General features: G+C 36.1%; 7 protein-coding genes, 3 long non-coding RNA genes and 2 pseudogenes across 26 annotated transcripts; 8 read left to right on the top strand and 4 right to left on the bottom strand.

Annotated features, from left to right (window-relative positions):
• Positions 1-41,754: 41,754 nt before the first annotated feature.
• On the top strand, positions 41,755-43,776 carry LOC309868148. Its single transcript, XR_014313530.1, has 3 exons — positions 41,755-41,833; positions 42,499-42,622; positions 43,300-43,776. It is a non-coding gene; the product is annotated as an uncharacterized lncRNA (long non-coding RNA).
• Positions 43,777-85,428: 41,652 nt separating this feature from the next.
• Positions 85,429-105,937, top strand: LOC309871062. 2 transcript variants are annotated; one of them, XR_014314999.1, is made up of 5 exons: positions 85,429-85,626; positions 91,276-91,358; positions 91,516-91,598; positions 100,440-100,741; positions 105,666-105,937. It is a non-coding gene; the product is annotated as an uncharacterized lncRNA (long non-coding RNA). The 2 variants fall into 2 exon arrangements; XR_014315000.1 differs by lacking the exon at positions 100,440-100,741.
• Positions 105,938-140,605: 34,668 nt separating this feature from the next.
• On the bottom strand, positions 140,606-194,713 carry LOC309871102 (uncharacterized protein). 5 transcript variants are annotated; one of them, XR_014315033.1, is made up of 4 exons: positions 194,263-194,713; positions 190,543-190,693; positions 184,404-184,458; positions 182,240-182,335 (listed from the first exon to the last, which is right to left on the bottom strand). XR_014315033.1 is itself a non-coding variant. In XM_082743788.1 (3 exons), the coding sequence occupies exons 1-2, from the start codon at positions 194,695-194,697 to the stop codon at positions 190,572-190,574; spliced, it is 591 nt and encodes a 196-aa protein (XP_082599914.1). In that variant the 5' UTR covers positions 194,698-194,713; the 3' UTR covers positions 140,606-141,106; positions 190,543-190,571. The 5 variants fall into 5 exon arrangements, 3 of the variants coding, with proteins under 3 accessions (XP_082599914.1, XP_082599913.1, XP_082599915.1); XR_014315034.1 differs by having other exon boundaries at positions 194,229-194,713; XM_082743788.1 differs by lacking the exons at positions 182,240-182,335; positions 184,404-184,458 and adding an exon at positions 140,606-141,106 and having other exon boundaries at positions 194,229-194,713.
• CHMP2B (charged multivesicular body protein 2B) lies at positions 194,597-222,408 on the top strand. Its single transcript, XM_082743765.1, has 6 exons — positions 194,597-194,729; positions 207,891-207,982; positions 212,127-212,321; positions 216,445-216,547; positions 220,422-220,528; positions 220,712-222,408. The coding sequence occupies exons 1-6, from the start codon at positions 194,696-194,698 to the stop codon at positions 220,820-220,822; spliced, it is 642 nt and encodes a 213-aa protein (XP_082599891.1). The 5' UTR covers positions 194,597-194,695; the 3' UTR covers positions 220,823-222,408.
• Positions 222,409-224,863: 2,455 nt separating this feature from the next.
• POU1F1 (POU class 1 homeobox 1) lies at positions 224,864-642,190 on the bottom strand. Of its 2 annotated transcripts, XM_082743760.1 has the most exons (9): positions 254,941-255,576; positions 253,872-254,052; positions 252,250-252,358; positions 243,129-243,755; positions 240,639-240,710; positions 231,216-231,440; positions 228,620-228,784; positions 227,842-227,902; positions 224,864-226,986 (listed from the first exon to the last, which is right to left on the bottom strand). In XM_082743760.1, the coding sequence occupies exons 4-9, from the start codon at positions 243,268-243,270 to the stop codon at positions 226,776-226,778; spliced, it is 876 nt and encodes a 291-aa protein (XP_082599886.1). In that variant the 5' UTR covers positions 243,271-243,755; positions 252,250-252,358; positions 253,872-254,052; positions 254,941-255,576; the 3' UTR covers positions 224,864-226,775. The 2 variants fall into 2 exon arrangements, with proteins under 2 accessions (XP_082599886.1, XP_082599887.1); XM_082743761.1 differs by lacking the exons at positions 252,250-252,358; positions 253,872-254,052; positions 254,941-255,576 and adding an exon at positions 642,064-642,190 and having other exon boundaries at positions 243,129-243,245.
• Positions 499,252-499,944, top strand: LOC309843354 (MICOS complex subunit MIC27 pseudogene; annotated as a pseudogene). Its single transcript has one exon. The product of its transcript is annotated as an MICOS complex subunit MIC27 pseudogene (transcript).
• Positions 642,191-664,012: 21,822 nt separating the features above from the next.
• HTR1F (5-hydroxytryptamine receptor 1F) lies at positions 664,013-792,379 on the top strand. 4 transcript variants are annotated; one of them, XM_082743816.1, is made up of 5 exons: positions 664,013-664,220; positions 707,924-708,111; positions 747,630-747,692; positions 789,936-791,965; positions 792,174-792,379. In XM_082743816.1, exon 4 carries the CDS (start codon positions 789,982-789,984, stop codon positions 791,077-791,079), a length of 1,098 nt encoding a protein of 365 aa, XP_082599942.1. In that variant the 5' UTR covers positions 664,013-664,220; positions 707,924-708,111; positions 747,630-747,692; positions 789,936-789,981; the 3' UTR covers positions 791,080-791,965; positions 792,174-792,379. The 4 variants fall into 4 exon arrangements, with proteins under 4 accessions (XP_082599942.1, XP_082599943.1, XP_082599945.1 ...); XM_082743819.1 differs by lacking the exon at positions 664,013-664,220 and adding an exon at positions 700,792-700,973; XM_082743818.1 differs by lacking the exon at positions 664,013-664,220 and adding an exon at positions 701,072-701,262.
• Positions 685,958-686,672, top strand: LOC309843922 (UMP-CMP kinase pseudogene; annotated as a pseudogene). The gene is made up of 2 exons: positions 685,958-686,080; positions 686,287-686,672. The product of its transcript is annotated as a UMP-CMP kinase pseudogene (transcript).
• Positions 792,380-843,609: 51,230 nt separating the features above from the next.
• Positions 843,610-850,464, bottom strand: CGGBP1 (CGG triplet repeat binding protein 1). 3 transcript variants are annotated; one of them, XM_082744026.1, is made up of 3 exons: positions 850,261-850,464; positions 849,457-849,660; positions 843,610-847,270 (listed from the first exon to the last, which is right to left on the bottom strand). In XM_082744026.1, exon 3 carries the CDS (start codon positions 847,249-847,251, stop codon positions 846,748-846,750), a length of 504 nt encoding a protein of 167 aa, XP_082600152.1. In that variant the 5' UTR covers positions 847,252-847,270; positions 849,457-849,660; positions 850,261-850,464; the 3' UTR covers positions 843,610-846,747. The 3 variants fall into 3 exon arrangements, with proteins under 3 accessions (XP_082600152.1, XP_082600154.1, XP_082600153.1); XM_082744028.1 differs by having other exon boundaries at positions 850,363-850,454; XM_082744027.1 differs by lacking the exon at positions 850,261-850,464 and adding an exon at positions 849,824-850,179.
• A 99-nt stretch (positions 850,465-850,563) lies between these two features.
• ZNF654 (zinc finger protein 654) lies at positions 850,564-928,639 on the top strand. 3 transcript variants are annotated; one of them, XM_082743830.1, is made up of 9 exons: positions 850,564-850,956; positions 874,352-874,497; positions 895,687-895,768; positions 908,149-908,284; positions 910,902-911,104; positions 911,775-911,914; positions 921,231-921,372; positions 925,137-927,483; positions 928,071-928,639. In XM_082743830.1, the coding sequence occupies exons 1-9, from the start codon at positions 850,768-850,770 to the stop codon at positions 928,076-928,078; spliced, it is 3,393 nt and encodes a 1,130-aa protein (XP_082599956.1). In that variant the 5' UTR covers positions 850,564-850,767; the 3' UTR covers positions 928,079-928,639. The 3 variants fall into 3 exon arrangements, with proteins under 3 accessions (XP_082599956.1, XP_082599957.1, XP_082599955.1); XM_082743831.1 differs by lacking the exon at positions 908,149-908,284 and having other exon boundaries at positions 850,584-850,956; XM_082743829.1 differs by lacking the exon at positions 928,071-928,639 and having other exon boundaries at positions 850,584-850,956; positions 925,137-928,041.
• LOC309871232 lies at positions 927,052-935,430 on the bottom strand. The gene is made up of 3 exons (XR_014315096.1): positions 935,314-935,430; positions 934,058-934,168; positions 927,052-927,513 (listed from the first exon to the last, which is right to left on the bottom strand). It is a non-coding gene; the product is annotated as an uncharacterized lncRNA (long non-coding RNA).
• On the top strand, positions 935,178-948,937 carry LOC309871217 (uncharacterized protein C3orf38 homolog). 2 transcript variants are annotated; one of them, XM_082744009.1, is made up of 3 exons: positions 935,178-935,814; positions 938,985-939,223; positions 941,148-948,937. In XM_082744009.1, exons 1-3 carry the CDS (start codon positions 935,688-935,690, stop codon positions 941,820-941,822), a joined length of 1,041 nt encoding a protein of 346 aa, XP_082600135.1. In that variant the 5' UTR covers positions 935,178-935,687; the 3' UTR covers positions 941,823-948,937. The 2 variants fall into 2 exon arrangements, with proteins under 2 accessions (XP_082600135.1, XP_082600136.1); XM_082744010.1 differs by having other exon boundaries at positions 935,265-935,814; positions 941,151-948,937.
• The last annotated feature ends 151,465 nt before the right edge of the window (positions 948,938-1,100,402 follow it).

Raw genomic sequence — 1,100,402 nt, forward strand, 5'->3', positions numbered from 1 at the left:
CCTGGGATCAAGGGCTGCATTGGGTTCTCTGCTCAGCAGGGAGCTTGCTTCCTCTTCTCTCTGCCTGCTTGTGATCTCTGTCAAATAAGCAAATAAAATCTTAAAAAAAAAAAATCATCTATCCTTTCTCTCTATCCTACTTAAACTGCTTCACTGGCAGCTAGGATAAATACTGAAATCTTGAGGACTAGATGGGTTGGCCCCTCCCTACTTTTTTACCTCTTCCCTTCCCTCTCTAGCATTCTGACTACACTGGTTCTCTTTTTGTTCCATTGAATATCCTGCTCCCTCCTACTGTGGGATCTTTGTGCTTACTATTCTCTCTGCCTAGAATGTTACTCTTTTCTCTCCCCCCCCCCCAGTTAACTCCTTCCTGTCCTTCGGATCTCAATTCTGTTGTTAATTTTTCAGAGACAAGAGACAAAACTGTTTATATAAAACCACTGAATGCCACTGAATGACTTCTCCAAGAGGTCCGAACTTCCTTTAATATATGCTTTAATTATATAATTAAATAAATAAAGCTTCCATATAATATATGCTTTATAATAAAGCTTCCATATAATATATGCTTTAATTATAGTACCATTTACCTACCCCTTCTTAAGGTACTTAGCACAGTTATAACTGTACATTTATTTGTGGGATTATTACATCATCTACCTGTTTGGGCTTCAGCATTGTAGACCCATATCATCCATGGAACAATATTTGCTGGCTGTTTCTCAAAGACTGAAAGCACATGATATGTGGAGCCTCCACTCAGTCACTATCTGTACCCTACTGATTTGTAGTCTTACACTGCTTTGTAATTTAGATCTGCATCACTCTGTATTGGCATCTTTTTCTTGTTTGCATGTCTCATCCCTGTACCAATAAACACAGGGACCTAGTAAGTATGCTATTAGTTGAATAATTGAATAATTTCTACTTATTCTCAAATATGAATACTATTAGACTGAAGGTTAGTCGATGGGAAAAAATTGACATTGATATCTGGCCATTTCCAAAAATTATAGTCCAGAGTTTTATTTACATATTCAAACAAAACTGTTTATATAAAACCACTGAATGCCTACTATCAGCAGCATTATGATTAAGGTTGCCAGATAAAATTTCAACCATGCATAATTTTTTTAGTGTATGTATGTTCCCAATATTGCATACAGCAGAATTATTTTAAAATTTACTTGTAGTTTATCTGAAACTCAATTTTGGTGAGGAATCCCTTATTTTTATTTGCTTAGTCTGGCAACTCTAATAAAGATATTCCTTGAAATGATAATGGCAGCTCTCCCTCAGTGCTGATCATTAATCACCAGAGCATCGATTGCTACCTATGGATGATTTTATGTCATCTTAACAACCAAATGAGTAGGTCCTATGAACAGCTACTTTGACCACATGGAGAAACTAAGGTACAGAATAAAGAACTTGCTCAGAATTACACAACTATTAAGTGGCAAGTTTTATATATGTTTCAAGGTATTTAAGATCTCAAAGCCAGCACTTAGAACCACTGTAATATACCCCCTCTTCTTACACTATCTAAACCACTGAACACATACCAGGCAACTTCAGAGACAACAGAGAGACTTTTGCCATTGAGTGCTCGGAGTATTTGGTAACTATGGTAATCCAAAGATCCCTATGTAAGACACAGCACTGGATTTGTGAAACAGCGAATGAATTTCTGACAGTCCCAAAGGAATTTCAGGTCTTTAGCCACTACATAGTTTATGAATTTGCATGAATGTGCTACAGTATCACTGTCTCTGTAACTTACTATGTTGGGTCTATTACTGCCCATGAGTTAACTGTTAAAGAACTTTCTATGACATAGAGAAAAACCTAGATATAGTTTTCATGCCCTAAGGTCAATATAATGTATACCTCTCCTGGTAACAAATGCATCTCCAAGATCAAGTCTTCTCTGAGCCATTATAAAGATGTGCACTATACTTGCCTTTTTTTTTTTTTTGGTGGTAACTTGCAATATTAACATACCACCACTCAGTACTTTCCAGTATAATTGTGTAAATACTATGTGAATGGGCCCAGGTTTTTTTTGGAATCTTATTACTTTTGTATCTCTTCTGTAAGTATTAGTTCCAATTTCCCTCTTTAAACTGAATTGTTGGGTGACTTAAAATAGTTTCTGAGTTCCATCTAAAAGGCAGCCTGAGCAAATTGATGGATTAAGTGATTCTTGTGCAGAGTTTAAATATCAGCTTTAAAGATGGTAAGGAAGAAATGTTAAGGTATATCATATATCAAGAACGTTGGCCCTCAAGGTGTTGTGCATTCAATCATCCTTTTACAATTTCCTTTCAAGGAAAATGAGACTTCTTACGTTTCATTCCAAGTAACTTTTGCTCCTTCATCACAAGGCAACTTTCACTAAGCGGTGGGTCTTAGACACAGATTTACAATGGTTATGTCCCACACTGAGAACACACATGTTCTCTCCCTGGTTCATTTAACAGAGCTGCCTCATTCTTTCTCACCCTCTTCACACTGCTCACATGAGATCTTGTCACTCAGCACACCCAGGGATAAAATGCCCCCTTCTCTGAGGTGGTAACAATAATACAAAGACAACAGTACAGGCTTTTGAGTCAGACAGACTTGAGTTTAACTCCTAGGATCTACTTACTAGCTGTGTGACAAGAGCTAAGTATTTAATCATTCTCTCCCTCAATTTATTCACTTGAAGAATCACAATAGTAGTAGCACCAACTTCTTAGGGTTGTTGTAAATATTAAGTGGATAATGCATGAAGATCACAGATAAAGAGTAAGCAGTCAAAATGTTAACCAATCATTATTATTGTAATTTCATGGCAGCAAAATGTGAATAACTTACCTTTGTAAACAAGAAAAAAAGTCCCAGTTTTTACTTGTCTGTTAGACTACCCTCTAATCTCTCCTCTCAATTTTCCTATTAATAAGCTGCCTCTAATGCAGGTACTTTTTATTTTGGACTTCAAAATGCACCACAAGAAAGCTATTAAATTTGATAATATCAGTGAAAAATACAGAGCAGGACATATTGTTAACTTTGCTCACTTCTACTTATTCCCCACATATAAGTACTCTTAACCACTAGACTGGACTTGTACTTGAGCACAGCCTCTGAAAAATAAAATATGTGGATTCATTTGCATAAATTATCAAAAGTATATTCTTCCAGAATGAAATTCCCTCCTGATGTAGAAGAGAGCTTTGGAACAAATATTTCTCATTTTGTTCAAAATATTTTCCTTGGGTTTTGCAAAATATGGTAGAACTTCAATACTCTCCAGTAAGAAATATATTAATTCTCTTTCTTCCACGTTGAATGCCACTCTTATTATCCCTGCCATAATTTTTTCAACCTGTTGGAAATTCATACCTCAGCAGATATTCCATCAAAAAAAAAAAAAAAAAAAAGAAAGAAAAAGAAATTCCATCAAATCAGGAGTATAATTACTTATTCAAATCAAAAGAATGTCTCTCTCTTTTTCTCTCTCTGTCTATCTTCAGACTTCATTATATGTAATGTGTCATTTTCTTAGGACACAAAAACCTAACTTTCCTTTCCTAGTAGTGTGTGTGTGTGTGTGTGTGTGTGTGTGTGTGTGTGTGTAGACATGGTAGATATTCATGCTCCTCCATACCAAGGAGACTTGTGAAAGTTCATATCTGCATACTCATTAGGTAGAGTTTCATATATCTGCATCTTAAAAATTTGTCAGTGCTTAAAGTAGCAGATGTTTTGCCACAAAATAAACTTTGGGAATCTTTATGGTCTGCAAAACTGATTATAGATCCACAAGTAGCTGCTTATGGTTGACTGCAATAACATCTCCATGTTAGTACACTCCTTACTAAGTGTTGTTCTTAACAAATAATAAGCATTATACGCAACTAATGAATTGTTGAACACTACATCAAAAACTATATGATGTACTATATGCTGGCTAATTGAACATAATAATAAAACAATTAAAAAATATATTAAAAAAAATAAGTGTACCCTCTTTTTCAGGAAAATAGTGCTTGAGAGGTTGACACAGGTTACTGTTAATCTTTTCTTATTAAAATAAATACCCATAAGTCCTCTTATGCAAAAACTCTGTGTTAAGTACTTGAAAAAATGGAAAAAATTAAAGTGTATATTAAACATTCATTTCTTAATTTCATTCCTTTGATAAATATTCGTTAAGAAACGACTCTATTTCAAACCTTGGTCAAAACACTAAGGATAGAGGGGTGAAAAAGAGGTCATATCCAGATTCTTATTTTCATGTAGTTTGCATTCTAAAGAAAACACATATTAAGAAAATAACTAATACTTTCATTTATACAATTCTGTGAAGAAGATTTAGTTGGTTCTGTGAAAGTGTTCATTAGACTGAATGGGGAATGAGGATGAATTTTTTTAAAAATCTGAAGACCTAGAATGATCACTTCAAATAAAGTAAAAATTACTAATAATCATTTGGTCTGCTATTTTTTTTTAACCTAAAGTGGATTTCCCATGTATGTTTACTAGATTAACCTTTCATATATAATTATAGAGGTTTGTAGTTATCTATATTGTGCCTGGATTAAACCAGAATTCTCCTTGAAGGAAAAGTCTGTATTTTGAAATCTATTCTTTTCATCAATTGAGGGGTAGGATATCACTCTGGAAGGTTCGGAGCTCCAAAATCTAAATGTGCATTAATGAACAGATATAATTTTTATATAGTGATACTATATTGTTTCTTTGAATACCACTGCTTTAGGACTATAACTCAGGTGTAATGAAGTTGAAATTATGACTAGAAGACTAGTTGTATCAGAAAGCCAAATGATAAATGGAAAATAACTCTAATTCATAGCTCAACAAATTGTTTTTAAGTTCTTCATTTTGGTCAGATCTAGGACTTTGGGTTTGGGTTTTTCATAATAGTAATTGTCTTCGCCTGGGGGAAATCGGGAGGACTTCCTCAAAAGAATGTTTCTTTACTGGCTTTTTAAGTGTGAATAGATATTCTTCAGATTAAGAGGAGGAGAATGAATGTTCCAGGACTATGGAACAAATGGGATAAAGCCATAGAGGTTTTAAAGGGCATTGCATGTTCAGAGTACAGGAAAAAATAGAATAGATTATTAGGAAAAAATAGTTGTATTTTTGTACGCCATACTAAAGAGTTTGGATTTTATTGTTTTCAGTGGTGAACCAGCAGTGCTTTTCAAGCAACAGAATGACAACATGAGATTCACTTTTCAGAAAGTTTTCTTTGTTGTCAGTTTCTTTGTTGTGACCTACGATATGAAGATTGGGCAGACCACAGTGAGACAGACAGATGACCAGAGCAATAATCTGGCTGAGAGATGATACTAGACACTATCCAAAATCTGGAATTATTATATCTGTGATAGTTATTCCTAATGGGAAATAACAGGGAAGTTTAGCACATATAGGATTGTAAGATTATTTCAGACCAATAATACTAAGCATAGTACCAACCTGATTACTATAGGTTAACATCATGGGTGAACAGTTTCTGACCAGAGAAGCAGGGAGCCCTAGCTCATGGGACACAACCCTCATAACCAGTATGAATTTTGATCTGACATCCACAAAGCAAATCAGGCTTTAGATTTTACATAGTTTTTCAGACATCAAACGAAAGCTAGAATGTTTAGGCCTATTTATATTCCTGTTCTTATCCTTTACAGATGACTTGCATTTCCATATTTCTTTAAGCTGTAGTCACCAATGTCAGTTTCTTCAGAGGGGCAGCTGGTGGAATCAACAGTTGCTGGGCAAACTCTCTGCTTTGGGTTTCTAAGCAACATACTCTGCATGTGGTCAGAGTTAAAGTTTGTTGTAGTCCAGGGTGTTTTGGCTGCTGCAGAGAGGTTTCTTTTTCTTTCTTTTTCTTTTTTTTTTTTTTTTTTTTACGTTTTCAACCATGCCTATTGGTAGTTTATCATCAAATGCATAAAATTGCCTACCTTAAGAAAAAGTTAGTCTGAAAGAAAACAAAGACATGAGCAAGGACTTTTTCACTCATGCTATCCTTTGAACCAATATTCCTGCTTCTCTGACTTTAACATTTTTCTGTGTGCTAATTTCTCTTGTTTGTCAAGTAAATCAACGATAATCTTTCCAGGCATGGAAGTTGGGTGGGATACAAGGTAAAATGAAGAGGGTCTCCATTTAGTGTGCTACCAAATTCTTTCATATAGCTGGGTCAGTCCAGCTGAGGAAAATCAAGACCCATTCTTCTGTCATCAAGCACTGGCTGCCATTGGGAGCGAGAAACCTCCTAAGCACACATTAAGTGCATGCAAGGATTCTTCTGGCTCTGGAATGCAGTAGAGCCTGCAAAGCCTGTAGAATAATCTCAAGGATGTTTATTCCTATGTTGTTAAATCCTACTTGGGGACTGGGTATTGGGTTTATCCTTGTTGACCTGGATCACTTATTAATTCTTCCAGGCTATGAAACATCAGTAAATATAATTGTGGAAGATGGTGATTTAGCCTCACCTCTCTTGTCTCAAACAGATGTGGATGACCCCAGAACACAGCCCCTGAGACAGACTTCTCCTCTGGGGAGAATGAAAAAATGTTGGATTGGAAGTCAGAAGACCATCCTCCCTCCTAGTAGATTACTGAATACATTCAAACTCTGTACTTCTCTCTTGTCAGGTTCCTTCTTATTTTATAGTGGACCAGATCCTCATTTGTGCCTTACAATCTATCCATACTAACCTATCTGTGGATCAATGAAAACACAATATTATTTCATGCTTCTCTTCCGTCCACCTAAAAGGTCTTTTTATCTCCTGTTTATGTTCTGAATCTTCACTTTTCCTCCAAGATGTTCTTCTGAAGTTTCTTCTGTGAAAATTGTTTCAGTAACTCATCCTTATTCTCTTTTAATTCCAATATTCTTGCTCAGAGTTGCACACAGAAACTATTTCATAAATATCTTTAGAATGAATATAAGAAACCTTTGATTATAACCACTGTTTTTAATTAATTAGGTTGTGGTTTTGAGCACATTTCATTCTTTTGCTAGGAGTAAGTTTCTACATCTGTAAAATGGGTAAAACCTAGATGATCTCAAAGATTCCTTCTATAGTAGTCATTAGAGTCATTAGGGATGTTCATGAATATTCTCATCCTTCACTCATCAGGCCTGTGTTAGGCTGAAGTATAGCATGGTTGGGTGACTTTAGTGGAAATGACACGTGCTCCTTGCCAATGTGAGACACTGCACCGCCTACTTCTTTCTTCTCCCTCCCCTTCCTTATAATAACTGGAAGCAGGACTTGAAATAAGACTGTGCACTATGCTGGCCTGTGTTGGATAAATAACATGAGAAAAACTTCTTTCTCAGATTTCAGAGTTATACCACAGTATAACATAGCCCTTCCTAAACTCAACCCTTACATTTCATGATTCTATTTTATTTAAGAGAAGGTACACACTTTGAATACAAGTTTAATCTCAGGTCATAAAAGTTATGTTTTCCAAAAATCTATTACATTAATTTGTACTATAAGGGTTATTTTAAAACTATCAACAATACTTGAAGCATTAAAATGTGCTTCTATTTCATGTCAGTAAGCAATTACAATACAATAAAAAGACTTCAAAATTAGTTTTATATAAACCATAAAGAGAAATGGAATAAAATGGGAACTATTTTCCTCTTCTGCATTTAATTTATATTCAGAAAAGATGGTTTAGTTTCTATATTTTGGAAAACAGTGTTGCACATGGACTTAATTTTACTAAAAATGCAGTGTTTGTATATATCATTTTCCAAGTCATTCCTCTTTCCATGAAATGTGGCTAATTTCTCCCTTTCTGCTATAATACATTTTCACAATTTCATGAGTTACATGGTAATGTTTTTTAATATTAGAGAAAAATTTTAAATATATTTTTCTAACATTAAAGCTATCACCAGAAAGTTAGACCAATGTCAAAACAATACAAATAAATATTTTAAAACTTCAGGCATCCATATGTTTCTAATTAGAGAGACCAGTCATTTGAATAGACTGAACAATCAAAAGATGGTTGATATTTTTCAATTTTATTCAGAAAGTTAAAATAACAAACTGATTTAACATTTATTTCAAATTTTATTTGAAAAAAATATTTTTCTATGGGAAAATCCTTTAGTTGTTTATCAGTAAGTCACATCTTCACTCACCATTGGTTGTAAAGCTTTTGCTTTTTCTAACTAGACTCTGTGTTGGCCGAGAAGGAAGTGACTATTAGTTTTTGATTTATAATACTTATCCAAAACACTTCAGATCTCCACTTTTCTTCATGCTAACTAATAATAAAGCAGTCCTATTTTCATACTGAAATCTGAATCATATTCCTTAATGATACACCTCAATAATTTTAAAGACCATGAGACAATTAAGAACAGATTTGTGATTTGACAAACTGGTAGTGATCAGCCTACCAACTGATATCCTTGAAGAATTACTTAGCTCCTAGAAGCCTCTGATTCCATATTTACAAATGTGGGTACTGATGATTATTTCCTTCACACATTTGTAAGGAGAGGTAAATAGGATGGGACATTTAATTCTAGAACTACAATTTTCTTTCTTTTTTAAAAAAAAAATATTTTATTTATTCGACAGAGAGGAATCACAAGTAGGCAAAGGAGGCAGGCAGAGAGAGGGGGGAGCAGGCTCCCCGCTAAGCAGAGAGACTGATGCAGAACTCGATCCCAGAACCCTGGAATCATGACCTGAGCTGAAGGCAGAGGCTTTAACCCACTGAGCCACCCAGGCACCCCAAGAACTACAATTTTCGTAAAGCCATTTTGTGTTGCTCATTCTGTAGTTCCAGTGCCCACCATGTCTTACAAAGAGGAGGCTTGTATAATGTTTGCAAAGTCTGTGACTAAATAAATACTTTATGAATATGATGGATCAGCGACTGAATACAGAACTCTACATAATACACAGTATACTGGGTAAGTTCTATAAGCGATACCTACCACTTATAGATTATTACTATTGCATGAAATGCTATCTACTTTTACCTTTATACTCACCCAAGATTTTGTGGTTTGGTTCTCTTAAGAAAATATTTTTATCAATTTTCATAATTTTGATAAACCAAATGTTAGTTATGGCCTAAGATCCTGGCCCAGTATAAAGAAAATCCTTACATAGTTCTGCTGAATTGTCATTCATTTTATTCTTTTCAATATCTGATGTTAGTCCACAAAGATTATAATCATTTTTATTCTCAGGATTTAATTCACTTAAGATATGTTCTTTCTACTGCCTTTTTTTCCCCTATAGCCTTGGCTTTTTTTTTTTCTTTCAATTAGCCAACATATAGTCCACCATTAGTTTTTGATATAGTGTTCAATGATTCATTAGTTGCATATAACACCCAGTGCTCATCACAACACGTGCCCTCCTTAATACCCATCACCTGGTTACCCCATCCCCATGTCTCCCTCCCTTCTATAACCCTCAGTTCGTTTTCTGGAGTCCAGAGTCTCTCATGGTTTGTCTCCCTCTCTGCTTTCTTCCCATTCAGGTTTCCCTCCCTTCCACTGCGGTTCTCCACACTATTCCTTAAGTTCCACATAGGAGTGAAACTGTATGATAATTGTCTTTCTCAGCTTGACATATTTCACTTAGCATAATCCCTTCCAGTTAAGTCCATCTCAATGCAAATGGTAGGTATTCATCCTTTCTGATGGCTGAGTAATATTCCATTGTATATATGAACCACATCTTCTTTATCCACTCATCCATTAAAGGGCATCTTGTCTCCCTCCCTAGTTTGGCTATTGTGAGCATTGCTGGTATGTCTACGGCCATACCACCCTGAATACGCCCGATCTCGTCTGTGAGCATTGCTGATATGAACACTGGGGTGCTGCATGTGCCCCTACTTTTCACTACATCTGTATCTTTGGGGTAAATACCTAGTAATGCAATTGCTGGCTTGTAGGGTAACTCTATTTTTCATGTCTTGAGGAACTGCCATATTGTTTTCCAGAGTGCTTGTACAAGCTTGTATTCCCACCAGCAGTGTAAGAGGGTTCCCCTTTCTCCTTATCCTCACCAACAATTGTTTCCTGTCTTGTTAATTTTTGCCATTCTAACTGATGTAAATACTGATGATTTGTATTTCCCTGATGGCTAATGATGTTAAACATTTTCTCATGTGTCCATTAGCCATTTGTATGTCTTCTTTGGGGAAGGGTCTTCTCCATTCTACTGTCTTTAATGAAAACAGAAAGTCTGGTAATTAGGATTTATTTTGTGTAAGATGTTTTAAGACACATATTATCCAGATTTCTTTTCTTCTTTCACTTTCCTAACACTTTATTAAATGCTCTCCAAATACATCTCCAAACACTCAGCACATGAACACATACACTGTCTCTCTATCTCTTCTTAAAACCATCTTTCTAGAGACTAGGGAAGAGTCTGACAAGATCGCACTATGGAAAATGCATCAGCATATAACCACATAGTTCTTTGCCTCACGATGTTGACCATTTCACTTGTGGACTATAAAGACTAAACACTACTGAACACCACACTCTTCCTGGAGCTGAGCTCTTCAGTAGGCTAGGCTTCCTGGCTCAGGAATTTTGCTATCCCTATGGAGCTCTGTGATGGGCCAAACAAGTAAGGAGCAGAACCTCGAAACCCCTCCTAGATCATGCGAAATGAGGCTAGCAGAGCAAATGCAACTCTCTGGGATGCAAGGCAGATCCAGAAACCCATGGCTATGGTAAAATCCCTCCTAAATCCAAGCAATTACTAAAACTATGCTCACAGATCTTGAAGGAAAGGAGAAAGAAATCAGACAACATACATATTGTCACATAGATATTTCCTCTTAACAGTCTCATTTGCACACTATTATTTTGTCATTTTATGCTATTCCAAGAGTATTTGCCAGTGTGGCAGTACCTAGGTATCTTTGTTTCACTACTAAAGAGAGAAACTCTCATCTTCCCTTAAAATAGAGCTAAGGCCCAGCTGGGATGCAACAGTTACTTTGAAATTAGACCTATAAAGGATTTTTACAAGTTCTGTGAAGAAACACATTTACCCCTTGTAAATTAATTAGCAAAAATCCACAGCAACATACTGAAGAATTACAGGTAAGAAGAATAAAGGATCTCAGTTCATTCTAGTCCAGAATTTTCTTTAGGGAAAAGTATATAAATTGTTTTAACAGGTCCATACTTCTAAATTATTACAAACTTTATTGTTCTTGGTTACCTGGCCCAAAAGTAATAAAGTTGCTCTTCAGGATAGGGACAGTGTCTGGAGTCTGGCTGCCTGAAGCAGGAAAGCAGGGATGTTACACACATGTTTGCTAAAATTCTCTCAGAGTCATCCCAAAACATGTTCATGCAACATTTTGATTTTTATAACAAATGAGAGAATCTCTTTGTTTTTGGCCCATCGATATTTTCCACTGCCTGCTGAACTGTCTGGTGCATAACAGTTGCTTCATGAATATTTATGAAGTAAATTATTATCTGGTAAGTTGATGAAACAGGATATTAGGATTAATTTATAGTTATTCAATTTCCTAACAAACAGTTTGTGAACAAGTTTAGAACACATCAGCTTTACCCTTTTTATTTTAATTATGGAGAATATGATGTGCGGAGAATTGCAGTGTCAGCTACCTATCCTCAAAGGACCTGGCATCGACATGGTCACGAGGGATTTGGGGATGTTCTTCCAGAAAAACTGACCTATATGCAGAATGGTACAAAGTAAGAGCAAGACAAAACACTGGTGAGGAATTTTACTCCAGCCCACATCATAAGTTTGAGTTGTTAAAATCCAGTTCTCTTGATACTCAGGTCCAGTTATTCTTTTATTGCCAACTGTGGTCCAATTTTGCAAAAAGAAATACCTCATGTAAAAAAACAAAAACAAAAAACACCCAGTATTCCCCCCTTTATCTGTGGGGGACACATTCCAAGACCCCCAGTGAATACCTGAAACAGTAGATAGGACTATACTGTATATCTATGTTCTTTCCTATAAATACGTATCTATGATAACATTTAATTTATAAATTAGGCACAGTCAAAGATCAACAACAATAACCAATAATGAAACAGAGTAATTACACAGTAACTAATAAAAGTTATAAAAATGTGATTTCTCTCTCTTTCTCCCAGAATACCTTATTATACTATATTCACCCTTTTTCTTGAAGTGATGTGTGATGATAAAATGCCTGCATGATGACATGAAACAAGGTGAATGACAGAAGTGTTGTGACATAGCATTAGGCTACTACTGACGTTCTGACAGTAAGTCAGGAGGAGGATGATCTGCTTCTAGACTGTGGCTGACCTTGAGTAACTGAAATCATGGAAAGCAAAATGATGGAAAAGGAGGAGACTATCATATCTCACAATTCTCTCCCGATCTTTGAACTTAGACCACAAATCCAGAACAAATCTGAGGTTTCCTTCTGCTCTAAGCAGCATACTTTCCAATAGTTCCCTGTGTTTCCCCCGTAGCCACCCTCCCCCTGGTCCTTTCCCAGGCCACATTTTCAGTGCCAGTTCTTACTCCAGCTAGCAACTCAGTCAACAAACATTTAATGAGCATCTGGTCACATGTGCACTAATTTGCAGTGCTCACAACCCTTCCTGTTCACACATTTGAGTTTGGGCAAACTGAATGAGGAAGTTTATAAAAGGCCAGGAAACTCTAAGCCATGCTTTCAACTAAAACAAATATGTTGTATTTCTAGGATTAGGTTTTGTTACCTCTTGGAAGAGGAGCAAGAATTTGAGAGTCATTTCTGCCAATCTTAATAGTCAATTTGCCTTATGCTGTAAATCCAGACTTCAAACATCAATACAGTACATTCTTCTACTCAAAAGAAAATAACTTAAATGGTTTTTTTTTAGCTGTATCTAAGATATACCTTTAAATTTAAACAGTTTGGGGAAAAAAGAAGAAAGATGTTTTGCTTATTTACCAACTGTTTTATATCAAATGGAAGTTTGGGAAGTTGGTCTTTCATTTTATATGTGTTACCTGTTATTCTCATGAATGTGGAAAACTGGCCACACCATAACAAAACAAAAGTGTCGGGGCGCCTGGGTGGCTCAGTGGGTTAAGCCGCTGCCTTCAGCTCAGGTCGTGATCTCAGGTCCTGGGATTGAGTCCCGCATCGGGCTCTCTGCTCAGCAGAGAGCCTGCTTCCCTTCCTCTCTCTCTGCCTGCCTCTCCGTCTACTTGTGATTTCTCTCTGTCAAATAAATAAAAATAAAATCTTAAAAAAAAAATACAAAAGTGTCAAATCTGACCTCTTGTTTTTAGCAAATGAATATGTATGAGAATTATCAATCCACAAAAAGAATAATTTTCTAAATATTTCAAACTAGATAAGTAGATTCTAGGAAGAGAAGTTAAAAATAATGTGGAATTGTACCAGTTTGCCAGTTTAATAGCCATAAGATACAACTCACTTACAAAAGCTTGCTATTATTATTCTAACAAAACAAGGAATAAGAAGAAAGGAAAGAGATGGTTTCTACTTGTTTCTGTAGACTCCAGGTAACATGTCTTTGGGAGGAATAAAAATCCTACAGACTGATAAATAGAAAGCTCAGGACTAAAGACCATTGACAGCCAGTCATAACCCCAGAGTGTCTCCAAATAGAACAAGGACTCAAAGGTAGAATCATTCACTTTATGTGAAAAAGATAAAAAGATTTAGCATGTTGGGCGCCTGGGTGGCTCAGTGGTTAAGCCGCTGCCTTCGGCTCAGGTCATGATCTCAGGGTCCTGGGATCGAGTCCCGCATCGGGCTCTCTGCTCAGCAGGGAGCCTGCTTCCTCCTCTCTCTCTCTCTCTGCCTGCCTCTCTGCCTGCTTGTGATTTCTCTCTGTCAAATAAATAAATAAAATCTTTAAAAAAAAAAAAAAAAAAAAAAGATTTAGCATGTGAATCTTCTATAAATATTCCCAAAATAGAGACAAAACTTAAAAAAAGATGTTTTACTCAAAAGATGTTACTGAAACATCTTTGTTTTACTCATGTTATTTAAATATATAATTCTATATTGTGGTTCATCTGGGAATGTAATAAAACTATGAAAGATTTATTAAAGCAAATGGCAGCTAAATGCCTAATTTATTATAAAACAGCAGCCAAGGAATCCTTGACCTTTATCTCTTGTCAACAATTCTCCCTCCAGAGGATATAATCCGATGCCACCTTAAAGGATCATGGAGTAATTTCTGACTTTTCTTCTTTTTTTTTTTTTAAACCTACTCTTGACTCAAGTGTAGGAATTCTGGAATGAAGCATAGACCACTCCAAAACATTACATATTTGGTATCTTTCTGCATGCTTGGTGAGAATACATTGCCACCCAAATAACTGAAAATTAAAATCCTGACCCAGATTCCATGGGGTTTCATTATTTTAAAGTCTTTGGAAAACAGTGATGAAAATCAATAAATAAGCCAAAACATGTGCAAGGAATGTATGCAGATACACAGCTGAAGAAGTTGGTGCTCCTTGAGTGTCTAGGCAAGAGTATAGATCTGAACCATCATAGTACCAGATCTCATTCATGTCATTTCATGTGTTTAATGCAACCTTCCTTTTCCGTATTGGAAAATCACAGGTGATTTCCACATTGGAAAATCAGGAGCGGTCAAGTGTGCGTGTGTGTGTGTGTGTGTGTGTGCGCTGTACACGCGCGTGTGCACGTGTGTGTGTGTGTGTTGTGCACTGTTGATTTCATTTAAAATAATTATGGAAATTTAGAAACATAGAAGGCTAATACTGAGGTCTAACAGGGAGAAGATATCCTTTTTCTATGAAGAATCGTGTGGTAGAATAGTGTGATAGAGCAAATAGTGTTCCTCCAAAGACATCCACACTCTATTTCCTGAAACCTGTGAATAGGTCACTTCCTGTGGCAAAAGGGAACTTTGTGCAGACATAATTGATAAGAATCTCAAGGACAGAAGATTATTCTGGATTATTGGGTGAGCCCAGTTTGATCACAAGTCTTATAAGGAGGATTCAGGAGGGTCAGCATCAAAGGAGATGTGACAATGATAGTAGAGTTAGAAAGATTTGAATATGCTATACTGCTGACTTCAAAGATGAAAGATCTACAAGTCAAGGAATTCAGGTTGCCTCTAGGAGCTGGAAAAGGTAAGAAATAGATTCTTCCCTAGAGCCTCCAGAAGGAGCACAGTCCTTGATTTTAATCCACTTCTGTAATTTTTTTTTAAATTTCTGGACTCCAGAACTGGAAGAGAGCAAAATTGTGTTGTTTTAAGCTATTAGGATTGTAGTTAATTCATTATAGCATCATAGGAAACTATGAGCATTGCATATTGAATAACAGCAGTTTCTGGAGTTATACTGATTTGAACCCACATAACTGTGTGACATTGATTAATTTAATTTTAATTGTTCTGTGTCTCAGTTTTTTTGTCTGTGGAATGGGAATGATAATAGTAACTACTTCATAGTGTTAAGGCAGGGATTAAATGAACTAATATATGTAAAGCACTTAAAATATGAGCCTAGAATGAAAAAATCACTGTAAATGCATATAAACTATTATAAGAATTGGACCAATTGGTGTATCTGGCAGCAAACTGGTACTATGTAGCTGTCACCTGTTCTGTTGGTGAATGAGTTCCAACTTGGTCCATCAGCAAGGTGATTTCCTGTCTATGCTGTATGGAAATGCATTGTCTCCCAGTCTACGATCTTCCTGTTTTGTTGGAATGGCTCATGACCTATTTCCTGCCACAAAACAGTGCAAAGTCTTTCAAATCATCCTGAGGCAAGAGTAGTATATTCAAGATTTGAAAATTAAATCAATAGAGAAAAAGTACAATAAAAGACAAACTGAAATCAAATATAAAGTCGGAGACACAGGAGATGCCAAATTTGAGCAGCACTAAAAATATCAGATTTTCTCATTCAGTTGGGAAAACTAAATGGGAAGAAATCAGAGAGGGAGACAAACCATGAGAGACTCTGGACCCCGGGAACCAAACTGAGGGTTAAAGAAGGGATGGGGAAGGGGAGATGGGATCACTGGGTGATGGTTATTAAGGAGGGCATGTGTGGTGATGAGCACTGGGTGTTACATGCACCTAATGAATCACTGAACACTACACATCAAAAACTAATGATGTACTATATGATGGCTAATTGAACATAATAATAAAGAAAAGAAAAATAGATACTGGATCCAAAAAAAACTTTAAAAAAAAATATAGGAAAATGTTTATATATTTAAAAAAAAAGAAAAGAAAATAGCAGATTTTTGTTGCTTGAACCAAGGTTGAAGAAGAAAAGTGACAGAGAAGTAGGGAAGGCACAGTAAAGACTGCAAATATTGGAAAACCTATACAAATTTATCTAAACCATGTTTTGTGGTTATGGAATTTTCCTAATCTGCTTTTAGTCCAGAAATCTTCCAGAAATCCAAGACTCTCTTTCCAATAGTCAACTGGTCATCTTTACATATCTCCTCCCTTTATTCCTTATCTTGCTTGATTAATTACACTAACATTCCATTCAGAACCTGGGAGATATCATCAACCTCTCCCTCATAACAAATGCCTAACCTGCCAAGTCTCATCAATCCACATGCCAAGTAAATCTCAACTGCCTTCTATTTCCACTCCCATAGTTTAAACTACAGTTTCTCATCAGCTTCCCAACTGGTCTCTCTACCTATATTCTCAACACCTTTCAAAGAATCCCACACACTCTTACCTCAGTTATCTGGATAAAAATCAAATTTGTTCATACCGCCTCTCTGCTTAAAATATTTTAATAGATCTTTACAACTGTAGGACTAAACCAACACTGCTTAGCAAGGACTTTGATATTCCAGCTGTGTCTACTTTTGCATCCTCATGGCTCTCTGTCTAATAATTCCTAGGTGACTTGGTCTTACTCTTGGTCTTACTCAAACATACAATTCTCTCTCATCCTTTCCCAGGATTGTATCTACTCTTCTTTTACCTAAATGCTCCTCATCCATTATATATCTGACACATTCTTTTTTTTTTTTTTAAAGATTTTTATTTATTTATTTGACAGAGAGAGATCACAAGTAGGCAGAGAGGCAGGCAGAGAGGGGGAAGCAGGCTCCTGCTGAGCAGAGAGTCCGATGTGGGGCTCGATCCCAGGACCCTGAGATCATGACCTGAGCCGAAGGCAGCGGCTTAACCCACTGAGCCACCCAGGCGCCCCTATCTGACACATTCTTATTCATCTTTCAAACTTGGCTAAATGTTGCCACCTTTGCAAATAGTATGAAGTCTTCCCTTATTACAAGATGTTTGCTACATGAGTATGTGTGTTAGTAGTTGGTATAAATCTTAGTAAGTATGCAAGAAATCAGTGTGCTAGAAACATATCTTACTTTTTATTAACACAAATTAATTTTATTTTCAGCACTCATCTTATCAATGCAGGAGAAAATTTTTTTAGTCAATTTAGGCTCCTGTCTCTTTCCCTAGGGCTAGTGCAAGTCTTGAAAGACTCAAGTAATTCCAAGTACTTGGGGGGGGGGGGTGAGTCACATTTTTAATTCTCCCATTCATGCATTGCTGTGTATAATCCTTAGTCATCAGACCATTTAGCTCAGCACTGAAATTCCTACTCTTGTGGCCCCTGCAAGTAAGTTTGTTATTTTATATTAATATCATGCTTCCATGACATGTTAGGATCATAGAAATTGCCCCTACAACTTCTGTGGTTTCTGGGCTAGAGGGCAACTTCTCAAGACTCTAACCATAGACAAGAGGTACATGATCAATCTTTTTCACCATTTCCACATCCTTTCCAGTCTTTGTTCTTATAACATCTTTCCTATCTCTCTTCTCTCCCATGGGAGAAATCATGGAAAAGGGAATAATTTTCCCTTCAAATATCTTTATCAATATCTCAAATCTTCTCCAGGTCCTCAAGGCCTTAAGCATCTAAACACCAAAGCTGGAGAGCAGCTCAAATACTTTCTCTTTTTAAAATTGTTATTGTTTTGGTTGATATGCCTGTTCTGGTTACTGTGTTTCTACTTTGACACTCCCCTCATGGAAATGATGAAGACAGCGAAGTCTTTCTATTGATATTCACAGGAAGGGAGAGAAAAAATGCAGATGGGAACCACAAAAGGAAATAATTAATAATAATTATTGCCTTTATAATTAATGCCTTTAAAATATTGTTCTACCTCACATCACAACTAAAATATGAAGCATCTTGGAACACTATATCAAAATCTAATGATGTAATGTATGGTGACTAATATAACACAATAAAAAAAAAAGAAAAAAAAATAGGAAGCAATGACAAGTGACAGGGTCCAAATCCACTTATTTCTATCAAGGCTGTTTCAGGCCAAATCATGAAGTAGAAGTTAGTCTCAGGACATCACACCTCCTCCACCATCCCATCAACTCTTCTCTCATTTTGGTTTGCCTGTTTCCTCCCAAATCCACCAAAATATGCTCCCAGGAATGCCTCATCAGCAGTTACTAAGTATAAAAGCTGTAATAGGAAATTCACAACAGTTGATTTTTGCATGTTAATCTCATGCACATTACAAAAGTTACATCCAGAAGCTAACATGGCAAGGGAGATAGTTAATGAATATATACCTCCGGTCCTGAAGGAAAAAACAGAACATTTTTATTTTGTCCATGATGCTCAAGAGGCCAGACCAGGAAGAAAGCAGACATACATGAGATTACAACAACCACAAATTTTGTTGTCTGCTTGTAGGCAACCAGAAAACATAATTGCTAGCAATTCTTTCTTTGACTAACTTGTTAGCTAGTTGTGCCAGGGGTCACTTTGGGTTCACTTACTCATCATAATTTGGAAGAATAATTTTGTAGGTCTTTTCTAACTGCCAAGCACCAGCTGCCTGGTTTGATTTACATAGTTACAAAGGATAATATCTTCTTTTATTATTATTCCTATATGAGTGTTTACACAAAAGGGGGTTTTAATATTATCTTATTAACTTCATGTTAAATACATCAAAACATTAATTTTTAACTATATTGGGAATATTAAACAAAAAATTATCAATTTTCATAAAAACAGTGTTTGGGGGAAAGTGTCACTTTCATAGAAAAGAAACCAAATGTTATTATTAAATATATATATGTATAAATATATTTCTAGTCTTTTATTAAAGTCTGTAAATATTAAATATTTTTAAATGGACAATTTCTATACATAATATGCACCAATGAAACACATATTTGAAAGTTTTAAATTGTCATTCCCAAATGTAGAAGCCAAAGGCAACTTTTTGGTTTCTCCATAAGGCCAAGAACAAAACCTTGAAATAGACCCAAACCTTTTGAGGGTTTAAATATCCTTGTTTTTTCAGCTGCGTATTCTAGAGGAGCCTACAGATAACAGTTTGCATTTTACAGATTTCATTGAAAGGGGAAAAACTGTTTTTCATGACAGAAAACTACTTTTGGTAAGTATAAAAGGAAAGGAAACCAGAAGGTGCACTTCAGTGTTTAGCTAAAGGGGATATTTTATCTAGTTATAAAATTCTTTTTTACTCTTATCTGATTTTGACTTGAATGGCTCCCAATTCCATTTGCTTACTTTGTCTAGGTTTTATAATTTCCTTCCCTTAACTTATGGTTAAGGTAGTATGTCTACTGAAAATTTTCAGAACTCCATGGCTTAAGACAATTAAATATTCTCTTACTTCAACCCATCATTTGTCTACCAAAATCTTTTCAATCCAAAAGAAAGAAACATATTATAGCTCTCATGGAGCTTCCACACTTAAGAAAAGTATTAATTGCTCTGTTTGCTACCTTTAAGAGATGAATTCAAATCCCTTTACCAAATAAATTACAAGTAAGTTCTATTCATTCAAAAGTCTAGTTACCTGAAATAAAAAGTTTGATTTATTCTTGGTAGTTTTCCTTCATTGTTTGACACTGACCAACAGGCAGTGATCATATTTGCCATAGAGTGATGCAAAGTTACCAAAATACACGTAAGTACTAGGCTCTTACTCAGTGTGATTTCCAAAATTGTGAAAGTCCATTATCTGGAAAACATTAGGAATACACATAGATAAGTAAATACTAGATCCAAATTTTCTTAGGGGTTGAGATTAGTTTTTTCAAAACAATCTTTAGAGTTTTCTATATGTATTCTTGGTTTCATAAGATAGTTAATATTGGATTATAAAACTAGTTATTGCAATTTTTATTTTGGCAAATAATTCAAGAAGAAAATATTCAATTGGCTTACACTTTACATTACATATGTATATGCCTATATACCTAGACTTATATGTGCATCTGTATCTATATATGTTTCTATCCCTATATCTATACAGAAAGATAAAGGAGCATTTGGTTCTTGTGTGATATAATATTTTGTCCACTAGATGGGTCTCACTTTCATATTTTTTCCAAAATAAGAAACATATTTTTCTGTATTCATTCCAGTTGACCTCAGAGAACTGCCTGTTGGAATTAAAAACAATACCTAACCAGCACTCTTCAAAAGTGCCAAGATCCTGAATGATAAAAAAAAAAAAAAAAAAAAAAAGGAAAGAAAAGAAAAAGAAAAAAAAAACCTGAGGAACTGTTCTAACTGTAACTAAGAATAAATTAAATAACAATTAAATACAATGTGAAAGCCTGGATCCAGTCTTAGAACAGGCAAAAAGACAGTGGAACAACTACGGAAACTGAATATCTGTACTTCAGTTAATAGTATCATAGGGATACCAATTTCCTGAATTTGATCATTGTACCATGGTTATGTGAGGTGTAATTATAAATGGAAGGGAGATGAGGAATATGAAGGAATTCTACTATTTTTGCAAGTTTTTGTACATTTACAACTACTTAAAAAGTTTTAAAGAATCAATGTTATAGAGTTGAAGTAAATGATAAATTAGAAAAAATATCTATCAAGTAAAAAAAGGCTCAAGAAATGAGATGAAAATATTTAGGGTATATTTTTTAAATCCTGTAGAGCATGATCATTTTTTTTATTAATTTAAGATGTAGCTCTAGTAAACATACCAACTGTTTGGTCCACTGAAACAAAAATAATTAAACAAGGACAACAAAGTAACATCGGTTTGCTTCACACAGCCCTTTCATCACATAATTTTATAGTATTGTAGTTTTTCTCTATATTTTGAATTACTGCTCAGTTAGTGCATATACATAATTTCTTTTCTGTCAGAAAAAAATTGTGAGGGGCGCCTGGGTGGCTCAGGGGGTTAGAGCCTCAGCCTTCTGCTCAGGTCATGATCCCAGGGTCCTGGGATCCAGCCTCACATTGAGCACTCTGCTCAGCAGGGAGCCTGTTTCACTTCCTCTCTCTCTGCCTGCCTCTCTGCCTACTTGTGATCTCTGTCTGTCAAATAAATAAATAAAATCTTTTAAAAAAATAAATTAAATACGTGTGAATGGTATGTTTATGAATTTGTGATTATCTGAAAATTAATTATTCTTGCATATTTAAGTAAATGGCTACATCAATTTATAATTTTCAAGTAAAACCACATTTCCCTCAAATTTCTGAGGTTCCTTTTTAGTTAGATGTTTTATTTTTGGTGCCAAGAAACTTTTGGAATTCTTCGTATGCCATGGAGATTTAAAGTGTTATTACTAGTATATATCTAAGTATAGGTATCTTCTTACTATTTTCATTACTGTTATTACTAACATTACTTGAAACATATTAATAACTGATGCTTTTAATCTCTAGATACATGTTTTTTTAATTATTTATTTATTTATTTGAAAGAGAGAGAAAGAGCACACACACATGCTCACACTAGAGTGCAAGGAGAGGCGGAGGGAGAGAATCTTCATGCAGACCCCCCCCCCCACTGAATGTGGGGCCCAACACAGGGTTCTGTCCCACTACGCATAAGATCATGACGTAAGCGGAAACCAAAAGTTGGATGCTTATGACTGAGCCACCCAAGTGCCCCTCCAGATATGTGCTTTTATTCATCATAGAGAAGTTTCATTGCATATAATATTTGGTTGCTTATGTTTTATTTGCCCTGGCTTATTCCTTAAGAACATTTATATGTTGGACCATGTTCTCTAACCTTCATATCTAGTAATACATGACCCTTTCCTTTTTACTTTTCTTCCTCCCTCCCTCCCTCCCTTCCTTGCTTTCTTCTCTCCCTCCCTCCCCCATTTGCTATTCTTTCTAAATTTTGTATACTTTCATAATTTTTCTCTCCTTATTGTTGCTTTGGATTGTTTAGATTCTTTGACTGCATTCCATGTGTATTTAAATTTGGCTATTACATTTTTACTACTGTGTTACTTTTCAGCTGTGGCTGGGCACATCACAATTGGTTTTCCCTAAGGAATATCATAATAGTTTCTGACATTTGTCAAATGTATGTATTTTCTATCTTGCTTTAAATTTCATCTTCATCAGTAATATTTTCTAAATTCTTTTGAAAATTGCAACTCTGTGTATATAACATAGATACTTTAAAGGAGATATTGATAAACTGCAAAACTATCAGAAATTAGCAAAGATGGACAGAAGTTTCACACTATGCCACATAAAAATGAATAAAAGTATGAAAGATTAAGAATAAAAGATAAGAATCTCTTCAGTATCAGGGCACCTGGGTGGCTCAGTGGGTTAAGCCAATGCCTTCCGCTCAGTTCATGATCTCAGGGTCCTGGGATCAAGTCCTGCGTCGGGCTCTCTGCTCAGCAGGGAGCCTGCTTCCCTCTCTCTCTCTCTCTCTCTGCCTGCCTCTCCATCTGCTTGTGATTTCTCTCTCTCAAATAAATAAAATCTTTAAAAAAAAAAATCTCTTCAGTATCTTACGTTGCAACATACATGGGTGAGAAAAACTGTGTAGAACTTACACATGCAAAATGAATAAATAAAATTGAGGAAATCTAAATAAAATCAAGAGATGTTACAACTGCCAGTATTTTGACTATAATAGTATACTATAGTTTTATAAAACATTACCATTGGGAAAAATATAAAAAGGATATCTCATAATATTTCATATAATTTCATGTGAATCTATAATTACCTCACTTTAAAAAAATGTGAAAGCAAAAAAAAGATATCCCCAATTTTTAAAGAAAGAGAGAGCCAGGGCAAAGAGTCTGAAATTAAAAGAAAATAAGTTTATTTTTTGTGGTTCCTAAAAAATCAGGGCTTTTTTCTTTTTTAAAGATTTTATTTATTTATTTGACAGACAAAGATCACAAGCAGGCAGAGAGACAAGCAGAAAGAGGGAGGGGGGAAGCAGGCTGAGCAGAGAGCCTGATGCAGGGCTTGATCCCAGAACCCTAGGATCACGACCCAAGCAGAAGTCAGAGGCTTTAACCCACTGAGCCACCCAGGCGCCTCAGGGCTTCTATATATATATAGATATATCTATCTCTACCTGCAAAGGAACAAAATTACCCCACATTCTTACACCATACAAATAAATAAATAGATAGATAGATGAACTGACAATGTGTTAAAAACCTAAAAGCAAGCCTTTAAGCCATGAAATTCTTAAAAGAAAACATAAGCAATAAACTCATGGACATCATCAGCCATAGCAACATTTTTCCAGATATGTCTCCTCAGGTAAGGAAAACAAAAGCAAAAATAAACAATTGGGACTACATCAAAATAAAAAACTTTCTGCATAAAGAAAGGAACGATCAACAAAATAAAAAGAAAACCTACTGAATGGTAAAAGATATCTGCAAATGACACACTCAATAAAGGGCTAACTATCTAAACAAGAAAAGTAACTCATACAACTTAACACCAGAAACACAAATAATTTGATTTAAAAATGGGCAGAGGAGCTGAATGGACATTTTTCTAAAGATATACAGAAGGCTAACAGGCACATGAAAAGATGTTCCACATCACTAATCATAAGGGAAATGCAAATCAAAACCACTTCACAACAACAGAATGGCTAGTATCAAAAAGAAAAGAGATAAAAAAATAACAAGTATTAGCAAGAATGTGAGAAGAGAATTCTTATGCATTGTTGGTGGGAATGTAAATTGGTATAGTCATTATAGAAAACAGTATGTAGATTCCTCAAAAATTAAAAATAGAAATACCATATGACCTAGCAATTCCACTTCTAAGTATTTACAAAGAGAAACTGAAAACACTAATTTGGAGAGACATATGATCCCCTATGTTTATTGCATCATTATTTACAATAGCCAAGATATAAAAGCAAATTGTGGTATATATAAACAAGGGAATATTACTCAGCCATAAAAAAGAATAAAATCTTGCCTTTTGTGACAACATGAATGAAGTAGAAAGTATCATGCCAAGTGAGATAGGTCAGAGAAAAACAAATAACATATAATTTCATTTACATGTGGAATCAAAAATAAATAATAAATAAATAAACAACAACAACAAAACAGAGTCATAAATACAAAGAAGAAACCGGTTGTTGTCAGATGGAAGGGGTGAAAAAGTGCAGACAGGGTTGGCAAAATAGGTGAAGGGAAGTGAGAGATACAAACTTACAGCTATAAAATAAATAACTCATTTCATGGAGATGAAAACGTATAGACTATAGTTAATAAAATGGTAATGCCATTGTAGGGTGACAGATGGTAACTACATTTACCATGGTGAACATTTTGAAATATTTATAATTGTTAAATCACTATGTTGTACACCTGAAACTAATATAATACTGTGTGTCAACTATACTTTTAATTTAAAAAATTTTAAATTATGTTAGAAGGAAGGTGAGGTTGAAGGTGGGAAGTGAGTGCTTAGTGTGTAAAGATAATTCGTCAACATCAAAGAAATAATCACATTCATTGAAAACTTAAAATTATATGTAGCAAATTCTATTTTAATGAAATCCTTTCTATTTTTAAGAGTAACGTTTTAAAAATCTTTATTCAATTCTAATCTAGTTATCTAGTTACTCTGAAAAAAAGGGGAAAAAAAACCTAGAAAGAGAGTTATCCTAAATTAAAAATCATTAAATACAAAACTCACTGCCATTACCAATAAAAAGCTTAAAATTAAAAAATAATAACAATTAGTTAAAACAAAACTAGTATCTATTCTTAGCTTGTGTGTTACAGGAAAACAAGCCACAAGTTTGCTGACCCTTGCTATAAACAGATATGGCTGAAAACTGGAGATGTGTATAAACAACAGAACTGAAGCTAAATGCTCTCGGTTAACAGAGAGGATCTTTACAAAATAGATGCAACATTGAAATTTGTAATCCAAGATGACTTCCAGTTGGAAGAGTCTGTGATTTTTTGTCTTGTTGTATCCTGAAATATGGTAGGTAATTCAATGTGATAAAAAAAGATTTTATTACATATTTAAAAGGATATTTTTTCTAATTTAGCTCAAAATATTGACTATATTTTCCAGGAGCTTAAACAAACAAATACATTGCTCTTACATTTCCTGAACCCAAAAGCTACCTCCAAAGCCTGAATTATCTTTACCTTCTGATTCATATCTAATATTCTGGAAACTTCTTGGTAAGTTTACTTAAATTTAACAGTGGAAGCCACAGTTTTGCAAAGGATTTGCTAAGTGTTCAATAATAGGTAACTATTATTATTATTTTAAATTTTTTCACAAAAAAATAACACCTTGCCATGCCACAGGGAAAAAGAAAGGACAATTCAGAGAACACCCATGTAAATTCACTTCATGGAGGTACTATTGTATCAATGCAGAAATACTTGATTTCTAATTCTAGGAAGGTTTTTTTCTCCTCATTGGCATATACCTGAAATTCACTGGTGACAACTTTGGGTCTGTTTGAAGGTTTCGGGCTCTGTGTAAAATGCCTGGCCTTTGGAAGGGTCTCCAGAATAAACTGCGTGAGTGGGGGCTGACTCAGGTTTTCTGAGACCTGAAATTCTCTTCTTAAAAAAATAATGCACCATTATGAATAAAAATTAGGTACAAGATTTGGGGTTTCTGTCCAACAGAAGGGACCTGAAGCTTAAACTTCCTGATCTTAATAGTAAATTCACCTCAGTAATAAAAAAATGGATGAGTCTCAGATTCTTTATAAAGAGCATTTCTGAAACAACAGACAGTAGACTCCAAGGTTCAGAACAATTGAGTTTCTGTGAGTAATGAGATTTTTGGCATAAGACATTAAGCAGAAAACTACTGGCAACTGGGGAGGGAGCAGTGTTATCAATGACAAAGTTCACCTAACTCAGAGTTTATATTTACCCCCTTCCTTTTAGGGCCTCTTCATTCTTGGTGCCATAAAGAAAATGGTGTTACCCAGTTGCGTGTCAACTTAGCATCTCTAGTCCCAACAATTCCGCAGGCAAAAAATAACCCAATGAAATAGGTCTTGAAAATAAATGTAGATTTTCAATAAATAAAGACTATTTTAAGAGAGGAAATAGTGATTTGGTTCATGAGAACATCTTGTAGAAAGATATCACCTTCTAAAAATGATTGAGGCTTTAGAACCTAGGAAAGTATAGATCTTTAACCCAGTAGCCTTGAGTTCTATTAGGCAGTTCTGGCTTTCATGCCACTTGTATTAAGCACACACACCAAAGCATGTAATTATAGCAGCATGCTGAGAAATTGACCTGCTGCTACATAAGCATATGTCTTTTTCTAAAGCAAGAGCTGATCGATGAGCATATCTTTGCAGTTCAAGCCAGCATTTTTTAGTTAGGTCAATGAGACGTAACTATATCTTTTAAGTCTTTGGCTGAATACTGTAATTTTATCTACATGGTCATATAGAGAAGAGATTTATATTTTGCTTAACAGAATTTCATGAGATTCACAGAAGTCATAGGAAATTTTTGGTTCAGCCCAACCCAGGCCCCATGCATGCAAATGTATGATTCAAAAGCAAAAGCTATTAGCTATTAGTGGTTGTCAAGTGTGACACAGCTACAGTTGTGAGATAGATTTTGAGTCACAACTCAAAATAGAAAATTACAAAATTTATGATTAACACTTAAAAATTATAGCAAATTCAAGAATGGCTACAAAATGCATCAGTTTCACAGGCTGCATTATTAAAGGCTTTCTTTAGCCAGAGGAAAGAGATGGTGTTATAGTTACTAAGCCAGAAACATAACCCACAGTATTGGTGAAATTTTAAATAGCTGTGTTAATTATTGACATAATCAGTAACTGATCTTAGAATGACTCACCTAAAACAACTCTGGCACAATTTCATATATCCAATACTCCATGCCATATATCAAATAGGAATCTTATCCATTATGTCTATTACACTGCAGAAAGTGTGAGAACTACAGGCTTTGGAAATCTGAGGCCTATGCCTCACTAATACGTACAAATCCATAAATGTACCAAGAATTGCTTAGAGATTAGATAAACTATGTCTCACATATATATCTCACAAATATTTATAATATCTCAATATGTAAATAATGTTTTGATTTAAGATGGCTTCTTTAAGGTTTCTGAAGTCATGACAGATTTTTGGCCTTATGTGTTTACTAAACACAAAATTACTAGCCACAAAAGTTTGTGAAATATTTTATGATAAAAAAAAAAGTCAAGTAGTTGAAAGTACTGGAAATCTTCAAAGGTAGAATTGGTAATTAGGCCATAATATCTCCCTCCCCAGAACTCTTTTCCTTTTGTATGTTCCCAGGGCTCTGGGCAACAGAAATTGAACTTCATAAAACAGATGCCCTTAGTACAAGTCCAGTAATGGGACCTATATTTCACTCAAGATTGTCTTCTCTTTCTATACAAGCAGAATCATTCTCTTTTATCTTTGCTAATGGAACTACTTTTCGCCAATATTATTTATGAATCAAATCTTTGCCTAAAAAAAAAAAAAAAACAATGTGTGTGTCTACCTAAATCTGACTGCTTAAAGTAGATCCTTTTAACCTGAATAATCCCTCAGTGGCAACTAGCTCATTTTAGTGTTCTTTGATTAAAAACAACTGTGATTTATAGAGTAGAGGTAATAGTTCCATTTAAGATCCTACTGTTATTAACAACACAGCAGGAGAGCTCTCAAGACAACAGCTTTTCACCAGAGAATGTAATGAAGAAACTGTAACATATTTCAATAGCTACAGCCCATAATTGTTTTTCATTGAACAGGTCTGACATTTAACATTGGGTGAATTTAAGATGTACATGTTGATTTGATGCATTTATATATTGTAATATGATTGCTGATGTGGCGATATTTATAACATATAATTATAGGACAATATTCTTGTCTATATTTATTATACTGTGTGTTAGCTTTCTATGGCTTATTTACTACTTGTTACAAGTTTGTACCCTTAAACACCATCACTCTTATGCCCCTCTCACATATCCTGGTAGCCACAGCCTTACTGTGCTTTTCACAGTTTTAACTCTTTTAGATTCCACATATATGTGATGTCATACAGTGCTTGTTTTCCTCTAACTTATCTTTCAGCATGATGTGCCCAACATTCATCCATGCTGCTGCAAGTGGGAAATTATCAGCCTATTGTCTTTTAAAATGTCTAAAATAAGAATATTTTACTAACATATAGGCTGTACACATACATATCTGAGTAAATTTCATGAACTAAATCACATGCATTTAGACTTTTCTTTTTAAAAAATCACATTGTACACATTTTTACTATAGCCCCATTGAGAAGACTCACAGAAGTTACTCTGTCTTATACAGCAGCGTACTGCAAATAAGAAATCCAACCATCTTGTGTTTCATAAAAAATTTTCTTTTGTTTCATATAGGTACTTTAAAAAGCTTTTTAAAACATTTTTTACTTAATCATTTATTTGTTGTTTAATCCTAAAACCTTAATATTAAAAAAAAAGGAGGTATCTTTCTTTACTTTCTACTATTAAAATTCAATGATATTTGAAAGAAAAGTAAATGGCATTTGAGGAAGGGAAGTAAATGTCATTCACCTTTTAAAAGCATGAGATATGCGACAAGTAACTGAAACTATTACATTCCAGAGGGTAAAACAAATTATTCTATCTTTCTGCCTATCTGTGCAAATATTCAATAAAGAAATGTTGAGTCATAAGCATGATGGTGTACTGAAATACCATGGAAAGCTGTTTTTGAAAATCTATTCTTTAGGCCTGTATCAATGAGTCACTAAAATTATTATGAGTAATATTCTCACCAAGTAGATATTCAGAGTTCAACTCTAAGGCTTGTCCAGAGGGTAGAAATGAATATCTGAATGTAAGAGCTAAATGGATCTCTTGGAGTCATTTAATAGACAATTCTCATTTTATTGATTAGGGAATCTCATAACAGAGAGGTGATTTGTCCAAGATCACACAAAAGTCATGACAAATCTGATCTTTCATTATCTTATTGCTGCTCTTCTACTCTACCACCCCAATCCCTCCCCTCAGCCTGGGTCTAAATAGAGATCTAGAGCTTTCTGGACAATGGTTTTAGCTGTTCTAATACTGTTAGCACTTTTTTTTTTCCAACCATGCTGTGAGTAGAAAATTACTTACACTCCAGTTTCTGAGTGAGTCAAACACAATTTTGGCAGTATCTCTCTCTTTTTCCCAAGTCTATCTGATTGTTATACGCATATGCTGTCACGGTAAACCCTGAGTTGGCAGTGGTGAAGTGAGGACCCTGAATAAAAAATTGGCTCTTTGACCTCTCTGAGTCAGCTGAAAGGACTAGATAAAACGTCTCCAGGGATGCTCCAAATAGAATAGGGTGCAGAGCTCTTTCCCACCATTGAGAAGGGTACAATATTCAATGACTCTAGGACTGCTTACCTTTGTTCCAGGTTTCTAGATAGGTAGTGCAGGAGGAGATATGGTAGGAAAAACAGAGACAGAAGAGATTAAGCTGACCTCCCTGAACCCAGGAAGACATGTGTTGTTCTTGTTCTAAATGCAAAGCTGTAAATCAACCTTTTCAAGACCAATGTTGTTTGAATTGATATTCACTGAAAGTGACCCAAGAGTTTCAGAAATATTACAACCACAAGGTTGCTAAGCATCCCTCTAATGTACACAAAGCAATAATAAAGACTTTTAACACAAGCCAAGACTATTCAAATAGAAGGATCTCAAATGATCCTGAAAGCAACGTGACCTGAATGCTTCCAGACCTTAATAGGAATGGGTTCCGCCATTGTTGGCTTACAAATCAAAGTGTTGTGCAATGGTCTTTCCAGATGCAAAAACAATTTCACTTATTTTTCTTCTAATTCCATTTGTAAATACGTATAATTTTCCATTTATTGGATTATTACATAAAATTAGATAATTAAAGGCAAAGAGTCTTGCATAAAGAATTAATTAATAGTAATATTTTCTTCTATATTAAAATACATTATTCTATTACTTTTAGGTTAAATTTGTATTTACTGTGGTACATTCAGTGGCATCCAGCAAGGCAGACATTTCACTAGCAAAATGCAAATGAAGTAAACTTTTTTGTTAAATACTTTTTAAATGCAGCTTTTTGTTTGTTCTTATCAGCAAATCTTTTGGGTTATTAGCCATTATATTTCCATATGTGAATGTTTGTATATTTAAAATGAAGGCACAGTAAAAACTAAATATCTTTAATTTCAAAAGGGAAAATATTCAGATGAAAGTATTATCACTTCTTATTTTAAACCAAATCTTCACCATGACCCCTGGATATACTAAGTTTCAACTAAATATTTTTCAAGACTTTAAAATGTCTAAAGAGGAATTGAAGTCACAGTTTCCCTCTAAACAACTTTTCTGTTTCACCAATGCTTCTATCACTGCACTGAACTTATGCTAAAAAAATCACCAGTTAACTACAATTTTGTCAATTCTAATGGACCTTCCTAGTGACTAACTTTAAAAGTAACATCCATGAACTTCCCATATAGTCGGTTCTCCTTCCTTGAAACTCTCTTACCTTGGCTTAAATGACACTAAATCCTCCTGGCTTTTCCCTTTTCTTTCTTTGGCCATTGTATCACAACTTTTCTGCTTCTCCTCTATGCAATGTTTAAATGTTGGAGTTACTCAGGACTCGTTTTTATGCCCTCTTTTGTTCTCACTGTAAATTCTCATCTCCAGTTAACTTTCGGCCTTCAGTTCCATTTTAACATGGAAGGATAGTCCTACCATCCCTTCCTGCAAACATTTTGGTGGGACTAGAGTATAGAAAAATTGAGTAAAAGAGACAAGAGAACTTATTAGATCCATAATGGCATGGGGCTGAAGAAACATAAAGACCTAAATGTTCTCTTATAGATAAGAAAGAAAGATTATGCCATTATGATATTGTTGCCAGGATTCACCTTCTTTCTTTTCTTTCTTTAACTTCAAGGACCACAGACAACTGGACCCTGGAGAAGAGGCCAGAGATTTAGAAAGACCAGGTGAAATGTGAGGGAGAGGAGAAAGTGGAGAGAGACCATATGTGTTCATGAACAGCTAATGGAATGGCTGTTCTTTATTTGCTGTTTTTTTCTGGTGACTGACTACAGGTACACCATTCCAGATGTTAAAGACATAATTAATGAGTTACATCGGTGCCCGGGACTCCTGCTTATCTCCAGCCTAGATTTTTCCTTTGAGTTTCAGAACCTTATACTGAGTCATTACTCAAGATGTTCATGTCACCTCCAGCGAGGGTTTTAGGAAAAAAAATGTATGCTTCTTTAGCTCTTTTTCTCCTGGTGATGTTTATCACACTGTTGCTCATGAAAAAACATAAAAGCTAAATTTGACAATTCAATATTCCTCATTCTCCTTATCAAATCCATCCATTCTCTTCCATCTCCGCTATCACTATCCTAGTCCGAGCCACCAGGATCTTCTTCTTGGGTTATTTCAATAGCCAAACAGTTGGTATTTCAATAGCAACAAACTACTGTTGCTGTTTTTATTTCCCCCAACGTTATATATGTATGCATAAATTCTACATGAATCAAATAGCCAGAGTTCTACATACAAGGCTTTCAGCATACACACACACACACACACACACACACACACACACACGGGATCCTCACATCTTCCTCTTCATTACCCATCTTCAATCATTTTTAATTTTATTAGCTAATTCTTTTGGCATTTACCTCTAGAACTTTACAAAATAAACATATGTTGTCACTTCATGATTCAAAGTGAAACATTAATTTCCTGCATAACATTTTACATTTCCTGGACTTTATAATTGTCTAGGTGGGTTTTTATCAATATTTGCTTACTTTTCTATTTATTCTAAACTCTTTGCCAGCTGTTGTCTGTAGAAGAAGTTGTTCAATTATCAGATATTCCTTCCATTTCTGTTTTTTGGAGCATTTCTCACAGAGTATTGACTTGCTCTGGACTGATTTGTGGGGTTCCATGCCTGGTTTTCATCTCCTTTCAAAACCCCCCTGAGGATTCCTTTCACCTTCCTTCTGTGTTTTCTATTTTTTCTGTTCCATGGCTTTCTATTTCTTGGTTTATTCCCTTGCTTTAGTAAAGCACCATCTGTATTAGCCTCCTTAGAAATCCTGACTAGAAAATAAGTTTTTGCATCTTTCATGTCTCAGTATGTTTTGTTTTACTCTAGGAATTTGTCAGACTATAGTATCATAGACCAAAATGGTTGTCCTTCAGAATTGAAAGCCCTGTACCACTGTCCACTAAATATCCAGGGTTGTTGTGAGAGCTCTATTTTGATGCCAGTATTATATACATGTACCTTTTTTTCACTGTTTTGGTTTTTGTATTGTTTATTTTTTGTTTTCTATTCTCTGTGGAAGTTTGTAGCTTCTTAATCTTGTCCTTTTGAAATTTCATGATGGGATACTTTGGAAGCAATTAGTGGGGTTTGCAGTATAAAAATTTATGTTCTTAAGCCTTTGGGAACTCTTAAATTTTTCCGTTTATGATTTTCTTCCTTTATTTGCCCTCTTCTTTCTGTCTGGAATGCCAATAATTCAGATACTAGCCTTCATAAATTTATCTTCTAAATTTATTACATTACATTATTCTTTTTATTTTGCTTCACTTTGTGAAATATAACTCACTTTGTAGTTTTGCTTTATCTGCAATACATACCCTAAATCATCTTCCAAATATGATGTTGAGTTTTTTGTTTCTGCTAAGCTTTTACTATCACAAGTTCTGTTTTCTGTATTCTGAATATTTGTGTTATTCTTTAATAGTACCCTGTTCCTGTTTCATGTTTATGTACATTCCTCATTTCTCAAGTTTAAATTATATAAAATAATAATGTTTAAATTATCTTCTATTTTTTATTTTTTAGAACTCATTTTTATCTTTCAAATTTATTTTAAAATAATTCTTCTTTTTATTTTCATTCCAGTATAATTAACATACAGTGTTATGATAGTATAATATAGTGATTCAACAATTCTATACATTACTTAGTGCTCATCATAAGTGTATTCTTTTTTTTTTTTTATAATTTATCTGACAGAGATCACAAGTAGGCAGAGAGGCAGGCAGAGAGAGAGGAAGGAAAGCAGGCTCCCTGCTGAGCAGAGAGCCTGATACGGGGCTCGATCCCAGGACCCTGAGATCATGACCCAAGCTGAAAGCAGAGGCTTTAACCCACTGAGCCACCCAGGTCCCCCTCATAAGTGTATTCTTAATATCCTTCAAATATTTCACCCATCTCTCTTCCTCCCCTCTGGCAATCACCAGTTTGTTCTCTATATTTAAGAGTCTGTTGTTTTATTTCTTTTTTCTCTGTTCATTTTTATTCTTAAATTCCATTTACGAGTGAAATCATATGGTATTTGTCTTTCCGTGAATGATTTACTTCACTTAGCATTATATCCTCTAGACCCATCCATGCTGTTGCAAATAGCAACATTTCATTCTTTTTTATTGATGAGTTATATTCCATGGTACATATATACCACATCTTCCTTATCCATTTATTTACTGATGGACACAATTTGCTTTTATATCTTGGCTACTATAAATAATACTGCAATAAATATGTGGATGCATATATCTTTTGAATTCGTGTTATCATATTCTTTGGGTAAATACCCAATGGTGGAATTACTGGATCATATGGTAATTCTATTTCTATTTTTTTGAGGAATTTTCATACTGTTTTCTGTCATGGCTGCACCAGCTTGCATTCCTAACAACAGTGCATGAGAGTTCCTTTTTCTTCACATCTTTGCCAATACGTTGTTTATTGTGTTTTTTATTTTAGCCATTTTGACAGGTATGAGGTAATGATTGTGGTTTTGATTTGCATTTCCCTGATGATGAGTGATGTTGAGCATCTCTTCACATGTCTGCTAGCCATCCGTACGTCGTCTTTGGGAAAATGTCTATGCCTATCTTCTGCCTATTTTTAATTGGATTATTTGCTTTTTGGGTCTTGAGCTGTATTATAAGTCCTTTATATATCTTGGATATTAACCCTTTATAAAATATGTCATTTGAAAATACTATTTTTCCATTCAGCCTTTTAGTTATGTTGACTGTTTCCTTCACTCTGAAGAAGCTTTTTATTTTGATGTAGTACCAATAGTTCATTTTTGCTATTGTTTCCATCGCCTTTGGAGACAGAGCTGATGTCAGAGAAATTACTATCTGTGCTCTCATCTAGGATTTTGATGGCTTCAGGTCTCACATTTAGGTCTTTAATCCATTTTGAGTTTGTTTTTGTGTATGGTGTAAGAAAGTGGCCTAGTTTCATTCTTTTACATGTTGATAGCCTGTTTTTTCAACAGCTTTTGTTGAAGAGACTGTCCTTTTCCCACCAGCTATCCTTTCCTGCTTTGTCAAAGATTAATTGACCATATAATTATGCATTTATTTTTGGACTCTATTCTGCTCCATTGATCAATCTGTCTGTTTTTGTGCCATTACCATACTGTCTTGATTACTATAGCTATGTATATCCTTCAAAATCTAGGATTGTGATACCTCCAGTTTTCCTATTTAGGGTCTTTTGTGGTTCCATACAAATTTTAGGATCATTTGTTCTAGTTCTGTGAAAAATGCTTTTGGTATTCTGTTAGGGATTGCATTAAAACTGTAGATTTGGGTAGTATGGGCATCTTAACAATATTTGTCTTCTTTTTTTTTATTAATTGTTTATTTTTTATAAACATATATTTTTATCCCCAGGGGTACAGGTCTGTGAATCACCAGGTTTACACACTTCACAGCACTCACCAAAGCACATACCCTCCCCAATGTCCATAATCCCACCCCCTTCTCCCAAACCCCCTCCCCCCAGCAACCCTCAGTTTGTTTTGTGAGATTAAGAGTCACTTATGATTTGTCTCCCTCCCAATCCCATCTTGTTTCATTGATTCTTCTCGTACCCACTTAAGCCCCCATGTTGCATCACCACTTCCTCATATCAGGGAGATCATATGATAATTGTCTTTCTCTGATTGACTTATTTCGCTAAGCATGATATGCTCTAGTTCCATCCATGTTGTCGCAAATGGCAAGATTTCATTTCTTTTGATGGCTGCATAGTATTCCATTGTGTATATATACCACATCTTCTTGATCCATTCATCTCCTGATGGACATCTAGGTTCTTTCCATAGTTTGGCTATTCTGGACATTGCTGCTATAAACATTCGGGTGCACGTGCCCCTTTGGATCACTACGTTTGTATTTTTAGGGTAAATACCCAATAGGTAACAATATTTGTCTTCTAATCCATAAATATGGAATATCTTTCCATTTGTTTGTGTCATCTTCAATCTCTTTCATCAGTGTTTTATAGTTTTCAGAATACAAGTCTTTAACCTCCTTGTCTACGTTTATACCTTAACATACCTTAGTATGTTATTATTTTGTTGAAAATGTAAATGGAATTTTTTTTAAATTTCCCTTTCTGCCACTTCATTATTAGTGTATAGAAATGCAATAGATTTCTGTACACTTATTTTATATCCTATGACTTTATGAAATTCATTTATTAGTTCTAGGAGTTTTTTGGTAGAGTAATTATAGCTTTTATTTAGTTTTATTTTCTCTGCACCATTTTTTCTGCAAGTTATTCTTTTAATTATTTGTTTATTTTAGTTTCTTTTTCAGGTGAAGAGGTTTTCCTTTTCTGGTAACCTGTCTGGTAATCCTTAAACTGATAGCTCATATTTAATAGTGGGAAATTAAAACTCAGTGGTATTGTCTCTGAAGGTGTGGATAGGACCTTGTTAATATGGGCTCAGAAGAGACACATCTGAACACGCCATACCTTTGGGAATCTCCCAGTCATTATTTTTAGGTCTTTCCTATGGGTCATGTCAGAATGTTCAGAAACACTTTACCTTGTTCAGTGTTTTGCTAGTAGAAGTCTGCCTAACAGATTTCTTAAACCCAATTTGAAGAACTGAGGGTTTCAATATCTACTTTTTTAAGTTTTTTAAATTTTATTATCTTTTCTTTCTTTCTTTCTTTCTTTTTTTTTTTTTTTAGTACAGACTCCTATCCTCTCCATCCCAACTTTGCAACTATACATTAGATCTCCCAGTATAGAGATTTGATATCTACTTCTCCAGAAACTATTAACTTCTATTCTCGTGTTCTTATGGGAAACAATATGGAGATCTAACAGTAAATAGCTTCCAACCCATTCACCTGAATTTTCCCCTCATTCTTTGTCCTTACTTCTATGAGAACTGGATAGAGTGATTCTTAAGACACTAGGCTACCTAAAGCAATCTACACATTTAATGCAATTCCTGTCAAAGTACCATTCATCTTTTTCAAAGAAATGGAACAAATAATGCTAAAATTTATATGGAACCAGAAAAGACCTCGAATAGCCAAAGGGATATTGAAAAAGAAAGCCAACGTTGGTGGCATCACAATTCCGGACTTCAAGCTCTATTACAAAGCTGTCATCATCAAGACAGCATGGTACTGGCACAAAAACAGACACATAGATCAATGGAACAGAATAGAGAGCCCAGAAATAGACCCTCAAATCTATGGTCAACTCATCTTCGACAAAGCAGGAAAGAATGTCCAATGGAAAAAAGACAGCCTCTTCAATAAATGGTGCTGGGAAAATTGGACAGCCACATGCAGAAAAATGAAATTGGACCATTTCCTTACACCACACACAAAAATAGACTCAAAATGGATGAAGGACCTCAATGTGCGAAAGGAATCCATCAAAATCCTTGAGGAGAACACAGGCAGCAACCTCTTCGACCTCTGCCGCAGCAACATCTTCCTAGGAACAACGCAAAAGGCAAGGGAAGCAAGGGAAAAAATGAACTATTGGGATTTCATCAAGATCAAAAGCTTTTGCACAGCAAAGGAAACAGTTAACAAAATCAAAAGACAACTGACAGAATGGGAGAAGATATTTGCAAACGACATATCAGATAAAGGACTAGTGTCCAGAATCTATAAAGAACTTAGCAAACTCAACACCCAAAGAACAAATAATCCAATCAAGAAATGGGCAGAGGACATGAACAGACATTTCTGCAAAGAAGACATCCAGATGGCCAACAGCCACATGAAAAAGTGCTCCATATCACTCGGCATCAGGGAAATACAAATCAAAACCACAATGAGATATCACCTCACACCAGTCAGAATGGCTAAAATCAACAAGTCAGGAAATGACAGATGCTGGCGAGGATGTGGAGAAAGGGGAACCCTCCTACACTGTTGGTGGGAATGCAAGCTGGTGCAGCCACTCTGGAAAACAGCATGGAGGTTCCTCAGAATGTTGAAAATAGAACTGCCCTATGACCCAGCAATTGCACTATTGGGTATTTACCCTAAAGATACAAATGTAGTGATCCAAAGAGGCACATGCACCCGAATGTTTATAGCAGCAATGTCCACAATAGCCAAACTATGGAAAGAACCTAGATGTCCATCCACAGATGAATGGATCAAGAAGATGTGGTATATATACACAATGGAATACTATGCATCCATCAAAAGAAATGAAATCTTGCCATTTGCGACAACATGGATGGAACTAGAGCGTATCATGCTTAGCGAAATAAGTCAAGCAGAGAAAGACAACTATCATATGATCTCCCTGATATGAGAAAGTGGTGATGCAACATGGAGGCTTAAGTGGGTAGGAGAAGAATAAATGAAACAAGATGGGATTGGGAGGGAGACAAACCATAAGTGACTCTTAATCTCACAAAACAAACTGAGGGTTGCTGGGGGGAGGGGGTTTGGGAGAAGGGGGTGGGATTATGGACATTGGGGAGGGTATGTGCTTTGGTGAGTGCTGTGAAGTGTGTAAACCTGGTGATTCACAGACCTGTACCCCTGGGGATAAAAATATATGTTTATAAAAAAATAAAAAGTTAAAAAAAAAAAAAAGACACTAGGAAACTCAATGATAAACATCTGCTCAGTTCATGTCTTTACTGCAAGTTTTTCTTCCCCCATTTTCTTAGAGAAACCTCCCTGATCTCACAAAACAAATTTTATCTCCCTACATACACTTACCAAAATTCTCTACTTCTTCTGAATACTGATTGCAATTGCAATTAAACTTATTTGGATAATCACATTTAACCTCTTTCTGCCATCCTAGGTTGTAAGCAACTTGAGAGCAGTCCATGATTGTCTTGTTTTCAGTTCTAATGCAGTGCTTGGCATATTTTCTAGTACATGGTAAGTACACAATTACTCATTTTTTAAATGAATGAATTAATCCAAGGAATAAGAGAACTGAGATAAACATCATGAAAATCCTCAGTACATGACTATGGCCTATAATACTTCTAATTGGTATGCAAAATTATGAAACTATTCCAAAGTACCATATATTCATATTATGCTAGATCTGTTCAGCCACTTCAAACTTAGAAAAAACTGCTAGTTGATTCAGGTTCAAAATAAATGAACTAATTTTTTTCCAACAATTTTATGAAGTTATATGGCTCCAGGAATAATTTTAAGGATATTAAAAATAAATGCACATATATTTCAGGTAGTGCTTAAAAATATGAAGAAAAGTAAAGAAGAGAAGGAAGAATAGTGAGCAATAGGAAGGATCTTTTAAAGAGGAAAGAAGGGAAGAATGTCATGTTAAGTTCACATTTTAGCAGAAATTGGGATGAAATTTAAAATCAAGCCATGAACATATTGGGTTCTTCTTTACTCTCTGTCTCTCTCTCACACACACACATCATTTATCAGAATAAATATTAACTTTCAGTGGGAGTACAGTCATAAAATGAGAAAAATATTTTCCTACTTTGCAATTATGGGAAATATTTTCCATAATATTCATTGTGTTTTTCTCGGCATAGTTTCAGTTCTTATCATTACTGTAGTCAGCATTTTTTAGTTATTTTCTTTTATCCCCAGCTTCCACATTGTAGTCTTTCAAGCCCGTTAGGAATAATATAGGATTCGTATTGGGCCACACACCCACTGTTATAGAAAAAGAAGCTTTGAGATAAGTGTTGTATTAGAATGACAGCTACATTCTTTGCCAGTAGTACTCACACCCTCAGTTATTCACTGAGTTGAATAATAGTTTTGTCTTATTCTTTCAATCATATAGAGAGAGGTGATCCCAAAGAAGCATGCTAATAAGGGGTCCAAGGAATCATTCCCTTGGGGATTTATAATTTAGGGTGATTCAAAACTGAGAAACATAGTTCTACCAGTCATCATTCTTTTCTGTTATTTCCTACAAACCTCCAGTGATCCTGGCATCTAATTCTAAATGATTATTTGGATACATAACATGCAGAAAACAAGGTTTATTTCCACATACATATTCTTTACTCCCAAACTAAAGATCTTGAAATGGAGAAAATGAAAGACACAGGAAGAATTTAGAAACCCAAGCACCATTTTAAATGTCAGCTACAACGTGAACACCAGGCTTCCACAAAATGATCAACAGCAGCACTTCATCACATCTAAATCTTAACTTTAATAATACAATACATATCATATTCTATTTCCTATATTATGAAATTTTAGTTATATGTACATGGTCGTTTCTTCTATTATTAACTACCCTGATCATTCTATCCAAATACAAATCCATTGCCCTATAGAAATAATGTCTGTTTAGAATTTATTAAACTGTTGTAAGTATGATGATGATGATTGATAGATAGATGATAGGGATTTTTATACTTAAACTCATTTACACATCGTATCAACTCTTGTAAAGTAAGGATTATTTTACCCCCATTTTGCAGAGGAGAAGGAAATAAGATATGGAGAGGGTAAGTGATTTACCCAAAGTTACAAAGCTAGTAAGTGACAAACACTTTATTCAAACCTAAATACTTTTAAGCCAGAATCATATTATGGAACTTTGATCTTTATACTGTACTGTCACAATCTTCCCCTCACTCTTCTCTCTAGTGTCTCTCACCATCCTATTTTTTTTCTTTTATCAGTCAAGCCAGCTGAAAAACAATTTTCGTGATTCAACCCTCCATCTGTCATAAGAAAGCCCTAACACAAACCTTGTCCTTTTGTCCTAAACCTATTCCCCTAGATATCAATGATTCTACCATTTGTGGATATTAAGCATAAGCTTCTATGGATACCATATTAATAGTGAAATAAACATTGACGAAAAAGAACACTGCATACAATAATAATTGACTCAACATATCCTTTTCCTTTTTAACATTATTTTTCATTACATATTCATAGTAAAATCAGAAAATAACTCCGCTTTCCAAAAATTTGCTTAGTATTTGCTCAGCCAGATACTGAGGTAAAGAGCTTGTCATACAATCTCTTTTTTCTAATTCTATATAATAATCACAATAGGAAATTATTAAGCCAGGGCTGAAGGAGATAATTTTAGAGGACTTCAATATAAACTCACCAGATATTTATACTGACTGTCCAAGTCTGAGAAAGGGAAAAAGTTATTTTAAAGTGAAGGAACATGTTATAGAACATTATACTTAAGCCAACAAGTTTTTCTAATCCCAGCTCTATTTCTAACTTGTATTAAATGGGCAAAATTATTTACTTTGTTCATCTATTAAGTGGGAATGTTGAATTACATTGTCATAGAGGTTTATTTCTATGCTAAAATTCTATTTCCATGCTATTACAAAACAAAGGAAATGGCAAGTTAATAGAGACAGCCTTTTCCAGAATTATCTAAAATCAAACAATTTTGACTTACCCTTCAACAACAACAAAAAAAAAAAAAAAAAAAAAGGGGGGGAAGGAAGAAAGAACAAAGAATGAAAACAATAGGATATTTATTCAAATGCTTTGATAATGATGATATGGTTTAGCTATCTACCTGACTCTCAGCAAATTTCCAGCATCCATCTTTGACTGTATGGCCTTGCTTCATTCTTATCCTTTTATATTATAAAATATACAGATAAGTAGATATTTTTTCAGAAATAATGTCTTCTCTTTCTAAAGAATATGGATGGGCAAATCTCATCTAACTTCCTCATCTTGCCCAACTGCTTTTAAAGTTTTTAACACATTGTTGATAAAATGGCACTTGGCCACAAACTAGCCATCCTTTTAAGTATCCCAGTCATTCTCAACTAGTCATTCTCAACTTTCCCTGTACACTGAAATCATCCGGGGAAGCTTTTAAAACTACTACTGTCTGGGTCCCACCCCCAGAGATTCTGATTTAATAAGTCTGGCATGAGGTCTAAAGATTGTGATTTCTTAAAAGCTCCCCAGGTGATTCTAATGAGTAACCAACAATGCGAATTTTTCTAAGTCCTGAAAATGTGTTGAAAGAATCCAAACTCTGGATCATTGGAAAATGCTGTGCTCACCTTTCTTTAACAGTCCCTATCTCACTCCTGACATACGGTAAGTTATATCCTATACCACTGATCTGTGGATATAAGGAAATATTGCTATTTTAAATGAAAAAGATTATAGACTTTTCTATATGTGGGAGCCTGCATAAATTCTCTTAGTAGAAAATGACTTCTCTCCTTTAAAAAAAGATACATATTTGTTTCACTGTGAAAGGCAAGACATAGGGCAGAGTTTAAATGAGAAAATATAGCTGCTGTAGAGAAATTATTTTAAGATAAAATATCATTTTGAACAGGTAACAGACAGGAATTTTGTATGTGTTTGGGGGGGGTTGGTTTGCTGTTTTGTTTTTATTTTACACTTTTGCTGGGGATGGGAACTATACAAGATGGAAAAGAGAAGGAGCAGTCAGGGATACAGAGTACAGAGGAATAAACAGGAAAATCAAAAACAAAAACAAAACAAAACACTGTAAAGAGAGAATAGGTCCCAACAACACAAGCATAGATCAAGCCCAAATGAAAAACATGGCTATTAATAAAACATTCCCTAAGACAACGTGTGATTAATAAATTTAGAAAGAGTAGTTTTCTATTCTATGCTATAATTTTATCAACCCCAATCTTCCCTAAATCTTTAATACAGCTTTGATAACTACTAACTCAGTGTCTCTTCCCCCTATTTGGGGAATAAACTCTACACTTACATTTTAGGTGAAGCCAACCACAAAGGCTAAAGGAATATGTGGAGGTGGAGAGAGATGGCCAGAATGATCAGAGAGAAGCCAGCCAAAACCAGGAATTTGGCACAAAAGACAAGAAATAACCACCAAGACATGTAAGCACAATCTCCGGGAATTCTCAGAAATATTTGAAAGGAATATGAATCTCCAGGAGTCTAAAGTGTGATTGGAATTTAAATTATTTCATTTAAAAATTAAAGAAGGGCGCCTGGGTGGCTCAGTGGGTTAAGCCGCTGCCTTCAGCTCAGGTCATGATCTCAGGGTCCTGGGATCGAGTCCCGCATCGGGCTCTAGCAGAGAGCCTGCTTCCCTCTCTCTCTCTCTGCCTGCCTCTCCATCTACTTGTGATTTCTCTCTGTCAAATAAATAAATAAAATCTTAAAAAAAATAAAATAAAATAAAAAAAAATAAAAATTAAAGAAAAATTTGCCCCACTGAAGGCCAGGGGGTACAAAATGTGTTATATAGTGGTAGATTTAGGGAAGGGAATAGAATTCCTAGTACCCAGACTACTACTTTTCCTTCTTCGTCAATCTCATCATCCTTTCAGGGCTGAGTATATCACAAAATTCAGAAAAGATCATTAGAGCTTTTATCCTATAGCAGAGAATAAGAGCTTAACAGCTACTCTTTCTTTACAGAAGGGTTAAGATCTTGAAGAGACCTGATTACAGGGTTATGGTTACAACTTCTTTGAGCCTTATAAAAAGTCCTGTTGGAGTTGCAATGTCTTTTTATTTAAAGTTGTGGTTGTTTCTTGTTGTTTTTGTAGGTGAGATGGAAAACACTATCAAAAGAAGAAAATAAGTCACAAACTGTCCAACATTAAAGCAATTACAGGATGTTAAATAGTTTCCAAGTCTTTAAATAGTGATTACTTTATTGAATTTGTATCTAGATGGTATTTTTTACCATTAAGGGCCTTAAAATAACATACACTTAATTTCTTTGTAATGTTCAATTTTATTATGCTCATGGGATATTCCTGGTGATTGGTTGACATTTTTTTTTTCTTAGCGTTACCTTTTCCTAGAAAAAGTGGTGTTGGGGCACCTAGGTGGCTTAGTCGTTAAGCATCTGCCTTCAGCTCAGGTCATGATCTGGGGGTCCTGGGATGGAGTCCCAAATCAGGCTCCCTGCTCAGTGGGGAACCTGCTTCTTTCTCCCCCTCTGCTATTCCCTCACTTTGTGCTCTGTCTCACCCTAATAAAAAAATAAAATAAAATAAAATCTTAAAAAAAAAGAAAAAGTGGTGTAATTTCTAGTCCAGTGCTTCCAAAAATAGATAAAAACCTCCAAATAAGGAAAATATAAAAAATACATAGCCAGCTACCTACATAAGAATCATCTCAGTGGCTTATTAAAGCTCCAAATGCTTAGGGTCTCAACTGCAGGGGTAAAGGAGCAAAAAATCTATTTTTCTAGAAAAAACGATCAGTTTTGATAAACATGGGGCTGGATTATAGACCCCTCAAACAATCTACAAGTTCTGAAGTTTAAGTATCTTTGCCACTGAAAGCAAATGCATATATTCTGTTGTATTGTCTAATAATGTTCTTTGTTCATTTCATAGTTTTAAAATTTATCTTTCCAACTTCTCTCCTTCCTCCTCTTCCTCATCATTCTTTTTCTCCTCCAATCTTCTATCAAAAATATAAATGATGAACAAAAGTCAAATAAAAGAAGATCTGAGAAAAGGTGATTCCAACCTGAAGGAATAGCAGTGCAAAGCAATAGGCAGAAACAAGACCAGTGTGTTGGAAAAACACCAGGAAGCTACCCTTGGTGACCGAGGAGTATAGTTAGTGAGGAGGAAGACGGTTAGTTTTCAAGACGAGAGACACAAGAAAGAGTCAGAAAAATAAGGCATTGTAGACCAAGGTAAGAATTTAGATTTTATTCCAATTGCAGTAAAAGGTATTTGGAGGGTCCCAAGTAAGGAGAAAAGATGGGGGTTCTGGCTTTTATTTTAAAAATATTACTCTGCCTGCTTTGTGGAAAGCAGGCAGTTGTGGGTGGTCATAAGAACATTCTTCTGAGAAGCTACAATGAAAAGTATATGAATGCAGTGACAGAGGTCGGACCTGGGCAGACTTGGAAAGGGTGCATGTTGGTTATTTCTTTTGAGACTCAGTGTAAACTCTACCCCCTTTTATCATTCCCCCCTGTACTATGGGTGGTGTGTGCTGGGAACTGAATTTTCCTAGGACCCTCATCAAGAAGTTTCTGTTTCAAACTCCACCTATTATAGATACTCACAAAAAAGCAGAAGGGAAAGAGTTAAAATTCATTCTTCCTCCAGAATGGTGCTGGCAGCCTGGACTGTTGGATTAATGGTAGTGGTTTCATGAAGCTTCTTAATATCTGAAGTCCATTGTCAGTGTTCCGCTTCAAATGAAGAGTTTCAACATTAGCTTCTTGTAGTTCTATGATTTCTAGACAGCCTCCCCAGTGCTTACATTTATCCCTCTACCCTTTCCAACAACACTAAAAGTTGTTGACCTTGTATTAAAACATTCTGCTTAAAATACATAAATCAATGCCTATTTCCCTGATTGAGCTCTGACTTAGGTAGCATTTCTCTTTGCCCAAGAGTAGTTCCAAGAACCAGTCCTTCAAAAATGGAAGTCTGGGAGTAATTATCTGTCTTACTGGGTTTGAAGGTAGTGATGACTTCTTAAGAGAAAATGAGATGTTGGTCATAAACATCACTTAGATAAAGTATGAGACAAAGAATATACATGATGATTGCAAGTGCTCTGCGTGCTAGTTCTGACTACATTGGAAGGATAACAGAATGAAAATGATGAGTTTAGGGCTTTACGTTTTCTGTTCAAGTTATAAGCATAAGCACAGAACTGAAGTGTTCCAATGTTTGCCCTAAAAAAACCTCTTGTCTCTTAATAATAAGGCTAAAAAATATGATAAAAGTGGGCATCCCTGTCTTATTCCTGACCATAGAGAAAAACTCTCAGTTATTCCCCATTGAGGATGATATTAGATGTGGGTTTTTCATTTAGGGCCTTTATAACATTGAGGTATGTTTCCTTTAAATCTCCATAGATGACAGGTTTTTCTTTTTAAGATTTTATTTATTTATTTGACAGGCAGAGATTACAAGTAGGCAGAGAGGCAGGCAGAGAGAGAGAGAGGAGGAAGCAGGCTCCCTGCTGAGCAGAGAGCCCGATGCGGGGCTCGATCCCAGGACCCTGGGATCATGACCTGAGCCAAAGGGAGAGGCTTTAACCCACTGAGCCACCCAGGTGCCTCATAGTTGACAGTTTTTACCATGAATGGATGTTGTACTTTGTCAAAAGCCTTTTCTGTATCTATTGAAATAATCACATGGTTCTTATCCTTCTTTTATTAATGTGGTATATCACATTGATTTGTGAATACTGAACTACCCTTGCAACCCAGGAATAAATCCCACTTGATTGTGGTGAATTATTTTTTTAATGTATTGTTGGATTCAGTTTGTGAGCATTTCATTGAGAATTTTTGCAACCATGTTCATCAGGGATATTGGCCTATAGTTCTCTTTCTAAATGGAGTCTGTATTGGGATTAGGGTAATGCTGACCTCATTGAATGAATCTGGTAGTCTTCCTTTTTTTTTTTTTTTTTTTTTTTTTTTTGAATAGTGTGAGAAGAATAGGCATGAACTCTTCTTTAAATGTTTGGTAAAATTCACCTGTGAAGCCATCTGGTCCAGGACTTTTGTATGTTGGAAGGTTGTTTTTGTTTTGTTTTTTATTACTGATTTCATTTTTTTGTTGGTTGTCAGTCTGTTCAGGTTTTCTATTTCTTCCTGCTTCAGTTTTGGCAGTTTATATGTCCATTCTTACCACTGTTATTTAACATAATACTAGAAATCCTAACTAAAGCAATCAGACAAGAAAAATAAGTAAAAGGCATCCAAATCAGCAAGGAACAAGTAAAACTTTCACTATTTGCAGAAGACATGATACTCTATGAACCAGCAAGCCTCCACCAAAAACTGTCAGAACTTTGATAAACAAATTCAGTAAAGTCTTAAGACATAAAGTCAATGTACAGAAATCTGTTGCATTTCTATACACCAATAATGAAGCAGCAGAAAGACAAATTATTAAATCAATCCCATTTACAACTGTACCCAAAACAATAAGATACCTAGGAATAAAACTAACCAAAAAAATAAAAGATTCATACTCTGAAAACTATAAAACACTGATGAAAGAAATTGAAGATGACACAAAGAAATGGAAAAATATTCCATGCCCATGGAATGGAGAACAAATATTGTTAAAATGTCTATACTACCTCAAAACAATCTACACATAAATTGAAATCCCTATCAAAATACCAACAGCATTTTTCACAGAACTAAAGCAAACAATCTTAAAATTTTCATGGAACCACAAAAGACTAATAGTCAAAGTAAACTTGAAAAGGAAAACAAAGCTGGAGGTATCACAATTCCCAACTTTAAGTTATATTACAAAGCTGTAGTGATCAAAAGAGTATGGCACTGGCACAGAAATTGACACAAAGGTCAATAGAAAAGAACAGAAAACCAAGAAATGAACCTACAACTGTATGGCCAATTAATATTTGACAAAGCAGAAAAGAATATCCAATGGGAAAAATACAGTCTCTTCAATAAATGGTGGTAGGAAAACTGGACAGCAGCAAGCAAAAGAATGAAACTGGACCACTTCCTTACACCAAAGACAAAAGTAAATTCAAAATGGATTAAAAACCTAAATGTGAGACCTGAAACCATAAAAATCTTTGAGAAGAACACTGGCAGTAACCTCTTTGGCATAGGCTGTATCAACTTCTTTCTACATATGTCTCTTGAGGCAAGGGAAACAAAAGCAAAAATGAACTATTGGGACATCATCAAGGTAAGATGCTTCTGTAGAGCAAATAACCTAAAGGCAACAGAACCTAAATCAACAGAACCTAAAGGCAACCTATCAATTGGGAAAATATATTTACAAAAGACATATCTGATAAAAGGTTAATATTCAAAAGATATAAAGAACATATAAAACTCAATACCCCCAAAAAACAAATAATTCAATTAAAAAATAGGCAGAAGACATGAACAGACATCTCTCCAAAGAAGACTTCCAGCTGTCCAAAAGACATACAAAAAGCTGCTCAACATCACTCATCATTAGGGAAATGCAAATCAAAATTACCATAAGATCACTTCACACCTCTCAGAATGGCTAAAATAAAAAACACAGAAAACAACAAGTGTTGACAAGGATGTGGAGAAAACCCTCTTGCACTGTTAGAAAGAATGCAAACTGGTACAGCTACTGTGGAAAACAATATAGAAGTTCATCAAAAAGCTATAAATAGAATTAACTTTTGATCTACCAATTCCCTTACTTGGCATTTATCCAAAGAACAAAAAAATACTAATTCAAAGAGATACAAGTATCCCAGTGTTTATAACAGTACCACCTTCAATAGCCAAATTATGGAAACAATTCAAGTGTCTATTAACTGATGAGGATAAGTAAGAGGTGGTATATGATTTAACTCATATGTAGAGTTTAAGAAATAGAACAGATGAACCTGGGTAGAGGAAAGAGAGGCAAACCAGAAAACAAACTCTTAACTATAGAGAACTAACTGGGGGTACTGAAGGGGAGGTAGGCAGGGAGATGGGCTAAATGGTTGATGGATATTAAGGAGGACACTTGTTGTAATGAGCACTGGGTGTTGTATGTAAGTGATGAATCACTAAATTCTACACCTAAAACTAATATTACACTGTATGTTAATGAACTGGAATTTAAATAAAAACTTGAAAAATATTTTTTTTTAAAGAAAGGTGATTATATATATGTGTATTCACACACACACACACACACACACACACACACACACAAAACTCAGGTATAAAAAGGAATAAAATCCTGCCATTTGCAATGATATGGATGGAACTAGAGAGTATTATGCTAAGTGAAGTAAGTCAGTGAGAAAAAGACAAATACCATATGATTTCACTCATATGTGGAATTTAAGAAACAAAACAAACAAACAAAAGGGGGAAAAAAGGAGAGACTAATGGTTACCAAAGGGGAGGAGGGCAGGAAGATGGGTTAAATAGGTGATGAGAGTTAAGAAGAACACTTAAAACTTGTTGCAATGAGCACCAGTTATTATTTGGAAGTGTTGAATCACTGTATTGTACACCTGAAAGTAATATTACATTGTATGCTAGCTAACTGGAATTTAAATAAAAACTAAATAAATAAATAAACTCAAGGTAAGGTAAAGTAAGGTAAGATGAGGAACTAATATAGGCAAAAACCATACCCAAAACATAACTCTAGTTTTGAAAATTTTAATGTAAATTAAATTCAGAGCATTAGTGGATTTTTAGAATTTTAAAAAATGAATTAGACCCAGAGAACTGGATGAGGAAAATTTTGGTTGATTTAAATGAAACTTGAACTTCGAAATCTCATTGTACTTCCTGAAGGAAGCAGCGCCCCTTTTCTAAAGAAAGAGTACAGACCTCTTGTTATCTCATCTGATGCAGTTACCTTACAAAGAGTGACCTATTTCATTTTGTTGTTGATTATTGAGGTTAAATGTGAGAGAGGAAACCATTAAAATCCTAAAGGACAAGACTAGCAGCAACTTCTTTGACCTCAGCCATAACAATTTCTTACTAGACATGTCTCCAGAAGCAAGGGAAACAAAAGCAAAAATGAACTATTGGGACTTCATCAAGATAAAAAGCTATACAGTGAAGGAAATGACCAACAAAACTAAAAGGCAGCCTACAGAATGGGGAAGATATTTTCAAATGACATACCTGATAAAGAGTTACTATTCAGGACACCTGGGTTGGCTCAGTCGGTTAAGCATCTGCCTTCGGCTCAGGTCATGATCCCAAGGGTCCTGGGATTGAGTCCCACATCAATCGGCTGGGAGCCTGTTTCTCCCTCTGCCTGCTGCTCTCCCTGCTTGTGCTCATGTGCTCTTTCTCTCTCTCTCTCTTTCTCTGACAAATAAATAAATAAAATCTTAAAAAAAAAAAAAAGAGTGAGTATTCAAAATCTATTAAAAAAAAACATAAAATGAAACATTGAAAAAACAAAAAAATCCAGTTAAGAAATGGGCAGAAGACATGAATAGACATTTTTCAAAAAAAGACATCCAGATGGTTCACAGACACATGAAAAGATGCTAAACAGCACTCATCATCAAGGAAATAGAAATAAAAACCATGATGAGATCCTACCTCTCATCTGTCAGAATAGCTAAAATTAACAACACAGGAAACAAAAGATTTGGCAAGGATGTGGAAAAGGGGGTATCCCTCTTACAATGTTGTTGGGAATGCAAACTGGTTCAGTCACTATGGAAAACAATATGGAGGTTCCTCAAAGAGTTAAAAACAGAACTACCTATAACCAAGCAATTTCACTACTAGGTATTTACTCAAAGGATACAAAAATACTGATTCAAAATGGACATGTACCTGTATGTTTATAGCAGCATTATCAACAATAGCCAAATTATGGAAAGAACCCAAATGTCCACTGACTGATGAATGGATAAAGGATATACATATACATATGTTTTGATCTGGTAAGTGCCCTTTCACCCCAATTGTAATCGTTAAACAGCATACAGCAAGAGCTGTGATAAAACTTCATTCTTTTACTTTAGGAGTATTTCAAGTTTCTGATTATCTGTCATAATCAAATGTTAAGGGCATTTGATCACAGCATCATCCCACAGAACAATGTACTGGCCCACTACATTTATGGTGAGCAGGAAGCAGCAAATATCCTAAATGTGCTGACAAGGTACGTACATGCCAGAGGGAGATAAACATGAAAATTTAGAACCCTGTCATCTTCATGAGGTTCTAGGCATCTAGTAGAACCGAGGAATGCCCAAATATTTCCTCCAAAATGAAAGATAAGTTGCTTTGCCTTGTATCTCTGTAACTCAGAAAGAGGAAATGTTTAGTAAGCTTTAGATTTTGAAGACAATGTGCACTGCATATAGTATGTTGCTTTGAATCACTTAACATGTAGCTTTGATATTAGGCATACTAATGCCCTTCCCACAGATGTCCATATCCTCTGAAACCTGTGAATATATTAAATTACTTGGCAAAAGGGACTTTGAAAATATGATTAAGTTAAGAACCTTGAGTTGGGGAGCTTATTCTGGATTTTCCAAGTGGGCCCAATCTAATCACATGGATTCTTTTTTTTTTTTTTTCACAAGCATACGTTCATTTTATTTTCCTCTTTCCCTGACTTCCTTCAAGCATTCAATGGACACCTCAAAAGAACACACACTTGTGTATTTGCTTACAGATGATTAGCTCAGTTGATAAGCCATAGTCAGCAGTGTTAATGAAGCCACTGCTGAATTATTCTCTGGGTGAGTTATCTTTTTGCTCCATGGACACTGATGTGTTCTCACTAACCACAGCAAACTATCTTGCAAAGTATACTCTTGGTCATAAGGAGAGCTGGGTGGGAGTGTGGGTAATTTAGGGCAAAACTGATATTCAGCTGAGGATCACATGGATTCTTAAAAGCAGAGAACTCTTCCCAGCTGTTATAAGCCAGGGAGATAGGGCTATGGAAAAGAAGAGAGATGCAGCATTGCTGGACTTAGCAGGGTCACAAGACAAAGAAAGTGGGTGGCCTCTAACAGGTGAAAAAGGAAAGGAAATGGATTATTTCCTAGAACTTTCAGAAAGAAATCCAGCCCCTCAACCCATGCTGGATTTCTGACCAACAGAACTATAAGATAATGAATGTTGTTTAAGTGACTAAATTTGTGATCATCAGTTACACAGCAATAGGAGACTAACACAGGGCAAGAGCAATGCAAAGTTTTGAAGCTGGTAGGTAAGATGTTAGCTGCTTCCTTACTTGAGCTTCATAGCTCGGCAGACTCAGCAGTACTCCAGACAACTATTGCAGACACAAATGTTGATGGACCATCTAAGAGTCCCTGAAAGAAGAATCATGATGCAGACTCCCAGAGCATGGGATTAAAGTTACATCTTGTTTTACAAATAGCATTCACATTTAACTGCTCATGGGTTCCTCCTAGGCTCAGGTAGAGACTGAATGCAGAATCTGAAACATCAAATAGACATGGGACCTGATATGCCCATTTATTAACTGTTTCCTGTCCGAAGCACCAAATCATAAAGTTGGGTATGCATTGAAGCACTCCATTTTCAAATGGTGTTGGGTAAAGCTTTGTTGTCTCAGAGAGCACAAGAAGTTTCATATATATTTGCTTCAGGGACTTGTGGTACCTGCTCCTACTGCATGGTCCCATCTCTCTCAACCAGAATCTCTTGGTAAGAGATTGACTGGTAGTGACTGACCTGTGGGGGAAAAAACCTTTTCTGGATTTACCAATGCTCATCAAAGTCAGATGTTACAGACAGGCTTAACCATCTTAACCATCGTGTAGATAATATCATCAGTTAACCATCATGTAGATAATATCATCAGATCTGAGTAGATCATTCAGCTTCTTTCCATAGTTCATGGGGAAAAAAGTAAACATAGTGCAAATATTATGTATAGGCTCAAAGGTACAATATTCCACTTAACAAGACTTATCTAATTACTGTTCCTGTTATATTCCCCACCTAAAATAGCAGAGTTCAAGGCTAAGTTCTAAAAATGGCCCTACTCTCTAATGTACTGACAAGCTACCTGCAGGCATTGAAATTCTTACATCAAGGAAGGGATAAAATTTTGTCTTCATTGTAATGCACACTCATTCTGGGTATGGATAAACCTGCCTGTCCACAATGCTTCTTCCAGCATCCATTGTCTTATTCATAATTATGATATCCTATACAAAATTATGTGTTTGAAGAATTCATTCTTCTTCAAAATAATTGAGGCAAATGGGCTTCCCAGTTCTACCTAGTGTCGCATTAACCTGAAACTGCTTTCTTTATAGAATATCAGAAGTCTGTTAATGATTCAGTTACAGAGCCAGTCAGAATACTTGTTCTTGCAAGTGTGGGTGCTTTCCTATAAGATGCAAAATAAGCTTTGAACATTATTTTGATCACATAAATAATAAACAGAGCTGTTTCTTCCAAAGTCAGAAAAAAAAATGGATCTGGGAACAAAGGAGTGGAAGAGAGTGAAGATGTCTCCTTTCACTATGGCCTCTAATAAACCACTCAAATAATTTTCCCTTGTCCCCAGAACTTTAGATGCTGATGTCTTAATGCACCTAATTACCGAGAAAGGAATGCTTTCACCAAAAAATATAACAATGTTTTAACTGAAAGAAATAGGCACTCTTTTTGGTGAGCATGCTTCATCTTCCCATCTTCATCTTCTCCCTGCTGCCTGGATTTCCCTTCTTCTTGTCCATATATCAGGTCATGTCTTTGCTATTAATCACATATATAATAATTATGCTGACACATAAATATGTATCTCCTGACACATAAACACTAGATTCCTCTCTTCTAGATTTTACTGCAAATTTTTAGGAAAGCATATCTGAGTGTGCCTGATGGGGTCAGATTCTAATCCCCTTTTGATGAGCAGGAGTCAGGGACTCAGTGATCAAGGCCAGAAGCCAAAAAGAAAAGGCGTCATCATTGTCTATGCAGACATTCCAAACTGTGCCTCAACAACCAGAGGGTCATGTTCATTTTCTCATTACATCCTCATATAAAATGCAACTGAGATGTCAGCTGAAGACTTCCTGTCCTTTGAGTTATATGGGTATGACTGACTTGAATCCCTGAGTACATGCTCTGTGGAGGTTCAGTTTCCTTCACAAGATATCAATAAGTTTACAAAAGGCTTATGTTCTCTATCTCCAGAGTCCCATTTCCATATAGGTATCTCTCTTCCATTCGACTTTAACCCAAATATGAAGCTCAACTACTTATTTAATTTCCATTAAAATTAAACAAAAGCCGGAGCATGTGGGTGGCTCAGTGGGTTAAGCCGCTGCCTTCGGCTCAGGTCATGATCTCAGGGTCCTGGGATCGAGTCCCGCATCGAGCTTTCTGCTCAGCAGGGAGCCTGCTTCCCTCTCTCTCTCTGCCTGACTCTCTGTCTACTGTGATCTCTGTCAAATAAACAAATAAAATCTTTAAAAAAAAAAATTAAACAAAAGCCAAAGCTATTCACATATATCATGCATCATACTAAGAGTTTAGAATTATAGAAAATGGTCACATCACAACAAAATGTCATTAAATCCTACTATAATCTTTCTCTTTTCAGTAATGCCAACAGTGGTCTTTCAATTCATGCATCATTGACTCCTCTCTGGTCAATTTCCACTCAGATACCAGAAAATCAACTCAAAACCATAAAATTTTAATCACATTGTACAAGTTAACTTTCTTTTAGCTGTATTACTAAAAATAGCATCTTCAAATTCAATAGATCAAGTTTTATCTTCTCCAAATAGGAAATCTTCTCTTTAAAAATCTATCAAGTATTAAGTGAACAATGATATAATTAATCAAATGATAAATTTTGTTAAAATGATAAATTTTCACATAAATGATCATGAGATATTGAAATGATTGTTCCTGTTTTAAAAAAACATGAGACCAAGCAATGAAAAATTAGATGCCATATTAGGAAGAAATGGATTTTTTTTTAAAGATTTTATTTATTCGTTTGACAGAGAGAGAGAGAGATCACAAGTAGGCAGAGAGGCAGGCAGAGAGAGAGAGAGAGAAGTAGGCTCCCCCCTGAGCAGAGAGCCTGATGCAGGGCTCAATCCCAGGACTCTGAGATCATGACCTGAGCTGAAGGCAGAAGCTTAACCCACTGAGCCACTCAGGAGCCCCCAAAAATGGATTTTTATTCCAAGTATTTTTATTCCAAATTCATGTCCACTACAACAGACTTCTTCTCAGATGTTTGTTGATGCCTTGCTATGTACCCAAGTCTTTTTATATTACACTTCACTTATTCTTCATAAACACCTTGTAAAGTCAGCAGTTGGGATACTTTTAATTTTGGCATCTAGTCAAGATATACTCTAAGTAACTATGTTAACTTTCTGAACTTCTGTTTCTCTACCTGTCAAATGAGACATTTGGACTTAATTAGCTGGATGGCCACTTTTTATTCTAATAGGGGACCATATCATGGTTTCTGTCATTCTTTCTCACTCTGTCTGTAATAACAACTTTACTCTGGCTTTATAAAATCAAAAGAACTTTCTTTCTAGCATTTATCATTTACATTAGAGTTCATTTTTCATGCATATACCTGCCAGCTATATTCTGGAGGACAACTAAAATATTTATTTTTACATTCCCATGCCTATATTTAGTCAGGGTTTAATGAATACTTGTTGAATAACAAATGGATGAATACATATGATTTAACTGTATAATCCAGGACTGTATATGAAGGAATGATTCATCTCTATTAACAAGGTAATCTGAAAGACTTCATTTATATTCAGTCACAGTTCAAGAGAAAAACATTTTCCTTTAGCTGGACAGATTTTAGAAATTATGGTATACACAAAAGAAATCCATTTACAAAGGTGAAAGTGAGTTCATTTGTGAATGGGAAGTGCATTCTTTGTCTTATTTTGATCTGCTGACTTTTTAATATTTACATTGAAATATGAGTATGAAAATATTTTGTACATTGACCATTCACTGAATTAGTTTTTAGGTTACTAATAATGCATTTATACATGTGTTTTAGTTATAAGGTAAAATAGCTTAATTTTATTTTTGAAGATAAAAATAAGAGAATTTGGTGCCTGTAAATATGACAAAAGGACTGCCTACAATGAAGTCTGAAAAAACACCACCACTTAAAATGTTTGTTTTTGCTATTAGTTCTCTGTACAATTCATATAAACATACATTTTAATATCTTCTATATGGGAAAAAAAAGGTAAATTTCATTTATGGAATTTAGATGAAATATTCAACTAAAGTGTTAATTATATGCTTTTTGTTTGTTTGTTTGTTTTGTTTGTTGTCCAAATATGTCCTGAGCACAAACTATGTTGTTCCATCCATAGAGCAACACTCACATTCCAGTCTGTTCAGCTCTCTTTCCAAAGGTGGGTCAATTGATTTTCACATGCATGTGCATAAAAGCTGTAAGTGCATTAGCATTTCCTTTTACCAAAAATAAATAAATGAAATGAAATAAAATAAGAATTAAAATGAAACCAGTGTTCATCCTGCTAGCTTTGAGTTTTTAACCTGTTTTGTAATAGACTGTTTTAGATGTAAATGTTATTTGGCAATTAGTTTGCTTATTTGCCTTTCTTGTTTTCTTCAATCAGAAGCATTATCTTATAGATAGCATTTCATGGAGCTAACTGGAAATAAGAAGCGAGAAAATAATTTTACCAGCCAGTGTGATTAGTTTAGTAGAGATACATAATTGCCTGCCTATTTACTTTGAAGCTGTCACTTAATGAAGTGGTTCTAACTAAAACTCTAATGGAGAAAATTTCTTAATTCCTTTTTAATATTTCCCTATGTCTGGGAATGTAATTTAAAATAAATTTGAATGTTGATTGCTTTTATTCTTTCCCATCAGCACACAAAGTTGCTTCTCTGTTTATAGGCAACAAAACAGATCATTTAAGATTTCACACAAAATAAACAGCCAATAATTAGAAAATAATCATAATTCCAACTAAAATACCAATTCTTAAACAGTTAACCCAATTTAAATGTTTATTTTTTTCCAATGTTCTTCATATATTTATCCCCCAAAAAAGGTATCAATCCTCATATGTCTTCTGCATTGTATGTTATTTATAAGAATATCTAAACTTATTTATTATAAAATCAAATGAAAATTTGTCCACAGAAATTATAGTTGACATGTTTAAATTTTCTCATTAAACAAATTTATTCAACATTATGCTGAGTGAAAAACACCAATCACAGAAGTTCATCTACTGTATGATTTCATTTATAAAATATTTTTGAAATGACAGAATTTTTTAAATGGAGAACAAGCTAATAGCTGCCAGGTGACAGGGATGTTGAGGGGAAGAAGGGTAGGTGTGACTATAAAGAGGTAACTGTGAGAAAGATCTTTATGGTGATAGAGTACATCTGCATCTTGATTTCTGTGATGGTTACATGAATCTATATGTGCATAGAAAATCACATAGAAACTATATATGTATATATGCATATATGTGTGTATAAAGTATATATCTTGAAATATATATATATATATATATATATTTCAAAATAAAGTTTAAAAAATGTATCTATTGAGGTAATATGCACTCAACTCCATGAAGCTCTAGAATCATACTGTCAAGACTGGAATCCTGGCTTTACCTCTTACTAGCTGGTTTTATCTCTTACCAGCTATAAGACCTTAAATAGAGCCAAAAAAGTAGACAGAAGTTATCCTTCTCAGCAAAATGTAGAAAACAGTCTTCCCTACCTCTTATATAAATAACTTAAAATGTCTCCTGGCCTCTAGGAAATGCTATTTAAGTAACTTCTATCATAATCACCATCATCAAAATTATGCATTTCATGATTCATGGAATCATTGATTTGTCTTAGACTATCAACTTATCCTATATAGTGACTGCTTAAGACTACTATCTCAACCTGTTTATTATTACCATCCTTCCTTTCTCTTTAAATGTGTCCTATTGGGATTATAAAAGATACAGGCACCTTATTAAAGTCTTTTATACTTGGATCCAGGGCACGTTGGTCCCAATCCACGTTGTATAAACTCAAAAAATGATTGACAAAAACAGTCAAAACTAAAAAAGTTAGTATCTTGGAGGGCCAAGGTGTCTCAGTTAGTCAAGCTTCTGACTTGATTTCAGCTCAGGTTGTGATCTCAGGGTCATGACATTGAGCCCCCCCTCCCAATTCTGTGGGGCTCTGTGCTGGGCATAGAGACTGCTTAAGATTCCGTCTCTCCCTCTCCCTTTTTCCACTGCTTCTCCTCCCTTTCTCTTTCTCTAAAAAAAAAAAAAAAAAAAAAAAAAAAGTATCTCTTGGCAATCTAGTCTCTTCTGAGGCATAACTAATTATCAGAACGTTCTTTCTTTGAGCTAAAATCTGACTCCCTAAAATGATCCCTCAAGTCCCATAATTCAAATCTGTCTTCTAATACTATACAGATGAGGTTAATTTCTCTTTCAGTTACATCTTTCATATCTCTGAAGCTCACTAACCCATCACTCTCAGTCCTGCCTCCTCACTGCCCATTCAACTCAGCATTCCTTTTTCTTTAGTCTTAATACCTTCCATTACATCTACCATTTTTTTTTTTAAAGATTTTATTTATTAGAGAGAGAGTGAGCAAGAGAGAGAGCATTAGAGGGGGAGGGAAGAAGGAAAGGGAGAAGCAGACGCCTCACTAAGCAGGAAGTCCCACATGGGGCTCAATCAATCCATCCCAGGACTCCAGGTTCATGACCTGAGCCAAAGGCAGACACTTAAATCAACTGAGCCACCCAGGCACTCCTGTATCTACCATTTTTAAGAAGCAATGTCTTACATTCTCATGGTTTCCCCTGGAATCATTATGGTTTGTGAATATTTCTTTTCAAATATAGTTTTAGATATAAACTAGGTTCCATATAAAGTGGGACTACTGTCTGCCTTATTTAAAACTTGTGATTCATTTATTAATGAAGTTAATATCACATCTGCTTCATTGGCCATGACACAGTATGCAGATGTTTATGTAATATTTGAACCTAGACAATATTACTTTCTTGGCCTATCTCATAATACATGTTAGAATAATTTTCCTAATGTGAATGCTATGATTGTTATTAGATTGTAACATTTGATGAGGTCATAGATTAATATATAACAATAAATCAGAAATTATATATTAATTATATAAACTAATAATTAATTAGTGCATTTTAAATAATTACACATAAGTATTTTATTAATGTATAAGTTTATTGTACTAATAATATCACAGTTCTAATAATATTTATATATTATGCATATTGTATAACAATCTACTTGAGAAAATAATCTGAAGTTAAATAATATTTTACCATGTTTATGGAAATGTAGATGTTGGAAAATTTGGTAGATATACTTCAGTTTGCAGAGAATAAGGATGTTTTCAAAGAAAATGACTATACTTCTATCCTGAATATAATAGCAGGTATATTTGAAAAACATGATGATAATGAATGTTACATTCCCATATATATGAAAGAATTGTTTATTGAAGCTGGTTAGTCTATCACAATGTAACCAGGTCTTACTACTTATAATTCACACAATCACCTTCTAGTCATAAAACATCCCAATGTACTTACTCCCCATGGTTAGCTATGTTTTATTAGTACCAGACTGTAATAGCCTGTGTAGAGATATCTTTACCATTGCTTCACATTAAGATATATCTGAGTGCCACATGAGAGTTTCTGGGAATGGCATAGTTAAATCATCCCTGAGAAAATGTACCACATAGCAATGCATTGTTTACATTGGATGCAAAAGAATCTTGACAAAAGAATAAAAAGAAAAGAGTACATTGGTCCCTTTGACTTAAAATAAAATGACATGATTATATAAAATCATTCTATTTTCTTAAGTTTATTTTTTTAATCTCCACACCCAATGTAGGACTCAAACTCATGACCCCAAGATCAAGAGTTGCATGCTCTTCCAACGGAACCAGGCAAGCACCTCACATAAAATGATTCTCAATGGAAACAGAGGGGGAGGGGCACCTGGGTGGCTCAGTGGGTTAAGCCTCTGCCTTCAGCTCAGGTCATGATCCCAGGGTCCTGGGATCGAGCCCCACGTCGGGCTCTCTGCGCTGCAGGGAGCCTGCTTCCTCCTCCTCTCTCTGCCTGCCTCTCTGCCTACTTGTGATCTCTGTCAGATAAATAAAGAAAAAATCTTAAAAAAAAAAAAAAAGAAACAGAGGGGGGAAAAAAGTATGTGTGAGTGTATACAGTGAAAAATGGGTTGTAATCCTAGGTTCTTGAGCCTGATCTCTTGCAAATGAAGCATCAGAGCCCATGTCAATCTGATTCCAAAACTGAATGAATGAATGAATGAAACAAATGAGTTATTCAGTCAAGTTACTCCCATACATCCACAAGGGAAAAGATACTTAAATCCTTCAATGGCCCCTGATCTCTGCCTCTGAGGTATACACACTCTGCAGCCTATGTCTCTCATGCCCACATTCCACCAACCAAGGACCTGTGGAGAAGAAATGAATGAGTGACTTATACAGCACATAGCATGGAAGTACAAAGACAGAGTTTATTTCCAAAAAGTGCTATTCACGAAAGCTGGTGTAAATAGAAAGCATATCATATTGTATTCTCTTAAAAAAAAAAAAAAAATCGCCTCAGCTTCTTGACTCTAGTAAACAATTCATTTTCATGTATCTTTAAAAAATAATGTTAAAAGCTACTTTCACGATTGCTAAAATTTAAGTTCATCTTTTTAAAATGCCTTAAATAATCCCTTATTAGGGGGTGCCTGGGTGGCTCAGTTGGTTAAGCGTTTGCCTTCAGCTCAGGTCATAAACCTGGGGTCCTGGAATCAAGCCCCATGTCAGTCTCCCTGCTCAGCAGACAGTTTGCTTCTCTCTACCTGCCCCTCTACCCCGACTCATACTCTTTCTTGCTCTCCCTCAAACAAATAAAATCTTTTTTTTTAAGTCCCTTATCAGTTTTGTTGATTTATATAATTATACTCACAATGATTTCTAATTTTAAAAATCTTTCATCACTGCCAATACTGGAAAAGGGCTTTTTCTAACTCAGTGTCATTCATTTTCAGGACAACATTAGACTGGTTCCTAGAGCGGTTAGGCACATGTTCATGGTTTTAAAGTTCTCCCTGTTTGAGGAGGAGTTGGTGTTCCCAGGTGAGATCTGATGATCAGCATGCTTTGGAGCAAGCTGTTCTGCAAGACTGTCTTTACTTTTTCTCTCTGTGGTATGTTTGTGTTCTCTTCCCAGAGCCCACAGGAGATTGACCACACCTAGTAACAAAGTAACCCGTCCAGTTCAGACTGCAGAGAGGTTAATTAAATTGGTCCCTCCATACATATGCAGGGACATTCCTTCAAATATACCTATCAACAAATCTTCTATTTTAACCACTTCAGTAACTCCATTAATTCTTATCTCTGTAAGAACTCCTGAATTCTCATTATAGGGCTTTTTAAGTTCCCACAATTCCACCTAGATCTGTTCTTCCTTTAGATCTTCACAGAACAAACTCCTCCTTCAGGACCCACAGGCTTCCTCCCCCTGGGAGGCCTTATCTGACTGACTGTGGCAACTGTACCCCAGATTCTTCCCTATTTCATTACCCTGTGGTAGTTTCTTCATAGTGCTTGGAACTATTTGCAATTATCATATAATCAATTTACTTCTCTACTTTTTAATACTTTCCCCTAATAGAATGGAAGCTTCCTCTTCACACCAAAGTGATATCTAGGCCATAAATCAGCCAACAAACTTAAAAGAAAAGAGACCAGTTACAATGACTTGCTCTGTGTTTCTGAATTCTTGTAGCATGTGGCTGAAATCTCTACTAAACCGTTCACTATTTGGAAATAAAGATATAATTCCTCCATTAGACTCTGACCTCAGAAATGGTAATATTTTATTCATTTCATACAACTCATAGACAATGCCCAGCAAAAACTTTCAGTTTTATTAAATAATCGTTAAGAAAACATGTTTAATGGAACTAGGTTTTCAGCAGTGCTATGTTTTAAGTCAAATGCTGTGAATTATTACCTTTCACTAAACAAGTAAGTGGTCATCAAGGGGTTTTACTTCTACCTTCTCCTTAGTTCTGTAAATTCACAATATCTATGAGATTGTATACATAAAGCTTAACCTTAATGAGAAACAGTTTCCTCCCTCTTGTAACCTTCTTTAGTTCTTCTGATGGCTCTTAAGGAAAGAGTCTAAAATGAATAAAGTGTTTCTGCACTTGACAATCAATGGGAAAGTGATACTAAATAATAATATCCATCATACTGGTAGTTTAACGATAGTATGTTCTACAGAAACTCCATAGTGATAAGATAAATGGTAGAGTGAATTTTGGATTATGTATTTTATGGTACAGAAAATGTCTTTCTTAATTCTCTGCACCAAGAGATTCCTTTTGTAGTTTGGGTGCTTTTGGATTCAGGAGGTTAAGAGTGACCTCTGGTGGCAATGGTATTTCTTGTCCACCTTACTCTAAAGGGGAGAAAACTGACTGCAAGGATTTTTTTCATAACCTAAGAATGACAAAGCTTACGGTTAAAGAGGATGGATCATAATCAATCACGTAAGTTAAAACAATAAACTGTCCAGGGAATTGGGGTCTCAGAGGTTAGACACAGCTTTCATTCCTGGTGTTTCTCTATTGCTTTGGTGTAAATGCCAACTGTGACCTGTTTCAAGCTGTGAATGAGTCACTGCTGAACAAAGAGTGGGCAAACATGCTTACAATCAGCTCTAACCACCTAGTAGGATCCTGCTTCAGCACCGCTACTTGAAATAATTCGCTGAGTCCTTTATAACTTTCCTCCCAATATAAATTCAAGGCTAGCCAAACACAAAACAAGGAAAGGCACTGAGACCAGTAAGTTTTCTGTTAAATTATGAACTGCAGTTAGCAACAAATATATTTTTTTAAATCATTAGTATGTCATAACCATTGCATGGAACACATTTATACCAAAATACTATGTATTATGTATAAAAATTCGAATTTAACTGAACACCCTGTATTTTTATTTGCTAAATCTGGCAATCTTAGATAGACCATGGGACACAGAACAAGAAACTTATTTAAGGGAAGATGAAATATTGGCCAGAGTTGGCAACTTGCAAATATTCCCAGTGCTTCACCATCAATGGGGCATCCCAACCAGTGCCCTTAATTGGCTTGCAGATGAGACAAAACATGGATTCCCAGGGTTCTTAGGGAACTGGACAGGACTGCTGTGAGCAGAACCCTTGAGCATTTTCATGGGCCTCTAGGCCTAGTTTATATCCCCTGTGATCGTACTATATCTATGAATGTTTGTCACCATGTTAGGAAAGTTGGTAAATTATCTTCTACTGTCCTTGCCCCTTCTTCCCGAATTACACCAAGTTCTGTCCTGATTATGAGGCACTGGTGTGGTTTCAGGAAGAATGTTGACCAAATTCTCTGGCCTGGCAATGTGATGTGGCTTAGTTTGACCTTGGGTAAGCCAGCTAATAGCTGTGATGCTCTATATTACTATATTACTAAATTACTCGGTCCTAGAGACTGAGGCAGGCACTGCAGACAAGGGACCTCAGACCAGGCCCAAATATCTGCAGGTTACTGTAGGGGAGGGTAGAGTTGTAGTTATGTTGGAATTCTTTAATTATTAGAACCCTACTTAACACAGTTAGAGACAAAGACCTGGCCATTGGAATTTCTGCCCATCTGAAAAAAAGAGAGCACATCTTTTAGATGCTTAGCATCATAAAGGGTATTTCCCAGGCACTAAATTAAGTTTAATGGAAGCCAGGCTTGAGAATAGTTTACTAGAATACAAAAGCTGGAGGCCATGAAAAGGACCTAGAATCTCTAACTCTTTACTTGGACTTATGAGACTTAAAAAAAGAGGCACCTGGGTGGCTCAATCGGATAAGGATCTGCCTTTAGCTCAGGTCATGCTCTCAGGGTCCTAGGATCGAGTTCTGCATTGGGCTCCCTGCTCTGTGGGGAGTCTGCTTCTCCCTCTCCCTCTGCTGCTCCCCCTACTTATGCATTCTCTCTCTCTCTCTCTCAAATAAATAAAATCTTTGGGGGATAAAAAGAGAGAGATACTTGGGAAAAAACTGAAGAAGAGTTATCAAAATGTTTAGAAAAAACTGGGCTGATGGCAAATGGTAAATGGTGCGAGACATTTAGAATACAAAGTACCTGCAACTAAAATGGCCTTCATTATACATCAGAAAAATGAAGTAGAACTTCGGACAACATTAAAAAATATGCTGAATGATCACCAAAGGCAAGGGAAGCAAGGGCAAAAACGAACTAGTGGGATTTCATCAAGATCAAAAGCTTTTGCAGAGCAAAGGGAAACAGTTAACAAAACCAAAAGACAACTGACAGAATAGGAGAAGATATTTGCAAACCACTTATCAGATAAAGGGCTAGTATAAATCTATAAAGAGCTTAGCAAACTCAATAACCAAAGAACAAATAATCCAATCAAGAAGTGGGCAGAGGACATGAACAGACATTTCTGCAAAGAAGACATCCAGATGGTCAACAGACACATGAAAAAGTGCTCCACATCACTCAGCATTAGCGAAATACAAATCAAAACCACAATGAGATACCACCTCACACCAGTCAGAATGGCTAAAATTAACAAGTCAGGAAATGACAGATGCTGGCAAGGATATCAGAGAAAGGGGAAGCCTCCTACACTGTTGATGGAAATGCAAGCTGGTGCAGCCACTCTGGAAAACAACATGGAGGTTCCTCAAAAAGTTGAAAGTAGAGCTACCCTATGACCCAGCAATTGCACTACTGGGTATTTATCCTAAAGATACAAACGTAGTGATCTGAAGGGGCACGTGCACCCGAATGTTTATAGCAGCCGTGTCCACAATAGCCAAACTATGGAAAGAACCTAGATGTCCATCCACAGATGAATGGATAAAGAAGAGGTGGTATGTATATACAACGGAAAGCTATGCAACCATCAAAAGAAATGAAATCTTGCCATTTGCAACAAAGTAGATGGAACGAGAAGGTATTATGCTTAGCGAAATAAGTCAATCAGAGAAAGACAAGTATCATATGATCTCCCTCATATGAGGGAGTGGAGATGCAACGTAGGGGGTTTGGGGGGTAGGAAAAGAACAAATGAAACAAGATGGGATTGAGAGGGAGACAAACCATAAGAGACTCTTAATCTCACTCAACAAACTGAGGGTTGCTGGGGGCAAGGGGGTAGGGAGAAGGTGGTGGGGTTATGGACCTTGGGGAGGGTGTGTGCTATGGTGAGTGCTCTGAAGTGTGTAAACCTGGCGATTCACAAACCTGTACCCCTGGGGATAAAAATACATTATATGTTTACAAAAAAAATAAAAGACTAAAAAAAATGTGTTGAATGAAAATTCTAATCTTGAGGAAAGTATAAAGCTGTTTTCATAGATAGATGGATGGAAAAGAAGAGCAGGTGAACCTTAAATGAAATGCAGTGATATAAAACTCTAAAGTGGTATGGAATAAGTTTGAAAAGTAAAAGCTAGGTAACCATTTGCTAAAGCTGAGCAATCCTGGTCTTTGAGAAGATAACATGGATTCCAGGAACTTGGAATTCCATAAAACAAATGTATCAGAAACTACAGACATCTTAGTAGAAGGTTAGAGGAAATGGCTTGCTTGATGTGGTAGGTTGAATAACGGTAGCCCAAAGATATCTACTTCCTAATCCCTAGAGCCTTAAAGGCAAAAGGGACTTGATAGATTTGACTAAGTGAAGGATCTGGATTTTCTGGGTGGGCCCAGTGCAATCACAAAGGTCCTGACAAGAGGGAGGCAGGAGGGTCAGAATGAGAAAAGGAAATGATATGACATAAGCAGATGTTGAAGTGATGGGACAGTAAATCAAGGAATAAAGGCAGCCTCTAGAAGCTGTAAAGGACAAGGAAAGAATGCACCCTTAGGGCTTCTACAAGAAGGGGAAACGCAGCTCTGCTGACATCTAATCTTAACCCAGTGAGACCAATTTTGGACTTTCTGATGTCCATACTGCCAGATAATAAAGTGATGTTGTTTTAAGCCACTAAGTTTGGGGTAATTTATTATAGCAGCCACAGGAAACTAAGCACTTTCTTAAGAAGTCTTGAATAAAAAAAAAAGAAAGAAAAAGAAAAAAAAAAAACCAAATGTACACTAAACTAGCTGAAAAAGGTAAAAGAATCAATGTACTTAACGATCATATTAAAAGTGTCCAGGGGCACCTGGGTGGCTCAGTGGGCTAAGCCTCTGCCTTTGGCTCAGGTCATGATCTCAGGGTCCTTCGATCGAGTCCCACATTGGGCTTTTTGCTCAGCAGGGAGCCTGCTTCCCCCTCTGCCTGCTGTTCTGCCTACTTGTGATCTCTCTCTCTGTGTCAAATAAATAAATAAATAAATCTTTTTTTTTTTTTTTTTTAAGTATCCGAACTGAGAACATTTTGCTGCCATCAGGAAGACCACCATTAGAAAGTAAAAAGCAAAAGCTCTAGCAGAAATTTTATGTCCTCCTCAAGAAAAATAAATGCATGTTCATGAAATATTCAATTTAGAGTGAATTTAACACACACAAAAAGAGGAACATCTTTCCAAAACAATCGAAAAGATGAGCCATGCATGTGAAGTATTGGACACATACAAAATAGAAGCCAAGTCTTTCAGAAGAATTGGAAATAGTCACTGGCAAGTATCAGTGTCAGAGAATTTCCCATGAGAGAAAAGCTCATAACAGGTGGAGAATACTGATGTCTGAGAATAACTTTGATGACTTAAAGAAAGAAGTGGAAACTTTAGACAAAAATTTTTTGAGTTAGAATTCAATGTGAATATTTTGAAAATTATCTATGTCTCCAATCTTCTGAATGGGACATTTGGCAGAGTCCCTGGAAGACCACTAGGGAATTCTCTGTATGAACAGGTCCCGAGGAAGGAGATTTGTGATGTTGTAATGGGGCAGTGATCCAGGGTTCCATGGCTGGTAAGAACCAGATGCCACCCACAGGGGATCAGGACCCCAGGAAAAAGAGATTCAGCAGCTCCTCCACAAGACAAAGACAGAGATTGTCTAACTGCTCTTACATGGAAGATACTAAGGATCTTCCTTTGATTTAAACCTCCCCTCTGATTGGGTGGTCTGATCCTCCACCTCATCCTAACATCAGAAGTCATTAGTTACAGAAGGGAGCCAAGGGGAAATTCCTAAGAGAATAGCTGGTCTGACCCTCTTCTAGAAAGCAAAAAGAAACCTCCCCAGAAATCACCTCCTTTAAGGGATTTCCATGACCCTGGGCCTTCTCCACTGATAACAAATATTTCTACACCTAGCACTAAATTTAGTTTTTTCACCATTCAACCTAAAAATGGAAATGGTTCAGCTTTTAGGTTGATTCTACCTTCCAATATACTCACTTAAGAGATCAAGAACCATGATAAGACACTTTCTTTTCTACTAAATTATATGACTTTTTTCTCTTAGTTTTATTGGTATTAGTTAAGTGATTATACATTGATGCAAATGAAGTTTTACAGATTTATAAGTCTTCAGATAATGATTTATAATTTTAGATTATAAAGGTAATACATAAAACATAAAGATCTAAAGGTAAATTTTATAAGTTAATTAATTCAATTTACCCTACTTGTAGGCAGTAAAATTACAATGTTTGTGTTGTCAAAGAGTCTACTAAAACAATCCAGAAATATAGCAAGCTTCTTTTTTTCTTTTTTGGTCTTCCAAAACAACTTTGAACTTTTTATATTTTGGCATTATTACCATTATTTAAGTGATTATACAATAGCTCAAATAGAAATTTTATAGACTGTAATTCATTGGATAGCATTCTATAAATGTATAAGAAGAGAAACTTATGAGTAAATGTTTCCATTTTGCTTGATTCTTAGATAGCATGATTACATTACTGTGTTGTTGATATTTAGGAAGACTCTTCTGTTGACCCAGAAAAGGAGCATTTTTTTTTCTTTCCTTTAAAGGAGGAATTTTCTCTTCTTTAGTTTTACTGTTAACGTTAAATAATCATACAGCTCTTCAAATGAAAGTGACAAAAATTCAAGTCCCTAGGATAGAATTCAATAATTATCATTTATTTAAAAGTGATTTCATGAGTAAACTGTCTCTTTTTCTTCTATTTTTTGGTAGTGTTTCAACTGACAGTGTTTAAAAAGTCCACATGTGACAGGAACTGTGGAAAGAGCTTTTATAGGAACAGCCTCACATTTGGAGGCATTCAAAATTCCAAGCTCATTTTTATATACCAAGGGCTGAATTCACTCTAGTTATGAGACTATGCTTACAGAGATACATTTCAGGTCAAAAGAAATACTTGCTCATAGGCCGCATTATGCTTAGCCTAGAACCCACCAAACTCACTGCAAGGCCTTGCAACCCCTCAGACCCCACTCTGTGCGTACTCTGAATTCCCTGGTCTCCTGCCAGTGCCTACAGAACACAAGCTCTTCTTCCCTTTTGCTCACTCTTTTCCTTTTGCCTGAGATGCTTTTCTTCTTCTTTGTCTACCTCTTATTCTTTCATGTTTTAAATGCGAGGTAACTTGGAGAATCTCTCACTGATTTTCCAACCGAAACTGATTTGTTCTGATTATCTTCCATAAGCTATACTTTTTCTATTTTTCTTATGACAATGTGCAACTACATAATTACGTATGCGATGATTTGTTAAATGTGCATATCTGCCCCTATATCTCCAAAGATAAAATCTATTCAATCTATTTTCTTCATCTACTATTTCCAGTGTTTTAGGGAAGGCGATGGAGGGGGTTTAGGGCATTTTGAAGAAACTGTTCTTTCCTGTACATGTATATGACACAGGTTCTGCTCTACGAACAATGATATACAAAATACATAACAAACCACCTTCAAATCTCAGGGGCTTACGACAAAAGAATTTACTATTTTCAATGGCAGTTTTTTACTGTTCTGTTGTTGTTGTTCCTTTCTTTTCAGTCAGTACCCTGGGCTTGGTTAGGCTTGACTTTCAAGTCTGCTCCACTTAGCCAGATTGGTTTCTTATTCAAAGGCGCAGGTTAAAGAAGCTATTTAGACATCTTCTCTTGGGGGATGTTCCAAGCACAACAGGGCAAGCAGAACATAGCACACTTCTTAGAAGCTCCATGTGAACTGGCATACTCTCAAATCTTCCCATATTCCACTAGTCAAAGCAAGTCATATGGCCCAAGTCAACAGAGCAGGGAAGTCAACTCTGCCCACTCATAAAAACCCTAAATGCACACATCTCCTTAGGGGGCTGATAACAATATACTCCTTCATCTTACCTCACCCCTATAAAGAAACTTCATCAGTGCCTGACAAAAAATAAAAACGAAATATTTCAGGAATAAATTTAACAGATTGCCCTCCAGAATGGTTTTAACAATGTACACCTTGTTTGTGAGTGTGACTAGTGCTGTTAGCATTAATATAAGGACTTTTTAATATTAACAATCCAATCAGCACAAACAAGTACCTAACTTAACTTTTTTTTAAGGGGGGAGTGTTTTTTTTTACATATATCAAAATTTCCCTTGAGATTTCTCTATTCAGGTTTTTTTTTTGACAATTTTTCTATTAAGCTTCATTTTTTTCTTAAATCTATGGTATTCTTACCTTAGATTAACCTTTTACAAGTTTGTTTTTTTCTATTTTTTCAGTGATTATTTTGACTTGGAATTTTTTGTTTTTGTTTTTTGTTTTACATAGAGTTATCTCTTTACCTTTTCTTTGATGGCACAATTAATCAACCTTTTCATGAATTACTTATTTATTTATTAAAATTTTATTTATTTATTTGACAGAAAGAGATCACGAGTAAGCAGAGACGCAGGCAGAGAGAGAGAGAAAAGGTAGCAGGCTCCCTGCTGAACAGAGAGCCCTATGCAGGACTCGATCCCAGGACCCTGAGATCATGATCTGAGCCGAAGGCAGAGGCTTAACGCCCTGAGCCATGCAGACGCCCTTCATGGACAATTTATGTCCCATAAAATGAATACACTATAATTTATTTAATCAGTTCTCCATTGTAGGTTATTTAAATTACTTTCATCTTTTTCTTTTTAAAATAATACTGTGATGATCTTTGTATATAACCTTTTTCTAAAGATCCTAGAATAGGATGGATCGAGTAGACAAACATTTTTAAAGTTTTTTACATATTTTTACAAATTAGTGTCCAGAGAGGTTGACCTGCTTTTTACTCCCTTACCCATCAGGGCCTGCATAAGCCATTAACCATTTCCATCTAAATAATAACATTACAGATATTTGGAATTAATTTAATGGTAAGCATGTCACCTCATTTTAGTAAGCAATGGACTCTGAAATTTGAAAAAGTTCCTTTAAAAGAAAAAGAGTTAAAGGACGTTTGGAAACAAAGCCTCGGAGGGATAGGTGGCCTGTTTTGAGAAACCAAAGGAAAGGATTTGGGGAGACAAACTGAAGAGGAAAGAAAAGGAAGAGGCCTTTCGTCAAGCTGGGTAAAGGAAGCTCCACAGGTTGTGGCAAGCCTCACACACCACATCCCTCAGAGAACACACAGGTCTAGATCTTCAGCCTTAGAGTCCTCAGCGTCCTACAGAAGGAAGCCCAGTGCAGCCGCAGGTGGCTGCCAGGCCATGTGGGTGACATCCCTGATGGTCCTGACACAGGGTCCTTAGGGCTGCAATCCCCATGCACATCCCTGAAAACTCCAATCACTGAGCCCCTTAGGAGTACAGAGTAGAGGGATTTCTGGTTCATTTAAGAAGGGGCTGAGCTCTGACCAGGATCAGGCAAACTACCTATGCAGCAAACTGAAGTGTTCCCAATCTCAGCAATGTGTTTCTCCCTCCCAGACTCCCCTAAGGAGAGTCAGGGGCTTGCAGGGGGCTCCATTCTGACTCTGACACACTCACCTCCACTCTTGCCAAGACCTCCCCAGCTCCACCAGTCCTGCCCAGAGACCCCCAGGGTCAGAAGTGGAATTTGGACCTGGGCTTGACATTTAGTCTGTATCAGAACAGGCCATGACAGACATGGCACCCATTTCCAGGAGGAAAAGAAGAAATTTACCTCCAAGGGCTTCAGGACTGCGTTTCAGGAATCCTCATGACCCTAACCAAACTAACTGTGCTTGCATCTCCTCTCACTCTCCAAGGGATTGAATTCTTAGTGGTTACTTCCTGTTAAACTGGTATTTATGGAGGGTCCACAATGAGCTCGGCTCAATGCTACAGACAGCCACATGCAGAAGAATGAAACTGGACCACTTCCTTACACCATACACGAAAACAGACTCAAAATGGATAAAAGACTTAAATGTAAGACAGGAATCCATCAAAATCCTTGAGGAGAACACAGACAGCAATCTCTTTGACCTCACAGCATCAACTTCTTCCTAGACACATCACCAAAGGCAAGGGAAACAAAGACAAAAGTGAACTATTGGGACTTCATCTATATCAAAAGCTTTTGCAGAGCAAAGCAAATAGTCAAGAAAACCAAGACAATAAACAGAATGGGAGAAGATATTTGCAAATGACATATCAGATAAAGGAATAGTATCCAAAAATCTACTAAGAACTTATCAAATTCAACATCCAAAAAACAAGTAATCCAATCAAGAAATGGGCAGAAGACATGAACAGACATTTCTGCAAAGATGATATCCAAACGACCAACAGACACATGAAAAAGTGCTCAACATCAGTCCGCATTAGGGAAATACAAATCAAAACCACAATGAGATACCACCTCACACCAGTCAGAATGGCTAAAATTAACCAGTCAGGAAATAACAGGTGTTGGTGAGGATACCGAGAGAGGGGAACTCTCCTACACTGTTGGTAAGGATGCCAGCTGGTGTAGCCACTCTGGAAAACAGTATGATGGTTCCTCACAAAGCTAAAAACAGAGCTACCCTACAACCCAGAATTGCACTACTGGGTCTTTACTCCAATGATACAAATGTAGTGATTGAAGGGATACCTACAATACCTACACCCCAGTGTTTATTGCAGCCATGTCCACAAGAGCCAAACTGTGGAAAGAGCCCATATGTCCACCAACAGATGGATGGATAAAGAAAATGTGGTAGGGGTGCCTGGGTGGCTCAGTGGATTAAAGCCTCTGCCTTCGGCTCAGGTCATGATCCCAGGATCCTGGAATCGAGCCCCGCATTGGGCTCTCTGCTCAGTGGCGAGCCTGCTTCCCCCCTCTCACTCTGCCTGCCTCTCTGCCTATTTGTGACCTCTGTCTGTCAAATAAATAAATAAAATCTTAAAAAAAAAAAAGAAAGAAAGAAAAAGAAAATGTGGTATATATGTACCATGGAATATTACAGAGCCATCAAAAAATGCAATCTTGCCATCTGCAAAAACATGGATGGAACTAGAGGGTATTATGCTAAGCAAAATAAGTCAATCAGAGAAAGACAATTATCATATGATCTCACTGATATGATGAATTTGAGAAACAAGACAGAGGATCCTAGGGGAAGGGAGGGAAAAATGAAACAAGACAAACCATAAGAGACTCTTTATCTCAGGAAACAAACAGGGTTGCTAGAGTGGAGAGGGGTGGGGCAATGGCATGCGTGGCTAGATGATGGACACTGGGGAGGGTATGTGTTGTGGTGAATGCTGTGTACTGTGTAAGACTGATGAATCACAGACTTGTACCCCTGAAACAAATAATATATTATATGTTAATAATAACAACAACAACAAATGACAAAGAATAGGAGCCAGCTCTGGGAAGGCTCTTCCTTTTTTGTTTCCCCTCTACTCCCCGTCCTCCACCATCACTACTTTAGGGAAGACTTCAGATGCAGAGGGTGACCAAGCCAGGAGCAGCCAGGCAAGGCCCAAGTAGGCAGCCTCAGAAATCAGTGTTGGGTTGGGAAGGTCACCAATATTTTTCAAGCACATTAATGAAAAAGAGGAAATTAAACTTCACTACATGACCTAAGCAACTTCTGTGCTGATTTGGATAATAGTTTTTAAATATTATTTGTATATGTGTTCATTACCGAGAATATAATAACTACTGATCTTACATACATTTACACTTAATCAGCATTATTAGCACTTACTCCATTAATTTCTTAAGTCTTGACAATTGGCAAAACTATAAATCAAGTCCTGATTTGCAGCATTTGTTACACTGTATGTACATTGTATGTAAATAATCATCATAGCCTGTTTTAATATGTACAATGAATAGTCACTGAGTACAGGTTTGGGAAGAAATTAATAGATGCACATCTTCACATAGTATTTGCACCATAAAGATACAATAAAATAAATAACCTCAAAGACATAGAAAAAGGGAATCTGTGGTATGATAATTAAACAGATGAAATTCAATGTGTTACCTTTCTAGTAAAATGTATTTAAGTGTATGTAATTTAATCTTCAGCTCAAAAATGTCAGTAATTTGAGCAACTGACTCTAGTTAGCTGATGTGAACAATCTCTAGCACATAGTCCTATCCCAAGGTAGGTAATATTGGTATCCCAAGATAGGTATTATAGGTATCCCAAGGAAGGTATTATAGTTTATATTTCCACTTATATCTATATTTACTTGAACTCAAATACAAAATAATAATAACATGCACTAATGTATAAACATATATACACCTTTGTATGTATATATATAATATGTATATATGTGTGTATATATGCATACATACTTTTAATTAATAGTCATTTATCAAGGACCCACTCTGTGTCAAGAATTGTACCTCTCTCTAGGGGCACCTGGGTGGCTCAGTCAGTTAAGCATCCAACTATGTTTCAGCTCAGGTCATGGGATTGAGCCCTGCATGCTGGCCCACATGCAGCCTCACATCAGGCTCCTTGCTCAGTGGGAAGTCTGCCCGTGACCTCTCTCTCTCTCTGCCCCTTCCCCCCACTCTTGCTCTCTCTCTCAAAATAAATAAATCTTTAAAACTATATATTACACATGTCAGAATCATCACACTGTACAAATGTTCACAATCTATGGCAAATGGGCCAAATCTAGCTTGCCACCTGTTTTTACACTGCTGGAGAGCTATGTATGGCTATTGCACACTGACATTATAAAGACAGTTAACAAGAACAGTTGCTTAAAGAGTTGGAAGCACCATCAATAATCAACTAAAGAATAAGGTAAATGATTCCTGAGTTTTTGTATGAACCAACACATGCTACTAATAATTCTTGGTTATTTATATGAAAAGTCAATATAGATTCTGAAGTGCCTGAAGAATCATTCCCTCTGAACAATGTGCTTAGAACAACTATCAAAAATATAGACAGTATTTTAAAGAAGTTGAGGAATACTAATTGAGTACAACCATAAGTAGATGCTGCTAAAATGTATTTCAGCTGATGCTGGGAAAAATCAACTGATATGGAACAGAAAAAGGCAAGTTTGGATAAATTTACAAAACTTGTGTTTAAGGTGTTTAAGTCTGTATTTATTATTCATCAGCAAGTACTTTCCACATAATATTTGAATCTACCGCATTATTAGCCAGCAGCATCACTGTAAATTTCATTCACTCTGGTGGGTAGTTCTGTAATTTTTTTTTTTCTGTCTGAAATAGAAGCTGAATATCCTGACTTGTCCTACACACATGGAAGTTTGATGGGTTAACACCAGTTAACCGTTTTCAGCTTAAAGATAAGATTGGAATCTTTCTCAAAGAGAATTGCCCTTGGACAATATTAACGATTACTGAATGGCGTTGGAAATTAGCTTCTGCTGCAGACTTGAAAATGTTTCTTAATGAATTCAACCTACAATTACAAGGCAAAACTGTGCTTGTATGTGGAATGTAAACTGTGTCATTTAATTAATTAATGTTATATGAATCATTAGCAATGTCAAGTTGCTCTACTCATATATTCCTTTCTCAAAAGTTAAAATAAGAAGATTTCCATTTCCATAAATGTTTAAAGATTGTACATTTTCAAGATCAAACTGAAGCTCCAACAGCATGCGTCCCATCATCATGAAAATACAAAGAAAATTTCCTTATTTCAAAGTCCATTTAACTTCAAACTTGAGAAGCTTCCACCTAAACTTCTGATTGGGAATGATTACTTTGCAATGGAGTGACATAGTAAGAGACAAATATGAAGAAAAGAATATGCTCAAATTCTAACTTCCTTCTAAGGGACAAATATGTGCAATTAAAATCATATGCTAGTTGACTGATATCAGTATTTGGCACTATCTCTATAGTTGAAAATCATTTTCAAAGATTAAATTTTAAAATTTCATTTCATATCAGCATTAACAAATGAGTATTTGCAACCAATTTTTATAATAGGGAAGATTAATTTTGAACCTCAATTAGATGAAATGTTATTAAAATAATTCTATAATTATACTAGATTGTTATTATAATTTGAGTTAAATGTATAAAAATAGCAAAAATATTTTTTTCCTCCTGTTACATAAGTGTTTTCATAATATGCTCAATTTTGCCTCTTGGCCAACAAAACCTAAAATATTTACTATCTTATCCTTTACAGAAAAAATCTGCTGACCCCGATCTAACTGAAAACAAAATTAGTAACCATATCTTGACACTTCAGAATTTTCTGTGAAGGCACACTGCTTATTTGATTGCTGCACATAGTCATGAGGAAAATGTCTTATAAGTTTTATGAAACATTCATTAGAGTAGTAATACATGATAGAGAATCTTCAGTTAATACTTAAGAATTTGGCATTAGATACATATCCACTTAAAACAGTGAAAGTAAACAATATTACTTCAAATAAAATGTTAATTGATATAAAATCTATTATTGCTGACATATATCACAATATTCCTCTGTGCCACATAGAAATACTCTATAAAACTGACCTCTATATTTCTAGCTCACTATCTCGCAATTAAAGTTTAGTATACATTTCTATGCACTAGTAGGCTGTGTACCAAAATGCAATGTCAATACAAATCATCACACTGAGAGAAGCTGCCTTCACATTCTCAGTAAAACTGTCTTCAACATAGAGTCTTGTAACAAAGCCTCTTTGAAAAGGGAACTCCTGCCCAGGATAAAATTATTGTTTTGTTATGGAAAAGAATCTCCTATTTTGCATTCAAAAGCTATTGATAATAAAGGGATTAATAAGATGATTTATATAATTGCTGTTCCAGCAAACCAATCTGTATATCTTTGGGATCAACATAGACACACTTGCCACAATGAATATTTCCTTTGGCAATCATTCACTTCTTGTTGTACTCAAGAGGACATGATTTTTTTTTTCCTGTAGCAGTTTGCTTCCTTTGTTTGCATATGATGTGTAGATTACCATGTGACCAAGTTTTCTAAAACAAATTCTGAATTTTCAATTTTTTACTGCATCTGTTTTCCTATAGAACTTACTGAACATAAAACACAACATTTCCTACCACATGAAGTACATACACATGGACTGAAAATTCCCTAACTGTAAGTTTTTCATAACAGAAATAAATTATTTCACTGCTTTGTGAATTCCACACTTTAAAAATATATAGTTATTTTTCTTATGAGTAAGTATATCTATATGCTCATCTAGTCTTTTAAACTTTGAAAATCAAATTTAAATCTCAGGTCATTTACATAATATAACAGGGACACACAGAAACACTATTAGACAAATGAGAAAAGAACACAACTGCCTTTACAGTCATTATTCATTAAGCATATATTTACTAAATATCTACCAAGTGCCCAGCACTGCACTAGATTCAACCAAATAATAGTTATTGCACACCCCATTTTTATTTAATTATGTACTGACTTTTTTAGGTTTCATTAAGTGGAATCAAATGGGTTATCATTCTTTTAATGAGTGTTCTAAATATAATACATAATATTGTAATATTATTTATTTCCCCCAACATAGAATAATTATGCTATTAGAAAATGACACTGTTTATCTTTCTTCCCCAAGTTTTATTTCTAGTCATCTTTCAAAATGAGCACATAAAGTTAAATTTTATTCCAGAGACTAATTTCTTGAACTGGCCTTTGCTTTAGCTTGGATTTTGCAGTATGTTTTCTTATTCCAGGAAGATGAATATATTTAATATATTTTAAATTGCATCATATTTTATGAGCTCTCAAGGGATCCACTGTTATGTGAACCAAGCATTATTGCATAATTATTGCTTCAGATATCTCAAATTATGATAACTAATTAAATATACATATAATACATTCATCAGTGAAAAAATTTCAATGGCTCAATTTCTATTCCCTCTCAAAAGTACCTGTATCTGCTGCAGAAGAAGTTTTAAGAAGAAGTGAGCATCACAGCAATTGAGAACATGATTTAGCATGAATATTTCATGGTACCATTGAGGTACATGTTTAACTAGAGAAATGCTAACATCCTCCCATCTTCCAAGTACGCGTGACCCTTGGTTTCACTAACAAGAAGATGTATAAGGCTCAAAGGAAGATATTGGTCTATTTTTGTATATACATTTTTTCTATGGTAAAATTTTATTTTATTATTGATTTAAAAGAGCATAAGGGATGCCTAAGTGGCTTAGTCAGTTAAGGATTCTACTCTTGGTTTTGGCTCAGGTCCTGATTTCATGGGTCATGGGATTGAGCCCTGCATCAGGCTCTTTGCTCAGTGGGAAGTCTGCTTGAAGTTTCTTCCCCTCTGTCTCTCCCCCATTCTCTCTAAAAATAAATAAATAAATCTTTAAAAGAAAAGAAAAGAATGCAATGAAGAGACCCCCTTTTTTTTTTTAAGAATAAAAATCTATCACTCCTTTCTCTTCTGATGCTGTAAACTATACAACAAATTCCACTAAATTCTAGTTCACTGGATTTCTACAGGCTTAATTCTAAGATGAATCAGAAATCATAGCCAATCACTTCTGACAAGGGAAAAATTCCCAATGTTATACCTGAACTGTGACCTGAAATAGCTTTTACCAGCTTGTAGTTAGTTGTACTCCACTTAGAAAATAAAACGAACAAATAAAAACAGGTAATCAGAAAACATACATCAATTACATGGTCTGAGAATGAGAACAATTTACTGACAGATGATAACGACTATCCTAGTTGATCTTTAGTACTCTTTCTTTTTTTTTTTTTTTTTCATAGTGTTTTATTTATATGAGAGAGAGAGGGGCATGAGCAGGAGGGGCAGAGGGAGAGGGAGAGTGAATCTAAGCAGAGCATGGAGCTGAGCATGAAGCCCAGAGCAGAACTTGATCTCAGGACCCTGAGATCGTGACCTGAGCTGAAACCAGGAGTCAGGCCCTTAACCCACTGAGCCACAGGAGCCCCTCTTTAGTACTCTATCTTCTCAGAGATTTTTCCCTACTTACGATTATATTTTAGAAATGACACTGATTTATAGTTAGTGATTTACTTAAAGCACACATTTTGATTCAAGTAGTTGTGTACAACACACGCCCATTTCCCTGTTTTGTTTTTCTTTTTACTCGCTACAGACTCATCTTTGAAATACAAAGGTCCAAGAACTATGGCCTCATGGAAGGGAAATACATTGTCCGTCGCTAATCTCTTAACAAAGAATTCCAAGCAGGATGCACCTTGAGTTCTTTCCTAACCGAAGAAGAGTTTAATAATAAACCATATTGGGATATGGTTGCCAGAGATCATAACACTGAGATGTTCTGCAGCTTTGTGGTACATGGAAGGTACTGTTAATTAGTTTTCCTTCAAAATATTCCTGCAGGGAAGGATGGAGCAGTAATTTTCTCTGAGTTCTACTAAGGTGTAATTCATGCGGCAACTTATGCATAAACAAAGCCTGTTGTTAAACTGTCTTTATGTTTACAAGTAGAAGAACCTCAGTTCCTGACTACTGAAAATGTTTGGATGAGTCAAACTATTTGAGTTTAGCTCCTTTTCAATATAATTCTTTTTATAAATTTATAAAAGCCAGTGCTTGATGTAAAAGCTTTGTAGTATACTGATGCCTACGATTTAAAAATAATTTCCTACCATTTCCAGACAATTGCCCACAAATAGCAAGTCATTCTGGGAAAACAAAGCAAAATGAAATAGCAACAGAAATATAAGAAATGTCTTAAACATACCAATAGCATTAGGAGTTTTCAAAATTGCTTGCTTTTTTTTTTTTTAAAGAGGTCAGAGAAGTCCCTTTCTTCATGTCTTGTAAATTACATTTCCATATTCTGTCTGCAGATGTCTTTTTTAAACTTAAAAGAACTGACAGGGAAACTCAGGCCCAACTGTTAGTGAAAGAATTAAGCATACTGTCCTTGCCTTTGTTGGGCACTATTTATATACCTAGGGATCTATACAGGACTAGAAATGATCTTAGGGTGTTTTTGAATCAATGAATTGTTAAAAGCAAATAAAATATTTTGCTTAAAAAAATAAGAATTGCTATATTCTTTAAGCTGTCAAAATCACATATGCTAAAATACTTTTAATTGGTTTTTATTTATTTTATTTTTTTAAAGCAGAACTGTGTATCTTCCCTCTCTTGGCAATCATGACCTCCAAGAGTTGAAGGGATACCAGAATCTGTCCAATGGTATTATTGGAATCATACTGAATACTTTAAACCTTACTCAGAAAAGCCACTTGACATCTTGAAACAGATAGCACCTACTCATAATAAACTAGGAAAGTTCTATGCGAATGGATCTGGGAATTGCTGGCATCATGGTAGAAAGGTAGACTTGGATCTTTACACCCTGTCCCTCCCCAATTTCTGCTATCAATAATCAAGGCCGAAACAAAAAGTTTACAAATTCTACACCGACTAAAGGAAAATGCTATCAGTAATAGTGCATGTTTATTATCAGATGGCTTCAACTCCACATAAGAAATTCTAAGTTACTGGAGAACAGTAACACTGTTGAAATAACCTTCTAGGCCCGAGATGCAGCTGCTCCTGCTGGGGTACCATATTAGCAAACTGAAACTTACCTAACTTCATGTCACTGTAAATGCTCTGCCTGACAATACACGCAGTATATCCAGTCAGCCAATCACCACACACCTAGCCAACTCTGGGCTCTAGACTTACCTCTTTTTCCTTCTCACCCCAGAGTTGACTATGTGGCCCCAGCCTATTAGTGTCCATTTTTCTCCTCTTCCTTGTTCTTTATTCTTTATCCTACAAAAGCTTTCTGCCTTCTGCCCCATTTTGAAGTTCTCCAAATGGAGACTTTATGAAGTTATTAAATAAAGTTTGTATAATCTATATTGTCTTCTTTAATTATTTGTTTTTAGCATTACCCAAATCTAGAGAGGGGAGGGGAAGAAGTATAGACTATTTTGCTGTGCAGTGTGCTTCTAGGGCTAGCAGTAGCACTGTTATTAAGGAGCCTGATGAAAATGCAGATTTCAGACTCCACTCCAAATATACTGAATCACAATCTTCCATTTAACAAGACTCCCTAGGTGTTATGGACTAAGTGCCATGTCCTCCCAAAATTTGTACATTGAAATTCTAACCCCTAATGGGTCCTTTGGAAGGAGTTTATGCGATGAGAGTGGAGCCCTCATGAATGGGACAAATGTTCTTATAAAAAAGACCCCTCCAGAGAGCTCTCTGGCCACGTAAGGAAAGAAGCCAAAGTCAGAAGTCAATGAGCCAGGAAGTGGGTTCTCAGAAGACAGCCGATCCTATCAGTGCCTTGATCTAGAACTTCCTAGCCTCCAGAATTATAAGAAATAAACATTTGTTGTTTAAGTCACCCAGTCTACAGTATTTTTTTTATAGTTTTCCAAAGAGACTAAGATACTTGGGGATTAGTATACACATTAAATTTTGAGAAGGAAAAGGTAAAGGGTTGCAGGAGGTTTGACCTGGATTTCCCTTCTCTAAGTGAGAGAGTGAGCTCACCCAATTTCAAATTAATGCTACCCTCTCTCTAGGGGAGCTGGTAAATTGTTATAAACAAAATAATATTGTAGTTCACCAACTTTAATGTGTGCACATAGATAGCCATATTCTGTTATCTCCAATAGAGGTAAAGATGAAACCCATTGGCTTCATCTACTTTGTGTTGTTTAAATGTTTATAACAAGCATGCCTAAAACTAACTAATTAACAAATGCATTTGAAACAACAAATTATATTCCACTGTGCAAATATTGAAGCCCACATTAAACATAAATTAAAACCTGAAAATTTTGACATCCTTTAGAGGTGACACCCTACATAATAAAGATCCTTATGCAACTTTGAAAAACAAGCCACGGTAATTAAAAACAATTTTAAAATAAATATATGCTAGATAATATTTAATATTTTAAGAAGAAAGTAGATTACAACCTCCCCACCTCCCTGACACACATACATACTACACATACACACAAAAGTTGGTTTGAAATAACTGTTCTATCTTTAGTGGATAAAGAGAAGTAGGAACATTGAGCAATTTTCTACTGTGTGTTCAAGTATAACATCAAGATATTACCAAGAGACATTATTATAATTAGCCATAAACATGTTGTTTTCTAAGTATAATGATTCTAATGGATTCCTTCTACATGATTTACTTCTTTGCTATTGCTGAAAGAGATGGTCCAAAGAAGAGCCATTTTAGTTAAATTTGATTAATAGCCCTTGCTTCTTTGCAAAACTGGAATTATAAGAGCATAGATGGATACTCAACAATAAAAATAAACAAAGACAACATGGTTTATATAAGAGACTCTTAATTGAATTATTAGGCAAGAGGGTCTATGGAAGAAAACAGACAAAACACAAGTCCTTTAGTGAGTGTATATTGTCTTATAGAGAATAAATCAACAAAACTCTAAGATATTAATGCAGAGTGCTTTGTAGAACTAATGGAAAAAAGGCACTAGGTAAATCTTGGGAACTGAACTATATGTACAAACTTATGTAATAATTTGTTAAAAATAACTGATCTTTAAGAAAGATAAATAAAACTATTTTGTATTATCTTACTGTTGACTAGCATTCTAAGTCATGTTTGAACTACTTCATGTTTCTCTATCAGTACAAGTGCATTCATAGGATAGAATTTCCATTGACCTTGTTAAACTCTACAGATCTGGCTTGTGTATAGGTTCTCTACAGAGACACAAAAATTACTCACCCAGATTAAGTAAAAGGCATATATACACCATCTGCTATCTATGTCCAGACATTCATAACCAAAAGAAAAAAAAAACTGTGTCCAAAACTCCAAAAATTTACTTTATACATTGCCAGTGTTAATTCTAAAGGATAACTCAAGCTAAATGAATTGTTTCATCTTTAAATTAATTTTGACCTGAATTAGAGAAATATGGGAAAAGGAAAAAAAATTAGTTTACCTATATTAGTTACTTATATTAGTTAGTTTACCTATATTAGCTTTCTATATTTCAGATACTGTGTTAAATACATTCATCATCTCACATAATATTTACAAAACTTTGGGAAAACTACTGTTTTTAATCTCTATTTTACAAATCAGAAAAATAGAACACTGGAAGATTACATTAGTAAACCAAATTTACATACTTCAATATGGTAGAACAAGTGAATTAAAATGAAACAAAATTCTATGAATACAAATGTCTTTCACATATAAGTATGCTCAGTTAAGTTGTATGCATATGCTAATTTCTGAGCATTTCTGCATCCTTTATCTGTCTGAATTTTCCTATAAAAATTATTTTTTTCCCTGAAAGCACATAGAAGATTCTGCCTCCAAAAATATTTATTTACTTTACCCTTTCTCTGTGACTACAATGATTGATTGCTTTGTGGTATTTTTTTTTTTTTTAATCTAGAGAGAAGTGGTGGGCAAAAATGATCATGTGATGCATAGAGGTAAATGAACAGAAAGACGCCACCAGTAGACAAAACTCCTGATCATTGGTGACAGTTCTAAGACCACCTTCAGAATGATAATGAAAGCAGAACCTGGGCTGCATAAATTTGGCAGAAGAAAATAGCAACTATACAAAAAACATTTTTCAAGAAGCATAGCAGTGAGGGGAAGCAGGAGGTAGTAATTTAGAGACGAGTCATAAATTAGTCTCTTTTTTATATTAGATATAAAGACTTCACCATTAAAGGAGAAGAAATTAATCATGCAAAACAATTTGAAAACCCCAAAATGAAAAGACATTGAAGGAGCATGAGAAAGGTAGAACAAATAAAAGGATAAAGAACATGGCCTGCAGGTTTTAGGCTTGGCAAGGAGGAAGGATATTTCTGTTGAGTCTGGAATTAAAAAAAAAAAAAAAAAAGTAACAATGGGAGAAAATATCAGAACCACTGTCCTTTGGAGATTAGTCCTCAGAAAATACTGTAAATGGGACAAATTGTAGTATATAAGAATGCTCAAAACTTACTACAAAAGCAAATAACCCAATTTAAAAATGAACAAAAGATTTGAACAGATACTTCACCAAAGAGAATATAAGGATGGCTAATCACCACATGAAAAAAAAAAAAAAGGCTCAATATAATTAGCTATTAGGGAAATACAAACTTAAACCCTAAAGAGATACCACGACATACTATTAGAATGATTTAAAATATTCTGACAATACAAATTGCTGTTGAGGATGCAGACAATTAAAATTTTCACACATTGCTGGTAGGAATGCAAAAATAGTACAGCCACTGTGGAAAACACTCTGGCAGTTTTTTGTTTTGTTTTGTTTTGTTTTGTTTTAAATTAAACATGCACTTACCATGTGACCCACCAGTCCCACTCCTGGGTATTTAACTTAGAGGAACAACAGCTTACGGGCATACAAAAACCTCTGTACAAAATGTTACAGCAGTTCTGTTTATAAGCACCTAAACTGGAAACAACTGGACTCAATGTCCTTCAGCACATAAACTCATAAATGAACTATGGTAAATCCATACAATGAACTATTACTCAGCAATAAAAAAATCTAGGCCTAGTAGTAGCCTCATAATGTACTGTGAGCTTTTATACCACCCTCACAGTCTCCATCGCACTATCTCAATCAAGGCATGCTAAAGAAAAAAGGATGATGCCATTTGTAGGCAATTACAAGACAACTGAGAAGTTTACAAGGTTCTGAAAAATTCTGTAACATGTAAATAGCACAGCCCTTTGGTTTGCACATTTGGTTGAAACGGACAGTAATATATAGCAGTGTTATTATCCTGGAAAGAATACAACTTTTACAAGATTTGTTGGCTTTTAATTCACTTTTATTCACTTATTTTGAAACTACAGTGGACCCTTGAACAACCCAGGCGCTAGGGACACCAGTACTGCCCCCATACCATGCCTTTGAAAATGTGATATAACATTTGATTCCCCCAAATCCTTAACTACTAATAGCCTACTGTTGACCAGAAGTCTTACGGATAACATGAACAATTAACACATATTTTGTGTGTGTATTACATGCTCATAGTCTTACAATAAAGGTTAGAGAACAGAAAATGTCATTAAGAATATTTCCTCTCTCACAACCAAATACAAGACAAAACAAAACAAAACCCCCTCTCTTGTCCCCATCTTCTCTGCCACCTACTGACCCTTTGTAGGAAAACTCAAAAAACTAGTAGTTTTTACCACTAGCTGTCTCAATCCCTCTTCCTGCCATTCCCTCTTTTCTTGGTTTGGTTTTGTTTTCAATTGTGGATAAATACAATTTATGCACAGATAATAAATACAATTATGTTATGACATAAAAAAGAATATGTCATTAAGAAAATCATAGGGGGGCATGCCTGGGTGGCTCAGTGGGTTAAAAGCCTCTGCCTTCGGCTCAGGTCCTGATCCTGGAGTCCTGGGATCAAGCCCCGCATCCGGCTCTCCACTCAGCGGGTAGCCTGCTTCCCCCTCTCTCTCTGCCTGCCTCTCTGCTTATTTGTAATCTCTATCAAATGAATAAAATCTTAAAAAAAAAATCATAGGGAAGAGAAAGTACATTTACAATACTGTACTGTATTAATTTACTTTTTTAAAGATTTTATTTATTTATTTGACAGACAGGACAGAGATCACAAGTAGGCAGAGAGGCAGGCAGAGAGAGAGGAGGAAGCAGGCTCCCCGCTGAGCGGAGAGCCCGATGCCGGGCTTGATCCCAGGACTCCAGGATCAGGATCTGAGCCTAAGGCAGAGGCTTTAACCCACTAAACCACCCAGGTGCCCCTGTATTTTTTTTTTTTTAACTGCATATAAGTGGACCTATGTAGTTCAAATATATGGTGTCTTTTATTTCTCGCCCCCTGTTGCTATATCGCTCTGCTGGGGCTGACATAATAAAATACCAAATACTAGATGACTTCAAAACAGAAATTAATTTTCTCACAGTTCTGGAGGTCAGAAGTCCAAGATCAAGTGTCATCACGTTGGTTTCTGACGAAACCTCTTGGTTTCTCCTCTTGGCTCGCAGATGGCCTCTTCTCCTTGCTCTTGTGGGAAGGGAACGTGAATTCTGGTGTCTCTTCAGTCTTCTTATGAGGATATCAGTCCTGTGGGACCAGGTCTCCACCGTTATGACTTCATTTGACCTTTATTACCTCAAGGCCCTGTCTCCAAATACAAGTCACATGAAGGACACGGGGGCTTCAACGTAAGAAGTGGAGCACATTCTGCTTCATATTTAGGGGGTTACAATCTGTCCAGAACACTTGCTTTTGAATCCTTTTTCTTTTTCTTCGAAGACACTGCTTATTTCTCATCATTCTTACTTCCATTTTCTGTGCTAGAGTCCACGGTGAAACAGTCGAAGACCACCCAGCGGTTGTGCCTAGCCATTCGGTGGCTTGAAGAGTGGAAGCTGTAGACCAGTCTTTGATGGCGGGCTGAGCGCCGTACTCTTCCTCAGAGAAGTCGCGGAAGAGGCACAGAGGGCCCCTGAGCTTCTTTACACAGCGGGTAAACTCAGATAAAGTAGCAGAAAACTCAGGAGCCAGAGTGGTCCATTCACTTTCAGATTCCCCTTGGTCACAGCCTGTCGAGCAGGGGCGCCCCTCTTTCTCAGTTCTTCCTACCTCCGCCGAGACCTCCCCAGAGGGCTCCTGGGAGACGGTGCCGCACATGCGCAGAGCTTCCCGGGAGCCAGCACCGCGGGTCCGAACCCCTGAGTGAACTCCTTTGTTGCGTCAGGAGCCGGTAAAGCCCACATGGCCGAGAGGAGAGACTGTGTTACACAGAGCAGTGGTAGGCAGGTTAACACAAGACACCTCTGTGAGAGGTCAGCGCCGGACTCCGTCACCATAGGAAGTCTCGGCTCTCAGAGGGCTGGCTGCATCTGATTAGCGAGGGCTCCGGAAAGGCAGCCGCCAACAACCGGCGTGGCTCTACGGCGCAAGCGGCCAGCGCCTGCTTCTCACCAGGTTCTCTTTCCATTTAAATAATTAATTAATTAATTATTAATGGTGTAGATGCCACCACTTTTCCTTTTTGTAGATGCAGTGTTCCATTTGGAAGTCAAGGCTGGGGCCGTGGAAGTGGGATCCTGCTACAAAAATGTGAGGACCTCCTCTTTTTTGGTTGAAGGGCATCAAGGGCTCTGGGTGTTGTGAAAGTTTCCCTTTAAGTTACAAGGGGGAACCCGGAACAACACTGTATGGACTTCTCTCTGGGTACATGGAAAGACTTCTCTCTCTTTTTTAATGAGTCACTCTGATTTCATGGAGAAATTTGCAGCACCACAGAAATATTCCTTTTTCCTCTTTATGACAATCCCTTTTACTAAAAATTGGGTCTCTTGTGTCTTTTCTTCATTAGAACTGTGTTCAGAAAGACCCTTGAATCTTTAGCTGCTGATTTAGGAAACTGTATGATCTGAGAGTGAGATGCAGCTTCTGAGTCCCTGAATTGAATAGTTCTGCTCTCTAATTTAAAATCAATAATATGGCAAAAAAAAAAAAAAAAAAGTAGCACCATTTTTTTCCTCTCATGAAAAGTGATAGGAGAAAAGGTATGTGATATGATTTGAAGGTTTGGTCAGCACAACAAATACTGAGATATTCACCCTGTTAAAGAAAGGATAAATATGTACAAAAAAGGCAAAAAAAAAAAAAAAAAAAAAGAAAAAAAAAAGAAGAAAGAAAAAAGAAAAAGCAAGCAAGAAAGAAAATAAGAAAGTAAAGAAATCCCAATGTATGGGTTAACTAATTAGTTGAAAATACTGTAACAGCTCATTGGGCAATTTTGTAATCAGATGAGCCCAAGGGATGAATATGATCAAGTTTATAACAGTTCATTTTCTTTGAATGCAGCTGTATACAATGCCCCAGGAGATTCTAGAAGCAATGAAACTACAGCGACTCTTTTGATTAATAACATATTCAATCCCTAAAATCCATGAACAGAAGCACATATTGTTGTGCCTTCAAGGGTATCCATAGATGTTACGGAACCCCTTCCGGAGAGAGAGTGAAGTAGCTGGAAACCTGTGAATGGCCATCTTAATTGAGTTGCCTTCTTAAACATGGTCTTTGAAAAAAAAATTTTTCTCATTTTTTTTCTTTGTATCTAAGTTCATAGGGTTAAACTATGCTGTGATTGCCATAATTGTTATTTCTCCCCCAGTGATTTTATAGCCAACAAGGGAACATTAGCACCCATTGATTCTTGTGGAAAATAATCTATTTAAAGATACTTGCTTCAGCTGAATCTTTTTTTAAATGCTTCACTCCATTATTTCATTATGGAGAAATCTGCACTAAGAACTGGAGCTTCCAAAGAATTCACTTGTCTCCCTATTTATTCTTCCCTGGAAGTCATAAGCCTCTGTTGATAGTAGCCCAGATGGGTGGTAGGGAAGCAATTATGATTAAAAACATGATGGGAATCAGAGAGCTACAGGATGTCTAGACTCTTGTGAAGGGCCTAATCCCACAATCATTATATGAGTTCTTTCTTAGGGTTGTCTATCTCTCAGTAATTACTGGGAGATCATATATATATATACATATATATGTATATATATATATTGCTTCAGTTGTTTGACCAGTATTTTATATATTTAGGTTAGACACAGAAATATCTGATAATATCAAAGAATCTTTTTCCTTTCCATTGAAAGAAATTTACTTTAAAAAGATGCGGTAAACAAGTAAAGTAATATGATTTTGCTCAGCAGTGTCTGGCATATATAGTAAATGAGAATTTCCTTTTCTTTTATCCTTTCTTCCTAAACCCAAATGTATGTCACTTAGGGAAAGGAGAAAAATGTACAGTAACTACAATATAGGTAATTTTAAAAAACTAAAATAATCTCTTATTCCTTTCAGTACTTTTGAAAGAAAGGGAATACACAGTATCTAAAATAAAGTAAAATTCAAAGCTTAAAGCATAATATAGTTCTTTGGGGCCTATGTGGTCCTGTTTTATAGTGTTTTCATTATATGAAAAGTTGATGGGAATTGTATCGCACTGATGTAAGGTGGTGTAGATAGTAAAATCAGCTATAGTTCCAGGCTAGAGGATCTTTGAGAAAATAACAACTTAAGGATAAAATGAAGTTGAGGTTGATAATGGCTAACAAACTAGTTAATAAATGATTATAAAATAAATTTGTTCAGAGAACAGTCAAGGATATACAAGGAGATATAAAAGGACAAAGGAAGTAGCATGGTAATATTTGAAGGGGAAAGTTTGACTTCCATATGTATTGTAGCTACTAAAACTTCAAGGCTACAAGCACAATGCCAAAACTCTAATTCAGAGTAATGCTAGGTTATTAGCAAAGCACTGAACACTAATAAAGAATTATTTATTATAGGTGAGAAGCACTGAACACTAATAAAGAATTATTTATTATAGGTGAGGTAGTAAATCACATGTGAGTCCTGTCTTAGGAAAAATTCAATGGAGAACAAGTATGTTTGGTGGATGTTTAAAATATTGAAGTGAGATTAAAACATTCTATCAGAATTTAGAAGAAGAATATACCGTATGCGGGGGAGAGACTGGAGGATTAAATGACAACCTAGCATGTGAAGAGTACACAAGCTGAGTCTTAAGAGAGTAAAGAAAGGAGGAAAGAGCTTTCCAATAAGGAACAGCAGTATGAAGAAGGGAAATAGGGTTGGAAAGCAAAGGAATTGCCAAAGGATTGGGACGACGCCACAGCCTTATGTCGGACATAAGGCTGGAAGGAAAGTGGGAGCCAAGACATATACAATGCATGGGATTTCTTTTCCTTGCCTCTTTTTTTTTTTTTCCCCCTTCAGTTTGGAGTGGTTCCACTTATAATTGCTATATAACACATGAATCTAAACTTTAGTTATGGTTTAAAAGAACCATCTCATATGCTTATGGATTTTGTAGTTCCAAAATTCAGACAGAGCAGAGAGGAAGCAGCTTATTCCCTTATTCCTGCTCCATGATATCTGGAGCCTAATGTAAGGGGTTTTGAACACGAGGATGATTTTATAACTGGGGGGTTGGCATCATCTGGAGACTTGTTCATTTACTTGTCTGGTGCCTGCACAGGACGCTTTGAAGAACAGGGCTGTGCCTCAGTGTCCATGTGTGGCATCTCCATGTGGCTTGGCTTCCTCACAGCGTGCTGGCTCCTGGGTTGTTGGACCTTTTACAGGGTGCCTTAGAACTCCAGAACTCAGACTTTCATAAAACAAGCTGGAAGCTGCATGCCCTTTTATGATCCAGCCTCATAAATCATTTGATGTCATTTCCACTCTATTGGTTGAATCTGTTCCATACCAGTCCAAATTTAAAAGTAGGATATACATACTTCATTTCTTGATAGTAGTGCTATCAATAAGTTTAGGGGTACTTTTTTTGTTTTTGTTTTTTGTGGGAGCATTTAAAGATGTTCATATGAGGGTGCCTGGGTGGCTCAGTTGGTTAAGCAACTGCCTTCAGCTCAGGTCATGATCCTGGAGTCCTAGGATCGAGTCTCACAAGGGGCTCCCTGCTCAGCAGGGAGTCTGCTTCTCCCTCTGACCCTCTCCCCTCTTGTGTGCTCGCTCTCTCTCTCAAGTAAATAAATAAAACCTTTAAAAAAAATGTTCATATGAATGAATGAATACTTAGTAAGTGTTGAATGAGTGATTTGTAGGTAAGATATATTTCTCAGGGGCGCCTGGGTGGCTCAGTGGGTTAAAGCCTCTGCCTTCAGCGCAGGTCATGATCTCAGGGTCCTGGGATCAAGCTCCACTTCGGGCTTTCTGCTCAGGGGAGCAGAGGAAGCGGGGAGACTGCTTCCTCCTCTCTCTCTGCCTGCCTCTCTGCCTACTTGTGATCTCTCTGTCAAATAAATAAATTAAATCTTTTATATATATATATATATATATATATAAAATATAATATATATATATATATAAAATATATATAAAATATATATAAAATATAATATATATATATATATATTTCTCAGAAATATACACTGATAACTGATCTCAAGATAAAGGGTTGTTAGAAGTTAGAAGGGAATCAAAATTTAGAGTACTATAGGACCCTCTCTCAATTAAAAAGAGGCACTGCATTAAGTATTCATCAAATTATATTTCTAGCTTTTAAATATATATAGTAAGTTTTATTTTTCCTATTTTATAGATGAGAAAATAGAAATTCAAGAAATTGATTTGCTGAAAGATTTATAGGCAATAAGGGGCAGAAATCTGATTTCCAATCAACATTGAGTTTTGTTAGAGTAGGTTTTTTTTCTCTTGAAGGTAGGGGGAAAAGAAAAGAAGGATTCATTGTGATGCACTTTGTGAGGTTAGAATTGCTGGGATTTTGCCAACAATTGGATGTGGAGGGGGTCAAGAAGAAGTAAAGTTGAAGATAAGTCATTGTATCCAACATTACCTAATGAAGCAGATATTGGTGGTGTCCTTCAAAAATAGAGAAGATAGAAGAACAAATTTGTTCTAGTTAGCAAAAGGAGAATAAAAAACAGGATTGACAACATAATTTCAAAATGAAATTTTATTAAGAGTTTTAAGACAGTGGGCACCTGGGTGGCTCAGTCATTAAGCATCTAACATCAGCTCAGGTCATGATCCCAGGGTTCTGGAATCAAATCCCACATCGGGCTCCCTGCTCAGCAGGGAGTCTGCTCCTCCATCTCCCTCTGCCTGCTGCTCTTCTGCTTATGTTTTCTCTCTCTGTAAAAATAAATAAAATCTTAAAAAAAAAAAAAAAAAGAATTTCAATACAGCAACAGCTGAACATTGGCACTGGACCCCATGGCTAGCACAAATCCCGCTTCCATGAAGACAACCCTGAGAAGAGTTCAGTCTGGGGCATGTTCCATTTTAGTTCCTAGAGATTGGGAAAAGCTTTCTACTTTTCATTTTTAAACTGTGAAGTGGGAATAATGGTGCTAACTGCCAAGTGATACTTGAGATCCCTGTATACTCATGTATGTGAGTTGCCTAATTCAGTGTGTAGTGCCTAGTATTCAACTATATAAATGTCTATGAGTTTTTTACTCTCCCGTACTCCTGAATATGTATTTCAGATTCTGAGGCATAGTCTTCTCAGTATTAGGTCATCCATCAAAATAAGGATAATTCCCAGATCCCCTCATCAAGGCATTTCTAAATAGTGTTTAGACAGCCTCTACAAAATTATCTTTTTTTTTTCTTTTAACTCAAAAATTTAAACTTCGGCCAATTTTCCCAGGCCACTTTAAAATGTATGATGGACATTTGGAGTTCCTTTTCTCTCAATGTAGTGATTCTTAAATTTTGGTTGTTGTTGCTGTTCTTGGATCTCTTTAAGAAGGTAATGAAAGCTAAGGACCTTTTTCATTTAAAAAAGCACCTATATATGAAACAGAAGGCAGGCTCACTGTGATCCCAGGCTCCTTGGTCCCCTGAAGTCCTTCCATATACCCCAGATTGAGAACACCATCGTAATCCAAACATACAGTTATTTACTACAGAAGACTCACATTTTAATTTGAAATTCACGAGTTCCAAGTGGTTACAGAGCTTGATAAATCATTCTTTACCATTGCTAATATCATGAAGGGAAAACGTCTAATCAATTCGATTTCACAGGCCATGTGTGAATATGGATTTCAGCCCTGCCACATAGGCTTTCTGCTCACTGAGTGAAGAGACTATTCTGCCCACATTTCAAGGTGAGGCTCATCTACCCCAGTGATTAATACAGAAAACAAGGCCCATGGGATCCAGCTGTCTCAAACCAAACCCTAGGCTGCTTCTATATGCATCCAAAAGATTACTTAATAATATTGATATATCTGCATGTGGTGATGACTCCCTTGTTTCCCCCAGACTTAAAACCAGAACTTATTTGAAGTTTCCAGTCTATGTCAAAAAAAGGATTCTGAACACCTCAGAATTTTGACTCTTTACAGGTAAAGATTTAAATCTAAAAATAGTTTAAATAGTGATAGTTTATTTTCCGTAAGCATAAAATGCATTGAAAAGCCTATATTCTAATCGGGCAAAACTGGAGTGTTTTATTTTTTTGTTTAGGTAATACATCATCCCTACTCTCAATTTTTTTTAATTTTCTTAATATATTTGTGAACTGTCTTTTTAAATTCAGATTGCCTATGACAGACTATTCCCACTAAATACAACACTTAGTTCTTGGTTACGTTTGTAGAAGTTATTCCTGTATTATAGATATCCTTACTTGTTTCAGCCTGAATGTGCTTTCTTAAAATGTCTAAGAATTCATTAAAAATATAAGAAAATGTTTGAAAGATGTTATTGTGTCATGTGGTTTAACTAGTTTTCAGTTATGAATAGTACTCATCTTCAGAGGTATATTGTTTTAGGGATGTTCTATTTCAAAACATGTTAAAAATGAACAAGTTAGCTCAACTTCCTGTGAGATTTTTGAAGTTTTGATCCTGTTATATAAAAGTAAATTGTAAGTATTGTCCTTTACGTGGAAATTATTAAGAAACTTTCTAGGATGGACATTTAATTGGAAACAAAATATGTTCCATTGCAAAACACTCAAAAAGAGTTATAGATATGGCATAGGTTTGATATTTATGGCCCCTCATGTTAGCAGTAAGAGGTTGTGTCCTCCAAAACATTGCTTTATATAACATAGACAAATAATTCACTTTTTCTTTTTATAAACTTCAGTCTAAAGTCTCTAGGCTCTGAAATTTAGATTGGAAATTATTGCATTGTATCAGAATTAAGTACACATACAATTGAATTCCAAAATGAAACAAAAAGCAATTTTTTTAAGCTTATCTTTTACTTCAGAAAGAAAAACTTAAAAATTATTTGATACATGAAACTTCTTTTGCTTAAATGAAGATAACTGGTCTGTCACAATGTATTCTCTTTAGATAGTAAATCTTTGCTTTAAAAAAATAGCAGTTCACATTTACTGAAAGCACAGTATATGCCTGCTATTAGCTAAATGCATTATGCATATAATCCCTTTTAATCCCCAAAGCAACACTCTGAAGGGAATAAGGTTGTCATTTTATAGATGAAGAAAGTGAGTTTACAGAAGAAGCTGAGTACCTCACACAACTGGCAGAATGGAGATTTAAAGCTGCATCATCCTGACTAAATTCTAAGCTCTTTTTTGTATCAGTCACAAACATCCTGGTCTTTTCCTAGTCCCACAATCTGTGAAGTGTTGCACAAAATACAAAAATGTTGGTATCTTACTACATCAAGCCATCATACCCTGTAGTTACAAGTTGTGAAACAAGATTGCTTGGTTTTAAACTTACTTAAACTCTCTGTTCTCCAATTTCCACATCTGTAAAATTAGCATAATCATAACGCTAATTTTATAGACTTATTATGAGAATGAAATAAAATCTATTCAACAGTACATGGAAATTACTAAAAAGGGCCCTGGCAGATAATAAATATTCATAATATGTTAACAGTTAATATGATAACTATTACCAAATTATCTTTGCTTCATGTATGTCATGATGCCCTACAAAGAATGGAAAGTTTTGTCAGACAGAAATCAGATTTAATTTTTTTTCATCTCTTCTATAATGCAAATGGATTCTCGATACATAAAACTAAATGTTTAAGTTGCCTTCCATCACCCTCCAAGGCAACTAATTTGGGGGTGTGGGGGCGTGAACATTTAGTACTGAAAAATATTTCATTCTATGAAAACCCAGCCAAAGTCTAACATATTAACAAAAAAGAAAGAAAGGAAGAAAAAAAAAATTAGAGAAAAGAAATAAAGCCCTGGAAGCTAGACATTTAAATCACCTCTATGAGTGAAAATAATAATGCCTCCTTCACAGATTCACTGCCAACACCTTTTCCTTTATACTGGGCGTACCAAGCTGTTTACCATATGGGTGTTATTTAGCCATTTCAATTGCCCAAGACTGAACTGAATGGCACCCACACACACACAAATGTCCACACATTTTGTAACTTGAAATATTAAATAATAGTTATTACTATTTCGGATGAAAGACAAATGCTTTACCTTTTCATTTAATATTCTGACAACATTTGTCACAAAACTTCTTAAAGCTCTTTCTTAAATGACTTGTGATCTTTGGGTTTCATTTTATCAGCTATTTTTTAGTTTTCAAGAAATTTAATATTTTTATCCATTTTATTCTCTTAATGAAAGCTTGATATTTTAAGTTAATATTGCTGCTTGCATTGTTACTTGCATTATTATAAAACATTGCTGTCAATGAATAGCAGAGTGATATAAAGTAAATTTCCTAAGGAATAAAATTTAAGTTATTTTAATAATATATGATTATACTATTTGTCTATACCTCCTTCTAGAAAAGAGAAACTATTTCAATATGAGCCCTCAGTACATGTTTACTAAATAGACCTCTGAACTTTCAATACGCTAAATAATAGTGGAATATAGAAAGGTAATGGGAATAAGGTAATGGAAAAATGTGGTTATTCCAAATGTATTAACTTCAACTTGAGAGAAGTTAGAATGTTTCAAATGCATTTGCTAACATTTTATCTTAAATCTGTTATTTTCTTCAGTATAGAAACAAAAAACTCTAGAGACTATAGACTCTTGGAATAAGACCACATAAAGCATATAACTCATATTCACTCTCAATACTGCAAATTATCTCTTTACATCTGTTGTACTTATCCCATACTTCGTATGACTGGAGGGAAAGAACTGTGACCAAAAAGCGACGCAGATCCCTGCTTGATTTTGATTAAATAATTTCACCCTCTGGCCTTCAGTTACACTTCCGTAAAATAAAATTGAACTACTAATCTCTCAGTTCCTTCAAATCTTTAGGTTTCTACCTTTGTACTTATAATAGTGGGAAACTCAGTACATTTTTGATCATCCACTGGAAAGCTCAAATTTTGAGAATGTTCTTGACTCCCTGTATCATTTGTCCATTGGCTGGGTTTCTACCACTGACCCAAGGAATACCGGAGACTTTTGCTAGTATGCCACTCACTAGCTATTCTCTCTTCTGAGCTAAATACAAATCAGTACAAATGTAATGCCTATTTTAATGACAACATAAGAGTTGCACTCAGTAAAATATTGAATTTTAGATGTTAAAGGTTTGGGGTCCAAAATTCACCAAGGCTAAGTTTTGGTCCAGAAAAAAAAAAAAAAAAAAAAAAGCTATTCGTTTATTCAGACATCTCATTTCTTCAAATATATATTCCATGTAGTCTTCAAAATAATTACTCAAAACATATAACCGATCAGTTGTTCTCTTTCTGTACTCTCTTTGTATTTCTTCAATAACTTTGGATAAAAATGCAGTTCCTACCATATCACAAGGAGGATTGATGACTGGACCTCAGAACACTGCTTTGCTGCTTGTTTGGGTCCGGCACAGAACTGCTTCTGGCTCCTAAGCCAAATACTGCAGTTTCTTTCTTTCATTTGCTGCTTCAAGTGGCTACTCATTCTTTGATCAGGCTCTTTAGAAAGCCTTCTTTTGGCTTCCTTAATGGCACAGGATGAGACTGGGTTCCCTTTGACGACCTCCTATCTTCCAGGGCAAGTATCATACCATTAAACTTACCACAGAGATTTCCAGTACACCTTCTGGTAACTCATGTCCTCTAGATTCTAGACTCTAATAAGAGAGTAATATTCTGGGGGTAAGAACTTTGTCTCACTTATCTCTAGACTCCTTATGCTTGGAACAATGTTTGACACACAGCAAGCTGATACTGATGGTATGATGAACACATGAATCAGGAGTGAGCATATATGAAATAGGGCAGATTGCCAGTCTGGGACAGATATTTGATCAGTCTGTGTAAGAAATACCATCGGTCTGTACTGAATCTGTAATAAAGGCATCACAACAATAAAAAATAAGCACCTGTTTATATTGCCAGATAATTTGACACTTAACTTGAAGAAACATTGTGACACATGGAGGATGTTTATCATTATCATGGAGAATGTTCCAGTTTCAAAGAGCATCCCAAGTGATGCAACTTGAAAGTGGGAGGAAAGCTACACATCCTTGAACCCCCCTCCTGGGTTCCGTTGTTGGAAGGGGGTGGAAAAGGGGGAGAAACTATATGGATGGCTGTGCACACTTGCCAGGGTAGCTATGTTCAGCCACTCTCTAGTCCTGCCAAAGTGGAGGTGGTACATGGAGCTTGGTTTGCAAAACAGCAGATGAGGTTGGTTTGGTCCCCATGGAAACCAGATCTCCCATTGAGAAGTAAACATATTTGATACTTTTGTAATCAGAACCCATCAAAAAGTGAAAAATAATCCATTTTGTATTGTACTTGTATTGTCTTGAGAGAATGAATATTCTAAGTCGGATTCAGTCATGTTTCAGACTTGATCAAGTAATGCCTCACTTTAACCACTGACACAAGAGATTTAAAAACCTCCTCAGTTGCTATCCTGACTTAGCTATCTATATAAGTCTGAAAAAAAATTTGTGTTCCATCATTCTATTGAAAATGAGATATGGTAAAATGACCAACATAGCCAAAATGGGTCACTAAGTATATAATTATTCACTCCAGATCTCCACCTGCAGGCAAAGGCATCTTAGGATCAAGAGTTTTACAATAAAAATAATGCTAAATATAATGTTTAAAACTGCAGTCCTTACCCGTACCTGTGTGACATGATTTCAGTGTACCTTTGAATTTGTGCATTATGCATCCAAATATACTGGAAAAGATGGCCTGTAATCCTAACATATTGATTAGGAAATTTTTAAGACCAGTTTTGGGAAAATATTTTGTCCCACTCCTTGAAATTTCCCTTCTGATCATTACATTTTTAATGTTATAAGTGAAATGATCCTGTACCTATTCTCATTAGAATTGGAGGATTTGGTTGGTGGAAAAATGAGATATATAGCAATAAATGTCTAGTATCTATCCAATGTTTGAAACAATAGGAATTTTATTATTTCTTACACATAGACATAATCTGATCCCATCTATGCACACTAATTTTGGGAAAACTAAAGGTTTTTTCAATGATTATATATTTATGTAAATGATATACAAAATGAAAGTTTAGTTCATTAAACACTAGGATCTAAGTGACATTAAACATCTATATATTCTAAGTAATGGGACATTTGGTGTAGTCTAGACAAAGAATGTGATTGTTCTCCTCCCATTTTAATACACATCTTTTAGCATTGGCTAGTTAAAGCAATAATATAATAATAATAATGTAATTCCAATAAATATGAATCTACCCTTCCTAGTGTATTTACATGTGAAAGCTAAAAAATTACTGTCTAAACCTTCAGCAGGTTTTTCCAACTCATCTCAGCACATTTGCCAATCTTAAACAAAATTGTTCTTTTTACAACATTTATAGAAATTAGAATCCATGTGCTTCAAATATCTCATAAACACTATCTCATAAACACTAATTGCCGCTGTCTATTTATTAGGTTTGGGTACATTTTTAAAAAGATGTATTCCAATAAGCTATGTTGTTGTCATGGCTGATGATTATATTGTGGAAGATTTTATAATATTTTTGTTAGAAATGTCAATAGCATTTTGTATCATGTTCCAATATAACACAAAGTTTCAAATTTATTGCAAATATCTTAGCAAACTTTAAAAAAATGATTGAAAAAGTAACCATCTCACAGATAAGCTCTTTCCATGTGTACATGCTGTTCTGGAACAGAGTATTTCAGATGTGGTCTCTGAAACCTGAGACAAGGACAAAACCTCAGCTGCAGGGTTTTTGACCTTGTTTATTACTAGGATTGAAGGGGCCAGAGATAGGAGTGATCTCTTCCAGCCTATTTGCCCGAGTCTTTACAATTACTTTTCTAATGCATTGACCTTCTCTAGTACTGTCAGTCAATTACATGTTCCAATATCCTTCACCTGACCTTACTCCCTGTCTTAAGCTATTCAGACTATTATCAAAAAAATTACCATATATTAGATGATTTGTAAACAACAGATATTTTTAAAGATTTTACTTATTTATTTGACACAGAGAGAACACAAGCTGGGGTAGCAGCAGGCAGAGGGAGAGAGAGAAGCAGCCTCCATACTAAGCAAGGAGCTGGATGTGGGGCTCCATCCCAGGACCCTGCCCAAGGCAGCCGCTTAACTGACTGATGCCCCACAACAGATATTTATTTCTCACAGTTCTGGAAGCTAGGAAGTCCAAGTCAAGATGTCAGCAAATTTGGTAGCCTGCTTCAAGCACAGCTGTGAAAGAGCTCTCTGGTGACTCTTTTGTAAGGACCATAATCTCATTCATGAGAATGTCACCCTTAAGCCCTAATCACCTCCCAAAGGCCTCACCTCCTAATAACATCACAATGGGGATTAGGTTTCAAGATAATGTATTTTATGGTGATGTAAACATTCGGTCCATTGCACTCCCTTACCTGACTTCTTTTTGCATGTTCAACACATTTTAAGAAACAATTTTTTCATTGGAAAAGGGCACAATGAAATTAATACACTAAACCCATTATCATAGAACCCCAGCATAATTAACCATATAATTCAATGCCCTTCCCAATTAAAGAACACTGCCATACAATAGTATCAAATAATAGTTTCTCAAACTGTACTAGAATATTTCTTATGAGGAGAAATTTCCCCTTCCTCAGAAGTCCATTTTATCTTTAGGTTGACATTTAGAAGGGTCTTTCTTCTAACTTCAGTTCATTTGTTCAAGTTTATTAGCAGCCCCCTCTAACCAACTGAACTAACCAGCCACTCTCATTCATTTACAGTTAGCTCTCTGAAAAAATGCAAAATAAACTTATTTCTTCTTTTATTCCCTTTTACATATTAGAACATCAAATATTTTTGTTTCGTCTATGATACATTGACTATTATATAGGTGTCTTCTACATTTGGAAAGGAAAACAATTTCCAAATTGAGGTCAAAATTGGAAGTGGTTTCTCAACTGGCTCAAAACTCAATTATTGCGAGTCTTAGACTAATCCAGCTATACACCCTCCCTGATTTAAACAATTTAGGGGTTTGCTGTTTAACCATCCTATTGTCCCTATCTATAATCATTTGTTGTATTAGCCGATGTCCAGTGAGAAACCATAATGCTCACCAGCTTTCTCTATATAATAAAACTTAATAAAATAAATTGTTTAAAGACCTGAGGCTGATACAGGAATAAAGGCAAAAATGGAATACAAAATCATCACTGAGGTAGCAATTACAGGAAGAAGCTACCACCTGATGGGCTACAGAAACAAACAGAAGAGGGTGAAATTAATTCAATGTAGAAGCTTTGATGCAGGGAATCTGAGTCAGCTCAGGAGGAACCATGATGGGCTGGAGTTCAGGTCTCTCAGGAGAGGGCACTAGCCTACTGGTTTTGATGTTTCTGGAAAGATTTGAAAGAGTTCTAGCAGTATTAGTTCTAGAAGTATTGGATAAACTGCAGACTGGATTCAGCCATGGCTACTAGAATAATCCATCGCTGTAGGGGGAGGTCCTGAACCTGGGAAGACCCTGATGGCAACAGGAAGCAAGTGGGAACAAAGAGGAAACAGCACATCCTTTCTTCCTTTTTAGACTCCCAACCTTCCTTTAGCATTCCATTCACAGAGTTGAGCAGGGAACCAGCTGCCAAACCAGAAATATGGCCTGCAGAGTCCCAGACCAAGCATGACAAGGGTGGGTGTTAAAATTGAGATAACAGCTCACTAACTGGCACTCTTATTTAACTATGTTTCTAATTATGTGTGTAGATAGCTCTTTAGCCTAAAATTTCCTCCTTAAGGGCAGGAAATATATTTGTATCCGTCCCATTATCCAGCATAATATTTGATATACAGTTGCTATTGAATAAATGTATGGTTATGGTATAATGTCCTTCGGTTTATCCATGTTAAATATTATTCTGTTAGGTACACAATTGTCGTAGTTTGCAGAATTTTTTTTTTCTTCCCCAAATAATACCTTGTCTGTTGGTTATTATTCCCAGCTTCAGGGTCATCTGTAGATTTGATATGCATACTTCTTATTGTAAGTAATTGATGTGAAATATATTCAACAGTCCTTCTCTAGTTTTAAGGGACATAAAGATCACCTAAAGAGCTAGTTGAACATAGATCTCTGGCCCAGAACCCAGAGGTTCTGATTGAGCAGGCCATGAGTAGGACTTGAGAATGTATGTTTTTAACTAACACAGCGGTGTGAAAATGTTTCCCATCCACAGTCCACATTTTTAGTTACAACTGTTTTCATGTAAGTTCAGAATGTGTCAGTCTTTTAAAACTGCTTTACATTTTAATTCAATAGAACATTTATTGGACACATAGTATGTATAAATCACCCTGTTGGAAATTTTAAGAAATCCAGCAATGATTAATATATGGTTTCTCTTCTCAAGGAGTTTATAATTTAATAACTTAGTATAACACCTAGAAAGATTAAATAAGGACTAAAACACTGTAAATAAAGTATTTGGGGACACAGAAAGTAGTGACTTTTTTTGTTTGTTTAAAATATCGCAGTCGACTATGGTGATGAGCACCAGGTGTTGTATGGAAGTGTTGAATCACTAAATTCCACACCTGAAACTAATATTATACTGTATTAAAAACTTTAAAAAATACTGCAATTGACTTTGGGAATTTGATTATAAATTATCTTTTCTCATTTTTATTTGTTCTTAATGGATGGATAATGTGATAAAAATGTGACAAGAATATCCCATTACAAATCAGCATTATCTAATTTCAAATAATTCTTTTGTACTCTCTCTCCATCACTTAAGTCATTTTGGAGCTTAACCTTCACCCAGATCCCTCTATGACATTCTTCACAACAGCATTTTTAAGAAGAGAAATCAAAATAGGGCAAGAAAATTTGGAATATGTTTCAGAAAGGGGAGCAAAGCAAAAAATTGAAGGAGCTAAAGATTTCTCTCTTATTCATGACTCCAAAATGCCAGAATGTTATCACCAGAGCACTGGACATTTCCCACCATCTGTAGATTATGGTCTCAGGCCACTGACCGTTAAATGTAGCCAAGTCTTTTTGTTCAGAAAGATGGTCATCTGAAACGATGAGGATCAAGTAAGTGAAACCAGTTTTCTCCTCTCTGTTCAAGTACTGGGGGGAAATATCAGCTTAAATCCAATGCCATTGCTCATGGCTTTGGGCTTTGTTTCCCCAGATTCAAATTTTGGATCGATCCCTTAATTTTTAGTTGAGCCCTGAGTGAATGATTTAAATGGTCTAAATTTAATTAATTAATTAATCTATTTAATTAATCTATTAATCTATTTTAAAATTAATGACTAGGCATTTGATCTTATCACTGTGTTCCCTCTACTTTCTCATCCAATCTTTTTAACTGTATACTGTCCTCAGTTTCCTCCCCTGTAAAATGGACATTAATCTAGTATCTTTTTCAAAGGATTGTTTTGAGGATTCACTGCATTGATTCAAGTGAAGCACTAAAAAAGTATCTGGTAGATAATAAGCCCTCAACACATCACAGTTGTTATTATATTATCCTATAGATGGATCAATAATATCTTTTTTTTAAGATTTTATTTATTTGTCAGAAAAAAGGTTTAATTGTCAGAAAGAGAGAGAGCACACAAGCAGGCATAGAGGCAGGCAGAGGCAGGCTCCCTGCTGAGCAAGGAGCCCAATGTGGGACTCGATCCCAGAACCCCGGGATCATGACCTGAGCCGAAGGCAGCAGCTTAACCCACTGAGCCACCCAGGTGTACCTCAATAACATCTTCTTATACAGAGTACAGTTGGTCTCTACCAAAAGATGTTATTTTAAGACTAACATTTTGGGGGAAATCTATTATTTGTGTATTTTAGAAAATGAATAAAAAATTATGATTAAAAAATACTATAGTGTGTTGCAGAACCATTATGTTTATCCCCCTTTTCTTTCTCTTGTGGAGAAAGGGGAAATAAAATACCTTTAAGAATCATTTAAGTGGAAAGATATTTGGATAAATAATATGTCAGGTTGTAAAGGTTTATAAAAATTTAAAGAAACATAAATAATACAGTATGACTGCTGGTTTGTTTAAAATCATATGTAGTATGCAAACAATTTGTACATTATAGGATAAGCATTCAAATTTTCATTATGCACTTGTATCTTTAATCTTTTGTCATTATTTGTTAAAATACTAAAGATCATTAAACAAGACCAATAAAATGTCAAATCTTTCCACAAGATGATTATATTGTGATTGAAAGAAACCTGGTAAAAATGATAACTGGTCCTTAGCGACACTTGATTTGGTAATTCTTTTTATTTTATTTTATTTATTTATTTGACAGAGAGAGAGATCACAAGTAGGCAGAGAGGCAAGCAGAGAGAGAGGGGGAAGTCGGCTCCCTGTTGAGCAGGGAGCCGGATGCGGGGCTCGATCCAAGGACCCTGAGATCATGACCTGAGCCAAAGGCAGAGCCTTAGCCCACTGAGCAACCCAGGCACCCCTCAATTTGGTAATTCTAAAGGAAGTCGACAAGTTGCAGTCATTCATGAATTCAGTCCACACCACTATGTAGTGACTTAGACTATATTTGCCTTAAAAATGACTGCGTATTTGCTGACCATGTTGGCAAAGCTATCTCCTTGACCTCTTCACCAATAAAGATTGATCTCATGAGTGACAGTGTCTGAGAAATTGTTATAGACTGATACTTTATTTCCTTTCTCACTACATAATTTTGAAGGGTAACTTAGAATATTTAAGTGCATGGCTGTATGTCTGCACATGCATATATACATATTTCCCTATCCTTAAATCCTGCATCTTCTGTATACCCAGAAACTTTGACATGTGAAGATATTGCCTATACTTTGCATTCCTGGTACTTAATGCAAAACTGCAGAAGTGTACTCTCAGATGTTGTGGTAGAGGGAGGAAGAACTTGGGTATAACATGATCCATTTCAGTTAATAGTTCTCAACTTTGCTTGCACATTGGAATCTCCTGGGGAACAGAGGACCTTTGATTGTTTTTTTAAATCTTCCCAGATGATTGTAAAGTACGGTCAAGTTCTGTACTGTTAATCTATTAATCTATTATTTTAAAATTAACAACTAGGCATTTTATCTCATCACAGTGTTCCCTCTACTTTCTCATCCAATCCTTTTTATCTGTATCCTACCAATCTCTAAGATATTTGTTAAAGCAAAGCACTGTAACAATAGCAAAGTTCAAAGGAATTAATAATTGTTTGTGCCAACTATATATAAGGCACCATGCTAGCTGCCACTAGAAGTACAAGGATGAATTCAATAGAGCATTTGTAATCAAGGAGCTTGAAATTTTTGGAAAGAGACAAACACATGTCTAAATTTTTCATATTAGAAAGGTTTTAATGCACTTTTCTCAAAACAGGCTGCACATTTAAATCACCTGGAGAATTAAAAAAAAAAATACTAATTAAAAAAAAGTACTGACCGTCAGGGCCCTCTGGGTGGCTCAGTTGGTTAGGCATCTGCCTTCAGCTAAGGTCATGATCTCAGGGTCCTGGGCTCAAGCCCTGCATTGGGCTCCTTGCTCAGGAGCTTCTCTTCCTTCTGCTTCCCTCTCCCTGCTTGTGCTCTATCTTTGTCAAATTAATAAATAAAATCTTTAAAAAAAAAAAAAAAAGAAATACAACCCTAACCTCAAAAAATGCTCATATTAAATCTGGGCTACATCAGAATTCAGGTGAGCAATTCTCTAACATCTACCACCATAAAGCAAAGCACTGTAACAATAGCAAAGTTTTTTTGAGGCTGAGGTAGCTCTTAATGAGAGCTATTCATCATGAACTTACTATATGCTAGAATCTCTACATGAATTATTAATTTATTCAGTCATCACATTAACCCTTGAAATGGTTGTTACAATGATCTATTTTTTTTTTAAAGTGACTGAACAGACTCACAGAAAAATTAAGTCAATTTCCCAAGTCCAACTAGGTGGCAAAGCCCAAACTAGAACCTAGAGAGTGTGATTTAAAGGCTTTCTCTCCCACATACTGTGCTATTCTTCCTAAGGGCAATTTAGGGACTAAATGAATGAAAATACTTTGTAAGAAAACAAAATGGAGTAGTGTTTACAAGAAAGGGCTCTGGAGCCAGTCTTGTGCGTGTTTGAATCCAGAGGCTATCACTGTCTAGCAGAGTTCCCCAGCGGCTTCATGCCTCAGCTCCCTCGGAGGCACCTTTGGAATCAACAGAACACTTGTTTCTCAGAGTTGCTGGGAGGATGAAATGAGTTACTACATTGATATTAGGAATCATAACTGTCGCTTTGAGAGAAAGAACAGCTACTAGGGCAACTGAAATGCCTGGTTGTGGAATACTGAGGATGTACCAGGTTATGGGAAGAGTGGCCTATTGCTAGCATGACCTTAATTCTCAGTTTCTATCCATTGCCCTACTGTAATAATTGACAGCACCTGCTTTACTCTTATCTGTGCCCTGGTTGGCACAATAAAGAAAAGATCTACCATAGCTATAATATATCAAGTTGTAACAGCCCAGGTGAGAGGTTTATAGCTAGAACCACTCTGAGTATAATCAGAAGTGCAATAATCAGAAATAATAAGATCTGTGCTTTATAAAGATAACTCGAGCAGCAGTGTGTCATTGAAAATTATAAAATTTGATAATTCCTAAATGCAAAACAGTATAAACACATGCTTTGAAAGACAGAGAGGGCACTGGAGACATAAATCAAGAGGGAGAGGGTTGAAAATGAGATGTACCCTAGTGAGGCTGAATCTATAATCTTTGAAGTCAGGGATCAAGCCAGGAATTGTTTCATTATTAAGGCCATGTGTGGCCTGAAACACTCAGAAAGAGCAGGCCTCAATAAATTTGGCCAAATTGCCAATGGTGTGTGGGTTTGGATTTTTCTCACCGCAGGAAATAGCAATTCAGGGCAGACTAGAAAACACAGTGTTATATCTCAGGCCTTATGGCCCATGGCCTGGAATCAGGGACTAGGTGAGCAAGCTTGCCTGCATGATACTACAGAAACTGAGAAAAGAAGAAAGAGGGGTAGTTGCTGTCAGATCTTATAACCAGTTACTGCCATTCATTTGAAAGAGCACAAGTGTGACTCCTATGAAATGCAGTAAATTCATCATTATTTTCCTTACCTTGCTTTTCACATGGATAAGATTTCTCAACCCACGATCACTTTAAAAGAACATATCACTCTCATATAACATTCCAGAAACATGGCAAATAACAAGTGTGACTGTGAAATGAACCTATGACTGGAAACTGAAGCCAGAATTTCTGCATTCCTTGCAAGTACCCATGGTTCCTTTAATTATACTCGGGGCTTGTAAACAGGAAAGTGTTTCACAGATGTAGAAAAGCCAAGAAGTAAGCCAAAAAATAAAATAAATATATGGTCTGGTGAAACCAAACTAGATTAAAGCAACATGATTTACCAAGAGAGAGGAATATTCTGAAGAAATAGTAGCAACGATGGAATCATACGCAAAATGCTACTTATTGGAAAAAGTTTTGTGACTGAGGGAGGTTGTCGGTTTTGATAAATATAACCAAAATACAGGAAATAAAATGACGAGAATGATTCACATTTAAAAGTTACAACTTTAAGTGGGCAAAAAAAAAACCTTATCTACCTATCATCACATTTCCAAACTTTCTTTTGAGGGAGATATAGAGAGAGAGGGAGGAAAAGAAGCATCTGTTACTTTAGTGGTGAATATTGAAAATATTTTTGTACTCTCTCCAAGATATTTCTATAATTAAATATCTCCTTGTTTTACTGATTCATGTTTGCCTAATTCTAAGGTTTTACAGACTTTTTAGTATTGTATTGCTTTTATTCAGATTTCCATCTATGTAAAATTAAGAAATCTCTAACGCCAATATGAATTTCATATAATTTGGTAGCAAACCAAACCAGCAGTTTAAGAGGCAATTTTCAGAGAAAATCCAATTGTGTTTAAAAACGTCTGCAATGTATTTTTTTCCTCACAGCATCTAGAAGGCACACATGAAGTTGACTGAGGCCAGGAGATGTGAAGCATTTCCATCAAAGCTATCATTCCACAAGAGTAAAAATTTGTTCCATTTATTAGCAATGAACATGTGGCTTATCACTTGACTCATTAGCACACTTCTGTGAAGACAGCAAGCTTGTAATTTCCCAGAATTCCTTTCACCTCTCCCTCTCTCCCTGGCAGAAAGTCACTGTGGTGACATCTGTTTCTTGTAGAGCTATCAAGAACGATAAGCAGCTTCTTGCATTGCATAAGTCATGGGTTTTTTTTTTTTTCCCTATTCCCCAAGAGCTAATATGCTCCTTTTCTGCCATATGGAAAAAATAAATACCAAAACCTAAAATATCAGAGTAGAAGAGAAATAAGAATGAAAGTCTTTGAACACTGACCATGGAGGAAATACTTATGGAATATGTTCAAAGGTGTTTGACTTTTTTGTTATTATTATTAAATTAGTGTCCACATTGAAAATACGTTAGCTAGCAAAAATTTTCCTTTATGTCATTCTATTCAAAAATTCAAATGAGCACAAACTGTTAAAACCATGCCTCATTTCCAGCTATTTATTGCTATGTAACTAAACACCTCAACACTTAGTGGCTTGAAATTACATTTTACTAAGCTAATGACTCTGTAGCTTGTCTAAGCCCAGCAGCATAAACTCTCAGCTAAACTCTCTCACACAATCAAAGGGAGGTTTTGGCTAGAGATACAATCATCTGTAGGCTAAACTTGACTAGATAATCACGATGGCTCACTCGTAGGTCTAGCAGTTGAAGAAGGTTGGCTGGGAGCTCAGCTGGAATTGTCAACACTTAGACCCACCCACCTCTCCATGTGACTTGGGTTTCTCATGCCTGGTAGCTTGTTTTTCAAGATGGAATGTCCGAATGGCAGTGTCCCATGATACTCAGACAATAAGCGACAACATTTCTTAAGACCTAGATTCAGAAGTCATGTGGTATCACTTCTGTCATATTCTTCTGTTCAAAAAATAAGTCACAATGTCAGCTTAAATTCAAGGGGAAGGAACCACCCAAGGGCCTAAATACCATGAGGCATGTCTCATTGGGGCACCCTTGAAAATAAGTTACCAGACCTCAAATTAAAATGTTATATGGAAATCCAGAGAGAAAATCCATGTGAAAAACACTTGTATTTACAGAATGTATAGATTCAGGGCCCAATTTGATATAGATTGTCTAATTCTATTCAGTGTCTCTAAGATTATCGTATATAATATTGAACTACAATGAGTTTCATCTTCATGATAATATATTTACAAAAATGCTGTAAATCAGTTTTCACAGCACTCCCATTACAGCAATATTTGAATTTTAGGTAAAAAATTTTCTTCTTTTTTAGTAACGATCATTTCAAATAATGATGGCTACCATTTATTAATTATTTACAACTTTCTAGAAATTGTCAATCCTAAACAAGCCTACAAGAGAAATACTGTTATTATCCCAACTGTGTAAACATACCAACGGAGAGAGGCTTCAGAGATTAAGAATTTGCTAGGAATCACATAGCTGTTGAGTGGCAAAGCTCCAACTTGACCCTAGGGAATAAGAATCCAGAGTTCACACTCTTAAATAAAAGACTTGCTGCAAAATCCTGTACTTAGACACACTATCTCAGTAACTAGTAATGAGGTCATGTTATCCTGCAGTGGAATCTAGGGCAGGGTTTTAAGAAGTGTCAATTTCCTCCAGCCAAGACCACCAGGAATACACCTATACTTGAACAAATTAGGTATGTTACACATTGCAGTGTGGAAGAACACATAACAGGGAAACATAGTGAGTCTCTATAAGAAAGTTTTAGAAATAGCCTTAGTATTTGAGCCTTGGTTGGGTAACTTAGAGGAGGGCTTAAGGAAGTGGGGATTTGTTCTAGATTTGATGCTGCCAGAAAGCAGGAGCAAATCTATGATTGGGTAAATCAAAAAATCCTATCTATAAGAAGGACAGATTAGAGCGATGATAAAGCTGTAATTGGCAAAGAAATAACAGTCACTCAAGTTAGTCAGGAGAGAAAGAGATGCTTGGTATTTTGTGGTTTGCACAATGACCTCGTTTTTGTTGGCATTTAGTCAAAATTATGAAATGGTCTTGTTTTTGTCTCATTTTATCATGGTTTCAGAGTGAGCTTGTCTCATGTTGGTGTACTGTGAGATCTGTTTATGTCCAAAAGGAGAACAACATGGCCTAGCTTGAGGCCAGGTCAGCTTCTAAGAACACTGAGGGCTTGCTGTGAGTGTCAGACTCATTCCTAGACATCAGGGACTGCTTTTATTATTTCTTAGTAGGGTGAGTTTTTTGAGTGAATATAGTGTGCCTTGTGTGTTTCAGCACATTATTATTTTCCTATAATGCTGAAGGTGCTGAATCAACTAAACAAAAATACTGTATATTTGAACTTTTAATTCTTAAGTGATATTATTAATAAAAATATTTTATTAAGATCATTTTGTTTTTAACTATCAAAAAACAATATGAATCAAATTTTTAAATGTGTTGTCATTATATTTTGGAGGAAAGCTTTTCCCCAAAAGAACAAATATCTAAATTTTTAATGAGATAAGGAGACGTTTGATGTATTGGCAGGCTGATTTTATGTTAATCATGCATATGTTTTAATATTTATAAAGTCTTACTTTTACATTAACTGCTTTTCGCATTATTTCCTATAACATTTGCACTAAAGAAGGCCAGAGATTTTGAACCCAGATATGCTGAAAAGTCAACATGATATGTAAGATTCACAAGAACAGTGTTTTATAGTAATTGCTGATAATATACTGTAACCAAATAAAAACGTTTTCATCCCACTTGGTCATCTTGGCTGACTGGGTTAAAAGCTATTAAACTTTAAGAGGCAGAATTTAGAAAATGAGATTCTAAATTCTAAATTCACCATTCAGCAGGTGCTAGAATTCACTATTCAGGTTAATGAGCATTACAAGGTACTTTGGAGAAAAAAAAAAGAGAACAGAAAAGAAAACTATTCTCAGCCCTTTAAGTACACTAGGTTTCATTTCTTTGACTACCTATACCTGATTATACTCCAAGATTCTGCTTAGTTCTCAACTCCTTTGCTTCACAAAAATGCCCATTCCTAATGACCCTACCATTCTCTTCACCATTCTATCATTATTTTTGTCTGTCTCCCCCACTAAACAAGGACACTTCAAGGATGAGGTCATTCATCTCCTTACCTCAGTGCCTAACACAGTGTCTGCCATTTAGTGGGTGCTCCAAAAAAAAAAAAAAAAAAAATTAAAATTAAAAATTTTAAAAATGCATATTGAATGAATAAATGAATGAACAAATGGAATTTTTATTCTCACTTCATAAATTGGCTTAAAATTTACTTTCTCATAATTAACAAAGTTGTTATGCTACGGTAAATGAAATGGTAACCTAATACCATAAAAGCTTCAATAAAGTTTACTTTAAAGATAAAGTGATTTTCTAACTTACATATTATCTAACTTATTATTCCCTTTGAAATTGCATCTTTTTTTTTTTTTCTGCACCCAGAAAACAAAATATTTTCTAAAGACTGTTTTATTGTTTTGTTTTTGGATTTGTTTTAGAAAATGCAAAACAGGTGTGGATCATCTGTAGTCATTTAAAGAAACTTACCAATACATTTTTGAATGTATATTTTAGAAAACACATGCAAAGTTAGCTGAACTTCCAATACAAATAAAACAATATTGATATTTATAAATACCACATTAAAAGTCCTTTAAACTAACATCATGACTTCCAAAAAATAAACTCCAGTGCCTAGAGTGTTAAGAGAAAAACAAAAAAAAACAAACTTGTTAATTCACACATATTTATGGCCAGATATGCTCATTAGATAGCGTTGCCATAGACTGTTTTTCAGGACAAATATGTACTATTTCTTTTGAAATTAGATTTTACTAAGAAAAAAAATTGTTCTATAAATTAGTAGGTGACAATTATGGCATTACTTTGTCTTGTTGCTTCCCATTGTTAAATTTAACATTGTCAAACTTAAAAAAAAAAATCATGAACAACAACAAATACTGCCAAGAATTCAAGTTGCACCAATAAATAATAATTCCATAAATTATAATACCAATTGTATGAATTTTTGCATGTTACTCACAATCCTGTTGAAGGTTATGTGTAAAGAAGATCTTCTTGGTCCCTAAATATCTTGAGGGGAATGTAAGGACAAGATTTTCAATAAAGAGTCATTTTTCTTTATTAAAGAAGAAGCTTAGGGAGCACCTGGGTGTCTCAGCAGTTAAGCCTTTGCCTTCAGCTCAGGTCATGATCCCAGGGTCCTGGGATCGAGCCCCACATCGGGCTCTCTCCTCAGCATGGAGCCTGCCTCCCCCCATTTCTCTGTCTATCTGCCTCTCTGCCTACTTGTGATCTATCTCTGTCAAATAAATAAATAAAATCTTTAAAAAATAAAAGAAGAAGAAACTTAGAAATATTTTATTCATGCTTCCTGATAAGTGTGTTGGAATTGTTTCCATCATGATTTAATTAATTGATTAATTAACTAAATAAACCAAATGTAACCAATTCAATAAAATAGTTTAATTCATAATTCAGTTTAGAACACAGAGGAAATAGTTCAGCAATTTTGCAAGTCACTTAAAATTAATTTACATAATAACTTAAAGATTTTAATAACTTAATAATTAACCAAGTTAATAGTCAATTATATAAGTAATACTAAGGTGCATTTCAAAGGTTATATGATGAGTCATAGAAAATTTTAAAACACAGTTATTTTTAATGGACCCATATTTCAGAGAGGAAACAAAATCCTAAAATAAAGGTTATAAATATATATTCTTGACTTTGTCCATGTTTTTCAGCTCTTTAACATCTCAGTTAGAAAAACATGTTCTGTAGTAAGTACATTTCTCTATCATAAATACAGATGAGGCACATGGTAAGTCATTTGTGAATATTTTATGCCATTATGAAAGTGAAATACTTCGCTGCTAATATAGATCTTATAGAATGCTCACACTGCATTCAAACCCTGAGAGGTGGAAATAATTTTTCTCATATTAAAGGCCATCATTTTATCAGAAATTCCCATTGTTAAGCACATGAATTATTTGAAGATTTTTATCTTATTTGTAAGAAATACTCTATAGCAGATGACAGTTCAGAGCCAAACCTTAAGGGTTAATTTACCAAATACGAGATGAGCATTTGGGATCTAAGTTATGTTGCTGGTGATGGATGGAGGGATTAGAATGACTGTAATTTGCCTTCAGGCCTCGAATAGTACTGACTCACCTTTATTAAGTACTTTGTATATCACAGATAGATACGTTATGATAATCATTGAGATTCAGAGAAGTTAAGTAACTTGCACAAGGTCACAGAACTAGTTAAGTTGAAGAGTCAGGATTTAAATCCAAGCAGACTATCTTTTGTACATGCATGCTCAATCTCTACACTGTACTGTCCCTATTTAGAACTTTAGAACAGGTAATTTTCCTTTTATTTGAGGGAGCTGAGGACCCATAGGTTAAAATAACTGTTACAAAGTCACACAGTACATCTTTGTTGAGGTAGAACAAAGCCCAGATAGTTTACTCCAAGTCCCCAAATTTTCCACTATGACAAACTGTTCCCCTACTTCTCCAGAAGCCCCAATTTCTCTCAGTATCATAGATTTTTACTTCTCTTATCTTACTCACCCCCTTCTAAGATCTGTGCCTTTTTTTTCAAGGGCCAACCTACCTGTTTCTTCCACAGCCAGCCTCATAGAATATTCTAGATCAACGTGGACTTTGGTTTAGGCCATTTGACCAAAGTGGAAAAAAAAAAAAACCCTCAACTAGGCCAACAAGGTAAGAGATTTGCATTTTTATACTGGCAAAGGGATCTGATGAAAGAGAAAAATATTGAGAAGAATGAAAGCTCTCAAAATCGTGCAGTATAAGAGTGGGAGAAATTAATCTGCCAAAGACAAAATCCTTGGAAAAGAGGGACTTTCTGTTTCTCAGTATTTGAAGAGTGATGTACTGGCATCTTCTCACTACCCTTCCAGTTCCACTCTCCCCTCATATGTACCCTGTATCCTGGGATGTTTATCCGTATGGATTGCACCAAGAGGTTCTCTTTCCTCTGGCAAAGAAGTCACCAGCAAGAAGAAAAGAGTGTGAGACCAGGTGTGTACTCCCTAGTTCCCTTCTTACTGGGTCATTATAGTTTGGCTATGAAATTCTTTCAAAGACTCTCTTCAATCAGGCTGCTCTCTCCTTTTGCTATCTTCCCTAAGTTCCTTCCCTGATATCTAACATTTCTTCCTTTTGCTTCAAACCTAATAGTGATGATGGGTCTGTCATGCTCTTCACCCCAGAGTATGCACACTCTGAGCAATTTCCCAGTCCCTGATTGATACAGGAGGTCTGAAAGATGGGGAGAATTAACCAATAAAAATCTCATTAACCGGAAGTAGAGAATGCAAAGAGACATATTTCAATAAAATATTAAGCAGGATTTTCTGAAGAATACCAATGTGGAGTGTGGCCTGAGAAAACAAACACCTTCATCATCTGAAGATAAAAGTCAGGCAATGAGGCCATTCAATACAGTAAAGACTCCTGGGTCTTTGTGGTTGTGGAAAGTGTACAAAATGCCTTTAAAAGCATTACCATTTATTTCATAGCTACTCATTCTTTAAAAAAAATCAGTTTTATACTCTAGTTTAGACCAGGCTTTATATATTTTTTTTTAAAAAAAGGCCAAATATAACGAAAACTAAGAATATACACTTTATGTACTTATTATATATTAAGAACTTTGCTAAACAGTCTTTTTTAACTTCAGGTTTAATTTATATAGCATACTAGTCAATCTTTGGGTATCAAGCTCTAAGTTTTGACAAATATATATATATAACCATGTTACCACCACTAAAATTAAGGTATAGACTCTTTCTATCACACCGAAAAATTCCTTTGTGCCCATTTGTAATTAACTCTCTCTCCCAAACCCTAACCCTAGACCCCGGCAACCAGTCTGATTGCTGTGCCTACTCATTTTTATTTTTCCTAGAATTTCACATGCGTGGAATTGCAGCATGTGCAAGCTTTTCCATATGAATTCTTTGCTTTAGCATCATGGTTTTGAGTGTTATCCACATCGGTCCTTTTATCCATAGCTTATTCCTTTCACGGATGAGAGCTATTCTATTATGCCATAATTTCTCTATTCTATTTGCCTGTTGATTCACTTTTGAGCTATTCCCGGTTTTAAACTATTATGAATAAAGCACTTATTTAAGTAAGGTTTTTGTGTTGACTTATGTTTTCATTTCTCTTGGGTAAATACATAAAAATGAGATTGTCAGATCATACGGTATGTGTTAGGAATTTATCAAACTATTTTCCTTGTGCTAAGTGGTTGGAAGTATTATTTCATTTAATTCTTAGAATGTTAAATCCTTATTATCTCATTTAAATCTTAGAGAAGAGGGGCGCCTGAGTGGCTCAGTCTGTTAAGTCTCTGCCTTCGGCTCAAGTCATGATCCCAGGGTCCTGGGGTCAAGTCCCACTTTGTGTTCCCTTTTCAGCGTCCTCGCTGAGGACTTTCTCTCTCCCTCTGTGCCCCCCCCAACCACTCTCTCTCAAATAAATAAATAAAATCTTGGAAAAAATTAGAGAAGAATCATATTTGCTTTCATTTTATGTATAAGAAAACTGAGGCTTACAGAGATCAAGAGACTTGTTCAAGGCTGTTTGTCTAGTAAGCTGCAAGGTCAGGATTAAAACCCAGACACTTATAGCTCATTCATAGAAAACATGACTATAAAGAGTAGCTGGTTATCAAACAAATATAGTGTGCATCTATTATGTACAAGTCAGTGGTCTAGGTCTTGAAAATTTAAGCGTTAAAATAAGAACTGACCAAAAAATATCTGCCTTCAGTGATACTGCACAGAATCTTTGGACCCAGTGGAGAGTAAGATGCCAAACTGCTTGACTAAAAATGTACCATCATAGAAGTACAGGAAAAAAAAAAAAAAAAAAAAACCTTGGGTTTAAAGTCTGGTAGTAGATGATGACCTAGCCTGGAAGTAGGAATAGTACTTAGAAGTCAGACTCCCTAAATTCTTAATCTAGGCCATTCTGTTTGCTGGGAGGACAAACTTCATTAGGTTACATAACCTCTCTAGTCCCTAGTTTCTTCATTTATAAAATGGAGATAGGCATTTATATTTGGATTAAATGAATTAACATGATGCGGCATTTAAAAGTGTCTGGCACATAGTAAGAGCTCAATAAATGTTAGTTCTTAACATTATCGGGGACATATTGTCAATTCTAGTCCAATTCCCAAGTTGGCCTCTTGCCTGAAATTCATTTAAGTTCAGTAAGATCTCTGTCTGTGAGTGTGTTTATTTATTTTCTTCCTTGTTCTAGCAAAGTTTAAGATGGCATCTGCCAATATTAGAGAGATGAAGCTTACCTGAAGATAACAAATGATGACATTTGGATTTTCTTTCAACTTTGGAGTTTTAAGAGTCAGCCTCATAGTAGCAGAATAATCAACAGGCATTTCATACGTAATAAAATAGCTGGTAAAATATCCCACCCAAATTTATCAGCCTATGTAAAATTACCAAGTCCCCTGCAATAGCATTTCATTTCTTTAGTTCTGGCTTACAAAATAAGAAAGCCATGGACAGTTAGAATATGTAAATAACAAGCTTAGTGTTCAAGATAGAATTAGAATTAAATATTAATAACAAGTCTATCTCAAATTCACATGACAAAACAAGCTGACCTCACACACACTCACACACACACACACAAAACATGTATACATCATGTGTCTGTGAGGTCAATTTGGTTTGGCATGTAACACACATATGTATATACCTATATGTACATATACACATGTACATGTATATGTTTATATTTACATATTACCTTTATAGATATACACATAGGCATACACATACATGTATGTGCCTGTATATGTATATATATGGTGTATGAGTATATGTGTGTGTATATATATAATATATATACATAAAATAACATTAGTTGCATTAAGAAAATGAGCTCTGCATTTGAATTAATTTTCTCTTCCAACCTTAGCATTTGGACTCCTTATAACTCCTAATATGTTACAGAACAACTACACTGAAATTTCTTAACCTTTCTGTTGTTATTAATATAGTATCAGGGACAGAAGGAAAAACAGTAAACCTCTAAATTTCCTCTAGAAAGATAAAATTAAAGACCAAAATTCACAGGCTTTAAATTTTATATTCTCTCTCATACTTAACATTATATCTTTTGGGAATTAGTTTTGTCAATTTGAGGCAAATTTTGATAGTTATCCAAAGTATTTATGTAGTGTTAGATAAATCCATTTTGTCAAGGCATACACACAAAAAAACTCTAAAATATTTAAAAGAAGAATTCAATAAGCCACTTGAATGAAACCATTACAAATGTGAATTATGCATGTGAAATAGGCTCAGATTCTTTTCAGTGAATTTCTCATCATTTGGATTCACCTGATGTTTGAGCCTATAGGGTCTTGAAGCAAACCTAGCTTGGAGTGAAATTTAGGAAGGCAGAACTAAGCAGGCAAAGCCAAGTGATGAGAGCTGTCACTAGATCTGCCATGGGATAAAATTGGCAGGTTTTGCTTGGCTATGGCCACAGGTGGAACATAATTTTGATGGCTTTATCTACAATTCTCTTGAGCATTTTTTTCCACATCATGGAAATCTGGTTCAACTCAGTCTGACAGATGAATATCTAATTTGTTGAAATGTGGAAGCCCCTGTAACTCAGGACTGAAAGAGACATGGCCACCAGTCTTCTGGAAACAGAAATACAAAATCAATAAGTTGTGACACAGGGACATCTGTTGCTTGGTTTCCTCTTCCTATCCCCAGGCATGCACTGTGCAAACCATAATATATGCATTGCCCCCTGCAGATAATCCCGTTAAACTAGTTAGGTTTCAATAAGAGCTGCAGATGAGTTGCAGAAATAAATTCTGGATTGACTTGATTGCATTTAAGATGATTCCATGTAACACATACAGTGTGACTTAGGTTTCTGCAGGTTCATTGTCGCTGAGATAAAATGGTGCCTTGGTTCTATTCCCCAGGATCAACTAAAAGAGTTTATAATGCTCATGAAGATATTAGCTGAAAGTTACTTTTGATATTATGTAATGTTGTTATCCAGAATTTGAATTTTATTCAGATTTTGAAAATGGGAATGTTCGGTCCGAAATATTGCAAAATGCTAGAGTTCTTCTCCTTTCCAATTGTTTCCTTCTTTGTAAATTATATTATCACTTCATACACTTGGAAATGCCAGGCCTTAAAAGGTTGATTAGAGAGATGAAATGGTGTCTTGGATAAAACTGTCCTCCAAGAAATTTCATTTTTAAAATAAATCGACTGTATTTTTGACTGGCAATCTATACCGGTATGTAGATATGCAAGGCTTCCAGGGATTTTGTTTTGCTTGTTTTCTTATCAACTGTGTGGCCATATCTGATCCCACAGGAAAAAAAAAAACAAGCAAAAATTTAAATAACAACAACAACAACAACAACACCCAAACAACAAAACCTCTGTGTTCAGTTATTATTGAAAGACTGATAGTGTCCTGGCAATAATGAGCTCTCTGCTTAGAACATTCTTGTCCCCACATAACCCCAAGGCTTAGTCCCTCTTTTGAGTCAAATTTCTGCTCAGAAGTTACTTTATTAGAGAATTTTTTGCTATACCCACTTTAAGTGTCTCATTTTCTATCTAACTCTCTGCTTTCTTTTTTTTTTTTTCATAACATTTATTTGTGTCTTGTCTGTCTCCCCTTCTGGAACGTAAGCTGCATCAGAGGAGAGACTTGTTTTTTTCGCTGTTGTATAGCAGTACCTACCACAGTGCCTGACATACAGTATTCTTTCAATAAATATTTGTTGAATTAATGAAGATGGATTGGCCTCAGGGCAAACAGATAAATAAATCTGGTACTGTCCCAAACTTCCTAGTATATACTCCTCCCCTGGTAACTTCTCTGTTCTTGTTTTCTCTTACCTCATTTTCCATCAGATCAAGAAGGGTTCTAACATCTGTCCTGGTTTTAGATTTGTCCTGTTCAGTCTCTGCCTCTGTATAGGGGAGGATAAACTCAGGGCAGAGCTGGACACATCTGCTGCATATCTATCGCAGGACATAGCTTTTGGGAAGATGGATTCCCAATGTCTTTATACTTGCAAAAAATAGCTGTGTCCAAGTTTTGAATAGTTTTGTTTTTGATTTCTTCATAGTTGTACATGACCACTTGTTAAAGGTGGCATAGTTCAGAGTTCCTCTTCTTCCTTTCCACATCTTTTCATGGATGTAGACACAGATTTTCTGGTACTTTTGAACTTCATTTTATTTGGTTATTATTATTACTATTATATTAAATTATATTATAATTAATTATTATATATAATGTATAATATATGATATATAATATAATTATAATTATATATTATATTGTGAGGAGGGGGCAGAGAAGGATTTTTTTTCATAACTCCACAAAAATATTTTCATATTTCATATTTTCAAATATGAAACTTAAATTCATGCCAGACTTACTGAATCCCTTGGTCAATTCCTATTTCTCTGGTATTTTTCTGTCAGTGGTTATAACTCCATATTAAAAACGGAGCTGCCTACACTTACCAGGGTGCAAGTGTCAAGTTGCTTCCTCAGACCTTTCGACAAAAACTTACTCATTAAGCTCGCCACTACCTGCTTGTTAATGGTCAGATCAGAGAAGTCCCTCTATTCCAGAAGGCAGTAAAATACACGGAGAAGAAACTTGACTGAGGGTTACAATAGACATCTGTTGATGAAGCCATTGGGAATATTGTCCCAAACGTGATTGCGTTTGCAGTTTCATCTTGCCTGTCTTCCATGGTGGACAACCAAGGAAGCCTCAAGGAATTGGAGAGGCAGTGTCTCTTGTCAAGAGGAAAGTATATGGACTTGAATATCAGGACATTTTGATAATGAGAAAGCTCTGTAGTTAGAAATAAGAGGATAGAGTTTCAGGGTTAGGCCAGAATAGGAAACACATATGTACATATTTTCTTAGTATCCTGAAAGCACTCTGTAGGGGAGAAGTGAACACATGGAGATTCTGTTTTTCTTTCTTGAAACAAAAAGTATGTTAGCAAACTAATTTTGTTTGGTTCTTAGAGTAATTCTACCATTAAATCTATTACTGTCAAGTAAAACTTTCTTTTTGCTGAACTATGTGTACCTAAACTCAATATTATTAATTTAATTTGTTACGGAAAACCACCCAGTAGATTTTATTGCAATAAACTCTGTCCTATAGCCCAGGAATCTTTGCCTTTTCTTCACTGAAGACATGAGTCAAATTCACATCTCCTTAGGAAATTTAAATGCTGAAGTTTGATCAGAGAGAGCTTACTTCACATTGGTAGCATTTTAATTATATTGTGAGGAGGGAGGCAGAGAAGCATTATTTTTTTCTTAACTCCTCCACAAACGAATGCTTATGAAACCAAGGGGTCCTCTAATAAAAACACACCTAAATTTTACTTTAGAAAGAAGCACAATGTCCTAGTGACCACAAAGCAACAAAATTTGCTCCAAAAATTGAAGCAAGAAAATAAGCTAATAATAACAAAAATTTCATCATTGGTGAAAAGAACCAAAATGCTTGTGGATCTGACCTGTTTTGAGCTGCTAAGCCTCCTCTTCCCCTACACCGGGATGTCTGCAGGTAGGATGCAAGGCCCCACCTAGACTTTAATAAGCGTATCTAGATGTCTGTCCATTCCTTCTATTGCCTACCTTACTTTCAAAGAAGAATTAGAGGTGCCAACAATTCTTTTTTTAATTAGAGGAAACTAGAAGAAAGAGAAGATGAGGATAGAAAAAAATGAAACCAGAGGTTGAGATTAGTACATGAAAGACATTCAGTAAGATTTGGTGAGTTCGATGTAGCTGAACCACGGTTTTGACTCTTAAAGTTCTCTAGAAGCCAAGCAAAGGGAGAAACATAATAAACGATAAGATTTCATTGTCTACAAGAGAAAATTGAAACAGTTGCTCCTAACTTTTTTTCAGGTACTAGAAAAATGTTTCCCATAAATAAGACATGTGTGATGTCACAAAAAATGTTCTCTTGAAAACAGACTTTAAAGTAAATGTAATACATTTTACAAGGATGTTTTTGCAATATGCAAGTGATATGATGAATCATTAAAAGGAAACCTACAAATAATTCAAACAAGGATCTTCCCTAGGCAATTTATACCATGAACTCAATGTACCAGGTAGTATATATATATATATATTTTTTTTTCCACAGAGCTTTTAGTATTATTGAGCAGCTCTACCTCAAAATACATCTCCTGAGAAGTTTAAGAAATGCCAATCGTTCATGCTGCTTGATGCATGCAAACCCTAACATAACATTCAGTCACACTAAGCAAATTTGGTAACAACCGCATCCAGGGTATCAATAAGGAAACAAGGCGTGTTAGACATATATTTTTAATAAAGTAATTTATTTGAATTTTAAAACAAATGGGATTTGTTTAAAAGTGACGATTATACTAAATACAACTTACTTTATACTAAGTTGAATTTACATTATACGATATTTAAGTATAATCATAAGCCTATCAGGCAAGTATGAATCTAGCCTGCTTCACCAAGAGAGTTTGTAAATCCTGTCTAGCCATCGATGACTACAGCCAACATGTCATTCCTGCTACTTGAAAAACAGTCTTCCCCTCTGCTTTTCTCTTGAATCTGTGCTCGTGCCCCCAGAGAATTTAGAATCCACTGTCTTTACTCAAAATGCAGTTGGGCTGTGGCCAGGGTCCTGTAGTTTGGGAGGGGAATCCAGACAAGCTGTCTTCCCTTGTTCTACACTTTCTTGTCTCGCTCTTTCCTTTGCTTTTATAGTTTCACTTTCCTGAAGCAGCACAGCTGGACAGTGCAATACATGTCGACCCCTTCTCTCTCTTGAGCTTCTCTTTCCACGTATTTGACCTCTGTCACGCTGTCATCACTTTTCTGTGACCTCCTGGTGCCACCTGCCCCAGCTCATGCCGCACTCTCCATGGTGCAGTGCCCCCAACGGGCAGGTGTCCAGGGGCTGTTCCTGCTCAGGGACTGACCTGTCCCACACAGTTCACCAACGTCCCTGTTCAGCCTTGTTCACACTGCACATAGCAGGACGTTCTCAACCTCAAGAAACTGGGTTCATGGAAAGAAGCCTCTGGTTTTTTTGTTTGTTTGTTTGTTTACGATTTTATTTATTTATTTGAGAGAGAGAGAGGGAGAGCACAGAGTGAGAAGCAGACTCCCCTGAGCAAGGACTCTGATGCATGGCTCTGTCTCCAAGACCCCGAGATCATGACCTGAGCTGAAGGCAGGCATTTAACCAACTGCGCCACCCAGGCGCCCCTGAAGCCTCTGAATTCTTACTGAGAGCCACCAGGTAGACAACTGCCTTCTCCCTAGGAATCCAAACAACTCTCTACACATGATGGTTTCCTTCTCTGTTCATTTGAAGTACTCATGCCATAGCTATGAGATAAAATCAAAGTGGCTTCCTATCCCTTGGTCTGTGCAGCCATCAGCAAAACCTTTGATATTTAACATAAACTGGCTGTTTGTCACACGCGAGTCTTCTAAAATTTCAGGAAGTAAATGCTCAAAAACGCGCAGGGGGGCAAATTCTTTATGGGAAATTTTCTCAAGGCGACATAGATTTCTTGTCTGCTAGCCTAGAGAATGAATGAACATCAATAATAGTAGCCTCAGGAAAAAAATCACACTCCTGAGTTCACCTGAGGAGGTTTCTGGCTTTGTTTTCCCCCAAGCGGCCATAACAACAAATTTCCTAATCCCAGAAGCTTCTCCCCCCATCAATATTGGTATAACAGTTTTCATTTTAAGAAGAAGGCAATCTTTGAAGTAAATACTTCTATTAAACAACATGGAGGGAAAAATTGAGTTAATAAGAAATTCTCTCCTACGTATAGGAAAATATTGCTCTATTTTTACTATTATCATTAATCATACATGTTGATGAATCACTGCACAAAACACTCCACCACTCTATGCTGTCATAGTGAGAAAAATAAAACTGGATCACTCTTTCCTATTATTTCAATTCAGAGCAAAGTTCACATAGGGAATGCTACTTCCTGAGAGCCAGTCAGGTGTTTTGGATAGTGCCTTCATGTGTTCAGATCACATGGGTATACTAACAGCGAAGTCATTCTATGAATGGAGCTCTCTTGACTCAGACGATTAATTGCAATTCCCAAAGTAACTGTCGTGCAATGAGCAGTGCACATTCTCCTAAGAGCTGCATCCTATAATCAAGGAAGGCCTGAAAACAAATCTAGAGCAGTATATTATCATCAACCCATCAAAAAGAGGAAACCTGCACAAAAAGACACTTCAAGCCATTATTTTCTTTGATGAACAACATCCACAATTGGTCTGATAAGAAAAAAGAACAGTTTTTCCTAAGAGAATGGACTTTTTAAAAAGAATTATGATTAACGATTATTAACACACATGGTGCTTTGTCTTGGAAGTGCCTTACAAATACTGATTTAATCCTTACAAATTCCTCTGAGGCTCCTGCATCCCTATTATCCGCATTTTACAGAGGAAGAGAGCAAGGCAGAGAGAGGTTAAGTGAATTGTCTAGTAAATCATCCAAGCATATATAGCTAGTGAACTTCAAAGCTAGATGTGAGCTTGGTAGGCTGAATCCAGGGTCTCTGCTCTGAATTACTACACTATGATTTTTACTTAAAGAGAGGAACTCAGGAATACAGCCCAATGGGCACCCACTGCATGTGATCCTGAGCAAACTGTGGTTCTAATGCTTTCAGTGTTTACAGAGTTATGGAGTATCAGTCATTTATAGTAATAATAGCTCAGCTTACTGGGCACCTACTACAGGTTCAGCATCTTGCCTACATCCCTTCTAACAATATCTTTCAAAGTTATTATGTGAACGGCATATAAACGCACAAAGATCTTCAACGAAGATAAGTCATTTGCTTAAGTTTTCGTAGTCGGTCAATGGCATCATCTGGACTTAAAACCAGATCTCCCTGGGTTTGAAGATTTATTCCATACTAAGATCCCTCTCAATTAAGACTAGTCAAAAGACTAATCGGGGTCCACAGCTATCTAAGTCTTTGTAGACTGCCACTGATCTGTTTCTCAGACATATTTGGAAATAAACATGTGACAAGAATAAGGAAGAGAAAGAAAAACAGGATGAAGATTTTAGTGTAAGTTGCAGGAACCTTTAGTCAGCATGGACCAGTAAAATGGGTAAATAGAAACTGACCCACCCGTCCAATTTTAGCTAAAGCCATATTTCTTTAAGAATAACTTCCAGATGCTGGCTTTGGTGTCCATTTTGTTATTTCTGGCATAGAAAATTCTTTTGCATTTTGTCAGCCTGAGAGAGCAGAATCTATTAATCAGTGCCAGCCACGATTTGTTCTTTCAGCATAAAAGCACAGGCCTTTTCCTTGGAATGCTTTTATTTATAACCGTCTTCTTCTCCATTTCTGCCCACAAGGATTCACATTGATATTTTCACCATGAACTGTGTCAGAGTGTAATGCTAGTCTGTTAATTTAGTGAATTAATTATCATGAATAAGTAAATGGCACACTCCTCGGGGTATGCAAGTAGTCCTTCTGAGGCAGAGGCTCTCAAACTTCGGCGTGTATCAGAATTAGCAAGACTATTAAAGAGGAACACAGAGGCTGGGCTTATTGAAGTAACACAGGGCCGGGATCGTTGCATGCTTGTCAAGTTACCAGTGATTGTGATACCAAGCTGAGTTGGAGAACCACTGTTTGGTGGTTCATTTCAGCCCTGCCATTTTCCTAGTTCTCAAAGCTAAGCCAACAAAACTTCCCGGACTCATGCCTCCCTTTCTATCCATTTCCTGAGCCGAAGCACCAGAATTTAACGCAAGCTACCCTTGCAGATCTCATATGACCCCCAACCTGGCTTCGGGGTCACAGCTCCTCTCTATGTCAGGTTCCAGGCCTGAGTTTGGGTTCGTATTTCCTTCAGCGTTCTTCTAGTCACCTGGACACAGGTGGCCTCCTTTACCATGCCAGCTCTGTGACCAGTTACCCCTTATTCTGTCCATGCCCCTGTCCAGGTCCTGACATCTGCTCCCACATGAACATCTCCTTAGAGATTTACCTGGACTATTTTGTTGTTTTTTTTTGCACAGCACCCAACAGTATTCTCACATTTTGGACCATGCTTTACGTAGGCCTAAAGGATTCTTTCTTCCTAGAATTCACACTTCTGTGTAATTCCTTCTTATTGAGTGTTGGTTAGACTTACTGATTTACTTCTAATGAATAAGAAATGGCAGAAGTGATGGGATGTCATTTCTGAGATGAAGTTATGGAAAGACTGTGGCTTCTACCTTGGCAATGTTTCTCTCCCACTCTCGCTTTTGGATTGCTTTACCCTGGAAGCTGCCATGTCATGAGGCAGCCCATGAAAAGGCCCACTTGGCCAGGAACCAACGGCCATAAAACAAATTGTTGGAAGAAATGTGATAAGCCTTTTGTGCGCAAAAGAATCCCATTGGACAATTTAAGCCTGGAATCAGTGTTAACAGCCTCGATAAGAAGGGCTCAGCTTTTGCTCTTATTTTATGAAAGGAGAAATAGAAAAGAACAATCTACATTAAATATCCCACAAGTGCCCACAAAACAAATTGTTGGAAGAAATAGGATAAACCTATGTGAGCTTAAAAATCTATTATGTATCTGCTGAAACCTCTCTGGCTTGTTCTAAAATATAGTTAGCCCACTTCCTGATTTTATACAAAGGGCCTCATTAGTTAAGAGCAAGGAATGGGGAGTAAGAGTGAAACATGGTCTTCTTAGGAATTCTTGAAGTTCGTTTGGCACTCACGTGTCTTGGAATGAGACAGCAATGTTAAAACCGTGACCACACAGAAAAGACTGTAGAATAAAAATAAAGTATAGCGTATTGGGAATTATAATAATTGAGTCACAAATTCAACAGAACAGGAAAAGAAGTTCCAACATTGTGATGATATTGCACAGTACCCAACTTGTGGTTATTTCTAAGAAAAATATCCTAACGTTTTTCACATGTATCCAACTTTTTTACTCAAGTAATCTCCAAGCCCAAAACACTTTGCAATTTTTAAAGTAACATATTATAAACAATTTTATTTTTTTAACATTACTAAAAACTGATTTTTTTCTAAAATGTCCTTTTCTAGCTTTCAGGTATTTAGAAACTGAGCAATCTTTTTTTATGACAGACAGAATTGTATAATTATATATTTTTATGTGTGAAAACTAAACTTATAAAAATCCAGTTTTCCACTTCCTGACTGAATTTCATGTGTCTTTTAGAGAACAGAAGAAAGTAAAGTTTCCTTCTAAGTCCTCCTCACTTCTTAGTATCAACATAATTCAAGTATTTATTCCAATACTACAAATATATCCAACATTAAAATAGTGACAAGATCCTTTTGGAGTCAGCGACTATTTCAAGAAAACAAATTTTATATATATATATATATTTTTTAAAGATTTTATTTATTTATTTGACAGTAGATGGAGAGGCAGGAAGAGAGAGAGAGAGAGAAGCAGGCTCCCTGCTAAGCAGAGAGCCTGATGCGGGACTCGATCCCAAGACCCCGAGACCATGACCTGAGCTGAAGGCAGCGGCTTAACCCACTGAGCCACCCAGGTGCCCCAACAAATTATATATTTTTGAAAGCCGTTTTAATTGATTTAATCCACAAGGGCACTGTGCAGACCCCACAATCTCTTAATACCTGCTTGATAAGCTTGTAGTCTTTTCTACCCTCATTTATACAAGTGAGATGTATTCTAAATGTTATTTTGTAATCTGTTTTTTCTCTCTCCAAACAGTATGTCTCACATCTTCCCCTGTTATTAAATACATAGTATTTGTTATCTGGATGTCTTATTACTTATTTATCCTGTTTCCTGCTATTAAGTATTTAGATCGCTCATAATTTTTCACTATAATTAGCTCCAGTAAATAGTTTCATGAATAACTTTTTGTGTGTACCCGAGATGATTTCTATAAAGTAAATTCTAGAAATGGAACAAGAATGTTTCTAAAGCTCAACATGTATCTCCAAAGGGCTTTCCATGAAGCTCTTCAGTCTTAACATTCTCCTTGTCAGTGTAGAAGAATGCTCATTTCCTCCTTTATTCACCAAAAGTGCTTTGATTTTGACACCGTGTATTTGTTTTCTTTGATTCGGGGCTAATTTCAAGTATAAAATGAAACCTAATTGCTCTTTGCTAGTATTTCCTGGCTTCTCTATGATGCTGAACATTTAAAAACTGTAAATATCATTTTTAGTGGCTTCATGTTATTCCATCCTAGGGAAGTACCAAAAGTACTGAATCGTTCCTCATTTTTTACTTTTAGATTCCTCTACACAATCCCTTTAATAATGTTGCAAATAACATTTTTGTATATAGCTGCAATTTACATTTCTATTTTCCTCAAGGTGGATTCCCACAAGAAATTAGTAGCAGAAAGAATATTGTTAAGGTGATTTATAGAAAGACTGTACTAATTTGTCAGCATGAGATAGCATTTGTCATGGCTTAAATTGTCCTCCCTAACCTCCCCCCACCCCCTGCAAAAGATATGTTGAAGTCCTACTTCATGGGATCTATGAATATGAGGTTATTTGGAATTAGGTTTATTTGATGATTCTTGCATGAGAGTCTCTGGGAAATTATATCTAAATTAAATTTGAAAAGAAGAGAAAGAAAGGAGTGCATATGTAATTTTACATATTAGGGCATATTAGGATGCTTTTTCTCATCAGATACCATCACATTTACAGCAAGAATATTTATTACTTTCAAATAAGCAAGATGGGGCAAACTTCCATCAAACAACATAGAATAGGAAGTTGTAGGATTATAAACAAGGTCAAGAAAAATTAAGGTTTTAAATAACATCTATTTTTATTTCTTGGAAGGGAGGACACAAGTATGAATGGGAGGGAGGGAGAGAAAAAGAATGAGAAAAAAAAACCTCTGGAAAATTTTGAAGAAATAAAATCAGAGTATTTTTAGATAATGAAATAATGGTGTCTTGTGATGAAGAGATGAAGCTGAAGGTAAAGTCATACAAAATCTCCAGGAGTTATGATTCTGTCAGAATCCCCTTTCCATGAAAAAAGCAAGAGGCCATGATGACAATCATTGTGGGAAACTCTAAGATAAGGATTTATCTCCAAGAATGGCAATAAAAAGCTGACAAGTACAATTTAATTATGATGGAGTAGGTCTTGACTGACTGTAAATCTACCTCTGGGGTGTGTATGAAAATTAAGATGCAGGAGTATATGTTTTAATTTATAGGATTCTTCTTCGGACTGCTTATAAATCAAAAAAGAATAGCAGAAATTTCAAGGACAAAACACATGCTCTGATCATTTTTTGAGGCCTTTTTGGGTGGGTTAGGTTTTATTCCCTTTGATTTTATAAAGTCAGTGAGCCAGAATGAATTATTTGTTCTTCCTTTTATCAAAGGAAAACATTAAAATAGAAATCCAATTATGGCTAATGATTTTTCTTATATTACATTTGAGATAAATTGCTCGTATTGGCATGTTATCGTGTTTCAATATGGGTAAATATTATGAGAACTCTTGCCTAGTCCTAGTTCTTCCACCTCACTCCATCTAAATTTTTTAGAGCCTTCCATGGTGATGCAATAACCACGTGACAACAAAGACTAGGGAATATATTAGTGCGGGAGCTCAGAGGAAGCCTCTGTGACGAAAGTGGGGCTGGAAGCTTGAGGTATGCAGAAAACTGAAGTTGGAGTGGCTGCCTACTTCACAATAGATCAAGGATTTGATCTTCCCTCTCCCCTACATCACTGCTCTGCTCTGATAATAATGTGATCTTGTATTTCTTTTTGTTTGGATTTTTTTGTTTATTTCTTGAGAATTTAATTTTAATTTTAATTTTAATCCAGTTAATGAACATATGGTGTATTCTCTGGTTCAGGGGTACAGACCTGTGATTCAGCAGTCTTATAGAATGCCCAGTACTCATTACTTCATAAGCCCTCCTTAATGTCCATCACCCAGTTACCCCAGCCCCCCTAGCCCCACCCCCTCTAGCAAACCTCAGTTTGTTTCCTAAGATTAAGAGTCTCTTAGGATTTGTTTCCCTCTCTGGTTTTTTCTTGTTTCATTTTTTCTTCTTTCCCCTGTGATCCTCTGTTTTGTTTCTTAAATTTCTGACCACATTAATTAAAGCAATGTTCTCAACCAGGGGACACTGATTGGACACTGATTTATCCATGAGAAGCCATTTGGTGATTTTAGAGACATTTTTGTTTACACAACTTAGGGGGTATAAGGGTTAGGGATGCTATTGATATGTAGTGTGGGTGGAGCCCAGGAGTCCTCCTAAACATCCTAGAATATACGGGACAACCATCCAGGAGACAGTTAGCTGGCCCAGAATGTCAGTGTTCCTGGGTGATAAATCCTGATCCAAGGATGAGTCAAGCAAGGTCAGTCAGAGCTCTTCCTGAAGAGGAGTGAATGATGCTCGGTTTCCCTGTGTGACAAATCTTGGAAAATGGAGTATAGGAACTGCCTCACGCAGGTGGCAGAGTGAGACCAACGTCACTTCCAGATGGAGCTGGAAGCAGAAACGTCCCAGTCCCAGGGGCTTTCAGTTCCATATCTTATTGCTCCCAAGTACAATTCAGCTTCTTCTAGTTAGGTTAACATACATAGACATTCTCTGTCTGTTATGGAAAGTGTCCCACTCTCCTTTGTAACCTGTCCCCTGGGTACAGAGAGGCCAGGGCAACGTGTTGGCCCTTAAGACACACAATCTAAGGTGGACTCATGGGCTCTCTGAGTCTACAGTCTGTGGGGATATCTCTGTCACCGAGGGGCCGGGGTCCTCCAAGCCTTTTTTTTTATTCCACTGCCTAAACGTGTGTGGAGGAGGCTACATCAGAAGCAGAGGCAGGCCCATGTCAGGCTGCAGTGGTTGTTAAAGAAGTTCGTGTGCGCAAGTTATGTTAGGTCAAGTGGGCTCCAGACTCACAGTCATGAATTACCTTTCTGTAACTTTCTGAAAACGAACACTTTTGGTCCCAGCCCCTGCTGCTTCAGGGATGTGAGCTGATCTCAGAAAGGCTTCGCGTGCACCCAGAATTTCCCCCATGCTTCTTGCTTTTCTGATATGGTGGGAGGACTAGACCTCAAGTCCCATCTGCCTCAGTTTTCTTCCAGTGTTGATGGGGGAGGGGCAGGGAGGACCCATCTCCATGTTCCTCAGATCAACTGAATGCCCTCAGCCCCTCAGCTCTGATTCCCACAATTTCAGGCAGTTTTGCTAAAGCAAACAAAAGACACTTCTACACATTCACTCTAGGGCAAGTTTGCCGGTTCTAGATGGGCATAAATAATAAGGGCCACAGTGATCTACTCAAAGGTGAAGAATCTGGGCTCCTGCTGTGCGCAGCTTCTTTCCCTGAAGAAGAAAAAAATCAATTACTTTCTGATCGGGTCTCCCTTTGATAAGATGCTCTCACAACCAAAGTCCCTCTCTCAACACAATTTCACACAGCACACTTGGAGATAAATCATTCAACCACTCTCTCAACTGCTCTTTAAGTTGGCTTTTACCTATTTTGTGATGCAGAGAGGATCTTTTCAATAGTGTGTTTAAAATAGTGTGAAATCACACTGCTGGTCCTAGAGAGTTGTGCCTGAGAGAAGACAAACTCCAGGGAAAGCCGCCACACTCACGGAGGATCCGAGGATCCGGACCCTCTCCTGCTGTCCCTCCCGCCCCCTCCCTCCTCCCTCCTCCCTCCCCTCCTCTCTTCCCTCCCTCTGGTCCTTCCTTTCCGAATAATAACGCTCATGAACTGTTACACAAGTCCATCTGCTCTTCTGAAATCATTTAGTTTTAGAATTCTCCTAACAAATGAAAATCCTTTTAATATTTCCAGATTAAATGAGCTTATGGGCAATTAGAATAAAAGCACCTATTAGCTGTCAGTGACAAAGGAGTTATAATTTTTCTTGTCTCCTTTCTACCACTTTCCCTATCCCAAAATGGGGGGGTGGGGGACTAGAAAATGACAGGGAAAGATTTAATTTCACCTCAGCCTACTCACTATTCCATGTGGCTTTTTCCATTTCTCTGACTCTTTATACTTTTGTTCTGCATCCTGGCTTCCTGGGGCCACAGAGGTCTCAAAAGGGTTGACCAGCACTCAACAAAGAAGAGTAAAGGACCCTGAGATCTGCCTACCCTACATGCTCTCATTTTCCAGTAAAATAAAAAATAAAGAAGTTGCAATAAGCTTGTTCCTAACAACTTATTTCAATGAGGTTTGTGTGTGTGTGTGTGTGTTTATTTACTTAATAATTACTCAATTTTCAAGAATTTGGGTTTGCACACATGATTTTATTTTTTGAGATATAGCCTTATATGTTTTTTAAAAAAAAACTCAAGAATTTCTTTATAGCTATCTTTATAGTATATTTTAAGTGACTCAAATTCATAGAGAGAGGGGGAGAAGACATGATGTATATGGTTGCCTGACAGTAGATATATGAATGTTTCATATTTTATCTGTAATGAATATGTCCTAAATTTTAATTACTGTTCAGCTCTTACCCTCTAATGTTAAAATTAAAACAATCTACAGTAATCTATAACAAAACACACATGCATACACTATAAGAAATTAAGGACCTTAGCCAGCTAAAGATCAAGATAATTCATGAGACAAAATATACTTCCAGAAAACCAATAATTCCAAAAATCTGTGAGTATCTGTAATAGAAATTTTGCAAAATAGTTTGGTAATCAAACCTTGAATATCAGCAATTATCCTGTTCAGTTGAATGTCTCCTGTATTTGTCCTTTTTTCCTGTTATTTGTCCTTAAGAGTAACTATGTTCCCTTAGTAGTGCAAACAAATTAAATTCTATGGAATTTCCCTTTATTGGCCTATATGAACCAAACAAAAGATTTAAACTTTTTGAGTCAAGGAAAATATTTTGGGAATCAAAGATCTGAAGTCTTCACATTGGTTCACTCCTCTTCTGCTTTAGTTTTTTGGTTATTCTCTGAATCAAACTTACCTGCCTTATGAATAATTTCTCTAAGATTCTACTCCTTTTATTATACAGAAGTATTCTTCTGAGAATACTTATTAGTTGCTGGTTTATACTAATAGCCTTCACAGGTGATAGCTACACAAGGGACAAGTAACATTTCTGAAAACGTTATTTTCTTGGAGGGGACTCAGTGCTATAGTCAAAAGTAAGAAATTGAATGATGAGATCTTAGGAATAGTTAGAGAATAGTAGAAAGCTATTTTTTGTTGAAGAAACTTATTTTTCCCTTACATTACTTTATATTGACTGCAAGTTATATTTTATTTCTTGACATGATTACAACAACATGATAATACATAATAAATGATGTCTTCATAAAAGGAATTTAATATAGGTACAGTTTTTGGAGGATGTTCTTCATCTAAATTTATTTAGCAGTTATTTCATAAATTACAATTTACTGTTAGTATCTCTTTTTTCTTGATTTAAAAGCAATTAAATTTGATGTGAAAATACTCTCCCCCTTTTTCTTTGCTATATACTTAAAAAATGTTTTTAGTAGCTAACAATTTTATGTGTAAGTAGAAATAGAAAGATTTCCCATGTTTTCTTGGTCCTCATCTTGGCTAAAAGTCAACTGTGTTCTTAAATATAGAGCTTTGGATTGTTGAATACTTGAATTTAATAAACAAATGAGCTCCCCTTAATCGGCCACCTAACCTTGTTGCAGAAGAAAATAAGAGAATGAGATTTTTGTGTGAATGCATATTTGAGGAAACTTACAAGGGAAAGGACAAGTTTAGAGTCTCCTAGATTCAAGTCACATATGCCAAGGATCCATTCTTGAAGAGATGTTCCAGTGTTAAGTTGTGTTGCCAGAAGGTGCCCAAGTGAGTGAGTACAGAGACCTCTAGTGACAGCTTCTAATTAATGACCTTCTATCCCCATCAACTGGCAATTGAGTCTTCAGATAGATCCAGCTCTAAACTGTTCTCAGAGCCACCAGCTTTCTGACTGAGAAATGACTCTCCCCTTCAAGATTCTATCCAGGCCACATCCTAAGGAAGAGTACTTAGTTTTTCCATTAACCTATTTTTAAACATTTGCCAGGTATAAATATTGTGTTGTTATCTGCCTTTCTGAATTAAGTCTAAAAGCAGAAGTGACCTGAAAACAGATGACTGAAATGAACCCATGGCAAATGTAGGAAAGAGAAACATTCTGAGTTCTGACAAGGAATTAGATCAGGTATCGAGGAGCTAAGGTATAAAGGGGAATTATAAAGATTCATTTGATTACTTATAGGAGAGAATAAAAATTCACCTAAGTGTGTTAATGATATTCTGAGTTTAAATTTAAGTTTAACCTCTAAATTATGACACTTGGACATGTGGTAGTTAAATGGTAGCTATTAATAGAAAACAGTAATACATAGCTTAGTGTTTCTAATTTTAGAATGATTGGGACACTTTACTGGCTCAGTGGGAGAATGTGTGACTTTTGATCTTGGGGTCATGAGTTTGAACCCCACATTGGGTTTAGTAGAGATTACTTAAAAATAAAATAAAAAAAAAAAGACTGCTAAGCAAATTATAATTTTTTCACATGTACCCTCTTTACAGAACACTAAGGATCAAGGGATTTTTTTCTGCATCTCTTTTACCGAAATTCCATAGAAAGATACTAAAATATAGTTCTGCTAAACAGTACATAGGTTTGTTAAAAAGGAGTATTAAGCAGGCTTCAGCAGATACACATCATGTCAAAACTTACTAACAAAACAAATATTCTGAGACACTATAGATAGAAACACGTTGGATATCCTTGACATGTACAACTGCATAGCTTTAAAAATTGGATCTTGATGGAGTGGGGGAAATGATTTACTCTGGCTCATTTGCAAACATAAGTAATTTTCAAAAATCTGAGTTCTCTTTTTTAATTTAAAGAAATGCATTTTTAGTGTAGCCAAAATATCCAGATGCGTAAAATAAAAAATTATGCATATTGGAAATGAGACAGTCACGGTCTCCTGGTTTTCCATTTGAATTAGGCAAATATGGATTTGGTAGGTAGCATGTCTCCTGAAAATAGGGTTACATTTTATAAGAGTGATTAAGTGGTCCAGTGCTCAAAGAGTGAGATAACATTTTGAAATCAGCCAAGAACTCAAGGAACCTAGAAAAAGTTGATGAGTGCTCTTAGAAGGATCTTATGAGCAAGTTAACTTTCAATTTTCTGATTATAGCAACAGGGAAAGAGAGACCACTACTGCCATCTGTTGGTCAAATAAAACATCATCAGCAAAATCTTCTCCCCCAAATGCTAACCCTGGCTGTACTAGTTCTGGATAAACCTAGTATTCTGTTAGAATACCAAACAAAAGGTTACTGTTCAAATAAACTTCTTTCTGCTGTGTGCATTGTTCCTTCCCAGTGTTTTATGCTTAAGAAAGGAAAAATGTTTGCATCCTGATACAAATCAAGAGATCTGTTAAAACAGCTTAACTCTTAACTAAAGTAACAGTGGTTCACTGTTTTTTCACACATGTGAATGTGTGTGTGTGTGTGTGTGTGTGTGTGTGTGTGAGGGTGAGAGAGAAACAGAGACAGAGACTGAGAGACACAGGAAGAGAGATGAACAGTGGAAAAGGAGGAAGGACAGTAGAGAAGCTGTGATCTAGCTGTTATTTCTGGTATGGGGCACAAATAGCTTGGAAATACTTTTTTTAATCATTCTAATTGAAAGCATTGTCTTCAGAAAATGACGGGGCGCCTGGGTGGCTTAGTGGGTTAAAGCCTCTGCCTTCCGCTCAGGTCATGATCCCAGGGTTCTGGGATTGAGCCCCACATCTGGCTCTCTGCTCAGCAGGGAGCCTGCTTCCCTTCCTCTCTCTCTGCCTGCCTCTCTGCCTACTTGTGATCTCTGTCTGTCAAATAAATAAAATCTTAAAAAAAAAATGACCTTTAAGCTAAAATGCCAGAATTCTAGTTCTTTGTTATTCAAAGCATGGACCCCAAACCAGTTGCATCAGTGTCACCTGGTTGCTTGTTAAAAATGCAGAATCTAAAAAAAATAGTAACTTTGTTTTACTTTTTTTTCTAAATGCAGAATCTAAGACTCAATCTCAAATTAGAATCTAATTAAGAAATTCATTTTTCCTAATTATAATCTGCATTTTAAAAGGATTCAGCCTGTCAGAGTTTAAGAAAGGAGATTTTACTTTGTTCCCATTAATGTATCAAAATAGATTGCCATGTCTGCCTTAGATTTATTGACTCTAAAATGTGCTTTTTTTTTAAATTTTTTATTTTTTAAAACATATAATATATTTTTATCCCCAGGGGTACAGGTCTGTGAATCGCCAGGTTTACACATTTCACAGCACTCACCATAGCACATACCCTCCCCAGTGTCCATAACCCCACCCCCCTCTCCCAAGCCCCCTCCCCCCAGCAACCCTTAGTTTGTTTTGTGAGATTAAGAGTCACTTATGGTTTGTCTCCCTCCCAATCCCATCTTGTTTCATTTATTCTTTAATTCATATTTTTAACATCTTTTAAATTAGGTTATGTTCTATAATCCATAATGTCTCATATATTAGCTAGCAGTAGCGCTTTTCACTTTAGTGCTACATACCGTAATGATACATCTTAAAATGGATGGAATTTTTGGTCATGTGAAATACAGTAGGCATCATTTTGTTAAGCAGAGAAAGAAACTTGTAGGATGAAGCATAAAGCAGTTAACAAGAAAAATGGCTAATATTTCTGAGCCCATTACTATACACATATTTTGGTAAGTCATGCATTTTCTATGTAATCATGAAGCATTTCACCCAGCTCCATTTTATAGATAGAAACTAAGACTTCAGTTAAATAAATTTCCACATCACCATATGGACTATGTTAGATTCAGATACAATCAGGTCTATCTGATTCCAGAGGTTGTGCCCTTCCTTAACCATGAAGCAAGCTATGGCTTCTGATGCATTTTTCTGTTGCTGTAGGAGAAGCAGCCATAAAGGCTGGAAATGAGAAAGAATCTGAAGCTACTTTGGAGGGAAGGGACATTAAGGTACATGGCCTTAGAGCTGCGAGTTTGAAGGCTGGAGCTACAAGGAAACCATACATTAAACAGAAGGCGATACTCAAAGCTGCCTACATGTAAAGAATTTTCAAAGCTCTGAGTATGAGGAAAGAAGAGCAGGGCAGGCTGCGGTGGTGCCGTTAAGCTGAGCCCCTGGCAGTGGGCTGCAAAGTGCTGGTCCTGATGGTGAGGAGTCAGTCATATGTCCTTTGCTTCCGTTATCTTGCTGCGTTTTCAAGGGCCATCTTCCTACAGATGTTGGAAACACACGTACAGTAAGCATGTGGGGAAAAGCCGTGGGAATTCTGCAGTGCTTTATTTGCATTGATAGAGTTTACTTCTTTGTAATTTCTCTCCTATTTCAATGTTACACAAACATAAAATTTCCTATGGTAATACAATCCAGATTTTAGCTCCTACCTTTCGAACAAGGTCCAGGACTGCAACCTTCACAAACTAGTTTTCTCAGTGAGATCTCCAATAGCTCCAGTTTGAAGGCGCTCAAGGAAAAGAATCCCTGTTGTCAGCAGAGTACACGCTGTTTCCCAGGTCAAGACCGTTCTATACAACAGCCACCATATTACTGGGCTTATTTTAAAGATGGGGAAAAAGAGGGTGCCTGGGTGGTTCAGTTGTTAAGCATCTTCCTTTGGCTCAGGTCATGATCCCAGGGTGCGGGAATCAAGCCCTACATCAGGCTTCCTGCTCTTCCCTGCTGGTCTGCCCTCTCCCACTCCCCCTGCCCGTGTTCCCTCTCGCACTGTGACTCTCTCTGTCAAATAATTTTCTTTATTTTAATGGAGAAAGAGAGGCTTAGAGAACTTGAGATCTTTATGTTGCACAAACAGTAAACAATACAGCTGAAAGTTCCCAATTTGGATTCATATGATCAACTGGTAGAGGAGGAGGTTAAGCAGGTATAAATGAAGTTGCTTCCCACATAACAGAAGTAACCTCAATGGTGTCTAGTTTGCATGCGCGGTGTGGTTTTTAGTTCTCTCAGGTGAATTATTAACGAGGTCCCTGTGCACTCTCAACATTGTCCTGGATTGAACGGTAAGCCATGTGGTCCACCTTCAGATGGTGACCTCTGAAGCGAAGCAGTTCAGGAGCAATCAGAATTAGCCCTCATTCTTAATGAGTTTGGGTAATTCAGAAATAGCGCGTTCCATTCAAGGTATTTTGTGCAGCTCAGTCAAGTAAATGGCTACCAAATATTTACACCGGAGATACAGATCCAGAAGGTAGCATTTGCATGACGCGGCCCAAACCATAGACAAATGTGATCTCTAACGAAGAGCAGCAACCTACCTCTAGATCCTCAGGGTAGGGATTCTCTTTGCTCACATCAGTTCAGAAATAAACATATTTATTACACGAAGTAATACCGTAAATATTGCTAATAATGATGCTGATAATATCTTCCCATTAAAGGTTGCATTCCCTGTTGCGTAAGCCTCTTCCTGCTGATAAATTGCCCTCAGGTTAAGTCGAGTCTAGTATAAATACTCCAGTGTGTCAGCCGAGAAAAAGAAAATAAGCACAACTTCAAAATAATTATGGCAAAAAGCCATTTCCTTTTGTCACTAAGTGTTTTAAGGGGTTTTATAATATAATAAAAACATGCCCTAGTGATTTGTTGTTTCATAATATATATTTCTTTTACAGTTAGAAAATTTATTAAATAAACAGTCCATCATCTTAATTGGTATGAAAGCATGCCTGAGTCCTGAGTAGAATGAATTCCCTCAGGTACTCTTAGAAGATCTGTTCAGCTTAAGAGGAGGTTTCTTGCTGGGTAGATGCTCTTCCAATGCGTTTATCTCTGCAAGTCTAGAAACACTTTCCATATTTTCATATATTTCTCCTCATGTTATTTGAATACATGGCAAAGGAACATAGTTACCAAGTGGCTTTTTTGTGAGTGTGCCTCAGTGGAATAATATTTTCAAAACATAAAGGTAGAGAACTACCGGTACTGTTATAAGCAAAGAAAAATAGGAAGAAAAAAGGGAAAGCAAGTCAAGATTATCTTTCTCACCTTGAATGAAAAGTCTATATTTCTAATATTTTGCTTATGGAATTTTGGTTCTAAGAAGCTTAAATTTTGCAGTTCTAAATTTATTTTGGTGAAGTATATTGCAAACCCAAGCCTCTTTAGTTAATACAGATCATTTAAACTGCTTCATCTTGTCTTCTCAAAGGTGTAAAATGTGCTTCTTTTCTCAAAGTTCTCAAGCATTGCTTATGTAACCATGATCTTAATCTCTGATTTTTTTTTTTCCTTGAAAAATGAGGAAGGAATCTTAGACCAGTAGAAAAATCAAGGATGAAAAAGTGCATGATCTTTCTTTAATATTTAGATTGCATAATATAAAAACTAGGTTACTCTATCTAGAATGCATTCTTAGACTTGAACTTCATTGTTGGCTTCATATGGGATAGAAATCAAACTCAAGCAGAGAGGAACTGAGAGCAGAGTTTATTGAAGATACAGAGAGGGTGTAGATATATAGAGAGTATAAAACAGATGGAGTATCTAGGAGTTTTGGAAAGGAAAGAAGAATGAGGCTCATCCTTGTTGAGGCTGGGGGGTTTTGCTGAAGATGGTAGTCTGGGGCACGTGTCTTCTCAGGCATCCAGGAATGAAGATGAGTGTTCAGGTGTCCGTTCTAAGTCACATATGCTGTGGAGCCTGGGGTCTTGGTGAGTCAGCAGTCTTGGAAATTGTTCCTGATGACCCCATCCAGCCCCTCCTTAGATGTTATCTATCGTGCCGGAAAACTCCAAAGAAATTGTTGGCTCCTTAAACTTTATAAGGACATATATTATCTGAAGGACAAGCCCTGTGTAGGGTGGGGATGCAGGTTCCTAGTAAAAATAAAAGCAGGAAGAGGAGCAAAAAAGCAGTTTATTCCATGAGGTCTCTTTAGTTTCTGTCTCAATATGACGTATATATTTAAATAAAATATAATGAAGCGTAATGTAATAGAGCTGAAGCTACAGAATAGGGTTTGGATTTGAACCCTTATGTGTGAGTTGCAAAGCTTGCTCTTTTCTCACTATACCAATTTTGTGGTGATTAACTAATCAGTTACATGAAAATACCAACATAAGCTGTGCTGTTTCAAGCCCTGGAAAAGATACAGGTGTGAAGACTAGTTAACATCAGAGAAAAAGTGGTATCTTTTTAAGGTAGAAGAGATCTAAATATAAGGACAAATTTAGGCAAATAACAATCATGGACATACTACACACAGTCCAAGTACTGACAAATTTTGTAGAAGAAGGTAATTTTGCTTTAGAGAAATTGCATATACAATTTAAATTTCTCCCTGGTGAAAAGGAATTTATTTACTCCCTCAGAGCAAAACAAACAAAAATACCAACTGATATCCTTACTTTTAGTCTATTAGAAAACCATACTTAAGTAATACCTATGACTCATCCCTCAATTTATTCCATTTTACTCTTAGTTTCTCTTTTGGAAAAAAAAAAATCCTCATGATAATTTAAACAATAATAAAACTTAAAAATTTTGAAATCTGTTTCTCCATGGAAACATTTGTTCCATTAAAAAGAAAGTTACAGGCAGAAAGAGAATCATTTGCCCCTGGGATAGCAAAATAAGACTTAATTGCAGTTTCAACTTCCCTAGGGGTGGAATTTTAAGCCAATTAATCCGGAATTTTCTGTTTAGCAAGAAGGAGGTAATCTGTCACTTGAGCCCTCTCTCATTCCCCCCAGGGAAGATGAAGGGCTCCACCTAGTAAGACACCCACCACTCCAGGGAAGGTGATCTTAACTGTAACAATTCTTTCTTTTCTTTTGCTAATAACCTCTTGACCTATCTTCCTTCCTATAAAAATCTCCCATTTTGTACAGCTTCTCGGAGGAGCTTCCCACTACCTGCTGCCTTATCGGTAAATTACTTAATAAAGCCAATTAGATCTTCAAATTTAACTGGTTGAATATTGTTTGTTAAAATAAAATTTTTTTCTTTTTTTCCCCATTTACACATTCTTTTTATTCAAAACAATAAGAAAGTCTAGTGATCTGATTTTATAGAATAAAAATAAAAGGAAAGTTGAGGTGATTATCCTCACTAGGCAAATTCCCTCCACAAACAGGGCAGAGGACAGAAGTTTGTTTTCAATGAGTTATCTCGAATAGCTTCAAGTATCAATTAAAAGCATTGTATAAGCCCTAGAAAAGCTCATCTTTCCTGTCTTTGTCTATAGCTATAATAGGAAGAGAGAAAAAGGTTAATTTTCCTAGTTAATACTCATGTTTTGCTCAATTTTGAACTGGAAAAAAAATTTAATAGTTTTAGCACATGGTAGAAATCATGTTTATTTTAGTCCTGAGACCCTGACATATTTTTCTAGCACATGGTAGACAGAGACCCTTATTTATGCATTTAGGTCATGTTTTTATTTATGCCTTAGTATTTTTAAAAACACCAGATCAAATTGTAAGCCAATCCATAATGTCTTCTGCATAACTGTGTGGGAGTTAAACCACAAATATTATCTATATTTATATTGGGCTGCCCCACCCGTTGGCTGTCTTCACAGCCTTGGTTTACTAGGACCGCCACTCCTGGGTAGCAGTGGCGCCACTTCCATTTGGCATAGCTGTCTACACGGGACTTTCCCTTCTGTTGTCTTTCTTTGGCACAAACCAGCACATGAAGTCATGCAAAAATGTGGCTAGTCACTGGGGACGCCTGAGACTGTGATAACAGAGACGGTTGATCTGGCCCTGTGTTCTTTGGGTTTTGAATTATCTCCTCCCTATGCAGGTTTTTGGCTGGCCTGATAAACGTGTGTTAAACTTCATATACAGAGAAGCAGTGCCTATAAGAGCAGAGGACGTAAAGGTAGCGCACTGTAGGGCAGAGAAGTCACCCCATCTTCCAGCGGGTTGACGAAATCTCCTTGAGCTATCCAGACAGCCCTTCTGTTTGGCTTTTACGCAGACATCCTCTGCTGGAGTTTGAAACTACACTCTGAGGTTGTAGCGACACTCCTGTTAAGTTCCAGATACACCGCTGAAACTCACTGCGTCAGAGTACACTTTCATAGAAGTCTACAGATTTGTGAAGTAGAAAAACTACAGATGTTACCAGAAGAGCTCCCAGTCAGCCATAAATACTTACTATAATAGCTTACTATGTCCCCAGAATCTTTTAAAGAAGGGGAGAGGGAGGACAGAGTGAGGAAGAAGAGAAGATTGTTTATACATCCAATTGGGGTAATAGGAAAAGAAGAAACTGGCTAAAAGTATGTAAGAACTTTCAGACAATGTAAAACTGACTTTGGCTTCAGAGTCGGGTTAGGTTTGGTGCAACAGGCAAATCGGTAGCCAGCACTGAAAATTGACCAGAGGGTCACAGTGATGAAGTTAAAGGATCAGTAACCCCATCAAGAAGGCTTCAGTGGGGGGCGCCTGGGTGGCTCAGTGTGTTAAAGCCTCTGCCTTTGGCTTGGGTCATGAGCCCAGTGTCCTGGGATCGAGCCCCGCATGGGGCTCTCTGCTCAGCAGGGAGCCTGCTTCCTCCTCTCTCTCTCTCTCTGCCTGCCACTTTGCCTACCTCTGAACTCTGTCTGTCAAATAAATAAATAAAATCTTAAAAAAAAGAAGGCTTCAGTGGGTGTCTGTACTATGCATCGTGCAATGCAATTGTAGGAGATGGGGGAAACAAAGCGATACAAGACATGCTCTTTTCACAAAGGATTTTGCAATCTAATCAAAAACCCCTATCAATAGAAAAACAAATAGTAATTCACCCCCAACAGATTATAAAGCTAACTAAGAGATTTTGACATTAAGTGCAATATAAAGTCAAAAGAGTCAAAAGAGTGGGATTAGGTGGCCTGGAAAGAATGCATGAGTGAGGTGGAATTTAAAAGGGTCTTTAATAGGCATTCCGTTCTTGGATATGTTGTAATTACTCTCCCCTCCACATTTTTTTTTAATCTCCTAAAGTGCATATTGATTAAACAGATGCAAGGTTTTTGTCAGGAATAGTGGGAATAAGTGAGAACTAAAGACAAAAGGTATAAGTTTTAGGGTCATAAATTTGGGGGGAAAAAACTAGATTTTCACTCAGCTCAAACATGGCAATTGTTTTTCATAAGCATGAAACACCTACAAAACCACTTAATAGTGACAAGGGATGCACTATTAGGGAAATTACGCCTGGATTGTGTAGGACTGTTCATGCCAGGCTTAAAAATGTATGCATTATCCCCTAAGAGGCAAAGAATCACTGAAACAATTGAGGCAAAATGTGTATTAAAATACGTATTCAGGTGGTATGTATTAAAATCTCTCAAATCAATATACCAGTTTTCAGATCCAAATAGAAGACAGGAACAGGCAGATAAATTAAAAAAACCATTGAATTTTTCAAAGAGTAATGTGCGTGCTTTAGCTAAAGTATGATGGCAGCAAAAACAGCAAAGTGATAGGTCCACTGTTAGAGCTAATAGATGCTGAAGAAAATTCTAGTTTAATGGGAAGAGACACATTGATTTCAGTTTTAGGCAAGTTTATTTTGAGTTAACAGTGGGGCAGGACAAATTTAGCATAAAGGTAGGCAGGTAAGACCTACACATTCCAGGGTGCCTAGAGGTAGAGAGAGAGAGAGAATGGCATCTCCTGGGTGCCTTCAGCTTGGCGGCTGAGCATGGGGTGAAGTCTTCATCCTGTATCATAATGGAAGTGAAGACTGGGCTTATAAAAAGAAGTCATAGTTATCACAAAATTGAAAAAATTCTAAATCCTTCTGTATTATGAAACTGACAAGTTGAGCTTTACGTCCACTTTTCTTCCCACATACTCAAAAAAATTGGGGGTGTGTTTCATGTCCATTGGCGTGACAAAATGCAACCCAGGATGGAGCTGTTGGTCTATGACACACTGGTAAGTCTCCGGCACTCAACAGCAGTGCCGCTGCTTTGTTAAATGGAGAGCAGCCGTAGAGATACTTCCATAGATATGTTTCTTCCTTGCAGAATGAAGCAGTTTTAAATTCTGTGCTCCCTTCTCTCCTTCTAGCCTTCTAAACACTAGGGGGAAAAAAAAAAAAGAGAAGGAAGGAAAGAAGGAGAGGAAGAAAGAAAGAAAGAAAAGGAAGAAGGGAAGGAGAAAGAGAGAGAGAAAGAAAGGTTGATTTCCTTCGATAGCTTATTTCTGCTTCCATATGAATACCAAAAAAACTTGATGGGATAGTAGGCTGAAGATGAACGTAAAGCCAATCAGTGGAGAGATCAATAAACAATATGGTCAGATCCATTCCACACAACACTTTTATTACACCATATTGAATTAATACAAATGCCTTTGGTACAATAGCAAAATTATTTATGAAACAATAGAAAATCTGCTCTTAAGTAGAAAAAACGTACTGCACATGATTTCAGTGAAAAAAAGAACCAGATGTTACACATACTTAAAAAAACTCCATCCCATATGCAGTTACCCATGAAATATTCAACGCATACATAAGTTTCGGGCTTACTGGCATGATTTCTTTCCTCCCTCTCACCTTCATGCTAATCTTCCACATGTCAGCATTTCTTTGAAATCAGGGTGTGTTACTGCAGTGGAATATAGAGAGCCAACTGAGGATTGATTCCAGTTGAAATGTTTGTAGAATGCCCAGGGATGTCCTCATCTCTGAAAGGAAGAGGGTGCAGCGACTACAAGTCAGGAATGCAGGCGTGAGCGCAGCACTGTGCGCCGCTTATCTACAGAACCAGAGATAGACTGGCTGCTGCAAGGAAAATGAATAAGCAAGCAACATGGTGCAAGGAAAGGGGGTTATTTACAGAGTCCAGATTCTTATACTAAAGATGAAGAAGTCGACAAGCGAGTACCAATTAAATTCCCACCGCTGGGAGTGACCTATAATGTCTCAGTTACAAAATCAAACCCTTGACTTTAACTCTGGTATTCTAACTGAAATTGTGTTTATATATTAAAGTTTTGGGTTTTATTTTTTTAAAGACAACATTGAATCAAAAGCAGCCAACTACACCAACCATATGTTTACCCACTTGGTTTTTGTTTTGTTTTGTTTTTTCAACTGACACAGAAGCCCCAGGAATTTCCTACATCTAAGATTTTTGTTAGCTGTGCTTTCCTAATGTTCTTAGACTTTTGACATTTATTTTATTTTATTTTATTTTATTTTTCCACACAGTTACATCTGGTGTATTCTGAAGCCCATAGCCATTGTTAGGAAATATATGGATACTTATATCATCCATTCAAAAATGCAAACCTTTTATTTTTATATGCTAGTTTACTTCTTTATAGATTTAACAACATTAGGACTGCCTCATAGGTTCACACTGCTTCCAGATTTCTGTCTGAAAATAAGAGTCAGTTGCTCTTCAAAGAATCTTAGGATCCTTGATCTTAGGAGGTTTAAAGAGCACTGGAAGTGAACAGCAGTGGGTTTTTCTTAGACTTGAAGCTAAGCCCCACTAGGCAAACTTGAATCTCTGGGCTAGGGGAGATGTTCTAAGCACAACTATTATTTCACTAAGGGTATAAATATATCATTCACAATCTTTTTTTTTTTTAAATATTAGAATCCTGATAGACAAGCTTTCCCAAATATTTTATAAAACATACATTAACAACATTCCTTCGTTCATTCAAATTAATTATAATTAACAAAGACAGAGAGACTCTTTAGCCTCCTCCACAAAGCACCTCCATAAAGCATCAAAGATGAAGTAAATTTAGAATTAGATATGAATATGGATATATAAGTATATAAGGATATGTATCTAGAGAAATATCATTTATATGAGCATGTGTATATTTATATAGATCACATACACACATACACATATATGTATACATTAAAAAATCAAAATATGCCTATTTACATATACACATAAATGGAGTTATCTTAACAGAGCGTGTATGGTTTCTACATAGACTTTCTTAGAAGGCAAACAGATTTCAGGGTATTTTGTTTGAGAACGAGAGTTACAGGCTCGTCAATTTAATCTGCTTTCCATAGTAAGGAAAAAGCATGATATAGGCAGAGCAAATATGTTCATGATATGTGTGGAAGATTTTTCTAAAATTCTCCCATAACCCTTATAATACATTTCAATCCAAAAAATAATTTGACATGGAGCACAGGAATAGATCCCTCACAAAATAATGAAAATAAAAGTAGTTGGGGAGGGGTACAAAAAATGTAAATCAGTTCGTCATCAGATACCATGAATGGGGATAATGTACAAAGTGTTCCTATCTTCAGGACTGAGTCGCTGTGGATTATACCATAGCTGGTGATGTGCCATTTCATTATCCCATATTCATCCCTGGACACACTCTATATTTGCTTTCCCCGATCAGTAGGAAGAGATCACCTATTTGGAATTAACTAAGGTAAGCAGAGACTTTTTTTTTTTTTCAGTGTGGTCTTCCCTCCAGAAAAAACTGCAAGATGAGCATAGATGAAAGAAATAAATAATAACTGTCTTGACAAATGAACGTAGGGGGGAAAAAAAGACAGAAACCGGGGACACCTGCGTGGCTCAGTTGGTTGAGCTGCTGCCTTCGGCTCAAGTCTTGATCCCAGCATCGTGGAATCAAGTCCCACATCAAGCTCCTTGCTCAGCAGGGAGCCTGCTTCTCCCTCTGCCTCTGCCTGCCACTCTGTCTGCCTGTGTTCACTCTCGCGCATGCGCTCCCTCTGACAAATAAATAAATAAAACCTTAAAAAAAAAAAAACAGACAGAAACTGAGAGACAGACTCTTAACTACAGAGAACAAACTGATAGTTACCAGATTGGAGGTGATGGGGGGATGGGTTCAATAGATGATGGAAATTAAGTGCTCTGGGGGTTGTGTGGAAGTGTGGAATCACTGTGTTGTATATCTGACACTAATACTACACAGTATGTTAACTCAGAGGAATTTAAATAAAAACCTGAAAAAATAAAAAATAAAAACTGTTTTGAGTCAGAAATTAGCTATAGGGATTGTTGATATTAAAAACTACAAGTTAATAAGGTTTCTTTGCTTTTCCTCCTTCCCTCTCCTCCGTATATCACTTCCAATATATCTTTCTTCCATGCTTAGTCTTATATTTCCTCTTAAAATAAGCAACGAGAAAGAGTTTTTTAACTCTTTAAATCTATGCACATTTGAAAAGACAGTGGGTCAAGTGTAAAATTGAAAAGAAGACATGTCTGTGAACATCTAAACAACACTCCAAGGGGAAACAGAGCCAAAGATTGGCATTAAAAATATCCCAGAAGGCAGAATGGTCACTATTAAGGGTTTGGCTGTTATTAACTGTTCTATGGGGTACATAAGCCATACAAAGTATGATAGGTTTTAATAATTACCTAGGCTTGAGGTTTGAAGCTTTACAAATGAGTTGTACCAGTAAGACAGACAAATATATGGATTGGTAATGTAGTTAGATGACACTTGGATGTCCAATTTAGCAGGAAGATACTGTTCTTGAGGAAGTCAGTCTTTGGATATGGGAATCCAAGTTACCCATTGCATTCTGAAGTGGTTCCAGCTCCCATATAAGGGAGTAACTCAGAGGAAAGCAAGGCTCACTCATCCCAGGGGCTACTAGGGAATTAGGCAATGAGAAGATAAATTAAAATGACTGTGGACTCTGAGAAACAAACTGAGGGTTTTAGAGGGAAGGGGGGTGGGGGGATGGTAAAACCTGATGGTGGATATTAAGAAGGGCACATATTGCATGGAGCACTGGGTGTTATACATAAACAGTGAATCTTGGTGTTCCACTAAGTTCCATACTACATGAAAAACTAATGATGTACCATATGGTGACTAACATAACACAATAGAAAGAAAGAAAGAGAGGGAGGGAGGGAGGAGAAAGAAAGAAAGGAAGGAAGAAAGAAAGGAATAAATAAAGAAAGAAAGATCTATATCTATAACTATATCTGTATATATATACCAAATCAGAAGCTAAGGCCAGTCAGTGACAAGTACAGTTGGACTTTGCGTATAGACGCTCTAGTGCCAAAAACATTTTCAGAGTGAAGACACCAGAAAGGGTTCAAAACTATGTGAGGCCCAAGTGTCAACCACCTGTGACCCAGGGTCTCAGGTCAGATTTGTCATAAATATGACCATTGACACAGTATAGGGCCTGGGGGATATTGTGATCTTGATTAGTTTGGTACTAATCAAGAATCTAGAAAAAGATACTACCATTCATCAGATCCCTTCTCTATGTCTGGCATGGTGTTAGATGCTTTGCATACCACTCTTTAAGGTAGGCATTATTATTCTATTAAGCTGACTGAGGAATCAAAGACAAAAAAAGGACTGGCTTAAACTCTTAAATCCAGATTGTTCTAGGAATTAAGGGGGGTTAATTGCATGGATAGGGATCTCAAAGAGCTAAGGAAATCACAGTGAGATTACAAACAGCTGATCATTGAGCTGATTTCCTGAGAGCATTCTCATCTATGTCTTAGAGTTACCTAACAAATGTTGTAGTCATGGAGGTTTGAGTATCTACTCAAGATTGTAAGGTGAAATCCTATTATACGCCAGAAAACATCTAAGCCTTGGGAATAGTCATGAACTTGTTAGATAGTGTCTATTCTCACAGAGTCCATATACTAGTAGTTGATGCCCAAATAGATTTTCTAAACCATGTATGAAAATTCTATATCCAATATTCTATCTAGACTTGTAAGATATGCGAAGTCAGCTGAGGACATTTGAGAAAGCTCTTCTTCCCCCCAAATTTACATTCCTTCCTTCTATAACACAAGCATAAAGGAAAGTAGCTCAGAGTGAGGTCGACATGGAGGATGATCTTGGTGGGGGAAACACAGGTACCCGATGACATCATTGAGCATCTGATCATACCATTCTATAGGCTGCTCTCCAAATGGACTTCAATTTTGTGAAATCATTTCTTGACTCCTTAATGTGTAAGCCACTATAAATTTGGTGTACAAATCTGGTAATTTGTAGCTGAAAGTTGCCAACCTGTTACATGGACCAAGAACTAAAAGTATCTGTCCTACAGGCTAATTTCAATAAATAAAAGGCCTCTGAAGAGAGGGAGTCAAAGCATATGGTTTGAGTTGAGGTAGGGCAAGTAAACAGACCAAATCCAAACTGTAGCAGATAGAAGAGTAACCTTGGGAGGATGGAAAGAAAATGGCCAATAAAAAGCAGAGCATGAATGTGAAAGTTCTCCTCTAAAAACAAAGCAAAAATCTAAGGAAACAAACGAGAATCAAGTGCTGAAAAGACAAATCAGCAAGCTTTCTTCCCAAAAGATTTTCTGGAGTAAAATTTACTTTTTCTAGAACTCCAGGAGCAGATTTAGTGTTGACCATTTCAATTTGTCTTAATTGGCTTCAAAGATAGAGGTTGCAGAGTATCCAGCCAGAGTCAAATAATATTGATCTTGATAATTTTTATTACAATGAACTCATTATCTCCCATGAACCATCCTTGCAACAGCTCTTCTATCTCTATGCTGGTTCCAGTATTATACTCTGGAAGATGTTAATACAAAGGTAGATTCAGTATAGGGCAGGAGAAAAGGAATTTGGTGTAGAAAAGTCTTAGATTTAAATCTCAGTTTTTAAAATGAGCATTTTAGGATGACCAGCTATTATTATCATTATTGCTTATGCCTACCAATTGGCAATTTTTTAAAGCATTTGACTGAATTCTCAAACTTAAGGACAAGTGGATTTTTAAAAAAATAATAAAAAGAAATCTACTAGCATTATAAGGAATATCTGCATTTATAATTTCAAAATATCCTTTTAAAAAGAACCATAAGTGACCTTAATCTCACAAAACAAACTGAGGATTGCTGGGGGGAGGGGGTTTGGGAGAAGGGGGTGGGATTATGGACATTGGGGAGGGTATGTGCTTTGGTGAGTGCTGTGAAGTGTGTAAACCTGGTGATTCACAGACCTGTACCCCTGGGGATAAAAATATATGTTTATAAAAAATAAAAATTATATTTAAAAAAAGAAAACACAATACCATTTACACTAACAATCCAAAATGTAAGATACTTTGGTGTCTAACAAAATATGTAAAAGATTTATATGAGAAAAACCATAAAAATTTGAATGAAGAAATCAGAGAACTAAATAAATGGAGATATATTGCACGTTAAAAAAAAAAAGAAAGAAAGGTACAGCATAGGGGAATATAATCAGTGGTATTGTAATAGTGTTGTATGGTAATGGATGGGAGTTACATTTGCAGTGAACACAGCACAATGCACAGACTTGTCAAATCACCATGTTGTAAACCTGAAAATAAAGTAACATTGTGTATCAACTATACTTCAATAAAAATACTAATAAGGAAAAAAAAAAAAAGATGGAACTTGAAAAAAGAGACCTCAAGAATGTTGGTAAACACAAGCATCAACTATGGTTGCCATTAAGTAATTCTTATATTTTGAAAACTTTAAATACCATTATTTTAGGAAGAGCACAGTTCTATACAGAAGTAATATGAAATTAAAACAATAGCTCATTGTTACAGTTCCATGCTAAGGATACCAGACATAATTGAGTTACATTAACTCACAAGAAATAGGACCCAGTGGTCACATCCTGATTACCATTCTCAATTAACACTGCTACATTTTTTAATGCCTATGTTTAATGTCAAAGCATTAAGAGGCTTCCAGGATAAGAAATCTATTAGTGTTTCAAAAATATGTTCCAAACCAGAGAGACTAGAAACAGAATGAAACCATATGTCATTTGCACTAAAGTGATAATTTCAGCAATATGAATTAATCAAGTTTCTCAAGGGAAGGCTATAATTTAAAAAGTAGTAAAGAAATTCAGTGTTAAACACGAGGCTGAATCAGCTTGTTTAAGACACAAAACAACAGATCTGAAATAATTTGAGAAGTATTACACATGAGGGAGAGAACATTTCCATACCCCTGTCTGCGGAGTGTATGCCTTCAAATCAAACGACCTTTCCATTTGTTCTTGAGGATTGATGATGACCCTCACAGGGCCTGGAAAAAGTGAGACTTCAATATGAGGTTTTTGAATGAATGAACAGATAAAAGAAAAAAAATCAGAAGAAAATAAAACTCAAAATGTAGGATTATAGTTGAAAGAAGCCTGGGGCAATGCAGTCTAGGTCTGAGTTCTAGCTGATTTCGCTGTTGGTTGTTCTCATAATAGTGAGCAAATCATTTGACACCCGGTTATTACATCTCTAAATTTGGATTACTAGGTCTCTAAAATCCCTCCCAATTCTTCATTCTGCCACAAAACTATGACTGAGCTTTAAAAAATTAGGCCATAAAATATCCCAGAAGTTGAGACAAAGAAAAGGAAATATGGAAAGTGGCCAAAAATTAGTAACGGTAGATGATTTGAAAGATTGTGTTTGTTTTTAAGATTGGAACCATCTGAATAAAATTATATGGAAACAATCCCTTAGGGTCTGAATATATTTGAATAGAAACAACCCATCTAAAATACAAAGAACACATCCTTAAAGAAAATAGAAAACAAAACTTCCAAAAAGAAGAGATTAATATTAAGTTGTTCGTTCATACATTCAGTCAACAAGCATGCATCAAATGTGTTCTCTGTGACAGCTCCCATGCTAGGCACAGAGGGTTTAAGACTAAACGGAGAGCCCCTGTCCTCTAGGAAGTACAGCTAGCAATGAGTTCACAATCTAGTCTAGAAATGCAATTCTGAAGATTAAAGAAAAAAAATGCTACAAAAAAGAGATTCAGCTAATAATAGTGTAGTCCTGACATTGAAATTTATTTTAAAAACATAAAAAATTCTAATATAATTATCATTTTCATCTTGGACTTTTTGAGAAAGCCAAATGAATTCACTTGAATATTAATTTGAAATAGTGACAAGTTATGTGAGTAAAATAAGCTGAAACAGGATGGTCTCTTGCTGTTTGACCTAGGCAAAATTAATAATTGCTCTAAACATCTTTAATTAGGGTGCTTAATAAATGCATATTGACTCTTATTTTTTGTCCATCTCAAGCAAGAAATTTATGAAGATTGGGATTATTGAATAAAAAGAATAAACCTTCTTTAAAAATTTAAACACAAAACTAAATTGCTTTGCCAAAACTTTCTATTAATTTCAAATGTTTTAGTTAAAAGTCCAAACCATTCTCACAAAGAGCATTTTAAGTACTTTATATTTTTGTTGTATTACCAAAAATGTATTCTTTTTAAAATTCTGTGTTTCTTTTATTACTAGTGAGGGTCCACATATTTCCATATGGTTAGCAATTCATTTCTGTTATGCAAATTGTTTGTCATGGCATTTTACCACTTATTAGGATCTTGTTGTTTTATATTCTTCTATTAAAATGCTTTTAAGGGGTGCCTGGGTGGCTCAGTCAGTTAAGCATCTGCCTTTGTCTCAGGTCATGATCCCAGCATTCTGGGATCAAGCTCCACATTGGACTCCCTGCTCAGCAGAGAGTCTGCTTTTCTTCTTCCTCTGCCTCCCCAACCCTGTGTTCTCTCTCTCTCTCAAATAAATAAATAAATCTTTAAAAATATATATATATAATAAAATGTTTTTAAAACCAAATATATTTAATCTTCATCTTATTTCCTGTAAATATTATTCCCCTGTTTAGAAGTTGCTTCTTTATCACAGGCTTCTCTTAGAATTTGGTTGTTACATATTTAAAGTTTAATTTATAAGAAACAGTTTTAAAACCATATAACATACTTTACTTAATGCCATTTATAAAATATAGCACTTTATAAAGCCCATGATTTTTAAAAAGAATAGAGTTCAATGATAAAATGTCAAGTTTGGGCATTATAATATAAGCAATACATAAATCATTTCTACATAAAATACGTAGTTCAAATGTTATAGTAAAAAAATTTGGAGAGCAAAAATGGGATTTATGAACAGAATTTACAGTAAGATAGAATAGTAACACAAGTAATAACAACTAAGACCTATTGAGTCCTTTCTGTGTGCAAGGCACTGTGCTAAGTACTTTATAAAAATGTAATCCTATTTAATCCTTACAACTCTTTGAAAAGGAGAGTTTGACCTTTCTCTACAATAAAGTCTATTATTTGAAGGACGAGCTCTTTTCAAAATGTCCTGGAAAACTGGAAATCTATAAGACATTGCCAATTTGGAGCCTAAAGGAAACTTTATTTCTCGGTAGTTACTGAAATGTACTATTTTTACTCTTATACTTATTTTATTTTATTTTATTATTTCTGACTTAAATAGGGAAATCCATGGTAAATGATTTTGGGAAATGCTGAGTTAAAACTAAATGTTTCTTTCCTGCAGGATTTCTTTACACTTACGTGAGTTGTCATTCTCCAAGACAATAGGATATTTAGTATTGCCTATGCACATCGACCACAGAAGGTCCTCCCCCACCCCATGAGCCTACTCATGGACTATTTTATTTATTTTTTTTTAAGATTTTATTTATTTATTTGACAGAGATCACAAGTAGTCAGAGGTAGAGAGAGAGGAGGAAGCAGGCTCCCTGACAAGCAGAGAGCCCAATGTGGGGCTCCATCCCAGGATCCTGGGATCATGACCTGAGCGGAAGGCAGAAGCTTTAACCCACTGAGCCACCCAGGCACCCTCATGGACTATTTTAAATAATACTTGATTAACGATTTGTTTAACAGTCCTATATGAAAATGACAATCAGGAGATTAGGTTACTAATGCCCCTCCCAAGCAGTATTGATATTTAAAGGAGGGCCCCCTGTTTAACTGTGAACCCCTACACGTGTTTAACTGTGCACCCCCACTCTTGGTGTATTCTGAAAGCAGTACCTGTGCAGAGGGAGTAACTCAGAAGAGAAATGAAGCTGAAGAAGGGATATGTTTATGAAGGCAATATACTTTATGAGAACCATCAAAGCACGAGATACTTTTCCAAGTTCTGGGGAAGAAGTTTAAATGTGCCATAAGGGAGATTGCTAAGTAAATGGTCACAATACCACAGGGAAAAAGTGAGGTGCTTTCTGGGAGCAGAGAAAAAGAATGCCCAAAGTACTTGTAGGCGGTGTCAGAGAAGGATTAATGGAAAAGATAGCTTTTACCTGAATATTGGAAATTGAATTGTCCAATATTTGAGTTGGGCAGTGATGCCCATTCCACGCAGGGTAATAAGTCTTACGAAGGCAAGGAAGTGTGAAGGAATACAGAGGTGGTTTGGGAAAGCCAGTGATTTAGCAGGGCTGCAGAATTGGTAAACCATGAAGCTGGAAAACTGGTCAAGGATCAGATTATGAGAACTTTGTTTGTCATATGAACAACATAATATTTGAAGATTTCCAGCAGGGAAGTGATCCGACTGGATAGTTAGTTGTTTTAGAAAGGTCACCTGGGGGGTGCCTGGGTGGTTCAGTCATTAAGCATCTGCCGTGGGCTCAGGTCATTATCCTGGGGTCCTAGGATCTAGCCCCACACCAGGCTCCCTACTCAGTAGGGAGCCTGCTTCCCCTCTCTATCTCTCTCCCCTGCTTGTTCTCTCTCAATCTCTCTCTCTGTCAAATAAATAAATAAATAAATAAATAAATAAATAAATCTTAAAAACAAAAAAAAAGGAAAGAAAGGTCACCTGGGGACTTGGAGGATGAGAATGGGAGAGGGGGAGCGTGTGGCAAGGTGAGCGGTCAGAGGCAATACAGCAGGTAAGGAAGGCTGAGGAATAGATTTATAATGTGATAGGGTAGGGAAAGGACAAAGTTGGGAGCTATTTAAAGATATTTGGAAGTTATGACAGGACTTGGTGACATGTTGGCTGTGGATGCCTAGGATCAAAGAGAGACTGAAGACAGCAACTTGGTCATGGAAACTGGGACCCCAGTACAATGCTTTTCTTTCAAAACGATCTGAGGTCATTGAACAGTTTAAAAATTAGAAACAATTTAAAAATTAGAAAACTGGGGCGCCTGGGTGGCTCAGTGGATTAAAGCCTCTGCCTTCAGCTCAGGTCATGATCTTAGGGTCCAGGGATTGAGCCCTGCATCGGGCTCTCCGCTCAGCGGGGAGCCTACTTCCCTTCCTCTCTCTCCCTGCCTGCCTCTCTGCCTACTTGTCATCTCTGTCAAATAAATAAAATATTTTAAAAAAAAAATTAGAAAACTGCACAGTCTTCAATTCTTATGCCTATTTGTTCAGGTGATAAAAATAAAAAAAAATATCTGAAAATATAATTGCTGTGATATTTGAGAGTGTTTTCTTTCAGGCTCTTTTTCTAAGCATATGGGGAGGAGCAGTGAGTGAGTGTGCATGTTTATGGCTGTGTATGGTGAAGATCCAACTTTTATACCACACTGCAGCCTGAGTTTCTATTTAATATTATATCATGAACATTTTCCCATCTGTCTTCATTTCTTGGGACTACTATAATAAAATGTCATAGATTACGTAGCTTAAACAGCAAACACTTATTATTCACAGTTCTTCAGGCAATGAAGTCCAAAGTCAGCCAGCAGATTTAGCGTTTGGTGAGAGTTCACTTCTTGGTTCATAGATAGCCATCTTCTTCTGTCCTCACATGGTGACTAGGGTAAGGGAACTCTCTGGAGTCTTCCAGAGAGTTGGAAGGATTCTGATTCCATTCATCGAGGGCTCTACCCTCATGACCCAATTATTTCCTAAACTCCCTACTTCCTAACACCATTATATGGCTGGGGGGTGGGGGTGAAAAGGGGTTAGGATCTCCACATATGAATTTGGGAGGGACACAGTATTCAGTCCATGACACCACTATTAAAAATTATTCCTCAGAATCCTTGAAGTTTATTTTTTTAAATATTTTATTTATTTATTTGACAGAGAGAGATCACAGTAGGAGAGAGGAAGGGAAGAGATCACAGAGAGAGAGAGGAAAGGAAGCAGGCCCCCTGCTGAGCAGAGAGCCCGATGCTGGACTCGATCCCAGGACCCTGAGATCATGACCTGAGCCTAAGGCAGCGGCTTAACCCACCGAACCACCCAGGCGCCCGTTGAAGTTTATTTTTAATGGCTGTATTAGATTCTATTTCCTAACTGTCTGACAATTAATTTAACTTTTCCCTCTCATTTAATATTGAAGTTGTTTCTTTACCTTGTCTCTCTCTCTCTCTTTTTATTTTTTCCATTTAGAAGTCGGTGCCTTGACAGATATCATTTCATCTAAGTGTTTTCACATTTTTATGGTAATTTACTTGTCATAGATTCCCAGATGTGGGATTACTTTATCAGAGGGTATAAACATTTCCAATATTTTATGAGTATTAAAAATTGTGTTTCAAGCAATTCACAGACATGTACCCCTGGGGCTAATAATACATTATATGTTAATAAAAAAATTGTGTTTCAGAAAGCTTGAAACATCGTTACTTATTTAATTGACCATTAGCCATTTGATCTTTATTTAATACATTTAACCTATCCTAAATTCTATTTGCCAGATATCATACAGTTTATTTTCATTCCATTGGTTTAATACTTGACAAAATTAGCTAGAGATTGGATTATTGCTAATTGTATCTCCTCAGAAAATGTGTTTTCTTTTTTCTAAAATAAACCACATAATTTCTTCACAAATTTTGATTTTCCTAAATTTAAAAAAATGGAAAAATTGATCAAGAATGGAAATTGTTTAACTTTTCTATGTTTAATAGATGTTTCTAATTTCTGCTAAAATTAATGTGCTCCTAACAGAAAATTTGAAAAAATATGTTAGCATCTACAGGAAAATATTACTTACAAACCTACCATCCAAAGAGAAGCATCTCTTATGTGTGTTCCTCAGTGGTGTTTTGGGTTGTTTTGTTTCTTTGGTCACCAATCTGACCCAAGTACCTAGAACAGTGTGTGGTATATTGCTGGTTTTTAGCAAGCATTTGTTAAATAGATAAATATTTTTAGTTTAATTTCCAATATTTTACATAGATATTTACATTAGTTAACGTGTATTGATCAATACGCCAAGCTTCATACCAATGCCATATGCAACATCTCTGTAATACAACACTGTTTATAGGAACCACTACAATGTTCAGTTGGCAGATCTAGTCTGAGCTTTAAAAAGATTATGCAGCCTGTAAAATACCACATAAAAGCCAACAACTTCTGCTGCGGCAGGCTCCCAGGAACCTTGCCTACGGAGGGTATACTAGTCATATGAATGTCCACCACACAATTCTGCCCCTAGATAGGGAGATAAACAATCACTCTATTAAGGTTTATTACTCTAAAGCCACTATCGTCTGTAAACTATTTCCTAAATCTCTAAATGTTTGATTTCCTGGATTTCATAGCACTTATTAAAACATCTTCATTTTGGGGATAATTCTAGTATTTTATTAAATTCATAGTGTGATATTCATCATTAAAAGTAATATTTAGTCTGCTTTCTGATGGTTACTTGAGATTTGATTTCTATCAGTTGAAATACTAGATCAAAGAAATGATTGTTTTTAAGGTTCCTGACTCAAAATGGTTTCTCCCCTTTGAAAGATTGTTAATATACCCATTACAGCTGTATAAGCAGCCCATAATCTTTTTGGTCTCAGGACTCGTCTCAACTATTAAAACTTACTGAGCACACCAGAGCACTTTTGTTTATGTGATTGTTATTTATATTTACTCTATTAGACATTAAAACTAGAAAAAAACTTAAAACACATAAGCACACATTCCATTAGCAATCAGAGTTATGACTCATCACATATTAAATAAGTTCTAGAAAACTCTACAGTACACTTGTGAGAGAAAGAGAGTGAAAGGGCAAATGATGTCATGGTGTTATTATGAAAATACTTGGGAGTATGTGCTTTCTGTGAAAAGTCCGGGGCGATTTCCAGGGGTCCCTGAATAACTTTGAGAATAACTGTACTACACTGTACTTAGTATTTTAATTACCATTTAAACATTTTTTCATTCGGGACAGCTGGGTAACTCAATTGGTTAAGTGTCTACCTTTGCTCAGGTCATGATCCCCAGTCCTGGAATCCATCCCAGCCTTAGGAGCCTGCTTCTCCCTCTGCCTCTGCCTGCCGCTTCCCTTGCTTGTGCAAATAAATAAGCAAAATTTTAAAAAATAAAAAAATAAAAATCTTTTCATTTTGATGGACAAAGAACAATACATCATCCTTATTTTAACATGCATTTATTTGGGTCATTATTTTGTGTTTATTTTATGATCTTCCTTCCTCATTTTGATTTTTTTTTTTTTTGTCTCTCACGTTTCCTAATTGTTCCATTCAAAATCTCTTCACATTTTCACTTGAAATGTAGACAATAGCACAACTTTGCTTTTCATTTTCTCTTTAGCATGCTAAAGCAAGTTCATGTTACTCGGATCGACTGTTCTGGCAGACTTGACATTCACAAGTCCTCAGCATAAGTCTATCCAACTTCATATATGCAACAGCTTATCCATAAGTGCCCTACAGATAATTCCAGAAAAAAAGGATCTATGCCTTGAAATACTAATGATCTGTTTAATATCTCTCTGTTTGTAATACGTGAGCTCCCTAACATTTACCTAAAGGTAAACTTCTTTTCACTTTTTCTTCCTCAATCTGTTCTCAAAGGTAAAAGTCAAAAAAGAAAAGACACAGGATAGACATGCATGACTTCACCCATTGCTACCATGCCATGCAAATTTACTTCTTTGTAATTTTTTTTTTTTACCCATGTGGGTCTTCAAACACTTGTCAGAATACTGATATTTTATAACATTCTTTTTGCTATTTAATTTCATTCCCTTAACTTTAGGAATAGTTTCTAAGTGACGCCTACACTTACATTTCCAGTCATTATCTAGCTACATTTTTCACTTTGACATACAAAATTTAAATGCATTCTTAATAGAATATTGCAGGAGTTGTATTGTTTCAGCCGACATTGTATTGTCTTGTCTATATTTTGGTCATATTTCCTTCTACAGAACACAACCTCCCATGTTTAAAAAAGTTCATTTGATTTTTTCCGCAACAAGGTTGAGTTTATCTAAAAAAAAAAAAAAAAAAAATCCCTTGCAGCATTTAGGTTTACAGAAATTATGTTCTGTCAAAATATTTTATAATGGCAGCATTAAATATTGCCTGAAGGAATAATATAGCTAAAAGTTGACTGAGAAATAATATCTTGGTGTTATGCCACATTAGAATAATTTTTTATTTCCTGGAGATAATATTTTATGGCCATACTGTTGAAAGAGAATCTATATTTGCCCACAAAGTAGAATATTTAAATGGGAAAGTTAAGGATTCATGATGCATTACTAAATTATGAATTCAACTGCCTCCCCCATACATTCCTACTCATAAAAGCCCCCTTTCCACTTTGGACTAAATGAAGTGGTTAATAGTTTGGGCAGAGTACTTAGCTTCTGAAAATAGCCTGCAGATAAAGGATGACATTGGTGATAAATATAATATACAACTGACAATTTACATACAGTTCTGGTGCCTACAGTAGGACACGATAATTAGCAAACACCCCTGGCAACTCTCCATATCCTCCCCTCCATCTGTTGCTTCACTTTGGGTTGTAGGCAACTAAAATATGGAATATTCAGAATGTTTTTCAGTATTATGAATTTTAGTTGTAAGTATATACATACAGATAGGCGTATATATCATGTAATAGAGTAAATAAATAATATTATTGATCCCAGTACTCAAGAACTTTTCTATGTCTAGCATTGGTTATGCTACATATCAGATATTTGAAAAACATCTTCAGCCTTCATCTAGATATGTAGCGTCCCTTTAGATCTTAAAAATGGCAAAATCAACTCTGAACATTGTGAGTATAATATCATGTGAAAGTTTACAAGAATAGCTGAAGATAGCCTATATTAGGGAAATTATCTCGTAGTTTTAGGAAAAGAAATATTGTCTATTTTCTGGACTACAATACCAAATGTTTAATGTTATCAATGTGATGAACTCACAAAACAAACTAACTTTATAGAACAGTCATTAAAACATGGATGAAAAGAATCAGACTTCCTGAGAATATAAATATATATATATATATTACTATAAATATATATAAATAAATATAAATAAATTTATATTCTTCTCTTTATTAGCTACATAACCTTGATCAAGTTTCTTTACCTTTCTTTGTCTCAATTTTTCTCTTTGTCCCAATTTTCAAATTAATAAAATGAGCATAATAAGAGTATCTCTAGGGTTTTCATGAGGATTAAAGGAGCTGATATTCATAAACTCTTACAACGTCTGCCACAGAGTAAATTACATGTGGTTGTTAAATGAATAAGGAAAAAGGCAGCACACTATATTTATCTTTTTTTTTACACTATGCTTATCTTTGCTCATTTTACCTGCAAACTGTGAAAGATGCTCAAAAGTGTGCTTGTGCTAATTATAAAATTCTTATTGTTCTCATGCTGTTCTTTTAATAATTTTATTAAATGTTAGTAATATCATGGTAAAACAAATTCATTTGAGCTTTATCCATATTTTATTATGAATAAAACATAAGGTTTCCTTTTGAAAGATACTTACTTTCATACTGACCATTGCTTGTTAGAAATGTTCCAAATAAGACTAATGTCAATTAGTATAATAGCTAATTGTGTTTATTGGTCATGGTACCAAAAATTATTTTTAAAAGCTACAGAAAATCTTGTACTGCATGTGAATATTTTTTAACTGAACAAGAGACCATAACTAAAACCCTGAAGGTATAGATTAGATAATTAGTCACAGTGTGTTCTTTGCTGATCCCAATAGAAATTAGCTAAATCTAAAGCACTAATGATGGACAATATGACATGAGAATAAAGAGTGGCCCTATTATTCTCTATTTGCTGACATCTTCCTTTTTAAAATGTGTTTTTTAAATATATCTATATTTTCCTATGCCTTGCTCAATTTATCTTGAATTTTAGGATGGAAGATTTTATCATAAAGCTGTAATTATCCCTGTAATAGCGAGGGCACATGGACAGAAAAAACTTAACTCTCTTTCATTTTTGATATAAATTTCAAATATAGGGCAAACAATGAAGGAAACAAACTTATGTTTCCTGTTTTAAAAGTATTAATGCCACTAATATTCCTTAATATTTGAATAATCCAAAATTTAAAGGTTAGAAAATAATACTTCATCAGTCTATGTTATATTTACATAATTTATCATAAATATAAATGAAACACAAATGATAAGCATAGTTATGACCCAAATCTGGATTTTTGTTTACGTGATAACTGGCACTTTGTACCTATTTTGATCACTGGCTTATATGGCTGCATTAAATCCCTGAAGTCAGACTTTAGTAAGTATCTCAGAAAGTAGGAGACTTGAGCAAATTAGGCTTGCCAATAATTTATTAAAAGTAGCTTCTCTGTCAGTTAGCTTTTGCAAATAACCCCAACATTTAGAGGCTTACAACAACCGTGATTTGTCACTGTTGATGACTCTGTGAGTAGGCTGGGTGGTTCTGTTGATCTGGGTCAGACCGGGTTGCTCTCAGCTGGGTTCATCTTTATATTTGAGCTCAGCCAGTGGATTGGCTGGAGACAGGCCAGCTGAGATAGCCTGGCACTCAGGTCTGGGTGTTGGTGAGCTGACACTGGGGGACACCAGGGATAACTGGATGGTGCTTTCATTAGACAGCAGCTAAGCCTAGGCTCATTCACCAGGCAGTCAAGAGTGAGAGGGTGAAGAAACACACCGATCTCTCCATGCTTGGGCTCAGAACCAGTTCAGCCCTTCTGCCGAATTCTATCAACCAAAGCATGTTACAAAACCTGCCCAGATTCAAGGATGGAGGAAAAGATTCCACCTCTTGATGGGAGTAACTGAAAGGAGTTGTTATTGTCACATTGGCAACTTATCACAGCCACTGTGGGTAATCTAGGAATAAATCATGTTTTTTAACTGAGCTGAGGCCTAATCTGAGTACAAGGTACACATCATGAGCCTTATAATCGACAAACTCCCTTTTTTGTTTTTGATTTTGGTTTTGGTTCTGAGGTGTCCTGAGCATGCTACGAGGGCACACACTCGAACTGTGTCTTTCCAGGGTGTCAGCTTTATTCAATCATAAAGCAAAAGTTAAATCATAAATTATAAAGCAGGTTCACGATTCTAAATTCAGGGACAATTCACCACGTGGTTAAACTTGGCTTCTTACATAGCACACAAAGCAGGGCAGAGGAGAGCCACACGACTAACAGAAGGGTGCAGGAAGTGAAGGAACCAAACGCCCAGTCAGTCTGTGGGTGCCTGTTGAGCTAAGGCCTTGGTCTGGTCTGGGTCGACTCTTGGCACTGACTGCTTCTGACGTTCAAAGAGGGGAGGCTCTCCATTCTGTCTGGAGATGGATGGGGCAGAGCCTTCCGTAGCAGCTGCCCTTTTTATGTGGTCAGAATGGAGGAGTCAGGTCTGAAGAGTCTGACAGTTTGCTGCTCCAAGCCTCCTCTTTTTAAAGGAATTTAATTGGTTTTGGGTCCCCGCAGACCTCCTCGGGTTCTGCTTTTTATCAGTTCTGGGGCAACAGCTGGTGTTGGTCCTGCCGATATCCCATAGCTGTAGTACCTTAACTGTTTCCGTCTTTGCTAGACCCAGTCTCCGGCTTGAATGAGAGACTCCATTTTGTTGTCTACATGAGGCCTTCTCTCAATAACACTAACAAGGAGATAGAGGCATGAAAAAAGGCAGCCAGTCCACTTGGCTTCAGAAAGCCCTGAAATATTTTAGCCATCACTCAAGTAAACAATTTGATAGTTGATTCACAAGAAAGTATTTCCAGGCTAACACTTGATTCCAGGTGAACAAGTTGAATCCCCATTTTCTTTCTTACTTTAAATTGGTGGAATGGGATGAACCATTGCAGAGGTGAACAAAGTTTTACTCATTTGAAAAAAGGTACTTGATGAGGCCCCAGTCATCATTGGAGCCCCAATTTGGTCTCCCAAACCTCAGCATAATAGTGTGGTATCAAGTTAGTATTTCAGTGATGTGCCAATGATCTCTAGCTGGAAGTAGGCATGTACCATCTAGAGGGCTCTAGTCGTGACTGTGGAAACATACAAATGATGCTTATTTTTGTTTTCCTGTCCCAGGCACCAAAATCTTGCCTGAAGTTTGCAATGGAGTCACCTGAATCCTGTGCTTCTTTCTGAGTCTTCCAATTTGGATTTTTAAAATTTATCTATTTTTTTATTTGACAGAGAGAGAGAGAGAGAGATCACAAGTAGGCAGGAGGCAGGCGGGGGCTGGGGAGGAGAAGCAGGCTTCCCGATGAGCGGAGAGCTCGATGCGAGGCTCGATCCCAGGACCCTGAGATCATGACCTGAGCTGAAGGCAGAAGCCTAACCCACTGAGCCACCCAGGTGCCCCAATTTAGATTTTTATATAAAGGTGGCAAAAGGATACATTGAGAAGAATTTACATGATACACATTAATGTTATAGATGACGTGCATATATGTGTGGAAACACATAGTTATCTTTCACAACATAACCCACGGATTCTTTGACCACCATCTTTCACCCAAGCCTACTCTCCTCCTGTGTTCCCCATCTCAATTAATGGCATCACTTCTTGTTTTGTTGTTTAAGCCAGAAACCTTGTTTAATGTCTCTTATTCTCACCCGTGGTCAGCAATGAATAACCACACTATACAGATTCTAATTCCTTGATTAGGTCTTATCTGGGTTACTGCAACTCTGCCCTAACACATCTCCTTAAAATAGATCTCATTTCCTCCCATCCATTGCCTATGCTGCTGCTGGAATGAACCCCCTACATTATTTATTTATTTTGTTCACCTATCGAAAATTCTATCCTGACTGTAGCCTTCAGGACAAAATTCACACCCACATATACATCGAAAAGGATTTTAAAGCATGACTCCTTCTGTCTTCTATTAGCTTCTTGCTGGAAGGTCAAGAACCAAACCATGCCTGCTGTATGTTGCCATTCCCAAAATGAAGAGGTGCATTCTGTGTGCAGAGTTACTAAGAGAGAGGTAACACCTGATTTGCAAACCTCAACCCATCACCGATTTCCGGACTGAGGCTTGTAGAGAAATTTTGGAGTCCCTTAACACCCATCCTCCTTCCGTGCTTGAGCGTGTGCGCGCACACACAGACACACCCAAGCATTGGGTAAAGGAAAAGTAGTTTCTCCCTCTTGATGGAAACCAAGTGCGAGGATCATTAATTAAGACAGGCATTCAGCCCTTGAAATTTGCTAGACCCAGAAACTGGTACCTGGACTCTATCTTAAAAGGTCCGTGGAGGATAAGCATCTGCATGGCGGTCCTCCTTTGCTATTACCGATGACGACGGGATGACTTATTTTACTATAGAAAACTATTTTTATGTAATTAACATATGCTTTTTTTGTTTATAAATGCCCAATTTTAAAAAGAAAAGAGAAAAAGTTGGCGTACTTGTCTACTTCGTTATGTACCCGTTAGTCCTTCAGCGCCTCTTTCCCAAATAGATGACATTGTATAATAAAGGACTTAGAGAATTAAAAAAAAAAAAAAAAGAAGGTCCATGGAGCAGAGTATATACTGGCAGGAGCGAATTTCACTGATGGCCAAAGAAAGGTATATATTGTTCTCTGACTTGTGGGCAAGATGTGTACCACGTGCAGACTGAAGCCCTTTTAAATTTACATAGATGACTGACTGGTAGGTCAATGTCATTCCAACCAGAGGATGGACGTCTGGATGCCCCAGTGCCTGCAGTAGGGATCATAAGTTGAATGGACTACTTGAGACCAGTATTGCCCACCTCAGAAGTACTGCAAGTGAAGGAGCTTAGCTAGAGCTGTACCTGAGAAACCAGGGAAACCATCCCCCCAGGGAGTAACCCATGAGCAAACAACCACGGTTCACAGAGCACCATCCCTGGAATACACCTGTGCCTGTCAGTAAGCTCTTTCTCATTTCTTTTATCTCCCTGGTTCTAGTCATTAAAGGGTAAAAGGACCAGAGCAGCCCAGGGATGAAGTGTGGGGTGAAGGGAGAGCAGAAAGGTGACTGCTGGCGTGGGTAAACACTGGTTTATCCCCAGTGAAGAAACTGGAATTCGTATTGTGAAAATGGGAAATAAAAGCAACTTGCGAATTGTGTGAAGATAACACTACTTTTCGTTTTTTTTCTTTTCTTTTTTTTTTTTTTAAAGATTTTATTTATTTATTTGTCAGAAAGAGAGAGAGAAAGCACACAAGCAGGCAGAGAGGCAGGCAGAGGTGAAGAGAGAGGCAGGCTCCCTGCCAAGCAAGGAGCCCGATGCGGGACTCGATCCCAGGACCCTGGGATCATGACCTGAGCCGAAGGCAGCGGCTTAACCCACTGAGCCACCCAGGCGTCCCAACACTACTTTTCTTTATGCAAACTTTGTTTCTCAGAAACTGACCGGAAAGTTTTCTAGAGCATATTTTTATCTGCAATGTTCAGAAACACATAAAAATCTGATGACATACCTTTGCAATATTTGGTTCCTTATAGAGCTGACTTCCTTTTAGCCACAGATACACTACATATTAGAAGAGATAATATAAAATGCCCTCATGCTTCTCTCAGAAAGAGAAATACAAATCGAAACCTCAGAAGTTTACTCAATGGTAATACATAAATGTTTATAAAACACAATGAACTCTCCTGTTAAAAGGAATTTAGAACCTGGGGAAATATTGTCTAGTAAACCCTCTGGCAACATTTTATAATTATAATGCAGCGCTCCCCCCCCAGGCAATGAGTCCAATCTGTTATAATATGAACAACAATCTATTTACTGCAACGCATTAAGAAATCCAAATATCTGGAACAGGTCATATCTCATTTGCTATTGCTGATTAAAACAAATAATGGAGTAAGATGACTTTCAGTCTCTCTCTCTCTCTCTCTCCTCTCTCTCTCTCTCTTCTCTCTCTCTCTCTCTCTCTGTTTAATCACCACTGCATTTGTGTCCAAGATTGTTTTGGAAATAAAGCTAATACTTTAGTTCTTGAATAGGTATAATTTTCAAAATTGTATTAAACATATGAAACTTCGTTTGGGAACTGTGCCTTTGAGTATTTTTCTGGTGATGATTTAGGAACTTTCGTCTACCAGTATTTGTGTATTTTGTTGAATACTTCAAGGAGGTGATTTCTCACAGGTCAGAATAGAGTGCCAAAATATGACTTTATGAGTTATGGAAAAGTACAATCCTCTCTACTCACCGTCTTAGATAATTTTCTAATCATTCGTATGAATTACTCCTCGTTCCCATTCTCTGTGAATTATACAAATGGTATTGAATGGATGGCCTAGACCAAGGCACTGGGTGTTCTGCTAAGTGGTACATAATGGGCATAGTTGAGCCCATCCCAGATTTGTCACTTGGCACCCAACGTAAGAGGACAGGCTGCCTTTTCTCTGCTCTTACACAGCAGTTGTTAGCTTTTGTGTGTGTGTGCGAGTTTAAAGAAGATTTCTCAGACTCCTGTTGGTATACCATTAGTTCCACTTTTCACAGAAAACAAAATCTTGAAAAGACAGATTATCTATGCATATAGAAAATGATTTTCCCTGAAGGGCATTTTCTTTTCCTTGATCCAGTGTATTTTTAACCGTCTCAAGTGATGAGGCTGGCTGTTCAACCAAGTTCAAGAGCACACTTTAATTCAGCCCATTATCTATCATTGTGAATTCAAACCTGCTGTTTCTCTTTGCTGATAATCTATCATCTAACGAGAGCGAGGATGACTTTAAACCACAGGAGCAAAAGAGCAGTCATGGACTTGGCTTACAAGGAGATTTATATAGAGAACAGCACACACAAAAATATATTCAGTTCCGTTATTTCCCTGCTCAGGTTTTTTACAATGCTCCACGCCTTGCCCCTGGTAGAAACTTGGATAGTTATGACAAAGAATTGCTAAATATTAAAAAGGAATGCGAAAGGGTGAATCTAAAATGCATATCTAGTCTCTCAAAATTAGTTCCCGGAATATTATTTTTAAGGGCTATAAATCATTATTTTATGCACACAAATAGAAACCAGAAGGGATGTCCTACTGAAGGACTCTTTCTCCTAAATGTCCTTATTCTTCCTTCATTATGCTATCTATGTTCCCAGGATAGCAACATTAATTTGACATGGCTGAATTATGCTACCTACTGTTTCCTGTAGAGCAGTCTCAGTGCCCGAGGCTGGGTTTCCTGCTTTGGGGATAGGGGGCAGAAAGACATTTCTAACTCTACTCTAGTATGAGAAGCAATTAAGCTACAAGTTGTTTAGCTGTAAGCAGTTAACCTCACAAACCTAATAAATTATTTGATTATATGGAATGCTTAGAACTTTGACCCCTTCTGGTAAATATGCATGAAATTGTAAAACTTGCGTTATTTTCTTTGTTTTTTTGTCACTCAATTATTTTAACATTTTCCCTCTTACTGCATGCTTTGTGATGTCTAAATAGCAGAGAGGGTAGATGCATCTGTTCTCTCATGGCCCGATCATCTGATTACATTGTCTCTGCGTCTACTACCATCTCTGTTTGGTTGAAGATCTCCCCACTTCGTTTCTGCACAGGAGAAAAGCCGCATGGGTTGTCTTTGTTCCTTTTAATCAATTAAAAACAAACAAACAGGCATCCAACGCTTCATGGACACTAATGAACCCGAAATAGTCTGTAATTAATTTCGAATTCACTACTAGTTTCAAAAAAATTAGCTAACACTGCAAATTGCACTGACCATGATAAGACCCTTAATAACGAGGCCTATTGTGTGAAATGTGCAAGTCAGCAGAAACACAAGTGAAAACCTTTCAGCTTCAAACACGTCTAGCAGCATGCAAAACAAAGCAAGATAAAATGTGAATTTTTTTTTTTTAAAAGAAGCTTTAAGCAGCTATGTCTCACGCCAGATCTGTTAACAAATCCCTTTAAAGTACACTTCCTTTTTTGCACACTCATTTTTGTGAGGTCAGCCTATAAGAGGTTTGAGAGCAAAATTATCTTTTTCTTCTCCTAGAACCTCAATAGTAATAATATATCAGGGAGTCTTAGTAGGTTATCTAAAGTATTCCTAATAGGTAAGTATATAAATGACCTTTATTTTCATTATGAGAATTAATTTTAAAATACATAAATTAAAGAAGTTTGCATTATTATTTAATTTAACACAAAGAAAAATGAAATATTGAATTATTGGGGTGCCTGATGTCTTAGTTAAGTATCTGCCTTTGCCTCAAGTCATGATCCTGGGATTCTGGGATTGAGCCCCATGTCTTGGGCTTCCTGCTCCGCAGAGAGACGCCTCTCCCTCTCCCTTTGCCTTTCCCCCTGCTTGTTCTCTCTCTCTCTCTCTCTCAAATAAATAAAATCTTAAAAAAAAAAAAAGAAGTGCTGAGTTATTACTTCACTGCTGAACAATTCTCTAATCCTGTTTTTATCTGAGTATTACTGAGATTTCTTTTTTTTTTTTTTAAGATTTTATTTATTTATTTGAAAGAGAGTGAGAGTGAGCAAGGACAGCAGTGAGGGGGTGCGGGGAGGCAGAGGGAGAAGGAAGAGCTGACCAGGAAGGCTGATATAGACTGGATATGGAACTGGATCTCAGGAGTCCGGGATCATGACCTGAGCTGAAGGCAGAAGCTTAACCAACTGAGCCACCCAGGTGCCCCGAGGTTTCTTTCCTTTAAGGAAGTACTTTGACAATTAAACCACAAATTTATTTTCATTCTCACTCTCCCTATATATAATATTCACTATTTACATATTTAAGGCAATAGAGACTTGTAGTAATAATTTCATATTATTTTTTGGGGGGGTAGTTATTTGTTTCCTTTTAAAGCAATACAACTCTGAGCTGCAATTTTTGAAACCGTCCAAATGGTTTGAACAGCATGCTAAATCACATTGCATCCTCAAGCATCATACTCTCTGAGTTTAAATTCTAGTGTCGTCATCTGTCAACTTGGGGAAATAGTTAAATCTAGTCAATATTTGGAGTTACTAGTCATGTAAAAGGGATAAGTACCCACGGTCAGAAGGACACAAATTACAGGGGCAATCTATAGGATTGACTCAAAGAATATAGCAATACGGTTTTCTTCTTCTTCCGTAGTTCTGTTGATGACCAATTTCCCCTGAATTTATAGCCTCACCCTCTCTAGGCCTCCAAGGCAGGTCTGAAACTCACGGCCAATTGGCCTCTTCTTTACCAGCTCTCATCATTTCCTACTTGCAGACCTTTCAGGAATGAGAGTGCAACTTTCCCTTTTGAAACTCTCTCTCTTGAATACCTTTCCTCTGAAGAATTTATGCAGCACTTCTTCCTACACTTTGAAAAGTGCATTCCGAATTCTTAATGACTTTCAAACAAAAGAAAACCAGATGCTCCCCCCAAAACTCCAGATGCTGTACAACGCCTGACACCACACATAGCTAATCTTAGATAAACTAAAGATTCATTTTTTTCTCTCCCTTAATTTTTTCCTATAGCACATTGTTCTGCTTATGAATGTTGTACATACAGTCAATTATCCAAGCTAATGGAGGCAAGCTGTGGGAGACATAATTAAGAACAGTAGATAATCTACCCTGCTATTAGTGCAGGTGTCAGCAAAGAGTCTGGCCTGAGACATCATTGTAGGGGGTGTGTGGTGGGGAGGAGGAAGGCTTGTGGTCCCAAGATAGGTATAGAGTGGCAGGAAAAAGACCCCAAGGAGCAGCGATGGGGGAACCAAACCTGGTGAAGGAGCAATGTTAAGACAGATGCTTACTCACTAATAGGAATGTTGTGGATAATCCAGAGTTTACGGTTGTGTTTAAATACCTGCTTAGAATATGATAACAATTAGTCTAAAGTCATATGTTTCAATTATGCCCCCATGGTTATATTTTAAGGTGACAGACCCTACCATCAGCCCCAGAAGTCCCTATTACAAAGGTGCCCTTGTGATTGATAGAGAAATTGGCGTAACCCCACACCAGCACTGGGGCATCATTTAACAAGTACGTTCTACTGATTATGAGTCAATGCCATTAATTCTGTGCACACAAGTCAAAAAGTAGATCCTAAAATTATGACCAGCTGGTTTCGTTTCATTTTATTTTTATTTTATTTTATTTGACAGAGAGATAGATCGTGAGAGAGGGGAACAGAAACAGGGGGGATGGGAGAGGGAGAAGCAGGCTTCCCACCGAGCAGGGAGCCAACTTGGGGCTTGATCCCAGGACCCTGGGATCATGACCTGAGCTGAATGCAGATGATTAACTACTGAGCCACCCAGTCGCCCCATGACCAACTGGTTTCTAATCAGTTTGTTTTCCACCATTGTTTCAATCAGTGGTCTGTTTAAATGTACGAGAACATGTGAGCATCTCTTTACTAATTCAATAACTATTAAATGAAGGCCCACTATATGGTTTCTCTACCTAATGAAGCTTATGTAGTGATGAAATTTTTGTCTGTTCAAGAAGCCAATGGACTTTTTCTGTGTTGTAAAGGCATGGTAAAGATTTCAATACTCCACATACATCATAGAATCAAAATCAACAACCAATGAAAGCTAAAGAAATATTAAAGTCTACAAGGGAAAATAACAAGAGGGGTTCAGAAGTGCATTATTGAGTAGCTTACGAAAAATCTGGTAATCATGGAAATTCCTTGGCAATCTGAGAGATTCTGTCATTTTTACCACTGGTGGCTTTAAAGGAAAAAAAGAGTAGCAGATACAGACCTTTCAATTTATAACCATCTTCCCAATAGCCCTACGCTGTGGTGTCCTTTGGGCAGAAACACTCCAGGGTCTCAACTAGTGTGTTTTTCAATTACTGGTCCTACTCTTCCCTGATAGATAGGAAGTGATAAAACAACAAGTAAGAAATCATTTTTCATAATTCTTCAGAGTCCAATTTCACCTCAAATCTGCTTCTCTTGCCGTCCTTCATGCTATAGAAGCTGAGTTTTTAGTGGATTCTACAGCCTCAGAGTGGAATCACTTCACATATTTTTCAGTAGATTAGCCTCTAGAGTATTTCTTTCTTACTCTCAAAGTCTAGTAAAACAGTATAGCCTAGAAACACCCTCACTGAGGAGGCATAAATATCAAACAAAATATTAAAACAACCTTGATTTCCAATATTTCAAACACATACTTTCTTATATTTCTTATAACAAACAAAAAAAATCCTAATTTTTTTTCCAGCTGGTTGACGAAATCTGCAATATTTTCATGAGGCATTCAGGAAAAGTCCCAGTTAATTTGTATGCCAGGAATTTTGAAAATGATGAAATTTCTTTGCTTAAAAGAAAGCTGAATGTCCAAGGAAATTAAACTGCAAGTTGCCATAAAATTATTTCCTCTCAAAGAAGACAATCAATAATACATTGAAGTATTAAAAATTAATATAAAGAGTCAATTTTAATTGGCTTCAATTTTGAGGTTAATAGGTATTAACTTTCATTTTTATAAAATATGTCCATGTTAATGACTCCAAGATCTATTGTTTGAAAGATTTTCCCGAGGCACATGAAGCTAAAGTTGAAAGCAGTTAAGGGTGCTTGAATTCCTTTACAAGCCTATTATAAGCCAATATTCAATCAAAACGATTATTGCTAGCCATTAAAAAATCTACTAAGTATCAAGGGTAATAACTCTTGCACGTTATTACTGGGAATTCCTACAAAGCAAAAGGCTTTTGTATTGCTGTTTGCAAAGACTGCTTAATTTATTTGACATCCTTGGGAAAAGAAAAAAAAATTTGTTCAGGAAAAAAAAAAGAAAGGAGTAGTTTTGTCCCCATTATCTCTGAACAAGAAGTGTCAGGAAGCTTCAGGCTAGAATTAACATGAGATAGGCTATTACAGTTGTTAGAGCATTTAGCAGCCTTCCCTACTGACTTCAGGGTGATAATATATACAGCCCCCTGTAATCTGTCTCCTCTGCTGCTCTTTCTTTGCCTCTCTCCTCGTCGCCTTCTTTACTAATATATGTGCCTTATTATAAAGCATGGTAAGATGTAAACAACATTTTTTCTTACTAAAGTGACACCATTAGTTGGAGTTTTACCTTCGGCAAAGTCATATAAAGAATCACTGCTTGAATGTTACCATGTTTAAAAAAGCCAAACACAACATGCAAGTATAGAAATATTCCATGACCTCTGCTCTAGAAAGTAAACCATATCTAGTATTCTTTGCACTAGAAAAGTATTCACATGCTGCTAATTTACACAGAGAATGCAAATTTAGTCAAGTTGAAGCTGAAGAGAATAATTGTTTAGAATTAGTATCTAACAATTCATGAAAAAAATGCAGTAGTGTTAAGGAGAGGTGAAGAGAGTATCTGGATGATGCAGAGTATCTGTAATTATTATTGTAAATAATAATGTCTATCTGGAACTTAGTATGGTCCAAAGTACATTTAAACCAAGGCAGACTTTCCTTTTCTTGAAACTTATAAGACAGAATGAATGTACCAGAAGTCATGTTTGAACATTTTTAGTTCCTGTATTTCTCCAAGCATTTCTAATTCTATTTCCCTTAAACGGATATTAATCCCCTTGAAATTAAAAATGCAAAGTAAAACAAAAATGACTTTAAGTATGTAACTCAAAATTTGTTAAAGCTTAGGCATCAAAATATCTAACAGATAACAGGAATGTATGGAAATTACTTTTAATTCAGCTGTTTTCAACCTTAGTATCATCGACATTTAGAGCTGCACAATGCTTTGTTGTGGCAAACCGTTCCCTGGTCAGAAGATACTCAGCAATTAGCGATATAAGTCAATCGAGAAAGACAATCATATAATCTCCCTGATATGAGGAAGTGGAGATGCAACGTGGGGGGTTTGGGGGGTAGGAAAAGAATAAATGAAACAAGATGGGATCGGGAGGGAGACAAACCATAAGAAACCATCACAAAACAAACTGAGGGTGGCCCAGGGGGTAGGGGGGTAGGGAGAGGGTGGGGAGGGTATGTGCTATGGTGAGTGCTGTGAAGTGTGTAAACCTGGCTATTCACAGACCTGTACCCCTGGGGCTAATAATACATTATATATTTATAAAAAAAATAAAAATAATAATAAAAAATAAAGTTCTAAAGCTACAAAAAATAAAAATAAAAAGAAGAAGATACTTAGCGTTATCTTTGGCTTCTACCCGTTAAGTTTTAACAACCCCCCACCCCACCCCACCTGCGCACCATGAGTTGTGACAACGAAAAAATGTCTCCTCAAAGGCAAAATCATCCTCACTGAGAACCACTGCTCCAAATGGAAGACCTACTCTTAATTTGACAACGTTTAATTACAATATTAACATTAGAAAAGGAGCTATCATGAAATCTCAATGGCAAAATTCAATTTGTTTTAAGAAACTAATATACATCTAGGTGCAGGAAGACAGAGCTGGGCTTCATCTGCATTTCCTATACTCATCCCGGGAAAATGAAATAATTATTACAAATACACGAGAAGTTTGTGGTCCAAATACCAAATACTGAAATTTAAAAATACCACTGTCTTAGTCCGCTTGGGCTGTTGTAACAAAACACCATAGACTGGGTGGCGCAAACAACAGAGATTTATTTCTCAAAATTCTGGAGGCTGTAAGTCCGAGAGCAGCAGGCCAGTATGATCAGGTTCTACCGAGAGGTCTTTTCCTGCCTTGTAGATGGCTACCTTCTCAGTGTGTGCTCACATGACTTCTTTGTGTGCTCAAGGTCAAAGAGAAACCAAGCTCCCTGGTGTTTCTTCCCGTTAGGGCACTGATCCCGTAGGAGGGCCCGGCCCTTAAGATCTCATCAGAACCTTACTACCTCCTAAAGGCCCCACTTCCAAATACCATCACACTGGGGACTGGAACTTCAACCCAGGAATTTTAGGAGAACACAAAAATTCAGTCTATAACAACAATTAAATTTCCAGCTTACAAATGACATGGTGGTTGAGGTAAGAAGTGAAAATTACCTGTTTCTCTCTTCCTGGAAAATCAGAGAAATGATTTGACAGTTACTTTTTAGTGTATCATATCCGTATTCATTATGTTCAAATTAGATGAACATTATTAACACTGCCTGACACTTCTGTTGGTATAGTTAAATTTGAATTATTCTGCCTCTTGAACTTGACTCCAGTTTGTTTTATTCATATGTACATAAAATAAAGAGATAAAAAGAAAAAGCACAATTTCATTTACCCCCAAATCACATAGGTTCACAAAAACTACATAAAGCAGTTTTTTTGCTACTAGTTTATAAAACTGATCTATGATGTCAGAAGTCTGGATGTGGTTACTTTCGGACAAGGGAAAGGGATAGTGACCCTGAGGGGTCAGTAAGGGTCCGTCTGAGAAGTCCCTCTGAGTAAGAAACCACAGAGAATGAGTCTGGGGTCATCTCATGTCCAAAGTTGAATACATTTCACTCATCGAGTTGTGCACTTAGGATTTGCATAATTTTCTTCATATAGTTCATACTGCGGCAAAAATGTTTTTAAACATTTGTTTTGAATTACAAAGCATTCAAGTCACGCATTTTTTTGCTTTTGTGGATTCCAAGATAAATAAGACAGCGGCAACCCTAAATGGGTCAAAGTCTAAAGAAAGATGCAGATCTGCAAACAGATTGCACAATGCAATGTGGTAAGTGATAAATGACATATAGGAGCAGAGTTCCTTGGGAACACAGATAAGGAAGTATTTAACTGTGTCTGAAGAAATCAGAAAAGATTTTATGACAAATAGCATTTGGACAGGACCAGGTAGCATGGTAAGAGCCCATTTTGCCACATACTAATTACTATAAAGTAAGTTAGCTTTAAAGAAAATGTGTAAATACAAGTTAGCTGATTGTATCTAGATTTTGGTTTTCAGGTAGTTTCTACATTCTTCATAAAAACAAGCTAATCATGGGTAAAATGCAACTCATTAAGAAATCCCTTGCCTTACTAGCTATTAAGAATTATCTAAGTAGTAAAATAATAAAATAGTAGACATGGATATTTGTTTATGCTCCATCTTTGGGTGCCTTTGTCATTGAAAGCTTTCTTTTTTCCTTCTTAATCATGTTAAAGGCAGAGGGTAAAAAGGCAGTAGAAAAGATGAAATAATAAAATGTCACATAAATGCTGATGGAGTACATTATGCAAATTGATACTATGCAAGTACTTGAGAGCAATCTTAGTGATAAAGAGATGTGAAAACATGAGTAAATGTCCTCAAAAATGATTGCCAATCATCAGTGACTGATTACAAATACAAAACTAAGCCTTGAGGAAGAGTAATGGTTATGTTTTCACAGGTTATGTTAACCTTGAGGGAAATGCTGGTTTCTAGAAATAGGAGTAGTAGCCGCATCAACCAGAACTTGGGGTCAAAAAGGAACTGCTCTGTGTACTGGAAGAGGGTCTGTTTCAGAGAGGTGTGAGAAAAAGGATCGATTTTCAGAAAATCAGGTTAGGCCTCGGAATTTCTATGTTTTTACTGGAATTGTACTCTTGAGAATTACTTTCCTCTGTCAAAGCTACTGTTTGAATAATATGCTGAAAGAATTACTCAACTGGGAGTAAAATGTCAAATTATGTAAAACCCGTATTTACTTTTAAATTGCTTTTTCCAGACATGATTTTAATTTGGGGATCTCTCATTCCTTCTTTAGCAAAATACTTTTAAGATGGAACCCTCGAATGAATGAGTCAACTCTCAGGGGTACTTCTGAAAGCTTAAATTCTGAAAACCTCATGTTCTCACAACCACCGCTTACCTCGTATCTCCAAGTCTCTTTCTTTACTCTTTCTTCTTTCATCCCAATCAGCAATTCTGTAATTAACCCTACCCTGCTTGGCAGTCCTGTACTAATTTTCCCCATAGTGATAGTTTCACCACTGTCCTGCATTCTTCCCCTGTCTCATCTTTTCTAGTATGTTATTAAAGCCAGTCACTGTCCTTGGATCAATAGGAGCATCATCTTCTATTTTCTGTTATTAACAATGGCTCACACACTGGGAAAGGTGAATTATATAACGATATTTATTGGTATTCACACTAGGTAATGGTTTCTACTTTAAATTGCACCATTAGCACACTTACTATTATAATTCAATAGAATTATAATATTCAAAGAATTCAAAGAAATTCTTTTCAATTCTTTGAGACATTCATTTTAAATATTTATTATACTCTTTATTATACTCTGTAAATATTTATTATACCCTTTAAATCTCCAATCATATTCCACAGTCAGAAAAAGTGAATATCAGGAAAAAACTCCATAACTTCTCTACCATATTGTTATCTATATATGGTGTCGCACATTCCTCTTCTGTCTCAGACCAGATTTAATTCTGAGAAAGAGAGTAAGTCTTTGACCCACGAACTGAAGATTTTATTTTCTTTCCTTCTTTGGCCTCTCATTCCACTAATGATTCTCTTTCCTTTTTGCATTACTGAAACACTCTTTTACTTATCTAATTAAAATAGTTTAAGTCTGGGATGCCTGGGTGGCTCACTGGATTAAAGCCTCTGCCTCGGCTCAGGTCATGATCCCAGGGTCCTGGAATCGAGCCCGGCATCAGGCTCTCTGCTTAGTGGGGAGCCTGCTCTCTGCCTGTCTCTCTGCCTCCTTGTGATTTCTGTCTGTCAAATTAAAAAAAAAAAAAAAAAAGTTTAAGTCTGCTGCAATCTTAAAATAACTCTGCCTCTTACCACCCCTCCAAAAGAAAACAAAACAAAACCAAAAAAACCCCCAAACTTGCCTCAGTATTACTACCTCCTCAAGTAGTTATTGATTTGTCTCCTCCCCATTTGTGGTCAAATTTTTTTTTTTTTAAGATTATATTTATTTATTTGACAGACAGAGATCACAAGTAGGCAGAGAGGAAGGCAGAGAGAGAAGGGAAGAAGCAGGCTCCCTGCTGAGCAGAGAGCCCTATGTGGGGCTTGATCCCAGAACCCTGAGATCCCGACCTGAGCCGAAGGCAGAGGCTTTCACCCACTGAGCCAAATGTTTTGAAAGAATATTTTGCACTTACTTTTGTAAATATTCTAAGTTTCCATTTTCTCTTTGTCAATGGTATACAGACTAGTGTAAACCTGGCTTTGGTATTTCAAGAAAGCTATAAGAACAAAATTATATATATATATCTGTCTGTCTTTGGGCAAGTTATATAATTCTTCTAAGACTATGAAATTTTGATACCTATTGCAAAAAGTTGGTATGAGAATTAAATGGCATAATGTTATATGGCATTTGCACAATGCCTGACACTGTATAAGTGTTCCATAGATATTGTCTATCACTATTCTTATTCTCTCATATTTTTATTCCTATTATTTCTGCTATCAATTCTTCAACCCACTCTAATCCACTTCTGCCCATAACCTCATCCCCAAAAAGACTATGGAATTGCCCTTGCTAGACTCAACAATGACCTCTTAATTATCAAATCCAATGATCTATTTTAAAAGCTTTATTCTCTTTGAATATAATATTTGATACTTGTTAGATGCTCTTACCACTTGAAATACTTCCCTTATTTGATTTTTTAAAAAAATATTTATTTATTTGAGAGAGAGAGAGCAGTGGGGGAGGGGCAAAGGGGAGAGAGAGATCCTCAAGCCAGTTCCCCACTGAGTGCAGAGCCTGATGTGGGAATCAAACTCTGAACCCTGAGATTATGACTCTGAAATCACTTGACATGAGCCAAAATCAAGAGTCAGCCACTTAACTGACTGAGCCACCAGGAAGCCCTCCTTATTTAATGTTTATAATCTCTTTCTTAGTGCTTTGCCATTTCTACATGGTGTCCTTTATTGACTCCTTATTCTTAGTGAGCTCAAATGCTGAGTCTCATCAAAGTCCCTTCCTTGATTTCATTTCCTTCATTTTCTTGCAGTTTCCTTAAGATAATTCCCTTCAACAGGACTAATGGGTCTAGTTGCACATCTTCCCTGAGCTCTGAAACTATATTTCCAATTGTGTACTGAAGGGCTTCCCACAGATGTCTCATATACATATCAAAATAACATGTCTACAGTGGAGCTCATTTGTATTCCCCTCAAATAATCCTCTTCCTATCAACTTTATTTTAATTGTCTCCCTCTAGTAGCATCCAATTCTAACTTTGATCCTATTGTATCTCAATTGAAATATCCAATTCATCTTTTATCTAGTGGCTTTGTAATCCAGTTTATTCACCACAAAATTATCTCTAATAATCAAATGTCGGCACCACCATGTAAAATGTACCTAATAGTACTGAATTATGTACTTAAAATTGTTAAAATGATAAAATTTTTGTCATGTATTTTTTTACCACAATAAAAAGAAATTTAAAAATCAAATGCTGGGAAAAATTCCCTAGTGTTTCCCATAACTACAAAGAGGATGTTTCAAAACTTTGTTCCAATTTACCTTTGCAAGTTGCTCTGCTGCTAGTGTTTCTGTGATTCTTATCTTCACTCTATTTGTTGACTATTCCAGGACCCCTACCTACCACAGTTGTGCCCAGGTTTTCGCATCTGAGAGACCACCAAGGAGCCAAGCACCGATGCAATCACATGAGGGTTTATTTGACAAGCTTAAGCTTGGGCCCAAGTGTACCCGATGCAGCAGAGTAGGGACTTCGACCTTGAACCAGATTACAGTCAGTGTTTTTAAAGGCAGAGTAGGGGTGGGCTCGGCGGTGGGTGAGGACAAAGGGGGTGTTCAGAAGGGCTATCAGGGTAAAGAAGACTGTCAGGATATTGAAGGCCTGGTTACTATCAAGCCAAGGCCGTTTTTCCCTTTAATGAGGCACTAGCATGAAGACAACTGGGAGTTTCCTGGTGGCATGTCACATTCTTGCTATCAAGTGTCCTTGTTAGTGAGATTTGGGTCTAGAAGAGATTTAACTTTATTTACTTTTCCTTCTACCTCAGCCTCCTTCAGTTTTGTTTATGGAGGGGAGGGTGACATTAAGGCTTAAGGAACTGAGTTATTTGTCTCTGGAAATTGGGCTAGACTCGAGGTGGGTACAGTCTTGTTTTTCTTGGCTTCCACAAACACAGGGCCTTTGCATATATTGCTCTCTCTGCTCAAAACATGATCTTTTCTTGTCTAATGAACTCTTTTCATGACTTAATCTCCAATCTCTTTTCTGTTACATTTCCTCAAAATCTCCCAGGCAGAGAGGCAGTGACTCATAGGTACTCTGATAATACTATTATTGTGTACATCTTTACTACAGGGCTTATCACCTCATAGTATAATTATTTGTTTCTATATTTCTCCCCAGCTAGACTATGAACACATTAATCACTATGCCTCATTAGCCTTCTTGTCCTTAGTTTTTAGTGGAATTCCTAGAACAAAGTTGCTATTTTTTTTTTCCACAAATCAATGCACAATTCATGCAGAAATCAATGAATGAGAGACCATAGAAAGAAAAGTGGCAAATAACATCACAAAAATCTCTGTGATAGTACTTTATTTAGGATGCCATCAGTCCTTAGAAGTGCTATTATTGTATTTGTGATTGAGAAGGAAATAACTGCCAATTAAACTATAATACTTTCTTAAAACTTACATTTAAAAAAAAATTGTGTAGTTACTGAAAGCATTCTTTTAGGCTTAGTTGGACATCCAAAGTTTTTAAATGTAAATTATATGCAAACTGTACTACTTTGGGCAGGTTATATAACCTTTTTAAGTCTCAATCCCAATTGCTTATGGAATTCTTAAAAGATATTAACTTCTAGAGCCCACTCTTCTGACACTCTTTTTTGGCTTATCAATGAGCATATTTCACACCAATTGTCATCCTCTGTGCTGCTGTGTTGTGGATGCATGGCTATTCCTTTTTTTTCCCCCCAAAGATTTTATTAATTTATTTGAGGGGCTCCTGGGTGGCTCAATCATTGGGTGCCTGTCTTTGGCTGGGGTCATGATCCCAGGGTCCTGGAATTGAGCCCCTCATTGGGCTCCCTGTTCTGTGGAAAGCCTATTTCTCCCTCTTCCACTCCCCTGCCTGTGTTCCCTTTCTTGCTGTCTCTCTCTGTCAAATAAGTAAATAAAAAATCTTAAAAAATGTATTTGAGAGACAGAGAGAACACACTGGCGTAGAAGCAGAGGGAAAGGGAGAGAAAGAATCTCAAGCAGACTCCCTGTTGAGCACAGAGCCTGAAACCGGGCTCCATCTCATGACCCTGAGATTATGACCCAAACTGAAATCGAGTGGGACGCTTAACCAACTGAGCCACCCAGGTGCCCTGATGCATTATTTCTTAAATCTTCACTGTTTTCTTCAAAATTTTCATCTAGACTCTTGACTTCCATTTGCCAGTTTTTGATGTCTGATACTTTATCAATCATACTATGATGTGTCAATAAATAGTTTTCTTTCAAAAACAAGGACCAGTGGCCTTCGTCAGAGGGTGATTAAATGGTCAGTTGATTGAAAATCATGAGGTTGCAGTTGTTTACTCCCACTGGGAGCAATAATGACTCAGTCATTATAGTTTGGGTAAGCTTATTTTTAAATGAGCCAGGTGCATGTCCACTAACAAACTAAAATCAAGAAGCAAAACATTAATACTTGTGAAGAAAGTTCCCTAGGTATCTCTTTCAGAAAACGTTTATCTCGCTTATCAGCTTGCCCATTCACCAACCATCTGTGTGTGTGTGCGCACGTGAACACGTGTGCACCCATGCACGTGTGTGCAAATACAGAGTAGCATTTTTTTAAGAAGATTTTATTTATTTATTTGACAGGCAGAGATCACAAGTATGCAGAGAAGCAGGCAGAGAGAGGGGGAAGCAGGCTCCCTGCTGAGCAGAGAGCCTGATGCAGGGCTTGATCCCAGGACCCTGGGATCATGACCTGAGCTGAAGGCAGAGGCTTTAACACACTGAGCCACTCAGGTGCCCCCAGAGTAGCATTTTTGAGGAGATATTCTGAGATATTCTTCAGAAATTGTTTGAGGTTAAAATTTAACATGGAGGAGACGTTGGCCATTGGCAGTCATGTACAGTGTCATGATGACACATCACCTTTCTCCATCGGTGCTCATGATCGTCATCTAGTGCACTGATACTGAGATTATAAGTTTACAGCACGCCAAAGAGCTCTAGGATTTATCAGTTTATCCTATTTGATTAAACATATATTTATTCCCCCCCCCCCCAAAAAAAATACCCCACATGCATTTACTCAGTTTTCTTCAGCTGAAAGAAGAGAAAGTACATCAGTGGCTGGAAGTGAAAGTGCTACTGTTCAACTAGCTGGAAGTTTCTGACCAATAGAGGTGAAACACATTAATGTTAATCCTGTGTTATAATTCAGCTGGTCACACCAAATTCTCATTGATTTCAAAGTTCACTCATCTCTTTTGAGGTATATGGCAATTTTCCTTTCCTTCAACTGTATTGCTTGGTGTATGATAGCTGCTCTTTTTACAAACAACTCAGTAGTAAATATATGTGCCTTATATTCTTGGATCTCATTAAAGCTTTTGGTTGTTCTTTACAAGAAATTTATAGAATTGTGTTCATTCCCACCGCCCCCCCCCCATGAATATTTGCTTCATTAATATCTAATTCATGCCTCACTGCTCTGGGTACATGCCTTTCTGAGTATAAAATAACTTATTGTTTCAATACTGAATCACAAAGTAAGTAATCTTTTTGATGACATTTTTAGCAATGCACATAACTCAATTTAAGTGACAGTATGAACAGCCATGATCGAGTTCCCATATGTGCTGGAAATAGCAGTTACATCAGGACAGTCAGCAATGATTTTAAGTTGCCATCAGCTGTTAAAATGTTAGGGAAAAAATTGTTCCTTATAAACAACAAAATATTGTTAATTTCAAAGGAATTCAGCACAGTGACTCTTCCAAAACTTCTGTTCGTTTTCCACTCACAATTCTACCCATTTACTTCTTTCTCAATAGATGACTTCACTTTCTACATTACTTAGAGAACTCTCAAAATTTTGAAGTGTATTTTATACTTGCTGACTTCACTTTTTCTCACAATCACTTGCTCTTTACGCCAAAGGATTCTGAACTTCCACACTGCACTAATGAAATCACAATTCACCAATGATAATCACAAAATGGCCTTTTTCTCTGACCCAGACTTTTCATTCACTATGCATGATATTCACAATTTTGACTACCCACATTTGACATTCTCTTTCCTTCTGACTTTCCTATCACTTGAAGCAGAGCTCTTCAACATATTTATTTGTATTACTTATCTCAATTTTCTTTTAAGAAACTCAAATTTCACAGAAGGAAAAACTAAGAGAGGCTGGTAAAAGAAAGTGTAATGTTGAGGGCAAAATCCTCCCAGAAAGTCATAAAAAGAAAGGAATTTAAAACAAGCAACTTCCGTCTCTGCCTGTCTTAATCCTTATTTTCTTCTACCAAGGGTAAAGGAGTCAAGACAAAAAGGTGTTTATTGGGTTGTAAATAGTAGGAAATAGTTCTCTCAAGCAGGAAGACAAGGAAGTGTGAGTTACTATCTTTCTCCCCTATACCAAAAGATTGCGAACATTCAGTAACATGCTTTTACTTTTTTTAGGGTTTTTTTTTTTTTAAAGATTTTATTTATTTATCAGAGAGATCACAGTAGGAGAGAGGAAGGGAAGAGATCACAGAGAGAGAGGAAGGGAAGCAGGCCCCCTGCTGAGCGGAGAGCCTGATGCGGGACTCGATCCCAGGACCCTGAGATCATGACCTGAGCCAAAGGCAGCGGCTTAACCCACTGAGCCACCCAGGCACCCTTTTTTTAGGTTTTTATTTAAATTTTAGTTAGTTAACATACCACGTGATATTAGTTTCAGGTGTAGAATTCAGTGATTCAAAATTAACATACAATACCTGGTACTCAGCACAAGGGCCCTCTTTACTCTCCATCACCTATTTCACCCATCCCCCTGCTGATGTCCCCTCTGGTAGCCATCAGTTTGCTTGCGTAACCTGCTTTTAAAAGTCACTACCTGGGGTGATTCTTGATTCACAACAATTTTTCCTATATTTGAAAATAGATCATGAATAACCAAAAGTGGGAACTTAGTGACTGTATGTATACTCTGAATATCTGGGGTTAGATGCTTGACCAAATTGGGCATAGTGATTTGGTATCCTCGAAATTCAAACTTCAGAAGGCAGAGACACAAAGGCTCCTGGGCATTTTATTTCTCTGTGTTAATAAATGTCAACAGCTGGAGCAAAAAGTGTTCTTTCAACTCTTAATAGATGATGTAGTCCCTGCTCTTCTGATAAAGTATATTGTCCAATCCTTCAATTAGAAGTGCAATTTAACATTAAATACTGCATAATCTTACAGTGAGAATCTCCCTGATCCCTCCACAGAGAGATACAAAAACTTGGTAGGTTCAGGATATGATTTCTCCTTTGTTGTCCCTTAAAGACTCTGCAATGAAATTTTATTCACAAAATGTACCTGATCTGGAATTTGGAATTTCATTTCATTTGGAATTTCATGCCAAAGTCCAAATGAGGTACATTTTGTGAATAAAGTTCTATGAAAATTTTGGTAGGTAAACATCACAGAAAAAAAAAAATTTTTTTTAAATGAACTTAAAAATGATTCTCAGAATTTTATTATAAAGTTCAATGCATTTGTTTTTTATCTCTCAACCACTTGTTTTCCTTATTATCAGGGCGCTGAGAATGGTTATATGTTCAGAGTTACTTTTTATTGTCTATCCTTTACAACACACCTGTGAGTTAGCAAAATATGATTATTCATACTGTACAGATGGTGGGACTAAGATATAATGCCATCTAAAAACTGAATAGCAGAGTAGGAACCAAAATTTATGATTCCCCAAACCTTTAGTTAGAGCAGTATTTCCAGTGATAGCCCTGCCCTCTCTTTAGTGTTTGTGAACAAAAGGCTGCATATAATTGCAACCTCTAACGAAATGCCAACTACTTTTTCAGGATGGATTTGGCTCTTTCACTTTAATGGAGATATATAGTGTACTGAAATATAGACAATGGTTATTAGAAGAATTCATGTATCTCTAATCTGGTATAGATGTTACGGTTTTCCAAACTTGGTCACAAACATAACATCAATTCATCTTTTTATCATCTTAGTTTTTTTTTTTTTTAATTTGTTATTTGTTTCCTTTAAAGACTGTGTCAAAACATAAGTTTTTAAAATTCCTACCTCATGTGATGTCTTGTTTAGGGTATGTTTATTAAAACAAGCATAATCTCTGGTGGGAAAAAAATATTTTATTGAAAATAGCATGGAGCTAAGCATTTAACATTAGGTGCCAGGTTTAGGAAATGCCAGCTTAGTTACCCAGAGAAAATCATATTTGGTGACAAGTATAAATATTCAGATTAAATTTATTTTACAATAGGAAAGAAAGGACACAGGGAGAAAAGTAATTTGGACTGACATACATATTGTTCTCACTTACAAAAAACTACCTGCCAATATTAATAAAAAGATTATCTCCTCTCTAAAAATTAAGTACAGGAAGAAGAGATACTGACTTAACCTAGTACATGATTTTCCCAGGGGCCAGTTCTGGAGTAACTAGATTAATGAAACAGGATAATATCACAATTGATTTTTCATAATACCAAGATAAAAATAAATCTTTGCCGCATGCTCATCTGTATAATATCGAAATTAAGATCTCTTCCAGGGTTTTCAAAGTTTAGTTTACCATCCATGTCATTCAGACTTTTTTTCCATCAGTTAGTGAAGCGCAGGGGCTAACCTCATTCATACAATTCCCATCTGTCATCGCCACAGTAGCGATGAAGCCCAAAATGAAATTCCATTCTTCATTTAATTCCTGTAGCTTGATATTAGTCAGGTAATCAAGCACAACTCCTGGGGTCTTGTGTTTTCAGATGAGGAAACTAAGGTCAAGTGACTTGTCCTGGGTCACACAGCAAGACATCATAAGAACAGGGAAAAGATCCAGTAGCCTTGGTCTTTTTCAGACGTTACCAAGACCACTGAACCATACCACCTTCTCAGGTAATTGCCTTCTTTGATATCAAGTGGGTCACATTGTATTATCTCTTTTTTTTCCTCTCTCTTTCAACAGAACATTGTGGGTTTCTTTCTTTCTTTCTTTCTTCCTTCCTTCCTTCCTTCCTTCCTTCCTTCCTTCCTTCCTTCTTTCTTTCTTTCTTTCTTTCTTTCTTTCTTTCTTTCTTTCTTTCTTTCTTTTCTTTCATCTTCTTCTTTTAAACGGGTATTTAGAAATGCTGTTCTCCGCTTAGTGTTTCTGGTAATTATCTTCAAGGAAACCAGAATACAAATTTAAAATACTCATTAACATGCTGATTAGAAATTTCTCTCAAAGACTCAAAAGGCTGGAAGAGACCCCCAGAGATCATCTGATCCAGCCCCTGACTTCAGGCATGTTTCACCTAAACAGTCTCCAGCAGATGGAAAACTATATTTATGACCCCCAAGGAAGAGTCTCCAACCTCCTTTGGTAACACAACCTAATGCTTAGGTCTGCTTTACTGTGTAATGGATTATGGGCAAATGTAGAAAGATAAAATGACCTCTCTTATTATGTCAGATATTACTAAGTGATTAAGATGAACCATAACTTATATTTGCATTATATAATGTAACTGACCAACATTTCTATTTTGGAAATGTCTAGTTTGTCATCACACATTCTCTTGACATAAAACCTGTTGTAATTTATTTTTCAGTGTGAAAACATATCCTAAAGTATGTTGAATCTTTGTAATTTGGGGTTAAAATGTCTGCCCTTAGTATTTTTGTGCTTTTAGTTTCTGCAATGCAGATGTAGAATATACACCTTGCAGAAATGCTAGTTCTTTCTTTGAATCCTTACTCCATCACCCCAAATAAGATAAGCTTGGGCCAGGTTTGAGAAAACTGTGAGAAGAACGGTCTCTCATGGCTTAGAAATTAAATGGTGATCTGGGTACATGTGTACATCCTGACTCGTTTGTGGAATTGCTTTCATCACTTTCTCATTTTCTTAGCAGATTATGGATAAAAATCTTCAAAAAAATCTTCAAAAAAATCCCATCTCCAAAATCCCAATCCCATCTCTGCATCATTCCTTTTAGGGACGGATCTCTCCTCTGCCCATTTATGCTTCTGACTTAGAATAATTTTGTCTTCATTAAAATTAGATTTTCTTTATCAAAATATTAATGAGTACTCTCCTGAATCTCCACATTGAATGGCAGAAATTACTTGTTGAAAGAAAACAATTCCTAGGTCAAATGTACCTAAGAGAATTAGAAGTGTATCCAAAGGTCTGTCCCCTCATATCTATACAACCAGCTTCAATGAACTGCATGAATTATATCCTCAGCACTGAAGGTGGTGGGAACATCCTGTCATTTCTTCATAAGTTAAGATGTTTAAATGTATTGACAAGGACTGCAGATTTCTCAGACTGCCTCCCAGATCCTATCTCTTCTTGTGTATTCTCTGCTTTCTTATTAAAACAGATCTGTGAGACAGGACAAGCATTGGTTTGAGAATTGTGTCATCTGAGTTTCTAGCTGTAAATCTTCCACTGGCCAACAGGTTCAGCAATTTTTTGCTGTGGATCCCTGATATTGCAAAATAAAGAGCTTATAATAGATAACCCATAAGATCCATTTTATCTCTAAAATTTTAGCATAAGTGAATGAACACATGAAGAAATTAATGACTGAATAAAGTTATTGAGCATTTTGATCTAGTTTGTCTTTCAATAAAATTGAGCCATTTAAGTATGCATTTTTGAAATATATTTCACTGTAACCTAAAATTTTGATTGAATATCGTTCATTCAATAGAACAGATATTTATTGGACCTTTATGTGCTAGATATATGCGAAGGATTAAAAAAAGCAGTCCATTATTTAAACTTTAAATATGTTGGTGGTTAATACCATGAATGCAGCTCGAGTCCAAAATTAAATATCAATTAAATAAAAGTTTGATTAAATACTAATGTAATATATCCCTAGGGCAGAGAATTTAGAACAAAGTATTAAACCAAGTCTGTTTCAATGAAAAATTTCATGTCAGTTCTGTCCAAATATCTTTTACTCCCTTTTCTAGAAATCTGTTAGGGCTGATATGAGAAGGAATCAAAAATACTCCTGCCAAATGAAGGCCAGATAGATGACCATTTTGCACACATCTAACCATGGCACAGTAATAGCAAAGAATAGCATATTCATATCAGTAAGGTCAACAGTGCTCTTTAAAGTCCTATGGGAGGTGTTAGGTACCATTGAAAAACAGTCTATAACTAGAATAATCCAAAGAATGTTATGCAGAACCAATGATTCATACTGTTTTTGAAAATTAGTCTCACCTGTGGCAGGTAGAATGCTATCCCTTCATGGTATCCACATCCGAATGCCTGGAACCTGTGAAAATGTTATGTTAAATGGCAAAGAAAAATTGAAATTGCACACGGAGTTATGGTTGCTAATCAGCTGACTTTAAAATAAGGAGGCGATCTTGGAATATTTGGGAGACCCAATGCAATTACAAGCGACCTTAAATGAGAGACCTTAAATGAGTGACCTTAAAGGAGAGTCAGAGTCAGAGTCAGAGACAGATTTAAAAATGCGACACTCCTGGATTTGAAGATGGAGGAAGGGGCAAGGAGACAAAGAATTCAGTCAGCCTCTAAAAATTGGGAAGGCAGGAAGCAGATTTGCCGCTTGAGGTTCCAGAAGGAACATAGGCCTGATGAAACTTTGATTTCAGTTCAGTTAGATGATTTTAGACTCCTTGCTTCCATAACTATAAAATAATACATTTAAGCTGTTTTAAGCCACTAAGTTTGTGCTAATTTGTAAGAGCAAAAATAGCAAACTCATACAGCATTCTTCTGGTAGTAAAACAAAAGGTAGACATTCCATAGAGAGATCAGGAAAAATCAGCTTCTAAAAAGGCTCACTTACAAACTTGAGCCTATGCTAACTAATCTCCAAATTGTACTTGAGACTCTCTACATCTCCAGAGACAACAACTATTGTCAAAAAAACTGGTATAATCGATAAAAGTCTGTTCTGATGTGACAGATCAACTTGGTATTGTTAACTACAAATTTAACCCTCTTACTACAAGTAACTTTGCTTGTAGGGTTGGTTGTCATCATCCAAAATAGGTTATTCTTAATTAGGTAGAGACCCTATCTTAACACTTTATATCTCTTTATACTGTACGTAGAGTAGGCCATCACTAAAAATGACTGTTGATTGTGTTATCTAAAGAATCTTATCAAAGTTAGTCTCAGAAGAGAGAAATCCCAAAACTAGGTGTAAAAACATTAAGAAGAGCCCAACAAACAATATCCAGGTCTTCGTTTATGAATGATTATCTTAAAATTTTATAATGTGTAATATTAAATTCTTAATTTTAATTTTATATTTTGAAATGGTGGCTTTGTAGCCTAAACTATAATTCTCACAATTACAGTAGAAGTGGAGAAGGCAAAGAAAGCAGTCCTCCTATTGAACCAAGTCATCTCTAGGAGTCTGAACATTATATACAATTAAGTATTATTTATCATTACTACATTATCTATCAGTAAGTTCAGACTTCTGCACTTTGGACATTCTTATATTTCTTTGTGTCAAAAATGTCTAAAATTATTTTCAAAATTGTTTTAATGTTTCATCTCCTCTTAGGCATCTTTGAACTGGATCACCTCCTTGAACGTTAAGAGAAACAAATGTAAAAGGAGATATACATTTAACCTAGGTTTTAAATGAAGATACATTTCTTAATTTAATACATTAATTATATAGTCCAGCTATCTGAAATATTTCCAAATATTTTTGGAAATTTACAGTTATAAATTTACAGTTACAAATTCAATTAATTACATACTTTTGTTTGTAGTCCCAAGTTTTTATAGCCACATATTTTTCCTTGTCACCTAATTCTATTTTTTAAAGATTTTTAAATTATTAATCAGTAAGAGAGAGAGTGTGCAGGCAGAAGCAGTGGCAGCGGTAGGCAGAGGGAGAAGCAGGCTTCCCACTGAGCAGAGAATCCAACATAGGACTGATCTAGGACCCTGGGGTCATGACCTGAGCCAAAGGCAAACACTTAACTGACTGAGCCATGCAGGTGTCCCCCTTGTCATCTAATTCTTAATGTCCCTTATTAATATTTTTATTAGATTTCTAAATTCTTTAAAACAAAATTCCTATCTACTTCATTTTTACATCCCTCTGAGTTACCAACAAGCATCACCTATTTTATATAGCAACCATTCTATAAGTGTTAACAAGACTGAACAAAACCATGAAGAGAAGACTGCTTAAAATGTCGCTTGAAATGGGCCTTATTAAAAGGCCACCTTATTTGTACAGAAAACACAATGCCTTTGTTTTAGCAAATTATTTTACTAATTTACCACGACCTCACATCCAGAGCCTCTCTAAATTTCTATTCATTTGAAATAGAAAGTGAGATAGCTATTAAGGTTTATTTTATTGAAGATTCAAATCCATTACCCCTATATTGAAGTTCATTTCTATTTTGTGTGGTAGTAGTTCTGCACTCTAGAGTCCTTATTGGATTGAAGAGCAAATATATACATATGTTCTGTTGTGCCAGGGGGCACAAATTCTGTCTTGATTTACTCATGTGCAACTACTATTAACACCGTGAGGAATTCAGGGCAAAGTTTATTTTATTTTTCAAAAAGGATCATGTTGTTACATATTCCAAATAACACATGAACTCTCTTAGACTATAAAACCAATGATGTGCAGCCACACGCATTTAGGTTACTCATTTAGCTTTTTCATCGACTAAATGTCTGACTAGTCTGACTTGTTCTTTATGGCATATATTTTTAAAAGCAAGATTTGACAAAGAGAGAAATGAGGTGAATTTCTGGAACTAGAAAGCATGGATTCAGAAATTACAGGAAAAAAATTCCACATTTTAACATTAAAACATAGTGAACACGCTGAAACATGAGACAATGGTGCACACATTACTTGGCTTTAAATGCACAAAAATTATCCATCTGTGTGAGCTAATCTCGTTTGAGTGTTTTCTTTAGTCAAGTAAAGTAAGTGCTGCCTAGCTGCTCTGAATTTGGAGAGGTTGCGGGGGTTGGGGGAGGGAATCCACGAAGAGATATTGAACACTGAGAAGAGAGGGGAGCCAGGTGGGGAGGTGACAGGGCATCCTTCAGGTAGCTGACCCTTCTCTGAAATCAAACCTTGTATGCCTCTGTTGAGTGATCATTGGAAGTAGCAACCTTACTTAGTCCACATTCTTGGCTGTCCTGCCCCCTGAGCACATACAACCTGTCTAGTTACAGTCGCAATGGAATTGACAAACAGACCCTATGTGGGGCTATGAAGTATAAACATACTAAAAGAGTTTGTCCTCACATATTCTGACTCAATTTCATACTGGCTATAGGACTTTGAAAAGCCATTTCATTTCTCTGTTGTCTTTTTTTTTTTTTTTTTACTTTTTGTAAGAAATGAGAGATTTTAAAATTTTGCCAGTGACTCTTTCTGTCCTATGCAATGTTTCTAAACTTTTTAATGCTATGTAAGTTGACATGTTAGTCGTAATTTTGTTTATAAAGTCATACTTTGTAACAGCATTATTCAAATATATTTTTTTAAATATTTTATTTATTTATTTGACAGAAAGATCACAAGTAGGCAGAGTGGCAGGCAGAGAGAGGGGGAAGCAGGCTCCCCACCGAGAAGAGAGCCTGATGTGGGGCTCAATCCCAGGACCCCGAGATCATGACCTGAGCCGAAGGCAGAGGCTTAACCCACTGAGCCACCCAGGCACCCTGATACTAGCATTATTAAATGTAAACCAAAATATAAGATAGCAAATAGAATAGCGAAATATCTTACAGTATGTCCAAATAACAGGAAATACAAAAGGGGATATCCACACAAAACCCTTACCTAGAGCTAGACAAAATTATTTATTGTTTTGAACCAGGCTCTCTAGATCTATATTGTTTATAGAGATGGATAACGTTGGATGCCCTTCATATATAGGAAGGCTTGAAATTGAGTATGTCAAGTCAATACAAATATACTAGATATATATGTATATCTCTATCTATATATCTCTCTATATTTCTATTATATATATATTTTTAATGGGGAAATGACATATATGTAATATGTAACATATATGTAATATATAACATATATTATATATTTGTCATTTTCCCATTAAAAATATTACAACAGAGATATACAAAGATGTTACTGCATTGTTATATTTAAAAAATATATGTATCTTACAATAGGGAAACGATTGAAGAGTATGACAACACATCCTTTCTGAACCCAAGGAGCTTAGGAGCTAATGCCAGGAAGAAAAAAAAACAATACAAATAAGCCTGTAATGAATCTTCCTAAGATAATGAAAACCAAGGGGCACTTGGGTGCCCCTTAACAGTCAGTTAAGCTCCAGAATCTTGATTTCGGCTCAGGTCATGATCTCAGGGTTGTGAAATGGGGGCCCACGTTGGGCTCACATGCTAGGCACGGAGCTACTTAAGATTCTCTCTCCTTCTCCCTCCCTCCCCTGGCCCCCTCCCTTTCAAATAAATTAATAAATAGATAAATAAATAAATATAATGAAAAACAATGTTACACATACAAGTCAACTCCCATAAAAATAATAGAATAAAGGACAAGAAAAACAGATTTTTTTTTTTTTAAATTAAGGAGAAGGAAACAGACTAATGAAGAGGAGTAGCTGATAGAGTGAATGTATCTAGGACTGAGTGAATTTCAAAGTAGAGAGATTACTCTTGAGGAAACATGGAAAGGTAAGCTGGAAATAATACCAAGATAGGTAATTAGGTAATACCTTGTTAGTGCTTATTATGTGTCAGGTCTAATCTGGGCATTTTGTATATATTAGCTTATTTAATTCTGTCAACAGCTGTATATGAAGGAGATTTTATATGGATGAAATGGACATGGAGAGGTTCAGTGACTTGCCCCAAGTCTAATTAGCTGAAAAGTGGCAGAGTTGATTATAGACCCAGGTAGTCTGTGTCCAGAGTCAGCACTCTCAGCCTTGACATTGTACACGTCAAGAGCCCACAGAGTAGAAAAGGGCATCCATTCAAATTTTAACCTAAGATAGTAAAAGCAAATGAATGGTAAATAACAAGTTTTCAAAGAAGAGGAAACTATGTTATGAAATACTCTAGAAAACAATTTTAAACGGATTATTAAATTATATTTTATTAATACCTGAAAAAGAAACCATTGATCATATGGAGTATTTTTTCCTTAGGCATGAGTTATGCCAAACACAACTCATCTCTTTTATCTTTATGGTTGCTATAGCTGATAAAGTGTGAATAAAACATAGCATGAGTTACCTTAATTTTCACAGAAATGTCTTTCTGTCTTATTAAAATTACAAAAATCTTCAAAATGGTCTTAAAACTGAAATTTAAATAAAACCTTGATGATTTAGTAATTGATTGAGTAAACACAAAGATGAATAGATGTCTCTAGTGATGCACGAAAAGTTTTGTTTTTAGCTTTTTAGGTTAAAATTATCCATCAATTAAATAGAGGATGGGGTTGGGACACCTGGGTGGCTCAGTGGGTTAAAGCCTCTGCCTTCTGCTCAGGTCATGATCCCAGGGTCCTGGGATCGGGTCCCACATCCGGCTCTCTGCTCAGCGGGGAGCATGCCTCCCCCCCCCTCTCTCTGCCTGACTCTCTGCCTACTTGTGATCTCTGTCAAATAAATAAATGAAATCTTTAAGAAAAAAAAAATAGAGGATGGGGAGGACTAAGCAGGAATTTGTATTTCTTAAAAAATGCCAAAGTTTTACTTGACTAAAAATGTTTGATATGATTCCAAGAATGCTAATGCACTTGAAGGGAGTGCTGTCAGAAATACAGTATACGGAACAAGGGCAGGAATGGATAGTATAATTCTAAGATCGCATCTAAATAGTTATGTTCCACCGGAGTGACACATAATGAAAGCAAATAATTAGGAGGGCAACATGGATGGTAAAAATTTGGACATTTATGAATAAACAACAGAAGTTTAGTCTGTAGAACAGGGGTGTGTGTGTGTGTATGTGCACATGCACACATGTGCGTGAGCTCTAGACCTAAGTATTGGGAATACATTGATCTTTTTTGAAGAACAGAACAGCATGATTTGATCCATATTTTAACCGTATTTTAACAGAACCACTCTGCTACTGATAAAGGATAGTTGGAAGAAAGGGAGGTAGGGGCAAGGGGCTCCCCCTGCCCTAAGAGGAAATCAGTCTTAAAAGGATTTTACACCACCTGGTAAGGAGCCCTCCACCCTTCCCCGAATGATAGGTAGATGACAAAAACCCAATTGAATGAGAGCATAGGGAGGATTAATCAAACTAAAACAGTTCTCCAATAATTGCATAAAACCCCCTAGATTTAGAAACTCTAGTGGCAACCCCTTGGGTCCCTTACCTCTTTGGGAGCTTTGTATTACCACTAAGTCAACTTTGTTTTACTCTAAGTAAACCTTGCTTCGCTGCCCGGTACTCTATCTTGTCTACTTCTTCATTCTTCAAAGTGGCGTGGCCAGGAACCACAGGCACAGAAAGAAGGAAAAGAAATCCTGCAATATTATATTGAGACAAAAGTGGAATGAGGTCAGGACAGATGCAAGGAAATAACATAGCTGATGATCCAGATGAGAGATATATGTTACCTGAATCAGGATGATTCCAAATGATGAAATACTATATCTTTTTGGCTTTATAATAACTTTAAAGGTGAAGCCAACAGGATTTGGAAGTATTATCTGTAGGGTGTAAAACACAATACACCAAGGTATTTGGCTTGAACTCTATGTTAGCCAAATAAATTTTAGATTTTAAAGAAACCTTAGAAACTTTCTCATCAAGCCTTTGATTCCTTTAAGAATGCTGTCTACAACAACCTGCTCCTCTTCAAACAGTTCCTTGACAAGGAACTTAATAACTCAGGCAGCACTCATCCCATTGTAGAATAGCTCTTTTTTTTTTTTTTAAAGATTTTATTTATTTATTTGACAGAGAGAGAGATCACAGTAGGCAGAGAGGCAGGCAGAGGGAGAGGGAGAGAGGCGAGCATGACCTGAACCAAAGGCAGAGGCTTAACCCATTGAGCCACCCAGGTGCCCCAGAATAGCTCTTTTTCTTACAATGAGCCAAAACCTGCTTCTCTGTGATAGACAAGTGTGATATTGTAGTTTATAAAAGGAAATAAATATTTGATCTTTGTCCTGTTTGGCACGCAACTCCTAAAGCCCTTGGAATTTTCTAAGTGACGATATCCATGACAAATCCTCTTCAAACACACTTGACTTTATGTTGACTTTATGGGGTCAATTTTAGTAAACATTTAAGGATGGGGGCGGGTCACTAAGGGAACCAATAATGTGATTAGAGGACTGGAAATTTCAGTCCCATCTCTGCAACCTCTGGGGAGTAGAGAGGGGTTCGAGATGGAATTGAGTCACCACTGGCTGGTTATTTAATCAGTCATGCAATGTTACAAAGCGTCTGTGAAAACCCAATAGGACAGGGTTGAGGGTAATTCCAGGTTGTTGAAATCATATGCCTCCATATGATACTGTGCTGGGGCTTCTAACTCCAAGGGAACAAAAACTCCTGCATTCAGAAACTTGCCCTGAGTATCTCTTCTTCTGGCTGTTGATTTGTATCCTTCATATATTTTGCAATAAACCAGCAATCTATTGAATAAACAGGGCTCCGGAGTTCTGTGAGCCCATCTAACAAATTATTCAAACCTATGGCGGGGGTTGGAGGGAAGGGTATGGGATTTTCTGATTGTTAGCTAGTTATTCAGAAGCACAAGTAACAACCTGGATTTGTGATTGACATCTGAAGCGGGGGCAGTCAATAAGACTGAAACTTTAACCTGTGGAATCTCCAAGAAGAGAGTGTCAGAATGGAGTTGAATCATAGAACACCTAGCTGGTGTCTGAGACTTGCTTGATGTCGGGGGGAAAAAATACACACATATTGGAATTGGTGTCAGAATTGTGGCAAGTGAATGAGAAAAGATGAAAAACCTGGTAGAAAGGTGGGTAAGAGAAGAGTGGAAAGGAACCGTATTTGTTTCTTCACTGGTATGTCCCCTGTCTATAGCATGGAATGTAGCATTAGGTGTGTAATAAGTACTTTTTTTTTTTTTTTTGCTATCTGAGCAATTTGTAAGAAGAGCATTGGGTCAAAATGATGTGACCATAGGTTATTAATTCATCATTTCTTAATGAGTGTATAAGAATACAACTGAAAGGTTTTCTCTACCCATCATGCTTATATAGGTGTTTTACTGATTCAGTGAGTTTGCTTGTGACGATGGTGCGGGTTTTTGTTTGTGTTTTGTTTCATTTATGGTGATGGTTTTAAAGGAATGAAAAATACCCATGTATTCTAGTTTTTGGTTCCATGGTGTCCTAAGTCTCAGCTTCTCAGCTATATTAAAGTGTACATACCCTTTAAATTAGGAGTGAGATACAAAATATAAACAGGTACAGTTTGGTTGCCAATCAGAGTGAATGCTGGCCAGTCCGGTGCATATTAGCTAATATCCGCCTGCTTCAAACTATGGGAGAATCAAGCTATTAGAGTGCTGAGTTTAAATACTACATATTTTTATTTTGTCTTTATTGTAATGAACAAGCCCTGTCTTTAGCTCCTGCTGTGCACTTTTGGAGGGTCTTCCATATGGTTGCTGCTAAGTATTTTGGCATTTTCCCAAATGTTACAATTGGGTCAGTGGGGGGGATTGTATAGGAGTAATAAAACAAGGGTGACTGCTGCAGGGAGGAGTACGATTACTACGCACATAACAGCTTATTGCCTCTCATGCATTCAAGCACAGCTCAGTGCCATTCATTACAACAGGCAGCCAGGGTAAACCGCCTTTTGCCTCAGAGTTTTCGCCAGAAAGGCCAGCCTTACGCGCAGAGCCTACATGTTCTTGTTTACATTTTTTCCCCATTTCCGTACTTGTCCCGTAATATTTAGAATAATTTGAGGATGAATGAGACAATTATACTTTGCATTTTACCATGTCATTCTGAGAAAGTTCTCCTGAGCAGTCTCTTAGCTACATTCTAGCAACAACAGTAGGATTATCAGTGGCCCTGAGGACTTTGAGATGAGAAAAAAAATGGGGAAGCAAATTCTGACTCCCACAAACACTTAGAAATCTTTGAGACATGATTCATAAAGCCAGAGGTGACTAATAGTATTGACACTATTACTGGAGTGTTTTCCCTGGCAGAAATGCCATGAAACAAAGGCTACTACTATTTTTATCCTGTAGGAGACAAGTATTTCTTAAGGCTCTAACAGATTGCAAGGAAAAAAGTTCACAGCAGAATTAAGATTTTAAATAGCGAGATAATATATTAAACTGAGGTATGTGTGTACACACACACACACACAGAATGAAGTAAAACAATGAACTTAAGGTCTTGCTCCAAAGACTATGTTTTCCATATTTATGCTTATATTCACAAGTATTCTTTAAATAATTTATTATGCTTTTCCTTTAGGGGCTCCTCTCCCCACCTTAAGCACCAAGATCCAGCTATATAGCATTCTAATAGGTTCACAGTATACTCATGAATTTTTCCTGAACAATTACAAGAAATCGAAAATTTTTAAGAAACAGAATTGGAGACGTTTAAGCCAGGATACAAATATGGGGGGATTTTTTGTTGTTGTTTCCGACCAAGAATAGTAAATAGTGTTGCATTCAGAAAGTTGTTCCCTATTCCTTCCGTTCCCCGCCATTCTCAAGCCTAGGAACAGGATTCCCAGAGACACACCGGGTGGTTGGCACCCTGGGCCCTGCCAGGTAGGTGAACGCCTCCGGACCCACAGGGGGCTACGCCGGTGAGCGCCCGGGAGATTGCTGACGAGTCAGGGCGGAAAAGAACGTGAACTTCGGAAACACCGCCAGGGCTCGGACCACAGCTCGGCATTCAACCAACCCCTGCACTTATGAAAGTACCGATACTGACAGCAACGGGATGGTTGTAAACCAACTGGTTCCGGGACGACCCACACTTGTCCTAAGACGCTGGAGACCCCCACTTCCAGCTTCCTCCAAGAAAGGAAGAGAGGGCTAACCAAGGCTCATCTCTGTTAGAATGCCCCCACGAACCCGCAGAGAGAAGCTTCCCGACACCGCCGACGGTCTTCCACGCTCTGCTGCCACCGCAAGCCCCTGCCTGACACGCCACGCCGCGACCCCGCACACTGGAAGAGCGGGCAACAGCTGAGGTAAGGGCAAAGGCAGCAGCTTCAGGCGCCGCAGTGCGCAGGCGCTTGCGCCTAATGCGCAGGCGCCGCCTAGAAGTGACTTCTCCAAAAAGTGTCTTAGTTCTCGGTCACCTGAGCCCGGGGCGACTCCGCTGCGGCAGGCTTCGCGGATACCCGCCTTCCGCGGGTCCTGTCTGGAGACCCCGCCCTCTTCTCTTGCCCTTCGCTCCGCCACATCAAACCCTCTTAGGGCCTGTCCTTTCCCTCCTGTGCTTTCCCAGCCGGGGTCGGACCGGACCGGGCCGAGCCGGGCAGCCCAGACGCGGTCCCTGACCATGGCGTCTCTCTTCAAGAAGAAAACCGTGGATGGTGAGTTCAGGCCGGGCCAAAGGGGCCCTGCTCTGCGTTTCCCTGGCGTGTTTTGGGGGCTTCCGGCCACGGTTCTTTCAGCTGTCCCTGGGGGCGGGGCTGGATCAAGTGGCCCCACAGGTGACCGCCCTCGTGCGTCACTTCTCTGCTTCCCCATCTCTGCTGACTCGCCACACCTCATCCTCACCTGAATAATCTGGCTGCTTCTCTCTGTAACACACACACACACACACACACATACACACACACACCACCTTTTCGGCTCCCTTTCGCGCCCCCCCCCCCGTTTTTCCTTTAGCGAGACCTTGAGCATTTCGAGGAGTCAGGATGCTGCTGGCCCTTGAGTGTCATTAGACGATGATTTGATGCATTTCTTGTTGGTTTCATCTGTTGGTTTGTTGCTTCTTCAGTTTGGAGCTGTATGACTTATACAGGCTTACAAACAGGAAAACTGTTCAGCTGGGGGAGGGGATAACAGGCTCCAGTTAGGAAATGAACCTGGGTCGGGGTCGACTTGCCCTTAAAGAGTATCCCATCCAGAGAGATGTGAAACAACTGCTTCTTTACTGACTCCAGGAGAAATATTAGAGAAACCAAAGGGAAGTGCCTTGAGTTTAGTTTTCATAATGTATTTTTCCTTCCCTGTGATTATCTTTTGCTGTCTCAAGTAAGATGTGGTATGTATTATCTGCATAGAAGTTTACATTTTTATATATTTGGCATGGTTTCAGACATTTAGTTCAGTGTCATATTAAGGGGAAAAATGAATAGAGAAATCTACAAATTGGTGTTTATGAGCAATTACTGTAATATGTATATGTAACACTGATTAATTACTCTTGATATATTCATTGACTGCCACCAGGAATCAAATTCATTCAAGTAACTTAAAAATTCTGTTTCCTATTACATGTTGAGTCTAGGTTGCTGTTGGTTCAACCAAAGAATCACTTCTTTGTAAGGATCTAACCCAGCCACAAAAGGAGCAGTGGTAGCTAGACAGTGATTGGTACAAACAGGGTGCTGAGTCCAGACCTGGGGTAACTCCTTCATTCCTTTGTATTGACTGTTCCAGCAACACTATTTTGGGGAGGATAACAAAGACATCACTTTTTCTCTGCCACTCTCCCCCTCACTTCAACACATAATGTAATGTTAGTCCTGATTTAGTACACAGCATAATACATTTTTGCCTACCTTGAGTGGGTGAAAAACCTTTTTTCGATTTATGGACTTTTTATTAACTAAGAAATACCATTTACAGTACCTGGACATACCTTTCAAGTTGGTATAGGATATAGTACAATTATGTGAGATGGATTTTATTTGAGAATGCCTTCTAATCTTTAAGGGGGCACTTCAATGTTTCAGTACCAGTATTGTGGTTTCTAATTACTGTATAGTACTTCAGGGGGGGAACAGATTTATCTTTTGTTTCAGTTTTATATAGTGAGAATTTACTAAACAGAGGAAAAGAGTTGTACCTTTGTTACTGTGACATTACAAATTATATTTTAAAAAACTTCATAATATTAAAGGCCAAACAGCTTTAATTGCTTAATATATGTCAGATATTTTCAAAGATATAAATACCAGTTCTATATTCTCATCACTGTGCTTCTTGGTGCTTTTGGAAGCCTAGTAACTATTGTACTTGAAGTAAAGAACAGAATTTAAAAAAAAGTGAAGATGTGCAGTGGAGATTTTTAACTGTATACTCATTTGCACTTGGGTTAATTTATCCAAGAAATAATGTTTTTTGCTAAATAGATTTATTTGTGAAAATAAAGTCTTAAGGACTTTAGCTAGGAGCTGTACTACAGATATAAAGATCTGCATGTGAAATTTCTGAATGTAAATTTGGCCACCATGTACATTTACTATAACTACCAAACTGCATACTTGATTTTTTTTTTACATTATTATGTCAGTTCAGATCACTTAATGCCATTTTAATTATAGATTTATACTTTTATTCTGATATAGAGCTTTATTAATGTTTTTACTCCTTGTTTTATTAAAAAGAAGGTGTTTTGTTTAAAAGGTGACAGCATTCTTCTTAGCAGTAATGAGGCTATATATTATGAAATGTAATGTATTTTTATGGATTTCTTGCAGATCCTTGGACTCGTTGATTATTGATCATAAGATCTTTTGCTGTATGCTGCCTTTTTATCTGTTTCAGCAGTAATGAAATTCTGATATATAAGGGAGATATGTAACCACATAGATCTGGAGAATAATTGAATCTTTTTGTCTCTTTGGATTGGCTGGAAGAGTTGCATACTATATCATTAAAGACTACTGCACTTGTAAATTAGAAAGGGAGACAACATTACAGCACTTATTACTATTCAGAGTTATGTTTAATTCATCTTGACACAAAGATGAACAAGTCTCTGCAGTATATACTTTGTTGCAAAAATTAATGAGAATTGTACCTCAATGCCATAGAAGATAAAGATATCTCTGAATTTGAAATTACAATTGAGTATTTGGTTTTTCTTTTACCAATTTATAAAGTATACTTATATACATAGGTTAAAGTGTTCACAGTATTGTTTTTTCCCCCAAGTAGACTAATGGTGACCTATTTATTGTTTATTGAAACTAATTATGAACCTGTGAATCAGGATGCCATGAGGATTTGTCATAAATGAACAACTAAATATGTCTTTTAAAAAGTGAAAAATTTTCAGCATTATATAATTGTTGTCTCTTATCCTCAGTAAAGGCAAATTTGAGGTCCTCTTCAAAGCCAGCACTGTGATAGCATTTTGTATGCAGCATCTTATACTTAATTCACAGAGAATTTAGAAGATACGTACTACTATCATCCTCACTTTATAGGTGAGGAAATTGGGATACAAAGGACTAAGTAATTTGCCCAAGGTTACACAACATAGTGGCAGAACCAGGACATCATCCCTTGAGTATTATCATTGGTAATATTTTCTTATTAGAGATCCTATGGCACGGTTTATTTTGCTGTTCTTCCTAGTATATGGAATTCTCAACTTTTGGTAGGTACTGTGTAATGGTAACCATTTATCTGTGAACCAGGCTCTTTTTTTCCTGGAATCAGTGGTAGAACTTTAATTTCAAATAGTAGTAGAACTAGAAAAATCCTCCTTTCCCTGATTCTCCCCCTGACCAGGGTTTTTTAGGAAGTATTGTCCACTGTCTTTTTTTCTCTTCTTGTTGTCTCCCATTCCTACCCCTTTAATTCTCAGACCACCCCCAAATTCTGTGGCAGTTTGCTTTACAGCTTAAGCAGTGAGATCTTGCTAAGATCATCAATAACTCCTCGATTGTCAAAATGGCCATTTTTTTAGTGATCACCTCTTGGGCCTATGTTTTGCATTTGATCCTAATAATAATTTATTTATTGAAATTCTCTTTTGGCTTTCATGAAACTCTTTAATATTTTCCTCAAATTCCTCTAACCGCTCTTTTTCTTTCTCCTTTCAGGCTTTTTTTTTTTTTTTTTTTCCTTCCTTCCTTTTTCTTTTTTTAACCCTGCTTCCTAAATGTTAGTGTTGTCCTTGCTTCCATCTTGGGCTGCCACTTTTCTAACTGTACACTCTCTCCCTGCATGATCTTATCCAAAGTCTTACTATTTTAGTTATTACCTAAGTGCTGATAGATACCAAATTTGTAACTCTAGTTCTTTTTTTCTGAGTTTCAGACCAGTGATTTGCTGAGTATCTCTACCTAGAGGTCCCAAAGTACCCCAATCTGAAGAGATTCTAAACAATTCACCACCATCTCCTTTAAGTCAGTTCCTTTCCTGAGTTTCCTCTTCCAGTGTTGGCAAGTCTTGATATTGCCTCCTACCTTTAATTAATTACCACGTTCTGCTCCTTTTGCCTCTTAAATATTTGACACACATGATTTTCCACTGTTTGCCTACAACTCCTGCTCTAATACAGATCCCATTTTTCTTGTAATTTTATTACATCACCTTCTGCTTTTCTTTCTGTAGCTTCATAACTCTTAAGTTGTTCATCTACAGAGTTGCCTTGTGATTTGATCTACCTAAAACCCAAATCAGACTATGCTACTCCTCAGTGTAAACCCCTTTATTATATCACTGGTACCAACACGATCAATGAGAGCTCTTTAATAAGGCACATGTGGCCTTCTTGATCTGGTCCCTTCTTCCTGTCATGTATCTGAACATTTTACTGTTCAGCAGTATTGTCCTTATATTCATCAGGACATACCATACCAAACTCTTTCTCTCTCTGACATATTTTTGGTCATGATGTCCATATGCATATAACCATCTTTTTCCTTCGTCTGGCTAACCTGTACTATGTCAGGTGTTTTTCTTCTCTGAGAACTTTTCTCCAATGCCACCTCAAACTGTGTTAAGTATCTCACTTCCTTTTTTTTAAGCCTCTGCTTCCTGACTTGCATTCATGGAACTAAAGGATATCCTTGTGTACTTCCAAAGTTGGATTATATTTATTCGGAGTTTTTCCTAAATTGCATTTATGCAAGGTAGCAGAGTCTCTTCAGCATACATGGAAGTATCTCTGGAGCAGTTTATCGTTTAGAGACAAAATTTGAAAATAATAGTATTTACTAACCCAAAGCAGTGTTTCCGGCATTCAGAGCTTATTATAATCTACATCCATGTATTACTGCCACCTCCATGCAAGTTTAGACAAAATTTGAGGAACCCTACTGATAGAAGAGGAGCAAGCTTCTTGGTTTTGGCGGTATTGGGATTGTATACATGTGTGCTAGTAGTCCAGGGTTCAGGATGTGTGAAGCTTTGACTAACTTGGGATACATCTCCTGTCAAAGGGTAGTTGAGACATTTGTGTTATCTTAAGAGAGAAGAAAATCTACCATCTATATAACTGAATCCCCTCCAGAACTCTTCTACTTTCTTCCAAATAAGATAGAACAGTCTGGTGCTACCTGTTATATACCTAGGTCTTCCCTAGGATGCTGTGTGTTCCCTTAGTGCTTATTATTCTGAATATTTAAAAACTCAAATTTTACTTGCTGTTTGGCCCCTACATTCTTGGCACACCAAAGAAAAATAATTGAACATGGGATTCATTCAGAAGCACAGTACTCTCTTTTGAGAATTTTTCTGAGTTAAAGTTCTCCATACTTTTTGGTATGGAGATGGATGGATACCATCCATGGATATTTCTGTAGGAAAATGTCTCCCCTTTGTATTTCTGCATCCATAGCATGACCCCAAAGAGTGGTATATCTTTTCATGCTACTATTTTCTACCTTCCAGTCCATAGGTCTGTGAAACTTCCCTTTTATAGGATCTTTCCTTCTTGTTCCCACTTTTATCTAAAGTGAGAAAATGCTCTCTCACAATTTCCTGAACTGAAGCTGTTATTGATGATGGTACCAAAGCCTGTGTCTTTGAGGACCACATGAGACCTGAAGATCTACTAACATAGAGCCCATATGAAGACCTTCCTTCAGCTCTGGAAAACACTGATATTTTACTAATAAACTAATCTGAATGAATTTCTCAGTATTTGAGTGACTTGAGATTTTACTGGAGGGAGGGAGGGGAGCATTCCTTTCATGCTACCATAAGGCTAGACTCCTATTTTCTCTTTAGTATTCCATCTCCTCTTTCCAAGAAAGTCCTGCTGAGTTTTTCAACTTCAGCCTAGTTTTTAAATGGCTGGTTGGCTCCCAGGACTGTATGTAGGAGAAATCTGTTGGCACAATCCTCCACAATCCTTTCAGTTTCCCCCTAGTTGTTTTTTGTTCTTATTTTTTCTTTACCGTGTATCAGAACTGGTTAATTAAGCTGATGCCATTCCTCCCTGATATTTTTGATGCATAGTTTCCAAACCCTTGAAACATTTGCTTACATTCCAAGTTCTGATTCCTCCCTCACCCATTCCTCTCATTGTCATTTTCCCTCTGCCTGTCAGTAACTTTGGTTCCCAGAGCCAGCCTTTTTCAGGAAAGGGCCTTAAATGTTTCTTTCTTACCCTTTAGCGTTTGAATTTGTACCATTTGCAGTTTTCTTCTTCTCATCCACCCCAGATGCTAGTACATCCCTGCATAGTCAGGATGCCTTTCCTCTTTACTGTTGGGTGAGCTCCATCACACCCCCTTCACACAGGTGGTTCTTCTGTTCAGTAAGGATCAGGATGTTGCTAATAACCCATTAGTCTGCCTTTCCAGCGCTGTGGACCCACTGCTTCCACTCCCAGCTGCTGCAGAGATTGCAGATAAAATCTAAAGGAGAAGCTCCCTGTCTTCTCAGGTCTTAATCTCCAAAACAAGTTAATAAAAATGGTAACGCAGGATATGCCTTACTTATTCTGTGCTCTTATTTCAATTCCTGTGATCACTGGATTTAGGATAACTGATAAGCAATAAAAATGTATGGATTTCTTTAAAGAAATACATTTAAAAGCAGAAAATATGATATATTAGATTAAAATGTCTTGGCCTTAGAGTAAACATAACCTTATAGCAAAGAACAAAACCTGAATATGGTAGAGTGGATGCTGTCTAGTACACCAGTGCCTCAAGGCTCCTGGGGCAGAAAACTGAACTACTCTGTAAGCTTGAGATGGGCCACCTCCTTTTCCCCAAAGGAAAGGCACTTTAAACATATTTAACATATAACTCAAAAAGAAATGAATGCCTGTATTTAGAGTTGATAATTACTTTTTGCCTTAATCCTTAAATGTGCAAATTATATGTAAATAAGCAGGGCCAGGAAGGACAGTCATAATTCAAGTTGGGGCCTCGCCTCAAACCCCAGTAGAGAATTCTAGTAAGCTAGGCTGGACCATATGGAGACCCCCTTTATTTTTGTTTTTATTTTTTATTTTCTGACTTTTTTTTTTTCCTGTAAGCAGATAGAGCTTATTGATTCAGAACTAAGGAGAGCAGAATGACCTTTTCTCTCTGTATCTTAAGTCCAAAATTTGAGTCTGTGATAGATGTATATATATTTCACTCAGTAAAAAAGAGCCTGAAAGGCTTAAGTTAGGCTTTTAATGCCTATAGTAGAGCTGGCTTGGGTGTCTCCTAAGTGTTGTGCTGGGTATGGGTGAGAAAGAGGGTGGTGGTTTGGGGCGGCCTCTGGACTCTTTTCTGCCTCACCAAATGGTAGCAAAGAACATATCATAGTCACAGATATGTATCATTGCCATTTTCACAATGTGAAAGTTCTTTATTACCACCTATTATGAAGTGTTTCACAGCAACCCCACAAGGTAGATAAATTGCTAGAATATAAAAACTTGGGCATATTCTTTTGCCTAGAGAAAGAAGCAGGGATGGACAGGAGCCAAGCACTCTATCTCCTAGATTCAGTAATACCCAGTACATGTTTCTGTCATTGTCTTGACTTGGAATGAAAAAAGGGAAAAGCAGAAAATTATTAGGGAAATACCTGGTTATTACAGTGTTTTATTTTTCCACTGTATAAACAGATCTGACATAGTCAAGGTTCATGGTTACATTATCAACCATCTTTCTTGGTAACCAGTGGAGTTTATTATACATCTTAAAGAAATGTATTAACTATGCCTGTAAGACACATTCTTTTACATTTAAATATGTTTGCACTCTTGCAGATCACTGCTAAATACACATTGGGGTAGTAGTTGGCATGAAGTGTGGTGGGAATACAAGTAGAATAAAGAAAATACTGTGCTCCTTGCTCTTAAAGTGCTTGTAATCTTGGGAGGAAATCCAACCTACCAAAAAATAAATATAATGGAAAATAAACTTGGCCTAAAAACATTAAAAGTGTCTTAGAATCTGTTATTAGTCCCTCTGAATTTATCTAGGAGACCAAATCATTAAATGTGGATTTAACATAGGGATTGCTTTTATTAAAAAAAAGTTGAGAGTAATATGTTTGTTTTGTAGGATTATGCCTATCATCTTATATGAAGAAAATGTTTTACTCTCTTTTCTTACTTACCATAATATGTTTTAATGTGTTATGACTATATTTTAGTATGCAACATTAGGTGCTCTCAGTTTATAGCTTAGAACTGTTTAAATATTAATATGTCTATTAACTATGGGGCTATGGAATATGCAGTAGTTAATTTTCTTTATTTTTCTTTCTCTAATGTACTGTGACAGTTATGGTACACATAGTTATATAAAATTAAGAAAAGAGAAGTAAAACTATTTTGATTAAGGTACATGTTTTGGTAAAATTTCGTGTCATAAGTAGTGTTTTCCCAACAGAGATGGCTATATCTATTTTCTGCTCTCATTCTCTGACATCAACTGTTGGGTCCAAAAAGTCAGTCAATCCTCACACTCTGGAGTTAGCACAGACACCGCAAGTTCAGGGCTCAGGCCTCCAGGACTGTCCTCATCCTGGATGCGAGTCATAAGTCCCAGTTGGCCACGAGTACTTCTGACTAACCAGTTGTAAATTCTAGAGTCCCCATAACTTCCTCCACAGTTTGATAATTTGCTAGAACAACCGTTAGAACTCAGGAATAGCCAAATGGAAGCAAAGTTTTGGAGGCTGCAAGTGGCACAGAGCTTTCACGCCCTTTTCAAGCATGTTGCTCTCCCAGCACATCAGTATGTTTTTCACCAACCCAGAAGCTGTCCTAATATCTTTATTCAGGAGTTTTTATAACCCAGTCAGTCTTCAGTTCCACTCCCTTCTCCTGAGGTCAGTTGAAGGGAGCGGTGCTGAACTTCCTACCCTCTATTCAAGCATTTGGTCTTTCTGGTAGCCAGTCCCCTCCAGAAACTACCTACGGGTACCCTTTCTTGAGTTAAAAGATATTCCTACCACTAAGGAAATTCCAAGGGTTTTAGGAGTTCTGTGCCAGGAACTTAAGACAAAGATCAAATATATACTTTTTATCATATATGATACCACCCTATAATGAGAAAATATATATTGATAGAATTCGAAATCTTAGCAGTCAAGGCTTTCAGCGATTGCTTTGCATCTGTGTCAGTTATTTGATCACAATTTGGCTTGTCAGTGTGGTGGCTTCTTTTTCACTTCTGTACTCTGTGGCTTTAGAAGATCCTCATCACTATCTCATTGTTACCATTTCATTTCATGCTAGATGAGTTTAGGAAGTTGTCAGTACACCAAGATGTTATAATCCAGAGTTCATTATAATTTCATAGTTTTAAATACAAAATATATTTTCTGTTGAAAGAGTAGGGTAAATGGTGAATGTTTTTATACCAATTCATTGGCTTTGGCAAGATAGTATGCTATGTTCAAAAGAAGAAAATTGGGAGTATTGAGGATGAAAAGGCCGATGATTGCTTTTAAATCTAGGGAAATGAGAACTTTGCTGTTCAGTGTCTACAGATGCCAGAGGAAAGATAATGTGTACTGTGGACCGAATTGTATGCTCCAAAATTCATATGTTAAAGTCCTAACCCAAATGTGACTGTATTTGGAGATAAGGTATGTAAAGAGGTAATTGAGGTTAAATGAGATTATGAAGGCAAAGCCCTAATCCAATAGGAGGGTGACTTTATAAGAAGAGGAAAGAGGCACCAGGGATGGGCACACTCAGGTAAAGGCCATATGAGGACACAGCAAGAAGGCAGCCATGTGCAGGCTAAAGAGAGAGGCCTGGGGAAAAATCAAACCTGCCAGTGCCTTGATCTTGGACTTCGAGCTTCCAGATCTGTGAGAAAATTAGTTTCTCTTGTTTAAACTACCCAGTCTTTGATATTTATTACAGCAGTCTTAGGAAACACAAATTGTGACAATAGAATTACAGCCAGTGCTCCACCAATATAATGTTAGTGAGAAACAGAGTATGCAAAGGTGGGGAAATAGATGTCTTATAAGGAGGAGCTCTGGCATTGTAACTTTTATTTAGAAAGTCATTGTAGTTGATTAGTTATATCTTATGTAATGACTTGAAATGTTTTTCATTGTATATTTTTATTAATACAGATCTATATTTATAAGGATTATGTCTCTGATAACTTTATTTCTTGTTTGTCTGAAAGGCTTCACAGCATAATACAGTAGTTAAAATCAGAGGCCCTGGAATCAGACCGCCTGTATATGAATCCTAGTACTGTTTCTTCCTTGGACAGATTATCTCACCTAATGTCAATTCCCTGCTCTGAAATAAGTGAGATAATAGTACTTACCTTTGTGGTGGTTGTAAACCTCTTAGTATACTGCCTATTCTTCAACGTAAGCGCCTATCTTTATTCTGTGTAAAGTTTTATATTATACACAGGAATGTGTAGAAATAAGTTGTGATGTTCCATCAGCAAAAGGAAAATGGATGTTGGCTCTATTGTTTTATTTGAGGTGAAATTCACATAATATTAACCACTTTAGAGTGAACAACAGTTCAGTGGCATTTAGTACTTTCACAATGGTGTATAACCATCACTTCTAGTTCCAAAACATCATTACCTCACAGTAAAATCCTGTACAAGTAAAGCGGTGCTCAGCATTTTCTTCTCTCCCCAATCCCTGGAAAATACCAGTCTGCTTTCTGTCCTTATGGACTTATATAATTTGATATTTCATATGAACAAGTCATAAAATGTGACCATTTATATCTGGCTTCTTTCACTTAGTATGATATTTTGGAGGTTTTGGATATTCACGTTGTAGTATGTATTAGTACTCCTTTCTTTTTACACTCCATCTCTCTAATACCTAGAAGTGGAATTGCTGGGTCATATGGTAATTTTATGTTTATCTTTTTGAGGAGGCACCAAATTGTTATCCACAGTGTCTGAAACAATTTACATTCCTATTGGCAATATATAAGGGTACCGGTCTTCACATCCTTATTAACACTTGCATTTTTCCATTTTTGTTTTTTCATTACAGCCATTCTGGTGTGTGTGTAGTATCTCTCCTTTCCCTTACGACTAATGATGCTGAGCATCTTCTTTTTGTATTTATTGGCCATTTCTGTATCTCCTTTGGATAAGTATCTATTCAGGTCCTTCAACCATTTTTAATTAGATTGTCTTGTTTTTAAATTATTAAGAGTTCTTTATATATCTTAGATACTAGACTCTTTAACATATGTATAGTTTGTATATAGTTTCACTCTTTTTGTGAAATATCTTTCCACTTTTCCTTTGGTGCACAGCCTTTAAGTTGCATGAAGTGTCTGTTTTTTCTTTTGTTGCTCATGCTTTTAGAGTCAAATCTAAGAATCTGTTGCCAAGTCCCAGATTATATAGATTTACTCCCATTTATTCTAAGAATTGTATGATTTCAGTTTTATATTTGGGTCAATTTTTTAAAAAAGATTTTATTTATGTATTTATTTCTTAAATACTATTATTATTATTTTTAATTGTGCATGGGCACATGAACGGTGGGAGGGGCAGAAGGAGAGGGAGAGAATCTCAAGCTGACTCCACTTTGAGCATGGAGCCTGATGTGGGCTCAATCTCATGATCTCGAGTTCATGACCTGAGCTGAAATTAAGAGTTGGACCCTAACTGACTGAGCCACCTACGTGCCCCTAATTAATTTTTTAGATACACTGTGATGTAGGGGCCCAATTTCTTTTTTTTTCTTTTTTTCATGTGGACATCCTGTTGTCCCAGTGCCATTTGATGAAGAGACTATTCTTCTGTTGTTACTACTATTTTTAAATCTACTTCTTGACTAGAAAGGAACTCTAATGAAGTAATTAAGATTACTGGATCCAAATCTGGCATTACTGCTTATGACCTTGTGACTTTTGGCCTGATAAAGAGAGATCAGTTTTGGAAAGAATTACCATCAATATTTGTGATTTTTTTTTAAATTTAACTTATTTATTTGATACACAGAGATCACAAGTAGGCAGAGAAGCAGGCAGAGGGAGAGAAGGGGGAGGAAGCAGGCTCCCTGCTGAGCAGAGAGCCTAATGCGGAGCTCGATCCCAGGACCCTGAGATCATGACCAGAGTCAAAGGAGAGGCCTAACCCAATGAGCCACCCAGGTGCCCCAATATTTGTGATATTTTTTTTTAAAGATTTTATTTATTTGTCAGAGAGAGAGAGAGGGAGAGAGAGCATGAGCACAGGCAGAAAGAATGGCAGACAGAGGCAGAGGGAGAAGCAGGCTCCCTGCCGAGCAAGGAGCCGGATGTGGGACTCGGTCCCAGGATGCTGGGATCATAACCTGAGCTGAAAGCAGCTGTTTAACCAACTGAGCCATCCAGGCGTCCCTATTTGTGATTTTTAAAGAAATAACTATTTAGTAACAACTAACCCAAATTATGGTCCATGAGGCCTAGACTAATACTAATTCTTCAAAAGATGGGAGTAATGAATCCAGATGAGTTGAAATAAGTTAGAAAAACATTATGAGGGTGCCTGGGTGGCTCAGTGGGTTAAGCCGCTGCCTTCGGCTCGGGTCATGATCTCAGGGTCCTGGGATCGAGCCCCGAATCGGGCTCTCTGCTCAGCACGGAGCCTGCTTCCTTCTCTCTCTCTGCCTGCCTCTCTGCCTGCTTGTCATCTCTCTCTCTGTCAAATAAATAAATAAAATCTTTAAAAAAAAAAAAGAAAAGAAAAACATTACGATTGAGTGGCAATTCAATAGTATATTATGTATGTTAAATACACCTTACCGACTGTCATTATTTTATGAATAAGAAATTTGAAGTTTAGAATATTAACTGATTTTGCTGAGGTATCATCATGCAATGAGCCAATGGTAGAGGGAGGATTCAAATCCTGCCTCATTGGAAGGTCTGCTGCTTCACGCTACTTAATGTAGAAAAAAGGATTTAATAAACACATGATCTGTCTTCCTTCCTGGAATTTCATAAAATACTACAGTAAGAAGAGATGAAAAGTGTGTGTGTGTGTGTGTGTGAGAGTGAGAGAGAGAGAGACATATATGTGTGCCACATAAAACATTGCATACAATCAGTTTTCTAAGGGAATATTTTATTGTGATTTATATATACTTTTGGTTAAACTTCTGACTGTAGCATATCTGTACTTTTATAATTCTTTATATAATTAATATTTATAATCCAAGTATTAATTTTTGACTAATCTTTTAGTATATTGAATGCAAAAATTTTAACATCTAGTAAATCGTTTTCTTCTTCTCTTTTTTAAATTAAGGTCTCCAAGTCTAATATTTCAAATATTATTGAAAAAAACTTTGGAATTCATACATTTAGGTTTCTTTTGTGGTTCTCTTAGATGTAATAAAGGAACAGAATCGAGAATTACGAGGTACACAGAGGGCTATAATCAGAGATCGAGCAGCTTTAGAGAAACAAGAAAAACAGCTGGTAAGTAGAACATTAAATTTCAGTATAACTTTTCAAACAAATTTGGAAATTAGTGTTAGAATAATTAGCTAACTAAGAAAAAGACACATGGCAGGTGGTAAGTGATTTACTAAGAAATGGCATTTACCGTCTTCCTGCATTTTCTGCTTACCTTTGTTGATTCTGTCATTCTGCTCACTTTTATCAGGATTCTGTGAATTCTGCTGGTTATAAAATCAAATTATTCTTCAATTTGTAGAAGTCATGAATGCCTAGGAGGAAGTATTGCTCAAAACACAGCTACTTCATTCTCAGTTAACAACAAAGACAAAATAGTCCTGAATAGCAAGAAAGGGTTAGAAGAAATAATTATGTGGACTCATAGGTATCTTACTTGATTTTTGGTGATTATTGTGTCTGTGATAATGAATGTAGTTTTTAAAAATTAGATTATCTGGTCCATTTTTAAATATTTTTATGTTATGTTTTTAAAATGTGTATTTAATATGGCTTCCTTTACTCATCATAATTATTTTGAGATTAATATTGTAACATAATCAGTATTAATTTTTTTTATTTACTTCATTATATGGATGTTTCACAGTTTATTTATCTGCTCATCAGCTAGTGGACATTTGGGTTATTTCCAGGTTTGGGCTCTTTTGAATAAAGTTGCTATAAGGATGCAATTGAAGTCTTTGTGTGCACATATGTTTTCGTTCCTCTTGGGTGTATTCCTAGGAGTGGGATTGCTGGATCATAGGGTAAATGTATGTTTAACTGTGTGAGAAACTGCTAGACAGTTTTGCAAATTGGCTGTAATGTTTTCTGTTCCTACCAGCTGTATATGAAAGTAAAGTTGTTTCCCATCCTGGCCAATAGTTAGAGTTGACAGTCTTTTTACTTTTAGTCATTCTGGTGGCATATAGTGGATTGTCATTTTAAATTGTATTTTGCTAATTTCCATTGATGTTCAGCATCTTATCATGTGCCTTTGTGCCATTTATAGGGCAAAAGTGTTTTTTTTTTTTTTGCCAAAGTGTCTATTAAAATATTTTACCTATTTTTTTATGAATGTTTATTTATTTGTTAGGGTTTTTTATATATTTCAAATACAAGTACCTTACTGCATATATATTTTACAAATACTTTCTTCAGTTATTGTTCTTTTATTTTCCTGATAGTGTCTTTTGTAAAACAGAAGATTTTTATTATTTTTATTTTTTTTAAAGGTTTTTTTTTTTTTTGAATGATCTTATTTATTTGGCAGAGAGAGATGCGGCAAGAGAGGGAACACAAACAGGGGCAGTGGGAGAGGGAGAAGCAGGCTTTCCGCTGAGCAGGGAGCCCAATGTGGGGCTTGATCCCAGGATCCTGGGATCATGACCTGAACCAAAGGCAGACACTTAACGACTGAGCCACCCAGGTGCCCCAGACTTTTATTTTAATCAAGTGCAATATATTTTTCCTTTTCTCTGTGATTAGTACTTTTAGTGTCCCAGGAAAGCTTTCTCTAACCCAAAGTTGCTAGTTTTTCTCTTATGTGTTCCTCTAGAAGTATATTTTAGTTCTTATATTTAGGACTGTGAACCATATTGAATTAAGTTTTACTGTGTTATCAGGTGAGGGTACAGCCTCACTTCTGCATCTGTTGAGATGATGATCATGTAGTTTTTCTTCTTTTGTCTGTTAATGTAGTGAATTACATTTATTGATTTACTAATGCTGAATCAAGCTTTTTCTCCTGGGATAAGCTCCATTGGTAAGACATGTTTTTTTAAAAATATTTTTTCTCAATATGCTGAAATTTTGTAAAGAATATTTTCATCCATGTTCGTGAAAGATACTCATTTGTAGTCATCTCTTCATGCAGTGTCTTTATTTGGTTTTGACATCTGAGTGATGCTGACTTTAAAGCATGAGTTGGTTTCTCTTACTGTTCCTTTACTGGAAGAGTTTGTGTATTTCTTCCTTAAATGTTTGATAGGATTCATCAGTAAAGCGATTGGGAGGGAACTTTTCTTTGTGGATAGGTTTCTAAACTATAAATTCAGTTTTTAGGAAAAAACAGATACAGAATGGATCAGGATAACTGTCTTTTTAAATGAATTTTGGTAGTTAACATTTGTCAAGTGATTTGTCCATGTCTATTAAATTTTAAAATGTAATGACTTGTTATTCATAATATTCCCATATTATCCTTTAACATCTTTAAGAGGGATGCCCTCTTTTGCATCACTTTTTTTTCTTTTTTTTTTTTAAAGATATTATTTATTGTCAGAGAGAGAGAGAGTCACAAGCAGGGAGAGCAGCAGACAAAGGGAGAAGCAGGCTCCCCACTGAGCAGTGAGCCTGACATGGGTCTTGATCCCAGGATCCTGGTATCATGACCTGAGCCTAAGGCAGATGCCCAACCTACTGAGCCACCCAGGCATCCCTCCTTTGCATTCCTAATCTTTGTAATTTGTGTGTTCTCTTTTGTCTCATTTTCCCTCCCAGGCTAATAGCCTGCCAATTTGATCAGTCTCCTACGAAAAATGGCTTTGGATTTCATCAATTTTCTATATTTTTCTTTCCTACTATATAGATTTCTTTTATTGTTTATATTATTATTTCTTTTTAAGATTTTATTTATTTATTTGACAGAGATCACAAGTAGGCAGAGAGGCAGGCAAAGAGAGAGAGAGGGAAGCAGGCTCCCTGCCGAGCAGAGAGCCCGATGCGGAACTCGATCCCAGGACCCTGAGATCATGACCTGAGCCAAAGGCAGCGGCTTAACCCACTGAGCCACCCAGGAGCCCTTGTTTATATTATTTTTACTTGTATTTACTGTTTTACTTTTTTCTACATTCTCAGTTTTCAAGCTTGTGAGATACTTATTTTTTCCAATATAACGTTATTGCTATAAATTTCTCCCTAAGAGCTATTTTAACTGTAACCCACACATTTTGATATGTTGCATTTTCATTTTATTAAATTCAAAAAACTATCTTATTTCTCCTGAGATTTTTTCCAATTCATGACTTATTTAAAACCATGTTGTTTTATTTCTGCTTATTTATAATATTCATTCCTTTCCCTTACTGATTTCCAGTTTAATTTCATTGTGGTTAGAGAACATACTTTGTATGCTTTCAGTCCTCTTCAATTTATTGAGTCTTGTTTTCTGAGCAAAAGATGTTGTGTTTTGGTGATTTCCTTTTTTTTTTTAGTGTACATGTATGAAGTATTCTGCTATTGGTGGTGGCATTTTTATAAATGTTGGTTAGGTCAGGTTGATCATAGTATTTTTTGTAAATATGTATCATTACAGATTCTCTAGCTACTTGTTCTAACAATTATAGCTGTGTACTGGAGAGGAGTGTTGAATACCTCATGCTAATTGTGTGTTTATCCTTTCAGTTCTGTCAGTTGTGCTTCACATATTTTGAAGCGCTGTTCTTAGGTGCATGCATGTATAGGATTGTTTTAACATCTTTATATATTGATTCCTTTGCCATTATGAAATCTCCCTTTTTATTTCTGGTAGTATTCCTTGTTTTCTTGGTTTTTTTGTTTGTTTATTTATCTGATGTTAATGGGCACACTCCAGATTTTCAGATTTTAGTAGGTAATTATAGGGAATATGTTTTCTGTCCTTTTATGTAGGTTTGTTTTTATAATTAAAGTTGGTTTCTTGACATAACATACAGTATAGTTTATATTCTTACATAAAATGACAACTTTTATTGAGGGTTTAGGTGAACCTTCTCACTTGGTATAATTATCTTTATTATTCACTTTAAATCAACCACTGTGCTCTTTTTGTTCTATCCCACCAATTCTTTGTCTTTTTTTTTTTTTTTTTCCCTTTCTTCTACTAACTTTTGGGTTGAACTTTCTTATTTTCTTTCGGGCTCTTTGTAAATACCTTTTTATAGAGTTGCTTTATATTTGTAGATGAAGGTACAAAGTCCCTTGTAAACATGTGGAATAAATTGCCCACTCAAATTAACTATTTTTTTCTGTGACTTTATGACTGTCTCTTCCTTTCTTCATGATCAGGGAGAAAAAAAGCATATAATGTGTGTGTGATTTTTAATTTTTTTTTTCTGAAGTAAATCATTAGGGATTACCTACCTATCAATGATTTTATTCCCAATACTCTCTTTATTTCCTTTTTTAGGAGTTAGAAATTAAGAAAATGGCTAAGATTGGTAATAAAGAAGCTTGCAGAGTTTTAGCCAAACAGCTTGTACATCTACGGAAACAAAAAACAAGAACTTTTGCTGTAAGTTCAAAAGTCACTTCTATGTCGACACAAACAAAAGTGATGAATTCCCAGATGAAGATGGCAGGAGCAATGTCTACTACAGCAAAAGTAAGTGGAACCTTTATATCTATACATTTATGGTTCTATTTAAGACATTTAAGGATTCAAAGGATTCAAATGAGATTTAAAAGTACCTCCTGATTACATGTGGTACAGAATCTGTGTAATATTTAGTAAAAGGAGTTATAATAACAGGTAATCCAGATAACTGCTTTTGGAATTTTTAATTGAAGCATATTACCTTACAATATTAAATTAGTTTCACATGTACATAGATTCTTTATTGATATGTTTTACATTAAAATTTCTTATTTCAGGATATTCTGATTTTTCCAAGATCATGTGTAGTCTTCTAAATTTTTTAAATTGACTTAAAGTGTTGTTTGCTGTTTTCCCTTAAATTCTTAGATTTTTGTCTTATTTCATTAAGCTGTAGGTTTTAATTACTCAGTAATTTGCTCTTGACTCATTTTCATGTTTGTGTCAGAAGGACACATGATTTCTGTCAGAAGGATTTATCAGTTAATTTTATCAGGAACTTACTTGTTTAACTTAGTCTTTATATAAAAAAATAAATGTTTTCACTATAGAATTTAAAGGTCTCTGAGCTGTTTTTAGAGAGGCAGAGTTCGGGGCTGGGGTGGAAGGAGAGGGAGAGAATCTTAATCAGGCTCCACACTCATCAAGGAGCCCAACATGGGTTCTCGACCTCACAACCCTGAGATCATGACCTGAGCCGAAATCAAGAGTTGGATGCTTAACCACCTGAGCCATCCAGGTGCCTTGGAGCTTTTTTGATTTTTTAATAATGAGTCCCTTGATATATAAGAAGTACTATAAGGAATAAGAAGATATTTAAGACAAAGGCCCTATTCTTACAGATTTTATTATTCATTTGGGGATAGGGTGGGGGTAGAGAGCAGGGAGGTTAAGCTATATCTGACAGGGAAAGTACCTACTACATACATCAACATTGCTAAGTTTGAGCTAAGTTTCAGTGAACCGTACAGATCTTTGAACTAAATGATCTGAAAGACTTTGCAGATGACCTAGGCCTTAAAAATACAACCAGGTGGGGGCACCTGGGTGGCTCATTGGGTTAAAGCCTTTGCCTTCGGCTTAGGTCATGATCCCAGGGTCCTGGAATCGAGCCCCACATCGGGCTCTCTGCTCAGCGGGGAACCTGGTTCCCCCTCTCTCACTCTGCCTGCCTCTCTGCCTATTTGGATCTCTGTCAAATAAATGAGTATAAATCTTTAAAAAAAAAATATGACTAGGTGTTAAATATAAGGAAGGAGGGGTATGAATATGAAGACTAAAAGAAAAGAGAGCCACAGAGGAAAGTGGGAGGTTCATATTAGAAAAATGGTATTTACAGTTGATTCTCATTATTTGAAGTAGTTAATGTTAAGTTGGGAACACTTGATTAGTGAATATCAAACCATCACTTCTAGGGGAAATTCAGGGTTAGCTTCTTGTGAGCCTTTGGTCACAACGTTTTTGTCAACCAGCTTATACCTAAGGTTGTTTTATGTGTTTCTGTTGAAAGACACCATAGTTAATAAATGTTGATTCATTAACATTGAACTCATGCCTAATCAAAGCTTAACATGTATTTTCTCCATGAATACATTATAGTTTTATGCACTTAGGAACACTACACAACACTTTAGTACTATGATTGAGGCTATTTTAATAAAGGCAAAGTCACCAACAAAAGGTAGGTAGACCAGAATAAGGACACTTGTTTACGGTATGAGAGTTGAGACAAGGCAGCACGGTGTCACCTTGTTAGACCTCAGCTGCAAACAAGCACGTTTGGCAGTTCACATTTTTTGCTGTTCTCTACTTGTCCACAGAGGAACACAAAAGCTCCATGATACTGGTATGAGGTTACACATACATTTTAGTGAGTAGGCAGATCCACAAATACAGAATCCAGAAATAATGAGGAGCAAATATAATTGTGTTGTAGATTACAGAGCACATGAAAATAGAATTTATCCATCTTAGCTGCGGTAAGTGCAGTGACACATTATGTTCTTTAAAAAAATAAAGGACATTTCAAAAAAGTAGAGGGAGTTTCAATATTAGTTCTGTCAGTTAACTTACTCTTGATGGATCTGTGTCATTTTACAGTGAAAAATATAGTTAAGGACAAAAACTTGTTTTCCTTTTTTCTTTCACAAATGGAACTAAACATCTAATTGAGGAAAAGATCATATGTGATGATCACACACTTGAGATGGGTAATCTTTCAATAATGTTAAGGGGAAAACTACTTATTTTGCTATTTTTTGTAGGTGGTAGGCCAGGAAAAGGTATGGAGTATGGTCCTGCCTTATAGGGATATGTGAACTAGAATTTTCAGTTAATCTTTTTAGATACTTGTTAATTCAGCAAATATTTGTTTAGATCCTATATAGGTAGGAAGTACAGCAAATGATGGGGATGAAGTGGAAAGCAAAACCAGGCACGGGTTTAAACTGTACGGTCTTGATTTTATTTACTTATTTCTTTGAGAGAGAGAGAAATCGGGAAGACGAACAGAGAGAGAAATACAAGTAGACTCCATGCTAAGCTTGGAGCCCAACACAGGGCTCAGTCCTAGCACCCTGATGAGATCATGACCTGAGTTGAAATCAAGAGTTAAGTTGGATGCTTAACCAACCAACTGAACCATCCAGGCGCCCCTGTATAGTCTATTTCAAAAACAGCACATTTGAGAGGTTGTTTAGTGTGGTAATTAGGAATATATATTACTTGAGTTCAAATCTCACTTCTATTCATTAGCTTTTGGCAAGTTATTTTGCCCTTCTGTGCGTTCATTATCCGTTTTTAAAACAGGAACAGCGGTGGCACCTAGCACATCAAAAAGATTGGTCATGTTTGAATAAATGTCTTTTAATGTTGAATGTTATATGTAAAAGTGCTTGGAAAAGTGTCTGAAACATAATTAAGACTCTGTAGGCATTTATTGCTTTATTATTATCATTATCATCATTGTTATTCGTATTAATTGCAATAATACTATAAGTTGCAAGAGAAGTAATATAACTTACATCAGTAAATAGGGAATCCCATCAGTAGTGAGTAGGACTTAACAGGAATATCTGTTCTAATCAGGGGTGTTAGGGACCATTTCCCTAGGAAAGTGGTAAAATCTGAAGTGTTGATAATGAAAACAAATGGAGAGGAGCATGTGTAAAACAGCGTATGCAGAGGTCCTGTAGCAAGAGAAAGTGTGGCACATTTAAGGAAGTGGAAGATCGGTGTGTCTGGAGGGCAGTGTACACCATAAGACTAGCTTGTTAGACAGAGTTCGTGGGTGTTTGGTGAATTACAGATTTTGGCTTTTGATACAAGAACAATGGAATCCTACTTCTAATGTCTGTGTTGGCTGGAGGGGGATGGGGAAAATCCAGTGTTACACTTAGAAGTTACTTTGGTAGTAGCAAAGTTACCAAAGTAACTTTGTAGTATCCAAAGTTAGCAAAGTGACCAAAGTTACTTAAGCAGTAGATTGTATACAGATTGGGAAAAGACTGCTTGGTATCTTTGAAACTGATGTATTTTCTATTGTATAGTGTTTTTGGCCATACTAGATAGCATTAATCTCTTTTAATGAAATAATTTGTGAATATAAAACATAAGAGAATTCTTTTCAGATATTTCTATAAAACTCAGTGTTCTGTTCATTTCTTCAAAACATGGTTTAAAGTACGTGAATGGATTAAGTGTGTATACTGTGTGTCCCCCCTTTTAATTTAGACATCAAAAGCTTAATGAAAAAATTTTGCAAAATTTAAATTGTGATTCTATTCAATTTAGGCATTGTGTGCTTGCCATAGAGTAGGCAAATGTAGTTGTCCCATTTGAATAGCAGTGGATTTTTTTTGTTGACAGTGCTTTTTAATTTTTTTTTTTTTTTTTTGGCCTACTGTTCGTATGAGTTTTTTCACCATGGTCTTTATTACATAAATGTTAAGCAGATGGTTTCCAAGTGAGTATTTCATTTTTTCTAGAATGCCAAACAGTCTTATGTTTGATTATGGCAGTATGTATATCTTTAGAAAGCCTGTATCTAATTTGGTTTGTTCTCATTGGACTTATTTCATAGTAAAAATGTCACATTTATGTAGCTAACATGAATCTTTTCATATATTTAAAGACAATGCAAGCAGTTAACAAGAAGATGGATCCACAAAAAACATTACAAACAATGCAGAATTTCCAGAAGGAAAACATGAAAATGGAAATGACTGAAGAAATGAGTGAGTTTAATAACTTGTAATGAAATTTAGTTTTTTTATCTTTGAATCAGCCAAGTTTATTTACTAGCAACTTCGTATTCTAATCCATAAAAGCACAAATGTTGAAAAAAGCAACGATACAGCAGCCTTCTGAATAGATGTCTATATTATAACTCCAGTGAATTTTTAAATTTGTAAAATATAAGGCTCAAATCCTATCAGACTTGACTGGAAAGAAAAATATAAAATATGATATGCCATATCTTTATGCCATATTGGCCCCAGCAGTTTTACTTCATTGATGAGGGGACCAAAACCAACTTGTGAATAAAAGAACACTTCATGGTATGAATTTGGTAGTTTCAGAGTTGTGTGTTGATTGTTTCATACAGAGAAGATCCCTATTTCTGGTGGAGGTAGAGATAATGAAGTGCTTTTGTTCTCATTTTTTCCTTTTCCTTCCCAGAGTTCTTTAATATTTAGTTTTCTTCGTTTTGATTATAAGTTAGTTTCATTTTGTAGAGGAACTATGGAGAACACAAAGGAACAAAGTTTATTTAAAAAAGCTATTATCACACCATCCAGATATTTAATTTTATTATTTAATTACTGTTAATGTTATATGTTTCATTCCTATATTTTTCCATATCTTAGTTAAATCATACTACATGTGCAATTTTGAACCTTATCCTGCTTTTAAAAAACATAATAGTATGCTATACACATGTACTCATGACCTTAAATCTTCTCTGAAGTCTTTTTTTTAATACTGTATAACATCAATATTAAATAACATCAGTCTTAATTTATTGAACCATTCTTACATTGGTCAGTAATATTGTTTTAAAATTTGTTGGCTATTTGCTAATCCTTTGATAAATGTTTCTATAATATTTTTTACTACATTTTAAAAATATTCTTAGAGTATTAACTTTTTTTTTTTTTTTAAGATTTTTTTATTTATTTATTTGACAGAGAGAAATCACAAGTAGATGGAGAGGCAGGCAGAGAGAGAGAGAGGGAAGCAGGCTCCTTGCTGAGCAGAGCCCGATGCGGGACTCGATCCCAGGACCCTGAGATCATGACCTGAGCCGAAGGCAGTGGCTTAACCCACTGAGCCACCCAGGCGTCCCAGAGTATTAACTTTTATAAGCGTTTTGGTTCATACCACATTCTTTCCAGAAAGATTATCCCAACCTTTAATTTACTGCTAATAAATAATCCTGGTCAACATTACTTAACATTATTTGTCACAACTGACATCATTGTTTTGCAAAGGTATTTTCTGATTGTTTTACAACTATGTAGAGATATGACAGTTTAGCTCTGCTTAGCTGCCAGCATTTTAATTTAATGGCATTTAGTGAAAAAAATAGTGTACAATTAAATAATATCTAATTAAATTACCAGGAATACTAAACTCATCACTGTTCAAGTGTTCAGTTTAAGAATATCTGTTTCCCTTTTAGGAGTTAATGTAAGTGTATGTGTGTTTTTGATAGTTCAGAAATTCTTTAGCTTTGATTGTGAATCTTTGCTTTGAAAAATAGGACTTTTTTGAAACATCATTAGTGAATTTTTAATGACTATGAGAATTGTCATTTATATAATCATCACAGTATCTAACGTGTATGTGATTTCCAGTGATGGCACAGGTGTGAGCAGATTTTAGAGGAATTAACTTTTCCATTAAGCTATAATGAAGAGAATCACTAGGCTCAAACAACTCGTTTCTTTCATAGTTCTCATTTGTATTGTAGTACTTTGCAAATGGGGCTGAAAGAGTAGTAATTGTTGGTGATTACTCATTTCTTCTATGACCTAGTAAAGTACATTAACATTAGTATTTTCATCCAAAGGTAAATTCAAGGTTTAAATGGATATATCTTTTTCTAACTGAGATTTATACTGTACAGTACTACTCCAGAACTTGTTCACATTCCATTTTGGAAACAGGATCTTTAAGAAATCTGTATTTTATACACACACACACACACTCACACACATTTTGTATACATATGTATATGTATGTAAGTACATATATGTAAATTCAAATACATAAATTATATAATATATATAGAGAATATGGTTAATTTTGTTGTACTTTTTCCGAAAGCATCCTTCTTTGTTAATCCCTAATTATACTTCCCTGTTCTTTTCTCATCTACCCCTTCTTTCATTTTTTCTGCAGCTGCTTCTTAACTGAGTCCCTTATAAACTTTGACCTGTACTTCCTACCCTCATTATTGCTTCACTTGCATCTAAATCATTTTCCCAGAAACTTACCTCTGAGGATGCCAGTGAGATTCCTTTAGTGGCTTCTTGCTGACTATAAAATAAACCCCCCACACGTAAATCAAAAGCAGTTTTCATGTCAGGCCCCTTTATTTTGCCATTGAACATACTGAGGCCCAGAGAAGTAAAATGACTTTGTCCAAAAGTTGAATCTAAGTGGAAGAATTGAAACTCTAATTGAAGGGTTAACATTTGCTTTATTTCTTCAGAGATGATACTATGGTGTTTTTTTTGTCCTTGAACATAATATAGCTTTTTCCAAATGTACTTTATGCTGTTGAGCTAACACAAAAAAATCAGGTTGTCTAGTCATGCTCATACTAACCAGAGATCTTAACCAGTGTCAAGCTTTATTAATTATATCAAGGACACAAGCAGTTAAAATGTACACGTGAAACAGGGAACATCCCAAATGATTCCCCAGATCTTTTTTCCCATCTCAAACATAAACTCTTTGACCCAGAATAATGGATACACCTTTTCCATTCATACTCCTTAAATAAAAACACAACAGAAGAACTGGGCCTACTTGAGTGAATCCTTATTGTCTTCCACCAAGTCTTTATTCATTCTGTGCTCTCTATCTCTGTTTGGTCAAATCCTGTGCATCCTTCAAGGAGCACCTCACATGTACTTCCTCCCAGTTGGATGTAATCTCTTCCCTTTATTATCTTTCTTATTTATACTGATTATTAATTTCTTTTCTACTTAAATGTAAAGTACCTGAGGTCTTCATTTTTCTCCGTCCATTAATTGTAGTTGTACTACATGTCCAGGCACTTTGTTTTAGAAATAAATATGACAATCCTAACATGATGCTTTCTATACAGAACCTTTCCCATAAATATTTTGGGAAGGAAAGGAAAGGAGGAAGAAAGGGATATAGTAGTAGTAATCTTTGCAAGGTTAAATTGGATGTCATTCTTCAGACAAGTTTAATAAAACATTGAACCTTGGATTTTGTTAGAATATTCTGCCTACATGTTGAATGTAAATTTAAGTTAAAAATATAATTATAGGTCTAAAGAGAGTAAATTGTCTCCCTAATATTTACAGGATATTTGATTCTTGAATATTATTCCATGGTCAGATTAAACAGCTACTAACTTTCTCAATGAATATAGTTTTTGGAATCATTACTTAAAAACTTTAATTTTTATCATTTTATAATGGTTTATTTATATTTATATATACTATATATGAATATATATATTTATAATAATTATTTTTATAATGACAATATTTATCATTATTTTAATTTTTATCATAACTTTAATTTTAATCATTACTTAAAAACTTTGGCTGTGAATTTCTTTTGTTGTTTATTAAAGACACATTTTTAAAAATCAGAGTAGACTTGTTTTATTATGGGATAATCTGTGTTGCAATGAAAAGTACTCCAGATTTAGTAACTCAAAAATGTGTAGGTGAACTTCACTAACTTTTGAAAATGACTTTTGTAGTTTGTTGGGTCAGCTAAGTTTGCCCTGGAGTAATACACAAGTATGTATACATACTTGGGCCACCTTCTAAAAATGTAAATCTAACTTGAAATCTGTTTGATAATAACTGTAATTTTGTTTCTCCCCTTTCCCTCAAGTCAATGACACACTTGATGACATCTTTGATGGCTCTGATGATGAAGAAGAAAGCCAAGATATTGTAAATCAAGTTCTTGATGAAATTGGAATTGAAATCTCTGGAAAGGTACGAATGTCTTCCATCCTCGGTCGGAAATCAATTCTGCCAATTTTGTCACTTAAAGTTAGCTTTTGCTGTTAGAGGCATCTTTTTATATATTTGAATGGCAAATGTTTTTGTAGCATATCTTTTGTGTCCTTGCCCAGATGTTTGATAATGCACATTTTTTTTCCTTTTCCTTTAATATAGATGGCCAAAGCCCCATCAGCTGCCCGAAGCTTACCATCTGCCTCTACTTCAAAGGCTACAATCTCCGATGAAGAGATTGAACGGCAACTCAAAGCTTTAGGAGTAGATTAGTCAGAAAAACCATAATATTTTGCTTACTTATAATTACTTAGTATAAACCAGGCACAGTGCAGATTCCTTTTACAAAACACATTTATTTGCAAAAATGAAGACCATGGAGCAAACAGTTGTTTTCTAACCCATGACTGTTTTGAATCTTTTACCAAAGAATGACAAGGATGCAAAAATGGGAACAGTTTGGATTTTAATTAGAACTCTTTAGAAGTGATGACGTGTAAAATGTTTGACTTCTCCTCTGCATGGCATAGAGAAATTATATTCGTTACTTAGTGTTTATGTTCTGTCTTTTTGCAGTGAATACAAAAATCTTGTTAAAAGCCACTGGGCACCAACTAAAGAGACATGTAAAAATATTAAAAATATATCATTAATTATGTATCTGTTGCTTGTCCTTTGTTAGCGATATGTAGTATGACCATAGGCAGTTCAGCTGCCAAATTATTTTTAAATGATCTAAAAGAAGAGTGCTGTTTAAACATCTGTCCTAAAAACAGTCATGAGCTTTTCTTTTCTTTTTTTTCCTTTGGGAGAACATGCTAGTTGGTAAGTTTATACCTTTCAAAATGTGCGTGGCACCTGCCTTAAACAGCACAAATATATTGTGCACATCTTTAAATTATTTTAATGGACAGAAAAGACTTAAATTTTAAACTGAAATTAAGGCCTCTTAGAAAACTTATCCTGGCTCTCTTTTATAAAGCTTATGAAAGTGAATTGAATGAATTAGCAAAAACAGGCACTGAATTAATAACATTTTATAGTAATAAAACTGTATTTTGGTCTTTCTTCCAAGAACTGAGAAAACTTTCCCCATATAAGATATAATTTAATCTCTGTTTAATTTTGATCTTCAATAGTGTGTATATTGAACCCTCTGAATAGAAGCCATCTTTTTTAATTTAACACTACTATGACAATACTTGACTTAAATTTTAAAATAAAAAATAGCATTTTTTTTTCTTGGTAAATAAACTACAACTTTGTCAGAAATTATTGCCTAAATGTGTATTAATGTATTAGCAGTATTTTTTAAGGTGAAGTTGCCATGGTATTTAATGTATGTATAGGAAGTGAGAAAAAATAAAATGGCAGATTAGTTAGGGATAGAATTTAGGATTAGGTTTGTTTAAAAAAGTCACATTGTAATATATGAGTTCTAGCATATCCCACCATAAAAACTGGAGAGGAGATCAGATAGGTGTCAGCCTGGTCAGCTTATGAGGATGGACATTTTGGTCTAATATCGACAATGTAAATCCCATTTTATGACAGGGTCTACATGTGGCATATGGATTGGTGGGAAGAATGTAAAGTTTATATTGTTTATAATTCATAAACCATTGTATGATGTTCAAAGATCAGGTTGCATTATTGATAGTATTAAATAGTTTCCCTGACCATTGATGGGTCAAAACATTTTACTGGATTATGGAATGTTAACCCAGAATTTGTTTTGATTCTTGGATGTACTTAATGATGCCAACTAACTTTATTTACTTTCTTGTTTACATGCGGGGGCTTTTGTTTTTAAAAATTATTTTGTTAAAAAAAATTCCAATAAAGATTTATTGCTATTATGCTTTTTCCCCTTATCTTTTACTCTATTATTGGCTTCTGCTAAATTAGCATTTTTATGCATATCTGGTAATTTTTCAAAAGAATGATTTTTATTATTTTCCTAGAAAGAAAATTAAGTAACTCTCTTCCTTACATTTTAACAAATGTCATTTCTATGAATTAGCAGCTGAAATAGGACTGATGTTTATGAATGGAGGAAGCCTAAGAATTGGTGGTTTTACATGAAATTGATCTGATCACTCCTTTTCTAGAACTTGTAGGGGATAAACATTTTTAAATACTATTTTTAAACAGGTAAGTCTTAGTGATTTCCTTTATTTTCAGTCAAACATGGATACTATAGAAGACTTTGGGACCCAAAGGAGAGTGGGGAGCCATTCTAATTTGGCTATATTTATAAAATGCTCCTGTGGTCCATTTTCACAGTCATAAATTTTATACTGTTACACTATCCTTTACTAAAAATAAAACTTATTTTCAGTCCTTAAATTAGGAAACAAGGATTATTATACATTGAATTCAATGAAAATATAGTTGACCCTTCAACAGTGTGGTGTTATTAGGTAGGGGCACTGACCCCATGCAGTCACAAATCCACACATAACTTTTGACTTCCCAAAAACTTAATTATTCAAAGCCTACTGTTGACCAGAAAACTTACCAATAACGTCAATTAACACATATTTTGTATGTTACCTGTATTGTATTTTGTATAATAAAGTAAGAGAGAGAAAGGAAAATGTTAAGAAAAATCATAAAAGTAAATACATATATGGTACTGTCTATATTTATTGAAAAAAAAACTGCATATAAGTGAACCTGCAAAGTTTAAACCAATGTTGTTCAATGGTCAACTGCACTGACCTTTTTTTTCTTTTTTTTTTGCCTTGCTTTCCCTAACTTCTCTTTTTTGGCAAAGGATTACTTTAACAACTGTTGTCAAACAAGAGGTTGCCAATAGAGAGAAAAAGAGCATAGCAATACCTCTGTTATCAAGAAGGATGCAGCCCAATATCACATTCTATTACTGGATGTAAAAGTCATGGGTGGGGGGTGCCTGGGTGGCTCAGTGGGTTAAACCACTGCCTTCGGCTCAGTCATGATCTCAGGGTCCTGGGATTGAGTCCCGCATCAGGCTCTTTGCTCAGCAGGGAGCCTGCTTCTCTCTCTCTCTCTCTCTCTGCCTGCCTCTCTGCCTACTTGTGATCTTTCTCTGTCAAATAAATAAATAAAATCTTAAAAAAAAAGATTTAAAAAAGTCATGGGTGGTAGAGATTTCAGGGTATCAGAGAAGTGGAATGTGGTATGAAAATCTCAGTACTGATAATAATAGCTAGCCTTAGAAAGCATAAAATGACCATCTGTCAGATGATTGTGTTGTGTAGACTACATTCTGTGCTCTGAGAGGATTGCCTGGCAATGGCAGGCCCAGTGGAAAGGGGCTCAAGATTGTGACCCTTTAAGACCAGAGATAATCTGGTAGCCTTGAGCTCTATTTTATTCAACCTGCACAGTGATACATATTTTATTACTTGCATTTAAGTGCCTTTAGGAGAAAACTGTACTCTCCCCTTAGCCCCAAGTACATCCCTTACTAGCTCGGTAGCCACACTTTTAGCCTGATCCCTGTGGGCCTAATTTAAATATGTGCTCCTATTTTAGACACTCCCTTGTTAAAACACAGTGTGTTTCTAGAGACCAACGATGGCTTCCTCCTTTGATGCCATTATTTAGGTTTTTGGAGCAGCAGAAAAATGGATCAGCTTTTCAATTTCCTCTCTGTAGAAATTGAGTCCTGTCAAGGGACATAAGACCGTTCTTCCATACTTACTTCCTTTAAAAAGTCAATTGAATTGAATTCACCTTAGAGGAAGCCTAGGATTGTAAAGTTTGATTTAAGGCACTCTAATTGTTGGAGCACCACACAACAGATTGTTCCCTTACTCCGCCCCCCCCCCCACACTCCCCAGAACCTGAATGCAGGTGCGCACAGACCCACTGCTCCCATCCCTGATGGGTGAAAATGGATCTAGTAAAAAAATCTTTATTAAAATCTTTACTAAAAAAAGTCATTACTAAAAAAATCTTTACTAGATCCTTGTGGATCTAGTAAAAAAATGAAAATATTTTTTTACTAGATCAATCCTTCCACCATTAGAGATGGAAAGGTAAATTTATGAATGTCAACCACCTCTACCAGATAAAGCTGATTGTATGAACTGTATAACTGACAAGTCTGTTCTAATGGACTATACTAAACTCCTGAAGATTTACCACTGAAGAGTTCACAACAACATAGGATGGCAAGACTACGGCTAAAGTCAGCTTTGCCATTTATTCTCAAATAATATTCCCAAATTTGCCTTGGAAATTACATTTGCTATTTGTCTAATTGCAGTTTAGCACTCTAAATAACACCTATTTTCTATAAAAAGATCAATATCTATTAAACTATTTCATTAATACAAATACATGAACTGTAAATACCAGTACACTTAAACTAACTTGTGAATAAAGATTTGCTATTTCAATATTAAGTATTGATCCAAAATAATTCCTTTTAAGGAGAAAATTTACTTCCCAACATTTGTTGTATCTAAACTGGAATGACCTTATGGGTGAATGTCTGATAAGATTATGATCATATATGTATGTGATGATGATAGCAGCATACATACATGCTTATTTTTGGTTCAAGATTAAACGTTCCCAGCAGATTCATAAAGAGCAAAAAGTCACTACTCTTATTTTGCATCCCATTTTGTTTCTATTTGCAACTTTCAGACATGCATATTTGCATTTTTGTGTATGTATATAGGATGTATATATGTTTGTATATACATCCTATCCCTGCCCTTTGCAAACTAAAGAATCCCTTTGCAATCAGTGTGTGTGGTAAGCTGGTGAAGTATACAGAGAAGGAACTGACATAACTACATGGCTGAATAACTTGGAATTTACTCTTGAATAATAAGTTTTTGTATATATATATTTTGTTCAACATTTCCTGTGTGCTAGATATATATGTAAGCATAGATGATTAAACCACTGAAAAAGATCTCTTTTTGTTAATAACACATCAGAATTTCTCGTCTTCCAATTCGTGGTGATTATGTGTGCATGAACACATGAGATCTATGGAGATTATGACCTGTACAATGCTTGGTCTTAAATTAATATAAAAACCATGATACTGGATAGTATAACTTATTCAGTAAGCATTCTAAATCAGTAATAAAAGTTGGTCTAATTATTTCCATTTGTGTTATATAAAATAAGTTAGATAAACATTGCCAGCAGATTATTTAAATGCAAAAAAGGCCACTTAGATATTACCTTATAGTTTGCTTCTATTTGCAAATTTCAAAGAAGTGCATTCTTATAAATTAAATAAATATGTTCCTTGGATATAATTCCCCAAATTTAAATATATCATATGTCAAGCTTTTTCATCAATAATAAATCATACTCTAACCAATTAAACCAAAATGATAGTCTTTTTTGATAGAATTGCAGATGATTTTCTGATTGTGAGACTTAAATCATGTTATTAAGTTAGGCACCGTTCAAGTTCATAGCAGTTGTTAACAGCCCACTCCTTTGGTGATTTAACAAAGACAGCATGCCTACTAGGCGCAGACACTCTCCCGGGGAATGGAGGAACAAAGACAAACAAACCAGGTATTATTCTTGCGCTGTTGTAGCTTATAGAAGAGCTGTTTGGGGTTCAAGAATCCATAAAAGATATTTTCTATAAATAAACAACAAAAAAGCTAAATACCTGGGAAGAATAAAAGATAAAAAGTGTCGCTTCTGATTAAGATTTATTTCTAAATGCACTAATAAAATTCAGAGGCACCTCTGCCTCTTAAGTGCAAACTATTCAGTTCAAACTATTAGAGCTGATGGTAAGCAGGATATTGGTTAATCAATTTTCTAATTGTATCTTCCGTTGTGATATTCTTTACTTGGCATTGTGACTGAAATGTTAAAAAGCTAATAAACAGCCTTTGGAAAAGGAATCAGACTAGAAGACCACATGCACACTGTGTGTGTGCATGTGCATGTGTGTGTCTGTAGATAGAGCCAGAGGGAGAGAGAGAAAGAATGTGAGAGGATCACTGTTTTATTCCTGTTGGTATCTTTGGTTGAAACATGCACAGTTTGGCTTCAGAGAATAATTCCTTTAAAGAAAATAATTCATCAATATTTAAGTTGTATTCTCTTTTAAAAAAGTAGAAAAGCTTCTGTAAAAGTTACTGATATAAAATGATTTTTGAAGCCAACCAAATAACTAATTTCTATTTTCGTTGAAGAAGAGAAAGGAATGAAAAAAAAAAAATTGGCTGTCACACAATAATAAATTTTATCTGCATTCAAGATGTTCCTTAGAAATAGTAAATATACTCTGATTAAGACTTGTTTTCACCCGTTTTTCTCTCTGCCTTCGATTGCAAAACCAAACTCTTACTACTTCTTTCTCAAGATTCAGTTCTTCAGCCATTCGCATGATCTCTTGAGAGGAGGGTTTATTCTGTTCTCCGAAGTGCCTCTCCAGAGCATCTTTAGCAGCAATACTGAGGGGAGGGGCGTAGAGAAAGAGGGGGAGATGATAGTGTTTTTATGATGTTTTGGCAGATCCAAATTAAGTAGTGTTGAATATCCTAAATATCAACATTAATACCATTTAAAGACTTTGAAAGCCCTTCCAAAGCGTCAACAAAGCTAAATACGCAGTCTGTAGAATATTTAGATGCTTGTCTTATGCAGAGTATCCTGAGCCAAGTTAAGAGGAAAGTAGTAAGGTGTTCTGGGCTTTCTGTATTTATCCCATTTTGTGCCACTAGAGGGCACTGATTTCCTAATAAGGAAATGAACATTGCTGCAGGCATTTCTAAATGTCTCTAAGAAATCATGTTATTTACAATAGACAAAGTGTTCAGTGAACTCATCGACCAAAACAAAACCTGTATTTTAGAATTTCCTCTGTAATTTTTATGCAAATCACCAAAAGATCAGCAATTTTTCTGGTTTGAAATGAAAGGTATCATGTTGGACTTTGAGACTGAAACACTGATGACTAGTTTTGCTGTTTTTAATAACATAGATACCAAGTTGCCACAGCAAGATGTATCGAAAAGGACAACAGAAATTATCACCTCTGTAGAAGTGATTGTTCAATTTGTATTTTATCTAAGACTTGTAGAGCAAGTGTTCTTGAATCAAATAACCTACTTTTTTATCAAATGTTAAGAATTACTAGCTCTCCCTTTCTCACTACTAAATTACTAAATTACGCTTTTTCACCAATCTTGTTTTTTTCAGTTGACTCTACTCACCATACATTTATGTTTCGTTACACCTATATTATCCTCACTCTCCTGTTTATATTATATATTCCATCTCCTCTGGATGTTTTAATATCTCAATACCTTATTGTTGTTCTTCGCTTCCTTTTTCTTTCATTTGCTCCCACTTTTTCATTGTACAAAGCTGTAATGTGGGGAAAAGAGAAATGATTACAAAAACAAAGCAGGTTCAAAAAAAAATCAGATTTGAGTTTCAAATTTTCTTTGTAAAGCGATGCAAAATAAAGTCACTATGCATTTTTGTCTTAGATTTTTGCACTCTTCATTATTTTATAGTACAAGACCAAGATACAAATGTTAATGCAGAAATATTAACTTTGCACAGACAACTGTCTATTAGTGGTATGCTGACCATACTTTTCTTGGAACACTTGCTTTAAATGCTTTCAAGCCTTGCTTTTTATCCAGCCTTCTCATTAGTTGAGTAGATAATTTTATTACATTACCAATTGCTTCTGTACTTACTTGGAAGACTGGTGTGCACAAATGCTCTGGTTACAGTAATATCGGGTTATAAAAATTCATGGATGATCACTACAGTACGAACAGAGCCAGAAAATCTGGATGTGTTAAAAAAAAATCATTTCACCACTTCACGCCTCTGCCACATTATCCAGAAAGCGTCCTTATGCAGCTTCTTTTCTCACTATATTTACCTTCTCAAGAAACTTATTTCTGCACATGCATGAGCTTTCCTCTTTTCGGGAATATGAAACATTTATTTTTCATCTGAAAGAGAAAAAAGCCAACTAAACTGCAAACCTCTCTGCTTTAGCTTAAATCCTAGCAAGGAAGCCATCGTTTTTAGGTTAAGACATCACAGAGCCTATAACTTCAGTACCTCCTACTTGCTCAGCTTCCTCCAGCCATTTAGATAATATTGCTTTTAGCTTGCAGGCATTTTTAAAGCTGAGCTGCAGGTTTTCGAATCGGCAGATAGTTGTTTGACTGAATTCAGAGCCGTGCACAGCTGCCAGGGCTTCCCCGACGTTGGTTTGGGTGTAGCCTGTGAAAGGGCAGGAGAGATCTGTTAGCTTCAGCTCTTCTAGAAGCATTCATTTTGGCCGGTTATCACAGAAATTGTGTCCTTCTTCATCAACTATTACATATTGCTTTAAAGCATATATTCATTGGCAATTTAAAATTGCTTAGTAAGTTCAGTGCAGAATTGCTCAGTACGCTAAAAAACACTTCTAGTTCTCTTTTTCTAGAAGTCAAAATTATTCAGACAGGAACCCCTGCCATTCACAATATGTAGTGAAACTGGACAGATATGTCATAACATGTTATATATAAGATACTTATAAATTCTTTCTACTCTTATTAAATATCTGATATATGCTCAACAATATAGTATATTAAATGTAATGCATAAGTTATAATGATATAAATATTTTTATCTCAACTGTAAGAGTACAAAATTCAACTATATTGTTAAACGGTACCAAATAAAAATAAGAATTATGCTGACTTTCCCTGAAAACGTGTTTATTATGACAGTGAGATCACCCAATATTTTACATGTATTTTTGAGCACATTCATTTTATCATTTGGTAATGCTTCTATCTTCAGGCCAAAGCTCTGTTTAGATTGTCCCAAAATATTTTTAGAGTACAGGTTAGTATCAACCATCAACACAGAATTTGAAATACAGCCATATGAATAGCAAACTGAAAATGGCTGTTACAAAGGTGCCCACTGCTGTGTTTATTCCATATAGTAACTGCATATTAATTCAGGGCCTAAAGCTATATATCTGTATGCATAAAACAGCTACGTACAATGCCCATCAATAAATATCATTACAAAATTACCTGTGCTTCATGCCACAAGTGCAGACGGTGGAACTATCATTTTCAATCCATTTAAGAGATACACTACTTCATGAATTCAAGTCAAGGTTAATTATTATAGTTATTTTATGTTAAGAACACTATTGAATAGAAAGTGTGCGAACAGACAGTTCGCAGAGAATTACAAATGACTGTAAAAAAGTGAAATAACACTTTTCAATCTTCACACATAAATTTGAAATGAAACCACCAGAGCACGTGGGTGGCTCCGTCAGGTAAGCACTGGACTTTTGATTTCGGCTCAGGTCACGATCTCAGGGTCACAAGACGGAGCCCCGTGTGGGGCTCTCACGGGATGTGGAGCCTGCTTACAGTTCTCTGTCTCCCTCTCCCTCTATCCTACCACTTGCACGTGCGCTCTCTTCCCTTCTCAAGAAAAACAAACAAAAAACAAAAACAAAAAACCCAAAAACCTACCGCGGGAACCAATTCAACCTATCTGATTTGCAAAGATCCAAAAGATTAGACCATAGTTTTCCTTCAATAATTTATTCTCTGTGCTGCCAGTCACTGTTCTAAGTGCTGAGGATATGCTTTTAAGGAAAAGCAAAAGTGGATAAAGAAAAAACTACTGCTTTCATAGAGATTATATTCTAAGGAGTTTGCCAAGTGATACTCGTGGTGGTGGTAAAATTTGGCATAACCTCTGTATAGACCAATTTGATGACATCTATCAGAATTACAAATATACGTGCACTTCAAGAAATTGTGTATATTGGGGCGCCTGGGTGGCTCAGTGGGTTAAAGCCTCTACCTTCGGCTCAGGTCATGAACCCAGGGTCCTGGAATCGAGCCCTGCATAGGGCTCTCTGCTCAGCGGGGAACTGGCTTCCTCCTCTCTCTCTGCCTGCCTCTGCCTACTTGTGATCTCTCTGTCAAATAAATAAATAAAATCTTAAAAAAAAATGTGTGTATTTATACAGGTACAAACTGCCATCAGTGGAGTGAATCATTGTAGGGTGGTTTTTAACAATGTAAGATTGCAGACAACCTAAATTTATCATCAGTAGGGGACTGGTTAAATAATATATTCATGAAATGGAATTTGATAGACCTATTTAAAAAATCTCTCTAAAAATTAATAAGGAAAGCTCTATCAGATAAATGGTTAAATAAAAAAAAATCTGAAGATATGTAAGTATTTGCTTCTATGTGCAAATGGTATCTCTGGAAGGATGCAAAGAAACCAACAACATTGATAAACAGGAAAGACAAACATAAAAAATACATTTTACTTACACTCTTTATGCCTTTGAATCATATGAATGGCTCATCTATTCAAAAAAGTTCAAACAAAATAGGGAGAAAAACAAGCACTTCAAAGTTAATCTTGAGGTAGGTAAGTTGAAAAAAATATATCAATTAAAAAATCTATGTATTTAGGATCTATAGAATGAACACGGAAATAAAGGGTTTTTTTTTGGGGGGGGGTAGGATTTTCATAATTGGACTAACTTAAATCCACAGCACAGATGTAGAATGAGAAGTATCGTGGACTTCTGAGCAGAGAATAAGAGACTGACCAGTACTATCAAGGATGTGCAGACCAAGTTGTACGCCCATTACCCTTAAGAAGTGCATACCTAACTTAATTCTTCTCACTTTAAATTCATTGGCAAACTTCTCAAGTTCTCGGATTTCTGGAGAATCCATGTCTATTGGCTCTTCCACCAATTTACTCTTCCGCCTGAGTTCCTGCTTGAAATCAGTGACGGTGGGGTCCTCTGCCAGGAGAGGCTGGTGCATGGAAGGAAAACCATGACTCAAGGTATGGTCAGGAAACTTATAAAGACAAGGTGTTAAGCTACCTGTGAATAAACAAAGAAAGAGAAAGAAAAGGGCCATTTGTAATTATCCGCCATTTCTACACAAGCAAAAGTTTCGCACCTTAGAAGCCATTATTCCCCTGCAGCCATCACAATTCTACAAGGTTAAATAAAATTCAGCTGTCCGAAATGGAAGTCAGGGTGGCATAGTATAAATGTGGTTATTTCTTTTCCACCTTCCTCAGAGCAGTGAAAACAAAAATAACGCCAAAGAGCAAATTCTCTCAGAAGTATGTTTTCCATTATTTTGTTTTCTCTTAAAAGACACCTGTTCCTGTGAATCTGAGGTTCAACTGAAACCCGGATGTATGTTTTGACCTCTGTTTTAATTCATGACACAATCTGCGATGTTTATTATAATCAAGGCATATCGTTAAGTGCTATGCTGGGAAGTTTTCTTAGGATTCGAAAATGGACTTTACGATATTAAGAAACTCCATGGTTTTATCAGCCATTGCTTAATTTCAAGGGGAAATAATCATGTCTTTTTAAAAGTTGAATGAAGGCAGGTAAAAAGAAAAGTATGAGAACATAAAATACACTAATATGCTTAAATAGATTCAAGGAGTGAATAGAAAAAAGTAATTTCTAAAGTTCTATTAAAAAGTCAGCAACAAGATTTCTTGAAAAGTATACAATATAATGGAATCATTTCTTGATTATTATTTAAGAAACAAAAGTAAGTGGCAGGAAGGGTGTAATACTAGATATGATGGGCATTTACCCATAAATGAAGCATTAGATCAGTTGATTGGGTTAAATGATAAATGACCAAAAAAGATCTAATTCTTAAAAAAAATTGTTTCCAGATTTCATTCTTTACTAGAAAAGAAGAGTTTCTCAATTGGGGACATTGGCTAGAGGATAGCATAAGCCAAATTTCCACACATTTTATTTCTATTTTCCTCATCAATATATCACGTTTTTATTGGTAGAGATTTCACTTTGATTTATATTAAATGACACTTGTATAACCAACACATTTTAATATAAATAGAATATTTGGTAATTATTCACTTTTCTTATGATTATAAATAAATATTTAAACTAAAAATAAATTGCTATAGGATATAGGCAATATTCATTCTTGAAAACACTGGAAAAATTTATCAAGTTTATGCTACCTATTAGTTCTCTATAAATACATTCACGAATCAAAGACATGAGTAATAATGTCGTTTTCCAGAATATATAAATCTTACATTAATATATCAATATGTAATGACCAAAGAATAGTGTAAGTCATCAAATTGTTGGCTCGTATTATTTATATGACAATATGTAATTATAAGGTATACCCCTTTCCAATAGACTATATTTTTTCTGGAAGAAAAGTAAATATACAAGGGAGGAGTTAAACAAAATAGCACAAAATAAATTCAGCTTCTGTGAAAAATATGTGAAAGAAATCATTTGTCTAGAAGAAAAATCCATGCTACTTTTTACAAACCAATATTACTATTTTACTTTTTAAAAGTCAGTTAATCATCCATTTTATGCTTTAGTGGGTAGTATATTGATCAGACCAGATACCATTTTTTTTTAAAGATTTTATTTATTTATTTGACAGAGAGAAATCACAAGTAGGCAGAGAGGCAGGCAGAGAGAGAGAGAGAGAGAGAGGAGGAAGCAGGCTCCCTGCTGAGCAGAGAGCCCCATGCGGGACTCGATCCCAGGACCCTGAGATCATGACCTGAGCCGAAGGCAGCGGCTTAACCACTGAGCCACCCAGGCGCCCCACGAGATACCATTTTTAAGAGAAGTTTTTGACTTTTTAATTCATTACATAGTTTAACTTTTGAAAATGGTTATTATTAATTTGGGGGTTATTTTCGGCTTTCTATTCATTTTGTATTTATGCTAGTTGAAGTAAAAGACTAACCTACCTTAAAAGAATACTGATCACATTTATTTTAGCATTTATTTGATATTTATCTCAAGATTATGTTTTCACTTAGGCTTATAGACTTGGATGTTAGATATATGAAAAATCTTTGCTTCTTTCATGATTCAAAAATACCACATGCCATTAAGACACTTAACAATGAACTACTCTGAGAAAGAGTAAAAGCAGTGAGCAAAAATGAGGCTGCTGGGTTTTTTCTCTTTCTTACTGTATTTTTTTTTTAATTGAAGTACAGTTGACACACAATGATACATTAGTTTCAGATGTACACCAGAGTGATTGAACAACCCTCTATGTTACGCTCCGCCTGCTGTAAGTATGGCTACCATCCATCGCCAGAAGATGCCATTAGAGTATCACGGACTATGGTCCCTGGGCTGTACCTTTCCAACCTGTGACTTATTCAGTCCATGACTGGAAGCCCATATCTCCCACTCCCCTTCACCCAATTTGTCTGTTTCTCCACCTACTTTCCTCTGGCTGCTATCAGTTTGTTCTTTGTATTTATGGGTCTGTTTCTACCTTGTTTGTTCATTTGTTTTCCTTTTAAATCCCACATATAAATGAACTCATATGGTATTTGCCTTTCTCTGACTTATTTCACTTAGCATAATACCCTCTAGGTCCATCCATGTTATCACAAATAGCCATCGGGAGAGGGGGAGGAGGGGCCGGGGGGAGAGAGGAAGAGAATCTGAAGCAGGCTGCATACCCAGCACGGCGCCCAACCTGGGGCTCGATCTCCCAACCCCGAGATCATGTCCTGAGCTGAAATCAAGAGTTGGATGCTTAACCAACTGAGCCACCCAGGTGCTCCCTCTCATTCTTTATTTAAGGCTGAGTAATCTCTCTCTCTATATATATGTGCACACTACTGTTTGATTTTTGCACATTTAATGTATTTTAAGGCACTTTAGATAACTCATTTAACCTGTGTCAAATTATTTTTATTGTCTGTAAGTAGTTTGTTACATAGCTTTTATATGATAAGCCATAAGTTCTGAATTTGTTAGCAATCTTTGTCACTATTTTCAATTTCTCTTGCTGACCATAGTCACACACGACGACGAATCTTCCATGTGATACTTTGTGCTGTATTCATTTCACATTTGTCATCTTCTTAACCTTATATAAAAGCTAGAAAGATTTTTTTTTTTTATTCACAACTTAAGATTTAGAAAATTTAGGTAAAAGGCAATAACCTCCCTCGGGTGCCACAATGAATCAACGATACCGTTGAAACCAGAACTGAAGTCCAATGATCAATCACTTCACTAAACCACATCAAAACAAAAACCTCATTCATTTTTCCGGCAGTCTGTCCTCCGGTAAACCAGATGACTTTCCTTTGAAGACATCCGCAGTTTAAACACATTCGGCTACATTAAACAGATGATTTCAGACAAAAATATTATAATTATTAAAATATTATAAGATAGTCACCTCTATTTCTGGAAAATTATAAATGTAGTTTATACATTGTAAATACTCTGGGGAAAAAAAAATCAACATTTAAAAAATAAATTTGAACACAAGTCCATGAGAAGAGCACAGAAGACGCCATGTTCAGAGGTCTGGTGTCTGGAGCAAAAAGGAAAACATGATGTGTGATACATTTGTATTTTTCATTAAGCGAATATAGCCATAGTTACCCACACAGACATGGTTTTCCTGGAGCTAACCAGCCTTGAACAGAAATTCATGATGGTCACAGGCACAGTCAAACAAATGGCAGTGTCTATCCCGTGATCCTGTATTTGGGGGAGAGTGGAGAGTGACTATGGTATGGTAATTACGGAAAAATATTTTTAAAACCTTTCTAAGGCATGGATTATTGAAAAAGAAAAAAAAAAAAGAAGAAGAAGAAGAAGATAAAAGCAGCAGGGAGTCCTGTGCAGTAGAGGTCTTGTAAACCATTTCCAAAACATTGATAAAGCAAAATTATCTGTAAGCCCCAGAGAAGCACACAGTGAAAGAGCCTGGAAGCGTTTGCACATTATTTACAGCCCAAAGTATATGTTCGCATTGTGGATGAATCCACCAAAGCCGTTCTCAATGGCTGTGTATATACTTGTGTGTGGCAGAAGTGGGAGAAGAGGTCAATCTTTTCAAGCAGGCCATGGGGAGGCAGAGGTAGCCGGCTCAACACGGGGGCCCTGCCCCATGTAACTGCCAACATCTCTGAGATTATGGGCCTGAAGCCTTAGAAGAACAGGCAGGAAAAGAAGAGGGATACAGTAAGACACACCATCTTTATGGAGATGTGCAAAGGAAGGTGTATTGGATATTTCCATTTATTTCTTTTTCATCACACAAGACAATGCAAAGCAAACCGTGACTGCGACTTGTGATCTCTACTCTTTTGTGCATTGGTAAATCCTATCCATATACAACAGGGATCCTCTGCCTGGTGTTGTAATTTATTTGGAACACGGCCATGCAGAGTTGTTTACACATCGCCTATGGCTGCTGAACCAAGTAGTTGAGAGACTAAGGAAACTTAGGGAAATTACCTCATGTTACTGCTACTGAACAGCCTTTTCTCATTCAGAGGTTAAAAAAAACCTTCAGAATCACTTCTTCCCTCAGAGTCAATACAACCAGAACAAGTTAGGGAGAAACAAAATGGGAAGGAAAGAAGGTGGAAGAAAGAAGAAAAGAGATGAGAAAGGAAGGAGGAGGAACAGGGGGAGGAGAAAGAGAAGAAGGAGAAGAAAGAAAATAACTTAAGAATAAGAGATGGGCTCTGAAGTTGACTATTTTTCCATGTCAGCCATCAAACTGATTTCTGTTGCCTTGTGCCTAAGAGCGCTGGAGCCCTAGGGCACTTTCAGCCACAATGATCTTTTCTCTTATTATCCACTTCCCATTAAAAAATAAAACAGCAGCAAAAAAAAAAAAAAAAAAAAAAAAAAAAGGACATTCATCTTCGTGGTTAATTCCCAAACCTCCGCTATTTTGCTTTTCTCTGAAAATGAGCTTTGAAACGAAGACTCTCACAATTCACCTTAGTTTTGTCCATTACATAATCTGACCCCGCCTGGTTTAGGTCATCCCTGTGGGGCTGATGGGCCATCTTCACAGGAGGGCGGCAGGGTGGGCAGCCCGCTGAACAGGTTTCCCAGCTTCACCCAGCTTCGGAAACCAGAGAACGGAACCAATTTCAGATACCCAAGAATTAGAGTTTCGAGAGGGCTTTTTTGCTGTTGTTGTTGTTATTTTAGTGCATGTTTATCTAGAAGAGCTTTTTTTTTTTTTTAAAGATTTTATTTATTTATTAATGAGAGAGGAGACAGCATGAGGGGAGAGGTCAGCAGGAGAAGCAGACTCCCTGCTGAGCAGGGAGCCTGATGTGGGACTCAATCCCAGGACTCCAGGATCATGACCTGAGCCAAAGGCAGTCGCTCAACCAACTGAGCCACCCAGGTGCCCCTCTAGAAGAGCTTTTGAAGAGCATTTTTAATTCGCTCTAGGCTGTTGAAGGGTTTAAACTCTCAGGAATGAAGGCACAGAAGACATTCTGTTGGAAGTGTATCGAAAGAGAAGATCATAGGAAAAACCAGGTCGAGCGGGTACAAATCTGCCACAATCCAGCTTCACCACAACTCAGCCAGGAAGAGGATGAAACTATTAGCAAGGACGAGGATGGAACTAGAGGGTATTATGCTAAGCGAAATCAATCAATTGGAGAAAGATAGTTATCCTATGATCTCACTGATATGCGAAATTTAAGAAACAAGACAGAGGAGCGTATGGGAAAAGAGGAAAAAATGAAACAAGATGAAACCAGAGAGGGAGACAAACCATCAGAGACTCTTAATCTCAGGAAACAAAGTGAGGGTTGCTGGAGGGGAGGGGCGGGAGGTGTTGCGGGGAGGGACACTGGGGAGGGTGTATGCCCTGGAGAGCATGAATTGTGTACGACTGAAGAATTACAGACCTGACCCCCGAAGCAAAGAATACATGATATGTTGTTAAAAAGGAACAGAAAGATATATTTAAATATTAATAAAAATAAAGTGAAGCACAGGGTGTATGTCTAAAAAAAGAGAGACGGAAACTCAGAGAGGTGAAGGGACTTGAACAAGGTTTCTAATTAGTTCATGGTGCGGCTAATTCATTTTTCCCAATTAGTCATTCTTTTCAGTGTGTCCACTCCTAGACTATAAGGCACAGTGGATTCATCTGGTAACTGCGAAGTCCTCTCTCTCAACCTTAACAAAAAATTAGTGAGAGCTCTTATTCATTCAAGGAAATGCTCAAGCTAAATGGAAGCATCAGACTAGGTTCTAAGGTTGCCACATTAAAATAAAGCAATTTCATATGCTTTGAAATATAGGTCTTTCTGTACCTTTCCTTTCCTATGGCATATGTGACAATGAACCTGTCTTTGTTGTAGGTGATAAGATACTTCTGTGAATTGTGTGGCAGTGGCTGATTTGATGAAAGCTTTGAGACTTCTTGGAAAATTCTAATGACATTAACCAGGTTTCTCTTGTGTATTTTATACCTTTGCTTTCTTATATTTGAATTCCTATGTTTTATAACTCAATTTGTGTAGCCTCTCTGGGGATAAAGACAGGAGAGTTCAGATTCTCTGAGGTTTAATCTGCTATGATGCAAATACTCACACTAAACATATGTCAAATTAGTGACATTCTAACCAATAATAAAGCGTATCACTCTCAAAAAATATTCAAATACCATCTCTATGCTTGCCATGGTGAGTTTTTCTTCCAGGGACAACATATATTTGCTTTTAAGACTACGGTGATACATTCAAATCTTAGGATAACCATTTTTGCTCCTCATGGTACTAACCACCCAGGCTTTGGGTCACTCTTAAGGGCTCTTCTGGGAGCCTCTCCTTTCCAGCTGCAGGGAGAAAGTGGGTTTGCTGAGGGCCTGCTGAGAGGACTTGGTAATATAGCCTGAGCTGCCGGTAGACTCTCACGGTGAACCCGGGCCTGGAAACAAGAAACATGTCAGAATTCTCAGGCCAGCTGCACATTCACTAGGCCAGTAGCCAGTGGCCTTCATCTGGTGGGGAGGGAGGTGGTAGCAAAAACCATGTTATAGTATTGGGGGGGTGCCTGAGGGGCTCAGTCAGTTAAGTGTCCCACTCTTGATTTTGGCTCAGTTCCTGACTCAGGATTGGGATCGAGCCCCACATGAGTCTCTGCACTGTGTTTGAAGCCTGCTTAGGATTCTCTCTCCCTTGTCCTCTGCTCCTCTCTCATCACCCCCACTTCCTTTTCTCCCTTCCTCTCTTAAAAAAAAAAAAAAAAAAGTATTTGGCCTGTGACTGATGTTACCTTTGTGCTAACCTCAATCTATGGCTGCCTGTCACTGGGTTTAAAGGAGCCTAAATGTGGAGCTGAGTTTGTGGGAATTACTGTGAGTGAATAGCAAGGACTCCCCTCCAAGAGACAGCAGCACACGGCCACGTGCTCGTCATTCCTATTTTCATAATCAAAATGTAGTGTGGGCCACAAGAAGCATTTTGCCTGCCTCTCTAGTGGCTAAACGCACAATTTACTATTTTTATAATGAAAGTAGTTTATCATCAAAAAAGGCTACTTTCATTATCCATGAATACTGATTAGCTATTAAATATATGAATCATAAATGATCAGTTTTCAAAGGGGGAAAATATGGTTGTCCCTATTTCATAATTATTAAAAAAAAAAGAGACACTAGGATTTACAGGTCAGTCTTCATTTTACTATAAAAGTGAGAACACTACTTTATTTAAGAATGCTGCTTGGTAGGATGTAAGTGAAGCTAATTTATTCTGGAATATTTTATTTTAAAGTTTTAGTGTTTTATTTAGTCTCAAACTGAAAAATATGGAGAAATTAAATGCCAGTGAACTAATTTTTTATTCAGTTTTATTTCAAATTTATAGTCATAGATCCATTTTTTTCTATGACTTATTATGGATGATAACAAGACACAGCAGTGAGGAAAGATTTCCCTATTATATGATTCTTTTATCTAAAGCTTTTCTCTCTCTCTCTCTCTCTCTCTCTCACACACACACACACACACACTTTTTTTCTCACAGAGCCCCAGTAGTTTTTGTCACTCATCAGGTTTCTCTCCCTGCTGTAGCAGTGAATATAAAACATCAAAGAATAGCTTAAAAAATTAAGTGAACAAAATTGTATACTTTATTAAACCATGAAAATCTTTTTTTCCTGGCCTTATCCTAAAATTGAGTTATAAAGTTTTGTTCTGAATGGATTAGGTCAGATTTTCCTCTTCTTTAAGGAACGTGTTCTCACTGCCTTCATACAAGTATCAATAGATAATTAACCTTGATCTACTGATGCTTTATTTATCTAAAGGAGAAACATAAGTAACTTTAACTCTTCAATCTCATTTAAGAATAACAACAATTCTGAGCTGCCAGAATTTCAAATGAATATCACTGAACCCACTGCAACTGACTCTTAGCTTTCAATGTTTTATTTATCTTTGGACCACACATCCAGAAAAAATATTGCACTGAAGACGTTTTATAAATCTGTGCTGTCTGCTTTGGTAGCCACACGAAGTTAGTGAGCACTTCAGATGTGGCTAGTGCAACAGAGGAACTCAATTTTAAATTTGACTTTATTTGAGCTCATTTATGTTTAAATTTAAATAATTTAGGGGAAGGGAGGGAACATTGAAGGGGAAGAGATTAGAGAGGGAGATAAACAATATGAGACTCTGGACTCTGGGAAACAAACTGAGGGTTGCTGGAGGTGGGGTGGGTGGAAGAATGGCCTAACTCGGTAATGGGCATATGGAAGGCACCTGATGTGATGAGCAATGGGTGTTATTCACAACTAATGAATCATTGAACATTATATCAAAAACTAATGATATACTATACATTGGCTAATTGAATTTAAATAAAAAAATTTAAAATAACCACATGAGATTAGTCACTGCTGTATTATTACTGGATCGAACCCACTGATAACATCAAGTGACAGTCAGCTGTTTGATAGTCATCAATTAGAGTAAAAAGCATACAAAGCAAATAAAAGAGTTAAGCACAGAAGTTCAGGTCTATGGAGAACAGGGGCAATGAGATTTAATCATTATGATCACTGAATGCATCCCACTATCAGGGAACATTTCAATAAATAGTGGTTTACCAGCAATTTCCAAAGTTAAGAGATGAGAATTTCATGATACGCTCTGGTCAAGATTCCCTCGGACCCAAGAAATCCATCGAAGTGTCCCCAACTCAATCTCTATAGGCAGACAATTCTTCTTACCTGCCATCACTCCATAGGTCGATGGCTGGTTTCCATAATGACAGGAAGGAACAGAATAATGAAGTCCCGTTGCTGTGTTTCCCAACGTTGTCACCGAGAAATATGTGCACAAACATTTAGGAGTTTGGATCAAAGACAAAATAGACGGGACTGGTAAGAAAATGTATGAGGATTCAAGATACATTCATTTCATTGCAAAAACACACATTTATGTGATTCTTAAAGTATATGGCATAATTCGTTTTTCTCTTAATGGAAATTCTCTGATGAGTAGATTAAAAGCAGGAGTCAAAGTTTGCCTCAAGTAATCAGATCATAAATCATCAGTGTGGATGATAGCATTCATTAACTATGCTGTGCTCTGTGAAGGGGTGACTGACCAGTTTGGATGTTGGCCAGTTGGGAGTTGCAGAATTCTTGTAGGTTACATCTCATATAAACATTACAATAAACTGACTAGAGGAATAATCTCTTTAAATTCTTGTTTAATATGGTAATATAGAGTGGTCTTTCTCTGGAAGAATGAATAGAGAAATCAACTCTTGAATAATCTTTACTTCTGCTTATTCTCCTAACAATTCTTCCATTCAAAAGAAAGTGTCCAAGCAACTAGCCTCTAATTGGATACAATCATAAAAAATTCCAGTAAATTCAGAGGTTTATGAAAAATCCATGACAGTGTATGATGCATTTATGTTGATGTTGAAACCAAGAGGTGGTATGTTTTTTGCATGTACACAATCAGTTCAACAATTACAATAATAAAAGCTGGTCAAAAAAAATTGATTGTTGAATGACTTGAAATCTATAAAGGTTGAACCCAGTATATAAACATAACCATTCATAGTTACTCGCCTTGTGGAATCAATGTATATGAAAGTAAATTTAAAATACTAAATTTTAATCAAGCTTTAAACACAAATCACCAACTAAGAGTTTGGGTACTGACAATAAAACCACCATTTATGTATTCTATTTTCTGTTTTCCTTCATATCCTGACCATAATGATGGGTTTTCATAAATATAATAGGATCATAAATCCTTGAATACATATGAGATGTTAAAAGTATAGAATTAGAATCCTTTGACAATATTGAGATGCCATCCAGTGATTAAAGACTTGAGTTCACTTCAGAGAGCAAAACATTTTCTCTTAATATTGAAAATCTTCAATATTTTAAAATACTTGCACAGATTTTCGTTTTACAATTAACATGTAGAAAGAAATGAAGTCACTTTACAGCATAAAAATATTTTATAATGATTACATGTAAATATCTTACTATGCAATCTAAAATTAAACAAATAAACAAGAAACGCATGTAATGTCCAAGTGTTCTTTTCATTATAAGCAATATTTCTAGTTTCTTACGAAGTAATTTACAATTAATGGAAAAATTATAAAACTGATGCTATTATCATGTATTTAAATACTATTATTTGTCTATTTACAATAGATATATCTATTATTTAAAATATATAATCAGTCATGTGATAATTGCTTAAATTTACTTATAGTACAAAATTTGGTTAAAATACTCTACTTTCTAAAAAATATGTTTGGGGAAACTCCCATTTTTTAAAAAATTTAAATTATGAGACTCTTTGGTAGATGAAAAACAAAACAAAAAACTGTCTACCTTAATGATTTCACCCAAATCCAGATATCCACTTTCTAGATTTTAAAAATTCAGCTGCAGATTAATCCCAAATTTACATATGAAAGAAATTTACTCAATCCAAGACTTTGTCAATTTATAAAGCTACTTCATTACCACATAAAGGACACATTAGCAACACATACCTATTTGATTGCATTTGAGACAATATATTCAATTTTCAAGCTTACTTTTTATATTAGAAAATTACATAAGAAAATATTAAAACTTGGTTAGAGAGACTGAAGACTCTTTGGAACTCAGTTTTAAGATATTTTAACTCAGTTTGTGGGCTCTAAATGCTACATATTGCTTCTAGCTTTGATTTTTGAGTTTTGAATGATGCTAATAATGTTTGTTAAAATCACTTAATTACAGTATTCTTTGAAATCCACTGTTGTTGGTATTGGGAATCATTCAGTTGTGTTTACTACAAGGTATATGGATGTTCTTGGACGTAGTAAAACCAAACGAATCTCTAAGATAAATAAGTAACACCTTTTAAACACTAAATAATTTTACCTATCCCTTTAGTTTTGTTCCTTACCCATAAATATTTCCATAGAAACGTTTTCTGGATTAAAAACACCCAGGCTTGCTGTTTACTTTTGTAGAAAATAGATCTCCTTTATAATAAAGCCAACAATTGAAATTACTACGCTTAATAATATTCTTTAAAAATGTCTAAGGTAGTTCGGCCTTTTTTAAATAGCCTTCATATTTAACGTAAAGGGAATTAAAATGAAGGAGAAAATAAAAGAAGCAAAGAGATTCTAAACAAGATTGAAAGCATCCGTCCGGCCGCACGCAGACTGGTAGGGGAGTCCGTACCTGTGGACATCACGTTGGTTGCATGGTTGGAGACCGGGAGGCACTCGGCAGCGCTGTGGTGCATGATCAGAGGCAGAGTTGCAGAAGCCTCCGAATTCAGAGGTATGAAGGTATCAGCTGAAGTAAAAGGTTGGCAACTCATTCCCACAAGACAGGAGAAAGCTGAGAACTGCTGCTCCCCAGCTCAGACTTTTATTCTATTACTGTTTCCAAGGGCCGTTTCAAATCTCACTCCCTGCATATATACATCAGGAAGGCCCTGAGCACCAGGAGGGCGCGTGCTTGGTACTTATACTGCAGGGAAATCCCTTTATACATGTTAATCGTCTTTTCCCAGGGGTATTGCTTTATCATGGTGCATCGTCTTCCTTCTCACCGGAACCTAATCCATGCCCAAGAGGGACCCTGGTTCTGGGGTATAGATGGAGGGAAAGGGAGAAATCTGAAACTTGAGTGGAGAACTTTCGTGATTGAGACCTTTTAGAAAGGATTCAAGAGCTTCAGAAGTTAAGTGTCCCTCCAAGAAGTAATCCTAAAATGAATTGAAAAATACTAGGTGCCTCTAAGTTACTAACACAATAACAAATTTTTATACGGGAGATTCTTTTTGATAACTTCTCATTCAATCTGCAAAACAACATAAAACAAATATTACACAATTTTTAAGAAACTCTATTTAGGAAACTGTATTTGAGTTTGTAATTGAAAGAAACTCTAAGTTTAAATTGAAAGATGCATAGAAAACTCAATCTTAGAATGAATATATTGCCAACTACTGATTCGGACTTAACACGCAATTGTGAAAAATCATGTAAACTAATTTGTTATATATTATAAGTAGAAAATAGAAAAATTTTTAATACAGTTGTAGTACTGTGTAGAGAAGACAAGCATGACTGATAGTATCATTTTTCCTTGATTTCAATTTTCTCATTAAGAATGAACATTTAGTTTCGGGCTTAGTGAAAAGCCCTTACTAGATGTTGACACTATCCTAGGCACTTTCTATAGTTCACATCGTGCAAATCTCACATCTGTGTGAATTATTTACCATACTGTCCTCACTATGCTTAACTCCTCCAGAACCCCTGATCTTAACCATTCTGCTCCAGAGCCTACAGTAACCATGGCAGCACTGGGTGCAAACCTTCCACATCACGTGAGCATGGGGGGGAAAACCATATATATACATATATATACACACATACATATATATATATATATACACACACTACTAATAGTTATATACTACTAATAGTTCATTCAAAGATAAATATATTAGCGTCAGAAAAAAAAATATATGGATATACATACATATATATATACTAATAGTTCATTCAAAGATAAATATATTAGCATCAAGTACAATGATCATGATTTCTATAAATAAATGAGTGAATGCAATACTATTTTTAGAATGTCTGCTGGGGATAATAAAACAGAAGCAAACTGAGAGGCATAGAGATTATTGACTTTGTAAGCAAGGACTATGCCCCATTAGCTTTTTTGAAATTTTGTTTTATAGAATGTTTCCAGATAACTTGGAATTGGCTGTTTTGTGCTAAACCTAATGTTTGTGTTGATAAGAATACTATCTCAAAAAACTTGCAACTTGAGTGTTTTGTTAGTAACCAGTTGATATTTTTTGGAAAATATAAGATTACCCAAATCATTAAATATTGCCTGAAAAATATTTATTGTAAAAGTGACATATTTTTTCATTCTGAATTCTATATCTTTGAAGCTCTGTTTTCTCTAAATGAGAGAAGGAGTTATAGGTAACCAAAAGTATGTATTTCACACTTGCAGAATTTATATAATTTTCAGACCACTTAAACAAAGAAACAAAAGGTTTTACAATGTATTTATGCAGAGAATTTCCTAAGAAAACTAAATAAAAATAAGTTTATTTGGCATTGAATATAAAAAAAATAAGCTAATTGATAGAGTCCTTGGAATATGCTGATAAAGCGTATCAACCCAGTGGCAGGTAATAAGGGGCATTGTAAAACCTCCCTGGACAAAGCAAAAAGCTTTCCCAGTAGTTTCTCATACTACGTAGAATTTTACAGTTGAATCTTAGACATCATTTAATAACAGTTTTAAAATTTTTAACTCTTTGGGCCGTGAAATGCGAATGAGAATGCTCCGGTTAAAACTGAGCAAAGCCAGAAAATAGACTTTTCCACTACAGTAATCTCACTTAGTACTATTAACAGTTAATTTATCAGTTTTTACAATCAGTTTCATAAACAATTATAATTTTGCATAATACTGAATTGTATGGATGTATTATAATTTGACCATCTCCTTATTGCTGGGTGTTTTGTATCACCTGCTTTTCATTTTTATAAATAACAATGCAATGAATGTTTTTATACATTTTTTAACACAATGCGTTTTCACAATATAATCTGTATTTTAAAATATAATCTAAATATCCTCCTGATGGTAGATTCTTAGAGGTGGGATTATTAAGTTTGTCATAACAGGTTTTTACAGGTCTTAAAAAACATTCCCAAATTGATTTTTCAAAAAAACCTTTTTTTTTTTTAAGTTTTTTTTTTTAAGTTTTTTTTTTTTTTTTTAAGATTTTATTCATTTGTCAGAGAGAGAGCGCGAGCGAAAGTGAGCACAGGCAGACAGAGTGGAAGGCAGAGTCAGAGGGAGAAGCAGGCTCCCTGCGGAGCAAGGAGCCTGATGTGGGACTCGATCCCAGGACCCTGAGATCATGACCTGAGCCGAAGGCAGCTGCCCAACCAACTGAGCCACCCAGGCGTCCCAACCTTTTTTTTAAAAAGAATAGTTTTATGTTCATAGCAAAATTGAGCAGAAAGTGCTGAGAGTTCCCATCTACCCCTTATACCCGAACATGCATAGTCCTCCCCACTATCAAAATCATCCACCAGATTGTTACATTTGTTACAACTGATGAATCTGCATTGACAGAATTATCACCCAAAGTCAGTTTGTATTAGAGTTCCCTCTTATATTCTATGGGTTTTGATGAATCCATAATTACTTGAATCGACCATTGTAGTGTCAGAAAAGTACAGAAAAGTTTCACAGCCCTACAAATCTTCTTGCTTTGCCTCTTCATCCTTCCCTTCTAACCTCTGGTACCACTCACCATTATTTTTTTAAAGATTTATTTATTTATTTATTTATTTGAGACAGAGTGTGCAGGAATTGGGGGGGGGAGGGAGAGAAATCCTCAAGCAGACTCTCTGCTGAGCACTCCATCCTAGGACCCCAAGATCATGACCTGAGTCTCTGATACCACTTACCTTTTTATTGTCTACATAGTTTTAACTTTTCCAAGATTTCATATAGATTGAATTTCATAGTAGGTAGCCTTTTCAGATTGTCATATTTCCCTTTAGTAATATGCACTTAAGAATCTTAAATTCTGGGTCTTTCATGCCTTGATAGCTCATTTCTTTTTAGTGCTGAATGATATTTCATTGTTTTGATGTGCAACAGTTGGTTTATCCATCCATTTACTGAAGGACATCTTGTTACTTCCAAGTCTTGTCATTTGTGAATAAGGGTACTAAAAACATTTGTGTGCAGATTTTTGTGTAGACATGTTTTCAGTCCCTTAAGGTAAATACCAAGGAACGTGACTGTTGGATTGCACAGTAGGTGCATATCTAGTTTCATAAGAAATACCAGTTTTTCTAAAGTGGCTGTAGCATTTTGTATTCCCACTAGCAATGAATGAGAGTTCCTGTTGCTCCTCATTTGGTATCATCACTATTTTGGGTCTTAGCCATTCTGGTGGGTGTCCAGTGGTATCTCATTAAGTTAATTTGTAATTCCATGATAACATATGATGTTTAACATGTTTTCATATGCTAATTTGCCAATTGTATGTCTTCTTTAGTGAGGTGTCTATTCTGGTCATTTGCCCATTTTTTAATTGGGTTGTTAGTTTTCTTTATATTGAATTTTAAGTGCTCTTTGTATATTTTAGGTAATAATCTATTTTCAGATATCTCTTTTGCAAATATTTTCTTCTAGTCTTTGGCTTAATTTTTCAAGCAATTTATTCTATTATTATTTGGTTTTAAATATCAGGAACAAGTTGAGCAAAAAATAATTATTTATTATTAAGAGACATGGAGTTTCTTGGAACTCACAAAAAAAGAAAGTCAGGCCACTGGGAGATGCTAAATAGAAAATGGGAAGCCATTTGCCAAATCTCTCTGACTTGTCTATCTCCTTTTCCTTACTCCCTGCCTGACTGATTCTCCATCTATCTTTAGATCATGTCTTAAAGCTTTTAGCCAGGTGAAAGCTTTTCAGTCTACATTTATGAGAGATACATCCTGATTGGCCATGGCTAAGGACATGTTCTAGAAGTATAACATTGTTCCTGATGCCCAAACTTATGAATGGATTGGTTTGCACTGGAAGCAGTCAGGCATTTGCAGACAATGATGGATAGAATGGTATCTGGGAAGATGTTCTTAAAATGTGAGTGATGCTCTTCTATAATTTTACAAAAGCACCAGTAGAGTGAAATTGACAATTTTCTTGCATCTCCATGTCAGTAATAAAAAACTAAATACTTAGGCTTAAATACTAAATATTAATCTGTTAAGACAATGGCATCTTACTAATTAATTTACATTTTTATTGCTAATATGCTATTTTTCATATCTGTATTAGCTATTTGTATTTATTGTTTTGTTAATTAGTAGTATATTTCACCCCATTATTTAATATCTTTTTGTTTTATTATCAACTAGTGTGTTTTAAAATATATAAAGAATGTTAATTTTTAGTGTTTTTATTTTGATTGAAATTTTCCTAATTTCTTGTTGTCTTTTATTTTTTTTGAAGATTTTATTTATTAATTTGACAGAGAGAAAGAGAGATCACAAGTAGGTAGAGAGAGAGAAGGGGAAGCAGGCTCCCTGCTGAGCAGAGAGCTGGATGTGGGGCTCTATCCCAGGACTCTGGGATCATGACCTAAGCTGAAGGCAGAGGCTTTAACCCACTGAGCCTAAGGCAGAGGCCGTAACCCACTGAGCCACCCAGGTGCCCCTCTTGTTTGTCTTTTAAATTTATATTGGACACTGACATACATAATAGGTTAGGTATGAACTAAATACGTTGATCTTTTCTTTTTACATTTCTTAATAATTTCAGCTTTTTACATTTTCTCTTGCCCAGTAATTTTTGTTTTTGTTTTTTTAAATTTATTTTTTAAAAAATTATTTGAGAGAAAGAGAGAGAGAGCATGATTTGGGGGTAGGATCAGAGGAAGAAGCAGACTCCCTGCTGAGCAGGGAGCCAGACACAGGGCTCCATCCCAGGACTCTGGTATCATGAGCTGAGTCAAAGGCAGATGCTTAATGACTGAGCCACCCAAGCGCCACTTATCCAGATATTTGTTTGTTTTGTATTTTGTTATTTTGGAGTCTTTAAAAATTCCTTTTGACATTTTAAGTTGCCATATTCATTATGTTTCAAGAGTTTCTTTATAATTGCTTAGCATATTATATATATATATATACATATAATTGTAACATAATTTGAAAACTATCATATAAATAAAAAGTCTAATCAGGTTAAAGTAATAAAGGAAAATACAGCTGAAATCTTGGCCAGGCCGATTTGTTAGTTTTGTTCACTCATCGTAGCTCCTCTTCAGAGCAGCCAAGAATTTTTTTTTTTTTAAATATACTGTTTGAGTTTTGGGCAGAATGATCATATTTTGAGAAAAACATACAAATCTAGAAACATGCTATTAAGAAATAATAGCTGATTTTTCTATGTTTTTGTTTGAGCTGAAAACTATAGAATAATGATACGACATATAGATAGGTTCTGGAGCCAGACTGTCTGGACTTGAACTCAAGATTTACACCTTAGCAGCTATGTAATGACTGATAGTTAGCTTCCCCTTTCAGTGTCTCAGTTTATCTTATCCATAAAATGGAGACAATTCTAATACTCGTTTCATGGAGAGGAATGCCAGGTATGTAATAAGCTCTCAATAAATATTAGTAATCATTAATAAGTGACTTTTTATAATAGTGTTTATGCTTATTAAGTCTGCATATGTTATGGGTATTTCACTTAAACCTCACATGAATCCAGTAAGGTAGGTGCCATTGTATAGACTGAGAAACTGAGTCAGAGAGAGCCTAAAGCTTTACTAAAAGTCATATAGTAAATAGTGGAGCTGGTGTAGGAATTCAAGCTACACAATTCTGCCTTTTATTATATAAGGAAAATGTTGATATTGAGATGTATCTAAGTCTGTTCCCTATCTCCATGAACCTCTATATGCAGACTTCTTGTAACATGACTTCAGAGAGAAAACACGGGGAAAAGGATAACTCTCTAAAAGATATAGTGTTCTATCTTTTCAACATCCAGATTGCTGTATAAACCTATACGAGTATGCAGGTATATTACAAGAATAATATAGACATTGCTTCTTATGGGGCATAGGACTAACACTGCTGAATAATTTAATCCTATCTAATAATGTGTTTAATTGATATTAATAATCCTTTCCTCAAATTACAATTCAAAGCACTTCAAGCTGAATCAAATTTGTGGATATTTTAAGATTTCATCTATTTATTTGAGAGAGAGAGAAAAATCACAAGAAAGGGGCAGAAGGAGAAGTAGTTTTCCCCCTGATCAGGGAGCCCTACTCAGGGCTTGATCCCAGGATCCTGAGATCATGACCTGAGCCATTATATATAAATATATATACCTATATATTTATATGAACATATCTATATCTATACTATATATAGTAAATACTATAGTTAACTATAGCTGTACATAGTTATAGATTATTTATAGGTATTTATATACAGATACATATATGCTGAGAGGAGAGAGAAAAGGGATAAAGGGATTGAGATGGGGATTCCCATCAGGATATGAAAATGAATCTAAATTAATTTATTCAGATAGTCTTAGGGGCAATAAAATATAGAATTCCCACAACTCATAACTTTTTGAAAAGATGATAAATTTTACTCAAAGAAGTTTTTTAAGGAAAAGATTATACAACCATATGGCTTGAAAAGGAACTCCGTCACACTGGAAGCAGACATTATTTAAAGTGCACATCCGTCACACACGCCATGTTTGGCTCTTTATTGATTGTGAAAACAGCAATGAATGTGTGCATTATTCAGTTCATTCTTACTTAAATTCCTTCAGATCCAGAAATCAAGGTTCTTTATTGCCCAAGGAAGAGATAATGTCAATGGCTTGCAACCTTCCCGAAGATGAATGCTCTCTTAATGCTGTCTAAAGGGTAAACTCATTACTTACGGATAATAAATGTCAAGGTGAGACACTGACTTAGGAGTGATGCTCGCCCATAAGGGCCGTCTCCCTGCGGTACTACAGTCCATGGGTAGATTTATCATTGTCTCCCTCACTTAAAGAGAGTAAGTCTTGTCTAAACAATGGACTGCCGCACCTGAATTAATTTAGTTGGGAAACCTCTTTGCTCTGAGTTTCATTAGAGAGCATTAACACACAATGCACAGAGATATATTTTGAAGTGTATAAATCTTTCACAAGAGATGTTTTCTATTGGTACCTGAATTAGAAGTGATATTTTTATTCCTTCAACTCATGATGGAAAGAAAATGATTAGCTCCTTAGTAGTCTGAGTGACACACGCATATCGTATGGTGTAACAAGAAATAAATACAGAACACGGCAAATTAATTGATATTGTGCTGAGGGAGCGTGTCTCCTTTTTTCATTTAGACATCTCTGAAGATGAAAGAAACAGAATGCTTTCCTTAGTTACTGCAATGAGGTTATTTAATTATAATCATCTGGCGATGGCTTAGTTCATGATACAAGATAATCTAATGTAGGGTTTGTAGAGGGAGACCAGGTAAACAGGGGTGTGAAGTGGGAGGAAGAAAGGTGTTTCATTTCCTCTAGTAGAGATCAAAGGCTATGTTTGATTATTTGGGATTGCCTCAGTGTTTTGCTGGGTTTTTTTTGGTTTTGTTTTGGTTTTTGGTGGAGAGGCAGAATATGTCAACTAAAAAAATCTAGTCATTTCTGTGTAATTCCCAAAGTTCTCATTAAAGTGAAGGCAAGCAAGACTTATTACAGATCACAGTGAAGAAAGAGAAGGCTTTCAGAAGACAGTCATACTATGTTCTGCTTTAACACTATTCATACTAAAATGTTATCTATACCTTTTGTATCTTCTTCCACTTATCCTTTGTTTACTTCTACTACCGTGTTTAAAAGTATAATTTATGCTGCTTTTATATTTCCTACTTATATTGCAAGACTTCCACCGGCAGATGAAATCTTTGTAAATTTCTGTGTGATCACCTGAGGAGTAGAGGATCTAATGACTTAAACTTTCATAAATCTATGACTCTGAATCTTATATGGCTAAAGGTTTCTCTGTAATTCAAATGGGGAAAAAATGAATGGCTTGATGGACATGGGAGAATTTAAGTGGCATTGTATATTAAATACATTGAAAAATTCCAATAATAAGGAGACATTATTTAAAAATAATACTGAGGGGACACCTGGGTGGCTCATTTAGTTAAACATCTGCCTCTGGCTCAGATCATGATCCCAGGTCCTGGGGTCAAGTCCCACTGAGTGTCAGACTCCTTGCTCCCTGGGGAGCCTGCTTCTCCCTCTGAATGGTCTCCCTGTGTTTGTTCTCTCACCCTCTCTGACAAATAAATAAATAAGTAAAGTCTTTCAAAAAAAAATAATAATGATGAAGACTGTTCTTGGCACATAGGCACATACTGTTTAGTACTCAATTATTAGAAAACACTATTTTTGATAATAAGACATTTCTTTCTAATATGAATTCAGATTCTGTTAGTGTTTACTGAGCATCTACCCTGTGACCCATTTGTCCTGAGTGCTTTGAAGTATGTTATTCCAACATGTTATTTAAGTGAGTGTAATTCTAGTGATCTCTGAGTGATTTTAGACTAATCTCTGTCCTATATTTTCCTGACATTGTTAGATATGTGGTTCATCAAGTATAAATTTGTTATTTATATATCTTTATTTGAAATACTTCTTTTATATTTCTTGTAGTGTGACTCACAGAAATCTCTGATTATTTGCACTTTACCTTGAAACTAGTAATCTCTCCAAGTCCTAGAATTCTTTCGATGTAGTAACTGAAAAAGACTAGAGGAAAATTCAAGTTTAGTTCTGTAATAAGCAAGTAGAATGTGTCTCTGCAGGAATAAATGGAGACAACAGATTAAGACAATATGAGAAGAATGCTTCCTCATACCCCGAATAATAGCAATTAAGTACATTGTGTGTGTGTGTGTATAAATATATATATTTGTGATTAATTACCTGTCTAGGTCTTAGGTCTCTGAATAAAAACAAACATAATTACATTACTCTTGACTGAACCTAGAAGTTCAAGAAAAAAAAATGAAGGTTTCAATAAAGGGTAAATAAAATTAGAATTTCTTTCACTGAGACACCTGCCTTGCACTAGATTGATTTTGCAAATGAAAACCCTCTGTTGTACACTGAAGAAAGAACTATCTCTGAGGATAAAGCTGTTCTTCCCACGGTTCTCAGAGAACATGTAGGGTGTATAAACAAAGTGTTTCAAAAAAAGTTTTTAAAATTAGATAAGCTAACTTCTGAATCATAAAGGATGATAATCTGAGTAAAACAATGAGCTGAATGGTTAATGTTTATAACAAAATTGAACACATAAAATAAATAAAACCAGTAGGTATCATAAAACCAATGGCATTGATATTAAGATACCATGAATAAATGAAAATTAAAAAGGGAGTTTTAATCAAATCATCTAATGGAATATAAAGTTGAATCTGACAGAATCACCCAATCACTTCACACTATAAAATAAGATCACTTAAAAGTACATTGTATATTAAATCGAATATAATTATATTTCTAATGAAAAATTGAATCAGTGATTCAGAAGTCATAAATGATAAATAAATATTGATATTTATAAAATATTAAAAAACACATGACAATTACTTTTCCAAGTACATTTCCCTTTAATAAACGCCTGTACTGATTAGATGCACAGCAAAATGAACATGTTTCTTACTTGTCTTAATTCTATTCTCTATATTTTCCAAGGGATCAAATAGATTGGAATGCATGAGGGGAAAAGAGAGGAGGATAAGTTAGAGGGAGTGGGAGGCAGGGAGACTGAGGGGTTGAAGAGGATTAATTTTGCATCATGTGTTTAAAGACCATTGGGAATCCCATTTAACGGTAGGTAGGAACAGGTGCATGGAAGATACGAAACAGAGAATGCTGGTCATGTTTCACATGTGATGGATACAAAAGCAAGATTCAGTTCATTATGATGGAGATGATAAGCACAATGTAAAATATGACAAAGAATTTTGTCTTCTTACATTATTATTCTTAGTATTTCCTCTGCTTGTACTTGTTACCCATAACCCAGAGAGAAAATATAGGGAAATAGGGATGAAAATAGGAGAAGAACAAGTTCCTAGAATTAGTCAATTACGCAAGTTTGTAAAGCTAACCTCAGAATTCCCGTTTACAAATGATTAGTAATGGGAACAAAAGTTCTTCGGAGTTCATGGGGGCTTTGTAATATTTTAATTGCTTTTTTTATATTGAAGAGTAAAGTACAAATCATAATGGTATTGAGAAATAATGACCTAATGGAGCTTAACATATAAGCACCCAGAAAAGCCATTTCATTTTTATTCATACCTGAACTTTGGACACATACTTCTGTTTAATGAATATTTGTGTGTTAGTCAGAAAAACATCATCTGTTCAAACTCAGTTGGTAGTTTAAGGTTTCATTTTTCTATCAAACATCTTGCAAGCCAAGTGATTTCATCAGCATATTTAAATCAATGCTGAGCTCCGTAAAAGGTCACTTGTAACACTATGAAACATAAGACAGAGAAGACAAGACTTGAACCTAAAAACATTACAGTGGAATTGTTTTCTAACAAAATCATTTTTAATATTTCATATTTACAATTTGTCAAATTCTACTAATAAGTTTAAAATCACTTGTATAAATCTCGATGTGAGAATTTCATTTTTGGTGAAAATGTTTTTAAGAATCAGTAGGAAAAGACAGTGTTATTTAATAAGTGGTCCCATGACTCTTGGCTTACTTTTGAAAAACATCAGAATAGGAGCTTTGTTTCTGAGCATATATCAAACAAGTACACGTGGATTAAGGCATCTGTTATTAAAAAAAAATGCAGTCTTACAGGTAGAAGTTATAGGTGATTAAGTCATGACATAAACTGATTTTTTTAAAAAAAATATTTATTTATTTGAGAGAGAGAGAGAGAGAGACAGCTGAAGAGGGAAAACAAGCTGGGGGAGTGGGAGAGGGAGAAGCAGGCTTCCCACAGAGCAGGGAGCTGGACCCAGGACCAGGGAATCATGACCAGAGCAGAAAAGGCAGACGCTTAACGACTGAGCCACCCAGGCGCCCCTTAAACTGAGTTTTAAAGAAAAATAAAAGGATTGGGAAACACATGCAGATTCAGCTATAGATGCATATTTAAAAAGGCCTTTATATCAAAATCACCAAAAGCATATTAATTTTGATACTTTGAATTTTGGAAAAATGGCAATCCATAACCTTGAAAACTTTGTTACAAATAGAAATGCTGCATAAAATAAAGGTTTCTTTATATGTGTAGCTGAGCTACAGATGGAAGGAAGGAAGGAACAAGAAAGAAAAGAAGCAAGGAAGGAAGGAAGGTAAACACTCTATATAATAGAAACCAATAGACGGGAATCTGTACCACACCTGGGTTGCTGGAATAGTCCCTTCAAGGCTTCGTTGTTGTGTTTCTGCCATATTAGAGACACAGGTATCTTTGGCTCAGAGCTCTGGGTAAGTATTGAAACTCCTCAGGCACTGGTGTCCATCCTGAAGTCCTTGGGTCCTGCCAGGGAATCATTGCAAGTCCTCTTTTCTCCCAGTACCAAACACCACTTTGTCCTCTCAGCCTGGAGAGTTTGAAGGCTCACCATCTAGACTTTTGGAAACATAATCCAGAAAACATCTTGCCTCAAGCTTTATGAAATCACTTGAAGAGATGGAAAGAAAAGATGGAGAAAGAGAAGAGAAAATGTAAATAAACATTTCCATAAAGTATTTTACCCTAAATTCTAAGATTAATTAAAGAAGATTGCAAATGGAAAATATTTTTCGAGTTGAAGTCATTGTGAAAATTATTTATGGAGAGCTTGAGGCTGGAATTCAGCTGTGAAGAATGAGTAGTACTTGAACAGAAGGAAAGACATTCTAGGCTGACAGAAATAGAAGACATAATTAGAAAAACTGCAGGGGGGGGGGTGTTGGAAGAAACATAGTAAGCAACTAGCCTGCCTTCTTGCTTGTCTTCAAGGCCACCATGACAATATCCTAATTATACTACCATTTTCAAATACCAACTTGAAACAAAAAACTTAAATCTCACTTTATCCAAATAAATAATCTTGGATGTAGAGGAGGGCTGGAACTTGTTGAATAAGTAATTGTTTAAAAAATTGGATAAGAATAACTATCATACAATCCTCTCAACATCTCTTCATATGTACTTCTCTCCACAATAATGATTTTTACTACATTTTAAAAATTATGTATTTGAGATGAGTAAGCCTCATGTCTGTGTCCACCTACTCCCAGGCCTCACGCACCATTTTTGGAGGAGCTAGATCCTGGAGGGGGTGCATCTGTTGATTTTATTTTATTTTTTTTTTTTTTAAAGATTTTATTTGTTTATTTGACAGAAATAAATCACAAGTAGATGGAGAGGCAGGCAGAGAGAGAGGAAGGGAAGCAGGCTCCCTGCTGAGCAGAGAGCCCGATGCGGGACTCGATCCCAGGACCCTGAGATCATGACCTGAGCCAAAGGCAGTGGCTTAACCCACTGAGCCACCCAGGTGCCCCGCATCTGTTGATTTTAAATGGTCACTTGCAATGCTGTGTTATCCCACTTAGTGAAAGCAGAGCTTGGAGAAAGAGCAATTCTTCAATTAACATTGAGCATTAAATTCTAAAAGATTGTACCTGAAATGAATGATTTCATGGGAAGTATAAAAGGATCAAATTTAACCCTGTTGGCTAAATGGAAATCAGGCTTCTTAGGAAGATGTGGAATACATTATGATACCTTGTGAAAGTGTGAAAGAAAGAGACAAATCAATTAAAAAACAGAAGTAACCAAAATAGGTGTAACCAAATAGAGGCAGATCTTTGTAAATTGATGCTGCATGTTTTCTTTTCCAGTGAACTGATGATCTATAGTTTTATTCAATTCACAATCCACTTTTGGCAATTGATACCAGTCTTCATGTACAGATGAGGAAATCAAGGTTCAAAAAGTTATTTTAGTCAAGTGGCAAAAATAGAATGAGTCAATGGTGGAAAAACACAGAAATGTCACTTCTGGCACTGAGTCAATAACACAACTAGTGCTATCCGAAGGCTAATTCATAGCAGCTCACACGATATTACTGAACATGACTTTCTTACTCCCTAGGTGTCTCCACTCACAAGACTTTGATGATTATCACTGGTTATCCGTTTATTAAAATAGTCTCCTTCTCTTATGATTAGGGTGACCACATAATTTATTATCCGAATATGGATAGCTTTTAGAAAAAAAGTAGTGCTTTTAAAAATTGTACTGTGTACCAGGTGTGAACTAGGTAAACTGGGATACGGGGTCTGGCATGGTTGAGGAAGCAGTTATGACCCATTATAACAATTACTTGTAAGATTTATGTAGCATGACACAGAAACCCAAATGGACATGGAAGAGGTATGTTCTGACAAGGAATTTAAAAATGGATGGTGGGAATATTTAATTTGGGCATCCTGGTGAGATAGCTTATAACTGCCAGGCTAAGAATACATACAAAGTATGGTGGAGGGCAGTGACATTCACCTTCCAAAGATTAATGGGAATTAAAATAAAACTATCTACCCACCATCCAGATTGCCTACAGTGACTTAGGAAGTGACTATTTTAAAAATATTTTTAAAAATATTGATCAGGGGCACCTGGGTGGCTCAGTGGGTTAAGCCTCTGCCTTCGGCTCAGGTCGTGATCCCGGGTCCTGGGATCGAGCCCCGTATTGGGCTCTCTGCTCAGCAGGGAGCCTGCTTCCCTCTCTCTCTCTCTCTGCCTGCCTCTTTGCCTACTTGGGATCTATCTCTCTGTCAAATAAATAAATAAAATCTTAAAAAAAAATAAAAATAAAAATATTGATCAAAAAGAGCACGGAGTTTCTTCCTTTTATTAATTAGATTGTGAGAGCTATGTAAAATTTTATTGAATTTAATATTTGAGCAAAATATTTAAAATTTAAAACCTACAGTGTTTGATTTTTCAATTGGATGGACCTCAAAAGCATTATTCTAAGTAGAATAAGACAAAGATGATCTCACTTACATGTGGAATTAAAAAAATAGTTTCATAGATACAGAGTTTAATGGTTGTCACAGGGTGGGGGTGGAGGGTAGGTGAAATGGGTGAAGTGGGTTAAAAGATACACACTTCAGTTGCAAAATAAATAAACCAGAGGGGAAAAAATGGGGCGCCTGGGTGGCTCAGTGGGTTAAAGCCTCTGCCTTCTGCTCAGGTCATGATCCCAGGATCCTGGGATCGTGTCCCACATCCGGCTCTCTGCTCAGCAGGAAGCCTGCTTCCCCCTCTCTCTCTGCCTGTCTCTCTGCCTACTTGTGATCTGTCAAATAAATAAATAAAATCTTTAAAAAAAATAAAATAAACCATTGGCAAGTAATGTAAAGCATGGTGACTATAATTAATAATTCAGCATTACACATATGAAAGTTACTAAAAGAGTAAATCTTGAAGTTTCCCATCACAAAGAAAAAAAAGACATCGTAACTATTATGGGCAGGGATGTTAAATAGACTTACCACAGTGATCATTTTGCAGTATATTTAAATAGCAGATCACTCTGTCGTAAATCACCTGAAACTAATATGTTATATGACAATTATACCTCAATTACTACAAACAAAAAACAAAAATACAAAAATAATCACGACTAGGACATATGTGTTTAATTAGCCAAATAAATAAAATTTGGTTAATAATTTCTATCCATATATATTTACATCACCTTTATTTAATAACATGGGTAGGTATTTCTCCATGTCTTTAAAAAGTCTAATAAAGACATTTTAACTGTCTATATAATATTTCATCATATATATTATATTTGGTAATGTTAACTTGTTACTGAATATTTAGGACAATTTCAATATTTGACTAATTATACATATGCACTCATGAAAATTTTTGTTTATCAATATTTGTTAATGTCTATGGTTACTTCCTTAGACTATACTGTTATGAAAATGCAAATGAGTTGTTGAAAATTGAGGAACATCTTAGGAGTTGAAATACATACTGCCAAATTATATTCTCTAAGGGACCTTTAAATTTATACTTTTACTCACTATTCAGAAGTGTGAAGTTCTCAACATACCCTTGAGAAATTGAATAATATATTCATAGAAAGAATATGGTATCTGATTATTGCATTTTGATTCATTCTTTTTCTTCTTAAGGAGGATGTTTACTGCTGGTTTATAGCATTTATCTATTGGCCATTCTTTTTTTCTTTTTGCCTTTCAACTATGTAATTCTTTTGTTTGATCCGTCTTGATTTTTGATCTGAGATAAATATGGGAGAGTATCAAATGTACTGTCAATATTATTATATATGCAATTTCAGCAGTCCTCCCCTTCCGTGGATATAAATATAATTGACTAATTTTGAAGTCTGGCATATAGGAAGGAACTATGAAAAATGAGTAACATGAGTAACAATCATGCTAGCATTGCTAAAGAAAATTAAAGCCCGAAAGGACTTTGGAAGTTATCGAGACCTCCAAGAATTCAGCAAATTACTTAGATGATAGATTCTTAGTTCTGGAACGCTTTTCAGAAGCAGGCATTTGACCTAGTCCCACAGTTCTTTTTATGAAAACTAGCATGTCGTTACCACCTGAACACTTGGCCACAGCATAGAAATTACAGAAAAAAGAAGAGAAAGAAGGAAGTAGAGTTGGGTGGGTGGGGTTGTGGTGGGAGTGGAGGAAGAGTTAGTAGTTTACTGTCTGTTCCTTGCAGTCTTGAGATAGTATCAAGAGATCTTCTCTGAGAAGTCTTCTAACAATAAATCCATCTACCATCTGGGGTTGCTGATAAAAGCTCATGATATTTGCATCTCAGAGACTTTGCATTGGTGAATCCTGAGGAGGCATGCACACATTCAGAGTCTAGTTAAACGGAGCCACCATGATAACTCAAGCAGGTGTAAGGAATTCCATCTGTGGGATGTAGAAATGAGAAGCTCTTATTTAGAAAGTGAAACAAATGTATATTTCTCAAGTGTTTGTTTAGTCTAACTAAATATTCCCTCATCTCTATTGCTTCAATAAGAAAAAATAGAAGAAAAAGAACAGGGTATGAGTATCATAATTCCTAAGTCAACCAATTCATTTCCTTCATTTGAATAATTACTCTTGAAAGCTTCTATTTTTTGGGGTTGTTAAAAACATAGTCTTTTTTCTTTCCATTGTGGTGTCTTTTGCATTAGTCATTCCATTTTTTAGAGCATTCACTCCTCTCTGTTTCCCACCCCCAAATCATTTTGTGCAACAAAAGACAAATAACAACTCATTCTTTAATGGGAGTTACTTCATTTTTACAGAACTTTAAGTGTAGCAGCTTTTCAAAAATAGCACCACCCCCAGGACTCTAATATTTTGTCTTTTCTTTCAAAGGTTTGGGAAAAGTAGTACAGAAAAAAAAAAATGGCAATAAGGAGAAATCAATTCCACTAGCTACTGTGATGTTTACTTTTTTATGTTAACTTGGCTAGGTTATAGTGACTGGTGATTTAATCAAATACTGACCTAGGTCTCTATGAAGGTATTTTGTAGCTGTGGTTAACATCTACAGTTGACCTTAAGAAAAGGAGATGATCCTCAATAACGTTATTGACCTAGCCCAATTAATTGAAGTCTTTAAGGGCAAAAACTGAGATTTCACAGACAAAAAGAAATTATGCCTCAAGTCTGCAACATCAACTTCTGCCTGAGTTTCCAATAGGCTGGCTGCGCTACAGATTTCAGACTTGCTAGACCCCACAGACACCTGAGCCAATTCCTTTAAAGTCATGCACGTGTGCAGGCTCGATCACACACGTGTGTGCACATACACCCACTATATGATTCTATGCATCTCTTTCTGTAGAGAACCTTAACTGATACAGCTATTAACCATCATTAGTGTCCAAGATTATTGGCTAACTGAATAATCTTTACTATTTTTAAAAACAATACCTGGCTACATGTAGTATCTCTAACCAGAACTGGAAGAGAGAAAATGCACAGAAAAAGACACAATATGAAAAAACACGGTAGTCCATGAGATTGTGCCAGAATGTTTTGGATTTCAGGATTTAAAAGAGCTTGAAGTATATTTTAAAGTAAAATCATAACTAAAATTAGTCAGGTATAAATATAAAACTGAATGTACTAGCAGCATACACTAAACAAAGTGCAAATTGTATTGTATTAGAGAATTCTCTACCATCTGTCCATAAATGGTTTCAAAGTTCACACACTTACACGGATAGTGATATATTCCAGTTGATTAGATAAGTGATTATTACTGGTGTTGTCAATAACCCAAGTAATATCACAGTCTTAGAAAGCTGCAAATTTTATGGTGGAACAAGACAATAAATAAATGCATGATGACACAGGTTTAAGCCAAAATATTACTGTGAAAAAGGACTTGAAGTAAAAATATTAGACCATTAATGTTACCATGATATCCTACACCCCAATCCTACAAATATGTCCCTAGACTGAAGCATTCTCCAAAGCCAGTACTTAGTCCTTTCTCGTAAGTCTCAAGTCATCTACATGTTTACTTGATGTCTCATAAGACTCAAGTTATCTACATGTTTACTTGAAACATGTTTGCAGTTTCCTCTCAAATTACACATATTGCCAAAGCATTGCCATAGGTCAAATGTAACCCAAAAAATGTTGGATTTGGGGGATACAGAAGATGTCAATGAGAGAAAAATGTATTTATAGAATATATTGTTGTTGTTTGAGGGAAGAACCAATTAATACTCTCGCATTTCTACATCTTGCAAAGTATTATATCAAAATATGACTAAAACTAATAAGAAAATTAGTAAATACTCCTTCTGATGGTAAAAATATTTTTTTACTATTCTGAGTATATTTGTCTCCCTAGGTGTACTGAGTGATAGACAGAAAGGAGGGAACGTGATGTTAAGAGCACATATGGGTATTATATAAGACTGATGAATCACTGACCTCTACCTCTGAAACCAATAATACATTATATGTTAATTAATTGAACTTAAATTTAAAAAATGAAATTAAAAGAAGAGATGTACATATATATAACTAATTTATATATATATATTCACATTCTTATTCAGATTGAAATTATATATATATATATATATATATATATATATATATATATATAATGGAATACTACCCAGCCATAAAAAAGAATGAAATCTTGTCATTTGCAATGACATGAATGGAGACAATATAATGCTAAGCAAAATAAGAGAAAGACAAATACAATATGATTTCACTCATATGTGAATGTAAGAAACAAAGTGTATGAAGAAAAAAGAGACAAACCAAAAAATGGATAGAGAAAAAAAAAACGATAGAGAACAAACTATTACCAGGAGGGAGTTGGGTCAGGGAATGAGAGAAATAGGGGTTAGGGATTAAAGAAAATATTTATTATGATGAAAAAATAAAATGATAAAAAGGAAGAAAAACCATTTTATATACCAAGTTGGTATCTGGAATAGCAAATTATACCAGCACTGATCTCAGCTTAAGTAAGCAAATGGATGAAAACCTCTGTCTGTGTATATCGCAGCACAGGATCCTGAGAACTTAGGAGATACTGAGTGTGCCTTTTTTTTTTTTTTTTAAAGATTTTATTTATTCATTTGACACAGAGAGATCACAAGTAGGCAGAGAGGCAGGCAGAGAGAGAGGAAGGGAAGCAGGCCCCCTGCTGAGCAGAGAGCCTGATGTGGGACTCGATCCCAGGACCCCGAGATCATGACCTGAGCCGAAGGCAGTGGCTTAACCCACTGAGCCACCCAGGCGCCCCTGAGTGTGCCTTTTTAGGTCCCAGGTTCTGGCATTTGGCCATCAGACATTTCCTGGGCATTCACATCCACCAATACTGTAGGCACTCTTGCCCTTAAGCAAATCACAGCCAGCCCTTTCAGTCTTTGAATTAGTCTGTGACCATGTGTCCATCATAATAAGCATCAACAACACATGAGGAGTTAATGTGTCATCATCATCTAGCAGATTATCTTCTATCTATATCTATCATCTATCTATTATATATCTATCTATAGATATCTGTAACTCTATCTATATCTATTATCTATAGCAGATAATCTTCTATCATAAAAGCAAACACTTTTCACTAAATTAGGACTCATTTTTCATTCTGCTACATTTTCATTCTGCTACATTTTTCATTCTGCTCGATTCATTCTCTCATCGAGCTCCACATCGGGCTCCCCGCTCAGTAGGGAGTCTTATTCTCCCTCTCTCCCTCCCCTGCTCATGTACTCGCTCTCTCTCAAATAAATGAATAAAATAAAAAAAAATAGATATTCTTTGTTTTGTCAAAGTGGGCTGTGATGTGAATAGAAATTAAGGTGAGAGCTGTTCTGGTACCTTCACTATAAATTCCCATAGGGGCAGCTCTAGTCTGGGATAGAAAAAGCAATAAACAAATTATAGACTTCCAGGGGGCCCACAAGAGCTTGAAACTTCCCCATAACCTGGCACTAACCCATCAGGTAGATAAAATGCTCACATTCCTATTACTCCTTTTAGTTTAAGCAAAGATTGTGAAGCAACCATGCAACGCCTTAGCCAAGAGTTCGTAAGTCACTAGCCTTCCTGATCGTTTTCCAAAAAATACCCTCCATGTAAAAAAAAAAAAAAAAAAAAAGCTAGAATAGATATTTATTTACTGAATATGTTTAAAGAATGCCCACAATGTTTTTAAAGGAATTTGAAGTAAGTTACTGCAAAGCACTTAAAATCTGACAATTAAAAGCAGTGTTTAAAAACAGAAATATTGAAATATTGGCATTTAGCCAAAAGGAAGCAGCGAGTGGTACTGTGGTCTTTAGTCCACGGAAGGCATATTGATGACTGCATCAAGGAGAGTGAATATCCCACGTATTTAGCACTTTAGTGGCAAAGTCGTGTTAGTGCAGTGCACCATGAAGACATAGACACTAGATGGGGGACAGTAGCTGGAGGAGATTCTAGAAAAGCTCAGAAAGTTGGCATGACAAAAGTACTACAGTTATGCAAATTTTGTCTCCAATTTCACCTCCAGAGTGAGTCTGCTTTGCCATTTCTCTTCTACATATTCTTCTGCTCTCGGAAGATGGTAGTTAATTATTATTCAAAAGAGTTGGAGGAATGGAGTAAATGAAAGTCAGTTACTGTGAGTTAATATATGGCACCAAACCTTTTGGTTCATTTGTTAATTAAGGAAAAAACAAAACAAAACTGGGGCACCTGGGTGGCTCAGTTGGTGGAGCAACTGCCTTCAGCTCGGGTCATGGTCCTGGAGTCGCAGGATGGAGTCCCACATCGGGCTCCAGCTCCACAGGGAGTCTGCTTCTCCCTCTGACCTTCTTCCCTCTCCTGCTCTCTCTCTCTGTCTCTCTCTCAAATATATAAATAAAATCTTTAAAAAAAGAAAAAAGAAAAAAAAAGACTTTCTGAGGTAGAAGTTAGTGTTCTCTCTTTCTCTCTCTACACACACTCTATCTAGCATTAAATTGCAAAGCTTTTTGCAAACTGACACGAATACTTCCCCCCTGATTATTTTTAAATGTTATTTTAAAAGCAGTTTCAAGTTTCTGTTGATTGTTTAGGTGGTTTCCATGAATACAAATGGTTAGGAAAAGAAAACTGGAGGGAAAGAGAGAGGCTAGTACCACACATGCAGTGATCATTCATCAGCTGACTTGGGAAATCAAGTGGGAAGTTGATTGAAGGTCTGATTGCTATCAGTGTGTGTGCATCAGATAAATTGTCCTCTTACTATTCTGCTCAAGAAAGTTGAGAAATATAAAGACATTTCATAAAAATTGTAAAAAAAAAAAAAAGTTGAATAAGAACAATTTTGGTACCTAAAGTTGTAAATTTCTCATTAGAAAGTTTAAAGTTTTACTATCCCCAAAAAGTTGACTAAAGGTCTGAGATAGACAATTTTACTGCATTTAAAAATAAATGTTTAAAAAATAAAATTCAATTTAGGTGAAATACTTCTATGCATCTTGAATAGTGCTCAACCTTATTTAATTTTCTAGCTCCTTAACGTTCATCTGGCTCTCCATGTAGATTGCTTTTATTCAGGATACTGACATGTGCCTCAAGTCCACCAGCAGGTGGCACTACCACACACCTAGAGCCTAGAAAACAAAAGGAATTGTGAAGATTTATCTGAGAATGTTCTCATCAGGAAAATAGAAACAAGTTTAATATTTCTTAGAAACAAGTCTAATATTATTTTTAAATAATATCTGTAATAAAAAGTCAAAGCTTGACTTCTGAGTACTTTAATGAATTATACAGAGATGATCAAATATATCTATATCTATCTATCTATCTACCTATCTAAATATATATATATCTCCATACACACAAATACACAGAGAGGGGGAGAGAAAGAGAAGCACGCAGAATACACACTGAATGTGTTTCTAGGACAAATAGAAAGGGCAGATAGTTTTTCAAATTCTTGCCTGGTACCTGGAAAACCCTTAAAGTGGCATTTCTTAAGAAAGGGATTTGCAAATATACTGAATTTATTGACTAATATAAAATTATACTCCATGGTAAAAACTCTTGAGTATAAAAAATTATACTCCTTGGAATAAACTCTGCATCATGGGTAAGTGATAATTATTTGTTTCAGTTCTCAAGAAAAAAATGTAACATTTATTTTATTATTTTATCTAAATAATCTTACCACTGAAACCACAGATACATGAGGAAACAAAATAATGTTTATAAAACAAAGAAAAGTTATGCTGTAATATAAACTATCTTCAAAATTTTCAACATCAAAGCCTACATTAAACTTGTTAGCATAAAATTTGTTATCAAAAAGTACATGAAAAAAAAAATAGGGGCACTTGGGTGGCTCAGTCAGTTGAGTGTCTGACTCTTGATTTTGCTTCAAGTCAAGATCTTGGGGTTGTGAGATCAAAGCCTACAACAGGCTCGGTGCTCAGTGAGGAGTCTGCTTGGGAAACCCTTTCTCCCTCTCCTGTCGCTCCCCCACAACTCCCTCTCTCCTTCTCTCCCTCTCTCTCTCTAATAAATAAATATTTTTTTTAAAAATGTGAAAAAATAAACTCTACTGAGTGATTATTGTTTTATTTATTCGGTATCCCTCAGTGTAAATGAAATACATGCTTTTTAGTTAATATGTCCTGGTCAACACTCTAGAACAACACATTAGAAAAGCCTTCTAGATCTAGGCGGCCAAATCTGGCTCATCACCTGTTTTGGTAAATACATTTTATTAGAACATAGCTATGCTCATTTATGTGTCGTCTACGCGTTGTTTCACACTAGAACAGCTTCGCATTCATACTGTACCCCTTTACTCTGCTTCATATTTTCAGAATGCTAATTTTCCTCAATATATTTGTATATTTTCTGTCTCCCTTCATTAGAATGTAAGATGCTCAGGGTCAGAACTTTGTGGCACTGTAGTATTCCTGGCTCCTAGAAGATTTCCTAGCACCTTGCTACTCAAGAGTATAACCTGTGGACGAAGCAGCAGAATCACCTGTGAGATTATTAAAAATGCAGAATTCTAGAACTACTGCATTAGTGGCCAAACAAGATCCAAGTGATTTGTATACACATTAAAGTCTGCGAAGCACTGGCTTACCACTTTCTTAGATGCTCAGTAAATATTGGATGGCAGCATAAAGTTAGAATAGATGGAAGATCTTAATTAGCAGAACATATAGACGGAGGTAGGGAGAGAAGTCAAGGGTGGTAATGGAGTTTCTGGATTAGGCAAAGCGGAAGGCCCTGGAGCCACTCAAGGAGACGGGAAATACCAGGGATAGGCAAGTGTATGGGTTGAAAGATAAAAATTTAATTTTGCGTATTTTGAATTTCAGTCTCTTATGAACAGCCAGTAGGTAATTGAATATAGAATCCTGAAGTTCAAAAGGAAGATTAAGATTAGATCTATAGATTTTCATGCAGATACAGACTGGAATAATTCAGAGACACACTTTGTTTGTATCCCAATTCTATCCTGGCCATTTGAAGACAAACTAGAATGCTCACAAAAGCATCACTACTTAAATATGGAACTAACACCAAAAGTGCTTTCAGCTCTAATTCCCAAGGACTTAACTTTGTGTAGAATAAACTCACCTCATGCTCTGGAAAGAGAAGAAACTTCCTGCTTCTAATGATCCAACATGTTCAGTCATTTTAATCTGCTGTTCATATTATTAGTCAATACTGACTGATATTAAACAAACGTTGTGGTCATAGTTAACTGCTGAATGCTAAGGTTTAGAGAGACCAATCTGTACAAGGTTGTCATTCGGAAGCTCATGCCTTAGCTATGTATACATTAGTCTCATGGCAGGTAATCAGAATAAATATTTAGGGGACAATTCTTTCAGCATCAGTGAAGCATTTAACTTAATTGATTACACTCAGCTTTTACAGATAATGAGGAGCCTTGTTTGTAAATTGTTCAGATGACTGTTCTCAATGGATGATGATATAATTAAACAATAATTTTTGTTTCAAATGAACACTGTGCACAACCAGTGGGCTGTTTCCACTTGCCTGTTAATAAAAATAATTTAGAAAAATTACAGAATATCATTATCCAGTAGCAGCAGTTGTAAAAGAACGTTAATGGTTGTGTGGTCAGTTCTTATTTTCATTTTTACTATTAAATCAGCAACTTCTTTAAAAAAAAAATGCCAGCCATAATGAAGGCAAACTAGTATGTTTATTGCTTTCTTGTGAGTAATGTAAGGCGTTCAATTTGCTAGTGGGCATCAAACACAGTGCACATGTATGTATATTATTATAAATTATAAATTTATATAATAATTTTTATATATAGTTCTATTCCAGTATTCCACTTCTGGGAATCTTTCCCCAAGAAACACTTCAAAATAGGAGAAAATAGTCATTACTGAATAATAGCATGTTGGCTAATTGGTTCGTGAGTCCTTCCCTCCAACTTTTTTGGTTATTTTGTCATTATGAATTAATAAGCAAAAGATTTTTTTTTTTTTAACCTGTCTCTTCACTCTCAGAAAAAGTACAGCCAGGTTTTGAAATATTTGTTCTGGGTTTCCTTGTGCAAGAAAGACCAAACTGAATAACGGGAAATAACCCAGTTTTGGGGAGAAAATGAGCAACATGATGCTACTGAAGTTGGAGATTCAGTTGACAAGCTCCAGGGACATGGACACACGAGACTTCAAAGACACAAAGTGAGGGTTAGGAATCAGTGACGTGTGCCTGTGTTATAGCGGGGGAGGAGAAGACCAAGTTTAACACGGAATGACTGGGAGACACAGAGAGACTACATACCCCTCGTCGGGATCCCTGAAACCTTGGGCTCTGCTGCTCTGAGGCCCAGAGCCCATCACCCTCAGCTTTCTGGATTGTTTATTTCCAAAGTTCTTAAAAAATCCCAAGGAAGGCTGAAAGTTCTCTGTGCCCCTTAAAAATGTGGCTAGACTTCTGGCAGTATCTTTAGCATCTGAGACCTCTTTTGCACAAAGAGAAGCTATCATAGCCTTGCTTAAGATTTAAGATATTGATTTTATAAATCTTTTAAACATTTCATCAAATTCTCCTCTTCAACTGAAACCACATGACTAAGTTATCAGGTTCTCTTAAGTTTTGGAACTTCTAAAGGTACACAAAGTGCATATAAATGATCACAGTAAGAGCTATTATAAGATCTATGTCTAACTATACACATATGTCTGTATGTAACCAGGCTACAAAAATATTATAATTACATACTTAGCTTGGCTTCCTTTAAAAGCAGAGCCTGAGACAAAGGCTTGCAGGCAGGTAATTTATCTGGAGAGGGTGCCAGGGAGCAAGAGTGGGGAACAAGCCAAGTGGAATAAGGAAGGTAGAGGGCCGGTCAAGGATGCCTTATGGAGTTGGTCATCACTCTTGGCACCACCTAGTACTACATTCCAGAGGATATTCTTAATTACCTTATGAATGCATGTCCGGACTATTTGCCCAGGACACAAAAGCACTTCCATCCTCATTGGTCAAGAATGGCTTCACCGGTGTTAACTCCTTCGTATCTTCAGAACGTGTGTTGGTGGGTGCCAAGTAGATTCTCTTGAGGACTTGGACACTAGTTTTTCAACTCTTGTGTGGACCAATCATCATGGCTATGTTTATAGGAACAGATGGAGCCAAAAAGTTCAGAAATCATCTCTAACATTGCTTATTTGCCTTGGTCAGTTTTGGCTGGATTGATATAGTGCCATCAATTTGTTTTTATTTTTCTTGGTTACATCATTTTACTTTCCTTATTGTGCCTCTCACTTGCTACTGCTGTCCCATGGAAATAGCACTTTCCTCTGCAGTTTAGAAGTTCTCTTTTCCTGGGTGACTGGGTGGCTCAGTCGGTTAAACCTCTGCCTTTGGCTCAGGTCATGATCTCAGGGTCCTGGGATTGAGCCCCACATCAGATTCTCTGCTTAGCGGGGATCCTGCTTCCTCTTCTCTCCCTGCCTGCCTCTCTGCCTACTTGTGATCTCTCTTTGTCAAATAAATAAATAAAATCTTAAAAAAAAAAAAAAAAAAGGAAAGGGAAAAAAAAAAAAAGAAGAAGTTCTCTTTTCCATCCTCAAGTGACATTGAGCTAGAGGGTTAGGAAGATCTTCCCCTGGTTCCTCATCCTGGCTATAAGATTATTCACCACCCCCTCCTCTCAAAACCTCCTCTGCTTTAAATGTCCTATCATTTAACTACATCATCTACACTCCCTTTTCATTGCTGTCATCCACAGCATCTAGATTCATTGCACACTCTATAATGTTATTCCTGGCATAATTCTTGTTGATTTCAATATCCATTTGATGAATAATTCCAGGATACTGGTTACTCAGTTCCTTGATTCCTCCCCCACCCTACCTCCAATGCTAGTGGGCATTTAACAGACTGTCATTACTAATAATGGTGACATTTCCTTTTATCTCTATGGAAATATCCAGCTTCCCATACATCACCGACTGTGTTTCTGATAACTCGATTTTAATATTATTTATGCCCCTCAAGGACCTATAATCCATCAATAACCCTACTTCTTATTGCTGCTCTCTTGTGTCCTCTTTCTCCTCCTTAGCCAAATGAACTTTTTTATCATGCATTCTGATATTCTCTGGAACACTTCTTCAACTATCTTGACCTTCTCTCTTAGTGGGATGAAATCACACAGATAAAGCCATTTTGGCTGTTTCGTGCATCTTCCCACAGAGAGGGAAACCAAAAGGCCAGGCTAAGTGCTACTTCATACTCATGATTACTGGCCTCAAGTGGGCTCTCAGGGCTGTGCAGGAATCAGGTATTTCCCCAATCCATTTACTTTCTCACTCTGTTTCACATTGATTTTATGTCGTTTTCTCATTCTTCAAACTTCTATCATATCCATTCTGATCCTCATTCCCTGACAACCACCTGGCATCTTATTTCACTGAGAAAACATAAAATAATAAAAAAGTTTCTAAAGCTCCCACTACCTCTTCTCCCACTTCCCTGTGTTTTTATCCACATACTCTACCTCATCTCTAATTTGAATGAATGAAACCTCCTTTTGCATTCTAAAATCTTTAAACTTCTCAAGGACATCTTGCCAAGAGCAGATCCAGGGTTTTGTGGAGACAGAGCTTACAAATTTGAAGAGCCCTCTTTCAGAAAAGAGTTAAAAAAAAAAAAAAGAGAGTACAAAATAATATAAAATTAGTACAAATGTGGAATTGATTTAAAACAATAAATCACTATAGATTTCAAGTTTAAGAAATTTGGAAAAAGTGATATATTTTGTATTTATTATTGAAAGTTTAGAAGTTTGTTTCAACTTGAATATTGGTGATGTCATGTAAATTTAAGGATTATTGTAAATACATACAAAATGTTTCAAAAATACTTCCTTACCGGAGATTTAACCTATCATCAAACAAACATGCTCTTATAGATCCCATGAATAAAAAGTCTTGGCACTTCTTTGCCCTTCAACTACTGTCCCATTCTTTTCTTTCCTGTAAAACTGTTTGAGCTCACTCTGGCTCCTCCTCTTCCATTCTTTTCAAATTCACCATAAGCAGCCGTAATCTCCACTGACATTCCTGTCAGTTCACATTGACTTGAACTCAAAATCCTACCTTCTCCCTCTCCTATCTGCAACCCCTAAAAACTTTATCTCAGTTAATGTAAATTTCCTATGTCCCATTACTGAGGTCAGAAATTCTAGAGTTTTCTCTGATTCTTCTTTGTTCTTATACAATTATGACAGAATCCCTTGGGCTCTCCTTGCAAGTACTTCCATTGCTAACATCTTTGTCTAAATCGCCATCTTCTCTCATGCAGATCAACATCCTCCTGGTTGTCCCTTCCTCATTCATACAGCTGTTAGGGTGTGACTCTTAGCTGGAAAGCCAGTTTCATCCACTGTTTATAATACTTTGGTAGCTTTTAATTCCACTCAGTAGAAAAGGCAAAATCCTTATATGACTCAAAAAGTTCTGTGCAGGCTGGACAAGACCTCCCTGTCCTCATTTCCTCTGCTCATTCAGGCTTCCTTGCCAGTCCTTGAACATCCAAGGCAGGCTCCCCAGTGTCCAGTTCCTTCCAGGGTCCAGCTCCCAACAGCCATGCTGCTGAAACAATGCCCTCCCCTTTTGAATTTACTCAAATTTCATTTTCTGTTCTGCCTCTCATCATTCTATTTATTTATTTTTAAATATTTTATTTATTTGAGAGAGAGAGAGCATGAGACAGAGCATGAGAGAGAGAGTGAGACAGAGCATGAGAGAGAGAGAGTACATGTGAGCACAAGCAGGGGGAGAGGAAGAGGGAGAAGCAGACTCCCCACCAGGCAGGGAGCCTGATGAGGGACTCCATTCCAGGACTCCAAGATTATGACCTGAGCCAAAGGCAGAGGCTTCACTGACCAAGCTACCCAGGGGCCTGTTAAACTGCACTCTCTTCAAATTTTCTATTGCCTTTTTCTGCTTTATTTTTCCTCATAAAACATTTCTGTGGAGGCCGAGAAAAATTAAGGCCCTCCCACCTCAGGTTTAGCCTTAGCATAAGTATAGCCATCTTAGCTTCGGCAGCCATCTCAGGCCCCTGTGACCAAGGGCTGAACTTTCCCCTACTTTACTTTAGTTCCAGGAACCCCCACCCTGCTTTAGTTCCAAGAAAGTACCCCACCCTGCAACATCCCGGCAACAGCTAATCAGCTTACTGCAGAAAAGTCTGAAACTTCTCCTCCCCACCCCAAGCCTGTTGTAATGACCCATAAAAAACCCCTGCCTTAACTAGCCTCAGGGTCCAAGTCCCTACTCTGCTGAGTCGGGTATACTTGGGGCCAAGCTTAAGCTTGTCAAATAATCCCTCATGTGATTCCATCAGTGCTTGGCTCCTTGGCGGTCTCCCGGACATGAAAACTCAGGCATAACAATTTCCTTCTACTAATATAGAATAGAACAGTTACTTTAGTTATAGTCTGTCACCCTTTGGCCCCATCCCCAATCTCCAAGAACAGAAGCTCCAAGAGGGCAGAGATTTGTTCTCTAGCCCTACTAATAGAACACAGAATGTTGCCCAGCACATAGTAAGCACTCAGGAAAAAAAAATTGAGTAAATGAAAAAATGAGCAAATGCTGAACTTTCTCTTTCCCTTATGTTTCTGTGTCTCTCTCACATATACATATAACATATAATTGGGATATTCTTTAGTAAAGTCTTTCTCATCTTTTAATTGTCATGTTTAGTTCATTTAGACTTTTGTCATAGATGTTATTTCAATAATATTAGTGGTTTGGGAAATGTTATGTCTTTTTTTCAAAGATTTTATTTATTTATTTGCCAGAGATAGAAGAGTAAGAGTGAGAGAGAGAGAGAGTGTGAGCGCACAAGCAGGGGGAGTGGCTGCACAAGGAGCCTGCTGCACAACTTGATCCCAGAACCCTGGGATCATCACCCAGGCCAAAGGCTGATGCTTAACTGACTGAGCCACCCAGGCATCCTGAGAAATGCTATTTCTATGCATCAAATACTTCACTCCTTTTTTTGTTTCCTATTCGATTGCTGAATTTTCCTTATTTCCTGTTTTCCTCTCTGCTGATTTGGAAATTATATGTCAGCCTTAGAATTATAGACATTCTATTCATAGATTAATTTGGTAGTCTAAGCAACAGATTGATTTTTTTTTTAATAGCCAAAGAAAGTAGCTTCGAGGTCCTTCATTTACCATTTTCTCCCTGACAATCTGTAAAGGCAGAGATACAAAAACTGAGATTTTTAAGTGCAACTTTTTTTTTTTTTAAAGATTTTATTTATTTATTTGACAGAGAGAGATCACAGGTAGGTAGAGAGGCTGGCAGAGAGAAAGAGAGAGAGGGAAGCAGGCTCCCTCCTGAGCAGAGAGCCCGATGTGGGACTCGATCCCAGGACCCTGAGATCATGACCTGAGCCGAAGGCAGCGGCTTAACCCACTGAGCCACCCAGGCGCCCCTTTAAGTGCAACTTTTAAAACTAAACAAAACTTTATCCTCAAGCATGTCTTGGCATAAATGGGAACTTGGAATGTGAAGCTCCCTAATTATATAGTTAGAGAACACTATTTAATCACTTTATTATTACCTTATCACTATATATTTACCTTAGGACAATCTGACTGCACAGTAGATTCACTTCAGAAACTTTTAAACAAACATGGGTGCCTGGGCCCCATTTCAAATAAACTAAATCATAAAATGTTGGGGGCAAAGATCTCAGGAAGTGCCTCATGTCATTCAAATGTGTAGTCAAAACTGAGTATCACTACTTTAGATCACTGACGTGCCTGAAAGGGCAACACATATTTTATATCCCAAATATCTCCATATTATTCTCAATCTCCATCTTTTGTTTATACCAAAATATAATTTCATAGCCTTCAGGTTTTTACAAATAATTCCTTCATGCTATTGAAATTCTTACTCATTAGAAATTATTTTGATTGGGGCGCCTGGGTGGCTCAGTGGGTTAAGCCACTGCCTTCGGCTCAGGTCATGATCTCAAGGTCCTGGGATCGAGTCCCTCATTGGGCTCTCTGCTCAGCAGGGAGCCTGCTTCCTCCTCTCTCTGTGCCTGCCTCTCTGCCTACTTGTAATCTCTCTCTGTCAAATAAATAAATAAAATCTTAAAAAAAAAAAGAAATTATTTTGGATTAATAAATGTTTTATATTAAACATAGATATAATCTATAAAAGTATAAATAGTAGTGTGTGGACATGTGTTTAAGCACTGATCTTCTGGGAGAAAAAAAAGCCTAATTCATAGCATTTGTCAATTTCCCTGGTGAAAATATTCCCACCATGGTCAAGCTATCAACTTGCTGTCATTAAAAATGGAATTTGGAAAAGACATGTTCAGTTAGCTTTCATGGGCCTGAGGGCCTTCTCCCAAACCCACTAAGTAGTAAGGCTATCAATCATCCATTATAGAATTATAGATCTACTACCTCATTTTATAAATAAAGAATTCAAGATGAAGAGGGTTTGAGTGCCTTGTTTTTTTTTTTTTTGTTTTTTAAATTAAATTTATTTATTTTCAGCATAACAGTATTAATTATTTTTTCACCATACCCAGTGCTCCATGCAATCCGTGCCCTCTATAATACCCACCACCTGGTACCCCAACATCCCACCCCCCCGCCCCTTCAAACCCCTCAGATTGTTTTTCATGGTCCATAGTCTCTCATGAATCATCTCCCCTTCCAATTTCCCCCAACTCCCTTTTCCTCTCTAACTCCCCATGTCCTCCATGCTATTTGTTATGCTCCACAAATAAGTGAAACCATATGATAATTGACTCTCTCTGCTTGACTTATTTCACTCAGCATAATCTCTTCCAGTCCTGTCCATGTTGCTACAAAAGTTGGGTAATCATCCTTTCTGATGGAGTCATAATACTCCATAGTGTATATGGACCACATTTTCCTTACCCATTCGTCTGTTGAAGGGCATCTTGGTTCTTTCCATAGTTTGGCGACCGTGGCCATTGCTGCTATAAACATTGGGGTACAGATGGCCCTTCTTTTCACTACCTCTGTATCTTTGGGGTAAATACCCAGGAGTGCAGTTGCAGGGTCATAAAGAAGTTCTATTTTTAATTTCTTGAGGAATCTCCACACTGTTCTCCAAAGAGGCTGCACCAACCTGCATTCCCACCAACATTATAAGAGGGTTCCCCTTTCTCCACATCCCCTCCAACCATGTTGTTTCCTGTCTTGTTAATTTTGGCTATTCTAACTGGTGTAAGGTGATATCTCAATGTAGTTTTAATTTGAATCTCCCTGATGGCTAGTGATGATGAACATTTTTTCATCATCAATGTCTGATAGCCATTTGTATGTCTTCATTGGAGAAGTGTCTGTTCATATCTTCTGACCATTTTTTTATATGATTGCCTGTTTTGTGTGTGTTGAGTTTGAGGAGTTCATTGTTAAAATGTCTATACCGCCTAGAGCAATCTATACTTTTAATGCCATTCTGATCAAAATTCCACCAGTATTCTTTATAGAGCTGGAGCAAATAATCCAGAAATTGGTATGGAATCAGAAGAGACCCCGAATCGCTAAGGAAATGTTGAAAAACAAAAATAAAACTGGGGGCATCACATTACCTGATTTCAAGCTTTATTACAAAACTGTGGTCACCAAGACAGCATGGTACTGGCATAAAAACAGACACATAGACCAGTGGAACAGAGTAGAGAGCCCAGATATGGACCCTCAACTCTATGGTCAATTAATCTTTGACAAAACAGGAAAAAATATACAGTGGAAAAAAGACAGTCTCTTCAATAAATGGTGCTGGGAAAACTGGACAGCTATATGTAGAAGAATGAAATTCGACCATTCTCTTACACCGTACACAAAGATAAACTCAAAATGGATAAAAGACCTCAACGTGAGACAGGAATCCATCAGAATCCTAGAGGAGAACATAGGCAGTAATCTCTTCGATATCAGCCACAGCAACTTCTTTCAAGATATGTCTCCAAAGGCAAAGGAAACAAAAGCGAAAATAAACTTTTGGGAGTGCCTTGTTTTAAATAAAAAATAACTTATTAAAATAATAGTTTTAATTAATATTGAAGCAGCTTGTGATATAAAACTCTAAAATATATGTGTAAACAAACACACATACACATAAACACATTAATAAATAAGGGTCTCAATTAACCTAACACCATAGGCATCCTGCAAAGATATGGTCAGGTTCGGTTCGAGACCACTGCAATAAAGCAAATGTCTCAATAAAATTAGTCAAACTTTTTGGTCTTTATATAAAATTTACACTATATTGTAGTCCATTAAGTGTGCAATACTCTTATATCTAAAAAAAAAAAAAAACCCCAATGTGTAGACCTTAATTTAAAATTCTCTGTACTGGAGGTACTTGAGTGGCACAGAGGTTAAGCATCTGAGTCTTGGTTTCAGCTCAGATTGTGATCTCAGAGTCTGCTCAGTGCAGAGTTGGCTTAAGACTCTCTCCCCCTCTTCCTCTGCCTCTCTGTTCCTACCCCGGCTCTCTCTCTCTCTCTCTCAAATAAATAAATAAATCTTAAAAAAAAAAGTTACTGCTAAAAAGTAGTAACCATCATCTGAGTTTTTGGCATGTCATAGTCACTGATCACAGATTACTCTGACAAATATGATTTTTTTCAAAGTTTGAAAAACTGCAAGGATATCCAAAATGTGGCACAGAGACACAAAGTGAACAAATGGTGTTAAAAAATGGCACCAATAGATTTGTTCCATTCAGGATTGCCACAAACCTTCAATTTGTAAAAAAAAATACAGTATCTGTTGGGGTGCCTGTGTTGGTTAAGCATCTGCCTTTGGCTTAGGTCCTGATCTCAGGGTCCTGGGATCAAGCCCTGTAGAGGGCTCCCTGCTCAGTGGAGACCCGGCTTCTCTTCCTTCTGCCTCTCCCTCAACTCGTGCTCTCCCTCACACTGGCTATATCTCAAATAAAGAAAAAAAATGTAGTATATATGAAGTGCAATAAGATCGCACAATAAAATAAGGTATGTCTATATTTACTGATTTTTTTTTTCCTGCTAAGGTATGATGTCTCTTCATTATTTATTAAATGCTTACAAGGGTTGTTTCTGGTTATATATCCTGCTCCATTTTTTTTTTTTCTGTCTAGTCTTCTGTGACTTTGTTTTAATATTTGCTGAGAAATACTATGTGCTTTTTCTGAAAATACCATTTGGCATTTTTTGCATATTTTTCCAGACTTCTTTAAAATATATTTTCAGGGGTGCCTGGGTGGCTCAGTGGGTTAAAGCCTCTGCCTTCGGCTCAGGTCATGATTTCAGGGTCCTGGGATCGAGCCCCACATCCTGGGATCCAGCCCTGTGTCCTGAGATTGAGCCCCCACTCGGACTCTCTGCTTAGCAGGGAGCCTGCTTCCTCCTCTCTCTCTGCCTGCCTTTCTGCCTACTCTCTCTGTCAAATAAATAAAATCTTAAAAAATAAATTTAAAAAAGTTTCAAAATTTCCCTACCAAAATTATTAAGTTTATAATTAACCAATCAAATTTGATAACCAACTAAATTTATAATTAAATAAAAATTATTAATTTAAATATTAAATATTAAGAACTAAGAATTTCTATCATTATGAATGAGGTTTCTTCTTTATATACAAGAAAACTGATAATTTTTATAGACAAAAACTTTCTCAGCCAATTATATTTTCTAGGTATAAAAACATGTGAATACAATAAACTATGCTATAAATAGGTACATACACACACATGCGCACACTTGACCCTCATTATTCACAGATTCTGGATTGACAAATTCACTTACTAAAATTTATTTGTAATCCCCAAATCAATACTCTCAATGCTTTTCACAATCATTCCACATCATTTGTGGACATGCACAAAGCAGTGAAAATCTGATTCACCCTTCAACACACATTACCAGCTGAGGTCAAAGAAGGTCGCACTCTGCCTTCTTACTCCAGCTCTTAGGTTATAAGCAAGTGTCCTTTTCCTAGTCAGTTTAGTGAAATGTGTTTGCATTCATGGACTTTTTGTTGGTGATTTGTTGTTTAAAATGGGCTCCAAATACAGGACTGAAGTGTTATCTAGTGTTCCTAAGAACAAGAAGCTATGCTGTGTCTTGAGAAGGACAAAATGCATGTGTTGGATAAGTTTCACTCAAGCCTGAGTTATAGAACTGTTGGCCTTGAGTCCAATGTTAATGAATCAACAACATGACACATCCAGGATAAAGAAGAAAAAATTCATTGATTTATACATGAGGCTGCTCCAGAAAGTGCTAAAGTAACACCTATCCTGCTAAGTTATGGAAAAAATAGAAAATGGCTAAATTTGTGAATTTATGAGATGATGACATTAAAAAAAAAGTGTTCTGGACATCACTGTTGTGAGGCTGAAAGCCAAAGTAATTTACAGCCACGTACCCAGAATCAGGAAAATGTGAACCTTTCATGACCAGTGCTTTATTATAAAGCAATGCTGAACATAATTACTTATAAGAAACAGATATAGTGTTTTTAAATAGAAACACATAAAACAAGTTTATGTGTTAATTGATGAAAATGTTGTGACCAAAAGCTTATAGGACATAATTCTGTATTTTCCTGGGGAGTAATAGTTTAATATGACTGATTCAATGTTTGTTATGACTTTATAGAATTTAACTGTTATTATATCTATGTGTTAAACATTACTTAAAGAGGAAGCATTACCAAAGGTTTCATGACCATTACACAACAGGAAAAATTTTCGTGTCCTTATTTCAGCATATAGTTCATGTAGGTAGCGAATTTTTTATGTCCTACATATGCAGTGTGTAGTGTGCCTAAGTGTGCATACACACATAGATTACATACATTTTAATTTTTCACTCAAAATTTTTAGCTTTTCCCCTGTATTAAGGATTATTTCTCACCATCACTTTTAATGCCTACTTATTAACTATATTATGGATAACTATATTTATATAACTATTTTCCTAGCATTAAAGAGGTTGTTTCCAAGTTTCTGCTGTTAAAAATAATGTAGTACTAAAATATTTATGTACTTTATAGTACATATAGGATTATTTCTTAACGATAAATTCTAGGAGCCATTTTCTTCCATCAAAATGTTTCAATATTTTTTATAGTAAATTTTAAAAATTCATGGTTTCCATTTTTCTTATACAAGTAAAGAATATAACAATCATTTTGAAACTCCTATACTAAACGTCAGAAATACAACATTTTTGTTCCACTCTTTGAAATAACAATATCCCCACTATCTGTATCCTTTTGCATAATTTCATTAATTTAACTCAGAATTTAATTATTATCCAATTTTCCCTTTTTTAATTTTTAATTTAACTTTGCATGAAAATTTACAATAAATTATGGTAGCTCTGTATGTTGATATGATTTAATGCTCAAGTCAAATCCTTTTCAGTCATAATAACCCAGATAATGAGTTCCTAATTTTTATTCATTTCTCACTTTTTAGCAAATCTTTATGCAGTTAATCATTAAGATGATCTATCTTTGCATGTTTAACTATTATACCGAAATGATGTGTGACTGAGCACTCATTCTTTTAATTTCAAAATAATACATTGTTTCATTTTTTTCCTATTGCACAGATACATTTTTTTAAAGATTTTATTTATTTATTTGTTAGAGAGAGCAATCACAAGCAGGGGGAGCAACAGGCAGAGGGAAAAGCAAACTCCCTGCTGAGCAGGGAGTCCAATGCGGGACTCAATCCCAGGACACTGGGGATTGCAACCTGAGCCAAAGGCAGATGCTTAACCAACGGAACCACCCAGGCATCCAGCACAGATACATTTTGAAGACAACCTGGTTTTTGTTCCATTGCACATATCCTATTTGTGTGCTTTTGTTTGTTCAAATGATTGGATCAAATTACTGGAGTTGGGGATGCCTGGGTGGTTCAGTGAGTTAAGCATCTGCCTTTGGCTCAGGTCATGATCCCAGGCTGCTGGGATCTAGCCCCATGTTGGGCTCTCTGTTCAGCGGGAGCCTGCTTCTCCCTCTCCCTGCCACTCCCCCTGCTTGTACTCTCTCTCTGTCAAACAAATAAATAGAATCTTAAAAAAACAAATTACTGGAGTTGATGATACATCAATTCATATAAAGGTTGACCTTGAACAATGTGGGGGTTAGGGGCACCAACACCATGTACAGTCAAAAATGTGAGTGTAACTTTTGACTCCCTCAAAACTTAACTTCTAATAGTCTACTGCTGACCAGAAACCTTACCAATAACATAAGTAGTCAATAAGATTTATTTTTTATGTTATATGTATTGTGGACTATATTCTTACAATGAGGTTAGCTAAAGAAAAGAAAATATTAAGAAAATTATAAGGAAGATAAAATACATTTAGAGCACTGTATCGTATTTATTTTAAAAAAAAATTCCACATGTAAGTAGACCAGCACAATTCAAACCTCTGTTGTTCAAAGGTCAACTATACTGACATGTGTTTTCATCAAATTCTAAGATTTAACTATTTAACATTTAAGAATCATTCATATGTTAATTAAAAAAAATAACCATCTTAGTATTCCAGTTAAAAACATTTCAGTTGAGGAGCGCCTGGGTGGCTCAGTGGGTTAAGCCTCTACCTTCAGCTCAGGTCATGACTCAGGGTCCTGGGATCAAGCCCCACATTGGGCTCTCTGCTCAGTAGGGAGCCTGCTCCCCCCCACACCCCTGCCTGCCCCTGCCTGCCTCTTTGCCTACTTGTGATCTCTCTGTCAAATAGATAACTAAAAATCTTTAAAAAAAATTTCAGTTGATAAAACACTACAGGAGAGTTCTTTCTACATGAGTTTCTTCTCTAAGTATTACCCTTTTCATTATTTTTGCTTAAAAACATGGACAGAAAAAGATAATAAGTTAGTATAAAATAGTAACTATTACCATAAATTATGTGATTGAAATATTTTTATATTTATATTAATAGCATTATTTCCATTATCTCTTTGCATGATGGTTTTTTCTCCATGTCTTCATTATAACTAAAATACACTAAATAAATTCTAAGACAATAGATCATGGAATATCTTGAACTTCCTTTAAGAAGCCATTTTTCAGTTGCCTGATACTAGTTTTTAAAATTATTTTTAAGCATAGTTGACACACATTGTTACATTTGTTTCAAGTATAAAACAGTGATTCAACAGCTCTATAGTTAAATGCTGTGCTCACCAAAACGTGTAGCAACCATCTGACACCATTGAATGCTATTACAATATCATTGACTAGTTGTGATGAGCACTGAAGTGCTGAGTCACTGTATTGCACACCTGAAACCAATATTACATTGTATGTTAACTGAAATTTAAATAAATTAATTAAATAAAACTTTTAAAAAATATCATTGACTCTATTCCCTATGCTCTACTTCTATTCCTAGGATTTACTCATTCCATAACTAGAAGTCTGTACTTCCCACTCCTCTTCACACGTTTTGCCCAACCCATCACCCTCTTCCCTCTGGCAAGCACCAGTTTGCTCTCTGTATTTATAGGTCTGAACAAGACAAGGATATCCACTCTCACCACTTTTATTCAACATAGTACTGGACATCCTAGGCACAGCACTCAGCTAAGAGAAAGAAGAGTCATCCATATTGGTAAGGAGAAGAAGTTAAACTGCCACCATTTGCAGATGACACATTACTATACACAGAAAACCCTGAAGACTCCCGCAAAACACCACTAGAATAAATGAAGTCAATAAAGTTGCAGGATACAGAATTAAAATCCAGAAATTGGTAGCATTTCTATACACTAAAAATGAAGCTGCAGAAAGAGAAATTTTAAAAGACAATTCCATTTATTATTGCATCCAAAAGAATAAAATGCTTAAGGGGTGCCTGGGTGGCTCAGTTGCTTAAGTGACTTTTGATTTCAGCTCAGGTCATGATCTCAGGGTTGTGAGATAGAGCCCCACCTTGGGCTCCGCACTGGGCGTGGAGCCTGCTTAAGATTCTCCCTCTCTTTCTGTCCCTATCCCCTTCCTCTCTCAAAAAAAAAAAAAAAAAAAAAAAGAGAAAGAAGAAGAGCAGGAGGAAGAGAAGGTGAAGGAGAAGGAGAAACAACTTAGGAAGAAACTTAACCAAGGAAAAGAAAGACCTTGGCCTTTCTTTCACACTAATGAAAGGAATTGAAGATGACACAAATGGAAAGCTACCCGGTGCCCATGGATTTATTAAATTAATAGTTAAGCTGTCCATTACCCAAAGCAATCTACAAATTTAATTCAATCCCTATCAAAATACCAACAACATTTCTCAGAGACCTGGAGCAAATAATGCTAAAATTTATATGAAACCAGAAAAGACCCCGAGTAACTAAAACAATCTTGAGAAACAAGAACAAAGCTAGAGGTATAACAATTTTGGATTTCAAGATACAGTACAAAGCTATAGTAATCCAAACAGTATGCCTGATACTACTATCAGATATTCTTTCGGACCCATTGGGTTCCTTATAAAGCAAACACACAGAGCTGACTTCATCTATATTTGAATTTGAATTTTTAAGCTCTAAAATGCAATTCTATGGTTATGCTTATCAATAGGTACAGATGATGGTTTCTGTGAAGTACAGAGGTTCACTGTTGGCAAACCAAAATAGCAAATCAGAACATTAAGTAAAATCAGACTTAATTGTTTCTGTCTAACAACACTCAAAGTAACTTATTTTTTTATACAAACCCTATCAGCATCTCTTCATCCACATAGCAAAAACTATAGACAGATGATGCTCATCAAAGTGGGGGTGTGATCATAATGAAATACACAGTGGTCCATCCCTTTAGAGTGTAGATGTTATGGAAATGTGCTCAAGACATTGGGGGTTTCCTTCTTCTCAGCTCCTCAGAGTTTGAAGTTTGGTCCTCAGCTACAGTTTCTTTTAGATACCACTCACGCATTGCTTTTTGCTTCTGCTCAGATCATAGTACTTTTTACGACACCCTTTATGATAGAAGACAATGTGCAGTAATCTCTAATATGGCCTTGTTGCCATCTGTTTTCTCCACCAATTCCTGGGATATTCCCCTGCCCTGAACATTCATAAAATTTGCATTTCTACACCCAGTATGGCAATTTTTCTAGACATTTTCAACATCCTTCTGCTGCAGCTTTTTGTCAGCCATTTCGGTTCATACTTTCTCTAGAAAGCAACATAAAAGCAGAGACTAAAGCAGAGTGAAGAAGCATTTATAAAAAGCCACGAGCGTAGGAAAGAAAAACACAATGGTAGTCTTCTTCTTGGCTGAGACCATTAAGATATTACTCCATATTCTCTTTTATTAGACAATAAGAAAAAAAATTTGACTGTATGTGCTTTGGTGAGTGCTGTGAAGTGTGCAAACCTGGTGATTCACAGACCTGTACCCCTGGGGATAAAAATATATGTTTATAAAAAATAAAAAATTAAAAAAAAAAGAATCGCACAATAAAAAAAAATTTGACTGTAATTACAATGCAATTAATATTTTGGCAATCAACTAAACTTGAATAATCAGTGCTGTTCAGCAGCAACAACAAATAATAATCATCATTTAAACCCCCTACAGTTGGGGCACCTGCAGGGCTCAGTCATTTAAGTGGTGGACTTGTGATTTCAGCTCAGGTCATGATCTCAGGGTCCTGTGTTCGAGGCCTTTATCAGGCTCCATTACCTGATATGGAACCTGCTTGGGATTCTCCCTTTGCCCTTCCCCCAGCTCATGTGTGCTCTTTCTCTCTCTAAAATGGAGTGTGGTGGTGGGTATTATGGGGGGCACATATTGCATGGAGCACTGGGTGTGGTGCTTAAACAATCGATTCTGGAACACTGAAAGGAAATTAAAAAAATAAATAAAAATTTAAAAATAAATAAATAAAATCTTAAAAAAAGGTAAAAAGCTCTTACCTTCCTAAAAAAAAAACAACAACAAACAAATAAAGTAAATGCTCTATAGTGACTTCAACCTGTCTTTGCAATTTTTTCTTCCTCTTTATGTAGGAGGTAATATCATCAGTAGGATGATGATAAATGTTTAATAACTAGCTTTCTTTGGTGGGGGGGGGGAGTTGGGGAAGACCTGATTTTAGTGTTGGCCAATTTCTGTGGTGTAAGTACTCCAACCATGGCTGGTTTCAAGCATGATCCTTTGGGAAGAGATGTCCACAATCGGTTCTCAAGATCTGGAACAAGCCAGCTCCAGAACACCCATTAGCATACTGGAATCAGTTCGAGGTTTTGTTCTGTTCACCAATTATATGGCTTGGATCAAGCTACTAAATCTCATCTTATTTTCTATCTATCAAGTAACCTTCACTGTGTAGGGATTTTTGAGAAATAGAGGTCCTATATGCAAAGTAGCATGCAAAGTAACAAATAGACACTCCCTGAATATTATCAGTGAGTGTCACTCACTGAATAGATACTCATGGAATGCTCTCTCTTATTACAGTAATCACATCACTGCCTAAATATACTCAGGCCATCATAGCAAAACACCATAGGCTGGGTGGTTAAACAACAGACATTTATCTTCTCACAGTTCTAGGGCTTAGAAGTCCATATCCAAGTGCCCTTGGAGTTAGTTTCTGTTTTCTCTCTTCTCTTCTAGCTTCTAGTCTCTCTCTTCCTGATTTGTAGATGACTGTCTTCTCACTCTGTCCTTACACATTTTATCCTCTGTGTACCTGTGCACGTGGAGAGAGAACTCTGGTGTCTTGTCCTCTTTTTTAACACTATGTCCTATCAGATTAGGTCCCACTCTTACAACCTCATTTAACTTCACTTCCTTAAATGCCCCCATTGCCAAATATAGTTACATTTGAGGGTGATGGCTTCAACATATTAATTTTGAGGGGAAAAAAATCCAGGCCATAGCAATAACTGCATTTCTCTAGGTTTTTCTTTACATATTTGCTATCTCCTGAGCATGCCCATGCATTCTTTGCCTTGTTGTTGCTATCTTCTCTGTGTGTCACATTTATAGACAGGCTCAGACTGCCAAATCCTAACTTATCAAACAAAGCTCATCTTAGCTACCACTCCCTCCAGAAATATCTTCCTGATCATTCCAATAAAAATTCTCTCTCCTACCTTGAACTTTCAAGAAGCTTTTGCTGTAGCACTCCTATGATGCTTCTCTCTCTCTCTGTCAAGAGGGATGCTATATTTCATCCCTTCTGAAATGCATATTTTCCTCCCCTTCAAAATCCCTAAAATATTTTGGCCAATTTTAATAATAATAGGGTATAGGGATATTCCTACATATAGTCCTTCTGCCATTGCTTTCTTATATACCCATCATTGTATGAGCTTGTAAAAATTGAAAGTGAAATTATATTCATGAATATGAAGTGTTCTTCACATATGGAAAATTCAATTTGGTGTCTCTTTGTTCTGTATAAGATTGTTATCTGGTACATATTTTAGTTCATTCAACAACCTGCAATCAGATCCCAGCTCATACATATAAATCCAAAATTAGGAGAAATGAGTAAACTTCTATGTGTTGTATGATTTTTAATTGAAAGCTAAAGAAACTTAATTCAAATGAGCTGAGGAATAAAGGAAATTCATGTTAACTATATTAAAGTATAACATTTAAAATGATAGAATCATAAAAATATGAAATAAGCAGGTATCAAAGGTGGCATAAGTTCAAAAGGCATTTAAAAAGATAATAGATAGGCAGGTAGATAGACAGATAGATAGATAATAGGAAGATAGATAGATTTTTCTAATGTAAAATTCATAATACTGTTGCCTTACCCCTGCCAATTAGTTATTATTGAACTATGTGGTCATCTTTTTTACTTTAAATATTCATCAAGTGAACATATTGACCTAAGGTTTATAATGTGAAAACTATCCAAACTACAAGAGGTTTGTACTTGATGCCTTTAGAAGGTTCAAAAAAGTGCAATTGCTTTGAATTCATCTTTGAACACTTTAATTATTCTCCTTTAAGAGCACTGATGTTTAATAGTCACTGCAAAAAAGGTAAGACCTTTGGTCCCTTGATTTCTATTTTTTGAACCTGCGTAATTGGTGTCACATTTTATTTGAATCGAAACAGGTTATGAAATCACTTATAAAATTGGTATAGAAATTAAAGATAAAAGCAGTAAAAATCAGTTATATCTACAAAAATCAGTGACAGGATTCACAAAATAAAAGAATGTAAACTTTGACATCATACACATTAAAAAAAAAACATTATAAAAGGAAAGAACTGGGATGGGTCCAAAGTCTGAAATATATTCATCAGTGAATAAATCAAATTAAAACCCTAAAGAAGCTTCCATTCTATACATTGGGGGTGGGAGAAAATTTATAAGTAATAAGTATAAATAATAAGTGATAAAGCTGGTTTGAAGGTGATAATGGCTAAGAAAAGGAGAGAGCAATCATTCAAGGACTGAGTTTGTGGGGAATTGAGGTGTGGGGTATTGAGAGTGTGTGTTGTGGGGAAGACCACCAAGGGCAATGTGATATTAAAGGGATTGACCAATATCTGCCTCCTTAAGATGGTGTCTGAACAAAAACCTGAAGACACTATGGAAATAGCCTTTCACACAGAAAGAACAACTGATACAAATGCCTTAAGGCTCGTAAGGCACTAGAGGGTGCCTGGTTTGGTAAAGGGACATCAAAGAGAGGGTAAGTCTTGGAAGGGAAGCTCAGAGAGGAATTATGTGCGTGTGTGTTGGGGTGCCACCTAATATCCTTTCCTTCTCACCCCTCTTTCACTCTGGCCACTGTTGCTTCAGGAAACAGGTGGGACCTGCTGTCACTGTGTCCCTAGGCTGCTTGTGTACACCGTGAGGATGTCCGTTAGTCCTGGTCTTTTCTTCTCGCTCCTGAGCAAAACTGGAAGTTCCTGGCTGCCATGCCCCAGAGCAGCTCAGGAACAATGAAGGATGCCAGCTTCCCCCACTGTGTCTAGGCACACAGGACCCCTGACCTCAGAAGGGTCCCGAGGATTGAGCTACAGTTGCCCACAGAGGGCAGCTCATCCTTGCTCATTTCTCTGACCCTCTTTGGTGTCCCTCGTTCCCTCACTCTGGTTCTCCAGAATTACTTCCCCAAATAAATTTCTTGCTTGTAAACCCTTGTCTCCAGCTCTGCCTTTTAGGAAAATGGGAAGTGAAGAGAGAGCAGGATAACCAGGTCAAGTCAGATCACAGAGGTCATTTATGACTGGGTAAGACTTTGGCTTGCTTTGAGTGCAGGCTTCTGGACCAAGGAGTGAGATGATCTGACTTGAGAAAAAAATAGATATTGAGGAAAAAGAAAGAGAAAAAGGGAAATAAGTCAAGTAAGCAGAAGAACTCTAGGTGACCTGAAGCATCCACACTTGCAAAAGCACAAACTCACGGAGTACCTGGGTGGCTCAGTGGGTTAAGCCTCTGCCTTTGGCTCAGGTCATGGTCCCGGGGTCCTGGGATTGAGCCCTGCATCAGCCTCTCTGCTCAGCAGGAAGCCTGCTTCCTCCCTCTCTCTGCCTGCTTCTCTGCCTACTTGTGATCTCTGTCTGTCAAAAAAATAAATAAAATCTTAAAAAAAAGCTCACAATATTTCATCTCAATAATCTCCGGATTCACAGCGGTTATATAAGCTTACAGTGCTCTCCATCCTGTGGAGAAGCAACTATGCCTTTCTGCTCAGATTGGTCCAAGTCTTACATTCTGAGCCAAATGGAAGAATCCTAAGCAGGCTCTCGAGGATTTATAGAAGTAGATGAGGAATTCATCTGACTGTAAATGAGACCACTTAATTTTAATTCTCTCAACCTCTGCGTGTAACTACTGTTCGTAAAAGCAGAAAGCATTTTTACTGCATAGAGAATGCAATTCATTCAACAAAATTATGCTAATACCAAAAAGTTGCTTTTTATTTGATCGTTCTGGAAGTTATTTCTAAAGAATGACTGTTATCCAAGGCTAGTCTTTAAGAATCTGCTTCTAGAACCCCTAAATAATCTGAATTGCCTTTCTTTTTGAGGAATACATGAAATCTCAATGCTTATTATATTACCCTTCAAATTCTATAATGATATAGTGCATCCTACTATTATTGAACTTTTTCTCCAGCATAATGCTAAAAGATAGGGCTATTAATTTCTGATAACACTTAAACAAAAATGTGCTACACTGTGGCAGACAGTATTTCAAGTGAACCACTCTTTTGGAATATTAACAATAACTTGGATGATAAATGCTTCTTTATCTTTCTTCTAATGGAAACATGATCACTCAGAATACTATGTATCACAATATTTTATTTTCTTTAAGTTATAAATTAAATTTTTGTGTAAATTATAATCTTGTGTATTTTTTTTAAATTTTTTAAAAGATTTTATTTATTTATTTGACAGACAGAGATTACAATTAGGCAGAGAGACAATCAGAGAGAGGAGGAAGCAGGCTCCCTGCTGAGCAGACAGCCTGATCTGGGGCTCCATCCCAGGACCCTGGGATCATGACCTGAGCTGAAGGCAGAGGCTTTAACCCTCTGAACCACCCAGGTGCCCCAATCTTGTGTATCTTATTCAAAATATATTTTTGTGCAATTCACAGGTCAAGAAACATGGAGAGATTTTACCATACTCGAAAGCTAATAATTTAGCCCATTATTTATTTATTTATTTGACGGACAGAGATCATAAGTAGGTGGTGAGGCAGGCAGAGAGAGAGAGAGGAGGAAGCAGGCTTCCCGCTGAGCAGAGAGCCCAATGCAGGGCTTAATCCCAAGACCCTGAGATCATGACCTGAGCCAAACGTAGAGACTTTAACCCACTGAGTCACCAAGGTACCCAAATTTAGCCTCTTTTTAAAGAGACACTTTAATAAACCCTGGCAGAAGGCGACAGACTCTTGGGTTGGAGACAAAAGGCTTTTTTACTCAAGGCACAATAAGCGGTATGAGCTTTATGTTCTACCAACACTTGCCATGTCTGCTGCCAACCAAGCCTCATGGAGTGAAGTGAGGTGGGCACAGACAAATGCCAAACACACAGTGAGTCACAACTGGAGAACCCAGAGTTAGGAAACTCAGTCTTCTCTAAGAACACTGCAAGCAAATTGACCCAATCTCTTCACTAGAGGGAGACATTATTATACTGGCAGTATAAAACAAAAAAACAAAACAAAACAAAACAAAACAAAAAAACCTGCCCTCTGCTCTAAAGGAAAACTACCTCTGTCTTCTAAAGCTGTCTACTGAGCAAACATCCCTGAGAGTCTAGCATACAAAGTTGTCAGTGCTTCTACTTATAAGCCACGAATAAATGTGAGACTCATAATACTGCGTTAGAATTGGTTTTTCTAATAGAAGTCATTCTTGCTCATGGCAAAAAAGTTAGCATCTTAGGAAAATATATAAAGAGGATCTTTTCACTAATGAAATCATAGAATCCTTTAACTTGTTTTTTTTTTTTTTGCAAGGAATTCTTAGTGTAAGCATTTTTCTATATAAGGGTATACAGATATACCTGAATAATGTTATACTAATGCAGAAAACCATTGTGTGGATGTACCATAATTTATCGAATCAATTCCTAATAAGTAAATATTTAATTCTTACAAGTGTCTGCTAGCACAAACAGTGCTGTACTAAGCTTCCCTATACATACATTTTGAATACTGCCTAGAGCATGGATTTATGATTCACAACTAGAAGAACGTATGATTTACCACTGGGTCAAGGAGTATGTGAGAATTTAATTTGAAGGCTATGAAAAGGATCTTTTGGAAGTGGCATCCATTCCCTCCAGTTCCTCACAATCTTTCCTCACAATTCTGGATGTTAGTGTGATAGGGAGACCAATGGCTCTGTAAAGATGTCCATCTCCTAATCCCCAGAACCGACGGATACAATACCATAGGTTGCAAAAGAAAACTTTGCCAAGCGTGATCAAGGTAAAGATCTTGAGATGAGAGATTGTTCTAGATTACCTGGGTGGGTCTGATGCAGTTGCAAGGGGCCTTACCAGGGAAAGAGGGAAAGAGGCAGAGAAAGAGATGAGATGAGGGTGGAAGAGGTTGGACTCCTGTAGATGCTGGTTGAGAACCATGGGTCAAGGAATGTGGGCACCTCTAGACATCAGGAAATGGATTCCTCCCTAGAGGCTCCAAAAGGAACATGATTCTGCCAAGACCTTCACTTTAGACTCCTGAAACTCATTTCAGACTTCTAATCTCCATCACAGTAACACTGTAAATGTGTGTTGTCTTAAGCCACTCACTTTGGGACAGCAGCAACAGAAAACTAATATGCTATTTTTTAATCTTTGCCATTATAATAGGCAAAAGCAGCGCCTTACTTCAGAAACTTGCATTAATTTAAATATGAGTGAAACTTTCTTTAAGGTGTTGTGTATTTTTATTGGTTAATCATCATATTCAATTAAAAGTAATTTTTTTGTATTCAAGAAATTACTGCTTTGCAATAAATGCTGGAAACATTATTGTCATTCTGTTTTTTAATATCTTATCTTGTTATTATTATTCCTGAATCATCTGAACTTCTTTTTTTTTAAAGAATTTATTTATTTGACAGAGAGAAACACAGTGAGAGAGGAACACCAGGAGGGGCAGTGGGAGAGGCAGAAGCAGGCTCCCTGCTGAACAGGAAGCCCAATGCAGGGCTCTATCCCAGTACCCTGGGATCATGACCTGAGCTGAAGGCAGATGTTTAACAACTGAGCCATCCAGGTGCCCCTAGCCCTGAACTTTTTTCCAGCAGAAATTTTAACTACGTGTACAGTTAAGTGTACCTCTTTTTTATTTTCTTCTTTTTTTCCTGGCTTTTGAATTCATGTCAGCCATAGAAAATAAATTTTTCTCTCCTGAGGTATATGAAGACCTAAAAATGTATTATTCTATCACTTTCAATTATTTTTTTCCTCTAAATCTTTGTTGCTGTATCGCAAGTGCATAGAATAGAACCTGGACAAAACATTAGTGCTCAAAAACATGTGTTGAATAAATAAATGGATTGATTGATTATTTATTTGGATGCAGTCAGTGAAGTAAAGACAGAGCTTCATTCATCAAATATTTCTTTTTTTTAACTTTTACAGTTTTCATTTCATTCATCAAATATTTCAAATGGCTAGTCAGTCAGCAGAAAACTGTTAATTGAGGGGCACCTGGGTGGCTCAGTGGGGTAAGCCTCTGCCTTTGGCTCAGGTCGTGATCTCAGGGTCCTGGGATCGAGCCCGACATTGGGCTCTCCGCTCAGCAGAAATCCTGCTTTCCCCTCTCTCTGCCTGCATCTCTGTCTACTTGTGATCTCTTTCTCTGTCAAATAAATAAAATAAAAATCTTTAAAAAAAAAAAAAGAAAACTGTTAATTGAAAAGTATAGTTTTAATCCACTGATTAGAAGTGATTCTTTGTTTTATTAATCCTGTGTCCTTGGGACACAGCCCGATGCGGGGCTCGATCCCACGACCCTGGGATCATGACCTGAGCTGAAGGCAGAGGCTTTAACCCACTGAGCCACCCAGACGCCCCACATAAAATTTATTTTTAAAGATTTTATTTGTTTATTTGACAGACCGAGATCACAGGTAGGCAGAGAGGCAGGCAGAGAGAGAGAGGAGGAAGCAGACTCCCTGCGGAGCAGAGAGCCCGATGTGGGGCTCGATCCCAGGACCCTGGGATCACGACCTGAACCGAAGGCAGAGGCTTTAACCCACTGAGCCACCCAGGCTCCCCTATAAATAAAATATTTTTAAAGATTAAAAAAAAAAAGATGTATGTGTGTAAGAATGAGGGCAAGAGAGAGCATGAACATTGTGAGGCAGAAGAGGAGGGAGAAGGAGAGAATTCTCCAGCAGACTACTTGCTGACTGCAGAGCCCCAGGGAGGCTGGATCGTAAGACCCTGAGATCTCCACCAGACTGAAATCAAAACTCATCTGCTTCACCCACTGAGGCACCCAGATGCCCACCCCATTCTTTAGAAGAGGGAATTTTCTCCTGACTTTTTTTAGTCTGAATGGAACTTCTTTAATATATTCCTTTATAGAATTATAGAAAATGAACATTAGAAAAGTAAAAAAGATGTCATATAAGACTATAATTTGACCTCTAGAAATTTGTGACTTAACAAGGCAAAGCTATAGGCCCTGGGTCAGACAGAAATAAGATTTGGTAAATGATGCAGGAATATTTTCTTACATGACTGCTTCTTTATTTTATAATTTTTAAACTGCCTCTTATGTAAGGATATTACAAATGAGCAGTCTCTCTATGTCGCATTGCAGGTATATAAACATAAAACTTAGAAAAATGGAAGGAATGATTGCTTGCCATGCATTTTATTTCACCTTTCTCAAAAATAAACTTGGCTCCTAACTTGAGTTGATGACTCCCACTATTATCAAATAAGACAGTTAATCTCTCTATGAGCATCGGGAGTTCAAACATTTTGTGTTCTTGATTAAAGTGGGAGTCATGTGCTTTACATGGCAGGTGTGCAAGGTAAGGTAACATCCACATGATTAAAAAAAGAAAAGAGAGATAGAAACTTGTTTGTATCCTTGCCCAAGCACTAATAGGTACTTCTACCTATTAACATAGGCAAAAACGGTGCCTGTATTAAGAAAAAAGACAATAACCCAGAAAGTATAAATGTAGACTTAACAAATCCATATAGCCCAGACATTAGAACTAAAATTATTCAAGATAAGCCCATTAGAAACATTTTTGGTTTGTTGATAAGATATAAAAGCCAAAGTCATAGAAAATTTCTGGGAAATGACATATGTGCAGTGAAAAAAAGAATGTTATATATTGACCTGAAGCTTAGCCAGCCTCATACACAGTTGCCATTTTTTCCTTAAGCAGGACATCAGGACATTTAAGCTCCATTTGAGTGGTTTATAGGGCTGAACTTTCAAGGCCACTAAGGAAAAGCAATAGTTTCATTTCTGTTCCACAGACATTACCTTCCTATTATTGCCAAACACCAAGATCATGGAAGTGATTTGGACAAAGGCCCAGTGTAATCATGGCTACTGCAGGTAAAGTGAAACGTTTAATGATAATCCTCATTCTCCAAATGCCTTCTTCACTAAACGGCTGATCAAATATGGACACAGGCTGTTGGGGATGATTGTGGTCTATGTGCTCACAGATGAAGGAAATTAAAGAAACAAGCCTGCTTATGCAATTCTTAGCTGAATGAAGATAATTCTTGAGCAAACATGTCAGGGTAAAAAATGAAGGATAAATGGGAAAGGAGGGAATACAGAGACTGATAGATGAGCTGAGGGTAGTTAATGGCCTTCACTGACATTATCACATAGACAGTAACAGAAAGTGAGAAGAGACAAGGATTAAATTTTAATACGCAGGGACTATGCCAAGGCAATGGCTGTAAGAATCAATAAAGCATGGCATGATATTAAAATTCTTATAAAAAGAGAGGAGGTAGCACAAATCAATATGGAGACAGTGTTGGTAAGAATTCCCTGCATACTGTATGAGCTTAGAGAGTAAGAAAGGAGTTGGGAAACAATGATATAAAAAAGCAAACTTAAATAATTTATTTGTAAAATCGGAAAACACTGAAAATAAAAATAGAAGTATAAAAAAATACATATCCGTGGCCCTACAATTCTTGTAATTATCTATCCACATAAATAATAGGTATGAATATATATACACACACACACATATATATATACATATATACACACTCATATATATAGATAGGATGTGTGTGTATACATAAATGTATATATATATATATATATATACACTCACACATTTATCTGAATTTCACTGTAGTATTATTAGTATTAACAAAAACTTGAAATGATCTAAAGTATCATCAGTGATAGGCATCTTTTTTTTTAAGATTTTATTTTTTCATTTGAGAAAGAGAGAAAGCAGGCGAGGAAGGGCGGAGGGAGAGGGAAAAAGAATCTGAAGAAGACACCACATTGAGAGCAGAGTCTGAGGAGGGGCCGCGATCCCACTACTGGGAGACCAGGACCTGAGTTGAAACCAAGAGTCAGAGGCTTAACTGACTATGCCACCCGGGTGCCCCAATGTTATGCATCTGCTTAAAGGAAATGTATCATATGTGATAAACTAATTTTAAGTAACAAAGCAGGTTGCACACTGATATGTAATAAAAATATGTCCCATACATATGCACATATATAGAGAGATTTGTAAAAATAGGTATATAATATGCATATTGCTATGTCTGTGTAAGTAGGGGAGAAAACTGTTTAGAGTTGTTAACTTGCAGGATGGCACTGAAGAGCCAAAAGGAAGAGATTTCCTTATATAATTTTTTTAAAAGGGCTAACAGTATGGGTAAATATTAGCTTTTTGTGAATTTCTAGGTTTTTAATATAAATATGATTTGAATTATGTGTCTATATGTAAATTAGTTATTTGACATCCTTACACTGTATATTTTTAGAGATTCTTTCATGATGCTATGAAACAAACATATCTAAGGTATCTTTCACTGGAGGAGGAAAAACCATGATTTCTATGTGAGTGTTTTTGTATTTTATAACCTAATAAGAACATGGCAGAAAAGGACAAGAATTTAGGAAAGATTAATTGAATGTATACACACTCCAATACTGGCAAAACAATGACTACTTCTTTTTTTTTTTATTTAAAAGATTTTATTTATTTATTTGACAGAGAGAGATCACAAGTAGGCAGAGAGGCAGGCAGAGAGAGAGGAAGAAGCAGGCTCCCTGCTGAGCAGAGAGCCCAATGAGGGACTCGATCCCAGGACCCTGAGATCATGACCTGAGCCGAAGGCAGCGGCTTAACCCACTGAGCCACCCAGGCGCCCCACAATGACTACTTCTTTAAAATATATTTTTTTTAAGTGCAAACATCAATGGAAAGAAAATTCACAGGACCTAAAAGGAAACGACACAAAAGTCACATTCAGAAGATAGGAGATTTGTTAGTTTATAAAAGCAAAATTCAAGAAGTCATCAGAGTATTTGTTGAATTACTGAATGGACTGTCACAAGATTGATGGAAAGTGAGCCCCATTATATACTTGTGTGTATAAAAACAGTAATAAAAGCTGTAAGGGAAACAAAGATAAAAGATGCTATAAAATCAATATAAAGTAGAATGAAAGGGTAGATGAAAAGGTGCCAATCCAACGAAAATGAAAAGGGTAGTTGTAAGCTATATGATTTCTACTGACGAAGAATATAAAAAGGTAAGTGGCAAGCCACAGCTACTCTGAAGCCTTGTCTAAAGGAAAAAGCAGAAGAAAAAAAGCATCAGGACAACCATGACCCAAGAGCCAAGGGGACGATGTGATGTTCAACATTAATGGACACAGAGAATTTGATTAGGGAGTGAATCATATCCCACTTTTCATGAAAATGAGAAACAAACAATAGAAATCAAAAGACTAATTCAACTGCATCTCTGTCTTATTAATCAGCATTTCAAAGAAGCTCATTTGTGAAGGAAGTATAAGAAGATCTTGGCACCCAGAGGGAAAATATTTTAAGAACTTCTCTCAGTTGTTGTAAAACATTTGAGAAGGAAAAATCCATAAGGCCTGTTTCATACGTTATAAAAATCATATACCCAAGGACCAGGCAAGATCCTTTCCTCTAAAATTATTTCATTCCTAGTCTGGTCTCATTTTAATTTTCTTTACTTCCTCTTTTCTTCTATTTAACTCATGGCTTTGGATAACTGTGCTTTATTTCTTCAACTCCACAATAAATCTTTTGTAAAATGTTTTATTGCTTTCTTCATTATGCTGATAGCCAATTTATATTTTCAATTAAAATTATTATAAAGGATTATCTCAGTTATGGAAGAATTGAACAGCGATGCATATTCTCACTGCAAAGTGGAAATTAAAAAAGAGAAGTTGATAAGGTTTTAAAATGTTAAATGAATTTGTGATTTTGACAGTTCCACAAATGAAATAATTTTTAATAAAAAACTAATGAGCAGTGGCAGACATAATAAAAATATTCTCTGATATTGTACTGTACTTCTATGAGGCACATAGCCTCAATGATGGAAAAAGGAATCAGAGACCTCTGATGGAACGCTAGAGGCTCTGGGCTGTGCTGAAGCACCTGTTCTTGCTCTCTCATGCACAGCAGGCTCACTCAAGCTTCATGGGTGTGAGAGTAATTAATGTGGCAAAACATGTGAGTGTCTGAGCAAAATAATAAAGAGGCGATCTGAAGTCAATATAAATCCAAATAAATAAAATGCATTTGTACTATGCCACACACTAGGTATCCAAAGGCAAACAACAGGTAGTCTCATGAGGAAAGACTTGTGAACAGATAACTATAATAGAAAACAACAGAGTTGGGCCATCTGAGTGGCTCAGTGGGTTAAGCCTCTGTCTTTGGCTCAGCTTATGATCCCAGAGTCCTGGGACTGAGTCCCACATTGGGCTCTTTGCTCAGCAGGGAGCCTGCTTCCCTCTCTCTCTCTCTCTGCCTTCCTTTCTGTCTACTTGTGATCTCTCGCTGTCAAAAAAATAAATAAAATTTAAAAACAAATAAGAACATGGCAGAGCAAGATCTCTACTAAAGTGGTGGGGATGAAGAGACATTTCTCATCTATTTGCAGTCGGCTCCAACTCCCACTTTTCTACTCAACTTAATTAACATCCTTTGCTGACTCGTTGGTATCACAGGCTTTGTAGCAACATGGACGGGACTGGAAGAGATTATACTGAGTGAAATAAGTCAAACAGAGAGAGTCAATTATCATATGGTTTCACTTATTTGTGGAGCATAACAAATATCATGGAGGACAAGGGGTGTTAGAGAGGAGAAGGGAGTTGGGGTAAATTGGAAGGGGAGGTGAATCACGAGAGACTATGGACTCTGAAAAACAATCTGAGGGGTTTGAAGTGGCGGGGGGGTGGGAGGTTGGGGTACCAGGTGGTGGGTATTATAGAGGGCATGGATTGCATGGAGCACTGGGTGTGGTGAAAAAATAATGAATACTGTTTTTCTGAAAATAAATAAATTGAAAAAGAAAAGAAAAGAAAAAAAAAGAAATGACTTCCCTCCCTGGATTATTTATTAATCCTCGGTTTCCCTCTAGATCCCACTACCCTGGCTGCTCCTCCCTTCTTTTGCCTTTTAATTGGATATTCCTCAAAGCTCATTCCCAAACTCTCTCTAGGTATCACATTATGATGGTTTTGAGGACGAGAGAGGGGAAAGGAGGTCATTTTGAAAACTTGTAAAAGTCTGCAAGAGCTTCAGCAATGTCTGTTGTTAAGGTGGCTCTTGAAACATAAATACAATTTCAAACAGATAGAAAGTAAGGGAAATATGCTAATAAAATGGATGCAATGTTTCAATTCAAAGAATCACTGTTTAACTTGACTATGGCAAACATAAGAGCAAAACACATTTGAGACTTAGACTTGAATTTTCAGGAAATCATGATTGATCATTTCAAATTTGATATCCTGATATCAACAGAAAAAAAGTTTGCCAAGGATCCAGTGAGGAAATTTAATTAGTCAAATTCCAAATCTCAACATCATCTTGGATTCATTATTAGTGAAGACTAATGAAAACTAATGATCAAAGCAACATTTTAGTTGAAATTCTAAGAATCCACAAAATTCTTATGCCAAGAGATAAAAATGCCCATGGTTTGGAAGTACCCTTTTGCCATTGGGAAGACTTCATCTTATTAAGACTTTCATGGTTTGTCAGTAAGTAGAGTGAGATGCAATTGATTTATTTTTCTCTTTTGGAGTATTTTCATTCTTCCTAATTAATAATTAAGTTCAAGAAAATTTGTTTTTCTCTTTGAAATTTTTGTTTAAAGATTTATGCTTCCTTCCAATTCTTTCTTTTTACTGATATCACATTTTGTGAAATACACAATACAAATTGTAGTTAGGCCAGAGATAGATAAATATATTTTTAATTGAACTGAATTATCTACATTTGAATTTTGTCTATCACTTCAATTCATAAAAATTAAAATTAAAAACTTGAATATCTACTTGCTTATTCATTCAAGTATTTACTAAAAACATACTATATGGCAAATAATATTATCTCTTTAATATTAATAATTAACCCCTTTGTCTTTTAAATTTGCTGCCATTTTAGTATATGTGCTGCTGAAGCAAGTACAAATTTGCTGCCATTTTAAATCTCATGCTGAAACTGGAAGTCTGAATCTCTTTTTTCTTGTTTTGGCTACGGACACACTGTACTTCAGAAAGTGGAAACTAGAAACTTAAGTCCTCAAATCCTAGACCCTGTCATCTGTTTTTAGCCCTAAATAAGACTAAAAAACTCTAATACTTCCTTCTTCTTGTAGACATTCTGATTTGAGGATGCTCTTGGGTAATGCTTCACCCATCCATGGTTTCTTAGGAACTGCAGTCTAATCTTTATCATGATAACTCCAGAATGTATAATAATGCTTTAATAGCATTGGACCCACACACAAATTCATCATTTTGGCAAATGCATATTTTAAAAAATTCTTATATCATTCTGTAATTAAATGCTATTAGTCCTACTGACTATAAAATAAAAAATCTACACTATTCACCTCAGCATTTTAGATATTCTACAAAGTAGTTCATTTTCCCTAATTAATCTGTCTTTGTTTTAGTAGTTAGAATTATAGACATTAAGATCAGGGAATGAACTTTAACAGCAGTCTTTCATTTACTAGGTCTGAGTTCAAGTTACTTAACCTCTAAATGTCTTATTCCTCCTCTATATAAAATAATGCTAAGAACACTAACCACACACGGTAGATACAAAGATAAAGTAATGTATATTTCCAAATCCCATTCACTAGAAAAGCAATCAGAAAGAATAGTTGTCATCCACAATACCAATCCTGCTAGATTTCTTCACACTTATCTAATCTTCTTTTGTTCCTCTAAATGCACCCATTCAACCCAACTGATCCTTCACTGAGCAGAGGTTGAGCCCTCATGCAATGTTACCCCACTCTCTGTACATCCAATTATCAGACATCCTTCAAGGTTAACATCAAGACTTATTTTCTCCAACAAAATCATTTTCATGCCTTCTCTCTTTTGAACCCCAAACCATAATTTTCTATATATCAGTTTTATTATTCAAATATTTTATGTGTGTATATATATATATTCTTTTTAAACAAATCAACATTCCTTCTAGAGCAATATCTTCCCAATCAATATCTCTTAGTGGATCATGAAATCAACAGAGAGAATGGTGACTTACATTAAACAACCAAGTAAAAATAAAAGAAAAAAAAAAACAATAAGGAATAATAGATTCCCAAATGAATCATGAATCATTCCCCCGCCTCTTATATCAGTACTTGTACCAATTTCAATCTCTTGGTTTTGCTTTCCTCTGTGCAAATTTTTTTTGTAGAAACAGTCTTATCCATTTTCTTCTTTTAAGACCTTACTTAGGTGTCTGCTCTTCCAGAAAGTCTCCTTTGACCAATACCCCTAAGGTATGTTCTCTTTGATCCTCTTCCATTACACTAATCATATTGTATTGACAGGAGGTGTGCTTGACTCCATACAACAGTAGACAAGAATTCTACTATTCAAGAATTATACTATTCCTCTATTCCATGTAGGGAAATTTGCTTATGTATTTTTATATGACTAGACACAAAATACTTGATTATTTGCTTAACATCTTAGCAGCCTTATAATTAATAGCAAATATTTATATAATGGAGATCCATGTATTTGCCACTAGGTGTCGCTCTTAATCACCATGATACTCTTGGCTAAACCCACAAACTTTATGTGCAATTTTGGAATTCAAAATCTCAGAAAGAGATTTTAAGATCTTAAATAAAGATTTTATCTTTATTATGATAATAATTATCTTAAATGTATTCTGGAAGGGCAAAAACTGACCTGGACTGAACTTATTTTGTGACAAAAATTAGACATGATCTGACAATAGACTATTTATAGTCTGCCTTTTCCCCTTAGTGTAAATATCAATGATTGATGACAGGGTGCTTCCCAAATGCCTTGTGGAGAGTTGTGTGATATTTGTAATACTTGAAATGCACTTCACATTACATTTCTCAAATGTAATAGGTTATGATTTTGGAAAACATCTGGCCCAATAATTGTTTAAGACTTATATTTTCCTTTACTTTGTTGAGAAATACTTAATATAATTCTATATATGCAAAATGTACACGATGATTTTACACACATGCACCTCATGGAACGGCTACCAAGATCAAGATAATTAGCACATCCATGATCTCACATAGGTGCCTCTCTGTGTGTGTGAGGTAAATTTCTGTATTAGTAACTATCTTCGTCATGCTATGCTGCACAACTAGAGTCTCAGAATTTACCTTTTTAAAAAGATTTACTTATTTACTTTAGAGAGCCAGAGAAAGCAACATGTGCACAAGGTGAGGGAGGAACAAAGGGAGAGGGAAAGAGAAAATCTCAAGGTGCTCAGACGGGAGTCAAGTCAATCCCACCCCAAGATCACAACCTGAGCTGAACCCAAGGTCAGTGGCTCAACTGACCAGGCTACCCGGGTGCCCCAGACCTTATTCATCTCATAATTGAAAGTTGGTATCCTTTGACTTACATCTTTCTATTTCCTCCTCTAGCCTCTGGCAACCACCATTCAGTTCTCTTTCTCTGTGAAATCAGCTTTTTTTCCCCTCTAAATTTCACATATAAGTGATACCATATAGTATGTGTCTTTCTCTGCCTTGTTCCAACAGTTTCGGATAAATGATTCTTGTCCTGCAACAGCATTCTCCTCATTATTTTGGAGGAAATAGGATGATAGTAATCACAAACCATTCATTAAATCGTGCTCTGTAGAGCCGTGACAGCTCCAAAACCATCCTTTGCATGGGGCAGCTGCATCTAATTCTGGTGCCAAGAACTTTACTCTTTTAACATTCACAATATATGGCAATGTAAAAATTAAACTTTAAGAACATATGTACCTTTTGCTAAACTTTAACTGGTTACAAAATGTGGTCTATGTACAAAGATACTTAAGTTCTTCTGCTTAAATCTTGATTTTGTAATTAGGTACTAGTATGACTGATACTTCTATTTCAAGTCTTCTGTTGTTCATCTCTCTCATGACATATTCAAATCATATGTAAATGAGCTGGTCCCACATGTTATGTATTTTTATAATTGTGGAAATATTCTTAGTAGCTCTTACCAGTATCCTGGTTTAAAACATTTCAGCTAAACAGGACGCAAAGATAGAATTTTTTGAAGTTAATTCTGTTACTACTTTTTCCTCTTTCCCTCCAAATTACATGAACTTATTTAAAAGAGTATCTCACAAAATCTATGGGCTCTGATGTTAACCTTTAAAATTTCCTCCCTAGTAAGATGCTCACCAAATATCAATTCCTTGTGTCTTGACACCTGGCATTGTTTTTTCATGAACTTTTGTTGTTCTCATACCTACTGTCTTATTTCTTGGTTTATTATTTATTATTATTTCTTGGCTTATTTATTAAAGGACCACAGGAAAGTCCACATGACATAATATAATCATTTGAGTGTGAATCAGAAGACCTAGGTGTTAGTCTCAAAGCACTTGCAAATTAATTTAACCATATATATGCCTCCTTCAACCTCTCTGCTTCTTACAAAATAAGTCTACAGATTAGGGGCATTTTTGCCTGCCATATCCGTGCCACATTCTCATACTGGTTAAAAGTGACATTCTGGGGACGCCTGGGTGGCTCAGTTGGTTAGGCAGCTGCCTTCAGCTCAGGTCATGATCCCAGCATCCTGGGATCGAGTCCCGCATCGGGCTTTTTGCTTGGCGGAAAACCTGCTTCTCCCTCTGCCTCTTGCCACTCTGTCTGCCTGTGCTCAATCTCGCTCCTCTCTCTCTGACAAATAAATAAATAAAATCTTAAAAAAAAAAAAGTGACATTCTGCTTGCTTCCTGCCTAACTATAATGTTTAGTTTGCTTGTTGGAACAACTAGCGATGGGTTTTCCCATGGCAAGTCCTACATTTGTCAATTGGCTGGATCCAAACACTTAACAACAATCCTAAACTTTCCCCCGCTCTGTAGCCTGAGCTCATCCAACTTAGAATGTTCTGATTGTCATCCCAGATCCCCGAACAAGTTATGTATTTTGGCTTCTTCTTAAGAATCTTAGCATGGTTTTGTTCCTCAGCCAAGAAAAAAACATAAAAATTTGTTTTGCAGGTAGAAGTCACAAGATGATTAAGATGATATATGGCATGGTGATTAAGAGGACAGACTCATGGACCAGGGTAACCAGTTTTAAATTCTGTTTCTATACTTTACTGGCTTTGGGAAAATTATTGAATCTGTGTATTTTCTGATCTACAAAATAGGCTTAATATCAATATGTTCCTCATAAATGATTTAATATATCTAATGTATTTACAACTATGCCTAATAAGTACTACTAATGTGTTAACTCTGGCTTTATTATAATGACACATAGTGCAATATTTTTAAACATGAGTTCTAAAACTGAATGGTCTGTCCTAAAATCCTGGCTCTATCACTTACTAACTGTGTGTCTTTTTTTTTTTTTTTTAAATGAAAGTCCTCTTCGGATTTCTTTTGATTAGTGAAATGGGTACGAATGTAGGTCTTTCTTTTTTTTTTTTTTTAAAGATTATATTTATTTATTTGACAGAGAGAGATCACAAGTAGGCAGAGAGGCAGGCAGAGAGTGAGAGAGGGAAGCAGACTCCCTGCTGAGCAGAGAGCCCGATGTGGGACTCGATCCCAGGACCCTGAGATCATGACCTGAGCCGAAGGCAGCGGCTTAACCCACTGAGCCACCCAGGTGCCCCGTGTGTCTTTTGGTACATCACCTATACTTTTTCTGCTGTAATTTCTTTATCCATTAAAAGGGAATAAGTAATAGTATATACCTCATTAATAGATTATGAGAGATAAATGTTTGTAATGAATCCATTATGATATATAGCACATTATGCACATTTCATAAATGTTAAGTTTATGGCTAATGGATTGAAATTAGAAGGGTTTCAAATTGAGGCGCCTGGGTGGCTCAGTGGGTTGAGCCTCTGCCTTCGGCATGGATCATGATCTCAGGGTCCTGGGATCAAGTCCCGAGATGGGCTTTCTTCATGGTGGGGAGCCTGCTTCCCCCACTCTCTCTGCCTGCTTCTCCGCCTACTTGTGATACCTCTCTCTGTGTCAAATAAATAAATAAAATCTTAAAAAAAAAAAAGGGTCTCAAATATGTCTCTTAAAATTCTGGTTAGGCCCATCAGGTTTGTTTTGATCTTATTTCATGAAACAAGTAAGACACAGTAAGACTGGGAACATGGAAATTTATATTATTCCAGGTTAAATGCAACATGTCCATGAGATAGCTAAGTAGAGATTTCAATTAGGAATTGGATATGAGTCTCAGAAAAGTGGAGTTAACTGAGTTTAAATCTTCAGAGCCATCACTATAGAGATGACTCTTAAAACCTTAAAAAGAGATTATGGAGGTTTAGGGAACCTGTCCTAAGCCATTAGGAAATCCTGAACTTTGAGGTTAAATCGGCAAGCTAGAGCTGGCAAATGAGACAGAGGTAATGAGATCAGTAAGCAAGCAAACAAGAAACTCAGAAGAGTATGGAATCTGAGAGTGAGAGACCAAAGCTTTCAGAAAAGAGAGACTGGCTTTGTTAAAAGCTACTGTACAGGCAATTAAAATGAGGGAAAAAAAAAAGTGTTCACTTTTCTTCAGTTAAAGGTTGATCCAACTGGGAGGTTATAAAAATAAATAAGTTAATTAAAAAATAAAATAAAGGCCAATTCAACTTGGAGGTTATAAAAAATTTTTTAATTAAGAAATTTAAAAAAAAGTTGATCCAGCTTGACACAGGTTTCAGGTAGAGTCATCAGGATGGACATCAGTATGAAATAGACTTAAAGTTGAAAGAAATAGACAAAATCAGTTTAGACAAATTTTTGGTTAGATTTACCTGGAAAAGAAAAAAATTGAGGCAGTTGCTGGATAGGAATTTGCCTCCAAGGAAGGGCCTTTCGAGAAATGATTCTACTAGAAACTGATTACATTTATGAACCGTATCCATAATTAGATATTTTAAACTAGAAATAAGAAATTGGGAAAAGCAGAAGAGACAGGATACTAATGGTGTGTGGATGAGTCTGCCATTGATAGGTGGGCAAATGTATTTTAGTTGGGAGGGAGAAGAGTTCAGACTCCTATTTTGTAGATTTGGTGATAAGAATAAAATGGAATTCAAATCTATCAGTTCGGGTTATCTGTCAGGGTCTAGTGAAGAAAAGAGAAATCACTCAAAGATTTCCGACAGAAAAAAACACAGCGCAGAGAATTATGCAGCGCAGAGAATTATACTGGCTGAGCCTCGCCTAGGGATCCCAGACAGGGAGAATAGCAGAGGAATGGCAATTCAGGACAAGCAAACTCTGGTGAACCATAGGCAAGTCTGAAACACAAAGGAAAGGAATGTGATTTTATAGAGAAAACAGGGGGAGTTGACAGGGTCTGTTCAGAATGAAAGCTCAAGGATGAGCATTCCAGGTGGTGGTGGCTTCTCATGGGCTGAGCGTTGTGGGGTAAGCTTCTTCCTGTTGGGGAATGTGCGGTAAACTTCTGTTGGACCCTGTGGACGGCAGCAAGTGGTAGTGTGTGAGAGGACCCCATTCAGGACTCCCTGTTTTCATTTTAAGTGAGGTTTCCTTTAATCATTTTTATACCCTAAATGGGAAGGTCATGGAGAAGAGGAGTGTAACTGATGCTGGGCTGAAGTCAACCCATAGAAGCTAGAGATAGAGCAAGCCTGTCCGTGGGAGGAGGAGATACAGCTCCTGCCAGAGACACCCCAAAACAAGAGACAGGGGAGAAGAAGAATGGCTCTAGTATCTTCTGTCTCGCTCTTCCACACTCCCACCAGTGCTTCCCACTGGCGAACCCATCAGGTAACCAGGTGAGAAGAAAGCCTGGGAAAATTAGGGTTCAGAAATCATTTCTTTGCCACCAGAGTGTAATTAGGGAGAAAATGCAGCTTAGAGCAAAGAAGTCCCAGCGCCCAAAAGTGTAAAATGATCTCTCTGGTATAAATTGAAAAGAAGAACAAGGGAGTAGAGGAGGATGTTTAAGGAACAAAGAAAAGATATATCTGTAAAGCACATTGAGCAAGACTAATAAACAAAATAGCACTGAATTTTAACTTAAATCTTGTAAAATTGCCTACTTGTAGGTTAAAATTATTTTATATTGGAAGGTTGTAGAGTTAAAAGTAAGAGCAGTTCTCTCATGTTAATGGAAAGAAGAAAACTAAAATCATTGCATATGTTGTAATTTGTATAACTTACTATTATTTTATAAAACAATTATTTATTTGTCAGAGAGAACATACGAGCTGAGGGAGTGGCAGGCAGAGGGACCCTGGGATCATGACCTGAACTGAAGGCAGAGGCTTCACCTATTGAGCCACCCAGGTGTCCCTTTAATTTGCTATTAGATATTATTTTTGTCATAATGTCTGGCAGACAGTCATGTAGCTCTGCTATGATTTATTTAAGTCAGCAGATCTCAAAGAATGGCAATATTATTCTAAATTTACCAAGGTTTAATGTGTGGTTTTCATCCTTATAGGTGGGAAACAGAAATTTTATCAATATGGCTAGAAATAATTTTGTTATTAGGGAAACAAACCAATAATAATTATATTCACCTGATGCCAGTATAGAATTAATACTCACTGATGTCTTTATTTATTTATTTATTTATTTGACAGAGAGAAATCACAAGTAGATGGAGAGGCAGGCAGAGAGAGAGAGAGAGGGAAGCAGGCTCCCTGCCGAGCAGAGAGCCCGATGCGGGACTCGATCCCAGGACCCTGAGATCATGACCTGAGCCGAAGGCAGCGGCTTAACCACTGAGCCACCCAGGCGCCCCTCACTGATGTCTTTATTAATTTATAATGGGGACTAAAGCTTTCTAGTCACTGGGCTGCTCACATCCATTTTCTAGAGCACATTTCTCCTTTTTTCTTCTGTAAGATGCTGGAGAATCTGCCTTACTGAGCAGAGAAGTTTAATCATAATAAGCATAGAATTAAAGTAAAGGTAAATGGGTTGAGTTTTGAGCTATTTATCAAGGCCAGAATAAAACCTGATAAAATACCCCGTTTCTCCACATGGAATTCCTTTCTTGTGATCTAGTTCACTGTGTTCTCATAGGCTCAGTGCCACTGTGGCCAACTCTTGATCTACACCATCACATTTTTTTCTTGTGGACCCTACTGTTGCTTAATAGTTCCCTATCTTTTTTTTTTTTTTTTAAATTAAGATTATGTATTTATTTATTTATATATTTGACAGATTCATAGTAGGCAGAGAGGCAGGTAGAGAGAGGGGGAAACAGGCTCCCCGCTGAGCAGAGAGCCTGATGAGGGGCTCAACCCCAGGACCCTGAGATCATGACCTGTGCTGAAGGCAGAGGATTAACCCACTGAGCCACCCAGGCACCCCTGGTTCCCTAGGGATCCCAGACAGGGAGAATAGCAGAGGAATGGCAATTCAGGACAAGCAAACTCTGGTTGGTGAACCATAGACAAGTCTGAAACACAAAGGAAAGGAATGTGATTTTATAGAGAACAGGAGGAGTTGACAGGGGCTGTTCAGAATGAAAGCATCTAGGGTTAGATGCATGTTATAGTTCCATGGTTTGAGTCTCTTGTTATTATGAGTTAAAAATTGTTCATTCCTCAAAAGTCAGCTATATTCCTCTTACTTCTAGGTTCTTGGGTGGGAAGTGGGGGGAAAGGAAGGCAAGTCATTGGTACCTCCATGTTCCACAAAAACTTATTATTTCTTGGGATCATTAAAGAGAGATTAAGAACAATGAGCCTGTGAATGTGTGTGTGTGTGTGTGTGTGTGTATGTGTGTAAAATAGAAATTATAGTTGAATCTGTCATAAAATGAGTTTTGGATCTCTAATATCAAATGATTTGATGAAGTACTCTAATTTATTTAACAATATTTGTGCTTTTCAACGAACAGAGACATTTTCATGGAACATCTGATTCATTCCCAGGATTAAGGATTATGATTCAGTGAAACATTTGACAATACTGCACAGTGAAGCGGAATATGGCTAAAATTGCAAAAATACGTATGGCTGTCAGAAGTAAAACTACATATAATTTGCCTTGGTAGAAGTGCCAAATAAATTCATATTCTGCTATTCTATAATGGGAAAGAATTATTTTTAGTTCTGTTATTTCTCCATATCATCACCTTACAATCCATTTAGCTCCTCAGCAAATCTAAGTAGCAATAAGACACAATATAGCTTTTCAGGGAGTGAACATCAAAAGATCTTCTTGATGAACCTTTTTCTTTCTATGCTATTGAGCATAGCAATTTCATGCAAAGGGCCCACTGAAGTTGAAATTGAAAAAAAAGATCCAATCATAACTTTTGGAACCATAAGAATGCTAGAAAAGTGCTTTTTTGAGCATGGCTTATAGCTTTTCTACTGTGGAAAACCTTATCATTTAGACCAAGAAAATGATGGCTAAATATAAAGAGAGTGATTTATAAGATGGCTAATTTTCAACTTATTGTTTCCACAAATATGATTAGAACTAAAATAAGCAGATGGAGTTACATAACAGCTTTTTTACTGAAGCTAATTATTCAAAGTAAAGAATGAACGAGAAAGGAATATTTGACTATGTCAATTCCATATATTTTTATGAGAATTATTGTTTTCAAATCAATTTGACATCCTTTCCCCCAGGAAATGTCTGAGATAATAAATAACATACTGGCCGAAATATTTAAGAAAGGTTCTTTATAATTTTAGAAAAAACTTAAAAGGAATAGACTTAGATTAATGCTAAGTTACCATTTTATTACATTAGACATGTGCCATGACCAAGAACCAAGGCAATAACTTTCTTAGTAAGGATCACCTTCAGCTAAAATTTGACCTGTACCTAGTATTTTATATTTTCTCAAGCTAAAAATACTTTTGAGAAAATGTGATAGGTATAAAGATAAAGTAATGGCATTAGCCAACAGCATCATTTCCTTATGAACATGTTAGTTATTTGAAGTCCATTTCATAAACTTTAAACTCATGATTTCTGTAAGAAGTATTATCTACTAACAATAATGATACTTTTGTATTTACTAAACTTCTTGCAAAAATCCTGTAAAACTGATAACACAACAACTTCAATTTATTCGATACTCACACTGGTGGTATTACACTTGGTTTATATTAGGTTATACAAGGAGTTTTTCTCATCTTTCAAAAATTAAAAGAAAAATAATCATGGCCATGTGACTGACACTTAAGCAATACAAAGTTTGCCCTGAAAATCAGATTATTATTAACTAGTAAAAGTTGCAGTTTTTACATTAATGGAGGATACAGTAGGACCTATTCTTGCATGCACTTATTCAAGAAATATTTATAGTGACTATGTGTGGGAGATTGTTAGACATTAACACAAATGAATCATCCTCAGATCCTGAGCTTACAGTCTAGTTAGAATATGACATGGCCATAAAGAGTTCTAATAGAAGGCACAAAGTGATGACAGGTGTCTGCCCAATTTCTGGCACTTTCAGTGCAGTCAATCTTCCTCAAAGCCATTTTATAGTGAGTATATAGAAGCTGGTCATACACAATACCACCAACTGGAGGCCTTTTTTCCCCTAGATAACTCATTTGCTATTTGCCCTGAGCTTTTCTTAATTCTGGCTGGAGATTGAAGCTTTCAATCTTGCATCACACCTCCATGGTTTTACACAGCACTTATCCATCTTTTTCTGGCTTACTGACTTTGGCCACCCGCTTATTCTTGGCTTACTTTTCACCTTTGAGTGTGTTCTGTTAAGAGATATTTCTGTTGTTCACCCTGAATATTTAAGCATGTCTTATTCTGAAGACAGGAAGGAATTACAGAAAAGGGTTATAGGAAATTAAAACAGAGGAAACTAGAGGGGAGAGAGATTGGAGGAAACTTCCTAGACAGGGGAATACAGTAGATCCACATTATTATTATTATTTTTTAATATGGATTTTTTTAGGTAAATATATTCCTTTGTTTAATTTATTTTTTATTTTCAGCATTACAGTATTCATTATTTTTGCACCACACCCAGTGCTCCATGCAATCCATGCCCTCTATAATACCTGGTACCTCTATAATACCTGGTACTTATATAACACTTGTTTTCTCTGTAAGTCACATCCCAGCCTTCTCACACTTAGAAACACCAGACAGCACCTCAGCACTATACCTGGGGGCCATTTTAAAGAGTAAACTCACCAGCAAAACCTGGTACCCCGACCTCCCACCCCCCGCCCCTTCAAAACCCTCAGATTGTTTTTCAGAGTCCATAGTCTCTCATGGTTCACCTGATCCACATTATTCTTGGTTAGTTATGTTCTATAGAGTCACCATGAGCATGAATTTTCAAATATTACCACTGCTTCTAGGAGAAAACTGAGTTAGTTTACTTTGAGCATCTAATCAACCAATCAATACGCAATCTTATTTTATGTGTATTTCCTTTTTAAGCCACCTCATCAAATGTGGGGAGCCTCGGTGACTCCGTGGCTTAAGCCTCCGACTCTTAATTTCAGCTCAGGTCATGATCTCAGGGTAGTGAGATTGAGCCATGTCAGCTCTGTGCTTAGTCTGCTTGAGTTTCTCTCTCTTCCTCTGTCCTTCTCCCTCTAAAATAAATAAATCTTAAAAAAAAAAAAAGAAAGTAAAAGCACCTTATTTAATATATATCTTGATTCATCAACATTGAATTCATGGTCAACAGCATATAACTCATGCCTGAACAAAGCTTATATAACACTTGTTTTCTCTGTAAGTCACATCCCAGCCTTCTCACACTTAGAAACACCAGGCAGCACTTCAGCACTACACGTGGGGGCCATTTTAAAAAGTAAAGTCACCAACAAAAAGCACAAAAAATGTGTAAAGCCTGGTACTAAGGTTATGAAAAGGACTCTGTTTATAGTAGGAGAGCTGAAATAAGAAGACAGAATATCACCTTTGTTCTACCTCAACAAGGAACACTGCCTTTAGGAGATAGAGGGAAAAATTTTCCCCATTCCACCTATATCTGCAAATGACAGTGAGAGTGACTTGGAGATTAGAAATAAATTACAGTGGACAGGGAAATTTGCAACTATGAAATCTGTAAATAATGAGAAACTATAGTGTTTGTTCATGCCTATGAATTTGGGGTAGGATTTTAATATGGATACTTGGGAAGGAAGGGTATTTTCTAAGAGACAATGATATCAACAAAATTATGATCATGGGCAAGTAAGTATATGGATAGACTTACTGGAGTACATTTTAGGCAGAAACTAGGAATAAGAATGCCAAATCAGGATGAGAATAGGGACTGGAAGGGTTGAATTCTTGGGGAATTTGGATTTCACATCTAAGCTAAGTTTCAAACCTTTCATGTGGATTCAGAATCCCCTCTTCATTCAAAGGATTCTTTAGAAATCCAGCATCACAATGTGTAAACAAGGAGCAGATCTAGTTACAAAGCCTGTGAGGGTCCTGCATCAGTCAAAGGCTACTCAGGAAAGGGGATACACTGCAACTATTTGTAATACAGTGAATACGGTACAGGGACTTGATACATAGGCACTGAAAATCTGAGGGACTGGAGAAGTACTGGAAGCTACTTGGAAACCATGATCACATTTTGGACAAAGAACTGGAGGGAGAAGGTAGTGTTAGTTGGCACCAAGGAGCCAGCAGTATGAAGAGAATGTGAAGCCAAATGAATCTGTTCTGTGTACCTGGAACTCAAAATAAAAAAAAAGAAGAAAAAAAAAGAAAAAGTAGACTTTGCAGTAGACTGCCTTTGCCAGAAGTTCCTGCCAGTGCTTCCAATAGGCTAAACATTGCCAGAAGGCAGCTGACTTGAGTCTAGGAAACGTTTCCTATGACATGTGGAAGCCAGAATAGCAGGAAAAACATGAGGAATGGTTCCAGGGACAAATAGGCCCAGCATGAGTGCAGAACTGAGCCACACACATTCCACCTCCCTTCAGTTTAAATACAGTTGATGTGGAAAAATCTCTGCATTAAGCAATGCAGAATCATTGGCTTATTTTAGTACTTACAGTAACATGATCTATATGCCTCATGCTAAAGTACTGTGCTAGACTATCAAGAGAGATCAAGAGGAAAAATACTTATATATGTAGTGGGAGTTCAAAGTTAGAAACTTAAGTCATAGTCCATTTAATGCAAAGTTCAGCAAGTGTAAGTTGCTCTGAAATCAAAAGGACAAGTGAATACATTAAAAAAAAAAAAGTAGATCTTTAGATTCCAAATTGACTGCACTTTTAATTGAGATATGAGAAGTCTGGGTTTCAAAATATTAAGTTGGGTGAAGTTGTGAATATTTTCCTAAGTGCATTTCTTAATTATATCACTTAACTGTTTTTTCTCATGCTCCTTTTGTTGGCCAGAGGTTTCTTAGCTTCTGTGGTTTGTCACATGTCTGCAGGATAGTTCCCCAATCAAATACTGTTTTTAGAATGAAACCACCACTCTTGGGCAATTTACTGGCCAAATGGAAAACTAAAGCTAACAAACAATGATGCTTCACAATCTAATATGTTCACTTATTTTCATTTCCTGGGACAACCGATTAGGGCAGTCAGAAGATTAGAAATAATCAGAGCTCCGATTTTCTCATCTATTGTCAAATCTCCTTTTCTTAGTTGGCAACCATAAAAGCATGGATTTCAAAACTTTAGAGGGATTATGTCCAATGTGGGGACCTTAAAAGATGAAAAGTTACATTGATCACAGCTTGATGAGCCTCCTGGCAGTACTGGTAACCTTGGATGAATTTTACCCATTCCAGGATGAAGCAGACTAACCATGAAACTAACAAGCATATGGAGGATCATTTGGTGGCCATATTGCTTATCCAAAGCTAGATTTTATTTCACATAGACATTTTGTTTCTGACCAAAATATACAAGATAAGGAATTCTACCAAGAAGTAGGTCTAGGTGGGTGAAAGAAGATGAAAGGAATTTGCTCTTCTGCTTTCTTCACATTCTATATAAAAAGCAGAGTGTAAAGATTACCTCAGTCTGTGAGTTATTAGGATTCAAAAACAAAGAAAATTCATGTCATTCATCTGTGATTTGCTTATTCAAACTGACCTTGCATATGGCATCCATTCCTCCTCTGAATTACAGACAGCTCTGCATCAAATACAACGAAATTTTGTCTCATAGACAACTATTACCATGTTTTCTACATCCATCTTGTGGAATGGAGACGACTAAAGAGTTTGATAAAGCAGTTTATTATGAATAAAAATGTACTATATGCACATATTAATTATGGTGGTTTCTGTTTGTTCGTTTGTTTTTTAAATTAACTGTCAAGCAAGTGCCTTTCCCTGGTAGTAAAGCTTCAGTAAACATTTGCTAATTTGACTTATTTAAATTCCATTACTAGATAAATTAAATTTCAGACTCAGTTTTAAATACTTTATTTTTTTTAATACTTTATTAAAAAAAGAAAAGTACCGTATAGCTTGTGGTTTAGAAAATTAAGAGAAAATGACTAATTTATGTATGTCACCACTCCTATCAAAAGTTAGAATTAAGTGGTAGATTTGGCAGCTCTCTGGGATAGAGTGTTACAGACAGCCAATCTAGGTAATTAATATTTCTCATATTTACTTAAAATTGGTCATCATTATTATTACCTTTATTTGCCTCTATGTGGACACTATCATATCAAAGGACTGTTAAAAATGGGTGTCTGGACATGTGGTATTAATCCATTACTAGGAACACAGAGTATATGACCAATTTGGAGCCGACATTATGATACGGACTTGTTTGGAAAACTATTATTGGCCTATCACAGGAACTACAGATTCTGGGGAGAGTTCTTTTAAAATGTTCTTGTATTTCTGTATGTACTGATTAATTTATCCCCAAATTTAAATGTTTATTTTAAAAATGTCTAAGAGTGGAAATAATGGCCCCAAAGATATCTACACCCTAATCTTTGCACCTGTGAACAGCTTACTTTACATAGCCAAAGAGACTTTGCCAATTTGATTAAGTTTAAGGACCTCAAGATAAGGAGATGGTCCTGGATAACCTGGGTGGACCCAATTTAATCACAGCAGTGCTTAGAAGTAAATAACCTTTCCCAGCTGTGGTCAGAGAGCTGTTAGACTGAGAAGGATTTGATATCTCATTGCCGGTTCTGAATGGCAGGAGTTCATGTGGAAAGACCACAGAAAGGTCTCTAAAGGCTGGAAGAGGCAGAGAAATAGATTCTTCCCTAGAGCTGCTTGTAGAAAAAGATGTAGCTCTGCTAACGTTTTGTTTATTCCAGGGAGACCTGGGTTGGAATTCTGTCTTACAGAAATGTAAGATGATATATTCACGCTATTTAAAGTCACTACATTTGTGGTAATTTGTAAATGGCAGCAATATCATCTGAACTGAATTCATTACTAATTCATTTTTTCTCATATTTCCTAGCCACAAAATTTCATCAAAAGGAAAATTTCAAAAAAATTAAGATTGAGAAAAAGAAGAAAAGTTTTTGGAACACAGGTCTCCTAATGTCTAATTTATTATGCCACTCCAATTTTCCTTCAGTATTATATTAAATATGTTCTTTTATCTTTATATATCTTGAGAACATGAGCTACTTGTATATGTGATCATTATTTTCAAGGGAAATAGGAAGTTGTGGCTACAGATGTGCTCCTGGTGGCAGGAAGCCGAGTTTGCCATCACCATTTATCACTGTAGTTTTCATATTTGCTTCTACTCTTTCTAGCTAAAGTAAAGTTCATGAGGGCTAAGACTGTATCTCTTATCTATCATTGAACTGTCCTCTCAGTTCCTCTAGTCCTGCCTCTAATACAGTGCCTGGTACTTAAAAGTCACTCATTACTTATTTGTTGAATGAAAGCAAAAATGTGTCACAAATATTTTTTTTTCCAAGAAAGAAAAGTGATTTAATATTTGGAATGTGGCCTCGATTAACATTTTGGTGATATCTATCTACCTATCTGGCAGAAAATCAAATCTGAATATAAACATGCTGTGGTCAGTCAAGACCAGACAGCTGTGCCCTGTCCTAGGCTTCACAGACAGATGATTGTACAGACAGATGTTCATTTTACAGCTCCAACTTAGCAACTATTTGTGATGTCTGGAAACTATAACCTATAGATACCAGCAATATAGTACTGGTAAGAAAAGTGCCAATATGCAATAAGTTGGAGCTGAGTAATGTGGCTCAGCAAAATAATATTTGTAATCATAGAAAGTAACTAATTCTGGAATTTCTAAACAATGTGGGAAGATTATAAGGACTTTCCTCTGAGGGGATTGGGAGAGACTCCAGAATTTCACTCATTAAGCATCTATTAGCCAATATCATTTTTTATCTTCTGTTGAAATAGGATTCCTTTGAACTTATTGCTCATATAGAGAGATTCAATTTAAATAATTTGCATGGTAGAATGTTATTACACACAATCATCAGTGAGTCTCACTCATGTCAAAAACAAGACACTGGGGCGCCTGGGTGGCTCAGTGGGTTAAGCCGCTGCCTTCGGCTCAGGTCATGATCTCAGGGTCCTGGGATCGAGTCCCGCATCGGGCTCTCTGCTCAGCAGGGAGCCTGCTTCCTCCTCTCTATCTCTGCCTGCCTCTCTGCCTACTTGTAATCTCTCTCTGTCAAATAAATAAATAAAATCTTTAAAAAAAAAAAAAAAAAAAAACAAGACACTGACAAATACTAGCTTTGAAAATTGATGCAGCAGTCACAGAATACAAAGTATGAGTATGGGTGTGCTGTGTGGCTTAGTTGGTTGAGCATCTGACTCTTGATTTTGGCTCAGGTCATGATCTCAGAGTTCTTTGATGAAGCCCAGCGTCAGGTTCCATGCTCAGTGGGAAGTCTGCCTGAGATTCCCTCTCTCTCTCTCTCTCTCTCTCTCTCTCTCCCCTTCCCACCCACTCACACCCTCCAGCATAAGCTCTCTCTCTCATTCTCTCTAAAATAAATAAATCATTTTAAGAAAGTGTAATTATGTATGAGATCTTGAATCTCACAGTGGCCTAACGTCAGTCACCCACTGACAAATAACAAACATAAGGGCCTTCCAGGTAATCTAAGCAGCTGGGTTGTCTGAAGCCAAAAGAAAAGTGGTAGAGACCTAACTATCTCCAGGGAGTTTATCATGACAAGAATGTTGAACAAGACAAAGATGAGGAAACAGCCAATGGGAGAAGTTGAGAAGCTGTGCTTGGAAACCTAAATTCTGCAAATATATGATCAAAGAAGAGGGGCAATTAATACATTTTACTATGGTAGAAGTGTGGGGAACGTTGGGCTGTGGGCAGACTGCCTGAATGTGGAAATGAAGCAAATGAGGGAATTAACTAAAGTTGCCCTTGCTGAGGCCACAGCCCTACATATCACCAAGACAGGGAGGGCTACAACTGAGTGAATCAATGCTTCCTTCCCCATTCTGGTGAATATGGATGTAATGAACCAGGAAAAAAATTAATTAGGAGACTGAATACACATTTTGTTATAACCATGGAAGTGTAATAAATCATTATTTTTAACTGCCATAACATTTTTATGTTAAGACTTGAAGGAAGAGGCAGGGCTTGACCAGCCACCATATATTGTTACACCAACATCATACTTAATACAAAGAAGTACAGTAAACTCTAGGTATGGAAGTGATGCATTGCCATAGTTTTGTCTAGAAAATTAATCTCAGGAAAATGTAAGGTTCAAACCAAACCAATCCCTGTGAATATATTGGCTGAGGTACACATGAAATATCCTCAATCCAGTATACTCATAGCTGCTAGAAATCACCCCTCCCTTCCTAGTAATCAAGAGACCCTAAATTCTATTGGACCATTGCTTTATGTATAGATATATTTAGTATTTAGGAATCTTTACATATATACCATGAATGGATGATTGTATGTATAATTGAGGTTATGTCACTTCCAAAAAGTACACACATACACACACATATATATAATAAATCTATTATATATAGGCATATTACTGTATATAGATATATTAGGTATATTACTATATATACATACAGTGGAAAAAGAAAGGTATATTACTATATATAGATATATTGGGGAAAGAAAGCAAAACTGTTGCTAGTGGTTCATTAGCAGGAACTGAGAGGAGTCACTCCATTTCTACCCTTTGATTTCCAAACTCATGAATGTTAGCCAATGGAGAATTGTATTCCCTGCTAATTTACAGCATATGCTGACCACATTCTAGAGGACATTGCTCTAGCACCACAAAGTGTTGCCACCTAGCTGGTGGTGTAACTGAGTTTTCAAAAAGCCATCCACCTTTTTATCAATCTAGATGCTTAAGAATGACAGGGCAAAGTAAGATCAGTGAATTCTATGAGTATAGCCTAATACTACACTTCAATTATAGTGAAGTTGGTTCTTTGATCAGAAATGATGTTGAGTGGAATACTGTAGCCCATGGACAGTAGTTTTGGCAAAGGCAACATGGTCATGAAAAGTAAACTATTTCTAGAATGAATCCATTCAAGTAAGAAAAAAAGTGTTTCCCCTTCTATGATGGAAGCAATCAATTTTAACCAACCTGACATCAGGTAACTGGCTGATTCATCTGGGTAATGGTACCATACTAGGAATTTAGTGTTAGCCTCTGCTGATTAGATATTCACCAATGGCTGTAGCCAGAGGAGCCCTTGTGAATGGAAGTTCAGGATACTGGGACCCAGCATAACCTCCATTCCTGCCGTTTTGTTCATGAAGACTGTTGGTCAGTCACCAGAGTAGGAGAGGAAAACGGCTGATCGATGTCCATCCTATCCACCGTATTAAAATCCTCCTCTGCTGAGGTCACCCTTTGGTGAACATTCACTAGGAACACGAATTCTTCACATTCTGTACCATTTTGAGGTATTTATCCACATATCTCTTCCCTAAACCTACCAAATTGTTGCTAATTTTCTAATCTCATGTTCCTTTGAAGTCCCTGACTCCACCCAAATTATTAGCCACAGTTCATAATCCAATGCAGAGTCATATGTCTGGCCATGTCTCCTTCCCAGCAAAATAAGCAACCAGATATGCTGCATGAAGTTCTTCACAGTGAATATTACCTTGTCCTTCAGGCCTATTCATAGTGGGACTGTACAGTCAGAGAAAGACAATTTTCATATGGTTTCACTCATATGTGGAGAATATAAGAAACAGTGCAGAGGATCAGAAGGGAAAGGAGAGAAAACTGAATGGGAAGAAATCAGAGAGGTGAGAGACTCTTAGCTCTGGGAGACAAACTGAGGGTTGCTGGAGGGGAGATGGATGGGGGAATAGGGAAACTGGGTGATGAGCATTGAGGGCACGTGATGTGATGAGCACTGGGTGTTATGTGCAACTGACGAATTACTGAACACTACATCTGAAATGAATAATGTACTATACGTTGGCTAATTAAATTAAATAACAACAACAACAGCAACAATAACAAGACCAAGGTGGGGCAGGGCAGTAATGCTGCAGCTGTCCACTTTTGAATGGTTTTGGCACACTATATTGAACCATCTGTAAACAAGCCTGAGTTGTTGCTTCCTCAGTCACTGGTTATCAAGAATTCCTCATAAGGTAATAGGAGAGCATTGGAGAGAGAAGGTGATACATATAGCTAACAAAGGGGGTAATGGTATTTGAACCACTTCCTCTTGCAACCTACTTGTTCCTTGAAGACCTGTTTAAGCATGTGTTGTATATACCACTTCATTTTGGTGAAGGATTACTACTGCATACAACCAAATTTATAGTTTGATGGGAACGATGAACACCAAACTCTTGACAGGAAGAGTTCAATTTTGTTTCCTTTGTTCAAGAAATCAGTGTCTACTAAGGCATATGTCTGTAGCCAGTACATATAGCTTCAGAGTCAAAATGTGGCAACGGGGCTGATTCCTCTCACTGTTAACAATTTTATTTCCTGCTCCTACTACTTCAGACTCATCTGGTTAAGAAATTGTAATTCTAGGGGCACCCGGGTGGCTCAGTGGGTTAAGCCTCTGCCTTCAGCTCAGGTCATAATCTCAGGGTCCTGGGATTGAGCCCCGCATGGGGTTCTCTGCTCAGCGGGGAGCCTGCTTCCCACTCTCTCTGCCTGCCTCTCTGCCTACTTGTGATCTCTCTCTCTCTCTCTGTCAAATAAATAAATAAAATCTTAAAAAACAAAGAAAGAAATTGTCATTCTAAAAGGAGGAATATTTCTACCAGGGGAAAAAAGACAATGATTCCATTAAGTTTGAAATTACCACCTAGCATTTAGGAAATCATGTTTAATTCCCCTCTCCTTCAATGTGAGCTGGTTTTAGCGACTTGCTTCTAGTATGAAATACAACAGAACTGAGGTTATGTCACTTCCAAAAGTATGTTACAAAAAGACTAAAGCTTCTCTCTTGGGAATTTTTGCAAGCTTCCCCTCTCTTTGATCGCTTGCCCTTGGGAAGCCAGATCTGTCTTACAAAGACACTCATTGGAAGCCTATCAAGAGATTCATGTGGTGAGGAAATGAAAACTCTGGTGAGCAACCTGCAAGAAATGAGGCCTCCCAACCAAGACGTGTGTGATCTTGGAAATGGATCCTTCTTCAGCTGGCTCTTCAGAAGAGTCTGAAGTCAGAACTGAGAGCTTCACAATCACTCCAGGAAAGGTTTTCAGGCAGAATGTTCCAGCTAAGCAGTCTCCAGACAGAAACTGTGAGTTAATAAATGTTTATTGTTTAAATCTTCTAAGTGTTGGTTACTTTATTATGTAACAATCAATTATTAATACTAACCAATATTAAAGTTCATCCGGGAATGAAGCCTTGTGGCATTTGATCTTCAACGGTGTACAGCCCAATGGAAGGCCAAATTGTGCAGGAGGATCTTATGGGTCTTTTCACGTGTCTGTGGGCCATCTGTCTGTCTTCTTTGGTAAAATGTCTATTCAGAGACTCTGCCCATTTATTAATCAGATTGTTTTGGTTTTGCTCTTTAGTTGTATGAGTTCTTTAACTATTTTGGATATTAACCCCTTATCAAATATATGCTTTGCAAATATTTTCTCCCATTCAGTAGGTTAATTTTTCACTTTGTTGATGGTTTCCTTCATGGTGCAGAATTTTTTTGTTTGTTTGTTTGTTTTTAGTTTCATGTAGTCCCACTTGTTTAGTTTTGCTTTTGTTGTCTTTGATCATGGTGTCAAATCCAAAAAGCATCTCTAAGACCTATATCAAGGTGTTTACCACCTATGTTCTCTTCTAGGAGTTTTATGGTTTCAGATCTTATATTTAAGTCTTCAATCCATTTTGAGTTATTTTTTTGCTCATGGCTTAAGATAATGATCCAGTTTCATTATTTTGCTTATGGCTGTCCAGTTTTCCCAGCACCCTTCATTGAAGAGACTGTCCTTTTCCCTGGAGGCACATTTTAAGCATTTGGGTTTGAAGCATCTGTTACATCTCCAAGTAAATATGTCATGTAGGCATTTGGATAGATAAGCTTGAAGTTTAGGTGACAGGTCTGAGATGGAAGTATACATTTGAGAATTATTGGAAACTATTTGATAGTTAAAATCTTGGGGCTTGATAATATTATCAAAAGAATGAGTATAAATTAAAAAGGTAATGACTAAATAATAGGATCCTCCAAAATTAAAAGGCAGAAAAGAGGGAGCACCAGAAAGAATGAGAACATACAGACACTGGAGTGGAAGAACCATTGTCCATTTCATGTTAATGACTAGGAAATTTTTCTTACCACTTTCATACTGTCATTCTCAATTCATATTTCCTAAAGCAGCAAGAGTGAGTTTCCTATATCACTTCCTTACTTTAATTCCTTCAGTGGATTATTTTCGTACTTATAAACCTTGATCTTGCTCTGTCAAAGTATTCAATGATATTGAGAATCAGTAAACTTTAGCCAGAATAGTTTTCTTTCTTTTTTCTTTTCTTTTCTTTTTTGGCCCTCCTGATTCTGATCTTCCATACTGTTGACATTGAATGACTTGCATGTTTAGATTTTCTGTTTCCTTGTCCTGTGTATTCCATGATTCTCTTAAGGTTTAGATCTTCATATTCTGAATACCAGCATTGTGACAGACAGTTTAAGGATAACTCAATAAAAAAGAACTGGATCTCTTGAAGTAAAAGATTGCTTTCTTTTTGACCTACTTTCTCAATGCTGGTCATTTTTCTGTGTAATAATTTGTAGAAGATTCCCTCAAAATAGGCTCAATAGCTCTCTTCTTATATCATAACATTTAAAATAGACTATTTATTGATTATTTAATACAGAAGATCACAAAATCACAAGCTAGTTTTCCAAGTCAAGTTATTTATAGGTTGGTAGCTTATTAATATCTTCTATTTGAATAGTGCTTTATAATTTAAAATTCTTTCCAACACATTATTTATTGTCTTAGGTATTACCATCAGCTAAATAACTATGTTTTAGATAATAAAGTCAACATAAAAGAATACATGTATGCTTCTTCCTTTCTAGAAATAATTGTGTAGGGATTTATTATTCTCCATCTTTTTTTAATACTGTCTCATTTGCAAACTGAAAAACGTCAAAACAATATTTTATTGAGTTCCAGATTTTTGGCTAATATGAAATTCTAATAAATGTAATGGGAAATACAAGTTGAACTTCTTAACATAAGACTCCTTTTTTTTGAGACCCATGTGCTCACAGATGGTAACATGACTGAGAATGTCATTTTGAGCAGAAAAAAAAATATGATCTTAGCAATCACAATGGTCTTAGAAATGATGTAGGGCTTAGCAGACAGCTGACACAAAGACTGCTCTTTGTAAAGCTTTAATAGCCAATGGAAGGAACTCCTTTACATTTTGTTTATAACCTTTTTTTTTCTTTCAAAAATTGTCTATTGTTTGTTTGTATATAGCCTCCTAGTAGTCCTGAGAGCCCTTGCACAGTTATTGTTTTTATTTGTCTTTTGAAAATTGTTGTGTATGTTTAAGTAACCCAGGAATGCAGGACAATTTTATCCTGGCCCTTCAAAGTCTGAATTCACCATTACATGTTATTTCCATTCTCAATATTCTCTCAGGCAATTATTGAAAAATCCATTTTCAATTTCCTTTATTATTTTTTTAATATATTTTCATTTGCTGTCATGCATTATTCACTTTTCTGAAGTGATTTCACTTTAAGAGGACAAATAGCTAGTTGCCTGGCTCCATGCTTTACCATTTTGTTTTAGAGCATCGTTTTGGAATTTAAGTAGACTAATCTGTCTAAATAAAAAAAGGCATATCAGATTTCACTGGCTCCTGACCTCATAAACAATCAGATACTCTCTTATCTCACTTAAAAAAAAAAAAAAAGGAAAGAAATGAATCTTTTCTGTGCTCTGATAACTCTAGGTTTATCTGAGACTCTAACATTTGATGGACCTGTGATAGTTATGGAGCATTAGCTACACCATTTAGGAATAGCTCATGTTTACAAATTCACTTAGTGACTAAATTTATCTCGGTTTTTTATTGGCTTAAAGGTAGACTGTTTTTCTTAGCAATAAAAAGACTTTTTAGGATGCTCTTTTCTTTCAAGGAGATGCCTTTTATATTTGTGTAGAACTCTTCTCCATATCTTTAATGAGAGAATAAAAAAGGTTTTATATCAGTAAATATAAAGACAGGGAAGGTTAGAATGAAAAATATCTAAATCTGTTAGCTATTTATTTTTCCTATTTTGAAATATTCAATGAAGTTGTTATATTAAGTTACCTCATTACTTTAAGTATGCATTAAGCTATTCAAATAAATGCATCTCTGAATAGTTCTATTATTCTAATACATACTCTGAAATTCCAAACAAAATATGCTACATCCAAGACTAGGTGTTTTTTTTTTTTTTTTTTTTTTGCATGTATGTGTGATATACACATGTGTATTTGTATTTTTGCTACAAACTCAGATTTCTGGAATTTCTTTGTTCATGCTTTCTTTAGATCGAATAGTCAACCAGTCATCCAAGTCCTGTCTGATGGTTATTCCTTCATCCTTCTGAGACCTACTTCTTCCTTTCCAAACCCAAATCTAGTCCTTATATTAAATGGCCTTACATCCAGTTGCCTAGAGTTCAATCTTATTTCACAGTGATGCCCATTTAAATTCGCTGAACAAACTTCTCTGATCAGAAATGGTCACTAGCTGCCCATAAGCTACAGTTTGAGGTTCATTTTAGCAAAGGAAACATTCATATATTTTCCAATACAATGTCCTATGTCTGACTATTTCTCTCCCTCTTTCTCTCTCTTACACACACACACACACACACACACACACACACACACTACTACTACCCCTACTACTATCAGGCTTATATCTTCATTGCCTTTTAAAAATGTTCCTTCCATATCTAAATTCTTGACACTTATTCCCTTTCTTCCAATTCTTTTAATTAAACAAAATTTTTAAATATAAATTTTTTTTTAAAGATTTTATTTATTTATTTGACAGAGAGAGTTCACAAGTAGACAGAGAGGCAGGCAGAGAGAGAGGGAAGCAGGCTCCCTGCTGAGAAGAGAGCCCGATGCGGGCCTCGATCCCAGGACCCTGAGATCATAACCTGAGCTGAAGGCAGAGGCTTAACCCACTGAGCCACCCAGGCGCCCTTAAATATAAAATTTTTATCAAAGTAATGCATGTAAAAATATTGAAGAACATAAAATGTGAAAATAGCAATCTATTTTTCTATTTCATCCAAAATACTGCTTTACCAGCATAAGCCATTCTCAATTCATATGACTACTTCTCATTTACAAAGGTTTTTCTAAATAATGTTTATTTTAACATGTACTGGCAAAAGTATTTTAAGCATTATCTCCTGATTTTCCATTTTGTATGTGATAACTTCACTCTCTTCTCCTCCTCAATATATTTTTTCTACTCTTGAACCAAGGAGTAAATTATGTCTATGCCTCATTTTTATGTGCCTTTTAATTTTTTTCCCCTGAAGTTAACGGTTATTTCATATTTTTGACTTTTTTAATGTATCCACACTAATTTGCCAAGTCCCCAAATTTCTGCCACCTACCTATCTAAAATATTTTCTATATTCTATTTTCCTATTCCATTTTCTTTTCTTGGAGTCATCATTCCCATTCCCATTGCTCTTCTTCAATTCTAATCTAGATCATCTACATTTTAGGCTTCTTCAACTGCCATCATCTGAATATTATCTTTGCCTCTGTGACAGACTTCTTTTCTTGCCAAATCTTAAATTTTATGTCTTCATTTTATGGTTCACACTCTTCAACAGGTTGCCAATAAAGGGAATATTAAAAAAAAATTAACATTTTGAGTCATCACATGTCTCAGTGCTTTATTCTATTTTTATACTTGATTGATAAGTATAGAACTCTACCTTGAAAATAATTTCACTCCAATTATTAAGGCAGGAACCTCTATTCCAAGAGGAAGCTCATTGCAGAATAGGAGGACTCTAGGGTTATCTCGTCCCATGAACACAACTAGGGAACAATGAAATCATTATAAGTACCCCAGAAACTAACCTGAAGGCTGATAAAACAAATTCCACAACCAAAGGGAGAGAAGAAACCACATGGAGGAACATAGGAAGTGCAGAGACATGGTTCAGGGAAAAAATGGAGATGGTGGGTGCTGCAGAGTGTGCAGAGGGGAGGAGTCACAGTCATGGAGAAGGTTTAGAGGAGGTGGAGCACTTAGGGGAATGCACAAAGAGAACATTTCCCCAAAGCCATTGGCTGGGAAAAATGAGAAGGACTGATTTTTGTGATTTCTTAGAACCAGCAGGGTTTAAAGCCTGGAGTTTTAAAGGTCTGTTAGCTTGACTGAGATAGAATGCTCAGGGAGCTGCCCAGCTGGAGTGGAGAAGGCAAGCAAAGAACTCAGGGACAGACAGTGGAAAGAGCAACTTAAAGAAGGCCTGGGGCACATGATAGGGAAATTATTAGCTCTTCTTGGAACATTTCCTTGAGAGACAGCATTTATAGAGACTCTCCAGCGACAAAGGAGCTGGCTGGTGGCCATTTTCCTACCCTACCCCTTAGCATAAACACAGACCCACCTGCAGGAAGCCACAGCATCAACACTGGCTGTATAGCTTGCCCACACCAAGGCCCACTTCCCCGCACCCTGGCAGGACTGCCTTTATTGGTCAAATTGACTCAGTCCTAATGTGGTGCTCCCTCCTCCAGAATACCAGCACAAATCCCTACCCAAATCACACCCCTAAAGCCTGGAGTTTAGAAGTCATTAGTGCTGGGTGGGATAGAGCCCAGAGGGCACGATGCTGCTGCTGGAGAAAAGGCAGGCAAATAATCTAAAGGCAGACAGTGTGGAGTGATCTGAAAAACACCTGGGACATACAGGGGGCCCCTTACTCACTCTTCTTGGAGCACTTCCTTGAGAGACAGCATTCACAGAGACATTCTCTGGGACCAAAGGAGCTAGCTAGCACAATTTCCCTCCCCAGTCCCTCAGCATAAACACAGAGTCACCTGTGGGAAGCAGCTCAGCACATACACTGGCTGCCTAACTTTCTTACACCAAGTTACACACCCCAGTGCTCCAGTGAGACTGTTCTTCTCTGTCAAGATTGTCTCAGTCTCAATGGTGTGGTCCCCTTCCCCAGAAGACCAGTGGAAACTCCTGCTCACACAGTGTCTCCCGACCAGAGAGTTTAGCAGGGTTTCATTTCTGCTGGAAGGAGTATCAGCTCTCCTTTTACAAATAGACCAGAACACACATAGTCATAAGATTCACCATGTTCTTGTTCAAGACTAAACACAGTGACTGCAGGCAAGGAGAAACTCTGCAGAAGACTGACCTGTGGGATGGAGCAGCCAAAACACAGCAACAGAGTGCACACAGCACACACCAGGGACACTTGAAGTGCCAGACCCTGGACATTGTATGACTTCTTTTTCATAAAGCCATTAGTCTCAGGAGCAAGAAACATAATGGGCTTTCCTAACACACGGGAGAAGGCAGAGACATAGACAAAATTCCAAGATGGGTGAGTATATCCCAAATCAAAGAAGATAAGCTCATGGCCATAGATCGAAATGAAACAAATATAATTAATATTCCTGATGGAGAATTTAAAGCAACAATCATAATAATACTCACTGGGCTTGAGAGAAGAATGGAAGACTTCAGGAAGACCATTACTACAAAGATAAAATAATTAAAAAAGAATCAGTCAGAAAAGAGGAATGTGGTAACTGAGATTACAAATAGGCTTGATGCAGTGAACAGCAGGCTGGAAGAAATAGAGGAATGAATTAGTGATATAGAAGATAAAATAATGGAAAATAATGAAGCTGAACAAAAGAAAGAAGAATTATGGAACACAAAAATAAATTCAGGGACTTCAGTAACTCCATCAAACATAATACCATTCACATTATAGATATCACAGAAGAAGAAAAGAGAAAAGGGTGCAGAAAATGTTTTTGAAGAAATAACAGCTGAAAACTTCCATAATCTGGGGAAGGAAACTAATCTGGGGAAGAACATCTAGACCCAGGAGGCACAGAGAACTTCCATCAAAATTTTTAAAAAGTCGGTCAACACAAAGATAAATTACATTTGCAAGATAGAATGAAAAAGGAAAAAATATTAAAAGCAGCAAGCTAAAAGAGGTCGCTGACTTACAAGGGAATACCCATAAGGCTAGCTGCAGATTTCTCAACAGAACATTGGCAAGCCCAAGAAGTATAGCATGATATATTCAAAATATAAAAGAATCTGCAACCAAGAATACTGTACCCAGGAAGGCTATCATTCACAATAGAAGGAGAGATAAAGATATTCCCAGAGAAACAAAAACTAAAGGAGTTTGTGATCAATAAAAGAGCTCAGCAAGAAATATTAAAGGGAACTCTTTGAGTGGAAAGGAAAGACCCAAAGAAACAAAGACTGGAAAGGGACAGAGAAAATATCCAGAAACAATGACAAAATAAGTAACAAAATGGTAATAAATACTTATTTAACAATAATTACTCTCAATGTAAATGGACTAAATGCTCCAACCAAAAGACATATGGTATCAGAATGGGTAAAAATAACATCAACAACAACAAAGACAACGAGACCCATCTATATGCTGACTTATTTTAGACCTAAAGATACCCACAGTTTGAAAGTGAGGGGGTCAAGAAACATTGTCATGTAACTGGATGTGAAAGAAAGCCAGAGCAGCAATACTTGCATTAGACAAATAAAACCTTAAAACAAAAACAAAAACTGTAGCAAGAGATGAGGGAAGATACTGTATTATATTAAATAAGACAATGCAATAAGAAGATCTAATAATTGTAAGTATTTATGCCCCCCAAATGGGAGCACCTAAATATATAAAACAATTACTAACAAACCTAAAGGAACTCATTATGATAATATAATAATAGTAGGAGACTTTAACATCCCCACTTACATCAAGGAATAGATCATCAAAACAAAAATCAATAAAGAAACAATGGCTTTCAATGAGACATTGGACCAGATAGAATTAACAGATATATTCAGAACATCCCATCCTAAAACAGCAGAACACACATTCTTTTTAAGTGCACATGGGACATTCTCCAGAGTTGATCACACACTAGGCCATAAATCAAAGCTCAACAAGTACAAAAAGATTGAGATCATACCATGCATATTTTCTGACCACAATGCTATGAGACTTGAGGTCAACCACAAGAAAAAATTTGGGAAGACCATTAATACATGAAGGTTAAACAACATGCTACTATATAATAAATGAGTGAACCAGGACATCAAAGAATACATTAAAAAAAATGCATAGAAAAAAAAAAAAAAACAATCGTCCAAATCTTTGGGATGCAGCAAAAATGACCCTAAGACAGAAGTATAGAGCAATATAGGACTACTTTAAGAAACAAGAAAAACCTCAAATAAACAATCTAACATTACACCTTAAGGAGCTAGAAAAGAACAACAAATGAAGCCTAAAGCCAGCAATAGGAAGGAAATAATAGCAATTGTAATAGAACATTTCAATGAAACCAGGAGGTGCTTTTTTTGGGGAAAAAAAACCTTGATAAATCCCCAGCCAGATTTATCAAAAAAAGACCCAAATACATAAAATCACAGTGAGAGGGGAAAAATAACAACCATCTGTACAGAAATACAAACAATTATAAAAGAATATTGTGAAAAATAATATGCCAACAAAATGGACAACCTGAAAGAAATGGATAAATTCCTAGTAACATAAACTACCAAAACTGAAAGAGAAAGAAACAGAAAAGTTGGACAGATCAATAAACAACAAAGAAATTGAATCAATAATTTTAAAAAAATATCTCTCAAGAAACAAAAGTCCAGGGCTGGATATCTTCACAGACAAATCTTACAAACATTTAAAGAAGAGTAAATACTTATTCTTCTCAAACTATTCCAAAAAACAAAAACAAACAAACAAACAAACAAACAAAAAAACCCAAAAGAAAAATGAAAGGTAGGAGAAAGAAAGGAAAAGAAGGAAAACTTCCAAACTCATTCTATGAGGTCAGCATTACCCTGACACCAAAACCAAAGACTCCACTAAAAATGATTATAGGCATATATCCCTGATGAACATGGATGCAAAAATTCTCAATAAAATACTAGGAAACTGAATCCAACTGTACATTAAAAGAATCATTCACCATAATCAAGTGGGATTTATTCCTTGGCATCAAGGGTGGTTCAATATTTGCAAATCAATCAATGTGATATGCCACAGTGATAAAAGATAAGAACCCTATGATCCTCTCAACAGATACAGAAAAGCATTTAACAAAATACAACATCCATTCATGTTAAAAACCCTCAAAGCCTAGTGTTAGAGGGAATATACCTCAACGTCATAAAGGCCATATAAGAAAAGCCCTCAGTTAATATAATCCTTAATGGGGAAAAACTGAGAGCTTTTCCTCTATAGTCAGGGACAAGACAAGGATGTCCACTCTCACCACTGTTACTTAACATAGTACTGAGGTCCAAGCCTCAGCAATCAGAGGACAAAAAGAAGTAAAAAGCATCCAAATCAGTAAGGAAGAAGGAAAACCCTCACTATTTACAGACATGATACTATATACAGAAAACTCAAAAGATTACACCTCCCAAAACTGCTAGAACTGATAACTGAGTTCAGAAAAGTCACAGGATATAAAATCAATGTACAAAAATCTGTTGAATTCTATATACATCAATAATGAAGCAGCAGAAAGAGAAATCAAGGAATTGATCCCATTTATAATTGCACCAAAACCCATAAATAACTAGGAATAAACCTAATCAAAGAGGTAAAGGAGCTGTACTCTGAAAACTATAAAACCCTGGTGAAAGAAATTAAAGATGACACAATGAAGTGGAAAAACATTCCATGCTCATAGACTAGAAAAATACTATTAAAATGCTACCCAAAGCAATCTACCCACTTAATGCAATTCCTGTGAAAATACCACCATCATTTTTCACAGAGTTAGAACAAGCAATCTTGAAATTTGTATGGAACCACAAAAACCCCAAATAGCCAAAGCAATAATTGAAAAGGAAAAGCAAAGCTGGAAGCATTACAACTCCAGACTTCAAGTTATATTACAAATCTATGGTGATCAACACAGTATGGAATTGGCACAAAAATAGACATAAACAGAATAGAAAACCCATAAGTGAACCCACAACTATACGGTCAATGTTTGACAAAGCAGGAAAGAATATTGACTGGCAAAAAGACTTTGGTGAGTGCTGTGAAGTGTGTAAACCTGTTGATTCACAGACCTGTACCCCTGGGGATAAAAATATATGTTTATAAAAAATAAAAAATTAAAAAAAAATAAAAAAATAAAAAATAAAAAGACACTCTATTAAGCAAATGGTGTGGGGGAAACTGGACAGCTACATGCGAAAGAATGAAACTGGACCATTTTCTTACACCACACACAAAAATAAATTCAAAAATGAATGAAAGACCTAAATGTGAGATAGGAAACCACCAAAATCTTGGAGGGAAAAAGAGGCAGTCACTTCTTTGACATTGGTTATAGAAACTTCTTACTAGATACGTCTCCTGAGGCAAGAAAAATAAATGCAAAAATAAACTATTGGAATTTCATCAAAATAAAAAGCTTCTACACACTGAAACAATCAACAAAACTAAAAGGCAGCCTACAAAATGGAAAAAGACATTTGCAAATGACATATCTCATAAAGGGGTTATTATCTAAAATATATAAAAATCAAGTAAAAACAAATAATCCAGTGAAGAAATGGGCAGAGAACATGAATAGACATTTTTCTAAAGAAGGCAATACATAGGCTAACATACACATACAAAAATATTCAATATCACTGGTCATCAGAGATGTACAAATCAAAACTACAATGAGATATCACTTCATACTTGTCAGACTGTCTAAACTTAACAACACAAGAAACAACAGGTGTTGGCAAGAATGTGGAGAAAGAGCAACATTCTTATGGTGCTGGTGGGAGTGCAAACTGGTCCTGCCACTATGTAAAACAGTATGGAGGTTCTCAAAAAGTTAAAAATAGAACTGCCTTATGATCCAGGAATTGTACTACTAGGTATTTACCCAGAGAATACAAAAATACCAATTCAGGGGCACCTGGGTGGCTTAGTTAAGTGTCCAACTCTTGATTTTGGCTCAGGTCATGATCTGAGTCATGAGATCGAACTCTGAGTAAGGTTCTGTCCTGAGCATGGAGCCTACTTAAGATTCTCTCTCTTCCTCTCCCTCTGCCCCTCCCCCCATTCATGTATACACATGCTCTCCCTCTCAAATAAATAAATAAATAAATAATACTAATTTCAAATGGATACATGAACCCTGATGTTTATAGCAGCATTATCTACAATAGCAAAATTATGAAAACAGTCCAAATGTCCATTGACATATACACAATAGAATATTACTCAGCCATAACAAAGAATGAAATTTTGCCATTTTCAGTGATGTGGATAGAGCTAGAGAGCATTATGCTAAGCGAAATAAGTCATACAGGGAAAGACAAATACCATATAATTTCATTTATATGTTGAACTTAAGAAACAAAACAAATACATTGGGGAGGGTATGTGCTTTGGTGAGTGCTGTGAAGTGTGTAAACCTGGTGATTCACAGACCTGTACCCCTGGGGATAAAAATATATGTTTATAAAAAAATAAAAAATTAAAAAAAAAAAAAGAAACAAAACAAATGAGTATAGGGGGAAAAAAAGAGAGGCAAACCAAGAAACAGACTCTTTTTCTACAGAGCACAAACTGATGGTTACCAGAGGGGGAGGTGAGTTGAGGGATGGGTTAAATAGGTGATGGGGATTAAGAGTGTCCTTGTCACAGTGACGTATACTGGAGATTTTAAGTGTTGAATCACTAAATTATACACCTGAAACTAATATAACACTGTATGTTAACTCGAATGTAAATAAATAAAAACTTAAAATAAATTTTACATAGAATTTTGAAATAATCCACTATTGTATTATAGTTTTCAATTTGATTGCTGTTTGAACTATTGATCTCATATATGTAACTAATTTTACTCTTGAAGATTTAAGAATGCTTTAATCCTTGCATTCTAAATTATGCTCTGATTGCCTTGGCATATATCTATTTTTCCCCTATTTATTGTTCTAGGGACCAGCTCACTAAATATAAATTCTTATATCATTTCATTCTGGGTATTATTATTTTACTTTTATTTTTGTTCATTTCTTCTTTATTGTCTTTACTTTCCCTTATGTTGTCCTTTATCCTACTGCTTAGTAAGCTATTGAACATCCTGAATTGATGATTTAAATGTCATCTATGTTGTCTATTTTTAACATCTTCCTTTTATTCCATTTTTAGAAGATCTCTCTCATCCAACCATAAGGATGAAGTATATTTCACTTATTTTAAATTTCCAATAATTCTTTCTTATTATCTTGTTATCTACTAGTCCCATGTATGGGTTTTCTTGTTTTATAGAAACAATATCTCTTTTTTTATCTTTTGGCAACATATACTGTTTACCCTGGCTCTTTTCATTGTGTTGATCTTTCTTTCATGTTTTGGGTTTCTTTTTTTGTTTGTTTCTTAAGATTTTATTTATTTATTTGACAAAGAAAGAAAGAGCATGCCCAAGCAGGAAGAATGGCAGAGGGAGACGGAGAAACAGGGTTCCCACTGAGCAGGGAGCCCAATACGGGGCTCTATCCCAGGCTCCTGGGATCATGACCTGAGCTGAAGGTAGACATTTAACTGACTCAGCTACCCAGACACCCCATATTTTAGGTTTCTCAAAGAATCGTTTAAAGATCTATGAATATACAGTCATACTTATTAATTCAACAAATATTTATTGAGCACCTACTATATTGCATATTTAACAACTTTGTTCTATAAGAAAGTGATTAAAGAAAAAAAATTGCTGTAGGTTTGAGCTGCCCTAGGTAATAAGCTGACTGGGAGATCAGGTCACTAGAATTTGTGGAGCTTTGTTATTGAACTAACTCTCTAACATACAGCAATATTCAACTCTGAAAATAATATAAAGTACAACTGAAAGACATGGAGACCAATCAAAGATCAGCCAGAAACTAGAAAGAATCCAACATTTTAATAAAGGAAACACCATGGGGGAGATTTTCACCCAAGTATTCTCTCCAGCAATAGCTGACAAATTTTAAGCAGAATACCATACTTTTTTTTTTTTTTTTACCTGATTATATAGAGTTCAGGGATGCTAGAATGACTAAAAACTGAAGGGCAAAATCCTATAACAACAACAACAACAAAAACATATAGGGAGAGTCCCGGATACTACATATAAGTCTCCCCAATTTCTTTGCTAACTCCAGAACTGTTCTGTTTGTGCAAACATGTTCCAAGGAGCCCAGCAGGGAGCAACAGCTATGAGACTGATGGAGATGAGGAGGAAATTTAGTCAGTCTCCACCACAAGAGTAACAAGAGTATTGAGTCCAAGTCTTACCACATTAGAGAAACCCTACAAAGACCTTGGGTTTTCTACTGGTACTCCAGGAGGGACATACTTTAAGATGATTTATCAGTACTAAAGAATTCATCTTTAGACTAAAAGCAAAACAAAAATTGACTTGCCTAGCAGAACATAAAACTACACTTTTTTATGTTCAAGGCTGTCCATCAGTTATTGAACAGCCTGCTAAACAAAATTCAACATTTTTCAGAGGAAAATATAAGAATCCAGAGTGTTTACAACTTATGAACAATGTACAAGAATATAATGAAGTAATTACTAGATAGGTGATAAGTAGAAGATATGACCCATAGTTAAGGGAAGAATCAGTTTAAAAATCCACAAATAGCCCATATATGAGAACAAGTATGCAAGTACTATGAGATAATATGTTTGTCTGGGTCCTCTATCAAGCAAACACCAAGATGAGCTTAGACAAACAAGGAATTTATTAAGGGAAAGGATGTGAGGGGGGAAAAATGGGAGAGAATTGAGAAAGCCTGGGAGAGCCACAAGATTAATGCAGGTCTGATTCTGAGTGAGGGCGAGAGAGAACAAAAGATTGGGTGATAGCATTTTAGACTGAAGTGAAGTTCTAAGGAAGACTATCCTCCAGCCATTTTTGCCCATTAGAAGAGCCTTGCACATGCCAGGAAAGGCTTCCCTTACCAAACCTGTTATGCTTAGTCTGGCTGGGAGCCATTTGTAGGAAATCAATTACACTCTCCACAGCCAGAGATCTGCATATCATTTTTTCAGGGCTGCCACAGTTCATCCTTCCACCACAGAGATTTACTTCTCCACATAGGTTTGAAGAGCAGCTCCTTTGTGGTTCTAACATATACCTCCCTCAAGAAGAAAATTAGTTAGCAGAACAAACTACAGCCTCTGTCATTGCAGTTCATTTATTCCTGTAACTAATATCCATCCTCTGCCTTTTACTCTAGCATTTGAAATTCCTCTTATGCTGAGCTTTCACCTTGGCAAGTCTAGTTGGCTTAACTGATCATGTAATCCATACCTTCAATCCTAAGGCTTTTGAATCACTGAAAATAACTTTTATTTTCTTAATTTGAGATTGTTATATGTATTGAATGACAGCGTCATTTGGGAAAAGGATTGCCAAAAACACAAATTAACCACTTGTGTTTCATACTTACTCTTTTCTGTCCTCATATAAAGGCAGCCCACCTCTTCCTGCCAATCAGTGTCAATGACCTCTGACATTATGATGACTTCTTACCTGCTGGTGCCTGGATACAAGAAATGCAAGGCCCCCTTTTGGCAGCCGGACTTGTTCAATAGGATCATTACTATGTCCTTCGGCAAGAGTATAATTCCTTCATAAATAAAAACTCTACTCCTACAGAGCCCAGAACAATCAGGATAGGAAGCACAGACTTCCCAGTGAAGGACTGAGAGTACTGGTATAGGTAATCTATCACTTTAAGTATGAACTGCGGGTCCTTCTGGAAAAAAGGAGCTTGTGTATTTGAGTTATCACCAGTGGCCAAGTGGTATCCTTGAGGAATTGTGTCATATGTGGGGTGCCATATTGGTCTTTGTTGCTAACATGAACGTTCAAAGAATGAAGTGAGAGAGCCTTAGTGAGAGCCCATGACATTGGATTCATAATAGTTCCTATGTCTACCGCCATAACACAGCATTCATATGCCCATCATGCTGGTTTGGACCAATGACGAAGGCTGGCTAACATCAACTGATCATTGACCAATGCTTCTTCAGTGATGGGTGCTTTCTGGTAGGTATTCACATTGGATACAAAAGTCTTCTCTTTTCATGACCACCCCATATTTCCATCCAAATGACTCTGTACACTATATCTTCTCCCCTCCAATATTCTAGTCCTTTTCCTTTAAATCCCCTAACCAGCAAACTATATATATTCTCATATTGGGCCACCTCTTCAATCATAGTGGATAACTAGATACACACTTGTGGTTCTACTCATTGGAAAGATTTTCCCTCACTGCTGTCTTTCACAGAAGCTCTTAAATGTGGTTTATAATGAAACCTCTGTCTCTTTTAACCTTGAGACCACATGCCAAGGAATCTGTCTGTAAATTAAGTTCGATCTTTTTTCTCCCTTTTAGCTGTTATTATATGGACTGTCCCATAGGACTTTGCCTTCAGTGTGAACAAGGTAATGATTTTCAGTAGATAATAGGGAGGGCCATCAATCAACTATATCCCTGTGCTGCAGGATCTGATAGGTACCCCAGAATTTATAGTCACCAAAATAACTATGATAGATATTTAAAGATTCTAAAAGACAAAATGGATATAATGGATGATAAGATGAATAATTTCAGGATCTTTGGAAATTATAGAAAAGGACTAAATGGAAATAGAACTGAAAAATAAAATTTTATTGCATAATTTGTATAGCATATTGGACACAATAAAAAAAAGACCAATAGTCTTGCAGACACATATTGAAGCACTGAGAGAAAAGAAGTTTGCAAAAATTTATAAGGAGCCTCAATGACCTGAGAGAATATGTCAAGCAATCTAACATACATGTAATCAGAGCCCCAGAAGAGGAGAGAGAACGACCCAGAAAAAACTATATAAAAAATATAGTTAAGAATTTTCCAAATTTGTTTACAGATAGGAACCTACAAGAGCAGAAAGTTTAGCCAAATACAGAAGGGAAAAAAAAAAAAGAAAACCATTAAGTAGGTGCATTGATCAAGTTGCTGAAATCCAGAAGTAAAGAAAATGTTTAAAGCAGCTACAGAAAAAAAACATATTGTATAGAGAAACAAGAATAAAAGAATGGTAACTGACTTATCAGAAAAAGTTGAGGTTAAGATAATAAAAACATGACCCCTTTAAAATGCTTGGTGAAAAAGAAAACACCTGCCAATCTAAAATTCTATATGGCACAAAAATATATTGAAAAAATGAAGGTGAAAAAAAAAATGAAGGTGAAATAAAAACATTTCCAGACAAACAAAATTGGGAAATTGTGTTGCCAATGAAGGAAGTTATTTAGACTGAAGGGAGATGATACCAGATGGAAACTCAGATTTATAGGAAGTCGGAAAAAGCCCTGGAAATAGTAAATAGATGAGTAAATATAAAAGGTCAACTTTCTTTTCTTAACCTCCCCAAAGGCAACTGATTACTTAAAGGAAAAATTATAGCAATGCTTATGAGGTATATAACGTAAATAGGAGAAAAAGAAATGATAACAATAACACAAAGGATGGGAACAGGTTTAAATGTTTAAATAAATTTTTTTTTCCTTTCTGTTAGTCCTTTATCTTAGTTCTTTTTTTTTTTTTACTTTTGTATTTTTTTTTAATTTTTCATTTTTTATAAACATATATTTTTATCCCCAGGGGTACAGGTCTGTGAATCACCAGGTTTACGCACTTCACAGCACTCACCAAAGCACATATCCTCCCCAATGTCCATAATCCCACTCCCTTCTCCCAAACCCCCTCCCCCCAGCAACCCTCAGTTTGTTTTGTGAGATTAAGAGTGATTTATGGTTTGTCTCCCTCCCAATCCCATCTTGTTTCATTGATTCTTCTCCTACCCACTTAAGCCCCCATGTTGCATCACCACTTCCTCATATCAGGGAGATCATATGATAGTTGTCTTTCTCTGCTTGACTTATTTCGCTAAGCATGATACGCTCCATATCACTCGGCATCAGGGAAATACAAATCAAAACCACAATAAAATTATATTTTTAAGTGTAGTATATTACACATGAAATGGTGTAATATTAATTTGAAGTAGAATATGTTAAATAAGAATACTTCAATCCATAGTGAAATTTACTTAAAAGTAATAAAGTAAGATTTTAAAAACTAATTCAGTTGATAGAATAGGAAAATATTAAATCACCCCATAAGAAAACAGGCAAGGAGAAACAAAGAAACAAAAACAGAAGGCACAGGTATAAAACAAGTAGCAAGAAGGTAAATGGAAGGAAAAAATCTATCAAAAGGCAGAGACTGGTAGACTGGACACAGTGGAATATTATTCATTTCAAAAAAATGAAATCTTTTCATTTGCTACAACATAGATGGATCTGAAGAGCATAATGGTAAGTCAAGGAAGTCAGTCAGAAAAGGACAAATACCATATGATTTCATTTATATGTGCAATTTAAGAAACAAAACAAATAAACAAAGAAAAAGGAAGACAAACCAAAAAACAGACTCTTAATGATAGAGAACTAATAGTTACCAGAGCGGAAGTGGGTGGGGGTGGGTGGGTGAAACAGGTGAAGGGGATTTAAAGCACACTTATCACAATGAGTACTGAATCACTATATTATACATCTGAAACTAATATAAAACTGTATGTTAATTATACTGGAAATAAATTTTTAAATGAAAAAATTAATACCAAAAATAAAAATGAGAAAAGACACAATTCTATGCTATTTTGAAAGGATACTCTCTACATTAAGACACAAACAGATTCATGATATACCATCCAGAAGATATACTAGGCAAACACCAAACATAATAAGGCTTGTGTAAGGTATGTTAATATCAGATATGGTAGGTGTTAAACAAGGAGTCTTACCAGAAATAAAAAGGGGCATTTCATAATAATAACACCACCACAGTATAGTAACTATAGGCAACAATACTGTATTATATACTTCAAAATTGCGGAGATTAGATCTTAAATGTTCTTACCATATACATACAAAAAAGATAATTATGTGACGTGTTATGTTAGCTAAAGCTATAGCGGTAATCATATTGTAGTAGATAAATGTATCAAATCAACATGTTGTACACTAGATTTACACAATATTAAGTGCAAACAAAATCTCAATTTAAAAAAATCAATCAGGAGGATATTAGAATTCTAAATGTATATATACCTAATAACAAAAAAATACACAAGTAGATTTCAAGATTTTTAATACCCTTTTTTGGTATAGATAGAACAGACAGTAAAGATACGGAAGACAGGTACAACCTATCAATCAAGTTCACCTAACTGATATTTCTAGAACAGAACAAGAAACCACTCGATTACTTTAATCTCTTGGGAACAGATACATTTTGGAATCCAGGACTATTTGCATCTTTAGAAAGATTACTTAGTACATATAATATTCAGGTCCACATTCTCTTGCTCATAATTACCCCCAAAAGCTCTGAAAACTAAATTTTTGGTCAGCTTGGAGCCAAAGCTTTTTTGGAAGCAGAATCTGACCTTCCATGAAGCATGGGTTGTGTCTCTGCTTCCTCTTGGCCATAAGTGATGCTGCAATTCACTGATGTTTCATTGTTTGTTTTATTTTATAGTTTTGTAATTAACTACAAAACGAACAGTTTGAAATAGCTAAACATGCCCCTGTAGGTGACAGAAATAGGAAAGGAGGCATCTGCCAATATCTAGAGGGCATAAAGTGAGGATATTGCAGATCCTTCAAAATAAGCAAGCAGTTGAAGACTTTAAAGGGTTTCCTGATACTAATGAAAAGACTACATTAAACCTTATTAGTTCACCAAATATGCATCAGTGGAAGTGCAATTAAACTAGAAAAAGGCTCACATTGAAGAAATGCTGAACATTAACAACAATGTGCCTGTTGTGCATTCCTTCAAGGGAAAATTATGAGATGGGAATATTACAGAAATAGTTTAAAACATAGTGAAGCAGGTGGATAATTGTGAGGATGATGCTGACGATGGGAAAAAAAATTCTCTGGATGATATGGTGAAACTGTAATCAGTTAATTGCTGGCCTTGAATAAAACACAAGGTCAGAACAGTTGAATCAATTAAAGAAAATCTGCTTGGGTAGAACCCCATGTTAATAGCTCAGACAACATTGAAAAAGGCTTTATAAGACTATTTTCCTTAAAAACACTGTGCTGTGAAAGTCTGTCCCAAAAGACCACATACTACATCATTTCATTCACTTGAAGTCCAGAATAAGAAAATCTATAGAGACAGAAGGTAGATTTGTGGTTGCTTAGGGTTTAGGTGAGATGGAGAGATAGAGGTTATAGCCACAGTATTTAGTTTCTTTCTTACATGATAAAAATGTTAAAAATTTGACTGCGGTGATGGTTGTACATTTCTATGACTATACCTCAAAGCACACTGAATTGGACATTTAAATGAGTGAATTGTTCAGCATGTGAATATTTGAACAGAGCTGTTAAAAAGAAAGGCTAAGTCATAGTTCATCTCTCAAGAATCTCTCAGCCATGTTCTCAGAGGTCCAATTCCAATAAAATGATACTGAAAGTAGTATACACAATTTTCCAAGATTCTTAGATCTATTTGTAATTTATTGAATATATAGATCCAACATTTCAGCTTATCTTGAAACTGCATATATGCTTGGTTTGTTTTCATTAAAAAAATCAACACAAAGTCCTTTTACAGATTATTACTATATAAGCTGAGATACTATTAATAATCTTTAATTATTCCACTTGGGGATTGAATATTCATACACTGTGCTCAGCAATTCAGATGGCTTTAGGGTGCTTCTGCAGATAGTGGTGTTTATATGGTAAACTGAATTATGTACATAGCATTTAAAAATTTCTGACTTTTGAAAGCTTATCTGTCCCCCAAGTGTTATATGAGAGAATGTGGGCCTGTGTGGTATCACATCCCCATAGGGTTCTGAGGCAGCAGCCTGTAACCAGAAGCTCTATAAACAGCTTCACTTCAGGTACTATTTTGCAAACAAATTTGTACCAGATTTTTAAAAATGCTTTTTAGAATTAGAATGAGATTTCAAAAATGTAAAAAAATTCTTGAATTGAAATTCTTGAATCAAAATTCCTGAATTGAAGTTCTTGAATTTAGAATTTAAAAAATTTTTTAGAATTAGAATTAGATTTTTAAAATTCAGGAAGGAAATCACGGATTGCTACTTAGAGTGATAATCTGTATCAATGCTGTCCAGCAGATTGCTATGCTTACAAATTTTATTTTCCAGTAGTCATATCAAGAAAATGAAGAAAAAACAGAAGATATTAAATTTAATGATACCTCTAACCTAATTGGTTAGAGTGGCATTTCCCTAATTTGAACATTTATTCACATATTCACCTGGTATTTAATTTTTTTCTTTTGTGAGTAGCTTATGAATAGTGGCCTATTTTCTATTGGGTTTCTTTTTTTTAAGATTTTATTTTTTATTTGACATGGGTGCGGGGAGGAGAGAAAAGCAGGCTCCCCGCTGAGCAAGGAGTCTAATGTGGGGCTCGATCCCAAGACCCCAGATGATGACCTAAGCTGAAGGCAGATGCTTAACTGACTGAGCCACCCACATTCCCCATTCCATTAGGTTTCTGATCTTTTCTTTTCTTTCTTTTTTTTTTTTTTTGGTCTGAATTGCAGGGATTCCTTCTATTTCCTAGATATTATAATCCTTTATCAGCAATGTTATTGCAAACATCTTCCATGTTTCCCACTTGCCAACTTTTTCCCTGTAGTCTTTTACTAAACACAAGTTATTAAATTTAATGTAATCATAAACATTAATATTTTTCAAGTAATGTTTGCATTTTATCAGTGTTAAGAAGTCAACTATTTTGCAAGGTCACAAAAGGATTTACATATCTACTCTTTTTATTTTATAAATTTTACTTTAAAACTTAATTCACTTTAGTGAATTTTCACTTTAATTCACTTTAAATTTATTTACTTATTTTTGGTGTGAGTTTTAAATCCAACTCTGTTTTCCTTCACATATTGAGCCAAGCCTCCTAACATCATTTACTAAGCATATATCCTTTCTCCATTGAGTGGTAATGACATCCGACTACATTTTCACACTAATCTATTTCTAGAGTCTATATTCAGTTTCTGTTCTATTTGTTATCCTGTAGTTGTCCTAAAATATTTTAATGTTATATATTTATAGCATGTCATATTTTTCTAATTTTTATATTTTTTCTACTTTTAAATACGCTTTTGACACTCAGAAATCTGTTCTTCCTGTACATATTTTTAAATTAATGCACTAAAAATTTTTGTATTTGTCCCCCAAATGGCCTTGGAAATTGTTAGGTCAATTCCTATATTGATATTTCAAATAGTATCCTTAGGCTTTTGGGGAAGATGGCAGAGTAGGAGGAACCCAAACTCAACTTGTCCCACAGATACACCTAAATAACACTCACATCCATGCCTATAACCTAGAAAATGACCTGGAGATTGGCAGAAAGACTTTCCACAGCTGAACACAGAGAAGAGGCCACATCAAAATGTAGGAGGGGCAGATATACAGTTGGGAACCAAGTTAATCTACCAGATTGTCCATGGGGGAGAGGGTCACCACAACCAGAGGAGAGGAGCAGACCCCCATGGACCTAGGCACAGGCGACACAAACTGGGAAACAAATACCGTTATCTGACTTTGAAAACCAGCAATGCTTAATATCACAAAGTTTTAGAATCAGTGGAGCTTAGCACCCGGGACTTTAAAAATCAGCAGGCCAGGCTCTGAGAGAGGCAGAGGGCAATAAGAAATGGAGCCCCTGCCCTTAAAGAGACAGCACAACAAATAGCTCCACTGCAGTACAGCTTAGAAGCAGCAGTTTGAAAAATGCCTGGGGTATATGGGAAGATTTATTTTGTAGTTTTAGAGACTATGCTAGAGGGGCAGGGATCTTTAGGAGACTTCTCCAAGAACAAAAGAACTGGCAGGCACCATTTCCCTCCCCTGACCCCAGCCTAGATACATGTGCACTTGTAGCAAGGAGCATAGGACAAATACTCCATTTAGCTTGCTAACAGAGTGACCCACCCTTTCTAATCTGATCTCAGTTAAGAGTCCATCCAAAATGGTGCCAGAAGCATGGCATTGTGCAAACAACTAACAGGGGTCAGTAACATTCTAAAGTAACTCCTGGGGGCAACAGTGGGTTAATGCCTCTGCCTTTGGCTCTGGTCATGATTCCAGGGTCCTGCAACAGAGCCCTGCATAGGGCTCCCTGCTGAGCAGAGAGCCTGCTTCTTTCTCTGCCTGCCTCTCTGCCTACTTGTGATCTCTCTCTCTCTGTCAAATAAATAAATTAAAAAAAAAAAAAAAGTAACTCCTGCTCCAGGGAGAGGGAATACTATCACTTGCACCAGTTTGGCTGTGACCCCAACTGTGGACTGGAAACAGACATATGGTCTGACTTCAAGCCTACCCACCAGTGAAAGCCTCCCATAGGACAATGTAGAGAGGGTATCCTGAAGTTTGGTAGGATTACATCTCTTGGAAATTCCTGGTCTGATCCAACTCAAGCTTAAGGCAGCCTAGGACAACATAGAAACCAAACCCTGCCCACAACAGGCAAATAGAGCCACTGAAGATGACTTAACTGAAGGCAAATGTGACTCAGCCACAAAAGCAGGGCACAGAAAACACACAAAAGAGATGCCTCTGACCCTCCAGGTTTTGGTGAACAGGAAGCATTGCATTACAGGGCACCACAGGACCTCTTCTTCATAAGGCCATTACTTGCAAAAGCCGGAGATGTAGCTAACTTTCCTAACACATAGAAACAGACCCATAGAGTCACACAAAATAAGGAGACAGAGAATATGACCCAAATGAAAGAATAGGACAAAATGATGGCACGAGAGCTAAATGAAATGGAGACAAATAATATGTCTTATTGAGAATTTAAAGTAATGGTTATAAAGATTTCCACTGGACCTGAGAAAAGAGTGAAGATCTCACCTCTGTGAGATCCCCCACAAAAAGATAGAAAACATAAAATAGAACCAATCACAATGAAGAACTCAGTAACTGAAATTAAAAATACACTAGAGGAAATAAACAGCCTAGGGGAAGCAGATGAATGAATCAGTGACTTGGAGGACAGTGTAAGAGAGATCAATTAAGCTGAACAGGAGAAAAAAAAATTACTAGAAAAAAGAGAATAGATTAAGGAAACTCAACAACACCATCAAAGGTAACAACACTCACTTTATAGGGACCCCAAAAAGAGAAGAGAGAAAAGGGGACAGAAAATGCATTTGAATATCTGAAAGCTGAAACTTCCCTAATCTGGGAAAGAAAACAGAAATCTAGACCCAGGAGGCACAGAAAGCCTCCAATAAAGTCAAGTTAAGGAGGATCCCCACCAAGACACATTGTAATTAAAATAGCAAAAAGTAGTGAGAAAGAGAATTTTTAGAAAAGAGGAAAAAAAAAGCAGTAACATACAAGGGAAACCCCAGAAGTCTACCAGTTGATTTTTCAGCAGTAACTTTGTAGGCCAGAAAGGAGTGGCATGATATATTCAAAGAGCTGAAAGAGAAAACCTGCAACCAAGGATAATCTATCCAGCAAGGCTATCATTCAGAACACAGAAGAGATAAACTTACTAGACAAAAAAATGATAAAAAATTAAAAAAATAATAAAGGAGTTTGTCACCACTCAATCAGCCCTGCAAGAAATGTTCAAGGGTATTATAGGAGTGGAAAAGAAAGACTGTAGCAGGAATAAGAAAAGTAGGAAGAACAAAAGCAGGAAAACTAAGTATATCTATAAAGAACAGTCAAGGGATTCACAAAATAAAAGGATGTAAATTGTGACATTATATACCTAAAATGTTAGGAGAAAAAGAGTAAAAATTTAGTGCTTTCAGAATAAACATAAACAAACATAAGCAATCATCAATCTAATATAAAGTGTTATATGTTAGGAGAAAAAGAGTAAAAATTTAGTGCTTTCAGAATAAACATAAGCAAACATAAGCAATCATCAACCTAATATAAAGTGTTATATGCATAAGATGTTATATATAAATCTAATGGTAATCACAAATCAAAAACTGGTAATAGATATTAAAAAAAAGTATATTAAAAAAGCCAGCAAAATGAGAAAAGAGAAATGAGAGAAGAGAAGAAATAAAAAGAGAACTACAAAAACAACTGTAAAACAGGTAGCAAAATGGTGATAAGTACATATCTACCAATAATTACTTTGAGTGTAAATGAACTAAATGCCCCAATAAAAAGACATAGAGTACCAGAATGGATAAAAAAGAAAGACCCATGGGGCACCTGAGTGGCTCAGTGGGTTAAAGCATCTCCCTTCAGCTCAGTCATGATCCCAGGGTCCTGGGATTGAGCCCCATGTTGGGCTCTCTGCTCAGTGGGAAGCCTGCTTTCCCCTCTCTCTCTGCCTATCTCTCTGCCTACTTGTGATCTCTGTCAAATAAATAAACAAAATCTTAAAAAAAAATGACCCACAAAATACTTCCAAGAGAAGATCTAAAGACACATGCAGACTGAAAGTAAAGTGATAGATAAGAATTCATAATGCACATGGAAATGAAAAGAAAGTCAGGATAGCAATACATATATCAGGTAAGTAGACTTTAGAACTAAGACTGTAAGGGCACTACATAATCATAAAGGGAACAATCCAACAAGAAGATGTAACAATTGTAAATATTTATGCACCCAACATGGGAATACCCATACACATAAAGCAATCAATAATAATACAATACTACTAGAGGAATTTAACTACCACTTACATCAATGGAATAATCACCCAAACAGAAAGTCAATAAGGAAACACTGGCTTTGAAGGAAACATTGGACTAAAAGATATATTCAAAACATCCCATTCTAAAAAGGCAGAGTACATGTTCAAGTGTTCATTGAAGACTGTCTAGGAAATCACATATTAAGCCACAAAAGAAGTCTCAACAAATTTCAAAAGATTGAAGTCATACCATGCATCTTTTCCAACCACAACGTTGCCGCATCTTAGGGAAGGTTATAGCAATACAAGCCTACATCAAGAAGCAAGAAAAATCTCAAACAATAAAACCTTATACCTAAAGGAGCTATAAAAAGAACAAAGAAATCCCAAACCAGCAGGAGAAGGAAATAATATAGATTAGCGCAGAAATAAATGAAATAGAAACTAAAATAATAATAATAATAAATAATAATGATAATAATAAAACAGATGAATGAACTAGTAGCTGGGTCTGTAAAAAATCAACAAAATTGAATAAACTCTACCAGACTCATCAAACAGAGAGAGAGAGAGAAACTCAAATAAATAAAATCAGATATGAAAAAGGAGAATTAACAACTGACAGCACAAAACCACCAAGGATTATAGGAAACTATTGGGAAAAATTAAATGCCAACAAGTTAGGCAATCTAGAAGAAATGGATAAATTCCTAGAAACATATAACCTTCCAAAATGAGATCAAGAAGAAATATGAAATTTGACAGAAAATCAGTAGAAATGAACTTGAATCAGATTCTGGACTCCAGGAACCAAACTGAGAGTTACAGAAGGGAGGGGCATGTGGGGATGTGGTAACTGGGTGCTCTGTATTAAAGAGGGCACGTGTGGTGGTGAACACTGGGTGTTACATACAACTAATGAATTATTGAACACTACATTAAAAACTAATAATGTACTATATGCTAGCTAATTGAACACACACCAAAAAAAATGAAAAAACAAAACCCCCAACAAACAAAAGTCCAGGATCAGATGGCTTCACAGATGAAGTCCACCAAATATTTAAAGACTTAATACCTATTCTCAAACTATTTGAAAGAACAGAAGGGAAAAGAAAACCTCAAAATACATTTCATGAAGGCTGCATTACCCTCTTATCAAAACAGGGTAAAGACTCCACTAAAAATGATAACTACAGGTATATATCTCTGATGAACATGGATGCAAAAAAATACTAGCAAACTGAATCCAAAAGCACATTTATAATTGTTTATAACTGGGGCACCTGGGTGGTACAGTCAGTTAAGCATCTGACTCTTAGTTTTGGTTCAGGTTGTGATCTCAGGGTTATGAGATTGAGCCCCAAGTTGGGCTCCATAGTCAAGGAGTACCACTCCCTGCTCTCTCTTTCTCTCTTAAAATAAATAAATCCTAAAAAAAATATTTTATCACAATCAAGTGGGATTTATTCCTGGGGTGCAAGGGTGGTTCAATATTCACATACCAATCAACATGATACATCATATTATTAAGAGAAAAGATTAAAATCGTATGATCATTTCAACATATGCAGAAAGGGTATTTGACAGCGTATAACAAAATATAAGATCCATTCATGATAAAAAGCCTCAACTAGGTAGGATTAGAGAGAATATATCTGAATGTAATAAAGACTTTACATGAAAAACAACATATTCAAACATGAAAAACTGAGGACTTTTCCGTTAAGACCAGGATCAAGACAAGGATGTCTACTCTCACCACTTTTATTCAACATAGTACTGGGAGATCTAGCCATAACAATCAGACAACAAAAAGAAATAAAAGGGATTCAAATTTGGTAAGGAAGAAGTAAACTTTCTCTGTTTGTAGACAACATGATAGTATATATATATAAAAATCCCTAAGGATTCCACCAAGAAACTACTTGAACTGATAAATGAATTCAGTAAAGTCTCAGGATACAAAATCAATATACAGAAATTCATTACATTTCTATATACTAATAATGAAGTAACAGAAAGAGAAATTAAGAAAACAATCCCATTTATAATTGCACCAAAAATAATAAAATACCTATGAATAAACTTAACTAGGAGGTGAAAGACCTGCACTTGAAAACTATAAAATGCTAATGAAAGAAACTAAAGATAACACAAACAAATGGAAAGTATGGATTCAGACGGCAAATTGTTAAAATGTCAATATTACCTAAAGCATTCAACAGATTTAATACAATTCCTATCAAACTACCAGCTTCATTTTCACAGAACTAGAACAAATAATCCTAAAATTTGTATGGAACCACAAAAGACCCCAAACAGCCAAAGCAACCCTGAGAAAGAAGAATAGAGCCAAAGATATCACAATTCTAGGGTAGCAATCAAAACATATGGTACTGGCTCAAAAATAGAAACATAGATCAATGCAACTGAATAGTGAGCCCAAAAATAAACCCACCTTTTATGGCCACTTAATATTCAGCAAAGAAGGCAAGCATATGCATTGGGGAAAATAAATCTCTTTAAGGAGTGGCATTGGGAAAACTAGACAGCTATATGAAAAAAAAAATTAAAAGAATAAAACTGGACCATACACAAAAATAGACTCAAAACAGATTAAAGACCTAAATGTAAAACCCGACACCATAAAAATCCTAGACTGGATCACAGGCAGTAAATTCTTTGACATTAGCTATAGCAACAGTTCTCTACATATGTCTCCTGAGGCAAAAGCAAAAATAAACTATTCAGACTACATCAGAATAAAAAGCTTCTATATGGGGGCACTTACGTGGCTCACTCGATTGAGTGCCCAACTCTTCATTTTGGCTCAGGTCATGACTCAGAGGCATGAGATTAAGCCCTGTTTGACATTTTCTCTCTCCTTCATCTTCTGCCCCTCCTCACCCTTGCATGCACTCGCTCTCTAAAAAATTAACAAATAACATTCTTAAAAAAAAGAAAAGGATTTTGTACAGTGAAGGAAACAATCAATAGGACTAAAAGACATGTATTGATTGATAAAAGATCCATGCAAATAACATATCTGATAAGGGATTAGTATCTAAAATATATAAAGATCTTAAACAACTCAACATTAAAACAAATAATGCAGTTAAATAAATGGGCAGAAGACATGAATAAACATTTCTTTTGTTTTTAATGATACTATCACCTGCATTGCCTACATTTCAGTGTTCTTTTTTTTTTTTTTAAAGATTTTATTTACTTATTTGACACAGAGAGAGAGAGCACAAGTAAGTAGAGTAGCAGGCAGAGGGAGAGGGAGAAGCAGGCTCCCTGCTGAACAGAGAGCCCCATGTGGGACTCCATCCCAGGATCCTGGGATCATGACCTGAGCCAAAGGCAGACATTTAACCAACTGAGCCACCCAGGCACCCACAAATAAACATTTCTCCAAAGACATACATATGGATAACATATATATGAAAAGATGCTTAGCATTACTAATTATCAAATCAAATCAAAACCATAATGAGATATCCCCTCACACCTGTCAGGATAATTAAAATTAAAAAAAAAAAAAACACAATAAAGCAAATGTTGGCAAGGATATGGACAAAATGGAACCCTAGTGCACTGTTTGTGGGAATGCAAACTGGTGCAGTCATTGTGGCAAAACAGTATAGAGGTTCCTCAAAAAATCAAAATAAAATTACCAGATCTAGAATATATGATCTAGAATATGTGATCCAGCAACTCTACTACTGAGTATTTACCCAAAGAGTGCAAAAAAATTAATTTAAAAATATATATGAACCCTTATATTTATTGCAACATTATTTATAATAGCCAGATTACAGAAGAAGCCAAGTGTCCATCAGTTGAATGGATAAAGATGTGATACATACATATATATATATATACATACATACACACACACACACACACACACACACACACACACACACAAAATGGAATATTACTTAGCCATATTAAGAATGAAATCTTGGGGCATCTGGGTGGCTCAGTTGTTAAGCATCTGCCTTTGGTTCAGATAATGATCTCAAGGTCCTGGGACAGAGCCCCCATGGGGCTCCCTGCTCAGCGGGAGGCCTGCTTCTCCCTCTCCTACTCTCCCTGCTTGTGTTCCCTCTCTCTTACTGTCTCTCTCTCCCTACCAAATAAATAAATAAAATCTAAAAACAAAAAAGCAAACAAACAAACAAACAAAGAATGAAATCTTGCCATTTGCAACAGCATGGATGGATCTAAAAGGTATAATACTAAGTGAAATAAGTCAGTTTGAGAAAGACAAATACCATATGCTTTCGTTCATATGAGGAACTTAAGAAACAAAACAAATGAACAAAGAATAAAGAGACAAACTGAGAAACAGACTCTTAATTATAGAGGACAAACTGGTGGTTGGTGGAAGGGAGGTAGATGGAGGGATGGGTGAAATAGGTGAAGGGGTTTAAGAGTACATGTATCATGATGAGCACTGACTAATGTTAGAATTATTGAATCATTTTATTATACACTTGAAAGTAATATAACACTGAAACTTAATCATAATAAAATTTTTTAAAATTAAAATTATTTAATAAAAATAAAATAGTATATTTTCATATCTATAGTTATTCTATGCAGATGTGTGGTATGATTTTTATTTCCTTAAGTCTATATTTTATTTTGCTATCTTGGTTATCTTTTAGTTGGAGTTGCTTCGGTTTTTTTGGTTTCCTGAGGATTAGTAACATTGATTCTATGATCTATAATAATTACATATGTCACATATGGATAATTAAATATATATATTTATCATACAAAATAGCTCTTTTCAAAGTATGCCAACTCTCTGATTTGTTTTAATTAAGGTAAGAGTACTTCTTGATAATTTTGAGAACATGAGTAGTTTTGATTGTCCATTAAAGGATTACATTTCAAAATCTAACTCTATATTGCACTGGTATATATTTTCACAAAGTAACAAAAATAAATAACTCTGACATTTACTTATAAAATGATATCCCCAAATCATTATTTTTTAAAGCCTTTGAAAACATGAAGCATGGAATTTAGCATATATACTACCTAATAACTTTGGTGAGGAAGAAGAGCTAGAGATATAAATTTGGGTATCATCTGCTTATAAACAGATAGTATTTAAAGCCACGACACTGAATGTGGCCACTGAGAATAGAGAAGAGAAGGACTAAAGTACATGATTCTCAAAGGTCTGGGAGATGAAGGGAAACAGTTATAGGAATAAGTCTAGGTTAATGGGAAATGTGAGAGGACAAATGAAAAGAAGTTTCCAAAGGAGAAGGTGACCAGGTGTGTTGAGAGATCACAAAAGATGAGGACTGAGTATTGACACTGGAACTTTCAGCATTTAAGTCATTGTGATAAAACAAACAAACAAACAAACAAACAAACAAAAACAATTTCAATGGAGCAATGGGGACAAAGCTTGATAGGAGTCACTTAAGAAGCCCAGAAAGACTGATTTTAGAGATAGCCAGTATAGACAACATTTTCTAGAAATTTTGCTTAAAGTAGTATAATACGGAAGTGAGAATAAAGTTGGAGCCAGGATACAAGAATTTAAATCTTGTGTCCACCACCTACTAGTTATGTGATGTTTCATAAATTATGCATTCCATTTTTACCTTGGTTTTCTCATCTGTAAAATAAACTTTTCTCATAGGAGTATCAGGAAACTGGGGATATCTGGGTGGCTCAATTGGATAAGTGTCGGCCTTTGGCTCAGGTCATAATCCCAGGGTCCTGGGATGGAGTCCCAGGTTCCTCGATCAGCGAGGAGCCTGCTGCTTCCCCTGCCTGTGCTGGCTCGCTCTCTCTCTCTCTGACAAATAAGTAAATAAAATCTTTACAAAATAAAAAGTGCAGGGAGCTAAATGAGTTAACACAATTAAAATATGAAGCCCTTGTGACTATGTCGGACACAGAGTTAATGCTATGTAAATTTGAACTGTCATTATTACATCACAGAAGCAGAGAAAGGGAACAGAAGCTAGAGGAGGATGTAGGTAACAGGAAGGGTATTTAAACATCTGTTTCGATGCTGAGGGGAACAGTTTGCTAATAAGGAATCCAACCCATTGAAGTGGGCTGGAGAGGGTAGCATCTAGTTGTTTTTTTTTTTTTTTTTTAAAGATTTTATTTATTTTATTTGACAGAAAGAGATCACAAGTAGGCAGAGAGGCAGGCAGAGAGAGAGAGGAGGAAGCAGGCTCCCTGCTGAGCAGAGAGCCCGATGCGGGACTCGATCCCAGGACCCTGAGATCATGACCTGAGCCGAAGGCAACGGCTTAACCCACTGAGCCACCCAGGTGCCCTAGCATCTAGTTTTTTTTGTTTTTTTTTTTTTTAATTTTAATTTTTTTATTTTTTATAAACATATATTTTTATCCCCAGGGGTACAGGTCTGTGAATCACCAGGTTTACACACTTCACAGCACTCACCAAATCACATACCCTCCCCAATGTCCATAATCCCACCCCCTTCTCCCAAACCCCCTCCCCCCAGCAACCCTCAGTTTGTTTTGTGAGATTAAGAGTAGCATCTAGTTTTTAAGTGAAGTTTGTTTTATTTATAACACATATGTTGCATCCAAACCAATGTCCTGGGAGAGAAGCTAAAGTACATGGTGACGGCAGATTTAAGTATCTGCTGATGGGAAGTTGTGTATATCCTCTTCTGATTACTTGTATTTTTCTCAGTGAAATAGGAAGTAAAGTCATTACCTGAGCATGGGAGGAAGTGCCTGATACTTTCTTTCACGTTTGCCTCACTGTGATCACTCTTCTTCAAAATTAATTAAAACTTCTCAATAGGTCAAAATGTATTTCCTCCTCTACCTAAACAATGAAATTCGGGTTTTTATAGTAGTAGAAATTTTCTCCTTGCTTCCATGTAGTCTTTGCTGGGAGATGAGTCAGAACCAATTAATAGGTTAAAAAGGCAATGACAAAATAAAAATCCATGGATTGTGCCAGGGATAGATTTTGTCACCTCAGCATGTCTCTCACTTCCTTTGGCTATTCAGCTGCTGATTATTTTCATGATGCATTTCCTTTTCCAGGAAAGCCCCTATATTTTTTTCTTCTATGTTGTTTTAATTTGGCTTCTATTTTATTCCTTCTAAAATTCAGATTGGATACAAATATCAACTTAATTACTCTAAACACATATATAGGTTTATAAGAAAACAGACAACTCAAAATGAGGGGGTCCTAGTTTTTATTTTGGGGGCTGAAGTTAGAATCCATTTGAATTAGTACAAAATTTACATTTTATAGAAAGTAAGAAGTCCTTGTAAATAGAATTTCACTAAATATGTTAACTGCTGAAAATTTTGTGGGAATTTTCAGGGATAATTTTTAATTTTTAAAAAGTATTATTACTTTTTCAAATTTTGAGATTGGTGTAAATGCTGTTGAGTAATTTCTGTGTACAGAACTGTAAATATTTTTATTATAAAAATCTTACTACAATTTGGCAATCATTAATAGAATTATTGAATCATTATATTGTATTCATGAAACTAATATACATAACAAAATAAAAAATTGAAGAATTCAGAAAGAAATTTAAATTAATGAGAAAGAACAAAGTTCTTTCCTTTAGACCATTGATTTTGATAAGTGACACTGAGACAATGTATTGGGTTCTATGGAAAATCCAATTAAGGAAAAATGTATCTTAATTTTGCCTGTCTTGGGCATTTCCATGTCTGTGTGGATTCCCCTGTACATATGTTATTAAATTTGATTTTCTCCTGCTTATCTGTCTCATGTCATTTTGATTCTTAGTCCAGCTAGAAGGTCCCTTGAGGGAATAGAAATTCTTGCTCTCCAAAAAGATTGACTCAGGCCAGAGAATCCCTTCTCTCAGAATTTTGGATTGGATCTTAGGTGAGGCACCCTAAATCAAACTTTATGTTAATGGGATCATAATATTTAAAGCTCCAGAGATGTCCAGACCCCAAGTTCCACCATATAGATTATAGTATAAGAAAGAAGCAATTGAAAGGGAGAAAGATATTCAGAGAACATGTAAGATAAGATAAATTAACATTTGGAAAATTCTTTTTGGTAGACTTTAACAGTCTTAATTGTGGTTCCTAAAGTCCAAATTCACTTCTTCCCTTGGACCCTTTTAGATATTTAAGGATCTTCTAACACATTTCTTTTTTTCTGAAACCCTAGTTTGGTTTTATCCATTATAACCAATGAAGTACTCTCTAAGACATTCATCCTCAAGGAGATAAAAAGTAAGCCCAAAAGAAAGAAATGCAATTGTGATCTAAATGATTTGGTAGCTAATGAGTAGGCAATCATTTTATTCTGCTTAGCCTGGAAAAATTAGGACAGTTTGGACATAGTGGTATGAAGTGGTAGAATTTTACAAGACATGGTCCCTTTCCTTAAGGATCTAACAATTTAGTTGATAGAAAATAGGAACATAGAACAAAATATGTAAAAAAAGCACATATTTATGATTACATACATGGTTCAGACTAACAGTAGCCTAGAGAAGGGAGAGACTATGGTAGTCAGTGAAGACCCATGTAAGACCCACATAACAACTTGAAGGATGTTCAGAAACCAATTGATTGAACCACAGCATTTCTGGCTAATCAGTAATATAAGGTGATGGTTATAAATATTATTAATATAAACAAGAGCCTAGTCTAAGGGAAAGTATCAGTGTACCAGTAAAGATAAATCTGCAAAAAAATAAAAATTTGGAAAAATTTTTTTTCCAAGTCACAACTTGGAAAGTTGACCTACTTGGGTAGGTCAAAAAATACTTCCTTTCATCAATATGAAAGTAATCACAAAAATGCTTCTTCAAAATAGACTCAAAGTTTCCTTTTCTAGTCTCAGCTTCTCTCATTTGGTTTCCTGCTATCGTGTGAAACTGAAGGTGGCTAAATGGAAATCTTAGCAATCCCATTGGATCCTTCTGTAGTGACTTGACATTTTAATTGTGTGTTATTTTCTTTGTGTAAAAGCAAGTGGGAAAAAAATGGTTTCTATGGCAAATTTCATTTTAAAAATATACGGAACCTCTGAGTTTTTAGGCTTTCTTTCCAGTTATTTTGTTAAAAAACTTTTTGTTTGCCAGACAAAGTTTTCTTGCTTAGCTCAAAATTTTCTCATAGTATCAGTTATCATAGTATCAGTTGAGTGGGCAGTTGCCCCAGGATGACCAATCAAATCTCACTTACAGAATTTCACTGGGAAAAGAGATAATCGTAAGAGCAACAAAACCAGGGGTTGAAGTAGAGTCCTGACTTTGGAACAAAGTCATTATTCCAGATTTAAGACAATTCTTCAATGTACTGTTTTCTATGATTTTCCATGTTTAATTTCCTTACAATGAATTGGTGGCTTCTTCACCTTCTATTGTACATTACATAATTTCTTCTTCCTTTTCAAGTTTACTTCGCCACAAACTCTTATAGTTTGATCTAATTAATCAACTCTCACAAACTGTTCTAACTCCTGAATCCTCCTAACTTGAGCTAATCCATACATTCTCATAGAATCTACGGATACTACGTCCTTCCAGCTTCAGCCACTGTGTGGCCATCAGTCCAGAGCTTATTCACTCCTGCTAAATTTTCCTTTTGTTTAAAGAGAATGTGAACAGATCCCTCTTACTAAATATTACCAAATACTAACTATACTATAAAATCATAATAATTAAAACAGTGTGATATCAGTATCAAAACATCAATGGAAAATTATAGAAAATCCTAAAATAAACCAAAGTGCATTTATATATACTAATCAATAATGTGGTAACATAAATGACATTATGGAAACTTATTTAAGTATTTGTAATGAACTATTATATCACCACCTCATATAAATATATTTTTGATGAAATTAAGATTTAGATGTAAGGAAAAAAACCACAACAGTATTAAACGTCTTATGAATGATATATTTTAGAGAAAAAGTTCTTTCAAAGCATACATAGAAAACAGAAAGAACTCAATAGGTATTTAATGTTTAAAACATTTTCATAAAATGACATAAATAAAAGAGGAAATAGAGCAAATATCAATATTGATATTAATAGTTGTTCCTTCTGAATGATGAAACTGCTTTTTTTAAACCTTCAACTTATCCCTATATATTTTTCTATGGTTCATGCATTTTATTTGGTAATTAAAATGTTAGAGAAAAAAACTAATAGGATTTATTAATGATTTCTCATATAAAAGCATTGAAAAAAATTTTTTCTCACAAAAGGGATTATCTGTTGCTTTATAATTAAATTGTCTTCAAGTTTATATTTTCTTAAGGATTTCACTCATCAGCTCAGTTTGTTACAGGTTTCAATTTTAATCTACAGAAATTTTCCACTGCTGACATTTTCCAGTGATGATACATTTGACTGCAGAGTCTATGATTAAATATCCAACAATGTCTAACAATATCCAGAGTATTTCATTTGTAAATTTTATTGCCCATATAGTAATTATAAATAATTCTAATAGAAGTTTTGTATCCATCACTCAGTTTAAATTTACATAGAGGTAAAAGTCTTTTAAAGAATATGATAAATTGAAATATTGCTTTGCTATTGACTTTTTAAAAATATGGTCACAAAGTTTTCTCATGCCTTGGTTTGGCACAATGGCACAAAGGATACTAATTGACTCAGTTATACTGTACACACAATATCCTGTCTAAATCCCACTGTCCCTGTATTATTATTGGACTGCTACTCTTTCAACCTCTTTTTTGGAATCTTTTTCTATTATTATTTTTTAATTTTAATTCTAGTGAACATCTAGTGTTAGATAAATTTCAGGTGTCCGATATAGCACATCTACATTAGTATAGGTGTATATATAATATAATATACTATATTAGCATATTAGTTAATGTATAATTCAATATATTAGTGCTCATTATGATAAATGTATTTAAGATTTTTAAAATTTATTTTGAGAGAGAGAATGAGTTGGGGGAAGGGCAGAGGGAGAGAGGAAAAAGACTCCCCATGGAGAGCCTGAAGAGCCTGAAGCAGGGAGCATAACATGGGGTTTGATCCCAGGATCCTGGGATCACAACCTGAGCTGAGGGCAGACATTTAACTGACTGAGCCACCCAGGCACCCCTAATAAATTTTATCTACTTCACCCATTCACCTACTCTCCTCCCCTCTGGTAACCAACAGTTTGTTCTCTATCGTGAAGAGCCTATTTCTTGGTTTGTCTCTCTCTCTTTTTCTTTATTTGTTTGGTTTCTTAAATTCCATATATGAGTGAAATCCTGTGTTATTTGTCTTTCTCTGACTGACTTATTTCAGTTACCATTATATTCTCTAGCTCTACCCATGTTGTTGCAAATGGTAAGATTTCATTCTTTCTTGTGACTAATATTCCATCTGTGTGTGTGTGTGTGTGTGTGTGTGTGTGTGTGTGTGTGTGTGTGTATATATATATATATATATATATATTCCATTCATTATCCATTTGTCTATCGCTGGACACTTGGGCTGCTTCCTTAATTTGGCCATTGTAAATAATGTTACAATAAACACAGGGGTGTATGTATCTTTTTGCATTAGTGTTTTCATATTCTTTGGATAAATACTCAGTAGTATGATTACTGGATCATAGGGTAGTTCTGTTTTTAACTTTTTGAGGAATCTCCATAATGTTTTACAGAATGACTATACCATTTTGCATTCTCACTACCTAGTGCATGAGGTTTTCTTTTTCTTCACATCCTTACTGTCATTTCTTGTGTGTGGGTGTGTTTTTTTAATGTAGGTATTGATTTTATCCACGATGTCATTGTAGTTTTGATTTGCATTTCCCCAATGGGTGATGTTGAACACCTTTCATGTGTCTATTGGCCATCTGTAAATATCTCCTCCCATTCAGTAGGTTGTCTTTTAGTTTTATTGATTGTTTCCTTCACTGTGCAGAAGTTTTTATTTTGATGAAATCCCAATAGTTTATTTGGCTTTTGCTTTCCTTGCTTCAGAAAACACATCTAGAAAAATATCGCTATAGCAGATATCAAAGAAATTACTACCTGTGCTCTATTCTAGGATTTTTATGATTACAGATCTCACATTTAGGCCTTTACCTATTGTGAGCTTTTGCTTGTGTATGGTGTAAGAAACTGAACTACTTTCACTCTTTTGCATGTAGCTATCCAGATTCCCAACACCATTGTTGAATAGACTATCTTTTTCCTTTGTATATTCTTTCCTTCTTTGTCAAAAATTGACCATATAACCATGGATTTCTGGGTTCTCTATTCTGTTCCACTAATCTATATTTCTATTTTTGTGGCAGTGTCTTCCTGTTTTGATTACCACAGCTTTGTAACATGACTTAAATTCAGGAATTGTGATTCTTCCAGTTTTGTTTTTCTTTTATAATATTGCTTTCACTATTCAGGATATTCCATGGTTTCATACACATCTTAGGATTCTTTATCCTAGTTCTACGAAAAACGCTGTTAATATTTTGGTAAGAATTACATTAAATGTATGGACTAGTTTGGGTAGTATAGACATTTTAACAATAATTGTTCTCCCAACTCATTCTATTCATGTTGTGTAGTCTCAGAGTATAGCTCTTTTATCTCTTTGGTAAGTAAATTTTCTCAAAAGAATTTTTCTTAAGGTTTTTGATGCCACAACAATCATGAAATCAGGTACCCTTACTATGCAATTGAATTACTAAGGCAATTAAAAGATGGCAATTTATTCAGTATTGGAAGAAGGAACTTTAAGATATGACTATTTCTGTCACTACACTAACTCCATGCAGGATTCCACTTGGCTGACATAAAAATACAGGTGTTACTGGCATCTGTATATATCAGACAGTTTTCCTATTTATGAAACTATGATACTTTAGTTGTATTTCTTATTTGTTGGAAGAAATCAAGATCTTTAATAAAATGATTTAGTAGATTAAAAGGATGATACTTTAAACACTGCCTCTCTGTCTATATATGCTAATGAAAAGTTTTAATTATCTTTATTTTGAAAAAATAGAATAATAAGTTCTTTCAAAGACTTGTAAAAGTTTTAAGATTTCACAATTTGGCATGAATGAATGTGTAAAGAATCCAAACTACATCTTTTTTGATTTTTTAATTTTAATTCTAAGCAATATCTTCTTCAGCCTATGGAATCCAAAAGCATTATTATGGAATTGGCATGTCACAGCAAACCTCCTCCAAGAAAACACTTTTATCTTATACATATACTTTTCTTTCCCCAAGAAGAATTTTAACCAGCACCTTTTATACAACTTGATTGCATCCAGATTTTCCCTGCTCCCATCCACGTTTACAGGCTCTGTGATTTTCTGCAATCTTGCATATAAAATACACAATTTGCTTTGTGTTCCCTCAGGCTTTCATTTGGTTATAAATGCTGAGAGTGGTGACCTTGTGTTTTTTTATGACTTAGTACTGCCACAATCTCAATGCTTTCTTCATACATATTTATTAATGGTATATAAAATATTTGGCTTCAGAAAAGCCCATTTTCTCCTTGATAGATTTCTTCCAGTGGGGATCTTGGCAGGTTTGGGGTTCTTTGAATGGCAAAATCTTTCCAATGTAAGTTCTGGAAATTATAAAGAACCTTTTTTTGGTGGGAGGCATATTTTTAGAATAGAATTTACCTTATTTGAATGAGTGGCTTATGTCCAATGTCTAAGTGGCTTAATTAGATAGAGGTTATTTTTCATATTTAAACAGTGTCTAAAGTCAGAGCATCCAGCAGCTCAATAAGGCCACATTCTCACACAAGAAAACCTAAGTAGGGTTGAACTCTTCATCTGAGCCCAAAGGGTGATGTATATTTCCTGAGGAGCAGCTGTTCTTAAGTATGTCTAACTTCAACTTACAGGGAAGAAAACTACAATTAGGGGTATGATAGAGCAAAAGTAAGGCCATTTTAGACATCAGATTAAGGGCAGAAAAAAATACTTAACTTACTTAGCATTCCTATTTGTTTGAACATCCTAAAATGTCACTCAAACAGGTCAGGAGTTATGTTTGTTAGTTATAGTGGGCAGAGGAGGTTGCAGTGGCATCCCAGGTGGCGGGTATTAGGGAGGGCACACATTGCATGGAGCACTGGGTGTGGTGCAAAAACAATAAATTCTGTTACGCTGAAAAGAAATTAAAAAAAAAAGTTCATCCTTACACGTAATTTTCTTAACCAGCTATTCTCTGTGATGACAAGGTGGCTGAGGACAGATGCAATCTGACTTTTACTTCCACTATGACTTTTTTCTGTGTACTTGTGCTGTTCAATAGAAAGTCAAAATGTTAAGTAAGATCTAAGGGTAATATCTAATTTAGCAGAAAGTTCTTACACATCAGTTCCCTACCTCACTCCTTATCTTCCCCACTTGCTATCATGAGGTCTACACCACCTTGGTCCATCTCCCCAAGTCTGTTAAAGCAAACACTATTCGAGATTTTTTTTAAATGTTGTATTTTTTTTCTGCTTTATTTATCCTTAAGACACATTCATTAGGAGGATTCTAATTATTATTGCTCACCAAATTTATCTTACCTGTGAGACAATGTTTAGCAACCAAGAGCCAAATGATTCATTCTAGCTGTCATATGAGAAGTGCTTTCTTATGGTAAATGCAGTTCATAAACAAACAGTTTTGTTTGCTTCTCATCCTTCAGGAAGCATTAGAAAACGCAAAGACAACTTTAAGAAGTTCCCCATGCATCTTCTAGTGAATATTTTTCTTTTTAGGTTTTTTTCAGTATTGACAAAATATACTTATTTTGATTCATGTTTATCATTCTTATTCATGGATATATGCAAATTAAAATGTTTGCTGAGGCTGTATGTGTAAGATTTTTTCTATTATTTTTGCTCCAAGTATGAGGAATATCTGATCTTTAAGAAAAGTTTTTTAAAATTACAAAAATGAAAGATCAGTAATGAAATTGACAACTAGAGTTAGCTGACATAGAGTGCCCTTTAAAGTCCAGGTTTGGGGAAGCCAGTTAACTGCCACCAAAACATAGTAAGAAATACATGGAGATTTCAAGGACTGTACGTTGCGCATCTGTTAGTTCTAATGGCAATGGATACCTTAACAGAAGAGAATGATAAGCTCAACTTCAAAATCCCTCAGATTTTACTTACAATCTTACCTACAATCTTCATATTACTGTGAAACCATAATTATTATTTTAACATCTCACAATTTATAGACCTTAATATAATTAAACATTTCCATCTTATTGCATACTTAAATTCTATTTTTCTCTATGAAAATGCCTACATTAACAAATTCTTGTAAATATTTCCTTTGTATGTAGCAGTTTTTCTTTAAAAGGCATTTCCAGAAATGGAAAGGTTGAAATGGCATAAACTTTGTTTTGAGCCTTTTGAGTACAGTGCTTTATTGTCATTCAAATGAAACTCCCACCAGGCATAAACACAATTTCACTGTCCCTTTAGCATTGCACTCTACCATTTTTAATGGATTTTCTGTATTTTACGTTAGTTGAATCAAAGCAGTGCATAGGAAGTAAACGTTTTCAAATTGGAAGAACATCTGCACATTTACAGCTTGTTAGATATCTCACAATTAAGAGATTTCTTGCTCAAGGCCTTCATTAAATGCCAGTTTGTTGATCTCTAATATATCACATGATACTTGACCATTACCTAAGAGGGTATCTCAATCATTTCATCACTATGGTTTTCTTTGAAATCTGATTAACAGTATGAACAGTTTCTTAGAATATCAGACATATTCACAGGTACACAGGCATAATCACTGCACATATACACAATTTAATACAATTTGAGGAAATTCATGGATTACCTCATGTCCATCCACTCTAACAACCTTAGCTAAAGATGATGGGCTATGAGTAAATTACAAGTAAAGGAAAAGATAAAAGAAAAGATCTGAAACTTAGAGGCATCTGGGAAAAGTAAGACCAGGTGGGGCTCAGCAGTGGGGATATGAAGACTGATAAATTGAGGATTTTCCTGGACTTCCTGATGGAAGCCAGGACAGTGAGAGTAGAAAGAGGGTCACCAAAAATACCCACAGACTCTCATATTTAGTCTTACCCTAGATTTAGAACCAAAGCAGTGCTTCAGGGGATCTGACATAGGACTGTGGCCTAGTACAAATTTTAACACCACCAACCCGATCCCTAGTTTCTCAGTGGGCATGCCCCCTCAGCGCTGGTCTGTCTGGGTCTTACTAACATCACAGAGAGCAAGCACAGACCACAACAGACAGAGTCAATGCAGATGACTGTACTGAAAGGAAAAATGGTTCAAACAACACACATAGGATATTCTGTAGAAGAGCCAGATTCTGGTGAACAGGGGCACTACATTACAAGGTAGTCAAGGAACTCCTCTTCCTAAAGTCACTTTTTTCAAGAGCAGAAGACAATGATGACTTTTATCGCACAAAGAAACACACAGAGGAAGAAAAAATGAGAAGGCAGAGAAATTCATCCCAAATGAAGGAAAAAGCCAAGGTCATAGCAAGAGATCTAAGTGAAACAGACATAAGTAAAATGTCTGTTAGAAAATTAAAACAGTGATCATGGGGTGCCTGGGTGGCTCAGCTCAGGTCATGATCTCAGGGTCCTGGGATTGAGTCCCACATCGGGCTCTCTGCCCAGCAGGGAGCCTGCTTCCTCCTCTCTCTCTGCCTGCCTCTCTGCCTACTTGTGATCTCTGTCAAATAAATAAAAACTTAAAAAAAAAAAACAACAAAACAGTGATAATAAGGATACTCCCTGTACTTGAGAAAGAGAGTACAAGATGTGAGTGAGACCATTATCAGAGATATAAGGAATAAAATAGCAGAGATAAAAGGCACAATAAACAAATTGAGAAACATGCTTGAAGGAATGAATAGCAGCATGGAAGAAACAGAGAAATAAACAAGTGACATAGAAGACGGAGCAATAGAAAGCAATCAAGCTGAACAAAAAAGAAAGAAAAGAATTATGTAAAACAAGAATAGGCTTAGGGAATTCAGTGACTCCATCAAACATAACATTCATATTATAGGAGTCCCAGGAGAATAGAGAGAAAAGGGAGCAGAAATTTTATTTGGAGAAATAATAGCTGAAATCTCTAATCTGGGGAAGGAAACATATTCAGATCCATTAAGCACAAAAACCCCCAACAAAATCAATAAAAGCAGACCAACACCAAGACTATTGTAATTAAATTTTCAAAATGTAGTGATAAAGGAAAAAATTAAAATCATCAAGACAAAAAAGTCTGTAACTTATAAGGAAAACCCCATAAGGGTGGCAAGAGATTTTTTTTAGCAGAAACTTAGCAAGCTAGAAGAAAGTGGCATGATATAGTCAAAGTGCTGAATAGGAAAAATCTGTAGCCAAGATTATTATATCCAGCAAGGCTATCATTCATAATAGAAGGAGAGATTGTGAGTTTTCCAGACAAACAAAAGTAAAGGAGTTCATGACCACTAAACCAATTCTGCAAGAAATGTTAAAAGATACCAAAAGTGACAGTATAGAGGTAGGAAATATAAAAGTAGTAAAAATAAATATTTCTATAAAAAGGTCAGTCAAGGAACTCACAAAAAAAAGATATAAAATATAATAATACTTACCTAAAATGTGGGAAGGGGAGGAGAAAAGAATGGGTTAAAACTTAAATAACCATCAACTTAATATACACTATTATATGTAAAAGAGGCTAAATACAAACCTAATGGTAACCATACATCAAAAACTACTAATAAATATGCAAAGCATAAAGAGAAGGAAACGTAAATATATCACTAAAGAAAATCAGCAAAACATAGAGAAAGACAAGAAAGGATTAGAGAAAAATCTTCAGAAACAACCATAAATAAATAACAAACTGGCAATAAATACACATCTATCAATAATTACTTTGAATGCAAATGGACTAAATACTCCAATCAAAAGATATAGGGTGACAGAATGGATTAAAAAATATACCCATCTATATGCTGCCTATAAGAAACTTTTTAGACCTAAAGACACCTGCTGATTGAAAGTGAGAGGATGGAGAAACATCTGTCTTGCAAATGGATGACAAAAGAAAGCAAGTAACAATGTAACAATACCAAATACACTTTAAAACAAAGCTGTAACAAGAGACAAAGAAAGACACTATATAATAACGAAGGGCCAATTCAACAAGAAGATATAACAATTGTAAATATATAGGCACTCAACATAGGAGCACCCAAATACATAAAACAGTTAATAACAAACATAAATCAACTATTTAATAATAATACAATAACAGTAGGGAAATTTAACAGCCCACTTACATCAATAGATCATCTAAACAGAAAATCAATGAGAAAACCATGGCTTTGAATGACACACTGGGCCAGATAGATTTAACAGATATAGTCAGAACATTCCATCTTAATACAGCAGGATACACATTCTTTCCAAGTGCACACATTATATTCTCCAGAATAGATCATATATTAGCCCACAAAACAAACATCAACAAATTCAAGAAGATCAAAACTATACCATGCAAATTTTCTGAACACAACACTATGAAACTGGAAGTCAACCTCAAGAAAAAATTCTGAAAAGACCACAAATACATGGAGGTTAAATAACAGGCTACTAAACAATGAATGAGTCAACCAGGAAATAATAAAAGTAATTTTAAAAATGCACAGAGAAAATGAAAACATAATGACTCAAAACCTATGGGATGTAGCAAAAGTAGTTCTAAGATGGAAGTTTATAGCAATACAGGCCTACATCAAGAAGCAAGCAAAATTGCAAACAGCTTAACTTTGTACCTAAAGAAGCTAGAAAAAGAATAAGAAACAAAACCTAAAACCCTTAGAAAGGAGGAAATATTAAGACTAGCAGAAATAAATGATATAGAAACTAAGAACAGTAATAACAACAAAAACCAATAGACTACATCAATGAAACCAAGAGCTGTACTTTGAAAAATAAAATAAAATTCATTAACCTGTAGTCAGTCTTATCAAGAAAAAAAAAAAGACTAAGGACACAAATATAATCACAAATGAGGAGAAATAACAACCAATACCACAGAAATACAAATAATCATAAGAGAATATTATGAAAAACTATATGCCAACAAGTGGACATACCTAGAAGTAAAGGATAAATTCCTTGAAACATATAAACTACACCACAACTGAAAAAAGAATAAATAGAAAATTTGAACAGACAGAAATCAACAAAGAAAATGAAACAGTAATCAAACAACTCCCAACAGAAGTCCAGGATCAGAGGACTTTAGACTCGAATTCCACCAAATATTTAAAGAATTAATGCTTATTCTTCTTAAACAATTGCAAAAAATACAGAAGGAAAGAAAACTTCCAAGTTCATTCTATGAAGCCAGCATTACCCTAATATCAAAACCAGATAAAGACACCACCAAAACAAAGAAGTACAGGCCAATATCCCTGATGAATATAGATGTAAAAATTCCCAATAAAATACTAGGAAACTGAATTCAACAATCCTTAAAAAAAAAAAAAAAATCACCATGTTCAAATGGGATTTGTTCCTGGGTTGCAAGTGTGGTTTAATACTTGCAAACCCATGTGATATATCACATCAGTAAAAAAAAAAAAAAAAGTAATACAAAGCTAATAAAAACCATATAGTCATTTCAATAGATGTAGAAAAAGCATTTGACAAGTTACAACATCTATTCATGTTAAAAACCCTCAAAAAAAATAGGGTTAGAGGGAACATAACTCAACATATTAAAGACCTTATATGAAAAATCAATAGCTAACATCCTTCTCGATAGAGAAAAACTGAGAACTTTTCCCCCTAAGGTCAGGAACAAGGATGTCCACTGTCAACCCCTTAACATACATAGTACTGGAAGGGCTAGCCACAACAACCAGACAACAAAAATAAATAAAAGGCATCCAAATCAGTAAGGAAGAAGTAAAACTTTAACTATTTTCTGATAATATACTATATATAAAAAGGACCCTAGGAACTCTAACAAAAAATTGCTAGAATAGATAAATGACTTCATTAATGTCACAGAATACAAAATCAATATACAGAAATCCAAAGCATTTCTATACATCAATATGAAGCAACAGAAAGAAAAATTAAGAAAACAATCCCATTTATAGTTGTATCAAAAATAACAAAATACTTAGGAATAAACTTAACTAAGAAGGCGATAAGGGTATTTTAAGGAAAAAGTTTTATGAATGAGCACTGAAATCAGAGAGGAGGTAGACAGGAAATGAAAAAGGCCTGAGGATGAATGTCAAATGTCCCTTGTCCCATTTTAATAATTTAAAAACTCAAGTTTGACTCTAACTAGGAGAATAAGGCCTGCAGGCAGAAACAAAGTGGGCTGAACATGTGGAAAACTTGGTACATTCACTCCATAATTTTTAGGGTTCTTGTGATAAAGTAGAGCAGAGCTGAGGAAACATGAACTGTTCTTCTCTATTTGTGAAACAAAGATTCAGAGGTAAAGCAAGAACTGAAAAGAAAGTTGAAACATTTGGTACGCCAAGAATTTTGCAGCTTTGACAACACCAAGTTCTAGTCAGAGAAACAGGATTCTCAGCTTGCCTGGAGTGATGCATTTCCTAGACAAGGCCCAATTACTCATCCGCCCTGATGCTAAAGTCCTTTGTTATTTACTTTGCAGTACTCCCACCAATTGTGGAGCATACCTCCTGACCCCAAACTTTGGGCTCAGCCAAATGACTTATTTGGGTCAATATGATATTAGCAGATGGATTTCAAGCAGCGGCATGGAATATACTTGTGCGATTAGCCTTGCACTTTTGCAGTCCCGCTATGATCTGAGAAGGCCATGCCCTGGTCTACCGATTAGTCTCCACAGACTGAGAGGCATGTGAAGCAGTCTCAGGAAAATGAAGAGACATATGCAGCAGACTAATGTGGTGAGGAGCCACTCCAATGATCATAGCCTCCCCAACAAACCAGTACATTTGTAAGAATCAGTTACTGTTTTGTTTTTTTTTAAACCACAGAATTTCAAGAGTGTTGTAAGATAATATTATTGTAGCTCTAGTTAGCTGATTTTACTCATAGATGGAAAGACTCAATATTGTAAAGACATCAATTGCCTCCAGAATAATATCTAGATTCAATGTAATTCCAGTGAGGGTTTTAACACATATTTTTATTTTTCTTTTCAAAATTGAGTCTAGAGAAATTCATAAAGAAATATAAAAGCTAAGAATACTGAAGGCAATTTGAAAAAGAAAAAGAATACAACATAGGAAGAACTACCACCAGATAATAAGACCTGTGAGAAAACTTTGCTGATTCAAAAAAGTAAACAAATAGGGGTCCCTGGGTAGCTCAGTTGGTTAAGCATCTGAGTTCGGTTCTGGATGGCTCAGCTGACTGGCCTGCCTTTGGCTCAGGTCATGATCCCAGGACCCTGGGATCAAGCCCCACAGAAAGCTCCCTGCTTCTCCGTCTTCCCCTATCTCCCCCCCACCTGCTCACACACTCTCTCACTCTGTCAAATAAATAAATAAAATCTTGAAAATAAAACAGTAAAAGAATAGAAAAAAGTGACCAAAAGTCTAGAAAGGCAAGCCCAGAAATAGATCTATGTATGGACCATCACCTAATTTATGACAGGGTATCAATAAAGTTTAGAGGGGAAATGATAAGCTTTTAATAAATAGTGCTGGGACAATTCGACACCCATATGGAACACAATTCATGTTGATTCCTATATTACCATTTACTAAAAAAACAAACAAACAAAAACAAACAACAACAAAAAAATAAAAACACAATAAATTCCAGAAGGACTACAGATCTAAGTAGAGGATAAACCCAAACAAAAATGTTTTAGAGTAAGCAATAGGAGACGTTCATAACCATCAACAAAGTTTTCTTGAGAAAAAAATATATTTCTTGAGCAGGAGACAAAAAGCACAAACCAAAGAACAGAATAAATTTAGTTACATTAAAATTAAGAAGTTCTGCTCAAAAAACACAGTAATGGAGTAAAAAGGCAACTCACAAAGCATGACAAAACATTTGAAAACAACTATCCCTTGTCTCTAGAAATTGCAAACATCCATATAAGCCAATAAGCAAAAGAAACCCAACAATGGATAAATAGCAAGACTTCAATGGATTTTATAAAGGAAGGCATCTATGTCATACGAATATGAAATGAACATACGAAAAATTGAAAATGGCCAATAAACACATGGAAATACCCAGCATTAGTCATCACGAAAAGGTAAATACAAATCACAGTGAATACAGGCACACGCTCAAAAGAATGGCTAAATTAGGACTAACAGTAATGAATGTTAGCAGAGATGCCAAACAATTCTGATCCCCTTAACAGTGCTTTAAAAATGCAACATGGTATCCGTTTTATGAATCATTTGGCAGCTTCTTATAAAGATATATAGATAGATATACCCATAAAATGACCATGCAGCTCCTCTGTAAGGATACCTAGGGTATCTTAGACAAATAAAACCATAGGTCTCCAAATGACTTGTACAGAAAAGTCCACAGAAACTTCATTCTTAATAGCCCTAAACTGGAAAGCCCAAGTGAACATCAGTAATAAACCAGATAAGCAAACTGTAGTATACACTTACATGATGAAACATTTCTCATCAATAAAATAAAGCAAATCACTGTTATACACAACAGCAGGAATGAATCTCAAACACATTATGCTGAGAGAAAGCAGACACAAAACGGCACATGCTGTATAATTCTGTGTGTTTGAAGTTTTAGAACAGTCAAAACTAATCCATGGTGATAAAAAGAATAGTAGTTGCCTCAGGGGCTGGTGGCACATAAGGGAATCAAACTGGAGTGAAAATATATGTCTTAAAAGGGATGGGGGCATGGATTATATGAGCATACGCCTTTGCTCATATAATGAGCAAATGAGATGCATCAAAATTCATCAAACTTAAGGTCCTTACACTTTACATAAATTATGTATCTTATTATAGATGGGGTTTTAGTTTTTAAATACTGGTGGAGTGCCAGCACTATAAGTAATATTCAATGAAATTTGGAAAAAAATTTCCTGAGTGTGTATTACATTCTTGGTTTTACATTTAAGCAGTTATAAAGGGGCATGTGCTTTGAAGGAGAGCTCTCCTGTAGATGGGCAGGGAGAGAAGATTATAGGACATTGTAAATTGGTATAAAGCAGATGCCAAAAGACAGTATCAGAGTATGCTTCAGAATTTAACCCTTGGAAAATAATTAATGAGAATAGAAATATTTTAAAGCAGAAATATAAACTAACTAATCTCTCCATATTATGTACATACTTAAACACATGAGAAAAAAGGAAATAATTATTTAAAATTAATTGAATACTAAATATGTTTTCCCAGACAGGTTAGATGTCATATTTGGTAAAGCCACTTAAAGGAGGGGGTTATATTATTTAAATTGAAAATACAGGTATTGTATAAACCTAATTTGCAGTATTAGTTGAGTTCTAATTCTTTTAGATAAATAAATGTTATTGGTATGTTTACATGGTATCACATAACCAATGAGAAGTTAAAAATTAAATTAGCCTTAGCAATTGTCTGAATGGTGAGTTACAGATAGAGACAGGGTTTAGAATGGGGAAACTGTGGGGAAAGATGTAAGAGTAGGCAACAAGAAAGCAGCAGGACTCTAAGGAATGAGATCACCATGAGAGATAAATAAATCCTAGTCTTTAAGAAATGTCTCATATTCAATTTTAAATTACTATGTATACTTTTAAGTAATTTTTATGGCTTCAATAAAAATCTGCCATACCAAAAAAAGTCATATGAGCTGAGGAAAAGTGTGGTGCCAAATGAGGCAGGAAATTCAAGCAAGAGAGGACCAGGAAAATCATAAACAGGGCTCACCTCCACCAAGCCCCCTTGGAAATATTACAAAGGGATTAGTCTCCCACAGTACTTGGTATAGGCACTCAGGCATATATATATTAATTGTATCAAGGAAATAGCATTACTCCTGAAAGCTGGATAACTTATGAATCTTCAGAAGGTGGAAATGTCTTAAACAAAACAGCTGGAAAAATGACTCACCATTTTTACTAAAATCATTTGGTAAAGAGGTTGCATATACTCTGAGGGTTTTCAACAGCTTCGATTAATTTCCAAATGTCCTCAGATCATAAGTGAGTTAAAAAAATCTCGCATGATTTTCTGAATTTCTCTAGTGAATATTTTTAGTTCATGGGGTTAAAACACTAATGTTTCCTTGCAGGTCTCAAATGTATTACCAGTGTATGTAACCTATTTGTTATCGAAGAAGCTGGTTTCTAAAGGATTCAAACTAGCAGATTTACTTCACTCACACTGAGGGATACCAGTCTCTAACATTCACAGGAAAGGAAGAGAATAAACAATGTCTTCTCTACTCCCAAAAGTCTCTTCAAAGAATATTTTTCTATTCCTTATCTTTTCCTATATAGTATTCAAGGTGTCAATGTTGGAATGATTTTGCTAAGTCTACAACCTTCTTTCAAAATATGTGAGCACTTTGACTAAAATCACAGCCAAAGGAAAGTTTCACCCAACATCATGCTAAATATAAATATGACTAAGATCTAGAATTTTAAAACCTAAAAGATTTGCGATAATTTATAAAGAGTCATCATACCATAATAATTTAAAATACCTCAGTTACTTTGGAATACACTTTACATGCATGGTGTGATGAATTAATAAGACATATGCTTACACATATAAAGAATATGACATTATTTTTCAATAACTAAATTTCATCTCAAGTCCCTTTCTACTTAATAGCAGAAAATTATTTTTTGTCATTTCTGAGTTAGCATTGTCATTTCAAAGCAATTCTTAACTCTCAGTGTTTTCCCCACTTCCTCCTTTTCCCAAGGATATCCTAAGTTCCTAGTGAGTCAAGGCATTAGGGGGCAATGTCTGTTCTTTGGTTAAGTGTCTTTTATTACAAGTACCTGAGAGATGTATGTTGTATGACTGATTCTTGGTCCTCATTACCTCTCTACACTGGTGTCGACAGAGGCATCTGAATGTTACCTGTTCTCCCAACAGAATGTTAAATGCTTTCTGCCATAACATTGCGTTACCACAACTGTGAGACACTTTACTGTCCACTGAATCTTTACTACCTCAGAAAGAATATAATGCTTCCTCAACACACTGAGGATACAGAGAATTGGCATTTTCTTCTGTCCTTTCTGCCTAAACTCACAATGTAAATATTTCTGTGTTCATGAAGGCAACAGAAATTACTGAATTCTACTATTTCCCAGGGCTCCAAAGGTCTACATTCAGAAACCCAACTTAATATCTTTCTACCTTGAAGCTAAATACAGTTAATTGGATGACAGCTCTCCCCAGTCATTTCTTAGAAACATTTATAAGCACCTAATACTCCCAGTTCTTTTTTCAATTTTACCCTGAAGGTGCATGTTCTCTCCCTTGCTTGCTCTCTTTCTCTTTGAGAAAAATCTCTATTTGTCCCAAATTTTCTTCCTTAAATGGGGACTATAATTTGATACTAAATGTAAAGAATTCACTGACTGGTTTACTGGATCTTTCTGTGACAGTTTCTTCTTGGGTTAATAGCAGCCTCATAGTCACCAATTTAAATGTGAGTGTAGAGTTAAACAAAAGAAAAATTGTGAAAAAGACAAAAAAGAACACATTTCACATCAGCTAATTCTTAATGATAGCCATTGAGCAATGGAACAGAATAGAGAACCCAGAAATGGACCCTCAATTCTATGGTCAATTAATTGTTGACAAAGCAGGAAAGAATGTCCAATGGAACAAAGACAGTTTCTTCAACAAATGGTGTTGGGAAAATTGCACAGCCACATGCAGAAAAATGAAACTGGGCCATTTCCTTAAACCACACACAAAAATAGACTCAAAATGGATGAAAGACCTCACTGTGAGATAGGAATCCATCAAAATCCTTGAGGAAAACACAGGCAGCAACCTCTTCGACCTCAGCCACAGCAATTTCTTCCTAGAAACATCCCCAAAGGAAAGTAAGGGAAGATTTCAAGGGAAGCAAGGACAAAAATGAACTATTGGGACTTCATCAAGATCAAAAGCTTTTGCACAGCAAAGGAAACATTTAACAAAAACAAAAGACAGCTGACAGAATGAGAGAAGATATTCACAAACAACATATCAGATAAAGAGCTAGTATCCAAAATCTATAAAGAACTTATCAAACTCAACACTCAAAGAACAAATAATACAATCAAGAAATGGGAAGAGGACATGAACAGACATTTCTGCAAGGAAGACATCCAGATGGCCAACAGACACATGAAAAAGTGCTCCACATCACTCGGCATCAGGGAATACAAACCACAATGAGATACCACCTCACGCCACTCAGAATGGCTAAAATTAACAAGTCAGGAAATGACAGATGCTGGCGAGGATGCGGAGAAAGGGGAACCCTCCTACACTCTTGGTGGGGATGCAATCTGGTGCAGCCACTCTGGAAAACAGCATGGATGTTCCTCAAAAAGTTGAAAATAGAACTGCCCTGTGACCCAGCAATTGCACTACTGGCTATTACTCTAAACATGCAAATGTAGTGATCCAAAGTTACATGTGCAAACCTGGTGATTCACAGACCTGTACCCCTGGGGATAAAAATATATGTTTATAAAAAATAAAAAGTTAAAAAAAATAAAAAATAAAAAATAAAACCCTACAAAGGGTTTTAAGGGAGCCAAAGTTACATGTGCACCCAAATGTTTATAGCAGCAATGTCCATAATAACCAAACTGTAGAAAGAACCTAGATGTCCATCAACAGATGAACAGATAAGGAAGAGGCAGTGTATATATACAATGGAATACTTGCAGCCATAAAACCCCCCTGAAATCTTGCCATTTGCAACAACATGGATGGAACTAGAGGGTATTACACTAAGTGAAATAAGTCAATCAGAGAAAGACAATTACCATATGGTCTCTCTGATATGAGGAATTTGAGAGGCAGGATGAGGGATCATGGGGGGCAAGGAGGGAAAAAATGAAACAAGATAGGATTGAGAGTGAGACAAACCATAAGAGATTCTAATCTCAGGAAACAAAGTGAGGGTTGCTGAGGGATGGATGGGAAGGATAGGGTGAATAGGTTATGGATATTGGGGAGGGTATGTACTATGGTGAGCCCCGTGAATTGTGTAAGACTGGGGATTCACAGACCTGTACCCTTGGGGCAAATAATACATTATATGTTAATTTTAGAAAGTCAGCCTTTGATTACCTTATGAACATCTAACTTCTCTATTGATAATACTATCCCCCTACTATGTTGCCTATTATGAAGGTTAATAACTGTAGTGAGTCCTCACTCTATCTCACCTACACAAATTAGAAATTCTTTCCTCTCTCACCTGAAATTTTTTTTCTGTGTTTCCATATTTACTATTAAAAAACAAAAATGGTATAATTTTTCCAAAAAATAAAACTGTCTTCCTCCAGCTATCAGCCTATTTCTCTGTTCCCCTTTATAAAGGGAGTCTTAAAAACACAGCCTATACTTTATGTTTGCAATTCCTCCCCTCTCATTTCCCTCTAACCTATTCCAGCTAGATATTTAGCTTTCACTATCCAGTTATACTGTATTTGTTAAGAACCGATAATGACTTGCATGAAACCCAATGATCAATTCTCTTTCTTACCCAGCCTGTCAGTATCATTTTTTTTTTCTTTTCAAATCACTCTCTTCTCCTTGTTACACTTTTAGTTGGCCTTCCAAACCCCAGAGTCCAAAACCCAGACTCTCTCGGTGTTCATGCTACTCCTCCATCTGTCTGGAGTTCCTATTTACTTTCTGAACTTCTAAATATGAAGTACCGCAATTCGCAGTATTGGAACTCTTTCTACACTCATCCTCTTGGTCAGTAGTTGTTATAATCTGAGTTGTAACCCTCTCCAAAATTCATCTTGAAGCCCTAGTACCCATTGAGATGCTATTTGGAGATAAGGCCTTTGAGTAGATAATTAGGATTAAATAAAGGCATAAGGATGGAAGCCTAATCTGATGGGCTTAGTGTCCTTGTAAGAGAAGTAGGAGGCACAAAAGAGTTCTCTTATTGTCTCTGCACACACAGAGAAAAAGACCGGGGGAGGGCATAGTAAGAAGGTGACCTACTATAAACTATAAACTTCACAAGAACCGTATGATGCTAGAAAATTGGTATTGGACTTGTAGTCTTCAGAATTTTGAGAAAATTAATTTTTTTTAAGCCATCCAGTCTGTGGTATTGTTAAGTCAGCCCAACAGAAATACCATATGATCTAGTATTTCCACAGTTGGGTATTTGCTCAAAGAGAAACAAAATACAAATTCAAAAAGATATATGTACCCCTTTGTTTACTGTGGCATTATTTATAATAGCCAAGATATAGAAGCAACCCAAGTGTCTGTTGATAAGTGAAAAGATAAAAAAGATGTGGTGTATATCTACAATGGAACATTACTCAGCCATAAAAAGGAACGAGATCTTGCCATCTGTGACAGTATGGATGGACATAGAGGTTATGTCCAGATAAATAAGTGCAATAAGTGAATAGTGATATATAAGTGAAATAAATGAATAAATAAGTGAAATAGAAAAAGATAATCAGGATATGATTTCCTTTATATGTGGAATCTAAAAAACAAAGGAACAACAAATAAAAAGCAAAACAGACCCATAAGCACAGGGAAGAAACTGGTTGTTGCTAGAAGGGAGACATGTGGGAGGATGAGCAAAGTGGGTGAAAGGGGGGCACCTGGGTGGCTCAGTGGGTTAAAGCCTCTGCCTTCGGCTCAGGTCATGATCCCAGGGTCATGGGACCGAGTCCCACATCGGGCTCTCTGCTCGGCAGGGAGCCTGCTTCCTCCTCTCTCTCTCTACCTGCCTCTCTGCCTACTTGTGATCTCTGTCTGTCAAATAAATAAATTAAATCTTAAAAAAAAAAAGTGGGTGAAAAGGAATGGGAGGTACAGGCCTCTAGTTATGGAATGAAGAAATCATGGGGATAAAAGCTAGAGCATAGGAAATACAATGAATGGTATTGCAATAGTGTTTTACAGTGACAGAGGGTAGCTACACCAGTGGTGAGCATACCAGAATGTATAGAATTGTCAAATTGCTATGTTGTACATCTAAAACCAATATAACACTGTATGTCAACTAAATTTCAATTTAAAAGATGAATTTAAAAATATTCCCCTCTGCTTGGGGACCAAGGGAAAGTTCTGGTAGCTGAATGTTTAACATATTCTTTCTATAGGTAGCTACCTTCTGAATCTATCCAATTTCTTCAGAAAAAAAAAAAAATATATATATATGTATATATATATCTTAGTAGAGGCTATGTTAATTCTGGCAAGGGCAAGGATCCAGGGCTTCCAGTTACTGTGTAGACTATGCCTTGAAATTCTTTGTGATGATCAAGAAAACCAGAAATCCTTGAGAAAGAACCACAAATCTATGAGTGAGAAGTCCTTCTTAAGAAAGAAAGAAGAGAACAGAAATAATGCTAAACCTGTGTATTACCCTGGTCTAGATTACAGATCTGGGAAGGGGAAAAGGAAAGGACTCTGCAAATATATGAGTAATACACATTTTAAGATTTGTTCAAAATGTTTTTGTCCATAAAACAAACAAAAAAATCAGATTTCAACTTAAAAATGATACTAATTAGTCAAATGATACTAATAAATCAATCCATCAACTTTCCTAAGCTGGTTTAGGTTTATACATTTATTTTTTTATTACTTTTTATTTTATTGTTGAAGTATAATTGACATACAACGTTATATTAACTTTAGGTTATACATTTATTTTTAATAAAGTTAACCTGAGTATGCAAGTTCAGTTTTTTTAGTTTTCAATATATGTGAGATCATACAGTATTTTACTTTCTTGGACTTATTTTACTAGCCCAATGCCCTCAGAGCCCATCCATGTTTTGCAAATGGCAGGATTTCCTTCTTTCTCATGGCCATATAATATTCCATTGTATGTATTTGCCACATCTTCTTCTTTATCCATTTGTCCATTGATGGACAGTTAGGTTGTTTCTATTTCTTGACTACTGTGAATAATGCTGCAATATACACAGGAGCACAGATATCTCTTTGATATACTGTTTTTTTTTTTTTTCCTGTGTGTGTGTGGGGTGTGTGTGTGTGTGTGTGTGTGTATTTATCCAGAAGTGGAATTGCTGAATCATATGGTAGTTCTATTTTTAGTTTTTTGAGAAACTTCCATACTGTTTTGCATAGTGACTGTACTAATTTACATCCCCACTAACAGTGCAGAGAGTAGAATGATGGTTACCAGGGGCTGGAGGGATGGGGGAAATGGACAAAGAATGCAAACATCCAGTTAGAAGATGGATAAATACTGGGGATCCAATGCATGGCATTGTAATTATAGTTAACAATACTGTATTGTATACTTGAAAGTTCCTAGGAGAGATCTTAAATGTTTGCACCACAAAAAAGAAATGGTAATTATATGAGGTCATGGAGGTGTTAGGTAATGCTGCTCTGGTGGTGATCATATTGCAAGCTTTAAGTGTGTATCAAATCAGCATGCTGTAAGTCTTAAACTTACACAATGTTATATGCTAATTATATCCCAAAGCTGGAGAAATAAAGTTAACCTGATGCACTTAATACTGTATTATCATAATGAATCAAACTGATGCACTACTTCCAGTGGGTTAATAATTCTGAAAGTATTTTTCATAGAATGGGTAAACAAAGAGCATATTTTTACCTATTCTCCCTCTTGCCTTCTTTCTATAGGATATCTGGACCACATTTAATTCAAAACTGACATTTATTTCCATGAGAAGTCTTTGGACAAAGCTAATAATTAAAATGCTCTTGGCTTAAATCTAGTTTTTTAATACATTGAACTGCCTTCAGTGAACATATATGAACTGTCTTATCTTCATCATCTGAAAAATTAAGTCCGCATATATCCCAAGGCAAACTGAAGTCTTCCTTTTTCTTCAACAGTGCAAGACACTTTTTCAGCATTGTTTTGTCATTACTCTAACTAGAGCTATGAAAATGCTCAACACATACTAAGGTTGTTCATGATGAGTTTCAAAACCATGAATCCAATTAAATGTTGGAAGAAGATATTTTCCTCTGTAATGGTCTTCCATTGTGCTTGGTTATTTTAATTCACTTAGAGACAAATTTATTAACCTGCCTTGAGAGAAACTGTATAAAGTCTTTGATAGCAAATTGTTCCCCAGTCAAGTATTCATGGGAAGGTTCTTTCCACAGCAATGATGTTATTAATAGTTCCTTGTTTACACCAGTCCTGTAATCATGGTAACCATCTGATGGTATCACGCTTGGGCCCTGAAAATTATTACATGATTATAAAGCCTCAGTTGCAGCAATAAGGAGGGCTAACTGTAAGCATTAGTTTATCACTCACCTATTTGCTATTATGCAATGTGCTCACTTCTTTCAGTTTCTGATAGATACAAATATCCTCTGGCAATTTTTTTTTAAAGATTTATTTATTTATTTGACAGAGATCACAAGTAGGCGGAGACATGTCAGAGAGACTGGGGAAGCAGGCTTCCCGCTAAGCAGAGAGCCCAAAGCAGGGATTGATTCCAGGACCCCAAGATCATGACCTGAGCTGAAGGCAGAGGCTTTAACTCACTCAGGTACCCAGGTACCCCCCTCTGACAATTTTTATATCTTCAGTACATTCTCTGGTAAAGACCCTTTACATTTTTAATTAGGCTAATATGTCACTCTTCTCATTAATATTTTAATGTGTGTTTTATTAAGTCCTCATGAGCTTTCATTTCCAATGTTACTACATATGCTCTGAGAGCTGAAGATAGGAGTTTCATCTAAAGAAATTATAGTTTTAGGCATCTTTATTTATATGAACTCAAAGCCAACATTAGCTTGTACAGATTAACAGCTTTTCACACTCCATCTCAGTGAAGTTAAGGTTAACTGATTCATCTCTTGTTTATAGTTCAGTATTTACCCAAGCTTCTGAATTTATCTGTGAATCATAGGCAAATCTGGAAGGCACAAGACCATCTTTACTCTGGGAATCTCTAAGAGCATTACATTACCAAGCAAAATAGTACCAAATTAGAGTTGATAGGCATTTTAAAACCTCTCCAGACAAATATAAATCCTCCACTGATGCTGGTGATTTTAGGACTAGTGATTAAGTCCTTAGGTCATTTCTTTTCTAAGGTGTGCCTCTTTAAAGACTAGATTTATGATGAGTAGAGAGTAAATCAAGAAACTTCTTAATGAACAAGTATTTGATTAGGTATTATATCTTAATAATTTAGGACCAAGACTAATCATACTCTTTGAGAATGTAGAAAAAAGAAAAGTAAGGTTATAAAGGCTGAGAATTTTGCATTTATAATTCCCCTAGATATAAATATTGCCCAAAATTAACTTTGTTCTTGGTCATATTTTCTCCCTCATTGGTCATAAAATACCTTCCAGTAAACAAAGTAGCTCTCTATATAGTTTTTCTAGTTCTGTGCAAATAGTCTGTTGGAAAAAAAATGGCCTTGGGGCGCCTGGGTGTCTCACTGGGTTAAAGCCTCTGCCTTTGGCTCAAGGCATGATCCCGGAGTCCTGGGATTGAGCCCCACATCAGGTTCTCTGCTTGCCTGCTCCCCCCACCCCCCCGCCTGCCTCTCTGCCTACTTGTGATCTCTGTCTAACAAATAAATAAAATCTTTTTTAAAAAATGACCTAGAAGTCTGGGAAATGCAAATTGTTGACAGATGGAACAAGTTTCCAATTTCCTGACCAAAGGAAAATGAGATATGAAGCCATTCTCTCATTCAAGGTGAAATTTAAGGCAGGCACATTAGACTTAAACCTCCCTGTGTGAGTTAGTACAATGCATTGAAGTTAGCCTTCATGAGGCACATTATATGGCATGTTGCATCTGTAAAATACACTATATTGATTACAGAAGATGGCACACACAAACGTGACAAGCTCAGATTCATTGTGATGTGATCTAGGAAACGGCCTTGTCTAGGTTTGAAAAGAAATGCTATTATTAGCCGTTTTCAAAGATATTGATCTGTGTGCCTTATAGCAGTGTATAGCAGTGACTCTCTGAGCTATTACTATGGTATCTCAAATTCATTCTCATAAATTATTGTCCTCAGAGAGTGAACAGAGAAAAAAAATGGAAATCAAAGGAAAAAAAAAGTAAAAGAACAATAAATAACTAATGTATAGACAGACTGACTAATGTAAAGACAGAGATTATGATTAAGCACAGGGAGTGATGGGCTTTGAGAAGAGGTGACTTTGTAACAACAATATAGAGAGAGAATCTGGAAGAGAAAAAAAACATTTTACCATGGGAATGTCCAAACTTGCCAATAAAAAATAATATCAATTTATGGCATTTGGGCAGTCTAAAATTGAGGGCATTAAAAAAAATGGATCAAACCCTACTGCATTATTTTTTTCCTAATTTCAATATCTGTAAGTGAAGATGTCTGACCCTTTTAACACTTCCCTGTGATGATGACCTGCTAACGAAACCAATTTAGGAGTTCAATAAGGAGGCTTCAGGGCAGGACAAGCAAGCATTCACCCTAGCTGAATTACAAGTTAACCAACAATGCAAGAATTATATTTTTCAAACTGTATTTTTCAAATGGTATTTCACTTTGCCAGTATTTTGGGGTTGGGAGAGGAAGTTAATTCTCCATATAAGCATTTTTGATTATGTAAAACAGTGTTGTCCTGTACTTCAGGTCAAGTTCCCTAGGAAGCACTCTTACACTGAGCTGGAAAAGGCTTACTGGGGAGTACTCTTGGGACCAACACCTATGGAAGAGAAGAGACAGAAAGGAAAGGGAGTACAGCCTGTAAGGATATAGGGGAAAGCTGAACTCTGATGCAATCTTAACAGAAGCTTCAGCCAAACCAGTAGGAGCTTTGAAGCTAAAATGATCCTTTAGAGTTGACAAGATTGGAGTGGGCTGGGGAGGTGGAGGCAGGACTTTACATCCTCACCCCAATTGTTTACGGGATACAGGCTGTCCTGGGAAGGAGGGCATAACTTGAATGCAGTGGATCATCTCTGTTGCTGGCAGCACTCTTGCAGAAAGGCTGGGGTAGGCAGATACAGCCTTTCTTCCAGAAGGGCATTCTGGGTGAAACATCAAAACATCTATCAGATCCAGAATATGAAATGTTATTAAGAAATAATTTCACTTGAGAGTGAATTTATTATACATGTTCTCCCCAGGAATTTCAATGTCTTAGAGTTCTCTAAAATAATATAGTTAATGTTGCTTTAGCTTGAAATGCTATTGGGAGAGAACAGCGGTAAGTATGAAATTGCAAGCAACAAACTACCCAACCTAAGTGGACTCAAAAATTAAGGAAATGTATTAGCTGGCATCACTCCATGTATAAAGAGTAGGGGTTAGGACTAACTTAACCTAAGAGCTCAACTCCATTTCCCTGTGCTTACCTTGACTCTAGTTTTCGTGGTGGGGCAGTTGTTTTGCTGTGGTGGTTGTTTTTAATCTCCTTAACAGTCTTGGCTTCACAATTATTCATGAAGTCATCCCAAGGGAGATTGCCTCTTACTGAAGCTTATGGTTCATAATAAAAGTTTTGGACTTGGGTTTTATGGGAAGCACACTGAAAGCAGTCAGATTTTTTTCCTTTAAACTAAAATGTATTTAAGTAAATATATTAGCCCTAAATATATTAGCCCTAGCCTAATATATTAGACTAGAGTCAATTCAGTATTTAGGACACAGATATGGATTTTAAGTTTCAAATGTCTACAAATATGAAGCTGATCATGTAAAACTCTTCCCACAATTCAGATTATCAGTAACTTGTTAAACCTCAATGAAATACTATCCTAACATTTTCTAGAAACAGAATAAAAGGAAACAATTTTTCCTCATGAAATTCACCTTTAAATAAAACTGCATTCATAAAACACTATTTTGTAGATTATAATTCAGACTGTATTTCCATTTGCACAATTGTACAATTACTTAAGAATAGCAGCAAAACAAATGAGAAAATCCATACTTTAGAATAAAACAAAGATCCATCTGATTGTGAATCAAAAGGGGCTTGTTTAAATAGCAGTAACAATACTTTGCTCAAACCATCTAGAAATTAAATAAAATAGAAACAACCACTAACAAGATTTATATTTATATAATGTGCATTTATTAAAAAGCTATTTAAGAAGTATAATCCTATCACATTTCCATTTCACCTGCAGTATAATAACTTAAATAATAGCAATAAAACTAAAACAGAAAAGGTTCTACATTTTTTTTTTAGATTTTATTTATTCTTTTGAGAGAGACAGAGAGAACAAGCAGGGGGAGAAGCAGAGGAAGAGGGAGAAGAAGACTCCTGCTGAGCTGGGAGCCCAGTGTGGGGCTTGATCCCAGAACCTGGAGATTGGGACCTGAGCCAAAGGCACACACTGAACCACCTGAGCCACCCAGGTGCCCCCTACATTATTTTAGAAGACAAATTTTGCTGTGTATCTGGATTATTTTAATGTCTTTGGATTATCTTAATGTATTTGTTAACAAAATTGCTGTAAATACCAAAAATGCAAATAGAATCAAATGAAAGTAATTGAATCATATGCTTTCCAGTGAAATTATCTATAGTTGTAAAAATTATCTTATGGATGATAATTCTATAAATATTCTGTTTCAGCAAATGGCACTTTACAGATAGCATTAAGTGCAAAGAGGGAAAAAAAATCAAAATATGAAGAATAAAAAAAGTATCTTGCTATGGTTCTGGAAGTAGAGTCATTAGAAGGAACGGTAAACATGGAGAGTGGCTCAGGTTTATTTGCAAATTATGTGGTCACCGGACTGGGTTCAGTGGTTGGTGCAGTGATACTTCTTCTTACCAGTGAGAATATAATAAGCTAGAGAAATCCCTTGGAAGAGAGGATTCTGCGGAAGATTTGCCCTTTTTCTATAAGAGGGGCAAGGACAGGTACACAAAGGGGTCTCTGTAACATGTGCGTTGTGAGTATTGCAGGAAGCACCAGCATCTAGGCCATTCTGGCCAGACAAGTGAACTAAAAGGAGATCCAGAGGATCTTCCAGTACAAGAAGCATCAGGACAAGCTGTCTTGATGCATCAAAATGGAACTGGCTTCCTTCTCCCAGGGTCATGACTCACTGGGTGTCATCTGTTCTATATATATTCCTTCTATGTCTATATCTATAAATACTGGATGCTTATGCCATCACAGCCTGATATCCCTCCTCTTGGGGGAATTTTTGTCAGAGGGTGATCCTCACAAGACCTCTCTGCCAAATGGCACACTGGGAATATCCAGAACAGAACTTGGACATATACTATGAATTGTTTTCATTTTAATTTTTCCTCAGTTAAGGTTTACCTTAAATTTGCTTTTTTCCCCCCGAAGTTATTAAGTTTTCTTTTAACCATGAACAGTATCAACCTGATACTGTGAGCTTATTTCTCACAGAAAACAAGCTATCATTAATAATTACCTGTGATTATTTTTTAACTCTTCAAGGAAATCATAGACTTATATTTTATAGGTGCCTAACTTTTTATATGTTTGGCTGATCCACTCAATTTCTTTGGAAATTTTCTCTTCTTTTTGTGGCAAATTTCCTTTAACCTTTGGTGAAAATTCATTTCTTTCTTTCAATGCACTTTAGAAAGAAATGAGTGTATTCCTTAGAAATTTTGCCTCTCACTTTGTTTTTCTTCTGATTGCAGTGGAGTTTTCTCATTTTGTAGAATTTTAATATCTCAAATTGTGATGATTATACTATCTTTCAGCTAAGTTAGTGTACATTTGGTCTCATTTTTTTTAAAGAATTTTTAAGAGTTTCCTATTGCTGCTATAACAAATGGCCACAGACTTAAAGGCCTAAAGAACACAAATTTCTTCTTATCTTGTGGTCTGGACATCAGAGGTCCCAAATCAGCTTAGGCTAATACCTATCTAATATCTATCAGTAGGGATGTGTGCTTTCTGGAGGCTCTAAGAGAGAATCCACTTCTTATTTTTTCCAAATTTTAGAGTTTGCCCACATTCCTTGACTTGTGGCCACATCACTAACTTCTGTTGTCACCTTTCCTTCTTTGGTTCTGAGCCTCTTGCCTCCTCTCTTGTGATTACATTGGTCCCATCTGGATAATCCAAAATGATCTCTTTGTCTCAAATTCCTTATTTTAATCACATCTTCAAAATTCCTTTTGTCATATAAAATAACATATTCCTAAATTCCAAGGATGAGGATACAAACCTCTTTAAGAGGGCATAATTCAACCTACCACAGTATTTTACTCCACCTCATCCACTGGTTACCTCAAAATATCTTCTCAGAAGTGTCTATGTTTTAATGTATTTGTTGCTTGGGCTTCCATGTTACCACCATCCAGGATGTCTTCTCCAAGAACAGCAAGTGCTCACTCAGAGACTTGCTCTGGCTCTTTTAGAACTTGTTGCATACAGTTTTAAGTTCACTCACTCTTATTTTCCATCTTCTTCTTGTGAAAGCAGTCTTAGCCTTCTCTGAAGATCAGAATTTTCATCAAGTCCTTTTTGGATGAAGTCTAAGCTGTTCATTATTCTGATGCGTTTTGAAGACTATTTTTATTATAGCTGCTTGAAATGGGAAGTGTTTTGATGCAGCTTATAAAGAAATATATTTCTTGTTGGATTTACCACCAGCAAAACTTTTAATAATTTAGATTTCTCTTCTTTCAGTCCTTTTTCTAAAAGTCTCTATTTCAAGTCCAGGTAAAGAGATTTCCAGGTCTTTATGGCTCCTGGTTTTTGTATTTCTGATAATATCTTCTCAAGTTTAGCTTCCATTAAGATTGATTCTAGGGATCAAATTAATTTGATAGGAGTCTAAGTATCTTGAAGATAATAGTGGTTTTCTATCAAAAGGGCAGAAATTCCAGTGGCCAGTTGTCTTTAACTTTATCAAGTAAAATTCTAATGTTTAAAATTTTTACATTTTGGTGGAACTAAAAACATCATCATCTCCTACAACAATACATGAGGATCTGGGCCTGATCTAAGATCCATTGTCAGCACTGCCACTCTTTGACTCATTGTCTTTAAGACCAAAGTGACCCAGAACACTCCAGCCACCAACCAGTCCTCCATGACCCCAAAGACTCAGCTGATTTCTACCATGTTGCCAGGCCCCCTGCTACTATAACTTGCAGAGAACCCTGTGGCTATTCCCCCCTGAACCACACCAGTGCCTAAAATCAGGGAAGAACTCCATGGAGTTGGGGGTATGAAGGAAACAATTGCAGAAGAAAACCTTCCTCACATGATGACAAATAAAGATAATATCACATGGCCCTAGGGCACTCAGAAGTAGAGAAAATAGACTAGGCTTCTGGCTACTCCAGCCCTGCTTGTTGCTCCCAAAATTCAGGTGATCAATGTCTTGCTGTACCTGTTACTAATTTAGGAGTCATTAGTTAGAATAACTGAAGAATTGCAGGTCCCCAACTCTGATGAATGTTCCCTATTCTCTCTCTCTCTCTCTCTTTTTTTGTCATTAAATAAACACATTTATTTTTTTTCCTCTCATACATTTTTATTTAAAAAATTTCTCAATGAATCATAGAACACTACAACAAAAACTAATGATGTGGGGAGGAGTCAAGATGGCGGAGAAGTAGCAGGCTGAGATGACATCAGGTAGTGGGAGATCAGCTAGATAGCTTATCAAACCATTGAGAACACCTGTAAATCCAACAGGAGATCAAAGAAAAGAAGAGCAACAATTCTAGAAACAGAAAATTGGCCACTTTCTGAAAGGTAGGACTGGCAGAGAAGTGAATCCAAAGCAATGGGAAGATAGACCAGGGAGGGGAAGCGACTCCTGGCAAGCACCAGAGCAATGGAGCACAAAATCAGAAATTTAAAAAGTCTGCTCCACTGAAGAACATCACTCCAGAGGCTAAGCTAGGGTAAAGCCCACGCAAGGACAGTGTGGCCTCAGGTCCCATGGGGTCACAGAAGGAACAAGGCTGTCTGAGTGTCATAGAGCTCACAGGTATTAGAGCAAGGAAGCTGGCTACAGAGATGAAGCAGAGGAGTAAGCTCTCACCTCGGGGTAACCTTAAATTGATTAATGATATAGACCACTTCTCTGTGAGCTGGGACCCCACAAGATCCAGGAAGAACCCCCTGGAAGAGCTCAGGGATCTGCAGGGTTTGAAGACTCCAGGTGGGGTCGTGTGCCAGAGACAGAGAAGCTTGGTCACAGCGTGGGTGAGCTTGGAGCGCAGCTGGAGGCCAGGGAGACAGGACTAATTGAGCGCTTTTCTCCAAGGGCACACTGAGGAGTGGGGCCCTGAACTCTCGGCTCCTCTGGGCTGGAGATGGGGAGGCCACCATTTTCATTTCTATCCTCTGGAACTCTATGGAAAGCGTTCAGGGAACAAAAGCCCCCAAGAGCGAACCCAAGCAGATTACTTAGCCTCGCTCCTGGTAAGAGCAGTGCAATTCCACCTTGGGCAAAGACACTTGAGAATCACTACAACAGGCCCCTCCCCAGAAGGTCAACAAGAAATCCAGCTGAGACCAAGTTTACTTACCAAGGAGAACAGAAGAATTGCAGAGGAGGAGAAAGCAAAGCATGGAATTCATGGCTTTCTCCCCATTATTCTTTAATCTTGCAAAGTTAATTAATTTTGTTAATTTTATTTTTTTCTTCTGCTAAACTTTTTTTTAACTTTTACCCTTTCCTCTTTTAATGTTTTTTAACTAATTTAACAGTGCTTTTCATTAAAAAAATTTTTTTTGAACCTTCATTATTATAGTCATATTTTATCTTTCATTGCATCTAACATTATTTTTTATCTACACATAGGGTTTTTTCTTCTAAAAAAATTGGGGTACAACTTCTAATAGATCAAAATACACCCTAAATCTAGCACAGGGCTTTGTTCTAGTCTCCAGCCTGAGCAAATTCTCTCCACTTTCTCTTTCTTTATTCTCCCAACCAACTTATCTTATCACCTTCTTTTTTAGAAATTATAAAAAAATTTTTCATTTTTATACTCATATTCCATCCCTTCATTGTGTTTACCCTTATATATATATTTTTCATTCTTTAAAATTTTAAGAGTTAGTTTCTTCTGAGAGACCAAAATACTCCTCATATTAAGTGGGTCACCCTGTTCTAGTCACCAGTCTAATATATATACTTTCTTTTTTATATTTTTTTTAAAATTTGTTTTCTTTAATTTTTTTTCTGAACTTCTTTTTACTCCCTTTCTTCCCCCCATGGTTTGGGGTCTCTTCTGATTTGGTTAAAGCACATTTTCCTGGGGTCTTTGCCACCCTTTGGGTATTTTATTCACTCTTTCATATATTCTTACCTGGATAAAATGACAAGGTGGAAAACTCACCACAAAAAAAAAAAAAAAAAAAAAAAAAAGAACAAGAGGCAGTACTGAGGTTAGGGACCTAATCAATATGGACATTGGTAAAATGTCAGATCTAAAGTTCAGAATGATGATTCTCAAGGTGCTACCTGGGCTCAAAATAGGCATGGAAGATATTAGAGAAACCCTGTCTGGAGAAATAAAAGTGCTTTCTGGAGAAATAAAAGAACTAAAATCTAACCAAGTTGAAATCAAAAAAGCTATTAATAAGGTGCAATAAAAAATGGAGGCTCTTATTGCTAGGATAAATGAAGCAGAAGAGAGAACTAGTGATATGGAAGACCAAATGACAGAGAATAAAGAAGCTGAGCAAAAGAGAAACAAACAACTACTGGACCATGAAGGGAAAATTCGAGGGATGAGTGATACCATAAGATGAAACAACATTAAAATAATTGGGATTCCAGAAGAAGAAGAAAGAGAGAGGGGAGCAGAAGGTATACTGGAGAGAATTATTGTAGAGAATTTCCCTAATATGGCAAAGAGAACAAGCATCAAAATCCAAGAGGCACAGAGAACTCCCCTCAAAATCAATAAGAATAGGTCCACACCCTGTCATCTAATAGTAAAATTTACAAATCTTAGTGACAAAGAGAAAATCTTGAAAGCAACCCAGGACAAGAAGTCTGTGACATACAATGGTAAAAATATTAGATTGGCAGCAGACTTATCCACAGAGACCTGGCAGGCCAGAAAGAACTGGCATGATATACTCAGAGCACTAAATGAGAAAAACATGCAGCCAAGAATACTATATCCAGCTAGGCTATCATTGAAAATAGAAGGAGAGATAAAAAGCTACCAAGATAAACAAAAGCTGAAAGAACTTGTAAATACCAAACCAGCTCTACAGAAAATATTGAAAGGTATCCTCTAAGCAAAGAGAGAGCCTAAAAATAGTAGATCAGAAAGGAACAGAGACAATATACAGTAATAGTAACCTTACAGGCAATACAATGGCACTAAATTCATATCTCTCAATAGTTACCCTAAATGTAAATGGGCTAAATGTCCCAATCAAAAAACACAGGATATCAGAATGGATGATAAATCAAAACCCATCAATATGCTGTCTACAAGAAATTTTTTGGGTCATTTTAGACCCAGAGACACATCCAGATTTAAAGTGAGGAGGTGGAAAACAATTTACCATGCTAATGGACATCAAAGGAAAGCTGGGTGGCAATCCTTATATCAGATCAATTAGATTTTAAGCCAAAGACTATAATAAAAGATGAGGAAGGACACTATATCATACTCAAAGGGCCTAACAAGAAGATCTAACAATTTTAAATATCTATGCCCCTAACATGGGAGCAGCCGATTATATAAACCAATGAATAACAAAATCAAAGAAACACATCAACAATAATACAATAATAGTAGGGGACTTTAACACTCCCCTCACTGAAATGGACAGATCATCTAAGCAGAAGATCAACAACGAAATAAAGGCCTTAAATGACACATTGGACCAGATGGACATCACAAATATATTCAGAACATTCCATCCCAAAGCAACAGAATACACATTCTTCTCTAGTGCACATGGAACATTCTCCAGAATAGATCACATCCTTGGTCATAAATCAGGTCTCAACCAGTATCAAAAGACTGACATCACTCCCTGCATGTTTTCAGATCACAATGCTCTGATGCTAGAACTCAATCACAAGAGGAAATTTGGAAAGAACCCAAATACATGGATACTAAATAGCATCCTTCTAAAGAATGAATGGATCAACCAGGAAATTAAAGAAGAATTGAAAAAAATTCATGAAAACAAATGATAATGAAAACACAACATTTCAAAATCTATGGAACACAGCAAAGCCGTCCTGAGAGGAAAATATATAATGATACAAGCCTTTCTCAAGAAACAAGAAAGGTCTCAAATGGAAAACCTAACTCTACACCTAAAGGAGCTGGAGAAAGAACAGCAAGAAAGCCTAAACCCAGCAGGAGAAGATAAATAATAAAGATCAGAGCAGAAATCAGTGAAATAGAAACCGAAAAAACAATAGAAAAAAATCAACGAAACTAGGAGCTGGTTCTTTGAAAGAATTAATAAGATTGATAAAACCCTGGCCAAACTTACCAAAAAGAAAAGAGAAAAGACCCAAATAAATAAAATCATGAATGAAAGAGGAGTGATCACAACCAACACCAAAGAAATACAAACAATTATAAGAACATATTATGAGCAACACTATGCCAGCAAATTTGACAATCTAGAAGAAATGGTTCCATTCCTAGAGACATATAAACTACCACAACTGAACCAGGAAGAAATAGAAAACCTGAAAAGACCCATAACCAGTAAGGAGATTGAAATAGTCATCAAAAATCTTCCAACAAACAAGAGCCCAAGGGCAGACAGCTTCCCAGGGAAACTCTACCAAACATTTATTTATTTAGTTAGTTAGTTATTTTATTATTTTTAAAAGATTTTATTTTTATTTATTTGACAGACAGAGATCACAAGTAGGCAGAGAAGCAGGCAGAGAGAGGAGGAAGCAGGCTCCCTGCTGAGCAGAGAGCCTGATGTGGGGCTTGATTCCATGATCCTGGGATCATGATCTGAGCCAAAGGCAGAGGCTTTAACCCAGTGAGCCACCCACGCGCCCTTCTACAAATATTTAAAGAATTAATTCCTATTCTCCTGCAATTGTTCCTACAAATATAAATGGAAGGAAAACTTCCAAACTCCTTTTATGAGGCCAGGATCACCTTGATCCCAAAATCAGACAAGGATCCCATCAAAAAATAGAATTACAGACCAATAACCTTGATGAACACAGATACGAAAATTCTCACCAAAATACTATCCAATAGGATCCAACAGTACATTCAAAGGATTATTCACCATAACCAAATGGGATTTATTCTAGGGCTGCAAGTTTGGTTCAAACATCCACAAATCAATCAATGTGATACAATACACTAATAAAAGAAAGAACAAGAACCATATGATACTCTCACTAGAAGCTGAACAAATATTAAGAAGTACATCACCCATTTCTGAACAAAACTCTTCAAAGCGTAGTAGGGATAGAGGGCACATACCTCAATATCATCAAAGCCATCTATGAAAAACCCACAGTGAATAACATTCTCAATGGAGAAAAACTGAGAGCTTTTCTGCTAAGGTCAGGAACACAGCAGGGATGTCCATTACCACCACCACTATTCAACATAATACTAGAAGTCCTAGCCTTAGCAATCAGACAACAAAAGGAAATTAAAGGCATCCAAATCAGCAATGAAGAAGTCAAACTCTCACTCTTTGTAGATGATATGATACTATATGTGGAAAACCCAAAAGACTCCACTCCAAATCTGCTTGAACTTGTACAGGAATTCAACAAATTGTCAGGATATAAAATCAATGCACAGAAATCAGTTGCATTTCTTTACACCAACAAGACAGAAGAAAGAGAAATTAAGGAGTCAATCCCATTTACAATTTCACCCAAAACCACAAGATACCTAGGAATAAACCTAACCAAAAGGCAAATAATCTGTACTCAGAAAACTATAAAGTACTCATAAAAGAAATTGAGGAAGACACAAAGAAATGGAAAAATGTTCCATGCTCATGGATTGGAAGAATATTGTGAAAATATCTATGCTACCTAAAGCAATCTACACATTTAATGCTATCCCTGATCAAAGTACCATCATTTTTTTTCAAAGAAATGGAACAAATAACCCTAAAATTTGTATGGAACCAGAAAAGACCTCAAATAGCCGGAAGAATATTGAAAAAGAAAGCCAAAGTTGGTGGCATTGCAATTCCGGACTTCAATCTATATTACAAAGTTGTCATCATCAAGACAGTATGGTACTGGCACCAAAACAGACACATAGATCAATGGAACAGAATAGAGAGCCCAGAAATAGACCCTCAACTCTATGGTCAACTAATCTTTGACAAAGCAGGAAAGAATGTCCAATGGAAGAAAGACAGCCTCTTCAACAAATGGTGTTGGGAAAATTGGACAGCCACATGCAGAAAAATGAAACTGGACCATTTCCTCACACCACACATGAAAATAGACTCAAAATGGATGAAGGACCTCAGTGTGAGAAAGGAATCCATCAAAATCCTTGAAGAGAACACAGGCAGCAACCTCTTTGACCTCAGCCACAGCAACTTCTTCCTAGGAACATCACCAAAGGCAAGGGAAGCAAGGTCAAAAATGAACTATTGGGACTTCATCAAGATCAAAAACTTTTGCACAGCAAAGGAAATAGTTAACAAAAACAAAAGACAGCTGACAGAATGGGAGAAGATATTTGCAAGCGACATATAAAGGGCTAGTATCCAAAATCCATAAAGAGCTTAGCAAATTCAATACCCAAAGAACAAATAATCCAATCAAGAAATGGGCAGAGGACAGGAAGAGACATTTCTGCAAGGAAGATATCCAGATGGCCAACAGACACATGAAAAAGTACTCCACATCACTCAGCATCAGGGAAATACAAATCAAAACCACAATGAGATACCACCTCACAGCAAACAGAATGGCTAAAATTAACAAGTCAGGAAATGACAGATGCTGGCAAGGATGCGGAGAAAGGGGAACCCTCCTACACTCTTGGTGGGAATGCAAGCTGGTGCAGCCACTCCGGAAAACAGCATGGAGGTTCCTCAAAAAGTTGAAAGTAGAGCTATCTTATGACCCAGCAATTGCACTACTGGATATTTACCCTAAAGATACAAACATAGTGATCCAAAGGTGCATGTGCACCCAAATGTTTATAGCAGCCATGTCCTCAATAGCCAAACTATGGAAAGAACCTAGATGTCCATCAACAGATGAATGTATAAAGAAGAGGCGATATATATATATACACACACACATATATGTATACATACATACATGTATGAATGCATGTACATGCATGTATACACACATACATGTATGTATATGTATGTGTATATATATAAATATACATACACAATGGAATACTATGCAGCCATCAAAAGAAATGAAATCTTGCCATTTGCAATGACGTGGATGGAATTAGAGGGTTTTATGCTTAGTGAAATAAATCAATTGAAGAAAGACAGCTATTACATGATATCCCTGATCTGAGGAAGTAGGGATGCAACATGGGGGGCTTGGGGGGTAGGAAAAGAATAAATAAAACAAGATGCGATCAGGAGAGAGACAAACCATAAGAGACTCTTTTTTTTTTTAAGATTTTATTTATTTATTTGACAGACAGAGATCACAAGTAGGCAGAGAAGCAGACAGAGAGAGAGCCAGGGAAACAGGCTCCCCGCTGAGCAGAGTCCGATGCGGGGCTCGATCCCAGGAACCTTGAATCATGACCTGAGCAGAAGACAGAGACTTCAACCCACTGAGCCACCTAGGCGCCCCCATAAGATACTCTTAATGTCACCAAACAAACTGAAGTTTGCTGGGAGCCTAGGGGGTAGGGAAAGGGTGGTAGGGCTATGGACATTGGGGAGGGTATGTTCTATGGTGAGTGCTGTGAAGTGTGTAAACCTGGCAATTCACAGACCTGTACTCCTGGGGCTAATAATACATTATATGTTTATAAAAAAATTAAAAATTATTAAAAAAAGAACCTAATGATGTACTATATGGTGACTAACATAACATAATAAAGAAAAATTTCTCCATGGATTCAACTTTGATTCTGTGACCTGCAGTCTCATCCCACCTACAAAACCTATAGAAAACTTGCAGCTCTTCGTGCCCTTCCTTGATTTGTGTTTGGTCTATCTTACATGTGCATAGGGAGGGGCATAGCATGGGAGGTGTCCTAAAATATTTCCGAAATGTTGTGTACAGCAGGCCTTTATCAGTTGGTGAGAGCTCATCATGTTTATCTTCTCCATTCTCCATGGTAGACCTCCTTGTCTTGAAATCATGGTGGGAGTATTTACACCACAGATTAACAACAGTTATTGTAAATTAAGATGCTTTTTAAAAATTTGTATTTTATATACCACATCTTCTTGATCCATTCATCTGTTGATGGAAATCTAGGTTCTTTCCATAGTTTGGCTATTGTGGAGAGCCAGTTTAGGTAATCATTTTCAAGCACATCACTCTAAGTCTCAGCTATGCTCTTTATCTATCCCCAGGTTTATGCTATCCACTCTCATGTATTTGCTCTATTCACCATGGTTGCCCCAAGGTAGGCCCACTGGCATTTTTCTCTGTTTCCTTTCAATCTCTTATAGTCTGACTTACATGCACACCCAAGAGAAACTGAGTAATACTCTCCCTTACCCACTTTCTACCTGAACATACCCTATACCCATTCTTATTCATCTCAAGTTCTCCCAAAATGGCATATCCCTCACTACAGCCAGGAGTCTGTACCCAACAGATTTCAAAACAGAAAACAGAAAAGCTCTTGCTTTTAGCCCTATTTTTTCCAGAGTTTCTATTTTCTGTTTTTCAATACTGCATTTAATCCAGGTGGTGGCAGAGGAAAATTAATCTCCCTCTCCCCCATGTGTCCTTTCCTTTTCTCTATATTAACTCTAGACTCTCCCTTCCAGGGCAGAGGCCGTGGCAACCTTCAACTTCCTCTGATTTGGGTTACTCTAAATTGTGTCTTGACTTTCTTTGTCTCTCCTATTTGACATATGTATTACCTTAATATGAAGAGTCAACAAGTTCTAATCTTAACATATTAAGAGGGTTTTTTATATTTAGAAAACAAACAAACAAACAAAAAAGCATGTTCTACATTAAAGGCAGTAAGCTTTGAGACTGAGGGCTGATCTATGACTCCTTTTTCCTAAACATTATCTGCACTCTCCTTTCCTGAAGTAAGAAATTTTGTGGTTTAGCCTTAATGGTGAAAGAGCTGAAGAGAAACATAGTTTATAGAAAAATTAAAAATATATAGGCTAAATATTTTTAAAATGTTATTTATGTTGTATCAGTATTCCTGTTGAGAAAAAAAGAAAAAAAAGCCACTCTACCTCAAGAAAATACCAGAAATGTATATGAATTTTATACATTTTGACTTTTTAAAAACACATCACTTATTTACATATTCCTATGGCTCCTAACTGTTAGATATAAAAGTATACAATGAGTCCTAAATGTCCTAGAAATGTCAAAAAGTAAAATAATGAAGGTTTAGGTAAAGAAGTTCCCACTTAACAAGGTAAACTCTTGTGAAAATGTGCTATGGAAAATATCTTAGCCACTAAAATAACTAGCAAATATGTTGCAAATACTGTGGGTATATTTTTTTTTAACATACTGTGATTAATGTCATGTGCTAAATACCCCACACCCAAATGACTAAAACCTGTTCTTTAGCTTATGACTACAGAGTGTAAATAAAAGTGAAATTACACTGAGTTGTCATATGAGGATTATTGCATTTGAAATAGTCATACTTCTCCTTACACATTTCCAACCAGGCCAATCGCTGACAGGAATTTGAGAATACTTTTTTGCTCTAAAAAACTTTTTTGCTCTAATACTCAGTTTCTGCAGTGACTTCAAAATGATCTTGCAAATCATCATACTGATCATACTGTTTATCCTTTACGTAATGTGCCATCCAAGTCTCTTTACAGTCCCTCAGACCCACCTGTTTCATTTCCACCTATTCCCACTATTATCTGTGCATCCTCTAATTCCGACACATTGATGAGGTTCTTATATCTAGTAGGTGCAAACTTTTTAGTTGCTTACTTGAGCTGTATCCCATAAGGTACATTTCAGATATAAATAACTGAGCTTGGATTTTATACCATGTGTCTTCCTACAGTGGATTAGTCTAAAGGTAGAAAACTGATCCAGTGGGACCAATCAGATGATTAAGAGAGCCTACCTCAGTCAGTACTCCAGAATATAGGAGGTACAAATCTAAGAATTACAGAGCTACAACTGCCTGTGGACTAAGAAGCTGAAAGTTGGCCTTTGGAGAGATGAGGAAAGAAATGTACCAAATGTACCAAAGCATTAGAGACTAGGGACCATTAAAGCCTTAGAGTTTATCTGTCTCTGGTTCCAGAGTCTTCCTCCACACTACTATATTTCTGCTATTGGGTTTTAACACACATTCCTAAACTCTCAAAAAAAATCTCTTTGGTTCCACATGACATCTGTTGCTGGTAAACCTAAAATGTTCAGACACATGCCCTAATCAGAAATTAAAGATGAAGAAGACATTGACAATTTTGTAAGATACAAAAATTTCACGTCTCAAGATAATCTCATTAATACACACCATAATTTCCAACCTGTGTCATGACTGTTCCCACTCTCAGATCATCTACTGATAATGACCACTTTATTCATGTCTTTGATAACTTTCAATTTTTCTGTAGTAAGTTGTCATTGGGAATTGATTTCTCATTTCCCAGTATACCTGACATGCAGCTGTTTTCAGTAAATAAATATGATCAAAATAGAGAGCATCACTTCCAGGTTAGGACCTATATGCAACAAGTGGAGATTTTCTCTGTTGCATTTTTCCTATCTGCTTTCCTACATGCAGAGGACCCCCTGAAAGTGGAGGCAGGCACAACCACAAGTTATACATGCCACATGGAAGACTGCCTACTAGACCAGGAATATGTACACTTGGCCAATACCTGAGAAGTATACTACTATCATATGAAATATATATGAAATGTGGGAATGAATCTGTAGACCCCACAGAGACTAGAATGCTCCCAGCTCACAATAAACTTTTGTTGATTAAGTGTACAAATCCAGTGAACTAAAACCAACTATCTATATAGTTGTCTTAGAGAAGCAAATATATGTCAATCCAAAATAGAAGGAATTACATTGGTCTTTACCCCCTAGTCATTATAGAATGACCCTTATTTATGATTGTTACTGGGAGATATGTGGTGATAAATCTACTCTAGAAAAATATTATTTGAGGGGAAAGAGAAGTGCCCATTTCACAACTTTACTGCAACTGTGCTTTAGAAATTGAGATTTAAATTTTTGCCCCATAAAAGTACCGATTGTTGGGTTTTAAGACCTGGCTGTGTCCTTTAGCCATAGATTTAAAGTGCAGTTTTCTGCTTTAATTAAAAAATGACCATAAAAATTGATATTAATTTTTGGTGTCAAGGAACTATAGGTCTAAAGAATAGAGTCACTGCCTGGATGGTCTGTTGTATCCGTGGCAGTGTGCCACCTAACAGGGACTTGAGGGTTTGACAGTTCTGGTATTTATCATTAGGATGGCTTTTCCACTGAGGGAGAAAAAAGGTAAGCTTTGAAGGTGGGAGAATGATGAAGGCAATTTTGCATTCCAGGCAATCATTTCTCAATACGGTCTACTTTAAAGCCTTCAAAATAAAAACTCTACCATAAGCTTGTAAAAGACCAAACTCTCTTCAGATACATTTCTACCCTTTAATCTAAAGGAACCTTTTACATAGGCCTTCAAATTGGGACACTTCAAAACATGCTCAGATATACAGTTGGAAAACACCCTTTTACGTTAAACAGTATATGATGACAATAAAAACTCACTGAAAAAAAAATGCATAATATTCCTAACACCTGACTAGAAATTTTCATCCACTGTTAAGACAACTCCATAGTTAATTTTTAAGACCATTTCAATACAATTTAAGTTTCTATTATAAAATGATTATCCTTTATGGTATTTTGTGAATTTCAGTTAACTGAGGTTAAAATTTTAAAAATAGATCATTGCATTTTTGTATTGTATTTAGGGTTTTAATTACAGATTTTTTTTTGTTATTTCTGTGGATAAATTGGAAAAGGAACCATTTTATTTATTTATTTAAAGTACAGAACTTTATTGCCAAGGTTACTAAATATTGTCAAAGACATTTGACTGAACTACACTGAAAGGCCTCTTTTCATATCTTCAGTCCTACATCGCTAGAATGCTATCTAGACCAGAAAATCTGCTTATTGGAAGGAACCATTTTATTTTTAAAGATTTCCTTTATTTATTTGAGAGAGAGCATGTGTGCACATATAAGAGAAAGAAAGAGCAAGCACAGGAGCAGAGAGGGGCAGAGGAAGAGCAGCCTCCCTGCTGAGCAGGGAGTCCAACACATGGCCGGAGTCCAACATTGGGCTGGATCTCAGGACCCCAAGATCATAACCTGAGCTGAAGCCAGACACTTAACCAACTGAGCCACCCTGGTGCCCCAGAAAAGAAACCATTTTAGTTATTTTAGGTAAATCATGCCAGTGAAAGCAGGAAGAGAATTTGTGGTTTTTACAGGCATTAGTGTAAGTCTTTTTGTTATCTATGGCCATCACCAGAAATAAAGATTTCTTACATAGAAATCAAAAGATTGAAAATAAAAATGGTAGCATGAAGTAATCTAGGAGAGGGAAATAACAAAATATACCAAATAAATTTTAAAAAATCAGTATCTACCAAATACATCAACTGAATTCTGACCAAGAGATTTAATGGTTAAAAAATTTTATACTTTGAAAAAAGAACCCATCAAATCAGCAAGATGGTTGAGTAAATGAGTTTTGAGTTAGATATATAGTGCAAGCTATACAGTTATGGTGGAAGTGTTTTTCCATGTATTCTTTTAATTTCCTTGTCTTCACCAAGTATTGGGAACTGATTTGTCCAAATCATTATTTCCTCCTCATCAATAAATTATAAGTTCTTACATGCATGTTATTGGTTTGGAAAAATAAAAGTTAAAAAAAAAAACTGGGTTTACATATACTCCCTTGCAGCTCTATCATTTCTGGCAAGTAGTGATGGTTTGGATCTTGACATAAAAGCCATTTAAGTGCTTTGGAAAGAGTAAGTAATAAGATAATGAATATTAAGATTATTGCATTAGTTCTGTGATGGACTACCTTTCTGAAAATAGTCAAGGAATTTAGTCTCTCTAAATCTCAGACTTTACCATCTTAAAATTGAGTATTTTTTTAAAGTGTATCTTCAGGGTTATCATAAAACTAAAAAGAGATAATGTTACATAAAAGCCTTTTGGACATATTTTTTTACTTATTATGTCTTGAGGTTGCAGTGGATATACTTTTCATTTTCCTTCCTTCATAAAGATGCCTCAGGAGTCTAGAAAAAGAAGAAAAATAAAGATCAAGGGGCTCACACCCCCCTTAAGAAATCACCTATTCACCAGAAGAGGGGAAAATACCTCCTAACACACAACATGCTGAAAAGCTCTCTTTAAAAGCTCTATTTAGAATACCATCTGGTCCCAACATGCTTCATAAAACAAGGAGAGTATGATAGGGCTTGGCACGTCTACAACTCTCTTCCTGAGTGAAGGAATGTTTGCCATAATACCCACTAATGGATGAACAGCAAAACACAAAACAATGAACAGCAAGTGGGACCCCATCCATTAGGCTACCTAAATATAACTAGCAATCAAAGACTAAGCATGCTTATGATAATCCGTAGGCAGACAACATTCCAAGGACTCACTGATGAGGGCTAGTATAATAGACTCAAAGAAAAGCAGCAGTACTCGAAGAGTGAACAGATTGCTGGGCTGAACCACTGAAAGGGAGGCCAAAAGCATAATGCCAAAAATTCTTGGAACAGTCAGAAATGTTGTGCACCTGAGTTAACATAGAGAGGATGCCAACATGCCAAGTATACTTTTTAAAACTGGAATGACATTTCCGTTAGTAATAATGAAACCATCACGTATAATTAGTTATCCTTAGGAATCATGTTAGCTTAATCCTGTCTTTAAGGAGATATGTTGTTCTAGAGAATGTATTACCCATCTAAGAGTTACCCATCTAATAGTTGTCTTTGTTTCACAACTCAAAACCCTCCAAGTGGGCAAAGACCATATTACCCAGAATCATCAGACTGTTTTTCTCATTGTATATATGTTGCTTTTCTCATTTTGTTCCTTCTTGTCAGCACCTTTACAAAATGAAATTTCACTCTTTGATGACTAGGAATAAAGATCATTGGATCCCCTGAATCCTTACAGAAAATAATCTGTATTTCCACTCACTGACATACATAGGGCTAACCATATACAGAAGCACATGGACACAGGGGCACACACACACACAGGAGATCTCAGACAGTCTAGAAAAAAAAGTCTTATGGTCTAAGATTATTGTGAACCTTCAGGGAAAGGTGGCTTGTTTTTAACTCATTGGTGGTAGAACCAGTTGTTGTCCAAAGACAGTACTCTTGATCCATTCTGTAATTATAAGCACCTAAAGGGATAAAATGAGAATTGGAATATTTGGTGGAATACCCAGTAGATGAAGCAGTCAGGGCAAACAAAGGAACAGGAAGAATGTAGTACTGAGAAATATCTTCATGTACAGCAAAAATCACATAGCAAAATTAGCAAGTAAAATGGAATGCAGTGATTTATTTATTTATTTTTGAACACACACAAGTGAACAAAAGAATACAAACTATGAGAGAGCTGAAATATCAGCCAGCTACCTCATTAGACTGGGTAAGAAATTTTCTCTAACAACTATGGCAAGTCATTTCTTCACTGACTTGGAGAGGGCAAGGAGAAGATATATATATATATATATATATATATATATATATATATATATATATATTTTTTTTTTTTTTTTTTTTTTTTTTTTAAGTTACGCTATCTACAAAATACCCACGATGGATATCTGTAGTCCATTAAATGATCTTAGGGATTTTACTAACATCTCATTTGACTCCACCTTTTTTAAAAATCCTCCCCCCCCCTGCAAGTTTAAAGGTAATTAAGGGACAGGTTTTGCTTCGGATATGGTAAGACATTCTGGGTAAAGACAGAGCCAAGCCACAATGACAATCTCTAAAACTTAGTGACTCCATACCTGTAATGTTTACTTCTTATTTACACAAATTTGGCTACAGTTCTGGACCACCTCATGACAGCCGTCCCCAATGCAGCAATTATGTGATTCAGACTGCTTCCACTTTTTGGACCCACTATTTTAAATTTTTTTTTTAAGATTTTTATTTATTTATCAGAGAGAGAGAGGGGGAGAGAGCAAGCACAGGCAGACAGAATGGCAGGCAGAGGCAGAGGGAGAAGCAGGCTCCCTGCTGAGCAAGGAGCCCGATGTGGGACTCGATCCCAGGACGCTGGGATCATGACCTGAGCCGAAGGCAGCTGCTCAACCAACTGAGCCACCCAGGAGTCCCTGGACCCACTATTTTAATAACTTGTTGCCTCAACAACTGCCACTGCAGGGAAAGAGATAGGAAAACTGCTCGAGTTCTTCACCACTTCAGCCAAGAAGAGAAAAGCATTAGATCTGCGCACAGTTGATAGCTCTGAGGTAGTCATAAGGCCTTGTCCATCTGCTGAGGGAACTGAGAAGTGTTATCTGTGTGTGCATAGAAAGGGAGGAAAACCAGATACTGGAGAAGCTTTAAAATGGTTATGACATCACAGCTGCATTTTTAAGACCATAAGGTGATTAAAAAAAAAAAAAAAAAGTAACTTTAAAGAAGAACTGAACAAAGACAAAGTAAACGAAAGAACGTTGCTGTTTTCCTATAACCTGGGAAAAGTACAGATTTGTTTGAAGGGATATGTGGTTAAATTCACAAATGATGGCCAGAAAATACAGCCTGGAAAGGTGCTTTCTACATGTAATAAATGCTGTGTAATGACAAAAACATAGAAAAGCAGCTCAAAAAATGTTCATTTCTTTAAACCTTACTTACCAAATCCCTAAGAACAATCTCTGCTCTCCTCTTCTAAATTTTCTAGCCACTTTTATAAATGCTACCTAGGCAAAGGCACGCATTCTATATCATTTCTAAAATGGCTTCCATACAGTTCCATACAGTTTATCTTTTGTTTACTTGCATTCCAGAATTAATGAAGTAATATTATGAACAAAATTATTTTTTGTTCATTTTGGGATTTATGTATGCAATGTCATTTTTATTTCCCTTTATATGAACTTAAATATACTATTACAATATGGTTTGCATATTTCATATAAGGACAAGTCAAAAAATACAAACTATGAGTTAATCAGTACATTCTTAATCCTTACACTTTGTGCATATACAGTATAATAAACATCTTTATTGAAATAACTCTATTCTTAGACAGTTAATGTGCTAAAATAAAAGTAGACAGACAGAAATTTAAGTGACTATTCCAAAGTTAAGCATTATATCACTTAAATTATTATGAATGAAGAGATTCTAATATAAATATGACAAAAATAGTGTATTAATATTTTTGGAAGATTGCTTAAATTATTTCATAAAATTCATTAAAAAAACTTAACAATCCTACAACGTTCTGTTAATGCATTTCACAGTACTGGTCTTTCCCTAGTTCTGGAAAACTATTCCCTTTTCTTCTGTGCGTCACCTTTTCCTGTTTCATCTCCTAATCCCTCAGATCTTTTTCTTCTTGGTTTCCTTTGTGAACTTCTTTCTTCACCCTTCTTATATATTAGTGATTTCCATAGCTCTAATTTCCATTCATTCAGTTTGTTTTTTAATCTACCTTTATCTTCTGGTTGATATGTCATATTTTTAACCAAGACTATATACTAGTAATGTCTATATCTATACATGATATGTAACTCTATTCTGGCATCTGGATTTCATATTTTCCTATAAAAGTACCTGATAGACATAGATCTCTGTATTTTCTCCAGATACTTTCCTGATCAATAAGTTCACCTCATCTTAACCACCAGGATTATACATCTTGAATATCATTTCACATATTGGCACCATCATTCACAATATTGTGCAAAATAGAAAAGTCATCCTGGATAGCTATTTTTCATTTAGATCAACCAATCCCTTCAATCGAGGCCTTGTAATTTTACTTCTAAAACATTTATCAAATCTAATATGTCTTCCCTATCCAGAGTAAGAAGACTTTAGTTCTGGTCCTCAATCTTATCTTGCCAAATTAACCCAAAACCTCCTCACTGGAATTCTCAACTCCAGAATTTCCTCTCTCAAATATATTCTTTGATTATTCTATTACCTCTGCCTTAAATATCCTTTTATGGATTCTTTCCCAATTCTTTTCATTGATTACTACTCTTTAAGATTCAGCTCAGGTGTCATTCTCAGGGAAAATTTCCTGAATCACCTTTTTGTGCTCATAGGAAATCCCAAGCAAGTCATCTCTATTTATTTGTTCTACTTTCATGATAACTTACCTCCTCATATTTAACATTTTCTTTGTATATATCTCCCTTTTCTGGTGGATTGCTAGCTCCTTAAAGACAGAAATCCTTAGAGTACGAGTGCTAGAACAATGTCATTCCTAGTCTAAGAATTCAGAAAGTGTTACTTGAACTGAAATACCTTATCATTGACAGCCCATCTATTTCTGCTTCACCTCATTGACTTCCTACAGATAAATCCTTAGGAATTCTAATTCCTTTTCTGAGGCATTTCATTACCAATTTTCCCCTTGTGTTTTAAGGGGGAAAAATGCACTAGAACTCCACAGAAGACAGAAATTTATCTGGTGGTAGCCATACCTCCAATTCCATTAACTTCAGTTAGCCCATAGTTAAAAATAAGGCATCAAGTGAAGGGAATAGTAGGTATAGAGGTAATGAAGAAATTAGAATGACATCATTCTCATTAATGGCAGAGAGATCCAAGTCTACAGTCTTTAACTGTATAATGTATTTTGCCACACATATATTTACTTTGATTTTTTTTCTGGCTATAAATTTTACCCTTCTCCTAAAAAATTAAAAATCCTTTGAAAATTCTGCCCCCATGTCAACCAGTTTCTATAATGTCCACTTTCTAGTCTTTTCATAACTATTAGCAGTTGCCAGTTTTTTTTTTTTGTATAAGGATATCAAAATACATGAGATACAGTAAAAAAAAAAAAAAGTTCAAGTATTTTTCATTCCTCTTGGCCCTGTGTCTAGGTTTTATCTGCCTATTTTCACTCAAGTAACTATTGGTAGCTCTTCCTTTCTTTTAAGATAGTGATTAAAGACTCCTGTTTTCTTTGTAGATGTCTTATTTAGTAACTTATACTTCAATGATAATTATATCCATAGCTCATCAGAGGACTCCATCCCAACACTAGGCTAATATATTACTTCTTTTACAAACCAGCTATAGTGAACTACATATCTAAATATTTGTCTAGCAAAGAGTGTAAGACTGGATAATAAGTTCTTCAGGATAATAATTTTATTTATAACATATTGATAAATATGTTCAAGCAATTGATATTTTCTCTGTAGATACAAGAATTTACACCTTCCACAGATTCAAAACTGATCCAAAGCATACAAGAGCATATTTCTTTTACAAAGAAGAGAAATATTTTCTGAGAAAAGATGTGTTGTTTGAGAGTAATAAGAAATATTTATAAGATGACATCTTTCTCATGAAAATCTAAGAATAATATTTAGAAACGTTCTATATAAGTTTCTTCTAGATAGCATACTCAAATAATATTAGCACTGCTCAGACATCACAATACTGTGTGTTCAGGTTTTATTTTATGAAGGGAGCTAACAGATGGAGCTGCCACTCTGTCCTAACAGAGAATTTCATAATTTCACAGTGTAGCCAGAAAATGTAGCCTGGAAAGATGCCTTTCTATACTCCCACTCAATGGTAGTTGTAAAATGTCAAAGTAAAAAAAAAAAAAAAAAAAAAAAAAGCAACTCAAAAATGTTAAGCTCTTCAAGCCCCATTTACCAACCACTGGCATCATTGTATTGCTTGCTCTCCTCTTTGACTTTCATTATCTTCACTTACAAATGTTTACCTGCACAAGCCAGAGATTATAAATGTCTCCAAAATATCTTCTTTGCAGAGTCTCTCCTGTTTGTTTTCAATCCAACATTGGTTAATGAATGATCTAAATAAAAATATTCTGCTCTTCTTTTGACTTGATGTAAGTGGTTATTTCTTTAATGGATTCAGTTTTTTAAGTTTTTAAATTAAGATTATTTGTATGGAGAATCTGGGAAAATGACAGATTAGGAGGACACTAAGCTCACCCCATCCCACAGGTACAACTAGATAACCCTTCAGTATAACTAACTCAGAAAATGACTGGGAGACTGGTAAAAGAAACTCCACAACTAAAGGTAGAGAAGAGGCTACATCAAAGAAGGATAAAAGGGCAGAACTGTGATAAGGAGCTAATTGGACCTCCAGGACCTCCAGGAAGGAGGAAACCACAGGCATGGAGGAGGGAGAGAAACAGACTATCACACAGGGACACTGATGCAGAGAGGAAGAAAAGTCCCCAGAGTATTTGTGTTGGAAAACTAAAGAGGCTGAATTGTGAATTTCATTGTTACAATCAATGGGCCTTAAAGCTTAGAATTTTAAAAATCAGTGGACTCAATTCTAGGAGAGCCCAGAGGATGATAGGAAACTAAGTCCCTGCCCTTAAAGAGACAACACAAAAAACAAACTTCAAAGATACAGCATAGAAGGAGCAGTTTGAAAAATGTCTGGAGCATATAAGAGAGTTATTTACTAATCTCAGAGCTTGTCCAGAGGGATAGGGTGTGCCAAGGGAGCTGGTAGGCACACTGTGTCCTTTTCTCAGACCCCAGCATAAACACAAAACTAACTTACACCAAGCTCTGCCCCTCCTCCTACATGCACACACAATGGGCTTCCACAGATCCACTCTTTTCAGTCATGCCTGCCTCAGTTCCTTTGTTGCAGATCCCCTCCCTCAGAAGAACAGTGCTAACCTTGCTAACACTGCATCTCCCAACCTGTCTGCTTTACGAGGCATTGGTCCTGGCAGCAGCAGGCCCCCTCCTTCAGAAGACCAGCTTGCACCTTATTAAAATTCCACACCCACACCCATGTGTGTTGTTCAGTGGCAGTGGTGACAGTCTCATTTTACAAGACTAGAAGGAATCTTGTTAAAACTATAACCCCACCCAAGCCAGCAGGCCTAGCAGCTGTGGCACATTCCCTTTTGTTGGTTAGCAAATGTGGCATGCCCTCCCCACTCCAATAAGATCTTGACCAGAGCACATTCAAACAAGGGCTATAAGCCTGGCAATGCGTAAGCAGCTCCAACAAGGGCCAGCACCACTCCAAAGCAATTCCTGCCCTGGAGAAAGAGGAAGATAACCATATACATCAGTCCAAAAATGGCCCCAGCAGTAGTCTGGAGGCAGACATTTGGTCAGGTTGCAGGCCATGCCCACCAACAGAAACCTCTGGGGAGTCAACCCAGAGAAAGCACCCAAGAGTTTGGTGTAGTGGATTTCTGGCAAATGCCTGGTCTGATTAAACTCAAGCCCAAGGCAGTCCTAGACTCACCCACTAACTCCAAAAGGATCAGATACTGCCCACAACAGGGAAAGCAGGCAGACAACTGGGCTGAAGGAAAAAGTGGCCAAGAGACAATGGCAGGGTGCACACAACACATGTAGGAGACCCCTGAAGTACCAGGTTCTGGTGGACAGGGGACACAGCACTGTAGGGCAACTGCAGTACTTACTCTTCATAAGACCATTACTTTAAAAAGCAGGAGATGTAGCTGACCTTCCTAACACACAAAAAAAGCATTAGACAAAGTGAGGAGACAGAGAACTATGTCCCAAATGAAAGAACAGGACAAACCACAGCAAGAGACCTAAGCAAAACAGATATAAGTAAAATGCCTGATAGAGAATTTAAAGTAATGATCACAAAGATATCCACTGGACTTCAAAAAAGACTGGAAGACATCAGTGAGACCCTTAACAAAGAGAAAAAAGAACTAAGTAGAGATGAAGAGCACAGGAAATAAACTTAAAAATACACTAGATGGAATAAATAGCAAGCTAGAGAAAGCAGAACTACAAAAAGTGACCTGGAGGACAGAGTAATGGAAAGTAAACAAGCTGAGCAGGTTAAAGAGAAAAAAAAAATATGCAAAATGAGAATAGCCTTGGGGAACTGAGCAACTCCATCAAGCATAATAACATTTACATTTATATAGATACAAGAGGAAAAAGAAAAAGAAATAGAGAGAAAAAAGGGAGAGAGAGAAAGGGTGGTGGGGGTGGGACAGAAAATTTATTGAAGAACTAGTAGCTGAAAACTTCCCAAATCTGAGGAAGGAAAGATATCCGGATCCAGGTAGCACAGAGATCCCCAACAAAGTCAAGACAAGTATGTCCACACCAAGACACATAGTAATGAAAATGACAAAAAGTAGTGGTAAAGAGAGAATTCTAAATGCAGCAAGAGAGAAGACGACAATTACATAAGGCTATCAGTGGAATTTTTCAGCAGGAACTTTGCAGGCCAGAAGAGAGTGGCAGGATATAATCAAAGTGCAGAAAAGAAAAAATCTGAGGCCAAGAACACTCTAGCCAGCAATGTTTTCATTCAGAAGAGAAAGTGAGATACAGAGTTTCCCAAACAAACAAAAGGTAAAGGAATTGAGGACCACTCAACCAGCCCTACAAGAAATGTTAAAAGGGACTTTGATGGAAACAAAGACCACAAGTAAGAGTAAGAAAAGTAGGAAACCCAAAATTAGTAAAAAAAAAAAAAAAAAAAAAAAAAGTATATCTGTGAAAGCCAAGGGATTCACAAATAAAAGGATGTAAATGTAATACCATGTAGCTAAAATATGAGGGGTAGAAGAGTAAAGAATGTCTTCAAACTTAAGCGACCATCAACTCAATATAGACTGAGATGCATCACATATTATATATAAACCTAATGGTATCCACAGACCAAAAGCCAGTAATAGACATGTAAAAAATAAAGAGAAAGGAATCAAGTATATATCCCTAATGAAAGTCAGCAAACCATGAGATAAGAGAGCAAAAGATTAGAAAAACTACAAAAATAACCACAAAACAAACAACAAATGGCAATAAATACATACCTTTCAATAATTACCTTGAAGGTAAATGAACTAAACACTCCAATCAAAAGACATAGGGTAATGGAACAGATTTTTTTTCAAAAAAATGACCCACTGATATGCTGCCTACAAGAGTCTCATTTCAGACCTAAAGACATATGTAGCATGAAAGTGAGGGGATGGAGAAACATTTATCATGCAAATGGATGTGAAAAGAAAGCTGGGGTAACACTTATTGGACAAAATAGACTATTAAAAGAAAGAAAACAGGAGACAAAGGACACTACATAATAATAGAAAGAACAATCCAACAGGAAGGCATAACAAATGTAAATATTTATGGACCCAACATGGGAGCACCCAAATACATAAAACAGCTAGTAACAAATATAAAAACCAATATTAATACAATAATAGGGAACTTTAACACCTACTTACCTCAATAGACAGATCATCAAAACAGAAAATCAACAAGGAAACAGTGACTTTGAATGATACACTGAACCAGATGACTCAACAGACATATTCAGAAGATTTCATCTTTAGGATTTCATCCTAAAACAGCACAATAGACATTCAAGTGCACATGGAACATTCTCAAGAAGAGATCACATATTAGGCCATCAAAAAGGCCTCAACAAATTCAAAAAGATCAAATCATACCATGCATCTTTTCTGACCACAACACTATGAAACCAGAAATCAACTACAACAAAAAGTATAGAAAGACCACAAGTATATAGAGGTTAGATAACATGCTACTAAACAATGAATGAATTGACCAAGAAATAAAAAAAAAAAAAAATTACATGAAGAGAAATGAAAATGAAAGTACAACAGTTCAAAACCTTTGGGATGCAGCAAATGTTGTTCTAAGAGAGAAGTTTATGGCAATACAGATCTACCTCAAGAAGAAAAATCACAAGTAAACAACCTAATCTTACACCTAATAGAGCTATGCAAAACCAAAACCAAAACCAAAACCAAAAACCAAAAAAGAAAAACCAGAACCAGCAGAAGGAAATAATAAATTAGAGCAGAAATAAATAATACAGAAACAAATAAGCTAAAAGAACAGATCAATGAAATCAGGAACTGGGTTCTTTGAAAATATCAACAAAACTGATAAAACTTAAGCCAGATTCATAAAGAGAGAGACGTACAGAGAGAACTCAAATAACATAATCAGAAATTAAAAAGAAAAAATAACAACCAAAAACACAGAAATACAACGGATTATAAAAGAATATTATGAAAAATTATATGCCAACAAATTGGACAACCTAGAAGAAAAAGAAAATTCCTAGAAACACATAACTACCAAAACTGAAGAAGGATGAAATAGAAAATTGAACAAACTACCAGCAATAAAATGGAATTAGTAATCAAAAACTTCCAACAAACAAAAGCTTAGGACCAATGGCTTCACAGCTGAATTCTACCAAATAATTAAAGAGTTAATACCTATTCTCCTCACTTTTTCAAAAAGTAGAAAAGAAAGGAAAACTTCCAAATTCATTCTATGAGGCCAGCCTTACCCTGAAACCAAAACCCAATAAAGACACTGCAAAAAAAAAAAAAAAAAAAGAGAGAGAACTACAAGCCAATGAATCTGGTGAACATAGATACAAAAATCCTTGACAAAATATTAGCAAACCAAATCCAACAATACATTAAAAAAAATCATTCACTACAGTCAAGTGAGATTTATTCCTGGGATGCAAAGGTGATTCAATATTTGCAAATCAATCAACAAGATATCACATCAATAAAAAAAAAAACATATGATCATTACAATAGGTGCAGAAAAAGCATTTAGCAAAGTACCACATCCATTCACGTTAAAAACCCTTCGCCAAGTAGGGTTAGACAGAACATACCTCAACATATTAAAGGTCTTATATGAAAAACTCACAGCCATACTCATGTCATACTCAGTGGGGAAAAAATGAGAACTTTTCCCCCAAGGTCAGGAACAAGACAAGAATATCTTCTCTCACTGGGGCACCATGAAGGTTCAGTTGGTTAAGTGACTGCTTTCAGCTTAGGTCATCCCAGAGTCTGAGGACGAAGCCCCTACTCAGCGGGGAGTCTGCTTCTACCTCTGACCCTCTCCCCTATCATGCTTGCTCTCTTTTTCTCTCAAATAAATAAATAAACTCTTTTTTTAAAAAGTTAAAAAAAAAGTTATCTGTTCTCATCACTTTTATTCAACATAGAATTAGAAATCCTAGCCACAGGACAAAAGAAATAAAAGGTACCCAAACCAATAAGGAAGAAGTAAAATTTTACCTATTTCCAGATGACATGGTACCATATATAGAAAACCCTAAGGACTCTAACAAAATACTACTAGAATCTATAAGTGAATTCAATAATATCATAGAATACAAAATTAATGTACAAATCCATTGCATTTCTATATACCAATAATGAAGCAGCAGAAGGAGAAATTAAGAAAATAATCCCACTTACAATTGCACAAAATAGTAAAATACCTAGTTATAAACATAACTAAAAAGGTGAAAGATCTATATTCTAAAAACCATAAAACCCTGATGAAAAAATTGAAGAGGACTCACACAAATGAAAAGACATTCCATGCTCAAGGATTGGAAGAATACTGTTAAAATGTCTATACTACCCTAAACTATCTACACATTTAATGCAATCCCTATCAAAATGCCAACAGCATTTTTCAAAGAACTAGTACAAGCTATCCTAAAATTTGTATGGAAGCACCAAAGACCCCAAATAGCCAGAGCAATCTTGAAAAAGAAAAACAAAACAAAGGAATTCCAGACTTCATATGAGGAATCAAAACATTATGCTATTGGCACAAAAATAGACATACAGATTAATGGAATAGAATAGAAAGCTCAGAAATAAACCCACAATTATATGGTTGATTAATCTTTGACAAAACATGAAAGAATATGCAATGGGAAACAAGATAGTTTTTTCAACAAATGGTGATGGGAAAACTGGATGGCAAGTAAAAGAATGAAACTAAACCACTTTCTTTTCATCACTTATTTGTGGAACATAACAAATAGCATGGAGGACAAGGGGAGTAAGAGAGGAGAAGGGAGTTGGGAGAAATTGGAAGGGGAAGTGAACCATGAGAGGCTATGGACTCTGAAAAACAATCTAAGGGGTTTGAAGTGGCAGGGGGTGGAAGGTTGGGGGAACCAGGTGGTGGGTATTAGAGAGGGCACAGATTGCATGGAACCCTCAGTGTGGTGCAAAAATAATGAATACTGTTATGCTGAAAATAAATTTTAAAAAATAATTAATTAAAAAAAACAAACCAGAAATGGATTAAAGACCTAAAAGTGAGATCCGAAACCATAAAAATCCAGAAGAGAACAAAGGCAGTGACTTCTTTGATATTGGCTATAGCAACGTCATTCTACATATGTTGAGGCAAGGGAAACAAAAACAAAACTAAACTATTGGGACTTCATCAAAATAAAAAGCTCTGTACAACAAACAATCAACAAGACAAAAAGGCAACCTATGGAATGGAACAAGATATTTGCAAATGACCTATCTGATAAAGGGTTAGGCTCCAAAATATATAAAGGACTTCTACAACTCTACACCAAACCCACAAATAATCCAATAAAAAAAATGGGCAGAAGATATGAACAGACATTTCTCCAGAGAAGACATCCAGATGGCCAACAGACACACGAAAACATGCTCAACATAACTTGTCATCAAATAAATGCAAGTCAAAACCATAATGCGGGGCACCTGGGTGGCTCAGTGGATTAAGCCGCTGCCTTTGGCTCAGGTCATGATCTCAGGGTCCTGGGATCGAGTCCCGCATCGGGCGCTCTGCTCAGCAGGAAGCCTGCTTCCTCCTCTCTCTCTCTCTGCCTGCCTCTCTGCCTACTTGTGATGTCTCTCTGTCAAATAAATAAATAAATAATCTTTAAAAAAAAAATAACCATAATGCGTATCACCTCACGCCTGTAAGAATGACTAAAATCAAAAACACAAGAAAGTGTTGACAAGAATGTGGAAAAAGGAACCCTCTTGCACTGTTGGCGAGAATGCAAACTGGCGCAGTCCTGTAGAAAACAGTATTGGAGGTTCCTCAACAGTTAAAAACAGAGCTAACCTATAATCTAGAATCACACCACTGGGTATTTACCCAAAGAATATGAAAATATGAATTCAACGGAATAAATACACCCCTATGTTTATTACACATTTACAATAGCCAAATTATGGAAGCAGCCCAAGTGTCCATCAATAGATAAATGTATAAAGAGGTGGTATATATGTGTATCTATATGTGCATATACATACACTGTATGATGGAATATTATTCAGTCATAAAAAAGAATAAAATCTAGCCATTTGCACGGATAGAGCTAGAGAGAATAATGCTAAGTAAAATAAGCTAGTCAGAGAAAGACAAATACCACATGATTTCACTCATAATGTAGAATTTAAGAAAAAAATGAACAAAGGAAAAGAAAAAGAGAAAAAACAAAAAATAGACTCTTAACTTTAGAGAACAAACTGATGGTTACCAGAGTAGAATTGGGTGGGGGTTATATGAAATAGGTAAGGGGGATTAAGAGTATACTTATCTTGATGAGCACTGAATAATATATGCAACTGCTGAAATACTATATTGTACACAAGAAAGTGTTAGCAAGAATGTGGGACTAATATAAGACTATATGTTAACTACATTGGAATTAAAATTTAAAAATTGTTAATTTAAAGTAAATTAATTTAATTAAATCTAAAATAAAACAAAAATAATACTATCAATTTCATAAGCATGTAAACATAGAAATATAAATCTTAAGTTAATTACTACATTTTTTCCACTTTGTGGAAATACAGTACAATAAACACATTCACTGAAATCTTGCCATGTTTAGGAATTCATATATACAAAATTATAGAGCTGATTATTGGTAACTATTACCAAGGGAATAGTATAGCATTTAAAGCATTATATGTATTATATATAAAAACACATATATCAGTATCTTTTTTTTTTTTTTTAGAGAGAACTAGCATGGGAGAGAAGCAGAAGGAATGGGAGAGACAGAATCTTTAACATGCCTCGCATACAGTACAGAGCACAATTCAGAGCTCGATCTCACAACCCTGAGATCACCACGTGAGCCAAAATCAAGAGTCAGACACTTAAATGACTCAGCTACACAGGACCACTGTCAATATCTTTATAAAAAGTAAAAATGAGGGCACCTGCGTGGCTCAGTTGGCTGAGCCTTCAGCTCAGGTCATGATCCCAGACTTCCAGGATCAAGTCCCGATTTGGGCTCCCAGCTCCTTGGGGAGTCCACTTCTCCCTCTGACCTTCTCCTCTCTCATGCTCTCTCTCAAATAAATAAAATCTTAAAAAAAATAAAAATGAATATTTCCCTTAAAAATATTGAAAGGACTAATTGGATTGCTAAATAAATGTATGATGTATCATCAATAAATGTGTGCTTTCATTTCAATATAGTATTTTTTGCAGTAAGATAAAGCCAATACATTATTTTGTAGATGCATTTACAAAATCCTTAATGAAGTGTTCAAAAGTTAGATATAAAATAAAATGTGATAAAAATAAGAGGTAAGGGGTGCCTGGGTGGCTCAGTGGATTAAGCCACTGCCTTCGGCTCAGGTCATGATCTCAGTGTCCTGGGATCAAGCCCCGCATCGGGCTCTCTGCTCAGCAGGGAGCCTGCTTCCCCCTCTGTCTCTGCCTGCCTCTCTGCCTACTTGTGATCTCTCTCTGTCAAATAAAATAAGTAAAATCTTAAAAAAAAAAAGAGGTAAAACTATAAACCTGGTTATTATTACATAAATTACCACAAGTAACAATTAAAACTATAAAGTACTTTAATAACTGAAGTTTCCTACTGTCTCACTGAGTAACATTCTAAAATAAGCATTTTAGGGTTAAGTCAACTCTGCTCCCTCAGCCTCCTTCCAGTTCAAGTTTCCTCACACCTAAGGTGTGGCCATGGTTTCTGTGACCCAAGATGGTAGTTTCTGAATTCCTCAAAGCAAGATAGAACAAGGGAAAAAAAACTAATAACAGAAATGTTATCTTAAACTGGGTGTTCATGAGCTCAGATATAAGTTAGTGCTTCTACTATGAGAGAAAAATAAAAGGATATTGGACATAACTTTTAAATTCATAGTAATAGACTTTACCATCAGACAATATTTAATATTTCATGTTTCCGAACCTATTAAAATAACAAAATTTTTTCAAAATAAAAATTAAGCAATTTTTTCACTATGAATTTTTTGAAGTACACAATTTTATCCTATGGGGCAAATACTGTGTTGTTCATTATTTGGTAAATTTATTGCCTTATAAATATATTAAGAAAACTAATAAATAATCAAACTGAATGTTAATTAATGTTGCTGTCATTATTATAACATCTTGGGAGAGATGCCTTTGGGGAAACATGAGAATTATATCACGTTGTGCCCTACTTTTATGAAGTTAAATAAAAGTGTTGCAGGAGAATAAATTCTTAATATTCCACAGGGCTTTGTGCAGTGGGATCAGCAAGAGACTGCCTCATACTCATTGGGGGAATATCTCAGCTTTATTTACTGTGAGTTCTGTGCAATGCGAGTTTCACTGTTCATTTTTACGTTTTTGATGACAGTTATGGTTAAAAGAAAAATGAGGATTTTCATTATTTTCACAATAATAGTATCCCTCATTTTTCATGATTAAATTTGTTGTACATTTACAGCCACTATTCAGGAACTATTTATATTCATTTTACAGAGAGGAACCAGAGGCTCAGATCTGTTAAACCATCTATGTAATAAATTGTGAAACCTAATTTGAAATCATGAACTGATGGGCTCCAGTGATAATTTTGTCAGGTTGCTGCTTCCAGAAGACATGAGGTTCTTTCACACTTTTGGTAGATCTCATCCACACTAGAGCCAGTGTAAATTTTAACTCCAAGGAATATTTTAACAACCTGTCTTATCTAACTCAGTGCTTGCATAATAAGGATTTTGAAATATATTAATGTATTTTCCCATTCACATTTTTAATAGTTTTACTGAGATATAATTGATAGACAAAGAACTACATTACTTAATGTGTACAATTTGATGAGTTTTGATATATTCAAACACCTGGGATACATCACCATAATTAAGACAATAGATGTATCCAACACCTCCCAAAGTTTCCTTGTGTACCTCTGAATTTTGTTTTGTTTTGTTTTGTTTTGTGGCAAAGACATTTAACCTAAGATCTATTCTCTTAAATTGTGAAGTTCATGATACCATATTGTTAATTATAGGCACTACATTGTATAGTAGATCTCTAGAACTTAACTCACCTAGCATAACTGAACCTTTACATTCACTTAACAATAAATCTCCATTCTTATTGCCACAACTGGTCCCTGGCAACCACTACTGAATTCTCCGGTTCTATAAGTTTGACTATTTTAGATATCTCATATAAATGGATCATGCAGTATTTGTTCTTCTGTGACTGGCTTATCCCACTTAGCATAATGTCCTCCAGATTCATCCATATTTTCATATATGGCAGGATTTCCCTCTTTTTAACAGCTGAGTAATAGTCCATCATTCATATATACCACATTTTCTTTATCCATTCATCTATCAATGGACACTTGGTTTGTTTCTGTATCTTTATGTGCCAACAAACTGAATAAACTACAAGAAATGGATAAATTCCTAGATAAATACAACCTACTAAGACTAAGTCATGAAGAAATAGAAAATCTGAACAGATCATAGATTACTATGAGATTGTATCAGTAATCAAAAACATCCCTCCAAAATAAAAGTCCAGGACCAGATTACTTCACTATAGAATTCTACCAAACCTTTAAACAATTAATGTCAATCTTTCTCAAATTCTTACAAAAATATTGAAGAGGATGGAACATTTCCAACTCATTTCATGAGACAAGTATTACATTGAAGTCGAAGCCAAAGAGAATTATAGACCAATATTCTTGCTAAGCATAGATATAAAAATCCCCCCCAATACTAGCAAACTAAATTCAACAGCACATTTAAATAGTATACACCATGAGTAAGTGAGACTTATCCCTGGATGCAAGGATGGTTCAACATATCCCAATCAATAAATGTGATGCATCACATTAATAAAATGAAGGATAAAAATTACATGATCATCTCAACACATGCAAGAAAAACATTTAACAAAAATCAAAACGCTTTTATTATAAAAACATTCAACAAACTAGGTATAAAAATAATGTACCCCAACATAATATAGATTGCATACAAGTCCACAGCTAGCATCAAAAATTGAAAGCTTTTCTCCTAAGATCAAAAACAAGAAAAGATGCCCATTCTCACCACTTCTATTCAGCATGGTACATGCACACTGAAAACTACAAAACACTGATGAAAGAAATTAAAGGAGATGCAAATAAATGGAAAGACATCCTATGTTCATGGATTAGATGTTGTATTGTTAAAATGTCCATACTACCCAAAGTGACCTAAAGACTCAATGCTATCTTCATCAAAATTCCAACATGGCTTTTTAAATTTTTTACAGAATTATTAAATTATTAAAAACAATTATAAAACTCATATGGGATCACCAACAAAAAAACCCCACAGAATATCCAAATTAATACTAACAAATAAGAACAAACAAAGCTGGAAGAGTCAGACTTTCTGATTCCGAAGTTTGGCACTGGCATTAGAAAAACCAAAGGAACAGAACAAAAAGTCCAGAAATAAACCCATGCATATGTGATCATATTTGATCTTTGATAGCAGTGCCAAGAATATACAATAGAGAAAAAGAAACTCAAAATTTGGTTTAAAAGTAAGACCTGAAACTGTAAAACTCCTAGAAGAAAATAGAACAAAAGATCCTTGACATTGGTCTTAGCAACAATTTCTTGGATATTCCACCAAAAGCACAGGCATTAAAACAAAGATAGATAAGTGAGAGGATCTCAGACCAAAAATCTCCTGTATAGAAAACAATCAACAGAATGAAATGGCAACCTACAGAATGGGGGGGAAATATTTGCAAACCATATATCTGATAACAAGTTAATCTCCAAAATATGTAAGAAACTCTTTACAGCTCAATGAAAAAAAAAAAAACTGATTTTTAAAATGGACAAAGGACTTGAACAGACTTTCTTCAAAGATATACAAATGGCCAATAGGTACATAAAAAGGTGTTCAATGTCATTACTTAACAGGGAAATGCAAATCAAAGATATAATCAGATATCACTTCACACCATTAGGATAGCTTACTATAAAAAAAAGATAACAAGTATTGGTCAGGATGGGGAGAAACTGGAACTCTTATACACTGTTAATGGGAATGTAAAATGTGGAAGCCTTATGGGATAAACTATGGAGCATCCTGAAATTAAAAATAGACCTGCCATATGACCCAGCAATTCCACTTCTGGATATATATTCAAAACAATTTGAATCAGGATTTCTAAGAGATATTTGCACTCCCATGTTCATTGCAGCATTGACATTTCTTTATAAATCATTTCCCTCTAGTAATTCAGCAATAGTAATATGTTGAATCTGACTTCTACAGGCTTATAGGAGATGATTAAATTTTCAGGAATCTTGCAAACTGTTGGTTGTTAAGTTGAATTCCATAAATTTACATCTAAATAAATTATAATAACAGATTTAATAAATATTCAAACTAACTTCTCTTAATTATTTTAAATTTTATTAATATCTTTGTTTTTAAGGTTACTTACTACTACTGATCTGGCAAAAATAGTATATGATGGTGTACCATTTCTCACTTTTTTCCATCTCTGAGTTTAATCTGATGTCAGTCCAGTGAGGGAGAATGGTTTTTATACATCAGGCAACCACTACAAATCAACACACTCCCCCACTAAAGAGAGAGAGAAAGAAGGTTGTTAACTATTAGTACACCCCTCCAGTATGCTAATAACTATTACCTTACCACACAGAAGATTAAGACTGTTAAAACCAGGAATGCAAGAGAAAAGAGGATTATCATAATAGGTCTCCCTCCTTAGAGAGACCATAGTCTTACTACCAGATATTGAGAGAAAAATGTATTTTCTAAATTCCTTACAGTCATATTAACATGTAAAAATCCAAGATTTGCGACTTTGAAGGTCCACCAGAAATCTGTGGCAGAGAGAACTCAAAATTCTGTATAAAGGAACCTCCACGCAGGTAGGGAGGAAGTAAGGAGGTTTCTGTGCTGGTGGAAAGATACTCAGGTAAAGGAAGAGGTAATGTGAGAAAGTCGGGACCAGTCTCCTTGTTTCCTAACTCTACATGCCAGGGTTAGATCCCAAATAAGTTAATGGGGGATATGAGGGGCACCTCCTATCAAAGGAATCAGGAATTTAAAGACACTGGTGACAGTGGCTCATTGTCCCAGTGAACAAGGCACCATTTGTCCCATCAATCCATAATGATGCAAACTGTCTAATGGGAGAGGTGTCTAAATTTGCACTGTCCAATAAAATAGTCACTAACCACATTAGATACTGCACACTTAAACTGAAGAGGATTAATCTGAGCTATAATTATAAAATACACACTGTGTTTTAAATACTTAGTAAGAAAAGATAAAGTAAATCTCATTGTTCATCTTTTCTATTTATTAATGTTGGCATGATAATTCTTTGGAAATAATGAAAAAGTATATTATTTAAATTAACTTTACTCATTTTAGTTCATAACGTGGCTACTAGAAAATTTAAAATAGCACATGTAGCTCATATTCGTGGCTTTTGATGATGAGTAGTAATCTAAAAAGATGACCCTGACTGACTCTCCCTCCCACATGAGCTTCTTTAGGGGTCCCGAATTTCCTTATTGTCCTTTGTACATTAATTTTTTTTAGATCATCTGATAAAGTGATTTGGGTCATTTAACAGGAATTATTTAAGATAAAATATAAATACAAAGAAATATATAAATATATGTATACATATATAAAATATAGATTGAAAGATTTTAATTTTTTAAAGAGTGTAATCTCTAAGTGTTGTTTCTGAATAATGATGCCATTGTTTTACAAATACATTGAGAAAGTATAAAAAATGAAAGTGAAATATATTTTAATTACTACCAATTGTACCATTATGTAAATTTTAAATGAAACTAAGATATAAACTAAAATAATTCAGAAAGCTCTGGGTAAAAGTTCATACAATTGATAAAGAAAACAAGTGCTAACGATATTACATTAATTCAGGAGACGGAGATTTTTTTTTCATATTGAAGTTTCAGGGGAAGAAATGAGAATACGAGCGCAATCAAACTCATTTCCTGGTAGAGTATTTTGGCATTTATTCATGCAAATATATTCTGCATTGTTTTGGCATGGAATAAAATATTTTAATGCCCTAGGCAAGGGACTACATTACTTGTTATTCCCTATGTCTCTTCCACTGAACACCTAGTAGAACATTTAAAATTAATTTTGGATGTGCATGGAAGTAGCACTTGTTTAAACCTTGAAAACTGCATAAAGACTCTGAAATTAATAATTAAGCTTCACAGAACTGTAGTTCTATAAAAATAAAAATTTTATGATGGCAAAAATACTTCTCTTGTAGTAGATTAAAATATTGTTTTTAATTGAAATTGTGAAAAAGTGGGATTGTCAAAGTACTGTCACAGGAATCAGTTCTCAATGCTAACAGTGAGAGTTGTCATATATTTTCACAGTTCTTGAATCCTAAATTTTGGGAGCAAAAGCAAGGATTTACTTTTCAGCTTTAGAAGCTATGAATATATGAATACCATTTAAATTAATTTTAAGGTACTCTATTCTCTCTATCCACCAACAAAGAAACATTTGAAATAGTTCCAGCAATATTTTCTATCCCAGTATATGTTGGTAGAAAGTAAATATACTTAAACTTTGGGAAAACTTAAATTATTCCAAACCTCAAAAAATACTGTGCACTAGTGTCCAGCATATGGCTTCAGAAAACAAAGTTTTGAATTTTTTAAATTGAAAGATAATTGACAGATAACATTGCATAAGTATAGGGTAGGCAACATTATGATTTGATACATTTATATATTGAAATATAATTATCACTGTAACTTAATTATTGTGTCACAGTATTTTTTTAGTAATTTTTTATTTTTTATTACCTCTTTTTTTGTGGTATAAACAATTAAGATCTAGTCTTTTGAAGTTTATAATACAATATTGTTGTCTAGAATCATTATCCTGTGCATTAGATCTCAGTTGTAACTGTATACCCTGAGCTTTTTTGAATGTGGTATGATCTTGAGCAATTCCCTGAACTTCTCTGAAACAAGATTCTTTGTAGGTGAAGTGAAAGCAACAATTCCTCTCAACCTACTTCAATTTGTTGTGAAATACAAACAAGGAAATATGTGAACAATATTGTAAATTACATATTGAAACAATATTTGGCCACTGTTGAATCATGAATTTACACTGCTCTTACGAGTTGTAACTATTACTGGGATTTTCGAAGAATCTCCAAAGGACTGAAAACAGACCTTGCATTGGCCTAGAATGTGGAATTTATAAGAATGTTTTTCCTTTTTCTCATTCCTTTACTTCTTATCTCTCTTTTTAGAAAGAAAGCAGAAGATTATAAGCAAAATCAACAACAGAAGGAGTTTTCCTATATGAAAGCCACAATCTGAATAAATAAAAATTATAAAAGAAATTAAAGGAAAGGTTGGGTATTATAGAAAAAGGACTGATATTCTAGAAAAGGCTAAATAAAGGTGCTTACACCTATCGGATTCCATAGAATGGCTCTGTTTTAACAGGAAAACGAGGATATTTCTTGTGTAACAGATTAATAAATAAAATTAGCTACAAATACAAGACCACTTCAACTTCTAGTTTTATGTGCCTCTCCTAATTCCCCACAAATATATCCTGAAGACCATATATGTGCATGCATCTCTCACAAGTTTAAGTTTTGAAAGTTAATTCTTAGTTTCATACACCTCTCAGTTCACTGGCTTATAATTATCTTGCACTGCTAGAACTACAAAGGAAATCATTGTACCTATGAAGAAAGAAACCTGAAAGAGTTGCATTACTTCTTCCAAAGTGGATTTAACTGATGGACTGGACCACACATTTGTCTTCACCCATTCTCACTGGTGCTCCTGTATTCATTCTGTTGTCCTGGCCCTTCCACAGCCTCTTGCCCTTGGACATTTCTAGAGTGTGATCTGGTATCAATCTGCAAATGTCCCACTTTCAGGGCAGATGCCAACTATCAAAATGATTCCTCAAGCCCCTTCATTTGACTAATTTTGAGGAGGCATTACTCCTATAGCACAAAAATCTCTAAGATACTTTCCTATCAGTCGTTTTCTCGTTAACCTCCTAAAAGTGGGTGATGAGTTGCAGAAGACAAAAACCTTTGTCACAGTACCATAGAATGTCCCACATCCATGTCTGACATCTGTTCTCTCTGCCCTTGAGCTCCTCTGACACAACAGAAAAAATCTAAAAAGTCACAATTAGCAATCTGCTCTGCTAGTTCTCTCCATTGTTTAGACTTACCCTGTGGAATCTAAAGCTACATTGTCTGTAACTCTCAACAAAAACAAGTTCTTGGTTAAATGGTAGCTTCTACCTTTAAAAGTTTTCAGAAGTTAATTGTGTTGTCAATATTTCTATTTACTTTATATTTGCTTTTGCATAGTCTTCCATTTTCTCAAGATTAGTATTTCTTTTTTTAAAGATTTTATTTATTTATTTGACAGAGAGAAATCACAAGTAGATGGAGAGGCAGGCAGAGAAAGAGAGAGGGAAGCAGGCTCCCAGCTGAGCAGAGAGCCCGATGCAGGACTCGATCCCAGGACCCTGAGATCATGACCTGAGCCGAAGGCAGCGGCTTAACCCACTGAGCCAAGATTAGTATTTCTAAGATAAACACTCTTCCCACCCCCAAAAAACCTTAAATTCCCTTTCCTGGAAATCTTGCCATTTGCGACAACATGGATGGAACTAGAGCGTATCATGCTTAGCGAAATAATTCACGGTTTTTTTTTAAACATACTTTGGTTCCTCTAAGAATTTGTGAATTAAATCTCAGTAGCTGTGCTCACAGTATGCTCCACTCCTCCTTAACACACCCATCACAATACCATGATTTGATTTCGCTTTTCATATTTTAATAGAGCTTTTATTGCCTTATGCTTGGATTACACTGTATCCTATGCTAACTACACTCCACATCTCCATTTTTTGTTTCTTCAACTTCCTGACCACCATTACCAAATTATCATTCACAAATCAATTTTTTTTAACCTCACTCTCCCACTTGAGGAATTTCATATTCTTATTTCCCATAAGATAAAACTTCATAACCCAATCCTTTACAATTTTGATAATGATAGAACTTTCTCCTTTCCACCAAGATTCCAGTACACAATTTCCCACTTTAGTCCATGTTTTCCTTTATGTAGTACTACAAACTCATTTGGCACATTTCTATTTCCACCTTTTTTATTTTGCCTAGTTCTCTGACTTTTTTTCCTTATTCCCTTCCTTTTCTGCATCTATTTAAACAATACCTGTTAGCCAATGTGTGTAATTAAGAGCACTGGCTTCAGAGTCCGTGCTTTTCATTTAATACTGGCATTGAAGTGTTTTAAGAGTAATCCACAGACTAGGTAAAGCAAAGGATATGGCCTCAAACACAAACTCAAAGACCTCGTCTGTGTGATCTTAACAAATTACCTCATTTATTTGGTCCTGTTAGACTCATCTTTAAAATGAGGAAGTGAGAGGAGACTATATCTGTATTTTGTCCTATTCTTAATATTATCAACAAGTTAGATTTCATAAGTTAATTTTGTTGGATGACTTGCTCACTTTATCAGAGTTCATTTTCTAGAAAATAAAGTATTAGGATATAATACACATATGAAAAACAGTTGTTAACATTAATAAATGCTGATACGGTTTCATTTTTACAAGCCTCTGCTGTCTACAAAGAGTTAATAACAACAGCTACTCTGAGGGGTGACTAGATGGCTCATTTTGGCTGTGTCCAACTTTTGATCTCACCTCAGGCCAAGAGGTGAGTTCAAGAGCCCCACAGTAGGCTCCTTGCTGGGTATGGAGTTATATAAGGGGGGAAAAAAAGGAACAGCCACTCTGCATCATATGTTTTTTTTTTTTTTTTTTTAGATTTATTTATTTATTTATTTGACAGAGAGAGATCACAAGTAGGCAGAGAGGCAGGCAGAGAGAGAGAGAGGAGGAAGCAGGCTCCCTGCCGAGCAGAGAGCCCGATGCGGGACTCGATCCCAGGACCCTGAGATCATGACCTGAGCTGAAGGCAGCGGCTTAACCCACTGAGCCACCCAGGCGCCCCATATGTTTTTCATTTTAGGAATATCCCTACCTAATTAGGTCAATTTCAAACCATGGCAAAAGAAAATCCAAATGCATGATTGCTAGATGGAATTTACTTCAATGATTACATTTTGAAAACTGGTTTCAGTTCTTTAAAACAAATGTTCAGTTTAGTATCTCAGTGATTCTCTTCCTTTCGTGATTTGAATAAAGATCATATGATTTATAAACAAAAGTGAATTAGTAATATTTTCATTTTTCTTTTCAGTACTGTAAGCACAAAATGCAAAGTGTATATTGTATTTTTACAAGGAACTTTTATAGCTATAAAACTCTATCCAAATGTCTAACCTATCAAAAGTGATAGGATAATAGGCTTTCTTCAATATATTTTTGAAATAACATATTTCTTCTCTTTCCAGCCTAGCCTGATTTTAAAAGTAAAATATCCATTGAACAAAGTAGGAGAAACAAACAAAAGAGAAGTACACGAGATCATCAGGGACCGCACATCAAAGAATGGCTATAGAATATGAAACCAATACCAGTGGTTCCAGTAATGACTGTCAAATTGGAGTCTGAGGGGAAGATTGAGTCTTTTAATGAGATGGTTCAAAGCAAAAATAGAGTGGTTCAAAACTATCTACCTCAAGTTCAAGACTAGTGTGGAAATTGCAAGGATATGAAAAAGTAATTGTTCCCTGTTACTATAGCCTTATTTCATACAATATTTTCCCCTTCCAACACCCAATACAGTACTAAGGATAAAGCATATTCTCAACCAATACTTACTGAATTGGATTTAACAAAAATCAAGCATTAAAAATGTAGGTAGGAATGAAATCCTCAAGGGAACAAATAAGTTGGTAGCTTTCAAAAGATGTAAAATTATGGGTCATTATTGCTTAGTTTTCTCTCAACACAAACTTCACTTGTGTTGCCCTGAAAGGGTCTGAAACTGAAGGAACACTCAACAGTGGAACTTGGATAAGATGACTATTCAAATATCTGAAAATGCTCTACAAACATATCTGAAAAAAATCGTTGAGTTACCTAAGGTTTTGTATTTTAGTGGAACTAGTAACATCAACTACTGCAGATCAATATTATTCACCTTAAAATTTAAATCAAGTCACTATTATCTATTACTCAAAATGGAAGTTGACGATCACTTATTAATGTTTATAAGCCTATGAACCTAATATCCTTTCCAAAACACTGTCTTTAAAACCATTCAGTCTGAGGACGGGTTCTTCTTTCCTCTTCATGTAATATTCAAAGCTGTATAACCAGCAGTGTCTTTTTTTTTTTTTTTAAGATTTTATTTATTTATTTGACAGAGAGAGATCACAAGTAGGCAGAGAGGCAGGCAGAGAGAGAGGAGAAAGCAGGCTCCCTGCTGAGCAGAGAGCCTGATGCGGGACTCGATCCCAGGACCCTGAGATCATGACCTGAGCGGAAGGCAGCGGCTTAACCCACTGAGCCACCCAGGCACCCACCAGCAGTGTCTTGAATGCTTTCTTTAAGCAGCTACTGCTTATAAGAAGGAGTGTGTGATCATTTCAAGGGATGTCTATACTTCTTTTTATACTAGTAGAATGGATAATAGAGCTTTGTGATATGGATTCAATTTTTGCTTATAAACATGTTAAAGATTATTTTAATGCTAATCTTAAAATAGTAGGTCTTAAGGTCTATAATTTTATTGTGAGACATTCTGTCTAGGCTGCTATGTAATTTTATGATTGTACTTATTCCAAATGATGTTTGGTAAAGTAGCCCAGAAATAGGCCCCCTAAACATGTTAAAGACTTAAATAGATTCCTTGATTTTTAGATTTACTCTGTAAATTAAAAAAAAAAAAAAACATCTATTTTGTAATTAGCAAAATGTATGTTATAGGAGTTAACCAACAGGTCTGTATAACAAAGCATAACATCCTAGACTTGTCTTTAATAGCAGATTCATATGGCATTAGGAATTCTAAATATTTAGTTTGTGATTCAGTTTAAAGGAGATTGATAGCAGGTATGGAGTCCTAACTAAATTTTAGTGATAATTTTGTATCTTTAAATGATCATGCTTCTTCATGAAGAAAATACCAATTAGTTAATGTATTACTAAAACTTTAAAATATTCATACCCCTAATTTATTTAAATACACATGAAACCAAGTTTAAATTAAGACATGAATTTTATTTTATTAAAATATATAAGTTATACAAAAACAGTGTTAAGACTAAAGCCCTATTCCATAGACTTAAAATGATAAGGGCTCATAGAAAATAAATTCAGATAATTTGACATAAATTATTAATCCGTTCTTAAATTAAAATTAACTACCACAGTCAAGAAATTTGAGTTATAACCATTAAAATACCCATCTTACTCTACTCTTACTTTGCCTCACATTGGCAGAGTATTATGAATTTCAGGCTGCTTTCATATCTGTTGCCCATTTGAGGACAAGCACTGAATCCAGTTCTTGTTATTCCCATCATCCAGCCCACAATCTGGCATGTTATATTCATTTGGAAAATGTTTACTGAATTCTCACAAAATAATAAATGGGAAAACATGGGATTTTCTGGCCCAATATCCTCCAAAAATGCAACTATTTTTAATTCCCATTTTACATAAAGGAAATGAAGGCACTGAGAAGCTGACTAACAGGTGCTTCAGTTTGAGGAAGTAAGTTCATTTCATACCAAAGTTCAATTATCTAGTGAATGGAATAATCAGTCAACTATTTGCATCAAAAAAAAAAAAATCAGTGAAGAGTCTGGGAAGGAAGCTATTGTAGGGAAATGGAAAATATAGTTTCACAACTATTTTTCTTGTATACAAGAAAAATACCACCAATCACCACATAATAGTTAATAAACATTTATTATATAACAGGCATAAGATTAATAAGGTTTTTTTTTATTTTATTTTGTTTGTCAGAGACACAGAGAGAGAGAGAGAGAGAGAGAGCAAGAGAGCACAAGCAGGGGGAGCAGCAGGCAGCCGGAGAAGCAGGCTCCCCACTAAGCAAGGAGCTGCATGCAGGACTCAATCCCAGGACCCTGGGATCATGACCTGAGCAGAAGGCAGACGCTTAACCAACTCAGCCACTCAGGCGTCCCAAAACTAGTAAGGTTTTGTCTTCAGTTGCTAGCTTCCTAGCACTAAATGATTTCTAAAGTATATCTCCATATAGTCTTCATTTCAATTCTGTCAAGCAGATGACAAAAGGAGCACCGATTTTATGAATAGTAGGTCTGTAGTTAAGATGGTTACTGTGAGTTTTCACAGAAGACTTGCCAGGACCTGTTTGCTGTCATTAGTGTGTAGAACATCCATACTGACAAGTGTTCCTGCTAGATGGAAGAGACCTGCTATGGTCCCTAGAAGCAGATTCTAATAGTGTCTGTGCTGGAAATATTCACCATGACTCTGCTCAGAGCTATGTGGTCCCTATTAGATAGAAGCATGATGCTCTACCAAAATTCCCAAAGAAAGTAGGTAAGTCCCAGCTTGAGTGATACCAGGTTATGCCCTATGGCACCTGAGATGTTTTTCGCAGGCCATTCCAAAACCACTCAGATGTTAAATATGGACTCTGACCTCTTACTTATGGCTAAGACACTAACTTCAAGTGAGCATAAGCTCCCCTACCCTAGCTTATGGTTGCTGATAGCCGAGATTTCAACCCTTCCCACTAAGGCAAGAAGTTCCAATTTTAGCCTTAAGAGTTCTGAAAAAAGGAATACCTACTCAGCCTTCTTTAAGAAGAAAAAATGGATTTAATGATATTAGACATAAGGTCTCCATGATATCAAAGTGAGTTATCCATGGTTAATCCTAGGTATTTTTTAGTCAGGAATGTTGCTTTGTCTACCATGCTATGCCTTTACAGAAAGTTAGGCCTCTGTCCTTCCATTCAGTCTCCTGGGGCTTTGTCTATTTATGATGTATGGTACAACCTGAATGACATCAGATTGAGTTAACCAAACTTGCCCCGGGGAAGTGGTTTGTTCAGAGTTACTGGTATGTAGTGCCTAGAGCAAGGGATTTAAGGAGCCCATCTCATACTTAAATGAACTGTACTGGGATAGAAGTATTTCTGAAAACTCTTTCAAAGAGAATCTGTTCTTATTACTCTAAAGCCTGATTTACAACATCTGTATTCAGCTAAATGAAGGGAACATACACACATCAAATTCTGTTTTTGTTGTTTCTTTGTTTTTTGGAACCTTGGGAGTAAACATCCGTTGGAATCAATTTAGAGAAATGTGCACCCCTGCAAAAGACCCTCCTTTTCCAACAAGGAATTCTTTATACGTTAGAGACTTTCACTGATTTTACTAAGGGGAAGTAGCAGCAGAAATAAAATTGAGAGTCCACATCTTATAAAAACTATGATTTTAATATGCTGGGAAAACTTAATGAGACTCACAAGATGCTATTTGTAGGAGGACAGAAAGGAATGTATTAGAAATTTAGAAACTGGTCTATGGGGGTATGGTCAACTATACAGAAAGCAGGAGAGAGCGGGGTAGGAAGAAAGGACAGCCCAGGTTTCTCGACTGGTAGTAGTACTCAAACAGATAGAAGGATTAAAGATTCTATAAAGGATGAGAAAGTGTAAGGGTGATAGAAATGATCATTCTGTCTTAAGTATGTTAAACCGATGTTCCTTTGGAATTTTCTTGCTCTGCAAGTAATTAGAAATATGTGTTTGAAGAGAAGATAAATTTGGTTCTGACCACCCTTGAAGACTATTTTTTCATTATCCTAAGAGGCTGTGATTAGTCACTTCCTGGCTGAGTGTGTATTGGCTGTCCATGCTGTACTTGGGAATGGAGATAGAGATATTTGGACCCAAATGTGCCCTTCATTATTTCTTCCTCTACTGAAGGAATTTTAATTTTCCAGACTTTTCTTTTTCACTTTGGGGTTCAAATAGCTCGACCAGGTTGAGGTAAAGTATTAACATAACAGAACTGATGAAAATAACTTGAAGGAATAAAATGTGACATACAATCTTAACGTAGTTGAAAGTTAAAGTCATTCATTAACCAGAGTAGGATAAAAAAACAAGTTTTGAAAAATTGTTATAAAGCCTTGTAAGCAAAAAAAAAAAAAAAAAAGGAAGAAAAAGGTATGTTTTTAATGAAGTCTCAAGAAATGATCACATTTTTACTTAAAACAATATAAATTCTTACTTTATTATAATACTCTATTTTATGGCAAGAACTGAGGCTTAAAAATATATATAACTTTTAAAAATATTATTATTATAGGAGTTGTAATACTGTAATATTTAGGGGGGAAGTATTATACCTGTAACTTTTTGATATTAGTCACCTCTGAAGTGACTGCAAAAATAAAAAGCATTATTAAAGAAGCCTTTGGGTGGAAATCTCCAAAACCAATAGTATCTTTGGGGGAGAAGGGGAGACACTTGTTAGATCTTCACAGGGCAAGAGTTTGTCACAGTTATCTGGCACACTTTTCCCTTAAAATGGTAAAAGGCAACATCTCTCAGCTGGATTTGAATGACCTTTTATCTTCTCCAACATAAAAGCTATGGTGCAGCCAAATGATAATGATGTTTTCTTCATATTTCAGTCCCAGAAGAATGGTATGCATTTACAAACTAAGTAAATCAGCTAATTTAATCACACAAAGAAATTTTATAATTTCAGAAAAAAAAACAAGATATAATAGGCAATGCAATACTGTAAAGCGATGGTCACAACAATTAAATCTACTGGTGCAGTTTTCACCTTAAATGAAAGAATGCATAATCCTCTGTCCCACTCATATAACATGGCACAGAACACTTAAGCCTGCTACAGATTGGTGGGAACACTGATCCCTTGTGAGGAATAATTAAACTTTAGTAAATCACTCTAAAAGCTTATAAAAGCAAACACCAGAAGCTTACAAAGGATTGTGAAGAAAAGAAAAAAAAAGGGCACTTGGTGGAGTTAATTTAAAAGCTGTTGTAGCTAAATTAGAAGACTTAAAATGGAAATTTTAGCTACTTTGCTATTCCGTATTTTCATCATATAATTCCTTTAATCATTTTCAATTAATGTAAGTATGTGGTGTCCCTCAAAGCATGTTTACTCACATAGGGTATGTCTTATTTTATGTACACTAAAGACCTAAAAGCCTGTCTACGATACAACCTACAACACCTGAAAAGGATATTAGTGGCAGTCTTGGACTTTCTCAAAATATTCATGCTTACTGAAATACCTCCTGGGACATGTGTCTCTCTACCTAAAATTCTAAATGAATTCTGGGAAAAGAATTGAGTGGGGGTTGTGTGGGGTATTGTGTTCAACTGGATCTGACAAATGAGTTGGGAACTGTTTGCTTGTTTCTAGCTTTGTAAGAATCCCTTGGTAAGTGAATTGATGAGATTTTAAAATATTATAGTTTTATAATAATCGCTACTTAAATAAACTGATGCTAAAGACTGATATATGCTTAGAAGAATTTCATCAAGCAAAGTAGAGATGGAGGCTTGGAAATTAAATAATGAGATCAAACAAAAATACACAGACATATGTACCTCCAATCCAAACTCATACCTTTACATGGGAATGACCTAGTCATATTCATAATCTAGCAATTCTCTAATTCCCTCATACCAAGGCTCTGTACTTTAATTCCAATTTCATACTTTTAGAGAAAACCTTACTAACACAATAGAAGATTTAAAATTTGTGCCTGAAACAATAAAGAGCAAACATGTGAGAAGAAAATGACATTAGTGTTGTAGAGGAACAATTTAGAGAATTCTTCATCTAAAACAAAGAGGATATATGGTATTACAAATGTAAATGATAAGAATACCATAAATGTTCCTGAGGAAACAACGAGAATAAACAGAAGTATATTCAAAGATAGAAGAAAACACATTGAAGGTAGAACAACATCTGAGACAAAAAGGCTCAGGAAGGAGCATCTGCCTCCAGACATTAAATGGAGTAGCCATTGCCATAGACACCAGTTCAGGTGGAAACAACTATTTCTATGCATTACAAAATGAAGAAACCACATAGAAAAAAAAAATAGGTTAATTCCACAAAGACTAAATGTTTTGCATAAACACTCCATAATTTTTTTAAAAGACAATGGGAGAAGCATTACCAGTATATGCAATGATATGATAAACAAGACAAGCTCACAAGAAAAACTAGAGTTTAGTGACCAATACATATTTTCAAATAAGCTTAACCTCAAATTTAAAAATGCCAAGTTCAAGAATTCAAGTAAAAGATAATTTTTCACTCTTAAGTTGGCAAAGATTAATAAAAATAATTGACAAAATTCATTGTGCTAAGGATATGAAACACTTGACAGACCTGTGCATTATTCTGGAATTTTCATGCCACAGTTTTGGAGGAAAATAGCAACCAAAATATTTCCTTTATTGCTCAAACCCATTGGACCCCAAATTTTCTTTTTTAAAAAGTGTGTGTATGTATATAAATTTTTTAAAGTTACATATATATTTTTTCCTACTGAATAATTGTGTTAAGATATAGAATATATAAGGGATACAGTGTTTGAAGCAACATTACTTGAAAACTCTATCAACACTAGGACTACTATAAGGGGGGAATTTTCTTTGTAGTATAGCTCATCCAAAGATTATTATAGGCATAGAAGAACCAAGTAGAGCTATAATGAAGTGAAACAAAAAGCAAAGTATGGAACAATACACCCAATATAAATTGCAGATTTTTGTCCGATTTCTGGAAAGATCTACAGGAAACTGCTGAGGGTATGTACCTGTGGCTGTCAAACTCGGCTGAGGGAACTGGAATGTTAATCTTTATTCTTCCTGTTAAATGCTTTTGTATCATTTAAAATACATATTACTTCAACAGTACCAACTTCAACAAAAAGAGAAATGAAGGTAAGAAGGTGAAAGACAGATTAAATTTTGTGTGACATTGGCGTTATTAGCTGGACCATGCAATGAACAAACATTGAAGGAGCTCCTTAGTGATGTGGCTGCTGCTGGCCTGCTACTTCACCCGGAAGTGTGGCTTTCAGGTTAGTGTCAGAGTTTCACTGAAGTGGCACATGGAGATGTGGCCCTCACTGATACACACTACTTATTTTAGGGAAGTTAAAACATTAACTCAGAAGAGCAGTGATCAATAGTAAATGTTTTGTGTAGGCAAATGTAGCCTTGGTTGGGGATCTTGTCCTTGTAACTTCCTGTGTTATAATGCCTAATAACCGTATATAACATTAAAACCTCTCAGAGAAACAGACTGTTTTATAACACTGAGAAACTTAGTAGACCATGAAATTTTTCCATTACCTTAGAGGCAGAAATTGTTGTAGTCAATTCGGTGTTAAATAGTGTTTTGTTTCATTTGATTATTGGTTTAAGCATATACAAGAAAGAAGGACTTTGGGTAAAAATCCATGATACATCTATTAAAATGGGTCCCCACTCTCACATTCCAAATACTCTAAGTGGGGGGAAAGAATTCTGAATTTTTTTTTTGGACCTTTTTCCCCCTCATAAACAGTATAAGCATCATTTTTTTTTAACATAACTGAAAATAAAAACAAAACCAAAATCTTAGTGCATTCTAGGTCATGAAGAAAACCACTACCATCACCATCACAACAAACTGTGATACCGCTGAAACTCGAAGTGTTGTGGGTTTTGGCCGCTTTTAGCCTTGTCCTTTTCTCACTCAACCCAACCTCTACCAGTACTCTATATAAGAAGCCATCTTTATAAAACAAATTTTGATAAACAACATAGAATAGGATATCAGAAATCCAAAAGACACTCTTAAATGATAATTGATGCTCCTTAACTAAGTGATAATTAATGACTGATTCTTGAGTGAGGCAAGGATACTAATGGCCTATCACTTGCTGAATGAATAGTATAAGGTGAGAGCAGAGAAGAAGGTTTCAGGTCCAAGGAAATTATTTTTAGACTCTACATGAAGAAAGGAGATAGGATGTCGCCAGTGAACTTAGGACAAAGATTCATGATCCTGAGGGAGCATATTAAGTTTTACTCTTGGATATGTACTGAATCCTCACTATTCTTTCTCTATGTGAAATCTCATTAAAATATCACCACCTTGGCTCAGTTGGTTGAGCGACTGCCTTCAGCTCAGGTCATGAACCTGGAGTCCGGGGATCGAGTCCCGCATCGGGCTCCCAGCTCATGGGGAGTATGCTTCTCCTTTTGACCTTCTCCTTGCTCATGCTCTCCCTCACTGTCTGTCTCTCAAATAAATAAATAAAATATTTAAAAAAATAAAATATCACCACTTGCTAATGCATTGTGGTATCGAGTCTATTAGTAGGGAGTCTATTAGACTCTATCGAGTCTAATAGACTATCGAGTCTATTAGAGTCTATTAATACTATTAGTAGGGGGTTGATTAGAGTATCCAGGTGGTTTGGAGTGAAGAATATACCATCAATGAGAGTGCTGCCATACTGTACACAGGGAGAGAAGTTGTTTTAAGCAAAAACACTTGAGTGATTCTTCCCTGCTCTTCCTGTTACTGGACACAAAGCAGTCTTTCTCTCTTCCACCTCTTTCTGTCAAAGTTGTTCTAAAGAATGGATCTATTGGCCAACTACAACATATTAACTAAACAGTGTGCTCTCTTTGACATAGTGTCACTTAAAATGTTACTTGAATCATGATATAAAAGGTACTCCTACCTAGTTGACATGATTCCAAGTATAAGTCATAGGGAACTCTTACCAACAGAATCACCTAATTTGGATCAGAGATCAATAAGCCTTATTGGTTTTATTTAAAAAATATTACTGACAGCTTACTATCAAGGTGATACTGGCTCAACATATTCTATCAATATTTTGAATGATAAGAAGATAAACAGTTGATACTGTTTGGGAAGAGGGGTTTAGACCTGCAATGCATTCCTGGAACTGATAACCCCTCTCGAAATTTACCAGAACCCATCACCGTGAGGCCATCCCCACTGACTGAGGGTAGATTTTCAGCCTGGACACCAGTCTTCCTGCAAGCTTCTACTATCCTTCATACTGTGACCTTCCTACCAAGGCTTCTTATGTTAGAATTTTGGAATTCAAGTCCCCATTTCACTTTCAACTTCATTTCTCAGTGTCTGAGGTTGTGTGATCCTGTTTTGAAAAGGAAGTTTAGCTTCTTGTCTTTTCACCCCTTGGGAAATTCTTTCCTTCCAGAAGAGAAAAATATAAATTAACAATTCTCTTAGACACAGAGGACTATTTCATAAATGAATCACCTAGAAGTTCACTCTAAAAGACTAAGTTTGCAATGATTTTCTGACTTTGAAATAGAAAAAGAAAAAATATATATTATTTAATTTTTATAATCCAAATGCTCATGCTCCCAATGTGCCCAAGAAAATGGATAGTTAGCCATTAGGTCACCATAAAAAATTCTTCCATTTTCTATCTGTAGCTTAAGACCAAAAAGAACTTTGGATCCATATTTTGGTAAGTAAAATCCCATTACTAAATTTGCATTATCCTCAAGGTGAAACACAGCAAAAATTTAATTAAGAACAGGAAGACTTAATTAAACAGATGGTGAAAGTATTTACAAACACTACATAAAGTTCTTATTTATTCTCTAAATGTTAAGAAAATCATTTAGATAATCCATCTTCTGTTCCTACAAACCTTATTAATCTTGGTTTTCAGAAGATTTTTAATTGTCTCTATCATGAGAACTCCTAGGCACTCTTTTATATGTAATTCTGTGAGTGCAGTAATTGCTATTAAATTTTTGCTAAAGATCAGACATCAGAAACAGTCAACTAAATTAAATGGCAAATTACTAAATTTCTAGGACTCTGGGAAACTTCTTTGGAGAAAGTGCCAAAGTGGAACTGGGTAGAAGATTAATGAACAAAATGAAAGCTACTGTTGGAGTTTAAAGATGTCTGGGAACTAGAGATAAATGTGTTTGAATTGTGAACTTGCAATAATCTACCATAAGTATTATAAATTACAATGAGCTTCCATAAATAATTTTGAAGGAGTTTGGCTACAGAATAATAATGTATGGTGAAATGTTAAAATATTACTAATTATATTGATAATATATTATAAATGTTCTAGCATTTTAGATTAGTAATTTTAACAGAAATTATTCTTTATGTTTAAGAAAGTACCTATTAGTCAAAAGAAATTACATATGGTATCATGTCTTTAAAATGCCTTGACAAAACAACGTGTGTTATTTTCTCACAAATTTCTTTAGTTAATTTCTGTTGAGACACTTGAAATATTCTTTATGTATGTTTATGATTGTTGAATACATAAACGCATATAATCACTCATTTTAATATTATCTGGGATTTCTTTTATTTCTAAGACATATCTAAAATATAGATTACAGCTTATTGCATTAAAGCATCCTGTGATTCAGTTTTATTAAGTATGGTGATACCTTCAGTTGACACTGTCATGAATATCTCTTATAATTTCTATTTTAAACATTTACCTGAAGTTTTCTGATAAATGAAGAATTGAAGATAATTCAAGGCAATTCTAGTAAGGGTGAGTTTATCTTTTACCTCATAGTACTTGGCACCCTTGGACTTTTTTTTTTTTTTTAGAGTTTGTAGGGTTACCTTTTCTAAGTGGAAAAAAAATATGGTCTTTATACAAAGCACTATTTTAAAATGCACTCAACTTGTTTTGGCTTTTTTATTTAGAGAGATACTCTGTACTATACATGTGAACTAGAAATTAGCCCTCATTCAATCAACTGGCAGTCAAATACTGAAAAATCATATAAGTAGATGATCTGAGTTTGAATTTTCTCTTAATGGCTTAAGTATTTGTAGTGAAACAAACTAATACATAATATATGTAATATATATTTTATATATATTGAATATATTTCTCATAGACTTTTAAAATTATGTCCAAGATATTTCCATTGCAGAAAATGTTGACACTTATATATAAAATTAACCTCTGATTTAATATTATTTCAAAAGCTTAAGAATTTAATAAAAACATATCACAGATTTAATTTCATGGTTCTTTTTTTAAAAATGCTTATGTTAAAACATGATAGTTTCCATTTCATTAGAAACTTCCACTATTTCCTAGGACAGAATATTTAAACATAGTAATTATGTCAAATATATATTCCATCATCAAATGAAAGAGTTCTGTAAAGATTTTTTTTTAACAAAAATAAGAGATGTCAAACAAATCAGAAAATCATGTTTGATGTCATTGATGTCAAACAAATCAAAAAAATCAGAGATCACAAACAGAAATGTTTGTGATTTGCATTCTGTAGCACTTTAGATTACTTTAAATGAGTTAGTTTCATGAAAATGTGTTTCATGGGATTGAAATTTAGAGGTTTGGAATCAGACAGATTGATGAGGCCCACCCACTGTCATTATGAAACCAAAAAACACTAAGTAGTTTTCTCAAGGTCACGCAGAGAGAAGATAGAAATGCCGAGCATAGAACCAGCATTTTCTGGCTTAAAATCAGCTGTCCTTTTTAACACATAAATTATCTTATTAATCCACACATTTTACTGATGAGACAACTAATAAGCAATGTGGTAAATATAATACAAATCATGACACTAGAGCTAAAATTAACCAGAGCATTATGGTCGGGGGGTTTCACGAAGTAGACAAAATTGGAGTGTTCTCTGGAATCCTGAAGGAAAGAGAGATTAAACTTTGAGATAGAAGATTCATGTTCAGTTTCTACATTTTGAAGAAGGAAAATGTAAGGCTGATTTGAGGTAACATTTTAAAATAAGTGTAATTCACCTCCTAAAATCATTCCTAACCTCACATCATTTGTTCTCATACCCTGTCTTTCTCAATGAGACATTTGTTACCATCTCTTAATAATATCTCCCTGTCTCTCCCTATTAAGCCTTGCACTTTTCAGGGTTGTCCAGACTTCCACATTAAATTAACACAGCTTATCTTAGCCAGAGACACATCAGCTTCTCCTAAAACGTTCAGGACTTTTTGTCCCACTGAATTGCTATGTGATGGGTTCTAAAGCAGTACTGGGGACAAAAAATAGGACAGAAAACTTTTACTCAACTCATAATAGAGAGTGTATAAAATGTATAAATGTATGCAAATGTGTATAAAATGAGTCCTGGAGAAATAGAGCAGTAAGAGTTGATATGTCCTCTTCCCAGGGATAAATGTATCTGTCTTAGATATTTATAAGATTTATTATATATAATTGCCATAAAAAAGCATATTTCTTACTATCTCATTAATTTAGAATATAGTTATTAAGTGCCAAAAATAGCAGAAACTCTGCTACATACTCAAATGGATATGTGAGGGAAAGACAGAAAAGACTGATTTAAATCATTAACATTAGTTATATATTTTAAATACAAAATTAAAATTTATTCATATATTTATAACATACGGATTTTCTTCTGATATCCCATGGTAATATTTATACAAATAAAAATTTAAATACCATAAGGTACCTATTGTTTGTTCCCTAACTTAAGGACTTCACATTTTTCAAATCTTCCCCAAAAATAATTTGATTAAATTTTCTAACTATGTACAAATTCATTAAGAAAGTATTTGATACATAGAGATGCATTTTTTATCACCTAAAGCCTTTCTCCTTAATGTGTGGGGGATTTTTTGGTGTTTGTTTTGTTTTGTTGTGTTTTTAAATTCAGCTGCAACACTGGGAACTTGTTAGAAATTCAGAATTCCATCCCAGACTTAGTGAATCAGAATCTTATCAGGATTCTGCAGGTGATGAGTATCACATTGAAGCTCAAGAAGCAGTCACTGACCTAAGATAAGAACTGGCGATGCCATGTCTGGTTTCATTGTATGAGGCAAAAGTTTTATCCATGGAGGAAAGCACAGGAAATCAGCATTCCACTTTATTTTACTATAATGTAAATAAAAATTGTGCCCTTAGATTTTACTAACTCAGTGTACATGTTCACAAACACTAAAAGGAATTTCATGGGACACACAGGTTCTGGAAATTTAGAACCTGCAATGGCTGGCCATCTAAGTCCCTACCCATCACGAGGTTACACATCTCCCTTGAAATTATCAGGACTGACCCACCAATTGAATTCACTACTGGTAAGTTTCAATTTCAGAAGTAAATACTGGCTAGCCTAAATCTCTAAGGGCTACATATTAGAATTTCCTTATAATATCCCTATTGTTTTTAATTCAGTGCAGGTCAATTTATCATTTCTATACTTACTTCTATGTTTTAACCACTACAACTTAAAGAGAAGAGAATTTTGGCAATGTTCTCCCCAATTGCCTGCTCATAAGTCCTGAGTTCAAACACAAAGATTCCTAAATGGATTCCTAAATGTAATTTAGGACCACTCTTTGCCCCACCTACTCTCCAAAGAAAGACCTCTCTTTCTATCCCCGGCCTTTTTTTATCTTTTAGTTTATTACTGACCGGGGGGAAAAATGGAATACTAGTGTTCTTCTTTTCTGGCCATACTTAGGCCAGCAGTCTCTTACCCTCGGAATAGAATGATGCAGTCACAGCATTAACACAATAAATTATCTTAATGAAGAACATTCAAGCCAAATGTAATTCTGTCATTTCTGCTTTTCTTAGACAGCATCCTTCTCCATCTGTTCTGAATTTTGAGCCAAAGTGTGCTCCAGATAAATTTAGTATCTGTGGGAATGGATGTGTAGGAGTTCAAAGACTGGCCTCCTGGAGGGATTGTCAAAAACTAAGAAATATAGAAAAGCTCCTTCTCTTACACACCATAAGGGGGAAAACACACACACACACACACACATACACACACAACCAAAAGACCCATCTGTGGGAACCCCACATATGGCACTGTAAAGTATAATACCACTCTAGGAACCCCTCTTATTTTATTTGTATCTTAGAGTGAACCCCCCAAAACTATCATTTTTTCACTTCTCAAGAGGTGAGATCATTCATTTCCTCCAAAACCTGCCTGGGAAAATCATTGTATTTCCAAAAACTCTCACCATCATATTCTAGCTCCTAACCCAGAGAGACACTTTTATAATGATTTTGCTACAAATCTTCATAGGGAAATAAGAGATTCCAAAATTATATTATAGAGAGAGATAGAGATTGCGAATGCTACACATTTTCATGGCTTTTGGTCTAATGACTTCTTACTCTCTCCAAAACAGAAAATAGAAACCCTGGAGACTTCCATGCATCACTTTTAATCTTCCTGAACTAGGTTAACAAATATTCCTTTACCCTGTACATTTACTCTACGGTACTCTCTTCCCACTCTAATAATGCCATCAAAACAGTTTTATTTCCAGTAATTATTTGTTTTCTATATAAACTAATTAGATCAGTCTTGTTAGTTGGCTCTTCAAATGTCCTCTATACATGCTCTTTTGATCTATCAAATCCTAAGAGAATTATGCTCCAAAATGCACAAAACATGCTAAACAAGGCAATCATTAAAAGGGCAGTGTGAGTTATTGGAAGTTTTTATGACAAAGTCTGAATGGATGAAACTGAAACAGAAGATGTTAACAGATTGAAGAAAATATAACCAGCCTTTTCACATCATTAAGTCTTAACCCATCAGTAACATATTTAGTAGTCACTGTTCACAAGGCATTGTACCACGTAGTGCAGAGATTTACAAATAAATAAGAGAAGACTTCTATAGAATAGTATAAAAGAGTAAATAAGGCACACATCAATTCTGATAGAAGATTCATCTGATAAAAGCTCAACAAACAAAAGATTAACAGAACCCAGGGGCAGAGATCTCTTCTAACCAGATTAATTAAAAATGCCCCTAGAAGAAGTGATTGAGTCTTGAAGGGTGAACAAAATCATGATAGAGAAAAATAGAAAAAGAATGTATTTTACAAAGCTGAGACAGCAGTAAAATCCTGCTTGTTCAGGAAAAGAGAAACTTTCTATTTTAGTTGGAATACAGAGTTTATAAGGTGTCTGGGTGATGACTGTATTTCAAATAAGAGGGTTATTATGGACTGAATTGTGTCCCCTTAAAATTCTTATGTGAAGTCTAATCCCCAGTGCCTCAGAATGGGATTTTTGGAGATAGGACCTTAACACGGTAAGTAAAAAATCAGGCCACTAGGCCTGATCCTAAGATTTAACCCAGTCTTACTGGTGTCTTTATAAGATGAGGAGATTAAGACACGCAGAAGTGATGCCAGGGGTTCCTGAGCACAGAGGAAAGGCCGTGTGAGGAAGCAGGGAGGAGGTGGCCATTTGTGAGCCAATGAGATGAGAGGACGCTCAGGAGAAACCAAGCTCCTGACATCTTATCATAGACTTCCAGCTTCCGAAACTGTGAGAAAATAAATTTCTGTTGTTTAAGCCGCTCAATCTGTGGCATTTTTAATATGGAAGCTGTAGCGCATTAATTCAGGGACATAATAGAAAAATACAGAATGATGTCTGTTTGTCTTTGATTAGCTTTTGAAAGCTGCCACACTGTACATACAGTCTTTTAAAGCTTTTACTATTAATTCTCAGTTTCAGCTGGTTATTAACATGAAAACTCTCAACAATTCTTCTTTGTTATTATTTTTTTTCTGCCACTCTATTTTTACCCATAACAGGACTCCAAATATTCAAACTTCTAAACCTAGCACTGCTTCAATCATATCAGGTCTCCAACAAAAATCTTCTACTCAGGGCGCCTGGGTGGCTCAGTGGGTTAAGCCTCTGTGTTTGCCTCAGGTCATGATCGCAGGGTCCTGGGATAGATAGAGCCCAGCATAGGCTCTCTGCTCAGCTGGGAGCCTGCTTCCCCCTCCCCCTCTGCCTGCCTCTTTGCCTACTTGTAATCTCTTCCTCTCTGTCAAATAAATAAATAAAATCTTTAAAAAAAAAATCTTCTACTCAAGAAAAGCTCACAAATATCTCTCTATATATATACTGAATATGAAATAATGGGACATGTATGAAAATGTGAATGCAGGCAAAATATTTATAGACTTACTGCATAATGTTAATTCTAGAAGGTTAAGTATGAGGTGTTTTTTACTTTTATTTTAAGAAGGTGAAAGAACAAGTGAGAGGAGTGGCAGAGGGATAGAGAAAATCTTAAGCAGGCTCCATACCCAGCATGGAGCCTGACAAAGAGCCCCATATGGGATTCCAAGGGGTGGGGATTGGGGGATACTTGGCCTCATGACTGTGAGATCATGACCTGAGCCAAGAGTCAGACCCTTAACAAATTGAGCCACCCAGGCACCCCTAAGGTTTTAGAATTCTTTATATATATATATATATATATATTTTTTTTTTTTTTTTTAAGATTTTATTTATTTATTTGACAGACGGCCATCAGAAGTAGGCAGACAAGCAGGTAGAGAAAGAGGAGGGAAGCAGGCTCCCTGCTGAGCAGAAAGCCTGATGTGGGGCTCGATCCCAGGACCCTGAGATCATGACCTGAGCTGAAGGCAGAGGCTTTAACCCACTGAGCCATCCAGGTGCCCCGAATTCTTTATATTTTTTTGACTCTTAGATGCTTTAGAAAAAAAAGAGAAGTTTAAACAACAAAACTTCTTCTTTTTTAGTGTAGATATACAAAATTGAAGACAATACTTGGAGTACTTGGATAAAAGTACTTGGATAAAAAGGCCATTTTTGTGCTTCATATTATACTGTTTTCTTTCATTTTATCATGCAATGATTTGATGAAATTCATAAATTTTGCTTTAAAAGTTAAGAAACTGACAGATGTATTTGGCTGCAGAAATATTTCTGAACTTGTTCCAAAAGGATATAGAAAAGAAAATGTTTGACATATATATATATATATATATATATATATATATATATATATATATATATATCTTCATGGGGGTTTCAGAAAACACATTTCTTGGCATAGCAAGTTAGGTTTTCAAGTCAAAATTTAAGTAATCTCTGCATCCAGTGTGGGGCTGGAACCCTTGACACCGAGATCAAGAGTCACGTGCTCCACAGACTGAACCAGCCAGGTGCCCCTCAAGTCAAAACTTAGAAGACCAACCCCCATAATGCATGGTTCTTCTTTTCTTTCTTTTTTTTTTTTTTTTAAGATTTTATTTATTTATTTGACAGAGAGAGATCACAGCAGGCAGAGAGGCAGGCAGAGAGAGGGGAAGGGAAGGAAGCAGGCCCCTGCTGAGCAGAGAGCCCGATGCGGGACTCGATCCCAGGACACTAAGATCATAACCTGAGCTGAAGGCAGTGGCTTGACCCACTGAGCCACCCAGGTGCCCTGGTTCTTCTTTTCTAACAAGATAGAGATCTAGTTAAGTATAGAGCATTTGCCTTCTTATGGACAAAAACAAAAAGCAAGGCCATTATCATTAATAAATGGTTTTCAAGGATTCACCATGAGTGAAACAAAGTGTGGGGTTTCTGGGTAGATGAAGGCATCAGATACAATATTTTAAAATAAGACATAAGTTTCTTCATTACAGGAAACAGAATAACCTATTCTACTTCATTTGAGCTCCAGTGGATTTATTAAAGGACGTTTGAGACCTCATAGTTTTTGTAGGATGAGCTTCCAGAAGTAACTCTGCAGACTACATTGCACAACTGCCTGCTAAGGGAGTTGCTGCTGCTACAGAACCCAGAGGTAACCAGCCTCTGCCTCTACCCAAGCCAGCAGCAAGAACAGAGATGCCACTGGTTCCCTCTGAAGCTCACCCCCAATTCAAACTCTTACATGGATGGGTCTATTTTGTGAGGCCTAAGTAACTCTGTCATTAAGGGGGAAAAATATTTATCTTGAGAAAGGTAACAATTTGAGAAAATGTAAAGAATTGTCAAAATATGGAAGGAAAAGTATTTTTAAAAGATTGTATAGCCACGAGCAAGCATCTGTTTCTATGTACCACCAATTTCCAGGTCATTAGCATTGTCAGATTTTTTAACATGCCAGTGACGTTCTATACTAATTATCCACTCTGGTTTTAAGAAAGAATGATAATATGGAGGGTATTAGGGAGAAGGTCTAGAAAAGATCATCTCTAGAGAAGATCATAAAATACTGCATCTATTGTTAACTCTTGAGTAATATTATCTTAGATTTTATCTACAATGCACTTTTACACTATCTTTCTCAAACCAACTAAAGTGTCAAGGGTGCTTCTACATAATTTAAACCAAGTAAGAGAACAAGTTGCTATTTTTTTTTTTTAGATTTTATTTATTTATTTGACAGAGAGAGATCACAAGTAGGCAGAGAGGCAGGCAGAGAGAGAGAGGAGGAAGCAGGCTCCCTGCTGAGCAGAGAGCCCGACGCGGGACTCGATCCCAGGACCCTGAGATCATGACCTGAGCTGAAGGCAGCGGCCTAACCCACTGAGCCACCCAGGCGCCCACAAGTTGCTATTTTTTAAAGTAACCAGTTTTATAATTTCCAGTCCAGTAAGAAAATATCTACATAAATATTGCCAGTGTTTGCTTTTCTTGTGAAGGAAATAAAGAAGCCATAATATTTTTCTTGATAAACTCTATAAATGCTTTTACCACCTTCCTCCTGTCTACTTATAATGATAATATTTGTTTTAAATGAGTCAGCTGAAATACAAATATTCCAGCTAAGGAATAAAATTTGAACAATATTAGAAAACAAGATGTGATGGGTATGAGATAACACAATTTATTGCATGCTTCTATCTACCAGGTATTTGTTGGACACTATAGTGAGTGACTATAGGTCACAGTGCTCACGCCACTTAGAGAGAGTATAGTAATCGTTCATTTCCAAAACAAGTAGTAGGAACCATGAGGAGACATGGTTCATGTACAGATGAACAAAGTAATCAATGCTTTAGCCTTCATGGAAGAGATGGTGCTTCGGCAACATCTTAAAAGATAAGTGGAATTTCAACAACCAGAAACATATGCCATATCAGTAAAATGAGTTCTGCCAACATATTATCCCTTTTAGGTAAATATGAAGGCAACTTGGTAAAATAGACAGCTTGTCAACCAATGATGTAAATGCTAATCATTTTATATAGACTTGGGCACTTCCCAGCTCCTTTCCATTCATATTGCATAGACTAAATATTCTTTGAGAAGGAAAAGCATAATACTCTTAAACTGGGTCAGGAAGGGGGAAAATCTTGCTTTTATTGTCTAATATGAAAGAGAATAAAATTTACATCGAAAAGATAACCAGTTAGGAGAGAGTGACTTTCCTAACACTTGTAGTGGCAAGTGGACAATAAGTACTTACTCAAGGCACAGAATTCTTTATCCACTTTTTGTGATAATACAGCTTCTATGCTTAATGTGATTAAACTATGGAATTGAGTGCAAGTTTTGAGGGAGGTTCAGCCTTAAGGGGCTAAGAAGTAAAATATAAGACTTATTTTAAAGAAATAATAAAAAGAGTATGACACAGAAACCCAGAGACAGCAGGAAAAATATACTTGAACCGAATAGATTTCCTCCCCATCCCCACCTAGGGAATAGAAAATGAGATCAGTGCTGATTGTAAAATCACAAAATAAGCAGATGAATGAAAAAGCTTAGTTGATAGGACAATGAGCACCTGAAGCTTTGGGTATTTTGTAACAAAACATCTTTTAAATTAAAAGGGTGTTTCAACATTCTGAAATCTCTAGTATTTTATAGTCATTCTTTCTGTTATTATCCAAACCAAACACTTTAGGTCCTTATCACACAGGATGTAATCTAGTCCAATATTCTTCATTTAACTTGAAGAAATTTCCAACAAGTAGAACAAGACAAGGGCATGTGAATAACAGCAGCTTCGTTTGTCTGAATGGGCTTAACAAGAGGCTTAGCATTCTGCATGAATATTGTTAGGTAACCTTTTCTAGCTCTCCTCCTTGCAATTGGACAGGACAAAGAAACCAAGGTAAAACCAAAAACAAGCTGAAGTAGCAAAGTTGTGAGATCTCAATATTATGTTTGTACCTCGAATTTATCTGTGGCTATGTTCAGATTTGGGCAGTGCCTGCCATGGCATCTGTGGTTCTAGACTCCAGACTCAGTAGGGAGTCTGGAGCATAAATCATTAATTGAGACTGTCTTATAGACTGAACAATAGTAATATATTTATCAACATATAAAAATATATAAAGTACTTTCTGTACCCTTCTTCTTCTGCTCCTAAAATATTTACTGCCTCCATCAGATTTAACTCAAAAAATGCAGGTTGAAAAAATAAATGCTTACAAAAGAGGGAAGATTAAGAAGATGGTTAGCACCATCATGTTTCGGGCAATGACCACTGAGAGATACCAACAAACCAACTCCCTGGTAATTGTTAGTTGCAAATGGGATGCTTTTAAAATCAGCTACCCCACTATGAAGGGGTCTGCTTCCCCCTGCTGGAAGCATCCACTAGCTGCACCTACTCCAGGAGTTTTGCAATCACATCCTTGCCAGTGAGAGTAAAAGCTAATGTTTATTGTGTGCTTGCTCAATAAATGGACTTAGTACATGAAAATGATAATAAACTGCCTCTTCTCTCGAACATGACTAAATCTTGCTTGTGACTCCTGAAGATGCATCTATGATACTGTCCTGGCCTCTCTTTAACCACAGCACATGTAATAACAAACATGCTCAATTCCATGAAATAACATGGTTGGATACTTTGAAAATTAAAAAGTACTCTGTTGGCCCCAACCTATCTTCTGTATGGGCCCACATGTTCTACTTACTCCCAAAACCCACAATCACATGCAGAATCACATGCAGAATCTCCTAATTTCTCAAAGAGAAAAATCCTTATATTTCTTCTCTGAATAGTATGTCATTTATCTTCTTATACTGTTTATTTAATATTTCTTTTCTTCCAGATAGAAAAACCTCAGGGTCCTGAGGAGACCTTTTTCCTTAACCAGTTATGTGTATATTTCCTTATAATAGCTCCTATAAAAACTGAAATACCAGAGCCAAACTCTTTCCATATCTAGATAGATAGATAGATTATATACATATTATTCACACAGATTGGAAGTCAACTAAAATATAATTTATCCAAAACAATTTTATATAAAGCCACCAAAAAATTCATCAGTTTTTCACATATATATTATATACTCTAATATTTTATATCCAAGGTTAGAATTGAAGCTGCACTTAATAAACACTCAAGGACTGAATATCTCCTGAAGCTTCTGTATAAGAAACATATCTTAATTGTGGCTGGTAGTCATTTGGATGTTTTCCAGTTGTCATCAGGAAATGAGCTATATCCTCAGGAAGATAATTAAAAGAAAATTGTAATATAATTTTCTAGTACAGTAATAAACACTCACAGATAATGAATATCGAAGACAAATTGGTGCTTTGCAATTAATTATGTTTTCCAAATAGAATGTGTGTGTGTCACAGAAGAGGGTTAGTTTCAGAGAATGAAACATCTAAGATGAAACTGATTTCAGGTAATTCACAGCAGATAGGAAAAATAAAACCTTAGTTTTCAGATTTTAATAGATTAATATCACATGGGAATAGGAAATTAAAAACGCAAGAGTTTCAAATTTGAGGGACCCAAGGTGAATATAGATATTCTTTTTTTTTTTTTTAATTTTTTATTTTTTTATAAACATATATTTTTATCCCCAGGGGTACAGGTCTGTGAATCACAAAACTGTGTCCCCAACTTACTAAAACTTTATGAGAATAATATTTTATTTCATTTCATCATTCATTGGTCAGCACAAGCTGATACTATTTTCTGTAAGTAACAATACCTGTAGGTGACCTTGAACTTGACTTTATAATTTCCATACTACAACATGAAATTTCACAGTACAGATACCAAAATTCAAAATAGGCAAGAATCTAACACTAGGAGATCAGAATCCAAGATCAAAAAATCTCTAAAATTACTCTGACAGTCTCATGCAGACTTGTGTTCTGAGATTTTTCAGCTCTGCTGTCATTGTAACTATTATAACTGCAAAGTCTAATATAGATAAGCAGAAATCATTTATGAGCTTTATTTTGGCATAACCATGCAATTAAAATTGGTCAATAGATGCTGATAAAATTAGTCTTAGAGAGCCTAGGATTAAGTTCTCTGATGGCAGTTTTTTTGTTTTGTTTTTTTGTTTTTTTATCCTGGTAGCATTTTATGTTTTTTTCTTTTTACTCAGTATTTTGAAGGACTATGATTTCCATATCTAGGAAATATTTACATTTTTTAAAAATTTCTGACAAGTTTTAACTTTTAATAAACTAGTTTAAACAACAATTAGGAATGGTTTAAAAACCGCTGATAAATGAAGGACTAAGATATGCATTATACATAATTAAAGAAAAACATATTTGATATGCCTATTCTTTGGCTATTTAGAGTAAGTTAGATATGCCAAAGAATTTTATGTTTCTCTACCAAGTCAAAATTTATTTTTTGTTTTTGTTTTTGAACTCACTCTATTTTTTAATATGCCATCAATTTAAATGATCAAACCTTTTTATAAGAAATGACAGAACAAATAATATACAATGTTAATGTTAGGAGACTATCAGTGTCCTTAATGAAATGTCTATGTTAAAGAAAAATACTAAGTAGATTTAAGTTAATACATAGTATTTCATTTTCCCATTAAAGGAATTTTTAATAGGCCATGATTAATTATGATTACATATGTCAACTTATTTGGTAAAGAGTAACACATCATGGAAGAATGAAAATTGCATATTTTTATTCTTAAGTTTAAGTACCAACTTCCTACTTGGTTAACAAATTTCTTAAAACCATGACAAATATTTACTGTTGTATTGCTGTACCTTTCACACTTAATGTGGTTACTTAAATATCTAGAAAATTTGATTCCTAGTAAAATTTGATCATATTTCCAATCTGCACTTCTTGGGAAAATCTAATACAAGACTAATTATTTTACAAAATTATGAAATATTGCAAACACGCAGAGTTCAGAGAATAAGACTTCCTTACCACCAAAAGTTATTCTATGTCATTCTTTGCTTTAGATCACTTTTCCTTTTCTTTCCTTCTTTTTTTTTTTTTGTTTCTTTTTTTGGTTAAAAGGTGTAAAACTTTACCAATGTAATTAAAATCCACACCTAATCCACCCATCGTTGTCAACATCTTTACAGAAAAAACTAATTTTCTTGAAACTGATGTGTAATCTTCCAATCTTTTTTCAGACTTTCTGTATTTATATTTATATATATATATATGTATATATCTGTGTATAACAGCATGTGATATTATATATTTTTGTATTTTAAAATTCATATGAATAGTGACTTACTATATAAGGATACAAAAGTGAACTCAAAATAGATAAAAAAAAAAAAAAAAAACCTGGGGTTCCTGAGTGGCTTGGTTGGATAAACATCCAACTCTTGGTTTCGGCTCAGGTTATGATCTCAGGGTTGTGAGATTGAGCCCCTCTTCCATCCCCATGTCAGGCTCTGCATCAGGCTCTACCCTGGGTGATGAGCCTGCTTAAGATTTTCTCTATCTGACAGATGTCAGAAGATGAGAGAGGAGAAGCAGACCGAAATGACATCAGGTCCCAGGAGTTCAGCTAGATAGTTATCAAACCATTCCAAACACCTACAAACTCAACAGGAGATAGAAGAGAAAAAGAGCAGCAATTCTAGAAACAGAAAATCAAGCACTTTCTGAAAGGTAAGACATGCAGAGAAGTGACTCCAAAAGGATAGGAAGATAGACCATGGGGGACGGGGTGGCTCCCAGCAGGCAGTGGAGCAGCAGAGCACAAAATCAGAAATTTTAGAAGTCTTCTTCACTGAGGGACATCACTCAAAAAGTTAAGCGGGGGTGGAACCCTTGCCGGAACAGTGTGGTCTCAGATCCTGCAGGGTCACAGAAAGATCGGGGGTGCCTGCGTGTGGCGGAGCTCCCAGGTATTTGAGTGGGGAAGCTGACTACAGAGACAGAGCTGAGGAGTGAGCTTTTAGATTGGGTTTACCTTAAACCATGATCCAAGGCACGGTCAAAAAACTGCTCTTCGAGCAGGGACTCCACAAGTGGCAGACTCAGAAAGATCACCTTCTTCTTCCTTCCATAGGAGTGGCACAGGAATGCATGGCTGGAATCTGCTGGGTTTGGAGACTCCAAACGGAGCTCTGTGCCAGAGACAGAAATGCTCAGTCACAGCCTGGGTGAGCATAGAGCATGGCCAGAGACCAGAGAGACAGGAGTGATTGCATTTCTCTGAGGTGCACTGAGGAGTGGGGCCATTACCTCTTCTCTCCTTCAGGCTGGAGATTGGGAGGCCACCATTTTCATTCCCATCCTCCAGAGCTCTACGGAATGTGCTCAGGGAAAAAAATCTCCTGAGAGTGAACCCGAGCAGATTACCTAGCCTGGTCCCTGGAAAAGGTGGTGGTGAGGCCAGCATTACCTTGATCCCAGAACCAGACAAAGACTCCAACAAAAAGGAGAATTACAAAACAATATCCTTGATGAACACAGATGTGAAAAGTCTCACCAAATTACTAGCCAATGGGATCCAACAGTACATTAAAAGGATTATTCACCACGACCAACTGGGATTTATTCCTGGGCTGCAAGGTTGGTTCAACATCCGCTAATCAATCAGTGTGATACACTACATTAATAAAAGAAAGAACAAGAGCCATGATACTCTCAATAAAAGCTGAAAAAGCATTTGACAAAATACAGTATGCTTTCTTGATCAAAACTCTTCACAGTGCCGGGATAGAGGGTACATACCTCAATATCATCAAAGCCATCTATGAAAAACCCACAGCGAATTAATTCTCAATGGGGAAAAATTGAGAGCTTTCCCCCTAAGGTCCTGAACATGGCAGGGATGTCCACTATCACCACTGCTATTCAGTATAGTACTAGAAGTCCTAGCCTCAGCAATCAGACAACAAAAAGAAATAAAAGGCATCCAAATCGGCAAAGAAGAAGTCAAACACTCACTCTTTGTGGATAATATGATACTTTATGTGGAAAACCCAAAAGACTCCACTCCAAAACTGCTAGACTCATGTAGGAATTCAGTAAAGTGTCAGGATACAAAATCAATGCACAAAAATCAGTTGCATTTTTATACACCAACAAGGCAGAAGAAAGAGAAATTAAGGAGTCCATCCCATTTACAGTTGTACCCAAAACCATAAAATACCTAGGAATAAACCTAACCAAAGAAGCAAAGAATCTGTACGCAGAAAACTATAAAGTTCTCATTAAAGAAATTGAAGAAGACACAAAGAAATGGAAAAATGTTCCATGCTCACGGATTAGAAGAACAAATATTGTGAAAATATCTGTGCTACCTAAAGCAATCTACACATTTAATGCAATCCCTATCAAAATACCATCATCTTTTTTCAAAGAAATGGAAAAAATAATCCCAAAATTTATATGGAACTGGAAGAGACTGAGAATAGCTAGAGGAATATTGAAAAAGAAAGCCAAAGTTGGTGCCATTACAATTCCAGACTTCAAGCTTTACTACAAAACTATAATCATCAAGACAGTATAGTACTGGCACAAAACAGACACACAGATCAATGGAACAGAATAGGAAGCCCAGAAATAGATTCTCAACTCTATGGTCAACTAACCTTCAACAAAGCAGGAAAGAATGTCCAATGGAAAAAAAAGACAGTCTCTTCAACAAATGGTGTTGGGAAAATTGCACAGCCATCATGCAGAAGAATGAAACTGGACCATTTCCTTACACCATTTTCTATACAAAAATTTCTTACACTATTTTCTATACAAAAATAGACTCAAAATGGATGAAGGACCTCAATATGAGAAAGGAATCCATCAAAATCCTTGAGGAGAAAACAGGCAACAACCGTTTCCACCTCAGCCATAACAACTTCTTCCTAGGAACATCACCAAAGGCAAGTGAAGCAAGGGCAAGAATGAACTATTGGGACTTCATCAAGATCAAAAGCTTTTGCATAGCAAACAATTAACAAAACCAAAAGGCAACTGACAGAATGGGAGAAGATATTTGCAAGCAAAATATCAGATAAAGGGATAGTATCCAAAATCTATAAAGAGCTTAGCAAATTCAATACCCAAAGAACAAATAATCCAATCAAGAAGTGGGCAGGGGACATGAACTGACTGGATATCTGTTCTTTCTGCAAAGAAGATATCCAGATGGCCAACAGACACATGAAAAAGTTCTCCACATCACTTGGCATCAGGGAAATACAAATCAAAAGCACAATGAGATACCACCCCACACCAGTCAGAATGACTAAAATGAACAAGTCAGGAAATGACAGATGCTGGCGAGGATGTGGAGAAAGGGGAACCCTCCTACACTGTTGGTGGGAATGCAAGCTGATTCAGGCACTCTGTAAAAGAGCATGGAGGTTCCTCAAAAAGTTGTAAATAGAACTACCCTACTACCCAGCAATTGCACTACTGGGTATTTACCCTGAAGATACAAACAGTGATCCGAAGGGGCACGTGCACCTGAATGTTTATAGCAGCAATGTCCACAATAGTCAAACTATGGAAAAAACCTAGATGTTCATCGGCAGATTAATGGATAAAGAAGAGGTGATAAATATATATAATGGAATACTATGCAGCCATCAAAAGAAATGAAATCTTGCCATTTGCAACGACGTGGATGGAACTAGAGGGTATTATGCTTAGTGAAGTAAGTCAATTGGAGAAAGACAACTATTATATGATCTCCCTGATATGAGGAAGTAGAGATGCAACATGGGGAGTTTGGGGGGTAGGAAAAGAATAAATGAAACAAAATGGGATTGGGAGGGAAACAAACCATAAGTGACTCTCAATCTCACAAAACAAACTGAGGGTTGCTGAGGAGGAGGGGGGTAGGGAGAGAATGGTGGGGTTATGGACATTGGGGAGGGTATGTGCTATGGTGAGTGCTGTGAAGTGTGTAAACCTGGCAATTCACAGACCTATACCCCTGGGACTAATAATACATTATATGTTTATAAAAAATTTAAAAACAAATTATTTTAAAAAAGAACCAAATTGTGAATTTTTATTCCTATCTCATTAATTCAAAAAACTTTTACCAAGGGAAAAAAAAAAGAATGGGAGAAGATATTCACAAATGATATATCAAATGAAGGGCTAGTATCCAAAATCTATAAAAAACTTATCAAAGTCAACATCCAAAGAATAATCCAATCAAGAAATGGGCAGAGGACATGAACAGACATTTCTGCAAAGAAGACATGCAGATGGCCAACAGACATGAAAAAGTTCCCACATCATTCAGAATCAGGGAAATACAAATCAAAACTACAATGAGATACCACCTCACACTAGTCAGAATGGCTAAAAATAACAAGTCAAGAAAGGACAGATGCTGGTGAGGATGTGGATAACAGGGAACCCTCCTACACTGTTGGTGGGAATGCAAGCTGGAACAGCCACACTGGATAACAGTATGGAGGTTCCTCAAAAAGTTGAAAATAGAGCTACCATATGACCCAGCAATCGCACTACTGGGTATTTACCCTAAAGATACAAATGCAGTGATCTGAAGGGGCACATGTACCCAGGTGTTTATAGCAGCAATGTCCAAACTATAGAAAGAACCTAGATGTCCATCAGCAAAAGAATGGATAAATAAATAAATAAACACACACACACACACACACACACACACACACACAATGGAATACTATGCAGCCATCAAAAGAAATGAAATCTTGCCATTTGCAATGATGTGGATGGAACAAGATGGTATTATGCTGAGTGAAATAAGTCAGTCAGAGAAAGTCGATTATCATATGCTCTCCCTGATGTGAGGAATTTGAGAAGCAGGACAGGGGGTTTCGGGGGTAAGGAAGGAAAAATGAAACAAGATGGGATCAGGAGGGGGATGAACCATAAGAAACTCTTAATCTCACAAAATAAACTGAGGGTTGCTGGGGGAGGGAGGAATGGAGAAGTTGGTCAGGTTATGGACATTGGGGAGGGTATGTAATATGGTGAGTGCTGTGAAATGTATAAGCCTGATGATACACAGACCTATACCCTGGTACAAATAATGCATTATATGTTAATAAAAATAACTTAAAAAGAAGAAATGAAAAGATTTTCTCTCCTTCCTCCTCTACCCCTCCCCCTCCTCATGTGCATGCACATGCACATATACACTTTCCCCCCTCTTAAATAAATAAAAAATACTTAAAGAATAGATTAAAAACTTAATACGAGACCCAAAACCATAAAAACTCTAGAGGAGAACACAGGCAGTCATTTCTCTGGCATCCGTCATAGCAACATTTTTCTAGGTATGTCTCCTAAGGCAAAGGAAACAAAAGCAAAAATAAACTACAGGGATTACATCAAAATAAAAAACTTTTGCACAGTAAAGGAAACCATCAACAAAACAAAAAGACAACATACTTAATGAGAGAAGATTTTGCAAATGATTTATCTGATTAAGGATATTATCAAAAACATATAAAGAACTTACAAAATTCAATGCTCAAAAACCAATCTAATGATACAATAATTCCACTATTCTTTACCCAAAGAAAACAAAAAGACTTATTTAAAAAGATACATGCACCTCTATGTTTATTGCAGATTTACTTACAATAGTCAAGATATGAAAGCAACCTAAGCAATCATACATAGATGACGATGTAAGGAAAATATGGAATATTACACAGCCATGAAAAAGGAAGAGAGCATGCCATTTGAGACAACATGGATGGACCTAGAGGGTATTATGTTAAGTGAAATAGTTAAACTAAGAAAGCCAAATACCATATAATTGCTTTCATTAGTGGAATGTAAATCAACAATAAAGGAATAAGAAAAAGCAGAATCAGCTATGAATACAGAGAACAAACTGATGGCTACCAGAGGGAGGAAGCATGGGGGATGAACAAAATGTGTGAAGGGAGGGAAAGATACAGGCTTGCAGCTATGGTATGAATATGTCACAGGGATGACAGACAGAGCCTAAGAAATATAGTCAATGATACTATAATAGTGATAGAACAGGTGGTAGTTACGTGAACATAGCATAATATATAAACTTGTCAAATCACTAAATTGTACACATGAAATTAATGTAACATAGCATGATCATATGAATACTGTCTCACTTCACATGTCACTGTTTTCTTTCAATATTTCCCACTTAATACATGCAGGCTATATATTTCAAAAGCTTTATTATATCCTACTTTACGTTTATACCATAATTTATTTACTCATTTCTTCCCTAAAAGTGCTGTCACAACATGACCTTGTTGTTATCCCTCTTTCATATACCTCAGTCATGATGGTCAGCATCGTGAGATAGCATTAACCATGTCCTCTTTCTTGAAAAACTCTATTCTCTTCACTTTCTTGACCCACTGTCTCCTGGGTTTCCCCACATCCCTTTTTGTCATCTCATTTTTTTCCTCCCGTTGGATGATTGCATATATTTTTCTGATTTTGATTACAAGTTGGCAAGGTTTTTCTCCTGAACTTCAGACCTATAACTGGATAAATCCACTCAGATATCCCACTGGAAGCCATTGTTTATTTTGCTCAAAACTGAAAGTTTCTTGTCCACATTTGACCTTGGTCTCTTGTGTAACAATGTCAGCATAAGCATTGTCCTTGACTCCATCACCTCCACAACTAATCTACCATGAACTATTGTGTAATTTCCTCCTAGGTAAACCTTGAATCAAACCACTTTTTCCTATCTCTAGTCATCACACTTTATCACCCATTTTCTAAATTGAATCCTGTTAATCTTCCCAAAACCAAATAGGATTATGCAACTTCTTTACCTGACAAGCTTAAGTGGCTTCATATGATTCTTTAGATCAAATAATCCAATTTCAATGTAACTCATGAAGCCTAGCATTTCAATTTCTTCACATATCTATCATATTCATATTGACACAAATGCTTTCATCAAAACATTTAAAGATAGAAAAAGTTGAAAATGGAAATTAATTATATTTCTCCTTTACCTGACAAGTTTAAGTGGCTCCATATGATTCTTCAAATCAAGTAACTTATGAAGCCTATCATTTCAATTTCTTCACACACTTATCATATTCATATTAACACAAACATGTCCATCAAAATGTTTAAAGATAAAGTTGAAAATGGAAATTAAATATATTTCTCTTGATATCTTAAACGCCTTTATCTACATCTGGATACATTACCATTGATAAAATAGAAAATCTTGAAATTAGAAAAACAAATTGGATCTCACAGTCTTAACATGAGGATAGAAGAAGACACTGACATTGAAGAGTAAATAAAGTTCTTATTTTAAGAATAAATTTTATAAATTACAAGGCAAAAGTTCCCTCTGAAACCCAAAATGGATGAGAAACACAGTACTTTCTTAAAGCTTGCAAAAATAGATTGCATTTAATAGAAGTTAATGTGTATCCAACTGAACCAAATAAATCACACAGATTCTGTTTTCTTCTTTGATCAGTTGAGTTGTTGGTCAAAGAGATGCAGAAGATATAGGTTATCTAAATTTAAAGGTATTGACATCATTTTTCCATCAATTATTTCATTTCTTATGGTTTATTTTGGTTGACAGAGAAATATGGGCTGGATAAATGACACACCTTATGTAAATGAAATGTGAAACTTTCACAGAAAAAAAGTGAAAAGTGAAACTTAAACAAACAATAAGCTACAGGGAAATTTCAAGAAGTATGAAATAAAAATGACTTCTTCAGGACCCCCATATGATTAATGTCTTTATTGATAACTTGGATCAATACTTAAAAAGCTTATTAAGCAGGTTCCTGTAATAAACTTCTGAGGAACAGTGATTTTACATCATTAGTAGAGTGTGAATTAAAGAAACGTTAAGATAATGCTGAGAAAAATATCCAGAATACAGCAAAAAGAGAAAAAAGATATGGAAGAGCTAGTCAGATAGATCTGGTAGAGATGAGAATTCCACAGCACATTTAATTGAAGTTCTAGAAAGAGAATAAAGAAGAGAGTGTAGAAAAAGTAAATATTTAGAGTGTATTCTGAAGCTGAAAAAAGAAATACTCGGCTTGAAAAAGAACAAGTCTTAAGCAGAAAAATAAAAACAAATCCATACTAAATGGACTATAGTTGAACTACAGAATACCAAAGACAAAGAGAAAACTTCAAAATTAGTTGGGGAGAAAAGAGAAATTACCAAAATAGAAACAGTAGACTGCCAATACCTAGTAGAAAATAATGGAATAATATCTTCAAAGTGTAGAGGAATAATTACTCAGAAAATAGTCTATATTTATCTTAAATATGATTAAACAGAATAGAAGTCAACTTGGATATTTTAAATATCTTGATCTCTGTTAAAAGAGCCATTAAGGCATGTAGTTCAGCATGGAATAAATTCTCAGAAGGGAAGAGTGATACTTCAGAAACAATGATGAACAAAGAAATGAACACATATGTACATCTAAGTAAACACTGCCTATAAAAGTAATAGATAAAATGAGAATGATAATAGTAACAATACTAATGACAAATTTAAGGCATTGATAAAAAATAAAGGTGAAAAAAATGCTAAAATATGGACAATGACATAATCATAAAATATGAAAGCATTGTAAGAGATAAAGCATATTGAGGGAAATAGAAAGACTGATAAATCTGACCATATTTAAGTTTAAAATTACCCCCAGTTCAGAAAAGTCACTAAACAATTACATATAAGATATTTAACAAAATAAAGGTAGTAAATTCAGTCTATGTTTTTAAAATGACATCACTAAGGGGCACCTGGGTGGCTCAGTCAGTTAAGCATCTGCCTTGGGCTCAGGTCATGATCCTGGGGTCCTGGGACTGAGTCCCTAGATGGGCTCCCTGATCAGCAGGGAGTCTGCTTCTCCCTCTGCCCCTGCCCCTTCCTCCACTTGTGTGTGCTCTCCCTCTCTCAAATAAATTTAAAAAATAAATAAATAAAAGACATCAAAGTTAAGTAGCATTAAATTTTACTTAAATTTAGAAGTAAATTATAATGTAGATAAAAACTTTGAATTTTTCTTTTAGTTTTATATGCTATGTTTTATTATTTTTTTTAACATTTAACATTATATTAGGTTCAGGTATATATCATGATTTGACATTTGTATTTATTATAAAATGATCACCACAATAAGTCTAGTTAATATCCATCACAATAGTTATAAAAAAATTGTTTTCTTGTAATGAAGACTTTTAAGATCTACTCTTACCAACTTTCAAATTTGCAACACAGTATTAAATCTAGTTTTAATTTTCTTAAATATTAGAAGAGTGTTTTGTACACAATAGACACACAGTAATAGGTTTTAAATGAAGATTTGAGCAGCTGAAACAATTTGAGTTTAATAGCAAATAATAAAGAAAAGGGATTTATAGTTCAAAGTACAGCTAATAGTATCACTTTGGTTTTTGTTTGTGTTCTTAATATTTCTAGTAAAATTTTAAGTTGTATGACTTTTTGGAGTTTATATTTTACACCAAATTTGTCAGTGCTATATTGTTTTATTGAAAACTGAGATCTCTGAGTTTTATATAATGTATTCTAATTATTTCAAGTTCCAACAATGGTTACTCTACCTTACCAGCATTCCTATCTTTAAAATTAAAAATCTGTTTCTGGTACAGAGAAATGGATTTATAGATATTTTGCTTCTCAAATTAGAAAAGCTATAGTTAGTCTTTGTTAGATTAATTGCTACATCTTAATTTCTTATTTTTAAAGAGAAAATAAGATGAATATACTGTTAAAAATTTTGTGGGTTACCTGATTCTACAAAATAAAGATTGCATTGACCTGATTAGAATGTATTCTCTTCCTATATATTGTGAGCTAGAGACGTTAGATATGCCTCCAGAAACCATATGTCTCACAAAATACTTGATTTTTTTTTAAATGCAATGCTATAGTTTAAAATGAAGGATTTGGAAAACTTTGTTTGAATTTGGTACCAATTTCTTTGCTGGAAAACAGTCTCTTCTAAAATAATGCTGAACTTAAATATGTAGCTGCTCCTAACTTGTACCAGAATTGGATTTCTGACAAAATGAAGTAATGCCTCCATAGATTCATTTTCACTTTTCAAAGAAATTAGAAACTTTAGTGACTCACAAAGCAGAACATGTTAAAATGTTCAAACTGACAAAATAATATGAATGCATATTTATCTTAGCTGACATTTAAAATCATATTAGCAGCAGTGTTTGATTCCTTTTGCTGCTCTGGTTACTGCTTAATTGGACTAATATGATTAATCTAATAAAACATAATACAGTAATTTGTCAGGAATTACAGTCTTAAAACATGAAATTACTTTAAACCTTTTTAAATAAATCTTGAGAAACTAAGAGTCAAACATCAGTTTTAATTGATGCGTATTTGTCCTTAATTGTTTACTCAATACCCAGAAAGTTAATAAAAGCAAAATGGTTTTATTTTATATTTATTTTATTCCATTTATTTATTTATTTATTTATATAAGTAGGATCCAGCTCAGCCTGAAGCCCAGGGCAGGGCTTTAGCTTACTACCCCAAGATCAAGATCTAGGCTGAGATCAAGAGTCAGATACTTAACCAAATGAGCCACCCAGTGCCCCTGCAAAATGCCTTTCTAAATGCAATTTCTCTTTGATCTCTTTTAGCAAATATTTACAAAGAAAAAAAAAATCACACATTCGAACTTCCGATGTATAAACCGATACAGTCAGTGTCTTGGCTTCCCTAATGAGGCTTAAGTTTCTTAATTAAAAACCATGTTTTATCTCATCCAAAGATGAGTCTAACTTTTGAAGTTGATAAACATCAGAAGCCTCCAAGAGTAGAGCCAAAACAATAAAAATAAATTTAAAGATATTAGTTCAGAACTACTTATCTACAATCATATAAGAAAACTTCTACAGTCATAACTCAGTTTAAATAAGGACAAAGTTTTACAGATCATCTTGTGATTTAAAGTGTCTTTATGCAATAGAACCAACTCTTTTTTTTTTTTTTTTTTTAGATTTTGTTTATTTATTTGACAGAAAGCAAGATCACAAGTAGGCAGAGAGAGAAGGGGAAACAGGCTCCCTGCTGAGCAGATAGAGCCCAATGTGGGGTTCGATCCCAGGACCCTGAGATGATGACCTGAGATGAAGGCAGAGGCTTAACCCACTGAGCCACCCAGGCACCCCAACAGAACCAACTCTTATTTGAAATCCTCATTTACATGGCTCAGTCAGTTAAGCGTCTGACTCTTGATCTGGGCTCAGGTCTTGACCTCAGGGTGGTGAGATCAAGCCCCACCTCACAGGCGTGGATCCTGCTTAAGATTTTCTCTCTCCCTTCCCCTATGCTCCTCCCTTCCCTTCCACTGAAAGTAGCTACAGTCCTGGATCCTGACTGTATCAACCTGTGTCATTCTCCAACCCTCTCCCAAAGAATTCTAAGGCTCTCACAAACATAGTTCGAAAACCATGGAATCCCATCACTTTATGAAAACATTAAAGACAGAGAGTTAAACAATAGCAGGCTGAATTCTCATCTTCAGCTTTCTTCTTCTTCTTTTTATTAGTGAGATGCAAGGAAGCAGTGCGATGTAAGTCATTGAAAGTATGGTTTCAGAACTGAACAAACCTGAATTTGATCCTGGCTCCACGACTGGGAGGAGATGGCTTAAAAAGGACTCACCACAGTTCTTCTACATACTGAGTGCTCAAAAAATATTCAATCTTATTACCGCTATTTCAGAGCTTAACACACTGTACTTGGGCAGAAATTCCAAAGTAACAAACATGTTTCAACAAATGAAAGGGGAGGAATTGGGCAGTTTGAGAATAATATAGAAGAAATCAAAATGAAACACCATTCCTTATACAAAGGGATTTAAGAAATGGAACAGGAATAAACACAGGGCAAAAGAAGAGAACTAGAATTTAAAGATACCCACAATCTCATATTAGCTGAAGTCCTGCCCAACTTCTCTAGAGTTCCTTTCTGATGTTATTGTTTTGGGTTTTTTTTTTAATATGTGCTGAAACCTTTCCCCCCACCTCTGCCTCTGTAGTTACTAATGATCATGAAAGGGAGAAAGCTCTGCCTTATTTGGTTCTATTTCAGGGAGCTGGCTGTCCCTTGTGCAGAAGCTGTTCTTGACCCATCACTCAAAGGGGGAACCACTGATTTACAATGCAGTTGACAATTGTGCAAGGGGGTTTGACTCACTCTGATGAAAACTGATCCTGAAAAGGGGACCAGAGCCAGAAGTTAAGATTTTCTCAGTTCCTTGACACAGAGTCAAACAGTGGTAAATACATCCTGCTGGATATCAAAGCAATCTTCCTACCTGAAGAGGCTTCATGTACTATAGCTTTTAGAGATGATTCAATCACTTGACAGTTCACAAACACTGCTATTCCCATGACATATAATAAACCTGGTTGAGCTGAAGGAGAATGGTGTGTGAATTCTGTTCCTTCACAAATGCTGAACTACCATTAAGCTCATTTTCTCTCTAGGCTAATGGCGTGGTTAGCACACTGATTTTATTTTCCTTTACTTTTGTGGTCATATAATTTTTAATGTTCCCTGGCCTTTTCAATTGGCTTTGATTGGGACTACAGAGTTGGAAGTCCCAGCCAAAACCCACTTAGATAGATGAAGGGTCTCTAAGGTGGAGACCTATCTCTGCATGTCTCTAATGTCTAAGTGTCTTCCATATTTGCTACAATGGGATCTTGTCACTTTTTTTTTTTAGATTTATTTATTTATTTATTTGACAGATCACAAGTAGGCAGAGAGGCAGGCAGAGAGAGAGAGAGAGAGAGAGAGAGGAGGAGGAGGAGGAAGCAGGCTCCCTGCTGAGCAGAGAGCCCAATATGGAGCTTGATCCCAGGACTCTGGGTCATGACCTGAGCTGAAGGCAGAGGCTTTAACTCACTGAGCCACCAAGGTGCCCCGGGATCTTGTCACTCTTACTGAACAAAAAGTAGGTGGTACATCTTAGTAAAGCACTTTCAGCAATAGGCTGTGCATATATACACATACCCATTTATAAAAATGGGCAGGTCCGGATATACAGGAATATAAGGGAGGAATAATAATGATTGAATGTTAGTATTTCCAAGTAGAAGGTGATAATTAATCTGAGTTTTGATAGTTTAGCATAGTCTCATAAATGACATAACTATCATGAAGATTAACCCAGAAAACAAATCCTATTGTATTTGTTAGGAATCAATAAAAGATGTTAACTCTTTCAGAAAATCAAAATATAAACATTCACACTACTCAAGGTATTTGAATCATTAATACAAAACAACAATGTGAATACACATGTTTTGCTCATGGTGCAAATATGTGACTATTTCACTATGTATTTTAATGACCAAGACCTTTAGTATTTGAAATACTTATTATTCCCTTAGAAATTAACACTTTATGGGAAAAATCAAGGCTTAATATCAGCATTTGAATATTATGTGGGTGGGTTTTATTATCTATGAATTTAATTTCAGGTTAGTTGAAAGGGAATTTCAAAATATGTTATTAAAAAGGAATCTAATAGGGCTGAGAACTACTTTCCTGAAGCGAACTGACAAAATTACTGCTGAACAAATTTTCTGGTTATGAAAGTGATACAGGCTTTGTACTAGCTACCTACAGGCTGCTATAAAACACACACACACACACACACACACACACACACACACACACACATTGGGTGACTATAAAGAACAGACGTTTCCTTCACTGCTCTAGAGGTTAGAAGGCTGAAATCAGGGCAGTGGCATGGCTATGATCACTCGGGAAACCTTTTTTTTTTTTTTTTTTAAGATTTTTATTTATTTATTTGAGAGAGAAACTGCAAGAGAGGGAACACAAGCAGAGAGTGGGAGAGGGAGAAGCAGGCTCCTGTTGAGCAGGGAGTCTGACACAGGATGATGGGATCAAGACCTGAGTGGAAGGCAGAAGCTTAATGACTAAGCCGCCCAGGTGCCCTTCTCAAAAAACTTCCAAGGGAGAATCTTTCTTTGCCTCTTCCAGCTTCTGGAAACCCCAGGCATTCTCAAATCTCTGCCTTGTCTTCACATAACAATATCCCCTCCTACTGTGTCTTCTCTTCCTACAATCATACCAATTATACTGGATTAGGGTCTCCCCTAAGGACCTCATCAGAACTTGATTACATCCACAAGACTCTATTTCCAAGTAAAATCATATTCACAGGTACTGGGGGTTAGGACTTCAATGTATCTTTTGAGGGGAAACAATCCAACCCGTAGCAGGCTCATTTTAAAAGTACAGAATGTAGAGAATATTTCCAAGTACTTCTTACTGCAAATAAACTTGAATATAATTTTTTGCCACAATATTTTTCTATTTCTTTAGCAGTGAAATATGAAGAAATATTTTTAAATACAAATTAGATTAACATGTTTAAGTTCTTACTGCATACAGCCAAATTGCTTTACAGACAAGTTACACTGTTTATGCTCCCTCTTCAGTAAAGTTCATGTCAGTTCATACGCCCTCCAGCATTGCTCATAGCCTTGACCTATCATCCTAATGAAGTCTGGGGTTTCTACATATTTGTTTACTTACACAATTAATGAAAGTAAGCTAGTACTGACAAATGGCATATTATGATAGAATAAATCAGCCTACTCTTAATTAGTCCATGGTGGTTCTGAGGGACACATTTTCCATGATAATCGTGGTATACCATTTGCCATTACAAATTGAAACAAGTAGAAATTCTAGAGAATTTTATAAACAGTATGCAAAATTACACTGTAAACAAAACTGAAAAGTAAATGAACATTTATTTTATATTAAAGTTTTTACTAAATTGAAAGATAATTTTAATACCTATATATGTCACTTTTCTTCCCCAAACTATTAATATATAGGATACACATGTATCCTATTGGTTCTGCTCTCCTAGAGAGCAGTCATACAGAAGGCTAAGCAGCAGTGAATTTACCCAAGGTCATACCACAAGAACAGTATAGTTAAAGTTAAGGTACCACTACAGATATCCTAACCTTGGACACATGCCTTTCCTGCCACACCACCATGAACACGGATATTCCTTGTGACCATTACAGTATTTGTGACTCTTTTGCTGTGAATACCCTTCAACTGTCTTAACATCTTCGTTTTAGTCACTCCAAATGCAAAGTCCCGTGTGGAAGGATCTAGTTGACCAGTGTCAGAAGGTAGGGAGAGGTAATGCTCAGCCCCCTTTATTTTCTCTGGAAAGGGCAGCCCAGAATCCCACCAAAGACCACACAAGGAAAATCCCCTCCAACTTTTGAAGGGTATTCAGATAGTGGCCAGCAAAATGAATGCCAACATCAACTACTATGGCAATCAGAGCCCCTGGTAAGACTTTACCTATCTGCTTCATTTCCCCAAATTTCTCATGATACTTCTCCTCAGTGAAGAGTGTCTATATATGTTCCTTCCTCCTTTGCCTACCTCTTAGTAATCATTCCTATCTCAGGTGAGTATCATTTCCCCTGGAAAGGACCCACATGCTAGGATAAATGATCTTCATATACTGATAGGACCATATAACTTCCTTTTTACCACTGACTGAAGTCATAATTTTATGTTGGCTGTTATGATTGCTTGATTAACATCTATCTTCTGCACTAGATTTTAAGATACATGAATTATGTAGTCATGTCTATTCTTGCCCATTTTTACAACCACATGGTTCACACGGAATGACAAATTATTGGAGGCAACTCAAGAATGAGCTATTAAAAGCCGTAAGAAGTACTTTTCAGTGAGATTTAACAGTAAAGAAAAGGTAAACTTTGAATAAGTAAAGCTTGTATTGGATTTCTAGGAAGTAGAGATCTGTTTAATTTGGAAGAATGCAATTAGTGAATGCCTTATTCTGATTTTCTAAGATGGCTCTGTCTTTTTGGGATGCCAATTATGATCAGACTGGAAATAAAACTTCTGAAATTTTCTTTTTTTAAAATTATAATCTGGAAAGCATCTGTGGTTTTAACAAACACATAGGAATGTGAATTTTACCTGGTCAGGTCATAGACACTTTCACGAGCCAGTACAATATTTCTAGAGTTATCTGAACAATTAGTATAAAGGTGATATACTGTTGATATCTCTGTCCTGGAGAATTCTAGAAATTATAGACACTGGAATTCTGAATTACTCCTAAAGTTGAGTAAAACTTCCACTAACAGAAACCTTGGTAGGAAGATTTCCACTGAAGGCACAGAGAGCAGAGGTAGTAATATTGAAAAGTTCTCTATTCCTCAAATTCAAGTTATGTGTGTGTGTGTGTCTAAAATGTGTATTTATATACACACATATATAATACATATATATGTACACATACACACACACACATATAAAACATATATACAAACATTTATAATAGGTTTCAAATAAATGTTTAAATAGGTCACCAAGAAGCATCTGAAGGAATTCTCATACTAGTGTGCTAAAAAGAACATTTCCTGCATTAAAATTTGTCTTCCTGTGCTTCTCTCACCTATTTTAATTATATTCTACCTGAAAGATGATATATATTCTGAGGATGTCATCATGAGTTTTATTTTCAGTTAATTGAACTCTACTGTGACTCAAGCATAAGCTCTTTCCCTACTCTTTTGGGAAACACCTTCATAGATATTAAGACTAATGATGAAAAGTCCTTCCAACGTTGAAGAGAAATCAATTCTGAACAAGTTAAAAAGAAAAAATCAAATAGCCAAAGTTCTAACAACAATAACAAAAAAATCAATGTCACCAGTAACACTGAAAGATGTTGCTTATAGGAAGTTGAATATTGTAACAAAATGGAAAATGACACTGAAAAAGTTTCAAGTTTTAGAGTTTCTTTAGTAAATGTCATAATAAACAAGTCAAAAAAAGTCAGATGCTATCCAATCACACTCCTTTTGGATTCTTGGAGGAAAGTGACCTTCTTTATTGCTAAATTCAGGATGCTATTTGAAGTATTGTTGACACTCTGAAAATGTGAAGAACTAAACAGATTTTATAGAAAAACCAAACATTTATATGCTTCAAAATAATGTTCTATACAACTAGTTAAAAATATTCTAAATTATTCAGCTACCTTTAAATACATCCAAAATTAAAAATAGAAAAGAATTATCTTTCTTCCCTATGAAGAAATAATTGTAGTGCACTCTCTACATTCCAGGAACAGTGGGAGATAACTAGAGCTATCTCCTCTAGTCTGCATAAATCTGAAAAGTTCACATATCACAATTGATAATTCTCTTTTAATCCAGAAGCATACTCTCCATCTTCTTTCTCCCCCATGAATTTTATTTGTTGAAGAAATAAAGTAGTTTGAAACTGCTCATAGTCAAATTTACATTAAGTTTTTTTTTTTTAAGATTTTATTTATTTAAAAGAGAATGAGAGAGAGAGAGGATGAGAAGGGGGAGGGTCAGAGAGAGAAGCAACTCCCCGCTGAGCAGGGAGCCCAATGTGGGGCTCGATTGTGGGACTCCCGGATCATGACCTGAGCCAACAGCAGTTGCTTAACCAACTGAGCCACCCAGGCACCCCTATATTAAGTTTTTATTCTGTTCATTTTTACAACTACTTCAAAGATAGTGTTACTTTCTCCACCCCAAGACACATAATATCTTGGTATCTCTTTTTCTGTGATATAGGTAGCTACTCACATATGCTTGTTTCTCTCTTTGCACCAGTTTTCATGTGAGTAAGTCCACTGACATGATCTAATAATAATGAACTATTAGTTCTTATTTTAGTATAATTATATACTCAGAGATCTAAACATATTTGATGTGATCCAATCATTTGTGGTCTCTGATAATCTAATTATCTAATATTTTGCCAGTGAGAACCTCCTTTATACAAGCACTTTGGGCATAACCTCTTGGTCTCTGGTATAACAGGTTACAGCTCATCTTGCACATTTCCTGCCCCAGCCCTGAACTCAGCTCATTCTCCAAAGTAAACCTGTTCCTCCTACTGGGAAATTACATTTTACACACAATGTAGGCATTTGATGGCATGGCTTCTCAGAAGTTAAAAAAGAGCCTTTTTCAGGGATTTGAGAAAACAGAAAATTTCTCCTTTACATCAAAGCTCTTAGATCATCAACTAAAGGTATTTTCAAATGATTTCCTTGTTAAGTGCATAAAACAATAAAAGAGTAAGTAAGGAATATCATACAAATCTTAAAAGCATAGTCAAACAAGACACTAACCAACTTTATTTCCTGTACTATATTCAGTTTCCAGATTTTTGTAAGGTTATTCAATGCTTTTTCCAGGTATTATCATCAGCCGCCTTCACAGCCTGCTTTCCTGGCTTTCTGCCTCATGGTCCAGTGTTCCCCCCCCCCCGCCACTATTGTGTTGCCCACTGATGACAAATGACTTTTTCAAATATCCCTCACATTGGGCCTGAGAAATCTGAGGCAAAAGGCAGAAACTTAGATATCTTTTTCTCTAGAAATACAGTTTTTATGTTAGAATTTTATTTTCAGTTCCAGTAAGTGATACTACTTTACAGACCTTGATGTGTCAGGTAATTTGGGAGAAACATTGTCACGTATACTATTTTTTTTTAAGATTTTATTTATTTATTTGTCAGGGAGAAAGAAAGCACACAAGCAGAGGCAGGCAGAGGGAGAAGCAGGCTTCCCGGTAAGCAAGGAGCCTGATATGGAACGCGATCCTAGGACCTGGAATCATGATGTGAGCCAAAGGCAGATGCTTAACCAACTGGGCCATCCAGGTGTCCCCACATATAGTATTTTATTGCTAACTTGTAATACACTTCTAAAATCCTCATGTAATTAAAATACTTCACATCTTGTTAAAAAAAAAAAAAGACTGGGGATTCTGACAATGCAGTAAGCTATAGAAAATTACATTTCTAAAAACTTTAACGAAAATAAAACAGGGTGCCTGGGTGGCTCAGTGGGTTGGGCCGCTGCCTTCGGCTCAGGTCATGATCTCGAGGTCCTGGGATCGAGTCCCATGTCGGGCTCTCTGCTCAGCAGGGAGCCTGCTTCTCTCTCTCTCTGCCTGCCTCTCTGTCTACTTGTGATCTCTCTGTCAAATAAATAAATAAATAAATAAATCTTTAAAAAAAAAATAAAACAATGAATACAGTACACTAAAATATTCAACACGTCTTACATTAGCCTCTCCCATTACTTTGTGGAATATATGGGTTACATTTAATAACAGCTTTACCTTATAATAATGGAATTCTTATTTCTGGGAATTGAATGTTTTCCTTTTCCTTTTTTTTAAATAAGGTATTTATAAAATTTCTTGTTTTGTCACTGATAATTGAAACATTAAGATGTTTATACTTGATTATGTGTGTACATGAGAAAGTCAGAGAGTGAAGCTAAGGAGGAGAGAAACCACATGCATTCTCACTGCTTTCAAATAGAAAAACCTGGAATTGTGCCTGCCTCCAGCACCCCACAGTAATCTCTATAAAAGGAATATATGAGTTTGGATGCTTCCGAGGGCAAAAGCTCTGAGAGATCGCCACTGAAGCCAATCAGATAAACATAGTCACATACATACTTTCAAAACTATTTCCATTTAATGCCTACAGTGATTCATGCCAATATACACCAAACACTGGAGAATTCTGGTCTGGCTCTACCAGTCTCTGTTAAATGTCTCACCTGCTTCCCTCCTAATGGGAGTGCAGTTCTAATGCCTGCATTCACATTTTTTTCAGCATCCTTTATTTCTTTCAGAACTTTTCCATCACATAACACTCTAATTCTTCTTCAGTTCTGCTGGATCTCTTTAAATTCCTAAATCTGTCTTTCCTTGTTGATTATAAGTAATGAGTCACACCTGTGAATTTGCTTGCTGTCCAATAAACATTTTTATAGTTGAGGAAAAGGTTACAGAAGTAAACTAATCCCACGAAGACAGACCTGAATGAATACCTAAGGCAAGCTCTCCGAGAAGCTTTATTACAATTAAAGAAACGCCAGACTGTTCTCATGGTTCAGAGTTTATGGAACATTAAAATACTTGATGAGAAGTGAGGAATTCTGGCTCTTAATTAAATGCTTTGTAATTTGCACCATTCTGTGTCTATTTTAAGGTTATAGTGAATTTAAGTAGATGACTCCTGACCTTGTCATTATTAACACATGAAGATGTCTCCAATCCTTAAAAAACAAGGGGTAATAGTTGAGAAAGGTTAATGTAGTCAGCTGGCTACATTGTTGGGTTTCGTTAACTTTAATAGCATAATACAATAAAAATTTAGTATTATCACAAATTTTTTTCTTTTCCATAAATTGATCCTTTCTTTTCTTTCCCTGAGGTTTTCGTTCCATGGACCACAAATTACTGTTAATTATACATAGAGGGTTTTATCTCCTGCAAATAACAAGATAGTGATATCCAGGTATCTTTAGGGCACTTGGGTTGCCCTGTTGGTTAAGCATCTACTTTCGGTTCAGGTCATGATCTTGGGGTCCTGGGGTTGTGCCTCTGAGCAGGGAGGCTGCTTCTACCTCTGCTGCTTCCTGGCTTGTGTGTGCACTCTCTCTCTCAAATAAATAAAATCTTATTAAAAAAAAAAAGATATATTTGTCTTCACAAGCTTCATAATACTCATTACATTTCTTTCATTAATATTTTTCTTCAATAAATTCCCTTCTTCCTACTTTGAGAACAGATTTTTCCCACTCTATTTAATATCATGTAACCAGGCAACCCTGATACAGTGTTGGAGTTTTGGTTTCCTTATGTCCAATAAGAATTTTGTTCCCTTTGAGACTCTATACTTGTTTCAAAGGCAGTGAAGATTGACCTTAGCATATTTTAAACTTTTAAAAATATATTTTTTTAACTAGATGAACTCTTATTTGTTCTCTACAGATTCTTTTAAAAATGAGAATTTAAAGATCCAAACAAGAATGGAATATTTTAGTAAAGAATGTGTAAATTGATATTTGATTTGATGAGCTGCTATAATGTAAAATTTATTCCAGCACATCAACATTTATGAAATTGTGATTCTCAACTTTATTTCTACTTCACAAAGTTTTGTTTTACTGAAACCTGTGAGTTTCACTTATAACAATGAAGACTGAGGAGGGGTATGGACTTGCAATGGTTGATGTTTTTAAGATTTTTAAAAAAAATTTTTTTTAAGATTTTATTTATTTATTTATTTATTTATTTGACACACACAGAGAGAGAGAGAGAGACCATGCAAAAGCAGGCAGAGTGGCAGGCAGAGGCAGAGAGAGAAGCAGTCTCCCCACTGAGCAAGGAGCCTGATGCAAGACTAGAACCCAGGACCCTGGGATCATGACCTGAGCCAAGCCAGTGGCTCAACCAACTGAGCCACCCAGGCAACCCAAGATTTTATTTTTTTAAGTAATCTCTACACTCAGTGTAGGGCTTTAACCTGCAACACCAAGATAAAGAGTCACAGGCTTGAACCTATAATCCCATGATCAAGAGTCACAGACCCTAGGAGCAATTCCTCCTTTTTTTTTTTTTTTTTTTTTTTTTAAGTAGGCTCCAGGCCCCGTGTGGAACGCAATGCGGGATTGAACTCACTACCCTAAGATCAAGACCTAAGTCAAGATCCAGAGTGGGATGCCAAACTGACTGAGCCACCCAGGCACCCCAAACTCATGGTAACTCTTAAGAACCTCCCAGTGTCCATCCATTATTTGATGAGCTAATACCTCTTTTTAAATGCAAAGAATTTAGAGGAATGAATTCACCTTGCCTATTTTAAAGAATCAAACTGGGGTTTGGCTCTACCCTAACCACAAAAGCCAAATATGCTAATTAAGGCTTGAAGAGACTAGGGAAAATACAAAGCAAGAGGGCAGATCTGGGTGGGGTTGGAGGAATTTGATCAAAAACTAAATAAATGTTAGTGTGTTCAAATGCTGATTTAGACTGGACATGGGTTAATGAAAACGGAGGGAAAACCAGAAATGTGAGAAAAATTCAGAAAGGGGTGGGAGGAAGAGAACAAAGATATGGATTAGTTCAGAGTCTTAATGGCAATCATTGTGGCAATGAGACTCTAACATTGGCTACAAAGAATGCATGTCCTGGAATGGACCTGAATTTTTGGTTGACAGGAGAATAAACAAGCAAAAGGGTATTTCCTCTTTACTACTTTCATAATGTTTCACTATCTGACCTCTGTTATTTTTTTTAAAGATTTTATTTATTTATTTGACAACCAGAGATCACAAGTAGGCAGAGAGGCAGCCAGAAAGAAAAAGGGGAAGTAGGCTTCCTGCTGTGCAGAGAGCCCAATGTGGGGCTGGATCCCAGGACCCTGGGATCATGACCTGAGCCAAGGCAAGAGGCTTAACCCACTGAGCCACCCAGGCCCCATAGACCTTTGCTATTTTAATTGAATTTTCCACAATGCTTCCTTAAAAGACTTCTTAACAATGGGTTTAACTATCACCAATGTGACTTGTAAACCCTTTTAAAACAAACCATTTGTGAAGGACATATTCAAGGGGAGTTATTCTATCCATTCTTTGTTCTGTTCCATACCTTCATCCCACATGGTCCAGCTCAGTTTCTTCTGTCAACTTTTAAGATATCAAATTTGAATTCATTTCTCAAGCCCAGACTTGACTAAGGTCCTAACAGACTAAGGTCCAAATCTCCCCACCAAAGCTCTTCCTTTTCTTTCTGGAAAGAGAGGAGCAAAGAAGAACTATCACATCTGCTCATCCCCTGCACCTGCTTTTAAACTCCAGCATCCTCACTAGTCTCAGGATGGAGCCAGCTGCTTTTCATGCTTCTTATTCACTTATAGGCAGCACTGTGGAAAGTACTTGCAACATTTTGAAAATGTAAAAAAAAAAAAAAAAATTAATTTTCCCATATATTAAAAGATAAACCACAAACCTATCAGCCCTTTCCAATTTTGATTCTTCAAAGAGAGTACTAATTCTAAATTTAGTTCCATCTCTAACAAAATAGAGCATAACTTAAGATAGCATTAATTTTGGGGTTTTGGGATGATGGCTTCTTGCTTTCACAGGCTTTCAACCTTTCATTTTAAAAATACACAATGCCACCACCCTAGTTCTGATGTGAGAGGATAAAACTAACATTGTTGCTATAATCAGTGATAGACCTGTCAAGTGCCACTTTTAGGTATTTTCATATTGAGATTTTTTTCCACATGTCAGTCACATGGGTAGATCTTCATTCCAAACTAAGTGTCATAAACATTTGTTTCTTGTTAAAAACATTTTTAAAAGATTTCTATGACCATAAATAACCACCGTGGTTTTTTACTCCCTGAAAATAAAATATAAGAAATGCAAATGTTTATGCTTCCTTGAAACAGCAAATCCAATTTTTCTCGCTTATAAAATAAGGTCAAACTTGACCTACATCTAAATTTTAAGGCAATCATTTCCAGGATACGTTAACTCTTAGTTTGAGAACTAGGTCAAGTTATTATTGAACAATTTTTTTTTCTACAAAAGCATTCATAATTTCCTTAAAAACACAGTTACCAAAATTTCCTGGTCATCACCTGCCATCTCTTGGAAAAGTTAGAAAATTCCCAGGAAGCTAAATTAGAGCATTGAAGTTTCAAAAGTCATTTCTGTGGGATTTCTGATAAGAATTTTTTTTTTAAGTTGAACGTTGAAGATCTTCTTTGTTCCAAATATAGAAGTTATAGATAAAATATAAAAAGACTGTGTGCTTGTGCACACATGCATGCAACATGTGTTTTAGAGTCAAGATAACAAAGTACATCATCGTGAAAACAGGGAAAAGGCAAAGGTGATTGAAACAGATAAGTGTTAATGAGGGCTTGAAGAGACAAAGGAAAATACAAAGCGAAAGGGCAGATGTGGGTGGGGTTGGAGGAATTTGGCCAAAAACTATATATATGTTAGTGTTTTCAAAAGTGTTCTGGAAGCAGACAGAACTAGGAGTTCTCTTCTCATTGGCTAAATATCTCTTCAGTTAGTCCCAGTAACAACCATATAAGGCAATTCCATTTTATTTAGCCACTTTTTCTAGATGAGAGAACTGAAACACAGAGATGATAATTAACTCTATGTTCTGAAAGCTACTAAATGCAGAGCCTGAATTTGAACACAGAAATGCGGTACCAGCACCACTACACCTTGGTGCTTCCCATTCTATATATTCAGCAGGTACAAACAAAAACAAAACAACAACAACAAAACTCAAAAAGGAAATTACAAAATGTCTGGGATTAAATGGGATGTTTCTAAATTTGTACTTAAAAATTTTACCCTGAGGACAAGTCAATATATCTTTGCTTCTATCTTCATATGAAGTTCTCCTTGTATATTTGGGTCTCTGTATATCTAAAAACTCCCTCTCTCATAAAGACATCCAGTCATTGGATTGAGGTCCTACCCTAATCCAGAATGATCCTATCTGAAATTGATTGTATCTGCAGAGACCTTATTCCCAAATAAGATCACATTTGAAGACAGCAGGGGTTAGGACTTGAACATATCTTGGAGGACACAATTCAACCAACAACACTCTGCCCTCCAGTCTCCTCAGATTCATGCAAAATGCATTCCCCCAATCCTAACTTTTCCCTAAGTCTTGCCCCATTCCATCAACTCTGAATCCAAAATCTCATCGATTAAATGTGACCAACTCCAAAAGTCCCCAGTCTCATCTTCTGAGTCATCTAAATCAGGTATGGGTGAGACTCTGGATATGGTCCATCCTGGGGCAAATTTCTGTCCAAGGCAGACTTGCTCATCTTTAACAATGTGGATATGTGGAAGATTTCCCAAATCATCAGTTACCAGTTCCTCTTGGGTTAACATTTCCCCCCTCACTTTATCTCATTTTGCTTTCATTCTATTATAAGCAGCAAAGAGAAACTAGGCCATGCCTTCAACACTTTGTCTAAATATTCTCTTATCTAAATAACCAAATTCATTATTTCTAAGTTCTATTTTCCACCCAAAACAATTCACGCAAGTTTTCTGTCACCTTATAATAAGGATCGTCTTTTTACCTTTTCACCAGTGTCCAAACAACATGTTCCTTATTTCCTTCTTAGACTTCACCAGAATCGCTTTTAATACGTACATGTTTTAAATAATCTAGTTTGTGGTAATTTGTTACAGCAGGCCCAGGAAATACAGAGGCCTTTGAAATCTACTCTTCTCCTTACCGCCAAACCTTGCCAACCATACATCTGTTTTCTTTCACTATAGTTTGTCTGTTTCCCAAAGTCTCAAATAGAATAATTAACACAGCTTTTGGCTTCTTTCACTGCACAAAAGCCTGTACCCAAAGGCCCTTCCATCAGTGAATAAACCAGTCTGGTATAACTACTTAAATGAATGCTACTCAGTAGAAGGAAGAATGAAATCTTGATACACATAACAATGTCAATGAAGCTCAAATGCAATATCCAATCTGTTTTCAATGAATAATTTTTCAGAAGATGAACGGGTAGCCATCTTCATTTATATTATTATATCTCATATTGTTCCGTAATTTTGTTTCTCTATAGTCTTTTTTATAGGGAGCTTCAGATTACTTTTTAAAAATTTTCAAAATTTCTACTCATTTCTACAATTTCTGTAGTAGAGAACTCATTTATATTCATTTCTACTATTGTGAATAAAAATTGAATAATATTGTTTGTTGAAATTAAATATTATGCCAGCTTAAAAAATCCACCTGCAAATATTTTGTTTTTCGAAAAGTTAATGGCTAAAATGACCACTCATTCAAATAATATGTCTATGTTTATAGTTCTTGCCATATTGCCTTCCAAAAGATTGTGTCAGGTATAAATAGCATTAGCTCTATAAAACTATATCCAGGGGTGCCTGGCTGGCTCAGTTGGTAGAGCAGGAAGCTCTTGATCTCAGGGTTATGAATTCAAGCTCCATGTTGGGTGTAGAGATCACTTAAAATACTCCGGAAAAAAAAAAAAAAAAAAAAAACTGCAAACTTGGATATGCACTTGGTGGCAGATTTTTAAGAAAAAGCTTTAGGAAGTTTAATATGATTGAAAGGATAAGTTTAACTTATTTGATCACTAAAGAGAAAAAAAAATTCCTATCTAACTTTTCCTCTACAAATCTTTTTCATAATAGGATAATGTAAAAATAAAATTCTATAAATAAACATAGCTTTTGTTTTTGTCTTCTCTTTATGTTTTCTTTCTCAATTTATTTTCATATGCTTGGTTCACCTGTAAATCTTGACTTTCTTATACTCTGGCTTAGCTTTTTATTAAAGCTACGTTGTCATTATCTGGGAATGAAAACACACTCTATTTAAACTGTTAAAGTAACTAAAATTTTTAGCATAATTTTTGTATAGATATTTTAAATAATATGTTCATATCAATATTTCCTTGCCATTTTTTCTACTTCCTTCAAATGTATTTATCAACTGGTCAAATAAAATACTTAAAATTTTTCTGAATTTTCAAAATACCTGCTTAATATATCTGGAGTTTCAGTATATAGTGTAAGGGATGTAGTGAATTTATGATAAACACTTCTCTGTCATTCATTCATGATCTTTTCTTGTTAACTTGTTTCAAAAAGTTTGTTTTATTGTGTTCTATGTCAGTCGTACAAGACAGTACTCCTTGTTCTATTTTTTTATCCCATTTGCTCTTTGTTTTTAACATTGCCGAGTATGGTAAGAATCAGCACAAATAAAAGGTAACAGTGTCTTTGGAAATAAGATAAGTATTTGGATAGATGATATTTTCTTTAACTTCCAAATTACTTTTAGGTAAAGACAAAATTATGTTGAGAACATATTTTCACTGTGTGCGCGCGCATGTGTGTGTTGATAGATAAATAGATGATAGATTCATGATCACTTTGACAGAACCAACCAAGCTTAATAGCCTTTAACTGAATGTGACTACAGAAACTAACATTAAAATCAAGTAAACTAAACAAAGAAGGAAAAACAGCCTCTCCCCTCTCCCATGCACATCTAGGGTTTTGAGTTTAAGACCTGAGTGTGCATAGGACCACACCTACCCCTTCCTTTCGTTCCTTCCACTAGTCTCATTCAGGGGAGCTGGAATTTTAATGTGCTTTAGCGTCATCAAAAGAGCTTGTTAGATACAGACATCTGGCCCATCACAGATGAGGTGAAATAGAATCTCAGCAGATACAGTCTTGTCATCTGTATTTTAATAAGTTTTCCTGATTTGAATGCACCCAGATTCGATTCTGATTTAGCAGTTTGGGGGCATTCTTGCAAGTTTCCTGCCCTTTCCCCTTTCTGTAGTACTTATCTATACGGATTTGAGAGGAGGCTAGATTTTGGTATATATAACATTGAATAATTTGGGATCTTCCAAAAAAAACAACATGCCATCTTGGTTCTTAGTGTACGGTATGGTTAGAAAATATTCAGAGGTGGTTCTTTGCTCTGGGTGTCACAAGGATATAAGACGCCTGCCATCTTCTTGGGCACTAACAAGAAAGGGGTTTTGTGGCTATACATATAAACATAGGTCAAAACATACATTTGTGGGACTTTAAAAATCCTCTCTATGAATGTACTTGTCCTCATAAGAATATTTCTCTGGACAAGATTTATATTTATGTTCCTGGTTTCCCAACTCTCAGAGTCCATTAGTGCTAGGATTAAGCATCTCAGACCATTTAAATCTCTCTCTCTATATATAGGACATATGACAGCCTGAGAGTTAAATTCTTATTCCACTTTATTTCTCAACTCCTAGGACAATGTACCTTCAGAATGTGGTGATTATCTCCATCTCATCTCACCTGGTTTGGATGCAATGGGACTTATCCTGGATTCAAGTTATTTTTGTACTCTAAGATAGCATTTATTAGGTTTGATCATCAATATCCTTTCTAACAGACTTCTGAGATGGGCAGTTTTATTGGCATCATAAGTACAAAGTTGCAATTTGCAGATATATGGGTAACTTGGATTTTAAGGGAATAGTTTCAAAATGAGGTTTCCATGAAATAACTACAATATTAAGCATATTTTAAATTTAAAGATATTGTTACATCTCTGCTAATAAATAAAACTAATAATATTAGGTATAGAGTAATGAAATAGATACATAGTTCTGGGCTTATTTCATATATTAACTCATTTAATTTTTTAACAATCACCTTATTAAGTAATGATGATTATCATATCCATTTTACAAGTGAAGAACGGAAATCATTAAAACTTATGAAACTTGCCCAAAGGACATCTCTAGGAAGAAGTAGTTTTTGTAAAACAACATCAACAACAAAAGATGTAGTTTCTATATTCAACATATCTAAACAGAAATTATGTTAGGAATAATGATATTAATTTGGAGATTTCTGTGAAAGTGCAAAATGTAATTATCTATACAGTATGGTCCAAGAAAAAACCACCAATATTCATCTCTTTGGAAAGTAATTGTCCTCACAGGAATGGAAATGAATTGATGGGCTACTTGGCTGGTGGGTGAGGTTACTCAGTGAAAGCCAAACAAATATCAAAGAAATAATTGGGATTTTTTCATAAGAGAAATAATGTTGGGTAAATATTTTTCTAATCTCTCATTTTTTTCCCTTTAAAATTGTTGAGGAAAAAGCAGGAGAGAAATGATTAAAGAACAGCCAGAAGTTGGATTCTTCTTAGGACAATGGGCCAAGAAGAAATCCCAGTGGCAAGTAGTTTATGAGACTTTTAAAAGTTGGAAATTACACCTGCTAATTTAGGGTTTTATATTTGTTGTTTGGTTTTACCTCTCTCTATGACCCCTAACTCTCTAGGAAACACTGTTGGTTTACAAAAGTTTGTCTTGTTCTATGTTTTTTAATTAGAAAGTGATAGTGTAACAAAACAGGCTGATGTAGTATGAAGTAGAGATTATATGCATGGAAGTATGTGATAAAATAAAAATGGTATCTAATTATCTAAAACAGAATAGTCCAGGGCAAACTACAGACTCAAACTGACCTGGCAAGTTATTTAATCTTTCTGTGCCCCCACATTTCTATCTGCTCCCAAGTTACATACCCCATTTCACCAGTTTATTTCACAGAATTTTTAAATCTTTTTCAATAAACTTTATTTTCTAGAGCAGTTTTAGATTCATAGAAAAATTTATCAGAAAGTAGAGAATTCCAAGGCGGTTAAGTCATCTTGCATTCCCACCAATAGTAAATGAGAGTTCCTGTTGCTCTAGATCCCTGACAGCATTTGGTATGCTGGTGCTTGGGATTTTAATCATTTTAACAGGAATGTAGTTGTATCTTATGTAATTAGCAATCACCTAATGACACATGGGGGTCAGCATCCTTTCATTTGTTTAGCTGTCATCTGTACACCATCCTTGGTGAGATCTTTTGTCCATTTTTAAATTGGGTTATTTTGTCATCATTAAGTTTTTTTTTCCTTCATTAAGTTTTAAGAGTTCTTTGAATATTTTGGTCCTTTATCAGATGTGTTTTGCAAATATTTTCTCCCAGATTGTGGCTTTTTTTTCATAGGTTTTGCTTGTATTATATCTAAAACTCATTGCCAAATCCAAGGTCAGCTAGATTTTCTCTTATTTTCTGAAGTTTTGTAACTTTGTGTTTTACTTTTTGGTCTAGAATCCATTTTGAGTTAATTTTTGTGAAAGGAGAAAGGTCTTTATTTATTTTTTTGTACATGGACATCCACTTTTTCTAATACCATCTGTTGAGAAGACTGTCCTTTCTCCATTGCATTGCCTTTGTTCCTTTGTCAAAGATCAGTTGACTATATTTATGCGGGTCTATTTCTGGGCACTTCATTCTGTTCAACTGATGTATTTCTCTCTTCTTTCACCACTATTAAACTGTCTGGATTTCTTGATTAGTTTATAGTAAGCTTTAATGTCAAGTAGTGGTGTCAGAGTCAAGCCTCTCACTTTGTTCTTCAATACTGTTATCTAAAATCTATGTTTAATATTTAAATTAAATACCATCAGTCCCATTTCCCTGTTTGAAATATTTTCTTATTTCTGTGGTAAAATATTCTACTACTGGGAAAAATCCAAGAACTGTTCAAGGTGTCAATTGTTCAAAAAAAATCACAGTCAGTTCCAATTACTTCATGGAAAAGAAATTGAACAGTCTGGGCCATTTCAGTGGGCCAATTGTCTGCTCTGTTGTGGCTTTCTGTTTCTATGTGTTATTACAGTTCCACAGCCTCCATTGGCCACTGATGTGACCCATCTCTAGACTAGTCTCTAGACTACCTCCTAGGTAGTCTAGGGTAGGAGAAGAGGAACTGTACCTCCCTGGGTTACACTCAATCACTGCCAGGTCCTGATTATCATAGACCTCAGCCCCAGATTTCACAAATCATTTTCTTACATATACACAGAATCTATGCAGCAATTCTTACTATGCTCTCACTCCAAAACATATGATGCACAGATCTGATCAGGAGAAGCTCCCTGAATCAGACACAAGCAAGCCATGAGGAAGTTCTCATTCAAGATCACCCAGAATCCTGTACTGAGTCCATGCGCCTGGTGTATTTCCCTTCTTCTGGAGCTGGGTGGATGAAGGTTGGAGAAAATCAGTCAGGGCAATACCAGAACATCAGAACTGTTTCTGTTTCAGTAGATTCCAAAGGAAAATGAATGAAGGTTTCAATTTTATGCCTCCTCCCTTCTAGGAGATGTTCCCACACAAGTTTCCTCTTTTGTCCTCAGCAAAAATTAAAACACAAAATAAGGAATAAAACGGGGAGAATTTTTTATGAAGCCAAAACTCATCCTATTATATTTACCTTTTCCTTAATGCAATGAGTACCTATTTGCCAAAAGCTGACAATTTTAACCTTTCCTAAACCTTATCTAACATACCTCTGTCCCACGAATGCCCTCAGCTCCTTGCTAAAAGAAATGCATACTTTGAACTTTTTACACCAACTAATTTGACTGCTAGAGATATAAACACAAACTAAAGCTCACTGCCACTAAAACATCCAAACGGAAAATGTATTATTATTTACAAGAAGCCTAACCAAAGAATCACATTCTATTGACAGCATTAGGAAATGTAATAACCAGTTATATAAAAATTATGTAACATGGCCTTGTAATATTTTGAAATAATTTACCTATTTCTTGTTAGTTTTTTGTTTTGGTTTATTTCATTTTTACATATTGTTTTGGTTTGGGTTTGGTTTTTGGTCTTTTGTTTTCTGTTTTGTCTTTTTGGAGGTGGTGGACATCACTAAAGCAAGCAGCCTGTCCTCTATTTTCATGCCTTAAGGGGAATTGTAGGAGCACAAACTACAGAAATACCCTTAAGTTTTTATTACATATTTTAAATTCTTAGAAGAATTTAGAGGTAAAATAATGAAAAAGAAGGAATGAAAGAAAGATGGGTCAATCTCTGAGTAAAAACTACGTTCTTGTGAAGGAAAAAAGGAAGTGGGATCCCTGCCCCAAAGATGAAAAAGAAATACTTTTGGAGGGTTCTGTGAAGGTGGAGTAGATGAATCCTAAGCTCATCTATCCCAAGAACACACCTAGCTAATATCTGTATCAGTACAACCAACGGAAAAAAAACACCCAAAGACAAGCAGAACAGACTTTCCACAGTTAACTGCAGAGAGAAGGACACGTAAGAAAGGTAGAAGGGACAGAGACGTGAACAGAAACCAGACTTCTGGGGAGACTAACCACAAATGGAAGTGATACCATAATCATGGGGAAATGAGAGGAGTAGATCCCACACCAGGCACCCCAGCCTCGTGGGGCCTGCATTGGAAAGATATATGCCCATAATATTCGGCTTTTGAAAACCAGTGTGGCGTAATTTTCCTAGTTTTTATAAGCCACAGGGCTTAACTCTGGGTGCCTTAAGAATCATCATGCTCTCTGGGAGAGCCTGAGAGCAATAGAAAACTGAGTCCCTGCCCTTAAAGAGACAGCACTGAGATATAACATATAAACAACAGTTTAAAAAAGCACTTTAGGATTATGCATGAAGCTTTATGTACTAATCTCAGAACATGTGCTAGAGGGACAGGGACCTTTAGGAGACTTCTTCAAAAACAGAAAAGCTGGCAGTCACCATTTTCCTGACCCCTCCCCCAGCCTTGATAGCCAGACATTGGCAGGAAATAGCACCAACACTCCCCACCCATCTTGCTCACACGGCATAACCTGCCCCCACACTTTGAGAATCCACCCCATTGAAATCACCCACTCAGCAGGGATCCTTCCAAAGCAAAGGACCAGCAACATCCCAAAGTGACTCCTGCCCTGGAGAGAGAGAACATCACATACCAGTTCCTCCGCAGCTCCCGCAGCTGAACCTTATCACTGGCAGTGTGGAGAAGTGCTGGGTTGTAAGTACCTCTGCAGCCCTGAAATGTATCTGTCCCACTGCCAGCCCTGCCCACCAGTGAGAGTATCTCAGGAACAATGAGGAGAAAACATCCTATAGATCAGTAGAACCACATCCCTGGCAAAAAATGGTCCAGTCTGACTGCTGACACCATCCAACTATAAACCCACTGTGGTCCCAGATTGGTCCCTTAACTGACAACTGGCCCAACTGACAAATGACAACTGGACTGAAGACAAATGAGGATCAACTACAACTAGGGCACACGCAACATACATAGGAGGCACCCCTGAAATGTCTGGTTCTGGTGAACAAAGGAAATATGTTACAAAACACTTCAAGACCTCTTCCTCATAAAGTCACTATTTTCAAGATCAGGAGATATAACAGATTTTCCTAATATATAGAAACAAATACAGAGTTCGACAAAATGAGGAGACAGAGGAATGTGTCCCAAATGAAAGAGCAAGACAAAACCACAGCAAAAGTCATAAATGAAATGGAGGTAAGAAATATACCTAATAAAGAATTCAAAGTAATGGTCATAACGATACTTTCTGGACTTGAGAAGAATGGAGGATCCCAGTGAGACCTTCAACAAAGTTAGAAAATATTAAAAGGAACCAATCAGAGATGAAGAATTCAATAACTGAATACACTAGAGGAAAAATACTCTGGGGGGAATCAATAGATTAGAGGAGGCAGGGGCCTGAATAGACTTTTTCCCAAAGAAAACATAGAAATGACCAAAAATGATCAACAGGAAGAGATGCTCCACATCACCAATCATCAGGGAATGCAAATTAAAACCACGATGAGATATCACTTTATACTTGTCAGGATGGCTAGAATTAAATAGAGAAGACAGAACAAATGTTGAAGAAACAGAGAAAAAGGAAACTTCATGCTCTGCTTGATGGGAATGCAAATTGATGCAAACACTGTGGAAAACAGTGTGGAGATTCCTCAAAAATTTAAAATAAAAATATCATATGATACAGTAATTCCAATACTGGCTAGTTTAAAAAAAATTCCAAAAATACTAATTTGAGATCTATACATCTATACACCCTTATGTCTATTGTAGCATTTATAATAGCCAAGATGTGGAGCAACCAGTGTTTAGTGATAGATGAAGGGAAAAATTGAGTATTTCTCATCCATGAAGAAGAATGAAATTGTGTCATTTACAACAATATGGGGGGGCGGGGCAGGACCCAGAAGGTATAAAGCTAAGTGAAATAAGTCAATTAAGAGAAGGATAAATACCATATGATTTCACTCATATGTGGAATTTAAGACACAGGACAAACTAACAGAAACAAAAAAGGAGAGATTAAAAAAAAAAAAAAAAGTCTTTTAAATACAGGAAACAAACTAGTGGTTGCCAGAGAGGTGGTTTGTGAAGGGAAGAGAATGAGTGAAATTGATAAAGGTGTATGTTAGTTATACTTAAATAAATCACAGCTTTCCAATTACCTTGAAAGAAAAAAGTATTGACAGTGGATAACTATAGCTAAACTATTGGTCAATATAAGTATTTAGTCAATAACTAAAGTATTGACAGGAGATAACTATAGGTCATAGGGGCAAAGAGAAACTGAGCTCTGCTTGTGAGCAGCACCTCATGGCACATGAGTAGATCAGCACCTGAGAGAAATGTTTACACTGCATGTGAACAGATGGAAACAAATGTAGGCAGTCTCACTGATGATACATTACTGAAATAGATCAAAAGAAATGGGCTGGTACCAAAGGGGCATACAGACAGGAACCAGGCATCTGTACCAACTTGACTGAATCTACTACTGATAAAGCACTGTGCACTGGTATGCATGGTGTTATACAGAAAACACAAAATTTTACAGAGGAGGACAGAGTCTCAGGAAGAACCAAGGGGAAGTTTTCCATGGACCTAGTAACAGATATTTGAGTTAAAAAATGATTTATAGAAAATCGTGTTTACTCATTACATAAGTCTTAGTGGAAATTTTTATAAACTATTTCATAGAAATAATCAACAAGGGCACCTGGTGGGTGGCTCAGTGGGCTAAGCCTCTGCCTTCAACTCAGGTTATGGTCTCAGGGTCCTGGATCAAACCCCACTTTCCCTTCTCTCTCTGCCTGCCTCTCTGCCTACTTGTGATCTCTCTCTGTCAAATAAATAAAATCTTTTAAAAAAAAAAGAATAAAATATGAAGTTAACATTTAAAATTGCAGATAGCTAAAATGAGAGAAAAATCCAATAGTTTTATACATTTTACACTTGCCAGAGAACAATCCAAGAATGTTGGACATGGTGGAAATGAAAACAAAGAAAGATCCCAATAACAGAAACATGAGCAATACAATTTGATACAGTTGACAGGTGCCCAGAATTCTTTGAAACAATGACAAAAATAATGAAAACAATTGCAATTAGGATCAAAAAAGTGGGAAGCAGTTTAAATTTGCTGTAAAGAAAATGATGTAAACTTGCTTAATATAGCCTGTGTGAGATGACATGTTCCTGATGAGAAGGTATCAATATTAGTATAATTGTGATACTAAAATGTACATTAACTAAAAAATATTAGAATCAAGATTAAATTCAAGATAATATCATCTAAGCATCTTTTGTTCTAACTTATCTACATAACTAAAATAGACCCCTTTAGTATTATTGTTTCGGAGGTGCCTGGGTGGCTCAGTCAGTTCAGCATTTAACACTTGATTTTGTCTCAGGTCATGACCTCAGGGTCTTTACTTTCCACATACTCAGCAGGGAGTCTGTTTGGGATTCTCCCTCTTCCTCTCCCTCTGCCCCTCCCCCCATTCACAATTGTGCTCTAATAAATCTTTTAAAAAATAAATTTAAAAAATTACTGTTTCGAGGAAAAAAGATCTATTCCATGAAGATTTCTTTCTTCTACCTTTGATGACAAAGTTATTAATGATTGTTTGCACTCAGAAAGAAGAAAAGAATGCAAGAGAAGGAGGAAAGCAAGGAAAAGTGGTAAAAAAAAAAAGAAAAAAAAAAGAGATGAGCATACATAGGCATATTCTAACAGGCAGTTAGACACACAGACTGGGTTGTTTGTGTGACTCAGTGACACTGAGTGGGAATCAGACTGCAATTATCTGGGAGTAAATGCAAGTTTAAGATGTAAAAATAAGAGTGCAGACTATTATTTCAAAAGGGCAGAGAGTATTATTCTGAAGGGCAGCCATCAAGCTCACAGCTCAACTTCACATCCTAGTTTCATTAGAGTCTGGTTTGAATTATCTATCCTGGATTCCCTTTACCCTTTAGATTTTGGCCTAATAATTTCTATATTGTCCATTTATTGGTCTTATTAGGATTTTGGAGAAGTACCTAAATATGCAAATATGAATTCTTAGATTTTGAACAGATAGTATCATAAGCAGTTGATAATGATCATTTGTATCATTGTTTGAAATTCTTTTATTTAGCTTGTCTTACTGTGCTGACTAGACATTCAAATGAAGTATTGAACATTAGAACGGGTCTCCTCATTCCTGACTTTATGTGAAGTTGGTCTTTGAAGTGTTACTGCAGATATTAGTTTAAGAAGTTGTAAAGAGAAAGGACTTTTTATATTGTGAATTTTATCCAAATAAATATAAAAATCTACTTGGTTTTATTCAATGAGTCATGAATTAGGCAACATCCTATCTAACAAATAGAAAGTTCTAAGGAGCTGCACAAAATCAGTCTTTTACAGACCGAAGGAGGTAGGGAAAGGAGTTAGGGAAAGGAGTTATTCTAGTAGAGTGGATTGTTTCCAATAAGGTCACTTTTCATTGGTGAGTGTCAGATTACCTCACTAGTGCTGACAAAAATATTCCAGACAGACTGGTTAAGAGTACATTCCTGGAAGAAGCTGAAATGGCAAATTGGTTAGGTATTGTCTCAGTCTGGTGACATGGGCTGAGCACAAGGGACTCCTTTTGAGACTATTTTTATTATATTTTAAAATTTTTTAATAAATCTAATTTTTTTCTGCATTTATTGAGATCATGTGAATTTGCTCCTTTAACATGATATTGTGTCAACTTTAGTTTCTGGTGATAAACCTTCCTTGCTTTCCTGAGATAATTCTGAGTTATGATGCATTTTTTTTAAATGGTTAGATTTAGTCTCATCATTTGATTTTTGTCTCTATGTTCATAGAGAGATTGGCTCATGAAGTTGTTCTGTTTGTATTATACTTATTACTTTAGGTATCCAAATTATGCTAGCTTTATATAATGAGACAAAGTATATTCCTTACATTGTTTCTATTTTCTGGAAGAGTCTTCCAATAATGTTTGGTAGAACATATCCGTGAGGCCATCTGGGCTAGTTTTCTTTTGGGGAAGATTTTTGTCTTTTGTTGAATTTTGCTAATGGTTTTAGACCATGTAAATATTCTATTTCCTCTTAGTTTGGTAAGTAATATTTTTCTACAATTTTACCCAGTAGATCAACTTTCTTAAATTTACAGGGGTTAAACTTTTTATCTTTAAAGGGCCAGAAAATAAATATTTGAAGTTTTGTGGAATACAAATAGAATCTATTGCATATTGTTTTCTGTTTTCTTTCTTTTCCAACCCTTTAGTAATGTAAAAGTTGCTTCTAATATGAGGAGTATATAAAAATGGTCACGGGTCAAACCTTGGCCCAAAGTTATATTTTTTTTGTCATTTAGGAAGTCTGCAGTACCTATTCTTGTAGCTGGTTTCCATTACCGATATCGGTGATTATTGACTTGGCTATCTGGACGCGTCTCACTACAAGATTATTGTTTTATTAGTCTTTCCAAAACATACAATATAAATAGCAAGATGTAGATTAAATCCAACTCCAATGATAGATTGAATGTATATCTACACACTATAATTTAAAAACTACAACTGAATAAAAAAAGCTCTAACAGTCATTGTCTACGGGGAATCCACTTTAAAGATTTAACACCCCTTGTCCCAATATTTGTTAAAATAGTAAGACAGTAAGTCAGTAAGGATACAGAATTTTTGAGCAACACTATCAACAAATTGGGCTTGACTTGTACAAAACACTGCACCCAATCTTTTCAAATGCACTTGGAACAATCACCAAGAGAGGCTCTTTGCTTGGCAAAAACTAACAAGCCAACCAACACAAAACACAGGCCTCAGTAAATTTGTTTTATTTGTTTTGCTTTCATGCTCTTGCTCAGTAACAAAGCAACTTTATTCACAGGCTCCTTGGCCAAGCAGGTGGTTCAATGTATTTTTGGTTCACCATTACTATAACTGTGCAACCCTTTGTGGCCCATTTTGTCAGGGAAAACATGACTTTGGCACTGTAAATGTTCATACATCCTCTGGTTCCCACTTACAGTTAGCCTGGTGATTTTTCACTATATTGCCACTGTTTGATGCTTTTAAAGTATCTAGTTTTCAAGTTTTTATCCAGAATTTTCAGTTGCTTTCAATAGGTACAAAAATATGAATATTCTAGCCTGTTATATTAACAGGATCATAATCCTAGCAAACCACTTTTTAGCACTCAATATAATGGTAAGATTCTTTCTCAGTAACTATGATGCTTAATTTCTTACTAATGGTCCAATTTGTTACTACTTCCTGACTAGCTATAATAAAAGGCACCTAGGTAATTGCCTATTTTTTTACATTACTTCCTTTAATAACTCAGTTATGAGTTTGCTTATATATTGTATGCATCCTCTTCCATTTCATCCAAATCCATGGCATTTAGCTAAGATATATTCAAATTTCATCTAGGCTAATTCTTAGAACAAAGAATAAATCAAGTGTTGACTTTCTATCATAATTCTGGAAAATTGTGTGATATTGTGATTCAAAAGCTTTCACTTTACATTTGACTTTTATAGCATGAACTTAAAGAGAAAAATTCGTGCAAAAATTGCCAACTGCTTCATCTATCTTCTCTTCTTTGAATCACTTGATATTCAAATAAGTCTCTTTTAAAGGCCCTATAATGTCATAATTCTTGCCAATTTCCTCTTCAATTTGTAGAATCAGATTGTAGACTTTAATGTGATTGAGCTGTATTATAAAGTATAAATTTCAATTGTATTTATTAAGAAATCTGGTGAACATGAGTTTTCATTCCTGGAGAATTTAAATGCTATGTAAAATCACCTCTCTTACCACGTGGAAGAAAAAAGTCTTGTAAAATATTTATTCTTGTATCAATAAAGGTACTAAAATTTCATGATGCTATTAGAGTTTAGCTAATTGAACTAAAGGTCTCAGTAAAACTCTCAACAAGTGGGTTCAGAGAGAACATACCTTCACACAACAAAGGTCATATATGAAAAACCACAGCTAACATCATATTCAATGGTGAAAAACAGAATTTTCCTTCTAAGGTTAGAAATAGGACAAGAATGTCCACTCTCACCACTTTCATTCAATATAGTACTCGAAGTCCTAGCCACAGCAATTAGAAGTAATTAAAGGCATCCAAACTGGTAAGGAAGAAGTTAAACAGCCAGTATTTGCATATGACCTGATACTATACAGAGAATACCCAAAAATTACACACACACACACACACACACACACACACACACACACACACACAAAAACTATTAGAATAATTAAGTTCACTGAAGTTGCAGGATGCAAAATACACAAAAATCAATTGTGTTTCTATACACTAATAGTGAAGTAGCAGAAAGGGAAATTAAAAAAACAAATCCATTTACATCTGCATCAAAAAAGAATGAAATACCTAGAAATAAACTTAACCAAGGAGGTGAAAAAGCTATAAAACACTGATGAAAGGAACTGAAGACAACACAAATAAAAGAGACATCCCATTCTATCCAAGCAATTTACAGATTTAGTGTGATGTCTATCAAAATACCAATACTTTTCACAGAACTAGAGCAAATAATACTAAAATTTGTGTGGAATCACAAAAGACCTCAAATAGCCAAAGCAATCTTGAGAAAGAAGAACAAAGCTGAAGGTATCACAATCCTAGATTTCAAGATACACTACAAAGCTTTAGCAATCAAAACAGTATAGTACTGGTACAAAAATAACTCAAAGAAATGGAATAGAAAGCCATAAAAAATATGCAATGGGGGAAATATAGCCTCTTCATTAAATAGTGCTGGGAAAACTGGATAACTACAAGCAAAAGAATGACACTGGATGACTTTCTCACACTATACACAAAAAGAAATTCAAAATGGATTGAAGATCCAAATGTGAGACCTAAAACCATAAAACTCCAAGAGGAAAACAGAGGTGGTAATTTCTAGGACATCAGCCATAGCAAAGTTTTTCTAGACATCTCTCCTGAGGCAAGAGAAACAAAAGCAAAAGTAATCTATCCGGACTGCACCAAATAAAGATTTTGAGCAGCAAAGGAAACATCAACAAACAAAAAGGCAACCTACTGAATGGGAAAAATACTTGCCAATGATGTGTCTGATAAGGAGTTAATATCCAAAATATATAAATAATTTACACAATTTGACCTCCCCCCCAAAATGCCAATCAGATTAGAAAAGGGGCAGGGAATCTGAGTAGATATTTTTCCAAAGAAGATATATATACAGTCAATAGACTGTATATGTGGAAGACATAAAAAGATGTTCAAAATCTACAGTCAATAGACTGTATATGTGAAAAACATAAAAAGATGTTCAACATCACTCATCATCAGGGAAATGAAAATCAAAACCACCAGAAGATATCACCTTACGCTTGTCAGAATGGCTAATATCAAAAACAACAAGTGTTGGTGAGGCTATGGAGCAAAAAGAACCTTCACACACTGTTGGTGGGAATGCAAACAAGTATAGCTACTGCAGAAAACAGTATGGAGGTTTCTCAAAAAAATTAAAAATAAAAATACCATACAATCCAGCAATTCCACTTCTGGGTATTTTACCCAAAGAAAATGAAAACACTAATTCAAAAAAACATGCACCTCTATGCTTACTGCATCTCATTATGTACAATAACCAAGATCTGGAATCAAGTTAGGTGCCCATCAATAGATGAATGGATATAGAGGCTGTTGTCCACACACACACACTGGAATTTTACTTAGCTGTAAAAAGGATAAGATCTTACCATTTGCAAAAACTTGATAGACCTAGAGTGAAAGGAGTCACACTAAGAAAGAAATACTATAGGATTTCACTTCCACGTGCAATAAAAAAAAAAAAAAAAAATGAATGCATAAACAAAAAGCAGAAGCAGACTCAAATATAGAAAACTAAGGTTGCCAGAGGGAGGGAGTAGGAAGGATGGGCCAAATGGGTGAAGCAGAGTGGGAGATAAAGGTTTTCAGTTAGGGATTGAGTGAGTCATAAGAATAAAAGAGATACAGTCAATAGTACCATGATAGCATTGTATGGGGAGAGATGGTAGCTACACTTGTGTGTGAGCACTTCATCAAGTATAAACTCGTTAAATCACTATGCTGTGAAACTGAAACCTATGTAACATTGCATGTCAACTACATATTAATAACACACACACACACACACAGAGATACTAGTACATACTCATGAAAATGCCCAAGCTTAAATAATGTCAAATGTTAGCAGGATGTAGAACAGTTGCAGCTCGCATACATTGCCAATACCACCACTTTGGAAAACTGTTTAGACAATTCTTTATGAAGTTAATCACAGACCTATCTATGGGTGCAGTAATTCTCCTCCTGGAGGTTTATCCAACAGGAATGAAAATGTCTTTATAAAACAATGTATATAAGAACGTTTACAGCAACTTCATTCCCAATAGCACAAAACTGAGAACAACCAAAATGTCCTTTGACAAAAGAATAGATAATAAATTGTAGTACATTTATACAACAGAATGCCCCTAAGCAACACAACAGAGGGAACTACATTATTATTTACAATATTTTATTTACATCATTATTTACAATAACCAAGATCTGGAATCAAGCTAGGTGCCCATCAATAGATGAATGGATAGGGAGGGGGTTATACACACACACACACACACACACACACACACACAGAATCTCACAGAAAAGCTGAGCAAAAGTGGCCAGAAACAAACAAACAAAAGTACATACAGGAGTTTCCATCATATAGGTCCTAAAACAGGAAAAACTTTAAGTTTCAAAAAAAATTAGGGCAATGTTTCGGCTGAAGGTGGTGGGGGGAGGGGAATAGGCAAGACTAGAAAAGGATAAAGGGAATTTTGGAGAAGATGCAAAATGTTTTATATCATGACAGGTTGTAGATTGCACACTGTATCTTTTTAAAACCTAGATCTAAGATTTGTACATTTAAATATATGTAAACATCTACAAATAATAGTAATAATAATTGAATGAGGGGTGGAATGCAAGTAAAGGAATAAATAAACCAATGTTGATTGAAAAAAAAAAGTCTCAGTACAGATTAGAGATATATGTGTTTTCACTGCTGGTTATCAAGTTTACATATCTTCTCCCTATGTTTACTCATAGTTAATGAGAAAAAGGATATAAATACTTTCATAACAAGTCTTGGAAGCATATTTTTTTACCACAAACTTCTGAAGGAAGTTTAACCACATGGGTTATAAAACATGTTATAGAAAATTGTATTTTAAGTTACAAAGAACAGAAATCTGCCAGCCTGTCCACTGTTCTTAATTAACCAAAATTTTTAGTATTTTTTCAAGAGAATTTTAGCCCTTTCCTCTGGTTATATAGATTGTTACCCCTTACAAATCTAATTCAAACACAATGTGAAGCTTAATTTCTATGAAAAAGCAGTGAAAAGAGAATTTCTTCCACTCATTTATCCATGACACTGAATGTGATTCAAAGAGCTCTAAAAACGTCATTGAACTTGACTTCATGAAATTCTCTATCCTTTAAAAGATTTTGAATTTCAGTTGGCAACCATTTTGCATTTCATTTGTGTGGCTATATCTGCATGTACCCATATTTTTGAAACAGTCAACCTGAAAATTGATGTCAGAAGCAGGAGTAGACATTACTGTTAAGTGATGGCAATTGTTTACCAGTGAGCAATGATGAGGAGTTTCAGTTCCTTAAGCAGATGTATAAATTTGAGGCTTCATATTATGAATACTCAAATAATAATGTTTCCCCTGTTTTTTTTTTTTCCCTCTTCTCTATAATCATCATTGGTTTCAAGAATTTATATATCAGCTCTTATAATATATCTTTTCTTTGGTCTAGGATATATTTTTTCAAAGATTTTTTTTGTGTGTGTGTGAGAGAGAGAGGAGAGAGAGGCAGGCAGGCAGAGGGAAATAAATACAAGCTCCCTGCCCGGAGCCTAATGCAGGACTCAATCCCAGGACCCTGGGATAATGCCCTGAGCCAAAAGCAGGCACTTAACCAACTGAGCCACCCGAGCACCCCAGTCTATGGTACATTTTTAATCTGGAATTGCAAGTCTAATTTATTTTTTTGTCTTACTATTTTTTTATATATAGAGAGAGAGACGTTTGAAGAGAGTATGTGTGAGCATGATGGGGAGGGGCAGAGGGAGAGAAAGAATCTTAAGCAGAATCCACACACCTTGATCTCACAACCCTGAGATCATGACCTAAACTGAAATCTAGTGTTGGACACTAAACTCACTGAGCCAACCAGGTGCCCCTATTTTCTCTAAATAATCTTTTTTTTTTTAAGATTTTATTCATTTATTTGCCAGACAGATATCACAAGTAGGCAGAGAGGCAGACAGAGAGGAGGAAGCAGGCTCCCTGCTGAGCAGAGAGCCTGATGTGGGGCTCAATCCCAGGACCCTGAGATCACGATCCAAGCCAAAGGCAGAGGCTTTAACCCACTGAGCCACCCAGGGGCCCCTCTAAATAATCTTTAAGTGGAATTCAAGTTCTGAATAAAATTTCCTTTGAGAGTTCTTTGAATTTCTGGTATAATTTGAGAACTGGTTTATTAAAAAAAAAAAAAAATTGAGTCTACACATTAAAACCATTTTAGTTGTCAACAAGAGATATGAAGGCAACCAGAAATGAGGGTAATTGATCTTTAGATTTAATTTTCTTTCCCTGAAAAACAGTCAACATAAAGTAATAGGAGCCAAAATAATGTAATCGTTAAGAGCACAGATTCAAGATTGTGGAGTTAGCCTTGGTTCAAAATCTGAGCCCAATAGCTAGATGTGTGATCTTGGACAAACTACTTGTTTAGCCTTCAGTTTCCCATTTACAAAATGGGGTTAATAACAGTACCAACTGGATATGATATTTGAAAATTAAACAAGTTTGTAATTGTAAAATGTTAGCTTGGAACCTGGTATAAACTTTTATTAATAACTCCCTTCTTAGAGTGAACTAGCCATTAAACTTTGGGGAGATCAGAAAACAGAACTGTGTTTTGCTAGAGGTTTTTTAATTTCATTTTATTTTAAGATATACATGTAGCAGGATAATGGCTGTGACTCTTACTGCTTTCCGCAAGTTTGTGCTGATCCCCAAAAGAATGAAAGCAATATACAATGTGACAAAGACCCAAATAGCCTATGATCAAAGACATTATGGAGACCAAAGCCAGTTCTGTCAGCCCATAACTCATCTTACATTAAGTGAAAGAAACATTAACTCGAAGTCTGGAGCTAAAGAAGCTGATAAAGACAACTTTCTTTGGATAAAGTTGTTGGAATGGAATTTTGGCTTCTCTTCATCTTAGGTCAAGAGAGAAGAACCAGCCAAGGTTTGAAGTAAAACGGATACCAGGTGAGTATAAAGGAAAGAGAGGGACTGAGGTCTGAACATAAAGCCGGCTGCTTTGGGGATTACCTCCATGTTCACCAACATCAAAGAGGTCTGTTGTCATAAAACGAGGCATGAACTCATCAAAACAGCCAGATTGGGGTCATCTTATAAAGTAGTTCATCCAAGAAAACCATTTGTGTCATTGAAGACATAACAAAATCTACGAGGTAGGTAAAAATGGTTTCCATGAAATATTTTGCAGGAATCCAATTTGGAAGAGCCACGTGAAATGCTGAACAACCACCAAAACCACTAGAAGAGTTGAACACCCACAAGGTGCAGATGCGAAAAGGCAGAACCAGTTCGACCCAGATCTGAGCAGACTTGTGCAGAAGTCCCCAAAGCTGCCCTCCGTTGCCTTTAGCGCATTTTAACACTGAACTCTCCTCTCAGGGGTGGGGTGGTATTCTTCCACTTTTTTGAACATAAGAGATATGCACTAGCATATTAACATGCTAAGCATGTGCATTTAACTTAGATACCTAAGAAATAAAATATGTATGAATTCCCTAATTAATATGCAAGCTTCCTGCCCCTGCCCCCTGGCATACTAAATAAAACCAGCATTAACCCCAAGGGGAGACTGCTTTGAGAACTATCTCTGTCCCTTGTTTGTAAATAAAACAAAGTTTGTTTAAACCAAAAGATATCCCAAGTGGTAGACTCTGTGTTAGAGGATATTGGAGAGGCTGAAGGTCCCCAACAGAGGGCTGATTAGAAGAATCCCAGAGGCTGAGGTGGAGTTAAAAGCAGCTCTAAGTAAAGCACATGCTTTGACCCTTGTCCAAAGAAATGCACCTAAATGTTCCCAGAAGGAAGCTCTCCAGGAAAACCCAAAAAAGTATGTTGCAAGTGAAAAAAGTAACTGGCCTTGTCAAACCTACAGATTCCATGGTGCAACTGAAGTAAAACTTTCCTGGTCTTTGGCTCACCTGCTCTCTCTCTAGCCCAATCCCAGAATACCCAGAGGCAATTTAGAGAGAAAAAGGAGTAAATAATAAAATAAGTTGTCCCTTCTAAAACAGATGTCATCTGTAGGAGGAACAAGGTTTTCAACTGAATCATATTTGAGGTGATGTGGTTATTAGTCCTTACATTTGCATGCAGCTTAAAATGTAAACAACTTTTAACTATAGGAAAAGAAACTCAACTTTATTACATGCAAGTTAAAATCAGAGTTTTTTCTTTTTTTACTTATTAAGTTAGTGAGGAAAAAACATCTGTGACACTAAGTTGGAGAGGGTGTGTGGAAAAGAGACATAGCTATGTATCAATGCGGGTGGGTATTTGGAACTTGTGAATGTGTAAGTAAATTAATGTAGAATTATTTTCATTGCAACATGTTTTGTTATGCAAAATGTTGTAAGCCATCTTAATGTCCAGCTGGTGGAAGGACTGGGTAAAATATTTAATATGGCTTCATACAAGGTAACACTATACCGTCATAAAAAAATATTAAAGAAACTCTATAGAGATAAATATGGAAAATAATCCAAGATATATCACAAGTCAAAGTAGAACAGCATGTATACTATGCAATTACAGGTAAAAGTTATATACATACACACATTTATATGAATCAATTTATTGATGTTCAAATGCTTACAATATCTTTAGAAGTTATAAAAAAAATAATGGCTGTCTGCTGGAATTTGAGTGGCTAAGGACAGGAGAAAGAGAATATACTCTTCAATATACCTGCCTTAAAATTCCGGTTGCAGGTTTACCACCTATGTATATAATACAACAATCAAAAAGATTCTGTGAATAGAAAAAAAAAATTGGAAAATCCTTAAACTATTAATTAAATTATCAACTGCAATACAAGTCATATTTGTGTGGTATTCTTAATGACTCACTAGATAGAAATAATGATAAAAAAAAGTTTTATATTTGAAAGAAGAATACACCCACAATAACTGTCAGTGACTCAAAACAATATGCCACTTTTGGAGGAAAGAAATATGAATGTTTGAATGTGACAAAAATGATTCTAACTAGTCAATCCAAAGCATATTTGGGGACAACATCTGGAATTGCCAACTGGATACCTTTAGAACATTTGCATAAAACAAATGTTATCACTCTGATACATTTTGTCAAAAAAAAGAGGTGACATTATAACAAAAATAAAAGTGTGACATTCTTTTATTTTGTGCTTTTTATAAAAATTTTTAATCTACTGACAGCCTAATAGATCAGCTCATCTGATAATTCCTGAGTGGATAAATAAATTCACCTTTTTCTTTACAAAAGAAACATCTAATTTTGGAGAGAAACCATTGTTTTTGATCTTTGAGGCAGCCTCATGAGAATCTTATCTGGAGTTGGTCATGGACCAGTTCAGGAATCACCAACCTGAGAGCTTTAAATGAAGCAGAAATATGGACCAGATACAAGGGGAATCATAAAGGTAATAAAGCTGAAAAAAATGCATTAAATCAATTCCAATGCAGTGTTAGGAACTTGAAATAGTTGATGCAAAAATCTTCATCATCTATTTGAAATAATCTGTATTTTGAATTTGACAGAATTTACAAATCCTTGGGAACCAATAGTTTCTTTGGTTAATAGACAGCAGTTGGATGTGGAATTTCTTCAGACTATTTCTTACTCAGGAATCATTTAAATATTCATTGTAGAATCTGGATTTCTTTACAAACATTTCAGTAAGTCCTACCTTAATCAAGAGTGATTTAAAATAAAGGTGGGGAGGTGCCGAAATACACCATCTACAATGAATCCTGTTATTGAAAGTTTTGGTACAGATTCCTTTGCAAAGTTTTTCTTATGCATTAAAAAGATTCTTAAAAATACTGATTACAGAAAACTGAAAGCAATTATCTAAAAGTTACATTGTGGGAGATAAGATGAAAATCCTCTATCACTAAGAAGGACCATAAACATACACTGTATAAAATTACCAGCAAGGCTAAAGCTTGTTAACTTAATAACAAAAATTTACCTGATACATCTTCCCAACTCACAGATGGGCAGTAGCAGCACTCGGCTTTAGAAAACATTTGCCCCCTTATTCCCCACCCACCTCTCTCAAGCACCATAGGCACGTCAGCTACCTCATTCAGGAGCACAGAGATATTTTATTTCCATTGAAACTTTTGTTCTTGCTCTACAGATTTTTGGTGGGGGGGAGGTTGTATTTTTTTAATATTTTTTATTTTTAATTAACATATAATGTATTATTAGCCCCAGGGGTACAGGTCTATGAATTGCCAGGTTTACACACTTCACAGCACTCACCATAGCACATACCTTCTCCAATGTCCATAACCCAACCACCATTTCCCTGCCCCCCACCACAACCCTCTGTTTTGTGAGATTAAGAGTCTCTTATGGTTTGTCTCCCTCCTGATCCCATCTTTTTTCACACAGATTATTTTTGATGTTTTGCTTTTACTACTTTTATGTCAGAGAAGTTTGGCCAATTTAATACCATTTTCTAATGACTCGAGAACATAAAAGTCACTGATAGTTTTAAAGGACGGTTTAGATGTAAATAATGGGGATGTTTCACATTGACATTTAAAAATAACATGTCACACAAAATAAACTTAACCTGTTTGGTTTGGAAATTTAGTAAGTCAGATAAATTGGAGCGCCTGGGTGGTTCAGTTGGTTAAGTGTACAACTCTTGATTTTGGTTCAGGTCATGATCCCAGGGTTGTGAGATAAAAGCCCCACACAGGGCTCCATGTTGGGCATGGAGTTTGCTTAAGAGGCTTTCTCTCCTTCTGCCCATCATCACCTCTCTCTTTCTCTTTCCTCAAAAAAAAAGTCAGATAAATTATGAAACTTAATATTAAAACATACAGTAGTAAAGATAGACAATTTGACTTCAAAATTTACATAGAAATTCAAAGGCTAGGAATGACCAAGATCTTGAAGAATAACATTGGAGGATTTATTCTTTCAGATGTCAAAGGCTTTTTTATAAGCTATAATAATTAAGACAAGGGTAGACAAAAGACAACTAGAATCGGGGTCCAGAATGACCCACAGACATAATGTCTACCTGATTCATGACAAATGTAAAAGTACATTCAAGTTAGAAAAGGATGGCCTTTTTTTTTTCTAAAGATATTATTTATTCGAGAAAGAGAAAGAGTGAGAGTGAGAAAGCACACAAAAGCATGAAAGAGGAGAGGGGCAGAAGGAGAGGGACAAGCAGTCTCCCTGCTTCATTCCAGGAGCCTGAGATCATGAACTGAGCCAAAATGAGATGCTTTACTGCCTCAAGCCACCCAGGTACCCGGGAAAAGGATGGTCTTAATAATAGAATCTATTTACATTAATGGATACCCATGTGGGAGAAAAATGAATCTTGATGCCTAAATGACATACACTTCTACATGGATTATAAACATGAATGTGAATGATAAAAATAAAGCTTTGGGAAAATAACAGTAAAGGACACCTTAACCTTGGGATAGGCAGAGATTTCTTTCTTTTTTTTTTTTTTAATATTTTATTTATTTATTTGAGAGAGAGTGAGAGAGAGCATGAGAGGGGAAGAGGTCAGAGTGAGAAGCAGACTCCCTATGGAGCTGGGAGCCTGATGCGGGACTTGATCCCTGAACTCCAGGATCGTGACCTGAGCCGAAGGCAGTCACTTAACCAACTGAGCCACCCAGGTGCCCCTAGGCAGAGATTTCTTAAACAGATCACAAAAAGCACTAAACACAAGAATAAATAAATTGACATTGTTAGAGGGCCTGAATGGCTCAGTCAGTTGAGTGCCAGATTCTTGATTTTGGCTCAGGTCTTAATCTCAGGGTTGTGAGATGGAGCCCTGCGCTGGGCTCCCTGCGCTGGGCTGCCTGCTCAGCGGGGAGTCTGCTGGAGATTCTTTCTCTCCCTCTGCCCCTCTCAACCCATGCAGTCTCTAATAAATATCTTAGAAAGTTAGACTGTTAAAATTAAAAATTTATTCATCAAAAGATATCATTAAGATAGAGAAATATTAAGTCATAAAGTGAGAAAAAAAATTTTCATATGTCTAATGAAAAACTCATATTCATAACATATAAGGAATTTCTGCAAAGAGAGACAGACAACCCAAATACAAAATGGAATAGGCACTTTCCAAAAGAAGATATCTGCATACATATGGTCAATTGACTTTTGACAAAAGTATCTAGATAACTAAATAGGGAAAGAATACTCAATAAATACTACTAAAACAATGAACACTGGGGCACCTGGGTGGCCCAGTGGGTTAAGCCTCTGCCTTCAGCTCAGGTCATGATCTCAGGGTCCTGGGATCAAGCCCAGCGACGGGTTCTCTGCTCAATGGGGAGTCTGCTTCCCCCTTTTTGCCTGCCTCTCTGCCTACTTGTGATCTTTGTCAAATAAATAAATCTTTTTTAAAAAATGAACATTTATACATCAAAAGAGAATAGGAGTATACCCCAGTAAAATCAACTTGGAAAACATTTGCCAGTATCCATGGAATCAGAACATAAATATATATAAGCAATCAAATCTGCTCTTAGAATATAAAAATACATCAGATAGAGTTATACATTTGTGCATCAGACATGTACAAGAATTTTATAGCAGTACTATTTTAATAGTCCCAAACTTGAAACAAAGTGGATTAATGGTACTATAAATGTATTTATAGTATATATATACTATATTCATACAAGAACTATTACACAATATAAATTGCTGCACATTCAACAATATGGATAAGTTTCAGAGCTGTAATATTGAGTAAAAAGCCAGACTCAAAGAATGTACACACAAAGGATTTCATTTCTTTTAAGTTCAAAACAGAAAAATAGTATGGTGATAGAAGTCAGAACAGTGGTTAACTTTGGAAGTGGGAATGATAACTATAAATTTTCTGGGATGTTAATAATGTTAACATTATTAATTTTTATCTGATTCATGACTATATGAGTGTGTTTAATTTATAAAATGTATCAATCCACATGCTTCTGTCTTTGTACTGATATATTTCAATTGAAAAGATTTTAAATATTTGTTAGCAAAATCTAGTGTACAAGTATAAATTATATTTTGGTTTCTTCCTCCATTTTTTAATGGGGAGTAATTTTAATTTTTACATTGAATATACAAAACTATAAATAAAGGTATGTAACACTGAGTTAAATTTAATCTGGAAATTTGGCATAGCACCATCTGCTATTTTACTCTAATAAAGAATAGCCTAATAACTCTTCAAGAACTCTAGTTTTGGAGGTTTCTTCCCCCCTCAAGTGCTGCTATGCCTTACATTGAGATATATTTTAAAGGGATGTATAATTTCTACTTAAGTAACTTGAATTAGTTTCTAGTAATTTTATGCTCTAGATGGTCATGTTTATTCATGGATGAACACTAACTATAAAAGTCACTTTATAATGTAAATTTTTGTCATAGACTATTATATTTTTATAGGGATACCTCAGAGACATGGTCAGTTCAGCTCTGGATCAGCTAAATAAAGCAAGTATTACAATACAGGGAGCCAAATGAACTTTTTGTTATCCCATTGTGTATATGTTATGTTTACACTATGGTCTATTAAGTGTACAATAGTATTAGGTCTTTTTAAAAGTAAATACCTTAATTTAAAAATAATTTATTGCTAAACCTAAATGAGAGATCTAAAACCACAAAATTCCTAGAAGAAAACACAGGCAGGAATTTCTTTTACATCAGTCATAGAAATATTTTTTCTAAGTAGGGCTTCTCACATAAGGAAAACAAAGTTAAACTATTAGGATTACACCAAAATAAAAAGCTTTTGCAAAGTAAAGGAAACCATCAGCAAAATATAAAAAGACAACCTACTAAATGGAAAAAGGTAGTTGCCAATGATATCTGATAAAGAGCTAATATTCAAAACATATAAAGAACTTACACAACTTAACACCAAAGGAATGCTCTGATTAAAAAAAAAAAAATGGATAGAGGATGTGAATAGACCTTTTTTCAAAGAAGACACACAGACGGTTGACACATGAAAAGATGCTCAACATCCCTAATAATCAGGAAAATGCAAATAAAAATTGAGGTATCACTCTACACCTGTCAGGATGGCTGGAATAAAAAAGGTAAGAGATAACTGGTGTTGGCAAGAAAGTAGAGAAAAAGTAGCATATATCCTCATGCAGTGCTGGTGAGAATACAAACTGGTGTAGTCACTGCGGAAAACAATATGGAGGGTCCACAAAAAATTAAAAATTGGATTACCATAGGATCCAGTAATTCAACTGCTATTTACACAAAGAAAACAAAAACATTAAATTGAGAAGACATATGCACCCCTGTATTTACTGCAGCATTATTTACAATAGCCAAGATATGGAAGTAACCCAAATATCTATCAACAGATGAATGGATAGAGTGGGGGAGATATATATATATATAAAGATATATATATATATATATTTATATATTACACACAGGAATATTACTTAGCCATAAAAAAGGATAAGATCTTTCTATTTGCAACAACATGGATGGACCTAGAGAGTATAATGCTAAAAATAAGTCAGAGAAAGAAAAATGCCATATAAATTCACTTATATATGGAATTTAGGAATAAAGAAAAAACAAAATAGACTCTTAAATAAAAGAGAATAAACTGGTGGTTGCTAGAAGGGAGGTGGGTCAGAGAAATGGGTAAGATCGATAAAGGGGACTAAGAGTACACCTATCTTGGGGCACCTGATTGGCTGAGTACACTTATCTTGATGAGAACTGGGTAATATACAGAATTGTTGTATCATATCGTACACCTTGAAACTAATCTAACACTATGTTAACCATACTTCATTAAAAAACAAAAACAAACAAACAAAAAAACCTTGTTACTTAAAAATACTAACCATCATTTCAACATACAGTGAATTATAATCTTCTTGCTGATGGAGTATCTTGCCTTTATGTTGATGGCTACTCATTGATCAGAGTAGGGGTTACTGAAGGTTGAGGAGGCTGTGCCAATTTCAAAATAAGACAACTAAGTTTGCTGTATTGATAGACCATTCCTTTCACTTGAACACTTAGAAGGCTTCATAGAGTTATTAGTTGCATAACTTTAATAGTGTTGTATCCCAAGGAATAGGGAAGCCCAATGAGAAGGAGAGAAATAATGGAGCAGACAGTTGATGGAGCAGTAAAAAACAGTTAGGAATTAATCTCATCATCTTGTATGGGCAAGGTTGTGGTACTCCAAAAACAGTTACAATAGTAGCATCAAAGAGCAACGATCATAGGTTGTCATAATATAATAATGAAAAAAAAAACCAGAAATATTGCAAGAGTTACTCAAACATGACACAGAGACACCAAGTGAGCAAATACTATGGGAATAGCACTGGCAGACTTGTTTGCAACAAACCCTCAAGCAAACCTTTGTTTGCTACAAACCCTCAATTTGTATAAAACACAGTATTTGTGAAACACAATAAAGCAAAGTGTAATGAGGTCTGCCTGAATATGACCCAGTCTTCCTGATCATCTAGTAATCCAGTCATTCAAGTTTCACCTCAAGTTGGTTTAGAGGGAAAAAACTAAAACAAAACAAAAAATCTTTCAAAAATTGAACAATTTTTTATTTAGTTTTTTGTAATTTTTTCCTTTACAAAATTGCCAAACACAACTATTTGCCACAATGTGGTAAAACACACACACACACACCCCCACACTTAGAAGACCTGAGTTTTATTGTGGTTTTTACAATTAAGGAAATTTAGATGAGCAATTTAATCCCCGAATGTCATTTAATCATTTGAAAAAATGGTGAATTTTGTGATCCATAAGGTATTCTTTAGCTTCAGGAAATGTTGATATACATAGGTCAAGTTAGTTAAAATAGTAAAACTGATCTAAATGTGACTATATTGCCTGAGACCATTCTTATACATGAAACACCCTTTTTATGATAAACTGTCCCAAAAAGGCATCAAAGCAAAAAAACAAAAACAAAAACAAAAACGAGTAGTTGTTTATAAAACTATTTATAAACAACTTACTACTTAAAAATCAGCATGACTATTTCGTTCCTAAACTGTAGCTACATACCTAAACACCCATCCTCAAATACTTGAATTTAAAGCCCAATTCAGCATCAATATCTTCAAATAAAAATTAGGCAAAACTTCCCATTTTACCCCCAGTGCAATGCAAGTTTACTATATGAACTATATCTACAAAATAAACATCAAGAAGGATGAGTACCGATGCAAAAATAGAAGCCAGTGATTGGTCAGGACATAATGGTTATGGAATTAAAGATACGGAAGAGCTAAATTGTGTCCAACTTTCTCAGGTGAGGCAAAAAGGGGAATAACAGCAATTTCCCAAGGCATTACTGTAGTGAACGGAGATGTAGACCGCTGTAGTGCCCACTATATGACCATTACCTAAATAACCCCAACAAGAAAATCTTTCAGAAGTGGCAGCTCCAGCCACGGGCAGCGACATAACTGATTAGTTCATTAAAGGTCCACAGGAGAGGTGCCTTGGTGGCTCAGTCTTTAAGTGTCTGCCTTCAGCTCAGGTCATGATCCCAGGGTTCTGGGATTGAGCCCCACGTCAGGCTCCCTGCTCAGTGGGAAGCTTGTTTCTCCCTCTCCCCTTGCTTGTGTTCCTGCTCTGTCTCTCTCTGTCAAACAAATAAATAAAATCTTTAAAAATATAAAGGGTCACATGAAGGCTATCATTCATAGATATTATTGAAGTATTATGAAGTGGGATCATTGGATATCCACACCAAGTGGAATATATAGGTACAACATGAATGATATTGATGAATCTGCCTGAATTCATCTTTTACCAAGTGATAAATGAAAAACAAAAACAAGAAAAGCCTATCTCTATAAAACAAAATTCAAACTAAGTTTAATTCAAATGGCACTTGTTTCTCCAAGCATCAGCTAATCTTTGCAGTCAGATAGTCTCAATCTTGTTTCAAACTCCAGGTATCATTTGGCTGTTTTTTTTGTTAATGCCACTTGTCATTATTACTGTATTATAGTGATTTGTGGGGTTTTTTTTCTGACTTCATCCTATCCTTAAACTTGCCTATTTAATCCAAAAGGACAGAAATTATTCATCATAGCTTTCAGTGTTGCACAGTAGCTATTACATACTTAAATGCTTCTTGCTTAAATGGATGGATGAATAAGTATTCCAGCTTAAACAAAGTAAAGGTAAAAGATAGAAATCAACCCAATAGTAATACATCTTTTTTAAATGGTTATACTAGAAATGGAAGCCATACTTCCATTATATCTGTAAAATGTTATCTCTTTAAAAAAAAAAAACTATGAAGACATGAAAAATTAAGACTGATAAAGCTGGATGGGTGGTGGTGGATAAATGGGTTCATATGTTATCTTTTCCATTGTTCTACATATTTGAAATATCTCACAACTTAAAAATCTATGAGACACAAGGCAGTGTTAATACTTCATTCTATGCACAATAATATATAACCTAGACCCAAGTTGCTTGTCTAATATAACTATTTTTTAAAAACAATGTAGCAATATGACACTAATCTGAAGATAATAAGGGACATAAACATAAAACCCTATCAGAAACCAGCATACAAAAAAGACCTCTGAAGTAAACAATTTACATGACCAAAAAGCCTCTTTTTTAACACACTATCCTACTAAGTACAGCTACTTAGCTCTCCTAGCTATCTAAGATTCAAAGGCTCAAATGTTTAAAATGGACACAATAGTAAGGCTAGGGAAATATAAAATTTATAGTTATCTAGGGATAATTTGATAGAATATATCATTTGGGAAGCTTTACTATGCACAGGATAAAATTCAGTGATCAAAATGGGAATAGTCAGTTCTTCCAGGTGGGGAGTGAGGCAGTCAGTTCGATTCCATACAATTTTTAAGAATTCAGAAACATGGGATGCCTGGGTGGCTCAGCTAAGAGTCTGCCTTCAGCTCTGATCAGGATCTCAGGGTCCTGAGACTGAGTCCAGTATCAGGCTCCTTGCTCAGAGGGAGAGCCTGTTTTCCCCTCTGTCTGCCACTTCCCTTGCTCATGCTCTGACAAAATCTTAAAAAAAAAAAAAAAATCAGAAACATAGGTTTATATATCAGAAGGAATTCTACTATTTAAAAGTTTTATTAAAGTTTGAAAAAAAAAACTGACTATATTCCACATACTTGGAACATCTTATTTCTCAGTAATTCTACTGAGGTCAAGTCAACTAAAACAATTTTTTGAATGCCATAAATTACTTATAAGGTACAACTATGATGGGAAATTTTAATGAATTCTAAGAACTATTAAATGAAAGAATCTTCAATAAAGCCTGTTTTGTGGAATCATGTTAACAAGGTACATTATTCAAGTACACAAGTCAATTGACATATGAAATGAAAATTTCACTGAATGTATTTAGAGAAAATGAAAAAACTGGAGAACTATAAAGGGCCTGTTCTTCAGAGGGAAGTGGCTTATAGCTCGTTTTCTGCAAGAATGTCATTCTATTCAAAAGCAATAGAATGCCTCTGCCCAAAAGGATCTAAAACAAAGACTCTGATATTAATATTTAGCCCTACCATCAGCTTTTAATCAAGTGAGCATGACATAACCTAGCAAAAGTATTTCCCCTTCATTAAAAAAAAGGGGTGGGGGGAGAAATCCCAGTTTCAAAACAAGAGCTACAATAGCAGGCAAAACCACAAAGATTTAAGAAGCCAAAGAAAACTATTCATAAAATGAATACATGTATTTTTAGAGTTTTAAGGATCTCTGAGCTTCACTTAGTCCAAATATCTTATTTTACAGTTGAAAAAAACAATGAGACTTATTACTGATTATTCAGTGTCAGATATAAGACTGAAACCCAGAGCTTCTGACTACCAATCTACTTTGACAAGATACCTTGCAAAACTTACAATAACTTAAATAAAAACTGAGTTGAACTGTTTTGTCCCTCTCGGCACACCATATGAAAACCAGGACAGAGAAGGTCACAGATATGGCGGCTGTTAGGAGCAAAAGCTGACAACCACATTTGCAGGTCTGATATGTGCATCTGTAACTGCATGCAGCTAAAACACACAAAAAGCCGCTGGTAAAACCAGAACATCTCCCCCCATATGCTGCACCACCTCTGCAGCCTTAATATGTTGAAGGGCAGCCTGGTCATCTACAAATGGGCCATGCATCCATTCACACTAGAACTGGCCATTATACTCGCTGATGCAAGGGTGTGTATGTGTTTGCAAGAAATGGGATAATGGATACAATGCAATTTGCAAAAGGTTCTAGGCCAAGAAAATTGCTTATCCCCTGGGACTGGCTACTTTAGGAGCAAATGTTTGCTACCCAATTCAGTCAGTAATCATTGCAAAGGTAACTGGGGAAAAGGGCATATTCTATAAGCCAGCAAATTTATGAAGCAGTTAAATCACTGTGGACAAAAATCAACAAGCAAGAGTCATTTCCTAAACCCAAAGAGAAAGCTAAGCTAGGAAATTCTGCTGAAACAGAAATATCTGAAAAAACAACTGACAGCCTGAAATTCTCAGTGCCCTTGTCAATAGAACTCAACTCTGAAACAAAGACAAGATCAGAATCCACCTCAGGTGCTACACGGTTTATGCCTGACCCCAAGCTCGTGGATCACGGGCAGTCCCATCCAGAAAATGTAGGTTATGTAAAGCAGTAGAAGCTGAAATAGTCTGCATAGAGAACTAGAAGATGTGTGAAGTAGAAAATAATGATGAAAAAGTCATGTAAAGGTTAACTGTGACACAGAAAGTATAACTTTTTTTTTTTTAAACAGTTTTTCTCTCACATCTTCTAAAGTAATGTATCGTTGGACCCATCACATAAGGGATTAAAACACAAACTGTGAATTTAATCCCAGCAATATTAAAAGACTGATGAAGAGGCAGAAGTAGAAGTATTGGGAAGCATTTAATAATTTTTAAGGGTGTTTATAAAAAAACAAAAATAGCATAAATATATGAACATTGATGAAGTAACGTATGTGTATACTATACAGATACATATACATATTTGCTTTAGCCTTTTCAAATTAATGTGCTAAATTAGAATAGTGTGTAGAAGGATATGTTCCCTCTCTCTTTTTTTTTTTCCTTTCCCCAGAGCTTGAATATCCATATTTTATGAAAAAAAATTAAATAAAAACTATTTGCCTCGGGCGCCTGGGTGGCTCAGTGGGTTAAGCCGCTGCCTTCGGCTCAGGTCATGATCTCAGGGTCCTGGGATCGAGTCCCGCATCGGGCTCTCTGCTCCACAGGGAGCCTGCTTTCTCCTCTCTCTCTCTGCCTGCCTCTCTGCCTACTTGTGATCTCTCTCTGTCAAATAAATAAATAAATAAAATCTAAAAAAATAAAAATAAAAAAAAAAAACTATTTGCCTCGATAATGTGATATAATACATTTTCGTAGGATTGTGGGGGAAAATATGTAAACTTACCATCAATTTGATGTGTTCAAGCTTAAAGTAAAGCAAACAAACAAAATAAAACAGTACACTTCCTAGTCTAGAATCACTTTTACAGACTAAGTAAGCATTCTAGCAAGACAAAGCAATTTACTGTAATAACAGAAGAAAGTTCCTCTAAATGCTTCATTTTTCTTTCAAAGGTAGTAAAGTACATTCCTAAAAACCACAGAGCATTGAGATACCCACAGATGATTTGGGGAGTTATCCCACTGTCTGCAATATATTTTGTAGACAACCAAAGTGGAATAAAAATATATATGAAATATCTTATTTAGAAATATTAATTTTATACTTATACAAAGATGCTAGGGTCATTACAAATTATTACATTTAAAAATATACATTTTATAGTAAATTAATATAAGGATCTTATTTTAAAACTAAACCGATATTCTATAATATATAAAAATATTTAATGTACTGTCATAGGTAGGACTTATTTAAATCCTCAGGTTACCACAGTCTGCTTGAAAATAATTGAATTCATGCTTTAAATATGTGCTTATTCTTTATAGAGAGATAGACAAGGCTTTCAACTGTAGCCAGAAAATCTAGATTTAAGTTCCACATGTTATTAAGCTGCTATGAACTTTGGCAGCTTAAGTCTCTATAAAATCTGGTTTCTTCTGCCAGAAAGAAATATCATCTTTAGGGGCACTGTTAGGTTTAAATGAAGTCTATATATAAAGTCTGTCGAAAAACAATATACATATTTAATCTTATTTTTAACATATGTTATTAGTTTATATTATCTATAAAGCAAGAAGGTTAATTAATGTGGCCATTTAGACTCTGTTGATAAAACAGTCTAGTCTGTTTTATTACTGTACAGGAATAAGATTCAAACTATTACCATATTATTGGAAAACAACTGCCATGAACAAATTCCATGATTATGACTATTGATGCAAAAAGAAAAGAGGACAGTTCAAATATCACAAAATACTTGAAGTATATTTACTCAATTATACTTACAAGGACTTGATTCATGCTTTATTCATCAAATCTTACATTTGTTCAAGCAGCACATATTTGGCAATTTAAACTCAATCTGGGCTTTTTGTGTGGCTATATGGGCAATTAGATGTGAACCAACTGTAACTTTGATACATTGCAAGAGGGAATAGGAATTGGTTCAGCCACTTTGGTAAACTACTTACATGTATCTACCCAAATTAAGTATATGCCTTCCTCTGACCCAGGATTTTACTCCTAAGTATATATCCCAAAGAAATGAGGGCACAATTTCACCAAAAGTAAAAAGAAAAAAAAATCTTCGTAGAAACTATGAGAATAAGAGTCCCAAACTAGAAACACACCAAACATTCATCGTAAGAATAAACGAGGTTAAGCAATGAAGTACCACACTGCAGATCTTACACTGAGCAAAAGATGCCAGGCACTGTAGCATCCATAGTGCTTCACTCCCTTTACAGGAAGTATTTTAAAAAAGGGAGGTGGCAGGGTGGGTGCTGCAGTCGGTTAAGTGTCTGACTTTTGATTTCCGCTCAGGTCCTAATATCAGGTTGTGGGATTGAGCCCCGGCCAGTTGCTCTTGGTGCTCAGCTGGGAGTCTGCTTGAGATTCTCTCTCTCTCTCTCTCTCTCTCTCTCGCCCCTCCCCAACACTTGCATGCAGATGCACCCACACTCTAAATTCTTTTTAAAAAAAAAGGTTGTAAAAAAAGGAAAACTCTTTGGTTACTCAAGTCAAGATCATTACGGCAAGTGGGATGCTAGTGTGTAAGAAAACTAAGACATGTCACTGTTTTCAACCATGGGCAGCAGAGAGAAGCTAGAGCATTCTTGAAGAGTTGTTACTAAAGGCTGGAAAGAGTGAGAAAATTTTTATTGGAAATGTGCTGGTAGAACAATTATCAAAATGCTGGCCTGAAAATAACAAAGGCTGTAGAAAGTGGTTGTCTTAGCAGAGGTAAGGAGATATTGACAGGGAAGGGACAGGGAAAGCTTTCTAGGAAGAAGAAATACTCTACACCTTTGTAGAGCTCGAATGAATTTGGTATAAATGTTTGTTAAAATGGTACACTTATGAGCATAATTTTAGTTGCAGATAAATTGAAACTTGATTTAGAAAAAATAAATTTATCAAAGGATACATTTTAAAAGATTTTTAAAATTAGTCTCGGGGCACCTGGGTGGCTCAGTGGCTAAGACACTGCCTTCGGCTCTAGTTGTGATCCCAGGGTCCTGGGATCGAGCCCCACATCTGGCTCTCTGCTCAACAGGGAGCCTGCTTCCCCCTCTCTCTCTGCCTGCCTCTCTGCCTACTTGTGATCTCTGTCCGTCAAATAAAATCTTTAAAAAAAAATTAGTCTCTAACACATAATACTGGTATGTTATAGTTTAAAAGTTGTGAAAAAGTAGAGCACTTATAGATTTACCATATGTTATGGCTTTCAAATAGCATGAGGCTGGCAACAGCTCTGGTTCATAAAAATCACACTGGGATTTCTCACTTAGTGCTGTGCCATCAACCTCAAATCATCCACACACTTGTCTGTGGTTTCTAATGGAACACTAACACAGCTCATGTATGTGTCAGCAACACATATATGAATCATGTTAACAAAGAAAAATCATAAAAAACTTCTTTGTCAAAGTCAATGCTTTGTTTTGCTCTAAGTTTGAGCCACTGAATTAGAACTGTTGAGCTTTTTACATAGAATAAAGAAGCTGATGTGTCAAAAACATCTGAAGAAAAATCTTCAGTGTCAGAATGCAGTGGATTGACAAGACAATTATCTAAATTTGGCCCCAGAATTTAACATAATTGAAAACAACCACATTAGACTTGGAAACATTTTTATACACATTTGTGTGAGCACTGATTCTCATGCAGATAATGGCCAATCATCCTACATTAATAAGGCCCATAAACTTAAATGGCTTCCCATCTTTTTGTGATTATTCTGTGATCAAAATACACACCCCAGGTGTAACTAATACAAGCATATTTGCTATATATTTTTTAAACAGTAGACATTTGAACATTCCAAAATAGTGTTCTTTCCACAACTATGGGTAGAATTGTGTCCCCTCTCCAAATATATAAGTTAAAATTCTAAATCCTTAGTACCTCAAAATGTGAATGTATACAGAGAAATTTACCTCTTTAAAGACAAATTCAACTGAGATCATTAGGGTGGGCCTTAACCCAATCTGACTTGTGTCTTTTGAAGACATTAGGACCCAAATCTGTGCATATACAAAGAGAAGACCATGCAAAGACACACGGAGAAGGTGGCCACCCACCAGCCAAAGAGAGAGGCCTCAGAAGAAACCATCTCTGCCAACACCTTGACTTCACACTTCTAGATGTGTTATGGCAGCCCTAGAAAACTAATCCACAATCACATTACAAAAGAATATATTTGGAAGCAAAAGACTTAATAAACCTGTTTTTTCATTTGTTATGTAATTTAAGATGATCCACATCAATGTGATTGGAATAGGAGAGATAGGACTGACCCAGCAGGACTTCCCATGGTGTGATGTCAAGAACAAGGCCCCAGTGTCATCCTCTTCCTGTAGGCAAACTCAATTCCATTCATTCAATAAGCATTTGAATTGCCCTCACATGCCTTCCTCAGATTTTTGTTTTGTCAGAAGCTTATTAAGTATTCTTAAGTATTCTCTTAAGTACTTAAGAGACTTAAGTACTCTTAAGTTAAGACTAACTCTTATAATCTAAGAATGTTAGCACCAGATGTTAGACTATTGGTAGAACTTAGAACAGTAGAGAGAAGAACACTCAACTCAGAAATTAGACTTACTAGTTCTGCTTGAGGTGATCTAGTTGCCTGCGGTTGGACAATTTGCTTGTTTGGGGTAGTAATTCTTCATCAGAAATCCCCAAACACAACCTCAAGTAGAATTATCTGGAGAATTTTTTGAAAACAAATGTCTGGGACCTACCCCTGTACCTGGTTCTCAAATGTCTGGATATTAGAATCATCAGGAAGAGTATTATTTTTTGGAAGATTTTTAAAATTGTGATAGCTCTACTCCATCCTCCACAGATTCTGATTTTTAATTGGTTTAACTGGTTTGAAATGTGGCCTTGGCCTTGGGATTTTTAAAATTCCCCACTTCAAACATGTTCTCCACTGCCCTGGACAGTGTGATTTAATTATTCTGAGGAAGATCCTGGGCATTAATACTTCTTCACCAAGGAATTCCAAAGCATTTTAATTCCCTGGGTGAAACCTAGGCACAACCATCAGATGCAAAGGTAAAATAATGTTCATGTTCCCTTTAACAATTTGACTTTTTGTGATGTATGCGCTACTGTTAAGAACATAGGGGCACCTGGGTGGCTCAGTTAAATGTCCAACTCTCGATTTTGGCTCAGGTCACTATCTCAGAGTCATGAGATCAAGCCCCAAGTCAGGCTCTGAGCTGAGCATGGAGCCTGCTGAAGCTCCCGCCTCCACCCCTCAAGGTCCCTTTCCTCCACCATCTTAAAAAAAAAGAAAAAAAAGAAAAATTAAAAACGAAAGAAAGAAAGAAAAACAAGCTAAATAGCATGTTCTTCAAAGTGTCTTATGTTTAAACAAGTTTACTTACGCATAGGCTCATTAAATACTTGTGTAATTAGCATGAAGTTTTATTTCTGAGTCAAACACCTTTCAAGTGTTTTCCAAGTGTTCCTAAGCCAGGAGAGAGGCTCTGTATAAAAATGGGTTACCATCCCAATCCCAGCTGTCTGATGGATGTAATTATTTCAAGAAAGAACACGTGCAAAGATGAAGGCACAAAACATAATTGCTTCTATGATAGTAATTTAGTTTCCTGGGGTAAAGATTCAAACCAGAATCTCCCATTAGTCTAACAACAATTACGTAGTTTTCCCTTTCATCCATTTCTTTCAGGCTTTTCTTATATCCGAAGCTTTCTAAAGGGTATTTGAGTGATTTAACATTAACCACCCACACACTGTATTTACCACTATTATTAGCACAGCGGATGATCTTTACAACTTAGTGAAGCTCCAAGAAGCATTATTACTGATTTTTTAAAGTGCCTCTAAATCATTTGCCATTTCTTCTGATTTATCCTAGGCAGAATTATTTTCAAGTGACCTGTTAGTCTCATATTCCTTAAGTTTAAAAATGACTACAACTTGTGATTTGATGTAAATGCATCTTGAACTTTGAAGTGTTACATCTCAGTTTACATAAATTCAGGTTAGAAGACATGCAATACCAAAGGAAAATACAATAGTGGCATAAGAAAAAAAAAAAAAGTAGGTTTTTTAGGTCTCTTAACAACTACATCAGTATCTGAAGGGAATTAAGTAAATGAGGAGGGGGCTGGTTCTAACCATTAAGGAGATATTTGGTTTTAATTCAAAGAAAAGATAGAAAAGTCATATACAACCTCTATTGAAGTGAATTTGCTTTTAGTCCGTATTAATAGAAGTGTCCAGAATTGAGGAAACAATCATCCTTTTCAATAGTTACCAAATCAAACTTCCAGTATTATGTTAATTTCTGAAAAACACTTTTTGTGTCAGTAAACATGCATCATTGTATCAAATAGTAACCAAACTATATCCAGTGGGGAGTAACCAACCATACCACATGTGGAAAAATTGAAAGAGAAATGGAAAGAGAATTGCACTGTGATCAGAATGCCATAAAACGACCTGCATGTGATTAGCAAAAGACATATGTGAAGTAAAAAAATTTTAAAAGGTTTCAGTCTGTTTTTGAGAATTCAATGAGGTCCCAATCATTGATCATAAGTTATTTATGTACAAGCTAAAAAACACCTGATAGGGAAACGAGGAAGAATTTATTCTGAGACAGAGTTAGGCTAGTGACAAGGTACATTAACAATATCACACTCCTGCAACACAACACCTGATGAAATAACAGTTGTGTTTTGAAATCTACTGGGTTAAAAAGCTCCTGTTATCCTCATAGTCTATTCTGAGTGTCCAACCACAAAATGCTCAAAGTATAAAAGCTTAACTTTTCTTTATAGCATTGAAACAACTTGTTCTCAGGTTTTTTTACTAAGGACTTTAAACATTGTCCCTGACCAAGTGATTTGAGAAAGTCACCATTTCAATACCAAACTTCCATTAGTATAAAACAGTGTTGCTTAAACAACTAATTAAACAAACAAAAAACAACAAAAAAAAAAATCTCATTTCAAAGTTTCAATGAACTTCTCCTAAATTTCAGAGAGGTGATATTAAAGTGAAAAAAAAATTCAGTTCATTGTAACACATTTTATAAAACAATATGGAAACACTGACTTTTCATATACCAATCTATTAGATTTCAGCACTTTAAAGTATGCAAATTGGAATCCTTATTTTGTCCAAATTTCCAGATGTAGAGAAAAATTATTCCTAAGACCAATTCCTCTTTCACTTTGGAAAAATCATGACTTTGCTAGAAGTTTCTGATGTTCTCTGTACTGATAGCAATAGTCTTATATTATTGTTCTTTCCTCTATGTGGAGATGTTATACTGCAGTCATCTCTTGGGAGGAATTCTGCAATCTTTCTGTGCCAATCTCCATGTCTGGAGGAAAACATCAGAAGAAACTAAAACAGCCTATTCTCATCTTGCTTTTCTCATTTTGTCTCTGGAGTTTGACATATTTAGACACACTGAATGAAAAATAGAAGTTAGGACAGATTTCCCTCTAGGACCACAGCCTAGACAGATTAGGAGAAAGATGGAGATACACAAAAGAAAACATTTAAGTAAAATAATATGTTGCCTTATTCTCATTTCCATTTACTCACTGCTTAACATATTTAAATGACTTTTAGAAGATGATGATTAAAATTTTAATATACAAAGGTATTTTACTAAATGAAGGGTGTTCCAATCTTGCATATAAAATTTCAAAATACAGAGTTCAATAGAACTATAAGGAAAATAGTTTCATTAAATTTGGTAATTTCTAATATCCCAAAGTGGAAGAGGACAAACCCAATATTAAAAATTACGTACTTCAGAAAGGAATAAGCAATTCACCCAATATGTATGTACAGCTTATATATATAGCTGCTGAGACAAAGGCGTAAGATCACACAACATTGATGCAAACTGTGTTTGAGTGTCTAATATTTGGAAGTTAGGCATTCTCTGGCTTAACCTTCTGTGACAAGTTCTGTGTATTGATTTCAAGAACATGATCAATTTATAACCATTTTTATGTATGTGATAATTTGCTTTTCAAGGACCAGACCTGCCTAACAATTCTCTACACCTTTTCCACACCCCCAAATCTGTGTTATACTCTCTGCCTCCCTTTTTCCCACTCACGAACACTGCTGCCACAGTAATTTTTCTAAAATATTTATTAAGCCATTGCCCTAAGGACAAGAGGAAAACGGACTGGTACAAAATGAAGTGAGAATTACCAAGATCAGGTCTTCATCTCTGTCCATATATTTCTATTTTTTTCCACTTGCACCCTAACCGAACAACTTGCTTCTATTACTTGGAGTAAATTTTCATATTAAACTCTCTGTCCAAAGGCCCTGTTAAATGTCTTTGTCCACAGATTTCTCCTTTCAAGTCATAAGGGAGCTTAAGTATCTCTAATCTTCCTCATTCTCATTCCATTCCCAAGGGGCAAAAAAATTCCACTGCCACTTCCTGTTCTTACAACTCTTTTTCCATGTCTCTAATAACTTGTATTTTATAGGACATTGCATCTTAATTCCAAATGATGGGGTATTTTTTAGGATAGCACCACTCTAACTCCATCCACTCCCATAACCCCAACAGTATTATACCATTACATTTCCATGGTTTAGCTGGGTACCTATTATATACCAGCTTTTAAATGTTAGTATAGATACAATTTATTTTTATACTAATAAGGCCATGAGTGGCAGAGTTCCATATTTTTATTAAAACAAATTTTCATGAAATGTTAAGATAATCTCAAAGTGCCTTGTCAATTATATCTAATTTTTATATTTTATGTAAATATAGGACCAGAAAAGTTCAAATAATTCAACAAATATTTATTGCATATGTACTATATGCCAAGACCTCTTCTTTGTGCCATAGAGGATTTGTTTAAAAGTATTAACTGTATTTGCACAACTTATAGTCTGGGACGGTAACAGATGAGTAAAAGCTCAGGATATTATGTGACAGTGATAATTTTTATAAGATAATCAAAATAATTCACTCAAGTCCATACTAGTTGCAGCGCTGAACTTGAGCTGTGGTCTCTTGTGCCTCAGTCCAGTATCACATTTTTTAACAATTATATTCCTATCTCCAAACCAAGTGCTGCTTTTACAGTACTAAAGTTAAAAATCAGGGTTGCCATCAAGCAGCAGTCAGTATAAGTGAAAGTAAACTGTAAGTTGCTGTAACATACCCCAGAAGTATAATGGCTTAATTAAGATAGACTTTCACAAATAGTCCCAAGATTAAGAGCTCATGCTATTGGGGAGACTGTTTCTATTCTGTCATTCAGAAACTCAGATTCTTTCCTATCATGACTACCGAGCATGGCATGATTTTACTTAAAGCATGGAGGCCGCCACATCTTTATTATAGCCAGTGGGAAGAGCAAGAAAAGCACATACCCAATATCATAAGGTCCAGAACTGGAAACGGTCACATCACTCTTTGTTCACTTTCGGGGCTGAACCTAAGAAAATATACCAGGATGCAAGGGAGCCTGGAAAAGTCTCTAATAGGATGGCCACCTGCTGAGCTCAAACTCTGCTGGGTATGGGGTAGCTCTAGCAGTTCAGAAAGGAGGGATTTATAAGAAGAGAGGGTAGCATTTATTCATCGCTGCCTCACTGGGACGTTATTATCTACCTTTGCTTGATCCTAGAAAAGAAACCAGAAACACAGGTAAATAAAGAGATCAGAAGAGTTATTTAAAAATGTTATCAAAAGCAATGAGACATTTAATGTTTAAAAAAAAAATCTGGTAACATTATTTTGGTGAATAGTGGCCCAGTTTCCACTGCCTGAGAAATTCAATGCCAAGTTTAAAGAATATCTTCACTTAATTCCTAAAGAAATATGTAGGGGAGTGGGGGAGGGGGGGAAAAACATAGATCAAAAATGGCATCTGTTTGTTTGCCAAACTGATTTGAGTAATAGAATCCACTATAATGAACCAGAACTGTAATTTAAGTTGACTGTCCTATGCACACTCTAACTCAGAGTATCTAAACCCAGAGTATCGCTCTTGATAACTGAGGTTAGATATTTATTATCTTGCTCTGGAATCAACAGGGAGGGCAGCTGCCTGAAGCTGGTCCTTGAGCACTCCTTTAGCAATTCAAGGTTGCCAAGTCAGAGTTGTGGAGGTAATCGCCTGGGGGCACAGGAGTCCTTTCTTTCCTTCTTGGTCAGAAGGAAGTGCACTTAGTGCTTTGAGCAGACACTTTCTGGTGTTATAAAGAGTTTCCTGACACAGTTATTCATCTTCAAGTCACGTCTGAGAAGATAACTCAGGGGGTATCTCTCCAAATAGACAATGATGTTGATAACATCGTATCTCTTCTCTTCCCATTTTTTTTCCTCTAGTAAATTCCTTCTTAAAGGGAAGGAATTAGTCAAATCCTGTCTCCTCTAATAGGGGAAAGATCATGATAAGGCTAATAACAGGTCTGACAACAATAGAGCCCAGACTCTAAATTCAAGCAGATGATGAACTAGCTTAGGAAAGATGAAAAGTTCTCTTATCCTAGCAAACAGTGCAGAACAAGCAATGGTCAGAGTTAAGAAAAATATTTCAAGGTTATAGGAAAGCAATAGTTGGTAAATAGTTTGAATATTTAAAAATAAAGTTAACACAAGAGGTACTCAGAATAAAGAAAGGGGGGGGGTGCCTGGGAGGCTCAGTGGGTTTAGCCTCTGCCTTCTGCTCAAGACATGATCTCAGGGTCCTGGGATTGAGCCCCACATGGGCTCTGTACTCAGTGAAGAACCTGCTTCCTCTCTCTCTCTACCTGCCTCTCTGCCTACTTGTGATCTCTCTCTCTGTCAAATAAATAAAATCTTAAAAAAAAAAAAAAAAAAGAATTAAGAAAAGGGTAATCAACACCCAAAAAACAGTACTAAATTTGGTACTTGGATTTTTTCCAGTTTCTTTCTGGCTATAACAATATGAGAAAGTTAAATTCTATTGATAACAATGAATTCTAATATCAATGAGGCCTAACATTATATGTTTATTAAATATCTGTTTAGTACTTACAGGCATACCCTCAGAGATACTGTCCATTCATTTCTAGACCACACTAAAGTGAATACTGCAAAAACAAAACAAAACAAAGCAAAAAAAAAAAAAAAACAAAAAAAAAAACTAGTCAAATAAAATTTTTCCTTTCCCAGTGTACATAAGGGTTATTTTTCCATTATTCTGTAGTTGATTAAGTGTGCAATAACATTAAGTCTAAAAAAAAAAAACTACATGCCTTAATTTAAAAATACTTTATTGCTAAAAATTGCTACCAGTCACCTGGGCTTTCAGAATCCATCTTTTGGCTGGTAGAGAATCTTGCCTCCGTGTTGGTGGCTGCTGCCTGACCCAGGTGGTAATTGTTGAGGTCTGGGGTGGCTGTGGCAATTTCTTAAAATAAGACTACAATGAAGTTTGCCACATCGACATCTCTTCCTTCCATGTACAATTTTTCTATAGCATGCAATGCTGTTTGATAACATTTTACCTGCAGAACTTCAAAATTGGGGTCGATCCTCCCAAACCCTACCACTGCTTTATCAGCTAAGTTTATGCAGTATTCTAAGTCCTTTGCTGTCATTTCAACAATCTTCATTTCTTCACCAGGAGTAGGCTTCATCTCAAGAACCCACTTTGCTCATCCATAAGAAGAAACTCCTCTATTCCAGTTTTATCATGAGACTGTAGAAATTCAGTCCTATCTTCAGGCTCTACTTCTAATCCTAGTTCTCTCCCTATTTCCAATCTGAGTTATATCCTCCACTGAAGTCTTGAACTCCTCAAAGTCATCCATGAGGATTAGAATCAACTTCTTTTGAACTTCTGTTAATTTGATATTTTGACCGCTCCCATGAATCACTAAGTTCTTTAATGGCATCTAGAATGGTGAATCCTTTCCAGAAGATTTTCATTTTACTCTTCTCAGACCAGCAGAGTCCCTACCTATAGTAGCTATCATCTGACAAAACGGACTTCCTAAATAAGAGTTCATAGTCAAAATTACTCCTTGATCCACATGCTACAGATTGGATATTGTGTTAGCAGGCATGGAAACAACATGAATGGCATTGGACATTCCCATCAGGGCTCTTAGGTAACAAGTGCATTATCTAGGAGCAACAGTATTTTGAAAGAAATCTTTGAACAACAGCTCCCAACACTGGACTAAAAATATCCAGTAAATCATGTTGTAAACAGATGTGCAACCATCCAGGCTTTGTTGTTCCATTGGCTGAGAGCACGGACAGTAGATCCAGCACAATTTTAAGGGTCCTAGGATTTTTTAGAATGGTAAAGGATTTCAAATTAAAATCACCAGCTGCATTTATGCTTAACAAGAGGCAGCTGTCCTTTGATTCTTAGAAGCCAGGCATTGACTTCTCTCTAGCTATGGAAGTCCTAGATGGCATCTTCTTCCAACGGAAGGATGTTTCATCCACACTGAAAATCTATTTAGCTTCACAGATCCTCTAGGTAACTTACTGCAACACTTACGGGGTCACTTTGCAATTTTATGTGATGGAAGTGGTTTCTTAAACCTTAAGGAATAACCTTGGCTAACTTCAAATTTTCCTTCTGCAGCTTTCTCACCTCTCTCAGCCTTCATAGAAATGAGGAGTTAGGGCCCTGCTCTGGATGAGGCTTTGACCTAAGGGAATATCATGGCTGGTTTGATCTTTTATCCAGATCTCTAAAATTTTCTCCACCTCAGCAATAAGGCTGTTTTGCGTTCTTAATCTGTGTTCATTAGAGTAGTACTTTTAATTTTTAGCACTTTTTACTTTTAATTTCCTTCTAGACTTTTCTTTCCAATCACAGCTTGGCTAAATACAAGAAGCCTAGGTTTCAGCTGGTCTTTGCTTTTGATATGCCTTCATCATTAGCATAATCATTTTTAGCTTTTGATTCAAAGGAGAAAAGTGTGACTCTTCCTTTCACTTGAACACTCAGACTATTGTAGAGTTCTTAATTGGCCTAATTTCAATATTGTTTGGTGTCAGATAATAGGGAGACCCAAGGAGAGGGAGAGGGAAAAAGCTTGTCACAGAGCAGTCAGAACACACAACATTTATGGATTAGGTTTATTCTTTTATATTGATGTGGTTTGTGGTACCCCCAAAAAACAATTATATTAGGAACAAAGATCACTAGTCACACATCACCATTATATAAAAGCATGGAAATATTGTGAGAACCACCAAAATGTGAAATAGACACAAAGTAAACAAATGCTGTTGGAAAAATGAGACCAATAAGTTTGTTCAACACACTGTGGTTTCATAGCCTCTCAATCTGTAGAAAACACAATAAAGCAAAGTGCAATTTAAAAAATTAATAATAAAAATGTAGGGGCATCTGGATGGCTCAGTCAGTTGGGCATCCAACCCTTTTTTTTCTAATTTTTAGTGTATTGTTAGTCACCACACAATACATCATTAGGTTTTGATGCTGTGTTCCATGATTCATTGTTTGTGTGTAACACCCAGTGCTCCATGCAATCCCCTCCATCCTCCTCCCCTCTAAACACCTCAGTTTGTTTTCTGGAGTCCACAGTCTCTCACGATTCATCTCCACCTCTGATTTCCCCACCTTCACTTTTCCTTTCCTTCTCCTAATGTCCTCCATATTATTCCTTATTTTCCACAATTAAGTGAAATGATGTGATAATTGGCTTTCTCTACTTGACTTATTTCACTTAGCATAGTCTCCTCCAGGCCCATCCATGTTGATGCAAAAATTGGGTATTCATCCTTTCTGATGGCTGAGGAATATTCCATTGTATATATGGACCACCTCTTCTTTATCCATTCGTCTCTTGAGGGGCATCTCAGCTCTTTCCAGTTTGGCTATTGTGAACATTGCTGCTATGAACATTGGGGTACAGACAGCCCTTCTTTTCACTGCATCTGCATCTTTGGGATAATACCCTGTAGTGCAATTGCTGGGTCATAGGGTAGCTCTATTTTTAATTTTTTCGGGAAGCTCCAAAATTGCATTCCCACCAACAGTGTAAGAGGGTTCCCCCTTCTCCACATCCTCTCCAACATTTGTTGCTTCCTGTCTTGTTAATCTTTGCCATTCTAGGTGGTGTAAGGTGGTATCTCAATGTGGTTTTGATCTGAATTTCCCTGATGGCTAATGATGATGAATACTTTTTCATGTGTCTGTTAGCCATTTGTAGGTCTTTATTGGAAAAGTATCTGTTCATGACTTCTGGGAATCCAACTCTTGATTGGGGCTCAGGTTATGATCTCAGGGTTGAGATCAAGCCCCACATCAGGCTCCATACTGGGCATGGAGCCAGCTTAAGCTTCTGTCTCCCACTTTCTCTGCTCCTCCATGCGCTGTCCTGCCCCACCCCTCCCCCACCCCCACCTTCCCACATAACTGCACAAGCACATACTCTTTCTCTCAAAAATAAATAGTAAAGGGACGCCCGGGTTGCTCTGTTGGTTAAGCAACTGCCTTCATCTCAGGTCATGATTCCAGGGTCCTGGAATCAGATAGAGTCCCACATCGGGCTCCCTACTCAGAGGGGAGCCCACTTCTCCCTCTGCCTACTGCTCTCCCTGCTTGTGCTCACTCACTCTCTCTCTGACAAATAAATAAAATCTTTAAAAAATTAAAACAGTAAAAAATTAAAAAAGGTATGCCTGTATTATATGCCAGGAACTGCAGTCAACATCTTTTCAGCTAAATATGATACAGTCCTTGCACTCCAGCTTGCAGGCAGCTTATTTCAATGCAGATATTTCTCCTGTAATATAATTAGACTAGAGTTACAATAGCTTTATATATGGACTTCTGTTGGTTATCTTATAACACAGCAGCTTTACTTGTGAAAGTTGATAACATTCTAACAATGGGAAATAGTATATCTTATATTTTCTCTGGGCTAATGATAGAGCTGGAGAGAATAAAAAAAACATGTCATTTATCTTGAAGAGTGGCTGTAAATAATCAAACAAGTGAGTTTCTCTCATGCAGGTAGGTTACAGGAATATGCCTCTCTTGCTCTCTGTTTACATCTATTGTTCCATCTCCCATACAGAAATACCTTTAGATAAAGTAGAAAAACTTTGTTCCTATTGGCCTGTTATTCTAAGTCCTGATTTCCTACCCATTTAACCTTTACAACAACCTTCTGAGGTCATTTTCGTTAATATTCACATTAGCAGATAAGGAAGATTATGTCACAGCAAGGTTGAGTGATTTGCCCAGCGTCATGTAAAATACCATATTTTAGAATCCTTTCCTACTCATCTAGGTCAAAATCCTATTATCTTCAAAGTTCAACAAAACAATTCCCAATGTTTCTTTGTTTCCTTACTATTATAAATCTTTTAGTTTTCTAGTTTCAGCTTTATTCAATAAAATAGTATATCTAGAAAAGATAATTATACTTTCCAGGTGAAAACTACTCAGGAAGTAAATGAGATCTTGAAATAAAGCAATTCTTCCTTGAGAATATTCTTTTCCTTCACTTTAAAATTATCTTATTATCAAAATGAAGGCAAGTTACTTTGCACAACCAAGAGTATACACAATGGACAGTAATTTTATATAAAGAAATATTTCTAAAAGGATTGTCTTTCTCCTTTGGTGTCATATTCTACCTCCTTTGTTCATCAATTGCATTAATTTTTTTGTTGTTACCATAACAAAATTTTTACAAATTTAGCAGCTTAAATTGACACCTTTTATTTTTAAGATTTCTTACTCATTCATTTGAAAGAGAGAGAGCACGCATGGGCAGGGGGAGAGGCAGAGGGAGAAGGAGAAGCAAATTCCCCACTGAGCCGGGAGCCCAATACAGGACTCGATCCCAGGACCCATCTGAGCCACCCAGGCGCCCCTCCACACCCATTTATTATCTCACAGTTTTGTTCAGCAGACATCTGAGTACAATGTAATTTAACTGTCTCTTCCGTTTAGAGTCTCATGAAGCCAAAATCGAGGTGTCAGCAAGGTTGCATTCTTTGCTGGAGGTTCTGAAACGATCTCTCCTTCCAAATTCATTCATCTTGTTTCCTGAATTCCATTCTTTGTGTTTATGTAACTGAGGCCCTGTTTTCTTACAGGCTGTCAGCTGATGACCCGGGATGGGGACGGGGAGCAGCCTTTGTCGGAATTTCTTCCTCTGCTTTCCATATGGCCATCTCTCCAACAACGGTGAGTTGAGTCCCTCTCAAGCTTCAAATCAGACTACAGCCAAAGGAAATATGGCACTTTGTAATTTCTGCCCTTTTATTAGAGCTTCTCAATATAAATAGAAAGTTATCTTAAGATTTTGTTGCTGTTTGTCGGGAGTAGGATTTTTTTTTTTCAAAGATTTTATTTATTTATTTGACAGAGAGAAATCACAAGTAGTCGGAGAGGCAGGCAGAGAGAGAGAGAGGGAAGCAGGCTCCCCGCTGAGCAGAGAGCCCGATGCGGGACTCGATCCCAGGACCCTGAGACCATGACCCGAGCGGAAGGCAGCGGCCCAACCACTAAGCCACCCAGGCGCCCAAGGATTTTTTAATTATAAGAAACCTCATAAAAGAGGTGATAAAATATGACCAACTAGTACACTGAATGATTTTATAATATTCTGAAATTCAACATTTCTATTCCTATTTCACATTCCTCATTTTCACTATATTTTAAACAATTTTCACATGTTACACAAATAATTAAGGCAAACATTTCCTGAGCAGAGTAGATAAGCCAAAAATATTCATCTCCATTTTTTCAAGAGGAGACAAGAATGTTGTCTAGAATGCCAATGAATGGAGATGCAGTTGCTTGAGAAAGCCACTCACAGTGCTAAGAGGAAAGCATCAAATCTTTCAGTGGTTTCTTAGAATGCAGAATTTCTACATTAAAGAATAATCTGATTGATTCCTTCTTGTTCTGAAGCACTTTTTCTCTGTCTGCACATTATTATATCCTTATAGTCTATTTCAAGTCCATTTAATTTGATCAAGAAAGAAAGACCTGAGTCCAACCCTCAGTTTGCTTAGACAAAACTTTAAGGTCATTATCCTTTTCTTTCGCTCATACCTCCCATCCAATTTATTCTGTTGCCTCTAACTGAAAATATATTCCAAATATATTCCAACAGTTTTTCAGTATCCTCAGTGCAAAAGCTTAGTTCAGGTCAATCTCATCCTCCATGGCAATTATGTCAGTAATCGCTCATTGTTTTGGCAGCTTTAACTCTCACTCTTCTAAATCCATTCACCACAAAGAAGCCAAGAAGATCTTTCAAAATTTTAACCAGGTCATGTCACTTCCTTGCTTAAAACCTCTCAATGACTTTCCATTACAAAAATCAACCACTTCCAAATTCGTGAACTACAGTCTTTAAATTTTTCTGATCCATTCCTGCCCATCTATACTTTTCATTTCCCTCACCTTCCATTTACTCTCCCAAGTAACTAGCCTTGCTGGCTCTTAAAATAACAAGCTTGTTAGCATTTTTATATCCACTGTTTCTTCTAGCCATTCTCAATTAAAGTTTACCTGAAAAGACAATGTTTGATCACCTGGTCGCTTTGTAATTCTTTACCAGATTGTATTTTTTCACAATCTAAATTTTACTTTGTCCTATACTAGTTTATGTGTTTATTGTCTATTTTTCTATACCTAGAATACTTCTATCCACTAATACATAAATTCCTTGAAAACAGGTATCCTGTCTCTTGTTAACCACTTTCTCTCAAGCACCTGTAACAACGCCTAGTCCACAACAAATACATATGGACTAACTTGTAGAGAACTTTTATATCTTTAAGATAAATCCTTTTCCATTTTAAATGGGTAATAATAATGCTAATTGAATGCTTTGTATGTACCAGGCACTGGGCTACGTTTAAATGCGGTAATGCATGTAAATTAAATGTCTTGGGGCGCCTGGGTGGCTCAGTGGGTTGAGCCGCTGCCTTCGGCTCAGGTCATAATCTCGGGGTCCTGGGATCGAGTCCCGCATCGGGCTCTCTGCTCGGAGGGAGCCTGCTTCCCTCTCTCTCTCTCTGCCTGCCTCTCTGTCTGCTTGTGATTTCTCTCTGTCAAATGGATAAATGAAATCTTTAAGAAAAAAAAAATTTAAAAAAAAAAATTAAATGTCTTGAGGCAAATAGATATTATTTGCATTTTGGAGATAAACTGAAGTGTAAGGAATACTGTTATAACTCTGTATGGTGGCAGAGGGTAACTATACCTATGGTGACCATTTTTTTAACATATGAAATTGTCAAATCACTGTGGTATACCTGAAACTATTATATGTAAGCTATATGTCTTTTTTTAAAAAATAAAGAAACCAGTTTAGGAAAATTGAAAAAGTGTCAGAAATTGGATTGTATCTTACTTCAAAAACTGAGATTGGAGTTGGGTTCAATATGGCAGCATAGGAAGATCTTATTTTCACTTCTGCAGATATAATCTATAACTACATAGGAAAGACATTCTCTGAAAAAAATCTGAAAAACAGTATGAACATATCCTTACAAAGGATAAAATGGACAGCATCAGATTGACAGGAGAGACAGACCTCACCTAGCCAAAAAGCTCTGACCAATAAAAAAAAAAAAGGAAAAGGAAAAGAAAAAAACAAAAACCACCCAACATGTGGACAGCAATACACAATCAGGAAGGATCCAAAAACACGGAATATTTCCCTGAGGAGTGCTCTGTGTCTGGCACCCCAATCATTAGATCAAGAGAAACACGCCCCCTGAAGTCCAGGTTTTACAAACCAAAAGGAAAACGTTCAGGAAAACCATAGAATTATGATGCTAAAACTGGATACTGCTAGATAGCCTGGACACTGCCATGGTTGTGTTGTGCTGTCCTGCTATAGAAAGATATTAAAGAGGGATGCCTGAGTGGTTCAGTCAGTTAAGCATCTGACTCTTGGTTTCAGCTCAGGTCGATCTTGGGGTTGTGAGATTGAGTCCCATGTGGGGCTCTGCACTCAGCAGTCTACTTGTCCCTTTCTCTCCCCGCTCTGCCCATTCCCCCATTTTCTCTCCCTCTCAAATAAAATTAAAACCTTGAAGAACATTAAAGATTTCTTCTTTATTTAAAATATTGCAATTTTTAAGCATAGAGAAAAACAGCATTAAGAAAAAGAGAAATAAAAGACTTCCAAATTGGCAAGGAAGAAGTCAAACTTTCGCTCTTGAAGATGACATGATATTCTATGTAGAAAACCTGAAAAACGCCACCAAAAAATTGCTAGAACTAAAAGGAATTCAGCAAAATCACAGAATATAAAAATCAATGTAAAAATATCTGTTGCATTTCTGTATACCAATAATGAAGCAGCAGAAAGAGAAATCAAGGAATCAATCCCATTTACAACTCTACCAAAAACCATAAGATATGTAGGAACAAACCTAACTAAAAAAGGTAAAAGATCTGTACTTGGAACACTATAGAACACTTGTGAAAGAAATTGAAGAGGACACAAAGAAATGGAAAAATATTCCATGCTCATGGATTGGAAGAACAAACATTGGTAAAATGTCTATATTAACTCAAGCAATCTTCACATTCAAAGCAATCCCTATCAAAGTACCACCAGCATTTTTCACAGAGCTAGAACAAACAATTCTAAAATTTGTATAGAATCAGGAAAGACCCTGAATATACAAAGAAATTTCAATAAAGAAAACCAAAGCTGGAGGCTTCATAGTTCCAAACTTCAAGTTGTATTACAAAACTGTGCTCTTCAACACAGTATGGTACTGGCACAGACACACAGATCAGTGGAACAGAATAGAAAACCAGAATTAGACCCACAGCTGGTAGAGTCAGTTAATCTTTGATAAAGCAGGAAAGACTATCCAATGGAAAAAAAGACAGTCTCTTTGCCAAATGGTGGTGGGAAAACTGAACAGCAACATTAAGAAATAAAGTGTTTTCCTAGAGGAAAACACAGGCAGCAACCTCTTTGACTTCAGCTCTAGCAACTTCTTACTAGATATACTTACTGAGGCAAGGGAAACAAAAGCAAAAATGAACTATTGGAACTTCATCAAAATAAAAAGCTTTTACACAACGAAGGAAATGATCAACAAAACTAAAAGGCAACATACGGAATAGGAGAAGGCATTTACAAATGACATCTATGATAAAGGGCTAGCATGCCAAATCTATAAAGAACTTATCAAACTCAACACCCAAAAAATAATTCAGTTAAGAAATGGGTAGGGGCCCCTGGGTGGCTCAGTCATTAAGCATCTGCCTTCAGCTCGGGTCATATCCCAGGGTTCTGGGATCTGCTTAGTGGGAAGCTTGCTTCTCCTTCTCCCACTCCCCCTGCTTGTGTTCCCTCCCTCACTGTGTCTGTCTGACAAATAAATAAATAAAATCTTTTTTTTAAAAAATGGACTGAGGGCGCCTGGGTGGCTCAGTGGTTTAAGCCGCTGCCTTCGGCTCAGGTCATGATCTCAGAGTGCTGGGATCGAGTCCCGCATCGGGCTCTCTGCTCAGCGGGGAGCCTGCTTCCCTCTGTCTCTTTCTGTCTGCCTCTCCATCTACTTGTGATTTCTCTCTGTCAAATGAATAAATAAATAAAATAAATAAATAAATAAATAAAATAAATAAAAAAAAATGGACTGAAGATATGAACAGACTTTCTCCAAAGAAGACATCTAAATGGCCAACAGACACATGAAAAAAATACTCAACAGCACTCATCATGGAAGAAGAAATCAAAACCGTAACAAGATACTGCCTCACACCAGTCAGAATGGCTAAAATAACAACTGAGGAAATAACAGATGTTGGGGAAGATTCAGAGAATGGGAACCCTCTTATACCATTTATGGGAATGCAAACTGGTCTAGTCACTCTGGTAAACAGTATGAAGGTTCCTCAAAAAGTTAAAATAGAACTACCCTGTGACCCAGAAATTGTACTAATAGGTATTTATCCAAAGTATTTATCCAAAGGTATTTATCCAAAGGATACAAAAGTACTGATTTAAAGGGGTACATGAACCCCAATGTTTATAGCAGCACCATCAACAATCAATAAAAGCCAAATTCTGGAAAGGGCACAAACATCTATTGACTGATGAATGGATAAAGAAGATGAGGTATATATACACAATGGAACATTAGTCATCAAAAAGAAGGAAATACCATTTGCAGTGACATGGCTAGAACCAGGGTGTATTATCCTCAGTGAAGTCAGTCAGAGAAAGACAAATACTATCTGATTCCACTCATAGATGGAACTTAAGAGACAGAACAAATGAACATAGGGGACGGAAAGGAAAAATAAGAAAACAGAGGAAGGCTAACCATAAGAGACTTAACTATAGAGAGCAAACGGAGGGTTGTTGGAGGGGAGGTGGGTGAGGGATGTGCCAAATGGGTGATGGATATTAAGAAGGGCACTTGTTGGGATGAGTACTGGGTATTATACGTAAGTGATGAATCACTAAATTCTGCTCCTGAAACTAATACTACATTACATGCTGACTAACTTGAGTTTAAATAAAATCGTGGAAGGAAAAAAAAAAAAAAAAAAACACTGGATTCTAGGTTGACAAGGCAATCTATGAAATTACAAGTATTGGCACTCAGTTTTTTTTTTTTTTTTTTTTTGAGAGAGATAGAGACAGAGAGACTGTGGGGGAGGGAAAAAGGAACTTAAGCAGACGCCAAGGTCAAGCTCACAACCCTGAGACCATGACCTGAGCCGGAATCACAAGTCAGATGCTTACCCGACCGGAGCCACCCAGGCACTGGAAAAAAAAACATCTATATACTTGCCTTTTGACAGAGTTAAGACAAAATATATTGAGTTGGTAGCAGAAGGTAGCATGAAAGGGGAAAAAAACAAATTTAATAAAATAGACCAACAGGTAACTGCTTAATATAAAGACAATAGAAGCAAATATGTAAAACTATGGAAAGGAACATCCAGAACATTTAGAAAAAAATGGGATTTTTAATATTTTAATATTAAAAACCTAGTTAGTCTGATATTCCTCCTAAGAAATCTGACTAAGTAGCATTTGTAGAACACACAATTGATGTCTTTTTAATTGATGTTTACCTGGTCCTGAATGTAAGCATGAAGTTTTTAGGTTAAGGCAGATTTCCATTTACTGGGCACAATTGCAACATCAATGCCCTAGGTCTTAAATTCTTCTCTTTCTGGACTAATTTGACTTAAGCACATGCACAAACACAGGGTTCTTTTATCTCAGAGGAGAAACACTAAACTTGTGAATCAAGGAGTTCATATACATGTTGTTCCCTTCTCCTCCTGAGAGGAAAAAGAGAAACCCTTATTCCTAGTGGTTTTTAATCCTTTGAATGTAAATGAAACCAAAGGGTTTCACTCCCCTTTGAAATGTAAACACATCAGAGGTAAATCTCTAAATCTCTCACGAAATCTTCAGGCCTGTTTCCAGCCATCCTTCAAGTTCCAAGGCTCCTCCTAGAATGTAGGCTCTAGTTTTCTTGGGTCAGAAAGCCCTACTTGTGAGGGGTGGGGGTAGGTAATATTAGCTTCCTGACAATTCATCTAGAAGATTTAATAATCAAAATGTTCTGGATCAAACAAGGGGGATTTGAAGTACATAAACCAAAACCAATTAGATTTTAAGAAGACAATACACATAATTCTGGTCAATTACAAGAAGGATTAAATAGGGGCGCCTGGGTGGCTCAGTGGGTTAAAGCCTCTGCCTTTGGCTCAGGTCATGATCTCAGGGTCCTGGGATCAAGCCTGCTTCCACCTCTCTCTCTGCCTGCCTCTCTGCCTACTTGTGATTTCTCCCTGTCAAATAAATGAATTTAAAAAAAAAGGATTAAATATTCATACTACACTTGCTGATCCCCCAAATGATGTGATTTGTTGTTCATAAAAACAATGGCAAAAAAACAGAAGGACGAGAAAAAAACAAGTATTTCCTGTTGGAAAGTAAAGAATATCCTAAACAATTTTGAATTTAGAATTGTTATGGGTACAATAGTGTTCATCAAAGTTTTTATGTGGTCATCTTAACCCCCAGTACCTCAGAATGTGATCTACTTTAGAAATAGGGTCATTAGTAAGTAAAGAGGATGTCATACTGGCATAGAGTAGACCCCTAACCCAATCTAACAAAATTCCTCAGAAAAAGAAATTTAGGGGTGTCTGGGTGGCTCAGTGGGTTAAGTCTCTGCCTTTGGCTCAGGTCATCATTTCAGGGTCCTGGGATTGAGCCACGCATCAGCATCTCTGGTTGGCAGGCAGCCTGCTTCCCCCTCTATCTCTGCCTGCCTCTCTGCCTGCTTGTGATCTCTCTCTCTTTGTCAAATAAATAAATAAAATCTTTAAAAAAAAAAAAAGGGAAAAAGAAATTTAGAGACAGACATGTATAGAATAATATGTGAAGACACAGGGAGATGGCCCTTCTACAAGCCAAGAGGCCTGAAACAGATCATTTGTTCACAGAATGAATCAGAGGAAAAAGAGCTTTCCAGCACCTTGATTTTGGACTTCTAGCCTCTGGAACTGTGAGACAATATATATCTGTGGATTAAGCCAACCAGTTTGTGATACTCTGCTACAGCAACATAATGAAACAAATTCACCAATTATGTAGAAATTAATGAAAAGGAACATGCTATAAATCTATCCCTAAAACAATGCCACCAAAGCAGCACTAAGACTGCTTAGAGTTCACATATGTAAAGATAAGCATTTTCTAAATAGTATATTAGAGATATTGGAAGAGGGTGCCTGGGTGGCTCAGTGGGTTGAGCCTCTGCCTTCGACTTGGGTCATGATCTTAGGGTCCTGGGATTGAGTCCTGCATGGGGCTCTCTGCTCAGCAGGGAGCCAGTTTCCCCATCTTTCTCTCTGCCTACCTCTCTGCCTTCTTGTGATCTCTGTCTGTCAAATAAATAAATAAATAATCTTAAAAAAAAAAAAAAAAGATTAGAAGAATGAAGTCTTTAATACCTGAGAAAAAAAGCAAAAATATATATGAAAAAGGATAAAAGATTAGAAAACAAAACCAGAAATTACTACAATAGCAACTTAAGTCTTTATATCTGGATTTTTAAGAGGAATGATATGCATAATCTAATCAACAAAAAGTATTATCAACAAAAAGAAAAAACATGAAAACAGCATTGGGAAGGAAAAAGTGTACTTAACTGCAGATAGGTAAATGCTAAAGAAAAAGAAAGTCAATCTTGATGTAAAAGAATTTTTCTATTGAAACAAAAATTGTCAGAACTCTGTAAAGCAGCGATAGAAAACCTGAAAAACTCAATATAAAGAAATGTAAACAATCATCAAAAGGTACATGTCATTTTATCAATGAATTTTAACAAATCTCCAGTTAACAGAAATGTGTTTTTTTTTCCCCCAGAGCATTGTGAAAGGATAGAAGTATCTCCAGTTCACCTGAAGATACTTGCGTTGTAACTTTGATTTCCAACCAGACCGGAAGAAGTTAGAAAGCTTAACCTTTAGTTCAATAATCTAAATAATACACTGATAATAATACACTGATCCCAAAACTGGAAAGAAAGACCAGAGGAAAGATGCAGTAGCAGCAGCTTCCTTTTAAACCCAGGTGTAAAAACTTGAATATGTTATACAAGGCTAGACACAAAAATTTTGATAGTTGATTTGGTTTATTCTAACATAAGTATTTAGTGGGGTAGGCAAAGTTTTCTTGATGGGACCAGTAAGCCTAGGATAGTGACAGACTGTCCTCATACTCCAGAAGTGAAGTGGCTAATGGGACTGCCAACTGGACAAATATACAAATCCCAATTGAAAATTCAGAATAGACCCATAAATTTACTTAACTTATACTCATTGACACCCAAGCCTATCATGTCTCTAAACATTTCCAAACAAAGGTGGGGGGCAGGGTGGGCAGGGAGGGGAGAAATGTTCAAATATCGCTTTCATATTAGAGGTATGGTAATTTTAAGAGACTAATTTTAACAGGCAAGAAAAATAAATGGAAAACAAGCAGCAACAACTCTTCCTAGGAAATTCTGAAAATAAAGGACAAAGAGGTTAACTAATGAGATTTCTAGTTTACTTATTTATGGTCTGCAATAGAAGAGGAATGTCCTATAATACCCTTATCCTCTGAATTACCAAGCTACAAGCCCCTGTGAGGAGACCCACTCCTATATTTCAAAATCTCACTCAGAGCATCATCACAATTACGTGTTTTATGTCCTCACATAGCATTTCAAGTGTCGTATTCTGCATTTTAATGATAAGACTGTGCATATTTCATGGTCATTGTGCTACTGAGTATGAGTCACCAGGAACTGGCTGCCAAAAGCAACTCAAGACTATGACAGCAGTATAATTTTTCTTTTAATCTTAATATGGAGAATATGATAAAAACTAGAAAAAAAAAATACCCAGAATCTGCTCTAGAATGGTCACTTGTCAAGGGCATGGTAGGGCAGGGCAATTAAAAAAAAAAGTGTCCATGACAATAAGAAATACTGAGAAAATCTTACTAAGAAGTTTCTATAGGACGAATAGAAGAATGGAATTTAAGGAATATTCCAAAGTTTAAGTCGTGTAGGAGAGAAAAATTATTCAACACAAATGTGTCTCCTTGGCATGAGAATTAATTTAGGCAGATTATTTTTAAAAAATGGAACACTGAACGAGTGTTTTGTTTTTACCTCCTTAACTGTTCAGAAGAAGCTCACCTTTTGGTGTAGGCTCATTAACTGTTTTACATACTATTTATTTGGCACTGGCACTACAAATATTTGTTTACCAAGTATTTCCTCTTCCCAGCATCTTGTGAAATATATTCCTTCCTTTTGAAGTTCTAAACCCCTACTCCCTTCTCCTTAGTTCCAGGCAGCATATAGGTCTCATTTTCCTGACTGCCTGTGGGTCTCCTATCCCCACAAGGCTCTTAATATGTATAGAATTATATTTGTTTTTCTCCTGCTAATTTCATATCAATTTGATTAGACCAGACAGAAGAAAAAATTTTCCTCCACCCTTCTAGATCCTTCTACCACAGTAGGAAATGGGGAAAAATTGGTAATAACTTAAGAGGACTAGGTGGGATTGGGACTTCATGTGAAATTTCAGAGCATGAATAGGAGAGTAGAATCAGCTCTTCCTAATAAAGGATAGGTGTAAACACTGTAGGCTTCTATGTATGCTTGATGTACATTACTCAATAAAATTATTACTCAATGTACTCAATGTACATTACTCAATAAAATTATCAGGCTGCTATAGCCAATCTAAACTAGATGAACTGTGTAAGATTTGACAACTGAAAAAAATCACTTCATGAAATTCCATTGATGACTCACATTCTTGTACTTCTGGAATGGTGGAAAAATCAGAAGCTGAGCAGGAGTAGTAAAGCATTAGTAGCTATATTTTACCTGGCCCCAGGCCCTGAACATCAGAAGCTGGTGTAACCGTGCAATGGGTTTTTAATCATACAATCAGGATGGAATTAATTCTTGGACTAGAGCAAAAACTCACCACTAAAAAAGAATCACTTGAGAGGCAAAATTGTGGTATTCTCATTAAACCCTCCTCAGCGAAGAGAGTAAGCATAGCTGATAACATGCAGCTCACGGCAGAATTGTCCTAGGAGAGCCTCATCCTTCTTAGTAACTGGAGACACCCCATAAGCCTCTCCCTCACACACATTTGGCCACTCCTCTTATGATGTGTTCACTTCTCCTGGGGCCAAGGAGGACTTGTTAAGAGTATTTCAAATCACATTCCCCCGTTTTCAGGAGAGACTGAGAAAAAGGGAAACAGTTCAAAATTGAGTACTTGAGAAGATATTTAGCTAGGGAGAATGTAAGTGCTTGCTATTCATTATGTGTTCCTAGGACCAAGGGCATCGACATTACCCAGGCGTTTAATAATGCAGGTACTCAGGCTTCAACCCAGGAATATGGAATCAGAATCTGCATTTTTAACAAGACCCCCAGGTGATTCACATCACGTAAGAGAAGACTTATTCTAAATTTCACGAGAAAAAATTCTCACTTATTGTTTTTACCTTAAACCTGACATCTGGAAGGAACTCTGTATCACTTGCTAGATGAATAAATAATCAGTGGATTCTCTTCAAAATTTACTTTAATACTCTAAGAATATATTCTTATTAAATACTTTGAATTGCATAGTTCAGGGTTAACAAAATGGATGCTCAGCACTTGAAACAGGCAATGTGTTAACAAGTTAGGCTTTGGGAGTGATGATATCTGATAATGATTCTTTAAGTATCTTAAGATATACCAAGAAACCTCTATCCAAGGGTTATAGGTCTAATTATATGACAAAAATACTAAAATTTAGAGAGTAATATTTAATAGTATAGGACGACAAAAAGAAGGCACAAACACATGATAAATTATGTGGAAAATAAATATTTTTTTAAATTCCAAATGTATTTTTTTTAAAGATTTTGTTTATCTATTTCACAGAGATCACAAATGGGCAGAGAGGTAGGCAGAGAGAGAGGAGGAAGCAGGCACCCTGCTGAGCAGAGAGCCTGAAGCCATGTGGGGCTCCATCCCAGGGTCCTGGGATCATGACCTGAGCTGAAGACAGAGTCTTTAACTGACTGAGCCACCCAGGTGTCCTCCAAATGTATTTCTATGTGAACAAAATAACATTAGGAGTAACTAATGTGTATTCTATGTTCAGCTGGTAATTTTCAATAGAGGAAGAAGCTAAGATTTGGCTATTGGTGTTATAGTTCATATTATAAGCACTTACTATGCACTAAACATTATTATGAACATTTTACATAAGCATTTACATTTAATTCAATTAGCATATCCTTAGTGAGGATATTAACAGTTTACAGAAGAAAAACTGAGTCATGGAGTAGTTTATTAACATGCCAAAGGTCTCACAGCTATTAAGTAGGAGGTGATTCAGTGTGACTAATCTGACTCTAGAGCTCACTTAAAATAATGACATTTTCCTGGTAGAAAGTGGGACTTTTCCTTGGACTGGGGGGTTGGAGGGAAGGGAGGGAGGACTATAGATCAGAATAGCCAAAGCTGAAAGAAAAAAAACAAAAACAAAAGAAAACACAAAACAAAAACAATAACACAGCATTGGCAAATTCAAGGTACTAATAATTATGTGATTTTGAACATCATGAGTAACAAATCAAGATTCTGAATTCAGAAGGTCAAAGAATGAGGGAGTCGGGAAAGCCGATTTTCATCCTTACTACCCTGGGCTTCATCCTGACTCCTGTACTCCTGGGCCCTGAGATCTCAAAACACCTAACTTCTTTGACCTTCCCTTTCTTAAAAAACCTCTCATGAAGTGAATATAAAAATTGGATGTAGTTAATTTTATCAGAATTATATTTGTAGTTCTAAAACCTCAGATCAACAAAAATCCCACATTAATTCCAATTTAATGATTGCAGGGTTTCATCTCTGACAAAGGAGATTCAACCCAAGGGATGAAGTGCATACTGTCCTGACTAGATCTGATTAGACCAAGCTTACAGACAATTTTCTGCATACACAGGCCCTTCTACTTTCATCTAGAAGAACTTTCATTTGGACTTCTGCCTTTTAGTGATCTTAACCAATGCTGGTAAAAAGCAATGCTTTCACAGAAGCCGAAATGACACTAAATGTCTCCCCCATCTCCACATGAATCTCTGTGCAATATTATATATGGGGAGACACAATAAGTGCAGGATAATTATAAGTTGTGTATGTGATGTCAGAAGACTATTATTGTGACAATCTGAAGACCATGTTTTCAAAGCATTTTCCTGTGAAGTCAGTGCAAGTTAAATATAGAACTTGAGCTTGATTCCACATAAATTATGGAGTTGGTCAGTCATGGAGATAAAATTATATTTAGAGTTCTCACTGGCATTATAAGAAACAAAACTGAGAAGGGCACTTTTTAATTTTATATTTTTTCAGTGTTCCAAAATTCTTTGTTTATGCACCACACCCAGTGCTCCATGCAATACGTGCCCTCCATAATACCCACCACTAGGCTCACCCAAGCCCCCACCCTCTTCCTCTCCAAAACCCTCAGTTTCTTTCTCAGAGTCCACAGTCTCTCATGATTTGCCTCTCCCTTCAATTTCCCCCAACTCACTTCTCCTCTCCATCTCCCAATGTCCTCTGTGTTATTCCTTATGTTCCACAAGTGAAACCATATGATAATTGACTCTCCCTGATTTATTTCATTCATCATAATCTCTTCCAGTTCTGTCCATGTTGATACAAATGTTGGGTATTCATCTGTTCTGATGGAGGCATAATACTCCACTGTATATATGGATCATAACTTCTTCATCTATTCATCTGTTGAAGGGCATCTTTGTTCTTTCCACAGTTTAATAACTATGATCATTGCTGCTATGAACACTGGGGTACAGATGGCCTTTCTTTTCACTACATCTGTATCTTTGGGGTAAATACCTAGCAGTACAATTGCTAAGTCATAGAGTAACTCTATTTTTAATTTCTTTTTTAAAAAATATTTTATTTATTTATTTGACAGAGAGAGACACAGTGAGACACAACACAGCAGAGGGAGTGGAAGAGGGAGAAGCAGACTCCCCACTGAGTAGAGAGCCTGATGCAGCGCGTGATCCCAGGATCCTGGGGTCATGACCTGAGCTGAAGGCAGACACTCAACGACTGAGCCACCCAGGTGCCCATATTTTTAATTTCTTAAGGAAACTCCACACTGTTTTCCAAAGTGGTTGCACCAACTTGCATTCCCACCAATAGTGTCCTCTCCAACACTTGTTGTTTATTGTCTTGTTAATTTTGGCCATTCTAACTGATGTAAGGTGGTATCTCAATGTGGTTTTGATTTGAATCTCCCTGATGGCTAATGATGGCTAATTTTTTCATGCGTCTGTTAGCCATTTCTATGTCTTCTTTGGAGAAGTATTGGTTCATGTCTTTTGCCCATTTCTTGACATGATTATCGGTTTTGTATGTGTTGAATTTGAGGAGTTCTTTACAGATACTGGGTATCAGCCTTTTGTAGTGTCATTTATGAATGTCTTCTCCCATTCCATGGGTTGCCTCTTTATTGACTATTTCCTTTGCTGTGTAGAAGCTTTTGATCTTGATAAAGTCCCAAAAGTTCATTTTCATTTTTGTTTCCTTTGCCTTTGAGGACATGTCTTAAAAGAAGTTGCTGTGGCCAATGTCGAAGAGGTTACTGCCTATGTTCTTCTCGAGGATTTTGATAGATTCTTGCCTCATGTTGAGGTCTTTTATCCATTTCGAGTTTATCTTTGTGTATGGTGTAAGAAAATGGTCAAGTTTCATTCTTCTATACATAACTGTCCAACTTTCCCAGCATCATTTATTGAAGAGATGGTCTTTTTTCCACTGTATATTTTTCCTGCTTTGTCAAAGATTATTTAACCATAGAGTTGCAGGTCCATATCTGGACTCTCTACTCTGTTCCACTGGTCTATGTGTCTGTTTTTGTGCCAGTACCATGCTGTCTTGGTGATCACAGCTTTCTATTAGAGCTTGAAATCAGGCAACATGATGCCCCCAGTTTTGTTTTTCTTTTTCAACATTTCCTTAGCAATTTGGGGTCTCTTCTGATTCCATACAAATTTTAGGATTGTTTGTTCTAACTCTTTGAAAAACGCCAGTGGAGTTTTAATCGGGATGGCATTGAAAGTATAGATTATTCTAGGCAGTATAGACATTTTAACAACGTTTATTCTTCCGATACATGAGCATGGAATGCTTTTCCATCTTTTTGTGTCTTCTTCAATTTCTTTCATGAGTGTTCTGTAGTTCCTCAAGTACAGATCCTTTACCTCTTTGGTTAGGTTTATTCCCAGATGTCTTATGGTTCTTTGTGCTATAGTAAATGGAATCAATTTTCTAATTTCCCTTTCTATATTTTCATTGTTAGTGTATAAGAGGCAACTGACTTCTCTACCTTGATTTTGTATCCTGCCACATTACTGAATTGTTTTATGAATTCTAGTAGTTTGGGGGTAGAGTCTTTTGGATTTTCCATGTAAACTATCATGTCATCTGCAAACGGAGAGAGTTTGAGTTCTTCTTTGCCAATTTGAATACCTTTTACTTCTTTCCGTTGTCTGATTGCTGTTGCTAGGACTTCTAGTACTATGTTGAACATTAGTGGCAAGAGATCAAAGAAGAACTTAAACAATTCATGTAAACCAATGAGAGTGAAGACACATCAGTACAAAACCTATGGGATACTGCAAAGGCAGCCCTAAGGGGGAAATACATACCCATCAAAGCCTCACCCCCCAAAAATGGAAAAATCCAGAACATACCAGCTCTCTTTATGCCCTAAAGAACTGGAGAATCAACAACAAATTAACCCAACCTTACATACAAGAAGAGAAATAATCAAGATTAGAGCAGAGATCAGTGAAGTAGAAACTAGAGATACAGTAGAACACATCAACAAAACTAGAAGCTGGTTTTTTGAAAGAATCAATAAGATTGATAAACCGCAGGACAAACTAATCCAAAAAGAAAGAGAGAGGACCCAAATTAATAAAATTATGAATGAAAAGGGAGAGATCATGATTAACACCAGGGAAATAGAATCATCAGAAATTATTATCAACAGTTATATGCCAGTAAGTTAAGCAACCTAGACAAAATGAATGCATTCCTGGAAACCTATGAACTTCCAAAACTGAAAAAGGGAGAAATTGACAACCTGAATAGACCAATATCTAGTAACGAGATTAAAGCAGTGATCTAAAGCCTCCCAAAAAACAAGAGCCCAGGACCTGATGGACTCCCTGGAGAATTCTACCAAGCATTTAAAGAAGAAAAAATACCTTTCTTCTGAAGTTGTTTCAAAAAACAGAAGCAGAAGGAAAACTTCCAGACTCTTTTTATGAAGCCAGCATTACCCTGATCCCCAAACCAGGCAAAGACCCCACCAAAAAGGAGAATTTTAGACCAATATCCCTGATGAATATGGATGTCAAGATTCTCAACAAGATCCTAGCTAATAGGATCCAACAGTACATTAAAAACATTATTCACCATGACCAGGAGGGATTTATCCATGGGATGCAAGGGTGGTTCAACATTCGCAAATCAATCAATGTGATAGAACAAATCAATAAGAGAAGAGAGAAGAACCACATGATCGTCTCAACTGAAGCAGAAAAAGCATTAGACAAGATAGAGCATCCGTTCCTGATTAAAATCCTTCAAAGTATAGGCATAGAGAGAACATTCCTCAACTTTATAAAATCTATCCATGAAAAACCCACAGCGAATATCATCCTCAATAGGGAAAAGCTGACAGCCTTCCCTTTGAGATCAGGAACACGGCATGGACCCTCTTGTACTGAACAACAGGTGTCCCAGATTCTTACTGTTGTTGTTTTCTGAACTGAACCCAAGTCATGAGTTTTAAAATAAGCCCTCTCACAAGCCTGAGAGAATTATTGTAGTGTTTAATAAGCTTCTGATTTTCTATGCGAGCAAATATGGTTTGACAGAATCTGGCTCATTAAGGATTAATTATATTTTCTGTGATCTAATTTGAGTTCTAAACACATGTCTGCATTTTTTTTTTTACCTTCTCTTAATAAATCTCCTATTCATACTGGCTGCAAAGTGAAACTAGCATCATAGTTTGGCCTTTCCTTTAATTTCCTCCTAAGACATAAATACCTTCAACTAGAAATCATACACATACTGGAAATGTCTTAATAAGGTTTCTAATGTAATCTAGCTAGGTTAAGATCTCACTTATTTAAGAAAATTAAGAGATTTTCAATTATTACTGGAGATGTTGATCAGCCTTTGACTTAACAGTGTTAGGTCAGTTTTTCTCATGATTGAAACAAATTACAAGATAATTATAATACAGTCTCTGCTTTTCTGACTCTTGGAGGCATTAAGTAATCAATTTGAGCCAGGAAGCGAGTAGAACCAAATTGTAGTCTTTAGCTTGTCTCAAACAAAAAACAAAAAACAAAAACCTAAGGATTATAAAAACTACTGTAGGTCTAGAACACTTTCTTACAAGAAATAGCACATAAAATCCATTCGCTGATATCAAGAATAAAAGGAACAAACTAGGAAAGGAATAGCTGTTCCCCAGTTTGTGAAAGATCTGACATTTGTTTCTGAAGTCTTTTTCTTTGCTTGTGGGTTTTGTTTTGTTCTATTTTGCTAAACAAGCAATGTTCTAAAAATATTAAAGAGTACAGAAAGTATAACAAAACTGGATATAGTGTCTTAATGATGAACACAAAAGTCCATTCATCTAGTTCAAGGGATAATTGGTGATCAGAATATTTTTCAATCAAAATCTTATCAAGCAGGTGCAAATATTCATTTTCCTAGGAAACAGCTTTTAGCATCACTGAATTTATTATACCCATGCATTTATCTATTTTTAAAATTTATCTTCAGAGAGGATATTTCCATACAGAGCATTAAGCATAAACAGCCACTAAAAAACAGGGAAAATGCCATTCTTTACATGTAATGGAAGCAGAATTAAAAGTTGAAAGCAACAGTAAAAGTTGCAGAGATGGTTGACTCCCGTCTCTAACTCTAGAAGGCAAGTACTAGTATATTCACTCTTTCCTGTACATGTTTGCATAGTGTCGAAGAATTTTCTCCATTTATCCAAAAAAAACAGCCCAGTGTTATAAAACTAGTCTCACATATTATAACATACATATGGTCAGCAGAGGTCGTTATTTTTTGGTACCTATCACAAATCCTTTAGTTATTAGAATATTTTATTCTTTATCCTCTAATTTTTTTGTTCCAGAAAGACTGAAGTTGAGTCTTTTAACAACTTTCAACTCCTGGGGGGAGGTGGGCTGCGGCCCAGAGAAAGAAATTCTCTCCTCTTTCTCCCTTATGACACAATCCTTAATCTGCCAAAGCTCTGAAAGCAACAGCATTGTTTATAAAGATTTTTCTCTATTGTCAATCTGAAAAAAAAAAAAAAGCGGTTAAAAAATAGTACCCAGTTCTTTCTCAAGCTTAAACTACCTAACATATTTAGCACAGAGTTACCAGTCTAAAATATCTCAAATCAGATCTTACGGATCTGATTATCCCTCTTCCCATTCAATGTATTAGTCTCTCTACAACATTCTCTCTGGAGGTCTACAAAAACCTTGCTCAAAATACAGGAAGGTTAACATAATGGAGTAAGATTGTATTTCTGTTCCCAAATATTTACATCCCCTCTTGCTTTTGCATTAACTTTCCCTAGCCACCATCAGGGTTGGCCACACAAATTACTTTGATGAAATGTCAACAAGTAATAGAATGATGCATCCTTCAAAATCGAACCTTTGAATAGAACTTCATGGTTAAGCTGAGTCCCTGGCTTCTACCATCTTCCTGAAGGTAAAGAGAAGCTGTTGCCTCAACCTGGGTTTTTGAAGGAGACCAGTGAGTGGAGCTGACTGTAATCTTCATAGAAGGAGAGCAAGAAATACTCAATTCTTGTAAGCCACTGAGATTCTGGAGTTGTTTGGAGAGCAAAAGCCATTAGAATTGGTACCAAACACTAGGGTTTCACTATTAAGAACAAAATGGAAAAACTAGTGCTGGGCTGCAGGCTGTATTTGGAGTCATTTTGGGAAAAAGGAAAAAAAGTCAACCATTATTATGCAGTATGGTTTAACTCTTTCTGATGATAATCTGGAAGGCAGAAAATTCACTTAATGAAATTTTAACTTTGGGCACACAGGTTTGGTGCAGTATGTTCCTAGCATAAATTGGTCATTTCCATAATTGATAAACTCAAAATAATGACTATTTGAAAATAGGCATTAGAGAAAATAAGCCCAGATATTGAGACTAGTAAAGTTTCAAAATGGGACTGTTTTACATCTATGATCAGAGAAAAGAATAAAAAAGAAACATACTTTGGGCTATTAAAGCTGATTAAAATTCATCCTGGGTAAAACTCAAGCTCAGGAGAAAGTCTCCTTTTTTGAGATGGTTCCAGTGAAAGCTTTCAGTTGGCTAAAATAGTTCAGGGAAGAGACAAATTGCTTGGTCCCACAAAAGTCAAAAGTCAAAAGTTGGAAGAGTTCAAAGTATATTTAATTATGTCTTCAGAGTAAAGCAATTCTCAAAAAAAAATATTATGGCTATTGGCATGCAGAGTTCGATGGGATCAAAGAGATTTTTTCGAAGAATCTTTATTCTAGAGATTTCCATTGCCATCAGCCTGGGTGAAAAATTGATTGCGAGACTTGTAAAATTATCTTTGGCACTTGGTTTCCTGTGAGCAGGAAGCAGTATGGGAAAGTTCCTTATTCCCCTCAGAGAAAATCTATTTCCCAAACTCTGTATCAGCTGTAGCCAAGAAAGAATATGTAGACACAGAGTCCTTTTAGAGTGGATCCAGAAACGAACAAGCCTATGACAGAGAGACCATCAGTGAACTAGGGAGTTATTCTCAGGGAAAAGAATCTAGCCTAATCAAAGATCACCTGCCAGCATCAGGGTAAGAGGTCCTTACCTTATTTATCCAACGCAATTATCATTCTTCCCTTTTCTGAATAGAAAGTTTTATTGCAGCTGTGCTGCCTTGATCCATCATCATTTTTTGGGTGCATTTATTGGGAATGTAGACCCAGAAATGGTATTAAAGTACTTGGGAAGCCACCTCCAGATCTGGGGTAGACTGTAACACTATCTTGGTGTATTGGTTTCTGTGGTGTATGTGTGTATGCACATAAGGGAAGAGAATGTATAAATAAAAGGGTAAGTTATTTACGCTTTCTTTCCAATGGTCTGATTTTTAGGCTTAATATCGTGACTTGCGTTGGCCATTATAAGCATAAGGATATGATATATTCCTAATCAACTAGTTTAAATGCAGTAAGTTGTTTCATCTTGAATTTTCACTCTGTGCCTAAAACCAACAAGCCTTTATAGAGTAAGCTTTCAGCCTGGGTTTAGGAATGAGAAAATCCATGGAATAGAGCTGCACTTGGCCCATAGCCTTTATGTACCATGAATCATAAGTATTTGTTTTAATTCACTGAAATCTTAGACTTGACACAGCAGCAAATGCTAATTAATATATTCTATAATAGTTAAACTATAATTTTTGTGACTAAATACCATTTTAACATAATTAATTTTGTTATTAAAAATATGATTTATGTATCTGAAAAATCCAGGAAAAAATATGAACTACTCCTGTACAGTTTTTAAGGGATCTAAAAACTTCAATACTTGGAGTTTTCAAAGTTCTAGTGGTGCTGTGAGAGTTTGGGCTAAGGACAATTTTGCTGATTATGTTATTTTCATTTGTAACCTTCTGATTCCAAGTCAGGTCTACTTATACTCTTCAGCAAAGAAGTGAACAAAATGATCCTATTTACAATAGCATCAAAAAGAATAAAATATTTAAGATGGATTTATTCAAGGAGGTAAAAGAATGTTGCACTGAGAACTACAAGTCATTGTTGAAAGAAATTAGAGACACAGATACCAGGAAAGACCTATTGTATTCATGAATTTTAAGACCTAATATTGTTAAAATGTTCATACTACTCATAATATTGTTAAAATGTTCAATCTACAGATTCAATGCCATCCCTATTAAGATCCTAATGGCATTATTTACAGAAATAGAAAAAGTTATTAAAATTTCTATGGAACAACAAAAGACCCCCAAATAGCAAACATAATTTTAAGAACAAAAAAGCTAGAGGCATCACACTTGATTTCAAACTATATTTCAAAGCTATAGATTAAAACAGAATGGTATAAATGGTATATAAAAACACATAGACCATATATATGACTGAACATACACAGAACAGAGAAGAGCCCCAAAATACACATATATATATATATATATATATATATATATACACACACACACACATATATATATATCTCTCTATATATATATTCAACTGATATTTGAGGTGCCAAGAATATGCAATGACTAAAGTACAGTCTTCAATAATTAGTCAAAAAGCTGATCCACAACAAAAAGAATGAAATTAGGCCCTTACCTTCTACCATGCACAAAAATCAATGCGAAAATGGACTGGAGTTTTAAATCTAAGACCTGAAACTGTAAAATTCCTAGAGGAAAACTTAAGGAGAAAACCTCAGGACATTGGGCATCAGAAAATACAAGCATCAGAAAGCAAGATTAGCAAGTATGACATCAAACTAAAAAGCTTCTGCAAATCAAAAGGAGCCCTTCAAAAAAGTGAAAAAGCAACCTGCAGAGTAGGAGAAAACATTTGCAAACCATAGGTCTGATAATATCTAAATTACTATCTAAAGCACAGAAAGAACAGCCACAACTCAATAGCAAAGACATAAATAATCCAGTTAAAAAGTAGAGAAAGGACTGGTGCACCAGGGTGGCTCAGTGGGTTAAAGCCTCTGCCTTCCACTCAGGTCATGATCTCAGGGTCCTGGGATCAAGCCCTGCATCAGGCTCTCTGCTCAGCAGGAAACGTGCTTCCCCCACTCTCTCTGCCTCTCTGCCTACTTGTGGTCTCTGTCTGTCAAATAAATAAATAAAATCTTAAAAAAAAAAAAAAAGTAGGGAAAGGACTAAAGAGACCTTTCACCAAAGAAGACATACAGATACTGATAGGTATATGAAGAGATGCTGAACTTCATTAGTCATCAAGGAAATACAACTCAAAACCACAAGGAAATAATTCTCACCTTAACATGTGTTAGGTATTATATCTAATAAGGGTTAACATGCAAAATCCATAAAGAACTCACACAACTCAATTAAAACAACAATTTAAGCCAGGGGCACCTGGGTGGCTCAGCTGGTTAAGTAGCTGCCTAGGCTTAGGTCATGATCCCAGGGTCCTGGTATCAAGGCCTGCCTCTGGCTCCATGCTTGGTGGGAAGCCTGCTTCTCCCTCTCCCTCTGCCTGCTGCTCCCCTTACTTGTCCTCACTCTTTGTCAAATAAATAAATAAAATCTAAAAAAAATTTTTTCGATCCAAAAAATGGGCAGAGGACAAGACTTCAAATTTCTCCAGAGATCTATAGATGACCAGACACCTGAAAAGATGCTCAACATCACTAATCAGGAAAATGCGTATCAAAACCATGAGATATCACCTGACACATATTAGAATAGCTATCATCAAAAAGACAAGAAATAGGGGCACCTGGGTGGCTCAGTGGATTGAGCCGCTGCCTTCGGCTCAGGTCATGATCTCGGGGTCCTGGGATCGGGTCCCGCATCGAGCTCTCTGCTCGGCGGGGAGCTTGCTTCCCTCTCTCTCTCTCTCTGGCTGCCTCTCTGTCTACTTGTGATTTCTCTCTGTCAAATAAATAAATCTTTAAAAAAAAAATAAAAAATAAAAAATAAAAAATAAAAAAAAAGACAAGAAATAACAATCGGTGAGGATACGGAGAAAAGTGTTGGTGGGAATGTAACTTGGTATAACCATTATTGAAAACAGTATGGAGGGTCCCTCAAAAAATTAAACTACCAGATGATTCAGCAATTCCACTTCTGGGTATTTATCTGAAAACAAAACAAAAACCTAACCCAAAAAGATATCTGCACTCTCATACTTATTTTAGTTTTACAATAGTCAAGGCACAATAACAACCTAAGTGTTCGTCCATGGAAAAACAGATAAAATAGAACATGCACACACACAGAGAGAAATATTATTCAGCCATTAAAAAAAGAATTAAATCTTCCCATTTGTGACATCATGGATGGAGCCAGGAGGTATTAAGCCAAGTGAAGTAAATCAGACAACAGAAGACAAATATCATAGGATTTCATTTATGTGTGGAATATTAAAAAAACAAATTAACAAAACCAAACTTGAATACGGAGAATAGACTGATGAATGCTAAAAGGTAGAGGGTTGAGAGATGGTTATAATAGGTAAAAGGGATCAAGAGGTACAACCCTGTAGCTGTAAAATGAGCAAGTCATGGGGATGTACTATACAATAGAACAACTGTAGTCAATAATACTGTATCACATATTTGAAAGTTGCTAAGACAGTAAATCTTTAAAGTTCTCATAACAAGGAAAAAAATGTAGTAGACTGACTTACTATGGTAAGTTTGTAGTGTATACAAATATCAAATCATTATGTTGTACACCTGAAACTATGTTGCATCAATTCTGCCTATAAAGTGGTAGCTCTCATGTTAAGTGTTCTTACCACAATTATACAAGTAAATGTCTTGCAGTTATAAATAAGGTCTAATTAAAGAATCGATACTACATTTAAGAGGAATGGTTCAGATTATACCTTCAATTTTCTTTGGTCCCCAATATTTTTAGGTTCCCATATGCTATTAACACTAAATTAAGAAATTAGAGAAATTATTTGTGCAAAAAGAGTTTTTCTCAAATATACAACTTTCTTGAAATGTTGTATTTTGTCCTTTAATCTATTTTCCTACAGTAGATAAAGACCATCAAATAGAAGGCAAAAACCTACCTGAAAGCATGTGTTTAGTAGTTCAAGTTTCAGTGAAAGTCTTCCTACACTATCACTGCTATATATGACTATACTTCCTAAGTATTTCCTAAAGAAGAACTAATACTATTGGATTTATTTACTTTAATTTTGGTTTCCTTGTATGTATACAACTTTAGACATCTTATGCTTTTGTAGCATCTAAAATCTTTTTCTATTTCACTATTCTAATGGATAAACTTTACATTTCTACATAATTATAGATTATTTCATAATTTTCTGTGTTCTAATATTAATGTAATTAAAGAAAATTACAGGTTAGCTTTTTGATTCCAGAATGTCATAATTTTAACATTAAATTAGTATTTAAATATACAATCCAAAAATAAAATCCAAAATCCAAAAATAAAGTCCAAAAATAAAAATTCTTGTATGTAGATTTGTAGGTTCAGACATAATCGGAAGTTAGACAATTTAGATTGTATGGAAAGAGGTCTTGAACTTTGCAAGCTAAGATCAGAGAACAACGGTTTGCAAAGTAGACCTCTGGTTTCTAATTTTGGTAAAATTGTTAAGACTTAGCTTAATGAGTGAAATAAGTCAAGCAGAGAAAGTCTATTATATGGTTTCGCTTACTTGTGGAACATAAGGAATAGCACGGAGGTCATAGGGAGATGGAGCAGAGAAGTGAGTTGGGGGAAATGGGAGAGGGAGACAGACTATGAGAGACTGTGAACTCAGAGACAAACTGAGGATTTCGGGAAGGGAGGGTATGGGGAATTAGGTATGCCTGGTGGTGGGTATTAAGGAGGGCACATATTGCATGGAACACCGGGTGTTATATGTAAACAATGAATCTTGAAACACTACATCAAAAACTAATGATGTACTGTATGGTGATTAACCTAACACACACACACGCACGCACGCACACAAGAATGTGATTGTCCAGCCTTCAGGAAGTCTGCATCTGATGTATTTTTGTTTACTAATGCCTCTAAGATGAGGCAATAAGGGTGAGAAGTAGAAAACTTAATTAAAGACATCAAGATAAAGAACACAAGACCTTGGGAAGAGATAGAGGTCAATAGAAAATGACTAAAAGTAAGGGCCTAAAGAAAAAAAAAAAAAAAAGGATTACTTGCAAAAAATATCCTTCAAATATTGGCTTAGTGCTGGTCTAGCCAATGATATCTAAAATTAGTTTTATGCTCCCATTTGTTGACCCCTGTGTCATGTACAGAATATAATTCTTTATGTGGCTGGATCACAGGTTAGCAGAGGATCTTTAAAATGAAGTTCAAATCGGTTCTCTTTTCCTCGGACTTACTGTCTGGAAGATTGTTCCTGTTTGCAAAACTTAATTCTTTACCTTAAGTGGTATTTTATAAATTTCTTTTTATCTTTTCTGCTTAATGTAAGATTAGAAGAGCAGTTGAGGCTCTTACATGAAAATGCAAACCTTAGCAAAAAAAGAAAAGAAAAAGAAAAAATACTATAACTTACTAAGGCACTGATCTTCCTATTTTACAGTGAACAGGTAAATATGAACAACAATTCAATCTTACTTCATTTGTTTCATTAAGCATGGAGTCTATGTTCAAGAGGTTTTATATTTTTTCACTTAGTTTATCATCTTAACATTTCATGTTTTTAGTATCACAAATACAATAAAGCAGATGTAGAATTATTTTATTATTCAAAGAACATCTAGTTTACATCAAGATTCATTATCACTAATAGCTTTTTATTTTTTTTAAGATCTTATTTATTTAACAGAGAGAGAGGACGCACACAGGCAGGGGAAGCAGCAGCCAGATGAACAAGGAGAAGCAGGCTCCCTCAGGACCAGAGAGCCCCAGGCAGGGCTTGATCCCAGAACTGAACTGAAGGAACATACTTAACTGAGACACCCAGGTGCCCCTACCACTAATAGCTTTTTAAAAGGGTAGTTGTAATGATCTCAATCAACAAGATTCATGTTCTCTAAGAAGTCACAAAGAAAAAAATTATTAGTTGTAGAACAAGAACTCTCTGTAAGTTAAAAGGGTGAACAGTAGATGGAGTTTCAGGTGACAGCAATGACTAGGGATGGGAAAATTTTTTGAGAAGGCATTAGAATTTTGGCTGTTTTTAGAAGGTTATATAATTAAGCAATAACCATGAACAGTGAAAGCAAGTGGAATCACTTATTCCATTAAAAAATATGAAACCCTCTACCCTATTATAGGTATTACATTAAGAAATAATATAAAGATTTCTTACCTACAAAGTCTAGAATGGGATAACAATTTCAGTCCAATTTGATAAATGTAATGAGTAGAATTCAAGATGCCTTGAGAGCAAAGAAAAAAAGAGCCCTATGCCAGTATTTTTGTTTTGGGGCAGAGGTAGGGTTTGACAAGGTCCACTTAAGTATGTGTGTCCCACACTACATGTAACATTGATTGTAAGCTTCATGTGTACATGGTAAATTTTTTTGATCTGTCTTGTTACTTTATTCCCAGCGCCTATAACCATGACTGTATACATCAGTTTTCTCAAAAATATATTTGGTGGAGATATATTACTTTCCTTTTTGATGCTATACTAGTTGTTCTTTTGTATGATTGTAATATTACAAACCGTGGGACCTATATAGCTGTTCATTGGAATGGGGTAAAGTATGAATATTTATAGTCAATGAAGGAACCAATAATTTGGAAATATCTCACAAAGCAGAAAATATTCTTGAGCCATTACTATTTTAGTCCCATACAAGAATGTACCTATAAATACTGGGATGCCTGGATGACACAGTTAAACATTCAATTCTTGGATTCCACTCAGTTTGTGATCTCAGCATCTTGAGATGGAGCCCCAGCCTCACATTGGGCTCTTGGCTCAGTGAGGAGTCTGCTTGAGATTCTCTCTCCTTCTGCCCTTCCTTCTCATGCTCATGCTCTCTGAAATAAATCTTTTAAAGTAAATTATTAATACAAGCCCAGAACTGCACAGGTTCCTTTGTGTTTGTAGACAAGAGATTAACTAGCATCTGCAAAAGCAACAGAGCTCCCCTTGCAACTACAGAACAGGTTCAGAGAGGCTTCCAAAAGGAAAGGACAAAGTCAGTAGGCAGGTGTTTATTTGCTGGTCTTTTACATTTGCTTAATAGATTGTTTCTGTTAGGTGTTAATATAAATCAGAATGGAAGAGAAAGTTTTCAAAATTATCAGAACTTTCCTTCTAAATGCCAGGAGACTAATTACTGGACACCCTCCTGTTCCCTGTTGAAAATAAGATTCCCTAACAGAAATACGTGATGTAGAGGAGAAATGGGCAAAATGGGTGAAGGAGCAGGAGGTATAGGCTTCCAGTCACTGAATTAGTCACAGGGATGAAAAGTACAACATGGAAAATATAGTCAATGGTATCATAATAGTGTTGTATGGTGACATGGTAACTACACTTGAGGGGAGCATAGCACAATGTATAGACAGGTCAGATTACTACTAGGTTGTACAGCCTGAACTACTTTAACATTGTTAAACTATACTTTAATAGAGAAATAAAAATAAAATCCCAAGACAGGACTAAGTATATAACAACATACTATTATCCTTAGAGGCATTTTCACTGCGGGGAAAAAAATAACCGATAAAAAAAGATTCAAATTTAATTCTCACAGTGAAATCCTGAATGCTTATTTTTGAGCAAACTTTAATATCACATTATATCCTACCACATATTTGAAACAAAACAAAACACCCTTTTAAAGGCTGGTGGTGGGGGGGATACATGAGCCCTGCTCACATTATAGAAATATAAAGAAACATGAAATTGTTGAAAAGACAATGGTCAAATAGCCTTCCCTTGATAATTGTTTTTAGTTGCAGTGGGAAATATGTTTAAGATTTCATTTCTGCTGGAGTTAGGTCATCATGGCCTTACAAAAACAGATTTTCCTTTTGAATTTAAAAATTGTAAGAGTTCTCCCTGTTTGCATAGGAGTTCACCTGTCATTTCTCCTAAGTATCTCATTTTTATACATGACATATATTCACTTTAGAAAGTATCAAACAAAATGCGGATAGAAAATGTTAACTAAAAGGCAACGAATTATATGCTAGAATAGGATCTAAGGTGAAAGATACTCATCTAACTTGCTAGGTATTTGGTATGGTCTTGGCACTTTTGAAACTAAAGCTAGAAATAACTGCAGTGTCTTATCAGTTGTATGCTATTATGCTATTTTTTTATTATGCTATTTTAAAGGAAGCAAAAATATGTCTTTTATGGGTGCATATATGGCTCTTCATGTAGAAGAAAAAAAACTTCTATGTTCTTTTATACTAGACCACTGATATCCTAAGGGTGTATAAAACATAAAAAGGCATAATGAATGAAATTTGGCTTCATATTTTATCACAATAAATATTTGATTGCAAATATCTTAGGTTTTAACAGAAAATACTTGAATTGAGGAATTTTAGATATTTCACCTAAAAAAAAAAAAGAATCCACACATGCTATGACCTTAGTTAACTTGTAATTCTGTCCTAAAAATTCTTCAATGACTCATTTAAATCCTTTCTGCTCAAATTCCACTTCACCGTCTAATTAGGGAAGTCCTAACTATAGGTCATCTCACCCAAGACAATAAAAACAGCTTTCAGCCATCTGTAGCTAGCAAAATTATTTTTTCAGTCCTTTAGTAAGCCACACTTAAGCAAGCAAACAATTTATGTTGATTCTATGGTCAGTAATGAGTTTCCGTTTGTACCAAAAGTCATCAATGTCCATGATGAATAATTGTTCCTGAAGTATGCAATTCTTTAAGACATCAAGAACATAGCTGGTTTTTACAGGCAGCTCATGAACCTCTCAGTTGGGTTTATGGGTAAGCCAGAATAGCCTCAAAAGGAACAAAGAAATCAGAAGGTGGTTCCTGGGACAAAATCCTGGTTGTATTATCTTTCTTGTTTGCTTTTTTACTCCTAGGCAAGCAAGACAAACTTTTACAACCAAGTGATTTGAAAATTAGACTTTCATTGTCACCAGCCTCCAACCTTCCATTTCTCCATTTCTCTGACTCACTGGATCTTGGGGTTTTCCTGACTAAATGTCTGTCATCCCTGACTTAATAGGCATAGGATAAAGACTGGTTTAAACAGTTATCTTCCCGCATGACTTCATAATTTGGTGGCTTGATCTCATACATTAAAGACCTAGTTAAAAATATTAGTTTTCTCCACAGATTTTCATCACTTTCCTACAAGTAAAAAAATGACAAAATTTTTAACACTAAGAAAAATCAGACACATAAACCACTCAAACCTAGTAAATTCATTTCACTTACCAGCCGAGAAAAGACCTTCAGAAATATACAGCATACTTTATTGGAGCACCATTTCTTATTGAAAGAAAATGGTATTTGGAATAACAGCATCCTATTCCAAAGGGATATTGAAAACTGTGTGCTCTAAATAATAGACACTTAATACAGAAATAATGTCTTGATCTCTAGCAATACTGATATTACTTACAGATTAAATTTTGCATATAAGTATTAGAACTACCATCTAGGATATTAAGCTAGAATAAATTCAAAAAATTCAAATGAATTCATCATTTGTGGTTTCTTTTTAGGAGTTAATAGCTGATTCCATAGTCTTAGGGTAGATATACTATAGTCTACACTTTCAAATTTCTCTTACCTTCAACACACTTACAAATGAACTTGAATTCCTATGGTATTGACTTGACTCCTCAAATTGTGCAGGATTAAGTATGCATAGACAGTCTTCTTCTATCTGACTAGGGGTCCCACAGCTAAATGGGAATTTTCAGTCAGTTGTTGTTTTTTGTTTGTTTGTTTCTGGTTTTGGTTTTTCTTTAATATGGAGTATTTTTGACTTATTTTTATCAAACCAAGAAATTACAACAGAAACTCTGGGAACAACTGCTTAAACTCCTTATCTACATGATAAAAATCATGTGACTCTCATCTACTCCACCTCCTTCATTTTACAAATAATTGAATTGAAATTCAGAGAGACGCTGATATGACAAAAGGACACACAGCTGATTAAAATAGAAAACAAGCTCTTCACATGTAGTGCAAGAAACCTGCTCTTATTTCTATACTATTTCCCACATGATAGTTCCAGAGTTTTGCTTTTGTTTTGTGTTTTAAGATTTTAGAAAGAATGGGAGAACATGAGTGGGGGGATGGGGTAAGAGGGGGAAAGAGAGAAAGAGAATCTCAAGCAGACTCCCCACTGATCCCAGAGCCCAATGTGGGGCTCTCTCTCATGAGCCATGAGATCATGACCTGAGCCAAAACCAAGAGTCAGATGCATAAACCACTAAGCCACCCAGACACCCTTGGTTTATTTCTGTTTTTAACAAAATTAAATCATCACCAGTTTGAAAGTTGTGTAAATTTCTACAGTGTAGAAAAACTTATTATCCATTTTATGTACCATACTTATGAATAAAGTCAGTTTCAATATTTATGCCTGCCTAATCATTGTTCTATTGAAGCCATTACATAATGGCTTCAAAAATTCATATTTTTTAAACATTCCATAATTACAGAGCAAGAAAGTTATAGAATCATGTTAAGTATTTGTAAAATATTTTTTATCTTTACAAATCAAATTTGGTAAAACAGTATCTAAATGGAAGAGAATAATTTGTTCTTCAGAGAGCTCATATGAAAATCCATACTAAGTGGCACTTTAAGATAGAGTAATGTATAGATTATAAAAATGAGCAGTATATATATTCTTTAATAAGTAGTTTTCTTTAAAAGAAGAGTTCTTTTCAATTAGGTTCAAAAGGTTCTAAGCAGACAGCTTAGTCTAAAAGAGCATATAATAAATGCTATTCAAAGTAATGCCTTCCTCCTTTTAGGCATGAACAATTTGTCAATCTATAGAAAAGCAGTGCATATTAAAAGATGTGTTAACAATACAAGTGAATGTTTACTCAAGTTTTAGGCTATAGTAATTGACAACTATCTTCTCATGTTTGCTGATAGGGAGATATTAAATACACTTCAACTGAAAATCTTCAATGGTTGGAGGAAACAAAGATAACAAAGAGACAACATATAAAACACTTCTTGAAGGGAAAGATGCAGCAGTACCAGCTTGTTGATCTATTTTCCTCTATGGAGCTAGGATAAAGAATTTAATGGCTAAGTTAGCTCACCCAAATTCTATTGAGCATTTTTCATTCTTCAAGTCTATTCCCCAGAAAGTAGGGGAGATTTAAGATGGCATATATATAGTGGTTTCACAATACATTTTATTCTAAGTTTATCATTTGCTTGTCATTTTATAAGTCCACATAAACTAAGACCATGATTTCTGAAAGAGTAAAAACTGTATACCACATTTCCTGTTATTTTTCCAGCTCCTGGAATTCATTACGTATTTCCATTCTAAAATGGCTGCTCTGTTCTCCTAGTCCTCCTGTAACTCATTTCCTTCTAATCATCTACCAGAGGGAAAGAGGATCTTATGTAAATTGTTCACCTAATGACTTTACTCTTAAGCTTTCTTTGCATGATATTCAAAATAAGAATCAAAGGAAAATACAAAGATCTTAGATTTGAATTTTCTGTAATTCAGTTTTTTTTCTCTTGACTCTTAATTATAGGGTCTACTAGCTCTCATTTAAAATCAGACAAGAAATACACATAAAGACAGTTTTGTGATCTATTACCATAACTCTTGTTATGGCATACCACTTAACAGTGCAAATTTGTTGATTAAATTTCCTAATTTCAAGTTTGACAAACATTCCTGTAGAGATCTCCAATGACACCCTAATTTCACATTTATCTTTCTAGCTGTACTTGTCCATTTTTTATGCTATATTTAAAAAGTACTATCATCTATGTCTGAGATATACAAATGTGAAATTTGACTAGAAACATTAAAGAAACAGATACATATCAAGCATTTTTTCCAGGAAAAGATAGTATTACATCTTTTTTTTTTTTCCCCTGAAAAACACAATTCTTACAGACCTTCAGATCAGAAAATCTGTGCATGGTGGACATTGCGATAATTCTGATGTTTAAGGTGCTACATTCCTCTGTGAGCACTACTGGATAAAGTAGGTGAAACCAGGGAAACTTGCTGCTTACTATTGAGTCTTTCATCCAATCACAATTAAATCTCAAAAGCAATAAGCTATTCAAGAAACAATGGCAGAAATTAAATTTGTCAAGGTGTTAAAATAGAAAGTTTTCAAGACTATGGTTAATACAGGGTCCAGACACATGATACTACATATGTGAAAGCTGAACTCAATAAATTTTTGTAAAAATTTGTAAAACTTATTTGTAAGGCTATTTTCCCAATGTGCTGTAACATGTATAGAAATGTCACCTACAAGTACCTTTTAGTAACACTTAGAGGTCATAATGTGGGACAAACTACTGTCTGAATTCTGATTTTTCAGATCAAGGTTTGACTAGCACAAGATCAAATGCACACACTTAAGCACACTTATACATGTATTTCAACACATAAACACACACAAGTTGGTTTGGATGCAAATCTGGGACTTCCTGCATGATCAGCAAGAGATTGGATGAAACAGAAAGAAAGGGCAAGGGAGTTAGCTCTCTGTGGGGTAAACTTTGATTATTGCAAGGCAGGAACCTTTGCTTCCACTCGAGTTCTAGCAGAGTACTTCTGGAACAAGGGGAAGTACCTCCCTGTAGCTCTTCTAGGAGAGTACTACGGACCGAGTGAACATGCCTGCAGAGTGACAGGCCGCAGCTCTTCAGGGCTTCTTGGGCAACCAGGTCAAACCTAAGAATGCATTACATTATACTGCTTCTTTTCCTCACTTCCCTTTCATGCTTATCCTCACTGCCCTGGATGTGCTCTTCCCAAATCGAGTTATGAGAACTTTATCCTTGTCTCAAGTTCTTCTTTTTTTACTTCTGCTCCAAGTGTTTGTCCTTAATCAGTAGCAGAATGAAAAAAATCCATGCATGGCTTCCTTGAGAAATTCTTATTTTAAGATTTAAAAAAAAGGAATAACATGCATGTGTGTGTGTGCACGTGCAAGGACTCACACCATACTTAGCCAAATAACAAAGCAGAAGTGGCTTTACTAAAGAATTTACATATTTGTGTACCTTTTATACAAAACCTGGGAAGATTCAATATTTCAGAGTATTAAAATTATGTCACACTGCATAGTCACTGCTTAGTATCCCACATATTCTTTCTTGATCTTCCTGGCACACTTTTCTTATCAGTTTACCATGGAACTCTGGGGGTAAATTCATTGTAGTAAGTATCCTATGGCTTTTAGGATTGTGAAGTATACAATTTTGGCACACAGTTACATAGAATCCTTCTTTAGATAGCAAATTAAGAAAACATGGCAGTGCTCCTTCACCCCGTTTGAATTTAATTGTCAAAATAGTCATTTAAAAATCAAATACCCTTAAAACAAAGGGTTAAAGTTCTCCATTTATAATAGGGTCAGATTTTTTTAAGATATCAATGATTGCTATCTAATTTTCCTCCTGAAACTGCACCATTTTCACTTTCAATATAGACAAATATAACAAGTAGTGATGTGCCAGCCAAAGATTACTTTTTGTCATACTTTAAATGTTTCTGGAATTACAGACATAGCTGTAACCCCAAATTTCTCTAGTCTATCCCTTCTGTCTCCTATTGCAAGCACTACAATTTAGATTTGTGTGCAAACAGGGTTTATAGGTGCTACACCTATGCTTCTATACCATTAGACTGGAAAAGGCAAAATTTACATATTTTATTTCTAATCTTTTCCTGCAAATAACCTTAATGTAGTATTTTGGAAAACATCAAATGAATATACTATCATTTTTTAATGTAATTCCTGAGAAAACTTGGTTTTCATTTTTTCCTCCATTATAAGCAACTATGTAGTAAGCATCCCTACACGTGGGTTCTTTGCAGAATTACTTGAGATAGATCCTGAAGCAGGATCTATAGGTGTTGTAGGTGCATTTCACCCTAATCAAATATTACGAAGTTGCCTTCCAGAGTCCATCCACATTTAAAGGTTGACCAGATCAAAATTCATTAATTGGGTGGATAAGATTTAAGTGATCTAGTTGTATAGTTGTATAATTTTTAAATCATTAACCTATTTCAATCAGTTCATACATTTTATTATCATAAAGACTGTGTCTATTTTCAATGATTTCACGTGGAAAACATCTGATTATTAATAGAATAAGTATTATTTTGAGAGCCCCTGTCATTTACATATGTCTATAAATTTTGTGAGGTTGATTATGACAAGTTTTTCCAGAGAGCAAAATTGTTCCATCTATAGCTTCTGAAACTCCTTCTCAAAAAGTGAAGCCATTATGCCAAGCAAAATAATCAGAGAAGGACAAATACCAAATACCATGATTGATTTCACTCATATGTGGACTTTAAGAAACAAAACGGGGGAGGGGGGAGGAGGCAAACCAAGAAACAGACTCTTAACTGTGGAGAACAAACTGATGGTGATGGTGGGGGTGGGGGGGAGGAGAATTGGTAATGGGGATTAAGGAGGGCACTTGTGATGAGCCCCAGCTGTTAAATGGAAGCATTTAAACATTAGGTTGCACACCTAAAACTAATATTACCCTATGTTAACTGAAATTTAGAACTGAAAAAGATCAGTTGGGGAAAAAAGTGAAGCCACTCAAAATTGTACAGCTTATGGATTTTTAAAATTTTTAAAGCAATGATATCTTTTCGATATGTGAAAAATACCAAAGATTGTATTGGAGTCTGATTGCTACTTTTCAATAAATGGATTGAATTTTTTCACTAATTGAAAAGATTCCAGAACTGAAATCCATATACAGATGTGAGGTCTTTTTTATTCAAAAGCTTTTGTTAGAACAATTCACATAAAGCAATTTAAAAACTCAAGTCAGAGTGTAGCTTTTCAAACACATTTTATAGCTACTAATACCTTGTAATAATAATAGTAATTAACATTAAGTGCTTCTTACAAGCTAGACACTAAGTTAAATACACATACCAGCTTGCATTTTCCCCACATCTCCCTTCCCACAGGCCCTTCTTCTACAACACATTGAAAATCCATCAATTGTTAGGATCTACTTGCCTTCTGCTCAAACCTGGAAACACTTGTGATGGCTCTGAGAAAGAATAGAGAAGTGATGCTGTGTTACTTTCCAAGGCTGGCTTATAACAGTTTTTGCCTTGCCTCGAAGTCATGTGCTCCAGACTATTACAGACAGTGATGAAGTAAGCATCCCTGTATATGGGTTTTTCACAAGATTTATTCAAGACACAACTTGTAGTTTTCCTGTGGTGCATTTTTACCTTAACCAAATAATGCATGGACTTCTAGTCATCCAGCCCAGGTGCCAGGCATGTGATTGAACAAGTCTTTTATCACACTTTATCACAGATTTACCCTCAGACTTTGAGTCGCCCCAGCGCCAATCATTGTGAAGCAAACAATGCTTCCCTGCCATGCTATGTTCAAATTCCTGACCACGAGATCTGTGAGAACAAAATTTCAAGATATTAAATTTTTTTTAATTTTTTATTTTTTATAAACATATATTTTTATCCCCAGGGGTACAGGTCTGAATCACCAGGTTTACACACTTCACAGCACTCACCAAAGCACATACCCTCCCCAATGTCCATAATCCCACCCCCTTCTCCCAAACCCCCTCCCCCCAGCAACCCTCAGTTTGTTTTGTGAGATTAAGAGTCACTTATGGTTTGTCTCCCTCCCAATCCCATCTTGTTTCATTGATTCTTCTCCTACCCACTTAAGCCCCCATGTTGCATCACCACTTCCTCATATCAGGGAGATCAGATGATAGTTGTCTTTCTCTGCTTGACTTATTTCGCTAAGCATGATACACTCTAGTTCCATCCATGTTGTCCCAAATGGCAAGATTTCATTTCTTTTGATGGCTGCATAGTATTCCATTGTGTATATATACCACATCTTCTTGATCCATTCATCTGTTGATGGACATCTAGGTTCTTTCCATAGTTTGGCTATTGTGGACATTGCTGCTATAAACATTCGGGTTCATGTGCCCCTTTGGATCACTACGTTCCAAATAATCCAATCAAGAACTGGGCAGAGGACATGAACAGACATTTCTGCAAAGAAGACATCCAGATGGCCAACAGACACATGAAAAAGTGCTCCATATCACTCGGCATCAGGGAAATACAAATCAAAACCACAATGAGATATCACCTCACACCAGTCAGAATGGCTAAAATCAACAAGTCAGGAAATGACAGATGCTGGCGAGGATGCGGAGAAAGGGGAACCCTCCTACATTGTTGGTGGGAATGCAAGCTGGTGCAGCCACTCTGGAAAACAGCATGGAGGTTCCTCAAAATGTTGAAAATAGAACTGCCCTATGACCCAGCAATTGCAAGATAATAAATTTGAGTAATTTGTTCTATGGCAACGATTACTGGAACGGACGTGGTAACTTTTTAAAGTCCTAACAATTTTTTAGATTAATCCAATTTTATCAATGTGTTAAGAATGCTTAATAGTTTCTAGCTAAAAACTATACAAATTAATCATCTCTAATAAACATGGTCACTGTAAAGTCTTCCATGGCATTATTGGGGGTGAAAGGGATAATACTTATTAAAAATATTCATGAAAAAACGTCCTACCTCCAATTTAAGTGAACTTTTACTGAAAAATTACTGAATTTACTGAAAAACCTATAATTCTGTCAATTCCTCTCAGAAAAAAAAAAAAAAAAGTGGATAAGAAACCAGCAGCAGAAGAGACATTTGGGAAAGGTCAACGTGTTCTAAACTAACACCTTTAACTTTCAAGTTGTTTATACCCAACTTACAGGACTACACCTGAAATTAGAGGATTCTTACTCAAAATGACACTTGGGAAATAAAGTCATTATTCTAAGTCTGCCCTTCAGGATGAATTATACATTTTATTACAATTTTACTCTCAAGAAAAAAAGGTCCAAGTATACTTTTAGTCAAATCCATAAGTTAAATATTGACAAATGACATATAATCATCATACAATAAAATGTAAAGAAATACCCCCAACATCGGGTACACTTTTATCCTTTCAAAAGGTTAAACAAAGTCTGTATTGGGATTTCCAGAAGACTTAGAGTTAAGAGGTCATTAAGTGTATGGAGTTTATTGTGGGAAAGAGACTTACTTTCACCTACCTGGATCCATGAAGTTCTTTTTCCTGAGTTTTCATTACAAAAAATGTGACCAAACATTTCTATTGTAACCACCTTATTTCAAATCATCAGCACATTGCCAAGTTAATGCAAAACATTTGCACAGATCTTTCTAGATCTATCGTTGCCCTCTCAATCCTATTTCCATCAAAAAGCCTAGGATTTTTAAAGCACATATTTTTAGAACATAAGTCAAGTAATGCTGCTTCCCCAGCTTTAAACCTCTGAATAAAAGCTTAACAAAAATGGAGGAGAAAAATCCCAACTCTGAATTTGGCTTCATATCAGACCCCTCTCCTCTTCCCTCAGTATGTCCCATTCTTCTGTCCTTCTGTCCCCACTGCTCACCAAGCTCCTTCAACTGTTAGGATTTCTACAGTTGTCGGACTCTCTATTCAAAGGCTCTGTGTCCCAAGATTCAGAGAAGTGCTCTTTCACTTTTTTAACTGAAATGTCAGTCTCCATTTCAGAAAAGGTTTTCCCCCGATATCACAATTAATATTGCTCTACAGACTCCCACTTCAATGCACTCTATCAACCCACAGTTTTTGTTTTTCTCTCGTTCTTAATGGCTATCAGAAACTACACCGTGAATTTATTCATCTTCTATTTATTGTCGATCTCTAGAATATAAATTCCATAAGAGCAAGGTCCTATACCTTCCTTTCCTCCCAATAACAAATAATCATTTGTTCAATAAATGGATAGGAAACACAAAACACAAACTGAGTTTTTATAGAAGCAGTGTGGACATCAGTATGGAGAAAATGGCTGAATTGATACAAACTCCAAAGAAAGCTATAATAAGGACACAGACACTGCAAGTGAGTAATTTCTTCTACTAAGAAACTACAACTCAATTGCCTATCAACCTAAAACAGAACCTTTAAATTCCTTATCTTTTGTAAATCCAGGACTGTTACAATTATGCTAATTTAATCTAAATTCCCAACCGTAAAAGAGTATTTTACAACAACATTAAAGGATACTAACATTACATATATATGTACATAAATTACCTCCCTCCAAATATAAGGTCAGGTTCTAATGCCCAAAACCTCAGAATAGAACCTTATGTGTTGTGGCTGAGCCACAGACCCAGATACATGGCCAAACATTATTCTGAATGTTTCTATGAAGTGGTTTTTGGATGAGATCATCATTTAAATTGGTGAATGTTGAATCCATTGCACTCCATCATCCGGGTAGGACTAATCCAGTCAGCTAAGACCTGAAGTGGGTGGAGTTGGGGGAGAAAGACTGAACTCTCTGAGCAAGAGGAAATTTTGCCAAAGACAGCTTTCTAAATTGAACTGTAGTTTTGGCTTTTCCCTGGGTCTCCAGCCTGCTGGTTTACCCTGAGGATTTTAGATTTGCCAGCTATGATCTCATAAACCAATTCCTTAAAATAAATCTTTTCCTTTAGTATATATTCTATTGATTCTGTTCCTCCGGAGAGCCCTAATACATTTATAAATAGGGACTTCATAGATGTACTCAAATTAAAATGAGATCATACTGGATTAAGGTGAGCACTAATGACTGGTATGTCGATAAAACTGGCAGAAAGAGGGGAATTTGTACCTAGAGACAAGAGGCAGGCAAGAGGCTATGTGACAATGGAAGCAGAGTTTGGAGTGATCCATCTACAAACCAAGGAAAGGCAAGCATTTCTCATCAGAATTTCAGGGAAAAAACAAACCCTGCCAACACCATCATTTCAGACTTGTCCTGCCAGAACTGCGAAAGAATACGTTTCTGTTGTTTTAGGCCATCCTGTGTGTAGTGACTGGTTACAGTAGCCCTAGGAAACTACTACAAGATGTTAAAAAAAAAAAAGTTTCAAAAGCATTATGGATGTACTCTCCAAAGAGCAACCACAAAACAACAACAACAAAAAAGAACTGAATTTCAAAGTGAAGAGATCAGGTCCAAGGGTAACATGCATAACTCGTTAAGCTCTATTCTCTAGGTTACTGTACTAACAATGAAGATTTTTTTCACCAAAAAAAATAAACCACTTGTAAGATGTAAAATGTATTTGCATTTGTTTTGAATTTTAGACCTATTTTAATATTCTGATAATTCATGTGCTTTTTTATGCCAACCTTCCCTGAATATTTCAGCACAATCTTTTGTTCTACCCCACTCCTGCTCTTGAAAATCCCTCATGACCCCTTAGGTTTAGAGGAACCATGTTCTTAGGGCATAAAAGTATATCCCAAACAGAAGAGTTCATTCAGAGCCAGTTTAAGCAAAGTGAAGTTGCAAGGCAATTAGACATTTGTCTAATGAATTCACATGCAATGAATTCTGATTTGCTGAAATAGCTCTGGTTTTTCTACTGGCCACAGGATAATTATTCTAAGGTTATCTTGACCTTAGATATTCAGGCCTTTACCCAGAAAGGTTAATGTATTAGTTTCTATACCTGCGTAGGAAATTACTATCAACTTGGTCACTTACAGCAACAGAAATTTATTCTCGGAGCTGTGGAGGCCCAAAATCTCAAGGAGTTGGCAGAGCCGCCCTCCCTCTGAAGCATATAGAGGAGAATCTGTTCCTTGTCTCTTTCAGCTTCTAGTGGTGGTCCATATTCATGGACTTGGGATCACATTGCCTTCTCTTTGGTCTCTTCTGAGGACCCGACATTGGAATGAGGGCCCAACTGCATAACACATCCTCATCTCGAAATCCTTAATTGCAAATGCAAATACTTTTTCTTACTCATAGGCTCCAGCGGTTAGGGTATGGGTAGATTTTTGGGAAGTCCAGATTCAGCCCACTACACTAAATTTTGCTCATGAATTTCTCTTTAATTGCCACCCAGATCTGGTAACCCTTTATTCACCTTATAGGAGTTATTGCTTGAATGAAAATATCTTGCATCTGTATCATTTGACACATACTCATTAGCAACAGTTTTTTTTTTTTTTTTTTTTTACTTTCATTAGGAAATGGGCAGAAACAGCTTTTATCAGTCAAATAAGTTGAGACCACACATAAAATAGTAGACCTTCACTCCTGGAACCGATATAACACCATGCGCTAACTAGATTTTAAATAAGCTTGAAACAAAAATGAATACAATTTAAAAATTAAAAATAAAATAATAAACTTTCAGCATAGCAATTACAATGTGAACATTCTTTTATACAGAAGTCCATAAACCACTGAAATTAAAACACATTCCCGAACTGTAAAAAAAAAAAAAAAAAAATCTACTTAGGAACACACACTTCCACTTTTATAAACAAAGTCTATTTTTTTTTTTTCCTGTTTACGTCACTTTATAGCTAGATTCTATCAACTTTCCTTCCTTCATCAAAGCCTACTAAATGCTACTGGATTTTAAATCTATTTCCTTATCTCCTTTAATGACTTCATGTTTAAAAATTGCGTATCTGCCATTTCATTCACTGCCTTTCTCCTGCTCTGCATCCAGTCATTTATACAATCCTACCCGTTTTCCTTTCTAAATGTCTCTTGAATCTATTACATTACCTGAGATTCCTAGCTCCCCTAAAGACCCAGTACTTCCTGCACACAACCACCAATTAGGGACCCGTTTCCAAAAGACAATTCCACTCATTCTGTTTCCCTGACTTAGAAGGCTCCTGGGGTTCCACACTGGTAAGCTAAAAAACAAGTTACACTTTGACATACTAATTCATCATCTCTTTCAAAACCTCCAACTCTCCCTGCTGCCCACCACCTCTAGCTAAAACGGGGCTTGCATATTGCCCAAGAAGTCCCAACTATTTCACTCGTGGGCTTCCAACTTGGAACACACAACGCAATGCTCTTCATTCTCTTTGTTGAAGGATAAACTCCTGCTCATCTTTCAGGAAACAACTCAAATTTCTCTCACTCTATGACATCTGCTCCATCCATTTTTATTGACAATTGTTGGGCTGGCAGAAAGGGCTACTAAAGATGGCGAAAAGTTCCCGCCACAAGACCTGAACTCGGACAGAAGAACAAAGGTCTAAGGTGGCGAAAGTTCCCGCCACAGGACCTGAGCTCAGACAGGAGAACAAAGGCCCAAACAGGAATCTGAGACCCTTGCCCCCGGCTCCTGTGGACCAATGGGATCTCAACGAGCAGGCGGGATATCTGAATAAGGGAAACTTGCCAAAAGACCCCTGAGCTTTCCCCAAGACCCCTTAAAAGCCCCCTCCTCCCTACCTTGGGTGCAACTTCCACCACTGTGCTTTCCAGAGTCGCAGAACCTCAACCGAGGGTGCCCACCTCCTCCCCGCGCAACTTTCCCGGCTCCCCTTCTCCTGAGCCCTGAAACTTCGCCGGAGAGTGTTTTTAATAAATCTTGCCTTGCACCCACTTTGCCTGGTGTTGTGTTTATCTCACCGGAAAAACTTTACAACAATGACAAATTTTTACATGCAAAAATGGGGCTGACGATCAAACCTTACTCACCTATCCTTGGCTCACAGCTTCTGGAGGTACACAAGGGCAATCTGACACTGGCCACCGCAGGCGGAGGGCAAGAAGCTGAAGAAAGTGGGTAGTTTTAAAAATACAGCTTGTCTCCATGATCTGCAAAACCAGGAGACCTATACGCCCGCCCACCAGAATCTTGACTTTATATAGAGGCCACAAGTGGGGGTTAGTCCTGTATATAGTCCAGGTGATCTTAATAACATTACTCCTTCAAGAGTGCATTCTCCTTGAATTTGGCCCCCACCGTCACCACTGTGGAAATGGTAAGCAGAGAGGTATGTTGCCCTGATTCAGCTTCAAGGTCAACTAGGGGTCATGTCCTCTGGATGACCTCCTCTAACACCTGTATGGCCTATTGTTAAAATGTTGAAATAGTTTCATTCAGTTTTGTAATCATTTAATCAGTGCCATGAGTCCTCAAGAATTTTCCCAAGATCACAGATGCCAACGTCCTTCAGGTGAGCTGCAAGGATTTGCCCCAACACTATGGCCAACATTGGTTCTGATTTGCTAATGCCTATAAGTTGTTTCACTTTTTAAGAAGCCTTAACATGGGGCGCCTGGGTGGCTCAGTGGGTCTAAGCCTCTGCCTTCGGCTCAGGTCATGATCTCGGCCTGAGATCAAGCCCAGCATCGGGCTCTCTGCTCTAAGGGCAGCCTGCCTCCCTCCTCTCTCTCTGCCTGCTTCCCTGCCTACTTATGATCTCTCTCTGTCAAATAAATAAATAAAATCTTTAAAAAAAAAAAAAAAGAAGAAGCTTTAATATTACATCTAAGAAGGAAATCGGGGAATTGATACTCTCTCAAATTTTCATAATTTAGAGTGTCATCCATGAGTAGGAAACTATGGAACTATGCTAGAAATTCAAGGTATAATAAGATGTCTTTAAAGGGTATATAATTAGCAGGCAAAATAATATATTTGCACGCATAAATTAATACAGGATATCCTATATAACTGAGCCATGCATGGTGCAAAGAACTATGTGTTATAGAAGATGAAACCATCAATCACTGCTGGCCAAAAAAAAACCGAGATAGAATCTGACAAATGCACAAGATGTAGTAAATCTAGAGAGGTATATAGGGAGGCAATTCTGGATCAATTGAGTATTTGGTGCAAGTGGTGAATTGAGATAATAGAATGTGCACACTGATAGTGATTAAATCAGTTTAACTAGAACATTTGATCTGTATAAGAGAACAGGGAAAATTAAGCCAGTAATGTTATGGTGGCAAGCATGAAAAAAACCTGAATGGAAGACTAAGAAATGTGCATTTATTCAAGAAGAGAATATTTCTTGCAATACTATTTTGAAATTGTGGAGAAAACCAAGTCATTCTTTGTCCATTAATAGATCAGTGGTTACAACATGAAACAGACATGCTACATAATTTTGAGACGCATGGGGTAAATCCATATGTATTGACAAGAAAAAAAATCACTAAGACATATTAAGTTATAAAAGAAAGTGGTAGGGCCCTAACTGTCCCTCTCTCTTTTCCCTTTATCTCTCTCCCTATCTCTTTCTCTCTCTTTTCTTTTTCTTTTTTTTAAAAGATTTTATTTATTTATTTGTCAGAAAGAGTGAGCACAGGAATCCAGAGTGGTAGGCAGAGACAGAGGGAGAAGCAGGCTCCCTGCTGAACAAAGAGCCCTATGTGAGGCTCGATCGCAGGACGCTGAGATCATGACCTGAGCTGAAGGCAGCTGCTTAACCAGCTGAGCCACTCAGGCGTCCCATGTCCCTATCTCTTTCTCTTTAAACCACAAAAGTATCCATAACTTATTTGGGAAATTTTGGAAGGTAATAAAAAGAAATTTGAGAAATCTTAGAAACTGATAAAAAAATCATACCCACAATAATATAGAACTTTATAATAGTATACTTCATAAGGCTAAAAAAAAAAAGACAAAATAATCTCCATTCTACACCTCTCTGAGCACACCCACCAGAACACTTGCAGAACCAAAAAGAAAAAAAAAAGGCATTGAAGTTATTTAACCATAGAAATCATGACAGTAATAAAATTGATGTGATTTGAAGTTGGGTTCATGTGCGAACGGCTAAGAAAGAATTTTTGAGGCATTTTTGGTGCAAAAAGTGGCTTTATTATAGCATGGACATAGGACCCGTGGGCAGAAAAAGCTGCACCTGCAAGTGTGAGGCATGACTGATCATGTATTTTAAGTTTTGTGGAGGGAGCAGAAATAGAGATAACATAAGTTTCTAAAAATTTTTTCTGTGCAGGACCTTGAAGAATTTATTATTAAGATAAGGTTACTTTTAGTCTTTTTTTTTTTTAAGACTTTATTTATTTATTTGTCAGAGAGAGAGAGAGTTCAAGCATGGGGAGCAGCTGGCAGAGGGAGGAGGAGAAGCAGGCTCCCTGCAGACCTGGGAGCCGGATGAGACTCAGAACTCAGAACTTGCTCCCAGAACCCTGTAATCAGGACCTGAGCCAGACACAGACACAACCAACCTAGCCACCCAGGCGTCCCTACTTTTAGTCTTTAATGAAGTGTAAGCATTATTAAGGCATAAGGCAGCCGTGAACTCCTTGAGGAATGTGATGCTCCTCATGTCTCAGGTATGTACCAATGGGCTGCAAGCTGTAAGTAGATTTCACTCTAAGCTACGCTTTTCTTGCCTTTGTTCTTCTCATCAATAGAATCTGCTTTTGTGCACATCATTTGTTCACCCCTAAGACATAGAAGAGGTTTCAAAATTTGAGAACATTAGGGAGGTCATCCAGAGGATGTGACCTTCAGCCCACCCAGTGAGAAGGAGCCCATTGGAATCTTCTCACCCCCTCCCCTGTCCTTGAAATATACACTCTGCTTGCTTTCCCCACTCCCGAAGCTGCCTTCAAGACATGGCCTTGAGACAGCAATGTGGTGCTGAAAACATCTAGACGTCGCACATGACTGTACCCAGTTATGCATCTATATAAACTTTTTAAGATTTTGCTAGCAGGTGAGAACTACTTGTTTTGCGGCTGCTCAAGACAAGCCTCGTTAAGTTCTCTTGCTTATGAAAACTGCCACCTAAAAATCTGGAGGGGTCTGCTTCTTTCTTAGGTCTCTCCCTGTCTTCTGAGTATGGGACAGGTTTCATTTTTCACCCGGGAAGCTCACAGGGAGGTTACATACAAGCAGAGAAGTGTCTGCTTCTTATTAATTTTAGTATTGTATTAGAGTATATTTTTGGTTAAATTTTTATCAAAAAAATTTAAGAGTTTTTCCCACCAATAATGATTTTAGAGAAGAGAACCCAAATGTAAATGTAAAAGTAGGTTTCCTTACTCAAAATAATTTAGTGGCTTCTCTTAAACTTTCCTAGGAACACAGAAAATTACTCTGCATGCCTGGGGAAAGAATTTTTTAAAATCATAATATAAAGATATGTTAAATAAACCTCCAGTTCTCAAATAAGGCATCTCTGCCAGAAACAATTGAAAATAAAAATATTCTTTGGTAGACTTTATGCCACAAATCGAATGGTTTCTCCAATGCTTGCTTATAGATACCATTTAAAAAAAAAAATGTATGTCACAAGAGAAAAAAAAAAAAAGATTTGAGGGAGAATTTTAAGACTGAGAAAAGATTAAATAAGCTTCACTCCCTTCTACCTACCCCAAGAACATTTACAGGTCTAAAAACAAAAAAGTGGTACCTTTTGATGTCAACATTCATACAGATTTGGTGCATTTTATTGTTTTACTCCAGTCCATTTTTAATAGAAAAGGTTTTTTAGGGTTTTTTTTCCCCCTTTGCCTCAGAGCCCTTGTCAAGTTGCTGCTACCTGTTAAAGACAAATTCAAACATGCTGAGTAATAACTAGCAGCCTGCAGACCCGGAGAGTATTTCAAAAGCACACCAAGTACACTGACAACATTTTTTATGAAAATATTTCATTCTGTGACTTCAAGCTTAAACAAGAAACCAGAGGAATCTAGGTTTGGTAAGTTCCTAAAAAACTTGGAATTTAATATTTTATCACTTGAAAGAGATTAAGGTACTTCATCTTTCTTATGTAGTCATGTAAAAAATAATGAAACTAGAATCATGAGATGTGTTAATATATTCTAAAACCAGTGTGTATAATATTATGATTGAATTTTCTCTATATAATGTTGCATAAACTCAAAAGAATAATTAAGAGTTGATATATTTAAAAATGAAAGAAAAATTTACCTTTTGGGTTAAAAGTAACGATACATATCCAATTATATGTATTTATGTTATGTTATAAAATATATTTATATAAGATGAAAATATACATATATTTTGAATTCATATAATGAATACATATTCATTTGCTGAGATCTAAAAAAGGGTGGTTTATATGAGCTAAAAAGTTCTAAAGAGATCGATTTCTCAATTTGTATTATAAAATTATTGCCACAGAGATCAACAATGCAAACTTTAACACAAAATATATATTAACACTCCTCGTAGTAGATGTTATAATGTGGTCCATATAAAGAAAAAGATATCGGAGGAGGAGTCAAGATGGCGGAGAAGTAGCAGGCCGAGACTACTTCAGCTAGCCGGAGATCAGCTAGATAGCTTATCTAAAGATTGCAAACACCTGCAAATCCATCAGCAGATCGAAGAGAAGAAGAACAGCAATTCTGGAAACAGAAAAACAACCACTTTCTGAAAGGTGTTTTCTTTTTTTAAAAAATTCTTTTTTTTTTTTCTCTTTTTTCTTTTTTTTTATTGTTTCCTTTTTGAACCACTTTTTATCCCCTTTCTCCCCCCTCACGATTTTGGATCTCTTCTAATTTGGTTAAAGCATATTTTCCTGGTGTTGTTGCCACCCTTTTAGTATTTTACTTGCCCCTTCATATACTCTTATCTGGACAAAATGACAAGACGGAAAAATTCAACACAAAAAAAAGAACAAGAGGCAGTACCGAAGGCTAGGGACCTAATCAATACAGACATTGGTAATATGTCAGATCTAGAGTTCAGAATGACAATTCTCAAGGTTCTAGCCGGGCTCGAAAAAGGCATGGAAGATATTAGAGAAACCCTCTCGAGAGATATAAAAGCCCTTTCTGGAGAAATAAAAGAACTAAAATCTAACCAAGTTGAAATAAAAAAAGCTATTAATGAGGTGCAATCAAAAATGGAGGCTCTCACTGCTAGGATAAATGAGGCAGAAGAAAGAATTAGTGATATAGAAGACCAAATGACAGAGAATAAAGAAGCTGAGCAAAAGAGGGACAAACAGCTACTGGACCACGAGGGGAGAATTCGAGAGATAAGTGACACCATAAGACGAAACAACATTAGACTAATTGGGATTCCAGAAGAAGAAGAAAGAGAGAGGGGAGCAGAAGGTATACTAGAGAGAATTATTGGGGAGAATTTCCCCAATATGGCAAAGGGAACAAGCATCAAAATTCAGGAGGTGCAGAGAACGCCCCTCAAAATCAATAAGAATAGGCCCACACCCTGTCACCTAATAGTAAAATTTACAAGTCTCAGTGACAAAGAGAAAATCCTGAAAGCAGCCCGGGAAAAGAAGTCTGTAACATACAATGGTAAAAATATTAGATTGGCAGCTGACTTATCCACAGAGACCTGGCAGGCCAGAAAGAGCTGGCATGATATTTTCAGAGCACTAAATGAGAAAAACATGCAGCCCAGAATCCTATATCCAGCTAGGCTATCATTGAAAATAGAAGGAGAGATTAAAAGCTTCCAGGACAAACAACAACTGAAAGAATTTGCAAACACCAAACCAGCTCTACAGGAAATCTTGAAAGGGGTCCTCTAAGCAAAGAGAGATCCTACAAGTGGTAGATCAGAAAGGAACAGAGACCATATACAGGAACAGCCACCTTACAGGCAATACAATGGCCCTAAATTCATATCTCTCAATAGTTACCCTGAATGTTAATGGGCTAAATGCCCCTGTCAAAAGACACAGGATATCAGAATGGGTAAAAAAACAAAACCCATCTATATGTTGCCTCCAAGAAACACATTTTAAGCCCGAAGACACCTCCAGATTTAAAGTGAGGGGGTGGAAAAGAATTTACCATGCTAATGGACATCAGAAGAAAGCAGGAGTGGCAATCCTTATATCAGATCAATTAGATTTTAAGCCAAAAACTATAATAAGGGATGAGGAAGGACACTATATCATACTCAAAGGGTCTGTCCAACAAGAAGATTTAACAATTTTAAATATCTATGCCCCCAACGTGGGAGAAGCCAACTATATAAACCAATTAATAACAAAATCAAAGAAACACATCAACAATAATACAATAATAGTAGGGGACTTTAACACTCCCCTCACTGAAATGGACAGGTCATCCAAGCAAAAGATCAGCAAGGAAATAAAGGCCTTAAATGACACACTGGACCAGATGGACATCACAGATATATTCAGAACATTTCATCCCAAAGCAACAGAATACACATTCTTCTCTAGTGCACATGGAACATTCTCCAGAATAGATCACATCCTCGGTCCTAAATCAGGACTCAACCGGTATCAAAAGATTGGGATCATTCCCTGCATATTTTCAGACCACAATGCTCTAAAGCTAGAACTCAACCACAAAAGGAAGTTTAAAAAGAACCAAAATACATGGAGACTAAACAGCATCCTTCTAAAGAATGAATGGGTCAACCGGGAAATTAAAGAAGAATTGAAAAAAATCATGGAAACAAATGATAATGAAAATACAACGGTTCAAAATCTGTGGGACACAACAAAGGCAGTCCTGAGAGGAAAATATATAGCGGTACAAGCCTTTCTCAAGAAACAAGAAAGGTCTCAGGTACACAATCTAACCCTACACCTAAAGGAGCTGGAAAAACAACAAGAAAGAAACCCTAAGCCTAGCAGGAGAAGAGAAATCATAAAGATCAGAGCAGAAATCAATGAAATAGAAACCAAAAAAACAATAGAACAAATCAACGAAACTAGGAGCTGGTTCTTTGAAAGAATTAATAAAATTGATAAACCCCTGGCCCGACTTATCAAAAAGAAAAGAGAAAGGACCCAAATAAATAAAATCATGAATGAAAGAGAAGAGATCACAACTAACACCAAAGAAATACAAACAATTATCAGAACATACTATGAGCAACTCTACGCCAATAAATTTGACAATCTGGAAGAAATGGATGCATTCCTAGAAACATATAAACTACCACAACTGAACCAGGAAGAAATAGAAAGCCTGAACAGACCCATAACCAGTAAGGAGATTGAAACAGTCATTAAAAATCTCCAAACAAACAAAAGCCCAGGGCCAGACGGCTTCCCGGGGGAATTCTACCAAACATTTAAAGAAGAACTAATTCCTATTCTCCTGAAACTGTTCCAAAAAATAGAAATGGAAGGAAAACTTCCAAACTCATTTTATGAGGCCAGCATCACCTTGATCCCAAAACCAGGCAAGGATCCCACCAAAAAAGAGAGCTATAGACCAATATCCTTGATGAACACAGATGCGAAAATACTCAACAAAATACTAGCCAATAAGATTCAACAGTACATTAAAAAGATTATTCACCACGACCAAGTGGGATTTATTCCAGGGCTGCAAGGTTGGTTCAACATCCGCAAATCAGTCAATGTGATACAACACATCAATAAAAGTAAGAACAAGAACCATATGATACTCTCAATAGATGCTGAAAAAGCATTTGACAAAGTACAGCATCCCTTCCTGATCAAAACTCTTCAAAGTGTAGGGATAGAGGGCACATACCTCAATATCATCAAAGCCATCTATGAAAAACCCACTGCAAATATCATTCTCAATGGAGAAAAACTGAAAGCTTTTCCGCTAAGGTCAGGAACACGACAGGGATGTCCATTATCACCACTGCTATTCAACATAGTACTAGAGGTCCTAGCCTCAGCAATCAGACAACAAAAGGAAATTAAAGGCATCCAAATTGGCAAAGAAGAAGTCAAATTATCACTCTTCGCAGATGATATGATACTATATGTGGAAAACCCAAAAGGCTCCACTCCTAAACTGCTAGAACTTATACAGGAATTCAGTAAAGTGTCAGGATATAAAATCAATGCACAGAAATCAGTTGCATTTCTCTACACCAACAGCAAGACAGAAGAAAGGGAAATTAAGGAGTCAATCCCATTTACAATTGCACCCAAAACCATAAGATACCTAGGAATAAACCTAACCAAAGAGACACAGAATCTATACTCAGAAAACTATAAAGTACTCATGAAAGAAATTGAGGAAGACACAAAGAAATGGAAAAATGTTCCATGCTCCTGGATTGGAAGAATAAATATTGTGAAAATGTCTATGTTACCTAAAGCAATCTACACATTTAATGCAATTCCTATCAAAGTACCATCCATCTTTTTCAAAGAAATGGAACAAATAATGCTAAAATTTATATGGAACCAGAAAAGACCTCGAATAGCTAAACGGATATTGAAAAAGAAAGCCAACGTTGGTGGCATCACAATCCCAGACTTCAAGCTCTATTACAAAGCTGTCATCATCAAGACAGCATGGTACTGGCACAAAAACAGACCCATAGATCAATGGAATAGAATAGAGAGCCCAGAAATAGACCCTCAAATCTATGGTCAACTAATCTTCGACAAAGCAGGAAAGAATGTCCAATGGAAAAAAGACAGCCTCTTCAATAAATGGTGCTGGGAAAATTGGACAGCCACATGCAGAAAAATGAAATTGGACCATTTCCTTACACCACACACGAAAATAGACTCAAAATGGATGAAGGACCTCAATGTGCGAAAGGAATCCATCAAAATCCTTGAGGAGAACACAGGCAGCAACCTCTTCGACCTCAGCCGCAGCAACATCTTCCTAGGAACAACGCAAAAGGCAAGGGAAGCAAGGGAAAAAATGAACTATTGGGATTTCATCAAGATCAAAAGCTTTTGCACCGCAAAGGAAACAGTTAACAAATCCAAAAGACAACTGACAGAATGGGAGAAGATATTTGCAAACGACATATCAGATAAAGGACTAGTGTCCAGAATCTATAAAGAACTTAGCAAAATCAACACCCAAAGAACAAATAATCCAATCAAGAAATGGGCAGAGGACATGAACAGACATTTCTGCAAAGAAGACATCCAGATGGCCAACAGACACATGAAAAAGTGCTCCATATCACTCGGCATCAGGGAAATACAAATCAAAACTACAATGAGATATCACCTCACACCAGTCAGAATGGCTAAAATCAACAAGTCAGGAAATGACAGATGCTGGCGAGGATGCGGAGAAAGGGGAACCCTCCTACACTGTTGGTGGGAATGCAAGCTGGTGCAACCTCTCTGGAAAACAGCATGGAGGTTCCTCAAAATGTTGAAAATAGAACTGCCCTATGACCCAGCAATTGCACTATTGGGTATTTACCCTAAAGATACAAACGTAGTGATCCAAAGGGGCACGTGTACTCGAATGTTTATAGCAGCAATGTCCACAATAGCCAAACTATGGAAAGAACCTAGATGTCCATCAACAGATGAATGGATCAAGAAGATGTGGTATATATATACACAATGGAATACTATGCAGCCATCAAAAGAAATGAAATCTTGCCATTTGCGACAACATGGATGGAACTAGAGCGTATCATGCTTAGCGAAATAAGTCAAGCAGAGAAAGACAACTATCATATGATCTCCCTGATATGAGGAAGTGGTGATGCAACATGGGGGCTTAAGTGGGTAGGAGAAGAATCAATGAAACAAGATGGGATTGGGAGGGAGCCAAACCATAAGTGACTCTTAATCTCACAAAACAAACTGAGGGTTGCTGGATAGAGGGGGTTTGGGAGAAGGGGGTGGTATTATGGACATTGGGGAGGGTATGTGTTTTGGTGAGTGCTGTGAAGTGTGTAAACCTGGTGATTCACAGACCTGTACCCCTGGGGATAAAAATATATGTTTATAAAAAATAAAAAATTATATTAAAAAAAAAAAAAGAAAAAGATATCAATTTTTTTAGGTTGATATCAAATGGTATAATATTTATTGAAATGTGTGACCTGATATAAAGTCTTCATGCTCAAAAACATTTCTGAAAGACAGAAACTACAGTGGCGAGCAACGTTTTTTTAAATGTTTCATTTGGTTTGTTTTCCTTAGGAAAACATTAATTGTATTCTAATATCAGATATTATGTATATAAATAAAGAGGAATTTACTTTTCTTGATATTCATGGGACAAGTGACTGGCGGACAGGAAGTGGTCAATGCTGAGCTGATTCTAAATCGATCTCCACAGAAAATGGTTATTTGAGAGATAAGTTTAAAAAGGAATTCAAGAAAAAAAACAACAACAACAGGATTTGAAGGTCATGGAATTTGCCAAACCTTTCTATTCAAAGAAAGATTGTACTTTCAGATTCTTTCTTTCAAGTTGTAGTGTGGCTAGATATAGATATGTAGTTTATTTGGACCTTTACAACTTGTGTATATATCTGTGCATGTGCATATACATTAATAATATAATCAAAAAATGATTTTAGAGTGAAAATGTCTTGTTTTCACAAATAACTTCAGATATTAAGTATAAGATATCATAGAAAAAGCTGTTTTACTTTGCTTTATTTTCTATTTCTCCTCTAAAGAAAAATATTTAAAATCAAGAAATACCTAAGATATGCTCTGCTATGATAGAGAAACTCCATCTCTAGAAGTAAGAACAAAAAATCTGACTGAACAATACATCTGGGCCCTCAGAGAAACTTTGTTCTGATTATTATTCAGAATCCCTAAATTGCAGAGGAAATGAAAATAAATGGCAGAGGCCAACTTAGCAGTTCAGTAGTTGGGATTAAGGTGCTTTGTCATCAGAATAAAATAGAATACATTGGTAGCCTGGCATATGAAGAATAAAAACGCACACTCATTGGGGTGCCTGGGTGGCTCAGTTAGTTAAGCGTCTGATGAGATTTCAGCTCAGGTCATGATCTCAAGGTCATGAGATGAAGCCCTGCAAGGGCTCCATACTCAGCAGAGTCAGCTTGAGAGTCTCTCTCTTTCTTCCTTCCCTCTGCCCCTTCCCTCATCCATGCTCATGTTCTCTCTCAAATAAATAAAATATTTAAAAAAAATGCTTACTCATTGGTGAAATTTGGCCTTCTGAGTTGAACTGGAAATTGTACAAAGCAGATAAAAATGCACTCTTTGTCCAGTTAGCATTTCAACCTAAATACCAGCAACTTTTACCTGTATACCCTAGAGCTTTAGAAGTATATGAGTTGTAATTCACACAGATATACATTATCTCATCTTTTAAAACCTCACAAGGTATACCATGAAGTAATTAATCATATTCGCTTATATAAATTCTGTCAAATTATCAGAATAACTCATCAAGGTCTTTCTGTTCTATATGCCTAAGATACTGCCTCACCCCAAGAGATGGGCCCTTCATTTGATCATGTGTATGGGGTTTACTACAGTGCCCTCAATTAGAAGACACCTATTATTTGTGTTGAGTGAACTGGGTAACTAGGAAAAATTCTGATCCCATTTTTAAGCTATATATTTCCTAGTTTGCAAATGATGATGCAAGTCTGGACTTTCCAAAAGGGGACGAAAGACTTGTAAATAAGAAATACTAGAAAATTACAGAGAAATTTTATTAAAAATAAAATAGATGTCCGTGTCCCATCCTGAGCATTTATGAGTCAGGAAGATGGAAGAAGCAAGAAGAAACATGCATTTTTAACAATAGTCCCACATGATTTTGAGGTCAATTTCAAAGATATCAAAATGAAATATTTGTGCAAAGGTGTTATACCATACTATTCCACATTTTAATAAAGAACAGAGATGTCAGATACATTCAACTGAAATATGTTTGGCCTTACCCAATTTTGACATTTTGTGTGTGTATGAATTGCAGTGAACTTACTCTAAGTTGTTATATTTAAAACAAGTTTTGATAATTCAGAAAACATAAAGACCTTTGAACAAAACAAAAGACCTGTTTTCTAGGAAATTTAATACTAAGAACTGTCAGTTGTCCTGTTTTATTAGGTTGGAATCTCAACCTAGTAGAAAGCTGGGAATTGTAAATCAAAAGCCTGAATTGACCAATACCTGCCAGCATCCTATCTTTTGAAAGACTACATACATTAAAAAGCTGGGATACTCAGAATTCCTTCCTACACAGTTTTGTATCCTTCTGTTCTATAGATAATCTACTCATGGGAGCATAGGCATTGCCACGTTTGCCTTTGAGATTAGTTCAATTTCAGTGGGAAGAAGGCACAGAGAGAAGAAGGCAGAGGAAGGAACCGCAAAGCATCACCATTTCTTTTGGGTCAGTATTCTCAGATAAGTGGACTGAAAAATATTACATGTGATTGACTTTATTTTTTATTGCAAACTTAAAACAGGAGGACTACTAGGATCTGACATTAAAAATTATTCTGGTCTTGGGACTTCCAGATAGCTCAGTTGATTAAGTGCCTTCAGCTCAGGTCGTGATCTCAGGGGACTGGCATCGGCCCTGTGTTGGGCTCCCCACTCATTGGGTAGTCTGTTTGTCCCTTTTCCTCTCCCTCTGCCTCTCTCCCACTGCTCATTCTCACTCATTCTCTCTCAAATAAATACATAAAATCTCTAAAAAAAATTCTAGGGGTACTTGTGTGTTACAGTAGTTTAAGCACCCAACTCTTGGTTTCTGCTCAGGTCTGATCTCAGGGTCTTGGGATCAGGCTCCCCACTCAGCACAGGGTCTGCTTGAGATTCTCTCTCCCTCCCCTTGCCTCCCCCTGCCCCTACCCCCACCATGCACATGTGCATATGCTCTCTCCTTCTCTCTCTCTCTGAAATCTTAAAAAAAAAAATTATTCTGGTCTGAATAAGAATTTCTCTCAAGAATCCAGCTTGGAGAAAGGAGAGAAGAAGTGTTTTATGAGATTATACTATTTCTAATGAGACCCAAGAATGAAAAATTTTAGAAAAATATTTCTATCACAATTTGAGTTTTAAAAACAAGGCTGAAACACTTCCAGGTTTACTCCTACAGAGGCACAGAAATGGTGTCTAGGAAAGGTATGTGATGCACATGGCCAGGAAGGGAAAGTCAGAGGTGGTGGAGATGGCAGAGAAACTGGGCTGATAGAGCCTCAAGCCTCAGGAAGTACCTTCTTCCCACAGTCCCCTGGCTGCTTCCACAACTAGAAGCATAACAATATATTCCATTGCTGTAAGAGTTTGTTTAGTAAAGGCATGATAAACCAAATGGTTTCCATCCTCACATGATGAATATCCAACAAGCTTATCTCTCAATGTGTGTATCTCTGTTGTCATAATTACACCATTTATGATATATCAGGAACCATATTCTGGTTTATGAATAGCTCCTCATCAGCCATGTATTTCATCTGCCATTCACCCATATTTTTTTTGTGACAACCCAATATCTACCTATGGTAATTGCATGCTGGTAATTTATTTTTAATATCTTTCAGCTGGTTTGGCTGGAATTTTAAAATAGATAATAACAGCATTGAGTCTTACAACAATGTGATTTTTTCCCTTCTCTATTAGATACAAAATGACTACCTTTTGTGAAACAGAGAAACTACAAAAAGAATATTCTAAGACACTTGAACATATTAGAAAAATAAGGCATTTAACAAGTCATAAGATTTTGAGTGCTGAATCTGTCACCCCGTTGTTTCATGAATGTGTGTCTTACCACTTCATCCTTCTAAGTAGAATATCATTTTCGTCTATTTTTTCAAATAAATGAAATATTAAATGACACTAATATTCTAGAAAATCTTAATCAACAAATTTTAACTCTGACATTTCTTTTAACCATTTTGGTTGTCTTTCTTTAAAAAAAATTTTTTTCTAATTTACTTTGACACAGGGAAAGAAAGAGACAGAGAGAAGGCAAAAGCAAGGGGAGCAGCAGAGGGAGAGGGAGAGGCAGGCTCTCTGTTGAGCAGGGAGCCTGATGTGGGACTCAGTCCCAGGACACCAGGACCATGAACTGAGCTAAAGGCAGACACTTAACTGACTGAGCCATCCAGGTGTCTTTTGGTTATCTTTCTAATATACAATGGCTAGTGCTAATCAAGAGAAAAGGGTAGAAAGATAAAGAGAAATTATTAAACTATTAAGCAGGTTTGTAAGAGGCATTGGGTGTGACACAATATTTTGGAGATCTTTTACATGTGTCATTAACAAATATGAAACATACAAAACCAGAAGTTTATGGATCATCTAGGCATATGAAAAGTAGGCAAAAATTAATATATTTGAGCACTTTTGAGACAATGTAAGAAAATAAGTAATGAACGTAAGAGAGATTGAGTTAAGAATTGAACAAGCATCATATTTTTTTTTATTAACAAATAATATATTATTAGCCCCAGGAGTACAGGTCTGTGAATCACCAGGTTTACACACTTCACAGCACTCACCATAGCCCATACCCTCCCCAATGTCCATAACTTCATCACCCTCTCCCTAACCCCCTCCCCCTGGCAACCCTCAGTTTTTTTTATGAGATTAAAAGTCTCTTATGGTTTGTCTCCATCCCAATCCCATCTTGTTTCATTTATTATTTTCCTACCTCCCAAGCCCCCCATGTTGCATCCCCACTTCCTCATATCAGGGAGATCATATAATAGTTGTCTTTCTCCAATTGACTTATTTCGCTAAGCATAATACCCTCTAGTTCCATCCATGTCATCACAAATGCCAAGATTTAATTTCACTTGATGGCTGCATAGTATTCCATTGTATATATATACCACCTCTTCTTTATCTATTCATCTGTTGATGGACATCGAGGTTCTTTCCATAGTTTGGCTATTGTAGACATTGCTGCTATAAACATTTGGGTGCATGTGCCCCTTTGGATCACTACCTTTGTATCTTTAGGGTAAATACCCAATAGTGCAATTGCTGGGTCATAGGGTAGCTCTATTTTCAACTTTCTGGGGAACCTCCATGCTGTTTTCCAGAGTGGTTGCACCAGCTTGCATTCCCACCAACAGTGTAGGAGGGTTCCCCTTTCTCCGCATCCTCATCAGCATCTGTCATTTCCTGACTTGTTAATTTTAGCCATTCTGACTGGTGTGAGGTGATATCTCATTGTGGTTTTGATTTGTATTTCCCTGATGCCAAGTGATGTGGAGCACTTTATCATGTGCCTGTTGGCCACCTGGATGTCTTCCTTGCAGAAATGTCTCTTCCTGTCCTCTGCCCATGTCTTGATTGGATTATTTGTTCTTTGGGTATTGTGTTTGCTAAGCTCTATAGATTTTGGATACTAGCCCTTTATCTGATATGTCATTTGCAAATCTCTTCTCCCATTCTGTCAGTTGTCTTTTGGTTTTGTTGACTTTTTCCTCTGCTGTGCAAAAGCTTTTGACCTTGATGAAGTTCCAATAGTTCATTTTTGCCCTTGCTTCCCTTGCCTTTGGCAATGTACCTAAGAAGAAGTTGCTGTGGCTGAGGTCAAAAAGGTTGCTGCCTGTGTTCTCCTCAAGGATTTTGATGGATTCCTTTCTCACATTGACGTCCTTCATCCATTTTGAGTCTATTTTTGTAGGTGGTGTAAGGAAATGGTCCAGTTTCATTTTTCTGCATGTGGCTGTGCAATTTTCCCAACACCATTTGTTGAAGAGACTGTCTTTTTTCCATTGGACATTCTTTTCTGCTTTGTTGAAGATTAGTTGACCATAGAGTTGAGGGTCTATTTCTGGGCTCTCTATTGTATTCCATTGATCTATGTGTCTGTTTTTGTGCCAGTACCATGCTGTCTTGATGATGACAGCTTTGTAAAAGAGCTTGAAGTCTAGAATTGTGATGCCACCAACTTTGGTTTTCTTTTTCAATATTCCTTTGGCTATTCAAGGTCTTTTCTGGTTCCATACAAATTTTGGGATTATTTGTTCCATTTCTTTAGAAAAAAATGGATGGTACTTTGATTGGGATAACATTAAATGTGTAGATTGCTTTAGGTAGCACAGACATTTTCACAATATTTGTTCTTCCAATCCATGAGCATGGAACATTTTTCCATTTCTTTGTGTCTTCCTCAATTTCTTTTATGAGTACTTTATAGTTTTCTGAGTACAGATTCTTTGCCTCTTTGGTTAGGTTTATTCCTAGGTATCTTATGGTTTGGGGTGCAGTTTTAAATGGGATTGACTCCTTAGTTTCTCTTTCTTCTTTCTTGTTGGTTTAAAGAAATGCAACTGATTTCTGTGCATTGATTTTATATCCTGACACTTTACTGAACTCCAGAGAGGCATCATCTTTAACATCTCCCTTTTAACCAAATTTTATTCTCTTGATCAGTACATTAATATTTTTAGTTAAGACCTCTCTTCTGATCTCAAAATATATGTGTAATTGTCTGCTAACATCTCCACATAGAAGTCACAGAGGCATTTTAAATTACACAGATACGTCTAAACCAGTCATCCTCTCCCTCCTCCAGAGAGTTCCAAATAAGTTTGAAAAACTTTTTTTAGGGTGAACATCCCTCATCCATTTTTCAACATCCTTTTATTGTACTTTCTGTAATACATATTTATAATTTAAAAATCTGTCTTCCCTGTAAGACTATGAGCTTTTAAAGTAAGGCATGGGTCTAAAATGTTTACCACTGTTTTCCAAACACAGTGAAATATCTGCCTCATGGTATGTATTAAAAATTGAATTAATTAAATTAAATTAATTTGAATGAAAAACATTTACTTGAAAGTAGGATGAAGAGTAGAGTAATTTTCTCCATAAGATAATTCCATGATTTAAATAAAGTACAAGAAGTATAATGAAGTATAATAAAATAAGAAATGGGAATATAACCCAAGGAGAAAAAGGAAAAGTTGACAAGAAGAAAATCCCAATGTATATTCCATATGCTGAGTTTACCAACAAAACCAGACACCCATTCTAGCAATTGACATTATAGCATTTCAGCATTATTTTCAAACTTGCCAATGACATTGATATTTATGTTATAATTCAATATTTTAGAATTACAAAAATGTGTATATACAAGAACAATGTTTAAAGCACACACACAAAAATCCATTTCAACACTTGGAGAATATACCATGATTTTTGTTGTTATCATTTGAGGATGAATTTTCAAAAAGAAATGAAATTTAATTTAACTTTAATTGTATTTTATTGATTTTTATAATGACGTAATTATTTCCCTGTCTGGTAAAATTACATAGTTCTGCATCTCGCTTTAACAATTAATACCATGTAGTTTTCATGATAATGTTCAGGGAACTTATCTCAAAGAGTATTTCCAAGTTGTTTCATTACATAATAATCCTTATATAAAATTTTTTTTAAGATTTTTATTTATTTGTCAGAGAAAGAGAGTACGCACAGGCAGGCAGCGAGGGAGGAAGAGAGAGAGGAGGAAGCAGGCTCCCTGCCGAGCAAGGAGCCTGATGCGGGACTGGATCCCAGGACCCCAGGATCATGACTTGAGCTGAAGGCAGCGGCTTAACCAACTGAGCCACCCAGGCGTCCCATTTATATAAATTTTAACTCCCAGACTTCTGTCTTTCATAGTTTGATTTTAGTTTGTCTGAGGGCTGCAATATAATGTATAAAACTTGACCAATCTTTTTGAAGAAAGTATTGACTTACTATTCATAACCAAATTTAAATAGTAGGTAAGAGTCAGCTGCCTTATAAATTAAAAAAAAACAAACTTTTATTTAATAGGAATCTGTAGAAATTTAGTAAACATAAGATCAAATCATCATTAAGTTTCTTTTCAAAATACAGTTGGGTCTATTTGCCTTATTGTTCAACTTTATTAAAACTTTATAAGAGAATTATTAGTAATTTGTCTTTAATGTAAACACTAATATTTTTGTGAAATATGAATATTTGTTTCTGGGATAGTCTGAGCTTCCTTTTTATTTTAGACAATGAATGGTATTTTTTTACTTGCTAGTTAGAAAAGAAACCTTATATTGCAATAAATACCTATATCAAGAAACAACATATGCCTCAAGGATAAGTTAATTGTATGAAGGAATTACTCTTTGACTTTCCTAATGACATAAGGAAAAAAACAAGACAATCAAAATTATTTTTCAGGTTAATGTTTTGCATTGGTATTTATCCTTTACTTCTTCAAGCATATTTCTTTTGCCATTGAGATTGCTTCCAAGTTCTTTCTACCTCTCTTAAGGATTTTATATTGTTTGGCTTTGTATTTTATATTCTATTATAGAGAATTTAAACAGGTGTAGAGTATATTATACAGCATAACAAATTCCTTTGTATCCTTCCCCCAAATACAAACGTTTTCTTTGTTTATAGTTCTTGTTCATCTATGATCCTCCTACTTCCCACTCCCTAACATGGCAACAGAGGTAATGATGATGATGATTACAGTGATGGGGGGCTAGCATTTATACCCATTGAAATACAGAAATCTTATACATACAATCTTATACAATCTTGAAAAATAGATGCCCCCATAAAGGAAATAGGTTTATCATATTTTTGTCTTCCCAGAAATGTCCCATGTCCCTTCCCAGTCAATCTAGCCATCAGAAGCAAAAGCTCTTTGAATTTTTTCAAATTAGATTGCTATTGTATATTCCAGGACTTCACATAAGTGGAATTATGTATTATTTGTTCTTTTGTTTATGGATTTTTTCTCTAGCATTTTTTCTGTGAGATGCATCGAAGTTGATGTACGTATTGCTAGTTCATTCTTTGACATTGCTGAGTAGTAGCTCATTTTATAAATACACAAAAATGTATTAATTCCTTCCTTTATTAATGGCTATTTGAGTTGTTTCCAGTTTTCAGCTGTGTATAAAACTGCTATGAGCATTTTTGAACAAATCTCACTGTGGATATATGTTTTTATTTTTCTTTGATGGATAATTAAAAATGGAATTATTAGATCAAAAGTAGCTGTGTACTTACTTAACTTATTACTAAAGTATCAAGTCTTTTTCTGAAGTTATTATGTAATTTTATTTGTAATGCATGAGATACTGTTTCTCCACCTTTTCACCAACATTTAGTGTGGTTAGTCTTTTTTCTTTTAGCCATTTTGATAGGTATATAGTGGTATATCATTGTGATCTTAGTTTGCATTTTTCTCCTGCTTTTTAGCCACTTTTTAATCTTCCTTCGGGAAGTATCTGTTCAAATATTTGCCCATTTTTATTTGTACTTTTTTACTACCCTATCATTGAGCTAAAGAATTTATATATTTATAAAATATCTATATCTATATCTAGTGGATACATGTCCTTTGTCAGATATGTTTTGCAAATGTTTTCTTTCAGTCCTTAGCTAGACTATTCATTTTTCTCTTAATGGTGTCTTTTAACAATCAGACATATAACTTTAAGGAAGTTGGTTTTCTGTTATTGTGTTTTATTTTTTTCTCTGTCCTGTTTAAGAAATCTTTACCAAATTGAAAAATGAAAAAAATTCTTTTTTGCCATAAAAGCTTCAGAATGGTTTTTTTATAATTTTTTTTTCATTTTTCAATTGTTTCCTTCTTATATATAGAAATACACTTGATTTTATATATTCATCTTGTATCTTGAGACCTTGCTAAATACTTATTCCAAAAATTGCTAGTAGTTAATCTTTTGATTACCATGTAAACTTATCATAGGTGATAGAGATAATTTCATATTTTCTTTCAAATCTCTATGTTCTTTATAAATATGAGCAATATTTAATGTTATACTGTACTTACAGAAAATATTTGATCACAATTATAAACAAATGTAAATCTATAAAAATTTGAGGAGCTATCCTAGAGCTATCTATAGAATTCTAGTATTCCAACTTTGTCCAGTAATTCCTTTGAAGCATTATATGCACATTAAGTAGTAAATAATAGTGAAAGATTAATTGAATAATGTTATTTTATTTGCACATGATTTAAAAATCAAAGCGTTTTTTAATTCAGTCTATTAGGCCATTATTTTGGAAATAAATTTCAGATTATCGTTTTATTTTTAGGAATGTATTCATTTATTTTTTTTAAATATGACTTTAATTTTTATAGCAGTTTAAGGTTCACAGCAAAATTAAGGGAAAGTTACAGAGATTTCCCATAAAATTTTATCCCCCTCTCCCACATGCAGAGCCTCCCCCAATATCAACACTTATCAGAGTGGCACATAGATTGTAATTCATAGACCTACATTGACATATCATAATCACCCATAGTCCATAGTTCTTGTTTTCTACAGATACAGCTTCTGTGGGAATAAAGAATTTAGGAATCTTAAATCTTAGGAATCGAAAATTCCAATTGTGTCAGAGTTGAGAAACTCTGCTGTAATGGAAGTTATCCAAAGGCTTAAGGAGATTACAATGTTAGGCACTGTATTTTTCATGTAAGGTCTGTTCACCCATTCATTAAGTCTGTTCCCTGGAAGGGTCCAGAAGAAACTCTCTCTGCTCCTTACAACAGTTAGGAATACATTTGTGAGGAAACCCCAGTATCCTGGAAAAGCTCCTATTATCAAAATACTCTCCCTGAATTCAGGTGGGATGATGAGATTCCAGAATGACAAAAACTTAGTGGTGACATTTAACTGCCAATAAAGATGAATATGGTTATCATAAGGAGCACCAGAATTAAGGCCATCCTTTGACCTGCAAAAACCTTTAGCTTTGACCAATTGATTATAACGCCTCCAGAACTGGAGTAGATAGACAATTGCTAAAATCTCATATAATTTACATAGAAAGAAAAGGTCTAGATCTGGTGAACAGACTTGTGTCACCACACTAGAAAGTCACAGCCCTTCCACAATTCCCACAGACTTCAGCAGTTTACATACCTAGAGTCCTTTAAATGAGAGGGAGCCAGGGTCTGATTGAAGATATCCCACTACAATGCCAAAAATTTGTACTGTAAAGCTTCTTCTGTGACACTCCCAAGGTCACTGGGATAGCTGCTCATTAGAGAGGTAGAATAATTAACATCTTCAACTTACTGGTCATGGCTTCTGAACTGACACTAATTCCTGGGGACTGAAAACACTACTGTGGTCCAATAGTCAAAATAAAGACTGACAGAGGTCAGGTGATCAATGGAGTTTTGGTTTCAGTAAACCCAGTGTGTCCTTAAAACCATCATGTGGTTAGCGCCTCTGACTCGAAATGCAAAACTGGAATAGACATACTCACTTCCTAATAAAATTCCCATGTTGGTTTCCTGACCAATGCAAGAAGGGCTGTTGGTATGAAAAGTCCAGTGGATGCCAGCAGAACTGCCTCTAGCTAACATTTAACCAATAGCCATACTACATTTCTTATGGGATTTCAATAATCAAAGTTCCTCTCAAGGACTAAAGCAAGGTGATGCACATATGCTAGATTTCTCTGAACCCAAACCTTCTCAAAGTGGATACCTGAGAAGGGAAATTCTGTTGTTTCCTCTTTGTTTCCTGTTTTCTCAAAGCAGCACTTTTGATGAGTAGAGTGGCTGAAACATCATACCTATGTTTATTTCCAAAGCCTACCTGATCAGAGATGTCAGAACACCAAACTATAGGGCCCAGTAGCCATGACTGACAGACCTAAGCCAATCCTTTCCTATCTGATTAAAATTATTTTCCTCAGTCAATGTTTATAACCCCTCCCCAAATCACCCATAGTTTTCCCCTTAGAGTTAATTAGACTAAATGTCATTCAGCCTCTAATTTCTGTCTAACTTCATTTGCATGCCTTGTGGATAGCAATGAAGTGAGAAAGAGGCCCCATTTCCCCAGCTGAAGTGGAGCATGGAGTTCAACTTCAGTTCTTCTTTGAGTTCCATTTGATCAATGTTCCAATGTTCTTTACTGACTTTCCGGGAAAACTCACATTCCATTTGGAATTTTAATGTGTGTGTGTGTGTGTGTGTGTGTGTGCGCGTGCGTGTAAAGCTATACATGGTTCATTCTTATTTAATTGAATACACTAAGTGTGAGCATGTTCCCTTCCTTATTTTTAAAATTGTCTGTGTTTGCCCTCCTTGTTTCAGGATGACACTTACCATAGGTGTTAAAGTTACTGGTTTTCCTCTTAGTATTGCTTTGGACTCATAAATTTTGATACGTACTATTGCCCTTGTCATTTATTTACATTTTTGGTTACATTTCTATGATAGGTCTTCATCTCATTTGTTACCTATTTGTTGTTGTATCTTTACATCTCTAGAGTAATATGTCTTTTCTTCATCTTCCTCCTTCCTAATGTTAGGGCCTATTCTTGATCAGTTTTCAGAGGTTTTTCTGTCCGATACTCTTGAAAGAATCCATTCTTACAGTCATAAATTCTACCGGGATGAAGGGCAGTTACTATCTTGTTATGTGGTATTTACAATTCTGTTTCATGAGTTCTGCATCTAGATTAATTTCTTATTTGGTTGATTTTGCTCCTTTTTTGTTTCTAATCCTGAATTGAAATCATTTAGTTTATGTTTCCATTTTTTATGAAATTATAAAATAAGGTTAACACTTTATCTCTGACTCAAGCTAAATAAAACAGTTTTCTAAATATATTGTCATTAAGATTTTAAGTTTCACTTCACAAAAAATATTGTAAAATTTATTATAATTCCTCAAATATATTTTATATTCTTTATTTCCGAAGAGAGCTTCAAATTTTTTTAATGCATGATTTCTTTCAATGTCACTTTTAAAGGTCATAAGGCTACCTTAGGCCAAATCTTTGAATTCCTAGGTCTTTTTTTTTTTTAGATATTTCTTTATTTATTTTATTTTGAGAGACAGTGTGAGTGAGCAAGAGAACAGGAGCAGTGTGGAAAGGAAGAACCAGGCTCAATCCCAGGATCCTGGGATCATGACCTGAGCTGAAGGCAGATGCTTAACTGACTGAGCCACCCAGACCCCTGAATTCCTAGGCCTTTGTATTTTTCACTCAACTGCAGAATATTTTACTATTTCTTATATTATGTATTCTTAACAGTGAAGTTCTGCCTACCTTTCAATTTCCTAGTTAAATATCTATTTTATGAATATTATTTTCTACAATATCAATATGACAACTATCTCCCATGAGATCAATGTTGAATTGATAGTTTCAAAAAGATATCTTCCCCACGACTATAACCATACATGTTCACTCATAGCAGATTGATATCAAGAACTCAAGACTTTGTCAAAAGTAATTCTATTTGCTTAAAACAAACAGCAAACAACCTCCTCTCAGATTTTATTTTCTCTTGGATGTTTCCAGAGTACTGATTATCAACATAGATCCTCTATTGAATCTCAAGATGATTAGTTTTATTGGTTCCCAGGTGTAAACAGAATAAAATAATAGCTAAAGCATTAATTTTTAAAGTCTCAAAAAATTATCTTTTATCTAATACTGCAAAAATTCATCCAGTGTCTTATAGCTGTAAATATTATCTTGCTTTCTTTTATATAAGGGAAAACTTCTAAACAAACTTCTGTTTGGTATTTATCTAAATCAAAGTTAAACTGCTCATTGTTGCTGTTGTTTATATACTCTTTTCTAATAAATGCAATTACAGAAAGCACATAGAAAATACGGCTGCTCTCCCTCAGTTACTGATATCAGTATGAGGAAGTGAGCTCTCTGGAGAGAACCAAGTTTCAGAGACAGCTTTTTGAACAAAGAAAAAGCCAGTCATAACATTAGAATAGAGAATTACTAAACAATCCCTCCTGTCTCTAAATCTACTCAGTTCTAGTAAAGAGGCTTTTTATTTGTGATGAAGAGAAGAATCTCCTACACTACTAATCATGTTAAATTACAATTACCTATTCACATCTTAGACAACTTGGGTCCAGAAGCAGTTTTCCTTGCCATTCACAAATGCAGAGGCAAGTACTCATGACCTGAGAGGAGTGGAGATTGAAAAGTGGCCAGACACAGAAGGATGGAAGCCAGGGCCTCTTGGAGCAACTTGACTCCAGCAGACAGACTGCCACATGTCCGAGAGAAACAGGAGGAAGAATGGGGGGAACAAACACAGTGGACTTCTTCAACACTTTTGCCAAGGGCTCATTACTTGTTTTCAACTACAGTTATAGAATAGTCACCTGGGAAGATTTTAAAAACACCACCATTGTCTGTGCCCCATATCACAGAACAATTAAATCAGGATCTTTAGAAGTGAGGCCCAGGGGCACCTGGGTGGTTCAACTGGTTAAGCCACTGCCTTCGACTCAGGTCATGATCCCAGGGTCCTGGGATGGAGCCCTGCATCAGGATCCTTGCTTGGCAGGGAGCCTGCTTCTCCCTCTCTCTCTGCCTGCCTCTCTGCCTACTTATGATCTCTCTCTGTCAAATAAATAAATAAAAATCTTTAGAAGTGAGGCCCAATAACTGTTTTCAAAAACTTCTTGATGAACCTAAAGAACAGCCTAAGAACTGGATTCTGTTCTGGTCACGTTACCCTCAGAGATTTGTCCTTGGCAGATTAAGTATAACAAATGGCAGTTACCTCTAGAAAATTTGAAGAATTATGTCTCCCCATCTCTCTAGACTACGATTGGCTTGTCTCTCAAAGAAGCAACCTTTGACCTGGACCTATAAGTTTTAGGCTTTCTTAACTATTCAAAGAGTCTTGCTTTTCTCTTTCAATATTTCATTTGATTATGCAGGACTACATTTAAAATATATAGTGGATCCTTTGAAATACGTAGTGGATCCATTTTGGTTGTTGTTGGTTTTTTTGTTTGTTTGTTTGTTTGTTTTTTTACCTTCCAGCTTCCTGATTATATTTTTTAATATTTTCTAGAACCAAAACTAATAATAGAGGATACCACTATACCCTCCAATTTATGAGTTAACCAACTTATGAACCAATATTAAACATTACATGGCAGACAACATACAATGAGATGTCAAGTTTGATTTGAGATCCAACTTGAAATCCAACGAGACAACTATAGGCCAGTATCTAAGGAATTTGAAAAAGTCTAAGATTAAAAATTCTCCAAGTTGATGTCTGGTAGGATGGAAATAAGATAGAAAGATGAGCTATTATACCAGTAGAACACAAGGAGCATAAGAAAATGATGGAGGGTTTAGGAGTGTGACATTTGTATGCATATATGTATATGTAAGAGAAGCCAAGGTAACAGGGCTACATAAGACAAGGACTGGATCCCAGGAATTAGTTCTAAAAGAGAAGAATTACTAAAACAGGTCTTCAAGGTAGGCAAAGACATAGATTTGGGGCAGAGCAGCATGTTAATCAGGAAAATGGGTTGTCCGTAACAGAGGAATCCAAAATTAGAGTAAAATCCAGAGGATTGAAGAATTCCACTAAAAACACAGCTTTGACCTTTTTGTAGCTTTGGCCATCTTCTTTTATTACCTGGAACATTTCTCTAAGTCTGTTCCTTCCTTACAGATAAAAAGACCAAAAAAAAAAAAAAACAAATAAGGAAAAACTTTCAAAAAATTGCTAACAAGTTTGAAATTCCATAAGCTATTGCCCAACTCAGGGCTCTAAGTCATTAAAAACACCTTGGTTGCTGTGGTTCTTTTTTCTGTATGCAAGGTCCATAGGGAGTTCATCTTCAGGTTTTATTATCTTAGGAAAAAAATACTTTATAGGCTCAGTCTTTAATGTCTAACTTAATCATAGATCTGTCTGTATCTTGGAGTAAACATATAAAGAATATTTTAGATGGAAGAAGAATTTGCTATCATCTTCTTTTGTTAACCTAAAAAAAAAAAAAATCAGACATGTGGGAGGCTCTTCCCTTATGAAAACAAATCCTACAGTTTGCTTATCAGTCACACTTGGTGATCAGAGGTATATGGAGAACATTCTGTCCTTCAAGCTCAAATGGCCTATTTCAGTTTGTATAGACCTTTGTGTGCAAAATTAGCATCTACTCCTCACAGGCACACAGATCTTTTTCTTAAAATAATGAGAATAAAATGTCAGGAATCTAGCTGTATTGCAAATTTTTAAAACTTCATATTACATGATGTCTCAACATCCCCACAAGCATTTTGGGAGCAACCCCCCCCCCCCACCAGCCCCTACCCCGGTGACCAGGGACAGCAAAGTGATAAGGCTTGACCTCGCCACAAGTTCCCTTTCTTGCTCTCCCCTGTGTCCAAGACACACTCAGATACACCAATAAAACCCCCTCATGCATTTTGCTTTCGTGCTCCACCCTGACCCCTACAACAGCACTTGTCCATGGGTCCCCATTTCTTTTGGACTCCCTGATATTCCTCCCAGATGGTCCCCATATGGTGTGCTGCATCTCCCTCTTCCAGGACCAATGAGTATAATTAATCTCTTTCACTTTCATAGCTTCTCCCTGGTGTTATTTCATGTCTGCACCAGACTGATCATCAAACAATCCTGTGTTTAAGTAACATAATCATTCCTTACAATGCACCTCCCCACTGCTCAGCTTTATCAGGGAACTGAGTCCATCTGGTGAACACCCCTTCCCTTTATCCCTTTCCCACAAGTTCTCTCCATTTGCCTACTATTATTCTATGGTTTCCAGTTTCAAGAGATGAGAGAAAGTAACAGGGGCCACATACATCAACATGGCTCTAAGTCCATCTCCAGAATCTGTTTTGCCCTATATAACATGACTCTGTCCTGCATAATTACTGCAAGTTATTATACTAGAAGAACCTCTCATTTCTCCATTGTAAGTTAAATTTCCAACAAACCCCTACTTTTATCCTAACTTGGTTAATGCTCAGGCCTGGAAAGCAAAATAAAAACCCTGGCCTGCCACACAAGATACGGGATTCACTCAGTTACGTATTTATTTTTGTTAGAACATAATAAACAGTAAAGTAGTCTCAATTTGCCTCATGGCATGAATTGCAACAGTGCACATTCCAAGAAGTCAGGTAAACATAGATACATAGTAAACAACTTCAGATTTTAATACGTAAGTAGCTAAATTGTATTTTTCTCCTATTACTAAAATATAATGTTTAGGCGGAAATTTTTTCCATCATTTTGATATATTGACATTCTGAGCTCTTTAACAAAACGCTTTGTGCTCTGAACTCATGTTTTCATCAAAAATGAAAGCAGAAATATAACAATATAAGAGCAAATCTTGGGGCCGATTTAGATGTGAAGAGTTGCTCAATAGCACATCTAAAGTTCAGTGCTAATACATACTGCTTCCTTCTATGAGAAAATATGGGGGTAAACAATAAACAATATTTTATTTTTTTAAATGAAAGACATACAGAAGTAAAAATGAGCTAGAAGTTCATTTTAGAAGTACCCATTTTGGGAGACACTGTTTTCCAGCTGTAAGCTGTTCAAATAAAATTTCATCAAAACTGGGTATGTTTTTTAACTCATTCACACAAGAAAAAGAATATATTTGTATTAACAATTCTAACTTTGGGACATCTAGATGGCTTAGTTGGTTAAGCATCTGGCTTTGGCTGGGGTCATGATCCCAGGGTCCTGGGATCTAGTTCCACACTAAGCTCCTTGCTTAATAGGGAGCTTCTCTGCCTGCCTCTCCCCCACACCCCTACTTATGAGCTCTCTCCCTCTCTGACAAGTAAACAAATAAAATCCTAAAAAAAAAATCCCAACTTCTAAGGCATTAATTCCTTACTTTAAACAATTGTGTCTTTTCAAGTACTTTGAGATAAAACACTAATAAAGATTTTTTTAGCAGCCATATTCTATAGCCTTTATTTAATCTAATAAACTAGATTAACCTCATTCATTCAACAAATATTTATAAATCATCTATGTGCCAGGGATTATCCTTTATCTAACACTTTAATGATGTTTTATTGGGCTTCAAGATGCTAACTGGGGCTAACCCAAATAATCATAGGTCCATAGATAAAATCCAAATTTTCAGCCAATAATTTAATCTGAGATGAAAGACCATGCATTTGTACTGCCCCATTAGTGTTCCCTATGTAGGCAAGTTTGCAGGGTTCAATCAGGTAGACCCCAAAATTTCTATATAGCATGTCAGAGCAACTCTTCCTATTGATCATAGGGCAGAGCTACATACAGACTCTTTATTTCAATGGTTTGCTTCTTTCAAACCACACATTTGGGGTAGAAAAGAGGGAGTGTTTGATATACTTCAAGTCACTTTTCCCCCCACCCATAAAAATGCAAAACTTTGCAAAGTGTACCTCTGTGATCTTTTCTTTTTCTCTAATTCTACAGCTGTCCATGTTCCTTCCTGATGACACATTACTTCTATAGATTACTTAATATTTCATTTGGGTCCTCATCTTAGGAATCATTCTGTTTTCCTAAGATGACTTTGTCAATTGCTATTCTGATCTATTATGTATTTATTTTATAAATGTCTCAGATACTTTTTTGAATGATAAAGGGATTCATAGTAAGGTATATTTCCTTTATTTTCTGCTCTGAAGAACCACCTACAAGCCCTATTTTATAAATGTAGTTGCTGAAAATCAGAGGGTTATTATAGGACTACTCGTCGATGTTAGTAAACTGAAGTGGAATTAGACTCAAATTATTCTTATCTTGAGTTTAATTACTTCTCTTTACTTCTTGATATTTCTTCCACATTATGGTAGATATGTGAAATCCCATAGAACAAATGATATCTAGAGATGAGAAGGAACCCAAAATAGAAGGGCAAAATGAGAGTTCACTGCTAGCATGGAGAGCCACCCCAGGCTAGCACACCTATGGATGAGGAGGAAGAGATCAAAGACCTCTACCTTGTTTAGCCTGCAGGCTGATCAAATTTCTCCACAACAGAGCCTATATTTCTTTTCAGGCATAGTGGTTATTTTAATTCGACCTCAGCAGGGGCATTGGGCAGCAGCCAATCTTCAAGGTATTGAAGGCTTTAGAAACCCAAGAAATTCCATTGCCAGTTTAGATGGTTTGGCAAGTTCTGAGAACTGACTTGTTCCCAACAATTTACCTATCATGTAAACTAACAGCGCACCTTATGCTGGGCGGTAATTGAGCAGGACGGTAATGGAGCAGGACGATAATAAATAAATGAGAAGGACATTACCAAGAGCAGGTTCTGCTTCCACAAATCTATGTGCTACTTACTACAAATACATATAAAAAGATTTACAACTGCTTTGTATATCTTAGGAAATTCCATAGAAATGGGACCATGCAACATCAAATCTGAATGCAGCTTTGCTTTCCATCTTTCTTCTTAAATTATTTATTTAAAACAATGTTTTTGGGTAGAGGTTCATGTTTCCAGACTTTCATATAAGATACAAAGACTAATTTTTGCTAAAAAAAAAAAATAAAAACAGGGAAGGATTGTTTAGGAATGAATATTGTAGTTATTCCAAAAAAAAATGCAATGTCATTTATAACATAATGTTTTTATCTGCAATTTACACTATTTTGCAGAGTTGATGCAATATTATAAATATATTAGTAGTAAGAGGCAGCTGAGCCAGATTAGCAAAGAAATTTGGCTCCAGCTCTAGAGGAAGACCACCTGAGTATGAATCCTATCTCCCCAACTGCCTATCCGGAAACAGATAATTCACTTGACCTTTTTAAACTTTAGTTTGACAACTTGTAACATTGTAACATGCCAGTTCCCCTCTTGTTAGATTATCGTGAGGGATTAATGAGAAAAACCCACGCAAAACCCTAAACCCAGTACTTTTTTAGGTAAGCACCACTAATAATCAATGTAATTTCCCACCAACCATTGCTCAACTTCTTTCTTCTAAGGATACATCAATCAGTATTATCATTCACCTACTACGTGGATAACAACTAAAAATCTCCACTCTATATAGACAACAGTGTTAATCCAACTTTTTGTTATTGTGATATGATGCCACAGAGCATCTCCTGTTTAGATTTCAATGGAATATTACTCTATTCCAGAAAAGAACCTTCTGTGTTTTTCTATCAAGGAAACTTGACTTAAAAGAAAAATAAATTTGACCCAAATGTTGACCCTACAGAAGTTTATAATTGATGTTAATTATGTTGTAGTATGGTTTTTGATAAATTGCAAATGACAAATAGAAATTACAAAACTTGTTTTTAATAAATACAGCATGTATTTAAAGCACTCACCTGTATTCCATTTTTCGGTTAAGAAAAAGCAAGGAAAGCAAGGAGTAAGGGGTATGAGAGGAGGAGAGATTAAATTGAAAAATGAGAGAAGGGAAATAATTGGATGATGGAAGGAGAGAGAAATAGATCTAGAGAGACTCTGGAAGAAAGCTATGTTTGAGGAGAGAAAGAAAAATACCACCACTAGAAAAATCATGATTCCTCCAGGTATCTGGACTAGGGCAGGTTTACAGATGCTAAAGGAACTACTAATCTTCTTGCTTGATCCATCGAAGAAGGCTGGTTTCTTTCTCATGTCCTCCATCAAAATCTCCTGATTCTAGGCCAGATTCCCTCACTTTTCAAATCCAGACATCCTACTTGAGAGTCTCTCGATGCCTGTTTGGACAAAATTGCTCACTGGCTCTCCAGTGATGACCAGTTGTCAACATCAGGAGCCAAACAAATGCCCCCGACTTTAATTTGCTTAACCCCAAATATTGTTACATTGTAAACCATCCACTGCTTCTGCCACCACTGGGTGGATTAAACTGATTCCTAGAAAATATCGTATATAATTAGCTTTTTGTGATCTTTGCCACCTGCAGAGAGGGTCAGATCTCCCCCCCTGGGACATTTCTACCATGAAACGAATGCTTGTATGTGTGTAGATCATTAAAGTAGGATCATCCTCCATGACTGAATTTTGCTTCTGAAAACTCTCTGTGGTACTGGAATATAGTTGAAGACATTTGGAATGCACAGTCTTGGAATGAGATTGCTGGGAGGAGAAAATGGAGAGTAAACATAGATTTGGTCCATTTTTTATTTTGCCAACTGAGATATTTTATTTTCAAGAATGCAGATTTGTCATTTAATATTCTTGCTCATTGGCATCCATTCCTCTAAAATGAAGTCCCAAACACTTAGTACGATCTCACAGACCCTTCAGGAAGTGTCCCCTGGTTGGCATCCCAGACCATCTCCATCCATACCATTCATTGCTCTCTTCACTTTTGCTCAAGATCTGTGCACATGCTGAGTCTTCCACATGAAAAGGTGCTTCCCTTCTTTTGTCACATTCTCTGGATTCCACCTTAAATACACTTCTTCATAGAACTGAAATATCACTTCTAGACATTACCTCATCTCTGCTCAGATTAGTCAGGCTTCCTTTATTATGTGTTGTGATAGTACCATCTACTTTTCCTTCATAGAATTTTAGCACAGTACAGTGTGTGTGTGTGTGTGAGTGTAGATGAGAAATTAGATACTATCTATCTCTTACTTTAAATTATAAGCTCCATGAAAGAAGAAATCAAGTCTGGTATCTTCATCATTGCACTCCTTTTGTCTTGGGAATAGTTCACATGTGATAGATGCTAAAAATAACTTGTTGAATGAGCAAATCAGTGAATTAATTCTTTACAAACTAACCATTACTGCCACTTTCAATTCCTTATAAGAGCTCATTTAGTACCAAACAACAAATAAGGACTTAATCCTAGCACAAGAGTTTAAAACTAAAATTTAAAGAGCTCAATAAAAAAATTGTTTTTCATCCTATTAACTAGGAAAATCTTATATACTTGAAATTAATCTAAGAACTATTTTTTTCTGCACTTAGAGATTGATTGCTCCAGATATAAGATGTAGCTTTTTAAAAGGAGAGGATATTTCTTTTGACATTGGCTGTAAATATTCTGAAATGGCAGAGGAACAAGTTTTCATTAGCACAGGATCCTGCTTCCTAGCGATAAGAACCATGTGTAAAAGGAATCCTGTCATAAATTTCTAATAGTAGGTAAAAGTAGTTTTGACTACATACTTCAAATTTCTGTTATTTCCTCAGAGTCTGCCCATAATTTCCTTAGGCTTGTTTTGTCTTATTACTTGACACCAAAAGTTAGAGTGTGTATTGACTGATTGGTTTGGTTGGATGAGTAGGTGGTGGTTGTCAGTAGGTGTGAGGGATACTGGATAACTAAAATGTTAAGCCTCAAGCATGGATTTCTACAGTAAAATTAATTAAACTTTCAGATTGAACATGATATAAGAAATAGTCAACTGGCACTACCTTGCAATGATTTAATTTCTTTTCTATTGACATCCTATCTGTCATGGTCAAAGAGGTTCAGACATCATAAACAACAAGTAAACTCAGGAAACTATAAACCATACACACACATACTTAAAAATCCAACAGACCAGGGTGCCTGGGTGGCTCAGTGGGTTAAAGCCTCTGCCTTGGGCTCAGGTCATGATCCTGGGGTCCTGGGATCGAGCCCTGCATCAGGCTGATCAGTGGGGAGCCTGCCTCCCCCCCTCTCTCTGCCTGCCTCTCTGCCTACTTGTGATCTCTCTCTCTCTCTGTCAAATAAGTAAATAAAATCTTAAAAAAAAATCCAACAGGACATTTATATTATGTTTAAATATTGCTATAAACATGTGAACCAGAACATTGTTATAAGTATTAAATATTAATCAAATAATCTATCTTTCCTACATAAAAACTATTTTTTGATTTACTCTTGAAACAGCATATTATTTTGGGGCTTACCAATAACATTTTCAGAAGATTGTTCATACATTTAGAAAATTGCCAAAAAGGGTGTGAAAGATGCCTAATATTTAAGGATTTAGAGCACTTCTGTCCTAAATAGTCTGACATAATATCTATCACAATGCAGATAGCTTACCACTGTTCAAGGCTAAAAAGGATCAAGGTTATAAGCAATTCTACAATCTATTCACTCCTCCCATGAAAGGGTCTCTAATCTGTTTGGATGTGGCACCCCCGTGAACAGGTCATTATTTTTAATAGAAGTGGGTCTATGGACTCTAAGCACTGGTGAGCTGACAACAGTGATAGCAGTGTGCTTACCAACCTGCCCTGGAATTTGTATTTTAGATTACTGGAATGAGGAGTATTTCTCTCTTCTCGGATTTAAGATTCAGTTCTTGTGCTGATGCTGTGGGTTTTGCTGTAACTTTTGTTTCTCATTCTGTATGAAGCTAATTAGAAGAGACCTCATAAAAGTAATTAAACTGAAGAGAAGACACTGATCATAGTAACCTAATATGTGATCATTTCATTCAAGCATGTATAAGTCATCACTTGAATAACTACAGGGTAAGAGCAGAATGTATTTGCTGATTGTGGTTGATACTCATTCCATTTTTGTCATGTTTGTGTTCCCTTCATATGCCTTTGGATCTAAAGCCTGCAGTAGGATGAAATGTTTAAAATCTTATACATTAGGGGTGCCTGGGTGGCTCAGTGAGTTAAAGCCTCTGCCTTCTGCTTGGGTCATGATCCCAGGGTCTTGGGATCAAGCCCGGCATCCGGCTCTCTGCTTGACAGGGAGCCTGCTTCCTCCTTTCTCTCTGCCTACCTCTCTGCCTACTTGTGATCTCTGTCAGTCAAATAAATAAATAAAATCTTTTAAAAAATAAAAATAAAAAAATAAAATATTGTACATTAGTATATTTTAAATCCATATTTTTATTGGTAAATGCACAGAAAATCTAGCAGCAGTCTTTCTGATGATAAACATAGAAATAATCTAATGAAATTCTACCAAAATAGGAGTTTCAACAAAAAAAATGAGTTTAGAATTAATAACTATGTTGCTGGGGAAAAACTGGAACATTAAACTATTAATTAAGTTTTTGGACAATGATGAAAATTTTGTAATGTAATCATTTAAAGGGAATAAAATTAAACTAAAATTAATGACTGTTTAAATATTTAAATTAAGAGGTACAGTTAAAAAGATGTCAAACAAAACATTTAAGCACATAATACTAAACAGTTAAAATAATCCCCTAAAGAACATCAAAAACACATTCAGAGAAATTCAAAAATAAGCAAATAAAACAACTGTAATTACTAAGTAAATCTATGCTTTGAAAATTATTTTCAATTTCAGTGTGTTTTTAGAAAAATAACAAATGAACAATTGTTCCCTGTAAGAATAAGGAAATTGTCGTATTGATTTATTCTCATATATCTGTCCCTAGAGCATGATTTTCTTGAAAGCAAGGGTATTTTATTTTTTGTTGTTTTCATCTTCACCTCTCATAATAACTGAGATATAATTGAAAATATTCTTTTTTTTTTTAACACTGTTTGACAGAAGACTGGCTAGCTAGCCTCTCTGAAATCAACATTTTGAGTCATATATATCCCAGTCTCTCTTGATTGATATTCTTTTAAAGTCAAGTTCAACTTTCTCTTTATTCCATTTTTTTAGGAAAAAAGTTGATTAACCCATTCTACCAATTTGCATTCACATTTTGGCTGGTTAACTTGCCTTTGAATGTTGAATGAAACCTTCATTCTACTATTTAGAGATTAGGTTTATTCTTCTTAGGTGGGTTTTTTTTGGTTTTGTTTTTAATATGCCTCTCATGACTCTTAATCTAAATGAAAAATTCCTTTTCATTCATCTATAAGCTTATAGAAATCTCTTCTCCACCCCAATTATTCTTATTTGCCCTTCTGGCATTATTTTGCTACCAATATAATCTGGGCAAAATAAACTATATTTAATAAAAAGTGGGGCATGAATTTTGTTTTGTTTCAATATCCTTCTTCATTATTCCCAAATACTGTTGTGGAATCAAACCTATCAATGGATTTAATTAATAAAAATTGCAGTGTGAATCTAGTTTTTAAAACTATGCAATCATCTCATTATGCATGTGGAAGTGTGTGTGTATACCACATCTCCTTATACATGCTTCTATCAATGGACACGTAGGTTGCTTCCATATCTTGGGTATTGTAAGTAATACAACAAACATATGAGTGCATATGTCTTTTTTCAATTAGCCTTTTCATTTTCTTTGGGTTAATCTCCAGCAGTGGAATTACTGGATTGCATGGTATTTCTATTTTAACTTTTTGAGGAATCACCATACTATTTTCCATAGTGGTCATACCAATTTATATTCCCACCAATAATGCATAATTATTTTTTTCCCCAACATCCCCACCAACACTTATTACCTCTTCTCTTTTTTCTTTTATCCATTCTGACAGGTCTATAGTGATATCTCATTGTGGTTTTGATTTGCATTTCCCTGATGATGAATGATGTTGAGCATCTTTTCATGTGTGTGGCCATCTGTAGGTCTTCTTTGGAAAAATGTCTATCCAGGTCCTCTACCCATTTTTTAATCAGATTGGCTTTTTTTGGTGTGGTGTTGTATAAGTTCTTTATATATTTTGAAACCTAATCTTTTATCAGATAGGTCATTTGTAAATATATTCTCCCATTTGGTAGGTTGCCTTTTTGTTCTGTTGATTGTTTTCTTTGCTGTGAAGAAACTTTTTATTTTTATGTGGTCCCAATAGTTTATTTTGCTTTTGTTTTTCTTGCCTTAGGACATATATCTAGATAAGATTTTGCCATTTGCAACATGAATGGACCTAAAGGGTATTATGTTAAGTGGAATAAGTTAGACTGAAAAGACAAATACTATATGATTTCACATCATACGTGGAATCTAAAAAAATAAAACAAATAAACAAAAAGCAGAACCAGGCTTATAAATATGGAGAACAAACTATGGTTGCCAGAGGGAAGGGGGATGATATAGGTCAAACTGTATGAAAAGGAGTGGAAGATACAGCCTTTCAGTTATGGAATAATAGGTCATGGGAATAAAAGGGGCAACATAGGGGATATAATCAATGATATCGTAACAGCATTGTATGGTGACAGATGGTAGATACACTTATGAGCAAAGCATAATGTATATGTTGAACCATTATGTTGTACACCTAAAACAAATGTAACATTGTGTGTCAACTATACTCAAATAAAAAAAAATGTTTATGTAATCAAAAAATTATGGTAGCATTAAAAAAGGAAGTTAGGAAATCTTCATGGCGAAGGTGGCTACTAACTGTGGAGCTTTTCATTACAAAAAGTAGTATGCATAGTATTTAAAGCATTTATTTTGTAATGTGAAGATGATAATACATACAACAAAGACTTGTTTTGAGGATTAAAACAAGATAATATCTGTGGAGTGCTTTGCTCCCTGCCTAGGCTATTCATCCCAAAGACAGTACCTGGTACATTCATGGCAGGTATAGGTTGATGATGATTGTGGTGTCAGTAGCAATCATCACATTTAGGGAAGAGGATTCCAGTTGTTGACAAAAACCTAAGAAAATATTTTGAAAACCACAGCAAAGTGTTTCAGTTAAAGTGTAGAGAATATCCTGTTACAGCTAGAACACATTGTAGAATAAACTGATTAAGTCAATAGATTGGAATTTTCCCCTTAAGTAGACTTTACCATCATAATTAGCAAAGTAATAACATCATGTTATAGTGTTTCAGAAGTGGCATATAATTGAGAAAAAAATCCATAGATATCCCAAGAGAAGAAAAGTTATTGGAATCAAACTTAAATCCTCAACAAAATAGTAAAATGCTTTTACAATTACTAATATTTTTAATACCAGTTCACAGATAACCATTTATTTTCTTCATAAATGACAATTAAGATTATTTATCTAACCTGCTAAGTTACAAATATCACTCTATCTGCAAGAAGCTGTTCATTGGGATCCAAAAGAAACCATGTATGTGTGTATGTGTACATTGCAAAACGGGAACAATAATGGTACCTACTTCATATACTTATTATAAGGATTAAGTTAATCACTCTCAAGTACTCAAAACAATGTTGGGCACATAGTAACTTTTTTCCACAAACATTAGCTACAATTTATAATGGTGTATTAAATGTTCATGAACTAGATCCCAAACTTCTACATTATGAAATGCATATAAGCAACAGTATATAGACTTTTCATTGAAGTACTTATAATTATTTTGTGGTCTATCAGTTTCACAGAATTTTTGCTTTGCTTTCCATGCTACGAGTATTTCTATGACATCTGGTTTCATTAAGACATGGTCTTTGCCTATTTAAACCCCACATACCCTTCAGGATGCACCCTGAAGACATGCTACGTCTTCCATGAGTCTTTTACGCTTTCAACCCCAATATCCACCCCAACCACTATTTAGGATCACAATGTTGTTCCTAACCCACTGGGAAAAAATACATTCATTCAGAGGTCTCATTCAGTTTTCTCCTCCCTTTTATCTCCTAACTTGATTAGAAAATTCCCTGGGGTCAATGGTTCCTTCCTATCTCATTTTTGTATTTCTGATAATAATGAGCTGTCATTTAGTGGACAAAATCTTGTAAGACTGTTTTATACTTAATATAATTAACATGATTGACTTTCAGGAACAGCAACTGAGAACAACACTAGCAGAACCAAATTTTCACTGGTAGGGAGCAGGTTTTAATAAGGGGAAAAAACATGCCAGGCTGCCTGTTATGGACTGAATTGTGTTCCCCCAGTATTCATATGTTGAAGTACTATTCATCAATGCCTCAGAGGGGGACTGTGTTTCAAAGTAGAGCCTTTAAGAAGATAATTAAGATTAAATTAAGTCACAAGTTTGAGCTCTAATCCAATATGACTGGTGTTTTTTATAAGTGAAAGAGATTCCATTGATACATGCATACAAAGGGACAGCCATGGGAGGACAAAACAGTTAGAGGGCAGCAAAATGCCCACCAAGGGGAGAGGCCTCACAGGAAGCTAATCCTGTTGGTACCTTGAGCTCAGACTTCCTTTACTAGTTGTGCCTCCTCCCCAAATCTATATGTTGAAGTTCTAACCCTCAGCACCTTAGAATATGACCTTATTTGGACACAGGGCCATGGAAGATATAATTAGTTAAGATGAGGTCTTGCTGGAGAAGAGTTGGCTTCTAATCCAACATGCGTCACCATCCTTCTAAAATGGAAATGGGCACAGAGAAACACAATAGAGGCAGGAAGACATGGAAATTTTCCATGTGGAAAAAGTCATGTGGAGTTCTGTGGCCACAAGCCAAGGAACCACCAGAAGGTAGTAGAGAGGCACAGTCCTCAGAAGGAACCAACCTTGCAACACTTTGAGCTCAGACTTACAGTCTTTAGAACTCAGGCAATAAATCTCTGTTTCTTCCCCCATTGAGTTTTGGTACTTGGTTACAACAGCAAGGGCAAACAAAAATACGTGATTTAACTTGTAGTCATTTTTATATAAGAAGGACATTTACTGGGGTGTCTGGGTGGCCCATTTGGTTAAGCGTCTGCCTTTGGCTCAGGTTATGATCCCAGAGTCCTGGGATAGAGCCCTGCATTGTCTCCCTGCTCAGCAAGGAATCTGCTTCTCCCTCTTCCTCTGCCTACCTTTCTGCCTACTTGTGCTCTCTTTCTCTCTTTTTCTGTCCAATAAGTAAATAAAGTCATTAAAAAAGATGAAGAGGAAGGAGAAGAAGGAGGAAGAGGAGCAGGAGGAGAAGAAGAAGAAGAAGGACATTTATTTGGATGTCTAGGTGGCTCAGTCAGTTAAGCATTCACCTTCGGCTCGGCTCATGATCCCAGTGTCCTGGGATCCAGTCTGAATTGGGTTTCTTGCTCAGTGGGGAGCCTGCTTCTTCCTCTGCCTGCTGTTCCTCCTGCTTATACGCACTTTCTCTCTCTGACAAATAAGTAAATAATCTTTAAAAAAATTATTATAAAGCAGACTTTGCTGCTGATAATCCATGGAAGCCTAGTCTGAAATTAACTGTTAAATCTCATATACAAAAATGGAGCCAGAGGAGAAATTAGTATTCAAAGAGGAGAAAAAAAGTGAGCTTGTGTGAAGTTTCTCAGTAGTTCCAAATAAGGATTTTTAGTCCCTCATTTCTCTAGCTTCCCTTCCATTAGCTTGAAATGTTCCTTTATAATTGGAAATGGTAAAGTAACAACTGCAAAGGAGTTGGGATTTGGATAGTTCTCTGCCCCGCTTTAAACTTTCCATCTTACCTTCACACCACTGGAAGCACACTTGAGAACTAACTGGTAAACGTGGCATTACAGAGTAAGAAAAAGGAAAAGCAAAAATCCACTAGACACATTGCCTTGTATTGGCTTTTGCTAAGCAATTTTAAAGAGCACAATTGTAGCTGGTTGTATGAAATTGACACAATAATTCAACTTACTCCTACAAGAGGTATTTGCCTACTCATTGCCTGGACTTGAACTAAAGGGTAAATCAGTAGGTGAATGAGTAAATGCCCAACTATAAATAATATTTATGGAATCAGGCTGGCCAATCTGCTATCAGAAAATATTTGGGTATTCTCTTTGAGATAGTCAGAATCAGGAATTGTATTTTCTATCCACTTCCTCCAAAAATCATTTACAATGAAGTTAACAAAGCGTATGATGACTCAAGCCTCCTTATTTGCAACTGCCCCTTAGGAGAGGACAGAGCAATGTGTTCTTTTGGTCAAATGCTTTTTGTAATATTGTGGGAGAAAAAATAATTGTATTTTTTTCTTAAAGAACGCCCTCAAAATTCTATAAGTTTCTGAATCCATCTCTGCCTCGCAGACAGCCACATTCAGACTCTCTGCCCAGAAGGAGGGCTTAGAGTTTCCTGGTTGTAGCTTCGGGGAAATGAAGGTGCAGAACCTGAGCGAAGATAAATCTTGGCCCATTAAATAGCTGACAGGCTCACTCATAGGTGACAGAGACCTAAAAGAAGCACCAATTTGTCAAGCACGGCCCCAGAGACTGCCAGGGAACTCTAAGACTACATTAAAAGTTGTTCAGTGCCAAAGCCACATACTCTGTCCCTTGGTAATTTAATCAGTGAGGTTTCCATCTTCACTTCTGCTAAATAGGAAGCACATGTCAGAAAAGTCAAGTTGGCTAGATTAGGCAAGAGAGCCAGGGAAAGAATAAAAAGTAAGGAAACAATCTGGGGTAAGACCTTTTTAAAAGGGAACAATCCATTGAAGTACCAAAATCAAGTTTATTTTAGGGAAATCATAATGAGCTTTTAAACCCTCACCGCCTTTTGAAATATACTCTTTTTCCAGAAACTTGAAAAATTAATTTAAAAATATGTTGGAAATACATGAAAACTCAAGAATAAAAATATTCCCAATATGAGTGAAGCAGAGTTAAAGAGGTGTAATGACAAAAAAACTTTGAACTCTCATTTTAATCCTCATGTTGCTAAAGTCAAGTGAAGTGACTAAAGGGAAGAAAAAAACTGTCCTAATTTGATTTTCCTTTTTTTATTTAAATAAGTCATACAGAAGGTTGAAATGTGCCTTGTTCTTTTAAAATGTCACCAACTGTCCTGCTATCAAAAAGCCATTGTCTGCTGACCTAATATGTGAAGTGGTAATCAATGTATCACCAATGTGATAAATTAGCTCTTATTAATCTAGACTTGGGAGGCATGAAGTAGTTATAAAATTCTTGCAGAGCTTCAACCAAACACTTACCAGAAGCTGTCTTAAGGGGTGCCTGGGTTGTTCAGTGGTGAAAGGTCTGCCTTCGGTTCAGGTCATGGTCCCACGGTCCTTGGATTAAGTCCCACATTGGGCTCCCTGCTCAGTAGGAAGCCTCCTTCTCCCTCTCCCACTCCCCTTGCTTGTATTCCTCTCTCTGTGTCAAATAAATGAGTAGGATCCTTTAAAAAAAAAAAAGAGAGAGAGAGAGAGAGAGAGAGAAGGAGAGAGCTCAAAAAAAAAAAAAAAAAAGAAAAGAAAAGAAAACCTGTCTTAATTAAGCCTAACATCAGGACTTAATTATTAATAATCTTTTAATAGAAAAACAAATTGAAAATCTCACAATAAAAATCTGGAAAATTAGGAGCGTCTGCCTTCAGCTCAGATCAGGATCCTAGGGTCCTGGGATCCAGCCCCGCACTGGGCTCTCTGCTCAGCAGGAAGCCTGCTTCCCTGCTTGTGTTCCCTCTCTCGCTGTGTCTCTCTGTGTCAAATAAATAAATAAAATCTTTTTAAAAATCTGGAAAATTTAATACACACTCAAAGCATTCCATAATAATCGGTGAAAATTTGACTATAATTATCAAACCTAAGATGGTTTTTAAACTCTGTTTATCCTCTGTTTCCAAACCCCATCCCTTTCCCAAATCCAGAAAAAGTATTTGTTTTTCTGTTCTTTCTCCGTTTTCATAAATAATAAGATTACATTAGATGAAGCATCTTTTCCTTGAATATTTAATATATTGTCTTTCAAATTAGCCTTTGGGGATAAATCTATTCTTCTTTGGATCTGAAGCATATATTTTTCTGATGAGTCACTGTAGCTTAAACTAAGTATTTAGCTGTTATATTTAAATGTCTATAATTTCCTAAAGAAGTGCTAAAGAGCTCCTTAGGATATGATCTAATTTGACAACCACTCAGAAATTCATCACTATGATTCGTAATTCTCCTTCAGTAAACAATCAAATCGTCCACTGGATTTATTGCTTTTGACTTTACAAACCAAAAAGAAGAGTCTATTTTATTAAACTTTATAATTTAAGTAACCAGTTTTCCAATAGTATGCTCACTAGTATGTGCGGTAAGTATGCCCAACTCTTCCACTGAGGCCTGATGCTAATTAGAAATTTCTGGACAATAGATTTGTTATTTAAATCTCAGTTACTAACCTTCATGTGCAACAAGATAGATAGCCATATTTTTTTTTTTAAGTCCTCAAGTATACAACAAAGAAATCACAATGTTTCCTTCAGTGGGTTGCAGCTTTGTTTCTATTAGGAATAACTGATAATCAGGGTGCTGTCAGAAGAAGGGCTCAATTTTCAGGAAGTTGCACCTGTGATTTCAGCTGCTGCGGGTCAGTGGCAGACACTCCAGCTGAAATTGCAGAAGCCATAAAACTGTTGACAGCAGAACTCAATTTTATTGCTTTCACATTCCAGAGTGAGCATAACAGGAATAGGGTTTAACTGGTTGCATCCCAGGCTGGAGACACTACTACCAGAGGGAGCCATAGTATTTTGAGAATCCTCTTTTTTGGTCATTAATTTTCATTTGAGCTATACTAATAATTACCTTTTATTGAGGTCTTACTGTGTGTTAGGCATCATCTAGAAGTTTTACATGTTATTTAGGACTCATAGATGAATAAAGAGAAGCTGACAGGAGATAAATAATCCACCCAAATCCTCAAGTCTTTTCCTCTCTATACAGCAATTTGAATTGGCCAGTTAAATGGGAAATCACATTATATTATAATCTTTCTTCATATAATATGGCCCTCGGACCAGCAGCAATGGCTTCACTTGGGAGCTTGTAAATCTCAGACACCACCCACAACCTACTGGATGAAATCTTCATTTTAACATGTTTCTCACATCAGTCATATGCACATTTAATTCACAAAGCACTACACAACATTCTATGCCATTGAAAATATTCAAGAGACCCTTATGGATATCCTTTATCTTTCTAGCAAATTAAAATCAGCGACTTACTTGTAAACATTTTACAAAAACATTCCAGCACTCACATTTTCAGGTGTATAAGTAATGTAAAAATTAAAGGAAAGTGCTTGAGAGAAGCAGCATGTTAGAGAGCCTTGATAGGAAGTAAGGCATATCAGATACTTCCTAGCCAAAATTCAAAGATGTTTCATGATGTAGAGTCCAAATCTCAACAGAATGCATTTACCAGCAAAAATAATTATAGTAACTGTCAGATGTTTTATTTAATAATCAACTAAATGTAATCCCATTTGTTTATTTATTCATCCTTTCAACAAGAGTCTGCTGAATGCCTACAAGAGTGGGTCCCAAATTTTACCAGTATCAGAATCACCTGGAGGACTTGCTAAAACACAAATTGTGAGTCCCCACCCCCAGAGTTTCTGATCCTGTACATTTCTAACACGTGCCCAGGTGATTCTGATGCTGCTGGTGCTGGACCTGCACTTTGAGAACCACTGACTTTGAAGATGTCGGACTAGGTATTTGGATGATTATAATGATGAACGAGATACTGTTTCTTTTTTTAGAAACCTAAACTTATGTTGGGCAGCCAGAATAACTACACAAATATGTGTAAGGTACAAAGTGATCATCAAAAATGAGTGAGTGACAAAATAAACACTACCAGTATTTAAAAAAAAAAAAAAGATACACGTACTTCCTACTGAAAGGTTGAAGTGGAATTTGGAGAGGAGCTGATGTGCTTGTAACAAACTGTGGATAGAATTTGCATGACTAGAATTTGGGAGTAAAGGCATTCTTGGGGTAAAGAATCATTGAGTTTTTATACTAAGATAGAGAATTGTAAGACTATAAAACCGAAAAGTTGATTGCTCCACCATAGTTTTTGAAAATGGGAAAAAAGAAAATGAGACTGGGAAAATACGCTACAAATAGAGAAGGGTGAAATTAAGTGCACTCAACATTTATTATAAGACATGCCGTGCTAATTAGTAGTTAATGGATTAGAAACATAATAATTTCTGTGGCTTAGGAAATTTAATGTAGAAGCTCTCTTGCCTAAATTCCTACAGCTAATATGTGTCAGAGGTGGGATTCTAAACACTGGTCCTCCTGACTCCAAAATTTTCTCTGTTCCTCCATTTTCCAAATGTATTAGGGGAAGTGGGAGAATGAAGGATACCATGGTAACAAAATGTGGCAAGTTCAAGGGCAGGATGGATAGAAAACCAGACTGATAGGTAGATAGATGAGAAGAGACAGGAAACTATGTGTGCTTGTAAACTGAAGGAGAAAGAATGGAAAAGATTAAGAGGGAACTTGATGGTGAGCAGTATTCAGAAAGACAGGAAAGAAGATAAGTGACACCAGTGGCTGGCTGAGCTGTGAAAGGAAGGCAGCTTGTGCTCCCCCTGTAATGGGAGGAAAGCAGAAGTGAGGTAAGTGAAGATGCAGACATCTTTACTACATAACAGATACGAATGAAAAAGGTAACAGAAAATTCCAGTAAGATCACTTAGCTGAAGGGGTCTCCTATCCTTCACAAAGTGCAACAGGAGGTTATTTGGAAAGGATAAAGATAAAAATGGAAACATTGCAAGATTGAGGAATTTAGAGAATTTAAAATAGAGATGCTTGCAATAAAAGAGACCAATTGTGATTCACTTGCATTATTTTATTACTCCAAACAAGAAATTATGTTCCTTTAATTCAGGTACTAATTTCAAATATCACCCTCTAAAATACTACATTCCATGTGCCTGCCTCCCTGATTTCTGCCACCCTGTTTTATCTGGCTTTGTATTTGAAATTATCATTTTACTTCATTTGTTTCCTATCTTTCCACCGTTACTAATTTAAATAATTTAAGAAAATAGACACCTCATCTATCCCATCGCATATCCCCAGTGCCTAAAACAACATTTAGTACATGCTATATGCCCAAACAGTATTTGTTAAATGAATAAATGTTATTTATTCATTCTAATATAACTCTCTCGAAAGTTGGAGATTGAGATAATCCAGGATGAGAGGGCTGGAGAGGGTGATTAAAATAAGCAAACAACCAAAAATTCAAAAAACACCAAAAAAATAAAAAGGAGGAGGAGAAAATGGGCAAATTATTTAAAGTACAACAAATGCAGCATAGAAATGTCTGATGTATGAGTATAGACACAGAATTTACTTTCAGAGTAGTGGTTCTCAAAGTGTAGTCCAGGGCCAGCAGGATCAGCAACACTTGGGTACTTGTTAGAAATTCACATCAGCCCCACTTGAGGACTATTGAATAAGAAACATCAGGGTTCTGTATCTGTTAGGTGATTTGCTATTGCTGCTTAACCTTTTGGCTAAGTTAAGTATAGGAGATCTATTGCAAGCTAAAGTTTTAAAACCATAGCTTTACCATGATGATCGTTCCTAATGACAAGCTTCCAATTAAAAGAAATTGCTGTACATATACCATGAATAATATTCTGTGCAAAACACGTATTTCACGTAAGTCTCCCTCTGCTGAAGGTACTCAGGACACAACTACATGACTACTTGTTGAGTCTGTTGAAGACAAGAGTTTATGCATGTATAACGCTGGGTTCAGAGTGTGTCACTGGGAGATTTACATTACTGAATTAACCTTTCAGTTTTGAAAATCAGTGATTCTAAAAGCTTTTACCCTACATTTAGTGTACTGTAGATAAACACTTAAAATGGACTTTCTTCATATCTGCTCTTTTTATTTGAAAATAATTCATTTCTCTAAAAATGATAGTCATCTCCATTAGCTGAGAACTCACAATTGAGGAGCTGAACTAAACTGATTTCATTACATTTATATAAAGATAAAATTACCACAGATACCATTTATCTCTGTATACTCCCAGTTCTTTTCAAGGAAAATTTATGCAATGTCTCCAATTTTTCCACTTAAAAATTGCCAAAACAGGGTGCCTGGGTGGCTCAGTGGGTTAAGCCACTGCCTTCGGCTCAGGTCATGATCTCAGGGTCCTGGGATCGAGTCCTGCATTGGGCTCTCTGCTCAGCAGGGAGCCTGCTTCCATCTCTCTCGCTCTCTCTCTGCCTGCCTCTCCATCTACTTGTGATCTCTATCAAATGAATGGATAAAATCTTAAAAAAAAAAATTGCCAAAACAACACTAACCAAACACTCCACCTCAAATGTTCTTTAAGAAAAGAAGAGATGGAAGTAAGTGAGTGCAGCAATGTCAACCTAGTACCTGGAAATTAGAAACAAGCCTCCAGAACCTCATCTAACAGGTGTTGGGAGTTTGATTATATTCCTCTGCTAATGAAGTATGGCTCTGCTGTCCAAAGAAAAAAGTCTGCTTAAGATTTTTAGCAGCTTTCCAAATGATCTACATTCCACCACAGATGAAATATCTCTTCCGGACACATCAGACTGATTGGGGGAAAAAAATCTATAAATGAGTGCCACATTGCATTCTCTAGTGAATTATCTTAGCAAAGAAATCCAGAGAGAGCAACAAAATGAAATTTAAATTGGTGTCATGACTGAGGCAGACAATGAAGAGGCTGAGAATTAGGAGTTGGAGGTGTTCGGTAGGGATAGAAACAGGAAGAGGGTTCTAATGAATGCCTCATGAGAGATAAACTAAAACTGAGTCACAAATAGGAGGCCAAAAGCTTGACAGAAAAAAGCTTCATTTGTTGTAAATTGGGACAAATAGGGGTGCCTGAGTGCCTCAGTTGGTTAGGCGTCCAACTCTTGATGTCAGCTCAGGTCATAATCTCAGGGTCATGAGGTTGAGCTCCACATCAGGCTCTGTGCTCATCAGAGAGTCTCATTGAAATTGTGTCACTCTGTCTCTCTCTCCTGCTCCTCCCCACTCCTCCACCATGTGTGTGTGTGCAAACACAAACACACTCTCACACACACACTCAGTCTGTCTCTCAAATAAAGAAATCTTTAAAAAAAAATAGTTGCAACAAGTAGTAATACTTCTACAAATTTTCATTATCAGATAGTTTTAGTCTGATTGTTCTGTCCTTTGCACTTCTAGAAAAAATTATATGACCCTAAAAGGTTATGGCTAGAACCTAAGCTCAGATTTACAAAATAAAAGTAGTCCAAATTATCTGGGACTTCCTTAATCTATATCTGAGGGAAGAACTACACCCTTGTATTGTGCTTGGGTTGGGAGGACTGACTTTCACAAAGGAGGGTTTGAGTTCATCAGAGACGGTCAAAGTTGGAAACTTTAAATTGACAAAGTCCTCAGAATATGCTGGCCTGAACTGAAACGAGGGTAAAATGTAAAATGCACTGTTTTGTATGCCAGTGTCTGCTATATAAAGCTGGGTTTAACATACATTTCCTAGAAAGTTTAATGGATATCAATTATAACCTTTTTATTCTACAAATGTATTATAGTAAAAACTCACATAAGTTATCTATGATTCGTCATTTAGCTATATAGAAGACTAAAAAAACAATGTATTTTTTTTTCTTTTAAAGATTTTATCTATTCATTTAATAGAGAGAGAGAGAGAGAGCGCAGGAGCAGGGAAGGGACAAAGGGAGAGAGAGAGAAGCAGACTCCCCGTTGAGCAGAGAACCTGAGGCAGGGCTTGATCCCAGGACCTAGAGATCATGACCTGAGCCAAAGGTAGATGCTTAACCAACTGAGCCACCCAGGCACCCCAAGAATATATTCTATAAATGCATTCCACAGTTTCTAAAGTGAAAATTTGGTAATCAAGCTCTCACTAAACATGAGATTTACAATGTACTTAGCATGCATTGTGTACTTATACCTGCACACAGTGGGATTCTTCAATATTTACTTTTTTAATCAGTATGCCTATCTATAATAAAAATATGTGTTCACCTTTCCAATAAAATTATCTTTAAAGACCATCCACTCCTCCAAATTCATCTCTCAAAAACCTGAAACCATTTAAAACCGGAAGTATTAAATGCTATTGTTTTCCATTTGTGAGATACCCTTTACATTTCGAGGTCATAACTATTATGACAATTTGTAGTCCTCACTCTTTGCTTATTCTAGGACCTAAACAGAAAAAAGATCTGGATATTGAATTTGTCTGGTGGGCTAATAATGGCCACAGATGTTGATACTATTAATAAAACAGCATAGCATGGTTAGTCATCTCAATGAAACACCAAGAATATGATTTTGTTTACCAAGTAAAATTAAATGCAATTATATAGTGATATAGAAGTAATATTAAAATTGATACAGAATATAATAATTGAATAACATTTTTCCTGTTTCTTCTTGTGCTTTTTCCTTCAAGTTTAAGTCATGAATTAGTATCTTTTAAATAGTATTTTCTTCATTGTTGATAAAGTATTCTCAAAAAAAAAAAAAAAAAAAAAAAAACCTTCCAAAATCCTAACCAACCACAGAAATGATATGAATTTAACTATCAGGCGAATTTTTCATCATTTTGCTTCTTTTTAAGATAATCTTTTTCTCATACCCAAAGTAATTTATACACTTATATGGGACAAAGCATCAAGAGGAAATATACAGAATATTTGAATGAAGAAATGAAGAAAGAACCCTATACAGAAAGAAAACAATTGCTTAATACTTCTGTTTTGCTCTTACACAGTTAGATTGGAAACTGCTGGGAAAGGAGGTGTTAATTAGGCTGAAGAACTGAGCTAAATGGCAAATAATATGTCTGGTTATTAAAAAATCAAACATTAACACATACATAGTAAATTTTTCTTATTGGAATTATCAAATAAGATACAGCATTAGACAGTCTCTACAAAATTTCCCAAATCAGTCAAATATAGAGTTCATAATTTCTCATAATAGGAAACTTAAGGTAAATAAATCACTATAAATTGCTGGGTTTTAAGCTACATTACATTTTTTAAAAATTAAAAAGTTGACCATTTCAAAAATATCTCAAAGCAAATATCGATGTAGCATAAGCCTCTGGATTACTACATGCATGGCTAACGTGATAATAATGTTTCTGTGCTTCTAGAGAGAAGTATATCAAAGATGTCATGGTGGGAGATGCATGTTAAAAGGATATATAGGCAGAAAGAGAAATCACACTCTGATACCTTCTCTCATCTTCATGATCTGTTTGTGCTCTGACTTGGGCACCTGGACTGATGGAGAACTTGGAGATTTTCAGAGGGAGTTCCTAGCATGTCACCACCTCTATGTCTGCGTGGGAAGGAGAGGGAAGGGATGATGACCACAATGTGAAGAGAATTTTCTAAATTTTCAGATATATGCTCGATATTCAAATACTACAGCAGCATGAAACAGCTGCTCAGGGAAAAATTTTGGAGAATGAGTTGCTAATTTTTTTCTTCTACTTTTTTTTTTTTTTTTAGAATTGACTTTTCATTTTCTTGCTTTGTACAGTGGAAGCTAAGAACATTAAGATTACATTAAAACATTAGAACATAGACTTTAACTTTTTTCAACATGCTTTCTCTGTAAAATTTTTGTAATGTTTTATTAGATTTCCTCTTAGGCAGTTAGTATTTTTTATGTTACTACAAATAGTATCATATTTCATTTATAAATTATATATTATACAGAAAATAGTTATTTAGCTATTTTATACTTCATACTATAATCCTGAGAAGAATTTTAAATATTCTTAGGCAGTGATAAAATTAAGATAAAAGAAAAAACTAAACTGAAGTAAAAGTTTACTAAAAATAAAGTGAAAGAACAAACCAAAAAAATAGCGAAAAAAATTATTTGTTAAGCCCTGTAGTATGATACCTTATGTATAAGATATTCCTTATTGAAAGAAATATTGTCATCCAAGGAAAAGGGTACTTATAACTAATAAACATATTTCTCTTTTACATAACTGGAACTTCCTCAACCTAGTCATATAGATGACATTGCATTTCTAATAGTAATTCAAATTTATCGATTCTTACCTCTACCTTGTAATAAGAGAATTTCAGCAATATAAAAATGGCTCAGTTCTCATTCCATCTCTAAGCTCAATTATTCTGTGGTTTCCAGAGGGCTCACAATTCTTATACAGTCCAACCAGTTCCTGCTAGCTGGTGCCATTGCTCTTCCTAGTTGGGCCACAGTTCTAGAAGGACACTTAAAGAGACACTGAGAAGACTGTGCTCAATGTCAGGAGAACTCTATGACCTGTGTTTTCCACTCTGTTAAGAACTCAAAACCTTGATGCTTATGCATCAAAATTTTTGAGATCTTTAGTTATAACTCCTCTGCACTTTATAGAACTCAGTTGGGGATGAGTGAGAAAACAAATCTAAATAATAGAAACTACAATAGTCCCAATTAATTATTGAGATATAGCTCAATAAGCACCCATAATTTTCCCTACATATGTCCAATTGATCAGTCAGATTTTATATAAATATACATGATATTATATCTGATATATAGCGTGTATATGTGTGTGTTTATTGTGTGTGTATGAGACATGGTATTGCATGAAACTATGCAATCGACATGGAGCAGATTAAAAAAAAAAAAACTAACAAATTTGTATTGATATCCAAAAGCTCATACAAATAGAAAGGGAAACCCTCCCACTTAGGCAAAAGTCTGCATGCCTGTACACACACACACACACACACACACACACACACACATATTCGTGTGCAAATCATCTTTTTCTAAGATGTTCTTAGAAAAAGCCTCAGTTGTCGCTTGTATTCCATAATTTGAAAGCTATTGCTATGACTTTCACCTCACAGTTTCTAGCAAACTAATGTCTGAAGTTCTAACATTCAGAGTTATTTGTCCTAAGCTTGTACACTTATGTTACACTGGAAATGAAATGACTGATTAGGAGTACCCTGAGTTACTGTGGCCAGGAGTCTCTATAAAAGACTTACAGAGGAAGAGTGATGTCAGCCATACATTAACTCCAAGAAGGATTCTTCTGCTCATCAAAGCTAAGTCAGGAGCGTCTTCCTGCATGGTGGTGAGACCCAGCTCTGTCTGACTCCACAGCATGGGTGGAATGCAGTGCCAGGGTCACTGAGTGCTTAGATAAAGTGAAAAGGAACACTCTTGATATACAGAAACAGAAATAAAGTCAACACTGTGAATGTGCAGCAGGCATCTTTCAGAGCAAATTGGAGAGAACTAATGTTCTCTAGATTTCCATGGATAACATTGTGGCATTTAAATTGAACTTTGAAATTCTGCACTAAAAGGCATTATGATAGCACTTTCTCTTAAAAATCCAATAAATCTACAGTAAAGAGATTTTAAAAGCATAACCTGATAAGCAGTGAGGGATAGCAAAGGGTGCAACAGAAAATGAAGGTGAGAACAGACGATTGATACAGAGTTTCTAAGATAACCGAAGCTTAATTCAGCAAGTGAAGAAAGTTTGCACCACGGAGTGTTCAAAAATGTCATGGATCTATAGCACCAGATACCTCTGTAACTGGGGAGGCAGGGAAGCAAAATGTCAGGAGGATTAGGTGAAATGGCATTTAGACTGCCATTTCGGACTCTGTGATAAGGCTCCCTCTCTCTGTTCCTTCACCCTCACTATTTTTTCTGGAAACCTGTTCATTATAGAAGATATAATGAAGAGTCTTTGTTGGTAAATTATGCTAGACACAGTTGGAGATCTGTGTTCTAAACCAAAAATAAAATTAGGGAACATATGACATTTGATTCTATATCCCTTCAACAACTAACTCTCAAAAGGCTGACGTTCAACAGTGTCCACATAGAAGAATACTGGGAAAATTTTCACTGGGAAATCTGACAAACCCAAGAGAAAAGACCTAAAAAGGCAGATATAGAGAGTTTCCAACAAATTTCTCATGTAGATTACTTCGAGTAAGTTTTCTCAATAGGGCCTATTTTTCGAAAATAAAAGATAAGAAGTGTTGGCCTGGATGTGGAGAAATTGAAACCCTTATGTACTGTGGGTGGGAATGTAAAATGGTACAGCCATTATGGAAAACACTATGGAGTTTCCTTAAAAAACTAAATATACAATTACCACACGATCTGGCAATCCTACTTCTGGGTATTTATTTAACCAAAGAATAGTATTCCATTGTATGTGGATGGACTTTATTTTGTTTCACTCATCAAGGAAAAAAATAACAAAATATTAGCAAAGTACTTATACATTAAGGAACACTATCTTAAAAACCAATATTAATAAGAAAAAAAGTCGAATTGATGTTATGATTTATCTACAAAGAGAATAGGCCACTCAAGAAATAAAAACCCAAGCAACTAATAAAACATAGGGCAAAATGCTCCACCTTGGTATTATTCAGGGAAATGCAAATTAAAACAACAAATGCATATCATATTTCAGTTATCAATTTAGAAAAGTGAAAGTGGAATTGCATTACTGCTGACAAATGAATGGGATGAAAATTGCTTTCTCATGCCTTACTGGTGGGACTCCAAATTGATACACTTTTTTTTTTTTTTTGGAGAATATAAATTATCCTTTAACCAAACAACTCAAAAATAAAAATAAATGCTTAAGAATATATTTACAAAGATGTTTGCAGAAATATTTCTGAGGTGACAAAATAAAAAGTCTTCAAAGAATTAAAGAATAATTATATAAATTGTATCACAGTTTCCTATGTAATATTAAGGGCTTATAACAAGATATCTTTGGAAAAAGAACTTTATTTTTGATTTAGAGGAATATTAATATCAAAGTGAATTCCTGCAGACTTGATGCAGCAAAGTTAGAATGTTTACAGATTTATTCCAGTTCTTAGAAAATAAAGGGAAACCGTGTGTTGGAGAATGTGGGACATTGATCTGATGGGTCATGAGGAATTTCAGTTTTTTTCGATTTACATTTTTAGGAATAGCCTTTGACATGTTTTCCGGGTCTTCTGTCTGAATTTCCAGACTTCAGAATTCATTTACCACTCAGCTTTCAGTAGTGCTTTCACAGAAAGACCAATGACTTTAACAACCACTTTAGGAAACTTCATTTAAAAAATGAAGAGGAAATATCCAAAATAAGAACAATAGCAATAATGAAAACTGAAGCAGAAATCAAGGAAATAAACAACAATAACAACAACAACAACAACAACAACAAAATAATCGAGAAAGTGATGCTCTCCAAAATTGATTCTTTGAGAGGATTAATAAGATAGGACAACTACTCACCAGACTTTTCAGGAACAAAACAAGAGGACACAAATTAACAATACCAAGGAGTAGGAGACTTGTCTTTATAACCTTTATAACCTATAATCCACAGGTTAAGGTGATAAAAAGAAATATTATGAATAACTTTATGTCAATAAATTTACATTTTAGATGAAATGGAAAAACTTCTTAAAAGACAAGAATTACCATAGCTAACTAAAGAAGAAATAAACGCTAACTAAAGAAGAAATAAACTGACTAGACCTATAGCAAATAAATAAATGCAAAATTAAACCCCACTGAGATAGCAGTGCTCAGCTATTTAAAAAGCCAGCTGTATAATTGTTTTGAGGATGTGGAACAAGAGGAATTTTCATACACTGCTGTAGGAGTACAAAATGGTATCCCCACTTTGAAAAACAGTATGGCAGTTTCTTAAAAAGTTCAGAAACATACCTAAACTTATGATTCAACCTTTCAGGTATTTATCCTAAAAGAGAAATGAAAGCATAATATGGCCACATAAAGACACTCACATGAATGTTCATGCAAGCCTTATTTTTTGATAGCCAAAAACTGGAAACAAGGTAAACATCTGTCAACATTTGAATGAGCAAAGAATAACAAATTGTGATATATCCATATAATAGAATGCTACTTAGCAAAAAAGTGAAAATCCTACACACTACAACATGATATCTCTTGAAATAATTGTGCTGAATGAAATAAGCCAGACAAAACATTCTATTATTTTCTAAGAAGTAGAAGTGGATATATAGTGACAGAAAGCAGATTCATGGTAGCTGGGGAAAGGAGTAGGGAGGATTATAGGGTAAAATTCCCAAGGAGCAGGAGGAAACTTTTAGGGATCAAGGATGAGTTTCTTACCTTGATTGTGAGTTTCACAGGTATATACATTTGTCAAAACTTATCACTTTGTACATTTTCAATATGTGCAGTTTATTATGTATTAACTATACCTTAAAAGGGGTGTGTGTGTGTGTGTTTAAGTTGACTCATGGAGCGCAGCACAGTTGTCATAAATATGTGACATATTTATATATAAATGTCACACACATGCCACATGTATGTACATACATTCCTACATGACATATGTATATAACTTATTGCTTTATATATATATATATATATATATATATATATATATATACATGTCAATTGTGCCACAGCTAGCTGAGTACCATGACAGAAAGATCATACTAAGGAGTATGATATCAGGAGATACTCCTTGCCATCATCTTGAGAGATCTTGCTGCAAAAAAAAAAAAAAAAAAAATGCTTTCTTCAAAGACTTGTTTTTCCTCCTGGAAACTGTGATCCCCAAAACAGCTCAAGCCATACTTCAAGCTAGTGGATATGCAGAATAACTCTAGATGTGATAGGAAAGCAAGCACTCTCCTCTCTCAATAGGCAGTGGAAATCCCTGAATCAAATATCAGAACCACATATATGGTTTTCAACTGTGTTGAACTGAAACCATTTTACTACAAAATTCCAAATATGGCCCAATTATTATAATAATACAATTCTGCACCGAAAGTCCTATTTCAGGTTTTAGTCATTAGAGAATAATATGAATACATTAAATGCAAATATCCAGAGCCCCAGAAGACATAAAAAAAAAAAAAAAAAAGGCCTCATGATATGCTTCTGAAGAAAATCATTAGCAATAAAAATTATGTCTAATTTACATGGCCAAACAATCATGGGCTCAGTAATACTTTATTTCCAGATATTTTAGAAGCTAGATTGCTAAAGTCAACATGAGAAAAGACATTTTTTTAACAGATTGTATTATAGATGTTGCTTATAATTTTTGCTGCGAGGGTAATTTTTTTTTAAAGATTTTATTTATTTGACAGACAGAGATCACAAGTAGGCAGAGAGGCAGGCAGAGAGAGAAAGAGAAGCAGGCTCCCTGCTGAGCAGAGAGCCCAATGTGGGGCTGGATCCCAGAACCCTGGGATCAGGACCTGAGCCAAAGACAGAGAATTTAACCCACTGAGCCACCCAGGTGCCCCGAGGGTAATTTTTAAAATAAATAAGCACTATAGGGCAATCCTAGGCCAGCAGGTATATGTTGGGTCATTTATATACACCATATACAGCTGGTTCCTTGGATTCTGAATAGGAAAAGCAAACAGGGCTTGTAACTGGGGGGCTATATGCCCCTTTCATTACCCTCTTAGGCGGATTTGGGACATTAAGGCCCAGAGAGGACCAGAGCTGTGTTCAGTTCACAAAGCAAATAGTAGTGCAGCTAGGAGTCTAACTCACTTATCACCTGCCTTTCCCACTGTTACCTCCTGGGGGGGCAGAGATAAGTTCAGGAGTGGGAGCAGTCATCCTGGGGAGGGCAAGGAACAGCCTAGGGATTCAGAGTAAGGGGCCGTGTGATATTATGATTTTTAGTAAGAAATGCGTATTTGGTCTTTGTCTGCATTCCTGGCACAGTACTCCTGAAAGACTTGGGATTTTCTAAGTTTTGAGACTGATGAAGAGTACCTTTTACTATGTTAATCCAGTGCCATTGGGAAGCTTCTAAGGATGGGGGCTGGTTGCCAAGGAAACCAGCAGAGTTGTTTGAGGGTTGGAACTTCCCATCCAGGGACGGGAGAGGCTAAAGGTTGAATCAATCACTGATGGTCAGTGATTTGATCAATCATGCCTGTGTCATGAAGTCCCCATAAAACCCATAAGGATGGGATTTGGAGAGCTTCCAGGCTGGTGAACACATGGAGATGGGAGAGTGGTGCCTTTGTAGAGTGCACTGAAGCTCCACGCCCCTTCCGCATACCTTATCTTACCCACTTCTTCCATCTAGCTGTTCCTGAGTTATAATCTTTTATAATAAGCTGGTAATTCCATAAATAAACAGTTTCCCTGGGTTCTGTGAGCCACTGTAGCAAATTAACCAGAACCAAGGAGGGATGGGTCATAGAAACCTCTGATTGATAGCCAGTCCATCAGAAGTACAGGTGGGTTTGTGTCTGAAGTCGAGGAGAGGCAGGACAGTCTTGTGAGATTTGACAACCTAAATAAGAAGGTAAACTGAGGAAAGCTCCAAAAAACCCGAATTCATTCAGGAAGAGCAGAGGAAGTGCCTTTCGGGACATGCCAACTGCAGCGAGCTACAGGCAAGTCCACTGAGGGTTTGGGGTGGGCTGTATTTAAGGGCAGAGAATGTAAAGGGAGGACGGTTCCGTTAGCGTCTGATCCAATGAAAGTCAAACACACACCAGCCCTGACTGACAAGATGAAACATGTTCAACAAGCCTCACTTGTCAAGTCGAAATGGCCTGTGCATCCTGGCCCCAGCAGCATCTTCGCTTTCCGTGAGAGAGCGGCAGCTGCACCTGTGAAGGACTCTTCATTCCCCCCACTCCATTGCCTGAAGGGGAGCCGCCTGCTCAGTGAGTCCTTCTGTCCCTGAGAGTCCCCACCGCGGGCCTGTTTTCTGCGGCTCTGCGAATCGGAAACCTGACAGTGAGCACAGGGCTCCTGCGGGTTCCACCTCCCTACCAGCTGTGCTGAACTGAAGAGGACTGTGTTTATTCTACTGCATGGGCAGATCTCAAACTGTTCTCATAACGCAGACAAATATTCCCCTTGATGAACTCTGTTATGTTTTCACTGACTCGAGTTGTTGCAAAAGGCCTAGAGGTTTGGTCAGCCACATGGAAAACTACGGACTGTTTAATGAAAGACACCCTTCTTCGGGGCCATGGAGTATAAAAATGAGGCTGCTCATCAGACTGTCTGGGCCACTTGTCCAGATGGCCAGGATGAAGCTTTCTTCTCTGATGAGGCCAGTTAGAATCACACTGCTCACCAAGTCTGCTCCACACAGACTGCCACCGTCCCTGCCTAGACTGATCACCGTCACGGGATGTGGCCGTCTATCTAATGTCATGGGCTGGGCACAGGGTAAAGGACACTGTGTTCCTGATGCGGAGGCTATCACCACATCCCACACTCTTGCCAACAGTTGACCTATTGTCTCAGAGTGGGAGGGGCCAAATTAAATGGGACTTGGCCCCCATCCAGTGCATGCAGGTTAATTATATTAGTCCCTGACACTCTCATGGAGGCTACTAATGGTGCCTCACTAATGCGGGCACATTTTCTAGATTGTGGAATCGCTGTCCCAATCCAGGCAGCTGACTCTAGTCACACCATTGTGGTGCCAGAAATTAATCTTTATTATGTGTTTGACTGTCTGAATCATTCGTAGTCTGACAATGGTGCTCCTTTTATCACAAAAGTCATTCAACAATTTTGACAATGCTCTGATAGGTATTTGATGGGTCTTCCACACTGCCTCCCATCCTAAGGCATCTAGTATTTTGGAGCATTGGAAAGGTCTCTTAAAAATCAACTCAAAAAGATTTCTTTTTTTTTTTTTTTAAGATTTTATTTATTTATTTGTCAGAGAGAGAGATAGAGCATAAGCAGAGGGAATAGCAGGCAGAAGGAGAAGCAGGCTCCCTGCTGAGCACGGGGCCTGATGTGGGACTTGATCCCAGGACCCCGGGATCATGACCTGAGCCAAAGGCAGATGCTTAACTGATTGAGTCACCCAGGTGCCCCTCAGAAAGATTTCTTATTGTATTTCCTTCACTGCCTCCACCCGAGTAAGGCGGGTTGGTCGTTCAAAGAGCATCAAAAGATCATGATGAAAATGGTGGTGGTGATGGGGAGGGCGGTGTACGTTGAAACTTTGGGATTCCAATCCGATGAACCCTGACTCTTGTGGTCTTTTCTCTTCCTTAATAAAAAACCCAGGCTTGATGAGCTAGTACTTCTCCGAGAGGGACAGCTGAACCAAAAGGGGCCTTAAGGGATTCAAACTGAATTCTGGCCCAGCTACCTGAGTTCTCTTGTTAAATGCACATGGTTTTAGAATAAATACTCTTTGGTATACCATATAGCAAGCATACTGTACAACAAGCCCCCTGCAGTGACCTACTTGGTCAAAATAGGAGATATACTGAGTCTCTGAAGATTTCATAGAATATCCTCATCCCTTTTGCTCCTTCTAGATGAAAGGTTTAGTTGACAGTAGAGGATGGTTGGGAAAAGGTGACATTATATACTCCTATAGTAGGATATACAGATTGTGTAGCAGTGAAAAGAGAGCAGGAACCCTGACACCTTAGAAGAAATACATACCTTAGACTAAGAAGGTGCAAGAAAGGAAGGGATCTTAATGATTTCTGCATTTCAGAATTGTCCTGGAAGTTGAGTTTTCTATCCCCTACCATTGCCTACCTGGCGATGATTGGATCACCATTCCCCTTAACTGTCCAAGAAATCTACTGGAAAGAGCAGGGGAAGGCCCCATCCCCACATCTCGCTAATCAACACTTGTCAATACATCTGGATATCTTTCCCAGCCTTCTTCTTGTAGCTGTTGCTTTGATGCTCCATGGGACAGATAACTCTCCCCCAGCTGGTGGCATGTGAGAACCAGACAGATCAGGCAAACTGCCTTCAGGCAGTCTCTCCAAAAACAAGAATTAGACTCAACTATTCAGACTGAACTAGGAGCTAAACCAGCTGTGTGAGAGGTGCTCTTAGAGACACTGTCAACCTGTGTCTCCTGACCAACATCGGTCCCACTTGGAGGATTATTTTTTAAAATAATAATGATCATTATTATTATTATTTCTTCTAATTTTTTAAATTTTTATTTAAAATTTAAGTATAATTAACATACGGTTATATTAGTTTCAGATGTGCAATAAAATGATTTCAACAATTCTATACGTTACTTTGTGCTCATGATGATAAATGTACTCTTAATCCTCTTCACCTGTTCACTCAACACTCCCTGCCACTTCCCATCTGGCAGACTAGTTTGTTCACTATATTTAAGGGCCTGTTTTTGTTTGTCTCTTTTCCCTTTGTTCATTGGTTTTGTTCTTAAGTTCCACGTAATAGTGAAATCATATGGTATTTGTCTTTCTCTGACTTATTTATTTAACATTATACCCTAGGACCATCCATGTTACCTCAAATGGCAAGATTTCTTTTTTATGGCTGCATAATATTTCAATGTTTATATATACCACTTCTTAAAAAAAAAAAAGATTTTATTTAGTTATTTGAGAGATAAAGAGAGAGCATGAGAGGGGGGAAGGTGAGAGGGAGTCTTCCCCACCAGGCAGGGAGCCCAACACAGGACTCAGTCCTGGGACTCCAGGATCATGACCAGAGCTGAAGGCAGTTGCTCAGCTGACTGAGCCACTCAGCTGCCCGGTACCACTTCTTCTTTATCCATTTGTCTATCAGTGGAACTTGGATTGCTTCCGTAATTGGACTATTGCAAATAATGCTACAATGAACATAGGGGTGCGTCTATCTTTTCAAATTAGTGTTTTCATTTTCTTTGAATAAATATCCAGTAGTGGAATTATTGAATCATATGGAATTCTATTTTTAATTTTTTGAGGAATGTCCATACTGTTTTCTACAGCAGCTGCACATTCCTACCAACTGTGCATGACGGTTCCTTTTTCTCCACATCCTTGCCATACTTGTTATTTTTGTGTTTTTGATTCTAGCCATTCATACAGATGAGAGGTGATATTTCATCGTAGTTTTGATTTGTATTTTTGTGATGATTAGTAATGTTGAACATCTTTTCATGTGTCTGTTGGCCATCTGTATGTCTTCTTTGGAAAAATGTCTATTCATGTTTTCTGCTCATTTTTTGTTGGATGACTTGTGGTTTTGGTGTTAAAGTTCTATAAGTCCTTTATATATTTTGGATACTATTTGGATAATGTATTTGGATAAAATATTGGATAAAATATCTGGATATTTGCATATCTCTTCTCAGATATATCATTTGCAAATATCTTCTCCCATTTGGTAGGCTGCCTTTTTGTTTTGTTGATGGTTCCCTTCACTATGCAAAAGTTGTTTTTTTTTTTTTTTCATTTTAGTGTAGTCTCAATAGTTTGTGTTTTGTTTTGTTTTTTTTAAGATTTCATTTATTTATTTGACAGAGAGAGCAAGAGAGCATAAGCAGGAGGAGCAGTAAAAGAAGCAGGCTCCCCACCAAGCAAGGAGCCTAATAGAGGGCTCGATCCCAGGTTCCTGGGACCATGACCTGAGCTAAAGGCAGATTCTTAACCATCTAAGCCACCCAGGCACCTCTCAATAGTTTAATTTTGCTTCCACTTGGAGGATTCATACAATTGTAAACAGCACTTTCTTCCCAAGATGTACATATACCCCCTGATGGAACTTCTTATGCAAAAGCCACCATTAACTTTCCTCCTTTCTTCAAGTTTTTAAGGAAATTCAACCAATAATTGATATAGCCCTCAGATGACTGTGGAGATCTTTCCAAAATGGCTACTCTCAATTCCTTAGGGGATCTTCCCAGAAAGAGAGCTGATTCATGATTTATAAGTACTAAGTGGGCAGTTATACCTACAATCAGCTTCCTTCCATTAGAAAATATGATACCAATTTGGAAAATTAAACTACAGAGCATAAGACTGTTCATATCTCATCATAAACTCCTCATAATACAAGTCACCATTAATTGTGTCTATTCATGAATATAGGCTTGGCAGTAAATCTCTCTGAAAGACAGGCTTTCACATTCCAGATGTGCCACTTAATAATGGAATGAACTTGAGAAATTAGAACACTTCAGTGTTTTAGATTTGTTTTATCCCTGAAAATATGGGTAATATTACCAAAATTGAAAAATTACACAAATTTGTCTGGCACAGTTACTGGCATATAATAGAGGCTCAGATAATTCTCTAGTTTTCCTTCCCTCGCTTAAATTCTTTAGTGATACAATTGAAATTTTTAAATTATTTTTCTTTTGTCATTTATTATTTGGGACTTTTAAATACTGACTCTTTAAGAGAAAAAAAAAAAACAGTCTTGCCTATACTATGTGATGTGCTGAAAATAAATTGCACTTGGAAATCTGATCTAGATATATAAATTGAGTTGCCATCACTTTTTATCAGTGTAAGCTTCCGCAAGTTACTTAAATTCCTGGACATAAAAAGTTAGGGATTTTAACTAAATGATCATTGCTGTGCCTACAATTTCTAAAAGAATAATGTCTTTTTGAATACTGTGTGAGATTTCTAAAATATCTTTTAAGAGCACTGAGATTTATTTTTTAAGGATCTGGAAGGGTCATCTTTTAAAAATGCATTACATATATTCTTACATTCTTTAAAAAATTATTCAGAAGACATTTAACCATGTATTGATAAATCAGGATTACTATTAAGGTTATAGAATATCATAACGTGCTGTTATACTGAATAGTCAAAATATCCATGCCTCATGATTTTTAGATTTAGGGCTTCAGATATGTGGCAACATCCTTCTGAAATCTGAAAAACAGAAAGTCTTATTTTTAAAAATAAAGTCAGAAAAATAGTTTCAAATTTTATTTATTTTTTTCTTGAATTGTCATTTTTTTCTACTGATTTGTTTTTCAGATTAGGATCCAGTGAAACTGCATAAATTGTAATTGGTTGATATGCCTCTTTTTTTTTTTTTTAGTTTTATTAATTTGTTCTATTTTTTTTTCATTTTATTTTATTTCTTTTCAGTATTCCAAAATTCGTTGTTTATGCACCACACTCAGAGCTCCATGCAATACGTGCCCTCCATACAAATTTTATTTTTCAAGTGAAAAAAAAGTAAATTTGTTTACCGTAGGCAATGGCTCTATTTAAATATATGTCAACTCTTGAAGAATACAAAGGTTAGGGGCACTGACTCTTACACAGTCAAAAATCAGGTATAATTTTTGACTCCCTCAAAACTTAACTACTAATAACCTACTGTTGACTGGAAACCTTCTTGATAACATAAATAGTCAATTAACACATATTTAGTATGTTATGTGTGTTATATACTATATTCTTACAATAGAATAAGCTAGAGAAAAGAAAAAGTTATTTTAAAAGTATTGCAAGAGAAAATGTATTTACAGTACCATATTATATTTACCAGGGGAAAAAAATCCACATTAAGTGGACCTGTGCAGTTCAAACCTGGGTTGATCAAGGGTCAATAGTATCTTCAATAAAATTCCCTACATTATTAGATCTATTCACAGAAACAACTTGCCTTCCAAGTCAATATTAAGCACTAGCCCTGCTGTTTTAAAATATAGGCAGAAAAAAAACAATGGGATTCCTATTGACAGAGCTCTACAATATCAGCCCTAGCTGAGATTCTGGAAGGTGTTAGGTCCCTAACAGGGAAGTCATTGTGGTCTAAGCACTATTGCAGCTCATGGCCAGCTCAGGTTCCATGCATAGATTTTCACAAATTAATTTTCCAAGCATGAATCATATTCTGGTAGTTCTTTTCAGAATTATAGCAAAAGAATGAAATTAGTGTGTAAGGGTTTGGTGTGGGGACCCTGGGGGAGAAGAAAGATGGATATTGTATGCCACATCATTTAATCCCATTATCTCATTTTATATCCTGGTTACTCAGGTTCATTCAGAAGCTAATAATCATGTTTGTTAAAACAGAATATTTAATTGCTATGAGTGTGACATCTGAGAGAATGCCCAGTATGGCAAAACCTTGGCAGATCACAATGACCTAAACTCTACTTTCACTCCTCTTTCAAGGGTATATTGATTGGATTGAGCCCTTACATGTTAAGGGGAAATGGACTTGGCAAGAAGGAGAGGCAAAGATTGAATGATGCTCTCTGAATGCAGATTGTCTCAGTATCACAAGGAAAATTTATTTTTAGCTGGAAAATTTCAATGTTGAAAGTCGTAACTAGTACTATTTTATTAAACATAAGTGCTTTTTAATAATCTCTATGCAGTATCTTTTTTTACAGAGCTGAAGGCATTTTTTTTTTTTTTTTTTTTTTTTTGCTCACATCTTCTCAGTCCATTAGGTAGAACCACTAAGGGAATCATCTGTTTTAGTGATTTTTTTGGTTCTCTTTATTGAGAACTATAATTATGTCTTCCTACCTCCCCCCAAGTATATGAAATAGAACAATTTCTTCATCTAAAGTGGTGAAATTATGTGTCCACTCTTTCATTATATAAATATATATATATTTCATTATATTTATAAAGAGTACATGATTTAATTCCAGAACCTCAGAGTATTTTTTTTTTATCATTTTGCTGAAAAATGACCAACTAAAATACCAAACCAGGCATGTAATCAAAAGCATTATTTAAAAATGGATCACTTCAGGTGCCTGGGTGGCTTAGTGGGTTAAAGCCTCTGCCTTCGGCTCAAGTCATGATCTCAGGGTTCTGGAATTGAGCCCCACATTGGGCTCTCTTCTCAGCATGGAGACTGCTTCCTCCTTTCTCTCTGCCTGCTTCTCTGCCTACTTGTCTGTCAAAGAAATAAAATCTTTGGAGAAAAAAAATGAAATTACATTTCAATAAGCAGTAACACATCAATAAGAATTTGAAGGAAGTGTTCTTGACTTCCTAATATAATATTTCCCAAATTGTCAAATACCCTGGAAAATAGATATATTACTTTCTCCAGGAAAAATTCTGAAGTCTTATTCTCTTAATGTAAATAGTAGAGGGTTTCAGGGAATTGATGAAGTTATTGGTAATGCATTTATTATATTATATTTCTTCCTTTTAAACTCTGCTACCCACAATTCTGGCTACCTTCTCCACCTGTGACTCCCAATACCTTTCTAAGAATGTCTCCCTTTTTATAATATAACTTTTCTGCAGACTCTGTCTTCACTATCCCTTCAGGAGCCTTGTTCGTCAAGTACAAATATGAGAAACAGTTCTAAGGAGGAGTGAATGGGATCTAATGACTTATTTGCTATTGGGGGCAAGGGAGAGGACAGCCTTTAGATAAGTAGAATCAGAAACCTTCGGTTACCAGCAGAAATGGAGGTAATATATTTATTTATTCCTTACCAGTAAGGATCATTGCTGCAGTTTCCTTATTGAAAAGTTTGCTGCCAGCTTGAGACCCAGAACATTTACTGGGGTTTCTGTTGTTCTTCCCCAACACTTAAGAAACTGAGAATGAGAAATCAGTAGCTTCCTAACCACCCATTCCAAGATTCCATCTGTTTTCTTCTTTATTTGCCAAAATAGTTTAGATTTTTTTTTTCTATCCATGCTGCCTCACCTAAAAGTAGATCTTTCCTTCAGATCTCAGTTATATACTTGAAACTGGAAACTTGAAAGCTTTGCACTGGAAAACGTTATCTTCTTTGAAATATACTTATGCCCGAAGTGGTTTAGAGAAATGGCATTTCTTGTTCATGACTCATGAGCTCCATCCACTATGATGCCAGACATCATAGTAGTACTGAAGGGTTCCAAGGCAACTAAACCAAGAAGACTTCCCTTCCCCCAAAAGCTTACAGTGTACATGTGCAAAACAATAAAGCCACACAGTATGGCAGGTATATAGCAAAGGGGAAGAGAGAAGTGTGCAAGGAATCAACAAATTCTACCTAGGAAATAAGGCATCACAAATGACTTCATAGAGCTGATGCCTCCATACACTTTTGAATAAATAATAGTAGTTTGCATTCCCTGCAAAAAGAGTAGGTCAGTATAGGTACAGATACAATAAACAGACTGATGTGCTCAGGGAATGTCAAACAAAACAGCATGTATAAAACTACAGTACAGACAAGTATTCTAAAGAGATAAAAATGGATTGGCAGGCAGGATGCCCTTTACAGAAGATTTATGATATTTCTAGGGGCATTGTCACTGCTTGTCCTACACCCACCCACAGCATCTTTATTACATGACAGCTATGTAGTCTGAGTGGGGTTCACTCCAGTCCAAGTTCAGAGGTGGGTCATGATGGATTTCAACCACAAGGGTCATTCCACACCCCCTGTTATTATGGTTGGTTCACTGAGAGACACTAACCAAGGTCTAAATGAGTCGATACACTGCAATTACCTAAGGGATTTGTTCAAAGAAGGCTCAGTCAGCACAAAGCTAAAAGCCGTTTTTTTAAAAGTTCATGAGAACTGACTGGAACTACCCTTCCTCTGAAGAAGGAAGCTCCTTGTCTCATTTGCAGCTAAACAAAGTCAGCCTAAGAATGAAACTAATGGAGTAGAAGAGAGGATCTAAAGAAAAGCAGAAAAAAGTGCATGAGGCACAGTCTTAATTTTAATGACATGATCCAATCAATTTACTTTCCATTGAGACAGAGTTGGTGTTAAATCTTCTAATACAGCACCCTCTAGGACCCCTTGAAACAATTTAGTTGGAGATATAATATCACCATTTTTATGTTTTAGAGAGACCATTCAAGCCATTCATAGAAAGAATATAAAAATTACAAGCCACAACACTGGCTACCTAATTTGCTAAGAGTGAGCCCCACTCCTGTGTTCCCCTGTAGACACATCCTCTCCAACCAAGCCTCAGCTCCAGGTTCCCTCCTATAGCAAACCCAAGCAAACCTGCCTAATGCTGCATATACCTCTCCTACCTGCTTCTGCAGATCTGCCTTCTTTAATATGTCCTTCGCTAGCCTCTATCCAAAGTGGTACCACAAACCTGGCATTATATAAGAAGCCCCAACAAAAACTTCTACCATGGGAACAGGGGAAGAAAACCACATTATCTGTCTGCAGTCTGACTGCAGCCCCAGCAGTGGGCTGGGGGCAGACATCTGGTTTGACTGCAGGTCTTGCCCACCGATGAACCCTTCTCAGAGGACAGCACAGAGAAAGTGTCCAGCAGTTTGGTGCTGCCACCTCTCTGGCAAATTCCTGGGCTGAGTCAACTCAGGCCTAAGGCAGCTCCAGAATGGCCCACTAACAACAGGGGGCAAAACCCTTTCCACAACAGCCAGGGGGTCCTTACAAATGACTGGATTGAAGCAAAAGCAGCTCAACCACAACAATAGGGTATACACAGCACATATAGGAGACATCCCTGTAGCTCTGAGTCCTTGTGAACAGGGAACACTGAACTGCAGGACAGTATAGGGCCTGTTTTTCATAAGGCCATAAGGCCTGCTCTCAAGAGCAGGAGATGTGGCTGCCTTTCCTAACACATAGACACAGAGAATTAGTCAAAATTAAGAGACAGAGGAGTGTGCCCTAAATGAAAGAAAGAACAGGACAAAAATCACAGGAAGAGAGCTAAACAAAACAGAGGTAAGTAACATACCAGATAAAGAATTTAAGGTAATCATCATAAAGATACTCTTTGGATTTGCAAAAGGAGTAGAGGACCTCATCATAAACATGCTCATTGAACTTCTGAAAAGGGTAGAGGTCTTTAATGAGACACTCAACAAAGAGATAGAAAGGATGCCTGGTTGCCTCAGTTGGTTAAGCATCTCCTTTGACTCAGTTCACGATTCCAGGGTCCTGGGATTAACTCCTGCATTAGGCTCCTTTCTCAGTGGGGAGCCTACTTTTCTCTCTGCCTGCTGCTCCCCCTGCTTGTGTGCATGCTGTCTCTCTGACAAATAAATAAATAAAATATTTTTTTAAAGAGAGAGGAAAAAAAAAGAACTACTCAGAGACAAAGAACTCAATAACTGAAAATAAAAATATGCCATAGGGGAAATAAAAGCAAAAGTGAACTATTAGGACGTCATCAAGCTAAAAAGCTTCTGCCCAACAAAGGAAATAATCAAAACAGCTAAAAGGCAACTTACAGAATAGGAGAAGATAATTGCAAATGACATATCTGATAAAGGACTAGTATCCAAAATATGTAAGAACTTATAAAAGTCAATACCCATAAAACAATTAATCCAGTTTAAAAATGGCCAGAAGACCTGAACAGATATTTTTCCAAAGAAGTCATATAGATGGCAAACGGACACACAAAAAGATGTTCAACATCACTGATCACCAGGAAAATAATAATCAAAACTATGAGACACCACCTCATACCTATCATAATGGCTAAACACAGGAAACAACAGATGTTGGCAAGGATGTGGAGAAGGGGGAACCCTCTTGAGCTGTTGGTGGGAATGCAAGCTGGTGCAGCCACTCTGGGAAATAATATGGAGGTTCCACAAAAAGTTAAAAATGGAACTACCTTACAATCCAGCAATTGCATTACTAAGTATTTGCCCAAAGGATACGAAAATACTTATTCAAAGGGACACATGCACTCTGATGTTTATAGCAGCATTATCAACAATAGCCAAATTATGTAGAGCCTGGATGTCTATCAACTGACAAATGGGTAAGAAAGAGGTTGTATATACACAAAATAAAATATTACTCAGCCATAAAAAAGAATGAAATCTTGCTATTTGCAATGATGTGGATGGAATGAGAGAGTATTATGGTAAGGGGGAAAAAGAGCAAATCAGAAAACAGACTCTAAACTATAGAGAACACACTCAGGATTGCTGGAGTAGAGGTGGGCAGGGGAATTGATTAAATGGGGGATGGGTTAAATGGGTTATGGGTATTAAGGAGAGCACTTATTGTGATGAGAACTGACTGTTGCCTGTAAGTTATGAATCACTAAATTCTACACCTGAAACTAAAGTTGCACAGTATGTTAGCTAACTGGAATTTAGGGGCTCCTGGGTGGCTCAGATGGTTAGGTGTCTGCCTTCGAGTCAGGTCACCGGACATTCGGTGGTGGAAAAGATAAAAAAGTGAGACCCATCAATGTGCTGCTTACAAGGGACTCATTTCGGACCTAAAGACACATGCAGACTATAAGTGAAGCATTTGTCATGCAAATGGAGGTGAAAAAGAAAGCCAGGGAGCAATACTTGTATTGGGATAAAATAGACTTTAAAACGTAGAACAAAGACTATAACAAGAGACAAAGAAGGATGCTATATAATCATAATAGGAACAATCCAACAAGAAGATAAAGTGATTGTAAATATTTATGCACCTAACATGGGAGCACCCAAATACATAAAGAAAATATTAACAAACATAAATGAGGAGATTAATAGTAATACAATAACGGTATGGAACTTTAACACCCACTACATCAATGGATAGATCATCTAAACAGAAAACCAACAAGAAAACACTGCTTGAATGTCACATGGGACCAGATGGATGTAACAGATATATACAGGACATTCCATCCTAAAACATCAGCATACACATTTTTCAAATGCACAAGGAACATTCTCTGAAACAGATCACACATTAGTCCACAAAACAAATCTCAGCAAATTCAAAAAGGTTGAAGTCATACCATGTATCTTTTCCAACCACAATATTATGAAACTAGAAATTAACCACAAGAAAAAAATATAGAAAGAATACAAATACGGGGAAGTTAGTGACGTCCAGGTGGTTCAGTAAGTTAATTATCTACCTTCAGCTCAGGTCATGATCCCAGGGTTCTGGGGTCAAGTTCTGCTTTGGGCTCCCTCCTCAACAGAGAGCCTGGTTCTTTGTCTCCCTCTGCCATTCCCCCTGTTTGTGTTCTCTCTCTCTCTCTCTCTCTCAAATAAATAAACAAAATATTTTTTAAAAAATACGTGGAGGTTAAATAACATGCTATTACAGAACGAATGGGTCAACCAAGAAATCAAAGGGGACATTTTTTTTTTTTTAATTGAGACAAATGGGATGCCTGAGAGGCTCAGTCCATTAAGCATCTGCCTTTGGCTCAGGTCATAATCCCAAGGTCCTGGGATCGAGTTCTGCATTGGGTTCCTTGCTCAGTGGGGAGCCTGCTTTTCTCTCTGCCTGTCACTCTCCCTGCTTGTGTGCTCGCTTGCTCGCTCTCTCTCTCACTCTCTGACAAATAAATAGAATCTTTTAAAAAAATAAAAATAGAGATGAATGAAAATTAAAACACAATGGTCCAAAATCTGGACAGCAAAATCTAGAACTGTTCTAAGAAGTAAGTTTATAGAAATACATGCCTATCTCAAGAAGCAAGAAAACTCTCAAATAAATAACATAACCTTACACTTAAAGGAGCTAGGAAAAGAAGAACAAAGAAAACCCAGAACCACCAGCAAAGGAAAAAAATAATAGATTAGGGCAGAAATAAAAGAAACAGAAACACTACCACCAACACCCACTGCATCAATGTATAAAACAACAGCAACAACAATAACAACAACAAACCAACACCCCCCCCCACACATCAATGGAGAGCAACAACAGCAGCAACGACAACAAACCAAGAGAAAAGATCAGTGAAACCAGGAGCTGGTTCTTTGAAAAGATCAGCAAGAGAGAGGACTCAAATAAACAAAATCACAAATGAAAAAGGGGAAATAACAATTGACATTACAGAAATACAAAGGATTATAAGAATATTATGAAAAACTATATGGCAACAAATTGGACAACTGAGAAGAAGAGGATAGGTTCCTAGAAACATATAACCTCCCAAACTGAATCAGGAAGAAACAGAAAACTTGAATAAACTGGTTAACAGCAATAAAATTGAATCATTAATCAAAAAATTACCAAGAAGCATAAATTCAGGACCAGAGGGCTTCACAGGTGAATTCTACCAATCATTTAAAAAATATAGAACTATAGGTCAATATCTCTGATGAACATAAATGCAAATTCTCAACAAAATATTGGAAAGCTGAATCCAGCAATACATTAAAAAATTATTCACCATGATCAAGTGGGATTTATTCCAGGCATACAGGTATGGTTTAATATTTGTAAATCAATCAGTATGATACACTGTATCAAGAGAAAAGGTAAAAACCACATGATCATTTCAGTAGGTGGATGAAAACGTTTGAGAAAGTACAACAATCAATCATGATAAAAACCCCTAAAAGGAGATTTAGAGGGATCATACCTCAACATGATAAAGGCCATATATGAAAAACTCACAGCTAACATCACACTCAATGGTAAAAAACTAAGAGCTTTTCCCCTAAGGTCAGGAACAATACAAGGATGTCTACTCTCACAACTTTTATTCAACATAGTAATAGAAGTCCTAGCTCAGCAATCAGGCAAGAAAAATAAATAAAATGCATCCAAATTGGTAAGAAAGAAGTAAATTTTTCACAATCTGCCGATGACATCATACTATATATAGAAAACTCTAGATTTCACCAAAAAACTACTAGAACTGATAAATGAATTCAGGTAAGGTTGCAGGATACCAAATCAATATACAGAAATCTGTTGCATTTCTGTACACTAATAATGAAGAAGGAGAAAGAGAAATTAAGAAAACAATCCCATTTATAATTGTGCCTATGATAATCAGATACTAAGGGATAAACTTACCCAAGGAGGTAACTATATGAAAACTATAAACTATATGAAAACTATATGAAAAGTTATATGAAAAACTATAACTATATGAAAACTATAAAACATTGATGAGAGAAATTAAAGATGACATAAGTATATATATTCCATGCTTATAGATTGGAAAAACAAATACTGTTAAAATGTCCACATTACTCTAAGCAATGTACAGATTTAATATACTCCGTATCAAAATATCAGTAGCATTTTTCACAGAACTAGAAAAAATAATCCTAAAATTTTTATGCAACCACCAAAGACCCTGAAGAGCCCAAGTATCCTTGAAAAAGAAGAACAAAGCTGCAGGTATCACAATCCCAGATTTCAAGATACACTACAAAGCTGTGCTAACCAAAACAGAATGGTAGAGGCACAAAAATAGATCAACAGAAAACCTAGAAATAAACCCACAGTTACATGGTCAATTAATCTGTGACAAAGGAGGTAAAAATATGCAATGGGAAAAAGATGTTCTTTTCAACAAATGGTGTTGAGTAAACAACATTTACATGCAAAAGAATAAAACTGGGCCACTTCCTTACACCATACACAAAAATAAACTCAGAATAGATTAAGAAATTAAATGTGATGCCTGAAACCATAAAAATCCTAGGAGAGAGAATGGGAATTCCTCTGACATCAACTGTATAGCATTGTTCTAGACATGTCTCCTGAGGCAAGGGAAACAAAGCAAAAATAAACTGTTGAGGTTTCATCAAAATAAAAAGCTTCTACACAGCAAAGGAAACAATCAACAAAACTAAAAGGCAACCTACTGAATAGGAGAAGGCATTTGCAAATGACACATCTGGTAAAGGGTTAGTATTGCAAATACGTAAAGAACTTTTATAACTCAACACCAAAACTACAAATAATCCAATTAAAAAAATGGCAGAAGACTTGAACAGACAGTTCTCCAAGGAAGACATACAGATGGCAAACAGACATCCAAAAAGAAGCTCAATATCACTCATCGTCAGGGAACTGCAAATCAAAACCACAAGGAAATATTACCCCACACCTGTCAAAATTGTTGACATCAAGAACACAAGAAACAACAGGTGTTGGTGAGGATGTGGAGAAAAAGGAACCCTCGTGCACTATTGGTGGGAATGCAAACTGGTGCAGCTACTGTGGAAAACAGTATGGATGTCCCTTAAAAAATAAAAAATAGAATTACCATATGATCCAGTAATTCCATTACTGGGTATTTACCCAAAGAAAATGAAAACATTAATTCAGAAAGATATATGTACCTATATTTACTGCAACATTATTTATAATTCCCAAGATATGGAAGCAAATTAAGTGTCCCTTTGTAGATGAATGGATAAAGAAATTATATACACACACACACACACACACACACACACACACACACACACACATATACATACAGTAGAATATTACTCAGCCATAAAAAGGAATGAAATCTTGCCCTTTGAGACAAAATGGATGGACCTAAAGGGTATAATGTTAAATGAATAAGTCAGTCAGAGAAAGACAATTACTATATCATTTCATTTATACATTGAATTTAAGAAACAAAACAAATGAATAAAGAAAGAGATAAAAAACAGACTCTTAACTATAGAGAACAAACTGATGGTTACCAGAGAGGAGGTGGGTGGGGGTGATGGGTGAAATTGGTGAAGGGGATTAAGAGGACACATATCATGTTGAAAACTTAGTAATGTATAAAGCTGTTGAATCATTTTATTGTATACCTGAAACTAATATAACACTGTACATTAGTCATACTGGAATTAGATAAGTAGATGTTAGATAGATAGATGATAATAATAATAATGAGAGGAAGAAGAAGGAAGAAAGGAAGGGAGGGAGGGAAAGGAAAGAAAGATGAAAAAAAAAAAAGACAGGGAAAGAATGAACAAAAGAGAGTAGGAGAGGTGTTGGCAATACCACAGAAAGTAAGAAAAGATACCACTCATTTATTCACACTTTAACTTTGCTTCAGGTGGGATTCTGAGTGCTGAGATGCAATGCAACCAGCAGATCAAACACACTTTCCTGGAGTTGATAGTCTCTGTGAGTCATTTCTCATCTTGCACAAAGCAGTTTCAGGTCAGTGGTGAAAGCAAAATTCAAATAGCACATGTGGAAAACTGAGTGGAATGAAAAGAAGCAAATCCCTGCACTGTAGTCTGAAACATTGAGAAGCATGGTCTTGAAACAGGCAGGAGTAACTAGTTGTGGAGAGTCCAATCACAGGCTGGCTGTGATTTGTAAGGTGATAACGATTATGTTTAGGCTTTGGGACAAAGAAACAAACAAAACAAAACAAAACAAAAAACAAAAAACACAAGAAAGAAATGTTTAAAAATACAGTTAAGAAGGGGAACAGCAATTATTGCTTGCAAGGTCCTGGACGAGGTGGAGTAAGTTTGAATCAAGAGCACAAATGGTGAAGTCAGCCTTGAATGTGAAGAGGATGTGAAAATAAGAACGTGGTCAGCCATTTTGGGCCTCGCAGACAGAGTGTGACTCTGTTCTATGGTCTTGCAGAGCTGTGCCCACACCTGTATTTTACTGTTGTGATTGTTGCTTTTCTCCCTGATGAGCTTGAACCGTGTGCAACTGGCAGTGGTGTGTATTACCTGTTCACTAATGAGAGCGGTGCCTGGAATATAGTACATGCTTAACAAACATATGTCAATAACAGAATGCTCCCAGAGCAGGAGTGAGCATTTCTGATTTAAAAGTGTAAATTCTACAGGTAAAGGAATTTCCAAACAACTTCAATTAGTTCTGACTTTATTTCCCTGAGGCCTCAGGAGTCAGTAAACAAAATAAAAAACTTCAGAGTTATAGTGGGGTTTTCTTTCTAGTTCTTATTAAACTTTCTTGCCATCATAGCTATAAATAAATATACAAACAACTCCATATGCATTCAACTTACACCCATGACAATTGTCATCTGTCTTCACTGACTAATGGTCCTCCAAATGGGAACAGCTTCTCTGCAGTTATCTCTTTCAAAAATGTTTAAGTACTTATGAGACTTCAGAGTTAACACTACAGCTCAAGTGTTATAGACCACCAGTCTCCCCAAAGCATAAATAAATATAGAAATCTCAAGTCCTTTATATTGCTGATAAAATAAGAACTGTTTTTTAGTTGAGTTCTCTAATGACTCACATAATCAATATTCTCTATGAAAGAATAGATTTAAAATGCAAATCAGGTGTTTCCCTTTATACAACTAAACACACTACTGCAATCACCATTCCTGCCCTTTCTTCCCAAAATGTCTCTAATCATAACAACAAAGAATAGTTCATTACCCAGTGAATTGGAAGAAAATGCCTCACTTTTGAAAATCCTGTTTCAGAGAAACCTTAAATAGCTTCCAAGTTCAAGTGACTGAACTTTATTCATCCTTAGTTGGTAAACTTGTTTTTAGTTCTGAAAGAGGGAACATTAAGAAATAAAACTTTAAGTGTAGCCACTACCACTGACCTGTACAGAAGAGATTACACCCTCTACTAAGAATACATTCTTGACATTTGTACCGCTTTTCAAATCCAATTACAACCAAAAATTAATGTGATAGTGATTTCTAAGCTCTTACCAATGACTCACTTAATTCACATGGTTGTTAGGAATACAAAACTTGCTCTGTAAGTGTTGGCCCTAATGTATATTATTTTGTTACATCCCTATCGATCCCTGTGTACATGGGTATCTATTAGGAGCCTGTTCCACTGTGACAGAAAATGCAATTTATAATGATTTATACTAATAGGGGTTTATTTTTCTCACATAAGAAGTTTGAAAGTAGGAGTCAGCTGCTCGGTAACATTGTCAGGGGATTGCACTTTCTATCTCTCTGCTGTGCCATCTTTAGTGTATTACTCTGTTTCTCGTGAACAACAGATTATGATCACAATATGCCAGCTACAGGTCTGGATGCCTGTCTATTTTCAGGGTAGAAAAAATGGGGACAAAAGATGCAGGCCACCACTTTTCTTTATTTCAAGAATGGAAAGCCTCTGCAAAAGTCCCTCGATATACTATCATTTTGGTCTCATTGGCTACTTTTGGCTGCAAGAGAAATCAAGAAATCAGAAAACAGTATTCTAGAAATTGGATTAAACCAAACACTATGCATTGCCAAAGGTTGTGCTCACTGTTGTCTCAGGTAAAATCAGAGAACAATCATAGAAAAAGAAGGAGAAGACAGATCTCAGGTAGACAACGAATAATGGCTGCCATCGTACATAATGAAGTCTATTGTCTAGAAGGTTCAGGCAATACAGTTTTACTTTTCCTCACTTTTTCTAGTTAAAAAATGTTTAGGTAGTAACAACTCTAATCCCCTCAAGAGCAGGAACTGTGATTTTCCTCTATTTTGCTATAATACAGATACAATAACTGACAGAGGAGATGCACACTGGATGATAAATGAATGAATGGATGAATAATCCATATGTAAATTACTGATTTTCAGAAATTTGGATGCCATAACATCATTCTGTACTAAATTTATATTGAATAATAAATATTTTATGTTGTGTACCTGGGATTCTCTTATGTCTTTGACTTCTTTTTTAGCTGACATATAACACTGTGTAAGTTAAAGGTGTATAACACATTGATTTAATACACTGATACACGGCAAAGTGATTGCCACTACAGTGTTAGCTATACCTCCATCGTGTCACAGAGCTACCATTTCTTTTTTTTTTTTTAAAGATTTTATTTGTTTATTTGACAGACAGAGACCACAAGTAGACAGAGAGGCAGGCAGAGAGAGAGAGAGAGAGAAGCAGGCTCCCCGCTGAGCAGAGAGCCGGATGCGGGACTCGATCCCAGGTCCCTGGGATCATGACCTGAGCCGAAGGCAGCGGCTTAACCCACTGAGCCACCCAGGTGCCCCAACCATTTCTTTTTCATAGTAAGAACATTTAGGATTTACTCTCTTAGCAACTTTCAAGTATACATTAAGTTTTCTTAACCATAATTATTCTGTTGCATAATAACTCTAGATCCCCAGAACTTGTTTAACTTATTCAAAAGGTTGTACTCTTTGACCAACATCTCTCCATTTCCCCCACTCTATAGGCTTTGGTAACTACCATTCTAGTCTGTTTCCATGAGTTCAGCTTTTTCATATTCTACATGTAAGTGAAATCATGTGGTACTTGTCTTTCCCTGTTTGACTTATTTCATTTAGCATAATGCCATCGAGGTCCATTCATGTTGTTGCAAATGGCAGGATTCCTTTCCTTTTTTATGTCTGAATAATATTCCATATATATATATATATATCACAATTTCTTTTTCCATTATCCATCCACAAACACTTAGGTTGTTTCCATATCTTGCTGTCATAAATAATGCGACAATAAACATACAAGTGCAGATAACACTTTAAGATCCTATTTTCATTTCCTTTAGACATATACCCAGAAGTGGGATTGCTGGATTATAGGTAGTTTTATTTTGAATTTTTTGAGGAACCTCCATATCATTTTCCATAGTACCCTGCAACAACTTACCTTCTCACCAACATTGCACAAGTTTTCCCTTTACTCTACATTCTTGCCAACACTTTATTTCTTGTCTTTTTGATACCATTATAACAGGTGTGAGGTGATATCTCATCAAGGTTTTGATTCACATTTCCTTGGTGATTCATGATGTTGATTTTATTTATTCATTTGACAGACATAGATCACAGTAGGCAGGGGGAGGGGAAGCAGGTTCCCTGCTGAGCAGGGAACCCTATGTGGGGCTCAATCCCAGGACCCTGGGATCATGACCTGAGCTGAAGGCAGAGGCTTTAACCCACTGAGCCACCCAGGTGCCCCAAATCTTAAATTTTTTTTAAGATTTTATTTATTTATTCATCAGAGAGAGAGAGAGAAAGAGCAAGTATAAGCAGGGGTAGTGGCAGGCAGAGGGAGAAGCAGGCTCCCTACTGAACAAAGAGCCTGATGCAGGACTCGATCCCAGGACCCCAGGATCATGACCCGAGCCAAAGGCAGATGCCCAACTGACTGAGCCACCAGGCATCCTCCTCTGCCCATTTTTTAATCACATCATTTGATTTTTTTGCTAAAGAACTGTGTGAGCTCTTTATATATTTTGGACATTAACCCCTTCTTAGATATATGATTTGCAAATATTTTCTCTCTTGCTATAGATTCCTTTTCATTTTGTTGAGGGTTTTCTTTGCTGTGCAGGACATTTTAGTTTGATGCTGTCTCACTTGTTTATTTTTGCTTTTGTTGCCTTTGCATTTGGTGTCAAATTCCCCCAAAAATCACTGTCAAGGACCATGTCAAGGAATTTAAGCCCTGTGTTTTTGTCTGGGAGTTTTATGGTTTCAAGTCTTTAATCCATTTTGAGTTGATATATATATATCAACATATATATATATATATATATATATATATATATATATATGTTGTAAGATAGGGTTCTAATTTCATTCTTCTGCATTTTGCTATTTTTTTTTTCCAACACTGTTTAGTGAAGAGATTATGTTCCCCATTTTGTATTCTTGGCTAATTATAAATTGATCTTTATTTTCTTCCTTTTATTAATTTTGGGCTTCATTCTCCTTATATATTTTTAACTTCTGCCAAGCCATGTGAAATTTAAAGGCAGTGTCCTTTTTCAAAAGGGAGAAGCTGAATTATTTAAATATTAAATGTACTAAAGGATGAACCACAAAGTAAATGTTCACAGCAACTGGAATGAAGTAAGGAAGGGAGAAGGGAGTAACAGAAAGGAAGTACTCAAGCTACCAAAAGATTGTCAGGGTTTGGATGGCAGCCAGATGTCTAAGAGTGAAATGCAACATCATCCAAAGTCCTGGGGAAAAACAACAACAAAAAGTTTAAGTTGATTTAGGTGTGTCTTTTCAAGTTTAAAAATAAAACCAGACTTCTATTAAATAGTCTTTGATAACTGTTAAATTCAATATAATGGAAAAGGATCTTAACCATATAGGGCCATTAGAAGCTCTTTAGATAATACTCAGAATGATATTTCTATCTTTTTGAACAGTACCAAGTGGCATGAAGCAGGCAAGGATTTTCTTTTCCCTGTAAACTCTTTTCTCTATTGCCCAATCCTCTGCTCAACCTTCCAGCTTTGACAAAAGGGAGTCATTGCTTAGATTGAGAAAAAGCCCCTAGATTGCCTTACATGGAACTAAGAAAATCTCAATAGGAAAAGTAAAGAAAGTTTCACACCATCTTCTGAACTCTCTAGGAGTCTATGATAGATAAAAATAAATATTTTCTTTCTGGAAACAAGCTAGCTCCACAACCTTGTCGAAGGTGAAAATGAGAAGCTTTTTTTGCAGTTACTTTTCAGAGATTTAAATTTTTATAGAAAAAAAAAAGTTGAAAAGAATCCCATAATCTATTACTCTTAACCACACAAGAAAAGACTTGTTAAACTGATGAAACAGTGCCTTCCTAGTGTGCAGTTGTTTTAGTTGCAAGGCAAATGTAAGAAAACAAACAGCACCATAAATATCGTAATTCTGTGCAAATACAAATCAGTCAAATAATGGCAAATTCAATGGAATCATAAAAATTTAAAATAAGATCTTAGAAAACAATAAATCTACCCTTCTTATTTTAATGAAGAGCAAACTAAGATTTAAAGCTACATAACTGGGAGACAGAGGTCAAACAAAACTCAGGTATCCATTGGCACGTGATTAATCCATTTCATCATGCTGTAAATTTTTGGATGGTATATGACTACCCTTGAGTTTATCATTATGATTATCAGATACGTATGCAAATTTATATGTAAATAGTTAATCTAAAAGTTTCACAGATTTTCATTGACTACTTTGATTTGCCTAATGGCTAACATGATTATGAATTTTTAAACTGTCCCTTTTAAATGGGTGTTCTTGGCTTTTATTATGCATAAATTATTATGCACATAAAAAATTGATGTGTGAAAGTTTATGTATATACTTGCCTATTAATTCTAATATGCATAAGATAGACATTAAACCTGGGGTGAAGTCTGTCAGAGCCATACTGCAGCTGGTGAATATCAAAGATACAGCCATTTGCCTTCAAATTAATTGCAGATGACTTTTGTATGAAGTAGGAAAGCATTGCTGCAGTTTTACGTTCCTTTAAAATCAGTCCAAATTGTGTATGTGGTTGCCACTGACTAGATAAAAAAGTTGGTATCAGGTGCCTGGGTGGCTCAGTGGGTTAAGTCTCTGCCTTCGGCTCAGGTCATGATCTCAGGGTCCTGGGATCAAGCCCTGCAGAGAGCTCTCAGCAGAGAGCCTGCTTCCCCCTCTCTCTCTGCCTGCCTCTCTGCCTACTTGTGATTTCTCTCTGTGAGTCAAATAAATAAATAAAATCTTAAAAAAAAAAAAGTTGGTATCTCCATTGAAATGGTATGTGCTAATCATCTGAAATGGTATGTGCAGATCATAAACATTGTCCTACAATGTCAACTTCTCTAATTGTGTATCAAATTTTTTAAATTATATTGTATTTTATGAAGGATGGCACAATAACTATTATGGCTATGTTTTTATTTAATGAGTAATGTGCCATTTACTGGATATTAGTGGGAACTCATCTGTAGAAGAGTTTCTCTGTTTCAATCAGAAAATTAGCTGAATGTTATCTTACTGAATATATCAAAACAAGTCTGAAATAGTTTATTTTAATGAAACTATAGTTATTTCATTTGTGAAGTTATAATCATGTTTTCTAAAAATTCAACATTAGATACTTTTATATTATCTTGTATCCTATCCTAGAATTTCTTAAGTAATAATATTTAACAATAATAACATACTTATTTTAAGTCATTTTCTGCTTCAGAAATTAAATATTCATTTTGAATGAGGAGACAGGAAAGTGTCCTATCTTCTCATACCATATAGAAAGACTAATCAAAATGGATTAAATGCCTAAATATAAGAGCTACAAACCTAAAACTCTTGGAAGAAATTAGAGGAATAATTTCATAGGCCATGGATTAGATAAAGCCTTCTTAGATATGACACCAAAAGCAACAGTTTTTTGTTTGTTTGTTTTATTACAATACACAATTTATTGGAGAATTAAATTGCTTATTTGGGTCAGTGTCACATGGCCTTTTAATTTGTACTTTATCAAAATTTAAAACTTTAGGGAATACCAACAAAGGAAGTTAAAAAACAACCCAAAGAATGGGAAGAAAATATTCATAAGTCATATATCCTTATTTTATAATATATAAAATACATAAATATATATGTAAAATGTATATAAATATATAAAAACTCTTAGAACTCAAAATAAAATACCAAATAAATACACCTAAAAATTGGCAAAGGATTTGAATGAATACTTCTCCAAAGACATACAAATGGCTAATAAGCATATGAAAATATGCTCAACACCATTAAACCATTAGGAAAATGCAAATCAAAATTCCAATGAAGTACTACATTGTACCCAGTATGCTGGTTATAATCAAAAAGTCAGATAATAACTAGGATTGACAAGAATATGGAGAAATTAGAAGCCTCATATTGAATGAAAATGCTGCAGATGCTTTGAAAAAGCATCTGGAAGGTCCTGAAAAGGTTACTATAGAATTACCATATGGACAGCAATTCTGCTCTTACGTCTAGAAAGAAATGAAATGAAAATATATGACTATGCGAATACTTGTACACCAGACTGGAAACAACTCAGACGTCTTCACCTCCTGAATAGATAAATGTAGTAAACTCACATAATGGAATACTGTTCAGCAATCCAAAGGAATGAAGTACTGATACATGTTGCAACATGGATGAACTTTGGAAAAATGTTGAGTGAAAGAAGTCAGTCATAAAAGAGCGCATATTGTATATTCTACTTACACTGAATGTTTGGAATAGGCAAATCTATAGAAATAGAAAGTAGATTAGTGGTCACCTAGAACAAGGGAATGGAATGGGGGAAATATGCAGTAAGGGCTCATGGATGTGGCATTTTCCTAAAAGAATTTTTTATTTATCTTAGAGAGAGAGAGAGAGAGAGAATGAAGAGAGCAGAAGAAGAGGTAGAGAGACAAAGAGAATCTCACTCAGACTCTCATCTGAGCACAGGGTTCAATCTCATGACCCTGAGATCATGGCCTGGCCAAAACCAGGAGTCTGACACTTAACCAACTGATCCACCCAGGCACTCCAGATATGGCATTTCTTTTGGGGGGTGATGAATACGTTCTAAGATTGATTAGAGTGATGGTTGCACAACTCTAAGTATACTGAAAACCACTGAATGTAGACTTTATATGGGTAAATTTTATGGTATATGAATTGCATCTCAATAAAAATGTTAAACAAGACTATAAGGTGTGAGCTTGTGTTGGTGAAAGCAAAGGAGCAGAGAAGGGATAAAAGGAAGAGAAGAGGCCTAGGAACAGGGCTGAACAACAAGATAAGGTCTGGAGTTGAAACTGGCAGGACAGAGATAATCAAATAATAGTAATAACACATGCTTTATAATAATATAAAGGGTGTTATAATATAGGTATTATATATAAGAACAAATAACATAGTAACCAAAACATAATAATATAACAAAAACTCAGACCTTAAAAAACTTACTATATAGCAACACAAAACCATTCTTAATACCTTTGACTTTAAAATTAATATACACAGCTGTGTTTTTTTTAAAGATTTTATTTATTTATTTGACAGAGAGAGACACATGAGAGAGGGAACACAAGTGGGGCGTGGAGGGGATTTGGAGAAGGAGAGGTAGACTTCCCACTGAGGAGGAAGCCTGATGAGGGGCTTGATCCCAGGACCCTGGGATCATGACCTGAGCTGAAGGCAGATGCTTAATGACTGAGCCACCCAGGCACCCCACAACTGTGTTTTAATAATAGTGTTTCAAGAGGAAAAACATTCTTTGGGATTAGTCATAAGATGGATTCAATCCAGTATATGCCACTTACTCGCTGATTAACCCTATGAAAGTTACTTAGCTTCTCCAAGCCTCAGTTTCCCTATAAGTGAAATAGGTACAATGATACATTCTGATACTACAATACAGTACGGGTAGTGTGCTTCTGCTTGGCATGGTATTAGATTCCATACATGGTAGCCTTTAGTAGAGGAAGTAGTATAATCATTATCCTTCAGGAACAATCACTACCAATTTGCTGTATTCTACTGAAATTTCTGTTGTATTTATCTACTATGGCAATAGGATAGTCCAAAGTCGTTACTTAATAGAATATCGTTTCTAGGTTCTACAGGAGGATGTCAGCAAAAAGAAGCTTTTCTTTTCTATTACATATCAAACAGTTAAAAAATAGCAAATACTTTTCATCATATAGAAGAAAACATAGGGAAAAATAGAATAATCAAAAGCAACTGATCTAAAACCCAACTGTATATTATTACAAAATAATATAACTCTCACTGAGGTATCACCATTTAGAAAAGAAAGTTAAAGTGAAAGGAAAAACAGAGGTGGAGGTACAGAAAATAGGAGACAAATAGAAATTGGAGTCTCCAAAAGCAGAAGAACAAGAAAAATATATGCAACTGAAGACAAATAATTCTTCATTATTATACCATCAACTTAAAAAATAGACAGTTTCAGTTGTGACAAATAGGCAATAAAATATAACAATAAAAAGGGCGAAATGACATTTAAGTTTTGTATATTGTAATACTATGTCATAAAAAAGCATGGTATATAATAATAGATAATACTTGGTGCCAAACATTTGCCTATCTATTTCATAGAGAGATGCTCCTTTAATGCTGAGAGGTTAATTACACACATATACTTATGCATTTATCCATAACATCTCTTATAAAATGCCAGGTAAGAAATAAAATGGAGGGGGTGCCTGGGTGGCTCAGGGGGTTAAAGCCTCTGCCTTCGGCTCAGGTCATGATCCCAGGGTCTTGGGATGGAGCCCTTCATCAGGCTCTCTGCTCAGCAGGGAGCCTGCCTCCCTTCCCCTCTCTCTGCCTGCCTCTCTGCCTACTTGTGATCTCTGTCTGTCAAATGAATTAAAAGAAAGAAAGAGAGAAAGAAAGAAAGAAAGAAAGAAAGAAAGAAAGAAAGAAAGAAAGAAAGAATAAAACAAAATAACAGGAGAACAGACATGAAATTTCCATATTTTACTGGGTGATAAGAAGTCTGAAAGCAGATAGATGAGTGGAGCCTTGCCCCTTCACACCCATGAAAGGCTCAAAGCTGGAGAGAGAGCACAAGGCATCTTAGAGGTGGGCGAAGCATAGTACTGAAAACAATCGTGTTGGTTGGTAAGTCTTGTAAGCATAGCTGAAAGCTATGGCTAGGTCCAATGATGGTACATTGTAGCCAGGCAATAATTTATCTACCTTCACTCCAGGAGAGAGACTGGAGATTTATTCTCCAGGAAAATTGCACCAGAAATGGAAAACAAGACATGCAAGGCACCATGCAGGAAGATTAAGTGAAAATTTCCATAATGAAACCTGGAATCCCCAGTTCCTTTGCCCCCTCCTATTTCTAGAATACCTTCTGAAATAGACTGGAAGATTCTTTTTGGTAGGAATTGGACAGCCCCAGAAAACAGATTCTCTTTCCATGGCATATATGGCTCACGTACCCATCAATTTTAATGAAGCCCATTCTTGGGTAGGCACAACCTGGCACACACAGCCTCTGTGTCCCAGTTTTAATTATTAATGCACATCCAAAGAACACCAGACATTTGAAAATACCTCCCACATAGAAAGCCAGAGGGACAGTGGGAAAAGACAGAGGAGGAATAGTTTATATAGCATCATTGGATAGCTCTGTAAAAGGCACTGAGCAACTTATACCATTCAATAAGTACCATTTTTGAAAAACAGAAATACTAAACTTAATTTATTTTAAAATTAAAGATATGTACTTGGTATATCCATGCATACATTTAAAAGATTCCTAAGCATTTTCCAATTTCTAGGCATTAGGCAAATTATTAAGAGTAAGCAAAGAAGAATGAAGGTTTCTCTTTAAAATAGCTGAGAGTCTAGAAGAAAAGAGACAAATATGCAACACCTCCCCAAATTATAACAAAGTGTAATAAATGATGAAGTAACAGGATGGACACTGTTTCGGGTATCATACAAGAAAAACAATTAAATGGGAGAGTCTCCGTACCAAAACAGTATAAACACATATGTAAAACGAATTCACAAATACTATTACATATGTTTATATGTGCTTTTTAAGGTAATATAAGGAAATATTTATAATTAAAAATGATTAAAAGTTCTTCTCTCGGAAAATTAAAAGCTTTCTGGGAGAACCTAATTTCAAAGAGACTTAGCTACTTCATCAGATAGTCTTAGTAGGACTCCAGTTATAACAGCAGGCTTACTCGTAATAATCAACTGCTGCATTGGGCTATTTTTACCTTTGGGCTATTACTATCGAGGCACTTTAAATGGTTACAGAACTAACACAGAGCTTTGAACAAAAGGTATTAAAATCCTTTGAGAGTTATACTTAATCAAGCAATAACAATTTATCAACAGCTTTACCAAGCTGTTAGCTGGTTAGTCTAATTTCACATTCATAAGAAGAAACCTTATACAAAAACATAATAAACATATTAATTTTTAGTAATCACAATTTGTTCTCCATCAACGACACATATCAATCTCTTAAATACTAAAGTTCTAGGGTAATTTTGTTCCATTATAAACATGCAAAGTTTACTTTTTTTGTCTTAGTAAATTTCCAGTAGTAGACATTAATTACAGTGGAGCCTGTTTTACATATCTTATTAAGGGCATCTGTGTGTTGAAGTCAGTTAAGCGTGTGACTCTTGGTTTCAGCTCAGGTCATGGTCTCATGGTCCTGAGATTGAGCCCCATATGGGCCTCCATGCCCAGCTCAGAGTCTGCCTGGGATTCTCTCTTCCTCTCCCTCTGCCTCCTGCTTGTAATCTCAATCTCTCTCTCAAATAAATAAATAAATCTTTAAAAGGAGGGGGGTAGGGGAAAAAAAAGAACTGGCAATGATCCAGCATAGGGTTTTACCTTGATTTTTCAAAAGCATCCTTGTTTCTACCAGCATCATCTCTATCACTATATCTATGTAGAAATAACCAGCAGGACATTGTGGGGACAAGAGAGAAAGCCATGTTTATCCTAAGTACATACTGTTTTTTCTCAATGTTGCCATTCAGTATTCCAATTGACTGAGTCCTCACTGCTACACATGCATGCAAAGCACCCTCTCAGGCTAAGCTTCTGTGAAATATCTTCACTTTAAAATTTGGTTTATATGTTGACATAACGTTCTGAACTAAAGATTAGAAATTTTGATGATATTTCATAAAGTGTCAAATTCTGATGGTTTTATTCTGATTTCTTTGCTAATTTCTTTATATAAATTTGATCTTCTGTATGTAATACTTTACTCTTTCTATGAAAGTTTATATAGTATATCTCAGTTTACTCAGGATAACTTCTAGAAATAGATTTAGCATTAATCCCACCTGGAATCTTAGGAAGCTGAAAATGGAAGAAATTAAATATCTTCTTTAGGTCACCAAACTGGTTAATGGCCAGAAGAAATTGAGTTACGTTAGTTCAGCTCTAATGCAAGTCTCCTTTATGAGGCTTATGCATAATTTTCTCATGAATACAGAGAGAATACTGCTTATTTTCCTGTTGCCTTAAGAAATGCAGACTAAATGAGAAATTGTGAAGTGGTATTGAAAATATTAAGGCTAATATAAATAATGGCTAAAGGTAAAACACAATGATAAAGTAACCGACAATAGCATCAAAATTATTAAAAAATGGTATTGGTACTGACTGTCTCTTACTTGAAGGGTTAGAATATATCAGTCTCATGTTGTTCATATGTCTTTAACTAAAGTTGATCAATAATTAGTCTTCCGTCATACCTTCGTAGTAGACTGAATAACTACTTGTTTTTATACTCACATAGTCTTCAGCGTTTTTGCACATTTATACTACAGCTAGTGTGCAAAACATCATGCTGCCATTCTTTCAGTTGTGGAACCAAAGAACAACTTGGCAACAAATAAGAATATCATTTAAGTGTTTGTGTTTATCTTGTTCACTACTTTTCTGCCCAATGAACTAACTGTGCCCAGTTCACTTACCATAACATTGTTCCAGAGAGATGGGGTGCCTGGGTGGTTCAGTGGGTTAAGCCTCTGCCTTCAGCTCAGGTCAGGATCTCAGGGTCCTGGGATTGAGCCCCGCATTGGGCTCTCTGCTCGGTGGGGAGCCTGCTTCTTCCTCTCTCTCTGCCTGCCTCTCTACCTACTTGTGATTTCTCTCTCTGTCAAATAAATAAATAAATAAATAAAATCTTTAAAAAAAAAATTCTTCCAGAGAGACAGACCAACACCCTTTTAGTTAAGTGGTCTTTCTGCCCTATCATATTGCCTCTGTTTGGAAAAATAACTCATGAATTTAGCTAACTAGAATGAGAATTTTAATGATTTATATATAAAAGAACCAATCTGAACTATGAACCCAGTTTTTCTGTTGGTTTTCTAAGTATTACAGTATTCTCCTGAGAGTTGACTAGGCATATTTTCTACTTACAAAAAAATAAGCATTATTTCATAATGGGATTATTTCCTAATCTAGTCTTCCCCTGCATGTTATGGAATTATTCAATTATATGTATTCAATCTCTGCGATAAATACCTTTTTTATTTGACTTCTTTCCAAAAGAACTGAGCAATTATCTTATGAATTTAATGAATGAATGAAGTCAATCTAAATTATTATGCAAAAAATATAACATTTTCCCCATAAACTTAGGGAGAGGTTGTTTATTTGATTGCTTTAATTTGCATTATAAGTTTTCATTTTACTCTGCAGTATTTTTTCCAAAATAGAAAAAGCAGTACTTAAAATAATGCTCCTAAAAAGTGACCTTTTGATGTGATGGAATGAGTCAGTGGATCTTACTTGTGAGGTTTATAAGGCCAAGTTTATCTTCTGGAGGTAAGCAAATAACTTAAGGAAAATATAAGCCATTAAAGGCAGGTTACCTTTAATACCTGCAGGATTATGTAACCCTGCACTATTTGTGTTGATTCTACTACTACATCTGTAGTGTTGATTCTACTACTTAGGTCTTCTTACAATTTCTCAACTTTTTCCTTAATTTTACACTTTATGTCTGGCTTTTGTAGTTATTGGAATAGTATGGTCAGCTTAATTAGAAGGAAAAAGGGAGCTTCAACTTAGTCTTAAACTGAGACCAATCAATAGTATCAAAATAGTGCAATTTGTCCTTAATGAAAATCTCTTTTCTGGCAAAATCTCAAGAAACAGACTATTAGCATCTTGCCTATTAATACATGTCCCTGAATATTTAAGATTAAAAACAAACAAGATCTTTAAGCACTGACACTTTCTGGATCTTTCGTCTAAGCTTTTGAAAATAACTTGTCTGTGATGATTTAATTCATCTTAACCAACCTAAAAGCAGTGAAATTAATAACTGACTGAGCTTCTGGTCTTTTTCTCACTGAGACTCAGGCTTCTAAGATATAGTAGGATATCTAAGGAAGCACCCTACTTACTCAACCTCTAGTTACTCAGAATAACCCTCACTGAGTGCTGTGATTGTGTCTTGCTACTGGGTTAAGTATCTGTTAACTGAATAGCTAATGGAATAGCTCTGGGTACAACATCCTGTTGTAACATGCAAGGTATATTTTCATCACTGATACCTAAGCGAATTTGTTTGCTGCAGCCGCAACAGCAGAAACAACTGAAACTTAAGATTTCTCCCCCCTCCCACCTTATGGATAAGGTCTTTCCCATATCTTCACCTAATATACATAATTTACTCCCCGGGTGTACTTGAGAATTGGTAACTCCCAATTGCCCAAGTCCACACACAGCATCTGGGTACATCCCTCTGTGTAGAAGGTAGAGACATCCCCCCTCTGTTTGTTGAGGTGGCATAATCTTGGACTCTTCCCTTGGCTGTTATCTACAAGATTTATTACAAATTACTCTGGATACAAGTGTAAAATCAAGGTGGTCAATATTATATCTTCTGGGGAAATTACTGTGTTCTATTAGGAAAGCTATGAGTTTTGACTTCCTCTATGATTATTTTCACTATGCTTTCCAAAATGAGTAACCTTTACCACATAGTCATACATCTATAAGAGACAAGGGCTGAAGCTGTGCAAATCATGGCAGAGAGTCAAGTTCCCTTGTTTCAGAATTATGTGAAAGAATAAAAACATGAAATAAATGTCAATGATAATCTGAAATCATTACCTGTAATGATTTGGCTAACATTTCTTGGCAACTAAGTGCCAAGCATCATATATAGTGTTTTTATACAATACCTCATTTAAATTCATGATTCCAAAGAACAAAGATAACCTCACTAACAGAAGACAGATGGGTTGGAAAACACAGGTTTTATCTATAAAGAAGATGGTCTTTGGACCATTCCACTTGAGAAATGGGAGAGCAAAAAGGATCTTCAGTGACAGGAGTTCCTTTCTCGGGAAAAGGATATAAAAGGCAGGCCCAGGGTGAAACAGTCCTGGGAGGGGCAATCTGTGAACTGTGGGGTTGGTGCTCTGTACGATAAGTTTGTCCCACTCTTCTCCACTTTAGAGACCTGTTCCGCGGCTGGAGAACTGCCACCCTCCAAGAAGCACTCAAGTTTCTAGGGGAATTCCTGGTAGGCTACAGCTGGGCTATAAAACATTAGTCTGGAAAAATGATTTTAAGCCAGCAACAGAAAAAGCCAAGTATTTTCTCAAGGTCACATCCGGATCAAAACACTAGAGATGTATTCTAAGAAAGTGGAGAATAAACCACAATGGATGCCTTAGAATAAAGCCCTGAATAAACTCAGGTCCCATTACCCTGCCTATCTCCTCTGTCATCCTTCGCCCTACCTCATTTTTTGAGGAAATGTGAAATTGTGAAACTGTGAAATTGTGGATAAACAGATCTCTGGGCCCACTCAAAGGGTGGTTCTCAATCCCACTTGTGAAGGCTGCTGCCTCTAACTCCCTCTTCGCTTTCCTCATCTGACCTCACCTCCTTCCTAGCCACTCCATCAAAAGAGAGAGACAGCACCGTCCTCCAGAGAGAACCAAAAGGAAAAGGAGACTGAAGTCGTTTTATTCTAGATGTTGTCGGAAAGGTGCCCACGTCATTTCCAGATTCCGTGAAGAGATAATCTCCAAGGTATCACTCAAGTTAAAGAGACGGGACTTCTTCCCTCCCCCGCCCTCCACCACGCATCAGGGCAAGACGAGGGAGGAGACGGCTGAGAGAAGAGGGAGGAAGGGGGAAAAGTGAGAGAAGCGAAACGAGAAAGGGGTGTTGAAGGAAGAGATGAAGGCAAGAAGAAAGGAGCGTTAGGGGTGGTGGCGAGCGTCTGGCGACGGCCCGCCCGCGCTCCGGACCCAGCCGGGCGCGGCGCCCGAGTCCCGCAGCGCGCAGCCCGCCCGCGGCCCGGAGAGCAGCCCGGACGCGCCACTCTCCGCCCGGCGGCGGCCGTCGCCCCGCACGGCAGCAGCCCCCCTCGCTCCCCCGGACCCGGAGCGCCGCCTTCCTGGCTCCGGACTGCAGCGGGGCAGCGCTCCCGGTGAGTGTGCGGGTCGCGCCGGAGCCTGGCGCGCAAGTGGGGAAGCGGCGCGGGGGAGCCCGGGGCAGTGTCCGTCCTCGGCGGGAGGGCCAGGAAGCCCGGCGGGGCTGGAGCCCGATGCCTTTCCGACAGTTCTTTGGGGTGAACGAGCAGCGCTGGAATTCAAGAACTGCCCTTCCCCACTCAGCCCGCAACCTCCGCTCCCTTGGGGGCGAAGTTGCGGGGAGCAGGAGTGGTCCTGGGCGGAGCGGGTGCTCGGGGCTGGGAGGGAGGGGCCCGCCCTAGGCCCAAGGGCGAGGGGTGGCGGACGGAGTCTGCGACACCCCACTTCGCGCGCAGGCTTCCGGCGCTCCTACCTTGAGGAGCCGGTAGGGTGGGGAGAGCCCGGGAACCCGCCAGAATTCAGCACGGGAAGGACTGTAGAGTCTTCGAATCCTTCCTCCGCTGGGGTGATTCTGGGGAAAATGGTTAGAGAAATGTGAGGAGCCGGGGAGGGGGGGGGGGGGAGGCTTAGATCGGGGAGGGGGAAAGGTTGCAGTTTTCCAACTTGATTTCCCGCGGGTGCGAACCACTGAGGTGAAGGGCAGGAGAAAGCTTCCACCTCGCGGTCGCAAGGTGTCTGGGCGGAGGCAGGTCCTGTCCGATGAAGGAAGGCGCCTTGTTCAGGGGGCGGTTGAGCAAAAGCGAAAGGGGGTCTGAGTTGGGGGTGGATAGGGTTCCGGTCCCCGAAGGGGCTTGGAAAGCGGCATCTGTGCGCCCGGAAAGTTAGGAAATGAAACGCAGGAGATGAGGATGCAATCTATACGGAGAGGAGCATTTGGGGTGCCTCAAATGCTGAATGGGCTTTTGGGTTATTTCCACTTGCACGAAAGAGGCGTCCCCGATAGCGCACTGGATGAGAGCTGAGGATGCACTTCCACGCACTTTGGAAGAAGCCTTGAGAAGACTTCGTTTTCTGCATGTAAAGTATTTCCCTGACGCTTTGACGATTGTAATACAGTTATGCTGATTAGTTCAGTGAACATTTAAGACCACAGAAGGAGGAAGAGTCATCGGCCACTCGTACCATTTTTTTTTTCTGGAATATCTACGTAATCACTGCCGTTTGACTAAATTTTAGTGGGCGTGCTATACCAAACGCCAGGAAAATGGACCAAGTTCAAGATGGGTTTCACTCTGGTTCCATTTATATACAAATCTTTGAAATTTGATTTGGTGGTCAAAAATCTAAATCATTAGGTTTGAGTTGCCCCCTTTGTCCATGTATTTGCTGACGAAGGAGAACTGGACTCTCAGCTGGTTTTCCCTGGGGAGTTGGACTGTCAGTGAAGAGCCAGAGCAAACCTGAGGAAGCCTCCATCCCTCTGGGCTTATAATAGCTGTTCCTCCTTCTCTTTTCCTTCCCCCCCTCTCCAGACTAACTCTTAGGCAGGTTTGAGCATCATCACCGTGTGTCTCCTACAAGGCAAGTGTAGTTCCTGCTCCTCTCCACCCCATTCAAATCTGTGTGTCAGTTGGTTTTGGTAATGAAAGTAGTTATTCACTCTTCTCAATCAGAAGTATTTTTCGATGATTTAGGTGGATTGTTCATTAAACTCAGATGTTTCTAGAACAAATTTTCTGCTTGCCTGGTATCAGCTTAGGAGTTCCCAGATGTGAAAAGCAACTTATTTTGTCCAAGATATTTTAATATATTTACGCACACCTCCTTTGGTCAGTATAAATCTTTTGTCAAGCCTGGTCCTCTGAGGCTTATTACAGAGCTAAGTTATATCAAGGGTGTGTTCCCTTTCAACAATATTTAAAGAGCTCTGTTGGGAGGAAGATTTAAAGAATAATTCAAGTTTTGAGAGTTCATCTCATTAGGTAAGTTTTATAGATGTCTGGGATTGAGCAACAGCACATTTGTAAAAGCAGCCTTTTCAGTTTTAAATAAATAAATGTATTACTTAACTCATTTTATAAAGTTCTTAAGCATATTATTCTTATAAAGACTCATAAAGCTGCTAATAAAAATAATACATCACACCTTTCTTAGCAAAATTTGGGGGGGGTGGTTAGTCTAGAATTGGGTGCATATCTCTTTTGAAAGACTTGCAAAATTACAACATAATTCTTAGCTGGAAATGAGAGGAGTGATAGTTTGAATTTTCTTATCTACCAAGTATGGTGTCTTTTTATTTATTACAGAAATCACTACAAAGATTTTTAAAGGGCATTTTCTAGTATATTAGTAATAAATGGCTAGTGTAAAACAACATGGATATGGTAATATTTGAAATGCCATGGCAGGATTCTCTCTCTCTTTTCTTTTTTTTTTTCAATATGAATTTAAGAAGTGGGAGGAATACTGTTTGAGGCAGAGTAAACAAGATGTAGTTTGTTGCTTCCTGATTGCTATTAACCAAAAGCACTAATAATCCTTAGGTGGTGGAGTCCTGAGACCCACAGAGAAATAGATGTAGTGGTCTGATATAGAACCGTAGCTCCATACCCCACAGTGGGAAACCTTGCTTTTTCATTCCCTCAGCCTTAAATTAGACAGACAAGAAATACTCACTTCTTCTCTAAAAGTGATGAACTCTTGAAGTGCAGTAGGGAAACTCAGAATTGGCATCTGTAATGGAAGTCATTACTTCCACTGGAGTCGTGCCTGGGTGGTGTAGTCCATTAACAGCCCAGCTCTTGGTTTTAGACTGGGTTTGATCTCAGGGTTAAGATCGAGCCCTGCGTGGGGCTCCATGCTCAGTAGGGAGTCTGCTTGAGGTTCTCTCTTCCTCTCCCTTTGTCCCTCCCTCCCTCTCCTGCTCTCTCTCTCTCTCTCACACACACATAAATAAATATTCAACAAGGAGGGAAAAAAGAGAGAAATTATTACTTCCACTTGAAAAGGTGCAAAGAGAAATGTCAGAGCCTAGGACCGAACATAAAGAAGCAAAAATTATATCAATGGGTCTACATAAGTATTCACACGAGGTGACTGTATTGACCTGACAATTTCTCCAACTTCTTGATGGTGTTTCCTTCTCTCAAAAGTAATAGGTGGCCTTTTAACCCATGGTATGGAGTTTCTGTTTTCTTCTATGTACTATAGGAGGCCATTAAAGCATTTCTATTGGGAAACAGTTTGACCAGGACCCTTTTGCTATTGTATTGAAATAAATTTTTAAAGATAAGAGGAAAAGAAAGGAGGCTATTAGGAAGCTACTAGTTGCCTAGCTTCATGTTTGAGTAGAGTGATAGCAGTGGATATGCCAAACCTTGGATATATTTAGAGGTAAAGGTGACAAGACTTCATGACGTATGAGAAGTGGTTTCTGACAGATGGAAATGGATCAAGGTTCATGCCTGGATATATGATCAGAGAAGCTCAGAGTGCAGTTGTCACCAACTGACATGGGAAGAATAAGGAAAAGCAGTTAAGTTTTGAGCAGCTGATTGGATCTTTAGAGGCAAGCATCACAAGAGAAGTTGGGATGGAGCTCAGGGGAAAAGTCAGAACTGTAGATTAAAATGTTTAAGTCACTACTGTGTAAATGGTATTTAGAACAATGCGGCTTTATGAAATGATTTGAGGAGAAAATGTATTTAAAGCATCATACTGAGAAAAGAGCTCTAGAACAATCTAAAACATGGACACTGGAAAGAGGAGGAGCCAGAAAAAGGAAACTAGAAGGAGCAGTCAGTGAGATAGGGGGAAATGCAAAAGAACGTCAAGTCATGGAAGCCAGAAGAAGAAAGTGTTTTTAAGAAGGAAGAAGTAATGGGCGCCTGAGTGGCTCAGTGGGTTAAGCCGCTGCCTTCGGCTCAGGTCATGATCTCAGGGTTCTGGGATCGAGTCCCGCATCGGGCTCTCTGCTCAGCAGGGAGCCTGCTTCCTCCTCTCTCTCTCTGCCTGTCTCTCCATCTACTTGTGATTTCTCTCTGTCAAATAAATAAATAAAATCTTAAAAAAAAAAAACCTATTAAAAAAAAGGAAGAAGTAAGACTCAGCTATGTCCAATGCTGCAGAAGAGTTAAGTTATATGAAGACATAAAATTTAAAAAAAAAAAAAAACACACACACAGAATTACCTTGAAATCTTATTTGGCCTTGATAAGAGCTATTTCAGTTGAAATGCTGGTGATAAAAGATTGACATAAAGATTGAACAAAGACTGTTGACCTTGTGATTCCAGTCCAAGGAATTTATCTTACAGATATATTTGCACTTAGGAAAGATCAATAATGTTCCAAGTTACTCCCTGAAGCTTTTTATACAAGTAAACAATTGAATGCAATAAATACCTCTGAATAGAAAACAAGCCAAATAAACTATGTACATTCATTCAGTGGATTACTATCCAGCTGTTAAAATTATTAAGGCAGCTTTCTGTGTACTAACGTGAAAAGATTTTCAAAGTATATTAAAAAGAAAAAGTTGCAATGCGGTGTGCATGGTATGTTATCATTTACTAAAGAACAAAGAAAAGTGAACCTATGTATGAAGTCATATATTTAAAAAAATAGATAATAGTGGTTGCCTACAGAAAGGAAAACTGAAGTAGAATACAATAATAGGAGGGGGATAAAGTCTTCTATATACTTAATATCTCTGAGTTATGTACACATAGTTATTCAAAATACTAAACAAAATTTTATACACGAATCTGAAAAAAATGTAATGTGAAATAATAATGAGGATAAAGGAAAGAATGGGAGGTGAGGAAGTGAAAACTCTGTAGAAAATGGCTCTTTCAGGAAGAGGATTAAAAGTAGCCAGAGCAGGCCATGGAGATTTGTTTTTAAAATAGGGACTTAAATGGAATTAGACCAATGAGAATGAACCAGCAGAAGGAAGAGCTGATTTTATTTATTTATTTATTTAATGATTCTGTTTATTTATTTGACAGAGAGAGAGACAGCAAGTGAGGGAACACAAGCAGAGGGAGTGGGAGAGAAAGAAGCAGACTCCCCACTGAGCAGGGAGTCCCTTGTGGGGCTCCATCCCAGGACCCTGGGATCATGACCTGAGGTGAAGGCAGCTGCTTAACAACTGAGCCACCCAGGCACCCCAGAAAAGCTGATTTAAAAAAGAGAGAGAGAACTGAGCGCCTGGGGGGCTCAGTCATTAGGCGTCTGCCTTTGGCTCAAGTCCTTGTCCCTGGTCCCTGGTCCTGGGAGTGAGTCCGACATTGGGCTCCCTGCTCAGTGGGGAGTCTGCTTCTCCCTCTCCCACTCCTCCTGTTTGTGTTTTCTCTCTTGCTGTTTCTCTGTCTAATAAATAAACAAAAACCTTTGAAAAAAAAAAAAGAGAGAGAGAGAAAACTACGGGAGCAAAGTCATTTAATAGTTGGTAGGGGATAGCATTCCAGAACCTAGTGAGGGAGAGAACTAGCAACACTAGGAATGGGGACAGTGCCTTCTCCTACAAAGTCCCAGACCTGTATCAGTCCTTTGGTCAGCCTCCTATGTTCCTAGAGCTAAGTGCTGCCTCGGACATTTGTATAAGCTCTTCTAATTGATACTATTGTAAAGTCTTAGTTCTAATGTCATTTGGACACTTAACCTCCCATCAAAGCTTTTCTTACCATTGGTTGGCATTTTTTTTTTTTTTTAACCAATGGTTGGGATTCTCTCTACTTCTCCAAAGTAGCCTGAGCATAGCTTGCCACCCTTTTCATAACTCTATCTTGTCCCTGCCCCTGTGCTCTCAGGATGATTCTTTTTTACTAGGAATTCAGACACTCCCAGGAATGAAGCTCCCTCCCCTCTTATGACTCTTTTGTATTAAACTGCTTAGCTACTCTCCTCCAACCCAATCCTACAGTCAAGCCGACCTCCCCTGCTGCTCTGGATCCTACAATTGCCCCATTCCAATCTGAACCTTGCTTCATTATTCATTCTTTTTATCACCTTCAACTTTAACTTCTTTACTTAATGACTCCATCGAATAAATTTATTAAGATCATATCACTCTCATCTTTAAAACAAGCAAACAGAAAAGACTGTCATGATCCTGAACAACCCTTATATCTAGTCCTATTCACTCCTTTTCTTAGCCAGCTTCTAGAATAAAACCAAATTTTATTTCTCTCCACCATCTCTTCTTCTCCCATTAACTCCTTTCCCACTATAGCCTGACTTCCACCCCTACAACCCCTTGAAACGCCTGTGGCCAAGGTCATCATACCTTTAATCCAGAGGCTACTGATCACTGAAACCCTAGCTTGCTAAACTATGTAGGAGTAATTGACAAAGTTAACGATTAACCATCCATGCCTTCTCTTCCATTAGACTCAAAGATAATTTTCTTGCTCTTGAAGAAAGTTAGTGACAGCACTCTCTTGGTCCAGTTTCTTTGTCTTTGAATTTTACTTCTCCATTCATTTGGTGATCCTCTTCCACTGTCTATCCTTGGCTCTCTTCTGCATTCACTGTCATTTTCCTTATTCTCCTTTGGTCAAAGATCCCTTTGAGAATCTAAAAACAAAAAGGAACAAACAACTATGGTATTTCTTCCCAGAAAACTAATGCATTTAGGTAGAAATATTTGCAGATAGTTTTTGTCAAGAGACTCACTGAAGTGCATCTGTAAGTATCAGGAATCCTTCCTACACATTCTTATAAAATAATACTATTACCTACTATGTTTTCATTTACCTCCAAATGAGATAATGGTCCTAGTTATTTCAAAAGGAACGAATCTCAGTTCTAACATTGCTTATTAATGGTTCTCTTTTGCTGTATCCAAGTCCCAATACATACTATCTTCATGAGTTTTCCATACTTTCACACTACATTATTTCTTCTTTACATAATTTCTCTTTAATTTGAATCACATCTTAAAATAAAAATAAATTATTATTTTATCACTGTAGTTAGTGTAAAATCAATATTACTTCACAAATAATAGGCAATGATTAAGAAATGTAATAAAACAACAAAAAAGGTAGCGATGTTATTAAATTTTAATCAGGTGTTTATTGCCAGCTAAAAGCCTTGAGCCTGAGGCCAACTTCCCCTCTGCTTATAAGGGAGATAGAAAAAGTTAAAAACAAATCTTCAACAAACTGCAACTCTCTCAAGAGATTCATCCAAAAGGAAAGAACACTAAAAAGTGAATTCCTCACTTTATGAGACAGTGTTATTTAATGCCATTACTAGTGCAAATGAAGTCATGTTGTATAGCCCCAGTGGGACTTGGACTTGGGAAAATTTCCCTCTCTTGAACATATCCAGCCCAAAACTACTCACTAAGCTGTACACCTGGAGATCACCATAGGGACAGAGAGATGACATCTAGGTCCGGTCAACAGGTTCACAATTAAACACATCTTTTTTCTCCCCTAAATGTAGAAGTCTCTTATATTCCATATCCTATTGAAGAAACTCCCAGATTCCTTTTGTAAAATTTTTCTGCATACCAGCCAAACCCAATCAGTCTGATGGGTCCCTTGAATCTACTTTCCTGATCATCCGTAAACTTACTTTAACTCAATATGCCTGTTCTGGACCTTTTTAAATACTTTTAACCTCATATCCCTGGACCAAGCCTTGTCCCCATGGGTTGTTTGTCCTTACTGTCAACAAATTAATTTTAAAGATTAGTTCTGTCCTATGCTTAAAATACATTGATGGTTTCCCATTTCCTTCTGGCAACAAGCCAAGCTATTTAGCTCCCTCTTCTAGCCCTGGTTCACCTGGATTTCTGCTCCAACTTCCTTCCCACTACTCTACGTTGCCCACCTGCGAGCTATGCTTCAGCGGTAGGGAACTTCTCACATCACATTCAGCTCACACATGAGGCTCTCCTCTCTGTTCTTCACTTAGCTCTGGATGCCCTCCCATCTACCTGGAAGATTCTTAGTCATTTGCCAAAATTCAGATTTATTTGCTTTCCTTTCCAGACCCTTTCTTTAGCCAGAAAACAACTCACTCCCGATCCCTGGTTATGAACCTTTTGCAAGTTTCTGTGCTGAGCTCACCAGGCTATTTGTAGTTTATTTATTTATATGTCTTCTCTCCAATTAGACCAGTGAGTCCTTGGATGCCAGAATTGAGGCTTTTTCATCTCAATTTCCCCTAACTGGATGAACCATAGTGTTTGGCACCAAGGGCATCAAGGGGACTTCTCTGACTCCCCTGTCGCTCTAGAAAGCTCCCGTAACGAAAACATGGCCCTGAATACCTCACAAATACCCTTGGGTAGAACTGATTTTTGAAAAATCATCTCAAAAACATCTTTCTCTATTCAATGGTGTCTCTCTCTATGGCATTTCACTCTTTCGAACCACTTCACAAAATTAAAAAGCTGAAAAATTCAGAGAACCTTCCTAACGTAATCTTCTATACCCACAATCTCCAAGACAGATGGTTATTTTCTTACATAATGAAACCTCAAGAAAAGAATATTATATAACTTCCCTCAATAACCCACTTTAGTGTTCAACTACATTTGCTTTTTTATACAATATAAATTGACATTGCTGTAGTTGCTCTATTTTTTTATGAAGTGGACAATATGTGGTTACATTATATCAATTTTTCATCTCTTTCAAAACAATATCAGCCAACATTGAATGAAACTATCTCAGTTAAACCAGGAATTATTGATACTCACTCATCTTTTGCAAATTTCTGCCTCTTCGCTATTGAAGAGGTCTTTGTTTCCAGTTCACCTTGCATCTTTTCTCTCTTTTTTTATTTCTCCCTCTTATAATTAGTATATATCAGAGTATTCACACATGGTGAGAACTGATAGAATAAAATCGCCTTTGAGATGGAGGTTTTATCAAAGTAGAAACCAGTATATACACTAAAGCACTCAAGGTTATGTGCAAATACCTAGCTGTCAAAAGCCCTAATTTTAGAATCATGTTTTTTTTTTTTTTAATCTTGCAACACTTCACATTTTGAGGCATTTGTCATATCTTAAGAAGTTTATAAATTATGATTTTGTTTTCCAGTTGCCAGAGCAAGCAAGTGTCCTGCCTACTGCATCAATAGCTGAAACAGTATCAGGAAAAGACTGACTTGGCTCATGCTTACAAGCAGGGGTGGTTTAGTGAGGTGCTATCAGTAATGATGAATAGGTTAGCCACATATTTTCATAACTTCTTATTAAATAATGTTTGAAATAATGAGTTCCCAATTTGGAAAGTGGTCATTTCAACATTCTGTCTACGTATTGCCCAGTGCCCCCTCTGCAACACAGCACTAATAATTCGAGGCATTTTTCAGCTGTTCTTTGGCATCTTGGCAGCTGTGCTTGACAAGGCAAGGACCCTTCAATCTTTATAATTCTAGCTGAAGTAAAAGCAATGGATCTCTCTCTTCTTACTTGCATAACTGAAGTCTAGACTGTGCAATTTTGACCCTTCCTGTTTTGAGAAAAATAGCTTGAATTTTAAATGCTCAAAGAACCATTTTCTCTCAAATCCATCTATGGACCTTTCTTTTCCCTCTTTCCCCTTTTTTTCCTGATTAAGTTCAATTAACCACCATTATTAGTCCTGAGACATAGCAGAAAAGAGAAACACACATTCTTCCCTTCCTAGGCATAATTCTGGAAAGGGTTTTCAAATGAATAGGTTAAAGTTGTGACAAACTTCAGTTTTGTCCTAAAGAAGGTTACCAAGATTTAGCAAAAATCTCTGCAAGCTTGCTTTCTATGCATATCCTCTCTATATACTCTGTCATGTAAAACATTTGTGATTTTCATTAAATATCATTCTTACCTTAGGACCCAAGTGGAGAAAATCTGTCGATTGTTGCACTTTCTAAAAAGTTTACAAGTGTTTCCACCACAGACAGTAATTCTGCATTGGCTGAAGGTTACATTAAAACCAGTATCACATGTTAGAACATTAGATTTTTTGGAAAATCATCTCATTGAATGTAAGATACAAATATGTAGAATTCACAGTGAAAAAGTAAGAAAGCATTTCAGGAATGAATAAATGTATGATTAACTATAGCATACAAAAAGTGGTATTGGACTCACAAAACGAAAATGGAAAGTAAAAGGAATGCTCCTGCCCCGAACACAGATTAACTGAGTAGAAGAAAAATTGACAAAATTAGATACATTAGATACATAATTCCATGAGTACAATCAGAATGCCTTGAGAATAAACTGTTTGATAGCTTTTAATGTTGCCTTCCAATGTATTATTATATTTTATCTTCATATCCGGACAAGAGTGATTATCCCCATTTTACGGAAGAAGGATGTGAAGCCCAGAGACTTAAATGGTTTATCCTAAATGGTGAGAGTGGCATGGGGGTGGGGCAGGGAACCAGGGACACAAATCCACATTTCACCTTGGTCCATTCATCTCCCAGCTATAGAGTATGTTGCCTTTTAACCCTGAAATATTTGAGAAAAAACTACATTCTCCTCTGGATTCTTTTTAAGGTATATTTTATCATTTTCATTGTTAGGTTTAAAACAAAAATGAATCACAAAATTTACACTTAAAACTGAAAAGTATTTTCTCTCATACTACTTTATAGCTGCTTCCATATACAAAAATGTGATTTTATTCTAATAACATTTTCCTCGTTATTGAAAACATGAATGTATAAAACTATTTAAAGGAAAAAAAAAGTCTCCAGAATTCTATCACCACATTCTCACAAGAATTGGTTTTTAACAATTCTTAGTTTTAACAAACTAAGAATCTTAGTTTTTAACAAACTTTTGCTGAATTGATACCCAAAAGTATATATCTCAACTCTTGTTGATACTGGTGTATTTTTCCTTTGATGACTTGTAAAGTTGAATATAATTTTTTTTTTTACTTTTATGCTCATTTGAATTTCTTCTTTCTGAGTTATCTATCTGTGCTTTTTTAGCTTTTAGTATGGACATATTTGTGTTTTTCCAAAGCCTTGTTTGTTACATCATACAAATTTTCCCCTTTGTTGATTGATACCTTTGACCTTGTCCCATGGTAATTATTTTATGTGGTTTGACATTTCAATTTTTTACTTTAGTCTTAGTCTCATGAAACCAAAAGTTTCCATCACAACTTTCCATCTACACTTTCCATCCCAAGATCAGTGGGATATATGTTGATATTTTCCAATTTTTATTATCTTATTTTCTGTTTAGCTCTTTGATCAAACTTCAATTCATTTTTATATATCATGTATGACCTTTTTTTCTGAAGAGGTGCCCTATTGTCTTAACACCATGTTTTGAAAAGTTATTCTATCTTCACTGGTATGAAATATTAAGTCTCTCATCTTCTAGATGTTTCTGTTTGCAGTGATCAGTTCTATTTCATTGCGGCTTCTCAATTGTTGTAGTACCTGAGCTACTTTTAGTTATTGTGAATTGTGTATTATTTAAGCAACTGTTTTTAGCAAGGGTTTTCTCTCATTCTTCTCCAAAATTTTGTGTATTTTTCCTGTTTGTTCCTCCTTAATGAGTGTGAGCAATTTTCTGAGATATCAAAAAAGTTAAGGTTTTTATTGAAATAAGCATCTTGAGTACATTTAATGAGAAAGGACTGACTGGATGTCCCACGGAGAAATATGGTACCTCTCAATTTATTTAGGACTTATTTCATATTGTGCATAAAGTTTCATAATTGACTTCTCATGGGCTCTTTACATCTCTTCTTTGGGTTTTTCCTGGGTATTTTATGTTATGGAATATTAGTATGACTTATGATTATTTCTTACCACGTCTTCTTATGGTTATGGCTAGTTCACGGAAAAGTCACTTATTTTTATTAATTTATCTTTATTCTACTTAATCTATTTAATAATTTGATTTGCTAAATTCTTGTTAATATAAATAGTTTTTTATTTCCTTGGTTATTTAAAATAGACTATAATATATTGTGAATCCAAAAATTTTTCTATTTCATATTTTAAGCAAAAACAATAGAATATAATTATGTTTATAAGGAATTATTCAATGTAATTTAATATCATTCTGAGTAGTACAAAAAATAGTGTACCATTGAACTCTAATGTTCTTCTTTAAAAGTTATTTTGAAGGAGTCATTATGAGTGACAAAGTTTTAGGTTTTTGTGCTTAAATATTTTCAGCTGATGCTTATTTTTATTATTATATTGCATCTAGAAACAGCATGATTTCTATTTGAGATGCTTATGTAAAGTTTTCTTTTTGGTTTATATATGTTTAATTTGTGTAAAGTATCACTGCACACTTGAGTGAATTACATGCTGTGTATGGCACTAAAATTTAGCATTATATTCATCACTTCTATATTCTTGGTATTTTATATGATTAATCTGCTTACTTATTTATAGAGGTCCATTAAAGTTTCCCTCTGTAATCATATTTGTGTATTTCCCAGTGGATATGCGATTACTATTGTTTTTTTTTTGTTTTTGTTTTGTTTTGTTTTGTTTTTCATATTGTGTTGCTTGAGTACTGGACACTTAAAGATATGTGATTGTCTAGTTTTCCTATTTGAAATTTACTTTATATCTTTCTTTTTTCATTGAATTCATCCTGTTTAATAGTAGGCTTATTGTCCTTCTTTTCTTTAGGTTTGCCTCAAGTCTGTTGGCCTGAATCATATTTGTATTTTTCTTACAAGCAAAATATTACTAGCTTTTATTTTTACCTAAGCTGGATACTCAATCTGGATATTATTCCCTTTTAATATATCAGCTCACCTTAAATTTTTTTTAATATAATTTTTTATTATTTATAAACATATATTTTTATCCCCAGGGGTACAGGTCTGTGAATCACCAGGTTTACACACTTCACAGCACTCACCAAAGCACATACCCTCCCCAATGTCCATAATCCCACCCCCTTCCCCCAAACCCCCTCCCCCCAGCAACCCTCAGTTTGTTTTGTGAGATTAAGAGTCACTTATGGTTTGTCTCCCTCCCAATCCCATCTTGTTTCATTTATTCTTCTCCTACCCACTTAAGCCCCCATGTTGCATCACCACTTCCTCATATCAGGGAGATCATATGATAGTTGTCTTTCTCTGCTTGACTTATTTCGCTAAGCATGATTAGCTCTAGTTCCATCCATGTTGTCGCAAATGGCAAGATTTCATTTCTTTTGATGGCTGCATAGTATTCCATTGTGTATATATACCACCTCTTCTTTATCCATTCATCTGTTGATGGACATCTAGGTTCTTTCCATAGTTTGGCTATTGTGGACATTGCTGCTATAAACATTCGGGTGCACGTGCCCCTTTGGATCACTACGTTTGTATCTTTAGGGTAAATACCCAATACAGCAATTGCTGGGCCATAGGGCAGTTCTATTTTCAACATTTTGAGGAACCTCCATGCTGTTTTCCAGAGTGGCTGCACCAGCTTGCATTCCCACCAACAGTGTAGGAGGGTTCCCGTTTCTCCGCATCCTCGCCAGCATCTGTCATTTCGTGACTTGTTGATTTTAGCCATTCTGACTGGTGTGAGGTGATATCTCATTGTGATTTTGATTTGTATTTCCCTGATGCCGAGTGATATGGAGCACATTTTCATGTGTCTGTTGGCCATCTGGATGTCTTCTTTGCAGAAATGTCTGTTCATGTCCTCTGCCCATTTCTTGAATGGATTATTTGTTCTTTGGGTGTTAAGTTTGCTAAGTTCTTTATAGATTCTGGACACTAGTCCTTTATCTGATATGTCGTTTGCAAATATCTTCTCCCAGTCTGTCAGTTGTCTTTTGATTTTTTTAACTGTTTCCTTTGCTGTGCAAAAGCTTTTGATCTTGATGAAATCCCAACAGCTCATTTTTGCCCTTGCTTCCCTTGCCTTTGGCATTGTTCCTAGGAAGATGTTGCTGCAGCTGAGGTCGAAGAGGTTGCTGCCTGTGTTCTCCTCAAGGATTTTGATGGATTCCTTTCGCACATTGAGGTCCTTCATCCATTTTGAGTCTACTTTTGTGTGTGGTGTAAGGAAATGGTCCAACTTCATTTTTCTGCATGTGGGTGTCCAATTTTCCCAGCACCATTTATTGAAGAGGCTGTCTTTTTTCCATTGGACATTCTTTCCTGCTTTGTCGAAGATTAGTTGACCGTAGAGTTGAGGGTCTATTTCTGGGCTCTCTATTCTGTTCCATTGATCTATGTGTCTGTTTTTGTGCCAGTACCATGCTGTCTTGATGATGACAGCTTTGTAATAGAGCTTGAAGTCTGGAATTGTGATGCCACCAACGTTGGCTTTCTTTTTCAATATCCCTTTGGCTATTCGAGGTCTTTTCTGGTTCCATATAAATTTTAGAATTATTTGTTCCATTTCTTTGAAAAAGATGGATGGTACTTTGATAGGAATTGCATTAAATGTGTAGATTGCTTTAGGTAGCATAGACATTTTCACAATATTTATTCTTCCAATCCAGGAGCATGGAACATTTTTCCATTTCTTTGTGTCTTCCTCAATTTCTTTCATGAGTACTTTATAGTTTTCTGAGTATAGATTCTGTGCCTCTTTGGTTAGGTTTATTCCTAGGTATCTTATGGTTTTGGGTGCAATTGTAAATGGGATTGACTCCTTAATTTCTCTTTCTTCTGTCTAGCTGTTGGTGTAGAGAAATGAAACTGATTTCTGTGCATTGATTTTATATCCTGACACTTTACTGAATTCCTATATAAGTTCTAGCAGTTTTGGAGTGGAGTCTTTTGGGTTTTCCACATATAGTATCATATTATCTGAGAAGAGTGATAATTTGACTTCTTCTTTGCCGATTTGGATGCCTTTAATTTCCTTTTGTTGTCTGATTGCTGAGCTAGGACCTCTAGTACTATGTTGAATAGCAGTGGTGATAATGGACATCCCTGCCGTGTTCCTGACCTTAGCGGAAAAGCTTTCAGTTTTTCTCCATTGAGAATGATATTTGCGGTGGGTTTTTCATAGATGGCTTTGATGATATTGAGGTATGTGCCCTCTATCCCTACACTTTGAAGAGTTTTGACCAGGAAGGGATGCTGTACTTTGTCAAATGCTTTTTCAGCATCTATTGAGAGTATCATATGGTTCTTGTTCTTTCTTTTATTGATGTGTTGTATCACATTGACTGATTTGCGGATGTTGAACCAACCTTGCAGCCCTGGAATAAATCCCACTTGGTCGTGGTGAATAATCCTTTTAATGTACTGTTGAATCCTATTGGCTAGTATTTTGTTGAGTATTTTCACATCTGTGTTCATCAAGGATATTGGTCTATAGCTCTCTTTTTTGATGGGATCCTTGTCTGGTTTTGGGATCAAGGTGATGCTGGCCTCATAAAATGAGTTTGGAAGTTTTCCTTCCATTTCTATTTTTTGGAACAGTTTCAGGAGAATAGGAATTAGTTCTTCTTTAAATGTTTGGTAGAATTCCCCTGGGAAGCCGTCTGGCCCTGGGCTTTTGTTTGTTTGGAGATTTTTAATGACTGTTTCAATCTCCTTACTGGTTATGGGTCTGTTCAGGCTTTCTATTTCTTCCTGGTTCAGTTGTGGTAGTTTATATGTTTCTAGGAATGCATCCATTTCTTCCAGATTGTCAAATTTATTGCCGTAGAGTTGCTCATAGTATGTTCTTATAATAGTTTGTATTTCTTTGGTGTTAGTTGTGATCTCTCCTCTTTCATTCATGATTTTATTTATTTGGGTCCTTTCTCTTTTCTTTTTGATAAGTCGGGCCAGGGGTTTATCAATTTTATTAATTCTTTCAAAGAACCAGCTCCTAGTTTCGTTGATTTGTTCTATTGTTTTTTTGGTTTCTATTTCATTGATTTCTGCTCTGATCTTTATGATTTCTCTTCTCCTGCTGGGCTTAGGGTTTCTTTCTTGTTCTTTCTCCAGCTCCTTTAGGTGTAGGGTTAGGTTGTGTACCTGAGACCTTTCTTGTTTCTTGAGAAAGGCTTGTACCGCTATATATTTTCCTCTCAGGACTGCCTTTGTTGTGTCCCACAGATTTTGGACCGTTGTATTTTCATTATCATTTGTTTCCTTTTTTTTTTTTTCAATTCTTCTTTAATTTCCCGGTTGACCCATTCATTCTTTAGAAGGATGCTGTTTAGTCTCCATGTATTTGGGTTCTTTCCAAACTTCCTTTTGTGGTTGAGTTCTAGCTTTAGAGCATTGTGGTCTGATGCAGGGAATGATCCCAATCTTTTGATACCGGTTGAGTCCTGATTTAGGACCGAGGATGTGATCTATTCTGGAGAATGTTCCATGTGCACTAGAGAAGAATGTGTATTCTGTTGCTTTGGGTGAAATGTTCTGAATATATCTGTGATGTCCATCTGGTCCAGTGTGTCGTTTAAGGCCTTTATTTCCTTGCTGATCTTTTGCTTAGATGACCTGTCCATTTCAGTGAGGGGAGTGTTAAAGTCCCCTACTATTATTGTATTATTGTTGATGTGTTTCTTTGATTTTGTTATTAATTGGTTTATATAGTTGGCTGCTCCCACGTTGGGGGCATAGATATTTAAAATTGTTAAATCTTCTTGTTGGACAGACCCTTTGAGTATGATATAGTGTCCTTCCTCATCTCTTATTATAGTCTTTGGCTTAAAATCTAATTGATCTGATATAAGGATTGCCACTCCTGCTTTCTTCTGATGTCCATTAGCATGGTAAATTCTTTTCCACCCCCTCACTTTAAATCTGGAGGTTTCTTCAGGCTTAAAATGAGTTTCTTGGAGGCAACATATAGATGGATTTTGTTTTTTTATCCATTCTGATACCCTGTGTCTTTTGACAGGGGCATTTAGCCCATTAACATTCAGGGTAACTATTGAGAGATATGAATTTAGTGCCATTGTATTGCCTGTAAGGTGACTGTTACTGTATATGGTCTCTGTTCCTTTCTGATCTAGCACTTGTAGGCTCTCTCTTTGCTTAGAGGACCCCTTTCAGTATTTCCTGTAGAGATGGTTTGGTGTTTGCAAATTCTTTCAGTTTTTGTTTGTCCTGGAAGCTTTTAATGTCTCCTTCTATTTTCAATGATAGCCTAGCTGGATATAGTATTCTTGGCTGCATGTTTTTCTCGTTTAGTGCTCTGAAAATATCATGCCAGCTCTTTCTGGCCTGCCAGGTCTCTGTGGATAAGTCAGCTGCCAATCTAATCTTTTTACCATTGTATGTTACAGACTTCTTTTCCCGGGCTGCCTTCAGGATTTTCTCTTTGTCGCTGAGACTTGTAAATTTTACTATTAGGTGACAGGGTGTGGGTCTATTCTTATTGATTTTGAGGGGCGTTCTCTGAACCTCCTGAATTTTGATGCTCATTCCCTTTGCCATATTGGGGAAATTCTCCCCAATAATTCTCTCCAGTATACCTTCTGCTCCCCTCTCTCTTTCTTCTTCTTCTGGAATCCCAATTATTCTAATGTTGTTTCTTCTTATGGTGTCACTTATCTCTCAAATTCTCCCCTTGTGGTCCAGTAGCTATTTGTCCCTCTTTTGCTCAGCTTCTTTATTCTCTGTCATTTGGTCTTCTATATCGCTAATTCTTTCTTCTGAGAGAGAAATCACAAGTAGATGGAGAGGCAGGCAGAGAGAGGGAGAGAGGGAAGCAGGCTCCCTGCTGAGCAGAGAACCTGATGTGGGACTCGATCCCAGGACCCTGAGATCATGACCCGAGCCGAAGGCAGTGGCTTAACCCACTGAGCCACCCAGGCGCCCCAGAGAGCCTCCATTTTTGATTGCACCTCATTAATAGCTTTTTTGTTTTCAACTTGGTTAGATTTTAGTTCTTTTATTTCTCCAGAAAGGGCTTTTATATCTCTCGAGAGGGTTTCTCTAATATCTTCCATGCCTTTTTCGAGCCCTGCTAGAACCTTGAGAATTGTCATTCTGAACTCTATATCTGACATATTACCAATGTCTGTATTGATTAGGTCCCTAGCCTTCGGTATTGCCTCTTGTTCTTTTTTGTGTGTTGAATGTTTCCGTCTTGTCATTTTGTCCAGATAAGAGTATATGAAAGAGCAAGTAAAATACTAAAAGGGTGGCAACAACCCCAGGAAAATATGCTTTAACCAAATTAGAAGAGATCCGAAATCGTGAGGGGGGAGAAAGGGGATAAAAAGAGGTTCAAAAAGGAAGAAAGAAAAAAAAAGAAAAAAGAATTAAAAAAAGAAAACAAATAAGAAAAATATAAAAAAGAAAAAATATATATATATTAGATAAACTAGTTAAAAAACGTTAAAAAAGAAAAAGGTAAAAAGTTAAAAAAAAATTTAACCAGAAGGTGAGAAAAAAAACAAAAAATGAAAAAGAAAAAAAATTAACTGCAAGACTAAAAAAAATCACAGGGAAAAAGCCGTGAGTTCCGTGCTTTGCTTTCTCCTCCTCTGGAATTCTGCTGCTCTCCTTGGTATTGAAACCGCACTCCTTGGTAGGTGTACTTGGTCTCGGCTGGATTTCTTGTTGATCTTCTGGGGGAGGGGCCTATTGTAGTGATTCTCAAGTGTCTTTGCCCCAGGCGGAATTGCACGTCCTTATCAGGGTCGGGTGAGTTATCCGCTAGGGTTTGCTTTCAGGAGCTTTTGTTCCCTGAGCGCTTTCCGTAGAGTTCCGGAGGACGGGAATACAAATGGCGGCCTCCTGGTCTCTGGCCCGGAGGAGCCGAGAGCCCAGGGCCCCACTCCTCAGTGTGCCCTCAGAGAACAGCGCCCAGTTACTCCCGTCTGCCTGACCTCCGGCCGCGCTCCGAGCTCACCGAGCCTGCGACCGGTTCAAGGTAACACTGAGCTGTGAGCTTACTGTCGGCTCTGTCTCTGTAGCCGGCTATCCCATTCCAATACCTGCAAGCTCTGTGACACTCAGACACCCCCGATCTTTCTGTGACCCTGTGGGACCTAAGGCCACGCTGACCCCGCGTGGGATTCGCCCCAGTTTAGCCTCTGGAGCGATGTCCCTCTGTGGAACAGACTGTTAAAAGTCCTGATTTTGTGCTCCGTTGCTCCACCGCTTGCCAGGAGCCGGCCCCTCCCCCCGGGGTCTATCTTCCCGTCGCTTTGGATTCACTTCTCCGCCGGTCCTACCTTTCAGAAAGTGGTTGTTTTTCTGTTTCCAGAATTGCTGTTCTTCTTCTCTTCGATCTGCTGATGGATTTTCAGGTGTTTGCAATCTTTAGATAAGCTATCTAGCTGATCTTCGGCTAGCTGAAGTAGTCTCAGCCTGCTACTTCTCCGCCATCTTGACTCCTCCCCTCACCTTAAATTTTTAATTAGCTACTTTAAACATCATTCCATTATAAAATTTTTCAGTGTTTTTTTCTTTTTTCTTTTGTCACTATCTTTTGATATTGATGGATAATTTCTTGATTTGTTTATTCTTTTTGATGGTATAGCCAAGTGGAGTTGACATGTATTCTGTTAGAAACTGATGCGGGTCATTGTTTAAATTTCTTATCATTTCCAAGATTGTGTAGCTTGATAGGAAGTGAGGGGAACAAATGTTTCCATTATTTTCAAGACATTCAATAGAGATCTGTTGTGAAAAGAAGCACTCCAGACAAGAGCTCAAGCTACTTGATTCAGTACTTGTGGCACAACTACATGATTCAGTCTTATTCTATTGCATGTGGATAGGAATTTATCCATTTATTTTACATTTCCAATTCACTGGTATACAATTATTTATAGTAATCTCTTATGTTTTTTTATTTATTTCTGGAGCATCACTAATAATCTCTATTTTTTATTTTATCTATTTGAGATGTCTGTTTTTCTTGATTAATCTAACTAAAGATTTGTCAATTTTATTGCTCTTTTCAAAAAACCAAATCACTGATTTTTTTCTCTTGTTTTTCTATTATTTATTTCATTTATTTCTGAAATAATCTTTATTATTTCTTTCTTTCTGCTAACTTTTGGCTAGGTTTACTCTTCCTTTCTTAATTCCATGAGGAGTAAAGTTAGATTGCTTAATTAAGATCATTCTTATTTTTTAATATAGACATTTATCACTATAAAATTCCCTCTTCAAACTGCTTTGCTGTATTCTGTAAGTTTTGTTATGTTGTGTTTTATTTTCATTTGTTTCAAGATAGTTTCTAAGTTTCTTTTCGATTTCCTTTCTGACCCAATGGTTGTTCAAGAGTGTGTTGTTTAATTTCCATGCATTTGGGGGTTTTCTCCTATTCCTTTTTTTATTGTAGTTTTATGCCATTGAAATTGGAAAAGATACCCAGAATGATTTCAGTCTTCTTAAATTTGTTGAGATTTGTTTTGTGACCTAGTATGTAATCTGTCCTGGAGAATGATCTACATGCACTCGAGAAGAATATATATTCTGCTGTTGGGTGAAACATTCTGTATATGTCCATTAGTTCCATTTATTCTAGTGTTGTTCAAATGATGTATTACCTTACTGATTGCCTCCTTTATAGATAGTGGAGTACTGAAGTTTCCTATTATTATTGTATTATATCATATATCTTTAATTAAATTTTTGTGGTTATAGTCATTCTTAACACTTTCATTTCCAGAAACTATTTCTTAAAACTATCTCTTTAATTAATTTCTACAACATTTTCCTGATTTTCTGACTTAACTGTTCTTTCTGTATTTTCTATGATTTATTTAATTGTTTAATTGGAGGGTGGTACTTGAGAGACAATAGGTTTGTCAAAAGCAAGGAGGTAGAAGAATGATAAAACCTGGTGTAAAGATTCTTCACAATATGGCGTCTGTCTACATTTTCAACTTCATCTCTAAACCTACCATTCTGAATTCTCAACTGAGAATCACTTAGCAATTGCATCCTCAACAAAATCTTCCTAGAGTCTCTTACAAATTTCTATTCAATTTACTGGCCTCTCACAGCTCTTATCTGTATATATTTACAGTTGAACTTATTACATTTATGTGTAGATTATGTATAAAAATATCTCCCCCACCCTCACTATGCCATGAGCTTCTGAATGGCAAGGAACATGTCTTTAATTACGGTGTACTTAGTGACTACAAACTAAAATAAGGTTTAAAAAAATCAACAAATGCATATTTAATAAGCAAATGAAAGTTCAATGAATTAATACTCCTTGAGCCTCTAATTAGTAGTATCGTCTTGGTAAAGTCTGCAAACATCTTTGTATCGCTGTCTCATTTACCACAAAAGAGCTATTCTTGGACTCCTTAAAATTTCAAAATTGTTGTATCAAAATAAGATAATGAATTACACAAATGTTTTATAAACAAAATTATAAAAAAAAATTCTGTTTTAAAAACAAAATATAGCTATAAGTAGACCAACCTGAATGTTATGAGTCCATAGTTTTTCTGAAGTTCCAAATAGCTACTTACATGCATGCATACACACAAATGAAGTTAAATGCTGCCAGATTATCACCCTTACTAATTCCTACACTTCCCAGTGTACAGAAAAAGTATCAGTTTTGCTGATTTGGTAGCCCTGCAACTGAATGCTATCAAAGAAGAGGTATTAACTTCATTCAACATAGCTTTCCGAATTGTCTTGTACTACATCATTACTGTTCTCTTAGATTTTAAGTTCTTGAAGTATGAAAAGTGCATATATATATAAAAAGTGTTATATATATAACATATATCATTATATAACATATAACATATATCATTATACAGAAATCATCAGTTTAAAAGTATCTTTGATAGTGATAATGACTTTCTGAATGGCTGTGAATAGGATTGGCAGTAATTAAAAAAAAAAAAAAAAAAAAACCTGATGCTCAGTAAGAGGAGTCAAGGCAGTGGTCCTTATCACCCATCCTCATTTAGCTAGCAAAACATTCTTTCCAAGTCCTTGGGACTCTACCAGTTGGGGTGCTACACTTGTTGAACTGCTGGGTACTCCAGCTTTTTATTATCATTCTGTTGTGTATGAACTAAGCAATGCTTTCGGCATTCCTCCAAACTGTGAAATTTTACAAAGGAGATGCCCAGCTGGGGTGTGACTTGACCTCTGCTTCTGGCAGTCTTTCAGATGCCTTCACTCCGAGTGACACAAAGGAGTGACATAAAGGAAGTTTTAATCTAGACAAGTTAAAGAAGACAAAGGGTGAGATTACTAAGGTGTTTCAAAACATGTCAAATTTGTCATCATTCACTGCTTTAGCAGATGCCACTCGGTGCTACGGCTTATGCTGCTGATGAAGCAAGTTGTACTATACAGAGCATAGCTCTGTCAAATCCCAGAGAGCTAACAGAAAGATATTCTTTGTCAGACATGGAATTGACAAGTACATATTCTGAGACAACTGTCTGATAACAGAATGGCACTCTGCTTTTATAGGATCCCAAGGAAACACCGTTATCAGGAAGGAAAACAAGAGTTCTTGTGATTTATATTTGGTTGTTTAAAAGAATTATACAGACACTGTGTAACTCTGGGATTTCTGCATATATTTATTTGTTTCATGTTTGAGGAGCTCTCAACAGAGAGACCTTAGCTTAGCTGTAAAGCAACCCTCTGAATGAGTCAGTGAAAATGTTGTACTAGGTACATGCATACATAAGACACACATCTTTAGATTTTTTTTTTTTTCCCGGGTATTGACAGTACTGATATCAACTGACACAGAGTTCGGAAAGTTTGTGATAGGAACTTTAAAAATAATCCATGTACAAAGCACTGGGACTGATGGCGCGGTGACAGTGGAGACTCCAACCCACTGTTTAGCATAGTGAGGTTGCATATTTCCTGTAGGTCAGAAGGAAAATCTGGATGATTCTGTATGTAAGACATCCTGCCAATACTGCACCATGAAGTCTGCTCGCAGAGTAAGCCAACTCCAGAAGCAAAAGGATCTGTAGAACAGTAGGAATGGCGGAAGATGACAGCATAGACCTAAATGTCATCCCAGACCTCCACTTGACCCACGGGAACTCTGCAACCCTAGCTTGCCAAATTATGGGCTTTCAGGCTCCCCTGCTGCCACCCCTTCTTCACCACCTCTTCCGTACCACCCTATCCCTTCCTCTCTCTATTTATGCTTTCCCCATTTGTGTATCCCACAGACGTAGCATTGAGTCTATAGGCCAAACCAATACCCAACTAGTAAAGAAATCTAGAGCAAAATATTTAAGGAGGCATTTAGTCTCAGGGCTGTGTCTGTACTTCCTTCAGTTTTGCTCACTAGGAAACTTACTGGTTTCCTCTCAATTGCAGATGTGAGGGGAGGGTATAATGAGGCATCTTCGCTGAAGATGCTCTAACAAAGAACCACAGACTGAGTGGCCTACAAACAACAGAAATTTACTTCTCACAATTGTGGAGGCTAGGAAGTCGCAGATCAAAGTATTCACAGATCCAGTGTCTAGAGAGCTTGTTTCCTGGTTTACAGATGGCTGTGTTTTCCCTTCTTCTAATCCTTCCATGGAGGAAAGGAAGAGGGAGCTCTCTCGGGTGTCTTTTTTTGGGGTGGGAGGGTGTCTTTTTTAAGGGTACTAAACCCATTCATGAGGGTTCTACCCTCATGACTTAATCACTTCCCAAAAGCCCCATCTTCTAACACTATCACATTGGGGATCAGGTTTCAACATAAAGAATTTGGTGGAGACAAAAACATTCAGTCTTCAGCACAGGGTTAACTTTGGGATCTTCTCTGTATGCCCTGCAGGAGTATGACTAGCTTTAACAACTTATTGAAACTTACAGAGCCTTATCATTGGATTTATAAACTTATGTATTGGTTCTTTTTACCTTCCGATTTCAGCTTTGGGCTAAATTCTAGGGAAGAAGAAAAATATCCTTTAACTTCTTGTTATCCATAGAACAACAAAGAGAGTTTTACTTCATGCTTTTCACTGTTATAAACAGTTTAATGAAGTGCTTCATATGCATACTATTTTACTTAAATATTTCTGCATGACAAATACCCAGCAGTAAGATTACTAGTCAAATGATATGAACATTATTGGGACGTGTTGCTTATTGTTTTTATATTTTTTTATATTTTATACATCCCCTAAAATGAGATTCAGTATTAATTAGTATTTCAACCCAAATCCATGCTTAATAATGACAAACTACAGACTTTAATAAAATTAGGAAAAAATTTAATATTAAATGTGAAAAAGCTAATTCAAATTTATTGGATTCTTTTCAAGGGCACTGCACTGATAATTTTAACTTTTTAACCATATTCTACTTTTTCGTATTTCTGTGTGGATATTTTAATTCCTTTTTGAGCAGTAGAAATACTTCAACCAAACTTTGGGAAGTAATAATAATTAGCAAGTCTAAATCTTAGAATCTAGTAAAAGTGAAAGAGACATGAGTAAATATTTCAATAACATTAATTTCCTAGAATTATGAACCACTTTATCATGATTTATACTTATATTCAGAGAATGAAATGTATTGCTTACTGCCATCTCCAAGATGTTGAGATGTATGCAAAAGATACCATCAAAGTATGGTCAGATACCATCAAAGATGCAATATTTGGAAATATAGTAATACATTGTTTTAGAATAATTACTGAATAACACTTCATAAAAAGATGGACAATATTTTTACATCCTTTCAATTTAAGGGGTAAATTTTAATAATAAGTTTGAGAGTTGATACTGGCACACTTAGTTAAAATCAACCTCATAAATGCGTTGGTTCTTTTTTTTGTTGTTGTTACTATTTGATGTCACTAGTTTTCTATCTTAAAGACAAAAGGATAAACCTAAAATAAAGTGGTTAAGATTTACAAATTTGACCAGCAATAGTATTTATTACCCTAGTTATGTTTTATAAGTTTTGCTTGACCATTTGAATACTAACTCAGGTAAATCAAATTTTAAATTTATCTTGAATGATACTAAATATGACCAAATCAAAGCCAGTGTAAGCACTCTGGAACATACCAAATAAAGCTTTTTTTAAAAATTGAAGGTTACATCCATTGATTTCCTGGCTAAGACAAGAAGTAATAAGTTTGCCAATTTTTTTTTTAAGATTTTATTTATTTGTTTGACAGACAGAGATCACAAGTAGGCGGAGAAACAGGCGTGGGGAGGGAGACAGGCTCCCCATTGAGCAGAGCCCGATGCAGGGTTCGATCCTGGGACCCGGAGATAATGACCTGAGTGGAAGGCAGATGCTTTAACCCACTGAGCCACCCAGGTGCCCCAGGATTGCCAATTTTAAAACAAAACCTTAAAATAAGCTACCTTTATACAATCCTTATATTTTCCAAGTTACTTCCAAGTACATTATCTTCTCTGATTTTCTTATCAACTCCATGAATTAGGAAAGACCAAAATTATTGGTTTCTTTTCTTTGTTCCATGAGAAATTGACCCCAGCTGACATAGCCAGCAATCTTATGGTATTCTCCCCTTAATCCCACAAAGTATGAAATGTAGTATGCTACTAGCTTATTCTGTATTATATGTTAACAATTTGATCTCCCACATCTGCTAGAAAAGAGCTTTCCCATAGCCCCTTAAATCTCAAAATATTTGCAATTGCCTTTCCATTATTGATAATACTAGTCCTGCTCCCCTATATGGAATAAATAGTATCCTTCTTCTTTTTTTTTTTTTTTTTTTTTTTTAAAGAGAGGAGATTGCTCAAGCCAGGGGGAGAGGCAGAGGAAGAAGCAGACTCCCCAGTGAGCAGGGCTCATGACCTGAGCCAAAGGCAGACACTTAACTGACTGAACCAAATAAGGTGCCCCAAATAAATGGTTTCATAAGGAGCAGGTCAATGAACTCATTCTCCCAAGTGTCATAATTAAATTTGTCCTCAGTTCTCTAATTGATTCTCTAACCCAGTGTCTGGTAGGTACTGATAAACATTAATTACAAAAAGAATAGCGAAATATCCTTATTTAGTATGCATTATATAACACATATATTATGGTTTATATTCACACACACGTACACACACACACACACACACATGCATATCTTTTCTATTCTTTGACTTCTAAACCTGATGTTTCATTTTTTAAAAGTGGCTGTTGGTGGGAATGGAAGAGGAAGGGCTACAGCTACGTCAATACATCAGAGCCAGGGTATATTTTGGCTGGAAAAGTTTTGAGAAAAACAAAAGGAAATAATTTGCCTCATTTTTTTTTTTTTTTTTAAGGAGGAGTTAAGAAAAGAGGGTGAGATTAAAGTGGACTGTGATCCTCTCACTGACTTCTCACAAGAGCAGGGACATGAGGAGGCAGAGTGGTGATGAAAACCTATAATTCAATCTGTCACAATATGGTGAGCATTCTCAGATTTACATGTTGAAGAAAAATAAGTTGTGAATAGTTGTGAAAACAATGTGGTAAATCAAGAAACTAAAAGCAGATGTGACATTGGGAGAATGGAAGTCATGAGTACTGTTTCCAAGAAAGACCACCACCATTGACTAACTGGTTCAGTGATGGCCAGTAGTGTTTAAAGGTGTGAGGAGGATAGGCCTGAGAACCTACTGGAAGAAGATAGGGTAGAAACATAGAAACATTGCTAAGAGAACATTTCAGTGAGTGAACATGGATCAAAGAAAAAGTGAATTAGAGAAATGTTTCTAGAAAATGAAAAATAGACATAAAATACTATATCAGAAAGAAAGCCTACAGAATTTCAGATTTAGCAAAGAATTTGCATCATCATCATCATCTCTTGGAAGATCCAATTTTACATTTTTGTTATTTGGAGGGATGATAGTTACCTCACATAGAATGACAAATCTGTTATAGCTCTTACTCTCTCCACGTTTCTGTGATTTTTAAATGTAATGGCCAAAGTAAAGTATTTTAATCGCAGCTACTGCTTAGCTTGCTTAGGCTGCTTACTGCCCAGTGCGACGGGACCACTTATCTCTTACCCATGCAATACACAATCGGCGCTTGCCTCTCTGATTCTAAATGTAAATAAGTCAAACCACAGGGGCTCCTGGGTGGCTCAGCTCTGCCTTTGGCTCAGGTCATGATCCCAGAGTCCTGGGATTGAGCCCCTCATGGGGCTCCCTCTCCTGCAGGGAGCCTGCTTCTCTCCCTCTCCAACTCCCCGTGCTGTTCTCTCTCTCGCTGTGTCTCTCTCTGTCAAATAAATAAATAAAGTCTTAAAAAAAAAAAAAAAGGAAATCAAACCACATAATAAATGGTGTGATCTTGGGAAGAGCAATGGATTGAGAGTCCTAAGATCCTCGTTCAAGTCATATATACCTAGCTGGATGACATGATTTAAATCAGTCAGCCTCTCTGAATCCCATTTGCTTAGTAGCAAAATGATGATAATAATATTTACCTTGCAAACCTTACACAGTTGTCTGAGTTAATCAAAGAATATTTTGTAAAATTTCAAGTTTTATATAAATATGTATTATTATTTAGGATATTAATGCAGCCATAAGATAATTCTGTTGCAGTGTACATGGTTTTTAATAGTTTTTAAGAATGGTCTGGCATACTGCTCGTGTAAGCAACAGTACCAAGCTAGAAGTATTTAATAATTAAACTATTTTTTTGTTAAGTGGATAGACAAAATGTTACCATCTATGGAAAATACTTTTAAATTTATACTGATTTATTATTCTATATATTAGATTTTAAAATCCCAGTGGTCCCCAGTCTCCTTAATACTCTTTTTAAAAGGTTTTTATTTTCCCAGGGCATTGATTCTCAGTTATGATAGAGAATACCAACAATTTATAAGCTGCAGTGGGTTGCCAGTTTGAGTTACAGAGAAGTAATGTAGAGAGCAGAGGTATTCTGTTTCAAGAGCTTTTACCCATGCAGTCTCCTTTACAGTTCATTGTCCTTTTTAGGACCTCCAGATGTAGAAATGCTCTGGGAATCTCAGCCCTCTTCCCTTCTTCATCCTCACTGATATTGCTTCAACAGTTCCTGTGGCTTAAAAAATTTGCATTATGCCGAAGTTTTCCAGATTTAGACTCTCAGTCCTGAATTTCCCATGACCTCTAGACTTAGACACCAAATGACTCTGCACCATCATTGCATATCCAGTCTATATCTCCAGATCAACTTCTCAGGGTTCTATCCAAAATTGTTTCTCTCCAGGTTTCCCCTATTTTTCCAGTGGTGCCACTAAACCCTTGGTTGCTTAAGTCAAAAATATGGGTGTCATTCATGACCCTTTCCTTTCCCTCTCATCCTCATTCAATCTATCAGCAAGTCCTACTGATTCTACTGTAATGTATATCCTTTATCATGCCCTATAAAATGCTATCTGATCGGATCCGTGGCCACTATTTTAAGCTCTCTGTGTAGAAGAGACCTTTTTACTTGTCACTCTTCACAGAGTGCTCTTCAAGCACTCTTGAAAATGGTATTTCTATGTATGTGGGGTCTTTTCATTGTCTCTCTCCCCTATTAGGAAAGGACTTGTCCAGTTTTATTCTCAGGCCCATACCTACAATGCTGCCTGGCACTTTAATTCTTGAGAATGAATTAATTCGTAGGCTTTATATGAATCTATCAGTGGAAACAGGCTTGGGATCCATGGGAATCAGATTAACAGCTGCACATGAACATCAGTGTGCTAAGTGTGATTTCATAAATGCATTCTTTGTTCACGAAGTACAATCTTGGCATTCCTTTTGAATACAGAGAGCCAAAAATATCATATTGATTCAAAGATATAATTCTACCTGTTTTCAACTCCAGGTAATTCTATAAGAAAGGAAGCTCTCAAAAACTGAGAAAGGGGAAGTGATTTTTGTTTTTGTTTGAATTATTCTTCTCTCCAACTTCCATCCCGACCTCCTGAAGGCTTATACTTAGGAACATTCTTCGTCTTTCCCCTCATAGTCAAAAATGGTGTTTAGATTTAGTGGTAGTGACCATCAGAAGTAATATAATGCCAAATCCTTTCAAACTGTGTGGTTGCTAAAGCACATAAAAATGCATCATGGTGGGGAAAAAATGTCACGGTGGTAAATCTGTTTTCCTGCTCTTCATATCTCTTGTTTGCCCTAACAGCCTTTCAGACCACAGCCATAATAGATTAACTCTAAGGGTGGATTTACATATCTCTTACCAGAAAAGTAGTGTCTGCTTCAGATCTTTAAGTTGTATTTGAAATATTTAAATGAACCCAAATAATAACCTTCAGAGTTGTCTGGACATGACTGATAATGAATTTTATAGTCTACTCTGGTGTTCATTTGCTTGGGCTTGCCAGAAATTAATGATCAGTAAATGTATGAAATGTGGTATGGTAAAATCTCTGGTTCCTCTCTTCTGAATTTATTTGAGCAATTACTGAAGTATGTCCCATTGTTTTCGATCAAATTTAACCCCCTAATCATGGAGCTTGTACCTCCTCACATATTCGATGTTGGTTGATTGTACCTTTTTTATCCAGTCTCTCAAGCTAGAAGATACATTTCTAAATGCCCAGCTTTTCTTCATTTCAAATATCTATTGGATTACCATATCCTCTCGGTTATGCTTACAAAATTTCTCTGGCATCTATCCTTTTTTCTTCACCACTGTGACTTCGTTGAAAGATTGACCCATTCTAGTCTCATGAAGGTGTACTGACCTGGTTATCTGACTGCACCACACCTTCTCTATAAAGCCATAGAGGGTTCAACTCAGAATCATGTCCCTGAGAGGCAGTGAGGTTTGGGAATGGTGGGTTGGAGAGATGCTATGTTGAGCATCTTCAAAAAGAGTATAAGTGATGATACCAGACAGGCAGGGTTTCAGATCCTGTCTCTGCCTCTACCAGTGGTATCATCTCAGGCAGGTTTGTTTCTGGAACTTAATTTAACCGTATTTGACTTTGAGATCATAATTCACACTTCATAGTGTTATTGTGAAAATCACGTAAGATCATATTACTAAAAGGTATTTCCTGCCATGTGTTGGATGCTCACCAGATGTTAGTTCTCTTCTTGCATTCCCCTACACTCTCGGCACCATTGTCTATTACCCAGGACACACTTGCAGAAACCCTGCTTGCTTTCCTAGTCTTCTTATACGGATGTCTTTGGAATAGCAAGGATTTCCTTTTGTCTCTATACCAGGATAAGAGAACTTGAAAAAGACCCTATTCTGTCTCAGGGAACCTGTTTCTTTCTATGCTTCTGAAAATCTTTATTAGAGAATAGCTGGAACCTATTTCCCTTCATGCTGTTTTCTTGCTTTGATATACATCAATGGCCCTCTCTAGGTGAGAAACAAAAATACAGATTTTTTTAGCCTTCTCACCCCGACCCTTGCAAATTTTTCCAGACTCAGTTCTGACACTTGTTCTTTTCAGCTGTTTGGCTTTCTCATAAAATTCACCTTTGTTCACTCCATTGTACCCACACGACCAGTCTCTCCAACTAGAATGACTCTCCCCAGTTGCTGCTTATCTGTCCAGTGAATGCCTGATTGTTTCAGAAAAAGTCCCTTGTAAAGCTTTGTCAGCCTTGGCCTCATCTTGATCTGTTTTTCTCAGGTTGGTATTCCCCTTGCACTTGGATATGTGTCTATAAGCATGTATCGTGTCATATCAGTACTGTGTATGTGCTATTTGTCTTACCCATTATCAAATCAATTTCTTGAATGGATGACAGTGCCACAGCACCTACAATATGATTGAAGGTCCATAAATAATGAATGGCTAATGGAGGGTGTTATTATCATTATTCCTATTATCCAATTAAAAAATTTATTTCCAAGATTCTATTTATCAGACTACACTACCATCTTGTACTCTATATCATAGACAAATACAATTTTTATGTAAAGCTATTTTCATGTAATTCTGACATCAAGATTTAAAAGCCTAAACAAATTCTCTAGTATGTGTGCTTTTCTCATGTGCATGGAAATCATGTTCTGCAATTGAGATTTTAAGTTCAGAAATTTCAAAGCCCTGTTTTAAAAAAATCCAAGTCCTTAGTAAAAATTATTCATATTCTAGCCAGTTTATTTAAATAAATTGGAAAACAATGGAGCATAATTTCACCAACCTTCAAAATAAGCTCTCACCGTTTATCCCCAAATTTCTTTCGCATTAGAAATCGGTGCCAAAAAATATATCTACCATGATAGCCTTCAGAGAAACTCCTTCCTTGGAGAAGGATGAGGAGATGTGGGAATAACCAGCATCCAGCTATTGTACCGCATTTAGGATCAGTGCAGCCAGGCCAAAAGCAACCACATCCACATCCACAACCACAATCTCTATCTTTCTCTCCTAGGATAAGGTAATGAATTTCTATGGTTCCCTGTCCTGGGTCTTCATCACTAAGGAAGAGATCAGAGAGAGCAGAGCATTTGAACATCTAGCCAGCAAGTCTACCCTACTGAAGACCTAGACCAGAAGTTTTGAAGATTTCTGTAATTTTATCTGGGGATGTGGAGGGTAATTGTACTGTCTCTTCCCATGTATGCCATGTGTTTATATTATTTGCATTATTTTAAGATATTTTTAAAATTATTTCCCATCTCCTAAGAAATCTGGTAGGTTATCTATGTCTTTACATTCTTTGTTCGCATATGAGAATTTTTCAAGAACCCACTTTGAAAAATAGCTAACAAAGTGGGGAACTTGTACTTCCTGACAGATCATGAGTTGAGAGTGTCTTTCAAGTTTGATTAGTTAAGCATCAAAATATATTAGTTTCATGCCTGGGGAAAAATAGTATCATTAGCCCCTTTTCATACTTTAAAAGGAATTTTCTAACAAATCCAATTTAGGTATAAAGATTTTATTTATTTATTTGAGAGAGAGAAAGAACAGGAATAGAGGGGAGGAGCAGAGGCAGGAGGAGAAGCAGACCCCCACAGAGCAGGGATCCTGATTCCGGGCTCTGGGCTTGATGCAGGGCTCCATTCCAGGACCCCGGGACCATGACCCAAGCTGAATGGAGGTGCTTAATGGACCGAGCCACCCAAGGGCCCCCAAAATACAACTCTTAATTGTCTATAACAATGGGGAATGGAAAATTGAAACCTATAGATAATCCAAAATTTTATTTTAAAGAGCACATTAAACCTTTATTCCCAATGAGCTTCTTAACATTGCTCAGAGTTGAGAATTAATTAGTGTGGATTCTGTCTTTTTGTATTTCACACCTCACCCATGAAGGATAGGTTAATAGGTAGTAAATTAGGCACTCAGTAGAGAGTAGCCAGAAAGGATTGAAATCAGAAACTAAAGGACTTTAATCAACCACAGAATTCATATCTAGCCCTTAAAATTTTAAAATAAATCTTTGTTTTGGTTTTATTGTAACAGTGGACATTCTGAGAACTAAATACAAAACATTTTGAGTGTGTGGGTTTTCTAGAAACGATTACCTCTTATCATTCAAAGGTATAGATTATTATCTTTGATTCAACTTTCTGAATCAAACAGTGAAATAACTATTTCCTACTGTCTCAAGTCCATTCCTTCCTGAGCAACAAAACAGAGAAAAAGAAAAAGAAACTTGCTCTGCTTCCCTTCTCGATTTTCCAAGTGCTTTTCATCAACAGAAAACGGTTGTAGATGGGGTTCCATTCCGAAGTAGGTTTTTATTTGTGGTGTAAAGTCAGGCATGAAAAGAAAAAAATAAATAAAAATTAAGATCTATGCAGATAGTATCTTTGCTTCTGGCCCTCCCTTTAAAAAGCCTCACCGCCCAGCCAGCCAGTACCCTCCAACAAAGTCCCAACCACAGAGACTTTCCTCCCGAGACTCACCAACGCTTCCTACTGCCTATTGGACATCTTTAGTTTGGTCTCTAAACTCTGACCATTTGGTTGGGTGATTTCATGAGAATTAGCCACAAATCTCTGAAAGGATATTTGTTTTCACTTACTATCATTTGAGGATAAGTCATATTCTGTATCTGTAGGTAATATGCAGAATCTGAAATTCGGCACTGAACTTATCAAATGAAGCATAAGTGACATGTTGAATGTCCCTTAAAAAAAAAAAAAATATCTTCCTTAATAAGCTAAAATCCAAAGCCTCCAAAGCTGGCATGGAGATGGGGGAATCTTGCTCTCATGAGAAGGCATGCAGACCCATACCCTTCACAGTCATGCTCCTGGGCCTTCCCGTTTCTTTAGAAAACTCTTGATTCCATTTCCTCATCCCCACTGGCTTGAGTGGAATTAAGCAGTGCATCAAGGTTTGCACACTTGCTTTCCATTCTCCAAACATGTAATTACTACTGCATGTTGCTTCAAGGAAGCCAGTCCCTCTTGTAAGATACACCATTATAATAACAGAGAAAATACTCAAGTCCTCCTTTGAAAAGAGAATCATTTACTTAAATTGTGAAGATAGTGTTGGAGACTGTGCTTTTAAATCAAAGGTGTATGCAATTTGTGAATACTTCATAAATTACTGGTATCCTCACTTAAACCCAATAATAAACATTTTTGACAGAAGTGTAAATATGATCTCAGTGAGAACATAAACTATTTTTTGTTTAAAATTTGTAGCTCCAAAATTTAGTCTAACATATATCCCCTAATTTAAGTACACTTAACTTTTAATCTAATTTACAAAATAAATTGAGTCATATTATAAGATTTAAAAATGAGTTTTAAATTTTAAAGTGAAAATAATTTGGCAGAACATACTTTTAAAAATTTCCCTGGTCATTTAAATATTTAATGTAGATACAAGTTTTTCGTAGTGTATTGGTTACTCTAGAATACTATTCTAAAGGGATTATAATAAGCCCCTTGAAATCATGTGCAGAAATTTACATGTCTGCATATTAAATTTTTGAGGAAAAAATAAAATTGCTTACTTCAGAAACATAGCATAAGGTAAAATCCATTTATTTTGTGTACATTCTTCTATGTGTGCAGGTTTTTAAATAGTAAAAAATACCCACGTGTATGGACACACTGAAATGTATCAGAGTCCATCAGCATATGCCCATAAGAATATTTTCAGAGAAGCAGGAATATTCTTGGTCATAAGATAAATGATACGTTTTACAATGATAAAACTTTATTATTCATTAGCTCATTTTATTATGCTCTGGTTTATCTTCATAAAAATATTAATTTCCCATGACTTCTTTTGTTCACTTTATGGAAATAAATTCTTTTGGAGGAACCAACTATCTTGAAATTAATAATAGGGAAGTAGATTTGAGAGGACCTATTTAATGAGTATTTGTGATCTCTCATGACATTTTAGTTGCTTTATTTTAAAATACAGAAAAACATTTATAAAAAATAAAATATTAATTAAAAAATACAGAAAAACATTTTGGATGTTTAAAAAGTGAATGTGCAGTGGAGAGCTACGAACGTGAGCCTCTACATTACATTGCCACCTATGTCTTGAGCCAGTAGACTGATGGACTTTCTCCACATAATTTGTATGAAGTCTGGGACCAAAAATGGCCATCACTTAACAAAAATGTTTTTCCATAGTTCTTTTTTCAGATCAATGCTTATGGCACATTTAAGATACAGTTCCACAAAAGAAAGGACTGTCTCACTCAGTGCAGTATTCTCAGAGTCTGACATTCAATCAATAATTGACAAATGAAGAGACAATTACTTGGACAGTATATACAGTAAATCAATAGTTATTCTTCTGATTCCTGCAAGTAGTAGGTGCATCTTGTGACTGAAGAATAACCGGAATAGCTAGATGTTATTGTAATATGAGAGGAATTTGCTATTACGATGGACAAATATCATGGTACAGAAAAGTGACAATCTAGTTGGAGTGCACAAGTATTTTGGCCTACAAAATACACAATAGTGATAAAAATATAAGTAATTAAGTTTTATAGGTCCTCATACATTAAAAGATATTAAGAAAATTACATGAACAAAGCAAGGGAGCATCCTTTTAATATCTAACAGGCACACTCCAAATTATTTAATAATTTAGAGAATGGGATTTGTTAAATTCAGTGCTATTGATGAAAAGTCCAGACTCAGTGACATCTTAACTTGTAGATGATTTTCTAACACAAAAATAATTTCCGTCCTGGAGAAAAATAAACCCAAGTATCATAGATTGTTATCCCATTGGACATTAATCATTGTTGAATCTTACCTAGATCTTGTTACTAATAATGCTTCAAAATGCTTATAAATGCCCAGATCCTCAAAATGCTGTGAGTGTGCCTTGCTATCTGATTGGTTTATCCATTGGTTACTGGGTTGAATAAAATCTTTGACCCAGGGCGCCTGGGTGGCTCAGTGGTTAAGCTGCTGCCTTCAGCTCAGGTCATGATCTCAGGGTCCTGGGATCGAGTCCTGCATCGGGCTCTCTGCTCAGCAGGGAGCCTGCTTCCTCCTCTCTCTCTGTCTGCCTCTCTGCCTACTTGTGATTTCTCTCTGTCAAATAAATAAATAAAATCTTTAAAAAAAAAATCTTTGACCCATATTTAACTTATATTTGTAAATAAGCCATATTGTTAACTTTTTGAAAATTATGTTTATACTATGAATTATTGTACTCTTCCCCACTCCATGAAGTAGATATCAAAATCATTCCCATGCACTGTTATTACTAATAATATTATAGGTACTACTATCACTCTTGTAGGGAAACTGAGAATTAGGGAGGTTAAGTGGCTTGTCCAACGTCACACAGTCAGTAAGAATTGCAGACTCTAATGCTACAAGCCTGTGCTCTTAACCACTGCACTGTGACACCTGCCTAGAGGCTAGAAGAAAGCTCACACTGAATAAAGAAGCTAAAAGGCATGTCTTAGGTGAATCTGAAAAGCGTTGTTAAAGGCAAATGAATTTATGAAAGTACTTCCTTCATTAAGCAAATGCGATGATGGGTATATAATTAATAATATATGTAAAGCATAATATGTATGATATATACATGCAGGTACATAAATGCACAGAAATACTCTTTCTTAGAAGAAATGATCATCATAGTGCATATTCTGCAACTGAAGTCATAATAGAGGCAAAAATCTTTGTCTCTTTCACCGAGCCAAGCTAAACCATTTTCAGATCACCCCAGGGTTTCACATTTGATGTTCACATTTGATGTTGAGTTCATATTATAGCAAAATAATGAAATTTGAAGTTATATCTGAAATATTCAAAACTTGTATCAAAATCTCAGGAATAAAAAGCCTTTGGATGGTGGAAGAATAGAGAAAATATTTGCAAGGTTTTGTTTTCTTTGTTTGCTGTTTTGTTTGTTTTTGTCTTCAATTTGGCAAACTTCAGACTTGTGTAACAGGGTTTAAGTGTCTTGAAATCACCATTTTCTTACCTGAAGTTTCTTCTTTAGGGTGTGAGAGTCTGAGTCAACAACACCTTTTCTTTGACTGCTAAGGAAAGGCCATGTATGAGAGATTTTTGCATCTTGTTTAAACTGAAGTTGCAAAGAGTAGCGCTCAGTTTGTCTTTGTCTGCTGTGTTCCTCATCCTGGTTATAAACTGCTTAGAAAATTGCCATTGTTAACACTAGTAGACTCTGCTTCCTTGAGAATCGTTTTTAAGTCAAAGCATACAGCGTGAACAGGCTTTTGCCTCTTTTAAGTCCCTAGAATGTTCCCAAATTGAAACTAGGAAAAATAAAATTAAAAGCCTTAGCTATTTGCCTCTTAATGCCATTTCCCAAATGTAGCCCCTGAGCCGACTATATCAAAACCACCTAATCTATCTGTTTAAAAGAAAAATGTATATTTCTTGGCCTTGTTCCTGATCTATTGGATCAGAACCTCTGAGCTGGGAACAAGGAGACAGTATTTCAATAAGCAAAGCAGATAACCTTTTCACTCTATAAAGCACTTTTTTAAAAAGCCCTCTATATATTTTTCCACAACTTGGACATGAACACAGATTCTTAACTTTTTACTCTGGAAAAAACATGTATTTACATTTTAAATAAGTAACTTAAGAATCAGAGTTCACATGCTAAATTCTAATTAATTATAAATGAAAGTTAAAAAAAATAAAATAAAGGAAAGTTATTTTGTTCCATCCGCAAAATATACATAGATTGCATACTTAACTCAGGAGGACATTTTGTTTTTTGTATGGCAAGAAACTGCATAGTAAAGATTGATGTCCTAACTGTTGCAAATTAGTTGATGATCATGTTCATAATTCAGTGGTTGTATTACTGGAACAGAGATAGTGTATTTGGTTATAAAGCCCAAAGTGGAAGTCCTCTAACCAGTAAACTACATGTGATATGTGATTGAATTTGTAAATTGGAACTGTAAGATGTTTTGTGTGTGTGTGTGTGTGTGTGTGTGTGTGTGTGTGTAGATTGATGTATACATATATACACACATACAGGTATGCATAAGACATGTATATATGTGTCCATACATGAGCACACGTAACTCTACCACATAACCAGATATGATGCTTTCCCAAGTTAAACAATCTATCTGTGCCCAATTTATACAGTAATGCAGTATTTGTTATCTATCTCAAAAAGTTAGGAAGTCTGTGGACCACATTTATAAAGCAATTAGCAATATTCTCAGCTATTTATTTTTCAATTTTCTTCCTTCCAGGACTGATTCGAGGAGTATTATTCTCATCATAAAGACTAAATGTCATTTCCCAGTCCTTAAGTTGAAACCAAATTCCTTCGTACCATGAACTTCATCTATGATTGGATCTTACATTCTACTAAAGAGATGCCCACATTAGAAATAAATTGAACCATTAGTTGGATCCATTTTGATTCCTTGTGATTAAATCATTCCCAAAGCATTTATTAAGCTGTCTGTCCCCTCTGGGAATGCACCTTCTAAAACAAATGAGAAACATTCCTTAGGGCACTTTCAGACCTTTGCATTAGTTGTAGTATGCCAGTGCAAAGAATCCTAGCTTGATAGTTTTATGGTCACAAGTGCTAAGTTTACAAAATGAACACCATCACTGCTTGTCCTGATTGTTCTCCAGGATTCTACCCAGCAGAAAAGGAAAGTCTTTCATTCCCCTTACTATCAGCAGAGCAGTCCACATTAACTGTCCACCAGGGGATATACTGCCCACTGGGTCAGATGGATTCCATAGTCGTGCTTAGCTTCTTTTGGAAATCCGTGTGGTTCTGCGCAACCGGCTCATAGCTTCAGGAAGAAAGCAGTAATTGCAGTAATTCTGTTGTTCCCACAGAGAACTAAGATTGTGAATTCACTCAATGCACTCATAAAAGTAGCATTAGCAAAAAGATTGTCTATCCCATTGAGATGATTTTAATAGGAGGAAGGCCATTTCCTCTTTTAGTTTTTGGGGAATTTTTGTGCTGAGTCACACAACAATGTGTCCTAGTAAATAATAGTTTCTCAGAAGATTTTATTTGTTTTTCATATTAAGTCACACAACTTTTATTTGGAAAAAAATTTTGATATCCACAAGTGGTATTTTTTTTCTCCATAAAAACAAGTCATTTGTTTTCGATAATAGAAGTATTCACTAAGTGTCGAATTAAGATGAAGTTACAGAATTCCTTAATGCTTTTTTTTTTTTCAGAATTCCTTAATACTTTAAATTTAATAAGTTTTCAACTTATTAAGGACTGATATTTATTGGTATGATAATATAGCCTGTCAAATTATAATTCCAAATTGTATTTGTAATGCTCCCATCTCTGAGAAGCTAACAGTACTGTATACAAGTAATTCATCATCATTTTGAATTCCAGTATCTACTCTTTCCTACCCTTAGTTCTATAATTATAAATTATTGGTGATGATGTTTAACTTTGAGTTATTAATATAGTATCATTACAACAAAATAATACTTGATAGATTATAGGGAAAGCATTTCATACAATTAATATCAATGTATAAATAGCACCTCTTTTTTTTACTCTTTAGACTATTTTTTTTCACTTAAAATGTAATTAACATAGAGTGTTATATTAGTTTCAGTGCACAATATAATGATTTAACAATTCTATACATTCCTCTATAAGAGAAGTGTATTCTTAAAACCCTTTATCTATTTCACCCATTCCCCACCCACCTCTCCTCTGGTAACCACAAGTTTGTTCTCTATATTTAAGAGTCTGGGTTTTTTAGTGTCTTTTTTTTTTTTCTCCTTTTTGTTAGTTTGGCTTTTTTTCCTTGAATTTCACATACGGGTGAAATCATATGGCGTTTGTCTTTCTCTGAGTTATTTCTTTTTTTTTTTCCTAAGATTTCATTTATTTATTTGACACAGAGAGACACAGTGAGAGAGGGAACACAAGCAGGGGGAGTGGGAGAGGGAAAAGCCGGCTTCCTGCCAAGCAGGATCCCTGGGATCATGACCTGAACTGAAGGCAGAGGCTTTAACCCACTGAGCCACCCAGGCACCCTGACTGACTTATTTCACTTAGCATTATGCCCTCTAGTTCAATGCGTGCTGTCTCAAATGGTAAGGTTTTATTTTTTTATGCCTGAGTAATATTCCATTGTATATGTGTACAAATATAGCACTACTTTGTCTACTGATGGACACCTGCGCTGCTTCCATATCTTAGCTGTTGTAAATAATGCTACAGTAAGCATAGGGATGAATATATCTTTTCGAATTAGTGCTTTTGTTTTCTTTGGGTAATTACCCAGTAGTGAAATTACTGGATCTTATGGTAATTCTATTGTTAAGTTTTTGAGGAAAAAATCCATAGTGTTTTCCACAGTGGCTACTCCAATTTGCATTCCTACCAACAATGTATGAGGATTCCTTTTTCTCCACATCCTCATCAACACCTGCTGTTTCTTGTATTTTTTATTTTAGCACCTTATTTTTTAGTTGCAATATTAGCAATCCAATCAAACTGTCTTCTGTTGATAAAGAATCTGCTTATTAAAAAAAAATTGACCTGGGTGGCTCCTTTGGTTAAGCATCTGCCTTTAGCTCAGGTCATGATATCAAGGTCCTGGAATTGAGCCCTGTATCAGACTCCTTGATCAGCAGAGAACCTGCTTCTCCCACTTTTCTCCCTCTGCTTGTTCTCCCTCACTTGCTCTCTCTCTCTCTCTCTCTCAAATAAATAAATCTTAAAAAAAAAAAAAAGAATTTGACCCACATGACTGAACAGGCTGTAAGTTCAAGGTCATACACAGAAAAGGCTCAGTTTTTCTCCATATTCTCAATTCTGCTTTCCTCTGGTAGCTTCATTTACAAACCTTCATTGTCTTTATAGAAATAGTCATAGTAATTCCAGGTCTATCGTTTGTTAGCTAGCAATACTAACAGAATAGAAAACCCGTTTTCTGGGAGTTCCAGCAAAAGTACTGAGATTGACCATCATTGAAATTTTTTGATTAGCCAAAGTGAGGCATGTTCACAGTCTAGAAGCTAAGAATATATGTCTAGCCTTGCCGGAATCACAGGAGGAAGGAGTAAAGAGGAATAGTTCCCTAAAGAAAATCAGGTGTTCTTCCTGGAAGTGAGGATAATGAATTCTCCATAGAGAGAAATAGGGAACATTCTTCATAATTTAATGATGGAAATAGATGAGAGATTCGAGGGAAAACACTTGCCTGGAGAGGGCATGGAAGCCCTGTACCCTCATGCTATGCATCTAGTTGAATGTTCCTTAGTTACATTCTCTTCATTGTAAACCAGTGATCTAAAATATGACACACACACCTGTCTGCAGGAGAATTTTTTCATGATGAAAGGAGCAGTCCAGACTCACAATATGATGAATCATTGAAAAATACATTAAAGATGTGCAAAGATTGTGCCAGTTGAGAAAAACATCAGTTAGTTAAAGAGGGAAATGGATTAGGGGCACCTGGGTGGCCCAGGTGGTTAAGCAGCTGTCTTCAGCTCAGGTCCTGGGATGAAGCCCTGTATCAGGCTGCCTACTCAGTGGGGAGTCTGTTTCTCCCTCTCCCTCTCTGCTCCCCCTGTTTCTGCTCTCTTGCTCATGCTTTCTCTCTCAAAAAATGCATAAAATCTTAAAAATAAAGAGGGGAAATGGATCAGACAATGGCTCCCAATGCTCAAAAGGATGAATTCTTCACGGATGGGTTTCCAAGAAATCAAGACAACATTCAAGGTTGGAACAAGACCATGGATGGAAAGGCAGATTTATCTTTCATTCTGTTTTTTGACTGTAATAATGAGATCTGTATTGAACTATGTCTTAAGTGGGAAAGAGTAAAATAAGAGGGATAACAACAAAGAGGGCTTGGAAAAGAGAATTTGAACATATCTTCAGTCAATATAGCCAATTATTGGCTTATAGCCAATTATTGGCTTATATGAAGAAATGGGGAAAGTCAAGAAAAGAGATGCCTCTAAATCTGTCATTGAAGTTTTTGAAGTTGCAAAAATTTTTTTACAAAGAAGATAAACTCTAAACCTGAAAGCATCCTTGAAATCATACTTGAATATTGCCTTGATAGCTGCTATGACAACCCCTTTTTAAGGCAATTTTAACCTTTCATAATTACACCTCAGTTAATGGCTGGAAATTATATAGTAAGACAAATTAAAATTTTTATCTTCATTTTTTTTTGTCACAGAGGTAGACAGCGAGTTCAGGTCTAACTTAATCTTAGCTATGGTGTACACAAAGCAAAGACATCCGCTAGTTCTTTGTTTTTATTCAAAAAGCATATCTTTTTATAGTTTGTGTCTTCTGTGAGTAAAACTCTAGCATGTGTGTATATCCCTTTAGTAATTACAGCACATTAGGATTAGGGATTCCCTACTTCCTCATTTTCTTGTAGGTTTTAAGTTTCCAGCCTGTGAAGTGAATTTGTGGACCAAATACCAAGGGAACCTTTTGTGTAGTCAGTTCTTGAAAAATATATTTGGCAAACAAAGTCATAAAGTGAATTCCTAGAAGTATTTTAATATTGGAGGCTCTGGGTGACTCAGTGGATTAAGTGGCTGCCTTCAGCTCGGGTCATGATCTCAGGGTCCTGGGATCATGTTGCCTCCCGCGCCCCCTGCTCAGCGGGCAGTCTGCAGCTCCCTCTCCCTCTGTGCCTCCCCCTGCTTGTGCTCTCGCTTTCTCTCAAATAAATAAATAAGTAAATGTTTCAAAAAAAGTGTTCTAGTATTTATCAAATAACTGACCGTTTCCTATAGAAATGTAAGAAAACTTGGGCTTTGTTTTATTACAACTTATACTAAGTTGTGTGACAGGACATCTTCCTTGTTTCTGGGGATTGGGATACAGTCACTAGGGGTTCAGAGCCTGGGAGAACTGTCAGCTTTATTCTGACATAAATCTGAGGGTAAGAGGCAAGGATCACATCTTATGACATGTGTTCCTGTGCTCTCTTCCATAGTGTTACTAATAATTAAACAGATCTTAACAAATTTCCTAGCGGTGGAATCTTGTAATGCATGTACTGGGTTTATTTTTAAATGATTTGGTGAACGTTTTAATAACACTTTATTAAGAGTTTTTTGGTTTTTTTTTTTTTTTAGACTAAATATAGGGTGGGTATGAGATAAAGAAATTAATAGTTAAATTTCTCATCTGTGTTTCTTGAATATTTTTTTTCAGTGACTTAAGGATATTTTTTAAAAATTGCACTTTGGTCAGAAAAATAATAAATGTGTCTTAAAAGTGTTAAAAATGAATCTTAAAGACTTTAAATGCATCTTGATAAATTATTATTAGATTATTTGAAAGCATATTACATATTGGCTGACAATTTTCTAAATTCTTACCTCATACTCTCTTTTGGTAATACAACATATTTTTTAAATAAATGGTACTTAACCAATTACCCCAGATTAAGTTACATTCAATGTGTTTACCTCCTCCCTTGAGTTAGGGCAGATAAAATGTTGTTATTACTATGTCGTGGTTGAAGAATCTTTTTGTCTTTTATCAAAAATAACTGTGCCATATTTCTATTTACTTCATATTTTTCTAGAATTCATTTTATCTGGAAATAATAACTGTGATTGTTGATTTCTTTCAGAAAGCAAAGGTATTTATTTTGAGATCTCTGGAAAGAAACCATATTGAAGCCTCCAAAAAGGTCCACTCAAAAAGAAACTTAATAATATAATAATTCCTGATGGGAACTGACCCATTCGGGAAGAGAGATGTTACAGATGGGGGTTAGCTGAGGATGAGGAAACCACTACTAATCAAAACACCAAACCTATAATTTTCTATCTCCTCTCAATGAAAGAGGGACCCTTTAAGAGCCAGGATAAGTATTTTCCCTTTCTTTTGTATTCCATACAGAATACACAACTTCAAGAGACCTGCAGTGTCTCTCTGTCTAATTCTCTAGCCCCCATGTCTATCTTCAATCTCTCTCCATGATCCTTTCTCATGTGTATGATTCCCCTCACTCTGTGTCCATGGCATATTTGTTTCTAATTACTGCCCATCTCTCTCCTTTCCTTGGCATCTCTAGTCCTGAGATTGATTTCATGTGGTATTTTCCATTTTTTCATCCTTTATTTATTCCTCAACTACTATTACCATCAAACTCAAACTGCTTTTATCACAGTTGCCGGGGGCAAGCATCTGCCTCAGAGCGTCAGATGCTCTGATCTTCATAGTGTTTGAACTCATTAGATGTTTGGCTCTTTAGACGAGGTTGGGGGAGTTCAAAGTGGTATGGCCGGAGACTGATGTTTGGCTCTTTAGATGGACTACTCAGTTATTCTTGAATCCTTTCCACCTCTGCCCAATAAACAAGCATTTAACTATTCCTCTGACTCCGTTCTTTTTTTTTTTTTTTCCATTTACCACTGAACCCACTTCAAAGTGACTTTTCCCTTATCCCTTTATTCTAACCAGTGAAATAACCAAGCTAGCAAATCACACAGCCAGAAGTTGAACAGTTTCTGCTGGTCCCAAACCCATACTCTTTCTATCATATTACTCTGTAGAAGGTGTAATGTCTCGTGCATCATTTTAAATTCTAGATCTATATAGGGAATTTAATACAGAAGATAAATTGCTGTGGCCCTTTTTATTGATACCAAGGAAATTCTTAGAAGTTCGTGCATAAAAACCTAGTAAAGATCCATAAAACTACTTTTGTAATCTTTTGTCCCGGCTCACTCTGAACTTCCCACACAATTTTGGCTGGCACATTTATTAGAACCAGTTTTCTTGAGTTCTGATTCTTGCCTTTACATTTTGAAAGTTTTAATGTGTTACTAAAATATAATATGCAGGGGAGGTAATTGAACACAGAAGACTTTTTTACTATATGAAAGACAGACTTCAAGACTTCAAATTTGGGTTTATTTGGTATCTGTAATATATGACAGGATATTATGAAACTGATCTTAAAAATGAAATTCATATGTAAAAGTTTAAATTGATTAAAAGACCTTATTTGCTAATAACCATGGCCCTTAAAAATTTATTTTGGAATCAGCAGTAGAGTCACAAGAAGTTGCCAAATAGAACAAAGGGGGTCCCTGGTACATTGCACCCTACATTTTACATAACTAAAATATATTATCAAAATCAGGAAACTAGTTTTGGTAAAATACATTTACAAATTTCTATGCCATTTTATCGAATGTGTAGATTTGTGTAACCACCACAACAAACAGGATACAGAACTGTTCCAACACCACAGAGTTTTCCCCTGATACTACCCCCACATTCTCCCTAGCTCCTGATCACCACTAGTATGTTTTCCATCTCTATAATCTTGTCATTTTGAAAAGGTTCTATAAATGAACTCATGTAGTATGTGAAATTTTAAGATTGGCTTTATTCACTCAACATAATGTCTTGAGATCATTCATATTACTGTATTTCAATTGCTTATTCCTTTTTATTGCTGTGATTGCCTTTTGGTATTGTGTCGTTGAAGAGTTTTAGATTAAATTGTTGCAATATCACTCAATAATGGACTGAAATGAAAACAATTTGAACTATACACACACATTATGGAAATAATATATAAGAGGAAACAGAGACACCAGGTGACTCAGTCAGTTAAGCGGCTGCCTTCCGCGTAGGTCATGATCCCTACTGGGATCACCGCCTTGAGCTCCCTGTTCAGTGGGGAGCCTGCTTTCACCTCTGCCTCCTACCTACTCCCCCTGCTTATATCCTCTCTCTTTTTCTCTCTCAAATAAATAAAATCTTTTAAAGAAAAAAAAAAAGGAAATAGAATTGGGACAACTCCACACTTTTAAAATCCACGAGTCTCTTCAATGGGAAATTCTAGAAAGGCCCTACCTAGCCTGCGTCTGAAGTAGAATAACTGACCGGATGCATGCTAAAATCTGAGTGGATTTGAAAGCGTCCTTCCATAAATAAATAAATAAATAAATAAATAAAATTAAAAATAAGGTATTTCTCTAGGTTTGCCTTAGTCCTTGAAATCCCCATCATTAATCAGTCCTTTTGATTATACTGGCAATGAAAACTCTTCTTCACTTATAACTGCATTTTTTGAAAGGGGGGGCAGAGATGAACTAAAATATTAATCCACTATTCCATTAACTGTCATAACAAATACATGAGAATACAAGGGGAGTTGAGAACTCAGGTGAGTATAATGACTAATTTAAAGAAAATGATTTTAGCTATATTATTTGGAGTTCTGGACTTCTATGAAATTCAATAGCCTAAAAAACTAAAATGAAATAAATTTCATGTTTTGAAGATTTCCCAAGAACAGCTGCTCATACCCCACTCCTGGTCACTTTTTTTTTCTCCTTTTAAAAATTAAAAGTTGATTGGATTATTAAAGCATCTCTTCATTACTACTAAGATTACATTATATACTCACTTTTCTGGAAGTCAAAGAATATTTTAATATTAACAACTCAACAATCCAAAACAATAACTTTATTTTTTAAAGATTTTATTTATTTGACAGAGAGAGAGCTCACAAGTAGGCGGGTTGGTGGTGGGGGAGGCAGGCTCCCTGCTGAGCAGAGAGCTGAATGCAGAGCTCGATCCCAGAACCCTGAGACCATGACCTGAGCTGAAGGCAAAGGCTTAACCCACTGAGCCGCCCAGGTGCCCCGCAAAACAATAAGTTTTATAAAGAGACCCAATACATTGAAATGAGTTATAGAACATCATTTGAGCTATAACAGAATTTCAAATACCTAGGACTTTGTATCAGTAAAATAGTTTCCTGGAAATAAACTATAAAAAAAGCAACTTCTATGTTATTAAGTTCAGAGAAATCATAATGAAATATTACTGCACATGTGATGGCTCTAGAGTTTTTTATACCAAACAGTTCCCACATCCTTTCTGGAGGACGAACAAGAGGCTGGACATCTCTACGGATTACAAATGAGAAAACTTTGTAAGACTTACCTCTTATAAAATAAATTTGTGGCACTTAGACTGTAGCATGTCGAGGTGTCTGTCTAAGGAAGAAATGTATTTCCCTCTACCAGAGACCATAGTCAAGTAATTTTTAAAAGCTGAAATATTCCTCTAAGAACCATACCATAAAGGCACACATTCAACTACAGAATTGAAAGGACATGCTGTATAGATGCTGTAGTTGGGTCTTAGTAAACCTGAGGGTCATGATCAAGGTTTCCAAGTTCAGACAAATTTTCATGACCCTTTAGCTCTGAAGCATGGCTGGCAGACTCCATTATTCAGGGGGTCCTGTATAATTGCAGCCCCTGAGATTGTATTTCTACCTGTGTATCTGGAACGATGCCAGAAGTTTCCTGCAAGTAGTGATTAAGTTATATTCACTCAAGAACAATCTCAGAAATAAAAATATTAATAAAATCAAAAGTGAAGATAACTTGTAAAATCCTTTTTTTTAAGAGTTTATTTATTTATTTGACAGACAGATCACAAGTAGGCAGAGAGGCAGGCAGAGAGTGAGAGAGAAGCAGGCTCCTGCTGAGCAGAGAGCCTCATATGGGGTTCAATCCCAGGACCCTGGGATCATGACCTGAGCCGAAGGCAGAGGCTTTAACCCACTGAGCTATCCAGGCACCCCTTGTAAAAATTTTTTTGCTTATGTTAGTGGTATGAATAATTACTTTGAAGTAATAATTACAAAAAATTACTTCTTAAAGTAACCTACATATGTAACTCATTAATATGTTTAGCTGTATTCTGTTTATGATATTATTTCTCGAATATTTTATATTTTCATCCTAAAATATTAAATGTGAACTATGTTCTTCCCATGTATACTTTATAGGTCTGTTTGATGTTGACATTGTATCCTTTGAAGTACCTTGTGACCAAATGCAATACATTTAGCGATATCACATAAACTTAACTGCTACCCCTTCACTCTCTGACTTTCTCAAACAAAGGCAAGGCCTAACGTAAGTTCTATTTACAAAAGAAAGAGAAAAAGAAAAAAATTCTATTTCCATGCATTCCTCAAGTTCTCAATATCTGATTTAAGTGAATATATTTGTCAGATGATTTGGACATTGTATATGTTATGTATTTCCCACTTTTAAGTTCTAATTTCTTATTTAGAGATGGAATATATTCTCCTCTCTGAAAAGATTATTTTGGCATTTTCCCTCAAACTCATCCACTGGATTATAAATTCCTTCCCACATGGGTTTTATTCATTATCAAGTTTTCCCTAGCACTTAGCACGTAACAGGGCACCAGCTGTTCTGACAGTTTTGGTAGGGGTTTTTTTGTTTGTTTTTTTTTTTAAGATTTTATTTATTTATTTGTCTCAGAGAGAGAGAGAGGCACAGGAGGGGGAGGGACCATTATCAGAGGGAAAGGCAGATACTCAAAACAACTGAATCACCCAGGTGCCCCTTTGGACTGTTGTTAATGGAGCACTCACTGTGTGCCTGCACTCTTCTAGGTGCTGGGCTAGACAGTAACTGAAAGCCCTCATTCGTGGGGTTTGACGTTCCAAGGTGGGGGAGGAAACAGACCATCACTATAGTCAAATAAACATACAGTGAGTTACCTGAAGTTGGGATGAGGACAAAGCAGGACAAGTGAAAGAGAATGCCAACTTCATAAATTATAACTTAATAAATGAGAAAAATAGGCTCATGAAAAATTAAATGACTTTTCCAAATCACCCAGGTAGATAGCAACATAGTAAGCATTCCTATTTGTGGTTGTTTTTTAGTCATAAATCTGACTTTATTGTTATGTCTGAATGCTGTCTTCCAACCTCTGACTGGGAAGAAGATACTACATAGACTCCCCTTGAGCATGAAGTTTGAACGAAAATCTTCCTGATTTAAGAAAATTTCCTCATGGATAAGAATGTAATTGTATCTTAACTGCATAAGATAATTTATAACTTTTGAAATAGAAATTCCAAGTTTTTCACACTAGGGTTTAATTTTATAGGAGTCTTATAGGAATCTTCTAGCGGACAGTGAAATGTCATTTTGTGGCTAATTACTGTATTAATTTGCTTTAATTGAAAGAAAAATAATCACATGGTCATTGTATTCAGAAATGTCCATTTTTTCCAGATAGGTGTACTATTCTTTTTTAAAATTAACTTATTTGAGAGAGAGAGCAAGAGGGAAAGGCAGAGGGAGAAAGAAAATCTCAAGCAGACTCTCCCCTCGTGATGGAGCCCAGTGCATGGTTCGATATCACCACCCTGAGATCATGACCCTACACATCATCACCTGAGCCAAAATCAAGAGTAGGATGCTTAAATAACTGAGCCACCCAAATACCCTAAGTGTCTTTTTTTTTTAAGGTAGGTAACACATTTACACACAAACATCCAAATCCAAAATGGAGGAAAAAATGACTATAAAATTCATTAAATAAAATATACAAATGATTATTTATCATGAAAATGTACAACTTCACTCAAAACAAATATAAATTTAAAGATTAATGGAATGCATTTTGGGGTTTAGGTTTTCAAATTAACAAAGATTTGGTACAAATTTACTATAGTTCTACTTGACAGTATCAAGTACCTTAAATATCAAGTACCTAGAGTTTGGACTGAAGAATTCCACTTCCAGAAATTTATATTTAGGAAAATATCATAAGAAATCAAAGATATTTCATAAGTTACTGCAATGTGTTGAGTCCTTTTTGTTTTGGGGTTTTGAATAGTAAACATTCAAAGATTCTTTGTTTTCAAAAAGAGAGAATACACATGTAATCTGAATGGGAATAGAGATTCTCAATCTAATCAGCATCTAATTTTAGGAGGGCAAGGGGAATAGCCAGGAATGAGGCATGAGCAGATGTTCTTGGGAAATCCTCAAGAAATAAAATGTGTTTGGGGTACCTGGGTGCTACATTTGTTTAAGGTACATTTGTTTTGGTTTCCACTCAAGTCATGATTTCAGGGTCATGGGATCAAGCCCGTGTCAGGCTCTGTGCTCAGTGGAGAGTTTGCTTGAGATTCTCTGCCTCTGGCCCTCCCTCCTTTAAGTAAATAAGTAAAGTCTTTTAAAAAAAGAAATAAAATTTATTTTATTTTAATGTTCTAAGTTATTAAGCTTTATAGAAACTTGGAGTTTCAAGTAATATATATAGAAGACTTTTTTAAAAGCAGATATTAGGTACAAGGAGATGTTTGGAAATACAAAAATAAATAATCCAAATGTTTAAAAATGAGAAAATATTTTAACAAATCAGTAAATTATGATGCAGTCATCAAATTAAGTGTCAGTATGAGAAATATTTGCAAAGATTAGTGATACAAAAGCACAGGATTTTATTAAACATAAAGTATAAAGAAAAATATATAAACCTTAAAAATGTAAAAAATACAAATTTTGTCTACAAACTGAATTATATACAAGAACAGAAAAAAATACTAGAAAAAAAATTTTTAAATGATGTTAAGTATTTCTGTGTTTTGGAAATAAGTGATTTTTTTAACATATAATGTATTATTCACCCCAAGGGTACAGGTCTGTGAATCATCAGACTACACACTTCACAGCACTCACCATAGCACAAACCCTCCCCAATGTCTATAACCCAGCCACCTTATCCCTCCTCCCCACCCCGACCAAGCTACCCTCAGTTTGTTTCATGAGATTGAGTCTCTTATGGTTTTTCTCCTTCCCAATCCCATCTTGTTTCATTTTTTCCCTCCCTAGTCCCCACTACCCCCCGCCCTGCCTCTCAAATTCCTCATATCATAAGGATCATATGATAATTGTCTTTCTCTGATTGACTTAATTTCACTGAGCATAATACCCTCTAGTAACATCCACATCATTGCCAATGGCAAGATTTCAATTTTTGATGGCTACATAGTATTCCATTGTATGTATATACCAGCTCTTCTTTATCCATTCATCTGTTGATAGACAAGTTCTTTCCATAGTTTGACTATTGTGGACATTGCTGCTATAAACATTCAGGTGCATATGCCCCTTCAGATCACTACATTTGTATCTTTAGGGTAAATACCCAGTGGTGCAATTGTTGGGTCATAGGGTAGCTCTATTTTCAACTTTTTGGGGAACCTCCATGCTGTTTTCCAGAGTGGCTGCACCAGCTTGCATTCCCACCAACAGTGTAGGAGGGTTCCCCTTTCTCTGCATCCTCGCCAGCATCTGTCATTTCCTGACTTGTTAATTTTAGCCATTCTGACTGGGGTGAGGTGGTATCTCATTGTGGTTTTGATTTGTATTTTCCTGATGCCAAGTGATGTGGATCACTTTTTTTTAATCTGTCTGTTGGCCATCTGGATGTCTCCTTTGCCGAAATGTCTGTTCATGTCCTCTTCCCATTTCTTGATTGGATTATTTGTTCTTTGGGTCTTGAGTTTGATAAGTTCTTTATAGATTTTGGATGCTAGCCCTTTATCTGATATGTCATTTGCAAATATCTTCTCCCATTCTGTCAGTTGTCTTTTGGTTTTGCTAACTGTTACCTTTGCTGTGCAAAACTTTTTGATCTTGATGAAGTCCCAGTAGTTCATTATTGCCCTTGCTTCCCTTGCCTTTGGCAGTGTTCCTAGGAAGAAGTTGCTATGGCTGAGGTCCAAGAGGTTTCTGCCTGTGTTCTCCTCAAGGATTTTGATGGATTCCTTTCTCACATTGAGGTCCTTCATCCATTTTGAGTCTATTTTCATGTGTGGTATAAGGAAAATGGTCCAGTTTCGTTTTTCTGCATGTGGCTGCCCAATTTTCCCTACACCATTTGTTGAAGAGACTGTCTTTATTCCATTGGACATTCTCTCCTACTTTGTCGAAGATTAGTTGACCATAGGGTCTATTTCTGGGCTCTCTATTCTATTCCATTGATCTATGTGTCTGTTTTTGTGCCAGTACCATGCTGTCTTGATGATGACAGCTTTGTAATAGAGCTTGAAGTCTGGAATTGTGATGCCATCAACTTTGGCTTTCTTTTTCAATATTCCTTTGGCTATTCGAGGTCTTTTCTGGTTCCATACAAATTTTGGGATTATTTGTTCCATTTCTTTGAAAAAAATGGATGGTACTTTGATCGGGATAACATTAAATGTGTAGATTGCTTTAGGTAGCACAGACATTTTCACAATATTTGTTCTTCCAATCCAGGAGCATGGAACATTTTTCCATTTCTTTGTGTCTTCCTCAATTTCTTTTATGAGTACTTTATAGTTTTCTGAGTACAGATTCTTTGCCTCTTTGGTTAGGTTTATTCCTAGGTATCTTATGGTTTTGGGTGCAGTTTTAAATGGGATTGACTCCTTAGTTTCTCTTTCTTCTGTCTTGTTGGTTTAAAAGAAATGCAATTTCTTTTAAATTTTCTGTGCATTGATTTTATATCCTGACACTTTACTGAACTCCAGAGAGGCATCATCTTTAACATCTCCCTTTTAACCCAATTTTATTATCTTGATCAGTACTTAATATTTTTAGTTAAGACCTCTCTTCTGATCTCAAAATATATGTGTAATTTTCTGCTAACATCACAGAGGCACTTTAAATTACACAGACACATTTAAACCAGTCATCTTCTTTCTTCTCCAGAGAGTTCCAAATAAGTTTGAAAAACTTTTTTTAGGGTGATCATCCCTCATCCATTTGATTAGTCCATTTCTTTTGCAACATCCTTTTATTGTACTTTCTGCAATACATATTTATAATTTAAAAATCTGTTTTCCCTGCAACACTATGAGCTCTTAAAGGCAGGCATGGGTATAAAATGTTCACCACTGTTTTCCAAACACAGCGAAATGTCTGCCTCATGATATGTATTTATTAAATTGATTTGAATGACACAAAATTCCAATTCTCTTTTTTCATCTAACAGAATACCATGATCATCTGAGAAAGAGAACTAATTCCATATTTTTATTTGAATTTCATCAAGCATGTCTCATTTACATATGATTTTACCAAACTGAAGTGTCAAGTGGGTTTATTATTACTATCTTTTTTAACATTTTCTCACTCAGGTCTGTAAGCCTCAAAGTATTCCATTCCCACTCCCAGATAGTAGTCAGTCAAAATTGACTTATATAATTATTCATATTTACAAGGGGTTTCATTTGCTTTTTAAAAACACAATAGTATATATGCTTATTTACATCTTAATTTTATTGCTTACCATTTCATAGGACTCTCCAAGTCAACTATGCTAATTCACTCTTTTTAATAACAGACTAATATCTCATGTTGTTGCTGTGCCATAATTTATCCAACTATTCCTCTGTGGTGTTCTTTTTATGATCATACAGTAAATATTCCTAAACATTGAGCCTAATGAATTGGTGCCTCAATTGCTATGGTATAGATTTACAGGAGTGGCTTTGCCAGATCTAAGGATATGGATCTTTTAAATTGAAATAGTTAGAGCTAGATTCCTCTCCTACACACACACACACACACACACACACACACACACACACACAAACATTTACAAATATGTATATATATAACACAATGTAAACTCTGTACATTTCTATGAACAAGAATTGAGAATATATTTTTCTCAATATCCTCACTAGCAATAAATAACTATGCCAGTCTCATAGGTATGAAATGGTATTTAATGGTATTTCATGCACATTACCCTGACCAATAATGAATTTTCTATCTTTTATATTAATTGGCCTTTGGATTTTCTCTAGTGTGAGCTGATTTCCATATTTTTTCCAGTCCAAATTTTGATTACATTTTGCTTTCTTGTCAATTTAACGATTTTTTATTGACTTTTAACCTTCAACTACCATTCTTACTATAAATTTTGTAGCAAAAAGTCTCTTTTTTTAAAATAGTGTACTCACTTCTGTTTTTGTTTAAGAAGTCTTTTCAATCCTTGGCTTTTACACGTAGTCTCCAAGGTTTACTTCTAAAATTGCTCTTCCTCAGTACATCTGAAATGTATTTTGCATATGATGTAAACTGGGTCTTCAACTTAGTTTCACCCTGAAATAATACCCAGATATGTTTATCAAATAAACCATATTTTCCTCCACTGAATTGATACTGCCTACGTCATACATTAAATTTTCATATATTCTGACGTTTGTAGAATCTCAGTTCTGCTACATCAATCTCTTTGTATCCATATACCACAACCAAATGATCTTTTTTTTTTTTTTTTAATATAGACTGTTTGCAAAAGCAAATTCCACCATGGTAATCTTTTTTACTTTTACTTGGCTGTTCTTAGACAGCCATTCTTCCTTGAGAAATATGTATTTGTTTAGGTGTCTTAATCGCAAAAAACTAAGCCCCATTGTGATTCTAATTACAAGTTCCTTCCCAAACATCTTGGCATTTTATTGCTCATATTTTTATGTCCTTTCATAAAATTTTATACTTTTTCCATAATATGGCATAGTGTAAATAATATTTTAATGCCTGCCTCTTAAAAGCTAGTAAAATTTAGCTGTGAATCTATGTTGATGCCTTTTAGATATTTTTATATTTATTTTTACAGTAATTGATCCATTTAAGTTTGTCCCTTCTTATGTTAATCTTAGTGAGTTGTTTTTCTGGGAGAAGATTTTTCTCTAAGATTTAAACTCCACCTCCAGAATGATGCATGTATTGTTCTCTAATGATTCTTGACAGTTCAGAGGGTGAAATCTTTGTGATGGCTTTTTCTCCAGCTCCTCCAGCCTGTCTGACTGGCAGATGCAGAAAAGATAATTTACTTTGACACTGAGAACAGAGAGAAAAGTGGGATGAATTCAGCTGCCACATTTCTAGAATCCTCTTTCTCCACCCATTGTGTTACCTCTAATTAGAATAAAGTAATATATTTAAATTAGATATGGAGGGTGGGGAGTATATGTCAAGTCTCTGTACTTCCTCTTAGTTTTATTGTGAATGTAATACCACTCTAAAAAACAAAGACCATTTTTAAAAAAATGAAATATGTAGAAGTAAATATATTTTAACATGATTTAAAAGTTTAAAGTATCCAAAGGGACAGTGTACTTGTCATATATGGCATATATTTGAAGTTTATACCCCTGTTCTTCGGGGCATATGCAAAACGAAGCTGCTTTCAGAGAAGAATTTCTTCCAACATTGCTGTGGAAGATAAACTTCCAATCAGTTGCTAACACATAGTTATTAAACCAAAAGGGTTAGAGGCACCTGGGGGGGGGGGCGGTGCTCGGTTGGTTAATCATCTGACTTTGGCTCAGCTCATAATCCTTGTCATCTCGGGATCCAGCCCTGTGTCGTGGTCAGGCTCCCTGTTCAGTGGGAGGTCGGCTCTTCCCTCTGCTCCTTACCCCACTCATGTTCTCTCGCTCTCTCTCAAATAGATAAATAAAAATATTTAAGCCAAAAAGTTTAAATTAAAAAAAAAAAACTTGCAGAATATGCAACTAAGCCATTTTCTCCAAAGTTTGTGACAGTGTACGTGTCCACTTGGATAAATGTAATGTCATAGAAGCCAGTGAAGCCTGCCTTGTATCTTTAAGATTGGGAAAAAAAAGTCCCATAACTGCTATGATAAACTTCAATCCGTATGCTTTCACATTAAGTTTTACTCTCTGAGAATCTCAGAACATTATTAGTAAAATTGATGCACAGCAGCTTCTATTGATTCTGATGATGCTTTCATGCAGTTTACAGCCATGTGTTAGTTACTGTTTTATTTCTCCAGATTTGTGTTTTCTATGTTTTGCACTCTGTCTTTGTGATGTTGCTCTGCCTAGGACTGTTCAGGAAATAAGAAATTATTTTATCATGTTTACGTTTGCTGAAGAACACAAGTGAGGCAGAATGGAGACAAGCAGGAGAGGATTGTCACTGAATGTTCAAATATACATCTTGCCAACTATTTTTATGTTGCACCCAATTAAGATATTTTCCAATAAACAGAAAATTCTAGACACACTTGTCTAGTTCTGGTAGAGAATATGTATTACTACATCATCCTGATTTATATTCCATACACACACCATAATGAAGAGGAAGAATATCAAATGTGTAATCCACATTTTAAAAATTAATTTAATGAAAAAAATTAATTCAATTAATTAATTCCCTATCTAAAGCCAGCTATACAGATTTATAACACATGACAAATGCCTTCTATAATTTTTTAAAAGATTTTATTTATTTATTTAACAGAGAAAGGGAGATCACAAGAAGGTAGAGCAGCAGGCAGAGAGAGAGGGGGAAGCAGACTCCCTGCTGAGCAGAGAGCCCAACGACGTGGGGCTCCATCCCAGGACCCCGAGACCGTGACCTGAGCCGAAGACAGAGGCTTTACCCACTGAGCCACTCAGGTGCCCCAACAAATGCATTCTAAAAGGAAGAATGATCCTAGGTATGTTTGTTCCATCATAAATAGAATCAAAATAGGGAAGAAAAAAAAAAAAGACAACTAATTTTAAGAAGATATTTTAATATGTCTTTTAAAGGTCCATGATCTTCATTCCATTCAGAAGAAGGAGGAATCTCATAAAGCCTTCCGAATTGTTCTTTAACAGTGCAAGATCTCTTGGATTCTGGACTTCGGTGTCATGCAAATTCGGCTACATATCCTGTGTCAGTGGCTCTGAAACTGTCAGCCTCCCACCCTCCATTCCGTTATCACTGGAATAGCATCCCTTAAGGTTCTGTCCCAGGCACTTTTCTTTCCCCCTTGGTATATTCTTGTTTTATTCATCAGTGACTCCCAGACATGTTTCTCAAGCCCAAGCCTGTTTTCTGAATTCCAAATCCATATATCTAATGGCAACTCAGTATCCTTACTTAAATGACTCAAAGGCATTTCAAACTCAATATAGCCAACAGAACTCGTAACAGAACTCTTTTTCTCCAACAAACATCTGGAACATTGCCGTTCACAATGAATTGCCCCATGTTCCAGGATTTGATGCCAGAATTTTTAAAACTACTGTTGGACTCCAAATGCCCCATGCCAAGTCAAGTCCATGCCAAAGCTAAATATTTCTTGAATGTAGCACATTCTTTCAATCTTCATTTCTATCATTCTTCCCTGGTCTGTCACTATGGTGTATGAATTGTCTTGGAAAACAACCCACTACCTCCCTTCCGAGCCATGGAAACTCTTGCAACCAGAGGAATACTTAAAATGTGAACATTTTTCAGTCATACACTAGTTTAAAATCCTTGACTCATTTTTCCTTGTTTTTAAGATGAGATCCAGGGACCTCTCTGTGCTCATCTCTTCAGTCTCACCCGGGCACTTCTTCCCTTCTTTCAGTCGCTCGGAATTGGTTTCAGTTTGCGAAAAACTCTAAACCTGGCTTTATCTCCAGACCTGCCTCCATGGTATAGCATTTGCTCAAGAAAGTGTTTCCCCCACAACTTCCCTCGCTTCATCTGTCTAACTTACTTCATTCTAGATCTCATCTAGGAAGTGGTATCTTCAAAGCATTCTTCCCTGACCTCCTGGGCCGCATGCTGGCCTCAATTTTACAGGCCAGTAGCTCTCTGATTTTTCCTTGCTGTCGTCCATCATACTTATATTTACACCTCCAATGGCTTTCTTTTCCAGCAAAATGTAAGGACAATGCAAGAAAACTTACATTCTTTTTTTTTAACTACTATGTCCCAGCACTTAATAGAGCATTTTACATATTATAGATTTTTAGTATTTTTATAAAGTGCATGAATAAGAGAGTGACTGGAAAAAGGCTAGACAAATTAAGATTTCATCTTTACACTGAGGGTATTAATGCGTATTTCATCAGCCGTTGTAAAAGATCCGTGTAAAGGGGAGGGCTTGGGTAAAATAATTGTATCCATTTCTTTTCTTCTTATCAGTCTTGATGGACTCATTTTCAAGTATTGCTGTGACAAATTATCACAAACTTAGCAGCTTAACACAAATTTATTATTTTATAGTTCTGTAAGTGAGAAGTCTAATTTGGGCTACATTAAGCTAAAATAAAAGCAGGGCTATGTTCCATCTCCAGGCTGTAGGGAAGAGTGTGTTCCCCTGCCTTTTCCAGCTTCCAGAAGCCACCCCCATTCCTTGTCACCTTTTCCTCCATCTTCAAAGCCAACAACGGCAGGCTGAGTTCTGTCACACTTCAACATTCTTTTCCTTCTTTTCCTGTCTTATCTCTCACTCCCACCAGGGAATGTTCTCTAAGATTATATTGCTCCCACCCAGATAATCCAGGATAATCTTCCTGTTTTAAGGTCTATACTCTTGATAACATCCAAAAGGTCTTTTTGTCATGTAAAGTAGAATAATCACAGGATCTGGGGAATTAGAGCATGGATATCTTTGGGGTTTATTCTGCCTACCACAAGGTGTGATGGTAATATCACTGTTAGTTTTGTTATTAACTAAATTTCTTCAGTATTCTAATGTCTTAAAGGAAAAAAGAAAAATTAAAAATGGTAAAGTGTACTGTTTTTCCTCCTTTTGTTAAGGAGTGCAGTAGTAAAGGGAGAAAGAGAATCATAATCTATTCTCTACCCCCAACCCAAACTCAGGTCCTGGTCCAATTACTTTCAATAAATCTCAAAATGTTTTTTGTGGATAAAGGAGTTTAAGGCTTGATAAATATTCCAACATGTAGAGTCTAAGTGAGTTTGCAACTTTCACTGAGCAAAGTATTATACAGAACAATGCCAAAGTTTGTGTACCTCAGGCGTATGCCCAGGCCTGGCTAGGCCTATCACACTGTGGCTTGTGATTACCTATGAACTCATTCTTAACTGTCTGTATTGGGCTTAATAGTAAAAACTCCACCCTTGGCCAGCATATTGCACTGGTTGGCCCGAGAAGATAACATGACCTTTTGTGTCGTGTTTTGCTACTGGTTGGGCTTCTCTTTCTACCAATGTGGGATGCCCTTCAGATCAATCACCCTTTTGCCTTTGCATATTTTACTTTTTAAAGATATTTTGGAATTCCATGTGCTCCATGAATTTTCTTATATGTCATTGACTCTATTTTAGAGCGCTGGCTACCATATTCGCAAATGTGGGTTCAGGGCTTTCAAGGACCTGCAATCACCTGTAAAATCAATCTTAGTTAAGATGGATATTCTGCGTTTCTTTACAACAATGGGATATTTTGTGTATATTTCTTCCTTTTTATTAATTATATCTTTACTAAGAATGACAGAGAGATAGATGCTTTATCATCGATGTCAGCACTTACTTTGTAATGGATCAAACCATTTCTAGTCACTTTGCAAATCCAGGCAGCAAAAGTCACAGATCTGAGACAGGTGGCTGCAACACCTGGGTTTTTATTAATTTCCCCTCTTCAACAGTGCATTTCCTTCCTCGAGTCTAAGAAGTTTTGTCAAAGGAATGTATTACTGCTATTCTTTGCTTAAGCACATTAGTCGCACATAAATGGTCATTTCTAAAAAGATACTAAATTAGACTGAGTCAGGTTTCTGGAGTTAGGCCAACACAACCAGCTGGTATCTTAGTATGCAGTATGCCCTTCCATAGACAACAGGAACGAGGTACTAATAGAATGTTCTTTCTAGAGTAGAACCACAAAATCATCATCCCTACAGCCATATGGCATTGATTGGTTTTCATAGCTATAAGGCTAAGAAATCAATAGGACCACTAATTGAGGGAAGCAAACCTTTTTTCCATGTTCGACACCTAGGGAATTATATCATCTATTACTCTTCTATTTACCTCTAAAGGGTAAGTTCCTGCCTAAAACAACAGTATTAATTATTAATATGGCAGATAGCAATATAAATCTGTGGAAGGGATGAGCTATAAAGGGGTTGGGATTTATGAAGTGTTCCAGAGTGTAGTCTATGAGCCCAATACCACTGATAACACCTGCGAGCTTACACATGACAGCCACTTACGTGAAGTCTACATTTGACATTGAAGATAATGTAGAAATTTCAAAATGCAGTGCTTAGATATAAAACTTTGCTAAGAAATGTTTATCATAATAATCTGATTTTTTTTTCATTAATAGCATTTTAGATAACCTGCATTTTTAAGGTGAAAAATGGATAATTTTTATGAATATAGGTAATTGTAAAATCAATTCTCTTGTTTAGAGTGCAACCAATAACTTTTTTCTTTTTTAAACTAGCCTCCACACCCAATGTGAGGCTTGAACTCATGACCCTGAGATTAAGAGTCGCATGCTCTACTACTGACTGCTTGGTGCTTAGAGCCAGCTTGGTGCTCCTCAACAACTATATTTTAACTTAATATACCAATTGATAGATATAAGGGTATTTCTATTATGTGTAAATACCATTGAATGCTAGGTTATAGTTTGTGTTATTATTTAACTGAAGCATAACATACTCTGGACTGTAATTTTTAGAGAGCATTAGGCTGAGTTAAGCATTCTTTTGTTGTCCTTTCTCTGTGCAACTCTGACTCAGGCCAATCTGTACCCAGACACACCTACTTCTTTGGAATTCACCACCCTTCCTCTATTGATTTTTCTTATTTCTTAGATTCACAGTCATTTCTGGTTACTTTGATAAACTACCCTATAGACTGAATTCTATATTAAACTTTCCTCTCCCATCATTAGTGATACAATAAATATACAGAGTAAGGTATCCTGTATTTTCAATTTTATTAAGATCCAGGTTTAGAATCAGAACAGGATATTAAGTTTATCTCAATCACAGTTCAGCATTTCTTTGCTTGCATAAGCACATGGCATAATAATTGGAATATTTAAATAAGTGCTTTACCCCAGCAACCTTTAGACTCATAACAATTATAAGTGAAACGTTGAATAAATTATTCTGGAAGAGAATGCCATAGTGCAAGCCCATTGTACCTAAGAAGGTATGAAATTTTGCTTTTGAAAATTGAAATAATGGCTCTACTGGTTTTACCTAGAACCTCAATAGGTTCCACCTATTAAGAAAAACATTAAATTTTGAAGTAAAGCCCCAAAAGTTAGGATGAAGAATTTTACCTCTTAGAAATGACAAGCTTCTTTAATCTTCAGTTCGAAGAAAAAATCAAAATTATTGCCTTTGCAAGAACTACATATCCATTAATATACCAACAGTAATTATTGGCATTAACCTAAACATCTAGATAAGCCATTTTCATCCTTTGTGCAGAGTAGCAATATTCAACATGTCTTACAATTTATCTTGTATGAGATTTAAATTTCTCTTGCTAAAGCTTAAGGCCACAGAGCTCATAAATATTTTTAGAAAACACAAAAATAGTTCTTTTCCATTGCATTGTGAAAATTAGATGGCTGGTTCCTTTCCACACCTCTTCTAGTTACATAAATTTGTGTTTTCCTAAACCTTTATTGGTAGTCATTTATATCTATTTTTTTATTAGACTTATTTCTTTTTTTTAATTTATTTTTTATTTATTTCAGCATAACAGTATCCATTATTTTTGCACCACACCCAGTGCTCCATGTAATCTGTGCCCTCTCTAATACCCACCACCAGGCTCACCCAACCTCCCACCCCCCAACCCCTTCAAAACCCTCAGATTGTTTTTTAGAGTCCATAGTCTCTCATGGTTCACCTTAGTATACTTTTCAATGACTTAAGGAATTACATCAATTATATCAATTAAATAAGGAATCATATCTTAACTTTTCACATTCTAGTTGCAGTTAATGTAGTACTACTACACATAAAATATAAAAACCATGTAATCATGTAGGTGTGTTTACCCCCCTGATCTTTTATGTTATTCATATGTATTAAATTTATATATGTTAGAACTCTACCGCCCTGTGTTATAATATAATACATATATTTTACATATATTTACATATATTTTAAAGGTAAATTACATTATAATTTACCTTTAAACAATTTACATTTTAGGGTGCCTGGGTGACTCAGTCTATTAAGCATCTGCCTTCAGCTCAGGTCATGATCCCAGGTTTCTGGGATCAAGTCCCAGCTGCCTGCTCAGTGGGGAGTCTACTTCTCCCTGTACCCTTCACCCCTGCTTGTGATTTCTCTCTCTCACACACTCTCTCTCAAATAAATAAATAAAATCTTTTTTAAAAAATTATGTTTTAAATAAGTTAAGAGGGGAAAGAACAACCTGTAATATTTACTATACATTTACTGTTTCTAATGTTGTGCTCTCTTCCTTCCTAAAGTTTCAAGTTATCAAATTTGATCCTTTTTGCTTGATAGTTTTTCTGTAATTTTATCTCTCTCATTTCACATTTTACTCTAAAAAGCAAGAAGAAACCAAACCACATCTTCAACACTTTGCTTGGAAATTTCCTTAGCTAAATACTCACATTCATTACTTACGAGTTTTACTTTCCATATAACTGTAGAACACATTTCTGCTCACTTCTCTGCCACTATAGATCCCCTTTTTCCAGTTTCCAATAGCATGCTCCTTATTCCCTTCTGGGTTCTCTCGAGCAAGTTTATTTAAAAAACGTGTTTTTACTAACAGTCTGTTCAAGACAACTCAGGCTTTTCCTATAATGCTCCTCAAAAATGTTCCAGCTTTAATACATTACCCAATTCCAAGGCCACTTCCACATTTTCAGGTATTTGTTACAGCAGCACCCCACTTCCAGTACCAAAATCTGCATTAGTTTTCTATTGCCTTTGTAACAAGTTACCACAAGCCTAATGGACTGAACAACATAAATTTACCTTACAGTTCTAGACATCAGAGGTATAAAATTATTCTCACTGGACTAACATGAAGATGTTGGCAAGACTGCATTCCTTTCCAGGGGCATCTAAGGGAGATTTTTTTTTTTTTTCTTTTTCTAGTCTTGATGCTATGAATTCCTTGGCTAGTGGCTCCTTTCTATGTTCAAAGCCAACGGTAGCATGTCTACTCTTTCTCATATCCCATCACTCTGAAACTGACTCTGCTGCTTCCCTCTTACACATTTTAAGACCCTTGAGATTCCATCAGGCCTAGAAACATAATCCAGAAAATCTTCCTTTTTCAGTTAGGATGACTAGCAATCTTACTCCATCAACCTTAATTTCCTTTGGCCTGTAATTTTACATATTGACCAGGTCCAAGGATTAGGACATGGACATCTTTGGGAGGCTATTATTTGGCCCACTGTACATAGCCAGCTTAAACCTGGAACTATCTTTCCTGCAATGGTAGCAGCCCAAATGTCAGTTCATTTTTGTAGCCTTAGCTATGCTGCTGGAGTCTGTCCCACATATATGTCACTCAGATCAGCCGAAGAATGGGTTAGTGTTGATACATGGAATTCAGGGCTCCTCCTCTTAGGCTCTCTCATTTTGGGAACCTCACCTGACATCATTCAGTGACTATGGTTGACCCAAATTCTATCCTCAGGTTCTTCAAGCCAATAAAATTGTGGATTTTCTATTGAAGTTTTAGCTACCCTACATAATGAAGATCTGTGCCTGTCGTCAGTTGAAAAGTCATATATATGGGAAGCCCACTCCGTGTGATTCCATTCTACCAAGTGCTGATTTGTCTCCAACGTCTGTCTACTTTTGGACACTATCTAGTGCCTTCAGGTAGGTTTTCTTTTTATTTCAAATGTAAAATATCGCTGTATCTATGAAGGTTGGTATGAAAGTTTGTCCAAGGGTTGGTCCCAGCCCTCTAACCATACCAGAAGTTTCGATATTTGTTTTTTGAAATTGCTGGTGATCAGACAATTTTTCACTAAAATGAGGGCTAAACAATTTATAAAAATAACCTCAGTAAGTCAATATTCCACTGTTCTAGAATCATGTCAATTGATTGTCCACTGCTTCTATCTAGAATATTCAAAATAAGAACCTTACATGCAAAAGCAAATATTGTGTACTACGGTGTTATCAACATACATCCAATCTGAATATTTATATATTTGAATAGAGATTTAAAGCTACTAGTCAGAATGTGACTTTAGATTCAGAGCCTTGCTGAAAAGAGACTAGTTAAGGCAATTAATTTTGTATATAATGTACCTATAAGCAAAATCATAAATATGTCAAACAAAAAACAACCAGTTGCTTCAGAATGTCTTTTGAGCCTATTAAAACACAGCCTCATCTTTACTACAAGGCATCACAAATTTTACCCAACACTATCACCTTCACATTATAAAGAAATTTAGAAATTGACCTAGAGGGATACCTCAAAACACAGGATGTTTGCTGGTTTCATTATGCTTTCTACTGTTTTGTTTTTTGTACACAAGATTTCTTTCTCTGTACTTGTAAAAAGAAAAAAAAAAAGTTTTAATGGTTTTCCTGTGAAGTATGAGGTTTGATTTCTTACAGTTATTTATCAGAATTTCTCTTAGGCCAGTGATTTCCAGTGATTTTAAGGAAGGGAAATTGTTTGGGTTAGGATTTATTTCAGAGGCATACATGCCACAAGTGTGTGTGTGTGTGTGTGTGTGTGTGTGTGTATTTGCACACATGTGTGCATGTGTGTTTGTTTTCAGATGGTAAAACAACTGAGGAAAAGGAAGGGAGTATAGTACCACTTTTCTAGATTTCCTTTATAGCCACCCTGAGCAATATTTCTGTAAAGAACATTAACTTGACTTAAAATGAAAGCTTAGACAATTGTTTAAAGACCAAATGTTGATGCAATATGATTGTTGAAAGAAGTCAACTGTTTTATAAAAAGTGTTTTGATCTAGAATACAACAGTAACAATTCAGTACTAGCTTGTAATATGTCAAAGTATTTTTTTAAACACTGGATGATTGAATCTTTCAGATCTCAAAAGGAAATATTGTTTGAGCTCATCTCAGCCTGTGGCAACACCTTTCCTGTGGGCCAGGGATGCTGTTTAATATACTTTAGCATTTTCCCCTTTAATGAAAATGTGGTAGTAAGAAAACAAATTCTGGGCTGCCTGGGTGGCTCAGTCAGTTAAGCATCTGTCTTTAGCTCAGGCCATGAACTGAAGACTTGCGTTGGGCTCCCTGCTCTATGGAGAGCCTGCTTCTCTTTCTCTGCCTGCTTCTACCACTGCTTGTGCTCTCTCTTTCTCTATCAACTGAATAAATAGATAAATCTTTTTTTAAAAATCAATAAATAAAAAATTAATTAATTAATTAAAATATAAAATAGCAAGTTCTTAGAGAACATAGAGGTATCAGATTTTTCAATCTCTCACTGCACATTAAAATTTTCTATCTTACTCCCTTCTTCCTTCATGTTCTCTGTTTTCTCACATACCCACACAGAAATCTTCAGAACACTTAAAATGGGGAAAAAATGAAACACATATTTTATTTGCTCTAGCATTGGATAAGATCTTTAAGGGGACAAAAATTTTTAACTTTTATTCAGAAATCTCTAAGTAAAATAGATTATCCAAGAAGATGAGTTATATCCTGTATCCTTGAGTTGCCTCCAGCAAAGCAAAGTATATGTGTTCCATGGACTATGCATTTCTTACTATAAGAAGTTGGACATGTAATATCCAGTGAAAATCTGTTAATTCTCCTAAGGCAGCCTGGAATTTCTTTGCTTAAAAAAATCAAATTGTATTTCATTCATATTACCATAAGTGTTCTCATTTTACTCACTGGAGAAAGTGCAGTCTGGCTGAAATTTAAAATGGTACAGCTCTATCCAAATAATAGGGACCTTGAAATACAGTTGCACTAGAAAACTTTTCCACATCTGGATTTGACTTCATAGCTTCCTCTTTTTCTTTTCTAAATCATTAATTAAAGACATATCTAAATATTGTCTCTGCCACACAAACAGGGTAAGTGACAGGTCAAAGAGAATATAGATATTTTGCTATGGTTTATGACTTGGTTTCTTTCTTAAACATTTATTAGTTATGTTTCCTTTTAGTATTTCCCTCTCTGGTGTTCCTTATGGCACTGCTACAATATGCTTTTCTCCTCTCATCTTACAGAATTTACCAGCCACATCAATTCATGAAGTTAAATATGTATAATTTCTGACACTTTATATGATTTTGTTGTCACAGTGGCTTTTAGCTTGGAGGTTTCTCACATTTGTTGGATCTCATTGCTTCTTCTAGCTCTTTTTCCTTTTTTATAATAAAGTAAATGAGTTTTGCTCAGATTAACATTTAATAAATTTATGAACAATTATGAAGAACCAATTAGATTAATTTTATAGTCTCCTGTTGAGATTTGGTTAGTGTGTGATTTTCTTTTACTGTGGTGGGTAAGTAATACTTGCAAAAAGATCTGCTTAGAAAAGGAGAAAGAAACAGATGGCTCACAAAGATATGCTTCGATAAAAGAGTCAGTGCAACACAAATCTTGGTAGCAGATTTTCTTAAAATATTTTCTTATCCCTAATGACTTTGATATTTCTGATTATATTTTGTTTTCTTAAGTGAAATGTTATCTACCTGAATTGTTATAAACTGGTTAACATTTCTCAAAGCATCAGGAAAAAAAATTTTTTTATATATAAGGAGTAAATGAAGTTGAACTCCAAAATAGATTGCCTTACCAGAGAGTTATAGAAAAACCCTATCTGGTTTTAAGCCAGTGTCTATAAAGTACAAACAAAGATTTTATACTCTATAGAGGATAGACTTCAATTAAATACATTTAAAGATCTAGCATTCCCTGTAGAATTAGCAGGAAATGTTGCTTTGAACATCAGTATATATTTACTTGCAACAAACATTCTGGTCCATCGTCTGAACGATGCCTTTTTAAATTATTACTAAGCTAAGAGAAATAATTGATACAGGTATTTCCAACAAACTGTCCTCCAAAATGAAGAAAAAGTAAAGACTTTAACAGATAAATAAAAGCTGAGTTCATTACTACACTACCTTACAAGAAATGCTAAAAGGAGTCATTGAAGTTCAAATGAAATGATGCTAAACAGCAATATGAAAGCATATAAAAATATAAAGCTTTCTGGCAAAGACAAATATATTGACAAAAACTGAATCCTGTGACACTGCAGTGGTGATCCACAAATCACCTTAATTCTAGCATAGAATTTAAAAGATAAAAGCATTAAAAATAACTGCAACTATATTATTAGGTTAGTGGATACAAAAGAAAAAAATACCTAATTTGTGACATTGTGACATAAAATAGAGAGGATGCAAAGGAATAGTTTTTATGTGCAACTGATATTAAGTTATTACTACTTCAGAATGGACTCCTGTAACTGTAAGATATTTTATGTAATCCCCATGGTTACCACAAAGAAAATTCTTGAAGAAGATACATGAAAGGAATAAAGCATGTCAGTAAAAAAAAAATCAGTGAAACATGAAGATAGGAAGAGAGGAAAAGAAAAACAAAACTGCTATAAAATATACAGAAAACAACAAAATGACAGTAGTAAATCCTTATCTATTGGTAATTATTTTAAGTGTATGTGGGTAAAACTCTAGCATCTAAAAATAGGAGTGGCTAAATAGATGGTTTAAAGATTTTGCTTATTTGAGGGAGAGCATAGGAGAGAAAGAAAGAGACAAAGAGAGAGAGCATGAGATGGGGAGGGGTAGAGGGAGAAGGAGAAACAGATTCCCTGTTAAGCAGGGAGACCAATGTGGGGCTCAATCCCAGGACCTGGGATCATGACCTAAGCCAAAGACAGATACTTAACCAACTGAGCCACCCAGCTGCCCCTAGTGTGGCTAAATAGATTTTTTTTAAGATTTTATTTATTTTTTTTGACAGAGAGAGATCACAAGTAGGCAGAGAGGCAGGCAGAGAGAGAGGGGGAAACTGAGCAGACCCTGCAGAGCAGACAGCTTGATGCAGGGCTTGATGTGGGGCTCAACACAGGTCTCAATCCCAGGACCCTGAGATCTTGACCTGAGCCAAAGGTAGAGTTTAACTCACTGAGCCACCCAGGCGCCCCAGCTAAATAGATTTAAAAACAATATCTAACTATATGTTGTTTGTATGACTGACTTTAAATTTAAGAACACTTATAGACTAAAAATGAAAGAATGGAAAAAGATATTCCATGCAAATCATAACCAAAAGTAAGCAAATGTGATCATACTTATAACAAAACAATATTTGAAGTCAGAAACTATCACAAGAGACAAAGAAGGACATTATATGATGATAAATAAAGGTCCAATCACCAGGAAGATATTACAATTTAAATGTTTATGCACCTAACACTAAAATGCTCAAATATATGAAACAAACATTGACAGGTGGAAAGAAGAAATAGGAAACAATACAGATAATAGCAGCAGATTTCTATAGCCCACTTTCAATGATGGATAGATCATCCAAACACGAGCTATAAGGAAACAGAGAACTCAACACTATAGAATGGACTTAACAGACATATGCAGAATATTCCATCTAACAACAGTAGAACACAGATTTTTTTCAGGCACACATGGAACATTCTGAGAATCGATTATATGTTAGGGTACAAAACAAGTTTTACAAATTTAATATTAAATTTATATCAAGTATCTTTTCCAACTACAGTGGAATAAAACTAGAAATCAACAGCAGAAGGAAAAAGGAAAACTCACAAAGAAGTAGAAATTAAAGAACACACTCTTGAACAACCAGTGGGTCAAAGAAGAAACCACAAGGAAAATTTGAAAACATACTGTAACAAATAAAATAAAAACACAATATACCAAACCATGGGTTGTTGCAAAAGCAGTACTAATAGACAAGTAAATAATGATAAACTGGTAATTAAAAACAGAAGAAAGATCCCAAATAAAGAACCCAATTTTACATTTCAAGCAATTAGACAAAGAAAAACAAAATAAGCCCAAGTTAGCAAAGGAAAGAAAATAATAAAGATTCAAGCAAAAATAAATGAACTAAAGAATAGAAAACTATAGAAAAGAAATCAACAAACTGGAGCAGGTTTTCTGAAAAGATTAATGATACAGATAGACCCTTAGCTAGGCAAACTAAGGAAAAAAGAGAAGAAAACCAGACAGAGATAATATTAGAAAAGAAACTACAGACCAATATCACTGATGAATATTGGTGCAAAAATCCTCAAAAAAAAGTTAGCAAATTGAATTCAACAGCATATTAAAAGGATTGTAACATTATAACTAAGTGGAACTTAATTTTTAGAATGTAAGGATGTTTCAAAATATGAAAGTCAGTCAGTGTAATACACCAACTTAACAGAATGAACAATGAAACTTGGTGATCATCTCAACAGATGAAGAAAAAATATTTTACGAATTCAACACCTTTTCATGGTAATAGTAAAAATGGTCAACAAACTAGGAAGTGAAGGAAATTACCTCAGTATAATAAAGGCCACATATGAAAAGTCCCAGATATCATACTCAAAGGGAACGCTCAAAGATTTTCCTCTAAGATTAAAAACAAGGCAAGGATGTCCATTCTGCAACTCTATTCTACATAGGATTAGAAAGTCTAGCCTGAACAATTAGGTAAGAAAAAGACATAAAAGGCATTCAAATCAGAAAAGAAGTAAAATTATCTTTGTTCACAGATGATATAATCTTCTTATGGAAAATCCTAAAGATTCTGCCAAAAACTATTCAAACTAATAAGCAAATTCAGGGAAGTTGCAGGACAGTCAACACACATACACAAAAAATGGCTTTCTATTCACTAATAATGAAAATCTTCAAAAGAATATTAAGAATACAATCTCATTTAAAATAACACTAAAAATAATAAAACATGTAGGAATAAATTTACCTAAGGAAGTTAAGGACTTGAACACTGAAAATTACAAAATGTTGCTGAAAGAAATTAAAGACACAAATAAATGGAAAAATATCCCATGTTCATACATGGATTGGAAGACTTAACATTGTTTCAATTCCATATTACCCAAAGCAAAGATTCAGTTCAATCCTTATCAAAATCCCAAAGGCAATTTCTTTCAGAAATAGAAAAAGCAATTTTAAAATTCATATGGAATTATAAGGGCTTTGAATAGCCAAAACAATATTGAGAGAAAAAGAAAAGTTGGGGTTCTCACACTTCCTGATTTCAAACATTATACAAAATTATAGTAATCAAAACATAAAGTAATCTGGCATAAAGATAGACATACAAACCAATGGAACAGAAGTAACTGTCATGTACATGGTCAAATGACCTTCAGCTAGAGTGCCAAGGCTGCATAATGAAGAAAGGATAAGCATGTCAACCAACATGTTGGAAAAACTGGATATTCCAACTCTGGGAAAAAATGAAGTTGGACTTTACATTGCACCCTATACAAAAATTAAAATTAATTAAAGACCAAAGTATAAGACTTAAACTTTATTTCCTAGGAGAAGATATAGATGATAAACTTCATGACATTGGATTTGACAATGATTTCTTAGATGTGGTAACAACAGCACAAGTAATAAAAGCAAAAAAAATAAATAAATAAGGAAATGGGACTATACAAACTTTAAAGTTCTATTACAGCAAAATAAACAATCACCAACTCTTTTCAACAATTGAAAAGACAATCTATGGAATGGAAGAAAGTGTTTTGCAAACTATGTATCTGACGGGGGTTGATAGTCAACATTTGTAAAGAATTCCTGCAACTCATCAAAAACAACAAAACAAAACAAAACAACCTGATTTAAAAATGGGTGAAGGATTTAAGTAGATATTTTCCATCTTTTTTATTTTTTTAAATGAGCTCCGCACCTAGTGTGGGTCTTGAATTTGTGACCCTGGGATCAAGAGTTGGATGCTCTACCAACTGAGCCACTCAGGCATCCCTTAAATAGAAATTTTCTTAAAGAATATATATATACATGGCCAATAAGTACATGAGAAAATGCTGAGCATCACTAATCATTAAGTATTTTATGAAACAAAAAATTTTAAAAAGTATTGATGAAGATGTAGAGATCTGGGAACTCTTGTACACTGATAATGAGAATTTAAATGGTGTGTCTGCTATGGAAAACAGTACGAAGATTCCTCCGAAAATTAGACATAGAATTGTCATATCATCCCACAATTCCATTTCTTGGTATTCATTCAAAAAAATTTTAAAACAGGATCTTGAAGAGATATATGCACTCCCATGTTCATTGCATAATTATTTACAATAGCCAAGGGCTGGAAACAACATACATGTCAATGGATGGAATAATGGATAAAGAAAATGTGGTATATACGTATAGTGAAATATTATTCAGTCTTTAAAGTGAAGGATATCCTGTCATATGTTACGATATGTATGAACCATAGGACAGTATAACAGATTAAGCTAATCACAAAAGATAAATTCTGCATGATTTCAATTACGTTATGTGTCTTGAGTATTAAGACTCAGAAACATGAAGTTGAATGGAAAATGTTATGTGAATATAGATAGAGGTATAAATATTTTTAAATAGTGGAAAATGAATTTCAATTTGTGCTTTTTAAGAATATAGGCACTAATCAAATAGAATCTTTTGAGATCATATACATTATGAATCTGTTCTTAGTTACCTACAGCTTTCAACAAAGCTGTTTCCCTTTTTAATTTAGAATTATACTGGAAGTCAAAAATGGTGACATTATCTGCAATCTAAGGAGGAATGTACTGCATATCATTTATTATTAAACAGAGTTAAAATTCTGTTTATCACAATAAACCTTTTCTAAAATTCTCAATTCAAATACTCACCTTGGGTTATTTCACTTCATATTTTCACTTACATAATATAATTCTTAACACTGATGTACACAGGATACTAAATATCATTAAAGTTTTGCTATTTCACTGAGTTTTAACCCATAACCGTCTATAACTTCAGAGTCACCTTACAAGTGAAACCATGGCCCTAACACAGAGACCAAACACATACACAAACACACGCACATGTGTATGCACACACACACACGCACACCCTTCCTTGGATGCTATATTTCATTAGATTTTTCTGTAAGACTATCATAACAATATTCTAGTACATGTAGAATCACTCATTAAAGAAAAAGATATCAATTTCCCAAGATTCTTAAAATTTCAGTAAAAGAAACATTTCTTATGATGTTATTCTAATATACAGTATTTCCATAAAATCAATTATTTCCATAAAAATATCCATAAAATCAATTATTCATTTCCTGTAGAGCTTAATCAATATATTTATTTGTAAATAAAATTTAGTTAGATAAACAAGATTTATTTAACTTCCATATACTTAAAACACCAGCCCACTTTATTTCTTACACTGTTAATAATATATAAATTTTAATGATAATGAGTCCCAGAAGAGAGGAGAGAAAGAATGAAGTAGAAAAACACATGAAGAAATTATGACTGATAATCTCCCTAGTTTGGTAAAAGATATAAATGTAGAGATCCTCAAAGCTCAGTAGACTCCAAGAAATATAAATGCAAAAAAAATCATGCCTAGGAAAAAAATACTCAAACTCCTGAAAACCAAAGAAAAAGAGAAAATCTTGAAAGTAACCAGAGTAAACATACTACATATAGGGAAACAATGATTCAAATACTCTTTCTTATTGAAAACCGCAGAGGCCAGAAAACCTGGGAGGGATTATTTAAGAACTGACATTAAAAAAACAAAAAACAAAAATGATAAAAAACAGTTAACTCACAATTTTTGTTTTCGGTGAAAAAAATCCTCTGAGTACAAAAGTAAAAAAGAAAAAACTTAGATAAAAGGATTGGTTGCCCTCAAACCTATACTATAAGAAATACCAAAAGATGTTTTCAGGCTGAAGGGAAATCTTTTTCAAGAAGTGAACAGCACTGGAAATGATAAATACCTGGATAAAATAAAAGAATTTATTCTTCTTAATTAAAAAAAAATAACAACTTGAAACAAAAATTAACATTCTAATGCAGATGTAACATGTATAACAATTGTGACTACAAAATCCTTGTCTAATGAACACATTGTAAAAATACCAAGATGGTAAGCCTAAATCCGTGTCATAACCACATCAATGGATTAAACAGTCTGATTAAAAGGTGAAAAATTTTCACAATAAATGTGAAAGCAATACCCAAATACATTCTGTTTCTGAGAGATACACCTTAAGTATAAAAATAAAGAGAGGCACCTTGGTGGCTCAGTCAGTTAAGTGTCCAACTCTTAGTTTTGACTCAGGTCATGATCTCAGGTTCATAAGGTCAAGCCCTATAATGGGCTCTGCACTCAGCATAGAGTCTGCTTAAGATTCTCTGCCTCTCCCGCTGCCCCTCCCCCTGCTTGTGTGCTCACTATTTAAAATGAATAAGTAAATAAAATATTTTAAATAAATAAATAAGTAAATAAATATTATAGTTGACAGTAAACAAGGAAAAATCTACCATCAGCGTAAGTAGTTTATCTGATATAAATACCAGATAAAATAGGTTTTAAAATAAGAAATACTGCCTGAGTTAAAGGACATTTCATAATGATTAAAAAGATCAATTCATCAGAAATAAATAGCAATCATGAAAGTATATAATAATAAGAGAGCAACAGATTACATGAAACAACTACTGACATAATTAAAGGGAGAAATAAACAGTTCTACAGTCTTTGTAAGAGATTTTAACCCTCTTTTCTCAGCAATCACTAGAACTAGAAAAAAATATCAGTTAAGACATATATGATATGAACAATACTATAGGACCTTGACATCACTGATAATTATAGATTATTATTCACAACAACTGCAGAATACGTATGTTTCATTCACCAAGATACACCATGTAACAGAAAACAAGTCTCATTACATTATAAATTACTGAATGGATAAGAGTTTGTGTTGTGATCACAATTAAATAACCCAGTAAACACTAGGAAGAGATCGAGAGGACACTGGAAGAGAATATGATTGACCAATTAGTACAAGATTCTCAACAACATCAGCATTAAGGAACTGCCATTAAAATTTACAAGGAGGTAACACCACACACTCATAAGGATACCTAAAATTAGCATGCTGATAATTCCAATTGCTGGAGAGCATGTGGAGCAACTAGAACTCTCAAACACTGAGGCTATAGAGGTGAAATGATAAAATAATTGGAAAAATAGTTCACAGTTTTTTAAAATATTAAAGATATACCTATTTTACTACCCAATCATTGCACCCTTATCCAAATTAGAGAAATCACAGTCTTGTACATGGATATTCATAGCTTTTTTATTCACAGTAGCCAAAAATTGGACACAATTAAAATGTTCATCAATCAAGGAATGGACAGATGTCATATAGCCATACAGTAGAATATTACTCAGGAATAAAAAGGTGAGACTACAAATACATTCAACAGCATGGATGAATCTCAAAATCATTATGTTGAGTGTAAGAAACCAGGCTCAAAGAAGTACACAACATATAAGTACATTAATATAAAATTCTAAGGAAATGCAAACTATATCTATAGTGACAAATAAGTGGCTGCCTGGTCTCAGGGCAAAAGAAATGACAGACAAAGGGACACAAGAAAATACCGGGGAATGATAGAAAAGTTCATATATTATGGTATGGTTTTCAGGTGAATATGTCTTTCAAAAATGTATTAAATTAAATATTTAAAGTGGACACAATTTACAATACATAGATTACCCCTCAATAGAATTGATTTTAAAGGAGATATACTTTTCACCAAAATTAAAAGTCTTGAAAAGACATCATCAATTAAAAAACAAACAGAAAATATCAAAAATTTAAGTTGAATAAATAAAAATTTATTTTCTTTTGTTAAACTGTGGTTATTGAAAACCTGAGAAGAGTTAAAGTTGATTTAGAAATGTTAACCTGCTTACTCCATTTACCTTGTCAATGAAAAATGAACAAAACTTTTTTAAAATTTTAAAGAGAATGGAAAGAGTTTCATTCAAGTCCAAGTTAAGACAGCTGTCCAGGATTCACAATCTTCACAAAGAAGAGAATGCTCTGGGGAAGCAGTATTTGGTACAAGACTGTATACTTTTTTTCCATTAAGAGCTACAAATCATCTTGATGAAGGACATTCCAGAAAGTTACAGACTTTATCTTGTGGTTTTAGTATGTGCAAGGCTGTATGAGTTTAATCTTGTGGGAACGAGGGTGGTTTTTTTGTTTTCCTTATCTTTACGTTCAGAATGCTCCCTTTTGGTTATTTTTTAATGAGGCATATGTATAATCAATGTATTCTCGGGACAGAAATAGAGCCAATGCTTTGAGCTTTTGTGGAGTCATTTTGACCTTCGTAAATATAAGTATAGCTTCCGTAGGAGCCTAGGAGCAGGGCCCACATATATTGAAGGTTGAAATTTTCCTTTATCAGCAGGAAAAATTCCTCCAATTATTCATTGGTACCTAAAATTAAAATCTGTAACTAACTCTTAACACTGTTCAGCCAAAAAGGTGTATGTGTACATATATATTATATACATGCACCGAGGAGCATCTCCACATATGTATGAGAGAGAGAGGGACTGAGAAAGAGAGAGAGCAAAGATGTCAAAATGTTAACAATTTGCATATATAGGTGAGCTTATGTGGGTTCTCATGTTACTATTTTTTCAATTTTCCTCTAGCTTTGAAATTTTCAAAGTAGACAGTTGAAGTAAAATACAAAGACTTACCAAATTTACATTAATAAGTCTGGCCACTGAAATTTTAATACCCTGGAAATTTTAATAACCCAGAAAATGATGTGAATACATATTTTATAAAACATTAAAATTGAAACATGAAATTACTAAATGTATGGAAGATGAGAAAAGAGCAGTGTGGGATAAAGAATGTGGATTTTATGGATTGTTTAAAATATTCCACCTAATCCAAGCAATTTTTATATCAAGAACTCTGATTATTTAATTATTTTGGGAGCATAAAGTAATGAATGGATATGATCAGAGGCTCTGCAGTCAATTCCTTCTCAATCCCTTACTAACTACATGAACTCAGTGTCCTCATATGTAAAAATGAGGAAAATAAAAGTATTTGCCTCAAGGATATTCTAAAGATTAAATGAGATATAATGTGCTTAAAGTGTTTTTTCACAGTTTTTAGTACAAAGTAAAAACTCAAGAAATTTTAGCATCTATAATTCCTATTATTTTAGGAGAAACTAAAGGAGGTACATTCATAAAATTATGAATGACTAAATTTACTATACAAAAAAAAATCCTATTTCTATCCTACCACATGCCATTCCCCAGTTATTGTGGAAGACTATTTCATTTTTAGATTTTGGGTTGTTCCAAGAATTTAGATTTCTTTTTTTTTTTTTTTTTTTAGATTTCTTTTTAAGTTTTTATTTTAATTCCAGTTAGTTAACATAGTGTCATATTAGTTTTGGGTGTGCAATATAGTAATTCAACACATCTATGCATCACCCTGTGCTCACCACAAGTGCACTCCTTAATCCCCATCACCTATTTAATATATCTCCCCCGACCTCCTCTCCGGTAATCATCAGTTTGTTCTCTATAATTAAGAGTCTGTTTCTTGATTTATCTCTTTCTCTCTCTCTCTCTTATTTTTTTCCTTTGCTTGTTTTGTTTCTTAAGTTCCACATAGGAGTGAAATCATATGGTATTTGTCTTTGATCTGTTTCACTTAGCATTATATTCTCTAGCTCCATCCATGTCACTGCAAATAGCAAGATTTCATTCTTTTTAAGGCTGAATAATATTCCATTGTGTACCACTTCTTTATCCATTCCTCAGTCGATGGACACTTGACTGCTTCCATATCTTGGTTATTGTCAATAATGCTGCTATAAACATTGGAGTGCATGTGTCCCTTTAAATTAGTGTTCTTGTATCCTTTGGGTAAGTACCCACTAGCGCAATTGCTGGATCCTAACGTTGAATTATTTTTAACTTTTTGAGGAACCTCCACTCTGTTTTCCACAGTAGCTACACCAGTTTGCATGCCCACCAACCATGTAAAGGTGTTCCTTTTTCTCCACATCCTTGCCAACACCAGCTATTTATTGTGTTGTTGATTTTAGCCATACTGACAGGTGTGCGTTGATATTGTAGTTTTGATTCGCATTTCCCTGATGATAAGTGATTATGAGCATCTTTTCATGTGTCTATTGGCCATCTAGATGTCTTCTTGGACAAATGTCTGTTCATGTCTTCTGTCCATTTTTAATTGAATTACTTGTCTTTGGGGGTGTTAAGTTGTATCAGTCCTTGGTATATTTGGATACTACCCCTTTACCGGATATATCATTTGCAAATATCTCCTCCCATTCAGTAGTTTGTCTCTCAGTTTTGTTGATTGTTTTTTTTTTTGATGAAGTCCCAATAGTTTATTTTTGCTTTTGTTTTGCTTGCCTCAAGAGAAATATCTAGAAAGAATTTGCTACAGCTGATGTCAAAGAAGTTACTATTTGTGTTGTCCTCTAGGATTTTTATAGCTTCAGGACATACATTTAGGTCTTTAATCCATTGTGTATGGTGTAAGAAAGTGGGTCCAGTTTCATTCTTTTGTATGTTGTTGTTCATGCTTCCTGACACCATGTGTTGAAGAGAAAGTCGTCTTCCCATTGGATATTCTTTCTTGCTTTGTCAGAAATTAATTGACCATATAGTTGTGGGTTTATATTTGGGTTTTCCATTCTGTTCTATGTTCTGACCTATGTTTCTATTTTTGTGCCAGTACCATACTGTTTTGATTACCACAGCTTTATAATAACTTGGTATGTGGAATTATGATGCCTCCAGCTTTGCTTTTCTTTTTCAAGTTTGCTTTGGCTACATGTAATCTTTTGTGGTTCCAAACAAATTTTAGGCTTGTTTGTTCTAGTTCTGTGAAAAATGCTGTTGGTATTTTGATAGGGATTGCATTAAACGTGTAGATTGCTTTGGGTAGTACAGACATTTTAACAATACTTGTTCTTCCAGCCCATGAGCATGGAGTGTCTTTAGAATACAGGTCTTTCATCTTTTTCACTAGGTTTATTCTTGGGTATTTTATTTTTGGTACAAGTATAAATGGGATTATTTTCTTAACTTCTCTTTCTAATGCTTTGTTATTGATGAGTAGATATGCAACAGAGTTTTGTACATGGGTTTTATTTCCTGCAACTTTACCAAACTAATTTATCAGTTCCAGCAGTTTTTTGGTGGAGTCTTTAGAGTTTTCTATACAGAGTATCAGGTCATCTTCAAACAGTAAGTTTGACTTCTTCCTTACCAATTTGGATACCTTTTATTTTCATTGTCTGATTGTTGTACCTAGAACTTCCAGTGCTATGTTAAATAACAGTGGAGAGAGTGGACACCCTTGTCTTGTTTCTAGGGAAAAGCTCTCAGTTTTTCCCCATTAAGGATGATGTTAGCTGTGGGTCTTTCATATATGACCTTTATTATGTTGAAGTATGTTCCCTCTAAATCTGCTTTGTTGAGGGTTTTTTATCATGAATGGACGTTATACTTTCTCAAATGCTTTTTCTGCATCTATTAAAATGATCAGGGATACTTGATCAGTCTCTTAAGCATCTGCCTTCATCTCAGGTAATGATCCCAGGGTCATGATATCAAGTCCTGCATCTGCCTCCTTGCTCAGCGGGGAGTCTGCTTCTCCTTCTGCCTCTGCTGCTCTCCCTGCTTATAGTCTCATGCGCCCTCTCTCTCTCTCTCTGGCAAGTAAATAAATTAATAATTTTTAAAAATTATCCTATGGCTCTTATCCTTTCTCTTACTGATGTGATATATCAGTGGTTCATTTGTCAATATTGAACCACACTTTCATCCCAGGAATAAATCCCACTTGGTCATGGTGAATGTTTTTTTAGTGTATTGTTGAGTTCAGCTTGCTACTATTTTGTTGAGAATTTGTCAAGGATAAGGCTTTTAAAACACAAAAGATCTAATTTTATCAACTGAAGCCTAGAGAACATTTTTTCCCCTCCAAATTCAGACAAGTTTTCTGACTGAGAAGATTTAGAGGTGGATAAAATCTCACATAACCAAGTTTGAGGTGCCACAAGAAAAATGTTAGGCAGTTAAAAGAATCTTTTGAAACAAGGCTTGTCTGTCTGATGATCCAGACTACAGAAAATTGATTATTTTCTTGTTTCCTTTAAATGAGCCTATGTTTGATCATTTGACATTTACTATTTGATTATTTTATAACTGGAAACTTACTGCACTCAGTAATTGCCAGCCTGCTGAGTACGACAAGAGATATTCTGATATGAAAATGAGGTTAATAATTTAACTGTGATTTAGATATGATAGCCTTTGAATTTAGATTGCTAGTCTTACATCAGGGTCTTCTGTTGAAAATATACTTTGGATTTCATTAAAATAATAAAGCTGTTTTAAATTTTCATTAAAATATTTTATCATTTTTTTCCTGGTATCAAATTGTCAGAAGAGGGGCACCTGGGTGGCTCAGTGGGTTAAAGCCTCTGGCTTTGGCTCAGGTCATGATACCACAGTCCTGGGATCGAGCCCCGCATCGGGCTCTCTGCTCTGTAGGGAGCCTGCTTCCTCCTCTCTCTCTGCCTACTTCTCTGCCTACTTGTGATGTCTCTCTCTCTCTCTCTCTGTCAAATAAATAAAATCTTAAAAAAAAAATTGTCAGAAGACAGCTATAACAAATGGGATATTTGAAACTCTGTGTTATATATGTGTGGTTCTGACCTTATATGCAACCTTAATCCTGAACTGCCCAGCTCAGACCCGGATAATATAATGTGATCATGGATAACACCTATATAATGTGCTCCTTTTAAAGAGTTTGTGTTATCCAATCAATAGTCTGTATTCTCTTCCTTGATGAAAAGTTTGCTCTTTGTAGCATCTTGAGGAAGCAAAAACAATTCAAGGTAATATTTAATATGTTAACACACTTAGATAAGATGTACTCCTATTTTTTAATATATACTTTAAAACTTAACTTCCAAAATATATAATATCTGTATATATTATATATTTTTCAGCATATATTAAATATTTATATTTTGCATAAATGTATATTTTATTATTATATTATAAATATCTATATGTTACATATATTATTTTTATATATTAGTTATTATTTGTATGTTACATATTATAAAAATATAATTGCTTAAAACTTTGCAGTTTTCACAGAACTTCATATCTACTCATATCTGTTATGGATTCTCTTAGCAACTCTTTAAAGTATAACAGCTAATTTTAAAGATTGGAGTTTTCAAAAGGCTAACGAAAGTGGGAGAGAAGAAGCAAATCTTCCCTACAGAAGGATTCTAAATAATATACATAGATAGTTCTCCCTCCAAGGGGTGGAGTTTAGTTCCCAAGTCTTCCTTTGAATACGGGCTAGACTTAGACTAGAACATTAAAAGGGGAGAAGAGTAACTCAACTGTGGAGAAACCTGGCAGTACCTTAACTAAGTGATCAAGATTAAATCACTAGTACAGTCATGGATTTCATGTACCCTCTGATATGACGGGAAGAGAAGGGCACTTTTTATAATTTCAAATAATTCAAAATAAAGTTTAATTTTTTTTCAAAAAAGTGCTCACATGTGGGTACCAGTGCTAGCTGTGAAGTGAATTCCTACTGAATCCATTCCCCACTCCACCCCAAATCAATCATTTATTAAGGCATAGGAAGAAAATTTTGTGATATATATAAAAAGAATGCTGACAGTGGTACATATTTTAAGTTGCATTCAATTCAATAAAATTACAATTTAAACGAAATCTTCAAAGAGAAATCCTATCTAATAAATGCACATATAAATTTACTATTTTTGTTAAATAAAAAACATGCAGTTCTCCCTTGTTCTCTGATCATTGCTCAATTGACTTGTAAGTTTGGCAGATTAATTTCCCCTAAACATTTAGCAGCATTTATGAGCCTGATTAATTCAATTTCCTTAGACATTTTAAATTACAATTACAAATTTTAACACATCCAAGTCTCTCAAGCATTTCAAAACATCTAACAAGAGAGATTTGTAAATCTAATAAACAATCTCTTAAGCACTTCACTACTTACAAACCTACATTTCTAGAATACTAAAGTATCAAATATATAAGCAATCAAATATCATATATAAACAACTTCTCTTTTCTTACAGTTTATCAGTTTAAAGTCATAAGTACAAAATGTACATCTTTATTATTATTTCTTAATATCAAAATTATAACATCAAATAAAGAATCTTGAAAAGTCCCAATTAAAAACTCTAAGTTTAGGGTTTCCTGGTTGGCTTAGTCAGTAGAGCATGTGATTCTTGATCTCAGGTCATGGGTTCAAGCACCATGGTGGGTGTGGAGTCTACTTAAAATCCTTTTTTTAATTAAAAACCATAAGCTTAATATCAATCACATTTTCTTAAACATTTAAATTAAAACAACAGATCCAACATGTCAGATTCTTTAATGTCAAAGTATCTTCAACATTTGTAAACTTAATGAACAAAGCACACACAAGTTACATGAGACTTATAAAACTATTTCTAAACTTAGCATAAATGTACTATATGCCTTACTTCCATATTTTCTCTATATATTGTAAACATTTTCATATTTGTAGACATAATATAAACATTTTCACTGATGTAAATGACCTGTGGAGTCATTTGCTGGTTACAGGGGAAAAAGGCCATCCAGGCCAGAGTAGAGGTGTTGGTAAGCCAAGATGCAAATTTATGGGAATCTGGGTTTGCTTTTGAAGATGATTTAGCAGCATTTATTTTATAAAGTTCTTTTCTTATAAAAAATGGAACTTTCCAAATGCTCTCCTTTTCTTACAAAGACTCTACATAATTTTTAATTGTCTGAATAGAATGGAGATTTGGTGGTCCTATGCAAATAATCTGGTTACTATTTTGTTTGTTTCTGAACCCTCTTTATCTCTTACTACTTATCCATCAGGCTCATCATCATTTAAGGTCATTTTATTGATTGCTGCATCCCATTATATGTCTCCCTCTTAGCTCTTTTTCATGGATGAATGACCATAAAATTATCTATTTGTTGTCAGATTCTTTGTTCCATTCATTAAGGCATTTTTAATTTCAAGGAATTTTTCAATTCAGCTATTACCTTCACAGTTGCTATCATTTGTACTTAATCTCTTTGGCTACCATACAATGCTGGGCAGGGAAGGGAATGAGAAAATTTAAGTTAAGCTCATGTTTCTGTTGAAATGCCAATTCAGCACTTATTTTCACTCTCTCATGGGATGTCTTGTGGTCTGATAGAAACCTAACGGGGAAGAATTGCATTAAAATCACATGAGTGTTGCAACCTCATTTCTGATATCAGCACCTTTGTTTCTTATCAGAGCCCATCAGTAGTTTTGTGACTTCAATTCTGATGATTGTAGATGAATCATCTCAATGATACAACTTCATTTAACTTAGATAATAAGCCAAAAATTATAGTTGAGAGACATTGTCATGATACTTTCAAGATATTGATAAAGAGTATTAAAAACTATAAAAGGGGACATACTCCAAAATAGCCAAATTTAATTTAATTCTGTTATTAGCACTTAATAACAGAAGATTCACATACTTATACCTCTTTTATTCAACATTTCTATTCCCAGTGATCACTAGAGCTTTCCATTATACCCAGATTCACTGTGATGTCTGGATGCTTTATGACAGCCACAAAGGCAGAAAGATATAGTAGAAAGAACTTAGTTTTACAAAATCATAAACCTGGGTTCAAATTCCAACTCTTTTTACTTTACTTTTCTAACTGTCAGTTTTCTCTTTCTGAACAAGGGGCTAACACCTGGCTTGAAATGAGTTAATATTTGCAGGGTTACCCAGTACAGTTGCTGCGACATAGTAAGTGTTCCAGAAATAGTAGAATTTTTTTCATGTCATTGCTTTTCAGCCTAGATTCACCTATGGTGTCAATTTTATAGAAAATGTTGCTCTAATGCCACTTTTTTAAATATAGCAAAATTATACTATGCACCTTTATTGAGGGTTTTTTTTTTTTTTTCATTGATACTGCAATGAAAAAGCAGTGATTTTGCGTCTTGGATCTCTTAGGCGAGTTACAAATATTTTTGTGACATAGATAATATCACAGTTGTTTAATAAAGAATGACTTGCTACTTGCCACCTTTGTCAAAGTTTTTATGAAATATTGGTTAAATCCCTAAAATGAAGAGGGTCACTAACTTACTAAAAAGAGAGAAAGAGAAAGAGCTGCCATTGCCATTTAATGGAACTCTAGATTTTTAGATTGTAGGTATTTGACATCTGAAAAAGCCTCTTCCAATTTACATATTTCACTAAAGAGAAAATTGGAAATCAGAGACAGGGTACAACTCTAGGCTTGCACAACAGATCAGTTCATGAACCCAACTCTTCTGAATCAATTTTGATGGTATATCCATATGTCGTGCAGCCTTGAAATAAGATGCTTACCTCATACAGTTTCCTCAGCCAGAATTCTTCTGAGCAGTGATTAACTAGCCATCTTTAAACTCCAGTTCTTATTAAATCCAAATTTTCTTTCTGGTATCCATTTAGTTAAGTAGGTGGCTCAAGTCTCAAAGGTAATTTCAGATTTGTCCTTATTTGGTTTGGTAGTGAAAACTTTTAACTCTACTTACTCAAAACGATTATGAAACAAAGATACAAATGCAAATACTAAATGAGTTGCAATAGTCATCATTTCCTCTCTTTTATTTTTTAAAATGTCTCAGGAGTCCTTCTTCTGTGAGCAGTGGATAGTATTTCAGCATCAGTTGGTCTGAATATTCTAGCACAGTTCTGCCATTCCAGTAGCCGTGTAAATCAGCCCATGCGTGTCTGTTCACATTCTTCATCGTTCCCCCCAAAAGATTCCAGACACAATGATGGTTTTAATTCACAATGCATAAATTTAAACAATTATTAACTCGTTTTAAAGAAAAATAGATCATCACAGAATCCTAACACATTTTTAGACTCCAGAGTTTTACAGATTATCATTTGGGAAACACCAACCAGCTGTCTCATCTTTTGGACCCTTCACTCTAACATACCAAATTAAGGAAAGCTAGGTCTAAGTACCACATCAACAGCATCAAGTAGCTGCTAAAACACCTGACCACAAAGAAGTTTTTAAGCACGATGGCCTGGGACCATTTAGCTTGTCAGTACAAATTTGTGTGTTTGTATAAAAATCTGACCCATGCTAATGGCCCTTGAGAAAAACACTGCTTTGCAATACTTGACAGTAACCAGTGATTTTTCATAAGACTCATCCTGACTGATTTCAGAGAGTTATCCTCTGCATTCTTCCTCAAGAAGACAGACTATATTCATCCAAATGAATACACATGTCATTAATTTTATTATGATATTGCATAAACAAAATGCATATCATTCCTTGAAATCAGTCACTTGTCTGCCCACATAATGTTACAGGCTTTACTTAGCCACTTAAGCCCACAATCATCTTCCTCAGTTGGCGTAACTTTTCTGAATTGTTTACTCTTAAAAAAAAAAAAAAAAAGTAAAGAGCAAAGACTCTGGAACCAGACAACCTGGATATGAAATCTCATCTCTGCATCTATCAGCCGGGTTACCTTGACTGAGATACCTCATCTCCTTTTGCCTCATGCTTCCCAACTGGAAAATGGGGATAAAATAATAACCACCAAACGAAATTAAGTTAATACATGTAAGGTGCTGAGAATAATCCCTGGCACATTACAAGGGCTACAAAATGTTGCTGTTATTAACCACCTCTAAGAATTTTTGAAAGAACAGAATAGGGTGCATAACACCAGTAGCATGGTGCCTGGCCTAGGATTATGGCTCAGGGAATGGTGTGAATCATACTATCTCTTCTGTAAAACTAAAATACTGAATTAGATATCAGCCCCAGATGATGAAAGCAATTTAAGTAGTTTGTAAAATTCAGAAACTGTTCCAAAGAGTATCTCCTCAGAGGCAGCTATAGTGAACAAACACATACACAAAAAGGGGATGGGGAACACAAACAGATGAGAGCTTGCCTTTTACTAGTTAGATAACACTGATCAGGCTATTTAACTTCTTTATTGATAGCATGAAGTTAAAAACACTGATCCCATGAGAGTTTTCTGAAATTTTAATGATAATATATATATGAATATGAGTAGAGAGTAAATACTCCATCAATGCTGTTTCCTACACTTTCCCTTCAAAAACAAACAAAAAAAGATGCTTTGATTGCTGGGACTGATTTCCCCACCATACAAAATACATCTTTGGATTTTACGAAATTTTTAGCAAGTTCAGTTTATAGGAAAAAAGGTAATGGTCCTACTAATGATTCCTGTTACTCATAGTTTTCAACTAACATCTCTAAATTGCTTGTTATTTTCCAGATTAAGTAGGTGAATGTGTCATACTTACAGATAAAAAGCTTTTTATTTAGTGAACATTCATTATTTTTTAAAATTTCTTAAAATAAAGTTAACACTTTGATGAGTTTTTGCATTTTTCTAACAGTTCAGGTAAATGCAGTACAGGTAAGATACAGGTTAAAAGCACTGCACCAAAAAAGAGAGATGGGGAAAAGAAACACTGGCAGGTGGTGCGATGAGAAAATGATTTATAGTAGTAATGAATTGAAGCCCTTCCAAAAGATGTATTTACCAGAAGAGTGCTCTAAAATGTCACCTACATTGCTAAATTATAAATACTTTTAAAATAAAATGAGAAAGAGAAACTATTGTGAATCATTGATTTCCTCCACTGTGGGACAATGGCATTGCTAGGGAACAAGACATGACCTACTAGTCTCTGAATGCTGCTCTTTCTCAGTGCTGCTCCTCCAGGACCTCTGACTATTTACCTGTCATTCTATTTTAACCCAGAGCTGTTAACAAAAAGGGGCCTTACCTGTTCAACGTCTGTGCTAATTAATGGTCACAGCTGCAGCCTGGACATCCTCCTGAAGAATGCAAAGGATACCTGGACCCTAACTGAGCTGAATTAAAGAAAGGGGTTTACAGTCCATCTACCATTTTGTATGATTGCCTAATGTTTTCCAGCCACTGTCACCCAAGATAGAACATCTTTGTATCTTTTTTTTTTAATTAATTAGTTGAAAGAACTCTAAGTGATTTAAATTTAAAAGTAGGTCTACCTAACTTAAATTTTTGGACTCTGTAAATGACATGAAAAAATGTTCTTGGCATCAAAATTTAATCATTTAAAATTTGATCAGTTCTCCACTATCTATCTGTTTCACATTTATTTTAGTATATCCTGTCGTAGAAACACTTTGTTCATCTAAAAGGGATTTTCAAAGTAGTTTTTAATTTTTTTTCATGAAATTAACAAGAGTTTTGTCTAAATTAATTTGTCTGCACTGGTTCATAATATTGGTGGATATTTACTACCAACATTTCCATTAAGCAAAGGACCTGAACTATGTCATACCTTTAGATTGCTGAGTTCTTATTTCTATAATGAATAATATTGAATGCACACTAAAGTGAAATTTAACCCAAATTGTTAAGTGCGTAGCTCTGTTACACAGAAGCTCCTTAAGATTACAATGCTGCTAAAATTTATGAAGGCTATAAAGCATTTGTCAATTAAGGAAAATTTAACAAATTCTCTGAACTTTAATTAAGCTGAAGTTTCAGTTTTAGAATATCCCTTTGTGGTAAGTAATATTTTTCTTCAGACTTTTCCTGAAACAGGAAATTATTTCACTTTTTTCTGATTACTAAATCAATATAATTTTGTTGATGTAAAATTATGAATACTATAGGGATGTATAACTAAAATGCCAAAGTCTCCTATAATCTACCTGTAGAGAATTAACCATTTTTAATCAGTCCTACTGGCTCAATATTCAGGTTATTTATTTTTATTAACTGAATCCCTCAATTTAGCACATGAACTATGTGTGGATCACTTTTTATAATTCTCTCATTTTAAATAACTTCTTCATTTTTTTAAAATTTTACTTTAAAGTAATCTCCATACCCAACATAAGACTCAAACTCACAACCCCAAGATCAAGAGTCATATGCTTTACTAAGTGAGCCAGCCAGGTGCCCCTAAAAAACTTCTTCAATTATAGACCACCTATCAATTCAACCTTGTCAAACAGGAAAGCTTATTCAGTTTAATTTGACAGTAAAAAATAAAAACCATTTTTAATTTCTTTTTTTTAAGATTTTACTTATTTATTTGACAGATAGAGAGTATAAGTAGGCAGAGCAGCAGGCAGAGGAAGAGGGAGAAGCAAACTCCCCAGTGAGCAGGGAGCCCGACGCTGGGCTCGATCCCAGGACCCTGGGATCATGACCCGAGCTGAAGGCAGCTGCTTAACTGACTGAGACAACCAGGCGCCCCTCAGTGTCACTTCTTATTAAACCCCCCTCTTTCCTGCCTCCTCCTGGACACACACTCTGTACTCTCACAGAAAGAACAAATTTGCTTTATCCATTTCGTATCCTTTCACACCCCTAGACAAGTCATTTCTTCCATTCTATCTTCCCACTTCATCCTGAAACTCTTACAGATACCTCTTGCTGGTAATTCTTGCTATTCTCAACCAACTTTGTGATGCGTATTTATGCAACCTATTTATTATACTTACCTCAGTAAGTAAACCATTGGATTAAAGGTATGTCTCTCCAACACTGTGAGGCTGGCACAAATTAAGTGCTGAACAATTAGTTTATTAACTGAGTGAGTGGATGGATAGATCAATGGATGGATAATGGGTGCATGGTGCATGGTTGGATGAATGGATGGCTAAAAAAATAGATGAATGTATGACAAGATGCATAGTTAAATGGGTATGAAAGCATGTAGAACATGTAGAAGTTGCCATGATGATTAAACACAATAATATCAGAAAAGGAGGTCTTATGCTCCCTAATTTCAAACTGTATTACAAAGCTACAGTTATCAAAATAGTGTGGTACTGGCACAAAAAGAGATATAGATCAATATAATAGAATAGAGAGCCCAGAAGGAAACCCAAACTTTTATGGTCAATTAATCTACAACAAAAAGGGCAAGAACTTCCCGTGGCAAAGACACTACTTCTTTCAAATAAATAAATGGTGTTGGAAAAACTGAACAACTGGGTGCAGAGTAAAACTGGACGACTTTCTTATACCATATACAAAAATAAGCTCAAAATAGGTTAAATATTTAAATGTAAGAACAGAACCATAAAACTTCTAGAAGAAAACAGGCAGTTAACTCTTGGAATTGGTCTGAGCAATTTTTTGGCAGGTGGGGGGGGGGAATCTCTCTCCTCAGGTAAGAGCAACAAAAGTAAAAATAAACAAATGGGACTATATCCAACTAAAAAACTTTTGCAGAGTGAGGGAAACCATCAATAAGACAAAAAGGTAATACACTGAATGGGAGAAGATATTTGTAAGTGATATGTGATAAGAGGTTAATATCCAAAATATACAAAGAACTCACACAACTCAAAATTTAAAAAAAACAAGTAATCAAAAAATGGGCAGAGGATCTGAATAGACATTTCTCAAAAAAAGATATACAAATGGCTAACAAATAATGAAAAGATGTTCAACATCACTGATCACCAGAGAAACACAATTCCAAACCACAGACCACAGTGAAATATTAACTCACTATGTCAGAATGACTATTATCAAAAAAATAAGAAATAACAAGTAATGAGAAGTACATGGAGAAAAGGGAACCCTCATACACAGTTGGTGGAAATGCAAAATGGTATAGGCAATATGGAAAACAGTATGGAGGTTTCTCAAAAAATTAAAACTGGAACTATCATAAAATCCAGCAATACCTGTTCTGGATATTTATCTAAAAAAAAATGAAAACACTAATTTAAAAAGACACAAGCACCCCTATGTTCATTTTAGCATTATATACAATAACCAATGTATGAAAATAAGCTAACTGTCCATTAATAGATCAACAGGTAAAGAATATGTGGTATATATTTACATGGTGGAATATTACACAGTCATAAAAAATGAAACCTTGCCATTTGCAACAACATGGATGGACCTAAAGAATAATATGCTAAGTGAAATAGGTCAGAGAAATAACAAATAATATAGGAGTTCACTTTTATGTGGAATCTAAAAACAAAACAAATGAACAAGCAAAACAGAAACAGACTCATAAATACAAAAACAATCCAATGGTTGCCAGTGGGGAGTATGATAGGTAGGGATAAGATAAGGTAAGAGTATATATATTTTTTAAGATTTTATTTAATTATTTAAGAGAGAGCAGAGTGAGAGAGAGAGAGCACATGAGTAGGGGGGAGGGGCAGAGAAAGAGAGAAGCAGGCACCCTGCTTGAGCAGGGAGCCCAACGTGGGACTTAATTCCAGAACCCTTGGATCATGATCTGAACAAAGGCAGATGCTTAACAGACTAAGACACCTAGGCGCTCCAAGAGGGGAACAGTATTAAAAGGCACAAACTTCTACTTATAAAATAGACACAATGGGATATTTCCCACATAGGGAATATAGTTAATAATATTAAAGACTATGTATGTTGACAGATGGTAGCTAGATTTATCATGGTGATCACTTTGTAAAGTATATAAATGTTGAAAGTGTACTATGTTGTACACCTGAAATTAATATAATATTGCATGTCAACTGCACTTCAAATAAATAACAGAAAGGGTTAATATTGATACAAATTTTATGCCCTAGGAAAATATTATTTATTTATTTTTCTATTTTTATGTTTTTATTGTTTTTAGAGGGGTAGGCGCAGAGGGAGAGGGAGAGAGAGAATCTTAAGCAGGCTCCACACCCAGTGCAGAACCTGATTTGAGGCTCAGCCTCCCAACCCTGAGATCATGACCTGAGCTGAAATCAAAAGTTGGATGCTTAACTGAGCCACCCAGGCATCCCACAAATTTTTTTAAAAGAAGAAAAAAATGTTCTAATTATAGTTCTTTATATGAACTGCTTACACTTGTATCTAATTATCATTCATTCATGAATAAATTATTAGCGTGCCCAGATGGCTCAGTCAGTTATGCATCTGCCTTTTGCTCAGGTCATGATCTCAGGGTCCAGTCCCATGTCCCATTCTCTGCTGAGAGCGAGCCTGCTTCTCCTTCTCCTTCTGCCCCTTCCCCCACTCCTGCTCCCTATGAATAAATAAATAAATAAATAAAATCTTTTAAAAAATAAAACTTGAAAAAAGAATAAATTATTATATTTATCATTAAATATATGCCTGATTAACTGCTTTTACTTGAATTAAGAACAATGTGCTTGTGTGTCCAGGTACTTATAATTTCCATTCTGTTATCACTATATTTTATATTATATCATACTATATTATTAGTATTATCTGTGAATATGATTCATGCCTCATATTATCCTCAATGGGGTACTTGCCTTTCTAGGATTAGTAACTGTCTATTGCTAATCTGAACACTTCAATATATCGGGAGACTACATTTATCATTCTCCCATTGTTACTCTGCACTCATTCTCCCATTGTTACTCTGCACATGGCAGTGTTGAAATCTTCCCTAAAATAAATACTATTTTCTAGTGGAGCTTCATATGCTTAAGACAAAAAAAAAAAAAAAAAAATCATAAAGATATTAGGAGAGTAACCAACACTGATACTACCATGGGTTACTGACTAATATCTTTTTGGACCAGGTAAGGTAAGGTGTTAAGCCTGGGAAACTAACATCAGACATGGCTCTTACCTTCCAGGGGATGAGTTTCAAGGAGAATTTAGACAAAATAGCTGCTATAAATTCTTACAAGGAAACAAAATGGGCTAAAAATGAAATAAGTGAAAAATCCCAAATTACAATGTGATAAGACTTCAGAGAGAGAGGTCAATACAAATCTGTACCAAGTGAGCTAATTGTGTAGTCTTAGGGTGTGGAATGGTAGAGCCCAGAATTCATCTTCAGTTTTCTCTTCCCAGCCTTTCTTTCATTTTAAGATACAAAAATGAAGCCCAGGAATACTAAATTACTTGAAGCCTTGAGGAGTTTTTTATAGGTTTTATAGCCTTTATAGATTTTGTCTCATGCATATGTTTGTCCTATAGGCACAAAGACAATGGGTAAGAATCAGTTGGCATATGTCATAAAGCTAAATCATAATTCATGTCTCAGGAGGTTAACTACTGGTAAGATTAAGGTAATATGTTATTACAATATGATTCAGCTCTCTAACATTCTAGTTTTTACTAGAAAAAAATAGGTACCTAGCATGAGCCAGGCTGGCTGATAAAACTACAGAGATATGGTAGCTGACCGTTTTTTTTCCCCCTTGGGAACTCTGTATTTCATTTTACCTGTTGTTTTTTTTTTTAATGCTTTTGATTTACATACATTTTTTACTCATTCCTCTGAGTTATAATTATTTGTCTGCTGACGTTCTTTTTAAAAATGTTTATTAATAACTCAGAGAAATTCAAATTATACTTTAAAAAATAGATCTTTGGATGTTTGAAAGACTGATTTAGCAGTAATTTCTGAGGCAGAGTATTGGTTAATAGTGTGTGTTTTCCCTCCTTGAGAAATAGCATTGATCCCTTTACGAGGGAACTATTTCCTTTTTTGTTCTGAAATTGTAACAAGATTTTGCTGTGAGAAACAAAGCATGAAATATACTTAATATGCTTCAGGAAGTAAACACTGACATTAAATTTTCTGTGACAGAGATAATTTTTATCATCTGTGGTCCACTTTTAGCCTTATGAATTTTTATTCATCAAAATTAATATAAATAACACAAGTAAGGATGGTCCTCTGACAATGCTAGAGCCAAGCCAAATAATATATTAAGGAAACAAAATCAACTTATTTTCTGACTCTTAGACACAAAGGAGAAAATGCCTTAAGTATTTTTATGTCAACATTGTTAATACACCATGGTATATTTTAGGTGCACTTTCTTTTGACTACAATAAATACTCAGAATTCTTTCATTAATACAGCTTTTTAAAAATGTTCACACTAATTTAAGAAACAAAACAGAGAATCACAGGAGAAGAGAGGGGGGAAAATCAAAACAAAACCAGAGAGGGAGACAAAACCATAAGAGACTCTTAATCATAGGAAACAAACTGAGGGCTGGCTGAGAGGGAGGACGGTAGAGGGTTGGGGTAACTGGGGTACCTGGGAGGGCACGTGATATAATATAATGAGCACTGGGTGTTACGTAAGACTGCTGAATCACAGACCTCTACCTCTGAAACCAATAATACATTATATGTTAATTAATTCAATATAAACTTTTAAAAAAATATTTTTTATAAACATATATTTTTATCCCCAGGGGTACAGGTCTGTGAATCACCAGGTTTACACACTTCACAGCACTCACCAAAGCACATACCCTCCCCAATGTCCATAATCCCACCCCCTTCTCCCAAACCCCCTCCCCCCAGCAACCCTCAGTTTGTTTTGTGAGATTAAGAGTCACTTATGGTTTGTCTCCCTCCCAATCCCATCTTGTTTCATTTATTCTTCTCCTACCCACTTAAGCCTCCATGTTGCATCACCACTTCCTCAAATGTTCACACTAATCTATTCTTGGTAGCTACTTCCTTAGTTTTTTGTTTTATTTATAACAAAATGAAAACTTGTTAATTTACGAAGGACACAATTGTATGTTAATAAAAACTAAAGCTCATACAGGAAACCTATACATCAATATTTGTATTTTATTTGTATTTATTGTATTTATTATATTTATACATCAATTATACAAGCAAATTTTATTGCTAGATATTTACTCAACATATATATCCAGTATATACACTTATGTATTCTCCAAAGGAAAAATAAAAGAAGGCCCCCAGCAGCTTTGTTTGCAATATATCAAAAACTGAAAACAACCCAAATGTCCATCAGTAGTAGAACAGATAAATTGTAGTATATTCATACAATAAAATAATATACAGCAGTAAAAACAAAAAACAAAAAAACTAACAACCACTGCATACAACCATATGACTATCACAATTATAATGTTGAGCAAAAGAATCAAGCATAATAGAATATATTCATATCACATGTTCACATTTATATAAAATTCAAATACTAGCAAGTTAATACAATGGTGAAATTAAGAAGAGTGGTTACCTTTTATTTGGCTTGGTTAGCATTTAGAAGGACACAGGGGACATTCTCACCTGCTTACAGTGTTCTTCTACAGGCTGATCTGAGAGGTGGTATATGATATGTTCATTTTTTAAAAATCCATAAAACTATACATGGAGGACTTGCTCACTTTTCTGTATAGTTTTATTCTTTAATAAAAATATTTGTCCAAAAAACAAAGAAAAGGAATTGGTGCCACTTACATTAACTGTTGGCTTAGACTTATCTAATATTCCCTACTCAAAACCTGACTTTTTCTCTTCTTTTGTCCACTGTTTCTTGATTTTTTAAACATATCTATTTTCTTTTCTCTCATGGATATATAGGTTGAGATCATTGGTTGTAAGAAAAATTTTGTGTGGCCCTCTCAAAGAAATAACTGCCATAAAAACGAATTGTAGAATGTTTGAATTCTTCCCAAGACAATATTGACTGTCATCAAAATATTTTTTAGATGGATTTCTCCTAAAGTGTGTTATTACTAATTGTCATTATTTTGATTTGTCGTTATTTTAGGAGAGCAAGGCAAATCCCATTCAAGGGCTTAGAGGTGAAACTTTTTCTATTTTAAACAATTTTTATTTGGCAAAGATGGAAACAGTCACTCCACTTTTCCTTTTGAGAAATTGGCACCAAGGTAGCATTTTAAAAAGTTTTAAAGTAAAATGCCTAAAGGCTAGACTGTAGATTTAAGGACACACACTTAGGTGATAAACCACAAAGAAACACAGGGATTTCCTATCTATCTATGCAAGTCAACATAAGAGTTATAGTTGCGAAAAGAATAAGGGCCATGACTGGGATTAGGAGCGAAGAGGCACTCCTGAGATGGCTGGCAAGGCCCTTTTTCTTGACCTGGATGATGGCTACAAGAGTGTTCACCTTAAAAAATTCATTTAAGTATACATTTGTTTTGTGTTTGATTTGACAATAAAAATTTTAAAATAAAGTAAAATGCTTAAATTTTCACTTGAAAACAAAAAGTATCCCAATGTCAGAGTCTGGGGGAAAAAATACCAGAGATTATAATGATAAACTAACTTTTCAAAATCGGTCTTCTGTAACTCACATTCATTTAACCTGTTTATTATAGGGTCTCATGAAACTTACCTGTCCTTCTCTACCTGTGTTGATATCAAACTATATGTTTTTTAAAAAGCAATCACTTCAGGTGACTAGAAATAATAGCAATTGAACAAGTCATTATAGGACTGTTATGACAAAAATAGTTTTCTCATATTCAATTTTTTAAAAAATCCTTTTCTGTTGACAGTCTACTGAAAATGTTGTTTGCTGAACTGTTTTAGTTTTAATTAGTAGCCATGAAGAGTTAATGACATTTTTAATCAAATGATTTGAACACAAAATTTAAGCAGCTAAGTTTTTATAACAAAAAAATAATGAGTTGTCCAAGACAAAATTAGTTTGTAAGATCTTGTTAAACCACAGCAAATTTGTCATACTTTAAAGGTAAAAATAACCATAGTGACCATTTATTCTATAAACAATTTATTCTATAAACAATTGTTCTTATCTACTATAAGAATGCACTATTCTAGGTTAAAAGCTGTGCAGGAAAGAAGGAATAAGTAAAGTAAATATTAAATAACTAGATTGGAAGCAAAAGAATAAAAAACCATAATACTAGCATTAAATATAGGTAAATAATAATGTGGTTTCTGAATAGGGAGGACTTTTTAGCATAAAAGCAATGGAAGAAATAGCAAAGAGATAAGATATTCTGGAACACTGGTACTTTATTTTCAGCAGTTCAATACATTTTAAGGAAACAAAAAGAATGAGATTGATGACTCTTGGATTAAAATGCCAATGAATCTTGTATTTTGTGAAAAATAGCCACATTGTTATGTAATTGCTAGGAAATGTTTGAAATGTTTATGTAGCTAGCATCAGCTGGTCAGGAAAGTCTTCTCAGGATCTTGTCCACAGAGAAATTTGATTTGTTTACTTAGATATTATTTTAAAAATTCCCCAACTGGGATAAATGTCACAGCAATATTTTAGTCATGGTGATATAATTAGTTTCCAAGAACTATCTGATAACTTAAATGTATTTGGAAGCTATAATGTAGTTGCTGTATTCTGAATAAAATTATATTTTGAGAGAGAATTCTAGAAATATTTAGAGTTATGTCCATTTCCCTTCTCATATCCTATATCCTCTTCCGTATGCTCTAGTTTCAATAAATCTTATCTGAACAGTATTAAGAGATGTCCAATCCGTGTCTGCTAAATGAATGGAAGAACAAAACATGTAGGTGTTTGTGAATCTTTAGAATTTAATGCTCATCTTCTTCTCAGGGAAAAAGACTTGCTATTTCTCTAATTGCCTTATACATGCCAAAGAGAGATTAGTCTTGTAAAAATTCTTGCCTGGAAATCTTTTATCCTTTTCTTAATGGTGGAAAACCTTTCTTAAAAAGTTAAATTACAATGTTTTATGGTGAGTGTTGTGAAGTGTGTGAACCTGGCGATTCACAGACCTGTACCTCTGGGGCTAATGATACAGTATATGTTTGTAAAAAAAAAATTTTTTTTAAATAAAAAAATTAAATTATAGTAATCCCCCATATCCACAAGGGATACATTGTCAAGACTCCCAGTGGATGCCTGAACACACAAATTATACCAAACCCTATTTATGCTATATTTCTTCCCATACATACACACCCATAATAAAGTTTAATTATAAATTAGGCACAGTAAGGGGCTAACAACAGTAATAATATAGAAAAATTATAACAATATACTTCAATAAAAGGTGAATGGGGTTTCTTTCTTTAAAAATATCTTATTGACTGTACTCACCCTTCTTGTGCTGACATGAGAGAATTACATTCCTACATGATGAGGTGAAGTGAGGTAATTGACAAAAGTGTTGTGATGTAGCATTAGACCACTACTGATCTTCTGGTGATATGTCAGGAGGATCATCTGCTTCAGAACTGTGATCAGTCTTGGGTAACAGAACCTGTAGAAAGGAAAACTGCAGATCAGGAGGCACTGCTGTAATTATAGAGAAATTTTGTAACCAAAAGGTAAAGCATTTTTATTGTGCATTAGATATTTCCACATAGATTATTTCACATTTTAATAGGGTAGTAGATATTGGTAATGTTTCCCAATCTCTTCTTTTCTTCTGCTTCTGGGTCTGCGGAAGACCATATTTTCCTACCCCTTAAAGTTAATCGTGGTCTTTTATGTAGTTCTGACAAATGAAATGCGAGGGGAGGTTTTGTGTCACAGGCAGTAAGGACTGGTACCCAACTATCTAGCCCATTCTTCCCCTCCTGTGCAAAGCAGATATGGAGTGACTACATGGAAAAGAGCCCCCAATCAACCCATATTGAACTTGCAGAGTGAGCAAGAATTTTTGTTTTAAGTCACTGAAATTTTGGTGTTTATTACCATAGCATAACCTAGTTCATATGTTTCAGAATATCACTGGTCTGTCTCCATATATGATCTTTCTTCAAGACCATATATGCATTCACTAACAGTGAGGGAAAAAAAAAAAAAAAACCCAGATTGTATTCACAATATGCTTTAGCTCCTTGATTTAAAAGTAGAACAAGTCATTGGTATGTGTTTAAGATTCAAATCATCAAAGTATAGTTTCCCTTTCTCCGTCCCTTTAGAAGTTCCCTATTGGTAGATAGATACTTGGTAGAAATTCAAGAGCCCTGGAGATACAGCATCAGTTTCTATAAGAAGGATTGAGTTCAGGTATAAAATATAAACCAAAAAAAAAAAAAAATTCCTTAAACATGATAATTTATTTTCTTTCATGTAAAAGTAGCTAAACTTGAAATCTGGGGCTCACATGGTAGATCCACAGTGTCTCCAGAAATCTAAGTTTTATCTTTCTGTTCTGCCTTCCTCAGTTCATGATTTTATCTTCCAGATTACCCCTTGGCCTAAGATAGCTACCATAGCCCCTACACTGACATGTAGCAGAAAGAGGAAAATGACAAAGGAGTGTCCCATCCAGCCTTCCTTAAGCAGCCTTCATGATTCTTCCTGGAAATTCTTGACACCTCCTTTTATATCTCATTGGGCAGAACTCGGTCACATAAACTCACTGACCTGCAAATGTAGCTTGAAAATATAGTCTCTTAGCTAGAATTAAAAGAGGGTTGGATATTAAATAGCAGCTACAATCTGGGTCACACTCCTTGCCAAAGAATCTATCCCATGTTGGCTATAATAATAACTTAGTATATAAAAATTCTTTTAACCCCTTAAAATCTAACTACTATCCCTGCTTAAACTTCGTATACATAATGACATCACTCTCTTAACTATTATACCTTTTTCTTTTTTCTTTTTTTTAATTTTGATTTCTGTGTTTTTTTCTCTTTTCTTGATAAACTAAATGATCCTTTTTTATTTCAAATCCTATTGACACATATTACAATGTGAAACTCATAATTTTACTCTCTCCTGCTTCTCCTCCTGCCTCCTTGATTGTTCTTTTCCTCACATTTTAATTTACTATCTCACGTGGCATCCTCCACACCTCAAGACTTGGTCTTTATACAATTCTACATATATATACAATTGAGCTTTTTTCCTATATATGTATATAGATAAGACTCTTCTTGGAACAATATCTTTCCTGTCTCCCACTTGTCAACACAGCCTCAACTATGTATTTATATGCTCCCATAGTAACCCATTTTGGTTTATCAGAACACTCATAATATTCTAATTATTAGTTTGTTTACATGTCCCCTATTCTGTGGGCCTCTTATGATGAAACACTGATCATCACAAATCTTTGTATTCTAGACTATTTGGAAACCCCAAAAGGTATATTATATTTAGAAATCTCAAATATTACATTTTGTAAAACTACTTGTTCTTTGAGTAAAGAAAGAAAAAAAATGAATATGAGCCTTTCTCATGCAAATTTATTCTGATTTTCCTTTCTATTTGTTCTCTTTGTACACATACCAGTCAGGATTTGCAAATACCTCAACTGAATCACTGCAATTATTCATTTATTATGCAACAAACATTTATAGATGTCTACCTATGCAAAGCATAGTGCCAGATACTGGAGATCCAAAGTAAATATGACAGGGAACAGTGCAGAGCAAATAAGCCCTCAATGACTTGAATACACAGTAATGTCAATTAATTTTACAGATGGTAATTCTACACTGCATTAATTTTAAAGCATTTTTTAAACTATTGCATCAGAGGTAATCATGAAATGTGTAAATAACCTCCTCTAGGGCCTTAATAAATAATTTTGTATAATCATTTTCTGTGCCTTAAATTGTGTATACTAATATCTGCAGTTTAGATAACCTCCATTTACTTCTAATTGAAAAATACATAAATGCTTTCTTCAGCTACATAGTGAAATTTGTGAATCAAATATGCTTTAGTTGGATGGCTCTACCAGTTCTAAGTCATAATTTTAGAAGATTTTGGATCACTTATTTATATACTTCTTTTAAATTTCATAATTAAATATGATTTCCTGTATCCCTAAAAATGAGTATTTCCACTTGGATGGATACAGCTCACTCATATAGAGTCAGTTCATGTACAAAAACAAATCGTGCTGTTTTCAATGGTGCATACATAATCTTGCCCTAGAAACACTGCTGAAATGAACTGCCTTCCATGGGTTTTGATTCTCTTCACTTTATGCTTTGGTTTTAGTCCTTTCATTCTTTGCCTATTTATCTTTTAGCAACTTACTTTTCTTCCCGCGAGATAAAAACACAAAAACAAGGCAAGACCACTGTTCTTTGGGAGAAGGACCAGAAAACATTAACTTGTAAAGAGGGAGAAAGAAATACACATTTTGTGTGTGTGTAGGTGCAGCTTATCAGTTCCAGGTGCCTAGAAGGCTGTCAGTGAAAAAGAACCATCTCAGTCTAACAGTTCCCCAGAGCAGCTCTCTTGGTGATAATGTTGTGAAATCACATCCATTTTTATCGCAAGAATGCAATGTGTGAGTTCAGAAAAATGAGACGTCTTACTTTTTATATTGCTTTGTCAGCCAGACATAAACAGGGATATGAGGCTTGATGGATTTAGATTTGAGGAGTGAGAACCTTAGGCTAACAGGAATCAGCTATGTCTGGAAGCAAGGTTCAGTAGTTAAGGTATTTGCCTTTCAAACCACACTGTAGTTGTAATGAGTGCAACAATAAGGACCAGCCCTGTAAAGTGCATGGCACCTGACACTTTACTGGTACAATGCAATCCTCAGCAAAACAGTGACAGAATTCTGCATCAAGGTAGAATTTGCCCTGACTTGGACCTGTCGGTGAAAATATGGTGTCTTGAAAGACAAGGGAGAGTATCACTGGCTGCCATTTTGGTTGGTCTTTTTCGGCTCTTAAGGTCCTCCAGACACTAAATGTTATTGTACCCTCCAAACCAGATACCTTACTCACCCAATGCACTTTCTACAATATTCTGTTGGCTCAGGTTCTTTGAGTTTCAGTTAATACAATCTAATTATAGCTATTTGACCAAAAGGGATATTTGGATACTGGTAATTTCAAATGAGCCCTACTCTTCAGATAACATTAATAGGAGTACATCTAAGCATAAGAAGTTAGAGACTCTTCATCCAAAGGGATTAAAAGTCTTACTGGTATACTAGCAGTAAGTCTAGGTCTTTCAAATAAAAGTAGTGGAAAAACAAATAAATAAATAATAAAAGAAAATAAAAGTAGTGAGAAGTTATTTTCCAAAAATGAAACCAAATATCATAGTAAAGTACGGATTTTAAAGTCAGAAAATTTATTATATTTTTCCACTTTCATTTAAATATTCAACAGATATTTACCATATATTTATTATAAGCCGAAGACATTGCACCTACTAACTGTAAGATGTTAGATAGTTCTTTTAACTCTCTTGAACCTCAGTTTCTTTCTTTATTTAAGACAGAGATTTTTTTTTTAAGATTTTATTTATTTATTTGACAGACAGAGATCACAAGTAGGCAGAGAGGCAGGCAGAGAGAGGAGGAAGCAACCTCCCTGTTGAGCAGAGATCCCAATGTGGGCTCCATCCCAGGACCCTGGGATCATGACCCAAGCCAAAGGCAGAGGCTTAACCCACTGAGCCACCCAGATGCCTTGGAGACAGAGATTTTTTAAATCCCTTACTGGGGATCCAGATGAAATAACATATAAAAAAACATTCTAAACCCTAAAACACTGTCCTAATATCAATTATTGGAAGTCCTTTTACTTTACAATCTTACCTTAAATTGACTTTGTCCTTCTGTATTCATCTGGTAGATTGAGTTAATTTTACGTGCTGAGTGACTATTTCTGGTGTCCACAGAAATAAGTGCTTGTGCCTAATGACACTGGAAGGCCTACCAAAAATTAAAATATCACAATTAATAGGAATTACCACAATTGCCTTCTCAACTCTAAATATTCCAGACTTGAGTTAATCCACAGTTAGTGATCACTACACAAGGACTCCTTTAAGTGAAAAATAAAAGGTAGATTCAAGAGATAGAGAGTCTCTCTGAAAGAAAAAAAATCTTCTAACTGTTAAATGAATGCCTGACCTCACTGGATAATGGGCTACTAAAAAAAAAAAGTGTACAAATAGCATTTATTTGACAATGGTAGAGACTTGACTACGTCAGCTGTATTATATAAGAATATAAACATATTGTTCATTTTCTCCAGTTGTGATAATGGCATTGTAGTTAGATAGTAAAATGACAAGCCACAGAATGGGAGACAATCCACAAAACATATAAATGGCTAAATATTTGTGTCCAGAATATACAAACAGCAAGTAACAGTAACAAAAATGAATGAGAGGTTGAGATAATGTGAGGTGTATAAAAATAAAGGCTAACACATACTGAGAACTTAACATTTGCCAAGCAATGCTATGCCAAGTTGTAGCAAAAACTGTGCTTCGCCTGGGTCCCCTCAGATCTCTAATGCCTTTTCTGTGGAAAAAACACCCTCAGCAGCCCTTAAGCTGGAGGACTGACCTTGAGCATCTGGAGCTGGCCCCTGTCTCACCAGAAGTACCTGGGAGTTTATGTCCCCTTAACCCAAAGTGAAAAACCAGTGACTGACTGGTGCAGGGACCTGTGCCTTGAGTAGGATAACTCTGAGGTGATATTTACACCCCATCTTGTGAAATCGGGCCAAGGCTACCCTCAGTAGGGCTTTGCATTTTGACTTCTTTCCCCAGGTCTCTTGTTGGTTTCTCCCAGGATATAACTTCCTCAGAAATCACTGGCACACAAATCTTCATCTCAGGGTCTGTTTCTGAAAAATCCAATATAAGATAAAGCAGTTTATCATGTGTTATTTCTTTTCATCTTCACAACATCCCTAAAAGGAAAGCTAAGCAACTTATCTTAAGAAGGACAAAGTTGGAATGACACCTGAGTGGCTCAGTTAGTTAAGTGTCAGACTCTTGATTAGAGCTCAAGTCATGATCTCAGGGTCATGGGATCAAGCCCAACATCAAGCTCATCACTCAGAGGGAAGTCTGCTGGAGACTCTCCCTCTCCTTCTGCCCCTTCCCTGCACTCTCTCTCTCTCTCAAATAAATAAATCTTAAAAAATAAAAAAGTCCAGTGGTGCCTAATTAACTCCATCAGTTAAGCTGCTGACTCTTGATTTTGGCTCAGGTCATGTTCTCAGGGTCCTGGGATTGAGCCTCATTTGGGCTCCGCACTCAGGGGAGGAGTCTGCTTCAAGATTCTCTTTTTCCCTCTACCCCTCCCCCTGCTCTCTCTCTCCCTCAAATAAATAAATAAATCTAGAAGAAGAAGTGTGGGGGGAGGAGGGGAAGAAAATGAAGGAAGTTCGATTAAAAATTCAGAATATGAAGGTGTTTAGGTGGCCCAGTTGGTTAAGCATCTGCCTTTAGCTCAGGTCATGAGCCCAGTGTCCTGAGCTCAAGCCCCACATCAGGTTCCTTGCTCAAGAGGAAGCCTACCTTCCCCTCTTCCTCTGCCACTCACCCTCCTTGTGCTCTCTGTCTCTCTTTCTCTTTGTCAAATAAATTTAAAAAAAAAAATCTTAAAAAAAAATTCAGGACATCTGTTTTTAAAACTCATGCTCTTAGACTCTTAATGTCACAAAACAAACTGAGGGTGGCTGGGAGGTAGGGGTAGGGAGATGGTGGTGAGGTTATGGACACTGGGGAGGGTATGTGCTATGGTGAGTGCTGTGAAGTGTATAAACCTGGCGATTCACAGACCTATACCCCTGGAGCTAATAATACATTATATGTTAATAAAATAAAATAAAATAAAATAAAATAAAATAAAATAACTCATGCTCTTAACCATTACTTCACAAAAGTGGGACCTTATTGGCAGAGAACATGAGGGGCTTGACAAGGAGCCAAAAACCTAAGAGAAGAAGAGCGGGAGTTAGGGTGCTACCTGACCTCCCTCATCTTCATGTCACTGCCTGTAGTAAGAGGCTCCATCACTAGGTAGCTTGGCATCACACTGTTCCTTAAGAGTTGACTTCCCTTTCCTCTCCTGACCCAGAAGAAGGGAGGACAGGTAATTTGTCACTATTATCTCCTAGTTTTCACCTAAAAAATTCCCTCAGGGCGACGCTGCTGCAATGGGACTGTCCTCACTAAGGATTTCCCACTAAATTAACTTGCTTTGTTCAGTCAAAAGACTTATGAACTGGAAATTTAAAACTTGAAAATTCTTTATTGGGTTAAAATATTCTACGAAATGTACTTCAGTTAAAATTTAGAATGATCAAATAATCTAGACGCAAACCATTGGTGTTTCATTAATTTTGTTTTGTTGAAAAATACTAAAATCATAAAGTTGTGAGAGATTTCATTAAATATCTCCATGTTAGAAATTTATTTAATGGCTGCACATGAAATAATTTGGGGAAAGAAACTGCTGTCTTTAAGAAGTTTAGGCTTAATACCAATCCCCACATTTTTAGAGTTTCTCAATGTTTGCCAATACCCCCATCACATACTTTAAATAATGCACTAATACTCTGACAAATTTTACACAATGGAGAATTTTTCTTAAAGATTTTATTTATTCATTTAATTGACAGAGAAAGACAGCAAGAGAGGGAACACAAGCAGAGGAAGTGGAAGAGAGAGAAGCAGCTTTCCCGGTGAGCAGGGAGCCCACGCGTGGCTCCCTCCCAGGAACCGGGATCATGACCTGAGTCGAAGGCGGAGACTCAACGACTGAGCCACCCAGGCGCCCCACACAATTTTTTTTTTTTTATTTTTAAGAATTTTTATTGTTTTCTATCAGGCACCCTGAGAATTTTTTTAAAAGAATACAGCTATGCACTCAGAATCTAAAATTAAATGCCCTATCTTCTATTATATCATTTTAATATAGAAATTTAATATAGAAAATTAAGCAAGTAAAAGTGAACAATGGCGGGACGCCTGAGTGGCTCAGTTGGTTAAGCGGCTGCCTTCGGCTCAGGTCATGATCCCAGCGTCCTGGAATCGAGTCCCACATCCGGCTCCTTGCTTGGCGGGGAGCCTGCTTCTCCCTCTACCTCTGCCTGCCATTCTGTCTGCCTGTGCTCGCTCGCTCTCTCTCCCTCTCTCTCTCTCTCTCTGACAAATAAATAAATAAAATCTTTAAAAAAAAATGTGAACAATTGCAAATGACACTATGGATACACTGTATTTTGATTGAAAGATTAGAATTTCTTCTTCAGCAATCTGAGTCTCCATGCCTCCTTGAATTTCAGCTTAGTTTTTTGTTTTGTTTTGTTTTGTTTTGTTTTTTTGATCCATTACTAAGTCATTTATTCTACTGGATGAAAGGTAATAATTATTTAACTTTTTAAGATAAATGAGTAAGTGACTTAGAAAAAAAATAATAATTTTTCTTTTTTTATAACACTCCAGTGAAAGACTAACCATGGAGTGGAGAGAAAAATCTGTGATATTTCTAACCAAATGATGCAGCAGACCTTCTGAAAATAGTAAATTATAAAACATAAATGAGAGCTAGAGTGAATTTCAAAGCACATAAATACATAATTTAAAGTTGATTTTATATATGAAATCATGGAATGTAAACAACTGAAGTAAGTTTTACTTGGGGTTCAGAACAGCTGCTGCTCTTAATAACAAACCTGTTTTATAACACACTGGCAAATACATAAATCCATTTGTTTGACTGATACTCATTTTATCTTGAAATCATAATATTGATTATGGAAAATTTATTTTTTCTTTCCCCTCATCTATGGTCTCCATAATTTTTGTAATAGGAGTGTCTTAAATAACAAGAAAAAAAATACTTCACAAAAACTGTAGGGGTGTCTGGGTGGTTCATTCAGTTAAGTGTCTACCTTTGGCTCAAGTCATGATCCCAGGGTCCTCGGATTGAGCTGCTCTCTGCTCAGCAGGGAGCCTGCGTCTCCCTCTGCTTCTCCCCATTTGTGCTTTCTCTCTCCTGTCATAAATAAATAAAATCTTTAAAAAAAAAAAACCCTGTACAAATGATTTCACAAAATTAATGGAATATTAATTTATTCATATTTGAGGAAATACTGGTGTATATTAGTTCATACAAACTCTGTAAATATTGGCATTGATTAGTATTTTGAATAAGAAATGAGGAAATACAACTTGAAAATATTGAACATTAATACCAGTGATATTTATATGATTATACCTGATCCTACATAGTAAATACTTTATTCTAAGTTCTGTTTAAAATTTTGAAAAGTCTCAAAGTTACCATTCTAAAAACCAATTATTATATTTTTCTGTAGATACAGAAAGTTTAAAAAAGATAAAGCTAAAATTATAATGCCCATTTATAATTTATTTTTCCAAGTCCTTGGATTTATTTTATTCTTAATTAAAGCTCCAAAAAAATTTTTGAAAACTACCACAGAAATATAATTAAATAAAAGAACTTGTAATCTTGCCATCCAAAGAATATATTATACTATAGCAGTTGAATGTAGTTCATTGTTATTTATAAGTATAAAACAAATGTAATTTTTCTAACTTTTCTAAAATCAAATGTTTATTCAAACATTTAAAAAAATTGAATGTACAGATAAATGTAGCTAAAAGGATAGACATAATTCACATATAAACTAAGTCCAGGGAGGAGTGAAAAGGAAAAGAAAAATGAAGTTCTGTCCCCAAATAATCTGAATTGTTAATTTTCTGATTGAATGGCTCTGTTGAAAATAGTCATGGATATCTTAAGTCTAGGAATACTCTTGACCTTGCTCACCAAGCATTTCTTTCAATGAGTATCTATGAACACTTCAAGATTAAATCTGTAATTTAAAATAATCAATTTATGGTATTATTTGATACCATTATTTCTGCCAATAAGTACTATTATTGCCATCACACTATTTTCTTCTCTGTTATTCATTCAGAGTAATTTGAAATTTTCATTACTGGAAGGAGTATGTTAAACAGAAGTCTTTTTTATTTCGAATTGCCTTTATCTTAGATGTTCAAGTATAGGAGAAAAGTGGTTTGGATAGATAGCTTAAGAAAACATGAATATATGTGACGTGCTATAATAGTTTTCTCATAATTAACAAAAAATAAATTAATCGACATCTTACATTATAATTTTAATTCTAAGAGGAAATTATTGACACTTTTCTTTTTTTTCAATGAACTTAAAACTAATTTCACATACAATATTTACATAAAATCATAACATTTAGAAAATTAAAAATATTTCTGTTAGCTATAGCCATAAATGTCTAAGGTACAGAAAATATTAGAGAAGCTCAATAGTATGGTATATAAAAAGTTTGGGTTCTGGAGTGCAAAAGGCCAACAACAGCCACTTCCCGCTGCAAGCCTCTGGGAAAATTATTTAAATTTTCTAATCTTTATTTACTTCATTTGTAAAATGGGATAACAACTACCACCCAGGAATTTGATGAAGATTAGTGGAGATAATGTATATGAAAACTAAAATGCTTGGCACAAAGTAATTGCTCAAAAATATTAGCCATTTTTATACTTATTATTGTAATTATTATCTCATTATGACAAGGTTAGTGACCATTGAACCAGATTAATGAAATGCTAATGTCTTTCTCTTAATATGCCCAGCCAAAATAAAGTTGATGTGTGACCTTAAATTTGGTTTATTATTACAAAATCAAAGTTTGAAATTGTCAGAATCAAATCTTCTGCTTATCAAACCATACGTATGATTTTATCAAAGAATGAAATTTTTCTACACTAATCTTACAGCCTTACTTCATTGAAAAAACTTACATTCAGAAAAATATTACAAAACATTAGGCTTATTCTAACATCCTAGAGGAATAAAGAGAAGTAAATATAGCTGATCTTTGGTTTTAAAAGTTCTGAATTTTAGGTTGACTATTTTCACTGCTTCACTCATTCTGGCTGAGTTGTCCCCTGTTTTCAGAGCAGCCTAGTTAATGACTATGAGATCTGTGTCTAAATGGACTTGAAAGACCAAAAGCCAGGTACCCTTACTTAAAAATGAAGAGGTCACTAGAATAAAAAGCCTCCAGGATATTGTACTGTTCTATATCTTTGTCCTATTAAATTACTTCTTCATTAAATCCATTTATGCAAAAACTTTAAGTTTCAAGTAAGAGGAGGACTTAGGAAAAATCACATTTTAGTTCTCCTACCAGCTGGTATCCTTTTTTATATTGCTTTTTTAAAATCACTATTTCAGGATTATTCTGTAAAGACTTTAATTTTTAATATTATGTTTGCTTTTTGAGAACAGAACTGAAAGCCATGTTATAGAATTTTGCTTTTGAGGTACTTACTAAACCCCAATAACACTCTCATTATTGTTAAACACTAAAACCTTATTCTGAGCATATTTACTAAGGTCTATAAAAAAGGAAGTATATTTATTTTCAGATGAGTTATACAAACTATTCTGTGTCTACCAAATTTTGCATCTCTAAATTCAATCAATGTTTATTTACCTCAGCTTAGGTTTTAGAAATTACAGTTTTTGAAGACAAATCTCAAACCAGAATGCCAGCTTGCTTAATTAAGTCTTTGGTAAATTTGTTCTTCAGAGCCAAAAGAGTTTGTGTACACACAGACCCACACAGACCCAAAAGAAGTTCATTGTATTGCCAAGTAGACTGGAGATGCTTCCTGGCACAGTTTCTAATACTGCCCTACAAATAACTCCATTCTAAATACTTAGAAAATTATTAAGGACCTAAGGGCCTCCACTCCTGACAACCGTCAGTTACAAAGAATAGGAGTAGCTTGAATGTATGGATCTATATCTCAAGGAAAGAAGGTCATTTTAAGATCTATATCCATGCCTCTCCTGGCCCAATCTTTGGAAAGACAACTGGTTCAGAAAGATAGGCTGCTGTAAGGGACTGCCAAACTCCTTCAAGTCCAATCTACGTGTGGAGGGAAAGATGTCACAGTGAGAAAATAATAAAGTTCAAATGAAAGCCATTACCATCTGTCTTCTGTCTCATAGACCAGCAGAACAAGCTGGCCTTCTTGTTTCTTATTGCTACTTCCAGACCTTTATTGTCTCACCAGGAGTCTAAACCCTCCCCCCTTGAAGTTCACACCAACTTCTTTACATCACTCTTCCTGTGACCTCCTTAGTACCATTAAGGACCTAAAGTCAGGAGTCAGAGGTTTTTAGAATTTGATTTTTTTTTCTTTTTTTTTTTAGATTTTATTTATTTATTCGACAGAGAGAGATCACAAGTAGGCAGAGAGGCAGGCAGAGAGAGAGAGGAGGAAGCAGGTTCCCTGCCAAGCAGAGAGCCTGATTCGGAACTGGATCCCAGAACCCTGAGATCATGACTAAAGCTGAAGGCAGAGGCTTTAACCCTCTGAGCCACCCAGGCGCCCCTTTAGAATTTGATTTCTTAAGTCTTGTTTTTCCCCCATTTCCTCTCAGGACCCTTGGGTATTCAAAACATTAAACCTTGTACCTTCACAGTTCCCAGTTTAAATGATTTTTACATATATTCTAATTTTTCCTCTCATAAGTACTTTCACACCTTGTACTTTTCCTATTACTCCAATCTGGTCAGTTGGAGAAACTTCTAGTTCCTAAATCTGGTGTTTTAAAACTAATTTCTTCTTTCAGACTTTCATTCACTCATAACAAACTCTTAATTTCTTCTGGTTTTTCAGAGTTCATCAGCATGTCCCAGTTTCGCTTTCTTCTGGGTTCATCCTGAACCTCAGGATCATAATCAGTTATCCCCTCACAAGCCACACTGTCTCAAATTCCCCTGACTAGTGGCCAATCTCCAAAACTTGGGAAGCCCTAGCAATTGTTTATACTACTGAGGGCACGTGGTATCAGTTGATAACTATCACCATGATTTCAAACTTTAGGCCTTTACACATTTTATCAAAGATACCCAGTTTAGTGCTTGGACCATTATATTATTTATAGTAACAGTAATATATTAAAGTTCACTGTGGGCTAGGTACTCTAGATTTTAATTAATCTTCCCAACATTTTAGTTAATCCTCCCAACAACCCTAGGACACAGATACTATTACCATCCTCAGAGTAAAATGATCAAAGCAGACTTAAGGAAGTCCACACCATTTAATAAATACTTGCTAAAGAAACTAATTAATGTATATTGTTACATTGCCACAAACTTTTTTCTTAAATAAACATTATTCAGTTTGGGTTCATAGTAAAATTGAGTGAAAGGTACAAAGATTTCCCTTATGCACCTCTGCCTTGTCCACAGTCAGTATCACAGTCATTGCCAACATTCCCCACCAGAGTGGTTCATTTGTCAACAACTGATGAACCTCCACTGACACATCATTGTATCCCAGAGTCCATAATTTACAATAGCGTTTTCCCTTAGCATTGTGCATTTTTGGGGTTTAGACAAATTTAACCATGTACCCACCATTATAGATTTATACAGAATGTATCATTGCCTTTATGTATTCACCCCTCCTTGTCCTCTTAACCTCTGGCAAGCACTGTCTCCATAGTTTTACTTTTACCTTTACCATAGACTTACCTTTTACCTTTTCCAGAACATCATGATTGATTTTTTAAAAAGATTTTTAAATCTTTTTAAAATATCAATAATTATTTCTGATCTGAATTTTTAAAAAGCAGTGGAGAAGCTTATTAAAATTTGTTCGTTTTCCTGTCTGCAAACCTTTATCTTACTCCCATCTTATATCATACCTGGTATTTGTAGACCATCAATTCTTTCCAGGTTCTCCAATATAAACTGGTTCTGCTCTATGCTGTGTTCTGCTTGGTAAATATTCTGGGCTGTGTCTGATCTGCTTTAGGGCCTCAATTATTACGCCCTCATCTATTTTTTTGTTTTATTTTTGCCTATCTAGTTTATTGAGGGTAATTTGCATAAGATTACTTATTTCAATTTAAAATGTAAAATTCTATGAATTTTAATGGTTGTATATACCAAGAAACCACCACCATAATCAAGTTACACACTTAAACTATCTTCAAAAGATTCATCGAGCCTCTTTGTAGTCCTTCCCTCTCTTTGTCCCTGGAATCATCAACCATTGATCTGCTTTTTGGCAGCTAAATTAGTTTACATTCTACATAAGTGTTATAAAATGTACTCCTTTTTGTTTGGCTTCTCCAACTCAGTACAATTTTGAGATTCGTCCGTGTTTTTCTTATGTATCAGTAGTTTGTTGCTTTATACTGAGTCGCAATCAATGGTACAAATGACATATTTTGTTTATCCATTCACCTTCATGGACATTTGGGTTGCTTCCCAGTTTGCGGTGGTTATGAATAAAGTGTATTGAACATTCACGTGCAAGGCTTTTTGTGGACATATATTTTCATTTCTCATGAGAAAGATCTAGAAATGGAATGGCTGGATCATATGCCATGTTTATGTTTAAGATTATTTTTTAATGCAGAGTTTTCCAAAGTAGTTGTATTATTTTATACTCCCATTGATAGTACATGAGAATTCTACTTGCTTCATATTCTTACCAGTGATTGGTATTTTCCATCTTTTTAGTACTAGCCATTCTAGTGATGATTTCATTATTATTTTAAATTAAATTTCCCTGATGACTATGATGTTGACTGTATTCCATGAAGTTTGGGCTATTCAAATATCTGCTTTTGTGAGTTGTCTTTTAAACCATGTGTCTACCTTTTAAAAGGAATTATTTTTCTCACTATCATGTTATAAAAGATTCTTATATATTCTGGATATAAATCTTTTCTCATTTATATGTCAAATGGACATTGTCTCACATTCTGTGGCTAGATATTTTATTTAAGAATGTTTTTTAGAGGGGTGCCTGGGTGGTTCAGTAGGTTAAAGCCTCTGCCTTCGGCTCAGGTCATGATCCCAGGGTCCTGGGATAAAACCCCACATCAGTCTCTCTGCTCAGTGGGGAGCCTGCTTCCCCCTCTCTTTCTGCCTGCCTCTCTGCCTACTTATGATCTCTGTCAAATAGATAAATAAAACCTAAAATAAATATTTTCCAGAAAAAAAGATTAGAACATCAATAAATTCTAATTTAATGATTTTCTTTCACTATGCTTTGTATTAATTAATCCTATCTTTGAAAACTTTTAGAAGTCTAAAGTGACTAAGATTTTTTCCTATGTTTTACTTAAAAAGTTTTAAAACTTTGGTATTTAATTTTATGTATGTGATTCAAGTTATATTTTATTCATTGATGATGGACAAATATTCACTTTTTTCCTTATGGATAGCCAGGTTTTTCAGCATGATTTATTGAAAAAACTTTCCTTGGATTACCTTGGCACCTTCTTCAAAATTTATTGACCATATATTTCCAGTATTTGCAGTTTTCAGATCCCTCCAATGCCCTGTGCTGTTTCTAGGACCCCCCCTTTTTTTGGATTTTTAAGTTTTTAATTCCAATTAGTTAAAATACAGTGTTATATTAGTTTTAGGTATAGAATATAGTGATTCAATAGTTTCAATATATCACCCTGCACTTACCGCAACAAGTGCTCTCCTTAATCCCCATTACCTATTTAACCCATCCCCCATCCATCTCCTCTCTGTTAACCATTAATTTGTTCTTTATAGTTAAGAGTCTGTTTCTTTAAAAAAGAATCCATTTCTTAATTTCTTTTTTCTTCTTGTTTGTTTTGTTTCTTAAATTCCACATGAGTGAAATCATACGGTATGTCTGTCTTTGACTTATTTTGCTTAGAATTATATTCAGTAGCTCTATCCATGTCGTAGCAAATGGCAAGATTTCATTCTTTTTTATGGCTGAGTAATATTCCATTGTGTGCCACTTCTTTATCCATTCAATAATTGATGGACACGGGGCTGCTTCCATATCTTGGCTATTATAAATAATGCTGCTATAAACATAGGGCTGCATGTATCCCTTTGAATTAATTTTCTTGTATTCGCTATTATAAATAATGCTGCTATAAACATAGGGCTGCATGTATCCCTTTGAATTAATTTTCTTGTATTCTTTGAGTAAATACCCACTGGTACCATTGCTGAGTCATAGGGTAGATCTATTTTTAACTTTTTGAGAAGCTCCATAGTATTCTCCACAGTGGCTACACCAGTTTGCATTCCATCAACAGTACAAGAGGGTTCCTTTTTCTCCACATCGTGCCAACACAGGTTATTTCTTATGTTTTTTATTTTAGTCATACTAACAAGTATGAGATGATATCTCATTGTAGTTTTGATTTGCATTTCTCTGATGGTAAGGGGTTGTGAGCATCTTTTCATGTGTCTGTTGGCTATATAGATGTCTTCTTTGGAGAAATGTCTGTTCATAGCTCCTGACCATTTTTTGATGGACTATTTATTTCTTGGGTGTTGAGTTGTATCAGATCTTTATATATTTGGGATACTAATCCTTTATCAAATATATCATTCACAAATATCTCCTCCCATTCAGTAGGTTGCCTTTTAGTTCTGTCACTTATTTCCTTCACTGTGCAAGACATTTTTATTTTGATGAAGTCCCAATATAGTTTACTTTTGCTTTTGTTTCCCTTGCCTCAGTAGACATATCTAGGAAGATGTTGCTATTGCTAATATCAAAGAGGTTAGAGGTTAGCACCTGTGTTCTCTTCTGGGATTTTTAGGTTTTTAGATCTCACATTTAGGTCTTTAATCCATGTTTAATGTATTTTTGTGTCTGGTGTAATACAGTGGTTCATTTCTTTCTTTTGCTTGTTCCTGTCCAATTTTCCCAACACCATTTGTTAAAATGACTGGCATTTTCCCATTGAATATTCTCTACTGCTTTGTCAAAGATTAGTTGATCATATAGTTAGATTTATTTCTGGGTTTTCTATTTTGTTCTATTGATCTATGTGTCTATTTTTGTGCTAGTACCATACTGTTTTGATTATGGCAGCTTTGTAATATAACTTGAAGTCTGGAATTCTGATGCCTTCAGCTTTGCTTTTCCTTTTCAAAATTTCTTTGGCTATTTGGAATCTTTTAGATTTTAGAATTGTTTGCTCTACTGTTTGAAGACTTTTTAAAGTATCCTTATGATTTATGCATCCATCTTCTCACCAATACTATACTGTCTTTATTACAATAACTTTAGAATATGCCTTGAGGGGCGCCTGGGTGGGCTCAGAGGATTAAAGCCCCTGCCTTCATCTTGGGTCTCCATCCCAGAGTCTTGGGATCGAGTCCCGCATCCAGCTCTCTGCTCAGCAGGGAGCCTGCTTCCTCCTCTCTCTTTGCCTGCTTCTCTGCCTACTTGTGATCTCTGTCTGTCAACTAAACAAATAAAATCTTTAGAAAAAAAAAATACATTAAAAAAAAAGAATATGCCTTGAAATCAAGAGCTATACATCCTTAAACTGTGTTATTCTTCTAAAAAGTAGGTTTAATTTTTCACTTAATTTTAGATCCAGCTTGCTAATTTCTTTTTTTTTTTTTTAAGATTTTACTTATTTATTTGACAGACAGAGATCAAAAGTAGGCAGAGAGGAAGGTAGAGAGAGAGGAAGGGAAGCAGGCTCCCTGCTGAGCAGAGAGCCCAATTCGGGGCTCCATCCCAGGACCCTGGGATCATGACCTGGGCCAAAGGCAGAGGCTTACTCCACTGAGCCACCCAGGTGCCCCTCAGCTTGCCAATTTCTAAAGTGAGTCTACTTGAATTTTGACTGGTACTAATACTAAACTGATAATCTTAGAGATAATTATTTTCATAGAGTTTTCAAATCCATGTTTCTCCATTTATTTAGGTCTTCTTTAAATTGATCTCAACCATGTTCTGTTATTTTCAGAACAGATGGTTTGCAATTAATTTCATAAAATTAATTCCCAAATACTTTGCATTTTTAGTGTTCTTGGAAGTGACTTTTTATAATTTCATTTACCAGTATATAAAACTCCAGTTGATTTTATTAACCTTGTGTTCTGAAACTTGGAAAAATTCACTTATCCTTGTAATTGGTTTTTAGATTCCTGTACATTTTCTAAATAAATAGATATGCCATCTGCAAGTAGAGAAGCTTTACCTCTTTCATTTTGACCCTTAGGAAATTTTTTCTTGTCTTTTTTGATCTATCTGTAGCATATAATGTTGAATAAGATGCTGTGAGAGCAAGCCTCTTTACCTGTTCTCAGGCTTTGGAGAGTAGCATTCAGAATTGCTCAAGGAAATATGTTAGCTGTAGGTTTCTATTAAGTACCTTTTGTCAGATGGGGAAGTTCCCCTCTATTCCTAGTTTTCAGAGAGTTTTGTTTGTTTGTTTGTTTTGGTTTGGTTTGCTTTTTGTTTTTTGCTTTTTATCATGAGTGGGTGGTGAATTCTATCATTATTTTTCTCTGCTTGCATTAGAATAATAGCATGGTTTTCTCCATTATTCTGTTACTATATTAAAATACACTGATGTCAATGTAACTTTGCAATCCTGAGATAAATCCCACTTGATCGGGGATGTGTTATCCTTCTTAAATAGTGCAGGATTCAGTTGCTAGTATTTTGGTTAGGATTTTAACATCTAAATTAATGGACTATTGGGTGATTTTGTTTTTGTTTTTGTCATTAATGTCCTTCTCTGGTTTTCTTAGTATAATATTGTAAATGTTCCCTCCTCTTCTATTTGCTGAAAGCATTTCTATTAAATCTGTATCATTTTTTTCTTTAGATATTGGTAGAATTTACCAGTGATACCACATGGAGTTTTCCTTATGGAAAGGTATTTAATGACCAATTAGGCTCTTTTATTGATACGGAGTGCTTCAGATTATCTTTTTTTTTTTTTTCCTTGAGTGAATTTTGGTAATCTGTGACCTAAATTACCCACAATTACCAATAATTCTCACACTATCTCTTCATAGATAGCATCAGATCTCACAAGTAGAAGCAGCTCAGTTCCACAAGACTGCTTCCCACCCCCAGTTCAGAAAGGTAGGTTTGATATCACCTGTGCTTCTTATTGACTGACTAGAGATTCAAGGTTCTAATGACCCCTCCTTGGGTTTCATTAATTTGGTAGATCTGTAATCTGAAACTGGGCTCACCTCTTGGTGGGCATCAAGCCAAAAGACCCAACCAAGCCAAAGAGGGGAAAAGGAAGGATATCACTTGCAACAAATAAGAACACTGGAGATCTTTCCCAAAGCAGTGTCTCCCCAAACAACAAAATTAGGAAGTTTTAAGCTGAGGATGCATGCATATTCATGAAGGGAGTTGGCAGAGGAGAATTCAGTATAGAACTGAGGCAATAGTTATCCTAAATTGACAGAATCCAAGTCCTAGTTAACTGAACTTCTGAGGGCCACCAAGGATCAGCATCAATCCGTCCTCTGACTCCAGTTAGTCAAGTATGTAAGTGCTCATAGGGGTTTGAATCCTGCAAAAATGACTCAAGAATGTGTGTTAGGTCAATCTCTACTTTTGAAAACTTTTACCACTGATGCGAGTAGGCTGTTTTTGCCTGGTAGAGACTGTTAGTTTTTACATTTCCTTTGTTTCCTTAAAATCCTTAACTAGTGAAGTTTTTGCATTTCTTTATAATTGCAGCAGCCTCTAGGAAGTTCTGCAGGAAGTTTTCTTGGACAAATAGAACCAGTTAGGCAGAGATCATGAAAATAGCTGGGAGCCTAAAAATAGCTTTTCTTGTGTTCTGGAAGCTATATCTCAATCTCTCTCTCTCTCTCTTTTTTTTTTTTTTCCTTTCTTTCTTTCGGAGATCCCTAACTGGCTTACAGAGCAACTCACAGACTTAGGGAAAAGCCTACTTATCTTTACCAGTTTATTAAAGAATATAATAAAGGATCCAGATGAAGAAATACCTCAGGCAAGGTCTGAGAAGGTCCCAGCTCAGGAGGTTCTGCCCCATGGAGGTGGTGTGTGCCACCTCCCAGTATGGATGTGTTCACTCACCTGGAAGCTCACTAAACCCTATAATATTGAGATTTTTATGGAGTCTTCCTCACTTTGGCATAATTCATTATTAACTTCATTTCTAGACCCCTCCCCTCATGGCTTGGTCTTTCTGGTGACCAGCCCTCATCCAGGAACCCACCCAGAGTCACCACAACAAAACAAAAGATGGTCCTACTGCTCTTACGATCTAGGAATTTACAAGGGTTTTAGGAGACCTGTATCAGGAACTGGGGCAGAGACCAATATAAATATTTTCTATTATCTCATACTGTCCTTCAAGGAATTTGTCTATTTTATCTATGTTGTCTAGTTTGTTGACATTATTATTCCTAATATTCTCTTAATTATCTTTTCAATATCTGTATCATTTGTATGGAAAACTCTTCTTTCAGTTCCAATATTACTAATTTGGTTTTAATCCTTTATTTGTCTTGATCAATCTAGAATTTCATCACTGCTATCTTTTCAAAAAACCATTTTTTGACTGTTAATTTTCTTCATTTTTTTACCTTTTTATGTCATTGATTTCTGCTCTTTATTATTTCCTTTTTCTACCTACTTGGATTTAGTTTGCTCTTCTTCTTGTAGTTTATTGAGTTGGAGACTTTTTTTTTTTCCTTTCAAGCTTTTATTTGAATTCTAGTTAGTTAACATATAGTATAATATTAGCTTCACTAGAATTTAGTGATTCATCACTTCTGTACAAAACCCAGTGCTCATCAGGAGTGCCCTCCTTAATCCCCATCACCCATTTAACCCATCCCCCTGCCCACCTCTCTCCAATAACCCTCAGTTTGTTCTCTGTAGGTAACAGTCTGTCTTCTGGTTTGCCTCTCTCTCTCTCACCCCCTCCCCCATGGTAAGCAAAATAAGTCAGAGAAAGACAAATACTGCATGATTTCACATATATGTGGAATTTGAGTTAGAGTCTTAAGTCATTGATTTCTAATACATGCAATAAATCCAGATTTTCCTCTAAGAACTACTTAGTTGTCTACTGAAATTTTGATATGTAATGTTTTTATTATCATTCATTTCAAAATATTTACACTTCCCTTACAATTCCTTACTTCACCCATGGATTATTTAGAAATGTGTTTTTCAATTTCCAGATACTTAGGATTCATCTTATATATATTTTGCACTTGTCAGGTATTCTGCAAATATAAATTAGACCATGGTAGAAAATGGTATAGTTTAGATCCTCTATGTTCTTACTCTCTGTGTTTTTTTTCTTTCTTTTCTCTTTTCTTGATCTAAATGTTTTATATTTTTTTTGAAGATTTAATTTATTTATTTGACACAGAGAGAGAGTGAACATACACAAGCAGAGGGAGAGGGAGAAGCAGGATCCCCAAAGAGCAGGGAGAGCCTGATGTGGTACTAGATCCCAGGACCCCAGGATCATGACCTGAGCCGAAGGCAGTTGCTTAACCAACGGAGCCAACCAGGCACCCTGATCTAAATGTTTTATCATTTGATGAGACAAGCGTTTATGGATTGGGTTTTTTGTTTTGTTTTGTTTTGTTTTGTTTTTTTAAGATGTATTTATTTATTTGAGAGAGAGGGAGAGAGCAGTGGGGAGGAGCAGAGGGAGAGAGAGAATCTCCAGCAGACAACCTCAACACAGAGCCTGAGGTAGGCTCCATCTCACAACCCTGAGATCAAGATCTGAGCTGAAACCAAGAGACCCATGGTCAACCAACTGAGCCACCCAGGTACCCCAGTTTTGGGTTTCTTTTTAAACATCTACTATGTTGTCCATTTTTCTCTTTAACCCTCAAGCACACAGTATCCCAAAGCAGGATTGTTAACTCATTTAAAAACATATAAAACCCTTCAACAGTTCATGATCCAGAAATATTAGCTACTTCTACACTAACACTTTTCTTTTACTCAATAAGCTAATGGTCTCTATTCCAGCCGTATAAGAATATTAAAACCATTCCTCAGAAGGTTGCTAATAATTTGCTAATAGTCAAATCCAAATCCAGGACCCCTGTACCTGCACCCTCTTCTAGTACATTTCTGATGCATTTCACACATCAGTCAACATTTCTTTCTTAAAACTTCTTCCTTTGATTTCAGTGATGTGCATGCACTTTATTTTGTTATCTCTTTTCCAAATCCGCTTCTGCTTCACAATTAGAGGTGTACCATTACAGGATTCAGTGTTTAAAACTCTTCTTATTTGGGGGGATTTTTGTTTGTTTGTTTGTTTTTAGCAAGAGAGAGAGAGAGATAATGAGTGGGGAATGGGGGCTGGGGTGGGAGGTGCAGAGGGAGAAGGAGAATCTTAAGTCGGCTCCACGCTAAGTGGGGAGCCACACATGAGGCTCCTGAGATCATGACCTAAGCCCAAATCAAGAGTTGAGTGCTTAACCAACTGAGCTACCCAGGCACCCCTAAAACTCTTCTTTTATACCTTTTGTTTATGTCAGCTCAACCACCACCTCTATGCATATAGTAGCCACATCTTTTTCTCTAGCTCTGAACTTTCTCCTGAATTTCAGATCCATATTGTCAACAGCTTGATGAGTACTACCTCCAGGTAAAATTCCAGCAGCCCAAATTACATGTGTCTCAGTACAAACTCATTACCTTGACAACTACCCAAAACTATTAATTGACTTGAATTATACATCTGTGTTGTTTGACATAACCAACCTCTCAGTCATCAAGTTGAGGAAGGCAAGAACATATATTAGTTAGAACTATAGGCTCTAGAGCCAGATTCTTTGAGTTCAAAACTGCCCTCTGAATTCAATTCTCCCATCTATATAGTTAGGATAATAATAGTATCTAAATATTAGTATTGTTGGGAACCTTAATTAAGCAGATAACTTTGATGCAATTAGTACATCACAGACTTTTGCCAGCCCTATTATCTTTGAATTTTCCCTTGCTTCCTACACCCATTCAGTGCCACAGCCTGGCAATTTGAGCTCTTTGCCTTGTCAATAAATACAATCTTCATTGTCATTACTATTACTTTAGCATTGTCTTTTAAGATTAAAATTATACTATACTAGAGCAAATCTAAAAAATGTCTTCAATTTTCTTTCTTCAGTTTTGCAAATTAGAAAAAAAACAAATTAACATCTAAAATTACGGAAGATTTTGGAAAATGTTTTAGTACAGTGAAGAAGTGGTAGCTTGCCTAAATTCACTTTATGAGACTTCAGACAATGTTATTATGAGAGACACAAATTTGAGATGTAAAAAGTACATTAGCAAAAGGATTTAGGACATTGCTATGGGGATATTTCATGCTGTTTTGATAATGTGATTTTCTTAGTGCAATAATTAAATTTACACTGAGATGTGATGTGAGACCACTATGGTTTAGGGAGGATTATGAGTTTTACAGATTAAATAGAAATGACTCAACAACCTAATGAAATAAGTACATATTTTACACCACAGTACCCCAACTGAATATAAATATCATTTAAATAGGAAAAGATACCAAGTTGCAACTTGCTCATCTTCCATCTGAAAAAATTGATTGGGCATCTATTTAAAACAAAAATAATAATAAAGTTTTGTTAAATAAAAAGTAACATTGACACATTTCCTTTGCTTCTTTATGGAAATACTTAAAAGTTCATCTTGATTACCTGAAAACAGTGATTCTCAAGGCCTGCCTGCACATTTTAATCACCTCGGTAATGTTTTAAAAACCCGGACCACACCCCAGATCAATTAAATCAGGATTTCTAGGACTGAGGCACAGGCATCAGCATTTTTAAAAAGTCCCCGTGTGATTTCAAAATGACAGCTAGAAAATTAAGAACAGCTGTCTTTTCAGTACCTAATGAGCCTTATTTTACTCCTGTGAGGTTACTGATCCACAGTTTGAAAATATTCAAGATGAATCATAAAAAGAAGTAGTCATTCTAAATTACCAGAAAAATGTAGTTGTCCAGTTGATTAATGCAAAAAAATAAAAATAAAAGAGAATAATTATTGCTTTAGAGTGGTAATTCTCAAAACTGAAGTAGTCTGGATAGTTCTTGGGATAGCAAAATTCAAAAAGGAATTGACTTTAACTGGATTTCTATGAGTAAGGAAAGAATACATGTTTGATGCCTTCTAAAGAACCTATATCAAATCCCAGTTGTGCCAATTTGACTGGAAATATGACAATAAACAAGTCACTAGACTTCTGAGCCTCAGTTTCTCCATCTGTAAAAGGGTACGATGTTTTTGTTATGATGATATTAAAAAAATATATAAACAAGCTATATAAGGCATCTTACACGGTTTCTAATATGATAGTAGATACTCAACAAAGGTTATTTCCAAATTTTGACCTCTAAAGACAAAATATTTCTGCTAAAAATTTTTCATCCAAATTGAGTGTACCAAAAGTATAAAATACACATTGGATTAAAGACTTAGCATTAAAAAAAGAGCAAATACTTAATTAAAAATGATTTATATTGACTGCATGTAAAAATATTATTTTGGATATGTACTAATGAATATAATGTTATTAGCATTAATTTTAGCTGTTTCTTTTAAAATTTTTAATGTATTTATGATAAAGTTTTAAATTACATAGTATGTAATTCTTATCATATTTCTCTTAGTGTTGTTCTAGATTCTATCTTGTGAACAAACACTAACTTTTCAAGACACCCCAGTATCACCTTATGTGGAGTCAATAACCCGACACTGAAATATTAATAACAAGTTAATAACTTTAATAATCATTAACACAAATTAATCTTGTACACCAATTGTACAAGATTTTTAGCATTTTACCTATATTATGGTATTGTATTTCTCCCTTAGAAATTCACTTGCTAAATATTTAATGAGTTTACTGTTTCAATTTCTAGAAATAAGGCCGTGTCACCAAAAAAAAAGGTTATTTCCAATTTTCCTTTTATTCCATCCCTGTGCCTTTCCTATTCTCTATTCTCTGTTACTTATTAATTGAATTTATTCAATTCAAACTCACCTACCAATGATCAGAGTGGGCCATTTGAAATCTGTCCCTTGGATGCAGCTTTACTGATACTATGGTAGACTGGTTTCTGATGATTGTCTTACTACTCCAGCATTCAAACCACCTATGATCTAGAAATGAAAATGAGCTGGAACTTTCTTCAGAATCCCCAAACTGTGTTTCCTAGAATTCAAATGTCTCACAAAATGTACTTGGTGTGCCACACACACAAAAAGGTGTATAGCCAAAAAAATAAAAACAAAAACCAGGGGAAAACAATATACTGTAGTCCCCTCTTATAGATGCCCAGCAAAAAGCAGCATACTGAAGCTTCAGAGAAGTTCTACAGGTAGAGATATGTCTTTAACCCATAATATTCTAATTTTAATTGACCACCCTCTCCCCAGAGGCACCCATTAACAGCCTTAATGAGCCAAGTTCAAGGAGCACAGTTTGAGAAATACTACTGAATAATATCACTGATGACTAGTCAAAAGCCAGAAAACCCATTTTAAATTGTCCCCCCTTGTCATTAGAGAATAGCCCATCCCCAGCCAACTACAAAGAAGCGACAAAGCCTAAAAGCTGTGGGGAAAGTTTTAAGTAAATTCTGAGGTGAAATGTTCAAGTACAGATTTAGTTAGAGTTGAAAGTGCAGGATTGTGGCTACTTGGTTGTTGAATTTTTCTTCTAACTTTAAAGTGCTGTGTGTAAATATAGCATCTAGTATTATGATAGCTCCTCTGTATGGTAAAAATTATACAGCTGAATTCACTGTCTTCTCATATTATAATCCAAAAATAAATAAAGAAGACAGTAAAAAAGAGAAGAGATAGAATCTAAAAAGGAATGGAATGTTTACACAAATCCTACCAAATATGATAAAATGTGTTCGGGTTGCCAGACAAAATGCAGGACACTAACTTAAATTTGAATTTAAGATAAACAATGAACATTTTTGTCAGGATAAGCATTCCAGACATACTAAAAAAAGTATTCATTGTTTATCTGAAATTCCGATTTAACTAGATATTCTCTACTTTTTTTACTTGCTAAATCTGGCAACCTGAATGTGCTAAATATCTAAACTGCATTAAAAATAATATACATAGAATACAAGCAATGAAAATTGATGATTTTTTAGCTTTCAAATATTGACATACCACAATTAAAAAGAGAAAGACAAAGAGAATGAGGAAACTTTGATTTTTTACAAACAGATGATAAAAATTAGGATCTGTCTAGGAATTCAGAATACCTTATTTGGCAACGACCTAGTTCAGCAAAATTTATGGGCAAAAATGGATGATAACTAATATGCAAATAAATTAAATTTTGCAGAAACTATTTTGGGAAATAGAGATTAATATTGTGAGAAATAGCTACAAAGGCTATTTTAAACTGTATTTTTAAAAAGTCATCAACATACAAACAGCTTTCATTTGAATGGATGTAAAATACCTTGAGCCTAAAACTAAAGATAAGCTAAGGAAGACATTTACATGCAAAAAGAAACCATGAACTTCGTTATAGTTGAGTCAACATTGGAGAATTGCACTGTCAGAGAGCTTCTTTTCAAAAAAGGAGTGGGGCCCCTGGGTGTCTCAGTCAGTCATGCATCAGACTCTTGATTTCAGCTTAAGTCATGATCCTCAGGTCAAGAGATGGAGTGCTGAGTCAGACGTGCACTTTGGCTCAGAGTCTGCTTCATATTATCTCTCCCTTCCCTTCTCCCTCTGCCCCTTCTCCTGCTGGCTTGCACTCTTTTAATAAATAAATAAATAGATAAATAAATAAATAAAATTTTTAAAATAAAAAATAAAATTAAATAAAATCTTTAAAACATAAAAGAAAATTAAAAAATAAAAATAAAAAAGGAACTAAATGTATATCTACATTATGAATTAACTCATTATAAACAAAATAGGTTTTTTCCTTTATATTTAAATTAGCAAAATATGAAGTAATCAGAAATTTTTGAGAACTAAATTATATCAGTTACAGTGATTGGCATTTTATCTCAGTATTTATAACTCCTTAGATTGATATCAACAAAATTTTTATACTATCTAACTAATGGGAGGGAAAAACAGAAATGTAGAATACAACTGACAATTTCCTTTGTACTTGTTAGGAAAGATCATTTTTAAATCATCAAAAAATTTTTTTAATTAAAAATAAATAAATAAAATTAAACTTTTTCTTTTTTTTTTTTAAGATTTTTATTTATTCATTTGACAGAGAGAGAGACACAGTGAGAGAGGGGGAGTGGAACAGGGAAAAGCAGGCTTCCTGCTGGCCAGAGAGCCTGATGTGGGGCTCAAAGGGGGGTTCAATGTGGGGCTCGATCCCAGGACCCTGCGATCATGACCTGAGCTGAAGTCAGACGCTTAATGAATGAGCCACAATTTAGGCACCCCTAAATTGTTTCTTAATAGCTCTTAAGCAAATGGAGACAGCACTCCCCCTCCCTCAATGTGCACACCACCACCACCACCAAATTCTGCCTTTGGTTCCACAGATAAAGCTAATGATGCTTACATACAATAAATTACCCTAATAACACCAAAATTTATGTTCATTTTTTTACTCCTTTCATAAATTCCTAATAGATCAAATAATTGTGATTTTATCTTTTTCAGTAGTCTGTGCAGGATTAATTAAAATACTGATTTTATACTCTAATAATGATATTCACTAAATTTTTCAATAAATAGAAAATGAGTAGTCTTAGGCAAAGGTTAGTGACATATTGAGCTTTTCTCACCATATATATCTACCAAATGTGAATTACTGGCCTTCTTATTCTTTGAACCACCTTTGTTTTCTTGATTTGTTTTTCATAGTTGATTACCCTATGAACAATTTCATTTGCTTCAAACATGTGTTTAGAACTAACATGCAGGGGCTTCTCACTAAGAACTGTTTTGGGGCATTAATCAGAAATATTTATACTATTTTTGAAAGTTTCACATTATGGCAAAAGAAAAAAAAACAGTTCCTGCCACATGTCTAGAAATGCTTCTTATAATATATTAGAATATTAGGTAGGAAGGAGGTGATGAGTTGTCCTGATCTGCCTAATTGCCTAAGTGTGAAGAATTTAAGAAACCCAGAGCTATCCTACTAAATCTTATTTGTTCTAAAAATACAGAAAAGAAAGGAAAAAATACAAGAAAAAAATGACTCTTTTGCATCAGGTTGTGCATTCCACAGTGACACAAAACTATCTCCTTCCCCTGGCCACTCACTCTTGACTTTTTTGTTGCTTCACGGTGTTACCTACAACACTAGTTCCTGTGTAGGAAATCCATGATTTTTGCACCTCAGAACTAAGAACTGGGTTCATGACTCCTCAAACTCGGTAGAGTTGAGAGCATTCAGAAGAGAACATTTCTGCTATTGCTTCAGGACCAGAGAGCTTAACTCCCTCTGAATTCAAGGTGTATCTTATCCAAGCCTATCTAGCAATACATGTGATTTGTCATTCTGGTCGAGTTGTAAACCCTTTGAAAACAAGGTCTGTAATTGGTTCTTATTTTTCATAGCCCCAGAGCAACTGACTTCATACTTGGTAGGAGCTCATTAAACATTCAGAGCCTAAGACTAAGAAATGTCTTCTTCTGTTTAGCCCCAGGACCTCTCTCTAGTCTGGGCCACTTTTCTGGGCTTTGCTTCCCTCTTTGCAGTAGGATCCAGGAATTCAAACCACTTTCTTTTTCCCCAGTATTCACACAATCCTTTCGCAGTTCTTTTTCCCTAAAATTCATTTCCTAGCAGAACAAAATGATCACAGTTCTCTGCTTATTTATTTCTCCTACTTAAAGATTTAGATGAACTCTTCTCAAAGAAGTAAGACCCAGAGAGAGAAGGCAGGCATGCAAAAAGGCTGGGACTGTAAAAAGTAGTTAAGTTAGAGTAATTTCCTCTGAGACTGCTTTGACATAGTCCTGCAAATACGAAGTGACCCAAAAAGGAAGAAGTAGACACATTTCAAAGAGATTTGGGCAACATCTGTACCAATTGCCCAAAATATCATGGTCATCAGGTTTTCTCATGGTGTTTTCTCCCTATCTTGGAAGAACACCAAAGTATTCAACCTCTTTCAGGGATGTTCTGATGGCAAGTCTGCCTTAAAATGCTATAACATTATCCACAAATATTAGAGTATAAAAATGTGGCATAGCCCATATTCTTACTTTGAGTCTTCTCTTCAACTGAGTGTACTTTAGGCCAAAGTGTTTTCCAGAGCAGCTGCACCAGCTTGCATTCCCACCAACAATGTAAGAGAGTCCTCCCTTCTCTGCATCCTCACCAACATCGGTTGTTTCCTGACTTGTTAATTTTAGCCATTCTGACTGGTAGGAGGTGGTATCTCATTGTGGTCTTGATTTGTATTTCCCTGATGCCGAGCGATGTTGACTATTTTTTCATGTGTCTGTTGACCATCTGGATGTCTTCTTTGGAGAAATGTCTGTTCATGTCTTCTGCCCATTTCTTAATTGGATTATTTGTTCTTTGGGTTTTGAGTTTGATAAGGTCTTTATAGATTTTGGATACTAGCCCTTTATCTAATAAGACATTTGCAAATATCTTTGGGGAGAGAGAATCTTAGGCAGACTCCATGCTGAGGAAAGAGCTCCATATGGGGCTCATTCCCACGACCCCGCGATCATGACCTGAGCTGAAACCAAGAGTTGGATGCTTAACTGACTATACCACCTAGACACCCCAGTGGCCTGTTTTTATGCAAACAATATGCTACATAATATGTTTCAAAAAAGAGATCCAAACACTGTTTAATAGACATTTCCTATTGTTTTTGCCCTATTCACATACTTTTTCATATATATTACAAAAGTAAACTTCAGTCAAAAGGAGGTAGCTAACATCAAATTATAAAATAGGAGAATGGAAGTTGGAAAATTGAACCAGACCATATAAAGCTGAAGCAAAATATGGGAGAGGATGCCATTTCATTCTGGACCTTCCATATAGACAAAAAGAATTTTGATCGTATGCTGCCTTCTTAACATTAAAGTCAACAGACATATTCCAAGGACAATGGATAATAATGATGTCTTTAGAGATAATTGATGCCATAACCTATGAGTAATATAAGTTGTCTGAGCCATTTTGAGGATGCTAAACAAGTACAGAATTAACACAAATGCCAAATGTTATACCCATAAAATACTAATTTTAGATATCCTGTACAAATACAAAATTTAATACAAAATTTAGCCAGGACAGATCAAGGCAAGGAATATCTAAGTACCCATGAATTGTTCTTCAAGTCAATGCCAAAAGGTTATTGACTAAGGCTAGACCTACCTAGGTTAGAGTCACATCAGCTGAAACTGCTAACACTCTACTTTCCCTTAGCTCCCCTGCCTCTCAGATGCCCTTTTGAATTATCTACCAAAATGTCCTTTAGGGACTTCATATTTTGTCCTTCCCTTCTTAAACAGAGTAAGACAACAAGAGAAGTATCAGAACTGTTGCATAACTAACTTCTGAATCATTTTTTCTCCCACTTTTGTGAGCTTCCTTCCTATTCAAAGGAGAAAATTGATTGCTAAATATGGTATTCTATTATATGTTAAACTTCAGCTTTGATAGAAAAATAATGGTCCATCACATGGACATTTTTTGCATTGTAATTTCTTTTCATCATTTTATGACAATTGACATCTGACAGAAAATGGTAAATAGGTTAAATTAAGTGGATGATAACCCAAATGACAAAAATAAATTCACCTCATTAGTGATCTAAGAATTAAAATATTATTTATTGATTAATTAGATTATTTTACATGCTTTTCAAAACGCATAAAAGACAGCTCTGTTTTAACAGGGCTTAGAAAATCTTTCAAATAATAAAAAAGAAAATCTTTCAAATACAGTAACTCATATGCTCTTAATTAATTATTCTACTTGCTAAATCTACTAAGGGTGTTTGCTTCCAGAATTATTTACATGAGGGGCACCTGGGTGACTCAGTTGATTGAGCATCTGCCTTCAGCTTGAGTCCTGGTCTCAGGGTCCTTGGATCCATTGGATCTAAAGGAGTCTCACATCGGACTCCCTACTTGGCAGAGAGTCTGCTTTTCCCTTTCACTCTCCCTCTGTGCTCTCTCTCTTTTATAAGTAAATAAAATCTAAAAAAAAAAAAAGAATTATTTACATGATTTTTTTACTTTAAAAACTCCTATTACAATACAGATCATTAAAATATTAACCCAAGTCTATTCAAGCAATAATAAAATTTAAATAGAGATAGGTTAAAACATGTTTGTTTAATTCTTTTATATATACTTATGTTTATGGTTTTTAAGCCCTTTTTGAGCAAAGAGCAAAAAGTTGAATACTTTAATAGTCAAGTATGCTGGAAACAAATGTCTAAGAAAAAATAGAAATTTTAAATGTATTAAGTTTTCTAGATATTATTATAGACATTCTACCATAGCAAAATACCATTGTCACATGATACAATTAAATCTTGTTTTAGAAAAGCTGTTATATTTTAGATGTGTAGATCTATGCAAAGTAAGCCATGACAGAAGTGAATAGATTCTGAAAGAGAAGTCCAAGTGGGCTCCCATTTCAACACCAACTCCTTCAGACAGGGTAGAAGCCCCAAAAATGAAAGAAAAGCTCACCCATCCCCACTACTCAACCACCATCTTCCCCCTCTGTCCCAAGCTCTTTCCATCCCTCGTTCAGCTCTCCATGAAGTCACGAAACAGTCTGAGCATTCTGAAATCCCACTACCCTCTGATACCCCCATCCCCACCCCTAGTTCTCTCCTCCCACAGAACCCCTTACACTTTGCTCTTATCTAATACTTATCATACCGCAGGAAAAGTTGGCTCCTTTCTTTCTTTCTTTCTTTCTTTTTTTTTTTTTTTAAGATTTTATTTATTTCTTTGGGAAGGAGAGAGAGAGTGCAAGAGCAGGGGGAAGGAGAAGTAGACTCCCTGCTGAGCAGGGAGCCTGAAGGTGGGGCTCCATCACAGAACACTGAGATCATGAACTGAGCCTAAGGAAGACACTCACTGACTGAACCACCCAGGCTCCCTTCTTGTTTCTTTCATACTCTGACTGGAAGTTTCTTAAAGGCAGGGACTAAAAAAATTTTTAATCAAAATTGTGTTACCAGCATATGGCTTAGCGTGTAAGAGGCATACAATAAAATGTTCGTCCAGTATTTACTGAAATCTTCCATACTAGATATTGTTCTTGACACTGCGCAGCATTGAACCAAAAAGTCTAGATCCTTGTTTCCATGAATCTTACATTCTAACTGGGGAAACAGAAAATACACAAGTAAAAAACTGTAAGAATTTTACATAGGGATAAGTACCATAAAGAAAAATAATGTAGCATGAGAGTGTCTGAAACCTTAATGAGGAAGAGCCAGTTCTCTAGAAGAAAAACTTCCATGCAGAGGGAACAGTAAGCCAAAAAGCCATAACCTAGGAGGGCCTTTGATTTTATCAAGTAGCAAAACTAAGAAGGCCTGGGGTGCCTGGCTAGCTCAGTCAGCAAAGCGTGCAAATTCTGATCTTGGGGTTGTGGGTTAGAGCCCTATGTGGAGTGTGGAGATTACTTAAAAAAAAGTTAAAAAAAAAAAAACAAAAACTAAGAAGGCCTGTGGCCTCAAGGACAGTATGTAACAGGAACTGATACATAGGAGACTTAAAATGTGAGTGAAAACCAATTCATAAGGGCCTTGAGGGCAATGTTAAGGATCTAGATTTTATTCTGGGAAATCATCAAAAATTTTGAAGAGCAGAAAAGGATCATTTAGTTATGTTTTAAAGACTTGCTTTGCCTAAAATGTAAATAAAAGCCAAGAAGACCAGGTAACATGAATAAAAATTGAACATTCTATTTTGGACTGACAGCCTAAGAAAACAGATACTAACAGATATTAACTATGATATTCCAGTACAAGATGCTGCACTAAATTATGCCCTGTTCAGAACTGAGAAAGCAGTAGGGAAACCAAGTTTTTTTATCTCTTAGCTTTCACTACCTCAAGATTATTACAGTGTTAAAATTGAAGAGAGTAGGAATTGGAAAAAAGGATAAGGATGATATTTGGAGAAAGTTATAGATTTGCTGAGAGTTTACCTCCACTTTCTATAAGGAAGTGTGTTTAGAGGTGAGGGAGGTTTGGGGGTAAGGGTGAAGACCTCATGTCAAACTGAAAGAGAGGAGCTCAAGGGAGCTGCCCATTTCTCCTACAGTCTGGAAAACTAAGACTGCTAAGAGACCCACACCCGGAACATCCTCAGGTTGAGACACTGTTGTTGGCCAACTGTTTTGCCACAAACCCAGCAAAGGGATTGCTGTGGAAATGGCTTTTTATTAGACAATGGACAAATAATTATTTTATAAATATTGATTGAGGTCCTATTATATATATCAGGCACTGATCTGGGAACTTGGAAGATACTGAACAAGACAAAAAGATTCCTGCTCTCAACTCAATTAGATAAAAGATTCCTACTCAAATCAATTATAAGGGCTAAGAATAAAAGAACAAATAAAGCTGATGAGGAAGATGAAGGGGAAAATTTCATCCATAAGAAGGATGAACGGTAAAGGTGGGTTGAAATACTAAGTAGAGGGTGCCTGGGTGGCTCAGTGGGTTAAAGGCTCTGCCTTCAGCTCAGGTCATGATCCCAGGGTCCTGGCATTGAGCCCCGAATCCGGCTCTCTGTCCAGTGGGGAGCCTGCTTCCTTCTCTCTCTCTCTCTCTCTCTCTCTCTCTCTCTCTCTGCCTACTTGTGATCTCTGCCTGCCAAATAAATAAAATCTTAAAAAAAAAAAATTAAGTAGAGTGGTGGGACTTAAAGCAAAAACTGGAAGGCGGTGATGGAGTTAATTAGCCAAGTGGTTATCTCCGGTAATAGAGGACAACTAGGGCAGTTGTTTCTACTTCAGCATGTGTCCAAAAGCTTGAGAAGCTTTAATACACTCCCAAAGTTTCTGCTTCAGTGTCAGGAGAGGAGATGAGAATTTGCCCTTCTGTAAGTTCTCACCTGATGCTGATGCTGCTGATCTGGACCTGCATTTTGAAAATCACTGAATTAGGGCAAAGGCCCATAGGTGGTAATGTGCCAGCTGTGTTCAGATGCTTCCCTGTGAGGACTTCCCAGAGAAGAGGGTAGCTGGAGCCATTCTGGAAGAATTTCACCCTGGAGGGCTACCTTCTGAGGCTGTGAGTTGAGCAACAGAAAACCACAGGCTAAGGGAGAATTTTTGTGACCAACTGGACAAGATCACAGTTCAGCCTTGAAATTCTCATTTGACTCATTAATTCACCCCTTCCTTCAAGATGCTACCTCCTCCAGTTGTAATCTAAACTTGTTTCCCAATTGGTGTCGTTATCATTTGACTTTAGCTACTTTTCTGCAAATATCCTCATTGTACTTCTCCCACAAAAGGTAAATAATCCAACATATATTTTCCATTATTATACCAGGGGAGCTAAGCATTTCCAAATTAAAATTGCACTGGGGCACCTGGGTGGCTCAGTAGGTTAAGCATCCCACTCTTGATTTCAGCTCAGGTCATGATCTCATTGGTTCTGGGTTTGAGCCCCACTTCTGGCTCCACACTCAGTGGGGAGTCTACTTCAAGACTCTCTCCTTCTGCCCCTCCCCTGACTTGAGCTTGTGTATGACCTCTTTCTTTCTCTCTCTAAAATAAATAAATCTTTTTAAAAAATTATACTGTAGTTAAGAATGATGCCCAAATAGCATTAAATGATACACAGAATACTTTCTTTCTGCCTCTGATCATTCCCTTTTTACTCTCTATAGCAACTGTGCCAAATGTTCCTCTTACCCTTCATGATCCCTGCCTCCTCCCCCTCAACAGATGACTACGTCTCCTGTTCAGAGAGAAAACACATCTACAACACACAAAACCTCCAAGTTCCTGCCATTTTCCACCCTTTCCCAATACATATGTGCTCACATGTTCACTGGCTACAAAATTATTTCCTTCACTTATCTTCTTTCCCCTGAACTATACAAAGTATTTAGGAAGGTATTTGACATAAACTAATGTGCTCAAATAAGTCTGGTGGTGGTGCTGCTGCTGCTTCTTCTTCTTCTTCTTCTTCTTCTTCTTCTTCTTCTTCTTCTTCTTTTTGCTTTGCTTTTTACTTTTTGAGAAAAATAGGTAAACACACACTGAGTATAAAATTTTAGAGTCTCTTTCCAAACTGTCTTCCCTATTTCTACTCCCAGTTTCTTGTATATTTTTCCAGGTACAGTCTATATATAAATAAGCAACTATATTCATACATATTCTTTATGTTTTTCTTCTGCTTTTTCACTTTAAAATATGTTTTAGAAATCTTAGGTCAGGATATAAAGAGCTTACTTATTCATTATAAGTATGCACAATAATTTATTTGTCTATATGTATTGATGACACATTCATTTATTATTACATGGAAATATATTCATAGGATAAATTCTTAGAAATAGAATGACTATATCAAAGGTTATCAACACATTGTCTCCATGGGTTGTACCAGTTTATGGCAGCAGTGTGTAAGAGTAATTTAACTTTTTTTTTTAAGATTTTATTTATTTATCAGACAGAGATCACAAGTAGGCAGAGAGGCAGGCAGAGAGAGAGAGGGGGAAGCAGACTACCCGCCAAGCAGAGAGCCCAATGCGGGGCTTGATCCCAGGACGCTGGGATCATGACCTGAGCCGAAGGCAGAGGCTTTAACCCACTGAGCCACCCAAGCACGCCAGCAGTGTGTAAGAGTAAATGCTTCCCTCAGTCTCAATCAACACAGAGTATTTTCCATTCATTATTCATTCATCAGATTTTTTTTGAGTGACTATTATGAGCCAAATTTTGTACCAGGCCCAGGAACTAAAGTGTTGCTCTTATACAGCTTACATTCTAATGAGGAAAGGTGCAATAAACAAATAAAGAAATGGCAGTTGAGTTTATAATTTAACTCTTCACTTTGCCTGAGAGCTTATTTCCCATGCTGCATAAGTATACCAAATTATGTTTGTGTTTTAAAAACAACAACAACAACAACAAATTTCTCAATCCAGAATTTCTGTCTCTTATTTTTACCTTTTCAAAAGTTTCTAGATTTTAACTTTTTTCATCAGTAATCAAACCTCTTAAAAGAATGCTTCATATGACTTTCTTCAATTCTTCATCTTCCATTTATTCTTCAGCGCATTGCCTTCTTCAATCCCTGTGATTTTATAGATATGTAGGGATTCAGCTAATAATGTATGAGTTCAATTTCCAATCCAGATTTGCCTTCCAGATGATTCCATACAGGTTGTCTTATATGTTAGTCTAAGTGTATTTGAAACTATTACTTTCATCAAGACCCTGTCCTTTTCCCTTCCCGCCAAACCTCCTTTTCCTATGTTCTCTCCATGTATATAATGTCGTCATCCAACTAGTTGCCTTTCATGGAACACAGGAATCATTCTAGGCTCCTCCTTTCACCTCAAGCTTCACCGCCCCCCAAATTAAGTTAACTGTCAAATCCTGACATACACTAAAATAGGGTTTAAAACCGTTTTGTCTCCTCATCTCCTCGTTCCATTCCTAGGCTGAAAACTCATTGTCTCTCATCTAGTCTATTTAATAATCTCTTTTTATTTTTTTAAAGACTTTATTTATTTATTCGACAGACAGAGATCACAAGTAGGCAGAGGCAGGCAGAGAGAGAGAGAAGGAAGCAGGCTCCCCGCTGAGCAGAGAGCCTGATGCAGGGCTCTATCCCAGGACCTGGGGACCATGGGAGCATGATCTGAGCTGAAGGCAAAGGCCTTAACCCACTGAGCCACCAAGGCACCCCTATTTAATAATCTCTTATAGACTCTAACCTTTACCCAATTCTGCCTCATAGTCTTCAATGGCTCTGCATGGCCTCCAGCATTATGGTACATAAAACTCTTACTTCCTGGCCAATTTTTCAGCCTCAACAGTCATATCCAAGAAAATTATCTCCTACCATACTCCTCCTGATACTATATCTTTGCAAAAAAGCCTTCACTGCAACCTACTACTCCCAACCTTCTATTGATCGAGGAAACGTTTTTTCAAGTCTTTGATTAAATTAAATTCCTGTGTAAGGTCTTTTCTGGTCTTTTACAGCAGAACTGCTGCAGCTTCCTATGAATGATCATAGCTTCTTTCTTACATATTTGCCAATGTATGTATCACATAGTACATTTCAGGTTATAAGAACTGCCTTGATTCTCAGGCTTCACATGGTGGCAAAGGCATTTCAAGTAATCTAAACTTAAATAATCATGGCTTAATGTCCAGTAGAAAAATTAAAATTCCTCTTTTTCAGAACTACAAAATTACCAAGACTCACTTGTTTTTGGTACATGCTCACTACCAAACTCATCATTGTTAGTTATAATCATTCCCATTACCTGAGCCAAAATTAAGAGTCAGACTATTAACCAACTAAGCCACCCAGGTGCCCATGACATATTCATTTTTATATCCAGACTGTCAACTACAATGCTGAAACTAAATTAATATTTGCTCAATAGATAATTGTCTCTTTCCCCAACTATTGTTAAACAATATAGTCCTTGATATCATGGGCTGCATCTTTCTTTTTTAAGAAGATTTTATTTATTTATTTATTTATTTATTTATTTATTTATTTCTCTGATATAGAGAGAGAGAGATCACAAGGAGGCAGAGAGAGAGGGGGAAGCAGGCTCCCCACTGAGCAGAGCTCCTGACACAGGACTCAATCCCAGGGCCTTGATATCATGACCTGAGCTGAAGGCAGATGCTTAACTGACTGAGCCACACAGGTATCCCTGGGCTGCATCTTTTATACAAATGCATGTAGAATCTAACACACATTGCATTGCTTAATTAATTTTATCAACTGATGCTCAAAACTTAGGGAACAAATCAGGAGGGTCAACCATTGTGCTCTCCAATATTTTGTCATTCTGTCCAGATGACAGCTCTGATTTGTTCTAGGCTAAGTCACAACTAGGTAATATACAAATCACCATCATTTAACCATACCATGTCTGAAACATCCAACAAACTCTTTGTAACTTGTTGGTAATTTTCTCTAAAATATATGACTTTACTAGAGTCAATTCTAAGTACATGCATTAAGATACTTTTAATCTAAAGATAATAATAACCACTACTATAGTAGTAAACAAAGTAGAAGAAGGGTAGAAGTGACTGAAGTTACTGAATGAGAACTTGCATTTTAAATTATAAAAAGCTGGCCCAAAAATTTTGGACAAGAGAAAAACTATTTCGTAGCAACTTCTGTATTCTCAGATGGAAAAAAAAAGTTAAGTCAAAGTACATGAAGAGGAGTTCTCCTTTCTTGTTATTCAGATATAGACAGATTTCTCATAATTATTTTGGGATCAAGTCTCAAGATGTTACTATCTTAACCTTGTGCTTCAATCTGTATTTTCGGATTTCAGGATAAATTACTGTGTAAAACACAGAAATACAAGATATTATATTCCATAGCATTATGTAAAGCCAACTAAATACAATGAAAATAGACATGCCCATCTTATTTAACATTGTGGCTACTTTATACTGTACATTTAAAGAAAGCTAGTGTATATTTAAGCTAAACATGTTTTAGTCAATCACTGCCGATCTTATCCAGGTTTAAAAGTTAAGTTTTTCCTCATATTATAGTTAATAGCCTATAGTTAATAACCAGCAGACTGGAAGACCAGATTATGCCTAAGCAGAGCTCCAAGTCATGGCTATATAATAAATACCTGTCTTGTGTTTCAGTGCTGAACACTCTATAATATCATTAATTGAAGATGATGAATCAGTTACCCAATTTCAACTGACAGCAATTAAGCACTTATACTATGTTACTATATTATGCTTTGTATACCAGCCCTAACAAGCCAGTGGTGTCCAATAAATGTCAATATTAAATATTTGTTTCTTCAGATACTCAGTTAATCAAAGTGGTAGTTACTAAACTTACCAAATACAATGCTGTAGTTTATAAAGCTTAAGTAAAGGGGGTCAAAAGAGAGAAAGTGAATTAAAGATGAAAAAAGAAGAGAAATACTTCCAATTTAACATATTTACAAAAGAAAAATAGAATAAAATGGAAAAGCATACATCCCAATCATGTGATATACCTTTCATCCCATTAGTTACATTTGCATAAAATATAAGATATAATAGTCTAATGTTTTTCAAGCGCTGGCTAATAAAAAAAGCAGAGAGAAAAAAAGAGATCATTGTGCTTTGCCAGCTTGGTGCAGTTAACTAGTTATTATGCACTAAAAAGATTGAAGTTGTCAAATTAAAAATCATCACTAAAATTAGATCTCTTTTAATCTCATAACAGTTTTCACTGAGTTTTAACACATCCCAAGCATGTGATTTTTTTTTAAGAAAATAATTTACCATGACATTTTGATTTATATTCAGGTAAATTTAGCTATTTTCTTTCCACATTTTAAGAAAGACTTTGTCCGATCTGATATTTTATTCTAGATTAAGAATATAAAATTAAGTATCTGGATTAAGATATTTACCAGACTGTTAATAATTAATTTGAGAAAGAAAGTTTTTAGGGGTGACTGTGTGGTTCATTTGATTGGTTGTCTAACTCTTTTTTTTTTTTTTAAGATTTTATTTATTTATTTGACAGAGATAGATCACAAGCAGGCAGAGACGCAGGCAGAGAGAGGCGGAAGCAGGCTCCCCGCTGAGCAGAGAGCCCAATGCGGGGCTCGATTACAGGACCCTGAGATCATGACCTGAGCCAAAGGCAGCGGCTCAACCCACTGAACCACTCAGGCACCCCAGTTGTCTAACTCTTGATCTCAGCTCAGATCAAGGTCTCAGGATCATGGGATTGAGCCCAACCCTAGGCTCCGTGCTCAGCAAGGAGTCTGCTTGAGATTCTCTCTCTCCCTCTCCCTCTCCCCTTCCCTTGCCCCCATACACACTCTCTTTCTCTCATGCTCTCTAAATAAATAAATAAAATAAATCTTCTTTAAAAAAGAAAATTTTAGGGGCACCTGGGTGACTCAGTTAAGCCTCTGCCTTCAGCTCAGGTCATGATCTAAGGGTCCTGGGATTGAGCTCTGCATCTGCTGAGAGAAGAGAGCCTGCTTTCCCCTCTCTGCCTGCCTCTCTGCCTACTTGTGATCTCTCTCTCTCTCTCTTTCTATTTCTCTGTCTCTCTCTCTCTCTGTGAAATAAATAAATAAAATAAAATAAAAATCTTTTTTTAAAAATTCATCTTTAAAAAAAAAGAAAATTTAAAAAATATTCTTCATATCTAACATATAGAAAATTCAGCTTTTTAGTATCTTTCCAGTAAAGGTACAGAATTTCTAGATTCTTTGTCTAGTTCCTGGTGATAAGCACTTATATAAGACATATTATATCCAGTATCACTATGGAGTAAATGATTTGCCTTATTGAATACTCAAGAAGAAGTAATGTCAGGCAAGGAGGAGAGAAAGATCACAATCATATTCTTTCAAAATCTGATCTCTAGCTTGCTAACCCATTACTTGTTTTCTGTTTTAACTCAAATATTAGAAGAATACATCATTTCTCACCCACAGTAATTGCACATTGTTTCCTCCCACTACCACCATCTTTTTGTGGGATTAAGAAACTTTTGTGGAATTAGACAATGGTGGTAATACAGATACTATAAAATGAAGACCGAGGTAAAAATAAAAATACCAGAATACTTTTCACCTTGTTATATACATTTAATGCCTTCACTAATGCTTACTACAGAGGACAAATATAAATACTGAGTTTATTAGGGGCTAGGACCTAACGATTTACATTTAATCTTCAACCACACTTTAGAAGACCTGAATCTTATTATCTTCACTTCACCAAAGAAGGCGAGTCTTTGAAAGTTGAAATGACTTTTTGAGCTCATACTAGTAAATGGGGAGACAGGCTTCAGATGAAGATCTGTTTAACTCTAGCACTGTGGCTTCTATTCACAATATGTGATAGTCTCTTAATAAACTGAAACCCCAGTTTCAGAAATAAGCATCAGTTCTTACTGCCATCACAGCCCCATCCCTTCCATATCCTCTATCCCTCCTCTGCTCATACACATACACACATTTAGCTTCTTCCAAGGTAGGTTTCAGCAACAAATAAAAGAAGTAATGTAACATACTGAGTTTGTGCATGTGTATTTGCTTCCTTTTCCATAACCAGTGCTTTTACAGATGGTTTCACAGTTCACTGAATGTAGTGCAGTTTTCCCTAAGATTTTTCATTGTTGCAGTTTGTTTTTCCATTTTTAGCAGACTCCTATGCAGGTGTCTCTTAAAAAAAAATAACCAGAATCATCCATGCAATGAAATATGTGAATGTGTAAATTTCATTTAAAATCAGAATTGCTGCTCTTTCTAAATATATTTAAGATTCAGTAAAAGTCAGTTAATCCTTCAATGGTTAAAACTGTTTTCATTAACGGTCTTAATGAAAATATTGCTTAATATTTTCAATATTCAGTTACGGCTGTTTTGGTTATTAATTCCTAACAATCACCTAGCAGTATATCTGCTTGTATTAGTCTGGGCCTGGTCAGGGAAACAGAGTCACTCAATACATTCCTGTAATATTAATTAATTAATGAAGACATTGGAGTTTAAGTTAATATGGAACACCAAGGGGGGGAAAAGTCAAGAAAGTCAAAATTTAATTCCACCCAATTGTTGCCTAAAGTCAAAGGAGACACTGAAGCACCTTAGCCCAAAGCCCCTAAGTAGTTCTCAAAGACTTTCTTGGAAACTGTTGTAGCTCTCCAAAAATCTGAGAAAATTCCCAAAAATGGTTTCCAAGAGCACACAGAAGCTGCTGTCAATGTTTGACCATGCGTCTGTCTGCAACCACCTTCAGATAGTCATCAACGACCCTTCTCTTCTACTTCCCAAACCTTGTGGTAATTCCTCTCACTATCAAATTCTAAAGCCAGATTTAAAGAAGCAGATTCTGGGATGTAGTTCCTTACTACTCCTTACTCTGCAGGTACTGGGAGCCCATGGTGACGCCAAAATGACAACAGTCAAGCATAGTCCATCCTTGTAAACTTATCAGCAATACACATGACATTGGCTTTGAAATAAGGTACTATATTGAAAAAACAGTGAGAAGACTGTTAGTGCACAAACTTTTTGGTGGCTGAAAAGGAGGTGATGAAACCCTCTTGGAGACTAGAAGGGAAGCCCATGTTTTGAAGTAGCAAAACAATTTGTAAGTGTGGCCTCCAGTAACCTGAAAGGTCAATGTTCTTGATGAACTTATGGATCTGGCCAAGAGGCAAAATGTTTCAAGTGCCAACTGACAGTTTTTTAGCTTTATGTAATAAGCTATGGAAAGCAGGAGAGGAATAAGGTTTACAAGCAAAATTTAGAAGAAATATATAAGAATCAGGACTTGTCAAGATAGGAAAACAAACCTATTTCATATCACTGATCTATCTAGATAGCAAAAGATTGTCAAAATAAAAATGGCCTTAGGATGAAGAATAGACAAGGGTATGGTCATAAAATAATTTATTAGGCTTCAGAAAGATTTAAAGAAGTGCCTAGTGAAGTCCTCAGCTAGGCAAAAAGGCTTCTGAAAATCTTAAAGATGTGGCCCCATAGCCCTAATACTCTAGGCAAAGTAAAGAGAAGCCTGTCTTGGAAAATTATGCATGTGAAATGTTGGGACCTGTCATGACTTCCAGTCAGATTCACAAAGTTTTTAAGAGAATTTTACTTATTTTGGACCAAAGGGGAAAGATACAGTTCAAAATGAAAAGATTTTCTATAGGCAGAAAGCACACTGTGAAGTCTACTTAGTTGTAAATCCAGACTATTTCTCATAGAAATACAGGATCTCTCAGAGCAGAGTCAAGAACCCAAAGAAAGGATTCAAGAGCTACAGTGGATTAGAGAACTAAATTAACAAGTAGAAGTGGATCTAATGAGGGTATATTTCTAACCCTCAGAATAGAGCATTCTCACAGCATTTGCCTGGGTGGGCTTAAATCAATGGCTATTATGTACCTCCATTTCCTCATCTTTTTGAGATGTGTCTGTGTGTGTGTGTGTATTTTAAGTTGATAACAACTTAAATTTGAACACATTCTGAAACTCTATTTTTGCTCTTTCCCATGTTTTATATTTTCAAAGTCACACTTGGTATCTTTTTATTGTTTTTTTCCCCCTCACTAATTATTATATTTTAATTTTACTAATTTTGTCTTTTAACCTTCACAATAGCTTTATAAGTTATTAATACACTGCCTTTACTATATATTTACCATTTCCAGGGAGATTTTTACTTTTATGTACTTTCTTGTTATGAATTAGTGCTATTTCTTTTCAGCTTAAAGAGGTTCCTTTAATACTTCTTGTAAAGTGGCTTTAGTAGTGATTAGCTTCACTTGTCTGGAAAACTCTATCTCCCCTTCAATTCTAAATGATAGTCTTGCTGGATAGCAATAAGCAATATTCTTGGTTTCCCTTTAGGACTTTAAATATGTCATGCCACTCTTTTCTGGCCTGCAAAGTTTCTGCTGAGAAATCATCTGTTACCTTTATGAGGGTTTGCTTTATATAAACAATTTTTTTTTCTCTTGCTACTTTTAAGATTCTCTCTTTATCTTTAACTTGTGACTTTTTTTTTTTTATTTGACAGAGAGAGATCACAAGTAGGCAGAGAGGCAGGCAGAGAGAGAGAGGAGGAAGCAGGCTCCCTGTGGAGCAGAGAGCCCGATGCAGGACTCGATCCCAGGACCCTGAGATCATGACCTGAGCCGAAGGCAGTGGCTTAACCCACTGAGCCACCCAGGCGCCCCAAACTTGTGACATTTTAACTATAATGTGTCTTTGGTTTATCTCTTTGGGTTCATCTTATTTGGAACTTTCTGGGCTTTTTGGACCTGGGTGTCTGTTTCCTTCTATAGGTTAGGGAAGTTTTCAGCCATAATTTCTTCAAATAAGTTATCTGCCCCTTTCTCTCTCTCTTCTCCTTCTGGGACCCCTATTATGCAAATTTTATTCCACTTGATGTTGTCCCATAAGTCTCTTAAGTTATCTCCATTTTAAGAAATTGTTGGTTTGTTTTTACTTTGCTGCTCTGTCTGGGTGAGTTCCACTGTTTTGTGTCCCATCTCACTGATCTGTTCTGCTTCATCTAATTTGCTGTCGAAACTCTCTAGCATATTTTTCAGGTCAGTTATTGTATTCTTCAGATCTGTGACTTCTACTTGATATTTTCTTATATTTTCTATCTTTTGAAGTTTTCACTATGTTCATCCATTTTTCTCCCAAGTTAAGTGAACACCTTTATGATGATTACTTTGAATTCTTTATCAGGTAGATTACTTGTCTTCTTACCATTAAGGCCTTTTTCTGAGGTTTTTGTCTTCTTCTTTCATTTGGAACATACTTGTTTCCTCATTTTGCTTCTATATTTTAGGTGAAACAGCTCTTTGCTCTCTCTCTCTCTCTCTCTCTTTCTTTAAGGAGTGTCCTTATATAGATGATGATCCTTCTTGTTCAGCCTAACTTTTGGTTCTCTCTCAAACCTCTGTGATTGTCTAAACCACCTGATTTATTCATGATATACCCTAGATGTGAAGGGTGTGCCAAGACCTATTGGTGATCCAAAGGGAGACTCTCATTTAGCCCTTAGTTTCAGCCTGATTGGAAGCCACACACTGAGGCAATACCTTTTAAAGTATGCAAATCAAAATCCCTGCTAGCCTCTGGACCAGGAGATCTGGAGGTATCCCCTAGGTAACAGTTCCAAAAATTGGGACTCCAGACGAGTGTGAGGCTTCTTTCTGAGAGGTCTCTTCAGGCTAGAGGGAGGCTGGTGGGTGCACAAGCATAATTTCTCCCTGCTTATATTTTGCAACCACTTCCTTAGATTCTAGTTGTGTGGGAAACCTGAAGCCTGTCCTTTAGGCTGAAGTTCCAGGCTAAGAAAATGGACTTTTTTCACAGAAAGTCTGGGGTTGCATTTCATTCTGCTGTCTTTGTAGTGCCTTAAGAGGAGTGGCCTGCCAAGAACTGTCTTCTGTTGTTACATTCCCCGGGAGCTCAGGAACCGCAGCCCCCTCAACCACCAGGGCTAGGCAATTAAAGGGTGTCCTCTGTGTGGATTGCATGTGCTTGTTGGCCTTAGCTAGGAAGCTAGAGTGCATGGGGTGGAGCACTCTGACAGACCGGGATCATGACCTGAGCTGAAGGCAGAGGCATTAACCCACTGAGCCACCCAGGTGCCAGGTACCTCAGTTTTATCTATGAATGAGAAACAATAATTGCACCTACCCAGGGAGCCTGGGTGGCACAGTCAGTTGAGTCTCTGACTCTTGGTTTTGGCTCAGGTCTGATCTTAGTTTTGTAAGACTGAGCCCCACACCAGGTTCCACGCTCATCAGGGAGTCTGCTTAAAGATTCTCTCCCTAGTCCTCTATCCCTCCCACATCACTCTCTAAAATAAATAAATCTTTAAAAAAATAATCTCTCCTGCTTCATAGATTAGCAGTGGGGATTAAATGAGTTAACATATGGAAAACACTTAGCACAGTCCCTGCAGAAGTAAACACTCAGAAAGGATAAATATTATTATTATTCTAACTGAAGCAGCCAACCCATAGGTTCTCATGAGATCTTGATTGAACTGAATTTTATTTTCTTGCATCTTTACAATGTTGTTATTAAAACTATTTTCGTATGACATCCCTCCCCAATGTTATTTACAATATAAAGTAAACCAAACTATGCCTCTGTGAACTTATATTTTAATATGAATGAAATATATTTGGATATCAAGATCAAACTGATAACTGAACATAAACTGGCATTAAGAAAAAACAAACAAACAAACAAAAAAAACCTGTGTAAATGGAGGAGCAAATGCATAATGTGGCTAGACCAATAAATTGGCAAATATTCACACTGAGTAAAGCCTGGGTAAAATTTTCTCTTTGTTATTATCAAGAAGGCTACATATAATTAACGGGACGACAGGCTCTACTTAACAAGGAATCCTGACTATTTCCCAGTGAAGACATTCAAAATAAAGAATGCAATCTATGTTCTAAGAGTAGGAGAAAAATGTGTGACAGTCTATGTCTCCCAAAGGTGGTCTCCAGCACTGTAAGGACTCACAATGGGAACTTAAGATGTAATGGAATAGGAAAGAATCTGATTGGAGGTCATGTATGAATTAATTTCAGTATGAAATTCTGATTGTAAGTGGCAAGGCAAATAAAACAAAAAGAAACCCAATTGTGATTGCTTATATTTGTTTTCCTGTTTTCTTTGTTTTTGGTAAAAACAAATATCAGAAGATTAGTTTTCTAAATTTAGTAATGGTAAGATTTCTGGGACGCCTGGGTGGCTCAGTTGGTTAAGCAGCTGCCTTCGGCTCAGGTCATGATCCCAGCGTCCTGGGATCAAGTCCCACATCGGGCTCCTTGCTCAGCAGGGAGCCTGCTTCTCCTTCTGCCTCTGCCTGCCATTCTGTCTGCCTGTGCTCGCTCTCTTCCCCTCTCACCCTCTGATAAATAAATAAAATCTTAAAAAATAATAATAATGGTAAGATTTCTTAGAAACCACAATCAAATTTATATGACACATTTTGATATTTTCCTTAGCATTAACTACCATTTTATTAAACTTAATTTAAATGCTACAATATAGTTCTTAAGGGATTCAGTTGAATTATCAAATAATTTGTCTGCTAATTTTAAGCTGGCCCATCTACCAACAGAATTCATTTTTACTATGAAAACACACATAACTATTTCCAAACAGTTCTTATATTTCAATATTCCATTCAAAATGTGATTTCAGAATTACCTCTTGAACAGACTCTTATGTCAAAACTGTTTAACAGGCAAATTAAAGTGGAAAGTTAGTTTTGGTTATAATATGAAAAATGTCAACACTTTTAAATCAACTTTATAACACTAAATAAACACTAGATAAATTCCCAAAATGCTAAATAATTAATTAAGTAAGTAAACACTAAATAACCATTGTTGGAAAGAATGAACCAATCAGGAAAATATTTAGTTTTTTAATTGAATATTTGGTAGAAGTTTTGTATTTTTTTTTAAATATTTCATTTGTTTATTTGACAGACAAAGATCACAAGTAGGCAGAGAAGCAGGCAGAGAGAGAGGAGGAAGCAGGCTCCCTGCTGAGCAAAGAGCCCAATTCCGGGCTGGATCCCAGGACACTGGGATTATGACCTGAGCCGAAGGCAGAGGATTTAACCCACTGAGCCACCCCTGAATATTTGGTATAAGTTTTATGATGAGAGAATGGGGGGAGGGGGGATTAGAGAGAAGGTAGAAGCTAATTAATCTGCCATGTTTCTAATACATCTAATTGGCTTACAGTAAGTGTTTCACCTGTGACCATTGACTGCCTAAACATATTTCCAGGGAAAATAGCTTGAGACTGTTGAGGTCCACTGATATTGAAAGCACATAGCAAGGATTTTCATGACAATCATGATGGTATGGATGATCACACCATTATACCTCAGGCCCTGGGATCCAGTATGGATTTAGGAAATATAGTCATATGACTCAACTCTCACTGCAGGCTAAAAAGAGTAGAAATGATGTTGGGGGAGGGGAATAACAGTCCTAGAGCAGGAGGTCCAAGAGCTGTACTGCAAAAAGAGGGCAGTAAAAATAATCACAGAAACATCACAATAAAAGGTAGAGTAAGATCATTTATTTGGAAAACTCCAAGAAATAAGTTAAGAATGTGAGAAAGATTCTGAGGAAGTCATACACAAAAATGTCAGAGCTTCTCTCAATTGAGAGGAAATCACAGATGCTAGAGCAGTAAAAGGATTAGACAGACAGCTGAGTAATGGGCATGTTGAGTTCTCCCCAACATTGCGTTCACCCTCACACCTGCATTTCTAACAAGGTCCCAGATGTTGCTGCTGCTGTTGGTCCAGGGCCCCAGCCCAGTTTTACTGAATCTCTAATGTCGAAGGGTGAGACCCAGTAATCTCTGTTTTGACAATCCTCATCCTGGTTCTGAGGCCAACAAAAGTGGGGAACCACAGGTTTAGAATATCGAAGGAAACTTTGGCTTCTATTCTTTATCTGGAGCTATCTTAGTTGCCCTTTACAAATGGACATGTTTTGACATAAAAATGTAGATTTATAATTCCTTCTCAATTGCACACAGCACAACTACTCATTTTCTGGGTAGCAGGTATTTAAATTTCTTCTGCCATTCAATTCGCTTAGAAGCAAGCCATCAGCACCAGCTTTCAAAGAATATCAGAAAATAAAAATTAAATTTAGTACTGGTAACCAAACACAAGTAGAATACTAGATATGCTGTACCTCTAGGTTTCATTATACACACACACACACACACACTTCACAGGAAGTACTTAATATAATAATATTAAGTATTTTAAAGTATTGTTTTATCAGTTCCAACAAATGAAACATAAGCACATTAAGATAAAAATAAGTAATATGAGGGTACAGTAATAAAGCTTCAGATTTCTGTCCTCTCCATCTTTTCCTAAGATACAGGTAGCTGCTAAAGAATTATTTTAAAAAGAGGGGCAGCTGGGTGGCTCAGTCAGTTAAGCATCTACCTTCAGCTCAGGTCATGATCAAGCCCTGAGTTGGGCTCCCTGCTCACCAAGAGTCTGCTTCTCCATCTGCCTGCTGTTCCACCTGCTGTTCTCTCTCTCTGTCAAATAAATAAATAAAACTATTTTTTTTAAAGTTATTTAAAAAGAGAGAAAGGCTGATGCAGAAAATAAATACATAAAAAATACTATCTTATAAAAAAGATTAATCCTATTATACTCCAATTGCTGTTTGACTTATAATTAAGCAATAGCATGAACTGAAGCAAAACTTATAAGCCATGTTTGAGGTATCCTCTTTCAGGTTACATGGTCCTTACAATGTTGACTTGTAAAGAAGAATAATTTCCATTTCAGAGTGAGTGCCATTATAAGCTCTCCATGCTGGCAAGTTCACCTTGTTAAGTGAGTTACTTGGTCATATATGTCACTGTATTAACGGGCAGTGTTTTATGACTATTTGATTCCAACTAATTTTATTTCATCTTTTTAAACCAAATTATCTACTTATATCCACAAAGACTACTAAACACTCTGGCATTTTCTTAATTTCATTAAATGATCATAGAAAGCTAGGGATATTTTTAAAATATTTTATTTTTGTTTATTTCTCTTTTTATAATCTTTATATTCTGACATTAAATACATTAAAAATTCCTCTAGTCTCCAAGAGCTCAATGATAATGTCCTCAATGTAACTTTGAATTAAGTATGAAATTGTTTATGATTTTGAATACTGCCTTTAATATGGTACTTTCTTTAATTACATTATATAAAGCATAAATAGATATTAATGTCATGTGCTATTAAACTTTATCTCCATAGATGAAGGGAAAACCATAGCTAGGAATAATATAGTTTTTTGTTATGTTTTGTTTTTTAAAAATTTTATTTATTTATTTGACAGAGAGTGATCACAAGTACGCAGAGCAGCAGGCAGAGAGAGAGAAAGGGAAGCAGGCTCCCCCCACTCCATGTGAGGCTCGAGCCCAGGACCCTGATATCATGACCTAAGGCTGAGGCTTAACCCACTGAGCCATGCAGGCGCCCCAGAATAATATAGTTTTTAAATGCGATTCTATAATGGTACAGATTTTACTGAGTAATAGGTTAAGTTTACTCATAAAAAATTATTTTATTTGAGCTATATTTTAAGAAATGTTTTGAAAGTTATTGTTACTGTTCTCATCAGAATTTAATTAAATGAAAGGAAAAAGAAAATCTATAATCTAAACTCCCATTTTTTAATCCATAGAATATTCTGGGAAACATACATATATACTTTTAAAAATTCATTCTGAAAGGGAGAGAAAAAATTTTAAAGACTTCTCTGAACTGATTTTCTCCTCCTTTGTTACAGGTATCCATTTTTTCAGCTATATTAATCTTTTAAAACAAACAAAAAAATGGATTTCTTAAACTCATCTGATCAAAACTTGACCTCAGAAGAACTGTTAAACAGAATGCCATCCAAAATTCTGGTGTCCCTCACTCTCTCCGGGCTGGCACTGATGACAACGACCATCAACTCCCTTGTGATTGCGGCAATTATTGTGACCCGGAAGTTGCACCACCCAGCCAACTATTTAATTTGCTCGCTTGCAGTCACAGATTTTCTTGTAGCTGTCCTGGTGATGCCTTTCAGCATCGTGTATATTGTGAGAGAGAGCTGGATTATGGGGCAAGTGGTCTGTGACATCTGGCTGAGCGTTGACATCACGTGCTGCACGTGTTCCATCTTACATCTCTCTGCTATAGCTTTGGATCGGTATCGGGCAATCACAGATGCTGTGGAGTACTCCAGGAAAAGGACTCCCAAGCATGCTGGCATTATGATTACAGTTGTTTGGATTATATCCATTTTTATCTCTATGCCTCCTTTATTCTGGAGGCACCAAGGAACTAGCCGAGATGATGAGTGCATCATCAAACACGACCACATTGTTTCCACAATTTATTCCACATTTGGAGCTTTCTACATCCCATTAACATTGATTTTGATCCTCTACTACAAAATATATAAAGCAGCAAAAACGTTATACCACAAGAGACAAGCAAGTAGGATTACCAAGGAGGAGGTGAATGGCCAAGTCCTTTTGGGGAGTGGTGAGAAAAGCACTAGACTAGTCTCCACTCCCTACACAGAAAAATCTTTATCTGATCCATCAACAGACTTTGATAAAATTCATAACACGGTGAAAAGCCCCAGGTCTGAATTCAAGCACGAGAAATCTTGGAGAAGGCAAAAGATCTCAGGCACAAGAGAACGCAAAGCAGCCACTACCCTAGGATTAATCTTGGGTGCATTTGTGATATGTTGGCTGCCTTTCTTTGTTAAAGAATTGGTTGTTAATGTCTGTGAAAAGTGTAAAATTTCTGAAGAAATGTCAAATTTTTTGACATGGCTTGGATATCTCAATTCCCTTATAAATCCACTGATTTATACAATCTTTAATGAAGACTTCAAGAAAGCATTCCAAAAGCTAGTACGATGCCGATGTTAAAGAAAGGCTGGGGATTTCTTGAGGGGAAGTAACGAAATGGATGCCGAATAATAAAGCATTTAAACTTTTAGAAGGAAATAAATTAAAACTGCTAAAATTATAAGAACATAATTTATATTTAACAGCAACAAGACTATAAACTTACTGAGTAAAAGATGTTTCTTTGACCATCATTCTAGAGTACTCAAATGAAAAGATAATTTATTGTTTATAAACAATAATTTCCCTATGCAATTGTCCCTAACAGGCTAACTGGAAATATATATTATAATAATTATTATTAATAACAGTGACTTTCCAGATTTATGGCTTATAATAATTACAGAAGAGTGTTCACTTAACAATATCTGTAATTTCTATATAATCCTATGGTTTTATTATATGATTCTCTTATTTTATAGAAAAGATAATTCACCACAAAGCACACATTTCTCCCACCTAACCACTGTCCCCTCTTCATCTTACCCTGGGAAAAAACAAGAAGGGGAAGGAGCAAACAAGGAATCTTGGGGTGTCTGGCTGGCTCAATCAGGAGAGCATATGACTCTTGAGCTCTGGGTTGAGTTTGAACACCACGTTGTGTATAATGATTACTTAAAAATAAAATCTTTAAACAAAACAAGACAAACAAACAAACAAAACCAAGGACTCCTAATATGACTGGAGGAAATGTCAAAGTCAGAGATTGATACTGTCTTTGTATTTATATAATAAAGAGTATTCATAAAGTTGAGTTAGGCTCTGCCAGATAATTCTGAATACAGAACTTGTACACATTTGACATATTCTTTTTGTTCAAAACAAATTCCTAGAATAATATTTTTTAACCATGTATTACCAACATATGAAATCAAAACCTTAGCCTAATAAGAGTAATTCAAAAAGGGTACAGAGGGGCACCTGGGTGGCTCAGTTGGTTGAGCGACTGCCTTCAGCTCAGGTCATGATCCCGGAGTCCCTGGATCAAGTCCCACATCAGGCTCCCAACTCCATGGGGAATCTGCTTCTCTCTCTGATCCTCCCCCTTCTCATGCTCTATCTCTCATTCTCTCTCTCAAATAAATAAATAAAATCTTAAAAAAAAAAAAAAAAAGGTACAGGGGAGGTGTTCTAATTGCCCCATGTTTATTTAGGAATCACATTTAACGCACTAAGTGCCCTGGGTTACTCACCATAGTTATTATATTCCTAATGTGTTTTTTAAAATACAAAATAGATTCCGTTTCTGTTAATATTAACAACCTCAGTTGCTAAATAAAATGTCAGTGGTACTTGGTACTGCAGCTGCTCCATATCTACAATTTAAAAATTATAACCGTTAAAAAAACAAAAAATAATAAATAAATAATCCCTTTTATTAGAGGGAATGTGACAGGAGTTCTTAGAACTGCCCGCTGACTTCCAAAACATCTCTCGTTTTTCAATTGGTAGAAATCGACAGGCAAAGATTCATATTATGTTAATTATAAATATATTTTTTAAACATCTCCCAGTCAGTAAGCCAAAGCTATGCCATAAGTTTCTCTATTTATTCTCTTTCTTATAGAAGAATTTAAAAATAAAATAACCATGCTTCAGAGAAGATCTCATTCCATTTGAACCAGCAAGTTGATAGGCTGCCTTTTGGAAGGCATACACCATCAACCAAGATCATTTGAAAAACAATACATTCCTTTTTTTTAAGGTACACTTTTATGTGTATTTTAAATATTGTTTCCTGGTCAGATACTTAAGAATACATCAATTTTTGTGTGTATCTATGACACATTACTCTCAATCTAACAAATATTTACAGAGTTCTCATTCTGTGTAGGGCATTGAGATACAGAAAATAATGAAACGCAGTTACTTCCCTTAACACATTTACAATTTAAAAGGTGAAACACACTGGGCACCTGGCTGGGTAGATCATGCAACTCTTGATCTTGGGGTCATGCATTCAACTCCACATAGAGCTTACTTTAAAAAACAAGAAGATGAAACAAAGAAACAAATGAACATTATAACAGAAAAGAAAAAACAAAGCTCTGGCATGGAAGTTGTGTGCATAATTGTGATGACTCAAAGGAAAAGTTGATCACATCTGGTTGAGAAAAATCAGCAAAATTTCATAAAGAATGTATCTAAAATAGATAATAAATAGCACTTGACTAAGAGAAATGGAAAAGCATACTCCAGGTGGCGGCAACATCAGGAGTGAATCCTGCCAGCATTTCATGGGTCTTGTTCATGAAATAGCAAGGAATTTGGCAGCTCCTTAGGACAAAAGAAGAGATGAAAAGAGAAATTGCCCATTATTGTCACTGACTTTGAGTATCAGAAAAGGAAGTTTACGGTCAATTTGGCTGTCTGTCAATGAGTGGTCGCTGATGTTTTTAGTAGAAATATTACAAGTTTAGGTTAATTCTAAAAAAATATGTATGTTTTAACGGATTTGAGCAGTCTTAGAGGGTACAGGTGACAGCGACTTCTTGTTAGAAAGCATATCCGTAATCCACGTAAGAGGTGAAGTTCTGAACTTGATTCTGGCCATGGGAACATAAATAAAAACACAGAAGAGAGACAGTAGGGAAAAAGAATCTATAGAATACAGCAAGGACGCTAACAAGCAGATAAATGCAGAGACACTGAGATAACTTGCTCTCAACTAAAATGAGCTCAAGAGGGGCACCTGGGTGGCTCAGTGGGTTAAAGCCTCTGTCATGATCCCAGGGTCCTGGGATCGAGCCCCGCATCGGACTGTCTGCTCCGCAGAGAGCCTGCTTCCTCCTCTCTCTCTCTCTCTCTGCCTGCCTCTCTGCTTACTTGTGATCTCTATCTGTCAAATAAATAAATAAAATCTTTAAAAAAAAAAAAAAAATGAGCTCAAGAGAAGGAGCCTGTTGGTGAAATGGTGCCTTGAGTTAAACATTTAAAGTTAAATGTTAAACACTTAAAGACTTGGGAGAGCTCACAGGCACGGCTGAGCAGGTCTGGCCCAAGTGAAAATGACTCAGTTTATCTGCGACTACTGGCCACTTCTTTCATCTTCCTTTCTTCTATCTCCTTATGCTGTGCTGACAGTCCAAAGCATACTCCAGGTGGAATACTCCAGAATCACTTGATTCTGTGATTTATTCATTCAAAGACCTTGCTAAGTCAGAAATAATCTATTCAAGTAATTTATTTACACCCACCTCAGAAATTTATTTAGGTATATGGGAGAGCTCTAAAAGACACACAACCCATCCACCAGAAAGAGCAAATCTCATGCAGGGTGAGGCTCACCCGAATACACATACTACCTTCTCCTCGGATCTGGACTAAGCCTCAAATCCAGGGAAATGATACTAGCAAGTGACAGGGAAATTAAATCTCCCCTCAGAGCTCAGGGAGAATCGAGTTTATTATTTCTGTGTGTATGAAATACGTTCTTAATCCAAAGGGGCCATAACACATTATAGTACTTATCACTTCATCTTTGTATTTCCTCCACATGCTGAAGGTACAGATCATGCCACTCCCATGAACAAATATAAATGATTTCTCTTTGATCTTTAAATGGTAGGTAATGTCAGGGCTAATAATCTGCCATTTCCACATTTAAGAAAAAAATAAAATAAAGGCCCCACAGGGCATCACTGAGGCCAAGTCACCTAACTGAGGTGTAATACCTAACCTAACTGCAGTTTCAACCTCCACCAGAAATGTAAGTTTTAACTTATATTCAGTCAGGAATTTTCTGATAAGCACCAATGAATGAGGTAATCTGTCACCTGGGTCCTCTTTGTCCCCCAAGGAAGATGAAGTAATCTGCATAAGACCTCCTGCTTTTCCCCCTAAGGGAAAGTGACCTTGCCTGTTACAATCCTTTTCTTTTACTAATAATTTCCTTTTCCCCCCCTTCTTCTTATGAAAAACTTCCATTTCATGCAATTCCTCAGAGCTCCTAATTCATGAATCATTTAAGAAAGTCAATTTGATCTTCAAATCTACTCAGTTGAATTTCTCTTAACAGCACTTTCTTTGAAATTTATGAAGAAGGATGTACTTCCCTGAATATATAAGATTTATTCTCTTAAGGAAAATTCCTCAAGTCACTAAAAGCTGAAGATTTTCACAGAGTATTTTCACATCTATGACAAATGTAACAATATGATAATGTATATATTTAACTGATAAGTAGAGAAAGAAAATATAAGTATCATAGAATGTGGTTAAATATTAGATTAAAAAAGTTTAACTTCCTGCTACAATTTCAAATACACTAGCATCAGAGATTAAGTGGAGGTTTTATTTTTGCTCTGCTTTTTCTAAATATTTTCAGGTTAAGGATATATAAAAGGCAAGGACAAAAACATCAAAGGAAGACTGAAAGTCAAACTACTAGATACGAAATTCAGTTCAATACATCACTATGTACAAATCATGTTTGAAAATCTGCTTCTGGTTATGAAGGACTATCTTTATTTTACTGCTATAGGAATATGGATTGCCTACTTTAATACTTTTTCTGTTGGTTTTGTTTCACAATAGGCCTACGGGGTCAAATTTATAGTATACACAGTTTATTCAGGCCCTGGCAGCTGATGGGTCTATCTTTAATGTAAACCCAGTTCTCATTTTGTATCTCTAAAACCAATCTTTTCCCTTTCCTGGTGCAATTTATTTTCCTCCCCCACTTCTATTCCTGAGCTCTAATGGTGTGCAAGTTTCCTGTTTGCAAGTCAAGAAAAACTTCTTTGGGGCTCACTTCCAAATCCTTGCTTATATGGGTTATGTCACTTCCAAACTTTAAAATTCCCTTGGTATATGGGGCACCTGGGTGGCTCAGTCAGTTAAGTGTCTGCCTTTGCTCAGGTTATGATCTCATGGTCCTGGGATGGAGTCCTGCATCAGACGCCCTGCTCAGTGGGGAGGCTGCTTCTCCCTCTCCTGCTGCTCCCCCTACCTGTGCTCTTTCTCTCTATCAAATAAATAAAATCTCTAAAACAACATAGTAAGGTAAAATAAAATAAAATTCCCTTAGTAGAGTATAATCCTCATATTTGTTGGCTCTATCATAAGCTTGTCCCTCTGAAGCAAGAGTTTTGCTACAGAAAACTTTTCTTGTTGTCTGTTTTGCAGAAAAACAAAATTTTGTCAAAACAGACAACAAAAAAAAAAATGAAATATTAATTGAAAGCCAATTACTAGGAAATGTGTTGTCTTGCTCTACCAAATTTTGATGTGAAATATTGTTCGAGAGCAAACGATCAAAAAAAGAGTTCTTGAAATGTCTTCAATGCAAAAAAGGTGGTTTTATTAAAGCATGGGGACAAGACCCGTGGGCAGAAAGAGCTGCACTGGGGTTGTGAGGGTCAGCTGATTACATACTTTCAAGCTGGGAAGGGTTTAGGAAAAGTGTAAATCTTTAAGGAATTTAGAAGCAAGGCTTTCAGGACTTTGAGGGGCTAGCTGTAATTAAAATAATGTCTTTCACTACTGTCTGCTAAAACCTTAGTCATGAGACCTTCGGATGTGTATCTGTGGGCCATATGTTTGGAGTAGGGTTGCTAACATACTTCTTGGGGGAAAAGAGATAAAGGAAGTCTCCAAAGGGATTTTCATAAGTTAAAGACTTACACAATCCTGGAGGTAGGGCTAACATCAGCTAAGGTTGCCTTTTGCCTCTACCAAAGTGTACAAGTGTTAACAATGAGTTAGTTGAGCTCCTGGAGGAAGGTCATTCTGCCTGTCTCAGTTACTTGACAATAAGCAGTTAAGTTGTAAGGAAATTTAATTTTTTTTTTTTTTTTTTTTTGCTGTTGTTCTCACATCAAATATCATGAAAGTAAGGGAGCTTGTATGCTTCTTGTTGACATGCTTTCCTCTACATCAAGGAATGAATAGTTGCCTCGTGAATTTAGACAAGAGCTTTCTTGACTTACAGTCAGAGAATCAGGTTTATTATATTGCAGAGCAAGGACTGAAGGATTTTTCCTTATTATATTCTAAAGTCCTTCAGAAACAATCATGTTCAATTCAGAATGTGTCCCCATTCATTCCTTTCAGAGAATGTGTTCCTAATATCCTCCTAATAAACTCAAATGATCACATTCAGACCTTTATTCACCAGAAGATATTTCTAAAGGCAAGTTAATATTTTTGACATGAATAAAGTAATATTTTCTTATGATATTGTGGTAGTTTTTCTTGGTCTTATGAATCAATATGTTTTCTCCATTATTTAAAATGAAGTTGTTGTTGAAAAAAATGTTTTCCAACATTATAATAAATGTGTGGTTATTGATATAGGACGTCTTCTCTGTATAAAACATGATAGTAGTACTTGAAACCCACCGGCAAAGATAAAGATTTTTCAGAATTTATACTCTCTACTTATGCCAGGAAGCATAAAAATTCTGAGGGAAAAAAAAATGTGTAATCTCTTTATCAATAGTAAACAACAATGTCTTGTCCAAGCAGCCTTTCAGTAAAGCTGGCATTTAGTCACAGGTCTGATTTCTACCTTGGAGAGTTTCCACCTCTGCAAGGGCAACTAAATGACCTTATTGATTTATGTCCACACAGCAAAGTTTGCTGTGTCTTTCCTCCTAGTCTCACCAATAGCCTTTTCATGATGTTCTATGAATATTCCTAATTTATATGTAATTGATATTCACTCCTAAAAAGTATACTTATTGTATCATCCTATTTTATATTGAATCATTATTAATTATTATAATGTATTATGTTGTTGGGTCTCCTGCTTTGAGATTTCCTTTACCCCAATCCACTTAATAAATAAAAATTTTGCTCATCCCCACCCCCCTCCACACATGTATACATCAACAATTTCCTCCTTGTGTTGGTTGTCTAGGCTATGATTCAAATGGATCTATGACCCTAGTAGAGGAAGAGAGAGAGACTTTGCAGATGTTAAGAAGGACTGAACTAGGAAAAAATATATATATAACATATATATATTCTCTTTAGCACAGCACATGTTGAGCTTGAAGATGAAGGAGGAAGTGGAGGAAAGGGAGATATTTTAACGGAAAGGCAGAAGAGTAATTCTAGTATCAGATTTGTAAAACCAGCGTGCCTAAGAATTACCTGAGAGGCTAGGGTCAGAGTCCAGAGATTCTAAGTGTTGAGTCCAAAGTGGAGCTGCCAAAATCTGAGTCTTCAGCAAGATTCTCCACCTATTGTAACAAAGATGGAGCATGGAACTTTCCTAAAGACTGCTTGAAAGCTCTCAGCTAGTTAGGTGTTTTGTGGAACAGAGTTAATAACTCAAAATGAAATTTTACCACCATTTCACTAGTAGAGGACCCATCAGAATCGAGAAAACTACTTTGTGACTACATGAGAAGCGCCTAATATAAAACTGAACAGAAGTAAAAGTCACATCAGCATTGCTGAGTGTATTATAAAGCATTCAGTGAGGAGGGAAAATTACCTACTAAAATCTATTTTCAGTCAGTATTTACTTAAATTCTACTAGGGCAAAGAATACAAGCTTTTCAACATATATGAAGCAGCAATTCAGAGGAGCAGAAAACTCTCTAGATTTGAAATCAGCAAAGGAGAAAATGGGAGCCCTGATTCTGCTAATCATAGTCTTGATGCTGAGCAAGTTCCATCTACCCTTCTTGCCTCACGTCAGTCAAAGGCTAAGGGGATAGAGTGAAATAAAACCAACACTCTTGAAGAATCCTGAAGGACTACAAAATGTAAATGAGCATTCTTCTTCTCTATGATAGGTCTGGAAAGAGTCAAAGTGCATTTGACATGGCAACTGGTCTTTTACATTGTATGTGAGTCTGGAGAGGAGCAAGTGCATGATGGCCTCCTGCTCCTGGCTCCCCCTGGAAGCTCTATCCTGGGTAGAGCCGTAATTCCAAACAGCCCTCTCTGCAGCTACAGAAATGCTACCCTATACGGCCTCAACTTCCTTCCTCTATTCTGGAATTCCTCTTACCAAAAGCCTGACATCATCAAAAACATGTTGAGCTTTCTAGAAGGATGCAATGCAATCCTCCTACCTTATTAAAATCATCACTACAATTATTCCAGCACTAATTTCTTCAACCAATAGATTCCGAGGTGATTTCCCGTATGTTTCAGCATTAGGGTTTTATTTTTTTAATCTTTCAAACACTACAGGAGAAACTTTAGATTGAAACAAGAATTCTAAGTTGATGAAAACAAGGCCGCCAGGCTTAATTTTTGGCTCTACTGAGTGTAAGAAAAAGATTACTAATTTATAATAAGAATATTAAAATTTAAACTACTCTGTAATGGCTCCCTATGGTTTATGACACTGCACCCAGCCTCCCTTGCCTCAGGTCTTAAGGCCTGAGTATTAATAACAAAGATACCCTCTAGAAAACCTTATTTCCCCTTATCCTACCAAGGCCCAACAAATGCTCTCATCTTTAACCCAGTCCCCCTTTCTTCCCTGTCCTTGCAATATGTCTGTTCATTCTTTCCTCCATGGCTCCATGGCTCTTTTAGCTTTTTTTTTTCCCCCCCTGAAGTGCACTATACTTCCTTGGTGTTTAAGCAGCTTATCGTTCAAAGCACAGAATAAATTCCACATCTTCCTTAGACTGAATTTGTATTCAGTTTCAATATTGTAAAGACAGAGTATTGTCTTCACTAATTCCTTGTCTGTTCTGAATATCACTAATTTCTTCATGAGTGCTTGGTTTTTATATCAACTAAAAGTAGTAAGTTACTTGAAGGACAAATGTTCATTTCTTCTTTTTTTTTTTATGTTTATTTCTTTATATTCCTTCTGTACTTGTTTCAAATATCGTTAAAAGCCAATCTTCTTTTCTAAGTAAATCCAATCCATTTCACTGGGTACAAGTAACTGAAATGCAGTTAAACAGTGGATTTATCGTTATTCCTAAATTTCACAAAAAGAAATCCCAATGGATTTTTATCAAAAAGGAAACTAATAGGTAATGTGTGTGCTGAAAGTAGAAAACTAACCCTTTTTTTTCAATGACTAGGTAGTATATTACTCACAATAAAATAATGAAATACATAGAACACTAATTTTTTGGAACTATCTATGCATAATGATAATTTTCAATAAGCTATGTGGTAAGTATACATTATAAATCATATATGCACTATAGAAAATGTTTTAAATTACCTCTTTCTAAAGACAATATTTCCATTGTGATTCTAAAACACTTACAAATAAATATGCTTGGTCATATTAAATCTCAGCTATTGGCTTTCAGCCTGCCTGAAGTGAAGTCGCTCATCTTCATATACCCTCCCGGGCCCCAGTCCCATTCCATTTCACAATTTGTATGTGGATGAAAAAAGCATAGTATTTTAGAAGAGGAAATATCTCGGCAGTTAAGTACAAACTGGGATATAATCTTCAGCTCAAAAAGAACAGTTCCCCCTGGAGAATTCTAGAAATCATTCTGTATATTTTTAAAAGCTGGAGAAACAACATTTCTTCACTTTCACTTAGTCAAGCATCTTGAAAGAGGTAATAAGTAATTGGAGCCCACACCTACCTCACCATCCTATATCTGTCATGTTGTCCTTAGATTCATAAACTCTGGTTTTAATTACCTACTTGTAAAAAAGGGAATAAAGGGTGAATTACAAGTCCATATCATATCTTTATCTCTTGTGTTTTCATTTATGCTGACATTTCAAAATACAAAACAGCAGTGACTTTTGGCATTAAGCTTGATCTTCCTTTCTATTATGTCTTCTTACAAACCTAAATGTTTAAATTCTATCTTTTCTACTTGTCATATTTCTACAAAATAACTAATTATAAATGCATGCATGCATTAGGAATTTTCTGTCATTTTTCCTGTTCTCCTAGTATGTCATAAACAAAGTATCTGGGGGCTCAGATTGCATAACTGACTTCTTATGGTTGTATTTTCCATTGAGTTACGGCTGAACTAGAATTGTGTGTGTACACTATTAACCCTGAGCCAACACTTCAAATGCATTTTTTTTCCTCCAAATCTTCCCATTAATGTAAAACAATATATAGTAGTTATTATCTTTAGTACAAAAAAAAGACATGAAAACCACTTGTTTAACATTTTAATAGCAAGTGCCCAAACTACAGAAAATGTTCAGACATGAATTTTAATAGTCTATGAAATATGAAAGTCTACTCAGTTTGTTGCTGTTAAGAGGGTCATAAAAATAAATGTATGCTGGAATGTTGCTTAGCCTAAAAACATAGTAAAATGTGAAATAAACCATATTCTTCAACTAATGAGTGTTGGTTTTCACTTTATCATTTCAAAATATCCAATAGCATTCTACTTTTAAAAAACTACAAAGGAAGAATTAAAAATATGCCACAGACATGGAGTTTTTAAGTGTCCACATGTTTTTTCATAGTGTTTGTGGAAGCCTGAGTTATAGAGTCTCTCTTATTTGACCACGTAACGCGGAACAATTTCCCTTACGGCCCTTCACCTTGTTTCACTGAAAGAATTAACGTTCTCATTTTTTAAACACTCTTTAGAACAAAAGCAATTTATTTTACTTTCCTAAATTTAAAAAAAAAAAAAATCAGTAAAAAGTAGTTCCCGAAATACTGTTACTAAATAGCATCCGAGGGCGGATGGAAAAGAACAATGGGAGTTTTCCTCCTCCCTGCTTTGTTTTATTCCAAGTTCCAATCTTTCAAGAACAGTTTTGAGTGTAATCATGAATTATGTATTAGGTTTGGAGAAACAGCTTCTTTCAACTTTTCTCTCTCAAAATAAAGCACGAAGGGAAGGAAGTGTTTGCACTTACAGAGCTTACAGTGCCAGTCAAAGAAAAATGTTTGCACATATTCCACAAAGACATATCTTCATTAATTATTAAGCAAACCATATCAAAAGGAAATAATAGGGGGAAAACACAAACATTTACACCTATTCCAAAATATTTGTGGTACTTCTAGAGAGGTGTGGGTTTGTTTGGTTTCAGTTGGGCTTTGTTTCTTTTTCTCCTCCTCCCCTCTCCCGTCCCCTTCTCCTTCTTTCTATTGCAGTATCAATTTCGTGTACACACCTGCGATTTAGATAGTAGCATTTTCCAGCAACTTGATTGCTGAGGTCTATTCAATGGAATCTAGGACCAAAGGTCTGTCCTTCTGCAGACGGAGAGCCCACGACCACATCTGCCCCCTGGCGTTGGCTGTGGGGCTTGGCGCGATTCCGAAAAGACCGCGGGCTTGATACTGGGAGCATGCGCAGTCCAGGCCTCGCGGGGTGTTGGGAGTGCGCCGACTCCGACGCTTCGCCCACCGCGACAGGGTTCGCGCAGAGCTAACTGGACGGCACAGTGACCGGGGTGTTTGTTTCCACTACGCAGCTTGAGGTAACCGTTTCACCACACGGTGGGTTTCTTTGTTGAGTCTTCAGAGCAAACCGTATCTTTGTCAGTGTACCTCAGCTGCATTTCCCTGCGTGATAGCAGCACGATTGAAATACATTTGCCTGTTTGAAGATACAGGCGCTCGTATCACGTCTTGACATTGGTCTGAAAGGAATCGTACATGTGCCAACTAAAATGGCTAAAACTTTTGCAAATAACTATATATATATATACACACACACATATATATGAAGAGAAGATTTATTCAGGAATAGGATTTACCCCTGCGTGGGTTTCTCCAGCAGACTTGGAAACACGGAAGAAAATTCGATTTGGGGGGCCCCGGGTGGCTCAGTGGGCTGGGTGGCCTCTGCCTTGGGCTCGGGTCATGGTCTCAGGGTCTTGGGATCGAGCCCCGCATGGGGTTCTCTGGTCAGCAGGGAGCCTGCTTCCCCCACTCTCTCTCTCTGCCTGCCTCTCTGCCTACTTGTGATCTCTCTGTGTGTTAAGTAAATAAAAATCTTAAAAAAAAAAAAATTAGATTTGGATAAATCTCTTCCTCTGATAAAAACTGCCATAACTTTAAAGATTCTTTCCCCTTTTCCTTTTTTCTTTTCTTTAATAAGTGACCTGCAGTTTAACGAGGGTGGATCTTCACTTTCGATTTAAGTTTTTCTCCTCAGATTTTTTTAAAGATTTTATTTATTTGTTTGACAGACAGAGGTCACAGACTTCCTGCTCAGCAGAGAAACGGATGCGGGGCTCTATCCCAGGACGCTGGGATCATGATCTGAGCCCAAGGCAGAGGCTCTAACCCACTGAGCCACCCAGGCGCCCCCCTCCTCAGACTTTATGGGAATTCCTGGTTCTGATGCTTTGCTCTCAGAGGAGTTGTGTAGAGGTTCTCAATCACTATTTTCAAGTATAGCCCCCTGCCCCATCCCCCACCCTCCTTCTCGAATTCTAGTTAGATCGATGTTACACCATCTTGTTCTGTCCTTCCTCTCTCATATTTTCTACTTCTCTGTATCCCTGGGCTTCAGTTGTAGGTAGACACTTCAGATAAAACCATCTGTTGAGTTTAAAATTTCTATTATCTTTTATTATTATTACTATTATTTCTAGAAGCCTTGGGTTTTTTACACATCTACTTACTCCTTACTTGTGATTTTATGGTTTTTTTATTTTTTGAAACATTTTAAATAAACTTATTTTTATTTTTTTCCATCTGATGATTCCTGTATCTGAAGACTTTGCACCTTTATGCTTGCTCTCATTCATGATGCCTTGTTTGTCTGTTTATTGATTTTTTTTTTTTTTCTTTCCTCTCTCTTTCCTTTGGGCTCTCATTTTCATTTGAACTTAATCAGCAGAAATTTTTTGAGGCCTGGGAGGATTTCTTCCTGGGAGGATTACCATTTGCTTTTGTTAGGCATCCATAGGCATTATCAGTGCTGTTTCAGTTTAAATTATTGACTTGAGGTTTTTACTTGTGTATGTGTGTTTCGTAATACCAGATGGTGTGAATTCAGGATACAAACTTAAATGGAAGACAGATGGTGGTTATGATTCTTTAGGAGAAATCCAGTCAGAATCAAGGTTCAATGTTCAAGTTGCAAGATGAGCAGAGGTTTTTTTTAGTCAGTTCTGGACTGGTGTCAGGGTGTATATTCTGCTTCGCTCTTAAAGTGGAAGTATAACATTTTGGGGTTTCAGTTTTATTTTAAAAGGGGTCCCATAATATAATCCCTAACTTGGGTGAGGTCTTGCTTTTGCCTTCCATCCTTGAAAACTCAAAAATTTGTGCTTTTGAGCTCAGCACATGCCAGTAAGGCAAAAAGCCAACCTCAGTGTCTTACTTATATCTCAGAGTTCCTGGCTTTAACTCATTTTTGGCCTAAGCAGAAGTTACCTCTTTTGCCAGCATTTGCACACATTTAAATTTTTTAAAAATATTTTTAGTCAGCAATTGCAGTTGTTTTCAGCAATAAGATCAGGTACTCAGTGTTGAGTACTTGAGTACTCAGGTACTTGAAAAATTGTTTTAAACATGTTTTTTCTTCTGCATTCATTAGAGTTATCTCAAGCCCTTCCTTTATTATCATTTTGTCCTTTGCTGTTGCTGATATTATGATTTATTTGTTAAATTGACAATTATGGGTCAGTTCTCGGGTTGTTTTCTTGTCTCTGAAATCTCCTTTCAACCCATTAATCTAATCATCTTGGTTTTTAGCACTTCTTTTATTGAGTTATATTTTGTTACTATGTTATTACATAGCTCAAAACACTAATAGGGATTCTGCCTCTGTACTCTGAGTGATGCCTACATCCAGACTTTTGCATAATATGAACCATAAGTCTCTTTCTTCCTTGTTTCCTCCCTCCCTTTCTTTCTTTATTCTGTTTTTCTTTCCTGTCTTCCTTCTTTGGATTTTTTCCTTTATACTCTACTGTAGTTTCATTAATTGTCATGTGATTTATTTTTACCTGGATCACATTTATCATGAACTACCTCCCAGTTCAAAACAAAGTAGATCATTTTCCCTGAATCACTTGGCATCTAATCTAAAACCGGCTGGCCTTCTCTTCAAGCATTTGAGCATGCAGGGATGGCAGGGTGCAGGCTTAGCACACAGGGATCATGGTGGGGTGGGGCTGAGCAGTCGAGATGGTAGCAGAGGTGCAGGAGCATGTAGGCATGGTGGGAGGGGGACAGGCTGAGCATGCAGGGGTGACTGGGGTAAGCCCTGTTGTAGGGGAGTTACACTTGCTAGAGATCTGGCATCTGAGTTCCCTTCTAAGATTCGGTCATGAGTGGCTTGTTGGATTGGCTGCCATTACAGCGTTCCACACTTCCATTAAATGTAGCAAGCCGGTTGGCCCTTCCTATCTCCAGCGAATTCTCAAGGATGTAGTTAGGATTGAATTTTTGCCGATCTCCCCTTCAATTTTGTTAGGGCAACTTAATACCTCAGTCTGCGTATTTCTAAATTAAGTGACGTTAGTGAGAATTTTCAGGATGCTCTGGATTCCTTTTCCCAAATAATTCTTCTGGGAAGTGAATGGCAGGTTTAGGAGATCTAATACAATATGACAATATTTTCTGTTTCTTGCTCTGACCCCATTTCTTCTCATTTATGGTACTGGGTTGTGACCTTTTATGTGTTGTGTTGCTGGTGGTGAGTTTTACCACAACCACCCTCTTTTTGTAAGTTTTTGTAATTAGTTGATATTGGCCTACATTTTGGAGAATCTTGCTTCATTTTCACTGTCCTTAGCCAAGCAGAACTTACTTTAAAATGCCATCAGAAAATGAAAAGTATTCTTTTAATGAATAGTTTAATTTTAGATAATTAGGTTTTAGTAATATATATCTATGAAGGATAATGTGCATATAACAAGGGTAGTTATTCTTTATAAATTATCACTACCCATAAAAGAAAACACAAGAAGGAGCGAAATGCAGGATAATTTTTTTGTTGGAGGGGATGTAATTCTGGCTGCTGGACTTACCTGATTGCCCACTGGGAGACCTCAGTATCTAGAGGCAGTGACTAGGTCCTTGATTGTCTGGAAAAAAGACAATACCAGAAATGTCTAGAAATACCAGAGGAATACAAAGCTAACAAAAATAAATTTGACTACTTCTTTTTCATTAACAACCAACTTGCCACTTATTTTTTTTAAGTAGGCACAAAAGTCTTCCTTATTTCAAGAAAATTGTTCAGTATTGATTTTAAATAATGTGAAATAACATTCATTCTTTATTCATAATCAACTGCTTCTCCAAGCCTAAGGTTTAAAGCACGGTTTTTTTTTTCCACTACTGTCTGCTGCCCTCTGCAGGCTAATTTTTAAACTCACAGATACATTAGAAGTCCAGAAGAAACAACCCTCCCTATATTCCAAAGTAAACTTAACACAAGAATGCTCATAAAATCTCAAAATTCTATCTCTATTGCATAGATGCTATATGACTGGTAACTGTCACTTGTTAGATGACCAATAAATGGAGACTTCTCTTTTGAGTGTAGCAGTGAAAGAAAGAGAAATGTGCTTGGGGTAGAAGTTACATGCCATTTGGTTTTTATTCTTAAATAACCAGTAGTTGAACATATTGGTCAATATGTGAAACATTACTTGTTACATTATTTTCCTCTGAATTTTCTTTTCATCAGTAGATTCTCATTCAAGTCAGTTTCTCTGGAATAAATGCTAAATAGTGGCCTTCAAATTCAGAAGCCTCATTATAACATAGAAGAAATTTTTTTAAAAAATTCATTTATTACAGATTGAGAGAGAGAGAGTGAGAGCAGAGGGAGAGGGGGAGAGAGTCTCAAGCAGACTCTGTGCTGAAGGTGGAGCCCAGCACTGGGCTCAATCTTACGACCTTCAATCATGACCCTGAGAATAAGACTTGAGCCAAAACCAAGAGCTGATTGCTTGGTTGCTTAACTGACTGTGCCACCCAGGAATCCCTAACATAGAAGAAATTGTAAAACATGTTTGTCTCAGTAAGTCAAACATATTTTGAGTTACAAAGTATGGAGCTGGTTAATAGATATGCAGAATTTATTCAGGGGACCTGAAAGTGAAGGATTTCTGAGCTTGCTTTCCTTCTGGAAGCCTTAGCATCCAGGAGTTCCCAGAGTTTTCCATTTTAGAAAACTTCAGTGGGAATCTCTGTAATATAGTTGCATAAGCTATAGGGGTAGAAGAGGACTGATGTCTGCCCAATGAGCATCCCGTGGCCAGGGGTAACATGAGAGTTCTCGCCAAAGATCCAAGATAGGAGCTAGGTCTTGGAAGTGAGAAAGAGAGAGCCAACCAGCTGCCTTCAGGGACACTGAGGGCCGCTTAGATCACATCTTGAAAATTATGTCAGCATGGAGAGAGAATGTGTGAGTACCATATAAAATACATAAAATGAACTGCACACCAAAGATTATAACAGCATTGAGACAGATCAAGCAAGAGAAGTTGATCTAGTTTCCCAAACCTGCGACAAAAGAATATGGTGGAGAGCAGATTCTGAATTTGAGTAAGATGTGAAATACTCAGATATCCATGGAGCAATTACATTTACTTGGAAATTGTTAAGCTTTATCCTTCTGACAGAATAGGGTCTTAAGATAGAGATTTTTATCCAGAAACCAAAAAAACAAAACAAAGTAACATTTTTCTTACTAGCATCTGTGATTGGGGGGAAAAAAACAATGAAAGATTCAAAAGAGATTTCTGAGGAAATCTTACCAGTGCTAGAACTTGGCATCTGTCCACCCTTTTGCTAGCATCTTCCTCAATTTTCATGCTTGGTGTTCAGAATGGCCCCCAGTTTGCATTTCTACCTGGTCCCTTTCTTCGTTTGGTTAACTGTCCCTAACTAAATAGAAAGCACCAGGAGGACAGGTCTTGTGTTGGTTTTGATTATCATTTGTCTTCAGTACATAAAATGGCTCCTGGTTTATGGTACATGCTCAATAAATACTCATTATAATGAAATAATTTTAAAAAACTAGATGACTGAAGCTTAGCGGAAAAACAAGTCTTTTTTAAGATATGCAAGCAAAAAGGCAAAATATTACCTTCACCCTTTCCTCCTCATTAATGGACCGTGGGTAATTTTTGTGGGTACTTAACTTGGTATGTGGCAATTACTTACGACCCAACTTAGAAATAGTAAGAGATCCACCATTTGCCAACACAAAGGACTGGCAGAGAGTTATCCTTTTCTTAGAATTGTAATTGTTACTCTTTTTCACTTTTGAATGTCTCTCTCACCCTCAGTCCTTCTGGCTCAGCATCACTTAGAGGAGAAGGAAGGGGGTCAGAGAAATATTCATGAAGCAAAAGAATGAGAAGACGGGTCCAATAACTTAAGGTATTTCAAACAAACATTGTTGTCTGCTGCCCCTTACTGGTAAGATAATAAAATTGCTAAATTACATTTTAAAAGTGTAGTTCTTGGCACTGAAATCCTATTTTACAGGAAATAGCTCCTTTACCACAACAAAAATTATATAAGTGAATCATCTCAAATGCTAAACACCGTATGAGGCAAGTCACTTCGTTGAAGGCAGTTTTCTGGCCTTGAATTTGGATAAAGAGAAAAGTGAAGTAGGAAAAATACTAAAGCAAATCCCTTTACTATAAAGTGTTCTCCCTTGCTTGAAAACTTGAAAGTTATCATTGGCAACAAATACTCTCAGTTGATTTCTTTGAAATGACAATCTCATTTCATTTATTTTTGAGAGAATATCTGCCAAATGCCCATACCTAAATAACCATGGTCTGTCTGCCAGTCACCCTTTCAAGTAAAAATGACATTCCACAAAAAAAAAAAAAAGGCAGCCAAATCATGTTGCAGTTGAAACTAAAGCCCAAGTGTTTTCCTTAATCATAATACCTTAGTATTCAGCAAATTGCCTTATGCACACTTCCCAGGTCATCTCATAGGAGATTAGAAAGGAGCAGGGTCGAACTGCTGGGAAAATGCTTTAGCAGGCGCCTGCTTTAGAGTAATTCAAATTCTGAGGGCTTGCAGAAGTGTGGGGGTTGAACCTTTGAATGCAGAGCCAACAGCTCTGTCCCAGTCTCCCAGTCTCTGTTAATGGTTAATGAGCCCAGAGATTCCAAGTACTAGAGTAATGTTCTACTTCTAGTGCCGGGTTGACTGGCCATGGAGGACTTTAATTTGGGCATGAAATGACCATGGCTTTACCAAAGAGGTGATCCAGAACTGTAGGTTAACAACCTAATGTATGGTTTCACTCCTATACCTTCAGTCACCAGCATTGGCCCTGGATTTGGGTTGAGATAAGCACCCCCAAGGCCGTGTGCAGAAGGAACCTCATTCTTGATCAACAAGGAGACACAATTATGGATAAGCAAACAATGCTGAAAATTTAGTCTCAAAGTCCAGGCAAAGTTAAAAATGGAAAGTGAGCAGTGGAGTCAGAACTCAAGATTGGGAGACAGACAGCAGGAGGAAGCAATTGAAGAATCAATTTGGCTAAAGGTGAAGAAATAAAAACTGCCAATAGCACAAAAGTTCTGGCCATCCCCTCTCTGTGGTACCTGGTATATGACATGAGAATTGTCAGCTCCAAAGGAATTGCACAGCAATGTAGAGTACAGCTGTACAGGGAAAGAATGACCAGAAGCCAAAAGGAAACAGGATCAGAAATAGTAGCCCCAGGAGGGGAGTTAACAGTCAGATGGTAATCCAAGCAGAGACATGGCAAATTGTGTATTATTTCTGCTAGCCATAGTGTTCTCTTCTGCTCCAGGAAGAAACTATTGTCTCTCCCCTTACCTTTGTCGTAAACTATGGGAAAGAATAATGCTGTCTCCCTTTTCTCATTTTCAGCCAGTGTACTTCAACTACATCCACACTCTGGTAAAGGTCATCAGTGGCTTCCTAACTGAAAAAGCCTATTGACTCATTTTCATCCTTATTTGCTACTTCATTTCCAGTAGAGCAACAATTTTAAAGTGCTGGGGGAAAAAAAAAAAAAGTTATGTCTGTACTCAGTGAAATGTTTCAAAAATGAAGATGAAATAAAGACATCTTCAGACATACAAATCTGGAAGATCATCATCCCACGCCATGAGAAGTATTAAAAGAAATCCTTCAGTTAGAACAATGATGGGAATATAATCTATACCGAGGAATGCAGAGCTCCATGTATGCTAAATTCATTTATATGAGTGAGGGTTTTAAAAAAATTATTTAAATATTTTAGTAGCTAATTTATTGTTCAGACAAAGATAGTAACAATGCAGTGTGGAGTTTATAACATATATAAAAGTATCATGTATGACCATAATAGCACAAAGTTCAGGAGGGCAGGGCGGGGAGTATACTATTGTAAAGTTCTTATGCTGTATATGAAGGTAGACTGTGATTATGTAAATAAGTGTACTGTAAAACCTAAAGCAACCACTAAAATAAAACAATAAGTTATAACCAATTAAAGAAACAATGGAAGTAAAATGAAATCACACAAAATGTTTAGTTAAACCAAAAAGAGGAAGACAGAGATGGAAAGGAGAGGAAAGATCACGTGAATCAAATAGAAAACAAATAACAGGATGATATATTTAAACCTATCCATACTTATAATCACATTAAATATAAACTTTTTGAATACTCCAATTACAATGAGGAAGTTGTCATGTCAGATTTATAAATCAAACCTCAACTGCATGCTGCCTACAAAAATAAACTTCAAATATAAAGATACAAATTGGCTAAAAGTAAAAAGAGTGGAAGGAGATATACTATGCTGTTAATAATCAAAGAAAGTGAGAATGGCTATATCAATACCATGCAAAGTAGATTTCAGAGCAAAGAAGATTATGAGGATAAAAAATATCATTTCACAATGATAAAACTGTCAATTTGTCAAGAGGACAAAACATTCCTAAATGCTTATTTGCCTAACAGATCTACAAAATATATGAAGCAATAATTTATAGAACTGTAAAGAGAAATAAGCATATTCACAAGTACATTCAGGGAGTTCAGTACCATTCTCTCAATAATTGATGGAACATATCACCACTGCTGTTCAACATAGTACTAGAAGTCCTAGCCTCAGCAATCAGACAACAAAAAGAAATTAAAGGCATCCAAATCGGCAAAGAAGAAGTCAAACTGTCACTCTTTGCAGATGATATGATAGTATATGTGGAAGATCCAAAAGGCTCCACTCCAAAACTGCTAGAACTTGTACAGGAATTCAGTAAAGTGTCAGGATATAAAGTCAATGCACAGAAATAAGTTGCATTTCTTTACACTAACAACAAAACAGAAGAAAGATAAATTAAGGAGTCAGTCCCATTTACAACTGCACCCAAAACCATAAGATACCTAGGAATAAACCTAACCAAAGAGACAAAGAATCTATACTCAAAACACTATAAAGTACTCATGAAAGAAATTGAGGAAGACACAAAGAAATGGAAAAATATTCCATGCTCATGGATTGGAAGAACAAATATTGTGGAAATGTCTATGCTACCTAAAGCAATCTACACATTTAATGCAATCCCTATCAAAATCCCATCCATTTTTTTTTCAAAGAAATAGAACAAACAGTCCTAAAATTTATATGGAACCAGAAAAGACCTTGAATAGCCAAAGGAATATGAAAAAGAAAGCCAAAGTTAGTGGCATCACAATTCCAGACTTTAAGCTCTATTTCAAAGCTGTCATCATCAAGACAGTATGGTACTGGCACAAAAACAGACACATAGATCAATGGAACAGAATAGAGAGCCCAGAAATAGACCCTCAACTCTATGGTCAACTAATCTTCGACAAAGCAGGAGAGAATGTCCAATGGAAAAAAGCCTCTTCAATAAATGGTGTTGGGAAAATTGGACATCCACATGCAGAAAAATGAAATTGGACCATTTCCTTACACCACACACAAAAATAGACTCAAAATGGATGAAGGAATCTCTCAATGTGAGAAAGGAATCCATCAAAATCCTTGAGGAGAACACAGACAGCAACCTCTTTGATCTCAACCGTAGCAACTTCTTCTTAGGAACATCGCCAAAGGCAAGGGAAGCAAGGGCAAAAATGAACTGTTGGGATTTCATCAAGATCAAAATCTTTTGCACAGCAAAAGAAACAGTTAACAAAACCAAAAGACAACTGACAGAATGGGAGAAGATATTTGCAAACGACATATCAGATAAAGGGATAGTATCCAAAATCTTTAAAGAGCTTAGCAAACTCAACACCCAAAGAATAAATAATCCAATCAAGAAATGGGCAGAGGACATGAACAGACATTTCTGCAAAGAAGACATCCAGATGGCCAACAGACACATGAAAAAATGCTCCACATCACTCGGCATCAGGGAAATACAAATCAAAAGCACAATGAGATACCACCTCACACCAGTCAGAATGGCTAAAATTAACAAGTCAAGAATTGACAGATGCTGGCGAGGATGTGGAGAAACGGGAACCCTCCTACACTGTTGGTGGGAATGCAAGTTGGTACAACCACTCTGGAAAACAGTGTGGAGGTTCCTCAAAAATCTGAAAATAGAGCTACCCTATGACCCAGCGATTGCACTACTGGGTATATATCCTAAAGATACAAACGTGGTGCTCTGAAGGAGCACATGCACCCGAATGTTTATAGCAGCAATGTCCACAATAGCCAAACTATGAAAAGAACCTAGATGTCCATCAACAGATGAATGGATAAAGAAGAGGTGGTATATATACACAATGGAATACTATGCAGCCATCAAAAGAAATGAAATCTTACCATTTGCGACTACATGGATGGAACTAGAGGGTGTTATGCTTAGCGGAATAAGTCAATCAGAGAAAGACAACTATCATATGATCTCCCTGATATGAGGAAGTGGAGATGCAATGTGGGGGGGTTGGGGGGTAGGAAAAGAAAAAATGAAAGAAGGTAGGATTGGGAGGGAGACAAACTATAAAAGACTCAATCTCAAAAAACAGACTGAAGGTTGCTGGGAGGAGGGGGGACAGGCAAGGGTGATGGGAATATGGACATTGGGGAGGGTATGAGCTATGATGAGTGCTGTGAAATGTGTAAACCTGGCGATTCACAGACCTGTACACCTGGGGATAAAAATACATTATACATTTATTTTAAAAAATTAATTAATAAAAAAAATAATTGATAGAACAAGTAAATAGAAAATCAGCAATGACCTCTGTGTTCAGAGGTCAGCAGTCTATGGCCTAAGAGTTAAATCCCTTCGTCTCCCTGCCTCACTTGTTTTTGTAAATTATATTTTATTGGGTGAGAGACAAGCTCATGCATTTATGTATTGTCAGTGGCTGCTTTCACATTACAACACAAGATATATATGGCTGCTTTCACATTGTAGCAGAAGAGTAGTATTTAGGAGGAAATTTATAGAAGTAGGTGCCAATATTTTGTACAGAATGAGAATAAAAACCAACATAACAAACTTTGTGAAGCACCACCAAAGCATTACATAGAAATTTATAGCACTAAGTGCCAATATAAGAAAAGAAAAGCAATCTGAAATAAATGACTTCAATTTCCACCCCAAGAGTAGCATAATTCTGACAGTGATTCTATGGCCTGCAAAGCCAAATTATTTCCTGTCTTTCCCTTTAAAAACAAGTTCACTGATGCATGACATACAAGAAGAGTACAACCACTTTGATAATAGACATTTATAGAGCACTCCGTTCAACAAAGCAAAATACACATTCTTTTCAGGTGCACATAGAACACTTAACAAGAAAGACTGTATTCTGAGACACATAACAAGTCTCCATTAATTCAAAAGGATTAAAGTCATATGACATATATTCTTTGATTACAATAGAATTAAATGGAGGCAATGGATATATCTGTCAAATCGTCATGATGATGGTTTCATGTGTGTAATACATACACCAAAACTTATCAAGTTACACATGTGAAATATGGATAGCTTATTATGTGTTTGTTATACTTCAGTAAAATTTGTTTAAAAATAAATAGGGATTAGAAATAAGCTTGGGCACGGGCATCCAGACAACTCGATTGGTTAAGCATCCAATTCTTGATTTCTGCTCTGGTCATGATCTCAAGAGTTTGGACTCTGTGCTGGGCATGGACCCTGCTTGAGATTCTCTCTCTCCCTTTCCCTATGCCCCTCCCCGCCAAAAAAAAAAAAAAAAATTTTTTTTTTTTTTTATTTAAAAAATAAGCTTTGGTAGTTAAACTTCTGTAGGCTGACCTTGTTGGTCACCAGGTGGCTGGTGGCTCTGGAATGGTTTCAGCTGAGATGATTTAATTCTGTTCCATGTTATCTCTTGCACTAGCAGGTTAGCCCAGAGTTTTTTGCAGTGCGGTGGAAGGGTTGCAAAAATTAGAAAGCACGGTTATATAAGATAGCAAGCAAAAGCGTGTAAGGGTTCTTGAGGACTAGTTTGAGAACTGACACACTGTCATTTCTCTTGCATTCGAGCAAGTTATAGAACCAATTCAGATTCAAGGAATGGAGAAAATATGCTACCTCTTGATGGGAAGAGCTGCAATCACAGTTGTAAGGCGCTGAGATGCAGGGAAGGGGATAATTGAGGTTATTTTTGTAATCAGTCTAAGAATTATTATTGACTTATAGAATCATCATATTTGATGTATTTTAGTCAATTGCTGTTACCCTTATTGATATTCAAATTGTCCATAGTAGGATTCTGGGAGCTGGTGTTTATTTGGAAATCTTGCCCCATTAGTCTGGAAACTCCATTTCCCAGAATCACCTTTCCTATGTGATTAGGGTTAGATTTTGTCAAAGACAGGAACTTGGGTAAAAATTGAAAGTTGGAAGTGGAAGCAGAAGTGAAAGCTGTTATTCTCAGGAGTTTGCTACAACAGATTCACTCTCTTCACAGACCTATATGGGCTCCTACTTCCAAAACATTGTAGGTAAATTGACAGCTTCTCAAACTCTTCTAGAATTCATACCTTTCAAATAAGCTCCAAGCTTCAGGCTGAAAACAATAATGATATAATTTTGTGGTTTCTTTCCCGGCTTTTCCACATTCATTTAAATTCATATTCTTGTAATAAACCCTTTTATTCCCATAATAGTTGTGGTGGCTCTTCTTTTGGTTGAATATGGGCTGATGAAGAGTTTCTTCAGATTGGTTCCTGTGTCCTTCTGACATAGTATCATGTAGTCTTTGATAGTTCATTTACTTCCTGGTGTAAGAAGATACTCTTTTTTGTACTGTTACTGCCCAAGATCTAGAATCAGCCATTTCTTCCAGAACATCCTGTTTTTTTGTTTGTTTGTTTTAAGTCACTTGGAATAGCTCCTCTCTACCTGAGTGCACAATTTATTAATAATAGTTTCTGTCACTATCTGATATTAAATTTGCTCAGTCTGTCTCCTTCTTTAGAATATATGTCTAGTAAGAACAAGGGCTTTGCTTCATATGCCATCATACCCCTAGTCCATTTCCAGCCACTAAATAATTTGCTTCCTTAATCTCATCAAGAGATTTCTTATAATTTCTGTTTTATTACTAATAGCTTGAGGCTCTTTAATGCAGAATTCCTCCAACAAAAATTGAAGACATTATTATATTCTTACCTTGTTTATTTATAAAGCACACCCCACAAATTTCTGACTCTTTCTTTTCTTAAGGCTTTTTCTTAAGCAATAAATAAAATGTTGGTAAAATAAATAAGTGTAAGCCTTTTATATTAAAATTATTATGTAAGGTGACAAGTTAGTTTTTTTCATCTGTATTATACTAAAATTAAATTTAACATGTTTTTAAGATTTTATTTATTTATTGGGTGGGGAGCATGAGCAAGGGGAAGGGACAGAAGAAGAATCACACTCCCTGCTAAGCAGGGAGCTCAATGTGGGGCTCCATCCTAGGACCGCAGGGTCATGATTGGAGCCAAAGGCAGATGCTTAAATGACTGAGCCACCCAGGTGCCCCTTAAATTCAATATTTAACAATTTTTTAAAAAAGTGTTCAGAAAAGTACCTGTGATGCCAAACATTTTTCTTCCATGGACAAGTCTTAGAATACTTAGTAAAAATCCACCAAGCTGGGGCAAAAGTAAATGTGGTTTTGAGCAAAAATTTGCTGCAATGCAGCTGCTATGTGACACCTAGTAGCTATGTGGTTTTTGTGGACGCAAAAAATAAGTAGTGAACTTAGAAAAAAGTATAACCACAGTAGTCTATTCTATACAAATACATTGGTGCCAAACATTTGATGCTAACCACAGAGCAAAAAGTCAGTATGCAGATTAATACATGGTAAAATTTGAAATGTAAGTAATCATAATCACACCACTACAAACCACATGTTTTTCATAAAATGTTGTTGGCAGGCTGAGTACCTGTAATTGGAGAAAGGCTTCAGACTAAAGAAATATAATCTTTCTACTGTAAACTTTATTGATTTGAATTGATCGAGATAGAGGAGTAGCTATAAATTGGGGGGGGGCACGTTTAACAATCCAAATTACCACAGCTAAACTAAGAATGTAGCTAGAGAGACCCTTCATGTTTTATTAAATTAATGTGCTTTAATATAAAAATGTACATATTTAAATTATGCTTGTAAAAAGTTTCTAAAATCAAGTTTTTAAAAACAATTCATACCTTTATATTGTAAGCATGCCTTCTTTTGTCTTCTTTATGAACTCACCTAGATAACTTAAAAGGTATTCTAAATTCTTGGTGTCTGAATTCTTAAGTTTTAGCATTTTATAAAGTAGCAACACACTGAAGATGGAAAACGTTAACTCTAAATGAGTCAGAAACCACTCACAGATTTCTTAAAACCAGAAAAGTAAACAGGAATGATGTAACAAGTACTGCCAAACCAATACCCAAGTTGTGATCTACTGTGGCAAAACGAGTGTGATAAACTATGAATGGGTTAAAGAGATAATGGTAAACATTTGTATTCTCTTTATACTATAAATACAAAATATGGCATGTCAAGCCAGAGAAGGCTGTAATAAAAAGAGCCTATTGATCTATAATAAAAAATGTATCTATTTTTTGATAACCCAAAATTTGTTTCATTGCAAGCCTTGATGGGGCGAGGAATAGAAAAAGCAGAGCATGCTGGGTAACAGAAGTACAACTCCCATTGCAGCATGCAGAAAACGATCAGGTTTCAAGTCTTCTGGGCTGGGCTTTCTTAAATAAATAACACACGCGCGCACACACACACGCTCACACACACACACACACACACTTTTTTTTCCTCTCAGTCTGGGCATCCCGGAAGCAGACGCCAAAAATGAAATAAAAAATGCAAGAGCTAGAGAGGAGGTAACACCTGTGAAAGACACAGAGCAGAGGGAGCAAAAGTAGGCAGACAGCCTACAGTCCGCTGTGCACGTCTGACACCTGTGAAAGTGAGAGGGATGAAACCCTGGCCAAGAAGAGCCTCAAGCTATGGTGTTATGTCTCTCTGAGAAAGTTTCAGGCAGCCCACTGGGGAGCAATGGTGCAAGGATTTCCCACAGTGGAATTTCAATGTGGGAGGAAAGCGCCAGACTCTAGTAACCTGCTGTGCTGCTTCTCTCCAGGGAGCTGTTTGGAATGAGCTTGGCCTTGATGGGAACACTGGAGCAGATCCTGATGGCACAGCAGTTGGAGGCTAGCGACTCACTGCAGCTTCGCCCTTGAGGGGAGAGCTAAGAGGCATACCTTCATAACTGCTACATTTCCCGTTCAAAGTATTGGAATCCATAAAGCTTGCTTTTTTTTTTTTAAATGATAGAATAGTTTTTAAATGCCAGATATAATATGTACTATCTTAACATGTCATATGGACAATTCTTTCAGTTATTGTGATGAGTAAAATCTTTAAATAAAATCCAAAATAAAATCTTTAAAAATAAAAAATAATAAAATGACACCAAACTTTTCAAGAACAACAATAGAGGGGCACCTGGCTGGCTCAGTCACAGAGTAGCTTGTGACTCTTGATCTCTGGGTTATAAGTTTGAGCCCCACATTGGGTGTAGAGGTTACCTAAAAATAAAAACCCTTAAAAAAGAAAAGAAAGAAAGCAATAACAGAAGGAAGGGGACAACAGAGTACTCATTTGGAAACTGAAAGAATTTTGAATTAGAGTTTTGTATCTAGGTGATATGAGGGTAAATGTGAGGGTAACATGAAGACGTTCTCAAGCATACAAGGTCTCAAAAATTTTATTACACATAGTTATTATCAAAAACAGAATAAGCATTTTGAAAAGAAGAGAAATTAACAAAAACATTTAGTGCTTTTTATATGAGCACTTATCAAAAAAAGAAAGTAACAAAAAGGGGAAAAAAGGGAAAAAGATGCATCAGTAAGATTCTACAATGAGTAAATAATAATGTCAACACCCTTGAAAAGTGCTAAAAAGACCAGTGGGAATGGAGAGAGGGCTTTTGATCTTCTTTAAAGGAAACATACCAATCTTGTTTTAGGCTGGATTTTTCCAGGATCAGACCCTGAGCCAAAGACTTGAGTGCAAATATTTTATTTTGGTGGTGACCCCAAAAAGTGCCAGCAGAGAAATGCAGGAGGGAGACAGGGAAGGGAAGAAAGCCAATATAGGACATGTTAGAGAGCAGGATTTCACTTTGGGCAATGAAACTAAATCCCACTGGAGCCTTCTGGAAGTTGTAGGACAGGCCTCAGAATTGTCCCATTCAAAGAGCAAAAAACTGGGTGTTACCCACCAAATCCTCTCCCTCATTGGCTAAGGGCTCTTCCCATGGGCATTAGCTCCATAAAGATCCCATTCTGACCCTTCTAACTGAGGGTCACAGTATTCTAAGTAAGAAGCTATTGGCATGAGTGAGAAACATTATGACATAGGGGATATGGCATGGACACCAACAGCATCTACTAGAGACCACCCCTGCACTGCACAGATCTACTTATGTCCCACATTAATTTCCTTCTGTCTAGTCCTTGTTCTTCAATTGAGTGGCCAGTCACAATTTTAAAATAAAATGAAATACTAACAATAGGAAGCTAATGGGACGCACTGCAGTCTCCGAAGCTGCAGTTGATCCCAAGACCATGATTGCTATTCATTGTCTCAGTTCACTAGCAGCCATGTTATATTCCACATTCTTGGCTGGCATTTCTGTTAGTCTAGCTTGCTTCATTTGAATGAAACTCAGACCTTTATTCCTGAGGGGTCTGATCGTCCTTTTACTATTTTCTAGCCAATCCATGGTAATTGCAATTGGGTTTTCACTGTTACCATCAGACAAAGAAGCACCAAGAAGAACCCAATGAATCCCTAAGTTCCAGACATACTTTTCCTTGGCCTGAGGAGCCAAAAATGACCCAGTGGCCATTATACTTTCAAATTCAGAAGAATCTTCCTGGCCCCTTGCAGTCCAGTAGAAGTCCTACTTCTATCTTTTGATCCCATGATCTGTGTGTTCCGGCCATCATGGTCATAGCGCATGTAATGAACATTGATTCAAAGCATATATCACATCTTGAAGAACAGCACTGCAATGCCACAGAATGTCATCCCCAAGCTAATGACTTAGCTTTTATCTATTATGAAATCATTTCAGCATTGTATCACACTGACACATTTGGCTAATGTTGTATAGGACTGGTGGATCCTGGTCTTCTGCACATTGTCATGCCTCCTTTGCTGGGAAGGGGGTCCAAAGCAACCAAATTGCCAAAAAGTTGTTGGATGATCTCCTTGAGTGACTGTACCTACCATCTGGGGGCTCAGCATCAGTCTCTGCTGTGGCAGATCTGACATTCATCAGCAGCTGTAGTTGGATTAGCGTTGGTGAAGGAACCTATACTGCTGAGCCCATATACAGCCTCCATCTCCACCACCATGACTACCCTCTGTGAGCATGCTGTGAGCACTGGCCAAGGACGGAGGCTAGCTAACCCCCATAGATGTGCTATTCTGTACACTTGGTTGTTTAGTTCCTCCTCTTCCATTTTTTGCTTATTCCAAAAAATCTATCCCCATGTCTGTTGCTCAGTCTTCATTGATTCTATCTTTAAATCTTGCTTTTTCTAGACTCCTGACCCACCAGCCAAGATACCTGGCATGTCTCAAGATCTTTTGTATAGTCTTCTATAAGACTACTTTTCTGTCTACACAAAGATGGTGACCTAGGGTGCTGCTTGAAGCTGTTTCCTCTGGGAGGATTTCTCTTCATCATTGTCTTTCAGTGCCACATCTACGTAAGTCCATATTGTAGCAGTGGTTCATTTTTAGCTCACTCCAACATACTGAGCCAACTTATCCATAAAAACAGGCCTAAAAGAATGTCTTTAAAAAATAAATATATATTTTTAAACTTGTTTAGAGATTTTATTTTTATTTTATTGTATTGTATTTATTTTTATTTTATTTTATTTCTTATTTTTAAGAAAGGGAGGGTAAGGGACTGAGGGAGAAAGAGAGAGAATCTCAGGACTCGACACAGGGGTCAGTCTCACAGTCCTGAGATCATGACCTGAGCCAAAATCAAGAGTCAGATGCTTCACCCACTGAGCCACCCAGGGGCCCCTGTTTAGAGATTTTAAATAACATTCTACTAAATGATTTCTTACTTCTTTTTTTTTTTTTAATTATTTGACAGAGACAGTGAGAGGGAATATAAACTGGGAAAGTGGTAGAGAGAGAAGCAGGCTTCCCGCTGAGCAGGGAGCCCAATGTGGGGCTCAACCCAGGACCCTGGGATCATGACCTGAGCCGAAGGCAGACATTTAACAACCCAGGCTCCCCTACTAAATGACTTCTGATTAAACAGAGAAAAATAAGAGAAGAGAAACTTGTGAAATACCTAGAACTAAAAAACAATGTACTCTGTATCGAGGCTAAGGAACATTACTAAAGCATTGCTTAATGGAAACATTATAGTTTTAAATGTATTTATCAGAAAACTGGAACAATTAAAAATAAATGGGCTAGGAAGTCAACCTAAGAAGATAGGGGGGAAAAGGAAGAAGGAAATAATAAGAAAAGATGAAGAATCAATAAAGTAGAGAATGACCAATAATAACAAGAATAAGAATAAGAAAGTGAAAAGAAGAGATTAATAAATCCAAGAGCTGTTTTTTGAAAAATCAAATTAAATAGACAAATAAATACACATACAACCTTTGACTCAGAAACCCCAGTCCTGCTAATGTGCCCAGAGACAATCTTGAACAAAACCCTAAAAAGAACAGATACAAGATAGTTTATCTCAGCATTATTTGTGAAAGTGAGCATTTGAAGTCATCTTAGTTCTCCATCACTGAGACAATGGATAGATAAAATGTGATGATGCATATTATAGAATGCTATGAAATAGTCAGAGATAATGAACTAGAAATAATCAAAGCCACATGGATAATCTTGAAAACATAAGTACTGAAAAAAAATACATAGTATAATGTCATTTGTATAAATTAAAAACACATGAATAGAGAAGAAACACTACATGTTTTAGGGATACAAAAATTTTCTAGGACATAAAACACATTAGCAGATACCCTGGGGGTAGGGGAGCAGATATGAGTTGGAATAAGATCTGAAGAGAAAATATAATACAATTAAATAAGACAAAATCAAAGAAGAGAAAGCTGTGCTAATGGTCATAGTGTACCATGGACCAAGAAAAGAGACTGGCAACTATTTGCACCTGAGGTTAAAAAAGTAATGATATGTCACTATTAACTACTAATTACATGACATGGAAAATTTTATTTTATATAATGTAGAGATCAGAGATCACATTTTTTTCATGCAGCCAAATAAATAGACGACATATCTGGTTTCTGATTCAGGTTTCCCTTGGGTTTTCATATGCTTTTTCTGTGAGCAAACTTTGGCCATAATTTTCTCAATCCCTAAGGAATTCAAGTATTTATCCAACTTAAAAGTCCATAGAATATTGTCATTCCAGATGAGTTAATTAAGACAATAAGTAATATTTATTGATGCAAAAAGGCCAATACTATCACTCATACATATGTATGAGTGTACATATGAGTGTACTTAAAGATATCTAAACAAATACAAAATGGACTTAAATGGACTTAAAGATATGTACTTAAATGTACTTAAAGAAAATGTACTTAAAGATATCTAAACTAAATGCATTTCTTCCTATTATCAAATGTTCTAGACAGAAATTTCTGTATTTCTAAATTCTCAAGATTTATTCACTTAGTCTTAGAGGAAACATACTCCTAGTAAACATCAAAATAAAAATCTAAAAGTAGAAACTTAACAGAATCAAACATTCCCTAAATTACATCAGAATCAATTTTATCTTTAAAAAAATCCATATCTAAATAGGAAATTTGGAAATCATAGAAAAATATATAGTTAATCCATTCTTAAAACATCCTAAAAATAATAAATTATATTATCTGATCCTAAATCTTAGCTTTAGAGCTACATTTTAATGTTTCAATTCCCCTTCTTAAACTTCTTTTTTTAAAGATTTTATTTATTTAAGAGAGAGAGATAGCACAACCAGGGGGAGGAGCAGAGGGAGAGAGAGAAGCAGACTCCCCACTGAGCAGGGACCCTGATGTAGGGTTCCGTCCCAGGACCTGAGGATCATGACATGAGCTGAAGGTGGACATAACCCACTGAGCCACCCAGTCACCCCAGCCTTAAAATATTTAATGACTTTTTTATAAAGATTTTTTTTTTAATTTGTTTGACAGAGATCACAGGTAGGCAGAGAGAGAGAGAGAGAGAGAAGGAGGAAGCAGGTTCCCTGTTGAGCAGAGAGCCCGATGTGGGGCTCAATCCCAGGACCCTGGGACCATGACCTGAGCTGAAGGCAGAGACTTTAACCCACTGAGCCACCCAGGCACCCCAGAATATTTAATGATTTTTAAAGTTGATGTACATGAAGACATTTTTAGTTCAGATCTAAATATTAATTGATATATGTTATAAAACGTACATCTTATACGTTTTAAAGTATATGTTTTATAACTGTAAGATCTTTCCCAAAGATATAAGTTTATCTTTGTTTTAAACACTTTCAGAACATAATAACCAAATTCATGTATTTTCCATTGTTTTGAATACTGGTAATAGCTTTGTCCTATGCCAAACATGGTTTTATATAAAAACTGACATATTTAAGTTTCATGATCAGTTTTGGAGCTAGAATAAAATTGTCCTTTAGGCAAAAATAATCCAAAGAAAACTTGGCCCCAGGGTTAAGGCTGGAAGAGGCCTTGATATAGTTCATGAGAACTATTATCTAAAAGTATCACCTGTGTTAAAAATAAGATTTACATGATTTAATATGCTGGAAATCTAACTGCTATTCAATTAATATTTTGGATGAATGAATGAAAGGCCAACACATCTTATCACAGCATATCATTTCCTTTTAAATATCCTTCATTGAACACTTTCGTCTGCAGATGATTTAGAAGGTTCAGGAGGCAGGATATAGGGCCAGGAGGATAGCATGGTTGAGGCTGAGTGACAGTTTTGCCTGTACTTCTAAACTTTTTTCTGCTAATCCTCCTCCTGTTACCAAAAAGAGGCCTCTGACTGAATATATTTCAGAAGGTATTGATGTCCTCGAGGGTATAGACTTCGTGACTTGTAGTGCTGTTGCAGATAGGATCCAAATAGACGTACCTATGCGTTGATGTTAGTAAGTAGGCTACTGAGAATTTATTCCAATTAGTTTCGCTTTCAATTTCTCACGGGGTGATGGTTCAGTTTGGCACTGCCTGTTGCACTGCTGGTACCAACTGTTTAAACTTAGCTTCCTGAAAACCTCTGTAACAAAGAACAGCATCCTAAATGAAACTTTTTATAAAATGCCATTCGGAGATTTATGCTTATTCTGCAGATTTAACTTACTTTGCTTTTGTTGCCCCACTTTTGTTTAACAATGTTTTTCTTGTTCTCAACTTGCACTCTGTGAGTGTAACAACATGATTTGTCCCTTGCTTCACTTGGTGCTTGGAGAGAATCTCTCCTGCTCTGTTTCACGTCGATCACTTCATGTCTTAATAACTTCCCAGGATTTTGTGGTTTGTTCTTATAGCTGCTGTGACCTATAAATGAGACCTTATTACTCTTCAGATGTGAGCTATGTGGTTTCACTGCCTGATTTAATTTCCAAATTCCTCCTTGATCTCTGAACTCCTCGTCAAGGCCAGAGACTGTGACTTAATCATCTTTGTGTATAGTATCAAGATCGGATCCTGAATTATGGCAGGTACTCAGTCCTTGTTGAACAGGAGGAGAAGGAGAGTTGGGACAGGAATCTGGAAGAAACTTATTCTAAACATCAACTTTGTTCTATACTATATGTCGATATCGCATATATTATGTGGCCAAGTTATTTTACAGTATATGCTTCTTACATATATGCTGCCACCAACCTCTCAACAAAGTAGGAATTACTACCCTCGCTTTATTAAAAACAAAACAGAAAACAGCAAACCTAATGCTGTGTGTGAGAGTATGAGTAACTTGCCTGAGGTGAAAGAGGATTAGTAGGAATAGTAAAAAAAAAAAAAAAAAAAAAAAAAAAAAAAACCACTTTCCCCAAAATTGAAGATCTTTTATCTAGTTCCAGCTGGTAGAAGATAGATACAGAATTTCTCCCAATCCCAACATGGTGTCAAACACAGAAGGCAGGAATATTTGGAATGAAATTGCCTGTTTAGAACAAGAGGTGGTTGGATCTTACTTAATGGAGTTTGGATTACCAGGTGACAGACCGAAGGGAACTCTGGTCCTCTAACTGGTGTGCAACCATCCAAAAACAGAAAGGAGAAAAGAGTAAAAATTTTGCTATATCTCACAATTTTGTGGGCAAGGAAGTTGAGCCTGTCTCAGCTGAGAGATGCTTCTGCTCCACGTGAGATTGATTAAAATCATTGGGTTATGTAAATTGGAGGATAGGATGATCTGGAAGGTCCAAGACCTTTTACCTGCATAACTGATACCTTGGTGGGAAAATCTAGAAGGCTGAGTTCAACCATAATTGTTGCCCAGGGCACCTGTTTATGGCTTTTCTAGCATGACAGTTGCAAGGTAGTCAGACCTCTTGGCAGGGCATGACTCGCAGAGAGTTTTCAAGAAACAGGAAGTGTAAACTGCCAGTTTCTTAAGGTCTGGTCCTGGAAACTGGCACAATATTTTTTCTATCATAATTTATTGGCCAAAGCAGGCATAGAACCCACAATGATTTAAGGTGAGGGGACATAGACTCTCACTTCTGGATGACAGGAATGTCAAAGAATTGGAGGCCACTTTTAATCCACTACACAGCCCAATTAACTTTCAGTAATTCTTGCTTATAAATTATAAATTGCTTATAAATTCTTGCTTATAAATAAATTCTTGCTTATAAATTCCTCAATACCTTTTTCCAAAATTGAAAAGAAAGAAATGTCTTTATTCTTCTCTGTTCTCAGATTACTACTCCTGTAGCTGTATCATAGTCTACCTTATATTATGGCTACCGTATACTTTTTATCTCCACTTCTAAAGTTGACATTGACATATTTTTACATTTATGCACCCAGGTTGTTTATATACAGATATGATTGGGCAGTTCAGGCAGAAATTTCATGATGTTTATTGTTATTCCCACTCTTTTCTTCTTTGCCTCCAACAACAAAAAATTGTTTAAATACTTCCAGACTCCGCTCTTCAAAGAGGAGGCTGAGTGTGCTGCCATTAAAAGCATCTCAGTGCACACAGAATTTTTTTTATTATCATTAAACAGTAATTTTACATTTATAAATCCAAAAAGCATTTTGGGGACTGATAGACCAGACCTGACATTTCACAGAAGTAAAAACTGGGGTTCAGAGAACTTTATTTTAACTTCTCCAAATCATGCAAACAATTTACAGGACAGCTTGGAACTAACATCTAGGGCTCATGGGTCCTCTTCAGTTGGACTGACAGTATATGTATTTTGTGTTGATATTTTTTTCAAAAGGAATTTTATTTGGAAACTAAAAAGGAGAAACCATTTTTAAAATCCCAAACTGATCAAATAGAATACCAAACCATAGAGACTAGTGAATTTCCTAAAGACAGATTGAAAATAAAAACAAAAATAGGGGTTCCTGGATGGCTCAGGCAGTTGAGCATCTGACTCTTGATTTCAGTTTGTGTCATGATCTCAGGGTTGTGAGATGGAGACTTGTGTTGGGCTCCACACTCAGCAAGGAGTCTGCTTGGGATTCTCTCTGTTCCACCACCCCTCCCTCCCCTCCCCACTCCCCACGCCCCCACCCCAGCTCGCATGCTCACACGCACTGTCTTTCTGTCTCAAAATAAATAAATAAAATCTTAAATAAACACTTTAAACTATTGGTCATCCAGTGTCACAAGACTCAGTCTAAATGTTATTCATGATATTCGTCTATCTGTCTTTCTCCTTCTCTCTCTCTTTAAACTCACTTCCCTTTGTCTTCTTCCCCTTGTTCAAAGGTATCTTTCCAACACTTTGTGCTTCTTCTGGTTACCTCCTTCTTTTTTTTTTTTTTAAGATTTAATTTATTTATTTGACAAACAGAGATCACAAGTAGGCAGAGAGGCAGGCAGAGAGAGAGAGAAGAGGAAGCAGGCTCCCCGTGGAGCAGAATTCCTGATGTGGGGCTCCATCCCAGGACCCTGGGATCATGACCTGAGCTGAAGGCAGAGGCTTTAACCCACTGAGCCACTCAGGTGCCCCTTCTGGTTCCCTCTTAAGTCTTTCCTGTCTCCAAGACAATTCTGGTCACTTTAGCCAAATGGGACCACTGGCTCTTAATTGTTTTCAAGATAATTCCTTGTAGAAAACACAATGTATTTTCCTCCCACAGGAACGTATTAACATAATTAACCCATGTCTCAGATATCCAGTAGAAAACCTATAACAGGCAAATTAAATTCAGATTCCATCTTAACTTACTGGCACACATAGTTTTTTGAAACTTACCTCAGACTGCTTGCCTGGTATTAAGGATATAGGTGATAAATAACACTCAAGTATGTAAATTCTAATAGCAACATTTGTAATTAATGCATTTACTTTTTAAATTGATTTTACAAATCACTAGAAGAAATTCTGTCACTATGAGAAATCTGACACCAAGGAAATTATAAATCTCATTCAGTTAAGGTAATAATCAACCTTCTCAAACCACATAAGCCACATTGAATTTTTTTTTCTTTTCTTTTCTTTTTTTTTTTTTTGCTGTAACTTTCCTATAGCCTATTCTCCCCACTGAGGAAATAACACATAATTTATGGTGTCACTATCAATAAGCTCTAGCTGTTGTAATGCTAAAGATGTAGACAAAATTCTTTAAATAAACCAATAAATACACGATACCACTTGCCAGGGCTATCAAGCACCATTTGTAGGAGCAGTTGGGTAAAGAGGAAGGATGCCAGACTGTTATATATCATGAGTTATTAGAGTATCAGTCATATAATGCAACTTTTGACACCTGCTACACAGATCCTAAAGTTTGTCATTCTGAATTAATATGACCAACATATCTTGAGGCTCTCTTAAAGTCATAAAAGCAGCATGTACATAACTGAATATCTTTGTAATACATTTAATAGGCTCTCATTTCCCACCGGTCAACTGTTTGCTCCAGGGACATTAACTGCCTGACATTTTCAGGTTAGAAATCATGAATATGCATGTACAAGAAAATAAAAATTCCTGAGATTCTACTACCCAAAGACAAATGTAAATACCTTAGGGTGGATTTATTTGTAATTTAATTTTTCATTTACTACCAAAATATAATGTGGGGGCGCCTGGGTGGCTCAGTGGGTTAAGGCCTCTGCCTTCGGCTCAGGTCATGATCCCAGGGTCCTGGGATCAAGCCCCGCATGGGGCTCTCTGCTCAGCGGGGAGTCGGCTTCCTCCTCTCTCTGATTGCTTGTGATCTCTGTCTGTCAAAAAAAAAAAAGTTAAAAAAATATATAATTTGAACATTTTTTTCATGTAAACTCTCTTCTACAGCATCTTTTTCTAAGAACTGTGTAGCATTCTACCCTATTACTGGTTACATAAAAATGTACTAATTATTGGTCATTTAATCCACTTCTTTGTTCTTAAAAAATGCTGTCATGAGTATACCAGAACGACTATTTCTTTATGACAAAAACAAAGAAGTGCAATCTGTGAACTAAAATATTTGCACTTTTCAAGGCTTTTACTGTTTATTCTCAAATTGTATCCAGAATTTACCATTTTTTCCAAATTTTTATGTATGTATGTATGTATGTATGTATGTACGTACATATTTGAGAGAGTGAGAGAGATGTGTGTGTGCATGCACACACAGGCACAGGGAGAGGCAGAAGGAGAGAGAGACAAGCAGAGACTCTCCGCTGAGCGGGGAGCCAGATGAGATTATGACCTGAGCCAAAACCAAGAGTTGGACCCTTACCCAACTGAGCCACTCAGGCTCAGGCATGCCCTCTCATTTTTTATTCTCTTAATATTATATGAGATAACCATCTTTCCCATATGCTGATAACATTTAAAAATGATAGTCCTCTTTACTAGCCAAAAATAAGTCCTCTCAATGATATTTCAATTTTCATTTATTTGAATAGAATGATGTTACTACCCTGTTCTGGGGATTTTTTCCCCCCAATTCTTTACACTTTTAGAGCTTCTGGAGTTTGCTATCAACTTAATCTTGCATACCTCAGGTGGAGAGTAGAGTGTGTCTCACAACACCAAGAGCAGTTCATACCCAATAATGTTTGTTGAACAAATGAAGATAACATCAGAAAAAATTAGACCAGAAACTTGATAATGAGCAAAAGTCACCCGTAGGGGCGCCTGAGTGGGCTAAGCCTCTGCCTTCGGCTCAGGTCATGATCTCGGGGTCCTGGAATCGAGCCCCACGTGGGGCTCTCTGCTCTGTGGGGAGCCTGCTACCTCCTCTCTTTCTGCCTACCTCTCTCTCTACTTGTGATCTCTGTCAAATAAATAAATAAATAAATAAAATCTTTAAAAATAAAAAAAAGTCACCCATAATTAAAAATTGGTCATATATTCATACACACACAAATATACAATGGAATAATTCTCACATGAAAAATATTAAGAAATTTAGTCTCTTGAAAGTGTAATGGAAGAACGTCCTTTGGGACTAATAGTTAAAAGATCATTCTAATGTAGTTAAAACCCTTAACTGTAGAATTCTTAAATGCGGTTTTACTAATTTATGAATGTACCCCCACAACTTGAAGTAGGAGCTTCCAAATTCCTCTCTAAGTCTATATAGGGCCTGTTGCAATGAACAGACGAGATGCATATATAATTAGAACTTTCCCTTGCATATATTAAATTCATTGCTAAAACCTCAAAAAAAAAGTGTATTCGCTTAAGTAATACAATGAATTCTGTTGATTATCGAAATGCTGATGAAAGAAAAAAACACAGTAATCATACAATCATATAATAAAAACCTCAGTTACATGAAGGAATATAATGCAAACCAGCACAATACAAAGCATAACTGTGTGGAGTGAGTTGGCATGTATCTGTGTGCTTGTCTCTCCATGATACCGCAGCCCGTCTGAAGGAAGAAGAAGTTCACTGTTCTGATGACCTTCTACAGAGTGACCTTCCTTGGTGACAGGGCAGTGTCAGCGTTTGATGTTACCTCTATGGGAACACAGTGCAACTTCCCAAGCTCCTTTTGTTTTGTCAGTTCTCCCTTTAGAGCCCGGGAGTCAGCCAGCAGAGAGGGGAGAGAATGAAAGAAGTTAATGTGGTGTCTCTCTGCTTTGGATGAGGGCCCCCAAATGTAGGGGTGACGTGACTGGGTTGAAGCTGATGGCTCAGGCAGTGAAAGAATTCACCGGAGGCCGAACAAAGGAGATAAAGTTTATTGAATCCAAGGCAAGGGCGGGGCAGCAGAGGAGAGGCCTCTGCCACAAGGCAATGGGTGGGGACCCTCTCTAAAGGGGGAGAGTGAGGAGGTATGGGAGCATATGGAATTTTCCTTTTTTGGTACCAGTGTCCAGTGTAAGTAACCCATTGGTCAGGTGGGGCTTATAGATATTCTGAGGTGGGTCTCCTGATGGGCCTGCCTGTATTCAGCCAGGGGGTTGGGGGTTACTGTGGGCCATTTCTAATCCCATTATTCAAGCCTATTGCCTAAAAGCAGCCTCCACAGTTAACACTTGACTTCCATTCACATTCCACCAGCCAGCACCCGTGACCTGGAGAAGGAGACTGGGAAATGCAGTCTAGCTGTATGCAAGTTTGGGGAGCAGCTAGCCATACTGTGCCACATGGCCTTTTGGGTGTGTGGCATCACACGGTGCCTAGGAGTATTTTGCTCTACCCAAGTCTCATATATGCTATTATTTACTTGGTATTTTACATTCACTTATTTTTTATAATTCAGGATTTATTTTGGAAGAAAATGAACAAAATTATAATTGGAAAACCAAAGTGAAATATCATAAATAGAACTTAACTATAAAAACTAATGTGCTAAAAACAAAAAACAATGTTACAAATTCTAAGCCTCTGAGCCGAGGCTGGCTCTTTCTTTGATGAAAATGGAGAACCAGAGGGCTTTTAGAAAGAGGCATAGTGTCTGTTTTATCAATATCAAAAAAATATTTTTTTCCATTTTACAATTATGAATTCTATTTGTTCTTTTTTTTTTTTTAAGATTTTATTTATTTATTTGAGACAGAGAGAGAGAAAGCATAAGCAGGGGGGAGGAGCAAGGAGGGAGGGAGAAGCAGACTCCCACTGGGCAGGAAGCCAGACAACACAGGACACCATCCCAGGACCCTGGGATCATGATCTGAACTTAAGGCAAATGCTTAACTGACTAAGCCATCCAGGCACCCAAACTCTACTTGTTCTTGATTGTAATATTGTCAAAAATGTTTTTGGTCTCCTAGCTTCTCACTAATATACCATTTTCAAACTTTCAGTGTAATTTTAAGTACAGTTCTAAGTTACTTTTTTAAAAATCCAGTATTCTTTCCGGCGCCTGGGTGGCTCAGTGGGGTAAGCCTCTGCCTTCCGCTCAGGTCCTGATTTTAGCGTCCTGGGATCAAGTTCCGCATCGGGCTCTCTGCTCAACAGGAAGCGTGTTTCCCTTCCTCTCTCTCTACCTACCTCTCTGCCTACTTGTGATCTCTGTCTGTCAAATAAATAAACAAAATCTTTTTAAAAAATTAAAAAATAAAAAAATAAGTAAATTCTAGTTTGGATAGGAGTGCCTGCCTGGCTCAGTCAGTGGAACATGAGACTCTCAAGCTCAAGGTTCTGAGTTCAAGCCCCACGTTGGGTGTGGAGATTACTCTAAATAAAAGAATAAATAAATAAGTAAATAAATTCTAGTTGGATAGATACATACTTGTGATTTCAGAAAATTCATACTAAGCATTTGGAAGGTGTTTCTGGAATATTTTTCAACAGCCACCAAACAATTTTCTAATTCTCAGTAGACACCGACTGTGTGTCCTACAAATTTAATCAATTCTGTCACTACCTGGAAATAGTATTAGATCCCACCAGTGAAGGACTCAGTCCTGCGAGACTGACCTCATTCATGTCAGATGCCAATCACAGGTTCAGGCTGTCACTTGTGCTTCTGATAGACTAGTTATAAATGGGAGGCTCCCTGGCCCTATCCTAGGTTCTTCTAATTTTCTTGAGGAGTTCATAAAAGTCAGAGAAACATTTACTTATGTTTATCAGTTTATTATAAAAGATATTGATAAATAGCTCGATGAAGAGGTACAGAGGTGAGGTACTTTTCATAAGTACTTCTCCAAGAAGCTGGAGCTTCTTTCCCTGTAGAACTGGGATACAACACCCTCCTAGCATGTGGATACCTTCACCAACATGGAAGCTCATCAAGCTCATTAGCATCACCTCAGGTGTGTTCAAAAGGGTTAGCTATGAATAGCCAAAGATGCCTCTCTCTTAGGAAATTAGAGTTTTAGGAGCTCTGTGCTATGAACTAGGGATAGAGACCAAATATATTTCTTACTATACCACAGAATTGATCTATTGATTTCTATTACCAATTATTTAGTATTATTTGTTACTGAAGTAGTGCCCAGCTCCTGGAGGCGTTTTCTGACCTTGGGATACAATCTCAGGGAATGTCATGGTGCCCCTAGAGTTTGCCCTTCAATTGTGGAGAGTTCCATTACTTTGTCTCCCAAATCATTTAGCACTGATTGTCCATTCATTAAATTATATTATTTTTCATTTGGAGAAACTATTTTTTTCCTGATTGCAATCTTTTTGTTGCAGCCTATAGTTTTGTGAATACAGTGTACTCCTGTATGATATCCAATCTGAAGATAGTTCTTTTTGGGCGCCTGGGTGGTTCAGTGGGTTGGGCCACTGCCTTCGGTTCAGGTCATGATCTCAGGATCCTGGGATCGAGTCCCGCGTTGGGCTCTCTGCTCCTTACTCAGCAGGGAGCCTGCTTCCTCCTCTCTCTCTCTGCCTGCCTCTCTGCCTACTTATGATCTCTCTCTCAAATAAATAAATAAAATCTTTAAAAAAAATCTTCTCTTTTGGTGTTTTGAGTCACTTGATGGGTCATCTTAGTCAAAGTTATTGAATGCCTTTCGTTTTGTCAAATACTTGGTGAACTTTTTGACTGATGCACTAAGTTAGTGAGTAAGTTGGTAGTATGGGTTGAATTGTGTTCTTCAAAAAGATACATTGAAGCCCTTACCCCAGTACTGGCGAATGTGACTTTAATGTGAGAATAGAGTCAATAGAGTCTTTGCAAATGTAATCAGTTTAAGATGAGATCAATAGCATAGGTCCTAATCCAATATGACTGTGTTCTTACAAGACGGAAATTTAGGGGCTCCTGGGTGGCTCAGTCAGTTAAGTGTCTGGCTTGTTATTTTGGCTCAGGTCATGATCTCATGATCCTGAAATCGAGCCCCCCATAGGACTCTGTGCTGGGCTTGGAGTCTGCTTAAAATTCTCTCCCCATTTCCCTCTGCCCCTCCGCCTTCTTAAAAAAAAAAAAGAAAAAGAAAAAGAAAGAAAGAAAGGAAGAAGGAGGAGGAGGAGGACGACGAGGAGGAGGGGGAGGGGGGAAGGGGAGAGAGAGGGAGAGGGAAATGGGAAGGAGGGGGAGGAGGGGGAGGAAATTTAAATACAGGCACACTGGGAGAAAGCCAGAATGTGACAACAGAGGCTTAGACTGGAGTGTTGCTGCTGCAGGTTGAAGACTGTCTGTAAGCCACCAGAAGCTATAAAGAGGCAAGAAGGATTCTCCCCTATATGCTTCAGAGGGAATATGGCCTCGCTGACAGACTTGAATTCAAATGTGTAACCTCCAAAACTGTGAGAGAACACACTTCTGTTTTCATGTATATATGTGTTCTCTCTCTCTCTCTCTCTCTCTCTCACACACACACACACACACACACACAGTTTATTATGAGGAATTGGCTCATGTGATTATGGAGGCTAACAAGTCCCAAAAACTGCATTTGGTAAGCGAGAGACCCCAGACCCAATGTTGTGGTTCCAATGTGAATACTGACAAGCTGGAGACCCAGGAAAAGCTGATGTCCCAGCTCAAACAACCCAGCAAGAAGAAACTTCCCCTCCCTTGAGGGAGTGTTAGCTCTTTTGTTCTATTCAGGCTTTCCACTGATTGGATGAGAGGACAATCTGTTTTATTAAGTCCACTGATTGAAAAGTTAATCTTTTCCAAAAACACCCTCGCAGACTCATCCAGAATAATGTTTGACTAAATATCTGGGCATTCCATGACCCAGTCAAGTTGACACATTAAATTGACCATCACAAATCTGCCTCTGGTCAACTTGGCACCCATCCACATCTTACTGAACCACACTTAATCTTCAAATAAAGACACTAACAAGGACATAATTCCACCTAACATGACATAACTATCCCGTGTACAACCAAAATCATATTAAACCTTCCTTAGAAGAAAAGTTTAGATCTTGGAGTGAGGTTTACTCTTCTCTTTAATATCTTTTAACTTAAATTCTATGATGTAAAATTAGTATGTAAATAGTATGTTTGTTTTCTTTCTTCTATTCCCTTATCATGGTATATAAATGTATTGCCTTTATGTGTATGTAAATAGTATGATATAAAGGCAATACATTTATATACCATGATAAGGGAATAGAAGAAAGAAAACAAAGATATAGATACAGATATATAGACACACAAATGTATTTGCAACCAAAAAAAAAGCAGGGGGTGGGGAATACTCAGTGACAATTATAGTCCTCCTTTCTGTGATTTGTTTTATAGTCATTACTGGTATTTATAACTATCTTCTTTCACTGCCCGTTCTGTATTCTCTTTACCTTCAGGAAGTACCTCAGCAGGGCATATTACCTGGTTGGGGGACCCAAACCTTCATTTCTAAATGGTTTGGGCCCTTAGTAGTCCTGCCTGGATTAAGTTGTCAAAGTTTTCCATTGACCTTCATCACAGGGCATGGCAATACCAGGAGATACCCATAAATATTCTTCCTTCCCTCCACTGTGGAGTAGCAGTCCAATTTCCCCTTGGCAGTCAGGCTCAGTTACCCCAGCCAGCACAGTAACTCCCTTCCCTGGCTATTAATGGAGAGACACAAAAAGTCCAAAGTGGCTGGGCTGTTGTCTCAACTTCTAGTTTAATAGAACATCATAATTGTGTCTCCTGGTGGAAGCATTCCTCCCCTAGGCCAGCAGGGCATAAAGTCATGAGAATAGGAAGCAAATATTTTGCTAGAGGGTCACCAGGGGTAATAGTAAGTGGCCCCACTCCCATTTCTACTCCTTGATTCCTGCAGTGCTTGTGGGAGAAATAGTGTTGTATATCGGATGCTGAGTCAGGGTATGTATAGACATCTGGAGAACACTTCTCCAGCCCTGTAAGGCATCACCATCTAGCTAGCCTTTTAGCCATTTACCCTGCTGATTACTCAGAGACAACATCTCCTTCTCTTCATAGTCGTTTACTTCAAGCCGATCCTTTCTGGATTCTTCAGTGGTTTTCTTCAAAGCATTTGGGCTTTGTTTTTTCTCACTGTCTCACTTCTCAATCAATCTAATAAAATCTGCTTTTCATCATCCATGCAATTCAATCTTTCCATTATTCAGAGATCCCTCAAGATGTCTTATCTCTTCATGGAAACCTTTCTTATTTTATAATGCTACTATGAATTTCTTCTCATATTTTAAGGGATTTGAGACTTAAAGGGAAGCAAATATATGTGTTTGGCTTGTTATATCTATCCATTCTCTTGTCTTTGATGTTTAAATGTCACATATTGAGACAAGAAACAAAAGACTTCTGGTTAAAAATGGTCAATTAGTGGGGTGCCTGGCTGGCTCATTAGGTACTGCTGCGTGCAATGCCTGACCTTACAGTTGTGAGTTTAAGCCCCACACTGGGTGTACATCTTACTTTAAAAAAGTAAGTAAAAATATTTTTAAGGGGCCCCTGGGTGGCTCAGTCAGTTAAGCATCCGCCTTTGGCTCAGGTCATGATCTCAGGGTCCTGGGATCAAGTCCCATATCAGGCTCCTTGCTCCATGGGGAGTCTGCTTCTCCCTCTGCCTGCAACACCCTCTGCTTGTGCTCTCTCTTGCTATCTCTGTCACTGTCTCTTGCAAGAACATAAATAAAATCTTTAAAATTATATATATATATATTATATATATTATAAATTATATATAAAATTATATATAAATTATATATATATAATTTTAAAGATTTTATTTATGTATTTAACACAGAGAGAGATCACAAGTAGGTAGAGAGGCAGGCAGAGAGAGGGAGGCAGGCTCCCCACTGAGCAGAGAGCCTGATTGTGGGGCTCGATCCCAGGACTCCTGGATCATGACCTGAGCCGAAGGCAGAGGCTTTAACCCCTGAGCCACCCAGGCACCCCAAAAATATATATTTTTTAAAAATCAAGAAATACTTGTTTTTAAGAAAATCCTTGTCTGAGTCTTTATTTAAAAGAATGTGGATTAGGATGTTTTTACTTTCTTTGTCTCCTAAAACTTCACTAAAATAAAAATGCATAAATTAAAGTGTGTGTGAGTGTGTGTGTGTGCGCGCGCACATATATATAAAACACAAGAACAAATGAAACAGAAGGACACATAATACTATATGGTAAATTTTGCCAATTTTATTTTTTTTTTTTTAGAGAGGAAGGGAGAGGGATTTGGTGGGGAGTGGGCAGAGGAAAGAGAGAGAGAGAATCTTAAGCAGGCTCTACACCCAGCATGGAGCTCAATTTCACAACCCTGAGATCATGGCCTGAGCCAAAATCAAGAATAGGACTCTTAACCGACTGAGCTACCCATGTACCCATGCATGCCAGCTTTTAAAAGATAGAGTGTGGTTGGGTGGGTAATAAGTGACTTCCTGGGGTAGAGGGCATGCACAAGTCCTTCACTCTGTGGAACCTCTCAGAGACTCACCACTTACAAGCTGAAATGAGGCTCTCAGCATGCTGCCGGTCCACTTCCCTAGACCCCACACGTAGGTAACCATTTCCCCACTCACGCATCTCCAACCCCTCACTATCAAAGGACCAGAAGGTTATTCTCTGGAAAATGTGAGCCTAAGAAACTCTAGATTTAGGAAAACCAGTCAAATAGAGGGTAGTAGTGAGGCAAGGGGCTAACAACATTGGATTAAAAGAATTATTACATATTGAACCATAAACTCCTGTATCGGTTTCCTCGTGATGCTGTAATGAAGTACAGCAAACCACAAGTCAGTGGCTTAAATAGCAGAAATGTATTGTCTCCCAGCTCTATAGGCTAAAAGTCCAAGAATCAAAATGGAGGCAGGATTGGTCCATCTGAGTGCTGTGAGGGAGAATCTGTTCCTCTCTCTCCTAGCCTCTGGTGGTTTGCTGGTGATATTTGATGTTCCTTGGTTTCTGCTGCATCACTTCAATCTGTCTTTATCTTCATGTGGCATTCTTCCTGTGAGGGCATGTCTGTATTCAGATTTCCCCTTTTCACAAGGGACTGTCATATTAAATTGGGGTTCATCCTATTCTAGTATGACCTTATCTTAAGGAGCTATATCTGCAGTGATCCTATTTCCAAATAAGATCACATTCTGAGATACTGGGGGTTTAGACTTCAACACTTGAATTTGGGGGTACATAATTCAACCCATAATAGTTCCCTTTTTCATCCTGTTCTCAGAATCCCAATAATTGGGTATTCTATACACATCTTTGTCACCTCTCTCCCTGTGCGTTTGAAAAAATTGAAACCATCTAGATAAAAGATTTTAAGAAACAGACATTTGGAATTCTTCAAAGACTGTGTTTTGCTTCTGATTATTCTACCTGTTGTCAAGTCTCATCCATGCATACAGAGATTGCAATCAGCTCTTTCGTTCTTAAATATGAACAACCATCCTGGAATCACTGGATACCTAAATAATGTTTCCAATAAGGAAGAGACAGATTGAAACAGTCAGAAACAGAAAGGCCTGGAGGAAAGAGACAAAATGCACGATCAGAGGAAAGCTTTTAAAAAAATTATAATTAAGAAACCTAGAGGGATAAGATACAGCAATCATAAATTTCTTTTTTCTTTTTTAAAATAAACTCTACCCATAATCCGAGATTCAAATGCCTAACTCCAAGATCAAGAGTCATATGCTCTACCAACTGAACCAGCTAGGAGGAGCCCCTGCAATCATAAATTTATAATGAGATGCGATGAAAAGTAAATGTTTACAAAAAAGGAAAGAGGTCTTAGAAATCAAAAGCACGGTAGAATAAATGAAGGAGAGTAGATTATCAAAGAAATAATATAAATATAATATGAAATATAAAATGAAACACATATGAATATATGAAAATACATATACATGATTTATATGTGAAATATAATATGTGTATATTCCGTTTATTTCCCTGGAGACCTTCCTTCTCAACCCTTCTTCCTCTTGCTCCCCTTTCAACCTGTGTTTCTCTAGGTCCAAAACAGTAGTCATCCCAGGATGTCTCCTTACTGCTTTTCTGGAAATAACTATTTACAATCTAAAAATAATATAACACTACCTTATAAACTAGGAAACAAGTTTAAAAAAGCTCTAAACTTATTAATATAACAATAGATGATAAAAGACAATGAGCCAATGACTTCAATAATTTTCAAAGAAAATTATTTTCAATCTTCTTAGCTAAAATTTTAATTGTGAGGCAATGATGAAGTTATTTGTAGTTACACAACATATCAAGAAACAAATCTTCTATACATTCTTTCTTGAGAAGCTTTTGTATCATCATGCTTAAACCAAGAAATGGATTATGCAAAGCGTAGATTGTGAACTGCAAGAAAGGAAGGATCTAGCCAGACAAGCAGCAAAGCAGAGACATCTCAGGATGACCACTGTTTTTGAACTAAGAAAAAAAGAAGAAGAAGCAGATTCAAATTTGAGCAGGGGGAAAAAGGCTGAGAAGAAAGGTCTCTGGGAAAATAAATAGGATTAATAGTTTAGTTGACATGTTTTTACATTATAAAGGTATCTGCTATAAATAGGTATATAGGTATTCGCCATATCTCTTGGTGCATTTGAGAAAAAAAGGAACATAAGCAAAAGAAAAAATGATATAAAATGATAAAAAATTCTTACAAAAAAATTGTCTGGGTGCCTGGGTGGCTCAGTCATTGAGCCTCTGCCTTTGGCGCAGGCTCCTGGGATCGAGCCCTGCATCAGGCTCCCTGCTCAGCAGGGAGCCTGTTTCTCTCTCTCCCACTGCCCAGCTTGTATTCCATCTCTCACTGCCTCTCTCTCTGTCAAATAAATAAAATTTTTAAAAAATTGTTTGAGAAAGGAAATACAGTACCCTATTCAGTTCAGTGGTGAAGAGTCATTTACATGGCTTATAAAAATAGAAACATTTTTTGTTAATTTTAGCTACATAAAAATCTTATGGTGAGAGAAAGTGCAGAATGATGATAGTGGAAAACAACAAAATGTTCATTTTTAAACATCATGTCTAAAATTGATAAATCAAAATTGTAGCATAAGCATATTATACTGACAGTAGAAGAAGAAATAGGTAAAAGAGTTCCAGGTAGGTGATAGGAGAATTGAAGAATAGGAAAGGGTGAGAGGGTGAGGCAGGGATACTGATTATAAATCACTTACATTATTGGATTTTTAAATCTATATGTATGTGTTATTTTGAAGAAGATAACAAATTTTAAAAGAACAATACAGAAGCAAAGAATATACCAAAATATGCCAATTATAATTTGAAAACATATTCATATCTTTCCCAGATGTGGTATGATGTTTGATACTCTACCTACAGTCCCAAGAAAAACAATTAGATTCATCAGATATTTATATTATTAGCTTCATTGCTGATACAAGTTAACAAACACAAAAGTCAATGAGATGGGCACATTTACATATACTTAATGAGTTTAAGTTAAGTTTGTTTAACTTAACTTAGTTAAGTTTGCAATTAACTTCAGGTTAATTGCAAAGGCAGGGAATTTTATTGTAAAACCTATAGAAATGTAGAATTTAGTCATTTTTATGTATAGCTCTATGAGGATACATACCAGGATACTGGTTGCAGCATTTTGGCAGTATATGCTTTTTTAAAAAAAATTTACCATTTTAACCATTATTTATTTATTTATTTATTATTTATTTATAATCTCCACCCAATGTGGGGCTTCTGCTCACGACCCTGAGATCAAGAGTCATGTGGTCTACTGAGTGAGCCAGCCAGGCACTCCAGTATTTGCAATTTGAATTACAAAAATCTGCTGCATTTTATGGGGATACCTAAAAAGTGTGGATTAATAACTACATGAATTGTAGACATGAATTTCCTACTTGTGACTCTTGTGATGTCAGTGAGTTGATAATATTTTGTGTTAGCCAAAGATGCTGCATTAAGAATCTACAAGAGGAAGAAATGAAGAAGCATTAGAGAAGAAAGAAGGAAAGAGAGATTAAGAACAGATGACCATTGGTATAAGGAAAGATTGCACCTTGATTGTTCTATGCAACTGTGATACTAAATAGTAAAGAAATCACTATTGCGCCAATAAGCAAGGGGATCCTAGGCAATGCGCTGTTAGAAAGGGTTTTCCAAAGACTCTGAATTCCAGAATAACTACATTCATGGAGAAGAATAGAGATAAATTACCAGAAATAGAGTTTCAATCCTGATTTAGTGCTGGTTTTCTGAAACAGAAAAAGCGTTTCACAGACATTATAAGTTATAAAGAACTACCTGATGATATATTATGACACTCCTCTTATTCCCATTAACTGACAGATTTTGAAACACATTGATGGGTTTTAGCAGTGATTAAATTAATGTTTATTATAGGCATTATTGAAACACAGTGGAGTAATGTATACAACTTTTGTGAACAACTAGAAAGTTTAGGCTATTTATAAAAGAAAAATAGAGGGATATTAGAGTTGTAGCTTTGAAATTAACTTCCCCAGAACATACATAGTAATGAATAACTTGGGAAAAAGAAAGATGACTTAACTTTGTAAATATGCAACAAAATTTTATGACAGTAAATTTTAAAGAATTGAACAAAGATAAGATGTTTTAAAATATTTTTTCAATATTCTCATTAATAATCATGTGATATTGCTATTCTTTTTTTAAAAAATATTTTATTTATTTATTCAACAGACAAGAGATCACAAGCAGGCAGAGAGGCAGGCAGAGAAAGAGAAAGGGAAGCAGGATCCCCGCTGAGCAGAGAGCCTGACACATGGGGCTCTATCCCAGGAACCTCGGACCATGACCCCAGCCAAAGGCAGAGGCCTCAACCCACTGAGCCACCAAGGTGCCCATATTGCTATTCTTTAAAGTTGGATATAACTATTGTGTTTGCAGGTTTCAATAACAGTTCACTTCATATTTCTACACACATTTAAGTGTGTGACAAAGATAACTTTGCTTGTTTTAAGTCAGTCAATACACAAGGATGTACAAAAAGCAAGTATTCTCTCTCACTGGGTTCAGTATCACCATGTTAGTAATCTTGGCATATGGTGGGTGCTGACCAACTCATATATAGTGCACTTCTACAGCCGTGTTTTTTTTTCTCAAAAGTGAAAAAGTACACTTTATAATTGTTTTTACTTAGTTAATATTATAGATATCTCTTCTGATCCGTACTTTTATATCACTTGAATAGCTCTGTAAATAGGTATGTCATGATTTTTTTCCCCTCTTGCTGGACATTTATAGTATTTGCATTTGTTACTATTATAATATTAAAATGAACTTCCTTTTCATATATCTTTACATATCAGCTATTTGTTCCATAGGATATATTCATAAAAGTGGAATTTGCTAGATCAAAAAGAATTCCTTCAATTATTATTATCATTGAATTGGTACATGAGCAATGTAAGAAAAAAATCAGAGAGGAAAAACGAATGAATATAAAAATAGTATCTTCCATTACACATTGATTCATATGATGCTTAAAAAGAAGTTTGGAGAATCTGTCATCTAATATACATACCAGCTGAAGGGACTGGATTATGATAATCATTTGTTAATATGTGGTTAGGTACACCTTTGAGTATCGATACCAGTATTCAATGGAGCTCTTGATTTCCCACACATATTGCATTAAAATGTGTGGCAGTTTTGTATTTTACAGGTATTTAACTTGGTTAATTCCATTGCTTAATAGATTTTAATCTGAAAATATGTATCACATATTTTCAATTGTATGGATTGCAAAAACTACCAGATTTTCAAAGGATATGCAGACCATTTCGTCCACAAATTTTCAATTTTTACTGCTCTTCTTGTACAAAATAAGACTTTGAGAATCAAAACAAACCAATGATAACGGTTTGGCTAACTAGTCTTATGACAAATGCTTAACGGAGCTGCTTAGAAAACAGAACAATATGCTCCCTCCACCCCATCACAGTGTTAATGACAATGAATTATGAGACTGTATTATCACTAGAATGTATGCTCCTTGAAGGTATAAATTTATTTTCTCTGATGTGTCCCCAGTAGCGAGGGTAGAATTAGGTATAGGATAGGGAGGGACTCAATAAAACTAGTTGATTGCATATTATGCAAATTTAACTAAGAACTTAAGGACATGGGCTTTTAAATGATCTGATTCCAACATTTAAATGAAGAGAGGTAAGAGACATTCACTGTACAGAGTATGCATATAAAACAATTGAAAGCAAGTAACATATTGAGAAGGAGTCAGATGGAAATCATGCCCTGCATTATCAAATGCACCAGATCACAAGTAGTCCTTTTCTACCACCTAGTTTTAGCTTTCACAGGGCTAGGTTGGTTACTCTGATCCCAGGAGCATCTTTGCATCATGACATACTGTATTACAGGTACATAATGCAGCTCGACTTACACATAGACAGAAAAAAATAGGAACTGTTAAGAGGAACATATTTTCCATTTGTTTGCATTTAATAAAAGTTTTGATGAGATTCTTTAGGAAAAGTAAAGATAGGCCTTTGATAGTTTCTTTATTAAACTGTAAGCAGAAGTATTGACTGATTTTTTAAGGTTCTTTCTACCATTTTAGTCCCAGGAATTACAGTTAAATACTTTATAAATTCATTAATTTTTTGTCAGACAGAAGTGAATAGGAGAAATATGTGTCCTTAAAACTATTTAAAACTAGTAAAAGGCTAGACAATTTTCAACTTCATTGCATTTTTTTCACCCCCAGTAGTGAATAAATATATAGCAAATCTTTGAAAAACCCAATAAAACATATGAAGTACAAATTAGGCCCTGGTCTTTCATAAATATTTCTAGAAGTAGAAAATTAAAATGTTTCCAATTAAAAGCATTTATTAGGTCAATTTAACTATATCACCTATGTGGTTTTTAAGGAAAAGAGCTATTTGTAGCCATAATGTGTATCTGATTTGACAAAATATATGCTTTTACATTGTCCATAAGGTCTAAGAATCCTATAGTGATATATATAGTTGAAAAATGAAACTCAATTAGTGAAATTCAATATTGGTATTTTGGAACTATGAAATATATGTTACTTTAAAAAATAAAATACAGGACGTTTGGCTGGCTCAGTTGGTAAAGCATGGGACTCCTGATCTTGGGGTCATGAGTTTGAGCCCCACGTTGGGTGCAGAGATTATGTAATTTAAAAAATACAAATGTTACTGACTCACAAAATGTACTTTCAAAAACTTTGAACAATTTTTTTGAAATTTATTTCTGAAAGTCACAGAGACAAAACTTTAAAAGTGACACATTTATACTAAGGATACATGCGTGAGCAAAAAAAAAAAAAAAAAGGTAAGCATGGGAATACAAAAATAAACATAGTAAATTTTAATCAATACAGTGTTCTGGATACAAGTAGAATACCACTAGGTAAGAGTTCTATTTACCTTCCAAGTCTAGGATAGTATGGATTGAGATAAATGGTTTAGGGCAGCTACTTCGCTATTCACAAGTTAATCAGTGCTGACCAGAAACTAAAGCAATTTAAGATTTTCAATGAAATTAGAGGATGGATCTTCTATTTAATGAATATGTTTTAAGGTGATCGGTACTCATTTAAAGGCAGTTGGGGCAAGTCAAACCACAGAGAGCCCTCACAAAGACTAAGCACCAAATGACGAAATGTTTGTGGCTTTCGTTTTGGGCCACTTTAAATTTTATTTTGTTTAAATGTGTTTTCCATTAACATTCACATACAAGTTCTTTCAGGCAAAAGTTTTAACATGGAACTTTCTGCTTGGAGATCTTGCCAACTGTTACAATAGTTTTTAAGCAATGAATACTTCACAACAATCCCAAGCCGATACTCATTGGTTACAATTGTAAGATGCAGAGCTTTTTCTTTAAAGTTTTCTGGTCCCCCAAAATTCAGTAGGGCCAAATGCATTAACTGGAAGTAGCATTTGTTTAAAAAAAAAAAAAAAAAAGTCTTAAAGATGATAATGAATAAAATAACTATTTAGGTTCTCATACACAATCTTTCTAAATTTTCACCCTGTAAGAAATGATTACAATGTCCTTCAGGCTTGCTATATGCCCCACATTATTAAACAAAACAAAACAAAACAAGGAATTTAACATTTCAACAAGCTAGTTAACTATTTACTGTAAGCATATAGTGAAATTCTGGAAGACATACTACCATACTTCAAGAAAACACTATTAACAGGTAAGCATGTGTTGAAGGCAGTTTATAAATGAAACATTACAAACCTTATGTTTATGCATACAACTTATAAAATAGAAAAAATTGCTATTTTTCCAATAGTATAGCATCACACTAACACTATATAGTTAAGATTGAAAGTTTCTGTACACACGTCCACTACAACTCCACAGCAGCATACGCCTTAGACATTTTCATTTGTTATCCAACATATGCCAGCCATGGTTTCACGGATTTGTACCAGTTTGAGCAGGCTAAAACAATCATTCTGCCTTATCTATTTAACTATGAGACAAAGTTAACCAGTTTCAGGGAACAAAAAGTTTCATAATCAGTAAACAAACATATTAAACCTCCACAACAGGATGGAAATGCTTCTAAGGACATGATATAATCCTAACAGGAGGTTGGATTATGCCCCTAGATAAAGTGTATGTGGGAATAGTTAGGAGCCTGGAGAAATACATTAAGACATATGGGACCTAAATGATCATCAAATCAGTAATAACTACTAGAAACTCAAATATGAATTATTGGCTTTTCTTGTGCAACGTCATCCAGTTTACTGGTTAGGACTACTCAAAACTGGTCTGCCACTGGGTGTCTGTTGTTAGTGCAAATTAATATTGAAATAGGGAACAGTCTGAATCACATGGGATTTTGAAAAATTAGAATGATTGTATATCTAACCTTATTTTTGTATTCTGAAAAATGCTATAAAACTCAATTATTTTCCTAGCTTCTTACATCTTCTACCATCTTAGATAATTCAAATTAAACATGGTTGCCTGCAAATTCTTTACTAGGGAAAGTAAAAGCACAGTACATTTTGGTTATGTTTTGCTGCTGGTCTCATATATGTGCTTTAGTAATGACAGCACTACTCCAGGCATTTATTGTGCTACTTTACATAACTAACCATGAGGAAAAACTCGTAGTTCGAATTTTGACAAGCAATTTTTTTTTTTTTGGTGGCAGGCTTATTTTAAAATAAAAACAAAACCCACATAAAAATCTAAAAATCAGATGGGCATTTTAACAACCTGAACTAGGAACTTAAAAGTCTGTAAAAGAAACAGACATGGGAAGCTGTTTCTAAAAAATATAACCTTTTTACTCACTTTGGCTTTTTTTTTAAATGAAGATTTGTGGTAAAATGACCTCAAAGAAAATTCCAAGTCACATAGGGCATTCATGTCACTGCTTTGTAATAGAAATATATTTTATAAGTATTTTAAACTTGAATGTTTTCAAGGAATTTAAGATTCTTTTTTAAAGCTCTAGTCCAAGTCTTCAGCTGTTTAGTTTTTAAAAATAGAATTTGGGTCTCCAATGGGAGAGTACATAACTGGGCTAAGCTACTTTGATGACCTTACAGGACAGTGAGGTTCACACAGAGATCATTTCCTGAACATGGTTGACCTTTAACAGAACTGATTATTTCCTCACCCAAACAGTTATGCAGGATACTGCCAGATCTCCACTACAAAAATCTTGCCAGTCTTTCTGGACAATTGTTTACCATCCATGTTTAAAAACCTTGTACCACCAGAGGCAAAGCACATAAAAGTGAAAATAAGTAAACTTATTTCTAGTCTATTTATCTAAAGCCTTATAAATCATATGAAAAAATTAATGTATAGAAAGTAATTTCCTTATTATCTGATGTCAGCCAAAAAGTAATTATTAGTTTTCTGTAAAAACAGGAAACTCAATCATAAAATGTCTGTTTAAATTAAAATGCCAATCTTGAAATCTTTTAACACCAAGACATTAAAAAAAAAAAAAAGCTTGCAAATTCAAGAGGATGCTTGAAAATAGTTATGGTTCAAAATTTGTTTATAGTAAGAGACTAAAATCATGTCACTGCAAAATTCCCCAGGGCTTTTGGCACCGACATTGAAAGAAAGATTTTAGTCTTTTGGTCACTTGAAGCTGCTACTAAATACAATAACCCTTAAAAAAGGTGAAAAAAGACAGTGAGGAACTGAAGGATAGATAGGTAACTACATCATATACACGCATAGTTTGAAATAAAGACAGTCATTTCTTCAAGGGATCTGAAGATATAAGAACAGTTTCCCACCATCCCTTCCTTTTTGAAGAGGATCCTCTAATCAGAAATAATTCCTTTAAGTTACTGTGAGTGGTGTTGCCTGGCAGCAGCTTCAATTTCCTAGGCTAGTGTTCAATCCAAGTAATTAAGTAATCTCACAAGGAATAATCATATATGGCAACAGGGTAAAAAAGCAGGGCAGTTCTTCCATGCACAAACATTTCAGGAGAAAAACCATCAATTTTAAAGATAACCATCAGGTTTCAGGTATCCTAGCACACTCTAAACCCTAAGTTTTGCTTTACACCATTGGTGACTAAAATTAACAAGTTTTGCAGTGAGGTTTTTTTTTTCATTTTTTTTTTTTTGTTTTTTGTTTTTTTTGTCTTTTTTTTTGCCTGCAACTATATACACATTGCAAAACTATTCTGCATCACATGATTTTAAATGAAATAAATATAAAAATGAACCACACAATCAACACATAACTTTAATACTCCACATTTATCTTGATCACAATGGTGGTAACCTCCTTGTCAACAATCTTGTGAGTTGAGGAGCTGATTCTCATTCTCATATCCATCAGGCAGATATGCTCTCCTCAGCTGGTCTGACTTAGGTATGGAGCCTCCATTCTTTACGTGGCGAGACAGGAAAGCACGGACTGCTGGGTGATCAGCCTTCTCAAGTGGGATGTTGGCTTCCAGGCACATTTTCACAAAGTCCTGGATAACACTGACTTTCTCTGTTTGCGCAGTACTGTTGCACTGAAGGGATGCAGTTAGGGGCCTCTGCTTCTTTCTTACATTCTGCTCTTCAAATTCTGCCTTCCTCTTGGTGTGAGTCTTTGACTTAAGGTGGTCACTAATGGCAGACTTGCGAACATGATTCAGAACCACATTGCAAGAAGTGCAGAAGAGTTTTCCTCCATCTTCGTGCAGCTCACCTCCAAACTCAGTGACTCGATCCAGAGGAGTCACATACAAAGCAGTCTTAGAACGGTTTCGGGCAGGTGGTGCTGTCACTACAAATCTTTCCATTCTGACTCTGAATAAGGTTCTTTCAAGACAAGAGAAACAAAAGTAAGTGTTAGAACAATAGTTCATTTGGGAAGTAATTAAAAAAAAACAAAAACAAACCAAACAGGTATAAACATTTCAAGATTTAAAGACATCAGAAAACTTAATTCAAATTTTGTCCATTAAGTCTTAACTAACTTGAAATATGTAAGGTACTCGTTATTAGTACCAGTAACTAGTTACTAGTAACAACTAGGTCCATTCCTTGAATTTGATGAAATTCAAATAAATTAGAACTATGAAAAATGAATTCCAACTAACTCCAATGTCACTCTCTTTTAGGAAAACCTAACCTGATGTCAATATTTAGGGTATTATATTATTCTCTTCAATTTAGATGTGTATTGAAATTGAAAAGATTTTACCTTCACAGTTCTAGGGCAACTGATTTTAGGAACACAATTATAGGCAACTGGGTACAAAGTTAGTTCAAACAGGTGGGCCACTACACTGGCCTAATTCTATATGAAGATTTGTTCTGAGAAGAAAAAAAGCAAAAACTGAAAAAGAACACAGACCAACTGCAATTAAAAAGCAGCAACAATCACATTAAATGTTAAAGCCAAGGTATAGAGTTCAAAGTCAGTCATTTTTCTATGTGTATATGCCTTCACTGAGTTTTCCCAAGCATGATAATCAACATATGCAAAGTACTTTTTCTAACTTTTCCCTTTTTTTCATCAAAGGCTAATACATTTGTTAATTATTTATTTCATTTTATTAACTAGTAAATTAGAACAAATCTAAGAAGTTAACACAGTGCCTAGTATATATGATAGGCGCTCAATCACAATTTGTTGATGGAAAAAGTAAATGATTATGTTTACTATTTTTCCAAGTATTTAACTCAGAAGCAGCTTAATAATTTCTTAATTTACCCTAATAACAAATTTCTCTGATCTTTGCCAAAATCATGACCTTACATTATGAACATTGAAAACTTGAGATACTCAACAAATGTTGTCAGTGACAACCATTTGTTCTCTGGAGCTGTGCCTTTGGGCTAAGCTCTCACATTAGCCTCTGTATATGAAATTAAAATGAATTTGATACAATTCAAGATGGAATGCTGTTCTCTATAACTATGTTAGAGAAAAATTCCCAAGTACATTCTCAACAACAATGCTTTAAAAGTGTAATCAGCAATAATGGAGTATTCTTTCAACCCAAACGAGAGAATTCATAATTGGGTTATAGGAAATCTCTCTCAAAAGAACTCTAAATTGCCAATGTGTTAAGACACCTGTGGACGTAACCTCAGAGACAGACTTAATGTTTCACAGAAATTCTGCAAAGTATGATAAAGTTTAAATACATTTCAATTATATTTTCTTTTCATTAACAAATTGTTCAGTGCTTGACTCTCATGTGCCAAATACTGTATTAGGCTATAGGTTTTCCTTTTTTTTGAAAATTTTCTTTATTTATTTGACAGAGAGAGAGATCACAAGTAGGTAGAGAGGCAGGCAGAGAGAGAGAGAGGAGGAAGCAGGCTCCCTGCCAAGCAGAAAGCCCAATGCGGGACTCGATCCCAGGACCCTGAGAGCATGACCTGAGCGAAGGCAGCGGCTTAACCCACTGAGCCACCCAGGCGCCCAGGCTATAGGTTTTCAATAGCAGACAAGACAGGTATGATTCCTGCCCCCCAAATTGTCAGCAATGAATTAACACTACACATGCTTGTACTTTCACTCAATGGTACGAAGTTTTTACTCCTATAGCAGAATCAGTCAAAATTATGATTATTTTGTTCTAAGCTAGTTACGAGAAACATTAAATATCTGTGCCCAGGAATACCTAAATCTTTCGATGTGAAAGTCGTCTCTCTTTAAATATTTAGCTTTCAAACTTTAAAACAATAAACATGTTCATTATACTCTGAAGCATAAAATGCTCAATCATTTGTGCTAATGTGAAAGGCCTATACATTCCAAGGTCCTGCAACTTCCCAAAATCTGTGTTACTGCAGAGGCGAATATCCACCCAGTAGAGGATGCTCGACTTTACGGAGACAGGAGTAACAAAAGTGTTTTCAACAGAAGGTCAAAATATTTTAAACGAGGAAGTTAAAAAGTTAAGAGCAGGAATTAGTCACCAAAAACGAAGCAGCAAATTATTTACTAGATCGAAATACACCTCGGAAGTTTTCAAGTTTTAAGTGTTTACCCGATCAGTTTCCAGTTTTCTTCGTCTTGATACTCAGTAGTGAAGGGTCTCCAGCGCAAACCCAAAGACGCTTGAAATCCTGGCACTTTCGTTTGTTCACACCCGGAGATGCCTTCAAATCAGTTTTTCAACAAGTGGTGATGGGGAAATAGTTTCTGGGCTTGCACCCTATTTTCCCTGCGGTGCCGGGAAGTCATGCCTTTACTGTAAAACATGAAAAACAAATGGAAAGAAAAAATGGGGGAGGGGGAGGGAACGAAGGGTAGATAAAAAGACGAGTAAGAACGACACAGCCACCACGGAGGTGTCTTTAAAACCGCTCCCTTTAGGTTAACTCCACACAACAAATCCGGGTTCCGACGTTTACCTCAACACTCAACCCAGTCCTTTCTCAGTTGTCCGCCCCGCTTTGCACCTCTCGCGCGCCCCAGGCCCCAGGGTTCGGGAGGGGGAGGGAAAGGCGGGGCGCGGGACGTTCCCGGCGTCTAGACTCCCTCCTCCCGCGCCCAGCTCAGCACGCTGGCGCCCCACAACCCCTGCCCCGCTAGCTGGGCAGGGCCGAGACCCAGCTGCCGGCCGTGGGCCTGAGAACTCGACAGCAGAGTTGGCGGCAGTCTCAGGGGAGGCGGCGGCAGACGCCTGGCGGAGGCGTCTGCTGTCAGGCTTCCCGTCTCCTCCCTCTTCCTCCCGCCGACAACGGCGCCCCGGCCCCGCCCCCGGCTCCCGCTTCAGGACGGAAGGCCCCGGGCCCAAAGCCCGCACTAACGGCCGGGCCCACCCTCGGCCTCCCTAGCTCCTCGGTACCGTAGGATCGGGGCCGCCGTTAGGGGAAGTGGACGAGACCCGGCCGAAAAGGAAAGGAGGAGGAAGAAAAAAAGGAGCAAGGGGGTGAGGGAGGAGGAAGACCCGTCGTCGCCGCCGCCGCCGTCGTCGCCGTTGCCCGATCGAGCCCCGCGGCGGCCGCCGTGTCCCCCGCCGCGCCCCGTCCTCTTGCGCCGCCTACGGCAAAGCTCGTAGGCGGTCCCCAGCAACCGCCGAGCAGCATTGACCAACAGACCGCGAGTCTATCAAACCGACGGCTGATTTGGCCAATGGGAATGGAAGGGTGGGCATGTGTATGATTGGCGGCTAGACTTCTCCAATGAAAACTGGGGGCGTGGGTGGGCGGAGCCGGAAGTAGAGCCAGCCGAGAGGCCCCTGTCCGGCTGGGGCGGAGGGAAGGGGGAGGGAACTAGAGGAGGAGGAGGTTAGCCGAGGCAGCTACAGCGGCGGCGGCGTAGGGGCTGGTACGCGCTGGGCGGCGAGAGCCTCATGGCGGAGGAAGAGAGCGATCAAGAGGCCGAACGCCTCGGAGAAGAGCTCGTGGCCATTGTGGAGTCCCCGCCAGGCCCTGTTGGGTTTAGAGCTGCGGGCGACGGTAGAGGTGGCGCTAGCGGCGGCAGCTGCGGTGTCGGCGGCTTTGGGATCAGCAGTCGGGATTACTGCCGACGCTTCTGTCAGGTGAGGCTCCCGTCGGCCGCCCGGACTTGTCACCCGGGTCCTGGGCCTCCTTGCGTCTCCTGCCCTTCTTGTTCTCGAATCAGGGCTGTGTCCGGTGTTCGCTCCCCCAGACCAACAAGGAGAGAGAGTGAAGCTCCCTTCTCCACCTATCCGGCTTGGGGTGGGGGGCAGGGAGCGGGACTGGGATGACCCGCGGGTTTAGGGTTGCTGAGAAAGTGAGAGTTTGTCAGGGGTAGAGGGACTAGAGGGAAGGAGGGTCAGCTGGCAGGAAGGCTGTGTACTGACATGCCTCCTCTGCTTCGAACAGACCCCCCTCTCTGCCCGAGGGTCCCGCCTTCTTGGGTTTCCTACCCAGTTCCTTCTCACCTCATTTGGAATCTCTGGCAACATTTCCTGCCTTCCCTTCTCCGCCCCTTGCCCCCCGTATTCTCCCCTTTTTCGGAGATGGGTGGCATGCCATCTCTCTACCGCCCCCTCTCCTGTCATCGCCACCCCTCCCCCTCTGCCAGGGTCTCCTGTCATCCCCTCCCGAGATCCCAGTGGGCCAGTTCTCCAGTCGGTTCAGGTGCTGACCCACTGTTACTTTTTTGGGAGGTGGGGTTAAGGCTGTGTGATTGTCATCTTACCTTGTCTTACCCTGGTTCCCCGACCTACGTACTCCCTTTTCTAATAAACGACTGGTAGAGAAAGTAGTTTTCCTTAAACTATTGCTCGGCTTATCTCACCACCCCCTTCCATGTTTTAAATTACAATGTATTTTATGTAGCTTGTAAAATACAATGTCCGGACGGTGACGGTAAATTATTTACTTGGTAATCTGCCACTACGATTTGATGTAGTTAGGAGTGTTTGACCGTAATCAAATATTAGAGCAACAAAGTACTTGTCTAGGGGTAAAATTTGTGTAATTTACATTCACATCTACATGTATATATAGTTTAAAATTTTCGTTCTCGTTCACAACACTCTTGTTTTGCAAACTGTTTTGTAATTTTTTTTTAACACTCCTTGAACACTCCATTCCCTTTTTAATTTGTTTGTTATCTTGGAGGTATAGGGTTCAAATCATGGCTCCACCACTTCCTAGTTTTGTTACCCCGTAACCTGAGTAACCTGTAAGTTAATCATTTTGTGCCTTAGTTTCCTCTTTTTCCAAATAGGGAGAGTAATTAAATGAGGGAATATGTAAAGGATTTGAATCTTTTACATATTAATTGAATTTAGCTTCATTTCATTGTGGTAACAAGTAGGAATAAAGTTAACAAGAAGTGGTTATTGTGTTTGCTGAAATTTGATATTATGCCTTTACAAGCATTGAAAGAAAAAGGACAGAGTTGACATTTTCAGGTAAGTTTTTAACATTTTAGCTTAAATAAAAAAAATTTTTTTTTTACTCCCTCCCACATCCATAGATAAGTTGGTTTGAAGGTGGAAATTGTCTTGGTATAAAGTGTGTCGATTTTCTTTGGCATTGTTCTCTATTTTTCTTGAAAAATTTTTTTTTTTTTTTTTTTTTTTTTGGTAATGGCTTTCACTGGATTTAGAGATCAGTGTCTTTACAGTACTTATTGTCTAACTGTGTATTTTATATGTAGAAACCATGTTACAGGTAGACTTTGTATCTATGTTATTTAAAATTTCTGAAAATTAGGTTACATTTGATTTTTTTAATATATTCAATGGCAGAAGGTCTTTTCATTTTTTTCTGTTTTGCTTTTATATCATTAATGAGCAACTTGGTTTTGGTTACATTTAGCTTTGTTAATTTACTTGATCAGATAACTGTTAATTTCTGTAGAATTTGAAATTTTGAGGGCGAGACATTTTTGTAAAACTTTTAACTACTCTTCTGTATCTTGAAATCAGTTTTAAGAACAAATTAGTAAATTTAGCCTGTGAAATACAGCATCTGAACAATGACAGTAAATTATTTTAAGAACAAATGAAGTTGATGGTTCTATAAAACTCTCCAGTACCTCCTAAATATCCAAGAAAATAAACTAAACAGGAAATACTTAACAAACTTTTATGTTATATTGCTAAGTTATGAGTTAAGTTATATTGAATACTTTCATGTTACCAACTTTTACCTGAAACGTCATTACATATTTTATAGTACTTCAGATTACCAGTAGATCTGTTCTTAGGGTTCCTGCCCTAGTTCTACCTTGCAGGTGAGCCTTGTGAAATTTTTTTTTTGTATTAAGACTTTAAGATGGAATAAAGGATTATCTGTATTAAGTTGAATTTTATCTGTTGATTAATATGATCCTAGTGTAGTAGTTCTGTTTTATTTGCCAGTAAGAGAAGCAGTGGATCATATAACTAATTCCCAAAGATTGTTTCTTTTTAAGCATTTGGTTTCCTAATGTTTACTAAGAATAATATTAAGTAACATATATTCATTAGTAAATTACTTAATCATGGGTAATCTATGAAATGGATAATATACACTTGGGTGGTTGACAGTTAACTAAATACATGAATTATACACAGAGCCTTGTGGTGTTGAGAAGAAAGGCTCCAATTTATCTTCCTTTCAGAGAGAAATATGAATCAAAATGTCTTGGCAGTTAGTTGTGTGGGTGAAGGGAGAGAGGAAGGAGCACTTAAAAAGAGAGCTTCTTGTGTCTTTTACCACAAGGAGAAGTAAAACAGAAGACAGTAGATAATATATGTGATAAATTATGCCTACACTCAGTACTTTAATGATATACTTTTCTATTTGAGAAGCAATACCAGTAATTATAAAATTTTAAACTAAGGGAATAGCCCCTGAGATTTCAGCTAATTTTGAGATGATGAATTTGAGATACTGAAAGTGCTGGTTTCCAAATAGTTACATGGTCTAATGCTGGACTAACTTTTTGTCACATCTCCCTGGGCTCTTATCTGTAGACTCTGAACAAATGCTTAAATAGAATTGGCCCTTAACTGATACTTCATTTGCTTTAAGGAGGGAAGGAGGGGGAAATACAATTTATATCGAGGGCCCACTAACTATTAAATCCTTCATATTGGTCTTATTATGCAAGTTACAAAATAGAAATTGAGGCCTAAACAAGTTAGCTTGTCTTAAGTTCCAGTAAGTGGGCAAGCCAGGATTTGAACCCAGCCTCAATTTCTACTGAAGTGCAAACTGAAATTACAAATAAATCCTCAGGGGACGCCTGGGTGGCTCAATATGTTGTCTCTGCCTTCAGTTCAGGTCATGATCCCTGGGTACTGGGATTGAGCCCCACATGGGGCTCCCTGCTCAGCTTCTCCCTCTCCCACTGCTGCTCCCCTTGGGGCTCCCCCTGCTTCTACTTTCTGTCAAGTAAGTAAATCATCTAAAAATTTTTCAAATACTTATAAAAGGAATTTTTTGGGGCAAGTTGTGTAAAGGGGAAAAGTAGTTACTGAAAGTACTCAGGGAGCATGGATGAAAAATTTTAAAAGTCCTCTTTCATTATGCCACAGTATAAAAAATATTTGAAGAAATAGGTAATTATCATTTCTCTGACTTCTTTGGTACTGTGAATTATTTCTCTAATATATGATGGTTGTAATAATTCAACTTACCTTGTTGTAGGTATATTGAATTGTTTTCATCATAAATTTATATACTAGCAAGTTAAGGTACTTTGTTCTTAGTTTAGTGCCAGAAAGAATATAGTGAGTAATAAAGAAATATTTCTGGAAATACTTTGATATGTTGATTAAAATAGATTTTTTTTTAAAGATTTTATTTATTTATTTGACAGACAAAGATCACAAGTAGGCAGAGAGGCAGGCAGAGAGAGAGGAGGAAGCAGTCTCCCCGCCTAGTTGAGAGCTCGATGCGGGGGCTCGATCCCAGCAGGACCCTGGGATCATGACCTGAGCTGAAGGCAGAGGCTTTAACCCACTGAGCCACCCAGGCGCTCCTAAAATAGATTTTAAATTGTTTTTTTTTTTTTACTACATTAGGGTTACTAGCCATCCCATGAGTATGTCATGAGTAGAAAAGGAGAGAATGAACCTGAAGTGCTCAGTACTCTGTGTGGCATGTAGATAAGATTAAATAGGTAGAAGCTATTAATATTTCTGTAGTGCAAAATCCTCTGATGGTTTAAGAGGGACAGGAGAGATAATCTAATCTGTAGATCATTTGTAGTTTGTATCCCACAATAAAATTTAGAGAAAATTTAGGAATGTTACATTTCTAAAATTCTGTTATTTAACTAGAAGACTCTGATGAAATACTAAATGATGTGCAGAAACAACTACATTTTCTCAGATTTTGTTTCTTCAGGGGACCTTCTTTAAGTCTGGAGTTATTTTTGTCTTCTTTGGGGGTTGCTATTGGCATAATGTGGGTAGGGGCCAGGGAGGCTGTTGAACATGCACAGGCAGCTCCAACAACGAAGAATTATCCGACCCAAAATACCAGTAGTGCCAATGTTGAGAAACCCCATTATAACCTTACTTTGAAACTCAGTGGATACTTTATGTCTGTAATACTGATACAAATGGCAAAAATACATTTTTAAAAATACATGCTAATGTTAGAGAAATTAAAATTTAAGCTTTTTTTTTAAAGTTTTATTTATTTAAGTAATCTCTACACACAACGTGGGGCTTAAACTCATGACCCTGAGATCAAGGGTTGTGTGCTCTTCCAACTGAACCAGCCAGGCGCCCCTAGAGAAATTAAAAAATTTAATTGTTTTTGGAAAATATGGTCTTTATTTTTTAGTCTTAATATAGAATTTACATAGTATTTATAGTTGAGTAGTTTCTTAGGGTATAAGAATACATTATTAACAATTCATGATATTAATTGGGATTATTTTTTATTTTGAATTTTTATAAATGTTTTATATGTATTTATTTTAAAAGGTCTTAAATATCAGGAATTGAATTTTGCTTCTAATAGAAACCTGACTTAAAGAGCTTAAACAGTTGTATACATTTATTTTTTATGTGAAAAGTCTTGAATGGATAGTATGGAAATGATATGGTGGCTTTATCATCATAGTGCCATCATTTGCTTTTTCTTATCAGTCATTGTTGTCTTATCTCAAGTTTGCCTCGTGACTCTAGATAATTGCTGGAGTTCCAGCCATCACATCTGAGTTCTAAGTAGTAGGAACAGGGTGTGTCTGGGTAAGACATACATTGCCTAAATCCTACTCAGTGACTTCAATTTCTACCTTGTTAGCTATCCCCATTTGAAAAAAAAAAAGTTAGGAATTTTTAATATTTTTTCATATTATTTTTCCTGATAAACACATGTCTGTGATTCTGCTAGTAAGAGAGAAGAAAACAAGGATATTAGGATATTAGGCTACCAGTCGTGTCTTGTCTCCGTGCCCCCACCCCCAGCTTATCATAAAAAGCTGCAGTCATACTCTGTCCCATTCTTAATCCACATATTCCCTGGAGGCAGTTACTTACAACTATTTTAGCTCTTAGGATTTTTACCTCCATGTTTATAATTTTTTTCCTCGTTAGGGATATGATCAGTTAGTCTAGTTGATGGTGAGGGTAGGGAGTACCTTACAGACTCACTCTTCAGTTTGTACACTTTGATTTTACTACCGCTCCCGACTTTCCTCTTTATTGCTTCCCTTCCTTCTAACCCCTTCCTCCTCTGCCCATTTCCCGAGCCTCTTAGAGTTCAGCCTTTCAGAGAATCCCGTTTCCATTGATCTGGTAGGGGAAGGGATCTAGGGGCCACTTTGAACATACTGTTTTTCACTCTCACCTCCACTTTTGAAGATACATGGTGTTTCAAATTCCTGAGATTTTCTGGTGTTCTTCAGTACAAATTAACTTGTTCCTGAATTCCCTCCCTCCTTTCTAAATAATAGCTATCTGAATGTTGTCATCTTTTCTCTTCATTGTTTTCCTCCTTGTGGGTTTAGGTCTTTTGAAACAAAAATATTTTTACTATTATTTCAGTGGATTTTTCAAGTGGGAGCAGAAATAAATGTGTGTTCAATCTGCCATATTTAAATAGAAATCTCAAATTCATTTTTCAGCTCAATAAAGAATAATAGACATGAAAGATGATGAAAAGGGAAAGAACTAAAACTAATTCAAAGTGATTAACTTACTTTTGAAAAGGAGTATCCTACTTCCTGTTGTACTTTGTAGTGAATATTCAGAGCTAGAAATAGTTTCATCACACAGATTTACTTTGTGCGTTCTTTTTGGCAAAATAATTTATATTACTAAATTGTAAATTAAAACTTCAGCTTTTTAAAAATGGTTTTCAAAATTTGACACATTTGGGACATTTGCAGTGTTCATAAAAGGTGAATTCCATGGAAACACATTAATTTATTATAATTAGGAAAAACAAAGCAAAGTGAATCCTAAATCTTGATGGCTATATTTGGGGAGCTAAATGCTTTGGTGCTGTTTTTGTTTAATGTGTTTTAAATTGACTTTCAGAATTGAATGGTACTTATTGTTCCTTATTGTTCCTTATGACATTATTTATGATAGCAAATCCTTGACAATAACTTTAATGACCAAAGTTAGGGGAATTGTTACATGTAGTGGAATCCTATTTCTCCTGAGAGACATATTTTTAAATATTTATTCAAATGGGAAACTGTTCATGCTGTAGTATCTACTGAAAAGGCATAGGAAAGAGTAATTCCATTTTTGAAAATAAAAAAGACTGAAAAGAAATATACCAAATTGTTAATAAATGGATAACTTCTTCATGATAAATTTATAGCTGAATTTGATTATTTTATTTATACTTATTAATTTTTTTATATTTTCTTGACTAAACCAACTATCTTTATAATCAGAGGAAAAATAAAAGTATAAAAAACACTTTATTTTTTACTCTTCCTACCTTCCTGTCTTATTTTCTGCGAATAAATGCTGTAAATGCCAGATTTCTTGAGTATGATAAGATGTGAACTCCTTGTTTACTAAGAGTATGTAACTTTAAAAAAAATGAATTGGTTATGTGAACTTACAAAGATCATTTTAGGTTAACCAATGAAACTAAATTTAAATAACTTCTTTTTACACAATCTTGCATTAAAAATATGTCCATATTGCTTTCTAATAACCACCCATCATACTGGCTTAAAAAAAGTTAATCTCAGTTTTAACTTTGTAGATAAAATGGTAGGAGAAAATATTTTTAAATGAAGTTCTTTGCTTTTAAGTATTTTAATGATACCATCATTTGCAGTTCTGCCAAACACAAGTGAGGCACCAGTTGTACTATTATTGTTGGCACTGAATCTTGATTTTTCTGCCAAAAAGTACTAAACTATACCTTAGTGATCACAAACAAAAAGAGAACTTTAATAAATTTAAGAAAGCTATGGTAAAATCAATGTCTGGTAAGTTATTTGAAAACATAAATAAGATCAGTAAACTATGGTTAATTGGTATACTATTTTAAGTGCATTAATATGCAGTGGTAAGAATAGTAAAACATTTAAAATCTAAACTAGTTTACTTAACGAAATATTAATTCTGGTTACATTGTAGTTATAGTAGTACCTCATCTAAATTAGAGAGTATTTTTAAGTTTTGTAATTTCCAATAAATCTAATACTAGATAGGTAACCTTTAGCCTTCATATAATATATATCACATTGATTTCTTAGCTCCCTATTTCTCTGACAGGTCAGCTCATTATTTCAGCATTATATTCTATTCACCATGGGTCTATTCCTAGTATGAGACCCAATCAATATCACCTGGTTAGAGCCGTGGTGGAATACCACTGACAAACTCAACGTGAGAGGAGTTCTGTCTGTATAATTTGTCACATACTATCCTAAAGTCTAGTACCCCGCACCAAACACTGTATCAAACACTGGGTACACTCAACTCTTCAAAGCAGAAGTGAGTATGAAAATAGCTGAAAGGCTTTTACATCTAGGCAGTAGGAAAAAAAGTCATTGATATTATAGTTGAAGCTTGTCAGTTATATAAGGCACTGGGTCTGTAGAAGTAAGCAAACAGGCATTGTTTTTGTGTACAATTATAACTTTGATTAGTTCTTCAAAGAATAGGTATATAATACAATAAAATAGGGCTTAATAAGACGCTTGCCTATTTTTGGATTCTTGGGCAAGTTGAGGTCTGCTGGGAGTTTTTGGTTTAGTTGAACATGTTGAACATGCCTTTGCCTTAGCCAAGAGGGATCTTAGAGATAGCTGAATTTATAGAATCCAGAGTGCTGAAGTGAGATCTGGTCATCCTAGCTATGTGGATGGATGGTATTTGAAGCCATGTGGATGAATGAGCTAACATGGGGAGACAATATGGAATGGCAAAAGAGGGAGGACTTAGAAATGAACCTTCAGCAACTCCACAGTTAAATTTCCTGTTAGAAAAGATTGAGTCTTCAAATGAAATCTGAGAAGGATTAGTTAAAGAGATTGGAGAATACCAAGTAACTATGGTATCAGAGAAGTCAATGGAAGAGAATGTTTCAGGATGGAGTGAATGGTACTTGACATTGAAAGCTATTGAGATCCAACCATTGAATTAACACAGAGAGGTCTTTGGTGATTTTAAGCAGAGCTGTTTTGACACAGTGATAGGAGCAGAAGTCAGAGTGGAGTAGTTTGAGGATGAGGTAAATCTACAAAAGAAAGAAGGGATAATCTATAAAATAAGATTCCAAAAAGGGAAGGAAGATTAAGATTCAAAGTACACATGGAGGGTTTGCTTTATGTAGGAGCTTTGGGGTAGCAGGAAAAGTGTATCTGTTGAATGTACATGGTGCTGGTTGGAGGTTTAAGGCAAATGGAGGTCTAAAATGGTAGCTTCTTAGAGAGGTAGGTTGAATTGACCTACAGAACCATTTGAATTTGCTGATTATTAATGTGGAGTACCACTAGTCTACACTTTTGTTCAGCAGTGCTTATGTGCATAGGTGAAGGCATGACTAGTTACATGATTAGTTATATTCATTTGAGGTTGAGTGTTGTAATTGATCAGTTAATTAACTTTGAGAAAGAAGGACACAGGCTCATTTTCTGGCTTCATTTGGGGTAAAAAATGGTACAGAGAAGTCAAATGAGGAAAAAGAGAAGGTAGAGAAGCAGTTCTGTCAGTATAGTAGCCCCTTTATCCATGGTTTCATTTTCTGTGTTTTCAGTTACCTGAGGTCAGCTGTGGTCCAGAAGCAGATGATCCTCCTTTTGACATATTGTCAAAAAGTCACATTGCCCTTGTCATTCGTCTCACTTCATTTCATGACGTAGGCATTTTATTACCTCACATCATCATAAGAATCCTTTCATTTGTCTTATCACCTAATCCATTACCCTATAGGTTGTGTGTCCCTGTTCCCATTTTACAGATCAGGAAACTTAAGACCGAGAGAGTTAATGGCTTGACTAAAGCACTGTAGATAGTATGTGATTGTCAGAGTGGAATCTGGCCAGCCTGACTGTCCAGAGCCTGTATGTTTTTAGCCATTTCAGTATACACTTACATTATACTGTACCTAGGAATATGCATTTGGTATCGTAACATCTCTGTATATGTATTTAATAAAGCAGTTGTGGACTGAGTAGAAATAGTGATTAAAAAGTCAAGGCAGCAGAAACTAAAGATGTTCATAAATGTAAAAGAGAAAAAAAAATCAAACTTAAGCTATCAGAAATTCCCGTTAAGAAGTGATTCTCAACCCTTTTATTTCTTTTGTTTTTCTAAACCCACCTAAATGGGATATACTTCTCTCAGAAGCAGTGGCTCACTATAGTATTTATTTTTAAAATGCAAGAGTTCTGACTTATTTTATGTTATCATGTTGTTGTTATTGTTTTTCTATTTGGATAATAGGGCATTTTATTTGTGTAACAACTAATACAACATTTTTTTTATTAACATATAGTGTATTATTGGCCCCAGGGGTACAGGTCTGTGAATTGTCAGGCTTACACACTTCACAGCACTCACCATAGTACATAACTTCCCCAATGCCCATAACTTAATCACCCTCTCTTTAACCCCCCACCCCTCAGTTTGTTTTGTGAGATTAAGAATCTCTTACAGTTTGTCTCCCTCCAGATCCCATCTTGTTTCATTTTTTCCTTCCCTACCCCCCAACCCCCCAATGTTTCTTCTCAAATTCCTCATATCAGGGAGATCATATGATAATTGGCTTTCTCTGATTGACTTACTTCCCTCAGCATAATACCCTCTAGTTCCATCCATCTGTTCCATCTATCTTCTAGTTCTGCGTCATTGCAAATTATGTTATTGTGTTTTGAAGGCAGGAGAGTATGGAATGTGTTTCAGATACTTATCTTCAATGATTAAAGTCTGTACATATTACTTAGCTATAAGCTTGTGTAGATGTGGAATTCTTACTAATCTAGGATACAGTGGGTATGCATTTTAGAGCTTAATTATCTTTCCTTTTACCATGTTTTGAAAACTCTTGCTTAAAGGTCTCTCAGGTAAAAAGTTAAGTCTAAAATTTATATTTTATGTTTATGAGGGTTTAGTGAAATGGACAGCTCATTTTCAGCTGTGGGAGTAAATATCACCACAACCTTTCTAGACCACTATTCATCAAAATATATTACAAACATTAAAAATTATTTTTACCTGTTTGCTTAGTATTTTTCCTTAAGCATTAACTTTTGAGGAAATATAAATTTGGATATAAGACTATTTATCATAACATTAATTGTAATTAATGAAAGGAATAAATTGAAAATACAAAAGCAGCCAGAACATCTAAAATAGTTGAAAACTTTTCAGCCCCCATAAACTGTTATTTAGCCTTAAAAAATGATGTGTTCGATGACTATATAATGACCTAGGAAAATATAATAATACAAAAAAATTTAGGTAGAAAATTTGTAACAGGATTATATAGCTTGAACGTAGGCTGGTGCGGTCTCACTGTGCTCATATGTATTTTTTAGAGAAGGCAGGTGTGGTGAAGATAATTGAGCCACTTCATTAGAAATAGGATTTTTTTTTTTAAGATTTTATTTATTTGACACAGAGAGAGAGATCACAAGTAGACAGAGCAGCAGGCAGAGAGAGAGAGAGAGAGGAAAGCAGGCTCCATGCTGAGCAGAAAGCCGGATGTGGGGCTCCATCCCAGGACCCTGAGATTATGACCTGAGCCAAAGGCAGAGGCTTAACCCACTGAGCCACCCAGGCGCCCCTAGAAATAGGATTTTTTGATGATATAATGTAGGACCATTCGTATACTTCAGAAGGTCTGTGAACTCTCTGAAATTGTTTGCAAAAAGCTGTATTTGCCATTTCCTTGTTGAATAAGACTGAAGATATTTTTGGTCTGTTTTTTGTTTTTGTCATATTCTCTTTAAGAATTTCAAAACTTGCTAAAAAAACACAACACATCTCAACAACAATCCCAAAACATCAAAAAGTTATGAACCTTTGCTGTAAGCCATTGTGACATAAGCAGTATTGCACATTCATTTTTACATTTCCTATGACTGCTTTCATGATACAACAGCAGGGTTGAGTAGTTGGGATAGAGCATGTATAGTCCATAAGCTGCTTTTTGGCTCTTTAAGAAAAAGTATGTCAGCCCATGTCCTAGATTCTCATTTATTCTTTGCAACAACCCTGTGAGATAGATACTATTTTTAATCTTCATTTTATGAATAGTGCAGGTGAGACTCAGAGAGATTAAGCAACTAACCCCAAGTCACACAGCTTGAAAAGGGAAATACACCATGATGTAGTGGTTATATGTACACAGTATATATGTATGTGGATGATTTGTTTTCATACATAATCCAAACTCTTCTAGAAAGGAGAAAGTTGTAAAAAAGTAGGTAGAACTAAGTTATGAGGATCTTAAAATTCATTTATCCTTTTATTATTTTGATTTCCTGTGTCATCTTATGCTTATATACTTAGAGTGGATATGCAATTTTTGCTTCTTGGCACTTAGCTCTAACTATGCTGCTCCTTAACTTTTCTTGATTTTTATGAAAAAAATTACTGTATTTATAGTTTCTTAATTTTCTATATTAGCAGAAGTCATTCTGTTCTTAAACTCTTGAGGTTCTTTTTTTCACTTTTATCACTCCCATAAAGTCCCTATACTTTGTTTACAGCTGATCTGCAGTTTCACTGTAGGTCACTGATCTGTTTTCTGTTTTTCTAAATTTGTCTTTTCTGGACATTTCATACGAACGGGATTATCAGATATGTGGTCTTTTGGTCTGTTGTCTTTGATTCAGAATTTTTTTTTTAATTTATTTATTTTTATTTTTATTTATTTGACAGAGATCACAAGTAGGCAGAGAGAGAGGCAGGTAGAGAGAAGGGGGGAAGCAGGCTCCTTGCTTAGCAGAGAGCCCGATGTGGGGCTTGATCCCAAGACCTTGGGATCATGATCTGAGCCAAAGGCAGAGGCTTTATAAACACTGAGCCACCCAGGTGCCCTGTGTTCTCTCTTTTATACTTTGAATTTACTTTCAGTTATTAAGTACTTATAAATTAATAGGTGCTTTTAAAATGCTGCATATGTGTCTTTCAGATAGTATGTAACTTACTTTTTCTTAATACCAGTAGAATTATCCTTAATTATTTTAGGCATAGATCTAGATAAATAAAGTACCATTGAAGTGTTATAGAAAGTATTCTTAAAAAAATTGTCTGTAAACTATGTGAAAAGCTTCATTTTAATGGTTATAGGGGATTTAAGAAGGAAAAAAGTCACAACTTTTGCCTTTAAGGAACTGAAACATTCTGATAAGGGAGAAAAGACCTATCTGACATGCACTGTTATGACCTGGATCTAAACCACAGTTATCTTTTCTCTGGATTATTTTATCTCCTGCTTCCAGTTTTTTTGTTTATTTTCCACACAACCAAAGTGATCCCTTTAAAGATACGTGAGATCTCTTCTAAACCTTCCATGCTTTCTGTCTCAAAAAGCCAAAATTCTTATAGTGGACTATAGTGCTTCATGATCGGCTCTTGTCTATCTCTTTGACTAGTCTCATAATACTCTTTGCCTCCACTAATTACCTTCAACTGGCACTAGCATTTTTGCCCTTCCTTTAACTTGAATACATATGCCCCTGCCCTTGGCCTTGGCGATTGGCTTTTGTTTTGACTGTCAGAAACACTTTTCGTTTGGATTTCTATATGGTTTGCTCTAGGCCCCTCCTCAAATATCCTTTTATAAGAGATGGAAGCCTTCCTTGAACACCCCACTGAAAGTATAAGGTAGCATCCTATCTCTAGCATTCTCTTTTCCGTTTACCTAGAGTTTTGTTTTCCAAGGTACTTAACACCATCTAATGTATATTTGTGTACCAGTTTTCCTTCTACTAAAAATGAAAGCATGAGAGTACTTGGTACACAGTAAGTTTAGAATAAATGAATGAGTAAATATAAATAAACCTAAAACAGCGAAATGGTGGCTAGTCCCACTAACACAATGTATATTAAGTCCTCTCCAAGTTCAGCTGGAGAGACTATTTCTAATAGTTGTAATTTGGGAAAGTTTTAGTGGACGAGGTAACATTTGAATTGAGTCTTAAAAAATTGTTAGTATTAAAATGTAGACATGAAAAAGGAAGTGGTATGAGGAGGAGGAAAGTATAAGTAGAGGAGATAATTTGTTAAAAAGTAGATGATATTGATGTATTTATGAATGGGGGTAGTTAATTGTGTAGGGCTGTGGCTCTTGAAAGTGTGATTCCCTAGACCTGCAGTAGAGTGTGAAGACTATTAGTAATGCACATTCTTGGCCCCACCCCAGACCTAGAGAATCTTGAAACTTGGGCTGGGGCCCAGCAGTCTGTTTTTTCACAAACCTCCCATGATTCTGATGCATACTAAAGTTTGAGAACCACTGGACTAAAACATATATTCAGAAAAGTATTGGTCCATATTAAGATTAAAGAAAAAATGGGTTGGTCTAGATCTTGGCTTAGAATTTGAATTTTAGGTTTAAGGGCACAGTGGTACCATTATTACTCATAAAATACTGTTTTAAAATAAACGTGATGAAGTAATGAATGAAAGCCTAGACAAAAGGAAGCTTTTGGAGTGTTTCAGAAAAGGAGTGATTGAGGGCCTGACGTGGCAGTGAAAATGGAGAGACAAGAACAATTTCAAAAAATATGGAAATAAAGTGTTTAGCATCTGGTTAAATGTGGAGACAGGAACAAAGAATTTTATGAACTTGCATTGGGTTTCTAGTTTGAAGTCTCTAGGAATATGGTGGTAATATTAATAGTAAATGGTAGAAGGACCAATTAAGGGATCTAAATGATCAGTACAGTCTGACTACTGGGTCTGAAGAGTTAAGGAACAGAATTGTTAGTCACTAGCCAAAACAGATATTTTTTTTTAGTGTTGAGGATATGCATTCTCATTTAAGAACAAGGCATTTTCAGGTAACCGATGATAAAGTTTATTGAAATACAGAACTCAAAATTTCTTTTCTCTTTTTAGTAATACTTTAGTATTTGGAGTAAAGGCTTTTTAATAGAGGAGCCTTCTGTGTTTGAGAGTTAACTTACTTGTAGTCATTTTTAAGTTTAAAATTTCTTCCCAGGTTTTAATTTGGGGACAGGGGACCAAATGTCAACTAATAATGTATCAAATTTGATCAAATGAATTGTCTCCCATTATCCAGTTTACCAAGAATCTGAAGAGGGTAAGATCCCAAATTTGTTCCTTTCAGAATATTGCTTAATCAGAGCCAGTGGTATTTCATGTGCCCCTACAGTCAGAGGTGGGGATTTTTCAAGAGCTGTAGCTTGGGTGGTTTTTCTCTGATTGGGAGTAGCTTTTTTCACTTCCCTAAAAGAGGCTTATTTAACTCCCAGTGTCTTTTGTGTCTTAATTTTTTAAAGAATCCAGAAGGTCAGTAGGGCAAAATGTATTCCTCTACTCAGTCCAATATCCATTAAATTTAAAACAGTAATTCCTTCAACTTAGTATATAGTCCAGTTGACTTGCATTAGTTTTGTTTTTTTAAGATTTTATTTTTTTATTTGACAGAGAGACCACAAGTAGGCAGAGAGGCAGGTGTGTGTGGGGGGCGTGGGGAGCAGGCTCCCTGCTGAGCGGAAAGCCCATGTGGGGCTAGATCCCAGGACTCAGATCATGAGCCAAAGGCAGAGGGTTAACCCACTGAGCCACCCAGGGGCCCTGACATGCATTACTTTTGCCAGTAGACTTCAGTGATATCACAGGAATGATGGGTGCACAGAAAACAGGATATCAAATCAATTTTGGTTTCAACCTTACTAGGGTGCCAGTGAGTTATGCCAACTGCCAGCACCTAGACCTTCTATCTAAGTTTTACTGGGAAAATTCACCAAGTGTTTGAATGTGCCATTTTATGTTTATCATATTTTGGGGGGGGGGTGCAGTGGGAACACTTAATCTGAACATTTCTGCTTCCTTGAAAGTATATTTGAATTTCTGCCTTGCAAAGTTTGCAATTTCTGTGGAAGGCGGCCCGGGGCACTAGAGTATGTTTGATGTTTCCTCCTTTAAATTTTTTTCATATATTAAAAACTTTTAATTTCCATTTCTTTTGTGTAGTCCTGGTATTCCTGTGCTGTAATAAGTGTGCATTCTGTTTAGTGGCACAGCTTCTATACTATCTTTTGTAAATAGTGTGTCACTTACAGTGTGTAAAGTTCAAGGCACAATCTCCACAGGACTCCAGCCCTACAATTTCCAAAGCCCAAGTGTTCTGTCCTTATCTCTGGATTTCTTTGTTCCCAGGCTTGTGCCAAGACATTTTTAGTCCCGGGCTACCTTCATCTTCCCTGAAATTCTCAGACCTATTGAGCTAGAACCTTTATAAAAGCACTCCTGATGTGCCCCACATTTTTATTAATTGGGTAATAACCATAAACAGGTACCAGAATGCAGCTGCTTTTGATGTTCCTGATGTCTGTGCTTGAAAGAGCCAGGTGAAAACAATCTCTTTTGCCATTTGCTCCTCTAGACCTTTTCTTTACCCTGCTTTTAGCTGTTCTGGGCCTTGCATCATTTGTTCTGTTTCATTGACAGTATAAACATTCCTTTTTGTCACATTTCCTTTCAGCAACAGTAAGTTACACTCTTTCAGATAAACATACCTGGTTTTTGGTTTTGCTTACATTTTAGCCTTTAGTTGGCTTCTCTCGTCTACCTTTTCCTTTCTCTTTGCATTTGGGCTCAGGTTTGAATGTTCTACAATTGCCTCTTTTAAGATCTCCCACGACATCCTAGATGAAAGTCAAGGAATTCTGAGTTCATTAAAAAACATTCATTATCGAACAAATTTTGCCCACTCTTCATCTCCCTCACTTAAAGAAAATTTTATCAGCGCAACCTCAGACCTAGGACTGACTTCCTGTTTTTCTTCAGTGTTGCTTTTCCTTATTCACTCTCTGATGCCTAACTTTGAGTCCCTTGGGCCCTTTCCATTGTGGCACCATGCCATACCATATATTACCCTCCATAATAACTAGTAATTTGAAATGTCCATGATGCTTCTGGTATTTTAAGGTAATTTTCCAGGTTTTTTTGTTTGTTTTGTTTTGTTTTGTTTTACCTTCAGATCTGTGCAAACTTTATGTTACCTTATATAATGGCCTTCAAGGTGTGGTTTTTCACTTGCTCTTGGTATGGACTTTCTATTTCTTTAAAAGAACATCTTGCCATAGTTGAATTTCTAGTCTGGTTCAATTAGATTTCCATCCAAAGTTACTTTCCATTCCTCTGTTACGTACCTTTGGAACTAGTCACCCTTCCTCTCTAATGAGGAACAACTAAAATATCCTTTTCCGTTTAATTCTGCTTTTAAGAGCACGTAGTTCTGGTATATATGTATTTCCTTTTCCTTTTTTCCTGTCTATCTAGTTGTCTTTTTTTTTTTTTAAGATTTATTTATTTGAGAAAGTGAGAGAGGGAGCAAGGGAAGGAGCAGAGGGACAAGGGGAGGGAGAGAATTTCAAGCAGACTCTCCACTGAGCACAGAGCCTGAAGCAGGACTCCATCTCATGACTTTGAGATCATGACCTGAGCAGAAATCAAGAGTCAGACTGCTTAACTGACTGAACCATGCAGGTGCCCCTATCTAGCCTTTTCTAAGTGTGAACTTATTCTTAAGGTAGTACCTCTCTTTCATCTTTATCAACATAACCTACCTCCTTTTATTTTTTTTTTAACTCCACCACTGTTGTTTTAACTGTATTATTTTTAAGCATATTTAGTTCTTGAGAGTAGGCAAACCTGGTACCTAAAGTTAGTGTTTGATGCATGGACCTTTTAAGTTTCTCTTTTGGCCTTTTGAATTTATAATCCATTGAATTTTTCTTCTGTCCCAGTCTAAGAAAATGATTTATGTACTATATAATAAGGAATCTGACTCTTCTTCATCTGTTCACTTGATAAAATCTACTGGTCATCTTTGTTGAACTCAGATAAAATCTTCATATCTGAATCCTTAATTAGATTTATGTACTTATCAATTCCAGAAGTTACTTGAGACCATACTGTGACACTGAGTTTAGAAGCCTTTGGACAAGGTACATGAATCTAAGAGCTGCTGTTTGAGAACAAAATTAAGAAGGAGAGGGACAGAGTTAGTTCAGCTGATCTAGGACTATTTATTTTTCAGTTTTTATCAAATTAAGACATTTTTTTTAACATACCATGTTATATTAGTTCTGGATGTACAGTATATGTGATTTGATGGTTCTATAACTTACCTGGTGCTCATCACAGCAAGGGCATGCTTTAATCTCCATTACCTATTTACCCCATCCTTCCAACCCTCTTCTTTTTGGTAACCATCATTTTGCTCTTTATAATTAAGAGTCTCTTTCTTGATTTTTTTTTTCCTTTATCTTTTTGCCCTTTGTGCATCTTTTTTGTTTCTTAATTCCACATACGAGTGAAATTATACAGTTTTTGTCTTTCTCTGACTGACTTATTTTGCTTGGTTTATTACTCTAGCTCCATCCACCTCATTGCATATAGCAAAATAGCATTCTTTTTTATGGATCAGTAATATTCCACAGGACTAACAATTTAAAGGCTAGAAATTTACATACTAGTGTTGTAAGGTGCGTATGGAATTTAACCAGCTTCTCAGTTTAATCCTCTGGCTTGTAGTTGTTTGAGAAACCAGACAGAAAGAACAAAAAATTTTCAACCTGTTAATATATAAAACCCCTGTATAACTAAAGAGCATTTAAAAAAAATGCAATAATAAAATCACTGCCTCAGCCATACTTGCTAGGCCATGCTGAATTGAAGTCAAATGCAGAGCTCTGCTTAGCCCAAGACAGTTAAGTCATTATTATGTGCAAACATAATCTGTGTATACCACTGGCATCCTACATTCTGATTTGATGTTCATATGTGTTTGCTTGTGCATATATTTTGGGGTTCACTTGTTTATTTGCCAGTTATAATGTTTATGAGGGAAGCATTTAATATATTATTCTTCCTAGTGAGTTTGGAATCGAATGAAAAATTGACAGGGATCAAAGTTTGTCTAAAATATTTAAAATGAGGGACACCGGAGTGGTTCATTCAGTTAAGTGTCTGTCTGCCTTCAGCTTGGGTCATGATCCCAGAGTCCTGGAACTGAGTCCCACATCAGATTCCTTGCTCAGCAAGAACCTGCTTCTCTCCCTCTGCCTGCCATTCGTTCTCCCTGCTTGCTTGCTTTCTCTGACAAATAAATAAAATCTTAAAAAAGAAAAAAAAAAAACTAATGGTGTAATAATCACTAAATTATAGACCTTATTAGAAATTTTAACAGTTTTTCCACTGATGATTTTTCTGTTCCAGGATATTATTTCTGGATCTCATATTATATTTAGTTGTTACTTACCCTTAGTCTCTTCCAGTGTATAACAGTTCTTCAGTTTTTTATCTTTCATGACCTTGACACATTTGAAGAATACTGATTAGTTTTTTTGTAAAACATTCCTCAGTTTGGGTTTGTCTGATGGTTTTTCATGATTGGGATGAGTTTAGGCATTTTTGGCAAAAGTACCACAAAAATGCCATTGTTTCTTTCTTGGTATGCCATCTGAAGAGATTGATGATAATGATAAGTTATATTACTTACTGGTGGTATTTATTTTGATGATTTGGTTAACTTTGTGTCTGGGGGGGTTTCTGCACTCTCTTAAGTTAGTGTCTTTTTATTTTTAGTTGATAAATGTCTTGGGGGAGATGACTTGAGACTGCAAATTCTGCATTGCCTCCAACTTTTTTTTCCCCTAAGATTTTCTTTATTTATTTGAGAGAGAGAGTGAGCAAGAATGAGAGAGAACACATGAGCTTGAGGGGGAGGAGCAGAGGGAGAGAAAGCCGACTCCCTCCTGAGCAGGGAGCCCAACCTGGGGCTCCATTCCAGGACTCTGGGATCATAAGCTGAGCCAAACGCAGCTGCTTAACCAACTGAGCCACCCAGGTGGCCTTGCCTGAAACTTTACCCACAAATACTAGCATTGCTCTGTGGCTCTTGTCTGCAGCATTCATTACTGTGTATTTGTCTAATGCTGATTCTCTATCTCTCTTTTCTTCTCTGTTTATTAATTGGGACTTTTCTGTGAGGAAGTGCTGTCTCATCTGTAACATTTACTTAACTGATTATTTGTATCACTGTGGACTCCTCGATATTTATCTTGTTCTATGGATTTAAGTCCAATACTATCTTTTATTTTGTTGCTTAAATTGTTCCAGCTATGGCACTTAGGAGCTCCTTCAGGTTGGCTCCTGTGTTTTTGTACCCCATCATTTTTCAGAATTTCATTACTTCGGCACCACAAAATGTTCTAGTCTTATCTTGTGTTTTCCCTGCTTCAGGCCTGCTGGTGGAGACCTTGAGGAGTCCAAGTTTCTTTTATGGAGAATAGCGTTCAGAAACCAAGATTTGGTCCCTAAGTGTATGTATTGCTGCTGGGGTGTTACTGCTCTTATTGCCCTCTCAGTTAGTTAGGGGATTACCTGCTCAGAGTTAGGGGATTACATATGTAGTAGCTATATTACAAATGAATAACATAATCCTACTGAAGGGATGGGGAAAAGACAATGTCTATTACAATGTTTATGTCAGGTATTTTGAAAGTTATTAAATTCATTCAATGCATAGACTGCATATGAATTTAAGGGGGATACTTTTCAGTCCATAGTGATTTGGATGATGTATTTTAATGTTCTTAAATAATGAATGTAATTTTAATTGAATGGGTTTACACTAAGTCTGTCTTTTGGCAGTTTTGCCAAAGAATGAATCTGCTCATTTGCACAATAATTTGCCTTTGTAAATTAAGATATGGCAGTGTATAGTTATATACTGTATCCCTCTTAGGTCAGGATATATGCTCCTGTACATGAGAATGCTGAGAAAGTGCTGTAGGATCATTGCATTATTCCAGCAGTAGCTGTGCCCTTTTCTTTAACTCCCTTTGTATCATGGCATGCTTTTGGCCTTCCTTAGCTGTAACTTCTTTCAGCGGTATTTATGTAGTTTCTATAAATTATAGTAAATTACATTGCAGTATGTTTGTTAAGCCCTTCAAAAAAAAGGCGGGGGGGGGGGGCGCCTGGGTGGCTCAATGGGTTAAAGCCTCTGCCTACAGTTCAGGTCATGATCTCAGGGTCCTGGGATCCAGCCCGGAGTTGTGCTCTCTGCTCGGCAGGGAACCTGCTTCCTCCCTCTCTCTCTCTGCCTGCCTCTCTGCCTACTCATGATCTCTCTGTCAAGTAAATAAATAAAATCTTTAAAAAAATAATAAAAGTTTTTACGAATCTCTAATGGATGGTTGATCTTGATCCTGTTTCTTAGACCATTTTCTTGAAGAATTTAGAACTATTGCAATGGTTTATTTTAAAGATCCAGGTAAATACTTTGCCTTTGTTTGGGCAACTTGAACATTATTTTGGTCATTATGTTAAGATTGTTACTTACTAGAATGCAAAAGAAAAAGGAAAATGGAAGATGTGGTGTTTGCTGTACTTTGGCCTGGTACAGCACATTCAGATTATGATACCATGGTATGCACTCTCATTAACTGGTGCTTATGATAGCACAGGAGAAAAACTTCAAATTAAAGGGCAGTGTAATTTGCAATTTCACATGTTTTAAGGAAAATATTTAAAAGAGAAATCGTGTTATACTGAGTCTTAAAGTGTTAGGTTAATGTTACAGTGTATTAGCAGTGTCTGGTATGATGTTGAATAGTATAAGAAGATATGTAAGTTTCAGTAATTTTGTTTCTGTCCCATCATAGGTAGTCTAACAAACCTATTGGAGATGTCCCCCACAAGGACTTTTGTTGTGTTAGGTTTGGGCTCAGCTAGATTAGGCAGAATATCAGTAGCAGAATCTTGTTGAATGAGGGAGGCTCTAAGAAGAACAGAAGCTGAGAAAATAGAAAATTTCCCTTCTAAGGAGATAAACTCATCCCATAAATAGGAAGTGAATAAGGTTATAAGTAGATATGGATTAGGGCAGACTGTTTGGGATGGAGGACAGGAAAATAGGAGACTGTCAGGTACCTATATTTTAGGTGTCATCAGAATGGTGTTATGGTGGCCAAAAAGAGATTAGTAAAGCTGATCAAACACTCTAGTGAAGAGAAAATTTAAAGACAAGTAACCACAGTTTATCCAACTTTTTTTTTTTTCTTTTCTTTTTGCCTTTGGTAGTTTAGAAAAGTCCTATTTGGGGTCATCATAGCAGTAATTTTTACTTCCCAGTTAACTTTCTGGTAATGCAATTTAGAATTGTAAGAGAACCGTGTAAGGTGTAAAATTTTATCTAAGTTAGCCTGCCACAGTTTCATGGATACTGGCAGAAAACATGAAACTCCTGGGTCAGAAACAATGACCTCTATTACTCATGGCACAACAAGCCTCATGACTTTCATGCTCATGGTGGATCCCTTTGCCCCTCAACTCTCATGAAGGTGATGTAAATGGCATAGGTGGATCCTGCACTCACAGTTAGTTTTCATCATAGCCGAGGAACCCCAAGCTTAGGGAACCCTAATCTTTTATAACGGTCTACAAGTATAGACGTCTGCCTGTCATTTCTTCCAGAGGGAGATGACATTGCTAAATAGTAAACAGGCTCACTGCTATAGAAGGAGACATCACCTCTATTTTTCAAAGTTTTTGCCTATGAATATCTTTGAAAAGATGAAGGTAGTCGGGCCTTTTTGTTGTTGTTGTTGTTGAAAAACTGTAGAAGTACAAGAGACCCATGCAAAATTTGTTTCCTAAGAGGAAGTGATGAGCGTGAAAAGTCCTTGAGCTCTGAGTGTTCTTGGCTTTTGTACTCTGTTCTATTTTTTTCCAGCTTTTAAAACAGAGTTGGCAAACTTTCTCTGTAGTGGGGCCGATATTAAATATTTTAGGCTTTGTGAGCCATATGATTTCTGTCATAACTATGTAACTGGTTGTTATAGCAGGAAAGCAGCCATAGATAGTAAGTAAATGGATGAATCTGGTTATGATCCAGTAAAGCTCTATGGACACTGAAATTTGAATTTCATATGATTTTTAGGCATCATAAAATACTTTTTTTCAATCATTTAAAAATGTAACATACATTCTTAGCTTGTGGGCTATACAGAAACAGGTGGCAGGCCAGATTTGGCCTGCAGGCCATAGTTTGGCAACCTCTGTAAATGAGGTATTTTAAAAATACAATACATTATTTTATTATAGCAGTCTTGTATATGAGAAATCATAAGTAACATTTTATAGCAATTGATGGTTCTAAAATGCTTACTCCTAAATTATTCTAATTTAGCTTCACAGTAAACCTGGAAGATAAGCATTAATATCTCTATTTATAGTGAGGAAACTAATGCATAGAGAAGGAAGATGACCTGTCCAAATTCATAAAGCTAGTAAAGTGTCACAGCCAAGACGAATTATATTCTGGACTCTTCACTCCATCATATTGTGCAGTTTAAACTTTTGTAATCGGAGCATCATGACACTATAACTTTTTAATACCCATTGGTGCCAGAATGCTTAGAATTTAGTCTATAATAAATAGTAGTGATAATAATCATGTTCATTTCTAATTTTCTTTATTACTATATTCTGCTGCCTAGCTATTTTAATCTTTGATAATTGATGTTTTGACAAAGGCTGGATATGGGAGGTAAAGGACATTTGTTACAGTTTATTAAAGGTTTGGCAGTTGGACAGTATAATTATTCATATCCTATATTTCTTCTCTACATGTTCAAAGGTAATAGTTAATTTTATTTTCAGATGTACACTAGGAAAATAAACAATAAGGTTTTCTTCCCCTAAATCATTTGTATTCACACTAAACTAATGCTTTATTTAGTAGTGTCATCATAATTTTTAAACTCAAGATGTTGAGAACGTTTTCTGTAATAATGTACTTCTTGGATTATTTCCTTACCAGGTGGTGGAAGATTATGCTGGAAGATGGCAGGTCCCTTTGCCACAGCTTCAGGTTCTTCAGACTGCACTCTGCTGTTTTACATCAGCCAGTGCATCATTCCCAGATGAATGTGAGCACGTACAGTATGTTTTGAGTAGCCTTGCTTTGTAAGTACTTTTTACTTCTTATGAGAATTGGGTTTTGGTTATTTTCTCTGTGAAAGGAGCCTTTCCTAAAGTCTTCCCTCAGAAAGAAATTTCCCAAACCCTGGATGGTTATAAAGAAAAAAAAAGAGAAGCGAAAAAAGAAATTTCCATTTTTTCATTTAAATATTTAGGTTTAACTTTGGACATATAGCCATTATTTACTTTTAATTTTAGAGTTAAATGGCATTTTTGCATAGATTCTTATGGTCACTACCATCACTTTCCTTTTTTAATTCCCTAACTCTAATGGTAAGTCCCAAAATACAGCAATTGAGGCCATCAGAGTTAGCAGAGGGATCTTAAATCAGGCCAGAAAGAGCTTAGGAAACTCCTGGTTTTTGAAAATACTTTAGAAGAATTCAAAACCCAGGAGTTTCCAGTTTTTTTTTTCCTTGAGTACTTGTATTTATTTATTTTTTTTGCTCTGGCAGATCCTACTAAAGTTATTGTAAAGACATAAAAGAGAGAAATACATTGAAAATAAAGTAGAGAAGAGCCACCAGTGAATGAAAGATTTCAAAAATTTTTTAGGGCACAGAACACAGAAGAGTGAGTGGTCACAAACATGACAGAACAAGTCACAACTTCACTTTTTGTTTTGTGCGCGTGCCTCAGATCACACATCACAATAACATGTTGTAAAATCATTTATCAGCATTAGAAAATACAATAGAAAATATCAGAGAATGTCTTACAGGATCAGTATTACTTAGTGAAATTCTTGTTTTATATGTTTATTTTTATGTTTGTATGTATACTTGATTATTTGTAAAACATTTAAAAAACCTGTAGCAATTAAAACAGAGTTATCCTCTGCCTTATAAGATAGAAGGTCTAGTTTGTCCTGCGCTCCCCCTCCCCCACCAGCCCCCAGAATCCTAGAGAGGTGTAGAATTTGAATATGCAAGGCATGAAATAGAGAGCAGGGAATTAGATACTTTGGGAGAATGGAGATAAAGGAGTTAATTACAGTTTTTCCATTCAGGCCAATCACCAAACCCTAGGGCCAAGTTGGGGTAGGGAAACAGTTGCTTTTTTCCCCCCTCTAAAGAATTAAATGACTTTGGAGCAATGACCTTTGCATTCTGGCAGTTAAAGTTTCCTTTTTGAGAGAGCTAGTTAATCACTTAACTACTCTAAAGAAAAACTTGTCATTCACCAAAGTCTAGACATGCTGCTAGACCTCCCAATTAATCTGTTAATGGCCTTATTCTTACATACTAGTGGGGATTTGGGAATCCTGAGACAGTTGAGGAATGCCTTCAATATTAAAAAAATACAGTGAAAAATTTGGAAGAAAATAAAAGAATAAAAGAAAATAAATGAAAAATATAAAATCTATAACATACAGTTTCAGGGAGAGTTAAGATGATATGTGTAACATTAAAACACCAACATACCAAGCTATGTGAATGGAATAATGAGATACCAAATATGAGTTTGTGTAAATTAAATCTGATGATGGTTAAAATTTAAAGTTCTGTAGGAGGAAATTTGGAGGGTAAAGTTGGAGAAATAATCCAGGATGTAAAATAGAACCAAAGAGAAGGAATGTATTTAAAAAAAAAAGATTTGGTGCCTTTATGTAGGAGGTTCATTATCTCTCTAGTTGGAGTTCCAGAAAAAGAACTTAAAATATATTGGAGGAAAATTTTAAAGAAAAAAATAAAAGAATTTTCTAGAACTGAAAGTCATGAACTTCCAGACTGAAAGAGCTCAAGAAGTGCTCAAGACAGTAAATATAAAAGATTTTCAGCTAAATACATCATTTTATGATTTCATTTCAAGAATGAAAAAACAGATACAAACACCTTGTAACAAGGAAAAACTAGGTTACCTATAAAGGAACAAACATCAAATTGGTATCAGTCTTTGTACAACTCATACAACTAACTGTGGGTGGTAGAATATAATGAATCAATGTCTTGAAAGAATGGAGGAGAAATTATTTTCAATGTAGGATTTTATATTTATCCAAACTGTAAGTGAAGTGTGAGAGTTAGAATATTTCTAGGTATGTAAGGATATAGAATATTGACTTGTTGACATACCCTTTCTTTTAGGAAGTTATTAGAGAATGTGCTCTAGAAAATAACGGTGGATCTAGAAAATAGTGGCTTTTTTACATGAGGTAGAGGGAAGAGAAGACCTAGGATCACTGTTAAGTAGTAGGTCTTAACTGATATATCACCTTGAAGAGGGAAATATTCAGTAAACATGGAGATTTGAGAGTAACCTTGAGAATTTAGAACCATTTAAGGTAGGGATAAAAGGCAAAGAATTAAATACTCCAGGAAAATTAAAAATAATATGAACGGGAAAAAACACAGAATTATAGCAAACTACTTTAATATGTAATGAACGTTATTTACACAGTTTTTTTAATGTAAATGATGTTTACTGGCTTTAAACTTTTAGTAGAGTACAAAAATAATTATAGTTACAGATCAAAAAATTATTAACCATTCAATATAAGATTATTTGATGGAAGTTACAGTTGAAAGTAAAGAATACAGTCACTAAAAAATATCCTTTGATTCTTATTTTACAAAATGGAGTATCAGTAGTACATGAAACCATAAATAAATGTGTAAGTTACAAAGATCAATAATAGAGGAAACAATAACTAATGTGAATGTGGAATTGGTTGTGTGAGGAATTAAATTCTCTTCTCCCACAGTAGGAAGTTAAGAGGTAATATTTAAAATTGGTAAATAAGGAAGTACTGACAAAGCTTATTATTAACAGCTATTAAAAATTTGGAAAGCTGTTAATTCTAGGGTGTTGGACTAGTGAGAGAGAAGACTGAATTCTTTCTGTACAGTTAGCATTTTTAAATCTTGAAGATGTATTAATCTCATATATATGAACTATATATTTTTTGCTTTATATATGTATACAAAATTTAAAAGAGTGCATGTACATTGTGTATTTTTACAAGTTTATTTATAGATACTTAAAATTATAGGTGAGAACTGTGTGAGGTGATAGATATGTTAACTAGCTTGATTATAGTGATAATTTCACTGTTACTTGTACATCAAAACATGAAGTTGTATACCTTAAATACATACAATTTCTGTTTGTCAGTTATACCCCAATGAAGTTGAAAAAAAAAATTGGAGGAGGAAGGAGAGTTGAGAATATAACCTTATAGAATCAATTTGTAAGAGCAATGCAGTATTAAAAAAACCTGTATTATTTGAAAATATGTATTTCTTTTATTTATTTTTTTATGATACTCAAGTGAATATGGGAGATGTATTAGGACTTTTTGATTAAAACTGACAAACAGTCAAGCTAGCTTAAGCAAAAAAAGAAGGGTATGGGGGATTTATTAGATGACTATACACTGTGGAACAGCAAGGACTAGAACTAGTTTCAGGATTTTCTGAATCCAGAGAATAAAATATCACCTAGAACCGTTCTCCCCCTTTCTTATCCTCATTCATTCAGGGATCCTGACAGTTCTGCAGTTAAGCTTAATTAAAACCAAGAGGTTTGTCCCTACCCCATTTGTAATCCTCAAAATATTTTTGGAAACCTGAGGCCAGCCAACGTTATGTGCCTCCTGCTTTGACTAATAGCTGTGTTAAGGAGAGTATAGTAAGATTTTTGGCTCAGTCTGATGATCAGCTCACCCCATTGCTGGGGGGAACAAGGATAACTAAATTGACAGCCCAATGAGAACCATAGAAATGTTGGAGGGTTAAGGGGTTCCCTCAAGAAGTAAATGAGGTAGTGTGAAACAGAGCTGCTAGGTAAACAATCATAACAGATATCCACTACAAATAATTTTATGTGTCATTTTGAAAGCTACCAAAATAGTTTTAGTTATTTTCTAATGATTTCTGAGGAGAATAAAATAAGTATTAAAAGAAGTACATTATTTATAAACAAGATATATTAATCTTGTTTCACCTGTTTTCATCCCCCCTTTCACCTGTACAAGCTTTGTTAATATTTGTGTCATAATGGGAAATGCTTTTAAGGTTTTCAGAAGCACTTTATTATTTTTTAATTTAACTAATTTGTTAGTTTTTGTTTCATTGCTTCCTATCTTTTTTATTACTGCTAATGAAAAAATAATGTATTAAGCAGAAGCAAATCTTCTTGAGATGGACAGTGTTAGGGGGGAAAAAGTAAACTATCTTAGTAGTTTGTCAAAGAATAATGTTTCTTGTAAGGAAAACTTCCTGCATTATTAGAGTTTACTTTAACAGAAAAGTTATTTGTAATACCAGATACAAATACAAATACAAAAGTATTTGTAATACCAGAAGAAAAATGAGGAAATAAAAACATGGTGATACTAGTAAGAGAATAAAGAGTCTGTAACAGTGTTCAGCTTACTTAAATAAATATATAAACTGGAAAATTCTAATTCCGTAATCATTCATTCATTCAGTAAATCTCTTGTGCTTGGTTCTAGGCTAAACATTTTAGAAAATAAGAGAGAACCCCTGGGGATAAAAATATATGTTTATAAAAAATAAAAAATTATAAAAAAAAAAGGAAAAGAAAATAAGAGAGAGAAATCCTTGTTATTAAAGACCTTACAAAGCTAAAAAATATTAAACAAGCAGTCACACTGTTATGTAATTATAATTATGAAGGAATTACAGGGTACCATGAGAGAGTATAATAGGGGCTTGACTTGGTTTGGGAGGTCAGGGAAAATTTGTTGGGTAAGCTAACAACTCGAGCTGAACTCCGAACAAATGATAACAATTAGATGAAGGAGCAAGAGAGCCTCCCAGGGATGGCAAATAGAATGTACAAGGTGACTGGACAAGATGTCAGGATATTAATGGATTTCATTATAATTCGTATCTGTTTGTTGAATTCTTGTTTGTGATCTGTATCATGTACGTAATGTTTTTTATTCCCTTGACATACTAAAAAGTTATAGGTGAGCCAAAGAGTTAACTTAACTAATACCTATGAGATTTTGTTTTATGTAAATATATATATTGTAAGAGTGTGTGTATGTGTGTGTGTGTGTATAAAACATGTTAAACATATAAGTTACTATATTCTGTGACAGTATATATATCCATCTTCATAAAAGCCCGTTCTATCTTATAAATTACACATATGTGAAGATGTGCCTTCTATAAACTGGGAGACCACAAAAACTACAGTTTTATGAAGGTCTTATTTACAGGGAAGGAAGATGGATTCTGTTTTTATTTATATTTGAGGTTTTTTTTTAATTTTGTGGCAATGAATATAGTCCCGGAGAGAACGGTCTTAAGTTGGCTAATTATGATTTTACCTAGGTTGACTCTTTTTATAAGCATATTTTCTAAAGAAATGAAGATTTAGCTGTGTGTGTATGTATTTGCACTAAAAAGGACCTCAGGTTAAATCTCTTTTATAGATAAGAAAACTTAGGCCTGAGCTGGTTTAGGGGACTTTTGTAAGTCTGAGTTAAGGTCCCCCCCTTCCCCGTTGTTTTCTTATTTTAAATTGGTTAAACACTGGTTTCTGTTTTACTGGTAAAACTGAGCCAAACACCCTGAAACTAAGTGGATCTTTAGGCAGAGAACTTAGACTTTACCAGTTTTATATAAAATAAAAGCAAACTTCAATGCTGCCTTCTCAGCCACCTTTAACCCAACAGAAAGTAAATGTTCATAGATTTTAGCATTCCACACAGGGTTCCATGATGGAAAGTGCATATTTGCCTGGGATCCATTAGGTCCACAAAGATCTGTATGATCCACTGGAGAGGGAACTAGTTCAGCTAGTAATGTTTATTATGTGTAGTGTCAAGTACTAAAAATGTATGCCCTAATATGCCAAGTTGCCTGTAAGAGAAGACCAAAAAGCCTTCTCTTTCATGGAATTAAATGGGTACAATCAGCATCTCATTTAGAGTGGCTAGACATTCATATGTTAGGCCACACATGTAATGATAATCAGTAACCCTTTCTGACTATATTGCTGAGTTGGATTATATTTGAAACATAGAATTTGTGCCTATCTTCTATTCAAGTTTAATTGGTTGTATATAACTTGGGAATAGGCTTCAACTAACTTAGGAAATAGAAATAGCCTAGAAATTAAAGGAAGAAAGGATAATTATAAGGGCTGATTTTTGGGGTGGGGCCAAGCCCCACCAGATGTGTTTATCTTATGGCCCCATCCATATATTCTTTGTCTGCAACATGTAGCACTCTTTTTGCTTCTTGACTTTTTATTTATTATTTTGACCAACACTTACTCAAAACTTTCTCCAATTTTATATCTGTTATTTTTACTAATCATTTGTGGCAGGTGATCTCATTTATTTTTATAGAGAAATCTAGGCTGGCTAGCCTGTTTCCTTGTTTTCTCTCTTTAAAGTAATGATTTCTGGAGCTCCTGGTTGGCTCAGTTGGTAGAGCATGTAACTCAGTCTCAGGGTCACGAGTTGAAGCCCCACACTGGGCATGGAGCCTACTTAAAAATTAATTAAATAGGGATGCCTGGGTGGCTCAGTTGGTTAAGCAGCTGCCTTTGGCTCAGGTCATGATCCCAGCGTCCTGGGATCGAGTCCCACGTCGGGCTCCTTGCTCAGCAGGGAGCCTGCTTCTCCCTCTGCCTCTGCCTGCCATTCTGTCTGCCTGTGCTCGCTCTCTCTCCCCTCTCTGTCTGATAAATAAATAAAATCTTTAAAAAAAATTAATTAAATAACTAAAAAAAGAAATAATTTCCTTTTTGCGGCAATTGGCGGTCTTAATTTAATTCCCATACTAAATTCCCTTGGCATTGCTTTTTCTTTACCTTTACATTAGAATATTTTGTTTTCAGGATTTGTTGTAGCTAAAGTCAACATTAGACAAACCTGCATGCATTTGTTTATACTGGCTATGTTTAGAAACTCAGCATTTCATTTGGTTCTAGTTAGTAGTGCCTACAATCATTTTTCCTTATAATTTTGGCCTGTATTGCTCCATTTGTTAATTTTGGGTTGAAGCAGTTGAGACTTGGCAGAGATAGAGAGGGATTATTAACTGGTATATTTATGTTGACAGAGATGAAAAGTGATCAGGTGATGACATACCCTATTCCCATCTGTGTTGGTATATATCAGAACCTAGAGGTATATATATGTATAGTTTTACAGCATGGTATTTATGGCTTTTTGAATATAATTGAAGGAAGACTTGATAATTCTTGGTCAGTTGAGATACACAAAAACTAAAGAGAAAAAGCAGTAGACTAAAAGCTGTTACTATTTCACTGCTATTAGGAAAGATTATTTATTCTTTAGAAGAAGATGTATATAGTCATTATGAATGGTGTAAATACATGCTTGAGTTTTTCTGAATTTGAATGTCTTTACTTTGGGCTAAGCCGGATTCCTGAAAAACTAGAGATTTGAACCTTTCAACTTTTCCTCCCTTCCTCCTGATAGCTTTGGTCTGTAAAACTGGATCATAATAGTGGAATAATACAAGAAGAAGAAGAAAAAAGAAATGCTTCTGAAATTGTTGGGAAAATGACAAAGTTTTGCCCATTGCTCCTTACACAGAAATCTTGAGAACATTCCTTTAGATACACCTAAATTACATAAAAGCAAATATTAAGAGATCTAAAGGGAGAAATAGACAGCAATATAATAATAGTAGGAAACTTTAATATCCCACTTTCATCAGTAGTTAAGATCATGCAGATAAAAATTAAGGAAACATTGGCCTTAACACATTAGACCTGATGGACTAAACAGACATATATAGAATATTCTCTCCAAAAGAAACAATATACATTCTTCTCATGTGCACAGGATAGATCATTTATTAAGCCACAAAAAGGTCTTAATACGTTTTAGAAGATTGAAATAATAGTAAGCATCTTTTCTGACCATAGAGGCATAAAAATAAATCCATTACAACAAGAAAACTAGAAAAACTACCAATATGTGAAGATTAAACAGCATTCTATTGAACAGATGGGTCAAAAAAGAAGTCAAAGAGAGACCAAAACAACCTTGAGACAAATGAAAATTGATATATATACAACATACCAAAACTTATAGGATGCAGCAAAAGCGGTACTAAAAGGAAAGTTCAGGAGGGTAAATGCCTACTTAAGAAACAGGAAAGAGCTCAAATAAATAACCTAACTTTACATTCCAAGGAACTAGGGGAAAAAAAAGAACAAATGAAGCCCAAAGTTAATAGAAGGAAATAAATAAAGATCAGAATGGAAATGAATGACTAACCAAAAGAAAAGATCGATAAAATAAGAGCTGGTTCTTTGGAAAGAAAAGTAAAATTGAGAAACCTTTATCTAGATTCATCAATAGAAAAAGAAGACACAAAATCAGAAATACAAGATAGTACACCTGATACCACAGAAATACAAAAGGTAAGAGACAACTATGTATAGTTATACACCATTAAATTTGACAACCTAAAAGAAACAAATTCCTAGAAGCACACAATCTACCAAGACTGCATCATGAAGAAATAACCTAAACAGGCTAATTACTAGAAAGGAGATCGACTCAGTAGTCAGAAAGAAACTTCCCAACAAACAAAAGTCCAGGACCAGACGACTTCACCTATGAATTCCAGCCAATATTCAAAGAAGAATTAATATCAATCCTTTTCAAACTCTTTGAAAAAATTGAAGAGGTGGGAATACTTTCCAAACTCATTTTAGAAGGCCAGCATTACTTGGATACCAAAACCAGACAGGGACACCACAATAAAAGAAAAACTACAGGTCGGTGTCCCTGAGGAGCATAGTTATAAAAATAGTCAACAAAATATCAGTAAACTGTATACAACAGCCCATTAAAAGGATCATGCACTGTGATTAAGTGGGGTTTCTCAGGGGATGCAAAGATGGTTCAGGAATTCACAAATCAATGTGATATACTGCATTAACAAAATAAAGGATAAAAATCATTACGATTCTCTCAATAGAGAGATAATAACTCTTTAACAAAGTGGGTATAGAGGGAGCATTCATCGGCATCATAAACATGACATTTATCACAGGCCCACAGCTAACTTACACTCGGTGGTGAAAAGCTGAAAGTTTTCCCTCTAAGGATGCCCATTCTTGCCACTTCTATTCATATAGTAATGGAAGTCCTTGCCAGAGCAATCATGCAAAAAAAAAAAAAAAGTCTTCCAAATCAGAGAAGTAGTAAAACTGTTTTGGCAGATGATATGATATTTTGCATAGGAAATTATAAAGAAACCTGTTAGAACTAGTAAAAAAAAAAAAAAAAAAGTCAATAAATTTGCAAGACCCAAAATCAGTGTATGAAAATATTACATGTCTGTGTGCTAATAATGCACTGCCAGAGAAATGAAAAAAAAGTCCTATTTATAGCTGTATCAAAAAGAATAAAATATCTAGAAGTTTGTTTCACCAAGGAAATGAAAGACCTGTATACTGAAAACTACATGGCACTAATGAAAGAAATTGAAGAAGACACAAATAAATGGAAAGATATTCCATGCTCATGGATTGGGAGAATTAATGTTGTTAAAATGTCCATTACCACCCAAAGCAATTTACAGATTTAGTGCAATCTCTATCAAAAATCCAATGGCATTTTTCACAGAAATAGAACAGATAATTCCTAAGATTTGATTCTAACCACAGAAGATTCCAAATAGCCAAGGTAATCTTGAGAAGGAAGAAAAAAGCTGGAGGCATCATGTGACCTGAATTCAAATTATATTACAAAGCTGTAGTAATCAAAGCAGTATGGTATTTAAAAAACAACAACAACAGTATGGTCTTGGTATAAAACCAAATACATAGATTAATGTAACAGAATAGAGAGCCCCCAAATAAATTCATGCATATGTGGTCAGTTAATTTACATCAAAGGAGCCAAGATTATATATTGGGAAATGGACTGGCTCTTTAATAAATGGTGCTGCGAAAACTGGATAGCTACATGTAAAGGAATGGAACTAGACTCCTGTCTTACACTATACACAAAAAAATCAACTCAAGATGGGTTGAAGACTTGACCTTAAGACTTAAAGCATAAAACTCCCAGTAGAAAATGTAGGTGCTAAGGTCCTTGCCATTAGGCTTGGCAGTGATAGTTTTGGATTTGACACCAAAAGCAAAGTCATCAAAAGCACAATAAACAAGGGAGCTTACATCAAACTAAAAAGCTTACGCACAACAAAGGAAACCACCAACAAAATGAAAAGCTGCCTATTAGATGGGAGAAAATATTTGCAAATCATGTATCTGATGAGGTGGTTAAATACCCCAAAGATACGAAGAATTCATATAACTCAATAGTTAAAAAAAAAAAAATCTAATTAAAAAATGGGCAGAGAATCTGAATAGACATTTTCCCAAAGAAGATAATACATTTGGCTAGCAGGTATATGAAAAGATGCTTATCACTAATCATCAGGGAAATGCAAATCAAATCACAGTGAGTCACCACCTCACACTTGTTAGAATGGCTAGTATCAAAAATACAATAGTAAGTGTTGGTAGGGGTGTGAGAAAATGGAACTCTTGTGCCCTGTTTGTGGAAATGTAAATTGTTGCAGCCACTATGAAAAAAGGTGTGTTGTACCTCAGAGAACTGAGAGTAGAAGTACTATATGATCTAGCAATTCTTCTGGGTATTTATCCAAAGAAAGTAAAACCATTATCTTGCAAAGATATTGATACCCAAGTTCATTATAGTATTTCTTACAATAGCTGAGACATGGAAAGAACCTCAGCACCCATAGATGGATAAATGGGTAAAGAATATGTGAGATATATATATTACATAATATGTATGTATCTCATATATATACCACAAAAAAAGAAGATATCACGTTATTTTTGACAACATGGATGGACCTTGAAGGCATTTTGCTAACTGAAAGAAGTTAGAGAAAGGGTGCAGAGTTCGATAAGATCTTTATAGATCTTAGATACTAGCCCTTTATCTGATAAGACATTTGCAGATATCTTCTCCTGTTCTGTAGGTTGTCTTTTGGTTTCATCAACTGTCTCTTTTGCTGCCAGCAGTTTAAGAGTACCTTTTTCCCTATACCTTTGTCAATATGTGATTTAAAAATTTTTTAAATTAATGACCATTGTCAAACCTATTAACAAGTAGAAGGAATATTATAATGAACTGTCCTGCCCATCACCAGTTTCAACATTTATCAGCATATCACCAGTCTTGTTTTCTCTGTACATTCCCACTCCTTCCCATTTCTAGGTATCTGATTTTTTTTTTAATTTATAACTTTATTGAGATAAAATTTCATATTATTCATGCTTTGTTAGGTGTATAATTTGATAATTTTTAGTAAATGTATAGAGTTGTGCAGTTATCATCACAGTCCAGTTTTACATTTTCATCACACCAGAAAGTTCCCTCTTGCTCATTTACAGCCAATCCCCCGTCCCCTCCTCAGCCCAAGGCAACCCCTGATCTATTTAGTCTTTTTTATTATAGCCATTCTGATAGTTGTGTGGTGGTATCTTAATTTGGCTTTAATTTGTATTTTCTCAGTGCTGTTGATGGCAACCATCTTTTTGAGTACTTACTTGCTATTGCTTATCTTCTTTGGTAATGTGTCTATTCAGATCTTCTGCCCATTTTTCAGTTGGATTTTTTGCCTTATTGAGTTGTAGGATTTTTTTTTTTCTGTATTCTGTTTATACATTCAGTATCAGATAAGTGATAGTAAATACTTATACTCTATGGCCTGTCTTCATTTTCTTACTGGTACCTTTTGAAATTTATTCCTGGTTTTAAGAAATTTGATTATAATTTGCCTTGTATAGTTTCCTTCATGTTTATTGACCTTAAACTTTTTGGTTCTTTGGATTTATGATTTTAACCTAACTTGGGAAATTTCTTTATAAAAATAAAAAGATTTTTATTTTTGAGTAATCTTTATACCCAATGTGGGGCTCAAACCACAATCCTGAGATCCAGAATTGCATGTTCTACCGACTGAGCCAGCCAAGCATTCTCAAAAATTATTTTAGAAAGCATCATTATGTGTTCTTTTATTTTTTTATTTCTTTAAAATATTTTATTTATTTATTTGACAGACAGAGAGACAGTGAAAGAAGGAACAAGCTGGGGGGCAGGGAGTGAGAGAGAGAGAAACAGGGAGCCTGATTCGGGGCTCGATCCCAGAGGCTTTAACCCACTGAGCCACCCAGGCGCCCCAGGATAATTTTAAACATATACACCTTGGCCTACCACCTAGATCACCAAGATACATCAAATTCAAACTCTGAAAGTCAGAGAGGAAATTTTGAAGGCCACCAGAGTAAGGCATTACCTGATTTAGAAGACTAAAGAAATACAGCAGACATCACAGATACTATGCCAGTCAGAATACAATGAAGTGACATCTTTTAAGTGCTGAAAGAAAAAATAACTCTCCAATCAAGAAAGAAAATTAAATATGTTTTCAGGGAAGCAGAAGCTGAAACTACTCATTCTCAGAAGACCTGAACTATCAAAAGATAATAGTACTGATATGATGCCAGACAGAAAAATCTACCCCCAAAAATGAAGAGAGCTGGTAATGATAAAAACTGAAGATAAATATAAAAATGAACTTTCTTACTTTTAATGACTGTAAAATATAACCATCTAAAGCAGAGGTTGGCAAATACTGTTTTAAAGGGCCTTTTTTTTTTTTTTTTAAGATTTTATTTATTTACCTGACAGATCACAAGTAGGCAGAGAGAGGGGGAAGCAGGCTCCCCACTAAGCAGAGAGCCTGACGCGGTGCTCCATCCCAGGACCCCAAGACCATGACCTAAGCAGAAGGGAGAGGCCCCAGTCCACTGAGCCACCCAGGTGCCCCAGGGCTGGTTTTTTTTTTTTTTAAGATCTGCAGACTGTAGGGTGTAGTAACTACTCAACTCTGCTCTTACAGCACCAATGCAGCCATAGACAGTACATAAAAGAATGCATGTAACTGTGTCTCAGTCCAACTTAACAGAAACTGGCAGCCAGTTTCTAAATGCCATTTTCTAAATGCCGAGACTTAAAACAAGAACTGTAGTGAAGCACTGTTGGTTTATAGCATATTTAAAATGAAAATGAATGACAAGATGGGGTGCCTGGGTGGCTCAGTGGGTTAAGCCGCTGCCTTCGGCTCAGGTCATGATCTCAGGGTCCTGGGATCGAGTCCCGCATCGGGCTCTCTGCTCAGCAGGGAGCCTGCTTCCCTCTCTCTCTCTCCGCCTGCCTCTGTCTACTTGTGATTTCTCTCTGTCAAATAAATAAAATCTTTAAAAAAAAAAAAAAAAAGAAAGAAAATGAATGACAAGAGTAGCACAAAGATTATTATATCATACCTAAAGCAGCATAATATTTGAAGGCATGCCGGGATTTGTTAAAGATACATATTGTAAATTCTGGGGTAATCATGAAAAACATTGAATATAGCATGGCTATATTAAGCCTAAGTGGAGATAAAATGGAATTACAAATGCACTCAATCCAAAAATAGATGGAAGAGGTCACTGCAATAGTGAACCAGACAGAACAAATAGAAAACAATTATGAAGAGAAGAGGTTTTAATCCAGGCACATAAAAAATCATATTACATGTAAATGGTCTAAATCTATTAAAAAGACAAGTTGGTTGTTTGGATAGTAAAACAAGATTCACTAACAGATACATAAACATACTCCTATGCACTTTTAATGTATACTTTGTTTACTCTTTACACACTTTACCCCCCCCCCGCCCCCTTTTTTTTTTAACTTAAAGAGATTACTCTTTGGAGATAAAGATTCAGTTCAAGGGGCACCTGGGTGATTCAGTTGGTTAAGCTGCTGCTTTCCGCTCAGGTCATGATCCCAGGGTCCTGGGATTGAGCTCCATTTTGGGCTCCCTGTTCAGCAGGGAGCCTGCTTCTCCCTCTCCCTCTGCCTACTGCTTTGCCTAGTTGTACTCCCTATCTCTGTGTCAAATAAATAAAAACCTTTAAAAAAAAATTTAATTCAAGTCCCTGTATTACCTCCTAGTATTCTATTGGGTAGATGTACCAGTTTATTCAATCATATCTTCTAATATATATTTGGATGGTTTCCTTTATTTTCCTGTTATAGTGCTATGATTAATATCCTTTTGCATGTACTTTCTTTGTTTTTGCTGGTAGATTTTTGGCGTGGATTCCTAGAATCTGTGTCAAAGAATAAATAGGTGAGGTAAATTTCCCAAGTAGTCCAAAGTTCTTTCTATAACAGCTCATACCATTTTGCATTCGCACCCACAAAATTAGTCCTTGTTTACGTTCGACCTCACCAATATTATGTTATCAATATTGTGTGAAATTTTCATTAATCTAACAAAGGAGAAATGGCGTTTTAGTATATTTTTTAAAAAGATTTATTTATTTTAGAAAGAGAGAGCACAGCAGGAGGGGCGAGGGAAAGAGAGAGACTCCTTAGCAAACTACATGCTGAGTGTAGAGCCCAATGCAGGGCTCGATCTTACAACCCTGAGATCAGGACCTGAGCCCAAATCCAGAGTTGGATGCTCAACCAGCTTAACCTGGGACGCATCACCCAGACATCCTTCAGTGTAGTTTTAATTTGTATTTTTAACATGTGTTTTTTCTTTTCCCTTCCTTCCTTCCTTCCTTCCAAGATTTTTCATTTATTTGAGAGAGCAAGAGAGCAAGAGCAGAGGGAGGGATAGAGGGAGAGGGACAAGCAGACTCCACACTGAACAGAGCCCGACATGGGGCTCAGTCTCTCAACCCTGAGATCATGAACCGAGTGGAAACCAACAGTCGGATGCTTAACTGACTGAGCCACCCACGTGCCCCTTAATCTGAATTTTTCTTATTGTGAGTGAAGTTGAACATCTGTTTGCATATCCTTACAAACCATTATTTTTTCATTTATCTTTTGATTTTGCTTATGTTGTTTGCATTGTTAGACATTCAAAAATGTAATTAAAATTTGTCAGTATTCTCTATTGCTCTTGCTACTTGAATCATAGTTAAGAATAATTTAAAGGAAAATGATTTGTCTATAATCAGTCTGTATGGGAATTATTTCCTGATACTTGTAATGTTTAATTTTTTATATTTAAGTTTTGATCCACTTGGAATTTTTTCTTAATTTGGAAGCAAGAGAGAATCAGTTTTGTCTTATAACATTTGACTATTCAATTTGAAGAAATCAACTTTTTCCCTACTAATTTGAGATGCTGCTTTTGTCCTGTATGTGCTTTTCACATGCAATTTGTCTATTTTTGGATTTTTCATTTCATTAGGCTATTTGTTCACTTGTCAGTACAGTGATGGTTCAGTTATGGAGGCTTTACAAAATGTTTTCATATTGGCTAGCTCCTTTTCATTGCTCTTGCTGTTTCATGGTTTTTCTACTCAGCTTTCTAGATAGTAAACTCGCCTACCTCCACAAAAACTTGCAAGTACTTTTATTGTATGTAAATTTTTAAATTAAGGAGAATTCAGTGCTGAACTTATTCAAGTATATACTTTATGTGTTCTTTACCTTCCTCCAGTCCAAGGACACTGAACACTAATGCTAAAACTTCTTTTTCTAGCTTAAGTGCTGTGTATGTCATATTTTTTGCTGTATTTTAAAGCCCAGATGAGATTATTTCTTCATGGTGTCAAAATTTGTAACCTGTATATTTACTAATCTTCATCCTGATCCTTCTTGATAATTTAATTTCCTATCTGAAAGCAGTTTCTATTTTTCTGTGGCTGTTTATACTTTTTTTTTTTTTTTTTTTTTGGTATTTGATGGTTTATAGTTTACTGTGATTAGCTAGGTATAGACTTATTTTTATTAATCCTTATGGGATTTCCTCAGCTTTCTAGATCTGAGGATTGGTATTTTTCATCAATTTGAAAAAGTCTTATCTTGTTTTTGTCTTTATCCCATTTCTCTCTTTTTGTGTGTGCAAGTATATAATTAGACATATACACATTCCAGTTCTTGCTTTTGTTTTCTATTTCTTTGTCTTTCTACATTGTATTCTATATTAGTAAGTGGATTTCTTGCATTTGGAAAGTTAAGCATCATACTTAAATGGAATTTTCCTGTGGTAGATAAACACATAAATCCACATTTGTGTATTGCAGGATGAAAATTATGTACATGCTTTGGAGACCCAAAAAAGAACAGTAATTCTCGTTATAACTCCCAGATAATCTACTATAATAATTTCCTATTTTGAGGAAACTTGGTATCTTCTTATTACTATTTGTAATAGATGAGAAAATATAGTCTGACTTCCAAGCTCCTGATGGCAGAATGTAGTTTGTTTCATAAATAGGGACTGTACCAGTACTCTAGTTATTTAAACTTGCATAACTCATAACAGTATACTGATTGATGCAAGTCAAGTAAGTATGATTATATATGGTATAATTTTTTAAATTCAGAGGCATGCAATTTATCATGTATTTGTCTCAGTATAATTTATGTTTTTATAGAAATCATTTCATTTAAGTGATTCTACTTTGAATAATAATTTTAATTTACGTAAATGAACTTTAGTTAACTCATAACTTGGACTAAGGTTAATTATAAATTGATTAGTATATAGACTGGTAATATTAAGTATTATATTAAATATATTATACAAACAGTAAACATTGTATTAAACATATTCAAAATTAAAAATGGATATAGACATACAATGATAAATTTTTAAAAACCCTTCAATGATATTTAGCCAGATATCTTGAAAATCTGCATAATCTAAGTGAAGAAAAAATTAATGTTTCAACAAAAGTGACAGTACATACCAAAGAACGTATCTATGAAGATCTTATGTTTGCTCTTAGATTATTATTATTTTTAAAAAGATTTTATTTATTTATGACAGAGAGAAATAGCGAGAGAGGGAACACAAGCTCAGGAGAGCTGGAGAGGGAGAAGCAGTCTTCCTGCTGAGCAGGGAGCCTGATACAGGGCTCTATCCCAGGACACTGGGATCATGACCTGATGAGCCACCCAGGTGTCCCTCCTCTTAGATTATTGAAGGAAGAACTTTGATGGCAGTCTTAATAATAAAAATTAACAGTATTATATTATTAGCAAGCATCAGTAGCACTACCGGAGATTGTTCTAAGTGCTTTCCAAAAGGTAGTTATTATTATTGTTTCTGTTTTATAAACAAATAAATTGAGGCACTGAGCCATTAGGTGACTTGCCCAGGGTTACATATCAAGAAGGCGGTGGAACTGAGATTGAAACCCAAACACTGTGACTGTAGACCATGGGCGAGTAAAGGGCCAGACAGTAAATATTTCAGGCTTAGCTCATAAGTTTTCTATTACTACTACTCAGTTCTGTCATTGTAGTATGCAAGCAGCCACAGCCAATATGTAAATGGATGGGTATGGTTGTTTTCTTATAATACCTTATTTATTGATAGGATATTTGAATTTCGTATAATTTTTAGTTGTCACAAAAAGTTACTCCACATTTTTCTTTCCTTCTTTCCCTTCCCCTTCTTCCTCTTCCTCCTCCTCTTCTTCTTAACAATTTAAATATGGCTAACTATTCTTATCATGCATTATTAAGTAGGCTATCACTGGGTCAGATTTAGCCTGTGGGTGGACAGTCGTCTGCCAGCCCTCCTCTAGACTGCCACGTATATTTTCGGGTCCTCTGTTCTGTTCTGGACTCCTCCTCCACCATACAGTTCTTCCATGAGGGTTAGGTAACTTGATCTCTAAACATTTAGTTGATCCTTTATTCCAGTTAATGGGAAATACAACAGATTTAAAACTTTAAGTTTCTACTTCTATGTATAACTAGATTTTTTCCACCTAGTGATTTCACTACCACATAAATACTTGTTTACTTCCCTGAAGCCCTAAGGCAGAGCTAGCTAGATTTGTTTTTATTTACTCTTACTTTGCATGTAATTTTAACATTTTAATATCATTATCATGGAGTTGGGCCTTGTTACTGAGGTAGCTGATAGTGGGGCATGCACAGATCTCTCTTTTGTAATGTTGGCTCCTCTTTCATGTTCACATAATTCAGACATATAATTCTGCATATTTTTTTGGATTCTGTACAAGGTCACATTGCGTCTGCATACTGATATCTAAATATATTTCATAGTACATTTTATTTCTGCTAAAAGCCTTTATTATCTCTCTCCCTCTTTTGATATGACAAATTGCCCTACCAGTCAGTACTCTTCTACTCAACATAATGATACAATCCCTTTCCCTTCTACTTAGTGCAAATTTATAATGCCTCTGTTTCATCAGGTTATAATATGTATGTGAAGTACAATATATGATAGTACAGAATTAGCTATATATTTGGAGAGAAGGAAGGGCATTTTAGACCAGATTCTTAGGTAAAATTGTGTAAATTGGTCAGGAGGAAGCAACAGATCCAAAGACCTTAAAAGCATAGAAGTTAAGGAAATGGGAAGAACCTTGCTGTGATTGGAGAGCATGAAATTTCTCATAAAAGCTCTGTGTGTAAGTATAGTTTTGAGTCAGACATAAAAGTTCTTATTTCATGACAAGGAATTTGTATTTCCTATTGTAGATTAACAATCTCAAATACCTAAATGGAATGGGAAGGGAATGATAGTAAAAAAAAAAAGCAGCTAGTATGTGGGAGAGGTGGATGGAGACTGGTGGGTTGGAAAGGAGGTTCATGTTCTGTGTAAAGGCAGTTATTGCTCAGCTTATTTTATCATAGAGAGATGCAAACCCTGTGGTATAGGGGTTCCTGTTTGTTAGGAGCCCAGAGAAACCTAGATTTAATCTGAAGTAGCAAAGTTTTTAAATATTAGCAACTAATTAAAATTTTTTTTCAAAATATTTTATCCATACAAATAAGTGTGTCAGCTGAAGGTCTTCACTTTAGATGACACAGTCCAAACAGCAGTTTGTGAATTCTGTTAAGTAGTCAAATCATTCTGTGTTTTAGGATGATAACAATGGCAGCTGTATTAAACATGTACTTTTAAGTAAGTGTGGAATAGCAAGACTGGAGATAGGAAGAGTCTGTTAAAGTTTAAAGATGATGTAGATGTGAATTTTAATGGCTTAATACGGATAGAGAAGATTCCAGAGGTACATTGATGGGGCTTTTTTCATATTCATTGATAGTAAAATAAATAATTGCAGAAGGGTTAAAAATGACAAATAATTCTTTACATTCTTGGCTCCCAAGTTCTGTTTTATTCATGTGGACTCAACTGTTTTACCTGTTTATTGCATATCCATCTAGATAGTTTGACAATATGCATTGATATTCTTGTGTTCTCTATCCTCTCCATCCTATCACACAAATGATAATGTAATTAATATATTTCTGCATTTTTTCTTAACAGTATATCTTAGAGTTTTCCCATTATCTGTTCATATAGATTTAAGTGTATTCTCTCTAATATTCTCATTAACATTTGCATTATATTTCATTGTCTGGGTGTATTGTAATTTATTTTCCCAGTCCCCTGTGGTAGACAATTAGCATGTTTCTATTCTTTTGCTATTACAAATCATTTGTGGATGCATGTCCCTCAATGTCTTTGAGCTGATTTGTGTATATTTGGCTGATTTGCTTTTGTAAGTGGAATTGCTAAGTCAAATGATTATGTGCGTATTGTAAATTTTCTGATGACTACTACTGTGTTGCCCTTTAAGAGAGGTAGTACCTTTTACCATCCCTCCAACAAGATATCAGAGCCTGTTTCTCTACATCAGAGCCATTGTAAAATATATCAACATTTTCATTTTTGTAAATACGATAGAAAATGTATTTCATCACTTACTTGAGTAAAGTCGCACATCTTTTCATACGAAAAAAAAATTCACTTGTGGTTTTTTGTGTGTATGTGTGAGGTAGTCTTCTCTTAGTATTTTACCAGGTGGTTAGCTTTTTAAAAAATTAATTCTTCAGGGGTGTTTGGGTGGCTTATTGGGTTGTGTCCAACTCTTGATCTTAGCGACTGTTGATCTTAGCTCAGGTCTTTTTCTCAGAGTCATGAGTTCAAGCCCTGCATTGGGCTCCATGCCCAGTATAGATCCTATTACTTGTTTAAGCTTTTTAACAGAGATTCTCACTGTATCATTTTGCTTTGACTGCTTTTGTAGTTTTTGTTCTGTTGACACTTAAAAATTTTAAGTAAAGTTTTATAAAATATGGGGCATGGTTATTATGTTATATTTAGAAGTCTTTCTAATTACTGTGTAATACTTGGGGCTCATACATAATTTTTAAAAACTATATAGTCTCATAATATGTTTGCATTCTAAAAAACTTCATTCTTAGAGATTAGTTTGGATTAAAGGCAAAAAGTGAGTAAAAAAATGGGTATTCCTAGTTGAAGATCTTGTAGGTAATTAAAATCTAAAGATTCCGAGTTATTTGTCACTTGTTCTACTTTAGGACTGCTAAGTAATACTAAATAATTTCCATAGTTTTTCATGTTCGTGGTTAGGAAATAAGTCATATATCTTCTTATATGAAGTATAAATTATTAAAAACACAAAGTATTTAGTAACAGTGTTTTCCAAAAACAATTATTTAAAAAGGAGGAACCACAGATTTTTGGGCAGTCTGTTATGAGTGGGATAATCAAGGTAAGCCCAGAATTTGAGAACCCATGTGTTGTTTATTAGATACCTAATTGGTGATACTACTATACTATAAATGTTGCATGAGAGTTTCATAGTGACTTTCTAATTTTCTTATACTTTCATGTTAATTTTCCATCCTTTATATCCATCTGAAGAAAATTAGATTTTGAATTTTCTAAGGAGCCCATTGTATCAGGGTGAAACTGGACCCATTTTAAATCATCTTGACATGTGTAGCAACATTTTTGCCACCTGATACAACATTGCTTTTTTTCTTTTTTTAGCATTGTGAACACTGGTAGGCATGAGTAATGTAATTGTTCATTTTATAGTTCTAGAACTTCAGTATACTTCTTTGTATTTTCTTTGAGGACATTTAAAAGTTTACTAAAAACTTAACATGAATCTTAAATGATCAGTGTTATGATTCAAATCTGGCTATTTAAAAACTAAATATCTGATATTACATAGTTTTTAATCTCTTGGGAATATTTTAAATTGGGGCCAAACAAACAAACAATCAACAACAACAAAACCAAAACCGTAAAGAAACAATGGAAGTTATTATTCACTTGTTCTTTCTAGGAGCTTCTTTGAGTTGCTGCTGTTCTTTGGAAGAGATGAGTTTTATGAAGAGCCTTTAAAGGATATTCTTGGATCATTCCAGGTAAAAAAACTTAGCATTTTGTGTACATTTAACATATGCCTTATTCTTCCCCTAAACATGGTATATTGATTATTTATTGCTTTTAAGTTTTTATATTTACTAAGATGGCAATGGTTAGGATCCTATATATTTTACTAGCAGAAAAAGAAGGTTCTTAAAATTAACTTTCAGCTCTATTTCTAAAAGCAGTTCAAATTAACATTCCAGTTCCACATTTGCTAGACCAGAGCTTGCTGCTACCACCTTTGTAGATTCCTAAGCACATCTTGCACATACACTCACACGTTTTATTGCTATAGGCTTTGGTTTCAAAGCCCCATGTAGAACTCAGCCCTAGTAATAAAGGACTCTTCTTGCCTAGCCTAAAAGCAGGCTGCTTGTCCCATGTCCCTTTTCCCTTTGGATGTATCCTGATTTTCTCATATATTTATTTATTTTCTCAATAGCCTTCCCAAGATCGGAAGCATTTTTTTTTTTTTTTAAAAACACATGCTATATGGGAGGAGAAAGTAAATCCGGAAGAGCATGACAAAGATCCAAAGACCTGTAGATGCAAAAAAACAAAAACAAACAAAACAAAGACCTGTAGATGCAAGAACATTTGATATGTGATCTTTTTAATTTTAATTTTTGTTTTTATTTTTTTTTGGACAGACAGAGATCACAAGTAGGCAGAGAGGCAGGCTGGGGGTGGGGGGAAGCAGGGTCCCTGCCGAGCAGAGACCCAGTGTGGGACTCCATCCCAGGACCCTGTGATCAAGACCTGAGCTGAAGGCAGAGGCTTTAACCCACTGAGCCACTCAGGCGCCCTGATCATTTGATCTTTTTACCATATACTTGGGAAGCAGTATCTAGTACTCTGGCAACTCATATGTCCTTGTAATCCCATCATCATTCTCTGGGGTGGAATAAAGGAAGATGTAGTTTGAGCTCCCTCTAGGGGTGAAGTTTTTAGACATTTTAAACTTATTCCTGCCATGTGTTTATTTAATAAGAGAGGCTTTAAGTCAACTAGGAGTATTGTCCATCTTTAGGAAGGAGATCAGCATAGTAACAGAAGAGTCATGCAGTGTTTTCTCTCATCTAGAATATTTATTTTGTATTTTTGAAATAAATCTTTTAGGCTGCATTAAAATAGATTTATGATTGCCCACTCTGGTGCATACATAGACATAGGAAAATTAGAAGCAGACTTAATTGGCTAAGATATATCTAAACTTCTTCACATTCAGAATCTGACTCTAGATTTGTTTTTTCCATTCAGTCACTCTCTTTTTCTCTACCATTTTGTCTTCAGTGGCATCAAACGTGTTGATGAGGAAGCATTTCCGAAAATAGTTGATAAATGAGCTAAAAGCTATTGGCACTGGGCTTTTAAAAGCTTAAGCTGGTTTTATGGTTCTTTTAACCAGCCATCTTTTGACTTCTGCTTCAGAGTATTGTTAAATTATATGAATTGCTCTATACCCTTCCCTTACCGTTTGCTTCCCACAAATTCAAAGAGTGCTAGTCCCTTGGATCTTATTGAGTCACCAGTATACCTTTTTGCCAGTTTTCAGGCTGTCTCTTTGAATGTGCATGGATATAGAATGATAACAACATTGTGATCATTACCAGGCTGACTTGGATTCTAAGACAGCATTGACTATAAAGCATATTCTGATTTTAGAGTTGTAGAAATAGGGAAAAAATGTATCTTAGAATCAGCAAAACAAAGTATATTATATTAAACACTATACTTTATCCATTCTTATATTTAGCAAAAGAAGTAAAAATACCTATTTTCATGGAGCTTTTTTTTTTTAAGTTTATTTATTTTTTTTTTTTAAGTAATCTCTATACTCTTGTGTGGGGCTTGAACTCATGACCTCAAGATCAAGAGTCCTGTGCTTTTCCAGCTGAACCATCCAGGTGCCCCATTATGAAGTTTACACTCTAAAGTCTATATTCAGTATTTAAAACTTTTGTAATTTTCCATTCCACTTTTCCTTGACACTTGTGTTTTTTGGCATTCCATTCTTGAATTTTTACTAGGCAAATACTTACTTGGTTACCAGTATATAGGCATTAAGCCCTGGGAAAAATAGTAGTAAGCAAAACCAGAAAAAAACCCCTCCTATTGTGGAATTTAATTCTAGTATAAAGAGAGAAAGACAATAAATCAAATCTTCATATATTTGAGAGTATTTTGAAAGTGACAAATGACTCATAGGAAAATGAAGCAGGGCAGGGAGATAGGGAATGCTGGCAGGTTTTATTGGGGAAGGGAATTTCAGTTTTAAATGAGATAGTCAAGAAATGCCTCATGAAGATGTTAACTGAGCACTGATAATGGGAACAGCTGAAGTGTTTGTAAAGTAGGTGAAAGACAATATTTGAATTATGTTTTAAATGTGTGAAATCATAACATCTGTGAAGGAATTTTTTTTTTTTTTTAAGCAGGGTTTTCAATTCATTTTCAGAATAATTCCTCAGGGAAGAGTTCTTGTTTTTGTACTGTTTCCTGTCTCCTACTCAATTGCTAAACCCACCCCTCCTTTTGTTCTCTTTCGTTTTTTAAAATCTTTGTGCCACTTCTGCCATGCTATGACTTCTTACTTCCACCTTCTTTCTTCCTATTCTGAATTTTCTTAAGCCTCTAACTCCTCCTTCCCAGGAGAGATTGCATCATCTTTCATCCTCCATTTTCTGAACTGAGCTGTGGCTACTTGGTGTTTTCTGGCCTGTGCCCTTAGCCATGCACAAAGGGCCAACATGTAGTTCATCATGTACACTTACTGAAACTTTTGCATTTGCTAAGCTCTGTAAATTCCCTACGCTTTTGACTTACCTCTGCTAGTCCAGTGATAATCCCAATGTCACTTTTTGGAATGTTTTTATATTTTCTAATGCAAACCCTGTTTCCCCAAGGGGTTCATTACTGTCCATCTTTCATAAAGATTTGTACAAGCTTAAGAGCTTGCGCTTTCTCTTCTACTGTAAGTAGGACAAACATAATGTTGCTCATACTTTAATATACCTGGGAATCTTGCTAAAATGCAGATACTGATTCAGTAGTTCTGGAGTGGGGAGCCTGAGAGTCTGCATTTCTGTCACTCAGAAATGATGACTCTGGTGCTTGTCCCCACACCACAATTTTGAGTTAACAAGGAATTAACAATCTTTGCTGGATTTGAGTTAATTATCTCTCCTGTCAGGGTATGGGCTCTGAAGTCATACTACCTGGATTTCCGTTTTCACAGTAAAACCAAAACCTGGCCCTTAGTTTATTTTTAAGATACTCTTTTCTTTAATGAATTTCTGATATCCTAAAATCTGAGTTTCTCAAGTAGAAATTTTAAATCTTGTTACTGATTGACTGTAATTTTTCCTCTACCTTATTCCAAGAGAAAGTTTCATTCTTAGAGCCAGGTGTTCCATTTGATGATACATTTCTTACATGGTGAGCCTACCAGCTTATTATCTTTAATCTGTTCATTGGTGAGCTTTCCATAGGCTTGTGATTGAATTCATACACTGGGTCTCCAAAACCCATTAATGTAATTAAATTTAGATTCCCAGTGAAATGACAAAAATAACATGAGAACAGAATTCCTAATGAATGTTGGAAACTAGGATCAGGATCTATATCAAGCCCTCAGGGATAAATCCATCTCAAGTGATAAACCAAACAGTACTTGATTAACTGAATGTGATTAAAAAGGGGAGAGGGGAGGCCTTCTGAATGCTTTCCAGTAATGCCCCATACCCCTATCAGCTTGTAACAGTGGAAACTGAAGAAATATCAGATGGTGGGCCATTAGGTATATGGCCAATCTCATTCTTGTTGGTCCTTCCTAAAAGTGCACCAGGTATGCAGAAGAGCCCACAGGGCAGGAATACTGATACGTCTAAGCTATCAATATTCAAAATAGGATGTATGGCTCTCCATGAAAGCATTCCTTCCATTGAGAAAATGACCCAAACTAAATGCAGCCTGCCCCAATACCCAGAGGTTAGAAAGTTTTTCAAAGAGCTATGGTTGTCTCCCATTGTAGCTTTCTCTTTACTGCCTGATGGGCCGTTGATCTAACAAATAACAAAGTAAACTTAACCCTTTCTCTTCTGTCTTGGTTGAGCTTAAAGGAGTCAGAGAGACCTATTTACCCATGAGTAAAACAGCTCTCTGTTCTAGATATTCTAGGTAAAGATGAATAAAGAGATTAATGCCAGTTACTATCAGTACATGGTTTAGGTAATAAGACCATTAAAGGATCAATTTTGTTCTTTCTGTGGTTGAGTTCAGGGTACCCTCCATGAAACTGGAAGTGAAATTGTAAAGAAGAGACCATCCCAGAGAATGTATGGAGTTAAAATACTGTATGGAGATGAAACTTCTAAATTAAAAGTAGGTGATCAACAGCAGATTAGCTCCAGAAAAAAACTCAATCAGTGAAGGAAACAGATCTCTAAAAATATATTTTCATTCCATAGTTACATGCAGTCATATCTTATTGTACAATGTCTTCAATTTTCAGGATAAAGGAAAGTTCTACAAATGCAGGACTCATGTAAAACAGGATTCTCACAAGGGAAAAAATAAAACGAGGCTGGCAGTGAACTTCACTCTCCACTGTAACAAACACTGGAATAAATAAATAATGTCTGTGGAGTTTTTGAAGGGAAAAAATATTACATAATAATCTGCCAAGCCCTGTAGTTTATGAGAGAGGGCAACAGAAATAAATAGCTCAAATACTAGAAAAACAAAGCAACTGTAAGACTTTTATCAGGAAAAAAAAAAAAAAAAGTATGCCAGCTGATTTAGAAATGGTTAAAACAAAGAATTTATAAATACAGTTGTTATAGAATTAAAAAAAATAGGACTGATGTGAGGAAACTAAACTTGTAGATTATTGTTAATATGGCTGTAATGAAAATTCTTTGTTAGAAATGATTCTGGAAAAGAATATACAAGCACACACATGATAACAGAACCAAAATCTCAGATTATGGTATTGATTGGATGGAGGTAAGGAAGGTAGGAAGAATCAGGTATATTTTGGGGGCACTTAAGCTGATATAACCATATAGAGTAGTGCCATACACTAACTAGACTACTTGGAATAAATTGCCCAAAGACTTAATTTGGTTAAGTCCTAATCCTGGTATTTAAACCATCTTTGTAGTACTGGTTAAAATGCTTTTAGAGAATATGATCATACCAACTTAATATCAAGACATTTTGAAGAGCAGTTTCAGAATTGTGTTCACATATTCTTCTCTTCTCTGATAGAAGTTCTCTCCTGTCTCTGCTTAATTCCATTTTGACTGCATATGATGCCACCCTACTCCCCCCACCACAAGCTTTTCTACTGTTACTGAAACACTAATCCCTTTCTATTCTGTTTTGGTTTGATAAGTCTCTCCAACTATGCTGTTAGAGCTCATGGGCAGGGGCTACTTTCACTCCTCTGTCTCCAGCATTTAGTAGTCGTAGCCCTTAGTATGAATATATTTGCCAGTACAAATGAAGGATAAATAAGTCCATAGGCATTTCTTTCTTTTAAAAAAAATCCCTCTTAGACATGTATCATCATTGCTGAACTCTGAAAAACAAGAAACAATGAGGTGTATTTTCTGAAATTTACTCCATGGTCCATTGGTTACTACTATAAGTAAGATGGGGGACAGATCAACAAATGCATTCATGAGATGAAACCACTGAATATTTACTTGTGGATTCTACTTTAACAGTGTATAGAAAAATAAATTGAAGTCTGCTTAAGTGTGAGAAAGATAAAAGGGAAAAGATTTCACTATCTGTGAGAGAAACATGCTTGACAAGTATTCCACATATTCAACACTGGGAATGAAAACGACTGGTGTTAAAATTAAAGTTTCAGATTCTGAAATCATTTTATAAAAAATGTATTCCTTAGATAAATTTTGTGTTGAAATGGGTAAAGCGTTGATATTTTTTCACTGTCATTTATATGTTTGAAATTGTTACTCCTATTAATAATTCTTATATTTTACTACCTCAGAAATATTTTCACTTTCTCTATAATTTTTTTAATAATCTGAGAAGGAAACAATACATCAACTGTTGAAGTTCTGTGATCACTTTGAAGGGATTTAAGAGCCAGAGTTATTTCAAGCATAATACAATAAATAAACTTGAGACAGTTAAGCTCAAGGGACCAAGAGCAAGCCTCCAAAAGATAAGGCTGTCAGCATACATAAGTTGTGTATCTCAGGAAAGGCCAGTATACCTTGACACATGGAATGACAGTCATCTCAAAAGCAGGTACTAGACACTGCATTGATAATTATTCATACCACAGGATGCAACTATAAACAAAGATCTTATATTCTGAGCATCTTAAAATTTTGTGTTGTCAGGAGCAGGCATGTAAGTGCCTTCAAAATCAATGATAAGATTAATAGTTTGAAAATAGCTCTGAAAGTGCATTAGGATCGTCGAAGCATTCATTGATCAGTGAAAGATGATTCTGTAGTGTCCGAATACATAACTAGAATTGTGAGCATATTAGTGCTTGAAGTACTAATTTTATGTTTTTCCAGATAAAATACTAGATCATAGAAAATTTAGCTGTAAAGAACTGTTAAAGGTCATTAAATCCAGTCTAACAAACACATGATGAAATGAAGGACACAGAGATTCATTCATTCATCCATCCATTCAGTAATGTTTATTGGAGATTATCTTGCCCAATTTGTAGCATTTCCAGTATTGTGACCTGTTCTTAACTAAGTCTGATGGCTCTTTTCTGCTGACAGATTTTATATTTCTCTCTTTGTGTGGGAACCTGTACTCAAGGAAATCTTGCATACACCTTAATTCTGCATCAGGGTCTATCTTACAGGTTAGAATCATTACAGTAGCACTTCTCTGTTGGCCATATTAGTTTCTTACCAATTTAAAAATGTTAGTAGTAGTGTTGTGCTTTTATTAGCATGGCAGTCACCAATTCTGAAATTTGGTTATGCTCTCAGTTAAAGGTCGTGCTGTACTTACTATTGACTTCCCCTTCAGGTAAAACTCCCAATTGCTAATTTAAGTGACATTTACATTTACTACTTAAGATTTTTAAAATGTATAAAAATGTAATTATGTATTACACAGGGAACAATTACTTACATTTAAATATCCATTTAAATTGAATTGATATAATCATGTATTTAGAGCAGTGTAGATGTCAAAACAACAGGTTTAAAGAAATTTTTTAAAAAGTTTTATTTATTTAAGTAATCTCTGGACCAAACTTGGGGCTTGAACTCATGACCCTGAGATCAAGGGTTATATGCTCTTCCAACTGAGCCAGCCATGTGCCCCTAAAGAAGTGTTTTATTTATACTGAACTGCTTTGTGACCTAACATTTTGAGACCTTCCAAAGATTTATTGAGGAGAGAGAAGAAGAAGAAATTAATGTGGTTATCTAAATGATAGCAGATGAAGGTCTACACTAGGGTGTAAACAGTAGAAATAACAGGAAGAAGTACATCACATAATAAAGAAAATTGATATAATAGTAGGATCAGTAGAAGACAGTTTTATGTTAGATTCCAAACCCAATGTGAGAACAAATAATATGTAAAACCAGGACTCTCTAGACTTCTGATAGGACAGCCATCTAGGTTTTAAAAATATATATACATATCAGTACATGTGTTATTTGTTTTTTTGCATACATTTACTAACATTCTATACATTATGAAACAAACATTTTTAAAAGATAAAAGTAAAATAATGTTCGTGTAAAAACTAATGACAGAAGTGTGACTGAATATGTTTTTATTTTGAAAAATTTTAACACTTGGTCATATAATAATTCAGTCTGATTTTGGTTAGTTTACTCTGATACTTGGTTTTAATAGCTGTCATAGGTGAAAAAGACACCTTTTGGTAGATCTAAGCAAAATCTTGTAAACTATGATACTCAAGTTTTAAATTCGTTCCACCAAATTTAGAATTGTTGAAATGTGACTTAGTAAATTTCTGTTGTTATGGAAATCAGTGTTTTCTTGATACCATTTTTAACATATGAATTGAAAACCTATTAAAATGCTGCAGTTGAAAGATTTTTTAATTAAAAACTCTAGATTAAGTTTTTTAAGGTCACATATACAAACATAGGTGACATGCTGATTTTTGGTAACAGCAAACATGTAAAAATGCAGACAACTTCCAAACATTCATTTTAAATCATTTTCTCCATACGAACTTTCTTTTGAAAAGCAGTAACCTTTCCACTGTTACACTGTCTTCTTTCTATGGACAAACTCAGAATGATTATTTTTTTAAAAACATGAGGTAAATATTCCTTAGGAACTTACCACAGAAAAGAACAGCACATGTGTGACGTTGTCTTTTGCTGAAAGAAAACTACATAACATATTTAAATTTTCAACTTTTTAAAATGCTTTGCCATAAGATAACCAATGACAGTGTGATAAATAAAAGATATGATCATATCTTATTTCAAAGTATTGTAAAGATTTTACTTTATTTTAAAAGCTCTGTTTCTACAACATTGACCACATTGAAGACCTTTTTAATATATTTTTGCTTTTGATTTGCTATAATAGCTTATTTTATGAATGAATTTAACATGGTATTCTATAATTTTACTCTGGAACATGCATTTCATTCAAAATAAGACAAATACTGCAGAGTGCTTCTGATTCCATGGATTCCATAAAACCCTATTTTAATTAAAAAGTTAATTATTGAGAATATATCTTCTCTGGTATACCTTTCCTTTCTTGGCTCTGTTTGAAGACGCTTTTAATTACCTAAGAAGTAAGATGTCAACCTTTAATAATTCAGGGCCTCCTTTTACGTGGTAATTACTAGAAGAGTGGACTGGTATGCATTTTCAGTACCGCGGGAGAAGGAATTAAGTTTATTATGGATTGAGGTAGCTAGTAGAGGCTTCTCAGGGAAAAGTAGGACTATGAGAGGATAGGAAGGGATTTGGAATGGTTTATGGGAAGGTTTAGATAAGGTTTATAGGAAGTTGAAGGAGAAAGAGAATGATAATGAGAAAAAGTGTAAGCAAGACAGTGCATGATGAATCTAAGAGACATGGATGAGATGAAGCTGGAGGAAAGGATTCATATACAATATGTGAATGAGTTAGGAAGGTACATCCAGAGTTCCTTAATTATGAAGTTGGACATTAAGAATTTTATGCTATTAAAAAAAAGGAATTTAATCACTATAAGCTGCCAGAGAAGAGTTCAGATCAGGTATATGGTATGGCCAGACAACTGCTGCCAGTTCTAAAGAGGCAGCAAGTTCAGGGAAGAAAATTCTTCTGAACAAAACATTAAGCCCATACATTAAGCAATAGATTCTGAAGGAAGAGTCAGGGAAGGAGTTGTGTTTTCTCTCTACCTTTGGCAAAAACAAGGTTGAAAGGAAGTTTCTGAGGGAATTACATTTAGCACTGTATGGTGGATATCAACAATAGTAGACAGATGAATAAATAAAGGATTAGGTTAATATTATAGGTGCACGTTTTTAATTAAACATTCTAAAAAATATATAATATGTATATATAGGAAAGATAAGTTGTGAATGCTATAGTGATTTAAGTGCTTCCTTTTTTTTTTTTTTTTTTACTTTCAAGGCTTTTAAATTATATTTCATCCATAGAAGCCACCATATTATTTAAGGAATGGGGAGCCAAAAGATAGATACAGACTTACTTGTTCTCTTGTATTCCATGTCTTTTTAAATACACCAAAATGAAATCTTCATTTCATCCCTGTTTCCTGTCCAGAGCTATTTCTCATAAAAGTGGCCTCCAAAATATGGTGCACTTGACTTAAGATGTGCACATACACAAAGAAACAAAACTCTACCTTATAATCTTTATCTTAGAAAAATGAACTTAAGCTAATTGACTGATTTTTAATAGAAGGGTTGGTAGGAATACAAGTGTGTAATTTCTAGTATTAGCATTTATGAAAATATACTCTAAATGTAGGTACAATTAAAAAATGTGCCAAAGTTGACGTTGGGGTGGGGCTTTTTAAATATACAGTTTATCAGGACTTTCTCTAGAAATTTTGATTTAGTATGTTTGAATTGGTGCTTGGTAATCTGATTTTTTTTTTTTTTTAACAAGACCTCCAAGTATTTCTTACTTGTCAGCCATATGTAGGAAATTAGCAATAGACCTATTGTACCTTATCTTGACGTAGCCCAATTCCGGGTATAGGTCCCATAGTGCTAATGGTTGTATGATTGGTATCTTACCTACTATAAGACAGCTAGAAAGATGGGCTGTCCAAGAGCTCAGAAGCAAAGCTAAAGCTCAGCAGTGATACAGGGGCTAGCATCCAGCTCACCTTATCTCTTGTGCTTTTATCCCAAAGCCAGCTTAACAGTAATTGAATTTTAGGAGTAGCAATATGTGTGTCTAGAGTAATTTAGAAGTTTGTTTACCTTTAGGTTTGAAATTGATGATTGTTTTAAATTATAAATTGTTACCACAGATTTTTACTATGTTCCATGTGTTTAAAACATATCATTGCTCATCAAAAACTTCATACCTTATTTTTATGAATACTATAACATGCTGACACATGGAAATGCAGAAAATAATTTTATGCTAAGGCATTTGGGTATGCAGAATACTAGAAGAAATACTATTGAGTCCTTACTATGTGCCAGGCACTGTACTAAGCACTTATCAGTACTGTATATTTAAACCTCACAACAATCCTGTGAAGTAGGTGTTTTTAGTATATGTTCTGCAGATGAGTTAACTGAAGGAGCACAGAGAGGTTAAGTAACTTGCCCATTACTTACACAGTTTTTGTTTGCTTGCTTGCTTGCTCATTTTAATTTGGAAATACTCTAACTTTTAGAACATAAACTTACTTTCATGTTATGACTTAATGATCCTTTGACTTCTTTGACTAAATGATTCTTTATCTTGAAACTTGTTATTTCTTCTACTGCCTTATTGTCTTATAAAACATATAAAAGCTCTTTTTGTGTAGTTTAACAAGGAATAAAAAGTGGCATGTAGTTACCACTTTGTAACAGTCAGATGATGAAAGAACATGACATATAAAAGCAAAGTGTTTATTGCCACTTTGAATATGTAGCCTGGTAAGATTTGTAATGTTGTATTGTTTTATACTGAAGCTTTGCTTTGTAACTGTTACTATGCTTTTAGCGTCTGAGGGATTTTTTGAGCACAGAAAGAAATTTTGGCAATTGTATTGTAATTGATGTGCAGTTTATTCGGATTTTAACATTGCCAATTTCAATATCTTATTCTTTTCTAAGGCTATAAGCCCAGTTTATGCACTTAAAAAAAAATAAATCTAGTCATACCTTCCCTAGGCTTTCAGTTAATCTTTTAAAATTATCGAATTAAATTCCTTGAAACATTTTCAAAAACAACAACCAGGGTGTATAATGAATTTAAAAAGCTTAATCAAACAATTAAATTTTATAAATCTAAATCTAATAAGTCATATTTTTAAATTCAGTTGGCCAAATTCTCCTAAATATTAAGATTTGTTTACAAATTAAACTTGTTACATAATTCATAATATAGTCATGAGTCTAATATAATGGATTCTCTAAAAATATTTCAAACATCTTTTTAAAAAATCCCAGAAAATGTATAGACAAATTATCAGTCAATGCCCAATTTATCAGTGCATCTTTATCGTAAAATGAATGCAAAGTTTTGTATTATATGTTGGATTCATTCCTTCAGTCTGCCATTTATTTGTTCATCCCAAGAGTACAGATCTGCTAACACAACAAAATGCAATAGACTTTCCATCTTCCAGCCTTCCAGCATAACTCAAGAGTATACATTTGTGATCAGAGCAGGGGATCTGTGTCTATGTGCCAACCACAGTCTGTATTGCACAGGGACCCTCTACCTCCTTTTTATAGTCAGGCTCTTGCTTGCCATTGTTAACAGAAGCTTTAAGAGCCCTCACATAAGTTTAACTCAACATTTAAGTTTTACGTTTTTGCAACCTGGTTCTTTTCCTAGAAATGATGCATCCTGTAAGTTTTCCCCTTACATTTCGCAACCTGATTCTTTTCCCAGAAATGATGCATCCCTTAAGTTTTTCCCTTGGGTTACACTTCATCCCTATTATAATTGGATTTTCTAAGTCCAATTATGTAAAAATTCCCCGTAACCTTTGGCATTAAAGCCTATTTGTGTACTGATGGGGTTTTGACACCCTACTTAGGTTACTATAGCAACCCTTTCTCTTTTATAATTTAATAGTTGCCTCATTGACCATCAGTCATTTTATTGACAAGGATGATCAAGTTTAGTTTTTAACCCCTTAAATTCACAAAGCCAAAATGATTTTTCTCTCCTAGGAATGCCAGAATCACCTCCGCAGATATGGAAATGTGAATCTGGAACTGGTGACTCGAATCATTAGAGATGGTGGCCCATGGGAAGATCCAGTGTTGCAAGCTGTTCTTAAAGCCCAGCCAGCATCTCAGGAGATAGGTACTTCAGGAGACTCAAAATCCAAACCAACATTTGTGAGAAGCAAGCGCAACTTATTTCTAATTAGAGCAGTAATAGTGATTTTTCTTTATCTTCTAATACTGAATAAGAGTAATGTATTTTCACATGAAGTGTGTTTAAATTGTTACACTAACCTGGCCCAAGAATGACTTTGACACCAGACTAGGTACATTTATTTCCAGTAGTTTCCCGTTTATTCTAATGGGAATTCAGAGTGTTAACACTTTTACTATCCAGATGTTACTTATAGTTTGGTTTTGCCACTTGTTATATTTTAAAAATCTATTTAAGTAGGAACAAACACCCTTAAAAAATCACCCTGCTTAATTAAGCACATGGAATCTCCCTTATACAGAAAACTCTGTGAGGGCTGGAACTCCGCCAGTTTTTATCACCACTACTGCATATCCTCTACCCAGCCCAGAGTAGGTGGGACAGAGTAGGTGCTCAATATAAATATTTGTTAACTGAATGAATGACCACATGATGAATGCATTAAATGAATGCGTGACTATTTGAATGAATAAGTAAATTTCAATTCCAAACACTCTGGAGCAGTATTTCCCAAACTTCATCCATTAATTGAAGTTCCCCTTAATGCCCTGCATACTTCTTTGACATCACTTCCTCTTCAACCTAGATCCGCAGTATTTCCTGTGGGCCAAAATTTCCTTTGAGACAATAGGCTCTGTCAATTACTTCCAGTTTATTCTTTTTAAAAATGTTTGCCATATTATTCCTGAGCCCCAGAACATTTTGGTCACCAAATTTAGAATGTAAACTCAGCAGTAGTATAAGCAAAAATGTATGGAGAACATTTGAAGGCATGGAGAGCCCATGAAGTGCAATTATAAGATGGCCAGAGGGAAAAGACAAGACTTCCTAGCCTTGGAACCATTCAGACCTTGGTCTGGACCTTATTCCACATCACATTTTATGCTAAGCAGGTTAGGATCTTTCCATTTGTCTCAGGTTGGGGGGGTGGGGGTCTTTGAGTAGAGCTGAGTGGAGAAGGGGCTATGCTTGTGCAGCTTAAGAGCAAGCCAACCCCAGATACAGATGTGGAGGACTGTGACAGATATGGGAGAAGATGAAGAAAGAGAGAAGACCAGAAATAGTGCAAAGTGGTGGGTAAGGAGGCTACGGTAGATATGATACTGGTTTAGTGGTAAATACCCAGGGGATACAAAGGAGACTGGAACTTGATGGGAGGGTTTCAGAAAGGAATAAAAAACTGAGGAGGGAAGAAGTTGGAACTGAAGAGAAAGAGTTGGACCACTGAGGAAAAGTATTGAGTCCATATAGGAAAGGCAAGGGTGACAGACTGAGGAAAACTATGAGGAGACTGGGAAATGTGGCCAGAGCAGACAGGAGCGAGACAGAGTTTCAAAAGGAGTGAGAACAGAGGAGAGATTGTTTGGACTTTTAGGGTAGCTTTGAGGTTTCTCTGACAGAGCTGGAACATTTCTGTTGTTGGTTGGTATAAGGGCTTTTGGCATCTGTCTCTCTCTAGTCCTTATGTACATACTTCCATACTTTGTATATACCTTATGTACATACTTTCATACTTCCACTAACATACTTCACTTTGGGAAAAGCTGCTCTAGAGTCTGATAAATATGGATGACTCTCCTCTAGTTGGTGACTTTAGGGTAAAGACCAGTCTGAAATTTATCTTTGCATTAATTAGACAAATCACTGTCTGCTTATATCATATACAGTAAACAGAACTACAAGGAAAATGTTGAAGCCCAAATAAAACATTACTCATAGGCATTTTAGGAGCTACTGATTAAACATCACGACTAATAAAAATACTTTGGATTTGAAATATGGATCCCTGTTCTACCCCTTATTCTTTGTCCTTGGGCAAGTCATTTGACCTCTCTGAGACTCAGTTTTGTGATCTGTTAAAGAAGTACTATGATATGATACCTGTCATAGGTTGTTGTTAGGTCTAAATAAACTTAGTTTATAGATTATAGATAAAAGGTGTTTATAGATTTTTAAATTGTGTAAAAGAAAAAGTATTAGTAATTATTCTTAGTGACACATGAGCATATATTAATAAGCAGTTCTATTTGGCACTACTGTCGAGTTAATTTTTTGTTAAAAAGTAATAAATTATATTACATTTTCATTAATTCAAATTACTTTTCTCTGTAATTAATCTAAATCAATGTGGTTTTAATGATAGGAGTCAGCCTTTTAATCTTACAGTAGTGAAAATATTAGGCAGTAAAAAAAAATTAAGTACATAATAGACTTGAAATTCCAGATCCGATATTATCTGAAATATTTTAACATATTAGTGAACTGAAAAGAGAATATTTCATTTTATTTTCTTTTTAATTTTTTTTTCACTTTTTAGACTGAAAAGAAATTAATAGTTCTTAAGCACTGTTTTGGTGTTCCTCTTATTTCTGTTTTTCCAATTATATAACTGAGTATTCTTGTCACAAATAAACTCCTACTAAAGAATATGCTATTTAATTAAATAACTACTTACTACTTAGATACCACATGTTAGTGGTAAAGTTTCAGACAACCTTGAGAATCTTAAGAGTAATAAGTCTCTGTTTTCTTTTTAATATAGTGAACAAATATTTAAGTTCTGAAAATCCACTGTTCTTTGAACTACGTGCCAGATACCTAATTGCTTGTGAACGCATACCTGAAGCAATGGCTCTTATTAAATCTTGTATAAATCACCCAGAAATCAGCAAAGACTTGTACTTCCATCAAGCGCTCTTCACATGTCTGTTTATGTCACCTGTAGAAGATCAGCTATTCCGGGAGGTAATGTTTGAGATTATGTTTGCCTATTACTATTTTAACCTTATCAAAAATAAGAAAAGTAGCCCTTTCTTGTTAAATTCCTTTTGCAGTAACACCAGAGATTGTAAGATTATGTTATCTAGATGTGTTCTCATTGGCACCATTCTTTAAGCTCCTGTTGAATTAGATAATCTGATATTAACAAATGATGCAATTAACCAAACATTCATCAGTGCTTATTATTCATGGTGAGCTTCTTGTGATAGATAAGAGGTTAAATAAAAATCGAGGATTTTTAATAAAAATTTGTTAATCTTGTTTTTTTTTCAGCACTTTTAAAAATAATTTTTATGAAGTATTTTGCCTTTTAAATACTAAGAAATTAAATGCTCCTGTCTGTATTTTGTTTATTTTTTAAAGATGAAAAAATTAATCTTTTCCTAATAATAGAACTTATTTATCTATAAGCTGTGGACATTAATGAGATTTAAAAAATGAGATAAAATAGTCATAAAATTGTTGGTTCTATATAATGAAACTATGAAAATATTTCTGTGTAATTCATCATTGTCTTTGTAGAAGAAAACCAGAAATTTAATTTTTTTCCTGAATATTAACTCTACACATTTAATGCAATTAGCTTTTTAGATATTTTTAATGATATGAACTGCTTTTTCTTTTCTTTTTATAGCATTTATTGAAAACTGATTGTAAAAGTGGGATTGATATCATCTGTAACACTGAAAAAGAAGGCAAGACTATGTTAGCCTTGCAACTCTGTGAATCCTTTCTTATTCCACAACTCCAGAATGGAGATATGTACTGTATCTGGTAAGTGTTCCCAATATGGAAGCTGAGATGGGGAACAGAAGGAGAATGGTTAGCTGAGTCTTGACTTTGTCTTTCAAAAAGTTAGGTGAAAATGTAAAGTCACTTTTTAAAAATTTATTGTGTGAGAAACAACAGTTTGTTGTAAGACCTAAAAAAGACAATGACCATGTACCAGTAATTGACAGTGTAAATGTTTAAAGTATGTATTATAATGAAAGAATTGTATTTTAAATTATATGTGGAGTGTTAGTTTTTTAGGACTTTTTTTTTTTTTTTAGAACTGTTTTAGGTTCACAGCAAGATTGAGGGGGGAGTACTGACATTTCTCATTACATCCCCATCCCCATCCATGCAGTTCCCCCATTATCAGCATTCCTCAAAAACCGTTACTCACCAGAAAAATATTTTATTTTATTTTTTAAATCAGGGATGAACCTACAGTGGTATATCATAACCACCCAAAGTCCATAGTTTATAGATAATCTATGGGTTCGGATAAATGTCTAATGAAATACATCATTTTAATATACAGAGTATTTTCATTATCCCCAAATCCTCTGTGCTCGACCTATTCATTTCTTACCTTCCTTCCCCTCCCTCACCTCTGGAAACCACTGATCTTTTTACTATTGTCATTGTTTTGCCTTTTCCCCAGTATCATATAGTTGGAATTATATAGTATATAGCCTTTACAGATTGGCTTTTTTTATTTAATAATATGCATTTAAGGTTCCACCATGTCTTTTTATAGCTTGATAGCTCATTTCTTTTTAGCCCTGAATAATATTCCATTATGTGGATGTGCCACAGTTTATGCATACATTCAGCTACTGAAGGACATATTGGTTGCTTCCGAGTTTTGGCAACTACAAAGAAATAAAGCAGCTATAAATATCCTTGTGTAGGTTTTTGTGTGGACATAAGTTTTCAGATCCTTCGGGTAAATACCAAGGAGCATGATTACTGAAATGTGTGATAAGAACAGGTTTAGTTTTGTAAGAAAAAGCCTAACTTGTCTTCCAAAGTGGCTGTACTGTTTTGTGTTCCCACCAGCAATGTATGAGAATTGTCAGTGTTCCACAATTTGGCCATTCTGATAGGTGTATAGTGGCATCCTGTTTTAATCTGTATTTCCCTGATGATGTATGATATGGAGCATCTTTTCATGTGCTTGTTTTTTATTACCTATATATCTTCTTTGGTGAGGTTTTAAGTTTTTTGGCCCATTTTAAATCAAATTATTAATAAGTTTTCTTTTTGCTGAGTTCTGAAAGGTCTTTTTCTCTATTATGGATAGTAGCCCTTTATCAGATATGTCTTTTACAAACATTTTCTACCAATCTGTGGTCTGTTTTTAATTCTCTTTTTAATTTTTGAACAAAGTCTAGCAGATCAATTATTTCCTTAGTGGATCATGACTGTGATGTTTTAAAAAAGCATCACCATACCCAGGGTCATCTAGGTGTTCTTTTACATTATCTCCTAGGAGTTTGATAGTTTCGCATTTTATTTTTAGGTCTGTGACCCATTTTGACTTACTCTTTGTGAAAGGTATAAAGTGTGTTTCTAGATTCATTTTTTTTTTGTATGTAGATGTCCAGTTCCAGCACCATTTGTTGATGAGACTGTCGTCAACTTCCATTGTATTGCCTTTGCTCATTTATCAAAGATCAGTTGACTGTATTTATGTGGGCCTGTTTCTGGGCTCTCTGTTCTGTTCTCTTGATATATTAGTCTTTTCGTTCACCAATACAACATTGTCTTTATTATTTTTGGCTTTTTTTTTAAAAAAAAAGTGGGTATCATCAGTCCTCCTACTTTGTTCTTCAATATTCTACTGGTTATTCTGGGTTTTTTTTTTTTTTACCTCATTATAAACCTTAGAATCTGTTTGTTGATACCCACAAAATAACCTCGTGGGATTTTGATTGGGTTTGCATTGAATCTGTAGATAAGTTGGAACTGATATGACAACACTGTTTCCTATCCAGGGAAACATGGAATAGCTATCCATTTATTTAGTTCTTTGATTTCACTTACTAGTTTTATAGTTTTCATCTGAGATGACCTGAGCCAAAATCAAGAGTTTGACCTTACTCAGTCACCTAGGCATCCCAGCTATGGGCATTTTTTGATCAGTACTTTTGAATTTTAAATTCTGAAATACATATTTTTCATTAACCTTCTCTTTAATAGGTAATCTTAATATTAGTAAATTTTAATTAGAAAATTTTAATAGAGTACAAAGCCTTTACTATATATTGTCTATACTAAAGTTTATTTTTCTGAAGAGAGAAATTCCAGTACTAATGTCATTGAAGATAAGAAATTTAAGAAATAAAATAAACTGCTGGTTTATTTAAATTGTTTAACCTGGTGGTTACAGCTTGTTAAGTTAAAGTTATAGATTGGTTTGAGAGTGATTGGTAGTGATAAAAAATACCCAGAATAGTGAGTCAAGAGATATTTGGGCTTTAAAAGGATACCATACTCCTAAAAACATCAATTTCTATCTTTCAGGAATCAGTCAAATTTAAATACATTTTGCATTTTATGCTTCAGTCTAGTTTATTTCTTACAATAGTTTTTGAAAACTATCACCATAACAAGTTTACTTCACAGACAGAGTTAGGTAGTGAACCACAGTCACCAAGCACCATAAACAAGACATTTCATTTACCAGTGCTTGTTTATAGATCTTTCCTCTACTCTCCTGGTAGCCACACTCTCTACCTCAAGAAAATTAGTCATTTTCATAACTAGTGCCCAGACAACCAGGGCACTGGTAGTCATATGTTAGCACTCTTTGACCCCATCCATTGCTCCTCAACCCACCATTTACACAATTATAAATAGGTACATGCACTAAGCAACCTTAAGGAATTTAAAATCTGTCATTCTAGTATCAAGTAGCTCTTTAAAAACTTTAGTAAACATAAAGTCACACAGAGGGCTTGTTATTTAAAGCAGGTTGTCTTGCCTACTCTCAGAGCTTTTAATTGCATGGTTCTGGGTAAGGAACTGTACGTTTTTATCTTCCTCTTTGACATTTTAATTATTATGTGTAGTGGTGTGGACCTCCTTGGGTTCGTCTTGTTTCAAACTCTGTACCTCCTGAACCTGGATGTTGTCAGCTATTATTTCTTCATGTAAGTTCTCTGCCCCTTTCTCTCCTCCTTCTGGGACTCCTAAAATGTAAATGTTTGCTGGGTCTTATCTAAGACATCCCTTATCCTTGTTTTTCAAAACTCTTTTTTCTTTTTGCTATTCAGCTTGGGTGCTTTCTATCCAGACTGCTGCTCTGTTCTGCATTCACTAATCTGTTGATTTCTTCTGATTGGTTCTTCTTTTATATTTTCTATTTTTTTGATGAAATTCTCACTGAGTTCATCCACTCCTCTCTCCATTCTGGTGAGCATATTTATACCATTACTTTGAACTCTTTATCAGCCGGGATCACTTATCTGTTTCATTTAGTTCTTTTTCTGAGGTTTTTTTTTTTTTTTTTTCCCCCTTGTTCTTTCATTTGGAGCATATTCCTCTGTCTCCTCATTTACTTGACATTCTGTTTTTGTTTCTATGAATTAAGTGGAACAGCTGCTTCTACACTTGAAGGAATGATCTTGTGTCTGGTCATCTCTTATATAGATTGTGTGTGCCTGGTGTCTTTGACTAGCTAGCTAGAGCTGTGGCTGGCCCCGTGTACTGGGGCCATGCTAGTGGGAAGGGCGGAGCTGAAGTGGCTATAGACTGGGGTGATACTGGGGTTCTCTGCACAGAAGGTACACTGGCAGAACAGCTGAAGCTGAAGTGGGTGCAGGGTAGTCCCAGGGCTCTCCTGTATTGAGGGTGACAGTAGATGGTAAAGTCGGTACAAGCTGGGTTGTCCTGGGATACTCTGTGTAGGGGGTTGCCCTCCTGGGGCATCTGGAACAAAAGCGGGTTCTACAGTGCCCTGGGATGCTGTGCTCCAAGGGTGCCCTGGCAAGTTGTCTGGAGCTGTAGTGGTACGGGCTGGAGTATTTCATGGTGCTTTGTGTCTGTGTTACCTTGTCAGGTAGTCTGGAGCTATAGTGAACACTGACAACAGGTGTCCTGGTGGGCACTACATGGAGCTGCCAGTGGGACAGTTGGGGCTGGTGTGGGTAGAGGTGGTAGAGGGCCTGGACCATGTTCCTATCCATGCTGTCAAGGTGCTTGGGGAATGTAAACTGTGGTGCTTGACAGCCCCACTGACCTAGAGAGAGTGTTCCAGCCATCTCCTGACATTTGGCAGAGTTCTAGGGATAGATCCCTTATATTCTACTTACCCTTTTAAACTGCAGCTCTGTGTGTGTGTGTGTGTGTGTGTGTATGTGTGCACGCACGTAAATGAATCTGTTCACAGACCCTCAGTACTACTCCCCACTGCAGTGCACAGGGTTGGGAGTGGTAGTTCCCTTTGTTAAATGTCTCTATTTTTCTTGCTATTCTCTGTGTGGTTTCCCTATCTTTTGTTGTGCAGAAGTTGTCAAGTCACTCCTTGGTTCTTCAAGAGGAATTGCTCTGTAAGTGGGTATAGATTTGGTATGTCCCTGGAGAAGCTGAGTTCAGGGTCTCCCTACGTCGCCATCTTGGACCTAAATTCTTAAATATTTAAAACAGTAGCTTGAAGATGGATTTAAATGATAAACTCACTTAATATTCTTTATAGATTAAAATCTTCAGACTCAGAAATACGGAGTCTAGAAACTAGTGGGCTTATCTTCTAGGGGAGTATATTTTTAATTGATCATGCAAATTAGTATTAAAAAGTTTACCATATAAAGTAGAATTCCAGATAGAGGGGATCAGGAGACAGCGGTAGGACATATAATTTGAAATAGTTTTTGAAGTCTTACTCTTCCTTTCCTTCCTATCTATTAGAAAAGGGGAGGTAGGAGAGGGAGCGGGAAGAGAATCTCAAACAGGCCCCACACCAACCCACGGTTCAGCCTCACAACCCTGAGATCATGACCTGGGCCAAAATGAAGAGTCAGGGCATTTAATCAACTGAACCACCCCAGGTACCCCTAAAGTATTATTATTTCTTGATATGTAGTTAGAAACAGAATATAGTCATGACTATTATAGTAGATCTTATCCTATGGGGAAAGGAGGAACGGAATGTTCTGACTCTGGCTATATTAAGCTATTTAAATGGGATATCTTTAGCCTTTTCATTTTAAAAAACTCATAAGTAAATTGGAATCTCAAGTATAAAAACCAACAGAAAGACCAAGAAGATACTCTGTTTTCTTCTCTTGGCTAACCATTTTACTCTGTAAAAACAGAAGAGTACCTATCTTTCCTGCCTCTGGCACTCTTTAAGAATAGAGCTGGGTATGCAACTCCCAGCTGCCTACCTGTTCCTTTTTCCTTCCTTCGGAGTAGGCAGAGTTCTGATTCCCAGCTCTCTTGTTTCTTCTACTTCTCCTCTATATTTCTGAATTGCTTGGGTCCTTTTTTGATGCTTCTTAAAATTGATTTCTTACCGTAATTGAAGAGCAGGATTCTTTCCAGCCTATAAGGTCTGTGTGGTCTATTTCATTTTGGCCTTTCCTACAAACCAGCTTAACCTCATCTCCCGTCTCTGTGGACAGAACCTGATCCACAGTTCAGTTTTGCTCTATATGAAGCCAGTGGAGCAAGTTACCAACCCCATTTCTCTCACCACAGCTGACAGCAACTACTAGTTATAGTAACAGCAGCTACTCATATATACTGAGTGCTTTCTATAGTCTATACTTTGTATATGCATTCCTTCTTTATTCCAGTAATCTTATGGAGTAGATACTATTATGTCCAAGCCATACAACTAGTAAATAATGAAGCCAGGATTCATACCCAGACAGCCTGACTCACAGCCTCTTCTATTAAATACTACTTACTACACACAGATCAATATATATATAAAAGCATCTATGTTTTAAGAGTGACTGGAGATACTGATATACCCTGCATTCTCTGCAACTTGTCGATGATTTTATTAGTAGTTAGCTACCTGGGAAATGTGTTTGAACACTATATAGGTGCTGTGTTTTCTATAGGACCCTCTGTTTGAAAAGAAAATGTAAGCTTCATAAACAGTGTTTGCTTATAAACAAAGAAGACTATCACTGGTTTTCAGGATGTTAATTTTCCTTCAGAATCCACTGTATAAGTAAAACCTGAGAACCCTTTGTAAATTCAGTCAAAATGGAGCTTCATAACCATATCCTGAGATACCTGCTTTGCTTGCTAGAAAGCTAAAATCCATATTGGTAGCCCTTTCCTGGTAAATTTACTAGGATCTTGAGATTACATTTTATTCACCAAGCTTCATCTGAATTAACAGAAACAAAGGGAAATAACATCTCCCTTTTCAAAAAAGAAAACTAATAATATTGTATTCTAAAGATGTCTGTTAGGAGTCTCCAACTTATTTTTTGGAGCAAGTTGGAGAATAAATACATACATTTCTAGTATGTTAAATATCCATCTGTGCAAAATTGAATGCAATGGAATACTCTCCCATAACTTCCAACTATCGTTTTTTTATTTTTTCTCTTTAAATCTGTTGCAGAGATATGGCATGTCTTTTTTTTTTTTTTTTTTTTTTAAGATTTTATTTATTTGACAGAGATCACAAGTAGGCAGAGAGGCAGGCAGGGGTGGGGGGAAGCAGGCTCCCTGCTGAGCAGAGAGCCCAATGCGGGGCTCAATCCCGGGACCCTGAGATCATGACCTGAGCTGAAGGCAGAGGCTTAACCCACTGAGCCACCCATGCACCCATGGTATGTCTTCTTAAACAGTTAATGTGCTTGCCTTCTACCTCTTCCCTTTTCTCATAAAATACCTCTTATTTAGAGTGTCCACCATCATCTCATTCTATGTCTACAATTTCCCTTAATACAGTTCTTTAAGAGACTCCCTCTAAATGCTCTTAGCATTTAGGAATACTTTTTTTGTTGTTGATGTTACCAGTTTCTTAACTACCAAATATTTATTGCATAAATCTCACAGCCTGGTACTACTAAGACTATAAAAATTAGGAAAGAATATAGGAAATTAGTGATTTATTAAACATATATACTAGACATTTAGACATTTTATCTAGGTGTTTTCACTTACCTCTCTCAGTTCTTTTTATGTATAAGAAAACTGTGGATAAAAGAGATAAAAGCCACATAGGTAGTAACAAAATGGAGTTGGGATATATACTAGTCAGTTTGCAAGTGAGAGCATCCTGTGTCTAATTAGTTTAGGGAAAAGGTATAGTGCATGGAAAAAATACTGAGGTATGACCAAAAAAGGGGGGGCCGGGATATAGTAGATCCCCAAATATAACTGCTACGAGGGACACTGATTTTTCTTCTCTCCGACTGACTGCTCTTCTGTTGCAGATTAGAAGGAATCTAAGGCTTCACAGTTTAGAGTTGAGTACATTCCAGGCACTCTGGCCTAACTGGGGTCAGTTTCCTACCCCTGACTTAGTATCTTAAGGATGGTGAGGAGGTTCATATAGGAAACATGGCTACTGGAATTCCAACCTTGTTTAGTAGGACTACTTCCAGAGAAAGGTGGCTCACTGAGAACTGGGTAGTATCACACTGGTTAGTATACAATGTCCTCTTAAGAACTCTTTTTTATTCCCAGTCTTATGTTCTTGCCACTACTTCCCCTATATAATGTGTTACTGAGCTTTACAATGTAGTAATAGTTGGGGGAATAGGACCTACAAAATAGCAATGAGGAACTATAAGAAAGGTATGAGATCAATAAGAGAGATAAGATCTGTTCTGAAGTACTTAACCACTTCAGTTTGGGGTATTCATGAAGGCATTCCTGAAGAAGTTACATGATCAGGACTTTGAAAGATAAGCTCATCTTAGAAATGAGGTACTTTCCAAGTACAGTAAACTACCATAAACAAAATGAGAATAAACAGAGCACATTAACTAATTAACCTTGAAGAGTGCACAGGATTAAAATCGTATCCTTCTGACCCCAAAACCTGTTTTTGTTGCTGTTAATAGTACGTGACATATGGAATACACTGAATGAAATCTTTTGAAAGTCCATTTATCAACCCCTACAGAAGTCCATATGTGAGATTAGAGAAGCTAAGGTAGTAGCACTGAGAGAGCGTGGTATGGTTGTGGGCAAAAATATAATTGAAATACATAGGCTGTGGGAAATAAATAGATTAGAACCAAACAGGTTTGAGTAAGGTTCCGTGTCATTGACTGACCTAGGAAAAGATAATCTGTTTTGCGGGAGTATTATTTGTTCTTGGTGGATTCTGGTGATACAAAGCAATTTAAATTGAAATACCCAGGCATGTAAATAGGGAGAGAAGCCAGAGCTAGACATTTGAGAGCAAGGTGTGAAAACTGGTGAGATTTTATGTATGCAAAAAAAGTGGGGTTGTGGACTGAAACTCGAGAACACCCACATTGCTAGAAGGAAATGGAAGTAGAATTTTGGTTTTGTCTTCTACATTGCTTGCTATCATTTTCACTTTTGTGCTTTCTGTATTGTCTAAGTAGACAATGTGCACCTTCATGATAGTAGTTAAGCTGTCCTTACTTAGATTTAATAGCTATATGTGTTGGGCTCAAAGTATACTACTCAGTAAATCACTTAAAAAAATTCATCGGTTATTTTAATACTCTTTAGAATATGATGCTTTATGTCACTTGATACATTTTAAAGAGTTATAATTTACTAGCGTATGATATCTAAATATATCAGTTATATCTTACGAATTCCTTTGTCCCAAACTCCTGCCTTGTCTATATCATAGTGGCCATATTTTAGAAAAGAATCTATCTGTGAAATACTATAAACATAAAATTTCAGAGTCCAACCTATAATATTTTACAATTTAACCTATAGTACTTTGGGTATCTTCACAAATTGAAAATGAAAAATAATGAACATTTCTTTGCAGAAAGTGTACAGAATTGATCTCTGAATTTACAAGTAGGTATTAAAGACCAAAGTTTATTTTTTTAAAGTAGTATCATTAATATTGGTACACAGGGATTAGAATTTATCATGTACTAGAGGTGCAGGTTTGTCAGCATATGAGGAGGATTCATTCCTTACTACTGTGTTACAGTTTCTGATCTCTGTTTTCTTCTAGATTCTTCTAGTCCCACCCAGGCAGCAGAAGTAGCTTGGAGATTAACCCATTTACACCCACTTTGTATACACTCCAGCCAGGGTACTTAATAGAACTAGCAAAAGATCGCTAATACCTATATTTGAATAAACTGTGTTTTTGATATTTCTCTTTTTTTCTCATTTACAGGGAGTTGATTTTCATATGGAGTAAACTTCAGCTTAAGTCTAATCCTTCAAAACAAGTTTTTGTAGATCAATGCTACCAGCTTTTAAGAACAGCAACTAATGTGAGAGTCATATTTCCTTTCATGAAAATCATTAAAGATGAGGTAAATAGTATATATTTATCCCTTAATTTTAAATGAATTTTAAATGACGGTTCACCAAATCTTGAATCTTTTATGATAAAATTTATTTGAAGGGAAGGAGGATTTTAAGGCTACATTCTCCATGTATTAGGTCTTTCCTTTCCCCCAACCTCAAACTTCCAACATGGTACTAAGGGTATACATAAGTAAAAATAACTGAAAAAAAGACAGAAAAACTGCCAGTTTGGTGTTACTTAAAATTTAATATGGGAACAGCTGCTTCCATAAGAAGCTGTTCCCTCTTTTCTTAAATAAGTTTATCACTTTTAAAACTATTCTAAGTCCTGTTTGCAAACTCTTATTTGCAAATGAATTTTGTATAACCATAGGTAATACCTGCTCACTTTCACAGAAAAATACAGTTCATAGTTTTAAGTTTGGTGTTCAGATAAAAAGGAACAGTGAATTTTGAGGCATTTCTGAAACCTGACACATTTTCAGAGTATTTGTTTAAAGTAATTGTGAAATCCATTACCTGTTTTTAAAAATAATCCTGAAGTAAGTTCTTCATGGTTCACTTAAAAGTGGGTACAGTTGTACATAAGATTCTTACATAAACATGAAATGGGATCCTGCAGATCTTTTAACTTTTTCCCCTCAAATATTAACAGAACTTTGAATACAAAGATGAGAAAGATAAAGCTACCATACACTTTAGGTAGCTCCATTTAGCTGAATCTCTGTGTGGGTTACTTTTAAATATATAAGAGGCACCCATTAAATAATATATTTAAAAATTTTTAATCTAATTATGCATTTATCACATTATCATGTCACTCATTAGGTGTATGACCATGTAGTGATTATATCCCTCTGATATAAAGTTAGCAGCATTGTATTCAAAGTTTTATACATTTCCTATTTACTAACTGGATTCATAGCTTCATTATTAAATAGTAGTATGTCATTCAAATGCATTGTCAAAGTTAACCTCTATCCCCCTCAAAAAGGGGAAAACAAAAGTATGCTATAGAATCCTTTTCAACATTTGAAGTGCACCAGAATCACCTGTAAAACTTTAAAAAAAAAAAAAAAAGTATCATACGTAATTTTTACATAGGATTCTGATTTGCACCACAAGTTGTAAGATTGTTATAAAAAGTTCATAATATAGGTGAAGTTCATAGTTACCATAAAGTTTTCTTTTTTTCATGTCTAGTCAACCTGAGAATATAAGAGGAAAAATTCAAAGATGAAATAAATATTGAAATGTACTTAGCTATACTAAAAACATCTCTACTCATGGAATAAATCATTTGTGTGCTCCAGTACTGCGTAAAGAGTCACAAACAATGACGTGTGAGTTCAGAAGAATGAGACATTACAGATGGCATATCTGAAAAGGCTTCACAGAGGAAGATCCTTTAAGCTGGGTTTTGAATGATAGAGAAGGGTAATACTAACATGTAGAGGATTTTGTAGTTTACAGAGCATTTTTGCTTCTTTGTATTACTTGTTTTTCTCACAACTCTCCATCGGCATTAATGTGGGGAGCTGTGTGGGAGATGAGGCTACTCAGACTGGAGGAAGGTGTGGAGTGGCGAGTGGTTGGTAGAAATCCTTAAGGGGCTTGCATGTTGCACTGAAAATGAGAACTTAACTCTATAAATATACTGGAATTGTTGAAGGATTTCAGGTAAGGAAGTAGTCTGTTGTTGTTTGTGATCTTAAAATTTTAGACTTGGGCAACTGGGTACATGATAATTCATGAGTTAAGACAGAAGATATAGATAGAACTTAGAAGATAAGGAATTTTGTTTTGAAGCAGACCAGAATTCCCTATATCTGGAAAATCTAGATGGAAATATCTGATTGTAACAGATAATCAGAAATAAGAAATCTGAATTCAGAAGAGGATTCCAAGGTGAAATGATGGATTTATAGGAGGAAGCCAAAGTCAGTATAACAGATCTGATCCCATTTACATTTGCATACTTTATTCAGAGGTCACTATAAGCCAGCTTCTATGCTAATGATAGGAGAATATAAAAAAAATGAGATACTATTCCTGTGGTTTAAGAATTCAAAGTCGGGGTAGGGGTATACACAGTTACAAAACAATTATGTATGTGCTTTTTATAAGTAAGTATTTGCTTTTTATAAATAATATTCTTAGTGGAAAGACTAGGGTATGTTTAACTCTGTGGGGCCAGAATGAATGGGGAGAAAAACTTTCAAGAGTAAAACTGATTCTCAAAGAATGAACAGGAAATAGATAGGAATTTACTAGCTAGATAAAGTGGGATTATGATGTGCAAAATTAAGGTCTGCTTATAGAACTGAAGTAATTAAGTAGGGTTAGACAGCATGTAAGGGACGATGAAGACATGAGGCTGGTGGCAGGGTAGTGTTCCTCCCTGTCATCTATATTATACCAAATGCAGGCAGTTCACACACACACTTTTAAAAGTCATACTATTATTGTCTTTTTCTATTCACAGAAGTATTTATGTCATTCCAAATCTATTTATCATTTGAGTTGGCAATAAATTCAAGTGTAGTTATCTTTGAGTCATCAGTACAAGTTTCAAAGCTTGAATAATTTTCAGATCATTTTCAAGTAGGTTCATTATTCTGATTTTTATTAGATTTTTAAAGATTGTAATTGCCCTGTTCATGTGGGCCATGTTTTTCCTCTTATGTGGATAAATAATAATATTTAATAAGTAATATTTTTATTTTTTATTTATTTATTTTTAAAGATTTTATTTATTTATTTGACAGACAGAGATCACAAGTAGGCAGAGAGGCAGGCAGAGAGAGAGAGAGAGAGAGAGAGAAGCAGGCTTCCTGCGGAGCAGGGAGCCCGATGCAGGGCTCGATCCCAGGACCCTGAGATCATGACCCGAGCCGAAGGCAGCAGCCCAAACCACTGAGCCACCCAGGCGCCCCGTAATAAGTAATATTTTTAATGCAGACTTACAAGTTTCTGTAAGCAGTTATTTAAAAAATATAGTTCTTTTTAACATTGACAAAGTTAAAATTGATAAATGGTTTAAATACATTTAATTCAGCCTTCTGCCTCAAAATATGAGATGGGTACCTAAAATAAATGGGGCTGGATCTGTTATGAGGCATTTTGTATAATGGTTAGTAAGAATTGTCAAATTTGAAAATTAAATAAATTGGAAGCTAAAATGCTGTCTCTTTCAGATTATTCTCAAGTTTAAAAAGAAAGATTTTACTTAAATATTAAAAATTGCACATTTGTAATACAGTGTTTATTCAGTTTTCATTTCAGAGTTGTATTTTTTTTTTAAGATTTTATTTATTTATCAGAGAGAGGGGGAGAGAGCGAGCACAGGCAGAGGGAGAAGCAGGCTCCCTGTTGAGCAAGGAGCCCGATGTGGGACTCGATTCCAGGACCCTGGGATCATGACCTGAGCCGAAGGCAGCTGCTTAACCAACTGAGCCACCCAGGCATCCCTCAGAGTTGTATTTTATTTTATTTTTTTTAAAAGATTTTATGTATTTATTTGTCAGAGAGAGAGAGAGAGCACAAGCAGGGGGAGCTGCTGGCAGAGGGAGAAGCAGGCTACCTGCTGAGCAAGGAGACCAATGTGGGACTCTTCCCAGGACCTTCAAAAGGAGTAACCTGAGCTGAAGGCAGACACTTAATGGACTGAGCCACCCAGATGTCCTAGAGAGTTGTATTTTAAAAGGATAAAAGTATAATAGTTTTTTTTTTTTTACAAAGGTACTTAGTAATATTTTTCCTTTTCTAGGTTGAAGAAGATGGCCTACAGATCTGTGTGGAAATATGCGGTTGTGCTCTACAACTAGATCTTCATGATGATCCCAAAACTAAATGTTTAATTTATAAAACAATTGCACATTTTTTGCCAAATGATTTGGAGATCCTCAGGATTTGTGCACTCTCAATATTTTTTCTTGAGCGCTCCTTGGAAGCTTATCATACTGTTGAAGAGCTTTACAAACGTCCAGATGAGGAATATAATGAAGGCACAAGTAGTGTTCAAAATCGTGTTCGTTTTGAATTGCTTCCAATTTTGAAAAAGGGATTGTTTTTTGATCCCGAATTCTGGAACTTTGTAATGATTAAGAAAAACTGTGTAGCATTATTGAGTGATAAATCAGCAGTTAGATTTCTAAATGAAAGTACACTGGAAAACTCCATAGGTAATCTAAAGAAGGCAGTGGAACAGCAAGGTTTAGATGAAGGGCTGGACTTTCTTACAGACCAGAGCACTGGAGAGCTTGATCCTGATGATATACCTAGAGTGCAACCTAAGGGTCACATTAATACGAAGAAAAATCTTATGGCTCTTAATGTTTCCAAAGTAGATCACAATGTCCCAAGGCATCGGTGTATGTTATGTAACAAAGAATTTCTAGGTGGTCACATTGTAAGACATGCCCAGGCTCATCAGAAAAAGGGCAGTTTTTCTTGTGTAATATGTGGTAGGAAATTTAGAAACAGAGGACTTATGCAGAAGCATTTAAAGAATCATGTTAAAAAAATACAAAGACAGCAAATTGCTGCAGCCCAACAAGAGGATCAGGAAATCCCTGCTTTGGAAGAAGTAAATTGTTCAGATACTTTCATTTCATTTGAAAATGGGAATTCTGGTAGTAAAGATTTGGAAATAGAGACAATTACTGCTTCCAGTGATGGAAACAAAGAAGTCATTCCTGCACATGTGGCTGAGTTCATTGAAATTCCCGTAAGTGTCTCGGAGGAGGTTATTGAAAACATGATTGAGAATGGAAGTCCTGAGACTTCTTTAAATAACGTTTCAGAGCCTTTGCCTGTATGTGAGGATGACTATGAGGAGGAAGAAGATGAAGAAGGTGATTACGAAGATGACGATTATGACCTGAATCAAGAAACTTCAGTACTCCATAAAATCAATGGAACTGTGTGCCATCCAAAAGACATATATGCTACAGATCAAGAAGGAAACTTTAAGTGCCCTGCTCTCGGTTGTGTCAGGATATTTAAAAGAATTGGCTTTCTAAATAAACACGCAAGGACTGTACATCCAACGGATTTAAATGTGCGGCAAACAGTAATGAAGTGGAGCAAAGGGAAATGCAAATTCTGTCAGAGGCAATTTGAAGATTCTCAACATTTTATCGATCACCTTAATCGACACAGCTATCCAAATGTGTATTTTTGTTTGCATTTTAATTGCAATGAGTCGTTTAAGTTGCCGGTCCAGCTTGCTCAGCACACAAAAAGTCATAGGATATTTCAAGCTCAGTGTAGTTTTCCAGAATGCCATGAGCTTTTTGAAGATCTTCCTCTCCTATATGAACATGAGGCTCAGCACTATTTAAGTAAAACACCAGAATCATCTGCACAACCAAGTGAAACAATTCTTTGGGATGTTCTTACAGACTCAAATCCTAATCATCAGGAAAAAGACTCATCTAGTAATGAGAAACAAACTGTTAGTCTGCCAGTTTCTACTAGCAAATCAAGGAAAGATTCCACAGAACCAAAGACATGTACAGAAAATATGGAAAAGAAAACAGATGGTTTAGTTCAGAATGGAAATGAACATTCTGATGACACTGTTTCTGATATAAGCTTGACAGACCAAAAGATGCCTGACAGAGAGCCAAATTCTGAAAATAATTGTAGTATTAGTGATTTAGTCAATGGACACAGTGGAATAGAGCAGACACCTTTAGTTTCGTCAGTTCCTGCTTTGAAAATGGATACAAATAGAATCAGGACAGAAAACGGTTCCATTTTACCCAGTGTCGTACCACAGGAACATAATACCCCGCCAGTATCTCAGGCACCTTCCAAACCAAATCTGACGAGTGAACACACTTCATATGGCTTAATTTTAACAAAGCCGTATGTCAGACCACTGCCTCCCAGTTACCTTGATGAACGGTACCTTAGTATGCCAAAACGCAGAAAATTTCTGACTGATAGAGTAGATGCCTGTTCTGATCAAGATAATGTTTGTAAAAAATCCGTGAAAAGATTAAGATGTGGCAAATGCCTGACCACCTACTGTAATGCAGAAGCACTTGAGGCTCACCTTGCACAAAAGAAATGTCAGACACTCTTTGGATTTGATTCAGATGATGAAAGTAAGTCTTCTATCTTCTCAATAGATCTATCTGTAGAAATAGAAAATGCCATAGATCTTTATGAGGTTAAGAAGTTAACATTTGTATTGCACAGATGATAAAGCACCACCCCATACATTATTTCTTTTAATTCATACAGACGCTTGTTAGGTGATGTTACTAATCTGTTTTATAGATCAGGCAACTGACATTTCACAAGTTAAGTAATTTGCATAGGTATAGTCTATGAACTTGTGGATGTCAGAACTTGAACACAGTTTTTCATACTTCTTGATCATACGCATTCACTGTGTCTAAGGCACTTCTTCAATCCTAGTTTCATGTGATAAAAGTTTTAGAAACAGAGTAATTGTGATGGACATCTTTTCATTTGCATGCCAGAATATAAACCAAGTGAAGTTGAGCTGCTTTACAGAAACATATGTGAAAAAGAACCAGAAAATAATTGAAAGACAAAACTGAGCAAAATAAGGTCTTGCCTTTCTACTAATATCAGTATTTTTTGAATAAGAGCATAAAGAGAAATCTGACTTAGAATTCCAGTTAAACTATAAAATTTGAATTAACAGACATGTTCTGTTTTACAGGTGCCTGATAAAAATGTGTCAGAAAGATCTGTCGATCAAGCAGTAGTGTGAAAAAAGCACTGCAAGAAACTGCATCATCAGTTTGCTATTTTCCTGATGGCCTTAATTTTCAAGCGGTCTTGGATTACTAAAGATAAAGACAAAAGCACATTTTCTAGAATGAACTCAGAGAGGAGATGTGCTGGTTTAGACTCCAAAAGGGTTATTACAAAACTCCCAAAGTACCAGTTATCCAGAAAACCACATTTTTTAAAAAGTTGATGACTATTATTGCAGCATGTTCGGTTTCACTTATATGAGAAACGTGTTCAGGCAACTAGTCAGAAAGAAATACCAGCTATGGCCTTACAGAAAGGGAAAAGTTAATCCATTATTAAAAAAGAAGGGGGGAGGGGTTGGTTTACAATAAACAACTTAAAAGTATTCTACAAATGAGATTTGTTTTCTTGTCATACATAATCAGATTATGTCCTCCCTTTTCAAACATGGTTTAAAGAACTCTTGCTATTTGGTTTATTATAATTTAGAAAATGATACATGAAAATAAAACTTGATTCACCGCCATGCTATCCATGGAAGATTGTAACTTATTTCAAAGTTGGTTGATCAGACAGAACAGAGTTCAATGAATGTTATGCCAGCATTGAAAATTTAAAAAAAAAACAAAGAAACAAAACACTTTGCTAATAAACTCTTAATAGAACCTTCCACTTTCCATTTTTGTAATACCAGTGAATTGTTTTTAAAGGCAGCACTGTCAGTTAAATAGAAAAAGTACCATCAGTAACTTTGGGGAGAGCTGGGAGGAATCTAAGACCATAAAGGCTATCTAATTGAAGGAAAACACTGAATTGCAAATAACTCAATGTGAATAATGGTATAAGCACACTGGGATATTTCTATTTGTATATAGAGTAGTGTTACTAGGACATTGCTTGATGATTCATAGTAAGGTCCTTTTAGACATTAATGTGAGTTATCTAAGTACAGTCCTATCAAAATAACTGGCTGTAAAAAAAAATATGTCAGCTAAAATCAGGTCAAGAATTCATTGGTTTTATTCAGTTAGGAGAGTTAATTCTAAAATAAGCCATACTACTCATGCTTTCTTAATTTATTAGTGATGAATTTGGTCCGAATAGTAATTTTTATATATAAAAGGAAATATTTACACAAAAATTTGCACATCAGGAACACAGTTAAGATATATTAATGCTTTTATTTTCCTTGATGACCAGTAATTTTCCTAAGGAAAATTTTAACTTACTAGGCAATGAATTGTTAAAACACAAAATGTTTTTTAAAATACCCACTCAGATGTGTTCCACTTGTACATTCTCTAGAAGACGAAGCTTAAAAAGACCCTTCTTTTACCTGTTAGTGTGTTAATCTATAGCAGGGATAAAATGAATAAAAATGCAAAGGCAGATTCTTAAAAAATGGAGCAACTAATGCACCAGGGTCAACCACATATTCCAGTTTTTCCAACTCATATATTTTTGTTCAAAGCATATAATCTTATTGGATTCTACTATTACAAATTTTTGGATATTAAACTTCTTGAATGAAGTCACTAAGGAAGGGGATATTTTTTCCAACACAGCATCCCGACTTTATTAAATTGGGATTTCCAGGTCGTGAAAGATCTCAAAAAAAAAAAAAAAAAAGCCCAATTTTATTATTCATTCATTCACTACTATGCAATTGATAGTCACGAGTCCATTTCAATCAAATTAAGGTTTTTGTTCTGTTTGTGTAGCCTACATTAGGCTGTGGAATTTACATTTAAACAACAGATAAGTAAATACAACTCAATCAGATTTTTTAATCCTTTAGGGTCAGTTCAAAGGAGGAGAAAAAAAAAAACAAAACACTTTCTGTACTTCCTGATCCTGAAAATGCAATACTTGAGTTTTATTCCAGTTCAGTATAAAATTCATCATGTAATAAAGAGTCTGGAAACTAGTTCATTTGGACCATGAAGTTTTTTTGAAATATAATTTCTGCTTTGTACATTTTCCAGAAGTTTAAAATTTACAACTTAATATTTTATCACATTTTTTAACTTTTTATTTTTTATAAGTTGTATCTGTTGACAAATCCATGCTGCAAATTAGTTTCATTCATTCTGGAGTTCATACCAAGATATTTTAAACATATTCCACTTGTTAATCTTTGAGTATTTAGTTCTACTTTGGTGTTGCTAAGGGAAAACTGTTTCTGAAACACTTAGATCAAATCGGTTTATACATAATTAAATCAAGGAATGTTTTACAAAAATCTATTTGGCCATGCTGTTCTAAATCTCTTTATATACTTTTCAAATAATTGCTATTGAAAGTATGTGTACATTTCATTATTTATGTCTTATAAAGCATAAACTTAAATCATTTTCCTTTTGTGGGGTGCATAAACTTCCAACAGTTCTAATTTGGGATTCTGAAGAAAAGCTTTCTTATTCCTCAGATTCTTCTCTTTTACTTTCTATTCCTTCTATTTTGAGGATATGCTTATCTTACATGGACCAAGTTTCAATCCTTATTTTTTTTAATAAAAATTTCCTTCAAATCATTAACTATAAACTTTCTGCTGTTTCAGTAAGGTCAACAAAAAAGCAAATCTGAATTTTTGCTGCTCAGATATTACAGAAAAGCGGGATCTTCGTGGACAAGGACACTGGTACTTTGGGCTTTAGCCATATTCATTTTTTAAAACCATCGATTATATAATAAGTAGATAACTTAAAACACTGAACTTGTGATTCTTTTTAAATCACACTTGAAGGTTCAGCCGTACTCCTTTCATGTTTGGTTTAAACTGTTGTATGGATGAAAAAAACCTAAAAGGGATGATAGTGTTTATCTTTTAATTTATTTGGTACTGTAAAAACACCTTTTCAGAATGCCTAAATGCTGCATATGCATTTTGGAATTGTTAATATGTGAAAGATATTACAGATTCAGCAAGAAAGGAAATTTGTGCTTCCTTGTTGAACATTAAATTATTTTACTTTGCATTTTATAAGAGTACAAATTAAAACTGAGCCATTGAACTGCAATAATACAACAATAGCGTCTCATTTCAAGAAATTTTTTGTACTGTACATAGACTTGTTCAATAAAACATTGTCCTTGTTGGTAATGAAGTGTTCAGTTTTATGTAGCATACTGCTTCAAAAGAAATTAGGCTCAAGGTATGCAGTAAATAAGAAAATTTCTATTATGTTCCATAAGAATAAATTATTTCAGTTCATACTACCATACTCAGATGATTTTCAAAAACATTTTTAAAATAGAAACATCAAGAAGCTTACATAAAACATTTTAGACATTATTTTAACTAATGTCCACATGCAGGAATTAAAAGTTGACAATGCTGGTTATTAATGTTTTTGGGTACCTTCTGCAAACTTAGTAGGTACATAAATATCAGAACTCTCTAAGTGAAAGATAGTGCACGGATTTATCTGTGTTGGTAAATCAAAGATGAAGTGCATCTGGTGGAACTCAAAACAGAGAAGTCATTTTGAAACAAGGAGTGAATATTGATGAAAATGACTTTCTAAAAACATTTCAGTGGGAGGGCGCCTGGGTGGCTCAGTGGGTTAAGCCGCTGCCTTCGGCTCAGGTCATGATCTCAGGGTCCTGGGATCGAGTCCCGCATCGGGCTCTCTGCTCAGCAGGGAGCCTGCTTCCTCCTCTCTCTCTCTCTCTGCCTGCCTCTCTGCCTACTCGTGATCTCTGTCTGTCAAATAAATAAATAAAATCTTTAAAAAAAAAAATTTCAGTGGGAAAATGTGTAAACCAATTAATCTGTACTTTAAAGTGAGATCTTGGGCATTGAGGGCTCCTATTTTTTTGGTTGAGAAACAGGAAAACCCCCTACAACCTTTGCTATAACTTGAAACTAGAAAAAAATGAGGGCTTAAGTAGAAAAAGACTGGATAGGATTTGTTTGATAGGATGATAGCAATGCAAATGAAAGGATGGTGCTAGTCCAGTGATTTGCACGTATTGCAAACATGCTTTGAAAAACACTGCAAAAGTTACTGAAGCATTCTAGAGCTGAGATCTGAAATTCTCAGTCTATGCTTTTGGTCATATGATTTTAGACTATTAAATGTATTGAGGTATTTAGATAAAGGTATTGGCATTAATCTAGACTATTTATTTTTCTTTTCTGAGATATGAGGAATTCTGGAAAGTAATCGAATACTACTATGTATGCTTCCAGGATAAACGAGGTTGCTTTTCAGAGCTTAATGTAAATTCCATACCAGTTTCAAGAATCAACTAATAAAAGGTCAGAAGTTTTGGCTCTATATGAAGATGTCAAATGGAGCAGCAATCCAATACTACATGGAATTAAAGTGGGAGAGCTTAATGCCTTATTTATGAGTGCTACACACTGGAGAAGAAATGTCTCCTGTTTTACTAAGTTATTACATAATAGCTAATTTATTTATGCTACCCCTTGTTGTTAAAAGACACGAACACTGTGTTTTAAAACCAAGGGTCAAAAACAAGTAACTTGACTGAAGTAACACAGGAGAGGTGGGATTGAAAAATCAGATGTGGGGGCACCTGGGTGGCTCAGTGGGTAAAGGCCTCTGCTTTTGGCTCAGGTCATGATCCCAGGGTCCTGGGATAGAGCCCCACATCAGGCTCTCTGCTCAGCGGGGAGCCTGCCCCCCCACCCGCCTGTCTCTCTGCCTACTTGTGATCTCTCTCTGAAAAAGAAAAAAAAAAAAAATCAGATGTGTCCTCCTAAAACCATAATGCCATGAAGTTTTCATTCTGCCATGCAGTTTTTCCTGCAAATACAGAGCATGAGTGGCTGGCTCTAATACATCCAAACAGAGAGTGTCAGACTTGCCCAAGGATCAGTGATTTCAGAGACAAAGGATGAAGTCTTAGGTGGCTGATGTTTCATTTTCTTCTATTAGCAGTGATTGTTAAAGTGTGGTCCCCAGAGCAGCAAAATAAACATCACCCAAGAACTTGTTAGAAATGCTAACTTGGGTTGGAGGAGGCGCCTGCCTGGATGGTTCACAGTTAAGTGTCTGCCTTTGGCTCAGGTATGATCCTAGGGTCCTGGGGTGGAGCCTCCAGTTCTTGGGCTCCCTGCTCAAAGAGGAGTCTGCTTCTCCCTCTCCCTCTGCCCTTCCCTCAGCCCCATGATCTCTCTCTTGCTTGCTCTCTCTCAAGTAAATAAAAGCAAGAGGCAAGTTTAAGGAACAAATAGCAAGGGGCCCATTGTGGCTAGTCTGGAGTAAGAGACCAAGAGAATAACAGAAAATGAAGACAGGAGGTAAAAAAGCGAAAGTCTTCACAATGGCCTGCAAGGGCTTAGATGTGCAATGTTTTTTTAAACCCAGTTATTTCACTTAATTTGCTAGCTTTACGGAAGAGGTGCTAGGTGCTATTGGCATCTAGTGGGTAGAGGCAAGGGATGCTGTCAAATATCCTGCAATACATATAGCCCCCAAACAAGGAATTATCCTGCCCAAAATGTTAATAGTGCCTCCCCTGAGAAACCCTGCTCTAGATCAATCTTGACGGCAACACTAACCTCACTGCCGCTGCCTCAAGCAGGCTGTTCTGGTCTCCTTCCTGCATGTCAAGCACTCTGCTGCTTCCTTGGAACCTCTACTGTTGTTTGTTCCTACAACACTCTTCTGTGCTTCACTCACTTTCATCAGGCCTTTCTTCCAATATTACTTGGAGGAGAAGTCTTTTCTTGACAGTCTGTGTAAAAATAGCAACATCGACTCCATCCCCCTGCTTCTGATTTATTTTTCTTCATAGCCTTTCCTGGCACAGTCTATAGTTTCTTATATGTTTATTGTCTGTGTCCTCTCACTAGACTGACAGCTCCAAAGAAACTTATTTGTTCCCAACACAGCAATGTCTGGCAAATAGGTGCTCAATAAATACTCCCCCCACCTTTGTAAATGAAAGAATGAATGAAAGAAAGGTTGGGTATACCTTCCACATAGTCCACACCAGCATGGTGAGCACTTGCCATCTCTGTACTTGCAGCACTCTCAAAACGTTCTTGAAAGGAAGTTCTATGTCATTTCTCTGAATCTTCAATACCTAGCATAGTAGGTACTCATTAATACTTCATGGAAAATGCAGGATTTTAATCTGTTGAGCAAATGATACCCCAAATAACATCCACTGGCAAATTAGTAATAACCATGCTTTGAATGCCTACGCTACATTTACAGTTTATTTTATAGCTCATATTTAGCTGTGGTATTTTTTAAAAAGTTAAATTTGCTCACCTGTATCTGAAGATATGTACATTTTAACTAGAAAATGGCAATACCCTAATTAAATGTTAGCAAATCTGAAACATGTCGAAAATGTGGAAGAGGCTGGAGGCAAGTGACGTGTTTAAGTCTGATTCCTTCATCGATCTCGGTCGAGCAGAGCATGACTTTTCCATTGGTGAATACGAGTTGCTGCCACACTAACAGTAGCAGCTAACATGCACCGAGTTTTTCCAGGTGCCAGGCACTATGACCCGCACCGCCATCCCCTCTCCATAACCCTATGAGATAGCTAACTCTACCAAGTCCATTTTGAGATTGGAAACTGAGGGACAAAAAGGCTAAGAGGCATGTCCACGACCACTGTTAATGAATGGCAGAGTTAAACCCTGGTATTTGGGCTTCCGGAGTCCCCAACCCTGAATTGTTCAGGATAAAACATCGTCTAAAACCTAGCCCGCCAACTCGAATGCAAGCAACAGCCGATCCTAAATTAAGAAATGAAAGCAAGGGGCGCCTGGGTGGCTCAGTGGGTTAAGCCTCTGCCTTTGGCTCAGGTCATGATCCCAGGGTCCTGGGATGGCGCCCCGCATCGGGCTCTCTGCTCAGCAGGGAGCCTGATTCCCTCTCTCTCTGCCCGCCTCTGCCTGCTTGTGACCTCTCTCTGTCAAATAAATAAAACCTTAAAAAAAAAAAATGAAATTAAGAAGGCAGGGCATAGGTGACTTTTTTTTTTTAAACTTTTCATAGTCTAATGCTAAGCAAAACCAAATTATTTGAACACTGTACTACGTAACTTAAGAATACCAAACTACAGGTGCACCCAAGTTCGAACTGGCCGCAGAGGACGTTCAAGCGCTCCCGGGGGTCAGGCCCACGGGCGGGGAACAGGCGCCTCCATTGGCTGGCCCCGCGGCATCACGGGAGCTCGTCGTGCGCAGCGACCGCCACCCGCTCTCCTCGCACCTGCATCTGCGCAGCCCTCCCAGGCGCGTTGTGGGAGGCCGGACTCTCGAGGGTTCGGGGGTTCACTTTCCGGAACCAGGTCCCTTGTGGGAGATCGCTGTTCTCGTTGCAAACGCAGTACTTTCCAAAAGGGAGATCGGTTGGATTCCCCTCCGTCCTGTCCAGCCCGGAACGACAAGCCGGAGCACCGCGTTTCCTGATTGACCTTGTTGGCAATCACTTCCGCCCAGGGGTTTGGAATACCCGAGGCCCTTGGGCGGCGAACAACAGGAAAGGCACTTCCGGTGTATGTTGCCTAGGCGCCGGCTTGGTGGGCCAGCGGGGCGACGTAAGTGGGTCGTCCTCTTCCCCCCACCCCCCTTTTGGGGGTCGAGATGTCGGGGCTCAGCGCTCCGGAGACGGAGGGCTGTCGTAACCTGCTCGGCCTACTAGACAACGATGATATCATGGCCCTGTGCGACACCATCACCAACCGCCTGGTGCAGCCTGCGGACCGCCAAGGTAAGGGTTGACTTTTCTCTGCAAGGGCGGACGCCCCTCCCAAGGCCTCACTCGGGCCCCAGGTTACCAGGACGTGGGGGTCGAGGAGGTGCAAGAGGTCGCCCCGCTAAGGCGCCCGGCGGTGCTGGGGCGGAACTCTCGAGACGGACAAACTCTCAAGAGGGCCGCCCCTCCGCGGCTTGGAAACCACCTTCAGGCGGCACTGAAGCGTCACGTCCTCGGGGCCACGGGGACCCTGGCAGCGGCGCGGCTTCCAGGTTTTATCTGGAATGTGGATGTGGGGGCAAATGCTTATTTTTTCGACAATTTAGAGTATGTGAATAGTGATTTCAGAATTTCCGGGAAGCCAGGGTGTTTTTCATTTTCAGTTTCGTCTGAGCCGAGGAGTCAGCTGCTGCTCAGGTGTTTCTCTTCAAGCTCCGAGGAGGATATCATAAACGCTTTGAAGCCTCGTAGATAAAACAACTACCGTGGGGCGCCTGGGTGGCTCAGTGGGTTAAAGCCTCTGCCTTCGGCTTAGGTCTTGATCCCAGGGTCGTGGGATCGAGCCTCTCATCAGGCTCTCTGCACAGCAGGGAGCCTGCTTCCCTTCCTATCTCTGCCTGCCTCTAAAAAAAAAAAACAACCAACAACACCACAAAAAACAACGACAGAGATGACAGTAGATAGTTTGAGTCCATGTCTCTTTGGATCCAGTTTTTTTTCTGAGACGATTTTGTGTAGGAGGAATACGTTACTTTCAGAGCCAAATAAACATTTCGGTAGAGTAGATTTAAAGGGTTATTAATATTTAGCCTGGTTATAGCTACTTCATATAAAAATACAATCAAGAAGCGTCTGTGTTTATTTCACCTGGCATATCATCTGCACAGTCTTACTTTAAATTTGCTGAATTTTTCTTTAAAATGGGGAAACTCCAGACTTCTATGTTAGGGTGACTTAAATAACTATGAAAGCATAGTCTATTCCTCTGCTTTTAAATTGAATTTACGTTTTTGCCATTTAAGAAAATCATTTGAAACTTCAAATTTAATGTTTCCTCAGACATTAAAAGAAGAAATTCCTAGGAATTTAGAATGCACATAGTTTTAGACTTAATAGAGTTCTTAAGCTTTTATGTATTTCGCACAATCACCACCTAACAGTCCTTGAGTTTGAGTTTAAAAGTATAATAGATAAAAATGTTGCATTTAATTGATGGTGGATCTCAAAGCAAATGAAAAGAAACTTCCCAGTACAGAAATGTTAAATGATTTGGAGAGATAATTCTCAAAGAGGAAGAAAATAATCCTCTATAAGAATATAAAAAGGTAACTATTTATTTATTGTGGAAAGATATATAAATCTTTCCATATATATATGGAAAGATAATCTCTTTGAAAAGCAATGAAATGAAAACCAAAACCAAAAGTGTTTTCCCTTTCTACCAGATTGGCAAAAAACTAAGCGTGGTGATCATGCAAAGCAGCTCTTTGACAATCTTTGAAGGAGTGTAAATTAGAACTTGGGTAAACGGGTTTGACATCATCTCCTAAATAAAATTATTTGCTTACTTCGGGGTTCATATTCTGCACCTGAGCTTCTCAAGCTTGAATGTGCTTGTGAATCAGTCCCTCCAGATTCTTGTGAGAAATGCAGATTCTGATTCAATAGTTTTGTTGTTTTAAGATTTTTATTTATTTGTCAGAAAGAAGAGAAAAGAGAGAGAGGCAGAGGGAGAAGCAGGCTCCCAGCCAAGCAAGGAGCCCAATGCAGGACTCCCATCGGGGATAATGGCAGATGCTTAACTGACTGAGCCACCCAGGCGTCCCTGATTCAGTAGTTTTGAAGTGAGCCCAGAAATTCAGCGTTTCTAGTAAGTTCTCAGATGATACTTGTGCTGCCTGCCTCTCTGTGCCCTGGGAGACATTTATGAAAATGTTCAAAGTGATGGTGTTTGTAATTGAACATACCCAGTAAAAATCTATGACCGAGGGTGTCTGGGTGTCTCAGTCAGATGGGCGTCTGCCTTCTGCTCAGGTCATGATCCTGAAGTCCTGGGGTCGAGCCCGGCATCGGACTCCTGCTTGGTGGGGAGCCTGCTTCTCCCTCTCCGTCTGCCTGCAGCTGCCCTGCTTGTGGGTGCACAGATGAGCTCGCTCTCCTTCTCTCTCTCTCTCTGTCAAATAAATAAATAAAAATCTTGAAAAAAGAAATTTTAACCAGAAGGATAGATGCCTTGTGATGTAATCATATAATTTACTGTAGTATAGTAAAATGAATTAATTAAAAAATTAGAGCTACATATATCTACAGATTTATGTCAGAAACAACATTAAGTGAAAAGCTGAGTGTGAAAGACCATCTATATACATATATTTATGGATTGGATTTATAGAGTGTTCCAAAACTACCAAACTGTATTGTTTAGAAGTTCACAGTTATGCTGAACAACAAAAAGAAAAACAAGGGAATAAACAGCATTTAGGATAGCAGCTACCTCTAAGGTGGATGAGTAGAGAAAAAAATAGTGTTAAGTAGGGAGGGTTAAAATGAAGGCCTCAAAGATACTAGTAACATCTTATGTCTTAAGCTATGTGGTGTGTACATGGGAGTTCATTTTTTTGCTATTCCGTATTCTTCATGTTAAAAAAAAATCTTTGATCTGTTGTTTAATAAAACATTTTTTAATTAAAAAAGAATACAAGTTTTAGTTCTGCCACTTCTTAGAAGCATGATTGTTGATACCTTTTATATCCTCAACTTTTATTGTCTATAGAATAAGAAGTTTAAAAATCCTTGCAGATCTAAAATACTGTAATTTTACTGATGTTAGGGGTTATAAATGAATTTGGTCCATTGGCCTTCTTAGAAAAGAATTTTTTCTCTGGCTCAATTTTTTTTCTTAAAACATGTCATTGTTAAAAAAAAAATGTAAAACTTCTACTGTCTTAAGAGAAGTGAAAGGAAGAGGTAAGTATAGGTTGGGAAGTTTAAATCATAAAGAAAAATTTTTTTAAACCCAAAATCTGATAGCCCACTTCCTGGTTTTTAAAAAATTACCATCTTGTACAAAAGGAGTAATACCATGACAAGAATTTGTAAATACTATTTGATACGGTTTCTGCTCACCCTCTACAGATTAACAGATGACTTGCAATTTTCTACTAATCTTTATAATTTCCTTCTAGATGCCATTCGTGCAATATTAGTGTACAGTCAAAACGTAGAAGAACTTTTGAGGCGTAAGAAAGTCCACCGAGAAGTCATATTTAAGTACTTGGCAACGCAGGGGGTTATTGTACCTCCAGCTACTGAAAAGCACAATCTTATTCAGCATGCAAAGGATTATTGGCAAAAGCAGTCACATCTGAAATTGAAGGAGACACCAGAGCCAGTTAAGACAGAGGACATTAGACTGTTTCAACAGGTAAAAATAGATATTATAGTTATACCTTAAATTTTAGTTCTGTCTAAACTCTTTAGATAATCCTAGATCTGTGGGGACATGGTTAATAATATTTTCGCTTTTATAATTTAGCTTCACTCCATATCCTTTGCATTCTAAAGAAAGACCAGTAAAGCACCTAAAAGAAAGAAAATATCTCTGACATTTAATAATGTATATAAAATGCTATATTGATTTTTGAGGGAAAAAATGTTTTATCACTTCATCAAACGAGTACTATTGGATTTGTAAAGAGAATGGATAGACTGCAGGATCAATTTAATTTTAAGTTAGCTTCATGTTCTCTGTAATATTCTTGTCTGCTTAAAAAAGAATGCTGGTGTTAGCTCTTTCTCATTTTGAAGACTAACTTAGTATTAAATTGTAAAAATTCCATGAGAGAAACTTAAATAATTTTTAACATTTGATTTTTTTTTTAAGTTAGAAAAAATTCTCTTGTAATAATTTCCTCCAGCTGACATTGTCTGTTCCTATTTCTTTGTATCCACTGGACATTTTAGATGCTGTGAGAATATTTAAATGTTGATTGTATGAACTCTAGGTAATTTGCAAACTTTATTTTTTTAAACAAAGCACAAAAAGACAACCCCCTTTCCAAATCAAATATATAGATTAATAAATGTCCATAAAGCAGAAACATTTGTAATGACCGTGCTGGCCAGGAAATAGAAATTTGCCACCCACTCCAGAAGCCTCTTCCATGAATCTGCAAATTTTAAACTACATACTTTGAATTAGCAAGGTTTTACAGTAAGAGGCATTTGCTTTCTCCTTAGGAAAGGACCTTCTAAGAGCTTTCTTAGTATGCTAAAGAGAATGTTTACTCTGAAATCATACAGATGTGACTTCAAATAGAGTCTGCATTGTGCTAGGTGTGAATTTGAGCAAGTAACTTGACTTTCCTGAGTCTTTTTTAACTTTATCTATAAAGCAGGCATAATAATGATAGTATCTGTGTAATTAAGCTTGTGAAGATAAAAGGAAATAGTCCATAAGTGCCAAGCACAGAGCCAAACATATTCAGTCATGGGTGCTCTGTCAGTAAAAGATTTCTTACCATCAAAATGAAGTACTGTGCTCTGAAATATTCTCATCTACTCACATAGATAAGAAAATCAAGCTTATCAGGTATATTTTTGCAATAACATTACTTGTAAGAAAGAGAAATAACAGTATAAAATTAATCCCAATAATAAAAAGTAATGTATTTCAGTTGTATTAGAACTCTGTTTAAAGATAGTAAAAAATGCGTATTTGTTACCAACTTATTTTAGTATAGTTTATATTCAACAAATCAACAAACTGTATCGATTTAAAGCATACAATTTGAAGGTTTTGACAGACTTTGAAATCACTGCCACAATCAAGAGAAGATACTTAATGTAAATTATTGTTGACTCTTCATGCTGATTTTTTGAGAGGCTTTGTTGAACCTTAATTTCTTAGCTGAATTTTCAGATGTTTAAGCTGGTAAATTCTAAAATGATTTTTCCCCTTTTGGGAAAAACAGTTTACTGTGCATGATGGGTTCGATGAGTTCACCTGTAGTTCATTTAGCTTCTGCTATTCTCAACATATGACAACTTAGCTCTAAAAGAGACTAGATAGAAAAAAGATATGATATGAGGGCGCCTGGGTGGCTCAGTGGGTTAAGCCGCTGCCTTCGGCTCAGGTCATGATCTCAGGGTCCTGGGATCGAGTCCCGCATCGGGCTCTCTGCTCAGCAGGGAGCCTGCTTCCTCCTCTCTCTCCACCTGCCTCTCTGCCTACTTGTGATCTCTGTCTGTCAAATAAATAAATAAAATCTTTAAAAAAAGAAAAAGAAAAAAGATATGATATGAGAACTGACCTTGGTTATATTTTATATTTTATTTATCTTAATCAGCAGGAAAAAGAAGATAAAAAAGCTGAAAAAGTTGATTTTCGTCGATTAGGAGAAGAATTTTGTCAGTGGTTCTTTGAACTTCTTAATTCTCAGAATCCTTTTCTGGGTCCACCTCAAGATGAATGGGGGCCACAGCACTTCTGGCACGATGTCAAGCTTAGGTTTTATTACAAGACCTCTGAACAAAACGTGATAGACTACTTTGGAGCAGAAATTGTGAGCCTTCGTCTGCTGTCACTAGTGAAAGAAGAATATCTTTTTCTCAGTCCCAACCTAGATTCCCATGGACTGAAATGTGCTTCTTCTCCCCATGGTCTGGTTATGGTTGGAGTTGCTGGGACTGTCCACCGAGGGAACACTTGTTTGGGAATTTTTGAACAAATTTTTGGACTCATACGCTGCCCTTTTGTGGAAAATACATGGAAAATCAAATTTATCAACTTGAGAATTATTGGAGAGGGTTCTCTTGCTCCTGGGACATCAATGAAACCAGCTATTACATTTGAACCTAGTGATTTAGAGGCCTTTTATAATGTAATTAGTTTATGTAGTACAAACGAAGTACAACTTAATGTAAGGCAGACATTGGATAGTGGAACTGGAGACCAAGCTTTATGCAGTGGAGATGAGGCATTGTTGAACAAAAGAGAAGTTAATTTTTACCCAACCCTCTAAAGCACTGAACATTGTATGTCAGTCTCAAAAACTCTCTATACAAAAACACCTCTAAATACCCCATCAGTAATGTCTAAGTGATTTCAGGTGTGAGGATTGACATTTTAGTTGAAATATCTGTCTTGATAACAGACTGACATACTATGTGAATACTTGACTCTTTCTACCTGAGTTGCAGCAAATGGTCAAAGAGCTAATGCAGTTCATCAAATAAATCCCTTTTAGATAGTATAACTAACGGTGTGCCTTAGAAACCAGGTAATACTTTCATTTTACTTAGTGAATATTCTGCTAATATTTGTACTTTCATGTGGGAAAGGTTTAATGTAAACTCAAAGTTTTCATTTTAGAAAACTTGAGTGACATTCTCACGCAAAAAGTCCAATAATTTAGCAGGTGGAGAAAAATACACTTTGCCTTTTTAAAATTTGAGGATCATTTTTCAGTTATCTATTAGTAGACCAAGCTAAATATCTTAAAATCTGCAACATTTTCTGAACTCTTTTGGGCAATGATAAATGCTATTCTCTAAACAGACCTAATTCTTATCTAAGGCTTCAGCTAACATTTTTAAAGAACATTTATTGTAATATCATATAAAGGAAACATACCATTGAAATTTTTTAAAAGGTATGCCCAGTTCTAACTTAAATGAATTACTATTTGCCTCTTGATTGATCTCAGAAGAGGTGACCAAAACCACCCCCCACCCAAAATAAACACACACACAAATTTATAATGTGGGCATATCTATATACAGATATGGATATACTCCTACATCATAAATAAAAATTATTAGGATTTTTCACCTCTAAATTGTTCTAGGTTTGACTTAAAAGGTTAAGTTGCTTTAGGGTTTAAATTCTTCATCACTTGGCAACTACTTGCTGATCTGGGACTTAGTAATTTTAATTTACAAAAATGCCCTATAGAAAAAATTCAGCAGGGAATTGTGATGATGTGTTATACATGTTATTTTACCTTTAACTCTTCTTGTGATCATCTAAGATAACAAGAATTTTGGAAGCAGGGGGAAAAAACTCATCATTTTTGGTTTTTTAATGCCATACCTTTTACGAGGAGTACAAATTGATACATCCTAAAATAAGAACTTAATAAAGGAGGGAAATTCCTACTGTCTGCTCTAAGAATAGTGTATTGTTTAGATTTAAAACCAGATTATCATTTTCATCTTTAAGTATCATTATAACATGTACTCAATAAATATCAGTAAAGGATAAAATTAAAAACTCTTCCCATCTGTATTCTTTGTGGTATTAATGACAAGTACTGCAGAAATACTACTACAGATAGATGCTCAGGATAGGCAGAAGTTGCCTCTAGCTATCTTCAGTATGGACTTTTTGAATTCGTGTAATGCTCAAGTAAGACTGCAATCTTTGCATGTTCTTTTAATCAACATTAGAAATTTGAAATCTTACTGATAGAACCTCTCGAGAATTGGAACTATGTTTTACTTTCTGTGAATCCCCACAGCTGGACAACAAGGTAGGACCTAATGTTTAACTGGATGAAAGAATGAGAAAAAGAAATTTACATACTGTATAATTACATACTGTATAATTTACATACTGTATATTCGCTGTATCTAGATGCATTTACTGCATCTAGACTTTGTCTTTGGTTCTTATCAGTGATGGGTTGGTTTGTTTGATCATTTCATCCGTTTGAATTTCATATGTGGATACACAGAAACTTTTAGGCTCCAAGCCAACAGATAGAAACTTCTTTTAAAATTTACTAATTTTAAAAAGCCCACGGGTGAGAATGGGATAAATTGAAAGGCTATAAATTATAGGAGAAGTATATATTTTTATGCTCAGAGGAAGAATACCTGGAGGAATTGAAATTTATTCATGAAGTTTAAAGCTTGTTCAAGCCTTTGAGAAGGTCCAGAAGCACACTGCAGATTGAACTCTGCTTTTCTACCATCCCTTTGTTTTTTGTGTATTAAAGAATGGCAGAGACCCCAGCTTTAGGTCCCTTTAGCTTCATTTCACCCTCAACTGATATTTTGAGAGTTGTTGGGAGTCACGTAGTAGAGAGTACAACACTATACAATTCACAGTGATTGAATGGTCAAACCAGGGGGGCAGCTGGGCTTTATTTACTATAGACTGATTTGCAGTAGCCTAATAGGGCATACATGAAGTATCTGTTCTTGTTAAAATAAAAAATTCTTAAAGTAATAGTTACATTGGGATATCTTAGTATCTAGAATGCCAAAAACAAATTTCATGAGTCTTACTAACTAAATACCAAATAATAGGAAAAAAGCCATCTCTGTTTTATGAAATCACTTGCAAATGGCCAACACAGGAAAACTTCATTCCTATGTTTTCACAAAGATAGTATTCTTAAGCTTAAAGGAAGGCTAAGTACCCACTGCCGTAAGAAATTATAATAGCACCAGAAAAGGGTTTAAAGAATAGTGGCTTAATTTTAAAAGTCAGCAGTTTTGTGTTTCAACAAAATGGCTCTTATGGCCAAGTAAATGATAAACAGAATAAAATACAATAAAAATATATAAATAAAAAACATAAAAACATGCTCTGATATTTTTTATTAGTATCTGTATTCACAAATTTAGATGCCCTTTTCTTCACTGGTTCTTAATTTGGGCTGTGGGGAGTGATCATGGATTTTTTGAAAAATGAGAGCTGTGTTCTTTCTCCCCAGAAAAAGTGTGTGCATTTAGTATTACAATTTTTGCATTATTTCACTGAGTTTATGGACTTCTCTAAAGCACATCTGTGCCTCCTACAAGCATCCTTATACTTCTCATGTTAAAATCCTGCCATAATAGTTAACATTTCCTCCAAACTACTACTCAATATTAAAATTATTTTTAAGAAAATTTTGTGCCCTTGCTGGAGCCCATAAGCTAGAGGATTCAATCTTATGAATGAAAGGATAATCTCTGGGAAATATATTAGTTTATGATAGTTGTTAATTTGTGGATTTTGTTTTTCAAGACATGCTAAGATAAAACCTACTGAAATAGCTAAGTGAAACAAAAATGTTCAGAATTCATTTTATTTTGGCAAGATAAATTTATGAACAATAACATGCGCTAGAGAAAGTGTGACAGAAAAATCTGAAGAGAAAAAGTATGAAAAAAATTCTTAGGGTGGCTCAGTTGTTTAAGTGTCTACCTTCTGCCCAGGCCACGATCTCAGGACTATGGGAACGTCCTGGGAACTAGCCCTACCGGTGGATTTTGTCCTGTCTCTCCCTTTCCCTCTGCCCCTCTCCTGCTCCTGCTTGCTCCCTTACTCTCTCAATTAATAAGTAAAATCTTAAAAAAAGATTTCTCTAGATCTTTACAAAAACTTTATCCTGAGATGTTCTTTAGTAATGTATACTGCTAATTTTGAAGGATTTTAAACATAGGATCATTTCCTCTGAAGGTTTGTGTATGTGGCCTCACAACATTCCTTCTCACCTCCCCTCACCCATGCTCTTTATAACGTTTGTATATACTCAAGTTTGAATGCAGATAGTACAAATCCAAGTGCTGGGAAAATAGGACTTTTCTGCATCTGGGTTCTCTTCAGGTTTATTTGTTATATATTAATGGAGCATCTACAATTTAAGTCACCGAATCAAGCACAAGATAATACTCAATAGGTTATTTACCTAAATTTTCTATGTTAAGTTTCAGTTTCCTAGTTTACATGTCTTAAGATGAGAACTGCTTTAGGCCCCCCCCCCTTTTTTTTAAATTTAGGGTGTGGTTATATCTTTTTTGTATGGGTCAGGAAAGAAGAACACTTAATTGAAATTTTAGATAGCTGTGTGGCCCTACCTATGCTATGTTGATTGTATCAATGCAGAATATAAGATATTTTGACAGCCTATTTAGAGTTGGAAGGAAAATAATTTCAGAACTGTATGAGAGTGCACTAAATCTTTTTAACTTTATTTTTTTCTAGTTTGAAACTTTTCCAGTAGTCCTTCAGTAAAACATTAATATTATAGTGGAGTATTATTTACTATGAGATAGAATGCACTCTAAAATATTAAATCATAGACTCCAGAAATGGGTTACTCATGAAATGTTAATAAAATCACTGACCTCAAATTTGATACCTCCTAATTTCTATTGCTAGTACTGCCCAGTATTTCCCTTCATAGTCATTTACTGAGGTTTCTTTGGTTAGCAGTTTTCATCTTCAGTTTTTAGACACCCTAAATTTCAAGTATGAAATTTAGTTATGTTTGAATTAATGAATTTAAGAATTGAAGGCTCCTCTGCTGCACAGTGCCAACTGTGTTACTTAATCCGTTTTCTGAAGAAAAGTTAAAATCAGTAACTATTTAGGAAAGCCTTTTTTCTTGATGCATTTAGTTTCACAAGCTTGTGTTAATATTTCCCATCTCTTAAAATACTGATGGTTAGTATTTATTTAATTGTTCTCAGATTGTTACATGTAACTTACTATTGCCTCCCTAAATAGATGGTAAATTACTAGAACTGGTGACTCTTTTCTAAAAGATTTTTTTAAGTTGGAGTTAATTAACATACAGTGTTATGATAGTTTCAGAGGTCCTATATAGTGGTTTGACAGTTCTATATATTACTCAGTGCTCATCCTGGTAAGTGTATTCTTAACCCCTTTCAGCTATTTTACCCATCAGTTTTTGATGAATTCTTCTGTCTTCCGTATCAAAGGTCATTTGCTAGCTCTGATTTCCAAAGCATAGGTGCCTTTAGTCTCTATTGTTTATCTAAGTACAGTCTAGGAGTGTTAGTGCATGCCATATGCTTGGAATTATACTTCTTAAATTGCTTGGTAATTTAAAACCACTTGAAAAGATATAGAATGCTCATGTATGATATTATAAAAAGGAATAGAGATAATTGGGATATATAGAAATATATGTAAAAATTTACATGCAATTTCTTGAACTTAGTGTGTCATCACAATCTAGTCCTCTTCCCTTCCTATTGTACTTTCAGTGTGAGAAATAGTCTGTTTCACACATTTAATTTCTTGCCATGTCTGGATGCAGTGTATCTATAGTATTGCTTTTTATTTCAGCTGCTACTATAATTAGAATTTCTTTACCTAAACATTGACTTAATTATGTCTTTGCTTTAATGTTTTTTACATATTTATAACATTAAAATTTCCTTAAAGTATAGCTTCCATTTCTTCCATGCTCAGAACTTTCAGTGTGTATTGCATTACCTCCAAAATAAAATCCAGATTTTAGGGTGCCTGGGTGGCTCAGTGGGTTGAGCCTCTGCCTTCAGCTCTGGTCATGATCTCAGGGTCCTGGGATCGAGTCCTGCATCGGGTTTTCTGCTTGGCAGGGAGCCTGCTTCCTCCTCACTCTCTCTGTCTGCCTCTCTGCCTACTCATGATTTCTCTCTGTCAAATAAATAAATAAAATCTTAAAAAAATAAAATCCAGATTTTATAATCTGGTTTTCGTCACCATCTATGTTTGATTTCCCTCATTTTCATGCATTGTTTGCTCCAGCCAACATTTGCTATTAAGTAATCTTAGTATTTACCCCGTGCTTACTTAGCCCCTGCTTTTATTGGAAAGTATAGACAGCCCTTGATTTATAGTGGTTCAATTTAGGATTTTTCAGTGTTACAAAGGTGTGAAATTGAAATGCATTCAGTAGGAATCATACTTTTGTTGTTGTTGTTGTTTTATTTAAGTAATCTCTACACCCCATGTGGGGCTTGGACTCATGACCCTAAGATCAGGAGTCACATGCTCTGACCTATCCAGCCAGACACCCCAGTAGAAACTGTACTTAGAATTTTGGCCTTTTCCCAGGCTAGAGGAGGGGTACAACACTCTCTGTCAGTGCTGGGCAGCAGCAGGTTGCGCCATGTCCCAGTCAGCCATGCAGTCACAAGGGTGACCAGCCAGTACACTTAAAATATTTTTGTATCCATACAGTCATTCTGTTTTTCAATTTCTTTACAGTATTCAGTAAGTTACAGGAGATATTTAGCACCTTATTTATCATAAAATAAGTTTTGTATTAGATGATTTTGTCCTACTGTAGGTTAATTTAAGTGTTCTGAACACATTTAAGGTAGGCTAGGCAAAGATCAGGTGTTCAGTAGGTCCTAACCTATTAAATACATTATCAACCTAATGATATTTTCAACTTCTGTTGGGTTTATTGGGATGTAACCCATTGTAAGTCAAAGTAGGTCTGTATACAAAATAGTGAAATTTAATTTTTTTGTTGTTGCAGATAGTCTGATAATATAAAATTAAAAGGGCTATAATTGAAATGGTTTAAAAATAGAAATGTCTTTAAGTGAAGCATTTTTTTCTCTTGAAGTTTTTTGTGTCATCTGTCTAAAATTTTCCTAGCTTTTTGCATGGCTGCTTAATTTTTATCTTTTAGGGTTTGTCTTAAATGTTTTCACTCTTCTGTACATAGACCCCGTTTTTAATATTTATAAGAGTTCCTGTTTATTTCGGTCCTAGCATTTTAAATATTAATTTACTAACTTGTTAATCTCCCCCACTAGATTTTAAACTGAGAGCTGAGGCTATAGCTGTTTGTCTTTCATTTTTGTTCATTACCTTGTGAAGACTAAGTATTCAAATTGATATTTATTAAAGCTATAAATAAGGGAACAAATGATATTTTTTCAGAGCCTTTTATATTCCTAGCCCTTTACCTGCCTGCTAAAGACAATGCCTAGCATATGTATTAGGTCCTCGATAAATATCTGTTTAATGAATAAAGCCAAAGTTATCTTCCTGAATAATGAAATGTTAGCTCTAATACAATCAACAATAATTTGGTAATTAGAAGTAATAAAGTTTTATTATGCTTTTGTGAAAGATGAAGAAATTGAAGCCGCAAAAGTTAAGTAATGTTCTGAAGTTCACATACTTTTGTTATGGTTATTTTTTTCCTGTTGTTTTTTGTTTTGTGTGGGATGGGGGGCATGGGTGGAGTGATGATTTAATTTTTAAACTACAAAGCCTGATTTTTTTCTTGCACTTTATTTCTAGTCTGACTACTGCTACTACCTTATTGTGAAAGAATTTAAACTCTAATTCTCATTTTCTTCATATGTAAAAATAAACATGATTTCTGAACTATTTTGAAGTTACATGATTTTGTGAATGTATGCTTTCTTACCAACTCAATATTTTAAAGGAATTTGTAGTTCATTGAAGTTGAAGAAATTATTTTGCTTCCTCATAAATTTTGCTCATTGGAAAACACTTTTTATTCTTTTTTTCTAACAGATATGCATTTATAAATACACATGTGTAGTATGTGTATTTCTGTTTACAGAGGGAAAAACAAGAAGATGAAAGTGTTACACATCGTTGCTAGAAAAAAGTATGAAGACTTTCAAATAGTTTTCTCTTTTCTATCACTAGAAATGCTGAAGTTTTTGGAACTACTCTTGTATAGAACTTTTTTGCTTTTTTATGTATATGTTCAAAATATATTTTCTTTTTTTTTATAATTTTTTTAAAGATTTTATTTATTTATTTGACAGAGAGAAATCATAAGTAGATGGAGAGGCAGGCAGAGAGAGAGAAGCAGGCTCTCTGCTCAGCAGAGAGCCTGATGCGGGACTCGATCCCAGGACCCTGAGATCATGACCTGAGCCGAAGGCAGCGGCTTAACCCACTGAGCCACCCAGGAGCCCTCAAAATATATTTTCATGTTTTAGTTGATAAGTGCAATTTGTTGACAGAAGGCTAAATTATAGACTGCAGTTAACCTATAGTAAAAATTCAGATGTTAATAAAATAATCAAGTACTGGATAGATGATTTCTTCAAAGAGACTGAGTAATAGGAGTTGACATGCATTTAAGAGTGACACTGGAGATGAGTGGCAGATTTGGGATGGGATTTTTCTGTAGGAAGTATGGCCCTGGATGAGTGTGCTTATAAGGTCATTAGAAGTTATTCTAGGAAGTTTAACGGAAAATACTTGTTTAGCAAAGACAGGAGGTTTTACTGCCCTGACTGCACTGATTTGAGTAGATTAGCTTTACAATAGAATGAGCTTAGAGCACAGAAACAAGATAGTGATAGAAAAATTAAGCATGTCAGCGGCTTAATGCTGGAATAGCAGTAGAACAATCAAAATTGAACCCACAGGAACTAAGGGAACTTCAGAATAAGCCATAATTTTAACTCTAAATCAACCTTAAGCCAGAGCAACAGTTTAGGACTAAGAAAAAAGTTGATTTTAAATAATATATCAGTGTTTTCCCTTAAACAGTCTTCTCTCAGCTTGGTAAACCATTTATCAAGCACTTATTACATACCAGGTACCTTAATAGAAGACACTTGGTACTTAAAATACTTGTTCTAGTTTCTTAATGGGTTTCTCACTTTAACTTACATCAAGTAACATTTACTGTGTAATAAAAGTTTATTTTAGGGGTGCCTGGGTGGCTCAGTGGGTTAAAGCCTCTGCCTTCGGCCCAGGTCATGATCCCAGGGTCCTGGAATTGAGTCCACAATCGGGCTCTCTGCTCAGCGGGGAGCCTGCTTCCCCCACCCTCTCTCTCTGCCTGCTTCTCTGCCTCCTTGTGATCTCTGTCAAATAAATTAAAAAAAAAAAAATCTTTACAAAAAAGACTTACAAAGTTTATTAGGAAGTGCATCTCTCTAAACTCTCACTGATGTCCCACTTACTACTTTAACCATTGTCATCTTTTGGTCCTTACTGAGAATTGTAGGTAAATCCCTACCTTTGGATTAGAACAATGCCCCAAAAGGATGATGACCCTTGATAACTAGTTTGGCAGTTTCAGAGGGGGGAAAAATGGGCTGAAACATCTTTTTCCATATCACATATATTTTGGAAATTTTATGCAGGAAATTCACATGTTTAGCAGGTTTTATAGGTAAAATCTCATGTAATTTTTAATAGTGTTATGTCTTTAGTGTACAATCATTAGATGCATATGTAATAACATGGACTATGTTGGTCAGTTTAGCACAGCCAACATGAAGTCAACAGTATTTAGTTTCACCAATGTACTTCCCTATGAATTTTAATGCTTGTTAAATTTGCATTTTCTGGTTGATACTCTTATCTCCAATTCACAAAATGATCATTTATGGTTGATACTCTCATCTCCAATTCACAAAATGAAAAGGGATGTCATAATACTGTGATGTCATAATGGGAATGCAGAATTAAAATCTATGTGCTGTCCCAAGAGTTTCTGTGAGTATGATGTTTTTAAAATTCCAGCTGGACTATATAAGGAAGAACAGATGAATATCTGAAATGAGGCCTACAGTCCATTCACCACTGGTAAATAGTACACGGCCAGATATTTGCATCACCATCACACGTCTCACAACGTTTATTCTGAAGCACATTGGTTTCTCTCGTAAATGAATTTGGGTAATTCTATTTTTCCTCAACAAGTGTAAAATACCATCCCAGTTTAAAATTTGTCATTCAAGATGAAGAGTTGAGAATTACAGAAGTATCATTCAGAGTTGCATTTCTTAAAATGAATGCAAGTTTTTGTCCCAGACACCTCGCACACACGTAAGCCACTCAGTGTTTGGTGGCAGAAAGCCAGCTCACTTTAGGTTGTCGCCAGAGTTCCTCCCTCTGTAGGGTCCTGCCTTAGATCTATCACTTGGACACTAAACCATATTTTAGCATCTCATGTCTTAATGATTATACCCATTTTTCCAATTGTTTTCTGCATCATGTCTTTGGATATAATCCTCAGGAAGAATGCTTGCTAGCCTCTGACAACCATAAAACAGTCGTCACCTGTGGGTTTGAACTTGAAGTCTCAGTTCAAATATCAAACAAATCTAACAGGAAGTAATATTTTTTTTTTTAAAAGCATTGCTGAGTAGCTGGTAAAAACTGTCTCAACATTAATCAGATTACAGAAGAGCTATTGGAAAAATTCTGCCAGAAAATCTCAATTCAGGGACAACATGAAAGAGCAATTTCTGTCACGTGTTGAGAGGATATTGTATTTTGCAGGCAGAACCACTGATGTGCAGTGTCTGAGTCATTTGGCATATATGGGTGTTACATATAAGAGTGAGAAGTCCCTAGCAATTTCTTGTTCTCTTCAACCCTGAAGACTCTTCAATATAGAGAACAAGATTACCCTGGGCAGTAAGCTTTGGTGAGGATTAGACAGGTGTATTATGATCATTAATGATGGAACATACACTAGCTATTTGGGCAGCAATGTAGGTGTTTAGGTGAATAAAAGGGTTATTAAAAAGCCAATCAACTCCTCCCTTTCTTAAGAGAGCAGTTAGTTATCAACAATAAACCATCAATGTGAACACTTGAGTCTGTATTGTTTTTATAATGCTCAACATTATGAAAAACTGAGGAGGAAGTTGCAAATTTATTTCTTCCGATACTTCCTATGTGGAGGAAGAGTGTTCACATGGGTTTTTGAGATAAAAACAGAAATGTAAAACGTTTCTTTGAGACATTGTTAATATCAGGAAAGGACATTTCTTTGATTTTTAGGTGCCTTCCCTAAGTGGCATATCAACCAGTCTGCCCACTGTCTTGGAGACATCCCTCCAGATTCATAAGGTGAATTGTAATGGCAAGGAAATCAGATTATGTTAAGATTACACAACTTGGGCAAATGGCTCAGTTCTGAAGCGCTTCATCCGCACCCCCACCACAATCTTATTTTCCTGGCTTACTGCGGAAGTGTGTTTGGGTACATATTTAAAACCATGTCCAGGGGCGCCTGGGTGGCTCAGCGGGTTAAAGCCTCTGCCTTCAGCTCAGGTCATGATCCCAGAGTCCTGGGATCGAGCCCCACGTCGGGCTCTCTGCTCAGCGGGGAGCCTGCTTCCTCCTCTCTCTCTGCCTGTCTCTCTGCCTACTTGTGATCTCTCTCTGTCAAATAAATAAATAAAATCTTAAAAAAAAATAAAAATAAAACCATGTCCAAATACTGCAACATAACATGAAAGAATACTTCTCCTGAGCTGAATGCAAAGGACAGATGAGAAACCCCTTTAACATCATCTGCAGGTAGATATTTCTTTTAGTGACTCTAGGTGAGAAGATTATTGTGATAGTATGTGATTAAAAAAGAATTTTATTTTATGTGGATCAGTAAGAAAAACAAGTTTTTTAAATCGCGTACTTATTCTTAGAATACTAGACTAGTGACAAGCTTCCTCTTTCTGTATGACCACAAGAATGTAGAACAGGATTGTGGGAAAAAATAAAAATGCTAGAATATCTGTCATTGTTACAGAGTGTACCAATGTAGTGTATACATTGTACACTAAAAGTTTGTGCTGATCTGACTTTACTGTGTTTTGCTTTTAAGCAGTAATCAAATTTTCACCCAAATAATTTAACTGATAACATCACCTTGATTTTTTTTTTTTTTTTTTTTTTTAGCGGCCATTCGATGCCCTTACTTTTGGTCCTTTCCTAATCCTGGTATTCTGGCAATTTGTTAGAGATCATTCCACTAACTCCCTTCACTCTCCACCCAAATAAGGCTTAGCTGGAAACATTTTCAGTACTGGAGTGAAAACACTTGAAACGCTTTTCTTTCGTTCACATTCTTTAAATTTCAAATGTCATTTATCAGTAGGCTTTTAGAAGCATGTAGAGCATGGACATGTTTTTGCTCAATATATTGGAGGGAGGTGAGATTTTCATCAAATGATTTTTATATTCTTTGTTATTTCTAGCCAAAATCAAGCTTTTATTCATTATCATAATTATTAAATGGGTAAATATGTCTTATTTCTATACTTAACTTGAGATGGCTTGCTGTGATGTCTTTATTTTAGAGGTTAGTCTTTGTAAAACTGTATATTTCGAAGTTCTTGGATTTGCACATTGGGGAATGTCCCAAGAGTTGTACACAGGTGCCTTTAAAACACTTCTGGTCCCAACTGCTTAACTTTACATAATCTTGTTTTTAACTTTTACCTATAATAAATGTAGCATACGAATAAACAAGTTCTCAAGATACATAAAATATAGTGAGTATTCTAAATATATACCACTCTTTAAAAAAAAATCACTCTTGAATAACTAAGCAATAGCTAATTTTTTCAAGGCTAAGTGAATTTGAATTATAAAATGTTTAAAGCCTGCATAGAACTATGTAGATGAATGAACAGGTACATTTTTTGGGGGTACATTTCATTTTCTAAGGTAAATTTTTTTAATGGTTAAATTTTTTTTAGCCACAAAATGTGCTTTCCAAGGATGTTAATAAAGTGTTTTTTATAAGTCATCTCATTTTAGAGTACCTACTTTAAATTATTGAGTGTTATTCCATTTAAACATATTTATTGGGTTACCTTTTGCTAGAAACAAATTTGTGAAGGCCCAGATAGCATCTGATAATATTCCCAAACTACCTTGCCTTTCTTCATCATCCTTTCTTTTCCCATCACATTTTTTCTTTTAAAATTAAGGAATCAAAGGTGCTTTATCCTTCTTTTGTTTAGATCTCAAATGCTGCTGTTGATTTTTTAGATGCAAAGAAGCTTGCAATAGCATCTTCAAGTGTAACATAGAATTTTAGTGACATCTTGTGGCTAAGGCTTTTCTTCAAGTCTGTCTATGTCCTAGAATTGGCTTTGTACTCATGGACTTCCAACTGGAAAACATGTACTTCTGAACACACCTGAAGACTCCGAAAAACTTAAGCTGACTTGCAGACTTTGAAGGCAATCCATTTCCTTATCCTCATTCTCCTGCCCTCTCTCCACTACTTGACTGTGGCTGTGAGTCTGAACATTATACCACTTCCCTTTTTTCAACTTCTTCTTTTTTTTTTTTTTAAACAGTTACCATTCTTGCACTTCACAAAAGAAAGATCTATTTCTCAGCCCTCCTGAGCCTCATTATGTTGCACTGCCCTATGGTATCAAAACTTTTGGGTGCTAAACACAGAGAATTTTGAATTACTCACATAAGGAATAGGTGTAGGAAAAGGGAATCACCACAATGATTCTTCAACTAAAGTTTTGGAAGTCAGATGGTGCAAAAGTGGAGAAAAAAGACCTAGCTGGAGGCACTGTGGAATTCAGAATCTGCTGGACAGTTTTCAGTTTGCTCAGAGGTAGTTGGCTAATCAGTGATGTCTAATCTTGGATTCAATGTGGACCATAAAGATCTTTATGACCAAGAGTCAGGAAAACTTTGTTAATGCTGTTTGATATCATTAATTGTCACCTTTTGAGCCTAAAAAAGAGTTCTGGATTGATTCAATGGCCACAATAAACTTGCCATTTGAATTTGATCATTTGCTTATTTTATCAAGATCTATGTCAAACCCGTGGCCATGCTATATGTGTGTTGTTTATTTACTCTTTGTACAAATAAATATACTAGAGACTCTAAAAAGTTTTGCAGGTCAGGTGGCTGTTAAACTTCCCTTAAAATTGTTTGGTTTCAACAAAATTAAAAGGAAAACCAAATTAAGTTTTTATGTGATCATTTAGTAAAAATAAATGTTGGCAATAAATCGCTATCTGATTTTTTTTTCCATTTGCTTTAAAATTTACATACACTAAAATGTATAAATCTCATTTAGGAATATATTCAAAATATTGACTGACATTGTAATTTCATTCCTCTCTACTTGTTAATATATTCATGATTTCTTATGCTTATATACCGAAACAACAACAACAAAAAAGAAATAAAATTGAGGATGAACTCTGACTTATACAAGCAGTAAACCTATCTCATTAAATTATGGGTCTCCAGTAAAATGTGTGAGTTGTGTTGTTTTGATCAATTTTATGATACTAAAAATTATGGCAATCCAACCCAGAAGAAATGTTAGCACTTAAAACATAGAGAAATTTAAAAAAATAAGATCATGTTTTTGTCAGGTAGAAGTGCTGTACAGTGATCAATAAGTCTTTGAAGCAGAAAATACATCGCATTGGGGTAAAATGCTGAGGAGACAACTGGACAGATGAGAGGAGTACAAGTAAAGTCTCTAACTATAAACAGGAGTTTATTTGTAAATATTTAAGTAGATATCCATGGGTATAAAATTCAGTGAAGTTGCTTACATCTTAAAGAGTTATTTAATGCTTTTATTTATAAAAAAAAAATGGAGATTACTTGTGTGTGTGTGTTTATTTAAATTCAATTAGCCAGCATATACATCATTAGTTTCAGATGTAGAGTGCAGTAATTCATTGCTTGCATATAACACCCAGTGTTACATGGGTCGCATCTCACCTACTTAATGCTTGTCACCCGGTTACCCCATCCCCTGACCCAAGATTATTTCTTTTCAACTATTTAATAACACAATGAAACATTTCAGGTGTGTTGACTCAACATTTGTGAAGTCATATAGTTTGTAAAAATCCGTTTACGGAATAATGCGAGCAAAACAAGTTTGAAACGCAGGACTTTGTATCGTTTAACTTGGCCTTCAGTTCTTTGAACCACATAGATGTTTAGAAGGAAAATCACTTTTACTTGTGCTTTAGGTTCATGGTAATGTTTTCTAAAATTATTCCATTGGTTATAAGCTGCGCCATTGATTCAATTACTTTTTGGTGCTAAAAATTTGCATCACATTCAGTGGATATATACAGGTAAAGAAAACAAACAAAAAAAATCCCAAAAATGTTAAAATAAGAGTATGTGGGGTGTGCTGAGTGTCTTTTATTGCATGGCCTTGTGCCGGGCACTGACGTTACATGGAAGTGTAGACTATGACCAATTTTTTTTTTTTTTTATAAACAAGAAAATTTAATAATGAAAAGACAGCACAGTTGGTACTAACAGTGTGGAAACACTCATAGATCCCAGAAAACCCTGAACTGTAAACAAAGAGCAGGACTTAAGTCCATGAAAAACAGCTGGTTTTTTTCCCTAGGGCCAAGTTGAGCACTTATGACAGAGACCACGTGGGTTGTGAAAGGGTTCAGGACAAGCCACCCCAAAATGTCCCACTTTACCATGTAGATTATATTGAGCTGAAGTGAACCAAGGTCCAAAAGACTCAGGAAGAGATTTTTATCTCCCCCTTCACTGCCTGAAAAAACTTAGAAGTGATGTAGGCCCGCCAGGACCCAGAGGGGGTCCTTGGCTATGTGGGGGACAGAAATCAAATGCGAGCCAACAGGAATGAGAGCAGAATTTATTTCAGATATAGAAAGAGTACAGGTACAGAGTATCCAGGAGCCTCAGAAAGGAAAGGAGAGTCTTGTCCTTGCTTGGGGTCTGGGGTTTTTACTGGGGATGGTGGTCTGATGTATATGTCCTCTCTGGCATCCAGGAAGCAGTTAGAATGAGAAAACATGTCCAGGTGTCCTGCATAAGTCACTTATTCCTTGGAAGCAGGGGTCTTGGCATCGAGATGTCTAGCCCTGCTAGTCTGGAATACCCACGGGATGGCCCCGACAGGTCCTTCTCACCAGTCCTTCCTTCCTCCAGTGCTATCTAGTGTGCTGGAAGACTCTAAAGAAATCATCCAATCCTTGACCTGTACGAGGAAGACATACTACAAGGCATGTGTGAGGTGGGGACGCAGATACCCGGCCAGAACAGAAGCAGGATAAAGGACCAGAGAGCAGATTTGTAGGGAATCCTTCAGTTGCCCTACCTCCGAAGCTCCGAAGTCCTGGCCTAGGACGAGAACTGTCACCAGACGTTACGGAAAGAATTTGGGCTAGGAGTGCTCAGCTGGGGGAAAGCTCCACAGGACCTAGAGATCAACTTCTGCTCCCGTGTCTCGTTGTCTCTGCACAGCAGGGCAGACATTTGTTCACTGAACATTTGGTCTTCCCCTTTCAAGTCTCAGACACCTACCCCCTGCTCCTGAGCCCCGGGTGGCGCATGAATGTCAGCTGCCTTAGTGCCTGTGGGTCTCCTACTCTCACGGAGCTCTCATACATACATGATTCAATTTGCTTTTCTCTTTTTTTTTCTTATGTTCATTTAATTAATAGACCAGCCAAAGTACCTAGAAGGAAAGAAGGGAAAAGTTTTCTTCCCCTACACTTGCAAAGCCTAAAATATTTGTTACCTGATCTTTCTTTTTTTTCTCTTAAAAATTTTGTTTGAGAGAGACCAAGATAGCAACAGAGATAGACCCTGAGCCCAAAAGGCAGGAGGGGCATGGCTCAGACTTGATCCCCTGTCCCTGGGATCATGACCTGAGCCAAAGGCAGACGTTTAACCTACTGAGCCACCCAGGTGCCCCTTGTTACCTGATCTTTAATCCCAAATTTTGCCTGTCTCTGATGTAAAGAGCAACTTTACAGGCAGGACTGGTGATGCCCACAAAGACTCCCACTAGGTGGGAGTACAGGATGGTGAAGTAGAAGTAGTAGAAAAGTCAGTAGAAGTGGGTTAGGGCCAGCTTGAGAGATTTTATGTCAGACACTGAGATGCCACAGCAATTTTCTGAGCCAGGGAATGACCGTCATGTTGCTCTTTAGATAAAGATTAATTTGGCAGCCATATGTAAAATAGATTACAATGCAGTATTAATAACTCAGGGAGAGAAGCGAGTTAGAAGATTATAGCAATGGTAAATACATAAGGCAGCATGTATCTGTTGCTTGGCAGTGGCTTAGGAATGAAAAGGATGGAAGAAAAACATTAGGTCTAATATTTATTAGTAATACCAATATGACTTTAAAAGATATTTTAATCTGAACTTTATTCCAGGGTCAGTAAACATGATTTGACTCAAAAATGTTATACAGAACCAGATGCATAATAAGATGCTACCCCAGGACCACCTGGATGGCCCGTCGGTGAAGCATCCCACTCTTGGTTTAGGCTCGGGTCATGATCTCAGGCTCGTGAGATTGAGCCTCAAGTCACACTTAACTCCACACTCAGTGGGAATCTGCTTGAGACTCTCTCTCCCTCTCCATGGACCCCTCCTGCTCATGCTTCCCATCTCTGTCTCTATCAAGTAAATAAATGGATCAAAAAAAGAAAAAAGAAAGTTGATACTCCAAACATGAAATTAATCAACCAACCACAAAATCCGCTCTCGAATGCAATATTGTTAACTTACGCATCTATTAAATCATTTGATTTACTAAAAATTTAGTCTGTGCCTACTTTTTTCTAAGTGCTATTCTTGGTGAATGAAGGAGCAGTGAACAAAAGAGACAAACAAGTTTCTGTCCCCAGACAGCTTATATTCTAGTAGGAAAGGTAAAGAAAGAAACGTGTAGAATAGGGGCGCCTGGGTGGCTCAGTAGTTAAGCATCTACCTTTGGCTCAGGTCATGATCCCAGGGTCCTGGGATTGAGTCCTGCATCGGGCTCCTTGCTCAGCGGGGAGCCTGCTTCTCCCTCTCCATCTGTCTGCTTGTGTGTGTGCATGCTTTCTCTCTCTCGATAAATAAACAAATAAAATTTTTTTATAAAGAAAAGAGAAACATGTTAAATATAACAGAGTTAGATGGTAGTGCTATTGGTAAACAAAACAAAACAAAAACAGACAAGCAAGGTAAGTTGTAAAGGACAGAGCTTATTTAAACATGAGTTATTATTTTTTTTCTAGAATGGTGAGGAAAACTTCCCTAAGAAGACAACATTTAAGCAGAGTAGGAAGCAGTGCAGGAGTGACCCATGGGACTCTCCAGGTAGAGAGAACACCAAGTATAAAAGTCTGGAGTGGGAATGTGATTAACAGGTTTGAGGAACCTCAGGGAGACCAATAAAGCCGGAATGAATCAGTGAGAGAGAGAGGCAGAATAGTGAAAACTAGAAGTAGCAAGAAGGCACAAATCCAGGGCCTTCTTGTTCATTATAGGAATCGTGGTTTGTCCCCTAATTACAATAAAAAGCCACTGGCGGATTCTGAATAGAGTGGTATGATCTGATATTTTGAAAGGATCCTGGCCATGAGAATGAGCGAGGACACAAGGGTGGGTGGAGGCAGTGAGACCATTCAGGAAGCTCTTTGCAGGAAACCAGGTGAGAGAAGATGGTAGCTTAGGCCCAGAGCAGCAGCGGTGGGGCTTGTAAGAACCAGTCAGACTCAAGATCTTTCAGGAAGAGAGAGCTAGCAGAATTTCCTGACGACAAGACAAAGAGAAGAGCGAATGATGGCTCCAGAGTTTCTGGCCTGAACACCTGGAAGGATGCAGCTGTGATGAGTTAAGATGCAAGAAATCGGAGGAGGAGCACAGCTGGGGCAGGAGTGATGTGGACAAAGACTAGGAGTTTGTTTGGATGTGCTAATTTGAGCTGTTTATTACAGATCTACGTGGAGGTGTCAAGTTTGCAGCTGATGATGACATAATGAGATACCCCTTGAGTTTCTCAGGTAGCATCTGAAAGCTGTCAAGAAGGCATAAGGTTTGTGTTTGGGGAACAGACTCCAATTAAAAGTATAAACTTGGAAATCATTAGCACGAGGATGTTATCTAGTACCATGATAATGGCTGAGACCATCAAGGGATGAATGTAGGACGTGTGAAGACTGACTTCTGGGTCCCTTTAATGTTGACAGGTCAGGGAAATGAGTCAGTAAGAGAAATAGAGAAACAGTGGCCGGTTAAACGGAAAACCAAAGGAGGATGGTTTTCTAAAAGCCCATTGAAGAATTATTTCAAGGAGGAAGGAGTGAGTGAACGTTTAAGTGGTAAGTCATCGACTGGGGCCAGTGTAGTTTAGTGTGGTGACTGTAGGAGCCTGGATTGAATGAGTTCAACAGAGTACTCAAGATATTGGAGTAATGAACACTCTTTTATAAGAATGATGATCTAGGGGCACCTGGGTGGCTCAGTTGCCTACTTGCGATCTCTGTCTGTCAAATAAATAAGTAAACTCTTAAAAAAAAAAAAGAATTATGATCTAAAAGGGACCACAGACATGAGGTAGTGGTTTGAGAGTGATGTGGGGTCATGGGAGGGTTTTTGAAGATGAGAGAAAATTTCTATCCTTATGATAATGATCCAGGAGAATGGGGTGACAATGTCCCAGAACAGTCAAGTGGGGATGGGATATAGAGCATAGGGGTGGGATTGGTCTTCGAGAGGAGCCCAGACAGTTCATTCATAGAAATGGAGGAGCACAAGAAGGACTATAGTGAAGGCCACGAGAGAACAAGCCTGCCCGGTCACTGGCTTTGTGACCAGGGGCCGAGCTCATTGAACTCTCTCTGCCTTGGGTCTCTCATTTGAGAAATGAGGGCACCAATGGTCCCTGGCTTACAGGGTTGTCATGGAGGTTACGTGAGTTTACTTCTGTAAAGTGTTTACGATAATTTCTAGCAAATAGGGCTGCGTGCATGCCAGTTACTGTGCTCCTAGTGAGAGGCAGGAAGGTATGAGTATGTAAGTGCGGAAGGCATTAGGGGCTGTTATGGTAGTGGGAAAATGAAGATATTCTTTTTTGATTGATTTTATTCATTTATTTGTCTTTTATTAAAATAGGAAGTAAGGTCATCAGTTGGGAGTGAAGATGGGAGTCAGTGTTAGATCTTTGAAAAGAGGGAAGAGATGTGGGATAGTTGCCTGGGAGAGGAGAAATGTACTTGGATTAGGGGAATGCTATAGAATTTCTTGGTAATATTTTATGCCCACTTGAGGTTCGTGAAGAGAAATTCAAAGTGAGAGATGATGATACTTTTCTCATTCCATGTTCCTCTTCTTGAGTGCAGGTGAAGCATATGCTCATAGAGTTGAATTTAACTGGGGTTGGGTTTTGCTAGAATAGTACATGAAGGGAAAGGTAAGAGACTTGATTTATATAAGAGTGATTATATCATGACAGACAATGGACATTTGATTAGTTGCAAGGAAGGAAGTAAGGGCTTAAAACCAAACCTGACAGTGAAAGGCTGTAGGATTTATGGACTATGGGCCTGAGGACTTGGGGAATCATAGCATTGAAAGGAGTGAGATGGAATTATAAGAGGCAGTAGTTGGAAAATGGGGTACCCAACATTTGTTATTTAGCAATGGCTGTAGTCCTAGGTAATAAAGTGTAAGGTATACTGTGTAAGGTACGATGGGAGCAGATGGCACCTTAGTTCGGCTCGCCATAACCAAATACCGCTTCAACAGCAGGAATTTATTTCTCATAGTTCTGGAAACTGGAAGGCCAAGATCACAATACCAGCAGGGTCAGGGAAGATGGCCACCATCTTGCTGTGTTCTCACACAGCCTTTCCTTGATGCATGTGGGTTGTGAAAGAGAGGAAGCAAGCTTTCTGGTTTCTTCTTCTAAAGGCACCCATCCCATCATGGAAACCTGAAACCATCTAAACCTGATAACCTCCTAAGTGACTCATCTCCGAATACCATCGCCTTAGGGGTGTGCTTCAGTATTTGAATTCATGGGGGACACACCTCAGCCCCAAGCATTTGAAGAGGGAGGGTGCGATCCAGTCCCTAGAGAAGAGAAGAACAGGGAACTGTGTAGCTATTGGTTATCGGAGTGATTATGAAATCCCAGGAGCAATGTTAGTGCAATAACTGTGAACTAGGATTTAAAATCCTTAAAGAACTGGAGTGACCTAGGATCTGTAGGTACTCACAACAAGGATGGTGTTGGTTGGCATTGTGCGATGACAGAAGGCTCAGAGCTGAGTGTTTTCAGGAAGGAGTGAAGAAGAATGGTTAGCTTCACGCCAACTGGTAAGAGAAGTATGGGTGAGGAAGTGGCTTCTATCTGAGGAAGCTGCAGAGAAAGCAAAATCCTCAAGTTAGACTTCCAACAAGAAAATGAAGAGAGAATGTTCATAGCACAGACCCAGTGGGACATTTACAAAAATGGATCTTCTATGTACCTAAGTATAAAAAGCTTCACTGGCTTTGAGGGACCAGTCAACCTTGATTGGAAAAGCCTTGGCCTTGCTTTTACAATTATGTAAGAATTGCCTTATTGTCCGATTTCTCATTTATGAATGTGAGTTCCTGGGAATTGTGTCTAATTAGTAAGTAAAATAAGACCTTTTTAAAAAGGATTTTACTTATTTATTTGACAGAGAGGGAGAGAGAGAGAGTGCACAAGTAGGAGGAACGGCAGGCAGGGGGAGAGGGAGAAGAGGGAGAAGGTTCCCTGCTGAGCAAGGAGCCCAATGTGAGACTCTATTCCAGGACGCTGGGATCATGACCAGAGCTGAAGGCAGATGCTTAGTGGACTGAGCCACCCAGGCACACCTAAAATAAGATGTTGAGTGCACTAGAAGAATCTGTTTCTTTAAAGAAGCACAGTGGTAGATTGTGTTGGGGAGATCATCACTGCCAGCAAGATTAGTGTGCAGGACGGGGCAGGGTGTGTGTGTGTGTGTGTGGGTTGTGGGTGGATGCCAGTATGGGGAGTTAACAGCTGTAATGATGGCTTCTGCCCAGGAGAGTTTTACCCACCACTCAGGAGGGCAACATTAGACCCAGACAGGGATTGGACAATGAATCAGCATTTCTTTTTCCTTTCTTTCCTTTACTTTCTCCCCCCCACCCAGCCCCACACCATTGCTATTCACATAATTCCGGTTTCTCCTTTCCAAATTAATGTTTTCTGGGTTGACCTTGCACTCCCTCTACATTAATATTCTATTGATGATGGATGTGGCTATCTGTGAAAGGAAGTTCTGGAGTGTCACACTGTCTTACGCAAATCTGAACAAAAGTGATTTTGCCTACCAAAAAGAAGCATTACTCTGCTGGAAGATAAATTCTGGAAGAATGGCTAGCAATTTAAATATGAACTAGTAGTGATTTTTTAGTTAGTCAAGTTGGTGGAAGTGGGGGGAAAAGGTTTGCAGAATGCAAATGTTTAAAGGTCTAAAATGCATTGGAAAATACTTGATTCCAAACCCTCTGTCCTTCACCACCAAACCATCGCAGACACCAGTAATCAATCTTCTCATTCTTTCCCACTGAGCTCAAAGCAGGTCACACATTCTTGAATACATTTTTCCAGGCACCATTCCTAATCAATTGGCATTAGAAAAACAGGTAAAATCCAACCATCATCTCAGGTCTATATATTTTCTGTGTTTCATGGGAAATGCAGTATCCTTGTTATGTTCTTATGTGCATCCTTGAACCACAAAGTGAGCATTTGTAAATATCATCGATTTATTCAATAACACTTATTTTATGTTTTGACTATGAATTTTTTTATGTTCCACGAATGTGGCATATATTTTTCAACATTCTGTAATGCAGATATCTAGTGCCTCTGATATTGAAAGATGATTATTGTGCAGTAAATTCTCTGTAGTAACTATAGTGATTATATATAAGATTTGATTTAATAATTTGAAACCTGTATGTCTAATGTAAAATTATAATATCTAAATACTAGTTAGTGACATTATTTATGTCTAGCATTTATATATTGAATAGATATTTGTTAATGTTTCTCTACTACTTGTGATCTCAGTGAGAAATTTATCTTGGTAATTTAAACATCTTTAATTAAAATTCCATTGAATATAAGTAATGCATTTTATCATATAATTATATAGTTTAGCATTTGGAGAGATCTTAAAGATCATGTATTCTATCCGAAAAGGTAATGCAGAAATTACTTCTACAGCATTTCATAGGGATTGTCATTCAAATTTCTCAGAGTATATTTGGTAAAAGGGAGGTCACTGTCTTCCTAGCTGGGTTCCCTCATCAAATACATAATCAACCATTATCGATGTTAGATGTAGAATCCGTAAAGATGAAAAGACATGACTTTCATGATAACAGCAGATATAATATGTATAAAAGTAACTTTAAATTATTTTCTCTGCTCAGAGACTTCCACAAAAGATGCTGATTACTAAACTTGATGTGTTCAACATTCAAAAATAAAGCTACTAAGAAAAAATAAAGCTATTAGAAATTGTCAATTCCATCTCCTTATTTCTTTTCTATCAGACCCAACTTCTAGAAACCATTCTGTATCTGTTTCCTTTTCTCCCTTATCTCCTATTTACTTCTCGACGTACTACAAACTGTCTTCTGCTTAAACTATTCCACCAAAATTTCCTCTCACAAGGTCATCAGTGACCATTTTAAATGTAAATTAAAGAAAAAAGTTTAGAGTTTTTTTCTCTTGTATCTTTTAACTAGTTTAAGCATTGGCAAATTTCCTTGAACCTTTAATTCCCCTGAAGTCTATGACATCCTACTCTCCTACTTCTTTTACTCTAGGTAACTATAGTAAGTAACTGTAGTAAATATCTTAATGACAGCAACCTAATCTGTTTAATCCCTTTTATTTTCATATCACCAAAAGCTTGATACTTTACTGATTTGTTCTCCCGGAGAAATTAGATAAACCAGCCTTAAGTCTTCAACAGCCTTATGTTATGGAAATTTTCTTTATGTAAGCATTCTTCGAAGACACTATGGGGGAGAAAAAGTGAGGAAGATGTATATATATTCTAAAGGAATTTATGATCTATTGGAAACTATGTAATCAAATAACCATACTATTAGAAAGTTTAAGGTAGAAACTACAAAGGAAGTAGTAGTAAGTACTATTTAGAATTTCTTTTCTGGAAATATGGCCAATCAGACATTAAAATTCTTTAATTGTTTAGGAGGAGGATAGAGATATTAATTTTAGAATTTATACAGTCATGTATGTTAGAATTTTAAAGATTACCACTAAAATAAATTAGTTTTACAATTTTTAGAGAGTAAAATGAAGGGGAAACATAAAGTTAACAGAAAAATGAAGTTAAATTCATTTTAAAAAGCAGGGCAATTAGAAAATTAAAATAAAATGTTAAGAATAAGTCCAAATATAATAGAAGTCATAAGAAATATAAATGGATTAAATTGCCAATTAAAAGAAAAATACGGTGACACTTGATAAAAAGAACTTTTTTAAAGCTATTAGTACTATTAATGATCCATATGAAAACAAATGAACATTCTACTTCCTGCAGAAGTCACTTGCATGTGGTTTACTAAAGAAAATGAGGGAAACAATTCTGTTTATCTAATAAAAACATAAAAGGAATCTAGAAAGATAAGACAAAATTGAGCAAAGACATTTGAAAGTATAAGAGTAATAAAGTATAGTATACAGAATTTAAAAATGTATATTAAAATATACGTAAAGAAAATAAATTTAGTTGAAAAATTGGTAAAATAGGTGAATAGGCAATTTTTAGGAGAAGTAAGACAAATGACTATTGAACTTCCTTAAGTTTATATATATAAGATTATATATAATCTGGAGAATACAAATTAAAACTACAATAAGAAACAAGCATATCTCTCGGCTTAACAAAAATTAAAAGCCCTGAAAACACCAGGTTTTAGTGAGAATGTGGAACAATGGGTACCATGCTGGGAGTAAATATTGGAACAAATTCTACCATTCTGTAATTTAACTTCTAGATACATAAATTTAGAAAAAAAACTCTGGAATATAGGTATAAGGAAGTGGTTTTAGTGACATCACTTATAATATTATAAAGAAGTGGAATCAATTTAAATGTCTATCACCATGTAGAATAGATTAAATGTATTTTTATACAAAAATTTTTTTGTATAAGAAATTTCCATGGAACTATTCTAATTAGTTAAAATATTCTAATTAAATTAATTTGGATTCTGTGTATCAGCAAGGCTAAAAATTGAACACCCCTGTTCAAATATTCTTTTAAAAAATTATTTTAAAGTTTTATTTTAATTCCAATTAATTAACATACCATGTAATATTAGTTTCAGGTATACTTTACAATCATTCAACAATTCATAAATCACCAGATGCTCATCACAAGTCCACTTCTTAATCCCTGTCCCCTATTTACATATCCCCTCCCCCCCCCCCCCCCCGTAACATTTCTGGTAACCATCATTTTGTTTTCTATAGTTAAGAGTCTGTTTCTTGATTTCTCTCTCTCTCTCTTTTCCCTTTACTCATTTGTTTTCTTTCTTAAGTTCCATACATGAGTGAAATCATATGATATTTTTCTTTTTCTGACTGACTTATTTCACTTAGTGTTGTACTCTCTAACTCCAACCATGTTATTGCAAATGTTCCACCCAAATATTCTTAAATCAAAAGATAAGACACACAGCGTGACATCATCTCAGTACATTTTGAAAAATGAAGACATATTATATATTATTTTGAATTACATACATATATAGAAAAATTATAAAAAAAATTATAAAGAATGTACAAGAATAGGGTGCCTGAGTGGCTCAGTCAGTTAAGTCTCTGGCTTTTTGACTCAGGTCATGATCCCAGGTCCTGGGATCAAGACCCATATGGAGCTCCCTGCTCACTGGGGAGTCTGGTTCTCTCTCTGCCCTGCCCCTGCTTGTGCTCTCTCTCTCTCTCTTTCTCTATCAAATAAATAAAATCTTTAAAAATGCATATGAATGAAAAGTACCACAATTATAGTCATAATTACCTCTATTACCTCTGTGAAAGAGGGAGAATTGCATAGGGGAAGGGTACATTGAGGTCTTCAAGTACATTTTTAAATTTTTTATTTGTTACCTTCCTCTCTATACCTTCTTATGTTTTGAATTATTTAAAAAAAGTGTGGTTTTTGAAGGCTTTAAGAATTGAGAGTAGGTAGGAAGTCAGCTTTGACAAGAGGCAATCAAGGAAGGCAACAAGCTAGCCAAAGAAACAAAGGGATGAAAGTCAGAGATGGAAGTGAAGAGGCCATCACAGGGGAGGATACCACAAGAGCTTTTGTCCTGAAACTAGGAGCAAACTCAGAGAACTGAGGATGGCTTGATTCTACTTGAACATGGAAATAGACACCAGAAGGAAATGTAATTTAGGATCCTTCAGGAAAAAAATCTTTGGGGGGCGCCTGGGTGGCTCAGTTGGTTGGAAGACTGCCTTTGGCTCAGGTCATGATCCCAGAGTCCCGGAATCGAGTCCCACATCAGGCTTCCAGCTCCATGGGGAGTCTGCTTTGCTCTCTGACTTTCTCCTCGCTCATGCTCTCTCTCACTGTCTCTCTCTCAAATAAATGAATAAAATCTTAAAAAAAAAAAACTTTGGCCATTAGGGTTTCTATTTTTTTCATATACAATGGAAAGATATTTATATCTTTTTAGCAGGGAACTGTAAACTTAGTGTGTGCTTTAGAAATACTAAAATGGCCCATAATAAATCAAGACTGAGAATATAAACATGATGGATCTGATAGGTGAGGCATATTTAAGAGACCACTGCAATATTCCAGGCAAGACATAATGGAGAAGTACCTGTAGCTATGACAGTGGCACTTGAAGTGGGAAAGAAATAATAGGTATGAGAAAGAATATTGAGATGAGAATTAAAAGATTCAGAGTCTTATGGAGCATGGGGTGTGGAGATGCTATGGAAGATTCACAGATAACTGCAATCTTTCGATGCTAGATAGAAGTATTGTTATGGTATTAATAGAAATAGAAATATCAGGAGAATGTACTGGTTTTGAAAATAAAGTTCGGTTTTAAATACATTGAATTTTACATATTTCCTATAGAGATACTGAGAGGGCAGCTAAGAACCCTAAGCATGTATTTGCTCCATGATGATATTAGAAGGCATGCAGTTATGATTCTATCCAAAGGAAACAAAGAAAATATGGGTGGAAACAGAATCTTCCAGAATGACTATTTTTAGGATGCTAGAAGAGATCCAGGAAGAGTTATGTAACAAGGTCTAAAAAAGGAAGTGGATGGTCACAGCATCATACTGAGATGAGGTGAGGGAACTAGAACTGAATTAGATGATTCAAAGGTCACTTGGGTCTATTGATAAAGTACACTTAAAAAATGACTTCAAATGTAATGTGCTGTTTAAAAACAATTTGCTTAAACATTGTTTAAAAATAAATGGTGAAAAACTGAAAGTTTTTCCTCTAAGATCAGGAACAAAACAAGGATGTCCACTCTCATCACCTTTATTCAATATACTTCTGGAAGTCCTACTCACAGCAATCAGATGAGACAAAGAAATAAAAAGCATGCAAATTAGTAAGGAAGAAATAAACTATCACTAATTGCAGATGACATGATAACACACATAGAAAACACTACAGACTCTGCTAAAAAACCTAGAACTAATAAATGAATTGGGTAAAGTTGCAGGATACAAAATTAATATACAGTAATCTGTTCTCCTTTATACACTAATAGCAAAGTAGCAAAAGGAAAAATTAAAACAATATCATCGACATTCATTGAAAAGAATGAAATTAAAAAAAAAGAATAAAGTATCCGAAGTCAGTTTAAGCAAGGTAAAATACATATACATTGAAGAAGGAAATTGAAGACAACAAAAACAAATGGAAATATATATCATATTCATTGATTGGAAGAATTACTGTTGTTAAAATATTCATATACCACCCAAAGCATCGATAGATACAGTGCAATCTCTATCAGGATAAATACCAATAGAATGTTTTATAGAACTAGAACAAATAATCCTAAAATTTGCATGGAACCATATAAGACACCAAATGGCCAAAGCAATCTTGAGAAAAGAACAAAGCCTGAGGTCTCACAATCCCAGATTTCAGGCTATGCTACAAAACTAAAATAATCAATTCAGTATGGTACTGGCACAAAAATAGACACATAGATCAACAAAACAGAATAGGAAGTTGAGATAAACCTAAGATTTTATGGTCAATTTATCTGCGACAAAGGAGGAAAGAATATACAATGGAGAAAAGATAGTCTTTTCCATAAATGGTGTTGGAAAACTGGACAGCTATGTGCAATTGAAATGAAACTGGAACATTTTCTTACACCATATACAAAAGTAAAATGAATTAAAGACGTAAATGTAAGACCTGAAATCGTGAATCTCCTAAAACATAGGCAGTAATCTCTTAGAGATCTACCTTTTTTCTAGATATGCCCCTGCAAAGGAAACACAAGAGCAAAAGTAAACTATTGGAACCACATCAAACTGTAAAGCTCTTCTTTAAAAAAAAAAATTTTTTTTTTAATTTATTTGAGAGAGCGAGAACATGAGAGAGAGAGCGAGCATAAGTGGAGAGAGAGGCAGAGAGAGGGAGAAGACTCCATGTTCAGCAGGGAACCCAATGTGGGACTTGATCCTAGAACCCCTGGCATCATGACCTGAGTTGAAGGCAGACTTTTAATTGACTGAGCCACCCAGATACCCCAAAACCATAAAGCTTTTGCACAGTGAAGGAAACTGTCAAGAAAATGAAATGGCAACCTACTGAATTGGATATGATATATGTGAATGATATCTGATAAGCAGTTAATATCCAAAATATATAAAGAACTCAAACAACTTCACACCAGAAAAGCCCCCCATGCTCTGATTAAAATGGGTCAGAGGAACTGAATAGACATTTGTCTGAGAAGATGTAGAGATGGATAATAAGCACATGAAAATGTGTTCAACTTCACTAATCATCAATGCAAATCAATGAGATACCACCTCAATGAGATATCATCTCACACTTGTCAGAATGGCTAGAATCAAAAAGACAAGAAATAACAAGTGCTGGTGAGAATGTGGAAAAAAGGGAACCCTTATTCCCTGTTGGTAGGAATATGAAGTGGGGCAGCCAGAACAGTATGAAAGTTCCTCAAAAGAATAAAAATAGAAGTGCCATATGGTCCAGTAATTCTACCGCTGGGTATTTACCCAAAGAAAATGAAAACATTAATTCAAAAAAATACAGGGACCCCTATGTTTATCATAGCATTATTTACAATAGCCAGGACATTAAAGCAACATAAGTGTCTATCGAAAGATGAACGAATGAATATGTGGTGTATATATACAGTGGAATATTATTCAGTCATAAAAAACAATGAAATCTTGCCATTGACAACATGAATGGACCTACTGCATATTATGCTAAGTGAAATAAATCAGACAGAAATACCATATGATTTCACTTACATGTGATATCTAAAAAACAAAACAAACAACAAAAACAGGAACGTTCTCATAAATGCAGAGAACAAATTCATAATTTCCAGAGAAGAGGAGAGTAAGGGGTTGGGCAAAATGGTGAAGAGGCTAAGAAGTACAAATTTCCAGTCATAAAATGAAAAAGTCACAGAGATGAAAAGTCCAGCATAGGGAATGTAGTCAATAGTATTATAATAACTTTGTATGGTGACAGATGGTAACTATACTTACCATGGTGCACACTGTGTAATGCATGGAATTGTTAAATCACTATTTCATACATCTGAAACTAATATAACTTTGTATGTCAAATGTACTTCAATAAAAAAGGAAATTTATGTACAGGAAAAATTCTAATGAAGTTCTGATTATAACTTAGTTTTAAGCACATAAAATTTTTAATGTTATTTTTAATTGATTTTGACATTTGTTTCTAATTCTTTGATTATTTCTTACTTTCCTTCCTATTTATCACTCTTCTAGGGATTTCCTCATCTTCAAGGCATTTACGACAATAGTTTCCAGAAATAGTTACAGGACAATTGAAGGGTACTGAAACAGTCTAGGTTCATTTTTCTCAATGACAGAGGCATCTTCAAAAGCTCCGAAGTTTTAAAAATGGCTTGTTGTAGTGATTGCAGTGATAATGCCTATTATCTTCACTTATTTTAGCTATATCCATCGAATTAAGGGAATTAGTTTATGTTTTTCTTTTTAACTAATCAATCTATCAACACAGTCCCTCAGTTGTAATAATATAATTTTGCTAGTCCATGTTCTCAGGTCTTTTATCCAGAATATTTCTATGGTCTAATTCATATCTTTACAGATTCAATAATTACTTTCTACTTAAAATATTTCTCTAAAAAAAGTCATAGTAAATCCTAACTATTTGGCACCTGGTTAAAAAATTTATATTTGTTCAATTATTATTTTCAAATGTGGAGTCATCATAGACTCTTAAACCTGGAAAAGGCTTTAAAGAAAATTAACCTGCATCATTTGACAAATGAGTAATGAAAAGCCCAGAAAAATTAGTGTACTAGGTAAGAGTCACATGGCATGTTAACACATCATACATGATTCAGAAGTAATGTAGTTACAAGGACCAACACATATTAAAATGATTAAAAAATTATTTGCATATTACAGTCATCCTAAATATTATTAGATGTCCACTATGGACATCAGGCTATGTTAGGAGCTAATGAGAAAACAAAAGGAGGTGATGAGACTGTTCCTTTCTTCTAGGAAGTACCTCCTTGAAGAAAATCTCTGCTGTGCTTTCTACAGAATCTAAAATAGAATGTTATCAGTGTTGGATGAAGGAAAAATGAATGATTTTAGTTGACAAAATGCCTTTTCTTGATTCCATGGTGAAATTACTAACAGATAAGCCAATCAAGGCATTTTATAGGTTAATTTTATATATATACATACAGAACAGTCAAACCCATTATCAAGGGCTAGATGCTTTGAGGGTTTACTCAACAACAACAACAACAACAACAACAACAACAACAACAACAATTTTATTGTTGTTTTCAAGAAGGCTTGACCAAAGAGGATTGGGAAATTGAGCTAGATTATTCTCCTTTTTTTCTTCCTTTAGGAAATGTTTTTACTCCTCATTCAATACTAGAAAAAGAGGGTGGTGTACAAAGGCACTTTGAAGTGAGTAGATATGAAAACGCTATCTTAAATAATCCATCTAATGGCACAAGGTTTTGAAAAAGACAAAATTTAATCTTAACTCAGGTTAGCATCTCAGGTTGTACATTAGATAAACTTTGGGGAAAGGGGTGATGATTAGTAAAGGAATTTACTGCTAAAATAGAGAAAGGTATAGCATAATTTCTAGTTTTCCTTCTAAATCATATATTTGAATTCTTTTTTTAATTGCTTTGGGACATGTGTAGCATTAGAGAGAGGAGTGAACCATTAGAAAAGCAACCACGGTTAACTGTGCCAGCGTGACATCAAGCCATGATGATTAAGGGCTACTAATAAAATTCTGGACTAAGATTAATTCTCAGTAAACTATTCAAATTGGTTCCACTTAGTGTTGAATACATGCTTGGGTACATCACCCTTATTTAGGACCAAAGGCCTGCATTCCTACATAGGAGTAAGCTATTCTAGATCTGGCCACAGTGTGGAGATGTTGCAACACAGAAGCACCTTGTCATGCTAGAGACAAGCTGAGTTCTATTGGAACATGGATTTCCAGTGCCTGAATGAATTTTCCTTTTCATCCTATAACATCTTATCATAAACAAGTGCTTCCATTTTTCAGTATAAGTTCATAAGTGTGTGTGGCACACTTTTTTGGTGGGAACAATAGAATTTCTGTGCATCTGGTACCCTTAAAGATTCACATGCAATAAGACGCTTTTAACTGAACCTCCTTACTACAACTAGGAATCCATGTAATGCTAAATGAACCAATTTCAATATATGTAGTGCTCTTGAAAAACCCACTAGAGCATATAAAATAATAGCAAATACCACTACAGTCTGTGGGTTTCTTCTAAGAATGAAATTTGTTGTAAAAAGCATTCATGAATTCATGTGCAAATCTAGCTGTTACTTCTTGCCACAAACACAAAGTGCCCACTCTATGCCAGACACTCTTCCTGGATGAGCAGAGAGAGACAAAATGACCTGACATCTACTCACTGGAAGAGAGTGACAGTAAAGAGATATACAAATACATATTATCATGTAAGACAAATGTACTGAAGGGAAAATAAAAAAATATAATGAAGGACTATAAGCTAATGCAGAGGGAGGAAAGGAAGGAGGGGGGTGAAAAGATAGACAGGTGGAGAGTGTTCCTGGGCAGAGGGAACAGCATTTGGGGAGGTCAAGGTGGGGGCTAGTTTGACAAGGTCAACAAACTGAAGCAATGTTACTAGGTTAATAGGGCTTGAGCTTGCTGAGGGGGATGGAATGAGAATGGAAAGAGATGACTTGCTAAGTCGGGGCCAGAATATTCAGTTGAGTGAAATGGCAAGGACTGTGCATTTTATTCCATGTTCTGTGGGAAGCCTTTGGAGGATTTGTAAGAGCAAGAAGATTGCTTTTTCGCTTCCTGCTATACTGTGTAAATTCCAAAATTAAATATAAAGAGTTTTAAGCATTTTTTTTACTAGCTGTTTTTTTTTTTCTTCAATTCTTTCATATTTCTTTTGCCTGAAAATACTTTAGACGGGAGATGCTTGAAGTTTAAGGTTTAAGCTTTCTGAGTAAGAAAAAAATTCCCTTTGAAATGATCTTGATTTTGCTGATAATATTCTACTTTTACATTGCAACATAGTTCTCCAGGCAGTAGTGGGTTTGTGTAATCTGATAGTTGAAAGGAATTTACCTTTGTTTGAAAAAAAAATGGATCATTGAACTACTAAATTATATTTTAGCAACGCTTGTTGAAATTATTATTCATGGGGGAAAGAGTCAAAAAATTAAAAAAAAGAAAAACAGAAGAGAGAAAAGAAAGAAGGAAGGAAAAAAAGAGAAGAAAGAAAAAGAAGGAAAGAAGGAAAGGAGGGGAGAGAGGGAGGAAGAAAGAAAGAAAGAGAAAAAAATAAATGAAAACAAGAAAGAGAAAGAAGACAGAGAGGGAAGGAAGGCAGGAGGGGAGGGAGGGAGGAAGGAAAGGAAAGGAAGGAAGAAAGAAAGGAAAAGAGGGAAGGAAAGAAAGAAAGAAATAAAAGGAAGGAAGGAAAGAAAAGAAAGAAAGAGAGAAAGAACCCAGAGATTGCATACAATACATAATTTGAAGGAGAGTAGATCCTTAAAGCTGAACTGAGTATCTTTTGGCAGGTGGTAAGGAAGCCTACTTCTTCCCTATTAAATGAATTTGCTCTGTCGCTCTGCAAACTATTTATCATTCTTTCACACTCTCTGAGAATTCCAGCACCTACATTTCTACACAATGTATGTTGGAGAGTGATTGGTACATGCTGAAGTGACTGAAGGTATATCAGAATTAGCTACAAGTTTTTTTTGTTTGTTTGTTTTTGTTTTTATTTTTTAGTAAATTAGGTATTGTCCACACTGACCAGTTGAAAAGCTGCAAAATAAAGGAAAAAGAAACAGAATAATGAGACATGCATAGCAATTATAAAGATGAAATGAAGATATGGAGTTCTTTCAAGTTTATTCCACTTGTAACCCACCCTCGGGATAGAAGAAATATTTACAGAATTAGATGAGTGGGAAATATATGTAAGAGTATACAAGTTTGGGGAGGCTGGGTGACTCAGTTGGTTAAGTGTCCACCTTCAGTTCAGGTCATGATTCCAAGATCCTGGGATTGAGGCCCCATATCCAGCTCCCTGCTTAGTAGGGAGTCTGCTTCTGCCTCTGTCCGTTCCCTACCCTCCCCTCTGCCGGAGTTCTATCTCTCAAATAAATAAATAAATGAAATCTTAAAAAAAAAATGTGTGTGTGTGTATGTATACATATATATACATACATATACATATATATATATATATATATAAATTTGGTGGGATTCATCTGCTTAAAGCTTTTTTAAAAGTGACGTTATTTGGGGCGCCTGGGTGGCTCAGTGGGTTAAAGCCTCTGCCTTTGGCTCAGGTCATGATCTCAGGGTCCTGGGATCGAGCCCCGCATCAGTCTCCCTGCTCAGCAGGGAGCCTGCTTCTTCCCTCTCTCTCTGCCTGCCTCTCTGCCTACTTGTGATCTCTCTCTATCAAATAAATAAATAAAATACTTTTTAAAAAGTGACATAATTTTTTTAGAGAGGGGAGGGGCAGAAGGAGAGGGAGAAAATCTTAAGCAGGCTCTAGGCTTATTACAGAGCCAGACTTGGGGCTTAATCTCCCAACCCTGAGATCAGGACCTGAGCTGAAATCAACAGTCAGATGCTTAACTGACTGAGCCACCCAGGTGCCCCTAAAGTGACATTTCAGAGAACTTAAGCTGGAAATGAAGTTCTTTTGTATTTGTCCACATACCATTTTTGATGCTCTTTCCCTTGTGTAGATTCAAGTTTTCATTGGGTATCATCTTTCTGTTGCCTGTAGAACTTTAACTTTTTTTTTTTTTTTCCTAGTCGTGTTCTGTTAGCTATGAATTTTCTCAATTTTTTTTGAGAAGTTCTTCAATTCACTTTTACTTTCAGGTTTTAAAGCTATTTACTCTGGGTATACAATTCTAGGTGGACTTTTTGTGTCTGCATTTTATTTATTTATTTAAATTCAGTTAATTAACATATAGTGTATTATTAGTTTCAGGGATAGGATTTAGTGATGGATCAGTTGCATATAACACCCAGTGCTCATTACATCAAGTGCCTCCTTAATGCCCATCACCCACATACCCCATCCCCCCATCCACCTCCCTTCCACTAGACTTTATGTGTCTACATTTAAAGATAAAGTCCCGTTCCCTTATGTCTGACAATGGGAAGTCTGAAGTAATTCTTATCTTTGCCCTCCATACATGGTGTATCTTCACCCCTTAGCCCTTCTCTGGCTACTTTTAAGATTTTCTTTTTTTTTTTTTTAATCTTTCTTGGGATTGGTTAAGCTTTTTGAGTCTGTGAGTTTACAGTTTTTATCGGGTATTGAAAAATATCTCCTGTTGTTTCTTCGAAGATTTTTTTCTATTCTGCCCATCACACCCATCTTTTTTTTTTTTTTTTTCTATTCATGACTCCACAAAACATATATGTTAGGTTGTTTGATGTTGTCCCACAGGACAATGGGGTTCTGTAAATTTATTTTATTTTTTCTGTGCTTCATTTTGGACAGTTTATAGTTTCTAGTTCTGTGTCTTCTACCCTCCATTTCTCCCCTTGAAATATTTAGTTTGCTCTCAATCCCATCTAGTGAAATTTTTATGACAGGTAATGAATTGGTCACTTCTGGAAGTTTAATTGGATTATTTTTTACGTTTTCCTCATTGCATTTACCCATTATATTTCACTAAAAGTAATAAAAGTATTTCATTACTTTTAAAATCTAAGCATATTTTCCATATTTATTGTGATGATTTTATAATCTTTGTTCACTAAATCCATTATCTCTGTCATTACTTGGTCAGTTTATATTGATTAATTTTTTTCCACATTTAAGGTTTATATTTTCCTGCTTCTTGGCACATCTAGTAAGTTTGGATTGGATGCTACACATTGTAAATTTCTCACTGTTGAGTCTGAATTTCACTGCATTTTCCTTTAATAAGCTCTATACTTTTTTCTGGAAGACATTTACATTACTTGCAAATAAGGGTGGTCCATTCAAGGCTTGATTTAAAATAATGTTTGGATGGGTAAATGTAGCTATTCTCTAGGACCACTTCATTCCCAGTGTGAAGGGTGATCTTTTCTGGGAACTCTATAGACTGTCATAACAGAATACCACAAAATAGGTGGCTCTTAAATAACAGAGATTTATTTTCTCACAGTTTTGGAGCCTGGAAGTTCAAGATCAGGGTGCTGGCAGAGTTGGTTTCTGGAAGGATCCCCCTTCTTTGCTTGCAGATGAACATCTCTGTGCTGTGTCCTCACATGGCCTTTTCTCTATGCATGAGCTGAGAGAGATTAAACTCTTTGGTGTGTCTTCCTCCTCTCCTTCTTCTCCTTCTCCTCCTCTTCCTTCTCCTCCTTCTTCTTCTTTAAAAGATTTTATTTATTTATTTGACAGAAAGAGGGACAGAGAGCACAAGCAAGGGGAGCAGCAGAGAGAGAGAGGGAGAAGCAGGCTCCCTGCTAATCAGAGAGCCCAACATGGGACTTAATCCCAGGGTCCCTAGATCATGACCTGAGCTGAAGGCAGATGCTTAACTGACCGAGCCATCCAGGACCCCCAGAGTGTCTTCCTCTTCATATATGGAAGGATACCAGGTCTATTGGGTTAGATCTTATGATCTAATTTAACCTTATGATTTTATTTAACTTTAATTACCCTTATGATCTTATTTAACTATAATCATTTTCTTAAAGGTCCTAACTCCACATATAGTGACACTAGGGTTTAGGGCTTCAAAATATGTATACTAGGAGGATACAACTCCTTCCCCAACACCTACATATTCAATAAGGTTTCTCCACTCAGGCTGGTAGGAACCTGACTGACTAATATTCAGCCCTATATGAGCTATCAATACTGCTTTGTCTTATGGTTACCCAGTAATTCTTTTCCTTCACTTTATAAGGCTCATACTGTTCTTTATTCAAAGACTTTAGGAAACCCTTATGTAGATTTCTGGGACTCTTCTGTTTCATCTTCTTCCCTATAAATCCTAGGGTTCTTCGTATCCTTGAACACTAATCTTTATTTTCTTACCTCATTGAGACTAACACACTTTGTTTGTGTTCCCCTCTCCGTGCTGAACCTGGAGATTGCCTGGCATAGATCTAGAACTCACATTGGTTCCTCTCCTCTCAGGGTTTACATTTCTCTTCTACCAATTGTCCAATGTCTGAAAAGAGTTGTATATTTTTATAATGTTCTCCTTGTTTCTGGCAAGAGATCACATCTCATAGCAGTTATTCCTTCATGGGCTGAAGCAGAAGTCCTTTTATTTTGCATTTATAAGATTAAAGACTTGTGACTACTTAATTTTTTTCATAAATAAATGATAATATTAACAGACTTACTTTCTAGATTTTTCTAGAATATAGATAGATAAATAGATAGATAGCAAGTCTCAATGTGTCTAGAAGATAGGATATTATCTATCTTGTCAATCTGAGTATATTAGATCAGACCCTGGTTCCAATCACAGCCTCCCAAAACCTAAAAATTGTATTCAGTTAGAATCCTACATGAAATCTTTATCAAATAAAATTCAATCTCACATAGTGAAAATATTATGAAATATATTGTGGAAATTTTGCCCCCCGTTGAGAATCGTTGCTATAATATAACCTTAGATTGACCAAAAGTGAAAATAATGGAGCTTTGAAACAACTGAATATCACTGATCTTTTGAATGATTTATAGCAATGTCACTCAAATTTTTGCACAATTGAGAATTACATGAGTGCAAGTGTAGGGGGTGCACCCGAGTTTACAAAATTGTACAGATGATAATGATGCACATACCAAGCTGAGAACTACTATTCTAGAGATCAAATGTGAGCATGCATCAGAATTGGCTGGTGGCCTTGTTAAAGCAGATTGCCAAGGCTCAGACATTGTTTCATTAGGCCTGTCCAGGGCCTATGAATGTGCATTTCTAACACTTTCTCAGGTGACACAGCTGCTGCCACTCTTTGAACCATGCCTTGAGAATCACTGTTCGATAGCATAGTTGCGTTGTTTAACTATGGCAACAGTAATTTTTAAAGCAAATGATTTTATTTATATATAATTTAATAAATTTGAGAAGATCATGTGGTGTAGTCAAAGAAGTATAGGAACTGGAATTAAAATTAAAAATTAAAATTAAAAAGCGGAACTGGAATTCCGCTCTTGCTCAACCCTTACCAGCAAATCATTTCGTATCTCTGAATCTCTGATTCATCATCTGTAGACAGGGAATTATATGATTAGCTACCTTACATAAGAAACACACTTAAGTTAATTAATTTTAATAATAAATACCACTTTTACTCCACTTCTTTCCTAATAGGAACAATAGCGTATGGAATCTTTTTGACAAAAATGGCTCTGAACAATTTAAGGCAAAATTCCCTGGAGGATCCTTTATCAGGGAAACTGAAGCATAGTAATCTTTCTAATCTTGGTCAATTTTGGAATAGTTCCTAAAAAGTACAGTCCTTGACTTCTTGTTGGATAGATTACATCTCAGAACTCTTTAACCCCTTCTTAGAATACAAAAAAATCTGGATTTACTTTAGAATTAACCAGAATCTTGAGAGTCTAATAACTTGAGGCAGAATTACGAATTTACCCAACATGATTATTTCAGACTAAACTGAAAACATTTATATCTACCTTATTGGACTTTCTAGTTTTCTTTTGTTCACTTAGGAGAAATGAACATGACTTCACATGAGACTTTGCTTGAAAGCTTTTGCCAGTAAGATGCGTCAGTCATTAGGAGATTGTTTCTCAAGATAGACATGTTATACAATGTTCTTTACTGCATTTTCCTGCTGGAAGGATGTGTAATGTATGTTACCACTTCTGTCATTAAGGGTATGGATCTTGCTTAGCATGACATTTTGTGGGATCCTAGTTGTGTGGTATATTTATAGGAATCTAACTGGATGAATAACATCTGATGAGTTCAAAGCACACACATTAATGGTAGTATGGACATCTTTCTGAATAAACTACAAAAACAAATCCAAATTCTGTGGTAATGCTTCCATCTGTCCTATGATATTCATTATTGTAGAATATCATACAGTGGTGGTGTCACAAATGTTATGTCTCTGGAGCATCATGTAACCTTGGGAGCAGAAATATCTGAAGAACCAAAGAAGAGTAAAGGCTATAATTAAAAATAAGCCCCAAGAAATAGTTTCCATGTGGTTGCAAGAAGCCCTTGAGCACAGCTGGAAAATTTCAGGCTGAAGTATGTTGGAACAATAGTTTACAGAGGAAAGTAGCTGGGTTTGTGGTTACACTTGGAAGTGAAATTTCCTTGCTTGGTCATAATAGTAAACTAGCTATAAAGTTTGGAAGAATATCTTCTAAAGAAGATCATTACTCCCTGAATTACAAAGAGAAATATAATAGAAGATTTTTAGAAATGAGAGTAGGGGCTTATAGTTACATTAAAAAGTTTAAGAATAGTTTATTATGTACAAATGAAAATAACTTTTAAGGTGTAAAGAAAAAAAATACAGATTTATTTAATAATGAATGAAGAATCCAAAATTCAGTAGAGGAGATTAGGACTTAGTATAAATCTGTAAAATAAGGTTATATTTTGAATGTTGTGGTACAAATCTCTTTTTAGCATTTGGATAAACATCTCAATGTGTCTAAAATCAGTTCATTTCTGCCCAGATTCCCTTCTTTTTCAGTGTTTCTTTTTTTGTTGTTGTTACTGGCTTGATTTTCCTTCAAATCATCTAATTTTGACATTCTGGTGTTATTTTTTATTTTTCCCATCTATTCATCTTCCATATTAGATCAATTGTTTGTTTCGTTCAACTCTACTGCTAATAGGTCATTCACATTCATATCCATTTTAAAAATTGTTCTAAGGTGTTTTTTTTTTTTTTAATAGTCTTTAAAAAATGCCAGGCAAGCAGAGGAGTACTGTGAAGTAGTAAAGTCTTCAGGTGTGGATAATCATTTGGAAATGAGAAGTGGGGGTGGCAGAGTAGTTAATTTGTGGTTGATGAAATTTTAAGAAATCAATGCACGGAAAAGCTAGAGTGGAATCCAGGCATAGGGATAGAAAAGCTAAAAACAGATGTGTGGCAGGCATATGTGGGTAATCATGAATAATATTTTGGATGATAGGGGTGTATTTTAGAACAAGAATGTATACTGCTGCTGACAAGCAGAATTATCGAACTATAAAAAATGATGCCAAAGATTTATCTATCTGGGGTGAAAACGAATTAAGAAAGTAGTTTCAGTCAATGTTTTATCAATCTTTAGACATATTATTAGCAAATTGTTTAGTTATTGAAATATAATGTTGGAGATTTGTTCATTTTTTTCCAAATAATGGTAAAGTTTTCATTGTTATGGAAAAGGAAGCTTACGAGACCAATGCAATCTATGGTTGTATTAAGAGGCATAGTGGTTCAGTGGTTTGGTTATCAAGATAGGACAAATTTAAGTACTTTGTTTAAGATCTGCATCATAATGTAAGTTCAGTGAATCACTGAATTGATGCTAGAATCGTCCCCTGTTGTGTTAGTTTTTATTGCTGTATAACAAACTACCACAAACTTAGCAGCTTTAAAAATCCATTTATTACTCATGATTCTGTAAATTAGAAGTCTGGGATGACATGGCGGAGACCTCTGCTCAGGGTCTCAGAAGGCTGAATGCAGGGTACTTGGCTGGCTTTGTTCTCCTCTGGATTCCAAGATAAGACAGGAATCCCCACAATTCCTATTATTGGCAAATTCGGTTCCTTGCAGTTGTCCTAAAGAGGTACCCATTTCCTTATTGGCATCAGCAGGAGACTGCTTTTACCATCTGCATTCTTCCTTAGGTGGCTCCCTCCATGCTCATAGCACTGAGTCCTTCTCAAGCTTCAGATCGCTTTGACTCCTTCTTCTGCCATCAGTTGGAGAAAGCTCTCTGTTTTTAAAGGCCCATGTGATCAGAATCAGGCCCACCCGGATAATCTTCCCAATCTTCAGGTTCACTGTGCTACAGAGCATACTATAATCACAGAGATGATATTCACATGGTTTGAGGAAGACATACATCTTTAGTGTAGGGGGGTGGATTTTAGAAATCTTGTCTGTCACACCCGAGTGATGTCAGCGATGGAATAGTGAGGTTGTGAGTTGCAATGCAATTTAATAAGAACAGTAGACTGAATGGAGTTATTCCTCCTATTGGGTCTGTAGATTTACCCTTGTCTCATTTTAAACTGATTTAAATTAAAAAAAAAAAAAAACTGGAGCAGAAAAGCAAAAAAAACCCCTCTAAGACTAGAGCACCCTGATTAAATAAGGGTTGTTAAAATGGGAATTAAGAATTTTCAAAGAACTAACATCAAAATCATATAGGAGGACATTTAACAAAGTCAATATGGAGAAATTTTTAGCAAATTTGAAAGCAATGAAGTCACCAACATTTTATACAAGTATTGTCATGATGCCAGTAGATTGCATACATGTTGGCCAAAGGACTATAGTGAGATAAAATATCTTACCATTCTTAGCTATTTTCAAGGAGAGGCATAAGAATGAAATCTTGGATTGCCATGAAATTTTATGGCTTAAAAGAAATTGTGAATTGGAAAATATTGCTTTTGTAAGAAAACACTTCTCAATAAAATTAGTGGCTTTTTCCCAAGATTTTTCTTAGCAACATGTTTACATACTACTGCCTTCTGACTCCCATACTTTGTGCTCTTATTAATGCTCTTAAAAACTCATAGGAAGAATTTTTTTGCCAAAAAAATCTGGGCAGATTATAGCTAAATATATAAACAATTATTATTTAAGAAAGTTTCATTTAAGTCACATTTAAATGAACACACATAATGATTTGATCCCATGAATATATCCTTTGGGAATGTTATTGGATGTTTCATTCTGAGAGGAAAATATAAAATGAATTACTAAAAAAAAACCCCGAGTAACTGTGTTTTTTGATTGAACCATATATAGAAATCTTAACTTTCCTGCTTAGCAATGGACAAATAATTTGAAAGGTTTTAAGATATTGAGCTGAAATTAAATGAATTCCCATCTCCATTTTCTCTTAGGAAATTTGGTGGATAAGGGAAAAGTTCAAAAGTTATTTAAAAGTTATAAGGGTTGGAAAGTTGTGGATTATTAGAAGAGCCTTATTTTAAACTGTGTCACATTTGGCTATAATATAAATTAAGCTAACTTTAATGAGATCCAATTTATTAATTTTAAGGAATATTATGAAAGTATTTGAGCTTTTTGTTTTTTGAAATTTAATATTGTTATTATACTGGTCCTGACAAATCTAGTCTGATTATTATCTATTAATCTTTTCTAGAATGGAAAAGCCAAAGCCTAATTATGTTATAAATTGGTATCATTAATATGCCATGTAGAAATAGAATCCTTTTTCTTCTTTCCCCTTTTCATTCTTAGAGCGATAACTCTTTTTTCTTTTAATTTCACAGTCAGATTTTTCTTATCATAGTATATAATACCATGACTGTGTTCTTATTTGTGAGAAATTTTATTTAATTTCCTCATTTAAAAATGCTTATATGAATAAAATTTAATTATTTATCAGCATGTATAATTTACTTCTAGTTTAGAGCAAATCTTAAGTACAGAAAAACTCATTAATCAAAATGTCATTAAGTCAGAATGTGTAAATACTCAACTTGGACCTAATTGGAACTAACCTTTATATGATCTGTAAAGATGTAATTAAGACGTATTTTATTTTTATGTGGAACAGGCATCAAGGCAAGGGAAATGTTTAGCTTGATAGGAAAGTCTAATTTTTCCTTAGTTCTTCCATATTTGTATTTTAGCTTTCAAAATATATCTTTTAAAATATGTAAAAGATAGACCATTGCAAAACAACATAGAACATCACAAAGAAATACATAACTTTTCACTAAAGCAGTGTTTGACTTTCATCATTCATTGATTCAATCATTAAACATTTATTGAGCATCAGCTGTCTTCCGGGCACTGTGTAAGAGGTAATAATAATAGAAATACCAATAGAAAATATTTATTGAGTAGCTGCTGTATGCCAGGTATTTGTTGAACTCTTAACATGCATTATTACATTAAGTCCTTACCACACCTTATTTGACAGGTGCCTTTATTACCTACATTTTTGTGATAAGAGGACCAAAGCATATGTGATTAAATAACTTACCCAAAGTCACAGCTATTTCTAGGTCCAGAATATACAGAGGGTAGTCTGACCCCAGAGGGAAAAATTATACTATTTTAGTAACCACTATACTAACAATAGTGAAAGAAAATACAGTCCCACCCTCATCAGATGTATATCCTGTTTCCTAGAGACAACATTAAATAAATAACAAGGAAATATATAATTATAATTCATAATATATTTTTAATGAAGGAACATGATAAAGAATTCTGGGAAGGCCTAATTTAGGTAGAGAGGTGAGAAAGGTTATTTCTGAGACTTTAAGTAGAATGAGTGGGAGTGAGGTAGGACATGAATGGGAAGGAAGGAGAGGTGGCAATTCCGTCTGGGGAGATGAGTACGGAAAGAACTTGGTATGTTGAGGAACTGAGGGAAAGTCAGCAAAGGAAAGACTGGCATGAAATGAGGTAAGGCAGGTAAGGTTAAGTTTTATTTGAAGTTCATTGGAAAACAATCCAAGGATTTTCAGTCTTTATTTAAATCATTGTTCAGGGCATAATTTGAAGAACAGATGAGAAGGGGAAAGAGGGCTTTTCAGGGACACCAATTAGGATACTACTGCAGGAGATCTGGTGTGAGAGTTTTGGCTTTGACTAGGTTAGTAGCAGTAGAAATAAGGATAAATGAATGAAATTAAGTACTAGTGAAAAAGGTAACAACTGATGTGGGTGTGTGGAGATGGCGGTGGTGATGAGGGAGAGGGACATGGGTGGGAAAAAATGGAGGAAGTAAATAAGACCAAGAAGAAATAACCAGAGAGCTACAGAAAAACTGGAAAAACTGGAGTGTGGTGTCAAAAAGCCTAGGGGAGAGCGTGTTTAAGGAAAGTTTTCAATTATGTCAAAAACTTCTTAGAAATAAAGAAAAAGGATGCTGAACATTTTCCATTATGTTTGCTAACATGGATGTTATTAATAGCTTTTGCAGGAAGAGTTTTAGTGGAATAAGGAGAGCTAATGCCAGATTAGCGAGGCAGTTAAGAAGTAAGTGGACACATCTTGGATGGACAATTCTTTTGAGAAGGTTGACTGTCAAAGGCATTAGCTGGAAAAGGATATAAAGTCAATGACATAATGGACTTAAGAAGTAGATGAAAGGGGGGCACCTGCGTGGCCCAGTTGGTTAAGCAGCTGCCTTAGGCTCAGGCCATGGTTCCAGGGTCCTGGGATCGAGCCCCACATTGGGCTTCCTGTTCAGGAGAGAGCCTGCTTCTCTCTCTCCCTCTGTCTGATGCTCTGCTTACTTGTGCTCTCTCTCTGTCAAATAAATAAATAAAATCTTAAAAAAAAAAAAAGAAGTAGATGAAAGGACACAAATTATTTGTTATTTTTCCAATAGTTTCTAATTTTCTTCCCCTTGATTTTGGGCAGACTTTAGTGATTTACTGAGCATTAGAATGTGGCAAAAGTGATGTTCTGGGGCTTCTGAGGATAAGTCATAAAAACCTTGCACCTTCTAGTGGGTTTCCTGGGATACTTGCTCTTGGATCCATGAACCATCATATGAAATGTCTGAGAACTGAGAAGACCATACGTTGAAGAAGACCACACTAGTCACATGGACAGAGTACATAAAGAGCCCCATCTGTTCCAGCCACCCAGTGTAGGCAGCAGACCTTGAGTGAAGAAGCCATCTTGAATGTTGCAGCCTTAGCAGATGAAATGTGGAAAAGAAACAAGAAACCAAGTCAACAGCCATTAAGGAGGCTCCAGGCATATGGCCTCGGCTGAGCTCTCAAACCATCTCAACCCTGCTGAGACCTCAGTTACTATGGAGCAGAGACAAGCCATTACCGCTATACTCTGCTCAAATTCTGGATCCACATTATATTGAATGTAATAAAATAGTTACTGTTTTATGTCACTATGTGTCAGGGAGTTTTTTCTTTTTCTACAATAATAAATAACTAGAACAACCTCACACGTAGTCATTCTTTAGTAAATATTCATTTAATTTAATAATACAATTCACAGAAATTCATTGTATTAAAAATTTACAGAAGGACATGTTTAAAAGTAGACATAATTATGCACAAATTAAAGGTTTCTCTTTTTTTCTTTTTTAAGAGATTTTATTTATTTATTTAACAGAGAGACAGATCACAAGTAGGCAGAGAGGCAGGGAGAGAGAGAGAGGGGGATGCAGGCTCTGTGAGCAGAGAGCCGGATACAGTACTCCATCCCAGGACCCTAGGATCATGACCTGAGCTGAAGGCAGAGGCTTTAACCCACTGAGCCACCCAGGCGCCCCTAAAAGCTTCTTAATATAATATACAATTCAGCATTACAGTCATTTATTTAACTGAACATTTACCCTACTAGTCAACATTAGTGAAAACTTTTATATTCATAAATGATTTATACTCAAATTATTTAAACTTCATTTGTATTTCAAGCAACTTTTTAAAATTCCAGATTTTGAGAAAGACCCTGCTTTGACTTGATACACACTCACTCCCCGGCATTATTCTAAGTGTTTCATGTGTATCAAACCATTTAGCCTAAGAGCAACCATGCCGAGTAAGTATGAATTTTATATTCATTTTACAGAAGAGCAGACTGAAACACAAAGAAACTCCATAATATTGTCAGAGTTGTATAGCTAATACCTGACCAAACAGGGGTTTGAGTCCAGGCAGTCAAGGTGTTCCAGACTCCTGATTGCCTTAAAGTGGTGACAGGACTGCTTTCCTCCCCTTCCCCACCTCACTCACATTTTGTTTGGGTCCTTTCCTCTGACATCTGGTTGAGAAAGAGTGGGTTGAATGTAATGCTTGACTTTCCGGATAGGAGGAAGTGAAGGATGATTCTGGAAGTAGGAGCCTTTCACAGACTGGTTATAATAGTGAGATCCTAAGGGGAAGGACATGACCCCATGGTTGCATCCCATTTCATGGGAGGGATGAATCAAGGAAACTTCCTCTTTCTTCTCTCAGCCTAGGTCCAAGCCTCACTTCTTCGTATTCCCAGGAGGATTGATGTTCTAAGCCTGAGTCAGTTTTAATATGTGTTTAAGATATCATATCTGCTCCAATACAAAGTCCCAGAGCAATTTTACTCTAAGTTTCCTATACATTTTAGCTATGCTATGTGAAGTTTGAATGTGAAGTCCCACAGCTAAGTAGAAATTAATTGGTAAGCTTTGCAGGGTTGCATATACTCAATATTTACAGCCAAATTAATAAATACAACCCTTCTTCTTTCAAAGTAGGTGTACTCACTGACCTATAGATGCATAGTGCTCTTCAGGAAGGTCTTGGAAGATTTTGACCTTCTTCAGCAACGATATCTTACATGGACCTTCAAGGAAATGACACTGGACTGTTACTAAAGCTTTGTTATGTACAACCCAGAAATACGACTCTCAGTGGTGAATTCTTGTGTCTTTCTTTAAATGGATCATTCCCATCAGGAGAAGCAGGATGTGTTAGAGGTGACTACTGATTGAGTTGGCAGGTGATAATTCTTTAGAAGGAAAGGCAACTTGAAATTTTTTGATTTTGGGGTGACTTTATCCCAAAGTGATATACGAAATTAAAATATCTTTTTAAAAATTTATTTATTTATTTATTATTTTTTATAAACATATAATATATTTTTATCCCCAGGGGTACAGGTCTGTGAATCGCCAGGTTTACACACTTCAACGGCATTCACCATAGCACATACCCTCCCCAATGTCCATAACCCCACCTCCCTTCTCCCAACTCCCCTTCCCCCAGCAACCCTCAGTTTGTTTTGTGAGATTAAGAGTCACTTATGGTTTGTCTCCCTCCCAATCCCATCTTGTTTCAAATAAAAATTGTGGGATACCTGGGTGACTCAGTGGGTTAAAGCCTCTGCCTTCAGCTCAGGTCATGATCCCAGGGTCCTGGGATGGAGCCCTGCATTGGGCTCTCTGCTTAGTAGGGAGCCTGCTTCCCCCTCTCTCTAACTGCCTCTCTGCCTACTTGCGATCTCTGTCAAATGAATAAATTAAAAAAATAAAAATAAAAATTGTATGCAGAGTATAATGCCTGTTCTTTCATATATTTATTTACTTATACGAGTATGGTACTCCTTCACCAAATAATGTTTTCAAACAATTTTTCAGATTAATTCAGATGTAGTTTCTTAAATAATAACGTTTGTGATCAACAGCACGTCACCATCGAGCATACCTGCATTGTAACTCCTTTTGGGGACAGAAGGTGTTGCTATAAAAGTGTATGGTGGCAAATGTGAATTTATCATATGGAGGAAACATAGCGATGAAGAGGAAAATGAGGCCATCCAATATGGGCATATAGGCAAGTGTGCAACAGAGCAGGGGATAAACAAGTTATAAAAGGAAAAGCCAGCTTCTCTCAGGGACTAAGATGATGGTGGTGAGGTCAGGATATAGTATCTGGAGACTTCTGTAAATAAAGATTTGAGAAATTTTTCTTGATGGGTATTTTAAGGTTTCCCCCCATTCTCTTTTCATATCAAGCAAAGGTGAAATTTTTCACTTCTTAAAAGAAACCTTTAGTCTCTAGACAATAAGTTTCATATCGTTAAAAATTTACATAGATTTTTATTTATTTATTTATTTTTTTTACTTTACATAGTCTTCTAACTCAGCTACTTAAAAAGTATAAGAGTCTGCTCTCTGGTATTATCTGTTCTCAGATGCTTTTGCTAAAGATCCTGTTTCAGAAACAATTAAAAAAATTTTTTAGGAGAAAATGGCCTATGGGTGTTTGCCATTAATTTTCTAACTGGGGGTATCCTCAACCACGGAAGGCACCGGGTTGCACACATGGTTAGTTGCCTGGTCACGTGCATTCCCAGGCATACGCCAACCCTGCTTGGCCTTGAGGGCTGCGTTTCCTGGAAAGAGCTCCATTTCAGCCTTGGGGTAAATCTTGATTAGTTTAAACCAAATATGGTGATTAATTCCATCTAGTTATTGATTTAGGCGTGTGCATGTCACGCACTTCTGGTCAAGGAGATATTAAAGAAAGTCATCCGGGGCTGTGTCAGTTCTTAATTTATTGCCTCTGAGCTCTGAACACACCTTTCCATACATGCTCTCTGATAACGGAATTTCTTTAACCATTTCCCTTTAAAATAAGTAAGAGGTTAAAATTTTCAGTAGAGGATGTTAAAATTTTCAGTAGAGGGCGCTAGAGAGACACTGCAAGAGGGAGAGTTTTCCAGCAATTTGCAGCTTGAGCTGGGAGTGTGGTGATACTGGGTGGAACTCGACTCTGGTCCTGAAAGCGATCTCTTTGGGATACTGTAGTCTCAGCCTGGCGATAGCCTGGGGATAACCTGGCTGGCCAACGTTATGATCCCGAGGCGTAAGCATCTGGGCGGAGGGAATCTGCCCATTGAGAAAGCTCCTACTCCAAGCCACTCCCTGCCAGCGCTCAGGCTCTGAAGGCTCCCCACCTCTCCCCCAAAGCAAGCCTAGGCTTCCACTGGAAGCTCAGGCCAAGGTAGCTGATCCCCCCACCTCCACTGGGTAGGGGCTGCCTAAGGTTTGCCCAGCAGCTACAGACTGGAGCAGGCATGGTTAAACTAGTCAACCTCCTGGCTACTTGGTGTCTTAAACGCAGCTTCTCCACGGCCTGCAATGCTTCCACGTTTGTCTTTCCTCGCATACCTTCCATTTGCCCTAGCGTCTCATTTAAAGGTTCCTTAGTTACTATTTTATTGTAGCTAATAATTCCTTTAATAACGATCCCATGTTTGATCTACTGTGGGATTTCTATCTCCTGTTTAGATCCAGGCTGCTAGAGGGGGTATCAGGGATAGAAAAAGCATAAAAATCAATGAATGGGTTTACCTTGCATTTTTTGGTTTCAGAATGTTAATACACGCAGTCCGTGGAATTTCAGCAGTCATCTTTGACCAATGGAAAGAGACAAATAGAAAGATCCTAAATTTTTTATGGCATAGCTCTGCTATTGAGTTAAACAACCCTGGTACTGTCCTACCTGCAGACTTACGTAAGAAGAGTCAGAGAAAAATATGGACTTCCTTTTATTGCTCATCTTTAGTGTGATTCCCCCACAATGCTCAAGGACACCTGTTAATCTAAGAAAATGAAGGTGAGATGCTACATATCTCATGGAGTGTGAGGGAAAGGAGACCCTCAACATAAGGTTGTGAGCCCCAGAAACCAGAACTCTCCACAAGCTACCTTCAGGTGAATGGTATCCTTAACATTTCCATTCTTGACCCTGCCATGCAATATTGTTATAACTGATGGCCTTCTGTTCAGAAAATGTCTGATATTTGATTTTATTAAAAAAAATCCGAAAAATAAATGTCAGTGATTATACCTTTTTGAAAGTCATAGAAACCTCCAAAGATAAAACACAAAACTCAAGAGCTGAGTTTGAGAAGCTATTGATTTTACAATGGGGGCCAGGAACCTGAAAATTAACAATGAAGAGAGTGGCTTCCTTTTGTGAATTTATTGAGAGCTGGTCTACGTTTTTGCAATCTTTGCTTCTGTTATCTTTATTGCTTATTTCTTTGGAGGGAAATAACTCCTAAAACAACACTGATGATTGGTCTCTGTGGTCCTGTTCTCCTTGACCTGCCTCACGTCTATGTCTGAGTGGTGATGGATTAAACAAGGACCATTGCTGTTGACCTGATCAGGACTCTTCACAAGTGGTCTTGACTTCTCACACCTCAGCATGGCCAATCCCAAGTCTCTCTTCAGGAGACAGGCCTCTAGTCTTAAAATCATTAAGGTCAAGATGGAACAAGAGGCTTGTTTACTTCTCACTTCCCTTTGTGCAGGGAACTAGAACTGTACCCTAACTGTGCCTCAGGTTCTTAAGGAAGAATTAATGAATGCTTGACTTATCATTATCAAGTTTTAACATTTTTGCATTGTGTTCCCATACACTTTTTTAATGTCTGGGAATTTAACTTGAAAATTATGGATGTATATAATATTTTAGCTGTAGAGAATAATTATAAGATTACAAGTCAAGGGGTTCCTGGGTAGCATAGTTCTTAAGTGTCTGCCTTCGGCTCAGGTCACGATTCCAGAGTTCTGGGATCGGGCCCTGCATCAGGCTCCCTGCTCAGTGGGAAATGGGCTTCTCTCTCTCCCTCTCCCCTTGCTTGTGTTCCCCCCTCTTCCGCTGTGTCTCTCTCTGTCAAATAAATAAATAAACTAAAACAAAAAACCCAATTACAAATCAATAAATACACAGATACATGGAAAGTGTCTCTATTTAGCATATATATATATATATATATATATATATATATATATATTTACCAGTTTTTAATCATGGTGCTTTTGCAAAATATTTGATCATCTATGAAAATATCTTTAGTGTCTGGTCAAGTCCCAAATGAGAGTGGTATGCTATATCTCCATCATCTCAGGTCATGTGTGTCTACATGTGCCATATATAAATCCCCATCGATAGCAGCTACATCATTTATGAGATTTATCATCCTTACCATCTGTCCCTTCTTCCAACCCTTCTTCCTCCTGCACCTCCCTCTACTATCCACTAAAATCTTAACAATGCTACTATCTTGGAGTTAAGATTGTCATTGGTTTATATTGTCTTCTCTCTTCTTGCCTATATTTTGCAATTTTTCTCTAATTGTATGTAATTTGGCTTGTTCTCTTACTCCTACACAACTTCCTGTAATGACTCATGATTAGAACTTCAGAAGCCTCAGAAATATTCTTAGCCATAAATATCATAATAAAAAAGGTCATTCTGTCTGAATTATTAGTGGTTTCATACAATTCAACTCGTTCTCTGAGAGCTGGAAAAACCTTTATCCAAACCAGTCCCTCATCTTAAGGGGAGTAAACTGAAACGCAGAGAGGCTGACACTCAATCAAGGCAACATGAGATGTCACAGAGTTGGTGGTAAATCCAAGATTCTCACCTTGCAATGGCTTTTATGATGATGATTTGAATTTGTTTGAAATTCCTTTGTTTTATTTCAGTGGCTGTTGGAAAACATTCATAGCTAACACATACTTGTTTAAGTATGATGACAGAGTTACCATCTCTAAATCAGAATATTTAAAATGAATGAAGAAGTCATAATTCTGATACATATGATAAATTAAAATATGCTATGCTCAGAATAGCTTCAAATGGTGCATTTAATGTTATTTCATTTTGAAAGGGGAACTTATCAACACTGTCTATTATAAAAAGAAAATCTGACAGAAGATCCTGTGCTAGCAAAATTCAAGATGTAACTTTCACCCCTCAAGAATGGAATGTCAATATATTGAGAGAGTCTTCTCAGCAATTGTTACCTTTTAGATCAAAATTCATTATAAAAATCAGATACAAGCTTCAAATTATTTTTATTTTATTGTAATAGCTGTATGGGTAAAAAGAATTGTTGCCATGGTTGAGGTATGGTAGTCATTTTAACTTGCTCCGACTACAGTTTTTTTGTCTTTGCAAAAAAATCTCTGTGCATCCTGCCTATCTCCTTCTACCCAACACACACAAATTGGCAACCTAGACCAGACCCTTCTCTGTAAACCTGCACCACAGAAATTTGCAAGGATCTCCCTTTGAGCTCCTGGTTCCCTGATTTCCAGTTATTTGATCCGGTTCAGTCTGGCATGTTGCTTGTGTTTATACAGTGTAATAAGACATCTGCTGCCCACCAGAACTCATCATGATCTGTGGCACTTCCCAGCTGACTGCTATCCTATTTATATTAATTGAATGCAGTGTATTCTGCATACACTGGTGATTATCCTCATTCATTTCAGTTCCTAAAGACTCAGGATTCCTTTACGTGCTCTTACAACATTGCTCTACTCATTTGGCTCCAATTAGCTTCAGCTAACGAAAATACATTACAATAAACCTCTCGTTAGCCATTCCGTTTCTTGTGACATAATTTGTGAGCTTTTAGCCCTTGAAAGTAAAGACATTGGGAATTAAGTTATGGTATCTTTTGTGAGGCTGAGAAATATTAATTGCAGGCATCTGGGCTCACTTCCTTAAAGAAGATTTGTGATTTCTATTTAACTAATAAATGTTGACATAATTGAAGAGCTATAAGCTCCATATGTTGGACTTTCTGCAGAAGTTCTGATTATACCCTTGTTCAGTTAAGTAAGAAAATGCTTTGGCATTAACACTATGTTGTAGTTTATTTGCACTTAATATTTTAAATTGTATTGAGTTGTTAAAGAACTCATCCAAAAGAGATTTGTTAGGAATTTATTGAAAGATAGAAATTATCTCCCAATTATAAAAAAGTGTCATTAGTTAGGGGACTTATATATAGAGAACTTATATATTTTTAAATTAAAATTTTCTCAGTGAACTGATTTTTCCATTCCAGTATCCTGTTTTAGCTCTAGAGTCTTGGATCAGACTCTAATAGCTTTTATTTTAATGATAATAGTCTTTGCAATGATGTCTTTGAGTAATGGTGATTATTTCAAAGGATCTTTTTATATATTACCAAGACACTTGGATAAAATTAAGAATGGATCATAATAGATCCTACAACAAATTACATTGCCTTATTTCTTAATAAAAAAGTTATAACCAAGAAGTTCAGCAATTTTCCTGCCTTTTAGACTGGTGTTTGCCTATTACACAACCGTCCTTCATGGTATAAAATCTGGATTTTGATCTGTTTTGAAATATAATCAATTATCATATATTAGTCTGAGGAAATTTCATTGCTAAATTATAACCCCAAGCAAAAAGTCTTTCTACTTATCACTCCTTTGAAAGTTTTAGTTTTTAAATGGTGTTCTCATTTCATTTTACGTTTTTCCCCTTCCATCCCAAACTTGAAAAGACAAGGCCAATCATAGTCAAATACCGTAAAAGCTGTGCTCCCATGGTTTTTATGTAAAGTTAATAAAATAAATAAGAGGCAGCTGTGCATTTCAGGAAATCACTCCATTGAGGGGTTCTGGGAATATTACAACCACAAGTGTGAAGCTGGAGTCACCAGAAACCCTCCATGGAATTATAGCTCAATAAATCAAAGTTTGCTCCCTTTTACCTTTACAATATAGCTCTGCATTCTATGTAGTGCCTACCTGTGACAGCATTCCTACTGGTATCTTTTTAGTTATCTCAGAACTTCTCTTTTCCTGTTCCACCAGCTTGGGATTTTTTGGGGGGAGAGCTTTGCTGTGTGCTTGATTGCAGTGAGTCTCAAATATTTAGGGTCTAGGGACCATGGCATGGTAATAAATCCCTCTCACTTGCCACGACTAAGTATGGAAGAGAGAATGAATATGAAAACCATGAGGCATTTTGATAACATTTCATGGAGGCATATAATAAATACATCCATGCCTGATTGTAATATCGTACATGTTATTAGGTCCATGGACCAGCAGGTAGACCACCTAGAAGCCCCTGCCAACTGCTGAGTCTTGTAGTTGACTGATAGGCTGTGAGTTACTGGTTTTGACAATCACTGCAAAATATAATTGTCATTCTTCTCTTTAACCTATGTATTCCTTGGTGACAGACCTGGTGAGTTATTTTTTCCCAGGATTTCTTGTGCTTATGTCTTCTCCACCCTCATTTTCTTTTAAAGTATTAGTAAAATCTTAGTTTCTTTAATTGAGAAAACACTATGCAGATTCTTCTAGCTAAGCAGAGAAAATATCAAAACACCAAAAAAAAAAAAAAAAAAAAAGGCTCCAATCCAGAGCCTGGGTTCAGATTCTGATCTTTATCATTTGTTAGCTGTGCAAGTTACTCAGTCTTAAATGTCTCAATTCCCCCCCCCCCCCCAGTTTGGAAATGATATTAGTATCCGTCTCCTAAGATTGCACTGAGATCTGTTAGTAAGCTTCTGTACGACAAACCACCAAAACTTAGTGTCTCAATACAAAAGTTACTATTTCTATAACTCTAGGGATTGGCTACAAGGTTCTTCCTGATCTGGGGAGACTGGCTGGAGAAGGGTTGTTCCGGATGGTTTTATTTACTTGTCTGTGGTTGGCAGGCTAGTTGGTCTAGGGAGGCCTCGTCTCAGGTCTGCCAGACGGGCAGATATCATCTGCCAGATGGACAATATGTCTCTCAGCACCCAACAGGCTGACTCACGCTTCTTCACATGGTGCTGTCAGGGCAGCCAAAAAGACAAAGTCTGTTTTCAAGGCTGTGCTTGCACCATGTTTGCTAATGCTTCTTGACTAAAGCAAATCACGTGGTCAAGCCCGGATAGAAAGGATAGAAATTCAGGCACTACCCCTTGATAGGAAGAGTGGAAGTTCATGTCATAGAGGAGCACAGTTCAAGGATGGTGGAATTTGTGCCTTTTTACAAGTTGCTGCATGAGGATGAGATGACAGTGGTGCCGAGATGAAGTGCTCAGTGTCAGTGATGGCATTTAGTGAGAGTCCAAATAAACTTTCTCTGTCCTCATGTTCATAATGAACACTACCCTCACACCCAGTGCTTGCTATTAGGGCTGCGATTGTGTAGTTATCTCTTTTATATGTAAATGAGAAATTATATCAATTTAGATGCTGTTGAAATTCTCATCTTCCATTTCTGAATCTGTTACAATATTCTCCCAGGTGGACTCTCTCTAAGAAGGTGGGTACCAGAGGCGCTCAGTCAGTTGAGCCTCCAACTCTTGGTTTTGGCTGAGGTCATGATCTCATGGGTCAGGGGATAGAGTCCTGTGTTGGGGCTCTGCATTCAGTGGGAATCTGCTTGAGGATTCTCTCTTTCTGCCCTCACACCGCTCGTGTACATGCTCTCTTTCTTAGAAATAAATCTTTAAAAAAAAAAAAAAAGGTGAGTAACATGGTCATTACAGGGGAAAAAAAAAACCCTCTCCATTTTATTTTTGACACTGTTGCTAGTGATAAATACAAAAAGTCTGGATTTTGTCTCCTTTATTTTATAACTTCCCAGCCCTATTTTTCCACAAGATTTTCAGCCTCCCCCTAAACCAAACCTACATGCGTTGAATTACTGCATGAACTTGCTGGAACTTTTTGCAAATGCATATCCTTCTACCTGGAATCTTCTCCAGTCACAAATAGAGAACTGAACTTTTTGACATGTCATGTTTTTAGAAGACTGTCCCTTATATCTTCCTGCGGAGATAAGAACTCCCTCTTCTGAGTTCCCAGAGCGTTCTATACATGTCAGAAACCTAACCCATATTTCATTCAACCAGAGAATCCTTTTCAACACAGCACTCTAGGTAGCTACTAACATTCAACTGTTCAGTGCACGAACGTACAATCTAAACCTCCATTCTCACTATTGGGAGTAGTCCTTTTATTACTTTTTAAAAATGCTGTCTATGCTCACAGTTACACAAGCACATAAACCAAAAAATTGGTACACGCTGAGGGAATCACTTGATAGTGGTGAAAAGAGTGGAAATATGCGATCGAAGAGCTGAGTGAGATGATGGGATCTGCAGGATCCATTCAAGCAAGACTTAGACGTTGGAAAAACAAATTTTGTCTTTCCGAATAAACAGACAACTGCCATAGCAATGAGTCTGCTCCCCTGCGTGAAGCCAGGATCTATCGCAGAAGAGCAGAGGAGGGCGGGCGTTAGCTGCCGTAATGCCGAAAGGAAACTAGACCAGTTGATTATGAGCTCCCTGAAGGTGGTGACAGTTTTCTATGTTTTATTTTGTGGCTGTGGGCATACTGTGGGCATCTAGTGAAAGACACCTGAAAAAACACTGTGAATAACTGTATCTGTGGGATGAATAAAAAAAAATTGCAGTGTAGAACCCTGTTTTAGGTCACATAGTGAATACACACTTTTTTGTCCATTAACACTGGACAAAAAAAGTTGTGTGAGAACAACTTCTGGTTTGGGGAGCAGCTTTCATCAGAAGAAGAGAGTATACTTATCTTTGTCAATATTCTCTAGCTTTTCTGAGGTCTGTGGATTCCCCTGGATACAAGGATAATGGGACTATATCATCTTCCTCGAGTTCATACCACTCTAGTGGGAGAGTTAGTGGAAGATGAAGTTGGACTTGGGAGGCTTAGTCCAGATTAGACAAGTGAACCATCTCTGTGCGAAGTGTCTGCTGGAGGATTTATTGTAGGATAGGGCTTTTACCTGGGACATTGTTCATGCATATGATCTGACTTCTACCCTGAGATAATCTTGGTATTATTCTTTCTTTAGACAGGTCTCCACTGTGGGTGATTTGACCCTTCACGGACATTTGCCAATGTCTGGAGACATTTCTAGTTAATGCACCGGACAGGGAGGGTTATTGACCCAGATAAAACAAATGTGTTTTAAGTATCTAATCTACAGTGATGCTGCTAAACATCTACAATGCAAAGGACAGTCCCTTGCAACACAGAATCATTGGGCCCCAAATGTCAATAATGCAATGTCGAGAAACTCTGCTTTAGCATGGATCTAGCTTTGGCCTGGCTCAGATATTTGGGTTTTCATTCCTTTATAAGATTATGCCTACTATGGTGAGTGCTGTGAAGTGTAAACCTGGCGATTCACAGACCTGTACCCCTGGGGCTAATAATACATTATATATTAATAAAAAAAATTTTAAAAAATCAAACAAAAACAACAAAAAGATTATGCCTAAATAGTGAAGTATAATTCTTCCACCTCCATTTTTATTGACATATAATTTATATACAAAACTGCATATGTTTAAGGTATACAGCACAATAATTTGACTCAAAAAATTGTGAAGTAATTACCACAAGAAGTTTAGTTAATATTCGTGATCTCATTATAGATACAAAACAGAAAGAAAAAAAATGTTTTTTTTTTCTTGTGATGAGAACTCTTAGGATTTATCCTTTTAACAACTTTCAAATATACCATACAACATGACAACATGACAATTCTAGTCATCATGTGGTACATTACAACTAATACTTTGTCTTAAAATTGGAAGTTTGTAACTTTTGACCATTTTCATCTATTTCCCCACCTGAAATAGAATTCTGTAATGTGTTTTGGAATGACAATAATTTTTATTAAATATAGCATTGATCATTTTCTTTCCTTGAAAGCAAAATATTTAAAGATTTAAAATTAAGTGGTTTTGGAGATATTTTAAATGAAGTAGAAACTGACTAATTGAACTGAAAAGGCTTCGAAAGAAACTTAACTGACTTCCCTCAACTGGAATCTCGGACAGTAACTGGGTTGCCACTATGAGCAGTCTTCACAACCTGGACCTTCAGAATATGAAATGGAGCCCTTGAGGCCGATATAGGAGATGAACTCGTAGTGGTTTGGATTTCATTATGCTTAATAACTATGATAAATGCCAGTCATGGATTCTTGCAAATTCAGTCCTGGGAAAATTTCCATAAAGATGTGACTCAGGTAAAACAAATGTGTTTTAAGTATCTAATCTACAGTGAACAATTTGTCCTATCCCCGAGGAATGAAACAATAATTTCAAACACATGTCTGGGTAACTGGACAGTAAAGGCAATATGAGGATTGTCATAGTAACTTGTTTACGGAAACGGTATTCGTTTGTAGTCTTACCAGCAGATTCTCCTCAGATGGTAAAATGGTACACCCATGAGGAGAGGCATGGATTAGCTCTCAAGGGTGCCTTCCCTTTCCCCCACCCCAGACTACCTCCTGCCAAAATGAAGAACCGGCAGCTCTGTGTAACTACCTCACAGAGCCCCAGAGTGATGATTTAAGCTTCCTGACTCACAAGAGAAGCCCGTGCCTGGAGCCTGGAGTCAACTTTCTCCTCCCATCTCTCATCCAGGGGTGGGGGAATCTCCTTTCTTTCCCCTGAAGTGTTTATGAGGAAATCCTAGTGGCTTTGACATTGAAACCATGCAACTGTTTGCCTATTGAAAACTGGTAGAAGGGAAACAACACAGCCTGACACAGTCATTATAAGATGATTGAAAAAAAGTCTGTTCCAATGCCAGAGGACATAAAAGCTGTTTCTCTTCGAAATATCTTGATGATTTAGAAACAAAACATTTCTCTTATATTTAAACTTAGAGCAACATCAGCTGAAAACTTTCAGTTTCTTTTGTCTGAATACATAGGTTTCTAGGATGGGGTGCAGGAGAGGGAGTGGGTAATGGCTGAAGGGGAATTGAGAGAGTGAGGGTAAAAACCCCAAGTCAAGCTTGTGTACTGTCTTGGTACACAATGCGATGGAGCCATTACTGGCTTCCTAATATGCTTGAATCTGGACTCACAGGAAAAACAGAACAGAAAGATTTTTTTTTTTTCTTTAATGAAATAGCTGGAAGCTCCTTGAGAGCATGTGTTCTGAATCACCACAGGTGATGGATGCTACTAGTATAAATGGATTAACTACCTCAATCCTAATAATGAGATTAGAACCAAGGGCAGGAACTCCTTCATGGAGGTGTGAATTCCAGCTGGGAGGAGACATGATGGAGACTTTTGCCACAAAGTCTTTTTTTTAGGGAACAGGCAGTCCTGACAGGATTCCCCACTCATATTAGTTAGGCTGGATAGGACTTCGGTCCTCCCTTTCTGCCTTCCTTGCCCTGGAGTCCCAGGTTTTACTTCTTCCCCTCCAGCTTGTTCCTCTCTCTCCAACTATAGCTTTGTTGGACCAAGGGTGGAGGAAAGGAATTTCCTCTAGTCTTGTAACAGGGTGTTGGCTGGAGGTGAAATCTGGTGTTTGGTCTGGAACTCACTAATCAACCACAAAGCCAGAAAGCCCGGGAAGGCCAGAGCTAAGACTATCTTTGAGATGTTCCACCTCCACAGTATCCCCTTCTCAGTCTTCGACAGCGCCTCTAGAAGAAGAGGTGGAGCAGGACTCTTCCTGAGAGAGAGTGCGAGGGCCTGGTCCTCTGGATGCACTCAGGCCATCTTTCCATTTGGGGAATTCCACGAGTGAGCTCAGCCCCTCCACAGCCTCTAACGGACCTTCTCATAGAAGCTCTATTATAATTTATCTAACTGTTAGTGAAACAGGAGAGACATTAAGTAGTGGCAACTTCCCTTGCGTAGGTGGGAGTAGGGGATGGGGAATGATTTCCTTTTCCAAAGGAAAATAATTACCTTTAACATTTTGTATTTTTTTTTTTTTTTGAAGAATGGAGAAATTTTTTAGTGACTGCTCTATTGTTCTAATTTCTTAAAAATTCTACCCTCCTCACTGTAAACATGTGTCACTTATTCGCAATTTTCTTCACTTGTTTGAGGTAATGTGCCATTCTTCGTGATTGTGACAACTTTGAAAATTGCACTTTATTGGAAATTTTCCAGCCATCAGCATCCCAATTTTTTTTTTTTTAAGATTTTATTCATTTATTTGACAGAGATCACAAGTAGGCAGAGAGGCAGGCAGAGAGAGGAAGGGAAGCAGGCTCCCTTCTGAGCAGAGAGCCCAGCGGGGGGCTCGATCCCAGGACCCTGGGATCATGACCTGAGCAGAAGGCAGAGGCTTTAGCCCACTGAGCCACCCAGGCGCCCCCAGCATCCCAATTTTGATTGGGCCCTTCCTCCCGCCTTCATTTGTTCTTTGCTTTGTCCTGGGGAGGTAGGGCACCTGGCTGAGACTTTTGGACTTTTTTCTTTTGATGAATAAGCACTCCAGTTTTCTTCTCCATGAAAGCTGTTACAGTTACAAACCACTTCATTCCACTGTTTCGATTTCAAAGTAAAAGGAAGTTTATGTTAATATATAATGCAATGAGAAGATACTAATGAAATCTGTCATAATGGACTGATGCTAACTTATGAATCTGATAAAAAAAAGTATGGTAGAATGAGAACTGAGGATCTAAGTTGCTTGGGAGACAGCAGTTAGGAGAAATAGGACTTCTTATATTCATTCATTCATGAATTCATGATAGTTTTCCTGAGCATTGTTTAATAAATATACACTACATGTCTAATATGATTGAGGTATCATATTAATCTTTACAAAGCAGGATTTATGAACTCAGATGCTTTCAGGATAAGGCAGGGAACAGGTTAGTGAAGTTGGCTAACTATTAGGCAATAGAGAGTGGTGGAGTCTTGGTCAGGTGGAAAGCACAAGTCTCACCTAAATGATCAGCCACTACTCAGCTCCTGTTAAGTCCAATAGTTTCCAGGTGTTCTGGAATTTCAAAAGAATATGAAATTTCAGATATTTGGGGGGTATGAAATTTCTTTTTTTTTTTTTTTAAAGATTTTATTTATTTATCAGAGAGAGAGAGGGGGAGAGAGCGAGCACAGGCAGACAGAATGGCAGGCAGAGGCAGAGGGAGAAGCAGGCTCCCAAGGAGCCCGATGTGGGACTCGATCCCAGGACGCTGGGATCATGACCTGAGCCGAAGGTAGCTGCTTAACCAACTGAGCCACCCAGGCGTCCCTGAAATTTCTTGATTTTAGAATAGAATGAATGTCATTTCATTCAACATTATACTGGTGGTTTGAGCCAAGGTAATTAGACAAGAAAAGGAAATAAAAGACAGTCAGATTGGAAAAAAAAGAAGTAAACTATCTCTATTTGCAAATGACACAATCTTTTATGCAGAAAATCCTAAGGACTCCACTAATAATAAGACTATTAGGACTAATAAATGGGTCTTCAGGAAAGTTACAGAATGCCAAATCAATCTACAAAAATCAATTATATTTATGTAAACTCATGATGGACAATTTGAAAATGGAATTAAGAAAATTATTCTATTTATGATACCATCCAAAAGGATAAATGTGTAAAAATAAATTTAATAAAAGAAGCTCAAGGCTTGTACATGAGAATTAAAAAACATTCTTGAAAGAAATAAAAGAAGTCCAAATAATGGAAAGATATCACATTAATGTACTGGGAGACAATATTCTAAGATGACAATACTTTCCAAAATTCCAAGTGACTTCTTTGCAAACATGACAAACTAATGCTAAAATTCTATGGTAATACAAAGTATCCAGAATAGCCCAAAAATTCTTGAAAAAGAATAACAAAGTTTGAGAACTCACATTTCTGATTTCAAAACTTACTGCAAAGGTATGGTATTCAGGACAGTATTATACTGCTATAAGTACAGAAATAAACCCTCACATTTTGGTCAGTTGAATTTTGAAAAGGATGCCAAGACAATTCAATAGGGAAAGAATAATCTTTCAACAAATGGTTCTGGGGACAACTAACTAGATATTTCCATGCAGAAGGATGACATTAGACTCCTATCTCATATCATACACAAAATTATTCTCAATGGATCATAGACCAAAATGAAAGAATTAATATTTTTAAAACTCTTAGGAGGAAATATGGGAGTAAATATTTGGGTTAGACAATGTTTTCTTAGGCATGACACCAAAAATATAAGTAGCAAAAAAGAAAAGAAAGAAAAAGAAAAGATACATTGGACCTCATCAAAATTAAAAAAAAAAAATTGTGTTGCAAAGAATACCACCAAGAAAATGAAAGGACAACCTGTAGAATAGGGAGAAAATAGTTGCAAATCATGTATGTGGTAAGAAATATGTATTCAAAATATATACAGAATTGTTATAACTCACTATTGAAAGAAGACAATCCAATTAAAAATCAGACAAAGACGGAAAAAAGTAAAAAAAATGAGACAAAGAACGTGAATAGACATTTTCCCAAAAAATATATAAATGGCCAATAAGCATAAAAATGCTTAACATTATTAATCATTAGGGAGGTGAAAATCAAAATTACTGGGAGATACTATTTCACATGCACTGGATAGCTCAAATCAAAAAAGTCAGACAATAACAAAAGTTGGTGAAGACTTGGAGAAACTGGAACCCTCATACACTGGCCGTGGGAATGCAAAATGGTGCAGCCACTTTGAAAATCAGTTTGGCTGTTTCTGGAAAGGTTAAACATAGAGTTACCATATGACTCAGTTGTTTCACTCTTAGGTACATACCCAGGAGAAATGAAAACGTATGTCCAGACAAAGATTTGTACACAGATGTTCATAGCAACATTATTGATAAGAGCCAAAAAGTGAAAATGGCCCAAATGTTCATTAAGTGATGAATGGATAAATAAAATGTGGTTTATCAATAAGCAAGATATTATTTTGCAACATAAATTAATAAGGTACTGATTGATATATGATGCAACATGGGTGAATCTTGAAAACATGCTCAGTGAAAGAAGTCAGTAGCAGATGAATCCATAGGGTAGAATTCCATTTTACAGAATAATCAGAATAGCCAAATCTACAGGGATTGAAAATAGCTTGATGTTTGCCCAGGGCTGTGGAAGAGGTGTGGTGAGTATCTGCTGATGGGTGCAGAGATTTTTTGGTCTGATGAAATTGTTCTAAAATTAGGTCTTGGTGATGGTTATACAGGGTTTGAATATACATAAGGAAGAACTCTGTGGGGAACATGAACACACACACATGCCAACAAAACCAAATGTATTTGCGGACTGAATTTACCATGCAGGTTGCTGAATCATGACTCCTGCTGGGGATGAAAAAAAAGACAAAAACACATGTTCTTGCCAGTAAATCACTGTCAGATTAGTAGGAAAGATGAGAAAATAGGCATGAATAATTATAACAAAAGAGAGAATTCTGAAAGTAGGGAGTTCTGGCTGTATGATCAAGGGAAATGTGTCATGAAGGTAGTGACCTTGAGAAAATAATTCTGCTTTAAAAAGAGAGTAGGACATTTATATCTAAATAAAGCACCCAAACAATCTAATTGAACTGTGCTGATATGATTTTAGAGGTACACCCTAAAATGCAATTTTTTTTTTGGCCAAACACTTAGTGACAGAGTGATTAGATCAATAATTTCCCAAAGCCAAGGCCAAATGCAAATACTAACAACAGAAGGAACTTATGAAATATAAGATGAGACCTGAAATTTTATTTAAAAATTTTTTAATATCATGATTATTAGAATTCGGAGGATTCAGATATTAAAAGTTTGATGTTGTTGTGGCCCCTGGTTGGCTCATTTGGTAGAGCATGTGACTCTTGATCTCAGGTTCATGAATTCATAGCCTCAAGCCCCACATTGGGTGTAGAGATTACTTAAAAAATAAAATCTTAAAGTACCTGGGTGGCTCAGTCAGTTAAGTGTTTGCTTTTGGCTCAGGCCATGATCCTGGAGTCCCAGGATTGATTTCCCACATCGGTCTACCTGCTCATCAGGGAATCTGCTTCTCCTTCTGCTTCTGCTCCTTCTTCTGCTCATCTCATTCTCTCCCTCTCTCTCTCTCTCTCTCAAATAAATAAATAAAATCTTTAAAAAGATAAAATAAAATCTTAAAAAAAGGTCTGACCCTGTGGACCTGGAATAGTAATTCCTCTAACCTCTTAGCTACTGGATGCCTCAATTAGGCACTCTAGCCACATGTCTGAGGTACTAAATACATACTTGCTTTCAACTGGCATATTTAGTAATAACATTAGTAATTTTTTTTCCAGTAGAGTATAATTCAGGAAACTGTTTTTTACTCACATTTTATAAAATGAACTTGAGACAAATCTTAAATAGCCTTTATATTCAATAAGTGTATAACAATCATTAGAATTAGTTTTTAATTTAAACCTCATAGACAAATCTTAAAGGATTCTTAAAAAATTATTATTCTGAATTTGATTAGTAAGAACAAAATATAATTTGGGGAGCTTATTTTTCTTGAACAGTTTCTTCTTTTGTTTATACTTATATTCTTTATTATGTCTAGCTCAAAGATGATTTATTATGAAAGTTGTTATATGGAGTTTCAGATATTTCCCTTTTTGTGAAATGTCAATGTGGCAAAATTGATATTCTGATATTCTGATTTTAAAGCTATCCTTATTAACTGTGAAAATTCCTTAACAGAATTTTTTCTTGAAAGTTTGATTTTTAAAATTTTTAAAAAGATTTTATTTATTTATTGGACAGACATAGATCACAAGTAGGCAGAGAAGCAGGTAGAGAGAGGAAGGGAAGAAGGCTTCCTGCTGAGCAGATACCACCCCCCCAGTACCCCCCGCCCCCAGGCAGGGCTCCATCCCAGGACCCTGAGATCATGACCTGACCCAAAGGCAGAGGCTTTAACCCACTGAGCCACCCAGGTGCCCCTTCTTGAAAGTTTTAAAACATCTATGCAATCAGGTAACTAATAACTAAATATAATTCTCATAGATTATTTTCTTCCATGTTTTAAATGCTCACACAATAAACAATTCTGCTATAATTAGAGTATGATAGTGGTGGGTTGTCTTCTAAATATGATCCCAAGACCCTCCCACCTAAGTCTGAGAACCAAGTTTTTCAGAATCCTCTTTGCTGTAAGGTTCTGGTTAGAGTTTCTTGTTGAGAATAATTTGTGTGAGATGTGAAAGATGAAGGTGAGGGGGGAGCTCTGTTCTTGAGAAAACATGGTGTTAAGACACAGTGATTCACATCCCAATGGTTGTGGTTTCTCAAACTTTCCTGCAAGAGGCAACTTCTCCATATGCCAGTGTTACAGGCTGACATCATTAGTCGCTGCTCCTGATCTCTTGGCTTCATGTTTATAGATCTTTATTTCCCAGCTCCTACTTCAATCATCTAAGTCCTAACTCCAGTCACACACTCATTACTTTCATATTTCTTATAGTGACTCTCTTTTTATGATCAAACTCAGACTGATGTAGTATTATTCTAATCTTTGTTAATAATATTTATATTATTATTTATATTTTTATAAGAATATCTTGTCTCCATAAGAATGTGTTTTTCCTAAATTTATCTCATTCAAGTGCTCTCTCCTAATACCGATGTACCGGTTAACCTATTCTTTATTCAACCATTGGAAATTTCTTAACCGTTCTTAAACAAATTTATTATCTGTTATCACTGATTATTATTTTTGCAATTAATTTTGGTGATAATAATGAGTTGCACTTGAGCTGTGTGTCAGAATCTCAACACATACGGTGCATTAATTTTTTTTTTGCTCAGCCTTTATCTAGTGTGCTTTTATCTATATTTGAATGTAAATTTTCAGAGCATGACAATAAATCTGAATGACATGTCTCGTTTATATCACCGACATTGTTATACTGATTCGATATGTTGGTAACTCATCAAATACCTGTCACTGATTATGCACAACCTCAGGAAGGCCAACAGTTTGTTAGTTCTATGATGGTCCAAATGCCAAGGGTGAAGCTAAAGTCAAAGAGAAGATTTTGGCACAATTCTGGGGAGAAGCTGAAAGTCAGTGCATCATGAGAGAGCTGTGCATTGAGGACATCTCAAGAACTATTCACTTTTGGACTAGTTGAGGATATTAGTTATGATTTACAAAAAACAGGTGCAGACTCAGAGATATATACCATGTATGAGCATGTACAAAAGTTAAGGAAAATGGACTGGCTTCCTTAACCCCGTTCTTGTTTAGAGCAGGCTTGTTTTAGTTTTCCTCTGAAGGTCATTGAAAGAGCCTCCTTGGAAACTTTCATCATCTATTCAGCATTTCGTAGCAATTAGAAGACTAAAGAAGCACTTGTCATTTCATGTGAAAAAAAGATGACATTTGAAAAAATAAAATGTCTTCTCATAGTTTCAAGGTCACTAAAATGTTAGGGGAAAGTTGCTAAATGTGGTAAATGAAAACACATTTTCATTTCTAAGATGCCAGAAATGACACATTTTTATTTTCAGTTTCTGAATTATCTCTCTGTAACTGTCCTCTAGGTATTCAGAAAAAGGAATTATAAACTTTGGCAATACAAGTATTGTCTAGAACACCCTCATGGTTTTGTTGTGTAACCTGAGAGATAAACATTGTCTGAGTTAGAAACATATAATCATGTGTGTAGGTAAATATAAAAGTTCTAAAGTCTTTTTATAAATCCATAGGAGAAAAATCTGTTAATCTGTTGCTTTCCAGAATGTATTCAAACTAACAAGAAGAGGCAGGGTGGCGGGGGGGGGGGGGTACGGAGGGAAAAAAATGAAACAAGCTGGGATCCAGAGGAAGACAAACCATAAGAGACTCTTAATCTCAGGAAACAAACTGAGGATTGCTGTGGGGTGGGGGAGTAGGGATAGGGTGGCTGGCTTATGGACATTGGGGAGGGTATGTGCTGTGGTGAGTGCTGTGAAATGTGTAATACTGATGATTCACAGACCTGTACCCCTGGGGCAAATAATCCATTATATGTTAATAAAAAAATAAAAAAAAAAAGAATAAAATTCTTTGGCTATGGTCTATTGCAAATGGGGCTAACTAGTGACAACTGATGTGCTCTGTAAAAGAACAGAAAATCAACACAATTATTTATGTAAATGTTTGCCCCCCAGGCACTCTGGGAACAGCAGGGTCCTCTTGCCAAGACTGTTTTCCTAAAGGGCTTAACTATTAATAAAAATTGGTGCAGATACATTAATCAAAAAGAAAAAAGTTTTTGAAGAGTTTATTTTTGAGGTTTATTGTCACTGTTCTTAGTGAATTGATAATCTTAATTGGATATATTTGGAATCAGTCCAAATTCTTATTTGGAGATTGAATTGTTTTAGTGATTAAACAAAGTAACTGAGGTCACCACCCTATTCAATAAGATATTTTTTTAGCATGTAATTAATTATAATCTCATTGTAAATCCTTTTGATTTAAAGATTAATGTTGATTCTTTGCTTCGATTATGCTATTCATTTTTTTAAATTAAAATTAAGGCATGCAAAAGATCACCATAGAACTTCTTCAAGATGTTGATGCTATTCATTTAAAAAGACTGCTTTATTTTTTAGTCAAAAGCAATGGATTTAGCCTAACTACATTGATTCTGTTATATAGTGAAAATGCATGGGGATTATGTATTTTGTAATGATTCTTTTCATTTATAAATGTTAGTTCTAGCTCTCTCCTTCCAGGGGGAAGATGGAGACTGGGTTTTATTGTTGAAGTGAGCAGCGGGAGAAAGCAGGTAAGTGCTCCCCGGGAACCTGCCTGCTCTCTGGCCTTGAGAGTGAGTGTACCTCCACTTTAATAGACAGCTCTGTGCTTGCTACTTCGCTTTTGGTTGTCTTTATTTGAGCACTGATCCCCAGGTAAACCTTCTTCTGGGGAATTCAAGGATCAAGACCTCCATTCACGCAATGCAGACACTCTCTTATCCCAGACATACCTGCTGAAGAGAATTGGAATATTACATGGAGAAAATCATTTAAGACATTTTCGGGGGACAATACCCAGGTGAAGAATTGTTGAAAACTGACCTCTGTGCCACAGAGCCAAATATAACACAGAGACAGACTTTAGGATAATGAGGAATAATAGCTTCATTGCTTTGCTGGGCAAAGGAGGCTGCACCAAGATAAGGCCTTCAAAACAGCAAGCCCACCCAGAGGAAGGAGCTGGGAGGTTTTGTAGAGAAATACAGGATCTAGCCGATTTTGACAGGAATTTTGTATATGCTGCCAGCCTCATTTGTCTTGTCTTCAGGGTGGTATTGGGTTTCTGAAACAAAAGGCTAAGATGGGAGGAGGGGAGCTTGCAGAAGAGAGGAATAAGGTTACTTGGTCTAAAATGGAGCTCTGTTTAAGTAGTGCAGTCATTCTGATTTTTGTTTAACTTTACGCATTTAAGCGACCCTAGCGCCGGATCTAGGAACTCAGAGGCTCCTCCCCACTCTCTGTCCGTGGACTATATGTTCCGCTCACCACTTCCGCTGTGGGCGCCATTTTCCAGGACTCCGCCTTGAGAAAGCAATATGCTATTGTGAACATGGCCAGCCCTGACTCAACCGGATAAGGCCTCCATGTCAACTTTTAAGATTCCGGCGGATGGGCGTTGACCTATGCTTGTCTTTCAGCTGCTGATGAGAAGCCTCTAAAGTAAGTCCCCCTGCGTGTTGTGACTGCCACCCACCTGCCAGCCTGGAGTAGCCGGCCTTTCTCGTGAGTACATCCTTGCACTCCGAGCAGGCTGTCTTCGGGTTCCACCAGGGACACCCCACACTTGTGAACCAATATCAGTGCATTTCTTTTAAGCTGAGGCAAGAAGGGGTGATAATGTCACTTTTGGTTTTTGAACTCTTGACTTTTGAAATAATTTAGGGAAATAAACCTTCCTGAATAAATAGGCTAAGAAAGCAATAACATGAAACCCATTACTTAAGGCTGTCTTGCATATAAAATAGGGCATGGTTGGCAATTTTTTTTTTTTTTTTTAACTGATACATACATTTAAATTTTTTGCAAGTTACTGGGATCAGTTAAATATTTTAGAGTCTAAAAAGATAAAGGTGTCATTCCTGAGCTTTGGCCACAGATTCCCTTATAATGGCAGATAAAGAATAGGAAGGGATGATAATGTTGAGACTGAAGATGTCATAGTGGCTAAGTTATAAGGGAGGTTCCAACCCCCCAGAGATGTATTTAATTGTTTCTAGAGAGAGAGAAAGAGAGAGAGAGAATGACTGGGGGTGAGGAGTGACGAGGGAGAGGATCTCAGGTAGACTCCATGCTGAGCCGGGAGCCCAGTGTTGGCTTCCATCTCATGACCCTGGTGAGATCGGGACCTGAGGTGAAACCAGAAGCCCATCGCTTAACTGACTGTACCACCCATTTGTCTGGGCAGTTTTATTTCACTTTTTTATTTTTTTAAGATTTATGTATTTTAGAGAGAGGGGAGAACCTTATGTGCGCACACACATGCATGAATTGGGGGAGGGGCCGAGGGAGAGAATCTTCAAGCAACCTCCTTGCTGAACACAGAGCCTGACTGGGACTCTACCTGGGGCTTGATCTCATAACCCCCGACATCATGACCTGAGCTGAAACCAAGAGGCACACCCTGAGTAAACCACCCAGACACCATATAATGCAGTTTTTATGCTGAGGAACTTGGACTTGATTTGGGGAAAAGGGATCAGTTCAATAATTTTAAATAAATTCTCATGACCTGAGTGCATTGTTTGTTCTTTTGTTTTTGATTTTGTTGAAAAATAGCTTTTGCTAAGGATGGAGAATGGTTAGGGGATGTGGTGGGGAAAGTGCTTCAGTATTAGAGGCGGGTGTTAAAAAAACAGGTGTCAGGAACACCTGGGTGGCTTGGTCGTTAAGCATCTGCCTTCTGCTGGCCATGATCCCAGGGTCCTGGGATTGAGCCCCACACTGGGCTTTTTGCTGAGCAGGGAGTCTGCTTCTCCTTCTCTCACCCCTGCTTCTGTTCTCTCCCTCTCTCTCTCTGTCAAATAAATAAATAAAATCTTAAAAAAAACCCCAAACAAACAAATGTCAGATAATGCAGACCCCAATTTTTGTAATCAGTATTTATTGGTGAGTAATTGAATATGGTGGTAAGGAAAAGGCAGAATCCAGTGCAATTTCTAGTTTTCCATCTTGGTCAAACATAAGTGATGGTGCACTTCATAGACAAGGGAACATGGGATGAAAAAGGGAGAAATTGATTTAATTTCAGCAATGTTAGATTTGCGATTATTGTGGGTCCTGGAACTAATTATGAGTAATTGGCAAAAAGATTCTTCTTTTGACTTTTGGGGTGTGGTAACTTGGAAAATCATATTTACATAAACAGTTTCTAGCAAACTTCTTTGAGACATTTGGTTTACAAAAACTGCAAAGATTTAAAACAGATTCAGTGTTTTCCTGTAAAGCATCTTTATGAAATTGGCATGTTTCAGAATCAGAAAGACTGGGGAGGCCGGCTGGGATAATAATAATGTCAAACTCAACTGATACCTAGAATGTAGAAGAAAGGAACAAGCTTACTAAATCTACCAGATCTTAGTTTTCTCCAAAGTTTTTGTGTTGAATTAAACATACACAATCAGTATTTACTAACTGTGATGAGTTTTGACTTTTAAATTTGCACTCTTATTTAAAGAGGAATGTGAAAAGTGAATGCTCTTAAACAAATAACAAAAATGGATATGGAGAAGTGAAGATGGGATCTATAACAACTTCTGAAGAAATTAGCATCATGTATGTATATACAGGATTCCAAGTATATAGGGTCATATATGTATTCTATCTATGCATCTACATACCTTTGTATCTCCTGTTGGTTCTGTTTTTCTGGAGAACTAAGTCAGGTCATTTAATAAAAATGCTAAGGTTGGCCCTGAAAGTTGTGTGTTTTTGAAAAAAGGTGAAGACAAATTTACAACTTAGACCTTGGAAACCCCAAGCCTAAACAGTGATTGACAATAGATGGAATTTAAAGGAGATCAATTACCATTCTGAACAGAAGTGGTTCCATTTCATGTGAACAAATTTAACGGTTAATACTTATTTATTTTTATTATTATTTTTAGATTTTATTTTTATTATTTATTTTTATTATTTTTATTAATTTTTATTTTTATTATTTTTATTATTATTTTTAGATTTTAATGATTTATTTTAAAATATTTTATTTATTTATTTGACAAAGAGAGAGAGAAAGTGCCCAAGCAGGAGCAACAGCAGAGGGAGAGGGAGAAGCAGACTCTGCTGAGCAGGGAGCCTGATGTAGGGCTCCATCCTGGGACCCTGGGATCATGACCTGAGCCAAAGGCAGATGCTTAGCCAACTGAGTCACCCAGGTGCCCCAGTGGTTAATATTTAAATATCTGTGTTATTAAAGTTTCACATTTTCAAAGAAAAAAAGTAAAGAATTGTATCACCAAGTTTCAATGGAAATATTGGTAGTATTTGGTATATTGCTGTATCAGTTAAAAACCTGATGTTATAACTTCACAGGTTGTTGGTTTGGCCTAGGGAGTCAATAAACATATTTAAATTAGGGAGAGGGAGGAAGGAGATGACCATTTTAAAATTCGTGTGCAGAAGTGACTAGATAATTTTATTTGGAGGAATAAACCTCTGCCTACTTTATTTTAGGACAAGGATTTATCAATAAGAATATTCATCTATTTTCCAAATAACCTAAGAAAATGCTTGCAGTAGTTATACAGAGATTCTAATTGAATTAGAGTCAGATTGAAAACAAAGTATTTAGCTGATATAAAATCATTGATAAATGATAAATTTATCAAATTTGATAAATGATATAAAATCATTTAATTATGATTTAAATGTTGGTATTACTGTGATGTAGACTTGTTTTTTTGTCTTTCTGCTAAATCGTCAGTAAAAGTCTATTCTACTTCTGGATGGTTGTGTAAAGTGGGCTTTTGATTTTGTGGAAATCAAAGAATGGTCTAAGTTTGATATGAGATAAGGAAGAGAATTATAAAGGCCTGGAGGCTGGAGGCAAAGGTACTTAGGAGAACAGCAGGGAACTCCAGGGAGGCTTCTGTACAGGGTTCATCTATAGAGTATGGATTTAAGGTTTGAGGCAATGTTAATTTAGGTCTTATGGGACAAGGAATCATTAGCTCCACTGTCTGTGATACATAGTATTAGCCAGAAAACACGATATGCATCAGTTACCATTTCCAGAGGAAGAACCCAACTACAGGGAAGATAGCAAAGATATGCCAGCCACCAGGAATAGAAGTTGAAACATTTCTGCCCATTACATGTTGGTATTGGAGTTGCTAGGGAAAACACAATGCAGTGGAGCAACATTTTACTTAGAGAAGAGGCAGAGCAAGATTATCATCAGTGGTGGATATTAGTCCCCCAAAGCCAGTGGGTCTCTAGGCAGCTAATGTGGGCAGTGTACCTACAGTGCATCTCTCTTGACCTGTATCCTCCCTCTGCAGGAGAGCTGTAACAGTCAGGGAGGGTAGGTACAATTTGATACAACACTGAAGCAGAACAAAGGGGTATATATTGAGCTTAAATACGGAAAGCTATGTCTGCACCAGGTGATGAGCACAGGCTGTGAGGGCTCTTTATCTCTTGGCAAGGAAGTGTTCCAGTCCCAAAGTCCAGTATGTTCATGAGATGGCCTTTCTCCAAATATAGATTACTCTAAATAGTACTTTTTTGTACAAGTTTGAGGCTACACTCAAACGTGCACATACATTCACATATATACGTAAAAATATTGAAACATATGCCAATATGTAAGTAGTGTTTTCTCCTAGAAGGATGGGTTTAATTTTCTTCTTTATATTTACCTGTGTCTCATGAATATTTTTTTACAGTACATGTTTCTTGTTTTTGGAGTCAGAAAGCAAAGATATTTATGTTTTCTAGAACAAAACAATCTTTCAGGAGCAGAGCTTTGCAGATTTTTTCAAGAATAGAGCAATATTATGAAACCATTTTATGTATTCTTTATAAATTCTGTATGATATTTGATATGTATTAGATATGTTTTGTGCACATCAAGCCTTCTTTTTCTCCTTTTGTTTTGCTTTAGATGGGTAAATTATAGCTTTGGAAGGTTGGATGAGATGGATGATATCCTACTCTTTTTTTTTTTTTTTAAGATTTTATTTATTTATTTGACACTCAGAGTTAACAAGTAGAGAGGCAGGCAGAGAGAGAGGAGGAAGCAGGCTCCCCGCTGAGCAGAGAGCACTATGCGGGGCTTGATCCCAGGGTCCTGGGATCATGACCTGAGCCGAAGGCAGAGGCTTTAACCCACTGAGCCACTCAGGTACCCCCTTCCTACTCTTTCAATGTATACTTTTTCTTATGGTGCTGTCCCCATTTTCTAGGATGTCCTTCTTCCTTATCTTTCCAAATATACTTTGAATGTTACTCCCTCCTTGTTAAAGCTGTATCCAGCTCCAGTAGCACTTAATTGCTTTGTCTCTGCCCCCAAGGTGCCTTACGTATACCTAAAACAAAGTCCTGATCACATTATGTGTGCTTATTCTTATCTACAGGTGTTTTCTCTACTAGACAATACCACAAATTGCCATTTCATTCATTGTGGAAATATTGTTGATGTGGCCAAGAGTTCTGTAAATTTTCAAGTTCACTTCTGGTCTCAATTACTTGCCATACTGAGTTTGATGAGAGATCACCTTGCCCTCTCACGTGTTCTCTCCCGAATTACACAGGGCATAGGACAAAAGTTTACTTTGTGTTTGTATTTCTTTTACTTAGCACAGTGCCTGGCACAGAATGGTTTTTCAGTTTGAGTTGCATGAATAATAGGCACTGAGAGCAAGTGCTTAAAGTATGGAGCCCACACTAATTCAGTCATAGTTATAAGGCAGTTCCATTACAGAACTCACAAAACAGAATTAGAATAGGTTGAAGTGGGGTGCCTGGGTGGCTCAGTGGGTTCAGCCTCTGCCTTTGGCTCAGGTCATGGTCTCAGGGTCCTAGGATCAAGCCCCACATCGGGCTCTCTGCTCAGCGGGGAGCCTGCTTCCCTCTCTCTCTCTGTCTGCCTCTCTGCCCACTTGTGATCTCTCTGTCTTGCAAATAAGTAAATAAAATCTTTAAAAAAAGAATAGGTTGAAGTGTAAGTATAATCATATCAACAGGAATACATATATATTTGAGTGGGAAAGAGGGGGGAAAGGGCAGAGGGAGAGGGAGAGAGCGAATCTTAAGCAGGTTCCATGTCTAGTGCAGAGCCCAGCACAGAGTGTTAGGCGGGGCTTGATTTCATGACCCTGAGTCGTGACCTGAGCCGAAATCAAGAGTCAAATGCTTAACCCACTGAGTCACTGACGGACCTCCACCAAGAATATTTTAAGTATAGTTACATGATTGATGCTTTAAATACTTCATACTTACTAAGAATGATATATGTGTTATACCATCCCCCTCAACATTGATATTTGTAAAAGAACTGATATTTTCTCTTATCTCTCTAGTGTTATATTTACTTTGTAATGTATTTAGGACTGCCCCATCTGTATTAAGTTTAACTTCAAAAGTATTTGGGATCTGTTCTGTATCCAACTCCAGAAGAAAACTGCTCTGTCCTTCTACTATCATCCATTATTATTATGTTTTTTCGCAATCCATTATACCATGTGTAACTAATATTTTAGAATTATAGAGAAGCATCTGCTTCTGTTTTAATGTCTTGATAAAAGTGTTGTAAATATTGTGGCTGTATAAGATTCCTTCCCTTAAAGAGTCTGTTTTATTTCACCTGGAAAGTATTTTAATTCTTAAATCCTTCACCCAGATGCTGCATCTAGTAGATGAAATGCATAACTTTTAATCAGCTTCTTTGTGTTAATTAGCAGTGGAAAATATGCAGCATTACATTTTTAAGAAATGGTGTTAAAATTCCAAGATAAACAAAAAGCCAGGGATATAACATTTACTCCTGTACCATACAATTAACCTTTTAGAAAGTGGTGTTCATATTCATTTAATTACTCAAGTCATGAAAATTATACTTACAAGGCAGAAATAACTGGTTAGGGCCAGCAGGGAGTACTGTTCACATAGGCATGTGACTATTCAGTGAGCCCTGTCTTTTGGAGAGCCACCATCCATGAGATTGCCTCCTGATGTCCCTTTCACTCAGTGATAATCACTTTAAACAAGCTTATGAGAACAGATGGAGGCTTGCCCTTTCTCCATTAAGACATATATCCCAGTGGGAACAGGGAACAGTTAAGGATGTAGTAATAAACTCAAGTTGGGTTATGTTCCGTTTGCTGCTTTTATGTTGGGGGTAAGGGGACAGAGTTAATTTATGTGCCTTTTCCTGGATAACCTTTGTTCCACAGACTGTTAGAGCTGAAAGTAGACCTTGATTATCTCATTTAATAACCTTCATTGTGCGGGTAAAAAACCAGTTTCATAAATGCTAAACATGTAACTCCAGGGAAAAATAATGTCATCCTAGATGTTAGGATTCATAAGATAAACATAAACAGCCATTTCACTCTTTGTAGAAGACTCTCGGTGTGCCCAGAGTTTTGTGAATTATCAAATCCACTTCTGCCCTGACTTCCTGGCTGTACTAACTTTGATGAGAGGTCAACTTGCCCTCCCCTATGTGTGCTCTTGAATCACACAGGACTTAGATTTTTCTTAATTTCTCCCCCAAACAGTAGCTGCTTTAATGTCCTGCCATTCAGTTCAGCCTTATTCTTTCCCTTGTTTACAAATCCCTACTTGATTTTCAAGCTGAGTATTTCTTCTGTACTTGCCTTCCTCCTCAGTTGGCTTACAAAGTTTATTTTTTGTTTTTTGTTTTTTAAAGATTTTATTTATTTATTTGACAGAGAGAAATTACAAGTACACTGAGAGGCAGGCAGAGAGAGAGAGACAAGGAAGCAGGCTCCCTGCTGTGCAGAGAGCCCTATGCGGGACTCGATCCCAGGACCCTGAGATCATGACCTGAGCTGAAGGCAGCAGCTTAACCCACTGAGCCACCCAGGCGCCCCTATTTTTTGGTTTTTGTACAGACACAGTTCCCTTGTATTATACAGTAGAGGTGTCCAGTGCCAACTATATATATTGTTTAAGTAAAATAAGCCAGTACATAAACATAAATGAAAATAGAAATAAACTGATTTTAATTCATTTTTATTGTTGAGTGAATTTACTCAATTTAGAGCCATCCCTTTCTATTTAAGGGGCACTTCTGTTTCACATGACTTCTTACTCCTCTTTCCGACTGTGGTACTTGTCTGTGAAACCAAAGTTCTGCTTCATTCTGACTGATTCTCTGTGCCTTCCCTGACCAACTGAATGTGGCTGGAGGAAAGTGCCCAGGGGTGCTAACTCATTTCCTGTTCATTCTTGACGATGCAGGCCCTTGGCAATGCCTGCAGTTGGACTTCCTTTTCTTGCCAGTGACTCACCTACTCTCTGAAATGTCTATTTCATGCTTTTTCTTCTTTCCTCAAACCTTCGATACTTCCTGCTCTCTTGCTTGTTCTCTCAGCTGATGAGTCTGCTTTTATTTTACTGATAAAATAGAAGCAAATAAAAGAGAAATTCCTCATCTCTACACCACCAAATCGACCAGCCCACTTACATCTGTACCCATAAACTTTGCTCTCCCTGTTGCTCAAATAGGTGAATGCTTTGTGCTCCCATCTGAGGCCAGCCCTTTGCACTCGTGCACTGGGGTTCCCTAGTACTTGGGATAGGCTTCATGCACAATGCATTTGCAATAAATACTTACAAATGAATGCCACTCTTTCCTTGGTGGATATAGATTCAGGGGCTGTCTAATAAGTAAAAGGTGTAGTTTTATTGAGATTGCTGTTTCTGTGACCAGTACATCACTGTGCTGGGGCTTCCTGTGTCTTCTCTGGGTGCAGGTTGGATGTGGCTGCCATATGCATGAATTCACTTTATTTTAACAAAGGTTCCAAGTGCTGTGCTAGGGGATGAAGATAGAACAGAGCACATGGCAGTATCTCTGTTGTCCAAAAGTTTGCTTTTTAGTGAAATGAAGCATTATTCTATTCAGAATTTAGTTAATAGGGGGTGCCTGAATGGCTCAGTGGGTTAAGCTTCTGCCTTTGGCTCAGGTCATGATCTCAGGGTCCTGGGTTCGAGTCCTGCATCGGGCTCTCTGTGTGGCGGGGAGCCTGCTTCCTCCTCTCTCTCTGCCTTCCTCTCTGCCTACTTGTGATCTCTCTCTGTCAAATATATAAATAAAATCTCCAAAAAATATATATAAAAAATAATTTAGTTGGTAGGTTTTGAGATATTTTGAATCTTTCCATATGTTTGTTAATCTCAATATTAAATTAGACAAATATAGGTGGATATTATCCTTTTCCACTTGTCTGATTGTCTTTTGTTTTGGTGTATTTATTTAGTTTGGTGAGTATTTTTTTTTCTTTACAATGTCTTTATTGTCCTTTTACCTGAATTCTTTAACCACTGCAGCAGCTTTCCCACTGTACTTTACCCCATGATGTGTAATTAAGCTGCCCATTTTCCTATAATTTAAAAGGTTAAAGAATTGATTGTAATCATCACTCTCTGAGGAAAAGCAGCAGGAATAAAATTACAGATGATAGTTTTTCTTTTTTGAACCAAACATGTTTAATATATATTTCTTTTAAGCAGATTTCACGACTTATGAAATAGACATTCTTACCCATGCCCAGACTTTTAGGCAGAACAGGAAACAATCTTGTTCAGATAGATAATTATTCTCTTCAGTAGTTTTAAAGGAGGAGAATCTTTGCCTCTTTTGCTGATGGCTTTCTGTTTTATAAATTTACGATTTTATAAAATTTTTTTCTTATATGTCATCTGGTTCTTTTCTGTAGAAATTTAAACTTAAGTTTTTGTCAGTTATAACATTTATTTCATCCATCTGACTTCCTTTCTTTAGTCTGTATAATTTTATTTCTCCGAAACTTTCCTTCTGGACTTTTTCTCTCAATTTTTTCTTTCTCATTACTTTTTTTTTTTTTAATAAACTTAACCACCTAATAACAAAATATCATCCTGTATATATTACAAAATAAATTTTACTTCGGTGAAATACAGTAGATAAATTATATCTCCACTTGTATTTTTCTTTATTTTTATTTTTTGTTAAATTACTTAAATGCCCTGGAAGGGATATTATAATGTCTAGCATGTTTTGACTTTTAATAAAAAGGTTTACAGTTATGTAAGAAATACAGAATTTAAACACATAAGTATAATCAAGAGATGGACTTTGGACGCAGTGCGTTGGTAAATTGCTGATTCTCCTCTTAAACTTACAGTCTAGTGGGAAGATAATATATGTCCATGAAAGATGACAAATTATAAGTCTTTGTGTGTGGAATTATGTGTTGTGGTGTATTAAAGGTCTTCACAGGAAGGAAGGGTTAGGGTGGGCTTCTGTAACTGAGAAAGTAATCATGCCCCAGGTGGGAGTTTGGTCTTAAAAGAATGAGTAGTATTTGCATGAGGAAAAGAGAGAAGATACTGTAGAAAAGGAAAATTTCTGGGTGGAGACAAGGGGCCTTGGGATTAATAAGATATATGAGAATAGTTGGAATTTTGGCTGCTATCTTCTGAGAAAGGCAAGTTTATTCCTTTTATTAATCAGCGTTCTTCAGAGAAACAGAGCCAGTTGTATATATGTATGTATCTCTCTGGACATTTATTATGGGAATTGTTTCATGTGATTATGGAGGCTGAGAAATGCCACTATCTGCTGTATGGAAGCTGGAGAGCTAGAAAAACTGGGGGTATAATTTCATTTGAATTGAAAGGCTGAAGAACCAAGGTGCCAATAGTGTAAATCCTGGTCCCAATCTGAAAGCCCAAGAATCAGGATAGTGTCAGTATGGGCAGGAGAAGATAGATAGCCTAGCTCAAGCATAGAGATCAAATTTGGCCTTCCTCCACCTTTTATTCAATTGGATGAAGTTTACCTTTATTAATGAAGGGATCCTTACTCAGTCTGCCAATTCAAATGTTAATCTTTTCCAGAAACACCCTGACAGATACAACCAGAAATAGTATTTTAACAGATATGCGGGTACTCTTTAACCTTGTCAAGTTGAACCTGCAATTAACCATCATACTCCTAGAAAAAGAAATATTTAATTGATTCCTCCAAAAGCAATGTCTTTTCTGATTATTTTACAGGAAATAATTGGGAGTTTTGGAGAGCAAAACACTTGACTAATTCTTTGTTCATTTTTGGCTCCTTTCTAGCCATCTGTCCAAACTCAGTCTTAAACAGATGTATTTTAATATGTATTTTCTGTGGATATAGTAATAATTAAAATAAAAGTGACAACAGCTTCAAGTACTCACTAGGTGCTAGGAGCTGTTCTAAATGCTTTATAGCTGTTAACTCTCTTAGAAGAACCTTACAACATAAGTGCTACTATTACCTCTGTTTTATGTATAAGGCAAAGTGAGGCACAGAGAGATACAGGAGATGTTTGTGCTGTCTAAATGGGGTATTTGTCTGATGTAGGGTTATCTCCAAATGTAGGAAGAGGATTAGCTTGAATCCAGTGATGTGGCCACTGAAAGGATTCGCCCAAAGCAGAACAAAGGAGATACAAGTTTATTGAACATACTGCTAGGGAGCAGAAGGCAAGACAGCAGAGGAGAGGCTGTCTACCATGAGGCAGTGGGTTGGGGCTCGTTCTTTCCTTCTTTCTCTCTTTCTTGAGTGGGAAATTGGGTGGAGGGGAGGAACAGAGGGAGAGAGAATCTTAAGTAGACTGCATGCTCAGAGGGAGGCATGCACAGGGGCTCAGTCTCACAATCCTGAGATCAGGACCTGAGCAGAAATCAAGACTTGTGTATTTAACCCACTAGGCCACCTAGGCTGCCCCGGGGCTGTTTTTAAAGGGGAAAGTGAAGAGGTATGGGGACATGTGGAAGTTTCCGTTTTTTTGGTAACTGCTTAGTTGTAAGTAGCTCACTGATCACTTAGGGTCTATGGATATTTTGAGGTGGGTCACCTGATGAGCCTGCCTGTATTCAGCCAGGTGGTCACTGTGGGCCCTTTCTACATTCCATTGCTCAAGGCTGTTTGACTAAAAGTGGCCTCTGTAATGTTGTTCAGCATTATAGCCTTGTCAGCAGAGCTGAGATCTGGACTCTCCTTGGTTCCAGAGATTGTGCTCTTTGTTTTACTGAGAGCTTGTGCCCTGGACTTAGTCACTTAGGCATTTTGGTTGAAAGCTGTACACTTTGGGGCTGAACAGATGTAAGCCATGCTCTATGTTTAAAGATCTGACAGCTCATGGCTAAGTTGTGAGGTGCGGATTCATAGATTTTGAACACCGAAAAACAAGATGACTAATGGGATCAGGAGGAATCAATGACTTCTGCATGGAGATTCCAAGAGGAGTTGGATAGATCATCTGGGACCAGAGAGCAAGAGATATTCCGGCAGCTTACCATTGAGAGTGAATAGGCAGAGGTGGTCTGTTAGTTTTCTAGGGGTGCTCTAACAAAATGCCACAAACTTGGTGGCTTAAAATAGCGGAAGTTTATTCTCTCGCAGCAGAGGAAGCTAAATGTCTGAAATTAAGTTGTGGCCATGGTCACGTTCCCTCTGAAAGTTCTAAGGAAGAATCCTTCCTTGCTTTTTCCTAGCTTCTGGGGGCTCCTGGCATTCCTTGGTGGTCCTTGGCTTGTAGCCGCATCTCTCAAATCTCTGTGTCCATCTTCACATGGTCTTCTTTCCTGTGCCTCTCTGGGTCTTCTCCTCATGCAAAGGCACCAGTCAGTGGATATAGGGCCCCTGAAAATGCAATATGGCCTCATCTTAACGAATTTTATCTGCAAAGACCCTTTCCAGTAAGGTCACACTATCAGGTGGAAATACTGTAAGTGGTAACAGCCCAGGGAATGTGTAAGTTCCATGCTCGTCGAGAAAAAGGGAATAAGTGGGAGATCTTTGTGGGGAGAAAATACGAGTTGTACTTTAAATTGCTTGTGTTTCAAGTGACATTTTTGGATTTTTTTTTTGATATGTTTTAATGACAGTATGAAACAACCTCATTTCCTTGGAAATATCACCCATTTTTAGGTCCTATAAAATTCTTGGTTATTGCCATACAAGAAATTAAACAGGTTATTCCTCTGTTGAAATATACTTTCTTCTCTTTTATGAGTTTACAACCTGCAGCTATGTTTTTCATGCTTTTCTGCAACTCCCTCTTCTTCTTCATAATTAGCATCACTGATGGCAAACATTTATTGAGTACCTATTACATGCCCAGCACCAGTCTGAGACTTCACACTTAATCTTTACAGCAATCTGATAAAAGCTGCCCTATAACCTTTTCATAGGTGAGGAAACTGAGATGATTTTTTATTTCAAAGCTGCATTTTAATGAAAATGAAATATTCTTGGGATATTTGATCTCATAATTAGTTATGCAAATTTTAGTTAAAATGGAACCACAAGTTGTGCTATCAAGATAAAAATCAGATGAACAAATGCCTCGTATACTGGATAAATTCTCAAAAGCTCTTCAAATATTGCCTGGAAATAGAAAGTTTTCTTTGACTTTGATCACAAGGCAAAATTTAGAAAATGCTGGAACCTAAGAGCATATGTTGTAGAATCAAAGATATCTGATCAACCTAGTTTATCAATTTGTAAATTATACTGTGCATTTCTTTTGGTGATAGGAAATTACTGGGAACTTGGACTGCAGTTTGTTGTGTGAGTGTGTGTGTATAAAGTGTTACCTTTAGAGCAGCAATTTAAGCTTCTGTTTCTTCAAATTTTATGAGAAGGATTCTAGAAGGGTGACTAAGAACATCAGTGTTGGAATCAGTCTCTTGGCTTCCCACTGTGGCTTGCTACATGAATGTGGGAAAGTTGCCTAAACTTTCTGAGTTTCAGTAACTTCATGGAGATAAGGCTACTTAACATATGGGACTAGTTCAGTAATTAAATAAAATTATATCCAGTTGCCTGTAACAGAGTAATTGCTAAATTTTTTAACTAAAATTTAATAATAAATAAAGAACATACTTTTACTTCATTATTTATTAATTTATCCTTAATGGCTCACTTAATGCTTGAATTTGTTGCTGCAATTTCATTAGTTTGTAGATGCATTTTAGCTTACCTTCTTTCAAGTCACAGAATTAAATGTTAAATTCTTTCAACTTTCAAATGTAGACACACCAGTGTAGGGAGATATGAAAGATTTAATTCATATAATTGTTCAGTTGCTTGTAATATATGCATAATTGCTTTTATGGATTGCTAGTTATTTCTTTAACAATATGTTAGAACACATTAGAGTTTGATGCAGTCAAGTGATTTGGCATTTCTAAAACTCTTTGAAAAGATCCATATTATTATTTAGACTGTTAGAGTGATCTCCATTTTAGGTAGCTCACTAAACTCTGGTTGAAGTATTAGTTGATAATGACCTCACAATTTCTAAATCCTAAGATAACTTACTGTTTCCTAATGCACATAATGCTTATTCATAATTTTTAACGGTAAGATTTAGCTACTTTTATAAATAGGGATTTTCGTATGTAAATAGATTTTATCTGTTTCAGATGATCAAATTTATGCAACATGCATTTTCTTTTGATTTTAACAGTTCCTTCGGTTTGCCACAAATGTACATATTTTACATAAAATAATATTATTTTTGCCTTCTAGGTCTTTACAGAAAAGTGACTTATTCACAATTGGTTTCTGTAAGTACCACTCACCCCAAATTGACTTCTTTCCCATGTGATTAGTTTGGTTCTCAGTATCTTAAGAATCAGAGGAAGTGAAATTCTGTTAGGTGATTTATGATTTATTAAAATGAATATGAAACCTGTGGACATGTCTTAGATGAAAAAGTACAAGGCATTTACAGACAGAAGCTAGAAATCAATAGAAATAAATATTTGTTGAAACATTCATTTAGCTAATAATTTTTAAATTCTGTTAGAGTCTAGACTGTAGGGCTAGTTATAAAATTATCTACATCTATATAGTAAACTCAGTGTAGACTATGAAAAAGTCATACATAGTTTAGGTTTTGAAGTTTCCATAGATCTCCATCCTCATATGTTTCTAAGTATTATTTCAATTTGACGTCTCAATTACAGGAGAAGGAGTGAGTAAATTGTTTTCTGGGTTGATATATAAAAATCAGTTGCTTTATTCTAATTTTGACTTTTAAAAATATCTCAGATTATAGACATTTATTTTTCATACTTGTTTAGGTTTGTATTTAAGTGACACAATTGTAGACTTACATTTTAGACCAGTATATGTTTTACAAGAATACAACTCTAAGTTATTAAAAATTAGATTTTAGATTGCTTAAACATTTCATCTATTTATAATAAAAAAAATTTATTGAAACAAACCAACAAAAAAACCCCATCAACCTCTGCTTTCCAAGGGATAATGTTAAAAGTCACACCAGGGAGGATGTAACATCACTATACTTTAATTTCAGCAAATATTAATAGAAAGTGAAAGAGAGCATAGCTCATTTATATGACTGGATATGTAAAAGGTATTGCTTTCCTCAGTTTCGGTCCAAGGTTGGTAATGGCTGAATGACTCTGTAGGAAGATAGGAGGGCGAAAAGGTAGAGCAGGGAGGGTAACAGGGGAGAACACACAGCAGAGAGGATGTTGAGTCACACGATGGGGTGCATGAAGGGCACTTAGGGATAAGGATCTGACATTACATTCAAAATTTTCAGTGCTTCAAAGTAGAACTTCTTCCTTTCCTCTGGGTTTTCATCAAAGTCTGTAGTACCAACAATCTTTTTTCTTGCGTGTATAAACCAAGAAGTGCTGGAGGTGAAGTCGTAGTTATTGTTTGAATTTAAATTAGTTCCCTCATTCTTTTAAATTAATTTGAATTGAAGTATTCTCATTTTTTAATCTCTAAAATTTTAAAATGATCATCAATTTCACAGTATTCCCAAATAGAACACTTTGATCTTATGTCATTTTCAAGTGACGCAAGCATCATTTTAAGGTCTCTAAGGAATGCCTGGCAATGGCAGTATTGTAGGTCTGTACATAGTATTCCTGTAGCCAGTAATTAGCACCCTGAATTTCTGGTGTGTGTGTGTCAAAGCCCAGAGTGGTGTTAACAGTCCTGAGTGCCTATTTACTCCATGCTCTGCTGACAGGAAAGTATGATCCATTGGCAACTCACACACTGCATTTATGTCACTAATGAGTTATCAGCTGATTTATAGTGTGCACTATTACTATCCTGTGTCACAGGATATAGAAGTCAGACATCCATATTGTATAGGGCCTGCAGAACCATTTGGTATGCCATTAAGCATTTTAAAAAGAAAAGAGGATTTCAAGTGATATTAATGGTATTAGTGGTAATATTAGGTTGCACAAACTGTTCTTTTATTTGTTTTTTTAATGTATTAAGCAACAATCATAAAATCTTTTGAAACTGGGCTTAGTTGTGATGAGGTCAACATGTATCCTTCATACAATGTGGCACAAAGTTCACCTCAGTTGCTACAGTGTAGTGAAGTTATAATGGGATTACTCTTTGTCATGCAGAATCCCAAGGATTTCTATTCCTTTTCAAAATGCAAATCTCAGGAGATTACAGTTATAGACTCTGTTATTGACCTAATTTCTCTGATGGTTTAAATCCATTCATGTTTTCATCTGAGGAGTTTTATGCTTGTAATTGTAAGCTCATGCAGTGTGCCCTATATTCTAGTTCATGGCAACTTTGCTTTACACGATCCCATTCAGTGACCTATTGGGCAGTTTGAATAATCAGACCATTAGTTATATGAATGCCTGCATATACTTGTATGTAAACCTATTTAAAACTGAGCTAACAGAATGCCTGCATTAATTCACACTATACGGAATGACTTTGTTACAGATAAGTTTTCTACTAAAAAAAAACCATGCCATGTCCTATCATGGTTTAAGATAACTGAAAATATGTTTAATATTTTTGTGAGTAAAGAGAATATACAAAAATACTTTAGAATACAACACTTAAGTTTACCATAACATGTAGTATCTGTGCAATTGTACAATGGGATTCAAACTGTTTATACCAAAGCACTGGATTTGCTAACCAAATCCCAATGCTTATAACATCAAAACTATATATTACTCATTTGTCTGAAGCTAGAGATCTTTTCCCTTTCCATTAAGATAACTATAGAATTTTGTTGATAAGATTGCATTATTTTAGTTCTATTTATTAGTATGGTTTGGTTTTGGGAAGAGCCAGGAAAAATTATAAACTGTAAAAGCGAAGCATATATTGACCTTGTGATGTATTAAACTGAACATTGACATTAGCTTAATAGGAATGTGAGCAAATAGTGTTATATTTGGTGTTCATTAAGTTTACTCATATATTCATTGAGGGCTCTCCATGGAAAGATCTGTGGAGAAAATGAGGTTGAGATCCTTGTCTTCGGACCACATTTCTCCTCAGAATCTTCATTCCTGGTATTCCATTGCTTGCTCTCCTTTCAAATATGTTAGCTGGCAGATGAGCTAGATAAATATTCTGAAAGAAAAACCTACTTATTATATAGTTAAAAATTATATTAATATTATAAAATAAAGTAAGTTTCTATGATTCCTGGGATTTTCATTGGTTCATAATATATTCTTTCCTGTCTTTTTCTTTTTCTGATTTTTTATTTTTAAATGAAAAATTTTTTTCCCCATTTTTATAAATCAGTGTGAGTGGCCAGCCTAGCCAGTTAGCAAATAGATTTCTATATCCAGTCTCCTTCTTGAATTTTCACTGGAAATCAGGACCTGATTTCTTACTTTCCCAGCCCCTTTTATGATGAGGGTCACTTTGGGACACAGTTCACAGATGTGTAGATAGAGGTATTCGGAAAAAGAATTTACAGGTAGTAGCTTTTCCCTGTTCTTGCTTTCAGTACTGTTATAATGTCTGGTATTTGGTAACTATTTTGTGAACCTGAGGTGCTGAATATATTTGAGAGAAAAGCCCTGTGAACTAGGAATCTAACCCCAGCAGCCATTTTTCTTATGTACAGTTTAACATGGTAGGCACTAGCCATATCTGAGTAATGAGCTCTTGAAATGTGGTTTGTCTCCAATGAGATATACTGTGATTGTAAAGTGCACACTGGATTTCAAAGACTTAGTATTAAAAAAAGGGAATTAAGTCAGTATATACATTTTTAAAAAATGGTTTTATCTATTTACATGAGAGAGAGAGAGAGAGAAAGTAGAGGGAGCGGGAGCTGCTGAGCAGGGAGCCCAGTGCGGGGCTCCATCCCAGGACCCTGGGATCATGACCTGAGCTGAAGGCAGACTCTTAATGGACTGAGCCACGCAGGTGCCAACCTCTCCTCTCAGCTCATAGTCTCCGTCATTGTCTTTGTCTCTTTCTGTCTCAAATAAATAAATAAAATAATTTAAAAAATAAATAAAATCTTAAAAAATATAAAAGGAAAAGATGTTATTTTTAAGTAATCTGTACACCGAACCTGGGGTTAGAACTCACAGCCCAGAGATCAAGAGTCTCCTGCTCCACCTGCTTAGGCAGCCAGGTGCCCCAGAAAATTAAGCCAATATTTTTAATATTGATTGCATGATGAAATATGTTAGATATGTTGGCTTAAATAATATATGTTATTAAAATTAACTTAACCTGGTTGTTTTTTTTTTGTTTGTTTTGTTTTTTACTTTTCTGGTGTGGCTCCTAGAATGTATACTGCTAAATATATGACCTGAATTTGTTTCTTACATTATATTTCTATTGGACAGGACTGCTCCTGACTTTTTTGCATGTGAGAAAGTGACGTTTAGGCCAGTAAAAGTTGGACTGACTGTTGCTTACAGCTGAAAGCTTTCCTTGATGTTACCAAAGGCCATTTCCAATCACTGAATAAGGGGATCATGGAAGTCATTGGTTGATTCTTTCCTACACACTTACAAATGTTACAGTTTTGACCAAACCACAGTAGGATACAGGTTTCCCGCAGTAACTGAAAGTAGAGTGAGATCTATAAAACATTTTGTAAGCTGAAATGGCATGAAGCAAAGAAACAGTTACCATTAATTTATATTTATGTTTATATAACATTTTTGAGCATTCCCAGACCCCTAAAATAAATGCTTAGGATACATCTTGCTAGTGGGTACACACAATAAATTGAAATAAAACCCACATGCTTACAGACACAGGTCAGAGTTACGGCATCCTGATGCTGAGATACTCAGTATAGTTCCCAGGGAAGGAGCCTGGTGGGGCTGCTTGCTACAAAAAGAATGCTGACTGTGATTTTCACTTTCACCTTTTTTCACACAAGTGAAAATCCTCTTTAGATTTCTCTAGGTTATCGAAAAAAGATACTGATGTAGGTCTTTCATTAAACAAAGTGGTCTAATGTCAACTTTAGAAAAGCAAGAAGATGTAGGAAAGATGTTAGGATTCAAAAGTTGACAGCCAAGGAAGAATTCTTGAGATATCTTTGGTGCAAAAAGATGGTTTTATTAAAGCACTGGGACAGGACCTGTGGGCAGAGAGAGCTGCTCTGGGGTCATGAGGAGTGGCTCATTATATACTTTGCAGTTGGGAGGGGGCTAGGGATAGTGTAAGTCTCCAAGAAATTTTGGAAGCAAGGTTTCCAGGACTTAGAGGGAGCTAGCTGTTTTTGGGAAAATGTCGTTTATTACTGTCTAATAAAACCTGAGCCGTGAGCTCCTTCAGATGTATATCCATGGGTCATATGCTTGGGGGATGACTACCAACATATATCTTGGGAGGGGGGTTAGAGATAAAGGAAGTTTCCAAAGTAATTTTTGTATGTTAAAATAGCCTTACAGGATCCTGGGGGTGGGCTCAGATTGCCTCTTGCCTTTAGCAAACAAACTATCAGCACTGAGGCTGCTCAGTCCCTAGGAATCTCTCCCTGCCTGTTTCAAGGACTTGTCAAAAGGCTGTTGAGCAAGGAAATTTAATAATTTTTCTTTTGCCTTTGTTTCCCACATTAAAGGGAAACCTTTGTAGGCTTTACAACGTTTGTGCTCATCTAGCACTACGTTCTGGTTATGATTACTTTCAAACAAATGACATATTTTAAACAGTGAGCAGACCTGGGTGCACATCTCGACTCACCTCCTTATTGTCTGTGGATACCATACATTATTTAACTTCTCTGAGCCTCACATTCCCTAGTTTTGTTTTAAAACAAAAAGCTAGGGGTGCCTGGGTGGCTCAGTCATTAAGCGTCTGCCTTCTGCTTGGGTCATGGTCCCAGGGTTTAGGGATCGAACGCCCCATCCGGCTCCCTGCTCAGTGGGAAGCCTGCTTCTCCCTCTCCCACCCCCCTGCCTGTGTTCCCTCTCTTGCTGTGTCTCTCTCTGTCAAATAAATAAATAAATATCTTAAACAAACAAACGAAACAAGCAAGCTAGTTCCTGACTTAGATAGCATAAGGATTAAGGGATACAGTTTATGCGAAATGGGTAACTCAGTGCGTAACAGCTGGTGGTTGCTTCAAGTAGGATAGCTCTTCCAATGAAAAGGTAGAGCTCAGTCTCTGGCAGTGGTTGGGTCAGAGGCTGGAGGGAAACAATTTGTATTGAGTGTGAAAGCCCATCGTTGTAAAGACCCGGGAGAGTTCTGTCTGCGGTGTGGGGCTTGATCATCCACAGAGGGGCCTGTCTGAAGCCCTTCTCCTGCCCTCTACTGCCACATTTCTGTTTGCTCCTGCCAAGGCCAGTGGAGATTGGGATCCAGCCTGAGTAGCATTTGGGGACAGCAGCAAAGCACTAGGGAGGAAAAACAGTGCAATTACTAATTTATAAAAGATGACCTTATTTGACTAGGGACTCTGCACAATTTGATTTGACTTTTTGGTCTATTTTTCCAGAGTTTGTGCTGGCAGGTTGCTTAAGAAGGACCAATTTTGCTATTATCTTAAATGTTTTAAGAGGCAAGGGGAAAGATGAGAGGAGTAAGAGCATAGTAGTAGATAGTGTTGTTACGGACGTGGGAGAGAAGTGGGCGGCTGGCAGGTGCTCTTGGAAGGAAAAGGGCATCCACAGAAACACTCATAATAATATAAATGCATCCTCACCGGCTGCCACACGTTCTACTCGAGGCCCGAAAAACATCCACATGGGTAGCAATAGCACTGCTGAGATACATGATTTAATAAGAGAGTTGCTGTAATTGCAGTCAATATCTCAAATGTGACATTCTAAGAGGAGCACAATTGGGAGAGAGAAGGGTTTAAAATGGATTAAAATTTAAACAATTCCCAATCAAATGAAAATGTTCTGGGAATAGTGCCAGAGTGTATTGTTGAATTGGTTTTAATATAAGCATTCTAAATTTAACCAGCTGAAATTATTTGCATTTTTCTTGAAATTATATATGCGGATATGTTGTATGGATATTTAAAATACAATATTTATTCTTTAAAAAAAAAACCCAAAGCTTGTTCTTGGTGACTGAGGTGTCAGAATATATATTCAGAATATAGAATTACTGAATTTCAAGATGGGATGGAATCTCAGAGGTCAGGGAATACAATTTCTTATTGATAGAAAATACATCTGGGGAAAAAGGCTTCAAACCAGCAACTGAGTAGCTAAGACAGGCCTGAACCCAGCTCTGCTCATGTCCAAATTAGGGCCTCTGTCCACAACAACCAGCTGCCTTCTCAAAAAAAAAAAAAAAAAAAAAAAAAAAATCACTGAAAGGCTGTTTGCCGAAAAGCTACCAGCGGGAGCCCTGGGAAAAACTTGTAAACTGCCAAAAAGGTGGCATATTAAAACATGAAAATAAAAAGTACAAGTTTGAAATTTGGGCAAAATATAGGAGGAGAAGGGAAGTCAGAGAATAAATAACATTCCTCCTTTGTAATCATAGGTGGCCGGGTCCTCTTCTACTCTGAAAACCAGCAAACTAAATCTTTGTCCCTGATGGCCTGAATTGGGTAATTGCCAGGAACCAAGCTGTCCCTGTGTGGGTGTGTGTGAATGTGTACATAAACGTGTGAGAGTGTAAAAAGACGTGTAGCATGTCTCTCTATGCATGTGTGTGTAAGAGTGTGTACAGGTCTGTGTGTGAGTATGTGTGTAGCTATGCAGAGGGCTCAGAAGAAAAAAGGACTGGCTTTCTTCACCCAGTGCATGTGCTGAATATATAGCCAGAGGCACTCCAAAGTGGCTCTTGCTTAAAAAACAACAAAAAAAAATCTGAAGATGGGAACTGGAATAAGAGGAATATGTGTGGTGGTAGATGTCCTATGGTTAGAATGAGATTTTCACCTCCACGTATTATTCAAATTCTTTTTTTTTTTTTTTAAAGATTTTATTTGTTTGACAGAGAGAGAGATCACAAGTGCAGAGAGGCAGGCAGAGAGAAAGGGGGAAGCAGGCTCCCTGCTGAGCAGAGAGCCCAATAGGGACTCACTCCCAGGACCCTGAGATCATGACCTGAGCTGAAGGCAGAGGCTTAACCCACTGAGCTACCCAGGTGCCCTCAAATTCTTTTTGACCTTTGGGAATAGGGATGACCTTTAGCTTGCTTTTATCTGCCTGATAGTACCTAGTGTGATGTCTTGTTATGCTCGGTCACATACGTTAAATGTATTCTTTCCATTACTGTGTTCCTGTTCACAGTTATTTCACAGTTACAAGTGTTGGCCCTTTGTTTCACTCATTGGTTTGATCTAGGTAGACTTCGAATTTCCAACTCAAATCCTTCAGTTTGGGGAAATTTACTGGATTGTTGTTTTAAAATCCCCTTGTCTTCAGGTTTTTGTTTTTTCTTTCTGAAACTCTTACTATGTGTTGAATTCCCCGTAGTCATTGTTATTTGTTTCTCCTTATCCTCATTTCCATCATTTCTCCTCTCTACTTTTTGAGCAACTTCTTGAGCAACTTATTTTAATGTATATTTTGAATATTTTATTTCTAACGTCCTATAATTTCAGTGACGGTTTTTTAAAAACGAGTTTTGTTTCCTTTTCTCTAATTTTTTTTTTTCTTTAAGGATTGTCTCTTCCATTTCTGAGGATATTCAATATAGTTGATTTAAGTTTTCTCTGCTTTCTGCTTTGTCTCCAATCTCTGCTTTTTTTAGAGGATTTTCCTCCATATCAGGTGGTTTTTGACTATCTGTTCGTATTTGAGAGTAAGGCATAACAAAGCTGACCGGAAGCTTTGTGTGTATGTGTGTATGTGCATACGTGAGTGCATGTATATGTGCGTGCATGTGTGTATGTGTGTGTGTGTTTTATCAAAGACAGTTTATTGAGTAATGGGCTTCAAAATGGTGGTCTCAGCCTGGTCTGTTTCACTGAGCTTGTTTCATTATCAGAAGGTTTTTGTTTTTTGTTCTTCTGTTGAGATAATTACTTTTCTCAGAGAGAAATCCTCCAGTGTAATATCTGAGGAAGAGAAGCCTGGCTTTCATTGTTCTCAGTGCAAAGTGGGAGCAAGGGGTTTGCAAGTCAGCCCTTCCTATATGGGCTCTCACTTGTTCACCCCATTTTCATCCTGTCTTGGTCCACTCAGGCTTCTATAACAAAAATACCATAGACAGGGTGGCTTAAATAACAGACATTTATTTCTCAAAGTCTAGAGGCTGAGAAGCCTAAGATCAAAGCACTGGCAGATCTTAGGTGTCTGGTGGGGGCTCATTTTCTGGCTTTTAGATAGCTACTGTCTCACTGTTTCCTTGTGGTGGGGGGTGGAGTGGATGAGTGAGGCAGAAGAAGAGAGAGAGGGAGAGAGGGAGAGGGAAAGAGAGAGCAGGGAGCAAGGAGTGGGGACAGAGGAGGAAGGGAGAGGGGGTGCATCTCTTTCTTATCTCTTCTTAGAGGGGTGCTCATCCCATTCATAAGGGCTTTCCTCTCGTGATCTATTACCTCTGAAGGGCCCCACCTCTAAATACTACTACACTGAGGATCAGGCTTCACACCATATCTGAACGTGGTGGTAATGCAAGCGTTCAGTCCATAGCCCACCCTCAGCTGTGTTTAGTGTCCCAGAGTAATCTGCGTCAGCTTCTCCAATAGTATACTTCTTATGACTTTTAAGATGCAAGAAGCTAGAAGATCAGTCACTCAGCTGCATGCAGTGGGAATAAGGAGAGGGATTGGGAGGTCTGATGGGTTCAGTATATCCGTCTCTTCTTTGAGCCCCCTAGTGCCTCTAACTCCTGGGACTTCCTGGGGTTCTGTTAAGTCCGTCAGCTGGCATTCTAAGACCACCTTCATGCAGTGGCATCTTGACATCTCTTTTCCTTCTCTGATGTGCTATATCAGTCTCAACTCACCTTTTCCCAGTTTTCAAAATTTTTCTGGTTGTCTTCTCTCCAGTTTTCTTTTCCTTGGGATCTCCACTCTCTGCCATGCCCTTAAAATGTCATGACTATACTTTCAGTAAAGCGTGGTTAAGAAATAAGTAAATGTATTCATTCAGGCTTCAGCAAGCCATGTTTTACTGGAATAGATCCCCCAACTCTGAAGCCTGTGGCAGATGAATGAATATATTTAAAGCTATTAATACACATTGGCATTTAAAAATTAAAAAATTATTTTTAACAGCTTCGTTGGAGAATAATTGATATCTAACAAGCTTCACATAAAATGCACAATTTTATTCCTTTTGATATATGTATATGCCTGTGAAATTATCATTATAATAATAAAAATGTCCAACACCCACAAAAGTTTCCTTATATCCCTAGTGTATTGTATCTATAGATTGTACTGAGGAGAACTGACATCTTAACAATATTGAGTCATTTGGCCCTTGAACATGGTATAGCTCTCTATTTATTTATGTCTTTTAAAATTTCTCTCAGTAATGCTTTGAAGTTTGTAATTTATATGTCTTGTAACTTTTTTGGTCAGATTTATCCCTTTGTATATCATATTATACTTAAAGTATTATAAGTATCTTATTTATAGTATTTAACTGGTATTCCAAAAATTTTAATTTCTTACTGTTCATTTCTAGTATATAGAAATATAACCGAGAGTTTTCATTTTGAAATGTATCGTACAACATTGCTACACTCATTTATTCTTAGAACTTCTTTTTGCATATTCCATAAGATTTTCTGTATGAAAGTTTATGTTGTCTGTGAATAAAAATAGATTTCCTTCTTTTTTCCTCCATCTGGATACCTGTTATTTCTTTATCTTGCCTAATTACATTGGTCGGAACCACCAGGCCAACAGTGAATGGTGGTAGTGAGAGTGGGCATTCTTATCTTGCTCCTGATTTGAAAAGGAAAGCCTTTCAGCTTTACCTATGATGTTAGCTCCAAGCTTTCCACAGATATACTTTATCAGTTTGAGGAAATTCCCATTAGTCATGAGTTTTTTAATAGTTTAAAAAATTTTTAAATCAGGAATAAATATTGAATTTAGTCAAATGCTGTATTTGTGGTAATGGAATCAATCATAGGGTTTTTCTTTTTTAGTTCATTAGTATGGCAGATTATGTTGATTTTTTTCAGATTTTAAAACTACTTTGCATTTTAGGGGTAAACCCACTTGGATACAATGTATTATTTCTTATTTTTAAAAACATTGTTGCAATCGATTTGTTACACTTTTGCTTAGAAAGTGCATATATTTTCATGAGGGATATTGATACTTAGCTTCTTGTAATGTATTTGTCTTTATTTGATATCAGAGTAACACTGGGCTTACAACTTGGATTAGGAAACACTCTTTTCAATTTTCTGGAAAAAACTGTGTAGCATTAGAATTATTTATTCTTAAATGTTTGGCTATCACCAGTAAAGCCAATGGGGCCTGAAATTCTCTTTGTGGGAAGGTTTTAAACTATAAATTCAATATCCTTAATAGATAAAGGATTATTCCAGTTATCTATTTTTTCTTTTAAGATTTTATTTTAGGTAATTTCTACATCCTTTGTGGGTTTTGAACCCACAACTTTGAGATCAAGTCACACATTCCACTGACTGAGCCAGCCAGATGTCCCTAGTTATCTATTGCTTTTTGAGTGAGATTTTATCATTTTGATTATTACAGAAATTGTAAATTTCATTTAAGTTGTTGAATTTATAGGCCTAAATCTATTAATAGTATATTTATAATAGTTCCTATTATATTTTTAGTATCAGTAGAAACTGTAGTGGTATCATCTGTTTTATTTTGATATTGGTAATATGTTTATTATTTTTTCAAAGATTTTATTTATTTATTTGACAGGGAAAGAGAGACAGTGAGAGAGGGAGCACAAGCAGGGGGAGTGGGAGAGGGAGAAGCAGGCATCCTGCTGAGCAGGGAGCCTGATGTGGGGCTCCACCCCAGGACCCCGGGATCAAGACCTGAGCCAAAGGTCAGCCATTTATTGATTACTTCACAAAGAACCAGCTTTTTTTTTTTAAAGATATATTTTTAGAGCAGTTGTAGGTTTATAACAAAATTGTGAGGATGGTACAGAGATTTTCTTTATACCTCCGCATCCACCATTTATACTCCTCTACTATCAACATCACTCACCAGAGTGACACAGAGTTACAGAGGATGAACCTACACTGACATATTGAAATCACCCAAAGTTCATAGTTTACCTTGGGGTTCACTTTTGATGTTGGATGTTCTATGGGTTTGACATAAATACAACAGATATAATGACATAGATACTTCATGCACTGCCCTAAAAGTCCTCTGTACTCTGTCTATTCCTGCCCCTACCCAATCTCTCACAATCACTGATCTTTTTATTGTCTCTGTAGTTTTGCCTTTTCCAGAATGTCCTACAGTTGGTATATACAGTACGCAGACTTTTCAGATAGCCTTCTTTCTTTTAATAAAGTGCATTTAGATTTCTTTCATGGTAGCTTGTTTCTTTTTACTACTAAACAGTATTCCATTATTTAGATGTACCACAGTTCTTTTGTTTTAATTTAAATTCAATTAGCCAACATGTAGTACATCATTAGTTTTTGATGTAGTGTATAGTGTTTCATTTGTTGTGTATGACGCTCAGTGCTCTTGTATCACGTGCTCTCCTTAATGCCCATCCCCCAGTTACCCCATCCCCCTACCCACTTCCCTTTTTGCAGCCCTCAGTTTGTTTCCCAGAGTCAACAGTCTGTCATAGTTTGTCTCTCTGTCTGATTTCTTCCCACTCAGTTTTTCCTCCCTTCCTGTATGATCCTTTGCACTATTTCTTATGTTCCATATGAGTGAAACCATATGATTGTCTTTCTCTGATGGACTTATTTCACTTAGCATAATACTGTCCAGTTCTATCCATGTCAATGTAAATGATAGGTATTCTGGATATACCACAGTTTATCCATTTACCTATTGAAGGACATGCTGGTTGTTTCTAAGTCCTGGCAATTATGAATAAAGCTAGTTTAAACATTCATGTGCAGGTTTTTGTGTGGGCATAACTTTTCATCTTCTTTGGGTAAATACCAACAAACTGGGTTCTATGGTAAGACTATGTTCAGTAGTTATAAGAAACTGTGAAACTGTTTTCCAAAGTGGCTGCACTGTTTTTCGTTCCTACCATTAAAGAATGACAGGTCCTTGACAGCATTTGGTGTTGTCAGTGTTCTAAATCTGGGCCATACTAATAGGTGTGCAGTGCTATCTCATTGTTGTTTCAATTTGCATGTCCTTGATGGCATGTGATGTGATGCATGTTTCTAAGGACCAGCTTTTGAGTTCATTAATTTTCTCTCCTGATTTTCTGGATTTTAAAAAAAAAATATTGATTTCTGCTTTGATCTTTATTTTTTTCCTTTCTTCTTACTTTGGATTTTGTTTGCTGTTCTTTTTCTTTTTTAAAAAAAGATTTTAAAAAATCTTTAAGTAATCTCTATGTCCAATATGGGGCTCAAACTCACAACCTGGAGATCAGGAGGTGCAAGCTTTACTGACTGAGCCAGCTAGGCACCCTTCTCTTCCTAGGTTCTTAAGATGGCAGCTGAGTTCACTGATTGAAGATCATTCTTTTCTAATCCAGGCACTTAATGCTGAAAACTTATTTTAAAGTACTGTTTTGGAGACATCATAAATTTTAATTTTGATTTCTCACTTCACTGTTTTTTAAAGATATTAAGTTCTTTAGACATTTTAAAGCACAGTAATATGTTGAATTTGTTTAACACTTTACATTTTCCAGGATTAAAACAAAATCTTTTTTAACCTTAGTTTATTTCAGGTTAAGTTGAAACAAGCCCTTAATATATCCTCAGTTGATCAGTCAGTCATTTAACAAATATTGATGAATACCACACTTTGTGCCAGGTACTAGGGATATGCTAGCAAAGAGTGTCTCCTCTGTCAAGGAGTTTGTTTTATTTCATTTTTAGTGGAAAAAGAATTTTAAAAGATGAGATGAAGAGACGAAATGAAGTTAAGTGTTTCACTGAAGATCACACAATTTAATGGTCTCTTTCTTACACCATTAACACTTCAGAACTTTTTTCATTAAATATGAAAATAGAAAGGTATCAATATAATATATGCATATTATTAAAACCAGGTAAGATAAAAAACCCTCAGTAAAACTACAGATTATAGTTTGCTTATGCTGATGTAAAATTAACTAAGTAATCACAGATTCAATAAAAAAGGATGTAAATAGTATTAATACTACTGATTGGGAAGAGGAGAACTATTCTACCAACAAACATTTGTTTTGGGCAGATAGCTTTATCTTCTGGTTTCCAGTTTCCACATTTCAAAACCTGCAGTTAGGTCAAATGATCTTTCATTTTGCTTCTAACTTTCAGATACTAAAACCAAATTTCAAATATTTGTTGAGTATTCACTACAGTGCTCTGTTAGGTATTCGAAATAAGGTAAGACACAATACTTGTACCAAAAACAGCCTAATTTAGGAGGCAAGAAACATAAGGAGTATTTTAGAATGCCAATATGAGTGATATAGGCAATATTGATCTGGAACAACTGGGAATCATTTTCTCTCTCTAGGGCACATTTGGCATGTCTGGAGATGCTTTTACTTGTCTTGCCTAGGGGGATGATGACTCCTATTGGTAGAGTCACCAATAGAGTGGAGGCCAAGAATGTGCTAAACATTATGCAGTGTACAGGACAGCCTCCACACAAAACTTATGTGGACCAGAATATTAATAGGGTTGAGGTTGAGAAATGGCTCTAGAAATTCAGGGGGAAGACCACTGTGGGAAGGAAAGATAGGAAAGTTTCACCAAGGAACTGTGTTTTTCCATGAACTTCTAACGTGGTTACATCCGGAGAAACACAACATAAACAAAGTTATGGAGAAGGGAATCAGCGTTGTTTATTTAGGGAACACTGAAAAACCCGGTGCCATTGGAGTCAGGGGCTCAAATATCAGATAGAAAGTTAGATCGGTATCATATTTTGGAAAACCTCAAATGCCAAGATCAAAATTTCTTATTTTATTTATTCGAGAATGGGGAGCCATTCGATGGGCATCCTTGAGAGTAAGCATTGTTTTAGTTAGATGAATCTGGCAGTGGTCTGAGGATCTCTTGTAGTGGAGAGGCTGAAAGATAATCAGGAGGTTATAACAATCCAGGCTTGAGGTATTGAGTATTAATTCAAGCAGAACTTGACTTAACCATGATGCTTATACCACATGTCCTAGTCTAAATTCAATTACAGATTAGGGTAAAGCCATTCAGTGGCAGTAGTGCCGAATCACGTTTTCACACAAGTGTGTAAATAATCAGTTTTGGTTTGTAAGTGATGTGGACTTTCTACACTATGCAGTTTTCCTCATGTATTTATATCCAGTGTGTTAAAAAAATTGTGATTTTATTTCACAGACTGAAGTGATGAAGACTTTCATTTGAGAACATCAGCTTTTATCATTTATTTGATTTTGGGTTCTTTCTGTTCCTGGTCCCTATGGTCCTTCTAGAGTGGTGTTCTCTAAACTCTGGGTTCTGTAAATCGGTGTATTAATACATTGCTTTGTAAGTTTGCCACCCTGTTGGTTTCCACTTGCCTAGGCAAAAAATAACTACCAAAAAGTTCATCCCTCAGGCTTTCAGTGGAAGGTGAGGTGAAAATATTAGGAAATTTCTCAGTGTGTTTAAGTTTAATTATTGGCTTATATCAATAAGGTCAGTGCAAGCAATAAATATTCCTCCTTTTTTCTTTTATTTCCCACTGCTCTGATTCAATAAATGTCATTAATTATATCAGTGTAATTAATGTATTCAAACTTAGATTTGGGAAAGAAAGTTGTTCTTTTGAAGTCTGGAAAGAGCAGTCATATGACCATCACTGCAGTAAATTGCACTACTCAGTTGTCATAAGCACTTTGTTGTACCCGGTTTATAGCAGGACTTCAGTAAATATCAAAGGTGTGAATGAACAGATGAATGGATGAAAGGTACCCTACAGGGCATAGTAAAGATCCTGGAATTGATTTCTGACTTTGTCAACTGTTAGCTTTTACAATAAAAAAAACAACTTCTTCTTTTCTTCCTCTTCCTCCTCCCTCTTCCTCCCTCCTCCTCTTTCTTCTTCTTTCTAATAGAAAGGAACTTCTAGGAAATTTTAATTTAGAAAGTGGCTGCTTTCAAATACCTGCTGTTTTGATGATACTCATGACTGATTTAGATATGTTTATTTTTTTAATGCTTCAAGCTTTTGTTTAGATTCTAGTTAGTTAACATATAGTTTAATATTAGTTTCAGGAGAAGAATTGAGTGATTCATCATTTACAATATCCAGTGCTCATCACAAGTGTCCTCATTAACACCCATCACCTGTTTAGTCCAACCCTCTGTCTACCTCCCCTCTGACAATCCTGTTTGTTCTCTACAGTTAAAAGTCTCTTTTATGGTTTGCCTCCCTCTCTTCTCTCTCTTTTTTTTTTTTTTTTGTTTCCCCTATGTTCATCTGTTTTGTTTCTTAAATTCCACCTATGAGTGAAATCATACAGTATTTGTCTTTCCCTAACTGATTTATTTTGCTAATATAATACACTCTAGCTCCATCCATGTTGTTGCAAATGGTCAGATTTCAAGCTCTTTGATGGTTGAGTAGTATTTCTTATGTATGTGTGTACCACATATCCTTTATCCATGTATCAGCTAGTGGACATTTGGGCTCTTTCCACAATTTGGCTGTTGGTGATAATGCTGCTATAAACATTGGGGTGCATGTACCCCTTTGAATCAGTATTTTTGTGTCCTTTGGGTAAATACCTAGTAGGGCAATTGCTGGGTTGTAGGGTACTTCTGTTTTTAACTTTTTGAGGAAACTCCTTCACTGTTTTCCAGTTTGCATTCCCACTAACAGTGTAAGAGGGTTTCCCCTTCTGATTTAGATATAAGTTTAGATCACAAGAGAATTGAAAATAATGGACGTAGACTTTTGAGTTGTAATTTTCTTTCATGATGAATGTGCCTTTTGGAAGGCTAATGAACTATGAAGTGACTTTTCTTTAAGAAAAGTATTAATATGATTTCCTTAACCATTACTTGGTCTGTAAACCAGCTCTAGTATAGCCTCTGCCTGGTGATTATTCTACTGATAGGAAAATCCAATCCAGTAGGTCATTCTTTTGATGAAAACACAATCTTAGTCTATGAGAGACATTGTGCCAGGGAGGAGGAAGAGATCCTTTCACCAAAAAACCTGAGGAAATGTAAGGGAGGAGACACAAGTATCAATGCATGTGTACATTGAAATATTACCATTAGAGCTAGCTCAATTGGCAGCGCTACTCAAATTATTCCCTTATTTGTTTTCCATGGGCATAGAGTGCTCCAAATTACTTCATAAGAGATAAACTTAATGGCAAATAATTTCTTTTGTAACAAGTTTTGGAAGAAAACAGACTCAGAATGCACTTGTCTGTAATCACTTAGAGCAGCATTAAAATTGCCTGGGAGTTGGCTATTATCAACGCAAAGATTTCCTTAGATTATTGCTGCAGGTAATTAGGAAGATCCAGAGCTGCTCTTGGGTATAATGATACTATCACCTTTTTTTTTTTTTTCTTTTTAAGATTTGTTTATTTATTTGAGAGAGAGAGAGCGCACATGAGTTGAGGGGAGGGGACAGACGGAGAGAGAGAGGGGAAGCAGACTATCTGCTGAGTGGGAGACAGATGTGGGGTTTGATATCAGGACCCTGTGATCTTGACCTGAGCCAAAACTGAGTTGGGTGCTTAACCATTTGAGCCACCCAGATACCCTGATACCATCACCTTTGATCACATAAAATCATTTTTTTAGGAAAACTTCTTCTTCGTCTTTTTTTTTTTTTTAAGATTTTATTTATTTATTTGACAGAGAGAGATCACAAGTAGGCAGAGAAGCAGGCAGAGAGAGAGAGAGAGAGAGAGAGAGAGGAGGAAGCAGGCTCCCTGCTGAGCAGAGAGCCCAATGTGGGGCTCGATCCCGGGACCTCGGGATCACGACCTGAGCCCAAGGCAGAGGCCTTAACCCACTGAGCCACCTAGGCACCCCAAGGACAACTTCTTGATAGAGATTACCTCTCTCTGGCAATGTCAGAAGCTTGCTTCCTAGGGCAGCTAGTGTTACTTGGCTCATCCTAATCACTGTCTACCATCCTGTCACTCTAGGCCTTGGCTTGAGGCCACTTTTTTTTTTTTTAATATTTTATTTATTTATTTAATTGACAGAGAGAGAGAGAGAGAGATACCACAAGTAGGCAGAGAGGCAGACAGAAAGCAGGAGAAGCAGGCTCCCTGCGGACCAGAGAGCCCATTGTGGAGCTCTATCCCAGTACCCTGAGACCATGACCTGAACTGAAGGCAGACACTTAACCCACTGAGCTGCCCACCCTGAGGTCACATTTTTTAAAAGGTTATATTGTAGATGTCTGATAAGCTTCCTCAAAACTTCTAAGATGAGGGGAAATTTTAAATCAAAATAATGGCTTTTAAAGTAATCTGAAGCATCTCTTTTGAACTATGGTCTACCATGCAGGAGTTGATTTAGGAGGCACAGTTGCAACTAGACCAGAGTGGAGATTCTTCAGGATGGTTTGTTCATCCCTAAATAGAAATGTGAGTCTCAAATGAAGATATTTCCACTTGCAGGTACTCCTAGAATGACTCTGCTTCTTAGACACATAAAGGCTCCAAGCTTTCACAATGGGTAAAAATAGTTGCTAAAAAAAGGAGAAATGAGACTGCTGCTTCTATATAACATAGGAATATGATAATTAATCTTGGGAGGTATGGGGCTTTTTTGCTTAAGAAATTTCATGACAAGACTTTTGGCTGTATGAAAATAAGCTTAGAACTTAGTCTGGAATAGAAAATAAAACAAATGTGAGATAAACTGTATTGCATGACTCAGTAAGAGGAAGATGGGGATTCTAATATTGTGTCTGGAAGGGGTCTTAGGTTGAAAGGGTCTAGAAGTAGACAGCAGAGAGGAGAAAAGTATTAGGACAAAAAGTGGGAACGGGGCCCAGGAAATTTTACTGGACAAGGGCAAAACCACAAGTGACTATGGAGAAATTCCCCATGGTGGGATGGGGTGGGATAACTAAGGAATTTTCAAAGAAAAATGATGCCTAAATATTCATCTTAATTTCTTACTTGGTCCTGTGCCATAATCTTCCTCATTTATTCCCATACATTTAGTAAAACAGATCTCATCATCTTGAGTTAATAGTGCTCTTGGAAATGCAGAAGGAGAATCTCTGTCTTCTTTTGGGCTGTGTAGCAAGGACAGCAGCTGCAGTGTGCGTGAGAGTGGGATAGGAGATAAGGACCTAACCCTGGCCTACCAATTTGAAGCTGGCGTCAGTAGTCTAAGGAATGTTGTAGAGATGCTGAGTATTCTACTGTACTATGCTCATGGGCCTCAGGTTTTAAAAGTTTATCTTTTATTATTTTTAAAGGCCTTTTAAAACAGCATTTTCAGGTTTATAACAAAATTGAGAGGCAGGTACAGAAATTTCTCATATATGCTCTACCCCTGCAAATGCCTTGCGTCCCCCATTGTCAGCATTCCCCACCAGAAGGGAACATTTTTTACCAAGGATGAACTTATGCTGACAGATCACAATCACCCAAGGTCTGTAGTGTACCTTAAGGTCCACTCTTGTACATTCTGGAGGTGTGGACAAAAGTATGACATGTGTCTATCATCATAATATTTTATAGGAACAGTTCACTGTCCTAGAAGTCCTATGTGCTCAACCTATTTGTCCTTCCCCTTCTTCCCATGCTGGACTCTTGGTATTTTACACACACACACACACACACACACACAGATTATTGAAGATTGGAAAATTTGGGGCAACTTCTTTTAAAGGAGAGTGGAGAAGAAAAAAGGTGAAATGAGTCCCCAGTTCATGGCATTTTAGTCTTTTACCTCCCCAAATGTTTCATATAGGTTAAATGAAATTAAAGCCAGGCACAGCCTTCAGAGAAGAAAATTTAAAAAAAAAAAGAAAAAAAAACAACAACCAAAAAACCCCCCAACAACCCCAAAAATCAAACTAGCAAGCATTCAGAAGACAAAGTGCTACTGGATAAAAATGGGATGAGTCTACGTACTTGATCTCTGTCAAAGGGGTGGTATAACAATTCAGGCTTTTATTTAGCACCATCTGGCAAAGATGCATCTTCTCCCTCAAGGCCTGGGATCTTTCTCAATATTCTGGTTTTACTGCCCCCTAAGGATATCCCTGAGTGGAACACACCCTGACAAAATTGATGCTCTTGAGGTTTTTCTGAAGGTAGAGGGGAGGGTTAAAGAGGCAGTCACACTATGGCTTATTAGCCAGTGTTCCAGAGAAAGGGGACATTTTTACAGGAGTGGGAAGCATAGAAGATAAATTGGACCAATGTCCTTAGTATAAAAGGAGTCTGCACACTAGGATAGGATTTGATTGGAAAATTTAAGTGTGCATTATCCATTTAAGTTGGCTTTATTGGGTGTCAGCTAATTAGGTCTGGTCTTCAAGAAGGTAGCTGACAATTCAGCCCTCAAACTTTAGAAGATTAAAATTATTCTGGAAGGAAAACAAAGATGAGGTTTCGTGTATGACTTGGAACATTTAATTCCTTAGGCTTTAGTTTCCTTATTTGTGAAATAAAGAGTTTGGAATAAAAGATTTTCTAATGCATCCAGTTAAAAGATTTTATGATTTGATAATGTTAATCAAACAACTTATTAACAATGAGTGCTGGTTAAATTCAAGGCACTCTGAAAAATTCGAGTGATACAGGAGTTTAAGACTGATCTTTGTCTTCAAGGATCATGAAAGTAATTGGAAAAACAAGATATAGGAGTAAGTGAAAAAGTATAAATCTTATTCCACAAACTCAGCTGTACAAAAAATAAGGCAACTTTTTGTTTTCCAAAAAGTAAACTTAATATAAAAAATTTGATCTCAGTTACTTTAGGGGTTCCCTGATATTCTCCAGAGTTATGTCACACACAGTTGTGGGGGCCTTTACATGTTCAGCTGGGGGAGACTCTGATATGCAGTTGTCAGGTCAGATGTTAAAGTTAAGAAATTCAGGCAAGGAAGCCCTGCTTGGCTTCCTCAGATCCTGTGCTGGTCCGCTGCTTCCTTGTCATATTTTGGACATGGGGAACCTCTGCAAGGCTGCTTGTGTCCATCGTGACACATTCTGTCCAGGCAATACTCCGGGTTTTTGAGTTTTTACCAGGTGCCTTTATGGACCTGTGTGCTTTGAAGAATTGTGGATATTGTCTTCATCTTGTTCAGGATACATCCTTAGTCTGAGGTGAATCATTTTCCCTTCATACTGCTTCAAAGCTATTCTGTGTATGTTCCTGAACTCTCTAAGTTGTCCACTGGGTTTTGGTTTCTGAAATTCCAAAGTAAGAAAAACATTCAAACTACTTCTTAGTCTGCCTCTCCTGAAGCAATGAGTCACAGAGGCTATTGTCCTCTTTGAGGAAAGAGAAAGAAGAAATATATTGAGAAAAAAAGTAATATCTTAAATAACTTTATTTGATTAATGACCAAATAATAATGCAAAGCATAAGGGAATGATCTTTTCTATCTGAATATGTTTGTTTGTTTTTTGTTTTTGGTAAGTGCATTTTAACCCTGCCTGATTATAACGTGTAGATTTTTGAAAGACCCCTGGAAGAGGCCACTTGGAGGATCTGAGAAAGAGGGAAGAATTGACAGCTTCATCAAAGAAGGGATAGAGGGCCCCTGGGCAGCCCAGTCCATTAAGCCTCTGTCTTCGCCTTGGGCCATGATCCCAGGGTCCTGGGATTGAGGCCCGCATCAGGCTCCTCAACAAGCAAGGAGCCTACTTCTCTCTCTCCCTCTGCCTGCCATTCCCCCTGCTTGTGCTCTCTCTATCAAATAAATAAATAAAATCTTAAAAAAAAAAAAGGTTAAAGGCTGTCCATCTTCTCTGCTTCACAAATAAACAGAAAATTAAAAGTAGTCTTTCCAGAGAGGAAGTCAGTGACAAAGCCAGATGCGGGTGGATAGTTTAAGAAATTTGCTGCTTCAGTGTTGGGTGCAGAAGAAGGGATGAAGGAGGAAGTGAGCAGAGAATCCTGTAAGGAAAGAAACTTCTGGGGAATGGTGCTCCCTGTCCACGGTCCTGTAATCACTAGATTCTAAAATATAGGTTCTCAACATGAGCTTTAAGGGTCTGTGAGTGACCCTTAAAAAGAGCTTGTAAGTGTTTCATTTCTCTTAGAATCTGATAAGTGGGTATGTTTGACTTCTGGGAGCAAGTTTTGATGGGAGTCATCAGAAAGTGGTACCTTGTTGAAGGGGTTACCGAAGGTTTTTTTTTTACTCAAGGCATGGAAGTTTGAACTAGGATTTTTAGCTCACGTAGTTGCTCAGATTAAAGGGCAGTCTGAAATCAAAGGGTGGGCATTGAGGTGCCCAGTACCCAGAGAGATGACCAACACAAAGGCTCTAGTGTGAATACTGTTCAGATTAGGTTTATGGCATCTGGGGTAGTCAGAATTGGTGAGGACAAGAACCAAGGGCCTATATGTCCAGAAGTCATAACCAGCCAAGCCAGTCTTTGGTTACCAGCCAAGTAACCACAGTTTGTGGTTACCAGCTTGGTTTACCAGCCAAGCCTTTCTGTGGTTAGACCAAATTTGTGTGATGGTTTAAAAATGTGCAGCGTGAATAGGGCTGTTTCTATAGTTTTGTCACTATGTTGTTGTTATTCCAATCTTGTTTTTCCTTTAGCATTTTAGGAGAGCCCCTTTTGAAAATTCCAGTGTATTGCAACTGAACTATGGAATAAAAAAAAATTTCTCTCTCTTCTTCCTGTCTAAATATGGAGAACAAAAGGGTCAGTGTGAGCGTCCCAGTTGCCCAGCAGACCAGAGGCAGGAAGACGTGATGGAGCTAGGATCACACTTGAGGTGTTTCTGAATTGAAGACAGGGCGCCCTAAATGCTGAAACTTAAACTGAACCCTGTAGAATGTCCTAGTGGGGAAAAATCGCTGTGGTTGGGTTTGCTGGAATAGATTTCATGAAATAGTTTTCCTTTGAATTAGACCTTGAAATCTGAGTAAGAACTCAGAGAAATGTGCTTAGGTATGAGCATGCCTTGTCTATATATATTAGTTTCTACACTCAATTCATGAAACACAGCATGTGCTGGGAGCAGTCCTCTGAAATCGTTTTGCATATTCTGGATTCTCAGGCTTGGGTGTGTGTGAATGAGGAAGGTGGGCAAGTTCCTTTCAAACTTACTACTGTAAAGTAAGTTGATGGTGGAGTAAATGAAGAGGTATGGAGTGTTCTGCAGAAACTAATTTTTAGGATATCTGAAAACCTGTATGAATCATCATTTCACTATCTTCTTATATGAGTTATGAGATGGGAGATAAATATTAGCAGGCAGCAAATTACTATGTTTTAGCCTATGGCCAGAGAACTCTGACCTTGCCTTTCATGTGCAGGGGACAGGTAAGAAAATCATTTGATCAAGCCGCAGATATATATCTGTAGGACTTCAACCGGGAAATTGTTATTAGACTATAGATACAATGTTTAGATGGCTTGTTTAAGAAGTGAGGCTTTCTTTTCAGAAAGACTGACTTCTAGGTCTTATTCTATTATTAACTAGCACTGTGACCTTGGGCAAGACACTTAATCTCTTTTTGTATTTTCCCATTTTGAGAGTCAGATTATGTCAGGTGTCTCTGATCTTTCTCTGGTTAGGAGCTACTTTTCTTTCCCCGGTCTAAAAGCTTGTGACCTGATAACAGAACTTCAATGCTATTTTGCTTCTGAAGATGGTTAACAAGGAACTGTTATTAACTTCATTTTATAACTTAATGCAACTTGTAGTGTAAAGCTCTATTCCTTCCATCTATGTCAAGGTCTCTAGCATTAGCATTTAACATATGAATTTTGGGAGGACACAACCATGCAGACCATAGCAGAAATATTGTATGAGTATTAAAACAATTTTGTTAAAAAAAATATTTTTTAAGTAACCTTTACACCCAGCATGGGGCTTGAACTCACAACCCTGAGATCAAGAGTTGCACACTCCACTGACTGAACCAGCCATGCACCCCTTCCCCCCATTTTTTTGTAAACCTCCCTAAACAAGATTTGACTTTGTAGCCCTCTGGATGTTGTCCTTTTTTAATATTTCTGAATTTCTATCAGTGAAAGAATGAGCGTCTTTGTGTGATAGAATTTCTCTTTCTCTGAGTCTTACCACACTAAACTGGCAGGTAGCATTCTGAGTAGCCTTCTGTGTGCTCAAAATCTGTTGATCTAGGCTAGTCAATGTCCAAGATCTCTTCTAGCATTGAAATATTAAAATCCAACGTGAGGATTTAGAAATATTAATACCTTTTTATTTTTTTAAAGATTTTTATTTATTTATTTGACAGAGCGCGTGAGAGTGAACCAGCACAAGCAGTGGGAAGCAGCAGAGGGAGAGGGAGAAGCAGGCTTTCCTCTGAGCGGGGACTGATGCAGGACTTGATCCTAGGATCCTAGAATCATGACCTGAGCTGAAGGCAGACAGATGCTTAACCAACTGAGCCACCCAGGTGCCCCATTAATGCTTTAAAAAAATATTTATTTATTTATTTATTTATTCATTCATTCATTTATTTATTTATTTATTTATTTATTTATTTTAAGGGGGGTGAAGGGGCAAAAGGGGACTGGGAGAGGGAGGGAGAGAGAATTTCAAGCAGACTCCCTGCTCAGCATGGAGCCTGATGGGGCTCTATCGCACAACTCTTGTCAGCATGGAGCCTGATGGGGCTCTATCGCACAACTCTTGAGATCAGATCTAAGCCTAAACCACAAGTTGGACACTCACGCTACTGAACCACCCAGGAACCCCTTAATGCCTTTTTGAAAGCAATGCCTAAATTTCTGAGCTAGAGTGGGAACACAGAGTAGACGGAATAGGATATAATTCATCTGATAAGGAGAGTTGAATTCTCTTTCCTTGATGATGCTGAACATCAATGACTCCTGTTTCTATACATGTGTCTTCTTATATCAGCATAGAACTCTGCACTAGTTCCAGTATTAGTGAATAGGGGCAGGGATTCTCATCCTTTTTCCTTCAGGGATGTTATAAGCACTGCTATAAAAAGTATGAATTTTTCTCTGGGTATGATAACCTGCTGACATAGGAATTCAGTGTTTGCTTTATGTATAAGGAATTTGGTACTTAAGTTTTTTCATTTTTTAAAATATTTTATTTATTTCTTTATTTATTCTTAGGCAGAGAGGCAGGCAGAGAGAGAGGGGAAGCAGGCTCCCTGCTGAGCAGATGCGGGGTTCCATCCAAGGACCCTGGGATCATGACCTTAGCTGAAGGCAGAGGCTTTAACCCACTGAGCCACTCAGGCACCTCTGGTCGTTAAGTTTTAAATGATACTGAGTGACAAGGAAGTTCTAGAGTTTTGCATGTGGAGCAAATCTTGAGATTTTTGTTCAGTGTTTCCACTTCAGGCATACTTCTCTGTCCACTAATTAAAAAATTAGATGTAGTTAGGAACATAACCTAAAATTTTTAATAAAAGTGACATTTTGTCACATTCTCTCATTTTTCTACCTGACTTTAACAAACATGTGGATTAGCTCTGTGAGAAGGGTGTGTAGAAATCATGACCTTTGTCACATTTGACCTTAAACTTCTGAAATTAGAATCCTCAATCTAGTGAGAATTCATAGCCTTCATTATATTTGTAACAATTGAAGTCACACCATCATTTCATAATGATTACATATTTATAGTGTACAGATTGTATGATATTTATAGTTTTAATTTAATAGCAAACACACAGTTTCCATGCTGCAAATGGCTATTAAAATCACGGGAATCATGGAAATTAGATTTATTTGGACTTCTGTGGCTGCCTGAATTCCACAAGATAAATGCCAGATTATTTTTTATTGCCAGATCCCATACTTAAGGAAACCATGAAAAACTTGGAATTTCCTAAATAACTGTCACAAAGATACAGTTCAATTTAGACTCCCCAAAATGCATTATTATGCAGTTTCCTCTTCCCCACCCCCAAACACTGCGTGCCTTCCTTTTCTTCCACCTCCCAGTACTCCTGCCTGCTGCTCAGATTCTGTTGGCTTCATATTTAACACAAAATTCTGAAAAAGTTATGGGTGTGGATCACTAGTTTTATAATTAAATCAAAAGTCATAGCTAAATTTTATCATCTTAATAGTTTTCATTTGTTTGGGCTAGATTCTTAAGGAAGAATTTCAAGGTGCATCTGTCAATAAGTATTTATAAATCACTTGTTACAGGTTTAAAACTGTCCTTAGTTTGGCAGGCATGTAATAAACTCTCAGGCATTATTCTTATTTTCAAAGGGCTAATAGTGGCAGGTATTATAAACAATTTAGAAGAAAGATTGAAGTTCAAAAAACTCTTAGGAGGCTATTGTGGGAAAGATGAGAGCTGTGGATAATAGCATTTCCTATTAGTTTGGTGCATTGACAAGGGGGATATAGACCAAGGAATCTGAGATACACTGATGGCTGCTAGGGAGTTCTGGAAGTCAAAAGAGACCGATGACTGGGATTAAGAGTTCACAGGACAGACATTAATTTATCTGAATCATGACTTTATGAGTAGATTTGCTATCTCATTGAGATTTGAGAGGTTTACACCATATCTAATAAAAATTAGCTGTGAAAGTATAAGATGCATGCAAGTATAGAAATATCTTTGTATTCATCTGCCCATTTGTCTTTATTGGTCTGTCTAGCTGTACTTAGCACAGGCAAAAACACATAGACATACCCCATTAAATAGCCATACTGATCCTAATCCAAAGTTTAAAAATAACCCAGGATGTTTCTGAAAGAATTACATTGATTAACTGTTCTTCATTTTGCAGATTGCTGTCCATGTAAAAATGAGTGATTCCTTCTTCCTGAAGATTTTCATTCTTTATTCATGTTATTTATTTATGTGGCATACACCACGCATGTCAGCCTCATTTACATATTTAATAAGTCATTAGTAGGAAATCACATTCATCCCTTTTTATAGGCTCCAACTTTCTGATTTACTTTTGACACGATTGTATTTTCAGGGTATTTCTTCAGAGAATCTAAGATTTTAATCCATAAATGTGTGGTAGAATCAAGTCTCTGCCTTTCTCCTCAATGCTATATCCTTTCTAAACAATGGAGTTTTAGGAATATAAACACTAATTTCTGGTTGACCACTTTTCCAAGGTCATATTATTTTGCTTCAATTAATATTACATTCGAGTATTTGCATATCCCATAGTGTCTTTGGATTAAATAGAAAACATGTGATTAATTCCATTGGTAGCCACATCACTGCTCTGGATACCTTATTAACATATAAATGATTCAGTTGAAAATGGAATGTATTCCCACTACATTTAGTTAGAATGTGGTAAAAGCCGCTTCATTAGTATATTTCCCGTGTTATTTCTCTCGTCCCTCCCTATCTAATGTCCCTACTCTCTTTTTTTTCTGATACCCATTCTTGCAAGATCCTCATGGATAAATGTTAGCTTCTTCCCTGTCCTCAAAATTCTATTTTTTTAAATTAATTTTTACAATAAAATAGAAGCTTAGATAAATATTAGCCTGGCTTTTTCTTTAAGGAAACCAAATCTAATGCTAAGTAAATTGTCATTAGTAAACCTTGTTCAGGAAAGGTCTCAATTTTGATTGGTTATGCAGGCTATGAAATGAAGAAACTGCAGAGAGACAAGATAATAATGTAGTTCTAAGGCTGGTTATGCTATGTATTCTGGCCTGGATTTGGGGGTGGGAGGAGGAGGGCCTCTGGAAGTTTTCTTGGAGAAATAACATTTAATTTGACCTGAAGAGCCAAAGGTAGCCTAAGAGAGTATGTGGTAGGAGGTTGATGATAAAGGGAGGGAAAGACTATAGAGAGAAATCAAGTGATATTAAGTATGTCAGGTGAGATAAGTGAAAGTGATTCTGGGTATTGGGATAGAGGGCAGCCCAGACAGGTATGGAGAAACCAGCCAGCTTCAAAGGACCTTTTAAATTAGCAGATAGGGGCGCCTGGGTGGCTCAGTGGGTTAAGCAGCTGCCTTCGGCTCAGGTCATGATCTCAGGGTCATGGGATCGAGTCCCGTATCGGGCTCTCTGCTCAGCAGGGAGCCTGCTTCCTCCTCTCTCTCTCTCTCTGCCTGCCTGCCTCTCTGCCTACTTGTGATCTCTCTCTGTCAAATAAATAAATAAATAATCTTTAAAAAAAATAAATTAGCAGATAGGCTTGGATTTTATGGCTTGAACCACTGAAGTGAAACAGTGTATCAGTCAACATACTTAAGTGTTGTTAAATTAATTAAACAGGGAGGCCAATACACTGAGGTGGCTCTAATGCCATGGTGGCCTAAGTAAACAAACCAAAATCTAAGCCTGTAAATGCCTCAAGGTTATAAAATCAAAACAGCAAGGACTACCAGTCACACACAGCCAGCCAGGCTTTAAGCTATAGCCAATCCAGTAATTTTCTTTCTTTGCTTCTATACTTTTCTCTGTATCAGTCTTTTCCTTGAGGCCTTGTGGCAGTGTTCCTAACCATTTCTGATTTGGTGCTGCCGAATTCTAACTAATTTTTGCTCAAAGAAACTCTGAAGATTTTTTTAATATATCTGAGTTTAAAACTTTTTTTTTTTTAAAGATTTATTTATTTGAGAGAGAGTGAGAGTGCACAGGCAGAAGTGGAGGAGGGGCAGAGGGCAAAGGAGAGGAAGAGAATTTCAAGCAGACTCCCTACTGAGTGTGGAGCCTGACCTGGGGGCTCAATCCCATGGCCCTGAGATCATGACTGCCTCAGGTTATCTCCTAATAGTTGCTAAATACTAATGCTATTTTAGTCTCAAAAATGTGTGTATAGTGCTGTATTTTCTTTTAACAGCAAATGACTGTCTTTGACAACATTTTGGAAGTTTAATCAATAAATTAATCAGCTAATATCAGTCAATGGAATATAACTTTTTTAAAGCAAAAATTGTTTCTAAGGAAATTATATAATTTTGGCATTTCTTAAAATCTCTAACAATGACCCTGGATTGTTCCCCTGCTTTTAAACAACATCTGATTTAGTTCTGAGGATATGACTGATGTGTAATAAATCCCTGTTAATTTAAATGATATTTTTCAACCTATTCCCACCAACCCCCACCCCCCAAAGTCTTTTAGGAATAACTGTCTCCTGATACAAGCAATATAATTAAGAGGAAGGAATTTTCCATAAGTATTTTTATATTTTGATATGAAACATCGGTGTCATGGAAACATTTATTAAAAAAAAGCAAGAGGAAACTTAATTACCTAGGGGAAAAGTTGGGAAATACTTTAAAGCCCTTGGAGGAAAGCACACATTTACAGTTTATAAAAGGTAAGGAATTAGTCACTGTAGAAAGAGCCCCTCTGGTGTTTGGCATTCTCAGCTGTCTTAATCAAAACCCAGAAATAATTTGAAAATAAGGCTCCTGAGCATAAACATCAACAAAAGTTGCCAAAAAAAGTTACCAGTGCAAAAATTACAGGAAAAAAAATAACCAGCATCCACATATAGGATGCTGGCTTTCAAAATTGGTTTTTATTAGGCAAAAGGGAAGATATGAAAACTTTTAAATACAAAAGAAAATAAAAACGAAAACAATGTGGATAGAAGGGAAGAAACTGAAAGACAAGAGAAAATGGCAGCAGAGAAAAGAACCTGTGATAGCTACTGTGAAAAAGATGAAAGGCTGCAAAAGCTGCCCATGTCTAAAGAATGGACCAGAAAATTAACAAGCTCTGGGGACATGTAGCTAAAGAGAAAACTCATACTTAATTTCAATAATTTGAGCATGTGTTTTGGCCACTGTTAAATGCTACAGCAGTATTTGATTAGTCTAGAGATAAATTTAGAGATTCCCTTAATATATGAAAATATTTTACAATTGCAAAATAATTATAAACCAGTTAGGAAAGATCTGTACACTTGATTTCTTTTAATACAATAATATAGTGTGAGTATTTTAGAAATATTTTATATTTAATATATTTATATTAAATATATATTATTTATATATAATAAATATATGTAGTATATTTATTATATTAAAATATTTAAGAAATATTTTAGAAATGTTTTCAGAAGCTGATTAAAAGTTCCAGAACTTAAAGTATCAAATCTTCATTTGTCTGAAACCCAAATAACCCTTTTCTCAGCTCTATCCACTCCACTCTGATATTTGTCTTCATATCAGCAAATCAAAATTGATTTGTCTGAATTATCCAACTAATTTTATTGATGCATTTTACCTACCTCCTCATTTCATCTGGGTAGAAACAGCCTGGATTTGGGTTCTTATTACTAAAGGGCTTCTTTTTTGTATAGCTGGTTTAAAAGAAGATCATTTAAAAATTATTTTGGAGACGGATATAATCGCTTTCTCAATTGTTAAAAATTAGGAATCAAAGTTTCAATAATACATTATGTGTTCAACAAGAATCTAAGGTGTTCAGTGTTACAGAAAATTATAATAGTAATCCCCTGTGCGTTAATATAGTGCCTGAAGAATAAAATGAAACAAAATGCAAATGTTGAGACTTTTCTACAGTCAGAGGGTTTGGATATTTTCCATTTTTATCTGCTGCAACCACACTGCCAAAGGGCTGCCTGAATTACCTTATCTTTAGTTTCATACCTGAGCTGAATGCAGTTAGTTGTTTTTTTCCATTTAAATGTGTGATTCAATTTTGAGAATTTCTTAAAAATAGTCTAGGGATTGTAAAAGTCCTTGGAGTGGAGCCATCTTCCTGAATTAATATACACTCTTGTCTGCCGTCAGCTACATGTGAGCGCCATTGACATTTGCCATACACCTTTCAATACCCAGTGCTCACATGCCACACAATGCCATCATACTTCTACAAACATTTCTCCAGATTCGCTTTGAGCAAGTCGGATTCCCTTTCATCAGTATGTGATGATCTTAATATGAATATATGGTCAGAATCCAGTACAATAAGCAGAAGATGTACAAAATCAAAATTTAAAAGGCCAGCAGCTTCTTATTGCTGCCCAGATATTTGCATTGTTAGTGCTTAAAATTGACATTCATAGTAGCAGGAATTTTCTGTCTCATTGTGTAATTCCTCTCTTGATTTGTAATCCAGAATAACAATTTTCTTTGGGGACTTACTTTTATTTCCAGTGCTTTCTGATATCCCAGACCATTGATTTTAGAAAATATTTGGAATGGTTGTTTACTAGGATACACTAATTTTGAAAAGATATTAAAATGTGGTGGAAAGATCATTTCCATTCATTTTGTTTGTCTGTGTGGGCTGGTATGTATAAATGTTGCATGAATATTAATAAATGTCTATTCACAATAATGTTTTCATGGGCTGCGAACCTTTAAAACGCTTCTCTTCTAAGATACATGTCCAACTTATGATGATATATCATTTATTTAGTTTCCAGTGTCTAGGAAAGATTATGAAATCTCACATAGACTTAGCCCTATAAGGTCTTTAGCATGTTCTGTGGCCAACCATTTATTTATTTTAATGTTTGGTGAAGCTAATGAGGAACAAATCTCAGATATAACACACAGGATTTCCCCACACCAGTAAAAGAGAAAGTAACTATGGCAAGTGGGAATAATAAAATGTTCTAAAAAAATATTCCTAATATTTGCTGAACTCAGTGTCCTTCTCAATTATATCGATGTGAAGTTAGCATTAGATATCGAAACACAGCATTCTCCTATTTGATTTGCTTGGAAGTTTCCTTTGGAAGAACTATCACACCACTGCTGCACTATAACTGCACTGGAGCTCACTAAAGTCCTTGGCATGCTTTTCATAGTTAATAGTTATTTATATTTCAGGTAATGGAAGGCTCCCCGATATGTCTGGTTAAGAAGACAATCCCTCAGGGTGTGGAGCTACGATTTCACAGGAATAGAAGAGCAGTCAGGTATGAAATAAAAAACAAAAACTTAGCTAACCTATTTTTTGAAAAGGGGATAGTGCGGATGTGTATAATTTTAGTGATGTTTATAGTAGAAGCTGGTGCTGTTTTACCCAGCTTCCTCCCAGGTGTAAGCATGCATGGTTCAGAGACAGTAAGTGTTGTCTACTAGAGGTTCACCGTTATTTCCTTTTACACCCTGGGCTGCCATTAGTTGCTGTCTGGAGATGGAGAGGGAGGTCGTATTTCCCCTCCATCACTGTCTTTCAACTCTTGGCAGAGTGCAACCAATAGCTAATGCAGAAGTCCCAAAGTTTTGCCCCCTTGGCTTAACCTGACACAACTCTGATAGGCCATTAATGCAAAACCACACCTTTGTTCCACTTCTTTCTTGACCTGTATCTTCAGCACTGCCACGGTGAATCCCTTGCATAGAAACTAATTCCATGCTCTGCCTCGAGGCAACTGGATCTAGGACAGCATTGATTTCACTCCTTCACTTCTAGAATGCTTATTGCAGACATTGTACATTCATGTACAAAATCGAGTAAGAAATCATTCCTGCTTTTAAGGCACTCAGGTTCTGGTGAGGGAGGAACACCTTGCAGGTCATTACAGAGTGATACATGCTTTGACAGAGGATAGAGCAAGCAGTCTGGCATAAGGTGTGGTCAGGAAGCTTCAGAAGGGACTTGACAGTTGAGCTACATATTTATCACTAGGGATTTGCTGGACAATTAGAAAAGAAAGAAAAGTTTCTTTTTTTTTGTTTTTTGAAACACACAAAAGCATCATGTCTTTGGGAGACCACTGCAAGCTTAATGTGTTAAGAAGGATATGAAGGATGGGCTTGATTTAGGCAAGGGGCAGACTATGTAGGGTACCAGTGCAAAGGGATTAGACTTTCTACTATAGGATATGGGTTTCTTTCTTTTTTTAAACATTTTTATTTATTTAAGTAATCTCTGTACCCAAACTGGGTCTTGTACTCATGACCCTGAGATCAATAGTCACATGCTCTTCCAAATGAGCAAGACAGGTGCCCCAGAATATGGATTTCTGAAAGACAGAATCATATGTGAAATTTAAAAAAAAATAGGGGTGCCTGGGTGGCTCAGTAGGTTAAAGCCTCTGCCTTTGGCTCAGGTCATGATCCCAGGGTCCTGGGATGAAGCCCCACGTCGGGCTCTCTGCTCTGCAGGGAGCCTGCTTCCTCCTCTCTCTCTACCTGCTTTTCTGCCTATGAAAGACCCGCGGATCCCCTTACCCAAGAATCCAACACTGCCACTGGATGCAATCAGCAAGAGGTTCTTTATTGTTACGCAGGTGCCTGCGGGTGGTCAGCAGCTCCTGCTAGCTGAGCACACCCGGCTGGGGTAGTGCCGGGTTTTTATAGACAGGTGCAAACAAGTTTTGGGTGGGGCGCAACTGATTGGTTGACAGTTAGAACTTTTGAAAAAGGCATTCGTGGAGTTTGCTGATTGGCTTTGGGGACCCGCTGGCGTGGAAGAGAGAGGCGGGAAGGGGGAACAAGAAGGGGGAAGGTAGGAATGCCATCATGGCGTCTTCTATTATTTCTATAAGCGAAACAGTTACAGAAGGGCAAAAGAGCAATTAGTCACGCAATTAATAACCTAATCTACGCCTAAAAGCCAGCGGTTCACAGAAAAGCAAACAAGCGGTTAGTTATCCTATCTATCTTCCAGGGGAGGGGACTTTCCAGGGCAGGGGTCTTTCACCTACTTGTGATCTCCGTCTGTCAAATAAATAAATAAAATCTTTTAAAAAAATTAAAAAATATTTTAAACCTTATAGAAAGAAGGAATTGCATTGAGAAAAAGGGGGAGGGTCAGTGAGAGATACCGAAATAGATAGTTGGCAGAATTCTTTGAGGGTGTGGGATCCGAGAGATAGATTCAAGAGATTTAGAAAAAAAAATGATGATTTATTAAATGTCAAGGATGAGAAAGGGAAAGATTCTAGGATAAATTCTGGGGATCTGGCTTTAATAACAAGGTATCTCGTGGTTCCAGGAGGAATGTAAGGGAAGATCTGTTGATTCTGTCACCAATATTTTTTTTTTAAAGATTTTATTTATTTATTTGACAGACAGAGATCACAAGTAGGCAGAGAAGCAGGCAGAGAGAGAGGAGGAAGCAGGCTACCCGCTGAGCAGAGAGCCTGATGCGGGGGTCGATTCCATGACCCTGGGATCATGACCTGAGCCGAAGGCAGAGGCTTTAACCCACTGAGCCACCCAGGCGCCCCTTGTCACCAACATTTTTAACTTATATTGTCTTGCAGGTTCCTAATGGTTCTTTAAGTAGAGAAATTCATGGGGAGCTGGTATATACAGGAAGAAAGATCTGATGATTTTTGTCTTTTAAAAAAAATATTTATTTATTTATTTATTTGCAGCACTTGAGCAGGGGGAGGGGCAGATGGAGAGGGAGAGAAAAGAATCTCTAGCAAACTGTGCTGAATGCAGAGCCCCATGTGGGGCTCTATCTCTCAGCCCTGAGGTGGTGACATGAGCCAAAATCAAGAGCTGGGCACTTAAGCGACTAAGTTACTCATGTGCCCCATGATTTTTATCTTTTAGAAATCTTCACTAATGTTTCTCTTTCAAGTTGTTATTGCTGTCCTCATTGGCAATTTTTTTAAGCTTTTTTTTTTTTTTTTAAGCTTTTATTTATTATTTGTCAGAGAGAGAGAGACACACACACAGAGCACAAGCAGGGGGAGAGGCAGGCAGAGAGGCAAGCACGCTCCCCTCTGAGCAAGGAGCCCTATATGGGACTCCATACCAGGACCCTGAAATCATGACCTGAGCCGAAGGCAGCTGCTTAACAATCTGAGCCACCCATGCATCCCGTCATTGGCAAATTTATCTCAATCCCTCCCCAACTCTCTTTACCCACTTTAAGTGTATTCGATAGTTCTTAATAACTACAAATTGTGTTTCTATTTCCTTTGCTAGTATTACTCTGTTTAGAAGTGTCTTTGTAAAAATAATATTCTTTCATAGCTTTCAACATACTGTTAGTTCAAATGGTTTTTATTGAAGATGCTAAAGCAGTGGTTTTCACTAGAATTTTCCCAGGATTTTTTCAAGGGCATGTAATGGAAGATTCATATGCATATTTCTATGAAGTTTGTATGGTACTTATAATCTACAAGGGCAGCTAAAGCTGAAGTACCACAAAAATCTTAAGGGACTGGCTGTAGCAGAAGCCTTTGTTGAGATATGGTGGACACAGAAAGCAAACAGAGCCTTTTATGGAAATACAAGGACAGATGCCCTGATTTGTAGGTAATGATTTGCAAATGAACTGCTTTTCTAATGGGCAACTCCAATATAGCCAAGGTGATTTAACAACTGCACCTGAGATTCAGTCATTTAATGATTCTCCCTAGGAATATGAGTGAGACTTGTTAATCTTTAAACAAATTCTATAACTAACTTGAAAGTGAAATAGGATATGTGTGTGATCACTTTTGTCAAAGTGAGGAGAACTTCTATTTCTGAATTACTATTATTTATTTATTTATTTATTTAAAGATTTTCTTTATTTATTTGAGAATGAGAGAGTGAGAAAGAGCACGAGAGGGGAGAAGGTCAGAGGGAGAAGCAGCCCCCGCATGGAGCTGGGAGCCCAATGTGGGACTTGATCCTGGGACTCAAGGATCCTGACCTGGGCGGAAGGCAATCGCTTAACCAACTGAGCCACCCAGACACCCTGAATTACTACTTTTTAGTTGAGAAGTCTATTTTTAGACTACATTCTACAATAATATTTGATTGTTAACTATGGATTTCCATTTGAATAAGAAAAAAACCCAAAATATTCAATTTATTATAGGCCAAAGTTGTTTTACTTATCTATATTGTTTTAAATTTTTTTTAAATTTTAAAAAAGTTTTAAAGATTTATTTATTTTAGAAAGAGGGAGCTCATGTGCATATGTGCGTGTGTTTGGGAAGGGGCAAGGGAGAAAATCTTCAAACAGACTTTGTGCTGAGCACATGCCTCACATGGGGCTTGATCTCACAACTCATAAGATCATGACCTGAGCCAAAACCAAGAGTCAGATGGTCAACCAACTGAACCACCCAAGTACCCCTACCATGTTTTTATTTTTAATATATCCTGAACTTATAACTGATCCATTTAGCATGGACAATGAAACTTCTATTTCTAGTCATCTTTCTGATAAATATAAATATTCTTAAAAATAAATAATATAAAAAATGTATAATTAATTATATCCTATAAGGTAAGGTATAGTAGCCTAAGATGTAATATAAAACTTTTATTTTATTTTGTCATTCTGGTACTTTAATTACTGAGCTTTGTATTTGTACAAGCTAGTGTATACTCTTATGCAACCCTAAATAGGTTTAGAACAAGTATATTCCATCTAGGGATAATTCCATCTAAATATTAGTTATGACAAAAATCATCTTCAGGTCCAAAAGTCTTTTAGACTATATGATTTTCAAATTCTGAGACTGTACAATAAAGCAATGGTTATTGACTTGGTAATGAAATAGAATATGGGAAGTAGTTAAGGGATTCAAATAATGTTTGATTTGGTGAATTTACTTACAATGTGCTATTGGTATTTAATAAGGAACTGGTATACCATAGGAAATTATTTTTAAACCAAAAACACAAAGTAAATGGACATTTTTGCTTCTTTGTTATTTTACAAAGGGCATTTCTGTTTTACCACAATCAATCTTGCCAACCTGCTAGTGCCTTTGACCCTGATCTGAGAACCTTTTACTTGAACTTGGCCTTTCAAATAGGGTAAATATGATCATGGTTGTGGTTTGTGGAGGACAGAGGCACAGCCAGCTTGGGCTTATCCAGCCAGTACTAAGTGCAATATTATGGTGTAGAAGAGGAAACATGCCAACTCAAAGATGAAAGAATTTCCTGTGCTTCACTTTTCAAAGCATTCAGAATTATTGAGTTGGCCCCTGATGTACAGAAAAATATTCTAAACTGGAAAGTAATTTGTTTGAAAGGATTTTCTCCCATGGTGAAAACCCATGAAAATAACATCTATATATTATAATATATAAGGTGAAAGTTGATATCCTATATCTCTAAGTAATATTTTCCTTACATGAGGGAAGTCTCTGGAGTCTTGATAATTAAAACTATCCAATAATACTGGCAAAGTGGATGTAGGTTGGGATTTTCCACCACATAAGTATTGGCTAAGTTTTACTGCCTGAAAAAAAATGTGCTTTTTCATTAGTGAGTTTTTCTGTATTACTGTGTGCCAGTTGTAACATTTATTTTTGTTTTACACAAGTTTTGATTTTTCCTCATATAATTAAATTCAGATTTTTATTGGCTGGAGTTGGTTTCTTGGAAATTTTTGTCTTCAAAATGACTCTTGCAAGTAACCTCTAAGTAGTCTTGTTTTTGCCTTGAAAGAAGGTACAATTTAGATGAAGAGGAAAGATGAGAAGTGAATTCTGCTGACAAATGAGTATCACTTTCATCATGCTGTTCCCATGATTAAGAACCTAACATGTGTTTGGGTACCTGGGTGGCTAAGTCAGTTAAGTGTCTGACTCTTGATTTTGGCTAAAATCATGATCTCAGGGTCATGGGATTGAGCTCTGCATCAGGCTCAGTGCTAGGCCTGGAGCTGCTTAGGATCACATCTCATTCTCTCTCTCTCTCCCCTTCTCCCTGTGTGCACCTCCTGCCCCCCACCAGCTTATATATACATGGCGCACTTTCTCTCTTGCTCACTTGCTTAAAAAAAAAAAAAAAAAAAAAAAAAAAAGGAACATAAAGTGTCTTAACGTGTCTCTCAAAAAGTATTAACTCATCTATTTGACCTTGGAGTTCTTTCATCAAGAGCACTTTATGACCTTAATGTTATTTTTTTTTTTCTTGCAGTCACTAATCTATTGTCCTAGCAATACTTATCCAATTTTATCTGTTATCTTCTTCTGAAACTTTTAAAATGATTTTCCTTGTTTAAAACAGCCTATTCTGCTTTCTGCCCATTCAAATCTAGCACATTCTTCAAGGCCTGCTGAAACAGACCTCCTGGATGAAGCTTTCATAGATAAACTGGCCTTCTGTACCTCTGTTACTTTAAATGCCTTTAATCATATATGTATGTGTGCTGACTATATATCTATCTACCTACCTACCTATGTCCTAAATTCCTTCCTTCCTTCCTTTCTATCTATCTATCGTCTTGTTGCACTGTGTGAGATAGCCATTGAACTAAACACTTTTGGTATTAGTGTACCAAACAGGTAAGTAAACTTGCCCTTATGGAGCTTACATTCTCTTGTTATACATGATGGACAGGAAAATATTATAATGACTAAAAGCTTGAGTTCAGAAGTTGGACAGAATTGAGGTCAAATTTCAGCTCTAATCTCACTTAGTTTCAGTTTTCAGTTACTTTTTCCTTCACATGTGTAAATTAGGGGTAATTATAATACCTTCACATTAGGTTTATTGTGAGAAATAACTTTTTTTAGTTTTTATTTATTTTTTCAAAGATTTATTTATTTATTTTTATTTTATATTATTTATTATTATTATTATTTATTTTATTTTATTATTTATTATTTTTAAGGAGGCAGAGCAGACCCCATGCTGAGCTGAGCGTGGTGCCTAATGCAGGGCTTGATCTCACAACCCTGAGATCATGACCTGAGCCACAGTCAAGAGTCTGAGGCTTAGCTGATTGCACCATCCAGGTGCCCCTGTTGTGGGAATTAAATGAGATAATGCTTTTTTTGAGGAAAGTAATACTAATAATATCCTAGAATTTATTACATGCAGCTAATATTAGGGAATTTTTGATACCTCCTTCAATGGTAACATGTTATTAAAATGAGAATGAATAAGGAGTCTTCATTGAATGTACCAGCCACACAAGTTCATTGGCATTATTGATATTTTTACAAAAGATAATCTTTTTCTCTTACAAATCTGCAGAATTGGAAAAGCAGCACTTTGCTGATTACCATAGTTGTGAAAGGCAGTTTTTACTCTCCAGAGGCTTACCTGCCTTCTGATTATAAAAGAGTCAAATTACGTGATTTTTCCACACATACAGGATATTATTTAATAAATGAGTAGGTCATTGTACCAAAGGTATCTTACTGGCCTCAAAAAACTTTTCAAATGATTTAATTTGTACCTACAGGAGAAGTTATTAACTAATGATCCCACCATAACATGACTGTGTCACTTAACTCTTCTTATATTTTATTTCTACCTTCATATGAGATGGTTCTTAAAGGATGACATTCATCTAAACAACTGAATTTATGGGAGTAAACGGACTTGGTTCATTTATTTATTTACTCATTTTTTTTCTTACATGTTGTGGTCCTTCATTCATTAGATTTTTTCATGTTATTATATTAAAATCTATAAAAGAGGTAAACAGTTGAATGAAGTTGACTTGGGGCATGTAAAGAATCACACAACTAGAAAATAAGGCTACGTATTGATGCAATGCGACAAGAGCAAATGATATATCGTGGTCAGGGAAGTCTTCTTGGAGACAAGGTTTGGAAAAAAATGAATGCCATGCATTGACTAAGATGTAGTCAAAGTATTAAAGGTAGGATACATAATTAATCTTTTATATTGGGATGTTTTATAGAAAGAGTGTTTTACCATAAGTAACTCTTAATCTCACAAAGCAAACTGAGGGTTGCTGCGGGGAGGGGGGTTGGGAGAAGGGGGTGGGATTATGGACATTGGGGAGGGTATGCGCTTTGGTGAGTGCTGTGAAGTGTGTAAACCTGGTGATTCACAGACCTGTACTCCTGGTGATAAAAATATATGTTTATAAAAAATTAAAAATTAAAAAAGAAAAGAAAGTGTTTTATTTATTTTTGAACAATATACTCTTCAGTTAGGATTTAAAATGCAAATGCTAAAATAAAACTTTCTCTAAAAGCAATCTATCTAAAGTTTTGAAGCTGGTGGAAAATTTTCTTTTTACATTTAAATTGCAGTAAACCTTGTCTTTTATTTAACATTTTTTTTTTTTTTTTTACCCTTACTGATAGGAAAATATGTCAGGACTAAAACACATTCACATACACACAGAAAACCACTTAAGCAGGATACATAGTTTTTCCTCAACCCATGTGGCCTTGAAAATGAGTATGTGAAGGAAGAAACTGGTCTATATAAAAGTGTCTCTGATTCTTGGGTGGCTTATGGTTAGTGTTATTGTTTTTAAAAACCACTCTTGGCTTCTGTGGTACATTGACCTGTGTGTGGAATCTCAAAGTAAATGTTTTCCACTCTGTGGGACACTGGGTCAAAGACGAAAGGTTTTGTTCCCTTTCCAGTAACAATTTTTTCCCGCTCCGTATTCACATGATGATTTAAGGCCATTTTCTTTATTTGAGGCTAATCTTCTTTCTTAGAACAAGCATTTCATAATTTGGGAAGCCAATTTCCAAGCCCTGAAGCTCATTGTAAAGCAGGGTGAGGCAATCCTTTATTTGATCTAATTTTAAGGCTGTAGAGAGTTTCCTTTCCACTACAAGGTGCTGTTGTTCCCACCATTAGCTCTGAACATTTTGGTTAGATCAGATTTCTCTAGAATGCTGCTAGAATGCAGCATTTAAGCTATTATGAACTTGAATACAGATTAATTTATTTGATTATCTAGAAAAGCTATGAAGGGATGGACAGTGGATGCATTCATTTTTATAGGGGAGAGAGAAAGGGTGAATGAGAAGTTGGGTGCACTATTCAGTTGGATGTTGGAGAATAGGGAGACAATCTTTACTGGAGGCAGCTGAATGGAAGCCTTGTGAAGGGGAAAAAGACTGAAAGTGTGAAAACATGTGAAAGATGAGGTCTCCCAAAACAAACTCCCTATATGACAACTTTGTGTTGTTCTCTGGTTAGAGTGAGACCCTGTCTGCGGTTGCCTAGAGTGTGCCATGTCTGACATGTCAAGACATTTGGCTTGTGAGAGAGCTATTGAAGGGATTCTAAGAGTTCAGATGTGGCATGGGGCTACAACATGCAAAGCTGAAGTAATCTAACTGATTCGAGACCTTTATATTCCCCCAAAAGAAAATCTGGAGCACCCTTTAGAATTTCATAGGACCAGATCTTTGAAGCATAAGTCCATTAGATACAGCCTGGTCTATGGTACACTAAGGAAGTATCAGACTTTTGTCACGTTATCTTCCTGAAGGAGTATGCTAGAGCCAGGGGATAGTTCTGAACTTCTGGTTTCATGTGCCCTTTGTCTTGTATGTCCAGCTTTTCCTCTGCCCAAGCACTCCCCACACGTGCTTCCGCCAAGTTTCCCCATCTCTCCTTACCTCTGCCCTCATTTCTTGCTCTACGTCATTCTCTTTCTGAGCAAACAGAGTAATGTAAGTGGAGAAAAAAAATCTCTTCCTCCACCCGTCTTAGATTCTCTAGCTGGGGCCTTATAAATTAGATAGGCCAAAGATAGATAACAAGAGAAAAACAAATACAAGTTTGTTAACATGTGCATGCACTAGGGAGAACCTAGAGATGAGTAACTCAAAGGGGTGATTAGATTCAGGCTTATATACCATTTTAGGCTAAAAGAAAAGTGGCTTGGGGCTTCTGAGATAGGAAGGCAAGTTTTGAGAAGGTGTCCAGAGAAAAGTACGGTAAACAAGGATTTTTTAATAAGGTTTGCTGTATAGATTTAAGTCAGTGCCTTCTTCATTGATCAGAAGAATTGTTAGAAGTTTACCTCTTTCTGGTACTAGAAAGAGAGACATCTTTACAAACAGAAATTTCCTTTACCAAAGTAGAACTTGTGCCCTATTTTTAGAGCTTTGCTAGCTTCTGCTGGTTCTCAGTGGCCTTTAGCTCAAAATAATCCATATGCCAGAGACCTATTATAGTGTGTTACATTCTGGTACCCCACATTAACTTCAGCTTCCTGCCTATGGGAATTAGGATTAAGTGATATTCATGGATTGGCCAAGACTGCTTGATCTCTCACTCTGAGGGCTTTTTGGTGTCCCTGACTAGGACCCAGATTTTCCTTTCTTATCAGGTAACACCATGATTTACCCAGCTGTTTATGCTACTTAGGTATGGTACTTCTTATAGCTCACCCTTGTCTCTAATCCATTGGGGGTTTCTGCTGGCTCTACTTCTTGAATCCATTCTTTGTCTTCACAGCTGCCATGATACAAGGGACATTGACATCTTTCACCTACATTGTAGAATACTCTCCATATATGTCTGCCAACTTCCACTCTTTTTTTCCCACAGTCTAGTCAAGGGTGACCTTCTTAAATGTGAATGGGATTCATATCATTCCTGAGATTAAAGGATTTTAATGTTTTCCCATTGAATTTAAAATAAAATCAGCTTCAAAAAAAAATTAAGTAAAATCAGCTTCTTACCAAGGTCTACAAGGCCTGGTGTGACCTGGCTCAGCCTCCATATCTAGAACTTCATTTTAACATTCTCTCTCATGCTCACTATTCACTATATCCAAGCATAATGATCTTCTTTCAGTTCCTGAGTCACAGGAGGCTCTTCTGCATCTTAGAACATCTGCCTGAAATGACCTTTTTTATATTTCTTCCATGACCAGATCTTTCTATTTATCAGTCTTTTGACTTTAGTGCTGTGCCAGCTCTCAATTTTGTTGTTGTTTGTGGTACTCGTCATGGCATGCAATTAACTTTCTTTCTGTTTATATATTTGTTCTGTCTCTTGTACCCATCCCATATTTTTTTTTTTTTTTGAGATGGTAGTCTTGCTATTCTTTTTTTCTCTTCTGTGTTGAAATTGTAGTACAGTCCCTGACACGTAGTAGCTACTCAATAAGTATTTGATATGCAAACAGCCAAGGGCAAGTCCTAGTCCCAATACTTCCAATAAAGACTATATTGGTGTTGACTAAGGGTTGTTCCTCAAAACATATCTTTGATTTTATAGGATTATCCTACCTTATTAAATTTGCATCTGAATGATTGGGGTTAGACATCTCAGAAACTATTAGGTTTTTAGCTGTTTCTCTCTAAATAAACTGCTAAATTAAATTTTTGCCCTGAACCTAAGGAGTTATATTGTCAGAAACTTAGGTTTCAAAATATACTAGTCAGCTAATCCAAAACCATGAATACAGGTTTTATAGCGTTTTCCCCAAGCAAATCATGCATACTGTAAACCTTACGAGATTTTACTTGAAAAATTGGTTTCTTAGCCATGCACATCTTCCTGTTTCCTACCTCCTCATGTCTCTTATCTGTCTGGGAGCGCTAATTGCTAAAAGTTCACAGATGTAATTGCATTGAAACATTAGAATAAGCTATTCTTTTGAAGTAAAACTGAATAACTATAGTTATTAGTTGCCAAGTGTGTCTAACCCAATGGCATTCAATAGCATATATCTCATCACTATATTGTATGAAAGGCTTGACTCCAATTCAGGAGTTTAAACTTTGCTCATTGTACATTTACTTTTCAGTAATGTTAATTAGCTAATTTGTGAGATACAAATAAGCTATAATTAGTACGGTGCTTTGATATTTTATTTCTAACAACAGGAAGATGATTACCTTCAAAAATAATAAAAGATTTAAATCTAAGTAAGGATCTAAATTACAGTCCTTGAATTGTGAAGAAAAGTGAATTCAGTTAATCCCCATTTGCATGTGCCAATTAGTTAAGTATTAATCAATTTCCTATATAAATGGAAATGAGGATACCAGGATTCTTTGGTAAGATAATGTTTCTCATTAACACAAACACAACCTCCTGACATTTCATAAAATAAAAAAATCTTTCCCTTTCCATTTTCCTTTTTCAAAATATCTATTGATTTATTTTTCTATAGTTATGGAATCTGTTCATCCCAATACATTTGTAAGAATTTTTTCAGAATTTCTCTTAGACTCTAATAATAATGAATAGCTATTGAGCAGAATTTAGAGTATACCTTAGATATTATTTTAATTAAAGCATGGTTTACACACAATGTTACAGTAGTTTTAGGTGTATAAAATAGTGATTTGACAAGTATATACATTATTCTATGCTCACCACAAATGTAGCTACCATGTGTCACCATAGAACTCTGTTATAATATCATTGACTTTATTACTTATGCTGTATTTTTTTTATTCCCATGACTCATTCATTTCACAACTGACAGCCTGTATCTCCCACCCTCCTTCACCCATTTTGCCTATTCCCCTCTCTCCTTACTCCCCTACTCCCCTGGCAACTGTCAGTTTCTTCTCAGTATTTATGGGTTTGTTTCTCTTTTTGTTTGTTTATTTTTATTTATTTATTTTAGCATCCTTGTCAGTGAAATCATATGGTATTAGTCTTTCTCTAACTCATTTTACTTAATATAATGCCCTCTAGGCCATCCATGGTGTTGTAAATGGCAAGATTTAATCCTTTTTATGGCTAAGTACTATTCTATTGCATATATATGATATACGTATCACATATATCACATCTTCTTTATCTGTTCCCCTACTGATGGACACTTGAGTTCTTTTTATATCTTGGCAGTTGTAGACACTACTGCAATGAACATAGGGCTGCGAAGAAAACGTAGTAATAATTTGGAAAGATGTAATTTTTTTAATAAAAAATTTTCAAATCTCAGAACTCAATTTTATATCTGAAGATGGGGAAAGTAAAGTAAGAAGCTGAAAATATTCAGATGAGCTATGCTGCAGTGAATTTATCTATTTTCTCTCCTTTCTTTCTTCCTTCCCTCCCACGCCCCTCCTCTAGGTATGGAATATGCCCAAGTTTATGTGTTTAAAATATTTATATTTAAAACAGATAGTAGAGTTTGAAAAATCACTCAAATTTCTTGGTATTGAAAAAGCTATTTGGTATTTGGAAAATCAAAGGAACAGAATTTTTTTTTTATTGACTAAGTTTTAATTTTTTTTATTTTAATTTTTTTAAATTTATTTTTTATTTTCAGCATAACAGTATTCATTATTTTTGCACCACACCCAGTGCTCCATGCAATCCATGCCCTCTATAATACCCACCACCTGGTACCCCGACCTCCCACCCCCTGCCCCTTCAAAACCCTCAGATTGTTTCTCAGAGTCCATAGTCTCTTATGGTTCACCTCCCCTTCCAATTTCTGCCTTCTCCTCTCTATCTCCCCATGTCCTCCATGCTATTTGTTATGCTCCACAAGTAAGTGAAACCATATGATAATTGACTCTCTCTTCTTGACTTATTTCACTCAGCATAATCTCTTTCAGTCCCATCCATGTTGCTACAAAAGTTGGGTATTCGTCCTTTCTGATGGAGGCATAATACTCCATAGTGTATATGGACTACATCTTCCTTATCCATTCGTCCATTGAAGGGCATCTTGGTTCTTTCCACAGTTTGACAACCGTGGCCATTGCTGCTATAAACATTGGGGTACAGATGGCCCTTCTTTTCACTCCATCTGTATCTTTGGGGTAAATACCCAGTAGTGCAATGGAAGGGTCATACTCACTCAACACACACAAAACAGGAACAGAAATTTTAATGGAACTATTAAATGAATGATTTTTAGCAAGTGCTTTATAAGACTTTTAGAGTTCAATTCTGCAAAATTCGGGGCTGACATAGACATAATATTCACAGAAATAAAGCTATGTCAATATTCTCTACCTTTCAAAGTTGGTCCTCTGGGGTATTTTACTCCATGGCAACCTGACCCTTTATTATCATATTGATATACTCCTAAAATTCAATTAAAAAAATATTGCTGTGGGAAGTGAGAAATTATAATAAAACCAAGATAGTCTTTTGAAATGTGGTTTATGTGGGAAATACTATAGTGAGATGAATAGAGTCGTGGTCTGTTTTCTCATCCTACTATAAATTTTAGTTTTTTTTTTTTTTTAAGATTTTATTTATTTATTTGACCGACAGAGATCACATGTAGCCAGAGAGGCAGGCAATGAGAAAGAGAGGAGGAAGTAGGCTCCCCATGGAGCAGAGAGCCTGATGTAGGGCTTGATCCCTGGACTCTGGGACCATGACCTGAGCCGAAGGCAGAGGCTTTAATACACTGAACCACCCAGGCACCCTAAATTTTAGTTTCAGGTGCTTCTCAATAGCAAGAAGCTTCTAGATTCCCAAATTATACTTTCTTGATTAACCATCACATTATTTTTCCTCTATCATTCATAGAAGGCAGTATTAATCAGTGTGATTATTTAGAAATTTTTTGACCAAACAACAAACTTGTAAAGATAATGGTGTAGACTAGAGGAATAGCTGATTACCCTAAAATGTTTTCCTTTTAAAAAAAAAGTATTTAATGATAAAAAAAATAAAAATTATTCATAATCCTAAGACTTAAAACTAAATAAAAATAAAGTAATTAGAGAATAGCTTCTTCTGCCCACTGTTCTTAAAATTCCAATCTATAGAGGTAACTATGGTTGAAATTTTAGTACCTGTTTTAAAAATTTTTCTTAATTTTATTAAAAAGTATCCCACAGCAAAAATGAACTATTGGGACTTCATCAAGATCAAAAGGTTTTGCACAGCAAAGGAAACAGTTAACAAAACCAAAAGAAAACTGACAGAATGGGAGAAGATATTTGCAAACGACATATCCAATAAAAGGCTAGTATCCAAAATCTATAAAGAGCTTAGCAAACTCAACACCCAAAGAACAAATAATCCAATCAAGAAATGGGCAGAGGACATGAACAGACATTTCTGCAAAGAAGACATCCAGATGGCCAACAGACACATGAAAAAGTGCTCCACATCACTGGGCGTCAGGGAAATACAAATCAAAACCACAATGAAATACCACCTCACACCAGTCAGAATGGCTAAAATTAACAAGTCAGGAAATGACGGATGCTGGTGAGGATGCAGAGAAAGGAGAACCCTCCTACACTGTTGTTGGGAATGCAAGCTGGTGCATCCACTCTGGAAAACAGCATGGAGGTTCTTCAAAAAGTTGAAAATAGAGCTACCTTATGACCCAGCAATTGCACTACTGGGTATTTACCCTAAAGATACAAATGTAGAGATCTGAAGGGGCACGTGCACCCGAATGTTTATAGCAGCAATGTCCACAATAGCCAAACTATGGAAAGAACCTAGATGTCCATCAACAGATGAATGGATAAAGAAGAGGTGGTGTATATATACAATGGAATACTATGCAGCCATCAAAAGAAATGAAGTCTTGCCATTTGCTATGACATGGATGGAACTAGAGGGTATCATGCTGAGTGAAATAAGTCAATCAGAGAAAGACAATTATTGTATGATCTCCCTGATATGAGGAAGTTGAGAGGCAACATGGGAGGTTTGGGGGGTAGGAAAAGAATAAATGAAACAAGATGGGATTGGGAGGGAGACAAACCATAAGTGACTCTTAATCTCACAAAACAAACTGAGGGTTGTTGGGGGGAGGGAGTGTCAAGAGAGGATGGTGGGGTTATGGACATTGGGGAAGGTATGTGCTATGGTGAGTGCTGTGAAGTGTGTAAACCTGGCGATTCACAGACCTGTACCCCTTAAGCTAATAATACATTACATGTTAATAAAAAAATAAAAAATTTTATAAAAGTAGTTATAAAAATATTAATTCAACAGTATTTCCATAAAAATTTAAAACTAGGTTCAGAGCTACCTGAAGTGAGGAAGTTTCAGAAGTATCAGAATTTATTAGGAAGTATCAGAATTTCTTATTCCTTCTGTGTTTATCTATTTCTTCCTCAACACTTGTACATCTATATTTCCCATTTCTGGAATGTCCTCAGTATTGCTTTTCCTTCAATGCTGAGCATAAGTCCCACCTTTCTAAAAACTCCAGTTCTTAGAATGTACTGTTTTATTGTTAATGCCACATTAGGACTTTTAGCACGTGTCTAGTACTCAGATATATATTTTTATGTATGTAACAAATCTACTGAAAGCCCTCTGGGCAGGACTAGTCTCATACACCTCTCTATTAAATAAATGCCTTACACAAAAACACACACACACACACATACACACACACAAATAAAAAGAAGAATAAAAAGTACCCTCCACACACATCTGTACAATATTCATACACTTTTCAAATATGGAGTCATGTCAAAAAATAAGGTACCATAATTTATTCAACTATTTCCTTATTTATATATAACCAGAGGCTTTTGTTGTTTTTTGTTTTTCCCATCACACTTCCTCAGTGGGAATTCTGATACAGATGCTTCTGTGCTAGTGTGTTTCTTTTCTGGTTTTTCTTTGGTTATTTTTTTATATCACTCCCAAAAATACTGGATTTCTTTCAGTTCCATAAAGAGTTTGTGAGAGAGGCCATTTTTTTTTTTTATACCTTCACCATTCCTGATTATCATTCTTAATTTCTGTCAATCTTATGATAATTTGATTTTTTACTTCCTTAAGTACTAATGAGCCAGAACACCTTTCAGATGTTTGCATATACTCCATCTGCATTTCCTCTTCCTTGAATTCCCTATTTCTCAAGGTGTCAAACTATAAGACTGAAAGGTGTCGAACTACTTGTAGTTTGAAAACTACAAGGTGTCAAATTACAAGACTGAAGCCCCAAACTTTAGAATACAGTTTCAATCTAGATGGCTTCTCTAGTTGTATGATAAAATAACCAAATTCTGTTAATACTGTTTTTATCTTCTTTTTTTAAAATTTAATTTTCATATTTTTTGTGTGTTCCAAAATTCATTGTTTATGCACCTCACCCAGTGCTTCATGCAATACATGCCCTCCATAATATCTACCACCAGGCTCACCCAACCTCCCACCCCTCCCCTCCAAAACCCTCAGTTTGTTTCTCAGAGTCTACAGTCTCTTATGGTTTTTCTCCCCCTCTGATTTCCCCAACCCACTTCTCCTCCCCATCTTCTTGTTCTGTGTTTGGCTAGGATATGAAACCAACTGACCAGCACTATGAACCTACAAAACAGGATATTTGAAAAAAAAAACCTTGCACTGGAGTTGATGACAGCATATATTTTGCAGTGGTACTGGTGGTTAAATACTTCTCTTAGGACTCATCCAGCTGATACCCTGAGTTAACTGTCCATTCAAAGCCTAGAAACTAGGACTACTTAATGGTTGCACAAGAAAGCAATCATTCAAATCTTAATTTACCTTTGGAAATGTTTTTGATTTGGATTGCGGTTGTCTAGATGGGGACCAGTATATATGCATGTGTGTGTGTGTGTGTGTGTGTGTGTGATGTATATGTATATATCTCTGTATTTATAGATAGTTTTTTTTTCCCCCAAAATGTATGGTGATGGAGGAGAGTATCTATTTTAGCAAGTTGATGGATTTCAAGGTCAATGTAAAAAATTAAATTTTATTTTTACATACTGGCAATAATTAGAAAATGAAATATAAGTATACTATTTCAAAACATCAAAAAATAATTCTTGGGGATAAATCTGACAAGAAGTGTTTAAGACCTTTATACAGAAAACTATAAATATTGCTGAGAGAAATTAAAGAATATTTAAATAAACATAAAATGAACACATCATGTTCATGAGTTAAAAGACTCTATATAATAAACATTTCATTCTTAAACTGATCTATACATTCAACACAATTAAAAAAAAATAGCTAGAAGTTTGTGTGTGTATGTGTAAATTAAAATACTAATTCTAAAACCTGCATGGAAAGTTCAAAGGGCCAAGAATTACCTAAGGAATCTTGAATTATAAAAATAAAGCCAGGAGATGTGCATTGCCAGGATTATATTTTATATTGTATATTATATGTTATATATAGATCTGCAGTAATTTAAAAAGTCTGATATTGCACAAAGACAGACAGGGTTGTTTGGGTGGTTCAGTTGTTAAGCATCTGACTCTGATTTTGGCTAAGGTCATGATCTTAGGGTAGGAGATTGAACCCCTTGTATAGGCTCCATGCTCAGTGGGGAGTCTGCTTTAGATTCTGTCTCCTCCTCTCCTTCTGTGCTACCCCCCTCTGCTCTCTCTCTCTCTCAAATAAATAAATCTTAAAAAAAGGAGACAGACATAAGTGACTCTTTTTTTTTTTTTTTTTTTTTTTTTTTTTTTAAAGATTTATTTATTTGACAGAGAGAAATCACAAGTAGACAGAGAGGCAGCCAGAGAGAGAGAGAGAGGGAAGCAAGCTCCCTGCCGAGCAGAGAGCTCGATGCGGGACCCGATCCCAGGACCCTGAGATCATGACCCGAGCCGAAGGCAGCGGCTTAATCCACTGAGCCACCCAGGCGCCCCCAGACATAAGTGACTCTTAATCTCACAAAACAAACTGAGGGTTGCTGGGGGGAGGGGGGTTGGGAGAAGGGGGTGAGATTATGGACATTGGGGAGGGTATGTGCTTTGGTGAGTGCTGTGAAGTGTGTAAACCTGGTGATTCACAGACCTGTACCCCTGGGGATAAAAATATATGTTTATAAAAAATAAAAAATTAAAAAAAAAAAAGGAGACAGACAGACAAATGATGCAGAGAACAGAGTACATAATAAACATTTACCACTTGGTCACTTGATTTTGATGATGTTAATTCCAATGATATGAGGAAAGGATGTTCTATTAAATAAATGGTGCAGGTTAATTAAATATCTATATGAAAAATTGATCATGATTCTTAAATCATATCATACAGAATAATTTTTGATTTGAAAATTAAATATAAAAGGTAAGGCAATAAATTAAAAAAAACACTTTCTTGACCTAATGTAGGCAAATATTTCTTAAATAAAACATAAAAAATACTAACCATAAAATAAATGACAGTAAATTGGACTACATTAAAATAAAGAACGTCTGTTTATCAAAATATACAAATTAGAGATTAAAAAGGCAAGCCTTGGGCCACAAAATGAGAGGAAATTTTGCTGTATTTGTGTGTGTATGTGTGCGTGTGTGTGTGTTTGTAGAAAAATATGCTAAGACTTGAATAGGACCTTCATAAAAGAGACCATCCAAGTGGCCAATAGAAAGAAGAAAGATGCTTTAATACAGGGATTCATAAATTTCTGCTGTAAGGGCCTGATAATAAATATTATCTGCTGTGGTAACTGAAAAATACCCCTCGAAAGAAACTCATATCAAATTTCTGTGAATATTACCTGACACAGAAAAAGGGTGTTTTTCAGATGTAATTAAGGATCTTAAAATGAGATCATTCTGGATTGTCCAGGTGAATCTAAATACAATAAGCATTATAAAAGACAGACAGAAGAGAACAGATATACTAGAGGAATAGGACATAGAGATTGAAATGCGGCCCAAACCAGGAAGCTAAGGAATGCCAAAAATTCTCCCCTAGAGCCTCCAGAGGGAGTACAGCTCTGGCAGCATTTTGATTTCAGACTTTTGGCTTCCATAACTACGACAGAATAAATTTATGCTGTTTTAAGTGATCCAGTCTGTGGTAGTTTGTCATGGCAGCCACGAAATGGGCCATATGATCTCTGTTGTAACTATTTAACACTGTATTGTATTTGTAGCATATAATCAGCTGTAGACAATAGTGAGCTAATGTGTATGTTCTAATAAAATTTTATTTCTAAAAGTTTGGAGAGACTGTGAAGCAGGGAATTCTCATATACTACTGGTGGGAATATGAAATGGAATGAGAATTTTGAAAAATTGTTTAGCATTTTTTATAATCCAGAAATTATCCTAGATTTAAATAGAAATTTATAAATACGTGTACCAAAACACATATAAAAATGTTCATAGTAGCACTATGCACTAATTCTAAAGTGGAACAAAATTCAACAGTAGAATCAATTAATCAATTGTGGTATGTTATAAATGTACAGGCACACACATAAATACAGTCATGTAATATTACAAGGCAATGAAAATGAATTCTGGCCCCTATAATAACATGGATGATTTTTGTAAATAATATTGGGAAAAAAAACAGTTACAAAATAGTAAGAAAATAGTACATACTGCATAATTATATTTATGTAATGTTCAAAAGCAGACGAAGTATTGATGGTGGTAGGAGTCATTGTAGAGATTAGTTCTGGAAGGCAGTGACGAGGGTAGGAGGCTTGGGGGGGATATCTGGAGTTTTGTTCTTTGGTAGTTATGGTGGTTACCCAGTTGTGTTTCCTTTATAAAAATTCATTGGATTGTGTGATTTGTATTGTTTTCTGTATCTATGATATTCTTCAACCAAATATTTGTATACTTTTGGAGTCCACATGGCATGAATTTTAATGTAAGTAGGGTCAATAGTACTGTATCATGTGACAAATAAAAATCTTAAGTAAAGTTGAAATAGTGACACTATTTCACTATTATATTGAGTAACATTCTTAAAGATAGTATTTTTGAAAATCAGTACTTTAAAAAATAATCATTCTGACTTGGGGATAACATAAACTTTTATGTTAATATTGTTGTTTTTAAGTAATCAAAAGAAATTTCTAATAGTTGATGTTTTTTCTCAAACATGATTAATGATGAGAAATTGGAAATCCTGAAAATTTTTTTTTTAGTTCAATGGGAGTTTTTGATTATGAAAAAATATACTTTTAAATTTTAATATACAAGGCAGAATTAATTATATAATAGCTCTTTGGGAATAGTAAAAGTTAGTAAGGAAACCTAGATTGCTGGCAATGGCTATTTATTCTTCTAAACATCATAGTTGAAAAGTGGCTCAGATTGTAATATGAGATTAACTTGCATAGCTTTCTTTAGATCATATGCACATAGTCAATTCACTGCTTTAGTAATTTAGTTGAAACTTTCCTGGGATATTGATATTTAGACTTTCTAAAGTCTTTCATTGCCATAAGCCACTTTATTTAATTCCTTCATCTCAGAAATGGGAATTCTACCACCTTCCTGACATCACAGTGACATGGTGATTAATTAGTTAATGTTTGTAAAGTGCTTTGAGGATGTAAAGTGCTAAATAAGTGTTAAGCCCTGTTAAGTATCACAGTCAATCAATACAATGTTTTATTGTACAGAATCTCATGTGTTACTTCAAGTGCAGTATACTAATTTAGTTAATGTGAGAGTTCTTATGAAATTACAGCTATATCAAAGAATTGGCAGAAATTTTATAAATTATGAAGACGCAGTAGGGTTCAGAGAATTACATTTATTTATTTAGAGTTTTAATTTATATTCATTATTTTTTATTTTAAATAAAAAAAATTAAAATTTCTCATCTCAACTTTCCATTTTAATTTTACATATTAAAAATACTCATAAAATAATCTATGCTGGAGTCTCCTTAGCCATCCTCCATTCTGAATATAATATTTCATTTCCAAAAGAATTATTGATTCTTTTTAAGAATATCTGAAGGCTGGAGTTTTAATGAATTTGTTCTTGTTTCTTCATAAAATCTAATAAGTGGCTTTACATTAGTAATAAATGGCAAGAATTTTGTAATATGGCATTTAGGTAATATAAGACAACTTTTCTGTTTCATACGGGTAGGCTAAGAGTGGCTGAAAGAGGCTTGATATTATCCAGATATACTGAGTCTAAGCTGAGATATACAGAATAATGAAGAAGGTAAGAAACATTATTTTTTAATTTCCTTAAATCCCAGGGAACATTCATGTTCTTTGTATAGGAATTAAGAGCTAAATCCAGTGTATTTATCCACATTTAATATAGAAATGAGCAAATTATAACTTGAAAATAAGTCCTTCTTATTCAAAATAGGTAGTAAACTATTCTTTAAAAAATACCTGAAATAGATAATATAAGTACCTGAAAATATGTTTCACTCTTTGTTGCAGCATGTAATTTCACTCTTTTGGGTGAAGATTTAAGGCAGATAGTGAACAAAATGAGAGAGTAAAGACAGTTTATGCATTCGAGACAGCTTTCTCTTGCCTTTGTAGACCTAAGGAAATTCCTTCTCTGTGTTGACGTCAGTACTTGCATGAGACTAATCTGAGACCAGCAAAAGATTTAATTAGGTAGTTGACTTTGCAAAAACAAACCACACTTTAAAAACACACAGATCCCAGAATCTTCACTTCTTCTGGGAATTTATTTTTCCTGGGTTCCTAAAGATCAGCTAGTGTAATTTTATGGATGAGAACACTGAGTTTAAACACATTCCCTGAATTTGCCTGGGGCACAGGACCATAGACTGATGGGTTGCTCCGGCAGGGGCCCTCATCCTGGTCACCTTTCCACGGTCTTTGTGGTTGAGGGACAGGGTACAGGGTTTAGAATTAGCAGAGTTGCCTTGGGGCCAGCGTCTGGCTTTGTCGCTTTCCTGAGCACATCTCCTCTCTGAATACGAGTTTCAGTGCCTTGCAGAAAAAAGAAATGATGCTTTTCAGGGTTGCTGTGAAGATTACAGATGAGGCACCATAAATACTCAGGGAGGAGACTGACATATAGTCAGAAGCTCAATAATTGAGGTTCAAATAATATGGTCCCTTTACACATATTATCTCCATTAGAAAAACTTGATTATTACAGTAGCTATATGAATATAGTGTTTCACATGCAGCAGCTCTCTACGTTTATTCATTTAATTTTACAACTGATAGGTTTCACAACAACTGTTTTATTTCTGTTTTACATATGAGAAAGCTAAGACGTAGAGTAATGGATATGTGTAACATAACCAAGACTCACAGAAATTAAGTAATCAACCCAAGAAACACCACACAACTTGTACTCGGGGAGCTGGACCTCTGTCAAGTTGGCCCATCTGCCCTTCTTCTGCTATTGCTGTCTACCTACATGACTTATTAATTTTACCCTGTAGTAGTGATCCTAAATATAAGCAGGAGAAATGCCCCCAGAGAAAAGAGAAGGGAAAAATGAAGGCAGAGAAATGAGAAAGAAATAAGAGTAGAAAAATTCAAAATGCAGTATGTAGGTTTCTTGAGTAACCTGTGCTACTCATACATTCTTTACATTAATTATGGGATTTGAAAAACTCTGGTATTTTATTACTGTGGTGTAAAGTTAATTCCATAAGAATTTGAACTTTTTTTCTCAGTCTTAGTGTAGTATCAGTTAGATGAGGTCAGTTTACATAATATCCTATCTTTGCCACCAGTTTTACTGACTAAAATAAATTCAACGTAGTATCTGTTACTGACGTGGCTCCCATTTGTCACTGGTAAATGCATATTATGTCCCACACCATGACAGTGACTTTATCCACGGTTCCTTGGGGAACTAGAGTATATCACTTAACAGTGCTTGGTGAGCTCATAAAGCTATTTATAATTCGTAACACAACCATTAATAGTTTGAATATTTATAACCATACTTAATAGCTATATATCACTGGTACAAAAAAAATACATATAGAAAAAATGGTTTCTTTCTCAAAGTCAAACTGGTATCTTTGTTTTTAAATGGACTGGGAGGTAAGTTAGATTTGTGTACAAAATTGGAAATGGCCCCAGGGGAAATGTGTCCTAGGATTTTTGTACTATATCCTTATAGCATTGTTACTTACCTGAACACTTACCAGAATATTTTCTGCTTGCTTGTTTTACTTGTCTTGTCATCCTGTGTCCAGTTGGTTCAGTCTGGCTTAATTTACCTAATAGACATCTCAGAGTTAACCCATTCAAAACTGAAAACCTGTCTCTCACAATCTCAGCCCCACTTGAAGTTCCCAGATTACTTAAAATCATCCTTTCCTAGTTGATGACATATTCCTTTCTTTCTGTTTCTTGGGCCACAGACCTTTGAGTCATCCTCAGTGTTGTCTTTCCTTCTCTCTCTGGATCCTCTAATGAGAAACATATTCATCAGCATAAAATATCATATAATTTCAGGAGTTTCACAGATGCCCTGAAGCCCAGACACTTTATGGACTTTAGGTGAAGAACCCCTATAAAATGTCCTTTCCAGGTTTAAAATCACATTATGCTTTATAATGAAAGTTTTTATTATAGAATGATGCAAAATGAAATATGATTCATTTTCCAACAAATATTGGTTCCTTTATTTTTTTTTAATTTTTAAGTTTTAATTTTTATTATTTTTTATTTTTTATAAACATATATTTTTATCCCCAGGGGTACAGGTCTGTGAATCACCAGGTTTACACACTTCACAGCACTCACCAAAGCACATACCCTCCCCAATGTCCATAATCCCACCCCCTTCTCCCAAACCCCCTCCCCCCAGCAACCCTCAGTTTGTTTTGTGAGATTAAGAGTCACTTATGGTTTGTCTCCCTCCCAATCCCATCTTGTTTCATTGATTCTTCTCCTACCCACTTAAGCCCCCATGTTGCATCACCACTTCCTCATATCAGGGAGATCAGATGATAGTTGTCTTTCTCTGCTTGACTTATTTCGCTAAGCATGATACGCTCTAGTTCCATTCATGTTGTCGCAAATGGCAAGATTTCATTTCTTTTGATGGCTGCATAGTATTCCATTGTGTATATATACCACATCTTCTTGATCCATTCATCTGTTGATGGACATCTAGGTTCTTTCCATAGTTTGGCTATTGTGGACATTGCTGCTATAAACATTCGGGTGCACGTGCCCCTTTGGATCACTACATTTGTATCTTTAGGGTAAATACCCAATAGTGCAATTGCTGGGTCATAGGGCAGTTCTATTTTCAACATTTTGAGGAACCTCCATGCTGTTTTCCAGAGTGGCTGCACCAGCTTGCATTCCCACCAACAGTGTAGGAGGGTTCCCCTTTCTCCGCATCCTTGCCAGCATCTGTCATTTCCTGACTTGTTGATTTTAGCCATTCTGACTGGTGTGAGGTGATATCTCATTGTGGTTTTGATTTGTATTTCCCTGATGCCGAGTGATATGGAGCACTTTTTCATGTTTCTGTTGGCCATCTGGATGTCTCCTTTGCAGAAATGTCTGTTCATGTCCTCTGCCCATTTCTTGATTGGATTATTTGTTCTTTGGGTGTTGAGTTTGCTAAGTTCTTTAATCAATAGAAGATAATACTTTGGAGGAGGGGCAAGATGGCAGAGAAGTAGGAGATCTTGTTTCAACCAGTCCCCTGAAGTGAGCTAATTATCTACCAGAACACCCTGAACACCCATGAAATCAGCCTGAGATGTAAGGTTTTACACTTCTGGATCTCTGAGGGGGCAGAAGAACATCAGTGGAGAGGTAAAGTGGAGTGCAGCACTTGGACTGATATTGGAGGATAAACAAAAGTGGGAGGGAGCCACCAGAACTGACTCATTGGAAAGTAATACCCCAATATGAAAGCGTCCTGTGCTTTGGGACCAGCATTAACTTGGAGTCTGGTTAAAAACACTCAAAAAGAACATAGGGTCTTAAGAGGCAACTAGTGGAATCAGGTGGCCTTGGGCATGGCCCTAAGCCACCATCCCAGGACAGTCACAGCTGGTGCCTACCTGTGCCTGAGAGAACCTGACAGGGGCTCCAGTCCATGGTCCCTGAGCCCATGGCTTTCTGCTGCTTGCATCATGGCTTGGGCTGGGTGCACCCCTTGCCTGCACCTGAGAATCCAGGTGCAGGCTCCTGCCGGAGGTCCCTGGACCCACCACCTTTCTTGCTGTGCTGCTGCCTTCTGTGACCTGTGCCACTGCTACATCAGAAGGTACCTGGCATGACCCTGGACTCCAGACAGCAGTCTGGACAATGGCAGCCACTGGAATCAGGCTCCTGGGACCAATAACGCTGGCAGTTTTAGTGGCATGGGGGTGCAGAGAAAAGTGGGGGCCTCTGGCAACTACTGAGACAGTGGCTGGGGGTGTGCACCACCTGTGGGAGGTTGCTGTGTTCAGTGGAGTTTGCAGAGGGGGAGTCTGTGTTCTGGACCACCCAGAGGGGAGCAGACTGAGGCTTCTCACTGAGGTAGAGGACTGGTGCTGGCAGTTCATTTTGCACTAACCTGCTGAAAGGTCGCAAAAAGCCGCCAAAGAACAAAAATTAATTAATCAAATTAGTGATCTAGAAGACAAACTGATAGAAAAGAAGGATCAGGAGGAGGCCTGGAACCAATAGCTTAGAAGCCGTGAAAACAGAATTAGGGAACTAAATGACACCATGAAATGTTTCAGTGTCAGAATTATAGGGATCCCTGAGAGGGTGGAGAAAGAGAGAAGACTAAAAGATATAGTTGAACAAATCCTAGATGAAAATTTCCCTAATCTGTGGACTAGAATAAGTTTTCATGCCCTAAGGCGGAAAGGACACCCCCCAAGATCAACGAGTCTAGAAAGACCTCCAGACACTTAATTGTGAAATTTGCAAATCATAATTTCAGACAGGAGGTCTTAAGAGTGGCTAGGGGGAAGAGATTCCTTATGTATGGAGGAAGGACCATCAGAATAATGTCAGACCTCTCCACAGAAACCTGACAAGCCAGAAAGGGTTGGCAAGACATATTCAGGGCACTAAATGAGAAGAACATGCAGCCAAGAATACTTTATCCAGCAAGGCTGACATTCAAAATGGATGGAAAGATAAAGAGCTTCTAAGACTGTCACAGTTTAAAAGATTATGTGACCACCAAGCCATCAGTACAAGAAATATTAAGGGGGGCTCTATAAAAGAATAAAGAACCCAAGAGTGACATAGAACAGAAAGTTACAGAGACAACCTATAGAAACAAGGACTTCACAGGCAACATGATGTAAATAAAAACTTGTCTTTCAATAATCACTCTGAATGTGAACAGCCTAAATGCTCCCATAAAACAGGGAGGCACAGGGTTGCAGACTGGATAAAGTTGACAGGACCCATCCATATGCTATTTACAAGAGACACATTTGGAACCTTACGATACATCCAGACTGAAAGTGAAGGGATGGGGAAACATCTTTCAAGCCAATGGGCCTCAAAAGAAAGCTGGGATTGTGATTATCATATCAGATAAATTAGATTTTAATCTAAAGACTGTAGTCAGAGAAACAGAAGGATACTGCATCATTCTTAAAGTGTCTATCCATCAAGAAGATCTAACGATTGTAAATATTTATGCAACCAATATGGGAGCAGCCAACTATATAAGCCAATTGTTAATAAAAATAAAGAGTCATATTGATATGAATACATTAATTATAGGGGATCTTAACATGCCATTCTCAGGAATAGACCATCTAAGGAGAAAATCAACAAAGAAACAAGAGCTTTGAATGATGCATTGGACCAGATGGACCTCCTAGATATATACAGAACATGCCAACCTAAAACAACAGAAAATACTCATTCTTCTTAAGCACATATGGAACTTTATCCAGAATAGAACACACACTGGGTCACAAATCAGGGCTCAACCGATACCAAAAGATTGAGACTATTCCCTGCATATTCTCAGATCACAATGCTTTAAAATTGGAACTCAACCACAAGAAAAATAATTTGAAAAGAATTCAAACACTTGGAAGCTAAAGACTATCCTGCTCAAAAATGTTTGGGTCAACCAGGAAATCAAAGAAGAACTTAAACAATTCATAGAAACCAGTGAGAATGAAGACACATTGGTCCAAAACCTCTGGGATACTGCAAAGGCGGTCCTAAGGGGGGGAATACATAACCATCCAAGTCTCACTTAAAAAAAGAAAAATCCCAAATACACCAACTTTCTTTAAACCTTAAAGAATTGGAGAAACAACAACAAATTAAGCCAACCCCATACTCAAGAAGGGAAATAATTAAGATTAAAGCAGAGATAAATGAGTTAGAAACTAGAAGCTGATTCTTTGAAAGAATTATTAAGATTAATAAACCACTGGCCAAACTAACCCAAAAGAAAAGAGAGAGGATCCATATTAATAAAATTATGAATGAAAGGGGAAAGATCATGACTAACACCAAGAAATAGAAACAATCATCAGAAATTATTATGAACAGTTATATGCCAATAAGTTAAGCAACCTAGAAGAAATGGATTCATTCCTGGAAACCTATAAGCTTCCAAGACTGAAACAGGAAGAAACTGACAACCTGAATAGATCAATATCTAGTAACTAGATTGAAACAACGATCAAAAACCTCCCAAAAAGCAAGAGCCCAGAACCTGATGGATTCCCTGGGGAATTCTAACAAACATTCAAAACAGAAATAATACCCATTCTCCAAAAGCTATTAAAAAAAATAAAAACAGAAGGAAAACTTTCAGACTCTTTCTATGAAGCCAGCATTACCTTCATCCCCAAACCATGCAAAGACCCCATCAAAAAGGAGAATTTCAGACCAATATCCTTGATGAGTATGGATGCCAAGATTTCTCAACAAGGTCCTAGCTAATAGGATTCAATAGTACATTAAAAAGAATATCCACCATGACCAGGTGGGATTTAGCCCTGAATTGCAAGGGTAGTTCAAGATTTGCAAATCAATTAATGTGGTAGAACAAATCAATAAGAGAAAAGAGAAAAGAACCACATGGTCCTCTCAAATGGTGCAGCAAAAGCATTTGACAAAATACAGCATCCGTTCCTGATTAAAACTCTTCAAAGTATAGGGATAGAGGGAACAGTCCTCAACTTCTTAAAATCTATCTATGAAAAACCCACACTGAATATCATTCTCAATGAGGAAAATCTGACAGCCTTCCTTTTGAGATCAGGAGCATGACAAGGATGCCCACTCTCTCCACTGTTGTTCAACATAGTACTAGAAGTCCTAGCAAAAGCAATCAGACAACAAAAAGAAAAAAAAAAGTATTCAAATTGGCAAAGAAGAAGTCAAACTCTCTCTTTGCAGATGACATAATACTTTATATGGAAAACCCAAAAGTTTCCACCCCCAGACTATTAGAACTCATACAGCAATTCACTAATGTGTTAGGCTACAAAATCAATGTACAGAAACCAGTTTCTTTCCTATAGACAAACAATGAAAATATAGAAAGGGAAACTAAAGAATTGATTCCATTTACTATAGCACCAAGAACCATAAGATACTTTGGAATAAACCTAACCAAAGAGGTAAAGGATCTACTTGAGGAACTGTGGAACACTCATGAAAGAAATTGAAGAAAACACAAAAAACACAAAAAGATGGAAAAATATTCCATGTTCAGGGATTGGAAGAATAAACATTGTTAAAATGTCTATACTTTCCAGAGCAATCTACACTCTCAATGCATCCTGATCAAAATTCCACTGGCATTTTTCAAAATGCTGGAACAAATAATCCTAAAAGTTTTATGGAACCAGAAAAGACCCTGAATTGCTAAGGAAATATTGAAAAAGAAAAACAAAGCTGGGGCCATCATATTGCCTGATTTCAAGGTTTACTACAAAGCTGTGATCACCAAAACAGCATGGTACTGGCACAAAAACACACATAGATCAATGGAACAGAGTAGTGAGTCCAGATACGGATCCACAACTCTATGGTCAAATAATCTTCTACAAAGCAGGAAAAAATATACAGTGGAAAAAAAGTCTCTTCAATAAATGGTGTTGGGACAGTTGGACAGCTATGTATAGAAGAATGAAACTTGACCATTCTCTCACAGCATACACAAAGATAAACTCAAAATGGATAAAAGCCCTCAAGGTGAGGCAGGAGTCTATCAAAATCCTAGAGGAGAACATAAGAAGTAACCTCTTTGACATTGGCCACAGCAACTTCTTTCAAGACGTATCTCCAAAGGCAAAGGAAACAAAAGTGAAAATGACCTTTTGGGACTTCATCAAGACCAAAAGCTTGTGCACAGCAAAGGAAACAGTCAACAAAATAAAGAGGCAGCCCATGGAATGGGAGAAGATATTTGCAAATGACACTGCAGATAAAGGGCTGATATCCAAGATCTATAAAGAACTCCTCAAACTCAAGACACATAAAACAGATAATCACGTCAAAAAATGGGCAGAAGACAGGAATAGACACTTCTCCAAAGAAGACATACAAATGGCTAACAGACACATGAAAAAAAATGTTCCTCATCATTAGCCATCAGGGAGATTCAAATGAAAACCACATTGAGGTACCCCTTACACCGGTTAGAATGGCCAAAATGAACAAGACCATAAACAAGTGTTGGAGAGGATGTGGAGAAAGGGCAACCCTCTTATACTGTGGTGGGAATGCAAGTTGGTGCAGCCACTTTGGAAAACACTGTGGAGATACCTTAAGAAGTTAAAAATAGAGCTACCCTGCAATTGCACAACTGGGTATTTACCCCAAAGATACAAATGAGGTGAAAAGAAGGGCCATATGTACCCCAGTGTTCACTGCAGCAATGGCAACAATTGCCAAACTGTGGGTAGAGCCACGATGCCTTTCAACAGATGAGTAGATAAAGAAGTTATAGTTCATATATACGATGGAGTAGTAGGCCTCCATCAGAAAGGATGACTATCCAACATCTGTATCAACATGGACGGGACTAGAGGAGTTTATACTGAGTAAAGTAAGTCAAACAGAGAGAGTCAATTATCATGTGGTTTCACTTACTTGTGGGGCATAAGGAATAACATGGAGGGCATTAGGAGAAGGAAAGGAAAAGTGAGTTGGGGGAAATCGGAGGGAGAGCCAAAGTATGAGAGACAGTGGACTCTGAGAAAGAAACAGGTTTTGGAGGGGAGGGAGTGTGGTAGGGTGGGTGAGCCTGGTGGTGAGTATTAAGGAGGGTATGTATTGCATGGAGCAGTGGGTGTGGTGCATAAAAATGAATCTTGGAACAACTAAAATACATTTAAAATACAGATACTAAGAAAATCTTAACGTGAAAAATCTGTCATGAAGGAATCTTAAGGATCAGATAAAGAACCTCAGGTCTGTCTATGATTCGTAGAGAACTTAGATATTCATAACATGACCAAAAACAGGATTTCTGTGGTTCATTAGGCTTTAAACATTAATTTAAAAATTGCAATATGAAAAGAATACCACCTATGTGTATAAGCAAGAGACCTTAGAAACTTGAATTTTTTTTTTTTTTGAAGATTCACTGGGAAACTTGTTCTTTGGCAATTTAATTAATATTAATCAAGTAAATTTTCATTATGCAATTAGAAATTGCATTGTTATCATAATAAGTTTTGTTGAAGGTGAAAAATCCCTGCCTGAAACTCTAAGAAGTTCTTGATCTTAGAGTTATGACAAAGTCTATTTATTGCTCTATGAATCTGCTTATCATTTTAGGTGTGAGCAACAGTGAAGGGTGTGGTTTTTACTTGGCTGTATAACTCTTTTCTACTCCCTTTATAATTTTTTTTCTAACAAAATTCTGTTTTCATTTTCTGCCTTTAACGTTTAATCATTTATAAGTGAAAAATTCAACTTTTAAATTAATGCTTCCAAATTTAAAATAGTCATTGAAACATTTCAGCTGAAATATTGATTATAAATCCCGAGACAGCAGGAATAAAATTTACTTACTATGACCAGAACAAATTGAATTTAGACTCTTCTAGGTATACTTATGTGTTTTTATAACAAAGTTGGGAAGTTCAAAATTTTTTTAGTAATAATATTGGAATATAGCTAACAATTCTAATTTTTAGAAAAGTTTATGGGTTAAGAAATGAATCAATTTTTTAAAAGTTCTAGTGAACTAGGAAAAATATTTAAAGGTTTTAGATTTTATTTATTTATTTGACACGAGAGAGAGAGCAGCAGAGGGCGGGGGGAAGCAGACTCCCCACTTAACAGGAAGCCTTATGTGGGGCTCCATGGCAGGACCCCAGGATCATAGCCTGAGCTGAAGGCAGACACTTAACCAGCTGAGCCACCCAGGTACCCCTTGAGTTAGGAATTTTTAAGAAGCTAAAATTTATATGTCTATAAAATCATTTTGAAACATTAGCAGCAAAGTCAGAATTTGTGTTTATAAAATAAATAAAATATAATTTCATTGTTAAAAAGTGAAAGAAATATTCCTACATACTTAAAATAACATTAGTCTAGATGTCTGCTGTAGAGTCATAAGCTTCTAGAAATAGAAGAACTTGAGTTTATTTCATTGTAAGTCAGGTGCAATAAACAAATGTTGAGGAAGTCTCAATATTGAGATAAAAAGTCCCAAAATAACTTTCATCATTAACTGTGCTAGGCACCATGTAATGTAGGAGGAATACATGACATCATTTTACTATAATCACAACAGAGAACACGATACCTGAATATTTTGCTGCTGCTCTTGTCTCCCTCACCACTGGCAGTCACTAACTGAAAACTGCATTCATCTGCTGAACCCAGTGGCCACTGTTGTGAAATACTTCACAACACATTCCTTAAATTGACACTTCTTATTTCAGTGGGCTAACAGGTGAAACTTACTTATCATTTTCTTCTTGTAGTACAACACCCTCCAGATAATTTATAATCTTGGTTAAGAGTTACATTGTTGTTTCTTTCTTTTTTACTTTCTTTGGAAAGATTTGGTAATGCATTTATTGCATAACTTTTCTCTGGGATTGCCTAGTGTACTGGTGCCAAATACTCGAGCTTTCTCCTTAAACTGGCTTATAACTTTTGAATAAATCCAAGAATTTTTCTGTTTGTAGGTAGTATAACATGTCTAATAATTATCAGGAAGCCTAAAAATGATCAACAATCCTAAAATTCTGAGTATAACTTATCTACCCCAGGAAATAAAACCAATTGACTTTATTTAAAGCTATATACCTTTAGTATCCAATGTAGCAGCTGGTCTATTCTTAATAAAGATGTATTTTTTTTCTTTATTATTACTGTTGTAATTTAAATAAGAAGGTTCTAGCAGTTCAATATGCTTAAAAAAAAAAAAAAAAGAATCCCAAGAATAAATAGCATCCATATCTTCATTGTAGTAGTCTTTGCTTTCCTTAACTTGAAGCATAAAAGCCTTTCAGTAACTGATGTTATATTCTTAAAATAGACTACATTATCTTCAACCATATTATCTATTTCCATATGTCATAAAATGACCAAGTTTCTACCAGAATACCAGAAACTATACAAAAGGAGTCAGTAAGTGGTGTTATTTTCCTAATGTCTTCGAGAGAGATGCTAAATTTGATTCTGGTTTTTTAAATGTAACATGAAAAATAAGAGAAGGAAAGATATATTTTGGTTGTTAAAATCAAAAAATTTTTTCAGATTTCAAATACTTTAAAAACATGTAAAAAGTCAGATGTTCCATTTCCACTAATATCATTTATTGAACAAATATTCTGAATATCTTCTAGGTGCTAGTTATTCCATGTTACAGCAGTGAAAACCAAACCAAAACACATGTCTGTAGTAAGCAGCCTGTAAATGGCCCCCAATGACCTGTTTCCTGGTATGCACAATCTTGTACAGCTACCTTCCTTGAGTGTTTGCTAGACTTAATAATTTAATTGTAATGAACAGAATATGCCAAAAGTAATGGATTGTCCATTCCTGAGATTAGGTTACAAAAAGACTGATGTCTATCTTACTCAGATTCTCTCCTGCTCTCTTTATATTTCTCTCCAGGAGTCCTCACTTTGGGAAAAGCAGTCTTCAGGCTACAGGTTGTGTTATAGAGAGGCCCATGTGGCAAGGAATCGATAATTCTGTCCAATAGCTAGTGAGGACCTGGCGCATGCCAGCAGCCATCTGAGTGAACCTGGAAATGTATCTTTTGTGACTTCCCAAATAGACTGAACTTGGAAGTTGATCCTTTTCCAGCTGAACGTCTGGTTGATTATGGCCCCTACCAATACCTTGACTGTAGCCTGTAGGACACTTTGAGTCAAAGGTATCCAGCTAAGCTATGCACAGATTCCTGACCTACAGAAATGGTAAGATAATAAATATTTATTGTTTTATGTTGTTAAGCTTTAGGTGTAAATAGATAAATAGCAACAGATAACTAGTACATCTTCCTTCTTTGTTTATATTCAACTGTATATATTTGACCTAAGGAGAAGACATTGGGTATGATAGATGTAAAAGCTAATGTGAGCAGTATGGAGTTTCTCAAAAAATTAAGTGTAGAATTACCATAAGATTCAATGATTCCTTTTCTGGGTATATGTGCAAAAGAATTGAAAATAGGGACTCAAGCAAATATTTATACACATGTTTATAGCAGTATATTCACAATAGCAAAAAGGTAGATATAACCCATATGTGGTGTACACATAAAAAGGAATATTATTCAACCTTAAAAAGGGGGAAATTGTGATAGATGCTACAACAAAGATAAAACTGGGACATTGGATTAAGTGAAATAATCATACAAATACTGTATAATTCCACTTTTATGTGGTACCTAACATAGTCAGATTCATAGAACCATAAAGTATAATGATGGCTGTCAGAGACTGGGAAGAGGGGAGGAATAGGAAATTACTGCTTAATAGGTATGAACTTTTAGTTGGGGAAGATGATAAAGAGTTTTGGAAATGGGCGATCGTGATGATTGCATGACAATATGTATGTACTTAATGTCACCGAACTGCATATTTAAAAATAATTAAAATAGTAAATTTTATGCTATGTATGTATATTTTACCACAGTAAAAGAGAACAGGAACAAAGAAATGATAAAGGAAAGAACTGTGTAAAGGAAAACTCTCACTTTACTCCTATACTTTCCTTAAGCTCAAATAGTTGAGGGTGACTGAGTAGACTTCAAAGTGAGGTGTGTTTTGAGCTCTCAAGCTGTGATGTGAGAGCTTTTGGTGGTGATGGAAGTCATTGGCTGTGCTCCTCCACCTCCAGAGAATTGAGAAGGATAAGAGTTGCTTGGTGGCCACGGAAAGGATAAGACTGCATGCAGTGGAAAAAGACAGTGAAGATGTAAAAAGTACAGATGACAGTCCAAGCTGGTGTGGACTTAATGGAGATGAGAGAACCTAAGACTGAGCTAGAGTCTGGGAAATATGTGACAAAGCCTTGATTGGTTATTAATGCGGTGGGGGTGTGGAAGCCTAGAGATTATTCATGCTTTTAAAATTCCCTTTGAGGGCGCCTGGGTGGCTCAGTGGATTAAGCTGCTGCCTTCAGCTCAGGTCATGATCCCAGGGTACTGGGATCGAGCCCCGCATCGGGCTCTCTGCTCAGCAGGGAGCCTGCTTCCCCTTCTCTCTCTGCCTGCCTCTCTGCCTACTTGTGATCTCTCTCTCTGTCAAATAGATAAATAAAATCTTAAAAAAAAAAAAAGAAAATTTCCTTTGATCATATTCTCAGAGGAGCTTTTGTGCATGGGGTTTTTAGGACTAGGCCTATCATGGCACTTCACATAAGGTGGATCTTTTCTATCACATAGCCAGTGAAGAGAAGGTAGAATGAGAGGTGGGAATTTGGGGTCAGACTGAGAGAATTTATTCAGTCAGAGAACATGTGGATACATAAACATCTGAGTTCAATATAAGCCCTTTGGCTTTACACCTATAAGTAAGATTCAGAGAACAGAGATAATCAAATGGATATTGGGCTACTGGATAGAAGCGCCTTACTGTGTCATTCTCCTGCATGGAGAACCAGATATTCTTCTCTAATTCTAGGGCTGAAAATCTCCAAATCCTGAGGCCACATTCTCAGACTATATGTTTTTGGTTTCTTCAACATTGGAATATAACTGGAAAATTGTATCATGGCTTATTTCTCAGGGTCTTTGGTGCCAAGTGGTTTTTTTCCTCTCGAGAATTTAGAGCAGTGCAAGGGTAGTATAGAAAGAACCTTTTTACGGAGTGCTCACTGATAGCTCAGTGGTGGCTCAGGAACATTTGAAAACAGCTTTTCAGTGTTCTGAGGGGTGACTGAGAAGTCAAAAAAGCAAAGTGGGAAATCACAGTGGTTAAGGGACTCAAGGGCAAGAGAAGCATTTTGCCCTCCCTGCCAATGACCTGCCTCCTGTTATAACTTGCACTTCACATTTGGATGCTATTTATATCATCAAATACTGACAGTTCAGTTATTAATAAATGTTTCATTTAGACCATATCACTGTAATTGTTAAGTGAGGTAGATCATAAATTTGCTATCTTTATCCCTTTATATTGTAAGGTGTGTACAGAATGCTGCAGTTGATCACAAGGAAACACAGATGATTAAGAATAAACTTTCCTTCTGGAGCCTGAAATAAAATAGAAGGAAATAAACATTTGCCTTGTGACATGGTTAGTAGGATAATAAAGGTATGGGAAGGGTGCAGAGAAGGAGTTCTTGTGGTGGCAAGAGAAGCCTTCTTAAGAAAGGTGAACATTCATTAGGACAAAATTCACCTGTGTAAATTTTAAAGGTCCTGTTGACTTTTATTCAGCAATTCATGAATTCAGGAAGTATTCAATCTAGTAGACAGAACGGTGCTCCAAAGAGCTGTCCAAGGAGACAGATTTCTCCACAGTGAAGTGCGCAGGCACAAGGAGGTTTTACTTGACATTTGCTGATTGGTTAAAACAGGGTTTCTTTCCTTATGTGGAACAAAGGACCATCTTGAAAGCTGGTCAGGTAACTTGTTCTCAGTGGGCAAGTGCTGATTGATCTAGGTCTTCCTTTTTTGGAGAGCGTAACATAGAAATTTAGTTAAGTTCTGGTTTGCAGATGTAAGGGCTGAGCATGAATGACTGCATTTTGGAACTAATCTGGCCACTTTAACATGTTAAACAGTCTTGAATAGGTTTTATTTAGCTCATGGAAAAGCAGAGGAATGTGAGAGAGCATGAAGAAAGCAGGTAAACTGTTTTAATACTTTAATAGGGTGTATGGATGAGTCAGATTATGTCAGGAGAGGCAGGTAGAAGCAGACCCTGCTGTGCTCTGTGCTCCCTGCAGAGTATCCTCACAGACAATGGAGGCATCTCTAATACCCTTACAGACAGTGGAGATACTAGTGATAGAAGTAAGATGATTAAAGTATTTTTTGTAGATGAGAACCATCAAAAGGAATTGTTCAACCATGGAATTAAATGAATTCATGTATCAGTTGCATGAATTATGTGGACTTTCTCCCTTTACTTTCTCTGTCTCTAATGCCACATTTTTAAAGGTCTTCTGTGATTCCTTAGATGTGGTAATTCTCATAGCATCTTACTCCCTATCCACTCCACTCCTCACCTGTGAGACAATAGAGGATTGTGGTTTAACTAGAAATAGAAGAGTCAAACAAAGCAGTTAATTTATTTGTAAAATAATTATTTAATACTACTATGATATTTTTTAAAATATATTTTGGAGACCTTTTTATCTGGGAAGTAAAACTGATCATTAGAGTTCTTTGGTTTCTATATTTTCAAACCAGAAGAAAGTAAAGATTCATTCTTTCTTTATTTTCTTCAGAATTTTAACTTACCCCTCTTCTCATATTGTATTCCTTCCTCCTGAATAGTATATGTGCTATTATTTTTATTTTCAGTGATTTTTGAAATATTATAAAATTGATGGTGTTTTGGTGAAAGTTTTTTTTATGGAAAGGATTTTGGTTCTATTAATTGCATAGTATCTACTGAATTATTACAAAAATAAGATACTTGAAATAGAAAATGTAAGATAAAAGTTTCCCTACCATGAAAATTCTATACTGTAAATGTAAAAGTAATATGATCACCAAGGTAAAAATAATTTAGAAACTTGTAAATGAAGATTTGTTTCATGATGAGTCTGAGAGGTTAGTTACAACTAAATATTTTGAGGTATTTGATAGGGTCTTCTGTTCTTACTTTGGAACTGAGTCCCAGGAATAGTGTGGATGGAAAATCACATTGAAGAGAATATTAAAAAAAATCCTCCCTAAGCTCCATCAAAGCTTAATATAAGATCAGGTAGCAATATTATAAAATCAAGTAGCAATAGCAGTGGCAAGGTAACAAAGATAACACAACACTAAAACCTAAGGCATATCTGAATTTGTTTCAGACCGAAGTCTAAATCTTTATTTTTCAAGAGAACATGTTTTCCTTGCCTGAAATTATGTTAGGGAGGACTGTTTTTTTCTATTCCTTTCTATTATTCATTCATTAGACAATGGATTTTTGGGTGGATGCTATATGCTAGTCAGTATACATAGGTGCCTTCATAGAGACAATAGTTGAATGGGGGACACAGACCAGAAAATAGTAAAGCAGAAATAAAGTAAGAACTGGGAAAGTCTTATTGGATATAGCAGTGAGGAGAAAGCTTCACTGAGACCTGCTTCAGTAAAGTATCAGTCATTGTGTGGTTTGAGGAATGACAGATATTGGAGACTGACTATAGGTAACTTCAGTAAAGTTCGGCTCTGATGGTTGAAGGATGGGGGGTAGGTGGTAGTTGATGGAGGGCTTATCAGTGGAAGGAAGCTTTGTGTAGTCAAGATTGAAGAGAGTTAAGCTTGTTCAAATGCTAACCAGAGGGAATTAGGTGACAGGTAGAGGTTAAGGATGCTGGACAGTCAGAAATACACAATGACATTCAGATATATGGAAATAAACAATGAAACCCATGGGCTAGTAAGGGTAGGAATTACGTATCATTTCTGAAGTAGCAAGTAGACTGAGCATCTTTTGGGATTCACTTTTCAGGTAAGATAGTTGAGGCAGATTGTAGGCCTTATCTACTATACTCCTTGCTTCTTTTTTTTTTTTTTTAAGATTTTATTTATTTATTTGAGGGAGAATGAGTGAGAGAGAGCATGAGACAGGGGAAGGTCAGAGGGAGAAGCAGACTCCCCAAGGAGCTGGGAGTCTGATGCGGGACTCGATCCTGGAAGTCTGGGATCATGACCTGAGCCAAAGGCAGTTGCTCAACCAACTGAGCCACAGGTCCCCCCCTTCTTACTTCTTTACCCAGATTTCTGTAATGTGAAAGGTGAGAAGGTTAAAAATAACTTAAAAAAGGACCTTTTTGTCAAAGACTCTTCCTTTCTTTCATTCCCTTATATAAAATCTGGGTAGGGCCATGGAACCTTCATATACTTCAGATTATTTCAGTGAAAACAAACAAACAAAAAAGAGTGAAGTAATACCCTTATAGATAGATAAAATTTTGGGATGTTAGTTTATATATTTTTCTCTTGTGTTCTGGTTTTCTTCCTCTTTTGTCCATTTAAGGAGGTATTATTTCTCTACCATAGTTATCAAACTAGGCATGGGTAGAATGGAAAGGAAGTCGTGAATCTACATTTTGTTTTCTGAAAACCTAAGTCTTTAGGAAAATTTGGAGGGAAAATGGAGGAGTTAAAAGGATACTTCTCATGGGTAGAGACAAAATGTCTTGAACTTATCATGTTAGAGAGTGATGTTTTCTCTCTAGACTGCAAGATTTCTCCATGCTTTAGAAGTTCAGGGAAGGAGCTGAGGAGGAAATCTCTGGGTCCCGAAATTAGTAACAACCATTCCTTATATCCGGTAGCACTGCTGGTGAGGCTGGGAGATCTGAGGGTAGAATGGCTAGTTGGAGTCTTGGCAGGGGGATCATGGGCACAGACAGCTTCAACAAAGCCCCTAAGACTGGCATAGAGGCAGCAGAACCTTTAGATCTGCCTGCACCATGCAGCAGGAGCCATAGGTAGCTCAGCAGAAATCTGTGGTGACTGAAAACTGGACCAGATGCCCCTGTGGTCTCAGATGCCTTCGTACTGATCTGTTTCAAAGTCACCAGAGGAATTCTGCGTGTTGTGATCTTACTGTTCCAGAAGGAGTATTTATTCTCACTTTGGTGAATTTTGAAGGATAAGAAGGGCATCCCCCACAGAGGGACATAGAAATAGAGAATCCAAGCTGTATCATTGCTACTCTTCTGAAGACTGTGTGTCTTTAACCAGTGTATTCATACTGGAATTTTTCACTTTGGGCTCACTTTAATATAGATTAATGATTCACTAGCACAGAAACTAACCCACACTCTAGGTATCTGGCCAAATTTCTGGGTTCCTGCTGCTGAACAAGTGAATCATATAGCTTCTTTAAGAAGAATTTAAGAACGTAGAATGCCCACATATAGTAAACTTCAATGAAAAAAGGGATCGGTAGTAAATCACATTTCATTTCAGTTTTAAGGATAAAGAGGCTGGTATACAATAAGTGTTTCACATACACTTTTTCATTATTCTCATACCAATCATATGAGAAAAATGATGCTTGAAAGGTAAGTAATTTTTGAAGATAAGGCAATTGAGTTGCAGAGTTGCTTTTTAAATGCAGATTTCTGTTTTCTCTCTTTCTGTATCCTTTCTTTTTTCCATAGTAGGGGGTATTGATTTTTGTCAAATATACATAAAGTACACATTTAAGCTTATATCTTTTATTTCTAAAGTAGTAGCTTTGTGCAGATATTCTAATAGCATTACTTTTTACATAACTAATCAGAGCAGGCATTTGCCATGTGAGAAAAAGAGTTTTATTTCATGTCTTATCACATCATACATGTCTAAAATTGACCCTGGTGTGGTCAGTAACAATTATCATGAGGTTTGGTACTGGGTAACTAGTGGATAAAAATTCTTAATGTTTAAAAGGTATGACATCTACATTGACTTTAGAAAAAATGTCATAAGCTCTTGAGGCCATTAAAAAAGGCTTATAGTGTGAGATCATAGCATTTTGGAGCTGAAACAGATCTTTGTCCAATTTTCTTCCTCAGCTCAGAGTTACTTTTAAGTGGTTTAAGTGTGGTTTAAAGGTAACATACAGATTATCACATTAGAAACACAGTTATTCAAGAAAATGTTCACCACAAAGATTCATTTTCTGTCTTTACACATTTTTGAGACATTTAATTCCAAGAAGGAGATTTAATGTCCACCACTAGAGTTAATGGAACAGTGAAGACAGATTTCTGCTTAATCCCCTTGAACCAAAGAAAGCTAATTTATAAGGCTTCATGTAACAATGAAGATTAAGAATTTCATGAAATCCAGATGGGCAAACAATATCTATATTATGTATTTTTCATTCCTTTTCTTAAGTGTGTTTTAATTTCACTTTAAAATATAAGTGAGGACTTATATACTCTGGATTTTGATCATAATTCATTACTATTTTTATGATGCAGAAAGATGGTATGTTTTATGCTTTCTGATGGCTGAGTTAAATATGTTTGTATTGTTTAATATCTTTATAATGGGCAGTCACTTCTAAGATTTTGGAAGTTGTTTATAATGGAAAAAATAGAATTTCACTTTTCTTATGACCAAGAAATTTTTGGTGAATTTAATTAGGAAAAAAAAACCTCTCAAAACTATAAAGTTGTCCCATTTTATTAATGTGGAGGGAAGTACCAAATACTTTTATTTAGATAAGCCAACTAAGTAATAATATTTAAATGTTACCGTATTTTTTATATCTATAGCATCCTGTGTAATATTTATAATTGCACAAGAGATTACTCTGAGGTGCTTAAGAAGTGCTTTTAAACATATTCGATTTCCTTTTTTTTAGATTTTATTTGTTTACTTGCCAGAGACAGAGAGAATGCACAAGCAAGGGGAGTGACAGGCAGAGTGAGGAGCAGGTTCCCTGCAGAGCAATAAGCCTGACTAGGGGCTTGATCTCAGAACTCTGGGATCATGACCTGAGCTGAAGGTAGATGGTTAACTGACTGAGCCATTCAGGTGTCTCTTCAATTTCCTTTTCTGGAGTATCTGGTCATTAACAAAAGATTGTTTTTCACCACAGGTAGAAATGTATGTTATCGTGGATGGAACATTATTAATTTTCTAGGTAGAACACATTATAATCCAAAATTGCTTGTGCTTTCCAAAGCATCCAAAAATTTACAGAAACGTAAAAATTACCTGGGCCCTGGATGCCTCAGCTGGTTAAGTGTCTGCCTTCAGCTTAGTTCATGATCTCAGGGTCTAAGAGATCGGGCTCCCTGCTCAGTGGGGAATCTGTTTTGGCTCTCCTCCTGCCTCTTCCCTGCTCATGCTGTCTCTCTCTCACTCTCTTTTTCAAATAAATAAATGAAATATTTTTTAAAAAATAAAAATTCTCATAAAATATGGATTAATTAAATGTTTAGGCCATAAAAATCTCTATTAAAATTTGAAATGAGATAAAATATTTTAAAATATCTACATGATACTCAATATTGCCTGGAATTCAATGTATATTTTAAAAGTTAATTTTAAAAATACCTTGTTAAATAGTTTCTCTAATTTATCTAATGAAGGGATATTCTTCAATAAGCCCAATATTTAGCCCTTGAAATGATACATGGATTTTTTAGCTTTTAATTCCTTTTTCACCAAGACTATGCAGACTTTCTGAGGCAATGTTCTTTTAAAAATATGTTGCTCATACTGTTACTTGAGTAGACTGTAGCTTTCTGAAATCAAAACAGTGTCTTATTTATCCTAGTGTTCTTAGCACAGCACAATTCATAAGACTTGGCTTTTTTATTTAGTCTATTGAATGTAGATGAATGGTAAGTTTTTCTTTATGAAATATCTTTAGGATAACTGTATCTTCCTCAATATATTGTATATTTATTGTTTCAATAGGAGCATATCTTTTGAGTTTCCTGATGCAGCTCCACTCATTTAAAAATGCATTAACAGATAACAAATCAAGAAGTTATTTATTGCCTACCCGTATGAAAATGAAATGTAAATTACAATATCTAGGAATTTTATCTACTTGGGGAAATACTGAATAATGGCATTGCTTAGTAAAGATAAACTTGGTTGAAAATAATGAAACTCTTGAAATTGAGAGGCATGAAATTTAAACTTAAATCATTGATGTATTCAATCAAATACATTTTAGGCCTTAATCAAGGGTTTAAGTATGATAAACTCAGGATTTAGAATAAATGGGCCTCATTGCACAAAAAGAAACCTTAAATGGGTGATAAGGTTGAAGATCCGGAGATCAACCAAGAGACTTTAATTCTTGTGTGAGCTGTATGGTGGAAATGTGAATAGAGACGGATGTGATAGACTATATCTAGCAGGAAATACCGATAAGAAGGAATATAGGCCTGGGTGTCTGGGTGGATCAGTAGGTTAAGTATCTGACTTTGGCTTGGGTCATGATCCCAGGGTCCTTGCTCTGTAGGGAGTCTACTTGTCCCTTTATCCCTCCCCCTTCCTCATTCTCTGTTAAATAAATAAATCAGTAAAGTCTTTTTTTTTATTTTTAAAGAAGGAATCTAACCCAAGGAAAAGGTGAATTAGAAATTTCAAGCCGGTCTCACTGACAAAAATACCTTCAACAACTAAGGCATGAGGGAGAGGAGACCAGAAAATTTGATGACTGATTTTAGGCTCATTAAATTTGAAATGACTATAGGCCATCAAAGCATCCACAAGGAAATAAATAAATAAATAAATAAATAATATATATTTAATATATATTAAAATATATAAAATATAAATAAAATAAATAAATTTAATATATTTTGAAATATATTTAATATATAATATATATTTATATATAAATAAAAATGCAGTGCATTTAGAAATGTGAATGACAATACAGAGCAAGATATATATTTCTGAGCATAATCAATAATGAAGGAGTGGTTGAAGTTATGGTTAACAGAGCATGATATAGGATTATGAAGAGATGGAAGGACAGAGTCACACTGAACACCATAAAATGGAAATGAGAGTAGGAGAAGGAGCTATCTGAAAATAGAGTCGGAGAAGAAAGAAGAGAACCATATTGAAGTAGGAGATGCAAAGTGTAGAGAGAATTTCAAGGAAGGAGATAGAGCTGTAGCGTGCAGAAGCCTATTCCTATCAGCTCAGGAAAGTAGATTGTTAAATTTGGGGGAATTTTATGGGTCAGTTTTTAAACTCAGCCATTCAAAAAAATTAAATAACATAAACTTCAGTTAAGTGAAATATATTAAAAGCAAAGTTAATAAATATAACTTCTCACTTTCTAATTATTTTACTATCTTTCACTGTTACCCATACTCTTTAGGTTATCTATATATATTATAGGTAACCCTATGGTGGAAATACTATATAATTGTGTTCTATTTCCATCTCTTTTCAACTCAGCATGCAGTGATATCACATTGGTAACTTGAAATCAGCAGTGAGGGAGTATGTGAACCATTAAAATGGCAAGTGCTTAAATTTAGGCCCAGTTTAAGTTCTGTTAATTCTCTAGGCAAAGGATTGCAAACTATATCCTTGGGCCATATTCAGCCCATTGCTTGTTTTTGTACATAGTTCGACTATTTGTACATAGACTAGTGTGCATAGTCTAAGTTTTATTGGAATACAAGCATCCCCTTTTGTTTACATACTGTCTGTGGCTGCTTTTGTGTTAAAATAGCAAATAGGAATAATTATCACAGAGTATAAGGCTCATATATTCTAACATATTTAATATCTGACCCTTACAGAGAAAATTTTCTTTTGCTGGTCTACACATAAGAAAGTGATGAAGAACATATGCATAATGCAGATTCAATTTAAAAGTGTGTTCTGTGTATAGGTGTTAGTGTGAAGACCACAAGAATCTGAGAAAATATTTTTCTAGTATTTGTAAACTATTATCTGAGTCAGCAGAAAAGTTGCTAACACCATTGACAAATGTGTGAAGTTCTGATGAATGTCTCTATTTTGTCATTTTTGTTGTACTCAAAAACATTAACAAAAATGTCCAACCATACACCCGTTGGAATTATACTCATTTGTCAGTCTCAAATATAGATTGGCTATGGATACAGGAGTTTGGCAAAAATCAACAAAATCCGTCTGTGATAATCAATTGGCTTGTTGGAATTTTCAATGAGGAATATTATATATTTTATTATTATGTATAAATTGTATCCTATATATTTTTTATGTCAGTAAAACTTAAAGTTAAGACTTAAAATAAAGTTATGTGTGTATATATATGCACATTATTTTTTGTGTAGAGAGCACATTTTTAAGCATTTCCCAGAATAGCCCTGTATAGCAGTTTTAGAGGCAGTGGAGTATTAGACTAAGATAGAAACAGTAAAGATCATTACATTTAATAAGTACTTAATGACATAGAGTATATTTGTCATTCAGAAAACTATGAATCACTTAAAAACTCCTCAGAGTAGTTAGCTGCAAATTTTATTGCTTTTTTCTTTTATTCATTTAGCAAATATTTAATTGATTATGTGCCCTGTACTAAGGCATTATGCTAAGGAGTAAATGTAAAAGTGAGCATATAATTACAAAATTAAATAAACAGTCTTTAGAGTTAGTGAATAATAGAAATGCGATGGCATTGACCTTCTTAAGCAGGACGTCTAGCAAGGTCTCTGAGGAAGTGCTGTTTCAGCCCAGACAGAGACCAGGCTGGGAGGATTGTGCCTGGCAAGGGGAAGAGACTATGCAAGTATCCTGAGGAGTTAACTTTAAAAAATTTTTTACTCCCACAAAAATTTTTACTCCCTTGCAATAAGAAGGTAATCACTTTCAATTGCTTCATTAATTATAAAAGAAACTAAATTTTAAATAATATTACTTGGGATATAGGCTGTTACTTTCCTCTAAAAACCTCAAAGTTAATCATGTGTGGAAGTTAATTTCCCAAGTTTCCTTTTAAAGCTAGTGTGGAATTCTCTGTATGTTTACATATGACCTCCATTAAGGCTAAGAATTTCTTCATTTCGATTTTGGCTTTATTTGATGCTAATATGTTATGTCAGGTTGTTTCTCATTACTTTATGTCAAAGGAGGATAATTCTTTTTCTTTCTCCATTTATGTGTTCCTGAATCTCTAAACTATACTTAGGCTCAGACAGCAAAACATTCACACTCTTACCCAATTTGA

Source organism: Mustela nivalis (genome assembly GCF_964662115.1).
Source record: "Mustela nivalis genome assembly, chromosome: 1".
Taxonomy (NCBI): domain Eukaryota; kingdom Metazoa; phylum Chordata; class Mammalia; order Carnivora; family Mustelidae; genus Mustela; species Mustela nivalis.

What these genes read in the sequence shown, in the direction of transcription:
- CHMP2B (XM_082743765.1), top strand. Translation starts at nt 194,696, where the DNA reads ATGGCGTCTCTCTTCAAGAAGAAAACCGTGGATG. An exon ending in AGAAACAAGAAAAACAGCTG is followed by an intron (nt 207,983 to 212,126) that starts GTAAGTAGAACA and finishes TTCCTTTTTTAG; the next exon opens with GAGTTAGAAATTAAGAAAAT. An exon ending in CAATGTCTACTACAGCAAAA is followed by an intron (nt 212,322 to 216,444) that starts GTAAGTGGAACC and finishes ATATATTTAAAG; the next exon opens with ACAATGCAAGCAGTTAACAA.
- LOC309871217 (XM_082744009.1), top strand. Translation starts at nt 935,688, where the DNA reads ATGTCGGGGCTCAGCGCTCCGGAGACGGAGGGCTGTCGTAACCTGCTC. An exon ending in GCAGCCTGCGGACCGCCAAG is followed by an intron (nt 935,815 to 938,984) that starts GTAAGGGTTGAC and finishes ATTTCCTTCTAG; the next exon opens with ATGCCATTCGTGCAATATTA. An exon ending in ACATTAGACTGTTTCAACAG is followed by an intron (nt 939,224 to 941,147) that starts GTAAAAATAGAT and finishes TATCTTAATCAG; the next exon opens with CAGGAAAAAGAAGATAAAAA.
- ZNF654 (XM_082743829.1), top strand. Translation starts at nt 850,768, where the DNA reads ATGGCGGAGGAAGAGAGCGATCAAGAGGCCGAACGCCTCGGAGAAGAG. An exon ending in ATATTCTTGGATCATTCCAG is followed by an intron (nt 895,769 to 908,148) that starts GTAAAAAAACTT and finishes TTTCTCTCCTAG; the next exon opens with GAATGCCAGAATCACCTCCG. An exon ending in AAGATCAGCTATTCCGGGAG is followed by an intron (nt 911,105 to 911,774) that starts GTAATGTTTGAG and finishes TTCTTTTTATAG; the next exon opens with CATTTATTGAAAACTGATTG.
- LOC309871102 (XM_082743788.1), bottom strand. Translation starts at nt 194,697, where the DNA reads ATGGTCAGGGACCGCGTCTGGGCTGCCCGGCTCGGCCCGGTCCGGTCC. An exon ending in TCTAACAGAGATGAGCCTTG is followed by an intron (nt 190,694 to 194,228) that starts GTTAGCCCTCTC and finishes ATAATATTGCAG; the next exon opens with GATTTCTTTTCCTTCTTTCT.
- POU1F1 (XM_082743760.1), bottom strand. Translation starts at nt 243,270, where the DNA reads ATGAGTTGCCAACCTTTTACTTCAGCTGATACCTTCATACCTCTGAAT. An exon ending in AGTGAGAAGAATTAAGTTAG is followed by an intron (nt 228,785 to 231,215) that starts GTATGCACTTCT and finishes GCCCTTTCACAG; the next exon opens with GCTACACCCAAACCAACGTC. An exon ending in GGAAGCTGAGCAAGTAGGAG is followed by an intron (nt 227,903 to 228,619) that starts GTACTGAAGTTA and finishes CCCACATTACAG; the next exon opens with CTTTGTACAATGAAAAAGTG.
- CGGBP1 (XM_082744026.1), bottom strand. Translation starts at nt 847,251, where the DNA reads ATGGAAAGATTTGTAGTGACAGCACCACCTGCCCGAAACCGTTCTAAG.
- HTR1F (XM_082743816.1), top strand. Translation starts at nt 789,982, where the DNA reads ATGGATTTCTTAAACTCATCTGATCAAAACTTGACCTCAGAAGAACTG.